Below are 1,067,232 nucleotides of genomic sequence, written 5' to 3'. Positions count from 1 at the left end.
TCCTTGATCCCAGGAACTAAACACGAGATGCCCACCCTGCCTACCTTCCTTCAAAGTTTCACCTTGTCACACTCTGCAGTGTTTAATCCCTGTTGATTTTTTTAATTGTCTGTCTTCTATGCCAGATGGTAATTCACTGGGGGGTGAATTCACTTGTCTATTGTTATACTCCTGACACCTACCAAAGTGTGTGACACATTCCAGGAATCCAGTAAAATATTCAGTGAATGGTAATCTTCCCAGAAACCTCGGCCATGTCATTTGTAGATGAGGAAACAGAGTCTCAGCCAAGTCAGGTCCCCTCAGCTAGTGCCACAGTGATGACCTGGTATGTAGGTCCAAGCCTGACCCGAATAGCATTCTTTCCACTCCACTCCCTTAGCCCTGCACCCTTCCATTTAAAATGAATACTTCTTGGCCCTGGCCGGTTGGCTCAGCGGTAGAGCGTCGGCCTGGCGTGCGGGGGACCCGGGTTCGATTCCCGGCCAGGACACATAGGAGAGGCGCCCATTTGCTTCTCCACCCCCCCTTCCTCTCTGTCTCTCTCTTCCCCTCCCACAGCCAAGGCTCCATTGGAGCAAGGATGGCCCGGGCGCTGGGGATGGCTCCTTGGCCTCTGCCCCAGGCGCTAGAGTGGCTCTGGTTGCGGCAGAGCGACGCCCCGGAGGGGCAGAGCGTCGCCCCCTGGTGGGCAGAGCATCGCCCCTGGTGGGCGTGCCGGGTGGATCCCGGTTGGGCGCAGGTGGGAGTCTGTCTGACTGTCTCTCCCCGTTTCCAGCTTCAGAAAAATAAAATGAATACTTCTTGCCTGACCAGGCGGTGGCGCAGTGGATAGAGTGTCGGACTGGGATGCAGAAGACCCAGGTTCGAGACCCCGAGGTCTCCAGCTTGAGCGAGGGCTCATCTGGTTTGAGCAGAAGCTCACCAGAGCCAACGTTGCTGGCTCAAGCAAGGGGTTCTTGGTCTGCTGAAGGCCCGTGGTAAAGGCACATAAAAATAAATAAATAAATAAATAAATAAAATGAATACTGCTGCCAGATCAATGCTTTGTTCAGCACTGTGTCTTGTCACTCCTTTGTTCAAAAGCCTTCTTCGATTCTCTAATGCTATCACGTTATAGTACGTCTAAACTCTTCTGCCTGCACAGTGCAGCCTCGCTGCTCCTGTGTGCAGTGTGATTCTTCCCTCTGACGTACCCTTCATTCTCCGCTTCTTCCAGACTCCTGTACACCTTCCCTCTCCCCTCTACCTGTCAATTCCAGCCTCATTAAGGGCTCAGCTGTCTGGAGTCCCATTTCTTGTTACTCAACTTCTCTAACTTCCAAGTAGCAATAAAGTGAGCTTTATTTAGCTAATTGTCTTTTCTCTTGTGTATTTCCTATGTTTCTAGCCTGATGTCACCAGCTTTGTAGGAAGGAGGTCACATACCCCTCCTAGGGCCTATCAGAATGGGAGGGGACATTTTCAAACTATCCAGCCTGACTCCCAACAGTTGCCCCTAAAGAACACATGCATTTTATTCCCCACACCTGTCCACTTCGAATGGGGGGGCATGTTGGAATAGGAGCAGGACAGAGAACCGCTGCACAGAGTGGTTGACCCAGGGAAGTGGAAACTGCTGCAAAGTAGCCTGGAGAAACACGTGCTGTTGCATCTCCATCCTTATTAACATTCCTTCCTTCACAAAGCTTGCTTTCTTCTGGTCTGAGCTCATTTCTTTTGAGCCCTGTGAAGAAAAAAGCATTTCTGTTTCGTACTTTATCTTTGGTCAGTTCTCCAAAGATGACTATATCTGTGAAATGTGATTTGATAGAATCAGATGGAACTCTTGTTTAACAAATGAAAGATGGCTGGTGTAAAATTAAAAAGAGGTAACTGGGTGAGGGTCCGGGGTAGATGTGTGGCCTGTGACCATCAGAGAGCTCCCTGGAGCCAGCATAGCCATGGCCACAGCCAGCAGGTGGACCGGCGAAGCCAGGGAGAAGCTGGTGTCCTCAGCGGCTATGGAGGAGCTCGGAGACAGCACCAGCCAGGAGGATTCACAGGATCTGAAAATGAGGTGGAAAACCTTAGTAATCGCTTAGTCAAGTAATAATTCTTTTATTTATTTATTTTTATTTTTATTTTTTACAGAGAGTGAGTCAGAGAGAGGGATAGACAGGGACGGACAGACAGACAGGAACGGAGAGAGATGAGAAGCATCAATCATCAGTTCTTCATTGCGCGTTGTGACACCTTAGTTGTTCATTGATTGCTTTCTCATATGTGCCTTGACCGCGGGCCTCCAGCAGACCGAGTAACCCCTGGAGCCAGCGACCTTGGGTTCAAGCTGGTGGGCTTTTGCTCAAACCAGATGAGCCCGTGCTCAAGCTGGCAACCTCGGGGTCTTGAACCTGGGTCCTCTGCATTCCAGTCCGATGCTCTATCCACTGCTCCACCGCCTAGTCAGGCGTCAAGTAATAATTCTGATAACATTTATGGAGAGTCTCTCTCAGCCCTGTGTCAACCTCTTTGCATGTTTAAACTTACTTAGATCTCACTATTCCTATCTGAGGTGGATACTATTACTACCTACATTTTACAAGCATTGGCTCAGGGAGGTAAAGCACCTAGTACAGCTAGCAAGTGGCAGAGTCAGGATGCAAATGCAAGCAACCTGGTTCCAGAGCCCACACCCTTAACCACTACTCTACCTCTCAGCAATCATCTACAGCAGTGGTCCCCAACACCCTGGGCCGTGGACCGGTACTGGTCCGTGGGCCATTTGGTACTGGTCCGCAGAGAAAGAATAAATAACTTACATTATTTTCGTTTTATTTATATTTATATTTAAGTCTGAACGATGTTTTATTTTTAAAAAAATGACCAGATTCCCTCTGTTACATCCGTCTAAGACTCACTCTTGACGCTTGTCTCGGTCACGTGATACATTTATCCGTCCCACCCTAAAGGCCGGTCCATGAAAATATTTTCTGACATTAAACCGGTCCGTGGCCCAAAAAAAAAGCTTGGAGACCACTGATCTATATTTCCACTGGAATAGAAAGTTGTCCTGAGCATCGAGTGACAACTACTTAAGTACCTCCCTTGTACTTAGTAATCTGCTAGGTGTAATTAAAATTAGGTATGCCAAAAAAACCTCAATAAAATAAAAATAAAATAAAATTGGGTATGCCAACAAGTATAGGCAGATCACTAATTTATGGTCATGGTGAAAATCAAGAAAAATGCACATAAAGCAATTATTTCAAGCTCTAACAAAACCTAGGAAACCTGGGTGGTAGGAGGTAGATAAGTAACGGTCTAGGCAAGATGTGCCCAGGTCTGGGTTTCTAGAGAGCTGCAGAGTCCGGGCTTTTCTCTGGCAAGGTCAGTGTTTTCGCACTGAGTTTCCTTTCCTGTGTGTCACCTTTTAACAGTCTTCTGCCAGGACTTCAGGGCTTTGCATGAAGCATAGCACCCCCTAGTTATTCCGAATTGGGAAAAAGATAATTTTTATTCATTTTGGTTTTGAATCCTAAAAAGCAGTTCATTGTGTATTCAGTGTGTGTGTGTGTGTGTGTGTGTGTGTGTGTGTGTGTGTAATCTTGTTAGACATAAAAATAAATGACTGATTCTCCCTTTAGGGGTTATTAGTAATTACTGAAGATCCAAAATCGAATCATTTTCACAACCACTATCTTTGTTATGTACTGTAGAAATGGCTTTATGGCCTTGTCCTGACAAGGAAAGCCTAAAATGCCCTCTATTGGCCAGACATGGAATGACTGTTGACTGTATGAAAAAGTTTCAAGTTGAAAGCAGTAAGGAAATACATCACGAATGTGTGCAAAGCTTTCTCTAGGAAGATGTCTGTGGTAGGGGAGGAGGTTGGAGGGGAAGGGTTTGGAGGGAGGGGAGGAAAGAGGGACAGATATACAGTGACGGGAAGTGATTTGACTTTGGATGATGGGCCCGCAACACAACAGTTTGAATGCTATAGAGATGTTTACCTAAACACCATGTACACTGTACTCTTATTGATCAATGTCACCCAATTAGATTTATTTTTCTAAATAAAATTAAAAAGCAAAAATGATGTCTACTGCAATGTAGTTTATAGAAACAAAAGATTAGGAACAACCTAGCCCCAGGGGGTGACTCAGTGGATAAAGCATCATTCCAGTGTGCCTAGGTCACAGGTTCAATCCCTGGTCAGGGCACATAGGGGAAGGAATCAATGAGTGCCCAACTAAATGGAAGAGTAAGTGGAATGGCGAGTTGATGCTTCTTCTCCTTCCCCTTTTTCTCTCTCTCAAATCAATGGGAAAAGAAAAAAACTAAGAAAAAGGGAGATAGGCTAAATGGATGTGGTGCATTCACATAATAGAATACTATTCAGCGAATAAATATGATACTGAAAAAATATTTAATATCAAAAGTATTTATGTTATACTAAATAAAAAATCTGAGCTCACAAAGCTGTTCATTATTATTCCATTTTTATTATTTAAAGCAGTGGTCCCCAACCCCCGGGCCGTGGGCTGATACTGGTCCGTGGGCCATTTGGTACTGGTCCGCAGAAAAAGAATAAATAACTTACTTTATTTCTGTTTTATTTATATTTAAGTCTGAACGATGTTTTATTTTTAAAAAATGACCAAATTCCCTCTGTTACATCCATCTAAGACTCACTCTTGACACTTGTCTCTTAAGTCCGACAATTATATTTAAAAATACCACAGTTTTACAAGATAACCTGGACATGTTTTCTTTGAATATATGTACCCTGATTTATTGATGTCGCCCCATTAAAATTAATAAAAATTTATTTATAAAAAAAAATTCCACAGTTTTTACACCGGTCGCATAATTTTATTTTGTGCATTTATCCGTCCCACCCTAAAGGCCGGTCTGTGAAAATATTTTCTGACATTAAACCGGTCCGTGGCCCAGAAAAGGTTGGGGACCACTGATTTAAAGGATAGAGAAAGAAGTAAATAGACTATCTAAATTGGTAGACAGCAGGAAGGACGTATGCCAAAATGTTAAGTGTCACCTCTTCACGGTGGTGTTGTGGGAATGCATGTTTTCTTCTTTCTGCTTATTTTCTAGACGTACTAAATCAACATGAATTAATTCTGTAAAAGAAATGCAGAAAACAATGGGAGGTTTTGTTCAAGAAAGAAACAGAGACAATCCCCTGATCTTACAGACTGAATACAAAGAACTAAACTGGAGGCTAGAGCAGAGCTGTGACTTCCCCATATCTTGTTAACACTGACCATTAGTTCATTCATTTTCTGATAAATCTCAGTATTTTAGCCAATCCATTTTATGAAAAATTAGTAATATTAATCATCTGAAGAGTTGGCTATTCATTGTTCTTCACAAATGAAGAACGGAGCCTGAATCAGAAATGAAGCCGGTTGTCAGTTATCATCAGAACACTGAAGGGAGTACAATAGAAGAGATCGCGATGAAGAGGGGATTGATTTACTTCTTACACCAGGGCTGGCAAAATGCTAGCGGTGAGCGAAATCTGACTCCCCCTATCGTTTCTGTCTCGCGGTGGCAGCTTTCCCTCAACAGCATAAAAATTGGACCGAGACAAAAGTGTGGCCCGCTACGCTGAAGATATTTGCTATCTAGCTCTTTGCAGAATAGTTTGCTCTTGCAGATTATTTTGATCTTCTATTGCCTTAGGATATTTAATGTTTCAGTACCCCTTAATGTTTCTAGCCAGCCGAACAGACTTTCGACGGGCAGTTCTAAACAAATGTCGGAGTTAGGAAGCCCCCAAAAGGCAAGTTGTTTTTCCCTGATACGTTTTACTGCCTCTGAGAAGGAGGCTCAAATCCAGGGCAGTCTCTAGGTGGTTGGGGATGCCTGTAGGGGGGAAGGCTGTGGAGGGGTGGAGAGGCCCCAGAGATGGGAGCGTTAAGAGACAGCGCGCCTCTCCTCTCTAAAATGAATTAAAAGATAAAAGTTAAAGAAAGAGACAGTGTGCAGGAGATTATATATAGTTTCTGCTTTTTCTCCCCATGTGTTGGAATCATGTTGAGGTTATAGATATTTAAATTGTGAACGGCTTAAACCCGAACTGATAGGTCAGTGGAAATGCCACACACACTGGGCCTGAAGTGGGAGGACTGGAGGTGTGGCTCCAAGATGCTCACCTGCCCACCAGGGGGATTTGACTGTCCTTCCAGAGGTGATGGAACAAGTCACCTGGAGACATAAGGAAGGAATCAATGAGAACGTAATATGCAATAGTAGGTAAGACAACCATAGACCTTAGAACTAAATTCATAAAACACTATTTTCATGAAATTCTAGATGTTATTTTTGCATCTATATTTTATTATTATTTTGTTTTATTATAATTAAGTAATAAATGAAAAATATAAAACAACATTCATCAAAAGCCTGTGATGACGCAGTGGATAAAGTGTCAACCTAGAACACTGAGATGGCCTGTTCAAACCCTGGGCTTGCCTGACCTATGGTGGCGCAGTGGGTAAAGCGTCGACCTGGAAATGCTGAGGTCTCCGGTTCAAAACCCTGGGATTACCTGGTCAAGGCACATAGGGGAGTTGATGCTTCCTGCTCCTCCCCTCTTCTCTCTCTCTCTCTCTCTCTCTCTCTCTCTCCTCTCTAAAATGAATAAATAAAGTCTTAAAAAAAAGAAAACAATAACAACAAAAAAGAAACCCTGGGCTTATGACTTGATTGGCTCAATTGAGTTAGCCCTGGGAGCTGAGGATGGCTCCATGGCCTCTGCCTCAGGCGCTAAAATATGGCTCCGGCTTCCCCAGATGGGCAGAGTATCGCCTTCTAGTGGCCTTGCCAAGTGGATCCTGGTCAGAGTGCATGCAGGAGTCTGTATCTGCCTCCCCTTCTCTCATTAAAAAATTAAAAACGAAAACAAAAAGAACCCTGGGCTTGCCCAGTCAAGGCACGTATGACAAACAACAAGCTGGCAATGAACAACTAAAGTGAAGCAGCTATGAGCTAATACTTCTCGCTTCACTCCCCTCTCTCACCTCGCTCTGTAAAATCAATAAATAAAATCTTAAAAAGATAAAAAAGAACTTGGGAAGAGAGCACTTCAAGGTCCATGTCTTTTTACAAAGAAATCCATAGCTACTAGCGTGCACCCCAAACCAACGAGCCCGCCTGCCGTGTTCTGCTCAAAACAAGACCCCTAGGGTCTCTTACAACTTGAGGGAAGCCTGTTCTCACAGCCCAAGCATGACGACATCCTGAAATTCCCTGCCTTCATGATATCTATGGCAGCAATTCATGCTCCTATATTCTATGACCAATAAAACACATGAGAAAAAAATCTATGGCGAGAGGTAATTACTTGAACATGATCATAATACAAATTTCTTTCGTGTATTCATTTGAGTTTCTATTATGTGCCAGGCATTTTACCCGACCTTGGAGATACCACAGAGATTAATAACCCAGTCAAATGGATGCCCCCACCCTGTTATTTTGACAATACTGGGACCTTTGGTACACTCACAGCAAAAGGAAAAGTTTTAACACTTGCACGTCCAAGCTTGTCCCCGAAAGAGAAGAAGCCTGGCCTCCAATTCGGCGTTCACTTCCCCGCCTTCAACGCTCAAGTGCACGATTCTGCTTGGTGAATGTTGGGTCACCTGTGGAACCCAGGATACAAAGTACTCTGGGAAAAGTAGCTCTAGATCAGTGGTTTTCAACCTTTTTATGCTTAGGGACCGACGGCCTAACTGGCGGGAAATGGAAACACTCAATCAAGTTTTATCTTACTGCTCATAACAGTGCAACTCAGACAAACTGATGCTTGATTTCCTAACTCCACATGTACACAATGTGTTGAACGCTACATAAGTTTGTCCGAATGCTTTTTGTCTGTTGCATATGATCTGTAAACGCTCTGCATGGTGCAAAAGATTGTTCCAATGAGCCTACAAGTTCCAGAGATCTCTACGACAACCTCAATAGTATTTTAACCAACAATACAGGCTGATAAGTGGCAATCACCCTGAGCATAAGCAAATTCAACTTAGATCATTGGGTGTCTAATCTTCATACAACATCAAGGTGGTTAACCATTCCACGGACTGGCACAAAACTTCTGGCAGACTGGCAGCAGTCTGCAGACTGAGGGTCGAAAAACACTGCTCTCGATGACAAGCTTCTAGTATTCAGTGAGGCACACATAACGTGGCAGGGAAGGGGTGAGAGACTAGGTGAGAGAGCCACTCTGAACATTAGCTACGTTTACGAAGCAGACAATGGGGAGAGAAGTCCAGGCTAAATAAAGAACAGCAGTGATTAATGAAAGTGGGTGCATCGGAGGCCGAAGAGAGATGAGCTGGGTTGAGAGCAAGTGGGCTGTTAGCCAGGCTTTTGTGCTGGGGAAGCTGCTGGCAAATGACCTCTCTCTCAAGGCTGGGAGAGCACGGGAAGGCCAACCCTCCAATCCTCCTTCTCAGTCGTGATATATCTTCCTTTGTGGCTTGTGGATGAGGAACAAGGAATTGAAGGAATTGGGTTGAATAAAGGAGAAGGTATGTACATTTGGTGGCAAGATGCTGAATTAGGTTTGGGGCATGTTATGTTTGGAGTGTCCTTGGGGACATTCAGTTAGGGATGTCAAGTAATCAGTTTTATGGAAGATAAGGATCTGAAGTTCAAGAAAACAGCTAGGTTGGAAATTTAAATCTGGGACTCCGTAATTTAGTGGTTGAAACCATGGGAGTAGAAGGGCTCATCTTGAGAGTATGTGTGAACAAGGCAGGAAGCAAGCCGAGGACTAATTCTGGGATCCAGCACCCCACTGAGAGATTGCAGGGTGAGGGGGGTCTGCGAAGGAGTTGGAAAAGAGATGGAGAGAAGAGGAGGGCGAGAAGAGGTGGTGGAATTCAAAGGAGGAAGGAGTTTTAAGACAGAGAAACTGGTCGACAAGGACATGCTTCAGAGAGCTCAAAAGGGACAAATCGTTTGGCTTGGTTATTGGGAGGCCACAGCGATCCTGGGGAGAGCCGTTTCAGAGACGGGATAGGTCAGAAATCTAACTTGCAATGAGGATAAGGAAGCAGGGAAAGCAAGTGTGGACTCTGCTTGTGAGGATTCTGGCTCCAAGGTGACAGGAAAGGTGTGTTACCTGGGGAAGGATGCAGTATTTAGGAAGAATTTCTGTCCTGATGGGAGAAACTGGCACATAAAATAAAATAGGCTGCAGCAACGAAAACAATATAGAGGGAGAGGCTGAAAATTCAGGAGAGAGAGGTGTTAACTGATGGAGCAAGTAAAAACTCGAGCATGCAAGAGCTGCACTGGGAGAATTAGACTCAAATCCAGGGAAGAGAAGCATCTTCCTGCAAAGCTGGATTGGAACGAGATTTTGCAGATAAACTCCTAGGTGAGCTGGTAGGAATTTGAAGGGGATCTTCATGCCTAAGAGCTGTTATTTTTCTATGCAATAATAAAGCCAAATCACTGTTTGCCTTGGAGGGGGGATTTCCTGGAGTGAGGAGGGGTCTTGAAAAGAATGGTAATATGGCCCTGGCCGGTTGGCTCAGCGGTGGAGCGTCGGCCTGGCGTGCGGGGGACCCGGGTTCGATTCCCGGCCAGGGCACATAGGAGAGGCGCCCATTTGCTTCTCTACGCCCCCCCTCCTTCCTCTGTCTCTCTCTTCCCCTCCCACAGCCGAGGCTCCGTTGGAGTGGGGATGGCCCGGGCGCTGGGGATGGCTCCTTGGCCTCTGCCCCGGGCGCTGGAGTGGCTCTGGTCACGGCAGAGCATTGCCCCCTGGTGGGCAGAGCGTCACCCCTGGTGGGTGTGCCGGGTGGATCCCGGTCTGGCGCATGCGGGAATCTGTCTGGCTGTCTCTCCCCATTTCCAGCTTCAGAAAAAAAATACAAAAAAAAAAAAAAAATCAATAAGAATGGTAATATTGGAAATAGAAAAGCAAGCTGCCTGACCAGGCGGTGGCACAGTGGATAGAGCATCAGACTGGGATGTGGAGGACCCAGGTTCAAGACCCCGAGGTCACCAGCTTGAGTGCGGGCTCATCTGGTTTGAGCAAAAGTTCACCAGGTCGCTGGCTCAAGCAAGGGGTTACTGGGTCTGCTGAAGGCTCATGGTCAAGGCACATATGAGAAAGCAATCAATGAACAACTAAGGTGTCGCAACAAAGAACTGATGATTGATGCTTCTCATCTCTATCCATTCCTGTCTATCTGTCCCTATCTGACTCTCTCTCTGTCTCTGTAAAAAAAAGAAAAAAAAAAAAAAAAAAAGCAAGCTGATTTGGGTGTTGACTAGATTTATTGTGGTAATCTTTTTTGGAATAGAGACATATCGAATCATTACGTTGTACACCTGAAACTAATATAATATTATATGTCAATTATATCTCATTATAGCCTTTGTTTTTTCTCTCTTTTATTATTTGATTTTTAGAGAGACAGAGAGAGGAACGGGAGGGGGAGAGAGAGAGAAGCTTTATTGTCCCGCTTAGTTGTGGATTCATTGGTCGTTTCCCATGTGTGCCCTGACCGGGATAAGAACCCACAACCTTGGTGTTTCGGGACAACACTCTAACCAACTGAGCTAACCAGCCAGGGCCTTTCTTTCTTTCTTTCTTTTTTCTTTTTTTAAAATATGGAGTTCACAAATTTGTGTGTCACCCTTGCGCAGTGGCCATGTTAATCTTTTCTGTGTCCACTGTTAGTATATGTGCTGCTAATGTGAGCAGCATAGCCTTTATTTTTAAGTCTATTTTGTCTCAGATAAATGTTGCTACCCCAGTTTTTTTTATTTCCATTTGCATGAAATATCTTTTTCCGTCCATTTATTTTCAGTCTGTGTGTGTCTTTGGATCTGAAATGGGACTCGTGTATGGGTTCTATTTTCTTATTCATTCAGCTACCTGTGTCTTTTTATTTTATTTTAATTTATTTTTCCAGAGTGAGAAGCCACGGGGATGGGGGTGGTGGGGAGGCAGGCAGACAGACTCCTGCATGTGCCCGACTGGGATCCATCTGTCATGCCCACCAGGGGACAATGCTCAGTCCCTCTGGGGCATTACTCCACTGCAGGGGTCCCCAAACTTTTTACACAGGGGGCCAGTTCACTGTCCCTCAGACCGTTGGAGGGCCGGACTAAATAAAAAATATGAACAAATCCCTATGCACACTGCACATATCTTATTTTAAAGTGGAAAACAAAACGGGAACAAATACAATATTTAAAATAAAGAACAAGTAAATTTAAATCAACAAACTGACCAGTATTTCAATGGGAACTATGGGCCTGCTTTTGGCTAATGAAATGGTCAATGTCCGGTTCCATATTTGTCACTGCTAGCTGTAACAAGTGATATGACGCACTTCCGGAGCCGTGGCGCTTGCGTCCTGCATCACCGGAAGTAGTACTGTACATTAGCGAAGCTGCGCTTTGCAGCGCCACCACATACAGTGCTCCAGGAGCACCAATGAAAGAGGTGTCCCTTCTGGAAGTGTGGCGGGGGCTGGATAAATGGCCTTAGGGGGCCGCATGCGGGCCATAGTTTGGGGACCCCTGCTCCACTGCAATTGGAGCCATTCTATTGCCTGAGGTGGAGGCCATGGAGCCATCCTCAGTGCCTGGGCCAACTTTGCTCCAATGGAGCCTTGGCTGTGAGAAGGGAAGAAAAAGATAGAGAGAAAGGAGAGGGGAAGGGGTGGAGAAACAGATGGGCCCTGGCCGGCAATTGAACCCAGGACTTCCACAAGCTGGGCCGATGCTCTACCACTGAGCCAACCGGCCAGTGCACCCTGTGTCTTTTGATTGGAGCATTTAACCCATTTATATTGAAAGTAACTATTGATAGGTATGTAATTATTGCCATTTTATTATTCACATATTTGATCTTTTCTATTCTTTTTTATTTTTTTATTTTTTTATTTTTCTGAAGTTGGAAACAGGGAGGCAGTCAGACAGACTCCCGCATACACCTGACCGGGATCCATCCAGCATGCCCACCAGGGGGCGATGCTCTGCCCATCTGGGGCGTTGCTCTGTTGCAACCAGAGCCATTCTAGTGCCTGAGACAGAGGCCACGGAGCCATCCTCAGCGCCCGGGCCAACTTTGCTCCAATGGAGCCTTGGCTGCAGGAGGGGAAGAGAGAGACAGAGAGGAAGTAGAGGGGGAGGGGTGGAGAAGCAGATGGGCGCTTCTCCTGTGTGCCCTAGCCGGGAATCGAACCCAGGACTCCTGCACGCCAGGCTGAGGCTCTACAACTAAGCCAACCGGCCAGGACCCTTTTCTATTCTTAAAGAAGTCCCTGTAACATTTCTTGTAATACGATTTGATAGTGATGAACGCTTTTAGTTTTGTTTTGTGGGTTTTTTTTTTCTGAAAAGTTATCTGTCTTTTAGTTCTAAATGATAAGCCTTTTTAGACTGGCATAAAATTTCTGGTGGACCAGCACTGGTCCATAGACCAGCAATTGAAAAACACTGCTCTAAGGTATTCTTCATTTCAGTCATTGTATTCTTCATTTCTGACTGGTTCGTTTTTTGTTTTCTATCTCCATCTTTATGTTTCCTTTCTCTTTGTTAAAGAATAGATGAAATCATCTGTTCTTCCCCTGTTCACTGAGCATACTTACAACCAGTGTTTTGAAATCTGCATATGGTAGATTGCTTGTCTCCATATTATTTGTTCATTTTCTGGAGTTTTGTTCTGTTTTTTTTCATTTGGGGTAAATTTCTTTATCTTTTCATTTTGCTTACTCCCTGTGTTTGTGTCTATGTATTAGGTATGACTGCTATGTCTCCTGCTCTTGGTAGAGTGGCCTTATATAGTAAATGTCCTGTGGGGCCCAGTGACAAATCTTCCTCATCACCTGAGCCAGCTGCTCCAGGTGTGTCCCTTATGTGTGCCTTCTTGTTGTGGTGGAGCTTTGATTGCTGTTGGAATGTCAATGGGGGGGACTGACTCTCAGGCTGATTGGCTGTGAGACTGGCCATGACTAGAGTGGAGAAGCTGTTGTGCAGGGGCTGGTCCCATGGAGCGGGATTCCATTTAGCAAGGCTCTGGTGCCTGCTGAGTCGATCCATTGGGTGTGTTGTTTGTGGAAGCGGTTGAGTGGTGTTCTGGTGTGGGGTGAAGCTGGCCACCAGGTATGTTGGTTCCGAGACTCTTGGAATGGGCTCTCGTGTAAGCCAAGGTCAGCTGCTGCCTGTGCCTGGCCCAGGACCACCTGGTATGAGCTACAGAGTTATATGCAGATGATTTCCACTTGTTCTAGGCTTGGAGGCACCTGGGAGAGGCTAAGATACAAACTATGCGAGCTGCCGCTAGTACAAGCTAATGTTGGGGCTGCTTAGCAAGAGGTACAGAGCACAATGAAGCCAGACACTGCTTGTTTGGGGTTTGTGAACCTTTGAGAGATTTTAGGAAAGTCCACAGCATGAACCAAGACAGGCCGCTAAAAGCAGCTTGGGTGGGTCTGCAGATTTGGTGGTGCAGGGACTTAGGAATCACCATGGTAGGGCAACCAGCATTAGCCAGGTTGATGGAGTCTCAGACTGGGCACCTACCTGCCTGCACATGCAGGCTGGGTGAGGGGAGGACTCAGCAAAGGAACAGTGGCAGCTGCCAGCATTCCTATCTGGGAGAATGCTCCCCTCCAGTCCTTAACCTTAAGCGAGACAATTTAGTTCCTCCCTGATGTACCTGCTGCTTTTCAGAGGGCTTCCCAAGTGCTGGGGCTCAGATCGAGTGAGTCTGTCAGTATGTTCAGTCTGTGCTTGGGCCCTTTAAGGGGAATGCCTAGGACTCTAGCAGCCTCTGTCTCGCTCAGCCATAATCCCTGCTGGTTTTCACTGCTAGAAGTTATGGAGATTTCTATTCCCAGCACTGGAACCCTGGGCTGGGGAGCCCAGTGTGGGGCCAGGACCCCTTGCTCCTCAGGAGGAGCCTCTGAGGCCGAGATATTCCTGCCGATTTTTAATCACCACACGTGGGTGCGGGACCAGTTCCTTCAGTATCTCCGCGCCCTCCTCGCAGTCTCCATGTGGCTTCTTCTGTATCTCCTTAGTTACAGGATTTCTGTTCAGCTGGTCTTCAGGTGATTCTTAGTGATGCTTATTCTGTAGTTTAGTTGTAATTTGATGTGGCCATCTTGGCTGGAAATCTCCCCAGTTTCTGAGTATGCAGTTTTTAATTTAGTATACCTTTAATTTTTATATGTCTAAAATACTTAAATAAAAAGTAAAACAAAAAGAAGATAATATGGAAATTGCATGCTTCTGTTTCTGCTTTCATTTCCTTTACTGTTGTTAAATTATTTATTCAATAAATTAGAATCAGGAGAGAAAATTCAGTAGCTGAATCATTTTGGAGATTTGTCAGAATTCAAAAGTTCTTTTCTGCCTGACCTGTGGTGGCGCAGTGGATAAAGTGTCGACCTGGAATGCTGAGGTCACCGGTTCAAAACCCTGGGCTTACCTGGTCAAGGCACATATGGGAGTTGATGCTTCCTGCTCCTCCCTTCTCTCTCTCTCTCTCTCTCTCTCTCTCTCTCTCTCTTGTCTAAAATGAATAAATAAAGTCTTTAAAAGAAAAAAAAAATTCAAAAGTTCTTTTCTTTGGGAAGGCATTGAAAATAGAATCCTGTTTACGAATCTCAGGGCTTGATGCTTGTAGAACTATTTGTTCGGTTGACTGTTGGAAATAAAATTTTAAGCAGCACCCCCCTCCGTGTGGGCACCCCTCCCAGGGCTCACTGACTGTTCCCTGCAGCCCTCATGTGAACTGGCCTGGAAGTCATTCCACTGTGGGGTGGCGACAGCAGCGGCCAGCAAACTGCCCTGCTTTCCCAGAAAGCCTGCTCCAGCCCCTTTCTACTCACTCAGCAAGTCCTCATTCCAGGCTGCTGACCTTGGATTTCTCCCCACTGTGTAAACACAACCAACTGGGAAACCACATTCCTGAAGGAAATTCTAAGCAGAAATGGAAGATGAAAACTCCAACACATTCAGCAACCTAAAACTAATTGTCCATGGATTTCCTTATCTCCTGAACCTTTGGGCTCCCTTCTCATTTTCTGTATACAGCCTTGCATTAAGGTGTTGGAATAAATGTCTCCCTGATCGCCCTTAGTTCTGTGGTTTTGTCATATGGGTGCCTAGGGGCCATCTGGCAGAGTGGATAAACGGAAGGAAGCTGGTGCAGGTAACTCCTTGTTAATTTACTTAATGAGCTGACCCAGGATCTACTCAGACTTTTTGTTATGTAAGAGAATAAAATTATTTTTATATAAAACCACTTTTGGTTGAGGTTTCTATTATAGCTGAAACATCCTAATTGTCATAGGATAAAAAGAAAATTTTATTGTAATTTTTCTTCTTGTTATAGATATTTTTGAGAAAGGCTGGAGTAGGTAGTGATAGATAGAAGGCCTCTGAGGGCCAGCGTGGTGCTACTAAGAGTGTGGTTCAGCATCAGAATGACCTAGGAGTTTGTTAGGAGTGCCAAATCAAGTGCTACCTCCCAGGCCTACCAAATCAGACTGTCTGGAAGTGGGGCTGGGAACCTGTATTTTAACAAGGTCCCCTTGCAGTGATTTCAATGCAACTAAAGTTGGAGAAAACACTAACCTAGGTAGGAGACACCCACAGCTGGGAGTGTGATTGGTCCAACAGAGGAAGTGCTGTGTCTCTAGCTCATTACTCACCTCCCAGATGCTGACCTAATCCTCTAGGCCAGTGGTCCTCAACCTTTTTTGGGCCACCGACCGGTTTAATGTCAGAAAATATTTTCATGGACCGGCCTTTAGGGTGGGACGGATAAATGTATCACGTGACCGAGACAAGCATCAAGAGTGAGTCTTAGACGTATGTAACAGAGGGAATCTGGTCATTTTTAAAAAATAAAACATCGTTCAAACTTAAATATAAATAAAACGGAAATAATGTAAGTTATTTATTCTTTCTCTGCGGACCGCTACCAAATGGCCCACAGACCAGTACCGGTCAGCGGCCCCGGGGTTGAGGACCACTGCTCTAGGCATCATTTTCCTTTTCTGTCGCAATAATGTGAGAATCAGACGAGGAACTGGGTGTAAACATGTTCTGAGAGAGTTAAGACCTTGATCCCTAGGAGACTCCATGCGCTGACCTAGCAGTACCAGCGGACACAGCGTTCAAGGCTGCAGACAGATGCATGGGGTCAGGCTGGACTCTGACTGGCCAGCCTGAGCTTCGTGCTGGACCTGTCTCCATCTGTCTCCAGGTGCCCAGTGACGGAACTGGCAAGGGGGAGGTGGATACTCATTGTCATTCTTAATTGAGCTCTATTGCCCCTATTTTGAGTTTTCTTTTTCAGATTCCTGCAATTGGGAAATAAAAGGAAACCCATGTTTTGCCATTGTAGTTTAAGGAGGGGCAATCCGTGGCCCAGTGCTGCCTTCCTTTCTTACAATCTCAGTGATTTCAGCTCCCAACCCCACACCTCTGTTGAAGTGACCCGCCCACCCTCACCCCAAATTTCCCTGGCCTTTCACACCTGAGGAGGCACCAGACCACTGCCCCAGAGACAAACAACTAGGTCAGGAGCTCTCACTACTCTCAAGTTATGAGGTGTTGCCCCCAGACTGAAGGGGTTCATTTGCCTGTGTGCATCTAAGCCCCGGAAGACACAAACAGTGTCTTCCAAGTTTACATCCAAGAAAGTGAAAATTTATTAAGAAAATGGCACCATGAGTCACAGATAGCTAATACTTAAAGACCTGGCTCCCTTATGGCTTCTGGGGGATGGGTTAAAAATGCTTTTGAAAATCGTTAATCATAGTGACTAAGGGAGTTAAGTTAGGGTCATGGTCAGTGTCTGGCCTCTACTGATTGGTCAGCGCTAGGGTCGGCAGGTGATCATTGCATCTCCTGATGTCAACCATGGAGTTTCTTCATCTACATAGTTTTGCAAGGATTCAGTCTGTACGGTGTTCTGGAGCTGAGGGCTAGACTGTTGGGAAACTGTCTCTGTGGTCAACAGATCTGCGGCTTTTGTTTCTAGACTACTGAATGCTGACCACAACCTCATTGTCCTGAGGGCTTAAGGATCGAACGAGGGAGAGGGAGGTGGGTGAGTCAGAGCACTTCTGAGGCCAGTGTGAGTCAAGGGGAAAAAATCAAAATAAAAAGGCAGATTAAAGATTATAAGGTTCCTATGTTGTTACAGCAGGAGCCACCCTCAAAGCCCACCAGGATGCCCCATTCAGAGGCGGAGATCCCTCTTTCCCGCATTGCTTGAGGGACCACCGTTAGGGGAACGTTAAGGGAGGAGAGGGCGTGCCCGCTGGTCATAGAGCCAATCAGAGCAGGGCAGGCAAGCCAGCCGGTTCTAGTAGCCACTCAAGCGCAAGCTGACCGCCCTACCTGCTCTAGGACTGGGCGAGCTTTCTGCCGATCAGGGCGGGGCAAGCGGGGGCTCTGCCAGTAGCCGGAGCCCGCGTCAGGCCGGTTCCCCGGCGGTCCGTGCGGTGGCCCGCTAAGCCCATCTGTCCGGTGAGGGAGCGGCGGCTCCGAGGCCTGCGCCGCGCTGCCCTCTCTACCTGGCCCCCGAACCTCGCCCGTTGGCTGCCCGCGTCATGCCAGGCGCTGCTCCCCGCTAGTGCCGCCCGGTCTGTTGCCCGCCTGCCCGAAGCCGCGCCCACTGCCCAGAGCCAGAGGGATGGTGGTAGTCACGGGGCGGGAGCCAGACAGCCGTCGCCCGGACGGTGCCATGTCCAGCTCCGACGCCGAAGACGACTTTCTGGAACCGGCCACCCCGACGGCCACGCAGGCGGGGCACGCGCTGCCCCTGCTGCCCCAAGAGGTACCAGGATGGAAGAGGGGCGTGGGAGGGGGCGCAGGGGCAGAGCAGGTGCAGGGCGGAGCTGACCTTGGGATGTGAGCACCGCTGGGTTTGGAGGTCAAGGGTCAGGCTGCGGGGTGCTCCAGAAGAGCCGTGCTCTCCTGCCCGCCCACCCCCCTCTCCCCCATAAAATGCACCAGCTGTGGCTTCCCTGCCCCAGAGGTCACCTGGCCCTGAACCCCATCCTTCCAGTCCTCACTGCCTGTAGGGTTGATTTATTCCGTGGAAGGGGGACCTTGGAGCTCCAAGAGATGATAGTGCCTTCCAGAAAATCCAAGAGACCTTGGTGGTTACCCAGACCCAATCCCCAGCTGCCCTGAGAGTGGAGTAAGGGACTGTGCACAGGTAAGAAGCAGGCCAGTTGGTAGATGTGTCCACACTCATCTGAAAATTCCTTGGCTTTACCCCACTAGCTGCTGCGTTGTGACTTCCACTGGCCTTAATGTGTATGACAGTATTGCATTAACACCTGAAATGACCGTTAAGAGAAGGGGTGGAGGGAAGGTGGGGCACTGGAGCACTGAAGACAGAGGCCAGGAAGGAGTAGCCAAGGTAGTGCCAGATCTGGGCGCATGTGATGTGTGGACACATGTGATGTGTGGACACAGAGAAGAATGGACAGAGTCCCAGAGGGGCGGAGCAGAGCTGCATGAGGCTTTGGGGAAGCAGATAGTGTTTTCTAGGGATTAGAAGTCCATACCTTTAACGACATGGGACATAGGAGAATGAACAAAACTCTAGAAGTACTCTTTGCATTGTGGGTGGGGGGAGACATTAGAGACATATTGGTACTGTTTTCTTGTTCATTGTCATTGGGGAAATAATGTGCTTTGAAGGAAAGAGTACAGGACCCAGAGACGGTAGGTCAGGACTCCAGTGCCAGTTTCCCCCACAGATTACATTGCTCCCTGTAGATCTAAAATTGTTTTTGAGTGCTTTTTCCTCTCTGCCTCAGTCTTTTCATGTCTAATATGGAACAAACTCTTGGATTGGTATGGGTATGAGAAGTCCTTGGGAAAGGTTTAAAGAGCTCCAGAAATGTAAAGTATTATTATCTCAAAATAATACTTGAATTCTTGGTATGCACCTAGACTAGTTTTAGAGGAGCTTATTGAAGAATACAACTAGCTTACTAGCTGTAGAATAAGCAGAAGGCATTGTCTGTCCTTTGAGTGCAGAAGGGTACATACATACGTGGTACTGTAAACACCTGTCTAATTCATTATCATTCAGTGCATATTTGGGTCTTCACTGCAAGTCAGGCACTGCACAAGGCCCTGGATTACTTTAATGTATACTTGCCCTACTTGACTCAAAGAATTTGAAAATGGGGAAAAAGGACTTACTAGATGAATATACATAGACGTTTACTGGAGCCAGAGAGATGTTGTAATATTGAAAAGTATGCACTAGGAGGAAATTTTCGTCTATTTGGGAGGAGAGTTGGAAAACTAGAGAGAACTAGCCTTCAGTCTTTCAAAATCACAATGAGTGAAAGATAACAGAAAAGGAAAAGAACAGACAAGGTTCCAAATATTTTAGGGAGACCCCTAGAGCTTCACAGGGGAAATCTATTCCATCATTCCTCGTTCTTCACCCTGCCCTTACCTCCAGAACCTTAGCTGAACTGGAGACTAATCTCACTGGACAGATTAAGAAGGAATTATTTAACAAACATCATGAGGCCTGCTGTGGATGCCTCATGATTGCTGAACAAGATGTCCCTGCCCTCGGGCAGTTTGGGATCTAGTAGGTCAGCTGACAGAAGAAAATAATTACCAATGTATTGTGTTAGGCACTACATTAGAGGAGAATGTGGCATATGGTGACAGCACAGTGGAGGGAGTGTTGAGTTAACTCTGTCTTGGGAGTTTGCAAGGGACAATAGAGCAGGAAAGCTCACAGAGTAGGGAAACTTGAATTGGAGCTCTTAGAATGAGTGGATGCCGCTAACCTATATGGCGCCTTGATGTGAATTGGAAAAAGGACACTGAGTGATCTGCATCTGGGCTAGCAGATCACTCTCACCCAGGCACCTGTGTGCAGTGGACAGTGTACACCACCCGATGGGGCACTTGCATCTGCTAGGAGGACAGAGAGAGTGCTAAGAGTCTTTTGGACAGAGAAGACAGCATGAGCAAGGGCACAAAATTGGTAAATTCAGAAAGTGAAAGGAAGACGATGAAGGCTTTGAACTCTAGAGCACAGAGAGTAGGATAGGAGTGAAGAGACCTGATTTAGGAACTATCGGGGGAAGATGGATAGGACTTGGCAACTGGTGAATGTGGGGAAGGGGGAGAGAGAAGAGTGTTTGGAAAGACTCCCGGGGCTTGGTTTTGGGTGACTGAGTGAATGGTGAGGCTTTAATCAGACCCAAGAAGACTGCCAACAGAGCAGACCGGCTTTCATTTTTCTTGCCTGGCTGAACATGCAGCTGTTTTTATTCCAGTTTCCTGAGGTTGTTCCCCTTAACATTGGAGGGGCTCACTTCACCACACGCCTGTCAACCCTGCGGCGCTACGAAGACACCATGCTGGCGGCCATGTTCAGCGGGCGTCATTACATCCCCACTGATGCTGAGGGCCGGTACTTCATTGATCGGGATGGCACGCACTTTGGGTATGTTTCTCCCTCTACGATCATCTTTGTAGTCCTAGCAAGTGAGTGGCCTGGGCTTGGGTATGGGGCTTCAGTATTATCCAAAGTACCTAGAAGAGGCGATAACCTACTGACAGACTTTAATAAATGTGTCTATTAAATGGATCAGAAGTTTCAGTTTCTTTTCCAGAAGAGACAAGGACAGCTGGAGAAATCCCAGGTAACACATACTGGCTGTATGTGAGGAAACTGCTTCTACTCTACGTAATTTGAGACTTTGCAGTCATCATTGGTGTGGAAAGGAATAGGTGTGCAGTGGGAGAGTTCTACAGCACCTTCTTGGAGAACACCCTCAGATCAGATCTGGGGCTCAGCATTGCTGTTAGGGAGGGACTATTGTGTGTGGCTGTGGTTCCCAGAATTCTTAAAATAGTTTAAAACAAATAGAAAAGGTGAGGGAAGGGCCAACATAGGGTTTCCATCCTTTAAGGTTGCCAAGGTAAGTCTTAAAAACAATGACTAAAACATGGAGAGACAGACTCACAAAAGATAGATAACCTTTCCTGAGAAAAGATCTCCTTACACATAAACAATTTAAAGACTCTTGACTTCGATTTCCTTGTTTGTGAAATGAGAAATAATTATAGGCCTTGCATGCCTGTTGCGTGGATCAAATAGAGCACCTTGGTGTGACCCTGGCCAGGTCCTTTCAGAATATATGGCTGAAGCTCTCTTTCCCTTCAGTGCAACTTTGGAGATGACTAAAGAATGCACATGGTCCTTGACCTTGAAATGACTAGGAGACAGAAACTCCAGTCACTACATCTCTGTGATGGGCTCCCAGTAGGAATTCCCACGTTGGGAAAATGGTCGTTTTTATCCCCAGAAAGGAGCCTCTGGTCAAATAATTTGCTTTGAAGCATCTGAGTTTCCCCGTTGGGTTGTCAGCTGCCTCCAGTGCTGAGAAAACAAAGTGTCACAACCACTGCAGAGCTATAAAAAGGTTTTTTGTTCTAGGCTGTGCGGGGGAGGAAAGTGCTGGCCCCAGCTGGCAGCTCCCACAACACTGGTGGCTGGGCCTTGCCCTGGGGGTGTGTTCTCCAGAGCTCACCAAGGTTTGCTTAAGGCCCTAGAGCACCAATTTTGGAAGGGGTTGTGGAAAGCGATAGGGTTTGGCTTTAAGCTGATGTACCCCTTGCCCAGGGGGCCACAGCTGGAGAGTGGCAGAGCCAGGCTAGGGTGTGGGGCAGAAAGCAGGATATTGGCATTTATCCTCAGACTGCTGGGCTCCAGGGCCCTATGATTCAGCATCAGAAGATGAAGTTGTTGGAAGATTCTCACAAAGTAAAGTAGGAAGTTAGGGCGTTTGGTGGGGTAAATTTCTCTGCTGGTGTTGCTAACGTACCCCCAGCACCCACCGTGCAGCTTTCCTATTGTGGTCAATGAAGAGCGCTTTGGACCACTGTCTGGACCACCGTGGGTATGGGCTTGGAGTCAGCCATGTCTGCACCTGAGCAAGGATGTCCCTTAACCTCTTTGAGCCCCACTTTCCTCATTTATAAAATGGACATAAGACAGCACTTATGCCCTGGCCGGTTGGCTCAGCGGTAGAGCGTTGGCCTAGCGTGCGGAGGACCCGGGTTCGATTCCCGGCCAGGGCACATAGGAGAAGCGCCCATTTGCTTCTCCACCCCTCCGCCGCGCTTTCCTCTCTGTCTCTCTCTTCCCCTCCCGCAGCCAAGGCTCCATTGGAGCAAAGATGGCCCGGGCGCTGGGCATGGCTCTGTGGCCTCTGCCTCAGGCGCTAGAGTGGCTCTGGTCGCAATATGGCGACGCCCAGGATGGGCAGAGCATCGCCCCCTGGGGGGCAGAGCGTCGCCCCTGGTGAGCGTGCCGGGTGGATCCCGGTCGGGCGCATGCGGGAGTCTGTCTGACTGTCTCTCCCTGTTTCCAGCTTCAGAAAAATGAAAAAAAAAAAAAAAAAAAGACAGCACTTATTCCATAATATTGAAAAGATTCAGTGGGATACCACACAAATAATAGCTGACAGAGATTAATACTGGGTGAGTGTTAGCTGGTGTTGCATTATGGTCATAGACTTAACTATAGAGCAGCAGTTTAATCTTGGAGTGTATTCACACATCCTTACAGAAAAGCCCTTCCCACCATGGCTGGATAGCTCCATTGGTTAGATCACTGTGTCAAAGTGTAGAGGTTGCCAGTTCGACCCTCACTCATGGCACATACAAGAACAGACGTTTCTGTCTCTCTCTCTCTCTCTCTCTCTCTTTCTCTCTCTCCTTCACTCTCTGAAATTAATTTAAAAAAAGAAAAAAAGAAAAGAAATGCCCTTCCCACCCCTTCCATTGATGGGTCTGATTATTCTTAGCACTATAAAATCTGAAAAGAATTAAAGGAACTGAATTTTTATTTTAAGGAAATGTAATACGTGATTTTATTCAATCCTGGACCCAGTTTGTTCAGATGTTAGGTTTAGACTTTTGATCTTCTCCTTATAGCTATAGAATAATACTAATGGCAAGGATATGTAGAAGATGTAGAACTCTACATTGCTAGTGGGAATATAAAATGCTACAGTCACTTTGTTAAACATGCACTGTGACTGAACATTTCTACTTCTAATATTTACCCAAGAGAAATTGATGCATGTATTCACAGCAAGTCTTAAATAGGAATGTTCACCACAGCTTTAATCCTAAGAGCCCCAAACTGGAAACTACTCAAATGTTCGTCAACAGGAGAATGAGGAAATAAATTATAGTAAATTTATCCAGTAGCATACAATGATATGCTACTTAGCTATAAAAAGCAACTAACTACTATTATACACAAGATAAATCTCAAAAATATCAGGTCAAGGGAAAGAAGCCAGGCACAAAAGAGAACGTACTGTATGATTCTACTTTTATGAATTTCAAGAGAGGCAAAACTAATCTTTGTTAGAAGTAGAAATAGAGTGGTTGCCTCTTTAGGACTGACTGGGACGAGGCACAAGGGAGCTTTAAGGAAACAGAAATGTACTGTATCTTGAGCTCAGTGGTGGTTGTATGGGTATATTCACACTTACAAATTAATTGAGGCCCTGGCCGTCTGACTCAGCAATAGAGCGTCGGCCCGGCATGTGAAAGTCCCAGGTTTGATTCCCTGTCAGGGCACACAGGAGAAGTAACCATCTGCTTCTCCACCCCCTTCTCTCTTTTTTTTTTTCTCTCCTCTCCCACAGCCATGGCTTGAATGGTTGGAACACTTTTGCCCCAGGCACTTAGGATAGTTCCATGGACTCACCTCAGGTGCTGAAATAGCTTGGTTGCCAAGCAATGGAGCAGCGGCCCCAGATGGACAGAGCATCACTCTGTAGGGGGCTTGCCAGGTGGATCCCAATCAGGGCACATGCAGGAGTCTGTCTCTGTCTCCCGCCTCTCACGCAATAAAAAAAAAATTTAGTACAGTTAATATTTGTACACTTACTGAATATTAATTTGCCTCAATTAAAATATATACAAGGGGGACAAAAGTAGGTTTACAGTTGTTCTTATGGAAAATAATACAATAATTAATAATACAAGAATAAACTGTGTTTCATGTACTCATAACTGAAAACTTAATTCTGCCCCATCCTGTGTGTTAAGGGGCTAGTAATATCTTTCCATTACCTATATATGCCTAATATCTAATATGTCTAATAATAATTGTAATTATAATAATGATACTGCTAATAAGAACTGTTAACAATTATTTTTTTATTTTTTATTTTATTTTATTTTTTTTTTACTTTTTTTTTTTTTTTTTTGCATTTTTTCTGAAGCTGGAAACAGGGAGAGATAGTCAGACAGACTCCCGCATGCGCCCGACCGGGATCCACCCGGCACGCCCACCATGGGGCGACGCTCTGCCCACCAGGGGGTGATGCTCTGCCCATCCTGGGCGTCGCCATGTTGCAACCAGAGCCACTCTAGCGCCTGGGGCGGAGGCCACAGAGCCATCCCCAGCGCCCGGGCCATCTTTGCTCCAATGGAGCCTTGGCTGCGGGAGGGGAAGAGAGAGACAGAGAGGAAGGCGCGGCGGAGGGGTGGAGAAGCAAATGGGCGCTTCTCCTGTGTGCCCTGGCCGGGAATCGAACCCGGGTCCTCCGCACGCTAGGCCGACGCTCTACCGCTGAGCCAACCAGCCAGGGCCTTGTTAACAATTATTGAGGGCTTACTTTGTGTCAGTTATTGTCAGCACTTTTTTTTTTAAGTGAGAAGAGGGGTGATAGACTCCCTCGTGCACCCTGACCAGGATCCACCTGGCAACCCCGTCTGGGTCCAGTGCTCGAATAAACCAAACTATCCTCAGTTCCTGAGGCCAACACCTGGACCAACCAAGCTATCCTCAGTACCCGGGGCCAGCACTTGAACCAATCAAGCCACTAGATGTGAGAGGGGAAGAAAGAGAGAAGGGAGAGAAAGGGGAAGAGAAGCAGATGGTCGCTTCTTATGTGTACCCTGACTGGGGATCAAACATGGGACTTCTGCACACCAGCGGATGCTCAGTCCATTGAGCCAACTGGCCAGGGCCTAAGCACTTTTTATATATTAACTCGTTTACATAATCTTCATAGTATTATGAAGTAGTTTTCTTATTTCCCTGTTTTACTGATGAGAAAATTGAGGCACAGAGAGCTTAAGTTCACGTACTCAAGGTTACACAGCTGGCAGTCTGGTTCCAGACTCTGTGCTCTAACCCATTAGCTCCCTCTCACCAGCCCTCCTTCCTTCCTGCTCAGAGACGTGCTGAACTTCCTGCGCTCAGGGGACCTGCCGCCCCGGGAACGTGTGCGGGCTGTGTACAAGGAGGCCCAGTACTACGCTATCGGGCCCCTCTTGGAGCAGCTGGAGAACATGCAGCCGCTGAAGGGGGAGAAAGTGCGCCAGGCGTTTCTGGGACTCATGCCCTATTACAAAGGTGAGGGCTGAACTGCCGGACGGGCAGGGTGTGGGGACGAGGGCTGCGAGGCATCTGTCGGCACCAAGCTCTCCGCCGGAGCAGGTGGGTCCGAGGTTCGTGTGTATTACTCAGGATGGGAGAGAATCCCACTCCCTTTCTGCTCGTCCCTCTTGGTCACACTGGGTAGATACAGGTTAAGGAAGGTCTTCCTTGCTTGTGATAGTTATCAAATCACATTTCAAAAGGACAGTCCTCATCCCATCCCTTTGGTTTCCTTTTGCAGTGAAGAACCACGATCCCTTTTAAGTTTGTATCCTGCATAGGCCCACAGAGTCCCTTCCCCCGGGAATCTGTCTCTTCCCTCTTGGGTCCTGCCATCCCTGGGACTCCCTCTGCCCTCCCACTGCCTCGCCCCACTCCCCACCTGCCAACCCCCATCACAGTGATAGCTGCTGTATTCACCCCATAGACCACTTGGAGCGGATTGTGGAGATTGCCCGGCTGCGTGCAGTCCAGCGGAAGGCCCGCTTTGCCAAGCTCAAGGTCTGTGTCTTCAAGGAAGAGATGCCCATCACCCCCTACGAGTGTCCACTTCTTAACTCTCTGCGCTTTGAGCGGAGTGAGAGTGATGGGCAGCTATTTGAGCACCACTGTGAAGTGGATGTGTCTTTTGGGCCCTGGGAGGCTGTGGCTGATGTTTATGACCTGTTGCACTGTCTGGTCACAGACCTCTCAGCCCAGGGCCTCGTCGTGGACCACCAGTGCATTGGGGTGTGTGACAAACACCTCATCAACCACTACTACTGCAAGCGCCCCATCTATGAGTTCAAGATCACATGGTGGTGAGTAGTCCTGGTAGGGAATAGAGTCCCTTCAGGGAGGATGTCCTTTCCCCTAGTGGCTCTGAGAGTCAGATCTCTGGAAAGGCTACTGACTGCCCCAGACCTGCTGAGGTGAGGACCGAGTCCGGAGGCACAGCTCCCAGTGGACAGAGGTGCAGCTGTAGTCTCTCCTGCTGTTCCCTAGGGTCAGGCTCAGGGCTTGTGGCCCACGGGACTTGGTACCTGCACTCACCTGGCCTTTCCTCCAGGCTCGGTAGTGTTTCCCTACGGCCAGTGAGGTCTGGCTAGCTAGGGCTTGGCCAGGAAGTCCAGAGAGGTTTTGTCACTTTCTTTACCTTGCTAAAGAGTTTCTGCCCTTTTTAGAGCCATGTTACCAAAATAACACATAGGCATAATCACTTCCTCCATCGTGTTCAGGTAGTCCCTCCTGTGTTTGTGTCCAAGTGAACATAGAACCCAGTGGGGGTTTATCCAGGTTGCCACTTCATAGTCCCTGGCTGAAGAAGGAGCATCCTTTCTCCTTCGTCCCCCAGGAATAGTCCATGCTTTGTTTTAGGTGTGTAAACTCTATATTCTTCCCAAAACCTATTCTTCACCGCTTTTTGGAGATGTAACCATACTTGCCGAAACCATGCACCAGGTTGGCCTTAGAAAAGCACAATGTTTACAGCCCTGCTTTGGGCCTTGGCTTCTCTTCTCCTCCACCGACCCTCCCTGCTTGAAGGACTGTCTCCTCACAGGGCCAGAGTGTAAGTTTCAGAGGCACCTTTTGAAGATTCCCTAAGTCAAGCAGGCAAGATGTCTCCATCTGTTATCTTTGAGATGTAACATCCTTTCTGGAGGCTCAGAACATCTCGTTGGCTGCCATTTCATCTGTCAGGATCCAGTTTGTTGTGAACCTCCTTAATAGGAACCCCCTCTTTTTTTCCACCCCACCCTCTCTTTTTAAAAAATAAAATAAAACACTTTCTTTTTATTTTCAATTTGAGTTGACATACAATATTATATTAGTTTCAGGTGTACAGCACAGTGGTTAAACAATTACCTACCTTACAAAGTACCCATCTGAAACCACACAGTTATCACAAATATTACTGACTTACGTGGCCTGTGCTGTACTTTCCATCCCCATGACTATTTTTTAAAAGTTTATTTTTTTAATAGTATTTTGTATTAGTTTCAGCAGTATAGTGGAACCCCCTCTCTTTTTTCAGATTTTATTTATTGATTTTAGACAGAGGAGAGAGAGAAAACTGGGGTAGTAGCGGGAAACATCAACTCCCAGTAGTTGCTTCTCGTATGCGCCTTGACCGGGCAAGCCCAGGGTTTCGAACCAGCGACCTCAGCGTTCCAGGTCAGTCCACTGTGCCACTACAGGTCAGGCAGAGCCTCTTCTTTTTAAAACCTTGCTTTATTCCGCTAACATTCTCCTTCTAGGAGAGCATCTGTTCTGGAAAAGTAAAGAAAGGGCTGGGTGAGAGGCACAACTATCCCAAAAGCTGTAGGAGGACATGTTCTATTCCCCAGTCTCAGAGAGAGAAAGAGATCCACAAGGTTCTGCTCCGACTTGTTTCCTTCTCGCGCTGTGTGCAGCCCCTAGGCAGGGATGGTCGTGCATCTCCTAAAGGAAGCCTGTGCAGCGGCAGCGATGTGGAATGTAACATCTGTGCTGCAATGAGGGCTTCTCTCCTGTACACACAATTGTACTAGCCTATATCCAGGTGTTCTTATAGGGAGATTTCTTTTTTTTTAATATGTGAAAAGCTGGTGTGCACAGCTTCACTGGTCTCAGTCTTACAAGACCGTATTGGTGAGGTAGAGCCAGAGAGCCGAGAATGTCCGCATCCTTCTGAGGAAGAGCAGGCCAAGCCCGGGGACCTTGGCTGAATTCCTTCTTGGGGCAGTGGCCTCCTGGGAACACAGATTCTTGTATTGTGTTCTTTTATGAGAGGAGCAGAGATTCAGATGGAGATCTAAGAGGAAAGTACAGTCAGTCATGCTGGTTCCGAGATATGTGTTCTCTCTACTGTTCTCACCCATAATGTATTGTCACTTTTCTGGAGCTGATGTCCCTGCTTGGAGCTTAGTCCAACCACATGGCTCTTGCCTTGTTCTAACAGTAAAGTCTTTCATGTAAGTTGTTCTGATCGGTGTTACTACCTAATACAAGTTCATTTCTTGACAGATTATGAGGCAAGGTATTTAGGAAGAAGTCAGTGCGAGTAGTGAGCAGATGATTAAGCCCACTGCTTTCAGCAGTCCGGCCTTGACCCCCTCTTTTCCACGCCCAGCACATCACATCACAGTGCTTGGTCATTTAGAGACTGTACATGTGAGACCGGGAGCGGCTGGTACACTCAAATGCAGGTTTGCTTAACAGGCCCTGGAAGACTTACTTGGGACTACAGGGACGCTGTGCCTGTGCCTCTTGCTAGAGACATTCGTTTCTCTGTCCCTCTGTGATGTCCTCAAGGTGGTGTGCTCTGTACCACGGTGGGGACACAAGGTTCCAGGCCAGTAGACCAGGAAGCGCAGGGACACTGGCGTCCAGCTTAGAGCTTTCTCAGTGGGTAAAGAACTCAGCGGCCCAGTTTGGCCATTCTCTGATAAGAAGCCAAGGCCAGTCTGAAAAGTGCTTTTGGATGTGATGGTCTGGGGTAAAGGCCTCCAAATAAAATTTGTCTGATAAAGTGACTTCTCCCAGTTGAATTCCTTTTTAACTCTAAATGGCCAGGCCCAGAGCATAAGGATTGGGTCAGGAAGGAAAGTTCCAAAGGAAGAATGCTTCTCCCCGATTGAAAGCAAGTATATTTTTATAGCATTCTTGTGCATAAGGTCAATAAATGCCTGTCATCCTGACAAGGGACTAGACTCATCCTGCCATGAGACAGGCCAGTGGTTATTGACGGGTCCAAGTGTCTGCCTTTGGGGCTTCCCTTTTGACTTTGGGCACCTTTCCTCCCAGGTGCTGTGCTCACTGGTTGGGAAGGTGGAACCTTTAGGAGACAGGACTGTATGGTGCATTGCTAACTATAACGAAGTTCAATGAAAATGAAACACTTAATGGCAACAAAAAGGACAAACAAAAGCACAATGAAACACACTACATCATCCCAGTGGAGGAATTCTTTGGGTAACACTCTAAATATGTAGAAACAATAGAGGAATCCACTCCATTCTTATTCTACCTCTGGTTAGTGCACCAGGCTGTCTAGAGCTTATAGTTCAGAAAGCAGGCAGGTGTGCTCTGACAGTGTCTACTGTATTTCTCACTGGAGTTTAGGATATTCTGGGACCTATCTGAGCCTTGTGCCTCAGTCTAAGCAGGTATTAGAATCTTCCTGGTCAGGGTTGCTCATTGGAGGACTACAAAATTGACATATGCAAACCACAAAGTGGGCGGAGCCTCAGTGTGTGATCTTGGTCTAAGCTGGCCCCTGAAGAGGTTCAGATTCACAACAACAGAACAAAAACTACTCACACTGGGCATTTTGATCCCAATTAGAATTTCAGATATCGCCCTTCTGCATACCTTCTGTCTGTATTTAATTCTGATACAAGTGATTAAGCTCTGTTGGATACCATTTTGCTGGGGCTCTTTTATGAAGTGGTGTGTGCCTCGTGATCCTTAAAAGAAGGAGGCTTTATTCACCAGAAGCCGGAGTATTGGGAACTGGGGTGGGAGAAGCACTTTTTGGAATTCTGGAAGAAACATATATGTGTACCTATGTTAATTGGAGGGAAAGTGGGTTGGCAGGGGGTTGGAGGAGGTGGGAACAATGACGGTGTAGTAGCAGGCAGTTGCCACAAGTGTGGGAGGTCACCTGGGTTCATTGTCTTCCTTCTGTATGGTGTTGGGTTTGTGTACACAGTAAAACTCTTCCTGTGTTCTTTTATGACTTGTCTGTGAGCACTTTGGTGCATGGAGCCTCAGTACCCTCACATGGCATTAAAGTCAACAATTAGAACCTGGGTGCTGTGCCTTTCTTTTTTAGAGACTTACTCTCATCCATCCTCGGCCTCCCACTTTGCCAGCAAATATGTCTTGATTTCTCCTTAAAGTGTGGTATGATTAGGGATGCCATACTTAATAAAATAGGCTCTTCCCTGAGATTAGCAGATGAACTTCTGCCCTGACTTGAAGTTAAAGAGGGATGGGCTCATGAAGGTCTTTCTGTAATTACTCTAGCCTTGCCTCTGTTCCAGGTGGCTGTGTGCCCACCTCACCTAGGCAAACAGCTCTGCCCTCTTCTGTTGAGAGGTCTCCAGGGGGAGAGGATAGCACCGTTGCAGAGTCACTTGTATGGCTCATAGCTGTGTCAGATCACCTTTTCCAAGGGGGAAATAAGTGACTCAGAGTATATGTGAGCCTCAGTGGTTAAGACCCTTCCTTGAGGGAAGTGGGTGTAAGTTGCCCTTCCTCTGAAAGCAGAGTTTTGAGACTTCCTATCTATTGAGTGTTCTCATCAACATGCACCTTGGAGTCACTTCATGGATTAACCCGGAAAGGTGAGTTCTGAAGTGCTGGGTAGCTATGCCACCTCCAACTGCTTAAACTAAAATCTCTGATTATTCTAACTTTTAAACAAAAATACTGCATCATCTGTGCCAAATGTATTCCCTGACCTAATTACTATGGAACACTCACAAAGTAATAATACACTAATAATATCTTATGGCCCTGACAGGTTGGCTCAGTGGATAGAGTATCACCTGGCATATAAACATCCTGGGTTTGATTCCCAGTCAGGCACACAGGAGAAATGACCATCTGCTTCTCTCCCCTGCCTACTCCCCCTTCTCTCTCTCTTTCCCTTCCTCAGTCAGTGGCTTGAATGGTTTGAGCTTCGGCACAGGCACTGAAGATAGCTTGGTTGATTCGGGGTCAGCCTTAGGCACTAAAAATAGCTCAGATTCAAGCATCATCCCCAGATGGGGGTTGCCAGATGAATCCCGGTTGGGGCGCATGTGGGAGTCTGTCTCATTATCTCCCCGCCTCTCAGTTAAAATATTATTAATAATAATATCTTACAACTTAGAAACTGAAGCTCATAGAAGTATAATTTCCCCAGGGGTGCATAGCTAGTAAGTGCCAGAGTCAGGATTCAAGCCCCGAGCCCTTTTCTGAAATCTTCATGGGTTTTAACAGCAGAGCTCTCCCTTCCTCTTGGCAGCTCAGGGTCCCACCTCTGAGGCTCAGGGCTTCACCCTGCCTAACCTGTAAAGATTTAATAGCTAGTTAATACTTTAGACCAGTGGTTTCAACCTTTTTACACTTGAGGACTGGTAAAAATAAAATTATTTCAGGGACTGCTAAGGCCGAAATCACCCTGAGTTGAGCATAAGCGAATTTGACAAGTCATTGGGTTTATAATCTTCATAAAATATCAGGGTAGTTAACTCTTTCATGGACAGGCAAAGTTCCTGGTGGACCAGCTCCGGTCTGTGGACTGGTGATTGAAAACCGCTGCTCTAGACCCAAAGATTATAGACTCCATAATCTTCATACAACATCAGGGTAGTTAACTCTTTCATGGACCAACACGAAATTTCTGGTGAAGCAGACTGGAGGTTGAAAAAGCATTGCTTTAGACAGAATATTAGAAAGACTGCCTTAGATGTGTGGGTCTTAAGTAGACCTGAACATTCAGGAGGTAGATGGGGTCCCTAATATCCACTAGATGGTAAAGGGCCCCACTCATGGGACAATGAGTGGAGGATGACTTAGCAAGTGATTAATGACTCCCTGGCTGGACACAGTGTGGTGGGATAATCCAGGACAGCCTGAATTAATCAGAGACTCGTGCAGCCTACAGGTCTAACCACACAGATGTGCTGTGCAGCTTGACTGTGTGGGGAGGTATACCCAGGGTCATGGCTCCTGGTGTCAAAAGAATAAATGACCATGAGACTAGCTCAGGAGACGTGTGCCTGGCTTGGGGTTCCTGGCCCTTGGACTCCAGGTTTCTGTTCTGCCTCTTTGTCCTTTGTCATCATTTTGAACATGATGACCTTTTAGCTGGCTTTACTTGCTTTTCATTTTGATTTGTATAACTTACAGCCTGTTTCTTTAGCTTTTATTTACTTACCTTTAACCTTCTGTCCTTTGACTCCTTACTGTTTTGATTCTCCTGTCAGGTACCTTAACTTTCTCTATTTTTTTTTTTACAGAGACAGAGAGAGAGTCAGAGAGAGGGATAGGGACAGACAGACAGGAACGGAGAAAGATAAGAAGCATCAATCATCAGTTTTTTGCCTAACCAGGCGCTGGCGCAGTAGATAGAGCGTCAGACTGGGATGCAGAGGACCCAGGTTCGATACCCCGAGGTCGCCAGCTTGAACGTGGGCTCATCTGGTTTGAGCAAAAGCTCACCAGCTTGGACCCAAGGTCGCTGGCTTGAGCAAGGGGTTACTCGGTCTGCTGAAGGCCCGCGGTCAAGGCACATATGAGAAAGCAATCAATGAACAACTAAGGTGTTGCAACGCACAACGAAAAACTAATGATTGATGCTTCTCATCTCTCTCCGTTCCTGTCTGTCTGTCCCTGTCTATCCCTCTCTCTGGCTCTCTGGCTCTGTAAAAAAAAAAAAAAATCATCAGTTTTTTGTTGCGACACCTTAGTTGTTCATTGATTGCTTTCTCATATATGCTTTGACTGCAGGCCTTCAGCAGACCGAGTAACCCCTTGCTCGAGCCAGCGACCTTGGGTCCAAGCTGGTGAGCTTTTTGCTCAAACCAAATGAGCCCATGCTCAAGCTGGTGACCTCGGGGTCTCGAACCTGGGTCCTAGGCATCACAGTCCAATGCTCTATCCACTGCGCCACCGCCTGGTCAGGCAACTTTCTCTATTTTTAAAATATGGTTTTAAACTTAATTTCTTTTTTTTAAGTCAGAGCTTCTACTTCTGCTTTATTTTTTTTAATTTTTCAATTACAGTTGCCATTCAGTATTGTATTAGTTTCAGATATACAACAGTAGCTAGACATTTATATAAGTTATAAAGTGATCCCCCAATAAGTCTCTTACCCACCTCACACCGTATATAGTTATTATATTATTGACTATATTTCCTAAGCTGTACTTTACATCCCTGTGACTGTTTGGTAACTACCAGTCTGTACTTCTTAATCCCTTCCGCTTTTTTACCCATCTCCCCAATGCCTCCCCCAGTCCCCTCCCATCTGGTTACCGCCAATTTGTTCTCTGTATCTATGAATTTGTTTCTGATTTGTTTGTTCATTTATTTTCTTTCTTTAAGTAAAGAACATGTATGAGTAGGATGCTAATGAAGGTAGTTCTTGTTCCGAGCAAGAGTAATTATGTGCTTTTCTCTGCCCCTAGTCATTTCTACAATGACCTTATTAGCTCTGAACATTAGGTACTTTATATTTTCCTTTAGAAAAAATCTTCTAAAACCTAAACACAAGGAAAAACTGATAGTGTTATTATCAAAGTTATAGATCTAGGTTATCTACTAAAGGTAGCCAAACTCTAACCTCTGCCTCCAACAGATCCCCTCACCCCCTACACAAAGTAACAGTAAATACAACCTTAGGAACAGGGCAGCTCCATTTTTGGACTGCTAAGGACTTCTTCCCTAACATACTTGGCATGATCAGAAATCCTGGGATTTCACCTCCTCCAACCACTAACACCAAGTGGGAAGAGGACTGTTGTGCACCAGGAAAAAAAGTCCAAAACAGCTGGGAGGAAGACATTGGATTGAAACATCTTGAACCTTCAGAAGCACTTCATAAAAGGGGTAATGAGATTGTGATGCACATTTTCCAGCCTACTGTCATCTCAGTAGCAACCTGATTCGTCCTTCTACAAACTCTTGACTTTTAAAAAATTTTTTACTTATTAATTTTTAGAGAGAGAGAAAGAGAAATATTTATTAGTTCTAACCATTCATGCCATCATTGGTTGATTCTTGTGCCGTAACCTAGGATCAAAGCCGCAACCTTGGCATGTTGTGACAGTGTTGTAACCAGCTGAGCTACCGTGCTAGGACCAACAAACCATAACTTTTGGAGGATTCTCCTAATGTATTACAGATCCTGATGTTTTCCTGTATCATGGGATCTCAAGAGATAGCCTGGCTCCAGTAGATTTTTGGAATAGATGTATCTATACTTCTCTCTGTCATTACTAAAATCAAGAAATAGAACCCCATGTACAACAAAAATTGGAGCTTGACCTCCATTAGAAGAAATGTATAAGTTTGGTTGAATCTTACACATTTGTTTGTGGGTTTTTTTGTTTTGTTTTTGACAGAGACAGAGAGGAATAGATAGGGACAGACAGACAGGAAGGGAAAGAGATGAGAAACATCAGTTCTCCGTTGTGGCACCTTAGCTGTTCATACCTTTGTTATTTTTATAAAGGAAATGGGATGGTGCCATGAGTTGGCTTAAGTGTGTATCAACCTCTATAGATGCCTTTATTAGTGTGTTTTTCAACGTTACAGCCTGACTACCAGCTATACTGTGGCTTAGTGTATCTGCCTAGGGGCCCACCTGTGTGTGCACATTCGGGCGCTTATTTCTCTCTTCTCGCCTTGTCAGTTCCACCTTTTCCCTCTGCTCCCGACTGTCCTGTCTTTGGCATTTTATTGCTGGTTGGCCACTTCTGGCCATGCCTCATTGGCATCTGGTAGCCAGCTGTGGCAATGACGCTGCCCAGGGCTACTCTCTTCTCAGGCAGATAAGTCCCTTTTGCACTGAGGCCCGGGACTTTCCAGTTCAGCTTTCCCACCTGGCCAGCTAGGATTTGGAGAGCATTTTTAGCCCCCTTTATAAGCTCTGTATCCATGTCCACAGCAGCAGCAGAAGATGCCCACAGGACCCCACTGAGCAGACAAGTTAGCTTCACCCTCCTCCACCCCAGAAGGGAAGAACCAAAATACTTTACCAAGAGTTCACCAAGAGCTGCCTAACAAAAATATGAAATTCCCTGATGAGCTGACCACACCACTGTTAGCTAAAATGAGGGTGACATTATTTACTTGGCATTCCCATAAATCAAGGCAGAATATATCTGCCTCCAGGCATATTCAGGGAATGTTCCACCCAATTGCTTAATATTATTCCTCAAAGTGCGCTCTGTTTGGAAGTTCTTTTTGGTCTGGAGAGTCAGAACTCAATCCCTCTGTAGTCACTTGTAGGACTATTCCCCCACTGCCATTAGCTGGGCCTTTAGCCCCGAGGATTCCACTGGGGTGGAATTTACAACCTGATTTTGAGCCTGTTAGTTCCCTTCGCTGATGGGATGTGAATCCTGATCCCTTTATGGCAGCAGCACCCACCGGATAACCTGAATTTGTGGATTAAGAGCAGAGGTAGAATTCTCAGATAAGTACAGCCAGGGTATCTGCATGAAACAAAAGTGTTTCTTAGGGGCAAGGCTTTCCAAGATAAGCAACTGTACCTCAGGATTCGGGGGCTTATAGGCAGGACTGGTCATTGACTCATGGCCCTCAGCTTCCTCACTTGACAATTCTATCTTGTTAGGAGGTGGGTTCCCCTGATCCTTGCTAAGGATCCAGCATTCCAATAGCCAAAAACCCTGTACATCTTTTCTCTGATCCTGGTCTTATACCACCAGGGCACCCTTCAACACCTTGGTGGAGGTCTGAATGAAGCAGAGCGTAGGCAGTGTCTGTCCCGTTCCTACATCTTCATGATCCTGGCATTGGCCAGGGTAAACAATTCTTGTAGGTGTAAGAGTTGCGTTATCAACAGACTGAAGGTCGGGAGGCCCCATTTGGAGGAACCCCTTCAGGGATATCTGTTTACACAGCTTGGAGCAGTTAGGGTGAACTGGGAGCTTGGTCCACATAGGACTGGCTATGTTTTTTAAACAGTTTGGCTTCAAAGGATGCTCCATACATATGGAAAACCCCAAGAAGCCAGCAAAGGAGTTTCAGCTCTGGTTGTAGCTGACTGAGAGAAGCCACTGCAAACCGTAGGTAGGTATCCATGTGCCACAGAGGTCAGCCAAAACTCAGAGCCTCCCAAAGTGGATACGAAAAGGAGTTGTATCCACTCATTATGTCTGATTGGTGTGTTGGGAGAGGAAACTGATCCCCCCTATTGCTATCCCACATGCCTCCTCATTCATTCCAAATGGAAAATGACATAGAGACTTCTTGAGACTTTACATCCAACATATTAATCTATACTGTCTCTTTTGGTGATTGTGCCTGAATTGCATTTGGAGTCATTTATATTAGGAGAAAATGACACATTAATTTTGAAAAATTTATATCTTTAATATAAGTAATTATAATAGCCTTGTCATAATGAGAAATTGGCTAATAAAAAGTAACAACTAAAAAGAATATAGGAGTAGTACATATAAGTGAAAGGCAGAAACTGTGGGCCAAGCTGAAAACACAAGGCTAGTGTGTTCCAAAAAGGAAAGTTTATTAAAAAATGCCTGGGTGCAAGTGGGATGAGACCAGCAAAGGGTGTCAGCCTGAGCATTAGATATAGGGGTTGCTGGAGGCATTTGCTGGCATGTGGTTGCCTGCACCTGGATGTGCTCAGATTACCATATCGGGGTTTGTGGGCTTGGTCACTGAGTTGATGATGAGTGTGTGTGTGTGGGAGTCAGCTGCAGAAATATCTCCTTTGTAAGTTTTTTTTTTTTTCTGATGTAGCACAGGCCTAATCGGCACAGTCCTATCTGATGCCCTTGGTAAAATTTGAAGACAGCTAAGAGGTCAGGAATCTCCCAGGAACAGCTGGGTCCTGGCATTCTGGGCCTATGGCTAGGCTTTTACAAACAACCATTGTGATTTAAACTCCTCTAATTGTCAGGTCCCTCCACAGTGTAAGCTTTTCCTGACATTTTTGCAAAGGTAAACTTTTTGCTACATTTCAACTTGGAGGCCAAGAAGCCATTAAGAAAGACAATAGCAAGCAAATTAACTACAACCTCCCAGTGGGGGATGAGAATGTTCTGTTTTTAGCACTAGTGGGAAGTTGGGTGAGCGGAATTTGAGTTTTAAAGGGGCTCTGGATTTAAAGGAGCCCTGAACCTAAACCTGACCATAAGAAGCAGCCACTACCCTGAGGGCTGAGATAGAGGATCCAAACAAGAACCCCCCAGGGCTGATACTCAGATTTTTTTGGAGAGGGTATGACCATGACTTCCTGAGTGGCAGAGAAGTCACTGGGGTGCTGTGTTGTTGGAACTTGCTAGAAGAAGTCTACCTTGTAGGGTGCTGGGAAAATCTGTTCATGGGAGATGTCTTGCCAGAGGCACTGTTCTACAAAACAACCCCAGGAGAGTGCTGGGGAAAGCTGTTGGCCTCTTTGTGCTGCTGACTAGCATGCACTGCAGGAGGTGGGTGCTGGAGCAGCTGTATGTGGTGTGAGCACACACACCAGAACCAAAAGGAAAGTTGTACATGGTGTGAGCACGCACCCCAGAACCAAAAGGAAAGTTGTATGTGGTGTGGGCACGCACACCAGAACCAAAAGGAAAATTGTACTTGGTGTGAGCACGCACCCCAGAACCAAAAGGGAAATTGCACATGGTGTGAGCACGCACCCCAGAACCAAAAGGGAAATTGTACGTGGTGTGAGCATGCACCCCAGAACCAAAAGGAAAGTTGTACTTGGTGTGAGCACGCACCCCAGAACCAAAAGGAAAGTTGTACGTGGTGTGAGCACGCACCCCAGAACCAAAAGGAAAGTTGTACTTGGTGTGAGCACGCACCCCAGAACCAAAAGGAAAGTTGTACGTGGTGTGAGCACGCACACCAGAACCAAAAGGAAAGTTGTACGTGGTGTGAGCACGCACACCAGAACCAAAAGGAAAATTGTACGTGGTGTGAGCACGCACACTAGAACCAAAAGGAAAGTTGTACATGGTGTGAGCACGCACCCCAGAACCAAAAGGAAAGTTGTATGTGGTGTGGGCACGCACACCAGAACCAAAAGGAAAATTGTACTTGGTGTGAGCATGCACCCCAGAACCAAAAGGGAAATTGTACATGGTGTGAGCACGCACCCCAGAACCAAAAGGGAAATTGTACGTGGTGTGAGCATGCACCCCAGAACCAAAAGGAAAGTTGTACTTGGTGTGAGCACGCACCCCAGAACCAAAAGGAAAGTTGTACGTGGTGTGAGCACGCACCCCAGAACCAAAAGGAAAGTTGTACTTGGTGTGAGCACGCACCCCAGAACCAAAAGGAAAGTTGTACGTGGTGTGAGCACGCACACCAGAACCAAAAGGAAAGTTGTACGTGGTGTGAGCACGCACACCAGAACCAAAAGGAAAGTTGTACGTGGTGTGAGCACGCACACTAGAACCAAAAGGAAAGTTGTACGTGGTGTGAGCACGCACACCAGAACCAAAAGGAAAGTTGTACGTGGTGTGAGCACGCACACCAGACCAAAAGGAAAATTGTACTTGGTGTGAGCACGCACACCAGAACCAAGAAGGGAAATTACACATGTTCTGAGCAAACACACTAGCCAAAAAGGAAAATATTATATATCTTCCCTCTTACAATGTTTCACCAATGTCCTTTACTAATAAAGCTTAATATTACACTAATTGGCAAAGGAAAAGTTTTCAAAGGGCCCAACCCAATTTTTGCGGAGCCAATGATGACTAGGGAGCAAAGAGGCAACCGACAACTAGCACAGCGTCTATCTGCTGATGACTCTCAAATACTCCTGCCCCGGCTTCTCTCCTCAGTCTGGAATCATACACCCATAACCTGCTCGTGCTGCTACTTAAATACCTGTTATCAGGTATGTATATCAACTTAATACTTCCAAGTGGAATTCCTTATTTCCCCTCCCCACCCCAAATATCTTCCTCATTTAATCTGCTCTGTCTCAGAAGATGACACGGAAAATCTGAGCATCATCTTGGACGCCCCTCCTTACCTCACCTTTTACTTGCCGTTCATCACCAAGTATTTGAGTTCATCTTCAAGATATATCTTGAAAACATTCACAAATTTACTTGTCCAAATCACCGTCTTCCTTCACCCTGCAGTGTTCAAAAACCTCTGGGCTTAATTTATTCTGATTAACCCCTCTAGCCTGTTCTCCAGAATAGTCTTTTGAAAGCTTGGATTGGTCCTGAAATATGCCTACTTAAAACTCTTTGCTTTTAGACTAAACTTGAAAAGACTTACCATGGCCTGGCCACGTAGCTCAGCTAGTTAAAGTGTCGTCCCAATATACCGAGGTTGTGGGTTTGATCCCCAGTCAGGGCACATACAGGAATCAACCAATGAATGCATAAATAAGTGGAACAACAAATCAGTGTTTGTTTTTTCTTTCTCTTTCTCTCCCTCTTTCCCTTCCTCTTTCTAAAATCAATTTTTATAAAATGCTAATTGTGAAAAGACCATGGTCGGTATGGTTCCTGTGTACCTCTTCACCTCAGCACACCACCCTACTCCTTGTTTTCCCATCCTCCACCCTGGCCTTCTTTCTGTTCCTGCCTCAGGTTTTTGTGATTGACATTCCCTCTGCCTGGAATGACTTTCCTCCAGCCCTTCTCATTCACGGCTAGCTCATTTTCTTATTTTTTGTTCCAACTTAAATGTCACACACTCAGTGGCACCTTCTCCATGTCATCTGAAGTACACTCCTATTACTGTCTAACATCACCCTATTTCCTTTGAGTTTTTTCTCCCAATAGTTTTGCTTATATCTGTTTCTTTTTAAATAAACTCCCAGAGGGCAGAGATTTTGTCTGTATTGTTTACAACTATATCTCTGGAAAAGAGGTGCTTATTCAAGGTCTGTTAAATGACCTGTCCAGTATATGGACAGGAGACCTCATAGGGCATCTTAGTATTACTATGCCTTGTGATTAAAGTCAGTGGAAAACTACAAGAACCCAATTCAGGCAGGATCACCCCCCACCAGGTAAAGAAATTAAATATGGAGACTTAGTATAATTTAAGGAGCTGCATATGGATATGAAATTGATAAAGAGTGTAATTGTGATGTTTAATTTTGTGCCAACTTGGTTGGGCCATAGTTCTTAGATACTTGGTCAAACACTATTCTGGATGTTTCTGTAACAGTGTTTTTAGATGAGATTTACATTCAAATCAGTGGCCTTTGAGTCAAGCCAGTTACCCTTTATATGGGTGGACCTTATTCAATCAGTTGAAGGCCTACATAGAACAAACTGCCGACTTCTCCGAAGCAGGAGGAATTCTGAAAGCAGACTGCCTCCGGACTTCATCTGTAACACAGGCTCTTCCTGGTTCACCAGCAGACTAGACTGCCTTTGAACTGCAACTCTTCTCTGAGCCTGCTGGCCTCCCTCATCAGACTTTGCACTTATCAGGCTTCCCAAATCACATAATCCAATTCTTTATTAAAAATTATCTTCCTATATATACTATTCCTACTTATCCTAGAATCTTTCTTTCTCTCTACATATATAATATAAATATATAATATATAGAGAGAGATTTATTTGCATCCTAGGAAAATATGTATCTATAATGAAGTCCAAAGGTAGCATACTACATATTTTGTCCCCTTAAAATTCTTATTTAACAGTATCTGTTGGAGATGTGTCCATTTTAGTACATATAGAGCTGCCCTTCCCCCCTTTTAAATTTGATACTATTCCATTAAAAGTATGTTCCATGAGCCTGACCAGGTGGTGGCGCAGTGGATAGAACGTCAGACTGGGATGCGGAGGACCCAGGTTCGAGACCCGGAGATCGCCAGCTTGAGCATGGGCTCATCTGGTTTGAGCAAAGCTCACCAGCTTGGACCTAAGGTCGCTGGCTCGAGCAAGGGGTTACTCAGTCTGCTGCAGCCCCATGGTCAGAGAAGGCACGCATGAGAAGGCAATCAGTGAATAATTAAGGTGTCGCAACGAAAAACTAATGATTGATGCTTCTCATCTCTCTCCGTTCCTGTCTATCTGTCCCTATCTCTCTCTATATATATAAAATAAAATAAAATAAAATAAAAGTATGTTCCATGAAAGAATGTTTAAAAAGAATTTCTGCTATTTTATGAGATACACTGTAAATGCCTCTATCAACAGATTAATAAGCCTTTCCCACATTTAGGTAAACACAGTTCTCAACTTTCTTGTTCTTGATAAAATAAAGACTACTTGGAAACTTAAAAAAAAAAAAAAAAGGTAAGAGGGAGACCTTGCGTTTACCTGATTAATTTTGTCAGTGTTTATAGATTTGGGTCATGGTTGCCCACAATATGGTTTCAGCAAGAGAGAATGTACTCCTTTGCTTATTTGAATAATCTGTTTTCCCTGTTTTTGATCCTTTGGAAAATGGCTTATATTATGTGGTTCCTAAACTGTTTCTTGGGAATTTTGTTACGTGATAAGCCCTTCTGCCATAACTTTTTTTTTTTTGTATTTTTCTGAAGCTGGAAACGGGGAGAGACAGTCAGACAGACTCCCGCATGCGCCCCACCGGGATCCACCCGGCACGCCCACCAGGGGCGATGCTCTGCCCCTCCGGGGCGTCGCTCTGCCGCGACCAGAGCCACTCTAGCGCCTGGGGCAGAGGCCAAGGAGCCATCCCCAGCGCCCGGGCCATCTTTGCTCCAATGGAGCCTTGGCTGCGGGAGGGGAAGAGAGAGACAGAGAGGAAGGAGAGGGGCGTGGAGAAGCAAATGGGCGCTTCTCCTATGTGCCCTGGCCGGGAATCGAACCCGGGTCCCCCGCACGCCAGGCCGACGCTCTACCGCTGAGCCGACCCGCCAGGGCTATAACCTTTTGATTATCTCCTTGAGGCTCTCCCCTGGGTTGCCTTTTTAATAGGCAACCTTGATCCATTGGGGCAGAGAGCTAGAGAGAATCACTTTCCTGAAAGCTAGAGAAGTCCTTGGAAGAACTTATGGGCATACCTGATGTGTTGTTGTGGTCAGGGGAATGGCAGAACTCACATGCCTACTCTTGGAGCCACAGGATAGGGTCATCAATGGTAAACTAACATGGACTAATGATGTAGAAAGGTGAAATTCTCCAAAGAGAAGCTAGGTAAGCAAAAAAACATACTCAACTAGTTTTACAAAACTGTATGCTCTTTCCCTGTTCCATAGGGACCTCTGTTTATGCTGGCAAACATTAGTCATAGCTACATTATATGAGTTCAGCATAGATCCCTAGCTGTTGATGGTTTCTCAAAGTCTTGCATAATGCAAAAATAAGAAAAAAACCAATTCCCTCTGAGGGATAAAGGAGCAAAAGGGGAGAGGATCAATTTTAATGGCTTTTCTTTTTAAAATATATATTAAATGATTTGGTGTACCTTTTTTAAGAATTAATTACTTTTTAGAGAGGAAGGGGGAGAGAGAAAGAGAAACATCAGTTTGTTGTTCCAGTTATTTATGCATTTATTGATTGATCCTTGTATGTTCCTTGAGCAGAAACTGAACCTGCAACCATAGTGTACTGGGACAGTGCTCTAACCAACTGAAATACCTGGCCACGGCTGGTGTAGTTTTTTTGTTTGTTTGTTTGTTTTAATTTTTTAATTCATTTTAGAGAGGAGAGGGAGAGAGAGAGAGAGAGAGAGAGAGAGAGAGAGAGGAGAGACAGAGAGAGAGAAGGGGGGGGAGGAGCTGGAAGCATCAACTCCCATATGTGCCTTGACCAGGCAAGCCCAGGGTTTCGAACCGGCGACCTCTGGTGTAGTTTTTGATGAATTGAAAACTATACATAGCAAGTAGAAAACTATATATAGCAAGTAGGACATATAGTGCCCTATCATATAGCAAGTAGAAAAGGTAATCCTCCTTTATAATAATAATATAAATTTACTATCACAAACCAGCTAAGTTTCATTAAGAAAGATTTGTTTCTTTTATATCATTGCTGCTAGAAATAATGGTTCAATAATATAGAGTTAAATTTCCTGTCTTAGATACATTATTACAATTTGAAACTATAGGAATGTGTTATAACCCTCTGAATAAAATGAGAATCCATGAATTCAATTTGACATAAATAATTACATGAACTGTAGAAAAAAATTTTTAATTACAGTAATATGTCAACTAATAAATATAGAAAAAATGATGGGGTTAGAAAATATCCATTGTCTAGCAACCATTATAACTAATTTAGGCAAAAATCATCAGTGGATTTTAAAACTAAGAGATGAAATTTTGAAGAAAAACAAGATATTTATATAGTCTCAAAGTATTCTTGTAAAAATTACTAAATTACAGAGGTAAAAATAGTAACTTTACAGTGGAGACACTTGAGACTCAAATTTAATCATGTAATCAAAGTCAGCATTAGCCACAATGGGAAAAACCATCATGTGCACCACCTATATTGCCCTGAGAGGGACACATTATTTATGTGATTTTTAGAGGTCAAAAATGGGTAAATGCCTGACCAGGCGGTGGCACAGTGGATGGAGCGTCAGACTGGGATGCGGAGGACCCAGGTTCGAGACCCTGAGGTGGCCAGCTTGAGCGCGGGCTCATCTGGTTTGAGCAAAAGCCCACCATCTTGGACCCAAGGTCACTGGCTCGAGCAAGGGGTTACTCGGTCTGCTGAAGGCCTGCAGTCAGGGCACATGTGAGAGAGCAATCAATGAACAACTAAGGTGTTGCAATGCGCAACAAAAAACTAATGATTGATGCTTCTCATCTCTCTGTTCCTGTCTGTCTGTCCCTGTCTGTCCCTCTCTCTGACTCTCTCTCTCTCTCTGTAAAAAAAAAAAAAAAAAAGGATAACCTGTATTAAATCATAAGAAAACATCAGACAAAACAAAAATGAAGGACATTTTTATGACTATCTTATACATTTCAAAAATGTCAAGATCAAGAAAGACAAATTAGTCCTGGCCAATTGATTCAGTGGATAGAGCATCAGCCCAGCATGTGGACTTCCCAGGTTCAATTTCCAGTCAGGGCACACAAAGAAGTGACCACCTGTCTCTCCCCTTCCCTCTCCATTTTCTCTCCCTCTTCCCCTCCTGCAGCCAGTAGCTCAGTTGGTTTAAGTGTTGGCCCAGGGTGCTGAAGCTAGCTTGGCTGGTACAAGTGCCAGCCTCAGGCACTAAAAATAGCTCGATTGATTTGAGCTTTGGCCTCAGACAGGGGCTGCTGGGTGGGAGCCGGTGGGGGCGCATGCAATAGTCTGCATCACTGTTTCCCCTTTTCTCACTTAAAAAAAGAAAACAAAGACAAATTACAATGGAAGAACTGCCTGACCTGTGGTGGTGCTTTATCCAGGTGTTGACCTGGAATACTGAGGTCGCCAGTTTGAAACCCTGGGCTTGCTTGACCAAGGCACATACAGGAAGCAACTACTATGAGTTGATGCTTCCCACTTCTCCCACCTCTTTCTCTCTCTTCCTCTTTCTCTCTCTCTCTCTCCTCTCTCTAAAAATCCATAAATAAAAAATAAAAACAAAATAAATGAAAGAACTATTCCAGATTAAAGAACATGAAAAAGCCCTGTCCAGATAGCTCATTTGGTTAGAGCAGGGGTTGGGAACCTTTTTGGCTGAGAGAGCCATGAACGCCACATATTTTAAAATGTAATTTCGTGAGAGCCATACAACAACCCATGTACATTACGCATTATCCAGTAAAAATTTGGTGTTGTCCCGGAGGACAGCTGTGATTGGCTCCAGCCACCTGCAACCATGAATGTGAACGGTAGGAAATGAATGGATTGTAATACATGAGAATGTTTTATATATTCAACGTTTTTTGGTTTTTTAATTAAAGATTTGTCTGTGAGTCAGATGCAGCCATCAAAAGAGCCACATCTGGCTTGCGAGCCATAGGTTCCCAACTCCTGGGTTAGAGCATCATCTCGAAGTGCTGAGGTTTCTGGTTTGATCCCTGGTCAGGGCATATACAGGAACATATGTTCCTTTCTCTCTCTCTCTTTTTCTCCCCCTTCCTCTCACTAAAATCAATAAAGGGAAAACAGAAGAAGACTAAAGAGACATTACAATTAAGTGATTCTGGCTTAGGTTTGGGGTCATGAAAAATAAGAGCTATGAAGGACATTCTTGAGACAATTGCTGAAAATTTAATAAGGACTATAGGTTAAATAATAGCATTTTATCAATGTTAAACTAATTTTGATCATTTTTGCTTTGGTTTTCTGAAAGAATATATATATTTTTTCTTTTAATTGAGGGCCAGGGAGGCAGAGACAGATTCCCCATGTGCCCTGACTGGGATCCACCGGGTAAGCCCTACCAGGCAATACTTTGCCCAGCTGGGCTGCAGCTTTGTTGCTCAGCAACTGAGCTATTTTAGTGCCTGAGGCCAAGGCCATGGAGCCATCCTCAGTGCCTGGAGCCAACTTTGCTTGAACCACTTAAGCCATGACTGTGGGAGGAGAAAAGAGAGAGAGAGAGAGAGAGAGAGAGAGAGAGAGAGGAGGTGGTGGAGAAGCAGATGATCACTTCTCCTATGTGCCCTGACCTGGAATTGAATCAGGACTTCCACACACTGAACTGACACTCTACCACTGAGCCAACTGGCCAGGGCCAGAGAATATTTTTAGTCTTAGAAAATACTAAAAAAAATACACACTAAATATGTAGGTATCAAGAAGCATAATGTCTGCAACAGTGTCAATTTTTTTCAGGAAAAAAGCACAAAAGCGTGTGTGAGAGAAAGACAGACTGAACAAATTGTAAAGAAAATGGGGAAAATTTACAAATTAAAGAAGCTTAAGAAACTCCAAGGAAGATAAACTCAAGAGACCTACACCATATCAAAATGTAGAAAGCCAAAGGGAAAAGAACCTTCAGAGCAGCATGAGGGAACCATCTCATCATATACAAAGGATACGTAATAGGATTATAAACTGATTTCTTATCAGAAACTATGGTGGTCAGAAGGCAGTGGGATGATATATTCAAAGTGTTAAAAGAAAACCTGTCAACCAAGAATTCTATATCTGGAAATATTATTCTTCAAGACTGAAGAAATCAAGACATCACCAGATAAACAAGAGTGTAGGAGTTCATTACTAATAGACCTGCTTCATGAGAAATGCTAAAAGTAATCCTTCAGGCCGAAAAACAAAGAAGGCTGAAACAATAAGTTGAAACTATATGAAGATATAAAGAACACTGGTAAAGGTAAATACCCAGGTAAATGTAAAAGTTAGTATTATTGTACTTTGGTTTGTAACTCCTGTTTTTTCTATATGATTTAAATGCATATGAGTAAAACATAAAATACAAACCTGTGTTAACAGGCACACAATTTATGAAGATGATGAGAGCAAGATAAAATGAGAGGAACAGATGTATAAGAGCAGAGTATATACTATTTTAAGTAAGTTGTTATTATTCAAACTAAGTTTTTATAAGTTTTAAGATGTTAATTATAATTTCAAGGTAACAACTAAGAAAATAAAAAATACACAGAAAATGAGAGAAGATAATCAAAATTGTAGGCTACAGAAACACAACTAAATGGCAAAAGATTCAATAATGGGCAAATTGAGGGACAAAATATAGAAGGCATATAGAAAACAAGTAGCAAAATGACAGAAATAAATCATTATCAGTAATTTTATTATAAATTACTTCCAGTTAAAAGTCAGATATTGGCAGAATGTATTTTGTAAAAAGTTCCATCTATATGCTGTCTATAAGACATTCACTTTAGAGACAAAGATACAAAAAGGTTGGAAGTAAAAGGATAAAAAATATAGTCCATGCCAGGGGTCCCCAAACTACAGCCCGCAGGCCACATGCGGCCCGCCACACTTCCAGAAGGGGCACCTCTTTCATTGGTGGTCAGTACTCAGCGGATGCATCCTGTGCTCCTGGAATACTGTATGTGGCGGCGGTGCTCAGGTACAGTACTACTGCCAGTAACACGGGATGCATGTGTCAGGGCTCTGGAAGCGCATCATATCACTTGTTATGGCTAGCAGTGACAAATATGGAACCAGACATTGACCATCTCATTAGCCAAAAGCAGGCCCATAGTTCCCATTGAAACACTGGTCAGTTTGTTGATTTAAATTTACTTGTTCTTTATTTTAAATATTGTATTTGTTCACGTTTTGTTTTTTTAATTTAAAATAAGATATATTCAGTGTGCATAGGGATTTGTTCATAGTTGTTTTTTTTATAGTCGGCCCTCCAACAGTCTGAGGGACAGTGAACTGGCCCCTGTGTAAAATGTTTGGGGACCCCTGGTCCATGCAAACAGTAATGAAAGCACAGCTGAGGTGGCTATATTATTATTAGACAGAATAAATTTTACATTAAAATGGTCATATGAGACAGGAAGGGCATTAAATACTGAAAAGGATTTATCCAATAGATGATACAATTATAAGCATATATACACATATAACAGAGCAATATATATATATATATATATGCAACAAAAAGGGACAGAATTAAGGGAGAAATTGATAGTTCTACATAATAATTGGAGACTTTAATATTCCATTTTCAATAATAAATAGAACAACCAGAGACAAAATCAATAAGGAAAGTGAGTACCTGAATGATACTATAATCCAATTAGACCTAATGAACATATATAGAACACATTACCTAACAGTAATGGAGTATGCATTCTCCTTGAGTGCACACAGAACGTGGTTCAGGGTACATCTGTTAGGTTTACAAAATAAGTCTTAAATTTTGAAAGACTGAAATCAGACAAAGTCTTTTCTAACACAATGGAACAAAACTATAAATCAGTAACAGAAGAAAAACTCAAAATGTGGAGATTAAAAAACATGCTTTTAAACAACCAGTGGTCAAAGAAGAAATCACAGGGATATTAGAAAATACTTTGAGATAAATGAAAATGAAAACACAATATACAAAACCTATATAATGCAGTGAAAGCAATTCTCAAAGGGAAATTTATAACTTTAAACATCTGCATTAAAAAAGATCTCAAATTGACCCTGGTCAGTTGGCTCAGCAGTAGAGCATCGACCTGGTGTGTGGAAGTCCCAGGTTCAATTCCCAGTCAGGGCATACTAGAGAGGTGACCATCTACTTCTCTCCCCCCCTCCACCCCTTTCTCTCTCTCTCTTCCCCTCCCACAGCCATGACTCGAATACATGTTGGTGTCTGGCACTGAGGATGGCTCCATTAAGCCTCTGCCTCAGGTGCTAAAACTAGCTCAGTTGCCAGCAGCCCCAGATGGGCAAAGCATCGGCTCCAGATGGGGATTGCTGGGTGGATCTTGGTCAGGGCACATGTGGGAGTCTGTCTCTGTATCTCCCCTACTGTCACTTAAAAAAAAATTAAAATAAAAAATAAAAGAGAATAAAAGATCTCAAATCAATAGCTAAACTATATATCTCTAAGGAACTAGAAAAAGGAGAGAAAACTGAACCAAAGCTAGCAGAAGGTAGGAAATAAAAGATTAGAGTGGAGATAAATGAGAATATAGAAAATCAGCAAAACCAAAACTTTGTTTGTTTTAGGTGAGGGAAGGGGAGATAGTGAGGCAGACTCCTGCATGTGCCTCTATCAGGATCCACCCGGCAACCCAGTCTTGGGCCAATACTCGAGTACAGAGCTATTTTTAGAGCCTGAGGCTGATGCTGGAACCAACCCAGCTATTCTCAGTGCCTGGAGCCAGGCTTGAACCAATTGAGCCACTGGCTGCAGGAAGGGAAAAGGAAGAGAAGGGGTAGAGGGCGGGGGAGAAGCAGATGGTCGCTTCTCCTGTGTGCCCTGACTGGTAATTGAACCTGAGACATCCATACACTGGGCCAATGCTCTATTCACTGAGCCACTGGCCAGGGCCCAAACCTTGTTTTTTTAAAAGAGCAGCAAAATTGACAAATCTTTAACTAGACTGACTGAAAGAAAGAGAAAATTCAAACTGGTAAAATCAGAAATGAAAAAGAGGGGACATTACTGCTAACTTTAATAGAAAGGGGTATAAGAGAATACTATAAACATATATGTATACCAACAAATTGAATAACCAAATTAAATTAACTAATTCCTAGAAACATATAACCTAGCAAGTTTAAATCACAAAGAAATAGAAAAATATGCCTGTGTCAGGCAGTAGCACAGTGGATCGAGTGTCAGCTTGGGACACTAAGGATCTATCAATAGGTTCAAAACCCAGATGTCGCTGGCTTGAGTGCAGGGTCGCTAGCTTTAGTGTGGGATCATAGACATGACCCCATGGTTGCTGGCTTGAGCCCAAAGATCGCTGGCTTGAGCCTAAGGTTGCAGGCTTGAGCAAGGGGTCACTGGCTCAGCTGGAGCCCCTGGTCAAGGCTAGAGCACCCAGTCAAGGCACGAATGAGAAAGCAATCAATGAACAACTAAAGTGCCACAACTAAGAGTTGATGCTTCTCATCTCACTCTCTTCCTGTCTGTCTGTCCCTCTCTTTCTCTGTGTGTCTGTCTCTTTCTGTTGATAATATATATACATATATATATATATTGAACTATGACTAATAAGGATATTGAATCAGTAATCAAAAACCTCCCAACAAAGGAAAGCCCTGCACTTGATGGCTTCCCTGGTGAATTGTACCAAACATTTAAAGAACTAATACTAATCCTTCTCAAACACTTCCAAAAAATTAAAAGTGGAGGGAATGCTTTCTAACTCATTCTTTGAGGCCAGCATTGCCCTGATACTGACACAAGCAAAGGCCTACAAGAAAACAAAACCACAGACCGATATCACACATGAACAATGACAAAAAAATCTCAGCAAAACACTATACTGAATTTAGCTGCAGCATGTTAAAAGAATTATATATTGTAACCATGTGGGATATATTCCTAGAATACAAGGATGGAACAACATATGAAAATTGATCAATGCTATAAACTATATTGGAAGAATAAATGGGGAAAAACTACCAGATCTCCTGAATTGATACAGTAAAATATTGTGACACAATTTAATGCCATTTCATGGTAAAAAGAAAGAAATAGGAACAGGGAAAAAAACCTCACTATAAGCCACATATGAAACCCCACAGGTAGCATTATACTCGTGGAGAAAGACTAAGCTTTTCTACTAAGATCAGGAACAAGACAAGGATGCCCATTTTCACCACTTCTATTCAACATAGTACTGGAAGTCCTACCCAGAGCAACTAGGCAAGAAAAAGAAATAAAAAGGCATCGAAAGGAGAAAGGAATAAAATTATCTCTGTTCAAAGATATATAATCTATGTAAAAAACCCTAAGGATTCAACACACACACAACAAAGGCAGCAAAATATCAAGATACAAAGCAACGCACAAAAATCAGTTGTATTTCTATACATTAACAATGAACAATCTGAAAAGAAAATTAAAAAAAATCCATTTGCAGTAATGTCAAAAAAGTAAAACAGGAATTAACTTCAGGGGAAAGTTTTGTACACTGAAAACTACCACACGTTTATTTATTTATGTTAGCAAGAGAGAGAGAGAGAGAGAGGAAAGGAGAGAAATGAGAAGCATCAACTCATAATTGCTTCTGTTTGGTAGTTCATTGATTGCTTCTCATAAGTGCCTTGACTGGAGTGGGGGTGGGGCGGCTCCAGCTGAGCCAGTGACCTTAGGCTTCAAGCCAGCAACCCTGTGCTCAAGCCAAATGAGTCTGTGATCAAGCCAGTGACCTCAGGGTTTCAAACTTGGGTCCTCTGACTACTGCTCCACCACCGGTCAGGTCTACCAAACATTTCTTAAAGAAATAAATAAATGGAAAGACATACCATGGAAATCGGGTTGTTTGTTGTTAAGTTTTAGGAGTTCTCTGTATATTCTGGATAACCATGCCTTATCAGACAGGTGATTTGAAAATACTTTCTTCTATTCTGTGAATTGCCTTATTACTGTGTTGTTTGTGGTCTTTGATGCACAAAGTTTTTAAATCAGTTTTTTTGGGGGGGAGACAAACATTGACTTGTTGTACTTATTTATGCATTCATTGGTTTATTGTATGTGCCCTGCCCAAAGATCAAACCCGCCACCCTGGAGTATCAGGACAAAGCTCTAACCCACTGATCTATCCAACCACGGCCACAAAGCCAGCCTTCTTGTTTGCCTAGCAGCAGTGGCTTTTTGGTAGTACAGAGGGGGAAAGGTGTACTCAATCTCCAGCTCCTTGCATGTCCTCTCAAAGGCTTTATAGTTGGTCTAAGCCAGTGGTCGGCAGATTCATTAGTTAACAGAGCCAAATATCAACAGTATGATTGAAATTTCTTTTGAGAGCCAAATTTTTTAAACTTAAGCTATATAGGTAGGTACGTTCTTTATCGAGGTAGCACCTGCACTTAGTATTTTGTGGAAGAGCCAAACTCAAGGGGCCAAAAAGCATAGTGCTTAGGAAGAACATATACAGAAACATCAAAAGGACAAAGTCCACAATGCTATCTGCCCTGTTTTTTGGGTTTTGTTTTTTTTTTAATTGTATTTTTCTGAAGTGAGAAGCAGGAGGGTAAGAGAGGCAGACTCCTGCATGCACCCAACTGGGATCCACCTGACATGCCCACCAGGGGGCGATGCTCTGCCCATCTGGGGCGTTGCTCTGTTGCAACTGGAGCCATTCTACTAGCACTTGAGGCAGAGGCCATGGAGCCTTCCTCAGCGCAGGGGCCAACTTTGCTCGGATGGAGCTTTGGCTGAGGGAGGGGGAGAGACAGACAGAAAGTAGAGGGGGAAGGGTGGAGAAGCAAATGGGCTCTTCTCCTGTGTGCCCTGGCTGGGAATCGAACCCAGGACTTCCACACACTGGGGCCATGCTTTACTGCTGAGCTAGCTGGTCTGGGCACTATTTGCCCTCTTTTATCATCACTTTGCTAAGAGTCTCTTGTGATTTAGAGTCATACCTCTCTTCTTACAGAGAGGGAGATTTCCTTTACAAAAGTATATTTCTCTTATAAAAGGGTAGCTTCTAGTTTTTTTTTTATTATTATTATTTATTCCTTTTAGAGAGAGAGAGAGAGAGGAGAGAGAGAGAGAGAGAGAGAAAGGGGGGAGGAACAGAAAGCATCAACTCCCATATGTGCCTTGACCAGACAAGTGCAGGGTTTCGAACTGGCGACCTCAGCATTCCAGGTCAATGCCCCATCCACTGCGCCATCACAGGTCAGGCCTCTAGTTTGTTTTTAAAGGATCTCTTGCTTCTACTTTCTCAAAATAATCCTTATCCCAAATAGGCATATTTTGGGGTGGAATAATGACAAAGAATGAGAAATTAGACTACCTGCTTAAGATCACAAAGGTAGCATTTAGCAAAGCTGGGATTCCAACCCAGGACTGTCTCCTAGAAACAGTCCTTTCTCCCTTCCTTTCATTCTCTCTTTCCTTCCTTTTCTTTCTGTCTCCTGTTGTGACTGCACTTTATGACATACATATATGGCATCCAAGTGAGAAGTAAAATGGAGTCACTATAGTTGAGATGCTAAATTACTAAAATCAAGTTGGTTGAGGCATGAGGAAATGATCTATTCTTGTTTTAGCCGAGCCAGGAAAGTTACAATAGGGAACAGGCCTCAAGCTGTTCCCCTCCTCTTCTCCATGTTGGCCGGAACACAAGATGCCACCTTCACTGACCACCTGTCCCCCCAGCCTCCCCGCCCCCCAGTTCGAGAGGACCAAAAAATAAAAAAATCGTTATCTGTCGAGGAGGCACCAGGATGAGCAGTGTAGGCAGTCACCCTGCCAGCTGCAGAAGCAGAGGACCACACCAGATCACCTAACTCACATTTAATAAAAAGCTTCCATTCAGATCCCATAGTCGTGTCTCATTCTCGGACGTTGCTTGCTTTCACTTCTTGAATGAGAATCATTTTAATTTATTGTGCTTTGCTAAATCTTAATGTCATGCTCTTGAATTGTTTGGTGACAAGGACCTGGATTGGTTGAGGGCTCCCTTGGCTTCCCTAGATTCCTCCCGGCATCATAACTAGCCTGGGAACTTAAACTCTTTAGCTTTCCATTCAATGCTTGGATATACGTTTAACCTATAGATAACCCTCTGATTAGAGGTTATCCAGCCCTGGACTAGAGGTATCCAAACTACCTGACATCCATAATCCAGACCACCAGTCATTGAGGATTACCATCTCAGACCAATCCAGAGGCTAAGAATGCAGAATCGATTCTTTTAAAGAGTGTACTTGTTGTAAGAACTCTTAGTTTTCTTTCTTCTGTAAAACACTGTGGGACTCCACGATACACAATGGCCCAGGGCCCGTCAGCACTTAAAGGGCAGTTGCCCTCGCTCTATTGAGAGATTCCAGAAGCAAGGACAGAGGAAAAGACTGAGAAAAGCCGGTTTTCCCGCCAGCTCCCGGACGCTCCTAGCCGCCGCCTCCTCCTTCCTGTTGTCCTCGGACCTCGTGCGTGCTGTCTGTCTGTCTGTCACTCACGCCTCGCCGGGCTTCGCCCCACCCAGCGCAGATTCCAGGGGAACTAGCACCGGCATCCTCCCGGAGAGTCCAGGGCCCCGGAAGTGACGCCTGTGCGTGCGTGACGTGCGCTCGCGGCGCCGGGGGCGGGGCGCGAGAGAGGGTGGGCCGGTGTGAGGGCGGTTAGTGCTGGTGGAGCCGGGACCTGCACGGGCGGCAGCGCGGCGGTCTCGACTCCGGTGGGTGCGCAGACGAGGTACGGAACTGACAGGAGCGGAGGACAGTGCTGCTCTCCGCTCCGGGCGGTGAGGCGGCGGCGCCGACCGGGCGGGGGCTGCTGGGTCATCTGTCCGAGCCGTCCACTCTGCCGGGGCCATCTCTCTTCCGAGCCTCCTGGCGTCCTCGGTCCCAGCCCGGGCGCCGGCAGCGCGGCCCTGGCAGGCCCCCTTAGTCCTTTAGCTCAGCCTGCCCGTGCCAGGCTCTCGTCGCCAACTTCCCCACGGCCCAGCCCAACTCCGACAGACGGACGCTTATCATTTCCTGGCCGCCTCCTGCCACCGGTCATCCCCTCGGGGGACGGCTTCCCGCCGCTGTCGGAAGGGACACCTGTAGTGGCCGCCGGTCGGGGCCCTCGGGCACTCGTTTGTATTGAAAGCTCGGACCCACCTCAGAGTCTGGCCTTGGCAGGGAGACGGGACTTGACGAACCCGCGTTTTTCCTGGGGAGGGAGACGTCCCAGAGCTGGGAGGGTGCTGACTTTTGTGGTGCGGAGACCTGAAGACTGGTGCAGCCTTTCTCCCTGTGGTTGGGCACCAGGGTTAAGAGCAGAAGCCCCAGCTTTCAAACCGCCCAGAAGTGATGCCCATCACGGAAGTTTGTAGAGAGGGAGGGAGGGACCCAGACGCTTTGGAGAGTGGGTCATAGACAGCTGGTGGTGTCTCAGCGCCGGTGACCAAGCCTGGTGGTTGGGAAATGTGTCAGTGAGCGCTTGTGGGCTCTTGTTCTTGAGAATAGACGTGAAAATTTGCCAGTACTAGTTTACATCACCTGGGGATTTTATCTTTTTTGGAGGTGAAGAGTTTTGTTTTTTTGAGATTAAAAAAAAGAAAGAAAGAAAAATAGCTGTGCTTTTTCCTCGGTAAACCTAAAACTGTTTAAAGTCTATTAATTGAAACAGTTGTATCAAGAAAGCTTGCCGGAGGCGCAAGAAGATTTGATTGTATTCCACTTAATAAATAACATTAACTTTTAAGAATTACTGGTTCTTAGGCGGAGTATTAAGTGTTCAGGATTTGAATTTTTACAAGAAGCAATCGTGTTTCTTCTCTCTAGAAATTAACCAGTTTAAGGAGGGATAGAGGAGGGTATAAAGAAAGAGGGGAAGAGAGGGAGAGAGAGCAGAGATACTTTGAATACATGGTGATAAGTAGTGTGAGCTAAGATAGAGCACCCTAAGTGGCCCCCCTCACCCCAAAGGACTGCAGAATATGGAGGGGTAAAGAAAGGTATCAGGGAATACCTTTCTGAAAGTATCATGAAAAAATGAGTAACATTCAGGCTTAGAAAGTGGGGTGGGAATTTTAGGGATAGGTGGGAATGTGGTGGTGGGGCAACTAATGGAGAAGAGGCCAATAACTACTTGGAGGTGGTTTTTTGAAAAGTGGAAAAGTGCAGGGCAGAGAGTGGTGGCAGAGATATTGGAGTTTGTCCTTTTATCTGATTATTACAGAACCAGGGAAAAGTTTTAGGAAGGGTTATTGTGTAGTTAAAAAGGAATTTTAACACACAGGCTGCTTATGTGGTTGATGAGGATTGTGCCCCATAGTATTTGATTAAGTGTGATCTTGTATTTTAATCTTTCCTGCTCACTAAATGTTTGAATTGAATTCTATATTCATTTACTGATTGTGTATGAGTGATTGACCCTGCTACTTTTTCAGTTTCTATAAACAAATTCTGCTTTTGCATTCTAAATCCAAATTGGGCATTCCACAAATGTTGCATGACTCCTGTTAGCTTGATGAGAATTCTTTGATTTTTGATGTTATTTTTTCGTGAAAAAAAAATTCAGTCAGTACTTAACTTACTTTAGTATCTACATACTGTAGGCCCAAGATTCTTTTTAATTTACTGTGTCAGTTTTTGGCTAGAGACATAGAATTTCAGTCTTGACTGTATGTTTAATTTTTGGCACATGTGTTTTTATTGGTTGCAAATTAAACATGTCCAGTAGAAATAATCCATCTCTAAAATGTAGACAATATCTGTGTATAATGAGGAAACTATTGAATTTAATCTATACCCACGAACAGAGCTAGCAGATTTAAGAAAAACATTAATTCAAGACAATAATACAGATGTAGACTGGATAATGAAAATTTATGAACAGGGAGGACATACAATATAATAGCCATCTATTCTGTGACTCCAAATAAAAATGCTATTAAGTGGCTTCTTAATCCATAAATAAAGTTATCATGCTATGAACAAGTATCACAATAGAGGCCAAACATTTTGAAAGTCTTATTAAATGCTCATTTCTTTCATAAAAGCATTGTAGAAACATTATGTTGTTTTATATGACTGGAATACCTTGATATAAGCTATACTATTATTGAATAAACACTTAGGAGAAATAACAATTGACTTATTTTTATCCCACTTACTGTTATGTAACTTATATTTTATGTATATGCTACTTGGTAAGGTTAAAATGCTTTCAGAACAGGTTGCATTTATGGTGCTGCTTTCAAATTACTCTAAAAAATTAGCCTGTTTTTTGATGAAGTTGCTGTCAGGCTAAAAGATGTAATTTTTATTGTATAGTAGAACATTTTTCATATTTCTAGCAGCTGAAGAACTGTGATTATAATCAATTAATTAGATACATATCTAGTTAAAGTCAGAAGTTATCAGAATGACAAGTACAAATTCATGAATGGGTAAACTTACACATAGGAGAGTCTTAAGCTTTTTTATTTTCCTTAAACAACAGCAAGGAGATTGCTGACATCTCTAAAGCAGGCATGTAGTAAGAGCCTTTAGGGAGCTAAATTCTGTGCTATCAACAGCAAGGAATGGATGGCAGCATCCAAATGGATGGTAGGCACAGGACACCTCAGAAGGAGTTTTACAAGTCTTATGAATCATTTTTAAAGCAAGTCTAGTCAGTTTCCATTCAAAATAAATACTCAATTGTAATTATACTTACGGTGATTTGGTCTGGCCGGTTGGCTCAGTAGTAGAGTATCAGCAAGGCATGTAGAAGTCCCAGGTTCGATTCCTGGTCAGGGCACACAGAAGAAGCAACCATCTGCTTCTCCACCCCTCCCCTTTCCCATTCCCTGGCCCCTCTCTCTCCTCCTGTAGCCATGGCTCTTGAGTCTATTGGTTCAAGCAAGTTAGCCCCAGGCGCTGAGGATGGCTCCATGGCCTCACCTCAGGGGCTAAAATAGCTTGGTTATGAAACAAAAGAGCAGTAGCCCCAGCTGGGCAAAGCTTGCCCAGCAGGGGGTTTGCCAGGTGAGTCCTGGTCCAGGTGCATAGGGAGTCTGTCTCTCTGCCTCCCTCCTCTCAATAAAAAATAAAAAAATTAAAAACTTTGGGGGATTTTTACATAGGGATATATTTATAATTTTCCGTGTGCCCCAAAGTTAAAAATAGGTAATGAAAGTGTTTTATTTTTATATTTCCTCTGTTGTTAGAATTTCCTAATTTTAGATATAATATTTGCTAATATGTTTTTTTTTCTTTTGGAGTACAAAAAAAATGTCTTTAGAAATTGAACTCATAAAATGTTTATTAATGAAAGAAAGTTGTTATATTGTGTTACAATGTTGTTTAAGTGGAGCATATCATTTACTTATATCACATAGTGTTCCAGAAAGGATTCATAGTAACTTACAAAGATACATACAACATGTTGTTGGTAACATATAGAAGTAAGGAGTGATGTATTCAGGTCTGAGGGAGAAAACTTAAGATGGAAAGAGGAATAAGATCTGTACACAAATTATGTGGACTAAAGTCGTATTTGTTAACAAAATCACAAATTTGACTGGTTTTTTTAGTAGCTAGTTCAGAGAGAAACACAGTTATGGTTCAGTGACCATAAGAGAAAAAAACAATTTCTTCCTTAGGAGTCCCAAAGACTCCTTGTATTGAAACTCATCTACATCCTTAAGTAAACACAGCATGCATTTCAAAGGACTGTGTTGTGTTTTACTTTGCTTTTTAGTAAAATTCCTCATTGTTTCCCTGTGTAGGTTGATGATATAACATCAAAACATAATTCAGTAAAAGCAGTCCTAGTGCTTACAAAATAATGTGACCTAAGTACTTGGCTCTCTCAATTGATTTAATTTAAGAATCTGTTTTAGATTTTCTACATATTAAGTAGATGGGGATTACGCATTCTTCAGGTTACCTTCCATAAATATCTGTTTCTCAGTGGAGCTTTTGTTAAGAATTTATGAGCAGTGGGGTTTGAGTTTGTGTTTCCTGATAAGTTGTTTGAATGCATCTACTTTTTATGCTGTTGGTTAATCACAGAGCCATATTTTTAGTAGGGATGCTTTATGGGGGTGGGGAGTGGTGTGAAGATGGAGGAGTGTGACAAGGACAGATATCAAAATGAAAGACACTTAACCTCCACACAGAGATGGGCTGAGGGGAATACCATACAGCAGACCCAAGATTCATTTCTGGAACTAGGTTTGGGGTGTTAGCTCTCATACAGACAGCATCGGCTTGAAAAGTCCAGGCATATAATTTATTTTTAAGATGGGAACAGATCCATTCACCTTAGATGGAATGTTCAGTAAATTAAATTCACATATTTGTATTTTGCGTAGGCTATAAAGTTGCCCTTGATAGTAATGATAGTTTAAATTTATCAAGTGCTAGCATGGGTCAGGCACTGTATTAATAACAAGTTCTTTACATGCGTTATCTTGCTGTCCTCTCCCCTGTCCCCATCTTAAAAGAAAATATAAACAAATGTGGCTCACAGCAGTAACTTGTTTGAGGTCATACAAGAGGTGATAGAGATTTGAACTCAGGTAGTCTTTACCTAACTATGACTTGATACTACCTGAGGTGAACTAGACTGGGCCTACAAGATGAGGCTGGACTCATACACTTAATAGAAGAAAACACATTAGCAAATATCAGCACCCACCATTACAAAGGGCCTTGAAAGATTCTGGATCTTCCCATCCAGAAAATGGTCTGGGAGCTACAAATTCAGGGCATTTGGCCATGGTTTATAAAGCTGGAGAAAAAAATACATCTTCTAGGCATCCATCAGGACTGGAGAAGTGTGAATATTATTTTATGTGTTTGTTTGTACCTAAAATGCATATTTTTTTTCTATTTGCTATAAATTTGTCTCTCGAGATTAGGAAAGCCACAATGATATAGCATGCCATTCTGGAAAAAGAGGTTTGTATGTACATATTACAATAAAATTTTAGCTGGTGATCTCCCTGCCATGATTTAAAATGAATTTAGGTTATACTTTTGTAGGAATATTGCTAGGTGTATGTCTTCTTAAATCTCATTTTGTATTTTATTAGGAATTCTCTTGAATTAGAGTTGTACAGATAAACTTTTATTTATTGTGAGTTTTCATATGAGACTATATTAGGTAATTCCAGATCATTTTATTTTAAAGTATTCCAGTTTATACAGAGTAGTGAACATCCTTATCTATCCTTAATCAGTAAACAATGGGTGGAACTGTCCTTGCCTAAATATAGTTATGTAACTTAGTGGTCCCTTAATTGCATTTCCATAGAGCTTTTTACATTGTTTTTTAAATGTGTTCCTGACTGAAAAAAGAATTGGGCTAGTGACCAAAGTTTTGAATTGGATAATATAAGAAGAAACAAATTAAAAAATATGAGAACAAAATAAAAACTGTTGGCTGATGAAAATAACATAGAATATGTAAAGTCCGTTGTAATTAGTGTCTTGGGGAGTAATATGCTTGGTTTTTAGTTAGCAGATTAGATTATATTTTTTATTTGAATTAACTTTTATTAGCCATTGCAATAGGGGTTGTAGTGTGATAAGTGTGTAGGGTTTCAAATGTTATATAATCATGAATAGACAGGTCTTAAATATCATATATGAGAAATAATCAGGTGGTAGTGTTTTCATACCTATATTCTGAGAATGCTCCTGCAGAACATCATTATAATATCACCTGGCCCAGGAAATAGAATGTATGATGACAGAGACAAAATTGAAATTTAGTATTTATGTTCTTTGAGTATCAGCTGTATTAAATAGACACCACTTTCTCCCAAGGGCCTACTTTTGTTCTTGGACATATATGCAGTCAGATGATTTTTTTTTTTTATTAAACATAAGAGGTTGTAGGCTGGCCCTGGCAGGGTATCTCAGTTGGTGGAGCATCATCCCTATGTGCCAAGGTTGTGGGTTCAATCCTTAGTCAGCCAGTGGATGTGAATAGGTAAGTGGAACAGTGAATCGTTGTTTCTTTCTCTCGCTTCCTCTTTCTTTCAAATAAATAAATAATTAAAATTATATCCTTTTTAAAAAGTTGTAGGCTTATTCCTTTAAGAAGAATTTTTGCCTTTTCAGTACTTTAGTCTATTAACTAAATAAGTGAATTATATATATGTATGTAAAGAATCTCAACTTTTGGTATTATTTATATGGAAAGAAAATAGTGCTTTAGAAATATATTGATTCTTTTAAAGTTTCAAGTTCTTAGATTCTGACAGAAAAACTCTCAGGAGGTTGGGTTTTCCACTGGTACCTTCACTGGGCCCTAAAGAGTGTGTGAGGGACAAAAGTGAGAGGAACTTGTGTATGCAGGTACTTTGTAGTCTTCTGAATAAATCATTTACTAACATGATTTACTAATCATTAGAAACAACCTATTGAGTACTCAGTCTGTTCCTGGCACGGTGCTGTGGGTCTGTGAACCATGGAGTAGACACGTAAGCAAGTATTTATGAGAAGTAATCAGATGGCAATGTTTTTATACCTATATGCTAATTGCTGTAAGTAGAATGTAAGTATTATAATAGCTGTGTTTATGAAATGCTATAGGAACCAGAGAGAGAATTATTCTGTCAGTGGTAAAAGAGGAATCAGATGTTATTTGAGCAAGGTGGGGTTTGAAGATGGACAAACAGAAAGCTATGCTAGTCTTGTTCATAAATTAGACAGCCATGTAATTTATTATCCAAAGCAGGTTGCTTTCGAGAATCAAAGGGGATCCATGACAATAGCCTTAAGCCAGTACTGTTCTCAGTATCTGGGATATGTGGTTACCCTATTGTAAAGAGCAGTGATGCTGTGAACCCACAGTTCTTCGTCAGGTTGTGGAAAACTCATTAATTTTAATTATTTATAGAGTTTGCAGCAATTTATAGTGAATGGTTTATTAGTTTCCCAGGGATGCTGTAACAAGTTACCACAAATTGGGTTGCTTAAAACAACAGAAATGCATTCTTTCACAATTCTGGAGGCTAGAAGTCTGAAATCAAGGTGTCAGCAGAGCCGTGCTTTCTGACATTCTCTCTGGGGATGATGATGGCTGGCAGCCCTTGGAGTTCTTGACTTGCAGCTGCATCACGTGGCCTCTGTGAGTCTTCTCTCAGGGCCTTGCCTCTGTCATTGGATTTAGCGCCCACCCTAGTCCAGTATCACCTCATTTTAACTAATCACATTTGCAAAGATTCTATTTCTAAAACAGGTCACCTTCATAGTATTGGGGTTCAGCTATCTTTTTGAGGAGATACAATTCAACCTATAACAAATGGAATGGTTTTAGGAGCTCTCGAAAATTTTAGTAGTTTAATTGGATTAAAGTTTCATTACATCACTTCTCGGCCTTTTGGCCAAGATCAAGTGAAGTTTCGTTACACACACGACACTTTTTAGAAGCATGTACAAATAATGCAAATATTTATTCGCGCTAACAAATCTGAATCAATATATTTTTCAATCCAAGCTATTGTTTTTTGTTTTTTTCTATCGCAGAGATATGTGTATCACTCTGCCGAGCCACAGCAATTGACTATGGGTGAAATGGCTGCAGCAAAGCTAAAACTAAGATGTAACTTTGAAGAAAAAACTCTGATTGTTGAAACCACATTACATATTGCAGTTTTTGTTACTGTAAATGGAGTTAAGAGATAGTTTTTGGTCAGTTACTTGTGGAATAAATTGACCAATATGGAATTGGCAATGCTTCTGTGGAAGAAGGGTAGAGCATAGTTGAAGTAGAGTAATGTAGCCGGGTTATTTTGCATGTAATTTTGAGTTATTTGCCTGGAGATTGTCATGCTCAGATTGGAGTTATAATTTCACTTAGCTTGAACAGGGTGCAATTTAGTACAATAGAAAATTGTTGTCTAGAACTCGTTCCTTAAGAATGTTGCTCTGCTGGCTCTGCTCCTTCTAGCAGCATAAACTCTGCATTCTGTTCCAGGGGTTTATTATAATTGGGAATTATTTGGGCAGGCTAGTGTTAGGATACTTTGTTTTGTTATAATTAATATCGGAACTCTGCCATGAATTCTCTATGTAACATTAACATTCATTTTGGAAGCAATGTATTAAATGATATGAAAATTGATAAAACTTGGGTACAGATTTGAAGCACTAAGTCTTTGATTCAAACTATGGTGTCTTTATAACATAAAGTGAAGGACTAAAAGATAATATAAACAGAGTACCCATAAAAGAAAAAAGGATGACACAGAAAAATGAACAAAGAACATAAACAGTTTAATACCTCAAGGAAAATATATAGTAGTAATGGCCAATAAGTATTGCTAAACATGGTTAAGCCTTCTTAAGAAAGTCCATATTGAAACAAGAATTTATTTTTTTTGCCTTTTAGATTGGCAAGTATAGAAGGTTAATAATGCAGTGTTTACAAGTTTGTGGGAAAGTAGATTGTGTCATACACTGTAGGTAGGAATGTAAATAGGTACAATCTTTTTGTGAGACCAGTTGGGTAATATAACCGGTATATCAAAATTTCAAGTGCACAAACCTTTTGATATTTCCATTTCTAGGAAGCTATTTCCATTTTGTGAATGGTCTGCTTATATCCTTATCCTGCATTCAGGGATTTATAAATCTTTCCACATATGATAAAGTACTTTATTGTCCTATTTACTTAAAATATGTTTCCTAGTCTCTTACTTGCCTTTCTATTTTGGTTTTAAGTGGGGCCTTTCAAAAACCAGGTAGAAGTTTCAGGTTGTTCAAATCTGTTAACTGTTTGATTTCACCTGCAGTTTGTAAGCTTAGATAGCTTTCTCCTCTTTAGAAGTTTCCTAAATATTTTATTTTAATTCTCTCTGTTTTTTCATTTGTCTTTAAAAACTTTTAACTCTTTAAGATATCTGTAATTTATTTTGGGTCTACTAGATTGCTGACTAATTATTCCAACACTATTTATTAAAAGATCTTCCCTTCCTCCCGTCTCTAATATTACGTGATTTTATATATTATATTAGCATTTATTTTGGGGTCAGTTCTGTAGTGATTTGCCAGTTTTGTTGCTAAGTTCATAGTATTTTAACTACGGTAGTAAATTAATTTAGAAAATTACAGTTTTTTACCTGTTTATTATTGCTGATGAAGTGTGGAATAATTTTGTAAGTTCAGAAAAGTCTTTCGGATTTTTGTTGTCATTTTCAGTAAACAAAGATTTTGAAATATTCTCCAATTTTATAATATTTAATTTTCTCATACAATGTCCTCGTGTATGCCTTACCAACTATTTAAACCTTTTTTACATCTCAATATTTTTGTGGAGCTCACATATTAAAATACTTTCTGGGGGGTTTTCAGTTTTGATACTGTTGTGAATGAGATCTCTCTTTATATTTCCTAACTTGTTAGGCTCTTATAAGAGTTCTGTAAATTTTACTTACACATGTTTAAATTATTTCACATAGACATAAATTCTTTTGTGAAACTTTAAAATGAATTCCTCAGTGTTCATAGTGTTTTAATTTCTTTGGTGAGGATATAGTTTTATATATTTCATACTAGATCGTAAACACCATGAGGAGTGAAACTCTTTATTTACATTTGTATCCTAAGTGCCTCTCATACAGTGTAAATCAGTATATAACTATTTGTTGAATAGATGAATGAGTAAGGAATGGGGAAAGCACTACAAGAATATGACTGGCCTGCTCAGGTGGTGGCGCAGTGGATAGAGCATCGGACTGGGACGTAGAGGACCCAGGTTTGAAACCCCGAGGTCGCTGGCTTGAGCGCATGCTTATCTGGTTTGGCAAGGCTCACCAGCTTGAGCCCAAGGTCGCTGGCTTGAGCAAGGGGTCACTCAGTCTGCTGTAGCCCCCCCCCCCCCCCCCCCCGCCCGTCAAGGCACATATGAGAAAGAAATCAATGAACAACTAAGGTGCCTCAACAAGGAATTGATGCTTCTCATCTCTCTCTCTTCCTGTCTGTCTATCTCTCTCTTTCTCTCTTTGTTTCTGTCACACACACAAAAAAGAATATGACTGTCTGAAGGTGATGTTTTTATTTTCTTTATACTTTATTGTCTACTTGTCTATATTGCTTAGGTTTTTTGTTACGAATATACTTATTTTACTTTTATAATTGGAGAAAAGCAAATTTAAGAAAGAAAGTTTTATTTCACAAAGAAGATAGTGGGAAGTTACTCAAATCCCCAAGATGGGTTTTTCTCCTTTTGTTTCTAAATAAGACAGATCTGGTTTTGCATGCAGAACCTTAAGAGAACACACATGACTTTAGGTTTTGTATTTCTCTGGCTTTTTTTTTTTTTTTTTTTTTTTTTCTGAAGCTGGAAACAGGGAGAGACAGTCAGACAGACTCCCGCATGCGCCCGACCGGGATCCACCCGGCACGCCCACCAGGGGCGACGCTCTGCCCACCAGGGGGCGATGCTCTGCCCATCCTGGGCGTCGCCATGTTGCGACCAGAGCCACTCTAGCGCCTGGGGCAGAGGCCACAGAGCCATCCCCAGCGCCCGGGCCATCTTTGCTCCAATGGAGCCTTGGCTGCGGGAGGGGAAGAGAGAGACAGAGAGGAAAGCGCGGCGGAGGGGTGGAGAAGCAAATGGGCGCTTCTCCTGTGTGCCCTGGCCGGGAATCGAACCCGGGTCCTCCGCACGCTAGGCCGACGCTCTACCGCTGAGCCAACCGGCCAGGGCTGGCTTTTTTTTAGTGTACCTCAGCCCAGATTAAATCCTAGCTCTGGCTCAGAATTCACAGGAATCTCAATTGTCTTATCAGTAGAGATCGTTTTTTGTTTTTTTTTTACTCAGCCCTTCCTAATGTGAGTGTGCCAGTTGAATTATGCATTCTTTATACCCAGGTTGCTCAATAAAAGCCTACTTCTTGGAGTTTAGTGCTCAAACAGGAACTGGGTGTGGTTCGTCTGACCTTTCTCCTGGCTGCAGTGATGATAGTATCTTGCCTTTGGATTGTGGCCCCACTGACTAAGGATAGGTCTTTTCTGCCTGGGAAAGACAGAAGTGAGTCTCAGCATTGATGTCGCGTGTTGCTCCCTAACTGAAAAGGGTATGCTGTCTATAGAGCTCTGATGCCTACTCTGGGTGTGCTCCTACCTGCTTTGTCCCACTGAGACTGAGTTGTCATCATCATGACATAGCCTTTCAAATCGTGACATGCTCTTCTGATGGTTCACTTGCTTTGTTTTCCATACTTAGAAACAGGAATGATCAAAGTGGTATGTTTAATTGTCTGATACACATTGGCTCAATTATAGGTGCTTTTATTTTTAAAATTTTAAGTGGAATTTAAAAAAACCTTTAATTTGAAATTACAGATTAACAGGAAGACACAAAGATAATACAGAGATGTACCGTGTGTTCTTCATACAGTTTTACTCAATGGTTACATCTTTACATAACTATAGTATAATAGCAAAACCAAGAAGTTGACATCTGTACAATGTGTGTGTATAGCTATGCCATTTTGTCACATATGTAGACTCTTGTAACCACCACCAGAGACAAGATGCAGAACTATTCTGTTACCAGTGAGTTTTCCCTCATGCCACTCCTTTATAATCACAACCCATGTCAGTAGTCCCCAATACTGCCCCAAGTGTGGTAATTCACTAGAGGTACTCCTGGCTATATTTTATTACAGTAAACTTATACAAATCAGGATCAATAAAGGAAAATGGTGCAATTAGCATAGTTTGGAAAATACCAGGTACGAACTTTAAGGAGTCTTCTCCCAGTAGATTTTTTTTTTTTTTTTTGTATTTTTCTGAGAGATAGACAGACTCCCGCATGCACCCGGCCGGGATCCACCCGGCACGCCCACCAGGGACGACGCTCTGCCCCTCCGGGGCGTCGCTCTGCCAAGACCAGAGCCACTCTAGCGCCTGGGGCAGAGGCCAAGGAGCCATCCCCAGCGCCCGGGCCATCTTTGCTCCAATGGAGCCTTGGCTGCGAGAGGGGAAGAGAGAGACAGAGAGGAAGGAGGGGGGGGGTGGAGAAGCAAATGGGTGCTTCTCCTATGTGCCCTGGCCGGGAATCGAACCTGGGTCCCCTGCACGCCAGGCCGACGCTGTACCGCTGAGCCCACTGGCCAAGGCCTCCCAGTAGATTTTCACAAGGTGCATTTAACTGTTAGGGAAGCTGACTTAAACCTCAGATTCCAGGGTTTTTATTGGAGGCTGGTCACTTAGGCACAAGTGCCTTCATGATTGACTATAGTTGCTATAACTTTAGGCCACAGAAGGAAAACAGGTGTTCTCCATGCATTACATTGTTTGCACAGACTATCTAGACAAGCTGGTACAGTGTGGTTCAGGGCTCCAAACATACAAAGTACCCTTATCAGTTAATACGTGAGGACACTTCAAGACCTCAGTTCCTGGAAGCTGTTCAAGAGCAGTCAAACAAGCACATTCTTCCGAGAATGTACATAATTTGAGCAACTCAGGCCTGCTTAGCTTTTTCATGCTCACTCTTCCTGACCCTCCCTTATTGGAAACAGATAAGATATGGGGGAACAGTGATGAGCCCAGGGGGTAAGGGTTGGGTAGGTTGGAGTAGGTACTACTTTATATAGAGTGGCCAAGGAAGACCTTTCTGAAAGTGTAACGTTAAAGCTGAGACCTAAGTGATAAGAGAGAAATCACCATACGAAACAGCTAAGAGCACAGCATTTTAACCGTCAAAACACCTGTGCAATGGTGAGAGCCATCTGATGAAAGCCTGTAACAGTTTTCTGTTGTACCACAAACTCAGCAGCTTAAAACAACACCCATTTATTATCTGTAAGAAAAAATTCCTGGCTTGCTCAGCTGGGTATTCTGTTAAAGATTTCAAGAGGTCAAAATTAAGGGGTCAAGTAGCCTGGGCTCTTATCTTGAGGCTGTGGGGAGAATCTGCTTCCAGACACACTCATGTTGGCAGAACTGAGTTCTAAGTGGTTACAGGACTGAATTCTTCATTTCTTTGCTGGCTGTCAGCTCCTAGAATCTACCCCCATTCCTTTGGCTCCACCTCCAAAGCAAATGTAAGTGCTCTGACTTCCTGTTATGCCCTCCTCTTCTGATTTTTATTTTAAAAACAACTTTAGTGAGGTATATACTGCATCCATTTAAAGCAGTGGCCGCCAACCCCCGGGCTGCGGACCGGTACCGGTCCATTTGGTACCGGTCCGTAGGGAAAGAATAAATAACTTACGTTATTTCCATTTTATTTATATTTAAGTCTGAACGATGTTTTATTTTTAAAAAAATGACCAGATTCCCTCTGATACATCTGTCTAAGACTCACTTTTTTTTTTTTTTTTTTGCATTTTTCTGAAGCTGGAAACGGGAGGCAGTCAGACAGACTCCCGCATGCGCCCAACCGGGATCCACCCGGCACGCCCACCAGGGGGTGATGCTCTGCCCATCCGGGGCGTCACTCTGTTGCCACCAGAGCCAGTCTAGCACGCCTGAGGCAGAGGCCACAGAGCCATCCCCAGCGCCCGGGCCATCTTTGCTCCAATGGAGCCTTGGCTGCGGGAGGGGAAGAGAGAGACAGAGAGGAAGGAGAGGGGGAGGGGTGGAGAAGCAGATGGGCGCTTCTCCTGTGTGCCCTGGCCGGGAATCGAACCCAGGACCTCCGCACGCCAGGCCGACACTCTACCACTGAGCCAACCGGCCAGGGCCTAAGACTCACTCTTGACGCTTGTCTTGGTCACGTGATACATTTATCCGTCCCACCCTAAAGGCCGATCCGTGAAAATATTTTCTGACATTAAACCGGTCAGTGGCCCAAAAAAGGTTGGGGACCACTGATTTAAAGGGTACTATTCAGTGGCAGCCATCACCATGGCCAACTTCAGAACATTTTCATCACCTCAAAAAGAAACCCCATACCCTTTAGCTGTCTCCTTTACTCCCATTCTCTCCCCTTCAATCCTGAGCAACCACTAATCTATATATGATATATACTTTCTTGTCTTTATAGGTTTCCCTATTCAGGATGTTCATATTAATGGAATCATACAATATGTTGCCGTATATAACTGGCTTCTTTCACATAGCATCATGTTTTCAAGGTTAATTGTGGCAGTATCAGTGCTTAATTCCTCTTTATGACTGAATAATTACTATATTGTGTGATATACTAGATTTTGTTTATTCTTCAGCTGATAAACATTTGGGTTGTTTCCACCTTTTGGCTATTGTGGATAGTGCTGCTTTAAACATTTATATACAAGTTACCGTGTGGACAAAAGTTTTCATTTCCCTTGGGCAAATACCTTGGAGGAGAATTGCTGGGTTATATTGTAAATCATATTGTAACTCTGTTTAATCATATGAGGAACTGTTGGATGGTTTCCAAAAGTGGCTGCCCCATTTTATATTCCCATCAGCAGTGTATGAGGGTTCTAATTTTTCTGTATCCTTGTTAACACTTGTTACTATCTGACTTTATTATCTTACTAGATGTGACGTAGTATCTCATTGAGGTTTTGATTTACATTCCCCTGATGACCAGTGAAGTCAAACATATTTTCCTGTGTGCTTATTGACCATATTATGTGTATGTCTTCCTTAGGGAAGTGTCTATTCAGATCTTTTACCCATTAAAAAATTAGGTTATTTTTTAAATATTGAGTCAAGATAGTTCTTAATACAGTGATTTGCAAAAGTAGGTTTACAATTGTTTGTATAGAAAACAGTGACAGTCATTAATAAATAATAATATAAAAAGTTTTTTTTCCAGACCCACAGCTATAAACCTACTTTTGCCCACCCCTGTATATTCTGGATACAAATTTTCTATCAGCTATATGATTTGTAAATATTTTTTCCCATTCTGTGGGTTATTTTTCACTTTCTTGATGAGTTCCTTGGAAGCACAAAAGTTTTAGTTCTAATGAAGTACAATTTATTTGTCTTTCGTTGCTCTTTTTTTGTGTGTGTGTTGTATCTAAGAATTTTTGTAGTTTTAGCTTTTGCGTTTAGGTGTTTGATCCATTTTGAGTTAGTTTTTGCATATAATGTGAGGTAAGGGTCTGAGTTCATTCTTCTTATTTTTTAAGTGAAAAGAGGGGAAATAGACAGATTCCTACATGCACCCTTACTGAGATCCACTCAACAACCCGTGTCTGAGGCCAATGCTTGGACCAGCCTAGCTATTCTCAGTGCCTGGGGCTGATGCTCGAAGCAGTCCAGCCACTGGCTGCAAGAGGGGAAGAGAGAGAGAAAGGGGAAGAAGGAGGGAAAGAGAAGCAGATGGCCATTTCTCATGTGTGCCCTGACTGAGGATCTAACCTGGGACATCCACATGTCAGGCCAGTGCTATATCCACTGAGCAAACCAGCCAGGGCCTCATTCGTATTTTTAAATTTTTATTTATTGATTGATTTGAGGCGGGGGAAGAGAGTATGGGAGAAATAGTGTGAAATAGAGAAACAGAAGCATTGATTTGTTGTTCTACTTATTCATACATTCATTGTTTGATTCTTGTACGTGCCCTGAATGGGGATTGAAACCACAACTTTGGCACACCAGGATGACGCTCCAACCGAGTGCTGGGCCAGGGCTGATTACATTCTTTTAGATATGGCTATCCAATTGTCCCAGTCCCACTTGTTGAAAAGACGATTTTTCTTTTTATTTTTCATTGGATAGTGTTGGCACTCTTTTTTTTTTTTTTTTTTTTTTTTTTTTACAGAGGCAGAGATAGACAGGGACAGACAGACAGGAACGGAGAGAGATGAGAAGCATCAATCATCAGTTTCTCATTGCGCGTTGCGACTTCTTAGTTGTTCATTGATTGCTTTCTCACATGTGCCTTGACCGCGGGCCTTCAGCAGACCAAGTAACCCCTTGCTGGAGCCAGCGACCTTGGGTCTAAGCTGGTGAGCTCTTTGCTCAAGCCAGATGAGCCCGCGCTCAAGCTGGCGACCTCGGGGTATCGAACCTGGGTCCTTCCGCATCCCAGACCAACGCTCTATCCACTGCGCCACCACCTGGTCAGGCAGTGTTGGCACTCTTGTGGTGACCATAATGTGTGGGTTTATTTCTCATCTCATAATTTTATTTCATTGATCCATATGTCTATCCTTGTACTAGTACTACACTGCTTTGATTATCATGGCTTTGTGGTAAGGTTTGAAATTGGGAAGTAGAAGTCCTCCTACATTTTTTTCAAGGTTGCATTATTCTTGGTTTCTCTCCTCTTTTGCATTTGGGGTTTATGTGCTTGTATTGTGCCTACCTGGATAATCCAGGATAATGTCCTGATGTTAAGGTCAGCTGATTAGTAACCATAATTATCTTCAAAGCCTTTTTTTTTTTTTTTTTTTTTTTGCCATGTAAGGTAACATAATCACAGGTGTGACATCAGAGGGTGAAGGTCATGGGGCACATGTGGGGCTTAGATTTGTGAAATGGTTGAGAGTGGTAGGAGCAGAAGTTGCACAGAGATCTGAATGGAAGTTTCACACTTCTAATAAGTGGCAGAGCTGGGATGTGAATGCAGATAGACTGATTGTTTTCATCTCATGTCCACACCAAATTGGTCTTCATAGACTCATAGCTACTATTACTGTTTTTATATTACTACCTATTGAGCTCTTAGTATGTGCTAAGTAGCTTTTATAGCAATCCTGTTATATTTTTCTAGCTCTAGACTATATGGACAAATCTTTGGGTGCAGCTTAAGTAGGCTCTATTGGAACAAGAATAAGAAGAAAAAAGAACGGTGGGGGATCAAGGAGGTGTCTCAATCTCAGGGCAGGCAGGCAGGTGGACCTTAGGAGTAGACTGAAACTGAGAAATGGAAACCTCTCAGGACTGAGAGAGTATTTTTCTTCTGCCACTTTTCTCTGCTTCTTGGTGTATATCTATTTCACTCTGCAGATTGGTTATCCTGTTACTCAGGTCACTTGATGGGAGATGGTCATGCCACACCTCTTCTATCTTTCAAGAAAACAGCCCAGATTAGTCTCTTTTACAAAACTTCAGTTGGGTCACATATCCATCTCTGGTTCAGTCATCTGTGGCCCTGCAGTGGCAGGTATACAAACATGGGTGCTGGCAGCCTACCTTTGTAGATTGGGATAGCAGTTCCCCAAGCAAAGGGAGTTTGCTGTCACGTGTGCTAGGCAGACTTCCTAAATGCATTCATTTTAGTAACACAGTTCTGTGCTATAGTATTTGTAGTACAAAAAATTTTAAATGAACTGAATTTATATAAGGAAAAATGGATATTACGTTTTGCACATTTCTCTTGGAGTTGAAGAAAGGATCCACAGGGTGATAATGGTGAAAGATTAGCTCTGACTCTCAAAATAGTTTGATGGAACTCGGGACTTATAGTATAGGCACTAGTGATGTCTCTGCTACTTACTAATAAACCTTTTGGATTGAACAAATTACAATTTCAGTCTAAACTGTCTTCATCTTGATTGTAATAGGAGGAAGTAGATGATCTTTCAAGTTTTCCTCAGTTTAACATTCTAGACTCTAGCTAGATTTAGTTATTCTTTCTTTTTACCTCAACTTCATGTACTAAATAAATAAGTATGTTAAATCTAAATACTGTCCTTGGAGGGCTTAATCCTGTAGAGGCAGTGAAGAACATTTGTAAGCTTGCTAGTCTCCCTGCCATGTGTCATTAATTAATTGTTACAGATCCCACCTACAAAGTGTGTTGCCATCACTCCCCTTTCTAGTTCCACTGCATTATCTCTATTCAAATTATAATTGTCTCTAGGTCACTATCCCTATCTCCTGTTCTGCACTTTTTCTCCAATCCAACCTAGAAATTGCCTCTCTAGTTTTTTGTTTGTTTTGTTTTGTTTTATTTATTTATTTTTTTTAGCGAGAGAGAGAGACAGACAGACAGACAAGAAGGGAGAGAAATGAGAAGCATCAACTTATAGTTGAGCCACTTTAGTTGTTCATTGATTAATTCTCATATGTGCCTTGACCGGGGCTCCAGCTAACCCAGTGACCCCTTGCTTAAGCGCACGACCTTGAGCTTCAAGCCAGTAACCATGGGGTCATTTCGATGATCCCACACTCAAGCCAGTGGCCCTGCACTCAAGCTGACGAGCCTGCGCTTAAGCCGGATGAGCCTGTGCTCAAACTGATGACCTCGGAGATTAGAACCTGGGACCTCTGTGTCCCAGGTTGATGCTCTGTCCGTCGTGCCACCACCAGTCAGGCTCAAGTTTTTTATATAATACAGTAAAATTGAATTTGAGGACGTGTATTGTTCTATGAATTTTAAAACATGTATAGATGTATGTATATACCTCCATAATCAGAATATAGATTAGTTTCATCACCTCTCTAAAACTTTTTGTGCAATTTTTTTATAGATACCCTCTACCAATCCTAATTCTTAACAGACACTGATCATACAATATGTAAACTTTTAAAAATGGTTTCATTCACTCAGTGTAAAGCTTTTGAGATTCATCCAAATTTTCGGTTATGTCAGTATTGCCCACATACACACCTTTTTTTTTCTTTCTGAGGAACCTCCATGCATGAATGTGTACCACACAGTTCGTTTATCCATTCAGTCATTGAAGGATATTTTGGTTGTTTCCTTTTTTCAATGGTCCTGAGTAATGCTACTAGAAATAATGTGTACATATTTTTGAGTGGACATCAGTTTTATTTCTCTGGAGGAAATAAACAGGAGTGGGATTGCTGAGTTGTATGGTAAGTGTATGTTTAACTTTTTTTTTTTTTAATTGAATTTTCTAGAGAGGATAGAGAGAGAAGGTGAGGGGAGGAACAGGAAGCATCAACTCAGTTGTTTCTCATATGTGCATTGACTGGGCAAGCCCAGGGTTTTGAACTGGTAACCTCAGTGTTCCAGGTCGATGCTTTATCCACTGCGCCACCGCAGGTCAGGTATGTTTCATTCTTTTTTTTTTTTTTTTTTTTTTTTTTTGAAGCTGGAAACCGGGAGAGACAGTCAGACAGACTCCCGCATGCACCCAACCGGGATCCACCCGGCACGCCCACCAGGGGGCAATGCTCTGCCCACCAGGGGGCGATGCTCTGCCCCTCCGGGGCGTTGCTCTGTTGCGACCAGAGCCACTTCAGCGCCTGGGGCAGAGGCCAAGGAGCCATCCCCAGCGCCCAGGCCATCTTTGCTCCAATGGAGCCTTGGCTGCGGGAGGGGAAGAGAGAGACAGAGAAGAAGGAGAGGGGGAGGGGTGGAGAAGCAGATGGGCGCTTCTCCTGTGTGCCCTGGCCGGGAATCAACCCGGGACTTCTGCACGCCAGGCCGACGCTCTACCACTGAGCCAACCGGCCAGGGCCTCTTTTTATTTTCTTAATGGTGCCATTGTAGAGCAAAATGTTTTAGTTTTGTTGTTCAGTTGGGGTGCACGTTCTAACCCACTCTCTGTGGGCTGTGATTCCAATGTCAGTTTATTTTTCAAAGCCTTTGCAGTACTGTTTTGATTTGTTTCATATGTCTGCCAGTCTGAAACTTGTGTGGTGGTCTCTGCTAGTTTGAATTTTTATTTTTTGTCCTGAATAGCATCAGGCCCATTATGCACAGCTATGGTGAGCCCAGGAATTGAAAGCATTTTCATGTTGTTTTCTTGAGTTCTTCTTGTCTTTGTTTCCTCTACTTTTTTTGTTCCCTTAATTCTCACCTTTACCCTGGCCAGAGAATGGTGGAGTTAGTTACTCCATTCTGTCATGTCCACTGTACTTCCACAACTGTCTGCACATTTGGGGCCAAGAAATGGGAGGATAGAGAGTGGAAAACATCGATAGTTCCCCTTTCTCAGGGGGGGTCATGCAGTGTCTTTCCAGCCACTGCAGCATGAGGTTGCTTGGGTGCTGTGGCTCAGAAGAAGGGGGAAACAATACAATGGAGGGATTTTCATGTTTTCTTTCAGTGTTAGGAATTCCCTTTTCCTTCTTTGAGCCCAAGTAGAGGCACTGTCTGTATTCCTTGGTGTGCATTTTGGGTTGGCTCTGTGATACCGGAGTGCAAAAATGGCAAGCTCACTGAGGGTTTGGTGACATACTGAATTCTGGTCTTCCTCAGTCCTCCTCCTCCCTTTTGCCTTGAGAATCCCCAAAAGAATTGCTCAGTGCAGACCATCCAAGTTTTATAGCTGGACTAAAACTTCATGTGGCTCCCTGATGTCTGTGGTCAGTTTTTTTTCTTGTTTTTTTTTTTTTTTTTTTTTTCTTTTTAATGCTTGACTTCCTTCTAAAGGTTACCCATGTGCTTGCATACCTTAATGCTCAGCCCAAGATTGTTTTTTGTTCAAACAAAGAGTTTGTGCACAAACACCGCTGGCCAGTAAGGCTTCCTCCCACTCTGGCCAACCATGCCTGTGCATACACAGAGGGAGCACAAGAGAGCCCAGCAGAAAGAGCTGGTGGCCTGAAGTTTACTTGCATTTTTTAGCTAGCGCATTGATTCATGTTGTTCATTCTTTCGGGCAGGAAGATTTATTGTCCACCTCACTTCATCATGCTGCTGGACAGAACTTCATCTCTCAAGTTTTTTTTTTTTTTTTTTTTTTAACTATTTATTTATTTATTTATTCATTTTAGAGAGGAGAGGGAGAGACAGAGGAGAGACAGAGAGAGTGAAGGGGGGAGGAGCTGGAAGCATCAACTCCCATATGTGCCTTGACCAGGCAAGCCCAGGGTTTCGAACCAGCGACCTCAGCATTTCCAGGTCGACGCTTTATCCACTGCGCCACCACAGGTCAGGCATCTCTCAAGTTTTAATGTCTTAAAATAGAGATCTTATCATGATTTCCCCTTTTCAGGAGATTTCAGTGATGCTTTAATCCAGGCTCTATAAAAAGTTTTTAGTCTTTTTTAAAAGCTGTCATATTTGACTTCATACCTAACTTCTTCAGTTAACTGCCTGTTTATACCACATCATTCATGCTCCTCTACCTTTGCTTTCTTGTTTCAAGCTTTTTGTAAAAGTTGTTTTTCCTATCTAGAATGTCCTTCCGCTTTGGTACCATTCCAAGACCCTCTAAGGTTCACCTGAAAGATTGAAAGATCTTTTTTTTTTTTTTTTTTTTTTTTTTTTTTTTTTCTAAAGCTGGAAACGGGGAGAGATAGTCAGACAGACTCCTGCATGCGCCCGACCGGGATCCACCCAGCACGCCCACCAGGGGCAATGCTCTGCCCACCAGGGGGCGATGCTCTGCCCCTCCGGGGCGTCGCTCTGCCGTGACCAGAGCCACTCCAGCGCCTGGGGCAGAGGCCAAGGAGCCATCCCCAGCGCCCGGGCCATCTTTGCTCCAATGGAGCCTTGGCTGCGGGAGGGGAAGAGAGAGACAGAGAGGAAGGAGGGGGAGTGGAAAAGCAAATGGGCGCTTCTCCTATGTGCCCTGGCCGGGAATCAACCCGGGTCCTCTGCACGCCAGGCCGACGCTCTACCTCTGAGCCAACCGGCCAGGGCCTGAAAGATCTTTAAGGTCTACCCTCCATCCCTGGCTCAAGTGATCTCTTCATACTCTGTAAGTTAGAATGACCTTGCCTTTTCCTCCCCAACAATTTTCTATCACTGTATCTTTCTGCACTGATGCCTGTTTTTTGGTTATGAACTTCCTGAAAGGAAGGACACGTTCTATTAATTGTATTAAAAAAGGGTATCTAGCTCAGTTATGTATGCACACTTGGCGCTTAGTAAATGTTTGTGTTAAATTATGGTAGGATCCCCAAGATATAGGACTTAATTTTTGTCTGAACATGTAAGTTTCTTGAATACGTGCTGTGGATTGTCACTTTGCTGTGGTTGATTAGCAGTTTGTTTTGTTTTGTTTTTTAATTTTTTAAATTTTAAAAATTTTTTTATTTTTACAGAGACAGAGAGAGTCAGAGAGAGGGATAGATAGGACAGACAGACAGGAACGGAGAGATGAGAAGCATCAATCATTAGTTTTTCGTTGCGTATTGCGACACCTTAGTTGTTCATTGATTGCTTTCTCATATGTGCCTTGACCGCAGGCCTTCAGCAGACCGAGTAACCCCTTGCTCGAGCCACCGACCTTGGGTCCAAGCTGGTGAGCTTTTGCTCAAACCAGATGAGCCCACGCTCAAGCTGGCGACCTCGGGGTCTCGAACCTGGGTCCTTGGCATCCCAGTCCGACAATCTATCCACTGTGCCACCGCCTGGTCAGGCAGCAGTTTGTTTATAGGAAGAAGAATAAGGACAATTTTATTCTATGAGTTTAAATAGAAATTGTTGGGTAGCAATTTATAGTACAACCCTGGTGCTATGAGCATATAAGACATAATATAGTAGAGAAGAAAACTGATTTAGGAACTTAAGGTATTATTTCAAATTTTAATTCTTAACATATATGTCCTTAGGTACCTTACCATTCAAGCTTTGTTTACTCAACTTCGAAATAGGATACTAATTCCTTGACTTTGATGAATAAATTATTTTATATTTTATAAGTACTTGCCACAAGTAGGTTTTATACATCTATTTATCCCACTCTCTCCAAACCAGTATTATTTGTTCCTGTATATAGGCAGAGGGAAAGAGCCTCTCCTCTTTCAGAGCTCTTGGTTCTTTCTCATTCCCTAAACAACCATAACATGGTAGCAGCAAGAAGAAAGTAGGGATTGGTAAAATGAGTCAACCTAACAAGATTGGTAAGATCCAGTCAATTGCCAGAGATGAAGACTAACTTAACACATTTAACTTGCCAGGTAAGGAATCTTGTGAGATAATAGCTTGCAGAAAATCCAAATTATTTAGCTGATAGTCTAAAAAGGAAAGTCATAGCTAAAAATTACTCTGATTTCATATCAACTTACAACACATTTTTAAATTGGTTTCTCCTTCTGACTTTATATCTTATGTAAGTCCTCAAATTTGTATTGCATCTTAAAGAAAAGCTTATTCACTGTTCAAATGAAGGCAGAGTAGAAAACAGCTCTTTCTCCATATGCAATTCAAAATACCTGTTGAACACCTTAGCACTATACTGTGTTTGTTGGGAATAGAAGCATTTCCTCAAGATGCTTCTAGTCTAGGTGGGAGGAAGTCAAACATAGAAATGATTCCTTATAATGAAGTAGGATGGATATATCTGGTTCTTAAATTAGCAGTGTTATGAGAATGGAGGCTCAAAGTTAATTCTGGTGGAAGGAAGCTCATGGGAAGCTTTGTTGAAGAGCTGGCCCTTAAAATGAGCTTTCAGTAGTGAATCATCTTTGAAAAAGCAGAAGAAAAGTATAAGAAAGAATTCTAGAATGAGACACAGACATACATGGTTTAAGAGATATCATAAGATTGAACATTATAGTGCTCAGGGATATGGGTTGAGTTTGTCAAGTAGATTGGGGACAATGTGGTACAAGCATTTTGGAAGGTCACCTCTTTTTTGATCCCTTCTCTTGTGCTTGTTTTCAGTAGAGTTTACATGCTTTTTTTTTTTTACAGAGACAGAGAGTGAGTCAGAGAGAGGGATAGACAGGGACAGACAGACAGGAACAGAGAGAGATGAGAAGCATCAATCATTAGTTTTTCATTGCACGTTGCAACACCTTAGTTGTTCATTGATTGCTTTCTCATATGTGCCTTGACCGCGGGCCTTCAGCAGACCGAGTAACCCGTTGCTGGAGCCAGCGACCTTGGGTTCAAGCTGGTGAGCTTTTGCTTAAACCAGAGGAGCCCGCGCTCAAGCTGGCGACCTCAGGGTCTCGAACTTGGGTCGTCTGCATCCCAGTCCGATGCTCTATCCACTGCGCCACTGCCTGGTCAGGCTAGTTTACATGCTTTTGAAAATTCCTCTGAACCTCAGATTTCACATCTAATAAAATGGAGATAATGTCCACCTTGTTGTTTTGTTTTGTTTTGCCATAAATAAGTATTTTAAATACCTGTCACAGTATTGTGTATGTAATGAGTGATGGCAAATAGTAGGCTCATGGTACTTTGTCCTATTGCTGAGGGCCTTGACTGCCCTCTCAGAGAGTTTAAAATCAGGGATCCCCAAACTTTTTATACAGGGGGCCAGTTCACTGTCCCTCAGACCGTTGGAGGGCTGCCACATACAGTGCTCCTCTCACTGACCACCAGTGAAAGAGGTGCTCATACAGGAAGTGCAGCGGGGAGCCAGATAAATGGCCTCATGGGGCCGCGTGCGGCCCGCGGGCAGTAGTTTGGGGACGCCTGGGATTGGCCTGATGCTTTAATTATACTTGTTTTCTTGGTAAATGTTGAATTATTTCATTTAAGACAAAATATTCACTTTTAGCCTGACTAGGCGGTGGCGCAGTGGATAGAGCATCGGACTGGGATGCAGAGGACCCAGGTTCAAGACCCCCGAGGTCACCAGCTTGAGCACAGGTTCATCTGGTTTGAGCAAAGCTCACCAGCTTGGACCCAAGGTTGCTGGCTTGAGCAAGGGGTTACTCGGTCTGCTGAAGGCCCACGGTCAAGGCATATGAGAAGGCAATCAATGATCAACTAAGGTGTCGCAACAAAGAACTGATGATTAATGCTTCTCATCTCTCTTCGTTCCTGTCTGTCTGTCCTATCTATCCCTCTCTCTGACTCTCTCTCTGTCTCTGTTAAAAAAAATATTCACTTTTATATAACTGTATTTTTTTTTCTTTTTTTTGTGACAGAGAGAGAGGGACAGACAGGGACAGACCGGAACAGGGAGAGATGAGAAGCATCAATTCTTTGTTCCGGCACCTTAGTTTCTCATTGATTGCTTTCTCATATATGCCTTAACTGGGGAGGGGGGGCTACAACAGACTGAATAACCTAGGGTTCCCCAAACTTTACACAGGGGGCCAGTTCACTGTCCCTCAGACCATTGGAGGGCTGGACTATAAAAAAAACTATGAACAAATCTCTATGCACACTGCACATATCTTATTTTAAAGTAAAAAAACAAAATGGGAACAAATACAATATTTAAAATAAAGAACAAGTAAATTTAAATCAACAAACTGACCAGTATTTCAATGGGAACTATGGGCCTGCTTTTGGCTAATGAGATGGTCAATGTGCTCCTCTCACTGACCACCACTGAAAGAGGTGCCCCTTCCAGAAGTGCGGCAGGGGCCCGATAAATGGCCTCGGGGCTGCATGCAGCCCGCAGGCTGTAGTTTGGGGACCCCTGGAGACCCCCTTGCTCAAGCCAGCGACCTTGGGCACAAGCTGCTGAGCTGTGCTCAAACCAGATGAGCCGCACTCAAGCCGTGACCTCGGGGTTTCAAACCTGGGTCCTCCACGTCCCAGTCTGACGCTCTATGCACTTCTCCATCGTCTGGTCAGGCTGTATAAATCTGTTGGTTGTTTTCTGTGCAGAATTAAATTTGCTATAGTCTCATTTGTCTATTTTTGCTTTTGTTACTTGTGCCATGAAGTTTTCCCCCTGTTTTCTTCTAGGAGTTTTATGTTTTACAGTTAGGTCTTTAATATAATATTAGACCTTTCTTAAAGTGTTCGTTATATTATTGGGCAGGGAATAAGTTGTCTTCTCTTTAGTATGATTATGTCAGGAATTTGCTGTATTTAAACTTTTCTTTTTCTCTCCTGTTTTTCTTCCCTCCCTCCACCTCCCTTTTCTTCCTTCTCTTCCCTCCCCTATTGCTTAAAGATATATAGACTAATTTTGGGGTCTTAATTGTTGTACTGATAGAATAATTAATTTTCAACAACACTTTCTTGTTTGTTTCTTGATTAACAGGAAGAAGATGAGCCTTAAGTCTGAACGCCGAGGAATTCATGTGGATCAATCAGAACTCCTGTGCAAGAAAGGATGTGGTTACTATGGCAACCCTGCTTGGCATGGTTTCTGTTCCAAATGCTGGAGGGAGGAGTACCAAAAAGCCAGGCAGAAGCAGATTCAGGAAGATTGGGAACTGGCAGAGCGGTAAAAGGACTTAACTAGGGGTAGTTTGATAGCAATATAACTCGATACATAGTACTGTCCTTGTCAGAATACATTTTTCCTCTTATCTTTTGAGCTGTCAGCAAGTTAGATTTTCCCCCTCTTTTTAGTCAACATTTAATGAATAGCTTTTACTGACTTCATTTTCTCTTTATCTTACCATTTAAGTATTTTGTGTTTGAGGTGTGTGTGTTAGTTCCTTAATACAGACAAGACACTTTCTGGAGTAGAAGAATGGAGATAAACATAGTTCATGTGGAGGTTGAATGAGGTAATATATACAATGTAGCTAGCACAGGGCTTGTCACAATGGCTCTCTTCAAGCATTGTCTTTCCCCATTTTTTGATGTGCCCAGCATGGCATCTGGCACAATCATAAACACATAGCAGTAGAAATCTGTTGATTTGTATACATAGTTCTTGAATTACGAAAATTTAACTTTTCTAAAATGAAGTTTATAGATCAGAAGTATTATTTGAGAAGTTTGTGTTATCCAGGAATATGATTATGATAACAATTAAAAGATGGCATACCTGGTGAGTACAGACACTAATAAAATGCCACAAATAATGTTGATCCTTTGCCAGAGCATCCAAAAAACTAAAGCTTCTTGGTGAAGGACAAACTGAACTCTGACAGCTTGTGCAAGTTTGATATCTAATGAGCCACATTGTGGAGTGACAGCTTTACCTGCCTCTGTAGTGAAGTCACAGAATTATAGAGTACAGTCACTGCTGTCGGTGACTCCGTGGGCAATCAGAGACAAAATCCATACATAGAACATGAACTGTTCCCTCAGGTTTCTCACTGCTCTCCTGTATTCTCAGTAGCTGCCCCTTGTTCATGAAGAAATTAGAGCCCACAAAACATGACTTCTCTTAGAGTTCTTCCCTCTTCACATCAAAATGTACTAATATTTGTGTTACCTTCTATTTTGTCTCAGAGAAAAATGTGTCTCTATTCCATTCTCAGACTAACTTCTGTTTGTGATTTTGTTGCCATTTTTTACTCCTTCCAATTTTAACCTTGCTTGAGCTTTTCTACAGCACAATTCTCAAATTTGAAAAGGCATGAGAATCACCTGGAAATGTTATAAAAACAATGATTGCTGGACCTCAGCCCCAGAGTCTCTGACTTTATTAGTTTGGCACTGTGGCCTGAAAATTTGCATTTCTTACAAGTTCCTAGGTGATGCTGATGTTTCTGTCTAGGGACTTACACTTTGAGAACCATTGTTCTATAGATAGTCTGAGATTAATTACAGATACCTCAAATTCAGAAGGTCCAAGGCCAAAGTTATTGCTATTGTTTCTCTAATCCTCACTTTCCATATTTCCTATTCCTCTTTCCCTGTCACTGTTTTTTCAGTTGGCTAAAATACACTGAGTCATTCTTAATTTCTCCTTTACCTCTCATACTACCTACAACTAATTGTGCAAGTTCTACTTTTTCAAATTTAGAAAAGTCTTGAATTTCACCCTCTCCTGTTTTCCAGGTCCTTATTTTCTCTCACTTAAATCTTTGTAATATATTCTTTTTTTTTTTTTTTTTACATAGAGACAGAGAGAGGGACAGATAGGGACAGACAGACAGACAGGAACGGAGAGAGATGAGAAGCATCAATCATTAGTTTCTCGTGACACCTTAGTTGTTCATTGATTGCTTTCTCATACGTGCCTTGACTGCGGGCCTTCAGCAGACCGAGTAACCCCTTGCTAGAGCCAGTGACCTTGGGTTCAAGCTGGTGAGCTTTTGCTCAAACCAGATGAGCCTGTGCTCAAGCTGGCGACCTCGGGGTCTCGAACCTGGGTCCTTTGCATCCCAGTCCGATGCTCTATCCACTGCGCCACCGCCTGGTCAGGCTATAATATATTCTTTTTTTTTTCTTTTAATTTTTGACCATTCTGTAATATATTCTTTTTTTTTTTTTTTTTTTTTTTTTTTTTTATTTTTCTGAAGCTGGAAACAGGGAGAGACAGTCAGACAGACTCCCGCATGCGCCCGACCGGGATCCACCCGGCACGCCCACCAGGGGCGGTGCTCTGCCCCCCAGGGGGCGATGCTCTGCCCATCCTGGGCGTCGCCATATTGCGACCAGAGCCACTCTAGCGCCTGAGGCAGAGGCCACAGAGCCATGCCCAGCGCCCGGGCCATCTTTGCTCCAATGGAGCCTTGGCTGCAGGAGGGGAAGAGAGAGACAGAGAGGAAAGCGCGGCGGAGGGGTGGAGAAGCAAATGGGCGCTTCTCCTATGTGCCCTGGCCGGGAATCGAACCCGGGTCCTCCGCACGCTAGGCCGACGCTCTGCCGCTGAGCCAACCGGCCAGGGCCCCTGTAATATATTCTTAATTACTGTCCCTGTCTCTAGTCTCTCTACTCCTCAAGTCGTCACTTACCTGTATTATCTTCCTAAAATACAGATCAGATAATGGTAAGTTACTGGATTTACAGTCCTTTTTGGTTTCCACCACATGATGAAATCCAGGATGATAGCGGGTTGGCAGTCAAGGTGTCTTATCACCTGGTGCCTACCTGTATGCACATCTAACATAATTCATTACATCACCAGTGCTCTGACTACGTTGAACTTGGTTTATAACAAGAACCACATGCCTTTACATTTGTAGTTTCTTTTTCCTAGAATGCCTTTTGACTTGTCAGAATCTTACTCATTGTTTAAAACAGACCTAAATGTCACCATTGTGAAACTATCTTGGACTCTTCTAGCAGGTTTAGTTCTTTCCTATGTTCTCATAGCACTGGTGGTTTACTGTCTACAGTAGGAATTATAATATACTGTCCCATTATATTATAATTACTTACTTATCTTTTTCTCTCTTCTGACCTTGAGCTTATTAGGGGAAAGAACTCAACTTTATTTCTTTTATGTAACCCTAGGACAGTTGCTGAATGAACATGATCTGTGGAGAAAGTTTCTTTTAAAGTCTGTAGTAGTGGCCTTGGCCAGCTGGCTCAGTGGTAGAGCGTCAACCCAGCATGTGGAAATCCCAGGTTCAATTCCCAATTAGTGCACACAGGAGAAGCGACCATCTGCTTCTCCCTCTTGTATTTCCCCCTTCTCTCTCTCACTTTCTCCTCCTCCTGCAACCATGGCTTGATTGATTACAGTGTGTTGGCCCAGGGCGCCAAGGATGGCTCCATGGAGCCTCCACCTTAGGTGCTAGAAATAGCTTGGTTGCCAGCACTAGCCACAGAGCCCCAGAAGGAGGGTGCCATGTGGATCCTAGTTGGGGTATATGTGGAAGTCTGTCTCTGTATCTCCCCTCCTCTCATTTATAAATAAACAAACAAGCAAACAAATAAGTCCTGTAGTAGCTATCATGTAAGATAGTTACATATCTAAGACCTCAGACCTATTTGGTATGTTTAGTCTTTATTTTTTAAAATTTAAGCTCCTCTTCAATATGTTGCGTAATCATCTTTAGCTACAAGGAGAACTTGGAGAATATCTGGGTTATTAATCCTCTCTTGAATTACAGACTACAGCGGGAAGAGGAAGAGGCCTTTGCTAGCAGTCAGAGCACCCAAGGGGCTCAGTCCCTCACATTTTCCAAGTTTGAAGAAAAGAAAACCAATGAGAAGACCCGCAAGGTTACCACAGTGAAGAAGTTCTTCAGTGCTTCTTCCAGGGTTGCATCAAAGAAGGGTAATTTTCTGATTCTCTTTTTTAATTCTGTGCCCCAGTGAAGTACAGAGCAAATCCACAATGCATGTGGGCTTAGCCTTTTAATGACTATAAGCTTTTAAAGCATGATTTGAGACTGAAATTGGGTTTGAGGGTTAGGCAATACAGGAAAACAAATAATTCTCTTTGGTCAGAGGACATTGTTTTTTAGTGAAGTTTATTTACTCTAGGAAAAATAAAGAGAATTGAAATGCATAGTTTTCTGTATAAAATTCATTCCCATCTAAATACCTTTTTGGATATTTTATTTTTTGTGCCTTTAATTTTTGGATTTTGGTTTATTCTTTTTTGCATATTATTGTCACTATCTATGCGTTATCAGAAATGACTGTCCTTAGGCTTGAAGTCATCTAAAAAGCAAGTTTTCTGAGAGCTTATCTGAGAGACAGTGTCTTGAGAAAATATACAGAGATCATATACAAAAGACTCACTTTGGGCTTTTGAAACAGTATGCATTTTCTAGTCTGTGGATTTATATGTACTTGATCTTATTCATCTTCTTAAAATGCTGTATAACCAGCAAAAGGTTTATCAAAGTCACACTTGTGCTACCAGTGAGTGGACAAGCTACTTGAAATGGCCTAGCAGGAAGCAAGAAAAAAAGCCTCTTAGGGCTGGCTCTGAACCTCCCATCCTGGGAACCCGTTGTGCAGTAAATTTGGAATGCTGAGTAAGATGGACCCAACTGATGGTATCGGAAGAGCTCTTTTCTGGGAGCTCCTGTCTCACTCCCAACCCTTAGCCTGGGGTAGTTGTGATGAGAATGTTTTTTAAAATCTTTGCTAATCTTTCAGATTTGATGACTGTGTTTTGTTTTATTAAAGGGAAAGTTTACTTATAACCAAAACACAGCATTTCTTTTACAAATGCAAAGCTTTAAATAATTATTTAGCAATTTTCTCTCCTGTAGGAAGAAGGAGAATAATCAGTACCTGCTAGAGATTAAATTAAGACTGTATTTGAAAAAAAAAAAAAAAAAAAAAGACTGTATTTGGCTCATGATTTAGTTATTAGGAGGTAGTTTGTAGGGTGGTTAAGAACGTGAGCTTTGAGTCACCCTGGTTTGAGTCTCAGCTTTGCAGTTTATTGGCTGTGTGACTGAGAGCAAGCTAATCTCTTCAAGCCTGTCTTCTCTGAGGGGTAGTAATATTCACCATAAGACAAGTCTTGAGAATTAAATGAGTTGATGTGGGTGAAGAGTTTAGCACAGTAACTGGCACACATTAAAAGTCTCCAGTAAGTGTTAATTATTTAAAAATACATTGTTTTTCTGAGAGAATAGTCTCTGCTAGTAAGGAGTTTAAGGACATTGATTAAAGCCATTCATTCCTATTTAGCTTAAATTCTCTTTCCTGCTTTGGGAGAGTCTCACTAATTTTTTGAATAGATGGATAGATGATAGTAAAGAAATTATAAAACTGTCAGTTCTAACTGCTTCATTTTACCAATGACATGAAAGCCCATAAAGGTTAACTAATTTATCCAAGATCATGATTTGATGTGTTAGAACCCAGGTCTCCTAACTCTGGTTTAGTTTTTTTTTTGAACTAGGGTGAGTATGTGTGTGTGTATATATCTGTATCTATAGCTATATATTATAGATTTTAGATTTCGGCCCTGGCCAGTTGGCCCAGTGTGCAGATGTCCTGGGTTCGATTCCCAGTCAGGGTACATCTGAGAAGCAACCATCTGCTTCTCTTCTTCTCCCTCTACCCCTTCTTTCTGTCTTCCTCTCTTGCAGCCAGAGGCTCGATTGGTTCTAGTGTCAGCCGCAGGCACTGAATATAGCTCAGTTTGTCTGAGCATCGGCCCAATATGAGATTACTGGGTAGATCCTGGTCGGCGCACATGCAGAAGTCTGTCTCACCATCTTCCCTCCTCTCACTTAAAAAAAGAAAAGAAAAGAAAAGAAAGAATTCTTTCCTTACCAGTACATAAAAGCATACGATCTTTGTTTCTAAATTATACAGTATTCCATTTTGTAGATTAAACCATAATTTATGTATTCTTTTAGTCACCATTTTGAACAGTTGCAGTATTGCTTAACATGAGTAGCTTTGTACATGTTTTATTTCATACATGTGCAGTTAAATCAGTAGAAATTTTCTGAGAAATAGAATTGTTTGGTCATAGAAGAAATGTATTTTTAATTTTGATGGTTACTGCCAAATTGCACTTCATTGCAATTATATCATTTTACATTCCCACGTCCATAGCATGAGTGCTTCCCCCCCCATATCCTCGTCAATATCAAACTTCAGGTTTTTGTCTAAATACTACTTTTTTAATAGTATTCATAGTAATATTAATATTTATATCTGGCCTGACCAAGCGGTGGCGCAGTGGATAAGAGTGTCGGACTGGGTTGTGGAGGACCCAGGTTTGAGACCCCGAGGTCACCAGCTTGAGCGCGGGCTCATCTGGTTTGAGCAAAGCTCACCAGCTTGAACCCAAGGTTGCTGGCTTGAGCAAGGGGTTACTCGGTCTGCTGAATGCCCGTTGTCAAGGCACATATGAGAAAGCAATCAATGAACAACTAAGGTGCCGTAATGAAAAACTGATAATTGATGCTTCTCATCTCTCTCCGTTCCTGTCTGTCTGTCCCTATCTATCCCTCTCTCTGACTCTCTCTCTGTCTCTGTAAAAAATAAATAAATTTATATCTGTAAACACAAGTGAGATTGGACATATTTCCTGTTTAGGATCCATTTGTTTCCTTTCTGTGAATTGTTATATTGAACTGTTTATATATTGAACTGTTAGGGTTTTTTCTTCTCTATTTGTAGGAATCATTTTACATTAGGGAGAGTAGCCCCTTTACGATGTAATGTACAAACATTTTTTCCAGTTTACAGTCTGACTTTTGACTGAATGTTTTAGCCATACATCCAGTGTTGTTTATGTGCTTCCCCCCCTTTCCTTTATTTTTCTTTTAATGTGGTTGAATTATTTAAGGGCTTCTACATTTTGAATCATAGTGAGGGAGCACCTGATAATGCCTTTATTATATTAAAACTTTATTTCAATTTATCATCAAAATGTATATCAGGTTCTAAAGTTAAAAATAGGATTATAGGAAATTATTCTGAGAAAACGAAATAAATTGATTTTAATACCTTCAAAAGGTACTCTTTCCTCTTAATTATCTTACTTTTTGTGTTCAAAGGAAATCATGGGTGTAGGAGGTACCTAATTCCTTACATGTATTGAATTAGAGAGCATAGTTCAAAATTAGTAGGCTTAGAATTTGATAAGAGAGCAAGTGAGTGATACTTTGTGCTTTCTGAGAGTACTTACTCTTACATCTCCCTTACCTCTGTTCTGTGAAGGTTCCAGTTTCCTTTTAGTGTATTTATTGAGGGGGGAGGAGTTGTGTGGCCAGCTGATTAAACAGTGTTTTATTTGCTTCCCTTGCCTCTTTGCTGTCTGCTCTGTCATGATCATTATATTACTTTGAATGCATTCTTTCACTTTGAGCAGTTTGACTTGAAAACTGAATGGTCGATAAATAATTGTTAATCTCCACATAAACAAATTGGCCTTTGCCTTTTTGGCAAGTAAAATCAATTTAGAAAGGTTTATAACGTTTTATTTTATCTGACATTTTTGTACCTCTACTGGTTATTTCACTTGATTAGTTTTATAAACTCATGCCATTTTTAGTATTAATGATTAAATATGTACATTAATCAAAGCATTATATATTTTGGCTAAGAAAATACAAACAGAGCAACATTTATTCAAATAGGGATATCTTTTAGATCAAGAATATAGTTTTACCTATTTGTATTCCTACTCATAAAATAGATTTAGCTTACTTTAAGGAAAGTTGTCCAAATATTTAAACATAAAATAATCTAAATTCAAGTTTGACTTTGATTAAGCATAATTTAAATAATCTTAAATTAAATACTTAAAGTAATTCCATGTATGGCTCTTCTATGTAATAAAACTTATTTTTAATTTTCCCAGCAGAAATTCAGGAAGCAAAAGCTCCCAGTCCTTCCATAAACCGGCAAACCAGCATTGAAACGGATAGAGTGTCTAAAGAGTTCATAGAATTTCTCAAGACCTTCCACAAGACAGGCCAAGAAATCTATAAGCAGACCAAGCTGTTTTTGGAAGCAATGCATTACAAAAGGGTAGGTTGAGAATAACCACTTAGAAATAGTTTTGATTTTAGGAAGGGTCTTAGAGATCATCTAAAGCAGCTTTGTCATTTTACCCCTGAGAAAATCAAGACCCAGAGATGTTAACTAAGAAATGCCACTGAACCAAGTGAAAACCTGACTCCCAGGCTAGTACTTTTCCACTGCAACATAATGGTGTTTGGATCTTCTTTGCGTGGAAAGTGTGACATACAAGCCACTTTTCTGGCATACTTTAGTACTAAGCCTTCCTAGCTTGTCTCCTTGTAAACAGTATAAACTACCCTAGTTAGTAGACCTTGAACTTTTAAGTAACAATTGTTAGACCAGTAGCAATCATTGTAGGGCATTTTTGTTTTTGTTTTGTTTCATACTCTGATTTTAAATTTCCTCTCCTTGCTGAGGTAGAGAAAAGGCAAAGCTAGAATTTAGATGTTGAAAGGGACCTTAGCGATTATCTGGTTTTAGTCCTTTTGTTTTATAGATGGGGAAGTTGAGAACCTGAGAGGGTGACTTATCCAAGGTTATACAGCTAGATTCTGCCAATGTCAGAAGTAGAACTTGTGCCTTTGACCTGTGTCTCTTTTTTTTTATTTTTTTTATTTTTTTTTTATTTTTTTTTATTTTTTTTCATTTTTCTGAAGCTGGAAACGGGGAGAGACAGTCAGACAGACTCCCGCATGCGCCCGACCGGGATCCACCCGGCACGCCCACCAGGGGCGACGCTCTGCCCACCAGGGGGCGATGCTCTGCCCATCCTGGGCGTCGCCATATTGCGACTAGAGCCACTCTAGCGCCTGGGGCAGAGGCCACAGAGCCATCCCCAGCGCCCGGGCCATCTTTGCTCCAATGGAGCCTTGGCTGCGGGAGGGGAAGAGAGAGACAGAGAGGAAAGTGCGGCGGAGGGGTGGAGAAGCAAATGGGCGCTTCTCCTGTGTGCCCTGGCCGGGAATCGAACTCGGGTCCTCCGCACGCTAGGCCGACGCTCTACCGCTGAGCCAACCGGCCAGGGCTCTTTTTTTTTTTTTTTAAAGATTTTATTTACTGATTTTATGGGGTGGAAGGAGTGAGAAGTATCAACTCATAGTTGCTTTGCTTTAGTTGTTTATTGATTGCTTGTCATATGTGCCTTGACTGGGCAAGCCCAGGGTTTTGAACCAGCAACCACTGTGCCACCGCAGGCCAGGCCACACAGGTGGCCTTTAATCTATAATTTCTAACCGATAATTTCAGTTACAATAATTCATAAGCCTTACCTGTAGAGGGACTCATTTTTTAAATAGTGATTAATTGGTTTGTAATATACCACACCTATTAAACTTAGAATTAGCTTTGTCAGAATATTTTTTTAATACTGAATTCACTTAGTAAAAGAGAAAATAAGCTTTCTTGTTTTTTGGTGTGCAATTACATTGAGAATAAATAAGCAGGCCTTTTTTTTTTCCCTTGAAAGTGTTAATGAGCAAATACTAACATTTAGAGTTAAGTAAAGCAAGCAAGATAATATTAATATTTTGACTTAGAAGCAATGATAGATTACTTTAATATGAAAAAATTCAGATTTTATGTAATATACAATTTTCATTTTTTTATCAGATATTAAAACTAAAGTTTTATAGTTATTAATGCTTCAGCCCATATGAAATGTTTATAGGATAGCCATACTATATTGGCACATACTTTATATATAGTACATATAACATATACACTATATAATATTGTATTTTAAAAAACTAGTCAGCTCAATTTATTCCTTTTTCTTTTGCTCAGAAGTGTAATGTTCCCTTGTTCTGTAATAACTTAGTTGAGTTTTGGGTTTTTTTTGTATTTTTCTGAAGTTGGAAACGGGGAGGCAGTCAGACAGACTCCCTCATGCGCCCGACCGGGATCCTCCCGGCATGCCCATCAGGGGGCAATGCTTTGCCCATCTGGGGCGTTGCTCTGTTGCAATCAGAGTCATTCTAGCGCCTGAGGCTGAGGCCATGGAGCCATCCTCAGCACCCAGGCCAACTTCGCTCCCATGGAGCCTTGGCTGCGGGAGGAGAAGAGAGAGACAGAGAGGAAGGAGAGGGGGAGGGGTGGAGAAGCAGATGGGCACTTCTCCTGTGTGCCCTGGCCGGGAATCGAACCCGGGACTCCTGCACACCAGGCCGACGCTCTACCACTGAGCCAACCGGCCAGGGCCCTTAGTTAAGATTTAAATCATTATAGTAAAGAGGTAATTAACTGGTGCAGCTACTGCTGTATTTAATTGTTTTCAAGGCATCACGTGGATATGACCTCAGAGTCCTTCTTGTTTAAGAACCACTGTGCAACCTATTTTCCATTTCTACCCTAACACCGTTTTATGGTTAAGTGGCCAAGTTCTATGCTTGTATGCTCGGCATCTAGCATGACACCTAGCACATACCTGATACCAAATAGACGTTTGTTTAAGTGAATGTCCTCGGAGAAGCCCTTCTTGTCTTTAACTGCAAGTTAATGGGTTTCAAATAAATAAAACAGATTTACACCTAAATGAAGCAACCTTACCTAACTAGCTTCAAATAATTTAATTACGTAGGTTTCTTGAGAGAATTTGGTGAAGTACAACTTGGGGTAGTTCCTGTGAGGTAATGAAATATGTCACAGTGCAAGGTGCCCTCTGTATTCATCCAAACGGCTTAAAAATCTGAAGTTAATATTCTCACTAAATAACTTTCTAGATACCTTATTCTTATGATCTACTAAGTATGAAATTTTTCATTCTTATCTATTTGCAACTGCCTTGTTGACACTGCCCTTAATTGATAATTCTTTCTACTGCATTCCTCAATTTTGTGAGTTTCAGAACACTGAACACTGGTCTGCATGTTTTTCTTTCTTCATTCCCGTTTTCTCCAGTCCTAGTGTACAGGTGTACAGTGGTGAGCAGCCTTTTCTGGAGATGGGCCAGGTCTAGAAATGAATACACTACATATTTTCATAATTGTGTTAAAATTTTTTTCAGTCATTTTATCTTTATCAGGAAGTACTTCATCTACACTCAGACTTTCTTTTTTACTTTGAGAGAGAGAAACATCAATTTGTTGTTCCACTTATTTATGTATTCACTGGTTGATTTTTGTATGTACCCTGACTGGGGATTGAACCCCAACCCTGGTGTAATAAGACAGAGCTCTAACCAACTGAGCTACCTGGCTAGGGTTTGCAATTAGACTTTTTTAGATAAATTTTCTCATCCTTAAAGAGAAACTATCAGTGTTAATAGTCAAAGGAATACACCCACTTGTCAACTTTTTAAACTATAAAAAAAAATTTTTTTTAGGAAAAAATGTGAAATGATTTTATATAGACTTTATAGAAAAGATGATCCCAAGCAATGGTTAGAGAGTATTTAAGAAAAAGGGTTGCTTTACTCTGTTAGACTGTGCTTTTTCTTAGAAAATGATGAAAAAACCTTTTGGGATTTTGTAGAACCTAAGAATTAACCAAAGCAAGTCTGCTGTATCATTTAGCCCTTTGGCAAGAACTGAAGGATCTAAGATTTACCCTTACTTATAAAGTAACAAATTAGACTGCCATAGTTTTATGGATGCTGGCAGAAGACACAAGTCTCTTGGGTCAGAAAAAAAGGCTAGTTTTTAAAACAGCAGTAAGAGAGCCAGAGCTTATCATTAGCATTTGCACCAATTCCCCGAATACCAGTTCTCACAGGGCAGTGCATGTGAATGCAGTGAGTTATTTTAGAGAAAAGGACCTTTTATAATGGGCATGAGCTTGCCCGACCTTTGCCCCAGAGGGAAACATACTGGACAGTAAACAATTGAGCCATTTTTTCACTTGAGGGAGGCTCTATCCTTGTGTCTCAAGGCTGTTGGTTATACAGCTGTCCTTGAAAAGAGCACAGAGCAAGGGCAGTCAGTGCCTCTCCTCACAAGATGTGGGGAAAAATAAGAGATCTATGTAGAATTGTCTCCCAACATCTTTCTAGTATGATAAACAGAATTCTGATAAATGGCTACATTCATTCCTTCTCTCATTCAGTTACGGTTGAGCACTAGCACTATGCCTGGCTCTGTTATAGGCGCTGAGGATATGAGGGTGAACAGTGCCCTTGTGAAGCTGACATGTTAGTGAAGGAAACACAATAAACTGATTTATAATATAATACAATGGTAAGTCCTACAAGGAATCTAAAGCAGAATAAAAGGATAGAGTGGCAGGAGAGTTATTTTACATTGTAAAATAAACACTGTAATGAAGTGGATCTGTACATAAAAATAGAAATATAAAAATGAATTTTCTGAATTATAGTAAAATGACAGTGATTATGTGGAGTCGCAAAATAGGTGATCCATTGGTACCACTGAAACGGACAAGTTAGGTCTTTAAGAGGAAGTCACAGTATTTCTACTTCCAAGTGAGTACTAGTGATAATCATAAGAATAAATGTAGTTTATTCTAAATTAAGTGTTAGGATTTGGTACAAATGAAGGGTAAGCACCTAAGTTGCAGAAAGTATATAAAGAGTAACAAGTAAATTATAACATCATAAAGGAAAATTAAAATATCAATTAAAATGTTAAGTAAGGGCCCCTTTATTAAAAATACCATTAAATTAATAGGTTTAATAGTCAAAAATTTTATCTCACAGACTCCATGATAGTAGTCCGTCTTTTGTTTATTTAAATTTAGTTTGCTTATTGGAAAAATTTGAGATTTATAAAATGACTTAAGAATAAGAGAACAAAGGAATCATTTACTATTTAGAATTTATAAACATGTTTTGACGGACATGTTCTTCCTGTAGCTGCTGCTATGACTATTCACATGGAAGTCCAGGCATAATAGTAAAACTAGTTCTCCGAAGAAATGTCTTTCAGTGGACCTAAAATTGTTTTTTTCGTGGATCTTTTTGTCTGGAGATTGAGTTTTGTACAAAAGTGAAGCTTAGAGAATTTGCATTGTAAATTTTTTTGATCAATTCATAGGTTAGGGCTAGATAGGAAACAAAGACTGAAGTCTCATTAGGAATTGGCTTTACCCAAGGAAAGCCATGTATGTGACGTACCAAGCATGCTCATGTAGAGACCCACCCTTCCTCCCCATCAAGGCAGGATCAGGACTTTTCCCATAGATTAGCTATGGATCTATTTGGGTTCACACAGCAGAGGTGAGGGAGACAACCTTTTTCGTGACCATCATGACCATCTCACATGGGTATTAGTATGAAACAGGAATAGTTACTGCTGCTACTACCATATCTATTTCTAGATGATTGTTGGAGATAGAAGGAATAAGAAAAAGAAATGAGAGATTTACTATATGCCCATGACACTGTATCCTTCTGGCTTATATGTATCATAGAAGAAGATAATTATTTATTTGCATTGTCTTTCCATTTAAACTGAATGCTAAGCATTTTATTGAACTTTTATATTATTGCTTGTACAGTGTCTGGCAATTCTAATCATATAATAACTTTTTAGAATAGATAGAAATGTAATTTTCTGGAAATTCAGGGAAAATCTTATCAGGCAAACAGAATACTAATAAAGGTATAAATCTAGCAACATGGCGAGATAAAGTCTATAAAATTCAGTTAGAGTACAACATGCTAGTGACAAGCCAAGCAGTCTTAAAAAAACAGCAATTTAAAAAACAATAGCAATAAATAAGATAAAATATTAATTACTTAATCTAATAGAGAGAGAAGTTTAGTCAATGAATTGAAAGACTAAGGATTATATCTAGAATCTAGCTGAGAAAAATAAATTTACAAATACTTTGCAGGTTAATGTGAACACTTAAAATATCATTTTAATTACAATATTGTTGTTTGTTGTAGAAAAACAAGGGAGCAAATATACCATATAATCTTTCGGGGGTAGAGAATGCCAAGATTTGGGAGAGAAAGTTTCTAAAGTTAACAAACTTTAAAATATATTCTAAAGTTAAAGTGATCACAACTTTATGTGATTTTTTTACAAGTTTTTTAAAAATAAAAAATGGGCAAACCCACTTTCTTACCGGAATCAAAATTCACAACAAATGGAAAAATTAATGTATTTAACCTTCACAAGTTTGAGCCCCCCACAACTATATGTGACTTTGATGTTAAAAGATTACTATATAGAGGAGTGAAATAAACCAGGATTCCAGAAATAGATTCACTTCCTCAGGAGCACATTATGTGACAATTGGAAACAAAGGAGAACAAGGTTGCTTTTTGCTAATTGCTGCTGAAAAAGACAGGAAGATTGTACACAGATTGTTTAAGGTCTTATGTTTCATACTGTACCTTACATTCTAGCCAAATAAAATAGCTGAACATGATTTAGGAAAAAAGTAGATTAGGATATTTATTTTACCTGTGGAGAGGAGCGAAAATTGAACCGTTGAAAAATTATTCTTAATAACCAGGTAAAATGTTGAATGTTTTAACTTTTAAGCATGTGTGCTGTGAAAAATAAAAGGCAGATAAAGTGGAAGGAAACAGCAGGAAATTGTGGTGAATATTAATAGAAGCTTAACGTTACAAAATGCATAAAATTTACTAAGGGCAGTACTTAGTCCTTACTAGATAAAGGATCAATTCTACAATAATTCAACCAAATGGCTCTTACATAGATAACTAAGACAGTAGCAAGAGCTGTCATCAAGGTGGTCACAGAGTCTGTACGTGCTGTGAAACCTACAAGATTTTTTTGACTAAGGGAATAAGAGACTTCTTAGAGGAGATAATGAATGAACTTAACCTTAAAGGCAATAACTATTGGGAACTTTCTTGGACAGCTTTTGAAGACAGCATTCATCTGATGGACAGCCATTGGAGGTTTGAGGCACAATGTGATCAGATCACAATCTAGCATGATCAGTTGGACTGTGGTGTGTGAAAGATGGATTGAAAAGTGAGAGGTTGTGTTGACTAGATAGCTCGGTTGCTTCGAGTATTATTCTGATATGCAAAGATTGGAGGTTTGGTCCCTGGTCAGTGTACGTGCAGAAACAGGTTGATGTTTTAGTCTCTATCCGTTGCTTTTTCTCTCTCTAAAATCAATCAATATAAATAAGTAAGTAAGTAAAACTGTTTAAAAGAAAAAAGATAAATGATAAGTGAGAGAGATCAAAGGTGGAGAGAGTAGCTGAATAGGTGAGGGATTACGAAGGCCCAAACCAGGAAAGAATGGAAGGCAGAGACATTGTAAAGGCAGATAAGGCAAGGTTTGGTCACTGCCCTTGATACCAGGGCATCCTTTCTGAAGTAAGCCAGAGCGCCAGAGTCTGCATGCTGTCCTGGGGGGTTTCAGTCCGTGGCTCATGCAGAGGCAGAGGCGTCGAGGAGACAGAGGTCAGTGGAATTTGCCTTTCTCCAGTGACATCTTAATGAGAATTCTTGGGAGAAGTTTCTGATGTTGGTGTCAGAATTTCACCTAAAGAATTAGTTTGCTTTTATATTTTGGACTCTTAGGTGACTATTTTCATCTTAGTGATGATTGGTAGAAAGTTTAGTTAGAGACAGATTTACAGGTTGTTGACTAAGTTTTGTATCTTCAAGGAATACATTTTTGTGTTCTCATTGCTGGCTCTGCTTTCTGTTTCTTTCCATGCTTTTTCTTCTTTTTTTTTTTTTTTATCACCTTCTAGTTTATTGTGCTGATCTGTGTTTATATTTTGTGTAGACTTCAAATATTCTTTGGAAGAAAGTAGAAAATAAGTATATATGTATTATATTTACATCGAAAATATCAGTAAAACCAAATATAAATTATAAAAGCCCAGTGTTGGGGAGGCCATGGAGAGATAAGCACATGTACGTGGTTTATGATGGTACAGTGCAGATTCTGAGGAGTATCTAGCACTTGTTCATACTCAGAAACTATTAATGCTACTTTTGTATCACATTAGTATCACAAAGGAATAACCAAAAACAACAGTTTCACATAATTATTAGCTATAATATATAATACTGAAAAAAGGGGAGGAACCCAGATGCACAGTGATAGATGATAGTTTTAAAAATTGGTTAATATAATGGAATATTATAGAAATTTGGACAAGAGTGTGGTGGTTACAGGAGTGGGGAGGAAGAAGGGGGGAGGGGAGGGGCATGAAGAAAACCAGATAAAAGGTGACAGAGGACAATTTGACTTTGGGTGATGGGTATGCAATATAATTGAATGACAAGATAACCTGGAGATGTTTTCTTTGAACATATGTATCCTGATTTATTAATGTCATCCCATTAAAATTAATAAAAATTTATTTTTAAAATTGGTTAATATAATGGAATATTATATAAATTTATATAAACATGTAAATTATCAAAATATGCATTATACCCATTGAATAAGACATGGGGTATTGTAATTAATATTTATGAAAAGGCTTTTCTTCCCTGCAGAGTTAATACAATTGGTAAATACTTGAGATTGGTACCAGTTTAAGGAGTGGAATTTGGAGACTTCATAAAATTGAAGGTTTTACTCCTGATTTTTCCTCACCTACCAAGCAGCCTTTTTATTCCTTTGTTTCAGGATTTAAGCATTGAGGAACAGTCAGAGTGTACTCAGGACTTTTACCAGAACGTGGCTGAAAGGATGCAGACTCGTGGAAAAGGTAATGCTTTGTTAGGCAGCCCAAACTGAGGAATTGCTGGTGGTTGCACAGGGCAAGTCAGCAGTTTTTCTCTTTCTCTGATGGTCCTGGCTGGTATGCCTACACCATCCTATAAACTCCAGCATTTTGGTAGTTGGTCTTATACTTAGCAGTACCTTTGAATACCACCATGTATAGCATTCCAAGATAATCACAGCAATTGGGTAATTTATTGAGCAATGTTTAATAACTTTATTAGGGGTTGGGGCAGTCAGTTAAAACTCTCTGGGAGGCTTCTAAATGAAACCCAAATTTTGGAATTACCAACTTGATGAGATATTTGTTCGTGATTATATATTCCTTATGGATTAAGGCAGGAAAAAAATTGAGAATACTGATTTAGTGCTTTAGGATTTTAGGGATTCTTCTTGAATTTGATTTCCGTTTTATGTTATTTTAGGATATACATAGCATATATGTATATCTGAGAACTCTGCTGCATATATGTACTTAGGAGAGATTGCTAAAGTTTTATAGTTAACCTCAGAAAAGTGAAAGTGTGAATCTTGCCAGCATTCATCAACCTTGGGAATTTCAAGTGCCTTTCTGATGGAGCAGTAGTCACCGACCCATGCTGAGGTCTTCCCACTTGGGTGTTGGGAAGATCTAACACCTGTTAGGTCCTGCCCAGACAGTGTAAGTTAGAAGTGGAGATTCTGTTTAAAAGGCAATCCCAAAGGTGAGTTAATTTTTTAAAAGGTATTTTTCAGTTTAACACCTTACACTTTTATTTTCGGGTGTGTTTAATGTACTTTAGCAAATTAGTTTTCTTTTATGTAGAAAATACCATGAAAGCATAGTCTTAATTTTAAATGTCCATCCTCATCTTGAGCTTTTATATCCATTTGGATATTTCAGTGCCTCCAGAAAGAGTTGAGAAGATAATGGATCAGATTGAAAAGTACATCATGACTCGTCTTTATAAATATGTGTTCTGTCCAGAAACTACTGATGATGAGAAGAAAGATCTCGCTATTCAAAGGAGGATCAGGTAGTTGTTTTTCTTTGTTTTGTTATATAGTAGTCTCCCCTTATCTGCAGGGGATTTGTTCCAAGACCCCAAGTGGATGTCTGAAACTGCAGATAGTACTGAACCCTATAGATACTTTTTTCTCCTATACACACAAACCTAGGATAAAGTTTAATTTATAAACTAGGCATAGTAAGAGATTAACAACAACTAGTAATAAAATAGAACAGTTATAACAATGTACTGAATAAAAGATACAGGAATGCATCCCCCGATATGTTTTATTAAGTTGAGAACTTCCACACTTTCACTTAAAGCAAGAACTTTACGATTTCTCTTCGGCATTTTCAAATTACCAGTATCACGTCTCTTGCACATTGGAGCCATTAGTAAGTAAAATAAGGGTGACTTGCACCCAAGCACTGCAATACCACGGCAGTTGATCTGATAACCAAGATGGCTACTAAATGGCTAATGGACAGGTAGAATGTACAGTGTAGATATGCTGGACAAAGAGACAATTCATGTCTTGGTTGAGACAGATGAGGTTTCATCACACAATTCAGAACAGCAATTTAAAACATGAATTGTTTATTTCTGAAATTTTCCTCTTAGTATTTTTGGACCATAGTTGACCGTGGGTAACTGAGACTGGAAAGTGAAACTGTGAATAAAGGGGGGACTTAATTTATTACACTATTTACTACTAACTATTGGAAGAATAAAGAATACATTGTGGGAAAATAGGGCACTTGAATTTTAGACCCTGAGAACAAGTAACAGCTAAGGTACCTGCCATCCTTAGCACATAAGCTGCTTTGTGGTGTCAGAAAGAGAAGGAATATGGTGCATTGATAGGAGGAAAGGTCACGTCACCGTCTTCCTTATCTGTCTGACTCCAAGCTACTTTTGGTAAGAACCATTTCTGATGTTTCAAATTGTTTAAAATCTCCATATTTTCTAAGGAGGAAATTTATTTATTTATTTATTTTTTTTTTTTCTTTTTTTTTTTTTTTTTTCTGAAGCTGGAAACAGGGAGAGACAGTCAGATAGACTCCCGCATGCGCCCGACCGGGATCCACCCAGCACGCCCACCAGGGGCGACGCTCTGCCCACCAGGAGGCAATGCTCTGCCCCTACTGGGCGTCACCATGTTGCGACCAGAGCCACTCCAGCGCCTGAGGCAGAGGCCACAGAGCCATCCCCAGCGCCCGGGCCATCTTTGCTCCAATGGAGCCTTGGCTGCGGGAGGGGAAGAGAGAGACAGAGAGGAAGGCGCGGCGGAGGGGTGGAGAAGCAAATGGGCGCTTCTCCTGTGTGCCCTGGCCGGGAATCGAACCCGGGTCCTCCGCACGCTAGGCCGACGCTCTACCGCTGAGCCAACCGGCCAGGGCCAAGAGGAAATTTATTACTTTCTCATTTCATTGTACTAACTAGCTTGTCAGGCAGAAAGCTCTAAATATCCATATCAAGGCAATGAGTGTCATTTTTTCTCATCTCTACCAGGGGGGTTCTCATTATTCATCCATTCCTCCAATCACATCTTTCCACTAGTACTGGGCTGATAACAGTTGGCAGAGCACCCAGTCTGTCACGGCCAGTGGAGTGAACCTCTGCTCTGCATTCCAGTGGCAGTGAAACATTTAGAAAATAGGCTGTCAAATTCGGGTACCACAGAAAGCCTGAGCGTGACAAGGTGTTTCTGAAGGAAGAGGACCAGACCAAGCAATATCAGATGGAGTTCCCAGACATTGGGACTTGTGATTGGTGGATCAGTACTTTCTGGTGTCATACCAGAAATGAGAAGCTGATCTTGGGAAGGTGGAAGATACACCTCAAGCAACTAGATGGACTTTGGACTGACATTGAGGGTGAGAACATTAATCAATCTAGTGGTAGCGTAGGCAGCAGAGTCTCTGGAATGAAGTTATGATGTGATCAGGGAACTCAGTGATTTAGGCTGGGGTGACACATGCTTGTTGACCTCTTACACAAGCTCTGGTATGCTTCAGAAGTTGAGGGCAGAGCCTAAAAGGGGCACCAGTGGTGGACAATGAAGGAAGGGAGCAGCAGGTTCTTTTCAAATCCTCATTCTCAAATACGTATCTAGTGCTTTACAGACTTAGTATAATCTCATTACAACCAGTAAAATTGTCTTAGGCTTTTCTTGTGATAGGTGCAGAAAAGAAGCCTCATTTTCAGATTCTAGTTACATGGGAACATCAGCTGAGCTCCTGATATCTGCTGGGTGATGTGCTTGGGCCTAGGATTGCCTGATTAGTCAGCGGTTCCCTTTTTTCCCTGTAACTGAAGGAAATGACAAGATAAATGACTACAGCCCATTCTTTGAACTCTTGTTTATTATCTTTCTCTCTTGTAGAGCCCTACACTGGGTTACACCTCAGATGCTTTGTGTCCCTGTTAATGAAGAAATTCCGGAAGTGTCTGATATGGTTGTGAAAGCAATTACAGGTCAGTGAAACAGAGCTTTTATATTTGGATGTTTTTCCCCTGAAGGTAACTTTACTATCTTTTCAGCCACTGAAATAGGTATGGATTTATAAAACATAAAGTATTTCTAAAAGACAGACTGCCAAAGATATATAAGAGTGTGATAATAGTGTTAGTTTTAAGAATATGAAGCATTCTCATTAGCAAGTAAACTACTTTTCCCTTCACTTTCCATAACCCAGTCTCTTATTTCTTGGGTATTGAACTAAGCTAAGGTCACATACAGCTAGGGTAAATTTATTAAAACTCAGTTGTGAGGAGGGCAGCAAGATGGCAATGGAGTAGGCAGACGTACCAACTTCCAACTCCCAGAACCAAAGTGGATTACAACTTAATTTTAAGAACCATCATCTGGGAAAACCAACTTTGAACTAAACTAAGAGGACTCTTCAACCAAGGAACACTGAAGAAGCCACACTGAGACTGGTAGAAAAAGCGGAAACGCAGAGAGGGCTGCCCAGCTCCCCAGAGCGAATGGCAGCCTGGAGAGACTCATGTGGCGGGAAAAGAGTTTAGCGGAGGGGGGGGGGGGTCCTGAGTCCCAGGAACAAAGTCCCAGCCTGCAGCCCCAGAGCTTAGAAGAGGCAAATGGATAGTATTTAGCTGCGAAACAAGTTAGGATACTGTTTGTGAGAAAGAGACAGTTTTCTCAGACCCAGGATTCTTCTTAAAGGGACTGTGCAGAAAACCTCTCACAACCACTCACCTGGGGCTCCAGGGGATGGGAGAGCTGAGAGGACCGGAGTAGTAGGAAGAGAGTGTAATCTAGGAGGCACAGGGAGAAACACTTTGAGGGACAGCCATCCTAACCCCTGGGCTAAGTCACTCCCCAAATTGGAAGTGAGTATATCCCCTGGAACCAGCAGTACCAGCAAAGGGAAGCAGGACATCAGCCAAACAAGCTCTCCCACAGCACTCAGAGCAGAGCAGCTTAGAAGGGGGAAGCTTTCAGGACTACAGTATGTAGTGTTAGGGTCTGGCCTGCAGCACCCCCACCTACACTGCTGAGGGCTTGCTGGAGGGCGGGAGCCGGTGGGGCAGAATTCGGGCCAGCCATGCCTGAGGCCCAGCGTGAGCTCAGTCTAGCCCAGTGGGGGTGGAGGGGACTCTGAAAGCGGTCCAACCCAGCTGTGGCTCGCCTGCAGGGGAAGGGCAGGAGCCCTGGAACAAGCGGAGATCCGCCACTGAGCAAGAGTGCGCAGCCTCGCCCCACCTGCAGAGCCGAGGTTTGCGGCCCTACACACAAGCCAGCTCCACTTGCAGGGGCGGGGCAAAAGCCAAGGAAAAGGCAGAGATCTGCAGCTGAGCTTGCACCTGTAGCCCCGCCCAACCCACAGAGCCAAGGCTTGCTGCTGGACGCACAAGCGGCCGCGGGGTTGGGGTGGAATCCCCAGAACAAGTGGAGAACCACAGAAGAGGAAAGGTTCTCATCCCTGCCCTTGATGCTGAGGCTTGTGGCCTGTGCGCATCATGCAACCCCACCAGCAGTGGCAAGGTGAAGGCCGAGACCAGCTGAGGCTTGTAGAGCTGGGCACATGAACACAGCTCCTCCCAGTGGAGGAGAGGCGGAAACCACAGTGACAGCGCAGCTGGCTGGCACCTGCAACGCCCATACCTAAATGCCCTAGGCAGCAGCAGAGGGAGTGGTGGGCCTGCAGACAGAGCACACCTAGGGAACACAGAGGCAACACCCATTGGACTCCACTGGCCAAACCCTTCTTATACACAGACAAAATGGGCAAGCAGAGAAATGCAACCCAAATGAATCAAGAGAAAGCCCCAGAGAAGGACTTGAATGAGTCAGAGATAACCAAATTACCGGATGCAGAGTTTAAAATAGTGATTATTACGATGTTCAAAGAACTTAGAACAACAATAGATGGTCATTACGAACACCTAAATAAAGAGATAGCAAATATAACAGAGGAAATTTAAATAATAAAAAGGTCAGTTAGAGCCCTGGCCAGTTGGCTCAGTGGTAGAGCGTCGGCCTGGCGTGCAGAAGTCCCAGGTTCGATTCCTGGCCAGGGCACACGGGAGAAGTGCCCATCTGCTTCTCCACCCCTCCCCCTCTCCTTCCTCTCTGTCTCTCTCTTTCCCTCCCGCAGCTTAGGCTCCATTGGAGCAAAGATGGCCCGGGCGCTGGGGATGGCTCCTTGGCCTCTGCCCCAGGCGCTAGAGTGGCTCTGGTCACGACAGAGTGACGCCCCGGAGAGGCAGAGCATCGCTCCCTGGTGGGCGTGCCGGGTGGATCCCGGTTGGGCGCATGCGGGAGTCTGTCTGTCTATCCCTGTTTCCAGCTTCAGGAAAAAAAAAAAAAAGTCAGTTAGAAATGACAAATACAATATCAGAAATGAAGACCACAATGGAAGGAATTAAAGCAGGATGGATGAAGCTGAGGATTGAATCAGCGAGTTAGAGGACAAGATAAACAAAGACACGGAAGCAAAGCAAAAAAAAAAAGACTCAAAAAGTCTGAGGAAACTCTAAGAGAGCTCTCTGACAACATGAAGAGAAATAACATCTGCATCATAGGGGTTCCTGAAGAAGAAGAGAAAGAACAAGGGATAGAGACTTTGTTCAATCACATCATAGCTGAAAACTTTCCTAAATTGAGGCAGGAAAAAGTCTCACATGTTCAAGAAGCACAGAGAACTCCATTAAAGAGAAACCCAAAGAAATCTATACTAAGACTCATCATAATTAAAATACCAAAGCTAAGTGATAAAGAGAAAATATTAAAAGCTACTAGAGAATTAAAGGGTATCACCTACAAAGGAGCCTCCATAAAGATGACATCCGACTTCTCAACAGAAACACTTGAGGCCAGAAGGGAATAGCAAGAAATATTCAAAGTAATGCAGAAGAAGATCCTACAACCAAGACTACTTTTTCTAGCAAGGCTATCGTTTAAAATTGAAGGAGAAATATAAAGCTTCCCAGACAAAAAAATATGCAAGGAATTCACTACAACAGGGGTCCCCAAACTTTTTACACAGGGGGCCAATTCACTGTCCCTCAGACTGTTGGAGGGCCGGACTATAAAAAAACTATGAACAAATCCCTATGCACACTGCACATATCTTATTTTAAAGTAAAAAAACAAAATGGGAACGAATACAATATTTAAAATAGAGAACAAGTAAACTTAAATCAACAAACTGACCAGTATTTCAATGGGAACTATGCTCCTCTCACTGACCACCAATGAAAGAGGTGCCCCTTCTGGGTGTGCAGTGGGGGCCGGATAAATGCCTCAGGGGGCCGCAGTTTGGGGACCCCTGCACTACAACTAAACCAATGCTGCAAGAAATGCTAAGGGGCCTGTTGTAAACTGATCAAAGAGGGAAAAGAATATAGCAAAAGAGGAATACAGCTTTAAAGAATAAAATGGCTCCCTGTGGAATTTGTACAAATGAAGTGAATGGTGATCAGGATGCCATCTTATGTGAAGCCTCTTGTCAAAAATGGTTTCTTCGGATCTGCACTGGAATGACTGAAACAGCTTATGGCCTGCTAACTGTGGAAGCATCAGCAGTATGGGCTGTGATACCTGTATCGCTGACAAAGATGTCCAGTTAATGCACAGTAGAGAAACTTTTGGACCACCTGCAGTGGGCAGTGATGCTTAATCACAGGCATTAACTAAAATAGGGTGTTTTTATTTTTCTAGGTATTACAGAGGTTCAGTGACACAGGGTTTTAATGTTTTACATTAAATGCACATGCAAAAACTTTAAAAATGGCACATGTTTTTTAATTTTTAATGTTTGCCATTTTATGACATATCAATAATATCCTTAAATGTAAATGGATTAAATGATACAATCAAAAGACATAGGGTAGCTGCGTGGATAAGAAAACAGGACCTTTACATATGCTGTCTACAAGAAACACACCTTAAAACAAAAGTTGCACATAGACTGAAGGTAAAAGGATGGAAAAACATATTTCATGCAAACAGAAATGAAAAAAAAGCTGAGGTAGCAATACTTATATCAGACAAAATGGACTTTAAAACAAAGGCTATAGTAAGACATAAAGAAGGACACTACATAATGATAAAGGGAGCAATCCAACAGGAAGGTATAACCATTATAAATATCTATGCACCTAATGTAGGAGCACATAAATATATAAAGCAGACTTTGATGGATATAAAGGGCGAGATCAACAGCAATACTATAATAGTAGGGGATTTTAATACCCCACTAACATCACTAGATAGATCCTCAAGAAAGAAAATTAACAAAGAAACAGCAGACTTAAAGGACACACTAGATCAACTCGATTTAATAGATATCTTCAGAACCTTTCACCCTAAGCAGCAGAATATACATTCTTTTCAAGTGCTCATGGTACATTCTCTAGGATAGACCACATGTTAGGGCACAAAAGTGGTCTCAACAGATTTAAGAAGATTGAAATCATATCAAGCATCTTCTCTGATCACAATGGCATGAAACTAGAAATCAACTACAACAGAAAAAAACTGAAAAATACTCAAACACTTGGGTACTAAATAGCATGTTATTAAATAACGAATGGGTTCACAATGAGATCAAAGAAGAAATAAACTCCTAGAAATGAATGATAATGAGCATACATCAACTCAAAATTTATGAAACACAGCAAAAGCAGTACTGAGAGTGAAGTTCATAGCATTACCGGCATACCTTAAGAAGCTAGAAAAAGCTCAAATAAACAACTTAATCCTGTATCTAAAAGAACTAGAAAAAGAACAGCAAGTAAAGCCCAGGGGTAATAGAAGGAAGGAAATAATAAAGATCAGAGCGGAAATAAATGACATAGAAGCTAAAGAAACAATATAGAGGATCAATGAAACCAGAAGCTGGTTCTTTGACAAGGTAAACTAGATCGATGAACCTTTAACTAGACTCACTGAGAAAACGAGAGAGGACTCAAATAAATAAAATTAGAAATGAGAGTGGAGAAATAACAACTGACACAACAGAAATACAAAATATTAGTGTAAGAAATTACCAATGACATATTACCCATAGCAATTTATAAATTCAATGCAATTCCTATTAAAATACCAATGACATACTTCAAAGATATAGAACACATATTCCAAAAATTTGTGGAACCAAGAAAGAACAAGAATAGCCTCAGCAATCTTGAAGAGGAAGAATAAAGCGAGAGGTATCACACTTCCTAATATCAAGTTATACTACAAGGCCATTGTACTCAAAACAGCCTGGTACTGGCATAAGAACAGGTATATAGATCAATGGAACAGAACAGAGAACCCAGAAATAAACCCACACCTTTATGGACAACTGATATTTGACAAAGGAGGTAAGAGCATACAATGGAGTAAAAACAGCCTCTTTAACAAATGGTGTTGGGAAAATTGGACATCTACCTGCAAAAAAATGACACTAGACCACCAACTTACACCATTCACAAAAATAAGCTCAAAATGGATAAAAAACTTAAATGTAAGCCGTGAAACCATAAGGATCTTAGAAGAAAACAGGCAGTAAGCTCTCCGACATCTCTCGTAGCAATATATTTGCCAACTTATCTCCATGGGCAAGTGAAATAAAAGACAGTATAAACAAATGGGACTAAAAGCTTTTGCACAGCTAAAGACAATAAGAACCAAATAAAAAGACAAACTACACAGTGGGAGAACGTATTCGACAATATGTCTGATAAGGGGTTAATAACCAAAATTTATAAAGAACTTGTAAAACTCAACACCAGGAAGACAAAAAATCCAATCCAAAAATGGGCAAAAGAAATGAATAGACATTTCTCCAAAGAGGACATACAGATGGCCAATAGGCATATGAAAAAATGCTCAACATCACTAATCATTAGAGAAATACAAATTAAAACCACAATGAGATATCACCTCACACCAGTCAGAATGGCGCTCATCAACGAAACAACACAGAATAAGTGCTGGCGAGGATGTGGAGAAAAGGGAACCCTCCTGCATAGCTGGTGGGAATGCAGACTGGTGCAGCCTCTGTGGCAAACAGTATAGAGATTCCTCAAAAAATTAAAAATCGAACTGCCTTTTGACCCAGCAATCCCACTTTTAGGAATATACCCCAAGAACACCATAGAACTGTTCCAAAAGGAGAAATGCACCCCTGTGTTTATGGCAGCATTGTTCACAATAGCGAAGATCTGGAAACAGCCCAAGTGTCCGTCAGTGGACGAGTGGATTAAAAATCTTTGGTACATATATACTATGGAATATTACTCAGCCATAAGAAATGATGACATCGGATCATTTACAACAACATGGATGGACCTTGATAACATTATATTGAGTGAAATAAGTAAATCAGAAAAAACTAAGAACTATATGATTCCATACATACATTGGACCTAAAAATGAGACTCAGAGACATGGACAAGAGTGTGGTGGTTATGGGGTGGTGGGGGCAGGGAGGAAGGAGAGGAAGGGAGTGGGGGAAGGGGCACAAAGAAAACCAGATCGAAGGTGGTAGAAGACAATCTGACTTTGGGTGAGGGGTATGCAACATAATCAAATCTCAAAATAACCTTGAGATGTTTTCTTTAAACATATGTACCCTGATTTATCAATGTCACCCCATTAAAATTAATTTAAAAAATTTTTTTTAAATAAAAAAAAAACCAAACAAACTTAGTTGCATATACCGTATTTCCCTATGTATAAGACACACCTTTCCCAAAAAACTTGGGGTCTAAAAACTTGGGTGCATCTTATACAGTGGTTGTAGATTTTTTTTACTTGTATTTCCCACTTTTTCGCACTTGTTTTTGCACTCGTTGAAGACAGGGCTTCGTCATCAGACAGATGAAGACAAGCTAATGGATGGGAGTTTTGACAGGGATGAGAAGCTGTATGAATGAAACTTGAGTTCAATAACTTTATGTAATACATTTCTTTTCAAATTTCCGGCCCCAAATTTAAGGTGCATCTTATACATGGGAGCATCTTATACATGGGAAAATATGGTATATATATTCAAAATAGGTTTGGAGAGAGCAAAGGAATTGGTGAGGCAAGGTAATCCTCAAGTTAGCATTACATATTAAAATGATACTTCTAATTGGTTGTTAATCAGAGAAGTGCTTTGAATTACTTCCCTGGTTTGTTCAGGAAGTACTTAACGTGCCCTAAATTGCTGTGTGGCTCTGCCAGTCTGGACAGGTCCAGGTACCAAATAAGGTTTCTGTTTCTTACTCATAGGAGTAACTCAGCAGAAGTGTAACACAAATATTTAAAAGACAGAAACTAAAAAGAAACAAAAACTAAAAACCTCCTAATGGAGGCCAGCTTCTCCTTAGCTAAGGAGAGGAGTTGGAAAGACTTGCTCATGCAGCAGTTGTTAATGAAATTCTGCTGGAAGGAAAGGGGCCAGCAGCGTTGGAGACAGGTGATTAAGTAGGGTCCTTTGGTTATAAGGTCCAGAGACTCACTCAGGTAACAGAAAAAATGGGGGTTTTCTTAAGATATACCAGGGTTAGGAGGGAGGCAGGACTCACAGCAACAGTTCCAGGGCCTCTCTAGAAACTGGGTTAACTGCTGTTAACCTGAATTTTCTCCACTTTCTCAAGTTCTGCTTCTCTGTGTATATCTTTGCATTTCAACTCCTGTTATTAAATGGATTATTATCTTTATTGGCATAGCTAAATACTGCCGTCTTTGTTGTTCAAAGCTTTTCTGCTAGGCTATGTCATAGGACCAGTGAATTTAGTTCTTTGGGTCAAGGCCCACCCCCAGCCCTACCTTTTGCTCAGAGAAGATTGTAAGAGCTTGAAGGTGAGAGCCTCTAAAAAGCCTGGACGTGGGCCTTTGAGACTTTTACCAAGTTCAAGAGCAACTGTTTATGTTTCAAGTACTCCATAGGAATTTATGTTGAGAACTCTTTTCTGAAAAGTCATAGGACAGACCTTGCACAACCAGAAACTACAAGTACCCAACTGTTCTTTATTAAAAATAGGAAGAGGATTTCAATACATCAGCAGTTTACTAATAGAATTTGAGGTAAAACTTTTTCTCAAGGCACCTGAGATGAGTTTCAAGAGATCTTTTTTTTCTTCTTGAGAGAGAGAGACAGAAAGGAGAGAGATGAGAAGCATCAACTCATAGTTGCATTACTTTAGTTGTTCATTGATTACTTCTCATATGTGCCTTGACCAGGGATCTCAGGCAGAGCCAGGGACCTCTTGCTCAACCCAGTGACCCTGCACTCAAGCTGATGAGCTCAGGCTCACACCAGATGTACTGCACTCAAACCTGAGTCCTTGGGGTTTTGAGCCCAGGACCTCAGAGCCCCAGATCAATGCTCCATCCACTGAGCCACCACCGGTCAGGCAAGAGATCTTTTGTTAGTAAAAGTTCAGCCACAGCCCTGCCCGGATGGCTCAGCAGTAGAGTGTCGGCCCAGCGTGGGCATGTGGATGTCCCGGGTTCAGTTTCTGGCCAGAGCATACAGGAGAAGCACCCATCTGCTTCTCCACCCTTTCCCCTCTCCTTTCTCTCTCTCTCTCTTCCCCTCCCACAGCCAAGTCTCCATTGGAGCAAAGTTGTCCCAGGCACTGAGGATGGCTCCATGGCCTCCACCTCAGGCACTAGAATGGCTCCAGTTGCAACGGAGCAACAGCCCAGATGGGCAGAGCATCGCCCCCTAGTGGGCATGCCAGGTGTATCCCACTTGGGCACATGTGGGAATCTGTCTCTCTGCTTCCTCGCTTCTCACTTTGGGGGGGAAATTTTTTTTTTTCAGCCACAAAATTGTAAAGCATTCTTAATCTTTCTCATTTTAGCCCTGACATCTTGTCAGTCCAAGTGCAAACATGTTCTGCCTCTATGCAGACCAAAGGTTATATGATTACTTTCTTCCTAATCTAAAAATGTCAGTCAGCTTATGTACTGGAGTATTTAGAGAGGATAGGCTATAATAATCATCTTTTATATGTAATAAATCCTAAATATGGAGATAGCAGTTAATTTTCTCCAAGTCATCCCATGTGCTACTAATCAGCACTATCAGTTTATAAATATACTGCGTGAGGCATTGTTTTGTTGTTGTTTTTTTAAGTGAGAGGAGGGGAGATAGACAGACTCCTGATGCTTGAATCACCCAAGCTATCCTCAGTGCCTGAGGCCGATGCTCATACCAACCATCCTCAGTGCCTGGGGCCAAAGCTCGAACCAATCGAGCTACTGGCTGTGAGAGGAGAAGAGAGAGAGAAGGTGGAGAGGGAGAAGAAGAGAAAGAGAAGGGGGAGAGGGAGGAGAAGAGAGAGAGAAGGGGGAGAGGGAGAAGAATAGAAAGAGAAGGGGGAGAGGGAGAAGGAGAGAGAGAGAAGTGGGAGAGGGAGGAGAAGAGAGAGAGAAGGGAGAGAGGGAAGAGAACAGAAGCAGATGGTTCCTTCCCATGTGTGCCCTGACCTGGGATCGAACTTGGAACGTCCACACACCAGGCCAACGCTCTATCCACTGAGCAAACCGGCCAGGATCAGCATTTTTCATCTTAAGTTGACATCTGTCATCTAGTGGATGGAGGCCAGGGATTCTAGTAAATATCTTGCATTGTACAGAACAGTCCCCACAAAGCAGAATTTTCCAGCCCCAAATGTCAATAGTGCCCAGGTTAAGATAGCATATCCTAGAAGTACAAACTGTTTCAAAACTCCTTAAAGTGAAGCCTAGACATCTGCTAAGATAGAGTAGCCACATTCAACCCTATTTTTTCCTACTGATTAGAAGTAAAAGCCATGGACAGAAGACACAAAGCAATTGTCTATGAAAAGTAAATAGCAGCTGGCAAATTGGGGAGGGGAATCGTTACTAGAAGAACAGTTAATACAATAGTGAGTTTCCTGTTTTATTTGTTTTTCTCTTGTATCTTCTAGTTTGGGGCAGTGGAGATCATGGAATTGTACTTTGGGGTGTGGGCTCCAAAAGCGTTCCAACAGAGAAACTTCCAGGCTGAAGGGTATTTAGAGAGTGGAGGGGTTGCTGCAGGATGAAGAGTGGGAGAAATTCCTTAGAGTTTGGATTGCCCCCTTTTATTCTCTTCCTTTTTATACTCCTGGCCCCGCCCTGTGGCAGTGGCAGCTACACGCGTGTCCAGATAAAAAATAATTTCTTTCTGGCCCTGGCTGGTTGGCTTAGCGGTAGAGCGTCGGCCTGGCGTGTGGGGGACCCGGGTTCGATTCCCGGCCAGGGCACATAGGAGAAGCGCCCATTTGCTTCTCCACCCCCCCCCCTCCTTCCTCTCTGTCTCTCTCTTCCCCTCCCGCAGCCAAGGCTCCATTGGAGCAAAGATGGCCTGGGCGCTGGGGATGGCTCCTTGGCCTCTGCCCCAGGCGCTAGAGTGGCTCTGGTCTCGGCAGAGCGACGCCCCGGAGGTGCAGAGCATCGCCCTCTGGTGGGCAGAGCGTCGCCCCTGGTGGGCGTGCTGGGTGGATCCCGGTCGGGTGCATGAGGGAGTCTGTCTGACTGTCTCTCCCCGTTTCCAGCTTCAGAAAAATACAAAAAAAATAAAATAAAATAAAAATAATTTCTTTCTTTTTCACTTTAAAACCAATAAAGATTGGCCCTGGCCGGTTGGCTCAGTGGTAGAGCGTCGGCCTGGTGTGCAGAAGTCCCAGGTTCGATTCCCGGCCAGGGCACACAGGAGAGGCGCCCATCTGCTTCTCCACCCCTCTCCCTCTCCTTCCTCTCTGTCTCTCTCTTCCCCTCCCGCAGCCGAAGCTCCATTGGAGCAAAGATGGCCTGGGTGCTGGGGATGGCTCCTTAGCCTCTGCCCCAGGCGCTAGAGTGGCTCTGGTTGCAAAAGAGTGATGCCCCTCCGGGGTGGCGTGCCGGGTGGATCCCGGTCGGGCGCATGCAGGAGTCTGTCTGACTGTCCCCGTTTCCAGCTTCAGAAAAATACAAAAAAATAAATAAATAAAACCAATAAAGATTAATGAGGAAATGGCTAAATGTTTAAAATAGAAAATAAAAACCAACAGTAAAAGGCTAAATAGGGTAAAAGCAAAGTAGAAAATAATGGTAAAAAAATTTTTCCTGAATATCTTTTTTATAATAAGTTCTATTTAACTAGCAAAAGAAAAATAGACTGAGACATATAGTAACAATAATTATAAGTTAGAAATAAAAAATTAAAGGAACTAATAATGAAATAAGTGATTATATAATTTATAAAAATCGGTATATAAGTAGAGAGAATAAAAGCATTGGAAAGTTAAAACAAGGCCTCTGCGCTGTCCAGTGTGTCTGTTCCCCACACATGGCTGGTGGCCCTGTGAGGGTCCCTCAAGGAACCTACCTCAGGGATAGGAACGGAGAGCAAAAAGAACCCTGACCTGTGCCATTCTGTCACCTAAATATGACACTTATTCCTACTTGTGACAAGAATTGCTGTCAAATTCTGCTGCCTCAGCTGTTTTTTCTTTGCCGGAATTCCAGACAGCAAGCATATATGCCCATCCAAAGCACACTCCATCCCCTTGCCTGCATTGCTCTGGGCCTCGGTTTGCACCTAACTTTTCTTCACCACCTCCAAGTCCTTGTGGTAAAGGGTATATATACATTTATAAGAACCCACCCATTGGACTTAGTGGTAGTAAGGGACAGTGAAATAATTTCTTTTCTGAGAAATAAAATGTTGTTTATGAGATTAATTGTATACCCTTGCTTTCTCCCTTCTGCTAACTGGCAGTCCATAAATGTCGTAAAGTTTCTATAGCTGTTCGTAGCTGGTGGAGTGACTGTGAGGTGTGGCCACTGTGGACCTCTGTGTGATTGGTTTCAGCAGCGGTATACCAAGATGCTTTGTGTAGTAGCCATATTGCTAACAAGCAGTATGCCAAATGAGGAATTCTAACCTGGGTTTTACAGTATACTAAGAAGCAGTAAAAAGACTCTTATTTCTCCATGGAATTCATAAGTACTTTGCCATCATGATTAAAAGAATGGACTTTAGAGTCAGATAGAGTTGGCTTCAAATCCCCCTCTGTTACTTGCCATCTCTGTGATCTTGGGCAAATTATTAAACTTCTCTGAACCTCAGTTCTCTTAATGATAATAGTATCCTTTGCCTTAGCTGAGGATAAAAAGAGACGTGCTTGTAGAGTATAGTGTATGGTGCCTGGCTCATGGTCACGTGTTCTATAAATATTAGCCGGTATTTACGTTTCTGCGATCTAAGTTTTTTATACCCTAAGTTAACTGGTAGAGAAGGGGTTAGCGAGGTTACTTTTATAACTTCATAGGAAAAAGTGATTACCCTAATGCTTCTTTTATGTAATTATGTTCTCATTGGAAGCAGTGTCTCTTCTGTCTCATAGATATTATTGAAATGGATTCAAAGCGTGTGCCTAGAGACAAGTTGGCCTGCATCACCAAGTGCAGCAAGCACATCTTCAATGCCATCAAGGTCACCAAGAACGAGCCAGCTTCCGCCGATGACTTCTTACCCACTCTCATCTACATTGTTTTGAAGGGTAACCCCCCGCGCCTCCAGTCTAATATTCAGTATATCACCCGCTTCTGCAACCCCAGCCGCTTGATGACTGGAGAGGATGGCTACTATTTCACCAATCTGGTAAGGATTTGAATTCTTGGTGTTAGGGAGAAGAACCATGAAGGTATTTATTTTCGGGATATGATGGGACACTCACAGGCCTGTGACAGGAATCAGCATAATTGCAGATGCTTGCTTGGTGTCACAGAGCCCGTGTGACCAGGCCATGCAAACAGCTCACCTCCAGTACTTGACCAGAGTCTGTGGTACTCTTGCTGGGAACCAGATAGCCCAGGAGGCTCTGCTGCTGTTGGCTGTCACTCCCCAGGGTCCTGGTTATGATAGCCACTTACTCAGGTGGGTTGTTTCAACCATGAATAAGTCAGACCTTAGCCTTCGATTTCTTCATTTTAAAACTTAGGATTTACTTTTTGTTTTATTTTTATAAATTAGTACTGAAATATTTTAATGAAAGGTCAGTTTAGAGGATGTAAAATGATTTTCAACTCTACAGTGCTAATTGATTCTAGGCAAGATGATATTAAAATATGTATATGTAAGTTATAAGGCCAAATACTTCCTTTTCCTGACTGCTGAACTTCTGCTTGTTTGCCTAGACTAGAGTTACTGTCAAGCCAATGAATTTGAGCCTCAGACCCTTTATATGCTTTGTATCCTGTGCTGGGGGTTGTACAGGGTCATAGGGAGTGCAAGCCGGGGTACGTGAGGAATTGTTTCTGGTAAATTGTCAAATAAGGCAAGTACTGCATTTGAATCTACAAGCATCCAGAAATTTGTTGTGATTTATTTATACATCCTAAATATGTATTCACTTTTATACCTAATTTTGTTTGACTCTTTTTTTGTTATCCTTTGAGTTCCCAAAAGCATATCAGCTTCAGGTCCCCCAGAACCTGGCCCTGCCTGTGTCAGTCGTCATCCTCAGCGATGGTGTTCCCCCACCTGTTACAGTCGTGCGGCCTCTGGGGGGTGGGGGTTGTAGTTCCAGGGACTTGGAAATGCTTTTTCAACATGATGCTCGCTCCAGTATTTGGAGCACTCATACTTCTTTAAGCTAAGTGAGACATGCACTTGACTACTAGAGAAGAGTCTTTTGGATTCAGTTGTTATCTAGAGAGGACTAGGCGATCTGGAAACCCTGAGTAGGATCGAGGTGGAAAGACATGGTAGTAGGAGAAATGAAGCGAGACCAGGAGGCGTTTGAGGGTGGCCCTCGGTGTTGAAATGGAGGCTGCTGGTTCACCTGCACTCTGCGGCTTCTGGCGCCTTGACTTCCAGCCTTCACTAGGTTTGCACCTTCTTTCTTCATCCTGTTTCCTGACCCAGAGCCTGCTTCTGGTCTCACTTCGCCAGTGAAACTGCTCTGGCAAAAATACAAATCTGCCAGCTGCAGATCCCACGGAGAACCTAGTCTTCGTTTTACGTGTGTAACACTCCTGAGGACGCCTGGCTTCTGGAACTTCTTCAGCCCACAGTTCCGCTCCTCGTCTCTCTGTAGGCTTTCTGGCCTCGGCTTCCTCTTGAGTGTCACCCCCGGGGTTCTGTCCTCTGTGCGTCCTTCTCCCTAGGCCGTCTTCTCTGGTCACAGCTCTGTTGGTTACCTGTACAGTGATGACCCACAGGTTTGTGTCACCTGTTTTGACCTCCCACTGAGCTTCACTTCCAGCTATTTGTGGTGTCTCACATTTAATTTGTTCAAAACTGAGACTGCATTTTTTTCTTTTCTATATACAGTTGGTCCTTGAACAACATGGATTTGAACTGCATGGGTCCACATATATATGCAGATTAAAAAAATAAATACTGTAACTGTGTTTTTTGTTCCTTACGATTTTCTTAATATTTTTTTCTCTAGCTTACTTTATTGTAAGAATACAGTGTATAATTCATATAATATACAAAATATGTGTTAATCGATTGTTTGTGTTATAGATAAGATGTCCAATCTTAGTAGTTAAGTTTTAGGGAATGTTAGTAAAATTTTAAGGGAATTAAAAGTTATATTTGGATTTTTGACTTTGTGGCTGTTGGCATTCCTAACCTCACATTGTTTGAAGGTCTATTGTACACCCTTTCGTTAGTGACAATATTATATGTTAATTCAGCTAAGCCAGAAATGTTAGGGTCATCTTAGATTCCTCCTCTGTCCAGGTAAAGGGCTTCAGCAGTTCCACACACACAGTTGTAACCCACGTGAAGGGTCAGATGCGCACATTCTCTCAATCAGGTGAACTGATTGTAATAGATTTGCTAAATATTTCTTAATGAGATGATTTGCTTTTTTATGGGGAATAATGTAGGATCCTGTGAATGAGTTTCTCAGAAGAAATTCTGAGAGTTGCCTATTTCCCTGTTTATATTGCACATTTTTCATGTGAAAATCACTTAAAAAAATTTTTTTTCCTTTGATTGAGAAAAGGGGGGAAGGGAGAGAGAAGCATTAGCTGGTTTTTCCACTTAGGTGTTCTGTTTAGTTGTGTACTCATTGATAGCTTCTTGTATGTGCCTGACTGGGGATCGAACCTTTGACCTAGGTGTGGCAGAACGATGCTTTATCCACTGAGCCACCCAGCCATGGCCAAAAATAGTTTTTTAAAAATGTGAAATAGTGTGTGCTCTTTGTAGAAAATTTTAATCAATATAAGAAAGTATAACTAATAGATAGCTGTTTTACTAGTTGTTTGTCCTAGCATTTAATAATAATTAAATAATTTATTAATTTCTTACTACAGACCTATGAGCTAAGCACATTACAGTGTTTAATTCCCATAATCTGGGTGAGATTTCCCCATTTTACACATGTGGAAACGTCACAGAGCTGAGGCAACTTTCCTAGGTTACACAACTCTTGGCTGTCAAGTGACAGAAGTGATGACTCAGGTTGTCTGGTTTCAAAACTTCTTTCTTTTCTTTTTTTCTTTATTGATTTTCAAGAGAGGGAGGGAAAAGAGAGAGAAACATTGATTTCTTGTTCCACATTTTATGCATTCATTGGTTGATTCTTATATATGTCCTGACCTGGGATTGAACCCCAAACCTTCATGTATCAGGACAACACTCTAACCAACAGAGCTACCTGGTTAGGGCAAAGCTTGTTCTTCTTCTTTTTTTTTTTTTTTAAGTGAGAGGAGGGGAGATAGACAGACTCTCACATGCTCCCTGACCGGGGTCCACCCTACAACCCCTGTCTGGGGCCGATGCTCAAATCAATCGAGCTATCCTTAGCACCTGGGGCCAACACTTGAACCATTAGAACCACTGGCTGTGAGAGGAGGAGCAGGGGAGAATTGGGGGAGGGGGGGAAGCTGATGGGCCGCCTCTCTTGTGCACCCTGACTGGAAATCAAACCCAGGACATCTGTATGCCCAGCCAGTGCTCTATCCACTGAGCCAGCCGGCCAGAGCCAAAACTTGTTCTTTTAACCATGTGATTTAAAATACCTCTTCAAGGACTGTGGTCTGTGTGCTATACAGGTCCCTGGAAGCACCCAATGTCTGGCCATGTCCATGTAGGCATTGTGGGCTGGCAAGACCTCGAAAGAGAATAGTTTTACGGGGCATGCTCCCCCACTACTTGGCCCTGGAGTTCCGGCCACAACAGGGATTCCTCTGCCCTGCGCCAGGGCAGGGGCACAGAGAGCCTCCGACTTCCAGGGTGGGGCAGACACTGAGAGGCCTCCTCAGGTGGCACTCTCTTCAGGACCTTAGCACCTTTTTTTTTTTTTTTTTCATTTTTCCGCAGCTAGAAACGGGGAGAGACAGTCAGACAGACTCCCGCATGCACCCGACCGGGATCCACCCGGCACGCCCACCAGGGGCGACGCTCTGCCCACCAGGGGGCGGTGCTCTGCCCCTCCGGGGGGTCGCTCTGCCTCGACCAGAGCCACTCTAGCGCCTGGGGCAGAGGCCAAGGAGCCATCCCCAGCGCCCAGGCCATCTTTGCTCCAATGGAGCCTTGGCTGCGGGAGGGGAAGAGAGAAACAGAGAGGAAGGAGGGGGGGGTGGAGAAGCAAATGGGCGCCTCTCCTATGTGCCCTGGCCGGGAATCGAACCCGGGTCCCCCGCATGCCAGGCCAACGCTCTACCGCTGAGCCAACCGGCCAGGGCCAACCTTAGCACCTTTGAACAACGTAAGAAGAGAACTGAATTTCTGACAGGCTCAATGGGAGGTAGCAATTAGATTTACCTCTTTTTTTTTTTTTTTTAAGGAAGGAATGCATTGTTTCAGATGAGAACATAAAGGAAAATGATTGGCAATTAGTTTTTCAAGCTGAAGTCCATGGAGATTCATCAGACTATTGTCTACTTTTGTTTTTAAAGTCTATTTGAATGTTTGTATCTTTCCTCATATTATAAAAATAACATTTTCTTTTTTTGTAGTGCTGTGCAGTGGCTTTCATTGAGAAATTAGACGCTCAGTCTTTGAATTTAAGTCAGGAAGATTTTGATCGCTACATGTCTGGCCAGACTTCTCCCAGAAAGCAAGAATCTGAGAATTGGTCTCCTGTTGCTTGTTTAGCTGTTAAGCAAATGTATAAGAACTTGGACCTCCTGTCTCAATTGAATGAACGACAGGAAAGGATTGTGAATGAAGCCAAGAAACTTGAAAAAGACCTAATAGATTGGACGGATGGAATTGCAAAAAAGGTTCAAGACATTGTTGAGAAATGTCCACTTGAAATTAAACCCCCAAATCAGTCTTTAGCAGCTATTGACTCTGAAAATGTTGAAAATGATAAACTTCCTCCACCATTGCAACCTCAAGTTTATGCAGGATGATAAAAATGTACATGAATAGTATTTATTTGAACCTAAGTTGTAGCTAGTTCTTACTACAGTCCATTGATTGAGATATAGACTATAACTTAATTGCTGATAAATGCCAGAGCATTCTTAAAGGTACAGTTTGTGGGGATTGTTTTTGTTTTGTTTTGTTTTCCTGGCAGGGGAAGCTTAGTAAATAATAAAGTACTATTTATTTGAGTTACTGAGATAGATTCAGTTAAGGCTTATTTGAAAATTTTGTCTGAATCTAATTTTTCTCCACAATTTTCCTATGTGCTTCCTTGTGGTATTAAATGTGGTTTAGATTTGGATAAATAATTACCTCTTAAAGGGTATAACAGATGAATACTTCAAAATGTATGTTTAAGGGAATTCAGTGGTACCACTATTATATAATTTGAAGTAATTTTATAATTGTAAAGATAGAAGATATATTGATAAGTAAGTGTATAAAATTGTAAATATGTAAAAAAAACTTGGTGTGTGCTGTGCATGGCATTTCATGTGTTTGTTTGTTTTTTAGTTTAAAGTGATCTGTTGAATGTTTGCCTTTAACATCATTTTACTTGGTTTGCCCCACTAGAAGTATTTAGACATACTCTCCTTAAAATGTTGGCTCCATCTTGAACAATATGGTAACCCTAAATTTGAGGTCCTGTATAGTCGGAGACTATGACACCATTGAGATTCAGGATAATTATTATAGTCAGTTGAAGACTTTCAACCATGCTTTTCAGACCTCTTTCCTCTGTCCATTCAGGAGAACTGGCTTTTGGTCAAAGGACAGAGGGATGAACGGGACTCTGGGTGAGAGCTGATAGGGAGCCCTCAGAGCTATAAAGTGCGAGTCTTACCTTTTGCCACTACAGTATACTTTTGACTTCATGGACAACCCAGACATGTCCTATAAACCTCTATTAGGGTTTTTCAAGCTCAGTACTATTGACATTTGGGGCGCTCAGGGGTTTGTTTTGGGGGCTGCCCTGTGCATTGTAGGATGTTTATTCTAGCAACATCCCTAGCCTCTATACCCACTAGATGCTAGTAGAACCCACCACGGTTGTGAAAAATCATCTTCAGACATTGCCGAATGTTACGGGAGCGTGTGGGGGGGATTGCCCCAGTTAAAAACCACTGATCTATTTTGTAAGCAGGGGAGTTCTCCTGGTGGTTATATGATGTAACCAAAGAATATTATACTGAATGCACAGAATAATGTTAACTGGTATCTCTTTCAGTGAGGCTTTACAGCCACCAGCAGTGTGGAACTTCTTCTAATTGTAATGGAACCTCCCATGATTTAAATATGCCATTGATGATACTCCTTCCCATCAGTGGTTTCTGTGTACCTGTGAAATTCTGAGTAACTCCCAGGGCATCGTTCTTGGACAAGGTCACATCACACAAGCAGTAAAGAAAGTTTCCTTTGCTTTCCCAGTATCTCGCTAATAGCGTACCACAAATTTGTAGTGCCGTAATTTTGGAATAAAACTAGGGTAAGTATAAAACTTTTTATTCATAAGTTTACATATAAAACCCATCAAGTTGATACATCTATTGTCAGAAAGCACTGAAGAAATGAAGCAGTTCACTGGGTCAGCTGATCACCAGGTTCATATGGAGCGGAACAGAATGAGTTGCTGTCAAATACCAGTGAGAATCTGCTCTTAGAAATGAGGACCCAAACGGTTTTCATAGAAAGCTACCCCCCCTTTTATTTTCTATGTACTTTCTAGGTGCTAATCCAGATCTGCACACTCTTAATTCTTCTGGGAATATATAGTTCTTTTACCATTGTACATTATGTTTGTTAAATAAAATGTGCATATCAGCCTCCCACTAACGCTGTCTTCTTTTGATTTCTTGCATATCATTAAAGCAATTTGTCAAATTGATTTTTTTGTATGAATCTCATATTGGTTGAATTCTTCAGATATGGGCTCTTGCCTTAGGCAGAGGCTTATACAGGGGTGAGCGAAAGTAGGCTTACAGTTATGAGTATGTGAAGCACAGAGTTTATTCTTGTATCATTATTTATTAATTATTGTATATTTTTCCATACAGACAACTGTAAACCTACTTTTGCACACCCCTGTATTTCTCTTACGTCAGCATCAATACTGTGGCCAGAGTTTCTGTTTTCTCAAGCAGGAAGTATTGGTATTTTATGTACTATAAATCTGATTAGAATAAACCTTTGGAACAGAAGTCCTTATCAATAAAGTTTCATGATCCATTCTTCTAAATTGATTTTTGGTTCTTCATCTTAAGAAAATACACATTATTAATGTCTTCATGTTTAAAAGGTTTTCCTTTTAAGCCATGACATCATTGTCATACTTTGAAAAGTTAGAGACATCCAGTTAAAAAAAAAAAAGCAAGAGAATGATGTTTGTTATCACTACAATTGGCACTGTTCTGAAAGTTTTCCCCAAAGGTACTGTCTTTAAGCAGAAATAAAGGTAGAGGCAAAAGGAATTAATCTAATACGAAGATGTTCTAGCCAGGTGGTTGAGGCAATGAACTTCAGCCGGAAAGCTTGAATTTGGTTTTGAATTTTGACTCTGTCACTTGCCTTATTAGCTCTTTGGCCTTGGGCAGGTCTCTCATGTGTCAATACCTCATCTGTGAAATGGGAATAATAATAAATAGTACAGTGATACCTCGGTTCTCGAACGCCTTGACTTTCGACCAAATCGGTATTCGACCAGGAAATTCGAGAAAATTTTGTCTTGGAATCCGAACAAATATTTGGAACTCGAACGTCCGAGATTAGCCGAGTTGAGCCGAATGGCGTTCATTCGGCCGAGCGCGCCTTGCCTGCGTCATCAGTGTGAGTCACGCTTTGTCACGCTTTGTGGAGAGAGAGAATCACGTTTTTGTGGAGAGAGTCACGCTTTGTGGTGAGAGTCACGCTTTGTGGTGAGACTCACGCTTTGTGGTGAGACTCACGCTTTGTGGAGAGACTCACGCTTTGTGCACGCTTTGTGCACGCTTTGTACACTGAATTTAACCCTTAGACATGGGTCCAAAGAAAGCCAGAAGTGGTAATGCAGACAAAGGTAAGCGGAAAGCTGTGAGAACAACGATTGAGCTGAAAAAAGAAATCATTGCCAAATATGAACAGGGCACACGTGTTTCAGATCTGTCTGCTGAGTATGGCATGCCAAGATCTACTATCTCAACTTTCCTTAAGAATAAAGCTGTTATAAAGGCTGCCAATGTTGCCAAAGGTGTTACATTGTTAACAAAGCAAAGGCCTCAGATAATGGAGGAAATGGAGAAGCTGCTTCTTATTTTCATTAAAGAAAAAGAGTTAGCAGGTGACAGCATCAATGAAGTCGTTATTTGTGAGAAAGCACCAGTAAATAGGCATATTTTTGGGGCTTGGAACAAATTAATCCAGTTTCCATTATTTCCTATGGGTTTCATTGTTTCGGTTCTCGAACAATTTGGTTCTCGACCGTTCTCCCGGAACGAATTATGTTCGAGAACCGAGGTATCACTGTATATGCTTGAAGGGGTGGTGAGGATTAAGTGACTTAGAACACTACCTAGCAATGCCAAATGCTCAAGTGATAGCTATTTTTGTAGGTGATTTTTCTATGTAGAAAATCTAAGAGAATAGATATTGAAACTATTATTTCAGTAAAGTAGTGAGATATGAAATGTTAAAATAACCATTAAAAGTAACTGTACATGACCCTGGCCAGGTAGCTTAGTTGGTTAGAGCAGTGTTTTTCAACCAGTGTGCCGTGAGAAATGGTCAGGTGTGCTGTGGGGAAATTAAACATGGGTCCCCAAACTACAGCCTGTGTGCTGGATACAGCCCGCAGAGGCTATTTATCCGGCCTGCCGCCAGCCGCCTTCATCCGAACATAAACATTCCCTGCACAATCCCTCCAGCTATCAGTGACAGGAAGAGTGGAGGCACAGGAAATGTTCACTGACCAATCACCTTCTAGGATTCATCCCGACCACTAGCGATGAACCAATAGTAGGCCGCCTCTCATCCATACCCAGGAAGGTCCCGCTAGGGCTGCCGTGTACTTGACATTGTGTGGCCGTGGCGAGTAATTGAAGCTGCTACTCCTCCCCATGGTCCCGATTTCTAATCCTGGTCAGGACTGGAGGTAAATGTTGCCACCACTAGATGAAGCCTCAGCCTCAGCTGGTTATGTCTATCCTGATGGTGTATATAGATATTTGACCTTTTTCTTTTTAAAAGAGGCCCCCGCAGAGGGTGATATACAATGCATCACAATGTTATCTAACTTTAAAGCTAAAGTTTGCTGATTTTCCTTTGGACAGTTTTTGGTTATCTGTTGCCAAGGAGTTCCCCATTCTGGCCAACAAAGCAGTTTTGACATTGCTCCCGTTTTCAACCACATATCTTTGTGAGCTGAGCTTCTCAAGCTTGACTCTGATAAAAACTAAAAGCAGAGAGAGACTGAGAACTGTTGAGGAAGAGCTTCGTGTGTGTCTTTCTACCATTCCTGCCGGGATATCCCTTTTGTGTTCATCGAAACAGGCCCAGGTTTCACACTAAGTGAGTATAAATACATTTAGAAACTATACTATTAACTACATGTATAATATGTACTATGTTAGAGTGTCATTTTGTGTCATTTTGGTAGGTGGTGTGCCCCAGGATTTTGTAAATGTAAAAAATGTGCCACGGCTCAAAAAAGGTTGAAAATCACTGGGTTAGAGCATCATCCCATTATGCCAAGGTTGTGTGTTTGATCCCCAGTCAGGACACATAGAAGAATCAATCAATGAATGCATAATAAGTGGAACAACGAATCATTGTTTATCTCACTCTCTTTCTCTCCCCTCTGTTTCTCTCCCTCTCTCTTAAAATCAATCAATAAGTAAAAAATTGTTTTTAATTGCTTTTCTAGAAAGTAACTATGAAATTACTTTTCTATATCATTACTAGCCAGTTAGCAAATAAAATGGGAAAAAATTATTCACAATAGAAACAATATATACTGCTCACAAAAGTTAGGGAATATTTTATAGCTTCACACTCACTTTGAAATATCCCCTGTTTTTTGTGAGCAGTATAAATCACCAAAAGTTTTGGGGATTTATATGAAAAGAAATTACAACATTGAAATACACAGGGCCTGTGTGGTTGTATAGGGTCTTATGCTCAGAAGGTCCCTGTGCTTGGGCTTTAATGTTTTGTCTTTGCCATCTTGAATTTCTTAATTTTAGCCCTGAATTTGTGTTTTTAAGTGAAGTCTGATGGGACAGGGGAGCATGCACTGAGGGGCTTGTAGCCTCAGCTCACACATAATCCTGCCCCTCCTATTATCCACCACCCACAGGATGGGTTCTTGGTCTCTCTGCTCCTACCCAGTGACCTTCCTAGCCAGGGCCTGGGCACCCATGTGGTTGGGGCTGGTTGTGCAATCCTGTGGAGTGGGTAGCTGTCTGGGAGCTCCATCTTGGTCTGCAGAGGGCAGGGGCACACCTCATGCTCACCCCTGATCCAGCATGTTAGTTGGAATAAGGCTGAATCCAGGGCTAAGAATAGAATAAAGCCAAGGAGTGCAAAATATTTTTTATGGTACAGAATTAAAGTATTTTAAAGGCCCTGGCCAGTTGGCTCAGCGGTAGAGCATCACCCGGCATGTGGAAGTCCCGGGTCCGATTCCCAACCAGGGCACACAGGAGATGCGCCCATCTGCTTCTCCACCCTTCCCCCTCTCCTGTCTTGTCTGTCTCTTCCTCTCCCGCAGCCAAGGCTCCATTGGAGCAAAAGTTGGCCCCGGGCACTGAGGATGGCTCCATGGCCTCCGCCTCAGGCGCTAGAATGGCTCCAGCCGCAATGGAGCAACGCCCCAGATGGGCAGAGCATCGCCCCCTGGTGGGCATGCCTGGTAGATCATGGTTGGGCACATGCGGGAGTCTGTCTGACTGCCTCCCCACTTCTAACTTTGGAAAAATACAAAGAAAAAAAAAGTACTTTAAGACTAATGGGAATATCTCAATTGGACACAGCAATCAGTTTGAAAGGGTTCCCACTGGCTGAATTTGGGACTACTTGAACAAAAACAACAGCATTTAATGGTAAAAAAACAACAAAATAAAACTGAATAAATACTGTTTGGGTTTTGTTAAATGGATTAAAAAACACCCTCACTATTGGAAGTTACCATTATACCAACCCATTTGGGAAGAACTATAGGTGACACCTAATTGATGGAGGGGAAGCATTCTTCACAGAAAAATGCTAGTAAATGTAAAAAATAATAATAATAGAATTTTTTTTAAAGATTTTATTTATTCATTATAGAGAGGGGAGAGAAAGAGAGAAGGGGGAGGAGCAAGAAGCATCAACTCTCATATGTGCCTTGACCAGGCAAGCCCAGGGTTTTGAACTGGCAACCTCAGCATTTCCAGGTTGACGCTTTATCCACTGTGCCACCACAGGTCAGGCAATAATAGAATTTTAAAAACTGCTTTGGCCCATGACCAGATGACTGACTTCATTGGGGAATTCTACCATTTAAAGAATTAATATTAGTCCTTCTCAAACTCTTCTAAAAAACAGAAGAGAAGAAAACACCGCCTACGTTATTCTTACAAGGCCAGCATTGCCCTGATGCCAAACTCAGATAAGGACACAACTAGAAAACTAGAGACCAATTTCCCTGATGAATTAGATGCAAAATTTTTCAACAAAATATTAGCAAAACTAACTCAGCAACACATTAAAAGCTTTATATTCCATGACCAGGTGGAATTTATTTCTGGAATGCAAGAATAATTCAACATTCCATAATCCATGCAATACATCAAATTAATAGAATGAAGGAAAAACACAGGATCATCTCAACTGATGCAGAAGATTTTGTTAAACAACAAATCTGAATGCTACTATAAAAATACTCAAACCACCAGCTTTGCGCGGTGGCAGTATAGTAGCCAATGAGGTTTATCCGAGGCGCGATTATTGCTAATTGAAAAATACTCAAACCAGGAATCCAAGGAAACTACCACAGCATAATAAATGGCACTGTATATAAAAACCCAAAGCTAACACTATACTCAGTGGTGAAAGACAAAGTTTTTCCTCTAAGACCAGAAAGAAGACAAAGATGCCTGCTTTCACCACTTCTATTCAAGATAACACATATATTGGGAATTATCTGACAAGAATTTTAAAGACACTATCATAAAATGCATCAATGACAGCTTGACCAGGCGGTGGCACAGTGGATAGAACGTCGGACTGGGATGTGAAAGACCCAGGTTCGAGAACCCAAGGTTGCCAGCTTGAGTGTGTGTGTGGGGGGGGTTATGGAGGGTCATCTGGTTTGAGCAAGGCTCACCAGCTTGAGCCCAAGGTCGCTGGCTCGAGCAAGGGGTTACTCGGTCTGCTGAAGGCCTGTGGTCAAGGCACATATGAGAAGGCAGTCAATGAACAATTAAGGTGTTGCAATGTGCAACGAGAAACTAATGATTGATACTTCTCATCTCTCCGTTCCTGTCTGTCTGTCCCTGTCTGTCCTTCTCTTTGACTCTGTAAAATAAATAAATAAATAAATAAATAAATAAATAAATAAATAAATGCATCAATGAGAAAGATGAACATGCTTGAAATAAATGAAAAAGTAAAAAGTCCCAGCAAAATCAAAGATATAAAAAAGCCAAATGGAAATGTTGGTACTGAAAATTACAGAAACTGAAAAACTTTTAAAGACCTCACTGTTGGGCTTTCATATCAGAATGGAGATGACAGGGAATGAATCTGTGAAGGGAAGATAGATCAACAGAAATTAGTCTGATCAACAGGGAGAAAATAACCTGACCTGTGGTGGCGCAGTGGATAAAGCGTCGACCTGGAAATGCTGAGGTCGCCGGTTCGAAACCCTGGGCTTGCCTGGTCAAGGCATATATGGGAGTTGATGCTTCCAGCTCCTCCCCCCTGTCTCTCTCTCCTCTCTCTCTGTCTCTCTCTCTCTCTCTCCTCTCTAAAATGAAAAAATAAAAATGAAAAAAAATGAAAATTAAAAAATAAAATAAAAATTAAAAAAAATTTTAAAAAAAGGGAGAAAATAGACTAAAATTAAAAATGAATGTAGCCTTAGGGATCTCTGAAATGATAATGAAAGGGTTAGCATTCTTGTCATTGGAGTCCTAGAAAGAGAAGAAAAAATTATGGCTAAAAAAACCCACATTAAATCTTGAGTGTAAGCTTACCAAATTGACCAACAGCATAAACCTATAGATTTAAGAAGCTGCATGAATTCCAAACAGAATGAACCCAGTGAAACTATTCAAAGACATGTCATAAACTTCTCAAAATAAATATAGACAAAAAAAAATTTTTTGAAAGCAGTCAGCAGGGACACATAGAGTGGAGCAATGATTTAAATGACATTCTATTTCTCATTAGAAATCATGGAGGCCAGAAGGAAATGCTGACAAAGATGTGGAGAAAGTGATCACTACCATCCTGATGGGAATTTAATACAGTACCTGCTCTGGAAAATAGTTCGGCTATTTATAAAACTAAACGTAATTATCATACAAACCCCACTAATTGCATTGTTGGTCATTTATCTCATTTATCACAGAGAAATGAAGACTTATGTTTAACACAAAAACAGGTATACAAATGTTCATACCATCTTTATTTATGATAGCTCCACTCTGGAAACAATCCAGATATCCTCAACAGATGAATGTTTAAACAAACTGGTGCATTTATAAACAGACTACTACTACCCAGTAATAAGAAGGAATAAGCTATTGATAAAATAGTTTGGGCCTGACCAGGCGGTGGCGCAGTGGATAGAGTATCGGACTGTGATGCAGAGGACTCAGGTTTGAGACCCCGAGGTCGCCAGCTTGAGCACGGGCTCATCTGGCTTGAGCAAAAAGCTCACCAGCTTGGACCCAAGGTCACTGGCTCGAGCAAGGGGTTACTCCGTCTGCTGAAGGCCCGCGGTCAAGGCACATATGAAAAAGTAATCAATGAACAACTAAGCTATCGCAATGAGAAACTTATGATTAATGCTTCTCATCTAAAAAAAAAAATAGGTTGGATGTATACTAGGGGATAAATACTGAATACAAAAATTCAATCCCCAAAGGCCACATACTATATGATTTCCTGTGTGTGTGTTGTATATATATAAAACAATGTATATATATAAAAACCACGTCGTGGTTTTTAGGGGTTCAGAAAGGGTTGAGGAAGGAGCTAAGTGTTCTAAAGGGGCAATACAGTGGATTCTTTTCATGTGAAATTGTTCTGTAGCTTGACTATCATGATGATTACACAAGTTTACTTGAGATAAAATTGCATTGAACTAAACCATAAATGTTATTATGTAAGCTGGGGAAATCTGTATAAAATCAGTGCATTGTTTCAGTGTAAATATCCTGGTTGCGATATTGTACCATGGTTATGTAAGATGTTACCATTGGGGAAAATGGGGGGGGGCAGGAGGGAAGGGAAGTACTAGGCTCTATTATTTCTTGCTCCTGCATGTGAATTTGCACTGATCTCAAATAAAAAGTTGGATTTTTAAAATCTATTAAATCATGGCAATAACTCAAAGCCCATCAAGTGATAAATGAATAAGCAAAACAAAGGAATGTTCATCAGCCATAAAAAGGCAATACTGAAATATTCTATAACAAGGAAAATGTTCTGCTAAGTGATAAAGAAGTCAGACACAAAATACCAAATACCACATAATATATTATTCCACTTATATAAAATGTACAGAATAGGCAAATCCATTGAGACAAAGCAGATTAGTGTGCCAGGGGCTGGAGGGAGGAGAGAAAGAGGAGTGACTGCTCATGAGTACAGGGTTTCTTTTTGGGTTGATGAAATGTTCTGGAATTAAATAGTGATAATGAGCCCTGGCTGGATAGAATGTTGTCCAGAAATGACAAGTTTGAGGGTTTGATCCCTGGTCAAGGCATATATAGAAAACAGCATATATAGGAATGCACAACTAAGTGGAACAATGAATGAATGCTCCTTCTCTCTCTCCCTCTCCCTCTCCCCTTCCTCTATCTCTCTGAAACCAATCAATAAATAATAAAAAGGAAAAAACAATAAATAGTAGTAATGGTTTTACAACTTTGTGAATATAATCAAAACACTAAATCTTCCCTGGCCGGTTGGCTCAGTGGTAGAGCGTCGGCCTGGCATGCAGAAGTCCCGGGTTCGATTCCCGGCCAGGGCACACAGGAGAAGCGCCCATCTGCTTCTCCACCCCTCCCCTCTCCTTCCTCTCTGTCTCTCTCTTCCTCTCCCGCAGCCAAGGCTCCATTGGAGCAAAGATGGCCCGGGTGCTGGGGATGGCTCCTTGGCCTCTGCCCCAGGCGCTAGAGTGGCTCTGGTTGCAACAGAGCGACTCCCCGGAGGGGCAGAGCATCGCCCCCTGGTGGGCAGAGCGTTGCCCCCTGGTGGGCGTGCTGGGTGGATCCCGGTTGGGCGCATGCGGGAGTCTGATGACTGTCTCTCCCCATTTCCAGCTTCGGAAAGATACAAAAGGAAAAAAATTTTTTTTAAAAACCAAAAAAAACACTAAATTGTCTACTTTAAAAGGATGAATTATATGATGAATTATATTTCAATAAAACATTAAAATATCAGAATAGCTCATTGTTAGCATGTAAAAGTTTTCAGACAAATTCTCCAGGCTGAACTGTGGCGTTGACTTTAAGGCCCGTCTGTACTTGAAACTATTACCATAGCAGGTAGTTGTGCTTTAACAGCAATGGACTGTACATGATTTTAGCAGCTTTTCTTTTGTTTTTTTAAAAGTTCCCCTGGTGATTTTGCTAAGGTGTTTATAGGAATAAACATTTGCACAAAAGAAATACACTATCAAAGAGTAGAAATATAAACGGAAAATAAATATGCACTTTGCAAGTGAAAGATGCTAAATGTTTGGTCCTCTTTGCTTAAATAAAAATAGTTATGTAGAACAGTATAGTGATTACCAGAAGGAAAAAGGGGTGGGGAAAGGTAGAAGAGGGTAATATAGATATAAATGGTGATATGTACAGAGACTTGACTTGGAGTGGTAAACACATAATACAATATATATAAGGTCTACCGGAAAGTTCTGTCTGTTTCTATCACAAGTTTCGACACATAAGCACGTTTATTTGGCGCATGCGTGCTTCTCTATTTTTATCACTTAATGTATACATACTGACGTAGCAAATTAACTAAAACAAAGTTGATTCATGTTAGTCTTATGTGTGAAGCGATAGTATACCCATGGCTACTGATACAGTTCATTTACGCCACTGTATTGTATACAAATTTCAACAAGGAAGAAATGCTACAGAAGCATGTAGAAATTTATTGAAAGTGTTTGGTGAAGGTACAGTCTCTGATAGGACATGCAGAAGATGGTTTGAAAAATTCAAAACAGGTGATTTCGACCTTTCTGATAAACCACGTTCTGGGCGACCATCTTTGATTGATGACAATGTTGTTAAGACCATGTTGGAGCAAGATCCTTTTCTGACAACATCGGAAATCGCAGAAAGGCTTAACTCAGCTCAGCAAACCATTTCGGATCATATTCGGAAGATAGAATTGGCGTGGAAATATATTATTTAATAAAGTTTATTGACAGTAAGAAAAATTTGTATTTTGTTTTATTCCAAAAACAGAAAGAACTTTCCAGTAGACCTTTAGATGATGTATTATAGAATTGTACACCTGAAACCTATGTAATTTTTTTTTCTTTTTTAGTGTTAGATTTTTTTAATTAATTTATTTTTTTGTATTTTTTTTTTCTGAAGTTGGAAAATGGGGAGGTAGTCAGACAGACTCCCGCATGCGCCCAACCAGGATCCACCCGGCACACCCACCAGGGGGCGATGCTCTGCCCATCTGGGGCATCGCTCTGTTGCAACCAGAGCCATTTTAGCACCTGAGGCAGAGGCCAGAGAGCCATCCTCAGCGCCCGGGCCAACTTTGCTCCAATGGAGCCTTGGCTGAGGGAGGGGAAGAGAGAGACAGAGAGGAAGGAGAGGGGGAGGGGTGGAGAAGCAGATGGGCGCTTCTCCTGTGTGCTCTGGCCAGGAATCAAACCCGGGACTCCTGCACGCCAGGCCGACACTCTACAACTGAGCCAACCAGCCAGGGTGAAACCTATGTAATTTAATTAACTAATGTCACTCCAATAAATTTGATAAAGCATAAAAATAGTTATGTAGATATACAAAAAATATAATGTGTATACACCATCAATGAATAAATAGGTGGAGATCAAATATAAAATACCATATTATTTACAAATGCTCAAGAATCAATATATTAAGGTATAAATATAAAAGGCATGATATACTTATGGTCAAGATGGTAGAGCAGGTAAATGCTGAGCTTGCCTCCTTTTAAAACTACATCAGGGCCTGACCAGGCAGTGGCGCAGGGGATACAGCACTGGACTGGGATGCGGATGCGGAGGACCCAGGTTCGAGGTCGCCAGCTTGAGTGCAGGTTCATCTGGTTTGAGCAAAGCTCACCAAGGTCACTGGCTTGAGCAAGGGGTTACTCAGCCTGCGGAAGGCCCACAGTCAAGGCACATATGAGAAAGCAATCAATGAGCAACTAAGGTGTCGCAACAAAAAACTGATGATTGATGCTTCTCACCTCTCTCCGTTCCTGACTGTCTGTCCCTATCTATCCCTCTCTCTTACTCTCTGTCTCTGTTAAACAAACAAACAAACAAAAAACCTACATCAGAATTACAATGAAATTATAAAACGATCATCATTGAGAACCACCTGAAGGCTAGCTGTATGGAAGTCCTATTACTAAGGATCTACAGAAGAAGCCACATCAAGAATGGTGGGAGGGTAGAGACCCAAAAACAATCAGGTCCCACACCCATGGTGTGGCAGTTAAGAGTCCAGAGGAAGCCTCACCAGTGGTGGTGCAGTGGATTAAGTATCACCCTAAGATGCTGAGGTCCCACGTTTGAAACCTCGAGGTTGCAGGCTTGAGCGAGGGTTCATCCAGCTTGAGTGTGGGATCATAGACATAATCCCATGGTCGCTGGCTAGAACCCAAAAGTCACTAGCTTAAAGCCCAAGGTCACTGACTTCAGCCCTAAGTCGCTGGCTCAAGCAAGGGGCCACTGGCTCAGTTTGAGCCCCCAGTCAAGGCACACATGAGAAGCAATCAATGAATAACTAAAGAGCCGCGTCTATGATTTGATGCTTTTCATCCCCCCCCCCCCCCGCCCACACTCACATGTGCACAAAAGAAAAAGGAAAGAGGAGGAATATATCTGCTGTGGATTTCCCACCTGAGGAGAAAGGAACCCCAGCCCCAGATCTACTTCCCTGCCTGGGACACCAGTGCTGGAAAGAAGAGGCCCTATAACGTCTGGCTGCAAAAACCAGCAGAAACTATGGCTGAGTGAAATGGAAGGCTGCTGAAGACTGAGGTGCTACAGGTCTTAAAAGGACTGTGCACAAACTCACTCGCTCTGAGCTCCAACAAATGGACAGCAGCTTGAAAAGCACCCGAGGCATATGGGGAAAGGATGAATTGACTAGCTTGAGAGTAAGGGCTGGTGGGGCAAGAGTCTGAGCAACACAACACTCAGGGACAGAAGGGCTGCAGGCACTATTGTTCCTTTGATGAGTGCCCCTCCCACCCAGCTAGTTAGGCACAGGCAGGCCCCAAATCTGAGTTGTCCATTAACACGGCCAACACGGTTTGTCCCAGCCTGCTGACTCCCTGAGACCCTGCACCACCCACTAGCTCACCCAGCCTGTGCCTCCAACCAGCAGCTCCTCCAAACAAGTAGCTGTCTAGGCTCATTCTGTAGACTTTATGAAAATCTTTCAAAGGTCCACAAACCGCCCAAAAGCAGCAGCTGGACTCAGCGTGCCCTGTGATCCTTGCCAAGTGGCCCCCAAGTCTGGCGTTAAGTGGCAGCCAGTCTTGACTTGGAACATAACTTCAACAAGCATCTTCAGGCCTGGCACAGATGGTGGCTGGCCTTATCTCCCTCTTTGGTGAGCTATACAATACATTTCAAGCTTGGCACTAGTGACAGCCAGCATGGGTTCACAGCAAAGCCTCTCCTGAGCACCTCCAAGCCCAGCACAAGTGGCAGCCAAGGCAGCCCCAAGTTGGGTACAAGTGGTAGCTGAACTTGGCTTGCGCTCGAGCCCCTCCAAAGGGGCTTCAGACACAACGCACCTGGTGGCCACTTACAGACCACACTAGAGCACCACCCAACTAGCTTCACAAATGACACACACCAAGGGAAAACGTGACTGTCACTAAAGTCTCACTGATGGGACTCCTTCTCTGTGGGGTCAACCACTAGACAACAGCTTGTTTTCTGTAGTCACAGCCAGTCCTAACAATCCATCAGCCTGAGGGTCAAACCCATCCACTGGTGTGCCAACATCCATCAGGGCTTAATAAGATGAAAACATATTACCACACAAGAGACACACCTGGAGCAACCAGTAAGAAGACGGACACCTCCTATATAAAGCTACTCTGCCAAGACTGGGAGATGTAGCAGATTGACCTAATACATAAAAATAAACACAGGAGACAGCGAAAAACAGGAGACAAAGAAAGGTGTCCCTAGTGAAAGAACAGGACTAAACTCCAGGAAATAACTTAACAAAATGGAGATAAGCAATTTACCAGATGCAGAGTTTAAAACAGGCTATAAGGATACTCAGTAAATGTGGAGAAAGAATAGATGAACTCAGTGAGAACTTCAACAAAGAAATAGAAAACATCAATGAAGATGGAAAATAAAAAAAGAACTAGTCAAAAATGAAGAATATAATCACTGAAATGAAGATTACATTAGTTAGAATAAACAGCAGATTAGATGAAGCACAAAAACAAATCAGTGAGGACAAGGTAGGGGATAATAGCCAATCAGCACAGCAAAAAGAAAAAGGAATTTTTAAAAAGGGGGATAGTTTAAGGGACCTTTGGGATAATACCAAGAATACCAACATTCACATCATGGGGTACCAGATGAAGAAAACAAAGAGAAAGAGATTGAGAACCATTATTTAATAAAAAAATAATGAAGGAAAAATTTTCTAATCTGGCAAAGAAAATAGACATATAAGTCCAGAAAGTGCAGAGAGTCTAACCAAGATGAACTCAAGAAGCCCAGACCAAGAAACTTCATAATTAAAATACCCAAAGTTAAAAACAAGAAGAAGCCTGACCTGTGATGGTGCAGTGGATAAAGCGTTGACCTGGAATGCTGAGGTCGCCAGTTCAAAACCCTGGGCTTGCCTGGTCAAGGCACATATGGCAGTTGATGCTTCCTGCTCCTCCCCCTGTTCTCTCTATCTCTTTCCTCTCTCTCTCCCCTCTCTCTCTAATAAAAATGAATAAATAAAATCTAAAAAAAAAAAAAAAATCAAGAAGAAAATGAAAAGAATTGAGACAAAACCAGTTAGTTATGGACAAGGGAGCTATTATAGGACTATCAGCTGATTTTTTTTTAATGTTTCTGTCTACTTTATTTATTTATTTTATTTTTTTACAGGGACAGAGAGAGAGTCATTGAGAGGGATAGATAGGGACAGACAGACAAGAACGGAGCGAGAAGCATCAATCATCGGTTTTTCATTGCGATATCTTAGTTGTTCATTGATTGCTTTCTCATATGTGCCCTGACCATGAGACTTCCGCAGACTGAGTAACCCCTTGCTCGAGTCAGCGACCTTGGGTCCATGCTGGTGAGCTTTTTGCTCAAGCCAGATGAGCCCTGCTCAAGCTGGCCACTTCGGGGTCTCGAACCTGGGTCCTCTGCATCCCAGTCCGACACTCTATCCACTGCGGCACTGCCTGGTCAGGCTATCAGCTGATTTCTTAACAAAAACTCTTCAGGACAGAAGGGATTGGCACAAGATATTCAATATGATGAAAAGCAAAGACCTACAATGAAGATTACCCAGCAAGCTAATATTTAGAATTGAAGGAGCGATAAAGAGTTATCCAGACTAGAAAAAGCTAAAGGAATTCATCACCACTAAACCAGTACTACAAGAAATGTTAAAGAGACTTCTTTAAAAAGAAAAGATAAAAAAATATAAGAAAATTTAGGAAAGAAGAAAATGCTCACAACAGTAAACACACAGTAGCCTGACCAGGCAGTGGCGCAGTGGATAGAGCGACAGACTGGGATGCCGAGGACCCAGGTTCGAGACCTTGAGGTTGCCAGCTTGAACGTGGGCTCATCTGGTTTGAGCAAAAGCTCACCAACTTGGAACCAAGGTCGCTGGCTCGAGCAAGGGGTTACTTGGTCTGCTGAAGGCCCACGGTCAAGGCACACATGAGAAAGCAATCAATGAACAACTAAGGTGTCGCAATGAACAACGAAAAACTAATGACTGATGCTTCTCATCTCTCCGTTCCTGTCTGTCTGTCCCTGTCTATCCCTCTCTCTGACTCTCTCTCTGTCTCTGTTAAAAAAAAAAAACTAAAAAAAAAAAGTAAACACATAGTAAAGGCAGTGAATCAACCAAGTATAAAGTTAGCAAAAAGGTTAAAAGGTGCCTGACCAGGCGGTGGCGCAGTGGATAAAGTGTCGGACTGGGATGCAGAGGACCCGGGTTCAGGACCCCGAGGTCGCCAGCTTGAGTGTGGGCTCATTTGGTTTGAGGAAAAGCCCACCAGCTTGAACTCAAGGTCGCTGGCTCCAGCAAGGGGTTACTTGGTCTGCTGAAGGCTTGAGTGTGGGCTCATTTGGTTTGAGGAAAAGCCCACCAGCTTGAACTCAAGGTCGCTGGCTCCAGCAAGGGGTTACTCGGTCTGCTGAAGGCCCACGGTCAAGGCACATATGAGAAAGCAATCAATGAACAACTAAGGTGTTGCAACGCACAATGAAAAACTAATGATTGATGCTTCTCATCTCTCTCCGTTCCTGTCTGTCTGTCCCTGTCTATCCCTCTTTCTGACTTACTCTCTGTCTCTGTAAAAAATAAATAAAAATTTTAAAAAAGGTTGAAAGGCAAATGTAGGAAGATTATGTGTATTTACAACAATAAATGAACATATACTCACAACTCATATACACAGGAAAAAAAAGGACAAAAACAAACGTGGAGGGGGGTGAGTAAATATTGTAGTGATTTTAGTATGTTAGAACTTAGCCAAACACCAACTTAAAAATAATATTACTATAAAAATAGCTTGGTATATATGTAGCATATGGTAACCACATGCCAAAAATCTGCAAGAGGTACACAAGGGGAAAAATAAATAAATCCAAACACAACACTATAAAAAGCCCTCAACATACAAGAGAGTAAGAGAAAAAGAAAAGAGCAGGGGAGAACAACATAAACAATCAGATAACAATAAAAACGACAATAACTACATACCCATCAGTAATTATTTCAATGTAAATGGACTAAACGCTTCAGTCAAATGACATAATGTGGTAGAATTGACAAAAACCAAGACTCATATATATGCTCCCTACAGGAAACCTACTTCAGATCAAGACATACACAGAGACTGAAAAGAAAGGGATGGAAAATGATATTTCATGCAAATGCTAATGAAAAAGAAAAACTGGGGTACCCATATTTATATCAGAAAAAATGAACTTTAAAACAAAGGTTGTAGCCTGACTAGGCGGTAGCACAGTGGATAGCGTCGGACTGGGATGCAGAGGACCCAGGTTCGAGACCCCAAGTTTGCCAGCTTGAGCGCGGGCTCATCTGATTTGAGCAAAAAGCCCACCAGCTTGAACCCAAGGTCACTGGTTCCAGCAAGGGGTTACTCAGTCTGCTGAAGGCCCGCGGTCAAGGCACATATGAGAAAGCAATCAATGAACAACTAAGGTGTTGCAACGCGCAACGAAAAACTAATGATTGATGCTTCTCATCTCTCTCTGTTCCTGTCTTTCTGTCCCTGTCTATCCCCCTCTCTGACTCACTGTCTCTGTAAAAAATAAATAAATAAATAAAATAAAAAAAAAACCCAAAGGTTGTATGCCTGACCTGTGGTGGCGCAGCGGATAAAGTGTCGACCTGGAAATGCTGAGGTCGCTGTTTTAAAACCCCAGGCTTGCCCGATCAAGGCACATATGAGAAGCAACTACTATGAGCTGATGCTTCCCACTTTCTCTCTCTCTCTCTCTCTCTCTCCCCTCTCTCTAAAAAAATAAATAAACAAATATAATATTTTTTAAAAATTAAAAATTAGAACTATCGGCCCTGGCCGGTTGGCTCAGCGTTAGAGCGTCGGCCTGGCGTGCGGGGGCCCCGGGTTCGATTACCGGCCAGGGCACATAGGAGAAGCGCTCATTTGCTTCTCCACACCCCCCCCCCTTCCTCTCTGTCTCTCTCTTCCCCTCCCGCAGCCAAGGCTCCATTGGAGCAAAGATGGCCCGGGCGCTGGGGATGGCTCCTTGGCCTCTGCCCCAGGTGCTAGAGTGGCTCTGGTCGCGGCAGAGCGACGCCCCGGAGGGGCAGAGCATCGCCCCCTGGTGGGCAGAGCGTTGCCCCTGGTGGGCGTGCCGGGTGGATCCCGGTAGGGCGCATGCGGCAGTCTGTCTGACTGTCTCTCCCCGTTTCCAGCTTCAGAAAAATACAAAAAAAAAAAAAAAAAAATTAGAACTATCATGATCCAGGAATCTCACTCCTGGATATTATCTGAAGGAAATGAAATAAGTATCTTTAAGAGATATCTGCAACCCCGTGTTCATTGAAGCATTATTCACAGTACCAAAACTTGAAGACAACCTACATGTCTATTGATGGATGATTGAATATGAAAAATGTTTTATATATTATACCAATGGTAGGATTCAGCAGTTTGCACAAGTTCAGCAGGACTGATATGTAATTTTTGTTGAGTTCAGTGAACCGGTTGTTAAAATGGCGTTTGTAATCAGGTTTCTCTCTATAGATAAGAAAAATTGCAAGTGAGAACTCCAATCAAAAAGCAATATAAAGCCTGACCAGGCAGTGGTGCAGTGGATAGAGCATCGGACTGGGACACAGAGGATCCAGGTTTGAATCCCCGAGGTCACTGGCTTGAGCACGGGGTCGCTGACTTGAGCAAGGGGTCACTCGCTCTGCTGTAGCCCCTCCCCCCATCAAGGCACAAACAAGAAAGCAATCAATAAACAACTAAGGTGCTGCAATGAAGATTTGATGCTTCTCATCTCTCTCCCTGTCTGTCCCTATCTGTCCCTCTCTCTGACTCTCTGTCTCTATCACAATAAATAAAAGCAATATAGAAATACCTTAAATAACAGTTTTATTGTTTTTTCAGATATTATTTAATATTTTTTCATTAATATTTAAAACTTTCTTATAACATAATCTAGTTTTGTGTATCTCTTATTTTTTTTACTTAAGTATTAAATGAATGAAATAATAAACTACTTTTCAGTATATAATTTTTTATACTTAAAACAGTCATTAAGGCAGAGAGCTGGTTGTTAAATTACATATTTGAATCCCATATTTGTATTGTATAATACAAATATAAAATATATAATATATGCAAAATATATTATATATGCAATATGTATAAAATGAAATATTATTTATCCATGAGAAGAAGAAAATCTTGTTATTTGCAACAAGACTGAATGGTGTTTAAAGGTATTATAGGCTGACCTATGGTGGCGTGGTGGCGTGGTGGATAAAGTGTCAATGTGGAACTCTGAGGTCGCTGGTTCGAAACCCTGCACTGTGTGGTCAAGGCACATACGCGAGTTGATGCTTCCTGCTCTTCCCCGTCTCTCTCTCTCTCTCTCTCTCTCCTATGTAAAATAAATAAATAAATAAATAAATATTTTTTAAAAGGTATTATAATAAGTGAAATAAGCAGAGAGAAAAACAAATACTGTATTTTTTCACTGATACATGCAATCTAAAAATGCTGAAGTCATAGAAGCAGAGAGAAGAATGGTAGTTGTCAGGGGCTGAGGGGTGAGAGAAATAGGGAGATGTTGGTCCAAAGGTACAAACTTCCAGTTATAAGATGAATAAATTCTGAGGATCTAATGTACAGTATGGTAACTATAGTTAATAATATAGTATTATATTCTCACCACAAAAAAGAAAAGTAAATAATTACAGGAGGTGATGAATGTGTTAACTAATCTTATTGTGGTAAATATTGCAAAGTATAAGTGTATCACATCATCATGTTGTACACCCTAAACTTACACAATGTTATATGTCAATTATATCATAATAAAGCTAGAAAGAAAGAAGACAAACTACTAATGAATTACAAAAAATTTGAAGTCCTTTTTCAAATAAAAAATAACATTTCAATCATTTATTTATTTTTATTTTTTATTTCTTTACAGGGACAGAGAGAGAGTCAGATAGAGGGATAGATAGGGACAGATAGACAGGAACGGAGAGAGATGAGAAGCATCAATCATCAGTTTTTCGTTGTGACACCTTAGTTATTCATTGATTGCTTTCTCATATGTGCCTTGACTGCCGGCCTTCAGCAGACTGAGTAACCCCTTGCTCAAGCCAGTGACCTTGGGTCCATGCTAGTGAGCTTTGCTCAAGCCAGATGAGCCCGCACTCAAGCTAGCAACCTTGGAGTCTCGAACCTGGTCCTTCCGCATCCCAGTCCAATGCTCTATCCACTGCACCACTGCCTGGTCAGGCCATTTCAATCATTTAAAAATGCATACAGGTCATAAACAAGTTACCATTTAACTTACAAATGGCAACAATGGGGAAAAATATTCAACTCCATTAGTAATCCAAAATATAAAATGATTCAATAACAAAGTATAATTTTTCCTTGTTAAATCAGCAAAGATGAAAATTTATGATAGCATTTTATGACTATGAGTGTACAGGGAAATGTACCTCGTTGATAGAAGCACAAATTATTTCCATTTCCAGGAACTAAATTAGTACTGTGGGTCAAGCCTTAAAAATCTTTTTTACATTTTGGCACAGTAATTCATTTCCAGAAAGTAATGCTAAGAAAATAATTATAAACACAATATAAATTTTATGTAAAAATACTGACTTCCAAAATTGAAAGTTTTCAGTGTAAATTGTTGTAAATAGGAATGTTTAAAACTAAAGGATGATTATGCGGCCCTGACCGGTTGGCTCGGTGGTAGAGCGTCAGCTTGGCGTGCGGAAGTACCCGGTTCGATTCCCGGCTAGGGCACACAGGAGAAGCGCCCATCTGCTTCTCCACCCCTCGCCCTCTCCTTCCTCTCTGTCTCTCTCTTCCCCTCCCACAGCCGAGGCTCCATTGGAGCAAAGATGGCCCGGGCACTGGGGACGGCTCCATGGCCTCTGCCTCAGGCGCTAGAATGGCTCTGGAAGTGCAACAGAGCGACGTCCCGGATGGGCAGAGCATCGCCCCCTGGTGGGCATGCCGGGTGGATCCCGGTCGGGCACATGCAGGAGTCTCTCTGACTGCCTCCCCTTTTCCAGCTTCAGAAAAATACAAAAAAAGAAAGAAAGAAAAAAAAAGGATGATTATGCAAAAAACTACCCGATAATAATGTTAAGCATAGTTCCAGATTTGTTTTAAAATCCCATGTAATGCTAGAAAAAATAGGAAAGAAATGCAGCAAATTCTTTTTTTTTTTTTTTTAAGTGAGAGGAAGAGAGATACAGAGACAGACTCCCACATGTGCTCTTACCAGGATCCACCTGGCAACCCCCATCTGGAGCTAGTGCTCTGCCCATCTGGGACCACTTGCAAACCAGCTATTTTTAGCACCTGAGGGGAGGCTCCTTAGAATCATCCTCAGCACCCACCTGGGGTCAGCGCACTTAAATCAATCGAGCCAGGCTGCAGGAGGGGAAGAGAGAGACAGAGAGGGAGAGAAGGAGGAGGTGGGGAATAAAACCCGGGACTTCCACAAACGGGGCCGACATTCTACTGCTAAGCCAACTGGCCAGGGTCTATGCAGCAAAATCTTATCAGTAGTTACTGATTGAGTTTGAAGATTGCAGGTGGTTTTAATTTTTTCTTTTTAATATTTTCTAAATGTTTAACTTTATATAATATTATGGTTGTTTTATAATTAGAAAATTGGACAAATTATTCTAAGAGTGTAAAAACAAAAGCTATCCAAACCACTATACAACACATAATTGTAATAAGATATCAGCTATCAAAGGGACTTGTTTTTAAAAGTGGTATTGTCTGACCTGTGGTGGCGCAGTGGATATTGCGTCGACCTAGAACGCTGAGGTTGCCGGTTCAAAACCCTGGGCTTGCCTGGTCAAGGCACATATGGGAGTTGATGCTTCCTGCTTCTCCCTCCCCCTTCTCTCTCTCACTCTCTCTCTCTCTCCTCTCTAAAAAAATTAATAAAAAATAAATAAATAAAAGTGGTATTATATAAAGTTAAAATGATTAATATTAATAAAGTAATATAATATAAATTATCAAACTATTATATATTATAAATATTAATAAGTTAAACATATTAATATTAAAGTGGTATATGGAATTTTTTTAAAAAGTGACCTCTAAACGGTATTTCCCAGGCAACCTCTCTCTGCTTGCCAATACAGAATGTCACCTCTAGGGATAGAATCACCTCTTGGAAGGTTCTGAGGCCTGCCCCTCTTTAAAAGAATAATGAGTTGTCTGCAGGGCTAGGTTCCTGGTTTATATTTCCTCTAGAGAAATACACACTTGCTGAATGCTTGCTCCCTTGATAAAAAGTCGATGAAGCAGAAAGATAGCTAGTTTTTTGGATCTGGAGTGGCAGCCGGAAGACTGGTAAGCATTCTTAAATATGGAGGAGTCTCACCCCTAAGAGAGTCTATTGTGAGAATTAACCTGAAATTCTGGTGGCATCTATTGTGAGGCGGTTAACAGGTGGGGGAGGGGGTCATCTGGTCATTTTCTCCTGATCTGAAAAGTCAATGGGGTGGATGGACATGATCACTATTGGAAATGAATCTTTCTCTTAGCACTTTGTCAGTAATAGGGTCTTTTTCTGAAAGCCCTGTCTTTGTGTGTCTGAATGAATGAATGAGGGGCTGGATTGAGTGGTCTGCTGAATGTTCATCCTTTAAAAGCATGTTAATTCTATACCAGAGCACCAACTACATATAAAGAAGTTGCTAGAGGGACTGTAAAAAGGCACAGGTCCTGGGCTTTGCCTTCAGTTTATTTATAATCCAGGAGAAATGAGAAGGTGTAAAAATGTGAGAAGTTAAGTAGCTTAAGACGTGGTTGAGTGTAGGATACAGTGAAAGTGACAAGGGACCAAATGCCTGTTTAACTGCCCTGTAGAATAATTACAGTAACTTACGCGTGTATTTAGCCTTTATGTATCGGGTACTGTGCTAAGCAAGCATATAAAATATATTACCTCTTTAATATGTCTAACAAACCCAGTCTAGCAAGAATAATGGTAAGTGGCATTATTAGTGTTTAATATATGCTAGGCGCTGTGCTAAGTACTGGAACAACACATTTGATCCTCTCAAGGTCCTTGCAGGTAAGTGTTAATATTATCCTCCAGCACAAAAAGAAAGTTGGTGCCGAGAGATGTGTGTCTCACCCCAGATCACAGAGGTGAAATGGGGAGCCAGGATTCACACCCAGGCAGTCTAGTTTCAGGATCCCTACTCTTTATTTATTTGTTTTTTCTTTACTTTTTATTGTGGTAAGAACACTTAATGTGAGATCTATCCTCCTAACAAAATTGTAAATCTACAAGACATACTGTTGACTGTAGGTTTAGTGTTATACAGAAGATCTCTAGAGCGTACGCATCTTGCTTAACTGAAATTTTGTGCCTGTTGATTAATAACTCCCCATTTCCCATTTCCCCCAACTCCTGGTAACCGCCATTCCAGTCCTTGATTTTATGAAATCAGTTCCATGTGAAGATAATATTAACACTTACCTGCAAGGACCCTGAGAGGATCAAATGTGTTGTTCCATGTGAAGTACTTAGCACAGTCCCTAGCATATATTAAGCACTAATAAATGCTACTTATCATTATTCTTGCTAGACTGGGTTTGTAAGTGGAACCAGTCCTTGATTTTATGTAAGTGGAACCACATAGTACTTGTCTTTCTGTGTCTGGTTTATTTCATTTAGCGTAATGTCCTTAAGGTTCATTCACATTGTCCCATGTTTCCTTATTTTTTAAGGCCAAGTAGCTTTCCATTGTGTGCTTACACATTTTCTGTATTCATTCATCTGTCAGTGGACATTCAGATTGTTTCTACATGTTAGCTATTATGAATAGTACTGCAGTGGACATGGGAGTGCAGATATCTCTTGAATGGCCCTGATTTCTATTATTTTGTGTATATACCCGAAAGTGGGGCTGCTGGATCATATGGTAGTTCTATTTTTAACTTTCTGAGGAGCTGCCATACTGTTTTCATAGTGGCTGTCCATTTTACATTCCCACAGAGTCCCCACTTCTAGGCTCCATTTTACAGTAATCCTTCCCAACATAGAGAGCTGAGAAAGGAGAGAATGAAGCTTTAGTCCTTGTGCTTCAGGAACATAATGAGATTTGAAAAGTTATTATTACAAAAACGATGAAAGAGGAGAGAGGATCTTTTAAGTGGGATGAGGCTGTTTAGATCCTCAGTTATCAGGTGACTAGAATTATAGTATAATTGTAGTATTAAACTACAATATTTGATTTACTTTTAAACAGAATTTGTCAATTCCTAAGCAGCCACAAATTTCCAGTTGGCCATGGGATGTAGCAGAATCACCCTGAGTTTCCCACAGATTAAAGCAGGGTCAGAAAATACAGCCTTCAGCCAAATCCATCCCACCACCTGCTTTTGTAAATAAAGTTTTATTAGAACACAGCCACTCCCATTTGTTTTTGTTGCTTTCATGGTACATGGCAGAGATAAATAGTTGCAACAGAGACCATATGGCCCATAAAGCATAAAATAGCTTTTACAAAAAACTTTGCTGATCTCTGGCTTAACATATTACAATGGTTGTTATTTTTTTCCTAACTTTTTATGAGTCAACACTTAGATTTTCCCATATGCTCTTTCTCTTCCTCTCTCTTTCTTCTTATTTCTTTCTCCCTCTTTCCCCTTACCTTCCTTCCACCCCACTCCCACCCCCGCCACATAATCACTTTCTGGTGACCCTATTTGAGAGTTAGGTGCAAGTATTGTAACTCAATATCCATAAATACATCAGTATATATCTCCTAGGAATAAGGGCAGTCTGCAATGTAACTTCAGGAATTTAATATTAATGCAATGGACAGATCATATCCAAATTTTCCAAATAATGTCTTTTATAAATTTTTAAAAATCCATGTTCCTGTGCAGGGTTAATCATTGCATTTAGTAGTCCTGTCTCTTTGATCTCCCTTAGTTTAGAACAATTACCCAGCCTTATTTGCTTCTTTCTCTTTTTTTTGCCCCCAACTTTATTGAGGTGTAATTGACAAAATTGTAAGACATTAAAATGTACATCATGATGATTTGATAAACCTGTACATTGTGAAAGGATTTTTTTTTCATAACATTGATATATTTTTAAGAATGTGGGCTAGATTTTTTTTTTTTTTTTAAGCACAGGAGAGAGAGACAGGGAGAGAGATAAGAAACTTCAACTTGTAATTGTGGCACTTTAGTGGTTAACTGACTGCTTCTCATATGTGCCTTTGATTGGGGGCTCAAGCTGAGCCAGTGACCCCTTGCTCAAGCCAACAACCTTGAGCTCAAGGTGACTATGCACTCAAGCCAGATGAGCCTAGGTGCTCAAGTTGGTGACCTCGTAGTTTCAAACCTGGGACTTCAGTGTCCCAGCTCAACGCTCTATCCACTGTGCCACCACCTGCCAGGCAAATGTGGGGTAGATGATTTACATCCCTTATTCTGGATTTGTTTGATCACTTCCTGATGGTTACATTCAGGTTTTAAGCACTTTTGGCAGGAATACCAAAGAGGTGATGTATCCTCCTCAGTGCACGCCATCAGGAGACTCAGTGAGTGTTAATGTATGAAACTGCATCAGTGATGATAGTTAAACAGGTTTGAATTGGGCCCTGGCCAGTTGGCTCAGTGGTAGAGTGTCGGCCTGGCGTGTAGGAGTCCCGGGTTTGATTCCCGGCCAGGGTACACAGGAGAAGCACCAATCTGCTTCTCTACCCCTCCCCCTCTCCTTCCTCTCTATCTCTCTCTTCCCTTCCTGCAGCCAAGGCTCCATTGGAGCAAAGTTGGCCCGGGCACTGAGGATGGCTCTGTGGCCTCTGCCTCAGGTGCTAGAATGGCTCTGGTTGCAACAGAGCAACACCCCAGATGGGCGGAGCATCGCCCTCTGGTGGGCATGCCGGGTGGATCCCGGTTGGGTGCATGGGAGTCTGTCTGACTGCCTCCCCGTTTCCAACTTCAGAAAAATACAAAAAACAAACAAACAAACAGGTTTGAATTGCTCAAGACCCAAAATGACGGGACTCAAAATGGCAGTGCTTCCAAACCTGTAGTTAATTTCAGGAAAAGGGTACAAGATAACAACAGCATTAAAGTAAGAAAATGTATCATAGCCAAAGTCTGTCTTACCACAACGGTCTGGAAATGAGAAGTGCACAGTCCTATTATCCTCCTTTCCTGGATCAGGAACCACTTAGATGTGCACAGAACACCCTGGAACAGAGACCGTGTTCATATAGACAATCCAAATGTGCACACAGATTTCAAATGTTTGCAGCCATTTGAAGGGTTGGTATTCATTTAAACTTACAGTTTGATCCAACCAATAATACCCGCACAGACTTTTTCACACTTTACAATACTTTTCCTCCCCGATCAATGGCTATCTGTACTTTTTCTCTCTTTTATTTGTTTTTTAAAATTTAAAAAATTTTTTTCAAATACAGTTAACATGCAATATGGAATTAGGTGCACAATAGTGATTAGACATTCATATAACTTACAAAGTGGTCACCCCGATAAGAATGACTATCTGCACTTTCTAGTTGGGTTTTTTTTTATTTTATTTATTCATTTTAGAGAGGAGAGAGAGACAGGGGGGAGGAGCTGGAAGGATCAACTTCCATATGTGCCTTGACCAGGCAAGCCCAGGGTTTCGAACTGGCGACCTCAGCATTTCCAGGTTGACACTTTATCCACTGCGCCACCACAGGTCAGGCTTATCTGCACTTTCTGGCATGCTTTTTTCAACTGATTAAACCATAACTTATCTATCATGATTACTTTGTCCCTCCCAACAAAATCTATCTTTCCTCATATACCACACATTATTTTTCATAGGAGTGTAGGGGAGAGGCCTTGTCTATTATCTCAGGTTCAATATGTATTGAGGACAGGGCCAAACCCCTTTATGCAGGTCAGGAGGTTTGACAGATACTGGTTCCCAGTGAGAAGGATCCCTCAGCCAGCCTGTGTGTCCCCCACAGGAAGCACTCTGCTTCTGTTTACAATCTTCCCTATATCTGCGAGTTGCATACGGTGGGGAAATGGCACCAAAATGCTAAAAGCACTTTTTTTTTTCTTTTTACAGAGACAGAGAAAGAGTCAGAGACAGATGGGAAGGGAGAAAGATGAGAAGCATCAATCAGTTTTTTTGTTGTGATACCTTAGTTGTTCAATGATTGATTTCTCATATGTGCCTTGACCGCGGGCCTTCAGCAGACTGAGCAAACCCTAGCGACCTTGGGTCTAAGCTGGTGAGCTTTGTTCAAACCAGATGAGCCTGTGCTCAAGCTGGCGACCTCAGGGTCTTGAACCTGGGTCTTCCGCATCCCAATCCGACGGTCTATCCACTGCGCCACCTCCTGGTCAGGCTAAAAGCACTTTGATACTTGTATTTTCCACTAAAAATCCAGTACACTAAGACATGTCTCCCATAAGTGCATAGGTCCTGGGCTTTTGCTATGAGAATTCCTGGCCATTGTGCCTGGAACACCAAGACACCTAACCAGCTGTGTTGACCTGCCAGCTGTTTCCATTGTAGGGGTGGCTGTGCTGTCTTAGTGCCTGCTCTCACAGTACCCTGCTACCATTCTAGGTGGCTTACATGTTCTGGTCTTTCCTCCTGGATCAGGATGACTTTGAGGGAAGCCTACGAGCATAGAAGGTCTTTTTCATGAACATGTCTTTCCTCATTAAAAGTGATTTCCTTCTGGCCAATTGCTCCTAGCCCAGCTCCTATTCTCCTAGTGCTTTTATGTTCCCAGTGGGTCCCTGCTATTTGATTCTGTAGACATGTTATTGCCATTGAGTTCTGAATGCTTTAATACATTTAGGACATAAATAGGGGACCCCAAAATGTTGCGACCTCCATCCCCCCAAGGTAATATCAATTGAGTAGTAGTCTCTCCTATACAGACTTTGGTTTGAGTACGCCATGGGGCATCTCATAACGATCCATGTGGAATTTCTGGCTTTTTATTCTCAGGAATACCGGCCTACCAAATTATACCTAATCCTTTTACTTTGTCAGTGACACAAGTATCCCAATTACACATCTACTTCTTTATGGCTTTCCACCCACAACAAGAGAAAAAGTAGCTATTTTTACTCATGATATTATGACAGACGGGACCTGCAGTGGATAACCTTCTACCTTTGAATTTTGGAAACTTTCTCAAACCATCATCATACAATTAATACCCACACAGTTTTTTTTTTGTTTTTTTTTTCTTTTTCATTTTTCTGAAGCTGGAAACAGGGAGAGACAGTCAGACAGACTCCCGCATGCGCCCGACCGGGATCCACCCGGCACACCCACCAGGGGCGGTGCTCTGCCCCCCAGGGGGCGATGCTCTGCCCATCCTGGGCGTCGCCATATTGCGACCAGAGCCACTCTAGCGCCTGAGGCAGAGGCCACAGAGCCATGCCCAGCGCCCGGGCCATCTTTGCTCCAATGGAGCCTTGGCTGCGGGAGGGGAAGAGAGAGACAGAGAGGAAAGCGCGGCGGAGGGGTGGAGAAGCAAATGGGCGCTTCTCCTATGTGCCCTGGCCGGGAATCGAACCCGGGTCCCACACAGTTTTTAAAATAAACTTTTTTGGGCTCACAGAGTGGCCACATATGTTTCTTTGGGTTGCTATTAATTGGTATACTCTGAATTTAACCAGGTAAACATTCCTGCAGGTTGCTTCCCAACACAGATCCTCTGTACTAGACATATTTTGTGAAATGCAAACCCAAAGCCATAGCCACTTAGTGTTGTTCCATGTGGTCACACAGACCTCCCCCTGTTCATCAGTTGTGAAGAGGTAGACCACTCCCGGAAGTTCATTAGATTGGATGTTGTCAGCTCATTTTTTAAAAAATTGTGGTATAAGCCCTGGCCAGATGGCTCAGTTGTAGAGCGTCAGCCTGGCATGCAGGAGAAGCGCCCATCTGCTTCTCCACCCCTCCCCCTCTCCTTCCTCTCTGTCTCTCTCTTCCCCTCCCACAGCCAAGGCTCCATTAGAGCAAAGTTGGCCCGGGTGCTGAGGATGGCTCTATGGCCTCTGCCTCAGGCGCTAGAGTGGCTCTGGTCGCAACAGAGCAACGTCCCAGATGGGCAGAGCATCGCCCCCTGGTGGGCATGCCGGGTGGATCCCGGTCAGGCGCATGCGGGAGTCTGTCTGACTGCCTCCCCGTTTCCACCTTCAAAAAAATACAAGCCCTGGCCGGTTGGCTCAGCGGTAGAGCGTCGGCCTGGCATGCGGGGGACCCGGGTTTGATTCCCGGCCAGGGCACATAGGAGAAGTGCCCATTTGCTTCTCCACCCCCCCTCCTTCCTCTCTGTCTCTCTCTTCCCCTCCCGCAGCCGGGGCTTCATTGGAGCGGGGATGGCCCCGGCGCTGGGGATGGCTCCTTGGCCTCTGCCCCAGGCACTAGAGTGGCTCTGGTCACGGCGGAGCGACACCCCGGAGGGGCAGAGCATCGCCCCCTGGTGGGCAGAGCTTCGCCCCTGGTGGGCGTGCCGGGTGGATCCCAGTTGGGCGCATGCGGGAGTCTGTCTGACTGTCTCTCCCCGTTTCCAGCTTCAGAAAAAAAAAAAAATTATGGTATAATATATATTGCTGATGAAAATTAGGGGATATTTCAAAATGAATATGAAGAGATAAAATATCCCCTAATTTTTGTGAGCTGTGTATATAACATAAAGCTGATCATTTTTTTTTTTTTTTTTTGTATTTTTCTAAAGCTGGAAACGGGGAGGCAGTCAGACTCCCGCATGTGCTCGACCGGGATCCACCTGGCACGCCCACCAGGGGGCGATGCTCTGCCCATGGGGCGTCGCTCTGTTGAGACCAGAACCAGTCTAGCACCTGAGGCAGAGGCCATGGAGCCATCCCCAGTGCCCGGGCCAACTTTGCTTCAATGGAGCCTTGGCTGCAGGAGGGGAAGAGAGAGACAGAGAGGAAGGAGAGGGGGAGGGGTGGAGAAGCAGATGGGCGCCTCTCCTGTGTGCCCTGGCCAGGAGTCGAACTCGGGACTCCTGCATGCCAGGCCGATACTCTACCACTGAGCCAACCAGCCAGGGCCGGGAGACTCTTATGTACCTAAGTTCCTGTATCATTGTTGCTCCTCTCTGCCCCAACTCCACCACAGAAACATAGCAATATATATATATATATACAATATATATATTTTAAATCACACAGTCCAACTTTTAACCAGACTTAAATTTTTATCTCTTCACTGTAGCATCCCCTATCCCCCTGAATTAGTTCTATTGTCCCTAAGGGGCTCATTAGTAGAGGTAGGCAGTGCTTTAACTGTGCTCCTGCATCCACCTGACCTAGAGGAGTTTCTTCTCCACTCCGGGCATTTTCACCCATACGTTGGTTAAAGGTCTTAAGAATCATCCTGGAAGATGGAGCAAGACTCCTAGCCTTCATGTCAATCTTTCTCCATTACCACCTTGTCTATCTATTATTTTAAATTTTGAAATCTCAATCTTAAAGAAAATTTGCAAATATGAGACAGAGAACTATTGCTTTAATATTAAAACTGGGGCCTGACCAGGTAGTGGCGCAGTGGATAGGGCATCGGACTGGGATGTGGAAGACCCAGGTTCGAAACCTCAAGGTCGCTGGCTTGAGCATAGACATGACCCCAGGGTCGCTGGCTTGAGCCCAAAGGTCACTGGCTTGAAGGTTAAGGTCATTGACTTGAGCAAGGAGTCACTTGCTCTGCTGTAGCCCCCCGCCCCCGGTCAAGGCACATATGAGAAAGCAGTCAATGAACAACTTAGGTGCTGCAACGAAGAATTGATGCTTCTCATCTCTCTCCTTTCTTATCTATCTGTCCCTATCTGTCCCTTTCTCCGACTCTCTTTCTGTCTCTGTCAAAAAAAAAAAGTGGGTGTTTTGGGGGCCCTGGCCAGTTGGCTCAGTGATAGAATATCGACCCAGCATGTGGAAGTCCTGGGTTCGATTCCCAGTCAGGGTGTACAGGAGAAGTGAACATCTGCTTCTCTTCCCTTCTCCCTACTCCCTACCTCCTCCTGCAGCCATGGCTGTATTGATTTGAGTGCATGGGCCCCAGGTGCTGAGGATGGCTAGGTGGAGCCTCTGCCTTAGGTGCTAAAAATAGCTCAGTGGCAAGCATAGGCCCAGATGAGCAGAGCATTGGCCCCAGGCAGGGGTTGCTTGGTGGATCCTGGTCAGGGCAGATGCAGGAGTCTGTCTCACTATATCTCCTCCTCTCACTTAAAAAAAAAAGTGAGTGTTTTGGATCTGATGCTGTAGGTGCATTAGAACCTTTTTCTTTCTGAACTTTCTGAGCCTTAAGCTTTTACATTCTAGGGATTTTGAGGCAACTTAGTAGTGGGACCCCCCAGATTCCCATAAAATTCTATCAAAGTTTTGGTGCTACCCAGTCAATTTCTTATTTTTTCATGATGTTGGAAAATTAACTGTCAAAAGATTTCCATATGATTAGAGACTAAATTGTGAGCCTTTTCTCATTTTGATTTTCTTTCATTTGTAAAATTTTAACCTTTTTAAAAACAGCTTTATTGAGATACAATTTACATATTATACAATTCACCCAATTAAAGCGTATAATTTAATGGTTTTTAGTCTATTCATAGAGTTGCACCATCATCACCATAACCAATTTTCTAACATTTTTATTTCTGCAAAAGAAATCCTGCTCCCCTTTCATTATCACCCCAAAGCCCCCCTCTTCCCAGTTTAGGCCACCACAAATCTACTTTCTGCCTCTAGGTTTGCCTATTCTGAATATTTCATTTCAGTGGAACCATAAAATATGTGGCCTTTGTGACTGGCTTCTTTCATTTAGCGTGTTTTCAGGTTCGTCCCTGTTACAGCATGTATCAGTATTAATTGAGGAACTGCCACCAGTCTACATTCCAAAGTGGCTGCATCACCTACCTATTTATTTTTAGTTTTTAAGTCTCACGTGTAGTAGTAGTTGGGATAAAAGATTCAAGGCTGCCTCTTTTACATTCTCTTGGGGTCTCAATAGCAAAGTCATATATGGTATCTATGCAGGTGGGATTCCTTTAATTACAGTATTGGTCATAGGCTGGGTGAGGGGCATCCCATTAGGGAGCTGGGTGTCATCATTATATAGATAGCCCAATACTACCTGCACATGCAATGTTTCTACAACTTCCGTTTGTATTGACAAGGGACAGGCAGTGAAATTGCCTTCTCTGGATATGCTTGATGGATCCTTCTCTTAATCCATTCTAATAATTTAAGGACTTTCCCATGAACCATCCCCTCAGATGTGGTGGGTCCCAACCTTATAGTCAGCAGTGTTCAAAGCAGAGACACTGCTCTTGCCTTAAAATTCTCAGGGGTTATTTATTTATTTAATATTCAGTGAAAGGAGGGGAGGCAGAGATACAGACCTCCGAAAATGCCGTGACCGAAATCCACCCGGGAAGCCCACTAGGGCTCTGGAGCATTGCTCGGTTGCTCAGACAACTGAGCTCTTCTTAGCGCCTGAGGCAGGGGCCATGGAACCATGCTCAGTGCCTGAGGCCAACTTTCTTCAAGACAGGACTGCAGGAGGGGAGAGGAGAAAGAGAGAGAGAGAGAAAAAGAGAGAGAGAGAGAGAGAGAGAGAGAGAGAGAAGCAAGAGGGGGAGGGGTGGAGAAGCAGATAGGTGCCTCTCCTTTGTGCCCTGATCAGGAATCCAACTTGGGACATCCACGCCAGGCTGACACTCCACCACTGATCCAACCAGCCAGAGCCTCAGGAGTTATTTTAACAAAGATTTATCAGGCTAGGGTCTGTAATGATCTACATACAGATGACTCAATCCTTCACTGAATAACCCCTTATATCTGTTTTTTCCCCCCCTCTATTGTCATTTTGTCCTATTTGAATTATCTTTTTAGTTGTCATGGTCTCACAACTTAAATGATAGAGTTATCAAAATTATAGTGCCCACCAGAGAGGTGACAGCTCAATGCAAGGAGATTCTGAACTTCCTTTAATTTTGCTAAAGCCCAAAGCAACAACCAAGGAACTGAGTTTTTAGCTGATCTGACATCAGTTTGCCTTTTCTTTCTTACCCACTTTTCTAACTCCTGAGGTTCAGATTGGTTCATTTCCAATTTCACTGGAAAGTTTTATTATCAATATCTAATTTCAAAGTCAATGCTACTTCAAACCAGCAGTACCTTGTTCATTTCTGTCCTATTTAGCATAATCATCTTTTAATTTATAAATAATGTCTTAACCATATTTTGAGTTAAGAATAAATCAGGGATCTTTCAGTAAATCCTACTTCTGACATCAGCTGCATGGATGGTAGCACTTAAGTAGGGTTTAACAGGGTTTGGTTGCTGAAGAAGACTCAGGACCCTAAATGACAATGCTAACAAATCTCCAGTTTGTAATAGGGCAAAATATCGATACAATAGCAACAATATTGAAGTAAGGGTGTGCATTACAGCCAAAGGCTGGCTGTCTCATAGCAAGAGGCCTGAAAAGGCCAGGAGCAAGGTCCTACTATCCTACTTTTTTTTTTTCCCTGAAGTTGGAAACAGGGAGGCAGTCAGACAGACTCCCACATACGCCCAACCGGGATCCACCCGGCATGCCCACTGGGGGCGATGTTCGCCCATCTGGGCTGTTGCTCTGTTGCAACCAGAGCCATTCTAGCGCCTGAGGCAGAGGCCATGGAGCTATCCTCAGTGCCCGGGCCAACCCTACTCCAATGGAGCCCTGGCTGCGGGAGGGGAAGAGAGAAACAGAGAGGAAGGAGAGGGGGAGGGGTGGAGAAGCAGATAGGTACTTCTCCTGTGTGCCCTGGTTGGGAATCGAACCCGGGACTCCTGCACACTAGGCCGAAGCTCTACCACTGAGCCAACCGGCCAGGGCTATCCTGGTTTTTAAGAGTCAATATAGAATCCAATTTCTTTCCTGGGTCAGGAAACATCAGCATGTACATGGAACAACACCTTGGAGCAGGGAACCCCAAATGGAATCTATGCTTTGTTTTTTTCCTGGTGACATAATTTACCTACTCTGCCATCTTGACTGGAAGTCCCAACAAGTATTTATTGATTCTAGTATTTTATTGAATGTAAGACATTCACTGATTTAATAACATATTTTCAAAAAAATAACATTGTGTACAAAAATACTGGAGTTAAAATATTTTTTTGTTTGGACTTTGAAGTGTAGAATTGACAAAATGTATTTCTAATTTATGACAGCATATATTTACCCTGACACAATGACCCACCACATTGCTCTTCATTGTCATGATCCAAGTTTCATTTACTTCATATATTGCCTGACCAGGCGGTGGCGCAGTGGATAGAATGTCAGACTGGGATGTGGAGGAACAAGGTTCGAGACCCTGATGTCACCAGCTTGAGCATTGGCTCATCTGGCTTGAGCAAAAAAAAAAAAAAAAAAAAGCTCACCAGCTTGTACCCAAGGTCGCTGGCTCAAACAAGGGTTTACTCGGTCTGCTGAAGGCCCGTGGTCAAGGCACATACGAGAAAGCAATCAATGAACAACTAAGATGTCGCAACGAAGAACTGTTGATTGATGCTTCTCATCTCTCTCTGTTCCTGTCTGTCTGTCCCTATCTATCCCCCCCCCCTCTGTCCCTGTAAAAAAAAAATTAATCCATATTCAGCAAACTGTAAATGTGCATTTAAATTACCCTTGGCTACTGGCAGCTGCTTACTACTGTACTTGCATTGGCACGCTTGTCAAAGCCTCCACCTATAATTTGAATTGTTTTAACAACTTTAAGATTTGAAGATATGATCTTAAGGATAGTTTTATTTTTAGTTTAATTACTTTCCACTAGAAGTTAAGCAGCTACTTTTGAAAGACAACGAAGTATTAATAACACTTGTCAAAAGATATATTTTGGAGGGTCTACCATCATTCTCCTTCATGACTCATGAATGATTCACCTCAACATCTCCTGGATTTAACCTATTTTAGATACTTAGCAATTTCTGCCTTTGTCACACAATAGGCTGTACACTCAACAACTTCCTAGTTCAATGGTGAACCACAGTGTATTTTTTATTAGCTATTTAGTAGATACAAAATATTTGTAAGTTACGCATGAAATATAAACAATAACAATTCCATAAGTGTGCCCATCATTCCTTTTAAGATGAGCATGTCCATGCCATTTGAAGTACCCTGTGCTCTTTCCTCATTCCATCCTCTTCACACTTGACATGAAGTTTGCGCTTCTTTTTCTCATGCTTTTTGTTTGAGTCCTACTAGTTTCCCACCCCTGAGATTATGATTAGATTAGTGCATTTTGGAATTTTATATAACGGAATTATGCTGCAATGTATCCTGTTTTGTGACTTGCTTCCCCAGCACATTATGTCCTGCCTCACTGTTGTGTCAGCTCTTTTCAATAATTTTCACTGCTCTTTGGCGTTAATTACATGTGAGTATACCAAAGTCTATTTTTACATTTTACTGTATGGGCACCTCCCCCCTTCCATCTTAGTGATTATTAGGTCTACTTGTGCAGATGTACAAGTATTTCTCCAGGGCAATGTATTCTTCAGGGAGGATGTATATCTTCAAGTTCACAGAATAATGCCAAATTATTTTATAAAGCGACAGTACCAAATTATAGTTTCATCAGCAGTGATTAATACACGAGCACAAAAACACACGCACACACGCATGCACACACCCCAGACTCCCAACCATCACACACAACATACTAAACACGTGCACAGATCCATAAAAAGATTCACGTCGTGCCCCACCCACGAATACTCGCCGAATACCCCAGACACACAAACGTACGTCACACACTCCACGCCGGTACGCGCAGAGCTCACGTACTCACACACAAGCCCCCACATGACCCAACCAGGGGGCGTGGTCTCCGCCGCCCGCAACCGAGGCATCTTGTCCCGGCCGCGCCGCCGTCGGACGCCAGGTGTCGGAGGTCGCGGCACCGTTGGCGGTGGCAGAATTTCTACCCGGAAACTACGGCTGAGGAGCCCCGACCAGCCCGTGTCGCGGCTGCGTGAGCCAGACTAGCCTCTGGTCCTCGCGTCGGCCCCGCGGAGCCGGAGACCGCTCCCGGAACGGCGGGGAGGATGGTGCCGAGCGGCCCCGGGCCCGCCGCTCGCCGCCGCGAGTGAGCTCGGAGCGGCCACGGGCGTCCGCGGAGCAGCTGGCCGGGCTGGGCCCGGGGCGCACCGCTGCCCGCCGGGGCGGGGTGAGCAGGGGTGCGCGGCCGGGGTCTGGGCCGGAGGGGGCTGCGCTGGTCGCGGGCGGCGCATCGGGTCGGGTTTCCTTATCGCCTGTGGGGGCTGCAGCCCCCACCCCAGCTGCGGGTGGGGGTCGCCCCGCATTAACGCCTCGGCCTGGCCACCGCCACCGGGGTTTGTCCACCCGCATCCCTGGAGCAAGGATTCCCTGCCTGCGCTCGAGATGGCTGGACTTCGCACGTAGGGAGCTGAGGCTTGGGCGATTTGGATTTGGCCTGCGGAGGAGCTTCTTGGTAGTTTGCCGTTTTTGATTTTGGGTAGTGTTTACGTTACTTCTACGTTTGCAAATTACATACGTTTCGGAAAGAAGGTGGGAGGTGGGGATCCACGTATACGCAGCAACTTAAAATGAAATAGTGGTATTTTATGTGTCAGGGTTAGTAACTATTCAGAGATGGCTGGATTATTAGCTTCATTTCTATTTTCATAAAGTAAATCAAGGAGCGGCTTCGAGGTAGTGGCATTTGGTTATAGTTCCTTGGATAGGCACCATCAGGAATAGAACTAGGCCTGTTGTGCTGTTTTAAATTGAGTGAACAACCATAACCGGTGGACAGCTGGTGAGGGGGCCTCTGCTGAAGAATCAGATGTCTGTAGTTTAGTTCTCAACTAGCAGATTACAGCCCTCCCCAAGTGATGAATGATGAGCTTCTTTTCCGCCTGCTTTGGCAGGCAAGATTGTGGCTCCTCCTGAACTGCTACTTTCTTGCCTCATAGGTGAACCGCTATGGGAGGTACTAGGAGGAAAAACTCCAAGGCTGGTTGGTGGTGAATATTTTACGTATCGGTTTGTCCTTGGAGCGATCTTCTTGGTCAGCTTGGTGTCTGAGCATTTGTATGCCATCTGTAGATGAATGTTCTGCCAGCGTTTGAAGGGTTAAGAGCACCTTCCTGATTCCTCATTTCATCTAAGGATTCTGAAAGGAAATAGACCTGTTGTGCAACTAAGATACATACTTCATGACAACAAGCGTATTGACTGTCTAGGAGTAAGGAGGCAGTGTGTTGTCTTCTTAGTAAAGGAATAGGAAGAATTTCCGTGACCTAATTGAGGTGAACTGGAATCGAAGCTGCCACCCACTTCTGGGTACTGAGATCACCAAATGCCCATTGTACGCATCTTCTGTGTTTGGGCTCTAGCTGCAGCTGCTGCATGGAGGAGAGACAGACTGAAGTATAAATACAGTTTCTGCTGGCAAAGAACTTACACAGAGAAAGTAGAATGTGGCGAGACTTAGTTACATATGGAGTTACCAACTATTAGGGATCTTGTTATAGTTAGGATTTAAAAAGGCCTTATAAAGGAAGTGACTTTTAAGGTGGGCCTTGAAGGATGAGGGGGATTTGGGTCTTTCAAAATTAACTGGAAAGTGAAAAGGCTAGGGCTAGTTGGTGGAACAGCATGCGGATTAGTGAGGTGGCAGTGGGTGTCTAGAAATATTGTCAGTGGCAGCCAGGTAAGGGTTAAAGGCTTTTGTAAGACAGACAAGCATAAGCTTACCCACCCTGGCTTTTGTTAGATTTCTGGGTTCTAAAGAATTGTTTTCATTTGATGAGTTTGTTCTGTTCCCTTTTGTCAGTCATTTACATAAATCAGTGCCTAACTTATTTTAAGGACAATGAAATAGATGTTGTAATTCCTGTTTGGTGTTAACAATCAGGAAATTAAATTTGCTGTCTGGGAGGAATTTCAGTGCCTGTGTTTAGTTTAAAAGAAAACAACTCTGCCACTCTGGCTACAACCAAGTGATAAATAGCAAGCTCGTTAGCCATTTTCTAAGTGTTTTTAATGACACCTACATCACTTCACTGAAATGTTGTTTGTTTCTCTTACCAACATTGTTGACAAAACCTCTGAAACTGTAAAAAAAGGATGTCTTATAATTGCCCTGGAATATCATGACTAGTCTCAGGACCTCACTGGCTTCAACCTTAACCTTTTTTTTCTTGAGATATAATTGACATACAACATTATGTTAGTTTCAGGTGTGCAATATAATGATTCGATATTTGTATGTATTGCACAGTGATCACCACAATAAGTCTAGTTAGCAAGTATACGTAGTTTTTTTTTCTTGTAAGACAAACTCTCTTAGCAGTTTTCAAGTATGCAGTACAGTAGTATTATTAACTAAAGTCACCATGCTACTCTACTATACATAACATCCCCATGAGTTATTTTGTTATTTTTTGTTGGTACCTTTTGATTCCCTTCACCCATTTCAGCACCCCTGCCCCCAGCTAACACCAATCTGTTCTCTGCATCTATGAACTTGTTTTGCTTTGGGGGAGGAGGATATATTGTTTTTTTTTTTTTTTTTTTTTTTTTGTTTAGATTCCACATGGTATTTGTCATTGACTTTTTTTCACTTAGCATAATCCCACCAAGGACCATTTTTTATGTTGCAAATGGCAAGATTTCATTCTTTATGGTTGAATTTTGTATATACACCACATCCTTAGCCTTTCTTTAAACATGCTCAGCACTGCACCATCCTAACTTTTTAATGCTTCTCTTTGACCCACTTCTTTATCTTCTTCTGACACAGCATGACAGCACAGGGAGTCAGATCTTTGGGATGTTTTTGTCAATATTAACATGCCACAGAATTCCATTGCCATGTAAGAGGGCTTTTAAATTTTTATTACTTTTTTACTATGACATTCCAATTAAAATGAAAAATAAAAAGAAAATGGAGGAAAGAGTTTTTAGCAAATTGAATTTCCATTTAGGATTTATTTTGATAAACAGAAATCCTTAAATGATCTTTCCCAGGTACAAACTGAATAAATTTGGCAAGAAGTCTGCAGCTCTCTTTCTGTGTATAATTACTTACCTAAGTGTAGTCCCAGGGACTAGATGACAACCTTTGGTTATGATTGTCTGCACAGTGCCCTCAGTTGGACTGCTGTGCTGTTTGATTAGAGGTCCTGTTTTTTAAAAATCTCCCAGTCTTTAAACTTAGTTTGGTTATTACAGTATGTGACTTCATAATGAACTTCTAGTGTTCAGTTAAGCTTGTTATTGCTCTTGATTTTTCTTTTTTCTTTTTTTTTATTTTTAGTGAGAGAAGGGGAGGCAGACTTCCACATGTGCCCCCACTGGGATCCACCTGGGGGCAATGCTTTACTCATCTGGCGGTGGGGGGGGGCTTGCTCAGTTGTTCAGCAATGAGCTCTCCTTAGCGTCTGAGGCGGAAGCTGTGCAGCCATCCTCAACGAGGGGGACAAGCTCGCTCCCATGGTGGGGGGGAGAGAGAGAGACGTGAGAGGGGAGAGGGGTTTAGAAGCAGATGGGCGCTTCTCCTTTGTGCCCTGATCGGTAATTGAACCCAAGACATCCAACACACCGGGCCAACGCTCTACCACTGAGCCAACCTGCCAGGGCCATTATTTGTTTAAATAGCGTTTGTTTAATTGAGCTATAATTAACATACACTGGTTCCAGTGTACAAATAATGATTTGATAGTTATATATTGCCAAGTGATCATCACAGTAAGTCTACTTAACATTCATCACCACATGTAATTACAGTTTTTTTAAATTGAATTTATTTGGGGGTATATTGGTTAATAACATTATGTACATTTCAAGTGTACAATTCTGTAATTGTCTGTATATTACATTGTGTGCTTACACTTCAAGCCTAGTCTCCCTGGCTTGATATAAATCACCATGTATTTAACCCCATTTATCCTCTTCAACCCCCCAACACTCCTCTCCTCTAGTAAGCACCATAATTTGTCTCTGTTTATGAATTTGTTTGTTGCTTTCTGTATTATATGCCACATATGAGTGAAATTGTATGGTTCTTGTCCTTTTTCATCTGACTTATTTCACTTAGGATAATACTCTCAAGATCCATCCATGTTGTCACAAATGGCAGTATTTCATCCTTTCTTATGACTGAGTAGTATTCCATGGTGTATATGTATCACATCTTCTTTATCTAATTATTTATCAAAAGAGGTTTAGGTTGTTTCATGCCTTAGCTACTGTGAATAATACTGCTGTGAGCATAGGGGCACCTATATCTTTTTTTTTTTTGGTGAGAGGATGGGAGATAGTGAGGCAGACTCCTGCATATGCCCCAACCAGGATCCACCTGCAAACCGGTCTGGGGTTGATGCTCCAGTCCTGAGCTATTTTTAGCACTTGAGGCTGAGTGCTCAGACCAACTGAGCTATCCTCAGTGCCTGGGGCCACACATGACCAATTGAGCCACTGGCTGTAGGAGGGAAAGAGGAAGAGAAGAGGGTGAGGGAGGGGGAGAGAAGTAGATGGTCACTTTTTTTTTTTTTCTTTTTTCCTGAAGCTAGAAACCGGGAGAGACAGTCAGACAGACTCCCGCATGCGCCTGACCGGGATCCACCCGGCACGCCCACCAGGGGGCGATGCTTTGCCCCTCCGGGGCATCGCTCTGCCGCAACCAGAGCCACTCTAGCGCCTGGGGCAGAGGCCAAGGAGCCATCCTCAGCGCCCAGGCCATCTGTGCTCCAATGGAGCCTCGGCTGCGGGAGGGGAAGAGAGAGACAGAGAGGAAGGGGAGGGGTGGAGAAGCAGATGGGCGCTTCTCCTGTGTGCCCTGACCAGGAATCGAACCCGGGACCCCTGCACGCCAGGCCGACGCTCTACCACTGAGCCAACCGGCCAGGGCGATGGTCACTTTTTTGTGTGCCTTGACTGGGAATTGAACCCAGGACATCTGTATTTGAGGCTGACATTCTGTGCACTGAGCCACTGGTCAGGGCCAGTCTTTATGAATAAATGTTTTCAAGTTTTTCAGGTAGATACCCAGAGGAGGGATTGTTGGGCCATATAGTAGCTCTGTTCTTAATTTTTTTGAGGAACCTTTGTACTGTTTTCCATAGTGGCCATACCAGTTACATTTGTATGAGGGTTTCTTTTACTCCACATTCTTTCCAGCACTTGTTATTTCTTGTTTTGTCATCTTCATACAACATTAGGGTGGTTAAATCCTTCATGGACTGACGATTGAAAAACACTTCTGCCCTTTTTTTTTTTAAGCAAACATATTTTCAAGATTTTATTGTCACATAATAAAACAAAATATGAAGCTTAGAACTAGATCACTTGGCCCTTTCTCTTCTTATCTTCTCCCAGTTCAAAATGTTTGCATCTCTTAATAGCCAGCATTCTCTTAGATCTGTAGTTGGGCTTAATGCATTCAAGCCTCAGTAGTTTTAGCTTTTTTGCAGAAAATTGGCTTAGTCTGCCCACCATAGCCCCTCTGCTTCCTGTCATAATCCCACTTTCCCTGAGTATACAGAAAATTCTTACTCTTCATTTACTGTGTTACTTTGTGTAGTGGGTGCTTGCCACACTTCTTACTGAAAGTTGGGTGGGTTTTAGGAACGTTCACCATGTTTGCAGGAGTACTATTATTGGCATGGAAAAGCCCTCTGCCTATTTTTAAACTGGAATGCTTGTTTTATTGTTGAGTTGTATGAGTTCTTATATATATTTTGGATATTAGTTGCTTATCAGAGGTGTTATTTGCAAATATCTTCTCCCATTCATTTAGTTGCCTTTTTGTTTTGTTGATTAGTTTTATGTAGCTCCTGTCAATTTTTTTTCCTTTTACTTCCTTTGCCTTTGGTGTCAAATTCATAAAATCCTTTGAGACAAAGGTTCATAAGTTTAGTACCTGTGATTTCTTCTACGAATTTTGTTTCAGGTCTTATATTTAAGTCTTTGATCTATTTTGAATTAATTTTTGTGTATCATGTCAAATAATCTAGTTTCATTCTTTTGCATGTGGCTTTGCAATTTCCCCAACACTATTTATTGAACTGGCTTTCTTCATTGTATGTTTTAGGCTTTTTGTCAAAAATTAGTTGTCCATATATATGTGGGTTTATTCTAGGGTCTCAATTCTGTGCCTTTGGTCTGTGTGTCAGTTTTTCTGCTAATACCATACTGTTTTTATCATTGTAGTTTTGTAGTATAATTTGAAGCCAGCGATTGTGATTCTTCTGGCTTTGTTCTTTTTTTTTTTTTACAGAGACAGAGAGAGGGATAGACAGGGACAGACAGACAGGAATGGAGAGATGAGAAGTATCAATCATTAGTTTTTCATTGCGCATTGCGACACCTTAGTTGTTCATTGATTGCTTTCTCATATGCGCCTTGACCGCGGGCCTTCAGCAGACCGAGTAACCCCTCGCTTGAGCCAGGGACCTTGGGTCCAAGCTGGTGAGCTTTTTGCTCAAACCAGGTGAGCCCGCGCTCAAGCTGGCGACCTCAGGGTCTCGAACCTGGGTCCTCTGCATCCTAGTCCGACGCTCTATCCACTGCGCCACCGCCTGGTCAGGCTGGCTTTGTTCTTTTTCTCTGGATTGCTTTGGCTATTTGGGGTCTTTTGTAGGTCCAGACAAATTTGATGTTTTGTTGTTATTTGTATTTTTGAAAAATGCCGTTGGGATTTTGATGGGTGTTGCATTAAATCTGTATATTGTTTTAGGTAATATGGTCATTTTGACTATGTAGATTCTTCCAATCAATGAACACAGTATCTTCTCACTTCTTTGTATCTTCTTCAGTCTTTTAACAATATCTTGTAGTTTTCAATGTGTAAGTTTTTCACATTTTTTCTTTATTCCTAGGTATTTTATTCTTTTTGTTGCAACTGCAAATGGAATTGTTTTTCCATTATTTTCTGAAATTTTATTCCTAGTCTATAGGAAAGCAATGGATTTTTGTACATTGATTTTCTGTCCTGCAATTTTACTGTATTTGTGTAAAGTTTCTAGTAGTGTTTTGGAGTTTTTGGAATTTTCTATATAAAGGTTCATGTCATCTGCAATAAGTGACAATTTTACTTCTTTATTCCCAATTTGGATGACTTATTTCTTTCTCTTGCTTGATTGCTCTGGCTAGAACTTTCAATACCATGTTGACTAACAGTGATGAGAGTGGAAGCCCTTGCCTTGTTCCTGAAAGGAAAAGCTTTCAGTTTTTTACTATTGCATCTGATATTAGCTGAGGGTTCGTCCTTTATGGCCTTTATTATGTTCTGGTACTTTCTTTTTATACTCAGTTTAGTGAGTGTTTTAATTATAAATGGATGTTGTATCTTGTCAAATGCTTTCTTGCATGTATTGATAGGATCATATGATTTGTATTCTTTGTTTTGTCAATGTGGTGTATCACATTGATCTGTGCATGTGTTGAACTACCCTTGTGTCCCAGGAGTAAACCCCACTTGATCATGATATATTATCTTTTTAAGGTATTGTTGTATTTGATTTGATAATATTTTGTTTAGGACTTTTGCATCTATATTCATTGGAAATATTAGTCTGGAATTTGTGTGTGTGTGTGTGTGTGTGTGTGTGTGTGTGTGTGTGTGTTGGCCTTGCCAGGTTTTGGTATCAGGGTGGGGTTGGCTTCATAAAATATGTTAGGAAGTATTGTCTTTTCTTCAGTTACTTGGAAGAGTTTGCGAAGGATAGGTATTAAATCTTCATTGAATGTCTGGTAGAATTCGCTAGTGAAGCCATATGGTCCTATACTGCTTTTTGGGAGGTTTTTGATGACTGGTTTATTTTCCTTACTGTTGATCAGATTCTTTAGATTTTTCAGTTCTTCATGGGTAACGCAACAGAGGTTATATATTTTTAAGAACTTGTCCATTTCTTCTAGGTTATTAAATTCGATGGTATATATAGCCTTCCATATTATCTTGTATAGTTCTTTGTATTTCTATGATGTCTGTTGTAACTTCTCTTCTTCACTTCTGATTTTCTGTCTTTTATCTTTTTTCCTTAGTAAGTCTAGCCAGAAGTTTGCCAATTTTATTAATCCTTTTAAAGAACTTGCTCTTTGTTACATTAATTTTTCTATTGTCTTGTTCTCTATTTTGTTTAATTCTACTGTAATTTTTATTTCTTTTTTTCTACTGACTTTAGTCTCCATTTCTTTTTTATTTGAAAATTTTCTTGTTTCTTGAGGTAGGCCTGTACTAGTATATATACCTCTTATTACTTTTGTTCTATCCTCAAAATTTTGATGTCATATTGTTCTTCTTGTCTTGACTCTAGATATCTTTTGATCTCTCCTTTTATTTCTTCTTTGACCTGGTCATTGTTTAATAGCATGTTGTTTAGTCTCCACATATTTGTGGTTTTTCCCACCTTCTTTTTAACAGTTGATTTCCAATTTCTAAGCATTGTGTTCATAGAAGATACTTAAACAATTTAATCTTCTTAAATTAGTTGAGGCTAGTTTTGTGTCCCAGCAAATGGTCTATTTTTTAGAATGTTCCATGTGCACTAGAGAAGATTGTATAATTTGGTGTTCTGGGATTAAAAGCTCTGTAAATATTCACTATCCTTTTGGTCTAATATGTCATTTAAAAGCGATATTTCCATACTGATTTTCTTTTTTTTTTTTTTTTCTGAAGCTGGAAACGGGGAGAGACAGTCAGACAGACTCCCGCATGTGCCCGACCGGGATCCACCCGGCTCGCCCACCAGGGGCCACACTCTGCCCCTCCGGGGCGTCGCTCTGCCGCGACCAGAGCCACTGGAGCGCCTGGGGCAGAGGCCAAGGAGCCATCCCCAGCGCCTGGGCCATAGGCCAAGGAGCCATCCCCAGCACCCGGGCCATCTTTGCTCCAATGGAGCCTTGCTGCGGGAGGGGAAGAGAGAGACAGAGAGGAAGGAGGGGGTTGGTAGAGAAGCAAATGGGCGCTTCTCCTATGTGCCCTGGCCGGGAAGGGAACCCGGGTCCCCCGCACGCCAGGCTGACGCTCTACCTCTGAGCCAACTGGCCAGGGCCCTGATTTTCTGTTTTAATGATCTATCTATTGCTGTCAATGGGGTATTTAGCTCATATAATGGTATTTTTTGTCTGTTTCTCCCTTTAGTTCTGTTAGTAGCTGTTTTATATACAGTATTTTGATGTTCCCAGGTTGGGTGCATATATCTTAATATGTGTTGTGCCTTTGATGTATTGACCTGTCATTATAAAATGTCCATCTTTGTCTCCTGTTACTTCTTTTTTTATCTTGAAATCTATTTTATCATATATAAGTCGGCAACACTTGCTTTTCTCTGAATGCCATTTGCTTGGACTATCATTTTCCTCCCATTCACTTTGAATCTCTTTGCCTTTTCAGTTGACATGTGTGTTCTGAAGGCAGCATATAGTTGGGTTTTGTTTCTTATTTTTACTTATAATATTTTTTATTGATTTTATTTTATTATTTTTATTTATTTATTTTTTTTAATGTGCCTTGACTGCGGTCCTTCAGCAGACCAAGTAACCCCTTGCTTGAGCCAGCGACGTTGGGCTCAAGCTGGTGAGCTTTTTGCTCAAACTAGATGAGCCCTCGCTCAAGCTGGCGACCTCAGGGTCTCGAACCTGGGTCTTCCACATCCCAACGCTCTTTCTACTGCGCCACCGCCTGGTCAGGCTTTTATTGATTTTAAAGAGAGAGAGAGAGGGGGGAAAGATTGTGTGTGGGGGGAGAGAAACATCAATTTGTTTTTCCACTTATTTATGCATTTATCGATTGATTCGTATGTGTGACCTGATTGGGGATTGAACCTGCGACCTTGGCTTATCAGGATGATGCTCTAACCCAGTGGTCCCCAACCCCTGGTCCGTGGGCCATTTGGTACCGTTCCGCAGAGAAAGAATAAATAACTTACATTATTTCCGTTTTATTTATATTTAAGTATGAACGATGTTTTATTTTTAAAAAATGACCAGATTCCCTCTGTTACATCCGTCTAAGATTCACTCTTGACGCTTGTCTCGGTCACGTGATACATTTATCCATCCCACCCTAAAGGCTGGTCCGTGAAAATATTTTCTGACGTTAAACTGGTCAGTGGCCCAAAAAAGGTTGGGGACCACTGCTCTAACCAACTAAGCTACCTGGCCAGGGCTGAGTTTTATATTTTAATTCATCCTGCTACTCTGTGCTTTTTAATTGGTGAGTTCAATTCATTTCCATTCAGGGCGATTATTAATATATGAAGATTTCCTATAGCCATTTTATTTTTTGTTTTTTAGTAGTTGTGTGTCTATATTGTTTATTTTCTTGTGTTTTTCTCTCTGTTATTTTAGTTTGGTGGTATTCTATTTTTTCTCCATTTCCTATCTTTTTAGGTTATGTGTCTCAGTTCTAGATTTCTTTTATGTGGGTACCATTAGGTTTATGCTGAAGAAAGTTTCATATATGCAGTAGTCCCTTTTCTCTTTTTCTTCTGATTGTAACTTACCTCCAATGTCCTGTGCAAGTTCAATCCTTTTTCTCATCCCTTTTTATGTTTTTTTTTTTTTTTTTTTTTTTTTTTTTTTTTTTTTCTGAAGCTGGAAATGGGGAGAGACAGTCAGACAGACTCCCGCATGTGCCCGACTGGGATCCACCTGGCATGCCCACCAGGGGGCAACGCTCTGCCCACCAGGGGGCGATGCTCTGCCCCTCCGGGGCGTTGCTCTGCCGCGACCAGAGCCACTCTAGCGCCTGGGGCAGAGGCCAAGGAGCCATCCCCAGTGCCCGGGCCATCTTTGCTCCAATGGAGCCTTGGCTGCGGGAGGGGAAGAGAGAGACAGAGAGGAAGGAGAGGGGGAGGGGTGGAGAAGCAGATGGGCGCTTCTCCTGTGTACCCTGGCCGGGAATCGAACCCGGGACTCCTGCACGCCAGGCCAACGCTCTACCACTGAGCCAACTGGCCAGGGCCCCTTTTTATGTTTTTGCTGTCACAAATTACTCTTTTATGTTGTGAGTTTGATTCTTTCTCTCTCTCTTTTTTTTTTTAATATTTCTTAAGTGAGAAGCGGGGAGGCAGAGAGACAAATTGCCACATGCACCCAGACCAAGATTCACTGGGCAAGCTCTTTATGGGATGATGCTCTGACCATGTGGGGTCATTGCTCCATTGCTCATCAATGGAGCCATTTTTTTAGTGCCTGAGGCAAAGACCACGGGGCCATCTTCAGTGACTGAGGCCAACTTGCTTGAACCACTCAGCCATGGCTGCGGGTGGGGAAGAGAGAGAGAGAGAGAGAGAGAGAGAGAGAGAGAAGGCGGAGAGGTCGAGAAGCAGACCTGTGTCTGCTGGCCTGTGTGCCCTGGCCGGGAATCGAACCCGGGACTCCCGCATGCCAGGCAGACGCTCTACTACTGAGCCAACTGGCCAGGGCCTAAACTGATTTCTTAACAAAAACTTTGCAGACCAGGAGGATTGTCACAAAATATTCAAAGTGATGAAAAGCAAGGGCCTACAACCAAAATTACTCTACCCAGCAGCAAGGCTATAATTTAGAATCAAGGGCAAGATAAAGAGTTTCCTGGACAAGAAAAAGCTAAAGGAGTTCATCACCACTAAACCAGTATTACAAGAATGGTGAAGAGACTTCTTTAAGAAAAGATCAAGCCTGACCAGGTGGTGGCGCAGTGGATGGAGCGTCGAACTGGGATGCGGAAGGACCCAGGTTCGAGACCCCGAGGTCGCCAGCTTGAGCGCGGGCTCATCTGGCTTGAGCAAAGAGCTCACCAGCTTGGACCCAAGGTCGCTGGCTCCAGCAGGGGGTTACTCGGTCTGCTGAAGGCCCACAGATAGTTACTTCTCCTGTGTGCCATGACCAGAACTTGAACCCAGGACATCCACACACTGGGCCAACATTCTACCACTGAGCCAACTGGCCAGAGCCTTGTTTTTGTTTTGTTTTTTAATCCTTTCTGCCACTGTATATTTTTTGATTGGAGCTTTTAGTCCATTTGCATTTAAAGTAATTATTGATAAGGATATAGTTATTGCCATTTTATTCATTGCTTTCTGATTTGTATTTGTAGTTTTTCTCTGTTCCTTCCTTATTATTTTATTCTTTTCTCTTGTATGTTGATGACTTTCTATAGTATTATGTTTAGATTCCAGTCTCTTAATTTCCTGTATATCTCTTGTAGATTTTTGGTTTGTGGTTACCATATTCTTCCTATGTACTAAACTGTGTGTATAGCAGTCATTTTACTTTAAGTTGATGTTCACTTAAGTTTGAACACATTCTGAAATCACTACAGTTTTTGCTCACCTTCTCCATATTTATGTTTTTGTCATTTTTTTACTTGTGTGTTTGTATGTATCCCTTAATTTATTGTTGTACTTACACGTGATCTTCCTAGTTTTACCCTTAAATCTTTGTAATAATTATATTGTTGGTTGATCCACAACTTTTATTATGTGTTTGCCTTTGCCAGTGATAATTTTTTTCTTTCCTATATTTGCTTATTCATGTTTTGACCTTTTCTTTTTTTTTACAGAGGCAGAAATAGACAGGGACAGACAGACAGGAACGGAGAGAGATGAGAAGCATCAATCATCAGTTTCTCGTTGCGTGTTGCGACTTCTTAGTTGTTCATTGATTGCTTTCTCACATGTGCCTTGACTGTGGGCCTTCAGCAGACCGAGTAACCCCCTGCTGGAGCCAGCGACCTTGGGTCCAAGCTGGTGAGCTCTTTGCTCAAGCCAGATGAGCCCGCGCTCAAGCTGGCGACCTCGGGGTCTCGAACCTGGGTCCTTCCGCATCCCAGTTCGACGCTCCATCCACTGCGCCACCACCTGGTCAGGCTTGATCTTTTCTTAAAGAAGTCTCTTCACCATTCTTGTAATACTGGTTTAGTGGTGATGAACTCCTTTAGCTTTTTCTTGTCCAGGAAACTCTTTATCTTGCCCTTGATTCTAAATTATAGCCTTGCTGCTGGGTAGAGTAATTTTGGTTGTAGGCCCTTGCTTTTCATCACTTTGAATATTTTGTGACAATCCTCCTGGTCTGCAAAGTTTTTGTTAAGAAATCAGTTTAGGCCCTGGCCAGTTGGCTCAGTGGTAGAGCGTCTGCCTGGCATGCGGGAGTCCCGGGTTCGATTCCCGGCCAGGGCACACAGGAGAAGCGCCCATCTGCTTCTCCTCCTCTCCCCCTCTCCTTCCTCTCTGTCTCTCTCTTCCCCTCCTGCAGCCAAGGCTCCAATGGAGCAGAGATTGCCCGGGGCGTTGAGGATGTCTCCATGACCTCTGCCTCAGGCGCTAGAATGGCTCTGATTGCGGCAGAGCGACACCCCAGATGGGCAGAGCATCGCCTCCTGGTGGGCATGCTGGGTGGATCCTGGTCAGGTGCATGCGGGAGTCTGACTGCCTCCCCATTTCCAACTTCAGAAAAGTACAAAAAAAGAAATCAGTTTATAGTCCTATAGAAATTCCCTTGTACGTAACTAACTGATTTTGTCTTGCTTAGTTTAATATTCTTTCTGTGTTTTTAACCTTTGCCATTTTAATTATGTGTCTAGGTGTGGGCCTCTTTTGGTTCATCTTGTTTTGGATGCAGAGCTTCCGGATTTATATGTCTGTGTCCTTCACCAGTTTAGGGAAGCTTTCCACCATTATTTCTTCAAGTATATTTTTCAATCTCTGCAGTCTCTCTTCTTCTGGTACCCATATGATGCAAATATTGGCACACTTGATGTCCTAGAAGTCCCTTAAACCTCGTTTTTTAAATCTTTTTTTTTCTTTTGCTGTTTTGATTGGGTGTTTTCCACTGCTTTGTCTTTCAGATCTCTGATTTAATATTCTGCTTCATCTGATCTGTTGTTGATTCCCTAATATGTTCTTCATTTCAGTTATTTTCTTATTCATATCTGACTTTTCAATGTTTTTATCTTTTTTATGTTTAATTTTTATCTTTGTTGAAGTTCTCACTGAGTTCAACTGTTCTTCCCTAAGTTCACTGAGCATCCTTATAACCAGTGTTTTGAACTCTGCATCTGGTAGATTGGGATATGTTTCTTTATCTCCTTATTTTGGCTGACTCCCTGTGTGTGTTTCAGTATTTTAGGTAGATCTGCTACATCTCCCCGTCTTGGCAGAGTGGCCTTATGTAGGTGTCCTTTGGGGCCCAGTGATACATTCTCCCTGGTCACCTGAGCTGTGTGCTCCAGGGGTGTCCTTTATGTGGGTTGTGTGTACTCTCCTTTTTTAGTGGAGCCTTAATTGTTGTTGGTACATCAGTGGGTGGGATTGATCCTCAAGTTGACTGGCTGGGGGAACTGGCCATCACTACACTGGGTGAGCTGTTGTGTGGGGTCTGACCCCACAAAGCAGGATTCACTCTAGCAGGGCTCTGGTGCCTACTGAGTTCACCCTTTAGGTGTGTCATCTGTGGAGGTAATTGGATGGTGCTCTTTTGTGCTCTGAAGCAGATCATTGGATGTGTTGGTTCTAGAGCCTCTTTGTAGGGGCTTTGCTGCAGGCCTAGGTTCATTGCTGTCTGTGCCTAATCTGGAGCCACCTGATAGGAGCTACAAAGTGATCTACGGTTGGTAGGTGCCTGTGCTGGGCTTGGAGGCACCTGGAGAGGCTGTGCTGCAAATCAAGCCTTGTTGCCTCAAGTGCTAGGCAGGGAGCTGCTTAGCAAGAGGTACAGAGCATGCTGAGGACAGCTGCTCATTGTTTGGGGTTTGTGGCCCTTCAGAAATTTTAGGGAAGTCTATAGTATAGGCTGAGGTCAGCTGCTTGTGAGTAATAGCCACTGAAAAAGGTTTCAGCCTCTATGCTGTTTTGGTACGGCAGGTTCTCAGGGAATCACAAGGATGGGATGAGTTTGATGGAGACTCAGATGCAGTGTCTGCTGGTGTCAGTAGGCTAGGTTGGGGGAGGGCTTAGTAAAAGATGAATGGCACTCCCCTGCTGGCTCTGTCAGGGAAGGGTGTGACAAAGGAACAAAATGACAACTGCCTCTCCACCCCCTGCCTTGAAGCCAGACAGTTCAGTTCCTCCCTGTATGTCCTTGATGCTTTTAGAACTGTTCCTAGCACTGGAGCTCAGAGTGAGAGTGTCATTAGCTGTAATTCTGTGTATGGGCCTTAAACTCTAAGAGGAGGCCTAGGTCTCCAGCAGTTCACCTTCACCCTGATGGAATCTTGGATTTTCACAGCCAGCTATTGTAAAAGAGCTGTTCTTCCCGGCACAGGTTGTTCAGTCTGGGAAACCTGGTGTGGGGCTGTGATCTCTCACCCCTCGGGAGACCTTGCAGCCAAGATATCCCTTCCAGTTCAGTTCTTAACCGCCGCATGTGGGTGTGGGGCCAGTCTGATTTGCATCTCTCACAGTCTTATCAGTCTCCATGTGACTGACTTCTTTATATCCTTAGTTTTAGAAGTTCTGTTCAGCTAGCTCTTTTTCAGGTGATTGTTAAGAGTGGCTGTTCTATAATTTAGATGTAATTTTGATGTGGTTGTGGGAGGTGGTAAGTACAGCATTTACCTATTCCACCAGTTTGAGTGGAAGTCTAGGATATTTTCTAATATATTCTGGGATTGCAAACAATTAGTCAAACTACTGAGAGTTAGACAAGAGCTAGCTCATGATGGACTATTTGAAGCAGCTTGGACTTTATCCCTTGATCATTTGGAGCTCTCAGAGATTCATTAGTCACATGATTAAATTTGCATTTGGAGAAGTCACTGTGACAGCACACGGAGGATGGATTATTTTAACTAGTAGCCGGTAGATTCAATTGACATTCTTAGTGATAATTACTATAAAAGTTGTTGATGTTCTGAAGTAAGAGGAGTAGCAGAGGAGTGTGGAAATGAAGAGGCAGAAGGAAGAGGTAAGAGATGTTAATGGAATAGAATCTTTAGCACTCGTGATTCCTTGGATATGGGGTCCGGGGTGAGGCAGGAGATTTCTAGGATGTTTTCTAAAATTCTAGATCGAAATGGGGAATACCAGGAGAAAGAGTCAAATTGAGTAGGGAAGCAGATGAGTGTTGGACATGTGGAACAGACAGGTATAGATATTCAGTGGGCACTTGGATTTAGAGGTTGTAGGGCTGTAGAGATATGTAGAGGGCTGGTACAATAATCAGTCTCTGTCATCCTAACAAAAAGATGAGGCAGAGTGGGTGGATCTGAAACACATTTTCAAGAGAAAACCAACAAAATTTGCTGATGGATTAGATTGGTGGTAGTGCTGAGATTAAGGAATGAAGGTAAAGGAAGAGTATGTTGAAGAAAATTTATATTCTGAAATGAATATATTAGAAAAGAAGAATAAAAATATGAGATAAGGTTCTGATTGAAAAAATTATAAAAACTGAAATGAATAAACCCAAAGAGAACAAATAGTAGAAAAATAATGAAAAATGTATAGAGGCCCTGGCCGGTTGGCTCAGTGGTAGAGCGTCGGCCTGGCGTGCATGAGTCCCGGGTTCGATTCCTGGCCAGGGCACATAGGAGAAGCGCCCATCTGCTTCTCCACCCCTCCCCCTCTCCTTCCTCTCTGTTTCTCTCTTCCCCTCCCACAGCCAAGGCTCCATTGGAACAAAGTTGGCCCGGGCGCTGGGGATGGCTCTATGGCCTCTGCCTCAGGCGCTAGACTGGCTCTGGTTGCAACACAGCAACGTCCCAGATGGGCAGAGCATCGCCCCCTGGTGGGCATGCTGGGTGGATCCCGGTCGGGTGCATGCGGGAGTCTGTCTGACTGCCTCCCTGTTTCTGGCTTCGGAAAAATACAAAAAAAAGAAAAGAAATGTATAGAAATTACTGAAATAGAAAACATTATCTAGCTATAATCTACACAACCAAATACTTGTTCTTTGAAAACGAATACAATAAAATTCTGGTAAGATTGACTAAAAAGAGAAGAGAAGGCAAAAATACAAAACTATTTGTAATGAAAAAGAACATAATTACAAATAAATTAAAAATTGGACAAATCACAAAATAATACTGTGCCTGAAATCTTAAAAACCAATATAAAATGGGCAATTTCCTAGGGCAATTTGGTGGATAAGAAAACCCACCAAATTATAAAACCAAACACAAACTTGATACATTCAGATGGTTTTTTGGTTAAGATGTATCAAGCTTCCAACAAATAAAGCATATATCTTATCCACATTGTTCTAGAAGATAGGTGAGTGAACAAATCTAATTAATTTTATGGTATTAGGATAATTTAGTGATACTAGTCAAAGAATATGTACAGTTAAGGAGAGTATGAGAATCGCTTGTAATTTTTTTTATCTCATCTATGAATAGATATGAAAATTTAGAATAAAATTTAGCAAACATAAATCAGCAGTGTAGTTTTTAAAAATCATGATCATGTCTGACCAGGCGGTGGCGCAGTGGATAGAGCGTCGGACTGGGATGCGGATGACCCAGGTTCGAGACCCCGAGGTCGCCAGCTTGAGCACGGGCTCATCTGGTTGGAGCAAAGCTCACCAGCTTGGACCCAAGGTCGCTGGCTCAAGCAAGGGGTCACTCGGTCTGCTGTAGCCCTCCGGTCAAGGTACATATGAGAAATCAATCAATGAACAACTAAGGTGTTGCAACGAAAAAGTGATGATTGATGCTTCTCATCTCTCTCCGTTCCTGTCTGTCTGTCCCTGTCTATCCCTCTCTCTGACTCTCTCTCTGTCTCTGAAAAAACAAAACAAAAAAACAAAACAAAAAAAAATCATGATCATGTTAAGTTTATCCAAGGGATGCAAATGTATCAATATGAAAAAAATTAACATTGTTGCTATTATCAGATTAAAGGGAAAAACATGGATTGTTCAAATGGCAGATAAAGCATTCATTAAAATGCAACACTTATTTATAATGAAAATCTCTTTGCAGAGTTGAAAAAGGGGATTTCCTTGATCTGGTGAGGGCTATCTATCGGAAACCTTTTACATATACCATGTTAAATAGTGAGGCATCCCATAAGGATAGTGAGTATTTCAGGATTTGTTAGACACATGGGTGTTTTTGTTTTTTCATTTTTCCCTTGATTTGAGTGAGAAAGATAGCAGAAGGGAGGGGGGGTAGGGGAGAGAGAAAGTGAGAGAGAAAAAGAGAAGCATCAACCTGTTTCACTCAGTTGTTCCATCCAGTTGTGTACTTACTTACTCATTGACTGCTTCTCCTATGTGCCCTGACTGGGGTCAAACCCAGAGGTGGATTAAGGTTGGTTGAGGCCCCAGGTGCAGAAGAAAATATTGGGCCCCTTAGAAAAAAGAGACAGGGAAAATAAAAATAAAAATACATGTTAACCATATATATATATATATATATATATATATAATTTTTTTTTTTTTTTTTTTTTACAGAGAGAGTCAGAGGGATAGATAGGGACAGACAGGAACGGAGAGAGATGAGAAGCATCAATCATCAGTTTTTCATTGTGACACCTTAGTTTATTGATTATTTGCTCATATGTGCCTTGACCGTGGGCCTTCAGCAGACCGAGTAACCCCTTGCTTGAGCCAGCGATCTTGGGTCCAAGCTGGTGAGCTTTGCTTAAACCAGATGAGCCCGCGCTCAAGCTGGCGACCTCGGGGTCTCGAACCTGGGTCCTCCAATCCCAGTCCGATGCTCTATCCACTGTGCTACCGCCTGGTCAGGCTTAACCATATTTTTAAGTAAATAAAAAATATTATTTACTATTAATGTTAAAATTGCACATATGGAACCAAACTTGGTGTCATTAGAAAAAGGTGTAAAGTTGGGGTTTTGTGAGGCCTTTCAGAAGTTGGGGCCCAGGGCGTGCGCCTGGTGCCCCTGCTGTTAAATCCGCCTCTGGGTGAACCTGCAACCTCTGGCGTACCAGATCAGTGCTTTACCCACTAAGCAACCTGGCCAGGGGCTTGTTAGACACGTTTCAGCCAAATACTATGAGAACATTTTAACTCTTTTCTCCTAGTTTTATAAAAAAGAAAGATACCATCAAATCCTCATTCTGTGAAGTTTTTGTTAAATAAAAGAAGTGTATATTTGTGTAAAAAAAATCTATATGCCACTTTTGCTTATACAGTCAATATTTTTATAAATATATAAATACATATCTCATACAAGGTGGAACAAAAGTAGGTTTACAGTTTATATGGAAAATTATACAATAATCAATAATGCTTACTTTGGCGCAGCACATATACTAAGATTAATAAGAATACAAGAGCCTGACCAGGCGGTGGTGCAGTGGATAGAGCATCAGACTGGGACGTGGAGGACCCAGGTTTGAGACTCCGAGGTCGCAAGCTTGAGTGCGGGCTCATCTGGTTTGAGTAAAAGCTCACCAGCTTGGACCCAAGGTCGATGGCTTGAGCAAGGGGTTACTTGGTCTGCTGAAGGCCCATGGTCAAGGCACATATGAGAAATCAATCAATGAACAACTAAGGTGTCGCAACAAAAAAATGATTGATGCTTCTCATCTCTCTCTGTTCCTGTCTGTCTGTCCCTATCTATCCCTCTCTTCTGACTCTCTCTCTGGCTCTGTAAAAAAAAAAAAAAAGATTACAAGAATAAACTCTATGTTTTGTGATCTCACAGCTATAAACAAACCTACTTTTGCTCCACACTCTATTTACTCATATATTTATTTCTTGTAGTGTCTTTAGTTCCCTCCTACGAATCTGGGCTTCCATCTGGGGTTGTATCTCTCCAGACCGAAGGACTTCTTTATTCTTTTAATATTTCTTGTAGTATCGATCTGGTGAAGATTAAGTTACCTGATATTTATCTGAAAATGTCTTTATTTTTGTTTATTTTGAAGACTATAGTACTAAGTGTGTAATTTTAAGTTGATAGGTTATTTTTTTTTAATTTTAGTATAAATTTTTTTTTTTTGTATTTTTCTAAAGTTGGAAACAGAGAGGCAGTCAGACTGACTCCCGCATGCGCCCTACCAGGATCCACCTGGCACGCCAGGGGGCGATGCTCTGCCCATCTGGGGCGTCGCTCTGTTGCATCCAGAGCCATTTTAGCGCCTGGGGCAGAGGCCACAGAGCTATGGCCAAAAGCGCCCGGGCCAACTTTGTTCCAGTGGAGCCTTGGCTGCGGGAGGGGAAGAGAGAGACAGAGAGGAAGGAGAGGGGGACGGGTGGAGAAGCAGATGGGTGCTTCTCCTGTGTGCCCTGGCCGGGAATCGAACCCGGGACTCCTACACGCCAGGCCGACACTCTACCACTGAGCCAACCAGCCAGGGCCAGTATAAATATTTTAAAGATGCCTTCTGTTCTTTCTTATGAGAAGTCAGCTATAATTACGGTAATTTTTTCAGCTATAATTATGGTATGTTTTTCAGTTATAATTATGGTATGTTTTTCAACTATACGGTATGTTTTTTACCCTGATTTTAGTATATCTTTTTTTCTTCAGTTGTTTATAAAATTTTTCTTTTAATTTTTGTTATCATGTACCAAAAATAGATTTTTTTTTTTTTGTATTTTTTTGAAGCTGGAAACGGGGAGAGACAGTCAGACAGACTCCCGCATGCGCCCGACCGGGATCCACCCGGCACGCCCACCAGGGGGCGATGCTCTGCCCCTCCGGGGCGTCGCTCTGCCACGACCAGAGCCATTCTAGAGCCTGGGGCAGAGGCTAAGGAGCCATCCCCAGCGCCCGGGCCATCTTTGCTCCAATGGAGCCTCGCTGCGGGAGGGGAAGAGAGAGACCGAGAGGAAGGAGAGGGGGAGGGGTGGAGAGGCAGATGAGCGCCTCTCCTGTGTGCCCTGGCTGGGAATCGAACCCGGGACCTCTGCACGCCAGGCCGACGCTCTACCACTGAGCCAACCGGCCAGGGCCCAAAAATAGATTTCTTAATTTTTCCTGCTTAGGGTTTGCTAGGCTTGAATGTGTGGTTAATATCTTTCATCCATTTTGGGGAAATACTCTATCATTGTTTCTTTAAATTTCCTTTGGATATAAGCATTGTAGGTCTACAAGGTCTTTCTCCATTTTCCATATAAGTCCCCACTATTTATTCAGCAAAACTCTTGTGGAAGCAAATTGGTGTATGGGAAACATTAGCTCCTGAATTTGGGATTCCTTCAGATTCTACTCCCTATATGCCAAATAGTATACAGTCATTAAGAGTTAAGTTGGTTTCTATTTGTCTTAGCAAGGGTCTGCTTCTGCCTATTGTAGGGTTACTCCTCCACTTGTTCATGCTACAAAGCCTGTTGCTTTTGTATGAACTGATAACAATAGAAAATGTAATTTTTAGAAGATAATACTATAAACAGTTGCTACATACATTAGTATGTCTTTGAATCAATACAATCAGATACATAAGAGAAGATTTTTAAAAAAATTCTTGTAAATAGCAAGATTTAAAATAGTGTGGAACTGAAGAAGGGTGAGACATATGTAGCACTAGAACACAAGAAAAGACCTAGAAACAAATCTACTTATATGTGGGAGCTTGGTATATATGAGAGATGGCACTACAAGTCCACAGAAATCCATGACCAATACAAAACAAGGTTTAATAAATGGCATTGGGCAATTGGCCACCTATATAAAAAAAGATTAAACTAGAACCTACCTGATTCTGGACTTAATCAATTCTAAGTAGATAAGAAACTAAAAGTAAAAAGTAAAAGTGTAAAATTTGGTAGAGGAAAACAATGAAAAAAACTTGATGACATACAAAGATGGGAAGAGATTTTAAAATAATATACATACATATATGTACAACCATAAAAGAAGCTGATGAATGCATTAAAATGAAGAACTTGTAACTGCCAAGGAAATGCAAATCAAATTCTCATGAAATACCACATCATGCCCTCTGGAATGGCTGTAATAAAAAAGATAATAAGTGTTGGTGAGGTTGTGGAGAAATCGGAATGCTCATTACACTGCTGGTGAGAATGCAAAATAGAACAGTTTCTTGGGAAAATAGTCTGGCAGGACCTAAAAACGTTAAACTTAGTTACCATTTGACCCAACAAAACCACTCCTAGTTATTATGACCAAGACAAATGAAAGCTTGCCTACAGTAGCTAAAATGTGGAAAACTAAATGTTTATCAACTGATGAATAAACAAATATTTCTGAATAAATAAAATACTTCATACAATGAATATTTTTGGCAATAAAAAGGAATGTAGTATTGATATGTGCTGCGTGGATGAATCTTGAAAACATGATGCTCATTGAGAGAAGTCCATCACAAAAGATCACATTATATGATTTCATTGTTTGGAATGTCCAGAATAGGCACATCTATAAAGACAGAAAGTACAGTAGTGGTTGCCAGACAGCTAGGGGGAAAAAAGGGCGACTTGCTACAAGAAATGGGGTTTCTTTATTAAATGAAGAAACTGTAAACATTTATTATAATGATGACTTGCCCAATTCTGTGAATTGGATTGTATGTTTTAAATGGGTGAATTATATGGTATGAATTAGATCTTGATAAAGCTGTTTAAAAATATCAGGACCCTTTCATATGGCAAAAGATGCCATAAACTGTATTAAAGAAAATCCACAGATGTGAAGTAGTTATATATAACATAAAATTAGTAAAGGCTCAGTATCCAGAATATAAAAGGGCCTGACCTGTGGTGGCGCAGTGGATAACGCGTCGACCTGGAAATGCTGAGGTCGCCGGTTTGAAACCCTGGGCTTGCCTGGTCAAGGCACATATGGGAGTTGATGCTTCCAGCTCCTCCCTCCTTCTCTCTCTCTCTGTCTCTCTCTCTCTCCCTCTCTCTCTCCTCTCTAAAAATGAATAAAGAAAAAAAGAAAAAAGAAAAAAAACCAAAACAATATAAAAGGAATTCCTAAGCATTAATAAGCAATTGACAGACATCTTACTAGCAAATGGCCAAGATTCAGGCAATTCACCTAGAAAAACATCGAAATGGCTGATAAAGAAGTTTGGTTTTAAGGAGATGCAATTTAAAATAATGGTGAAAAAATAATAATGGTGAGATACCATTTCACATCTGTCTTGGTCCAAATCCATATACTTTAGAATAGCAAGTGTTGCCTTGAATGTTGGGAAATAAAGTGAGCCCCTTCATTGCTTGGGAAGTGCCTCACTGTAGCTTCCTTGGAGAACAATCTGACAATTGTAGATGACACTGCCTGTGACCTAGGTGTGCTAGAGCCACTCTTGTGCCTGCTGTAGTACGCTTTGTGAATGACACAGTGGGAAGAACCTGGCTGGGCTCTCAGTCCCAGATCACAAAACTGGAATACAGTTGTGCAGTGACCAGCAGGCAGAATCAATGGGCTAAATCTACACAGATCAACAGATAAATCTCAGAAACAGAGTGTTGAGTGCTAATAGCACAATGATATATACTGCTCACAACAATTAGGGGATATTTCCAAATGAAGCTATAAAATATCCCCTAATTTAATTGTTGTGAGCAGTGAACATATCCACGCACATTTTAACAGTGAACAAGATGGCAAAATCTCTGCTGTGCTGGAGCTCACAAATGAGGGACGAGAGTCAGTAAACAAGTAGACGGTTAATTGTACTCTTGGCTGGCACTCACCCATACAAAGGAGCTAAAGCGGGTACTAAGAGACCAGTGGCTGAGGGAGGTCAGGGAAGGCCTGTCTGAGGAGTTCTGAGTAGAGACCTGCATTGTAAGAAGGAGCAAATTGTGGAAATTTTTAGTGGAAACATTCCAGGAAGAGGTAAAAGCCTTCAAATAGGACATGTTCTACAACTCCAAGAAAAACAAATTACATTTAGCAAAAAAAATGCAAACTAATGCTTTGATAACTACAAAACATTGTTGAAATCAATTAAAACCCAAATAAATGGAAAGATACCCTAAGTTTGTGGACTGGAAGACAATATTGTTAAGATGGCAGTACTGCTCAGGCTGTTCCACAGATTTAGTGCAATCTCTGTCAGGGTCCCAGCTGACCTCCTACTGGAGATGGAAAAGCTGATTCTGAAAACTAGCAAGGCCATTGTGGCCATGGCCTTGAGGGGAAGGGGAAGTTGGCAGAGGTACAGTCATTGTGGTTGGTGGGGCTTCTGGATTATGAAACCCTGAGGACCATGACAGGGAGCTGTCAGTGACCTCATTCGAGGTTCAGTGGGAACCCTGAGGAGGGCTGTAAGTAGGGAAGTGATAAAATTCCTTATTTATTGAGTGCCTCTCTATGCCTGGTGCTGGAATGAGCTCGAGTATGGCAGGGAACAGGACAGAATGCTGAGGAGATAGTCTTCAGCTCTCAGTGGGAGGAAATGAGAGTATCCTCAGTTTAGTTTTGTGTGTGTTGTCATGTATATATTTGTGTCATATTACTGACCTACTTAAACATTTTTTTAAGTAACATGGAACTAACATGTTCATTATAGAATAATTAGAAGATTAAACGGGAAGGAAATGCAAATCTTTCAAGATCTTGCCATTTGGAAATGATGACAGTTAACAGTTTGTGTTTTCGCTTGTCTTTTGACGATTTATGATGAACTATTTCTGAAGTTCAGTAATGAGTGACCACCTTACCCCAGGCACCATGAAAGGAAAAAGTAAGGACCGTAGGTTTTCTCCTGGCAAGTCAGTCCATGAGTCTTCTGCTTCCTTCCTTTCAGGTGGAGCTGATCAGAAGAATGTTCAGCATCAGCCCCCTGGAGAACCTGAAGCTGCACATCAGCAGTCGGCCTCCCCTGGTGGTCTTCATGATCAGTGTAAGCGCCATGGCAATAGCTTTCCTGACCTTGGGCTATTTCTTCAAAATCAAGGAGATTAAGTCACCGGAAATGGCAGAGGTATAGTCTATTCTGCGATCTCTCAGGGTGGCTGGACCTTACAGGGGGGAAAACACCTTTGGGACACACTTTTCTTTGGTTGTGAATTTTTTATCCAAGTAAGAAAGGTCAGCATTCGAATTTTTTTGTCTCTCTCCCTTTCTTAGAAAATATGTGGTTAGATGGTTATTGATTTAACTGAGGCTACCAGTTTCAGTTAGACTGTTTCAGCAGTGAATCAGGTCTTTTAGAAGGTATATTTCCAAAATCTTTGCATCAAGACGTTAGAGAACTGGCTTCTTTTATATCTGTATGAAATGAGCTCATTGCAGTTTTTAAAAACTGTAAACATTTGTGATTTTAAAGCCCTCATCATCATCATGGAGTTTTAATCAGCTATACGGACAGCTTCCTTGTTGAACGGACACAGACAGCAGTGCGGGGCGTGGGAGCTGTAGGAGGTGGGGGGGGGGTACAGAGGGAGAGCCGTGATGGGCAGAGACTTGACTTGGGGTGGTGAGCACACAACATGGTGTGCAGGGCTGTGTCGTATATTGTGTACCTGACATCTATATAATTTTGTTAACCAGTTTACCCCAGTAAATTCAATGAAGAGAAAAATGAAAACAAAAGGATGGATCCTAAAGGAATGAGACAGTAGGGTCTTATCTCCAAATAAATATAATTGTCTTTTATTAAGGAAAACTTCAGTTATCTACAAACTTGCCTTCTAGATTTTACATTTTGATCAATTTAAATAAATTATTAGGGCATTGCCCTTTAAATTTTTTTTTTCTTTTTCTTTTTTTCTTTTTTTTTTTTTTGTATTTTTCTGAAGCTGGAAACAGGGAGAGACAGTCAGACAGACTCCCGCATGCGCCCGACCGGAGTCCACCCGGAATGCCCACCAGGGGTGATGCTCTGCCCACCAGGGGGCGATGCTCTGCCCCTCCGGGGCGTCACTCTGTTGCGACCAGAGCCACTCTAGCGCCTGAGGCAGAGGCCAAGGAGCCATCCCCAGTGCCCGGGCCATCTTTGCTCCAGTGGAGCCCTGGCTGTGGGAGGGGAAGAGAGAGACGGAGAGGAAGGAGAGGGGGAGGGGTGGAGAAGCAGATGGGCGCTTCTCCTGTGTGCCCTGGCCGGGAATCGAACGCGGGACTTCTGCACGCCAGGCCGACGCTCTACCACTGAGCCAACCGGCCAGGGCCTAAATTTTTTTTTTTTTTTTAAGATTTATTGATTTTAGAGAAAAGAGAGAGAGAAAGGCAGGAGGGAGGGAGGGACAGGAAGCATCAACTTGCAGTTGCTTCTCATATGTGCCTTGACCCGGCAAGCCCCGTAGTCTCAAACTGGTGACCTCAGCATTCCTGGTGGACGCCCTATCCACTGTGCCACCACGGGTCAGGCCCTTTAATCTAGGCACGTGATTGTGTGAGCAAAGTTAATAATTCTTGTTTAATAGAAGTGAATTGACAGTATTATGTATTCATACATTTGTTTTACATATTGGAAATTATGCTGAATTAATGAAATGGTGAATTTATTGGTGGATAAGGTTTCTTTTTCTTTGCCGAGAAAGAGAAACAGGAAGTGAGAGAGATGAGAAGCATCAGCTTGTAACTGAGTCACTTTAGTTCTTTGATTGCTTCTCATACGTGCCTTGACTAGGGGTCTCCAGCCAAGCCACTGACCCCTTGCTCAAGCCAGTGACCTTGGGCTTCAAACCAGTGACCTTTGGGCTCAAGCCAGCAGTCATAGGATCATGTTGATGATCCCATGCTCAAGCTGGCAACCTCAGGGTTTGAACCTGATTTCTCAGTGTCCAGGTTGATGCTCTGTCCTGGCACTTAGTGGCATTGTGCCATCACTAGTCAGGCTGGATAAGGTTTCTTTTACGACAGATTTGTTTCTTTCTTAGTAGATTCCGTGAGTGCCTCCTCTTAGACTTTTCTCGTGTGTGTGAGTGTTGGGAGTGGGATGAGAGTAGAGGCTGGAAGTGTGTTGTTGCTGCAGTTTGTGTGCCTTGTGAAGGAGAGGAGAGCTGTGCTCAGTGTGAAGTGGGTCACGGTTTTGTCTTGTTCTCTGTGGCGTTCTAGGTCATAGTGGATCTTGGCAGGAGGGACTACCTTCATATGTGAACTCCCTAACACAGCTAAATTAACAAGTTTTAGCTACTTCTACCATGAAACCCTTTCAGAGTTTCTTACGAAGAGACATGCAGTCTGGCTTTGTCCTCTTCTCTGACCTTGCCTGAATCTTTCAAGGTTGTTGTGCAAATGGGATGTACCCATATTAGGTATGAAATGAACATTCTAGTCACAACCAAAGCTCTGCAGCACCCTGGAGTTGCTGTCCCTCAGAGCTTGAGTCCCTGGTGAACACTCGGCCAAGGCCAGTGGTTGAGCTGTAGCCTGGAAAATTAGCCCTTAAATCAAAATAGGCCTGATATTGGCTTTGGCAGACTGTTACAGTGCACTGGAGCTCTGCAGGAAAGTGTTGCCAGATGCCGCACAACTTTGGTTATGATTAATTTAGTGGCTTTATTTTCAGACAAGGACCCTAGGTATTTGGGGCTGTGAATCAGAAAATTTAATTCTGATCCTGCCTTCAACTGTGGAATTGGAGAATCTGTCATTTGCACTGGGCCTCAGTTTCCTCGTGTCTGGGGTATGAAGGGATGACACTAGAATGTTTATTTTCAGGATGACACTAGAATGTTCTTGAATGGTCTGCTAAGTGTGTAGGTGTTAGGGAAGATGTAACTTGATGCATCCAGTTAGTCTTACTAAATGCCATGAACTGATGCTTTAGAGGTAGACTTGCTTGACTACTTGAGGATTACTCTAACGGCATTTAATTAATGTTAGTGTAAGTGCAGTTGGAAGTGTGACTTGGTTTGTCTTCATATTTGGTAACTTTTGTAGACGAATGTTGCTTGGAAGAATGTCACAGCCTAGGTTAGGTTTGCTGTTGCTATTTCTGCTAAAATTAAAATAAACCCTGGTGGGTCTTTTCCTGTGTTGGTATGAGTTTAACTATGACATAATAAGCTGTTTGTGTTCTTAAAACTGCTTATGATTTAAACTGTTAATACAGGGTGTAGATATCAAGAGAAGCCTGAAAACATTTTTTTCCTCTCCCTTTGGAAATCATTCTAAAGTGGCATCTAACGTCCAGGAGAAGGGGTAAACAAGTCCCATGAGTATTGGTATTTATTGCACTTCACATTCTTGAGAGAGAAAGCAAGGTATATAGAATTGACCTTTTGAGGAATTATTTTGAAGTAGGCTTATTTTAAAGACATGACTAATCGCAGTGGTTAAATGAGTTTGTGTTAATGCTTTTCATGTTTACTACCAATTGTTCAATCTTTCTTTTCATGTTTGATTCTGAGGCTAAATCATTTTCTGTAAGTATAATTCACTGTTTTGTTTTCTAACATATTTTCTGGAATGAGTTGATTTAGTCCCACAGATTATCTACTATCCTATGCCAATGAAGAGTTCATATTTTAGGTTGTGAATATGAGAGTGGTTTGGAAAACCACAGTGCTATGCCAGTGCAAGAGGCTGATGGCTTGATTGTCGCTGCTATTGTTAAAGAAGTGTGGTGCTCCCACTGTGGCATGATGTCACCTTGAGCACCATGGCTAGTGACTGCAGTGGCAGCACATTCAGACTGCTCACACTTGTCTCTCTCTGTTTCATTTTACTGAAGGATTGGAATACTTTTCTGCTGCGGTTTAATGATTTGGACTTGTGTGTATCAGAGAATGAAACATTAAAGCATCTTACAAATGACACCACAACTCCGGAAAGCACAATGACCAGCGGGCAAGCCAGGGTGTCCACCCAGTCCCCACAAGCACTGGAGGATTCAGGCCCAGTGAACATCTCAGTTGCAATCACCCTCACCCTGGACCCACTCAAACCCTTTGGAGGATACTCTCGTAATGTCACGCATCTGTACTCAACCATTTTAGGACATCAGATTGGACTTTCAGGTATGTGAGTGTTAGCCAGTTGCCTTTCAGACTGTCTCAAGCAACACTGTTGCAAGGCAGAGTATTAGCAGTGTATGGTTTTACTCATCACACTTTCTGACATTTGCATGTGTCTCCCCTTTTGTTGAGTTCGAACTCAGTGAAGTCAAGAAGGAACCATTTCTACTACATTTTCATTTATAAAGTGCTTTATACACATTAGAGTCTCAAAAAAAGGCCTGTAAGAATGAGAAACTGGGAAGAAACTATACGGCCTATTTCTGGTCTTAGTATATACAAACACAAAATATTCAGGTTTGTCATGTTGGAGATCGCAGTACATACTGCAAATACTGCTCTTAGCCTACAGGCTTTTGAATGCCCACCATTAGCTCAACACTAGGAGAGCTGCTGCAACGAACTAGAATATGCCCAAGATCTGGTCTCTTCCCTTTGGCATTTTGGGATTATAGAAGAGACGAGAAAAACATGAGTTAGTATTTATCAAGCACTTACAGTAGTTTTTGGCAGGTTTAGGGTTAGGGTACAAAGCAAATGCTATATAAGTGCATAGTTATAAAAATAAACAACTATAAAACTCTGAGCAGGGCCGTTTGACCAGTACTAAAGCCAGGACAGACTAAGTGATTCAGGACAAGGTTGAGAGTGGTGGGAGCTGGACTAATCAGGAAAGGCTGCATGCTGGAGACCTGGGCCTTGGAAGAATAATCTTTGGTCACCAAGAGCCTTTTAAAGTCCCTAAAGAACTTGAGAGCGTCTGCCAGCCTCCTATTGGTTGTTACAGGTGAGCGCTGCTCCCATGGAAATAAGGGCGACTTCTGGGTTCTTTATGTGTGTTGCAAGTAGACTTTTCTCTTCTGCTGTGGTGTTTGAATACCATAGTTCTCATTTAAGCTTCATCACCTACTGGTCCCAGGGCCTTACTTAAGTCTGTTGGACCCTCTGGTGTCAGTCTGTTCATCTGTAAAAAGGGAGCTACTGCTTTGGCCATGTTCATGGGATAGTGCTACAGTGTAAGCGTTTTAAGGGAAGTAATGAAAAGCAGATTGAAATGGAAAGCTGGTGTACAAATGCTGAAGCGGTGGTGGTGATAACTCCCTCGGCCCGCAGCTCTCTAGCTGGGCACTGCCTGGCGCCTGCCCGCATGCCCGCTTGCCATTGAGGCGCTCTGCCAGGTGTGCAGGCCTGCATCCCGCTCGGACTGGTGGTCCTGAAACCCCACAGAGCGGGAGTCCGGCTTCTGTGGGCTGAGAGTTGATTCCTGGGTGGGTGTGATTTCAGGATTCATTCAAATCCCAGCGAATAATAAATATGGATTCTTGCCTTTCTTTACCAAAAAAACTGATTTCTCTTCCATAGGCAGGGAAGCCCATGAAGAGATAAACATTACCTTTACCCTGCCTGCAGCTTGGAGCTCGGATGACTGTGCCCTGCACGGTCACTGTGAGCAGGTGGTGTTCACAGCCTGCATGACCCTCACGGCCAACCCTGGCGTATTCCCTGTCACCGTGTAAGTGGTTTCCTGTGCCCACGGATGTGTGTGCAAAGCTCCATTTACCGTGACTGTGACTAGGATGCTTCAGCGGGGAGTTCTCAGGTGGCTCGCATTGCTTCTCTGTCTGTGGACCTAGGCATTTTGTCAGTTTAAGTGGAAATTCTTTTTTTTTTTTGTATTTTTCTGAAGCTGGAAACGGGGAAAGACAGTCAGACAGACTCCCGCATGCGCCTGACCGGGATCCACCCGGCACACCCACCAGGGGCGAGGCTCTGCCCACCAGGGGGTGATGCTCTGCCCCTCCAGGGGGGTCGCTCTGTTGCAACCAGAGCCACTCTAGCGCCTGGGGCAGAGGCCAAGAGCCATCCCCAGCGCCCGGGCCATCTTTGCTCCAATGGAGCCTCGGCTGCGGGAGGGGAAGAGAGAGACAGAGAGGAAGGAGAGAGGGAGGGGTGGAGAAGCAGATGGACGCTTCTCCTGTGTGCCCTGGCCGGGAATCGAACCCGGGACTTCTGCACGCCAGGCTGACGCTCTACCACTGAGCCAACCGGCCAGGGCATTAAGTGGGAATTCTAAAGTGGAACTTCTGTGTGTAAAAAGCAGAGAGTGAGTTCCTCAACTGGGTTAGTTGTCGCCCGTTCAACTTAGGCTGTCTCCTGTTGGTAGGAGCACATCACAGAACAGATAAGGCAGGATGGATCCCGTGACCAGAATGACCCACAGTTAAAGATCCCCAAAGATAAAGGTTTTGTACAACTTCATTATCCAGAAGCAGTTATTATTTTTTTTCTATAGTTTTTTAAATTTATTTATTCATTTTAGAGAGGAGAGGGAGAGACAGAGAGGAGAGACAGAGAGAGAGAAGGGGGGAGGAGCTGGAAGCATCAACTCCCATATGTGCCTTGACCAGGCAAGCCCAGGGTTTCGAACTGGCGACCTCAGCATTTCCAGGTTGATGCTTTATCCACTGCGCCACCACAGGTCAGGCCCAGAAGCAGTTATTTTTTAAATTGAGAGCATAAATCAAACCTTACTTGCCATGAAACAATTACTATTTCGGAAACTTTTGCCTCATAGTTTTTGAGCAGTGGTCAGCGTTACCACTTTGCCTTGAAGGTTTTTTGCCTCTCCTTTGGCTGTAAAGGAGTTAATGACCTATAACTACATGAAATACACAAGATATAGCTTATTTTAAAAGTCGTATAGTGAATCCTTTTTTTTTTTTCCTCTTTGGAATTTTTTCCAGTAAAAATTAGTGTGGTGGTTATCTATTTTAGACATTTAGAGGTTTGTAGGACAAGATCAAGTAAGTTAAACATTATTTACTATTGGTTATATCTGATAGAGAGGTTTGTAGGTCACACTTCCTGTTGTGACTAAGAATTTAGACAGTTTGAGAAAATGGACTTAAAGGAGCAGATTCTACTTTGGTCATATCATATGCAAGAGGACCGTGAGTTGAATTCTAAAGCAAAAATATAACACCTAGCCTTTTAAATGTCAAATGCCTATTTCTTAGTCTATTTTATGTTTATTACAAAAAAGAAAAAAAATCCCTGAACTAAAAATGAATGGTATTTATCTCAAAGAAACATGTATGTCTTTGCTTTCTTCTTTCCACCTGTTTGGCTGTGGTCACTGTTGGGCGGGGGGTGTGGGGGAGACAGTAAGTGTCTCAGGCCGCCAAGCATGTCTCTCCCTCTCTGCCCTGCAGACAGCCGCCACACTGTGTTCCGGACACATACAGCAACGCCACGCTCTGGTACAAGATCTTCACCACTGCCAGAGATGCCAACACGAAATATGCTCAAGATTACAATCCTTTCTGGTGTTATAAGGGGGCCATTGGAAAAGTCTATCATGCTTTAAATCCCAAGCTTACAGTTATTGTTCCAGATGTAAGTGAGAAATGTCCTGTGTATATGTGTGGGTCCCGGAACAGTTAGAGCAGGTTGTGTTTATTTATTATTATTATTATTATTTATTTATTTTTTTGTATTTTTCTGAAGTTGGAAACAGGGAGGCAGTCAGACAGACTCCCGCATGCGCCCGACTGGGATCCACCCGACATACCCACCGTGGGGCGATGCTCTGCCCATCTGGGGCGTCGCTCTGCTGCAACCAGAGCCATTCTAGCGCCTGAGGCAGAGGCCACAGAGCCATCCTCAGCACCCGGGCCATCTTTGCTCCAGTGGAGCCTTGGCTGCGGGAGGGGAAGAGAGAGACAGAGAGGAAGGAGAGGGGGAGGGGTGGAGAAGCAGATGGGTGCCTCTCCTGTGTGCCCTGGCTGGGAATTGAACCCGGGACTCTGGCACACCAGGCCGACGCTCTACTACTGAGCAAACCGGCCAGGGCCCAGGTTGTGTTTAAATACTTAGGTTAGCTTAGTCACTGCCATGTTAGAGTTCTAGCTGAGTTAAAAGACTAGGTGAAATAGTGGAGACTTGGAAAAACATGCTCCTCTTTTGGGTAAGAAAACTGCTTCTGTTCTTTGTTTTCTGCTTTGCTCAGCAGCAGTTATTTATTGAGCAGCTGTTATGTGCCTTACCCACAGCTGGTACAAGCGATGCTTGTTCAGTCTTCATGCACCCAGCCACTCACAGGAGAGGAGTTGGTTAGTGTCAGTCTGAGCAGGAAGTGGTTTGGCATTCAGAGAGGTAAAAGTAAATAGGAGACAAGTCTTTGGATAGATACTGAGGGCTGAATAGTGTTACTTATGGAGGAGGAAAGGGGAGAGTCAACTGTAATCTAGACTAGTGGGTAACACGCTGGTTTCACCTATGGCTTACATGGGAGCCTCCTTTTACAGACTGCACTGATTTTTTGATAAATGCCCTCTTCTTCTTGTCAGTATATGTTAGGTACATTTCTTTCTTTTTTGCCTGGCCCTTTTCTCTTTCCTGTATCTCATTTTATCACGTGTAGAAGTTGGTAGGCCAGACCCTGCAGGACTAAGCAGTGGAGATCAGGTTCAGCGTTGGGCAGAGGCCAGGTTCGAGAACACCCTTTGGGCCCCGCTTGAGGCATTTAGACTTTTTCCTCGGAGGAGGTGCCCCCCACTGTGCTGGGTGGTCAAGGGGAGGTAAAGCAGTGTGTTAGCAAGCCTGGTCTGCCCACTCGGTTTGTGTAATGGGAGGGAGGCTTCGGCTGATGCTGTGAGGCCTAGAGAGGTGGACGGGAAAAGGAATGGCAGCATTCTCAACAGCTGCAGGGCCTGGTTACTGATGGCCTGTGGGAGGGGAGGTCAGAGGCTGTTCTCAGGCAGGGACTTGTAAAGGGGGAAAAGGCAGAAGGAAGGAAGTTGCCCCTGGGGAGAAGTGACTCAGGGCCTTTCTGGTCAGGGAGTAGCAAGGGGTTAGGAACACAGGCGTGGGCTGTCAGCCATGCACCCCGAAGGCAGTCAGAGGAAGAGAACAGAAGAAAGAGTCTGTTTAAAGGCTCTGGGTCTCTGGGGCCTTCTCAGGGGAGGGGTGTGGGTGGGGCAGGGCAGTGGGGTGCAGAAGCCAGGGCTGAGGATGCTTTAGGAAGGGGGGCTGTGGTCTCAGGAACACTGCATCTCCACTTAATGAGATCCAGCTTTAATAGTTAGGGGACAAAAGAAGAAGCCTTCTGTTCCAGTTTAAGAATTATTAAGAATTAAAGTTGAGGCATCTCTGGAGGGAACCATGTTCCCGGAAATCCAGCATAAAAGTCCGTCAGTAATTCAGTGCAGATGTTTCTGGTTTGTTCTTTTTAGGATGACCGTTCATTAATAAATTTGCATCTAATGCACACCAGTTACTTCCTCTTCGTGATGGTGATAACAATGTTTTGCTATGCGGTTATCAAGGGCAGACCCAGCAAATTGCGTCAGAGCAGTCCTGAATTTTGTCCTGAGAAGGTGAGCACGGGATGGCGTCTGGCCCAGCGTTTGGCCAGAGGGCTCTGTGTACAGAATGTCTCAGTCCTTATTGCATTGATTGTGCATGGCAGCTTTTCTCCAGAGAATTTAGTTCCTGTCTTTTTATCAGAAGTAGTCTTCCCTTAGCCTAAATTGCGGCGTTGGGTTTTCAACCCGAGCCTTAGCTTTGAAAGGTACCGACTGCAAATCGCTCACAAATCCCCACTGGAGAGCAGCTGCCCCTGAAGGGCAGTGCCCCTCCACTCCGTCCGCCTGAGAAGTCATCTCACAGAGTGCTGGGCAGGGTTGGGGACGGTTAACTCTTGGTCTCAGCACAGTGGTTCCACTGATCAGCTGCTTCTGGCTGGAGACACTTTCTCCCCATTTCCTCCTGGTGAGACTTTTTCTTAGGGCTTTGATAACTCCCCTCCCAGACAGATGCATGCGGCGTGGCTCCCTGGTCTGGGGTGGGGACCGGAGCCCCGTTGGTGCCGGTGGGGCTGGCTCCCTGGGCTCCGTTGTGTGACTGGGTTACTTGTCTTGCTTCTCCTAGGTGGCCTTGGCTGATGCCTAATCCCACAACTGCCCGTTTTCTGAGAGAGACTGAGCAACTGTAATCATTGCCTGCTGATGCCAGCCTGGGCCTGGACATTCTGTGAATATATTATCTTGCAATGTTGGGTATTCCAGCCAAAGACATTTCAAGTGCCTGTAACTGATTTGTACATATTTATAAAAACCTATTCAGAAATTGGTCCAATGATGCACGTGCTTCACACTGGGTGCAGTCCGAACCCTGCAGCCTCCCCTGTGGACTTGGCGGGATGCTTCCGTGGCGAGGATGCCTGGTCGCCCCGCGTCAGAGCAGGCCCTGCTGTCTGCGCTGAGATCTCAGGGGCAGTTCAGTGCTGGTGGGGTTGAGGTTTGCTTTGGTTCGAAATAGTCTGCACCTCTGACATGATACTGCATTTCCCAAGCCACCAATCCATTCTGTGGATTTTCTGTGTCTGTGGCTTAATAATCATAGTACCAACAATAATACCTTCTTTTTTTCATTTTGCTTGCAAGGATACACACCTATCTTTCTAAGCTTTCTTTTCCTTTGGAAGAAAAATAGTCACGTTTTAGGACTACTCTAGTTAATACAGATTTGTGCTTTCATCTTGAGTAAAAAGTTTAATATTTAAAAGTCACCTATATGGTAAAGGTCTAAAGTTTCATTTTCCACATGGATGGTGAGGAAGCTGGTCTTGTGGAGTTGAGTTGGCACAGAAAGTTCCACTATCTTTTTCTCCTCTGTTGTCCCTTTCATTATAAAAGTTAAAGCAGCTTCTTCACTCAAAAGGGCTTAAAACTTGAGTAAATGTCTCTGGAACAGAGTAAAAATTAGCTGTTCTATTTTCTGGAATGCAGATGACGGTGTGGAAAGAGTGATAATTTGGTCTAATAGTTGTGAAAGGATTTCTTGTTTTCTTTGAAGCAGGAGTGGTTTTTCTTCCTCCTCCCCCTTTTTTTTACATTTATTTCTATGCAGTTAACATATCTTCAGAAGGAAAAAGGGAACGAGTAGATCAATAACATGAAAATGATGCCTGTGAAATTTGAATGAAAGCAGTTCTGATTTGCCATTTACACTGTACCAGGAAAACACAAAACATTTTTTCTCCTATAACATTTTGATGATGTAGTTCCTATACTCCTTTTTCCTTCCAGTCTGTCTTCATTTAAAAAACAAACAAACACTGAGTGCTATCTTTTCCAGTACTTTTTTGTTACGCATATTCTTCCAATTTTTCTTCATAACTCTTTTCTTCCTTTTCGTTGACATCTGTGTTCTTGCAAGCAGTGTTACAGCAGAAGGCCAAGTACAGCCTTGGACGTGACTGTCAGCACTTCTTCTTTCCCTCAACCTCAAGGCTGTATAGTCTCTTCTAAATCAGACTCAGTCCTGCAATCCGAAATACAGATTGGCCTAGAACATTCTATCCCAAGGCATCCTTGAATGGAAAACAATTGTGGGTTTTTACTAAAGATTGTTAAAATAATCACTGTAGTAACTTCATATGTTAATATGTATTTTTTCCTTTCAGTATATTTTAAGCACAATAATCAGACTTGCCTATCCAGTTATGTGTATGACATGAGTTGCGTACATGATGCATGACTAACCTGTTAGTTTAGTTTTCTGTTTAGAGACTTTGAGGCTCCTGTGGGATAAGACTGAGAGAGAGCCTTTTGGCTTGGCCTTTAGAAACATCAGTATCATTAAGATCAACAGATTTTAGGTTAAGCTGCTACTGAATTAATAAAATCCCAGTGAATGGAGTTCTAGGGATAGATTTATAACTGGCAGAGTAATATAAAAGGAGAAAGACAGGTGGAAAAAGTCAATTTCACTGGTTGTTTCAATCCAGCTTATTGCTAATATTAATTACCCTTATTTTAATTACAGGGAATGGCTGGAATCTAGCCAGGGAAGGAAGGACACTGTTAGGTGTGAGGAAAGGAAGTGCCAAATATGCCTGGACAGTATGACTTGTCATGAGGCCAGGACACACACTTTAAAATCCAGCATTTACCCTGGAAGGTAATTCTCAAAAGATTTTTTGGAAACCCAGAGTCGATCAGGTGTATGAAGGAAGACGGGGCGGAGGGGAGGCTGTGAACCTGGCTGGCTGAGGAGGTCTCGTAGCTGCAGAGACTTCCACTGGATCTCAGGAGTCCAGGGGCCTTGCTGTGGGGCGCGTACAGACAAGGCCTGGTCCTCCGCAGTGTCTGCTGGGGGCCCTCAGGATTAGAAGAGTGTCACAGGCAGGGCCTGTTTGCCATTCCGGGTGACCCACCCCGCACAGGAGCACTGGCTCGTCCTCAGGCATCTTGGACTGGAGGTCCAATAAAAGGTCAGCAACTTACTATTAAAGTGGTTGTTTCAGATCATATTGATCTCTTTCCTTTTTCCTTTTGTCCTTTCACTGTATGACTTGAATCAGTTTTGATTCTATTTGTAAGTTTTTCTCATTAGGAACCTGCCATTTCTGTTGCGTTTTCTTTGGCAGTCTGTCGGGATTCAGCATCCCGGTTTTCCACCCCTCCTGCGGGCACTGTGGGGTTACAAGGGCCAGCGGGTCCATTTCACTTATCTTGCTGCATGATGGTCAGTAGCTGATCTGTTATGGCATTCACTCCGAGATTAATTTTCCATGTTTGAAGTGTGTGCATATGTGCTTTACAGAATAAAACATCTGAATTTATTTGCTGTCTCCGTTTCCTCCTGTCTGGTGGGTGTTTTCTTAGGGAAGAACATAGCGATAAGTAATTGAGGGTTTTTTGCAAGTAGTACTTTAAAAGTGTCGCCTATCCTCAGAATGAGGAGTGGGCAGTGTTCATACTAAGCCGGCCTCAGCAAGCACACGGTCTTCTCCTGAGAGCATGAAACCTCTTTTTAGTGTGGGACCAACAAGTGCTTGCAGGCCTGACCCAGATCCGTCCCAGAAGCAGTAAGTGATACGGCCAGTAGGGGACATTTGAGTAGGAATGGGAGTGGAAAGACACCCTTCTCAGTTACACATGCCCTTCGTGTGTGCCTGGGCTGAGTTACCTGGAGCCGCCCGCCCCTAGCTCTGTCTCCTGTTACAGAGCTCCCGCACGCGCTAGACTTCCTTTGCCAGGACACCGCATCCTCCACACTTATTTGTCGAGTTATTTGTAAGGAGGGTCATGTTCACTAATGTGAATTCTTCCCTTTTCCAGTGGGCAGAGGCTCTGTGGACCTTCCCTCAACCCCCAGCAGGTGCCACAGTCGAAGAGGTCAGTCGCAGGGCACTCTGAGGGACCCGACAGTGTTGAGGAATGGGACACCTGCACGGACTCTGTTTATCTTCACTCCTTCCTGCCTTCTTGCTAATGGGTCCACTCTGCTCTCAGGACGCGGTGCCACTCTCCTCTCCCCTCAGATTCAGCTGTGTGTGCCGTTTCCCCATCACCGTGCGGAGCCTGGGCGAAGGAGTTCAACATCCTCCATCTGCTCATGCTGTGTGTGTCAGACCGGACACTGAGCAAGCGCTCAGTCAAATCAGCCAGTGCTGCAAGGTTTGCACTTCCCTGTTGAGCACGCTGTGTTGAAGTCCTTGGACACAGAGATGAGTACGGAGCACGGGCAGAGCAGGAGTGCACCAGAGGCGTGCCGTGGAGTCCTATTACACTCATTGGGAACTTAATTCTGTCTCAAAGAAACTTGTCTCTGCCCCTCTCTGAGAGCCGTTTTTTTCATCTCTGAAAACCCCAAACTCCGTTTACCCTGCTAGTGGTTGATTATGGGATTAACTAGAGTGGTTTGATCATTGCAAGAATGGATGGCAAGTCAGTTGTGTTATGTCCAAGGGGAGAAAAGGGATTGAGTTTTGCCTTTGATAATATTTGGCTCGTTACTTTACCTCTTGCTCACTTAGTATGTGATCTATTGGCAGATAGTGACAAGATAAGAGAGTTACCAGGATAGAGGATGATGACTGATGCCTCAGTTGGGGTGACTGCAGAAGGCATCACAGACGAGGTGTGACGTGAAGGCGGACACAACGGGGAATTCTGAACTGGCGTTCCATGCAGAGGGCATGGCTACGGTCTCCGTGCACGGAGGCCCAACTCCAGGGACCCTGGCTTGGTGCTGGGTGGAGAATGGGAGTTCTGTAAGGACTTGTCTCTCTACCTGAGGATAAGATTCCTTCAGACTGCTGCCAGAGTGGCCCCTTAGGGGTCGCCTACTAGGGTCTGTGCAGGGAGACGCTGTACCACCATCTGGTCCAGGAAGGGAGTTCTCTGAGCTGAAGCACAGCATGGCAGGTACGAGCCCCGCTCCAACTCCTACAGGCCGTGTAGCTGGCCAAGTGGCTTCACCTGTCTGTGCCCAAGTCTTTATCTGTAACAAGGATAATATGAATAGTACCCACTTGAATGTGGTAAGCACTCAGTAAATACAAAGTGCCTAGAACAGTGTCTGGCACTCCAGTGTTGACTATAAAGAAGTGGTGAGTGAGGGGAGGTGTCCAAGAATGAGGCTAGTGAGTCAGCTCTGGTTGCCTTTCGGTAGATGAGAACTCACAAAGCAAAGCGAATCTCCTCCAGCTTGAGTCTTCCATGAACGGTGGCGTTGCCTATGCTATAGATTCGTGTCATTTGTTAAGAGTATGAGAACTGATGCCTGAAAGGATGCTTATATAAATTCTAGGAAATGAGAGTTGCCTTGCATGTTACATACACTGATATTTTTAAAATTTAGTCTTTTCCATTTAATTAAAAAAATGGACCTCTAAACTGATTGCACATCCAACTAATGGCAGGCAGCCTGCAATTTCAAAAACAAATTATTTATGAGAGCCTTTACGACAGATTTCTGAGCCTAAGCTCCAAGGTTCTAGCTACCAAGAATTAGTTTGTCATTTTGAGCAAGTTACAATCTCTCCAGTGTCAGAAGTTTGGAGCCTACATCTTGAACTCACAGTGAGCAGACCATCTTAAAGACGAGGAAGCCATTAGTTGAAAACAAAAAAGATACTCTAGGTTAAAACCTTTTGTGTCTTTAAATGCTTTCTCCATCCAACTGTTCATCACTCCCCTGCCCCCTTCATCACCAGCCCGGCTCTTGGATCACATCTTGGATCTGGAAATCCCTCTCAAAGGTGTCTTGACTTTTTTTTTTTAATTGCTTTTAATTTATTGTGTTTACATAGATTCTAGTGTTGCTCCAAATGCATCCCTCCTCCCCCGTATTCCCCTCAACATCTCCCTTACCGTCCTCCCGATAGCGCCCTCCCCCCTTCCCTTCAGGTTTATCCCATCCTATCATCCCCTTTCCCTCTGTCCTTTTTTCCTCTGGTCCCTTTGATCTCTCCTCTGTCTCAATTCTGTTCCTCAGTTCTCATTGTTCATTGGATTCCTCAAATGAGTGAGGTCATATAATATTTTTCTTTCTCTGCCTGGCTTATTTCACTCAACATAATAGTTTCCAGGTCCCTCCATATTGTTGCAAAAGGTAATATTTCCTTCTTTTTCATAGCCCCATAGTATTCCATTATATATATGTACCAAAGCTTTTTAATCCACTCGTCCACTGACGAACACTTGGACTGTTTCCAGATCTTCACTATTGTGAACAATGCTGCCATAAACATGGGGGTGCATTTCTCCTTTTGAAACAGTGTGTTCTTGGGGTATATTTCTAAAAGTGGGATAATGGGATATTCGTTTATAATTTTTTGAGGAATCTCCATGTTTTCCACAGTGGTGTCTTGACTCTTTAAAAATTTAAATTGAATTCAGAGACGGAGAAAGAGACACATGAATTTGTTGTTCCACTTATTCATGTGTTCATTGGTTGATTTCTGTATGTGCCTTGACCAGGGATCCAACCCGCAACCTTGGCGTATCGGGAAGATGCTGCAACCAACTGAGCTACCTGGCCAGAGCCTCAAAGGTGCCAGATTCTTGATCCTTTTAAAAGTCCCGATTTTTCAACCAAATCTTGGTGTCCACTTTGTACCATGTCCGTGACCATGTGACTGGTTCACATTGCCACATCTATGGAAAAGCTGGGTAACTCACCATCTCCTTGGCCCAGAGGTTCCTACTTGGGCACATGTGGTTGGCATGCGGTGGTCTGCTATGTGAAATGGGATTCTTTCTGTCCTTCTGACTACTTTCCTCCTCCAGGGCTACCCAGGGGCCACTAGTGCTGGGCAGCTGCAGGCCACCAGTGAGCACACAGAAGAGCAGAATCCAAGTCACACTTAGAGCATCAGGGACCCTTTGGCCTTTTCTAGCTCCTTTAGCTCTACCTTACCAGTGTTCCCTCCTGGGGACTCGAAGAGAGAAAGTTTATTCTTTCAGATTGTTGGCAGAATTACATTCCTTTCAGGTCCCCATTTGCTGAGTGTCTTTTTCTAGCTTTTGGAAGATGCCTGTTTTCTTTGGCTCATGGTCCCCTTCCTCCATCTTCAGTGCCAGCAAGGACAGATTAAGTACCTCTCACACCTCAAGTCTCGTCTGTCCCTTCTTCCATTGTTTCATTTCTCTGAACCAGTCCATTCTGCTTTTCTCATTTGTTTTTAAGGGCTCATGTGACTATACTGGGACCACCTGCATAATCCAGGAGAACCTCTCTATTTTAAGGAAATATATTCACAGGTTCCAGAGATTAGGGCATGGACATCTTTTGGTTAGTTGGGTGAGTGGCTGGGCATATTATTCTCCCTACACTAATGGTATATTAGAGCATTTATTTTGGGGTTTGATCCACACATCTTTGGGCTCTGTTCTGTTATACTGATTGGCCTATCTGGTGCCGATTCTATATTGCCTTGACCATTGCAGCTTTATAGAAAGTTTTATTATTTGGTAAGACAATTTCCTTTTGATCTTTTTTTGAAATTGTCTGGGTGGTCGTTATCCAAGCTCTTTTATTTCTAATGCCTAATTTTTGTTCTGGTAGGTAAAACTCTTATAGATGGCATACATTATATTAGTTTCAGTTGTACAACATAATGAAACTTCACATTTATATATCTTACAAAAAATCCACTGACACCGTGCAAAGTTCTTGTGATATCACAGACTTCATTCCCTATGACTTACATCCCCGTGACTTATATTACAACTGTAAATTTGTATCTCTTAATCTTCACCTTTTTGCCCATACCCCAACAGCTCAACCCTCTAGAAACTATCAATTTTTTCTGTATCTAGGTGTTTGTTTCTTCATTTGTTTCATTTTTTTTTAGATTCTACACATAAGTGAAATGATACAGTGTTTGTCTTTCTCTGACTTATTTCACTTTGCACAGTACACTTAGGTCCATTCATATTGTCACAAATGCCAAGATTTAATTCTTTTCCATGGCTGAGTAATGTTCATGTGTGTCCAATCTCTTGGCCATTGTAAATAATGAGGCAGTGAATATAGGGGGTGAATATATCTTTTTTAACTAGTGTTTTGTTTTCTTTAGATAAATGCCCAGAAGTGGAATTGCTGAGTCCTCCTTTCTCTCTTGTTACAGTCTTTGTTATAAAGCCTATTTTGTCTGATAAAAGTATTGCTATCCCAGCTTCCTTTTTTTTTTTTTGGTTTCCATTTTCATGTCTTTCAATCTGTAGTCTCATGTAAGCAGTCTATATAAAGGTCTTGTTTTATTATCCATTCAGTCACCTTATTTTTTTTAGTGAAGCACTTAGTCAATTTACATTTAAGTAATTATTGATAGGTATGTACTTATTGCCATTTTAATATCCTCAGATCAGATTTTTAAGTGGTTGGTCTATCTTTATTATATGTTTACCTTTACTAGTGAAAAAGTTTTTTCCTTCATACATTCTTATTTGTAGTTTTGGCCTTTTCTTTTCCACGTAAAGAATTCACTTTAACGTTTCTTGTAATGCTGGTTTACTGGTGGTGAACTCCTTTAGCTTTTGTTGTCTGGGAAAGTATTCATCTCTTCTTCAATTCTGAATGATAATCTTGCTGGTTAAAATCCCTTTCATCATGTTTAATATATTGTGCCACTCCCTTCTAGCCTTACAAGGTTCTGTTGAAAAGTCAGCTGATAGTCTTATGGGCATTCCTCTTATTTGTAACTAGTTTTTCTCTTGCTGCTTGTAAGATTCTTTAACTTTTTTATTTATTTTCTGAAGTTGGAAACAGGAAGGCAGTCAGACAGACTCCCGCATGCGCCCGGCTGGGATCCACCCGGCATGCCCACCAGGGGGCGATGCTCTGCCCACTTTAAATAATTTAATTATTATGTGTTGTGGTGGGGTCTTTTGCATTCATCTGTTTTGGGGACTTTTTGTGCTTATTGGAGTTGGAATTTTGTTTACTTCAACAGGTTAGGGGGAAGTTCTCAGCCCTTATTTCTTCAAACAGGTTTTCTGTCCCTTTCTCTCTCCTTCTTCTGTGACCCTTATTATTTGGATGTTTGTATGCTTGATGTTGTCTCAAAGGCCCTTATGTTATTCTCATGCTTTTTAATTTTTTTTTTATCTTCCAATTTGGTATTTTCCACTATTCTGTCTTCCTGATTCATTCTGCATTATCTGATTTGCTGCTGATTTCCTCAAGTGTATTTTTCATTTCAGTTGTATTCTTCAGTTATGATAGATCTTTATCTTGTCCGTGGAGTTCAATGACCATTTAAAATATTTTTCAAAACTGTTTATAGATTTGAGAGAGAAAGCGGGGGAGGGGGGCAGAGAAAGACAGCAACATCAATCTGTTCCTGTAGATGCCCTGATCAGGGATCGAACTGGCAACCTCTGTGCTTTGGGATGAACAGAGTATAGCTTGCACTGAAAAAGTGAAAGAACCAGACCAATCCTTAAATGATCCATTATAGCCTGATCTGTTGTAATGCAGTGGATAAAGCAACCTAGAATGCTGAGGTCGCCAGTTTAAAACCCTCGGCTTGCCTGGCCAAGGCTCATGTGGGAATTGATGATCCCCCCCCTATTGGAAAGGTGATCGCCAACCAAAATTTTCAACTACTGTTGAGAATGACTATTATAAGGTAAACATTTTTTATAGGTCAGAAGCGTGACTCAGATGTGACCTACATCTGACATTTCTTGACATTCCAGCTTTTTAGAGATGAATAATGAGAATGAGAAAAACTTAAAGCAATCTTAAGGATTATATCAAAACAGTAGTTTAATTTCAATATTAACAGAAAGTATGTTCCTTTGTTATCAAACGAGTATTTTTTTGACACAAGAAAAAAATTTGACTTCATAATTTCAATTGAAGTTATTTTAAAATGGGACATATCTGGGAACTTGGATTAGCAGTGAATTCCATGTGCTTTCAGTACTTGTTAAGTCAAGAACTCTTTCAGTTAAAAATTATGTCCACAAAATAAATCAGTACGTTTATTTTGAGTGAAATATGAATTTATATTCTAGAATATCTCTTTTGAGGACAAGCAGATTTTAAAAAAACTGGCACATTGCCCATTTAAGTGTTAATACTAAAGTAAGTGTAGTTACATCTCAAACATCAACTAAGATATATCAGGTTTATCAGAATCGGTCCTGTTCTAAGCACTGCTCAGACTGACTTGTTTCATCCTGCTAACAACTCCCCAACCCTACTGGATAAGAGACAGAGGGGGGAAAAAGGAGAAAGGAAGCTGTCCAGAAACACAAGCCATAGTTTAATAAAAATAAAGAGTGGTTTTATTAATTTCATAATTTCAGATATATTAACAATATATTATAAACTTTAAGAATTAGAAATAAGTGACTATTTTCCCCCAAGAATAATCTAGGTTATGTCAACATGTTTAATGAAAATTAAGTCTTGCACAGTAATCATATCTATTTTTCAGATAATCAGGATGTCATCATCCAAGCTTTATTTTAGGCCACAATATAGTTACCCTATTCACACATTTCATTAAGTAGAAATTAGACCTTGTTTTCTTTTGCTGCAAATACTCCCTTTTTGTTATATAGACATATACTTCCAAAATTAATCTTATTATAATGCACAAACTTAACTTTTTATCCACAGGAGCTGCCTTAAATAACCTCAGATAGCAAACTGCTACTCTGGACTTTGTATCTTCAATTTTTCATTTTTACCTGAAACCCCAATTTATAAATAAAACTGAATTAATCCCACATTATAATACTTACTTAGCGAAGTCATTTTTGTTTAACACAAAGACGGAAAACATAAACTAGTTTGAGCAAGTATTTGGCAGACCACAGAAAGAAAACAGCATTGTGGGAAACGACAGTGTTTTAGTGTTTCAAAGCTGAAGAGACTGATGAATGTCATTCAAATTTCTCATCTCCTTCTTCCACATCTTTCAAATTGAGCACTTCCAAAGAACCCTTGCCTTTTGTCTCCTTTTTTATTAACTCATCGATTTCTCTGAAGCAGCCTGGGTCAATCAGACACACCTGAAACATTTAACACAGTGCTTTACCACATGAAAGGGAGCAATACAATAGAATACAAAGCTTCAACTTCCTCTAAGACAAGCACACAGTACTTTCCACGTACTCTACTCCTACAGTTCCAGTGCAGCACAGAAGACAATGAACTGTAGTCCAGCCCGTGCCCAGGTCTGCATGGAGGCCCCTGTGACAAGACAGCAACCTTCTTGTTTAAAGACTTATCCCTCCAGAGTTCTCAGCTGTGAGATGAAGGAGTTGGACTAGAAAACTGTTCAGTAAACTTACCTCTTTTTATTCAAGTATGCAGGAAAGAAGGTCTATGTAGAAACCATGAATGAACTTTTGAAAGGATTTTAGAAGTTCAAAGAGTGTCAGATGTGTTGCTCCACATCTAAAGGGAATGTTCAACATTCTTCTAGAGCCCATTTATCTCTAAAGCTGCCGCAAAGCCTAGGGACATAAGTTTTCAGAAAGCTATGTCTGAAGCTATGGGGCAAAGACTCAAAGACACGATGTTTTTGCTGCTGCTTTAAAATGTTCTGTGGTAAATTGGCTTTTAGTCTTTTACTTCTTCATAAGGTGAGACTCACTGTAAAATATATTCTCTCATCTAAAATCTGGGTAAGTCTTTAAACAAGGAGGTTAATGCCTTGTTACATAACCAGCATGATTTTATTATAAGTAACTAGAAAACCAACAAAAATCCTAAGTGTGCTTAACTACACAATTTGGATCTACTTAGACCTTAACATTTTTTTTACCTTATTCTAGGTAAGGTGGTTCTGAAAATGTTTTATTGTTCCCAGGGGTCCCCAAACTTTTTACACAGGGGGCCAGTTCACTGCCCCTCAGACTGTTGGAGGGCCGGACTATAAAAAAAAACTATGAACAAATCCCTATGCACACTGCATATATCTTATTTTAAAGTAAAAAAACAAAACGGGAACAAATACAATATTTAAAATAAAGAACAAGTACATTTAAATCAACAAACTGACCAGTATTTCAATAGGAACTATGGGCCTGCTTTGGCTAATGAGATGATGGTGTCCCTTTCGGAAGTGCGGTGGGGCCCGATAAATGGCCTTGGGGCCGCATGCGGCCCGCAGGCCGTAGTTTGGGGACCCCTGGTTCACACCTTCTAAATGCTTGTTACACATTTATGACAACAGGATAAACTACTTTGGTAACATGGAGGCAAAGAAATAAGAAAAATCTTACAATTTCTAATTGTTGACTGAAGTCCTCACTTTCTACAACCTTGATCAGTGGCTTGAGCTTTTCTTTTAGCTTTTTCCCTTCGTTCACTGGAAGAATGAACCGGAGTCTCATGTGAGCACGTTCTATCTTCATTTTCTCCTTTAACTGCTTTATCACTTCCAATGCCTGTCAAGATAGAATTGAAAATGTTTGCCATTTTGCTGCTTCTGCTGCCTTATTTTGTAAGATGTTCAAAACAAAGCTGTTTCTATCTAGCTGGACTAGGCAATGGTTCTTAACCATGACACAGGCCTAAGGAAATAGAAAAAAACGTAGATAAATCAGAACTTAAGACAAAAAACTTGAGTGCTTCAAAAAATAGTGAAGAAAGCAAAAAGACAACCCCCAGAATGGAAAAGATAGTAGCAAACCAGAATGTTAACCCCAAGATGGCCATAATCAAAAAGGCAGATTACAAGTATTGTTAAGGACATGGAGAAATCAGCCCCCTTGTGCACTGTGGGAATGCAAAATGGTACAGGTGTCTTGGAGTATGACTGGCAGTTTCTCAAAAGGTTACATAGTTACCATATGGCCTAGCCATTTCATTCCTAGGTATAGAGAAATGAGGATACCTGTCCACAGAAAACCTGTAATGAATTTCATTGCATTATCCACAATAGCTAAAAAGTGGAAACAACCCAAATGTCCATTAACTGATGAGTGAATAAATTTCCATACAATGGGATATTATTCAGTCATAAAAACAGTATGTCTGCAAGAAAAATATAAGTAGCAAGAACAAAGTACTGATAAATGTTACAATAAGGATGAACCCTGAAAAGGTCACATATTGTATGATTCCATTCATGTGAAATGTCCAGAATAGACAAATCCAGAGACGGAGGTTGCCAAGGGCTTGTGAGAGGGAGTACTGAGGAGTGACTACTAATCAGTACAGGGTTTCTTTCTGGGGTGATGCAAATGTTCTCAAATTAGGTAGTAGAAAAGGTTGTGAAACTTTCTAATTATACCAATGGTCGGCAAACTCATTAGTCAACAGAGCCAAATATCAACAGTACAACGATTGAAATTTCTTTTGAGAGCCAAATTTTTTAAACTTAAACTATATAGGTAGGTACATTCCTTATTGAGGTAGCACCCGCACGTGGTACTTTGTGGAAGAGCCACACTCAAGGGGCCAAAGAGCCACATGTGGTTCACGAGCTGTGGTCTGCCGACCAGGGGACTATACCAATGAGCTGTACACTTTAAAAGAGTGACTTTTATATGTGAATTGTATGTTTTTTTAAAAAGTGGAATTACAATGACTTTAAAATTCAAAGTTTTTTTTTCATACAGATAATTGACTTTTTTATTGATTTTAGAGAGGGAGGGAGAGAAAGAGAGAGAGGAACATCAAACTGTTCCTGTGTGTGCCCTCACTGTGGATTGAACTGGCAACCTCTGTACTTCCAGATGATGCTCTAACCAACTGACCTATCTGGCCAGGGCTAACAATTCAAGTTTTAGCTTTTAAAGTTTAATTTGGATAGGAAGATGTAAGTCCCATGTATATTTGTGTTTAGTTAAAAAAATTAAATTTTTTTTTGCCTGACCAGGCGGTGGTGCAGTGGATAGAGCGTCGTCGGACTGGGATGCCGAGGACCCAGGTTCACCCTGAGGTCGCCAGCTTGAATGCGGGCTCATCTGGTTTGAGCAAAAGCTCGCCAGCTTGGACCCAAGGTCGCTGGCTCGAGCAAGGGGTTACTCGGTCTGCTGAAGGCTCGAGGTCAAGGTACATATGAGAAAGCAATCAATGAACAACTAAGGTGTCACAACACGCTACGAAAAACTAATGATTGATGCTTCCCATCTCTTCATTTCTGTCTGTCCCTGTCTATCCCTCTCTCTGACTCTCTCTCTGTCTCTGTTAAAATAGAAATAAAAAAAGAAAAAAAATTAATTTTAAAGAAATTAGTTAAATTAGTTAAAGAAACTCCATTTCTCCTCTCTATAATACACATCCTCCCCCCATCCCCCACACCTACCCATTTGCTTTCAAGCAGCATCATTTTGTTAAGACCAACTAATGATTTCTTCAGAGAAAACGGGATTTCATGGATACTTTTTGACATCAAAAACCACTAACCTGCTGTTTCGTACTCTTGTTGGTTTTGACTGAATAGTGGATGTCCTTCATCGCTCTCTCGATAAGGATAACAGTGTACGGTCTCTTTGTTTCAGGGTTCACACATTTGTCAGCTACAATAGTGGCAATGTCCCTAAACATCTGCTCCAGCTGTGTGTGCCGTTCTTTATCTGATACTTGAACCTCCCCTTTAGTCAAAATCTAAAAAAAAGAAAAAAAATCACAACATATTTAAGAAAACAGTATCTTTGTTACATAGTATTTGTTGACTAACCTGTAAGGATAAATAAGGAGAAAATTAAATTTCATCCTCTCTAGCTACTGAAATGTAGGCAATAAGTTGAGCTTCGCGTAAAGAATGCACTGGATTATCTTGTGTTCCAAAATATCACCTATTTAGGATTTGATGGAGAAAAGCCAACCTTAGCAAAGGGTCTAAATGATGAATTACTTGAAAAGAAACTCTATTTTCTGGTATTATTACATTAAAAATATATAAATAAATGAGCAAAATAAAGCAATTTAGTAAAATAATTTATAAAAGTTTTGGCAGGCCCTGGCCGGTTGGCTCAGCGGTAGAGCGTCGGCCTAGCGTGCGGAGGACCCGGGTTCGATTTCCGGCCAGGGCACATAGGAGAAGCGCCCATTTGCTTCTCCACCCCTCCGCCGCGCCTCCCTCTCTGTCTCTCTCTTCCCCTCCCGCAGGCGAGGCTCCATTGGAGCAAAGATGGCCCGGGCGCTGGGGATGGCTCTGTGGCCTCTGCCTCAGGCGCTAGAGTGGCTCTGGTCACAATATGGCGACGCCCAGGATGGGCAGAGCATCGCCCCCTGGTGGGCAGAGCGTCGCCCCATGGTGGGCGTGCCGGGTGGATCCCGGTCGGGCGCATGCGGGAGTCTGTCTGACTGTCTCTCCCTGTTTCCAGCTTCAGAAAAAATGAAAAAAAAAAAAAAAAAAAAGTTTTGGCAAAAATTATCCATGTCTTAACTATGTACAGAGACAGATGGTTACTAGACTTATTGTAGTGATTACGTTATAAGATATATAAATGTTGGATCATTATGCTGTATACCTGAAGCTAATATATAAATAATATTGTATGTCAACTATACTTCAATTTTTAAAAAGTCCATATTATGAATTACTAAAAGTGGTATTGTGCAGGTCACATTTTTGTGTGGTAACTGTTCACTCCAAAAAAAAATAATACTTAAAAGTTTAACATAGCTCTAAGTACTTAATACTACAGATGGTTATTAGGGTCAGTTATGCTGCAGCTGTTAAAACCCACCTGCTTACAGATTTCAGTTTGATCATCTGTTCCAAATGCACTGATGAGATCTTCCTTCTTTGCAACCTGGCCTTTAGAAACATTGACAAACACTGAGTGGGTCTGTAGCACTTCGTCAAGGTCCTTTTCCCTTGTGAGGACAGGAGAGAAAGTTCTAGGTGAATACACTTGAAACTTGGATATTCATTTACATTTAAATACGAGATGGCAACAATATAAATAGTGAGGAACAACAAATAATCCTAAAAGACCCTCACTGTGGAGGGAAATATTTCCAAAATTCAGAACCGCATTTGTATCCGCACTTACTCAACGGAGGAAAACGTCGTGGGACACAAGAACGGGGGCGGGTGTGGGTGGGGCCACTGAATACCGGCCCCTAGATGGCAGCAGTGAAGACAAGACGCACTTCGGTGGCACTGGGCTAAGACCTCCGACTTCAGATGTACTAATATTTGTCATTTGTAAGACTACACTCTTTGCCTTTATCATTATTCTGGCAAAAGGACCATATAATTAAGGGTGTTTCTTGACTGTAGCCTTTGCGACAGCATCAAAGCAAAACCAAACTCCAAACTAACAACCCAAGCCCAACACCAAACAGAAAGGGAACGCTTGGTTTCGGCTCTACGCTCGGGAAGAGCTGAGACTTCTCACGCTCACGGCAGGGACGTTTTCCATTTCCTTCCGGGAGCAGACACCCGCTTGGCCCGTTCCTGCGATCGTGCGGCAGGCGGCCTCCGACGCTACCAGCTCCGCCCAGGGCCCCGAGGGAGAGGGTCACTCACACGCCGCTCCGCCAGCCGACGACTTTGTTTTTATAGCAGGCGATTTCGAAACGCTTCCCGGCGCGTTTCATGCGTACCACGGCCACATTTGTTAGGCGGATCTGGTTGGTGGGGGTGAAGATCGACATCGTGGCTGCTCACAGACCTTGGGTCGTAGGAACCGCCGCAGACTTAACTTACGCCACCAGCCTGAGAGCCCCCGACACCTCGCTGTAACGACCGGGCCGCGCGCGGCACCGTATCGCCGGTGCAGTGCGCAGCCTCGCCAGTAACCCGGCCGAGCCGGCCGCCACAACCCAGTCGGCTCACTTATTGCGCAGGCGTCAGGTTAGGTCGGGGTGGGGGGGGGGGGTACCTAACCAGGAAAAACTGAGCAATGACGCCTGCGCATTGTGGTTCTTACGACATCGTTCAGTACCGGAAAAGGACGCTCTTCCGGAAGTCATTTTATTTCGCCGATGAACTAGAGTTCTGATTGGTTGTTGAAGCTGACATTTGCAGACCGGGTGGGAACACAGCATCAGTGCCTCACAGTTCCGCAGAGGTCAGGGCCTTTTCATTTAGGAAAAATTTTAACATGTAAAACAGAGAAAAGTGTAATGAACGTCCATGTACCCATCGACCCGTTTCAATAATTATCAACACTTTGCCATTCTTGTTTTATTCTTTCTCCCTCAAACTTCTTTGGACTATTTTAAAGCAAATCATCCTAAGATTTAGCTTTAAATACGCCTATCCGAAAATACACCCAGGATGATTAACCATAATTCTTCGTATCACCTAATAGCCAATCCATAATCAAAGTTCCCCTACATAATGCTCTTTTATGATGGTGTGTTCCAACAGAGATCCAAACCGGTCTACAGATCGTCTTTGGTTGATGACTTCCTTAGTCTCTTTTAGCGTCCCCTCGCACCCCCCGCCCTTTTCCCACTCCCCCTCCTCCCGTGCCACTACTGTTAGGACCGTGTTTTGTCCGACAGATTTCTCCCTCCTCGGTTCTAATTCCGGAGGGAGCGAGACGGCACCCCCTGACCGCCCAGGGCTCTGGACTGGACTTCTCGTTGGGCCCGCCCTTTTCCCCTTCAGAGCCAATCCGAGCAGGACCAGCAAAGCTCCGGCTTCCTCGCCCGGAGCTCTAGTCGGTGCACCGCCTGGGCCCGCCCCTTCCCTCACTGAGCCAATCCCGACGAGGCTGCGAGTGGCATGGCTGCCTCCAGCTCGGCGATTTCAGGTTTTATGGCTAATGCTGGGAGGTAGTTCTGACAGCTTCCCGGCACCCAGACTAGCCGCAGGTTTACCAGGTCCGCACTCCCAGTCTCCTGTCCGGCCGCAGAGCCCGGGCTCTGAGGAGAATGGGTAAGGACCCCCTGGTGGATAGCAGTCGAGAAGCGGGAGGGGAGAAACCGTTTTTTTTTTTTTTTTTTCTGAGACCCTGTCCCGGCGGAGTTGTGTTCCCAGGAGCCATCAGAGATTATTTCACTTGTCAGCACGGGTACCGATGGGGCAAGGGGGTATTGATCCCTGCTTTTGACTTGGCTTCTGCCTTTTGCTTCTAACCTCAAGTAAAGGGCGGAGAAAACTGACAGCCCGCCCGTCCCCCCACGTGTATGGAGGACTTTTCCAGGGTGAAGCAGCACCTCTGACCCCCACATTTGAGAACTTGCCTTTTGAGATTGACCCCAGGTTTAACATTTGAGGCCAGGTCCATACATATCTACCTTTAAAAAATTGGGCGTGAGTTCAGTTATTTAAGAACCCTTTACAAGTAGCTATGGTCTTTAAAGAATAAAATCATAAAAAAAAGAATAGTTTTAGTATCAGGAAAAGCTTAAAGCTTTTCTTATGGAGCAAGCGTAAGGAAAAGAAATTAACTCATAATTGCACATAAAGTGTTCTGACTCTTCCAAATGCTATATATTTAAATAAAGGTCACATATGTAATATATGTACACATATATATGTTTGAGCTAGTATTCTTATAATTTTATCATGTTAAACCCACATCATGTATTATTATTATTATTATTATTATTATTATTTTTGTATTTTTCTGAAGTTGGAAACGGGGAGGCAGTCAGACAGACTTCCTCATGTGCCCGACCGGGATCCACCCGGCATTCCCACCAGGGGGCGATGCTCTGCCCATCTGGGGCGTTGCTCTGCTGCAGCCAGAGCCATTCTAGCACCTGAAGCAGACGCCACAGAGCCATCCTCAGCTCCGGGGCCAGCTTTGCTCCAATGGAGTCTTGGCTGCAGGAGGGGAAGAGAGAGACAGAGAGGAAGGAGAGGGGGAGGGTTGGAGAAGCAGATGGGCGCCTCTCCTGTGTGCCCTGGCTGGGAATCGAACCCGGGACTCCTGCACGCCAGGCCAATGCTCTACCACTGAGCAAACCGGCCAGGGCCTCGTATTATTTTTATTAGAGTGGATTTCCTATAGATTTCTTAGCCTTGTTGAATATGGAGGTTTTTTTTTTTTAGTCTTAAAATAAGGGTAGATACCTTTATATATGTAATTTTAACTAAAATTACACATATGTATCATTTTAAATTTAGATTCTTCTTTGGATACATGGGACTTCTCATCTTTAATATCATTATGGATAAACAGGTTTTACATATATTTGGGCTTTGCCTTTGGTATTAGCCTTTGGATTTGTTTCCAGATTGTCATCAGGAAGCAGGTAAGTGGAGTTAGTTTTTAAAGGAGGGTATTAAACCATCAGATTTTACAGAGAATTTAGAGGGCAGATCTAAGGCATTCAGAAAAATGCAGAAAACCTAGAAGGAACTTTAAGTCACATTTATGGTTAGTCTCTAGACATTTTTTTTTTTTTTTGTATTCTTCTAAAGTGAGAAGGAGGGAGGCAGAAAGACTCCCACATGTGCCCGACTGGGATCCACTTGGCAAGCCTACCAGGGGGTGATGCTCGACCCATCTGGGGTGTTGTTACGTTGCAACTGAAGCCATTCAAGCACCTGAGGCAGAGGCCATGGAGCCATCCTCAGCACCCGGGCCAACTTTTGTTCTAGTGGAGCCTTGGCTGCGGGAGGGGAAGAGAGAGACAGAGAGAAAGGAGAGGGGAAGGGTAGAGAAGCAGATGAGTGCTTCTCCTGTGTGCCCTGGCCAGATATCGAACCTGGGACTTACAAACACCAGGCCGATGCTGTACTGCTAAGCCAACTAGCCAAGGGCAGACACTTTTTTTTAATGCCTAAAAAAGTTTATTCTAAGTTTTTACAGGGTAAGGTGTTATGGACTAAGTTGTATAATTGTATTTATCTTTTCTTTGATGAGTTGTGGACGTCTCATTTGTAATATACAGGAAGATTTTGAAATGAAAAATTAAAACTTTTGTGAGTGATCAAATCTGTTTTGCAGCTTTAAGGGGTAGTATCTTTTCTTTCCACTAATAAAGGGTCAGAAAATAAATTTCTACTTTTATCCCACTAAAATGCATTATAAATGAAAGTATGTATAGTTTTATCTTTGAATAATACTTTCATCTATACAATACTATAATGGGAATCATTATGGTCTCGAGAAATGTCAGTCCTACCTTTTAACACCTAATATACCAAGGGGTTAGTATTAAGAAAGATTAAGAGAATAATAGAATAAGTCAGTATCTGTGCCAATTTTTATTCCCACCGAAGTTGGGAAAAGATCCAAACTTGATGATTTTGTGCAGTTGTTTATCTTTAAGGACAAGAACTCACAAGGGAAATCAGTTCCAAAAACAACTCGGGATTTGGTGACAAATGGTTATATCTCTCCTCAAAAGAAGGACATCTTTGTGTCTGGAGTGAAGATTTTCTATGGTTCCCAGACTGGTACAGCAAAGGTAAGAACTTTTTATTTTTTTGGTATTTTTCTGAAGTTGGAAATGGGGAGGCAGTCAGACAGACTCCTGCATGCGCCTGACCGGGATCCACCCGGCATGCCCACCAGGGGGCGATGCTCTGCCCATCTGAGGTGTTGCTCTGTTGCAACCAGGGCCATTCTAGTGCCTGAGGCTGATGCCACAGAGCCATCCTCAGTGCCCGGGCAAACTTTGCTCCAATGGAGCCTTGGCTGTGGGAGGGGAAGAGAGAGACAGAGAGGAAGGAGAGGGGGAGGGGTGGAGAAGCAGATGGGCGCTTCTCCTGTGTGCCCTGGCCGGGGAATCAAACCCGGAACTCTCACACGCCAGGCCAACGCTCTACTGCTGAGCCAACTGGCCAGGGCCGGTAAGAACTTTTTATGACAATTTTCCTTGGATTTCCTGATCTTTTAAGAAAGATCAGGAAATTCAGTTTTTAGCAGTGAACTGAATTGGTCTTCCAGTCTTCTTTCATCTTCCTTTCTCTCTTTTCCAGCATCCATTTTTCCTTTGTGGGATGGTAGGTGGGTTTGATCTCATGTGCCCAGTTCTATCTGATTGATGGTGTCTGGCAGTCACTGTCATGAGGTATTTTTGTTGTGAAACTTCTGTCTCAGAGTGGAGACAGTTGCAAGTTCATTATTGATGCTTGTTGATATAGAAGGAGGAGATAGTAAAAAGAAAATGGCGGCAATAGTGTCCAGTTTGGGCCCTGAATTTCACAACTTCACACATCTATTTAATGAGATGTTTTTTTTGTTTTTTTTACAGGGACACAGAGAGAGAGTCAGATAGATAGGGACAGAAAGACAGGATTGGAGAGAGATGAGAAGCATCAATCATCAATTTCTCATTGTGACACTTTAGTTGTTCATTGATTGCTTTCTCATATGTGCCTTGACTGCGGGACTTTAGCAGACTGAGTGACTCCTTGCTCGAGCCAGCGACCTTGGGTCCAAGCTGGTGAGCTTTGCTCAAACCAGATGAGCCCGCGCTCAAGCTGGCAACCTTGGAGTCTCGAACCTGGTTCCTCCGCATCCCAGTATGACGCTCTAGTCACTGCGCCACTGCCTGGTCAGGCTGATTTTTTTTTTCTTGTGGGAGATACAGAGAGTCAGAGAGAGGGACAGATAGGGACAGACAGACAAGAAGGGAGAGAGATGAGAAACATCAATTCTTCGTTGCGGTTCCTTAATTGTTCATTGATTGATTTCTCATATGTGCCTTGACCGGAGTTGGGGGTGGCTACAGCAGAGTGAGTGACCCCTTGCTCGAGCCAGCGACCTTGGGTTCAAGCTGGTGAACCTTGCTTAAATCAGATCAGCTCCTACTCAAGCTGGCGATCTCGGGGTCTTGAACCTGGGTCCTCCACATTCCAGTCTGATGCTCTATCCACTGCACCCCTGCCTGCTCAGGCTATTTTGATTTCTAATAGTGTCAAAAGTATATTAATGATAGATGTTGAATACTGTTTAAAGTGCATACGCTGCAGATATATAGCTGAAAGTTGTTTTCCATTTTTTAGTTGTATCTGCATGCTGCCTGCTTCATTGTTGTGAAAGTCACGGCTATTTTGTGCTTTCTAGGAAATGATTCTGACATGAAAATGAATTAAAAAAAATTCAGTGTCTATGTACTGTACAAAAGAGGGTTCTACTGCCCTCTTGTGGGTATTTTGTAAAATAATACTTTTAATTTTTTCAGTATTCCAGTGTGGGTACAAGACTTTGTTCCACATCAGAGTGAAAGGTCACTGATTATTAAGTTCAGCCTTAAACAACAGAGTTGGTAAACAGAGAAATGGAAAAAAGGCATCTGAGCAATCAAAACAAAATCCTTTTATGATACTCTAAAAAGATATTCATAGCCTCTTTTATGAGTGTTTAAAAATTTTTTAGTATCACATTAATCCTTGCAGATGGAGAACAAATCCAGGCATTTGGAGGGTTCATTATAAAAATTAGCCCTGGCCGGTTGGCTCAGCGGTAGAGCGTCGGCCTAGCGTGCGGAGGACCCGGGTTTGATTCCCGGCCAGGGCACACAGGAGAAGCGCCCATTTGCTTCTCCACCCCTCCGCTGCACTTTCCTCTCTGTCTCTCTCTTCCCCTCCCGCAGCCAGGGCTCCATTGGAGCAAAGATGGCCCGGGCGCTGGGGATGGCTCTGTGGCCTCTGCCCCAGGCGCTAGAGTGGCTCTGGTCGCAATATGGCGACGCCCAGGATGGGCAGAGCATCGCCCTCTGGTGGGCAGAGCGTCGCCCCATGGTGGGCGTGCCGGGTGGATCCCGGTCGGGCGCATGCGGGAGTCTGTCTGACTGTCTCTCCCCGTTTCCAGCTTCAGAAAAATGAAAAAAAAAAAAAAAAAAAAATTAAAAAAAAAATTTAAAAATTACTCTCCAGGGAATTTCTCTTAACTATTTCTATTTTAGTTCCTATGATGGTTATTTCTTTAACCTTCTTGTATTATGTTTCTAGATTTATTAATTTTTAGATAAAAGTTACTGATTTCTTTTATTAGTCAGTTAACACAAACATCCCTCAAATGTTAACACTGTTAACATTTCCCTCAGTTAACACTGTTGCCCACATCATAGTTGGTTTGGGTTGGGCGGTTCTCCTTAAAGCTATGCCACCTGAATTTTCTTCTGCTTTTACATTTGATTGGTTCATCTTTGGCTGCATATAGAAGACTAGGACAAAAAACTTGGTCTTACAACTTTGAAGACGTCATTTCATTGTATTCCAGCAGGCAGTACTGCGGATGAGAGGGCTAACTACCTTCATTCCTTTGTAGATGAATTCATTTTTTTTCTTTTTTTTTTATTCTGGAGGTGTTTGGAATAAAATCTTTGTTCTTGATGTTGGGGACTTTTATGAGATGATTGTCTAGGTTGGGTCCTTTTTCAGCCATTGTGCTGGACTCTTGGACTATTCTGTTTTTCAGATTTGTTTGCATTTCTCCTGCTAATATTTCTTGGATAAATTTATTTATTTATTTATTTTTATTTTTTATTCATTGAGAGGAGGGAGGGCAGACAGACTCCCACATGTTCCCCGATCGGGATCCACCAGGAAGCCAACTAGATGGTGATACTCTATCCATCTGGGGTGTTGCTCTGTCGCTCAGCAACCGGAGTCTTCTTTCTTTTTTCTTTTTTTTGTATTTTTCTGAAGTGAGAAGCAGGGAAGCAGAGAGACAGATTCCCGCATGCACCCGACCGGGATCCACCCGGCATGCTCACCAGGGGGCGATGCTCTGCCCATCTGGGGCGTTGCTCTGCTGCGACCAGAGCCATTCTGGTGCCTGAGGCAGAGGCTACAGAGCCATCCTCAGCACCCAGGCAAACTTTGCTCCAATGGAGCCTTGGCTGTAGGAGGGGAAGAGAGAGACAGAGAGGAAGGAGAGGGGGAAGAGTGGAGAAGCAGATGGGCGCTCCTCCTGTGTGCCCTGACCAGGAATCAAACCCAGGACTTCCATGTGCTGGGCCGACACTCTACCACTGAGCCAACCAGTGGAGCTCTTCTTAACGCCTGAGGGGGAGACCATGGAGCCATCCTCAGTGCCGGGGCCAACTCACTCCAATTGAGCCATGGCTGCCAGAGGGGAAGAAAGAAAGAGAGAGAAACAAGAGGGAGGGGTGGAGAAGCAGATGGGCCCTTCTTCTGTGTGCCCTGACCAGGAATTGAACTCAGAACATCCACATGCAGGGCCAACGCTCTACCACTGAGCCAACTGGCCAGGGCCATCTTGGGTAAATATTTTTTCTCTTCCATTTTTGTAGTTCTGACTGCTGTTAGTTGGATGTTGAGGTTTTTGGATGGTCTGATGGTCTCCTGGCTGAAACTTATTTTCTCATACTTTTTTGTAACTTTTCCTTTTCATTCTGGGTTCTTGGATTTTTTTTTTTTTTTTTTTGTTCTTGGATTTTAATTCCAATTTTTTTTTTTTTTAGTGAGAGAGAGAGAGAGAGACGGTGAGAGGAACAGATAGGGATGGACAGACAGTAAGGGAGAGAGATAAGAAGCATCAATTCTTTGTTGTGGCACCTTAGTTCATTGATTGCTTTCTCATATGTGCCTTGACCGGGAGGCTCCAACTGAGCCAGTGACCTTGCGCTTCAAGCCAGCAACCTTCGGACTCAAGCCAGCTACCATGGGGTCATGTCTATGATCCCATGCATAAGCCAGCCACCCTGTGCTCTGCTCAAACCAGATGAGCCTGTGCTTAAGCCAGTTACCTCAGGGTTTCAAACCTGGGTCCTCTGTGTCCCAGTCTGACGCTCTATCCACTGTGCCACTGTCTGGTCAGGTTTTAATTCCAATTTTTATTTTTAAAAATAATTTTAATGGGGTGACATTGATAAATCAGGGTAATTCCAATTTTTTTTTTGACTGCCAGAAAAAAGTTCTTTAATATCCTGTTGCCATAAGAACGATACAACTGAAAACATAACCTTATGTTTGATCCTGCAGGCTGCAGTTACACACACTCTCATAGAGAATTTAGGGTGTTGATTTGGAAGAAATGGGACCCTGAGAACAGTAGAGGGGACATGTGGGTAGACTTCAGCAAATCAGGTTCCTGAACTGAGAACGAGTGTATGGTTGGATGCTCCATCGATATTCCTGTGACAGCCCAGCTGTGCGCAAAGTCATCTTTTCGTTGCCGGCCAGGCTTCCCTAACTAGTCATGGACCTTCTAGCTCAAGATAGAACCCAGCTCAGCCTTCCAGACGATCAGGGAAATTGCAGGAACTCTTACCTGTTACCTAAGTGGACATAAGAGCTCATGACACAGAAGGGCACATCATTTCATGTAATCCCAATTTTTAAAAATGTTTTATGTCAGCTATTTAATTACAAAATTGTGCTCAACTTTTATAAAATTTTGTTCATAATTTAACAGTATATTTTAATGGATTCTGTTTTCTGTTTCCTTAGTTATCTGCAGTCTCAGCAGCTTTTCTGCCGCAGATATTTCTCTTTCCTGATGCTTGTTTTCATTATGTTCTTGGTGAGCCATGGTTTTCTGTCCGTATTTAGGACGGAATGATGGGGTAGCTAGCGTGGATTTTCTGTTACTTGTGTGAACGGGTTTGTTTTCTGTAATTGTAAATTCTCACTGGATGCTCTGAGCAGGATGGGTCAGAATATGCCATGTGACCTATTGATCCCCACATCTCCCTCTAACTACCACCTCCTTTTTTAAAAAAAATAAAACTCCTTGAAGTGTTGTTAGTGCTTACGATCTCCAATTTCTCTACTCCTGGTTTTTTGAACCACTTCAGTCAGGCTTGCATGCCCCGACATGCTCCCGGTGACTTCCATTTTGCTAATTCTCAGTCTTCATCTCATGTGACCTATCAGCTGTATGACCACTCCTTTTTTCTTGAAATACTTTATTCATTCACCTTTGAGGATATCATTCGCTGGGTTTTCTTCCTACTTTGTTGAGGCTAGTCTTCCTCATTATAATTTGCCGATTTCTCCCCATCTTCCTCTTTTTTTAAAATATATTTTTCTAAAGTGAGAAGCGATGGAAGGCAGGCAGACAGACTCCTGCATGTGCCCGACCGGGATCCACCCGGTATTTCCACCAGGGGGCGATGCTCTGCCCATCTGGGATGTTGCTCTGTTGCAACCCGAGGCATTCTAGCACCTGAGGTGGAGGCCATGGAGCCATCCTCAGCGCCCGGGCCTACTTTGCTCCAATGGAGCCTTGGCTGTGGGAGGGGAAGAGAGAGATACAGAGAGAGGATAGGAGGAGGGGTGGAGAAGCAGATGGACGCTTCTCCTGTGTGTCCTGGCTGGGAATTGAACCCGGGACTTACACACGCTGGCCGACACTCTACCGCTGAGCCAACTGGCCAGGGCTCTCCCCACCTTCTTGAGCTCTAAGGCTAGGCGTATCTCAGGTCACAGGCCTTGAGATTGTCTTTATCTGTTTGTACTCACTTTACTCTCTAAGGGTCTTGTTATCTAGAGCTTCAAAGTCTATTAGCTAGAACTTTGCAAAGTTTTACTGTAAAGGGCTAGATATTTTATTTTATGTATATTTTTCAGGTTTTGTGAGCCATATGGTCTTTGGCACAACTGCTCACCACTGCTGACACAGTGTGGAAGTGGCCATAGACAATAAGTAAATAAATGGGCATGACCATGTTCCAGTAACCTTTACTTATAAAAGCAAATAGAGGACCGGGTTTGGCCTGCAAGCCTTAGTTTGCCCACCCCTGTATTAGATGGTGGGCTCTAAATGTTTCTAATCTGAACCATTTCTCAGCTCCGGACTCTCACATTCAGTTGCCCGTCTTGGATCTTCATGTGGATGTCTAATAGATGTCTCAAAATTAATATGCTAAAACTGAACTCTGATTTTCTGCTCAAACCTGATCAACTTATAATCTTCATTTTAGAAAATGTGACTTCATTCTTCCAGTTGTCTAGTTTAGAAAAACCCTTTGACTTCTCCTTACTACCCATATCCAGTCTGTCAGCAAATACTGTTTGTTCTACTTTCAAGTAGACCCGGACTCCAGTTGCTTCTCGCCGCCCTCACTGCCGCTCCCTGGTCCACACCCAGTGGCTTCTCGCCGCCCTCACTGCCACTCCCTGGTCCACGCCCAGTGGCTTCTCGCAGCCCTCACTGCCGCTCCCTGGTCCACGCCCAGTCGCTTCTCGCTTCTCGCTGCCCTCACTGCCGCTCCCTGGTCCACGCCCGGTCGCTTCTCCCCGCCCTCACTGCCGCTCCCTGGTCCACGCCCAGTCGCTTCTCGCTGCCCTCACTGCCACTCCCTGGTCCACGCCCAGTCGCTTCTCGCTGCCCTCACTGCTACTCCCTGGTCCACGCCCGGTCGCTTCTCCCCGCCCTCACTGCCGCTCCCTGGTCCACACCCAGTGGCTTCTCGCCGCCCTCACTGCCACTCCCTGGTCCACGCCCAGTGGCTTCTCGCTGCCCTCACTGCCGCTCCCTGGTCCACGCCCGGTCGCTTCTCGCCGCCCTCACTGCCACTCCCTGGTCTACGCCCAGCCGCTTCTCGCCGGCCCTCACTGCCGCTCCCTGGTCCACGCCCAGTGGCTTCTCGCCACCCTCACTGCCGCTCCCTGGTCCACGCCCAGTCGCTTCTCCCGCCCTCACTGCCGCTCCCTGGTCCACGCCCTGTGTGTTGCCTGCATTACTGCCGTCATCTCCCCGTTGGTCTTCACTCAGCACTGCTCAGCCCTTCCCCTGACTTCAGTGCATTCTCTGCTCAGCAACCACAGGGACTCTGAAAACAGCGAAGTATTCTTCTCAGCCTAAGACCCAGCAGTGACTCCCTTGTTGACTTAGAGTAAATGCCAAGTCCTCGCAGTGGCCAGTCGGTCCTCACTCTGCTTCCTTATTCTCTCTCTCACCTCGTGTGCTTGGTCCCCACTTCTCTGATCTACTAACCTGCTTGCCAAGTTTGCTCCCTTCTTAGGCCTTTTCCCTCACACGTTCACTCTGGTGGGGATAGCCTTGTAGTCTGTGCTTTCCTTGCCTTCCAGGTTTGGCCAGATCTTGGTCTTTGAGGCCTGCTGCAGTGTTTTCTGACACCAAATATTTGTTGCTTCCCACCCCAGTTCACTGATTCTGACACTGACCACCCAGAGTTATCAGACTCCACAGGCTTAAGGGTTCAGTCCGCAAGACTGTTCCCACTTCAGATGCCAGTCCCAAGTCCCAGGGGCCACCTGCACTTCTGACGGATCAGTTGTAAATTTGAGGACTTCCCACAGTCTCCTTAGGTTTGATCATTCCCTAGGCCTAGAGTGACTCACAGAGCTCAGGAAATTGCTTTACTTTTATTTACTGGTTTATTATAAAGGCTACAACTCAGAAAACAGACAAATGGAAGACATATCTAGGGCACAGTATGGGGTGGGTATGAGTATCTGAGCACATAGGAATGTGTTCACCAACCCCTGTTAGGGTTTTTAGAGGTTTTGTTATGTAGGCATGATTGATTAAATCATTGGCCATTGATGATTGAACCCACAGGCAGAAAGGGTGCTGAACGTTCTAATCACCTGGTTGGTTTTCTGGCAACCACCCCAATCCAGAAGCTACTTAGGGCTCCTAATGAGTCATTCATTAGCATATCAAAGTCAGTAAGTTCCAGGGGTTTGAGGAGTCCAGGATCTGGAGACAGAGACCAAATGTTTATTCTTGATTATATACCCCCCTCCCCTGGTCCTGACCCTCTCTAGGAAAATAACAACTCTTCCCTGTGCCTTCAATACTGGATCCTTCCCCTATCCTGATTTAGTTTCCTGTACAGCACTACTCACCATCTGATAGACTGAATTTTCTAATTTCTAGGTGTATTTTCTCTTTGCTCATCACAATGTTACGCTCCTCGAGGGCAGGGACTAACTACATGTGCCTTATTCACTTTTGTGAATAGTGCCCAGAACTGATACTTTCATAGTGGATACCCAGTAGGTGAATACCTGCTTGGCAGGCTTAGTGGAGCAAAAAAGGGGGTGCCTTTTTCTGCAGTGCCAACATCTGGCTAGAAATTGTAGTTTTCCCCACACATTTGGTTCGTTTCCTATGAGATCTGGAGGTGCGTTGCCTGGGGATAAAGGGTAAATGTTGCTTGGGCTCTGGGCACACCTGCCCCTCCCGTACATTGATTATCTGCTGGTGGCCCTTCTCTGCTCCACAGTTCCCCATTTCTGCTGTGCTGGCTGACCCTGAGCCGAGAGCCTCTTTGGGGTTCTGTCAGGCACATGAACTGTCCCCTGGGACTTCCTCCTGTCTGTCAGCCTGCCCATTGGCTTTCTCTCTTCCAAATATATGTTAACATTTCTTATATTTTCTATTCTCTTCCCTCTTCGGTATGTTTTTGTATGTCTGTGTGTTTATTCTACTGGGTACAAGGAGCTGCTGGAATGTCAAAAAGCCAGTTTAGATTTAGTCCCATATATACTTAGAGAAAAATGTGATTGAATGATTGATCTCTATAAAGATGCTTGTGAAAATATTAAGAGTAAGAATAGTATATGTGTTTTTGATGACAAATATCAGTCAGTGGGAAAGTTTTTCATGAGAAATGCCTCATTCTCTTGCCGACAGGGGTAAATGAAGACAGTATTTGCTTATTCAGATTATTGAATACTGTAATTTTTTTTCCTAACAGGAATTTGCAACAATTCTTGCTGAAGCTGTTACCTCCCTAGGTCTGCCTGTGGCAATTATTAATTTGAAAGAATATGATCCAGATGATAATCTAGTAGAAGAGGTTGGTAATTGTATTATTTTTTCTTTAATCAAAACTCAAATGGAATTGACCTGTGTTCTGGGATAAACAGAATCTTCAGAATGCATTTAGTTTTTATGCTAAGAGATTCCAGTTCAGCCGGAGGTATTGAATGTGTGGTGTGGTACCCTGATTCTAAGTGGTGGGAGCCTGTCCTTCTGGTGTTAGACTCTCGTGGGGCGGGGGTCACGGTGGGAAAGCTGGGTGGTTTGAAGTTCCCAATGCCTCCTATTTTGGATATCATAAGTAAGGAAGATTGTTATTGATGGCAGCGTGCCGTGCATGTGAACCATGTGTATGCCTACAGAGAGGTCAGGAGCCACTGGGGTAGCAGGAGAAGTGTGGGTTTTAGAGTTAGAGAAATCTTCTAATAGTTGTGTGACCTTCCTACGTTACTAATGTCTATGAAACTTTAATTTCTTCATCTGAGAAATGTCCTCCCTCTCCTCTTATCCTACCCAGTTAGGAAAGTCTGTTTTATAGTGGTTGTTCTCAAAGGGTAGCCCTTGAACTAGCGGTATCAGCATCTCCTGGGGACTTGTTAGAAATGCAGATTCTGCCTGACCTGTGGTGGCGCAGTGGATAAAGCGTCAACCTGGAAATGCTGAGGTTGCCGGTTCGAAACCCTGGGCTTGCCTGGTCAAGGCACATATGGGAGTTGATGCTTCCAGCTCCTCCCCTCATCTCTCTCTGTCTCTCCTCTCTCTCCCTCTCTCTCTCTCTCTCTCTCCCTCTCCCTCCTTCTCCTCTCTAAAATGAATAAATAAATAAAAAAATTTAAAAAAAAAAAAGGAAAAAAAAAAAAAAGAAATGCAGATTCTGAGGTTCCTACCCCAGCCCCACTGACCCAAAGTCTGGATGTGGGGCTGTGTTTCCAGAAGTGCCCCAGGTGATTCTGAAGCAGCTGGAGTTGGATGGACACACTTTTTCTGTAAAGAGCCAGATAGTAAATATCTTCAACTTTATGGGCCATGCAGCTTGGTTCTGCCTTTGAGGTACAAAACAGACAATATGTAAACAAATAAGTGTGGCTGTGTTTCAATAAAACTTTATTGACAAAAACAGGTAGTAAGCTGGATTGAGCCTGTAGGCTATAGTTCGCCAGCTTTTTCTTAATGTATAAACTTCTAGCTGTAATTGTCCATTTCCCCCCCCCAGGAAAACACTGGAGTACAAATGAGTGAGCTTGAATCTGCTCTAAATTATTTGTGAAAAATTACTAGCAAATTTTGATACTTAGTAATTAGTAAGGGATTACTTAGAACTTACCTCAGTACTTGGCATTGTTAAAAGATACAGTAGAGCAGATGAAATATTGTGACTAGCAGACTGAAGATGTATTTTGTTTCCCTATGTAGATGAGGGTGCCAAGTTGTTACTTAGTGTTTAAAAAGTTTTATCGTTTTAATTTTTCAGCTAATTTTTTAGAGATCTTTCTGTACTGTTTCCTGACTAGCTTGCACTGTGTTTCCAGTGTGACACATTGGCAATGACAGGAAGTGGTAGGCTGAGAAATGGGATGGAGTGGATAGACGGTGAGGGCACCAGGAGGTATTTTGGCATGGAGTTGGGCTTTCCCCCCTGTGCAAGCTGTCCTTGCTGTGTTTCCTTTCGCCTTTGAAGAACATTAATGTTTACGAAAGCATCCTTTGTCCTTAGAAATTAGTATGATAGGAGCATCAGGATTTCAAAAAGGGTTTTCTTCTTGAATATGCTTCTGAAATAATTTCTGTCTTGGTTAGGTTACTAGTAAAAATATTTGTGCCTTCCTGGTTGCTACATATACTGATGGTCGACCAACTGAGAGTGCGGAGTGGTTCTGCAAATGGTTGGAGGAAGCATCCAATGATTTTCGATTTGGCAAAACTTACCTGAAGGGTATGAGATACGTGGTGTTTGGCCTGGGAAATTCTGCCTATGCGAGCCACTTCAACAAGGTAAGTACAAAGTAGATATATGTTGAATTATAGGGATAAATTCTCTTAATTAAAAAAAAAATTAGCACATACACATATATATGTATGTGAATAATCCCTAGACTTGGGTACTTAATAATAAACTTACTGTGGTATTCTTTATATCTGAGAATCGCTACACCTCTATACCCAATCTTGGTGTATAGTAGGCTCTCAGTAAATTTTTTTGGATAATATAAATGACTATGCCCCCTCTTCTCTAGTGTCCTGGAGGCCTGGATTTATAGGCTTTGAGTTTAGCCTTCTATCCCCAGGCAGAACCTTGTGGATGGAATATCACTGATTCTTTGATCTTTCTCAGCTGTTGTTGAATAACCTTTATCGCCCAAACTATTAATGCAGTTGAACTCATTGTCTTTTAATTATTAATTTTTAAAGGGCAATCGAGGAAAAACATTCACTGCCCTTTATGTAATAAAACATTAATTGTTTTGTTTTCCTGGATTTCTTTTTCTTTCTAAATGAAATGAACTTGGCTCCTTTTCTTTTACATTCTGTTCTCTCTACTTTAAAAAATAACAGTGTGGAGCCTGCTCAGTTCCTTAGTGGTTCTAAAACATCACTAGGACTTCTGTGTGTGTTCCTTTCCCAGACGGGGGCCCAGCCTGGCATCTGTCTGTGGTAGAACGTGAGTGAAGGTAAAATTGAAGATCTTTCTTTAAGCTTGTTCTCCTTCAGTGGGTACATCAAGATGAATATTTTCTCCCACATTTTCAATGGAATTAGACAAGAAATGGTACAATTCAGATATGTAAATATTTTGTTTAGTGCCTTGCCACTCGGGAAGTCTGTTAAGGTTTTTGACTCTAACTGCACTTATTGATAACCCGTCCCTCAGCTTCATTGCTTCATATGCAATACAGCTAGTGCTCGACTTATGACCACGATGGGTTCCGACAGACCGATTGTAACACGATTTGGTTGTAAGTTGAGTAGGCTATATGTACAGTACTGTGAAATGATGTTATAAAAATCTTTAAGTCATATTTTATCATAATTTTCTTTCATTATTGTTATATATCATATTTTTCTTTGTTCATTTTATGCCATTTTTATCATCTCTACACCATTTTGTTTCTTATTTTTACATTCGTCAGGTTTAAGTAAAACACTGCATTACCAGTACAACTGGTTTAATATTTGCAAAACATACAAAATTACAAAATACAGGTGCATACAAAAATATAAAATACAGGTGTAAAAAATACCATAGGAAACATTTTCCCAATTGCAAAACATATCAAAATATATAAACATGTACGAAACATTTTACTGGCCAGCACTATCGTACGCCCAGCTGGGCAACGCTGGCGCTGCCAGACGCAGAGCAGTCGTGGCTAGCGATTGTGGTCGTAAAGTCAAGTTGAATGGTCGTAAGTTGCATAGGTCGTAAGTCGATCAATACCTGTAAAGTAAATTTCTGAGTTTATGAATGGACTCCACATGCACTTTGTTATTAAATGGGCTTTGGCCCCATAGGCTTTGTTATGGTTTGGAACAAATTTGTTTTGCTAATGAGTTACTTTATTCTGAGATTATTTAGAATAGTGGTTTTCAAATTCTTTTTAAGGCTTTATTAACCCTTAGGTAAGAAAAAGGTTTGTCTTTCCCTTTGTTTAAAAAAAAAGAAAACAAACCTTTTGCAGAATCTAATCCTGGTATATCAACTGCAGCCCCGTGGGTTGCGCGGGGCCTGGAGGGCCACGAGCGCTTTGGGCTGAGGAAGCCGTTCCCTCCTCCCAGCAGCAGCGGGGTCACGGTTCGCCAGGGTTTGCGGAGCAGTCCGCCAACCTCGGATTTAGATTGTGTTTTTAGCTCATCTGTCCTTCTTGCAGGTTGGCAAGAATGTTGATAAGTGGCTCTGGATGCTGGGTGCTCACCGTGTGATGACTCGAGGGGAGGGCGACTGCAATGTGGTTAAAAGCAAACAGGGCAGCATTGAAGGCGACTTCCGCGCCTGGAAGACCAGGTTCCTTTCCCGGCTCCAGATGCTTCGGAAAGGACAGAAGAAATCCTGTGAGGGCAACTGCAAGAAAGGCAGATGTGACTCTAATCGACATGGCTCAGAAGACGTGGAGCCAGGGTCGCATACTCAGGACCGACTACATGAGAGAGACGCTGAGGTGTGTAGCCTGTGTGCCCATGTCCCTGCTTTCCTGCTGGGTTCGGAGACACTGAACCTTTCCTCTGCCTTGAGGAAAAACCTAGCTGGCTTCTGGTTAGATGGAAGACCTGAACCTTTCGCGGGGTCGTTTTAGAGTGTGGTCTTAGGAGGTAAGCCATGTGTGCGGGGCGCTTCTCTGTATCTCTTCTTGAATCGTTAATTGGCTAGAGTCTAATATATAGATTCTACCACAATTTGCAGGTTAGGAAGCAGGCCCAGGGAAGTTACCTTTGTCCCGGCCTGAGCTCTTTTATCACCAAACCACATAGTTCTCCTCCTTCCCTCTCTTGTTTAATGACTATTAGTCACTCTGACCTAAAGGCTGCCAGTCCTCCTGGATTCTTCTTTCATCCCTCATTCTAAACAGTTCTTTCTTCTTTCTTCAGATACCCCAGAGTTCCTCTGAAGCTCATGTCATCAGGCTGTAGCACAGCTGTTGTGCTTTGATCACCTGGTCACTTGTGTCATTCGGGAACAACTTTACATTCTGACTCACTGTCTTATTCTCCCCCCTTCCTCCTGTCATGTTCTTCGTGGCTGAGTCAGCCATGTTGACAGTTTATCTAACACCTTGGCCTGTCAGTTTCCTGGCCTTCAAACCTCCAGTAAGCATGTTCTTCACTGACTATGGCCTCTCACTTCTGTGGTCACTTCTGAAATTTCATGTTCCTGTTGCCCAAACTCTGACCTCTTTCTGGTGCTCTTACTTTAAAATTCTTTAGATCCCTTATCTTTGTTTTTCATTTTTATTTTTAAATTGATTTGACATGGTGGGGGCTGTCAAGAAATATCAATGCATAGTTGCTTCACTTTAGTTCATTGCTTTGCCTTGACCAGGCAAGTCCAGGGTTTTGAACCTGCGACCTCAGTGTTCCAGGTCGATGCTGTATCCACTGCGCTGCCACAGGCCAGGCCCATATCTTTTTATTGGATAGAGAAAACTGCTTATTCACTTCTGTTCCTACCCAGTTTAGATTTTATACTCATTCTTTTATAAACATCTTCAATTGCCTTGCCTTCCATTCCATCTCACAACACCATTGGCTGGACTCCAAGGCTGCTGGAAACCGGTACCTGCCTTCTCCATTGCCTGCTGCTTGCTGTTTGGCCACAGGTTCAAGTATGAATTCAGAACTTCCCCACAGTCTCTGACATTCTCTTACAAGTGTTCTTTCTCACTCTCTGAGATGACTGTTCAGCACTCTTTCTCCCTATGCCTCTCTCCAGCCCTCATACAAAGCCGTCAGAGAAGAATTCTCCTATGGCCTGTGCCCCACCTGCATATCTTCACCATCTTTTCTGTCCCAGAACACCAAGGACCTGGTTCTGTCAGAGGCCACTTTCTGTGCTTGCTCTGGAAACAAGATGCTTTGTTTATTGCATCTTTCTCCTGCATTGTTAATCTTTTCTGCTCTGCTAGCTACTTCCCATAAATATATAAACATGCTCTGGAATCAACTATGTTTAAACAAACACAAAAAGCAAGTAAAAAACAACTCTTTCCTGTGTTCTGCTTTTCAGCTGCTGTTTAATTTTTTGGTTCTTTTTTTTAGCCAGTCTTTTTGTTTATAGTTGCTGATTTTCTTTCCAATTCACTTTTATTACTTTAAAAATACCGAGGTAAAATTAACATAACGAAATGAACATTTTAAAGTATATAATCCAGTGGTATTTAGTACATTCACACCTTTGTGCAACCACTACCTGTATCAAGATGCAGGACCTTTTCATCATCTTAGAATAAAACCATCGAGCAGTCAGACTTCGCCCTTTTCCCCTAGCACTGACAACCTCCCATTTGCTTTCTGCTTCTATGGATTGACTTACTTACTCTGGATATTTCATGCAAACAGAATCACATAACATGTGGCCTTTCTTTGTCTGGCTTCTTTGACTTAGCATAATGTTTTGGAGATTCATCCATTTGTACATGTGTGGACCTTCATTCCTTTTTTATGGCCTAATAATATTCCATTGTCTGGATATATCACATTTTGTTGATACATTTATCTGTTGATGGACATTTGGGTTATTTCTGCCTTTTGGTTATAGGGAATAGTGCTGCTATGACATTCATGTACAAGTATTTGTTTGAGAACTTTTTAATTCTTTTGTGTATATGCCTAGGAGTGGAATTGCTGGGACATGTGGTAATTCTGTGTTTAACTTTTTTTTTTTGCATTTTTTTTTTTTTTGCATTTTTCTGAAGCTGGAAACGGGGAGAGACAGTCAGACAGACTCCCGCATGCGCCCTACTGGGATCCACCCGGCAAGCCCACCAGGGGCGATGCTCTGCCCACCAGGGGGAGATGCTCTGCCCCTCCGGGGCATCACTCTGTTGTGACCAGAGCCACTCTAGCGCCTGGGGCAGAGGCCAAGGAGCCATCCCCAGTGCCCGGGCCATCCTCGCTCCAATGGAGCCCTGGCTGCGGGAGGGGAAGAGAGAGACAGAGAGGAGGGGGGGGGTGGAGAAGCAAATGGGCGCCTCTCCTATGTGCCCCGGGCCGGGGATCGAACCCGGGTCCCCTGCACGCCAGGCTGACGCTCCACCGCTGAGCCAACCGGCCAGGGCCTGTGTTTAACTTTTTAAGGAACCAACAGTTTTCTGCAGTGGCTGCATTATTTTTACGTTTCCAGCAGTAATGCACAAGCCTTTAAATTTCTCAACTTATTTGTCAACACTTACTTTTGGTTTCTTGATTATAGCCATCCTAGTGAGTGTAAAGTAGTCTCTCCTTGTGGTTTTTATTTACAGTTACCTCCAATGATATTGAGCATCTTTTGGGGTGTTTATTGCTGGTTATATACCTTCTTTGGAGAAATGTCTATTCAGATTCTTTGCATTTTTATTTGGGTTGTTTGTCTTTTGGTTGTTGACTGGTAAGAGTTCTTTATTACATTTTAGACCTTTATCAGAGCTATAATTTGTGGATATTTTCTTCAATATAGGTCTTATTTTCATTTTCTTGATCATGTCCTTTGATGCACCAAAGTTTTTAATTTCTATAAAGTCCAGTTTATGTTTTCTTTTGTTGCTCATGTTGTTGGGGTAATGAAGGTAAATTCATTGCTAAATCCAAGGTAATGAAGATTTAATCCAAAGTTTTCCTCTTAAGTATTTTATAGTTTTAGGTCTTATATTTAGGTCTTTGATCTATTGTGAGTTAATTTTTGTGTGTGATGTGATGTAAAGGTTCGATTTCATTCTTTGGCATGTGTATATCCAGTTGTCCCAGCGTCGTTTGTTGAGGAGAGACTATTCTTTTCCCATTAAATGGACTTGGCACCATTATCAAAAGTTTATTGTCCATAGAAGTGTAGATTTTCTGGACTCTAACTTCTATTTCATTGATCTGTCAGTCTATCCTGTGCCAGTCCACACTGTAGATTTGTAGTTAAGTTTGGAAACCGAGAGTTCTCCAACTCTGTTCTTCTCTTGCAGTATTGTTTTGGCTATTTGGAGCCCCTTGCAATTCCATATGAATTTTAAGAGTGGGTTTTCCATTTTTGCAAAACACATTGTTGGGATTTTGATAGGGTTTGCATTTAGTCTGTTGATTGCTTTGGATAGTATAGTCATCTTAGCAATATAAAGTCATCCAATCCATGAACATAGGATGTCTTTCTATTTATTTGTGTGGTCTTTAATTTCTTTTATCAATATTTTGACTTTTCAGTGTCCAAGTATTTCACCTCTTTGGTTAAATTTTTCTTAGGTGTTTTATTTCTTTAGATGCTTTTGAATTCTAACATGGTCAGAGAATATACTTTGGATGATTTTAATTTTTTAAAATTAATTGAAATTTTCTTGGGGTCTAACATATAGCCTGTCCTGGAGAATATTCCATGTACACCTGAGAAGACTATAATCTGGTTTTGGGTAGAATGTTCTGAATAAGTCCATTAGGTCTAATTGGGTTATTATGTCCCAGTCCTCTATTTTTTCATTGATTTATACAGCTTTTTGTCCATTATTGAAAGTGGGGTATTGAAGTTTCCAACTATTCATGTCTTTTTCTTTCTTCAGTTATATCATTTTTGATTCATATGTTTTGGGCTTTTTTAGATGCATATATGTTTATAATTTTTAAATCTTCTTGATGTGTTAATGTCCTTTGTCTCTTGTAATAATTTTGACTTAAAGTCTAATTTGATACTAGTTGAGCTACCCTGCTCTCTTTTGGTTATGCTTTGCATGGAATAGCTTTTTCTGTTTTTCTCTTAGTCTCTTGAAGACAGCATAGAGTTGATTTGTGTTTTTTAAAATTCATTTTACTTGTTTATGCCTTTTAAAAAGATTTTTATTTATCAAGAAAGTAGCCATATATACTATGTCAATGATGGCCACCTTCAGATTTGACCTGAGGCTGGCTGGATTTGGCCTGTGGGCCAGTTTGCTGATCTATAGTGAAAAATATTTAATATCTATTCAGCGACCTCAGAATTTAGGAGGGGGAATTAGATGGTTTGCTACTTTGAACAATGTATTTCTAAAGCATTGATTTTCCAGGCTGAGGAGCCCTTTGAGAGTTCCAGTGGGGAAGAGTCTAGTACTGAGGACCACCAGACTTCTGTTGTTGATGTTGAAGACCTCGGCAACATAATGAATCATGTGAAGAAAGAGAAGGTACTGTAATTTGGGGACACAGTAAACTTGGACCCTGCAGTGGGTTAACATCTAGCATTCTGTTTTGGTGTGTAGTCCATCTGAGCTCATAATTACAGTTTTATTTATTTATCTCCTACCTTGAGAGTTTTATATGTTTTTGCATGAGTTTTGTGAAAGTCTTTCCTCCTGGCCCTGTGAAAGTGAGCTTGTAGTAGACTAGGCAGAAGATTTTAGGACAAGAACTGAGGAAAGGCTAGATGGTAGGAGGGACTCCATTCATCGTGTAGCTGAAGATGACAGGGTGACAGCATGATAAGATTGATTAGTGTTGAGATTTTTGTCTTTTTTAATTTTTTTCCTTTTTTAAAAAAATTGAATCTAGAGAGAGGAAGGTAGAGGGCGGGAGACAGAAACATCAATCTGTTCCTGTATGTGCCCCGGCCAAGGATTGAACCAGCAACCTGTGCATCTCAGGATGATGCTCCAGCCAACTGAGCCATCCAGCCAGGGCTAGTGTTGAGATTTCAAGTGTACTTTTGTGTCAAGTTGCTTCCCTGTCTTACGGAGTGAGTGGTGTTGGGCTCATGGATGATGGAGCTTGGTCTGTGGTCTTGAAATCAGCGTGGGTGGAAGCCCTCAGAATCTAGGACATGTTAGTCTGAGTTGTCATGGTCTCAGTGACCAAATGAATGTGAGACTGTACAGTGCAGTAGGATTCCAATGATCTAAAATGGAAAGAACATAATATACTGCTCACAAAAATTAGGGGATATTTTATCGCTTCATATAAATTATATAAACATAAAGTCTCAATTAAGTGTGAGTTGGGAAATGAGAATATTCCAAACTAAAAATATATCAAGTGCATAAGTCTTAGAAACAAAATAAGTAAAACTATGAACTGTGGAGAAATCCAAGAAAATCAATCATAAAATTAACACAAACTCAATGAAAGGATTTAGTAAAAGATTTACTTTAGAAAAGTAGCAGGATACAATAAGGTGAAAAGTCAAAAAACTTTTATATATCCAAACAGTAACCAGTTAAATGCTGTCATGGAAGCGAAGACCTCATTTCCACATAAAAATATCACATAATAAATAGCCACATAAAAAATCAATAACTACATAGAAATACATTTAAAAAGAAATTTCCTAAATCTATGTGAGGAAAACTTTAAATCATTTCTGAACAGTGTCTTGAACAATGAAAAGATAGCCTTGTTAGATATAATGAAGCAGTATTTCAAAGATGTCAGTTCTTTTAAGTTAATACAGAAATTTGGTGCAATTTATTAAGAATTCCCGTAAAGTTTTTTCTGGAGCTAGACTGGTGATTCATGTGGAAAAGTAAGCATGTAAGTATAGCTAGGAAAACCTTGTGGCAAAAGTAGTAATGAGAGGCCCTGGTTCGTTGGCTCAGCGGTTGAGCGTTGACCCGGCATGTGGAAGTCCCGGGCTCAATTCCGGCCAGGGCACACAGGAGAAGCGTCCATTTGCTTCTCCACCCTTCCCCCTCTCCTTCCTCTCTTCTTCCCCTTCCGCAGCCAAGGCTCCATTGGAGCAAAATTGCCTCAGGCACTGAGGATGGCTCCCTGGCCTCTGCCTCAGGCGCTAGAATGGCTTCTATTGCAGTGCAGAGCATCGCCCCCTGCTGGGCCTGCCGGTTGGATCCCAGTCAGGCCCATGCCGGAGTCTGTCTGTCTGCCTCCCCATGCTTCTCACTTTGGGGGGGGGGGAGTAGTAATGAGAGACTAGCTCTATCAGATATCGAATCTAACTACAAGGCACCTATAATTACAAGGCTCTTGATGAGACAGACCAGTGTAACAGAATCAAATTCTAAGACTAGAACCAGGTATATATGGGAATTTCATATACGATAAAGGTGGCATCTCTTTTCCCTAATGTGAAAATATACTTTTAAGATAAATGACACTAACAAATGGATAGCTAATTGTGAAAAGGCAAAATTGGTCCTGTACTTCATACATACATCAGAATAAACTAATTGTGTCAGAGATCTAAATGTAGAAAAATATATAAGTAACAGAATTAGATGCATTATTTTATAGCTTAGAGAAAGGTTTTCTATGTGATCCAAAAATCTAGAAACAATAAAAGATTGAATCTATCAATGATTTTTATAAAGATTTGCATGGCTGTAAGCAAAATCAGAAGACAGATGATAAAGTGAAGTGAGGGAAAATACTTGCCCCTTATAAAGAAGGCATTAAATTTTCTATTACACAAAGCACTCTTGAAAATTAAATTAAAACACAAACAAACCTAAAATCTAATAGAACTATGAGTCTCATCTTATTAGCATGACAAAAACACTTCTGTCACTTAGGAAATGCCAAGTTTTTTGAAACTCTGTGCCAAGAACTTGGGGCAAAGGCCAGATTATTCTTTATTATGCCATAGATCTAGAAACAAACATAATAAACACTCAGATGTTAGTGGAGCAAAGGGAATCAGACATTGAGCCTAATAAACTAGGGAGATGAATCCAATGTAAAGTTTAATAAACTAGGAAGCTGAATCAGATATTCCTGTTTCATTGGAAAGTTACAGCATTCCATTAAGCTTAATTTATTAGAAGCTATAGCATTCACATACTCATCCACACACTCCAGGGGACCACCGTATCCTCTGCTGAGGGGACTCTAAACTGGCAGGAGAGATCTCCCTGGGAGACTGCCAGCTGGTAGTCTGGGGATTATATAGTTCTGGGGAGCAGGGGGAAAAGTTCTCTGCTTGGCGTGCGCACAGTAGAAACCAGGTGATGTAGCAGAACTTTTGGACATGCAAGTAGAAGTCAAGATGGTGCAGGCGGAGGTGCTTCTTCTTTGAGGCATGTGCTATAGAAGTCAAAATGGCAACATGAAGGGGTGGAATGTAGCTTGGGAAAAGAATCAGATTGGATAGGTGGCACAGAACCCTGGTAGGTCCAGGAGAGGGATTTGTTAAGGGGAGGGCTCAGCTCAGGCCCAGGAAGAATCAGGAAATGGGTTGGATGGTTTGAATGACAGCTTGTTTATTACTGAGAATCCAGAACATATGTGGAGGATTATCAGGAATCTCAGGTCAGTGGCTGCTGGAGCCTGCTCACCCTCTACAGCCCTAAGGGTGTATTATTTTCTCTCACCCCAATAAAATCTTGCCACTACATTTAAACTTTTCCCATGAGTGTGCCCTTTGAAATTCTTTTCTCATCTGGCCTGTGGTGGCACAGCAGATAGAGCTTTGACCTGAAATACTGAGGTTGCTGGTTCAAAACCCTGGCTTTACGCCTCAGGGCACATACAACAAGCAAGCAATGAACAGCTAGAGCGAGGCAACTACTCATTCCCTGCCCCACCTCTCTCTGAAAAATTAATAAAAACATTAAAAAAATTTTCTTGGGATAATGCAAAAGAACCCACTTTCACCAGCAACAGATCTTGTTTTCTAAATATCATTCCCCACTGATAGGAAGCAGAGCTCCTTGGAGAAATGGCTGATTTCAGGATTGGGGAAGAGAGAATAACAGATAGACCTGGAGCATCTTGTTGAGCAAGGACCAGTAGGTCGTCCATGAGTGATGGAGATATGTCAGAGGGACATAGCATCAGCTCTGAAGAGTTCCCCACAGCGCAAATTTAGGACAATTTGAGCATTAAAAATGAGTAATGAGCCCTGGCCGGTTGGCTCAGCGGTAGAGCGTCGGCCTAGCGTGCGGAGGACCCGGGTTCGATTCCCGGCCAGGGCACACAGGAGAAGCGCCCATTTGCTTCTCCACCCCTCCGCCGCACTTTCCTCTCTGTCTCTCTCTTCCCCTCCCGCAGCCAAGGCTCCATTGGAGCAAAGATGGCCCGGGCGCTGGGGATGGCTCTGTGGCCTCTGCCCCAGGCGCTAGAGTGGCTCTGGTCGCAATATGGCGACGCCCAGGATGGGCAGAGCATCGCCCCCTGGTGGGCAGAGCATCGCCCCATGGTGGGCGTGCCGGGTGGATCCCGGTCGGGCGCATGCGGGAGTCTGTCTGACTGTTTCTCCCCGTTTCCAGCTTCAGAAAAAAAGAAAAAAAAAAAGAAAAAAAAAAATGAGTAATGAACATAATAGATTGTATTAAATCAAGTTTAAAAAAAAATCAATCCTTGTGTTATAGATAGAGGAAGCTTGGGAGAAAGTCTTTGCAAAAAGTTTCCAGATAATAAATATACAAAGCATGATAGAATTATAAATCACCTGTTTGCAATCCCCAGTGTAATAATTGATTTAAACAAGGATTGGATGAAATGTCTTTTGGGAGCAGATATTCATAGTCTCAATATATCATCCTAGAAACAAAACCACTGAGACTTGCTAAAAATGCATAAATTAGTTGAAGAAAATACCCCACCAATTATTTACTAAGTACAAAGGGGAAAATATACCTTTATAAGTGGCCTGATTAGGTGACTCTCACCTCTACCAAAGAATAAATTTAGCATCATTTGTGTAAAAACTTGCCCTAATGTTCCTCGGGATATGCTGTGTAGAAAGATGTATATAATATCATCTATGTAGTGTTATGTCAAAAATGTTTTAACCTGAGTCTAATTATGGGGGAACAATCAGGCAAATCCAGAATGTGGGACAGTCCGTGAGAAACTGGCCAGGCTCGTTAAAGAGTCAATACCATAGCCCAGGCTGGGTGGCTGGGTTGGTTGGAGCATCGTCCTGATGCGACCAGACTTGTGGGTTTGATTCCTGGTCGGGGCACATGCAGGAAGCAAACAATGAATGCACAGCTGTGGAACACAGGTTGATGTCTCTCTCTCTCTCTCTCTCTCTCTCTCTTCCCCCTCCCTCTCAAATCAATCAATCAAATCAATAAACTTTTGCTTGTAAAGAAAAAAAAAAGAGCCTGGAAGGCGGTGGCGCAGTGGATAGAGCGTCAGACTGGAACATGGTGGACCCGGGTTCGAAACCCTGAGGTCCCCAGCTTGAGCGAGGGGTCGCTGGCTTGAGCGAGGGGTCGCTGGCTTAAGTGTGGGATCATAGACATGACCCCATGGTCGCTGGCTTGAAGCCCAAGGTCTCTGGCTTGAGCAAGGGGTCACTCGCTCGCTCTGCTATAGTCCCCCCACTCCCCGTCAAGGCACATATAAGAAAGCAATCAATGAACAACTAAGGTGTCACAACAGAAAAACTGATGATTGATGCTTCTCATCTCTCTCCTTCCTGTCTGCCTGTCCCTATCTGTCTCTGTCTCTGTCTCTCTTTCTTTGTCTCTGTCACGAAAAAAAAGAACACAAAAATGTTTTAAAAGTACTGAATACTGATATAGTCTGTATTACAACAGGGATTACTTTTGCAAAGTTATAAAAGCTACCTTATTTGAGTTTTGCTGCCTCTTGCAATCAGGAAGGTTGCCTCTCCACAGGAAGGAGAGCACTTCCCTGTCTTGGGATGAAAACTCGGGCAGACTCCCTAACTTTCTGGTCGTTTTGCTAATAAAGCATTATAGGTACTTTAAAGCACAAAATCTCGATTTGGCAGTAGAATGTATGTCGTATGTAATACTAAGTAATAATAAACAAAATCAGAGTTTCCAGTTTAATTCAAAGCTGAAACTTCTCCCTGTGTGTTGTCTACATGATGACCTCTTTGCTAGCTTTTATTCTGGATCACCTTAGGATTTGGAGAGTGGATGGGGGTGGGCAGGAGAGAGAAATGGGAAAAAAAAATTTTTTTTAAACTTTTACTGTATTTAAATTTTTTTTTTTTTTTTTTTACAGAGACAGAGTCAGAGAGAGGGATAGACAGGGACAGACAGAAAGGGAGAGAGATGAGAAGCATCAATCATTAGTATTTCGTAGCGCATTGTGACACCTTAGTTGTTCATTGATTGCTTTCTCATATGTGCCTTGACCGCGGGCCTTCAGCAGACCGAGTAACCTCTTGCTTGAGCCAGTGACCTTGGGTCCAAGCTGGTGAGCTTTTGCTCAAACCAAAGCCCTCGCTCAAGCTGGCAACCTTGGAGTCTCGAACCTAGGTCTTCGGCATCCCAGTCTGACACTCTATCCATTGCACCACCGCCTGGTCAGGCAGAAATGGGAAAATTTTTTCTTGGCATTGTGACGAGATGACTTTGTGCTCTCTCTCCTCATTGGGTGTTTAAAATGGACTCAACCAGGCAGTCTTTCCATTGCTTCTTTGGAGACATTGTCCATGGCTGTCTCCCTGCCTGGTCCCTTGCACAGAGCAGGTGTACTCTGAGAAGTGTACTTTTGTGGTTGCTTACTCCTTCCTCTGAGCGCTGTATCTGGCTTCCTGCCTTTAAAGGTCTAGTACAGTGGTTCTCAACCTTTCTAATGCCGTGACCCCGCAATACAGTTCCTAATGTTGCGGTGACCCCAAACCAAAAAATAATTTTGGTGGCTACTTCATAACTGTAATTTTGCTACAGTTATGATTCGGAATGTAAATACCTGATATGCATTATGTATTTTCCGATGGCTCTAGGCGACCCTGCCGGGGTCGCGACCCACAGGTTGAGAACCACTGGTCTAGTATCTGATCTCTCTAGCTGCCCATTGGTCAGGATCTAAAATCTCCTTACCTGCACCCTGCTCCCAAAGGAACACTCCTGAGTTCTTTATTCTGGAAGGACAGGCTAGTTCCTGCCCAGCAGTAGTGCTTACCTGCTAAAGCAACTAGTCAGTCCTTTTGCTTTCTGGATTTCCTGGGCAGGAGTCAGTCACCAATCTGTGACACCCTCTGGGTGCCAGGGTGATGTAGCAGCTTCTTTGAGGGACTCCTTTGGAGACTCTCCCTTGGGGCTTGAGGTAAGGGGCACTTAGCTCCACAGCCTCCATCCATTTCAGGCAGAGAGGGCAACTTAAAATACCTTACTAACATTCTCCAAAGAAATCTTTCAAAATCCTCTCTCATTATCTCTATACTTGCTACCCTTTTATATCCTTGATGTGAATGAGGCATTTTTAAAGTTGTTAAATGGTTCTTATTTTCTTTGACAATTAATAACTTGGTCTTACCCTTTCTTTGGAATTTAATTTAATATCTTGTTTATATACATTTCAAAAATTCTCAGAATACAGTTTCCTGTCTTTATTCTTCCTTAATCTACTTTTCACAGGTAATCACAGTTTGCAGGTTGGCAGTATTCTTCCAGGTACTTTACTGCCTTAGCAACACACCTGTATTTTAGTATAACTTCCTTTTCTGACTACACAGATGGGATCATTTTGTATTTCAAGTCTACAGACTGCTTTTTAAACAGAAAGGCAGTATTCATTATAGAGAGGGGAGAGAGAGAGAGAGAGAGAGAGAGAGAGAGAGAGAGGGAGGGAGGGAGAGAGAAGGGGGAGGAGCAAGAAGCATCAACTCCCATATGTGCCTTGACCAGGCAAGCCCAGGGTTTTGAACTGGCAACCTCAGCGTTTCCAGGTTGACACTTTATCCACTGCGCCACCACAGGTCAGGCTTGCTTTTTAAAAACTGAGCGTGACAGTTCTGCCAGACAGACCTACCTAATTCATTTTAATGTTTATGTAGCAGTCCATAATTATGTCCCATAACTTATTTGATCCTTGTTAATTATCATTTATGTATTTTCTAATTTCTATAATGAACACACTTGGCTCTTATGTATTTAGTGGCTGGTATAGGTCTACAAGAATACATTTATAAAATTGAAATTTTGAGATCAAGGGGAATTTTAGAGTTTGATAGATATTTCAAAAAATCCCTGTAAAAAGTTAAAAATGCTTTTATTTCTAATTACAGTATAGGAGAGAGATGAGAATGCCTATTTCTCTGTATTCTTGCCAATCCCCGGGTGTTAGCAATCTTTTAAATCTTGCCAACCCAAAAAATAATAACTTTTTTTTGTCAACCACCTTTTTCTGTCTACCTGGAGGCTGACAAACTATAAGGTCTGAGCACAGTCCCCAGACTGCTTTCAGTCATGACACCATTTGTGAGATTTCTAAAAATTACCCTCAGGTTGATGATTTGCTAGATAAACTCATGGAACTTACTGAAAGCTGTTATTTTCATGGTTGCAGTTTGCTGCTGGGAAAGGGTACAGGGAATTAGGCAAAGGAAGACACATGTTTAGCAGAGTCTGGGAAGCATTTATTTGTTGTCCTCAGGATACACACGGAGTATTGCCAACCGGGAAGCTCACCTGAGCTTCAGCTTCCACAGTTTCTATTGGGGCTTCACTGGGTAGGATGCCTGACTGACTGATTGCCCACATGGTTGCCCTCAGTCTCCAGGCCTCCATTCTGACTTTGGCATGAGTCACCTTGTTAGCATGAACTGTCAAGTGCAGTCTGAGGGGCCCACCATGAATATGGGAATAGATACTTTTATCATTTGGAAGTTACAAGGTTTTAGAGGTTACTTGTTGGGAACTGGGGACAAAGGCAGAATTCTTTTTGAGCAAGACCAGATTCTTGACTACACACTGTCCTGTATTCACTTTTATATTGGTTTGGCTTCAGTTGTAAAGTTTATAAGCAAAGGTATTTTAACAAGTATAAAACTCTAAACTACAATATCCAGGCTCTGGCCAAGTGGCTTAGTGGCTAGAGATCTTCCCTGCACACTGAAGTTGTGGGTTCAATCCCTGATCAGGGCGCATATGAGTAGGAACCAATGAGTGCACAACTAAGTGAACAGTGAGTTGCTTCTCTCTTCTCCCTCCCCTTTCTCTCTCTTTCTCTCCCTTTCTCTCTCTTTCTTAAATCAATGGAAAATTTAAAAGAAATGTTTAAAGTATAATATCCAAAATTACCATCTATCTTTTTTCTTTTAGCATTTTTAGTAGCTTTTGTATTTTAGAAGCAATGGCAGAGGAGCTAATTGGAATGACAAGTGTCGCCTAACCAGGTGGTGGTATAGGATAGAGTGTCTGCCTGGGACACTGAGGACCCAGGTTTGAAACCCCAAGGTCACTGGCTTGACCGTGGGATCATAGACATGACCCCATGGTTCTGACTTGAATCCAAAGGTCACTGGTTTGAGCCCAAGGTTGCTGGCTTGAGCAAGGGTCACTGGCTTGGCTGGAGCCTCCTTGTCAAAGCACATATGAGAAAGCAATCAATGAACAACTAAGGTGCAGCAACTATAAGTTGATGCTTCTCATCTCTCTCTCTTCCTGTCTGTCTGTTCCTCTCTCTCTCACTAAAAAAATGAATGACAAGTGTATGGATGTAAGTTCTGGGCCTGACCTAGCTAGTTTGTTACTTGTTAATCTAAGCGCTCAGCTTAATTTCCCTAGCATTGATCCCCTTGTCTGAGAAACATGGGCTGCCATTTCCGCTTTCCTTACCGAGTTGACAGAGTTGTGTGAGTCAGATGAGAACATGTACGTGAAAATGCATCAAATCTCTAAAAGCCTGAAAGATGTTGAAATGAGAAGTTAGCTTAGACTTTTTAAATTTGCTTATATGTTTTTTTCTAGAGTTGATCATATAGCCTGTTTCAGGTTTTCAGCTGTTAGGTTATATTTTGCCCAAGTTGATATAAACAAATTATAATTTTATGTCCCTTAATTAAATATCTGAGTAATTTTGCATGGTTTGACTGTCTTAAACCAAGATAGATTTCAGTGCATGACAACTGATTTAAATAGATTTCTGCATTTTTCTACCAGATTAAGAAAAACTATTTAAAGCTTTATTTGTAGTGGGTGAAGAATTTGGAATAATTTTGTTCCCAACTCTATTGACTTATGGTTGATAAAAATTGTATATATTTAGATTATACATGGGATTTTTGATAAGGTTATAATGTGATGATTTGATACATGTATAAATCGTGAAATGATTACCACAATTAAGTTAACACATCCATTACCTGACATAGTTATGTAACTTTTTTTTTGTGTGTGTCTTGAGAACACTTAATATCTAATCTCAGCAAATTTCAAGTTTACATTGAGTATGGAATAATATGTGGGTTCATTTTTTTCTTTGCTTTTTTATCTTATGTCCATTAGAGGGCGCTGGAGAAAAGCACTAGTGAAAAATTTGGATATCCATGTAAAGTTGTTTGAAGTGAAATGATTTTGGACTTTATGAACTTAAAGAAATTGGTTTATGATATTTCAAGTTGCTAATAAAAAATCTCATAAAACCATTTTTTATCCCAGGATAAAAATTTTTTTTTCAACTTTAGTACAACATGAAAATAAGCTTATCAGTATTTGTTTTACATTATTGTTTGGTTATGGTGGAGTTTCCAAATGTCTCGTGTTTTCATTTTATATCTGATGTAGTATATAAACTTGAGTGATGATGTTCTTACTGTTTGGCTCTTCCTTTTCATAGTTTTTTGGCATTGCCTTTGGGGTTTGTCCACACATACTCCTGAGCTGCTTTCTGCCTGATCATCGTTATGCATCACACTAAATTGCTTGAGTTTTTACTGTAGAGGAAGCTCCAGTACTTAAGAGCATGGGCTCTAAAGTTGGGCCAGAGCACTCCTATTCTAAGACCTCTTTTGAATAATACTAACTTGAATGGAGTCACACTGTCTCAGCTTGTGTGTCTGTTGGCAAGTCATTTCATTTTCTCTGCTTCAGTTTTTGCATCTCTAAAGCGGGAGATGATAACAGCAACTGCCTCTTAAAGTTATTGTGAAGGTTGTTGAGCTATGGTCAGTGGTGGCAATTCAGTGCCAACAGGAATCCCCACTTTGGGGTGCGGTGAAGAAGGAAACTTTATTCAGAGCAAACAGCGCCACTGTGAGGCGGCCCTTAGGTGAGGCCTCTCTCCGCCCCACTCTGCCTGCTCTGCTCTGCTCCATGCCACTCTAGTCCGTTCTGCTCTGCCTTGGTCTGCCCCGCTCTGGCCCTGTAAGATGTCTTTGGATTGGTTTTTCAGCTCAGTGGGGAAAGACAGTCTTTAGTCTTGGATGAAAAGGGAAAGTACAGTTCCCTGAACCAGACGGGAGCTGTCCTATGTGTGACCTATGTAGAGGGTCAGTTCCAATTGGTCTTTGCTCTTGCAAATGAGGACTACAAATTCTTATAGTTTGATTGGTCCAAAAAGCACCTTCCTGATTGGTCAGTGAAGATGCTAATGAGGATATAGCTGCATGACTCTGATTGGATAGGGGAAGTCTAAGTCTTATTGGTTGAAATATGATTTTCTTTTTTCTTTTTTTTTTTTACAGAGTCAGAGAGAGGGATAGACAGGGACATACAGACAGGAATGGAGAGATGAGAAGCATCAATCATTAGTTTTTCGTTGTGCCTTGCGACACCTTAGCTGTTCATTGATTGCTTTCTCACATCTGCCTTGACCGCGGGCCTTCAACAGACCGAGTAACCCATTGCTTGAGCCAGTGACCTTGGGTCTAAGCTGGTGAGCTTTGCTCAAGCTGAGCCCGCGCTCAAGCTGGCGACCTCGGGGTCTTGAACCTGGGTCCTCCACATCCCAGTCCGACGCTCTATCCACTGCGCCACCGCCTGGTCAGGCTGATTTTTTTTTATATAACATTTGGCTCAGATTGCAGGAACACAGTGCAGGTAGGCAGTTTGGTGCAGAAGTCAGGCAGCTTAGTGCAGGCTTCTCCCCAAAGTGTGGCTTGCATGAGAGGCCCTTGTTTAGAAACTACTGCTAGGCTCTGCTTTTGAGCCCATTTAGCCACCAGGAGCCCTTCTTGTTACGTATCTTTTTTCTCTGTGTCCACAAAATTAAACAAGTTTATCTATCCAAAGCCTTTATTTTCTTGCCTGTCACATAGTATGTACTTGATAACTACTAACTATTATTTTATAAGATATCTTCAAATTGGCTAGGTTTGGTTCAACTAGTATACCACCATGATGTTCTACCCCCCTTCCTCAGTAACAAGGTCTATGACACAAATTCTAAGTCTGAACAGAATTTGAAGGTTAGGAGTGAAGTTCAGGAACAAGAGAGCTAGAGTTTGAAACATTGGAGAGTTAGGAAGATAGATGCAGAGGGAATGGTGTTTTGGGGAATTCCGAGCCGTTTGGTATGTGTCGAGTTGTGTAGGGGTGGGGATGTGTGGAGAGGTCGAACAGAGAAGGGAAGGGCAGGATTCTGGAGATCCTTTCATGCTCTTTTACAGGAGTGTGAGCTTTGTCCTAAAGGCAGTGGGGGCCCTGGCCAGTGGCTCAGTGAATAGACTGTCGGCCTGGTGTATGGATGGCCTGGGTTTGATTTTCAGGGCACATAGGAGAAGCAACCATCTACTAGTCTCCCCCATCCCTCTCCTTCTCTCCCTCTTCCCCTCCCATAGCTAGTGGCTCAGTTGGTTTGAGCATGGCCCTGAGCACTGAAGATAACTCCATTAGTCCAAGTGCATCAGCCTCAGGTGCCAAAAAAGCCCAGTATTGGAGCATTGGCCCCAGACGGTGTTGCTGGGTGGATCCTGGTCAGAGCTGGGGGGGGGGGGGGGGGGACTCTGCCTCACTGTCTCCCCTCCTCTCACCGAAAAGTAAGTAAGTAAATAAAGGCAATGGGAACAATACATTCATTTTATTGAATACATGAGTCATGAGTGGGTGGGTGTGTGGAGAGAGAGGGTGTTCCGGTGTGTACGTTCAGAGTATTAGGAGAAATTAGAGTGCACAGTAGGTTATTTTATTCAATCCTCATAATAACCCTGATATCCGTACTGTTATCATCTTCCCTTTACTGTTTCACAGGGTAAGAAACAGGCTTAGAGAAGTACAGCAATTTGTTCAAAGTCAGACAGCAGGCTGGTAGGTGGTGGGGATCAAGCCTAGACTCCATCTTTTTGTTTCTTGTCGCTTTGCTGCCTCCCAGGGGAGAAGTGGTTCCCAGAAGGGAAGTTAGAGAGTTTGGGTGGAGAACAGTGAGTCAGGAAGGCCTGAGGATTCTTAGGTTGTTTATTTTCTGTTTCCTCTCCTGTTATGATTTGTAAATGTAAAGGGATTGCTTTTTTCCCCCTGCAGTAAGTAAATATTGCTAAACACTCCCCACAGCATGTCTGCTTAAGCAAACAAACAGTGATATCAGTATCATTAGTATTGGCAATAAATGGTGAATGCTTGGTAATTACTCACCAGAGAAACATTTCCATTTACAAAAGGATTTCCGTGTGTCCAATTCCGGTTATAAAGTTGCAGAGTACTGCAGTGGAATTACATGGAGCTAGTTCTCCTTTCCTAATTATTTTTAAGGTTTCCAGTGTTTAAAAGGTGACATCCCTTCAACAACAAGACACTGCCTTTAGGTCAGCCTGTTTACCCATGGCCTGTGAAGGAACAGTGAATTCCTTCGCTCAGGTTCTCAAAACAGAACCACTGGGTCAGAGGAAAACCAGTTTAAAGCTCTTGACACACCTGCTTAGTTTGCTTTTCAAAATGTTCACAAAACTTCCTTAAAACTTAAGATACACAAAAAGCTTTGAGTCATGTTGAAAATTGGTTATTTAAAAACTGAGCTCTGGCCTGACCAGGCGGTGGCACAGTGGATAGAGCATCGGACTTGGATGCGGAGGACCCAAGTTCTAGACCCCGAGGTCTCCAGCTTGAGCGCAGGCTCATCCAGCTTGATTGTGGGTGGGGTCGCTGGCTTGAGCACAGGATCACAGACGTGACCCCATGGTCGCTGGCTCGAGCAAGGGGTCACTCGCTGTGCTGTGCCCCCCCCCCCCCAAGGCACATATGAGAAATCAATGAATGAGCAACTGAGGAGCCACAATGAAGAACTGATGCTTCTTATCTCCCTTCCTGTCTGTCTGTCCCTGTCTGTTCATCTTTCTATCTCTCTGTCTTTGTCACAAAAAACCAAAAAACAAACAAAAGCCCCAGCTCTGACAAGTGAGTGGTATGCAGGGGATTCCTTTACTAGAGAAATAGGAACCTGTATGTTGGGCAGATAAAATATATTATGCTCACTTTGTTAAACATGACGCTGCCCACGTGAGGCCGTTGCCCAGGTGATAATAATGTGTGTTGGGGGCAGGCAGGATCATTGTAGCCTGAGGCTTGGTTTTGGGATTAAGCCTTTCCCACCCTTTTTGATGTGGGGTAGTACAATCCAATCATGCCTCAGAGAAGTGACTTTGTATTAGACTTCCCTATTTTGTATATTGGATTAAGGGTTTGGATTTCTACACTATAAAATGGGGTCGGAGGGGGAGCTTGCGCTCTTGGTTCCTGAGATTATCATTAGAAGAGAGAGCAGAGGAGAGGAGAGAAAGGCCACGTGGAGGAGGCCAGGAGAAGCAGCCAAGATGGTGGAGTGCTGAGTGAGATGCCAGTTTGTGTAGAGTTTGTATCTGGGATAAGGAAGGAGATGGGGAACAGAGGTGAATAAGTCTGGTGAGCTAGAAACCTTTGATTCTAGGAAACTCGGATAAGTCAGTGGCTTTGTGAGCACTGAATGTGACTGGGTTTTGGAGCCCAGTGTGTATTTTTACTTGCCCGCCAGGTGCAAGCTAGAATTAAAGACTATGGCCCATCAGTTTTTGGCTCCGCTGTTTCTTTACCGACTGTCCGAATCCAATGCGAACCTGCATGAGCTGGGTGGCTGTGATGGTAGCCCTGGCCCTGGCTGCTGGCTTTACACTGTAGAAGTGGGTTAAATTGCAGCAGGTGGAGTTTTACTTACACCTGGAGAAGATTTTTTTGATATTGAAAGTTGCGAGATCTAGAGTGAGTAAGTAACTGAAAGAGGGAAATCTGTTTTTCTAGAGCTAGAAATAGCTCTCAGTGGTTTTGAGGCATTTAAGAATTTATTTGGCCAACCTCTACTGCATGCCCACCCTGTGCTGGCATGACTCCAGGCCTAGATAGGCTGACTATAGAAAAACGACCTAGACCAGTGGTTCTCAACCTTTCTAATGCCGTGACCCCGCAATACAGTTTCTCATGTTGTGGTGACCCCAAACCAAAAAATAATTTTGGTGGCTATGTTGGGCAGATAAAATATATTATGCTCACTTTGTTAAAGATGACGTTGCCCACGTGAGGCCATCGCCCAGGTGATATTAATGTGTGTTGAGAATCCTTGTAGCCTGGGGCTTGGTTTTGGGATTAAGCCTTTCCCACCCTTTTTGATGTAGGGCGGTACAATCCAATCATGCCTCAGAGAAGTGAGTTTGTATTAGAGACTTGCCTACTTTGTATATTGGATTAGAGGTTGTGAAGCTACAGTATAAAGTGGGGGCAAAACGGGAGTTTGGTCTCTCTTGGTTCCTGAGGTTAGCATGAGAGAGCAGAGAGAATAGAGCCAGCAGCGGGAGGAGGCCACGTGGAGAAGGCCAGGAAAAGCAGCCAAGATGGCGGAGTGCTGAGTGAGATGCCAGTTTGTACAGAGTTTGTATCTGGGATAAGGAAGGAGATGGGGAACTGAGGAGAATAAGGCTGGTGAGCTAGAAACCTTTGATTCTAGGAAACTCGGATAAGTCAGTGGCTTTGTGAGCACTGAATGTGACTGGGTTTTGGAGCCCAGTGTGTATTTTTACTTGCCCACCGGGTGCAAGCTAGAATTAAAGAAAATGGCCCACCAGTTTGTGGCTCCTTTGTTTCTTTACTGACTGTCCGAATCCAATGCGAACCTGCATGGGCCAGGCGGCTGCTTTGATAGTGGCCCAATCCGTGGCTCCTGGCTTTACAGGCTACTTCATAACTGTAATTTTGCTACAGTTATGATTCGGAATGTAATACCTGATATGCATTATGTATTCTCATTGCTACAAATCAAACATAATTTAAACATAGTGATTAATCACAAAAACAATATTTAATTATATATTGAGAAATATTTATTACTAATGGACCTCCTTACCTAGTGTATTGGGGCTACCATTCCATAAATAGCTGCTTAACTAATGGATCTGTTTTTTCCAGATTAGTGGCAAATTTTCTATATAGAACAGTGTGAACTACGTTATAGGATACACTACAGTTTCTGCACAGCATGGTATCTTTCAGGGCTCTTTCACACTATAAAGCAGCGGTTTCTGCGGTGGAATCCACATCTCATTTACTTCCATGGGAGACCCGTGGATTCCGCAGAAGAGAGATCCCCAGTATGGCAGAAATGCAGTTCCGACACATTTCTTCCTCTCCTATTCAAGTCAATGGGAGGCCGTAGCAGATTCGCTCAAATATAGAGCATGTTGCTTAATTTTTTCCACGCTAGAACTTTTCCTAGAGCAGAAAAATTACAAAGGTGGAATCCACCCCCCCCCCCCCCCCCAATAGACTGAAAGAGGCCTCACACTGAGGAATCTGCTGTGCGGATTCTGCAGTGTAAAAGATCTGCCTCCTATAGAAGTCTATTGGGGGTGGCGGATTCCACCTTTGTAATTTTTCTGCTCTAGGAAAAGTTCTAGCGTGGAAAAAATTAAGCAACATGCTCTATATTTGAGCAGAATCTGGTGCGGCCTCCCATTGACTTGAATAGGAGAGGAAGAAATGTGTCATTTCTCCGCCTCTTATTGAAATCAAAAGGAGGCTGCAGTGGATTGTGTGGTAACCCGATATTCTCGGGAGCTCTTCCACAAAATCCGCCGCACTCCCAATGAAATCAATAGGAGGCAGATTCAATGCTGGAAACCACTGATTTCAGCAGTTTCCTCATTCAGAGTATGGGAAAATAGTGGGAGATATGGGAGATAATTATACATTGGGGAACAGTGTGAACTACATCTTATAGTGGTCTCTTATAGTATAAGACCAATGTAGTTCACACTTTGTAAATGTATGGTGCTTTGTGTAAGTGTAAGCTGCTTTGTGTACTGTGTAATGATTACACACAAAGCACCTTACACTTACACAGTATTGTGTGTGTACTGTTTTTACATTAACCTTTTTTACACCAGCAGGCTCTCTTGGCTTTCTGCCTCTTGCCTCTCCGCCTCCTAGGCTTCTGTCCTCCAGCGCTTGCTGCGCCCGCCCACTGATAACGTCAGCAAGCCCCAGACACACGTAATGCACTGCTATGGACTGTGGAGCGTTCCCCCCCACTTCCCCCACCCCTTAGGCCCCGGATGGATGATGCAATCACGTCTGCGCATGACCACAGGCATTCAGTTTGGAATGCACGTCCATAATGGCGTGCATTCAAGCTGAATAGCGCTGCTGCAGACAGTAGTGCGGCTTCTCAGCGGCTAAAGCCATCGGAAATATGTATTTTCCGATGGCTTTAGGCAACCCCTGTGTTTTGGTTGTTTGACCCTCGCCGGGGTCGCGACCCACAGGTTGAGAACCGCTGACCTAGAGATTCTGTATGCATGTCTTCTGCCTGAACTGGTAAAGAAGGGAATCGCCTGACAGTAAACAAGGGTCAATACAGTACGTAAACAAACATTTAAACAAATGGAGACACTTTCTTTTCCCCCCAGAAGAAATGTATGCTTTGGTAATGAAAAGCCTGTTTGTTGCAAAATACCTATTTGTTCTTGTCCAGGGTAGGTGGCATTTTATCTTATGATTTTTAACAAAGCACTTTTTTGCCTTGTTTTCATCCTAGGCAATTTTGGGTAGTACTCTGGTTTCTGGGAACAGTGTGAAAATGCGCTAGGTAATACTGTATAATTTTTTTTTAAAAGAAAGTTAGTACCACTTTTTACTCCCATTATTACATAAGATTCATGTAGTCTATTCTGTTTATAAAGAACTTTTCATTTATAGACATTGCTCAGGAAGTTAGTTTATAATCGGGTTTTCTTTTGCATGTTGAGAAACAGCAGCTGGTTGGGAGGAGTGTTTTCTTTCAAGGCAAATGTGATGGATTCAGGAGGTGGGGAAGGGTTACAAGTAGAGGCTGGAGACAGGCAGACCATTTAGTTTGGCTGTTGCAGTTGTCCTTTAGAAGAAACCAAGGCTTTGGGCAAAAGCAGTGGCATTGCAGATGAGGAAAACCAATAGGCTGGGAATTAAAACCTTGTTAAATGTTGTGTATAGAAGAGAGAGGAGGAAAGGTTGACCAATTCTGGGATTTTCATTTATTTCTGCTTAGGCTACGTAAGAGCTATAAAAGATACATAGGTCCTATATAGTTGTTATATTGTTATATTCTAGGCAAACTGAACAATTTCTGTAGCCAGGAGATTAGAATTAGAATTTGAATGGTGCTTTGCATGTCCTTTGGAGTGTATGAAGCATTGTATTTCTTTTTAGAAATGAAGTTGCTGCTGCTTATGAAGATAGGACTGAACTGCCATAGAGGCAAAGAATGAAAAATAATGTTTGTCCTGAATGCTCAAGACTTTTATCATAACCTCTGATCTCTTTTCATATAAACTTTGTGTCTAAATTATTGAATCTGGAGTAGCTATACTCGTATTTTATAGTAGACACTTTCTGTAGTGATGGGACATGGACAATGTTCCATCACTGTTCTTTGGAGAGTATTTTCATTTCATAGTGGTCAAGAGTTTTTTATTTTCTTTTAACTAGAAGAGGTGTCTGTAGAATTCTGAGCACAGTGGTCAGAGGCCAGTGTCACGGGCTGGGTGCAATTCTGGGTTTATGTGGCCTTTGTGGTAAGGAAATAAGCGGATGAGGTTTTGTGGTGACAGTGGCTTTCACGAGTAAATACTGCCACCTCTCAATTCCTGCATCGTTAGTAGGGACTTACAGTAACTTGCTAAGGAATTACTTCAGAGACCTTTAAATGTGGTCAAGGTCAAGGTTGGTTCATTTTGCTCCACCACCAGACTTCCTTTTCAGCACATTTCTTTGGTTTTTAGGTCTGAAATGGACTTCTAAAAAAGCCAAAGGATTCTTTTAAAAAAAAATCTTCAAATAATAACTGGAGCCTTTTAATTTATTAAAAATGCCCAGCATCAAACTGATTTTATAATAGATAAGAACAAATGATTGATGTTTGTTTATAAGGTTTTTCTGTTCCATCTGAAAATGTGCAGTTGAAGATTCTACTAACAGAAGCCAAATTGTTCATTAATTTTGCATTTTGATTATATTTAGTACTTTGGAATGCTGACCTTTAGGACAGATAGAAATAACAGGGATTTTATTTCTCATTTGGTACATTTGACTCTCTGAAGAGCTTTTTTACTGACTTCCTATTTCAGAGCAGGTTGTTAAAGACAAAGAGATGCGAAAGAAGTTAACTCTGAGTTTCATGCTTTATCTTTTTCTATTTAAAAAAATATTTAGTCTGTTTTACATTTTATGTATAGAGAACACTGAATCTTCACACAAGTAGACAGAATGATATAGCGAATCCCAGTTACTTACAGCCCAGCGTCAAAGATAGACCGTCTTCCCTTCTGTGTTAGTTTGATGCAGATCTCAGACATCATGTCCTCTGTGAGGCATTTTCATTTTTAGGTAGAAAGGATGCTACTGTGAGTCTGCTCACTGATCCACTGGGGGCTGGACGTTGGAAATGGAGTCAGGCACTGAGGGCAGGCTAGGGCAGCGGTTTTCAACCTGTGGGTTGCGACCCCGGCGGGGGTCGAACAACCAAAACACAGGGGTTGCCTAAAGTCATCGGAAATACATATTTTATTTAAAAATGTATTGTATAATAAATATGTATTTTCCGATGGCTTTAGGCGACCCCTGTATTTTGGTCATTCGACCCCCGCCGGGGTCGCGACCCACAGGTTGAGAACCGCTGGTCTAGGGCTTGCTGGTAGGGCTGCTGCCAAGGTGAATTATTTTGAATTTCTGCAGCTCTTTGTCAGATCTGCTGAATGTTTCCTCTAAAGCAGGGGTCGGGAAACTTTTTGGCTGAGAGAGCCATGAACGCCACATATTTTAAAATATAATTCCATGAGAGTCATACAACGACCCGTGTACATTACGCATTATTCAATAAAAATTTGGTGTTGTCCCGGAGGACAGCTGTGATTGGCTCCAGCCACCCGCAACCATGAACATGAGCGGTAGGAAATGAATGGATTGTAATACATGAGAATGTTTTTTATATATATTTTTTTGACATTTGGCTAATATTTATTTTTGGGTATGTATAGAATGCTTTCATTTTTTTTTTTTATAAATAAATTTTTATTTTAATGGGGTGACATCAATAAATCAGGGTACATACATTCAAAGAAAACATTTTAGGTTATCTTGTCATTTAGTTCTGTTGCATACCCATCACCTGAAGAGAGATTGCCCTCCGCCACCCTCTATCCAGTTCTCTCTGTACTCCTCCCCCTCCCCCTCTCATTCCCTCCCCCCACCCCCCGTAACCACCACACTCCTGTCCATGCCTCTTAGTTTCGCTTTTATGTCTCACCAATGTATGGAATCCTGCAGTTCCTGTTTTTTTCTGATTCGCTTATTTCAGCCCCCACAATGCTACCAAGACTCCACCATTCCGCTGTAAGTGATCCCATGTCATCATTTCTCCTAGCTGAATAGTATACCATGGTGTATATGTGCCCCATCTTCTTCATCCAGTCCTCTATTTTTTTTTTTTACAGTGATTAAAAGCCTTTAAGCAAACTCTTGGCCAATACAGCAAGAATCCATAAAAGAGTAGTGTCCTTAACATGTTCACCAAGTCCAAGTTGGCCCCATCACCATGCCAAATCCTTGAAAAATGCAACCCAACCACAGTTCAGTCTGTTAGGAGCTGTCACAGGGAGCAGGAGTCCAGGAAAGTTGCCCACAGGAAAAGTCCGCATGGCACTGGAATTGTTGTCACCATTCTATACTTTGCAGCTCATGTCCAAGTCCCAATGACCGCTGCTTCTAGCTGGTAATGATTCAGGTAGACTGGAAAAAGCCATTTGCACCATGCGTGGATATGGAGCTTCTGTTCTCCTCTGCCTGGAGAGTTGAGACCAGGGTGCTTTTCCCTGGAGCTCTGTGACCGTGGCATGGTAAAGAGAACCTTGGGATACACTAAGCTGGGTGGCAAAGGTAAATTCATAATACAAGTTGGCAAAAGGAGGAAAGAGAGCTCTAAATTAGGAGTAGGTCCCAGCCTGAAATATGAGTGGGGCATTGAGGTAGGAGGGATAAAGGAAACACTATATATTAAGCAAAGCAGCAGAAAATAGGACTATCAACACCCACAACAGAGATCTTTGAGGGAAGAATAAAAAACCTGACTATTCAGGCAAAACATAGTTAAGTGGCCCTTGTGCAAATGAGATCAGTTTACCTGCTTCTTGGAAGAAATACCCTAGGCTTGTCCACAGTGTCGTAGATGGGGCCGACGGCCCTGGGCACCTTCAGCCTTCAGTGGCAAACCCCAGCTTTCTGGGCAAGGTTAGGTCATAGGTGGTTGGAGCCGGGCTGGAAGAGACTGAACCCTCCCTTAGAGGAGCGAGGGGGAAGCCCACCTTCCAGTGTCCCTGTTTCCTCACAGCAGAGGCGTGTAAGCCTGGCAGGCTTTAGCTCAATGACCTTCCTTTCCACTATTGAAACAGGACCCAGATGGCATCCTATGAGACCCCTTTGGGGCGTTGGAGCCTTTAAGGGTGTATCCTAAAAGCTGGTAGTTCCCCTGATCTCTATTGGGCTTTTTCTGCCTCTAGGTATCTTAAAAGCCATGCTCAGAAGATCTCGCTGAGGGGTTTGAGGATCCCCATCCGCCTATATAAATCTTTTCCATATATCTGGATGTTTTATATTTTTAACGTTATTATTTTTTTTTATTAAAGATTTGTCTGCGAGCCAGATGCAGCCATCAAAAGAGCCACATCTGGCTCGCGAGCCATAGGTTCCCGACCCCTGCTCTAAAGTGTAGCATAGACTTTGTGTGTTGTTTTGAAAATATTAATTAGCCCTCTACCATCTTCAAAAAGACATTGAGATAACTTAAATACATATTTATATTATATATATACACACATATAATAAGTTTAAAAATACAGGAAGAGCCTGACCAGGCGGTGGCGCAGTGGATAGAGCGTCGGACTGGGATGTGGAGGACCCAGGTTTGAGACCTCGAGGTCGCCAGCTTGAGTGCGGACTCATCTGGTTTGAGCAAAGCTCACCAGCTTGGACCCAAGGTCGTTGGCTTAAGCAAGAATTTACTTGGTCTGCTGAAGGCCCGCGGTCAAGGCACATATGAGAAAACAATCAATGAACAACTAAGGTGTCGCAATGCGCAATGAAAAACTAATGATTGATACTTCTCATCTCTCCATTCCTGTCTGTCTGTCCCTGTCTATCCCTCTCTCTGTCTCTGTAAAAACAAACAAACAAACAAAAAAAACTTAAAAAAAAGTCATAAAATATAAAAAAAAAATAGAGGAAGAGCCTGATCAGGCGGTGGTGCAGTGGTTAGAGCGTTGGAGTGGGACGCAGAGGACCGAGGTTCAAAACCCTGAGGTCACCAGCTTGAGCGTGGGCTCACCAGCTTGAGTGAGGGGTCGCTGGCTTGAGTATGGGATCATAGACATGATCCCATGATTGCTGGCTTGAGCCCAAAGATCACTGGCTTGAGCAAGGGGATACTGGCTTGGCTGGCAACCCGTGGTCAAGGCACATATGAGAAAGCTATCAATGGACAACTAAAGTGGTGCAGTGAAGAATTGATACTTCTCATATCTCTCCCTTCCTGTCTGTCTGTCCTTCTCTCTGACTCTCTCTGTCTCTGTTAAAACAAACAAACAAAAAAAGATAGAGGAAGAAATCAGTGCAAAAGGTGAATGAAGGTTATTTTGTAATATGAAGCCACTTACAGAAACTACAAGACAGGCATGATACAAGACCATATACCATGATCAGAGGTGTTCTGCGTGATATTCTAGTGGTCAAAGTCCAAAGGAAATACAATCAGTTCTATCCTTCAGATTTATTTCTATCACAGAAGACAAATTTTCCTCACAGGATCTTGTCAAGCTAGCCATTGAGGGCAGCAGGTAGAGGTGGTGGAGTAACTTGGTCTCTGAGCAGATTGTTGTCTGGGCAGCTGAGAGTACTTTTTAGACTTATATTTGGGTTTGCAGAAACAATACCTGTAGTAGCTATAATTTATTGAACTCTATTATGTATCAGGCATTGTGCCAGGTGATTTTATTTCATTTAATACATTCCTGCTCCATAGATACTGCTTTCCCCCTTTTTTGAGGTGAGCAAATTAAAATTCAGAGAAATAACTTGCTGAAGTTATGCAGCTGTTTGTAGTGTGCTAAATAAAATATTTGACATATAGATACATGATTATTTATGTTTTAGGGTTATGTTTGACTATACTTTTTTTTGGGGAAAAAAAAGATTGGCTTGTTTTTAGATCATTGTCTGACTGGAAATGTGATCACTTCAGAGAGAACAAGGTTGTGAGCCATGGTTCGTGATGAACCTTTTTATTTATGCTGCATGTGCCTGATTGTCGTGCTGTTGTTTTCATTGCACATTGCCATTTCTGGCTTTCATTCTTTTTTTTTCATACAGAGAGTAAAGGAGCAGCAGGCAGAGAAAACTGGTTTGTTCAGGAGCACACTGAAGAACGAAGCCAGCGAAAGAAGAGCTATGATAACTCCTGCTCTCCGAGAAGCCCTTACTAAACAAGGTGAAAACCCTTAGGACTTGTTATAATAATTACGCTCTTAAGCATTCTAATGTAATGCCTAAAAGTGGAAACATAAAGTAGGGATTGCCAAGGGGAAAGTAGGTAGTGAAGTCCTTTTCTAGCCCCCTCTCTGTTCAGTGTGCCAGTTGTAGCTGGCTAAGGAGATGCTGTCTCGGATCACTTGTGTGTTGGCCGCCTGGGCCAGCAAGTTCCTCTTTGCTTGATTTATTGGGACGTTAGTGTCTGTGTGGCTCAGATATGTAGATGAAAGATATCATCACTGACCCTTTACCAATCATGCTTATTAAGGGAAAATTATTTTTTATTTTTACCTTTAAAAAATTTTTTTATTAAGTGAGAGGTGGGGAGTCAGAGACAGATTCCCGCATGCGCCTCAACCGGGATCCACCTGGCAAGCCTCTACCAGGTGATGCTCTGCCAGTCTGGGCTGCTGCTCTGTTGCTTTGCCAACCGAACCAATTTAGTACCTGAGGTGAGACTGTGGAGCCATCCTCAGTGTCTGGGGCCAACTTTGTTAGAACCATTTGAGCATGGCTGTGGGAGAGGGAGAGAGAAAGAGAGAGCTAGATGGGCAGAGGGGTGGAGAAGCAGATGGTCACTTCTCCTGTGTGCCCTGACCTGGAATCAAACCTGAGACTTCCACACACCAGGCTGACACTTGACTGCTGAGCTAACTGGCCAGGGCCAAGGGGAAATTATTAAATTCATAAAAAAAACCCTTAAATTGATATTGCACTGGGTTAATTAGAAGTGTTTTAGCTAGAAGTATGTCTGGATTTTTATGGTTATACCTTTTTAAGGAGGCTGTAATTGAATGTATACATAATACTGATTTTCTATAGAAGAAAGAGGAAAATTGGGAGTCAGGCTGACTTCTTTCTTTCTTCCCTCCCTCCTTCTACATTTTTTTTTAAGCAAGAGAGAGAGAGAGACAGACAAGAAGAGAGATAATGAGAAACATCAGCTCGCAGTTACGGCACCATTATGTTCATTATTACTTCTCATACATGCCCTGACCTGGGGGCTCCAACCAAGCCAGTGACCCCTTGCTCAAACCAATGACCTTGGGTTTCAAACCAGCGACCACGGGCTCATGTCTATGATCTCATGCTCAACCCGGAGATCCTGTGCTCAAGCCGGTGACCTTAGGGTTTCAAACTTGGGACCTCAGTGTCCCAAGTCAGTTTTCTACCCACTGTGCCACAACCAGTGAGATCCTCTTTCTGTGTTTATTGAGAACCTTTTATGTGGCAGTTATGGCAATGCAGAGAAACATAATACAGTATTTCCTACAAGGAACTGTCAGCCTGTTAGAGGAGACAGATAAGACTATACAAACTTTACATACATTATAGAAAAGCCTATAAATACTACATATAAACATTATTATATATAAAGCATATTGTAAGTCTTTTAATTAGGGTATTTAGACTAAGTGATTTTATGGTAAGTATCATATCACTATTTTCTGTTTGTCTCATGTGTTCTTTGCTTTTCTTTTTCCTGTTTTTCTGCCTTTTAGTTAGTTAGTTTGTTTATTTATTTATTTATTTATTTTTAGTGAGAGGGTCATTTCTGGGTTAGTTTTTGTTGCTAGATTTTTTTCCTCATTATTGGTCATGTTTTGCTATCTGTTTACATGCTTGGTTTGGACACTAGATCTAATTTAACTTACTGGGGGCTAGATATTTTTGTATTTCTATAAACATTCCTGAGCTTTGTTCTGGGACTAAGATAAGTTACTTGGAAACAGTTTTGAGCCTTTTAATCTCTTATGATTTATTAGGTGAGACCAGGCCCAGCTCAGTATACAGCTAATTGTTTCCTGCTCTTGAGCCAAAATACATCTGTGTACTCTGCCCAATGCAGAATCTTGAGGTGTTCTGTCTGGCTGGCAGGAACAGGCACAGGTCTTAGCTGGCTGTGAGCACCAGGCGTACCTCTAATTCTGCCTGATGGTTCTTTCCACTCTGGAGTAGTTTTTCTTTCACATGAGCACTAAGCAGTACTCAGGCACATCCTTGTAGGAGTCCTCTGCAGACTCTTTTTTTAGTGAGAGAGAGGGATAGAGTGGGACAGACAGGGACAGACAGATAGGAAGGGAGAGAGATAAGCATCAGTTCTTTGTTGTGGCACCTTAGTTGTTCAGTTGCTTTCTCATTGTGCCTTGACTGGGGGACTCCAGCTGAGCCAGTGACCCCTTGCTCAAGCCAGTGACACCCTGGGCTTCAAGCCAGTCATCTTTGGGTTTAAGCCAGTGACCATGGGGTTATGTCTATGATCCCACTCTCAAGCTGATGAGCCAGTGCTCAAGTCGGATGAGTTTATGCTCAAGCTGGTGACCTTGGGGTTTTGAACCTGGGTCCTCTGCATCTCAGGCTAATGCTCTATCCTCTGTGCCACTTCCTGGTCAGGCTCTGCAGTGCCTTGAATTCAATCTCTGTGTAGCTTTTGTCTCTCAGGTACTTAGTCCTGCTAACTGTAGTCATGTGGGCTTCTCATACTCTCACTTCCATCGTCCTCAACGAAGGGAGAGCACTGAGCTTTATGTGGGTTGCCTCCCTGTTGCAGGGCCTGGAAACTTTTAAGGCGGTAGGCTTGAATAATGGTGGGGTTCACTTGTTGGGTTCCCATCTCTCTGGGATCACCATTCTTTGTTGCCTGATGTTTCTTATCTTGAAAACTGTTGTTTTATATATTTTATCCATGTTTTGGTATTTCAGATGGGAGAATATATCACCTGTTATTCCATCTGGTTTAGAAGCAGAATTCTGCGCTGGATTTTCAGCCACTGCATCCTGGTGGCTTATCTGGGCTCTGTGGCCAGCCCCAGGTTCTCCTTTCTGAGCTGGGCAGTTGTTTCCATGCCTACCTAAGTGCAAAATGGTGTAGAACCCCGTGTAGCTTGGGAAAGAACGATATAAAGAGCTAGTGATATGAACAACACATAACGTAAAAATCCAAATGAATAACTAGAATTTTCTCTGGGAATCTTTTAATGTTTATTCTCTGTCTGAGATTGGTTATCATTTGGGCTCAGTTTCATCTTCAGCTAGATAAGTGCTTTGTTTATTTATATTCAGGGTGTTTACATAAATGTGGGAGAAGATAAAAGACAAAGTTCTGTAATATTGCCACTAGAGACTTGTAATCCAAACTGACATTGCTTCATTAATCATCACACTGTGGACCAGCCACTGATCCACGGGCTGTCATTTAGACTGTAAGTTCTCCACTCGCCTTGTTTGTCTGCAAGTCAGAGCCTTTATGTGTAAGAGACTCATGATTATTTGAAGTCTCGTGAGAAGTTTTCTTAAATGTTTTCTGAAATCATAATGTTCTACTTGTTTGCTCTACTAGTTTGTTCAAAAAGGAAATATGATTATTTTGCCATGGCTTTTCCATGCTTTTCCATGTCTTATGTGGCTCAGGAATGTTAAATGATAGATTGTAGAGTGGTGCCGAGAATTCATGTTAGGTTATAGGTCCTAGAATTGGACTTTTCCACTTTTTTGGGGCAATATTTCTTTATTTTAATCTCATGTTGCCTCCCTGATTCTTCATTTGAAATATATTGCTATTTAATTTTACTTCATGGCCCAGCATATGGTTCATTTTTATAAATGTTTCTGGTTTCCTTGAAAAGCAAAATTTCTATAGTTGTTGAGTGCAGTGCTGTGCACTTAAGTTTACTGTGTTGCTCAGATCTTTGAACTCAACTGAGTTTGCTCAATAAGATTCATTAGATACAGAGAGATGTGAAAATCTCTATGATTTTGGATTATCCTATTGTTTCTTTTTGTATTTTGAGTGCATGTTATTAGCTGCATACACATTTTAAATTGTTTTATCCTGGTGAATTAACTTTAAATGTTGTCTACCATTATTGAGGCAAAGTAAAATGATTTTGCTTGTTTTATAATCATCTTTTGAAATGAGGCTTTGAATCAATTCAGTTTTGTGTTCTATGTTTTCCATTTAGGTTATCAGCTGATTGGGAGCCATTCTGGGGTAAAGCTGTGCAGGTGGACAAAGGTATTGTTTTTATGTACTTTTGTGTGGCTATTATATGCGTCTATGAATTTTACCATTTAAAGGTATTATTAACATCTAATAACATGTAATGATTTTGAATGAATTTGTTAAGTGAGTTCAGTAAATTTTCATGGATGTTGAAAACCCTAACCCACTACTCCAGTAGGATATAGACTATTTTTCTCACCTCATAAATTTACTTGTGCTTATTTCTAGTCAGTACCCCATCCCTTACAGCCAGGAAACTGTAATTTAATTTTGCCTCTTCTAGAATTTCATATGAATAGAATTATATAATGCGTAGTTTTTGCAAGTGGCTTTTAAAACTCAACATGTTTCTTAGGTTCCTTCATGTGGTGTGTATCAGTAGTTCATTCCTGTTTATTGATAAGTAGTATTCAGTAGTATACCACAGTGTTCATTGTGTTGATAGACATTTAGGTTGTTTTTTAGTTTTTGGCTATTAATGAATAAAACTGCTATAAGCATTCTTGTACAATGCTTTATTGTGAATGCATATTTTATTTCCTTGGGTACATACTTAGGAGTGGAATTACTAGATATATATTTAAGTTTATAAGAAACTCCCAGTCTGTTTCCAGTGTGGTTGTACTATTTTATACTTGTACCAACAATTTATGAAAGTTCCAGTCGTTATATATTCTCCTCATCATGTGGTATTGCAGGTCTTTTCCATTTGAGCCATTCTGGTGAATGTGAAGTGGTAGCATTGGAGTTTTAATTTGCACTTGCTGATGACTGCTGATGATGAGGAGCACTTTTTCATGTGCATATTGGTCATTCATATTTGTGAAGTGTCTATTTAGATCAGGGGTCCCCAAACTACGGACCCCCTGAGGCCATTTATCCAGCCCCCTCTGCACTTCCGGAAGGGGCACCTTTTTCATTGGTTGTCAATGAGAGGAGCATAGTTCCCATTGAAATACTGGTCAGTTTGTTGATTTAAATTTACTTGTTCTTTATTTTAAATATTGTATTTGTTCCCGTTTTGTTTTTTTTTACTTTAAAGTAAGATATGTGCGGTGTGCATAGGGATTTGTTCATAGGTTTTTTTATAGTCCAGCCCTCCAACGGTCTGAGGGACAGTGAACTTGGCCCCCAGTGTAAAAGGTTTGGGAACCCCTGATTTAGATCTTTTGCTCAAATTGGGTTCTTTGACTATATTATTGGTTTGTAGGAGTTCTTTATATATTGTGGATATGAATCTTTTACCTGATGTCGTTGTGAATATTTTCTCCTTGTCTGTGGCTTCTTTTTTTTTTTACTTTCCTAATGGTATCTTTTGATGTTTATAACCTGAATGAAGTCTAATTCATCATTTTTTCTTTTATGGTTAGTGCTTTTGTATATTGTTGATGTAAGAATATCTAAACTTTAGAGAATTTGTATAAAAACGTATTTGAGACATATAAGATATTCCTGGAATAGGAGACTCAAAAATGCTTCCCACAACGGCAGTTCTCAGCTTCTTTGATGCATTTGAAATTAAGGAGGGAATTTAAAGAAGATTACATGAAGGTCTGAGAAAACAAGGCAGGGAATTGGATTACAAGATAGTTAAGGAGATTATGTGCTCTCTTGAGGGTGGTTCTGAAAAGAGACATTTCAGCGGTGTGTTAACACAGGGGCACAGAAACAATGGGCAGGGCTTCCTAAGGCAAGGACAACCCTTTTACTAAAGAAGTCATACGCCTGCGGTGTGACTACCCACCATGTCCTGCCCATTTAGGAATTTATGATCAGTCAGCTCACCCTGTTAGGTTACTTTCTATAGAACTCCTTTTCTATCTATAATACTAAGAAATCCTTGCCAACTTCAGGGTATTCTGGAGGCTTCATGTGTTTAAGTCTTTGATTCATCTTGAATTAATTTTTGTTGAATGCTGTAAGGTAAAGGTCAAGATTCATTTCTTCCTGCTCCCCACCCCACGTATGTATATTCAGGTGTTTCAGCATCATTTGTTGTAAAAGACTTCCCTTTTACCATCTAATTTCAATCAGTCACTTGGATATTGGTAGACCTGTTTCTGGACTTCTCTGCTATTCTGTGCTGTTGAGGTTTTGTCTGTCCTTGTGACAATACCATGTTGATTTGATTACTGTAACTTTGTAGTAAGTCTGAAATCAGTATAAATTCTCTGTCTTGGTTTTTTTTTATTTCTGAGATGGTTTCCACTCTTTTAGGTCCTTTACATTTCCATTTAAATTTTAGAATCGGCCTGTGAATTTCTATTGTATATATTTTTTCTGTTTTCTTAGATTCTGTATTTGTCTATTTGGCATCCATTCTTCATAGGGCCAATTATATTAACTATATGTTTTTTATTTTACTTTTCCTGTATTCTTGATGCTCTGGCATTTGGGGGCCCTACAAACCCGGGGAAAACCTATCTCTTTCAAGGCTTGCTGATTCCTAAAGAATCTTGCCCTGAGCCTGCCTTTCCTGTGCAATCCAAACAATTCTGAATCTATAGCCAACAGCTAGCTACCTTCTCATCTAACTCTCACACACCCAGCCAGTATTTTCCTTGCCTACATCATCCTGGGCCAGGTACCTGAGAACTAGAAAGAGCCCTATAGCCCATACCCCCAGGATTTATATATACTAGCCAGTCCTACATTGTTCACCCTGCTCTGCTTTGTCTCTCTAGAGTAAGCCCCCAAAAGGCTCTGGCCTAGCTGTTCCCCTTGCTTCTCTTTCTTTGTTGTTGCTGCTCAGTCACCTCCATAAATGAGAATCCCATGGGTACAAATAAATGGCATTTTTAATAGCTTTATTGAGATATAATTGACATATACAATTCACCCATTTAAAGTATACAGTTCAGTGGTTTTTACACTGTTGGCAGGGCTATGCAACCATTATCACAATCTAATTTTTTTTTTTAAGTAAGAGGAGGGCAGATGGAGGGACAGACTCCCAGATGCACCCTGATCAGACTCACTTGGCAATCCCCATCAGGGGCCAATACTCAATCAACTGAGCTATCCTCTGTGCCTGAGGCCAGTGCTTGGACCAGCTGAGCTCTCCTCATTGCCTGGGGCCAATGCTTGAAACTCTTGAGCCACTGGCTTCGAGAGGGAAGGAGAGAGAGAAGGGGGAAAGAAAGGGGAAGAGAAGCAGATGATCGCTTCTCCTATGTTCCCTGACCAGGGATTGAACCCTGGCCACCTGCACCCCAGGCCAATGCTCTATCTGCTGAGCCAGCTGGTCAGAGCCCACAGTATAATTTCAGAACATTTTTGACCCCTCCTAAAAGAAGTTATGGACCCATCAGTAGTCAATTTCCATTCTCCATCATCCCTTCAACTCTAAGGAACCATTAATTATTGTCTAAATTTGCCCAATCTGTACATTTCATATAAATGGAACCGTACAATATGTGACCTTTTGTGTCTGGCTTCTCTCATTTAGCAGAATGTTTTTATGATATATTCATGAATATATCAGTCTTCCATTTTTTTATGGCTCGTAATGTTCCATGTATGAATTTATCACATTTTATTTATCCGTTCATCAGTTGATGACATTTGGTTTGCTTCTACTTTTGGACATTATATAATGCTTTCTCCTGGAATGCCCTGAGCGCAGTGCCTCCATAATCAGCTGCCCTTTGCTTAGTACTCCAGCTGCCTGGAAAGCCCTCTCCAACAGAGAACCCGCTTCCCCAGCGCCTGTTGTTTGCAGAATATCGTGTCTCAGCTTTCTCTGCGGTACCCTTCCAGTGCCTTCTCCTCCCTAGGCCCATTGCTATTATCTGTGAGTATTTTAGAAACTTTCCTTCCTTTTTTTCACCCCTATTCCTCTGCGTTCATCATTAGGGGTCTGAACATTCCAACTGATGACACTTCTGGCACCTTCTGGCATTTAACATACTTGTCATTTTTTTGTAACCCTGCTAACATCCCATATATTTTTTTCAATCCATTGATTTTCAGCCTCAGACTCAATGCCTTCTGTTTGTAACCAGTATTTTATTATATTCTTTTTACTATTGATTGCTAGATTAAGTTTACAGTTTTACAAATATAATCTCACCTACATAATTTTTAAAAAAATCAGTGTTCTACCCTAGCTATAACGTAAAAAGAGAAAAAAGAAAGTACTTTATGTTAAAACAGTTTGTTTTTCTATATGAAATGCTCAACATATACACTATGGAATACTACTCAGCCATAAGAAATGATAACATCGGATCATTTACAGCAAAATGGTGGGATCTTGATAACATTATACGAAGTGAAATAAGTAAATCAGAAAAAAACAGGAACTGCATTATTCCATACGTAGGTGGGTCATAAAAGTGAAACTAAGAGACATTGATAAGAGTGTGGTGGTTACGGGGGGAGGGGGGAAAGGGAGAGGGAAAGGGGGAGGGGGAGGGGCACAAAGAAAACTAGATAGAAGGTGACAGAGGACAATCTGATTTTGGGTGATGGGTATGCAACATAATTGAAAGACAAGATAACCTGGACTTGTTATCTTTGAATATATTTATCCTGATTTATTGATGTCGCCCCATTAAAAAAATAAAATTTAAAAAAAAAAGAAATGCTCAAACACTGCTACATTAGAAGGGATAATGAAACCATCAGCTATTATAATGGGTAAGTTTATATTTAAGAGAAGTTTATGAACCAATTAGAAGTTTTTCTGATAGTGATGGATGAAGACTTGACTTGAAGGGTGAACGCACAATATGGTGTACACAGATGTGTTGTTATGATTGGGCACCTGAAACCTGTATAAATATGTTAGAGTCACCCTAATAAATTTAAAAAATCTGTACAAGAATTAATAACAGGCCAGACATATATATAATAACAGGGAGAGCAGGAAATAACACTAATCGAAGTAGGGCTATCAACCAGTAAATTACAGGCCATCAGAATGGAAAAATGAGAAAGTCGGATGTACTTAGAAATGAGTGACGTCTCATTTATGTGTCAAATTGGAACAATTTCTATGTTGTGACTTGGGAGGAGTAGTGACATATTGTCACAGAAGATATATCTCCTGTCTTGGAATTCCACATCTTGTTGACATCTGCATTCTGTCTCTAATTTGTAACAATACTTTGGCAACTCTATCCTTTGTGACAATGGGAATAGAGGATGGATTGGAAATAGAAATGGTAGTAAGAGTGGCTGAGACAAGGGTGGTGGAGCACTGATGACAGTTGCAGAATAAGATTCTAAAATGACAGGCAACCCTAAAATAAACAAGTTCATTTTCAGATAATTTTTTTTTTTTGCATTTTTCTGAAGCTGGAAACAGGGAGAGACAGTCAGACAGACTCCCGCATGCGCTCGACCAGGATCCACCTGGCACGCCCACCATGGGGCGATGCTCTGCCCACCAGGGGGCGATGCTCTGCCCATCCTGGGCGTCGCCATGTTGCGACCAGAGCCACTCTAGCGCCTGAGGCAGAGGCCACAGAGCCATCCCCAGCGCCCGGGCCATCTTTGCTCCAATGGAGCCTTGGCTGCGGGAGGGGAAGAGAGAGACAGAGAGGAAGGCGCGGCGGAGGGGTGGAGAAGCAAATGGGCGCTTCTCCTGTGTGCCCTGGCCAGGAATCGAACCCGGGTCCTCCGCACGCTAGGCCGACGCTCTACCGCTGAGCCAACCGGCCAGGGCCAATTTTCAGATAATTTTTGCAAGATAGATTTTTATTACTGTGCTATAAAATTAACAAATATAGAATTTTTAAAGCACCTTTGATTAATGAGAAGTCTGCATTTCATATGTTTGTTTATTTAATATTTGGTTCCAAATCTACCAAGGTATCTCCAGTCTCTTCTGTAATATATTTGATAATTACAAATATTATGCAGGCACAGTTTTGTTACTGACTGAAACACTAGAAACAACGTTGTTTTCAGTGGCATAGTTTTTCAGAATGGGGAAATTTCTTGTAAATTTTTACATAAAAATGAATGTTCTCTTCATTCAGTTTGTGTAGTAGCTATATTTGTAGAAAATTTAGTATATGGTAAAATTGTGCGGAAAATATTTGTAAATGAAGTTAGTATCTAGGCTCAAATAATTATAGTCAGGTTTTCCAAAGTATGGAGGTCTGGTGAGTCATTTGAAAGGAAGTAGACTACAAGACACATTTTTTTTTTTTTTTTTGGCATGGGACTATCCTGGGCATTTTAAGACATGTGAGAACCTTGACCCCACCTGCTTATTGCCAGTGGTGCCTCCCACCCATTGTGATAACAAAAATATTTCCACGAATTTCCAAAATCCCCTTAGCGGGAGTGTTGCCCACTGAGAACCCTGCCCCATGGTTTTTGTTGCCACCCTTGGGTTGTCTTCACTGCAGGTAGCTTTTATTTCTTTTACTTCTGGCTGTCAGTGAACCTCTCCAACTCTGCCTCCCTGCCCAGTTTATCTGACATTAACCAGATTAATCTCTGAAGTGCAGTTCTCATCTAGCTACTCCCTTCTAGAGGGCCATAGTGGCTTTCTGTTACTTTCAACTCAACATAGCCATTTGATGTTCAGTAAACACCTGGAACTTAATGTGTTAAAAACTGGTTTCCCTATTTGCTCTATAAAATGTGTCCTCAGTCTTCATGCTATCAGTTAATGGCAACAGGCCAAAAACTTGGGAGTCCTTTTCACTCTTTTTTTCTTTCTTCCCCCCTCCCACATCTAATCCTTGAGCAAATCTTTAGAAAACATATCCAGAATGCAACTACTTTTCACCAATTATACTGCTGTACCTTGGTCCAAGTCACTGTAATATGTCCCTTTTATTATTTCAGTTATTGTCTCCTAACTGCTTTTCCGGGTCCAACTCTTGTCCCCATTCACTGTCTGTTTTCTACACAGCAGCCAGGTGGATCAGATAATGTCTTCCTCAGAACCTCCAGCGGCTCCCATCTCAGTCAGAATACAAGCCTGTGTCCTCCAAGGCCCTCTGCAAGCTGGTCTTCCTGCTTCAGTTCAACCGTACGAGCCTTCCTGCTGTTCCCTCAATCCCCCGGAGCCAGAGTCCTCCCTAGCTTCCTGGTTTCTGGTGACTGTCTTAGATCTCTGCTCAGAGAGCCTCTGTCAGAGAGGCTTTCCCTCGACCACCTTATATGAAATAACAACCTTCCCTCTTCCTCCCTTACGCTGCTTGGAATTTCTATATAACACTACTACTTAATAGATCATATTTCTGTGTATATTCTGTCTCTTCCAAGACCTTACGTAGGATAGTTACCCACTTGTTTAGCTTTATTTTCCATTTTAACCTTCATATATTGTGTGCTGCTTCTCTTCCCCACTCTGATCTCCACCTGACCAATCCTACCCATCCTGGGTGAGTCAGGAAAACAGAAACACTCTGAGTGTTTTAGCAAGAATGGATTTAATAAAGTAAATCAACTAAATGCTTACCAAGCCCTTGAAAGACCTGCGTTAGTGAAGGTCAGAGAGAACTTCTGACTTTGAGAAAATCAAAAAGTGCTAGACTCACAGGACACTGCTTCAAGTGCCCTGCACTGTTGGTGACATTAAAGTAGTGTTTCCCAGGAGTACCTTAGAAGCATCTGCAGATAGGTGTTTGCTGTATGCCCTTGTATCTGCCAGCTGCTGGCATAGACAAGGAATAGTTTCTCCTTTTGCCTTCTAAATCTTTTTTGCCTCTTATTGGTGAAGTCTAAATTAGAACCCTTCAGACAAGGGAATCTGAGAAATACGGTGTTAGGATTATTAGCCCCCGCGTGGAGGGGCGTGCAAGGCTCAGTACTAAGAGCACAGTCTACCTCTCTGCATACTCAGCATCTGCACACCCCCTTCTACCTGTGTATGCGTTTTCAAATGATACTTTAAACAAAACACTTGCTTCTGCCCAACCTGTTGCAACTATTACACATACAAGAGGAGGTATATTCACTCTCTTCCTTTAAAAGGGAGAATACTCTTTTGAGATCCTATACCTAAATGATGAAACTATATGGTTAACTACCATTGACCCATCTTATGTACAATAGTTGGAGAAGAGTACACCAGAAACTGTATCAAAGTGAGAAAGACATTGTATAAGATACAGCTCTCCTTGTCTTTGCACCTGGTCACCTGGTCATGGTTGCTATTTATAACTTTTTTCCCCACTAGCTAAGCCATATTTCCTTTGTGTTCCATCAAGACCTCACAGTGTGACGATTCCTTAACCAGGTGCGTGATCCAGTCTGCCAATGAAGAGTTTGAGTCCCTAGGGACCCCCCCCTGTAGTCTTCTGTTAACTTTTACTACTATACATGAGAGTACCAAGAGATGCCCCAGAGATCCCCCTGGTTCCTGAGCAGCTCCAAGGAGCCAGATGATATGGTTCACTATCGAACCGCAGAGAGCCTGCTGTTTTACCTACTCACTAGCGAACAAGTTAGCCTGGTACAGTTCCATCGATGCTGGCGGAGGGCACAGGATCCAGGGTCGCACAGCAGATAGCTGGAGCTTCATGTTCACGTTGATTCCTCTGCCCTCCAAATGCTAGGAGGGTGATGTGGAGGTGGGCCCAGGGGAATGCTGGTTGCATGGTGCATTTCTGTTACAGCTGAGAAACCGCGAGCTTAGGAAACCCCTAATCTTACAAGAGGATTGCTTGCAGACCAGCCCAACCTTTAACTGGGAGGGAGACAATAACTTTTTAAAAATATTTTTTTTCAATTATAGTTGACATTCAGTGTTATTTCATATTAGTTTCTGGTGTATAGCATAGTAGTCAGACCATTATGTAATTTATGAAGTGTTCCCCCCAATAATTCTAGTACCCGCCTGGCACCATTCTAATAACCATACATAGTTATTACAGTATTATTGACTGTAACCCTATGCCCGACTGCGGGCCTTCAGCAGACCGAGCAACCCCTTGCTGGAGCCAGCAACCTTGGGTTCAAGCTGGTGGGCTTCTGCTCAAACCAGATGAGCCCATGCTCAAGCTGGTGACCTCGGGGTCTCAAACCTGGGTCTTCTGCATCCCAGTCCGACGCCCTATCCACTGTGCTACCGCCTGGTCAGGCAGATTTCATTCATTTTTATGGTCAAGTGATATTCCCTTGTATGTGTCTTTTTTATCCAGTCATCTATTGATGGGTATTTGGTTGCTTCCATATCTTGGCTATTGTAAATATACTGCTGTGAATATAGGGGTGCGTATATCTTCTAGAATTAGGATTTTGGATTTCTTTGCATATATACCCCCAAAAGTGGAATTGCTGGGTTATAAGGTATTTCTATTTTTAATATTTTGAGGAACACCGTACTGTTTTTCATAGCGGCTGCAGCACTTTGCAATCCCACCAACTGTGCACGAAGGTTCTCTTTTCTCCACTTGCTCGCCAGTGCTTTTGTTGATTTATTGATGATAGCATTCTGACAGGTATAAAGTGGTATTTTATTGTGTTTAATTTACGTTTCTTTAAGGATTAATGATGTTGAGCATTTTTTTCATGTGGGCGATGTTATCTTTAGTATGCTGATCAGGAAAGAAACCTGCCCTCTTCACTAGAGGGTTACTCTCTCTCTGTCTTCCAAGACTCTTTGCTCTACGGACATCGGTGAAAAGATGGTGTGTAACTGAAGCTCACCTAAGAGATGCAGAACCACCATGGAGAATTGTCCATTAACACAGCTTCCCTTGTGTTAATGTGCAGGAAGCCTTCTTCCCTTGGGGGCCTGTAAATTGGAGTCAGTGTTCTCAGGATGGAAGGCGGCAGTGGAGAGCTTGGTGCACTGGCGGTAATAGTGTGAGGAGCCACATCTACATCCATCTCTAGAGTTCTGTCCAATAGGACTGTCTGCAGTGGTGGGAATGTTCTGTATCTGAATTATATAGTACAGTATACTAACCGTATACCTAACACCTAACCTAATACCTAATGCCTGATACCTAACCACAAACCTGCCTAGCCATGTAACTTAGATAGCTGTTAACCATGTGTGGCTATTTAATAATTGAGTGTGGCTAGTGTGACACGGAATTGAACTTTAAATTTTATTTAATTCATTTCAATTTCAATTTCAGTAGCCATACGTGGCTAGTGGCTGCTGTATTGGATAGCGCAGTTCTAGACCTTTTTACCACCCTTTGTAACTATGTAAAGCGGCTTTCCTTGTTTCTCATAACAGGAAGTAGCTTTTGACTATTTTTGCTCCAAAGCTCTGTTTCTGTAGCTCTTAGAAAGCAGTTATCAGTTTCTTTCTCATTATACAAATATTATACCTTATTGCCTCATTGGAATATACACGTATGTATATATGTGTGTGTGTGTGTGTGTGTATACATACATGTATATATGCTAGTGAAGCCTTCACCAAAATCAAGAGAATGAACATTCCCCCACCCCCAAAAATTTATTTGGTTTCTCTGCAATCCCTTTTTCTCTTTGCTCCTGTACCCAGGAAACTACTAACTTGCTCTGTCTCTGTGTAGATTTATATTTACTAGAATTTAATGTATTCATGCATTATAGTTTTATTTTTGATCTGGCTTCCTTCATTTGGCATAATTATTTTGAGATTCATACATGTTTTGTGTGTATGAATACTTCATTTCTTGCTAAATATATTCCATTGTATGGATATGACTACAGTTTGTTTATTGATCTGTTAATGGACATGTAGATTGTTTCCAGTTTTTTTGCTGTTTTATATAAAGCGAGTTCTGTAAACATTTATGTACACGTCTTTGGACATAACACTCATTTTTCTTGGGTATACACCTCAGAGTGGAATTGTTTAAGCATATGCCTGGGTTTAGTAGATATTAAATGAACAGTTTTCTAGAGTGGTTGAATTCATATTTCAATTTTAACATTAATATTCGATTAATTTCTTTCATTTTATAATTGTACCGCTTTTTTCCCCCTCAACAAAATTCTTAACTTCTAACATTGGCATAATTACTTATGGCTATTGACTTATAACAATGGTCCTTAAAGAGTGATCTGCATTCCCTTCGGGGTCCTGGAGGTCAAGACTGCAATACTATTGTAATGTTGTCTTTTTTTTGCTGTGTAGACATTTGAACTAGTACAAAAGCAATGGTGTGTGAATAGGCTGACCCTTTAGTATGAATTAATGCAATGTACCATCCTGTTCAAATAGTCAAGATACATGTGCTCCCTATTTTACTTTTTAAATGCCAGTTTCACTTCAGAATTAACCTTGATGAAATAGCAAAAATTATTAGTTAAAAAAGATTTCTACCTTTGACTCTATTTTAATGTTCGGTATGAAGAAATTGAAAGTATGCACAAGCACTTTTATTGCATACCAAAATTTAGTTGTTTTCAGGAAAAGCATTCGTGCACGTAAGTTGCTGTTTTCATGGAATGTCATTTTTACATCAAAGGACAACTACGGTTATTTAGGATTAGTTATTTGGCAAATGTTTCTTAAAAATAAAGTGAGTCTGCCACTTCAAGGAAACAGCTAAAAATATTTGTTGCCAGTAGTAAAATTTGAGCTTTAAAATGAAAATTAGAATTTTGGAGGGAAAAAAATTGGCTCGGTGGTAGAGCATCAGCCTGGCGTTCAGGAGTCCCGGGTTCGATTCCCGGCCAGGGCACACAGGAGAAGCGCCCATCTGCTTCTCCATCCCTCCCTCTCTCCTTCCTCTCTGTCTCTCTCTTCCCCTCCCGCAGCCAAGGCTCCATTGGAGCAAAGTTGGCCCGGGCGCTGAGGATGGCTCTGTGGCCTCTGCCTCAGGCGCTAGAATGGCCCTGGTTGCAACAGAGCAACGCCCCAGATAGGCAGAGCATCACCCCCTGGTGGGCATGCCGGGTGGATCCCGGTCGGGTGTATGCGGGAGTCTGTCTGACTGCCTCCCCGTTTCCAACTTCAGAAAAATACAAAAAAAAAATAAAAAGAATTTTGGAAAACTTGTATTAGCTGCTATAAGTTTGAAAACCTCCCAATAATGATCAGATCAATTATATTAAATAGGGTGATTTAAAAAAATATTATACAATGAAATGTATTACTATTTAGAAGATCTGCATAACTTAATGAAACAGTATTTTTCAAATGATCAATGCATGACAAACAAATTCAAAGCATAGGATAGGCAAATAGATTTTAATGTAGTAAATTATGAAAAGTTCATTAATATGGTTTCAGGATTCTACAGTACAGCTAATCTTTATGAAATTACCACTTGTCAAGTATTATTGTAGTATCGATGTAGAACATTCACAATTTTCTAACAAAGCTTTTAAAAATAATTCCTCCTTTTTCTTTCCTGCATATCTGTGTGAGGCCTGGTTTTGTTCAAATAGCTTAACCAAAACAACATATCACAATAGTTGGAATGCAGAAATTTAAGAATCCAGCTGGTTTATACTTTCTTTCCTTTTTTTTTTTTTTTTAACAGAGACAGAGAGAGAATCAGAGAGAAGGATAGATAAGGACAGACAGACAGGAATGGAGAGAGATGAGAAGCATCAATCATTAGTTTTTCGTTGCGACACCTTAGTTATTCATTGATTGCTTTCTCATATGTGCCTTGACCGTGGGCCTTCAGCAGACTAAGTAACCCCTTGCTTGAGCCAGCGACCTTGGGTCCAAGCTGGTGAGCTTTGCTCAAACCAGATGAGCCTGCTCTCAAGCTGGCGACCTCGGGGTCTTGAACCTGCGTCCTTGGCATCCCAGTTCGACTCTTTATCCACTGCACCACCGCCTGGTCAGGTTTCATTTTGTTTTTAAAAATATTTTTTATAGGTCCTGGCCAGTTGGCTCAGTGGTAGAGCGTCCTCCTGGTGTGTGGAAGTCCCGGATTCAATTCCCGGTCAGGGCACACAGGAGAAGCGCCCATCTGCTTCTCCACCCTTCCCCCTCTCCTTCCTCTCTGTCTCTCTCTTCCCCTCCCACAGCCAAGGCTCCATTGGAGCAAAGTTGGCCCAGGTGCTGAGGATGGCTCCATGGCCTCCAACTCAGGTACTAGAATGGCTGTGGCCACAATGGAGCAATGCCCCAGATAGGCAGAGCATCACCCCCTTGTGGGCATGCTGGGTGGATCCAGGCCCAGTGCATGTGGGAGTCTGTCTGCCTGTCTCCCGGCTTCTAACTTTGAAAAAATACAAAAAAAATAATTTTACGAAATCATGGTCTTGTGTTAATGTGTAACAGGCTTATAATTATCTTAAAGGAAATAGTGTAAAAGTATTTTAAATATTCTATGGTTCTAATACCTAATATGTACATATTAATTGATATAAACCACAAAAGTAAAAGTTCTTTTTGATCTTGATACTTTCAAGAGGGAAAGTGGTTCTTTGTAGCTCCTTTTGTTTGTAGAATGCATTTCATTAAGAGTATACATTTAAAATATGTTCTAAAGTTCTTTGGAATAAATTGAATATTACCTGTGTGATTATGGTACTAATTTGATATTTGGTTAATATAGTTAAGTTTGATTTCAGTTTAAAGAATTAAAAAATTTTATTTTGCTTTTTTGAATAGGTTAAAGCTTTTCTTTTTCCAAGTAACTATAGGTTTATATATAATAAAAGATGTATATAGTGAAGTCAGAATCATTTTTTCTCTGAATCACTTAACCCAGAATATGATAAACATATATTAAATATCTAAAATTAAGATATTTGTCTATCTAGAGAACTGCAATAATCACCAAATGTTAAAAGGATTTTGGTATAATAAGCCAAAAAATTCATCTAGAGCTGTTAGCTATTATATTGAATATAAAAGCTCTTTGTAAACTAATAAATTATCACTAATGTGAGGAATTTTTGCTTTAAGGCTTGGAGGTGAACATAATTAATATAAATGATGTAGGAGTTCCATTAACTGGGTATTCCTCCATGAACCATGACTTCTAATATTCACACACTTGTTTAATTCTCTTGGCTTGGCAATGTGACCTGCTTTGGTCAGTGGGATATTAGCAAGCATGATGCAAGCAGAAGCTTGATAAGTGCTTGCATATTGAGGCTTGTCATCTTGGAGTGTTTCCTCTGGGAATGCAGCTACTGTGCTGAAAAGAAACCAGGTTAGACTACTGGAGTGAAGGAGGAACAAGGTGCCCTAGCTAGCTAGCATTAGCTGTCAGAAATTTAAGTGAAGTCTTGGATGTGCAGCCCCAGCCAAACTCTCTCTAAATACAGCTACTTAAGTGGCTTCAACACATATACAGGGAGTGGAAAAACCACTGACCTGACCTACAGGACTAATAGAGAGAATAATACGTGTGTCATATTAAGCCACTGTGTTTTGTGTTATACAACAGTAGTTACCGGAACTGGATGATATTGGCTACTTAAGAAAGTAGTCATGGTTTGCTGCTGATTTGGTAGGTGTGGCAGGGAAAACAGTCATAGTGAAGAATGACAAAATTTGAACTGTTGAATGCCCTGAGCCAAACCGAAGCAAATTACATGGTATAGATAGGGATTTAGATGAGAATGCTGAGAGAAGCACAGAAAGTGTGATTTTGTTTTTCTTTTCTCAGTTCTATGTCAAGGAGCATTTGCTTGGAAAGATTAAGGGCCTGGCAAGCATTCTGGCTTTGTGGCTTTTCTATTTTCATTTTCTTTCTTTTCTTTCTTTCCTTTTCTTTTCTTTTCTTTTCTTTTCTTTTCTTTTCTTTTCTTTTCTTTTCTTTTCTTTCCTTTTCTTTTCTTTTCTTTTCTTTTCTCTTTCTTTCTTTTCTTTCTTTCTTTCTCCTTTTTTCTATTTTCCAAGTGAGAGGAGGAGAGTTAGTGAGACAGACTCCTGCATGAGCCCCGACTGGGATCCACCTGACAGCACCCTTCTGGGCCAATGTTAGAATCAACCGAGCTATTTTTAGCACCTAAGGCCTTTGCTTGGACCAACTGAGCTATCCACAGTGCCTGGGACCAACGTGGAACCAGTCAAGCCACTGGCTGCAGGAAGGAAAGAGGGAGAGAAGGGGGAGAAGTGGAGGGAGAGAAACAGATGGTCACTTCTCTTGCATGCCCTGGGATTGAACCGGGATGTCTATATGCTGGGCCAATGCTCTATCCATTGAGCCAGGTGGCCAGAGCCTATCTTCATTTTCTAAACCTGTATCATTTGAATGGAATTTTGGAGAGTGGAAGAGTCTTTCAGCCAGAAAAATACAACTTCAAGGTTACTGATGGAGGAGGACTTGCTTATTTGATTGTCATTTAATTTAATTGACTATCTATTTTCCTATCCTTACTATTTCAGTGTTCTAGTCTAGAAAATAAATATGACATATTTGTCATAAATAGTATGTATATATATATATATACACATACACATAGCTTATATATAGCATATACGGTATATACTAATGCACAGGTACAGCATATATATCACATATGATACAGCACTTTTCCTTTTCCTTGTGGAAGGTAACAGGGATATGAGGGAGGGTTGCCCCATTGACTTTATATTTCAGCTTAATGAAAAGGGTCCCTCTCCTGTCTTTACTATGTATATCTTTTTCTGTCTCCGTTTTCCCAACCCCAGATAAAACTCCAGTAAATCTAAAACCAGATCAGAAGTTAATTTGATAATAGTCATTTTATACCCTTACTTTTTCTGCATATTTGTTTTATCTAGTTCTTAGAAAGGAGTGTTGAAGACTTCAAATCTAATAGTGAATTTGCCCATTTCTCAGTTTAGTTCTATTAGTTTTTGCCTCATGTACTTTGAAGCTCTGATGTTAGGTACATACACAGTTAAGACTGTTATGTCTTCTTGGTGAATCTACCCCTTTTATCATTATGTAATGACCTTCTTTACCTATGGTAAGAGTCCTTGAAGTTTACATTATCTGATATTAATATAGCCATCCCAGCTTTCTGGTTTGTTTGTTTTTTTATGACAGAGAGAGAGAGAGAGAGAGACAGATAGGGACAGAGACAGACAGACAGGAAGGGGCAGAGACGAGAAGCATCAATTCTTCATTGCGGCACCTTAGTTGTTCATTGATTGATTTCTCGTACGTTCCTTGACTGGGGGTTACAGCAGAGTGAGTGATCTCTTGCTCTAGCCAGTGACCTTGGGCTCAAGCCAGCGACCTTGGGGACATATCTATGATCCTGCACTCACCAGCGACCCTGTGCTCAAGCTGGTGAGCCCACGCTCAAGCTGGATGAGCTTGTGCTCAAGCTGGTGAACCCACGCTCAAGCTGGATGAGCTTGTGCTCAAGCTGGTGAACCCACGCTCAAGCTGGATGAGCTTGTGCTCAAGCTGGCCACCTCAGGGTTTCGAACCTGGATCCTCTGCATCCTAGTCCAGTGCACTATCCACTGTGCCACTACCTGGTCAGACCCAGCTTTCTTTTGGTTAGTGTTTGTTTATGATACTTTTCCCCATCTGTTTGCCATAACATCCTTTAGCATTTCTCTTGGAGCAGGTCTGCTGGCACTGGATTCGCTTAGTTTTTCTTCACTTGAGAATGCTTATGTTTTGCTTTCATTCTGTGTTTTGTTGTATAAAGAATTGTGGACTGACAGCTTTTCTTTCAGCAGTTTAAAAATGTTGCACCATTGTCTTTTGGCCTTCATGGTTTCTGATGAAGAATTCTTAGTAATTCATATTATTGCTCCTTTAACAGTGAGTATTGCTAGAACATGACAGGTTAGGGGAGGGGAGTGTCTGTAAGTCTTATTGAAATGCCCAGGCACAAGTAAATGATGAAAACGCACATTGTCAGCACTTGGGAGTAGTATGGGGTAGAGTGCATGGTGACTTATGCAGGTAGCAGTTGGAAAAGCTGTTATTCTGGTAAAAAAATATCATAAGATAGTGCTTAAATTTGTGACTTTATATTTTGTGAAGAGATTCACAGACTTATAGATGATGCTATTTCAAGTTTATGATTCAGATCACTTGTCCTTAACAAAAATAGGTCATTATTAATACGACACGTTCTTTGTAAAAAATAAGAAAAAATATAAAATAAAATTAAATTATGTTCCAGCTTGCAGAAATTTTGATGTGCTTCCTTTCAGCCTTTTTTACTATTCATCTTGATGTATATATTTACATATTGGAAATCTTATTGTATGTGAAACTTTATTTTCACCTAACATTATAACTTAAACCTTTTCCTATTAAAAAAATTCTTTTGGTATAATTAATAACTATTAGTTATTGATGAATGTGTCATAATTTAATTTGCCATTCACTTTGTGATGATGTGGTTATTGTTTTCTCCCCTCTAATTAATTATTTGAAAATATATAAAAAGGAATATAATTTTACATGAAGCTTTATTGGCATTTAGATTATTCCCTTAGAGTCAAAAGTTACATTACAAATTGAAAAGGTTTGCATATGACCCAGCAGTCCCTCTACTGGGTAACTACCCAAAAAAACTAAAAAACACTTGTATACAAAGACACATGTATTCCTTTCTTCATTGCAGCATTATTCACAGAGGCCAAGACAATGAAACAACCAAAGTGCTCCTCAATAGAGGACTGGATAAAGAAGATGTACACATATACTATGGAATACTACTCAGCCATAAGGATGACAATATATTGCCATTTACTATTGATACAACAGGGAGGGACTTTGAGAACATTATACTAAGTGAAATAAGTAAATCAGAAAAAGCTAAGAACTATGTAGTTTCTTAACATGTCGCTGGGCTATAAAACTGAGACTCATGGATATAGATAAAAGTGAAGTGGTTACCAGGAGGAGGGAGCTGGGGGGAGGGAAGCAAAGAGAGACAAATATACAGTGAAGAAAAATGATTTGACTTTAGGTGATGGGCACACAACGCAATCAACAGTCCAAATGCTATAGAAATGTTTACCTGAAACATTTCTATATGTATTCTTATTGATCAATGTCACCCCATTAAATTTCTAAAAAAAAATTGAAAGGGTTTGCTAACCTTTTCTTATAATTTCTATGAAGTGCCTGACCGGGCGGTGGCACAGTGGATAGAGCGTCAGACTGGGATGTAGAGTACCCAGGTTCGAGACCCCAAGGTTGCCAGCTTGAGTGCGGGCTCATCTGGTTTGAGCAAGGCTCACCAGCTTGAGCCCAACATCGCTGTAGCCCCCCAGTCAAGGCACCTATGAGAAATCAATCAATGAACAACTAAGGAGCTGCAATGAAGAATTGATGTTTCTCATCTCTCTCCCTCTTTCTGTCTGTCTGTCCCTCTCTCTGACTCTCTCTGTCTCTGCTAAAAAAAAAGAAAATTTCTATGAAGTATTTGTAAAACTAACAAAGTTTGGATCTGTCATTTATTGAAAATATTTTTCTTAGATTATTTTTGCCCTTTGTTTTTGTTGTTGTTGTTATTGTACTTATATATTACAAACTTATCCATTAAGTGTTACCTTTGTGTGTTCTACCACTTTTTTAAACTTACAGAATTCTATATTACCCAGGAATTTGGAAAATAGTCACTTTTGTCTTTGTACCGTGTTTCCCCATGTATAAGACGCTCCCATGTATAAGGTGCACCTTACTTGTTGGGCCCGAAATTAAAAAAAAAATGTATTACATAAAATTATTGAACTCAAGTTTTATCCATCATAAAATTCATACAGCTCCTCATCACTGTCAAAACTCCCATCCATTAGCTTGTCTTCATCTATGTCTGATGACAAAGCATTGTCTTCATATATTGCCTCATCCTCAGTTCTCTCTATGGCATCTGAAATGCCACAACCACAATATAAGATGCACCCAGTTTTTAGACCCAAAAGTTTTTGGAAAAGGGTGCATCTTATACATGGGAAAGTATAGTACATTTTCTTGAAGACTAATTTTTGAAATCTGTTAAAATAAACATAATGTTTACCATAGTAACCATTTTTCAGTGAACAGTTCAGTAATACTAAATGCATTCATCTTATGCAGCCATCACTAATATCTGTCTTCATAACTTTTTCATGCATAACTGAAACTTTATACCTAGTAAACAATAACTCCTCATTTCTCCCATCCTCCAGCCCCTGGCAACCATCATGATACTATCTGTTCGTATGACTTTGACTACTCTATCTGTCTTCATAACTTTATCGTGCATAACTGAAACTTTATACCTAGTAAACAATAACTCCCCATTTCTCTCATTCTCCAGCCCCTGGCAACCATCATGATACTATCTGTCCGTATGACTTTGACTACTCTATCTGTCTTCATAACTTCATCATGCATAACTGAAACTTTATACCTAGTAAGCAATAACTCCCCATTTCTCTCATCCTCCAGCCCCTGGCGACCACCATGATACTATCTGTTCGTATGACTTTGACTACTCTGGGTATCTTATATAAATGGAATCATATAATATTGTTCTTTTTGTGACTGGCTTCTTTCACTTTGCACATTGTCTTCAAAGTTCCTCCATGTTGTAGAATATTGCTGAATCATATTCCATTGTATGTATTGTATCAATATATACCAAATTTTTGTTTATCCATTCATCCATGGATTTTGTTTATCCATGTTTTAGCTATTGTGATAATGCTTTTATGACCATGGGTATACAAATATCTCTTTGAGACTCTGCTTTCAATTCTTTTGGATATAAACTCAGAAGTAGAATTGCTGGATCATATGGTAATCTATTGTTAATTTGTTGAAGAATCACCATACTGTTCCACAGTGGCTATACCACTTTACATTCACACCAGGAGTGCACAAGGTTCAAATTTCTCCATTTTCTCACCAACACTTGTTATTTTCCTTCCTTCCTCCCTCCCCCCTCCCTCCCTTCTTCCCTTCTTCCCTTCCTCCCTTCTTCCCACCCTCCTTCCCTTTCTTCTATCTTGCCTTTTCTTTCTCTCTTTCTTTCTTGTTTGGATAGTAGCCATCATAATGGGTGGGTACTATGCCATTGTAGTTTTATTTTTCATTTCCCTAATAATTGGTCATGTTAGGTATCTTTTCATGTGTTTTTGAACATTTGTATATTTTCTTTGGAAAAATATTCGTGTAAGTTCTGTCAGCATTTGATTGGTATTAATTTTTCTTTAAATGTTTGGGAGAATTTATCAGTGAAGCCATCAGGTTTAGGGTTTGCTCTTGTTGGGAGATTTTTAATGATTGATTTTGTTTCTTTACTACTGATAGGTTTATTCAGTTTTTCTATTTCTTTGTAATTCAGTCTTTGTAGGTTTTGTGTTTCAAGAAATTTGTTGGCCCTGGCCCGTGTCTCAGTGGATAGAGTGTTGGCCCAGAGTATGGATGTCCCGGGTTCGATTCCTGGTCAGGGCACACAGAAATGACCATCTGCTTCTCCCCTCCCCGTCTCCCCCTTCTCTCCCTTTTCTCCTCCCATAGCCAGTGGATTGACTGGTTCAAGCATGGCCCCAGGCACTGAGGATAGCTCTACTGGAGTGTATCAGCCTCAGGCACTAAAAATAGCTTGGTATTGGAGCATTGGCCCCAGATAGGGTTGCTGTCTGGTTCCTGATTGCGGTGCATGCAGGAGTCTGCCTCACCATGTCTCCTCCTCTTACCTATAAAAAAATGAAATTTGTTCATTTCAACTAGTTCATTCAATTTTTTTGCATACCACTGTTCATAGTACTCTTATACTCTTTTTTATTTCTATAGAATGGTAGTAATGTTCCCACTTTCATTTCTGATGTTAGTAATTTGAATCTTCTCTCTTTTTTTCCTAGTCCATCTACCTAAAGGTTTGTTGATCCTTTCAAAGAACCAACTTTTTGTGACATTGGTTTTTCTCTTCTCTATTTCATTGATTCTGCCTTAATCTTTATTATTTCATTCCTTCCACTAGATTGGATTTTTTTTTTTTCTAACTTCTCATGTTATAAATTAGGTTGCTGATTTGCATTTTATTTTTTTATTTAGAAATTAAATTTAATGGGGTGACATTGATCAATAAGAGTGCATTGGTTTCAGATAAACATTTCTGTAGCATTTGGACTGTTGATTGCATTGTGTGCTCGTCACCCAAAGACAGATCATATTCTGTCACTGTATACTTGTCCCTCTTTTCTTCCCTTTCCCAGACTCCCTCCCCTGGTAAGCACTTCACTTTTATCTATGTCTCAGTTTTATAGCCCAGCTACATGTGAAATCATATAGTTCTTAGCCTTTTCTGATTTACTTATTTCACTTAGTATAATGTTCTCAAAGTCTCTCCATGTTGTAAGAAATGGCAATATATTGTCATTTCTAATGGCTGAGTAGTATTCCATTGTATATATGTACCACATCTTCTTTATCCAATCCTCTATCAAGGGGCACTTTGGTTATTTCCATGTCTTGACTTCCGTGAATAATGCTGCGATGAACATGGGGGTGCATGTGTCTTTGTGTACAAATATTTTTTAGTTACTTGGGTAGATTTTATTCTTAATTTTTTGAGGAATCACCATACTGTCTTCCATAATGGCTGCATCAGTCTACATTACCACCAGCAGTGAATGAGTGTTCGTTTTTCAACACTTGTTTTTACCTGTCTTTTTTTTTGTTTGTTTGTTTTTTTGTATTTTTCTGAGGCTGGAAATGGGGAGAGACAGTCAGACAGACTCTACGCCCACCAGGGGGCGACGCTCTGCCCACCAGGGGGCGATGCTCTGCCCCTCCGGGGCATCACTCTGTTAGAACCAGAGCCACTCTAGCGCCTGGGGCAGAGGCCAAGGAGCCATCCCCAGCGCCAGGGCCATCTTTGCTCCAATGGAACCTTGGCTGCGGGAGGGGAAGAGAGAGACAGAGAGGAAGGAGAGAGGGAAGGGTGGAGAAGCAGATGGGCGCTTCTCCTGTGTGCCTTGGCCGGGAATTGAACCCGGGACTTCTGCACGCCAGGCCGACACTCTACCACTGAGCCAACCGGCCAGGGCCACCTGTCTTTTTTGATAACAGCCAATCTAACAAGTGTGAGGTGGTAACTCATTGTAGTTTTGATTTGCATTTCTCAAATAACTAGCAAAGACGAGCATCTTTTCATATATCTGTTGTTTGTATGTCTTTATGGGAGAAGTATCTGTTCAGGTTTTCTCCCCATTTTTTAGTTGGATTGTTTGCTTGTTTGTTGCTGAGATTTGTGTGTTATTATTATTATTTTTAATCTTGGTGAGAGGAGGGGAGGCAGAGAGACTCCCACATGTGCCCTGACCAGGATCCACCCGGCAAGCCCACTATGGGATGATGCTCTGCCTATCTGGGGTTGCTCCATTGCAGCCGGAGCCATTTTTTAGCTCCTGAGGCAGAGGCCATGGAGCCATCCTCAGTGCCCGGGGCCAACTCGCTCTAATTGATCTTTGGCTTCAGGAGGGGAAGAGAGAGACAGAGAGAAAAAGGGAGAGAGAAAGAAGCGAGAGGTGGAGGGGTTGAGAAGCAGATGAGTGCTTCTCCTGTGTGCCCTGATTAGGAATCGAACCTGGGATGTCAACATGCTGGGCCAATGCTCTACCACTGAGCAAACCGGCCAGGGCCAAGGCTTTAAATATCTTTGTTGATATTTCTATTTTATTCACATATCGTTTTCTTGACTTTCTCCACATGTTCCTTTAGTTTTTTGGGCATCTTGAGGACAGTGTTTGTTAAGCCTGTCTAATGTATGTGCCATAAAGTATTTTTCAGGGATAGATTCTGTTGAATTATTTTTTTCCTTTGATGGACCATACTCTTCTGTGTCTTTGTATACCTTGTGATTTGTTGTTGTTGAACACTGGGCATTTGAATCTAGTAATGTGGTAACTCTTCCCCAGGGTTTTCTTTTTCTTTTTTTCTTTTTTTTCTGAAGCTGGAAACGGGGAGAGACAGTCAGACAGACTCCCGCATGCGCCCGACTGGGATCCACCCGGCACGCCCACCCAGGGCGATGCTCTGCTCACCAGGGGGCGATGCTCTGCCCCTCCGGGGCGTTGCTCTGCCGAGACCAGAGCCACTCTAGCACCTGGGGCAGAGGCCAAGGAGCCATCCCCAGCGCCCGGGCCATCTTTGCTCCAATGGAGCCTTGGCTGCGGGAAGGGAAGAGAGAGACAGAGAGGAAGGGGGGGGGTGGAGAAGCAAATGGGCGCTTTTCCTATGTGCCCTGGCCAGGAATCGAACCCGGGTCCCCCACACGCCAGGCCGACGCTCTACCGCTGAGCGAACCGGCCAGGGCTCCCAGAGTTTTTGTTTTTTGTTATTTTTGTTTATTTGTTTTAGTTTTGTAGGATGTTTCTGTACTAAGGATCAGGATGAGTTATAAACCTAATGTCCTTTTATGTTTTATTCTGAGCCTTTCCTTGGACATGTACAGTCACTTTTTATTTTTCCTCAAACATGCTGTAATTTTTCAATGTCCTAGTCTTTTATATGAGGCTTCTGAAAGGGGAAAAACAAAAAATAAAGGGCAATTAAAAAGGGGGAGTGACCCTTCAAATCTCCCTGAAATCACTTCAGCTGGAGGTGGTGGGGCTTGCAAAAATGGGAGGAGGTGCAACAACTTCTGCCCACCTCTCTTCCTGCACCTTTGTGATTGGGAGCAGCAATCCGGGATCAGCACAGATCCTTGATTTTTGGAGAACAGGCTTCTTTTTACCTATTCTAGCTCGCACAGGCGTGTGCATGCTGTTCAAGAAGAGGTGGACAGCTGCCTGCCCTGTGGCTTGTGCTGTGTGGGCAGCTCCTACTGTGCAAGAGCTATAATCGACAGAAATGAACCATCTAGGGCTTTCCCCTGGAAGTTGCAGGCCTTCAGCAGACCCCATAGTTTCAAAACAGTTAGACAGATTGTCCAGTGCATTTGTTTTCTATGTGGGGAAACGGATTGCGGGGGCTTCCCGCTCCTTCATCTTCCTCAAACCCTCCTTGTGTTTCTATGTTTTTAAAAAAATAGTTTGGAATTTATTTTGCTCTACAGTATAAACAAACTTTTGCTTAAAGGGCCAGGTAGTGACTCTTTTAGGTTTGTGGATCATAATATCTGTATTGCAACTTCTCAGCTCTGCCATTATAGCATGAAGCAGCCATAGACAATAAGTAAATAAATGTGGGTGACACCTCCCAATGAAGCTTTACTTACAGTATCAGACAGTAGACTAGATTTTTCAAAAATTGGATTTATTGGGAAGACATTGGTTAATAAAATTGTATAGGTTTCAGGTGTACAGTTCTGTAACACATCATCTGTACATTGATTGCATTGTGTATTCACCACCCCAAGTCTGGTCTCCTTCCATCACCATTTATTCGTCCTTAGACAATAGACTGGATTTGATGCATAGGCTGTATGTAGTTTATCAACCTCTGCACTGAGCTCTTCATTTTGTCAAAATTGAAGTAGCTTACTGTACTTGCAAGCTAACAAGTTAGCCTGCCACAGTTTCATGGATGGTTTCAGAGGATAAGGACAGTTTATTACTCATCATAATAGCAGCAGCCAGCATATCATTAGTTTCTCTGGTTCCTGAGCCCCCATTCTAATGAAGCAGTGCTATGGGGATCAGATAACATCTGTATATATGTTATAGGAGAGGACACATAGAGAATATGAATCTTTTATAATTGGGAATAATCCTGCTTGCCCTTTGCCTTTGAGTGACACATCTTTATTATACTAGACAGTAAGCATAGCTATAATGTTGCTGCAGCAGAAGATACTAACTTCCAAGGCTATTCACCATATAAACCTTTCTGGAAAGAGAGTCTAGAATAAAGGCTGTCAGTGCTTCTTCTTGCAAGACATTCAGTGAGACCCAATGAGAACTGTATGTCTCCATTCCTCTCCCCATGTCTCTGTTTCCAAATTGATTTGCACAGAGCTGCCTAGTGATGGTGTCTTGGCTTCATTCATTGTGGCTCTGCTGGGCTACAGTTGTATTTTCTCAGGCTCTCATTTACCTCCAGGACAAGAATTCATGGATTATTGAATCCGAAGCTGTCTATATTCTTCCCTCTAGATTCATAACATGAATTCTAGGCATCTGTTGCTTATTAGTCTTTTCCTTTTCCACCTTGATCATCCACCAGTTTTCAGATGTGGAAGTATTCAATACTTCCTTTGAAAATGTAATGTCTGAGTACTTCTGGTTTGGACAAAATGGCATGAACTCTTTTCTCCCTGTTCCTCCCTGTGACACCCAATTCTAAACTATGGAAAACATAAGAGACAACCAAATAAGAACTCTGGAAGACGACAAGAGGAAGTCTGGCTGGTTTGGGACCCAGGGTGGGAGCAACAACAGGGCAACATCACCCCACCTAAAGAGGAAGGCAGCTCTGACCCCATGTTTCCTGACCTTTAATCGTGCAACAAATGGCCACCCAAGGAGGCTTATTCTTCCCCAGTATATAATGGGAATCCCTTAGACAAGATCAGGCGAGCCCAGTACCACTGGCAAAGGGGATCGATTGGGAACCCCACTAATAATAAGCAGTTGGGCAAGTACTCTCCTCTCCTGCTAGACCTGAAATTCCCCTCTTCTGCCAAAAGACACCAGGGTGGCTAAGTACAAGTGAGATGAGAGAGATCCGTCCCCACTACCCTTTCCCTATAGCAAATGACCTGGCCTGTAAGATGCTCTTTCCTGCTGGGCCTGAGGCTTTCTTCCTCCACTGGGAGATACCATAGTGACTGGGTGGCACTGGCAAGAAGGACCTCACCACAAGAAGTGGCCCATCTAGGGAAGCCTTTTTGTCCTGGTGGCCTGAGACTCCCCTCTCCCATTCAGAGTTACTAGGGCTTCCAGGGGCCACTGGCTGGCTAGATTGACTCTGCCACACAAGTAGCCTGCTCTGGGAAGCCTCCTGGCCTGAGACTCTCCTTCTCTACTGACATACCGCCAACCCTCACTAGTAGGACATCCTGGAACCCACCCCCACCCCCTCAAATGGCACCAGTAGACACCAGTGGGAATCCAAGCAAAATGACACTGCAAACATTCTAAAAATGTAAACTGCCATTGAACCACAGAACTTAAAAGTACTCTAGGACCTGCATGCTCAACCTAAACAAAGTGACTGCCTGTTAAAATAAAAGAATTAAATAGAATCTAGAGTCTAATAACATAATAGAAAAATGTCTAGGATGCAATAAAAAATCACCTGTCATATCAAGAACCAAGAAAATCACAACTTGAACAGGAAAACATAATGAACTGACACCAACACTAGATGAATCAGATGGAATAATCTGACAAGGATTTTAAAGCAGCTGTCATAAAAATGCATCAGATATTCATTACCAATTCTCTTGAAATAAATGAAAGAATAAAACTCTGCAAACGAATGGAAGTTATAGAAAGAACCAAGAGGGAATTATAGAGTTGAAAAATATAATAACAAATAAAACACTCACTGAATGGGCTCCATAGTAGAGTGCAATGACAGAGGATAGAGTCAGTAACCTTACCAGGTCAGTAGGATGTTATGTAAACAGGATAGGTGAAAAGAATTTATCCAATCTAACAAAAGAGGAAACTCCAAATAAGATAAAACCAATGAAATTCACACCAGGACACCTTAAAATGAATTACCTAGAAACTGAAAAAAAAAAAATCTTGGAAGATGTTAGAGATAAACAATGTATATTGTCTGACCAGGCGGGGGCGCAGTGGATAGAGCATCGGACTGGGATGCAGAGGACCCAGGTTCGAGACCCTGAGGTCGCTATCTTGATCATGGACTCATCTGGTTTGAGCAAAGCTCACCAGCTTGGACTCAAGGTTGCTGGCTCTAGCAAGGGGTCACTTGGTCTGCTGTAGCCCCACAGTCAAGGCACATATGAGAAAGCAATCAATGAACAACTTAGGTGTCGCAACAAAAAACTGATGATTGATGCTTCTCATCTCTCTCCATTCCTGTCTGTCTGTCCCTATATATCCCTCTCTCTGACTTTGTAAAAAAACAAACAAACAGGCCCTGGCCGGTTGGCTCAGTGGTAGAGCGTCGGCCTGGCGTGCGGAAGTCCCGGGTTCTATTCCCGGCCAGGGCACACAGGAGAGGCGCCCATCTGCTTCTTCACCCCTCCCCCTCTCCTTCCTCTCTGTCTCTCTCTTCCCCTCCCGCAGCCGAAGCTCCATTGGAGCAAAAGATGGCCCGGGCGCTGGGGATGACTCCTTGGCCTCTGCCCCAGGTGCTAGAGTGGCTCTGGTCGAGACAGAGCAATGCCCCAGATGGGCAGAGCATCGCCCCCTGGTGGGTGTGCCGGGTGGATCCTGGTCGGGCGCATGCGGGAGTCTGACTGCCTCCCCGTTTCCAGCTTCAGAAAAGTACAAAAAAAACAAAAACAAAAAACAAAAACAAAACAATATATTAACATCAATTTGACATCAGATTTGTTATATGAAATCATGGAGGCCTGAGGGAAGTGGCATACATTTTTCAAGTGTTAAAAGAGCTGTCAACCATGAATTCTATGTCTGGCAAAACTATCCTTTAAGAATGAAAATAAAGACAATATCAAGTAAAAAAAAATCCAAAAGAATTTGTTGCTAGCAGATCTTCCTTTAAAAATTGGCTAAAGGAAATTCTTTAAACCTAACAAAATGATAAAAGAAAGATTCTTGGAGCACCAGGAAGGAAGACTGTTGGAAAGAATAGAAATACAGGTACATATAGTAGGTGATCATTTTCCTCATCAGTTTTATAAGTCATACTTGATGATTGAAACAATAGTAATAAGACCATATGATCAAGGCATCAATGTTTAATCTAAAAGAGTGAGAGTCAAAAGGATCCACATTTTACTTGAAGTAGTAGAATGTTGACATCAGTGACTGTGCTAAGTCATGTATATCTATTGTAGTACCCAGAGCAACCACTACAAATACTATACAAAGAGACTGAGTCAGTGACCTATCAAAAACACAATATGAATTAAAACAGAATCCCAAAAATGTGTAACCTGCAGGAAATCAAAAAAAGAATAACGATAATGAGAGCCAGAGGAAATGAGAGAGACATTTGATAATGATAAAAGGGTCTATTTATAGTGAATGAATATACACTAAACATCATAGGCTCAATATAAATCAAGCAAAAATAAACATAGCTGAGTGGAGAAATTTAAAAAGAAATCCATATTTGTTGTTGGGGACTTTGCAACCTATTGTTAGAAAACTGCTAGAACTACTAAAATCAATAAAATTCTAGAAAATCTGAACAACACAACTAATAGTATCTAATTAGCATATGTAGAACATGTCACTCAATAACAGCAGAATACGTTTTTTAAAGCAGGATGGAATACTCACCAAGATAGACTATAACATAAGCGGTAGAACAAACCTCAGCAGATTTACAAGAATTAAAAATCACAGTGTATTTTCTGATCATAATGAAATTAAACTTGAAATCAATAATGGAAACGAAAGAAAACTCTCTAAGTCTGTGAAAATTAAGCAACACATTCTTAAGTGCCCCTGGTCAAAGAGGAAGTCTCAAAGGAAATTAAAAATACCTAGAATTAAGTGATAATAAAAATAAAATAGCCTGACCTGTGGTGGCACAGTGGATAAAGCGTCGACCTGGAAATGCTGAGGTCGCCGGTTCGAAACCCTGAGCTTGCCTGGTCAAGGCACATATGGGAGTTGATGCTTCCAGCTCCTCCCCACCTTCTCTCTCTGTCTCTCTCTCTCCCTTTCTCTCTCCTCTCTAAAAAAATAAAATAACCCTGGCTGAATTGCTTGGCTGGTTAGAGCAGTGTTCTGATATGCAAAGGTTGTAGGTTTGAACCCCAGTCAGGGCACATGTAGGAACAGTTTGATGTTTCTGTCTGTCTCTAAAATCAATCAATAAAAAAAATATATCATGTAGGATGCAGCTCAAGCAGTGCTCAAAGGGGAATTTGCGGCAGTTAATGTACATTAGAAATGAGGAAAGATCTCAAATCAGAAATCAGTGAAAATCTAAAATGTTCATGGATTAGAAGAATCAATATAATAAAATGTCAGTTTTCCTCAGATTGATTGTAGGTTTAATGCAGATCCTATTAAAATCCCAGCAAAGTTTTTGTAGCAATAAACTTATGCCAAAAGTTGTAAGGAAAGGCACGGACCCTAAAATAGCTTAAATGGTGTTGACAGATAACAAAATAGAAAGAATCATACCTACTCACATTGTAGTTTATTGTCTTACTTCAGTAATCAAGACAGTATGGTTTTGGTGGAGGGATAGATATATAGATCAATAGAACAGAATAGAGATCCCAGAAATAAACCTAGAAATATGCTTACCTGATTTTTTATAAAGTTAAAAGCAATTTCTTAGAGGAAGGATACCTTTCCAACAAGTGGTGCTGTGGCATTTGGATATCCACAGGCCAAAGAAACAAACAACCCAACAACAATAAACTACACCCAAAGCACACACACACAAAAGAGTCAGCTTAAACTTCACCTGAACCTCTTGTAATAAATTAATTGAAAATGAATAATGAATCTAAAGTGTCTATGTATAATATTTTTAGGGAAAAAACCTGAGTTATTTAAAGAAAAACATGCATCCCTCTTCTTACATGACCATTATTTTATCCTTTTTAGCCCTTCATTATTTGGTTTGGATATTACTCCTGTGGGATATTCTCACTGGTCACTGGTTCAAACCCTGGGCATGCCTGGCTGGATTGGTCATCTGTCCCATGGGCTCCAGTAACATCATGATGGGTAGTTGTTTCCCCTCTGCTTGCTCAGCATCTGAGTCTTTCCTTGCATGGGAAATTCCCTGTTAAATGGGTTTTATTTGGAACTAGGGTCCACTGTCTGCCCCAGAAGCCAAGGAGAACACTTTGGCAATCTGGGTATCACCTAGGATAGTCATTCTCTTCAGCCTGAGACTTTGAGTTGGGAGTGAGCAATGGGAAGGGTGTGTGACATGGGGAACTCATTCTTGTGCCCTTGGTAGCAGCATCTGTGTTTTAGGTCCTGGTAATGGTATCCAGAGAGTGGGGGTGTCTGTAGCAGATGGATTCTGAAGATTGAGTGGTGGGGCTGTGGTCAGTCTTCCTTCATTCCTTTTTTTCTAGAGATATTATGAGCTGTGAGAGCCTTTCAACAAATTCCTTTTTCTGTTTAGCTAGAGTCAGTTTCTTTTGCTTGCAAAACAATCTTGATGGGTTCAATCATACTATCACAGTATTGCTATTCTTCCTGCTTACTTGCCATTTCCCTACACCAGATCATGAGTAGGGGCTTGGTCTTATTCCTCATGTACACAGCATGCTTGGGTTTATTACTTTAGAAAATAATGAAAATATGCACATCTTCAACTCTGTTTCTCCATTAGCATGATAGTGGAAATTACTCTGTGTTTGGCATTTGGTGGTCTTTTACTTTTTAATGCTATTTATAAGATCTGAATGTTCTCTTTGCCTTCTTTTTCTCTCTTTCTCTTTCTCTCTTTCTCCCTTTCTCCCTTCCTCCCTCCCTTCCTTCCTTCTTTTTTATTAAAGATTTTATTTATTGATTTTACACAGAGGGGAAAGAGGGATGGGGAGCGAGAGGTATCAACTCCTAGTTGCTTTACTTTAGTTGTTCATTACTTGATTGTTTATCGTATGTGTCTTGACCTGGCAAGCCCAGAGTTTTGAACCTGCGACCTCAGCATTCCAGATCAACGCTCTATCCACTGCACCACCAACAAGCAAGGCAATTTAGACTTCTTGAATATTTCATTGGACATTTTGAAGAATTTGTAAATACCACTGTCCGGAACAATATATTTCTGCCTTTACTCCTTTTTTCCCCCTTAATGCAAGTACATTAGACCCTTGAACAACAGGTGGCTAGGTGCCCTGACCCTGACAGTTGAAAACCTGTGTATAACTTTTGACTCTTCTAAAATTTAACAACTAATAGCCTACTACCTACTGTTGACCGAAAGTCTTACCAATAACACAAGTAGTCAGTTAACACATATTTTGTATGTTATATGTATTATATATTATACTCCTACAATAAAGTAAGCTAGAGAAAAGAAAATGTTATTAAGAAAGTCACAATGAGAAAATACATACACAGTGTTTATTTAAAAAATATCCTCATCTAAGTGGACCTGTGCATTTCAAGCCTCTTTGATCAAGGATCAGCTGTACCAAGTGAGATGGATAGGGAACTCCTTTTATCAGGACAAGAAAATAAAAGACTTCCTAAACAACTGACATAGTAATCAAGCCAATAGATTTTATGTATATTTTATTTCATTGTGGACAGTATTACCATATTAGTACACTGATATCTCTGTTGTTGCTGTTTTTAATTTCATTATATTTCAATTATTTAGGCTTAAAATCTCATTTATCTTGGATGACTTTCTCTGTTTTGCCCCTCTAAATGGGAATATCAGAGGCTGTACCACCTTCGTATCCTTCCCTTCTCCCGCTGATCTGTGAGCCAAGTCATTATGACTCCGCTTGCATAACCTTCTCACAGGTTTTTGAAACCTCACAGGTTTTATTGAAATCAAGCCAATCTTACACAAAGCTTTGGACAAATCTTATGATACCTTAAAAAGCTTGATATTATCTTGTGACTCCAACCCTAATTAATCTGCATTATTTCTTCAAATTTTTTATTCTTACTGTTGTGTTTTACTACTCATGTATTAAATAGTGTTTTTTGTTGTTGGTTTTTGTTTTTCAAATAATCTGCTGCTTATACAATATATATGAGGCATCTCCTCAACAATGTCAATATGTTTGAATTCTACTGCTCAGCTCCATGATGCACTTTCTTACCTACCTTCCCTTATTCTTAGCGGAGATACCCTTTCATACGATTAGCTACATGTGTTTTCTAGAGACTGTCTTATCTATCCCTTGGCATTATGTATTACTGAACTGATACTATTTGAGACAGTTGGATAGATTTGAAAATGAAAGTATCAGTGGTACTCCCTATAGAGCTTCAACATTATTGAATCTTAGGTTTATTTCATTGAGTTTTAGAAACTGCAAATCATTATCAAGATACTGTAATTCTATTGTGTTAATTTCCTGTATAGTGCAGATACCAGTAGGGGTATTTATGGTTTTACAACACATGATTACTTCTTAAAAATGATGCCTTGGTGTTTTGTTTCTTTGCTCTGAGGATTTTATTTAAATTACCTCTTTTTTTTTTTTTTTTTTTTACTTACAGTCAATGCTCCGAGGGAGAGGAGGTTGCTATAAACATACATTCTATGGCATCGAAAGCCACCGTTGCATGGAAACCACCCCAAGCTTAGCATGTGCAAATAAATGTGTCTTCTGTTGGCGGTAAGTAAAAATGAATGGCCACGGTGACCAAATATGTCATGATCTGTAATCAGTTTCTGCCCAACACTGTAGCCAAATGTACCTGAAGCTTTGATGTTTCTGTAATTAACCCCCTTTTCCATCCCTAATAGTGTGTGTGTGTGTGTGTGTGTGTGTGTGTGTGTGTGTGTGTGTGTGCACGCGCCCGCGCATTTGGTTGTTTTTCTTGACCAGTTTTATCAGGGGCTTGTCCAGTTTTAGTCTTTTCGAATAACTTGATTTTAGCTTTGTGAATCATCTTCATTATATTTTTATTTTCTTGTTCACTAATCTATTGTTTTTGTTTATCTGTTCTTTTTCTAACTTAAATTGGATTAACTCATTAATATTGAATATTCTATAAATCTTTCCTTGTAAATTTTTCTCTAAGTATTACTTTAGCTACCTTCCACAGATTTTGATTAGTTTATTATTCAATTGTAATTGACTTCTTGGTAACTAATGGGTCAAAGCAATATTTATTCGAAATAATTACACATAAGTTAGATTTTGGGGGTTATATATTTGTTATTAACTTTTACCCAAAATGTATTATTGTTATATGGTTTGTACATGATTTCTTTTTTTTTTTTTTTTTTTTTAAATGAATTTTTATTAATGGTAATGGGATGACATTAATAAATCAGGGTACATATATTCAAAGAAAACATGTCTAGGTTATTTTGTCATTAGATTATGTTGCATACCCCTCGCCCAAAGTCAGATTGTCCTTCGCCATCCTCTATCTAGTTCTCTGTGCCCCTCCCCCTCCCCCTAACTCTCCCCCTGTCCTCCCTCCCCCCACCCCTGGTAACCACCACATTCTTGTCCATGTCTCTTAGTCTCATTTTTATGTTCCACCAATGTATGGAATCATGTAGTTCTTGTTTTTTTCTGATTTACTTATTTCACTCCTTATAATGTTATCAAGATCCCACCATTTTGCTGTAAATGATCTGATGTCATCATTTCTTATGGCTGAGTAGTATTCCATAGTGTATATGTGCCACATCTTCTTTATCCAGTCTTCTATTGAAGGGCTTTTTGGTTGTTTCCATGTCTTGGCCACTGTGAACAGTGCTGCAATGAACATGGGGCTACATGTGTCTTCACGTATCAATGTTTCTGAGGTTTTGGGGTATATACCCAGTAGAGGGATTGCTGGGTCATAAGGTAGTTCTATTTGCAGTTTTTTGAGGAACCACCATACTTTCCTCCATAATGGTTTGTACATGATTTCTAATACAAATTATTTAACATTTATTGGCCCTGGCCGGTTGGCTCAGAGGTAGAGCGTCGGCCTGGAGTGCAGGAGTCCTGGGTTCGATTACCGGCCAGGGCATACAGGAGAAGCGCCCATCTGCTTCTTCACCTCTCCCTCTCTCCCCCTCTCCTTCCTCTCTGTCTCTGTCTTCCCCTCCCGCAGGCAAGGCTCCATTGGAGCAAAGTTGGCCTGGGCGCTGAGGATGGCTCTGTGGCCTCTGCCTCAGGTGCTGGAATGGCTCTGGTTGCAACAGAGCGACGCCCCCTGGTGGGCGTGCCGGGTGGATCCCGGTCTGGCGCATGCGGGAGTCTGTCTGACTGCCTCCCCGTTTCCAACATCAGAAAAATACAAAACAAACAAAACAAAACAAAAAAACCCCATTTATTGAAGAGTGCTATCTGCCTAGTATATGGTCAGGTTTCAAAAATCTATTATATATTCATGAAAAGAGTATATTTTTTAATTGTCACATACTAAAACAGCAATAAAATCTATTAGTAGTCCTTATTTAGTAGTCTTCTTTATCCATAGTAATGTTTGTTGCCTTCAAGTGTATGTTTTCTGATAGTAATATAACTATCTAGATTTCATTTTTGTTACTAACAATTGCTAGGTCTTTTTTTTTTTTTTTTCTTCCTTTAACCTCAACCTATATGTCTTGATATTTTAGGTGTTTCTTATATGCAAGTGTTTGGTTGGATCAATTTTTAAAAATCACTTTATTGAAATTTTATATACAGTGAAGCAAACCCGTTTAAAATACACATCTCGGCCCTGGCCGGTTGGCTCAGCGGTAGAGCGTCGGCCTGGCGTGCGGGGGACCCGGGTTCGATTCCCGGCCAGGGCACATAGGAGAAGCGCCCATTTGCTTCTCCACCCCCACCCCCTCCTTCCTCTCTGTCTCTCTCTTCCCCTCCCGCAGCCAAGGCTCCATTGGAGCAAGGATGGCCCAGGCGCTGGGGATGGCTCCTTGGCCTCTGCCCCAGGCGCTAGAGTGGCTCTGGTCGCGGCAGAGCGACGCCCCAGAGGGGCAGAGCATCGCCCCCTGGTGGGCAGAGCGTCGCCCCTGGTGGGCGTGCCAGGTGGATCCTGGTCGGGCGCATGTGGGAGTCTGTCTGACTGTCTCTCCCCGTTTCCAGCTTCAGAAAAATACAAAAAAAAAAAAAAAATACACATCTCAATAAGTTTTGGTAAATGTTATACCTGTGTGACCACAATCAAGATGTAGAACAATTTTATTACCCTTGAAGGTTCCCTTGTGCTCCACTCCCAATCATTTTCTGATTTGCTTTTTGATTATATATATATATATATATATATATATATAGTGCTTTTCTATAGACTTTATAAAAATGGATTATTCAATTTCTCAGTAAAATTTTTTAAATTGATTTTTAGAGAGAGGGACAGAAAGCGAGGGAGAGAGAGTGAGAAGCATCAATTCGTAGTTGCTTCACTTTAGTTGTTCATTTGATTACTTATATGTGCCTTGATGAATGGGGGGAGGCTTAAGCTGAGCCAGAGACCCCTTGCTCAAGCCTGTGACCTTGGGCTCAAGCCAGTGATCTAGGGCTTCAAGCCAATGATCTTGGGATCATGTTGATGATCCTGCTCTCACTTGGAACCCCACGCTCAAGCCAGTGACCTCAGGATCTTAAACTGGGGACCTCAGTGTCTCAGGTTGACACTCTATCCACTGCATCACTACCAGTCAGACTATCATTAAAATGTTTTTGAGATTCATCCATGTTGTTAGGTATATCAGTATTTTGTTCCTTTCGGTTGTATGGTTATTTATCCATGCACCTCTATTTGAATATTTCAGTTGCTTCAAGGTTTTGACTGGATTATGGATAAAGCTGCTGTGGACATTAGTGTATAAGTCTTTTGTAGACAAATGCTTTCATTTCTCTTGGATTGACACCTATGTATAGAATTGCTGAATTTTTAAAAATCCATTTGAACAATCTGTGTTTTAACTAGTATGTTTAGTTGGTCTTATAGTTATTGTTGAATATTAATAAATTATTGATAAACATTTATTTTTATTCTCTTATTTGTGCCGTCTGTTTATTTGGTTTTCTATTTTTTTTTTTTTTGTATTTTTCCGAAGCCAGAAACGGGGAGGCAGTCAGACAGACTCCCGCATGTGCCCGACTGGGATCCACCCGGCACGCTCACCAGGGGGCGATGCTCTGCCCATCTTGGGGCATTGCTCTGCCTCAGTCAGAGCCATTCTAGCGCCTGAGGTAGAGGCCACAGAGCCATCCTCATCAGTGCCTGGGCAAACTTTGCTCCAATGGAGCCTTGGCTGCAGGAGGGGAAGAGAGAGACAGAGAGAAAGGAGAGGGGGAGGGGTGGAGAAGCAGATGGGCACCTCTCCTGTGTGCCCTGGCGGGGAATCAAACCCGGGACTCCTGCACGCCAGGCCGACGCTCTACCACTGAGCCAACCAGCCAGGGCGGTTTTCTATATTTTTGTCTTTATCTTTTTTTTTTCTATCTAACACTACTACGGAATTATTCAAGGTTATCTATTAGTTTAGGTAAAAGTTTTGTTGTAGTAGGCTTTTCAGGTTATCTTACAGGAAATAGAAGCTGCCCTGAATATTGTCTTTAAGCTGGCTTTAGTCCAGCATATGTTGGGAATATTTTTCCTTCCCTTTAAAAAAAAATTTTTTTTATTTAGACAATTAAATTTAACAGGGTGACATTGGCCAACCAGAGCACATAGATTTAGAGAAAACATCTCCACATCATTTGGACAGTCAATTGTGCCGTATACCCATCACCCAAAGTCAAATCATCCTCTATCACCCTCTATTTTGTTTCTCTTTAAGCCCCCCCCACTCCCTTCCCTCTCTTCCTTTCCCCTCCTCCTGGTAACCACTGCACTTTTATCTATGTCCATGAGTCTCAATTTTGTGTCCCACCTATGTATGGAATCATATAGTTCTTAGTTTTTTCTGATTTACTTATTTCACTCAGTATAATGTTATCAAAGTCCATCCATGTTGTTGTAAATGATCCGATGTCATCATTTCTTACGGCTGAGCAGTATTCCATAATATGTGTGTGTGTGTGTGTGTGTGTGTGTGTGTGTGTGTGTGTGTGTGTGTGTGTATGTACTACATCTTCTTTATCCAATCCTCTATTGAAGGGCATTTTGCCTGTTTCTTTGTTTTGGCCACCGTGAACAATCCTGCAGTGAACATGGGGGTACATGTGTCTTTATGTACCCATGTTTTTGAGTTTGGGGGTAGATACCCAGTAGAGGGATTGCTGGGTCATGTGGTAGTTCTATTCTTAATTTTTTGAGGAACCACCATACTTTCTTTCATAATGGTTGTACTAATTTAAATTCAGTTGGGAATATTTAAGTGAAAGAAATTGCAGAACTCTTTTTTTGTATGTGCTTGATACTAATTCATTTTTCTTTTTACTGACTACTCAGTTTTCTACAGGCTAACTTGTCTTCATTACCATCTGTTTAGCTGTGATCAGTAATGACTCACTTACCACGAAATCTAACAGAAGTGACTTAATTCTCATCCTTATTGAACTCTAGCAAACATGGTAGAAAATAAAGATTTCTCCTATTAGCTTCAGATACACCAGTCTCTTTTAGTTTTTTCTCAAACCCTTTCAGTTTCTTTTTATTTTTTCCTGTTAGCTTTTCTTTGGCTCATTGTCTGATGAATTCTCTCTGATTCTGTCCTTGGCTTTCTTTTATTGCTCTACATTATGATGGCAGGAGTAGTAAACTATCTCCACGGCTTCATTGAATACTTGTAACTTGACACCTTTAGATTCTTTATCTCCATCTAGCCCAAGTCTCCCATCTGAGTTTTCATCCTTTTGTTTGCAGTAGCCCGTTGGCTATATTCTCTCAGATGATCCCCAGGTACTTCAAGCTCAGTTGTCCACAGTGGAGTTTATTACTCTCTCTTTTAACCTCTTCTGCCCATTTTGGTAATGGCACCATTAGCTATCCACTGGCTTAGGTTGAAAATCTCTTTTTCTCTAACTTACTATATTCCTCAGTATACCTATTCTATTGATTGTGTTTTAGATACGCATTATTTCATCCTTTAACAACTGGAATGACTTAGTACTTTCCAGTCTGTCATTCCTTAATTTATCTTTTGTATTGGTGCAAGGTTTATAATTCTTTTTAGAATTTAAAAAAATTTCATTGATTGTGAAAGTAATCCATGTTAATTGGAGAAAATATCAGAAAATACCAAAAAGTGTAAAGAAAAACATCCATATTTACGTAATTCTAGTTTCTAGATAATTCATTTTTAGTTCTTTGAAGTATTTGTTTTTTGAGGCCTTTGAGTATTTAATTTTTCTTTAACCTGGTTGAAATAATTCTCTACTTTGTTTTATATCCTATAAAAACAGTATATAAAGGTTCTTGCTCTATAATTAAAATCTTGCAGAGCCAATATTTTTATTTTGAAATAATTTTAGATTTACAGAAGAGTTACAAAAATAGCACAGTTTCTGCATATTCTTTACCCAGTTTTCCCTAGTGTTAAGACCTTATATAACCACGGGCCAATCATCAAGACCAAGAAATTAACACTGATTTAGTACTGTTAATTAGACTGGAAACTATTTGAATTTCCTTGATTTTCCTAGTAATGTCCTTCTCTTTCAAGGTCCAATTCAGAATCCACAGCACATTTAGTTGTCACGTCTCTGTAGTTTTCTCCAGCTTACTGCAGCTCTTCAGTCTTTCCTTATCTTTCATGACCTTGACACTTTTGATGAGCGCTAATCAGGTATTTTGTAGAATGTCCTTCAATTTGGTTTTGTCAATTGTTTTCTCATGGTTTGAGTAAAATTATGGATTTTGGAAAGAATACCCTAGAAGTAGGTGACCTTGTCAGCATGTTGTATTAGGGGGCATCAGTGTGTCTTATTACTGGTGACGTCAGTCTCCATCATTTGAGTAAGTTAGTGTGTGCCAAGTTTTCAAGTATAAAGTTACACCTTAAAATTTATCTTCCCTTTGGGGCCCTGGCTGATTAGCTCAGTTGGTTAAAGAGTCATCCCAAAACACCAAGGTTGTGGGTTTGTCCCTGGTCAGGGCACATATGGGAAGTGACCAATGAATGCACAATTAAGTGTAATTAAAAAATATTTTGAGGGAATGATAATTTCAATAGATGCAGAAAAAGCATTTGATAAAATCTAGCACCCATTCATGATCAAAAATCTCAGCAAAGTGGGAATACAGGGAACATACCTCAACATGATAAAAGCCATCTATGACAAACCCACAGCCAACATCATACTCAATGGGCAAAAACTAAAAGCAATCCCCTTAAGATCAGGAACAAGGCAGGGGTGCTCCCTTTTACCACTCTTATTCAACATAGTACTGGAAGTCCTAGCCACAGCAATCAGACAAGAAGTAGAAATAAAAGGCATCCAAATTGGAAAAGAAGAAGTAAAACTATCATTATTTGCAGATGATATGGTATTGTATATAGAAAACCCTAAAGTCTCAGTCAAAAAACTACTGGACTTGGTAAATGAATTCAGCAAGGTGACAGGATATAAAATTAATACTCAGATATCAGAGGCATTTTTATACACTAACAATGAACTGTCAGAAAGAGAAATTAAGGAAACAATCCCCTTCACTATTGCAACTAAAAAAATAAAGTACCTAGGGGTGAATTTAACCAAGGAGATTAAAGACTTGTACTCAGAAAATTATAAAACATTGATAAAAGAAATCAATGAAGATACAAACAAGTGGAAGCATATATCGTGCTCATGATTAGGAAGAATAAACATCATTAAAATGTCTATATTACCCAAAGCAATTTATAAATTCAATGCAATTCCTATTAAAATACTAATGACATACTTCAAAGATATAGAACACATATTCCAAAAATTTATATGGAACCAAAAAAGAACACGAATAGCCTCAACAATCTTGAAAAGGAAGAATAAAGCGGGAGGTATCACACTTTTTGATATCAAGTTATATTATAAGGCCATTGTACTCAAAACAGCCTGGTACTGGCATAAGAACAGGCATATAGATCAATGAAACAGGACAGAGAACCCAGAAATAAACCCACAGCTCTGTGGACAACTGGTATTTGACAAAGGAGGTAAGAGCATACAATGGAGTAAAGACAGCCTCTTTAATCAATGGTGTTGGGAAAATTGGACATCTACCTGCAAAAAAATGAAACTAGACCACCAACTTACACCATTCACAAAAATTAACTCAAAATGGATAAAAGACTTAAATGTAAGCCTTGAAACCATAAGCATCTTAGAAGAAAACATAGGCAGTAAGCCCTCAGACATCTCTTGCAGCAATAAATCTCCATGGGCAAGTGAAGTAAAAGACAGGATAAACAAATGGGACTATATCAAACTAGAAAGCTTTTGCGCAGCTAAAGACAGTAAGAACAGAATAAAAAGACAAACTACACAATAGGAGAACATACTTGACAATATGTCTTATAAGGGGTTAATAACCAAAATTTATAAAGAACTTGTAAAACTCAACATTAGGAAGACAAACAATCCAATCAAAAAATGGGCAAAAGAAATGAATAGACATTTCTCCAAAGAGGACATACAGATGGCCAATTGGCATTTGAAAAAATACTCAACATCATTAATTATTAGAGAAATGCAAATTAAAACCACAATGAGATAACACTTCACACCAGTCAGAATAGCGCTCATCAACTAAACAACACAGAATGAGTACTGGCGAGGATGTGGAGAAAAGGGAACCCTCCTGCACTGCTGGTGGGAATGCAGACTGGTACAGCCACTATGGAAAACAGTATGGAGATTCCTCAAAAAATTAAAAATTGAACTGCCTTTTAACCCAGCTATCCCACTTTTAGGAATATACCCCAAGAACACCATAGCACTGTTTCAAAAGGAGAAATGCACCCCCATGTTATGGCAATATTGTTCACAATAGCGAAGATCTGGAAACAGCCCAAGTGTCTGTCAGTGGACAAGTGGATTAAAAAGCTTTGGTACATATATACTATGGAATACTACTCAGCCATAAGAAATGATGACATCGGATCATTTACAACAACATGGATGGACCTTGATAACATTATACTGAGTGAAATAAGTAAATCAGAAAAAAACTTAAGAACTATATGATTCTATACATAGGTGGAACATAAAAATGAGTCTCAGAGACATGGACAGAGTATGGGGGTTATGGGGAGGGGGAAAGGAGAGGAAAGGGGTGGGGGAGGGGAGGGGCACAAAGAAAACCAATTAGAAGGTGACAGAAGACAATTTGACTTTGGGTGAAGGGTATGCAACATAATCAAATGTCAAAATAACCTTGAGATGTTTTCTCTGAACATATGTACCCTGATTTATCAATGTCACCTCATTAAAGTTAATTTAAAAAAATATTTTGGGGGAGGTACTTTGAGGCTATGCAAATGTGCTGTTTTACTTAAACTTTTACTCAGTAAGTTCTTTATTCATTGGCGCAGGATCGCAAGAACATACTTGACAATATGTTGCATCAGTTACAACTTGGGATTTTTTATCCCCCCCCCTTTTCTTACAATTAATAATTGAAATTCTTTTGTAAGTAAGAGAATTCCTTACAAAATCCCTTCTCCCTTATTTATTTATTTATAATTTGTTTAGATTAGTTTTGACTCAAGGATACTTATTTTTTGGGATATAATTAAATACTACTATTATTAATTTTATTTGTATTTTTCCAGCTTTGGCCATTGTGAGCTCTTTTGGATTGGCTTCTATATTTTTTTCTTTTTAAAAAATGTTACTAACCAAGACCAGGCTTTTTTTTTTTAATGTTTACTCTGTTGATTTTAGGGAGAGGAAGGGAGAGAGAGAGACAGGAACATCAATCTGTTCTTGTATGTGCCCTGGCTGGGGATTGAACCGGCAACCTCTGTGCTTCGGGAGGGTGCTCTAACCAACTGCACGTCCTCCTGGTGCCCAGTTGCCCTTGCCTTGCTGGCCAGGGCAAAATTTCTGTATATTCTGACTTGAGAAGAGACTCCAGGCTCATTCTGTGTTTCTTCTACCCAGCCCTGGAATCAACTATTTCTCTAAGGAACCACAGTTTCTTTTATTGAGGAATGGTATTTAGAGTTCAAAATTTGGATGCTTGCTGAGCTCATTTTTATTGGGTTGTTAGTGCTTCTAGGCCCTTTCAGCAGATAGAAGTAGGAAATAATATGTATATGCCTCTATCTATGTGTATTATAATACAAAACTCTAAAATCATGAGTTTTCACTGAACCTCCAACTCCAGTTAGCACTATAGAGCTCATTCTAACATTCTCTCTTTTTTATTTATTTGTAAATGTTTTTTCTAACAGTGAGAAACCTGTCCTGGCTCTTCTTACTATAACATACTAATTTCAACCCTAGTATATGCATATTAAGTATTTTTGGAATTGCCAACTGACATCTTTGGGAGAAACAGATTTGTCTTTTCTTTTTTTTATTTTTTTTATTTCTTTCTGAAGCTGGAAACGGGGAGAGACAGTCAGACAGACTCCCGCATGCGCCCGACCGGGATCCACCCGGCACGCCCACCAGGGGTGACGCTCTGCCCACCAGGGGGCGATGCTCTGCCCTCTCCGGGGCGTCGCTCTGCCGCGACCAGAGCCACTCTAGCGCCTGGGGCAGAGGCCAAGGAGCCATCCCCAGTGCCCGGGCCATCCTTGCTCCAGTGGAGCCTTGGCTGCAGGAGGGGAAGAGAGAGACAGAGAGGAAGGAGGGGGGCAGGGTGGAGAAGCAAACAGGCGCTTCTCCTATGTGCCCTGGCCGGGAATCGAACCCGGGTCCCCCGCACGCCAGGCCGACGCTCTACCGCTGAGCCAACCAGCCAGGGCCTTGTCTTTTCTTATGATATCTTTGTCTAGCTTAGGTTTAAGGGTAGTACTGATTTCACAGAGTAAGTTAGGAAGTGTTCCTTTCTTTATTTTTTAGAAGAATTTGAGCCTGACCTGTGGTGGCGCAATGGGATAAAGCATCGACCTGTAACACTGAGGTTGCCGGTTCGAAACCCTGGGCTTGCCTGGTCAAGGCACATATGGGAGTTGATGCTTCCTGCTCCTCCCCTTTCTCTCTCTCTCTCTCTCTCTCTTTCTCTCTCTCTCTAAAAATCAATAAATAAAAAATAAAAAAATAGAAAAATCCCCCCCCCCAAAAAAAAATTAAAAAAAAAAAAAAGAAATAGAAGGATTTGAAAAGGATTGGTGTTAAGTCTTTTGATGATTAGTGGATTTTACCAGTGAAGTCTGTTCCTGGGCTTTTCTTTTTTTCAGTTACTTTGTTAGAGGTTTGTTCAGATTTTCTGTTAGTATGTGAGTTACTTTTGGCAGTTTATATTTTTATTAATTCTAGTCCCCCTATCCCCCCCGCTGCTTAATCTAGGTAAAGATTATTTGTCTGTTGATTTTTGCAAGAACTATCTTTTGGTCCCATTGATTTTTCTCTAGTGTTTTTCTTTTTCAATTTCATTTATTTTTACCTTTTATTATAACCTTCCCTTTGCTTCCTTGAGCTTTTATTTTTCTAGTTTTTTTATGGTGCATAATTAAGTTATTGATTTGAGTTTTTGTTTTTAATGTAGGTGTTTGTAGCTGTAAATTTCTGAGAACTGCTTTAGCTACATTTGATAACTTTTGATAAGCTGTGCTTTTGTTTTCATTTATCTCTATGTACATATTTTAGTATTTTCCTTTGTGATTTCTTCTTTGATCCATTGATTGTTTAAAGGTATGCTATTTAATTTACACATATTTGCTAATTTTCCAGTTTTCTTTCTCATCTTCATTTCTACTTTTATTCCATTGTGGTTAAAGAAAATATATGATTTTTAAAAAATTTATTGAGACTTGTTTTATGACCTAACGTATGGTCTGTCCTGGGAAATAATCCATGTGCACTTGAAAAAAAAGTTTTCTGCTTTTTAAAAAATGTATTGTTCTGTATATTTTGTAGGTATTATTGGTTTAAATTAAAATTTTTTTTTTATTCAATGAGAGGATGGGAGGCAGAGAGACAGATTCCCGCATGTGCCCCGACTGGGAAAACTCAACAAGCCCCCTAGTGGGTGATGCTCTGTTGCTCAGCAACTGAGCTCTTCTTTAGTGCCTGAGGCAGAGGCCACGGAGCCATCTTCAGTGCCCAGGGCCAGCTTGTCCAATTGAGCCATGGCTGCAGGAGGGGGGGGGGGGAGAGAAAGAGAGAGAAGTGAAAGTGGGAGGGATGGAGAAGCAAATGGGCGCTTCTCCTGTGTGCCCTGACTGGGAATCAAACCCAGGACTTCCACACACCAGGCTGATGCTCTACTACTGAGCCAACCTGCCAGGGTCTCTTGTAACAATTTTTGACTTAAACTTTATTTTGTGTGATGCAGTGCAGCTATGTTGGCTTTCTTTTGGTTACTATATGTACCAAGGATTATTTTCTTCCTTTCTACCTTCAGTCTGTTTGTGTCTTTGGATCTAAAGTGAATCTCTTGTAGATGGAATACTGTTCGATCTTTTGTTTTTTAAATGTCAATCTGTGACTTTTCACTGGAGAATTTAATTCATTTAATTTTACCATTTACTTTTTATATGTTTTATATCTTTTTTGTTGCTCACTTTCTTTATTACTGCTCTCTTTTGTGTTTGATATTTTGTTGTATACCATTTACTCCATTCTGTTGCTTTTCTGTACAGTTTTTATTTTCTTGGTTATTACTTTGAGAATTACAGCTAACCTATTAAACTTACAACAATCTACAGTCAGTTCTCTTTATTTGTGGTAGTTAATGTTCTGTAAAAATATATGAATGCTATATTATGAAATAATGAACCTTTAAGGGAGATAAAGGATTAATTTCCTATAATTCTCTTGTCACAACATTTTCATCATCTTACCAATACATAATCTTGTTTCATGTGTGATTCTGTTTAGAGACAACATATTTAATGTGTTGTTGATTCATTAATATCAAACTTATGCCGGAATGAAGCTTATTTAATACGCATATTACCCCCATAAAGGCACATCACAACTTTCTTGCACTTAGGAACACTATATAGCACTTTGTCACTGTGCTTGGGAGCTACTTTAAACAACAAAAATACCAACAAAAGTACAGAAATGCAAAAACTGGAACATTATATTGACTGCCTAAAGAAAACTTGCTTATAGTATGAGAGTTTAAATAAGAAGGCAGAAAGAGCACTGCCTTTGACTTTATCTGGGTATATGTGTACCAGGTGACTCAAAAAGTTTGCTTCTCTCTGCATGGCCATGGATGATTGATCACAATATGCCTCAAATATTGATTTTGGTGTTAGAAATAAATTTTAGCATGTAGATAATTTAGCAAATACGGAATCAGAAGATAACGAGGATTGGCTCTATGTTGAACTAATAGCAACTTTGGTTCTGTTAAGCCTAATCCGGAGGGACTTGAAACATTGAAGACATGAACAAAATCCGTCGATTCCACACCAGAGCTTTATTTTTATTCCACACGCCGCTTGGCCAAGCGGCGGCAACTCCGACAGAAATCTGAGGGAGAGCGTGCCGGCCCTTTGTTCTACCTAGTTTTTATAGTTTTGCAAGTGGGAAGTACAGAAGCAAAAATTGCAATTAGGTGCCTTTTACCACTATTGGTTATAGTCGTATGTCCTTTAACATGATAGGACCATGTTCAATTTGTAAGCCATACATCATTTTCGAGAAAACAAATTTACAAGTCAACACAATGGTAGAAAGATGTCTCTTTACATATTAAAAGGCATTCCTATATTTTCTAGTGTTTATCCGCCATCTCTCTGTCCAGAGTCAGAGGTATTAACCACATGCATTTACATAGGACAGGTAGTTTCCGAGGGGAAAAATGCCCGCAAATGGCTCATTGCTATAAGAAAAGGTTTATTTTGGCTTTTCTCTTCCTGCACCTGGCTAGCCATTCACCCCTTTCCCCACAGGTGTGGTAGAATGTCTGGGAATCCATGTTTTCCTTCCCTTTGCATTTACAATAATACAATGCCAAGGGCCATCCTGGTTTTAGGCCAATCACACAGTACAGAGATTATTCACAAAATTTCTCTGCACACCTTAACCCAAATTAATAAAATGTTCTTCAAGCCTCTTAAAATATTAATATTAATTCTGCAGCTTTTGGTACTTTACAACACCTGTGGCTGAAGTGGCGCAGTGGCTCCTCAGGTTCAATAGAATTAAAACTCTTTGCTTATTCAAAACTCCATTTCCCTTTATGTTGTTGTTGTCACAAATTACAAGTTTATACATTGTGTGCCCACTAACATAGGTTTATGATTGCTGTTTTGTTCCTTTGAATTATATAGGAATAAAAAAGCGGAGTTAGAATTCAAAATGCAATACTACTGAATTTTATATATGACCTATATAGTTGTAGTTTTTTAACATTTTTGTATGGTTTGAGTCTGTCTAGTGTTATTTCATTTTTGCCTTTTGCATTTCCTATAGGCAGGTCTCTAGTGATGAACTCCGTCAGCTTCTGTTTATCTGGGATGTCTTAATATTGTCTTTAGTTTTGAAGAATAGTTTTTATGAGTATAAAATTCTTGGTGGACATATTTTTTCTTTTAGCATTTTGAGTATCTCATCAGGCTGACAGCTGTAGAGGGTGGATGGGTGGCTGAGGGAGGTGAAGGGATAGAGCAAAAAAAAAAAAAATGACAAGGCCCTGGCCGGTTGGCTCAGTGGTAGAGCATCGGCCTGGCGTGCGGGGGACCCGGGTTCGATTCCCGGCCAGGGCACATAGGAGAAGCGCCCATTTGTTTCTCCACCCCCCCCCTCCTTCCTCTCTGTCTCTCTCTTCCCCTCCCGCAGCCAAGGCTCCATTGGAGCAAAGTTGGCCCGGGCGCTGGGGATGGCTCCTTGGCCTCTGCCCCAGGTGCTAGAGTGGCTCTGGTCGCGGCAGAGCGACACCCCGGAGGGGCAGAGCATCGCCCCCTGGTGGGCAGAGTGTTGCCCCTGGTGGGCGTGCCAGGTGGATCCCGGTCGGGCGCATGTGGGAGTCTGTCTGACTGTCTCTCCCCGTTTCCAGCTTCAGAAAAATACAAAAAAAAAAAAAAGACAAAAAAACCTCATGGACATGGGCAATATTATGGTCACTGCTAGGGTGAGGGGAAGATGGAGGAAGAGTATAGGGGGGATAAATGGTGATGGACGAAGACTTGACTTGGGAGGGGTGAACACACAGTATTGTGTACAGAAACTTGTTGTAGAACTGGGCACCTGAGACCTGTATAATTATGTTAACCAGTGTCTCCACAATAAGAAATTGTTCATTTTATTGAGGATTACTTTGATGTGATGGGTGTCTTCTCTTGCTTCTTTCAATATTCTTTCTTTGTCTTTCAACAACAGTTTGATTATAATGTGTCTTGGTGTGGACATCTTTGAATTTATCCTACTTGCAGTTTATTGAGGTTTTTGGATATCTAAATTCATGTCTTTTATCAAATTTTAAAAGTTTTCATCATTGGCCCTAGCTGGTTGGCTCAGTGGTAGAGCATCGGCCTGGTGTGCAGAAGTCCAGGGTTCGATTCCCGGCCAGGGCACACAGGAGAAGCACCCATCTGCTTCTCCACCCCTCCCCCTCTCCTTCCTTTCTGTCTCTCTCTTCCCCTCCCGCAGCGAGGCTCCGTTGGAGTGGAGATGGCCCGGGTGCTGGGGATGGCTCCTTGGCCTCTGCCCCAGGCGCTAGAGTGGCTCTGGTTGCAACAGAGCGACTCCCCACCCCCACCTCCCCCTGCCCCCGGAGGGGCAGAACATCGCCCCCTGGTGGGCAGAGCATCGCTTCCTGGTGGGTGTGCCAGGTGGATCCCGGTTGGGCGCATGCAGGAGTCTGTCTGACTGTCTCTCCCTGTTTCCAGCTTCAGAAAAATACAAAGAAATTAAAAAAGTTTTCATCATTATTTCTTCAAATAATTTTTCTGTCCCTTTCTTTCCTTCTGGGACCTCCATTATACATACGTTGGTATTCTTAGGCCCCATATGTCTCTAAGGCTCTGTTCACTTTTCTGCACACTTTTCTACTCAGCCTGGATGATTAATGTATCTTCAGGTTTACTGAATCTTTTTTCTCAAAGTCTACTCAAATCTGATATTGAAGCCCTCTACTGAAATTTTTATTTGTTATTAATACTTTTTAATTCTAATGTTTTTTTTTCTGGTTCCTTTTATCATTTGTATCTCTTAATTGATATTCTGTGTTCAATGTGAGACATTGTTCTTCTGGTTTCCTTCAGCTTTTTAACCATGGTTTCCTTTATCTCTTTGAGCATATTTAGGGCAATTGATTTAAAGTCTTTTCCTAGTAAGTTTGAGTTTCCTCAGAGAGAGTTTTTGTTAATCTCTCCTGGAAGTGGGCCATACTTTGTCTTATTTCTTTGTATACTTTGTAATATTTTATTGAGAACTTCACATTTTGAATATTAGGTGTTACCTCTAGAAATAAGATTTTTCCCAGTTTTCAGGGTTTGTTTATGTTGATTGCTTTGGATTTTGGTTGTTTGCTTAGTGAGTTTTCCAAATGATTTTTGTACAGACTCTATTCTTTGTTGTGTATTATCTGTGAAATATGTTTCTTAGTAGTTAGCAAATGTGTTGATAGACATTTTCTTGAGCACATGAACTCAGAGAATAAAAGAGTCTTTATACTCTGTGTTGGGGGGATTCCTTCAGGCTGTTTACAACTCTGCCTTAGCTTTTGCTTCCTGCATGTGCTGAACCTAAAAATCAGTTGTAGGTAAAAGTTTAGGGTCTTCTCAGGTCTTTTTAAATTGTATCTTGTCCTGAGCATGTTTAAAGCTTTCTAAATTCCCTGGTAAGTGTGAGCAATTTTCAGTGCTCTGATTCACCAAATAATCTGTCTCCCAGCTTTTACTCCCAGGAATTTATTCAGAATGTTGTTTGCCTCAACTGTAATCTTGTGATCTTATGATACAGTCACCAGGTTGTTATTTTTCTATTGAGATCTAAGTTAGGTTCTTGTTTTAAACTTTATTAAGTTTTTTTTTAACACAACTAGGATGAATAGCATAATGAACTTCTGTGTACATTTAACATATGGCCAATCATGTTTCTTTCACCTACCCTACTGCTTACTATTTTGAGGCAAATCCCAGCCATCGTAGTGTTTTATCCTGTACGTACTTCAGTTGACAGATAAATATATTAAAAAAAACAAGATATTTAAAAAAAGAATATAGTTATAATACCATTATCCCATATTAAGTTCTTTGCATATATTCCCTTTTCTAGTTATCCAGGGATATAGTGAAAATGCTGAAAAATATTTCTTTGGACATTCTGCTAAATCAGCTAGGGCAAAATTGCTATTTTTCACCCCATGGGGAAATGGTACATTTTACAAAGTCTGGAGACATTTTTGATCCTTAAAACTGAAGGAGGTGCTACTGTCCTGTGGGTAGAGGTCAGGGATGCTCTCAAACATCTTATAATACACGGGACAACTTTCCATAATAACTAATTTTCCCATCCAAAGTGACAGTTGTGCTGTGTTTGAGAAATATGTATGGTAGTCCAAAGGTACTTTTTTAGTAAAGGAGATTGCTGGAACCTGGCACATTGAAATGAAATGATACATCAAGTCTTCTATTTAGTGATAGGGTCTGTGCTTAGAGACTTTTAAAAATATTTATATTATAAGGTGAGCACTTGCAAACAAAAGACATATGATTTTGTGGACTGAAATTTTTGAGTCACATAAAGCTTAGCTTTAGGAGAAATATCAAGTGCATTGTGTCCTAGTTCTCAGTATTTCACATTTTATGATCTTATAATTTCTTATAATTAAAAAAAAAATCAAATTTCAGGCTCTCTGTGGAGCATGCCCACACCTTTCTTCCCTCTTGGGTGTACATTTTTACTTTTCTCTTCTAAACTCTAAGAGTCCCCACAAGAGGGGGGACAGTAGGCGGCAGCAGCTCACCCCAGGCTCACCCCCTGAGCCTGTTTCCAGTGCCCCTTTTCCTCCGACTGTTTAGTGAGCTGACAGCAGCCTTGCCAGGACCACTTTTTTCCTATAACATTTCTAGAGAGCCACAGCAGCCCCGCCTGGGCTCTCTCCTCTTGCTATTTCAACTCTAACCCCTTTCTTTGTTTCACTGTCCCAGCTTTAATAAATGTATTCTCAAAACCACCTGGGCTTGTGTTGTGAAATCTTTTCTGCACAGAGTCAAGAAAGCACACACTACCGGCTGGCCCGAGGCAGACCTGCTCTAGCCTGATACCTTTCTTGTGATGACATGAAATCAGGAACTTCTGACTCCAAGTGTACAGTTTTTTTACCTACACCAACTGGAGGAACTAATACAAAGCTCAAGACTTAGATTGTGGTTCTTGAATGTCAAAATTTTAACTCTGTGATATATGTTGTTACATATTCCTCCACCCCTGTATGATCTTCCCTGGTTTCATACTAACAAGTTCTCCCCCTACTCTAAGATGATAAAGTATTCACCTATAAAAAATAACAAATTAAAAAAATCAATTTTTATATCTCTTTCTAAGATTGTGGACATAAGTAGTTATTTTACTGAAGGTCAAGATTCAAAGCAAATACCAGGAGTTAGTGGGAATTACCCCTTACCCATATTACCCGTGTAGAGCCAATAATGCAGTCCTTTAGTTTCTCAAGCAATAAATGTACCGTTTTTTTTTTAAAAAAAGCAAACAATATGCTTAACAGATTCATTAGTGAGATTTAGAAAGATATAAGTAAATGCAGATGTAATATTTTATTTACATGGCTTCTGGCAAAGAAATGCTAATATACTAACTTTTAAAATTAGAATTCATTCTCTGTTTCAATAATGAATAATATAATGTGGATATCAGAAAAGGCCAAGTAAAAATTATGTAGCCTGAGCCGTGGTGGCACAGTAGATAAAGCATCGACCTGGAAACGCTGTGGTTGCCAGTGTGAAACCCTGGGCTTGCCTAGTCAAAGCACATATGGGAGGTGATGCTTCCTGCTCCTCCCCCCTTCTCTCTCTTTCTTTCTCTCTCTCTCTCCCCCCTCTCTAAAATGAGTAAATAAAAAAATCTTATGTAAAAGTTCTTTTTTTTCCATTTTAGCAGGTTCTTAAAATATCCTCTGAGCCTCAGTTTCCTAACTATAAAATAAAACAATAATACCTTTTTTTTTTGTATTTTTCCAAAGTTAGAAGTGGGGAGGCAGTCAGACAGATTCCCGCATGCGCCCAACCGGGATCCACTTGGCTTGCCTACTAGGGGGCGATGCTCTGCCCATCTAGGGCGTTGCTCCACTACAACCGGAGCCATTCTAGAGCCTGAGGTGGAGGTCATGGAGCCATTCTCAGTGCCTGGGCCAGCTTTGCTCCAATGGAGGCTTGACTGCGGGAGGGGAGGAGAGAGACAGACAGAAAGGAGAGGGGGAAGGGTGGAGAAGCAAATGGGCGTTTCTCCTGTGTGCCTTGACTGGGAATTGAACCTGGGACATCCACACACTGGGCCAGTGCTCTACCACTGAGCCAACTGGCCAGGGCCAATAATACCTTTCTTGCAGGGTTATTGTGAGACTATTAATTACTTTATTGAATTTATACATATGAATGTGTTCTTAAACTATAATAGTATGTACAAATGTGAGTTTTCCAAAATGAAGTTCTTAGTTCATTTTGCTAATATGGGTAGTAGACTGTTACAGATATAAAAAATATTTCTTACTAATTCTTGGAAAAAGTTATTAAGTGTTATATTTATAGATATTCCAAATTTTACTATTGTATGTTTCTGGCTTTTTTTTTTTAAAGATTTTATTTGTTGATTTTTGAGAGAGGAGAGAGAAAGAGAGAGAGAGAGAGAGAGAGAGAGAGAGAGAGACAACGGGGAGTAGGGAGAGGGAAGCATCAAGCCATAGTAGTTGCTTCTCATATGTGCCTTGACCAGGCGAGTCCAGAGTTTCGAACCATCAACCTCAGCATTCCAGCCAGGTTGGTGCTTTATCCACGCACCACCACGGGTCAGGCTATATGTTTCCTATTTCTTTTTATTTAAGTGAAAATTTTGTACTTTGAAGTTTCACATTAAGAGTTTTGTCTTGAACAAATAACCTGATTACAAAAGTAGGTAAAGGGCCTTTGGCCGGTTGGCTCAGCGGTAGAGCATGGGCCAGCGTGTGGATGTCCTGGGTTTGATTCCTGATCAGGGCACACAGGAGGAGTGACCAGTGACCATCTGCTTCCCTACCCCCTTCTCTCTCTTTGGCTCTGTCTTCCCCTCCTACAATCATGGCTCAAATGGTTCCAGCAATTTGGCCTCAGGCGCTGAGGATGGCTCCATGGCCTTGCTTCAGGTGCTGAAATAGCTCTGTTCAGAGCAGCAGAGGAACAGCCTCAGGTGGGCAGAGCATCGCCCCCTGGTAGGTTTGCCAGGTGGATCCCAGTCCAGGTGCATGTGGGAGTCTGTCTCTGCCTTCCTGCCTCCTCTCCTCTCACTTAATTAAAAAAAAGAAGGTAGTGGCCCTGGCCGGTTGGCTCAGTGGTAGAGCGTCGGCTTGGCATGCAGGAGTCCCGGGTTCGATTCCCGGCCAGGGCACACAGGAGAAGCGCCCATCTGCTTCTCCACCCCTCCCCCTCTCCTCCTTCTCGGTCTCTCTCTTCCCCTCCCACAGCCAAGGCTCCATTGGAGCAAAGTTGGCCCGGGCGCTGAGGATGGCTCCATGGCCTCTAGCTCCGGGCGCTAGAATGGCTCTGGTCGCAACAGAGCAATGCCCCAGATGGGCAGAGCATTGCCCCCTGGTGGGCATGCTGGGTGGATCCCGGTCGGGCGCATGCGGGAGTCTGTCTGACTGCCTCCCCGTTTCCAACTTCAGAAAAATACAAAAAAAAAAAAAAAAAGAACGTCAAAAAAAAAAGAAGGTAAAGAATCTGACTAGACAGTTCTCCAAAGAAAGTATACAGATGCCCAATAAACACATGAAAAGATATTAGTAATATATGAAAACTGGAAATAAAACAAATGTTTATCAACTGATGAATGGATATACAGAATGTGTGTGTGTGTGTGTGTGTGTGTGTGTATATATATATATATATATGTATATTCAATGGCATATTATTTGGCAATAAAAAGGAATGAAGTACTGACATTTGCTACACATAGATGACCCTTGGAAACATGATGCTAAGTAAAAGAAGCCAGTCACAGAAGACTACACATTGTATGATTGTATTCTGTTAGAAACCGAGAATAGGCAAAACCTGTGGAGACAGAAAGCAGATCAGTGGTTCTCAGAGCTGGGGTGGACATGTGGATTGAAGGTGATAGCTAAGGGGAGAAGTGCTTCTTTGTGGGATGATAAAATGATCTAAAATTGGTAATGGTGATGGATGTACAACTTTATGAATATAGTGAAAGCCACAGAATTGTGCACTTTAAATGGAATTTTATAGTATGTGAATTATCTCAATAAAGCTCTTTTACTTGTCTTGAGTAGTAAGCACAAGTTTTTAAAGTATATTTTAATGTATTTTGAAAGATCACCCGTGAATATAGTGAAAAATTCAAAATACTGTATACAAACAGTTATACCATGAAAATTGGCTTCCTTACATTCTTGTCCGCTGTCCGTTAGGTTTTAAGCGATTTTCTACACATATGCAAACCAGTCTAGGTGTCTGTATACAAATATATGTGGAAGGTATATTTCTGTGCTTTGTATATACACACATGAATGGCAGGATACTTTACAATGTTGTGTGTCTTTCTTTTTTTGTCCCTACTCTATAGAGACCCTTTTATCGAAGTGCATAAAGATTTGGAACCAGATTTCTAATCTGCTAAATTAAATTATTGTTTGGAAAGCAGGAGAGAAATATGTTTAAAGGGTCTTTTGTTTTTAAAGTGGTTACTAAGATGCATATCTTCCACAAAAATTTTCTCAGTCACTATATTTAGGAGGGTCACAATATAATTTTGATCCAAAGGAATGTTTTATTATTGTTATTGTGGTAAGAACATTAACATCAGGCCTACCCTCTTAGCAAATTTTTTTAAGTGTACAATACAGTATTGTTCATTATGTGTTGTACAGTAGATCTCTAAAACTTGATAATCTTGCACAACTGAAACTTTATGTGCTCTTTGGCTCTGGTAGGAGGTAAATAGGAAACAAACTAAGTCTCCTGAGTTAAATAACTGATACTACATATATATGTGTGGAAATACAATCAATCAAATATAATTAAAATTGGTAGAGGTTTTATTTAAAATTATATTTGTCAGATCAAAGAGAGAGGGAAAAATAATGAAAGAGAATATATATAAATATATAACTACATTAAGGACAAAATAGAATATTAATGAATATTTAAAACTTTGGAAAAATAGTCAAATTCTTTGTGAATTTGTGGGGGGATGCAGAAGAGAGTAAAGGGGTGATAAATGGTGATGGAAGGGGACTTGACTTGGGGTGGTGAACACAATACCATCTATTATATAATTGTATACCTGACACCTGTATAATTTTATTAACCAATGTTGCCCCAATAAATTCAATAAAATGGAAAAAAATAAAATGACAAAAAAAATACAAGAAGATTGTCATCCCGAGTAGTCCTATAACCACTACAGTATTGAATTAGTAGTTACAAATCATATCAGAAAGAAATAGGCCTAGATGGTTCTATAAGTAAGTTCTAGTGAACATTCAAGGAAAAGGAATTCTCCAGATAGCAAAGGAGTAGAGAACACTTTACAACTCATTTAAAGACACGAGTATAACCTTCATACCAATCCAGAGAACAGCATGAGAAACAAAAGTTGTGGTGCACTTTCACTCCTGCACATGAATATAAAATCCTGAACAACATATTAAAATACTGAGTCCAGCATTGAAAAACAACAATGGTCTTGACCAAGATGGGCTTATTTTTTGCAAATATATTTTTAATTACTATTATAGCTGGCTGGGTAGTTAATGTTTTATATACAAAGTGTTGTTTGTATTATTATATATGTGAGATAAATTATATCAATTTATACTTCTGCATGTGAATACAAATTCTTATTTCCTGTGTTTCCATCAATGTTTAGTATTTTGAAGAAAGAAAAAGTTTTCTTATCTGACAAACGGCAGCCCTGGCTGTATAGCGTGGTTGGTTAGACTTAGAGCATTCATCATTCTGAAGTGCAGAGGTTGCCGGATGATTCCTGGAGGGGGCACATACAGGAACAGATCAACGTTCCTGTCTCCCTCTCTCTCCCTCCCTCTCTCACTAAAACCAGTAAATAAATAAAAACAACAACAACAATAAATTACAAAGGTGAATCCAATGTACTCTTCATTTATCTTCCCTTAATATTAACATCTTACATAAGGACTTCCAATGTACTCTTCATTTATCTTCCCTTAATATTAACATCTTATATTACCATAGAATAATTATCAAAACCAAAAATTAACATTGATGCAATACTGTTAATTAAACTGAAGACTATTTAGATTTTGCCAGTTTTTCATTACTGTCAGTTTTTGTTCTAGGACCCAGTCCAATATCCCAAATAGCATTTAATTTTTCTGTTCTTAGTCTGTTTATGACAGTGCCTTAGTTTTTCTTTTAAGTCCTTGATACTTTTAAAATACATTGGTCAAGTATTTTGTAGAAGGTTCCTCCATTTGGTTTGTATAAATTCCTTGTGTCCTGGCCAGATAGCTCAACTGGTGAGAGCATCGTCCTGAAGTATGGGGGGTATGGGTTCAATCCCCAGTCAGGGCGTGTACAGGAACAGATTGGTTTTGTATATTGATCATGTATCTTGTGTGCTTATTAGGCTCACTTACTAGTTCTAGTATATTTTTTGTAGATTCTTTTGAATTTTCTATGTAGATAATTATCTCATTTGTGAAGAGAGTTTTACTTTTTTCTTCCTTTTTCTAGCCTATTTCATTTGCTAGGACTTAAACATGCTATATAGACTAGGTGAGAAAGGATAGTTTTCTCATGTTTCTTTTTTTTTTTTTTTTGGTATTTTTCTGAAGCTGGAAACGGGGATAGACAGTCAGACAGACTCCCGCATGCGCCCGACCGGGATCCACCTGGCACGCCCACTAGGGGGGGATGCTCTGCTCACCAGGGGGCGATGCTCTGCCCCTCCGTCGCTCTGTTGCAACCAGAGCCACTCTAGCGCCTGGGGCAGAGGCCAAGGAGCCATCCCCAGTGCCCGGGCCATCTTTGCTCCAATGGAGCCTCGCTGCGGGAGGGGAAGAGAGAGACAGAGAGGAAGGAGAGGGGGAGGGGTGGAGAAGCAGATGGGCGCTTCTCCTGTGTTCCCTGGCCGGGAATCGAACCCGGGACTTCTGCACGCCAGGCCGACACCCTACCACTGAGCCAACCGGCCAGGGCCTCATGTTTCTGACAGTAAGAAGAAAGCATTCTTTTTTTTTCTTTTTACAGAGACAGAGAGAGAGTCAGATAGAGGGACAGCTAGGGACAGACAGACAGGAAGGGAGAGAGATGAGAAGCATCAGTTTTTCGTTGTGGCAACTTATTGTTCATTGATTGCTTTCTCATATGTGCCTTGACCCGGATGGGGGGTCTACAGCAGAGCAAGTGACCTCTTACTCAAGCCAGGAACCTTTGGGCTCAAACCACTGACCATGGGGTCAATGCTGAAGCTGGCGAGCCTGCGCTCAAGCCGGATGAGCCTGTGCTTAAGCTCGGGGTTTCAAACTGGGTCTTCCATGTCCCAGTTGGGTGCTCTATCCACTGCATTACTTACTGCCTGGTCAGGCAAAAGCATTCATTCTTAAATCATTAAGTTTGATGTTAGCTATAGGGTTTTCTTTTTATTTTTGACCTCCTTCGTGAGGTTAAGGAAATTTCCTTTTATTGCTAGGTTATTTGGAGTTTTTGTCCTGAGTAGATGTTAAGTTTTGTTAGATAATTTGGCGGCTATTTAGATATCATATGGGTTTTAAAAATTTATTCTGTTAATCGCTTCTCGGCCTTTTGGCTAAGATCAAGTGTAGTAAAAATTTATTCTGTTAATATGGTAAAATATAGTGATTGATTTTTAGATGTTGAGCCAATGTTGTATTTGTGGGATAAGCTACTTGGTTGTGATATCTTTTCATTTTATATGTTGTTGGATTCAATTTGCTAGTTTTTTTGTGTGTGTATTTTATTTTTTTTAAGGTTTCTGTGTCTATGTTCATGAGAGGACATTAGTTTTTATATTTAAGGATATCTTTGTTTTTTTTTGTATTAGAGTAATGCTAACCTTATATATGATACATGGGTCTTGTGTTTTGAACTCATCTGATAATCTCTATCCTTTAATTGGTGTGTTTAAATCATTTCTGTTGGAAGTGATTATTGCTGTGGTTTAATTAGAATCTTGTTTTCTATTTGTACTTTGTGTTCATTTAAAATTTTTTTCTGCCTTCTTTCATGTTAATTGAGCATTTTTAATGATTTCATTTTATGTTCATTCTTGACTATTTGTATATATTTAATTTTTTAAAGGTTCCCCTTGGTTTTATGATCTACACCTTTATTTAATCAGAGTTTACTTTCAAATATATGTCATTTTCATTTTATATATCGTATAAGGACTTTACAAAAGAATTTATATATTTCTTGTTCCTCTCTACCATCCTTTGACTATTGTTGGTATGTTTTACTTTTACATAAGTAGTAAACACAGTACATCAGTACTCTTTTAACTGTGTCAATTTGAGAGCAATGAAAAATAAATTTTATTTTCTTATATTTTCCTTTTCCAGCACTCACTATTTCTTTGTATAGAGTCAAGTTTTTACTTAGTATCACGTTTTTTTTTGTTTGTTTGTTCAGCAGTTCCCTTTAACGTATCTTCTAATGTAGGTTTGCTGATTTTCTGCAAAAGTCTTTATTTTTCCCTTTTTGAAAGATATTTTCACTGGGTATAGAATTTGGGCTTTACACAGTGTTTATTTCCTTTAAGCATTTTTCCAAGGTGTCATTATGGTCTTATCTGGCTTGTTTTCTGATGAGATGTCAGATGTAATTGTTATTTTTGTTCTTATATAATGTGTTTATTTTTTTTCTCTAACTTAAAGATTTTCTCATTTTCTTTTGTTTTCATCAAGTTAGATATGATATTTTTAGGCTTTTTAAAAAATATCTTGGTTGTTGTGAGCTTCTTGGATCTCTGGTTGTTTCTCATTAACTTTGGGAAATTGTTGACTATAATTATTCTATAGCTTCTGTTTTGTTTACTTTTTCTTTTGGAGTTCCACTTATGTGTATTTTGGCCTTTGATATTGTCCCTGAGCTTTTGGATGCTGTGTCCTTTATTTTACTTAAAACATTGTTTTTGGTCTTTGTCTGTGTGCTCCCTCCCCTCCCATTAATTTTTTGGGGGGAGGAGGAGGAGAGAGAGAGAGAGCAAGAGAGAGAGAGGGAGAGGGAGAGAAGCACCAACTTGCTGTTCCACTTAGTTGCACACTCATCTATTGCTTCTCAGATGTGTCCTGAGCAGGGATCGAATTCACGACCTGGCCAGAACTGGTCTTTCTGTTTTAGATGGCTTATTTCTATTGGTCTTTTCAAATTGTTTTATTCTTTCCTTAGCTGTTTTTTTTTGTATTTTTCTGAAGTGAGAAGCAGGGAGGCAGAGATAGACTCCTGCATTTGCCTGACCGGGATCCATTCGGCAAGCCCACTAGGGGGCGATGCTCTGCCCATCTGATGTTGCTCCGTTGCAACCGGAGCCATTCTAGTGCTTGAGGCAGAGGCTATGGAGCCGTCTTCAGCACCCGGGGCCAACTTTGCTCCAATGGAGCCTTGGCTGCAGGAGGGGAAGAGAGAGAGAGAGAGAGAGAGAGAGAGAGAGCAGAGAGGGGGAAGGGTGGAGAAGCAAGTGGGCGCTTCTCCTACTGTTGAACCTGCTGCAGGCTTGTTTTTTCCTAGTTAGCATTTCTATTTGATCATATGTTATAATTTCCATGTCTGCTGAATTGACTCATCTGTTCCTGCATGTTGCTCACCTTTTCTAATAGGGCTTTTAACTTATTAAGCATGGTTTTTAAAAATTTTCTGTTAGATAGCTCTAACACTTATGTTGAGAGAGTTTGGATTTGTTAATTGCTTTCTATTGGAAATTTATTGTTTTTCTTGCTTTTTTTGTATGCCTTATTTTTTGTTTAAAGTGGGACATTTTGTTTAGTACATTAGAAACTGAAGTAAATGTTTTCTTTTTTCTTTTTCTTTTTTTTTTTTTTTTTGTATTTTTCTGAAGCTGGAAATGGGGAGGCAGTCAAACAGACTCCCGCATGCACCTGACCGGGATCCACCCGGCACGCCCACCAGGGGGCGATGCTCTGCCCATCCGGGGCGTCCCTCTTTCGCGACCAGAGCCACTCTAGCGCCTGGGGCAGAGGCCAAGGAGCCATCCCCAGCGCCCGGGCCATCTTTTGCTCCAATGGAGCCTTGGCTGCGGGAGGGGAAGAGAGAGACAGAGAGGAAGGAGAGGGGGAGGGGTGGAGAAGCAGATGGGCGCCTCTCCTGTGTGCCCTGGCTGGGAATTGAACCCGGGACTTCCGTACGCCAGGCCGACGCTCTACTACTGAGCCAACCGGCCAGGGCCATTGTTTTCAAATTGACACATTTTATCTTTCTGCTAGGCCTTTCTTGTTGGAGTTTGAGTTCATATAGTTAAGAGCTGGGCTTCAATTAAGATTTGTTGTTTCTGTGCATATCCTTCCTGGCTTAAAATTCCTTTAGGGCTACCTTGTGTAGCATGGAGGCGGGTGTGCCAGAGGTTTCTTGCTCAGTATCTGAGCCATCCTAAGCGTTAGGTCTTCCCCTTGTGCTTTCTCTCAGCGAGGTCTGTCACTGTGATCTTGCAACTATTCTGGCAATATTCTACTCTTTGTTGTTATTAGATGCTTGTTAGCCTCGTAGCGGGTGGCTGGGAGAAAGGGGTGCATGTTTATTCATTATGAATAAACCTCAGTCTCAGCCAGACACTTCTTTTCTCTATCTACCCTCTCTCATGGGTGTCATGACTTAAATTCATTTTGAACACAGTAAGAAAATACAGCTATAAACAGCTAAGCATGTAGGGGGAAATCAACCCTAGTTTCATAGTAGATGATTAGCTGAGACCTTATTACAGGTAATATTTTAATAACTTTTGTCTTTTTTTTTCTAGGCATCACACCAATCCCGTGGGTACTGAGTGGCGGTGGAAGATGGACCAGCCTGAAATGATCTTAAAGGAAGCCACTGAAAACCATCAGAACATGATCAAGCAGTTTAAAGGTATTTAATTTTTTTTAATATAGAAAATGCTAATAGACTGAATTAAATTGGTAGAGAAATTGCTTCTTTGGCAGGATTTTGTCCCCTTTGGCAGATTTTCACATAGATAAGTGCAAACTTCGTAGAGATATATGCAATTGCTCTTTTTAGTTTTTACAGAAGAGTTTTATGTCACATATGATGGAAGAACTAAAAAACTTAATTTAAACTTAGCAATTTATAATACGGTCCCTCAGCCTGTTCCTTTTGCCTGGAGTGTATCATCATTGCTCTATTCTGGCTTTTTGAACACAAAGCATCCTATGAATGGGCTGAAAAGGTTAGTTAGGTCATGGGAACTTTTTTACATAATGTCAGATAGTATTGGGGAAGCATTTTTAAATAAATGACTTATAAAAAAGGAGGGCTAATGTTAATAAAAATTTCTTCTGCATGACCCATTGTGATGCAGTAAAACTCTGCCACTCAGTTTCTAGAATTTCCTGATTTAGTTATACCTCATTCTTAAAGGCATTTGACTTTATTGGAGATTACTGGTTCTCAAGCTTTAGTGTCCATCAGAATCATGTGGAGGTCTTGTTAAAGCACAGATTCCTGGTTTCCTTCCCCAGAGAATGATTCAGTAAGTCTGAGGTGGGGACCGAGAATGTGCATCTTTTTTTTTCCTTTACTTTTTTGTATTTTTCTGAAGTGAGAAGTGGGGTTTGGGGGGTGGCGGGATGTGGCAGACAGATTCCCACATGCACCTGATTGGGATCCACCCGGCACGCCCACCAGGGAGCGATGCTCTGCCCATCTGGGGCATTGCTCTGCTGCAACTGGAGCCATTCTAGCGCCTGAGGTGGAGGCCATGGAGCCATCCTCAGCACCCGGGCCATCTTTGCTCCAATGGAGCCTTGGCTGTGGGAGGGGAAGAGAGAGACAGAGAGGAAGGAGAGGGGGAAGGGTGGAGAAGCAGGTGGGCGCTTCTCCTGTGTGCCTTGGCCGGAATCGAACCTGGGACTTCCACATGCTGGGCTGACGCTCTACAGTTGAGCCAACCAGCCAGGGCCCAAGAATATGAATTTCTAACAGATTCCCAGGTATGGTGAACTGGGGGGCCACACTTTGAGACCCACTGCTTTACATAGACATAGAAAGTGATGGCTTTACCAAGACTGCTGTAGATGATGAACTATTTGTTAGGCTCTCTGTAAATATGTGTGTCTCTACCACACTTGTAAATCCTTGTCTCTTGTAGTCTCCTTTCCTTTCATAGGCAGCAATAAAAGTGAATTCTGGCCGTGGCTGGTTGGCTCAGTGGTAGAGCGTTGGCTGGCGTGTGGATGTCCTGAGTTGGATTCCTGGTCAGGGCACACAGGAGAAGTGCCCATCTGCTTCTCCACCCCTCCCCTTCTCGCTTCTCTCTCTTTCTTACTCTTCTCCTTCCCTCCTCCAGCCATGGCTTGATTAGAGTGAGTTAGCCCCGGGTATGGGGGTGGGGAGGGGTGGTGGCTCCATGACCTCTGCCTCAGGCACTAAAAAATATAATGGCTCCTGATGCAATGGAGCAAGAGCCCCAGATGGGCAGAGCATCGCCCCCTAGTGGGCTTGCTGTGTGGATCCCAGATGGGGCGCATGTGGGAGTCTGTCTCTGAATCCCTTCCTCTCACTAAATTAAAAAAAAAAAAAGAATTCCAACCAAGGTTGTTTTGATATAGGCACTCTTGTGCTGCTAACATCGTATTTATAAACTCCAGACATTAGTGTTTTGAAGATTAGGGGATTCTTTTATGTAAAAAAAAAATTTTGTCCTGTCAGGTTACTATTTCTTGAGATTATAGTGCTTTTGCTGTTTGTTTTTTCCAACACCCCCAAGCAGTTTCCCCGTTCTCAGCAGACACTGACTGGGTGGGTGTTCTACAAATTTGATTTAATTCTGACACTATCTGGAGATAGCATCATACCCCATAGGTTAAGGATTCTGTCCTAAAAATCTGCCCCCACTTCAGGTGCCATTTGCAAGTCCAGGTTGTCACTGTGCTTCTGACTGACCAGCTGTAAATGGGAGGTTTCCACAACCTCTCCCTCAGATTTGATTAATTCGTTAGAGAGGCTCACAGATGAACTCAGCAGAGCATTTACAGTAAGTCCTTATTTAACTTCGTTGACAGATTCTTGGAAACTGTGACTTTAAGTGATACAATGTGTAATGAAACCAATTTTACCATAGACTAATTGAAATAAGCAAGAATTAAGCTCCTATGGCATATTTCTGATCACAAAAACATCACCAAACTTCTAACTAAAAATGCAGAACACTTCTGTTATTAAACATTGAAATAAATGTGAGCTATGCATACATTTAGGAAAAATTAATAAAAACAAATAGATAATTGTTTCCCAACTTGCTTATTCAAGTTCAGGGTCACGAGTGGCTGGAGCCTCTCCCAGCAGCCCAGGGCACAAGGTGGGAGGGACTCAGCCTAAACAAGGTGCTGTTCCATCCCAGGGCCACTCACATGCCCTCACCCATTCAGATGGGGACAATTCAGACACGCCAGTTAACCTAACGTGCACATCTTTGGAATGGGGGAGGAAACAAACTAGAGTCCCCGGACAAACGTTTGCACCTGTGTGAGCTCGGCACGGACAGTGGCCCCAGCTGGGAATCAAGTTATTTTTTTCCTTCTCATCAACATTATAATGAAATGACATTGACTGAAACTCTGTTATCCAAGGACCTGCTGTACTCACGTTTATTATGAGGGTTATAGAGGATATGGATGAACAGCTAGCTGAAGAGGTTCAGGGAGTGAGGGATGAGAGGGCTCTTAGCCCAGGGACTTCTGTCCTCATTGAACTGGGTGGACCACACTCCTTGCTTGGGGATCTATTCACTAACCTGAGACTCATCAAATCTTGGTCAGGAGTTTTTATAGAGCTTACTCTGTAGCCCCCTCTTCCCCTTTCCACAAGGTCTGTGAGTATGGCTGAAAATTCCAATCCTATAAGCACTTAGTCTTTCTGGTGACCAGCCCCATCTTGAGACTATTTAGGAGTCCTTTCCTGAGTCACCTCATTAACATAAACTCAGACATTCTCAAAAGTGGCTCCTTATGAATGACAAAAGACATTCTTATCAACCAGAAAATCCTAAAGGTTTTAGGAGCTTTATGCCAGAAAGCCAGAACAAAGACCAAATACATATAAAAAAATTTTTTTTAAGTTTTGTTTATAGATTTTAGAAAAGAAGGGAGAGAGAAACATTAATTTGCTGTTCTACTTATTTATGCATTCATTGTTTGATTCTTGTATGTGACCTGACTGGGGATTGAACCACAGCCTTGGCCTATTGGGATGATGCTCCAACCAACTGAGCTACCTGGCTAGGGCCAAATATATCTTATTATGCCATATTACTTATTATTTATTGTTCTTATTTCTTATGAGAGGTTGAGAAAACTAATGCAATATGATTCAAGATCAGCAGTAATGTATAGTCAATAATTATACCTTTCTTTAATTCTTCATGAATTTTTTAGGCAAAGTTTACCTGTATCTATTTCTACTTGAGTGTGTCAGTGTGATGTAATTTTGTACATCTGCAAAGATGATAATAATTTTAATATTTCATCTTGACCTTTAGTCTCAAGCACTATTTTTTTTTAAACGAATTACTTTCTCTTCTTTGGATAAAGCAGAATCTCTCACCACTCTTCTCTTCTGGAAAGTTAAATGAAACTGTTTGGTGAGGAGCTAGTAAGTCTCTACATCTGGAATTTGATCAGCTTTTTTTAGACTATTGTTGACTTAGTTAATATTACTGATTGTTGATCTTCAAATAAACTGTATGACTTTTAAATAAATTTTAAGGCAAAGTTCTGTTTTCTGTTGTATAATGTATTGGTCAGAGTTCTCCAGAGAAACAAAGTCAACAAGATTTTGTGTTGATGGGTGTGTGTAGATAGAGATTACAGAGAAGTTGATTTAAGGAATTGGTTAATGTGATTGTGCAGGCTTGTTGAATCCAGGGAAAAAAATTATGTTGTGGGGTAGACCAGCAGGCTGGAGACCCAGGAAAGAGTTGCAGTTTGAGGCTAAAGGCTATCTGCTGGCAGTATTCCTTCTTGCTTAGGGGAGGTCAGCCTTTATTCTGTCAAGGTTTTCAACTGGTTGGATGAGGTTCATCCACATTCTGGATCTGCTTTACTCAGAATCCACTGATTTAAATGTTAATCTCATCCAAAAGACACCTTCACAGAAACATCCAGAATAAAGTTAACCCAATATCTGGGCACCGTGATCCAGCCAACTTGATACTTAAAACTAGCCATCACAGATAATAGTATCAGCTGCAGGTAAGTGCTAGTAATTTTAGCTTTATAGTTTATTAAGTTTGTTTTGGTTTAGTGCTTATGAGGCAGTATATTTATATGTTAGAAGAATTTTTGACAAGTGGGAAAAGGGAAACTGAGACAGATGATTAGACAAATAAGGCCAAACAGTTCAAGCAATTTATAGCCAGCTATTAAATCTCAAGATCTTATCTTCCCTACTCAAGGACACTTGAAAGTGCAACCAAACCAAACCAACCAAACCAAAACAAAACACACACACACACACACACACACACACACACACACACACACACACACACACAAATCAGTACCCAATTAGAACCAAACAAATTCAAGAGGGAGTCAAAGCTACCCAGAAAATGGTCCTGGTCTCTCCATGCACTCGTTTTGGTTCAGTATACTAAAAACCAAACTTGGGAAGCTGATTCTGATGAAATCCTCCTGAGACCTCCCTAGGATTCCCGCTACAGAAGAGACTACAGTTTCCCACTAGACCTGCAGTCAGGGGACATGGGCAGTGGCAACATACTCCTCTCACTGTGAGTTTTGCTTCTCAGTGAACTGACAACAGCCCCACCGTGGCTTACTGGTACCCCATAATTTCTAGAGAGCCAAAGCAGCCCTGGTTAGGCTCTCTCCTGTTTCTTTCCTTTTTTTTTAATTTTTCTCCTGTTTCTTTTTCTATCCTAAGTCTTTCCTTTATTTCACTGTCCCCAGCTTCAATAAATGTTCTCTCATAATCACCTGGACTCAGCCCTGGCCGGATAGCTTGGTTGGTTGGAGCATCGTCCCGAAGTGAAGTTGCTGATTCAGTCCCGGTCAGGGCACATACAGGAACAGATCCATGTTCCTGTCTCTTTCTCTCTTACTCTCCCTCTCTTGCTAAAATCAATTAAAAAAAAATTACCTGTACTTGTGTTGTGGAATCTTTCCTGCACGAAGTCAAGAACCCATACACTGCAGATCGGACCAAGGCAGACCTGCTCTGGGCCTCGTCCCTTTCTGGTGACTCTTAGAGAGACCAGCTGACCCTTAAATAATGGGATGATGACTAGGGATGTTTCCTGAACAGCTGAGAATCTTCCTAAATGAATTGTGCCCCAGGCAGTTTGTGTGGGGAGGAAGCAGCCCTGAGGTGTAGACATTCATTTTTCTATTCTGAGATGTCCTTGACACAGAATGATAATCTGAGGTTTTTGTTTTTTGTGTTTTTTTTTTTGTATTTTTCTGAAGCTGGAAACCAGGAGGCAGGCAGTCAGACAGACTCCCGCATGCGCCCGACCGGGATCCACCCGGCATGCCCACCAGGGGGTGATGCTCTGCCCCTCCGGGGGCATCGCTCTGTCGTGACCAGAGCCACTCTAGCGCCTGGGGCAGAGGCCAAGGAGCCATCCTCAGCGCCCGGGCCATCTTTTGCTCCAATGGAGCCTTGGCTGCGGGAGGGGAAGAGAGAGACAGAGAGGAAGGAGAGGGGGAGGGGTGGAGAAGCAGATGGGCGCTTCTCCTGTGTGCCCTGGCCGGGAATCGAACCCGGGACTCCTGCACACCAGGCTGATGCTCTACCACTGAGCCAACCGGCCAGGGCCAATAATCTGAGTTTTGATAGTAATTCTGACAGGAGCATTTCCACAAATGCACTTTAGATGGAAACAGGTATGAATAAATCACGAGGCAGATTTATTCACGTTAATAACATGTTAGGTGAGTTCACTATGCACCTGTTCTTTGTTATGTTGACCCTGAGAATGAATGTGCCTGATGTCTAATTGGGCTCAAATTTATAAACAGAGTAAACAGAGTGTAGTAATCATTGTGAAACAGACCTCTTATGCTCTCTGCATTTATGGGAAAAGCTACACTGCCTCCTGCACTGTGCTCCTGACCCTTTTAAATAAGCTTCTAGGCTCATAAATCAGCCAGTGGGCTGCAGACCCGCTCCAGCTAATTGGGGCTTTGCAACTAAATCTTCATTTACATTTTTACCAACTAATCAGAGTAGCTCCATTCCAACCAATCAAGACAGTGCTGTTTGGATCAATTAAACTGAGGGTTTGGAGTAATTTACACAGTGCAACATAAGAAACATTCAAACCTGTACAAATTTTTATGAGTTTATTTGAGCCAAACTTACCTCAATTGCCAATAAGCAAAATCTCAATGAATTGGGATTGGAAATGGCTGTTTCACCAATTATTTTATACATCAGAATCAAAAGGGAAGATGTAAGGGGTTCTATGAAATCCACTGCTGATAATTAGGGAAGTGGAAGAAAGAAAAGTGGGGAAATCTCTGGGATTGGATAAAAAGTAAAAGGTATAGACATATACTTTTTTACATAGGTGGGTATAGGTTAGTTAACAGTGAACATTTATAGCACATAGAGATAACAATGAGGGGGTCTTTGGTGTTATGTTCTGGTGGGAGGTTGTGCCCTTGAAGGGTCTTGAAAAGGGGATTACTCTGACATTCCAAAGCCATGTTGTCAGGTATGTTATCTTAGATACAAAAAGACAACAGTCTCAGTAAAGGTGAAGATTGACTTTAGTTAAGGAAAAACACCACCCTAGGACATGAACTGCTTTTAGTTAGGAAGTTTTCATTTCAGACCATCCTATGTGGATGCTTTCAGTCTGTGAGTATATAAGGCTGCCTTGTAGGCCTCCTCAGAACTTGTCAGGTTTAGTATGTGGTCCCTTTTTCTTCCATATTAGAAATGTCCGATCAGGGACTGGTGTGGGCAGCCTTCTAAGCTGGCTTCACCTCTGCCTCCATGGAGCACGCTTTGTTACCATTGAAGACTATATTTCACTAGCCAAAGCTATAACATGGGGGCTGGTGCTATAACACCAGCGCCACTTCCACTGCTGGTAAATGTCTGAGCTGTTCCACAATTGAGCTGTTTTCATTGAATAAAATCTTCCCCTTTATTCTAGGGGGGACCCCTCTAAGTTGGGGTCTCCTGTTAGCAATGAATTGGCAGTGATGACCTCCTGTTGTTGTCTAATTTGTTAAGAAGGGCTTGTCCTGTGAGGAAAGTTGTGTCTCAGTAACTTTGTACTTACTTTAATCAGTAGGCACTTCAATGGTTTGTCTTCAAGTTCCCATGGCATAGAAACAAGAGTTTTAAAAAATATATTGTCTTGTAGGGGGATGCTAGCTCTAGGATTGCAGGGAGAAAGAACAGAGAGCCTGTCTGTTGGTGGCGGTGAGAATTTAAACAGCACCAGGTGTTCAGCAACCTCAGTACCTGAGTTCTGTCTAGGAAAGAATTCAGAGTCAAGACTCCAACCGTAAGAGAAAGTTTATTTAGAAAGTCACAGACATAGAAGAAATGGGCTCAGGAAATAAGTTATAGATGCAAAAAAGGACCCTTGGAGTCTAGGGGAAAGAGAGAGGCAAAGAGAACACAGCTGGGGGCGAGCAGAGGTGGAGACAGGGAAAGGCACAGGTGTACTCCTGGGAGGAAGAGCAGGATGTGTCCTCTGACCTAAGGGCTCCTAAGGGTGAGGATTTTAGGGGAGGTCCAGGGTAGGATCCCAATATTCATCAGCTCTTGGTATAGTCTTTCAGGGTCTTAGTCTCCACTAATTGGTTGGCACTAGGTGGTCATTAGTCAGAGCAGCTGGTCCTAAGGTCAGCTGTGAGGTGGTTTTGCTGCTTTTCAGGGCCTGGAGCTAGGCTATCATCCTTGCTCTGGGGCCTTCTGTACCAGGCCCATCATCCTTGCTCTGTCCACGCCTATCTGCCTACCACACATCTATGGACCAGCAAATTCTGAATAGCAGTTAGAATGCCTAAGGGGAAAATTTTATAACTTCAATCTTTATCCATGGCTATAGTCTGAAGTTTTTTATGAACTCGATTTCCTCCTGCAGTCAGTGAAATCTCTTATGTTCTTTCATTCATACCTCAGGGATAAAGTATAAATAAAACAGGTCACCCTTGTTTCTGGATAGTCAGCCTCAGACTCCGGATGATGAGGCTAATGCAAGTCACGCTACTTCTTCTGAACCCAGACCTCTTTGAGTGCACGCACCCTGTGACATGGATCCTACTTTTGAACTCTAAAGTTGCAGAAATGTAACTCTAGATCTGGTTTCAGCCCCTGGTGGAGAGTGTTCTCTGTCTTCCCTAAATCAGAACTCCTCAGCAGAGATTGGCCTGGAGAAGTGGTTTATCTCACATGACACAGCGTTATTCACTTACAGATATCCTGCAGAAAACTAGTCCCCCTTTCTCTTTTCCACACCCATATTAGAGTTTTCTTATTGGAGCCCCAATACTACCCTTTAAGCCACAAAATTAAAAAAAAAAAAAAAAAAAAGAAGTGTTTCTGGTTTCCTTGGTTGAACCTTAGGATACATTTTCCTATAAGAAAAATGTACAAGGCCTGACCTGTGGTGGCGCAGTGGGATAAAGCGTCGACCTGGAACACTGAGGTCGCCGGTTCCAAACCTTGGGCTTGCCAGGTCAAGGCACATATGGGAGTTGATGCTTCCTGCTCCTCCCCCTTCTCTCTCTCTCTGTCTCTCTCTCTCTCACTCCTCTCTCTCTAAAAAAATCAATAAATAAAATATAAAAAAAAAAAAAAAGAAAAATGTACAAATTTTATTATGTGATATTGAAATAGGTTTATTAGTGCTATAGTTCAGGTGTATAACAAATTAATTTGATGTTTGGGTGTTTGCATGGTTAACTTAATCTCCATTTTAATAATAATGTAACTGTGGGAATATGAATTTCATGTTCAAACAGAAAGGCTTAGAACAGGATTTCTATAAATTGGAAATTACAAGTAAATTTCAGAGGCTGGAAGCCATTTCCTTCTTAGTTTGTTATATTCTGGGTTTCTCCACTTTAGCCTCTCTTTAGAGGTCCACTCTTAACACATTAATATACTAATTTTAGGGGATATCTTATCACTTCATATTCATTTTGCGATATCCCCTCATTTTTCTGAGCAGTACACTTTCCTTTACTGTGGCTCGGAGTCCTTTGCTTCACAGGGTGCTTCCCCACCCCCATGATGAATGCTTGCTCTCCGCTCACTCTCTCCCTGGGTCTACTCCAGTCATCTGACGATTTTATTTTTGTGTAGGATGATACTTGTTGTGGGTATTGTTACCTCTGCGTTTCCAGCTTTAGCTGACTGGCCAGCCTTGAACAGTCTTTGAAGATTTTTTGATATTTTAAATGCTTCTATTCTCATTTCCGAGAGCAATCAGTCTTTTCAGTTATTTCATTGGCTCATTAAACCATTTTTCTTCTCATGACCTTTATTAGCTTTCCCTTTATACTTATGCAAAATTAACATTATGTTGATTACAAGTGGGTCAGAATTTTACTAAGACTCAGCATCTTTTTATAATGCTTCCTGCTCCCCTCTAAATACCACTGTGGCAAGGAACAGTGGATCCCAGAGAGTGGGGCTGAGGTTTCTTGAGCTCAGCAGACATCAAATGAGAGAACCCTTATAGGAATGGCTTCGGTGCTGAAAAGACATTTGTTGCTAGATGTTTTTCTTTTACCTATAGTTGAAGCTAGAAGTGAAGTTAGGCAGGTAATAAAGGGTCTCCAACAGATGGTTTTCACAACCAGGTATGCTAAAGTACACATTGAAAAGAATGTGGAGGTAGGGAAGGGAGCACCACCTGCTGATGGTTTTCTGAAGCTTGTTTATGAAAACCCTCACAGTGGCAGCGACTGTATCAAGGATATACAGTATTATAGTATATGGTGTTCAGCTAGGAGGGGGATCTTAGAAATATCTCTGGTCAGGAACTGTATTGTTATAAGAAGAAAGGAGAGAATATTTTATTTCAAATTGGCTCAATCTTTAGAAGTAAGAATACTCGTATTTGTCAATTATACCTTAATAAAAAGGACATAAAGTATTCAGAATGTGGATACATTATTAACCATTTATTTATTTTTGCTTTTATTTTCTTGTTTTGGTGTCAAATTTATAGTCCTCTCTGAGACCAAGCTTTGTGAGTCTATTACCTGTTTCTTCTATGTATTTTATTGTGTCAGGGCTTATATTTAGTTCTTGGATCTGTTTTGAGTTAATTTTTGTGTATGATGTCAAATAGCAGTCTAATTTCATTCTTTTGAATGTGACTTTTCAGTTTTCCCAACACCATTTATTGAAGAAGCTTTCTTTTCTCTATGATATGTTTTTGGCTTCTTTGTCAAAAATTAGTTACCTATTTAGAGGTGGGTTTATTTCTGGGCTCTCAGTTTTGTTCAATTGGTCTGTGTGTCTGTTTTACTAGCAAAATGATACAGTTTTGATTATTGCAACTTTGTAGTATATATAATTTGAAGTCAGAGAGTCTGATGCCTTCACCTTTGTTGACTACCTGCCACCCTCACCGGGATTGCTTTGGCTACTCAGTGTCTTTTGTAGTTCTGTACAAATTTGAGGATTTTAGTTGTTGTTGTATATCTTTGAAGAGTACCATTTGGATTTTCATGTTGAATGCTTAAATCTGTAGACTGTTTTAGGTGTAATATGACCATTTAAACAATGTTGCCCTGGCCGGTTGGCTCAGTGGTAGAGCGTCAGCCTAGCGTGCGGAGGACCCGGGTTCGATTCCCGGCCAGGGCACACAGGAGAAGCGCCCATTTGCTTCTCCACCCCTCCGCCGCACTTTCCTCTCTGTCTCTCTCTTCCCCTCCCGCAGCCAAGGCTCCATTGGAGCAAAGATAGCCCGGGCGCTGGGCATGGCTCTGTGGCCTCTGCCTCAGGCGTTAGAGTGGCTCTGGTCGCAATATGACGACGCCCAGGATGGGCAGGGCATCGCCCCCTGGGGGGCAGAGCACCGCCCCTGGTGGGCGTGCCGGGTGGATCCCGGTCGGGCGCATGCGGGAGTCTGTCTGACTGTCTCTCCCTGTTTCCAGCTTCAGAAAAATGAAAAAACAAACAAACAAAAAAAAAACAATGTTAATTCTTCCAATTCATAAACATGGAATATCTTCCTATTTCTTTGTGTCTTCTTTGATTTTCTTTTTAGCAGTCTTGTAGTTTTTCAGTGTGCAGGTCCTTTGGTTTTATTGTTTAGGGTATTTTAATCATAAAAATCCTATGCATTTTATCCTTTATTGCTATAGTGTAAAGGGGATTGTTTCTTCATTTCCCTTTCTGATATTTATTGTTAGTATATAGAAACACAATGAATTTTGTACATTGATTTTGTATACTGACACTACTGTATTTGTTTATTGTTTCCAATAGTGTTTTGGGGAGTCCTTAGGATTTTCTATATGAATAATTATGTAATCCGCAAAAGATGACGGTTTTTACTTCTTCATTCCCAGTTTGAATTCTTTTTATTTCTTTCTCTTGTCTGATTGCTCTGGCTAGGACTTGTAGTATTATGTTGAATAACGGTGATGAGCGTGAACATCATAGTCTTTTTCCTTATCTTAGAGGAAGAGCTTTCAGTTTTTTGCCATTGAGTATAATATTAGGTAAAGGTTTGTTATATATGGCTTTTATTATGTTGAGGTTCTTTATATCCATTTATTGAGTGTTTTTTATTTTTGTTGGTTTACTTTAGTGAAAGGAGGAGGGGCAGAGAGACAAACTTCCGTATGTGCCCGAACCGGGATCCACCCAGCAAGCCCACTAGAGGGTGATGCTCTACCTCTCCATTGCTCAGCAACTGAGCCACTTTTTTTTTTTTTTTTTTTACAGAGACAGAGAGAGAGTCAGAGAGAGGGATAGATAGGGACAGACAGACAGGAACGGAGAGAGATGAGAAGCATCAATCAATCAATCATCAGTTTTTCGTTGCGACACTTTAGTTGTTCATTGATTGCTTTCTCATAGTTGCCTTGATTGTGGGCCTTCAGCAGACTGAGTAACCCCTTGCTGGAGCCAGCGACCTTGGGTCCAAGCTGGTGAGCTTTTGCTCAAACCAGATGAGTCCACACCCAAGCTGGTGACCTCGGGATCTCGAACCTGGGTCTTCTCCATCCCAGTCCGATGCTCTATCCACTGTGCCACTGCCTGGTCAGGCTGAGCCACTTTTTTAGTGCCAGCTCGCTTGAACCAATCGAGCTGTGGCTGCAGGAGGAGGGGGGGGAGAGTGAAGGGGGAAGAAGAGGGGTGGAGAAGTAGAAGGTCGTTTCTCCTGTGTGCCCTGACCAGGAATTGAACCCAGAACATCCACACGCTGGGCCAGTGCTCTACCACTGAGCCAGACGGCCAGGGCCTTATTGAGTGTTTTAATCATAAATGGATGTTATAACTTGTCAAATAATTTTTCTGCATTTTCTATATGGTCATATGATTTTTATATTTTATTTTGTTAATGTAATGTATCACATTGATCGATCTGCAACCATCCTTGTGACCCTGGATGAGCCACAATTGTGATGTTATCTTTTAAAACTTGATAGTGTTTGTTTAGAACATTGCATCTATATTCATCAGAGATATTGGTCTGTAATTTTTTTTTTTTGAGTTGTCCTTGCCAGGTTTTGGCATGAGGATAATGTTGGCCTCATAAAACAAGTTAGAAGTTGCCTCTCTTCAATTATTTGGAAGAGTTTGGGAAGGATAGTTATTAAACCTTTTTTGAATGTTTAATAGAATTCACTAGGGAAGCCATATGGTCCTGGACTTTTACTTTTTGGGATGCTTTGATGACAGGTTTTTCTTTACTGTTGATCAGTCTATTTAGATTTTCCAGTTCTTTATGATTTAGTATAGGAAGGTTATATATTTCTAAGACTTAGTTATTTCTTGAGTTACCAAATTTGGTGGCATATACTCTATAGGATAGTACATAGGATAGTTTTTGTATACTTCTTTTTATTTCTATGGTGTCTGTTGTAACTTCTCTTTCATTTCTGATTTTGTTTATTTAAGTCTTTTCTCTTTTTTTCCTTAATGAGACTAGCCAGAGGTTTTCAATTTTATTTTCAAAGAGACAGCTCTTTGTTGTGTTCATTTTTTCTATTGTCTTTTTGGTTTTTATTTTGTTTAATTCTGCTCTAATTTTTATTATTCCTTCCTTCTGACTTTTGGTTTTGTTTTTTTTGTTGGTTTTTTTTTTAGTTCTTTAAAGTGAAATGTTAGGTTCTTTATTTTAGACTTGTTTTTGAGGTAACCACTTAGTGCTATAAACTTTCCTCTTACTACTGCTTTAGCTGTATTCCCAAATTTTTGATGTCATATTGTTATTCTTTTGTCTCTGTATCTTTTGACCTCTGCTTTTATTTTTTTTATTCAGTCATTGTTTAGTAACGTGTTGTTTAATCTCCACATATTTGTGGTGTTTCCTGCCATTTTTTTTCTTTTACAGTTGATTTCCAGTTTAAAGGTAATGTGGTCAGATGATATGCTTGGTATGACTTAAATCTTATTTTCGCTGAGGCTAGTTTTGTGCCCGAACAAATGGTCTGTTGTTTAGGATGTCCTATGTGCACTAGCTAATAGTACATTCTGGTGTTATGGGATGAAAAGCTCTGAAATTTTAATTGTCTATTTAATCTCGTGTGTTGTTTAAGGCTGATATTTTCTTACTGTTTTTCTGTTTAGATAATCGATCCATTGCTGTCAGTGGGGTATTTAGGTTCCCTGTAATTGTGTTTCTGTCAGTTTCTTCCTTTAATTCTGTTTGTGGCTTTATATATTTTGGTGCTCCCTGATTTGGTGCATATATATTAAAGTGGTAGGCCTCTTTGATATATTGTCTCCTTTATCATTATAAAATGTCCATCTTTGTCTGTTAGCTTTTTATCTTGAAATCTATTTTGTCTGATATAAGTTGGCTACACTTGTTTTTCTCTGGATGCCATTTGCTTGCTGTATTACTATTTTCCACCCCTTTTCTTTGAGTCTTCATTGTCCTTGCAGCTGTTTCTGCTGAAGGCAGCATAGAGTTGGGTTTTGTTTTTTGATCCATCCCAGTACTTTATGTCTTTTTATTGATGAATTCAGTCCATTTACATTTAGTGTGGATTGGTATATGATGATTTCCTATAGCCATTTTATCTTTTGTTTCCTGGTAGCTCTGTGTTTCCATTGTTTCTTTTCTCTTGTGTTTCTGTCTATTATTTTAGTTTGGGGGTACCCTTTGTTCTTTCCCCTCCATTTTCTCTTTATAAAAAATATTGTGTATCTGAGTTCTAGATTTTTTTGTATGATTACCATTAAAATTATGCAAAAGAAAGTTGCCTATATATAGTAGTCCTTTTTATCCTGATTGCATCTTATCTCCATTCCCTTGTAGAAGTTCAATCCTTTTCCCCCACCTGTTTTACTTCTCGTATTTTTACAAGTTATTTCTTTATATACTGTGTCTGTGTTTCCAAATTGCAATAGCTGTTGTCTTTTATTTTTTTTTTTGGCATTTTTAAAATTAATTTTAATGGAGTGACATTGATAAATCAGGGTACATAGGTTCAGAGAAAACATCTCCAGGTTTGACATTTTATTATGTTGCATACCCATTGCCCAAAGTCATATAGTCTTCCGTCACCTTCTATCTAGTTTTCTTTGTGCCCCTCCTCTCCCCCTACCCCTCTCGTCCCCTCCCCACCCCTGGTAACCATCACACTCTTGTCCATGTACCTGAGTCTCATTTTTATGTCCCACCTATGTATGGAATCATATAGTTCTTAGTTTTTTCTGACTTACTTATTTCACTCCATATAGTTATCAAGATTCATCCATTTTGTTGTAAATGATCTGATGTCATCATTTCTTATGGCTGAGTAGTATTCCGTAGTATATACGTACCACATCTTCTTTATCCATTCATCTATTGAAGGGCTTTTGGGTGTTTCCATGTCTTGGCCACTGTGGACAATGCTGCATTGAACATGGGGCTGCATGTGTCTTTACGTACTAGTGTTTTTGAGTTATGGGAGTATATTCCCAGTAGAGGGATTGCTGGGTCATATGGTAGTTTATTTTAAAATTTTTGAGGAACCACCATACTTCCTTCCATAGTGGTTGTACTACTTTACGTTCCCACTAACAGTGTATGAGGGTTCCTTTTTCTCCACAGCCTCTCCAACACTTGTTATTACCTCTCTTGTTGATAATAGTTAATCTAACAGGTGTAAGGTGGTAACTCATTGTTGTGTTGATTTGCATTTCTCTAATAACTAATGATAATGAGCATCTTTTCATATATCTGTTGGCCATTTGTATTTCTTCCTGTGAGAAGTGTCTGTTCATGTCCTTTTCCCAGTTTTTTATTGGATTGTTTGCTTGTTTGTTGTTGAGTTTTATGAGTTCTTTGTATATTTTGGATATTAGGCCCTTATCTGTGCGTTGTTTGAAAATATCATCTCCCATTTAGTTGGCTGTTTGTTTTGTTGTCAGTTTCTCTTGCTGTGCAAAAGTTTCTTAGTCTGATGTAGTCCCATTCATTTATCTTTGCCTTCACTTCCCTTGCCTTTGGAGTCAAATTCATAAAGTGCTCTTTGTAACCAAGGTCCATGAGTTTAGTACCTCTGTTTTCTTCTATGTAATTTATTGTTTCAGGTCTTATATTTAGGTCTTTGATCCAATTTGAATTAATTTTAGTACAAGGGGACAAACGGTAGTCGGGTTTCATTCTTTTGCATGTGGCTGTCCAGTTTTCCCAGCACCATTTGTTGAAGAGGCTTTCCTTTCTCCATTGTGTGTTGTTGGCCCCTTATCAAAAATTATTTGACCATATACATGTGGTTTTATTTCGGGGCTTTCTATTCTGTTCCAGATCTGACTGTCTTTTTCTGCCAATACCATGCAGTTTTGATTATCGTGGCTGTATAATATAATTTGAAGTCAGGTATTGTAATGCCTCCAGCTTCGTTCTTTTTTCTTAGGATTGCTCTGGCTATTCAGGTTTTTTTATAGTTCTATATAAACCAGATGATTTTTTGTTCCATTTCTTTAAAAAATGACAATGGAATTTTGATGGGAATTGCATTAAATATGTATATTGCTTTGAGTAATATAGTCATTTTGACTATATTTATTCTTCCTATCCAAGAACAAGGAATATTTTTCCATTTCATTATATCTTTTTCGATTTCCCTTAACAATGCTTTGTAGTTTTCATTATAAGGGTCCTTTACATTCTTTGTTATGTTTATTCCTAGATATTTTAATTTTTTTGTTGCAACCATGAAGGGGATTTTTTTTTAGCTCGTTTTCTGATGTTTCATTTTGGCATATAAGAAGGCAATGGACTTTTGTATATTAATTTTGTATCCTGCGACCTTACTGTATTGTTTTATTGTTTCTAGTAGTCTTTTTGTGGAGTCTTTGGTGTTTTCGATGTACAGGATCATATTGTCTGCAAAAAAGTGAAACCTTTACTTCTTTTTTCCCAATATGAATGCCTTTTATTTCTTTCTCTTGTCTGATTGCTCTGGCTAGAACTTCCAGCACTATGTTGAATAAGAGTGGAGAGAGTGGACAACCTTGTCTTGTTTCTAATTTAGGGGTAAGTCCTCAGTTTTATGCCATTTAATATGATGTTAGCTGATGGTTTATCATAGATAGCCTTTATTATGTTGAGATATTTTCCTTCTATACCCATTTTGTTAAATGTTTTAAACATAAAATGATGTTGTATTTTATCGAAGCCTTTTCTGCATCTGTTGATAAGATCATATGGTTTTTGTTCTTTGTTTTGTTGATATGGTGTATTACATTATCTGTTTTACGTATGTTGAACCATCCTTTTGATTCTGGGATTAATCCTACTTGATCATGATGAATTATATTTTTAATGTGTTGTTGTATTCGATTTGCTAGTATTTTGTTTAGTATTTTAACATCTGTATTCATTAGAGATATTGGTATGTAGTTTTCTTTTTTTGTGTTGTCCTTGCCAGGTTTCCGTATGAGGGTTATGTTGGCCTCATAAATGTGTTTGGCAGTATTACTTCTTCTTCAAATTTTTGGAAGACTTTGAGTAGAATAGGAACCAAGTCTTCTTTGAATGTTTCATAGAATTCACTAGAATAGCCATCTGGCCCTGGACTTTTATTTTTGGGGAGGTTTTAATAGTTGTTTCTATTTCCTCCCTGCTTATGGGTCTGTTTAGGCTTTCTGCTTCTTCATGATTCAGTCTAGGAAGATTGTATTGTTCTAGGAATTTATCCATTTCTTCTAGATTGTTAAATTTGGTGGCATATAGTTTCTCATAGTATTCTACAATAATTTTTTGTATATCTGTGGTGATTTCTTCTCTTTAATTTTGGATTTTGTTTATATGAGTCTTTTCTCTTTTTTCCTTGGTGAGTCTTGCCAAGGGTTTGTCAATTTTTTTGATCTTTTCAAAGAACCAGCTCCTTGTTTTATTAATTTTTTTCTATAGTATTTCTGTTCTCTATTTCATTTATTTCTGCTCTGATTTTTATTATTTTCTTTCCTCTGCTGGTTTTGGGTTGTCTTTGCTCTTCTTTTTCTAGTTCCTTAGGATGTGAAGTTAAGCAGTTTACTTGGACTCTCTCTTGTTTGTTCATATAGGCCTGTAGTGATATGAACTTCCCTCTTATTACTGCTTTTGCTGCATCCCAGTGATTCTGATATGTTGTATTGTTATTTTTGTTTGCCTGTATGTATCTTTTGATCTCTGTGCTTATATCTTCTTTGACCCACTCATTTTTAAAAAATATGTTGTTTAGTTTCCATATTTTTGTGGGTTTGTTTACCTCTTTTTTGCAGTTGAATTCTAGTTTCAAGGCTTTATGATCAGAAAATATATTTGGTATAATTTCAATCTTTCTGAATTTGTTCATGTTATTTTTGTGGCCTAACATATGGTCAATTCTTGAGAATGTTCCATGTACACTAGAGAAAAATGTATACTCTGGCACTTTGGGATGAAATGTCCTGTAGATGGCTATCATATCCAATTGTTCTAGTGTTTCATTTAAGGCCAGTATTTCTTTATTGATTTTCTGTTTGGATTCACGATCTATAGCCATCAGCAGTTTATTGAGGTCTCCAAGTATGATTGTATTTTTGTCGGTCTTTGTTTTTAGGTCAGTTAGTAGTTGTCTTATATATTTTGGTGCTCCTTGGTTTGGTGCATATATATTAAGAGGTGTTATGTCTTCTTGATTCACTGTCCACTTTGTCATTATGAAATGACTGATTTTGTCTCTGATTACCTTTCCTGTCTTGTAATCTGCATTGTTAGATATGAGTATTGCCACACCTGCTTTTTATTGGGATGTTATTTGCTTGGAGTATTGTTTTTCAGCCTTTCACTTTGAATTTGTTTTTATCCTTGTAGCTTAGATGTGTTTCTTGTAGGCAGCATACAGATGGATTTTCTTTTTTAATCCATTCTGCTACTCTGTGTCTTTTTATTGGTGAGTTCAGTCCATTTACGTTTAGTGTAATTATTGACATTTGAGGGTTTCCTATTGCCATTTTATATATTGCTTTCTGATAGTTTTGTATCTTGTTTGATTTTTCTCTTTTATTTTTCTATCATTTGTTTTTGTTTGGTTGTAATCCATAGTTCTTTTCTCTGTTACTTCTTTTTTCAAGCCATGTACTTCTGTGTTGGTTTTTTCAGCATGGTTACCATTAAGTAATGGAAAGCATACATATCATATTCATTGTAGTACATTATCTAATGAGTGCTTCTTCACTCCATCCTCCTTTGCTACTGTTAATTTTTGTTCTTTCCCCTTTTTTGTGTTTTGTTGTCACCGATTATGTTTTTATTGCGATCTTGATGGAGCTTTTACTTGTAATTTTGTTTTGTTTTGTTCTTTGTATCTGGTTGGGAAACCCCCTTTAGTATTTCCTGAAGTGGGTGTTTTCTGGTGATAAATTCCCTCATCTTTTCTGTATCTGTGAATGTTTTTATTTCTCCTTTGTATCAATATTTGAAGGATAGCTTTGATGGGTATAGTATTCTAGTCTGGAAGTTCCTCTCTTTCAGAATTTTAAATATTGGGGTTCACTCTCTTCTAGCTTATAGAGTTTCTGCTGAGAAATCTGTTGATAATCTAATGGGCCTTCCTTTATATGTTGTATTCTTCTTTTCCCAGGCCGCCTTGAGAATTTTTTTTTTTGTCATTGGTTTGTGCCAAATTCATTATGATGTGACTTGTAGTAGGTTTGTTAGGGTTAAGATAACTCGGTGTTCTGTTTGCTTCTTGAATTCAAGCCTTTAGTTCTTTCCACAGGCTTGGGAAGTTCTGGTCTATTATTTGTTTGAATATGTTCTCCATTCCATTTTCTCTCTGTTCTCCTTCTGATAGACCCATTATTTTTATGTTGCTCTTTCTGATGGAGTCAGACAGTTCCTGTAGGGCTATCTCATTATTTTTTAATTCGTGAGTTTCTCTCCTCATCTCTTTGTAGTACCTCTAGTTGCCTGTCTTCTATGTCACTAATTCTCTTTTCTGTCTGGCCTGTTCTGTTGGCTAAGCTTGTTACCTCGTTTTTTAGTTCATGAATTGAGTTTTTCATCTCAGTTTGATTCGTTTTCATAGTTTCAATTTCCTTGGTGAAGTATTCTTTCTGTTCATTGAATTGTTTTCTGAGCTCCCTAAATTGCCTTTCTGTGCTTTCTTGTATATTCCTGAATATCTTTAGGACTTCAATTTTAAATTCTCTGTCATTTATCTCCAAGGTTTCTATGCTATTGATATTTTTTTCTATAAATTTTTCCTCATCTGAGCTACATCACTGTCTTTTGTATCCATGATATTCGATTTCTTTTTCCAAAATGGCATTTTAGAGTGGTATTGTTAACACTAATAAGAGTTGATAAAGAAAATTTATTTTGAGAAAATGCAGTGAAAAACTGAAAATTCTATTGTGCTAATTGGAACAAAAATTCGTAGAACAGAGGACCTGGGTTGTAGATGAGTGACAAAGAGGAAAATGCCACAAGGAAAAAATTTGGATCAAGAATATAATAATTTATTTGTAAATGATGGTTGAATGAAAGAAATAGTGTAAGAGAAAAGAAAAAAAAAGAAAAAGAGGAAAAAAGAAAAAACACAGTAAAAAACGAAAATTCTATTGTATTAAGTAGCACAAAAACTATAGAATGGAGAGCCGAAGTTGGGGGAAGTGTGGGAAATGTTAGAGATAAAAAGGGAAGTCAAAGGCACACTAAATGCCATAAAGAAAAAATTTGAATCCAGAATAAAATTGTTTGTGGGAGAGATTTGAATGAGAGAAAAAGTGAAAGAGAATAAAAGAAACAAAAAGAGAGAAAAAGAGTTGAGTTAAGTTTTTTGGAATGTAACACTCATAGAAAAAGAAAGAAAAAGAATGGCAAATGTAACAGCTATGGGTAATAATGTTCAAAATGAAAAGAAAAGAATAAAAAGGAAGCCTGACCTGTGGTGATGCAGTGGGTAAAAGTGACGACCTGGGACGCTGAGTTCGCCAGTTTGAAACCCCGGGCTTGCCTGGTCAAGGCACATATGGGAGTTGATGCTTCCTGTTCCTCCCTCTGTTCTTTCTATCTCTTTCCTCTCTCTATCTCTTTCTCTCTCTGTCTCCTCTCTCTAAAAAAATGAATAAATAAAATGTAAAAAATAAATAAATTGTAAAAAATAAAAGAATTATTATAAAAAAATTATGTAAAGAATAAAAAGGAAAGAGGATAAAATGACCAAGGTGGAAGGAAAAGAAAAAGATAAAAAATACAAGAAAAAAGTTGAAAAAATTATAGACTGTGGATTTTTCCTGGTTTTGAGAAGTTATCTTCTTCCTTTTTCTTTTTTCTCTCTTGTTTTGGCCGGTGGTGTTGTACCCCAGGTTCTGCCCCTGTGGCACTCTTAGGCAGAGATTTGCTGATGTGTAGCTATGGTGATGACATAAACTAGGCCTCAGTTTCATTGGTAGGCGGGGTTGGTTAACATTTGCAGGTTCCGACAGTAGGAGAGTTTGCTTTCCCAGAGCCTCTCCCCAAATCTCTCCTTCCTGAACCAGCAGCCTGAGACCCAGCTGTAATGTTGCCCCAGCCACTGCCTGGAGAGCAAGAGGCTCTAAGAGCTGCCAAATCCCCCCTCTATCCCTACTCAATGCAGGGTTCTGGGAAAGGCTTTGCCAGCCAGAGCCACCAGCATCATCAGGCAGGGCCTGGAGCCAATTGCTTTTCAAGTGTTTCCTATCAGCCTCTGGGCATGTCTAGTATGCCTCAGCACTCCGCAGTTCTGCTTTCCAGAGGCTGTCTGCAAGCTGCCTGTGCGCCCTTCCCCCCACCACTTCCGCAGTTCTCTTCCCCAGGACTGTGCTTTGTTAGCCTGTATGGTTGGTGGAGGTGCCATGCACAGACAGGTCCAGGTGTAGGGAAGCTGGCTTTGGTGCACTTCCTGTGCACCGTTGTTTGGGAAGCCAGGAGTGTTTGGAAACTCTGGTCACAGCCCACACAGAGGGTCACTATTGACAGTCTCAGAGCCAGCCCCTCTGTCCAGAAACATGGGCACCCACGCCCGAAGTGCCTGGTGGATCCACTCGCACACTGCCCTCACTTGCCCACCAGAACACCGGGAATAAACAAGGCAACTCCTCACCCACCTCTACCCGGGTCTGCCGCTGGCATTAGCTCCGCATGGGCTGAGCCGCGGGCACACTTCTCTCCTCGGCTTGAACGTCTCTGCCCCAGCCCAGCTTTTTCCCACCCTCAGCCTTCGCTTTCTCTCAGTTCCAAGTGAAAGCAGTCCTTGCTCAGGTCAGTGAGGAAAGTGGAATACTCCGTTCTCCATCTTATTTCCTTCAGAATGGGTTATATATTCAGCCACCTTTTCACCCAGTTGTACCTTTGTTTGATATATGTGTATTTCAGTTGCTCCTGAGATTGTTTTTCTGTCTCTAGTTGTTGAATTTGTTGAAGTTTCAGGGAGAGGTATTGGGAACACTCCTCACAGCGCCATTTCTCTGATGTCACTCCAGCTATTGTCTTTTTTAAAAATGTTTTTACCTCCTTTAAGCTTTATGTTCTATTAAGTGTTTAATATTTTCTAAACAAGGGTTGTCATTTCTTGCTTTTGTTTGCCTGTTAGTTATGTTCCTCATAGTTTGTATTCTTTTGTCTCTTTTTTTTTAAATCTGGAAGAACACCTTAAGCAGTTCTTGTAATGCAGGTCTTGAGATGTTAAGTACCCTCAGCTTCTGTAAAGGATAACTTTGTTGTGTATATTATTCTTCATTGATGATAATTTTTTTTCAATAATTTGAATATTTGATTTTTTTCTCTTCTAGCTAATAGTGTTTCTGTTGAAAACTCTATTGATAATTTAGTGGTGTTTCCTTTATAGGTTACCATCTTCTTTTCCATGACTGATTTAAGATATCTTTCTTTGTTGTTACTTTTTAAAAATTCTAATATAATTTAATGTGCCTTGGATGAGGCCTTTTTGGACTGAGATAACAGGTATTCTTTTAGCTTCTGAGATTTGAAGATCCAGTTCTTTCCATAGGTTTGGGAAGTTCTCATCAATTATTTTTTTGAATAGGCTCTCTGTTCCCATTTTCCTCTCTTCTCCTTGGGATATACCAATATTCTTATATTGCTCTTTCTAATGGAGTCGTATAGTTCTTGTAGAATTATTTAATTTTTTTACTCTTGATTCTCTCTCATCTTTCACCTGAGTCATTTCTAGATTTCTATTTTCTATGTCACTAATTCTTTCCTCCATCTGGTCTGCTTTATTTCTTAAGCTCACTAGTTTATTTTTCATCTCATTTCTTTGAGTTCTTCAGCTCCAGAATTTTTTGTTTGGTTCTTTTTTTATAGTTTTAATCTCATTAGTGAAGTACTCCTTTTGCTGACTGATTTTATTTTTGAGATTATTGAATTGTTTTTCTGAGATTTTTTTTATTGAGTTTTTGTTTTTCAGAACTGCAGTCTTGAATTCTCTGTCATTTAAATCACAGTCTTCGATGTTTTAAGTTTGTTTTCTGGAGATTTTTTATTTTATTTTTGAAGTTTCTTGTTACCTTAGTTATTAATTGTGCTTGGTGGATTCTTTTTTTAATTTTTTAAATTTTTTGTATTTTTCTGAAGTTGGAAACGGGGAGGCAGTCAGACAGACTCCCTCATGCGCCTGACCGGGATCCACCCGGCACGCTCACCAGGGGGTGATGCTCTGCCCATCTGGGGCATCGCTCTGTTGCAACCAGAGCTGTTCTAGCGCCTGAGGCAGAGGCCACAGAGCCATCCTCAGCGCCTGGGCCAACTTTGCTCCACTGGAGCCTTGGCTGCGGGAGGGGAAGAAAGAGACAAAGAAGATGGAGAGGAGGAGGGGTGGAGAAGCAGATGGGCACTTCTCCTGTGTGCCCTGGCCGGGAATCGAACCTGGGACTCCTGCATGCCAGGCCGACGCTCTACCACTGATTCAACCAGCCAGGGCTTGGTGGATTATTTTTCTGCCTGGACATTTTTGGAAATGAAAAAATTTTTAAATGTACTTGATACTTTAGTGTTTAGCAGGTTAATATATAGGAGACTTTCTTTTGCTTTTCAGTAGGCAATGGTAAAGCTCAAATTTTCATTTTATTTTACATGCACTATTGGGGCTTCTGGGATCTCAGTGGGGTGGTGTCACCTCAGTTGTGGACTATGTACCGTATTCCTCTAGTAGGTGGGTATCTCCTTATGACCTGGTCACCTTGGTACTCAGGCATAATTTATGTGGATTGGAAACGGTGGGCTATGGGTCTCCTGTGTATTTCTGGTGTTGCCTTCCTGTAGCCAGAGACCACCATGAGAGCTGCTGTGTCTGAGTTGACCATGCTGCCTCTACCAGGTTTTGCCATGATGTGTTGTGGAGGAGTTGGCAAGGGGTCTTGGATTCACACCTCTGAGCCCTGTTCTCTCCAGTGTGTTTAGCCTAAGTGAGTGGTAGAGTTGGAATTTGGACCTGGTGATTCTGACTGTCAGGTGTTAGAGCCTTGCCAGTTATTCTGCTTTCTGAGTTTTAGGTTAATTTTGCATTTCAGGTTAAATCTGCGCTTCTACTCATCTGCTCATGGGGGTTTAATGTTAATAATATATTTTTATAAAGAGGAAATTTTATGTTTAATTCTTAGTTGTCTTGGCAACAAGAGTGAGATAAGGATCAAGCTTAAAATTATTCATCCAAAAATACTGAGTTGAAATATATTTTCAGAATTGCAGTTTGATAGCCATAAAAGAAAACGTCAGCTGCTACTTTTAGATGGTTCTCATTTTAGCCCGTGTTGTGTTGGTCTGCTCTCTTAGGTGTTTACTTGCACCTGCTATTCCGACTTGATTGTGTGTTTGCGTGTGTGTAAAATAGTACCTGTATTACTTCTTGCAAACTAAGGCACGAGCGAGCAGTGATAGCTCAGTTTCTTTTCTCTAGGTTTGTTGTTGTTGTCAAGGTGATATTGGTGACTGGGATTTAACCATTTTTTTTTTTTTTTTTTTTTTTTCTGAAGCTGGAAACGGGGAGGCAGTCAGACAGACTCCCGCATGCGCCCGACCGGGATCCACCCGTCACGCCCACCAGGGGGCGATGCTCTGCCCATCTGGGGCGTCGCTCTGTTGTGACCAGAGCAACTCTAGCGCCTGGGACAGAGGCCATGGAGCCATCCCCAGCGCCTGGGCCATCTTTGCTCCAATGGAGCCTCAGCTGCAGGAGGGGAAGAGAGAGACAGAGAGGAAGGAGAGGGGGAGGGGTGGAGAAGCAGATGGGCGCCTCTCCTGTGTGCCCTGGCCGGGAATCGAACCCAGGACTTCTGCATGCCAGGCCGATGCTCTACCACTGAGCCAACCGGCCAGGGCCGATTTAACCATTTTTAAGAAGCTAGGATCAAGGTGATGATAACAAATCCTTAATAATTTTTTTCTGTGTGCTAGGCACTCTGCTAAAGCCCTAATGTGCATTATCTCTTTTAATTCTAACAAAAATTCTTTGAAGTAGGTACTGTTTACAGTTAAAAACAAAAAACAAAACAAAACAAAAAAACAAGCCTCTGGTTAGTAAGTGATTGAGAGGAAGTATAAACAATCCTGCCCACCCCCCTATGTCTGTGAGGAATCTGTATTCTTTAGAGAAGATAGTCTTCAGAAAGAACCTATAGATAATTGATAGATGTAGCTGAAATAAGGAGATACGTTTTTATTTGCCTTTTTACACTCTTTCCAAACCTTTCACATTCTGTTGGATTGAGGGACTTTCATGAATGCCTTCTGCATTAAGTCGAGAGCAGTGCTTTTCAGTCCACACTGTACACTGGGATCACTTGGAAAACGTGAAAAAATACTGGTGTCTGAATCTTATCCCCAGAGATTGTGATTTAATTGGCTTGGGATACTGTCTGAATAGTCGTATTTTTAAAAGTTCTTTGGTAGTTTCAGTGTCTAAGTAGAGTTGGAAACCAGTGGTGTGTGCCAGTGGTTCCAACCCTTTTTTTGCATGTTGGAATCACCTGGGAACTTCAAACACTCCCGATGTCCGTGCTCCTCCCCAGAAACTGTGATTTAACTGGTCTGCTTTGCGGCGTGGAATTTGGAAGGTTTAGGATTCCCAGGTGATTCCAGTGTGCGGACAAGTTTGTGGACCTCTAGCTTCTGCGATGGTTTCAACCCTGGCTGCACATTCGAATCACCAGAGGAACTTTTTTATTTGTTTTGTTTTTGTTGTTGTTGTTTTTTTTTTTTTTGTATTTTTCTGAAGCTGGAAAAGGGGAGAGACAGTCAGACAGACTCCCGCATGCACCCGACCGGGATCCACCCGGCACGCCCACCAGGGGCGATGCTCTGCCCACCAGGGGGCGATGCTCTGCCCCTCCGGGGCGTCGCTCTGCCGCGACCAGAGCCACTCTAGCGCCTGGGGCAGAGGCCAAGGAGCCATCCCCAGCGCCCGGGCCATCTTTGCTCCAATGGAGCCTTGCTGCGGGAGGGGAAGAGAGAGACAGAGAGGAAGGAGAGGGGGAGGGGTGGAGAAGCAGATGGGCACTTCTCCTGTGTGCCCTGGCCGGGAATCGAACTCGGGACTTCTGCAAGCCAGGCTGACGCTCTACCACTGAGCCAACCGGCCAGGGCCTAGAGGAACGTTTAAAGCTTCTGTTACCCAGCTTCCACCCACTCCAGTTAAACAGAAGCTTTGGCGGTGGGCCTTGGTGGCAGGAGTTTCTGATACTCTCAAAGTGATTCTGCTGTGAAGCTAAAGGCGAGAACTGCAGGTTTCTTCTTTTTCTCTCCTCTGTACTTTTGGATTAACTATGTTTAGTTTCTCAATTCAGAATACTGCTTGAAATGAACGGGCCAGTGAATAGTCTAGAAGAGGCTTTTCCTCATGTAGATATACTGAGGTCGTGTTAGACCAACAGGAAAGAAGGCAGAGCCGAGCAAACTAAGAATGCAGTATGTTCTGTGTTTCATATAGCTAGCTAATGGAGTTAGCTTTGCTTGCTTGTATTGATTAGGTTTAATCAGTCCTAAAACCAAGAATGAGATTGCCGACTGATTTTTCTTTTTCAGTAATTCTGGATTATCTTTTCCCTCTGGCTCTCATTTTTTAATTATCTGGCTGGTATCAAAAAATAAATTTGCTCTCTAAAAGCAAGGAACATTAAATTAAGAGAAATAAATTTAATTTATTTATTTTAAAACATTTAATTAAGAAAAATAAAAGTAGTTATTCTCTCTTTGTGCCTTCCTGAGCTTGATTGTTTTCATTGCGTTCTGCAGGAGTGCCAGGTGTCAAGGAAGAACGCTTCAAAGAAGGAATGACGGTAAAGCATTGTGCATTGTCCCTTGTGGGAGAACCCATCATGTACCCAGAAATCAACAGGTTCTTGAAGCTACTCCACGAGTCTAAAATCTCCAGTTTCCTGGTCACAAATGCACAGTTTCCTGTGGAAATCAGGTGAGTCGTACAGTTTAGTAAGATATGCTGCCCGAATCTGTAGACAGACACTTAGGTTGTTTTCATGTCTTGACTGTCATTCATTAATGTTGAGGAATTCTTGAAACTAATATAATGTATGCTTTCTGAGGCCCCACCCATCCCTGGAGGCTGGTTCAGTCTTGTGAGAGTCCCAATGATTTGCATTTCTATGTGTTCTGATGCAAATGGTTTGGACCACACTTAGAGAAATACTGCTGCAAGGCTTGAAACACTGTTCTTGGGTTTCTATGACAATAGGTTTAGGCTACACTGCCTATGAACTGGCCATTTTGATGGAGGCATGGTGGCACAGGCTCTGGAGTCACTTCTTGGCTTGAGTCTCATTGTTGAGATTATTAAATATAAGATTATCTACATTCTTTTTTTTGGATCCTTAAAAAAGTTTCTTAACCTCTTTGTCAGTTTTGTCATCTCTAAAATGGGCATATGGGCATAAGTACCATCTACCTTGTTTTATTATGAGGATTTAGTGAACTAAACAAGGAAGGTCAAACAATGCACTCAGTATATGATGAGTATTTAGTAAATGGTAAATAGTTTTCTCCTCCTCCTTCAGTCTTCTTCTCTTTTTCTCCTAAATTATTTGGCTGATGTGAGAGCCCCGGATTGTCCTAGAGATTCTGGCCTTAATAGTGTTGAAAGTTTGGGCCACTTCGGGTATTTTTTGTCCAATAGGATCATCAAACTTACTATTTAATCCACTTGATTTCTTACAAACATAAATCCCTCTCCCTTTTTTTCCTTCTGTAGAGATTTGTAGGCCTGTATTTCTATATAAGAGAAAAAAGGGAGAGGGATTTTTATGTTCAATTACAATGCATTTCCTTCCTTCCTTCCTTCCTTCCTTCCTTCCTTCCTTCCTTCCTTCCTTCCTTCCTTCCTTCCTTCCTTCCTTCCTTCCTTCCTTCCTTCCTTCCTTCCTTCCTTCGAGAAGCAGGGAGGCAGAGAGACAGACTGCCGCATGAGCCTGACTGGATCCACCTGGCAAGCCCACTAGGGGATGATACTCTGCCCATCTGGGACCCTTGCTCAGTTGAAACCTGAGCCATTTTTTAGCGCCTGAGGCAGAGGCCATGGAGCCATCCTCAGCACCTGGGCCATGGCTACAGGAGGGAAGGGGAACAGAGAGAAAGGGAAAGAAGTGAGAGGGGGAAGGGTGGAGAAGCTGATGGTCGCTTCTCCTATGTGCTCTGACTGGGAATCGAACCTGGGACATCCACATGCTGGGCTGATGCTCTACCACTGAGCCAAATGGCCAGGGCTACAATGCATTTCTTTTCTTTTTCTTTCTTTTTTTTTGACAGAGACAGAGAGTCAGAGAGAAGGAAAGAAAGGAAGGGAGAGAGATGAGAAGCATCAGTTCTTTGTTGTGGCTCCTTAGTTGTTCATTGATTGCTTTCTCATATGTGCCTTGATGGAGGGCGGGCTACAACAGCGTGAGTGACCCCTTGCTAACTCCAGCGACCTTGTGTTCAAGCCAGTGACCTTGAGCTTCAAGCCAATGATCTTTGGCTGATGAGCCTGTGCGCAAGCTGGATGAGCCCACACTCAAACTGGCAACTTTGAGGTTTTGAATCTGGGTCCTCCATGTCCCAGTCTGAAGCTCTATCCACTGTGCCACTGCCTGGTCAGACTACAATGCATTTCTATATATGATCATTCTCAACTCAAATTTAAAATTAACAGAATGTAAGGTCACAATAATTATATCACAATTCATTGGACATTTTTCCTGGGTATTGGGGCTTAGGATTATATATCCTGTTATGATACAGTTTTTTATTGGGATGATTTTAAGGATAGAATGTTCTCTTGCTTTGGGGGTGCTAAACTGATGCTCTCTCTGTATGGAATGGACAGGTGACCATGGTGGGAGCCTGATTGCCTGTCCTGGGGAATAGAGGCCTGTACCAGGCAGGCCTTAGACCCCTGAGCTTGGAAAATTTCTCCATGGTTCTTTTACTGCTTTTGAGTGAGCTTTCTAATTCCCAGAGACTTTTTCTCTATTCTTTCTCTGCTCCCTGGCAAGAGATCTACAGACTTCCTTAATTATAGCACTTAAGACATTTATTATTGACAAAAATTCCTTATTGGTACTGTCAGTGTCCAGGGCTTCCTTTTTTGCAAATGACAGAGGTTTGTAAAATAACCATGACCTTTGGAATTTACTGTTCATAATCTTAAGTTGTATGGAGGCATAGTGAAAAGGTCAGGCCAGTTCCCATTTTTCATTGGGCAACTTTATGACAAAGTCCCATAAGTATCAGACGATGATGGCTAGCAGTATTCATTAAGACAATCATTTTTGTTTTTATTTTTTGTCAAACATAAAGTCCTGTTGAGGTAGCATAGCTTATTTGTTGTTAAAGAGGCACCCTGCAAAATAGTGATGAGACAGCCTGCTGCCATTACAGTATGTTATTGGTGTGCGTTTTTAGTAAATGACGTCTTTTGCTCAGTAGTGACACATCACTGAACTTTTAAGGATTCCCCGTGTAGCTCAGTGTGGGAGAGGGTTTAAAGCAGTGAGAATCTGCCAATATTTTAATCACCTCTTTCTTAACTTTGGTCAGAACTTCTCCACTTTTAATAACTTTGGGTTTAGACTCTTCTGACTTTTCCATGTGTCACTAAGTCAGATCATCACAATCATCTGTTTGGCCTACTTGCCCTTAAAAGTTTTTTCAGCTGAAGTCAACATGAACTAAAAAGTAGCTTTCAGTGTCTGCCAATATGGATAGATAAGAACAAGGCCCTGGCAGGTTGGCTCAGCCGTAGAGCGTCGGCCTGGCGTGTGGGGGACCCGGGTTTGATTCCCGGCCAGGGCACATAGGAGAAGCGCCCATGTGCTTCTCCACACTCCTCCCTTTCTCTCTGTCTCTCTCTTCACCTCCTGCAGCCAAGGCTCCATTGGAGCAAAGATGGCCCGGGTGCTGGGGATGGCTCCTTGGCCTCTGCCCCAGGCGCTAGAGTGGCTCTGGTTGCGGCAGAGCGACGCCCCGGAGGGGCAGAGCATCGCCCCCTGGTGGGCAGAGCGTCACCCCTGGTGGGCGTGCCGGGTGGATCCCGGTCGGGAGCATGCGGGAGTCTGTCTGACTGTCTCTCCCCATTTCCAGCTTCAGAAAAATACAAAAAAAAAAAAAAAAAAAAAAGAACAAAAATATAGTTTCTGTCTTTCAAGGCCTGCCACTCCAATATTGATGAGGCTGATACTGATAGTTATAAAAAGCACATAAGCCATTTCAATGGTGAATTTTATGGTATGTGAATTATAGCTCTGTTTTTAAAGATGCATAGGCTTTGAAACAAAAAGTGCATAAATAACATTCTGGGGTAAATACACATTGTGGAATATAGAAAATTAATAGCGGGAGGATTTGGTCACAGGATTATTAAGGGGGAGTTTTCTTCTTTCTGGTCTAAATTATTGAAGAGAATGAACTATGAGACTCGTTTGAAGGGAGAACAGAGAGGCTTTGGAAAAAGTACAATCTGGGCATAAAACAAAACTGGCAAGAAATCTAGTAGATAAGAATGACATTATGAAATGAGTCAGTGAAGTTGAGAGAAGTGGACAGTGAGCAGTATTCATGGAAACTGATTAGAAGGCAAAGAAAAATAAGAACCTGAAACATTTATTTTTCTTCTGGGTTGTGGTCCTTTTTAAGTGTTTGATTGCAGTTGTTCTAGCTCTGCATTGCTGGAAGCTCACTGAATAGGTCATTGTTTGCCTATGCAGGCTCGGCTTTGAACCCACCCTGCTCTCAGTGGCATTGGTGTGGCTTTATGTCCTGCAAAGAAGGCTTGCACTTATGGGGTTGTTTCTTGTTCCTTAGAAATTGTACATCAGTGAATTGATGATGGGAGGTGGCCCATCAGCACAGAACCCCCCACTGCCATGACTGTGAGATTTCAGCTGTGTGAGTCTTTAGTGACAGCATTTATGGGGAAACTTAAATGAGAGCTCCCTCTAATAGTGCTGGGCTGATGGTGCCAGGCCTAAAGCTAGATCTTGTTTTGTTTATTTTCCACTAAAACCTACCGTTTGAGAGGGGTCGATGTTAAGTAATTGAATGTTTTCAGTTTATTAGGGATGGTGTTCAGTCATTTTAAAAAATAATCAACTGACATCCTATTCTGTCACCTTATTAAACTCGTTTCAGTTTTCTGGGAGAAGTAGAAGCCTTAGACCCAGTGAAGTGTTTAGTTACCACATATAGTACAGATTGTAAGTTTTACATCAGAAAAAGCCTGAAATAGGCGTTATATTATTTTTTTATTGATGTGGTTATTGTTTTCGATTTCCAACGACAAGGAATCTCAAACCAGTGACGCAGCTCTATGTCAGCGTGGATGCGAGCACCAAAGAGAGCCTGAGGAAAATCGACCGCCCGCTCTTCAAGGACTTCTGGCAGAGATTCCTCGACAGTCTAAACGCCTTGGCAGCAAAGGTAAGAACTATGACATCTTTAAAAGACAATAAAATGAAGTAGAGAGGTTTCCTTTTCCTTTTTTTTTTAAAGACTAAATAAATTTTCAACCTTTATTGTTTACTGAATCCTTGTTGAGGTCTTCTCAAGTTTGTAGCTCCCTGCCATATATCTGTCCTTCTTATGTTTGGGGAGAGAGTAGCAGTCATAGCAACCCTGGAAGAGGGGTCCACATACAGTGTATGTTTAAATGTGAAGTTAATATTCCTGAAGGTCTTGAATCAAATTTCTTACTTGACAAGGAACTCAACGTCAGAATGTCCAAATGTGGTGTGTTTTCCTGCAGACACTTGGCCCCTCTTAGGTGTTCTCTTGCTTCCTCTTCTTTCAGACCTGTAGTAGCCTCTGGTTCTTCTTTCCCATTAACCTCAAGTCCCAATCGGTGGCATTTCCTGTTAGTTCTCTCTCTCTTCCCTTTATCGTTCTCTTTGGTTCTGCCCTGTAGTTAGTTCTTCACGCTGTACCCAAATCTGACTGAAGATGAGAATCACTACAGGAGCTTAAAAAATTACAACTTCCTATTTCTACTAGGATTTGAGAATCTGTATTTTAAACAACCCAGGTGACTTGATATGCAGCCAGTTATGGGAGTCACTGACCCAGAAAACCTTCCTTCTCCTCCTTTGCCCAGTGATTAACTTCGGCATTTCTAACCTCTGGCCAGTGTACACTTCCGTAGTCATCGCTCCTGATGCTCCCCTGGAATGAGGTATTTCCCTGTTTATGCTGCCATTTCTGCCAGTGTGCCAGCACTTTTTCTGAGGCTCTCATTACCTTGTCAGAGCCTGAATGGTCCTTTCTCTCCATTTCTTCGACTTGTAGAAATTCCCTGCAACCTTCAAGGCCCAGCTTCCCACTGCCTCTGCCGTGCATTTGCTGCCCCTTCTCCCATCCGAAGTCCTGTATCTCAAACGCTTTGCTCCTTCTGTTTTCTCCTAGCTCTTTTCCCCCTGGGTTCCTCACTCATGTCTGATTCTACATGCTGTCTCGCACAGCACATTTCATGGTATTCGAGAAATGTTGTCTAAATGAAGGAATTTGTGGAGACTCGCCAGAGCTGGTTAGATTTTTTTCCTCTTTTATGCAGGAGAACTTAAATCGATGTCTGTTTTGGCAGTTAACACTGACATTATTTAAGAAATGCAAAGTAGGCCCTGGCTGGGTGGCTTACTGGATAAACTGTCACCTCATACACCAGGTTCATGGGTTCGACCCCCAGTCAGGGCACCTGTGAGAAGCAGTTAATTAATGAGTGCACAACTAAATGGACAACTAAGTGAACAACGAGTTGATGCTTCTCTCTCTCTTTCTGTCTCCTTCCCCCCTTCTCTTGTTCTCTCTGTCTCTTCCCCCCCCCCCAAAATCAATGGAAAAATTAAAAAATAAAAAAGAAAATATAAAATGGTCATTACTTTGGTTTCTGATCTGTCTTAGGTTATTTATAAGGCTATTGGTTTTGGCGCTTTTTCAGTTCCTAAAATCTTGTTGTCTCTGGACTTCGCCTTCAGCCGTATTTTCTTCCCTTGTTGCTGAGACAAAAAGTAGGAGATATATGGCCTAAAAATCAGAATGGATTTAGATGGGAGTAGACAGCAGGAGCTGGCAGTCTCAGACACATCAGAGACTGTTATCTGACTGTGTTCTGAGTCAGTGTGGAAAGTGAGAACTAGGCATTAGCAGAGTGGCTTAATAGCTTGCTTTTTCTCTTTTGGCCAAATTTTCCACAAAGTGAATTCTTATCTTGAAGATACAAGCCTTTGCATATTTAATTCATTTGTAAGTACTCTGGGTTGACTCACTGATAGTAATGCAGTAATGTGAAGTTCTGTAGTATTTTCTAACCTGTGAGCTTCTTATACATAATACCATTATTGTGTCCATGTAAGTCGGGCTGTTTAAACTACCTGCCTGCAGATTAGGGCAAGTGCTTTCTAAGCATTTTGTAGCAATTAGAGTTTATGTTTCTCATTCGTGTATTGTTTATGTTATCATTTAAGAAAGATTTGTGGTAGGAAGTTGCTCTTTATTTTTTTATTATTATTATTATTATTATTATTATTATTATTTTGTATTTTTCTGAAGCTGGAAATGAGGATAGACAGTCAGACAGACTCCCGCATGCGCCCGACTGGGATCCACCCGGCACGCCCACCAGGGGGCGACGCTCTGCCCATCAGGGGGCGATGCTCTACCCCTCCGGGGCGTCGCTCTGTCACGACCAGAGCCACTCTAGCGCCTGGGGCAGAGGCCAAGGAGCCATCCCCAGCGCCCGGGCCATCTTTGCTCCAATGGAGCCTCGCTGCAGGAGGGGAAGAGAGAGACAGAGAGGAAGGAGAGGGGTGGGGTGGAGAAGCAAATGGGCGCTTCTCCTGTGTGCCCTGGCCGGGAATCGAATCCAGGACTTCTGCACGCCAGGCCGACGCTCTACCACTGAGCCAACCGGCCAGGGCCGGAAGTTGCTCTTTAAATAAAAAATTTTCTTGAAATTAATTTAAGCTATGTTATTTCCTTTGAATATTTGGCATTATTGGTATTGTAGATAGTATCAAGAAAGGTCAGTTTTATTGTTTAATACTCAAAACTAAAACGTTGTATATACTGTAACTATATTAGCTGAGGTTAAACGTGTTACTTATATAATCTGATATCATTTAAGTTTTTAGATAAAAACTTTTAAATAAAAGTGCTATTTCAGATATTTTAATTAGAACACGTATACGGTTGTGTTACTTGTTTATTAGTCTTCTAGTATACCTGAACAAGGAAAGGCATTTGAAGAAGAGAGAATTTCTTGAACTTTACAATGAATTTTGATTTATCTCAAGAGTTTCAGCTTGTTTATGAACTAGTGCAACCCAAAGTAGAAGAAGATAACATTTTGTTTTTTACTCTGGGAAAATATGATGTTTATTTTTTCCAGATCTTTATCCTTTGTCAAAATGTTTCATTTCAAATATGAGGCGAGAGATATAGTGGTACTTGAGTATGTGGAGCTGAGAAGCAGTTCCTTCTGGATAACAGCAAAAATATGTGTTAGCTTCAATTTCTGTCATGACAGCTATTTGTCATGCAGTCCTATACAACAACGCTGCCTACCTTTGACAGTAGACTTTTCTCAGTAGTGTGACCAGATGTTTCTGCTGACACATTGTTAAACCAAATTGAAGATTTAGTAGGAAATTGAAGTAATTAATCCTTTTCCATGTTTAAACAATAACATTAATATTCTTGAAGCCTCATTTTTGAAATTAAAAATCACAGAAATAATTTCCTGCATCACACGTTCTTGGATATCAAAACTGAATATTATTCCTCTTTCTACAGATGTGAGCATGCTCTATCCTGACACTGGAGAAACGTGCCATTGTTAAGAAGGGTTTATTGTACATTCATGAAATAGCTCTGTAGCTAATATTTAAATAGACCAATGTATCCATGTGGCCACAATTTTCAGAATAAAAAACAAACATTTACTATTAGATCTTTTTATCTGTGATTATAAAAGTATTACACATTAATTTATGGAAACTTTGCAGAAGAGAAATACAAAGGAGCAAGGAAAGAAATTACCTATAATTTGAGGACTTTGATACAACCATTGTGAACATTTTGAAGTACTTCTATTTAATCATTTTTAGGGGGAGGATTGAAGGGGAAGGTTTTTTTTTTTTACATATGATTCAATTATGTTTATATGCTTTTTATTTTTGTTAATGTTGAATCATAAGCATTTTTCCATGTTATTAAAATTTCTCTGACCTTCACGTTAAAGACCACTTAGTCTTTCCTTTTGCTCAGTGTGAGATAATATTGTATATGTATATATGTCTCTGCCCCTAGTTTCTGACACAAAGCAGCTAAGACCCTTGGCTTTTTGTTTTGTTTTTTTAAAAAATATTTTATTTGTTGATTTTAGAGAGAGGAGAGAGAGAAGGGGTGGGGAGCAGGAAGCATCAACTCATAGTAGTTGCTTCCTGTATGTGCCTTAACCAGGCAAGCCCAGGGTTTCGAACCAGCAACCTCAGCATTCCAGGTCAATGCTTTATCCACTGCATCACCACAGGCCAGGTGCTAAGTTCCTTGTAAATTCTTAAGTGATAAGAGCACTAGGAGCATCTTCTGTTTCAGTGATATAGCTCTGGGTGGCTCTTGAATGGGGACTGGTCACCAGAAATACCAAACCATAATGAGGGGCTTGAAATTTTCAGTCCCCTCCTCCCTCCACCCACTTCTCTACATCACAGTCCGATGCTCTATCCACTGCGCCACCGCCTGGTCATCCACCCACTTCTCGAGAGGGGAGAGTGGCTGGAAATTAAGTTAATGAAGCCTCCATAAAAATCCCGAAGGTACGGGTTCAGGGAACTTCTGGGGTGCTGACCAGACAGACGGTGGTGCTGGGAGAGGGGCAGTGTGGAGGGGGTGTGGAAGCTCCTTAGTCCTTCCCAAGTACCCTGCCTTACACATCTCACCCATCTGAATGTTAATCTCTGCCCTTTTCATATCCTCTGTAATACACCGGTGGACAGTAAGTGAACTGTTTTCCTGTGTTCTGTGAGTCACTGTAGCAAATTAATTGAACCCAGGGTGGGGATTGTGGGAATCTTCAATTTATAGGTGATCCGCTTCTGCGCAGGTGACAACCTGGACTTCTGCTTGGCATCTACAGTGGGGTGTGGGCAGCCCTGTGGACTAAGCCCTTAACCTGTGGGATCTGATGCTGTCTCCGGTAGTTCAGAAGTGTTGTGAATATTCAGCAGTACAAAGTAAAGGAGAAACGCAGGAGAGAAAGTGGTTTTTCCTACTCATTGGCTTCACAGAGTCCTCAGAGACCTAGGTTTCTATCTTTCTCCTGACATTCAACATCCGACTTCCGTTCTGAAATTTACTTCCTGGTCCAAAATGTATGCTGGAGCCCCGGCCAGTAGGCTGGCATTCCTTCCGGCTTTCATTTTGAGCAGGCGGTACCAGGACGGGCAAAGGAAGGGCACTCTTCTTCCTTTCAGGATGATTTCCACTGCTCTTCTATTGTACTTAAGACTTATTTGAGAGGCAAAACTATTTCTCCTGGTGTGTATGGACTATAGATTTTCATCTGGTAGAGAGCCAGGGGAGGAAAACTCCAAGGTACCCAGGTAATTTGAACAGACATTTTAAAAAATGACCATTACTGGCCCTGGCCGGTTAGCTCAGTGGTAGAGCGTCGGCCTGGCGTGCAAGAGGTCCCGGGTTCGATTCCTGGCCAGGGCACACAGGAGAAGCGCCCATCTGCTTCTCCACCCCTCCCCCTCTCCTTCCTCTCTGTCTCTCTCTTCCCCTCCCGCAGCGAGGCTCCATTGGAGCAAAGATGGCCCGGGCGCTGGGGATGGCTCCTTGGCCACTGCCCCAGGCACTAGAGTGGCTCTGGTCGCAACAGAGCGACGCCCCGGAGGGGCAGAACATCGCCCCCTGGTGGGCAGAGCGTCACCCCCTGGTGGGCGTGCCGGGTGGATCCCGGTCGGCGCATGCGGGAGTCTGTCTGACTGTCTCTCCCTGTTTCCAGCTTCAGAAAAATACAAAAAAAATAATAATAAAAATAAAAAAAATAAAAATAAAAATGACCATTACTTTCAATTTGCTTTTAGTGTTGTTAACTTTGAAATTTCAAAGATTAATAAAGGAAAACTCTTATGTTGATTAGAAGAAGTGCTTTGGGATTAAAAATTAGTGGAACCTGCCTGACCAGGCGGTGGCGTGGTGGATAGAGCGTCGGACTGGGATGCCGAGGACCCAGGTTCGAGACCCCAAGGTCGCCAGCTTGAGCGCGGGCTCCTCTGGTTTGGGCAAAAGCTCACCAGCTTGGACCCAAGGTCGCTGGCTCGAGCAAGGAGTTACTCGGTCTGCTGAAAACCTGCGGTCAAGGCACATATGAGAAAGCAATCAATGAACAACTAAGGTGTCGCAATGCGCAATGAAAACTAATGATTGATGCTTCTCATCTCTCTGTTCCTGTCTGTCTGTCCCTGTCTATCCCTCTCTCTGACTCTCGCGCTCTCTCTGTAAAAAAAAAAATAAAAAAAAAAAAAAATGAGTGGAACCCACTGCAACAAATGGATAGCAAGGAAGTCTTCAGTCCTCCGTCACTAAGAGGCCAGGGGCCCTTTTTGCCTGCCACCTCATAGATTTCATCCTCTTTAATTTCCTTCAGATGGAATCATTCAAGGCTTATTTAAAATTTCTTAGCTTTAGGTATTGCCATTTTGGAGATTAAAATTGAACCGTTTTATGAGAATTGTGTTTGATTTATGAAGAGAATTGGGAAGAAAGGGAAATTAAAAAGAATGGTCAGAAGCTAATTTCTTTTGCTTATTGAAACCAGAAAGAAGGAAGCACTTCCTCAAATTGACATTTGAAGACCCTTTATTGGTGCATTAGGGAAATGAGATTGTGGAACGATGAGTTCTGTTTGATTTGTGTCAATGTGGAGATGACTTACTCTTCCAGCATGGCCCCTAAGACGCTAGTATGTGTGGCTAACAGTCATTTGCCGTCTTGATAGGCATAAAGAAATTATGTCAGTGGTTCGTTCATAGTCTGAAATATTGGATTGAAATATACCGCTCACAAAAATTAGGGGATATTTCAAAATGAATATGAAGCGATAAAAAAAAAAGAAAGCATTTGATTTTTTTTTTGTTTTTGTTTTGTTTTGTGTCAGAGACAGAGAGTCAGAGAGAGAGGGACAGATAGGGACAGACAGACAGGAAGGGAGAGAGATGAGAAACATCAATTCTTTGTTGTGGTTCCTTAGTTGTTCATTGATTAATTTCTCATATATGCCTTGACCCGGGGGCTACAGCAGACCGAGTGACCCCTTGCTTGAGCCAGCGACCTTGGGCTCAAGCTGGTGAGCTTTTGCTCAAACCTGATGAGCCCGCGCTCAAGCTGGTGACCTTGGGGTCTCGAAGCTGGGTCCTCCGCATCCCAGTCTGACGCTCTATTCACTGCGCCACCGCCTGGTCAGGTGATTTTTTTTATTAAACAAGAATGTCAGAAAAGCAAACAAGTCAGAGAAAGTTGTTTGATTATGCAAGTGAGATGCAAACTCAATGATCATGCTTGAGTAGCAAGTGACATATCAAATGCTCCTTTTTTTTAATCGCTTCATATTCATTTTGAAATATCCCCTAACTTTTGTGAGCAGTGTACGTAAATACTGTTAATATTCAGTCATTGGCACTTTCACTTCATCAGGTAGGAAAGTTGTTCTAACTCTGACGAGTTAGAAATGTTAAAAATCATGTGAATAGGATTTGAGTCACCCTTGGAGTTTATTAGCTTTATCTCCACCAGTTTTAGACGTTTTCTCTACATTTGGAGGTTGTTACAATACTCCCCAAGACACCTTTCTGTCTGTATTAAAAATCTGTATGTCAGTCCTCTTTCTCCTAACTCACAAAATGCATCTCACAATGTTGGGAAACCCTGAATTCGGTAAAGGAAGCCTTCATTTTTTATAACCAAAAAGAGCATTTTTTTTTAAATTTTTTTTTTAAAGACTTTATTTATTCAGTTTTCAAAGAGGAGAGAGAGAGAGAGAAGGAGGAGGAACAGGAAGCATCAACTTCCCATATATGCCTTGACCAGGCAAGTCCAGGGTTTTGAACTGGCGACCTCAGTGTTCCAGATTGATGCTTTATCCCACTGCGCCACCACAGGTCAGGCCAAAAAGAGCATTTTTATTTTCTCCTATTCCTGTCTCATGATGGAAAATTACTATATTCTGACTTTGTGTACTTTGAACATATTGGGTAGACACTGAAGACTCTGGAGAATCCAGTTGTAGGTCCATTTGTATATTTAGAAGCCAGTTCAAGTGCATCTTGCCCATTTTTCCCCGGGAGAAAGGCAGTGATGATGTTCAGGCTCCTGGTTGCCAGCGTCTAGGGGCGGGAGGTAGTAAGAACTGAGGGCGAGGATAGGAGAAGCCTGAAGACCATGTTATTACCTCCTTGTAATCTCTAAGAGGGAAGTAGAGAAGCACAGTCCACAAAACCACCTCCTGCTCATCTTTTTAGATGGTTCCATTTAGTGGAGTTGCATTTTGAATACAGTGATTCTTTTTTTTTTCTTTTTTTTTTAATCAAAAGTAAAGATTCTATTCTAAAACTCCATGTAGTAGGAAAAGTCAAGTTTGAAGAATTTAGCACTTAAAAAGGAAAATTTAGGTTGAAGTTGGGAATGATAGTGAACTAGTGAAAGGTCTTCCAAGTAGTATGTTCATTAAATAAAAGGACAAGGGAAATAATATTGAATACAGAGAATATTAATAACATCTTACAAATGTTTAATTAGTAATGGGTACTATTCAATTAATTTCTACTTTTCTGTTCCTTGTTTGCGGTAACATTTCAGACTCCCCTACAGTAATCACATGAGAATTAAAAAAATTTTCTTTGTTCAGTGTTTGTGCATAGTAAATAAAGCCTTTGCTCCCCCCCCCTTCATCTGACCCATGACTAAATTATCTCACTTTCAGGTTCCACTGTGGTTCAAGGAACCCAGTGAAATTGATACTTAAAATTAAAAGCCTGGGGATAAATTTTATTTAATCCCTTTAGTCTATCATATTTTATTTTTATTTATTATTCTTTTATTATTATTATTATTATTTTTTTATTTAGTGAGAGGAGGGGAGACAGAGACAGACTCCCGCATGCGCCCCCCACTGGGATCCACCCGGCAAGCCCACTAGGGGGCGATGCTCTGCCCATCTGGGGCTGTTGCTCTGTTGCAACCAGATCAATTTTTTAGTACCTGAGGCCGAAGCCATGGCGCCATCCTCAGCACCCAGGCCAACTCACTCCAGTCGAGCCATGGCTGCAAGAAGGGAGGGAGAAGGAGAGAGAGAGAGAGAGAGAGAGAGAGAGAGAGAAGCGAGAAGGGGAGGGGTGGAAAAACAGATGGTTGCTTCTCCTGTGTGCCCTGACCGGGAATCAAACCTGGGACATCCACAGGCTGGGCTCACTCTCTACCATGGAGCCAACTGGCCAGGGCCTAGTCTATCATATTTTAAAACGTGCTCCTACCTTCTCAGGAAGGTCTTCCTTTACCATCTAATGTGAGGTAGAAACCTTTGATTCTAGGAAACTCGGATAAGTCAGTGGCTTTAGGAGCCCTGAATGGAAAGGGAAATGTTTTCCTACTGTGCGTATTTTTGCCCGCCAGGTGCAAGCTAGTATTAAAGCAGTGGTCCAGAAAAAAAAAAAAAATGCTCCTTAATGCACAGAATCAACTACCCGTATTTCCCTCCATGGAAACCTAATACCAGATGTCACCAGAATTTAGAGAAATTAGTATTTCCTGTCTCCTAATGGGTTCTAAAGTACATTTTTTAAGGCCTCGGTTTCTTTTGTCCTTTTAATTTTTATTCATGACTATCATTTAAAAACCTCCACTACTCTACTCTTTATTTTCTTTTTTTTTTTTTTTTAACTCTTACTAATATCCAGGCCTCTCTCTTTTCTAACATTTCCATTGGTAATGATTCAAAATTCCTGTATGTTCACAGTTAGGGAAAATGTATACAGGATTAAATCGACGAGTGGTAGAATTTTACCAACAAGGGACTGGTGCTCGAGGAGAGATTACTGTGTCCAGTGCCAGAATCTGAGAGCAGTTCTTTCCCAGGAGGAATAGTAGAGGGTGCTGTGGTTTTGGAAAACTGCAGCCCTTGGTCCAAATCTGGCTGGCACCTGTTCCCATAAATAAAGTTTTATTGGAACACAGCCGTGCTTCACTTACATACTGTCTACGGCTGCTTTCCTGCTATTCTGGCAGAACAGAGTAGTTGCCACAGAGACCAATTAGCTCTGAAACCCTAAAACATTTACTATCTAGCTTTTTACAGAAAAATATCTGCAAACTGGATTAGACTCACCACTAGGATGTTTGGAAACTACTCTGCTGGGGCTTAGCTCGCTGCCTGACACCTCTGTAACTACTTCCCAGCTGGTCCTCCTGGACTCGTACTGCTTAACCTTACACCGCTGTCTTCTGGAAACTCCTCTGTGGTTTTTAGAACATTTCACTCTTCTCATTTTCTTTCTTGTTCTTTGCCGCCTTCTCCCCCTTTAAGCTGCTTCTTCCACCCTCTCAGTGGAGGTGCTTCCCAAGCCTTCGTCCTCAGGTTCGTTCCTGATCTTACAATCTTGCTTGGGCACATTCTTCTTTCCTCCCCGCTGCCCCCAGCCCTGCCCTGTTTCCCCTCCTGAAGTCTGTGTCCTATTTTCTTAACTGAATGTGCCTCCTAGACACACTCCCAGTTCTACTGGCACCTTGGTGTCAATGAGCACCACTTGTTACCGAGCATGAGCTTGCCGCTCAAAGTGCATGGAAGCTGAACCGTGGTCTCAGTTTTTGAGAAAAGAAAAGGCTTTTATTGTGAAGTCCACAGGCATGAAGACAGGAGGCGAGACTCATCTATCTGTCTGCCTCACCAAGGGAAGAAGTGGGGAACTTATGCATATTCTAGAATTATGTTATTTCAGCATAATGAGAGCTTAATGCACAGGTACTAGGGGATCATGGTGTTTCATACGTACCATGTTAGAATTGGGGGTGGGGAGGGAGGGTGTTTAGCATGCAGTCCAGGGTGAATTTCCACCCAGTGACATTGAAATGTTATTCTAGAATGAATTCTTTCTCTAGTGCACGTTTGATCGTCTGACTGCGTGATTTGCAGCCTTGTCCTGTCATCTCTGAAGAACGACTTGGTGTCTCCTTTGGAAGAGGACAAGGCCAGTTTAGACTGGTTGTGTGGTTATGCTGAACTGTCTTTTCGAGCTTGCTTTCCTCCTCTGCCTGTTCTTGTTAGCACTAATATTCTGCGGTCCACTTGGCAGCACGAAGAATTCATTGGCACCTTTTAAAAAATTATTTTACTTTTATTTTTATGTTTTGTATTTTTTTGAAGTGAGAAGTGGGGAGGCAGTCAGACAGACTCCTGCATGCGCCCGACCAGGATCCACCTGGCATACCCACCAGGGGGTGATGCTCTGCCCATCTCGGGCATTGCTTCGCTGTGACTGGAGCCATTCTAGCGCCTGAGGAGTAGACCATGGAGCCGTCCTCAGCACCTGGTCAACTTTGTTCCATTGGAGCCTTGGCTGCAGAAGGGGAAGAGAGAGATAGAAGAGAGATAGAGAGAAAGGAGAGGGGGAAGTGTGGACAAGCAGATGGGCACTTTTCCTGTGTGCCCTGACCGGAAATCGAACCTGGGACTTCCACATGCTAGGCTGACACTCTACTGCTGAGCCAACTGGCCAGGGCTCATTTGCACTTTATTTCATACTTTTCATAGTTGCTAGATGATGATTATCTTATGTTTCTTGGGTTCCCTTCTAACAAAACAATACATATGGAGTGTATGTTCTTATAACCTTATGTATGTATGTATGTATGCTTTTACAGGTATCATATTGTATATGTTGTTTTGTAATCTGTCATTTTAAGAAAGAATTACTTTGTCAAATTTCTATCAATATGAAGTACAGAACTTTAAAAATGGAAACTGCCCAGTGAATCCCCTACACTCTGCCCTTGAGTATCATTTCCCAAAGGGATCTCTGTTTACTTTGGGAATTTCTTCATTGACATGTTTAGTTAATGCAAACTATACTTCAGTATTTAAAAATACAAATTTTACGTACAGGGTAGACAAAAGTAGGTTTACTGTTGTTCATGTGGAAAAATAATACAATAATGAATAAATATTGATAATACAAGAATAAACTGTGTTTTGTGGACTCACAGCTGTCAACCTACTTTTGTTAAACCCCACACTATACAGGTTGCTATTTTTGATTATCTATCTATCTATCTATATATATATATAGTACCTCTTTCTGTTTGAATACAAATAATTTTACTTCATATTTTTTAAATAGCTGTACCTTATTTTATAGATATTTCATCACTTAATCAAATCCTGATTAATAGTTATTTTCATTTGTTTATTATAAACAGTTGAACATGTTTTTATTTTATTTATTTATTTTTATTAATTTTAATGGGGTGACATTGATCAATCAGGGTACATAGGTTCAGAGAAAACATCTCCTGGTTATTTTGACATTTGATTATGTTGCATACCCATCACCCAAAGTCATATAGTCTTCTGTCACCTTCTATCTGGTTTTCTTTGTGCCCCTCCTCTCCCCCACTCCATTCCTTCCCCTCCCCACCTCTGGTAACCATCACACTCTTGTCCATGTCCCTGAGTCTCATTTTTATGTCCCACCTATGTATGGAATTGTATAGTTCTTAGTTTTTTCTGATTTACTTATTTCACTCAGTATAATGTTATCAAGGTCCATCTATGTTGTTGTAAATGATCTGATGTCATCATTTCTTATGGCTGAGTAGTATTCCATAGTATATATAGTGTGTCCGTAAAGTCATGGTGCACTTTTGACCAGTCACAGGAAAGCAACAAAAGACGGTAGAAATGTGAAATCTGCACCAAATAAAAGGAAAACTCTCCTAGTTTCATACCTATTCAGTGCAGTTCGATGTGGGCTCACGCACAGATATTTTAGGGCTCCTTAGGTAGCTATCTCGTATAACCTCTACAGACTTGTCACTGACTGATGGCCTACCAGAACTGGGTTTCTCCACCAAACTGCCGATTTCCTTCAACTGCTTCTCCCACCGTGTAATGTTATTCCTATGTGGTGGCACTTCGTTATAAATGCGCCAATATTCACGTTCACTTTGGTCACGGATTCGAATTTAGGGAACCACAGAACACACTGAACTTTCCTCTGCATCGTCCACATCTTGACTGGCATGGCCGTGGGCTGCTCTGCTGTATACACGGTGTTACGTCATCATCTGTGCATGTGCACATGCTGCCACATCATCCTACAGAAACTGGGAGGGTTTTCCTTTGATTTGGTGCAGATTTCACATTTCTATTGTCTTTTGTTGCTTTCCTGTGATCGGTTAAAAGTGCACCATGACTTTACGGACACACTGTATGTACCACATCTTCTTTATCCAATCATCTATTGAAGGGCTTTTTGGTTGTTTTCATGTCTTGGCCACTGTGAACAATGCTGCATTATCTTTACATATCAGTGTTTTTGAGTTATGGGGGTATATTCCCAGTAGAGGGATTGCTGGGTCATATGGTAGTTCTATTTTTAAATTTTTGAGGAACCACCATACTTTCTTCCATAGTGGTTGTACTACTTTACATTCCCACCAACAGTGGATGAGGATTTCTTTTTCTCCACAGCCTCTCCAACACTTGTTATAATAGCTTGTTGATAATAACTAATCTAACAGGTGTGAGGTGGTATCTCATTGTAGTTTTGATTTGCATTTCTCTAATACCTAATGAAGATGAGCATTTTTTCATATATCTGTTGGCCATTTGTATTTCTTCCTGGGAGAAATGTTTGTTCATGTCCTCTTCCCAGTTTTTTATTGGATTGTTTGCTTGTTTGTTGTTGAGTTTTATGAATTCTTTGTATATTTCAGATATTAGGCCCTTATCTATGCTGTTGTTTGAAAATATCATCTCCCATTTAGTTGGCTGTCTGTTTGTTTTGTTGTCAGTTTCTCTTGCTGTGCAAAAACTTCTTAGTCTGATGTACTCCCATTCATTTATCTTTGCCTTCACTTGCCTTGCCTTTGAAGTCAAATTCATAAAGTGCTCTTTGTAACCAAGGTCCATGAGTTTAGTACCTATGTTTTCTTCTATGTAATTTATTGTTTCAGGTCTTATATTTAGGTCTTTGATCCATTTTGAATTAATTTTAGTACAGGGAGACAAACTGTAGTCGAGTTTCATTCTTTTGCATGTGGCTTTCCAGTTTTCCCAGCACCATTGTGTGTTGTTGGGCCCTTTATCAAAAATTATTTGACCATATATATGTGGTTTTATTTCTGGGCTTTCTATTCTGTTCTATTGGTCTGAGTGTCTATTTTTCTGCCAATACCATGCAGTTTTGATTATCGTGGCTCTATAATATAATTTGAAGTCTGGTATTGTAATGCCTCCAGCTTTGTTCTTTTTCCTTAGGATTGCTCTGGCTATTCAGGGTTTTTTATAGTTCCATATAAACCTGATGATTTTTTGTTCCATTTCTTTAAAAAATGACAATGGAATTTTGATGGGAATTCTATTAAATTTGTATATCGCTTTGGGTAATATAGTCATTTTGACTATATTTATTCTTCCTATCCAAGAACAAGGAATATTTTTCCATTTCATTATATCTTTTTCAATTTCCCTTAACAATGCTTTATAGTTTTCATTATATAGGTCCTTTACATTCTATTTTTTAATTTTATTTTATTAATTTTAATGGAGTGACATTGATAAATCAGGGTACACATGTTCGGCGAAAACATCTCCAGATTATTTTGACATTTGATTATGTTGCATACCCCTCACCCAAAGTCAGATTGTCTTCTGTCCACCTTCTATTTGGTTTTCTTTGTGCCCCTCCCGTTCCCCCTACCCCCTCCCTCTTGTTCCTTCCCTCCTCCCCCATTACTATCACATTCTTGTCCATGTCTCTGAGTCTCATTTTTATGTCCAATCTATGTATGGATTCATATAGTTCTTAGTTTTTTCTGATTTACTTATTTCACTCAGTATAATGTTATCAAGGTCCATCCATGTTACTGTAAATGATCCAATGTCATACATTCTTTGTTATATTTATTCCTAGGTATTTTATTTTTTTTTTGTTGCAACCATGAAGAGGATTGTTTTTTTGAGCTTGTTTTCTGATGTTTTATTGTTGGCATATAGGAAGGCAATGGGCTTTGTATATTAATTTTGTATCCTGTGACTTTACTGTATTGGTTTAATGTTTCTAGTAGGCTTTTTGTGGAGTCTTTGGGGTTTTCAATGTACAGGATCATATCGTCTGCAAAAAGTGAAACCTTTACTTCTTCTTTCCCAATATGAATGCCTTTTATTTCTTTCTCTTGTCTCATTGCTCTGGCTAGAACTTCCAGCACAACGCTGAATAAGAGTGGAGAGAGTGGACAACCTTGTCTTATTCCTGATTTTAGAGGAAGAGTCTTCAGTTTTATGCCATTTAATATGATGTTAGCTGATGGTTTATCATAGATGGTCTTTATTATGTTGAGATATTTTCCTTCTAAACCCATTTTGTTAAGTGTTTTAAACATAAAATGATGTTGTATTTTATCGAAGCCTTTTCTGCATCTAACTGTTGTTGTTGTTTTTTTTCTGAAGCTGGAAACAGGGAGGCAGTCAGACTCCTGCATGCGCCCGACCGGGATCCACCCGCATGCCCACCAGGTGGCGATGCTCTGCCCATCTGGGGCGTCGCTCTGTTGCAACCAGAGCCGTTCTAGCACCTGAGCCAGAGGCCATAGAGCCATCCTCAGCGCCCAGGCCAACTTTGCTCCAATGGAGCCTTGGCTGCGGGAGGGGAAGAGAGAGACAGAGAGGAAGGAGATGGGGAGGGGTAGAGAAGCAGATGGGCACTTCTCCTGTGTGCCCTGGCTGGGAATCGAACCTGGGACTTGTGCACGCCAGGCCGACGCTCTACCACTGAGCCAACTGACCAGGGCCTACATCAGGGGTCTCAAACTCACGGCCCGCCCACCAATTTTGTGCGGCCCGAAGACTGGCCTGTGCGGGCCGCACAAAATTGGTGGGCGGGCCGCGAGTTTGAGAACCCTGGCCTACGTTAACCATTTTATGTATGTTAAACCATCTTTGTAATTCTTGGATAAATCCTACTTGATCATGATGAATTGTTTTTTTAATGTGTTATTGTATTCAATTTGCTAGTATTTTGTTTAGTATTTTAGCATCTATATTCATTAGAGATATTGGTCTGTAGTTTTCTTTTTTTGTGTTGTCCTTGCCAGGTTTCCGTATGAGGGTTATGTTGGCCTCATAAAATGTGTTTGGCAGTATTGCTTCTTCAATTTTTGGAAGACTTTGAGTAGAATAGAAACCAAGTCTTCTTTGAATGTTTGATAGAATTCACTAGAATAGCCATCTGGCCCTGGACTTTTATTTTTGGGGAGGTTTTAATAGTTGTTTCTATTTCCTCCCTGCTTATGGGTCTGTTTAGGCTTTCTGCTTCTTCATGACTCAGTCTAGGAAGATTGTATTGTTCTAGGAATTTATCTATTTCTTCTAGATTGTTAAATTTGGTGGCATATAGTTTCTCATAGTATTCTACAATAATTTTTTGTATATCTGTGCTATCTGTGGTGATTTCTCCTCTTTAATTTTGGATTTTGTTTATATGAGTCCTTTCTCTTTTTTCCTTGGTGAGTCTTGCCAAGGGTTTGTCAACTTTGTTGATCTTTTCAAAGAACCAGCTCCTTGTTTTATTAATTTTTTCTATAGTATTTCTGTTCTCTATTTTATTTATTTCTGCTCTGATTTTTATTATTTCCTTTCCTCTGCTGGGTTTGGGTTGTCTTTGTTCTTCTTTTCTTAGTTCCTTAAGATGTGAAGTTAAGTGGTTTACTTGGGCTCTTTCTTGTTTTTTCATATAGGCCTGTAGTGATATGAACTTCCCTCTTATTACTGCTTTTGGTGCATCCCAGAGATTCTGATATGTTGTATTGTTATTTTCGTTTGCCTGTATGTATCTTTTGATCTCTGCGCTTATTTCTTCTTTGACCCACTTATTTTTTAAAAGTATGTTTTTAGTTTCCACATTTTTGTGGGTTTGTTTACCTCTTTTTTTGAAGTTGAATTCTAGTTTCAAGGCTTTAGGATCAGAAAATATGTTTGGTATAATTTTCATCTTTCTGATTTTGTTGATGTTATTTTTTGTGACCCAACATATGGTCAATTCTTGAGAATGTTTCATTTATACTAGAGAAAAATGTATACTCTGGCACTTTGGGATGAAATGTCCTGTAGATGTCTTATCATATCCAATTGCTCTAGTGTTTAATTTAAGGCCAATATTTCTTTATTGATTTTCTGTTTGGATGAACAATCTAGAGCTGTCAGTGGTGTATTGAGGTCTCTAGGTATGATTGTATTTTTGTCAGTTTTTGTTTTTAGGTCAGTTAGTAGGTGTCTTATATATTTTGGTGCTCCTTGGTTTGGTGCATATATATTAAGAAGTGTATGTCTTCTTGATTCACTGTCCCCTTTATCATTATGAAATGACCGATTTTGTCTCTGATTACCTTTCCTGTCTTGTAATCTGCATTGTTAGAAATAAGTATTGCTACACCTGCTTTTTATTTGGATGTTATTTGCTTGGAGTATTGTTTTTTAGCCTTTCACTTTGAATTTGTTTTTTTCCTTGTAACTTAGATGTGTTTCTTGTAGGCAGCACACAGGTGGATTTTCTTTTTTAATCCATTCTACTACTCTGTGTCTTTTTATTGGTGAGTTCAATCCATTTACGTTTAGTGTAATTATTGACATTTGAGGGTTTCCTATTGCCATTTTATATATTGCTTTCTGATAGTTTTGTATCTTGTTTGATTTTTCTCTTTTGTTTTTCTATCATTCTTTTTGTTTGGTTGTAACCCATACTTGTTTCCTCTGCTGCTTCTTTTATCAAGCCATATACTTCTGTGTTGGTTTTTTCAGGGGTGGTTACCATTAAATAATGGAAAGGGTACCTATTGTGTTCATTGTAGTTCATTATGTCCTGAGTGCTTCTGTACTCCATCCTCCTTTGCTACTGTTAATCTTTGTCCTCTCTCCGTTTTTGTTCCTTAGCCACAGATTAATTTTGTTTTTATTGTGTTCTTGATGGAGCTTTTACTTGTAGTTTTGTTTTGTTTTGTTCTTTGTGTCTGGCCTGAAAACCCCCTTTAGTATTTCCTGAAGTGGGTGTTTTCTGGTGATAAATTCCCTCATCTTTTCTGTATCTGTGAATGTTTTTATTTCTCCTTCATATTTGAAGGATAGCTTTGATGGGTATAGTATTCTTGGCTGCAAGTTCCTCTCTTTCAGAACTTTAAATATTGGAGTCCACTTTCTTCTAGTTTGTAAAGTTTCTGCTGAGAAATCTGTTGATAATCTAATGGGCCTTCCTTTATATGTTGTATTCTTCTTTTCCCTGGCTGCCTTGAGAATTTTTTCTTTGTTATTGGTTTGTGCCAATTTCATTATGATGTGCTGTGGAATAGGTTTGTTAGGGTTAAGATAACTCGGTGTTCTGTTTGCTTCTTGAATTCGAAGCTTTAGTTCTTTCCACAGGCTTAGGAAGTTCTCATCTATTATTTGTTTGAATATATTCTCCATTCCATTTTCTCTCTCTTCTCCTTCTGATATACTGATTATTCTTATGTTGCTCTTTCTTATGGAGTCAGGCAATTCCTGTAGGGCTATCTCATTTTCTTAAATTTGTGAGTCTCTCTCCTCGTCTCTCTGTAGTCCCTCTAGTTGCCTATCTTCTGTGTCACTAATTCTCTCCTCTATGTGGCCTGTTCTATTGGCTAAGCTTGTTACTTCATTTTTCAGTTCATGAATTGAGTTTTTCATCTCTGATTCATTTTCATAGTTTCAATTTCCTTGGTGAAGTATTCTTTCTGTTCATTGAGTTGTTCTCTGAGATCTCTAAATTGCCTGTCTGTGCTTTCTTGTATATCCCAGAGTTTTTTTTAAGACTTCAATTTTAAATTTTCTGTCATTTAACTCCAAGGTTTCCAAGCTATTGAAATTTTTTTCTATAGATTTTTCTTCATCTATATGGGCTACATCACTGTCTTTTGTATCCATGATATTTGATTTCTTTTTCTATAATGGCATTTTAGAGTGGTATTGTTAATAACACTAATAGGATTTGATTTAAAAAATTATTTTTGAGAAAATACAGTGAAAGACTGAAAATTCTATTGTGCTAAGTGGAACAGAAATATGTAAAATGGAATGCCTGGGTTGGAGGGAGTGACAAAGAGGCAAAAAACGAAGCAAGAACCCACAGAATGCCACAAGGAAAAAATTTGAATCAAGAATAAAATAATTTGTTTATAAATGATGGTCTAATGAGAGAAATAGTGTAAGAGAAAAGAAAAGAGAGAAAAATACAATGAAAAATGAAAATTTTATTAAGTGGCACAAAAACTATAGAATGGAGAGCCAGAGTTGGGGGAAATGCTAAAGAGATAAAAAGTGAAGTAAAAAGCACACAAAATGCCACAAAGAAAAAATTTGAATCTAGAATAAAATAATTGGTGGGTGAGATTGGAATGAGAGAAAATGTGAAAGAAAAAAGAAGAAACAAGAAGAGAGAGAGTAGAAAAATTGAGTTAAGTTTTTTGGAATGTAACACTTAGAGAAAAAAGAGAAAAAATGGAAAATGTAACACCTATGGGTAATAACATTCAAAATGAAAAGAAAAGAATAAAAAGAAAGAGGATAAAATGACCAAGGTGGGAGAAAAAAAATTAAAGTTAAAAAATACAATGGAAGAAGTTATAATGACTGTGGATTTTTCCTGGTTTTGAGAAGTTATCTTCTTCCTTTTTCTTTCTTCTCTCTCTTTCTGGCCGGTGGCACTGTACCCCAGGTTCTGCTCCTGTGGCACTCTTAGGCAGAGATTTGCTGTTGTGTCATTATGGTGATGACATAAACTAGGTCTCATTCCCATTGGTAGGCGGGGCACGTTAGCATTCGCAGGCTCTGACAATGGGAGAGTTCATTTTCCCGGAGCCTCTTCCCAAATCTCTCCTTTCTGAACCAGCAGCCTGGGACCCAGCTGTGAAGTTGCCGCAGCCACTGCTTGGAGAGCAAGAGGCTCTAAGAGCTGCCACATCCCCCTCTATCCCCACTCAACCCAAGGTTCTGGGTAAGACTTTGCCAGCCAGAGCTGCCATCGTAATCAGGCAGGGCTGGGAGCCGATTGCCTTTCAGGTGTCTTTCTATGAGCCTCTGGGCATGTCTAGTATGCCTCAGCACTCCACAGGTCTGCTCTCCAGAGGCCGTCTGCAAGCTGTCTGCGTGCCCTTCCCCCCACCACTTCCACAGTTCTCTTCCCTAGGAGTGTGCTTTGTTAGCGTGTATGGCTGGCGGAGGTGCCACGCCCAGACAGGTCCAGGTATAGGGAATCGGCTTTCGTGCACTTCCCGTGCGCTGTTGTTTGGGAAGCCAGGACTATTTAGAAACTCTGGTTACAGCCTACACAGAGGGCCACTACTGACAGTCTCTGACCCAGCCCCTTCATCCTGCAACGCTGGCCCCCACGCCCGAAGTGCCTGGTGGATCCACTCGCACACTGCCCTCACTCACCTACCGGGATACCGGGAGTAAACAAGGCAACTGCTCGCCCACCTCTACCCGGGTCTGCCGCTGGTGTTAACTCCATGTGGGCTGAGCCATGGGCACACTCTTCCTCAGCTTGAACGTCTCTGCTCTAGCCCAGCTTTGTCCGCGCCCCCAGCCCTCACTTTCTCTCAGTTCCAAGTGAAAGCAACCCTTGCTCAGGTCAGTGGTGAAAGCAGAATACTCCGTTCTCCGTCTTATTTCCTTCAGAGTGGATTATTTATTCTGCCACCTTTTCGCCCAGTCATACCTTTGTTTGATATATGTGTATTTCAGATGCTCCTGAGATTGTTTTTCCGTCTCTAGTTGTTGAAGTTTCAGAGAGAGGTATTGGGAACACTCCTCACGGTGTCATTTCTGTGACGTCATTCCCATGTTTTTATTTTTTTAATGAACTTGTATTTTAGAGCAGGTTTTATTTACAGAAAAATAAAATATGTCTTCTCTCTTCACCTTGGTTAGCCTCGGTAAGGGTTTATCAATTTGATTTCTGTTTTCTTAAAGAATAAGTTTTGTGTGTGTATTTTTGTGTGTGTGTGTGTGTGACAGAGACAGAGAGAGGGACAGATAGGACAGACAGGAAGGGAGAGAGATGAGAAGCATCAATTCTTCATTGCAGCACCTTCGTTTCCTTAGTTGTTCATTGATTGCTTTCTCATATGTGCCTTGACTAGGGGGCTATAGCTGAGTGAGTGACTCCTTGCTAAAGCCAGTGGCCTTTGGCTCAAACCAGCAATCTTGGGCTTCAAGCCAACAATCTTGGGCTAAAGCCAGCAACTTTGGGCTAAAGCCAGCGATGATAGGGTCATGTCTATGATCCCACTCTCATGCCAGTGACCCGGCGCTCAAGCTGTGAGTCCCTGCTCAACTGGATGAGCCCGTGCTCAAGCTGGCGACCTCAGGGTTTCGAAAAGGAGCTCATGGTTTTGAACCTAGGTCCTCACATTCCCAGGTTGACGCTTCATCCACTGGACCACCACCTGGTCAGGCCTATATTGCTTTAATAATAACACATGTTTAGCACAAAAGGCCCCTTTTTCTTCTTGAAAATTGTCTTGCTTATTCTTAGCCCCTTAATTAACATATTCATATTTATTCTAGAATCACACACACACAACTTAGGGTTGGAATTGCATTTAATTTGTAGTTTAATTTGGGAAACTTGCCATCTTTATGAAGTCATGTCTTTCATTTCTCTCTTATTTTAAAGTTGCCTGTCATATCACTTTAATTTTCTTTGACTGAAATTCATCTTCTAATCGTAGATGTTGGCTGTCTTTGTGAAATGTTAGATTTCCACACATCTTTTGGAATTATTGTTTGTAGACTCTTAGTAGGTGGTTGTATTTGCTCACAATTGTGCTCTAGCAGGCAGCTTTATTATTTTTTTAGCCTGATATATCTACTTAATTTTCATTTTTCATTTCATCTATGTTGCAATGGTGATGGCTCAAGCGATTAACTTAAAGTATCCTTTTGACTGCATATCCACTATATACATATTATTTGGTAAATAATACAAGTTAGTTTAAGTAGGCATTTTGGATGAAATCCTTAATTTTTGGTATTTTATTGTTTGTATAGCAAGTGTCACCTATCTTTCTTCCACCAGGCTCATTTTGCTGTTGTTTCTATTTTTTTATTTTTTTATTTGTTGGGTTGACATGGGTCACCAAACTATACAGGTTTCAAGTGTAAACTCAACATACCGCCATTCTGATTCCCATTCTTAGGAGTCAGACATAAGGTGGAGTTCTGTATGCACAGGCGTATCTTGTCGCTAATAAGCTTTTCAGGGAGGACACCTTAGAGGCTTATTGAGGACTGAGTCACCTTTTAATGAGTCTAGGTTTTGTTTTTGGTGTTTGTTTTCCAGTTAAATTTAGTCATGGGGCAGTTAATTGGTGAGTTAAAAACAGTCTGAAAGTTCCTTGACCACAGAGTGTTTGCATTTGGACAGTTAATTCCCAGGAAGGCCTGACCTGTGGTGGCGCAGTGGATAAAGCGTCGACCTGGAAATGCTGAGGTCGCTGGTTCGAAACCCTGGGCTTGCCTGGTCAAGGCACATATGGGAGTTGATATTTCCAGCTCCTCCCCCCTTCTCTCTCTCTGTCTCTCCTCTCTCTCTCTCTCTCTCTCTCTCTCTCTCTCCTCTCTAAAAATGAATTAAAAAAAATTCTCAGGAAGGCATCTCATGAATTATTACAAGTAATATTTCTGGAGAAAGAGATATATAGGATTTATTCATGTTGGGCTGTATATTTTTTTACTGCCCCATAATCTTTTCAAATTTACTTTGTGAGACATGTTTTGGCTACATTGAGATATCCTTCTCATTCCATCTTCTGCACACCTGGTGTCCAGGTGTTTATGTTTGTGTCTGCTACAGAGTGGATAGACTTTACCTGAGGGTACCTTGCCAGAGATTTTACTTTTTTGTCACTATCCTAGGACATCCAAGTAGATGGGTTATTATTGCTGGTGGGAGTCTGTCTCTTCACCCTGGTGTAAGCTGTAACATGATCTTCTGCTGACTGATGTTTATGACTGTGTTTCTCTGACTTGTATTTCTGTAGGTAGGCTTCTCTCTCATTCACGCTGTGGTGGTGGCCGTATACTCTCAGTGCAGACCTTCTCCCACGTGAAAAGCAGAGAGCAGCCCTATGATTTTGTAGTCAGATCATTTTTCCTCTAGAAACCTTACCATGTATTTATTCTCTTCCATTTGATTTTTTCTTTATCTCTATACATCCTGTCTCCCTTATTAATCATCTGTTATTATTATTCTCATTTCTTTTCCTTACATTCCCATGTTGTAAATTATTTCTGGAGGGTCTCAGGGCGCAGGTTGTTTTTACACTGAGACTGTCCTATCAGCATGCCGTTAGAGCCACCTCTTCCAACCTCCCAACCTCCAAAGGAGGAGAAACACTGCCTGTATTACTCATTACTCGTGCTTTTCTGAGGTGTAAATACTGCTGCTCTTTCATCCTCTAGTAGGAATGTTTTTTCCTGCTGCAGAGTGTGTACTTACAAGCTCTGCTCACCCTGCTAGCTGCCGGAGCTCCCAGCTTGTTTTGTCTATGCATTTTGCACTTCCCAGCTTTCTCTTCTGGTGCTTTCTCAAGAGAGGGACTTATAGTATCCCTTTGACCGTACATCCACTAGGCACATTATAACTACAATTGTGTACTTATTTATATATGTATTTATATTTATATAAAATATATGTGTGGTTTCATCCTCCTCCTGCTCCTCACACAAGCATCATCTTCCTGCAGTGCCTCAATGCCAGGAGGGTGTCAAGCCCGCGTTTTATTTTTGCTATTGGAAGTAACTTATGGAGGTATCTGAATCTTCAAACTCTGGCCACAGTCTTTCTCATAGTCTCGCTGATATGCATGGTCTTCTGAGGCTCTGCTGAACCTAAAGCAAATATTTTCCCACTTCCTTTACCAAATAGCTGGTCTTTGAGCAGGAGAATTTTGTTTAAGGCATCTGCTACAATGGATAGTTGAGATCAGACATGTTAAGTGGCTGTTAAACTGATCCAGTCTCATCTCAAGAGTCAGTACGATTAAAAAGTGTGTGTATGTGTATAAATGTTTTCTGATCCCACAGTTTTTGTTGTATTTCCTTAGAAGCCTTTTCCCCCTGTATATATATTTCTGTATATATATTTATGTCATTGATACTAGGGTACATGCACAATTTTTTTAGCTTTTAAAAAATTGAACGCTATAACATAAAAATTACTCCTCCTCCTCATTGAGTATTTTTCTAAAACAGTTATTCTTTATGGGGACAAGGAAACCAACAAAAGTCCACGTCCCGATTCCCCTGCCTCCCCTTTCTGAGACTCTCATCTGCATCGAGCTCTCCTTTTGTTAGGAGTGAGTTCCTCTGCTGTGTTGAGATACACAGCCCCTGCTCTGAAATATCATTTTCAGTGTTAGTTTCATTATAAATCTTATAACTGTTTCTTGGGATTGAACATCTTGAGAGCTTATAATATCTCATTATTATATATAAATAAAGCTGGAACAAAAATTCTTATTCATCAGTATTTGTTCACAATTTTAATAATTTCCAAAGGCTAAATTTTTAGAATTCCAACATATTTAAATATTTTTCAGATTCTTTAATCATGTTGTCATGTAACTTTCCAAATGCTGGTGTACTAAATCACACTTCATCAGTGAATTAGTATGTCTGCCTTGCTCAACTTTAGGCCACACTGAATATTAATTACTATTACAAAAACATCTCTGCCCATTTGGTAAGCCAGAGCGGTACCTCCTGACGGCTTCAATTTGCATTTCTTTGATTACTAGTAACTCGGTACCATATTTTAGGAGACCATTTTATCTTGTTTTGACATAGCCTCTGCTCAAGTTCATCTTCAACTGCAACTGTCAAAATAACTCATTGAAATGAAGAGCTATAGTCCTGGGTTATACTGATACTATTCAGAATATGTAGCACTGAAAACTCTCTAATTAGAAGCAACAGAATTCTAATTCATAACTGTATATTTTTAAACATGTTATTACGGATATTTAAAACACCCAAGAAAAATAATATCATAAATTCCTGTGTAACCATAACCTTAGCTTTGACAACTGTCAGCATTTTACATTTCTTCTTTCATCAGTCTTCCTACTTTTTTTTTTTTGGTGTGGGAGAAACATTGGAATATTTCAAATATTTATTATTTAAATAACAAATAGTATCTTTGATTTATGAATACTTGTGTAGATACTGTATAAGGATTTTTAAAAATTGAATGCCTCCTCCTAGCACTTTGCATATAGTTTTAAAATTTCTAATAGGATTTATTATTAGGCTATGTCATATATACAGAGAAGTATACAGAGCATAAGTGAATAGCTTGGTAAATTATATATTATTTAATGAACACACCTCTATTTTCAGCAACAGACTCAAGAAACAGAATATTAAGAGCACTCACAAAGTCCCTCTCCTGAACCACTTATGTCCCATCCTGGTCATTTCTTGTCTAAAAGTAATCACTGTTTTTAGTTCTAACACCATAAGATAGTTTTTCCTATTTTTGAACTTTATATAGACAGGAATTATACACTATACATTCTTTTGGAATATATATTGGTTTATATATTTTTTTCTTAAGTGAGAAGTGGGGAGGCAGAGAGATAGACTCCTGAACGCACCCTGCCTGGGATACACCTGGCAAACACCCTATGGGGCCATTGCTCCATTGCTGGGTAACTGAGCTATTTTAGCGCCTGAGGCAAGGCCATAGAGCCATCCTCAGTGCCCGGGGCCAACTCGTTCCAACTGGGCCATGGCTGTGGGAGGAGAAGAGAGAGATAGAGAGAAGGGAGAAAGGGAGGGGTGGAGAAGCAAGCAGATGGTTGCTTTTCCTGTGTGCCTGGGCCTGGAATCAAACTTGGGACATCCACACACCATGCCAATAGGCAAGGGCAAATTGATTTGTATTTCTTTTTAGATTTATCCATGTTATGAAGAACTATAGTCTATTTCCATTGCTGTATTTTGTTATATGAATATGCTATAATTTATTTTACTATTTAAGAATACTCATATTTTTCAAGTTTTTGGCAATTATGCATAATCCTACTAATAATATTCCTGTATATGTCTTTGGGTGTTGACTATATGGCTAGGAAATGAACAGCTGGATCATTTGGTATACATTTATTCACCATTAGTAGATAATCCCAAGCAATCTCTAAAGCAATGTATGAATTTACACTCCGTACAGCAATGTGTTCCAGTTGTTTCTCATTCTTTCCTCCAGCTGGTTTTGTCAGTCTCTGTGGTGGTTGTGAAGTAATATTTTCTTATGGATTTAATTTGTATTTCTGTTTATTGATCATTTGGATACCCTCTCATGAAAGGGCTAATTGCTTCAAAGTTAGTGTTCTCTATCATCAAATCATAAAAACCATTCCTACTCCAGGCCATACAAGAACATTCATAGTTTGTATTCTCTTTTTCTTACTGGCTTTTAGGAGTTCTGTATGTATTTTAGATGTGAATAAATGTCTTTTTTTTTACTCTGTGGCTTGTCTCTTTATTCTCAACATGTCTTTTGATAAAGACAAGTTGCTAATTTTAATGTAGTTCAGTTTGTTATTCTTCCTTTCATGCTGAGTGCAATTTAAACTGGTTAAGAAAGTCTTGAAAAGATTCTTACATTGTTTTGTAGATACTTTTTTATTTTCCTTTCACATTCAAGTCTGTAATACATTATAAAAATATTTTTAATTGTGGATGTTTTCCCCACGCATGAGAATCCATTTGATCTAGCACTGTTTATTTAAATAACATCTTTTTCTATTTTATTCTGCACTGCCAACTGTGTCATAAATCAAGTATCCATACATGTGTGGGTCTGTTTTTAGACTCTGTATTGTTCCACTGCTCTACTTACAATGCTGCCAATGACACTCTGCCTTAATTATTGTAGCTTTATTAAGTCTTGATATCTTGTAGTCCAAGTCCTTTAAATTTGTTCTTCCTTAGAAATGATTTGATTATTCTTAGACCTTAGCATTGCCACATAGATTTTAGCATTATTTTGTCAGTTGGAAAAAGCCCTCTACACTTTGGATTGATTGCTTTGAATCTATATTCAGTTTGGGGAGAGATTAAGTCTGTGTCAGAGGGTAACAAATATTTTAGGCTTTGTAAGCCAAGAGATGAAATAAAGGACATTATGTAGATATTGATATAATGAGAAAAAAACCAGAGTTTCACAAACTGGTATTTACAAATTATAAAATATAATAATGATATGTACACTTTTTAATATTTTTATTTATTTATTTATTTAAATTTATTTTCATGAGAGGAGGGGGAAGGCAGAGACAGACTCCTGCACGATGCTCTGCCCATCTGGGGCCCTTGCTCTGTTACAGCTGGAGTAATTTTTTTAGTGCCTGAGGTGGAGGCCATGGAGCCATCCTCAGTGCCTGGGGCCAACTCACTCCAATCGAGCCATGGCTGCAGGAGGGAAGGAGAAGACAGAGATAAAGATATATAGAGAGAAGTGAAAGGGGATAGGGTGGAGAAGCCGATAGGCACTTCTGCATGCCTGACTAAGAATTGAACGTGAGACATATACATGCTGGGCCAAACCGCCAGGGCCAAGACCATGCATATATTTTTTATGTTTTATTCCTGGAAGTATAATTATGTTGGATCAATTGGCAAGTGATATTTTTAAATCTTTATTTTCTTTCTTTCTTTTTTTTTTTTTTTCATTTTTCCGAAGCTGGAAATGGGGAGGCAGTCAGACAGACTCCCGCATGCACCCGACTGGGATCCACTCAGCATGCCCACCAGGGGGCGATGCTCTGCCCCTCTAGGGCGTCGCTCTGTTGCATCCAGAGCCATTCTAGCGCCTGAGGCAGAGGCCACAGAGCCATCCCTAGCGCCCGGGCCATCTTTGCTCCAGTGGAGCCTCGGCTGCGGGAGGGGAAGAGAGAGACAGAGAGGAAGGAGAGGGGGAGGGGTGGAGAAGCAGATGGGCACTTCTCCTGTGTGCCCTGGCTGGGAATCGAACCCGGGACTCCTGCACGCCAGGCCGATGCTCTACCGCTGAGCCAACCGGCCAGGGCCTAAATTTTTATTTTCTAATTATTGCAATTGTATAAAAATAAAATTGATTATTTGTATATTTACCTTCTATCTAGCAACATCCCTAAATGACAGTATTTATCTGTAGTTTTTTTTTTAATTCTATAATGTCCTTTTTTTTTATGTTAAAGCATTGGCTTTGACATCTGGGAAAGTTTTCATTATTTCATAAGTATGAATTTTGTTGTTTTTTCATAAATGTTCTTCATCACCCTGAGGTAGTATCCTTTTTTATTTTGAAAGGCTGTTGAGCTATCAAATTCTTTTTCTGTATCTATTGAGTTTATATTATTCTGCTAGTGTGATAATTGAAATACATTGATTTTGCAATACCAAATCACCTCTTTTCCTGAAATAAACCCAACTTGTTCATTATGTATTACCTATTTTTTATATTTTGGGATTCCTTTATATATTTTATTTTTAAAGCGGTTTCCATCTCTGTTTTTGAGAAATTCTGAACTGTAATTTTCTTTTAATGACCCTGTCAAGTTTTTGTATCAGCATTTTACAGGCCTTATAAAATAGTTTCTTTTTTTTATTCTTTGGGAGAACTTAATATTACAAATTGAGCTCAATTAATAATTATAGAACCATTCAGATATTCTATTTCTTTTACTAGTTTTATTAAGTTGTATTTTCCTAGAACTTTGTATATTTCATTTAAATTTTCAAAATGTTTTGTATAATTTCTCATGATATTCTTTTATCTTTGTTATACCTTCTTTATTCCTGACAATAGAATATATACATGTTTTTGGCGACGCCCAGGATGGGCAGAGCATCGCCCCCTGGTGGGCAGAGCGTCGCCCCATGGTGGGTGTGCCGGGTGGATCCCGGTCGGGCGCATGCGGGAGTCTGTCTGACTGTCTCTCCCTGTTTCCAGCTTCAGAAAAATGAAAAAAAAAAAAAAAAAAAAAAAAAAAGAATATATACATGTTTTTATTTTTAATTACTTTTTCTGTTAATTTATCTATTTCATTAATTTTATTCTACAAATAACTTCTGGCATTTTTGCTTCTCCCTGTTCCTACTTTTTATTGAGATATAATTGATAATGGACATGTAACATTGTATAAATGTAAATTGATTGATTGATTGATTGATTGGTTTTAGCTAGAGAAGAAGAGAGAGAAAGAGACTGGAACCTCTATTCGTTCCTGTATGTGCCCTGACTGGGGATTGAACTGGCAACCTCTGTGCTTTGGGCAAATACTCCAACCAATGGAGCTATGTAGCCAGGCACATTGTGTAAATTTAAGATGTCCAACATTTTGACCTGATACATTTATATATCGCAATATGATTACCACCATAGTATTAGCTGATGTTTCCATCATGTCAAATAATTATCATTTTGACCCTGGCTGGGTCGCTCAGTGGATAGACTGTTGGCCTCGCTTGCAGATGTTCCTGGTTTGATTTCCGGTCAGGGCACACATGAGAAGTGACCATCTGCTTCTGTACACTTCCCTCTCCCCCATTTCTCTTTCTTCCTCTCTCACAGCAAGTGGCTTGATTGGTTTGAGTGTCGGTCCCAGGTGCTGAGGAATTCCAGTTGGTCTGAGCATCGGCCCCAGACAGGGGTTACTGGGTAGATTGCAGTCAGGGCACACGAGGGAATCTCTCTATCTCCCCTACCCTCACCTAAAAAAATAATATAATTATCATTTCCTTTTTGTGGTGAGAACATTTAAGATCTAGTTTCTTAGCCACTTTGAAGTAGATAATACAGTATTGCTAACTACAATCACAGTGCTGTGTATTAGAGCTCCAACACTTATTTATCTGTAACTGCAAGTTTATATCCTTTGACCAACATTTCCCCAATCCTACCCCCACCCCACCACTAACACCTAGTAACCACTGTTATACTCTCTGTTTCTGTGAGTTTGGCTTTTGTAGATTCTACTCAAAAGTGATACCACACAATATTTGTCTTTGAATTACATCACTTATCATAATGCCCTCAATGTCCATGTCCATCTATGTTGTCATAAATGCCAGGACTTTCTTCTTTCTTGTGGCTGAATATTTTATTGTGTGTATATTAAATCTTTTTAAACTGTTCATCTGTTGATTTCAAAACTTACTCAAGGCTATAGTAATCGAATTTGTTCTTTTTCAAAATTATTTTGGCTTTTTGGGTTCATATTCATTTCTATGTTCGTCTTGAGAATCAGCTTGTTTTTCTCTGTAAAATGGGCAGCTTGAGTTTTGACAGTTATTTTTTAAAATTTTTTATTGAGGTGAAATTCAAGTAATGAAAGCTAGGCATTTTAAAGTAAACACTTTATTGACATATACATTCATAATGTTGTTCAGTCACCATGTTTACCTACTTTCTAAACATTTTCATCACCCAAAAATAAAATCCTGTATTCATTAAGTAGTTACCCCCCATCCTCCCTGCCCCCAGTGTCTGACAACTATTGATCTGCTCTGTTCTTATGGATATAACTATTTCAGATAGTTTATATGAATCGATTCATGCAATATGTGATTTTTTTTATTTCTGGGGTAATTCCCACTTATTTGTGATATGGAATATTTTAATTTGTTACTGGATTTAGTTTGATAGTATTTTGTTGAGGATATCTGCGTCTGTAAGGGGTAGTGGATATTTTCTTGTGATATCTTTGTGTGGTTTGGTTTGAAGATAATGCTAACCTCAGAGAAAGAGTTAAGAAGTGTTCCTTCTATTTTTAGTCTTTTGAGGAACCACCATACTTTCTTCCATAATGGTTGTATTACTTTACATTCCCACCAGCAGTGGATGAGGGTTCCTTTTTCTCCACAGCCTCTCCAACACTTGCTATTACCTGTCTTGTTGATAATAGCTAATCTAACCAGGTGTGAGGTGGTATCTCATTGTAGTTTTTTTTTTTTTTTTTTTTTCTATTTTTCTGAAGCTGGAAACGGGGAGAGACAGTCAGACAGACTCCCGCATGCGCCCGACCGGGATCCACCTGGCACGCCCACCAGGGGCGAAGCTCTGCCCACCAGGGGGTGATGCTCTGCCCCTCTGGGGCGTCGCTCTGCCGTGACCAGAGCCACTCTAGCGCCTGGGGCAGAGGCCAAGGAGCCATCCCCAGCGCCCGGGCCATCTTTGCTCCAATGGAGCCTTGGCTGCGGGAGGGGAAGAGAGAGACAGAGAGAAAGGAGGGGGGGGGGTGGAGAAGCAAATGGGCGCTTCTCCCATGTGCCCTGGCTGGGAATCGAACCCGGGTCCCCCGCACGCCAGGCCGATGCTCTACCGCTGAGCCAACCGGCCAGGGCCTCATTGTAGTTTTTTTTTTTTTTTTTTTTAAAGGTTTTTTTTTTTAATTTTATTTATTAATTTTTAGAGAGGAGAAAGAGAGGGAGAGAGAGAAAGGGGGAGGAGCTGGAAGCATCAACTCCCATATGTGCCTTGACCAGGCAAGCCCGGGGTTTCGAACCGGCGACCTCAGCATTTCCAGGTCGATGCTTTATCCACTGCGCCACCACAGGTCAGGCTCATTGTAGTTTTGATTTGCATTTCTCTAATAGCTAATGAAGATGATCATCTTTTCATATATCTGTTGGCCATTTGTATTTCTTCCTGGGAGAAGTGTCTGTTCATGTCCTCTTCCCAGTTTTTTATTGGATTGTTTGTTGTTGATTTTTATGAGTTCTTTGTATATTTTGGATATTAGGCCTTTATCTGAGCTGTTGTTTGAAAATATCATCTCCCATTTAGTTGACTGTATGTTTATTTTGTTGTCAGTTTCTCTTGCTGTGCAAAAACTTCTTAGTCTGATGTGGTCTCATTCATTTATCTTTGCCTTCACTTCCCTTGCCTTTGGAGTCAAATTCATAAAATGTTCATTAAAACCATATGACCCAGCAGTCCCTCTACTGGGTATGTACCCCCAAAACTCAAAAACATTGGTACGTAAAGACACATGCAGCCCCATGTTCATCACAGCATTGTTCACAGTGGCCAAGACATGGAAACAACCAAAAAAGCCTTATAATAGATGATTGGATAAAGAAGATGTGGTACATATATACTATGGAATACTACTCAGCCATAAGAAATGATGACATCGGATCATTTACAACAAAATGGATGGATCTTGATAACATTATATGGAATGAAATAAGTAAATCAGAAAAAACTAAGAACTGCATGGTTCCATACATAGGTGGGACATAAAAACAAGACTAAGAGACATGGACAAGAGTGTGGTGGTTACCGGGGTGGGGGAGGGAGGAGAGGGAAGGGGTGGAGGGAGGGGTGGGGCACAAAGAAAACCAGATAGAAGGTGACAGAGGACAATTTGACTTTGGGTGACGGGTATGCAACATAATTGAATGACAAGATAACTTGGAGATGTTTTCTTTGAACATATGTACCCTGATTTATTAATGTCACCCCATTAAAATTAATAAATTTTTTTAAAAATCAATTATATGTATTTCAAAAAAAAAGAAGTGTTCCTTCTATTTTTTGGAAGAGTTTGAGAATATTCTTCTTGGAATGTTTGGCATAATTCACATGTTAAGACATCCAGGATGGTCTGGAAACCAAAGTTTAGCCATGTAGGCAATATGTGATGAAGATCCATAAGAACTCTAGACACCAAAGGTTAATTTGGGATTTCCTGATTGGCAATAATCCTGATGAAAAATGGCTGTTAATGTTATTGCAGATCCCTTGTATGTGATGGTTGGTGCATATATGTTTATTATTGTTATATCTTGTTGACTTAATCATTTTTTCAATACATAAGGACTTTCCTTGTCTCGTAACAATTTTTTTATGTAAGTATGTTTTATTTGATATTAGTGTAGCCACCCCAGCTCTCTCTTAGTTACTATTTACATGGAATATAGTTTTTCCATTCTTTTACTTTCAACCTGTTTGTATCTTTGGATCTAAAGTGAGACTTATAGACAGCATAGAGTTGGTTAATTTTTTAAATCCATTCTACTTGTCTCTTTTAATTAGTGAGTTTAATCAATTTATATAAGGATGGGCGCAAAATTAGATTTACAGTTGTAAATACAAGTAAATAATACAGTAATAATAATACAAGAATAAACTCTGTGTTTCACATACTCAGCTGTAAACCTACTTTTGTAATCACCCTGTATTTAAAGTGATTATAGATAAGGAAAGGCTTCTACTATTTTTTTGTTTGTTTTCTATATATCATAGATCTTTTTTGTTTCTCATTTCTCCCAGGACTGCCTTTTTTTATGTTTGGTTGTTTTTTTGCAGTGTACCTTTTGATTACCTTTTCATTTTCTTTTTTGTCTAACTTTTAGTTATTAATGGTTATCATGGGGATCAGAACTAAGATTTTAAATATAACAGTCTAGTTTGAATTGCTAATAGGTTAATTTCAGTAACTTGCAAAAGACTGTTTCTATATAATCTCTCTTCTTTATGTTGTTAATTTCAAAGATTACATTTTATACAGTGCATGCCCATTAACATAGATTTACATATAGATATTCTTCTTTTTATATGTCTTCTTATTTTTTTTAAAGATTTTATTTCTTGATTTTACAGAGAGAGGAGAGGGAGGGGTGAGAATTGCTGTTGTATATGCTGTGACTAGTCAAGCCCAGAGCTTTGAACCAGTGACCTCAGCATTCCAGGTCAACATTTTATCCACTGTGCCACCACTGTACAGACTTTATATGTCTTTTAAATCACATAGAAAACAAAAAAAGGGAATTACCAACTGAAAATAGAATAATGCTGGCTTTTATATTTACCAATGTACTTACCTTCTCAGAGTTCTTTATTTCTTCACATGGTTTCAAGTTATTGACTGATTTCTTCCATGGCATCCTGAAGGACTCCCTTTGGCATTTCTTCTAGGGCAGCTCTGCTAACAGTGAACTCCCTCAGCTTTTGCTTTTCTGGGAATTATTTAGTTTCTCCTTTATTTTTGAAGTATAGTTTTGCCAGACATAGAATTCTTGTTTGGCAGGGTTTTTTTATTTTTATTTTTTTCAGCAGTATAAATATATCATTGCACTGCCTCCTGACTGCTATGGTTTGAATGTTATTGAGGATTCCTTGTACCTTGTACATGACTAATCACTTCTGGGTTTTTTTGCTATTCTCTTTGTCTTTTGATAGTTTGATTGTAAAGTTTCTCAGTCTGGCTCTTTTTGATTTTATCACTCCTGAAGTTCACTGAGCTTTATGGATGTGTAGAGTCATATTTTTCACCAAATTTTGGAATTTTTTAGCCATTCTTTTTTTAAACATTCTTTTTACCATTTTCTCCTCTCCATTTAAAACTTTCATAATGAATATGTTGGAACACTAATGGTGTTCTCTAGGTCTTTTAAAAAGAAATATAAGTTATAAACCAACAGCCCTTCTATTTCTCAGAAGTAAGAACTATTAATGGCTTGATGTGTTTTCTTCTATGATTTATTTTCCTGTTGGATTAGACATTCTTCACTGAGTCTTAAAACATTGTATTTCCCTTTTTTCCTTGATCTACATTTTTCAATTTTTTAAAGGTTTGAATGAGTTGGTTATTTAGTCAACTGATTGGGGGAGTAATTGTGTAACAGTGCTTGTGCTCATCTTCTTTGAACATTAAAAATGCTCATTTGGCTACATCATGTGTTATATCTTTGAATTTATTTTCTCATTATTTGCTTATTTGACCTATCATGTTGATCCATTTTGTTTTGTCTCCCATAAATAGTAATGAGTATTTAAAGCCATTTCAAGAATAGGCGTTTCCAAGGACTCTGATAGATTGACCAATTTCTAGTAGAAGCATTAGTGTTCCTTTACATTTAGAAACAATGTTCTTCTATGAGGGATTTTTAATTTTAAGTTGCTTTTTGTTTTAAGTTGTTTTGATTTACTTTTTTAACAAGCATAAGAGTTGATTGATAGCCTATTTGGTGTCTGTCGATTGAGATCACAGCACAAAAGGCAAGAGTGGTAGAGTCCTACCTCTGCTTGTTTCCTGGTTCCTCTCCTCTTTTGGTATTACTTTTATTGCTAATTTTGGAGTCTGGTTTTGTAGAATGTAAATTACACAACGGTCAGTACTTTCTTTGTTCATTGCTATAACTTCAGCATCTAGGGTTATGCCTGGCGTACAGATGGACCCAGTGACTACTGGTTGAATTGATGCCTCTGTGAAAGAATGAATCTGAGGAGCTGCTGATGGTCCTGATTGATGATGGTAGCTGGAATTTATACGTACTTTTCCAGGCGCCACTGGCTGTGTTCTAAGTCCTTTATTTCTTTTAACTTTATAACATTATTTGATATAGATACTATAACTCTTTCTACTTTAAAAAAGGCACAGAGATTATGTAAAACCCACATAGTAGATTTCAGAGCCTAGTAGCTTAATTGCTACTCTGTACTCTTTTCCCCATCTTATACTTTTTCTTCTTTTCTCCTGTCCTTTTTGACTACATCTCTGGCTACATAGCCTGGCTGCACATTTAATGTGTTACTTATAGACACCTCTCCCCTATTTTTTTGTATTGTGCTTACTACTGGGTGGAAATCCTAGATTCTCAAGCAGAAAATACATGAAATTATAATATGCCAACTTCTTGACATTTTTTATAAATCACATTGTGGCCTGAATAATGACTAGCTGAACTGTTATGTACCTTCATTCTCATTTTTATATTCTGTAGTATTGTACTGTCCCTGCCCCTGCTAGATAATATGCCACATTCAGAAAATCTTTTAGTAGTAAGCAATCTAGATCACAAGCAAATTGAAGAAATAGGTTTTATTACAAGTTAATTTGTACTATACCTTTTCTCTTCAACAAAAAGGATAAAATAACAGTGTTAAGTATTTATTTTTTCAAAAGAAATTCCAGCAGTCACCTTTTAAGCAATATTTGTACTCTGTTCTAGTTTTAATCTAATCTAATTGGATTCTAACACCCTTTACTTTTTCTATAGACTTCAACAATTGCTTTAACTAATTTTAAACATACTTAAAATAAAATCTCTGAAACTATTTCATTGAGCAAGCTCCCTATAGACACAGGGAAACCCATAAAGTGAAGTTGATAATTTGAAATAAAACCTAATCAAATCTAATAACATTCTTTTTTCTATAATCCCATAGTGCTTTTCTTTGTCTTTGGCAATTTGAACATGTATGCTATATATTAAGAGGTAAATGTATTAAAATTAGTTACTTCTGTAGATCAAAACATATGAAGAAAGTGAAAATGAAAACCATAGAGTAGATGAGAATATTCCTAATACATTTATAATAGAGCTCTTATATCCCAGAATATATAAAAATTTGGGGGGAAAAATCAGCAGGCCAAAGATACCACAATAGAGAAATACTCAAAAACACTTGAACAAGTACTCCACAAGAGGAGAGATCCAAATGGCCAGAAACATACTCAACTTCATTAGTAATCAGGTAAATACAGAATAAAATGATGCAGGAGAGGCTAAAGTTTAATTTTTAAAAATTCATTATAGAGAGAAGAGAGAGAGAGAGAGCGAGAGGGGGGAGGAGCAGGAAGCATCAACTCCCATATGTGCCTTGACCCGGCAAGCCCAGGGTTTCGAACCTGCGACATCAGCGTTCCAGGTTGATGTTTTATTCACTGCGTCACCACAGGTCATAGTGAGGGGCTAAGATTTAACACTCACAACCCCACATGTTGTCAAAGAAGAGAAACAGCTGTAACTCTGATACACCACAGGTGACAGTGCAGTGAAAGGACCCTGGAAACCAGTTTGGCAGCAGCTGCTAAAGTTAAATGTATAAACATCCTAAGTAGTGTACATCCAAGAAAAAAATGCATGCCCTTGTTCATCAGGAGTCTACAACATTGAATGACAGAAGCAAGACATAAAGGAATATACGGTTCCATTTATATAAATTTCAAACATAGGCTCAAATCTAAACTATAATGTTCAAGTCAAGAAGTTAAATCTAGGCCCTGGCCGGTTGGCTCAGCGGTAGAGCGTCGGCCTGGCATGTGGGGGACCCGGGTTCGATTCCCGGCCAGGGCACACAGGAGAAGCGCCCATTTGCTTCTCCATCTCCTCCCCCCCCCCACCTCCTTCCTCTCTGTCTCTCTCTTCCCCTCCCGCAGCCAAGGCTCCATTGCAGCAAAGATGGCCCGAGCGCTGGGGATGGCTCCTTGGCTGCTGCCCCAGGCGCTAGAGTGGCTCTGGTCTCGGCAGAGCTACGCCCCGCAGAGGCAGAGCGTCGCCCCTGGTGGGCGTGCCAGGCGCATGCGGGAGTCTGTCTGACTGTCTCTCCCCGTTTCCAGCTTCAGAAAAATACAAAAAAAAAAAAAGAAAAAAGAGGAAGTTAAATCTATTGGGGGTAAAGGGAGTAGATAAGTGACTAGGTGATGGGTGTTTTATTATGTTAATTTTTTGAGCTGTACATTCATGTTTTATGTACATTTCTCTTTGTATGTTTTATTTCACAATGTAAAGATGTTTATCAAGGTGGGAAGTCTGCCCTGGATTCATACCACTTGCTTTCCTATCCCAGCGCTGTTGCTTTTCAGCCGTGTCACTTTGGGAAATTTATTTAACAGCACTAGGCCTCAATTTCATATCTGAAATGTAAAGATAATAAACCTATTTTGTAAGAACTGTTGTGAGGATTAGATGAATATTGGAATTTTTGCCAAGATATGAAGCACTTCCAGTGACAGCTGGCGCATAGTAAATACTGACTCACTGCTAACTCCTGCTGCTGTTGTTGCTGTTGATACCATGGCCAGTGTATTCAATCAAAGGGGTTTTAAACTTCTCTTGGAATTACATTACATTTTAAAATTCATCATGGCTCTTTATGTAGATGAGTTTTTGTTATGGTCTCTCAGAAAAATTTATTCTATTCACTGTTCATGTTATTTCATAAATTAATTCTTTTATAGATGTATTTTACAATTGTAAGTAGAATTTTCTTTGCCTTGTGTTTTGTAACTGTACATGTAGTATATATGTAGTCTATAATGGCATATAGAAGCTAATCCTTGATCTGACTCACTGCTGCCAGGCTTAGTTCTCAGGGCTACATGAGTTAATATGCTTAATCCTGTGTAAAACCCTCATATTACACAGGTAGAAACTGAGAACAGGTATTAAAGAGACCTAGCACATGGTCTAGGATTCAATGGTCCCAGAGTCCATATTTATCTCACAACTCTGTGTCAGGAAAGCTGCTTATTTTTTTCTATTTATTTGGTAACTGGTTACTTTTTCTTAACTAATTTTAGTTAATGTTCTTAGATTTCTAAGAAGCCAGTTATGTCATTTGCAAGTGATTATTATTTTTTTTGTATACTATTCAATAATTCTCGTTCTTGTTTTGATTTTAATGTTCAGAGAAGGTATATAAAGATAATAGAGTGGAAATGCCTCTATTTTTTAAATCATTAAGAAACATTGACTATTGACTGGAGAATGTTTTCTTTACGTTATGGGTGTGTTTTTTTAATTATTGAGTTTACCAAATGGATTAAAAAACACATCCTTAACATAAATTAGGAATGGCTTTTAAACTATATCAAATGTCTTTGTGTATCTATGCAGGTAATGGTATGGCTTTTCTGTGTTGAGCTATTGATGTAATAAGTTGTATTAAGATGTAGCCTAATGTTGAATCATCTTTGCCTTCCTAGAATTTTTAACAGTTTGACTTTTATTTGCAAAAATTTCTTTAAGAGTTTTACGTTTTTAAGTTTATAAGTACAAGTGACATTGGTCTCTACCTTTTCTGTTAGGTTTTGGTATTGGGTGAATTCTAGCCATGTAAAGGGACTCTGGATGATTTCTGTCTTGTCATGCATTATATATACATTTAAAAAATATTTTGGTGGCCTGACCTGTGGTGGCGCAGTGGATAAAGTGTCGACCTGGGAACGCTGAGGTCGCCGGTTCAAAACCCTGGGCTTGCCTGGCCAAGGCACATAGGAGAGTTGATGCTTTCTGCTCCTCTCCCTTCTCTGTCTCTCTCTCTCTCTAAAAAAAAAAAAAAAAAAAATATTTTGGGGTTACATTTTTTCTGGAATGGCTGCTTAATACTATCTGTTGGGATTTTTTTTTAATTAAAGATTGTGTGTTTCTTCCTTTTTTGCTAATTATGGAAATCTTCAAACAGAAGTAAAGAGATTGACGTCACTTTATAACTCTCTTACCTCACTTTGTTTTTCTCTAGAGTATTTTGAGCCTTGCTACTTAAAACATGCTTGAGGTTTAACAGGATAGGCATTGCCTGGGACTTTGTATGGATGAATGAATGTGATCCTGTACTCATAACCACATGCATCACATCACCGTTGCCATATTCTTCTGTTGGATGTAGGCAGATCACAGGTTCTGGCCCCACCATCGCTTTAGCTTCTAAGTTCTCTTTAGTAATTTTGTTCTAAGACAGTTAGATGAGTCTTTGAATTTCTAATTTGTCTTGAGTCCTGGGAGGGAGCTACAAAGTCAAAGGGCATAATAAAAGGCTTTGATGACTACTATTCAGTTGCTTTTCAGAAAACCAGTATCTCTTTGGGTTATGTGGTAAGTAAATGGCAACACTGGCAGTTCATAAAGGTGCCTGTTCTGCCAATTAGAATTCATTAAATAATAAGAAAGTGGTAAAGAGGACAAGAATAATTAGAAATTTTTATCATAAACAACTTGAGTAGTTGGCACCTGAAAGGCTGAAGGTTAATTTTTTTTTTAAGACTTTTTTTTTCTTTTTTTCTTTTTTTTTTTTTTTTTGTATTTTTCTGAAGCTGGAAACGGGGAGAGACAGTCAAACAGACTCCCGCATGCGCCTGACCGGGATCCACCCGGCACGCCCACCAGGGGCCATGCTCTGCCCACCAGGGGGCGATGCTCTGCCCCTCCGGGGCGTTGCTCTGCCGCGACCAGAGCCACTCTAGCGCCTGGGGCAGAGGCCAAGGAGCCATCCCCAGCGCCCGGGCCATCTTTGCTCCAGTGGAGCCTTGGCTGCGGGAGGGGAAGAGAGAGACAGAGAGGAAGGAGGGGGAGGGGATGGAGAAGCAAATAGATGCTTCTCCTATGTGCCCTGGCCGGGAATTGAACCCGGGTCCCCCGCACGCCAGGCCGACGCTCTACCGCTGAGCCAACCGGCCAGGGCCTGAAGGTTAATTTTTGACAGTCCAAAACTATTTGATTAACTTATTGTTCTTTACTAAATCTAATTCAATGGGTTTTGTCAAGAAACTTTTGGGTGCCTAATAGTGTTAAATATTATTAGTGAAAGAAAAGAAATATGCCAGTATTCTGGCCTTTATAAGGCTAATGAGAATCTTATTACTTTGTTACATGTTTTTCATCTTTCTACCAAATATAACTTCAACTTATAGAAGTTCATACTGGATTTCACCTTACCTGGGTTCTCTATGGGTTGAAGAAATTGGAAAGTTTTCCTAGGTGTAACTACTACGAAGACATTAACAAAGTTGACTTTTCCTTTGTTTTAGCAACAGCGCACTGTGTACAGACTGACTCTAGTCAAAGCGTGGAACGTGGATGAGCTCCAGGCATATGCTGAGCTGGTGTCTCTGGGGTGTCCCGACTTCATCGAAGTGAAGGTAAGCCCCCGCTGGCCACTGCTCCACACCTTGCCTGGGATGCTTTGTTGACCATTCCAGAGTTAATCTTCAGAACTCTACAGGATGTCCCAGATATTTTATTCATTCATTCAGAAATACTAATCAAGAACTTGGCTCTAGGCCCTGGCCGGTTGGCTCAGTGGTAGAGCGTCAGCCTGGCCAGGGCACACAGGAGAGGCGCCCATCTGCTTCTCCACTCCTCCCCCCTCCTTCCTCTCTGTCTCTCTCTTCCCCTCCTACAGCCAAGGCTCCATTGGAGCAAAAGATGGCCCGGGCGCTGGGGATGGCTCCTTGGCCTCTGCCCCAGGCGCTAGAGTGGCTCTGGTCGCGGCAGAGCGACGCCCCAGATGGGCAGAGCATCTCCCCCTGGTGGGCGTGCTGGGTGGATCCTGGTTGGGTGCATGCAGGAGTCTGTCTGACTGCCTCCCCTTTTCCAGCTTCAGAAAAATACAAAAAAAAAAAAGAACAAAAAAAAACCTGGGTATGGTAGCATTAAAGAGTAAGCATTTGTTCCCGTAAAGCTAATATATTAGTGAGAGGTAGACAATCAGTACAAACTGAATAATTAAAAGCTACACACAGTTGACCCTTGAACAATGTGGTGTTAGGAGCACACTTGAAAATTCATGTACAAGTTTTGACTCTCCAAAAGCTTAATTGCTCATAGCCTACCAATACTAGAGCCTTCCCAATAATATTGTTGGTTAACATGTATTATGTATATGTATTATATACTGTAGTCTTACCATAAAGTCAGCTAAAGGAAAAAAATTTTATTAAGAAAATCATAAGGAAAAGAGAATACATTTATAGTCTTTAGTGAAAAAAATTCACCTATGTGTGGACCCATGCAGTTTAAACTTGTATTGTTCAAGGGTTAACTGTAGTACCATCAGTGTGCTGAGAAATAGAAGTATTATACTGAGTAATTGGTTGGCTTTAAAGTAAACTTTTATTATGGAAAACTTCAAACGTACAAGAAGTGAAGAGACTGGTCTGTGAACCCCATTATTTCATCACCCAGCTTCAAAACTTACCATCTCACGTTTCAGCTGTATCCCTACCTGTTTTCTTGCTTCCACCTTATTATTTTGAAGCGAACCCCCACACTATATCACTGATCCATAACTGTTTAAATATATAACTCTAAAAGATATCCACTCATTTTAAACACTGATCCAGAATACAGTTCTTATAAGTGAACTGTTTAAATATATAACTCTAAAAGATACTCATTTTAAACACTGATTTAGAATACAGTTCTCATAACTGAACAATTTTAACAATAATTTTAAGTTTTAGAACATACAAGCTTTCTTTTTTTTAATATAAAAATTTTTTTGAGAGAGGGCAGAGAGAGAGAGAGAGAGAGAAAGAGGGAGGAGCAGGAAGCATCAACTCCCATATGTGCCTTGACCAGGCAAGCCCAGGGTTTCAAACCGGTGACCTCAGTATTCCAGGTCAACACTTTATCCACTGCACCAGCACAGGTCAGGCCCATATTGAGGTTTCAAATTAGACCAGTTATTTAAACAATATTTTTGAATCTGGATCCAAGTAAGGGCCATTCATTGTAGTTGGATTATTTTTCTCTTAAATTTCTTTTAATCTAATTGCTCTTCCATATGTTTTTTTCCCCTTGTAATTTATTTTGTTGAAGAAAATGATTATCCTGGCTAGTTCCTCCTATTTATAATTTAGATTCTGATTGCATTTTTATGTTTCCTGTGGATTGGTAGTTAGATCAAGAGATGATTGATCAGATTTGTGTTTGTGTGTGTGTGTGTGTGTTTGCATTCCAAGATTATTTTATTAGTGGTATTGCATACTTCCAGCAGGAGGCATGTAATGTCTGGTTGTCAGTGTTGCATTTGCCAGAATTTCCTTGGGATGGATTCCTAAAAGTGGACTGATGTGTCAAAGCTAAATGTATATATTTTTTGCTAGATATTGTGGTTGTCTCTTCTAACTTTCATAAACTAGGAGGCTTTTCTGAGAGGATGACTTTTTTAAAACTGATACCTAAGTACTAAGAAGCAACACAATATGCAAAGACTTAGGGTCAGATCATTCTGGCAGATGGCACAGATAGTATACGGAGGTCCTGTGTCATCTCTGTGGGGCAGTTGGAGTGGGCAGTGACATAAGATGAGTCAGAGAGGTGGGGGGCTGGGGCCAAATTTTGTTAGGTCTTTCAACCAAGGATAAGAGAATTGGATTTTATACTGATTCATGGTAAGCCTTTCTCTACACTAGGTTCTAAGCTGGAGAGTGATGTGATCTGATTTATGATGATAAAGTATCACCTTGTTGTTGTCATGAGTAGGTTAGAGAGGGCAGTAGTAGAGGTAGGCAGAGCAGTTAAAAAGTTATTGCTTAACCCAAGCAAGAGATGTGGGGAAGGTCATTGGCGACATAGTTGGAGAAGAGTGGCTGCCTTTGGGATAAATTTTGGAAATAGAACCAACAGAACTTATTGGTAGGTAATAGGTAGGGAGTGAAAGAGCAAAAGGAGTCAAGAATAGCACTAGGTTTTTAACTGAAACAGTCGTGTGGGTGTGGAACAGCGCAGAGACGGAAAGACCAGCTCGGGAGGGAGGGAAGTCTGGGGAGTAATTTCATGCATTCTCTGTTGGCTTTATTAAATTTGAGGTATTTTAAAAAATATCCTGGTATAGGTTCAAATAGGCAGTAGGTTATTAAGTCTGGAGGTCAGTGATAAGACAGGGCTGGCATGAAGATTCGGAAGTCGTCAGCAGGAGGTGGTGGTTAAAGCTGTGGAGTGTTGAGAGGCAAATGGTTTCCTTGGACAACTAGGAATCCACAAAATGAGAGAAAATGACCGGAAAATTCACCCAATATCTGAGAGTTCCACTCTTCAGTGTATGTGTGTGAAGTTGAATGCACTCTATATATCAGAGGCTATTTCAGAGTTTTACAGCTGTCTTTTAGTAAGTTCAGCTTTCTGTGTCACTGTACTCTGAGGGTTGGGAGTGGGAACAGGTGAAAGAGACACTGCTGTCTGAGTGTGTGGCATTTATCTCTAGTCAGGTCAAACTTTTTTTCCTTAAATTGCTCTTAAACTCTAACGATGCAAAGATACAAACTATCCGAAAAATATGTTTCCTTAAGTAAACCTTGCCAACATTGGGAGTTAGTGGTATTTTAATTTATGATTTAGCTATTAAAGAATGCTGCCTCAAATTATGTTACACTAAAACCTCTGTTTTAAAGCAACTTGGCAGGGTCACATGGTCACCTATTTTCATTTTCTTTCTTTCATGTTTTCTATAATGAATGAGATATCTTAAAATCTGAAAAGAATCAACATATATATATGTATATATACATATACATATGTATATATTTATTTATTTAAAAAAAAATTTTTTCCCCCCTGAAGTTGGAAACAGGGAGGCAGTCAGACAGACTTCTGCATGCGCCCAACCGGGATCCACCCAGCATGCCCACCAGGGGGCGATGCTCTGCCCATCTGGGGTGTTGCTCTGTTGCGACCAGAGCCATTCTAGTGCCTGAGGCAGAAGCCATAGAGCCATCCTCAGCGCCCGGGCCAACTTTGCTCCAATGGAGCCTTGGCTGCAGGAGGGGAAGAGAGAGACAGAGAGGAAGGAGAGGGGGAGGGGTGGAGAAGTAGATGGACGCTTCTCCTGTGTACCCTGGTTGGGAATCAAACCCAGGACTCCTGCATGCCAGGCCGATGTTCTACCACTGAGCCATCCAGCCAGGGCCTATATATATATATATATATATATATATTTTTTTTTTTTTTTTTTTTTTAAACAGAGACAGAGAGAGAGTCAAAAAGAGGGACAGACAGGGACAGACAAGAATGGAGAGAGATGAGAAGCATCAATCATCAGCTTTTTGTTGCAACACCTTAGTTGTTCATTGATTGCTTTCTCATATGTGCCTTGACCAGGGGGCTACAGCAGACCTAGTAACCCCTTGCTCGAGCCAGCGACCTTGGGTCCAAGCTGGTGAGCTTTTGCTCAAACCAGATGAGCCTGCGCTCAAGGTGGCGACCTCGGGGTCTCGAACCTGTGTCCTCTGCATTCCAGTCCGACGCTCTTTCCACTGCGCCACCACCTGGTCAGGCACCAATATTATTTTTTAAATAAAGATGACTACTGTGTAAACAGTGTAATTCTTTGATGTTTTTTTTTTTTTACTTGGGCTAACTAGGAACATAACTAGGAAATAGAGAAAACCTGTCTGTACCTGAGATGTTATAATAACATAGTTTTTTCAAACAATGTTTCCTTTTTACTATTTTATCCCTGCATTCAACAGATATTTTTGAGTCCTCTCCATGTGCCAGGCCTCATCAAAGCAAGGAGATAACAAAATTTGACATGGATATGCCATTTGGCAAACGAATGTTTTATTGAACAAGGCAAAGTCTAGAGCTACATTAAAAGATTTTATTTAAAAATTCTTGGAGAAATATGTAATCTAATCATAATCTGAAATGTCTTACTTAAGTGATAAAATAGAATGTAATAGATGACAGTGTGTGCGGTGTCTGGGGAAAGCACGGGACGATCGCCTCTTATGAGGACCTGCATTGTGGCAGTGTGGGTGCTCGGGCCACTGGGGTTGAGCATGCTTGTAAAAAATCGGCCATCATTTGCCTAATGAGTTAATGAGGTATCTTCCTTTGAAACTAAAGTAGGAAAAGAGATGTTCACAGAATAAAGTATGCTATTAAGAAACAGATGGAGTTATAGAATAATATTTATTATTTGATTACATTTTAACTGTATATGTTTAGCTCTATTTACATAAGAAAAGTATGAAAGGCTATATATCAGATTGTTAACTGTTGTTTGGTAGAAGGGGAAGGAAACGTTTAATTTCAATATATCTGCGTTGTGTTAATTGTTTCAGTGAGCGTATATTGCTGTAATTCAGACGACTGAGATGAAATCAGTAAGTGGAGAAGGAATGCTTTCCTGTCAATAGGGTTAAACTGTTTCGTCTGAGAGGCAACTTTCTGTTGTTGTTTTAGTAATTAAAGTGAAAATTTTCTAAAATGGAGTTAAAAATAATAATAAACACACTACCAGGGGGAGGAAGATGTCAGGGAAGGGGTGGGGGTTTTGCGGGAAGGGTATAAAGAGGAACAAATATGAGGTGATGTAAAATGATTTGACTTTAGATGATGGATATATAACATAATTGACTTCAAGTGATGGACTGATGTTTGCCTGACATCAATGTACCCTTATTGATCAATGTCACCCTGTTAAAATTAATTTTCTAAATAAAAAAGAATCACTCTCAAAAACATTTATTGAGAGCTAGCAGTATGGTAGGCTACGATAACCTTAAATTCTTCCAAAATCAGAGACATAGAAGTGAATACGTTCTGGTAAACATACTTCTGGGAACATAGCTGATCTGTTGGGTCTGTAAGGGGATTCCTTGGGGGTTAGAAGAAGAGAGACCACCCTGGTGGAACTCCACAGCTCTGGCAGAGACAGGACTTGAGTTTCAAGGACAGAAGACTAGGCCCTTTTAATTTCAGTGAAAGGGTGAATTAGGACATAGTTTACCCACTGACACAGAATGGCACTTGGAGACTTATCCCTTCCCTATGCTGCTGGTAAAGAGAAAAAGTCTTCCAGAACTTATCCCTCAAAAGGGATTGGCATTAAAATGTAATAGTACCTCAGGGTCATATAAAGTCTCTGAAGATGTGAAAGTGACCCTAGGCTAGTGCTCTGCCCGGGGCTCTCTGCAGAAGCAGACACAATACTGTTCATATCCTCTGTCTGTACTTCCTGGACATGTGCATGTGGGGGTGGGGGGGGGCAGAGTCTCTCACTGTCCGCACAGGGGCATCTCGAGTGGGGAAGAGGGAGGAGCACAGCTTTAATACATTTCTGAAAGGTGCTGAAGAAGCCTAGACTCCCTTAAGTTTAAAATGAGAATAATTGTAGCAATTTAATAGCTTTGTTTTAAGAATACAGTGGGGTAATGGGTATGCCTAGATTCAGTAAATGCTTAACTCACTTTCCATTAAACACATTTATTTCAACTAAATCAATAGAAGCTATTTCTTTTTATATTGATATCCTCTTTTCTTTCATTGATAGTCTTGTAAAATACATTTTCTGTTATATTTCCTGCAAATTAAAATATTTTGGTTTCAGTGGGCTATTATTTGGCAACCTGAGAATCTTAACTGTCGTTATTGGCTTGCTTGTTTGTGAAAATGTGTTTCATGTTACAAACATCTGTCTCATTGAAAAACTTTCATAACAGTCTGTTTACAAATTAAATGCTGTCTTTGTATTCTCTGCTAGCATTGCACCTTGAGAATAAGTGCTCAGTAATTATTTGTTGTCAAATGATTTAAAACTCTCTTACCCTTAGCACTGTAACTGTCTACAGAGCTCAATCCTTGCAGAATGCATCTTGCAAAACAAATGTTTTAGCATAGTCTCATTCTTTCTGCACACCAAGATAAGGAATAGTACCAGTTGTTCATGTACAGAGCAGTAAATACCTAACTAGTGTTTATCAGTTGGTTCATGATCGTTAAAGAGTAGAAAAATTCTAAGTAATATGAAATTTTATATTAGGTCAGAAAAGAGTTCTGGAGTTTAGCATAGATTGGTTGGGCATACAGAGAAAATAGGCTCAGAATTTAGACATATTATTCTAGCTAGCTAGTAAAGGGTATGTACGAGACATGATGATAGTGACATCAGATGAGGTAGGGGCTCCTGACTAGAGATTACAGAGATGATGAGGAATTTAGCCAGGTAAAGACTAGATACTGGATGGGCAGTCCAATAAGAAGGCCTCAAAGCCATGCAGAGAAACTCGGGCTGTTCTTATGCGGGGGTCGGGGGGAGCTGTTGAAGCATTTTCAGGGAATAGGAGTGACATGTTTAAAGACATTTTTCATCAAACTGTAGGCAACAAAAATAGTATCAGGAGTCTTTAGTTGGTTTAAGTCAGCGGTTCTCAACCTGTGGGTCGCGACCCCGGTGGGGGTCGAACGACCATAACACAGGGGTCGCCTAAAGCCATCGGAAAATCGCGACCCACAGGTTGAGAACCGCTGGTTTAAGTAGAATAGCAAGTTGCCAAAATACTGCTTGCTCACGGGCCCTGAATCCCTAGGTAAACTTTCCAAGCAGCCTTATGGCTCCCATCTCCTAGAGCAGAGATTCCCATCTGGCAGGGACCAGTGAAATGGTGTGGGGTATGCTTTTCACTACAAAGCTGAAGGTGCATAACCGGTCCCGTTCTTTAGGGAGAACAGTCTGCTTGTTACTCCTCAACCTGTAGGTTGTGGGGTAGGTGCTTTCCAGTTGCCACATTGTAACCATTTGTTTTCTTAAGGTGTTGTTAATATTCAGGGTCTCATAAAAAGAAGGGTTGCAAAGGAATGAGGCAGCAACAGTACTGCAAGTGGAGGACCCCAGTCTCTCCCGGATTGAGGTGCCTTAGAGAGATCAGTTATCCAGTTTATTAAGCAGAAACATGACATCATGCATAAGAAACTAACAGAAGACAGTGTACAATTTTATTATTTAATTTTGCAAACCTAATTAGATTTCTCTTGCCCTTTCTGAGACATAACACTACACCATTTGCTGTCTGATTCCTGACCTGCAGAAAGCTCCAGCAGGGCCAAGCATCCATGTCCTTGGGTCTTCCCTGGATGTGACTGCTTTCAGTCATGTATGCTTGGCCTCGACCTTCCCTTCACTTCCTCAGGATGGGGACAGAAAGTCACTCGGTGCTTTGACTTTCCTCCAGCATTAAGGTTGTTCTTTTTTCACAGTTGTGAGCAATGGTGGGATTCAGCTGGTTCACACCAGTTTGGCAGAACTGATGCCTAACTTTTTGTTGAGTTCGGCTAACCAGTTGTTAAAATGGCACTTGTATTCAAGGTTCTGTCTAAGGTGGGTGCCTGGGCAGCTGCCCAATGTGGAAATCACAAATTTACATTCCTTACTCTTTCTTAATGTTCATCTGTGCAACAGCGTATTCTGAACACCTGTAGTGATGTTCATTCCGTCCGTAGGTGAAAAAAATTGCAAGTGAGGACGCCAATCAAGAAGTAATATGGAAATACCTTAAGTAACCGTTTTATTGGTTTTTGTCAGGTATTATTTAATATATGTTCATTAATATTTTAAAACTCTTATAATCTAGTTTTGTATTCCTCTTTTATTGTTCTTAAGTATTAAATGCATATATTTTTTATACTTCAAACAGTCATTAGGGCAGAGAACCAGTTGTTAAATCATTTGAATCCCACACTGGGTGTGAGGGCAGGACTTGATGCTGGTGGTACATGGGGAGGGTGTGGGCGTGGTGGGGGGAGGAGAAGCTGGCACACAGTCATGCTGTGAGGGCAGATGAAGTGTGTTTAGACAGTTCAGGGATACATGTGACCAGGAACAAAGTTGGGACAAGTCACTGGTAGGCTAGGACATGGGAAGAGGTGAAGTAGCTGAAGCAAAGAGAGAGAGCACCGCAGAGTAGGGCAGTAGGAGCCAAGCCGAGGGGGGTTCAGGGGTTCCCAAAAGTCACTCCACAGACTAGCCCTGCATCGGTTTCCATCGCATTCTGTCATGGTGAAGGCTCGGGCTCTGTGGATGGCCAGCAAGTTACTCATACTGCCTACTCAGAGGATGTTGTTTGGCTGAAATGAGAACTTTTATGTGAAAGGGCTTTGGAAAGTGCTATAAAGCATCATGTTAATATATAGAAAAGTTTTATGTAAAAGCATAATAATGAACTGTGGCATTCCAAGCCAAATTTTTCCTTAATGTGTCATGATTTATTATTGCTGAATAAGAAATATTAAAATATTTTCCAAGGCCATTGTCATGAAATACAAGATATTATCTAAAACTTCTGCTCAAATGAACTAATGTTTTAATTATTAAAAATAAATTTTTTTGAATTAACTACTCTATATGTGACTCATATAATTCATACATCATAAACAGTATTTAAATAGAATTAAAGTTTATTTTTATGACCAATTTTTGATCCATTAGTAAATCATTTTTATGCTTTTTATACATTTGGGTATGTTTAGTGCAATTTTTCAGCCATGCTTTCTTCTTCTTCTTCTTCTTCTTCTTCCTTCTTCCTTCTTCCTTCTTCCTTCTTCCTTCTTCCTTCTTCTTCCTCCTCCTCCTCCTTCTCCTCCTCCTCTTCCTTTTCTTCTTCTTCTTCTTCTTCTTCTTCTTCTTCCTCTTCCTCTTCCTCTTCTTCCTCCTCCCTCCTCCTCCTCCTCTTTCTCCTCCCCTTCCTCCTCCTCCTCCTCCTCTTTTTTCTTCTTCTTTTTTTTTTAGAAAATTAAATTTAACAGGATGACATTGATCAACAAGAGTACATAGATATCAGGTAACCTCTCCACATCATTTGAACAGTTGATTATGTTGTGTGCCCATCACCCAAAGTCAAATCATCCTCTGTCACCTTATATTTGTCCCTCTTTATACCTTCCCTCCAAACCCCTCCCCTCCTCCCCCACATTCTCCCCCGCCCCGGTAACCACTGCTCTCTTATCTATGTCCATGAGTCTCAGTTTTATATCCCACCTATGTGTGAAATCATACAGTTCTTAGCTTTTTAAAATTTACTTATTCAGTATAATGTTCTCAAGGTCCATCCATGTTGTTGTAAATGATATTAGGTCATCATTTCTAATGGTTAATATTCCATTGTATTATGTACTACATCTTCTTTATCCAGTCCTCTATCAAGGGGCACTTTGGTTGTTTCCATGTCTTGGCCACTGTGAACAATTCTGCGATGAACATGGGGCTGCATGTGTCTTTACGTATCAATGTTTTTGAGTTTTGGGGGTACTCAGTAGAGGGATTGCTTGGTCACATGGTAGTTCTAGTCTTAATTTTTTGAGGAACCACCGTATTTTCTTCCATAATGGTTGTGTTAATTTACACTCCCACCAGCAATTAATGAAGGTTCCTTTTCTCCACAGCCTCTCCAACACTTGTTATTACCTGTCTTGTGGATAATAGTCAATCTAACAGATGTGAGGTGATATCTCATTGTAGTTTTTTTATTTTTTCTGAAGCTGGAAATGGGGAGAGACAGTCAGACAGACTCCCGCATGCGCCCGACCGGGATCCACCCGGCACGCCCACCAGGGGCAACGCTCTGCCCACCAGGGGGCGATGCTCTGCCCCTCCGGGGCGTCACTCTGCCGTGACCAGAGCCACTCCAGCGCCTGGGGCAGAGGCCAAGGAGCCATCCCCAGCGCCCGGGCCATCTTTGCTCCAATGGAGCCTTGGCTGCGGGAGGGGAAGAGAGAGACAGAGAGGAAGGAGGGGGGGTGGAGAAGCAAATGGGTGCTTCTCCTATGTGCCCTGGCCGGGAATTGAACCTGGGTCCCCCACATGCCAGGCCGACGCTCTACCACTGAGCCAACCGGCCAGGGCCTCTCATTGTAGTTTTGATTTGCATTTCTGAAATAGCTAGTGAAGATAGCGTTTTTTCATATATCTGTATGCCATTTGTATTTCTTCCTGGGAGAAGTGTCTGTTCATGTCCTCTCCTCATTCTTTAATTTGGTTGTTTGCTTGTTTGTTGCTGAGTTTTGTCAGTTCTTTATATATTTGGAATATTAACCCCTTATCGGAGCTGTTGTTATATCATCTCCCATTTAGTTGGCTGTCTATTTGTTTTGTTGCCAGTTTCTTTTGCTGTGCAGAAGCTTCTTAGTTCGATATAGTCCCATTCATTTATTTTTGCCTTTGCTTCCCTTGCCTTTGGGATCAAATTTATAAATTGTTGTCTACCAGCCATGCTTCCTTAAAGATTTTTTAAAATTATTATTTGCTTTTTAAATTTATTAAAAACTCAGACTCAGTTTAATGAATTCAGTAAATTATTGGACTAATAGAGAAGATTCTTTTATTTATTATAAACTAAACTGGGTCACTTCCGGCATATGCTCAGCAGGGGTCATCTCAGTTTAGTGTGCCCATGATCTTTTGAGCAGCCACCTGGAAGAGAGTGTTTTGCAGAGCTTATCTGAGTCCTCGGCCAAGTCCCAGCTCTGCCATCTGTAGGGTCAGGTCACTCTGCAGTGTTCACTGACGGGTTTTTCATTTAGTGTCATTTTATCTCCGTTAGTATGTCCTGCGTCCTGTGTGTCTGTGTGTGAAAGAGAGTGAGTAAGAGGCAGAAAGAGAGTGTGTGAGAGGTGCACGTTTTACATTTCAGTGTTCCCTACTTAGTAGCAGCATGTCTAAGATATTCAAACCATTTGTCAAGAAGATTTGATTCTGGGGTATTTAAAGAGCCTACAGAGTTAAGATATTCATTATTATTAGACAATTAATTATTTATCATTATGGAATCCACCACATAGAGAACTTAGTTATGAAACTTTGGGGTTTTCTATGTCTGGGCTATGAGGTAGAGTTTGAAACAGAACCAAAGTTCTCTCACTGATGTACACATAACTGTGCTTAAGTGTATGTATGTATCCCCAGATGTATTCCCTGTTTGGCATGATTCTGTTTCTTTATATGTCCAGATACAGAATGCATTACAGAGTGATATCCTTAAAGAATAAAGAATAATAATGGAATCCCTATTCAATCTTTTACAGAAAGTTTACCAACCTCAAATCTAAATTATACTGGAAAATGGGTCTCACTTTATCTTTCCAGTGAATAAGTTGTTCAGTGAATTTTTATGGATGTCAGCTATGCCTGCATTATTATACTAGGGGACTATCATCCCTTGAGAATTAAATCTACTGTAGTGCCAGAATGAATCTGAATGGAAAGCTATGTTATTCGTCCAAATATATTATTGTAACTAGACAACGAAGATTGGGACATGACACAAAGGACAGGTCCCCAAGCACCAGCGTTGTCCTAGAGTGAAAGGACATTGGCCCGGAGCTCCAGGGCTGGCTTTGTCACTGGCTCCTTGTGTTAGCTCCCGAGCAAATTTTATCCTCGTATCACTTTCTTCATTTAAAATACAGATGGGATTAGATTGAATGACTTCTAGAAGCCTTTCTGGCTCTGCAACTTTCTCTATGTGCTTTAAGTAGGTCCGTAATTGTCTCCAACTCTTATAATGTTTCCACAGGGTGTTACCTACTGTGGAGAGAGTTCAGCAAGCAGTCTTACCATGGCCAACGTGCCCTGGCACGAGGAAGTGGTACGCTTCGTGCGGGAATTGGTGGACCTGATCCCCAACTATGAAATTGCTTGTGAGCACGAACATTCCAATTGCCTCCTGATTGCTCACAAAAAGGTAAGAGGAGTTCAGACGTGCGTGCTTCTCCCAGCCTTAGCCTTGTCTCCTCTTTCCTCTCTACTTCCCCCTCATGGTACAGTAATGAATATCTGCGTGTTTGCTACCTTTTCTAAAACAAATGTTAAAAAAATAACCTAGATTCTGTCTGTTAGGCTCATAATCTCTTTTTTTGTGTGAAATTACTTCATATTTAGTGCTCATGCAGGCATTTGAAGTGCTTTCTGGATTGTAATTGGTGCAGGCAAGGCCAACATACGGCCCATGGGCCAGATTCGGCCCTTATAATGAGTTTATGCAGCCCGCGATTAAATTTTTAATATTCTCTGCTACTTTAAAATCTCAGCTACTCAGAAGTGGAAGCGTCTTTGATTATTGGAAATCGAGATATTTAAGAATGTGGGGTGGTCAGCAATGGGGGACGGCCACGTGAGGAACCCAGACCTGAGAACTTTGGCTAGAACCGCCTGCCCACATCTAGGCGCGCCAAAAGAAACTTCCCAGGAGGCCTTTGGAAAAAGCGACTATCCGTCAGCCAGTGAGATTTCACCACGTCATATTAGCTCGACCACCCTAGAGACCCTTTAAATATCTCCCATGCGGGTCACCCTGTGCACACACTAAGGAAAGGCCTTGTGAAGCCATAGTGAGAAGACAGCTGTCAGCTGGGACCTTTGTCTTGGAATGCTAGCATCCAGAACTGTGAGAAGACGGATTTCTATTGTTTATGCCACCAGTCAGTGGTATTTTGTTATGGCAACCCTAGAAAACTAATAATATACCTACTCTTCTTGCATTTATTTGGTTTTCTAGTTTGTTTTCTTACACATTGGAAGAGTTGACAGTTTTCAGATATTAGCGTACAGTTGTATCTGTGCAATTAATTTCTTTCATTTTAAGCCAGGTTAGAATTTTATAGTCAGAATAGACCAGATGTTCTGCAGACTGCGTTAGAGTTAGGAAATCAATTTAGTGTATTGCAGCCAACATTTTTTTAAATGAACTAGATTGCCTGTAGTTTTGTGAAAGTTGTATTTCTAGAATATGTCTGTGTCAGTGCATGTGTATATTAGGTTAAGACATAAGATGTATTTTTTACTGAAGGTTGTGACAAAAAAAAATAGATTTAAATCTATTGCTATAGTTTAAGCTAATCTTTTAGTCTCTCTTAGGATTTTGTGGCAAGTGATTATTGTTAGAGTTTGAGGGGAAAGGAAGACCAAGGTTGTGGACCCTGAGAGGGGAGACACAGGGAAGAGGAGGATGCGGTTCTAGGCTTTACTTAATTGGACAGGCAGGGAGCCCCTGAGGGGACTTGAATTAGCAGGCCCAAGCTGGGGGTAGGGGTGTAATTTATCACATCTTGCTTTGCACTCCCAAAGTTCCTTGTCTATACCCTCACACACTGTTAAATGTCTGTGACTGGGCCAGGTTTATAGTTGGCACTCCATAAATGTTAATAGAAGGGAGGAATGAAAGGTAGGCATCATTATCAGCTTCATTCACTGTTATTCATGTTAATGGCATGTTTACTCCTGCACTAGCTGGGAAATCATCGTACCTCCAGTCATATGTGTCATGTCCTGTATCATGAATACACCATGAAAACAGTCCATACTATTCTATGGAGCCAACAGCAGCAAAATTTCTTCCTGTCTCTCAAGATGTCAGTAGAACAGGTGGAAATTTTTTCATCATGTGGACTTCTAGCTTTGTAAAGAGGTGAGGTAAAGAGCCTAGGCCCTGTATGTCCAAGTGATAACATAAATTATAAGTCATATATATTCACAAAACTAGCAGTCTTGGCAGGGTTGAGTGGGATAGGGGAGGTAACTACAGAAACAATTATGATATGCTCTTGTTGGGCAAGTATAGTGAAGTCCCGTGGCAGAGGAACTGTCATTTCTCAAGTGATTTGGAAAAACTTCCCAAACAAAGGACATTGATGAGGAGACCTGAGGCTTTAGTAGGTAGTAATGAGACAGAGGGAACAGCATGGAAGTCATATGATGGAGCTAGTTCACGAAGAGTTTCCAGATGGCGATTTGGTGGTTAGACTGTATGCCTATATAGTGGGGCTCTATTCTACTGTGAGTGTAGTGATCTCAGGCAGTCTGTGGAAGCTAGGAACAGCAAACACTGGAATCAGATCAGTCCGGCGGAAGACTGCTGCTGAGTCCCAGAAGTGAGGGCCCGTGTGAGCAGTGTCAGGGCGTGGTGATAGGAATGCTGCTAAGGAAGACTCCATGGGCCTGGCCGTTTGGGGGACGTGTGGGGCCAGGCACAGGAGGGGTACCTTTGACTCTAGTTTTGAGGTTCAGCACCTGGGGATGACAGTGATTGCTTTCACAGAACTAGGAAACATTCAAGAGCAGTCAGTCTTGGAAGGGAAAATGACAGAAGATACAGATTTTACATCTTGAATTGTAGAGTTCTGAGAGCCCTTGGGGCACCATTTCAAAAAAAAATGGTCTTATTAGAAGAAAAACTTCATGATTCATAGATAATCTTTTCCATTTATTTGGCATTTCCCCCCTAGAAAGGTCTTAGCTGTTGGGTTAAAAAAAAGTCACATTACAGCACAGGGAATATAGTTAATAATATTGTGATAATTTTGCACAGTGACAGACATCATTAGACTTAGCATAGTGATCACATCATAAGGTATATAGATGTTGCATTACTATGTTATATACCTAAAACTAATACAATATTGTGTGCCAACTATACTTTATAATTTTTTTAAAATATCAGCTGTCATTTAGATTAGCATACTTTAATATTCTAAATCCAGGAACCTATACATTTTTAATATTTTTCTCAGCTAGGACAGGAAATTGTCACTTAAATGGTTCATAATCAGTTTTTTTTTAAGTTAGTGCCATAACAGATTTGTCTTTATAAATCAAGTATCAATGTATTATCTGCTTACACAAATGAATGCCAAATAGATATTTTGAATTAAAAACTTTCACAGTTCAATTAGTAGTTCCTTCTGAGTCTCCATAACTTATGTTCTGTTTTCTTCATTTCTGGTCATTATTCTACAGTGACTTTTGAGAAGCAATTTTCTTAAGAGAGTACAAATTGGATTATTTCCCTTTATTGAATTGAGATTCTTAACAAAGCTTTCCACTAATGAGATATTGTATTCATGTTGGGCTAAAAAATTAGTGTGAGTCATTAAGTTAGCATTTCAGAATTGGAAGTCATTGATTAAAGCTTCATTAATAACGCAAGTAAACTTTTAGTAATAAAATGGATTCCACTTGGTGCTACTAACCCAACCATGAAAATTAATACCAGATAAAAAGTGGCAACAATATGTACCTCACATAGGTGGGATATAAAACTGAGACATAGGGTCACAGATAAAAGTGAAGTGGCTACCTGGGGGAGTGGGGTTTGGGGGAGGGGTGGGGAGAAGGAATAAAGAGGGACAAATATATGACAGAAAATGATTTGACTTTGGGTGATGGGCACACAATGCAATCAACAGTTTAAATGCTATAGAGATGTTCCCCTGAAACCTGTATACTCTTGTTGATGAATGTCACCACATTAAATTTAATTTCTAAAAAACAAAGTGACAAGAAGTAGGAATCCAAGATAGCAGAGTACATATAAGTTGCACCTCCTCCAGTAACCACATCAAAATTACTACTAAATTATAGAACAGTCAACCTAGATAACTATATGAAAACCAGCTAGACAGAAGTTTTATAACAGGATTTACAGAAGAAGCCATGTTGAGACTGGTAGTGGGGCAATGATGTGAAGAGAGGTGACCCCGCACTCACATGTAATGGTTGAGAATCCAGGGGAATATCTCAGTAGCAGAAGGTCTCAGCTAAGGAGCAAGGGATTTCAACCCATGCTGGGCTCTCCAGCCCAGAGCACCAGTGCTGGGAAGAAGAGCCCACATAACATCTGGCTGGAAAATCAGTGGGGATTATACCGGCCTGGGTGAGTTGGGAGACAGCTGGAAACCAAGGCACCTCTTAAAGGGGCAGCACGAAAAGTCTCGCTCTGGTGGAAGGACTACAGCTCAGAGGGTGCCGGAGTCATACAAGGAGAGACTGAATTGTGTGGCTTCAGAGAGAGGGCTGGTAGGATAGCTGCCAATGTCCCTAAGTTGAAGTCCTCTCCTACACTGCCTGTGGATGCCATTGTTCCTGAGTGGAGCAGTCCCTCATATGATATTAGCCTGGGGAGCTATACTAGCCCCCACCCTGATGACTCCCTGAGGCCCCACCTTGTCAAGCTCATACATGGCTGTGGGCTCTGCTGGAGGCAACCAGCCTGGGCCCACATCGAAGTCTTTCTTGGAAAACTTTTGGGGAGTTCCAGGAAGGCTCTGGAGGTGCTAGAGACACACAGGAAGAGGCTGAGTTGTGTGACTTTAAGGCGAGGGCTATCTTCCTGCACTCCCCCCAGGAGCCACCTTTGCTGTTGCAGAGCCTCCTTCACAGCCAAATCTTAATCAGCTTTAGCCTAATGGACCCTACTGGCTCCACCCCAAAGACTCCCTGAGATCCACACCACTGCCTAGGTCTACAGGCCCCAGGCGGGTGATGGCTGGCCTCGGGTTACCCTGAGACTTTTGCTGAGTGGTCTCAGGTCTAGCACTGGCAGCAGTTTGAATCTGTATTAACCTGGTGCACACCACACATCCCTATCTGGTAAGTCCATGAGAACCTGTCTCATGCATCTCATATACCACGTGAGGCACTTTCTGTGGTGAGTCTAATGTGCAGTCAGCAGGCAGCGGTGGATCTTGGGATGCCTTGGGTCCTTTGCTGACCTGCGCCAGGCCTGATACTGGTACATAGATTGAACCCTCCCATGTGTACCCAGGCTGAGAACAGGCAGCTACCCACCGTGGATAGATTTGTAGATCCTAACAGGTAGCCCAAGGCTGGTCAAAGGCAGTGTCTAACATTGACCTACACCAGAGTCACTCCTGAGACACCCCAGAATCAGCACACCAGGGAGCTGGCTTCAGATACAACAAGGCATGACCCACTTAGCTCCACAAGCAGCATACCCAAAGGGAGGTCTTGGCAGGCTCTAGTAGCTGCTAAGGCAAATCCCACTTTGTGGGGTCATCCCCCCCCCCCCATTCACAGCAGGTAGTACATTGTGTTTGAGGCCAGTTCTCATAGCCAGCCAGCCTGAAGGTCAGCCCCACCCTTGGACAGGCCGACAGCAATCAAGAATCAACTACTCTGCCTGACCTGTGGTGGCGCAGTGGATAAAGCTTCGACATGGAAATGCTGAGGTCGTCGGTTCGAAACCCTGGGCTTGCCTGGTCAAGGCACATATGGGAGTTGATGCTTCCAGCTCCTTCCCCCTTCTCTCTCTCTGTCTCTCTCCCTCTCTGTCTCTCTCTCTCCTCTCTAAAAATGAATAAATAAAATTAAAAAAATGTTTAAAAAAAAAAAAAAAAAAAGAATCAACTACTCAGTCAAGGCTCACATAACCCACACAATGGATACTCCTGGAGCACCTATCTCAGGTGATCAGTGATACTGAACCACTGAGCTCCACAGGACCCCTATTACATGAGGTCACTCTACCAAGACTGGGAGACATAGCATATCTACTTAATACATAGAAGCAAACACATAAAGGCTGCCAAAATAGGGAGACAAAGAAACATGCCTGAAATGAAACCATGGGAGAAATCTTCAGAAAAAGAATTAAATGAAATGGAAGCAGTCAATCTTCTAGATAGAGACATCAAAACAATAGTTATAGGATGTTCAAGGAACTTAGGGGAATGATATATGAACTTAATGAGAACTTCAACAAAGAGATAGTAAGTATAATAAAGAAACCATAAAAAGACCAATCAGAAATGAAAACCATGACTGAAATGAAGGATATACTAGAAGGAATCAATAGCACATTAGATGAAGCAGAAAATGAATCAGGGATTTGAAAGACAGGTAATGGAAAACAATCAGGTCAGCAAAAAGACAAGAATGTTTTAAAATGAGGATTGTTTAAGGAGTTTCTGGGACAACATCAAGTGCAACAACACCTGTATCATAGGGATACCAGGAGAGGAGAGAAAAGAAAAGTTTGAGAACCTATTTGAAGAAATAATGAACCAAAAACTTTCCTAACTCAATGAAGTCCAAAAAGTGGAGAGAGTTTTAAACAACACAAACCCAAAGAAATTCACACCAAGACCTACCATAATAAAATGGCAAAGGGTAAAGACAAAGAGAGAATCTTAAGAGCAGCAAAAGAAAGAGGGATACAGTACAAGATAGCTCCCATAAGGCACCTGATTTTTTAACAGAAACTTTTCATGCCAGAAGTAATTGGCAAGAAATATTCAAAGTGGTGAAGAGCAAGGACCTACAACCAAGACTGCTCAACCCAGCAAAGCTGTCATATAAAATTGAAGGAAAAATAGTTTCCCAGACAAGGAGAAGCTACAGGAGTTCATCCTCACTAAACCAGTATTACCAGAAATATTAAAGGGACTTTTAAAAGAAGAATAAAGAACATAAGTATGAATAATAAAATGGCAATAAATATGTACCTACCAATAATCACTTTAAATGTAAATGGAGTATATTTTCCAAACAGAACATAGCATAGCTGAATGGATAAGAAAAAATACCCATGTATATGTAGTCTGCAAGAAACCCACTTTATATGAAAAGAAGACTGAAAGTAAAGGAATGGAAAAAGGTCTTTTATGCAAAGGCAACAAACATAAAAAACCCTGGGATAGCAATACTTATATCAGGGAGAAAAAAAAACTTTAAGAAAAAGGCTATGATAAGAGACAAAGAAGGACATTACATAATGATTTAGAGATTAATCCAACAAGATGATATAACCCTTGTAAACATTTCTGCACCCACCGTAGGAGCACCCAAGTTTATAAAGCAAATCTTGATGAACATAAAGGAGAGAGCAGCAGTACTATAGTCCTACTAAGGAATTTAACAACCCATTGACATCAATGGAAAGATCTTCTAGAAAGAAAATTCACAAGGAAACAGCCTTAAATGACACACTAGATCAGAGGGATTTAATTGATATCTTTAGAGCATTTTACCCCAGAACAGCAGAATATACATTCTTTTCAAGTGCACATGGAACATCTTCTAGGATAGACCACATGTTAGGACACAAAACAAGTCTCAATAAATTTAAGAAGATTAAAATCATATCAAGCATCTTCTCTGACCAAATGGTATAAGACTAGAAATTAATCAGAAGAAAAAATGGAAAAATCAACAGAGGCATGGAAGCTAAATAACATGTTACTAAACAGTGAATGGATTAACAATGAGATCAAGTAAAAAATCAAACCAGGCCCTGGCCGGTTGGCTCAGTGGTAGAGCGTCGGCCTGGCGTGTGGAAGTCCTGGGTTCGATTCCCAGTCAGGGTACACAGGAGAAGCGCCCATCTGCTTCTCCACCCCTTCCCCTCTCCTTTTTCTCTGTCTCTCTCTTCCCCTCCTGCAGCCGAGGCTCCATTGGAGCAAAGATGGCCCGGGCGATGGGGATGGCTCCTTGGCCTCTGCCCCAGGCGCTAGAGTGGCTCTGGTTGCAACAGAGCGACGCCCTGGAGGGGCAGAGCATCGCCCCCTGGTGGGCAGAGCGTCGCCCCCTGGTGGGCGTGCTGGGTGGATCCCGGTCGGGCGCATGCGGGAGTCTGTCTGACTGTCTCTCCCCCCGTTTCCAGCTTCAGAAAAAAAAAAAAATCAAACCATATCTTGAGACAGTTAAAAATGAAAACACATCAACTCAAAATCTTTGGGACACAGCAAAAGCAGCCCTAAGAGGGAAATTCATAGCATTATAGGCCTACTTCAAAAAAAATAAGAAAAATCTCAAATTAATCTAACCTAACACCTATAAGAGCTAGAAAAAGAACAACAAACTAAGCCCAAAGCGAGTAGAAGAAAGGAAATAATATAGATTAGAGTAGAGATAAACAAAATAGAATCTAAAATATAATACAAAAGATCAGTGAAACCAAAAACTGGTTCTTCAAAAAGATAAACAAGATTGATGAACCTTTAATCAGACTCATCAAGAAAAAGAGAGGATCTAAATAAATAAAATCAGAAAGGAAAGAGGAGAAGTGACAGTTGACACCACAGAAATACAAAGGATTATAAGAAAATACTGTGAACAGTTATATGCCAACAAATTAAACAACCTGGTAGAAATTGATAAATTTCTAGAAACATACAATCTTCTTAGATTAAAACAAAAATAAACAAAATCTGAGCAGACTGGTTACAACCAACGAAATTAAAGCAGTAATCAAAACACTCCCAACAAACAAAAGTCCCGGACTGGACAACTTCACAGGTGAATTTCACCAAACATATAAAGATGAAAGAACACCTATCTTTCTCAGACTTCCCCAAATAAGTCAAGAGGAGAGATGACTCCCAAGCCCATTTCACAAAGCCATCATTATCCTGATTCCAAAACCAGAGAAAGGCATTACAAAGAAAGAAAATTATAGACCAATATTTTTGATGAACATAGATGCAGAAATCCTCAACCAAATATTAGCAAACCAAATTCATCAGTATATTAAAAAGATCATACACCATGATCAAGTAGGATTTATTTCTGGGATGCTGGGTTCAATTCACTATCTGCACCTCAATTAATGTGAGATACCAAATAAACAAAATGAAGAATAAAAATCATATGCGTATCAGTAAATGCACAAAAGCATTTGACAAAATCCAGTTTCCATTTATAATAAAAATGCTCAGCAAAGTTGGAATAGAGGGAACATACCTCAACTTAATAAAAGCCACATATGACAGACCCATAGCCAACATTATACTCAATAGGGGAAAACTAAAAGTGTTTTTCTTAAGCTCAGGAGCAAGACAGGGATGTTTGCTTTTAACACTCTTGTTCAATATAGTAGTGGAAGTTCTAGCCATAGCAATCAGACAAGGAAAAAATAAAAGGCATCCTGAGTGCAAAGGAAGAAGTAGAACTGTCATTTTTAGATGACAAGATAAGATAGAACCCTAAATATTCCATTAAAAAACTACTAGAACTGATCAATGAATTGACTAAAGTAGCAGGATACCAAAATAAATATTCAGAAATCAGTTGTATTTAAGACTTTCTAATTTTTATTTTTTAAAGATTTTATTTATTGATTTTAGAGAGACAGAGGAGGAAGAGCAGGAAGCATCAACTTATAGTAGTTGTTTCTTGTATGTGCCTTGACCAGGGAAACCCAGGGTTTTGAACTGGCCACCTTAGCACTACAGGTCGACACTGTATTCACTGGGCCACCACACACCAGGCTCGGTGGTATTTTTATAGACCAATAATGAACTATCAGAAAGAGAAAACTAAGAAAACAATTCATTTACAATTACATCACAAAACACCTATGCTCAACGTCACTAATCATCAGAAAAATTAAAATCACCATAAGGTATCACTTCACACCTGTCAGAATGGCTATCATCACTAAATCAACAAACAGTAAGTATTGGTAAGGTTGTGGAGAAAAAAGCACCCTTGTGCACTGCTGGTGGGAATGCAGATTGGTGTAGCCTCTGTGGAAAAACAGTATGGAGGTGCCTCAAAAAATTAAAAGTGGAACTGCCTCATGACTCAGCAATTCCCTTTCTGGATACTAATCCAAAGAAGCCCAAAACACTAATTCAAAAGCATATATGCACTGCTGTGTTTATTGTAGCATTATTTACAATAGCCAAGATATAGAAGCAACCTAAGTGTCCATCATTACAAGAGTGGATATAAATTTAATAGTACATGTATAGCCAATGGAACATTACTCAGCTATAAAAAAGAATGAAATTTTAGCATTTGCAGCATTATGGGTAGATCTAGAGGGTATTATGTTAAGTGAAATATGTCAGACAGAGAAAGACAAATACCATTTGATTTCACTTATGTGGAAATTAAAAAACGAAATGAACAAATATAACACTCATCTATACATAGAACAGACTGATGGTTGCCAGAAGTGAGAGGGGCTGAAAGTCTGGGTGAAAAAGGTAAAGAGAATAAGAAGTACAAATTGGTAGTCACAAAATAGTCACAGGCCTGACCTGTAGTGGTGCAGAGGATAAAGAGTTGACCTGGAGCGCTGAGGTTGCCAGTTCAAAACCCTCGGCTTGCCTGGTCAAGTCACATTTGGGAGTTGATGCTTCTTGCTCCTCCCCCTTTCTCTGTCTCTCTCTGTTTTTCTCTCTCTCTTTTCTCTAAAATGAATAAATAAAATCTTATAAAAATAAAATAAAGTTGAAACATCAAAACAAAACAGAACAATCACAGGAAGGTAAAGGTCAGTATAGGAAATATAGTCAATAATATTGTAATAACTATGTATGGTGCCCAGTGGGTACACCTGTACTGTCAGAGATCACTTGGTTAAAGTATATGCTTGTATGCCTGCAATTAATATAAAATAGTACTGAATGTAAATGAATAGGAAATGAAATTTTAATAAAGGAAAAAAGCGAGCCTGACTAGGCGGTAGCGCAGTGGATAGAGTGTCAGACTGGGACACGGAAGACCCAGGTTCAAAACCCCGAGGTCGCTGGCTTGAGCATGGGCTCACCAGCTTGAGCGCAGGGTCGCTGGCTTGAAGCCCAAGGACGCTTGCTAAAGCCCAGGGTCACTGGCTTGAGCAAGGGGTCACTTGCTCTGCTATAGCCCCCCAGTCAAGGCACATAGGAGAAAGCAATCAATGAACAACTAAGGTGCCACAACAAAGACTTGATGCTTCTTAGCTCTCTCCTATCCTGTCTGTCCCTATCTGTCCCTCTCTCTGAGACTCTCTGTCTCTCAAAAAAAGTGAAAAGAGAAATTAGAATTAGCTTAACCATTAACACGTGATTATGCCAAAAAACTTCATTAACCCTCCTTCATTGATGCTGCTCAGGATGTACCTGACTTTCATTCCAGGATGTATTCCTTCTTCAGCAGTCTGGTCTCCCAGGTTCAGTTTGGCTGGAGTCCTGAGGAAAAACAAACTCTCCTTTGACTATTTTTCTTTGCTATGGAACCATATCCGGAGTATGAAAAATTTTTCTGTACCTTGATAGGGACAGAAGATCAGGCTCATTTTTTATTTTTTGGTATTCATTTGATTTTTTTATGGATGTTTTTACTTCCGAACTGATTACTTTTTTCTTTCTAGTTTAAGATTGATAGAGAATGGTGGACATGGATTGATTATGACCGCTTCCAGGAGCTGATCCAAGAATATGAAGACAGCGGTGGATCAAAAACTTTCAGTGCAGAGGATTATATGGCCAAAACTCCTCACTGGGCACTATTTGGTGCCAATGAAAGAGGCTTTGATCCCAAGGACAGAAGATATCAGAGGAAGAACAAATCAAAGGATATTTCTGGATGTTGAGATTATCTGAATTTCGGATACTAAAGGACAAAAACGGATGGTCCCAGACTCCACTGTGACTTTCTCAAGGACAGATTACACAAATTACATCTCATGCACAGGAGACTGTAAGGCACGTGGAGATGCAAGTCACGTCCGGGGACTGAGGAGACAGAAGCCACACTTGGAGTTAGTTCCACAGCCTAACAATTTCTTCCCAGGACACAGTCCCTTTCCTGATTTTACTTCTAAGAAGAAAATCATTTGGGAGGAGGGGGAGTATATACAGTCGCTAGAATTTAGCTGACAGTTTTGAATCATTGGTAAGGTCCCTAGCCGGCTGTTCACGAGTGTGGTAGGGATGAGCATCTTCCTCCTCCCCTTGCGGGCCACGCGCCTTTGGGCTTTACTCTCCTGAGGTAAGTGTATCCGCTCCCTCTGAGACCTCCACCCCTTTCTTATATCTGAAAGTAATTTAAGTTGTCTTGACTCTCAATTATTTTTGAATACTGCATAGATTACTTCAAATTTTTGCTTAGTGCCAACCATTTGGAAATTGAATTGGTTTTAAAGCTGAACTAGATCTCATTCAGTTCCTATACAGATTACCATAAAATGGGACATAAGGGCTGGATTACAGTAAAAGGAGTTACCATGTAATATCACTGAATAATTAGTCTCACAAACAAACTGAAACAATGAACAAAGTTTGCTTTTTGTTGAAAGTCAGTGTTAAGCCCCTTGTGCGCATGCGCTTAGCAGGTCTGCCCCTCCTCCACTCCTGGAGCCCTCGGCTTTTATTCAATCTGTTCCATAAGATTCATGATTTTTCTACTTGTAAACATCATTAAATACACAATAGTTTTTAAAAGTGTCATAGTTATTTTTTAAATCCCTTTATCCTAAAAATGTAATTAATAAAAAATGTTTTGTAGACATTTAAGATACAAGTTTTCCTTTGAGTGTTTGTTTTAAAGATGCTTCTAGTCCTGTGGGTCTAAGCCCACTCAGACCTACGTCCTCCTTATATCATCTATTGTGTAACACCCTCTGTTCCCTGTGGTGGAAAATTCATGCATAATACAATCTACTGATTGAGTTGAAAATGGCACTGTCTTCTGAATGATAAAGTCAAAACACTTCTCTCTGTTGTGACATAGGATGGGGTAGTGACAGCATCGCAGAAATCATACGTTCTCTCTTGGACCCAACGCATCTTCAAGCTTGCATTGGGCTTGTTCTGTTGACTGATGGACGACGCTGGGGAGTGGGCGTGGTCCCGGTCAGTGAGGCAGGATCTCACGGAAGCTCAGATGTGTTTGCAGTCACTGAGTAGAGATGGAAAAACAACCTGAAGTAGAATGAAATGTTTAAAGGGGAGGTACACTGAGGAGAGCCCACAGATGAGCTCCTATTTGTGACAGGTAACTGGGGTCCAGTTGAAAAATCCCTCAGGGTCTGCTGGGGGGAGTATGGCCGCTGGCTGAGTCTGCGGGGCTTCCTCGGCCAGGCCACTGTGCTTGTATTTTTTATGTATGAGGTTCTGCTTAAGATTTAATTTGGACAAAGATACTCTCTTGCTTCAAAGAAAAAAAAGAACAAACCTCTCAGTTCTAGTATGCCCCCTCCTGACTACATTAACCTTAGGTAATAAATGAGTAGTTTTTATTCCCCTAGGAAATGTCTGCTTTATATTAAAAACAACAAAACATGACACATTCATCACAGGTCACACACACACACACACACACACACACACACACACACACACACCTACCTAAGAAAAATACAGTGGAATCCAGATGGAAAAATTCAGTACATTTGCTGAGCAGTATTAAAATAGAGGAGTATGGGGAGCTTGACTACTCCAAGAAGGTGAGCTATTTAAAAACAGCATTCTACATGACCAACGGGAGTTATCATTGGAGCTTGAGGAAATGATTCTAACATTCACCAAAAAATTAGCAAAACAGGTAAGAATAGTTTCAAAATTCTAGGAAAATAATTATTGAAGGAAAATTGCTTTACAAGATACTAAAACTTGTTATCTAAAATAATTAAAACTCTGAAATAAGAGATCAACTTCTACAATGACAGGACGTCAGTGAACTCGCTCTTTCTCTAAAACAATTAAACTATGAACAAAACAACTAAAATTACTGAATTTTTGAATGCTAACATTTAACCAAAGCTTCACAAGCTGAAAATCATCTTTTAAGAGAAACTTGTGAACTGCTATAAAATTCACTTGAATTCTCATCAGAAAATATGGAGGCCAGAAGACAGTGGGTTGATATCTTCCAAATGATGAAAGAAAAGACTCAACCAGAAATTCTGTAACCTAAATTCTCTTTCAGAAACAAAGGAGAAATTAAGACATTAAAAGATAAACAAAAATAGGAGAATTGAGCACATGCAAACCTGCCCTGCAGGAAATACTGAGGGGAGCCCTCAGGCTCTGATTGGAGGACATTGGAAACTAGCCCAGGGGTCAGGAACCTTTTTGGCTGAGAGAGCCATGAACACCACATATTTTAAAATGTAATTCCGTGAGAGCCATATAACGACCCGTGTATGTTACGCATTATCCAATAAAAATTTGGTGTTGTCCCGGAGGACAGCTGTGATTGGCTTCAGCCACCCGCAGCCATGACCATGAGCGGTAGGAAATGAATGGATTGTAATACATGAGAATGTTTTATATTTTTAACATTGTTTTAATTAAAAATTTGTCTGCAGCCTGACCAGGTGGTGGCGCAGTGGATAGAGCGTCAGACTGGGATGCGGAGGACCCAGGTTCGAGACCCTGAGGTTGCCAGCTTAAGCACGGCTTCATCTGGTCTGAGCAAAGCTCACCAGCTTGGACCCAAGGTCGCTGGCTCAAGCAAGGGGTTACTCGGTCTGCTGAAGGCCCACGGTCAAGGCACATATGAGAAAGCAATCAATGAACAACTAAGGTATAGCAACGAAAAACTGATGATTGATGCTTCTCATCTCTCTCCGTTTCTGTCTGTCTGTCCCTGTCTATCCCTCTCTCTGACTCTCTCTGTATCTCTGTAAAAAGAAAGAAAAAAAAAAATTTGTCTGCAAGCCAGATGCAGCCATCAAAAGAGCCACATCTGGCTCGGGAGCCATAGATTCCTCACCCCTTGAACTAGCTCAAAGCCACGTGAGGAATCAGAGCACTAGTAAAAGTAACCACATAGGTTTTATAAAAGACATTGCAAACTTACTTTTGTTTATAACTCTTTTAAAATACATCTGCTTAAAGCAATAATTATAAACTGTGTTAATGGACTTACAGTGTATAACGATGTAACCTGTATGACAATAATAGCTGAAAGGGTGTGGAGGGAACGTAATTATAATATTGGAGTAACTACCAACTACCCACTTCTGAAATTGTTATTATCAATCCAGGATAGATTTTAAGATGCTAATTGTAATCCCAAGAACAGCCAGTAGGAGAATAAATCAAAGAGTATAGTAAAAGAATGTCATTCTGCATTATACAGATGTAGTGATGTGTGCATTTTTTTCCTCACTGCAAACAAATTTCCAACTCTAGCTGGGTGTCCTACAATTCCATGAAATTCAGACACCGTATACCCAGGAATAGGGTGAGATACCACAGGGTAAGGGCTCAGTCCCAGAAGACTGCCCCCAACCGCTCCCCACTTACAGTCCAGGCTGTCACCTGTGCTTCTGACCAACTGGCTTAGATTGGAGGTTCCAATGACCTCCTCCTTGGGTTCAACTAATTTGCTAGAGTGGCTCTGAAAACTCAGAGAAACATCGTACTTATTAGATTACTGGTTTATTACAAAAGAACATAACGCAGGAACATCCAGATGGAAGAGATACATAGGTTAGGTCATGGGGAAAGAGCTCCAAGCTTCCATGCCCTCTCTAAGGGCTCCATTCTCCCAGCACCTCCACGTATTCAGCAACTCGGAAACTCTCCAATCTCCATCCTTTTGGGTTTTTATGGAGGCGTCATTATGTAGGCATGTTTGATTAAATAATTGCCCATTGATAATTTGGCTCAAATATCCAGCCCCTTTTCCTTTCCTCAGAGGTCCCACCCTCCAGTGACAGGGTTGGTTTCCCAGGGCAGCCACCCCCACCTTAGCTCACCTAGGGGCTGGCCAAAAATCAGCTCATCAACATAACAAGAGACACCTCTTTCTTTCTCATCTCTTAGGAAATTTTAAGGGTTTTAGGAGCTCTGTGCCAGGAATGGTAATGAAGACAAAATATATATTTCTCATCATTAATTGCAATATCACAAAAAAACAACAAGGAAGTTAAAAAGATACACTACAAAATATCTATTTAACACAAAATAAAGGCAGTAACAGGAATAGAACAACACAGACATAAGACATTCAAAAACAATAGCAAAAATGTCAGGCATAAATCCTACCTTATGGGTAAGTATGTTATATAAATAGATTAAATACCCCAATTAAAAGAGAGATGGCAGAATGGCCTTTTTAATGTATCTTTGTTTTATTTATTTTTATTTTATTTATTCATTTTAGAAAGGAGAGAGGGAGAGAGAAAAGACAGAGAAACAGAGAGAGAGAAGGGGGAGGAGCAGGAAGCATCAACTCCCATATGTGCCTTGACCAGGCAAGCCCAGGGTTTCGAACCGGTGACCTCAGCATTTCCAGGTCGACACTTTATCCACTGTGCCACCACAGGTCAGGCCAGAATGGCCTTTTTTAAACGTATAATTACATACTGTCTACAAGAGACTCATTTTGGATTTTAAGACTAAAAAGATGGGGAAAGGTGCACTATGGAGGCAGTAACCAAAAGGTAACTGGTGCCTGACCAGGCGATGGCGCAGTGGCTAGAGTGTCGGACTGGGATGCAGAGGACCCAGGTTCGAGATCCCGAGGTCACCAGCTTGAGCGTGGACTCATCTGGTTTGAGCAAAAGCCCACCAGCTTGAGCCCAAGGTCTCTGGCTCCAGCAAGGGGTTACTCGGTCTGCTGAAGGCCTGCGGTCAAGGCACATATGAGAGAGCAATCAATGAGCAACTAAGGTGTTGCAATGCGCAATGAAAAACTAATGATTGATGCTTCTCATCTCTCTCCCTTCCTGTCTGTGTGTCCCTGTCTATCCCTCTCTCTGATTCACTCTCTGTCTCTGTAAAAAATAAATAAATTAAAAAAAAAAAAGGTAACTGGTGTGGCTTTATTAATATTAAAAAAGTAGACTAAAATAGACAAAAATTTTTACCAGGGACAAAAGAGGACATTTTATAATGATAAATTATTATAATTATATTATTCTTTGTAGTTCTATCTTACTAGAAAGATGTAATGATTGTAAACATATATGCACCTAACAGCAGAGTCCCTAAATAAGTGATGCAACACCTGACATAAGGGAGAGGGGAAAGACAATTCAATCACAATTGGGGACATACATAACCCACTTTTAATAGTGGATGGAAGAGCCAACAAGGAGGTGAAAGATTTGAGCAGCACTATAAACCAGCTGCACCTGCCAGAGCTCTGAAGAACACTCCGCCCAACAACACATTGTTCTTAAGTGCACATGTATGTTCTCTAGTATAGATCATATGTTAGATCATAATAAAGTCAATAAATTTAAAAGGATTAAAAGTATACAAAGGGTATTCTGTGACCAGTTGAATGAACTTAGAAATCAGCAGAAATGTTGGGAAATTCACAAATACAGTCATGTGCAGTTTAACAACAGGTATATGTATATTCTGAGAAATGTGTCATTAGGCAGTTTCATCATAGCATGTACTTAACACAAATCTGGACTCTACTGCCTACTACACACCTAGGCTGTATGGCATAGCATACCCTTCCTCCGTTATAAACCTGTACAGCATGTTACTATATTGAATACTGTAAGCAATTGTAACACATTGTTAATTATTTACATATCTAGTCATATCTAAACATAGAAAAGGTATAGTTAAAATACAGTATATAAGAAAACAATGGTACATCTGTATTAGGGTACTTACCATGAATACAACTTGTAGGCAAAGAAGTGCTCTGGGTGAGTGGTGAGTGAATGTGAAGACCTAACGTATTATTTATTGTACACTATTACAGACTTTCTAAATGTACACTCAGGCTACACTAAACTTATAAAACAACACAATAAATCGTGCTTACAAGAGAAAATGATGCAATGAAGAGAGGCAGTAAAGATGAGACGTAAGAGGCTGCTGCCAGTGGAACAGGGCGTGCTGTTTTCCAGCAAATGTATTTTTTATAAGTAGCAAGATACACTCTAATGACAAAGAGTATAGTGTACTAAGTACATAAGTCATTAACATAGTTGATTATTATGAATGTACTGTACATAATTGTATAAGACTGGTAGCACAGAAGGTTTGTTCACATCAACATCACCACAAACACTTGAGTAATTTGTTGCACTATGGTGTCATGAGGCGATAGGAATTTTTCAGCTGCATCATAATAATCTTATGGGACCACCTTTGTGTGTGCATGTGGTTCATCATTGACCGAAATTTGTTATGCAGTGCATGACAGTATGTATTAATTAAGCAATGCCCTAAATATCCAATGGGTCAGAGAAGAAATCACAGGGAAATTAGAGAAGACTTTGAGGTCATTGAAAATGAGAACACAGCATACCCAAACTTATGAAATGTTGCTAGAGGAAAATTTATAGCTGTAAATGCCTACATTAAAAAAAAATCTATCTCAAATCAATATCCTAAACTTCCATCTTAAAAACTAGAACAAGAACTGAGGCAGGATAGAAAGAAATTAGGGAAAAATCCAGACAGGTGGAATGAGGAAGGAGCCAACATCCTCTCACCAGAGCTCCCCACTTCTGGGCATGATCAAAGAGAAAACAGTTTATGGCGGGAAAACCCTGCAGTGGTTGTAGAGGTCAACAACAAGGACTGCACTCCTAAGGATCACTCCAAGATGGAGGAAAATTGACTGAAGACCCACTCCAAGCTACTTATACCATCATTATAATGAAAACTTAACACCACAAGTAGAAAGGGGGCCAAAGGGGACAAATGCCATTGACACTTCCAGATGGACCATAATAGGAATGAGACCCCTTCCCAATCAGAAGGCAAAGTCAGACAAAGTTTGGGGACAAAACCCTCCCCACCCCCGTAAACACATAAAACCACGAGAAGTATCTGACCGCGTGTGCAGACTCCCTCTCAAGTTGGCTTGTGTCCACTCAGATGTGTACTTTTCAGTTCTTTCACTGCGGTGTCTGAGCCCTGGACACTTTCTTTTTCTCTACTTGAGCAAAACTCGCTTTATTCTCACTCCAGTATGTCCTTGAAATCTTTCCTGGATGAGTCAAGGACCTGGAGGTCTCCTGACACACAAAAGATCCTGGACAGTGGTGGGGCAGGACCAGCCCGTGGTACAGAGTGGTCCGGTCACAGAAGAACTGAACCAAACCAAATTAAGCAAAAGGAAGAAAATTATAAATGTTGGAGCAGAAATAATGAAGTAAAGGAAAGAAAACCAATAGAGGAAAAAAAAACCCCCGTGAAACCAGATGTTGGTTCTTTGTAAAAAATCAGATTGACGAATATTTAGCTAGTCTCACCAAGAAAAAGATGTAAATAACTGTGAGTGCACACCCTTGTGACTATACAGAAAACTACATCATACACTTTAAAAAGCTGTAAGAACAGAAAAAGCAGAGGCAAACCCTAATATTTATAAAAACAAATATAGGACAAACAAAACATCATATAGTTCTGTTTTTTATAGACCAAAACAAGTCAAATGAAACAAGAAAGAAAACACCTTAGGTGAGAAAGGTTTTTTAAAATTTACTTGTTTATCTATTTTGAGAAAGAGGAAGGGAGAGAGATGAGAAGCATAAACTCATAGTTGAGTTATTTTAGTTATTTATTGATTACTTCTCATGCATGCATTGAAGGGGAGAGAGGGGGACACTCCAGCCAAGCCAGTGATCCCGTGCTCAACCCTGTGACCTTGGGCTCAAGCCAATAACCTTGGTTTTCAAGCCAGCAACCTCTGGGCTCCAGCCATGGGATCATGTTAATGGTCCCACTTTCAAGCTGGTCAACCTGTGCTCAAGCCAGATGAGCCCATGCTCAAACCAGTGACCTTGGGGTTTCGAACTTGGGTCCTCCACATCTAAGGCTGCTGCTCTATCCAATATGACACCACCAGTCTTTCTTGACCAGAGGCTTCCAAACTTTCTCATGTCTCAGAATCATCTGGAGGGCTTGTTAAAACACATTTTTGGGCCCTGGCCGGTTGGCTCAGTGGTAGAGCGTCGGCCTGGCGTGCAGGGGACCCGGGTTCGATTCCTGGCCAGGGCACATAGGAGAAGCGCCCATCTGCTTCTCCACCCCCACCCCCTCCTTCCTCTCTGTCTCTCTCTTCCCCTCCCACAGCCAAGGCTCCATTGGAGCAAAGATGGCCCCGGGCGCTGGGATGGCTCCTTGGCCTCTGACCCAGGCGCTAGAGTGGCTCTGGTTGCAGCAGAGCGACGCCCCGGAGGGGCAGAGCGTCGCCCCTGGTGGGCGTGCCGGGTGGATCCCTGTCTGACTGTCTCTCCCCGTTTCCAGCTTCAAAAAAAACAAACAAACAAACAAACAAAAAAAAACCCACATTTTTGCACGCCCACCCCATTGTTTCTGATATTGGACGTGTGAATGGAGAACGTTTGGAATTTCTATCAGGCCTGGGATATGTAAATACTGCCAAGAGACCACATTTCAAAACTACTTGTAGATATAAAAACAAAAAACTCATTCAGGAAAGGTAAAAAACTCTTGGTGAGATATGGTTAGGTATCTAACATCACATAAACTAAAAAGGTAAAAATTGGGAGAAATAAGTTACATGAAATATAATTGACAAATCCTTACTCTAAAATCTGATACAATTTAATGAAAAAAAATTAAAGACTTGACTGGTTAAATAAACGAAAGACACAGGACATAAAGTTTTATCAAATGAGGAAATATAGATAGCTATAAAATATAAAGAACTATTCATTTACAGCAAAGAAATGTAATTTTTATTAAATTAGCACAATTTTGATATCATTATATTAATGTAGAATACAGCCATTTCAAAAGCAATTTGATAATGAATATCAGTAACTGTTATTTTTAACATATGACTGAATGGTTTAAAGAACAAAGTAGTGTAATATTTAAAGATATTTATTATAACACATAATAGCAAAACCCAGGAAACCTAAATGTAAAATGTAGTAGGCATTTAATATTTTTTGAAAGAATGTCAAAATTATATTATACCATATTTCTTAAGTAATTTATTACTTCAGATAATGTTTCTTTTTGTGACAGAGACAGAGAGAGAGAGACAGAGAGAGGGACAGATAGAGACAGACAGGAAGGGAGAGAGAGGAGAAGCATCAATTCTTTGTTGCGGCTCGTTAGTCTCCTTAGTTGTTCATTGCTTTCTCATATGTGCCTTGACCAGGGAGCTATATCAGAGCGAGTGACCCCTTACTCAAACCAGTGACCTGGGCTCAAGCCAGTGACTGTTGGGCTCAAGCCAGCAACCATGGAGTCATGTCTATGATCCCACACTCAAGCCAGTGACCTTGTGCTCAAGCCGGATGAGCCCACGCTCAAGCCAGATGAGCCTGCACTCAAGCCGGCCACTTCAGGGTTTTGAACTTGGGTCCTTTGCATCCCAGTTTGATGCTCTATCCACTGCACCACCACGTGACCAGGCCAGATAATGTTTCTTGAGCACCAATTGTGTTCTAGTTACTGAGTATTCATTGGTAAGAAGAAGAGGGGAACATAATTCTTACCATTATGATGCTGACCAACATTCACCAAAGACAAAGATTCACACAATGAAGTGTTAATCATCAAACACCCTGTGATCACAACTGTGTAAATAAAGAGAATTCCTAGTTCAGGGAGGTAGTATTGACTGTGCGGGGGCCTGGAAGAATCCTGATTCCAGAGGTGGGGAGGGAAGAAGAACGCTGGCTGTGTGGGGGAGGGTTACGGCCCATTTGAGTAGCTGTAGGAAGGCCGCAGTGGCTGGAGCATGCCGAAGAAGATGTTGGAAAGGGCGGGCCATTCAGAGAAACCAAGGGGGCATTTTGGATGATGACTCAGGGAGATGTAGGTCAAGCCAGGCCCTAAGAGCAATTATGCAAAGGAACAACATGATTAGATTTGTATTTTGTTTATTAATTTTCCCATTTTTAAATCATTTTTATTTTTCAATTACAGTTGCCATACATTATTATATTAGGTTCAGGCGTACACCCCAGTGATTATGCATTATATAACTTACTAGGTGATCAACCCAATAAATCTCGCACGCATCTGACACCATACTTAGTTATTAGAATGTTATTGACTGTGTTCTCTGCGCTGTACTTTACATCCCTGTGACTGTTCTGTAGCTACCAATTTGTACTTTTTAATCCTTTCACCTTTTCATCCAGTTCTTCACCACCAGCCCCTCCGATCTGGCAATCATCAAAATGTTCTCTGTATTGCCTGACCTGTGGTGGTGCAGTGGACAGAGCATTGACCCAGAATGCTGAGGTCACCAGTTCAAAACCCTGGGCTTACCCAGTCAAGGCACATATGACAAGCAATCATTCTTGAGCTCTCCTCCCCCATAAAATCAATAAAACAATCAAAACAGTGTTCCCTGTATCTGTGAGTCTGTTTATATTCTATTTGTTTGTTTATTTTGTTTTTTATATTCAATTATTGATAGATATATATTTATTGCTATTTTATTGTTCATATTTTTAATCATTTTTTTTTCTCCTTAAAGAAAACCTTTTAATATTTCACACAATACTGGAGTGGTGGTGATGAACTCCTTTAGCTTTTTCTTGTCTGGGAAGCTCTTTATTTGTCCTTTGATTCTTTAAAAAAAATTTTTTTTTATTATAGCGAGAGGAGGGGAGGCAGAGCCAGAATCCTGCATACACTCTGACCAGATCCACTGGGAAAACCCACTAGGGGGCGATGCTCTGCCCATCTGGGGCCCTTGCTCTGTTGCAACTGGAGCCATTTTTTTTTTTAGTGCCTGAGGCAGAGGCCATGGAGCCATCCTCAGCACCCGAGGCCAACTCACTCCAGTTGAGCCATGGCTGCAGGAAGGGAGGAGAAGAGAGAGAGAGAGAAAGAGGAAGAGAGAAAGAAGTGAGAGGGGGAAGGGATGGAGAAAAAGATGGGTGCTTCTCCTGTGTGCCCTGACTGGGAATCAAACGCAGGATATCTGCATGCTGGGCCTATGCTCTACCACTGAGCCAAAGAGCCCGGGCCTGTCCTTTGATTCTAAATGACAGCTTTGCTGGGTAAAGTAATCTTGCTTGTATGTCCTTGCTTTTTATTACTTCAATATTTCTTCCTAATCCATTTTGGATTGCAAAGTTTCTGTTAAGAAATCAATCACTTGACAGTCCTATGGAGCTTCCTTGTAGGTAACTAACTGCTTTCCTCCTGCTGCTTTTAAGAGTTTCTCTTTGTCTTTAACCTTTTGCATTTTAATTATGATGTGTCTTGGTGTGGGCCTCTTAGGGTTTATCTTGTTTGGGACTTTATGCTTTCTGGACTTGGGCCTCTTAGGGTTTATCTTGTTTGGGACTTTATGCTTTCTGGACTTGTATGTCTATTTCCTTCACCAGGTGAAGGAATTTTTCTGTCATTACTTTTCCAAGTAGGTTTTCAAGTCCTTGCCCTCTCTTGTCTCTTTCTGGCACCCCCATGACATGAATGTTGGAATGCTTGACATTGTCCCAGAGACTCCTTACACTGTCCTCATTTCTTTAAATTCTTTTTTCTTTTTTGCTGTTCTGATTGGGTGTTTTTGCTTCCTTACATTCCAAATCACTGATTTGATTCTCAGCTTCGTCTCTACTGTTGATTCCCTGTAAATCATTCTTAATTTTAGCGAGTGTATTCTTCATTTCTGACTATGCTTTTTTTTTATATATATAAATAAATTTTTATTTTAATGGGGTGACATCAATAAATCAGGGTACATATATTCAAAGAAAACATTTCCAGGTTATCTTGTCATTTAGTTCTGTTGCATACCCATCACCCAAAGAGAGATCGTCCTCCATCACCCTCTATCCAGTTTTTTTTGTACCCCACCCCCTCCCCCTCTCCCTCCTCCTTTCCCCCATCACCCATAACCAGCACACTCCTGTCCATGTCTCTTAGTCTCATTTTTATGTCCCACAAATATATGAAATCCTGCAGTTCTTGTTTTTTTCTGATTCACTTATTTCATTCTGCATAATGTTATCAAGATTCCACCATTTTGTTGTGATCCGATGTCATCATTTCTTCTAGCTGAATAGTATACCATGGTGTATATGTGCACCATCTTCTTTATCCAGTCTTCTATTTTTTTTACAGTGATTAAAAGCCTTTAAGCAAACTCTTGGCCAATACCGCAAGAATCCATAAAAGAGTAGTGTCCTTAACATGTTCACCAAGTCCAAGTTGGCCCCATCACCATGCCAAATCCCTGAAAAATGCAACCCAACCACAGTTCAGTCTGTTTTGTTTTTTTTTAATGCTGTTGAGGTCCTAAGTTCATTGAGCATCCTTATAACTAGTGTTTTGAACTCTGCATCTAGTACATTACTTGTCTCCATTTTAGTTCATTTTCTGGAGTCTGGTTCTGTTCTTTCATTTGGGACACGTTTTTTGTCTCCTCATTTTGGCAGTCTCCCTGTGTTTGTTTCTATATGTTAGGTAGACACGCTATGTCTCTCAGGCTTGGTAGGGTGGCCTAATGTAATTGGTGTTCTAGGGTTTAGTGGCACAACCTCCCCGATCACCTAAGCTGGGCACTCAGGGTGTGCCCCTCCCCTCCCTGGGTGGGCTGTGTACACCCTCCTGTGGTAGCTGAGCCTTGATTGTTGTTGGCATGTCAATGGGAGGCATTTACCCCCCAGGCCAGTCAGTTGCAAGGACTGGCTGCAGCCACTATGGAGCATCAGCTGTGCAGTGGCCCACCCCATACAGTAGGGCTTATTTCAGCAGGGCTCTGGGGTCTGCTGAGTTCACCCCTTCAGTGTGTCACTTGTGGCGGTGGTTGGGTGGTGATGCTTTGATGTGGTCTGAAGCTGTCCACTGGGTGTGCTGTCTCTGGGGCATCCAGGGTGGTGCAGGCCAAGACCAGCCACCACCTGTGTTCTGCCCAGGGTACCTGGTATGAGCTAAAAAGCAATCTGCAGATCAGTGTTACTTGTGCTTGTCTTGGAACTTCCCAGGTGAGACCAAGCTGTGAACCATGCTGGCTGCTGCTCATGCTGGGGCTGGGGTCACTTCATGAGAGGTACAGAGCATACTGAGGCCAGAGTTTAGGACAATCTGAAGCATGAGCCAAGATAGGCCATTCATGCAGAAAAGCCACTGGAAACCACCTGGGAGGGCCTGAGTATTGAGTGGGGCAGGGCTTCAGGGACTCACTAGGGCAGGGCCAACAGTGCAAACCAGGTTGATGGAGACTCAGATATGGTGCCCGCCTGCTGGTTCTGTAAGGGGAGGGCTCATCAAAGAAACAATGGTCTCTGCCAGCACTTCTGTTTGGGAGAAAGCTGCCCCCAGCTCTTCTGCTGATGCTGAACAATTCAGTTCATCCCTATATATCTCTGATGCCTTTCCAGCTGCTGTCTGAGTGTTGGAGCTTTGAGGAAGTGAAAATGAGTAAGTCTGTGTCCGGGCTTTTAAGAGGAACTTCCAGGACTTCAACAGCCCTCTTCTGTATCTCTCAACTTCAATTCCTGATGGTTTTTACAGCCAGTAGTTATGGGGACTTCTCTTCTGGGCTCTGGAACCTGGGCTAGGGGGCCTGATGTGGAGTTGGGACCTCTTGCTCCTCATTGGGGACCTCCACAGCTGAGACATCCCTCCAGATTTTTATCAGCCACACGTGGGCATGGGACCAGCCCATTCCATGTCTCCATCCCTCCCACCAGTTTCTGTGTGGCTTAATTCCCTAGTTGCAGGACTTCCATTCAGCTCAATTTCAGGAGGTTCTGAATGATGATTGTTCTGTAGTTTAGCTATAATTTTGATGTGGTTGTGGGAGGAGGTAATAAGTACTGTATTTACTTATGCTATTTGTTATCTTGACTGGAAGTCTGTAGATTTACATTTTAATAAGATCATTCTAGCTGCACATGGAAAAATGGCTTGGAGAGATCTAACAGGAAGATGAGTTGCTAAGTGTTCTTTTAGAACAGGCAGGAGTCCTGGGTGGCGGCATTTGTGCAGTGTACACCCTACATACTGACCCTGGGGGTTGGGGTGGAGACCAGTGCATGGATTTGAAAGAGACCTTAGAAGGGAACACTTAAGGATTTGGCCACAAATTGATTAGACTGGCAAGAAGGGATGAAATGTCCGGGGTGACTTCTGGCTTGAGAACAGGATGGAGACAGTGCCATTCTCCAGGCTGGCTGACCCTGGAAGAGGGCCAGGCGTGGGGGAGATCTTGATTTGATTTGTGCACACATAGGCCTTGACTTTGAAGGGGAAGGTCGAGACACTTCTCAGGCATACAGGTGTGGGGCGGAAGGTGACATGTGTGGATATCATTGTAAGTTATAATCAGAGTCACAAGGAGGCCTGAGGTCCCCTGAGGAGACGGAAAATGAGAGGAGGAGAGGTCAGGCCTCTAGGAGCTCTGGCAGGTAGTGACAAGGCAGAGGAAACAGGCGAGTAGACTGGGGAGACAGACAGAGGGAAACCAGCCCCTAAGTCACAGAAACCCGGCGAGGAGGGTGGCTCAGGAAGACTGGTCGGCAGTGCCTGCAGCCAGTGAGACGTGAACTAGGGAGGATGACAGAACAATGTCCTTTGAATGGGGACCATTGACAACCTAACCAACACTTTTAGTGGAGTGCTAGCACCAGTGGACATTTTTGAAGGATTTTTAGTAAAACAAGTTTATGCTATACAAGGCTAAGTTTAAATAGAGAATACAATTTATCTTCTCTTTGGGTTGGTGAACACACAATACAAGGTACAGATGATACATTATAGAATTGTATGCCTGAAACCTATATACTTTTATTAACCCATGTCACCCCAATAAATTCGATAAAAATTTTAAAAAGAAAAATGATATAGAATGAAGACAAAATTACAACATCACAGTTATCTTAATTATGTAAAAAGCATTTGTATGAGGAAACATAGGACTATGTATGTCACATATGATTATGTATTTATTTTAATGACAATAACACAGTAAAAGGTATAAGGAAATGCATTGTATGCTTTTCCTTTGTGGAGTAAGCCTCTAGCTAACCTTTTTCTTCTAAGATCCTGAAATTGGAATTCAGCTTACAGTTGGAGTTAAATATATTCAAAACAGCATACTTTGTCAGCTGGAAGATTATTTAATCTTTTTTGTTCTTTCAGTGTGCTGGGTTGTTTTTCTCACTTTTTATTTAAATTCAAATTGATGAACTCTTCCTGGGGCCCCACTGACTTAATATAAGTTGGCAGTGACTAATGCTGCTGGCTCTTAGCCAGTTTAGGGCTTTTGTCCTTTGCCGATTTCTTTTCATTTAATATAATAAATCATATTACTAGGTTTTGAGATTTTGGTACAGTGTTGTACATTCATTACATTTTCTAGAGAAAAAAGACTCATTTAGGAGGAACCCTGGTGCACTGAGATGGATACTTATCGATTTCCGGAATTCTGGCTTTGTTGTTAGAAAAACTGAGCATGACCACAGACCTCATCATAAGGCAACTATGTTTGCAGCTGACTTGAGGAAAACAACTCACTTCTGGGTGAGAAGAGACAGTGCGTGTTGTAGAAAATCTGAGCAGGCAAACATTCTGCAATTCCTTCTCTGGTTTTTGCAGATTCTTGTTACGAAACCGTGAAACCCCAGTAATACCTTCTCCTTCCCCCTTAGTGAGAAGATAATTGCGTGGCTAATTAACTGGCTCTTAGTGAGAAGTACTAAAAATTGATACTCTGATTATTGGCTAAGGAGAAGTTGGATAAAATAACTTGAGCTGTTGTAAAATCGAAATGTTCTTTCTGACAGGTGGTCCCTCCCCTCTCCTCTGCTACAAGGAGGAGTTCTTTGATCTGCCTGTCACTTGGGCAGTTAGAGGGCCTGGCTATCTCTCAACAAGGGATCCCTTGTCTTCCCCTTTGGAGAAGGGCTGAGTGAGGGCAGAGCGAGCATCTCCACTGTCCAATTCACTCTGGAGCAGCCCGGCATAAACAGCTTCATGATTACGTAACAACAGGATAAACTGGGACCATTAAAATAGCGGCCTGAGCACCGTGTTGAAGGTGTTCAGCACACATGGGTTTAGCAAGAGTGCTGTGGTCAGGTGGTGATGTCTGCAGTACAAAGGGCGGTCTTGAAACTCTTGTTCCTTATTTGCTGCATGCACATAGAACTCCTGGTGAAAGGCCGAGGCGCCTGGGACATTGGGACTTGGGCTCCTCTGACTTGTCTCTGACCTGGAGCCTTCCCAGGTAACCAGTAATCAGTGCTTTCTCTGAAAGAGTCAGCTTCCCCCAAGTCAGGGAATGGGAGCTGGAATTCAAGATGAAAAGCAAGGCCCACGTGAGTCTGGTAGAATGTGAAGGTGAGAGATGGGGAGGGCAGACCTGGGAGGGGCGGGTGCGGCGGAAAGGCTTGTGGTAGCTGGAATGGGCAGTGTCTGCTGAGCTTTTGGGGTGGGCTGCTGGGCATTGCTGATAGAAGCCTATCGCTTTGGTTAATGTTCCATCAGCCTGCAGATGGTACTGGTGGATTCAGAATCCTAGAAATATTAACAGTGGCCATTGACTGAGCCCTGCCTGTGTACCAGGCACAGCACATGGCCCACGCCCTCCAGACTCAGGGTTTTAAGGGCAGGCACTGGTCGGAACTGTAACCCTGTGCCTCACTCCAAAATCCATCTCCCCCCTTCCATCCAGCCACCAGACAGGCTGCCAGGGCGAGGGCTCTAGAATGTACATCTGACCATGTCCTGTCCGCCCAAACCCTCCCGTGTTCCCTTCAAGCCTGTAGGCAAGTGCAGAGCCCTCAACCTGCCACAGAGGCTGCCCACCCCCTGCCCTCTGCTGTTTGGTACACCTCCCTGCCCAGCCCTGCAGAACGGCAGGCTGGTCTGGGAACCAGTGGGCTGTTCCGTCTGTAATTCCCATCCTCGCCTCCATCCTGAACCAGCAACTCCTCAGTTTCTAAACTCAGACTTCTGAGTTTAATGTCATTCAAATTATTTCACTGGCTTGCTGGTTAAGGTACACATTTATTTGCTTCATTTTTTTTTTTTTTTTTTTACCCATGGCACCTTAGTACAGGGCCTTTCAACATATTTGCATAATTCATAGGAGTTGTGCGTATTGAGGGAGAGATTGCCCCAGGGACCGAGCACTTATTCCCGTTGTCCTGTCTTCAGGGCCGAGCCCTGGGGAGAGGAGTGGAGCAGGACTGCGCATGCTCAGCTGGCTGACCTTTGGTTTTATGCTCAAGTCACAGACCATTATTTTTTTTTGAGGTTAAACATCTCGATGACTTGTAATTCTTTTATTGGTTGATTGATTGATTGATTGATTGACTGCATTTACATAGATTCTAGTGTCTCCCCTGAATGCATCCCCCCTCCCCCATATCCCTCTTAACATCTCCCTTACCCTCCTCTCATCAGCTCCCTCCCCCTTCCCTTCAGGTTTAATTCCGTTCCTCAGTTCACTTTGTTCCTTGGATTCCTCAAATGAATGAGGTCATATGATAATTTTTTTTCTCTGCCTGGCTTATTTCACTTAACATAATAGATTCCAGGTCCATCCATGTTGTTGCAAAAGGTAATATTTCCTTCTTTTTCATGGCCCCATAATATTCCATTGTAGAATATATATGTACCACAGCTTTTTAATCCATTCGTCCATTGATGGACACTTGGGCTGTTTCCAGATCTTCGCTATTGTGAACAATGCTGCCGTAAACATGGGGGTGCATTTCTTTTTTTTTGAACAGACCATTATTATAAGATTATTAACATTATTGTAACATTATTATCACAAGACCTGGTCCTGGCCCTGTGCCGGAGAAAAGCAGTACCCGTGAGCCAGAGATTAAAATTCAGCAAGGCAAATGCAAAATACTCTTGGAACCTGGGAACACGACTCTGTGCTGAACTTGAAATAATTGATAGTTGGAAACAAAACAGGGGTGATATTTTAATAATTATCGATTTTGAGGTGTTTCTGTCTCCTCAGTTTTCTAAACTGGTGCTAGACGGGAAAAGATGTTGTTTATACTGTAGAATACAGTCATTGTGAGCACAAACACTACACAACATGCTGTCAGCTACCAGTAACAGAATTACCCACTAAAAGTGGTTTTAAATACGAGGTATTTTTACTGTCTCCTATGAACAATGTGCAAGTAGGTGGTTCACAGGTTGGATCTAAGGGTGAATGATCAAAGATCAGGCACATTCCAGTTTTCCACTGCATCATTTGAAACATGTTGGCTTTTCTCTTCAGTTGGTTGGACCCATGGTCTCAACATGGCTGCCACAGCTCCTGGAATCACGCGCTCACAGTTGTGTTCAAAGACGGGGAGGAAAGGACAAGGAAGAGAGCGCTTCTCTCTCAAGTTGTGCTATTTATTGAGAAGGGGGAAAGCCCCTTGGAGACGTCTCTTTTAGTTTTATTAATCATAATCATTTATATAATCATTGTAACCCCCCAGTTGCAAGGGAAGCTGAGAGTGTATCTTCAGCCTCTGTTGTGGGAAGTGGGTTCTATTAGGAGAGAAGAAGATAGATGACAACTTCATCTGCCACAGAAAGTATATTCTTGCCTGTGGAGTTCATCTACTCACCAAACAGATATGGAGCCCCTGTTGTGAACGTCCAGTTCTTGTTCTGGGTGTGGGAAGAGGAGTTTCACGCCGGTGAGACCCAATCCCGGCCCCACCCATGGAGAGAAGCAGTACTCGTGAGCCCGCGATGCACACTCCGTCAGGTAAGTGCACAATGCGCGAGGAGACAGGGAGCAGGCCTGAGAAACGACCTTGGTCTTGGAGAATTGAGAGCTTTACAGAGCAGGTGACATTTGAGCTGTGTCTTGAAGGATGAATAGGAGTTTGCCAGATGAAGAAAACAAGAAAAGTCAGTTTGGGCCATGGGACAGCCCTGGCGGATGGATCTAGGGCTCTGCGAAAGCCTGCTGTTGTTTTTATCGACAACACCCTCCACCCCACCCCTTGCCGCCAGCTCTGAAGGAATTCCCTTTTTCAGAGGGGAACTCCACAGCCGCATTGGCCGTTCCTGGAGCAGCCGCCATGTTTTGCTCATTTCTCAGCGGGTAGTCTTCGTTTGCAAGGCCGTCAAGTCCCTCAGAACCGCAGTGGGTGGTGTGAACTGCTGTGTGGGCTGTGAACTCTTTGTCAGACCACGATGACATCCTTGCTTTTGGGGGTTGCACTGGCTCTCACCCACTGCACAGAGCTTGGAGTGAACACTGCCTTCATCCTGACCGCGAGGTTGACCTATAACCAGGGGTCCATTGCTGTACCCACCCCCTGGCAATGGCGATGGGTCCAGCTGTGAGCAGGACTCGGCCGAGCCAGTTGAAGGCCTTCCCTGGATATACTCAAATCAAGCTGAAAGGCTTTCTGCCCCCTTTGGGTAGCACCGGCTGTGAGGATGGAAGGTCAGGGCTCGCCTCCTCGGCCCTGGCCGCATGCGGAGGCTGACCCGAGAGATGGGGCGCTCATCCTGTCGGGGCCGGGTCCCCTGTCGCGGGGTCCCTCGGCGCACCTCCCTGCACACCCCAGCCGTGGTACTTGGATCCGTTGCAGCTGGTTCTGTCACCTGCAATGAAGTCTTGGCTAATGTAATAGCACCTTGTCAGCAAAAGCCCACTGTCCGCTACCTGGCTGTCGCCGCTCCTGGAAGTGGCCCCGTCCCCATGCTGTCTTCTCTTTTGCTCTGCTGAGACTGCTGGGGAAGAAAAGCTCCCGTGAGGCCTGTCTCGGCCTCTCTGCTCCCATCCTTCCAGGACCTTCCTTCTCCAGCTCCTCTCCACTCCCGTCAAATGGCTCCTGTGGGCCCAGCAGGGGTGGCCTTGTTGCTGGCCAGTGTCCTACCCACAGCTGTGTGGGTGCCGTACCACCCACGACGTTTTTTCAGGAGCAGCTGGAGTCTGTTGCAGGTGATAAGACTCGCTCCACCTCTTCAGTCCCTTAGAGCAGTGGTCCCCAACCTCTTTTGGGCCACAGACTGGTTTAGTGTCAGAAAATATTTTCACGGACCGGCCTTTAGGGTGGGATGGATAAATGTATCACGTGACCGAGACAAGCGTCAAGAGTGAGTCTTAGACGGATGTAACAGGGAATGTGGTCATTTTTAAAAAATAAAACATCGTTCAGACTTAAATATAAATAAAACAGAAATAATGTAAGTTATTTATTCTTTCTCTGTGGACCGGTACCAAATGGCCCACGGACCTACCGGCTGTGGCCCGGGGGTTGGGGACCACCGCCTTAGGGGGAGTGTTCACAGCCCCACGCTTGGGGATCCGCCGGCTGGAGCCCGTGGACTTGCTGACATGCAGGCCAGAGCACGGAGGCACCGCACAACCACCAACGCTCTGCTGCCTCATGGATCTGAGAGTCGCCTTCTCTGGACAGCAGCCCCGCCTGGGCTTCCTCCACGCAGTCATCAACAAGGTCAGCTGGCTTTCTGGTGACATCTGTTCCACCCAAACCTCCCAGAGAAAGGAGCACTCACTGTGTGCTCGTGCGTGGGGACTTTGAGTTTACAGGGGGCAGAAAGGACACTGCTTAACACCAGAGAAATCGCTGTGAGCGCTGACACCTCAGACATCGGAGGGGACTTCTTAGGGAGGGGTGGGCTTCTGATCCCTTCTAATGACAGCGCATGTCAGCAGAGCTTCAGACACAGAGACTGACCCAGGCCAGCCGCCGGGCGCTCCTGCTCCTCCAGCGCTCCTTCTCCTGTCCCCAGCTCGGGGCTGCCTGTCCCCGGCTGGGGGCTGCCCGATGGGTACCCGGCTGGCTCCATAAACAAAGGCCCACATCTGCCCCCTTCCTGGGCCAGCTGTTGTTTCTGCCTTGCCGTGAGGGTTCAGGAAACTAACTGGGACCTTGGACCAGGATGTCTTTGAGACCACTCTGGCCACCTGCCACTAATTTTCCATTTGGAACATCAAGTGTCCAGCTGCTGCCATTGCCCACAGGCTCACCTGGCTTGGTTATGAGGCAGGGTCACCCCGGATTCCTTTCTGAGTCCTGCGGCCTGCCACCAACTGCTCTTCCGGCCGGCGGCCCTGGGAGGCACCAGGAGAACCATCAGGCTGGGTGCCCGGGAGCATCTGAACGGCAGGTGGGCAAGTTGATGGAGAGCCGTTGATGGAGGAGACCACAAGGCCTGTCAGTGTGCACTTGGTGTTGAGTGACAGCCCCATGTCGAGAGTGGCTTGAGCACAGAAGACGTTCAATCACGCATAGGGTGGGTATGCTGCATTTGCCTTGGTGGCTCAGCAATGGCGACAAGACCCAGACTCTCTCCTTCCATTTTACTGTCCTCACAGTATGGTCACCGTCGTTTCAGGCAGGACATTCACATTCGAAGGCAAGAAAGCCGGGGCAGCAGACGGACTTCATGCTTGCCCGGCCCTGCCCTTTTCAGGGAGTGAGGCCTTTACCAGAGACCTCCACGCTGACCTCTCCACACATCTCCCTGGCCAGAGCCACCTTGCACATGCCCACCGTTAGGCCGCGACCAAGACTGACTTCATGCCAAACAAGGGGACACTGCCTGGCACCTGAGCAAGAGCCCGGCTGTGTTAGCAGCGGACGGGGATGGCTCCTGGGAAAGGGGACCCGAGGGTTCCCTGCCAGGTCACAGCCTGCAGTAGGTACCCTGGAGGGGCAGGTGCACAGAGCAGGCTGGGGAGGGGGATGCAGCTCAGTGCCCTGGGGGGGGAGGAGGCTCACCTGGGGAGGGGTGGCTAAGAGCAGGGGGGTCTGGGGATCAGAAAGCTGGAAGGCCGGGATGGGACATTACCCTCAGGGCCTATAAAAAGCCTCCGGTTGTTGGGTGGTGCCTTGTACATAGGCTTAAAAGGAGGGAAGGTTTGCTCCTCTCCCTGCCGCCCAGCCCTCCCTTCCCCTTCTCAGGGTCTCCCTGTATGAAATGCTGACCTTGATGAGCCGGCCGGCCAGGCTCTGGCTGACGGGCATTGCTGATGCTGCTGACCTCTAAGTGTGTCACCAGGTCTTGTAGTTTGGCTTCTGGAGCAGTTTCCTCCCCCCACCCAGTGTCCCCTCTTCCCAGGCCTACCCCACCCCCAGAGAGAGACCTCTTCTCAGCAGGACCTCCTCTCACCAGAGGGTGGTCTCCTAGACCCGTGTTTGCCCTTGAGCGATTTTCTGGGTAATTGCACAATTATAGTTCCCCAGGAGGTCGTCTAGATTCCCTAACCTTTGCTGGAAGGGATCCTGGGACATCTTTTTTTCAGCCTGTCCCAAGGATTGTGCGGGCTCGTCTTCTTGAGTTCCTTCTGGCTCCTTTGTAAGGGGGGGGGGGGGGAGGAGAGGGGTGCTGCTGGAGGTAGTAGAGCTCTACCCAGCTTCTGTTTTAAAAGCCTATTATTTTAATTCCTAAAGCTTTTACAGGGAACAGGCAACAAACGCAGCAACAGTAACATACTCTGTCTGCCTTCTAATTATGACAACTCATGACTCAGAATCTCAAATTGGCCGTTTCTTTGGTCACTGCATCCTGCGCCACATTTCCCAGCATGCCCTCCAAAAGAGCCAGCCCATCTTTCCAGGAGGGGACGCTGATGTCATTCATCGCAGTACAGCGTGTCCTGCGGAGGCAGAATATCGATGCTGTTTGCACCAGGGCCGGGGGGTGACAGGAAGGACTAAAACTTTATTTCATTGCAAACCAAGGGAAATCACACCCGCCTCTCATCCCTGCACACTCATCTAACTGTGTTCTGTTTGCTAAAAACTAATGCATGTTTATTTAATTTCATTGGAAAATAAGAAAATACCAAACCTCCCCTAACAGGAAAAGGACGGATAGGTTTATAATGCCCGTAGACTTTATCTCATTGAGGCACGGCTTCCCGGGCCTGGCGTGATCCTGACCGGCACCCGCGGGGGAGGAGAGGCGGGCGTGGTGTCCTGGTGCAGAGAGCTTCCGGCGGGGGGACAGGTAGGTCCCCAACTCCTTGCGAGGTCAAGTTCCCCCCACCCTGCCACCCTCCCTCTGTTGTTAAAAAGCTTCAAACAAATTCTCCCTTTTATGAGCCCTGAACCTGTCCCTCATGATTTCCGGTTTCCTCCAAAGAACTGGAAATTTTTCTCTAAATTGCATCTTTGTTTTTCCCATTCTGATGAACCAACAATCAGGCAAGGTGAGAAAACCTCTTTTCTCATCTCCAGTTGGTCCCCTGTTGAGTCTGTTCCCACCTGGCTTTATTCCCAGTCCCACCACTGGCTCGGCCTTAGCCGGGTCTCCGGGGTCACCCCAGCCTCAAATGCAACAGACACCCTTCTCCATCACCCCGTCTGCTTCTGCAGCATCGGACACCAGTGTGGCTTCGCTCTTACCGCCCCCTTCCCGGCGGCCCTGAGCCCTCTGCCTGCTCCTCTGGCCACCGAGGCCTTTCCTCCCCCTCCCCCTTCACTCCTCCCTTTCTACCCCGACCCACAGGAGCTCATCCTCCTTCCCTGTGCCCTCTGGGGCTTGGCCACTCTCAAATGGATGGCCCCAAGCCTGAATTCTCTTCTGGACCATGAGCCTGTTTGCCCAACTGCTTTACGTGCCCAGCAGCTCCTCGCCCTCGGCGAACCTGCTCTCACAGCCCCTTCCTGAATGGCTCCCCAACCCGGACCACACGTCAGGGCCTAGCGACAGAGGATGACAGGCCTTTCCACTGAGCTCCACACTCACCTGTGCCCTGACAGCCGGCCGCCACTGCCTCCTCACCCCCCTGCTGGGCCTTCGCAAGTCTCCCCACAGCCCCCACCACCCGCCTCTCTGCCAGGGGCCTCCAGGCTTTTATTGATCATACACCTCAGAAACAGCCCTAGCACGCACTCCCAGGGCACACGTGGGAGCGTACGCACCGTATTCATAAGCCTTGCACTAGTGTAAACAGGAATACAGACGGGGCCCGAGCTGCTGGGCCCCAGGGGCTGCCCGTGTGCCTCTCAGGCCTGGAATCGTTGGAATGTTGAAACAGGGCAAAGTAAACTTTGGATCGGGCCTGGGCAGCATTGTTTCCCAAAGAACTGTTTGCAAAGATAACACGAAAGAAATTCCAGAATAAGCAGGGAGATTTGGAATTCGAAGATGGGCCTCAGCCAAGTTCATCCGGTGCAAAGCCTGGTGCTGAGGGGCCGGGACAGACCCCCGCTGGGATTGAGCATCGGTCGGCCAGCAGGGCAGTCCTGGGTGGTCTTCTGTGGAGTCCCTTTGTAGTCGCCACAAGAGAGCAGTTGTTGTGACTCCCGGACTGAAAATTAAAAGCATGGTTTAGCATTCACCTCACTACTTTATGCTCTCTGCACCGATAGAAGCGCCTTCCTTCTATTGATGTTTCCTTTCCCTTTCTCAGAAATCCCTCTGGTCTTTGTTTTCCAATTGACACAATTCAGGCTTCTGCCTGAATTAATGATTCCAGAATAGCTATTCTGATTGATCTCAAATAAATGCTCGTTTGCTTTTCACTTTGAAAGGCCTTTTTATTTTTAAGTTAACGCTAGTATACCATAAAACATTTACCAAAATAGACTTTCAGAAGGATGCAGTACAAAACAGATAAAAATACAAGTTCTAGGATTTTCTCTGGCAGCTCCAGGGTTCTCGTGCTACCTGGAATCCTCTGGTCCAGGCGCTGGCTGCTCCGAGACCTGCCCTCTGTGATCTGCCCTCTGTGATCTGCCCTCTGTGATCTGCCCTCTGTGACATGCTCTGTGATTGTGGCAAATAATTACCGCAGTCAGTGGCTTAAAACAACACAACCTTATTCTCCTACGGTTCTGAAGGTCAGAGTCCGACATGGGTCAGGGGGCCAAAGCCAAGGTGGCCACGAAGCCGTGCTCCGTCTGCCGACTCCCCGGGAGTCCGTCTCTGTGCCCTGCCTGGTTTCTAGAGCTGTGTCTTGGCCCACACCCCCTTCCTCCATCTTCAAACCCAGCAGCAAAGCCTCTTCAAACCTCTCTCTACTTCCCCTGTCAGGTCGCCTTCTTCCTCTTCCGTGGTCTGATTGCCCCCCGCCCTCTCTTCTAAGGACCCTGGTGACTACTTTGGGCCCACCCAGGTGACCCCGCTTCCCTCCCCACCTCGAGGTTCTTCATCACGCCTGCAAAGCCCCTTCTGCCACACAAGGTAACATTCACAGGTTCCAGGGAGTAGGACCTGGCTATTTTGGGGCCCATATTCAGCGTCTCATACCCTCCCCGCAGCCAGGGTGAGCTTCTAGACCTGCTGCGCGAACACTCCCTTTCCCGGGTCCTCTGTGGCCGGCTGTCAGCGGCCTTGCGAGACCCTTGGCAGTTTGGCTCTACCCACCTTTTATTTTTATTTTTTTTACAGAGACCGAGAGAGAGAGTCAGAGAGAGGGATAGACAGGCAGAAACAGAGAGATGAGAAGCATCAATCATTAGTTTTTGGTTGCTCATTGCGACACCTTAGTTGTTCATTGATTGCTTTCTCATATGTGCCTTGACCGCGGGCCTTCAGCAGATCGAGTAACCCCTTGCTCATGCCAGGGACCTTGAGTCCAAGCTGGTGAGCTTTTGCTTAAACCAGATGAGCTGCACTCAAGCTGACGACCTCGGGGTCTCGAACCTGGGTCCTTGGCATCCCAGTCTGACGCTCTATCCACTGCCCCACCGCCTGGTCAGGCTCTACCCACCTTTTAAAGCACATCTCCCCTTACTGTTTCCGCTTCCCTTCATCACCGCCCCCTAACACACAGGGCCCAACCACCCCCGCTTACACTTTACATTCTCGTGATACTAAATGCTCGTAATCCCGTCAGCAAGGCTGTGGTGGACAGGTGCCCAGGCTGCAAACTGAACGAGGAAGCGTAGGGAAGGAGGGTCTCATCACGGACACCCTACGAATCTATCCCAGAGCACAGAGGTCATCCCACAGAAACTCCCTCCCATGTAAACTTTTGCAGACACACACGGAGAAGAGCGCACAATAACATTCCTAACTGATATTTAAAGCTCTGTAGAGGTGGTGTCTTGTCTGATGCACACAGTGTGTGCTGTGCAGCTAGAGGCAGCCCCGTTCCACATGCACTGAGCCGTCTGACATCTTCTTGCCTCTGAGCTTGCTGGTCCCTTCACCGTGAGTGCCCTCCGGCTTTCCCCTTTCTTGCTGGCCTGTTTGCCTTTCAGACCCCAGCCCAGACACGACTGCCCCTCAGAGGCCCTCCAAGCCCCACGGAGGGGAACTGCCCCTTCCATCAGTACATACCCCTAGTATTGTCCCTTCACGGGGTTGCAGTTTATTGGTTTAAATATTTGCCTCCTCTTCCCACCCAGACCTGAGCCCCTGAGCTGCCAACTCTGCTGAAATCGCCTCCCTCTCAGCAGTGCCGAGTTCTGTGCAGGCCCCTCGCAAAACCCTTCTAACTCTCTGCCAAAGAATGAACGTAGGAATAATTTCCTTTGGCAAGCTCACAAAATAACAGATTTCTAACTGCCCTAATTATCTTCCCTTCCCTCCTATTCAACCAGTTCTCAGAGCCCTAATATATCATGACTACTTTCTAATGGACTCATTTATAAAATCATTCTCTTTTTTAATAAGTCGGGGGTAACTCGCCACGTATATTACTAATGGCCTCTTGCAAAATGCCTTGGCTCCTCTTTTGGGTCTGAAAGGTCCTAAATGTTTTTCTCAGTTTTAGCAGGACCAATTTATCCTTTTAAGGTATATCAATCTACCACAGGAACATTTCTGAATGAGTCATAAAATCTATATTGCAGCTTTCTTGCAGTGGATTAAATACTTTGGTCTTTTTGATGTTCCTGTACTGATATGCCTGGTCTGCAGGGCCCCCTTTCAGAAGGTGACCATGGCTCCCTGGGATCTTCAGTAGTTGATTTGTCCCACATGTTCACTGCCCTTTTCTGGGCCCATCACTTCTGCATCCTCCCTGGTACCTCTCCCGTGGGAGGGTAGACTTCCCTCCTGTCCCATGGGCTTTAAGCTTGGCTAAGTCAACTTACTTTGGTTAATGACATGTGAGTAGATATGATATAAGTCATATCCCAGCAGAAGTTTTAAGAATCAGTAAGTGCCAGGTAGCTCAGTTGGTTAGAGCATCATCCTGATACGCCAAGGTTGTGGGTTCAATCCCTGTTCAGGGCACATTCAAGAATTAACCAATGAAAATATGGATAAGTGGAACAACAAATCAATGTTTCTCTCTCCCTCTCTCTCTTTCTCCCTTCTTCTCTTCCTAAAATAAATAAATAAACATATTTTTAAATTAATAAGTGTTGTCAACACCTAGATCAATGGGACAGAGTAGAAATAAATCCATAGCTATATAGTCAATTAATCTATGATAAAGGAGGCAAAAATATACAGTGGGGTAAAGAGAATGTCTTCAATAAATGGTAATGGGAAAACTGGACAGACACATGCAAAAAGAAAAAGGAAAGAAACTAGACCACTTTCTTATACTGTATACAAGAATAAACTCAAAATGGATTAAAGACTTAAACATAAGACCCAAAATCATAAAACTCCTGGAAGAAAACACAGGCATCAAACTCTTTGACATAGCTCTTAGTCATATATATATATACGATATATTTCCTCAGGCAAGGAAACAAAAAAAAAAAAATCAACAAATGGATCTACATCAAACTGAAAAGATTTTGCACAGCAAAGGAAACCATCACCAAAATGAAAAGACAGCCACCTGACTGGGAGAGGATATTCTTCAGTGATACATCTGATAAGGGGGTTAATATCCAAAATGTACAAAGAATTCATAAAGCTTAATACCAAAACCAACCAACCAACCAACCAACCAATTAAACACTGGGCAGAGGACGTATATCAAGAAACAACAAATGTTGGTGAGGATGTGGAGAAGAGGCACCCTTGTGCACTGTTGGTGGGAATGCAGATTGGTGCAGCCACTGTGGAAAGCAGTGTGGCGTTTCCTCAAGGAATTAAAAACTACCTATGGCCCAGCAATTCCACTCTTGGGTATTTATCTCAAAACATCCAAAACAGTAATTCAAAAAGACATACGCACCCCTGTGTTCATTGCAGCATTATTTACAATAGCCAAGATATGGAAGCAGCCTGTGTCTGTTGATAGATAACTGGATAAAGAAGATGCGGTCCATACCAATGGAATACGACACAGCCACACAAAGAACGTAGTCTTACCATTTGTGACAACATGGATGGACCTAAAGGGTATTATGCTAAATGAAGTAAGTCAGAGAATGACAAATATTGTGTGATTTCATGTACATGTGGAATGTAAGAAAAACAAAATAAAAGAACTAACAAAATAGAAACAGATTCATTGATACAGAGAACAAACTGATGGTTGCCAGATGGGAGGGGGGTTGCGAGGCTGAGTAAAAAAGGTGAAGGGATTAAGAAATACAATTTGGCAATTAGGAGGTAGTCACGGGGATGTTAAGGACAGCGTAGGGAATATAGTCAATAATGTTGTAATAACTATATATGGTGCGTGATAGGTTATAGACTTATCAGGGGATCACTTTGTAAGTTACTTAAATGTCCAACCACTGTGCTGAAAGTATATACTATATAGAGCAATGGTCCCCAACCTTTATTGGGCCATGGACCGGTTTAATGTCAGAAAATATTTTCACGGACCGGCCTTTAGGGTGGGACAGATAAATGTATCACATGACCGAGACAAACGTCAAGAGTGAGTCTTAGACGGATGTAACAGAGGGAATCTGGTCATTTTTAAAAATAAAACATCGTTCGGACTTAAATATAAATAACACAGAAATAATGTAAGTTATTTATTCTTTTTCTGCAGACCAGTACCAAATGGCCCACAAACCGGTACCAGTCTGCGGCCCGGGGGTTGGGGACCACTGCTATAAATGTCAACTGCAATTGAAAAAAATTATATAAAATAAAAACAAAACAAAACGACTGAGTGTATCTACAGGCCGTCTTTCTTGCCCCTTTTGCCAAGCAAATGGCCTGTCCCAGGTTACAGCGGCTACTTCAGCTTGTCTCCCTAGAATGATGCAAATACTCAGACCAGAGCCACTGCCAGGTCAACTTGTAATATGAGCAAGAAACAAAAGTTTGTGGTTATAGGCTCCTGCGGTTTTAGGGTTGCTCGTTGCTGCAGCTCTCCATGGCAAAAGCTGACTGATGCAGAAGCTCAGGGTCACATAAAGAAGACAGAGATTTATGGTTTTGAAAACTCCAAGGTTTTCTTTCTTTTTATTTTATTATTTTTTGTATTTTTTCTGAAGCTGGAAACAGGGAGAGACAGTCAGACAGACTCCTGCATGCACCCGACCGGGATCCACCCGGCATGCCCACCAGGGGCGACGCTCTGCCCCTCCGGGGCGTCACTCTGCCGAGACCAGAGCCACTCTAGCGCCTGGGGCAGAGGCCAAGGAGCCATCCCCAGCGCCCGGGCCATCTTTGCTCCAATGGAGCCTTGGCTGCGGGAGGGGAAGAGAGAGACAGAGAGGAAGGAGAGGGGGAGGGGTGGAGAAGCAGATGGGCGCTTCTCCTATGTGCCCTGGCCGGGAATCGAACCCAGGTCCCCTGCACGCCAGGCCGATGCTCTACCGCTGAGCCAACCGGCCAGGGCCACTCCAAGGTTTTCTTATCAACCCATTGGAGCATAGGACACCTGCTAGCTTGCTAAAGGGGGTACATTTCAAAGAAGACTCATTAAACTTCCAAAACCCCCTTTCCCATCGCAACCTGTCTCCCAGTTTTAGCATCTTTTCCTTCCATCACCATAGCAACACATATTCTGAGGCAGGAATGGGAATACCCTTGAAAGGCGTGGGGAAAGCAATTTTCACTTCCTCCTCTGACCCCTAAAACCTCATCTTACCTTATAGCAGGGGTCCCCAAACTACAGCCCACAGGCCACATGCGGCCCCCTGAGGCCATTTTTCTGGCCCCTGCCACACTTCCTGAAGGGGCACCTCTTTCATTGGTGGTCAGTGAGAGGAGAACAGGAGTACCGTATGTGGCGGTGCCGCAAAGCATGGCATCACTCACGTACAGTACTACTTCCGGTGACGCAGGACGCATGCATCACGGCTCCGGAAGCGCGTCATATCACTTGTTACGGCTAGCAGTGACAAATATGGAACCGGACGTTGACCATCTCATTAGCCAAAAGCAGGCCCATAGTTCCCATTGAAATACTGGTCAGTTTGTTGATTTAAATTTACTTGTTATTTATTTTAAATATTGTATTTGTTCCCGTTTTGTTTCTTTACTTTAAAATAAGATATGTGCAGTGTGCATAGGGATTTGTTCATAGTTGTTTTTTTTGTAGTCCGGCCCTCCAACGGTCTGAGGGACAGTGAACTGGCCCCCTGTGTAAAAAGTTTGGGGACCCCTGTCCTATAGCTTTATCACCTACCTATGGTAAAGATGAAGGTGAAGTACTTTAAGTCAGAGCGAGTACAGACCAGGGATCTGCTTAGGTGTGAGGAAATGTCACCATTGTGCCGCTTGGAGGAGAAGGGGAGGAAAGATTCCTCAGAGCAGGTTGGACTGCAAGGGAACACATATATATGTGGGGTTGTAAAAGACATCCTCTAAATCAGGCGTCCCCAAACTACGGCCCGTGGGCTGCAATGCGGCCCCCTGAGGCCATTTATCCAGCCCCCACTGCACTTCTGGAAGGGGCACCTCTTTCATTGGTGGTCAGTGAGAGGACCACTGTATTTGGCAGCCCTCCAATGGTCTGAGGGACAGTGAACTGGCCCCCTGTGTAAAAAGTTTGGAGACCCCTGCTCCAACAGAACCACACTCCACAGTAGCAGCTCTCAGGTGGTACTTTGTTGGGCATGTGACTTGATAGGGGGTCCGCCCTGCAGGTCACTAGGATCACCCACATCTTGCAACCACCATCTCTAGATGTTCGGATGAATCTTGTGTACGTTGAATTTGTTGAATCTTGACCCATGCAAACAGCTGTATCTGTCAGGACCTGGCAGGTGTATCCATTCCCTCTTTCATGCCAAGTCTTGGTCTTGGTTTTGTTTTGTTTCACTAAAGAAATACACCCGATTTTTTTTAAAGGAGAACGGTCAACACTGGGCTTTGGAAGTAATTGTCCTGATTGATAACTTCCCATGCTCTCATCCGACTCAAAGCAAAACCAGGGCAGATGGGAGCTCATGTCAGTGCCGTGTGCCTGCTTCTGGTTCTGGAAAACTCAGCTTTGAGGCACGGCGGAGGGGCTAGGCAGCATGGGACTGCTGTACCAGTCAGGGGGTTCTCAAGAGTGAGAGAACCAAAAGGGGATTATATATGTCAATTAAGAGGAATTGGCTTGTGCAGTTATGGGGGCTGAGAAGTTTGATGATCCAGCATCTGCAAGCAGAGGCCCAGGAAAACCAGTGCTGTCATTCAGTCCAAAGGCCTAGGAACCAGGGGAGCCAATAATGTAAATTCCAGTCCTAGAGTAAGAGAACATGACATGAGCTGTCCCAGCACAAACAATGAGGCAGGTAAAAAAGAGGGTGAATTTTTCCTTCTTCCCACTTTTGTTCTATTCAATGAATTGCATGATGCCCACCCACATTGGGGAGGGTCAGCTACTGAGTCTGCCAATTGAAATGCTAATCTCATCTGGAAATGCCTTCAAGACACACCCAGAAATAATGTTTCATCCAGGCACTATGAGGCCAGTCCAGTCGGTAAAATGAACAATCACAAGAGTGAAGCCGGAAGTAGACCCAAGGCCGACCCAGAGGGGTGATGTCAGGAGTCGGGAAGAGCATGTGGAGGCTGGGCTCACGTCGGCGAGGCCTGAGGAGGCAGGGTGGACTCAGCCCAGGACGGGTTTGGAGGCCTCAACAGTGTGGTCTCAGGGTTATGCATTGTCAGCCAGACTCTCACCAGCAGCTGGAGCAGAAAGTGAGGGGGGGGGGTGGTGTTGGGAAAAGAACCCAGAGGAAGGTGGGTGGCAGGAGGTGTGCAGGAGGCAGAGCTGGACTTCCCATAGGACCTTCCTGGAGTGCTCTGAGAGAAACCAAGGCAAATCTCATGAGGCCAGATTTGCACTGGACGAATATTCTGAGGGGGCCTACCTAGGGCTGGAGGACCCTGCGACTTGTGAGCTTTGGGACCCCCAAGGTTGCTCCAAGAAAGTTGGGACACAGAGGCTTTGCTGGAACAATCCTTTCCAACCTTGCCCTTGGTGAGCCAGCTCACTGCCCTGGTGGTCACAAGGTCTTAGGGGACTGTGTGGGGGAGGAGCCCACATACCTGGACTCAGAGAGCCCACGTGTTTCGCTCTCTGATCCTGGCAACCATGCCTGACGCTTTCTCTCTCCTGGGCTGTTATGATGTTCGTTTTCTTTCAGGTACAGATGGAAATGAGATGGAATAAAGTGCCCTAGAATCATTGATGTTTTTCTAATCTGATTTTCAGCAGCTCTCTGAATCTGATCATCTCATCATTGCCACGGAACAAGATGAGACGTCTCAGAGCGAGACAGACAGAGCCTTTCCTACTTTGTCACAGATAGATTCTATAAATTAATTGAAAGGCATTGGGGTTTATTCTGAGGGAATATTAAGAACATTGTGTTCCTGCTTAGGATCAATTTCTATTAGTTTCCTCTTGCCTGTTTTCCTGAGGAGAGATGTCTGCAGGAAGGCATCATTCCGGAGTCACAGTAAAAAATTGTTGGACCTACAATAAATTGTACATATTTAAATTGTACAATTTGGTAAATATGGAATGTATACATCCATGAAACTAGCACCTCAATCAAGGTAGTGAGCACATCCATTTGCTCGCATCCTGCATATTTCTAGTCTCCCTTTATGAACTCGCCTCCTCCCTCCCAGGAAGCTACTGCTCTGCTTACTGTCACTGAAGATTAGTTTGCATTTTGTAGAGTTTTATATAAATAGAATCATATGGTACATACAATTTTGTCTGGCTTCTTTTACTCGGTGTATTTATTTTGAGATCCATCCATGTTGTATATATTAACACTTATTCCTTTTGATTGCTGAGTAGTGTTCCCTTGTGGGGATAGACCACAGTTTATTGTTCCTTTCACTTGTTAATGGATATTTGGGTTGTTTCCAGTTTGAGACTATTACAAACAAGGCCGTTATGAGCATTCACGTACAAATCTTTGTATGACACATTCTATCTTTTCTTGAGTAAATATCTAGAAATGAAATAGCTGGGTTGTAAGGAAGGCATGTACTAACTTCTAAGGAAAATGCCAAATTTATTTCAAAAGAGTTAGTCCCATTTTACATTGCTCATACTAGAATATGAGAGTTCCAGTTCTTCCACATCCGTACCAATAAGAGGTATGTCTTAGCCATTTTAATAGGTATGTGGCAGTATCTCACTGTAGTTCTAATCTGAATTTCCATAATGACTAATGATGTTAAGTATCTCTTTGTTTTCTTATTTGCCATTTACATATCTTCTTTAATGAAGTTCAAATCCTTCACCCATTTTTACAAATTGGGTATTTTGTGAGGTTGCTGGCTTGAGCGCAGGCTCCTAGACATGATGCCAAGGTCGCTGGCTTGAGCAAGGTGTCACTGGCTTGGCTGGAGCCCCCTGGTCAAGGCACATATGAGAAGCAATCAATGACCAACTAAAGTACCACAACTACTATTCTCATCTCTCTTCTGTCTGTCTCTGTCTCTCTGTCTCTCTCTCGGAAAAAAAAAGGGGTATTTTGTTTGCTTGCTAAATTTTGAGAGTTACTTATAAATTCTAGATAAAGTTTTTTTTATAAGATATATGCTCTATGATATTCTAGTCTGTGTAATATTTTTCCTTTTTATTCTCTTAATAGTGTTATTTATAGAGTAAAGATTTTTTAATTTTGATAGTGTAATTATGTTATTCTTTTATAGATCATACTTTTGGTGTTGTATTTAAGAAATGTTTACCTAATGCAAGGTAACAATATTTTTTATTGTTTTATCTTAGAAGTGTTATAGTTTTAAATTTTACAACTTGGTCTCTGGTCCATTTTGAATTAATTTTTTCATGTAGGGCAAGGTATATATCAAAGCTCACGCTCTCTCTCTCTCTCAACATAATAGCTATCCTCCTGTTCCAGGATCATTTGTTGAAAAGAGTATTTTTATTCTCTTTAACTACCTTTGCATCTTTATCAAAAATTAGTTATTCATACATAAATGGGTCTATTTCTGAATGTTTTCCAGTTTCATTGATTTATTTTTCTGTCTTTACTCTAATGTCACAATGTTTTGATTACTGTGTCTTTATAAGTTTTGAATTTGAGATGTGTTAGTCCTCCAACTTTGTTCTTCTTTTTAATTATTGTTTTGGTTAATTGTGGGCCCTTGGAATTCCATATAAATTTGAAAATTGGCTTTTCCATTTCTGCAAAATGGCTGTTGAAATTTTGATAAGAATGGCATCAAATTTGTGGAGAATTGACCTATTCACAGCATTGACTCCTTTGACTCATGAACAAGGTATTGAGCTTTCCATTTATTAGGTCTTTAATTTCTTCCAGCAATATTTTGTTGCTGTCAATAGACAGGTCAGACCTTTGGTCAGATTTTCCCCTTAGGTTCTATCTATCTATCTATCTATCTATCTATCTATCTATCTATCTATCTATCATCTATCTATCATCTATCCATCCATCCATCTACTTACTTGAGATATAATTGACATATAACATATTAGTTTCAGATGTGCAAAGAATGATTTGATATTTGTATATATTGTGAAATGATCACCACAATAAGTCTATGCAATATAAGTCACCATATATAGTTAGAAAAATATTTTTATTGTGATGAGAACTTTTCAGATCTCTCTTGACAACTTTTAAATATGCAATACAGTATTATTAACTACAGCCACCATGTTATACATTACATCCCCAAGACATTTCAATTATAATGGAAAATGTATGCCTTTGACACCCTTTACCAATGTTTTTGTCCCCCACACCCCTGCCTCTGGTAATCACCAGTCTTTTCTCTGTTTCTATTAGCTCAGCTTTTTCATTAATTTTTTTAAAAATTTTACATAAAAGTGATATGCAGTATTTTTTTTCTCTGTCTTATTTCACGTAATAAAGTACCCTTAGTGTCCATCCACGTTGTCGCAAATGACAAGATTTTCTTCTTTTTTTACGGTTGAGTAATATCCCATTGTATATACATAAATTTTCTTTATTCATTCATCTATTGATAGGCACAGGTTTTATCAATATCTTGGCTATTGTAAATAATGCTGCAGTATCTTTTCAAGGCAGTGTTTTTGTTTTCTTCAGATAACTACCCAGAAGTAGAATTGCTGGGTCATATAGTAGCTCTATTTTTTTTTTTAAGGTGAGAGGAGGGAAGATACTGAGACAGACTCCTGCATGTGCCCTGACCAGGATCTAACTGGCAACACTGGCTGGGGCCGATGGTCAAGTACTGGGTTATTTTTAGCACCTGAGGCTGACATGCCTGGACCAACCAAGCTATCTTCAGCACCTGGGGCTATGCTCAAACCAACTGAGCCACTGGCTGCAGGAGGGGAAGAGGGAGAAAATGGGGAGAGGGGGGGAAAAGCAGATGATCTCTTCTCCTGTGTGCCTTGACTGGGAATCGAACTCAGGATGTCCATATGCTGAACTGTCGCTCTATCCACTGAGCCATTGGCCAGGGCCTCAATATTTATTTATTTATTTATTTATTTATTTGGAACCCTCATGGTATTTTTCATAGTGGCTGCACCACTTTACAATCCCACAAACAGTGCACAGGGGTTTCCTTTTCTCCACATTCTTGCCAACACTTATCTCTTTCTGTTAATAACCATTCCAAAGGCTTTGAGGTGATATTTCATTGTGATTTTGATTTGCATTTTCCTTAGTGATGTTGAGACCATTTTAATGCACCTTTTGGCCCATCTGTATGTCTTTGGATAAATGCCTATTCAGATCTTGTGTTCATTTTTAATCAGATTGCTTGTTCCTTTAGTTTGTATTTTTTATGCCATATATATGTCATTGTAATTTATTTATTTCAGTTTTCAATTGTTCTTTGATAGTAAATGGAAACATTATTTTTTTGTATATTAATCTTGTATTCTGCAACTTTGTTTAACTCATTTATTACTTCTGGTAGCTCTTTCATAGATTTTACTAATCATGTCATCTGTAAATATAGTTTTACTTATTCCTTTCTAATATGGATGACTTTTATTTCTTTTTCTTGTTGTATTCCACTGTTAGAACCTCCAATACAATGTGATATAGCAGTGGTAAGAGCAGAAATGACTATCATCTTCTTGATTGTATGGGGAAACTATTCAGTCATAAGTATGATGTTAGCTATCAGTACTTTGTAGATGGCCTTTTTCAGGGTTGAGGAAGTTCCTTTCTATTCCTAGTTTAATGTGAGTTTTTATTAGGACGGATGTTGGATTTTGCCAAATGCTTTTCTGCATCTATTGAGAATGTGCATTTTTCCTTTTTTATTTAGTTTATTAATATGATGAATTACACTGATTTTTTTTTGAATATTAAACCAACCTTGCGTTCCCGGGTTAAACTTCACTTGGCTATGATGTATTCTTTTTTTTTTTTAATCATTGGATTCAATTTCCTAAAGTATTGTTAAAACTTTTGCCTCTATATTCATAAGAGATATTAGAATGTAGTTTTATTTTCTTGCATGTCCTTGTCTAGGTTTAAAAACAATGCTGTACTTGTAGAATGATATGAGAAATATTCCCTCTCATTCAACTTTCTGGTAGAGATCAAGTAGAATTAGTTTTATTTCTTTGTTAAGTGGTGGAATTCAACAATGAAGCTATTTGGATCTAGAAGTTTCTTTGTATGAAGTTTTAAAACAAGAAATTTAATTCCTTTGATATAAATTTTTTAGGTTATTTATTTATTCTTCAGTGAGCTTTGTGATTTTCAATGAATTTGTCCTTTTCATCTAAATGATTGACTTTATAAGTGTAAGGTTGTTAATCATATTTCCTTATAATACTTGTCACCCTGGCTGTATAGCTAGGTCAGTTAGAGCATTGTCCCAAAGTGCAGAGGTTTCCAGTGTGATCCTTGGCCAGGGAACATACAGGAACAGATAGATGTTTCTCTCTCTCTCTCTCTCTTGCTCACTAAAATCAATAAATATATTTTTTTTAAAAAGAAAAAAGAATCCTTATATTATCTATTGAATCTGTAGTAATATTATCTCTCTTATTCTAAATATCTGCTCTTTTTCATATCACTTGATTACTTATAAACTTATTGCAACGTGCTTTATGGTCTAGAACCGTGATGGCAAACCTTTTTATAAAACCCACCAACTTTTGCAGTGCTGGTCAACCTGGTCCCTCCCTCTCACTAGTGGGCATTCCAGCTTTCATGGTGGGCAGTAGTGGAGCAACCAAAGGCACTGCGATTGGCCCACCATGAAATTCCTCAAAAAATTAAAAATCAAACTGTCTTTTGACCCAGCTATCCCACTTTTAGAAATATACCCTAAGAACACCATAGAACTGTTCCAAAAGGAGAAATGCACCCCCATGTTTATGGCAGCATTGTTCACAATAGTGAAGATCTGGAAAAGTGGGTGGTTTTTATAAAAAGGTTCGCAATCATGGGTCTAGAATATGGTCTTTCTAAATGCAGGTTCTTTGTGCACCTGAAAATAATATGTAGTCTTTTGTTGTTGAAGGAAGTGCTTTACAAATGTCAATCAGATCAAGCTCATCTTGTTCAAATCTACTGTATCTTTGTTGATTCTGTCTACTTATTCTATCAGTTATTGAAAGAGGAGGTAATGAAATATCTGACTATAATTGTGGATTTTTATATTTCTCCTTGCAAACTCTCAGTTTTCTTTTTTTTTTTATTAAAGTTTTGTTGTTCCATTGATTTTGAGAGGGAGAGAGAAAGAAAGAGGGAGGGGGAAAGGAGAGAGAGAGAGAAAGAAAGAGAGAGAAATAGAGAGGGGAAAAGGAGAGAGAGAGAAGCATCAACTTGCTGTTTCATCTAGTTGTGCATCCATTGATTGCTTCTCCTCTGTGCCCTGGCTGGGGATTGAACCTGTGACCGTGGTGCCTGGGGTTAACACTCTTTTCACTGAGCCATCTGACCAGGGCCTCAGTTTTTGTTTTGTTTCATTTATTTTAAAGCACTGTTATTCACATCTAGAATTATGTCTTCTTGATTAATTGACCCCTTTACCATTATGAAATGATCTTCCGAGTAATATTCTTTACTCCTATATTAATATATTGACTCCAGATTTTGTTTTTTGTTTTGTTTTTTTTGTAATTTTCTGAAGCTGGAAATGGGAAGAGACAGTCAGACTCCCGCATGCGCCTGACCGGGTTCCACCCAGCACGCCCACCAGGGGGCGATGCTCTGCCCAGGGGGCAATGCTCTGCCCCTCTGGGGCGTCGCTCTGTCGCCTGGGGCAGAGGCCAAGGAGCCGTCCCCAGCGCCCAGGTCATCTTTGCTCCAATGGAGCCTTGGCTGCGGGAGGGGAAGATAGAGACAGAGAGGAAGGAGAGGGGGAGGGGTGGAGAAGCAGATGGGTGCCTCTCCTGTGTGCCCTGGCCGAGAATCGAACCCAGGACTCCTGCATGCCAGGCTGACGCTCTACCACTGAGCCAACCGGCCAGGACCTCCAGATTTTTTTTGACTATTGTTACATGGTGCAACTTTTTTTATTTTTTTATTTTTTTGTTAATTTGCATTTGTTTGTTTATATTTAAGTGCAATTTAAGGACATCATATAATTAGGTATTTTTTAATCCAATTTGACTATTTATGTAGGATGTTTAGAGCAATTTAAATTTAATGTGATTATTAATTTAATTAAGTTTAAATCTATTAACTTGCTATTTGTTATTTATTTGTCTCATCTGTTCTTGGTCCTTTTCTTTTTCTGCCTTCTTTTGGTTGAATGAGTATTTTTTATGATCACATTTTATCTCTTTTGTTGGCTCATAAATTTTTATACTTTTAAAATATTTTAGTGGTTGCTTCAAGGTTTATTGAGTACATTAAGTGATATAACTTCACATAGAAGGTAAAAACTTTTCAAGAGTATACTTCCATTTCTCCCCCATAACTTTTATGCTATTGCAGCTGTTTTACTTCTACATTTGTTATAAACTCCACAATACATTGTTTTATTTTTTGTATAGCTGATCAATGATCTTTTAAAGTAATATATACCACAACAAATTTATATTTACTATTTTTTTGGTGTTCTGTAATCCTTGGTGTGGATCCATACTTTCATTTGGTATCATCTTCCTTCTGCCTGAGGGAAATTCTTTAACATTTTTGTACTGGGATGCTGCTAATAATTAATCCTTTTAGCATTTCCATGTCTGAAGACTTCTTTCTTTCACCTTCATTTTTTGAAATATGTTTTCACCAGTCACAGAATTCTGTTTTCAGCCTTCCCCCTCCCCCAATTACTTTAAAGATGTTGCTCTTTTAGCCCTGGTCGGTTGGCTCAGTGGTAGAGCGTCAGCCTGGCGTGCAGGAGTCCTGGGTTCGATTCCCGACCAGGGCACACAGGAGAGGCGCCCATCTGCTTCTCCACCCCTCCCCCTCTCCTTCCTCTCTGTCTCTCTCTTCCCCTCCCGCAGCCGAGGCTCCATTGGAGCAAAGATGGCCCGAGCGATGAGGATGGCTCTGTGGCCCCTGCCTCAGGTGCTAGAAGCCATTCTGGATGCAACAGAGCGACGTCCCAGAGGGGCAAAGCATCGCTCCCTGGTGGGCGTGCCGGGTGGATCCCAGTCGGGCGCATGCAGGAGTCTGTCTTACTGCCTCCCCGTTTCCAGCTTCGGAAAAATGCAAAAAAAAAAAAAAAAAAAAAAAAAAGATGTTGCTCTTTTGTTTTTTACTTGTTTCTGACAAGAAATCTGCTATCATTTTTATCCTTGTTCCTGTGTGTGTGGTATATCTTTTTTTTCCTCTGGCTGCTACTTGTAGGGTTTTCTTTTCTTTCTTTTTTTATTTAGGTTTTTTTTTTTTTTTTTAATCCTGGTTTTGAGCAACCTGTTAATGATATAGTTGGGTGTGGTGTTCTTCATGTTTCTTGTTTATAGTTTTCATCGCAGTTGAAAACTTTTCATTTTGTCCCTTCCCCCATTTTGGGGGTCTAGAATTAAATGTATATTACAATAGTCACTTGAAGTTGCCACAGCTCACTGAAACTTTTTAGTTAAAAATCTTTTCTCTGTATGTTTTATTTTGGATAATTTTTCTTGCTAAATAGTTGAGTATTCTTTTCTCCTACTAGATCTTATCAGCTATTTATTCTATCTATCTTTGTCTTGTCATTGTAGTTTTCATCTTTAGAATCTTTTTCAAACACCTCTGGTGTCTCTACTTTTTGAATTTACAGAACACAATTATAATGACTATTAATGTTTCTGTCTAATAATTCTAATATATGTCAGTTCCAGATCATTTTTTATTTATTTATTCATTTTAGAGAGGAGAGAGAGAGACAGAGAGAGAGAAGGGGGGGAGGAGCTGGAAGCATCAACTCCCATATGTGCCTTGACCAGGCAAGCCCAGGGCTTCGAACCTGCGACCTCAGCATTTCCAGGTCGACGCTTTATCCACTGTGCCACCACAGGTCAGGCTCCAGGTCATTTTTAATGGATTGCCTTTCCTCCTTCTGATGGGTCCTCTTTCCAACTTTTTTTTTTTGCATGCTTTGTAATCTTTGCTTACATACAAGACATTGTAAATTTTACCTTACTGGGTGCTGGATATTTTTGTATTCTTATATTCTTTTTAAAATTTATTTTGGAGAGAGCGAGAAACATCAATTTGTTGTTCTACTTATTTATGCATTCAATGGTTAATTTTTTTATGTGCTCAGAATCGAACCCACAACTTTTGCCTATCAGGGCGATGCTCTAACCAACTGAGCTACCCAGCCAGGGCCATCCTATATACTTGACTTTTGTTCTGGAATGGAGTTAATTAACTTGGGAACAGTTTGGTATTTAGGGTTTGGTTTGTTTTAAGATTTGTCAGGTAGAACCAGAGCAGTATTTACTGTAGGGTAATGATTTTCCACTATTAAGAAAAGGCCTTCCTGAACACTCTCCACAATGGCCTATGAGTTATGTTTTTCCATTTGACTAGTGGAAGCGGGCATATTTCTGTGCCTGTGTGAACACTAGGCATTGCTCGCTCTGATCCTTCAGATGGTTCAATGGGATTGATTGCCTTTCACACTGGTAGTCTCTATGCAGCTTTGGCGGAGGGTAAGTCCTTTTCCAAAAGATATCATGCAGCGGATCATTCTGAAAATATTAAATTTAAAATTTAAATAAAAAACAAGACAACAAAATAAACTGAGCCTGTGCAAAATACCTGCCAGAGAGAAGTGGAGTAGAAGCAGCACATTTAAAAATAAAAATAAGAGTATTAGTTGACATCATTTGAATCAGAATTGATATGGCTGCCAAAAAACCAAACACCAAAACAAAACAAGTTCATGTGACCTCAGGTTGTGTTAAAAGAAATACTATGTCTAGGACACAGAAGGTGACATTTGCTCCACTTTGGAACCCTCCTGAGCAGCCAAGAGCCTCGATGATCCCGTGGACCTGTTCACCAAATACAGATATACTTCCCTCTATGCTTTTTGACTTAATAGATAATTAAAGATCTGTAATTTAAAGCTGCTTTTCGCTGGACATTTGATTACTTGTGGCTGAGTACATCTTTATTAGTGCAACCTTCCCAAGGAAAATTAATTGATTCCTGCTATGAATGAGTATGTGCTTCACTGCTAGACTATGATCTTAAGGCACTAGACCAGGGGTCCCCAAACTACGGCCCGTGGGCCGCATGCAGCCCCCTGAGGCCATTTATCCGGCCCCCGCCATACTTCCGAAAGGGGCACCTCTTTCATTGGTGGTCAGTGAGAGGAGCACAGGAGTACTGTATGTGGCGGCACTGCAAAGCGCGGTATCGCTCACGTACAGTACTAATTCCGGTGACACGGGATGCACGTGTCATGGCTCCAGAAGTGCGTCATATCACTTGTTACAGCTAGCAGTGACAAATATGGAACCGGACATTGACCATCTCATTAGCCAAAAGCAGGCCCATAGTTCCCATTGAAATACTGGTCAGTTTGTTGGTTTAAATTTACTTGTTCTTTATTTTAAATATTTCCCCCCCCCTTTTTTTTTTACTTTAAAATAAGATATGTGCAGTGTGCATAGGGATTTGTTCATAGTTTTTTTTATAGTCCGGCCCTCCAATGGTCTGAAGGACAGTGAACTGGCCCCCTGTGTAAAAAGTTTGGGGACCCCTGCACTAGACTCATTGACACAGAGTAGGAAATATAAATATGTATTGAATAGTGTATTAGAAAGGGGAATCCTCTACACAGTGGACAGTGTTGCCCACTTGCCCCCATTGATGATTAATGGCAGAAAATGGAGAAGTGGTTCTTAGAGTCCAATGTGTATGACTTACAGGTGTGTGTTAAACTCTAGATTTTAGGCTCCACTGCCCAGAGTTTTACCTTGGTATATCTGGGGTGGGGAACTCTAGAGTCCGCATCTTAAATCAGCACCCAAGAAGATTCTAATATGGAGGGTCCATGGGCTACTTTGACAAACACTGACATAGAGAACCAAGGATTGCTCAAGTATGTACGTGGAAATTTCCCCAAGTTTGGAGGGTAAATTTTGCAGTCACTGCCCAAATTATCTTTAAAGAGTCTTTCTGTGTCTGTAAGGCTTTTTTAAAAATGTGTTTTTAAGTGCTTTAGAGCAAAATCTCTTTTCCAGAATGTCATAAAGACCTGGTGCAGCCCAGCCGTGCCCATTCACAAGACAGGGGTTGTCTCGGGATGGCCCTCTGAAGTCTTGCTCGTGCCTAGGCTTCAGCATGGCTCAGTAACTTCTCCTTGCCATTCACAAGACAGGGGTTGTCTCGGGATGGCCCTCTGAAGTCTTGCTCGTGCCTAGGCTTCAGCATGGCTCAGCAACTTCTCCTTGCCATTTCCTAGAACTCCTTGACATCACGCATTCTGTTTCCTGCTGAGCAGGTTAGTCTCCTAAACTGGGACTGGATCCTTGTTTGAAGTCTAGAACACAGAAGAGAGGGAGAGAGGGAGAGAGGGAGAAAGAAAAACTGTCAAGCATAGGGGGTCCACTAAGTCTTTTTCTTTCCTTTAGAGAGTTAATTCAGCTCTTCTGGTTGATCTTTTAAGAACTTTTGAAAATATTTCCTTTTAATTCAAAAGAAAAATCTATGCACGTCAACGTTTGCATAGCAGGAAGGCCCCAACAGAAAAGGACATTGGGATAAAAAACATGGTGTTGGAATAAGAAAAGCATATTTGCAGTCCTATAGGCCACATACAAGTTATGCAGAAATTAAAACTTTTTGAAAGGAAATATTTAGTGTTATTTTTTATCATATTTACTGTAGAATATTTAGGTAATATATAAAAATACAAGCGAAATAAATATCATTAACAACCCAGATATAACCATGGTTAGAGTTCTATGCTTACATAAACATAGACATTTTAACTCTCAAAAAATTGGAATGATAATGTTTAACCTGTCTTCCACTTCAATTTTTTATGAACATTTTAATGCAAATATTTTCTAAAAACCTATTTTTAATGACTGCACAATATGCATACATCATGATAGATATACTACTAATGTCTGCCTATTGCTGAATCTAGATTATTTCTCTCTCTCTTTTTTTTTTATTAAAACTCTTCATTTCCCCATTCCTCTCTCCTTCTCATGTTGTCTTTCTTTCCCTTCTCCTTCATGTCCTGCTTTCTCTCTTGGTGTGAGGATGTCGCCCTGCAGCTCCCAGGGAAGCTGGCTGGCCAGGGAGGGGCCGGGCAGAGGCCCTGGTAGAGTGCCGCCAGGCACTGCTAAAGCAGGCAAAGGAACTGGCGTGTGACACGGTGGAGTTGGTGGCATTGTCCCCAGCAAGTTTTGCCCATATTGCTAATTAATCCCTAGATATAGACTTAATAGGTCTGAGGGGCTGCATTTTTGAGGATTTCCGGAATAGTTAGTGACTTCATACTCTTACTTTCAGTGTATGGTGACCTGTTTAATAACATCAGATTAGTATTATTCCATTAAATCATTGCCAGTGTGATACGTTTTACATATATAGACAGTCCCCGGTTTATGAACGAGATATGCAGGTTTGTTCTTAAGTTGAATTTGTATGTAAGTTGAAACAGGTACATTTACTTATTAAATGGAACTTAAACAGGTATTTGTCTTGATATAATATTTATTTTTACCTTTCTGTGCATATAAATACTTAAACATTTTCAAATACAACCTTGAACAATCTTGGATGATGCAGAAGATGGTGGGCTTGTTGGAGAGGGTGGGGCTGGCGTTAGGGAGTCGGGGGTGTGTGATTCTGCTGCTGGGGTCAGTTTCTTGAAGTAGTCCGCCAGGGAGGTTTGTACTCTAGAGCTTTTCCTTTTTCTCATCATAAATGGCCCTGTAGCATCTCAGGAACGTCTTTGGTAACTGCACAATAAACTTTGGTGATAAACTTTACAATAAACTTTGTATCAGGACCTTGCTCCTCTAACTTTGCCATTCCTATTTCAATGAGATAAAAAACTCTTCTATAGAAAATGTTTTTGTGTCTGGAGTTTCTAGGTCCCTGTTTTCTTCCCTAAATGCTGTCATCTGCTGCTTTAGTTCTATAAGGTCTTCACTGGTTAGTTCTTTGCCGTGGGAGTTGAGTAACCCTATGATATCATTTTCACTGATGTCCAACTGCAGTTGATTACCAATAGCCCTAATGGCATTCTGTTTGTAAGTATGCATGGTATGTAAGTTGGATATTTGTAATTTGGGGACTTATTGTATGTGTATATATATGTACATAGGTGTGTGTATATATGTATATATATCTTTGATTCCAATTAAGTTTCAAAGTTCTTTATCTTCATTAGCCAATAAATAGTATTTCTTTTTTTAAAAATTGTCTGTTCATGTTCTTTATCTATTTAAAAAAAAACTGATGGGTTAGTATTTAACACAGATTTTTAAAAAACTAATGGTTTTAAAGGCTATTACTCCTTTGTTTCCTTGGAAATATTTTTTGTCATATTGTAAGTTTCCTATTTTCTTTTGCATTTTTAAATATGTAACAATGATTTTTACATAGTCAAACTATAAATCTTCTAAAAGTAATGTATCTTGGAATTGAATACATTGGATCTGGAACAGAAAAAAGACATTAGTAGAAAACTTGGTGAACTTAGAGTAAATGTAGAGTTTAGTTAATAGAAATGTACCACCTGACTGGCGGTAGTGCAGTGGATAGAGCATTGACCTGGGACGCTGAGGTCCTGGGTTTGAAACCCTGAGGATGCAGGCTTGAGCACAGGCTCACCAGCTTGAGTGTGGGATCATGTCAGGTCTCTGGCTTGAAGCCCAAGGTCACTGGCTTGAGCAAGGGGTCACTGGCTTGGCTTGAGTACCCCCATTCAAGGCACATACAAGAAGTAATCAATGGACAACTAAAGTGACTCAATTACTAGTTGATGCTTCTCATTTCTCTCCCGTCCTGTCTCTCTCTCTCTAAAAAAAAGAAATGTACCAATGTCAGTTTCTTAGTTTTGATAAAAATACCATGATAATGTAGAATGATGACATTAGGGAAAATGGGTGGAGGGTATATGGCAGCCTTTCTGCAAATCTGAATTTGTTCCAAAATAAAACGTTTTTTAAAAACAAGCAGAAAAATCAATCTTTTGTTTTTTACTTTTACTTCCTTTCATTATTTTAGACTTGGACAATTTTTGCCCATATGGAGATCATGAATATATTCATCCATATTTTCCTCTAATATTTGCATGTTGTAAGGTTTTGCGTTTTACTCTTTTGTCTATCTGTAGCTTATTTTGGTGTATGGCATAAAATCGAGGTCTCATTTGTATGTGCCTGGCTTCCAGACTTTGCTATTGGTCAAGAGGGAGTAACAAAGATGGATTTACCCTCCGGCCTGAAATAAGCAAATACTGGGCAAAATATTAGACAGACTATATGAAATAATGACTCATGACAGTGGGTACCAGGCAATGAAGAATAGTGTGCCCTGAAAGACAGGAAATAATGAGATAATCCCTGTTTACCCCAGTTTATAGTCTAAGGAAAGTTTTCAGGCATAGCCATGAAAGGGGAAACCCAGACAAAGCCCAAGGTCTCCCTGCCCCGAGGATATAGAGCTAAGAGTCCACAAACACCAAGATGTGTAGAGTTTCCAGGAAAGTGTACTGGAGAGAAAAGAGGCTGGCTGCACAAAGAGAGAATGCCAGCGAGCGGCAGAGGGTACGCAGTCTTTAGCTGAGTTCTGAACAAGGTGTTCATGTGAAGAACTACTTGGCGTTGGGAAAGCACACTCTGAAAAGATTAGTAGGAACAATCCTCAGAGGTCAGACAGGACCAGGAATAGTTTCTGCTCCTACCAGCCACAATGCATTGGATAGAGTACTGAGAAGCGTTTTACCACAGTGGTAAGGAAAACAGAACAGAGTGTATGGGAGAAAGAGAAAACAAGTAGCAAATGGTAGAATTAAATTCTACCATGTCGTTAATCATATTTAATATAAGTAGTGTAAACACCTGTTTAATTTTTTTTAATTTTATTGATTTGAGAGAGAGAGAGAGAGAGAGAGAGAGAGAGAGAGAACATTTTGTTGTTCCACTTATTTATGCATTCATTGGTTGATTCTTGTATGTGCCCTGACCGGGGGTAGAGCCTGCAACCTCAGTGCACCGGATTGACACTTTACCCACTGAGCCACCCAGCCAGGGCAACCCCTGTTTAATTAACAGACATATATAGACACCTTTTTAGTTAGAAGACAGAGATGATCAGATCAGACAAAAAAAAAAAAAAAAAAAAAAAGACCTAACTGTACATTGTCTTTAAGGAACTCACTTAAATATTAATATATAAATAGCTTAAAATAAAAAAGAATAAAAGAATATGCCATGTCAACTCCAATTTTAATAACACTGGAGTAGCTTTATTGATATCAAAGCAGACTTCAGAACAAAGCATATTATCCGAGATAAAAAGGTCATTTCACAGTGATTAAGACCTCGATAAATTAGGACACAACAACCCTGAACACTTGTGCATCTAAAAGCAGAGCTTTGAAATGTCTGAAGCAAAAAGCAATGCAGGCAGAAATGGCTATAACCACAATTATAGTCGAATATTTCAACCATCCTCTAAATCAGCAATTTTCAACCGCAAGAGGCACTCTGGTGTGCCGCAAGAATTTTTAAAACATGCAATACCTGACTATTTAGTCAGGGGCACTGACCTTTTTCCCCTTAGATTGTCAAATAAAAGAAATGACAGCAACCAACATGACAATAGCTGTCCAATGTGAATGAAGCAAAATTATACTTTTTTAAATGTTGTATCAGCGGCAGAATTTTAGTAATTAGTTTATATGTGCCATGAGATAAAAAAAAAAAGTTTAACATTGCTGCTCTAAATAACTGATAAGACAAATAGACAGAAAATCAGTAAGGATGTAGAACTTACACAATACTATCAATCAACTTGATGTTTATATCAATCCAACAACAGTGTAGGGGAGGAAAAACTTCTACTCTCTTAGGTTCTGTGGCCAGCCTAAAAATTAAACTGACATACAAGAAAGATTAACAAGAGAAGGGCATATAGATTTATGTCATATTTTAACATGGAGGTAGGAGTTTCCTGAAGAAAAATCAAGACCTGAAGAAGTTGTTAGGCCCCAAAGCTTATATACTTTTCACACAAATAACGATAAAGTTTGGGAATGTGACAAGGGCTATGAGCAGTGAATTGTGGGACAGTGATCAGGAAATATATGGGAGAAACTAATAGAAGATAAGGGTTATTTTGTTAAGTTTGCTCGTTCAGATGAAGTTTTGTTATTGACTCCCAGTTTCTAGTAATAAGAATGTTCTTTTCCTGGTACAGAGAGATCACCTTCTTACAGGAAATTTTATGATCTGCTTTTAGGTAGAAAGGGGAAGGTCAGAGAGTCCTGGTCATCTGCTGCTCTTCAAGTTCCTTCAACTCAAAATAATTCATATACCAAATGGCATGTGGTTTTGTTTTTGTTTTTGTATTTTTCTGAAGCTGGAAACGGGGAGAGACAGTCAGACAGACTCCCGCATGCGCCCGACTGGGATCCACTCGGCATGCTCACCAGGGGGCGATGCTCCGCCCATCTGGGGCACCGCTCTGTTGCAACCAGAGCCATTCTAGCACCTGAGGCAGAGGCCATAGAGCCATCCTCAGTGCCCGGGCCAACTTTGCTCCAATGGATCCTTGGCTGCGGGAGGGGAAGAGAGAGACAGAGAGGAAGGAGAGGGGGAGGGGTGGAGAAGCAGATGGGCGCCTTTCCTGTGTGCCCTGGCCGGGAATCGAACCTGGGACTCCTGCACGCCAGGCCGATGCTCTACCACTGAGCCAACAAATGGCATGTTTTGTGATGATATGTTCAGAACCTCTGCAATAGCAAAAAATTTAGGAAGATGCTTATATAAAGAATAGTCTCGCCCTGGCCGGTTGGCTCAGCGGTAGAGCATCGGCCTAGCGTGCGGAGGACCCGGGTTCGATTCCCGGCCAGGGCACACAGGAGAAGCGCCCATTTGCTTCTCCACCCCTCCGCCGCGCCTTCCTCTCTGTCTCTCTCTTCCCCTCCCGCAGCCAAGGCTCCATTGGAGCAAAGATGGCCCGGGCGCTGGGGATGGCTCTGTGGCCTCTGCCTCAGGCGCTAGAGTGGCTCTGGTCGCAACATGGCGACGCCCAGGATGGGCAGAGCATCGCCCCCTGGTGGGCAGAGCGTCGCCCCATGGTGGGCATGCCGGGTGGATCCCGGTCGGGCGCATGCGGGAGTCTGTCTGACTGTCTCTCCCTGTTTCCAGCTTCAGAAAAAATGCAAAAAAAATAAAAAATAAAAAAAAAATAAAAAAAGAATAGTCTCTGATTACAATGGAATGAAATTAGAAACTAATTACAGAAAGATATCTGGAAAACTTCAAGCATTTGGAAACTAAGTAACACTTATTTTTTCAATTACAGTTGACATACATTAGTTTTAGATGTACAACATAGTGATTAGACATTTATATAACTTAAGTGATCATCCTGATAAGTCTAGTACTCATCTGACACCAGGCATATTTAATTAGAATATTATTGACTATATTTCCTATGCTGTACTTACATCCCTGTGACTGTTTTTATAACTGGCAATTTATGCATTTTAATTACTTTTCCTTCTCCCTAACTCCCCTCCCATCTGGTAACCATCAGAATGTTCTTTGTATCTCTGAGTTTGTTTCAGTTTTGTTTGTTTATTTATTTTGTTTCTTAGATTCCACATATAAGTGAAATATTGTATCTGTTGTTCTCTGACTGACTTATTTCACAAGCATAATACCCTCTAAGTCCATCCATGTTGTCCCAAATGGCAACATTTTATCCTTTTTGTATTGCTAAGTAATATTCTGTTGTATACACATAACACATCTTCTGTATCCATTTATTTATCAGTGGACACCTAAGTTCTTTCTGAATCTTGGCCATGGTAAGTAATACTGCAATAAACATAGGGGTGCATATGTCTTTTCAAATTAGTGTTTTTGTTTTCTTTGATGAATACCCAGAAGTAGAATTGCTGGATCATGTGGTAGTTTCAATTTTAGTTTTTGAGGAATCTCCATGCTGTTTTACACAGTGGCTGCACCAATTTACGATCTCATCAACAATGTATAAGAGTTCCCTTTTCTCCACATTCTCGTCAACACTTGTTGGTTGATTTATTGATATGGCAGCTATTCTGACAGGTGCGAGGTGATATCTCATTTCTCTGATGATTAGTAATGCTGAGCGTCTTTTCATATGTTTATTGCCCATTTGTATTTCTTTTTTGGAGAAGTGTCTATTCAAGCAATTTACCCATTTTTAAATTGAATTGTTCTCTTTTGGCTTTAAATAACACTCTGAAGAACTCATGGGTCAAAGAAGAGATCATAAGAGAAATTAGAAAGTATTTTTGAATTAAATTAAAACAAAAATAAAATATATCAACATTTGACATTCTAAACACAGCTTATCAGGATATTTATAGCAATAAATGCTTCTTTTTTTGTGACAGAGACAGAGAGAGTCAGAGAGAGGGACAGATAGGGACAGACAGACAGGAAGGGAGGGAGATGAGAAGCATTAATTCTTCATTGTGACACCTTAGTTGTTCATTGAATGCTTTCTCATATGTGCCTTGACCAAGGGGGCTACAGCAGACTGAGTGACCCCTTGCTTGAGCCAGCGATCTTGGGTCCAAGCTGGTGAGCTTTGCTCAAACCAGATGAGCCTGCGCTCAAGCTGGCGACCTCGGGGTCTCAAACCTGGGTCCTCCGCGTCCCAGTCTAATGCTCTATCCACTGCACTACCACCTGGTCAGGCAATAAATGCTTATATAAGAAAAAGAGATCTTAAACCAGTAATTGAAACTTTTATATCAAAATACTAGAAAAAAATATAAAAAACAAATCCAAACCAAACAGGAAGAAGAAAAATATGAGCATAAATTAATAAAATTATAAGAAAACAATAGAGAAAATCAATGAAACTAAAACTTGTTCACTGTAAAGATCATTAAAATCAATAAATTTCTAGCAAGATAGACCAAAAGAAAGAGAGAAGGCACAAATAACTAATATCAGGAATAGAATAGGGGATATCACTACATACTGCACACAAATTTAAAAAATAAAAAGGAAATACCTCAAATATCTTTATGCCCATATATTTGATAACCTAGATGAGGGACCAATTCCTTAAAAAGCTACAAACTACTAAAACTTATTCAAGGTCAAATATATACTCTTAATTGTCCAATAACTATTAAAGACACTAAATTTGTAGTTAAAAACCTTACAAAAAATAAACCTCTAGCTGAATTAATTAGCTAGTGCTGTCATAACAAAATACCATATAGTAGGTGGCTAAACGACAAAAATTTATTTTCTCGTAATTCTAGAAGCTAGAAGGCAAGATATCAGTAATGTTGGTTTTTTGAGGGTTGTCTCCTTGACTGGCAGATGACTGTCTCCTTCCTGTGTCTTTACATGGCCTTCCTTCTCTGTGTGTCTGTGTTCTATCTCTGTGGAAGGACACCAGTCATACTAGATTAACACCCATTCTAATGACCTCATTTTACCTTAACTAACTCTTCAAAGATCCTATTCTCAAATAAAGTTATATTATGAGGTGCTGGGAGGTAGGGCTTCAACATATGAATTTTGGGGGACACAATTAAGTCCATAACAACAGTCCAGACAATTTTAGTTGTAAATTTTACCAAACATTTAAAGAAGAAATAATAGCATTTCTATATAATCTCATTAAATAGAGAGGAAACACTTCCCAACTAATTTTATAAGGCCAACATTATTCTAAGATTGAAATCAGAGCAAGACAGTACAAAACACACACACACACAGACACACACACAGAGCAATATCCCTCAAAAGATTGGTATAAACATACTAAATAAAATACTAGTAAGTCAATTGCAACCATATATAAAAAGAATGGGCTTTATTCCAGAAATGCAAGGTTGATTTAGCATTCAAACACCAATCAAGGTGGTTTATCATTAACAGTCAATGGAAGAAAATCACCACATGGTTGTATTAATTGGTGTAGAAAAACATTAGACTAAATTTAAAGAAATTCATGTTTTGGGTGATGGACACACAACACAATCAACAGTTCAAATGCTATAGAAATGTTTACCTAAAGCCCATGTACTCTTATTGATCCAATGTCACCCTGTTAAATTTAATTTTCTAAATAAAATTTTAAAAAATCTTAGTAACTATAAATAGAAGAGAACCAATTTCCTCAACTGGATAAAGAGCATCTATCTACAAAATACCTATAGGTAATATTATAATTTATATTGAAAAATTAAATGACTTACTCTTAAAATTAAATACAAGGCAGCCTGACTAGGTAGTGGCGCAGTGGATAGAGTGTCAGACTGGGATACAGAAGACCCAGATTTGAAACCCTGGGGTTGCTGACTTGAGCGTGGGATCATAGACATGACCCCATGGTTGCTGGCTTGAGCCCAAAGGTTGCTGGCTTGAAGCCCAAAGTTGCTGGCTTGAGCTCAAGGTTGCTGGCTTGAGAAAGGGGTCAATTGCTCTGCTGTTGATCTGCCCTCCCATCAAGGCACATATGAGAAAGCAGTCAATGAACAACTAAGGTGCTGCAATGAAGAATTGATGCTTCTCATCTGTCTCCCTTCCTATCTGTCTGTCCCTCTCTCTGTCTCTCTCCCTGTCTCTGTCACAAAAAATAAAATAAAATAAAATACAAGGCAAAATATATGTTTTTACTACATATATTTTATATAGTACTAAAAATCTTAGCCACCTGACCTGTGGTGGCACAGTGCATCAAGTGACCTGGACCACTGAGGTTGCCAGTTTGAAACCCTGGGTTTGTCTTGTCAAGACACATATGGGAGTTGATGCTTCCTGTTTCTCCCTTCTTCTCTCTCTCTCTCTCTCTCTGTGTGTGTGTCTCTCTCTCCATCTCTAAAAATGAATAAAAATAAAATCTTAAAAAAAATTTTAGCCAGTGCAATAGGAAACAAAAAGAAGTAAAAGGCATACATATTTTAATGGAAGAAATAAAACTGTCTACATAATTATCTATGTAGAAATCTACAACAAAACTGCTAGAACTAATAAGTGAGTTTTTCAAGGTCACAGAATATAAGGTAAGCACAAAAATATAATTGAATAGCTATATATTAGCAAAGAGCAATTGAAAACAAAAATTAAACACATAATACTGTACAGAATAGCCCCCACCCATTAAATACTTTGATGTAAATCCAAGAAAGCATATACAGGATTTGTATGCTGAAAAGTGCAAAAAAGTGATGAAAGAAATCAAAGAAGCAGGGATTTCTGGACAGAATAGCAGAGTAGGTAAATGCTATGCTTGCCTCCTCCCATGGCCACATCAGAATTACAACTAAATTACAGAAAAAACACCCTTGAGATTCCACCTAGTTGAACAGAACTCCTATAACTAAAGATATAAAGAAGAAGCCAGTTAGAGACTGGAAGGAGGGGAGGAGACACAGAATAAGCAAGTCCTATACCCACTTCATGGAGGTTAAGAAATGAGAGGGATATCTTGGCTTCAGAGGTCCCCTGTGAGGAGTTAGAGGTCACAGCCCAACACTGAGCTTCCAGTCCAGGGCTCTAGTCCTGGGAAGAGGAGTCTTTGTAACTTCTGGCTATGAAAACCAGTGGGGATTGTGGCTGAGTGAGATTGCTGGAAACCAGGTGCTGCAGGTCTTAAAAAGCCTGGACTTGCTCACTGATGGACTCATTTGCTCTGAGATCCAGCACTGTGGCAGCAGCTTGAATAGCAACAGGACATTTGAGGAAGAGCTGAATTGACTAGCTTCAAGGCAAAGGCTAGAGGGGCCAGAGTTAGGGCAGCGCGTATCTGGGACAGAAGTGCTAGCAGACACCACTGCTCCTTTGTTGAGTGTTCCCCACCCCCTCTAAACCCTCACAGACAGCAGACACAAGAGGGACTGTATCCCAGTATCCAGTAACCTGGCTAACACTGTTTGCCCAGCCCTGGTGATTCCCAGAGACCCAATTCGACTTGAATGCCCAGCACAAACCTCTTCCAGTGGCTTTTCATAGAAATGGCTTGTCTTGGCTTATGCTGTGAAATTCCAAAAAATCTCTTCAGGGTCCACAAACTCCAAACTAGCAGCAAATGGCCTCTGTGTGCCTTGTACCTCTTGCTGAGTGGTCTCAAGCCCGGTCTTTGCAGCCCAGCCTCTGCCAGGTGCCTATAAGCCCAACACAGGTGGCAACCATTTGCAGATCAGTTTACACTTACTGCTACTTGGTAGCTCCAGGCCAGGCACAGTCAGTGGCTAAACTTAGCCTGTACCAGAACCCCTCCCAAGAGGTCTCATTACTCAGCCATACAAAGAATAAAATCTTGTCAAATGTGACAACATGGATGAACCTAGAGGATATTATGTTAAGTGAAATAAGTCAGACAGAGAAAGGTAAATACCATATGATTTTACTTATATGTGGAATAAAAAAATTAAAAGAGTAAACAAACAGAAATAATCTCATACATACAAAGAACATTTTGAAAATTGTTAGATGAGAGGCAGTTTGGGGGAGTAGGTGAAAAAGGGAAAGAGTTTAGATGTACAAATTGCCAGTTATAAAAAAACAGTGACAAGTATGTAAAGTACAACATAAGGAATATAGTAAATAATATTTTAATAACTATATATGTGTCAGATGAATACTTGACTTACCTGGGTGATCATTTTGTAAGTTTTATAACTGCCTAATCATTATGTTGTACACCTGAGACTAATAGAATATTGTATGTCATTGCAATTTAAAAATAAAAATAAAATTTAAAAAGCTATAAAAGTAGACGTAAATAAATGGAGTAAAATACTATGTTCATGGATTGGAAGAGTCAACAAATTGTCCCCAAATTGATCTATAGAATATGTAATAAACTTGGCCATTGTCCTTGACTCACTTATAAACTTTTGTCATTTCCCAAGTGTCTTTGTTATTCATGGTAAGCCCCTCAGGCCAAACAAAATAGTTTAAGGTAATGAGTTTCTTCATAATTGAATCCTTGGACCATGTAATATGAGCTTAATAGCCAGGGAATAGGGTTTGGGGGCTGGAGATTGAGTTCAACCATTAGGGCAATGAATCAATTAGACATGCCTATATAATGAAATCTCAATAAAATCCCTGGGCACAAAGCTTGAGTGGATTCTATGGTTGACTATTGTTTTTGTGTATTGTGAGACGTGATGGCTCAGAAGACGTAACACCATCTATGGCTTCATGGGGAGAGGATGACCCATCTCAGGCTCTGCCTTACTTGTTTCTTCCTTTGGCTGGTTCTAATTTGTATCCTTTGCTCATAATAAATTTGACCATAAATAGAATAGTTTTTAATGAGTGCTGGGAGTCTTTATAGCTGATTATTGAAACTGTGGGTGGTTTTGGGAACCCCCCAAACCTACAGTTGGTTTCAGAATTCTTGAGCTGACTTGGCAATCTGAAGGACTTTGCTCTCAAACTTTGTAGTCTGGCTAACTCCAGATAAATATTATTGCAGTTTCTATCAAAATTCCAGGAGGAATTCCTTGTGATAAGCAAGTTGATTCTAAAACTTACATGGAAAGCCTAAAGGAACTAGAATAGCTAAAACAATTTTGAGAAAAGAAAAATAAAATTTGAGAACTCACACTATTCATTTATAAGAATTACTAGAAAGCTACAATAATCAAGACCATATGGTATTGTCAGAAGGAGAGAAGCATATCAATAGAATAAACCCACACAAGTACAGCTGACTGAATTTTGAACAAGATGTAAAAGCCATTCAATGGGGAAAGAAACATCTTTTTACAAATGGTGTTGAAACAATTCAACATCCATTTGCAAAAAACCACACCTCAATCTCACTGTCACACCCTTACAAAATAACTTCTCAAAATTGATCATAGATCTAAATAGAAAAGTAAAACTTTTGAATGAAAATACAGGAGGAAGTCTTGGAAACCGGAGATTATTTGAATTTCTTAGCCATTACACAAAAAGCACAATTAGTAAAAGATAAACAATGATACATTGGACTTCATCAAAATTAAAACTTTTGCTCTGTGAAAATAATGTTAAAAGAATGGAAGAAGAGCTACAACTAGACAAAATATTTGCATATTGTATATTCAACTGATGTGTATCTTGAATATATAAAGAACTATTTAAATTCTAGAGTAAGAAAACAATGCAATTTAAAAATTAGCAAAAGACAGGAAGAGACACTTCACTAAAGACGGTATGAGGGTAAACAATAAGCACATGAAAAATGTTTTATATCATTAGCTCCCGGGAAAAGGCACATTAAAGCCTTGATGAGATACCACTATATATCTATTAGAAATAGATAAATTTAAAAATACTGACAAAGTGAAGTGATGGTGAGAATATGGAGAAACTGCAACTCGGATATATTGCTGATGGGAATGCAAAATGACATAGCCACTCAGGGAAGCGGTTTGTCTATTTTCTTATATGTTAAATATATACTTACCATATCAGTCAGAAATTTTATTCCCAAGAGAACTGAAACTTATGCTCACACAAAAACGGGTACACAAATATTTATAGAAGCTTTCTTTGTAATTGCACACACTTGTTTGCAACTCACATATCCCCCAATAGTTGATTGGTTAATCAGCAGTTCTCAACCTGTGGGTCACGACCCCGGCGGGGGTCGAACGACCAAAACACAGGGGTCGCCTAAAGCCATCGGAAAATACATATTGGAATATGTGTTCTATATCTTTGAAGTATGTCATTGGTATTTTAATTGGTATTGCATTGAATTTATAAATTGCTTTGGGTAAATAGACATTTTAATGATGTTTATTCTTCCTAACCATGAGTAGGTATATGCTTCCACTTATTTGTATCTTCCTTGATTTCTTTTATCAATGTTTTATAATTTTCTGAGTACAAGTCTTTAATCTCCTTGGTTAAATTTACCCCTCAGTACTTAATTTTTTTGGTTGCAATAGTGAAGGGGATTGTTTCCTTAATTTCTCTTTCTGACAGTTCATTGTTCGTGTATAAAAAGGCCTCTAATTTCTGAATATTAATTTTATATCCTGCCACCTTTGTGAATTCATTTATCAGGTCCAGTAGTTTTTTGACTGAGACTTTAGGGTTTTCTATATACAATACCATATCATCTGCAAATAATGATAGTTTTACTTCTTCTTTTCCAATTTGGATGCCTTTTATTTCTTCTTCTTGTCTGATTGCTGTGGCTAGGACTTCCAGAACTATGTTGAATAAGAGTGGTAAAAGGGGGCACTCCTGCCTTGTTCCTGATCTTAAGGGAATTGCTTTTAATTTTTGCCCATTGAGTATGATGTTGGCTGTGGGTTTGTCATAGATGATATTTATCATGTTAAGGTATATTCCCTGTATTCCCACTTTGCTGAGAGTTTTGATCATGAATGGGTACTGGATTTTATCAAATGCTTTTTCTGCATCTATTGAAATTATGTGTTTTTTCTCCTTCCTTTTGTTTATGTGATGAATCACATTGATTGATTTGCGAATATTGTACCAGCCTTGCCTCCCAAGAATAAATCCCACTTGATCATGATGTATGATTTTTTTCATATATTGCTGGATCCGGTTTGCTAATATTTTGTTGAGGATTTTAGTATCTAAATTCATCAGGGATATTGGCCTATAGTTTTCTTTCTTTGTGTTGTCTTTGCCTGGTTTTGGAATCAGAATTATGCTCGCCTCATAAAAGGAGCTTGGAAATCTTCTTTCCTCTTGAATTTTTTGAAATAGCTTGAGAAGGATAGGAGTTAGTTCTTCTTTGAATATTTGGTAGAATTCACTTGTGAAGCCATCAGGCCCAGGACTTTTCTTTGTCGGGAATTTTTTGATAACTGTTTCAATCTCATTTGTTGTAATCAGTCTGTTTAGGTTTTCTGATTCTTCCAGATTGATTTTTGGAAGATTATATGTTTCAAAGAATTTGTCCATTTCATCTAGGTTATCTAATTTTTTGGCATACAGTTCTTCATAGTATTTTCTTACAATCCTTTGTATTTCTGTGTGTCAGTTGTTATTTCTTCATTCTCATTTCTAATTTTATTTATTGAGTCCTCTCTTTTTCTTGGTGAGTCTGGTTAAAGGTTTATTGATCTTGTTTACCTTTTCAAAGAACCAGCTCCTGGTTTCATTGATCCTCTGTATTGTTTCTTTAGCCTCTATGTCATTTATTTCTGCTGATCTTTATTATTTCCTTCCTTCTACTAGCTCTGGGCTTTACTTGCTGTTCTTTTTCTAGTTCTTTTAGATGCAGGGATAAATGGTTTATTTGAGTTTTTTCTAGCTTCTTAAGGTATGCCTGTAATGCTATGAACTTCCCTCTCAGGACTGCTTTTGCAATGTCCCATAAATTTTGAGTTGTTGTATGCTCATTGTCATTCGTTTCTAGGAATTTTTAAGTTTCTTCTTTGATCTCATTGTTAACCCATTCATTATTTAATAACATGCTATTTAGTTTCCAAGTGTTTGAGTATTTTTCAGTTTTTCTGTTGTGGTTGATTTCTAGTTTTATGCCATTGTGATCAGAGAAAATGCTTGATATGATTTCAGTCTTCTTAAATTTGTTGAGACCGCTTTTGTGCCCTAACATGTGATGTATCCTGGAGAATGTACCATGAGCACTTGAAAAGAATGTATATTCTGCTGCTTTAGGGTGAAAGGTTCTGAAGATATCTATTAAATCGAGTTAATCTAGTATGTCCTTTAAGTCTGCTGTTTCTTTGTTAATTTTCTTTCTTGAGGACCTATCTAGTGATGTTAGTGGGGTATTGAAATCCCCTACTATTATAGTATTGCTGTTGATCTCACCTTTTATATCCATCAAAGTCTGTTTGATATATTTAGGTGCTCCTATGTTATGTGTGTAGATATTTAAAACAGTTATATCTTCCTGTTCAATTGCTCCCTTTATCATTACGTAGTAACCTTCTTTATCTCTTACTATAGCCTTTGTTTTAAAGTCCATTTTGTCTGATATAAGTATTGCTACCCTAGCTTTTTTTTCATTTCCATTTGCATGAAATAGTTTTTTTCATCCTTTTACCTTCAGTCTATGTGCATCTTTTGTTTTAAGGTGTGTCTCTTGTAGACAGCATATGTATGGGTCCTGTTTTCTTATTTATGCAGCTACCCTATGTCTTTTGATTGAATCATTTAATCTATTTACATTTAAGGTTATTATTGATATGTAGTTGTTTATTGCCATTTTATTCTTTAAAGCTATATTCCTTTTTTACTATATTCTTTTCCCTTTTGCTCTGTTTACAACAGGCCTCTTAACATTTCTTGCAGCATTGGTTTAGTTGTAATGAATTCCTTGAGTTTTTTTTTGTCTGGGAAGCTTTTTATTTCTCCTTCAATTTTAAACGATTGCCTTGCTGGATAAAGAAGTCTTGGTTGTAGATTCTTGTTCTGCATTACTTTGAATATTTTTTGCCATTCCCTTCTGGCCTCAAGTGTTTCTGTTGAGAAGTCGGATGTCATCCTTATGGGGGCTCCTTTGTAGGTGATAGCCTTTTTTTTCTCTAGCAGCTTTTAATATTTTCTCTTTATCTCTTAGTTTGGTATTTTAATTATGATGCGTCTTGGTGTAGATTGCTTTGAGTTTCTCTTTAATGGAGTTCTCTGTGCTTCTTGAACTTGTGTGACTTTTTCCTGCATCAATTTAGGGAAGTTTTCAGCTATGATTTCATTGAACAAGGTCTCTATCTCTTGTTCTTTTTCTTCTTCTTCAGGAACCCCTATGATGCGGATGTTGTTTCTCCTTAGGTTGTCTCAGAGCTCTCAGAGTTTCCTCAGATATTTTCAGCCTCGTTTCTCTTTGTTGCTTCGCTTCTATGTTTTTGTTTATCTTGTCTTCTAAATTGCTGATTCTATCCTCTGCTTCATCCAGCCTGCTTTTAATTGCTTCTAGTGTAGTTTTCATTTCCGATATTGTATTTGTCATTTCTGACTGGTTCTTCTTTATTTTTTCAATGTCTTTTTTTATACTTGCTATCTCTTTATCTAGTTATTCATTATGTTTATCTATTGTTGTTCTAAGATCTTTGAGCATCCTAACAATTATTATTTTAAACTCTGCATCTGGTAATTTGTTTATATCTGACTCGTTCAAGTCCTTTCGTGGGGATTTCTCTTGATTCATTTGGGTTGCATTTCTCTGCCTCGCCATTTTGTCTGTGTATAAGAAGGGTGTGGCCACTGGAATCCAATGAGTGTGGCCTCTGTGTTCCCTAGGTGTGGTCTGTCTGCAGGCCTGCCACCTTCTCTGCTGCTGTCTCGGGCATTCGAATATGGGTGTTGCCGGTGCCAGCTTGCTGCGGCTGTTGCTGTGGTTTTCGCCTCTCTTCACAGGAGGAGTTATATTCACGTGCCTGGGTCTATCTACAAGCCTCAGCTGGCCTCAGCCTTTGCCCCGACCCTGCGGGTGGGGCAGCGTGCTGAGCCCGGGGCTTCAAGCCTTGGCACTGTGGGCAGGGCTGCACACCTATGCTCAGCCATTGGTGTCCGCTTGTTCCCAGGTTTTCGCCTCGCCCTCGTGGGTGGAGCTCTGCTAGAGTGTCGGGCTGCCATGGGCGGGGCGGGGCTGTGTACCCACACTCAGCCATAGGTCTCTGCAGTTCCGAGGCTTTCGCCTTGCCCCTGCAGGCGGAATTGCAGGCAGGACCACTCTTGCTCTCCTGGCCCTGCAGCTGGGCCAGACCGCTTTTGTGCATCCCCTCCACCCCCGCCTGGCAAGACTGAGCTCACACCAGGCCTCAGTCATGGCTGGCCCCGCTTCTGCCCCCACCTACACGACTGCACTTCCATGGCCTGCCACTGTTCATCCTCTGGGAGCCCTCAGCAGTGTGGGTGGGGGCGCTGCAGCTCAGACCTAAGCACTCAATACTTTATTCCTGATAGCTCCCTCCTTCTAAGCGACTCTGCTCTGAGTGCTGCGGGGGAGCTTGTTTGGCTGGTGTCCTGCTCCCCTTTGCTGATATTGCTGGTTCCAGGGGAAATATTCACTTTAGATTTGGGGCGTGACTCAGCCCAGGGGTTAGGGTGGCTGTCCCTCAAAGTGTTTCTCCCTGTGCCTCCTAGATTACACTCTCTTCCTGCTATTCTGATCCTCTCATCTTTCCCCATCCCCCAAAACCCTGGGTGTGTGGTTGTGAAAGAGGTTTTTTGTACGGTCCTTTTAAGAAGAATCCTGGGTCTGAGAAATCTGTCTTTCTCACAAACAGTATCCTGTCTTGTTTCGCAGCTAAATACTATCCATATGCTTCTTCTATGCTCTGGGGCGGCAGGCTGGGGCTTTGTTCCTGAGGCCCAGGGCCCCCCTTTCTCCGCTAAACTCATTTCCCACCACATGAGTCTCTCTGGGCTGCTGCTCGCTCCTGGGAGCTTGGCAGCTTTCTCCACATTTCTGCTTTTCCTACCAGTCTCAGTGTGGCTTCTTAAGTGTTCCTTGGTTAAAGAGTCCTCTTAGTTTAGTCCAAAGTTGGTTTTTTGAGATGATGGTTCTTAAAATTAAGTTGTAATCCACTTTGGTTCTGGAAGGTGGAAGTTGGTACATCCGCCTACTCCAGCGCCATCTTGCTGCCCACCAGGAATTGAATATTATTCTCTTTCCCCGCTTTCTATTTTTTTCTAAAAGGAAAACATTAATTTTAAAAGTTCTTCCCTCTTTGTTGAATTTTCTTGTTAACTCAGAGTTTGATTTTGACACTTTTGGATTTTTAAAAAATATTTTATGTATTTATTTTTAGAAAGAGGAGAGAGAGAAAGTAGAGAGGAGCAGGAAGCATTAACTTGTAGTAGCTGCTTCTCAGATGTGCCTTGAGCAGGCAAACCCAGGGTTTTGAATTGGTGACCTCACCATTCCAGGTCAACACTTTATCCACTGCACCAGCACAGGTCAGGCCTTGACACCTTTGGATTTCTTAGGTATTTGATAATATGTGCTAATATTTATCCCTTGTGTCTGTTTCAAATCCTTTTACATTAGTCAGAACTTCTGCAACTCTGTAAGTCTCTAAGCATGCTGGCAGGCATCTTTGTATTACTCTTGATTTTATGGTCATACCCCAGTCAAAAGTGTTCTATACTGTAAATTACACTGCTGGCTGTTGAATTAAGATATAACATCTTTATCATGCTAAAGAAAAATTTTTTTAGTTTTAGTTATTGTGTTTCATCAAGAATAAATATTAAATAGCATAGGTCTTATGAGGCTTCTTTGAAATTATGATATGATTTTTTTAATTGGTTCTAGTTTTTGTGACATTTTTTATTAGACATCATTTTTATTTCAGATGAGAGGAGGGGAGATAGTGAGGCAGACTCCCCCATGTGCCCTGGCTGGGATCCACCTGGCAACACCATCTGGGGCTGATGCTCGAGTACTGAGCTATTTTTAACACTAGGGGGCAATGCTCTGCCCATCTGAGGCATTGCTCTGTTGCTCAGAAACCGAGCTCTTCTTAGCGCCTGAGGCAGAGGCCATGTAGTCATCCTCAGCACACGGGGCCAACTTGCTCCAATGGAGCCATGGTTATGGGAGGGGGGGAAAGGAAGAGAGAGAGAGAGAGAGAGAGAGAGAGAGAAGTGAGAGGGGGAGAGGTGGAGAATCAGACGGGTGCTTCTCCTGTGTGCCCTGACCAGAAATCGAACCAGGGACATTCACATACCAGGCTGACACTCTACCACTGAGCCAACTGGCCAGGGCCATCATATAAATTTTAAGACCAGCCTCCCCCCCACACACAAAAGCCAGCTGAGGCTTTTTATTTCAGCTTGGGAATGTTGTTAGATACCTCTGATTTGTTCCATCCATTCTCCTTGTTCCTTTGTTTTCTATGGCTTGTGTTGTCAGGTGGTTCATAAAAGCTGTTGTCACTGGAAGTTTTGATGAAGATACATTTAATATCTGAGTGTGTTCGGGGCAGGACAAGTAGGCCCTCTGTGTCACTGGACTAAAGTGATTGTGAATCTTCAACTGTTGACATACATTGATTTTAGAAAAGTTGAAGTATGAAAAGAATGTGTGTGTTAGAATTGACAAAATATGGTATCTGATTTCCTTTTTCCATTCTTGCCTCAAAGTATATTTTTGCACAGAGCAGTGAGTGAACTTTTAAAAAGTAAGTTGAACCATATAACTTATTGGTTTAAGACCTCCCTGATGACTTCCCATGTCAGTCATCATAAAATCCAAACTCTCTACCATCGTGTTCAAGACTTTATGGAATGTGATTTCCATGAAAAAAATCAGCCTCTGAGATGGCATTTCCTACAGCCCCCCCTCTGACGGTTCTGCTCTAGTCCCCCTGCTCTCCTGTCACTCCTCAAACATGCCAGGCACATTCCTATTTCAGGGCCTTGGCACTTGATGCTCCCTCTGCCTGGAGGGTTCTTCTCAAGATACCTACACAACTTACTTATTCGCTTCATTTAGTTCTCTGCTCAAATATCACCTCTCAGAAAGGCCTCTGCCCAACCAATCTAGAAGAGCCCCTCCTCCAAACACTGTCTCCTTCCTCTCTTATTTTCTCATTTCACCACCATCACCTTCTTCCCCACCTAGAGTGTGATCTCCATGAGAGCAGAGAATGTGTCTGGTTGTTACCTTGTGTTTAGAATGACCAGCGTGTATTAGGTGCTCAATCAGTATTTGATGCATCTATGAATAGATGTGCAGAGCACAGTGGTGTTTATCCCTTTGCTCGAACAGCTGAACCAAACTTTGGATCAGGAGCAGACAATTCAAACATGTGACTATGCCTAAGCCAGTAGAGAGCAGTCAGTGGGGACTGTGGAAAACTGGAAGGTGTGGGGCTTATGACAAGGGTTCCTGTTAATATTTTCCTAAAGCATGTTTGTGGCTGAATTTGGCTTAGTGTATGTGTGTGTTTGGGGAGGCCTGGAGGGAAATGAAGTAGATTCTGATCAAAGGTAAAATGAAATTGAATGACTCGCTTGGGAATGGTAGGGTTCCCCATGAGGGTGTTGGCATCTTAGAGCTATGGTCTCCATAGAACCATTCATCAGGTGAAGCTCAAAGCAATCCTCCAGCCTGTGAGAAGCAAATATTAGGGCTTTTATTTATATTTATTTTTATGAAGATAAAAAAATTAAACTCTAGTAATATTTACCATACGGATTGACCCTGGCCTCCTCACTTTCTGTTTGTGTCTGACCATCATGGGTCATGCGTGTCACACAAGAGCTCCTAAGGGGAGAATGAGAGTAAGAACTTCAAAGGTCCTAGTACCTTCCCTCAGTTAGTCATTTTCAGGACATTTTGGCGTATTGCAGTTTGCATGTTGGATGGCTGAGTAGATACATGGATCATGTCATCTAGTTTAATCTGACAAAGCCCTCACAAAATGGACAAGTAACTTCAAAATTTTCTGCAGAGAAACTGTAGATGAAAGATAATACTGTTCAAAAGAGGGAACGGCACCACAACAGAATAACAAAGCCAGACTTATCACCAAGTAAGAACAACAACAATCACTTCAGATTTATAGATTCGCTTCCCTTACTCGGATCATTTACTACAGGTAGGAAAGAAATATATTTTTACACTATTATATTTGATAACCTAAAAATAAGGCATCTTTCAAAGTGAGAGGCAACAAGCATTTATTTGAAATCAATACGAGTAGCTATTTGAGACACCCCTGATTCAGGCAGAGGTCCAGATAGTGTTCTGATTGGGAGGCAAAGTCAGTGGGGATTTATGAGAAAGGGAAGGGGATGATTACATCAATATAAGGAAGGCATTTCTATTGGTGCGGATAATATAACATAGAGATACTAATTCAAACAATATTCTTAAATTTCCAGTCTGGTAGTCATCAGTCCAGTGATCATAATAACTGCTTTCTTGTTATCTTTGCCACAGTTTCTTGGGGCACGATGTTGTGTTAAACCCAGTTCAAAGGTATTTTGCCCTGTTTTAACATTCCAAAGGTTTGGAACTTAAGATGTGCAGTGCAGTTCCTCTGGCATGGCGGCTCTGGCTCCACTTCAAAGTGCTTCCATTTATTATTATTTTCTTGACACATTAAAAATTTTTTTACTCATACTTACTGATTCTTTGGCAAATCCTTTTACAGTTTCTACTTGTGTAATTTTCATGTACATAATAAACTGGTACAGCTGTACATGAAATTTGTAGTTGATTATACATATATTGAGGTTGTGTGCAAATTTTAAAGTTTTTACTGATAAGGCTGTAATGTTGGCCCTTGGGGGCCCAGCAAGCCTGGCTGAGCCACACCCAAAAGCTTAAAGAGAAGGGTGCAGATTAGTCTGTTCACCTTTCCAGAGTCACAGGGGAAAGGCTAGCTAGAAATATATGCCAATCAATGTCAGAAGAAGTAGGATCAGCTTCCCTTACTAAGCAAACTACCTTTTTTTCATAAATATAAAGGATTACTAAAGGTCTTCACATATTTTTAAAAAGTCAACAGCATATAAGACAAGGATCAAGATGAATAAACAGACCAAGGAAACCCAGTGAAATTGGTAAAAAAAGAAATTAAAAAATTCTAATTAACATCATCAGAAAGACTAGAGGAGAACTTGTATAGAATAAGATTCTAAAATTGGGCCCTGGCTGGTTAGCTCAGTGGTAGAGTGTCGGCCTGGCGTGCGGGAGTCCCGGGTTTGATTCCTGGCCAGGGCACACAGGAGAGGTGCCCATCTGCTTCTCCACCCCTCCCTGCTTTCTTTCTCTCTCTCTCTTCCCCTCCTGCAGCCAAGGCTCCATTGGAGCAAGGTTGGCCCGGGCGCTGAGGATGGCTCTGTGGCCTCTGCCTCAGGCGCTAGAATGGCTCTGGTTGCAGCAGAGCAATGCCCCAGATAGGCAGAGCATCGCCCCCTGGTGGGCATGCCAGGTGGATCCCAGTTGGGCGCATGCGGGAGTCTGTCTGACTGCCTCCCCGTTTCCAACTTCAGAAAAATACAAAAAAAAAAAAGGTTCTAAAATTGGAACAGTATGCTAAGGAAAGGGAATAATGAGAGAATAAACAATGTAAGATACATTTCAGATACAAGGAGACAATCTAAGAAATTTGAATATGCCTCTATCAGGCATTCTAGAAAAAGCGAAATCTAGGAAGTTTATCTTTTTTCACTCTTTCTAATTATTTATACGAAGCAAATATAACATTGACACTAAAACTTGCTAAGGACAGTTCAAATAAGAAAATTATTGACCTAAATCACTAATGAATGCTCTCTATGAAAGAATCCAACACCCCATTAGTAAAATGATACATCATGACCAAGTGGGATTTGTTTTAGGAATTCAAGGTTGGGTCAATATTTGAAAAGCCAAACTATAATATACTATATTAAGAAATGTAAGTAAAATATTATATGAGCATCTTCATATGTTCTGAAAAAACTTTCCACAACATTCAACAACCTTTCCTGATAAAAACACTCAAGAAAATAGAAATGGATAACTATATATATTTTATAAAACTATATTTATAATTAAACTTAAATATAATTATAATTAAAATATATAATTTATATATTTATACATTTATATATAAATTCATGTACACATTTATCAATATATTTATATAATATATAAGTATATGTAAATATATACATTTATATATCTCTAAATATGTTATATTTAAATTACATAATTATATAATATATATTATATGTATTCTTAAATTAATTTATAAATCCAATGCAATCTCACTAAAAATACTAACAAGCTTTTATATGAAACTAGACAGGTTAAAACTAAATTCCCAATTCATTTGGAATTTTTTCTTATATATGGTGTGAAATATGGATTTAATTTTATCTTTTTCTAAGTGGCTAACCAGTTTTCCTACCACAATTTATTTAAAAAGTCCAACTGATTTGAGATGTCACCTTTTTTATTCACTAAAATTCTGCATATGCTTGCATCCATTTCTGGATATTCTCTCTCTTTTTTTTTTTTCTTAAGTGAAAAGTGGGGAGGCAGAGAGACAGATGCCTATGTGCTTCCTGACCAACCGGGATCCACCCCACAAGTCCTCTATGGGATGCTGCTCTGCCCATATGGGGCTGTGGCTCTGTTGCCTAGCAACCGAGCTATTTTAGTGCCTGAGGTGAGGCCATGGAGCCATCCTCAGTGCCTGGGGCCAATTTGCTCTAACCAAGCCATGGCTGCAGGAGGGGAAGAGAGAGAGAAGGGAGGTGGCGAAGGGTGCAGAAGCAGATGGACGCTTCTCCTGTGTGCCCTGACTGGGAGTCAAACCCAGGACATCCCCACTCTGGGCCAACCAGCCAGGGCCCATTTCTGGCTATTCTATTCTTGTCCACTAGCTGGTTTTCTGTTCAGGTACCAACACTACACTATTTTAATTATCAAAGCTTTGTAGTGTATTTTAATATCTGAGAGGGCTAGTTACCTCTTATAGTTTCTATTTTGTAGTGGTTTCCTGGCTATTATTGAATGTTTATTTTTCATATGAAGTGTTTGTGTGTTTTTTTTAAAGATTTTAGGGAGACAGAAACAGGAAGGGAGAAAAAAGGAGGAGAGAGATGAGAAGCATCAACTTGTAGTTGCTTCACTTTTGTTGTTTATTGATTGCTTCTTATACGTGGCTTGGCCATGGGGCTCTAACTGAGCCAGTGGCCTCTTGCTCAAGCCAGTGACCTTTCGGTTTAAGCTAGCAGCCTTGGGATTGTGTTGATGAGCCTGCACTCAAGCTGGTGACTCCATGCTCAAGCCAACAAGCCCACACTCAAGCTGGTGATCTCAGGATTTCAAATCAGGGATCTCAGTGTTCTGGGTCAACACTCTTTCCACTGCACCACTGTGAGCCAGGTGATATGAAATTTATTATTATTCACTGATAATTTCCTTGTTACCTAATATATGATCAGCTCTTGTGAATATTCCATGTATGCCTGACAAGACAGATTTTCTATTATTGGGGTGAATTTTAATACATATCCACAGGTCTATGTTTTTTTATTATGCTGTTAATTTATTTTATAGTCTTAATTATTTTTGTCTGCTTATTTAATATCATTGAACAAGTGAAACTTATCCAAAGGATAATTTAATGCTGATGACCTTGGGGTTTAGCCTTTTTTCCACCAGTGAGAGATTCTCATTGGTCCATGTTGTGCTTTGTAGAACTTCACCTGGACACACTGTTTGTACAGCACCTGCTCTCCTTATAGTTTTCCTTAAATGAACAGTATGATGCTTGGCTTCTCTTTCCTCTCACACTCCCATCAATCAGTTGTAAAGTTATGTTTCTGGCAAAAATAATTATGATGATCCTGAATAATAGTTTAATACCATTTATATCATTTCCTGATGTGTACATAAATCTGGGAAAGAGAGAGTATTTTGGGATATGGTACTGAGGCACAATCTGGGGCAGAGATGAGCTAAGGTTTCCAGATATGGTCATAGGAAGAGAGTTGGGGAGTTTCTAGAGGCTTTGGGTACTTGGTACCCTGGAAATGTTGGACAAATTCTGGAGGCACCTGACAGAAGTGAAATGAACTTCACGCCAACCTCTTTTTGTTTCTCTGGGTTTGCCTTCTGCATATTTGACTCCCAGCGAGACCTAGAACCATGCTTGGAAGGGAGTGAGGTCCAGCATAGCAATTTGAGTGGACTTTCACCAGCCCTAGGATGTCTCCATTCAAGAGTTAGGGGAGAGTGGCAACTAGTGATAAAGAAACTGACTTTTTTAATGTCACAGAAGACCAAGGATCTGGGGCACTGGCTCTCCTCTTTATTCTGCTACCCCTGTATAAATCCCATTCTCTTCTCCAGGGTGTGTTTTATAAACTTTTAACCTGAATTTCCATATTGGGGTGGCCTGGGGTGACTGGCTTCAGCCTCCCTTTCTTCCTCTGGGCTCAGAGCCATGGGGCCAGCTCTGGCCCACGGGGTGAGTGTGCGTGGGCTGGACAGGTGGAGGGGGAAGAGGGGTGCAGAGAGCTGTTCTGGAAGGAGGCAGGGCATTCATTTTCAGGCAGTGGCAAAGTCATCTGAATCACCAAGTGAAAACATATATTATGAAAGAAAATTATACTGCCAACCTTGAAGTGGGGAATTCAGATGACATCCATTTTTACAAAGCCTGTGCTTTGATTCATTTCAAGTACTCACTGGAGTTAATCTTTTAAGTTTCATAATTTGTCAGCCAACTGGCCTTGTAGAATGATATTTCATCATGAAAATAGACATCAGAGAGGGGTAAGATGAATAAAAAAACACATGAGATTTATGACACACCAGTCAGACCGAGGCATCAGTTACCGTCATAATCCTAGCCTTTATGTTTTAGGGGTCTAAGTCTGAGCCTCTACTGTGGCCACCCATGGAGTTCACCAAGGTGTGAGGTCTACCCACTCGGGAAGTGGACACCCTAACGGAGAGTCAGAACATAGCAGGACAGCTGGCCATTTGTTTTTCTCTCTTTCTTTCTCCCTCTTTATGCCCTCTATGGGTGAATGGATTTGTTTCTAGACTCTTTGAAATAAGAGCAGTTATAAAAAGATATTATTTTATGACATTCTCTGTGAGCCATTAATAAACAGGCACTTCCCCCATGACTGACAGCCCAGGGGGGAGCATTAGCATTTCTAGCGCATCCTCAGCTCTCAAGAGATCTTCACAGCAAACGGGGGATAGAGATGACGTGTGGGACCAAGGCTGCCGTGGGATTCGTGTCCAGGTGCTGCTGAGGAAAGCATGACTGTTAAGTTTAATAGATTGGGAAACAGACTCAGAAGGTTGCTGGTACTGGATTCATCGATTTTTCAAGCAAAGTCTTAATACAAATAAAATTAGGGAAGCTGGAAATAAGAAGAATGGATGGAAAGGAAGTTAGCGGATTGGAGAAAACAGAAACTCAAGATTACACTGAGTCGCATGTCTGAACTCCAGAAGGTCACAGGTAACTCTGAAAGTGGGGATATGGATTGGGTTCAAATACAAGGATTGCTGAAAAGTCTATAAGAAGAAATTGGATCTCCATACTGCCTTCCTCCCCATCCCCCACCAAATCCTATAACTTTGGTGACTCTGTCCCCTTAACAAACATTGCAGCGTTCCTCTTAGGAGAGATTGACCTAAATGGAATCTGGACTCAGGGACACTGGGCCAAGTACTGCAGTGACAGCATGGGGATTAATTACGAATGAACACTAAACAGTCCTTGACCCTCATTTACTACCTAGAATAACTAACAGCCAGGATTGTACAATTACACGCAATTACTGATAGGGGTAGCAAGCAAGCAAATGAAAACATTGAATAATCATTATTAACTCTAAGGTAAAGAAAATGTTCATAAGAGAGAAATTGTTTCCATAGTATAACCCTCGGCCATGAATAATATTTATGTAAGCGCTGAATATTGATTCAACAAAAAATCATACTGGAACAACATTGTGAGAATGCGGGAAGATTTATAAAAAATTTAAATCTTCATTTCCATATTAGGAAGTGAGTAGCTAGTGCTTAAAACTCAGAAATTAAGAAATAGTAGGCTAAATATGCAATTCTATAATGTAAACATTGTAGACATACAGCTACAACATGGTGAGAGTATTCACCCTGTGCAGCAGGATTGGGGAATGGTGGAATTTATTTTCAAGTCTGAATATGTATAATAGTAGTTAAGAGACAAGATAAGATATTTGAGTTATAATTATATATAATATATTATATACACCATATGTGCATACACACGTAATATGTAGTAGTAGATCAAAAAGATGCCGCAGTTTATGTATGTATGTATGTATGTATGTATTTATTTATTTATTTACAGAGACAGAGAGAGAGTCAGAGAGAGGGATAGATAGGGACAGACAGATAGGAATGGAGAGAGATGAGAAGCATCAATCATCAGTTTTTTGTTGTGGCACTTTAGTTGTTCATTGATTGCTTTCTCATATGTGCCTTGACCGTGGGGCTACAGCACACCGAGTAACCCCTTGCTCAAGCCAGTGACCTTGGGTCCAAGCTGGTGAGCTTTGCTCAAACCAGATGAGCCCGCACTCAAGCTGGTGACCTCGGGGTCTCGAACCTGTGTCCTCCGCATCCCAGTCTGATGCTCTATCCACTGCGCCACCACCTGGTCAGGCAAAGATGCCACAGTTTAAAAGATATGTCAAAGTGCTCCAAAGTTTAAAAAATTATACCTCATAATTTTAGACTTCAACCATAAAATGTTCTGAAGATTCTAAAGTCAAATATCTACCATCACTGTATTTTTTTTTCTTGTATTTTTCTGAAGCTAGAAACGGGGAGAGACAGTCAGACAGACTCCCGCATGCGCCCGACCGGGATCCACCCGGCACGCCCACCAGGGGGCGACGCTCTGCCCACCAGGGGGCGATGCTCTGCCCCTCCGGGGCGTCGCTCTGTTGCGACCAGAGCCACTCTAGCGCCTGGGGCAGAGGCCAAGGAGCCATCCCCAGCGCCTGGGCCATCTTTGCTCCAGTGGATCCTTGGCTGCGGGAGGGGAAGAGAGAGACAGAGAGGAAGGAGAAGGGGAGGGGTGGAGAAGCAGATGGGCGCTTCTCCTGTGTGCCCTGGCCGGGAATCGAACCCGGGACTTCTGCACACCAGGCCGACGCTCTACCACTGAGCCAACCGGCCAGGGCCCATCACTGTATTTATTGAATAAGTGAAATAATTCCCCCTAAGCAACTAAGCAATGAAAACATCATATTCAGATCTCCCACCTCCCAAAGTTATAAGGTTTCTTCCAATAATAAAGACAGCAGGAAAATACATTTCAGTAATTTATGAATGTGTAATTCAAAAAAAATTGAAACCCTAAGTACTGGCAACCCCCCCAAAACAACAACAACAACAGTTGTCAGCAATTAAAAAGTAACTCTAGTGTTTACTTCCATCATTTAAAAGACATTATAATGAATCCATTCATAGCCCACAGCTACAGTTCTAGCTACTCCAAAGTCACCTGATCTTTTTTTTAAGCGAGAGGACAGGAAAGAGACACACCCAACCTGGATCCACCTGGCAACACCCCTCCCTCTGGGGGAAGTGCTCGAACCAGTGGAGCCACTAGCTGCAAGAATGGAAGAGAGAAAGGGAAGAGGGAGAGGGAGAGGAAGAGAAGCAGATGGTGATTTCTCATGTGTGCCCTGACTGGGAATTGAACCCAGGACATCTGCATACCGGGCCAACAGTCTATCCACTGAGCCAATGGGCTGATGGGCTGATACTCTATCTGCTGAGCCAACTAGCCAGGACCCAAAGTCACTCAGTCTTGAAGACTTTGATTTTTCACTCTATCTTATTTCTAAGCCTTTTACCTCTCCACTTCCGGTGTCTTTCTACCCATTGTCCCGATTTGGTGACACCAAAACTCTTCTTGAAAGTTGTGGGCAGAGACAAAAGACAAAACTGTCTTCAGATTAAAAAAAAGAGAAAGAGGTCATAGCAATATTTATTAATTAATGACTTTTGTTTTCATCACAAATGCAAAAATTTATTTTTAACCAATTCCTCATTATGATAGAGTGATAATATAGGTATAGTTTCTTTGAATGTTTTCAATAAACATCCTTATAAATTATTCATAAAAATTATTATTGTTTTGGAAAAATGGTTTAAGGCTAATTGACTAATACACAGTGACTCTGAAATGAAAATATCTGGAAATTCTTAACAAAAGGTTTTAAAATATAAAAATTCGCAAAGAATAAATAATAACAGTGCCTCACCACTCAGAACTAATATAGGCTAACAGGTTTTCATGTTTGATTTAAACATTTTTTTTTAATTTTAAGAAATAAGATTAAATTAAATAAGTTACATGTTAAATTATTTTAAAATATTTTACTATTACTATTTTCTTTTTTATTGGATTTATTGGGGTAACATGGTTTATAAGATTATATAAGTTTCAGGTGTGCAGTTTTATAACACTTCACCTGTATATTGTATTGTGTTCACCACCCCAAGTCAAGTCTCCTTTCACCACTATTTATTACCTCTTTACTCTCTTTTACCTCCTCCCATCCCCTTTTCCCTTTGGTAATCACCCCACTGTTGTTTGTGTCTATGAGGGTTTTTTATTTCTATTTTTTTTTAATTTTTAAATTTTTATTTATTTATTTTTTGTATTTTTCTGAAGCTGGAAACGGGGAGAGACAGTCAGACAGACTCCCGCATGCGCCCGACCGGGATCCACCTGGCACGCCTACCAGGGGCGACGCTCTGCCCACCAAGGGGCGATGCTCTGCCCCTCCGGGCGTCACTCTGTTGCGACCAGAGCCACTCTAGCGCCTGGGGCAGAGCCCAAGGAGCCATCCCCAGCGCCCGGGCCATCCTTGCTCCAATGGAGCCTCGGCTGTGGTAGGGGAAGAGAGAGAAACAGAGGAAGGAGAGGGGGAAGGGTGGAGAAGCAAATGGGCGCTTCTCCTGTGTGCCCTGGCCAGGAATCGAACCCGGGACTTCTGCACGCCAGGCCAACACTCTACCACTGAGCCAACCAGCCAGGGCCTGGTTTTTTATTTCTAAATCCCTGCACCATTTTCACCCATCCCCAAGCTCCACTCCACTCTGACAGCTGTCAGTCTGTTCTCTAAGAATCTGTTTCTGTTTTGTTAGTTACTTTTTTTCATTAGATTCCACATATGCATGAAATCATTTGGTACTTGTCTTTCTCTGACTGGCTTATTTCACTTAGCATAATGCTGTTGCAAAGGGTAAGGTTTCCTTCTTTTTTATGGCTGAGCAGTATTCCATTGTATAAATGTACCACAGCTTTTTATCCACTCATCTACTGATGGACACTTGGGCTGCTTCCAAATCTTGGCTATTGTAAATAATGCTGCAATGAACATAAGGGTGCATATATTATTTTGAATTAGTGTTTTGTATTTCTTCAGATATACACTGTGTCTGTGAAGTCATGGTGTACTTTTGACCGGTCACAGGAAAGCAACAAAAGATGATAGAAATGTGAAATCTGCACCAAATAAAAGGAAAACCCTCCCAGTTTCTGTAGGATGATGTGGCAGCATGTGCGCATGCACAGATGATGACGTAACACCATGTATACAGCGGAGCAGCCCACGGTCATGCCATTCGAGATGTGGATGGTACAGAGGAAAGTTCAGTGTGTTCTGTGGCTCGCTAAATTCGAATCCGTGACCAAAGTGCAATGTGAATATTGGCGCATTTATAATGAAGCGCCACCACATAGGAATAACAGTACTCGGTGGGATAAGCAGTTGAAGGAAACCGGCAGTTTGGTGGAGAAACCCCATTCTGGGAGGCCATCAGTCAGTGACGAGTCTGTAGAGGCTATACGGGATAGCTACCTAAGGAGCCATAAAAAATCTGTGCGTGAGCCCACATGGAACTGCACTGAATAGGTATGAAACTGGGAGAGTTTTCCTTTTATTTGGTGCAGATTTCACATTTCTATCGTTTTTTGTTGCTTTCCTGTGACCAGTCAAAAGTGCACCATGACTTTAGGGACACACTGTATTTCCAGAAGTGGAATCACTGGGTCATGAGGGAGTTCCATTAAGAAAATTTTGAGGTAACTCCGTACTGCTTTCCACAGTGGCTGCACCAGTCTGCATTCCCACCAACAGTGCAGGGGGGTTCCCTTTTCTCCACATCCTCACCAACACTTGTTTTTTGATTTATTGATAATGGCCATTCTAACAGTCGTGGAGTGATAACTCATTGTGATTTTAGTTTTCATTTCACTGATGATTAGTGACGTTGAGCATCTTTTCATATATTCATTGGCCGTCTGTATGTCCTCTTTGGAGAAGTGTTTATTCAGGTTCTTTGCCCATTTTTAAATTGAATTGGGCTTGTTTGTTTGTTTTTCTGGTGTTGAGTTTTATAAATTCTTTATAAATTTTGGATATTAACTCATCAGATATGTTGGTGAATACATTCTTTAATTCAGTGGTGTGCTTTTTCATTTTGTTGACAGTTTCCTTTGCAAAACCTTTTTAGTTTGATGTAGTCCTATTTGTTCATTTTTTCTTTTAGTTCCCTCACATCAGGCAATATATCAGAAAAAAAACATTACTACGAGAAGTGTCCATGATTTAATTGCTATGTTTTCTTCTAGGATTTTGTATGGTTTTGAATCTAACATTTAAGTCTTTAATCCATTTTCAGTTTATTCTTGTGTATGGTGTAAGAAGGCGGTCTAATTTCATTTTTTGTACAAATCTGTCCAATTTTTCCAACACCATTTATTGAATAGACTCTCTTTACCCCATTCTATGTTTTTGCTTCTTTGTCAAATATTAATTGACCATAAGGTTTATTTCTGGGCTCTCTGTTCTATTCCATTGATCTAGATGTCTGTTTTTATGCCAGTTTTGTGCTGTTTTGGTTACTATGCCCTTAGTCTTGTGCTGCCTAATCCTAAGGCATGAACCTTTTAGAGTTTTGTTGAAAAGCCTGAAGTGTTACCCAAACTCCTCTAATTTGGGGAGACTTGAATTCTAAAGTCCGTCTTTCCACTGAAATTTCTGTTCTACATTTTCTACCTTCCAGCTGTTCTTTTCCTCTGGGCTTATTGGAGGCTTCCCTGTGCATATGCATTTTCAAAGTCAGAAAGTACTTGAGGGGTGTTTATATATAGACATGGTGAGCCCTGCCCATTATTTTTTGTATTTCCCCAACCTCTCAATTGCAAACTTCTCTGGTAGCTCCAAACTCTCATCTCTGACCCCTCAGGTAAATAAGACTGCTGCCTTTTGCTTGAACTTCAGTCCCAATTCTCTAGACCAGGGGTCCCCAAACTTTTTACATGGGGGGCCAGTTCACTGTCCCTCAGACCGTTGGAGGGCCGGACTATAAAAAAAAAACAACTATGAACAAATCCCTATGCACACTGCACATATCTTATTTTAAAGTAAAAAAACAAAACAGGAACAAATATCTACAATATTTAAAATAAAGAACAAGTAAATTTAAATCAACAAACTGACCAGTATTTCAATGGGAACTATGGGCCTGCTTTTGGCTAATGAGATGGTCAATGTCCACCAATGAAAGAGGTGCCCCTTCCTGAAGTGTGGCAGGGGCCGGATAAATGGCCTCAGGGGCCGCATGCGGCCTGCAGGCCGTAGTTTGGGGACCCCTGCTCTAGACAAACTGGGAAATACCTTTAGGAGAAAAGCTGGTTAAACGTGAATCTCACAGAGTTTACTTCTGCTCTTCCAAGGCTTGTATACCCCTAATTTCTTACTGCTTTTGGTTACCTCCTAAGGACATTATACAGTTATTTTAACATATTTTCTATGATCTATAATTGTCATCAGCAGGTAGGCTTTGTTTGATACAAGCTACCCTGCCATTATTAAAGATCAAAGAAAAAATAATTGAGAAAAAGAATTAAGAAATAAAGTAGTCTATTATCATTACTTCTACAGTATTCTATTATACTGGAGGTCTAAACAAGTGCAATAAAATAAGAAAAAAGAAAAAGTATATAAATTGGAAAGGAAGAGAGAGAACTTGAATTGTTTGTAGATGATATGTAAATTCAAAATAATCCATAAGGAATCTTTAATTATAATAAAAGGTAATAAAGATGCTAGATATTAGAGAAATATTTTTAAATCTCTTCTTTTGGGTCTCTTAAATTTTATTTTACATACAATATAATTTGTCTCAGACTCAGGGCAACCTTACCATCCCAATTTTCATTCACGTTTATCTGGTTTCATGAAGCAAGCTGAGTTTTGCCCTCTGTCATTTGCTACCAGAACAGCTTTGGCTAAAAGAGAAGGAATTTTTCTGCAGTCAGGTAGGGAGGAGATGGATAAGGGTTCCCTGGCTCTCGTGGTGTGGCATGGGCCTGCTGGGATAGAGTGAGGAAGCGAAACCGAAATGAGTTTTTGGAGGCAGAGACTGTATCTTGTTTACCACGGTATCCCCACCACTGGGTCTGGTGCAGAGTATGTCTCAATTACTGTTTATTGGAGAAATATGGTTGTTATTTTCAAGTATTTGAAGGTCTCATAAGGAGGAGGAACTGACTCAACCTACAAAGGACCTCTAAAAGGGTCAGTGCTATCTGAGGACTGAGGTCAGAGTTGAAGGACCTTGAACTCCTACCCACAAGGACTCAAGCAGAGGTTGGATGATTACCTGGCAGAGGTGTAAAGAGGGGGATTCAAACAGCAGCTAGACAGCTAGGAGTTTGGACTTAGATCTTCAGGGTAGTAAATGGGGGGGGGGGGGCAGAATAGTAGTATGGTAGCCAGCCTCCAAGATGGCCTTCAGTGATTTTTGCCTTCTAGTTTTCATGTCTTTGTGTGGGCTCCTTCCACATTGGATAGGGGCTGGCTGTGTGACCAATAGAATATAGCAGATGTCTCGGTAGGGGACTGCTAAGACCAAGTCATAGAAGGCACTGCAACTTACAGCTGGGTCTCTTGCATTATTTATTCTGGGAGAATGGGGAAAGGGCAGTCCAACAGTCCTGTGGAAGGCCTACGTGGAGAGGGGCAATTTTGCCAGCATCAACTTACTATGTAAGTGGGCCATGTTGGAAGTACGTTATCCAGCCCCAGTCAAGCTTTCAGATGATTCCAGCCCCAACTGACATCTGACTACAACTTGAAAGAGACCCTTAGGCAGAACCACTTAACCAAGCCACTCCTGAATTCCTGACCCATGGAAGAAACTATGAGAGATGATAAATTATAATTATTGCTTTATGAGACTTGGCTTTAGGGTGATTTGTTACCCATAACTTTGAGGTTTGGGACTGTGGAATCTCACCCCAATTCTCTTCAGCTCTGCTCTAACCATCTGTGCTGCTTTTACATTTTATCACCTTCCTTTGGGGTGCCTTTGACATGGCACTAGTGCCAAATGTTCTGGGCAGTGTCCAGTTTCAGCAGATTACTGAAGTTGGGGAGGCTGTGTTGAGCAGGAGTTCCAGCATGTGACTGAGAGAACTTCTCCACTATCAAGGAGTTCCTAGCAGACAAGAAACACATCACATGTTTATATTACTACTAGTACAGTGCTTGACACAGTGTAGATGCCCATTAAATATTCTTTGATCATTTTTTCATTTTGAAATTAAATTTAATGGGGTGACATTGATCAATAAGAGTACATAGGTTTCCTGTGAACATCTCTAGCATTTGAACTGTTGATTGCTTTGTGTGCCCATCACCCAAAGTCAAATCTTTTTCCACTGCCATATATTTGTCCCTCTTTACTACCCCCTGCCCCCCCTCTGGTAACCATTTAACTTTTATCTATGTCCACGAGTCTCAGTTTGATATCCCACCTGTGTATAAAATCATATAGTTCTTAGCTTTTTCTGATTGACTTATTTCACTTAGTATAATGTTCTCAAGGTCCATCCATGTTGTCATAAATGGCAATATGTCAACATATCTTACGGCTGAGTAGTCCATTGTATATATGCACCATATCTTCTTTATCCAATCCTCTATCGAGGGACACTTTGGTTGTTTCCATGTCTTGGCCACTGTGAACAATGCTGCGATGAACATGGGAGTGCTTGTGTCATTGTGTACCAGTGTTTTCGAGTTTTTTTTTTTTTGGTAGATAGCCAGTAAAGGGATTTCTGGGTCCTATGGTAATTCTATTCTTAATTTTTTGAGGTACCCTTATACTGTCTTCCGTAATCTCTGTACCAGTTTATATTCCCACCAGCAGTGAATGAGGGTTCCTTTTTCTCCACAGCCTCTCTAACATGTCATTAGCTGTCTTGTTGATAATAGTCAATCTAACAGGTGTGAGGTAGTATCTCATTGTAGTTTTGATTTGTATTTCTCTAATAGCTAGTGAAGATAAGCATCTTTTCATATATCCGTTGGCCATTTGTATGTCTTCTTGGAAGAGCAGTTCAGGACCTCTCTACATTTTTTAATTGGATTATTTGCTTGCTTGTTGCTATGCTTTGTGAGTTCTTTATATATTTTAGATATTAACCCCTTATTGGAGTTGTTTGTGAATATCAACTCCCATTTGGTTGGCTGACATTTTATTTATTTATTTATTTTTAATAAATTTTTATTAATGATAATGGGATGACATTAATAAATCAGGGTACATATATTCAAGAAAACATGTCTAGGTTATTTTGTCATTAAATTATGTTGCATACCCCTCGCCCAAAGTCAGATTGTCCTCCGCCTCCCTCTATCTAGTTCTCTGTGCCCCTCCCCCTCCCCCTAACTCTCTCCCTCCCTCCCTCCCATGTCCTCCCTCCCCCCACCCCTGGTAACCACCACACTCTTGTCCATGTCTCTTAGTCTCGTTTTTATGTTCCACCAATGTATGGAATCATGTAGTTCTTGGTTTTTTCTGATTTACTTATTTCACTCCATATAATGTTATCAAGATCCCACCATTTTGCTGTAAATGATCTGATGTCATCATTTCTTATGGCTGAGTAGTATTCCATAGTGTATATGTGCCACATCTTCTTTATCCAGTCTTCTATTGAAGGGCTTTTTGGTTGTTTCCATGTCTTGGCCACTGTGAACAGTGCTGCAATGAACATGGGGCTACATGTGTCTTTACGTATCAATGTTTCTGAGGTTTTGGGGTATATACCCAGTAGAGGGATTGCTGGGTCATAAGGTAGTTCTATTTGCAGTTTTTTGAGGAACCACCATACTTTCCTCCATAATGGTTGTACTACTTTACAGTCCCACCAACAGTGGATGAGAGTTCCCTTTTCTCCGCAGCCTCTCCAACATTTGCTATTACCCGTCTTGTTGATAATAGCTAATCTAACAGGGGTGAGGTGGTATCTCATTGTAGTTTTGATTTGCATTTCTCTAATAACTAATGAAGCTGAGCATCTTTTCATATATCTGTTGGCCATTTGTATTTCTTCCTGGGAGAAGTGTCTGTTCATGTCCTCTTCCCATTTTTTTATTGGATTGTTTGTTTGTTTGTTGTTGAGTTTTATGAGTTCTTTGTAAATTTTGGATATTAGGCCCTTATCTGAGCAGCTGTTTGAAAATATCATTTCCCATTTAGTTGGCTGTCTGTTTATTTTGATATCAGTTTCTCTTGCTGAGCAAAAACTTTTTATTCTGATGTAGTCCCATTCATTTATCTTTGCCTTCACTTCTCTTGCCATTGGAGTCAAGTTCATAAAATGTTCTTTAAAACCCAGGTCCATGATTTTAGTACCTATGTCTTCTTCTATGTACTTTATTGTTTCAGGTCTTATATTTAGATCTTTGATCCATTTTGAATTAATTTTAGTACACAGGGACAGGCTGTAGTCGAGTTTCATTCTTTTGCATGTGGCTTTCCAGTTTTCCCAACACCATTTGTTGAAGAGGCTTTCTTTTCTCCATTGTGTGTTGTTGGCCCCTTTATCAAAGATTATTTGACCATATATATGTGGTTTTATTTCTGGGCTTTCTATTCTGTTCCACTGGTCTGAGTGTCTATTTTTCTGCCAATACCATGCTGTTTTGATTATCGTGGCCCTATAATATAGTTTAAAGTCAGGTATTGTAATGCCCCCAGCTTCATTCTTTTTCCTTAGGATTGTTTTGGCTATTCGGGGTTTTTTTATAGTTCCATATAAATCTGATGATTTTTTGTTCCATTTCTTTAAAAAATGTCATAGGAATTTTGATGGGAATTGCATTAAATTTATATATTGCTTTGGGTAATATGGCCATTTTAATTATATTTATTCTTCCTATCCAAGAACAAGGAATATTTTTCCATCTCATTGTGTCTTTTTCTATTTCTCTTAATAATGCCTTGTAGTTTTCATTATATAGGTCCTTTACATTCTTTGTTATGTTTATTCCTAGGTATTTTATTTTTTTTTGTTGCAATCGTGAAGGGGATTATTTTTTTGAGTTCGTTTTCTAATATTTCATTGTTGGCATATAGAAAGGCTATGGACTTTTGTATGTTAATTTTGTATCCTGCGACCTTACTGTATTGGTTTATTGTTTCTAATAATCTTTTTGTGGAGTCTGTCGGGTTTTCGATGTATAGGATCATATCATCAGCAAAAAGTGATACCTTTACTTCTTCTTTTCCGATATGGATGCCTTTTATTTCTTTGTCTTGTCTGATTGCTCTGGCCAGAACTTCTAGCACCACGTTAAATAAGAATGGAGAGAGTGGACAACCCTGTCTTGTTCCTGATTTAAGGTAGAAAGTCCTCAGTTTTATGCCGTTTAATATGATGTTAGCTGATGGTTTATCATATATGGCCTTTATCATGTTGAGATATTTTCCTTCTATACCCATTTTGTTGAGAGTCTTAAACATAAAATTGTGTTGTATTTTATCAAAAGCCTTTTCTGCATTTATTGATAAGATCATGTGGTTTTTGTTCTTTGTTTTGTTGATATGGTGTATTACGTTAACCGTTTTGCGTATGTTGAACCATCCTTGAGATTCTGGGATGAATCCCACTTGATCATGATGTATTATTTTTTTAATATGTTGTTGTATTCGGTTTGCCAGTATTTTGTTTAGAATTTTAGCATCTGTATTCATTAGAGATATTGGTCTGTAGTTTTCTTTCTTTGTGCCATCCTTGCCAGGTTTTGGTATAAGGGTTATGTTGGCCTCATAAAATGTGTTTGGAAGTATTGCTTCTTCTTCAATTTTTGGAAGACTTTGAGTAGAATAGGAACCAAGTCTTCTTTGAATGTTTGATAGAATTCACTAGTATAACCGTCTGGGCCTGGACTTTTATTTTTGGGGAGGTTTTTAATAGTTTTTTCTATTTCCTCCCTGCTGATTGGTCTGTTTAGGCTTTCCGCTTCTTCATGACTCAGTCTAGGAAAGTTGTATTGTTCTAGGAATTTATCCATTTCTTCTAGATTGTTGTATTTGGTGGCATATAATTTTTCATAGTATTCTACAATAATTCTTTGTATATCTATGATGTCTGTGGTGATCTCTCCTCTTTCATTTTGGATTTTATTTATTTGAGTCCTGTGCCTTTTTTCCTTGGTGAGTCTTGCCAAGGGTTTGTCAATTTTGTTGATCTTTTCAAAGAACCAGTTCCTTGTTTTATTGATTTTTTCTATAGTTTTTCTGTTCTCTATTTCATTTATTTCTGCTCTGATTTTTATTATCTCCTTTCTTTGGCTGGTTTTGGGTTGTCTTTGTTCTTCTTTTTCTAGTTCCTTAAGGTGTGAAGTTAAGTGGTTTACTTCGGCTCTCTCTTGTTTGTTCATATAGGCCTGAAGTGATATGAACTTTCCTCTTATTACTGCTTTTGCTGCATCCCAGAGATTCTGATATGTCGTATTTTCATTTTCATTTGTCTGTATATATTTTTGATCTCTGCGCTTATTTCTTCTTTGACCCATTCATTTTTTAGAAGTATGTTGTTTAGTTTCCACATTTTTGTGGGTTTTTCCCTCTCTTTTTTGCAGTTGAATTCTAGTTTCAAGGCTTTATGATCAGAAAATATGCTTGGTACAATTTCAATTTTTCTAAATTTGCTGATATTGTCTTTGTGGCCCAACATATGGTCAATTCTTGAGAATGTTCCATGTACACTAGAGAAAAATGTATACTCTGTCGCTTTGGGATGAAGTGTCCTGTAGATGTCTATCATATCCAGGTGTTCTAGAATTTCGTTTAAGGCCACTATATCTTTATGGATTCTCTGTTTGGATGACCGATCTAGAGCCGTCAGTGGTGTATTGAGGTCTCCAAGTATGATTGTATTTTTGTTAGTTTTTGTTTTAAGGTCAATAAGTAGCTGTCTTATATATTTTGGTGCTCCTTGGTTTGGTGCATATATATTAAGGATTGTTATGTCTTCTTGATTCAACTTCCCCTTAATCATTATGAAATGACCATTTTTGTCTCTGAGTACTTTTTCTGTCTTGTAGTCAGCATTATTAGATATGAGTATTGCTACACCTGCTTTTTTTTGGGTGTTGTTTGCTTGGAGTATTGTTTTCCAGCCTTTCACTTTGAATTTGTTTTTATCCTTGTTGCTTAGATGTGTTTCTTGTAGGCAGCATATAGTTGGATTTTCTTTTTTAATCCATTCTGCTACTCTGTGTCTTTTTATTGGTAAGTTTAATCCATTTACATTTAGTGTAATTATTGACACTTGTGGGTTTCCTACTGCCATTTTATAAATTGCTTTCTGTTAGTTTTGTATCTTGTTTGATTCTTCTCTTTTGTTTTTCTATCATTTGTTTTTGTTTGTTTTTGTTCCATACTTCTTTCCTCTGTTGCTACCTTTTTTAAGTCAAGTGTTTTTGTGGTGGTTTTTTCAAGGGTGGTTACCATTAAGTAATGAAAAGGGTACCTACCATATTCATTGTAGTACCCTATCTTATGAGTATTTCTGCACTTCATCGTCCTTTGCTACTGTTAATCTCCATCCTCTCCCCCCTTTTTTTCCTTTGTTGTCACAGTTTAAGTTTGGTTTTATTGTGTTCTTGGTGGAGCTGTTACTTGTGGTGTTGTTTTCTTTTGTTCTTTGAATCTGGTTGGAAAACCCCCTTTAGTATTTCCTGGAGTGGGGGCTTTCTGCTGATAAATTCTCTCATCTTTTCTGTATTTGTGAATGTTTTTATATCTCCTTCGTACTTGAAGGATAGCTTTGATGGGTATAGTATTCTTGGCTGAAAGTTCCTCTCTTTCAGGGCTTTAAATATTGGGGTCCACTCTCTTCTAGCTTGTAGAGTTTCTGCTGAGAAATCTGATGATAATCTAATAGGCCTTCCTTTATATGTTGTACACTTCTTTTCCCTGGCTTCCTTGAGAATTTTTTCGTTGTCATTGGTTTGTGTCATCTTTATTATGATGTGCCTTGGAGTGGGTTTGTTGGGGTTAAGAAAACTCGGTGTTCTGTTTGCTTCTTGAATTTGAGGCTTTAGTTCTTTCCACAGGCTTGGGAAGTTCTCATCTATTATTTGTTTGAGTATATTCTTCATTCCATTTTCTTTCTCTTCTCCCTCTGATATACCTATTATTCTTATGTTATTCTTTCTGATGGAGTCAGACAATTCCTGTATGGCTTTCTCGTTTTTTATTATTTTTGAGTCTCTTTCTTCTTCTCTCTGTTGTGCCTCAAGTTGCTTGTCTTCTATTTCACTAATCCTATCTTCTATCTGGGCTGTTCTGTTAGCTAAGCTTGTTACCTCATTTTTCAGCTCTTGAATTGAGTTTTTCATTTCTGTTTGATTTGTTTTTATAGTTTCAATTTCCTTGGTAATATATTCTTTGTGTTCGTTGAGTTGTTTTCTGATCTCTCTAAATTGCCTTTCTGTGTTTTCTTGTATATCTCTGAGTATTTTTAAGATTTCTATTTTAAATTCTCTGTCATTTAGCTCCAAGGCTTCCAATATGTTAAGTCTTTTCTCCATAGATTTTTCCACATCTATTTGTGTTACCTCTCTTTCTTTTGTATCCATAATATTCGATTTCCTCTTTCTTATTGGCATCTGAGGGTGGTCTTGTTGATAGCACTAATTAGAATTAATAAAGAGTAAAAAGAAAAAAAAAAAAGGTAAAACACCCCACAAAAAAAAAAAACAGTAATAATTTATTATTTCCCCCTTTTTTCTTTCTTCTCTTTCCCTCCTCTCCCCTCCTCAGGGAAATATCGTGATGACCTGTGAATTATATTATGCTAAATGGAACAAAAACTACCTATAATGGAGGGCCTGATTTGGGGTGAAGAGTTCAAGGGGCAAAAAAAGGGAGTAGGGTCCTACTAAATGCAAAAAAAAAAAAAAAAAGGAAGAAAATCTTAGACAAGCATAAGATAATTTGCTTGTAAGTGATGGTCGACTAAGAGATATAATGAGAGGGATAAGAGGGAACCAGAAAAAAGGAGAAAAAAAAAGAATAATAAAGAAAAAAATAAAAATAATAAGTAAAAATCTGTTGTATTAAGTGGAGCGAAGACTAAATACAATGGAGACCTTGGGTTGGGAGGAATGCTAGTGAGTTAAAAAACAATGTAAAAAGTACCCAAAATGCCACAAAAATAAACAAACAAACACAAAAAAAACAAAAACAAAAGCGAAAAAGAAAAATAAAACCAAAAAAAACCCTTGAGTCCCAAATTAACTAATTTGTTCGTGATTGAGGATTAAATGGGAGGAAAAGTAAAACGAGAAAAGAAAAAACGAATAGAAAGGAAAAAATAAGAAAAAGAGAAAAACGAAGGAAGAAAAAAAAAAGGAAGAGAAAAAAACAAAATAAAGCAAAACAAAACAAAAAAAAACAAAAGAGGAGAGAGTGAGAGTTAAGTGTTTTGGAGTATAACCTTAAAGGAGGGTGAGGATGAAGATAAGAAATAAAATGTAACACTTATGGGTAGTGTAGTTCAAGAAAAGGGAAGCATAAGATGGGCAAGAATAGAAGGACCGAGGTGGAGGAAATAGAAATAATAATAATAAAGGCAATAAGATAGAAGAAACAAACAACAGCAAAAAAAAAAATTAGTGGAACAAGTTGTAAAGTCTGTGGATTTTTCTTGATTTTGAGAGGTTAACTTCTTCCTTTTTCTTTTCTCTCCCTCTTCCTGGTCAGTGACTCTGTACCCCAGGCTCTGCCCCTGTGTCACACTTAGGTAGGGATTTGCAGTTGATGGGATTCTATGGCAATGTCATATAATTGGCTTTAGTCTTGCTGGTAGTCAAGGCTTGTTGGCGTTTGCAGGGTCCAACGATGAGAGAGTTTGCTTTCCTGGAGTCTCTCTCCTAGTCCCCCCTTCCTGAATTAGCAGCCTGGTGATCCAGCTATAAGGCTGCTACTGCTTCTGCCTGGGGAGTAAGAGGCTCAAAGAGCTAGGAAATCCCCACTCTATCCGCACTCAGCGCAAGGCTTTGGGAAAGGCTCTGGCAGTCAGAGCCTCCAGTGTAATCAGGCGGGGGTGGGAGTCAATTGTTGTCAAGGTGACTGTTCAGCGCCTAGCATTCAGTTGGACCACTCAACCCAGGCTTTCCACACTTTGTAGCCTGTTTTGGCTGGGAAGAAGAGGCACTAGTCTCTGCTTGCGACTAGTGTAGTAAAAATCTTATTATTTGCCAAGTCCCTCTTGTTAGTGTTTATCCCTGAATATGGAGGCTCTATCAATCAGAAGTTGCCCCCGCCCCTTTAGTGAGAGGTACTAAGAAATATCACGCCTCTTGTCTTGGATCGCTGAACTGAGAGAGATCTTATCAATTAGAGTCCGTGGGTGCGCAGATTTCATGGGTTAAGCTAATTTCAGTGATTGGGTCCGCAGCTGTGCTCCCGAAGGTATTTCAGGATGCCTGCGTGCCTCTCCCCCAACGCTTGATTGTTAGCTTGAATGGCTGGGTGAGGTGCCCCGCCCGCAGAGAGAATCTCCCAAGTAGGGAAGACCGCCCTGGCACCTCTCCCGCTCAGCCCGCCGCTGGCGGCTGGGGCGCACCGTGCGCAGGATAATGGGGCACCCTGGGTGTGCGGGCCAGTAGGGCACGCCCGTGAATGGGGTGCTCCAGGCACCAGTGGCTGGGGACTCTCACTCGCAGTGTGCGGGCCGCTGGGAACGTTAGCGGTGCTCGCTCTGCAACCGGACCGGGCACGCGCCGGCGGCTGCTCGCCGCTCCCGAGTGTGGGCCGACTCACCACAGGCGCACTCCCTCTGTGGCTTGAATGAACGTCCCTGCGGTAGTTAGCTTCCTCCACACCCTCTTCTCTCAGATTCAAGTGATAACAGTCCTTTCGCTTTCAGTTTGTGTGGAACTCCGGAATGCTCCGAGGATAAATTTTTCTGTTTCTAGTTGATAAATTTGTTGTGATTTTGGGGAGATCTGTCGGACGCGCTGCTCACGGCGCCATTTCCGTGACGTCACTCCCGGCTGACATTTTATTTTGTTGATGGTTTCTTTTGCTGTGCAGAAGCTTTTTAGTTTGATATAATCCCATTAATTTATTTTTGCCTTTACTTCTCTTGCCTTTGGGATTAAATTCATAAATTGTTCTCTATGGCCCAGGTCTATAAATTTAGTACTTATGTTTTCTTGTATGTAATTTATTGTTTTTTTTGGTTGTTGTTTGTTTTTAAGGCAGAGGAGGAGAAATAGACACACTCCTGTATGCTCACTGACTGAGATCCCCCCCTGCAACCCCTGTCTGGGGCTGATGCGCGAATCAACCGAGCTATTCTCAGTGCCCAGTGATGATTCTAGAACCAATTGAGCCAGTGGCTCTGAGAGGAGAAAAGAGAGAAGGGGGAGAGGGAAGGGAAGAGAAGCAGATAGTCACTTCTCATGTGTGCCCTGACTGGGGACTGAACTCAGGATGTCTGCATGCCGGGTCAATGCTCTATCCACTGAGCCAACTGACCAGGGCCATAATTTATTGTTTCAGATCTTATATATAGGTCTTTGATTCATTTTGAATTAATTTTGTGCAGGGGGACAAACTGTAGTCATGTTTCATTCTTTTGCATGTGGCTTTCCAATTTTCCCAGTACCATGTATTGAAGAGGCTTTCTTTTCTCCATTATGTGTTTTTGACTCTTTTGCCAAAGATTATTTGTCCATATGTATGTGGTTTTATTTCTGGGTTATCAATTCTGTTCTATTGGTCTGTATGTCTCTTTTTCTGCTAATACTATACCGTTTTGATTATTATGGCTCTATAGTATAATTAGAAGCCATGTAGTGTCATACCTCAGGCTCTATTCTTTTTTTTTCCCTCAGATTGCTTTGGTTATTTGGGGTCTTTCATAGTTCCATACAAACCTGGGATTTTTTTTGTTCTATTTCTTTTAAAAACTGACATTGGGATTGCATTAAATTGTATATTGCTTTGGGTAATATGGCCATTTTAACTATTTATGATTTTTCCAGTGTATAAACATGAAATATTTTTTCATTTCATTGTGTCTTTTCGATTTCTTTTAATAATGCTTTGTAGTTTTTAGTATATAGGTCCTTCACATTCTTTGTTAAGTTTATTTCTAGGTATTTCATTTTTGGAAGTTTCATTGTTAGTGTATAGGAAAGCAGTAGACTTATATGTTATTTTGTATCCTGCAACTTTACTGTATTTGTTTGTTATTTCTAATAGTTTTCAGTGGACTCTTTGAGGTTTTCTATATACATAATCATGTCATCTGCAAAAGTGATACCTTTACTTCTTATTTCCCAATATGGATGCCTTTTATTTTTTCCTTTTGCCTGATTGCTCTGGCTAAAACTTCCAATACTATGTTGAATAAGAGTGGAGTGAGTGGATATTCTTGTCTTGTTCTTAATTTTAGAGGAAAAGCTTTCAGTTTTTACCATTTAGTATGATATTGGCTGGTGGTTTGTCATATATGGCCTTTATTATATTGGGGTACTTTCCTTCTATACCCATTTTATTGAATGTTTTAAACATATATGAGTGTTGTATCTTATTGAACACCTTTTTTTTGCATCTATTGATAGGATCATATGATTTTTGTCCTTTGTTTTGATGTGATCTATTACACTGATCAATTTGCATATATTTAACCATCTTTGTGTTCCTGGAATGAATTCCACTTGATCATGATGTGTTATTTTTTTAGTGTATTGTTGTATTAGATTTGCCAGTATTTTGATTAGGATTTTTGCATCTATTATTAGAGATATTGGTCTATAGTTTTCTTTTTGTGTGTTGTCCTTGCCAGGTTTTGGTATCAGGTTTATGAGGCCAGGTTTTTGCCTCATAAAATGTGTTAGGGAGTATTGCTTCTTCTTCTGTTTTTTGGAAGACTTTGAGAAGGATGGGTACCAAATCTTCTTTGAATGTTTGATAAAATTCACTAGTGTAGCCATCTGGTCCTGGACTTTTATTTTGGGAAAGATTTTTATAGTTGTTTCTATTTCCTCCCTGCTTATAAATCTATTTAGGTTTTTCACTACTTTGTAATTCAGGCTAGGAAGATTATATAGTTCTAGGGACTTATCCATTTCTTCTAGATTGTTGAATTTGGTGGCATATAATCTTTCATAGTATTCTAGTGTGATCCTTTGTATATCAATGATGTGTGTGGTAATTTCTCATCTTTTATTTAGGTTTTTTAAAAATTTTATTTATTCATTTTAGAGAGAGGAGACAGAGAGAGAGAGACAGACAGAGAGAGAATGGAAGGAAGAGCAGAAAGCATCAACTCCCATATGTGCCTTGACTAAGGAAGCCCGGGGTTTTGAACCGGCGACCTCAGTGTTCCAGGTCGATGCTTTTACCTACTGCGCAACCGCAGGTCAGGCTAGGATTTTGTTTATATGAATTTTTTCTCTTTTTTCCTTATTGAGTCTAGCCAGGGGTTTGTCAATTTTATTGCTCTTTTCAAAGAACCAGTTCTTTGTTTTATTAATTTTTTTCTATAGTTTTTTTTTTGTTCTCTATTTCATTTAGTTCTGCTATAATTTTTACTATTTCCTTTCTTCTGCTGACTTTGGGTTGCCTTTGTTCTTCTTTTCCTAGTTCTTTCAGATGTGATGTTAAGTTGTTTACTTGAGATCTCTCTTATTTCTCAATATAAGCCTGTAACGATATAAATTTCCCTCATTACTGTTTTTGCTGCATCCCAGAAGTTTTGATATGTTGTATTATAATTCTTGTTTGTCTGTATATATCTGTTGATCTCTGCTTTTATTTCTTCTTTCACTCAGTCATTTTTTTAGAGTATGTTATCTAATTTCCACATTTTATGGGTTTCTTGACTTTCTTTTTGCAGTTGAATTCTAATGTCAAAGCCTTGTGGTCAGAGAATATGCTTGGTATAATTTCAGTCTTCTTAAATTTGTTGGGTTAGTTTTGTGGCCCAAAATATGGTCTGTTCTTGAGAATGTTACATGCACACTGGAAAAGAATGTATGATCTGTTGTTCTGGGATGAAATGTTCTGTAAATGTCTATTATGTCCATTTGGTCTAATGTGTCATTTAAGGCCAATATTTCTTTATTGATTTTCTGTTTGGATGATCTATCTAAAGCCATCAATGGTGTATTGAAATCTCTAAGTATGATTGTGTTTCTGTCTGTTTCTATTTATAGATCTGTTAGTAGATGCCATATATATTATATTTTGGTGCTCCCTGATTTAGTGCCTATATATTAAGAAGTATTATGTCTTCTTGATATAGTGTCCCCTTTATTATTATAAAATGCCCATCTTTGTTTTTTGTTACCTTTGTTGTCTTGAATTCAGTATTGTCAGATATAAAGTATGGCTACAGTTGCTTTTCTTTGAGTATTATTTTCTTGGAGAATCATTTTTCAACCTTTCACATTGGGTCTACTTTTGTCCCTGCAGCTTAGATGTGTGTCTAAGAAGGCAACATATTGGATTTTGCTTTTTGATTCAATATGCTACTCTGTGCCTGTTTATTGGTGAGTCCAGTCCATTTACACTTAGGGTAATTATTGAAATATGAGGATTTCCTATAGCCATTTTATGTTTTGTGTTCTGGTAGCTCTGTGTTTCTTTTGGTTCTTTTCTTTTGTATTTATGTCAGTTGTTTTTGTTTGGTGGTATTCCATGCTTCTTTCTTCTATTTCCTCTTTTTTTAAGCTATGTATTTCCTGTTTTTATTTTTCATGGATGGTTACCATTAAGTTGTTGAACAAAAAGTTTTATACATACAAGAGTCTTTGTCTTGTGAGTGCTTCTGCACTCCACCCTCTTTTGCAACTTCAGACCTTTATCCTCTCCTTTTTATGTTTTTGTCATAGATTATCCTTGTTTATTTGTAACCTTGTTGAAGTTTTTACTTGTAGTTTTGTGTTGTTTTTTCTTTGTATTTAGTAGAAGAACCCTCTTGAATATAACCTGAAGTGGAATTTTCCTGGGATAAATTCCTTCAGCTTCTGTATGTCTGGAAAAGTTTTTATTTCTCCTTCATATTTGAAGGACAACTTTGATGGATATAGTATTCTTGGCTGGTAATTCCTCTCTTTTAGTACTTTGAATGTTTGAGTTCACTTTGGCTAGTATAGTTTCTGCTGAGAAGTCTAATGATAACACGAGGGGCCTTCCTTTAAATGTCATGTTCTTCTTTTTCCTAGCTGTCTTAAGGATTCTTTCTTTGTGACTGATTTTTGACATTTTTATTACAATGTGCTTTGGAGAGGCCTATTTGGATTGAGGTAACTAGGCATTCTGTTTGCTTCTTGAATTCAAGGATCTCTTTTCATAGGCTTGGGAAATTCTCATCAATTATTTGTTTGAAAAGGCCTTCCCTTCCCTTCTTCCTCTCTTCTTCTGAAATACCCATTATTCTTTTTTTTGGGGGGGTGGGTAACAGAGACAAAGAGAGACAGAGAGAAGGACAGATAAGGACAGATTAGCAGCATCTAATGTTGAGAGGGAGGGAGAGAGATGAGAAGCATCAACTGTTGCAGCTCCTTAGACTCCTTAGTAGTTCACTGATTGCTTTCTCATATGTGCCTTGACCAGGGGGCTACAGCAGAGCAAGTGATCCCTTGCTCAAGCAAGTGACCTTGGGCTCAAGCCAGTGACCTTGGGCTCAAGCCAGCGACCATGGGGTCATGTCTATGATCCCATGCTCAAGCTAGTAATCCCACGTTCAAGCTGGTGAGCCCCTGATCAAGCTGGATGAGCCTGTGCTCAAGCCAGCAACCTTGGGGTTTCGAACCTGGGTCCTCTGCATCCCAGTTCAATGCTCTAACCACTGCACAACCACCTGGTCAGGCGAAATACCCATTATTCTTATATTGCTTTTTCTGATAGAGTCAAATAATTCTCATAGAGCTCTCTCATTTTTAAAAATTATTCAGTCTCTCTCTTCTTCTCTCTATAGCATCTCTAGTTGCCCGTCTTTGATGTCATTGATTCTCTTCTCTATCTGGCTTGTTCTATTAGTTAAATTTGCTAGCTCATTTTCCAATTCACGTATTGAGTTCTTTATCTCTGTAAAGTTTCAGTCTCCTTGGTGAGATATTCATTTTGTTTTCTGATCTCATTAGGTTGTCTATCAGTGTTTTCTTGCATCTCGTTGAGTATTTTTAGAATTTCAATTTTGAATTTTTTTTTCTCCAAGGTTTCCATGTGATTAAGATTGCTTTCTGGAAATTTTTTATTTTCTTTCTGAACTACTCCTTTTTCTTGGGTAGTCATAGTATTTTTTTTCTGCCTTGAGGGCATTTGAAAGTGGTATTGTTAAGAAATCAAGCAAAAAAAAAAAACAATAAAAAGAATTAATTTAACAATAAAATAAAAAATCAGAGAGAAAAATTACAAAAACAAAGACCAAAGAAGTAATCAAAAACAAACAGAACAACAACAAAAAGAACTAAAGGAAAACAAAAAATTAGAAGAAAAATTTCTGAGAGGGTTTTCTATCTTTTTCCAGTAGGTGTCACTGTATTACAAGTTTTAGCACTGTAAAATCCCAGGCTGAACTCTGCTGAGAAGCTGCTGTTGCAAAGGTGGAGGTGGGGCTGCAGTTGCACTGATGGGTGGGACTTGTTGTAAAAGCTTTGTGGCTTTCACAATGGCAATCTCAGGCCTTGAGGTGCTCTTCCCTGTATCTGAACAGAGCAGGGGACCAGACACAGAACATCTCTGTTCTTTAGCATTGGGATATGTCTCTGCCACTATCCATACCTGGGAGGGGAGGGAGGTGGTGGGTTGCACTTTGTATTTTTGTGTCTCTGTCCCAGTGCCGGCTGCCAGCAGACCATGGGAACACTAGCAGGGACCCCATGCTTTGCCACTTTGGTTCAGTATCACACCAAATTCCTGCAATCTCTCTGGTCCTCCAGGGACAGGAAGACCTAGTCACTCAGGGTTTCTCCCCTCTCTGGATTCCTGGCTGATGAAAGCCCAGAAGTCTGGGCCTCATTCTGTCTCTGGAGCCCAACTTCCAGTGCTTCTTCTCTTCTGCCCCCCATTCTTGACCCTTCCCACTTTTAGTCGATTGGGAGCACAGATCTTTCAGACAAGTCTGTGAGCCCAGCTGGGGTTCCTTCACTGAATTAGAGCGGTTCAATTTGTTGAAATTTCAAGGGGAGAGATCATAGGTATCTCTCACACTGCCATTACTCTGACATCCTAAGTGTTTTTTGAATAATGAACAAATAATGGTTAGTTTGTCAGAAATAGGTCTGCTGGTATCTCTTCATATTCTTCTGATGTTTAGTCTTCCTGGCATACTACTCAGCAGAGAGCAGTGTAATGCATCCTGAGATGTATGAAAATTCATCTGTTGAAATAGGTTTTCCCGTTTCATGGCTATGTTATTTTGGATATATATATTTGCAATTAGCCCTATATTTATATATGACTAGAAAGCTGTACCCATAGAAAATAGCTAAACATTCCTAAAGTAAAGGTATTTAGTGGCTGTCAATGTAGATGTATACAAATTAACTTAACCCATCTTGTTAAAAATATGATGCCACCTATATTAGCTCACTAAAAGCTTGGATAAATAGACTTTATTTTTATTCTGATGTATAAGAGCAACAAAAATGTTTGAGGATGGCCCAGAAGGCACTATAAGATCAAGAAAAGATGCTGTAAGAACTATGAAAAGGAGAATTAATCTTTAGCAGCGATTTTCAGCGGGTGTGTGTGGCACACTGGTGTGCTGCAAGAATTTTTAAAACATGCAATAATACTTGACTGGTTAGTCAAGGGCACGGACCTCTTTTCCCTTAGATTGTCAGGTAAAAAAATGACAACAGCCAACACAACAATAGCTGTTCACTGTGAATGAATCAAAATTAGACCTAATTTTCTTTTTGTCAGATCAGCAAAAAATATAATACTTTTTGGTGTGCTGCAGAAGTTTAATGATTAGTTTATGTGTGTCATGAAATTAAAAAGGTTGAAAACCATTGATCCACAGGATGGATGAACCTTGAAAATTTTGCTAAATAAAAGAGATCAATCTCAAAGGACCACATATGATATGATTCTGTTTCTATGAAATGTCCAAAATAGGCAAATCCATAGAGACAGAAGGTAAATTAGTGTCCTGGGGCTGGAGGAATGGGGCATGGCAGCTAAAGGATGTGAAGTTTCTTTTGGGGGCAGATTAAAAATGCTCTAAAATTAGGTTGAGGTGATCATTATAAAATTTTGAGAATATACTAAAAATTATTGAATTGTATATTGTAAATGGGTGAATTGTATGGTGTGTGAATTATCTCTCAGAGCCGTAAGAAAGAATTTCTAATGTTTAGCTAAATGTTTACACTTATCTTGTTATTTCCCTGGTTTAGTCTCTGAAAATGCGTTAGTCATCTGTGATGGAGATGATGACTTTCTAAGGGCCAAACATATCACTGTCCATCCATCCTGGATAGCACATGTCAGCAAGGATCCATGTTTAAACATTACTCTTCTGGCGCTGGGCAGCCAGTCTCCATTCTGGTCATTGGTGCTATGAGAGGCACATCTGCTATCTCCATTCACAGATAAGGACCAGGCTAGGACGAGAGTCAAGGTTCTCATTCCAATCACTGGTCCCATTACTGGAATCATGGGGGCAAACCTGGAGGTTGGCATGGTGCCCTCCAGCCCTGCTGTCATTACCTAGGGCCCTGAAAGAGCCTGTGGCCCTGAGCAATAGCAATCCCAGGGTACACACAGGCAGCAAGACTTTGCTTCCAATTCTCACTCAGCTTGCACCCAAGATCTGCCTTCTTCCAATTTACACGACTCCTGTAGTAAGTACTTTCAAGAAGACGGTACTCTCTGGACCGATAATCTCAGCAATTTTGATCAAAGCATAAATCCATCTATAGAGAAAGCATCCCTGGCTGGGAATTAGGAGGCTTGGCTTCTAGTCCTGGCTCTGACAGTCGAATTGAACAAGATCATTCCTTCAGTTCTCTCTGACCTTGAGCATGTTAGTAAATCAAACTTCCTATGGGGAATCAAGGCTTAGAACTGTAAGGTCGTTCTCAGTTCTAAATTTCATGAGCTGTTGGTTCACACTCTGGGGGACATTTTCTGTTCAGGTGTTGAAGGCCAGCAGAAAAGGTGGCAAAACTCTAAACTTCTCTTTCTTGTTTGCTCTCTCTGCTGCTTGCAGTAGTCATCATTTGAGAAGCTGTGGCTACTTTGTCGACTTCCCGGGTTAGATGACTGACCCTTTGTGCCTTGCAGGGGGGCTGAGGCTGGGAGACTGACGGGGCACTGGAGCAGCTGCCTCTGACAGCTTGAGCCTCTTGTGTGGCCTCCCTGGTTGGACCCCTATCTGATTAAGGGGAAATCCTCCCCATTATGCAGCCTTTGCAGGAAGGGAATGTGACCACTAGCACCTTCACTATTGCACAGCCGGAAAGGGTGTCTCAGCACTTTCTACTTGCACAAAAATATGACCCTTGATGTTCTTTGGGTCCTTGGTCACATAGCAAGCGGAAAACAATGCAGATGTGTGCACTGGCCTTCCTCGCTCCTCCCGTGGTTACCACTGCCCCGCCCCCTCCCCACTACAGCCGAAGCAAGCACTGTGTGCACGCAGCAGTCCTGAAGTCCCTTGTGAGGAACTTCGTTGAATGAGCTTAGGTGGAAAGAACGCTTGCCAGGCTGCTGAGCCTGATGCAGAGTAGACAATATATGCTCCTTGTACAAAAATGTGAACAACAGAAAAAAAAAATAGAAGGAAAAAGTCGCCCCTAGTCTCACCACTCATAAACCACAGTAGTGGATAGTTTCTAATTTTTTGTGCATTATTGTGAGTACTAGGCACTCTGCTGTGTAATGGCATACATAATATAATTTTCACAACTCTCTGAGGTATTATTTACATGCTCTTATTTCCTTCGGTAGAGGGAAACTGAGGTTCAGAGAAGTTAGACAACATGCTCGAGGCGACATAGCCGCTGAACGCCAGAGCTGAGGTGACAATCCAAATGCAACTGACTCCAAGGGCGTGATAGTAACCAACCTTCCCTCCTAACATTCTATAGTCTTTCCTGCCAGTCTTTTTGTCTGCACAGGTTTTCTTTTGTTTTATTGTTGCATAATTGTGGTCACATTGTGTTTTCTAGAGGTCTTCGACCTGCCAGCCTCCCAGGTTTCTTATGGGCTCCTGGGAATTAGGTCTATGCAGAAATTCCCACTGTAGATGAAACCATTTCTGGAGGATTCGAGTGCACTCTGTTTGGCAGGGAGAAGCCATGGTCTCTTTTTCAATCTGTCTTCAGTCCCTAATCTCCTAAAGCTTCACTTGCAATTCCTTTGCCTGAAAAAGCAAAGACTGAAAAGAGAGCTGCCTGTGTCTGGGGTGATCTATGCTTGGCTGTCCAGGGGACCCTGGCTGGGAGCACCCAGACACGTGTGAGCAACTTGATACCTGAGATGCACAACAAACACATTGGAATACAGTCCCACCAGCCCTGGGGTGGGGGGAGCTGAGAAAAGTTCTGTGTGGGGCCCCTGCTGGGAATGCAGCCATATGGCCACGAGGGAGCCAGCACCTATGCCCCGCCAGGGGTGCTCCAAGGTGGGGCTGTGTCGTGGGCCTGGCCCTGGATGGGGCATCTCCACGTTGACCTGAGCTGGTCCCACCCATCCTCACACAAACACTGGACTCCTGCAGCACGCTCGACCGCCCCACGCCCTCCTTCCCTTTTCTTGTCGTTCCTTCCACTTTTCAGGAATAGCAAATAAAGACTCTTTCAAGGGCCTCGCATGAGGCAAACATCCAAGAAGCAGCAGTTAGTTCTGCATTTCCTGCAGGTGAGCCAGCTCGATGGGCTTCAGCCATTTTAACAGAGAGGCTCTCCACGGAGTTCGACTGTGCTGGGCCTGGCCCGCCACTTAGCAGGACATCAGGATTCAGCTCGAGATCAGACTCTGTGCTGGGCCTGGCCCGCCACTTCACAGGACATCAGGATTCAGCCTGAGATCAGACTCTGCTGGGCCCGGCCCGCCACTTCGCAGGACATCAGGATTTAGCTGTGAGAAACAGCTTAGGAGGAAAATGTGAGTAAAACAGAAAAGCTCCTGTTAAGAATATTTACAGGCCCTGGCCGGTTGGCTCAGCGGTAGAGCGTTGGCCTGGCGTGCGGGGGTCCCGGGTTCGATTCCTGGCCAGGGCACACAGGAGAGGCGCCCATCTGCTTCTCCACCCCCCCCCTTCCTCTCTGTCTCTCTCTTCCCCTCCCGCAGCCAAGGCTCCATTGGAGCAAAGATGGCCCGGGCGCTGGGGATGGCTTCTTGGCCTCTGCCCCAGGCGCTAGAGTGGCTCTGGTCGCAACAGAGCAACGCCCGGAGGGGCAGAGCATCACCCCCTGGTGGGCAGAGCGTTGCCCCTGGTGGGCGTGCCGGGTGGATCCCGGTCGGGCGCATGCGAGAGTCTGTCTGACTGTCTCTCCTCGTTTCCGGCTTCAGAAAAATACAGAAAAAAAAAAAGAAGAAGAATATTTACAGATAAAATTGTGTCAGCTCTCGAAGCCCCGTGAGGGCCAGAGCCCCGGGTTCTCAGCAAGTACGCCTTGAATTGAAGTTAGAGAAGCTACGATGATCTTTTCGGTAAAGAGGGGTGATTGTTCCTTCCTTCTATGTTTCCAGGGAGGAGGCACCCTCTGGTCTGCACCCTGGAGGAGGAGTATTGGAGTGAAAGCCTCCACCCTGATTCCTGCCACATACTGGGGAGTGGCTGATGTCCTCAAAGACCCCAACAGTCATTGATCCTTGTCACCAGAGGTTGACTCACTGTGCTTCTGAAGCAAAGAATCTTTCCCCACCACATCTACCTAGACTACCTGCCCCATGGGAGGGGAAGAGAGTCCATGGGTTCCCCTCAGCTCAGGCTCCTGGGAGTCAGCACACCTGGGTCAAGACAGGGTCCAGTTTCGAGAAGTAACTGGCTCTGTGAGGCAGGCCTGTGGTCCTCCATGAAGCAGGTGGGCTAAGAGGAGACCCACCAGGAATCTGGTCCATGGCGAAGCTCTACCAGTTCAGCAGACAGGCCTGTTCTTTGGGGTCACTGGGGCTCTGTGGCCCACTGATGAGGATGATTCCCTGGTATCCATTTGTCTACTCCTTGAGTGTGTTCTCTTATTAAGCTGTAGTCCCGGAGAAAAAGGGGAGTGAGGTTTTTATATGTGTTAAACCTTATAACTTATTTTGGTCCTCCTCCGGTGCCTACCCATCTTTTCTTTTTTCATACTATTCTCCCCAATTGTCTACCCCTGTAGACTTTTGTCCATCAGTGGCCCACATCAAAGAACAAATAGAGACACATGACATCTGTGATAATTATACTTATCACGCTTAAGCGTGATACACGCATGATGCATACTGTGCACCATACTCCCTTGAATATTGCTGGACTTGACACCTTTAACATTTATTAGTTTTTATTTTTATTTTTTAATTGTATTTATTAGAGTGACACTGGTTAACAAAATTATGCAGGTTTCAAGTGCACTATTCTACAGCACATCTTCTGTACATTGTACAGTGTGCTCCCCCCTCAATCAAGTCTCGGTCCATCACCATTTATCTTCTCTATACCCTCCTTCACCTCCCACTCACCCCCCAACAGCTGTCAGCCTGCTCTCTAGCTGTGAGTCTGTCTCTATTTTGCTTGTTAGTTCATTTAGTTCATTAGATTCCACATATGAATGAAACCATATGGTACTTGTCTTTCTCTGACTGGCTTACTTCACTTAGCATAGTGCTTTCCAGGTCCGTCCATGCTGTCAGAAAAGGTAAGATTTTCTTTTTTTTTTTTTTTTTGGCAGAGACAGAGTCAGAGAGAGGGACAGACAGACAGCAAGGGAGAGAGATGTGAAACATCAATTCTTCATTGTAGTTCCTTAGCTGTTCATTGATTGCTTTCTCATATGTGCCTTGACTGGGGGGCTACAGCAGACTGAGTGACCCCTTGCTTGAGCCAGCAACCTTGGGCTCAAGATGGTGAGCATTGCTCAAATCAGATGAGCCCGCGCTTAACCTGGTGACCTCGGGGTCTCAAACCTGGGTCCTCCACATCCCAGTCCGATGCTCTATCCACTGCGCCACCGCCTGGTCAGGCAAGATTTTCTTTTTTTATATATATGGCTGAGTAGTATTCCATTGTGTAAACGTTCCACAGCTTTTTTATCCACTTATCTACAGATGGACACTTGGGCTGCTTCTAAATCTTGGCTATTGTGAACAATGCTGCAATGAACATAGAGGTGCATATATTTTTTCAAATTAGTGTTTTGGGCTACTTTGGATACATTCCCAGAAGTAGAATTGCTGGGTCATAAGTCAGTTCCATTTAAAAGTTTTGAGGTAACCCCATAGTGCTTTCCACAGTGATTACAACAATATGCATTCCCACCAACAGTGCAGAAGGGTTCTCTTTTTTTACACACTGTTGTCAACACTTGTTGTTTGTTGATTTACTGATGATAGCCATTCTGACAGTCATGAGGTGATATCTCATTGTGGTTTTAATTTGCATTTCTCTCATGATTAGTGATGTTGAGCATTTTTTCTTATATCTGTTGGCCATTGTATGTCCTCTTTGGAGAAGTGTCTATTCAGGGCCTTTGCCCATATTTTAATTGGATTGTTTGTTCTTTTTTGGTGTTGAGTTTTATAAATTCTATATAAATTTTGAATATTAACTCCTCATCAGGGATATTGATGAATATGTTCTCCCAATCAGTAGGTTGTCTTTTCATTTTGTTGATGGATTCCTTTGCTGTACAAAACCTTTTTAGTTTGATGTAGTTCTATTTTGTTTATTTTTTTTGTTTTTCTTGCCTGAGGAAATATGTCTGAAAAAATATTGCTAAGAGAAATGCCTGAGATTTTACTACCTATGTTCTTCTAGAATTTTTTATGGTTTCAAGTCTAATATTTATGTTTTTAATCCATTTTGAGTTTATTCTTGTATATGGTGAAAGAAGGTGGTCTAAGTGCCATTTTTTTGTACATATCTGTCCAATTTTCCCAACTCCATTTATTAGATAGACTATCTTTACCCTATTGTATGTTTTTGCATTCTTTATCAAATATTAATTGAATAGCATGGGTTTATTTCCAAGCTCTATATTATGTTCCATTCTATATGTTTCTTTTTATGCCAGTATCATGCTGTTTTGATTACTATCATCTTGTAGGGTAGTTTGATATCAGGTCACATGATTCCTTTAATTTTGTTTTTCTTTCTGAAGATTTCTGTTGCTATTTGGGGTCCTTTGTGATTTTATATAAATTTTTTGAATATTTGTTCTAGGTCTGTGAAATAACAGCATTGGTATCTTGATAGGAATATCATTGAATCTATAGATTGCTTTGGGTTGTATGGACATTTTAATGATGCTGATTCTTCCTATCTGTAAACATGGTATATACTTCTACTTACTTGTATCTTATTCAGTTTCCTTCTTCAGTATATCTTATTTCCCAAGTACAGGTCTTTTACATCCTTGGGTAAGTTTATTTTGCTACAGTTGTAAATGGGATTGTTTTCTCCATTTTCCTTTCTGATAGTTCATTATTGGTATATAAAAATGCAACTGATTTCTGGGTATTAATTTTTTACCCTGCTATGTTACTGAATTCATTTATCAGTTCTAGTAGTTATTTATTTTTTTTTTTGGTGAAATATTTAGGATTCTCTATGTACAGTATTAAGTCATCTGCAAATAATGACAGTTTTACATTTTTCTTTTTAATTTGGATGCATTTTATTTCTTCTTTTTCCCTTTAACTTTCTTTTATAGAAGCAAAGTAAATGGTTCCCCAGATGCATGTTATAACTTTGTAATTAAAGGAGCCATTAAAATAATGAAATTTGGTGTTTTATAAGTAAATCTACTAGCATAATACATTGTAGGCTGTGTGGTCCTTATGTGGGACATGAGATAAAATTATCTTTGTTCAACATTTTTTTGAAAAGTTTAAATGAGATAAGATCAATAAGTGAATTAAGACAAAGACCGGCATATGTCAAGAACTGATAGTTGGTAGTGTTGCCAGGGTGACCACTACTTATACTGAATTGGGTGGGTTTAATTCCCCAGGCTTGGGAAAGTCAAAGAAGGATTTCTGGAGTAATTACCCCTTTAGGCATATTATGAAGTTAGCACAGGAGTAATTCAGATGAACAAGTGGGGGAAGAATGCTTCAGATTCAGGGAATGATGAGGCTTAGGCAAAGTCAAGGATGGAAGAGACCAATATGCTCAGGGGTCCTCATGGGCCCTCATGGGCCAGGGTTCCTAGAAGAGGGCTGTTGAAGGGCTCGGAGCCCGCAGGCTGTGTGTTTCCTGCCCAAGAGTTGGCAACAACTAGGTGCCTCTGTCAGATTTTAAACACTGCAGATCCATGTTTGCAGCCATTGTTCTAAAAGTCTAGCTTTCCCAGGTCTTAGAGAGACCTTCACAACCCATCCACAGAGTTAAGAAAAATATCTTGCAAATAAGGCAAAGAAAGAAAAATATCTTCTTTCAATGTTACACAGAGGCACCGTTTAACGAGCCCTCCGAGCAATAGTTAATTATGGAGGAACATACCGTTGTCGGGCTCATTATTCATCATTGATTAAAAGCCCAGACACTGTGGAGTTACATGTTAACTTGATTTTTTTTTCCTGGTGGAGATGCAATTGATTTCTGTCTGGTAGAAAAGATAAGTCCAAAGGTAATGGTTTTATGGTACTATTAGGACATTAACCAGTTTTGTATCTAAACTAATGACTTTATCCTAACATCTTTCATAAACCTGTAAATACCCAGTTCCTCAAATGCTTTGTGAATCAGCTTTACCCAGCCCTCTGATTCTCTCATCAGTAAGGTGAATAAATCTTTCCTGTGCATTCTTTTTATATTTTCATAGGACCATATTATTAACTTTTTGAAAGTCATACTCTGATGCTTGTATTTCAGCCAAAAATTCCTGTGAAAAAGTAAGTGATAGAACTGAAAAACCTGGGAGCACTTTTTTTTTTCAGTGTGAGACTTAAGATGCCCAGCTGAGAAGTCACCAGGGAGCTCCTGCAATAGTTGGAAAGGTTACTTTGAGGATTAGGAGGGGGTGTCTTGACTCACGTGGGCATTCTGGGACCTCAGCAGCTTTGATTGATGGACAGGTGAGCTGATTCAGGTAAGTGTGAGTGCATGGGGTTTGGTTGGGGTCAGCAGATGGGGCAGGCAGGATTTTCTGCAGCAGGTAGTATCAAAGTCGGACCAGTAGTAGCACCCTTCCCTGTGTGTTGCTGTATGTACCTCTATTGAAGGCAGGACTTGAGCCAACAGCTGGCCAACATTCAGGAATACAGGCAGCAGATTCAGCCCCTGTGGGAAGGGTAGCAAAGGTGTTTAAATCCCAGCAACTCACATTTCAATGGGGAACTGAAAAGAAGGCAAAAGCTCCATCTTTCTGATCTGGCCAGTGGGTTTGGGGCAGTTGAAAGTACGAAAACTACAGCTTAGGAATATGTGGGGTCCTGAGGCTCAATCTGAAATAAGCCAGATGTTGTGCCTTAGGTGAATAAAATCTGCCTACATCGTCTCGTTCGTTCGTTCGTTCGTTCATTCATTCATTCATTCATTCAACCAAGATAAATTGCCTAACAAATGCCAAGCTTAGCTGGCAGGTGGGAGGGTTTCTGTGGCTATAATTGATTGGGCTAGGGAAGGTAACACTGTCATAGTCTGTGTTTATTTTGGTCTATTTCCTTTGCCTATACGTGAAGAGATTGGGAGAAGAGCAGTATTTTGTTTACCAAGACTAAATAGGACCTCATCATGACACCTCGCTGGTGGGCAACTGTCAGTCTTTTTAGCACTTAGCTCCTTTGACCACCCAACCTGTGTTGGGAGAATTCTCCCCAACATAAAGCTCAGGAATAAGCTTCTCTAGCCCCCCTGCACCTGAAGGCAGGCATGTGACCGAGGCTGTGCTGGTCATATGCTCCCTGGACAAACTTCAGTGTGAAGTATAGACCCACAGAGGCAGGGGCCACGTGGGCTCCACTCCAGCAAAGGTGTAGTACAGAGACATGCAGCCTCCAGAAGCAGAGCAGGTCCAGCTGTGCCCAGCGATGGTGTGGGCGTGTGTCCTTAGGTAGTATATGGGATAGGCACCTGCTGGTTGTTGGCAGTCCCTCTGCAGGACTTGGCTCAAGCCAGTTGCCCTGCAGCCCTGGTTTCTAGGCCCTGAAATTGGGTACTTCTCCTAGGAGATCCAATTCATCTGTCTCCATTTAAGGATTTACCTAAACGTCTAGAGATGTTTCACACAAAAGACATTCTGGAAAGCAGTTGGAAAACCTCATAAGCTCTGTCTTGCCTATTTCTTTAGTAGAAGTGTGGGATGACGAGTGACATTGCATCCCTTCCATCAGGGAGGGGACAGTGATTGGTTATAACTAAAATAGACTCTCATTATGGATATGAGTTGGCCTTCCTTAATCACCAAGCTTCTGACAACAACAGTTTGTATGGACTTTCAGAAAGTCTTACTCACTGTTATGGTATTCTGTGTAACATAAAAAGTTAATTAATTAATTAGCCAAGGAGCTCATTTATAGCAAAGGAGGTAAGGCCATATAAAAGACTAATGCTGTTTCTTCTGGCTCAACTCAGGGTATGCCTGAGTCAAAAGATCTACCCTCGGTGCACACCTTTCTAGAACAGTTATATCAGATCTTGTAGTAGTCAGCATATGCCAAGTTTCCATGGTCATTTCCCAGTTCCATTTGGTACTGTTTACTAAGAAGAAACTCTGGGCTGGGTGCTTTATGTCCATTGTCGTACACGTGCAGTTCTTACATCAGCCCATCTTCCATATGACAAAACTGAGGGCCAGAGAAGTAAGTTGTCCGAGACTACAGAGCTGGTAGGCTTCGTAGCTGGGCTTAAAACCCACCTGCGCCCATTTTCCTTTCACTGCATTGTGCCCCTCCTGTTCATGGAGAATTGAAGAAGGCAGCTCTCTCATGGCTCTTTCCCTTCCCCCTCCCTCTTCTTACCCTGACTTCAGATTACAGCCATAATCCACAGTTTCAAAGGACATTTGAGGATAGGGATACTTATGAGGTATTTCATTTAGGAAGAGGAACACTGATTCAGGTCACCTCCCCTTGACTGGGTTTAGATAAGATTAGGGAAGAGATTTTACAACTTATTAGAAATCTATAGTAATCAAAAACAGTGTGGTACTGGCACAAGATAGACAGCTATATCAACAGAATAGAATTGAAGATCCAGAAATCAGCTTATACATCTACAGCCAGTGACTTTTGACAAGGGTATCAAAACAAATCAATGGGAAAACAATAGTCCCTTCAACAAATGGTGCTGGGACAAGTGAAACTTTGCATGAAAAAGAATGAAGTTGGACCCCTGCCTCACACCATACGTAAAAGTATAAGCTCAAAATGGATCAAAGATCTAAGTACTGTATAAGAATGAAAACCTTAAGACCTCTGGAAGAAAACATAGGGGTGTGTTTTCATGACCTTGGACTTGGTCATGGATTCTTAGATATGATACAAAAAGTATAAGCAACAAAAGAAAAACATGGATAAATTGGACTTGATCAAAATTTAAAACTGCATCAGAGAACATTATTGAGTAAATGAAAAGACAACCTAGAGAACATGAGAAAATATTTGCAAATTATATGTCTATAAGCATCTAGTCTTGAGAATATAAAAAGAAATCTTACAACTCAACAACAAGAAGACAATCCAATTTAAAAATGGGCAAAAGACGTTAATAGACATTTATCCAAAGAAGATATACAAATAGCCAACAAGCATTTGAAAGGATCCTAAACATCATTAGTCATTAAAGAAATGCAAATCAAAACCCCAGTGAGACAGCACTTCGCAGTTACAATGATGGCTATTAAGAAAAAATGTTGGTGAGAATGTGGAGAAATTGAACTCTTATACATTGCTGGTGGAAAGATACAATGGTTCAGCTACTGTGGGAAACACTTTGATGATTCCTCAAAAAATTAAACATAGAACTACCATATGATCTTGTAATTATACTCTTAGACTCATATCCCAAAAACCTAAAAAAAAAAATACTCAAGTAAATTGTTGTACCTAAATGTTTATAGTAACACTATTTACAATAGCCAAAAGGTAGAAGAAATCCAAATGTCCAACAGTGGATGAATGGATAAACAAATTGTGGTGTATATATACAATGGAGTACTATTTGACCATAAAGAAGAAAGAAATACTGATACACTCAACAATGTGGGTGAACCTTGAAAACATTATGCTAAGTGAAAGAGACACAAAAGTCACACTTTGTATGATTTCATTTAAATGAAATGTCTAGAACAGGCAAATCCACAGAGACAGAACACTAATTGTGGTGCCAGGGGAAAGGGCACTAGCTACATACTTAATAGCAGGGTCCCCAAACTTTTTACACAGGGGGCCAGTTCACTGTCCCTCAGACCGTTGGAGGGCCGGACTATAAAAAAACTATGAACAAATCCCTATGCACACTACACATATCTTATTTTAAAGTAAAAAAACAAAATGGGAACGAATACAATATTTAAAATAGAGAACAAGTAAATTTAAATCAACAAACTGACCAGTATTTCAATGGGAACTATGCTCCTCTCACTGACCACCAATGAAAGAGGTGCCCCTTCCGGGTGTGCGGCGGGGGGGCCAGATAAATGGCCTCAGGGGGCCGCATGCGGCCCGTGGGCCGTAGTTTGGGGACGCCTGCTTAATAAGTATAGGGTTTCCTTTTGTGATGATGAAAATATTTTGCATCTAGATAGAGGTGGTGGCTGCCCAACATTGTGGATGTATTAAATGCCACTGCATTGTTCATTTTATGTCATGTGCATTTTACCTCAATAAAAATTATATTTAAAAGAAGAGTAAAGTGAAACAACAGCCAGCCTTGTAGCAAGGGACTCTCCCCAGAGTGTGCTGGTGGGGGTCCTGCTCAGGTTCAAGCATAGCTGGAGGCATGGGGTGAGAGAGACGCCCCCACCCCAGCCTGCGCTGGCGGCCCTCTGGTTCCACAGCTTCTCGGGGGTTAATCTGATCCTCCAGAGGTTTTAAGAGGCTCTCTGTCCAGCTCCTCCTCCACCTGCCCTCTGGCCAGAGAGGCCTGGCTGGGCTCCAGGGTGCTCACAGCTCACTTCTCCCGCTTGCCGTTGAGCAGGCAGCTTAGCCAGGGTCTCGCACCGCTTCAGTGGGCTCCAGGGAGCCGGACTGGGGGCAGCTCTGGAGCGGGGCTCCCTGGTGCGTGGACATCGCACTTCCATTTTCTCAGCCCAGCGAGCAGGACTGGGACCATAGAAAGGTTTGGTACCCCCTCCACAATCACAGGTAAGTGAAAAGGGCCTCATCAGGGGAATGAATAGGCTGTACGACATCTGAGTGTGTGTGACCCTCACACTGGCTTCCTCATCTTAGACCTGCAGGAGGGCTGTAGCTGTTCTCCAGGGGTGGGGGATATTTCAGGGACATGCTTCTGGTTAGTTTCTACTTGATCTTCAGAGCTCAACACAGACATCACATTCTCTAGGAAGCCTTCCTGAGCCCTAAAGTGCTCTTTCTCTGTGACCTCAAAGCTTCTTGTACTTCTGTGCAGCATTTTCTACACTATATTTTAAAAGCCTAATGACCCCTTGGTTCCCCAGATGTACCGGACTGTGAACGCCCTTGCAGCTGGTGCCCACACCAGCTACAGGTTGATACACTCCTTCACATCAATGACCCTATCGGCGTCTTGGCTCCTGCTATTGACTTGGGGAAGGAGAGCTGGTTTCTTTTCTTACTTTGCCAGACAAGTGCCTGTTCATACATATGTGCATACATACACACAGACACACATATGGCCTCAAGGAAAGTTCAGTCGGTGCTTCAATCCACGTCCCTTGGATAGAATTTAAACTATACAGAACTGGAGTGGTAAAGGACCAAGGTGTGGGTATTGTGGCCTCAAACTAATTAGCTCAAACCCTTGCATAATACCAAGCATAGTATTTAGGGTATTGACCCCATGTGGATGTCCTTTTGGTTGACCAGATCTCCCACTTCTATCTGTCTTTCATCCTCATTCTGCTCTATTTTGCTTTGCTCCTTTCCCAGGCTGGGGTCATTCATTCCCTTGGTTGGGATGTCAGTCCCAGCCCCTTATCAGTATAAGAATCCTCAGGCATTTGACTGCTGCTCAGAGTGAGGGGAAGGCTTGGAACCTAGAGTCAGATTAGACCTTGTTCTCCGGATGGAAGTTTGCTTTTTCTTCTGTTCCTTTATGTTCATCCCAAATTACTTTACACAACAAATCACATACACTGAAAGTGTTAATCTCATGCCCACAGACTTCAGAGACCTACAGACAAGATTCATGTCTTCCTGCTAGCATAATTTTGGGGCGTTATGATAAAAAAGTATCTGCCTCTTTCCCAACCTTGACTGTGGCATTACAAAAACCTCTTCTGTTGGTTTAGCCTTGGAGAGCTCTGTTTTCAACCCCCTCTTCTCAATTTCCCTGGCTGCAGCAATTAGAGGTGGGGGTAAGTGGAAAGATGTTAATCTTGGCACAAATAGACATAGGCCATATTTTAAAACTCAAATTGGGACTGGGGGCACCCAGCCTATGGCAGATGTAGGAGGTCACTGCTATAACCTCTCATAACAGCCAGTAAGGCCAAGCCTCTGGGGCTCAAAGTGCACAGTCTAGCATGTGTTTGGAAGCAGAGAAGTGGCCAGGAATTCACAATACAATGTGGTAAGTCTAGATAAGGAGTACATGATGCTTTGAGAGTGCAGAGAACAGGAGGCTAACCTTGGGCATGACGGAAGACTTCCTGAATGAGGTGATGTCTGAGTTGAGCCAGGAAGAACAAATAAAAGTTACGCAGGAGCATGTTTGTCTGCACCCTGATTTCCGAATTCTTGCTCTCTCTCAAACGATGGAGAGACCAGGGAGAGGCCCTTGAGATAACCAGCTGTGCCTCATCCAGGATTTTTGGATTTGATAGCCTGGACTCTGAAGCATTAGCTGAACCGAGAGGGCCTGTGGATATTCCTCTGGGACCAGGGCCAGATGTGGAGACATCAAGAGGGACTGGGCATTCTCAAAAAGCCTTGGGGGGCTGACTATGTGGTACCACTCCTGATTTCCGTCTAGGAGATTCTCAGATATGGGTTGAGTCCCAGATTGGGTAGAGGGTCTTGGTGGTTTCTGCCTTCAGTATCTTTGCTAAGTGATGGTGTCTATCCCAAGGACTAGAACTGAGGAATCTAAGTGGGAGCCATAAGCCATCCCAATAGCACCTCTTCCTCCTGTGGCCGAGGGAGGGAGCTGGGGATATTGCTCTAACTTTATTTGGGTAGTGGAGTTGTTCAGGACACAGTATTACCCCGGGCAGTTGTAATCGGAGAGTCTAGAGTGAGCCTTGCTCCTCTAGGTTTGATGAGCCATCTTAGATGGGCTTAGGATTGCCAAGCTGCAGGCTTTGGTGAAACCTTGGCCACAAGAAGCAGAGAGCAAGAGGGAAAAGCCAGGAATATGGGGGATTAGCAAGAAGAGATGGCCCAGTAGTGGGGTGCCCAGGGGTTGGATATGCCTAACGTTGCTATTCGGACGCACTAATATGAATTCAAGGAAAAGATCTCCTGCTCCTCTCCCTTCCCCTTTCTTCTCTTCCTTCTCCTCCTCCTCTAGCTCCTCCTTCTTCGTCTTCTTCATCTTCTTCCTGCTCCTCCTCCTTCTCTTATTATTACTACTGTTGAGGGGGCTGAGGTGGGCTGGGAAATTATAATATACAAAACAGGAATGGTGCTTTTTTATTTTGGAAGTATTGACCCTACTTGCCTGGCTTTTTGCCATGTCCCTGAGTCGAACTGCATACAAGACTCCATAGAGATACCTATCTATTCATATCTACACAAGGACCCAGCAGAGCCTTATGTTACTTACTGGTTTTCTGTGCTTTGGGTCATATCACATTTCTAGTTTCTCTCTCTCTCTCTCTCTCTCTCTCTCTCTTTCTCTCTCAAAGGAGACCGTATAAGCCTCTGCACAAACTACACTGGGGCGGTGGGGGCTGGGAGCAGTTTGCTTTAACATCCGGCTAAGTTGTGACACAGTAATAGATGAGATCTGTCCTGTTCCCAACCAGTTCAGATCTGTCTCAAATGCTTCCATGTTTTCCCCTTTGGGCTTATAGTAATCTTCCTCTCTAATCTTAAAGTGATTTTCCTCCATCCCCTCTGAGCTGTCCTTTAATTCTTGGAGTTATCTAAGTCCCGGGTAGAAATGGTAGTTGGCTCCAGGATGGTCTTTATCTCTTAAAATGTGCTAGTTCTAGAACCTGAGAAGGCAGATAAGTCTGGTCTTGGCCTCCAAGGTCAGCCTGCCCAAGCAGGTGTTGGGCCCTGTGCAGGCGGGGCACAGACAGGCTGGGTCCTCCATGAGAGGCTCAGAGCCCAGCCACCTCAGGGCTGGTGCTGGTTGCAGTTGTATGAAGATGCATGGTGGGGGGCCCTGGCCGGTTTGCTCAGCCGTAGAGCGTCGGCCTGGTGTGCAGGAGTCCCGCGTTCGATTCCTGGCCAGGGCACACAGGAGAAGCTCCCATCTGCTTCTCCACCCCTTCCTCTCTGTCTCTCTCTTTTCCTCCCGCAGCCAAGGCTCCATTGGAGCAAAGTTGGCCGGGAGCTGAGGATGGCTCTGTGGCCTCTGCCCCAGGCGCTAGAATGGCTCTAGTCGCAAACAGAGCGACGCCCCAGATGGGCAGAGCATCGCCCCCTGGTGGGCGTGCCGGGTGGATCCCGGTCGGGTGCATGCAGGAGTCTGTCTGACTGCCTCCCTGATTCCAACTTCAGAAAAATACAAAAAAAAAAAAAAAAAAAAAAAAAAAAAAAGAAGAGATGCATAGTGGGGAGGGGAGCTTTGGCCAGGCTCTCACCGGCAATGAATGAAAACAATGGCAGTGATCTGGTATTTGGAGACTACTGCTCTGTGCTTTCTGACTTTCAACAATGAACACGTATTAGTTGTGTAGCAGTTGTGTGCAATTAATAAGGACTCTGACCAGGGAAAACAAATGCAGTCTGAACCTCAGGATGGACCATGACAAGTAGCTGGGCTACTTGTCTTTTGATTTGGGGAGGAGAGAGGGTGCTTTGAGCATCCGGCAGCTCCTATTCCTTTCCCCATTCAAGCCTCCCTGCATGGCTCCCATCTCTTGACCAGAAAGGACCTTGGTTATAGGGCTGGCTTGTGGTTGTTCACAACCCTGACAGGGCTGCCTTTTGCCCAGAACCCCATAGCTTGACTGCAGCTCTCTCCACACTGGGTTTTCTGTGTTTGGACCCAGGATACTGAGGCTATGGACATGCTTCTCCTTCGCTCCTTCTGGTCTCAGCTTGTGTCTGTAACACAGGCTTGTTTGACTGATTTGTTTTCTTACAAGCCAATGGTTTTATTGTTGAGTTTGGCATCTCTTCTGGCTATGAGATAACGAGAGGAAGGTGGGCCTTTGAGTTCTGGTAGCTGGCCTTGCCAAGTGACAGCAGCATGATTTAGGGAAATAACACTGCCACTCACAATGTACATTATCCAGAGTGCCCTGCTGGGGCTGCTCTACTCCGAGAGACCTGGATTGCATAGCCGGCTGTGCTGGTGGCCATGGTCAGGTGGGTGGAGCAAGGCTATTTGTCAAGCAGTTTGTAAGCTGCTCATCACCTCCAGGAAGTTCACCTGCGTATGCCTCCCCGTCTCCCTCCCTCTGGGGGCTACAGCATAAACCAGCAAGCAGCTTGGAAACCCAATGTCTGCTCAGGCTGAACCACTGTGTCTAGACTTAGAGGGGGTTCCTGAGGCACAGAGGTCCCCCCACACTCTGGGGGCAGATTTCACTACTGACACTTTAATTCTTTACCTGTGCAGTTCAAGCTTTGAATTTGTCAAGCCCTCTCATAAGGTATTCTGTGACACAGGAGCGCCACTCTCTCAGCTTGGGGAGTGGGGTAGAGAGAAGGAAGGAGGAGGGAGAGGGGAACAAGCGAGAGAGGAATCTGGGATGGTTGAGGAGAACAAAACAGGGTGCTGTTTCCTCTGGTCCCTTGATCTTCAAAGCCATAGGGCAGAGACCAGATTCATGGGTGATTCAAGAAGGCAGATCTCTGTGCCCTGCTGTGGGGGTTGCAGGTGGTGGGGGGGAAAACATGTGTATCAAATCCATGTCCACCGGGTAAAGGTGGCCATGGAGCCTGACCCATGATATGTCAGAGAACAGGGCCTAAGGGCTCATTATGAAGTCAGATCTGGGACTCAAGGTGAGACTTTGATCAAGACCTTACATTTATACAATTAATCCCAAGTGGTCCCAAAGATCTCATGGGGTGGGACGTGTGGGGATTTTCATATTCACTTTCTCATTCACAGAATGAGGTGAACGTCTTTCTGCCTTCACAGGAGGAGGCTGTAAGTTGGCACTTTGGCGCTTTTGTAGGCTGGTCACTCCGTGTCTCCTATACCTATATTTCATGTGCATGGAAGCCTTGCTATGTTAGACTGCGCATTTTTAAAATTGGAATCTTAGACCCTGGCCAGTTGGCTCAGTGGTAGAGTATTGGCCAGGCATGTGGATGTCCCAGGTTTAATTCCTGGTCGGGGCACAGAGGAGAAGCAACCATCTGCTTCTCTACCCCTACTCCTTCCCCCTCTCTTTCTTTCTCTATCTCCTGCCTTCCACAGTCATGGTTTGATTGGCTTGAGCAAGTTGGCCCTGGGTACTGAGGATGGCTCCATGGCCTCCACTGCAGGCGCTAAAAATAGCTCAGTTGCTGAGCAATGGAGCAATGGCTCAGATGGGCAGAGCAGCACCCCATAAGGTGCTTGCCAGGTGGATCCCCATCAGGGCACATGCTGAGTCTATCTCTCTGCCTCCCCTGCTCTCAATTAAAAAAACAAATTGGAAACCTATACATTTCTTTTGATTTAGCAACTCATGGGCAAGACTAGAGTAGCAGTTCCCTCCAGGAGGCCTTTTGTTCTTCATTTGGGTCGGTCCACTTCTGCAGATAGGGACACAGTGAAACAACTCTAGAAAATTTGACTAATGTGAAGAAAATGAGAAAATTAAAGAATCATGACTTGTGTTTTATTCTGACAAATCAGACAACTATTTACTTACTGAACAGACTTTCCCTTGATTACAGATCATTAGTGGTTACAGATTGTTGACATTTTATTAGAACTTCACAAGTGTGAGTTTTACAAATTTTTAATTTTATGCCAGGGGGCTAAACTCACTTAGCTTATTAATGTGGAAATATATGCTTCAGTTCATTTTAACTAAACTTGTTGTGAGTTCACCCTATACCAGGCACTGAGAATAGGAAGGTAAAGGACACCTGTTGCTACCCGTATAGAGTGGGAGACAGTCGTATGTCATGTAAGAGAAAAAAATGGATGCATAGTATGCTGATTGCTGTAAGAGAGGTAGGTACCCCTTTCTGCCTGGGAGATGAGGGTGGTAGGGGGAAAGTTGGTCCTTGGTAGAAGGTTTGCTAGAGAATGTGGAATCTGCCGTCTGAGTAGGGCATTGATGGATAAGTAGGAGTTCACTAGGGTAGGAAAGAAGGGCATTACAGGCTGGAGGAACAGCATGTGCTAAGGCCCAGAAATGTGTAAGACTGGCCTGTTATGGGAGTTACCAGTAGTTTCGTGTGGCTGTGGCTGTTGTGGATTAGGGGACCTGGAAAGAGAGAAGAGGTAACAAAAGACAGACCAGGGCCAGCAGCTTATAGAAGGGCCTTTTCGGTAGATTAAGGAGTTTGATTGTATCCCAGACAGCTTGGGTAGCAAATGTTTTGTATATTAGGAAGATTGACCCACTTGGAAACCCTTGTTTAAATTTCCTGCATCGTTTACCTGGATGGTGCAAAGATACTTCAGAACTCCCATCTAGATGGAGAATCTTTTGTAAAGGCGCCTCTCTCATTGTGGCACGATCCAGCTTAGCCCCATCGCAGCTGTCTTTCTCCCTCACCATGAAGTCTGCAAGCCTCCCGAGGGCTCCCTGCCTGCCTCTTCATCGACCAGGAACCAGCTCCTCCTTGATCGGTGTCGGCTTTCCTCCATTCTGCACCTGTGTGGTACCCGCTTTGTCTGCTGGGAGCCATCCCTTCTCCCCCACAACGTCAACACCGACTTATCCTCCAGGTTCCTGCGTTCTCACCACACTCAGAAGCCTTTCCTGCTTCCCTCCGAGTCAGTCAGTCCTGTGATGAGAATCGGTTGCGGCAGTCTTCATTTCCTGTTCTTTGTCCTTGTCTCCTTTGCAGTTGCTGGAGATCTGTCTTTCTGCAAGCTCCTCAGCGCTCCCCCCCCCCCCCCCCGGGCTGAGCTTCCTCTCCCCTGAGTGCCACCGTATCTCTGATACCTAGCAAGACACCAGGCACTGTCTGCGAATGGGCGGGGGTGGGGGATGCCTGTAGAAATTTCTTGGAGGAGACCAGACGAGAGATAAAAAGGCTCGAGTGAGAGATAAAAAGGCTCTAGTGAAGCCAGCGGCCATGGGCATGGAGCGGAGGGCCTTGTGAAGGCCAGGCCTCTAGGGCAGCATGCGCTGGGTCCTACTGGACCTGGCATCCTGGAAGAATGGGAGGAGGGACAGGGGATGATGTGAAGGACTAAAGAAACGTTTTGCCCTCTCTCCCTCATTCTTACCGCTGCCTGTAGAAGAGGGAACAATTTTTTTTTCATTTTTCCAAAGCTGGAAACGGGGAGGCAGTCAGACAGACTCCCGCATGCGCCCGACCAGGATCCACCCGGCATGCCCACCAGGGGAGGATGCTTTGCCCATCTGGGGCGTCGCTCTGTTGCGTCCAGAGCCATTCTAGCGCCTGAAGCAGAGGCCACAGAGCCATTCCCAGCGCCCGGGCCATCTTTGCTCCAATGGAGCCTTGGCTGAGGGAGGGGAAGAGAGAGACAGAGAGGAAGGAGAGGGGGAGGGATGGAAAAGCAAATGGGCGCCTCTCCTGTGTGCCCTGGCCGGGAATCGAACCTGGGACTTCTGCACGCCAGACCGACGCTCTACTGCTGAGCCAACTGGCCAGGGCCGGAACGATCTTGCTCTCTGTGTTTTTTTTTGCCTTTTTGCAGCCCTTCTCTACAACAGCCTCCCCAGAGGAGGAGGCCCTGCTGATCCCCAGGCAGAGGCAGGGTCCGGCTCCTGTGCTCGGAAAGTTCATCGCCGTGCCGGGTCACTGTGTCGCTCTCCCTGTCTTTCTGCAGACAGCCCAGCTAGACGGGGCGCCACTCAGAGCAGGCCTTGTTCCCCCTCTATCTGCATCTGCGTGGATGTCGGTCCAAGGCTTGCTCTCGGGTCTAATCAGCAGGTGTTCAGTGTGGAGAAGACACCGGGGTGCTCCCTCGAAACCCCCAGCCTTGCACACCTTGTCCAGCCTCTGCCCAGGGGTCCTTTATTCTCACTGGGCTGTTCTCAGAGCACAGACCCCCAAGGGGATGAAATTAGAGATGAATTAAGGCTTTTCAGTTGCCCAATATCCTACACTGTCCAAGTTCCAAAAGCTTAGTGAAATGTACTAGCATTACCTAATGCATCTAACGTAGCTATATGATAGGCAGAATGAGAATGTATATATATTACCCAGAGCCCTCCCCTGCTGGGCTGGCGTGCAGTTTAGTTCTCTCGAGGTTGACTTCCTAAATTGCACCGTAAAGATTTTTTTTTGTTTTGAATTCGGTTGATCTAAAATTAGTCTGGGAATATTTTTTTCTTTTTAATATGTACAAATGTGGTATACTAAATAACAAATATGTAATGTAAGGCTGTGCCAATGGGCTCCAACCGGCAGAATGATCTTAAAACTTGACCCTCTCTTATAATTTCCTTTAATCTGTTAACATTTATACTAAAAAATATCTAATATGTGCCAAAATGTTCAGATTATCACTTGATCATGATTATCAATACACTCCAATTTGAGATCTCCAGGGAAAATTCTTGTCCAGTCAGGAAAACAAAACCACGCTACATATTTCAAACAGATGGTGTTAAATACAGAGAATTAGTTACACCGGACTTGCAAAGCTGAAATAACCAGGAATTAATCATTGCAAGAACAGCTACTATCCACAGGGCTGGGGAAACAAAAGGGGAGAAGTGGTCTCACCTGGCCTAGGAGGGCTCCTAGGGGGCCGGTGCTCAGACCCCTGAGGGAGGCATCAACCCAGCAGGACTGCCACACAGAGGGGACAAGGGGGTGGGGGGTGGGCTGTGGCATGGCTGGTGGTCTGACCACTGAGAGTCATGGCCCAGCTTCTCCCGGCACCTCTACAAGGTGGGCGGGGCTGGTGCTGGACTTTGAAGGAAGTGCAGTGAGGCTGGTCATAGCAGTCACGAGGCTTTCGCCCTCTGGGCCAGCCCTCCTCCCTCTTGAGTCCTCGTTTGGCTGAGCCAACAGGAAGCCAGTGGGCAGGGGTGCCTGGGAGAGGGGTCTGCAGGGCCCGGCGCAGCACTGCAGCGGGTCTGTGGGTGGCCCGAGCTGAGGGGCTACAGAGAATAACCAGTCACAAAAGCAGATTTGTGGACAGGCTGATCTTCAAGCTCACGAAATCACTCCCACCATGTACGGAGATTAGGCCTTCTGTTTGCATTCTGATAAGCTTATCTAGTACAAGTCCAATAAGTTAAGCTTCTACAGATAGAGACAAAATGGTAGACATCCCCATTTGTCAATCACTGGAGAAGAGGCAGGTCATTATTTGAGTCAAAAGGGTGCAAATGGTGGATCTCAAGCTGGCAGTGGGGTTGGGGGTGGTGGTGGTGGGGGGGTAGGGAACGCCTTTTGTTCGAACTTTGAGAGGTCAGGGGCTTCTCAAGGGCACTCCTGGTGGTCGGTGGACGTGGCAGACAATCTCCCTCTCCCGTGCTCAGCTGGGGGCTGAGGCAGAGCTGAGTAAGCCATTGCCTCTGCTGAGGAGGCCTAGCTTTCCCCTCTTCTCTGGTATGTGGCCCTAGCTCTGAGGAACCATGAGAGAGATGAAGAAAGACTTATGGGGCACAGAGGCCCCGGGAGGGACCTAGGACGAGCTCACTAGGGCCTCTAGAGGCCATCAGGGTGTTAGCTAGAGAAACATGGGAAGAGCACTCCAAGTGTACCCCTAATCAGAGGGGTGACATGGCCATGCATGGTTCTTGCCCACGTGAGCATTCTCTTCGTTGTTAGTCTCAGAATTGTGGGACTTAATCTTTATTAATGAATGTGAGAAAGAAACGCCAAGGATTTGAGGAGGGCAGGTGGTAGGAATAGAGCTTGGAATGCCCCTCAGATGTTTCCTTGTCAAGTGGTTCTTCTTGGGCATCTCTCTGCCATGCCAGCCTGTACTGACTCGAGTCTGCTTTCCTCGGAGATGCCCGTCAGCTGCCACAGAACTCTGGGATTGTAAGTCTGGGGACACTCTGCCAGGCACACATCTCTCACCTCCACCCCCTGCTCCGATGCCACTGTTTTCCTGGTTCACTTTCTTTACAGGTGAGGGAGGGGCCATATGCAGGTCTCTCTGGAAGGAGACAGGAAGTTACACTGAATGGATGTCTGAATGGGTGATAACCGATTCTTTGCTGACAAGGTTTTTATTGCCCATGGGCGTGAGGGCTCTGGCGTCTGAGGACAGGAGGAGAATGCCAGGCAGAGCAAAAGTGGGCACAAGGAGAGTTCTGCTGGAAAGCTGGGGAGAGACAGTCTCACTCAGTAATTTTGCCTAAGGTCAGCTGGAAGGTGCTGTCTCTTTCTGACCTTGGGCTGTCCGAGGAGCTGGTTGTGTGCAGACCCCGTTTCTCAGAGCAGAGGCTGCGGCCAGGAATCAGGGCGAGTGTGTCTATCCTGCTCCATCGCTCACTGACTCCGAGGCCCTGGGAGATGATTTCGCACAGTGTTTCTCAAGATTTTTTAGCGCACGCCTTCTGCTGTATCTGTCCCCACAGCCAAGATTCAGTTAAGCTTAGAACATGCTTTCTAAAGTCCCTGTGCTTCGACTTTTGCGTCCTCTTTCTGTTAAGAGCACTGCGGTTTAGTTTAAAGCTGCCATTTTATAAATGAGAAAATCCAGGCTCGGGAGGGGAAGGATCACACACGTGGGCTCCCTCCTGGACATGCTCTGCGTCACTGTTTCTCTTGGTGATCGACCTGTAAAATACAGGTGTACGGAGAGGTCCTCTGGCTGGCTGCAGGCCAGGTGCCTTCGCATCTGGGTGTTTGGAAGGTGGGCATGTGTGTGTACATGGAAGGCATGTGTGGACACGAGCAGGCATGTATATACATGGACTTGCATGTGTGTGCATGGGCAGACATGTGTGTGTACATAAGCAACTATGTGGATAAGCATGTGTATACCGGGGCATGTGGGCAGGGGCATATAAGCATGTGGACAGGCATGTGTACACCAGGGCAGACATGCATGTGCATGGGCAGACATGTTTATACATGGGCAGACATGTGTGTACATGGGCAGGCATGTGTATACCTGGGCAGATGTGCCTGTGCATGGCAGACATGTTTGTACATGGGCAGGCATGTGTGTGCAGCTTACTTACGTAGTGGCTTCACCCCGCACTGTTCTTAGAAGAGGAACACACACTTTCCTGGGGCACTGTTTGTCCAGTGGAGAGAGTGGCCCTTGCACCCACGAGCCCAGCCTTTCTCCCTGGTCTGAGGGACAGCCTGTGGACCCGTGGTTCTGATTCAAGCCCTGCAGCTCGCGACCTTCCTGGCTGCACTTTCCCACCTTCACAGCTCCGTCTCCTCGCTGAAGCGAGAGGTCTGCAGGACGCTGTTCCAGCAGCAGCCACGGCAGCAGCAGGAGCAGCACCGGCACCCTCCAAATTGGGACTCTAGCCCTTTAAATCTGCTCAGTTACCAAAAAAGAAGAGGCATCAGACCCTGTTAATTAAAGCTCGCCCTGGTCCATCATTCTGAGGAGCTGCAGTGCACTGCTCCTTCCTGATGGCTTAGAGATTCTCCTGAACTCCCAGCCATGGATCTTGGAGAATTTCCCCCGAGATCAGCAGGAGGTATGATCCTTATCGATGGCACTCTGGGGCTTCTGTGGCTCTAAATCAATATACAACTGACTGCATGGGTGCTGTCTGGCCCCCCTTCCTTCCCCTCTTCCCCTCTGCCTCCTCTCCAATTCCCCAGCTTGTGTATAGTTGAGACAAATCAAGTTTTCATGGGTTGCAGAGGAAGGGGAGGGGTCGGGGTCTGGAGGTAGCTCCCAATGTGTTCGCTTTGGTCCTGGCTTCACCCAGCTGCCAAAGGGGTTTGGAGGAGCCAGGAAACAATGTTTCTCAAGCTGGGGATCATGCAAAACCATTTCCTCCTGGCTGGGTTCCTTCCCTCAGGGTAGAATTAAAAGGGCAAAACCCTGACTTGACTTGCTCCTTAAATCGGTGAGCTGCTACTTGGTCAGTCGGAAGATGGCTGGGCGGCCGTTTCGGTTATTGGAAAACTCATTGCATACAACTTTCTCTCCGTCCATCGTCCGTCGTCCCGGTGGGAGCACCTGTCCTCCAACCTCCCCTCCCCTTTCCTTTCCTGTCCTCTGATTGCTGCTCGGTGACAATGTTTGCTGTAGGATTTCAGGAATTCATAACCCTTTCCCTGTGCCTTTTGAGGAAACTCACTTCCAGACGAGTTGAAGGTTCTGTTGCAAAGAGTTGTTTTTTGTTCAGGAATCTGTTCTAGCCTGGCAGGGAGAGGGAGATTTATCTCCTTTTACATTGCCTTTTCTAAATTGTACTTGAGCCCAGAGAACATCTATCTGCAAATTCTTCATTGATTTGTTCTTGCCCCTACAGCTTCCTTCCTTCTGGGTGAGATGCTCTCTCGAGGCAGACCCGAAGGAAAGGTTTCCTTTCAATCAGCTGGACATGACTTCACAGATGTCCCCGAAAGCCAGGCCCTGGCAGAGGGAGCCATTTTCGTTGTCCTGAGTAGCAGTCCTCAGAAGCCCAGAGCAAGCCCCTTGGGAGGGGGCTTCCCAGCTACCCTTCTGAGCCCAGGAGAGTAGCTTAGGAGGGCAAGCACTTTCACTGATTTTTTCCAGGGGCTTAAAAACACTGTGGACGATTAAAATTGCTTCCCAAGTCTCGAGAGGGATCTGAGCCAGAACCCAGCTCATAGGAGCGGGGATTTCCCCCCAAAGTTATGGCCTGCCGCCTCCTAAACTGTTGACACAAACGGCAGTTATGGTGTGTGTGCAGCAAAATCCTCTCCAATCCCCCAGCAAAGGATGGGAACTTTCTCTGGCGAATGTCACGGAAGTCAGCAGCATATCTGCCTCCCGGACACTGTGGGTTCAATGTGATTCGTATTCTCAGAATAATAAAACTCCCAGCCTCCCGGACAATGTGGGTTCAATGTGATTTGTATTCTCAGAATAATAAAACTCCAGCCGTGGCAGAGGCAGTTCGGTTAGGAGAGACTATCCAAAGCCTACAAATGAGGCACTGGATGGAATTTCTAATCACGGCGCCCATCGGTGGTGGATTCGTGTGATAAGTGGAGGTGCAGAGGGAGGCAGCCAGGAAGGGATATTTCCTGCGGACACCAGGGAGGCCAGCCGAGGGGAGCCTCGAGCAGAATGAGGGGAGGAGGCCTGTGAGAGGCGGCCTTCGGGTCTGGAGGAGCTCTCTTCCGGGGCTATGAAAGGCTTCGCTGGGGGTCGGCTCGCACCTGGAGTTGGGGATGTAAGGAGGACCGTGGCCATGGAAGCGGGGTGACGTCCTGAGCTCATACACAGAGGGTCCAACCAGGGAGCTCTTCTCATGGCTCTTCTCCCCCGACCCCCTGGGAGACTAAACTTCCTGGGTCCTCTGCCTCTCCAGGTAGTATTGCTCAAGAGTCAACACGGAAAAGAACCTGGGCTTCACAAAAGCCCCCTCCTAGGGCAGGGAGAGGCCTGGGCTAGATGCTGCTATTGTGCAATGGCGTCCTTGGACTGGCGGGACCTGTGAACAATAAGGAAATGAGTAGATTGTTCCTTTCTGTCAATTTTCCTTTTCAACTTAATGACGTGTGTATGTGTTTTGTTTTCTAATTTACTGCATGGCTGCTGGCTTTCAAGGAGCTGTAAATAGCTCCCAGTGGGGTTTGTTTAGACCTGGCAACTTGGTAGTTTTGTGGTCCGTGGGCATTCTTGTCCTGGCCTCAGTGGGTGTTCCCATTACCTGGGTGTTGGGGTGGAAAGGGCGTGGCCTCTGGGAAATGACAGATCTTCGTTGGCATCTCAGCTCCACTTACTGCGTGTGGCTTAGGCCGCTTAGTTATCTAATCTCTCGAGCCTCAGTTTCTTCGTCTGTGATATGGTAACCTTATAAGGATTAGATGGAATAATTTAGCTAAAGTCTGTGCACACAGCAGGTGCAAAATAAATTTTCTTCTTTCCTTCCAATGAAGGCAGCTGCCTTCTGTTAAGTTCACCTTAACCCGAAGAATGAAGCCACAAATAGGTCCAGTGGCTCCTTCACTGACCAGTGGACCTGCGTTCTCTAGGGGAGGGGCAGCCTCTTCATGTCATTGCTCCCCTCCCAGTAGCTAACACAGGCTCAAGGAGGGGCTGCAACTACAGAAAAATTTATGCAAGAAGGTCTTTGGACATTTAACCTTCAACATAGGTGATTTTTAATGACTAAGCGAAACTACTTCTCACTCAGTCACTTAAGAAATACAGCTGAGCCACGCAGATCAAAGCATCCCGTGACTATAATAAATTTCCACGAAAACAGATATCCTTTTGAGAATGTGGTAAAAAACATCTCGTGCAGCAGGACCTGCACCAGATGCCTGTGGATTCCCGGAGGGTCCCTAGAGCCAGTCTGGTTGCTGGGGAGGGTCCAGGTGACTCCGCCTTCCCTCATCATTGCTACTTTCTCTTTTTCATGCTTTAAAGAAGAAGGGAGGCCCAGAAAAAAAAAAGGAAAAACAGCTCTAGTTGGAGAGGGGCACTTACCTTGTCACTCCGGTGTGTAGAATAAGTCAATCAGTTAATCATAAGTTGGTCTGTATGTTGCCACTACCTATTGGAGAGCGTCATTGATTAAATAAATATATAAAAAAATAATGATATAATAATAGCAACGAATACCACCACTACCACCTAATATTCACCGGGTGTCTCGTAGGCACAAGTTGGGGGTTCCTACCCAAGAGTGACAGCTCCTCTGCTCTGAAGCAGGGGACAGGGGAGTAAACAGTGTTCCCTGGCAGATTGGTACAGGCTATGACAAGGAAGAGTTGAGTCCTCTGTGGGGACACAGGAGAGGCACTTTAAAATGGTTCTTCTAGTAAGTGTGTTGAGAAAAGATTGTCGGTGGCCAGGGTGGAAGCAGGCAGATGGACTTGAAGGTGAAGAGAACTATCCCAGTGAGAGGGACAGCAGGGGAGCGAATGCTGGGAATCTTCCTTCCTTCCTTCCTTCCTTCCTTCCTTCCTTCCTTCCTTCCTTCCTTCCTTCCTTCCTTCCTTCCCTCCCCTCCCCTCCCCTCCCCTCCCCTCCCCCCTCCCCTCCCCCCCCTCCCCTCCCCTCCCCTCCCCTCCCCTTCCTTCCTTCCTTCCTTCCTTCCATTTGCTGATGGATTGGGTAGTAGTGTAAGAGAAAGAGATGAGCCGAGGGTGACTCAAGCTCCCTTGGCATCCCATGGGGATGCCGAGGCTGGAGCAGAAGATCAGGAGCTCCGTCCGTGTCCCCCCCCCCCCCCTCGTTAACTTCAAGATGCCTGCTGAGCGTCCTGGCAGAGATGTTGAGCAGGCAGTCCTGAGTTCACAGCAGAGACCTGGGCTGGCTTCAGGGACTTAGGAGCTGACAGGGTACAGGTGGCATTTACAACCGTATCAGGTCATCAGGAGATGGACTGTGGATGGAGAGGACTGAGGACTGAATTCCTGAGGCATTGCAACTATACGGCTCACAAAAATCAGGGGCTGTTTTATCACTTCATATTCATTTTGAAATATCCCCTAATTTTTGTGAGCCGTATATTTACAGGTTAAAGAGAGGAGGTGAAGTCAATTGAGGTGACGGAAGAAGAGAGTCTCTTCTGTTGAAGACAATTTTCCCCTTCCTGTATCCTATTTCCTCCTCTCTCCTGAGAGCAAGATTCATAAATTGCTCTCCCTATTTTCAACTTAATCCCTTTCTCCTGGTTTTTCCCTACAGCCTTAGAGATGGCTCAGGTGGCTCTCATCTTAAAAATAACCCTTCCTTCACTCCTCAGTGCTCCATTAGCTTTTACCCTATTTTTTCTTCCCTTTATAGATAAACTTGTCTTTCTTTCAACATTAATTAAGTAACTACTGTATGCTAGGCATGAAGGAAGTAGAAACAGAAAATAGACTTTATCCTACTTGAAAGGATATATATTTATTTTTACCTTTTCTGCTGCCATAAACTATTTTAGATAGCATTTTGGATGTGTCTATATAATGGAATAGAAAACACATAATCATAAACTAAGCATAACAATTTTGTACTAAGAAAAATACACTTTAGACTAGAAGAGCAAGGTCAGAAAAAAATATAATGTGCAAATAAAGGTCAAAAGATTGGACAAGAATATAACTGAGCCATCAATCCAATCTGAACTTCCTGGTCAGAAAAAGGAAAATGGAAATTTCTTCTAAAAATTTACCGATATATAAAACACATAAAAAAAAAAGTCCTCCCATCATCATTTCATGGATCTATACCTTTTTATATACAAGCTGAACACCCAATTTGACCAGCACCCAGATCAAGAAATAGGACATTATTCACACCCCAGGCCCTTCCTTTGTAGTTATTTCTAGTCAGTACCTTCCCCCGGGGGACTGACACTATCAATTTTCCTGTTTCAAGCTTTCTGGGAATTACTTTTTGAGTTCCATTGTTCATGAGATGATAGGCTAGTTCCTCAAGGAAAACAACTTTTCTGGGATTTAATTCTAAAAATATTCCCCCCCCCCGGGCTTTCTTTCATTTAAGAAACGCAAAGAATTAGATAGACTATACCTTGTCTGTTTCCATAATATATTTTAGATGACATACACATATATGCGTTTATGTAACGAAACATAAAATATAAAATTAGACACAAACAATACAAAAGGGGGGAAGAGTGGCTGTTATTTAGCGTCATTTGAAGCCCAAGAAGGGACAGTCAGAAGGCAGGACCCCGAGAGGGCGGTGTGTCCGTGCCAGGGAGCTGGGGCGAGACTGGGCCGGGGAGTGCCCCGTGGATTTGGAAAGTGGGAGGCAGCTGGCCCAGTTTCCTGGAGTGAGGGAGGCAGGAGCCACATTGAGGGAGGACAAGAATAGAATTGGAGGTTTGCAGTGATGGCTCTGAGTGGAGACCTCTATTTCTAGAAGGTCCATTTTCATGGAAAGAAGAGAGAGGGTGGTAGGCAGAGAAAGTTGCAAAACTGAAGGAAGGGTTTTGTTTATTTCTCAACAAAATGGGAGGGAATCATGTTCTTGGAGAAATAGGTAGTCAGGAGAGAGGAGAGAGAAAGAGGGGAGAAAAAAGGGAAAGGCAGCAAGGACCTAGGTGAGTTCTCATCCTACACACGCATGCACACATGCACACACATGCAGACACTGCACACACACGCACACACACGTACACACACGTACACACAGACACATGCACACACACGCACAGACACATGCACGCAGACACATGCACACACACGCACAGACACATGCACGCACACGCACAGACACATGCACGCAGACACATGCACGCACACGCACAGACACATGCACGCAGACACATGCACACACACGCACACGCACAGACACATGCACACACACTCATGCACACTCACACACATAGACATGCACTCAACCACTGACTTGGTTTCTCCCTCTCTAACCTTTTTTGGTCATGGACCCCTCTCCTTGCCATCGACTTCCTTTGCTTTGAAGCCAAGGTGGCCCTTAGCAAGTGCATATACCCTTTGGGGGCTGTAGGATGTGGTCCAATTGGGCCTGTCCCTAAAGGGAGGAGCACTGTGGGGTATACGCTGGACTTCATTTCAGCCATCTGGGCCAGAATGTCAGGGCTGCAGGGCACCTTAGCGAGTGTACAGTCTGTGTCCTTATTTCCAAATGAGGACACTGGGGCCCCGCTTTCCTGTCGAGGCAGAGCCAGCAAGGCCAGAGCTAAGCTCTGGGCCTCTGGACCGCTCCATCCCAGCTTCAGTGGGCATTTCCAGAACCCCACAGCCACCGATGATCTCTCCAATTTGGGTGCTTCTCAGATTTCAGCATGCTTTCCAACCACCTGGAGGGTTGACTAAACCCCAGATTCCCTGGGCCCCACTCCAGAATTTCAGATTCAGTAGGACTGAGGTGGGGTCAAGAATTTGCATCTCTAACAGCTTCCCAGCTAATACAGAGGCTGCTGCTCTGGGGGCCACACTCTGAGGACACTGCTGGGCAGAGGGGACAGGGAGGAAGGCAGGAGGCAAGAGGCAGCAAAGCTGAACGTGGCTCCTAGGAGCTTGTCCTCTGGGCTGCTCTCGTTGCCCTTAGTGAGGCCCGAAAGAGGTGGACGTGGCCAGCTGCCACCGTGAGAAGATGAACCACCAAAGATCCGAGGAATGCGGTGGGGCAGGCTGCACTCTGAGACTAATCCTGGCAGCGCGGGCTGTTGGTAAACACAGCACAGTCTGGGCTATTGCATCTCTCTGCCAGCCCTGGGAAGAGTCACAGGGAAACCCGCTGGCTGGACCCTGGCTGGGGTTCAGAGATCGCACTCCACTTCCCGCAACTCTGAGAGCTGCTCCCCGTCCCGGTCCCCAAGGGAAGGGGAGCGCCATGCTGGGTGCGACCCAAGGTTTTTCTTCCATGTATTCCATTATCTTGGCACTCAGAGCGTATGTCAAGTGAATTCTGTGTCTCTGGCAGGTTATTACACACTGAATTAGTGTGGTGAAATAAAAACTATAATAAAGCTGTACCAGACTCTTAAATTGTTAAAATTTATTGTAAAATGTGCATAGTTATTAACTGATTTTTGCCTATGTGCGTCTGCCTGCGCCCGAAGGCAGAGAAGATGAAAAGTGATTCTGTCAAAAGGCAGGCCGGGTGTTAGCTTCTGGAATTCTCCAGAGAGTCCCAATGGGGCAGCAAACTCATCAATTCACGGAGAGCACGGCCGGCCTCTTCCTGACGCCGGTGCCCACGCTCTCCGGGGCTGCGAGTCACCGTCCCAGGGGAGGGAAGCCCATCTGTCCACTTCAAGGAGATCCCGGCGGGCTAGCCGAGGGAGGCGTGCATTAATAGGGCCTCCAGTTTCTCTGGAGTGTTTACACTCGGAGGCCCATTACTCACCCTCTGTAATCCTGGGACCGAATGTTCGAGCTCTGGAAAGTCACTGCAGATGGGCTTCCCCCGCGTTCTCGTCTGCTGTATCCTCAGGCCCGTTTCCTACTCTGCCTTTTGAGAACCACTGGAAGGTGCCAAATTGTCCTCGGCTCAGCTAAGGCTGTTTCCTGACTGGCCCGTCACCGAGGAGCTGGTCACTGGGCTGTCCAGGCCTCCCGAGTCTCCTCCAGAAATGAGGTTAGTGTTTTCCCTGAAGCTGGAGGATGTCGTTTTGTTTCCCTTGTTGCGGAGAGAGATGCTCTGTAGTGACCTCGGGGTGGAGGGGGCTTCCAATGCGCGTTTAGAATCGGGTCCCAGGTTGCTATATTGACCTTGGTTCTAACCCCCTAACAGGTGTTTTTGCACTTTTGAGTGACATCCTCGTTGGATTTTTTTTTTTTTTTTTTTTTTTAGCCCTGGGTCCTTATTGCCACCTGGGGCCCAGCTAGGCTGTAAATTCACTTGACTCTGGAGACACCTCTACCTAAGAAAGAGTGGGGAAGCTAATGTTTCCCCAATGCCAGGGCTGAAAGTGTCCTTGTGTCTCTGCCACTGTGCCCTGGCGTTGCCTTCGTGCTGCGTTGTGGATTTCCACCCAGGGCATCCAGGAATCACAGGCACTGCCCTAAAGCACTGGGGGCTTTGGGCCCTGAGTGTGGGGGGCTCTCAGCCACGCTGTGATCTGTGTGATCCTCGGGCCGGCGTGGGAGAGCCCTTTGGTCTACAGTCCTTCTGGGAGACGATCTCCCCCGGGCTGTGTCCAGGGTCCTGCTGACGCCTGAGCCCGGGTTCACCATCACACTGGGAGCTGGGGAGGCCGCCAGCATCTGAGGTCCTGCCTTCCTGGGCATGTACTGCTTTCGTCGGGAGACTAGTCAGTCCGTTTTTCTGACCTTAGGACACTAAGACTACCACTTGGGTGGGAAGTTGCTTTTAAAGATTGTTGGATGGTGCAGAATGCTTTCTCCTTGGTGGTCACTGATGCAGAGAAAATGAAATACCCACTGAAATGTAAGATACCTAAGTCCAGTGACTGTCCGGCACCCCAGTTCTCCCTCTCCTTCCCTGTGCCCCACCAAAGCCTATAAAGACGGTCCGCGGGCAGTGCAGGGAGAGCAACAGACGTTTGGATTCAAGCAGTCACAGGCTTCTTCCTTCCCCACCTCCCCTTGGCATGGCTGTGTGGTGCTCACAGAATAGAACAAGACTGCATCAATATGTAACACTGTGAAGTCTACCTAGTTCATCAGCATCGTCTCGTTGGCCTGGCAAAGTGATTTCCTAGTTTTAAAAGACAGGAAAATTACCAATGTGAGAGCTGGGTCTGCTGAATTCTACCACAAAGTGGCCAGCTTCAGAGAGCCGTGGTGCACTGCAGAAATCCCACGGTCCGGGTCCGTTTACCTGTTCTCCACATTGTCCCCCAAAGAGGCGAGGTGGTTCGCACAGATGCACATCCCGCTGTGAGACATAATTAAATAAAAATTAAAGGGAGAGAGTAAAGAAGACAAAGGGAAAAGCAGGACAGGGAAAGTAAGAATGGGTCCGGGAATGAGGTTAGGACGCAACATTCAAGATATCAGACCCTGGACTTTTGCTGAAGGTGAAACTCTGGGGAGGTCCTGAGCTTCCTCTCGGCCGAACAGAGAGAGAAAAACAGTCCCTTACTGCAGACCCAGCATCCATGCAGTAAAAGCAAAGCGACTGCTCGGGAAAGGCACAGCTACCCCTGTCACTGGAGGCAGGGCAGAGCACTCCCTTCACAGAGAGTATGTACACGGCAACCAGCAGTGTCCCCAACAGCCTTGCTGGCCACATGGCCAGGAGTGTCATAGGGCTACCGCTTGGAACATTCTCCAAGGTGGCGAGGGCTGTTAGGGGAGAGAGCTGCCCCAAAATCCTCTCCGAAGGTCTGACTGGATCAGAGATTAGATTATCTATGACAGGCTGCCTTTCTTTAAAGCTAATTTCATGATGAGTGACTCCAGGGGGTGGTGTCAGAGGCTGCTGTCCAGTTTAAGGGGTGTATGTGTGTGTGTGTGTGTGTGTGTGTGTGTATGTGTGTATGTGTGTGTGTGCATTGAGGCAATGGTAAAGAATAGGGGTGCACTGAGTGTTTATGTGACCCAAACTCTCAACTTTGTTCCTATAATTTTTTTACATTGGGGTTCCTCGCAAGATTTACTCGAAGAAAGGGGTCCCCACTACTAACAGTAGCTTAAAAATCTATAGGGTTTAGAAAAAACTGGATCGACGTAATTCGATGGGTGGTTGTTTTCCAAACAGTGTGAGCGTTGGGCAACGGATTTTGAGCTAATTCTCCTTGACAAGTAGTTGGAGGGCAGCATCCCCGGGCTGCTGGTTGGGAACAGCCCCATATGCTTTAACAGTTGGTGGAGCTGGAGGTGGCCCTGAAATCCTCTCCTTAAAACTGAGGAGGTAACCAGGACACCTTCCGGAACAGAACCCTCTCCAGGACATAGCTACTGCCAGACCGGGTCCTGAGGGCGGGCCTCTGTTCTGATTGGTTGGTGTGCCACGAGCACCCGTTTTGACTGGTCAGTGCCTGCCCCCTGAGGGTCGTGACACATTTTGAGTGTTGGCCTGCCTGGAAGCAGGCCTGCGAAACTCCTTAAGGAGAAGTAGGGATCCCTCGTGGAGTCCAGACCGAGGGTCTTAGAATCCCCCAAACTCTGGCCATGGCATAAAAACCTTTTTTTCTTTCTTTTTAGAGAGAGGCAGGGAGAGAGAGAGACAGTAACATTGAGCTGTTCCAGTATGTGTTCTGACCAGGGATCGAACCAGCAACCTCTGTGCTTTGGGACAATAATCCAACCAACTGAACTATCCAGCCAGGGCTTAAGTTTTTATTTATTGCTTGATTTTTAGAGAGACAGCAAGAGGAGGGGAGAGAGAGGGGAAAGGAAGCATTCATTTGTTGTTTCACTCAGTCGTGCATTCATTGGTTGCTTCCCATGTGTGCGCTGAGGATTGAACCCGCAACCTTGTTGTTTCGGGACGATGCTCTAACCCAGGGGTCCCCAAACCCCCTGGGCCGCAGACCAGTACCAGTCCGTGGCCCATTTGGTACTGATCCGCAGAGAAAGAATAAATTACTTACATTATTTCCGTTTTATTTATATTTAAGTCTGAACGATGTTTTATTTTTAAAAAGTGACCAGATTCCCTCTGTTACATCCGTCTAAGACTCACTCTTGACGCTTGTCTCGGTTACATGATACATTTATCCGTCCCACCCTAAAGACTGGTCCATGAAAATATTTTCTGACATTAAACTGGTCCATGGCCCAAAAAAGGTTGGGGACCACTGCTCTAACCAACTGAGCTAACTGGTCAGGATTGAAAAACTTTTAATCTAAAAAAAGTTTAAATAACTACCTCAGTTGTTAACCTCTCTATAAAAATCCATTATGTTTCCCTTTAAACATCGTAATTTCCTCTCATATAAACTGGCCACCACTTAAACATTGAGGTCCTGAAATGAGCTAACTTTATACACATTTTTCTTCTTCTTCTTTTTTTTTTTTTTACTCTAAGGCAGTTCGGTGATGAAGAGTGTTTTTTGAGAAAGGGTGACATTGGGTTTCAAAATAGCTGATCTCCATGCTTTCTTTTTGGCAATAGAGATCAAAACCACTTGTCTGTAACAGCCACTACTAATTCACGAGCATACAACCATGCCCTGCGTTTAGAGGGAAATAATGATTATTCTGTTCTCTGTCAGTGTTCAGCTCCTCTGGGAGGGGCTTGAAATGATGAGATAGAAGATAAGGAGGAAAGACTACAATTCTACTTTGCCCCACAGGCATATTTTTGGGTGCTTTCTGTGCACCATTTCCTGTCCCAGGTGCTGGGCAGAGAGCAAGGCACAGAAGCGATAAGGTTCCTGCTCTTACAGAGCTCACACTCTCATGGTGAAAAGACAGGCAATCAACATTTAGCAAATACATCTTTTATGATATGAGCTAATTCCAAAATCTGAATCAACTGGAGGTTAGTGTCGATCAGTTTCCCTTTCTCTTGAGTATGGATCACATTCTCCTGTTTGTTCCTCCAAAGATTCCGGATTGTGTCCTGGGCTTTGTGAGTGAGGTGCTGCAGAGACGTGGGTTCTGCTCATGTTCATCTGCAGAGTATTGATGTGTTGGTCAGTTTGTTTGTTTCACAGGAAGTTAATTTGTCTGGACAGCAGCTGAAGTGTCTGTCTGTCTTCTGAGGTTTAGCTGAGCTACTTGAGTCTTGCCCTGGGAGTTGACCAGGAGTTTGGCAGAATTATGATTTTGGGGTCTTCCCCTCTATGATTCTTTCTGTTGCAAATACATCCCTCTTTATCTGCTGGGGAAGTTCTGAATTCTGTCTTCTGACTCCTCAGTTTTTTGCCTCTCAGGTCACTGATGGGGGCGGAGAGGGGGGCTGCCTTCAGGTGAAAATCATAAAAATGGGAAATTACGTGGTGGCTTTCTAATTTTCAACTATCAACTCCCCTTCAGTTTCTTCCTGGTTTTGGTCACTCTCCAGGGCCTTTGGGGCATTGTCTTTTACATTATTTCCCAGAATTTACGATTGCTACTGAATGCTACTTGCAGGAGAGTTGGTCTAATACAGGGGTCCCCAAACTATGGCCCATGGGCCGCATGCGGCCCCCTGAGGCCATTTATCTGCCCCCCCCCCCACCGCACTTCCTCTTTCACTGGTGGTCAGTGAGAGGAGCACTGTATGTGGCGGCCCTCCAACAGTCTGAGGGACAGTGAACTGGCCCCCTGTGTAAAAAGTTTGGGGACCCCTGGACCAGCTACTCTGTGATTATTAGAAGTAGAACTCCCAAACTTAGAAATAACTAAATAGATCAGATCATCGCAGATAGTGATAAACGCTATGATGGAAAAAAAAAATAGGACAGAAGAGCAGGGTGTGTATGTTGAAGGGGGTACTTTACCTGAGTAACTGGGGAGCGTCTCTCTTAGGAGGTGACACTGAGCTGAGACCTGAGTGATAAGGAGAAGCCAGATGTCAATGGATTTGGGCACGAGTGCTCCAGAGGGAGCGTCAGGTATCCACATGCCCAGGCAGCAAGGGGCTCGGTGTGCTGCAGAGACAGGCAGTGGGGACAAGACAGCAGGTGGGTGACAACGCGATCACACAGGACCCCACAGACCATGGAGCAGCACTGAGGTTTTATTCCACATATGCTGGGAAAGCACAGGAGGATTGTAAGCAAGGCATCATGGGGGATCTATTTTATGCTTTCAAAAGATGGCTCTGGCTCTGCAAGGGAACAGGCAAGAGTAGGAGCAGCTGCGGATGTCATCCAGGTGGGGGAAGACAGAGGCTTGGGCAGCGGCGACACCCACAACAGGCCTCACCCACTGTGGGTGATGGGTCCCAGCAGTGTAGAGTCTGGGCACGCAGCAAACACCAGGGGTCAGTGCTGACCGTCGCTGGTCGCTGTCCCCAGAACCAAGACCTAGATGAGGCTGACAGAGAGATTCCTCACAGACCACTCACAGCAGAACAGCCCTGCCCGGCCCTGCCTGTCTCTCTGCGGAGTCTGGCCTGGAGTTCAGGCTCACGGTTTTTCAAGCAGGGACCTAGCAGGCCTCAGTTGGGCCTAGAGCCTGTTCAGGCCAGGCTGGGCCAGGCCCACACCTGCTTCTGGTCCCTCAGCCTGGTGGGGCTCTTCCAGTCAATCCTGGGGGAGCTGGACTCGACTCTGGACCTCGTGTCCTGCCACATTTCTTTCAGTTTCTGGAACACAGGGCAAACCCCTCCTGGCTTCCCTGTCTGAGCGGAGGTCCCGGCGCAGCCCAGCGGGGAAGCCCCAGCAGGGGCCACAGCTCCCCTTTGGGCTGAGCTGCTCCTTCTCAGCTGGGGTTCTTGACAGGTGTGGCTCCTTCGGAGGATACCATGGCGAGAGGATGACCATTACAATTATTGGAACCTCCTTCCCAATGCCAACGGGAGGCGCCCCCTGGGCTGAGAGGGGCAGTGGGCAGCTCGTGCTGGGGACTCTGTGTACAGACAGGCCTGGATTCACCTCCGGCTCCACCACTTCCCGGGTGTTCACCATCAGCCTCATTCTGCAATCCCTCTCCAATCCCTGTTTCCTCATCTGTCAGTGGGAGAGGAACACCCCCTGCTTCATGGGGTGGCTATGAGGCTCCGAGGAGACACTGATAGCTGTCCGCTAAGTGCTCGACAGGACCGGGCAACAAGAGGAACTTAATCAAGTTAGCGGCAATAATAATAACAATACATACCACTTTTCCTAATTAAGGCTGGCCAATCCGCCAGAATGAGAACGTATTCACAGTGTCCTGCAGACCGGAGGTGCCTGGAGAGATGCTAGAACTGATGCGGTGTGCCACCTGGGGAATCCCTGGTAGATCTGAACAGGAGGAGGCCTCAGAGACCCGGTACAGGCGGATAGACACCGTGGCAGGATGGCAGCAAGCGTTCTCTCTCGAGGTCCCGCAGCCACGTAGATGCCGGGGGCGGGGGTGGGGGTGTCCTGCCAGTGAGGCTCGGAGCCTGAGAGTTGATTACATCACCGCACAGCAGCCTCATCCCCAGGAAAGAGCCCTCAGAGATGGGCCCAGCCTGAGCCCCACCTGACGCCCTAGAATTACACGGTTCATATGGCGTGGGCCTCAGTGATAAAGGTGGAAAATATGCACGATAGACACAACCGTCCTGCTTTCTGCCGCAGTTGTGTTTTTGCGGGGCCTGTGGTTTGGAGGTCAGAGGGCTCTGAAATGCTGGGTAGGGTCAACTTGTCTAAAATTCATCCCCCTGATTTACAATTGCCACCAGGTCAGGGCGCTAAAGAGTTTTAGTTCCCCAATTCTAGGAATTTTAAACTTTAAAACCAGTGAAATACGGGAAAGCCCCAGGTGTTAGCACTGCACTGAGGCTGAGCTGCCTGCTGGAGCCGGTGGGTCAGCGTCTCACACACCTGAGTGCGGAGGCCAGAGGCATCATCTGTCTATTATTTGTTTCAATTACAGTTGACAGACAATATTATATTAATTTCAGGTGCACAACATAGCGATTAGACAGTCCAATCCCCTATGAAGTGATGTCCCGATGAGTCTAGTACCCGTCGGACAGCACACAGAGTTACTAGGATATTACTGACGACATTCCCTGTGCTGTACAATAACATCCTGTGACGTCTGGATCATTGGAAGTGTGGACTCCAGAAGCGTCTTCTTAAAATCCCTCACCACAAGGGGTCTCAATCTGGAACTCGTCCCACCAGGGAGGCCGGTGCTGGCGTCTCTCTCTGCCGCCTCTCCTGGGACTCGGCCGGTCTCAGAGGCTCCCGCTCGGTCAGGCGCAGGGAGCCGGGCTCCTCCCGCCCCTGGCAGGAGGGCACAACTTGGGATGCCTGTATTTTCCAGAGCGGCTGGATTATAAGCTGTGTGGCCTCCTTCTCGAATGCCTGAGCGGCGTGGGGCAGGGGATGCGGGAGCCTGTGGCAGAGTGGCTGTGTCTCCTGTGGGAGGTCCCAGTGCCACCCTGTCTCAGGTTCACTGTACCCCGAGTCTCTCGAGGTCAGGCTCTCTGGAAGGACCGGGCAGAAGGAGGAACGTCTCCCACCTCCACGCTGTGAGGCCCGGCCCTCCCTGCCTTGGGGTTCGGCTTTCCGCTGGCTCCCCCTGATAATAAGAAAGGAAAGAGCAGACGGAAGCAAACAAGGGGAGCCCGTGGGTCCAGTGAGGTAGGACTGGTGGAAAGTAGGAAAACTGGGATTTGGGATTGAAGGAAGAATAGAAGGAGTGAAGAGAAAAGGGAATAAAACAGAAATGCAAATTCTGAATAACTAAACAGGTGAAAATAAAGATCAGGTGATAGAAATAAGATGAAGCCAATGAGATGGGTGTCAATGATAAAGCCAGCAGGACAACAGAAAGGTTAAAAAGGAAGAAACAGGATGGAAAAGTAAAAACTTACACAAGGGATTAAGAATAAGAAGGAAGAGCAGTCCTGTTTTCTCTGGGGTCTGGGTTGTGTCAGCTCCCGAACTCATGTCCCTGTGCCGAGGTGCCAGGCAGAGAGGAGAGCGCAGTGAGGACCTGCCCAGGCTGCTCTGCCCAGGGCTCCCCCAGAGAGCAGCTCCCGCAGGCCTCAGCTCTAAGCACCAGGCCTCAGCTCTAAGCACGGTTGTCCTTGCCGGGGGACCTTAAGGGGGAAGTCCCTTCCCTCAGGGAGCAGGTGCTCGGTGAGTGCGGGTTCTCTCCTCTGCACCCCAGGTCCCCTGCCCCTGGGCATCTGAGGGTAAAGGAGCCCTGAAATTCAGGTCTCCATCTGCAGTGAGCGAGGCCTTTCAGGCAGCATCTACCCAGCCAGAGCGAAACTGGCCTGTTTGAGGGCGCAGCAGGTGTTGCTGCTTGTGGGGTGCGGGGTGAGCTCAGGTCACTATTTCATCCTGGGCTGGAGCAAAGCCAGGGTGAGCGCTGGTTGTGTCTGAAACTTCTACACCTGGCCACACCTTGTCTTCTTTTTCCAAGCTGCTTTCTGGTTATGTCTTTATACAACCCTAGGCTCCGGATGATGGTTAGGGTCACAGTGAGCTCCTAATCTCCGTACCCACTCTGGGAATGCGGGAAAATAGGCAGGTCCCTAGGATGACTCCAAGCTGGGGAAAGCATGGGCTTTCTGAGACACCAGTTTTCTGCAGTCAGTTCAAAGAGAGGAAACCAGCTCCCCAAACCCAAACCTGAGAAGATCCAGACAAAAGCCCTGAGTTAAAGGTGACCGGCAAATGCCCTGTCCCGATGCACCATGGGACACCAGTGGAGGGTGACTGATGTTATTGGGGATCTTTTTTCTTTCTGGCTCTTCAATAGGTTGGGCTCTGCCAAACCACCAACCAAAGTTATCATTAAGGGGTGTAAAGACTTTAAACCACTGGAAGCTCGTCCAGATTTGGTCGGCCAAAAGAATTGCAATCCCTGTAGAAAGCTTTCTCTAAGCTGGAGGAGCCCTAGGTGCATTAGGAGGAAGGCTGAGAAGGATGAACCTTTTACAAAGATGAGGAGCGGGCAGGAACAGCCAGGCAGAGCAGGGAGCTCCAGGTGGAACTTGGACACCCCAGGATCCCTTAGAGGGGCTCAGGGCACAAGGTTGCTGTGCTGAAGTCTAAGGCCCATGCGTCTCAGGGCGGCCAGGGTCATCTCAGACCCATTCATGTGGCCCCACAACCATGACCAAGGAATACAGAGAATGAATGGACTTCTCTGCGTTCTCAGAGCTTCTGCCAACACTGCTATCAAGAGTAATAAGCATGTAAAAACTAATTATACATCTGAAAAAATCTGTTTCAGTCTACTGGACTGAACATAATCATATTACAGTATAATGAATACATTCCAACACACAATGCATGATGGAATAACCACTTAGGAACCAGCACTGGCGGAGGACGCCGGCGGCTAACAGAGTGGGGCGACGAGAGCCCGGGTCTGCGGCGCCGTGGGAGCAGAGGCCCTGCAGGCCTGTAATTGGTGTCTCTGTCAGTTTGGCTTAGGTCCTAATCTTCTGCATTCCACTCTGACACAAATTAGTGATGGTTCTGCACCCTGATTTTGTTGTCTGGTGTTTTTTTTTTTTAAGCGAGACAGACAGACAGGAAGGGAGACAGATGAGAAGCATCAACGCAGCACCTTAGTTGTCCATTGATTACCTTCTCATATGTGCCTTCACTGGAGGGCTCCAGTCAAGCCAGGGACCCCTTGCTCAAGCCAGCGACCTTGGGCCTCAAGCCAGCAACCATGGGGTCATGTCTGTGATCCCACACTCAAGCCGGATGAGCTCATGCTCAAGCTGGCAGCCTTGGGGTTTTGAACCTGGGTCCTTAGTATTCCAGGCCGATGCTCTATCCACTGCACCACCGCCTGGGCAGGCTGTTGTCTGCTGTTTAATCTTTTTCTCATTTGGGGTGCAGAGGTGGAGAAAGGGTTGTAGGGTGTTTCTGGGATGCTGGTGCCCACATCCCTTCACCCTCTGGGCAGCCAAAGTCCACTGAAGAGGTGGCCTTGCCAATCCCATTGCCTGGGCGTCCTCACCCATACTCTCCCTAGGAAGGGACCAAATAGCACTGGGCCTTCCCAGACCCTCAGCCTCCGGACGCCAGCCTGGACCTTCCTCCTCTGCTGTGCTCGCTGAGCATGTGCCCTGGTCTCCATCCTGGATTAGACTTAGGCCTCTACTGGGAAGCCCCGAGAAGCCGAGCCTCCTCCGACTGCTGACCTGGACCTGGAGCAGGTCTGGGCTAAGCACGTGCTAGATCGAGGCCTCGGATGCAGCTCCCCATGGCTTCTTCCTGCTGCCCTGCACTTCTCTGCCTCCTGTCCCAGCCCAGCCCAGCCCAGTCCTCAGCTGAGTGTGATGTCACAGGAGCAACTGGAAAGTGCCAAGGGTGGAGCGAAGGGGCCCACGCAGGCACGAGTGGTTGGCTTTGGGAAGAGCAGCACCACAACGTGAAGACAAACTGAGTCTGGCCAACACTGTTCCTGTGCTGCCCCTACATTGGGGGTGGGGTCCTGGGCCACTGGACATGCATCAGAGACACGGTGACTGCCGGGGGTGGGGTCCTGGACCACTGGACATGCATCAGAGACACGGTGACTGCTGGGGGTGGGGTCCTGGACCACCGGACACGCATCAGAGACATGGTGACTGCTGGGGAGGGGGTCCTGGACCACTGGACATGCATCAGAGACACGGTGACTGCTGGGGGTGGGGTCCTGGACAGCTGGACATGCATCAGAGACACGGGGACTGCTGGGGGTGGGGTCCTGGACAGCTGGACATGCATCAGAGACACGGGGACTGCTGGGGGTGGGGTCCTGGACCGCTGGACATGCATCAGAGACACGGGGACTGCTGGGGGTGGGGTCCTGGACCGCTGGACATGCATCAGAGACACAGTGACTGCTGGGGGTGGGGTCCTGGACCGCTGGACATGCATCAGAGACACGGGGACTGCTGGGGGTGGGGTCCTGGACCACTGGACATGCATCAGAGACACGGGGACTGCTGGGGGTGGGGTACTGGACCGCTGGACATGCATCAGAGACACGGGGACTGCTGGGGGTGGGGTCCTGGACCACCGGACATGCATCAGAGACACGGGGACTGCTGGGGGTGGGGTCCTGGACCGCTGGACACGCATCAGAGACACAGTGACTGCTGGGGGTGGGGTCCTGGACCACTGGACATGCATCAGAGACACAGGGACTGCTGGGGGTGGGGTCCTGGACCACTGGACATGCATCAGAGACACGGTGACTGCCGGGGGTGGGGTCCTGGACCGCTGGACATGCATCAGAGACACGGGGACTGTGGGGTCCTGGGCCACTGGACATGCATCAGAGACACGGGGACTGTGGGGTCCTGGGCCACTGGACATGCATCAGAGACACGGTGACTGCCGGGGGTGGGGTCCTGGACCGCTGGACATGCATCAGAGACACGGGGACTGCTGGGGAGGGGTCCTGGACCACTGGACATGCATCAGAGACACGGTGACTGCTGGGGAGGGAAGCCACAGGTGAGAGGGCCTGACAGTAGTTCCCGACCGGGTCCCCGCGTCAGACCTGTTCGTGCCCTACGGACATCCACACTCTCACAGGCCTCTTCCCTCGGCCCAGGTCCCACCACGTTAGTCACTGCTCTGGCTTCTGGTGGCTCCCAGCCAGAGCCAGACCCCCAAAGGCTTGCTGCTGCTGCTGCTGTTTGGTCCTGTAGTGTTGTGTTTTAAAGTAGTGTTCGCAAAGTGTTTTAAAACTTTGAAGCTGTTGCCAACATTTAAAAATCAGCTGGCATACTATTTTACCAGTCTGGGTTTCCAGCTTCTCTTTAAACATTACATCTGGCCCTGCTGGACCGCACCCCCTCACAGCAGCAGTCCGTTGGTGACAAGCTGTGTGGCTACCCCTGGGGACAAGGTGCATCATTCCACCATGGCCTCCTGCCGCCTCCAGGATTGACATCTGGCTGCTTTGCCTCATTTTATTACAGCCCAGTCCTGCAGGCGTTGGAGTCACTGTGTCACCACACCCTGCTGTGTACTGAGAAGGGGACAGTGGGTCACACGCAGTGTATGTAGCTCAGCCTCTGGTGCCCCAGCTGAGAGAAGTGTGTTAACCTTGTGTTAGTCACGGGGGTAGGGGCTGCATAACAACATTCCATTTGCTGGAGGAGGGGGGCTTACACAGCAAACACTCATCTTCTCACCGTTCTGGTGGTGGGCCTCTGAGAGCAGGTGCCGGCATGGTCAGGGGCTGCTGAGGCCTCTCTTCCCGGTTTGCGGATTGCTGATGACTTCTCCCTGTGTCCTCATATGGCAAGCAGAGGGGGGTGGGGGTGGAGGGATGGATGGATGGAAGGAAGGAAGGAAGGAAGGAAGGAAGGAAGGAAGGAAGGAAGGAAGGAAGGAGGGAAAGGGTGGGGAGGGGAGCGGAGAAGGGAGAGATATCACTTCCTTTTCTTATTAGGCCACACAAAATTCCAGGAGATGAAGACCCTACACTTATGATGTCATTTAAACTCACTTCTTTAAAGGCCTTTTCCCCAAATACAGTCACATTGGAGGTTAGTGCTACAATTTATGAATTTGGGGCAGCATAATTCAGTCCAGAGCATACCTGGAATTCAGGATGTATGTTTGGAGGTGAGAGGACAGCTGTGGGGAAGACACTGGGAGTCACAGGCCATCCAGGCAGGCCGTGAAAATGGAAACGAACAGCAAACAAACAAACGCATGGCATGAGAGGGATGGACACAGCAGCTGGAAGGCTGGGGGTGCAGAGCTCGGCTTCCCTGGTTGACAGCTTGGGTCTCTCAGCGGTTCCAGGAGAGGCAAAATTTATGGAAAATCTTGAATACACTCCAAACGTTTGCTTGGACCATCCTTATGGCAGTTTATATTGGACATTTCCAAACTCTGCTACTCTGTCACATCTCTGGAAAGTTCTGTGCTTCCATGCTGGGGTGAGGGTAAGGGCAGTGGTGGCACCAAGGAGAGTGGCATGAGGACCTTCCCACCGCCCATCACAAGAGCCCCTGGCATCTCACCCAGGCAAGGACTCTGGCCTGTGAGAGGAGCTGTGTGACCTTAGAAATTTCTCAGCCTCTCTGAGTCTCAGTCTTCCAGCTGTGAGTTGGGAAGTGACTGGGTTGGTCTCCTTCACAGGTTGCCTTTTTGATTTTAGCATATAATTTTAATCCTTGGTTAAGGACCCAGCCCCGCTGTGGGCACACAGGATGAGTGGTGGGTCTCTGTCCCACTGTGGACTGACCAGCCCTCCTGTTAAACTCCCTGAGTCTGGGTCCTTCCGTAGTCTGGTTCCAGGATGTGAACCAGCCTCCACACCGCTGCTCCCACCAGGTGAGGGCGGTGGGAAGATACGGTATTAGCTGATAATTAAGTTATTAGCTGTCAAAACTTCATTGCTCTTGGGAGTATTTTAATTTTTAATAGGGGACTCTTTTTTTTTTTTTTTTTTTTTAATTTTTCTGAAGCTGGAAACAGGGAGAGACAGTCAGACAGACTCCCGCATGCGCCCGACCGGGATCCACCCGGCACGCCCACCAGGGGCGGTGCTCTGCCCCCCCAGGGGGCGATGCTCTGCCCATCCTGGGCGTCGCCATATTGCGACCAGAGCCACTCTAGCGCCTGAGGCAGAGGCCACAGAGCCATGCCCAGCGCCCGGGCCATCTTTGCTCCAATGGAGCCTTGGCTGCGGGAGGGGAAGAGAGAGACAGAGAGGAAAGCGCGGCGGAGGGGTGGAGAAGCAAATGGGCGCTTCTCCTATGTGCCCTGGCCGGGAATCGAACCCGGGTCCTCCGCACGCTAGGCCGACGCTCTAATAGGGGACTCTTAAAAACAGAAAGCCCCGGAGAGCGCAGCAGGCAGGGCACCTGTGTGATTGTGTGTGTGTGTGTGTGTGTGTGTATGTGTATGTGTAGCAGAACCTGCTTCCGCCACTCTGCCCGGACACCCAGCTGTGAAAATGCAGGTACTCACGTGCACCTGTGCAGGAGGCAGCCCCCAGCTCTGAAGAGTTCCGTGTGCCAGCCTGAATGGCCTTCAGGGAATGTGCTCAGGAAGTTGGCAGGAATAGGACCAGCTGCCGGCAGGATGCAGACAGATGAGTAGTGTTCTATCTGGAGAGCATAGGCCTGGGGCTATGGCCTCCATGATCGGAGAGCTTCTGTTGGGGGTGGGAGAGGGATCTTCCAGAGGCTGCTGGGGGCACTGGGGAGTTCTCTGTCTTATGATTGACTGGTGTTTTGGAACTTTTACTGAGGCTGGGGACAAAGGGCTTTGACTAACACTTGTGGCCTTATTTGGAATGCAGGTTCAGGTGGGGCAAGGTGGGGGAGAGAGGGGCTGGGGGGTCAATTCATCTAGTGCAGTGGTTCTCAACCTTTCTAATGCTGTGACCCCGCAATACAGTTCCTCATGTGGCGGTGACCCCAAACCAAAAAATAACTTTGGTGGCTACTTCATAACTGTAATTTTGCTACAGTTATGATTCGGAATGTAAATACCTGATACGCATTATGTATTTTCCGATGGCTTTAGGCGACCCCGCCGGGGTCGCGACCCACAGGTTGAGAACCGCTGACCTAGTGGCTGGCCCTGGATGGCACAGAAACCAAAGGGCATGAAGGCACATCTCTGTGTTACAGATGATAACTGGGACCTGGCTGGGCCAGGGTGGGATTCAGGGGACAGTCAGCACTCTGAGTCCATAGTTGAGAGCCATCTTTGGTTGTCTGGGAAAGAGCTCTAACGCGGCCTGATTCTAGCCGGGGAGCCTGGTGCCCAGGGGGCAGTTCCCTAGTGAGGGGAACATGGTGGAGGAGGCAAGGACCCAGAGTCCACACAGGATCATTGACAGAATACTGGGCACCCAGAAACAAAGATGGTGCTCCTGGTGCCCAGACATCCTGGTATGCTGAGAGCCAGTAGACTGCTGTGTTTGCCAACCACGAACATGCCATGGCACACACAGCAAGTGAAAGTTTTTTGGGTTTTTTTTGCAAGTGACATTTGTACAACATGCGAGGTAAAAAGAGAGGCTGCTGGTGGCCAGAGGGACTGTGTCAGGATACTCTGGTGATCCCCAAAGGACGGAAGGCAGGGACACTAGCCTGGCATACCTGAAGCCTATTTGCAGAAACTTCACGGCAGATCAGGTGAGGATCCACATTTGGGAGCATGGCTTGCAAGTTCCTAGTTCCGCCACTCACCAGATCTGGGCCTGGTGCCTCGGTTTCCTCATCTCTAAAATACTAATCTCAGTCTCTGCCTCCTAGGGTTATGATCAGGATTAAGTGAGGGAATTCATGTCAAGTACCTAGAGTGTGCCTGGCATGAAGTACTGAATTGGTGTTGGCCATTCCTAGATATTTCACCCAACTCAGGCATCAGTGATTGTAAAAGGCGCCCTGATTTCAGAGATGTTAAAACATGAAAATAACTAGTCTTGGAGCTATTTAAATTTGGTATTATTCTGTGTTCATTATGAGGGAATCAGATCCAAGGGGCTTTGCATAAAGGGGAGCCAGAACCTATGACCTGTGTCAACACAGCAAATAGGACACAACGTGACTTCCAGTCCCCTGACCTCAGGTCAGAGGATGGATTTGGGACCAAGATGGCAGGGACTGGGTGAGATTAAGTTGGGAGGGGCAGCATGGGGTCCCAGCAGAGCTATCTGGGGCCTGGAGGCCAGGCCGGGTAGAAATACTGAGCACCAAGTCCTGCTGGGTCCCCCAGCCACACTAGAATCTTAAGCAGGGCCCAACCTACTGGGCGAGGCCTTTGAAGACCAGGACAAGGCAACAGTGTCTACTCCTTTCTCACTATTCCATGCAGGATTCTCTGATTATGCTACTATCCTTGTACTATGAAGCAAGACTAATGATGCATTACTCTTTCTTTTTTCAATTGAATTTATTAGGGTGACGTTGGTTAACAAAATTGTTTCAGGTGTACAATTCTATAACACATCATCTGTATATTGTATTGTGTTCGCCACCCTAAGTCAAGTCCTCTTCTGCCACTGTTTATCCCTGCTTTGCCCCCTCATCCTCCCCCACCCCCTTTTCCTCTGGCAACCACCATACTGTTGTCTGTTTATTTTGCTTAATCTTGTTTTTTTTTTTTTTTTTTGTATTTTTCTGAAGCTGGAAACGGGGAGAGACAGTCAGACAGACTCCCGTATGCGCCCGACCAGGATCCACCCGGCACGCCCACCAGGGGGCGACACTCTGCCCACCAGGGGGAGATGCTCTACCTTTCCGGGGTGTCGCTCTGCCGCGACCAGAGCCACTCTAGAGCGCCTGGGGCAGAGGCCAAGGAGCCATTCCCAGTGCCCAGGCCATCTTTGCTCCAATGGAGCCTCAGCTGCGGGAGGGGAAGAGAGAGACAGAGAGGAAGGAGAGGGGGAGGGGTGGAGAAGCAAATGGGCGCTTCTCCTGTGTGCCCTGGCCGGGAATCGAACCCGGGACTTCTACACGCCAGGCCGACGCTCTACCACTGAGCCAACCGGCCAGGGCCTATTTTTCTTAATCTTATCACCTTTTTCACCCAGCCCCCAAGCCCCTTTTTCTCTGACAGTGTCAGTCTGTTCTCTGTATCTATGAGTCTCTTTTGTTTGTTAGTGTATTTTGTCATTGGATTCCACATATGAGTGAAATCATATGGTATTTGTCTTTCTCTGACTGGCTTATTTCACTTAGTATAATACTCTCTGGGTTCATCCATACTGTTGCAAAGGGTAAGGTTTTCTTTTTTGTGTGTGGGCTAGTAGTATTCCATCGTGTACAGCAGGGGGAGTCAACCTTTTCATACCTACCGCCCACTTTTGTATCTCTGTTAGTAGTAAAATTTTCTAACCACCCGCCATTTCCACAGTAATGATGATTTATAAAGTAGGGAAGTAACCTTACTTTATAAAATTTATAAAGCAGAGTTACAGCAAGTTAAAGCATATAATAATAAATACTTACCAAGTACTTTATGTCAGATTTTTTGCTAAGTTTGGCAGAATAAATCTTTATAAAACAACTTACTATAGTTAAATCTATCTTTTTGTTTATACTTTGGTTGCTCTGCTACTGCCCACCATGAAAGCTGGAACGCCCACTAGTGGGCGGTAGGGACCAGGTTGACGACCACTGGTGTAAATGTACCACAGCTCTTTTATCACTTATCTACTGATGGGCACTTGAACTGCTTCCAAAACTTGGCTATTGTAAATAATGCTGCAATGAACATAGGAGTGCATAGATTCCTTCGAATTAGTGTTTTGGGTTTCTTTGGATGTATTCCCAGAGGTGAAATTTCAGGGTTGTATAGTGTTCTATTTTTAATTTTTTGACAAAGCTCCCTATTGTTTTCCACAGTACCTGCACCAATTTACAATCTCACCAGCAATACACAAGGCTTCCCCTTTCTCCACATCCTTGCCAACACTTGTTTGTTGACTTATTGATGATGGCCATTCTGACAGGTGTGACATGATATCTCATTGTGGTTTTAATTTATGTTTCTCTAACGATTAGTGACATTAAGCATCTTTGCATATGTCTACTGGCCATCTGTATGTCTTCTTTGGAGAAGTGCCTATTCAGGTCCTTTGCCCATTTTTTAATTGGATTTTTTTTCTTCGTATTGAGTTTTATAAGTTCTTTATAAACTTGGAAATAAATCACTTATTAGATGTATCATTGGCAAATATTTTCTCCCATGCAGTGGGTTGTCTTTTCATTTTGTTGCTGGTTTCTTTTGCTATGCAGAAACTTTTTAGTTTGATATAGTCTCAATTATTTATTTTTTCTTTTTTCCCCCTTGTCCAAAGTGATATATCAGAAAAAATACTGCTATAAGAATTGTCTGAGATTTTACTACTTATGTTTCCTTCTAGGATTTTTATGGTTTTGTAACTTACATTTAAGTGCTTAATAAATTATAAGTTTATTCTTGTGTATGGTGTAAGGAGGTGGTCTAGTTTCATTTTTTTTTTTCATGTACTTGTCCAATTTTCCCAACACTATTTATTGAATGGACTGTCTTTACCCCACTTTATGTTCTTGCCTTCTTTGTCAAATATGAATTGACCATAAAGTCATGGGTTTATTTCTGGGTTCTCTATTCTGTTCCATTGATCTGTATGCCTGTTTTCATGCCAGTCCAATACCGTTTTGATTACTATGGTAATATAGTTTTGATTACCGTTTTGATTACTATGGTAGTATAGTTTGATATCATGTAGTAGGATACCTCTAAATTTGTTCTTCTTTCTCAAGATTACTGAGACTACTTGGGTTTTCTTTGGTTCCATATAAATTGTGGGTATATTTGTTCTAGTCCTGTGAGATATACCATTGGTATTTTAATAGGAATTGCCTTGAATCTATAGATTGGTTTGGATGGTATGGACATTTTAATGATGTTAATTCTTCCTATCCATGAACACAGTACATGCTTCCACTTACTTGCATCTTCTTCAGTTTCTTTCTTTAGTATCCTAATTTTCTGAGTACAGGTCTTTTATTTCTTTGGTTAAATTTATTCCTACATGCTTTTTTAAAAAAATTATAGTAGGATTATTTTTTTTTTAGTTTTCTTTCTGGTAGTTCATGATTGATGTATAAAAATGTCACTGATTTCTGACTATTAATTTTGTATTCTGCTATTTTATTGAAATTGTTTATCAGTTCTAGTAGTTTTCTTGATAGAGCTTTCAGGGTATTCTATATACTATAATGATACACTTCTTTTAAATTGCTTTACTATTATTAGGAACAACCTACTTGTCACTTACCTTATAACCAATTGTGTATGACACACCATTGCACAGAGACACCATGTTTAAGAACAATTGCTATAACAATGCCATGGGCCAAAGGAGTGTCTATCACTGGAAATTTTAGCCATTGTGATAGGCTTGTGTAAAAGGGATAATTTTGAGTGGGGAAAGATTGTTTGGAATGCACCACAGCACTTCCTGTATATGGTTGACTTAACAACATCTGACATTCATTCAACAAACATTTGCTAGGTGTCTACTAATGCCAAGCCCTGAGCATATTTGTAGGGACAGGCCTAGTAGCTACCATGTCAATGATCATAGCAAGGTGGGAGAGAGAAACCCTCTTAGGCCATCTTACTTAGCCCAGGAAAGCTAAGAGCCCTGTCCTGTGCACAGGTTTCTAACCTGGCTTCCGCATTTCCAAAGCAAACACTATTGAATGTCAATCCCACTTGAATGCAGAACTGACTATATGTATCTAAACCATATTTCTTTTCCTTTAATTTACAGAAAAGATACCTTGCCAAGATCCTGCACACCAAGTCCTGTTTCTTACCACTTTAAAAAAATTTCATACTGTGGAGATTTCCAAATATACACAAAAGTAGAGAGACTACTATAATGAAGCTACATGTATCCAAACACAAACTCCAATAATGATATTCTCCCAATCTTGTTTTATATTTCTTATACAACATACAGTTTCACATGTGAATACTTCATTATGTATCTCTAAATTATAAGAATGTTTTAATTTGACATAACTAACATACCATTATCCCTCACAACAGAATTAACAGCAATCCCTCAATATCAGATTTATCTTTTATTTTCTCCGTTGCCTCAATTATGTAGTTTATTCAAATCAGGATTCAAATAAGGTCCACAGCTCACAACTGATGGTTCCTTTAAGTACGTTTTTGTCTGTAACAGTGCCCTCGTTTTCTTTCCCTGCCATTTGTCTGTTACAGAAATAGTGTAATTAGTCCTGTAGGACTTCCCACGTTCTGGTTTGGGCTCGCTCTATTCTTGTGGGTTGTTTAACATATTTCTCCGTGCTCTCATGACTCTATATTTAAATATAGCTTCATATTCTGTTATTTATATAAAGTATACTTATAGGTTGTGCTGTGTGCTTCCTGTTATCTCACATCAGAAGGCACTTAATATCTGGTTGTCCCACGTCATTTATTTTTCAATATTATTTAAAAAATATATTATATTAACATGATTCATCAAACCATACAGGTTTCAAATATAGAACTCAATATAACACCATCCACACACATCATGTACACTCTGCCCCAAGCAGTCTCTTTCATTCCCCTTCCCCCCACCACTTTGCCCTCCTCTCCTTACCTCCACCCTTTCCCCTATGGCTATTGCTACTTCATTCATTTTACAGTTAAGGTTCTGTCATCCTGATTCATACATGCTCAAATCCTCTATTGACCTTACTACACCTAATGATTTTAGTCGCCATTGATGATCATTACTTAGATCTCTTATTTCTTTAGAGGTAGCAAAATGGTGATGTTCTAATTCTATCATTTTTCTTAATTTATTAGGTATGAGTCCTCTCTAAAGGAGAACTTTGTCTCATCAACTATTTGATTACCTTATAATATAGTCTGCATAGAAAATTAGTAGTTACAAAGTAGTCATGAGGATGTAAAGTGCAGCGTAAGGAATATAGTCGATAGTATTGTAATAACTATGTATAGAGCCAGGTGGGTACTAGACACAATGGGAGATCACTTCGTAAACTATATAAATCAGTGGTCCCCAACCTTTTTTGGGCCACGGACTGGTTTAATGTCAGAAAATATTTTCACGGGCCGGCCTTTAGGGTGGGACGGATAAATGCACAAAATAAAATTATGCGACTGGCGTAAAAACTGTGGCATTTTTAAATATAATTGTTGAACTTACGATATTTATTGGGCTAAGTTAAAGGAGGAACGAGCATGTCCTCATTATTCAGGCTGTATTTAAATTTGTTATTCTGACAACATTTCATGTTATTTATTCTTTCTCTGTGGACCGGTACCAAATGGCCCACGGACCAGTACCAGTCCGCAGCCCGGGGGGGTTGGGGACCACTGAATATTATAAATGTCTAGCCACTATGCTGTACACCTGAAACTAATGTAATAATGAATGTTGTCTGTAATTAAAAAATAAAAATTTAGAAAAGAATAACAGGGTAATTGCTGGATACTTTCTTTCATTTAACATTTAAAAAGAATAATTAGTTGGTGCCTTAAAAGTTACATTGATATCAATTTTCAGAATAATGAATTGTCCCATATCTGGCCATTAGATGTCTTCAAGTTGTTTCCTCTGTCACCTGACATCACTGGAAGCTTACCTGTGTTTGGGCCTGACAAGAATTCCCAGCCTAATTTTCACATTGCCTCCTCAGAGCTGATTATTTACACCTGGAAATGATATTTAGAGACCACAGATTGAGTGCTGGTGGTGTTCATTGTAACTGAGTTACATTACTTTGAAGCCTTTTCAGTGTCAGACCTGGTATATGGTCAGAATGCATATTCTTGAAAGAAAAAAAACAAATTCTGAGTTCATACTAGTATTCTTATTCAAATTAGATTTCAGGGTTTTTAATTCACTTTAAAAATGTATATTTATATCTCTTTTCTCTAATACAGAACATCTTGGTTCCTAATGATATTAATTTATTCATGATTTTTCTGTAGTTCTCTTTGTTCTTAGGATCTGTCTCACTTGGAAAGTACAGTCAAAATGTTATGTTTTAACATAATTAAAAAATTCTTCTCTCCTTAGGTAAGCCTAAATACAATTAAATTTTCCTGTTTTCATTTATTTTCTATTTTTAGGAATTGCTTTGCCTTTTCTCTTTGATATGCTTTTTAAATATGTAAAAGTTCTAACTTATTTAATTATTTTTTGCCATAATGAATAGGTTCTGCTCATATATTATTTCTTCTCAGTATTGTTTCTGTATATGAAGTCTAATAGGTTCTATATATTATTCTGAAATCCTGCAAACTTACTAAATTCTCTTATTTGCAATAGGTTTTTCAAGGATTCTTTGATTCCCAGACACATAATCATACTATCTTCAAGGAGAGATACTTTTATTTTGTTTCTTCTTTTCCAATCTTGTGCCTCTAATTACTTATTTAATCATGTTGATTAATGCCTACGGTACAGTGTTAATTGTAGTGGAGACAGTAAGCAATACAGTGAATAGTACTGGTGACAGTTACTTTTTCCTGGTTTTAGCAATTAAGACTCTGGTGTTTCCTTGAAAGTAAGAGGCTAGATGCTGGCTTTTGGATTAATGTGGGTTTATGTGTTTATGTTAAGAAAATATCCATTATTTTTTTATTTTATTGTAATTTTCAACTTTAATTGCTTTGAGCCATTTATAGTTCTTGGTTTTCATTTTGAGGAACCAGGCAGGATTCAGGACATTTACTTCCATGGGTCTGAGCCAGGACATGTCGGGGACATTAGGCTACTGAGAAGTAGTCCTTGCTGAGTTGTATGCAGGTGCTTCTAAGGAGTCAGTTCTAGGCTTCACACTTGGCCTTAGAGATTTGGCTTTACCTGGGCACACATTTTATCTTCATGGGATCAAATTGATTTGGGATGGAAACAGGGAGAAAGTGAACTTAAAAAAACAAATTTTTCCCCATTGATTTGAGAGAGAGAGAGAAAGAGAGAGAGAGAGAGAGAGGAAAGGAGAAGGGGAAAGGGAGAGAGAGAGAGAAGCATCAACTCGTCATTTCACTTAGTTGTTCCATTTAGTTGTATACTCACTGATTACTTCTTGTATGTGCCCTGACCAGGGGTCAAGCCCGTGACCTCTGGCATGCTGGGTCAACAAGTCATCCACTGAGCCACCCGGCCAGGATTGAAAATAAACCTTTTTAAAAGTTAAATTTATTGGGGTGACACTGGTTAATAACATTATGTAAGTTTCAAGCGTACAATTCTATAACACACTTCTGTATATTGCACTGTACTCACTACCTAAAGTCTAGTCTCCTTCTGTCACCATATATTTGAGCCTCTTTTCTCTCTTCATCCTCCCCTCTGGTAACCACTCTTCTGTTGTCTGTGTCTGTTGAGTGTGTTTGTTTTGTTTATTCGTTTGTTGCTTTCGTATATAACCCACATATGAATGAAATCATATAGTTCTTGTCTTTTTTCCATTTGATTTGTTTTGTTTAGCATGATACTCTCAGATCCATTTGTTTTTACATGACATTTAAGGTAGCATTTAGCACATGCTTTTGCATTTTCACAGGAGTTGAGTTAATATTTTCTACATGCTAGACTAGCAGTTAATTTTTATCTTTCATATGTGCTTTGACTACGCCTTAGTATTAAACTATTTTAAGGCTGAGAACAATCACTTCTACAAGATGACAGGGTCTCAGGCTCAGCATAGGGCAGTGGTTAGACTTTGTTGCTCATCAGCACTTTGAATGGAGTGTTTACTTCTTTAACAACCTCTCTATGTAGAAGGGGCATCAGTGCTCGTATGCTCTAGTAAATGCAGGACTTGGCTTTGGGGCTAGTTAAACCTTACACTATGCCTCTGACTTCTTGTTCTTAGCAAACTGTACTCCACTAAACATCATGTGGCATGACTCATTTCACTCAACATTTTGTCCAAAAGGTACCAAAACAGAATTATATTAAAGGGAACACTGTGCACTGTTGGTGAGAGTATAATACCACAACCACTGTGGAAAATAGTTCAGAGGTTCCTCCAAAAATTAAAAATAGAATTAACATAAGATCCAGCAGTCCCACTTCTGCGTAGATATACAAAGGAAATAAAATCACTATCTCGAAGAGATATCTAGACCTTCATACTCTTTGCAGTGACCAAGATATGAAAACAACCTATGTGTCCACCAATAGGCTAATGGATAAATAAAGTGTAACACATACATACAGTGACATATTAACTCCACAAAAAGAAGAAAATCCTGCCATTTTCTACAACATGAATTAACCTGGAGGGCAGTATGCTAATTAAAATAAGCCAGACACAGAATGACAAATACTGCATGATCTCACTTATCTGTGAATCTAAAAAAAAAAAGTCAAAATCATAGTAACAGAGAATACAGTGGTGGTTACCATAGGCTGAAGGGTTGTGGGGGGGAGAAAGGGAGGTGTTGGTCAGAGGGTACAAACTTTCAGTTATAAGGTGAAGTTCTGGAGACCTAATGTATAGCATGATGACTAGTTAATAATAATACATTATATACTTGAAATATGCTAAAAATAAGTTTAAAAATAATAAATAAAAAATAAGAATTATTATATTCAATTGTAGCAAAAATAAATTTTTCTTGTGGATCAAATTTGATGCCATGTATGGAGGGTTTTGAGAGAAAAGGCCCACATACAAAACCCTTGTCAAGCAAGGATACAGTTGTCACAGAGGATACAGTTATGATATAACATAGCCATCAACAACTGTAAAATGTAGCAGAAGCCACAGACACGAAAGACTCTAACCTGATGATACCCAATGTGGTCAGAATGAGGGAGTGTTTCTTGGTGAACATTTGAACTGAACCTCAGAATATCAGTCTGGGAATCCTTGTTCTGGGGTTCCCAGAAACTAAGTAGAACCGTCTACCCCATATTTATGAATTATTCATGCCAATAAAAATTCATGTTCATACACTTTGTTCATAAACATTTGATTTTCAGCCATCCCTTGCTCCCATGGTGATTGTAATTTTAGACACTCCAAAAAGGACCAAAATCTATGAAGGACTATGTTTTCCTGTGACCTATGTGCATCCAACTAAATGCTTGCAGTCACATGTGCTGAGTGATGAGGTTGACCAGTTCACCCAGACTGTATACCTCTGTCTCCCTTCCTTAAAGGCAGTAACAAGGATCCATTGAAGAACAAACTTTGTGGCATTGAAGAGGAGAATCTAAACCTCTTCTCCCAGATACCTTCGGGGGCAAACTATCTCTTTGAACTGAACGAATAGGAGCAGCCTCCTTCTCTGGGCTGTGTGTTTGTGTTCATGTCCCCAGCTTGATTCTGAGCTCCACAAGGCCATATCCGTGGTGGAGTCACTCTATACATCTGAGAAGAGTGGGTACTCAGCCACTTCCTGTTAGGTACAAAAGGAAGGAATGAATAATGATAGCTAGCACATGTAGTACAATACTTACTCTGTGCCAAACACTAGACAATAATCGTAAAAAGTAGGTGCTGTTATTATCAATCCCATTTTGCAGATGAGGAAACTGAGGCACAGAGAGGTTGAGTAACTTATCCAAGATAGCACAGCTCATAAGTGGCAGAGCCAGGATTTGAACTGCATGATTTGATCAAATTAGCTATGTTCTTAACCACATCACTACCCCAATCTCTGCATAATGTGGGTTGGTGAAAGTAATGGAGCCAATGGAACACCTTGTGGATGGAACCAAGGTATTGTCATATTTTGGGGGTGGCCCAGAGTGCCTCACACTGCGTGTCCAATTTTTAGGGAACATTTCAGGCACTAAAGGAAGTTGGCGGGTCATTTTCTGAAAACAAAAGCCGAAGAGGACACCAATGTGGGTCCAGGAATCAGCACAAAGCTCTAACTTCAGGACCTGGGCTCATAAACCAGCTGCTGGCCGACCTTTTAGGTGATGACAATAAAGACAAATGGACTTGGAGAGGGAAATTCTGGGAATTAATTGCCCTTAGAAATCTCATTAGGAAATGAGGCAACCAGTGAATCTGGAGACCAAGTCATTTTTTTAGTAGGTATTTACTGTGGGTCCCAAGGTGCCTAAGGCCACTGGGGACTTGGGAGGTGCGTACATTATGGCGTCTGTCTTTGAGGAGCTCCTAGTGCGATGGGGAGATGCAGGTTCATCTTATATGCGACTGTCACCTTAGGCTGCTTCATCAGCTGCCTGTAGTTGGTCAGTCCTGACCAGTGGAGGGCAGCTTGGCTTCCCTTGCTGTGTGTCAGGCCAGCCACGGCCTGCAGAGGAGCATTCTGGTGAGATGGCTTCTGGCTGGAGGAGCCAACTCCCTTTTTGGCTGAGGGTCAGCCCCCTGGCTTTGTGACTTTCTGGCACAAAGTCAGTGCTGCAGCAAAGGGCACCAGAGGCCAGCCAAGCAGCAGGAGCAATTGTCCCTTATGGAGAACTGCCACCTCCAGGGCCACGCTCCTGTTGAGCTCTGAGCAAGTTCCAAGTAGTTAAGTGGATTGGGTTCTCAAACCATTGTGACTATCAGCTTGAACATCGTTGCTGAGAGCCCCTGGCAGGTCCCATCGCTGGCGTGGCAGCCAGAGTAGCATTGTAGGGTGGCCCGGCCCTGGTGCCCACTCTGCCTGGAGGGGACTGATGAGGGAGAACACTCAATGTGTTTGGAAGGTCTTACATATTGGGAGCTAATTACTCTCTTTTAAAATCTGCATTTGCCACCAATCACAGCTTTCCTGGTGTGGGGACTGTCATGGCAACTAAAAGCATATCTGAAAATAAAATGTCACTCCCCCCCCCCCATTTCTACTGTAATGACATGGGAAAATTGCTTTCCTTTTTAACTTAACATGATAACTAAAGATGAGTAAAAAATATAGGTGTGTGCAGCTTGTGTGGATAAGCAGGTGCCACTGTGCGTGAACACGTGAGCTGTGAGTGTGTGTGTGTGTGTGTGTGTGAGGGTATATATTGGTGCTCTCACTGATGGGGATAGTGTGTGTGGCTGTGTGAAGCTGAGTGTCTGTGAAGTGAGTCCTTGTTTGTATGTCTGAGGATGGGCTGAATCTAGGACTGAGACCACACATAGGCTATGAGTGTTTGAAGACTGGTCTGTGAACATGAGTGTGTGTGTGTGTGTGTGTGTGTGTAACTGAAGACAAGTGGTATTGATTGGGGTGTGTGTCTGAAGACACGTGCTATTGCATGGATGTGTTGTACCTATATTGTTGGGTAAGAAAAGGTTTTTGCCTTTCTTTTCATATGGTGTCCCTGTGGGAGGTTCCAGCCCAGTCATAAGAGATAGAGCCCCTCTTTTGGGGAGGGCCCAACTCCCTGCCACAACCCTAAGAAAAGCAGAAATCTTACAGATCATGAGCCCCCAGGCACCATCTGGCACTTGTTACAGCATAGAGCTGATCTTATCTCATTGGACCGGAATGGGACTGACAGATTTACAATCATAATTTACAACAAAAATGACATTTGCACACACCTCTTTAAGGCTCCGTGCTTCCAAAAGTCATCTTCTGAGTCCCATCTCCTGTGGGCTGACTTCTACAAAAGAACACTTCCTGGGCGTGGAAATGTATCACTGATCAGAATCAAGAGGCTGGAAGCAGAGCAGGGGGCTTCCTCCCAGGATGTGATGTGCAGGGCTGCGCAGGGCGGGTGGGGCCTGCTTGTTGCTGGGAGAGGCCGCTGCCCGCTGCAATGTGCAGCCACCCCCTGGGGCCAGTGTTCTCAGGCAAGGGCTCCGTCCATGATGAGCAAGGCTCATTCTATTCATCACCACAGCTCGCCCAGTTAAATCCTGTACTTCACATCTCCTGAGAGTCTTTGTTTTATTATTAAATTTTAAACTTCAGTAAAGAGAACCAATATTGATTAAATGTGAGTTTAATAAGTGTTTATTGAGCACCAATTATTTTAAGGTTGTCTCTGCCTGGGCCCAGATGACCCAGCATGCATCTGAATTACTCTCTGCCTGGAGCTTTTCTCAGCGCAGTGTTGGGGGAAGAGAGGGACAGAGGTCACGTTCAACCACAGAAGTAGGTGGAGATGAGGGGTGCCATGACCTGACCACTCGGAAAGGACCAGTAGGGGTTGACACCAGATGTCAGGGAGACATGGTGACATTCCAGGCACCCAGAGGCTCTCTATATGGGGGAAGCAAGTCTGGACATCTGGACTGGTGAAGGGACTCTAGTCTTGAATGCTCTTTGCTTTGTCTAAGGAAGTTAGGATTGCCTGGGGATTGTGAGTAGCATCGCAAGCTTCGGAGGTTTGGCGAGAATCCTCTCTGTAAGACGGCTATTTCTAACTCTGCCTCCCCCCCCCTCCACTTTGCTTCTGTGGCTCTGTTGATGTCAATGGCAGGAAACAAATTATGCTGGCAAGGAGCTGGGCTTTCTTGCAAGTTGCAATCACATCGGCGGCTGTACTCTCCGCATCGCTTATACCATGCAATTCCCGCGGGAGTGTGAATGGAAAAGTACCTGTAAGCATGGAGGTTGGTTCCAAAGGCACAGTATTGGTTTATTGTGTAATACCCTCTGGTGACATTGAGGCCTTATTAATAACTAAACATCTGTCACAACTGTAATTATATTTCTTGTGCCAGGATTGTGTTTCTAGCATTGTCCTGTTTAAACACGGAAGGGAGGGTGTTGAATTATTTAGACAACTGACTGTGAGTAAATAATCAACCAGCATTGTGCAGGCAGTAAGTTTCTGTCAACTCCTTGCAGAGCCTCAGTGTCACGGCTGACGTTCCCTTGATGTGCTCACAAATCTCCCTGAGAACATCGCCCTGGACCCCTGATGCGGCTGCCCGAGCAACCTGGAGAGGGGAAGCCTGAGAATGAGGAAAAAGGGGGCAGAGGAGCCCCTGGAGGGGGAGAGGCGACGCCGAGGAGCCGGGCCCCCGACTTCCCCACTTGGCAAGTCTTCTCCCCCCAAACCCCCTGGACAAACGAGCTTTCTCAAGTGTTTGCTCGGGACTTGATTGTTTTCTGCCCTCAGGTAGGGGGGCGGTGGCAGGGGCCGGGAGCCTTTGCTGCTGAGTGTCGGGGGGAAAGAGGAGACCTGTGGGCGGGGACATCTGGGAGGGGTCCTGAGAGGACACACGTCTGAACTGGGGACAGAGTTTATATCTTGAGCCTGACCGTTTCGAGATGCATGGATGGGAAAGGTAGGGTTTGAAAGATGACTATCAGGTACTGATTGGGTCGGGGGTGATACTCATTGTTAGAAAAGCAGCAACAAATATCCTTGATAGAGTGGGACCATGTGTCAACATGGAAATGGGCGTGTTGCATCGATAATTTCAACTGATGCTCATAATAAACCTGTAAGGGTGTTATTAATGCCATTTTTACAGGAGAAAAGTAAGACAGATTGTTAATCAACTTGCTGCAGATCACACAGGCAGTGGTAAACCCATGGTTCCTACCATGGGTCTCTGAGTCCCAAAACTAATACTTGTTACCACTGGGCAACCCTGCCCCTCCTCACTTACAGGTGAGAAGGTCAGTTCAGGGGAAAGGGTTTCATATGTTACCAAGCCACAGGCTTCCCTGGCTTTGACCCTGCTATCATTCTTCTCCTTGGAGACTTTCCTTGCTGTATGAACTCAAGAGGAATTTCAACTCCTGGTGGTTTCGTACAGAAGGGAATTTTGATCTGTGTGATGCTGGCATTGAGGAGTTGGTCTGCGGCGAGGCCCATAAACGTGCATGTTCTGAAATGGTCTTCTTAAGGCTGTTGGAATGGGATTGCCAGCCCTCTCTGCCACCAACTCCTAATGGTGACAGAATATGTTTATGATGGGGACCATGAGTTTAAGTTTAGGCTTACAGGGGAAAAAAGGAAATCGAGATATTTCTGACTATACCTCCTGATTTTTAGCAATTTCTCTCAGGAGCTGGGGGCTGGGCCCAGCACAGGATGCTATAAGAGTCTATTCAGAACCTTCTCCAATACAACCCATTGGGAACTCCAAAGTGGGAGCTGATGGGACCCCTGGGCCAGGGCACGCTGACCTGCAGGGGGAGCCCTTCTACTCTGAGGAAAGGTCTGGAAGAGGACAGCATGATGCTGGGAATGGCGTAGGCTACAGGGAAGCTCAGCAAGAGTTCTGCTCAAGAAGGTTGGACAGAAACCAGTACAACCCGGGCTGGGCCTCCTTATCTCAGCTCACCCCTGCCAAGAGAGGAGCCCTGGTGGGAGGAATGATCTAGTTCAAAGGTAAAATTCCTGGTTGACTTTTCCTCAGGCTGGGATAAGTGATAGAGTCCTGGGCACTTGTCCTGGGGAAGGGGAGCGTGTTGAGGGAAAGAGGTAAGGATGGGGGATGCCAACCATTTCTGCATGTCTTACTGGTGCTGTAACAAATGACAGGCGTGGGGGATGCTACAGAGGAAAAGGACAGCTTTCTACCGCAGCGGATCTGAAGGTGTCCTATAGCAAACAGACAAAGAAGTCTGATGGAATCAGAAAGACCATTTTTGCTCAATATACTCTCAAATTAAAACAAAAATGTCCCCCATTTATTCCTGTAACTTTGGGATTTAGAATTTTGGGGCCAAAACTGTGATGGGTATGAATTAGTCCATTTACTTTCGCCCATCTCTGGGAGTAGCAATAGCCCAGGTGAAATGAACCGGCTTTTTCAAAATCATCAGCTTCTCCTTGGGGCATGAACTCTTTCTGGACCCAAGACCGAGGGTCTGTAAGGCTCCTGGCTTGTTCCCATTACTCAGTCCACTCATGCCCACACACATAACACGTTTGCTTACCCCTTCCTTGGGAGCATACCCACACAGTTCTCACAGATTTCTTGGTGCAGTGAGCAGGGAGATACAGCTAAACAGGAGAGGGATGAGATGGGGAGGGAGTCCCACTGTTGTGGTCTCGGCAGCAGTGATTGGATAAGAGGGGAAGGCCCCACAGCTTGTTTGGAAGATGCTCCCGCCTCTGTTTCCAGCAGTGAGGTCTCTCAGAGCACTGCCTTCCTGTCCTTCTGTCCCTCAGCTGGGGATAAAGGACAGGCTGGGTATGGGGACTAGCCCACAGAACATCAGGGGTCTCCTTAGATCTCAAGCCCTCTGGGCAGTTGACTAGGCCGTTTTGCCTGATGTGAAAAGTATCAAGTAGAGAGGAGTCTCTTTGATGAATCCCATCTTCCCAGCCCAGGTCATTTTCACACTTCCTGATGTCATTTTGGTTAAAAGTAACAGAAGCCCAGAAGTGCTCTCCTAAGTGAAAAGAGAAACATGTTAGAAAGACTTCAGGCAGGGGTTGGGGGAGATGTCTCATGGAATACAAGGCCTCAGGGATGGCTAAGCTGAGGGCCCAGAGGGATTTAAAAACCAAATAAAGCCGCTTCTCTCTGCCTGTCCCCACCACTCTGGTTTCCCTGACCTTGTGACCTGTCCACACCATTCTCATTTTCCTGACCTTGTGACCTGTCCACACCACTCTGGTTTCCCTGACCTTGTGACCTGTCCATACCATTCTCATTTTCCTGACCTTGTGACCTGTCCACACCATTCTGGTTTCCCTTTCCTTGTGGCCTGTCCCCACCACTCTGGTTTCCCTGACCTTGTGACCTGTCCATACCACTCTGGTTTCCCTGACCTTATGACCTGTCCACACTATTCTCATTTCCCTGGTCTTGTGACCTGTCCATACCACTCTGGTTTCCCTGACCTTGTGACCTGTCCACACCACTCTGGTTTCCCTGGCCTTGTGACCTGTCCACACCACTCTGGTTTCTCTGTGAAAATTACTCTGGTTAAAAGCTTCCAATTTGGCATCCAACCTCAATTGAGAATCAGTATTGTCTCAATTCCAAATTCCCCGTGAACGGACTCATTGTTGTCCACTCCTGATCAAATAAATAGTGTCCAGGGGAGGAAGGCCAGAGGTTACAAAAATGGCTGCTTCCACTATAAATATGTGAATGGAAAAAGGGGGGAGGCAATGACCAGAGTGGTGGGGCACTTCTTCACCCCAGTTCTTACGATATTGATTTTGTATTCCATTCTTGAAATTGGTTAGCTTTCCATTAGGTGCTGTTAAGGTGTTTACTATCAATGCTTTAAGCTGAAGTCTTTAAATGACAGTGGTCCTCATGAGACCCAGAGGAGCTATCGCTGGCAGTCGAGCACGGTAGGGTAGATAAAGCTGGCTGGAGGCACTGAAGTGGAGTGTGGAGAAAGACCTTATGCAGAGGGCAGGGACTGGGGAAGTAAGATCTACTCCCAGTGTGTTCTCCTTCTGTTAGCAGAGCACTGGAGAATTCCCTAGCCTGTCTATTCCTATGTCTTTGCCAGGCTTTGGCCAAGCTTTCTTTTGACATGTCTGGAGGAGATGACCTGTAGACGGGAACCTCTTTCTCTTCTTGCAAAGGCACACAGCAATGACACCCTGACTTGTCTTGGGTCTGCCAAGGTGCTGACTCCTCAATCTAATGGCCTGCAAAGATGGTCTCCACCTTTTGTCCAGACTTTGAGATCTGGGGTTCTTTGGGGCAAGTATGGAGCTAACTTATGGATGGCCAGTAGCTAGAAGAGCATCCCTAGGGAATAGCTGCCCAGGTGGCTTCAACAAACTATAGCTAAGTAATTAACCCTACTACTATGGTGCTGCTCCAACCCAATGTGAAGGAAACTTTTCTAATATGGGGAGAAATGGATGTGCGCTATTGATATATGAGCTAAGAATAGCCCATGTTCCAAACAAAGTGTTTTTTAGTATTTTGAAATAAAAATGTGTAGACAAAGCAAGGAATTAGGATGCATGACTCATTAAATTGCTGGCTCTGAAAGCAATGGAAATTCAAAGGGAATTTTTCTCTCCCTAGTTCTCCCTCCCACCCCTGTTCTGAATTGCTTATAAAATGAGTCTCTACATAAACAGGACCCATAAATGCTTTTATGATTTGAGGTCCAGCACAGTGAGAGGCAGGAAGAACTGAACCTTTATTGCCTGGTTACTAAGCTGGCCTCCCCTGCTAGACTGGAATCACTGACCAGAGCCACCAGGGCCTGCCCACTTTCCTTTCTCCTCCTCCTGTCTCTTTGTCCTGTCCCTGCAGGTATCTAGATAATTCTATGGACCCATGTAGCCACTGCTCCTCACTCCCCCAGTGTCTGGCTCTGCTGGACCTCAGCAGACTCAACTCATCAACCTTCAGAAAGACATTTCATCAACAAGCATTATCTGTAGGGGCTACGTCTTAGGGGAGAGTACACACTGTACCGTATTGTAGCAGGGTGCAGCAGTGGGCATGTCTATCGACTCATTGGGTAGAATGGAAGGATTGGGCCTCATCAGTGGTATTCAAATTTTTTGCTCACAAAAATCTTTCTAAAGTAAATCTTATGTGAAATCCAGTACTTAAAACATAAAAGAGAGTTGTGTGTGTGTGTGTGTGTGTGTGTGTGTGTGTGAGTATGTGTGAAAGAGATAGGATGGGGAGGTCTTCCAAGACCCCTGAGAAGAACAGCAAGATGTTTCACTTGAAGGAACTATTGTTCAACCTTCATAGAATGATTACTTAAGAATTGTGTAAAGACTCTGGCCAGTTGGCTCAGTGATAGAGTGTCAGCCTGGTGTGTGGATATCCCGAGTTTGATTCCTAGTCAGGGCACACAAAAGAAGCACCCATCTGCTTCTCCACCCCTCCCCCTATCTCTTCTCTCTCTCTCTCTCTCTCTCTCTCTCTCTCTCTCTTTCTCTCTTCCTCTCCTGCAGCAATGGCTTGATTGGAGCAAGTTGGCCCCTAGTGCTGAAGATGGTTCCATGGCCTCCGCCTCAGGTGGTAGGAAGAGCTTGGTTGCTGAGCAACAGAGCAATGCCCCAGATGGGAAGAGCATCACCCCTTAGTGGGCTTGCTGGGTGGATCCCAGTCGGGGCACATGCAGGAATCTGTCGTTCTGCCTCCCCTCTTCTCACTGAATGATTAAAAAATAAATAAAAAGAATGGTGTAAAATTCTCACCTCTGACCTCTCCTTGCTGCACCTGCTTTCCTTCTGATCAATCCCATGCTCCTTAAATACTTTATCAGCTTGCTCAGTCTTTCTCTGCCTCAAGCCTTGATGTCATATGGGAAAACTGAGATGACCAGGTGGATGACTAGGCAACATTTTCATCTCACGTTGCCTCAACTTCAACTCTGTGTCTTTCTTTCCTCTTCGCTTTCACTCCCACAGCCTCCACCTTACTCTTGTCACCCTCTAGAGTACCTCACCTCTGAAAGCGCACTCCGCAATACTCCTCCTCTCTTTGACAACCTCCTCCACAGCGGTTTGCCATCGCTAGTCCTATTTTGGATTGAGTAGCATACTGAGAGAAAATCCTACGCACATATAGGACATGGAAAGCTGACCCAAAATACTCATAGCCTTCAACTCCAATAAATCTCTGGTGTGGCTCAGCAGTTCTTCTAGTGGTCAGGTGACCTCCCCGTTCTCCACCATGACTATTTCACCCGCCCACCCCCACCCATTTTTCTAAAAACAATGTCACTTCCTCATTCACATAAAACACAAGTGTCCCAGAAGGAAAATTCTTTAACTTCCTGCTCACTGTCTCTGTCACCTTTTCTTTAGTCATGTCCTTCTTCAACTCTCTGCCCATCAGTGTGGAAGAGTGGACTCTGTACCAGTCTAAAGACCATCTACCAAAAATGTTTGGACATCTGTTTCCTGTCACCTCTCTTAAGGGACCTTATTCTATCAAATGTACTTCCTCTGTTATTCTTCAACTTGTTGGTTCTTCCCGTAAGCACAAATATTTGTTCTAATGTCACCCATCGTTTTCTTTTTTTTAAGCAGATATGAAAATCTCCTCAAACCTTTTGGAAGAATTGCTTGTATATGTTTGATTTCTTCCCCTTTCATTTACATATCACCCCTCACTCCCTGTGATCCGGCTGCTGCTGCCGTCAGACCACCGCTCACCTGGCTGGGACAAGGGATAGTGAGAGAGCAGAAGGAACAATGCCGAGAAATGTGCCCGCTCAAGTGAGCTCATCACCAGCCTGTACCTACTGTCTATAAAATCTGTATGTGCTCGTAGACTCTGCCTGCTAGGTCAGAAGCTTTTTCAAGCAGGACCCAGAAGTCTGCTCCCACCAGTTCCCTTCTCCCTGCTACCTTCCCTGACAGCCATGCCAAGTCCCCAAGTGCCCCAGTCAGGAGGGTCCCTGCTGCCATGATGCCACACTACCAGATTTGCTTTGCCCGCTCTTGTCACATTGGCCGAATCCTTTTCCTTTCCCCTTCCTTATCAGTTCTGGTCATCCAATTGGAATTTCAAGTAATCTTAGCTAAAGAAACTTTTAATCACCCTTCTGGAGATTTTCTGATGCTCATCTCTTAGAAATCTTCCTTTCGCCTAGGACCTGCTCTCTTCCTTTGTGATTCTTCTAAAGCAGCATGTAACAGATGGATGATCCCCAGAAGATCAATGTAAACAAATATCCTCTAAAAGTGCTTCATGGTCAGTAAGATTCTGATGATGCTCTATACTAGATCTACATCTTGGAGAATGGCCCTACGGTAAAGAAAATGGCTTCTCTTTGTCTAACTCAGCTTTTCCAAACACAGTTTGAGCCAAGAACACTGGGTGAGAGTGAGTGTGTGTATATGAAAGCCTAGAAACCACATGCTAAGTGCTTATTTCATCTTCCTCGGGCATTTCTAGTTCTCAGATCAACACAAATGATAAGTAACTAACTTCTTCTGGGCCCAATAAATGGTTATACTGGTATTCATGCAAATACCATTAATTGATGTGCCAGGCTCTGTGCTGGGTGCGTGGGGGGGTGGTGGTAAAGAGATGAATAATCCCTTTCCTTTGGCAGTTTATAGGCTCGTAGAAAAGACAGATTAGTACTCACCATAGATTTTATGTGTTGGGATAAATTCATGCACAGGGTGTGCTTAGGAGCTTGGCAAGGGACACACACACACAAAGTCAGTTGTAGAGCTACAGGGTATATCATTCATTTATAAAACAAGAATATGATGTGACTTATATTCCATAAAGTGATGCAATATAATGGAATGGACATAGGGCCATCCAAATATGCATAGTTTGTTGTTTTTAATGTGATCATTGCTATGCAAGGTTTTTTAACTCAAAAGTTTATTACCAACATCCCTTTCCATTGGACAGTGATTTATTTAGCCAGTCCCTTGGTGGTGGTGGTTTTGGTGGCTCTGTTAGCCTTCCCAAGCAGGGCTGTGATGAGCTTCCTCGTATATTTATCCCTATGAACTTGTACAACTGTATCTAAATATAAATTTTCTAGAAGTAAAATTTCTGGGTCATAAAGTATACACATTTTTTTTCCTTCTGCTAGACTTGCCAAATTGCTCCAGTATTATTATCTAAGGTAGGTCTTCTGAGGACAGGGGACACTGGCATGGAGGGGAAGGAGGCGGGCGAGGAGAAGGGCTTAAAGGTGATCATTCATGGAGTCGTGTCCCTCAGGAAAGTGAGAGGGCGTAGGATCAAGACCACACTCTTCATGAAGAAAGACATTTTATATGCCAAGCCAGAGTGTGACGAATGCACTCTGCAGACAACAGTACCGATGGTCTTAGTGAGGCATTTGCAGCACACTTTGATCCTCCTGGAGATTCTCGGGCCCAGTCTCTTAGAAATCCTTGTCCTGCAGAACCCACTGACTTTCTGCATGATGCTTTTTTTTTTTTGTATTTTTTTTTTTTCTGAAGCTGGAAACGGGGAGAGACAGTCAGACAGACTCCCGCATGTGCCCAACCGGGATCCACCCGGCACGCCCACCAGGGGCAAAGCTCTGCCCACCAGAGGGCGATGCTCTGCCCCTCTGGGGCGTCGCTCTGCCGTGACCAGAGTCACTCTAGCGCCTGGGGCAGAGGCCAAGGAGCCATCCCCAGCGCCCGGGCCATCTTTGCTCCAATGGAGCCTTGGCTGCGGGAGGGGAAGAGAGAGACAGAGAGGAAGGAGGGGGGGGGGGTGGAGAAGCAAATGGGCGCTTCTCCTTTGTGCCCTGGCCGGGAATTGAACCTGGGTCCCCCGCACACCAGGCCGACGCTCTACCGCTGAGCCAACCGGCCAGGGCCTCTGCATGATGCTTTTAATAAAATACACTATAGACCGAAGATTCACATCAATATGAATAAATATTTCTCTAAAAGTGCTTCCTGATCAGTAACCCTATTGGCCCCTAGGCACCTGATACCTCTGGAAGAGCTTTGGGCATCAGGATTCCACATGCCTGTCCTGACCTTTGCACGGGGGCAGCAGAGCGTATCTGTCCAGTATCATAGGGTAAATAAGACACGTGTTCATGTGATGTACATTTCAGCTCATGGCAGCTAATCTGAGACAGTTTAATACTGAAACAAGACTTGGTATGTTATGGGGCAGAATGCTAGTTTTTTTTTTTAAGACAAAATGCTGGACTTCAAAGGTAGTGTTTTGCTTGCAGGGGACTGTTTTGGGCTATGACCGCATAATGGTCTATCATCAGAAGCCCTTTAATAGAAAAATTTAGAATCACTGGGGCCAGTCATATTTATCTAATACATTCCTGGTGATTGTATCAAATTACAACCGGGGCATTTTACTTCTATTGAGGAACTGAGGCAGGGGGAGGAGACAGTGGAGATCATGCCCTAATAGACCTGCTATTCACAAAAGGCAGCACTTGACCTTAAGTTCAAGGCAGTCTCGCCCATTGCCGAGTCCAAAGGGAACCGGAGAGACACAGAGGGCCCTCAGGCCTGTCCCACCAGGGGTTCCTCCCCCAGTCTTCCCCCTTGACACAAGTCCAACTCTCTGGCCATGGTCCACCCATGTGGCCATTGTAAGAGCCTCTTCCTCTCGAACCTCTCATCTCTCAGTCCAACTACTATTGCTTTGTAATAAACCACCCCAAACTCAATGGCATAAACCAACAAACGGCTTATGCTCATGGAGTCTCCGGGTCAGGAATTCAGTGCAAATGGCTTATTTGCCCCATGATGTCTAGTGCCTCTGTCGGAAAGGCCCAGACAGCTGGGGGCTGGGATCATTTGGTCACTCCTCTGTCTGGTACCTGAGCCGGGAATGCTGAAGGGTCAACTTAGCTGGGAGCATCTACCGATGACTTCTCCATGTGGCTCATGCTTTTCACAGCGTGGCATTTGGCTTGTAAGGTGAGCGTCTAGTAATAAACCTCACAAGAGGATCAGCTGGGACCTGGTTGGCCTTTTATGACTTCACCTCATAAGCGGCACTTCTGGTGTGTTTTAGTGGTTAAAACCATCAAATCCTCCCAGGTTCAGGGTCTGGAAGCATAGACAGCACCTGTCTGTGGGAGAAGGTTGAACATATTTAAGGACCATAAAGTACAACTACGCTCTTCCTTCATGGATCCCGGATCCTCCGCCACCTGTTCTAGGTGAGGCACCTCTCTCAGCGCCTTCTGGTTTCCCGCTGGGCGGCGTGGGCAGATAGCATGCTGGGGGAGTCAAGATACGGGGCCTTTCCAGGGATCTGCAAATCCTGTGGATAGCTGGGAACATAATTATGTTAGAAAAGTATTAGTCTCCTTAGGTTGTCCTAACCTGATGTGTGCCAGACTCCAGGAAGAGGAAGGACAAGGGGGAAAAACACATGCTGACCCATCTAGGAACTTTAACCATACGGGCTAAGACAAGAACCAGGAAGGGCTTTCAGGAAAAGTGATGAAAAAGCGCATTTCAGGAGGGAGAGTGGCCAGGTCACGGCATAGCCTTATGCACGCGTTACTCTCCACAGCTCTAGGGGGCTCTTAGAGAATAGGCTTATTGGACCCTGGTCACGCAGACCTTTGATGGGACTTATTTAAAGGAAAGCGGTCATTGGTTCCACTGGGCTGTTGTTACTCAAATGTCGGCCACAAGTTCATCTTCTCATACCGTATTTGGGGAAACAGCTGGGCTTCAGACCTGTCCGCGAGTCAGTCCACTCTGCAGCTCATTCTGGTGACCTGTTCCCCTCCACGAGCTTCACACATCTCAGCCCGGGCAGCTTTGCCTGGCCCCGGACTCTGGGACCCCCATCCTCTGAATATGCAGCAGCCACCGAGTCCCGAGTCTCCAGGGGTGAGGGGCTGGGAGAAAGCTCAATTTCCTTTCCTGTACCCTCTCCCCATTCCCCACGACGCCACTAACGCACAGCAGATGTATATAAATCACAGATTTTTACCGAAGGCTTGGGAATAACCGGGGAATTTCAATGCAGGGAAAGAAATTACAATATACAAAAAAAAAAAAAAAAAAAAAAAATCTTTTTCGAGTCAAAAAAAATAAAAATATCCTTAAGGGGTCTTTTTATGCAGAGAACCCTTTGCCAGTCTGACGAAGCCTGTGAATTATGTTTTAAACTGCCTGAAATAGAGTAATTAAGGTAACCGCAAAGGAAATCAATTTAAGTACAGTATCGAAATATTAAACAAAACACACGTGGGATCTAATAAATAATGCATGTGCCTCTTTGTTGATGCGTTAAATAATGAGATCTGGCGGTGGGTGTAATAACCGTCATAATTTTGCAGTCCTGTAGCGGTGAGCGTAAACAACAGTGTGAAATAATGTGCAGCGACAGTAACCCGATCGAGATAGATGGGAGGCCACATCACAGAGCCGCCTGCTCCCCCGGGCCTGTGGCTTGCACTCACGATTGGGAAAAAAAAAAATTTAAAAAGCTAGATTCCATCTAGAAGTTTATGAAAATAAAGGTATTTCTTTTTCCATCCAAATTCATGGGGCCCTTGAATCCTACCCACAAGCACCCAGGCCCCTCAGCCCCCCCCCCCCCTTGCTGGTGTGTTTCCGGCATAAGTGGCAGCCCTGCCCTCTCAGTTCTCAAGCTAGTGCTCCTTCCTTCGGTCTTTCTAGGGCGTTCTCCCTCCTTTTTTTAGGAAATTGGATCCCCCAGACGGAATCACTGCCTCTGACCTCCTCTCCCTCAGGGACAATCCGTAGCCCTGAATCCCCCTTGTCATAGGTACCAGGAATGATCCGGCAAAGTATCACACTAGCGCATGTTAATATTCAGTCTGAGCCCAAGTCAATGACTTCTTACCTCAGGTCAGAACAGCAGGTGCTTGACTTCTTAGGGAGACAGGAGGCTTTTCTTAGGGAGACAGGAGGCTTTAGGCCAACCCTCCTGGGCAGAGAAAACTTGGAAAATTAAAGGTTTAGACCTCCGAATTCTTTTCTTGGTGTAAAGAAGATCCCTTTGACTGCCTTTCAGGTTTATTTTTTTTATTCAGTGAGAGGAGGAGAGGGAGAGACAGACTCTCGCATGTGCCCTGACTGGGATTTATCTGGTAAGCCCACTAGGGGGCGATGCTCTGCTCATCTGGGGGTTGCTCCATTGCTCAGCAACTAAGCTCTTCCTAGTGCCAGAGACAGAGGCCATGGAGCCATCCTCAGCGCCTGAGGCCAACTCACTTCAATCGAGCCGTGGCTGCAGGAGGGGAAGAGGGATAGAAGCAAGAAGGGGAGGGGTGGAGAAGCAGATAGTTGCTTCTCCTGTGTGCTCTGACCAGGAATCGAACCCAGGACATTCACATACTAATCAGCGCTCTACTACTGAGCCACTGGCTAGGGCTGACTGCCTTTCAGGTTTAATGGTGAGGCTGGAGCCAGGAAGGAGGAGTGTATACCACAGGAGAAATAAAGGAAAACTCTCTCCATTTTCTGGTGAGGGGTTAGAGGGAGAAGGACAATTGATGAGGAAGGTATTCTGCTTCTACCTCTTTCTCAGCATTCAGGCACAAGGGCTTCTGCCTCACCCATTCATGGGGACTTTGGGAGCCCACCAAACAGGGCATCTGTCCCAGGATGCTGTCTCTAGTCTAACTAAATGTGCGGAGAGTGGAAAAAGGTGACTCCCCCACGTCTCTCAGTGGGCAAACACTGAATGAAGAGTTTGCTAATCTGCTGAGTGGGCACACAAAGGTATGCCTAGAACAGAGGATGGATGCTCTCTTCCCTCCAGACCTGGATGGAGGGCAAAGCAGAGACCCAAGGATGTGCAGCCTAATAGAGTGGAGAGGAGCCAAATAGCAAGGGCAGGGACCAGGACTCCTGAAAGCATTGTACACACTAGAAGAAGGAGCCTGAGTCGCCAGTTCTACACTTGATCTTAGCCAAAAGGCCGAGAAGCGATCTGAGTCGCCAGTTCTAAACTTCAGGTTTGAAGGCCAGCAGGTGTCTGTGACCCTGTGACAAGACACATCGCCCTGGGAGACAGTATGAGAGACTAAACATTCTTTAAAGTAAACTTTATTTTGGAGGGAAACATCTTTAGGTTTACAGAAAGTTTGAGAAGGTGGTAGTATAGAATTTCCCTATAACTAACACTCATTTTTCTGTTAGCATTGCACATGAATAGGATGCACGAGTTACAATTAAGAAACCAATGTTGATACGCTATTATTAACTAAGGCCCATACTTTATTCCCATTTCCTTAGGTTTTATCTTATATTCTTTTTCTCTTCTAGGATCTCATCCAGAATATGAGGTTACATTTAGTTATCACATCTTTTTTTTTTTTTTTTTTTTTTTTTATTTTTCTGAAGCTGGAAACAAGGAGAGACAGACTCTCACATGCGCCCGACTGGGATCCAACCGGCACGCCCACCAGGGGGCGATGCTCTGCCCCTCCGGGGCGTCGCTCTGCCGCGACCAGAGCTACTCTAGCGCCTGGGGCAGAGGCCAAGGAGCCATCCCCAGTGCCCAGGCCATCTTTGCTCCAATGGAGCCTCGGCTGCGGGAGGGGAAGAGAGAGACAGGGAGGAAGGAGAGGGGGAGGGGTGGAGAAGCAGATGGGCGCTTCTCCTGTGTGCCCTGGCCGGGAATCGAACCTGGGACTTCTGCACGCCAGGCCGACGCTCTACCACTGAGCCAACCAGCCAGGGCTAGTTATCACATCTTTTTAGGCTTCTCTTAGCTGTGAGAGTTTCTCAGACTTTCCTTGTTTTTGATGACCTTGAAGTTTTGAGGAGTCTTGTAGGTCAGGTATTTTGCAGAATCTTTAAAGTGCCATTTTCATTACGTCATATCATTACGTACTATACATGTGACGTCACTGTTGATGTTGATCAACCTCTCCCGAGGTAATGTGTGTCAGCATTCTCCACTGTAAAAGTTACTCATTGCCCCCTTTCCATATGGTCTTCTTTTGAAGAAAGTCCCTATGGACGGACTACACTTAAAGTGAGGAGTTATGCTCCACCTCCATGAGGACCGAGTATCTACATAAACTATTTAGAATTCTTCTGTTCAGGAGATTTTGTCTCTTCTTCCCTATTTATTCATCTAATCATGTATTTACAGACATATGACTCATGGGTATTATTTTATATTTTGGGTAATAATCCAATACAACTTGATTTGTTTTGTTGCTCTAATGGCCGTAGCCTTGGCCGTCGGGAGCTCTTGGTTCCTGTTCTGAACACTTACTTTCTGGCGCTAGAATATGCTCATCTTGTGTATTTACTGTCTCAGCTCCCTGGCCTGGTTCCCTTTATTAGAGAATGGTATTAGAAACCAAGATCTGAGCACTAGGTGTGTTTGTTGCTGCGCAGTATTATTGCTTCTAGGTTCTCTCAGCTGACAGAATAGGGAACTATAGATGTGTGCATTAACTTTTGTGTACGCACACATTTATACGTATTTCTAAATGAAATCATCTGTATCCAGATAAAGGTAAACATGAGCTTAAACTGATGTCTCCCACTCTAATCCTGTGTCTCATGGATCATTCCAGCATCCCCCCCCCTTACCTATTTGTAAAATCCCAGTCTAACAGTGAGAAATCTGGCTCCCCCTATCCACCATCCATTTATAGTTGGCCCTTGAACATTGCAGGGGTTAGGGGCACTGACCCCCACGCAGTTGAAAATCCATGTATAACTTTAGATTTTCCCGAAACTTAACTACTAATAGCCAACCGTTGACTGGAAGCCTTAGTGATAATGTGAACAGCCGAATAACACACATTTTGTATGTTAGCTATAATATATACTGTATTTTCATAATGCTAAACTAGAGAAAAGAAACTGTTATTAAGAAAATCATAAGAAAGAAAATTACATTTAGAGTGTTTACTGAAGAAAATTCATGTATAAGTGGACTCATGCTGTCCAGACTGTGTTGTTCAAGGGTCAACTGTACTTAATTGTTTAATTGCAATACAGATGTATAGTAGTAGTACATGATCATTAACACATGCACTGGTGGAAAACAACTTGATCAACTAAAAGGCTTATGTATAGTTCCTTTGCCTGTAGTGTTACAGACTCCACTCATTTCCACAGTAACTTATGTCAGCACTCCCCCACACTGCTCCCTTTGGGGAGATTGTTTCATACATTGTAACACAGATTAATTTGTCCATTCTGTGTTTCACCCTGGGATTCTATGGGCCTGCTCAATGATTCTGAAAATTTGCACACATTAAGGTTCACTCGGTGCTGCAGTTCAATGGGTTTTTTGCCAAATGCATATTGTCATGTATCCACAATTACAGTAGCATGGGGAATAGTTTCTCTGCCCTAAAATAACCCTGTGCTTCCCCTATTTAACCTAACCCCTGAACTCCAGAAACTACTGATCTTTTTATGCCTCTGTAATTTTGTCTTTTCCAGGACGTCATATAATTGAAACCACCCAGTATGTAGTCTTTTCAGACTGTCTTCTCTCACTTACACATATTCGTTTAGATTCACCCATGTCTTTTTGTGGCTTGATACCTCATTTTTATCACTGAATAATATTCCATGTTATAGATGCACCACAGTTTGTTTACTCACCTACTGAAGGACATCTTGGTTCCATCCAGTGTTTGGTGATTATAAATAAAGCTGCCAAATATGTATAAATCTTGATAGATTTATAAATAAATGCTATAAGCCTGATTGCATATTTTTGTGTGGATGTAACTTTTGAAATTAGTTGGGTAAAAAATGAGGAGTGTGATTGCTGGATAGAATGATAAGACTATGTTTAGCTTTGTAAGAAACTTTCAAATTATTTTCCAATGTGGCTGTACCATTTTTTTTTTTTTTTTATAATTTTATTTTTTTAATGGGGTGACATCAATAAATCAGGATACATATATTCAAAGATAACAAGTCCAGGTTATCTTGTCGTTCAATTATGTTGCATACCCGCCACCCAAAGTCAGATTGTCTTCTGTCACCTTCTATCTTGTTTTCCTTGTGCCCCTCCCCACCCCCTATCCCTCTCCCATTCCCCCCTCCCCCCCGTAACCACCACACTCTTATCAATGTCTCTTAGTTTCACTATTATGTCCCATCTACGTATGGAATAATACAGTTCCTGTTTTTTTCTGATTTACTTATTTCGCTTCGTATCATGTTATCAAGATCCCACCATTTTGCTGTAAATGTTCCGATGTCATCATTTCTTATGGCTGAGTAGTATTCCATAGTGTATATGTGCCACATCTTCTTTATCCAGTCATCTATTGATGGGCTTTTTGGTTGTTTCCATGTCCTGGCCACTGTGAACAATGCTGCAATAAACATGGGGCTGCATGTGTCTTTACGTATCAATGTTTCTGAGTTTTTGGGATATATACCCAGTAGAGGGATTGCTGGGTCATAAGGTAGTTCTATTTTCAGTTTTTTGAGGAACCACCATACTTTCTTCCATAATGGTTGTACTACTTTACATTCCCACCAACAGTGTATGAGGGTTCCTTTTTCTCCACAGCCTCTCCAACATTTGCTGTTACCTGACTTGCTAATAACAGCTAATCGAACAGGTGTGAGGTGGTATCTCATTGCCGTTTTGATTTGCATTTCTCTAATAGCTAAAGAAGATGAGCATCTTTTCATATATCTGTTGGCCATTTGTATTTCTTCCTGGGAGAAGTGTCTATTCATATCCTCTTCCCATTTTTTTATTGGATTGTTTGTTTGTTTGTTGTTGAGTTTTATGAGTTCTTTGTATATTTTGGATATTAGGCCCTTATCTGAGCTGTCGTTTGAAAAAATCATTTCCCATTTAGTTGGCTTTCTGTTTATTTTGTTATCAGTTTCTCTTGCTGAGCAAAAACCTCTTAGTCTGATGTAGTCCCATTCATTAATTTTTGCCTTCACTTCTCTTGCCATTGGAGTCAAATTCATAAAATGCTCTTTAATACCCAGGTCCCTGAGTTGAGTACCTATGTCTTCTTCTATGTACTTAATTGTTTCAGGTCTTATGTTTAGATCTTTGATCCATTTTGATTTAATTTTTGTACAGGGGGAGAGACTGTAGTCCAGTTTCATTCTTTTGCATGTGGCTTTCCAGTTTTCCCAGCACCATTTATTGAAGAGGCTTTCTTTTCTCCATTGTGTGTTGTTGGCCCCTTTATCAAAAATTATTTGACTATATATATGTGGTTTTATTTCTGGACTTTCTATTCTGTTCCATTGGTCTGAGTGTCTATTTTTCTGCCAATACCATGCTGTTTTGATTGTCGTGGCCCTATAATAGAGTTTGAAGTCCGGTATTGAAATGCCCCCAGCTTCATTCTTTTTCTTTAGGATTGCTTTGGCTATTCGGGGCTTTTTATAGTTCCATATAAATCTGATGATTTTTTGCTCTATTTCTTTAAAAAATGTCATTGGAAGTTTGATGGGAATTGCATTAAATTTGTATATTGCTTTGGGTAATATAGCCATCTTGATTATATTTATTCTTCCTAGCCAAGAACAAGGTATATTCTTCCATCTAATTATATCTTTTTCGAATTCCCTTAACAATGGTTTATAGTTTTCATTATATAAGTCCTTTACATTCTTTGTTATGTTTATTCCTAAGTATTTTATTTTTTTTGTTGCAATCGTGAAGGGGATTATTCTTTTGAGTTCCTTCTCAGTTGTTTCATTGTTGGCATATAGAAAGGCTATTGACTTCTGTATGTTAATTTTCTATCCTGCGACCTTACTGTATTGGCTTATTGTTTCTAGTAGTCTTTTTGTGGATTCTTTGGGGTTTTCGATGTATAGTATCATATCATCTGCAAAAAGTGATACCTTTACTTCTTCTTTTCCGATATGGATGCCTTTTATTTCTTTGTCTTGTCTGATTGCTCTGGCTAGAACCTCTAGTACCACATTAAATAAGAGTGGAGAGAGTGGACAACCCTGTCTTGTTCCTGATTTAAGGGGGAAAGCCTTCAGTTTAGTGCCATTTAATATGATGTTAGCTGATGGTTTATGATATATGGCCTTTATCATGTTGAGATATTTTCCTTCTATACCCATTTTGTTGAGAGTCTTAAACATAAAATTGTGTTGTATTTTATCGAAAGCCTTTTCTGCGTCTATTGATAAGATCATGTGGTTTTTGTTCTTTGTTTTGTTGATATGGTGTATTACATTAACCGTTTTACGTATGTTGAACCATCCTTGAGATTCTGGGATGAATCCCACTTGATCATGATGTATTATTTTTTTAATATGTTGTTGTATTCGATTTGCTAGTATTTTGTTTAGTATTTTAGCATCTGTATTCATTAGAGATATTGGTCTGTAGTTTTCTTTTTTTGTGCCATCCTTGCCTGGTTTTGGTATGAGAGTTATGTTGGCCTCATAAAATGTGTTTGGAAGTATTGCTTCTTCTTCAATTTTTTGGAAGACTTTGAGTAGAATAGGAACCAAGTCTTCTTTGAATGTTTGATAAAATTCGCTGGTATAGCCGTCAGGGCCTGGACTTTTATTTTTGGGGAGGTTTTTAATGGTTTTTTCTATTTCTTCTCTACTGATAGGTCTGTTTAGGCTTTCTGCTTCTTCTTGACTCAGTCTAGGAAGGTTGTATTTTTCTAGGAATTTATCCATTTCTTCTAGGTTGTTGAATTTAGTGGCATAAAGTTTTTCATAGTATTCTACAATAATTCTTTGTATATCTACGGTGTCCGTGGTGATTTCTCCTCTTTCATTTTGGATTTTGTTTATATGAGTTCTTTCTCTTTTTTCCTTGGTAAGTCTTGCCAAGGGTTTGTCAATTTTGTTGATCTTTTCAAAGAACCAGCTCCTTGTTCTATTAATTTTTTCTATAGTTTTTCTGTTCTCTAATTCATTTATTTCTGCTCTGATTTTTATTATCTCCTTTCTTCGGCTGGTTTTGGGTTGTCTTTGTTCTTCTTTTTCTAGTTCCTTAAGGTGGGAAGTTAAGTGGTTCACTTGGGCTCTCTCTTGTTTGTTCATATATGCCTGAAGTGATATGAACTTCCCTCTTATCACTGCTTTTGCTGCATCCCATAGATTCTGATACGTCGTATTGTCATTTTCATTAGTCTGTATATATCTTTTGATCTCTGCACTTATTTCTTCTTTGACCCATTCATTTTTTAGAAGTATGTTGTTTAGTTTCCACATTTTTGTGGGATTTTTTTCCTCTTTTTTGCAGTTGAATTCTAGTTTCAAGGCTTTATGATCAGAAAATATGCTTGGTACAACTTCAATTTTTCTGAATTTGCTGATGTTGTTTTTGTGGCCCAACATATGGTCAATTCTTGAGAATGATCCATGTACACTGGAGAAAAATGTATACTCAGTCACTTTGGGATGAAATGTCCTGTAGATGTCTATCATATCCAGGTGCTCTAGTGTTTTGTTTAAGGCCACTATGTCTTTGTTGATTCTCTGTTTGGATGACCGATCTAGAGCCGTCATCGGTGTATTGAGGTCTCCAAGTATGATTGTGTTTTTGTCAGTTTTTGTTTTAAGATCAATAAGTAGCTGTCTTATATATTTTGGTGCTCCTTGGTTTGGTGCATATATATTAAGAATTGTTATGTCTTCTTGATTCAGTGTCCCCTTAGCCATTATGAAATGGCCATTTTTGTCTCTGAGTACTTTTCCTGTCTTGTAGTCAGCATTATCCGATATGAGTATTGCTACACCTGCTTTTTTTTGGATGTTATTTGCTTGGAGTATTGTTTTCCAGCCTTTCACTTTGAATTTGTTTTTATCCTTGTTACTTAGATGAGTTTCCTGTAGGCAGCATACAGTTGGATTTTCTTTTTTAATCCATTCTGCTACTCTGTGCCTTTTTATTGGTGAGTTTAATCCGTTTACATTTAGTGTAATTATTGATACTTGTGAGTTCCCTATTGCCATTTTATATCTTGCTTTCTGTTAGTTTTGTGTCTTGTTTGATCCTTCTCTTTTGTTTTTCTATCTTTTGTTTTTATTTGGTTGTATTCTATACATCTTTCCTCTGTTGCTATCTTTTTTATCTCATGTGCTTCTGTGGTGGTTTTTTCAATGGTGGTTACCTTTGAATAATGAAAAGGGTCCCTACCCTGTTCATTGTAGCGAACTATTTTGTGAGTACTTTTGCACTCCATCGTCCTTTGCTACTGTTAATCTCCATCTTCTCCCCCTCTTTCTTTTTGTTGTTGTCACAGTTTAAATTTGGTTTTATTGTGTTCTTCTTGGCGCTTTTACTTGTGGCTCTGTTTTTTTTTGTTCTTTGTATCTGATTGGAGAACCCCCTTTAGTAATTCCTGGAGTGGGGGTTTTCTGATGATAAATTCCCTCATCTTTTCTGTATCTGTGAATGTTTTTATTTCTCCTTCATATTTGAAGGATAGCTTTGATGGGTATAGTATTCGTGGCTGAAAGTTCCTCTCTTTCAGGACTTTAAATATTGGGGTCCACTCTCTTCTAGCTTGTAGAGTTTCTGCTGAGAAATCTGATGATAATCTAATGGGCCTTCCTTTATATGTTGTATTCTTCTTTTCCCTGGCTGCCTTGAGAATTTTTTCTTTGCTGTTGGTTTGTGTCAATTTCATTATGATATGCCTTGGAGTAGGTTTGTTGGGGTTAAGAAAACTTGGAGTTCTGTTTGCTTCTTGAACTTGAGGCTTTAGTTCTTTCCACAGGCTTGGGAAGTTCTCATCTATTATTTGTTTGAGTATGTTCTCCATTCCATTTTCTCTCTCTTCTCCCTCTGATATACCTATTATTCTTATGTTATTCTTTTTGATGGAGTCAGATAATTCTTGTAGGGCTATCTCATTTTTTTAAATTTTTGAGTCTCTTTCTTCTTCTCTCTGTTGTGCCTCAAGTTGCTTGTCTTCTATTTCACTAATCCTCTCTTCTCTCTGACCTGTTCTATTAGCTAAGCTTGTTACTTCGTTTTTCAGCTCGTGAATTGAGTTTTTCATCTCTGTTTGATTTGTTTTTATAGTTTCAATTTCCTTGGACATATATTCTTTGTGTTCATTGAGTTGTTTTCTGAGCTCCCTAAATTGCCTTTCTGTGTTTTCTTGTATATCTCGGAGGATTTTTAGGGTTTCTATCTTGAATTCTCTGTCATTTAGCTCCAAGGTTTCCAATATATTAAATTTTTTCTCCATAGATTTTTCCTCATCTAGCTGTGTTACCTCTCTTTCTTTTGTATCCATGATATTCAATTTTCTCTTCCTTAATGGCATCTGAGGGTGGTTTTGTTGATAGTATTAATGAGATTTAATAAAGAATAAAAAGTTTAAAAAAATAATAAAAAAATAAAAAATCGAAGAGTTGTTTTTTTAAAAAAAAATTAATGAAATAAAGAAAAATAAAATAAAATTAAAATTAAAAAAAAAAAGGAAATTATTCCCCCCCTCCTATTTTCCTCTCCTCTCCTCTCCCCTCTTTCTTGATAAAATCTTGTGGTGGACTGTGAATTATAACAAACAATGCCTGTGATGGAGGGCCTGAATTGGGGAAAAGTAATAAAGGGGCAAAAAAAAAAAAAAAGAAAAAAGAAAAAAAAAAAGAGCGTATGGACCCACAAAAAGCAAATAAGGAAAAAATTTGGGTCAAGAATAAAATGATTTGCTTTTAGGTGTTGGTTGTCTAAGAGTTATGATGAGAGGATTAAGAGGAAAACGGAAAAATGGGGGGACAAATTAAAAAATTACTATTGTATTTAGTGGAACAAGAACTAGATAATATGGAGAGCCAGGGATGGGAGCACTGCTAGTGAGTTAAAAAGGTGAAGTAAAAACCCCCCAAAATGCCACAAGCATAAGTTTGAGTCCCAGATAAGATAATTTGTTTGTTATTGAGGTTTGAATGAGAGGAGATGTAAAGGAGAAAGGAAGAAACTAATATAGAGGGAGAAAAGAAAGAGAGAGAGAGAAAAAAAGAGGGAACCACTAAAAGAAGAAAAAAGAAAGGAGAGAGAGAGAGAGAGAGTTAAGGGTTTTGGAGTGCAACCCTCATAGAGAGAAAGGAAGAGAAGAGAAAAGATAATGGGAGATGTAACACTTATGGGTAGTGTAGTTCAAGGAGAGGAGAGAGTAAGACCGGTAGAGAGTTAATCGGCCAAATTGGAGGAGGAAAAAAAAAGTATCAAGAATGAAGATAAGAGAAACAAACGAACAAATATAATAAAATGGGATAGGTTATAAAGTCTGCAGATTATTCTTGATTTTGAGAGGTTATCTTCTTGCTTTTTCTTTTCTCTCCCTCTTCCTGGTCGGTGACTCTGTACCCCGGGTTTTGCCCCTTTGGCACGCTCAGGTGGAGGTTTGCAGTTGATAAGTCTCTATGGCAATGTCATGTATTGTGCTTTAGTCTCGTTGGCAGTCGAAGCTCATTAGCATTTATAGGCTCCGACAGTGAGAGAGTCCGTGTTCCTGGAGCCTTTCTCCTAGTCTTTCCTTCCTCAATTAGTAGCCTGATAATCCAGCTATGGGGTTGCTGCTGCCTCTGCCTGGATAGTAAGAGGCTCAAAGAGCTGGCAACTCCCCACTCTATTTCCACTCAGCACAGGGCTCTGGGTAAGGCTCAGTCAGTCAGAGCTGCTAGCATAATCAGGAGGGCTTTCCGCCCACTCAAAGACCTCTGGCTCTGCCACTCTGTCCGGTAACACAAGCAGGCACCCACTTCCGGGGCGCTTGGAGGAAACTCTCACTCACTGGCTGCGCACACAGACCAGGATATCTGGCCAGCAGTCTCACGCTCTGAGTGAAACCCCCAACCGCAGGGAAAAGTTGCAGCGTTGGAATTGAGTCTCGCTCCGTCCCCGTGCGCAGCTTTTGCAAGGCGCTGGGGCGGCCCAAGATTCCGCTTTGGCCCACACAAAGGCCCCTGACTCTGCCCCTCTGTGCGATAACATGGGCGCGCACTGCCGAGGCACTCGGAGGAATCGCTCACTCCTTATCTGCGCGCAAACCAGGATATGAGGCCGGCCGCGTTTCCCTCTGAGTGAAACACCCTCCTGCACGGAAAATCTCCACCATTGGAATTAGTTCTCACTCCCTCCCGTGCGTGGCTTTCCCAGGGCGCTGGGGCTGCCCAGAGACTCTGCCCTCGGCCCACAGAAAGGCCTCTGACCCTGCCTCTCCGTGGTGCAACACGGGCACCCACTTCCGGGGCTTAGGAAGAAATCTCTCGCCCACTAACTGCGCACCAACCAGGAGACCAGGTAAAATGGCCGCGCCGCTTGTCTTTCTTTGTTTGGGTTTGGCGCGAGTGTTAGCTTGTATTGCCCGGGTTGCCACAGGATCAGATTTTCCTCGGCTTGGATCTCCGTGCCACAGCCTGGTTCGGCCGTTTGTGTCGCGGCCTGGATGTATTCACCCCCTTTGCCCGCCTCAGTTTCTATATTCACAGTTACCAGAGAAAGCCGCCCTGTTTAGGTTAGTGAGGAAGGCGGAGCATTTCTTACTCCCTATTTCCTTCGGGGTTTGGTTATATATTTAGCCAATTTTTCACTCAATCATACCTTTGGGTGTATTGCGAAGCATCTGGAAGCTCCAAGTATAGGTTTTTCTGTTTCTGGTTGAAGATCTTGTTGAGTTTTGGGGGAGATTTATCGGTATCGCTTCCTACCCCGCCATTACTCTGATGTCATCCTCCGGCTGTACCATTTTTGCATTCTCACCAGCAAGGAAGAAGTTCTCTTGCTTCATATTTTCACTAGCAACTTGTACTGTCTTTTCATTTTTAGATGTTAGCCACACTAATATGTATGTAGTAGTGTCTCATTGTTTTAAATTTGCATTTCCTAGTGACATATGATGTGGAGCATCTTTTCATATGCTGTTACCATCTGTATGTTTTCTTTGGTGAAATGTCTGTTAAAATATTGTCCCCACTTTTTTTTTCCATTAAGTTATTTGTTTTCTTATTATTGAGTTTAATGATTTCTTTGTATAATTTGGTTATAAGTACTCTATTAGATACATGTTTTTCAAATATTTTCTCCTAGTTTGTGGTTTGTCTTTTCACACTCTTAGCAGTGTCTTTTGCAAGCAGATTTTAATCTTAATAAAGTCCAACTTATCAATTTCTTTCATAGATCATGCTTTTGGTGTTTTATCTAAAAGCTAATTACCAAACACAAGATCATTTCTTTCTTTCTTTCTTTTTTGTGTTGTTTTGAAGTGAGAAGCAGGGAGGCAGAGACAGTCTCCTGCATGCGCCCAACCAGGATCCACCTGGCAAGCCCATTATGGGGCAATGCTCTGCCCATCTGGGGCACTGCTCCATTGCAATCAGAGCCATTCTAGCACCTGAAGTAGAGGCCATGGAGCCATCCTCAGCACCTAGGATACCCTTGCTCCAATGGAGCCTTGGCTGCAGGAGGGAAAGAGAGAGTTAGAGAGAAAGGAGAGGGAAGGGTGGAGAAGCAGATGGACGCTTCTCCTGTGTGCCCTGGTCGATAATCAAACTCAGAACTTCCACATGCCGGGCTGACACTCTACCATTGAGCCAATCAACCAGGGCCCACAAGATCATCTTGATGGTCTCCTATATTTTCTTCTATAAACTTAATGGTTTTGCATTTTACATTTAGATCTATAATTCATTTTGAATTACTTTTTATGAAAGGTATAAGTTCTATGTCTAGGTTAATTGTTTTGCATATGGATGTTTAATTGTTCCAGCACCATTTCTTGAAATCAATGTTTGCTTTTCACTTCCCCTGTGGTCTTCTGGTCTCCCAGGACTGGCCCTTGTAGAAAATATGTATACATGTGCACATTTGCAGACACTCACCTCCCAAGGACAAACAGTATCCCCAAAGATAGCTCTGTATGAGTCCACATAAAAGGAGAGAATTATTTTATTAAAGTCAACATAATCTGCAAAATGTTCCTAGAGAAAGGAGCATTTTGCCTCCTTTCTCTAGGTCATACTTAGAGATGCAATTTTGCACCTGAAGTGAGGATTGTTGTGTCAATAATGCAACAACAGAGCGAACTGTTCTACATCCTTATTTCACTGTGGATTGGCTATTTGCTGTGAAGTCACTGGCTTTTCTATTGACTGGGCAGGAACCAATTTTTAGATAAGGCTTTTATCCTCTTGAGTATAAAGACACACTCCCATTTCCTTCCAGAAAGACCTCTGGGAGGCGTAAATGAAATATGTACTTGTAGTTATACAAGGACCCTCTGTGCCAGCGGCTAGGGGCTAAAGTGAAGACAGCATCACATAAGTCCTACTCTTCAAGCTCACGTTCTAACTAAAAAGTAGACTTGAGTTAAAAATGCAGTGATAAGAACAGTCACCACGCAGCATTTTTCTGCCTGCCTGGCACTCTGGAACTCAAGCTTCCCAATGTCTCCAGCACACTGTTTCTCACGCATCTGTGTACCTGGGTTTAAGACACTCTTACCCAGTGGTCACCATTTTTCTCTTGTCATCATCAAGGTGATGCTTCCTCTTCTGTGGATGTCTGCTCTCTTTCTTGACAGTCAAGTTTCCATGGCTGTCCCTCATGGATGTGACCACTGTTGGGACACAGCGGGACAATGCCCAGGGACTGAGTCAGCTGAAGGGCTTACCACCAGCATTTACTGTTTCGATTCACCTGAGAGTCCCTCTAAGAGACTTGGTTTTTCTTTTTTTGTTTTAGATTATTTCCCCCTATACACTCCAGTGATTCCCCACCTCCATCCTTGCATTGTAAAAGTTTTACCAGTGTGTTTCTCCATGTGAATCTCTCCTTATTAATTTTGCCAGGAAGGGGTGATCCACTGTGATCTTCATACGTACTCTTGATCAATTCAGAAAAAAATTTCTATGATTGTATTTTATTATTATTATTCCTTTTCTATAGCTTGGGTTTATTTCTTGAGAACACCTATCATTTTTAGGTTGCATTTCCACTTCTTTGCCCTACACACCTAACACATTTTTTTTTAACATGTTTATATCTTTGTCTTTTCTTTCTTTCTTCTGGGAGAGCTCTTCCAATTGTTCATAACAACCCTTTGGTTTCTTTTCAATGAAATGTCGACCCTTTGTTGCTTCTGATATGCCTTTTAAATCTGCTGCCAGATGTTTCTTTGCTTCCTTCTCATTTTTCTATCTGTATTTCTGCCTTCACCTTAGTCTGTTCTCTCCCTGCCTCAGTATCCCAAAGTCTGTGTCTTCCTGTATCTTTTTTTTTTTTATTCTTTTTTTTTTATTTTTATTTTTTATAATACTTTTATTTTTTTAATGGGGTGACATCAATAAATCAGGATACATATATTCAAAGATAACAAGTCCAGGTTATCTTGTCGTTCAATTATGTTGCATACCCACCACCCAAAGTCAGATTGTCCTCTGTCACCTTCTATCTTGTTTTCTTTGTGCCCCTCCCCACCCCCTTTCCCTCTCCCATTCCCCCCTTCCCCCCGTAACCACCACACTCTTATCAATGTCTCTTAGTTTCACTATTATGTCCCACCTACGTATGGAATAATACAGTTCCTGGTTTTTTCTGATTTACTTATTTCGCTTCGTATCATGTTATCAAGATCCCACCATTTTGCTGTAAATGTTCCGATGTCATCATTTCTTATGGCTGAGTAGTATTCCATAGTGTATATGTGCCACATCTTCTTTATCCAGTCATCTATTGATGGGCTTTTTGGTTGTTTCCATGTCCTAGCCACTGTGAACAATGCTGCAATAAACATGGGGCTGCATGTGTCTTTACGTATCAATGTTTCTGAGTTTTTGGGATATATACCCAGTAGAGGGATTGCTGGGTCATAAGGTAGTTCTATTTTCAGTTTTTTGAGGAACCACCATACTTTTTTCCATAATGGTTGTACTACTTTACATTCCCACCAACAGTGTATGAGGGTTCCTTTTTCTCCACAGCCTCTCCAACATTTGCTATTACCTGTCTTGCTAATAACAGCTAATCGAACAGGTGTGAGGTGGTATCTCATTGCCGTTTTGATTTGCATTTCTCTAATAGCTAAAGAAGATGAGCATCTTTTCATATATCTGTTGGCCATTTGTATTTCTTCCTGGGAGAAGTGTCTATTCATATCCTCTTCCCATTTTTTTATTGGATTGTTTGTTTGTTTGTTGTTGAGTTTTATGAGTTCTTTGTATATTTTGGATATTAGGCCCTTATCTGAGCTGTTGTTTGAAAATATCATTTCCCATTTAGTTGGCTTTCTGTTTATTTTGTTATCAGTTTCTCTTGCTGAGCAAAAACTTCTTAGTCTGATGTAGTCCCATTCATTAATTTTTGCCTTCACTTCTCTTGCCATTGGAGTCAAATTCATAAAATGCTCTTTAAAACCCAGGTCCATGAGTTGAGTACCTATGTCTTCTTCTATGTACTTAATTGTTTCAGGTCTTTTGTTTAGATCTTTGATCCATTTTGAGTTAATTTTTGTACAGGGGGAGAGACTGTAGTCCAGTTTCATTCTTTTGCATGTGGCTTTCCAGTTTTCCCAGCACCATTTATTGAAGAGGCTTTCTTTTCTCCATTGTGTGTTGTTGGCCCCTTTATCAAAAATTATTTGACTATATATATGTGGTTTTATTTCTGGACTTTCTATTCTGTTCCATTGGTCTGATTGTCTATTTTTCTGCCAATACCATGCTGTTTTGATTGTTGTGGCCCTATAATATAGTTTGAAGTCAGGTATTGTAATGCCCCCAGCTTCATTCCTGTATCTTTTATAGTGACCCAAGGACAGTTTCTAAAATTTATTTTTGTTTTTTTGAGACGTCATCATCAAGAATAGCTTTCCTTGAGCCTTTGAGACAATATTTTCCTCTCTACATGTTGCAGTGTCATCTGATAGGCTGTACATTTGACTTTTTCATTCTTACTGAAGCTTGGCATTTGCCTATTTGTGGAGTTTGATACCCATTTGGCCGGGGGCTGTGTGACTGGGGAGGGATCTTCTCTCCTGACTGTGGGATTTCCTGACTCAGTTGAGAATTCCTAAAATTAATAAACAAAATATGTACTGCTTCCAACTCTCTATTTATAATGATTTTCATATATATATATTATATTTTAATAATAAATATGCTATTTATAATAATTTTTCTTCTATTGCATATGCCAGGAGGTATACTTGGTTTCTTGCACAATAAGTCGTGTAGTGAATTAAAGCAGAAAGAAGAGCTGGATTATAGGGAAAAAGAGTTGCAAATGATGTTAACAGGTTCAGAAAATATTCTTATGCACCTGAGTGGTGTGGCGGACACCTCGTTTTCAGGTTCCTGTAGCCTCCATGTCCTAGAATCAGAGTCAGACTAAGGAACACACCATCTGGACTGTTGCTCAGGGTTTAGATCAGGGGTAGTCAACCTTTTTATACCTACCGCCCGCCTTTGTATCTCTGTTAGTAGTAAAATTTTCTAACTGCTCACCGGTTCCACAGTAATGGTGATTTATAAAGTAGGGAAGTCACTTGACTTTATAAAATTTATAAAGCAGAGTTACAGCAAGTTAAAGCATATAATAATTACTTACCAAGTACTTTATGACTGATTTTCGCAAAGTTTGGCAGAATAAATCTTTATAAAACAACTTACTCTAAATCTATCTTTTTATTTATACTTTGGTTGCTCCGCTACCGCCCACCATGAAAGCTGGAACGCCCCCTAGTGGGCGGTAGGGACCAGGTTGACTAGCACTGGTTTAGATAGGTAGATAGAATTACAATTCTCTACTACATGTGTATAACTTTATCTGTCACTTTCTATGCAACAAAGCAAGTGTGCCTCCTGGTATATGCTATTCCAGGAAAAGTGTTGTAAATGGGTTATTTTTTATTGAAAAATATTGTATGTTTTTCAATATTTGGAATTCAAATATCAAAAGCATTGTAATAGAGAGATAGATATAGTTATGGATATAGAACTATAATTACAATTTATCTATCTTTCTATTGAGGGCTAAAATTACTGAAACAAATAAGAAGTTTGGTGGCTATTAACTGATTTTCACACACACTTAAGTAACTAGTAAAATATTGGTTCTACTATTACTAAAATGAGAGTTTCTTCAAGTTGTGTAAAGTCAAGTCCTCCTTGGTAGTGTCCTATTTCTGTTGGATACTTCTGTGAATGTGTTTACGCAAGGTGAAACTAGGTCTATGTCACCAACATTGTGACTAGAGAAAAACTGGTATTACCTAGAGTTGACAGTCTTAGTTAGAATTCTGAAACAATATAAGAAATGGTGGAGCGTTATTTACAGAGGTTGAGCAATTTCCTAAGTATAACTCTTGTATTAAGCAAGATAATTCAGATAGAACACATAGCCCAGTGTCTGGTACATGGTAGACATCCTGTAACTTGTTAGCTAGCACCACTGTCATTAATTGAATATACTTTCTCTAAGCTTAAACCATTTAATAAGCCTTCTAAAAACTGTCTTATTATTAGAGAAAATAAGAATGAACTATGTCGTTAAGATAGACTTTGTCATACTAACCTAAAATCTTATTGGCTTAATAAAGTATAGATATATGTGTCACTCCCATGAAGTCTAACACAGATGGAGACATTCTTTCCTATCTTGTAACTCTTCCGTGGAGATCACAGGGTCTTCAAGGGTCATCTTGCAGAAGAAGAAGGGGAGGATCACACCAGGTTTTAATTGCTCTGAAGGAAGTGGTTTAGGTCATTTCAGAATGCATCTTGCAACCCAGAACTAGTCACCTGGCACCAATCCAACTGCAAGAAAGGATGGGAAAGACAGAGGAGCTCATAGAGAGATCATGAGTCCTCACTGATTCCACCACAGGCTAAAAAGGAGGGAATCTGAACTTTGGACAAGAATTCAAAATCAATTTTACATAAATTATTTTTATATTATTCAGACAAGTATTAAATTTTAGCCAATTCTGTGGAACAGGGAAACACACAAATTAATAATAGCTCAAAAGGAAAAGGTTATATGTTTAAAACCCATTAAGTACCTGTAAAAAACACCTTAGTTTGAAAATACAAAGGTGATTCTACAACAAAAGTTTAAGTTTCCAAATCCCCACTAACCATTGACCAATCTTGGGAAAAAAATCATTTTGAAGAAGGTTCAAATGACTAGCTTTCCAAGATACTCTGGAGTCTAGAACCGGCTTTCCTGGGAGTCAGAAATAGATAGTAGGTTTGAATCAAACCCTATTCAATGTATTCTGGAATTACTTGTCCTGTTCAAATAAAGAAGTGAATGTATTTAATTTAAAAATGATATTGCCTTTTTAAAAAATTTTATTTAGAAAAATAAATTTAACAGCATGATATTGATCAGTAAGAGTACATAGTTTTCAGGTAAACATTTATATAGCATTTGAACTATTGATAATGTTGTATATTCATCACCTAAAGTCAAATCATTTTCCATCATCTTATATTTGCTCTTCTTTATACCCTTCCCCCACCCCTCCCCCACATCCCACTTCTCCTGGTAACCACTTTACTTTTATCTATGTCCATGAGTCTCAGTTTTATATCCCACCTATGTGTGGAATCATACAGTTCTTAGTTTTTTCTAATTTACTATTTCACTCAGTATATTCTATTTCACTCAGTTTAATATTCTCAAGGTCCATCCATGTTGTAAATGACAATATGTCATCAGTTCTTATGGCTGATTAGTATATATGCATCATATTTTCTTTATCCAATCCTCTATGTAGGGACACTTTGGTTGTTTCCATATCTTGGCCACTGTGAATAATGCTGCAATGAACAGGGGGGTGCATGTGTCTTTACGTACCAATGTTTTTGAGTTTTGGGGGTGGATACCCAGTAGAGGGATTGCTGGGTCATATGGTACTTATAGTCTTAATTTTTTGAGGAACCATCATACTTTCTTCCATAATGGTTGTACTAATTTGCATTCCCACCAGCAGTGAATGAGGGTTCCTTTTTCTCCATAGCCTTTCCAACACTTATTATTACCTGTCTTGTTGATGATAGCCAATCTAACAGGTGTGAGGTGGTATCTCATTGTAGTTTTGATTTGCATTTCTCGAATAGCTAGTGAAGGTAAACATCTTTTCATATATCTGCTGGCCATTTGTATGTCCTCTTGGGAGAAGTGTGTGTTCAGGTTCCTATTTTTTAATCGGATTGTTTGCTTGTTTGTTGCTGAGTTTTGTGAGTTCTTTATATATTTTGGATATTAACCCCTTATTGGAGCTGTTGTTTGCAAATATCTCCCATTTCGTTGTCTGCCTATTTGTTTTCTTGTCAGTTTCTTTTGCTGTGCAGAAGCTTTTTACTTTGATATAGTTCCATTCATTTATCTTTGCCTTTACTTTCCTTGCCCTTGGCATCAAATTCATAAATTGTTCTTTATGGCCAAGTTTAGTACCTATGTTTCCGTCTATGTAATTTATTGTTTCAGATCTTATACTTAGGCTTTTGATCCATTTTGAATTAATTTTTGTGTAGGGTATATACAATCTTTCATTTCTGATGCAAGTAATTAAAAAAATTATACAAGTAGTTAACAATTATATCTTCAAACAACCCATTTTGGGTTTCATTGATTTCTGTTTTCAATTTTATTGATTTCTGCTCTTTATTTTTCCCCTTTATTCTGCTTGTTTTGTATTTATTTTACTTTTCTTTTTCCAAGTGTCTTAAGGTGAAGCTTAGATGACTAGTTTGCGACTGTTCCATTCTCATGTAAGCATTTAATGCTATGTCTGTAAACAGATCAATTCCACAAGTGTATTTTGAATTTTGTTTAGCTCAAACTATTTCCTAATTTTCCTTGAGACTTTCTCTTTGTCTCATGGATTATTTGTAAATGTGGTATATAATTTATTTGTAAATGTGGTATATAATCTATTTAGACATTTCCCACAATCTTTTGGTATTGATTTTTAGTCTAATTCCATTTTCTGCATGATTTAAATTACATTAACTTTATTAAGGCTTTTTTCTTTTCTTTTAATCACCCAGAATATAATATAACTTGGCAACTGTTCCATTTGGACTTGAAAAGAATATATATTTGTTCTTGGGTTTAGAGCTCTATAAACATAAGTTAGACCAGTTGATTGATGATATTATTCAGTTCTACATTTTTGCTGATTTTCTGCTTATTCATCCTATCAATTACTGAGAGAGGAGTGTTAAAGTCTATATTGGAGATTTGTCTACCTCTCTTTTTCAGTCTGCCAGGTTTTGCTTTGTGTATTTTGAAGCTCTATTGTTATGTGCACACACATTTAAGATAATTATATGTCTTGGTGAATTCATTCATCATATAATATGCCTCTTTCGCCTTGTAATTCTTTTACTTGGAAGTCTACTTTATCTAATATTAGCATAGCAACTCTAGCTTCTTCTTAATTAATATTTACATTGTATATCTCTTTTTTATCCCTTTACTTTTAGCCTACCTATATTATTTATTTGGAGCGAGTTTCTTGTATACAGCATATAGTTGGGTCATCATCATTATCTATTCTGGCAATCTCTGTTTTTTAATTGTGTTTAAACTATTGACCTTTAATATAGTTATTAACATATTTGGATTTCTACCTATAATTTTATTGTTACTTATCTATATATATCCTCTGTTTTTCATTCTCTTCCCTTTTTTATCCCTTTGGGTTAAACATCTTTTTAGTATTCCATTTTAGTTTGTTATTATTATTGACTATGTCTCTTTGTATAATATTTTTACCTTTGCTGTAGGAATTACAATATACATATTTTCACAATCTAATTAGAATCCATATTTTAAAATTATTTATTGAAATATGTTTTATTGACATAAAAGATACATAGCATGAAATAAAATCCATACATTTAAAAATCTATAACTGAGGCCTGACCTGTGGTGGCACAGTGGATAAAGTGTCGACCTGGAAATGCTGAGGTCACCGGTTCAAAACCCTGGGCTTGCCTGGTCAAGGCACATATGAGAGGTGATGCTTCCAGCTCCTCCCTCCTTCTCTCTCTCTGTCTCTCTCTCCTCTCTTTCTCTGTCTCTCTCTCCCTCTCTCTCTCCTCTCTAAAAATGAATAAATAAATAACAAATTTAAAAAAATAAAATAAAATAAAAATCTATAACTGAGGGCCTGAGCTGGTTGGTTCGGTGGATATAGTGTCAGCCCGGCATGCAGATGTCCTGGGTTCAATCCCCAGTCATGCACACATGAGAAGCAACCATCTGCTTCTCCTCCTCTCCCTCTACTCCTTCTCTCTCTCTTCCCCTCTTGCAGCCAGTGGCTTGATTGGTTTGAGCGTAGACCCTGGGGGCTGAGGATAGCTCAGTTGGTTTCAGCATTGGCCCCAGATGGGAGTTGCTGGTGGGATTCCAGTCAGGGTACATGTGGGAGTCTGTCTTCCTAGCTCCCCTCCTCTCACTTAAAAATATATATATATATATTTGAGTAGTTGATAGTATATTTACAATATTGTGCAACTATCACAGCTATCTAATTTCAGAACATTTCTGTGGCCTCAAACAGAGATCCCATACCTCCCATTTTTCTCTTCTCTTCTTTCAGCACAACCATTAATCTACATTTTGTGTCTACAGATTTGCCTATTCTGGACATTTTTAATAAATGGAATCATATGGTATGTGGCCATTGTGTCAGATTTATTTCACTTAACATAATGTTTTCGGGTTCAACCATGTTGTAGTTTGTATCAGTACTGCATTCCTTTATTTGGCAGAATAATATTTCATTGTGTGAATATACTGTGTTTTGTTTATTTAGTCATCATTTGATAGACCTTTTGGACTGCTTTCAATATTTAGCTATTATGAATAATAGTGCTATGAACATTCATGTACTCAATTTTTGTGGAAACATATGTTTTCAATTATTTTTTTGTATATCCTAGAAGTTGAATTGCTAGGTACAATAGTAATGGTATGTTTAATTTTTGGAGGAACTGCCAAGCTATTTTCCAAAGTAACTACATCATTTTACATTCCCACTAGTAATGCACAAGAGTTGTAATGTCTCCATATCCTTGCTAACACTTGTTAATTTTGTTATTATTATTATTATTATTATTATAGTCATCCTAGTGGATTCTGTTCTCATTGCAGTTTTGATTTGTATTTCTCTAATGACTAACTATATTTTCATATGATTATTGATCACTTATATATCTTATTTGGAGAATAAATCTTTTGCTCATTTTAAATAAATTAATTTTTGTTATTGAGTTGGAAGAATTACTTATATTCTAGATATTAACCCATTATCAAATATATAATTTGAAAATATTTTATCTCAATCTATAGGTTGTTTTTTTCACTTTCTTGATAGGGTTCTTTGATTCACAAAAGTTTCTAATTTTGATGAAGTGCAATTTACCTATTTATTTTTCAATTGCTTGTATTTTTTGTCATATTTAAAAGGCTGTTGCCTAATCAAAGATCATGTAGATTTACAACTGTTTCCTTCTAAGAGTTTTAATTCTTACATTTAGATTTTTGATAAATTTTTAGTTCACCTTTGTATGTGGGGTGAGGTAAGGGGTCCAAATTTTTCCTTTGGAATTATGGATAGTCACTTGTTCCAGCATCATTTATTGAAAAGACTGTTATTTCCATAATGAATGTCTTGGTACTCTGGTCAAAAATAAATTAATCATAAATATATAGTTTTTATTCTAGAATTCTCAGTTCTATTCCTGTTTATTCTTATGCCAGTACCAAACTGTTTTGATAACTGTAGGTTTGTAGTAAACTTTGAAATCAGAGTCAGTACACCAACTCTCCAACTTTGTTCTCTTTTCTAAGACTGGCTACTCAAGATCCCTTGAAATTTATGTGAATTTTAGGATAAGTCTGTATATTTTTGCAAAAGACAATGGAATTTTGATAGATTTCAAATTTAGAGAGTATTGTCCTTTAGTTATAATTTAGATATAATTTCGGTTGGCTTTTTGAACATTTTCAAAATAGTATTTTTTTTTTTTTTTCATTTTTCTGAAGCTGGAAACAGGGAGAGACAGTCAGACAGACTCCCGCATGCGCCCGCATGCAATGCTCTGCCCACCAGGGGGCGATGCTCTGCCCATCCTGGGTGTCGCCATGTTGCGACCAGAGCCACTCTAGCGCCTGAGGCAGAGGCCACAGAGCCATCCCCAGCGCCCGGGCCATCTTAGCTCCAATGGAGCCTTGGCTGCGGGAGGGGAAGAGAGAGACAGAGAGGAAAGCGCGGCGGAGGGGTGGAGAAGCAAATGGGCGCTTCTCCTGTGTGCCCTGGCCGGGAATCGAACCCGGGTCCTCCGCACGCTAGGCCGATGCTCTACCGCTGAGCCAACCGGCCAGGGCTCAAAATAGTATTTTTGAAGTCTGTGTCTAGTAAGTCCAACATCTGGGTTTCCTCAAGTATAATTTCTGTTGATTGTCTTTTTTCTTTATGGACCATATGGATCATATGTTTCTTTGCACGTCTTGTAATTACAACGGAATAATTTTGGAAATTAGATCTTTTCCCTCTCCTCAGGATTTGTTGTTGCTGTTTGTTTTAGACTTTGTTGTTTGTTTAGTGACTTCTCTAACTCAGCATTATAAAGTCTGTATTTTTTTGTCATGTGTTGCTTCTAAAGTCTCTGTTCTGTTAACTTAGTAGTCAACTACTGAACAGAGATTTCCTTAAGCTCTTGAAACCAAACTATCTCCTGGTCTTCGCAGAGGGACTCTTTGAGGAGGCATGCCATCAACACTAAGTCAGGCAGTTGATGACTCTCCCATAGTCTTCACTTTCCACTTGCATAGAACCTGAAGATTGGCCAGAGATGTGTACTTTGGGCCTTCTTAGGTCTTTCCTGAGCATGCTTACAGTCCTGGGAATGTATGTTACCTCCTAAAGCCCTGGGAATATGTTGGAGCTTTTCAAAATATTTCCCCCTAAAAATGTTTTATTTCCAAGGATTTCCATTTAAACGTTCAGGTTAGTCTTACTGTTTACCCTAATTGTTATTCATTTGCTCAGGCAGTAGTGACTGAAACATTTGTCTGTAAATGTTTTCAACTAATGACACCTGGGTAGTGGCTTTCACACTGATGCATTTTAAGTTAGGTGAGATAAAGTCAAGACTTTTGAGCCACCAGACAAATAAAAACAAAATAATTATAATTCTTTGTGAAAAGTTTTATTTTTCTATCTCTGGTACCAATATTGAGGTGAGCTATTATTTTTTTTTCCTTTTTGTATTTTTCTGAAGCTGGAAATGGGAAGGCAGTCAGACAGACTCCCGCATTCGCTCGACCAAGATCCACCTGGCATGCCCACCAGGGGCGATGCTCTGCCCATCTGGGGCGTTGCTCTGCTGCAACCAGAGCCATTCTAGCGCCTGAGGCAGAGGCCACAGAGCCATCCTCAGCCCCCGGGCCAACTTTGCTCCAGTGGAGCCTTGGCTGCGGGAGGAGAAGAGAGAGACAGAGAGGAAGGAGAGGGGGAGGGGTGGAGAAGCAGATGGGCGCCTCTCCTGTGTGCCCTGGCCGGGAATTGAACCCGGGACTCCCGCACGCCAGGCCGACGCTCTACCACTGAGCCAACCAGCCAGGGTGAGCTATTATTTTTAAGGCTACTAGGTGATCTGGGGATCAGAAAGTAGGAGTTAACATGCCACAAAATTTTGTTCTTACCAATATTCAGCTCTTTATCTTGAATAAGTGGTTCCTGGATTTCTGCAAATTTAGCTACTTTGCAGACTTCCAAAAGAGATTAATTCCAACTTTTAAAAATTCTGCCTTTTTTGTATTAATTTATGGGAGGCAGAATTTTAGAGTTCCTTACTCTGCCATTTTACTGATGTCATCCATATCTTACCACTTCAAGTGGAATGTAGATATTTCATTACTTTATAGGACCCTTTATTCTCTCTTATTATGTTGTAGTTGTTTTATATCTTACTTTTACCTGCATTGGAAATCTCATCAGATAATGTTATGATTTTTACTTTCACCCACAAAGCATATTTCAATAGGAGAAGAATAGTCAGTCTATTATATTAACCCAAATACTTACCTTAATATTATTTTCCTTTATTCCCAATGTTACCAGTTTCCTTTTTGTATCATTTACTTTTTGTCTAAAGAACTCCTTTTAACAATTCTTTTAGAGCAGGTCTGCTAGCAAGAAATTATCTTTGTTTTCCTGTATCTGAGAATGTCTTCATTTCCTGGAAGATATTTTCGTTGTCTATAGAATTCTTAGTTAACAGTTCTTTTCTTTCGGCACTGTAAAAGTGTTGTTACACTTCCTTCTGGCTTTCCTGATTTTTCATGAGAAATCCAAAGTTATGTGAATCACCATTCTCCTATAAGCAATTTTTTGTTTGCATTGCATGATTTTTATGGATCTATCTTCAAGTTCTCTGGCTCTTTCCTTATTATCTTATGTGGAGCTTATCAAATGTGTTTTCATTTTGGTCACTGTATTTTGAAGTTCTGGAATTTCCATGTGGTTATTCTTTCTATCTTCTATTTCTTAGCTGAGAATTTGTATCTTTTCATGTTTTAAAAAGTATTCACCTTTACTCCTTGGAGCATTTTTTGATTTTTTGATAACTGTTTTAAAGAATTTGTTAGATAATTTTAATGTTTATTCCTCTTGGCATTAACATATGTTGGTTATCTTTTTCCAGACAAGTTTAGATTTTTCTGGTTCTTTGTATTTTGAGATTTTGGGACTGTTTCCTGGCCATTTAGAATATTACTTACATGACTCAGGGTTTTATTTACACACTTTGGACAATGTTGATTTTTTTTTTTTTTTTTGAGCTAGGCAGTCAGACTGGTTGGTTTCAGGCCTCATGTTACACCCAGTTTTATATTGGTTGTGATTCCAATTTCAGTTAAGTTTTCAAAGGCTTTGTATTGCTGTTCAGATCTGTTCTGTGTATGACACTGGCTAGTTTGCCAACTGGGCTATTGTCTAATATATTGTTCAGTTCTCTAAGTCTCTATGTGCTCATGATCAGTCTGCTCATGTGGGGTTAAGCTCAGAAGTTTAAAAACAACTCAAAGTAGTCTTTTAACGAACTTTTCCTTATCCATGGATTTGTTAGCACTTTTCATTTCCCTGGAACTCCACTGTGGTCTTCCAACTAGAAAGCTACACCTTAAGTTATCCCACAGTCTACTGTCCCCTTATTTTTTATTTATTGGTTGTCAGAGAGAGAGAGGAAGTAAGACAGAAAAAGAGAGAGAGACAGCAATTTGTTGTTTTTCTTACTTACATTCATTGATTGATTATTATGTATGCTCTGACTGGGAATCAAACTCACAAACTTGGTATGTTGGGATGACTCTAACCAACTGAGCTACCTGGCCAGGGCCTACTGTACCCATCATGCAACTGCATGTTCTCATTCATCAAGTCAGAATTTGAGGCATCTCCTGGAGCTTTCTTTGCTGTACTAATACTTACTTTCAAATTTCATGTTGCACTGCATTCAGGCATGGAAGTACCAGAAGAAAGAAATGGTAAACTCATCACTAGTTGGTAGTCCTTTGAATTCTGATGTTCTTCATTATCTACCTGTTGGTATTTATTTTCAGAATCCTCAAATAGCCACTTCATGCACTCTTTCATAATTTTGGGCTGCATGCAGTGGGAGATATAGGGTTATATTCGTTTCATCTTATACAGAAGAGAAAGCCTAATCAATTGATTATTTTAAAACAAAAGTGTTTTAAAGACATATCAATGGAGAAAGGATAATTGTGTCAACAAAACTTCCAGGTAGCTATATGTAACATGCATACATGTATACATATGTACATACATACTTCAATTCAACATCTTACCATAAATATAATACTTAACTCATAATGAATCATAGGCTTAAATGTAAAGCATAAAATCATAAACTTCTAGAAGAAAATACAAGAGAAAACTTTGTGACCTTGGGTTAGCAAATATTTGAAAATATATGATTCCCCCAAGTATTTCCATAAAATTTATTAATTTAATATACTAGACTTATTTAAATTAAAAACTTTCACTTTGAAATACACTGTTAAGAGAATGAAAAGACAACCCACAAAGTGAAAATATTTGCAGATCTCATTTTATAAGCGATTTGTATCCAAAACATATAAAGAGCTCTTCAAATTCAATAAGAAAAGAATCTAATATAAAAGAGGGTGAAAGATATAACCAGATAATTAATCAAAGAAAGTATACATGTGGCAAATAAGCACCTGATAAGATATTCAACATTATCAACATTAGGAATATGCAAATCAAAAATACAATGAGATGGAATTACACACCTATTAAAATGTCCAAAATTAAAATGGCTAACTATATTAAATGATGGTGAGAAAGTATAGCCACTGAAATGCTCATACACTGCTGTGGACATATAAAATGGTACAATCACTTTGCATAAAAATTCAACAGTTTCTCAAACTGTTAAACACATATCTTAATACATTAATTAATACATTCTTAATACATCTGTCATATAACTTGCCATTCAACCTCTAGATATTTAACCAGTATAAATAAAAGATTTGTTCATACAAAGATTCAAACATGATTGCTTATTGCAACTTTATTTGTAATAGTCAAAAACTGGAAGCAACCTAGATGTCCACCAAGAGATCAGTAGATTAACAAATTATGGTATATTCATACAATAAAACACTACTCATCAAACTATTTTTACATACACAATTATGGATGAATTTCAAAATAATTATGCTGAAATAAAGAAGCCAGATAGGAAGAATGCATACAGCACATTCTGTTTCTGTAAAGTTCTAGAAAATGGAAACTATAATGATCCTTATGGGTGGAGAGAGAAGATGAAAGAAGTGGGCAAAAAGGGGCCCTGGCCACTTGGCTCAGTGGTAGAGTGTTGGCTCATCATGTGGATGTCCTGGGTTCAATTCCTGGCCAGGGCACATGGGAGAAGCATGATCTGCTTCTCCACCCATCCCCCTCTCGCTCCTCTCTCTCTCTCTCTCTCTCTCTCTTCCCCTCCCGGAGCCGTGGCTAAATTGGAGTGAGCTGGCCCCAGGTGCTGAGGATGGCTCCATGGCCTCTGCCTCAGGCACTAAAAATGGCTGCTGTTGCAACGGAGAAAGGACCCCAAATGGGCAGAGTATCACCCCCTAGTTGGCTTGCCCGGTTGATCTTGGTTTGGGCGCATGCAAGAATCTGTCTCTGCCTCCCCTCCTTTTGCTAAATAAATAAATAAATAAAATAATTAAAAAAAGAAGTGGGTAGAAGGGGTTAAAAGGAAACAAAAGACTTTTGGGGGCAATAGATATATTTATTATTTATTACCTTGATTTTGGTGGTGCTTTCATGGGTATAGCATGTATTAAAAACTTATCAAACTGTACTTTATATGCAGTTTATTACATGTCAATTATACCTCAATAAGTCTGTTTTACAAATGGGTTTTCAAATCATTCTCTGTGTTGGTTAAGTCAGCATAAATTCCTTTAGTTTTTTGGCTTATGATTAAATCGCTATATTCTCTGTGTGTGTGTGTGTGTGTGTGTGTGTGTGTGTGTGTGTGTAAATTCACAATTTCATTAGTGGTCATTTGGTAGGAAGTATATCAACCACTTTTGGTCTCCCTCCATATTATCTTCTAGTTCTTACTTTTATTGCTTCATTCATCTTATGCTCCCATTTATAACTGTTTTAGTTTTTGAATTAAATGGTTGGTTAATTTATTTTCATCCCTTCTGTTAAATTGTGTTTTTATGTATGTATACCTGTTGGAGTGGCCAAGTGCACAGAAGGAAGTCAAAGTCATGTTGGAGCCCTCTCCAGGTAAGGGCACTATGAACTATTCTGCTAACATGCTTCCTGTCATCTCTGTGCATGCATATGCTTTGCGTGTATGGATGTGTCTCTGTGTTTGTGTATGCAGAAAAGTACCAAATCATAAATGTACAGATTACCACAAACTGAACATACCCATCTAACCAGCACTCAATCAGTTAAAAGAATATTGCCGACATCAACATCCCAGAAGCCATCTTTGCATACACTTCCAGTCACAACCTACTCCCCACAAACCCAAAGATAACTATTGTTTTAACTTCTAATGACATAGATTACTTTTGCCAAATTTTAAATTTTATTGAAATATAATCATGAAACATGTATCTTACTTTATCTGTCTTATTTCTCTCAATATTATATTTGTGAGTTTCACACATATAGTTTTAGAGGGTTGTAATTCACTCACTATCATTGAAACATATTCTTTCTCTATTGTGTGAATATATCATAATTTACTTGTCCATTTTCTTGTTAATGGGCACTTGGGTGGTTTCCAGTTTGGGCCTATTATAAATACTGCTGCAATAAATATTCTAGTGCAACTTTTATGAGCATATAAATGCTTTTGTTATTGGTTATATGCATAAAAGATATTGTTGGGTCATATTCATGCAATTTAGATGTATATAACTTTGAATTAATGGCATCATATTAGACAAAATATTTTTTAGCTTACTTTAATCACTGAAAAATAAGTTATAGACATCTTTCCAAGCCAATTTATAGTATTTATTCTATGAATGTACCATACTTTAATCACTCATTTACTTTGCTTATGATTTTGCACAAATATAAATGGTGCTATATTCCATATCTTTATTTAATTAACTGAAAATCATTTTAGAGTAAGTACTTTGAACTGCATCCAAGGGTATATCCATGTACATTTAATATCTGATACATATTACTGAGCTTACTTTTTGAAATGAGGCACAATTTACAATTTCACCGATATTGATGAAGAGGAAACATTTTCTTATACTCTCATTCACACTGGATTTTCACAGTTTTGAGTCTTGTCAATCTGATAGAAAAAGAATAACCTCATATTTTTGCTTTCAGTTATATTTCTTATAAATATATTTCTCATTTTATGTACCTTACTAATTATTTTATTATCTTTTTCTCATTGATTTATAGTTCTTTAACCCCCCCCCCTTATTGATTTGTGTGTGTGTTTGTGTGTGGGAGTGAGGGAGAGGGAAAGAGGAAGGGAGACAGAGAGAGTGAAGCATCAACTTGTTATTCTACTTAAGTTGTTCCATTTAGTTGAGCACTCATTGATTGCCTCTTGTATGTTCCCTGACTGGAGATAGATTCTATGACCTCGGTGGACCAGGACAACACTTTATCCATTGAGCCACCTGGCCAGGGCCTGACTTTTAGTTCTTTATGTGCTCAGAAAAATAATCATTTGACTAATATTTATATTGTGAATAATTAGGTCAGGCTTATGTTTACCTATTACCTTGGTTATATATGTTGTGTTTGCTGTCATTTTGGCATACATTTAGATTGTTGTCGTTGTTACTAATATTATTTTCTTTTTTCAGTAATAGAGTCAACTTTATAAATCTTTGCCTTGGTGTCAGGCTTTTGTTTTATACTTATTTGAAAAGACAACTATGTATTTAGGCATCTTCTACAATAATTCCAAATAATTTCAAAATTTTCAATAATAAAATACATTTTATACTAGCAAGGTATAATGTTTTTTGGGAAAGGGAAAATACATATTTTTAAATATTTCTTTATTTTTAAATTATTAGTTGATATTAAGTATTATATTAGTTTCAGGAGTATAACATAGTGCTTAGACAATTATATAACTTACAAAATGTTCCCCTAATAAGTTTAGTATCTACCTGGCCATCATAGTTATTATAATTTTATTGACTATATTACCTGTACTATATATCCCTGTGACTATTTGTCTTTTTTTTTTTTTTTTTAAGTGAGAGGAAGGGAGATAGTGAGACAGACTGCTACATACTGTCTGACCAGGATCCACCCAGTGATCCCAGTCTGGGGCCAATGCTCAAATCAGTTGAGCTATCCTCAGCACCTGAGGCCAATGCTCAGACCAACTGAGCTATCTTCAGCTCGCAGGGCCAATGCTTGAGCCAATCGAGCCACTGGCTGTGGGAGAGGAAAAGAGAGGGGAGGGGGAGATGGAGGGGAAGAGAGATGGTTACTTCTTATGTGTACCCTGACCAGAGATTGAACCCAGGATGTCCACGCACTGGGCCCATGCTCTATCCACTGAGTTGACTGGTCATGGCCATTCCTGTGACTATTTGTTACTATCAATTTGTATTTTTCTTTATTGATTTTAATTTATTGTGTTTACATAGATTCTAGTGTCACCCCGAATGCATCCCCCTTCCTCGTATTCCCCTCAACATCTCTCTTGCCCTCCTCCCCATAGTGCCCTCCCCCCTTCCCTTCAGGTTTATCCCATCCTATCATTCCCTTTCCCTCTGTCCTCTTTTCCTCTGGTCCCTTTGATGTCTTCTCTGTCTCAATTTCATTTCTCAGTTCACATTGTTCATTGGATTCCTCAAATGAGTAAGGTCATATGATATTTTTCTTTCTCTGCCTGGCTTATTTCACTTAACATAATAATTTCCAGGTTCATCCATGTTGTCGCAAAAGGTAAGATTTCCTTCTTTTTCATGGCCCCATAGGATTCCATTGTATATATGTACCACTGTTTTTTAATCCACTTGTCCACTGACAGACACTAGGGCTGTTTCCAGATCTTTGCTATTTTGAACAATGCTGCCATAAACATGGGGGTGCATTTCTCCTTTTGAATCAGTGACATGATGTTCTTGGGATATATTCCTAAAAGTGGGATGGCTGGGGCAAAAGGTAGTTCCATTTTTAATTTTTTGAAGAATCTCTATACTATTTTCCACAGTGGCTGCACCAGTCTGCATTCCCACCAGCAGTGCAGGAGGGTTCCCTTTTCTCCACATCCTCGCCAGCACTTATTCTGTGTTGTTTTGTTGATGAGCATCATTCTGACTGGTGTGAGGTGATATCTCATTGTGGTTTTAATTTGCATTTCTCTAAATGATTAGTGATGTTGAGCATTTTTTCATATGCCTATTGGCCATCTGTATGTCCTTTTTGGAGAAGTGTCTATTCATTTCTTTTGCCCATTTTTTGATTGAATTGTTTATCTTCCTGGTGTTGAGTTTTACAAGTTCTTTATAAATTTTGGTTATTAACCCCTTATCAGACATATTGTCAAATATGTTCTTCCATTGTGTAGCCTGTATTTTTATAAACTGGACAGCTACCTGCAAAAAAATGAAACTAGACCACCAACTTACACCATTCACAAAAATAAACTCAAAATGGATATCAGATTTAAATGTAAGCCGTGAAACCATAAACATCTTAGAAGAAAACATAGGCAGTAAGCTCTCTGACATCTCTCACAGCAATATATTTGCTGATTTATCTCCACGGGCAAGTGAAATAAAAGGATAAACAAATGGGACTATATCAAACTAAAAAGCTTTTGCACAGCTAAAGACAATATGAACAGAATAAAAAGACAAGCCACACAATGTATTCAATTTTTTTTTTTTTTTTTTTGTCGTAGAGACAGAGAGAGGGACAGACAGACCAGAAGGGAGAGAGATGAGAAGCATCAATTCTTCGTTGAGGCACCTTAGTTTCTCATTGATTGCTTTCTCATATGTTCCTTGACTGTGGGGCTACAGTAGACTGAGTGACCCCTTGCTCAAGCCTATGACCTTGGGCTCAAGCTGGTAAGCCTTGCTCAAACCAGATGAGCCCGTGTTCTGGCAACCTCGGGGTTTTGACCCTGGGTCCTCCGCAACCCAGTCCGACACCCATCCACCGTGCCACCGCCTGGTCAGGCTCAATTTGTATTCTTAATCCTTAATCCTTTTGCTTTTTTCACCAAACTCTCCAAAACCCCTCCTATCTGACAACCATCAGTTTATTTTCTGTATCCGTTAATTTGTTTCTGTTTTGCTGTTGATTTGTATTTTAGATTCCACATTTAATTGAAATCACGTGGCTCTTGTTCTCTTTCAACTTATTTTCACTTAGCATTATACCCACTAGGGCCATATACATTGTCACAATGGTAAGATTTTATTCTTTTTATGGCCTCATAATGTTCCATTGTATATATGTACCACAGCTTTATTCAATCATCTATCAATAGATACAGGCTGCTTCCACATCTTGGCTGTTGTAAGTAATGCTGCAATGAACATAGGGATACATATATCTTTTTGAATTAGTATTTTGGATTTTTTTCAGATAAATACTCAGAAGTGGGATAGTCAAGTCATGTGGTAGTTCTGTTTTTAAGTTTTGAGGAAACTCCATACTGTTTTCCACAGTGGGTGCACCAACTTGTCATCCCACCAATAGTACAGGAAGGTTCCCCTTTCTCCACATCCTTGCCAACACTTGTTTGTTGATTTATTGATGATAGCCATTCTGACAGAAGTGAAATTATATCTCATTGTAGTTTTTTTTGTTTGTTTGTTTGTTTGTTTTTGTTTTTTTTACCGAGACAGAGAGAGAGAGTCAGAGAGGGATAGATAGGGACAGACAGACGGGAACGAAGAGAGAAGAGAAGTATCAATCATCAGTTTTTTGTTGTGACACCTTAGTTGTTCATTGATTGCTTTTTTATATGTGCCTTGACCATGGGCCTTCAGCAGACCAAGTAACCCCTTGCTCAAGCCAGCAACCTTGGGTCCAAGCTAGTGAGCTTTGCTCAAACCAGATGAGCCCGTACTCAAGCTGGCGACCTCGGGATCTTGAACCTGGGTCCTCTGCATCCCAGTCCGATGCTCTATCCACTGTGCCACCACCTGGTCAGGCTCATTGTAGTTTTAATTTGCGTTTCTCTGATGGTTAGTAACATTGAGCATCTTTTCATATGTCTATTGGTCATCTGTATATTTTCTTTGGGAAAATGTCTATTCAGGTCCTCTACTTATTTTTTAATTGGATTGTTTTTTTGTTGTTAAATTGTATGAGTTCCTTATATATTTTGTATATAAACCTGGTAATTGATGTATCACTGACAAATACAGTCTTCATTCAGCAGGTTGTCCTTTCATCTTATTGATGATTTCCTTTGCTGTGCAAACGATTTTTAGTTTGAAGTAGTCCTCTTTGTTTTCTGTGCCTAAGGAGACCTATCCAAAAAATATTACTAAGAGTAATGTTGGAAACTTTCCTACCCATGTTTACTTCAAGGGCATTTATGGTTTCAGCTCTTTCACTTTAATCCAATTTTAGTTTCTTCTTGTATATGGTGTAAGAAAGTGGTCCAGTTTTATTTTTTGCATGTATCTGTCTAGTTTCCCAACATCATTTATTGAAGAGAATGTCTTTAGCCTGTTGTATATTCTTGCCTCTTCTGTCGTGTATTAATTAACCATATAAGAGTGGGTATATTTTTTGGTTCTCTATTCTGTTCCATTGATCTATGAGTCCATTTTTATTGTAGTATCATGCTATTTTAATTACTGTAACCTTGATATCAGGTAGTGTGATATCTCCAGTTTTGTTCCTTTTTCTCAAGATTGCTGTGTTTATTTGGGGTCTTTTAGAATTATTTTTTCTAGTTCTGTGAAAAATACCACTGGAATTTTGATGGGATTACATTGAATCTATAGATTGCATTAGGTAGTATGGAAATTTTTTTTTTTTTTTTTTTCATTTTTCTGAAGCTGGAAACAGGGAGAGACAGTCAGACAGACTCCCGCACGCGCCCAACCGGGATCCACCCGGCACGCCCACCAGGGGCGGCGCTCTGCCCCCCAGGGGGCGATGCTCTGCCCATCCTGGGCGTCGCCATATTGCGACCAGAGCCACTCTAGCGCCTGAGGCAGAGGCCACAGAGCCATCCCCAGCGCCTGGGCCATCTTTGCTCCAGTGGAGCCTTGGCTGCGGGAGGGGAAGAGAGAGACAGAGAGGAAAGCGCAGCGGAGGGGTGGAGAAGCAAATGGGCGCTTCTCCTGTGTGCCCTGGCTGGGAATCGAACCCGGGTCCTCCGCACGCTAGGCCGACGCTCTACCGCTGAGCCAACCGGCCAGGGCAGGTAGTATGGAAATTTTAATTATTTTAATTTTTCCTCTCTATGAGCAGGGTGTATGCTTCCATTTATTTGTATCTTCTTCAGTTTCTTTTTTTAATGTCTTCTAATTTTTTCAATATTTTTTTTTACCTCCTTGGTTAAATTTCTTCCTTGAAATTTTATTCTTTTTGATACAATTGCAAATGAGATTATTTTCTTATTTTCTCTTTCTGATAGCTTGTTATTGGTGTATAAAAATGCAATTGATTTATGAATATTAATTTTGAATCCTGCTATTTACTGAATTTATTTATTAGTTCTAACAGTTTTTGGGTGAAGTCTTAAAGGTTCGCTCGATATAGAATTATGTCATCTGTAAATAATGACAATTTTACTTCTCTCTTTTTAACTTGTATGCCTTTTATTTTATTTTCTTGTCTGATTACTGTGGCTAGAATTTCTAATAATATGCTAAATAAAAGTAGTAAAAGTGGACATCCTTGTTTGTTCTTGATTTAAAAAATGCCTTTACCTTTTGCTTGTTGAGTATAATGTTTGCTTGTTGAGTATAATGCTTATTGAGTATATAGCCATTACTATGTTGAGGTATGTTTCCTATATTTCCACTTTGCTGAGAGTTTTTATCGTAAATGGATACTAGATCTTGTCAAATGCTTTTTCTGCCTCTATTAATATAATCGTATGATTTTATTTCTTTATTTTGTTTATGTGGTATATCCTGTTAATTAATTTGTAGATGTTGAACCAAACTTGCCTCCTGGGAATAAATTCTATTTGATTATGGTGTATGATTTTTATAAGGTATTGCTGAATTCTGTTTGTTAATATTTTGTTGAGGATTTTTGCATCTATGTTTATCTGGCATGTTGTCCTATAATTTTTTTTTTTTGTGAAGTCTTTTTCTGGTTTTGGAATCAAGATAATGCTGGCTTAGTAAAATGAGTGTGAGAGCCTTCCATCTTTTTGTATTTTTTGGAGAAATTTGAGAAGGATAGGTTTTAGTTCTTTTCTGAATTTTTGGTAAAATTCACCTGTGAAGTCAGCTGGTCCAGCACTTTTGTTTGTTGGGAGTTTTTGATAACTTACTAAGTTTTGTTGGTAGTAATCAGTTCAGATTTTCAGTTTCTTCTCAATTCAGTCTTGAAGGATTATATCATTCTAAAAATTTATCCATCTCTTTCTGATTGCCTAATTCATTGGTATATAATTCTTTGCAGTATTTTTTTATAATCCTTTGTATTTCTGTGGTGTCAGTTGTCACTCATCTTTAATTTTTTATTTTATTTATTTGGGTTTTCTCTCTCTTTTTCTTGATGACTTTGGTTAAATGTTTATCAATTTTGTTTATATTTTTCAAAGAACCAGCTCTTGGTTTCATTTATCTTTTGTATTTTTTTAAGATTCAGTTTTGTTTATTTCTGCTCTGAGCTTTATTATTTCTTTTCTTTTACTTTCTTTGGGCTCTATTGTTCTTTTTCTAGTTCCTTTAGCTATAGGGCTAAAGTGTTTATTTGAGATTTTTATTGCTTCTTGAGGTAGCTTGTAATGCTGTGAATTTCCCTGTTAGGACTGCTTTCACTGTGTCCCCTAGATTTTGGGGTGTTGTGTTTTCATTTTTAGTTGTCTCAAGAAATTTTTAATTTTTTCCTTGGTCTCATTGTTTATCTATTTACTGTTTGTGAATATATTACTTAGTCTCCATGTGTTTGGCTGTTTTATTTTTAAGTTTTTTTTTTTCTTATAATTGATTTCTAGTTTCATACCATTGGGTCAGAGAAAATACGTGATAAAATTTCAATCTTCTTAAATTAATTAAGATGTGTAATGTCCTAACATGTAGTTTATTCTAGAAAATGTTCCATGTGCACTTGAAAAATATGTATATCTTGTTGCTTTGTGGTAAAGTGCTCTGAAAATATTAATTTAATCTACATGGGCCAATGTGTCATTTAAGGCAGTGGTCTCCAACCCCCGGGCCACGGACCAGTACCAGTCTGTGGGCCATTTGGTACTGGTCCGCAGAGAAAAAATAAATAACATATTATTTCCGTTTTATTTATATTTAAGTCTGAATGATGTTTTATTTTTTAAAAAATAACCAGATTCCCTCTGTTAGATCCGTCTAAGACTCACTCTTGACGCTTGTCTCGGTCACATGATGCATTTATTCATCCCATCCTAAAAGCCAGTCTGTGAAAATATTTTCTGACATTAAACCAGTCCATGGCCCAAAAAAGGTTGGGGACCACTGATTTAAGGCCACTGTTTCCTTGCTGATTTTCTTTCTGAAAGATCTGTCTATTGATGTCAATGGTGTGTTAAAGTCACCTATAAGACTAGTCAATCGAGTATTACTGTCAATCTCTCCCTTTATGTCCATCAAGATTTGCTTTACATATTTAGATGCTCTTATGTTTGGTGCATAAATGTTTACAAGGATTATCTCTTCTTGTTGGATTTACCTCTTTATCACCATGAAATGTTCTTTTTGTATCTTATTATATAGTCTTTTAAAGTCATTTTTTTCTGATATAAGTATTGCTACCCCAGCTTTTTTACATTTTTGTTTGTATGAAATTTTTTTTTTCCTGTCAGTCTGTGTGTGTCTTTCAATCTGTCATTTATAAACAGCATATGTATGGGTTTTGTTTTCTTATCCATTCAGCTACCCTAAGCCTTTGAATTGGAGCATTTAATTCATTTACATTTACAGTGATTATGGATAGGTACATAATTATTACCATTCTTTTATTTATATTTATGTTCTCGTCCCTGCCTTTCTTCTTAAAGAAGTTCCTTTACCATTTCTTATAATACTGACTTGGTGGAGATGAACTTCTTTAGCTTTTTCTTGTCTGGGGAACGTTTTATCTGTCTTTTGATTCAAAACGATAGTTTTTCTGGGTAGAGTAGGTCCTTGTTTTTCATCACTTTGAATATTTCATACCAATCCATTCTGGTCTGCAAAGTTTCTATTAAGATTTCAGCTGACAGCCTTATGGAAGCTCCCTTATGGGTGACTAACTGCTTTTCTCTTGCTGACATTAGATTCTTTTTGTTTTTAATCTTTGGCATTTTAATTGTATTTGCTAGTGTGGGCTTATTTGGGTTCATCTTGCTTGGGACTTTCTGACCTTCCTGGACTTGTATTTCTATTTTGTTTCCCTGGATAGGGAAGTTTTCCATCATTATTTTTTCAGATAGGTTTTTAAACCCTTGATCTATCACTTTTCCTCTGGTACCCCTATAATATGAATGTTTTTATGCATGGTATTGTCCCAGAGGTCCCTTTAATTATCCTCATTAATTTTTTTTCTTTTTTTCTTTTCTGTTAGGGTGATTTTTACTACCTTGTCTTCCAAATTACTGATTTGATCCTCTATTATATCTAACCTGCTATTGATTCCATCTACTATATTCTTCCTTTTAGTAATTGTACTTTTTTCTGACTGTTTCATTTTACGGTCCTACATCTTTAGGCAAGTTCTTACTGAGTTCATCTGTTCTTTCCTTAAGTTCACGAGCAGCTTTATATCCTGTGTTTTGAACTCTATATCTGGTACATTGCTTCGCTCCATTTTGTTTAGTTCTTTTTCTGGAGCTTTGTACTGCTCTTTCATTTGGGATATACTTCTTTGTTTCCTTATTTTGGTTGACTCTCTCTTTCCTTCTTCCTTTTTTTCTTCCTATGTGTTAGGTAGATCTGCTCTGTCTCCTACTCTTGGTAGGGTGGCTTCATGTAATCAGTGTCTTATGAAACCCAATGGCACAGTCTTCCTGTTCACCTGAGCCAGGTTTTTTATTGGGTCCCTTGTGTGGGTTGTGTGTGCCTTCCTATTGTAGTTGAGCTTTGAGTGCTGTTGGCATGTCAATGGGTGAGATTAACTCTCAGGCTGACTTACTGTGAGAAATGGCTGTGACTTCAGTGGATGAGCTATTGTTTAGGGGCTGACCTCACAGAGTGGGATTTACTTTAGCAGGGCTCTGATGCCTGCTGAATCTACCATTTGGTGTGTCATTTGTGGAGCTAATTGGGTGGTGCTCTGATGTGGTCTGAAGCTAGCCACTGATGTGTTGATCCTGGGGCCTCTTGGGAGTGACCCTGGTGCAGACAAAGTTTAACCACTGCACTTTGCCTGGCCAAGAGCCACCTGGTAGGAGCTAGAAATTGATCTGCAGTTGGTAGCTGGCTATGTTGGTTTTAAAGGTGTCTAGGAAAGGCTATGATGCAAACTGAGGCTGGCTGCCATTAGTGTCAGGCTTTGGGCTGCTTAGCAAGAGGTTCAGGGTGTACTGAGACCAGCTGCTGCTTATATGGGCTTTGTGGATTTTTGAGAGAGTTCTTTGAAATTCTGCTGCATTGGCCCAGGCTGGCCAGTTGTGTGGAACCTTTTCAGGAAGAGGTTAGGGATGATGCACAAGTTGGATGTGGTGGGGTCTCAGAGAATCACAAGGGTAGGGTGATTGGTGTTAACCAAGTTAATGGAGACTCAGATTTGACACCCATCTTCTTTTGCAGACTGGGTAGGGGAGGGCTCAAGAAAGGAACAAATGTGCCTGCCAGCCATTCTGTACAGAGAGAGCTGCCCCTCCAGCACTCACAATGAAGCCAGGCAATTCAGTTCCTTCCCATATCTCCCTGGTGTTATTTGAGATGGTGTTCATTTGCTAGAACTTTTGGTGTTTGTGTGGAAGTAAGTCTGTGCTTGGGCTTTTTAAGAGGATGCTTGGGTATACCACTGCTCTTTGTTCCACCTGGATAGAATCCTTCCTGATTTTCACAGCCAGATGTTGGAGAAATTCCTCCTGCCATTGGTTCTCCGGCTTGAGGAGCTACTGTGCGGCTGGGACCTCTCCTCCACAGCTGAGATATCCCTCCTGAATTATACCTTACCTCCCACACATGGGTATGGGCCCAACCCATTCCAATTCTTTGCCCCTCCTACCAGTTTTAACATTGCTTCTTTTTTTTTTTTTTTTTTTTGTATTTTTCTGAAGCTGGAAACGGGGATAGACAGACAGACTCCCACATGCGCCCGACCGGGATCCACCCAGCACGCCCACCAGGGGGCGATGCTCTGCCCACCAGGGGCGTCGCTCTGTCGCGACCAGAGCCACTCTAGCGCCTGGGTCAGAGGCCAAGGAGCCATCCCCAGCACCCGGGGCCATCTTTGCTCCAATGGAGCCTCACTGCGGGAGGGGAAGAGAGAGACAGAGAGGAAGGAGAGGGGGAGGGGTGGAGAAGCAGATGGGCGCTTCTCCTGTGTGCCCTGGCCGGGAATCGAACCCTGGACTTCTGCACGCCAGGCCGACGCTCTACCACTGAGCCAACCGGCCAGGGCTAACATTGCTTCTTAATTTCCTAAGTTATAGGAGTTCTGTTCAGCTAGTCTTCAGGTGGTTCTCAATAATAGTTGTTCTACAATTTAGTTGTAATTTGGATGTGGTCATGAGAGGAGTCTAGCACAGCATTTGTCTACTCTGCCATCTTGACCAGAAGTCCCAATTTTATACTTTAAAAAGCATCTTGCATTTTAAGATTATCATAGAAATCTCTCTTTTTCTTATAGTATTATTATAATCTTATGTTTTACTTTACATTTTGATCCACCTGGAATCTGTTTAACTATATTGAGTAAAGAGTTTAGTTTAATTTCTTTCCAAACAACTAGTCAGCTGGTCTAATATGTTAATCAATTGTTTCTACTTTAATTTGAAATATCACTTGATCATTGTCTGAAATCACTGAGTATTTGTGTGTGTCTATTTCTGTACTGAGAATTCATTTCCATTGCTTTGTTCATCCATTCATACAACAAATATTTATGTGCCAGGACTTTTCTGAGCACGCAAGCTACCTGAGTAAAAAAAAAGAGACTGAACTCTCCTCACAGAGGGAGATATAAAGACAGATAATAAACCATAAACATTATTTTTATTTTATCTCCTGACTTACTACAATGAGGTGTTAATCATTATAGATTTATAGTTTATTTTACTATCAGGACGAGCTAGCTCTTTCAGATTAATTATTTTGCCTTTGTAAATATTAAGTCTTACAGATGTACTTTAGAATTATTTGACAGATTCCAATATTAATCCCACTGGGGTTTCAATTGTGATTGCCTGGAATTTTGGAATTAATTTAGGGAGATTTGACATCTTTACAATAGTTGTTTCTTATCAAATAATAAGGTATGCTTCTCTATTCAAGTTTTCTTTTACTCAAGTGTTCTTCTATGACCCTTAGTAAGATTTGAAATTTTTCTCCATATAAGTTGAATACATTCTTGTTTGCTATTGTGAATTAAATTTTATTTTTTACATGTTATACCTTGTTATTGTTGTATATGAGTGCTATTGATTTTGGAAAAGATATATATAACCTCCCACATAGGTGATTTCCTATATTGTTCCTAATAATTTTGCACTTGATTTGTTCTTAGGTTATTTGTTGTATAATGGCACCTTACAAATATCTTAACTGTGGGATATAATCATCATTACTAAAATATTCTCTTTGTTCCATTAACCATTTTAATTTAAATTTAATTATGTTTGATATTTAAATTGGGGCTTTATTTTCTTGTTTGAATTAGCCTATATTACCTACACTTTCACTTAAAAAACTTTTTTCTATTACAAATATATATATATACACTTGTTATTCAGACATCAAAAATTCTGTTCTAACCCCAAATGACTACTGTACTTCAATTCTAACACTAACCACCTGGAGAGAGCACAGTCCCTGCAAGTTAAGGGCTCAGTCCTCTGTAAGACTGCCCTACTTCAGATGCCAGCCTACAGTTCATGTGGCTCCCCAGTCCTCACCCACTTCTGACTAACCAACTGCAAATTTGGGGGGCCCCAGAATCCCATCAGTTTCAATAATTTGCTAGAATAACCCAAAGAATTCAAGAAAGTGCTATACCTATGATTTCAAAGGATTCAACTCAAGAATAGCCAAATGAGGAGACATATAGGGTGAGACCTGGAAGGGTTACAAATGCAGACCTTTTATAGCGTCTTCCCGTGGCATCAGGGAACATCACTGTTTTGCCACCCTGGTGCTCCACCAAGTCTCAGTTTTCAGAGTTTTTACTGGGCTCTCTTTCCGTAGGCAGGTTTGATTAAATCACTGGACCCATGACTGAACTCAATCTCCAGCTTCCTCCCCACCCTGGAGGTTAGTCTGGTTTAAGGTCTCAATCTCTCTAATTACATGGTTGGTTTTTCTGGTGACCTCGTCCGCATTCTGAAGCTACCTTGGGTCATACCATGAGTTATCTCATTAGTGTGAACTAGGGTATGATGGAGGGGAGCTTATGAATAAAGACACTCCTATCACTTGGAAAACGTGAGAAGTTTCAGAAGCTCTGTGCCAGGAATTGGGGACAGAGACCAGAAAAATTCCTTACTACACAACACTCATGTAAAAGTTTAACAACATAGAAAATGTTTATATAGAAAATAAGAGTTACTCATAATCCACAACCCAGAGAACCAATGCTAAAGTTGAAAAGTTGAATGAATGTTCTTCTAGAGTTTTTCTCTGTGCACGTCACTATGTGAGTTAAACTGCTTTTTTGCAACTGTCACTATTTAATGTACTATTTTGAAATTTAGCTTTTTTCAGTTAATAATTTATTTTAGATCTCTCTCTATATCACTAAATATAAACCAACCTTGATCTCATTATTTTAAACTGTTTTATTAAGTGCACTACTGATTGTTTTCTAAAACAAAAACAAAACCACAAACACAAACACACTTTAGTGGGAATTAGGGTAATTTCTAGGTTTTTACCTTCTTTTGGAAATTACAATTTTCCTATCAATACCTTTGTGTATTTGTTCAAATATAAATGTAAGATAAATGCTTATAAAAGAACTAGATGAATAAAACTATACATGCATTTTAAATTTTACCATATATTGCAAGTAGCCCTTTAAAAACATATAATTAATGTATATTCTCACCAATGAATGGCTGCTATCAATTCTTTTACTTTTAACTTCTTGTGTCTATTAATTATGAAACCCAGCCTGACCCTTTTTTCTTATAAAAGGTGAATTTTATGTATATTTTAAAAAATATATCAAAAAATCTTTTTTTCTTTGGTGATTTGGAATGTATATTATATGGATATTTAGTTCCAATAATTTATTACTTTACGTGCTTAAACTTATATTTTTAATTAACTCATTTAATTGAAAGTGTTTCTCTGGAAGATAAGAAAACAGTATTTTTTCCCAACTCTAACACTTTCTCCTCTGTTTCCCCCCTCAGTTGGCTCATCCTAAATTCAGCATATTATTCAGTAAACATTTGGTAAACTCTGCTAGCACATAAACACAATATCATTTGGTTCAGTGTATAAAATCATGTTAAACTTTTAAAAAATATATACATGTGCAAATACATATCTGAATTTATAGGTGAAATAATTTTTATTTAACATCCTTTCTATATATTAATAGACCCTATGGGAAATAGTATTCAAAGTAGTTAGCATCCAGCCTTTGGGACCAGTGTTCTGGACACTTCTTACTGAGCCCTGGTTGTTGGATCTGAGAAGCCCCAGGGGTGGGGTGAGGAGAATTGGAGGTTGCTTGGAAAGACTTGATATTTAATCCTGATTTGCACATAACTAATCTATGAAATTGGTGTTGTTGTTGTTTTTTTTAGTGAAGAGTTAGCTTTTGTGGATTCAAATAATAAAAAACAATACATTCTCATTGTAACAAATGCCAAAAGCAGGACTAAATAAAGGTAGTAATGTTCCAGTATTTACTCCTCTACCCAGTCCTACCCCAGCCCACCCCTGAAAGGGGACTGACAACCAATCTTACCAGTTGGTTTTTATTAAGCCCATTTTTTTCTATGCCTATATAACAAGAACGATTTCTTCATTCTTTCTTCAATTTTTTTATTAAAAAAAAATGTCAAACCTAGAAAAAAAAATTGCAAAACTTATACAAAAACACCTAGATACCTTTCACATTTTCTTTCTTTCTCTTTCTATCTCTTTGGAACCATTGGAAAATTAGAGGAGGATACATTGAAGACATCATAACAGACTTCACCACTAAGTATTTAACACATATTTCCTAAGACTCATTAGAGTTGACCTTTGAACAACACGGATTTGAACCATGCGGATATACTTATCTGAAGTTTTTCAGTAAATATCCGTACTGTTTTGGATCCATGATTGAGAGTCTGCAGATGCAGACGGCTGATGGTAGGCGCTGTTCTACACCATTTTATATAGGGGACTGGAGGATTTGCAGATTTTGTTTTCCTGGCTGGGGTGGAGGAGGGTCTTAGCACCAATCCCCTGTGGATACTGAGGGGCAACTAAGTTTTGGGGGCATTATATGGAATACGGACTATGTGGGGGTTGGCACCTCTAACTCTCATTTTGTTTAAAGGTCGACTGTACATTCTTCTACTTGACCATTGTACTGCACCTGGAATTAGGTAGTTTACCACCTGGCCAGTCACTAGAGGTGTGGGACCACATGCAAGCTCAAAGCCAAACTATTCTTTGCAGACAGGAATAGTCCACGAGAAAGCACGTCCCTTTCCTTCTTCCAAACTCACCAATTAGAGGAGTGAGGAAGCAGTGTTACACTAATTGATACGGCTCCACGTGGAAACATGAAATCCAAGTAAGAAGCGTTATCTCATTATGGAGATGTTTCTCAACTACAGTTGCCCTGGACTCGTTTTTGTAGATTCTGATTCAGTTGGTTTGGCATGACTCCCATTTGTGCATTTAAAAACATTCAAAAATCTCATTCCTGGTGATCGTGTTCTATAGTTAACATTGTAAAAGAAGCTCTAACATGTTACCGGGGGTGGGTGGGCTGCCGTCAGCAAACGCTTCCCTCTGCCTTTGATTTCATGCTTTGATTAGAAAGTTGCTTTATTTCTAATCTAATCCCTTCCTTTTCTAATCAGAAAGCTGGGGTACATTCAAATGGGTGGTGGTGGGTCCCATGAGGTCCCCCTCCCCAGCCTGTGATCTGTCGCTGCTCTGAGGTTAAGGAGACACGTTGCCCTTTCTGAGGCCCAGCCTCACCTGCAGATCTCTGATCTAGCTTGGAGAGGGGGGCACTGTCCTGGAGGCCGCTTGGCCTGCAGCGCTGTGCTGGCTCTCCAACCCAGGAAACGTGGTCAGCCCCCAGCATCTTATTTCATTTTGGTTCAAGTTGTTGCTGTATCTGGCAACTGTTCTTCAACATTTGTAGGAAAAGGTTAAGGTTATCCGAAGTTTCAGTTTAGTTTTCATTTTAATTGTTAGTGCCTTTGTTGATTTTTGTAGGTTTCCTGGAGGAGGCTTTAAAAATGTCTGCTTACTCTGCCATATTTCCTGGAACTCCCTCCTTCCTTCCCTGAATTAAAAAAGAAAAAGAAAAAGACAAAAAAGCTCAGAAGTGTTTTTGTTGAAAAGCAGTAATTCCTAGCTCCAGGCTTTCTCAACCGCCCTGAAGCAGCTATGTTTAAACAGATGTTTCAATATGCACAGATTAAATTATATGCTCAGATATTTTTCTTAACTTATAGATTTTAGATAAATATTTTGATTCTCATATTTTTATTTCTATTCTATATTTAGATCTTTGATTAGTTATTGGATCAGTCAGATTGGGCTAGGCTATGTTTCTAGTTCTATTTATTTTGCTTTATATATTTTGAGCATATGTTATAAGATATATCTAATTTTAGAAAATACTATATCTTCCTGGGAGATTGACACTTTTATCATTATAAAGTGACATTCCTTAGCTTTAGTAAAACCTGTTTACCTTAAAATTCACTTTGTTAGCCCTGGCCGGTTGGCTCAGTGGTAGAGCATCGGCCTGGTGTGCAGGAGTCCCAGGTTCGATTCCTGGCCAGGGCACATAGGAGAAGCGCCCATCTGCTTCTCCACCCCTCCCCCTCTCCTTCCTCTCTGCCTCTCTCTTCCCCTCCCGCAGCCAAGGCTCCATCGGAGCAAAGTTGGCCCCGGGCGCTGAGGATGGCTCCATGGCCTCTGCCTCAGGCGCTAGAATGGCTCTGGTTGCAACAGAGCAATGCCCCAGATGGGCAGAGCATTGCCCCCTGGTGGGCGTGCCGGGTGGATCCCAGTCGGGCGCATGTGGGAGTCTGTCTGACTGCCTCCCCGTTTCCAACTTCAGAAAAATACAAAAAAAAAATTCACTTTGTTTTTCTGGCAGGTAACTCCACTGATTAGAGCACCTTCTTGATATGCTAAAGTTTTGGGTTTGATACCTGATCAGAGAGCACTTACAAGAATCAACCAATGAATGCAGAGATGGGTGGAACAACAAATCAATATTTCTCTTCCTCTTTCTCTGTCTCCCTTCCTCTCTCTCTCAAATCAATTTTAAAAATTCACTTTGTTCAAAGGAAACTAGACTTTCGGTGATGAGCATGCAATAGAGTATACAGATTTTGAACTAAAATGTTGCACACCTGAAATTTATGTTATTTAATTTTAAAAATGAGAATTTCATAAACCAAAGATTATCATTAATTCAATCCTGTGCCCCTGCAGTCTATAAACAAACAAACAAACAAACAAACAAATAGTAAATAATAAGAATGGAGACTTAGAGGTCCAAGCTTTCACATTTCTTCCCTGATCATCCCCATCAAGCTCCTTAAATGTCTGTATTATTTAAAGGTGTAAATAAAGTTCACTGCTGAGAGAGCTTGGAAAAAGATTCCTGTGTTTGACATTAATATACCTGTGTCAGCTTTCTTTCAGTCAGTGTTTGCATACAGCATCCTTTCATGCTTGAAAATCCTCATATTTAACATGTATTTTTTATAAGCAAAATCTAGTCGTACATTTGTATATTCAGATCTAATCTAACAGTCTTTGTCTTGAAATCAGAACATATTGAGTCCAATAATGATGAATACAGTTAGTTAATGATTCATTTGGATTTCAACTTACAATCTTACTATTTACCTTCCCTTTATCTGTTTTATGTTCCCCTTAAATCCTTTCTTCTTTTTTGTGGAATTAACCGAATATTTTTGGTATGACATTTCCTTCTTATTAGTTATACAGTCTTTTATTCTTTTACTGATTACCCCAGAGGTTGCCACATGTATCCTTGACCCACTGGCATATACTCTAAATTAGTACAGTTGTTGCTTTGATAAGATGCACAGACCTGAGAGAACTTTAACCCCATTTACGTACCTCACTTTCACCTTTTGTGTGATTGTTGTGCTTTATTTTTTCATGTATTTAAAAACCTACCAAATGTTTAGATGTATTATTATAATTATTATTATTATTATTTTTTCATTTTTCCAAAGCTGGAAACGGGGAGGCAGTCAGACAGCCTCCCGCATGTGCCTGACCGGGATCCACCCGGCATGCCCACCAGGGGGTGATGTTCTGCCCCTCTGGGGCGTCGCTCTATTGCATCCAGAGCCATTCTAGCGCCTGAGGCAGAGGCCACAGAGCCATCCCCAGCGCCCGGGCCATCTTTGCTCCAATGGAGCCTTGGCTGCGGGAGGGGAAGAGAGAGACGGAGAGGAAGGAGAGGGGGAGGGGTGGAGAAGCAGATGGGTGCTTCTCCAGTGTGCCCTGGCCGGGAATCGAACCTGGGACTCCTGCACACCAGGCCGACACTCTACCGCTGAGCCAACTGGCCAGGGCGTATTATTATAATTAGATTAAAATGTAATTATTATTATTTGGATCTACTACATATTGACCATTTCCTGAGCTTTGTTTTCTTTGTCTCCATTCCTTCCTGTGGACTTATATTTCATCTACCTGAATAACTCACTATAGCATAGAATGGTTTGTGACAAATTCTCTATCTGTATATCTTAAAATGTATTTGCTTCACCTCATAGTTTTTTTTCCAGTCATCGTTTTTTTTAAGGTTTCGCTTTTCTCTTTATTTTAAGAAAATCAACTTTAGTCAGGATAATTTTCATACAATAAAATGCACTCATTTTAAGGGTGCTGTTTGATGAGTTTTGACAAATGTATAAAACTCTGTAACCATTACCATAATCAGGACATAAGCATTTCCGTCAGTCCAAAAGTTTCTTTGTTCCCTTTTGCAGTCAACCCCTCTCCTAGTCATCCATTGATTTACTTTCTGTCACTATAGATCAGTTTTACCTGTTCTAGAGTGTTGTAAGAATGAAATAACGGAATATATGTTATTTGTGTATAATCTATCTCTATCTATCTATCTATCTATCTATCTATCTATCATCTATCATCTATCTATCTCTATACTTTGTCTGGCTTCTTTCACCCAGGATATTGCTTCTGAGATTCAACCATGTTGTTGTGTGTAACTAGTTTGTTCCTTTTAGTTGCTGAGTAGTATCTCATTGTATGGAAATTTTATAATTTGTTTATCCATTCACCTGTGCATGAACATTTGGATTGTTTTTAGCTTTTGGCTTTTGTGAGTAAAGCTACTATGAACATTCATGTAAAAGTCATGTTGTGAACTTTATTTCTCTAAGAAAAATAACCTAAGAGTGAAATTACTGGATCCTAGGTAGTTATGTGTTTAACTTTATGGGAAACTGCCATACAGTTTTTAAAAATTATCGAACTCTTTACGTTCCCAGCATTATTGTATGGCAGGAGCTAGTTGCTCCACATTTATGCCAAGACTTGGTAATGTCCAAGTCTTTTAATTTTATCCATTCTACTGGTTGTGCGGTGTATTCTGTTGTGGTTTTCATTTACATTCCCTTATAACTAAAACTGTTGAGCATTTTAAATGTGCTATTGGCCTTTCATATATCTTGTGAGGTGTTATTCTAAACACTTGACTATTTAAAAAAGAGTTGTTTATTTTTATATTATGAGTTGCAAAACTATATATATATATATATATATAAACTATATATGTGTATATATATATATATATATATATATATATATATATATCCCCCCCCCCTGTCTGTGGCTTGTCTTTTCATTTTTTCAAAGGTGTCTTCTGAAGAGCAGTTTCAATTTTGATGAAGAAAATTATCATTTTCTTTTATTATGTGTGTTTTCTTGTATCCTATGTAAAAAATTTCTGATTACTCAAGGTTGCAAAGTGTTTCTCTATTTTTTTTTCTCAAAAGTTCTGTGGCTTTTGCTTTTACATTTAGGTCTATGATCTACTTTGAGTTAATTTTTTGTGTATGGGAAAAGGTAAATAGCAGAGTTAAATTTCTACATAGTATATCAAGTTGGCCAGTACAATTTGATGAAAAAACTATTCTTTCCTGCCATTGAATTAACTTGGCACTTTTGTCAAAAGTCAATTGATCACGAATGTGTAGATCTGCTCTTTATCTATTATGTGCTTGGGTCTTTTTGTCTATTCTTTTGCTAAAACCACTCTCTCGACTAGCTTTATACTAAAGGTTGAAATCAGGAAGTCTTTTCCAAATTTCTTGCTTTTGAAAATTATTTTGGCTATTATATATGTCCTTTGAATTTATATATAAATTTTTGAACCAGTTTTCAAATTTTGCAGGAAAAGCTTTCTGGCATTTTGATTTGAACATGTTACATCTTTCCATTTATTTTTGATCTTTAATTTCTCTCAACAGTATTTTGTAGTTTTTAATATACAAATCTTACATTTATTTTGTTAAACTCATTCCTAATATTTTACATTTTTTTTCAGATTTTATTTATTCATTTTTTTAATAGAAAGAGAGAGAGAAGGGGGGAGGAGCAGGAAGCATCAATTCCCGTATGTTCTTTGACCAGCCAAGACCATGGTTTTGAACTGTTGACCTCAGTGTTCCAGGTTGACACTTTATTCCTTGTGCCACCACAGGTCAGGCTAATATTTTGTGTTTTTGATACTATAATAGTTTGAATGGTGCTATTTTTCAAATTTCTTTTTTTTTTTTTTTTGTATTTTTCTGAAGCTGGAAAAGGGGAGAGACAGTCAGACAGACTCCCGCATGCACCCGACCGGGATCCACCCGGCACGCCTACCAGGGGCGACGCTCTGCCCACCAGGGGGTGATGCTCTGCCCCTCCGGGGCGTCGCTCTGCCTCAACCAGAGCCACTCTAGCGCCTGGGGCAGAGGCCAAGGAGCCATCCCCAGCGCCCAGGCCATCTTTGCTCCAATGGAGCCTTTGCTGCAGGAGGGGAAGAGAGAGGAAGGAGGGGGGTGGGGGTGAAGAAGCAAATGGGCGCTTCTCCTATGTGCCCTGGCCGGGAATCGAACCCGGGTCCCCCGCACGCCAGGCCGATGCTCTACCGCTGAGCCAACCGGCCAGGGCCCAAATTTCATTTTCTAAATGCTTATTTTTGGTATTGATCTTTTATTCTATGACCCTGCTAAAGTCACTTATTCATCTTAACAGCTTTCCTTTGTATATTCTATGTACATACTTATGTTGACCTTGAATGGAAACAGTTTTATTATTTTTTTTACCAATATATTTGCACTTTTTTTTTAATTGCCTTATTTCATTGTTGGGTCTTCCAAGAAATGTTTAGTTGAAGCCTTGTTGCTGATCTGACAGGGATAGCATTCAATCTTTGATCATTCAGTGTGATGGTAGCTGTGTCTTTTGTAGATGTTCTTTATCAAATTCCCTTCTATTCTGAGTTTTAAAGCTACCATCTTGCTTTTCTCTTCTATTGGTCTCATCTATTCTTTGTTCACTCTTTCTTCTTTCCATGCATTCTTTGGTATTAATTATTTTCAACTATTCCGTTTTATTTCTGATATTGGAGATTATTTGCTATATTTCTTTATGCTCTAGGAGTTACAATATGTATCTTCAATATATAGCAGTCTAATTTCAACTATTATACCACTCATAGATAATGTAAAACTTTATGGTATAACAGTATACTTCAATTTTCTCCTTCCCATTCTTTGTGGTGGTGTTGTTGTGTATATTTTACTTATAAAAATATTATGAAATATAAATTTCATAATAGATGGGTATTATTTTGCTTTAAAGAGTCAACTATATTTTAAAGCAACTTACAGGTGAGAAAAGTTGTTCATATTTACTCACCAATTCCAGCCCTCTTCAATTCTGAGTTTCTAACTGTTGTCATTTTACTTCAGCTTCATAGCCGTAAATTCTTTTTCTTGTTTATCTGAAAAAATCCTTATTTCACCCACATTTGGGGAATATTTTTGCAGGGTAGAGAATTTTAGGGATTTTTGTCTTTGTTTTCTTTTTAAGCCCATTCACGAGGCTGTTTGATTATATTCTAGCTTGCATTATTTCTGAAAAGAGGTGGATGATTTCTTATTTTTGTTCTCATGAGATATATACTATGCCCTTTGTCTCTGGTTACTTTAAAATTTTACTCTTTGTCACTTTTTTTTTTTTTTAGTAATTTGGTTACAGTGTACCATGGTGGTATGGTTTTACTTGTTTTCTCCTGCTTGGGGTATATTGAGCTACTTGGGTCTGTGCATTTATAGCTTTTATCAAATTAAAAAAAATTTAGCCATTACTTGTTCAAAAATTTTTTTTGCCTAACTTTCTTACCCCCCCCCCCCCCACACACACACACATGCACACCCTCTTTGGGTATTAAAATCAAAGATGTTCGGTCGCTTGATAGTGTCTCACAGGTCACTATTATTTTCATCCATCTTTCTCTCTGTGCTTCAGTTTCTATTACTGTGCTTTGAAGTTCACATTTCTTTTTTCTACAGCATTGAATCTTATGTCATGCCCATCAAGCGATTTTTAGATATTAAATTTTCAGCTGGAGAATTTCATTTGCTCTTTGAATAGTTTTCATTCCTTCGTTTATTGCATTCATGTTTTCCTATAATTCCTTGAGCATAGTTATAATAGTAATATGAAAGCACCTGCCTGTTAATGTCTGCTTCTGTTTCTATGGACACTGTGAATATTACAGAATATAGTTTTTGAATTTTGTTTTTGTCTTTTAAGAGTTTGGAAGTTTGTTTGTTAGGTAGACAAGTTATTGAGAATTAGCTTTATCCATTTGATGATGTTTTAAGCTTTTTTAGGGTAGTAGAAAAGCCTCTATTCTAACACAAGTTCAGCCTATTACTCAGGTGCATTCTACCTGGGTCTCGACTGTAACCTCAGATGTTTTCTTCACTTATCCTCACCATTATCTTGCAGCTTTTGGTAAGTGTCTTTTTACTTTTTTCCTTTACAGTTGTCCCTCACCATATTGCGGTTCACTTTTCACGGTCTCACTGTATCACGGATTTTAAAATTGTATATAACTAATTTTGTATTGTAGATTTTTTGCTATATCATGGGATTTTGCAGTATATAGGTATTTTTATATATTTATTATTTTAATTATTTTTTCAGTAAAATAAGCACTTTCTAGAGTATAGAAAGTGTTTAAGAGCATAGGAAGTGTTTATAAGAGTGTGGGAAAGGTTAATAACAGTGTCAGAAAGGTTTATAAGAGTTTGGGGAGGGTTTACAAAGCCTTAAAGTATATATAAACAATAAAATAAATATTAGGTTGCTACTTTGCAGATTTTCGCCTATCGCAGGGGAGTTCTGGAACCGAACCCCCATGATAGATGATGGACCACTGTATTTATTTTTTAGGTGAGAGGAGGAGAGATAGTGAGGCAGACTCCCACATGCACCCCAACCAGGATCCACCTGGCAACCTCCTGTAGGGCTGATGCTCCAGCACCAAGCTATTTTTAGTGCCTGAGACTGATGCACTCCAACAGAGCTATCCTCAGCACCAGGGGCCATGCTCGAACCAATCTAGCCACTGGCTGTGGGAGAGAAAGAGGGAGAGAAGGGGGAGAGGGAAGGAGGGAGGAGCAAATGGTTGCTTCTCCTATGTGTCCTGATCCGGAATTGAACTTGGGACATCCACACACTGGGCCGACACTCTATCCACTGAGCCACTTGCTAAAGCCTGAGACGTGTCTTTCAAGGTACTTCTAACTTCTGCTCATTGTCCAATTCCAAAGTTAGCGTTTTAAGTTTTTGTTACAGCAGCACTCTACTTCCAGATATCAAATTGTATTCTGCTATTTGTTGCTGCCTAACAACCCACTCTAAAGCCTCTTTTCTCAATGTAGAGAATAGGTGTTGGAAAGAATCCAAAGCATTCTATACTCTGTATTTAATGGAATACATGAAAAACTTTACCCTCCAACATATGTTTGCCCAAATGATTTTTCTTTTTCTGCCTATTTCTATTCAGAATATAACACACCACTTCAACACTCTCTACCCCAGGCTGTCTTGGGCACTGGAAGTAGATTTACTTACTGAAAGTAAAACAAGAGAAGAAATGCTAGGGGAAGGAAAGAGATAGAGGCAGGAATGACTTTGGCCATGCCAGGAAGTTATTTCCATGTGGTAAGGTAGCAATTGTCCAGGAGTCTGATTTGTGTACCTCTGAGTTCCAAAGCTAGAGACAGGTGGTTGAACAAAGTTAATGTTTATTCCCACCTGTTTCCTGAAGGGCTGAATTATTCTAGGTTGGAGAGAGTACTTATGCTAGATCCAGCTGCAAGTATATGAGAAAGGAAAGCCCTTCCCGCCCATTCTATTAATTAATTAATTAATCATATTTTTTATTTAGAAAATTAAATTTAATGGGCTGATATTGATCAATAAGAGTACATAGGTTTCCAGTAAACATCTCTATAGCATTTGAACTGTTGATTGTGTTGTGTGGCCATCAGCCAAAGTCAAATCACTCTACAGGTCACCACATCCTTGTCCCTCTTTATTCCCCTCCCCCACACCCCTCCCCTACAACCCCTTTCCTGTGGTAACCACTTCACTTTTCTATGTCCATGCGTATCAGTTTTACCCATTTTGTTCTACTTTGATTTGAGCTTCCATTCTTACACTAGGTACAAGGTTTTCCTTGGCATTTTAACAAGAAGGAGCTGACACATGTAGACCCTTAATAAATATATATTGAACAAAAGAGTAAAAGTTGGAGCAAGGGTGTCAAGACCTGTGAACCAGCACCTCCTGGAAGTCTCAAAAGATGACTTTGAGATGGAAGTCTCAAAGTCATCATAGTTGGTGAGGGACACAACACTGCATTTGGCAGCTCACTGAAGTTTGCAACCTGGCTTCTCTAGATCTTGATGTTCCTTGATTCCCCCCCCCCCCCACACACACAAAAGGTAATGTCTTTGATATGTGTCCATTACTCACTCATAATGCCAACATTTTTTAAAGCTTATGTTATGCCTGGCACTGAGTTAGCTGAAGGAACTGCAATTCATGTTATCACTGAATCTTCACAACAACCTTATGGGGTGTAAAATACTATAATTGTTTCCATTTTACAGATGAGGACAGTTGAGATTTAGAGAGAACAAACAACTTGCCCAACTTCACACAGCCAGTGAAAGCAGAGAACTTCTGCCAGATATGTTCCACCCTGGTTAAATGGTGACCCTACATTCTCCCATGTATGTATATAGACTTGCCAAGGAGCTTTGGTAACACAGTTGCCATCTGGAAAGTGACAATTACGCGCATAAGCAACACATTGTTAGAAGATGCAGCCTTCATCCAAACTAAGAGATCAGAGGGAAGAAGCATACTGAGACCCCACCAATTCTATCAGTTTATCTGCCCATGACCCTTATTAGAAACCTCTGGAAATGTCTTCTGTGCACATCTCTGAACTATGTACATGAGACAGCCTGTGGCTGAAAAGGTTATTATAATAGTAGATAAGTTGGGAAGTAGAGCTGGTACAAGAAAAGAGGAATAATTCAGGGCAGCAAATGCTAAACGACAAAAGTTTGATCCACAATAAGTGCTATGAGGACTCAGGAACCAGGTCAGGAGGTGCAGCTAAGGAGGGGACCCTGATTAACCTGTGCCGCTGGCTGGCAGCGCCAATGTCCATACTTCCTTGGCAGCTGTTACCAGCCAGCAGAGAGGTGAGAGCTGAGCTGTTTGGATGAGATGCTTGTGGCAGTATTTATTGTCTACTTCATTTCTGATTGGTGTAAGAATTTTTATGCTGTATCTTTTCTTTGATTCTGGGAATTGGAGTTATCTGAGATGGTGAGCAGTCTTAGAACAGGCAAGAAACGGGAAAGGAGAGTGCTGCAAGCAAAGACTAGCCTGCTCTAGCCAGGTGGGTTGCTTCTTCTCCCTTAGCACACTCAGGGAGGATTAGAAAGGAACTGACAGGCTTCTGACTTTGTCTATGGGACAGTCTGAGATCCAATTTGCTATTTTGGTTTTGATTTTTAGTTACAGCACAAACCTTTCTCTCACTGTATATTCTGTCAACTCTGGGCACATGAGACAGGTGAGACTAGGAAAGGTGACTGGAGACTCAAAGCTGATACGCTGTCCTTGAGTCATGGGGCGGAAAAGAAAAAAGGGGTCTGTCTGCGAATGGTCTTGACAGAGGTCAGGGCTGGGCGGCTTGTAGATAGTCTTCAAGATTTCTAGCTCACACCTGTGTCTAAGCACCCTCGTCTCGTCATCAAACCTATTATTTGACCTTAATGGTTAGCGGGCAGTGGCCAAAGACGTGCCTCCCTAGAAAGTGGTAGGGGTGGGCACGACGATCCTCCACCTCCTCCACCCATTTCGGCCGCCCCAGCGCGGATGCAGGTGTGATTGTGGCCCAGGGGTGTAGGCTCCGGGGATGAAGTAGTTAAGGTGGGGGGCGCTTGGGAGAGTTGTCTAATACCGAGGAACAGCAGTTTGCCAGAGTTAACGTGGGCAGCTTCTTTGGGTAGGAAAGGAAGGAGGACCGTCTGCCAAGCTCCAGCTCGCACCCCGCGTGTGCCTGTGTGTGCGCGCACGAGTGTGAGTGCGCGCGCGCCGAGGCGTTCCTCAGGTTGCGCTGCCTGGAAACCAAGGGAGCTATTGGCAGGGCGACCGAGTGGGGGTGGGGGCTCCCCGACCCTCGGAGGAGCGCGGCGCGGGCTGCCGAGGCGAGCCCTGTCAACCTCGGCTCTAGCTCCCGCGCGCTCAGGCAGAGCGGGGCGGGCGTTGCAGGCGGCCTCCAGGCCCCCGAGGGGCCCGCTGGGGAGGAGGCCGTAGCTGCATGGAGTTTCTAGGGCGCGCAACTCCAGCGGGGCCTCGGCCACTGGGCTCAGGGGCGCAGCGAGGCAGCAGCGCACATGGGCTGAGCCCGCGCGCCAGGGCTCTGCACGGCCAGCGGGAGCGGGAGGGGTAGAGGAGCGCGCCGTGCCGGGGTGCGGGGCACACGTCCCCAGACGGGAGCGGAGGACAAGGACAGGGAGGCACGCGCCCAGAGAGCGCTCCGAGCCGACGAGGGGCTCGCGCCGGCTGGGCACGCGCTAGGAGAGCGGCCCGGGGCGCCGTGGGAGCCGGCGGCAGCGAGGATGCCGGCGCAGCGACGCGGCTGCCGGCTGGGGGTGTGAGCGCGCGGCGGAGAGCTGCCCGCCGGCGCCCGCATCCGCGCCGCCCCCTCCCTGCGGGCCTCGGAGGGAGCCCCCTGCGCCGCGCCGAGGCACCTTGGAAACCGGGCTTCGGGGCTGCGGGCCCGCGCGGCCAGCCCCGGCCCTGCGAGAGGTGAGTGCCGCCGCCCGCTGGCTCCCTGCCCTCGCCTTACCCTGACGTTCTCGCCCCTCTCCACGGTGCCCGAAGCCCGCAGCTGTCACTGGCCCCAGTCCCCGGAGTGGGTGGGCGGGAGGGCAGCGGACAATACCTCTCATACCTGTTGGCCCAGGCAGAGGGCATCTCAGCTCGTCTGAGCCACCTTGCTCTCCCTTGGGGTGGCTCCTGGACGCCCGCCCGGGGGCGTGGGGCTGGGAAAGGGTCGTGGGTGTCCCATTCGGGTGTTCAGGAGCTTTGCGGGCTGTAGGCTGGGAGCCGGGCGCCTGGGCGGTGGGAAAGGAAAGGAAAGGAGGGCAGGGAAACCGCACCACAGCCCAGGTGGGAGAGCAGCGCGGCTCCCAGGTCTTCGGGAAGCCGGGAGTCATGGCGATCAGGGGAGGTGGGAGGCAGGAGGCAGGATTCCCTCCATCTCCAGCCCCAGCGCGGGCTGCTAGCTTTCCTGGGCGCACGCTCCTCGCCACTACGGATCGGATCGGGGTCCGGGGTCCTGCAGAGTGCGGGATAACCCGGGAGGCCTCTGGCAGCCCAGACTGGGACCTGGATGCTGCCCAGCTGGCCCCTCGGCCCCTCGGCCCCGAGCAGCTCCAGGAGTCCGGTGCCTGGGTAGCGGCGGGCTCCGGCTCTCAGGGTGGTTTGGGTTGAACGCGCGTTCCAGCCTCCCTGGACTGGCGCCACGGGGAGTGAACTTCCTCAGACTTGGCCTGAGGACGTCTAGGCAGCAGCAGGTAGCTCTGGGTCCCGGGCCGGGGGCTGGGGCGAACGGGGAACATCTTACACCGCGTCACACCGACGGGATGATAGCGCGGCAGGTGGACCAAGGGGCTGGCTTTGCCTCCCAGGTGCCAGCCACGTGCGTCCTCTGCCCCTACCCGCAGCGGCGTTTCCCACTGCTCTTTTTGCTTTGGGGAGGAGTGTGTCAGGAAGGCGCCTTCCCTTGCCATTGGTTTGAAGCCCTCAGCCCAGGTGAAACGGTGACTGCAGTTCCTTAGGTGCCAAGACTGGGGCGCCATCCCCAGTCCCTGAGCCCGTTTTTCCGCAGGAAAAGGACACTTTCCTGAGCTCAGAGAAGAGCGGCTCCGTACTGACTGCGAGGCTGTGTTGGGTCGTGAAGTCTGGTTAGTATTTATAATAACGATTCTAGAAGAGCAGCCTCGGGGTAGAGGTGAGGTGACCTTCTCCAGAAGAATGGTTAGATTCCCACCCTCTGTATGTCCAGACACACCCAGCATTTGTGCAACTGTGAACACTCATAACGCAGGACTTCCATGTTCTGCTTGTTTAACTGCTGACTTTTATTCAAAAAGATAAACTCTTTTTTGTCAATTCAGGCATCAGATCTTTGGAAAGGGTTTTAAAGCCATTTGGTGTGAAATTGTCTTGAGGCTAGAGGCTAGAGCGGGACAGTTTGTGTGTGTGTGTGTGTGTGTGTGTGTGTGTGTGTGTGTGTGTGTGTGTGTGTGTTTTAAACCAAAGCCGGACTCTAGCCCTCCTCCTTGGCTTGTTGGTTTTTATTTCATCTTTGTGGGTTGGATGTAAGTGTTGGTGGAGTCTCAATTTTATTTGCCACTTATTTATCTGAGGCTTTTACTGAAGCCTAGATGGCAACTGAGACCCGCCCTGTGCTCGCAGCTCAGCTGTGACACCCAGTCGAGGGTTCGTTCCTGGGCTCCAGCAGCCGCACAGCTGTGCCAGTCCCTTAGGCCGTCGGTGGTGGCCCCCCTCAGTGCCCCGTGGATGCCCCTGGGCTGCGCTCCTCCAACGGCCCCTTCTGCTGGACACCCAACAGCGTGGCCCTCGCTCTGTGTTCTCTGCGGACGGGGTGGGTTTTTCGTGGCACTAGCTGTCTGAGGAACAGCTCTGTTTACTGAGGAGCTGGTCTCTGACCCTGAAGTTGGTTACTGGATATATCCAAGTGGAGTAATGAAAACAAAACTCTCAGGAAACCCAATCCCGAGGCTATTTTATTGGAAGAGCACTAAATCCTCTTAGAATTGTTCATCAAGATCACCTTTCTCTGAACTCGGAACGAAACTATTGCCAGTAATCAGGCCTTCAGTGCGGGTGGAGAATGAGGGCTTTTTAGAAAGAAAACAATTTAAATCAGCTGGTTCTGTGGAGACAATGATGGGCAAGAAGACTTGATGAAGATGCACCACTTCCTTTCCTCTCGAAGGAGTGGTGGGAGTTGGGATGGAATAAGGGCGTGTGTATGTGTGTGTGTGTGCGTGTGTTTGTGTGTGTGTGTGTGTGTGTGTGTGTGAGACAGCTGCGTGGTTGACTTTAATATTTATCTCCATGGTGGAAGGCCTCTGATCAGTGCTTAATATTGGGGGAGGTTGGGCTCCAATCTAGAAATCTCTGTTCCATACCAAGAGGACAGTGGGTCAGCAGCCGGCGAGAGAGGTGTCTGTGCACTGGTACTTACTTGAGCCTGCAGGCCACGCCTTCCAGCTCAGTCCTCTACTGACAGCCCAGGCAGTGCTCTTGGGTAGCAGAAGGGGGCGCTAGTTCTTATACTGAGAGAAGTTCTTGTGGTTCTGATAGAACTTGGGATATTTAAGGTCTTCCAAGACCCTCTCTTTTTTAAAATTTAATTTTTATTGATTTTAGAGAGACAGAGAAAGGAAGGGAGAGAGAGAAATATCATTCATTTGTTATTCTACTTAGTTGTAAATTCCTTGGTCGCTTCCAGTATGTGCCCAGACCAGGAATGGAACCCACAACCTTGATGTTTCGTGAGGACTCTCTAACCCATTGACCTAACCAGCCAGGGCCCAAAGACCCTCTTAACTCAGATTTCTGAGCCTCTACTTGGTACAAGCCACTTGCACACATTTGAGCTCACATAATACTCATTTTTCATATTTGGAAACTGATGCTAAGGGAAGTTAAATGACTCTCCTCGGTAAATAACTTGACTTAGCTTGTGAGTAAGGGGCAGGGCTATAGTTTGATTCTAAGAGGCTGGGCTTTCTCAGTCTGCGGCTCTTTCCACACTGCTGCTTATTATCTGAAGAGTATTTTAGTAACCTCTGACCTTTGGTGCCTCTTTTAGAGTCAGAACCGTAGTTGGTGTCCTGTCTGTGTTTGCCGAACCAATCTAGGTCAGCATCTTATTCCTCATCCCTGATGAGGAAGCTCAGGCATCGGGGGCGGGAGGGGGGAGCGGACTGTGTACAGTGGGGCAGAGGAGGGGCCCTGCCCTCCAGCGGTGCCCATTCTCCAGCCATGTGAGGTTCAGTTCAGATTTGGTTTGATTACAGGCTACTGCTTCTTTGTTTGTTTTCATGTTTCCAATCTGTGCTCACATTAGTATGGGGTGGATGGCGTCTTTAACTTTCACTCGAGGCTTATGCTAATGTAGTCAGAGTGTCTGAAATGTGCTTTCATGGGTGGAGAACCATTAGGCAGTGCAATAAGCAATAGCCTCCAATGCTTGTTAAAACTGTATGAGTCCTGGCTATCAAGCAATGAAACCATCTTCAAGATGGGCGGAACCTAGACTGATCCTTTAGTTGCTCATTTTGAGAGTAATTCTGAATTGTGGTTAGAAAGGAGGAAATTGAAAACGCAATTGTTGCTTCCAACCTGCAGTTTTTAAAGTGAATTATGTTTTTAATCATTTTAAGAAAATCATCTAACAAGTGGTAAGTTAACACATCATCTGACAAAAGTGTATTCAGTGCCTATTATGTGGTATGGATATTGAGATAAATATGACACAGTGCCTGTCATCAAAATATGCACAGACCACGTATTGGGGCACAGGCCTGTGAGCAGCGACCCAGGCAGCTCTCCTAGGTGGGAAGTGATGTCCGAGCTGAGCTTAGAGGGCGAGGATGAAGTCGTCAGCCTTAAGTGGGTATCCCAGTGCAGAGGAAAGAGGGTGGGCACAGGGCGAGAGGCAAGAAAACAGAAAATATGAGGAAGCAGCTGCTCGTTTGGAGTTCCTGGAGCTTAAAGGTTGAGGCAGGGAGTGGCGAGAGAAGAGGCTGGAATGACGATGGAGGCTTTTGGTCAGGACATGGGGCTCTTCAGCACGGTCAGATTTGAGTTTTAGGTCAGACTGGTTGGGGACCTTGTGGAGAGTGGATGTGGCAGGAGGAAGACCAGAGGTGTGGCTTCCAGTGAGGCGGCTTGTGCTGAGGCCATGTGGGGGGATGGAGTAGAAGAGATTCTCAGGGTTCCTGGGTTTCATGCAGCAGAAACCAACTCTGTCCAATGACTAGAGCACAGAGAATGTATCAGTAGTATTGATGGGAACCCACAGGACTGAGGACTGAAGAAGCCAGGCTTGGAGCAGACAGGAATTAGGCAGTTGAGGGGATCTTGGTGGCAGGAATTACCTATGGTTTCCTTTAGGTGACACTATGGGAGCAAATGGTCTCCTTTTCCTCCTCCATCACCATCATCACCAACACCAACACCATCACTGTCACCATCGCCATCACCATCATCATTGTCATTATTATTGTCATCATTATGGTATTATTCTGCTGCATTCAAAATGCTCAGATAAATGTCCACTTGGCATAGCTTTGGGTCTTCATATCTAGTAGCAGTTTTCTGAATGGTCATTGAAGTGGGGAGGGGTAGTTTTCTGAAAGGATCTGCAATGATCCTGTGAAAACCCAGTGACTTAGATGTTGGGCTTGTCTTCCACAGGAGGGGAAGTTGGTGAGACTTACTGATGAGTTGGTCACACTGGGTTTCTGATTTAGGTAATGGGGTGGATTGAAAAAAATGAAACTGTGACCAAGAGTAAACTCACTTTTTTTCCCGCCTGTAGGACAGTGGGCAGCTCTGAGTGACCAGGATGCTTGAGAAGGTGACGACCTATTTTTAAAAGTCTCATTAAGGGGCTGTGCTGCTGTCAATAAGACCATTTAAGTAGTTACTTTATCTCATGCCCCACAAAGCTGAGATACTTTGAATACATTTTCATTCATTCAGCCACTAGTTATTATGCATCTCTGGCTTAGGTACTGGGGAAAATGGTGAATTAGACAGAGGTCGTATACTCCTATTCTAGTGGTATAAAACAATAAAAAAATAAAGATAGAAAATAAAACTAGATGATAAAACAGAGACAGGTGCAGTGGTTCCTTCAGATTAGGCAGTCTAGAAAGTTCTCACTGAGGAGCCACGTTTCATCAGGGTACGCTGAGGGAAAGGTCTAGAGAAGAACGTCCAGGCAGTGGGAGCATCCAGTGCAAAGGTCCTGAAGTATGAGCAAGCTGAATGCATTAGAGGAACAGGAAAGAGGCTTATATGGCAGGAGATGAGTTCAGAGAAGCAGGGACTAGTTCATGGAGGGCCTCAGAGGTCACCTTGTTTGAGTTTGATACTGAGTTTTATGGGAGCCAGTGGAGGCTTTTAAATGGGGGAGTGTAGTGACAAATTGTTTTCAAAAGATCCCACTGGCACCTGAGCATTCTGTATGCATTGTCTTGCTACAATAGAGTCTTTGTTAGAGTATAAAATGAAATATGTAATATTTAAGAGTAACAGATGGAGAGAAAATGCTTCGGTGACCTTAATTTAGTGGTTTCTAATGTACCAATTAAATATAGGTACAGACAACCACATTTTAGAAGAATAATGAAAATAAGTGAGCTAAAAATGTTTGCACTGTCCAAAGATGTTGGAATTTGAATGATTTTTATTTTTTTTGAAAATGAGCACCCGACCTGTGGTGGCGCAGTGGATAAAACGTTGACCTGGAATGCTGAGGTTGCCGGTTCAAAACCCTGGGCTTGCCTGGTCAAGGCACATATGGGGAGTTCATGCTTCCTGCTTCTCCCCCTTTTTCTCTCTCTCCTCTCTACAATGAATAAAGAAAATCTAAAAAAAAGAAAGAGAGAAAATGAGCACATACTTATTTTGTAATCAGAAAAAAAATTGATTGAAAATATAGATACTGATGACCACAAATGTCTTGAATGGGGTGTTGTGACAAGTGTACTAATTTTTCCTACCATTTCATTTCTAGAAATATTTTGCACCAGCTGCCCCAATGGGCGGCTCTTTGTTTTTTTATTTTATTTTATTTTATTTTATTTTTTTTTACAGAGAGAGAGAATCAGAGAGAGGGATTGATAGGGACAGACAGACAGGAACAAAGAAAGATGAGAAGAATCAATTATCAGTTTTTCGTTGCGACACCTTAGTTGTTCATTGATTGCTTTCTCATATGTGCCTTGACTGTGGGGCTACTTACAGCAGACCGAGTAACCCCTTGCTCGAGCCAGTGACCTTGGGTCCAAGCTGGTGAGCTTTGCTCAAACCAGATGAGCCCATGCTCAAGCTGGTGACCTCGGGGTCTCGAACCTGGATCCTCTGCATCCCAGTCCGATGCTCTATCCACTGTGCCACTGCCTGGTCAGGCTGTTTTATTCTTAAAACATATTTTTAGTTATGAAAGTAGAAGTCTTTTTTAAAAAATTAAAGCAATACATAAAGCTTACATTAAAAAACGATTGCACTTTTCTGCACCCTCATTCCCAGACCATTTCTATACATCTATTGTTAGAACTTTTTTCTATGCATTTGAAATATAGTTCTATATTTTGTTGAAGGATTTTGGAATATTGCTGTAACAAGTTACCCTAGAGCCAAATTACTCCCCCAAATTCCTTCCTCTATAGCTTGAAACCTTGATGACCCCCCTCCCCCTTCCACTCGAAACAAAGCCATTAGGAAACTTGAATATATAGCTTAGCTAGGAGCAACTGTCTTTTCTTTTTAGTAGTCAGAGTGTTCACCAAAAGTATGCTTTATACTTATAAAGAATAGAGCAATTAAATATTCATTAAAAGTTTATTTCTGAGCATTTAAACATATTGCTCTAATGTTTGTGTCTAAAGTTGGTGGTGTCATGATTACAAATCACTTGCAGTTTTTCATTAACAAAGGTTAGCCAATATGAAAACTTAGAAGTGCAAAGCAGGGAGCTTCGCTAATTGTTTTGGTGACATGTTTATTACTGTGGAATACTATCCTTTGAAAACAAGAAAAGGAAACCATTCAATGAAGTGTGACTTAGAGCCATGGACATGTTTGGGAAGAGCTAGCTGTGTGGTCTCACCATGCAGACAGGGCGTGGGGTGAAGTGTTGGGAATGAAACTCAGTGTTCGTGTAATTGAACAGTGTCAGATTGGTCTCATTATGCGACTCAGCAGAATTACTACTTTCTCATCATTATTTTAATTACACACTTCCTGTCTTGGTGAAGAGAAGAGCAAATATGTGCTTAGAAGGGAACGATTGTAAAGTAGAAGAACCATGGAGTTTAAGGGGGAGCAGGGACCTGGTTATCTCATTTTACAGATGGGAAAAATGAAGACCAGAGGGAGTCAACGACATGCACCTGTCAAACATGGGTTCGCTTACTCTTTGTACCCCTTCCCTACACTCCGCAGTAGCTCTCCGTTGTTAGAAAATGTGTTTATTTTGGTAAACCCAAGAATTAGGAAAGCTCTCTGAACCTGATGAAAGATGGGAGGGTGTTTGAGCTGTTCATTCGTTCTGTAAAGTGTAATCTGTTTGTGTACTGATACCAGGCCCGACTGCTGTGTAAACATTTTTACAGCCTGGTAAAACCTCAAACATCTGTACTGCACATTGGTGTAGCATTGCAGCCTCCAGCATTCCTACTGCTTGTTCTTACGACCAGTTGTTCTGTTGTTTAATCTGCTTTATAGTTGACAATTCATTTTATACATAGACTCACAGACACACATTCCGTATCCAGCAGGAAGTGACAAGTACTGCTCTACCTTCGATCGTTAGTATCTCCCCGTTTTACATATGAAGAAATGAAGATGCACTGAGGTCGGATAACTTGCCCAGGGTCCCAGGTTAGCCTGCGGTGGGTGGGAACCACCACCACCACCACCACTGCCTCGCTCCAGAGGCTGGTGACACGATGCTCACATCTCTACCTTCTCTTGCCTTTCGAAGACAAGCAAACATTCTGTAAGAAAGAGCAGAATCTGACTCTGTGAAATCATTTTAATAAGTTAAATCACTTTTTGTCTGGATAGACTGACTCATGGATGTGTAACTTGAAATATCTCTTCGCAGGGATTGTGTTTTCAAGTCTCTTTTGTGAGTTCTTTCCAATCCTGCCCTTCGTAAGTCACTTGCTGGTCGCAGGTCAAGGCCGGATCATCTTCCTTCCGCTGAGGCTGGTGGTTCTCTTTTTGACCCAATCCTCAAGTTAGTTGCACAGACGCTAACCTGCTTTGAGCTCTGTTAGGTCCAAGTACAGCTGGTTTCCAGCTGGGCCCTGTGTTATCTTTTAACAAACACAGAAGTTCTCTACTCACACACAAGATAAATGCTTCTTTCAAAAACCTAGAGGCACAGAATCCATGCGGCCCTCAAAGGGCAGGAATCACAGGGGAGGAATCACAAAATTAAAAAGGAGGGAAATATAAATGCTGGCAGACACTATGGTTCTCCACTCAGAGATCTCAGCCTTAAATGATTAGTTACAGGACAGGCTGACTCAGTATCTTGCACACCAGAAGGGACGGGACCAAGGTGCACTTGCCACAGACTCTTCTCCTCCTTCCATTTTAGCCTCTGGCCTTGGAGTCCATGTGCTGGGAGATCCCTACATGAGAAGTGTTCTGTCCTCTGACTTGGAAGAGTGCAGTTGCCGTGAGAATCAGGGAGAGAGAGAGAGAGAGCTAAAAACTAAAAGGTGGTTTTCTCTGGGAATGGCTACATCCTACGGGAGCTGTGAGGTCCGGGGAGTAACCTTAGACATGAAGGGAAATGCAAGAGGCAGGTCCTGACTTAGGATGGTGACCCGTCATCAATTAGAACTGCAGCGAGTGGAGTGGATGACCCTGCTGTGTTCTTGGGAAAGGTGATACAGACCTTTCCAGAGGAAAGTCGGCTGGCCCTGGATTTCAATTGTAGAACCTGAAGTGGAGAATTTAGTTCAGTGTTTCTCAAGTTTTGCTGCATGTGAGAATCTTCTGGGGAGCCTTAAAAATGTCCCAGTGCCCCATTGCATGCCAGACAAGTGACGTCAGATTCTTGGGAGGGATGGGACCCAGCCCCTCTGACTCTCCATAGAGTTATCTTTGGGAACCAATGAACCAGACAGCTTTTCTCAAAATGAGGTACCCTGAAGATCCCCTAGGGAGGTTGCTTAAACGCAAATTCTGATGCCCAGGTCTGGAGCAGGCCTGGAGCCTGCATTCCATCAAGCTCCAAGTGCCGCACTGGGAGGGCCAGGCCACGTAAGGAAATGAGCTTCCTGACTTGTTCCGCTTCAGACAGAGGGCTTCTGGAACCATTGTCTTTTCATGGGATTACAGCATCTTTGCTTCATTCTACATAGAGTTGGGGAACAAGGACCCTAGACCCTGGCTCTCCCCTTTATATATGCTACTCATAAAAATTAGGGGATCAGGCCCTGGCCGGTTGGCTCAGTGGTAGAGCGTCGGCCTGGCGTGCAGGAGTCCCAGATTCGATTCCTGGCCAGGGCACAAAGGAGAAGCGCCCATCTGCTTCTCCACCCCTCCCCCTCTCCTTCCTCTCTGTCTCTCTCTTCCCCTACTGCAGCTAGGGCTCCATTGGAGCAAAGTTGGCCCGGGCGCTGAGGATGGCTCTGTGGCCTCTGCCTCAGGTGCTAGAATGGCTCTGATTGTGGCAGAGCGATGCCCCAAGATGGGCAGAGCATCGCCCCCTGGTGGGCATGCCAGGTGGATCCCGGTCGGGCACATGCAGGAGTCTGTCTGACTGCCTCCCTGTTTCCAACTTCGGAAAAATACAAAAAAAAAAAATAGGGGATCAGAAACCATGCAGATACTCCAGTACTTTCAGCCTTTTATATACTGCATTTTCACCAATGAAATAAAAGTTGGTTTTGCATCTCATTTGCATAATCAAAAACTTTTTTTGACTTGTCGTTTGCTTTTCTGATGTTCTTGTTTCATGAAAAAAATAAAAAATGCTTCTTTTTTTAATTGCTTCATATTCATTTTGAAATACCTCCTAATTTTTGTGAGCGGTATATTATAAAGACTAGAGCCATTAACTATTCATTAAAAGTTCATCTCTGAACATTTAAACATATACTGGCTCTAGTATGGAGCCCAAAGTTGGTATCATAATTACAAATCCCTTGCACTTACTTATCCTTGAGAATTTAGTGTCTTCTCCTGCCCCTGGAGAGCTGCAAGGGACCCTAGCAATTATCTAGTCTAAACCACGCAGCTTTGAAAAGGAGGAAACAGATTTGTTCAGAATGGACAGATCATCAGGTGAGGGCTGCTGGGGACTTAAGACCAGGAGGAGGGACGTGGCAGGATGTGCTGCTCCCCATGCCGGGCAATCATGAGACAGAGGCACCCAGAAGGATTGAGGATGTAGTCACATTAAAAGCGCCTGTGCGTTGAGAGACGTTGCTGTTAATCATACCTGTGATTTTCCATCCCCTTCCTCCAGCCGACTTTAGTTAGCTACAGAGAAGCTTGACGAAGTTCTTTGCTTCCGTGGTTGGAGTTGACACCTTGACAGATGTGTGGCAGCTTGTCCCCAGGTGGGGAGCTGATGCAGGCTGCCCTACTTGATGCAAAATAATTACATTTACTGTTTTCACCCCAAATATTTTCCTCCTGTCATCGAAACAAATAGAGAACATTCTCGACATACAGGTTTCTTGAAGTCGTGGGGAATATGTTAAACTTGCTGTAAGAATAGTTCATAATTGATGTTCTTGGCATTTATCACCTAGCCGTGACGTGTTCAGCATATGATGACTAATAGATTATATTTTGCTGGATCCTTTTTGTCTGCCTTTTTTTTTTTTTCAACTATAGGCACCTGTTTCAGCATGTCAGTGTTCAAGGCACCTGTTTCAGCATTTCACTGTTGACAGGGACAATTTCCTGCCGCTCTCTTTAGGCTTTGGAAACTGACTTGACATGAAGGCTCAGGGACTGGAAGGGACATTGCTTTCTCAGGTGGTGTGTCGTGCCCTAGAAGATCAAGTCTTTAAATAGAGTCAGAAAAGACTTAGGGGCACATGAAAGTTAGCATAAAGATTCAGTATAATTATAGCTAATGGTTATGTAAGTGCTCCTCTCTAAGTGCTTCACATATGTTAACTCTCTGAATTCTCTCAACAACCCCGTGACATGAGGTAGATACCAGGACTGTCTCCATTTGTATAAATGAGGATACCTAAACAAAGAGAAGGATCCTGCTGAAAGTCATACAGCTAATGAGTAGTGAAACTTGCTTCATGCCTCTAAGACACCATGCTCTTAATGCCACTAGGCTACACTGCCTCTGTCACGCTGATTGTCCCGGATGCTTATTCCCTCACACCATTGGAGTGGGTCCTGCTGGTGTTGGCCCTGTCCCATTTCCCCAGCCTTTTCATTTCTAGCTCTCTGTAGATGTGTCCATTGATGGGCCCACATGGGGGCAAACCTTAGTTCATAAAGAAGAGAGTCACAGCAGTTGATAAGGTTGGAATGTCAGTTGGGGCAACCATGTATATGGTAAATCCCAGATACCTATTTTTGCATTTGACTTACTTCAGTGCTGGAGTCAATTTTGGCTTTCATTGTTTTCTGTTGGCCACCATTTGCTCATGTTGTCCTCCCAGGACTGGGGCTCTGCTGTGTACTGAGCATGGCAGTCTCTGCCTCGTTCCTGCTGGATCGTTCAGATGATTGGTTACGTTCCCCCAATATGAATTTCTAGTGAGGGTTCTGCCCCTGGGGGACTGATGGAACCCCATGAGTTCTCCCTCATTTCAGGTCTGGTCTCTGGACTGGATTTTCGGAGTCCATTCCTTGATTTGATTGCTCTGCCCTTAATCATGGGCCACCTGATGGCTCATTGTCTCCAGCTCATGCCCACTGTCTTGGTCATCAGCTTGCCTGGTCTTGGTGCTCCCATTCTTCTTGCTTGCCTGATGTTGCTGCCTAATTTTCACACTACAGCCTGTCCTTTAGTGGTTGGCATATTTTTTCTTTACAGGGGCAGATAGTAAGTATTTTAGGCTTTGTGAGTCATTACAGTCCTTGTTGTAATTACTCAGTTCTGTGGTTATAGCTGGAAAGCAACCATGGACAAAATGTAAATGAATGATTGGGGCTGTGTTGTAATAAAACTTTATTTACAAAGACAGAGGTGGACTTGATCTTGGCTATAGTTTGCTGATTCTGCTTCTGGATTACTGTTCACTCCCTCTTTCAGACTTCTAACCTGCAATGACCTGTGTCTTTAGAGGTCATTCGCAAGGCTAGTCTAGAACCCTCAATCACATTCTGAATTCTCTAGAACCCTGTACTTGTTGGCCTTTCCGGCCTATTGCTATATTCACTTTGTAATCCTTGACCTAGAATGATATTAACCATTCATTTTTTTTTTTTGAATGCCTGTGCCCTGTCCTTGGGCTGAAATGGGAGCAAAAATAGCATTTTTTAAATTTAGAAATTAAATTTAATGGGGTAACATTGATCAGTAAGAGTACATAGGTTTTAGCTGAACATCTCTATAACATTTGAACTGTTGATTGCATTGTGTGTCCATCAGCCAAAGTCAAATCTTTTTCTATCACTGTATATTTGTCCCTCATTATTCCCTTCCTCCCCACCCCCTCCCCAGGTTACCACTTAACTTTTTTTTTTTTGTATTTTTCTGAAGTTGGAAACGGGGAGGCAGTCAGACAGACTCCTGCATGTGCCTGACCGGGATCCACCCGGCACACCCACCAGGGGGCGATGCTCTGCCCATCTGGGGTGTCGCTCTGTTGTAACCAGAGCCATTCTAGCACCTGAGGCAGAGGCCACAGAGCCATCCTCAGCGCCTGGGCCAACTTTGCTCCAATGGAGCCTTGGCTGCGGGAGGGGAAGAGAGAGACAGAGAGGAAGGAGAGGGGGAGGGGTGGAGAAGCAGATGGGTGCTTCTCCTGTGTGCCCTGGCTGGGAATCGAACCCGGGACTCCTGCATGCCAGGCTGACACTCTACCACTGAGCCAACCGGCCAGGGTTACCACTTAACTTTTATTTATGTCCATGAGTCTCAGTTTTTTATGTCTCACCTATGTGTGAAATCATATAGTTCTTAGCTTTTTCTGATTTACTTATTTCACTTAGTGTAATGTTCTTAAAGTCCCTCCATGATGTTGTAAATTCAACCATTCACTTATTCAAGTTCTCAGTCAGCTAACTTGATTCCATGAAAATTATATGTTTGTTCAACTACAGGGAGGTCCTAAATTATTTTTATTAATCCTCCTATTGAAGTCTTGGATGATTTCTCATCCTGTTGCCTGTGGCTGTATACCTGAATCTTCTTCTCTTTGGAATTTTATACTCCCCTCCCCGACAATTGTTCTTTGCAGATGACCTTGGCTCCGACTGTGATAGATTGAGGGTATGGATTCCATCACCTCTTCCCTTGACTCCAAGATTCTCCATCCTTTCTACTTCAGAATTTCTCCATTCTTCCTGTTTCAAAAGCAGCACCCTTACTCATTTATAAGGAAAGCGTGGCTGTGTGATCAATCTAGTAAGTTTTCATTTCTCCTCAGCTCAAATCCAAAATTTTCCTTTCTTTAGCTCATAAACATACCTCTCCCCACACTTTGCTTGACCTCACTGCCTCCCAAGCTGCCATCTCATTTCACTCCCCTATTTACTGCAAAGCTTCTGAAAAGGGGGGGATTGTCTGCCTCTGTCGCTCTCCTTTGTGTACTTTATTTCAGTCTTGTCCCTTACCTCTTTGTGGGTGGCCAATCCTACGATTGGCCCCGTACTGTGTTAAGTCTCAGATACTTAACGTATAATATGCTTGCTTTGCAAAGGTCACCGACACCCTCACTTTAACGGGGTGGACTGATTCTCACAATGGGTAATAATTGACATCACCCAGCAACCTTTCCCTTATAGAACTGCCCTGAATGAACTTGCTGGGCTTATTCTCACCCCTTGGATTTTGATACTAGTTTTCTAGGGCTGCCATAACAAAGCACCACAGGCTGGGTGGCTCAAACGACAGAAATTTATCTCCTCCTAGTTCTGGAGGCTGGAAGTTCAAGGTCCAGGTGTCAGCAGGGTGGTTCCTTTTGAGGGCCCCGAGGGTTCCTTCTGCCAGGCCTCTCCCCTTGGCTTGTAGGTAGATGGTTGTCTCCTCTGTGTCTTCATATGGTTTCTTTTGTATGTGTCTGTGTTCAAATTTCCTCTGATAAGGACACCAGGTATATTGAACCAGGGCCCACTCAACCTCATTTTAACTTAATTACCTCTGTAAAGCCTGTCTCCAAATACAGTCACATTCTGAGGTTATGAATTCACCATATAGTTTGTTGGGAGACACAGTTCAGCCCGTAACACTGGGTTATCTCATGTTTCCCTTTTCAACCCTCAAACGTAGGTGTTCCCACAGTTCATGCATTTGCCTCTTTCTTTTCGTGCTGTGTCTGGTTTTTCTCTTTGAACGATCTTTGTTCTCCTTTATGTTTTAACTATCACTTGCACATCACATCTTGTCAGACTTTAGATGTCCAGTCCCATGGGCACTCCAAACACAACAGGTCCAAAGAGAATGGACCATTTCCTTCCCAGTCGGCAGTGTGTTCTCCTGCCTGGCCTGAAACCTCCGGCCCCACAGACACTCAGAATCAGAAACTCGTCATCTCTGGCCCCCCCTCTCCCCGGCCACATGTGCTTGATCAGTGTGTCAGTTCTATTGTTTGGCTCCAGTGTTTTGACCCCACTGCCATTGCTGTTGTTCCCAGCTCCGATCGCTCCATCCACTGAAAAGACAAGGCGAGTCATGCCATTCTGGTCTTTCAGAAACTTCCAGTTATAATATAAATTCTTAGTGATTTCATCTGGACTTCTTGGGCATTGAATGCTGCCACCGCTGTGTCTTCAAGTTCCACTGATGAGCGACATTTGTGTCCTTGTTGGTGCTGTTTCTGCTCCTTTTCATGCGGAGGCCAGATTACATCTGACCTTCCCTGTGAAGCTGAATTTAACTTCTCTCTCCTCTGAGTTTATATAAATATTTACCTAGACATTTACCCCAATGCTTATTGGCTTGTGCCAAGTATCGTGTTTAGAGTGACAGAGTCCTGGCAAAGCAAAATTATAGGGATTTTAGAAGACGTATTTTTGAATGAGGGAATAATAGATCCGCCATGAGCTAACTTGTAGTTACATCTCTTTTCCTCTTCTTTACTGTGAACTTTTAATTAAAATTTTTTAAAAAAAATTTTTATTGATTGAGTTTAGAGAGAGAAGTGGGGAAGGGAGAGAGAACATTTTGTTGTTCCACTTATTTATGCATTCATTGGTTAATTATTTTATGTGCCCTGACCAGGGGTCGAACCTGCAATTTTGGCATATCAGATGATGCTCTAGCCAACTGGACTACCTAGCTGGGGCTAAATTGTGAGCTTCTTAAAGGAACTTGATGTGTGTGAGCTTTATGTGTGTGTGTTTTCTCCACGGCCGTTGGCACAGAGCTTTGCCTGTAAGACATGTTTAGAGATGTTTCTTTAGTTGGAGGGCAGTATTGTGGGGACCTAGCTGTGGTCTTAAGAATCAGGCATCAGTGTGGGAAGAGCAAGCCTGTGTGGGTTTGCACGATGGTCTCACTGCAGTAATCTTTGTCTCCATCATTTGCTCTGTGCTTATTTATTCAGTGTAAAATGGAGATACTACTTTGGACACTTCTCCTAGTGGGGAGCTGACTGGTAGGGGAGGAGTGGATGTGAGTTAAATGAACTACCTCTTTTAGTACTTTGAATTCTTTGGAGAAGAAGCAGGAAAGAAAACAATGTAAAATCAAAGTATTTCTTAGAGCAGGGGTCCCCAAACTTTTTACACAGGGGGCCAGTTCACTGTCCCTCAGACCGTTGGAGGGCGGACTATAAAAAAACTATGAACAAATAAATCCCTATGCACACTGCACATATCTTATTTTAAAGTAAAAAAACAAAACAGGAACAAATATCTACAATATTTAAAATAAAGAACAAGTAAATTTAAATCAACAAACTGACCAGTATTTCAATGGGAACTATGGGCCTGCTTTTGGCTAATGAGATGGTCAATGTGCTCCTCTCACTGACCACCAATGAAAGAGGTGCCCCTTCTGGAAGTGCGGCGGGGGGCCGGATAAATGGCCTCAGGGGGCCATATGCGCCCCGCGGGCTGTAGTTTGGGGACCCCTGTCTTAGAGGAACCCTTTAGGTAGATCTGAACAGAGGAATAAGGGAGTAATTATTTACATTGAAATTGAGTAATTCACGGTAGGGGCCTCTTAAACAGGAACTCCCCTCATAAATTTGAATGGAGTTTCCAGATCATTAGGTAATTGGCAGAAGGATGGGAAGGCAGTGAAAATCATCTGTGTGAACAGCAACAGAAAGCACAATCAGAAATAGCAGCAAGCAGGTCAGATATTATAATGCAAATCACCGGGAAATAGAGATTGGATTTATTGCACAGAGTAAAATGTTCTTTGGAAAGGGTGTGGTGGTTTAACCTTTTTTTTCCCCTGCCTTTCCAATGCACGAAATCTTCAGGTTTTACTCTTCTCCAGGGAGCTCTTAGGATTCCTGTCTTTATTGGGACTGGTGATCGGGGCCTCTTGGAGAGGACGTTGAGCCCTTCACCCTGGACAGTCAGGAAGTAACAGCTCGCTGGTCACACAGCCCTCAGCCTTTGCGTCCCTCTGGCTCAGTGCTTCCCTCTGGCTCTTGCATTGTCTGAGGGCGAGGGGACCCGGCTGTCTGGGTGCCACAGGCCCACCCCCTTCCCCATTGTGGTCACAGCTCGGTAGATCCTGGCTGTCATCAGTCTCCTGGTGGAGCCAGCCTGGCAAAGCAGGCCGTTTTGGGAATAGTTGTATCACCAGATTGCCCAGCTCAGACCCATTCAGCCTTCTCTTAGAAAGGCCCTGCGGGGCGATGGGCCCTCAGACTTAACCCGCGACAGGGCTTTCCGAAGGAGAAGGCTGCTGCCATCGGCTCGGATCATGGCTGTCCTGTATGTAAATGTTAATTAAGTACAGAAGTAAACCATTTGTGGACAAAGCTCAGAAAGTAAGCAAACAGAAGAAAATAAAATGCACTTTTAATCCCATGATCCCAGAGATAACCAGGGACCACAGTTTGGGGATAAAAATCTCCTCGAGTTTATGTGTGTGTGTGTATGGACGTGTGGGTGTTGTGTGCATTTAGGAGGCATTCCTCTCTTTACTAGAAGGGGTTTGAGGCAAATACTCTTGTCTAAGCCGCTTTTTTTAACTTAATATTTTGCATATATCTTTCCAGGTTGTTACATATGCTCCTGCCTCATCCTGTTTAATGAATGCTTTCTATTGCTCAGATAGAGGTGTGTTATTTTTGAGCTTGACTTGACTGTTGAAAAGGGGAATGATCAGGTCAAGAATTTGGATTTGGATCCTTTTCCTCAAGATTCTTCCCATTCCACTTCCAGCCGCAATATGAGAGGGCTCATTTTCATGAATCCTCACCAACATCTGATATTGACGTGGTGAACTGTGTTTGAAATTTGATAGTCTAAAATGGTTCCGAATTGTTGTTTTATCCTGGATTTCTGGGGTCAGAACGTACATTTTTAAAACGTACTTATTGGCCATTTGATTTTTTGGGAGGAGGGAGTGGTATATTGAGGTTTTATATCTATTTTTCTATTGAGGTATTGTTTTCTAAAAAAAATAAATGACTTGTAAGAACTCTAGTAGAAAGAACAGTACCCTTTATTTATTACTTATTTTTTTTTTAAATGAGAGGAGGGGAGATAGAGAGACAGACTCCTGCATGGGTCCCAACTGGGATCCACCTGGCAACCACTGTCTGGGGCCGATGCTCAAATCAACAGAGCTATTCTCAGCACCTGAGCTGATACTGAGACCTTTGTTTATGACTGTTGCAAATTTTTCCAAATTTGCTGTTAGTTATTTGTTTTATATTATTTTTAACTTTTAGAAAAATACTTAATGAAATATTCTATCCTTTCCTGTTAAATATTTAAGTTTTGGAGTAATGCTTAGAAAATTCTTCCTCATCCTGAAGATTACATAAATATTTACTCCTAAATTAGAATTTTTTCTTCCAAGTAAAAAATTTTTTTTATTAATATAGTGTATTTCAGATAGCTTAAAAGTTGAATAAACAATTTCTAATACCAAGTGGCAGTCCCTTGCTATCCTGGGAAGCCATCCTGTGGGGCAGAGTTCCCAGGAGCTTGGTTGCAGGACATCTGCCATCAGACTGGGGGATGAGGGTGGAGGGCCTCTAGGTTCTGTGCACAAACTGGACCCTGTGTTCTTCTTGTTCACAGAAGGCACCTCACCCCAGCTCTGCACGTGGCCTGGTGTGCATTCTTTTCCATTTCAGCTGAAGCTGGCCCCTCTGGCTCCCGGGACACAGGGCGCAGGAGCAGTGAGCTAGCTCTGGGCTAGGGACACGGCTCTGTGTGTCTGCCTCTGAGCAGGGCCTCCCACAGCATGGGCACAGCCCCTGCGTGCTTCTCCCAGTACAGACCAGGACAGACACAGAGTCTGGCCTGTCCTCCCTCCGCTAAGGCGCTACCCTCCCTTGTGCTGTCTTCCTTCCCGGACTCCTCGAGACTTCTCCTTGCCCTCCTCTCTGTCCTTGTGTCTTGGAGAGGAACGTCTCCCTGCCTCCGGTCCTTCGCCCTTCCTTCCTATTTCAGCAGTGTTTTGGAAAGAGAAAAGCAACGAATGTGTGACACTGATTTGCCAGTTTTTCCCAGAAGTCTAATATATATTTTTATCATTACATTTAAAGAATCCACCTACTCTTAATTTTGGCTATGGCATGATATAGGGAATCTAACTTGATTATTTTTTAGAATGATCTTCAGTTTTTCCAATACTGACTAGTCCACCTGCTGATTTAGACATGTCAGTTTTGTATTATACTGAATTGCCACACTCATTTGGGCAGAACTTGTGATCTGTAGGTTCTGTTGGACTATTCTTCCACTTGTTCTTTTCTTGATGCTATTCTGGTTTAATTATAGTAACTTCAAAAGTCTGTGATAGGGCAGATTTCCCCCTTATCCTTTCTTATATTTTTAAATTACAAATTTTTTTTTCCAGTGGAAAAACAATGACGATATTTTTGGTTACTATTGATCCAGATTTTCCAGGGCCAACTTGCCAAAACCATTTTTAAAAAATGATGCCTTTGTCATTTTTTTTTCTTTGACTCATCTTTCCTAAATTTTCTCAACCTAAGGTGCCATTTCCAAAATTATATTTTAAAAAAGTTATATTTCAGAAAAAAAAATCCACTGGTATGAGAATTTCTTGATGTTATGTGGTTCAGCTGTGACCCAATTTTCTGTCCCCTCTACTTTAAAGTGACACAGTACTGTATATTATGGGGAACACAGCTTGTGGGGATACCCCCAAGCCAAAAAACAAAAACATCATAATATAAGGGAGCGACTCATTGAGACCAGAATTCTCCTTGCAGTCTAGGGCAGATGGCCCTCAAGAACGCTGAGAGAAGTCAACTGTTATGTTCCAGGTGTCACTGGATCTCACCTGCTCAGAAATGGCTCCCTGTGGCAGTTTGCCTGTGTCATCATTGGTTTGTCCCTTCCCTCGTTTTCTCACCACTCGACTGTGCACGTTTCTTGAGTCTTTTCTATTTCCTTGAATCGTTCCTATTTTTCTTTGAAGTCTGGATGCTGCGTTGGCATCCACACCTTTACAGATCACCTTCCTCCTCTAAAATAGACATAGTCCGCATTTTTTACTCCTTTCCTAGGCCAGCTTCATTTTCTTGTTGGCCACTTCTAAAACTCCTTGCTCTGGCTGTTGTCTTTTGATACTGATGTCATCAGGTGCATCAAAGTGCCTCACTGCCATCCCAGTTCATGACTGAAGCATGCACCTACCCAAGGTGTTGTCTAAAGTGGTGCCAGGGTGATACCAACATTACAGCCACCAAGGTCATACATTTTTGTGACCTCCCTGCTCAGGCCTTCCTTATCTGATGATGTCCCTGAGTGTTGCTGTGCTGAGGCCGTGGTTGTGGGTGTTTGGCAGGATCTGAAGTGCCAGGGCTGGGTGCATCTTACCACGTGCCACTCTCTATGCTGAGTATTCTCTGGATAATTCCAGTTAATGCTCATGCTCACTCAGTGAGGTCGATGCATTACAACTCGAATCCTATTGACGAGAAAACGAAGACGTAGAAGGGTTGCATCATCTAGGGTTTCACAGCAGTAATGTGGCAGAGCCAGGACTGGGCCATGGGTCTTTAGCCTGAATACTCATCTCTGTATGGTTAGAGACCTAATGGTTGAGAAGGGCCTCCCCCCACCCTCACCCCAAGTGCATCTGTGAGCTGGACGCAAAGAAGGGCCCCCGTTAGCAGTCAGAGAATGAAGGGATGGTGAGTGGGCATGGCTGGGAGGGAGCTGGAGGCGTCAGCACCTTGAGCGGAGTCTGTGTTGCTCTTCGCAGTCTGGCGTGAAGCCCCCCACGCTCCGACAGTCTGAGCAGAAGTACAGGTGCGGTACAGGTGCGGCGCCTTCTTCAGACTTGGAACCTTTCCCTGGACCCGGTGAGGGAGGTCATTTCAGGAGAGCGTGAAGAGGAGATGACTAAATTAGATTGGCTTTTGTACCTCTTTGGCATGGAGAGGAGTGTGGGAAGCCATCCAGGGTGGCTTTTCCTCGCTGGCTGGGGGCAGGAGAAGACAGCACACAGTGGGAGACATTGCATTCCTGTTTGTCTTGCCTCTTGGTGACCTTCCCTGCCTGCTGCTCTGATCTGTCATCTTCCTTCTGCTGCCCTCAGCCAAGGGCTTGTGAAGGTGGCTTTCTCTCATCAGTCATGGCACCCCCTTGTGTCCCTTGAGCCCCTGTTTGTGTAACCACGTGACTGCTCCCTCCCCTTCTTTTCTGTAGTGCCTTTTATACGCCACCTGACCTTGTCTCAGACCTCTTGCTTTGCCAGAGGAGAGGGTCCCATTTCTGAATTCCTTGAGCCCTTTTGAGCCTCCTGCTAGCCCTCACTGTCTTTATTTGCAGACAGACTAGTGTGTGTGTTTCCAATGACAAACACTCCACCTCACATTATGGCTTCAGAAAGATGATCGGGCCAGCAGTCAGCACAGATTTCTAGGATGAGCAAATAAATGCCTTTAGCAACGGCTCTCTGTCCTTCTCAGGGTCAGCCTCTGTAGTTGTCGTCTTAGGCATCGCCTCTGGAGCCAAGCCACGTGGGTTTCACCTCCCACTCCCCCACTGCTAACCCTGCAGTTTGGGACCAGTTATTCAATTTGTCCAGTCTTCACTTTTCTCATCTGTAAAGTGGGAATGGTATGAATCCTGCCCCACCAGGTATAACAGAGATGTTACTTAACATCGCTTAGAATCGCTTGTCACATCAAAATGTTCACTGGTTTCCCTCTAAAAATGTTCACTGTCTTCATGCCTGACCTATTGTTAGCAATGTTCCTTTGGTATATCATGCCAGATGGTCATGATCCCCAGAGAAACTTCTGGCATCATTATGACTTCATGAGAGTTTCTGCTCTGAAGTTTTACTTTTCTGCCGCCTCTGGCCCTCGGGATGAGTTTTGCTGCAGGTTTATGGTGGAGGGGAGAGTTGCTTCAGGGGAGGGATCGTCTTAGTTCCTCTGCGATGGTGATTCTCAGAAGGACAAGCTCCTTCACACCATTCGTTCATGTATGCACGCATGTATGCATGCCACAGACGTTTGTGAGTACACCTCACGTGCCTGACTCTGGGCTCCATGCTGGGAGAGCATTGTGTCCAAGGAGCCCATAGTCTGGTTGCATTTTGTGGACCCTTTTTTGTGTTGATCATGTTTTGTTTTTTATGTCTCTTGAGTATAGAAAGGCTTCTTATTTCTTTTAGCACATTCCTCTCCATCACACGTCTATGAGAGGCCGCATGAGGTGTCCTCCTGGTGAACTCACCATCTTAGCTTGTGCTTATTTTTGGCTTCTGCCTTTTTGCTTCTCCCATCAGCTGGGACCTTCCTCTTGCCAGGTTTCTGCAAGGTGACTTTCATCCTGCATTCACTGTCCTCTGCCTGGCTGTTGGGATGACCTTGTGTCCTATTTGTGATATTCCTGATGCTGCCCCCTGTGGGGCATGGCTGTCGCAGGCACCAGTGTCTAGCCTGCAGGTTCTGTGCCCAGACTCAGCCTCCCCATACCACCTGGACTGGAGGCTCAACCAGGCTGCTTGCTTCTGGGTGCCAGTCTTCTCTGCCTGAGTATGCATCCTTCTCACAGTTGCCTGGCCCAGATATTACTTAGTCTCTGGGACTCATATCTCAGTAGTTTGTAACTTTTTGAGGACATGGGCTGTGATTTCTGCTGTAATACCAGCCTGGATTATAGCATATGCTTTAAGTTCCTACCACACAAAAAACTGAATGTGTGAATTGACCATTCTTGTGGCTAGATCTATTTCAGCCTTCTCTGGGCACACTCTCAGAATGAGGAAAAACCTCAAAGAGGATGAAGACCTTGCCCTCAGCACTATAGACTTATTTCTAAATATTTATGTTGTCAAGTGCAAAATAGTGGGTGAATTCTCAATCACTTTTTACCTGAATGATGGATTGAATTAATCTACTTTACATGCTTTTCATTTAATTTTAGATTGGTCAAAATGAGGGTTTATCTCCAGGGGTCTCATACTTTCTATATGAATCTCTTATAGCCTCTTTCTGATAAGATAGGGCTAATTCAAGTTTAAAAGCCCCCCAAAACAACAGGCTTTTAGATGCCTGTTTGAGGTTGTCCCTCTTCAACCATATTTACTTTCAACTTGGTTACTGTTATAGACCAAATTCTGTCTCTTCCAAATTGCATATGTTGAAGCCCTAAACCACAAAGTAATGGTTTTTGGAGGTGGGGCCTTTGGGAGATGATTAGGCTTGGAAGAAATCCACAAAGGTGGGGTCTTCATGATGGGGTTGGTGCCCTCGTAAGAAGAGATGCTAGAGAACTAGCAGCTAGCTTACACTCTCTCTTCCTGCCACATGAGAGCACAGCCATCTACCAACCAGAAAGAGAGCTCTTGAGATAATCTGACCATGCTGACACCTGTTACCTTAGACTTCTTACTTCTATAACTGTGAGAAAATAACTTCCTGTTGTGTGAACTTCCTAGTCTCTATATTTGTTGTGGCAGTCTGAGCAGACTAAGAGAGCCAGTAAAGAATTGGAAGAGCACCTTGGCCGGCAGGCTCAGTGGTAGAGCATTGGCCCAGTGTGTGGAAGTCCCAGGTTTTATTTCCGGCCAGGGCACATAGGAAAGGCACCCATCTGCTTCTTCACCCCTCCCCCCTTTCTCTCTATCTCTCTCTTCCTCTCCTGCAGCTAAGGCTCCATTGGAGCAATGTTGGCTTGGGCACTGAGGATGGCTCCATGGCCTCCGCCTCAGCGCTAGAATGCCTCCGTTGCAACGGAGCAATGCCCCAGATGGGCAGAGCATCAATCCCGGTGGGCGTGCCGGATGGATCCTGATTGGGCACATGCGGAAGTCTGTCTCTGCCTTCCTGCTTCTCACTTAAGAAAAATACAAAAAAAAAAAAAAGAGAAAGAATTGGAAGAACCATTCTGGAGAAGTTTCCACAGTCAATGTTGGATACCGTGTGCAGGCATTTCCCATAGACCCAACAACCTCTTGCCGCACACTGTCTTTGGGAAAGGGCCCCCAATTCAGCCAACAGGATCACTCACCTTTGCAGAAAGGTATCGTAGGGCTTTTAGTTTGATACATAGGCCTGAGCAGCCAGAAATGTCTGGAAGAGTTAGCAGGACAGCCTTATATGAGGATCTCAAAGGAAGATACATAACATTTTATTAAAGTTAAATCCTTTAATATTCAAGTTCTTAATTAAAAATGATTAAAATAGCCTTAAGGGGAAGTCTTAAAAAGCAGCTGAACTTTTGTCTAATTATTTCAGAACTACTCAAATGATCTGCCAAGAAACATCTCTATTGGCAGGTACGCTTCAGCTTACCCTATGACACTGGAGTAGAACTCCTTCCAGCAGGTGCATCCACCTAATTAACTGCAGGCCTTTGATCCTGGGACATTTTGGGGGAGACGGAGCCACTCAAAATCAAAATTGATATGGGAGATGCACATCTGTTCCAGTCGACACACCAGTTGTTAACACTAGCCCTTAACATTCTCTGGCCAAGGCTCTGTCTCCCGAGGCGTGTGCTGCAGACACAATGTGTGCTGGCACGTGATGGCTGCGGGTCTCTTGAGCCCTGGACTTGAAACAAACTTGGTGCTGTCTTCAGGCTCCCTGGAACATGTGGAGGAAATCACAGGCAGGCTCTTTAGTTTGTAAAAGCACATTAGTTGTTTTTAATAGCTGTAAAAAGGAATTAGACCCATGGTACTATGAGTGGAAAGTTCAAACAAATGAGGATTCAATGACAGTAAATCCATCACTCAGCAATAACTAGCATGTACATTTTGGTTTATTTCTTTCCAATCATTTTTCCCGTGAACATACATATAGGTACACATATACATACACATTAATATGCATGTGGATATATATGACTAGACGATTACATTTATGTAGTTGTGATAGGCTCTCCATATAACTTTATGACTTGACCTTATGAATATAATACAGGAATAGGATAATAAAAAACAATATAAGTAGGTACAAATAAAAAGTAAGAGTTCCCACCGGGCACACCCACATGTCAGAGGCGAGTACTTTATTGTTAGTGCCTTAGGTGGAGGAAATCCCTCCAGAGGAAGCGCCTCGCAGTGGGATCCACTTCCACTGGCATGCCTCCGTCCTCTCCTGGGAAAGACAAGGAGCACCCAGTGGCCCTGTAGCAGTCTCCCCCCTCCCCCGCCCCCTCCAACCTCTTCCAGTCACAGTTTTATCTCCAAATCTTTGACTTAAGCTTTATCGCTATAGCTCCCATACTTAAATCTTTATCGCTTAACTTCAAACAGTGCCTTTTGACATCCCACTGTGAGAGCTAGCACCTCACATTCCTTCACACCCTCTTCTCAACCAGCTTTATCCCAAGGCTCTTAGGGTGCGAAGCACAAACCCTGCTCCAGGGCTGCAACTGAAACGTCTATGGTGCGTCCATCAAGTTCAGATTCGAAAACAAAACGGTTAGTGTCTGTAATACTATGATTGTATAAATATTGTTCACTGCAGAAACACATATTGTCTCGTTAATCCTGTGCCATGGGTCTGTAGGAGAAATATGAAAAGGCATCTCACAAATGAGAAGGGAGATTGAAGGAGGGGGCGGAGCCCACTCTCTTGTATTTGACATTTGATTCCTGCATTTGGCGTCTCCTCTCTTCTTGCTATGAGACCCAGCTTCAGCGTGCTGTTGGTGGCCCCAAGTCCCCCTTCTCCCTACCCCTCAGCACTTGGCACTTTGGGTCAGACATACTCCCGCAGTGGTCCTCTGCAGCACGCTGCATTGTTAGATTTTAAAAACCCACGGGTTGGAATCCAAGTTCTCTCAGTTCTTGGATTCCTTGTGTGTTTGGCTAACATAATGCATGAAGTGATTCTGTTAAGAAATGTCTGTGACATAGAAACTTGCTAGGCCCCTCTCTTGATTGGATGTCGATGGGGTATAAGTTAATTTTTTCTGTGAGGTTTCAATGGCTTGCTCCCCTGTCACCCAGTATTGGATGGCGCTGAAGGGCGTCTAAGGAGAGCATGATCATCTTTCATTAGAAAATTGTCTATTCTTCCTTCTAGAAGCTTTAAAGTGCTTTTTTTAAAAAAATTTTAATCCTTGTGTTCTGAAACTGTATGAAGTTTTGGACTATTTGAAAAGCCTTTTTAGTCTGAAGGTTTATGTCATCAGCTCTGGAAATTTTTCTTCTTATTTCCTCTCCTCTATGTTTTTTTCTCTTGTGAAATGTTTATTAAGTGGATGTAGCTCTTCTGCATTAATCCCTAGTATTTATTAATTAAATTTTCCCTCACATTTTCTATTTCTACTTTTTTATATTATTCTGCATGATTTCTGTGAGTTTTTCCTCTAGTCCTTCTTTAGATTTTTTTTTTTCAATAAAAATTTTAACTTCCCCTGAATTTATTATCTCAAGACTACTCATTTTTCATAGCCTCTCAGATCTCCCCGAAGTGTTACATTAAAATTCTTCCAAGGTGTCTTTTCTTTCCAGAATCCTCATTGTTGTTGCTGGTGTCACCTTTTCTGTTCTGCAGTTGGTGATGCTGATTTTTCTGACAGTGCTCATTTGGCCATTATCATTCTGACAGTTCTAAATGGAATGTGCCCATAAGAGTCAGAGTGATGGTTGCGCACCTTTAGATGGGTGGGGCATGTTGAGGAGTAGGATGCATTTTAGGCTGTGAGATGGGGAAGGGTTGAATAGGTTGCCCACAAGCCAATGCCAGAGGAGGAGGCCCTTACCCTGGAGCATCCAACCCACCCTCAGGCAGATCACTCCTTTAATAGGACCATTTCCTTGGGGTGGGAGACTCACCCAGCTGTTCCAAGTATAGCTATATGTACATAACACACATATTCAGAGGTATATGGTCTCAGAGGGACAAGAGGAGTGGAGGTAGGAGAGAGGAGCAAAGGGGGAGAAGTGGAGGTAGAAAGAGGCTTTGCATGGGGCAGGTGGGCATGATGAGGGGGTGTATACATTGTTATATTGAGTGGGACACTTGAAACCATGTCAACATAATAAATTAAAAATAGAGAAAGCTCTGGCCAGTTGGCTTCATGGTAGAGCGTCAGCCTGGTGTGTCGATGTCCCTGGTTTGGTACCCTGTCGGGGCGCACAGGAGAAGCACCCATCTGCTTCTCCATTCCGACCCTCTCTCACTTCTCTCTCTCACTCTCTCCCATAGCCATGGCTCAATTGGAGTGAGTTGGCCCCAGGCTCTGAGGATGGCTCTGTGCCTCTGCCTCAGGCACTAAGAAAAAGCTTGGGTGCTGAGTAATGCCCCAGATGGGCAGAGAATTGCCCCACAGGGGGCTGGCTGGGTGGATTCCAGTACAGACCCTAGCCTGGAGTCTGTCTCGGCCTCCCCTCCTCTCACTGAATTAAAAAAGGAAAGAAACAACAAAAAAAGGGGGCTTAATCGTCACCCTCAGCCCCTCTCCATCTTCATTCCAGTTCTTAGTACCTGCCAGTGTGGCTGTTCTGTGGGTCCCATGGCTTTCCCCCTGACATGCTTACAGCCCTGCCTTGCTCTGCTCAAGCTTGTCTATCAAGATGAGCAAAATAATTCTGCCTTCTGGATATTTTCCTGTTGTTTCTTTTGACTGATGGACCCCCCTTTTCTATATTCGACACTTTTATAAACTTATTCTATTTTCTTTCTCTGTCCCTTGAGTTTCATAGGATTTTAGGAGAGAGAAGTTTTAGGAAGTTTTGAGTTTTGCTGTAAAGATTTCTGACATCATTCAAATTTCAGTAAACATCATTGATATACAACATACTCTGATATAAGTGTACTTTGCTTATAATTTCTATATATTTTCTTGTCTTTCTTCCTTTTTTTAATCTCTGTTTTTCCATTTAAAATATAACACAATGCAATATTTTGGTGCACAAACCTTTGACAGTATCTCAGGATAGATTTGAAATGATAGAATTATTGTGTCCAAGGATGAAAACCATTTCTTAGACTCCATACATAATTATTTTATTGTTTTCTCTAACCTTTTGCTTCAACTGCTGTAGAGTACCAGTGCCATTACATTCTTACCAGCGGATTAAAAACAGAAAACAAACAACACCTTCCCATATTGAAAAAGCAGATAATACCACAATTATATTTCTTTGGTTACTTGTGAGATCAAGCATTGTTTTCAAATATTTTTAATTTTGTTTTTCCTGTTTCATGAATTGTCTGCTTCTTATGTCTTTTTTTGTACTCCCTCTTTGCCTGTGACTTTTATTTATGCTGTTTATAACATTCAACGGTTTATATGTTTAACTGGTGAAGCTCTCAATCTTTTCTTTGGTAATTCTTTAAGTTACATTTTGACTGTATCCTTTTACTATGAAAAATGAGTTAAATATTTACATCTCTTTCACTCTAGGTTTTTGATTATTGGATGTTTTTCTTGGTTAATTTCTTTTAAATAGTCTCTTAGCTTTGATCATGTTTCACTACATTAAGTAGAATTTCTAGGAAGGGATTAGTTAATTACAGAGGTAACCGTATCTTGTCTTCCCCCTGATCTTAATGGCAGTATCTTTGCAGGGATTTTCAGAGTGAGATGTGTTAGGTGTTCCTTGAGGGTGTAGGAAGAAAAGAGAAGAGGAAGCACTCGCTCTTGACTAATCATCTCCTGTATAGAGAACACTAACACCTCCGTTGTCCATATGCATGCTGGTCCAGTGTGTGGGAATGACGTGTTCAGGGAACGAAGGCCTTCCATATGAGGGGTCATTGGCAGTAGGACCTTCCTCGTGTACTTTGTTTTAAAGTGATTTGTGACATAAGTGCCCAGTCAGGGAGCTTTACAGATTGTATTAATTAGTTTTAAGTAGATTAACACTCAGAGAATAGGCAAGATGTGTGCCGGGAAGCCCCTACTTTGGGTTGTGGGATCATGCAGACCCAAGTGGACCTCAAGAGGATGACCAAGTTGGCATTTCCTGTGGTCCCCAAAGGAGACTTTCATCAGACCCTTTCTGAGTTAAAACACTGACAGGCTCATCGGATTGGACAAAAGTTAGCCAAAATGATTTTAAAACTTCAAAAAGACTTTACAATGTTGATCTATATTTATACTCATGAATAACGAAGCCTGGTTTAAGTCTTTGAAATGGGATGGAAAATGACTGCAGATGGCTCTTATACCACATGCAATGTGTGGCTTCTTTCAGGGCAAAGTGCTTGGGAGAGTTGTCAAACACAAAGAGGAGCCGCCCACTTCTTGTAAGCAGGCGAACGATCCTCATTGGCTGGTCTTTTCCGAGAAGGCAAGATGTCTGCCCTCTGAACAAAGACTGAGGAAAAATAACTGCTCATTGAAGGAAACTCGTGCTATAGGAGCATTTTTGAAACTGGATGTCTTTTTGAGATGTTTCAACCATTTTATGATTTTATTGCTTAAAAAAATAAAGAGCTGAGTATGTGCTATCTACAAACCCAAATCTGTGAAGTTAAAAAAAAAACAAAACTAGAAACTGATTTTTTTCAACTGTTTAAGAATCTTTCAAATGAATTAATCAAGTATTTTTTAGAACCATTTGTTAAAAATTTGAAAATGAACCTGTGTCCATCAGTTTATAAGATCATCCACTGATATTAGGGAAGATGAAACTTCACCAGCCAAATAGCAGCAAAAAAATGTTGACACACATGTGGGATGAAATTGAAAAATGAATATTGTGATTCAGTAACCACTACCAATGATGTTTTTCTTCTGTTTGGATCTGCGTCATTTTCTGAGGCGTAGTTTTGGTTTGGCAGATGTTAAAATCAAGTCTGGAAATACACCCAACATAAAATCAGATATTCAGATCACTGTATAACAAAGTATTATTTCGAGATTTTTAATAAGCATGAATAAATATATTGTTTTACATTTATTTTCTATGCATTATATATTAATTATACATATAAATATATTGTTTTAATAAGCATGAATTAAATTTTATTATTTCTAATAAGAAAATCCAATTTTCATATTTTGAGAGAAAAAACATTCATTTAAGCAGTTTTAAACTTATTGGTCTAGATTACCCATAGAGTTTTCATATTTCAGAGTGTTGTTATCTGTGCTTTGTCTATTTGTTTTAATAAACTTGTCAGAAATTTGTCTAGTTTATTGCTTTTGTTTCAGAGAACAAGCTGCTTTAATTTATTTGTTTTCTAATATGTCTCTTTCATTATTTCCTTTTTTTTCTTGTCTCTATTTTGTTGTTATTTTTCTAAGAAGTTAACACTGAACATTTATTTAGTATTTATTTTTCTCTTTAAAATAATGGGACCATTTAATACCTCACATTTTATCTGAATACTGCTTTGCTGTACCTCATATGCTTTTTAAATAAAAATTATTTTTATTTTTTTGTTCATTTTAAGATAACCTTTATTTTTAATTCAAATTTTAATTAAAACTTTGATCTAGGAAGTGTTTAAGACAGTGTATTAAAAAGTTCAATTTCAATGAATACGTTCTGGGGATCTAATATACTGTGTGATTATAGTGAATAACATTATATCATCTGCTTGAAAGTTGCTGAGAGCGTAGATATTAAATGTTCTCATCATAAAAATAAATATGGTATGATGAGTTAGTTAAAGCTAAGGTGGTAATCATTTTGCAGTTATTAACCATATCAAATCAACATGTTCTGCACTTTAAATTTACACAGTGTTGTATGTCAAAAATATTTCAATAAAGCTGGAAAAAATTTTGATTTTAGTTTTTAAAATAATTTGAGTTTTTAAATTGTTTTCACTTACTTTCAGCTGTGTTAGATCTGCTTTTGAATACCTTTACCAAAGTTTGCTTTATGATCTTACATTTGATAAGTTTTTTGCATGTTCTACAGACATCTAAAAAATGAACTCTTGGGGAATTACACACACACACACACACACACACACAAACACACACACGCAAACACACAATTAGCCTTCGTAGAAAATGTGTACATTATTCATATCCTCTTTGTTTTTATTTTCTTCTCTTAAAGTCTTCCTTAATTTTTTATCACCACTTTTTAAAATCAGTTTTTCTTTATGCTTAAATTATTTTTACTTTATAACAATATGATATATAATTCATAGGGGTTTGTGACTAATGTGTTATCATTTTGGATTTTACCCTTTTAAAACATAAACTGACTTTCATTGTAGTTCAGTGCTTTTTATTTTGAACTGTTTTGAAGTTGAACTTTTTTTTCTTTTGCCTTAAAGTCTTTCCCCATAATTTAATTTTAAACTTCTTTTCTCATTTGACTTTAAGGGACCCTTTAAAGGCAGTGGCGGGGGCTGCATGACGTTCTGAACCCCATTTCATTTGCCCTTTGTGGGTAGTCTGTATTTTCTATATGGATGCTCAGAGGACTTTTCCTCACCTTTGAAATTAAAAAATGTCATAAAGATAACCTAGTTCTGTCAGTGTGGTCACCAAGCTAGCATGAATTCTTTTCCTTTTATCAACACAGGAATGCTAGATAAAACATAACGAAACTTACATGTGTCACTCTGCCGGTAGTTTGCCTGCTTGCTAACATATTATCCTCCTTCCTCCTGCTCCATTCGGTTCTGTAGGGGCCACGCTGCATGTCCAGATTCCCTGGGCAAAGGGAGGCAAGCAGCCAGAGAGGAGAAGGCGGGGATAGAGATCGAGGCTCCCTGCCTCTATGTGCCTTAGACCAGGGGTCCCCAAACTACGGCCCGTGGGCTGCATGCGGCCGGCCCCCTGAGGCCATTTATCTGGCCCCCGCCGCACTTCTGGAAGGGGCACCTCTTTCATTGGTGGTCAGTGAGAGGCCCATAGTTCCCACTGAAATACTGGTCAGTTTTGTTGATTTAAATTTACTTGTTCTTTATTTTAAATATTGTATTTGTTCCTGTTTTATTTTTTTACTTTAAAATAAGATATGTGCAGTGTGCATAGGGATTTGTTCATAGTTTTTTTTATAGTCCGGCCCTCCAACGGTCTGAGGGACAGTGAACTGGCCCCCTGTGTAAAAAGTTTGGGGACCCCTACCTTAGACAAACATCTCCAGGAATGCCTCTCAGGTTCCTGCTGGATCTTGGCAGAGCCGAGGTCCTCCTCCCAGCGTTCCAGCTCCTGTTGGGCAGCCCCTACCATGGTTCTGGCTCCTTCTGGGCACCCCAGCATTGAGGTTCTGGTAATGCCACCCACCTTCTCTGTATGTCCCTCCAGACCGGGGATGGGAACCACTTGCTGCTATTGCTCGTTCTGCTAACCATTCTCTGTTGGGCTTTTCAGCCCTTCTCACCACTCAGAAGATAGCTCACTCTTTTACATCTTTTTATTGAACTACCTGACATGGGCTCTGTTTTCCCGACTGTGCTCTGACTGGTAAAAACAACTGAATGTGGGAGGAGACTGTCCCTGAAGTGTGCTTGCACCCCCGCACCTTTCTCTTAACCTCCTGAAGGAGTGAGCTCTTGAAGCTGTGATCTAAAGAAGCTGGTGCTGTTCTGCTGCCATTACGACTGCTGCTTCTCAGCCAGGAAGCCGAGCGTGGACAATGCAACGTGGCTGCAGGAGAAGACTGTTTCCATGACCTTTGCCCTTGTAGTAAAAGCCAGAAGTGGGCAGGAAAAAGGCCCTCATCTAGTGGCATGCTAGAGTCAGCTCATACCAGCTTATAAAAGCCAGTAAAGTTTTAGCAATTTTATGAACATAGCCATCTTAAATCAAGGATAAATGAAATGTAAACCTACTTTTTTTTTTTAAGCAAAGGAGAGAGCGAGAGAGAGACAGGAAGAGAGAGAGAGGAGAAGCATCAACTTATAATTGTGGCACCTTAGTTGTTCATTGATTGCCTCTAATATATACCTTGACTGGGGGGCTCCAGCTGAGCCAGTGACCCCTTGTTCAAGCCAGTGACTTTTGGGCCCCAGCCAGCGACCATGGGGTCATGTCTATGATCCCACACTCAAGCTGGTGACCCTGCGCTCAAGCGGTTGAGCCCACGCTCAAGCCGGATGAGCCTGTGCTTAAGCCAGCAACCTTGAGGTTTTGAACCTGGGTGCTCAGTATCCCAGGCCGATGCTCTATCCACTGCACCACCGCCTGGTTAGGCTAGATGGACATTCTTAAATAAAGCATAAACATAATTAAATTATATTAAAAACAAAGGTAATAAAATAGCAAGACCCTACCTCTTCCTCATTATGTGACTGCATTTTATGACCTATGATTTTGTGGCTAACTTAGTCTATAGCAGTATATGGTGGAAACACTGTACAGTGAGCGGTGTGCTGGTACACTACTGCACAGCTCTCCTCAAGTTTGTATTCAATGACACCGTGTTGGTAGCTTGGAACTGGCCTTTTAGAAGTATTTTTTTTTTTCTTTGTATTTTTCTGAAGCTGGAAATGGGGAGAGACAGTCAGACAGACTCCCGCATGCGCCCGACCGGGATCCACCCGGCACGCCCACCAGGGGCGACGTTCTGCCCACCAGGGGGCGATGCTCTGCCCCTCCGGGGCATCGCTCTGCTGCGACCAGAGCCACTCTAGTGCCTGGGGCAGAGGCCAAGGAGCCATCCCCAGCGCCCGGGCCATCTTTGCTCCAATGGAGCCTTGGCTGCGGGAGGGGAAGAGAGAGACAGAGAGGGGGAGGGGTGGAGAAGCAGATGGGCGCTTCTCCTGTGTGCCCTGGCCGGGAATCGAACCCGGGTCCCCCGCACTCCAGGCCGACGCTCTACCGCTGAGCCAACCGGCCAGGGCCTTGGAAGTATTTATACCATGGAAGTAGGCAAATGCTGCAAATCAAGACTTTTTTGAGACCCAGTTAGTAAACATTTACCAGTACACTGCTTTCATTTTATGTCTGCTTTCAAAACTGTGCAAATGCTTTTGAATATGGGAACTATAGCTCATCTAGAACTTTTGTAGCAAGAGAGCCTAAAAAAAATGCAGTTATTACCTTTTCAGCTTCTTCAATCGATGGAAGAGGAATGAGTATTGCATGAACCATTCAAGAGTATCAAGCTTGAATGAAGAGATCCAACATACATCCAGAAGAGTTGACAAAAGAGAGATTATAAAGATTAGGGGAGAGTGCCATCTGAAAATGGCGACTTAGAATTGTCCAGGATGAATCTTAATAGGTGAACAACAACTCAGCTTCTCCATAGAGGGCTCCACAGGATTTGAGAATATTTGTGGACAGTCAAGTGAGTGAACCGCCTTGGAAGTGGGTCCCCCAACCCCAATCATGCCTTCTGATGCAACCTCAGGAACAAAATATCTTCAGAGTTCTAAAACAATAATACATTTATAATTTTCTGCAAACTAGAACTATAATCCAAAAGAAATTGAAATAAAGACTTTTTAAAAAACACTTAAGAAGATTTCTACTAACAGTCCTTCAATGAAAGAATTGCTAAATTCCCCTCATTAAGGAGAGATTTGAACCCAGAAGGAGAGAGTGCCCTGCAAGAAGCAACAATGAGCAGAGAAATAGGTAAACTTGTGGAAAAGTCTCGGTAAGCATTGGTTGTAAGATGTAACAATAACAACAACAATGACTAATGTGGGGGGTTTAAAAGTAAGGTTGAACTGAAATATTAGACAACAATAACATGGAAGAGCAAAGCAATCCAAAGGCAACAAACAACCCAATAGATAAAGATGAAAAGCAAGTCTGTAGAAGAGGAAATCAGAATGGCGCCAAACTTTACAATGAGATGCCCGAACCAGCTATCCAGGGAATCTGATTAAGAAAAATGGAACTGTCTGATAATACCAAGTGTTGACAAGGCGATGGGGAAATAGACATGCTGTTAGAATTATGGTGGGTCTGCACATTGCCACAACCGCTAGGATGGTTTCAAAATATATTCACAAATTCTTTGATACTCCATCTTTCAATAGGTGGAGCCTAATTTCGTAAGTGTGGCTACACTTGGTGACTTGCTTCTCATAAATAGAATGTGTTTTGAAAGTGATGGTGTATGATTTCTAAGACCAAATCATAAAATTTTCCTCCTGTCTCTTGAGTCACTTGCCTGGGAAAAGCCAGCTGCCATTTAGTAAGAACACTTGAGCAGACCTATGGAGGGATCCACAGTAAGTGAGACTTTTTATGAACGGTCAAGTGAGTGAACCATCTTGGAAATGTAACCCCAGCCCCAATCGTTTGATGGTCAATGTCTTCTACAACCTCCTGAGCCTGAACCACTTAGCTAAGCAACTCCCAATTCCTGACTCAGTGAGATAATAAATATCTGCTGTTTTAAGTCACTAAGTTCAGAGGTAATTTCTTAATGTATCAATAGATAACTAATCCAACCACTTTGGAGCAATTTGGCAAAATTCTGTAATATTTCATCTAGGTATATAGGCTAGAGGAGTTTCTGCAAATGTATACAAGGAGACACACAGAAGTTATTCATTGCAGAATGCTTTTTCTTTCAATTGGATAATTGATAAGTAAGTTGCAATATATTTATACAATGGAAAACTATGGCGCAATTAAAAATAAATTAACTAAGTTACAGTGTTGTTCCAATACACAAAGGTTGCAGATTCAATTCCCAGTCAAGGCACATACAGGAATTAACCAATGAATGCATAATAACTGAAACAACAAATAGATGTGTTTCTCTTCTCTCTCTTTTCCTTCTTCTCTCTCTAAAATCAATAAAAAATTAAAAAATTAATACCAAAAATAAATTAACTAGGTATATAGGTATGCATTTGGATAGAGTGCAGTATTGCAAGTTGCAAAAGCATTATGTGGTATGATAGCACCGAAATAAATTTAAAGATATATACATATATAGCAATACTATAATATAATATATTCTATATAGTTACACCCAATGTAGGAAAATTTAAAAATGTGGATGGGAAGGATACATTCTTTTCCAGTTATCATAGTGGAGGGAGGGAAGTGGAGGAATAGAGTAGGTGGGCAGGGCTTCAATGTGTAATATATTATTAAAAAAATAAAACTAAAGTAAGTAATGCAAAATATTAGCCTGTGTTTAATCTGGTGGATGGGTCTGTGGATGCATTATATTATTTACTAAAATTTCCATTGGCTTGAAATATTCTTTATTGCCATTAATGTATGTAGATTTCCATTCTGTTCCTATTTTTGGATTTGTTGTTTGCTTTGCAAAGACCTGCACCTTTCCCAAATTAGCTTGCCTCTCAGCAGGCTCTCTTTTCTTCTTGACTTGATGTCTCCTCACCTTACTCTGATATTTCCTTAGGCGTTGGCATTCTTATTTCATAGACACTCCACTTTCTCAATTGTTGTTAAGGACATAACCAGAAACTTTGTAAAATTGTCTTTTTTCTCATATTATTGTTGACGATATGCTTTTTGGTTTTACATCTTCTTGAAAGTACTTACTCTTCTAATGATGCAGAACTTTTGTACAGATCCCTACGTTGGTGTTTTCTGCTTACTCATTCCTGTCTGATTTGAGCTCTAGCCAAATCCTGTTTGCCAACTGGCATGCCCCTGCAGGATCTTAACAAGGGAACACAATTGTTTTATAAGTGCTTAGCCAAGTGCTCAGTGTCTAGTGCATCTTTGCTGGTTCTTCTTGTCCCCATGATTTAACTCTTGGACTCTGAAGAGGAGATGTCCATTTCTGGGGGATTCTAAGGTCTACTGAAATACTTTTTTAATCAAAAGCAATATGTGGCCTTGGCTGGTTGGCTCAGCATTAGAGCATCAGCCCGGCATGTGGAAGTCCTGGGTTCGATTCCTGGCCAGGGCACACGGGAGAAGCACCATCTGCTTCTCCACCCCTCCCCCTCTCCTTCCTCTCTATTTCTCGCTTCTCTTCCTGCAGCCAAAGCTCCATGGGAGCAAAGTAGGCCTGGGCACTGAGGATGGCTCCATGGCCTCTGCCTCAGGCGTTAGAATGGCTCCAGTTGCAGGGGAGCAGCGCCCCAGACGGGCCGAGCATCGCCCCCTGGTGGTCATGCCAGTGGATCCTGGTTGGGCACATGCGGGAGTCTGTTTGCTGCCCTCCACTTCTCACTTTGGAAAAAATAAAATAAAGCAATATGTGAAAAACCATAATATTCCCATTGGCCATTGTTCCTAGGGCTCTTGTCATTGACACTTTTGCCTGTAGTAAATTTCACATCTTCCTGTGCCTCCGACCCTTCCATTCCTAGCCATGTTGCATATTGGTAGGTATGATCCCCGAGTAGCCAGAAGAAGGGGTTTGCTGCTTCACAGTGGTGCTAAGGGTATTTGACCTTGGCTACTTTTCAAAAGAAGTTCCAATATAGTCTGAAGGATAATTGGCTGCTGTCATAGTTGGCCATCCCTGCCATAAAATGGAAGGGAATTGGGGTAGATAAATCTCTTCTTATCCCTTTACTATCTGGCTGTATTTAGTTTCTGAATTCTGATTCTTATTCTAATCCTAACTGTGCTGACTTAATGGAAGCTGCTTCTACACCTGTCAGGGATAGCATCGATTTTGTGTGCCTTCGTGAGTATATTTAGGGGAATTTGACAAAGGCCCTATCGGGATTGGTTAGGCTCTTTACCCTTTAGAATGGCAGATGAGTGTCACCCCTTGTATTAGAGGACAGGAACTCCTGTGAAGTATGTAGCAGATTGCATGCATACTCCAGGTACTCTACAGAAAGCCTATTCTTCCATTGAGGGCTTGCACCTCCTTTCTTAAGTCTTATTTCTCTGTGTGTGGTCCAGTACCAGACTCCTATGCAACTAAAACAGTAGTTCAGAGCAGTGCCGCTCACACTCATTTGTGGGGAAGGACTAGCTCTTTTTATTTTCAACTTCAGTCCTTGGAAGACTGATACTTTTGTAAAATACAGTTAGAATGAATTACTAGAAAAATAAAATTAAAAAAGCAAGGATATAAAAATCATATCAACTGGTCACATGCCTAGTTGTTGGGACAATGCTATAGATTGCTCTAAAAATTTCAGTGCTGTCTTCTCAGTTTCTGTCCTTAGCTCATTGCAGACCAGCAACAAACAGTGTCCCACTGGGAGTGTCCACAAGGCACACTTGGAGTGGCACTGCTGTAGAGGCCCTGCAGAATTCTGCTTTGGTACCCTCTCTGTCTGTAGTAATAGTATCAGCCTACAGCAATATGCCTGGGTCTTTGGTACTGTAGAGAAAGAAAAGGGAGGTGTATTGGTCTGGGTTCTCCAGAAAAACATAACCAATAGGACATGTATAAATAGAGAAAGATTTATTATAAGGAATTGTCTCATGTGGTATGGAGGCTGAGAAGTCCCACAGTCTGCAGCTTGCAACCTGGAGACCCAGGAGAATTGATGGTGTAAGCTCCAGTCTGAGACTCAGTTCAAGTCCCAAGGCAGAAGACCAGTGTTTCAGCTTCGCAGTAAGGCAGAGAGAATGAATTCTCCCTTTAACACAGTGGTTGGCAAACTCATTAGTCAACAGAGCCAAATATCAACAGTACAACGATTGAAATTTCTTTTGAGAGCCAAGATTTTAAAACTTAAACTATATAGGTAGGTACATTCCTTATTGAGGTAGTGCCGGCGCATGGTATTTGGTGGAAGAGCCACACTCAAGGGGCCAAAGAGCCGAATGTGGCTCGCGAGCCACAGTTTGCCGACCACTGCTCAACAGATTGGCTGAGGCCCACCCACATTAGGAAGGGCAGTCTGCTTTGCTTAGTCTATGGATTCAAATGTTAATCTCACCCAGAAACACCCTCACAGACAGAGGCTTGAGGCCCCGGGTTCAAAAGAAAATATTGGGCCCCTTAAAAAAGAGAGAGAGATAGGGAAAATAAAAATACATGTTAACCATATTTTCAGATAAATAAAAAATATTCTATACTATTAATGTTAAAATTGCACATATGAAACTAAACTTGGTGTCATTAGAAAAAAGTGTAAAGTTGAAGTTTTGCAGGGCCCTTCAGAAGTCAGGGCCCAGGGTGCGTGCCCAGTACGCCCGCTTCTGCTCACAGACACACTCAGAGTAATGTTTGACCAAATACCTGGGCACTTCTTGACCCTCTGGCCTAGTCAAGTTGGTCCATAAAATTACCATTGCAGAAGGGCAGCATCTTGTGTCAATGTGAGTGGGGCTCTTTGGTTTATTGCTCTGCCAAGAGCAATGGCCCTGAAAGCAGGAACCGCCCCTTTTATTTTTAACATCCTGACACCTTGTCCATTATGTGACCATAGAATCAGGCTGCCTGGTGCCCAGGAAATAGGCTGCTTCAGCTCCTGTGCTTCCCACTCAGAGCCCCCCTCCTCCCGGTGCAGCCAGATGCTTGCTGACACCACTCACACGCACCAGTGGTACTGGTACTACTAAGCCGATAACACACGTGCTCCCTCAGAACCGTGGTGCAAAGTGCCAGCCAGCTTCTCTCTGAGGCTCCCCTCTGCCGTGTCCTCACTGACCCTCCTGCAGAACCCAGAATACTTCAGCTTCAGTCTAATATATTTGTGACCTCTTTTCCCTGTATCTTGCTTCATATAAACCTTAGCAAACAATTACTGATATTTATTGAGAATGTGCCTGGTGTTAAAATCTATACATTATTTTATATTTATAAGCATACTAGTCAGTACGTATCAAAACCCCTTTTACGAAGGAGTAAACTGAGTCATATGGAAGATAAGAAACTTACATGGCTATCAGGGGCAGAGCTAGGATTGAAATCTAATGCTGTTTTTGTCCTCAAAAGCCCTAATTCTTAACCATGAAATCCTTTTGCCTTACAGAAGATACAGAAAAATTATTCACATGATAAACAATCTCAATGAGTAAAGTTGCTGTTGAAAATATATACATGCATGTGCATATATCTATATTTTGTTCATTGCCCTCCATATAAGGATCCATCTTTAAGTGTTAGTTCAGGACCACACTTGTCTTTGCCGATGAACTTACGTGTTTTCCTTCCTTCGCCAAAGAGAAAATCTTGCTTGGGTTTCCCCAGGTGGCTTGGAGTGAAATTTAGTCCTTAATTGCAGCAGCTGTTTTTAGCTTAGTTGAGATAATGTTCTTCCCTTTTTTTGAACATGACTTGATTTATCCGTATGGATGGTTCAATTGCACATGTTTTCTTTCCTAGACGTTGAATATTTTGGGTGCAGAGACTGCAGGAACTGAATATGTATCTAATTTTGTCAGCTGCTTTTCCCAGAAGCAAATGATGTTGATATATCAAATGGGATTCAGTTATGATCCATTTATTTATTTATTTTTCTGCAAAGGACTCAGTGTTTATTCTGTGGCTGTACACTGGGTGGGGTGTGGCTGGGAGTTGTTCGTTGGAGTATAATTTCGTTACTAAGCAGTGAACATTGGTGTGGCGGTCCAAAGCTTCCGCCAGCCAGGTAAAAGGTGATAACGGAAAGATATTTACAAACCGCTTAGGAACTAGAGTGATGAGTGGTGAGATGTGAAGGCACGTTTTCAGTGTTTATGTGACTCCACCAGGTAGGGAAATTAGATAAGATCAGTGCAGGTGTTTTTCTATGTTTAGGAAGAACTTAAATGATTGTTATTGAGGCAGCCCGGGTCCTGGGGCCAGTGCTGAGAGAGAGTTGAAAATACTCAGGCAGCGTTAGCCAGCGTTGACTTCCCATTCCCTCAATCAGAGAAATCTCCTTGCTCCAATGGTCACGGCACCTGGTCCCCCAAAGCAGGGTGGGTGTTAGGAAAAGGGAGAGTGAATCTAACTCATACATCTGATACCCACCTGTAAACCTGTTTGGTCTGAAATTAATCTGGAGAAAAAGAGGAGATGGTAATCTAAATGTTCTTTCAAAAAAAATTTTTTTTCTTGTTTTCTATTTATGTGTATGAGTAGATTTGGCTTGGGAGGAGGAAGCCTGACTTAGAATCAGCTGAAAATGTACGTCTTATAATTGGGAAGTGTGTGTGCTCTGTGTGACTAGCCTCCTGCCATTTATGACCGGCCTGGGGACAGATGTTCTGTGAGCTGCACAGAGGGAGGGTGGTTGGGAGGCTGATGCCTGGCTCTGGCCTCCGCTGTGTGTCTGCTTAACTTTTGAGGGACCAGAACTTTTGTGAGAGCTGTCCCAGTTGTTAGGATGAATGAAAACTACCTTTGATAGAAATAGAGAAATCAGGAAGTGTGGCCTATTTTTGAGGAAGATAATTGATTCGTTTTTAGACATCTTGAGTTTAAAATGAGAGTTTGACATCCGGATGGAAATATCTTGGCTCAGCTGTGGCTGCTTAATGGAAACAGCACTTGGGAGGCTGGTGTTCTAGAAAGGGTTCTCACACTAACCGGTTTTGTGCTCTTTCTTGGTCAAGTTCTATACTTTTTGGGAGTCTCATTGGTCGCTGTCAGCCCCAGTAAGGACATGCAATGTGCGCTCTAGACTGGGGAGAGGGGGGATGTGCAGCCGTGCCTGTCCCTTTGTGGTGTCCCAGGGAAAAGCAGACAGGGGCCCCCACCCCTTGGTGGGGTGCATGCTTGCTCCAGCCTCACATGAGCAGGGTTGGTTGCCACCATGTGGATTTTTTGGAGTGTGGTTTGACGGTCAGCAAGGTTTGGGTGTCTTTAACAGTCATTCTCAGAGGCTGGCTCTCTGTTGGCATCTTCCTGTAATTAACACCCCATTACTTAGCAGTGCCCAGAGGGGCTGCTCGGGCCACCCCAGCTTATCCTACAGACACACACTTTAGTGCTGGAAGGCCCTCTTTAAGTGACTTCCATGAAGAAGGGTAGCTGTGTGGGGAGAGAATACAGGGGCCATTTCTCTTTCACAGAGCTGCTGGCAGGGAGGCGCTCATTCTCTGCTTGTATGCCCCAAGTGGTGGGGAGATTACTCCTTCCTGTGCTGCCTGGTTCACCTTCTGAGAGCTCTGTAGAGAAGTTCGTTACCCACACCCTGTGATTGACTCCTGTACTTCCTACCTGTTTCCTCATTCTGTTCAGTGGTTTACTAGTCCTCTTAGCTCCCTTTCCAGATGGGGAAACAAGCAGACCCTGTCATACTCGGTGGCTCGCTCATTGAAACCAGGGGTGTTCTTTCTGCTGTGGAGGCTCCATCTTTCTTACTGTCTTTCCTCTTCCTTTTCTGTACCTGCCCTTTCATTCTCCTCTCCACGTCTCCTTCCTTTAGCCTGAAGCCTCGGGCCAGCCATGCACTCCTGGGAACTTCAGAAGCCCAGCGGTGGCAGAGGAGCTTTGCCTAGAGGGTTTGCTAGTCTGGTGTACAGGGATGCTTTCATTTCCTGGGGAAGTGCTGGAAGCTGCTTAGTTCTGAAACACCATGAGGCATTACTCACCTTTATAGTAGAGCAGGTGTATGCGGCGTCTCAGGGATGTCCCCATAAGCCAGTGGTGCAACCCAGACAGGTGTGGGGTTGCTTCTCAGAGGTGTAGATTATTGTGCATTTTTCCTTTAGAGCCTGGCGTTCCCTACCTTCTGGGAGGGCTGCTTGAGCGGAACACCTGCTTTACCAGGGAAAAGTAAAACACTTGGGTCTTTTCAGGGTCACGGCCAAGACGTCCAGTCCCTGGGCAGCCCGGCATTTTGGGGGGTACACAGTCCTTTCTTATGAGAACTGAGAGAGTTTATCAGGATAGGAGAGGAGCAGAGAGAGTTCCTGTCTGCACGGAGAGACAGCTTGATGACGACACGATGTCCCACAGTCTGCAAGGACAACATGGTTCCCATTCATAATTCAATGGGAAGAATGAAGTAAGACAAAATGTGAAGGGAGGGCTGGAACCTGAGGTCAGTTGGGAACTGTTCAGGCCACGGGTACCCTGGAGTTTTCCCGCCTTGCCCTCTAGAAATGTTTTTATTTCAAAGCTAACACTGGCCATCTGAAAAGCGGGGTGGTCCTTTAAGGAAGGAAAGGAGGAATGAATGCCAATGTTTTTCCCCCTTCTCTTGTGGACAGGGAGAAGATGCCTTTCCACCACGTGACCGCTGGCCTGTTGTACAAGGGGAATTACCTCAACCGGTCTCTGTCTGCCGGCAGCGACAGTGAGCAGCTTGCTAACATCTCCGTGGAGGAGCTTGATGGTAAGGAGCCCGCCCTGTCTGGGAGCTGAGCCGCCCAAGAGAGGCATTTAGGGCCATTGTGCATCTCAGGTGAAAGGGCCAGGCTCGGGCCACCCGTAGTGGCCAAGGCTAACTGTGGTGTGACAGGAAAGAGTTCAGAGGTAAATTCACCCTAGATGACCCCTTTGTGTGGGATAGACCTGGTAGCCTGAAAAAGCTATGGTGGATATTTCCGTTTCCTTGGATACCGACTGGGAGGACAGCCTCGAACTTCCTAAGTGTATTTTCCAGTTTATGGAATCTTTATCACCAGTGGTGTTGCCATGTTTCCATATTGTCATTTACGATGGGGCTCAGCTGGAGGGGAGGGTTAAGCCCTGCTAACGGCTGTCTCTTGACTTGTGGCCATGGTGCTTTGAATCCTGCCCAGATCAGAATCATCTGGAAGCTGTGTGGAGGCAGGAATGGACAGCCATTATTTTTATTGCCTCTGTTCCTTCATAACACAATATAGCCCTGTGTGTTCATGGCAGGGCGAGGGGTGGGACAAAAACCTGAGAACACAGTGACTACATTTGCCCTGTGCCTGTGCCCCATTGCATCCTTATTGGTAAGCTAACCCTTGACTTAAAAAAATTAAAATGAGGAAGAAGTCATATTTTTCTAGAATAGAGGATTAGATTGATTTAGCCAGATGTTCGCCTCGGTGCCACATCTGCTGAGGCCAAAGCAGAACTGGATTTTCCCTAGTGTTTCGGAGGGCTGTGTTCCTTGTGACACATTCTAAAACATGAAGTCTAAATTTACTGTCTAAAGGAGAGAAGTCAAAATTGCCCCAGATGGCTCACATCTTTGCTTGCTAAGTATCACGGTCCGACCAGCGAGCTTTCTCCGTGTGCACTTCTCCCAAGGCGCAGGTGGGAAGTTCAGCGCTGGGCCCGGGAAGGCAAATTGCATCATGATCGGCAGGAGATGAGGGACAGGAAGGATAGGGCTGTCTGATAGCGTTTCCTGTCCGTGTTGATTTCATGGGCATGCTTGCTTACCTAAAAGGCTTCTTATTTACATGTGCCAGCCGGGAAGTAGCAGAGGCCGGTGGGCGGGGCCCAAGGAGAGGCTGGGAGGTCAGGGGGAGGGGAAATGATGTGGGCAAGGCCAGGCTCCTGAAGGCCAGCACCTGTTTGTTCACTGTGGTCTGGACAGACTGGTGGCCAATGAGGACAGCAGGATCCTCAGGTCTACTGGCCTTTAGCTGACCAGAGAACAGTCAGCGGGAGGACACGGATGCAGCACGAGAGCCCTAACGGCTCCGGAGTGACCCCCTCCTGTCCTTGTGACTACAGAGAGGGCTGAGGTTGGGCCGGAGCTGTTGGGCAGGTGAGGCGAGCCTCAGGCTTTCTCACGCCCCGAGGAGTCCACTCCCGGTGGAGATTAGGGCAGGTGGTGCATTGACGTGGTGGGGCTTGTGCTTGTGTGTGCTTAGGTCCCCTGGGTTTATCAGTTAGCAGGAGCCCCAGAGACTGGCAGCTCTTGAAGAGGCTGAGATTCCTAACCAAGTGGAAAAGTTTGAAAATCTTCTGTGGCATCCCCTATCTTGCTTTCCGTTTCCCTCGCTCCTTCCTCCCCCCTCCCAGCTTTGCCATGAATAATCAAGAATGATTTCTCCAAGACGTCTCAGAGCAACAGTGTTTTCTCCATTAAATCTGGGCCACATCTGGGTCGTGTGGCTTTTGGAGAGGATGGCTGGCTAGATCTCGGCCCTTCTCTCCACTTCGGGCACCTGACTGAAACACCCTCTCTGTTCAAGCACCAGAGCCCAGCAGCTAGTTCACTGGGGTCCAGGAAGGTGAGCAGGACTGAAAGGGGCCTTCTTAGCAGGTGAGATGAGCAGGGAGTGACTCAGCAGCCCTCATGCCCAGGTGGGCAGGCTCAGCAGCGAAGCCTTGGGGAAGGGGCCCTGGTGGAGTGAAGTGGGACTTTGTGACCTCCGGCCAGCTGGTGAAGATGCTGTGTTTGTCCTTCAGGAAGGTGATCTGGGCTCTTGGCCTGGAGAAGGAGCTGTTTCTTTTCTGATGGAAGATTTCTTCTACTTCTTCATTTTTTTGCCAAGGTGACCCCTGAGTTATGACTGCGCCTGCTTTCTTACAAGCAGCACCGCGAGGCTCGGGCCGGGCTGTGCGGATGTGCTCTGAGTTTAGAGCAGGCGGGCAGGGGTCTGAAAGCCTCCTGGTGTGAAGCAGTTCGGATGACTGCACGTCGGTGCTCTGGGGAGCCAAGGTTTGCGAGGTTCTGCCCGTTTGCTGTTCTCGTGGGGCTGCCTCCTGTCAAGCTGGGTCCTGAAGTCCTGCTGTTCGAGGCCACTCATTTACCCTCAGAGGTCTCGTGGTGTGGCAAAGGGAGTTGATGTGTCGGACACTGGTGGACACTGAAGCGTCCTTTGTGGTCCGGCTCCCTCCGGTGCAGACAGTCGCCGGGCACCGTCCTCATCTCTGCTCCCCTCTCTTCTCCCCGCAGCGCTGCGGCCTCCTGCTTACGGATCACCACGGGACAGGCTGCTTGCTGTCTGTCATCAGGGACAGAAGGCCCGTTTCCATCAGTGTCAGGGTCAAAGCGCCCAGTCCATGGGTGGGTCCCCTCTGAGAACAGGTGTGACAAGAGCCTCTCTCCACGACCAGGCCATCTCCAGCTGCCATGCTCTCTGGGAAGTTTCTAATTCTTCTCTTTACACAAAGCTCAGGAGGAAATCATGCAAAGCTGCCTCAGGTTGGCCAGCTTAGAGTTGGAAAGCACCCAACAAACAGCCACAATGAATCGGTTGAGATGATCATTCATTTGTTCATTCCTGTTCATTCATTCGGTGACAGCAGTGTGTACCCGAATGCTTTCTGGGTGGAAGAGGAAATCTACTAAGTATATTATTGATTGCCTGACTCCAAAGCGTTTGCAGTCTACCCAGGGAGCTCATGTATGTACACAGTTAACCAGCAGTACCTTGCACTCTTACAGGGTGTCATGTGAAATTTTATGAGACATATAAATTATAATTTAAAAAAAAACCCAGTTTTTGAAATGCTATTTATTGAATAATCTTGTGATGACATCTTAATCTTAAACTAAATTCGCCTCTCTCTGAAATTTATTCATTTTCATGAATAGGTGGTATTCCATTTAATATAACTCAATTTCTATAACCATTCCATTCAGGACGGACATTTGGGTTTCCAGTTTGGGGCCATTAAGATCGAATCCAGCCGTCGCCCTTCTGCTGTGGCTGTGATGGCAGGGTGTGCCCTCCCCACGGCTTCCTCGTAGCAGTTGTGACACAGCTGCGTGTCGGTATTTCCCATTATTCTTGCCAGTAACAGCGTCAGCTCCCTGGATTGCTGTTTGGGTCTTTCTTTGAGCCTAGGTCCGTTTGCTCTCACATCCATAATGGTTATTATTTCTGTGTCTTCTTCAGGAATACTTCTCATTTTCATTCGTTTTTCATGAGTGTCTCTTCTCACGTCATTTTTCTCTTTTTGCACGAGTGCATCCTGCCTTCCTTCTTGAGTGTGTCTCCCACATTATGGATTTAGCTGTCTGCTATCCTTTAACAATTTTAAATTCTTTATTATAAATTTTAAAATAATTTGTAGATATAAAACCTTTTTATCTGCGTTTCCCAGCTGATGCTACCTTTATTCAGCATTAGAAGATGTTTTATATATTTATTTTTTTATTTTTCTGAAGTTGGAAATGGGGAGGCAGTCAGACAGACTCCCGCATGCGCCCGACCGGAATCCACCCGGCATGCCCACCAGGGGGCGATGCTCTGCCCATCTGGGGCATTGCTCTGTTGCAACCAGAGCCATTCTAACGCCTGAGGCAGAGGCCAAGGAGCCATCCTCAGCGCCCGGGCCACCTTTGCTCCAATGGAGCCTTGGCTGCAGGAGAGGAAGAGAGAGACAGAGAGGAAGGAGAGGGGGAAGGGTGGAGAAGCAGATGGGCGCCTCTCCTGTGTGCCCCGGATGGGAATCGAACCCGGGACTCCTGCATACCAGGCCGACGCTCTAGAAGATGTTTTTTATATGATTCCTTTTGCTTTTTCTATTTTCTGCTATGTGACACAACCATTATAGTTCTTTGAAGCCCAGTATGCGTGAGCAAACAAGGTTTGTGAAGAGTCTTTAGCCTTCTTTGTTCTATCTTTACCCTATCCCAGATCTGGGATAATTTCCTCCCTTTTCAGCTCCAGACTGGAGAATCCAGTTTCTAGAAAGAGTTTATCTATCTTGTTCACGGCTGCTGGGCAGAAGTGGGATCTTGATGAACCGTGCTGTTGGGTGGCCACAGAATTATAGAACTCCTTTGCTCTTCCCCTCTTCTGCTCTCTTCCTGTTTCCAAACTGGTATCCAGTATTCAGTGATTCTAGGTGCATTCTGGTTCTCCTCTCTCCTGCAAAGAATCCAGGATGGCCACCCCCCACCCAGGGCTCTGGTTGCTCTCAGAGGTGTGTTCCCTAAAGGAGCTTAGAAAACGGGTGCTGCCCAGGTGGGTTTGGGTTGGGGACTAGATCACTGTGGAGAGTGGTTGCTGTGAAATAGGGAGTGACTGCTCACTTTGCCGTCAGTGTCCCTGCGGGTCCCTGGCAAGGGCAGCAGCCGTGTTAAGTCAAACTGTTTCTTCCCAGTGTGCTACTTGTCATTCTTGGGGTGGATGGAAGTTGTGTTTCTCCAGTTCCATTAGCGTTGCAATTAGTAAAACTTCTCCTCGGGCTCTGACACATGTACATATCTCAAAATTATATAGTATTGCTGGTAATGTGCTCATACCTATATTTTGGGGGGTGTTTTCATTTCAGTTTGGGGGTGCATGTATCAGTCCGCCACCTTTCCCTCCTGAGGCCCATTTGGTCATTGGCTAACTGCGTTTGGACTGTTCCAGAGTCTCCGCTCCTCGCTGCCCAGTTTCCTGAGTGACCCCTGGTTGCCTAGCCCAGTGGACGCTCAGTATTTATTCTGGGCTTCCTGCAGCCCCTGCCAGCGTTTGTCACGGTTTTGGTTTTAAAGTTTGTCACTGCCTTGGCATCATGTCATCGCTCTCCTCCCACCTCTTTTCGACCTCTGTCATTTTCACCGTTCCTCGTGTGCCCCTTACCTCCTGCCCGCTTCTTCCGCTCCGCTGTCTCCTGGGGCTGGTTTCTCTTGTCCTCTCTGTGGGCATCTTCGAGCGGATGGCCGGAAGGCCTATACCTTCAATGCCTGCCTCTCTCCTGAATTTTAAACTTGTTACCTATAGTCCTGTGTGGATGTCACACAAGTTTCTTAAACTCCAAAGACCCAACACCCCACGGATTTCATTTGAACTGCCCTTCATGTAACTTTTCCCCGGAAATTATATCACTTTCTACCCAGTCAGCCACGGTGGTAATTTGGAAATCATCCTCGATTCCTCTTTTTGTCTTACTTTCCACATATAACTCGCCAAGTCCTGCAGATCAACTTATTTCATAAGTATTCCTTCCTCTCTGACCACATTGCTGTTGTGTCTGGCTGGGTCCCCACTTCCGGGACACCTGCAGCCACCAGGAGCGGCTTTCCCTGTACCTCCTCCATGATGTCAGCTGTGTCAGCTCAGCTCCATTTCATTGGAGGGATGCTCCAATTACCGTACACAGTGGGTTAGGCTTCCCTCTGCTTCTCACGTTTTTCTTCTTGTCCAACAAATATATAAACAGAAACGTATTTAATATTTCTTTAACTTTTAAAAACATTTTCAGATCCACAGAGGGTTTGGAAAGTATAGTCAATAGCTGTATACCCTTCACTTACTGTTAATATTGCAGCATTTGCTTTTTAGATGTTGTTACCCGTTACTAATTTGCTTTATACAAAACATGAGTTTCACTGTCCTATTTGTTTTTCTGAATAGAAGCCCCTTGGCCAAGACAGACCTGGATGTCAATTTTATTGTGGGGCGGGAGGAAGAAGAGGTATGGGGAAACATTTGCTTTCTTTCTTTCTTTCTCCCTTTTTTTTTTTTTAATTTTTTATATTCAATTAGCAATAATCGCGCCTTGGGTAAAACTCATTGGCTACGATACTGCCACTGTGCAAAGCTCTCTCTCTCCCTTTCAAAACACACCCACCCACCCACACACACAACACACACATATTCACAATTTTTTTTTAGTTTCAGAATTTCTTAAGTTCCAGAATTTTTAAATTTGGTTCTTTCTTATAGTTCTCATTTCTGTAATAAAATACTCTGTTTACTCATTAAAACATTTAAACAATGACTATTTAAAAAATTCTGTGGACATATTTTCCTGTTTATAATAGCTCTTAAAAGTCTTAATGCGGCCCTGGCCGGTTGGCTCAGCGGTAGAGCGTCGGCCTAGAGTGCGGAGGACCCGGGTTCGATTCCCGGCCAGGGCACACAGGAGAAGCGCCCATTTGCTTCTCCACCCCTCTGCCGCGCTTTCCTCTCTGTCTCTCTCTTCCCCTCCCGCAGCCAAGGCTCCATTGGAGCAAAGATGGCCCGGGCGCTGGGGATGGCTCTGTGGCCTCTGCCTCAGGCGCTAGAGTGGCTCTGGTCGCAACATGGCGACGCCCAGGATGGGCAGAGCATCGCCCCCTGGTGGGCAGAGCGTCGCCCCATGGTGGGCGTGCCGGGTGGATCCCGGTCGGGCACATGCAGGAGTCTGTCTGACTGTCTCTCCCTGTTTCCAGCTTCAGAAAAATGAAAAAAAAAAAAAAAAAAAAAAGTCTTAATGCACTAAATCCAGCATCTAGGCTCCAGGCCATTGTGGGGTTGATTTCTATTGACTTTTTAAAAAAGATTATGATCAAAATTTTTTTTTTGTCTCTTTGCAGGCCTACGACCATTTGACTGTACACCAAACATGTGAATTCTGTGTTATAGAGACTCTGTGTTCTGTTGTCTTTCTCTGAAGAGGGCTGATTTTTGTTCTAATAGTTCAATTACTAGCTGACCGCCTTAATGTGTATGGGTTTGGTTTTCTGCTTGGTGAGGGTAGATCTGTGGAAATCCCAAGGTGGTTCCCTGGCTCCTCTAACTTGGTAGGGACTGAGCCCCCAAACTCTAGAAGCCTTCTCTTCTAGATCTGGTAGGAGCTTGGTGTTCATTTAGTTCCGATGGGTGTAAGGTAGGGCTTTACAGTGCACTTCTTCCTCTTACAATGTGATCTGTCTCGTGTTTCAGCTGGATGCCTGGGGGCATTAATGAGGTTTCTCAGACATCTCCTGGGGCTGCTTAAATTCTAGTATCCAATTACTCTTCTCAAACTCACAGCAGCTGCTTCCTGCTTGCACACGTGAAGCCCAGCTGTCAGCCGAGTCTTCATAGGGAACCCGCACACAGGTTCCTGGGCCTCTCGGCACCGTTCTCATCTCTCTGCTGCCTGCCTTACCCCACAGGGTCTAGCCCCTTCAGCTATCCCAAGGAGTGAACTGTCATTGGAAATCCCGGGCAGAGAGCCAGGTGAGCACGGGGGCTCGCCATGTGCATTTCTCTTCTCCCCGCAGTTACAGCCATGTCCTGCCTGTGCTGTAGGGCCTGAAAATGGACGCTGATGTATTCTATGCATTTCTTTGGTTGTCTAGCTTCTGTTGAGAATAATATGTCTGCCTGGGTAACACATGTTCATCTTTTAAGTTTCAACATTGTCATTGTTGTCGTCATCTTCACTATCATTATCATCATCATCAACATCATCACAGCTGAGTGCTCACTGTGTACTAAGAACCGTTCAGGGTGCATTATATGAATTAACTCATTTACTCCTTTAAAGAATCTTATGCTGCAGGCACTATTATTAGCCTTATTTTTTGGCCAGTGTGGAAAAATGGAGACATTAAATCACCTAGTAGCGTCGCTAGCATGCGTTGGAACTGGAATGCAAACTGCCACCTGTCGTCAGAGCTCATACCTTTTAACCTTTATGCTGCTATCCCTCCTCCTTGCTAGATAAGACCCTTCATGCCTTCCCTGCACCCTCATGTCACCACCATACATATCACTGCCACCACTGTGACACATGGGTAGGAACTGGGCTGATTAAGCAAACTTTCAGTGGGTGGAGAGATATTTTTAAAGCTCTGTGTGAGCCCAGCATGCTCCTCTCCGAGAGCAGAGGTGCCCTGCAGCCGGGGAGGGGCTGGTGACGGACAGGAGTTCACGCTAGAAAGGGGCTGGCATCTGAGCCATGCATCCTGAACTGTTTCTGCCCATGCCCACCCATCGAGTCCATCATTTATTTTCTTGTCAAGAAAACTCTCCCCCACTTCCTTCTGCCCTCATCTACTTTTGCTGGTTGCTTTAAAAACCCCAGAGGCATACCCTACTTGCCTTTTGAGACACTTCCATTGACAGCCGTTTCAGGAGGGGTGTTAGGGAGGCAGAAACATTGCTGTCACGAGAAGAGAAGCTCACAACTCTCATCTGAGAAGGCCGATGGCTCCAAGGCCACTCCTCCTCCTCCGGAGGAAACCTACACAACGAACCACATTATCAGACAAGGGCAGGATGTCAGATCTCCAGCTCCGCTCCCAAGCTGGGAACCAGCCTTACCACGGGGTCTCTTACCTAGGTGGGTACTTTCCCCCTTGGAGGCTTGATGTGCCTTTGAGCCGCAAGACAGAAGTGTTTTGTGGAGGCTTGTGAAGCTTTGTTAGCAGAGCACAGAAGGATTTCTCTGATGGGAGCTGCTTCCCAGGGCCCCCTCCTTAAAGGGGCATTGATCTAAGTCTTTTTTTAGTCATTTTCTACATCTCGTTCTGAAAATGTATTTTGATAGCGGTGGCCGAGAAGGAAACCCGAGGACCGCCCCTGCCACTTTCATTTTATACATCCGTAATCGATGTGCTACCTGTTTCCAAAAGTCATGGAGGCACCACGTGATAAAGGAATCCTGAAACATGAACTGCAAAGGCTGTCAGCATAGAAAGAGAAAATAAAAACCCACATATAAAGAGGAAGAAGAAAATGACAGCCCCTCAAACTAATACATATGGATAAGCATTAAAATTAGCTCCAAGCTTTCAATTGGTTGGGGCAAGATGGTACCACGAGTTTCATTATTCCAAGGATAGCCTTAATATGTCCCATTAGAAGGATAGTCTTCTCATCTGTGTTTTAAATAGGTGCCCTTGGCCCAAAAGAAAAATACCCAGTATAAGAGCTTTTCACATTGTTTTTTCAGAGATGTTGGAGGCTTTCCATTTTTTTCTCACCCTTAAATTTCTGGAAATTTTTTTAAAAACTTATTTCTACTCGTCGTAGTGGCTTATGATAGTGGTGATTGTCAACGAAGGACAAGGTGCTGATCTTAGACTATCCAGATGCAGAGAGATGAGGGCAGATTGTAGTCTAAAAAGCTTTTCCATCACAGGGTTCTGAGTATACTGTACATGTGTCTCTGGTTCCTACCCCTAAGAGCCCTGCTTGAGACAGTAGGGAAGAGGTGATGTCTTCTGTGAAAGTTTAAGAACCTGCACCCTAAAGCATGACCTTGAGTTGGAATATTGGAGGCAGAGGAGTTCCCAACCATTTGTTTCTATCGTAAAATAACTCTGAAATTGTTCCTCTGGAAACTTCCACCTTTGGCAGAAGTTCATCCTAATAGATCTAAGGTAATTAAGCCCCACAGTGCTTTGCCAGATAATTAAATAAGTTAACCTGTTGAGTAGAATTCTTCCGCATTATCCATCTGGTTGCTGAAGAGAGTTTGCCAGAACTCATTATTTTGATGTTGGCTTTGTTGATACTGGGCTGTTTCTCCAGGTGGTTATTGGCCAACAGCAGGTTCCACTGTTTCCTTGGACTTCTCAGGGGATGTGGTGGTAGCAATATGCTCCAGTAGGATTGTTTTCTTGCCTTTCTTCTTCACAGCGACATCCAGGGCACCTCATCTAATCACTGCTCTAAATATATAATTCAAGGACAGGTGAGGAGCTAGGACACAGCCATTTAAAATACAAATTTTCTCTATCAAGCTGTTCATTTCTACTTTCTGTAATTCTCAAGCTGGAAGATTACTGAATTTACTTTGAGACATGTATTGCTGTGTAACAAATTACTCCAAAACTTCCCGGTTTAAAATAAAACAAAATTATCTCACAATTTGTATAAGAACTTGGGCTGGTCTGGACCAAATTCTTTTTAAAGTTTGCAGTTAAGACATTTGTGAGATTGCAGTCATCTGAAGGTTTGACTGGGGCTGGGAAATTCAATTTCAAGTTCACTCATATGGCTGTTGGTGGGAGGAGTGAGTTCCTCCCATGAGGGCCTCTCCGTAGGACTGCTTGAGTGACTTTGTGACTTGGGATTTGGCTTTTCCCAGAATGAATGATCATTTAATGATCTTGTCTGAGATATCACAGATCGTCACTTCTGCCACATGTATTTGTTAAAAGTGAGTCACTGAACACAGCCCACACTAAAGGTAAGTGGAATTAGATTCCATCTTTTGAAGGGAGGAGAATCAAAGATTAGAAGGTATATTTTAAAAGCACCAGAGAGCCCTGGCCAGTTGGCTCAGTGTGCGGACATCCCAGGATTGATCCCCAGTCAGAGCACACATGAAAAGTGACCATCTGCTTCTCCTCCCATCCCCTCCCCCTTTCTCTCTCTTCTGCTCTAGCAGCCAATGGCTTGATTAGTTTGAGTGTCAGCTGCAGGCACTGAGGATAGCTTGGTTGGTCCAAGCATCAACCCTAAATGGGGGCTTCCGGGTGGATCCCAGTCAGAGCGCATGTAAAGAGTCTGTCTCACTCTCTCCTCTCCTCTCACTTAAAAAAAAAATCACCAAAGAACATACAAATTAGCTTACAGATGGTTCCTAGCTATTGAATTTAAAGCTAATTAAAGTTATGGAAAGTTATAATTCATATTTATAAGTTTCTTTATTCAGTGGAAAAGATAAGACCTGATCTTTGGTATAAAAATAGGAATTAAAGCCTAGCTGATCTTTTTATTTCTATTTACTCATTTTTTAAAATTAAATTTATTGGAGTAACACTGGTTAATAACATTATATAAATTTCAGATATACAACCTTATGACATCTATGTATCTATTGTGTGCTCACCACCCAAAGCCTACTCTCCTTTCATCACCAAATACTTGATCTCCTTTACCCTCTTCGTCCTCTCCCCAAGCCTACCTGATCTCGATGGAGTAGGGTCTCTGGAGTCCTTCAGATGAGGTTCCCATCTCAGTTGAACTATTTAGCAGCTGCAACAGACATGGTTAGCTCTTCCCCAATATAATTGTTATCTTAGTAGCAGAAATTTTAGCTGGACAAGTAGATGCTAGAATAAAGACTATATTTCCCCATCTCCTTAAGAGCTAGGTATAGCCATATTAGTAAATTATGGCCAATGAGATGTAAGCAGAAGTGACACTGGGTAACTCTGGTGCACTTTACTGCTTCTTTTTCGAATCCTTTTTCTTATTGCTAGATGGGAAGGTCATCATCTGACACCGTGGCAACAAAGCGTGTCACCTTTGGATAACAGAGTGGTGAGTTGGGAGGAGCCCATTGAAATAGAGTAAAACTAACATTAATTGATTAATTTATTGTCATTGGACTTAAACCCATTGAATAAGCAGCTATGTGTCCAGACAAGAAATACAATCTCTAAACCTGTTTTACAATTTTTAAATTAATGTTTTACATATAATGCTACTTTTAAGAATCTCCTGCTTACTATTTTTGATGGAAAAGTATTGCAGAAGATTAAGAATGATGCACCTGTAATTTCAAAGCATTGGAGAATTGTCATTATTCTAATCTGTACAGATGGCAGAGACTCTAGAGACCTCTAGGGGGACATTGACTTTTGGTGAGTTTGGCCCATTCTTGAGGGCAGGGTCCATATATATCATGTTCATCCCAGTAGGCAAGCATAGTGAAGTCACAGGCACATAGTGAAGACTTATTAAATAAATGAACGTCCTCTCATGAGAGACATTTGTCCCAACATGAGCTAATTATTCCTGATTATTCATTGTAAACCAGAGTGAAATTGGGATGATATATGTGACGATGAAGCATTGTTGTTGATACACGGCACTTAGAGCCAGATTGCCTACATCAGTGCTCCATGAGAGTTGGTTTTCTCACCTGTACAATGTGGGTAATAGTGTATTTTTACAGAGGTAATGAGGGAATATATGCAGGGTGAGTTACTATTGTGTATGTGGTATATAGTATGTACCAAGTGCATAATTAACAGTATGAGTAATAGTAATTGTTGCTATTGTTGTTATGATGGTGATGATGACAATGACTATCATGACAAGACACACCCAGACAAAAGATTATTATTCCCATCTTGGGGCAAGTTGACTCTTTAGAGGAAAAAGCAGAACACTAGTCAGTGTTAAGCAATTATCCTGTCAGGAGAGGCACACGTCAGAATGTAAGTGCCCCTGGTAGGGAAGTCCTGTCAAAGCGGGAGTATCTGGACACCCTGTAGCAATTCTCTGTCTGAGCTCTAAGCTCATAAGGACACCTGCCTCATCAAAACTCCTGTCCTCATCGGTAGGGAGTCAGAGTCAAAACTGTCAAAGAAAGCAGAGGAAAAGGGACCCAATGACACTGGCTTCTAAACCTTGGGTTGTCCTGAGAAAGCAAACAAGGATCTAAGACCTGGGCTTGCATGGGAAACACTTGTGGATGGCTGGAAATTCAGACCTTCCAGGTCCTCACTGTGATGCTCCCAAGGATCAGGAGTGAGCCTGGCTTACACAAATGTCCTTTAAAAATATCGAGCTGTCCTGCAGTACTTACTCTATGGGCTGGAGGAAAGATTGTGGGAAATGGGGCTGGGAGGCTGAAATCACAGCTGGATGTGCAGAACTCACTCCCCTTCAGGAGACATGGCCAGCTCTTTCAGTTCAACCCATTGGAAGGCCGCTTTCTATTCCTTCCTCTCTGAAGTGGGAGCTTGTGTTGGAATCAAGACGATTCCTGGAAATGGAAGAGCTTAGCCATCCTTTTGTCCGCGTGTAGCTTTCTGTGAACAGAGCACCCCCATTTCCTGCTGTTCCCTTTCCTAGCTTCCCACGCCCTTGGGGTTCCCCTGACATTGTTTGGTTAGAATTCAAGGTCATTTTTGTTTTAGTGTTTCTTCTAAACTCTACATATGAACTTCAGTGTTAATGGTTACACTAAGGTTTTATGGTGATTTGAGAAAAATCGTTTTCCCCCTAAAGCTGCTATAATAAATGGCTGCAGGACCTAAAGTAATGCCAACATAAAGAGTGTGCCACCATTTGCACACTCAGGTGTAGGAATAGTTGCTAGGCTGGTGCCAGTTGTCTGTACTGTGCCGATTATTACTCTGCTGATATCCAGTGACATGAGCCTCAGGATGTGTAGCTCACCTCAGTGATTGGGGTTGCCAATCTAGCGCTCTGCCTGGAAGCCCTGTAGGGAGAACGAGTCCTACAATTTTTGGTCTGGTGCCCCCAAGCCATTTGTAGGAGACTTTAGAGGCTTAGTCTCTCCGCCATCCAGTGCCCAGGTAAGGGAGGTGGGGAAGGAGTGTTGTGGGGACAAACCTGAGGACTGTGTTTCCTATAGACTGGTGGTCCCCAACCCCCGGGCCGCGGACTGGTACCATTCCGTGGGCCATTTGGTACCGGTCCGCAGAGAAAGAATAAATAACTTACATTATTTCCGTTTTATTTCTATTTAAGTCTGAACGATGTTTTATTTTTAAAAAACGACCAAATTCCCTCTGTTCCATCCATCTAAGACTCACAATTGGCGTTTGTCTAGGTCACGTGATACATTTAGCCGTCCCACCCTAAAGGCCGGTCTGTGAAAATATTTTCTGACATTAAACCAGTCCGGGGCCCAAAAAAGGTTGGGGACCGCTGCTGTATACCTCCATGGAGCCTCTCCTCAGCCGGCCTTGTGCAGTTTCTCAGCCAGCACCTATTGGGGACAAAACAACTCCTGAGAATCCAGGTGAATGACTGATCATCATTTTATGCTAATTTCTTTAAGAACCCCTCAGAGATGTCATCAATTTCTGGGGAAAATGCCTTGAGCTTCCTGCTGAATTCTCTTGCCAGATTTTGAGGACCCTGAATATGCAAATTGAGAAATGTGTTTTTTTTCCGAATTTTGAATCCCCAGAGACTGAGGTTAGTCAGCCTAGAGGACAGGCTTCTGAAGAGCTATGTTGCTAAAGGCTATGCCAAAGGCTGTGCCAAGTCAGGGGCTTGGAGCCTGAGGTCTGTGTTTCTCCTAGGATTTCTGAATATTTCGTGTGTCTGTGAGTAGTGCTCTTGTCATAGTCACAAAGGGATTCAACTAAAGGGTACTACCAATGGCTAACCTACACTTTGTGAACAGGGTGTCTCCTACTCATCACAGCATGAAGGCTTTGCTTTGTTTTGGTTTCTCTGGGAAGACTGAACAAGGTGTACTGTTGCATAATAGTGAGGTCCCACTTGTCTTGACAAAGATTGCATTGATTTGGGGGGAGTGACTCCGGAGGCTGGGGCACCATCAGGAGCCCGTTCTCATAGTCAGGGGAGAAATGCTGAGAAGTGGGCTTGGGAAGTTAAAAAAATGCAGACACTTGACCGTGTTTACATTATCCAATTTAATGCTCACTTTAACTTTGGGAGGCATTGTTGTCCTCATTACACAGATGAGGGAAATTAGTGTGAAAGCGATGATGTTACTTGCCCAAGGTACACAAGTAATAATTGATAGGGGAGATTCATGGTTGGCTTTCTCTGACACCAAAGTTCATGTCCTTTACTAAATGCCATGGTATACTGCCTGGCAATAGCAGGTCGTGATGTATGGATGTGGGGTGGGCGAGGAGGAAGACGACTCAGGTTCACGGCTACCTAATTAGGTAACTAGTTAGGTGCAGGTGGTACCAGTCACTGAGACCAGGGACACAGGGGTTGGAACAGGAGAAGAAGAGGTGATGATAGCCAAGGTCATTTCCTCTAGAGATGGCCAGTGGGCCCTTGGACATTGAATTCTAGGGCTCAGAGTATTCAACCAGAAGATAAGGATTTAGGAATCTTCATTATATCGCAGTGATGGATAAAAGAAAGAGGACCAAAGACTGAACCCCGAGGCCCAGCAGGCATTCGTTCCTTTGATCTCAGATGGTCGCTGGTGACGGGGTTGGTGAGGCACCACTTCTCCAGCTAAGCTTCTTCGTAGCCTTTAAATTTGCTCTATATGTCACATGTAGTCCCTTAGTTATATTCTCAAAAGCCGAAATCTACTTTCAGAAGGCAGAACTCTGCATTAAAAAAATAGGTCACCGTTTTGTGCTCAATTAATTTGTTGATTGACAGGGCCCTTCTCTTTCAAACTTAGTTTGAGTCAGAAACTTGCTTAAACTCATTGGCTATGTTAAATTTTCAAAGTTCACTCTAGCTCTTGGCTGCATATCTCTTTTAAAGGATAACATAGGAATACACCGTAGTTTTCTCCACTAAATAGACCTGCAAAGAGGCTGTGTGACTTCAGAGGTTGCCTGCCTGTATCAGGACTGCTCCAGACAACCACAGGCCAGGGGCGAAGAGCTGGACCTCTTGCCTTGCAGTGGTGAATTCCAGGGATTCTGGAGTTAGGCTGGATGTGATTCAAGACCCCGATCTGTCGTTTATCACCTCTGTGCCTTTGGGCACGTTTTAAACACAGGTATCTGAGTGGCTTCATCCACACAGTGGGGTGTGTAGTACCCACCTTGCGAGGGAAGCACGTAGCACAGTGCCTTGCACCTGACGGGGTGCTCTGTAGGGGCGAGGTGTTAGGGTTGCTGCTTGGCAGACCAGGGGGGAGGAGTAAGCGTAGAGGGAAATACTGAATTTCTTTTCTCTTTCTCCTGCCTGGCCAATTAGAAAGGAGTTGATTGAACCAAACTGGAAAGTGTGCAACATCCACTTCATTTGAAAGTGAAAGAACATAACTAAGTCTTACTTGTGAATCTGGGAATTTGGTCATTTTTTCATCTTTTTCAGGTGTGTGTGTGTGTGTGTGTGTGTGTGTGTGTGTGTGTGTGTGTGTAGGGGGCAGAGGTGCTGACAGCTCTGATTCAGGCCTCGTCCATGAACCTTCTCCATAGGACCCCTGGAGGTCCTCAGACCACAGGGTCCGTCCACCCCTCACATGCCACCATGGTTGTATGAACGTAGAATCCAACAGCATTTTGCTGATGCTATTGCGCCAGGCAGGCAGGGATATCAGGGATCCACATTTAGTGAGTATTTATTTTATGCCAAGTACATATACTGAGCTATTTCATTCTTCTCTTCCTTCTGCCTCGTCCTATGACCCCACAGAGTCACTCTGCTCCCTTACCTCGCTCTCATTTTCACATTTCCTTTTTCTGAACTTCAGAAAGATGCCCGTTCTGCTGCAGAAGAGAAGTCAAATGGGTAGGAGCGCCTGTGGGGAGGAGGGTGATAACCAGGTTTGAAGGGCCCGGGGCGTATTTCCTCATCTTCTAGAAGTGACCAGGGCCAGGTTTGCCAATAACTAAGGAAGAATCATTCAGGATGGAATGTCTTTCTTGAAGCACAGAGGCAATAAAGCCTGCCATCTAATCCGACACTAATGGTGTCCTCACAAGTGGTTAAATCTTGAAATTTACCCATCTGTTTAGTTTATCTCTCCTTGAAGGATATTTATTTAACTGAGATAAGATGTCCAGGTGGAAGCTCATGGCTTCAGGTAGACTCATAGCACATAATCACGCTGCGAGCTCAGAACAGATGCTATACCTCCCCCCTCAAATAAACAAACAAATAAACCTATAGAAGAGAAGTGTTTTCCTCTGAGCCTTTGATGATAGAATTTGATTATAATGTTTTTTGGGGTTTTTTTTTGTTGTTGTTGTTCTAAAGCATTGCTCACTCATGGCAAAACCTGTTTTTCTTCATAGAAAAAGTGACTCAGAGTTTGTGTGCTTGAGATGACTACAGTTCACTCGGGAGGCCTGTGAGTAGGGATGGCAGACGACAGACCCAGGACAGGGGACTCATGCATCATGTACCTTCATGTCCTGAACAAATGACCAAGCAGGGGCAAAAGAAGTACACGGTCACCATCATGCTCTTTGTATTCTCCCCAGATTTGATTCAGTCCTGAGAAAGTTCTAAGGAAAAAATTAAAGACATGAAAGAAGGGTATTTGTTGAGTAGACAGCTATAAAATTGTCCTTGGCCAGGCTAAGGAAATGCAATAAAAAAACACCTCACAACGAGAGTCTGCAGGGCACTGGGGAAGAAAGACGGCACAACCGTGAGAAGGCCGAGAAGCTTCCTGCCTACTCTGGGCATTGGACACTCTTGTTTGCGGTCAAGCAGTGAGGCACAGTGGTGGAGCCTCGGACGGGAGCAGAAACCAAGCCTCAGTTTGTCTCCGAGTAAAATGGGGGTCTTTCTCTCTGCTTCCGTCCTCACATCATTTACCAACTCTAATCCCCAGGCCTCCCTCATAAAGATCCTTAGGATGACATTGTTCCCACCGAGATAATCCAGGATCATCTCTTCATCTCAAGATCCCTAATGTATTCACATCTGCAATGCACCTTTTGGCACATGAGGCGATCTATTCACAGATGCCAAGAATTAGGACATAGACATCTCTGGGGGACTTCCTTGTGGGGACATTTTTCAGCCTACCACCACATCCATTAAGTTTCAATCTGATTTTTTTTTTTTTTTTCAAAAATATAATCACAATCGTATTTTGAGAATCAGGACAGACAGTCAGTCTCTCGTGGAGTACTTTTTGTTGCTGAGAGAAACATTTTCAAAAGGAAGTTTTAAGGTGTTCCAAGATATAATAGATCACCATCACCACAATCAATCCACATGAATTTAACCTATTAAATGCCAAAAACACAGCATACGATAAACTATAGGAGTTCAGGGGAAGGAGCGATCAAGTCCTGGCGTGGGATGATGTGACTGGTCAGAGATGACTTCTAGCAGAGGGAGGAGCTTGAGTTGGGCCTTGAAGGATGAAAAAGATGGCAATCTAGGACCGAAAGTTTGGTTAGGTGCTGGGGGTGGGGGCAGGCCGACAGGCAGGTGGGGCTTTAGTGGGCAGGCCCTCAGAGGAGCTGAGCTTGGATGTGATGTAAGCCAAGCTCCAGGAAGGTTGATCTGGTCCCACTGTCTGAGTGTGCCGGAGCAGAGAGGGCTGAAGGAGGACGAAGCCCTTGTCCTCAGGAAGGAAGGCACGGACCCCCCGGGGGTGACTCTATTCAATGTGTGAGCGGTTTAGAGTGCAGGTTCGGGAGCCCCCCTTCATGCTTTGTAGGCCTGTCGTTCAGTTCTCGTGGCTGCTCTGCCAGGTCCTTGCTGTAATGATTCTCATTTCTAGATGAGGACACAGAGGCACCAAGAGGTTACGTGACTGTCTCAAGGTCACTCAGCAATTGAGATAAAACCAGGTCACAGACACAGGCTGTCTGACTCCTAAGCCCCTAGTTTTTTTTTGTTTTGTTTTGTTTTTTTTCTTTCTTTTTTTTTCTTTCTTTTTTTTTTTTTTTCATTTTTTTTTTTTTTTCTGAAGCTGGAAACAGGGAGAGACAGTCAGACAGACTCCCGCATGCGCCCAACCGGGATCCACCCGGCATGCCCACCATGGGGCGACGCTCTGCCCACCAGGGGGCGATGCTCTGCCCATCCTGGGCGTCACCATGTTGTGACCAGAGCCACTCTAGCGCCTGAGGCAGAGGCCACAGAGCCATCCCCAGCGCCCGGGGCCATCTTTGCTCCAATGGAGCCTTGGCTGCGAGAGGGGAAGAGAGAGACAGAGAGGAAAGCGCAGCGGAGGGGTGGAGAAGCAAATGGGCGCTTCTCCTGTGTGCCCTGTCCGGGAATCGAACCCGGGTCCTCCGCACGCTAGGCTGACGCTCTACCGCTGAGCCAACTGGCCAGGGCTGAGCCCCTAGTTTTAACCTCTAATGGTTCATCCTCTCATACACATCTTAGTTAGATGATAGGATCATTTTAAAGAGAGGAGTCAGTGGATAGAAACAAAACAAAACTGAATGCATCCAGATAGAATTTTATAGTTTAGTTAAGTTTAGGGAATGTCTGAGAGAGAACAGAAGGGAGCTGGAGGGGGATAAGAAGGATTCAGAATGAGGACTGTAGGGAATTGTGGAGAAGAGTCTATTTAAGTTAAAGGAAAGATCGTAGCAGGGTCAATCCAGGTTCACTGAAGGTTTATTTTATTGTTGAAGATTCTGTGGATGGATTTGATGGCTACCAAAGGGTAAAGTGTACCTTCTGGGCTAGTTCTGCTTCTGCCTCTAATTAAGCATGTGACTTTGAGCAAGGTTCTTGACTTCCTTGAACTCTGATTTCTTGATATGACAAAGGAGGTGGATTGCCTCTGCAGTGTTGGGATGGTGGTTTTGTGGGGTGTGCATGGGCAGGGATCTGGTGCTTTGCACAGGAAGATGGTGCCTCTATGGCTTGTAGCAAGTTTATTGGATTTACAGCCGCAGGGACACTGAGCCAGGCAGTGGTGGCCTTAGCCCATCCCCACTCAGAAGAAGACACTTGGCAGAGTGATGAATTTGCATGTCCCTATCTAATCAAGTCAGCTGAAACTATAGGATTTCTAGGTGCTTTTGAGCACAAGCTGTGTGGTTCTTCAGTATTTATTTATTTTTTAATTTTATTTATTCATTTTTAGAGAGGAGAGAGACAGAGAGGCAGAGAGAGGAGAGAGAGACAGAGAGAGAGAAGGGGGGAGGAGCTGGAAGCATCAACTCCCATATATGCCCTGACCAGGCAAGCCCAGGGTTTCGAACCAGTGACCTCAGCATTTCTAGGTCAATGCTTTATCCATTGCTCCACCACAGGTCAGGCCTCTTCAGTATTTCTTAATGAAGGAATCTGTGATTGGCCACTGCATGTGTGACTTCTCCTTGTTCTGTCTAGCTTTCCTTTTATCCTTTTGCTTTTCCTTGATTAAAATATTTAATTTTTGCCTTTCTATTATATCTTGGAACACCTTAAAACTTAAAACATTCTTTTGAAAATGTTTCCCTCAGCAACAAAAATTACTCTATTAGAGATTGTCCTGATTCCCAAAATGTGATTGTGGTTATATTTTTGAAAAAAAAGTTCAAATCAAAGTTTAATGGATGTTGTGGTCGGCTGAATAATGTCCTCACAAGGAAGCCCCCAGAGATGTCTATGTCCTAATTCTTGGTACTTGTGAATAGATCACCTTATGTACCAAAAGGTGCATTGCAGATGTGAGTACATCAGGAATCTTGAGATGAGGAGATTATCTTGGATTATCTGTGTGGAAACAATGTCATCCTAAGGATACTTATAAGAGGGAAGCCCGGGGGTCAGAGTTGGTAAGTGATGTGAGGATAGAAGCAGAGAATGAGAAAGATTGGAAGATGCTTTATTGCTTGCTTTGAAAATAGAGGAAGGGGCCACAAGCCAAGGAATGTGAGTGGCCTCCAGTTGCTAGAAAAGGTGAAGGAATAGAGTCTCCCCTAGAGGCTCCAGAAGGAATGCAGCCCTCCTCTCACCTTGACTTTAGGTTTTCTGACCTCCAGAACTATAAGAGAATATACTAAGTTTGTGGTCATTTGTTCCAGCAGCCATAAGAAACTAATACAGATATCTACTGGGGTGCTACATTCCCACATCTGTATAGGGGTATGGTAATTATAACTTATATTTCATGAGGAAATGGTCTGTTGAAACTCCTGCCAGAACTCATGGTTCTCGCTCATGTGTTTGTAAAACACTACGTGGTCTCAATGCTGACTGTCTGCATTGGTGCAGGGAGGCGGAGGAAGATGGCCACTGGCCATGCACTGGGCTAGTGACTGCATAGAATTTAATTTGGTAGCAGTGAGCACAGTTGGCCTGACAGTGGATAGTGGAAATCAGATAGTCCTGTATAGAACAATAGGGTGGCTGAAGGGCCACATCCCTATTCTGTGTCTTTTCTCTTCTCGTCACTTTCAAGCATTTCATATATATTTTTTGTATTTTTCTGAAATGAGAAATGGAGAGACAGAGAGACAGACTCTTGCATGTGCCCAACTAGGATCTACCCGGCATGCCCACTAGGGGGCAATGCTCTGCCTATCTGGGATGTTGCTCCATTGCAACTGGAGCCATTCTAGCACTTGAGGTGGAGGCCATGGAGCCATCCTCAGTGCCCAGACCAACTTTGCTCCAGTGGAGCCTTGGCTGCTGGAGGGGAAGAGATATAGAGAAAGGAGAGGGAAAAGGGTAGAGAAGCAGATGGGCACTTCTCCTGTGTTGTGCCCTGGCCGGAAATTGAACCCGGGACTTCCACAAACTGGGCTGACGCTCTACTGCTGAGCCAACAGGCCAGGGCTCATTTCATATCTTTTTTAAAAAATTACTCTCATATCAAAATAAGCTCTCAGAAGAGAAGCTGATAATTGTAATGTGCACCTTGTATGAATGCCATGCCCCTGGAACTGTGGCTTCACCAAGTGTTGGCCTTGGAAGTGACATGGAGAACACAGGCTGACACCTCTGGGTTCAGTGGGTGCCACACTCGCTAAGGGACATGACTCGACCAAACCACATAATTCATTTGCTACATCAGGGCCCAAGGCTTCACACTTGGAGTCAGTCCAGAGCCGTTTCCAGGAAACCTCACCAATGGTGTTGGCACTTAAAGGCCAGTTCCTAAGTTTGAAATGAGAGCTTATGTCTTCTGCCAAAGAAAGGGACTTCAGTATATCTGAGAGAGGGCAGTTTCTATGGCCCAGGGGTCATATAGGGAGTTGCTTACTTCATCCCAAACCCAACCAGAGTGGACCTAGGAAGACCTCACCTAGGTCTAAAGATATCTGGAATTACTTTTGTCAGATAACAGGAAACTGTGGGATTGGGGATGCGAGAGGGACCTGTGGGCAGGAAAGACATGAGGCTCAGAGTCTAGGTACATCTGATGTCTGAGTGACATTTTATAGTGACATTTTTTTTCAATTAAAAAATGTGGAGGAGGCATAATGATGTGAACATTGCTACAAGGATGGGGAAACTGTGGGCAGCCGCATGTCTTTGCTGTTTGTTGCTGATGGAACAGGAAAAAAAAATGTAGAGCTGGTTACTTGCAGAATGCTTGTGCATGCTTCCTTTGGAGGGAAGAGTTGAGCTTCTGAGTTTGGTGAGGTGTCGGCATAGCAGAGACCTGGGCTGTGGATTCCCGTGGGCCTGGGTGAAAATCCCTGCTTTGTCTCTGGCTTACTGTGTCACATCCAGCAAGTCACTTCAGCTCTCTGATCTTGGTTTACTCAGCTTCAGAATGCATCAATCATGTCACTGTGCACCATGTGGATGTGGGGGTGAAGCCTGGGACATAGCCTACGCCTGGTAACTGGTGGCCAGGATGAAGACTGTCCTTTTCCTGACCAGGCTGCTGGGCACAAGGATTGCAGGTGACTGAGACAGTCGGGAGGAGTGAGTAGAACAGCCCATGGCTGCTCTGGAGGGGATTGGCTTGTCTGCCTCACCTGGCTTGAGCACTTTCCTCCAAGAGAACTTGTCGCAGATCTTGTTTTGGGGATGGGGGAAGGTGATGAAGAGGCAGAATCACATCACCTATTATTTCCCTTGCGTGAGGAGCAGGAGGCTGGTGAAGTGTCATTTCCATTGTTGTAGCCCATGACAAGGACAAAGCCCCGAGGAGTTGGAGTTGGAGTGAAAGGCAGAGTCAGCTAGTTTGGGATAATTTAATTAATTGGAATTTGGGTTTTCTCTTTCTTCAGAGTAAGTGCTAGGTTCCACAATTATTGCTAGCTATGGAGTTGAGAAAGGCAATGATGGTTCTCTGTCAAGAGATGTATATTTTTCTATATCCAAGCTGCTTATAAATATGTTTTCTCTAGCTGGACAGCCCTTCCTGCCTATTTTTATTTTTCTAGCTGCTGGGATCCTACCCCACCTCTGTCTCTTCCATTCACCACCTCTTCTATGAAGCCTCTAAAACCCACCCCCAGCCACACCGAATTCATTCTCTGGGCTCTGGCTTGGCTTATTCCTCACTTGTATCACAATAACAGATATAACAGATGCAGAGCTTTTTTTTTTTCCTTTTGTATGTCTTAGTTTCTCTGCTAGACTATCTCTTGAAGGGCGGGATCACGTTTATTTTTGCATTCCTTGTAGAGCTTACAACAGAGCCTCACACGTTGTGGGGACCTGTTGAATTGTTTTGTATTGAACCATTTGAAATCAACTCTCAGAATTCTGAAATAATCACATTTTGAGAGATCTTGACCCTATCCTTTTATTAGCATCTGGCATAGATTTATCGAGTGTCTAGCACATGCTAGGCCCTGGAAATGCAGTGATGACAAACTCAAGGTCATCATGACCAAGACCGGAAATTTAACTTAGGGTTCTCTTCTGGAGTTTCATAAAGGTTCAGACCATCTCTTGCACCTGGTATGTCTCTAGCCCTAAGCAAGGAGATTTAATTTCCCAAATGGCCTGGGTCACTTCAAGAATACAGGGAATTCAAGATAGACTCTTCAGTAGTTCCTGAGAAGATCACTGTATAGGATGTGGAGAGGAAACAACAGGCATGGTGACCTTGGGCCAGCAGATAAAGGTTAAAGAGAAAGGATAGAAGAATGTAGTATCTTCCAGAAATATTTCCATTCTCATTTATTAAATAGACACTGTCTCTGGACCTTGGCTAGGTAGAAAAGCCACTCATGTGGGAAGAGCACTTTCTTATGTATCAGTCAGGACCCACAGCTCCATGGCGCCTGTGCTGTCCACCTACAGGTTCTGGTACTTGTTTGGGCTCAGAGGGATCAGGGCCCTTGCCCAAGGTCATCCACCCGGCCAGGAGAACCACACAGTCTTATGGGTTGGGGGGGGGGTGTAATGTGCTCCTTCTCCCTTCCTGTGATAGAGGCTGCTCCTCTGAGTCTCCACACTACATCTTTCCTGCCTGGCTCTCCGGGTGTAGCCGAGGTTTAGAAAAACAAATAGATTGGCTATGTCCCCCAGTAATGGTAGGGTGGCCTTCTGGAGTAGGTGTCCTGTGAGACCCAGTGATGTAGTCTCCTTGATGACCTGAGCTGGGTGCTCCAGAAGTGTCTCGTGTGTGGATAATGCGGTCCCTCCTGTTATAATGGAATCTTGATTGCTATTGGCTTATCTGTGTGTGGGGTTGACCCCCAGACTGGCTGACTGTGAGGATGGACCCTAACCACAGTGTATAAATCAGGTGGGTACTGGAAATCAGGTGGGTACTGGAAATCAGGGGGAACACTTTGTAAAGTGTATGATTATCTACACTCTGCTGTGTACCTGATGTTAATACAAAATAATATTGAATGTGTACTGTCATTGAAAACATAAAATCAGACAAAAAACAATATGCATCAGTTGGAGTAGAAAAAAAAACCCCAAGTTTTCTTCTATCTGGATTATTAGTTAGGCTCAGACAGTCCAATAAAACTGGGTTTTGAGAATATTTATAAATTTCAAACGTCCTTGCTAACCTTGATATTATTTTTCTGGCAATAATGGAGGGCCAGTTTGTTTTTAAATTTTGAATGTATTTGTCCAATACTTCTAGAAGTCTCTGACTGTGTAATTATTTCATTTATTTGACTTGTTTATGAATAAGTGAAACCTGACATTTCCAAAATCACCACTGGAGTGGATTTCATTTTCTCAGCAGTGTATAAAATTTATGAATTTGTTCCTCTTACTCCCAAAGGTTAAAAATACATTTAAGATTTTAAACCCAGACATAGAATTACCATATGACCCAGCATTCGACTTCTGGGTATAAACCCAAAATAACTGAAAGCACAGACTCAAACAGATATCCACACACCCATGTTCACGGCAGCACTATTCACAATAGCCACGAGGCAGAAATAACCCAGAGGTCCATCAATAAATGGATGGATAAACAAAATAGGGTATAGGCGTGCAGTGTGGAGTGTTATTCAGCCTTAAAAAGGAAGGGAATTATGCCACATGCCACAACATGGATAGATCTTAAAGACACTATGCTGAATAAAATAATCCAGTCACAGAGCACAACTGCTGCGTGATTCCACCTATACGAGGTACCTAGAGTCATCAGAGTCGTAGAGACAGGAGGTAGAATGGTCATTGTCAGGGGCGGAGAGGAGGGATGTCACTGTTTAATGGGTACAAGGTTGCAGTTTGGGATGAAAGCCCTGGAGATGGATGGTGGTAATTAATGGCGGCGCAGCAAGGTTTAATGAACTATATACTGAAAAATGGTTAGAGTGGTAAAAAAAAAAAAAAAAGAAAAGGTTTCAACTCATAACCTTCCATCACGCTGGCCTGTGCTTTGCAGATCGCACATGCTGCCTTTGTAGAGAGAGCACATCTGAGTCATGGTCTCTGTCGGTTTAGACATGACAGTGTGTCATGTTGGACGTTTTGAAACCTCCCTTGGTTATGTATGCAAGGGAGGAAGAGAATGGTGCTCTTGCCTGTCTTGACTTTTAAAATTATTTAAAAAAAGAACAAAAGGAAAACACCCGAAGCCAGCAATGGGCAAGCCGGAAAGATGTTGCTGCCATTTCGCTTAGGCTCATGCCTGGCACACATCTGGTGCCCAGCACCTGCCTGTCGAATGGGTGGGTGCTATACATTATGAAGGCTGAGTATTAACCAATGGAACTCCCAAACAAACCTACTTGAACTAAACTATTCGAATCAGCAAATATTAACTGAGAATCTACTATGTGCCAGAAAGTGCAGTTATGCTAGATAGGGGTTAATGAAAGGGTTAATGCTAAAAAAGGGATTAAGAAATAGTTTAAGTCTATTTTAGTCCATTGAGAGAGGCAACTGTGGACACTGAGACGACACATGGTAACAGATGGTAGTGTGTGGTTAGCGCAGCAGAAGTATGTGTGTACAAGGCCGGAAGAAGGAGACTCATTCTTTCATAGGAGGCGGGTGGGAGCAATCAGGAATGTTTTCTGGAGGGTTGGAGGGTCTGGTGACTGCGCTGGGCTTTAAAGGATCAGCTGTTAGTGAGGATTCAGTGTAAAGGGGCCGAGGGAATGGGCATCCCGGGCAGAGGGAACGGCAGGGGCAAAGGCCGGGAGGCAGGGTGCACTTGATGGGCACAGCTCACACCCAAACGGTTCATTCAGTCCAGTGGGCGTGAAGGGCCCCCTCAATTTTCTCAGCAGTGTATAAAAAGCTGTCCTTGCTCCATGAATGACTAGATTCTTTTTTGGGGAGCTGACTACACGCCCTTGAGACATCCTTGGGAATATAGATGCACTCTCTGTGGAGAGTGAGCATCGTTTTAGCACCAGCTGTTTAGAGGCCAATTGTGTGGACCGGTTGACTAACCAAGCTGGCACTACTGCCCATGGGATTACACAGTCACCAGGTAGATTTGTGTCCCTTGGACAGTGGCTTTCAAGGACATTCTGAAGTAGGCTCCCCTGAGTGTGTTGAGCAACAAATAGGCTAGTAGATCCTGTGCGACTTCCCTCAGCGACCCTCCTGCTCACTGGGGAGTCTGTTAAGGACCTCAGCCTCTTGTTGTCATTACAGTGAGAACTTTAGGGGCAGGCCCTCTCCAAGATTGTTTAGTCACGTGTGCAACACAATGAGCTGGCTGTGAGAGTGTCACTCGATTTTGAACTTGAGGTTTGATTTCGGTGCTATAGTGTGACTCAGGCAGAGCCTAGACTTGGAATAGAAACCACTGAGTCCTGTCACCCTTGGCTTGAATTTGCACTTCCTTATGTCTCCTGGTCTACAGTTTCCAAGGCTGGCCTACGACATTTGGTAACAGGGGCGCTTTGAGGAGATGGTGGCCTTCTAAGCTTACATGCAGGCTGCCCCTGCCCCCGCAAGTGTAGAGGACACATTTCTCAGTGAGCTGGCAGGGGCTGGCCGTGCCGAATCAGCAGACAAATCATGGTTTTGGTTTTTCAGTAGAACTGTGTTAACCCACTGAGCCAACTGGCCTACAAGCTCATTTATGTTGGGGATTAGAAAACTATCACCATAGAAAAGGGAGACTTGGAGATGTCAAATTTTGCTGTTTTTATATAAAATATAGTAGTGCATTAAATTTTTCTTGTGTGTTGACATTACTGCTACTAAGTTGTGCAGAACCCCGAGTACTGTGAGGTGTCATAGGATGTAAATCCGCCCCTTTGATATAAACCGTGAACTTCACATGTGAAATACATGCGGGATCCAACAGTGTAAAAGAACGTTATCCCTGCACAGGCACTGAGAGAGCAAAGCACCGTAGAATATGCTAACGGGGAGCACCAGGGGGCACGTTAGAAATCATGGCATTATGTTACAGACGAGGAAGTGAAGACACAGACTGGTGTAGACCCACACATGACTGCTGACTGTCAGTGTGGGCCAGGCGTCTGAGGTCCATCACTCTTGCTGCAGAACCTGGACCAGTTTTGTGGGGGATGTCCGACGACGGCAGGTTGCTGTCCTGTTACACTCTGTTTCTCTGTTACAGCCCTTCTCCGTGAATCCCTATGGAACAGGTGCCCGCAGCTCAGGTCCTGTTTCTCATTGTAGCAATCTGTTTCTCTGAGTGGAGCAGGCTCTAGTTAAAATGAAAAAGGCAAAGGAAAAAAGCTGTCTTATTGAAACACAGTTGCACTGGGCTCTCATATCCAACAGAAATTCTTCCTGAGCAACAATTTTAACATTTTCCTAGGCCAGCAGAAGCCCACCCACCCCCCCCCCCCCGAGCAACCAGCCCTTACCTGGAGCTTTGGTGAGCCCGCCTGTCTTACATGGCGCTTCCTTCCTTTGTGGGTCATTTTCTGCACAAGCTTCTGGAAGCTACCTCTGGTCTCAGGGTGCTTCCAGGTGCTAGATACGCACATTCATCATCCTGGCGAAAGTATTTTTCTTGACGCATCTGTTGCCCAGAATTCCCGGCAGGGAGGGCCATGGCGGTGCAGGCCCTTCGTGTTTTGCAGCAGCATTGCTCCCGCACTTCTTGTTGAGTGGTCGCCGCTCCCCTGGCGTCTGCAATCACACCTTTCTTTCAGATTCCCGCACAAGTGGCCAAAGGAACTCCGATGTGCGGAGGTCCAGAGAAGGGTCCCTGTCCTTTTGCCTTGGAGTGAGGCATTTTGTGGGCTCCTAGGGAAGGAGATTCCAGCTGAGAGCCTGATGGCTCATGAATGAAGCAAGCCACCCACGAATCAACCCAAGCACCCACCTCACATGCCCGGCCACTCACAGGTGGCTCCTTAGACCTGCTCTGATGCTCTCGGCCTGTCCTGACATCTCATCCCCCTGCCCTGTGTGCGGGTCCCTGTATCTCAGCTCCGCCCCTGCCCCTCCCCCTCTGCTGCTCTCTCTAGTCCTCTCTTCAGCTGCCTCCCGGGCCATGCGTTCCCCCCATCATCTCCCTTGCCCAGAGTGAGGAGCCTCAACTCCAGCTCCTGGACAGTGCAGCGGAATTCAGACCAGCAGCCATTTGCAGGATGTTCGTAAGACTGCACTTTATGACACCTCAGATCCACTAATGTCCCCACATCAGCATGGTAAGAGTTCCCCAGCTGGCTGACCTGCATCTCCTCTGGAAATCAACCGAGTTGTGCAGAACCCTGAGTACTGTGAGGTGTCATAGGATGTAAACCGGCCCTTTGATATAAACCATGAACATTGCATGTGAAATAGTAATAACTTACTTTTGTTATGTCTTTTCCATGGGCCAGATCCTCACAAGTACCTGCATTATATCACTTAAGTTGAAAAGCAGTCACACCGTTTCCCTCTCCCCTGCTCCCTCTCCTCCCCCCACCTGACCATAGCACAGTTAGCTCTGAGACAGATGGTTCGGATAATCTGCTTGTAGGGATAATAGGATTTTTAGGGAGAGTCTGGTATTATCCACCATTATGCCAAAAAAAAAAAAAAAGAAAAAAAAGAAAAAGAAAAAGAAAAAATCTGCAACTCCACACTTCTGTTGCACACAGGTCAGAATAGGACTTGGGTTCTCACTGTGTCTTTGCTACTGTCTTTATGGGCAGGCTTTTCTGACTGCTTCCCTGGTTTATTCAGAACGTGTGAACCTCTGTACTGAGTGTCAGTCAGTAGAGCTTCCTTAGGGAGAGACCACCGCCTTTGCTGGCTTCTTCTCTAATTGATGTGGATGGTGGACAAGCTAGATGAATAAATCTAAACGCTACTTGAGTATTTTGACTGTGGGCATTTTGCATGTTCTTATTTGGCCCTACAAATGAATCAATTATTCATTAAGCACCTAATAGAAATACCAAATCTGAACGAGCCCTTATTAAAATGTGATAGGCACCGTGTGCATAGCAACCCTTCAAAGTTGGTACAACCGCTAACCATTGTTTAAAGATCAGGTGTTTTTTCCTGAGATTTAGCTACTAGTAAGGAAGGGGTGGGGTCACAGCGTACTCTCAGGCCTTTTGGACCCCAGGGCTTGGTCTAAATCAGGACAGTATCGCAGCTTCATGCTTGTTCTTTGCCGTGCAGGCCGTGTGAGTACAGTGGTGTGAGAAAGGGGCATGGGGCAGGCATGGCTCAAAGGGAGAGGTGATCATAACTTGACCTTCCAAGATCGTATGGTCAGGTTGGGGAAACAAGGCAGAGGTTTGATTGACATTTAATAATAACACGAGACAATGGGATGAGAGATGTTCTGGCGGAGTTCAGGGTTAGGGGGAACTGAACAGCTTCCCCCTGTATAGAAATGTGCCAGGTTCTCCAAGAGGTGTCTGAGCGCTCCTGTCATCTGTCTAATGAGGGCTGCCTAGCCTTCTTCTGCACGGTGGGGCTGGGGGCTTTTTCTGCTGGGCCTGGGGAAGGTTTCACTTGCAAACCTATCTGTACTGCTGTTAAATAATTTTTACATCATGGATATTTCTTTAGGGGTTTCCTCAAAAATGGATTTCTGCAAAGCAGACTCCTTTAAAAATGCAGTAAGGGAGCTCAGTATTTAAATAAATTCTATAAGGCACGGCTGCACTCTAATTTGTGTGATTTATAAGTATTTATCTAGTGTGTTTCTTTAAAGCGCATCTGAGCCACTATGTTGGGAAACTCTGAAGTATTGCTTCTCCTTCATTCCTCTCTCCACCCCTTGCTGCACTCTCGGTGATGTCTGCTGAGACCCAGGGTCTGGGGTGCCCGTCAGCTTGAATCAGAGGCGGTCTCTGTTCTGAAGAAGTTTGGAAAATGAGACAGTCTTTAAGTAACAATGGCAGCAACAGTTCAGGATTTATGGCTAGGTCGCCCTGACAGATTGGCCTCCGGTACGTTAGACCTTCGGAGGGACACGTGGCTGGGTGGAGGCTCCTAGGTAGGGTCTCATCAGGGCTGGGCTCTCGGGACGTTTCTTCCCTCCTGCTGTGGCCATCTGAAGCCGAGCTCTGTTTCCCGTTCTGTAAGGCTTAGCAGCCTCTCTATTTTCAGTAAAAGACAGGCCGTCTAAGCTAAACTCTTCTCAGTTACTGTGGCCCTGCAGTATCGCTGTCTCCCTTTTTGGTCACATCCCCTGTCTTTGCCTCTGTCACTGGAAAGGAAATGTCTCTTCCCTTTGTTAATACTCCGTCTTTCTCTCTCTCCTCAAATCCTTCACTTTCTGTTCCCCCAGTCCTAACCTGTCATTCACCCCCCTGTGTCTAGGAGCCCTTGACTCTGAGAAATGCTTGTCTTTAACTCTGTTTTCCGACCACGCCACCATCGAATCTCTCCCCTTCCCCTCTGCCCTCTCCCCTCTTCCTGTCACTTCTTAAGAATGTGTCTCTTCTTTCTGCACGCTCCAACTGCAGCCCTCCCTTTGCGTCTGACTCATGCAATGACTACTTAAATTAGCCGTTGGAGGGTCACAGGGGACCTCCTTGAAACCATCTTCTCCTTTGGCTTGGACTCCGCCTTCTAGCTGGCTTCTTCTTCTTCTTCCTCCAACACTTACATGTGTCCATCACTCAAAACACCTTCTCCACACTCTTTGCTACTGTGCCGGTGTTTTCTCCCAGGACCTCGGTCACTTGTGGCTTTCACCTCTGCACTCAGGTGTCCCGAAGCAGTACCCTCAGTGCCGACTGCACTGCTGGGCTTTTGACCCAAGTGTGAACTCCCTGACTCCTCCCCCGAGCTTACCCATGCCCCGCCTCCTCTCGGTCGCCTCAGCACCCTGCCTTTCTGCTGCTGCCGGGCCTCCCAGCCCCCGTGGACTGCATCCCTGCTCCCATGAGCCAGCCGCATCGTCCTCTTAGACTCTTCTCCTTTGGCCCTAACCTTCAGGAGATGGTCAAGTCACACGTGATTCATTCACTTACTGTCCCAGCACACACCAGCTCTTCCATGCGCCCTTCCCTACTGGTCCAGCTCCTCACCAGTTCACCAGAACTGGTCCACAGGAATGGCATCCGCCTGGCCTCCTTGTTCCCTCGCTCCTGCTGCTCTGGTGCATTTTACACACTGACAAAAACTTAATCTCACAGAAATGCAGCTCCAGTTTATCACTACTTTTATTTTTTTATTTTAAATTTTTTTTTAAGTGAGAGGATGGGAGATAAAGAGACAGAGTCCCGCATGTGCCCCAGCCGGGATTCACCTGGCTACCCCCATCTGAGGCCGATACTCAAATCAACCAAACTATCCTCAGCACCTGAGGCTGATGCTCAGACCAACTGAGCTATCTTCAGAGCCTGGGGCTGACACTGGAACCAATCGAGTCACTATCTGCAAGAGGGGAAGGAGAGAAGGGGAAGAGGGACAGAAAGAGAAACACATGGTTGCTTCTCCTGTGTGCCCTGACCAGCGATTGAACCCCGGACATCTGCATGCTGGGCTGACACTCTCTCCATTGAGCCAACTGACCAGAGTCATCATTCCTTAAATCAATTCATACCCTGGCAGTCAAAATATCTCCAACATGATACCTGTATTAGTTTCTCATTGCTGCTGTAGCCTAATACCACAAACTTAGCAGCTTAAACGATACAAAGTTATTGTCTTACAGTTCTTGAGGTCAAAAGTTAGAAATGAGTTTTACTGGGCTAAATTCAAGGTCTGTCTTCCTTCGGGAGATGCTGGGAGGGAATCTGTTTTCTGGCCTTCTCTAGCTTCTAGAGGCTGCCAGCATGCTGTGGCTCATGGCCCCTTCCTCCATCTTCAAATCCATCAGGATAACAGCCTCACCTTTCAGTCTTCTATCTCTCTGACTCTCCTACCTCCTTTTCCCATTTTTTAGGAACCCTTGTGATTATATTGGGCCCAATAAGATAATTCAGGATCATACTCCCCTCTCCTGATCCCTAACTTAATCACATCTGCAAAGTTGTGTGAGATAACATATTCACAAGTTCAGGGATTAGGATGTGAACATCTTCGGGGAGCCATTTTTCTCCCTACAATGGCACCCACACTTTCCTCCACATTAATTTTTTTTCTTTCCCTAGTTCTATCTTTTGTGTTGGAAAAATAACAGCAACCACCACCATGACAATAATAAAACAATAAAAGAAGCAACCAGCACCCATGGAGTGCTTGCACTGTGTCAAGCACCTTCCACCGTAACCCCGTTTAAACATCACAGGTGTTGGATAACATCAGTACTGTTGCCTTAAGTTACAGATGAGGAAACTGAGGCCCGGAGCAATAATTTATTCAAGGCCATGCACTATAAAGCGAGGTGGAGTTTTTTTTTTTTTTTTTTTTATAAAATAGCTTGATTGTACACCTGTTTTAAGTGTACAATTCAATGATTTGTCATATATTAAATTTACAGATTTGTGTATGGGTCACCACTATCCAGCTTTAGAGCATATCTGTCACCCCACAATGATCCCTAGAGGAGCTCTCAGTCCAGTGGGGAAGCCAGACATTTCAGCTGGTGATGATATAATGTGCTAAGCTCAGGAATAGTTACCTAGGTGTATTATAGAGCACAGAGGGCAGGAACATCGGTAGGGAGGGAAAGTCTTCTAGTTCTAAGACACACTGCTTTGTCTCTTTGGCTCACCTGCCATGGACCATGAACATCTCATTGACATGTGCCTAACCCCAGATAGGCTGCCATCTTGACACAAAGTTTCCACAACAAGGGAAGGCAGAGTTGATAGCACTCACTGCTGGGGTTCAGTGTTTCAAAGCCTGTTCTGAACTGAACCTGAAATATAAAACTGAGGAAGGGGTGCTCAGCAGAAACGGGACCAGGAGTCATGAAACACAAAGCCCCTCAGGAGCGGGCATGTATAGGTCCTGGGACCAAAGACCTTCAGCCTGGGGCCCATGGTATACCCTAGGGGAAGCTGCCCAGTGTCTCCGTGCCCCCAAGTCTCATCTTTATAATGTTTCTATGGACGATGTGGTGGGTAGTGGTAACTTTCACTCGGTCCATGTGAGCCTTGAAAACACTCACAGGTGGAGTTTGACCTTGGATGACATGTCTGAGCAGGAATTGTAATAATGTCCAGGGTTGAAGCTGGATCACCTAGGACAGCTGTCTCCCTCCTTGACCCTTCCTTGCAGTTTTATAGGTGAGGAAACAGGCACCCAACGGGCAGTGAAAGGATCTACAGATGTTCTAGACTCTGATCCAGATGCTTCTGTGCATTATGTCGTGATGTCACCCCTGAGAGGTAGGTGGTGACGTGCTCATTTTGCAGATGAGAAACTGTGGCTCAGAGAAGAAGGCCTGGTTTACAAACAGTTTCCACTGCTATTTCTCTCCCTCTACCCTTTCGCCCAGCAGAAAATGTGCACAGTTTAAATTGCATGCCGTAGACACTGCGGGTGCTTGCTAAGAAGAGTTCAGAAGCAGCTGAGTTGGATTTTCTAGGAAAGAGCACATGGAAGTGGGGAACACACAAGATGGTGCGACATTTTATGCCCTTTCAGTGCAACTTCTACAAAATCATCCAGGCAGCCCAGAAGGCTTGGCTTTAAAATAGAATAGACGCTAACTTATCTGCCTTCTGAGACTGAGCGGTATATGGTCTTCCTGTCCAGCCCCAGAAAACTGAGAATGACCCCTTACACGGTCTGTTCCTTGTGAAGATTGATGAATAAGACTAAAGTCCGCTGCTCATTTCTTTGAAAATGGCCCTTTTGGGTTGTCATTTCCCACTGCCGTCCTGGAGAACTGGAAATGGACTCTCACTCTCAGGATAAAGTCAGTTGAAAGGAGCAGGGACGTGCCGGAGGAGGTCTCTGCCCGAGGTTTAGCTTGGCCCAGAGCAGGAAACTTCTTGAGATCAGAAACAGACATCAGAGTCTGAGCTCATTGAGTGGGGGCCTGCGTGACACCACAGAAAGTCTGTGAAAGGCCAAGTTGAAGGAAAGCGCTGGGAATATCCTGCTGTTTTGAAGCAGCAGACCTTAGTCTGCCTGGAGTGCACTCGGTTTTATTGCTATTCGTGTGCAGCAGCAGTGGGAGAAATCAGCTGTCCCCTTTTCCCCTCCCGTAATGTCTATCAAACAGCCCATCACCTTCCACACCACTTCTAAGCCGAAGGAGAGGTTTTCTTGTGTGCGATCATGTCTTAGACAGTGTCTTCTTTGCATGTCCCTCCTCTGGGGCTTTGGAAGCCATCTGCTGTGTTTAGTTTTCCCGGTGGTTTAATGGTGCCCAGTTCCAGCGTCAAATTCAGATCAAGTTCAGCTCTGCTGTTTCCGGAGAATGGGGTCGTCTCTGTCCCCTCTGCCCGATGGCTGCCCACCCTTCTGCTGCTTTGCTGCCTCTGTCCCAGTGCTGACTGCATTCCTGGGAGCCCATCGCTCACCCCGGGCAGCAGGCCGCCTGTGCCCTCTGCACAAGCTGGTATAAAGAAAGGTCCTAGGAAGTGGGTGAGAACTCAGCACTGGCTCCCTCAAACCAGGCACCCCTGTGGTAGAGATTAGGGTGGGCACCCCAGGATTATTAGGAAGGGGGGGGCAGTTCCTAATTCACGGGCCTGGCCACGTGCCCCGGATTCCGCAGCGGTCTCTAAAGAAGCGCCAGTGTGGGAACTGGCGTAGAGCCCATGCACAGACAAATACCAACCAAACAAAAACCCTTCCTTTTTTATTTTGTTTTTGCACCTTGGCAGCGAAGCACTGTTTTTCAGAGAAGCATGCAGCATTTCGGTGGTCAGCGCCAAGGTTTCTGTCTTCCGGCAGAGTGGGCAGGGCTGGGCTGGAGCGGGGCTTTAGGGAGGGTTGGGGGGGGGTGTCGACCTGACTGGGGCTCTATTCCTCTTGGCCAGCCTGGGTGTGCATGTCACCTGCTCTGCTTGCCAGTCTGTGTCCGTCTGACTTGCAGGTCGTAGAAATGTCTGTGTTAGAACTTTGGTCTTTGTTCCTCCATTGGCATCTAGTGGGAAGTCTAGACACTCCATCTTAGAGGCAGCAGCCGGATCTCACTTTAACCTGGAACCAACATTCACTGATGGCGTGCCTAGCACATGCCTGGCATCCCCGTCTCAGCCAAGCTTCCAGGAAGGAGGCAGAGGTCCCTGGGAAGGCACAGGGATGGGACCGAACGCATGCGCTTTCTGCCCTCTGAGGCCTTCCGGTCTGGTCAGGGAGACTCAGGACAACCAGACACCCGGGGAGGTGGAGAGTGGGGCTGCTCCTGTTAGACGAGGCAGGAGGGAGCTTTGCCCACGGCAGTTCTTGGCCCGCTTATATAAAGCCACATACAAAGGAAGCATGAAATTGCTCTTTTATTTCAGTACTTGATAATAATGAATCTCTTCAACGAAATCACTGTATCTTCTTTTTTTTTTTTTTTTTTTTTTTTTTTTTTTAGCCAGACAGTAATAACTCTATTACCCAAAGCATTTCCCGTTTTGCTGAAGCTGTCAGGAATCACAGTGCTAAATGCAGAACCCGATTGTAATAATTAATCACTCCCTGGTGTCTGGTGGCAACTATTTCTCAGCCCTTATTATCCCTCCTCCTTCCATTCTTATTTTTAATTGTTCTATTTCTTTTCTGGTGGGTTTTTAATCTTACAGGGAAATCAAGTCTTTTTTCGCCTTCGGGAAGAACGTAAGGGTCAAACAGAAATCCTAAATAACTGCGATTTATTGGCTAGTTCCATATCCTCCATCTTCATATTTCTTCCTCTGTTCATTTCCTCCTTGAATATTCTGCTCCACGTTACATAATTCATCTCACATTCAGAAAATAAACTCCCCGTCTTGGTTAGCCGGACGGACTGCAGCCCTGAGCAGGAGGCGCGATGCTGATTGGGGCCAGCGTCTGCCCGGTGGGCCAGGCGTGGGTTACTGATGGGTCTGCACGGGGAGCGCTTGCCCGGGAGACTCCAGCGGGTGGAGCCGTGCCTTTACCCTCATTTACTTGGTCCTCTCCTGTGTCAGCCACTCACCTGTATGTCCACTTTTCCGTGATCATAAGTAATGCTGTGATAAGCTGCTGGAGGAGACATTTTTGCCTGTAACTTGTGATTTATTTTTTCTTTTAAATCCAGACTTCTATATGTGAAAACACTGGGTTAATGTGTACAAACGATTAGGGCTCTTAAGATGTATTGCCAAACTGCTTCCCTGAAAGAACGTCTCAATTTTCACTCCCACCAAGCACGTAGGAAAATTCCCTTTTCGGCACATGCCCAAAATTGCATTTGTAGTTTTAAAAGTTTTTGCAAAAATTTGATAGTTTTAAATAATATTGTATTTTTGTTTGGATTACTAGTAAGGTCAGATTTTTTTTTTTCCCCTATGTGTTGTTAGTCAAACTGTTTTTCCTGCATTCTTTGATATCTTTGCTTTGATAAACTGTTCTGGTTTAGCCGGTAGCTCTTGCCTGTTCCAGGATTTTGTTTCTTGATCTGACCCTGTTGACGATTGAGTCGTGGAAAATTTTTCCTTCACATAGGACATTTCTTATTATGTTGTCTCTGTGTGTGCATATATGTGTGTATTTGTGTGCATGTGGCGTGTGTGCATATATGTGTATATTGTGGGTATGTGTGTGCATGTGGTGTGTGTAAGTCTCTTTATGGAATTTACTGGATAGTTGGGTCAGGAGGGGTACATGTCACACTTCTGCTCTCCATGTTGACTCAGAAGTTCATCTGACTCTTTAAGTGAAGGGCATTTGACTCAATTACAAAGAGCTGCACAACTGTCCCTAGAGAGGAATTTTTCATGTTCTGTGCTCATGGTCAGATCTTAGAGTGACTAAAGGTAATTAGGAAATTCAACAGCTGAGAGCTTATTTAATGAGTGCATATTTGTTTAAGTGCGTGTCCTTAGACTTCGAGTCGGAATGGGGAAATACAGGTGGGCACCCTTTCCTATTTCAGTGGGTCTGCCTTTGGCATCTGCAATTATCTGCATCTTGTTGCTTTTAGAACAAAATCTGCATCTTCCTCCCCCGTGACTTCCTACCTTCAGACTAGAGCAGATTCGGTGGATTTAGTCCAAGTGACACTGAGTGGATCACGAGGCACACTCCCTCTTCGGAGGAAAATCAGCTGGTGGACAAAGTGCCTATTACAGAGTGAACGCTTGTGCCCCTCCCTCACCCCAGTTCATATGTTGAAGCCCTAATCCCCAAGTATGATGGCATTAGACCTTTGGGAGACAATCAGATTTAGATGAGGTCATGAGGGTGGGGTCCTCATGATGGGATTAGCGCCCTTTGAAGAGGAAGATACACCAGGGTTTCTTCTTTCCACTACGTGAGGACATAGCAGAAAGGCAGCCGGCTGCAAGCCAGCAGGAGAGCACTCACAGAGACCCGAATCTGTTGGCACCTTGACCTTGGACTTCCAGCTGCCGGATCTACAGGAAATAAATGTCTGCTGTTTAAGCCGCCCAGGCTGTGGTATTCTGTTACAGCAGCCCAAGCAGACTCAGACAGGGCCTTCCAGTTACTGTTTTGTAGGACCACATCCACTACGGTCTCTAAGAGGAACTTAACGGGAACATTGCACCTGCTCTTCCCAGGGTTTCCTTTCACTTCTTTAAAGAATAGCTATGTTTATTTAGACCTGTGGACCAGAGAAAAATGATGTTTAATTTTTGGAAATGTTTTCACTGAACATGCTGTTCTCTACATGGCCAGGGTAGGGATTCCCACCAATTCCCACAACAGAATAGAAAACCAACAGATCACAACAGCGACAGACTGCAGCGCTGGATGCTTCACTGTTGCTCACGACACTCTGGTCTGGACCTCGGGATGCCTCTTACATCTCTTTCTTTGCCCAGACCTTCCCTGATGCTGACTTCTGAACTTTTCTGTGACTTTCTGGCCGGTGCGCCCCTTTGACATGACTTGGTGCCTGCAGTTTTTATTCTGTTTTCCAATCTCCCACATTTTGCTCTTTGAAGTGTGCTGGTTGCCATAGAAGTGGTGATGTCAGGGCCAGGGAGAGAGCTTTATTGGCAAGTCCTTTATAGAATTGTTTTCTGTACTGATGGTTGGGGCTGGAGTCAGTCAAGGGCTCCTAAGGTCTGCTGCTCCCTGGGGTGCTTTGCGCTCCCACCTTGGGAAGCTGACCGTGTACCACTTGCTCTCCTGGAACTTTTTTTTTTCCATTTAGCCTCATCCGACAGCGGAGTGGACACAGCCTTAGGGGAGCCTGGAGGTGGGACAGGCCTGCATCTTCGTCAGTGGGGAAGCAAACACCCCCCAAAGACATTTATTGCCACCTTTCTGAGTCCTTTCTGGCATTCTCACTATTTCCTTTAACATCTTGTCACATTCACACATTACTTTAAAAATGCTAAAATTGTGCCTCTTTTGGAGAAAGAGCTGAAGGGGCAGGAACCACTTAGCAACACTGTCTCCTGCTTTATTCTGGGATCAGAGGAGCACCTGGCTCGACTTTTGTGCTCAGTGCCTACCAGAAGGAGGATATCTCCAGCCCTAGGCTACTTCAAACCTCAGGAGCAAGGAGACAGGCGAGGCTGAGAGTGACAGGAAGGTTAGAGCCAGTCACCCCAGCCTTTCTTTCTCTCTCGGGAGATCCATGCTGATCTTCTCCACCTCCCCAGGGTCCAGGCACTGCCCACTTAGAATGTGCTCTGTCGGAGGCAGAATAATAATGGCTCCTCCAAACATGCCCACATCCCAGAACCTGTGAACATGTTATACAGGGCAGGGGGGGGAGGGGAGTTAAGATTACAGCTACAATTGACGTTGCTAGGCAGCTGATCTCAAGATAAAGAGATGGCCTGACCTGTGGTGGCTCAGTGGATAAAGCATTGACCTGGAAATGCTGAGGTTGCCGGTTCGAAACCCTGGGCTTGCCTGGTCAAGGCACATATGGGAGTTGATGCTTCCAGCTCCTCTCCCCTTCTCTCTTTCTCTGTCTCTCCTCTCTCTCTGTCTCTCTCTCTCTGTCTCTCCCTCTCCTCTCAAAAAATGAATTAAGGCCCTGGCCGGTTGGCTCAGCGGTAGAGCGTCGGGCTGGCATGCGGGGGACCCGGGTTCGATTCCTGGCCAGGGCACATAGGAGAAGCGCCCATTTGCTTCTCCACCCCGCCCCCCCTCCTTCCTCTCTGTCTCTCTCTTCCCCTCCCGCAGCCAAGGCTCCATTGGAGCAAAGATGGCCCGGGCGCTGGGGATGGCTCCTTGGACTCTGCCCCAGGCGCTAGAGTGGCTCTGGTCGCTTGCGGCAGAGCAACGCCCTGGAGGGGCAGAGCATCGCCCCCTGGTGGGCAGAGCGTCACCCCTGGTGGGCGTGCCGGGTGGATCCCGGTCGGGCGCATGCGGGAGTCTGTCTGACTGTCTCTCCCCGTTTCCAGCTTCAGAAAAATACAAAAAAACAACAACAACAACAAAAAAAAAACCTCACAAAAAAATGAATTAAAAACAAACAAACAAACAAAAAAACCCTTGCAGCATAAAAAAAGAGAGATGAACTGAATGGGCCCAACAGAATCAAAGGGTTAGAAGTCAAAGAAGGAGGCAGGCGAGTCAGGACCAGTGTGGTGCAGGAGAAAGACTCAGCCAACTGTTGCTGGCTTTGTAGCGGGGGGCCTAGAGCCAAGGGCTGCAGGCAGCTGCCAGCGGCTGGGAAAGTCCCAGGAACAGACTCTCCCCTGGAGTCTCCAGGAGGAACACAGCCCTGCCAGCATCTTGAGTTTGGCTCAGCGAGACCCATTTCAGACCTCTGACCTTCAGAACTCTAAGATCGTTGTTTTAAGTCACCAAGTTTGTAGCCATTGTTACATAGCCACAGGAAACTGCTATATACCTCTAGGCCCATTCAAAACATCTGGCCTTCCACGGAAGGACTTTGGCCCCTTACACATCGTCCCATGAACTCTGTCTCCTTGGCGTTCATGAACATCAGGACAGTAACTCTTGTTTCCAGAGTGAGAGGAAGACCAATGGCAAGTTTGGGTTTGGGTATGAGTTGAGCATAGAATGGGGACATCACAATGACTTTGAAGGTCACCAGGTGTGTCAGTTGGGTCCTCCTGGAAGCAGATGCTGAGATGGAGTGCAGGGATGTAGGGAGGGAGGTAACAGTGGCTGTGAAACATGAGAGGCCGGCGGGTCCGCCGGAGGACTGGCCAGGGGGGGCCTCAGAAGGTGATGACGATCTGACAAAGCTGTGGCCAGACCTGTGGGAATTCTGCAGCAAAGGTCACCCATTCAGGAGTCCCTGATTGGGTAGGTCTGACCAGGACCAAGTCCTACTGGTTGGGGCTTCCCAGGGGGAGGGTGGCCATAGCATTGCAATGGCAGGTTCCTTCTTTTTTTTTGTATTTTTCTGAAGCTGGAAATGGGGAGAGACAGTCAGACAGACTCCCGCATGCGCCCAACTGGGATCCACCCGGCACACCCACCAGGGGCGACGCTCTGCCCACCAGGGGGCAATGCTCTGCCCCTCCGGGGCATCGCTCTGCCCGTGACCAGAGCCACTCTAGTGCCTGGGGCAAGAGGCCAAGGAGCCATCCCCAGCACCCGGGCCAACTTTGCTCCAATGGAGCCTTGGCTGCGGGAGGGGAAGAGAGAGACAGAGAGGAAGGAGGGGGGGGGGTGGAGAAGCAAATGGGCGCTTCTCCTGTGTGCCCTGGCTGGGAATCGAACCCGGGTCCCCCGCATGCCAGGCCGACGCTCTACCACTGAGCCAACCAGCGAGGGTGGCAGGTTCCTTCTTGAAGGGAGATCCTGGTGGTGCAACCACGGCTGCCACACAAAGGTAACACCTATTTTTGGAGTTATCTCTTGGTTTTAGGTCGTTTAGGTATTATGGGAAACCAGTGGTTGATGTTGAGGATTGACTGCCTTTGGTCTCCCCGACTTGAATGTTGGAGAGAGCTGCTGAGCGGAGTTTGCCATTTCCGTCTGGGCCAGGCTTCTGTGTGACATCGTCTGTGTGTCGGCATTGCACAGTGTGTGCGACTCAGTTTACGCACCACGCAGATCCGTGCCCTCGACCTCAGTCTCTGTCACCCCCGAGGTGCAAGAGACTGCTGGACCCTCTCTGGCCACATGTGCAACCCAGTAGTGAGGGCCCGGGGAGCTGGGGCTGCGTTCTTCCCCCTCCCTGTCTGAGACACACGGGTTTGGGAAGGGGCCGGGTGCGGGGATGTGGCCACACAGTCTGTCTAGGTTGGGGCGCCCCCTTCCTTGCCGCCTTCCCCTTTCCCTTCACTCTTGCTTCCCTGGGGATTCTGTCTTCCCATAAAGTGTTAGCCCTTAAGGTTATTTTTTAAAAACAGCTTTACGGAAGTATAATTTGTATGTCATAAAATTTACAGCACTGCGTAACTCTCACCAAAATCCAATCTTAGAGCATTTCCATCACCCCCAGAGCAGCCCTAGAGACCTTACAGGCCTCCCTGTTACCCTCCCCCAGGCCTGGACAATCACTAGTCTGCTTTCTGCTTCTCTAGATTGGCCTTCTGTGGCCCATAAAGTTTTTCTTAATTTTTAAAATCTTTATTTATTGATTTTTAGTGAGAGAGAGGAGGGAGGGAGGAGAGGGTGAAACATCAAAACATCGCTTTGTTGCTCCACTTATTTATGCATTCATTGGTTGATTCTTGCCTGTGGCCTGACCAGGGTTTGAACCCACAGCCTTGGCCTGCCAGGATAACATTCTAACCAGTTAAGCTACCTGGTCCGGCCGGGGCTGGCCAGTAAACTTTTGCCTTAGGCTTTCTTGTTTAGGGACCCCAGTTAAGACACAAAGCAAATGATTCCGAAAATTCCTTCATCTCAAAGGATGGCCTCTTGGCCTCTTCTGACTCTGAGGCAAGAGTGATCATTCCGGACAACTTGCCAGGAGTGGAGACCGAGGAGGTGTTAACAGGTTTTGGCTATTTTTAATTGGGACACGAGGTACATGAGCGAGGATCGTAACAAGGCATGCTGGAACGAGTCTCAGTACTGGAAAGGTTTCTGCTGCAAGGGCTCATTTCCTGGGAGTGATTTTCACCCTGCACAGAAATTCACCATCTGATCTTACGGTCTGTGAAATGGGGGCCGGCGGCACGGACAGCCCTGCGTGCCGGTGCGGCTCTCCCGGGCGGTCCTGCCAGGTCTTTGGAAATGTTCTGGCTCCCCAATCAAATGTTAACCTCAAAGAATGTTTCCACACTCAGGGTGGAAACCAACAGTTTTGTGGCAAGGTGTTCTGCACCGTAACGCTGTCCAGGTCAATGTGCTACCCGTCTTAGAAATACATTCACATTAAGTTAGGGCCTGAATGTTGAACCCTAGCACGTGACAGGAGATGAGGCGGATATTAAGGACTAGCTGTGGTGGGGGACCAGGTGCTCCTCAGTCAAACCCCTTCTGTCACTTTTGTATCGGGCGCGTTTAGCCCCTCTCTGGTAATTAGGAAAAAAACAAGTGGTTCTGAAGGATAAAACAACCCAGATGTCTGAGAACCATTAAAAAAAGGTCTTTTGTCAAGCATCTATTATGAGTCAGTCTGGAATGGTCTTATAAAGCTATTTATTGTGCCTTTAATGGAGGCCAGACCATGGGCCAGGTGTTTGCTATCACGGGTCTTCTTCAGTCTTTTTCACAACACGATCGTATTCGCATTGCGGAGAGGTGGGAACTGGCCCAGCTTGGGTGGCAGAGTATTAACTCAGACCCAGGCCTGAACCCATTGCAGCCATCGCATCATCAGCCGGCAACTCAGAAGAACGAGACCGAGCTCGGGGCTCACATTTTATAAGCAGGGAGCAGAAATATGAACAGGTACAGCCAATGAAGTTTGACGATAATGTCTAGTATTCATCGAGCATTTATGATGTGTTTTGCAGGCGCTGTTTCTCATGCTTTAGGCAAACAGGGAAGGGAACTTAAGGGAAGGGCACTTTCAGCAGAAGGCGGAGCTTTTGTGAAAGCAAGGGAATGAAGTGTACAAGACGCCCCCCTGCTGGGCATGGGCCGGGCAGGAAGAGAGACTCGGACACTGTGGTGTGGAGATGGGGGAGAGGTGAAGGTCAGGGACAGCCTGGAGGCTTGGACTCCAGGAACCTCAGTTAATTTTATTGGCCGTGGAGAGCCTTTGGGAAGATTTAATTAGAGATGTAACAATCACATTTTTATTTTAGAATGATAACCCCTTCAGTACAAAGTATCTTTACACAAAATAACTCATTCTTCACATTCAGCAGTAAGACAAGAGAAGTTTTCTTGGGGTGCAGGTAGGGGAGGCCAGAAAACTGGAACTGCTTGCCTGCCTGGAGGCTTCTCAGAGAACCCCTGTCCACACACAGGGGCCAGGGGATGGTAGGACCAAAAGGGGAAGAGGGACGAGAGTCTGAGCGAACCTCTTGTCCCTGTAATTGTCCTTCTCGGTAGGACAAGGGGAAATAGCGTGCTGAGTGGGCTAGGAAGGGGTCCCCCTGCCAGGTAGCTGGAAGGGAGGGTGAGCGTTCTTCAGAAATGAGAGCCTCAGGTGGACACTCCTGGGACACTTTCCTTGGACTTTGCTTTAAATTTCCATTGTTTGGAATTTTATATTGAAGTATCCCATATGCACAGAAAAGTACATAAGTGTAATGTACAAGAGAATTTTCACAAAGTGGGGAGATTAGCACCTAGCTCAAGAAACGGAACAGGAGTCTTGGAAACATGATGCTCAGTGAGAGAACCCAGACCCAGAAGGCCACGTATTGTGTGACCCTATTTACATGAACTGTCCAGACAGACAGAAGGCAGATTAGTGGTTGCTAAGGGTTTGGGGCTCGACAACCAAAGGGGGTGGGTTTTCTTTTAGAAGTGAAGGAAATGTTCTCAAGTTGACTACGATGACGATGGGATGTGCACATATCTGTGAGCATACTAAAAACCATTGATGTGTAGAAAGAAGGGAGGAAGAAAGGAAGACAGGGAGGAAGAGAACATGACCAGAATTCAGAAACCCCGGTGCGGAGGCCGCGAAGCCCCTCCACCTTCCCCAGAATCCACCCTCTTCACCTTCCAACACCGTGTACTTGCTGCTTCTACTTGGCTATTTTACGTAAAGGAACCAAATGGTCTATTTCATTGTGTCTGGCTTCTTTAGATGAGCTGTATGTTTGTGAGATTCTTCCACATTGTACATGCCCTTTGGCTTTTTAAAGAATAGTTTTTTCTTCCCCATTACAGATGAACAGACATCCATAAAAAAAAGAATCTCAGGAAAATAGAGACAAGCAAAAAAAAAAAAAGGAATAAAGATCTTCAAGCATTCCACCCCCCAGATACAACCACTGTTAACATATTGGTGTATTTTTTCAATCTTTTTACTTGGCACATTTACTGTCACACAATTGCCAGTAGGAGGTATATTCCTGTGGTTTATAAAACACCTTCATGAGACTGCAGTCTGCTGTGGACATGCTTCAGTGGTTGTGGGTTTTATTCCTATTTAGTGTTTTAAATATATTCCAATATGTTTAGAGCTATAAAAAAACACATAGTCAAATGCATTATAAACCAAATTTATTAGAAACTACCTGTGTGAAAATTTGTGTAGCTTGATTAATATCTAATTCTATAATATAAGCTTAAGAATATCTTTCTTCCAAATACCCTATTCAACTTAAGAATATCATAAGAACAGGTGATAATAAAAACTGGTACCATTTGAAACTACCCATCCCTGTGAATCAGGATTTTTCTAGCTACAGAAAAACTAAATTAAAATAAGTGAATGTGGTCTGAGGCTATCATTAAAAAGAAACTTTCATTCATACATCTCAATTTAAAATTTGTTCTCATTAAAACAGCCTCAGTATTTTATAGGTTGATTTTATAAGAAGCAAGTGTTATCATCTGAACTTTAAAATACATTGATAATTATAAAATACAGCTTTTATATGCTGGAAAAATACACAGATTTTATTTAAAAGTTATGCTGCTAAAACCTTTGAAACCCAATGAGGACATATAAAATTGCATAGAGTTTTGTTTTAAAGTCTACTTTTTAAAACTATAAAAGTAATATGTATTCATTATAAAATATGAAAAAATGAAGAAAAATTAGAAGAGAAAAAAATAAGAATCACCTGGAGTCCTGTCTACCTTACATAGCCATTATTTACTCAAGACATTTATTGTTTGTCTCGCACAAAACTCTTCTAGATCCTGGAGGCTACAGTGTTAAAGATAGGAGAAAGTTCTTGCTCTTACAGCCTATACTTTTGACAGGGGAGATATACATATAAGATAACAAATAAACAAGATGATTTTAGTTACTGTCAAATGCTATCAAGAAAATAAAACAGGCCAGTGAGATAGAAATGACATAGGAGAAGGGCATGAACAATGGTCAAGGGAGGGACAGTGGAAGGGAAACCTGAAAAACAGGAAGTTGTCTACTGTGGGACTATCCCAGGTGGGAATCAGTTTGTGCTCAGCGAAGAGACAGAAGGCCAGGTGGCCAGAGCACAGTGGGTGAGTGTGTGTGTGTGTGTGTGTGTGTGTGTGTGTGAGTGAGAGAGAGAGAGAGAGAGAGAGAGAGAGAGAGAGAGAGGGAGAGAGAGAGAGAGAGAGAAACAAGAGAAAAACTGGAGAGGGGCCAGGCACACAGATCGATCTTATCAACAATTTGAGTGGTTCTTGAAAGTCTTTTAATTTTGGGCATATTTTAGCATTGGATATTTTATCATTTACATTGATATTGGGTAGAGATGATATAGAAACTGTTTCAACAGACAATGATATAAAGAGGGGCTTCAGACAGATAAAGTCTGCATTTAGATGGATAATTAGTCGTTAGTTCTTGTCAAAGTATAGGGGCCTTGGTCATGCCATGTGATTCCAATGATGCAGACTTCCTAGCTTCCAGGTGGCCAGGCAAGAAAAATATCATCAAAGGATACATCTATTTTCATTAAAGGCTGAACAGGCCAGACTAACAAAACCCTCCATATGGGACATTTAAACAGATCTACAACATGGATGGAGATCAACATATCCTCTAAGAAGTAAAGTAAAGGACATAGTTAAAAATTTTTTTTTTCTTCAAAAACAAACTTGATTCAACATCTGTTTTGGTTGTAGGGAAACTTAAGGAGCTATAGACTCTAAAGCAAGAGTCAAAATATAAGAAAGATAAGTTTATATGATAAGGCAACAGATTACGATGGAAATAAACTTGGTAAATTTTACCATTTAGAAGTAAGGAAGCATCATTCAGAGGCAAAGCTGTATGTAGTGTTAGAAGCAGTAAGAAGCAGAATTAATATTGGAGTGAATCTGTTTAGTGATAAGAAGGATGGGTTTGAGAAAAACCCTAGAAGGTAGAAGACAAGGACGAAAATTAAATGTTGTTTATGAGGTTATGAATCAGTGGGCAGACAGTGACAATCCAACATATGAATAATTTATATTTTGGAAGAACAGTCCAAAAATCAAGTATAATAGCAGCTGCTGTGCTTCAAATATAACAACAAAATTCCAACTGGGCTTTTTTTGGGAATGTGACAGAATTATTCTAAAGTTCATCTGAAGAATATTGCTGAAAAGAGCCAATTAAGTCATTAAAAAAAAGAAAACAAAACAAAAACAAAATGGTGAGTGGGGACTTGCTGTTCCAGATATTAGAATTCACTTTAAACGATAATAATGAAAAGTGGTACTGGTGTCAGAATAGGGGGAGCCATAAAACAGAATAGAGAAGTTGGTGGTCTGTTTGAGTTTACATGGTTAGTAGACGGCAAAGATCTGAAATCAGTGAGATAGGATTCAGGAAACATGGTTGGGAAAATTGGTTAATATTTGATAAGAAAATGTTAGTTCTTTCCTTATGCTAATAAATAAAATAAATTGGATTTGGATTAAAGGGTTAAATATGAAATATCAAATCATAGACAACTGTCAAGGATAACAATGTAGGTGAAATATGTCTCAACTTGGGTTTGGGAATGCCTTTCCAACTATAACCCCAAAGTTATACATTCTAGAGAAAAAATTTATTAGGTTTGATGTTACAAAATTTAAATTGTTAAAAAACAAACAAACAAACAAACAAAGAAAAAACAGCCCTGGCTGGACAGCTCGGTGGGTTAGCACATCATCCTGAATCATAAGTGTTACTGGTTAGATCCCTGATCAGGGCACATACAGGAACAGGTCAGTGTTCCTGTCTCTCTCTCTTTCCCCCTTCCTCTCTCACTGAAAACAATAAAAATAAAAATTAAAACAAAACATTATAAACAAATACTTATAATAATGCTAATGACAAACTTAGGGAAAATATTTTTGGTATATAGTATGTTTATCCCCAATACTTACTTTTATTTATTTTTAACAAGTAGAACAATACTTCTAACAAAAACTGGGAAGAGAACATGAATAGGTTTTACATAAAGGAAAAAAATAAAAATGATGATCAATAAATAGGTCTTCAGAAAATATGGTCAGCTTTATGATAATAGGAATGTAAAATAAGGTGACAAGATGTCAGGTTCACCTACTGTCTTAGCAGAGTTGTCAGAGAAAAAGTAGATTTACAGTGTTGGCAAGGCTGTGTGAAAATAGTCCCTTTCTCTCTTGGTCATGGTATTATACAACTGCACAACTTTTAGACGTCAAATTAGACAATCTGTACACAAGTGTAAAAATGTGTATTGCCTCTGGAACGAGCAATTTCATTTCTAAGAATTTCATCTTAAAAATAACTGTGTAAGGCAAGAAAGCGGTATGTATAGATGGATGCTCATTCCACACCATAGCAAAGAACTGGACAAAGATCAACCTAAATGTTTACTTTTGATCATGTTGCAGGCAGTGTTCTAAAGTCTTTACATGTATTAATTTAATTCACACTCTCTGAATTAAGTACTGTTATAATCTCTGTTATGCTCATGAGGAAACAGGCACAGATTGTTGAATTTGTTTGCCCAACAGTGCATGGCTAATAAGTGGTGGAACAGCAATTCAATCCCAGGAAATTTTGCTTACAAACCTAAATTTTGGTTACCACATTGCATAGTACGATATATAACGTATAATATACTTCCTGTAATGTCCAAAATAAATGTTCAGTAATCAGGGATGGATAGAGTCAACTGTGAGTCAATTATTCATGGAATAGTATTCTACTGCCATCTAAAATTACTTTTTCATGTGGGAATTTTAAAAACCGTGTGATACTATGTAAACAAAGAAAACTACAAAGTATGTATAATTTAAATACATTCAAATGGAAAGTGGTACTCTTATAAGAGGATATGTATGGGAAATGTTGCATAAACAATGTGAAATTTAGTGACATTTCTGTTTGGGCATTGGGATTACGGGTACTTTCCCCCCATGGTATTTTTTCTGTATTTTTGGCATTGCACATGTATTGCTTCTACATTTAGAAATGTGATTAAGTAATTAAGAAACAGAAAATAAGATCTCAAGTTTCTTGGAGATAAAAAATACTCTTTAAATTGTTTATGTTGCCCTGTTTTAGGGAAGAAGAAATAAAGCTCTTTGTATTAATTGCTTAAAAAAATTTTAAAAATATTCAGGTTTTTTTTTAATTTTATTTATTTATTTTTATTTTTTTACAGAGACAGAGAGTGAGTCAGAGAGAGGGATAGACAGGGACAGACAGACAGGAATGGAGAGAGATGAGAAGCATCAATCATTAGTTTTTCATTGCACGTTGCAACACCTTAGTTGTTCATTGATTGCTTTCTCATACGTGCTTTGACCATGGGCCTTCAGCAGACCGAGTAACCCCTTGCTGGAGCCAGTGACCTTGAGTTCAAGCTGGTGGGCTTTTGCTCAAACCAGATGAGCCCGCGCTCAAGCTGGCGACCTTGGGGTCTCGAACCTGGGTCCTCTGCATCCCAGTCCGACGCTCTATTAACTGCGCCACCGCCTGGTCAGGCTAAAAAAATATTCAGTTCTAACGTGGTATGCAGCAGGGTAAATAACTCAGTGTTTGGTAATTAGAATGGCACAGAGAAGCACCTACTATTGTTTGAACGGTCTTTAAACTTAGTGGGCACTGTAGGGTGCAGGATATACTGTAAAGGCAGGCTGTGATCCTGGTGTCAGGAATTAATAAAGAAACCCCGAGGGAGAGGGAAGCAGCTCCTGAAAGTATCACAGGCTGCTTGGTCCAGGGCACCCAGAAATATCCCAACAATTTTTAACCCCCCCTGGATGGTGGAATTTGAGAACACCCACAGTTCTATTTATAACATGGCCTCCTCATTTTCTCGCATACACTTTAAGTGATTTTTTTTAAAGAGTTGCTCATCGGTGGTGTATATTCTGAAAGCAGGAATAGTTAAGGCTATTGCCTTCATAAGCTATGCAAGTATGTTTCCAAAATCCTGGGTTACTCCTTGGGCTTGTAATCCTTCCCCTCAATTGTTAGATGATGTTCCATTGTTTTCTAGAACTTTTTATTGCAGAGAAACTAGAGGGTCTGTATAGTTTTTAGTCCTTTCTAAGTATTTTTTTCAGATCTTTGAAGGGCTTTAACTTTTCTGATATACTGCTCACAAAAATTAGGGGATGAGGGAACGTGCAGATTCTCCAGTACTTTCAGCCTTTTGTATAGTGATTTTCACCAATGAAATAAAAGATGGTTTTGCATCTCTTTTGCATAATAGAACAACTTTCTTTGACTTGTCATTTGCTTTTCTTTCTTTCTTTCTTTTTTTTTTTTTCCTGAAGCTGGAAATGGGGAGGCAATCAGACAGACTCCCGCATGCGCCCGACCGGGATCCACCCGGCATGCCCACCAGGGGGCGATGCTCTGCCCATCCGGGGCGTCGCTCTGTCGCGACCAGAGCCACTCTAGTGCCTGGGGCAGAGGCCAAGGAGCCATCCCCAGCACCCGGGCCATCTTTTGCTCCAATGGAGCCTCGGCTGCAGGAGGGGAAGAGAGAGACAGAGAGGAAGGAGAGGGGGAGGGGTGGAGAAGCAGTTGCGCGTCTCTCCTGTGTGCCCTGGCAGGGAATCGAACCAGGGACTTCTGCACACCAGGCCGACACTCTACCGCTGAGCCAACCGGCCAGGGCCTCATTTGCTTTTCTGATGTTCTTGTTTAAGAAAAAACCCTAAATGCTTCTTTTTTTTATTGCTTCATCTTCATTTTGAAATGTCCCCTAATTTTTATGAGCAGTATATTTTAATAAATATTTTGCCAAGATATGTTCATGCGAGGCTCTTTTTTTTCATGGAATATAATTTTTCCAAAGGTCAAGAAAAAAATGTTTCTTATTTCTTTTTTTATTCATTTGTTGTTTTGTTCTGTTCTATTCTTCTGAAAAAAAATCAATTATCTTTATATTGGAGTTTTGAAATTGATTTTAACATGGCTATCATTCTTATCACTTTAATTTTGTTATTCTTTTCCTCTACATTCTTGGAGAACTTCTCAAGTGTATTCTTTAACATCACTGATTTGATTTTCTGTGATATCCATCTTGCTTTACCTCCTGTGGATATTCTAATGCATTTTGATTCCTTACAATTCTTGTGTTACTCATATTCCTTTTCATCTCCTTTTCTTTTCTTTTTGCTCAAGCTTTCCTCTCTCTATAGATTTTTGCTCCTGCTTTGTGAAGATCACGTGCCCTTGAATTCTTTGGAGGTACGCTCTTCCCTGGGGACTCGAGGGTATGGTTCTGAAATGGTTTGACATACCTCCCTGTCAGTTTTTACTCTACTTCAAAGCAAAGTCTATCCAGATACAGTCCTTGACAACAGACAAGGTATGTGGACTGTTTTGGGGCTGCACTTTCTGTTTACTTGTGTGACAAGTGGTCAGCTCTCCTTTGAAAGCTACAGTTAGGTCTGATGTATGTGCCCGAAATTTCGGTCTCAGGTGCTAGCCAGCTTTCGCCTAATACAACTACTGTTTGGACATAGTGACATCTTGTCATTTCCCCACTGTCTGGTTCTCTCCTATTTTAAACTGACAGAGCACTTGAAAAACAACCCTCATCACCATATCCTGCTACCCAGGTTGGTGTTTGCTGTGTCCCTGTGAGCTGTCCTTTCCCCATGGTGACTGCACCTTCAGGCAGGTAGCATGGTGTGTTGATAGAAAGCCCCTCTCTTTGATGTCAGGTCTCAGTAGAAGTCCCAGCTCTCTGAGCCTCAGTTTGGTCATTCATGCAATGAGATTCAAAGCATTTTTGTGATTATTCAGTGAGACAGTATGAGATACTCTTTGTAAAGTGCTTGAAACCTGAGTGCTTATTATGGCCACCCACTATTCTGAGTACTTCATATATTTTAAAATATGAGATAGGCCTTTTTTTTTTGTATTTTTCTGAAGCTGGAAACGGGGAGAGACAGTCAGACAGACTCCCGCATGCGCCCGACCGGGATCCACCCGGCACGCCCACCAGGGGGCGATGCTCTGCCCCTCCGGGCCGAGGATCCCTCACCACCAGAGCCACTCTAGTGCCCGGGGCAGAGGCCAAGGAGCCATCCCCAGCGCCCGGGCCATCTTTGCTCCAATGGAGCCTCGGCTGCGGGAGGGGAAGAGAGAGACAGAGAGGAAGGAGAGGGGGAGGGGTGGAGAAGCAGATGGGTGCCTCTCCTGTGTGCCCTGGCCAGGAATCGAACCCGGGACTTCTGCACACCAGGCCGACGCTCTACCACTGAGCCAACCGGCCAGGGCCGAGATAGGCATTTTTAATATTTCCAGTTCACAGGTAGGAAGGAGGCCCTGAGAGGTGAAGATACTTGCCCGTGGTTGCACAGCTCGTAGGTGCTGCTGCTGGGATTTACCCCAGGCAGTCTGGCTCCAGAGCCTGGGCCTCTTCACATGATGTCCCTAAAACTGCTGCCTCAGAAATGTGTCACTGCCTCTCCTTCCCACTCTCCACATTTCTTATTCGTTTGGCTCTTTTTGAGTTAATTTATCTGAACATTAGAATGCACGGAGAAAGACAATGGGATAAAGAGGAGATAGGTGCTTTGACCTTAATTTCTTGGCAGCCCAGTTTTTCTCGTGTGAAGACTGAGGGAGGGAGTGAGTAGAGATTCACGGAAGCGTCCTGCTGGCTGTCCAGCTGACAAACCAGCCTTGGAGCCGGGTGTGGGTCGGGCAGGCAGATTGCATCTACACTTGGGCTGTAGTTGGACCATTGGCTTAGTTTTTGAGGGTTAGTTGAACTCCTGTTTTGGGGGGTTTTAGCCTTTCATGGAAAGCTGGGAGAATGGGCCTCAGCTCTTATCATTTAAGCCTCTACTCCTTATTCTTCAGGTGTTTCTGAAAAGATTCTTCCATGGGATACCTTTGAGAGTATAGGGGTCATCGTGGGTATTGGCACGGGCTTGATGACCTGGACGCCCTTCTCTGGTCACAGCACCTCTCAGACTGTCCCTGGCATTAACATCAGCCCAGCTTTAAAAAAAGCAAGCGTGAGGTCATCGGATACCTGCCTTTCACTCCTGACTGTACAGTGTGGGGAATGATAAATTTGGTGCCTAAGGACCCTTCTGCTTTTTTCTCTGGCACAATTTTGATGATGAAGTGTTTTTGTGCTTCCTTGTTCTTTTTTAGGTTGGTGCCATGCTATAAATGTCGCAGTTGGTGGAAGGCAGAATTGGTGGGAGTGGGTTATTTTAAGGGGATGGGTGTGTAACAGGCAAGGAAGAATGAGGAAGAAGGTAGGAGGGGTGGGAGGAGAATGGTTTCTATCTATAATATACTCGGAAATCCTGTTCTGTAGACTTTGATGTCAAGGCAAAGTGATCCTTGCTTGAAAAATTGCACATTATTTTAGGGAAAAGCTGGGTTTGGTTTGATAACAGTAATGTTTTTATCTAATCTCAGGTAATAAATAAAGCAAGGTACCTGCAATCCTTTGCCAAAAGTTAAACGTCAAATTGATTATGTAAGAAGCAGTGGAAAGCCAAGTCTTCTACAAGAAGGTTCATTTATATCTTTTTATGGCCATTCATTGTGCTGAGGTAAAAAGCCTTCCAAGTACTGAAGGATCTGATTACAAATGGCTGGGTTCTTCCCAGCCTTTTGAATTACAGAGACAGATTCCTCTTTTAACTTCTCAGTACATTGCTTGCATTTAAGAATGCATTATTGAGAAGGCCGTTGCTATTTTAAAAATAATTTAAGAAGAAATTGGAACTTTCTTTTTTTTTGAAAGTCATTAAACAGTGAAATATATTTACTATATCAGAGGAGCATTAAGCACCTCCTCTGTAAGGTGGGGAATGAACCTTCTTTTTTAGAGTCTCTGGGTTTTTGTACTTTAAAAAAAATTATTGGTTGACTTTTTGAGGGAGGGGGAGGGAGAGAGAAAGATAGGAATATCCATCTGTTCCTGTATGTTCCCTGATTGGTGGTTGAAGCTGCAACCTTGGCCCTTTGGGACGATGCTTCAACCAACCGAGCTGTTCGGCCAGGGCTCTAGAGTCCTTGGGGTCTTGACAAAATTTGATAATATAGTAGATCACAGAGAAAATGGATTAAACCCCTCAGTGCAAGTACTGCAGGCCACACTGTCTGGCCATAATGTAGTGCTAAAGAAACAATACTACCATTTGAGAATGAAAAAACTAACAGAAGGCAATCAAATAGAGCAATTATTTAGAAAAGAAATGTCAGTCTGAATGACTTATGGCTGAAGTTAACTCAAAAATTACACAGAAGTAATTTCATAGATTTAAGTCCTTTTATTGTTAAAGGACATAATTTATTCAACTGAAGAATTTGAAAAGATGATCTTTTCTTGTCGAAAACAAAAAAGAAAAACTCCAATGTATCCACCAAGTCTGTAAACAAAGCAAAGTGGTCAACAGTGTGGATTCTGGCACTATTCTGCTTGGGTTCCCCTGGCTTTGACCTCCTGCTGACTGTGTGCCATTGACACACAGCGAATGACTGAAACTATCTGAACCCTAGTTTCTCATCTCCAAATAGAAATAAAAGCGTCTAACTCGTGGAAACTAAAGGAGACCATGCAGGCAGTGTGCCTGGCATAGTGAATACCACGTGGGAAGAGTTTAATATGTGTTGAATCTTACTCACTTCCCTACTCCTCACTTCTTGCCTGGATGGAAACCCACCATTAGTTGGGTCTATCTCCCAGTGTCTCTCTGATCCTTCCCTTTATATCATTAGCGAATCATAGTTGGTTCTAAATAGGACATATTTTTGGTGACAGATTTATTGAGAGATAATTCACATACCATACAACTCACCCAGTTAAAGTGTTCAGTTCAGTGACTTTTAGTATCAATATATTCACGTAGTTGCACGTTCATCAGCATGATGGCTTTTAGAACATTTATATTAACCCATAAAGAAACCCTGTACCCCTGAGCCTTTACCCCTGCTTCTCCCTCCTCATGGGCACTGACCTCAGTCCTAAGCAACTCACCTACTTTCTGTCTCTGTAGATTTGCCTGTTATAGGCATTTCATAGGGATGGAATTATACTATATGTGGTCCTTTGTGACTAGCACCTTTCACTTAGCCTAATGTCTTTGAGATTCATCCATGGTGTAGCATGTATTGATACTTCATTCATATTTATAGTCAAATAATACTCCATTGCATGAATATACCATATGATAGACTAAATATGATATATTATAATATATAATGACCTTAGTTTATTATTCATATTTCTGCACACTGATGGATATTTTCATTCACCAAACATTTATTTAGAGGCTATAAAATATTAGGTGCTATGTTAGCTACCAGGAATGGGGTGATGAAAAAGATTCTTGATTTCAGACTATTATTTTTCTAGCAGCAGGAGAATTCTGGATCTAAGCATGTGCCTTGTTTAAGTAATGGAAGCCCATACTTAGGTCACTGATAGGGAGAGGGCAGTGGCCATTCTATCTGGGAGGGCCATGGAGGATGGCACAGAGGAACAAAGGCTCAAAAGATGAGAATGTGTATGCAGTCACAATTGGGACAGATGGTCCAGGCAGAGGTGGCAGTTTGAGCTGATGCATTGAAGGTACCTAACAATGTGCCACATTGAATAATAGGAACTATGAAGTGATGAGACATGGTTAAAGTTGTGGGTGGGAATGGGCTGAGTGGCAAAAAATATAGCTGGAGACATGGATTGGGGCCAGACCATGAAGTGCCTTGTATGTTAGACTGAGGAGCTGGCTTTAACCTAAACCGTGTGGGACCACAGAAGAGTGAGGGAGAATAGTGGAGGAAGGAATAGGGAGTAGGAACAGAAGGTACAAGACCAGTTAGGAGCACCCCTTTTTTCCCAGACCTGCTCCACTGGGGAGGGTTTTGATTTTGGTTAATGCCTTGCCTTCTTCATCCAATCAGTCATTGAGTCCTGTCGAGTTCTACTTTTTTTAGTAATTAGACCAAACTACGGCCCTCTGAGGCCATTTATCCGGTGCCCGCTGCACTTCCAGAAGGGGCAACACTTTCATTGGTGGTCAGTGAGAGGAGCACTGTATGTGGTGGCGCCGCAAAGTGTGCGGAACGCACGTGTCACGGCTCCTGAAGCGCGTCATATCACTTGTTACGGCTAGCAGTGACAAATATGGAACCGGACATTGACCATCTCATTAGCCAAAAGCAGGCCCATAGTTCCCATTGAAATACTGATCACTTTGTTGATTTAAATTTACTTGTTCTTTATTTTAAATATTGTATTTGTTTCCGTTTTTTTTTTTGTTTGTTTGTTTTTTTTTTTTTTTTTTTACTTTAAAATAAGATATGTGCAGTGTGCATAGGGATTTGTTCATAGTTTTTTTTTTTACAGTCTGGCCCTCCAACAGTCTGAGGGACAGTGAACTGGCTTCCTGTGTAAAAAGTTTGGGGACCCCTGAATTAGACGCTGCCTACTATCCCCACTGTTACTGCTTTGCCTTTAGTATATTATGTCTTAACAGGTCTTGATACCTCCAGTCTGCCCCCGCTCCAGACTGTCTTCCATATTGCTGACAAAGTTCTTTATCATGATCTGATCATACCACTTTCCTACTTAAAAATCTCTGCCATAAGAAATGATGATATATTGCCATTTATAACAAGGATGGACCTTGAGAATATTATGCTAAGTGAAATAAATAAATCAGAAAAAGCTAAGAACTGTATGACTTCACACATAGGTGAAATATAAAACTGAAACTCATAAACATAGACAAAAGTGAAGGAGTTGTGGGGAGGGGAGTAAAGAGGGACAAATATACAGTGACAGAGAAGGATTTGAGTTTGAGTTATGAGCACACAATGCAACTGACAGTTCAAATTCTATAGAGATGTTTACCTGAAACCTATGTGTTCTTGTGGACCAGTGTTATCCCATTAAATTTAATTTCTAAATTAAAAAAAAAATCTGCCATGGTCCCTGACTGTCTACAGTATGAAACCCAGACTCTAGGCAGGGCATACAAGGGCCTTGTGGTAGACAGAATAATGCCCTCATCCCCCACAGATTTTCACAACCTAATCCCCAGGAGCTGTGAATATGTTACCTTACATGCAATCACAAGGCTCCTTATAAGAGGGAGGTGGGAGGGTTAGAGTGAGAGAAGATGTGATGACTGAAGCAGTGGGTCAGAGGTCAGACAGGAAAGATGATGCTACACTCCTGGCGTTAAAGGTGGAGGAAGAGGCCACAAGCCAAGGAATGCAGGTGGCCTCTAAGCTAGGAAAGGCAGTGAAGCATTCTTCCCTAGAACCTCTGGAGAGCATACAGCCCTGTTGACACCTTGATTTCAACCCAGTGAAACCCATTTCAGACTTCTGACTGTCAGAAGTGTACAGACAATAAATTTGTGTTGTTGTAAGCCACTGAGTTTGTGGTAATTTGTTGTTACAGCAGCAACAGGAAATGAACATAGGCTGAAACATGCTTACCAGCCTCACCTACCAACCTCTGCCTCTGTTCTCTACACTCCACCTTTTCTTTATTGCTACACCATTCTTGTCTTCTTTGGCTGATCTGTAACTTCCTCCTAAATTGCTGTGTGGTTCTCTATTGAATTTTTAGGACCCAGAGTCTTAGAAGACAGCACCAGTTTCTCCAGGCTCTGTTATTGTTGTCTTCACAGTCTGTTTGCATGCCTTTATTATATCCCTTATAATATAATGAGGAATTATAATTATTTGTTTATGTATCTGTCTCTCAATCTAAACCATGAATTTCCCAAAAGCAATAACTTAATCATTTTTCATGCCTGCCTTCTGCTCTACAATAGTCACTTCAAATTCTTTTTTCAATGAATGAATGCAAAAGATAAAACAAAATTAGAAGGGAGAATGTGAAAATGACAATGGCTGTGAAGCATATTTAAACATGAGAACATACAATTGAATGTGAATCAGATTTTAATCTTTAAATAAAGGGACACATTATTTATAAGATTTTATTTATTGATTTTTATTTTAGAGAGAGAGAAAGGAAGGGTGGGGAGGAGCAGGAAGCATCAACTCAGGTTAGTTGCTTCTCAAATTTGGCCTGACCCGGCAAGTGTGGAGTTTTGAACTGGTGACCTCAGCGTTCCAGGTTGACACTTTATCCACTGTGCCACCACAGGTTAGGCAGGAATACATTATTTTTTAACTGAAAATAAAAATTACCATACATTTATGAAAGTAGGATACGTGACAAGGACAGGGTAAGTAAGGGCTGATTAAGAGTTTGTAATATTTATCAAAATTCTTCCCTGTCCCATGAGACATCTGATAGAATCACAGTGAATTCTTTCAAGTTTTCAAGGTATAGATGGCTTCTGTATTTTAAAAAGCCCATTGGAAACATGGACAAATTTACTGAATCTACTCTGTTAGGAAAACATGATCCTGAATCCAACCCCAATAAAAGTATCTCAGAAACGAACTAACTAACTAACTAACTAATCAAGTCTGACTCTTTAATTAACCAGCATTTTGAAACTGGTGTTCTGCAGAGCACTGTTCTGGGAAATGTAAATAGACGTGCTGGAAAAATGTTCCATAGTCAAATAAGTCTGGGAAATGCCTCTCACTCTCTCTCTCTCTTTGAGATTCTCAGTGCGTGCTAGCCTGTTAAAGCCCCTGCGTGCTCATGCAGTGGAGACCTGCTAACGTTGTTTTAGACCTCCATTTCTCAAGTTGGAGAATAAGCCCTTTTTAAAAATAAGTGCCCATTTAATCACATCTTGCTGAACGGCTTAGAAAATGTTGATATAAGCACAGAAGTGCAAAAGAATTTACTAATGGACACAATCTGACTTTATGCATTCAGAGTATCACACCCCAAGATGGGGAAGTTTGTTGTGGGAATGCAGGAATAATGCAGTATGAAGTAATTAATTAACATAGTACATCTTATTATGAGGTTAAGAAAGAAAAGAAAAATAATCTCAATATGTATTGAAATGATTTAATAAAGTCCAATAGTTATGCCCAAATAAAGCTTTGTAAGTCTAATATAATAAAATCCTATTTGAAACCAGGGACCAAATGTTTAGCTGATAGAGAAACAAAATCATTTTCCATAAAGCTAGGAGTAAAGCAAAAATGCCTGTGATCCTCATAATGTGAAGATTATTATGTGGAATTGGACCAGCATAGAAATAGCATACTCCTTGGCTCCTTGACATCAACTCTGAGGAGGGGACACTAACATGTTAATTTCCTGTAATGATAATCCATGATGATTCTCACCCATCTCTATGGTCGTATCATTTCTGAAGCTAATTTATGCTTTTAACCTGAACATTTTTAGAGGTTAAAACTTGCTTACTTTTAGCAGTGATCATATATCACAGCATCTAAGGACCACTTATTTCTTCACTCTAATTTCTTTCTTCTTCTATTTTTTTCTCACAGCAGGACCCCCAGTCCTGAAGGCAGGGAGAGTCTTGGTGGGAAGAATACTTAGTTGCTCTTTCAGAACCAGGATGGGGGAACATCGTGTGTGTTGGGAGGTGAAGATGAAGGAACTTGCAGAATGATGCTTCCAACTGCGGGCCCTCACTGCTTACCCACCCAGCTCCCATGTCAAGCCTTTGGTCAGTTAGAGTTTAGAAAGCAGAGTTATCTTGCTGTACACAGTCCCCCTGCCTGGGCTGCAGCTGTGTAGCTCAGTTGGTTAGAGCACTGGCCCAGTAAGCCAAGGTTGCAGGTTCAATCCCCAGTCAGGGCACATAGAAGAATAAACCAATTAATGCATAAATAAGTGGAACAACAAGTCAGTCTCTCTCTCTCTCTCTCTCTCTCTCTCTCTCTCTCTTTCTCTCAAATCAATAGTAAAAATTTTAAAAGAAAAATCCCCTGCTTGGAGAGAGTATCAACCTCATCCTTTGGCAAGTACCATGGTTTAGGCCCTTGCGGTACCTGGTCCAGAGACACCACTGTTTGGTGTCACTTACAAAGGCAGCTCCTGGGGAGGTGGAACAGGGACAGACACACCAGCCTTTGGGCTTTATTGGCCATGGTATGGTTCTATGAAAATGTGAAATCATTGCTCTTGTACAGAGACAAAATGAACATGCGACAAAGATTTTGTCATCAACTGAGGAAGCCAGTAAGATGATACAACTTGTTCCAAAGGAAAAGTCCTAGAACCACACCTATATAGGCAGATAAGGACTGCTGAAGTGAACCTGCAAACAGATGTAAACTGGATGCGTCCACTAGGCCATGACCGCGTTCTTCTGGACACTATGAGTCTGCTTGTCTATGGATGAGAATCACATGCATTATTATTAGTTTTCTGTAGCTTACAGATTGTATAACAGCTCAGAGTTGATGATGAAAGGCTGAGAGAACCTGCAAAAGCATGTTAGACAAGATACCCAGGAATCCCTTTCATCCATTTCTAATTTACCCCTCAGAACACGATCATCATCATCATCATCATCATTGTCGTCGCCGTCATTGTCATCATCATCATCATTGTCACCATCATCATCATTGTTCCTTCTCTGCTATTCATAATTGGCTAGAGTATGCATATTCTTTTGCCAAATTCCATCAGGCTCAAATTGCTTCCACTTTCATCTTCTGAACACCCCCCCCCCCATATACCCTGCATCACTTTCAGCCTCTGCTTTGTTCATTTGTGTGCTTAAACCTTCCACTCGTGCTGTTTTCTTGCAAATTCAGGGACTGTGTGTGACTTTGCTCTTAGTCCCTCCTGTTTTTCACTTGTGTCTTTGTTTCCTATTGTTGCTGTAACAATGATCACAATTTGGTGGTTTAAAACAACACCAATTTATCTTCTAGTTCTGAAAGCCAGAAGTCTGCAATGGGCCAGCAGACTGTGTTCCTTCTGCAGGCTCTACTGGGGCATCTGTTCCTTGTCTTGTTCAGCGTCTAGAGGAGCCTGTGTCCTCTGTTCATGGCCCTGCATCTCTGCTTCCCGTCGTCACATCTCTGCCTCTGAGCCTCCTGCCTTCCTCTTAGTAAGGACTCTTGTGAGTACATTAGACCTTCCCAGATAAGGACGATCCGCCATCTCAGAATCCTCTGTTACACCTACAGAGTTCCTTTTGCCACACAAGGTGCATAGTCATAGGATGTGGACATCTTTGGAGGGTCACTTTTCTGCCTAACGCAATCTGATTGCTGACCTTGAAGGGATAGATTCTGGGCTTTTCTCTGCTCACCGTGGGGCCTTTCCTGGAAAGGTTTCTGAACAATCGGAAAAGTCTCTGACTTTCCTCCACTGACCCCTTTGTCTTAGGCTCATCCTTCTTCTTTCAGTTCCTTTTTCTTAAGGCAGTCTTTAGCATTTCCAGCAAAAATGTTCTTTCTTGTTTGAGTTGATGTACATTTTACCAAAGAGGGAACTCTCTATGCTGGGACTCTGGCAGAGCTGGCAGACCGAAAGAAAGGGTTATTGTCCATAGGCTACACATTCTTTTCACTCTTTAAGAGATGCTTTGCCCTGGCCAGCTAGCTCGATTGGTTACAGTATCATCCTGATAAGCCAAGGTTGCAGGTTCAGTCCCTGGTCAGAAAACATTCAAGAACCAACCAATGAATGTGTAAATAAGTAAAACAACATATCTGTGTTTTTCTCTCTCCTATTCTTTCTCTAAATAAATAAATAAATAAAAGATGCCTTGGATAGGGATAGCTCCTCCTGACTACTCTATCCTGCTGCAGAAATCTCAGACAATTCCAGAGGTTCCTTGGGGAGCTCTGACGCGCACTGGAATATTTTACTACAAAATGAAACGGAAGGGTAGGAAGCAACAGGGAAAGAACCAGAAAATCTCCCATTATTTGTGTAACAAATGCCATGTGTTTTTCTCTCCAGAATTGTCGGAGGTCACATGGAATAAGGAATACTAATCATAGCCAAGGGTTATTGAGTACATACTATGGCCCAGCACTGTGACAGGCACTTTAGATATATTAATATTTAATTGTCACAACACTATGAGGGAGGGTACTGTCACTCTCCATTTTACAGATGAGGAAGCTGCAGCACAGAGCCACTAACAAATTGCTCAAGGCCATATAGATAGTAAAGGTCCGCGCCAGCATTCAAGGCCCGAGTCCAGGGCCTGGGTCTTTAGCGAGTACAAGGCATGTAAGAATACAGCCCCAGATATGTCTGTCTGGGGATGATGCCTGGAAAGGTAACTGCTATGGAAGGCTGTGCTTCAGGTGTTAAACCAGTGAGGAAGGACGATCATGTGCTGGAATACATCTATTAGTGTTTTAGAAAGATTCTTGGAGAGCGTGGGGTGCCTCCTGCTGGTTGAGCAAATTCAGTTTTCTTTAAGTGAACCCAAATAATAAGATACCATAAGATCAGTTTTTTTTTGTTTTGTTGTTGTTGTTTTTAAATAAGGTCAGCTCGTAATGATCATTTCCCCTCCTCCAGTTGTAGATTTGTGAAAGATGGCACTGAGGGAAAAAAAATGTCAGTTTTTCTCTGCTCTAGGGGACTGGTTGCTAGGCAACCTCTACCTCAAATTTGAGAATCTTCCTTAACTCTAAGAATGGAATCCTGGCATACTGGGCATTCATAATTTACTATGAATGGAACATTAAAATTTAAAAATGGAGCAACTGTATCTGTTAGTTGCCATGCATGTATTTTCAAATGGTAATCTTGATGAGTTTATTTCCCTGAGGTGTTTTTTGTGACTTGCCTATTTGCAAATGTACTCAATATTATTTCTTAACCAATTTTCAGTCTGAGTTGACTGGTTAGCAGACAGAATCACACATCAACTGCTTCCTGTTTACATTCTGTGGCCTCGGAGTCATCCTATCCTCACCTTCTCTACAACTTCTCAAATTTTCCTCCGTCACCAATCCTGGAAGTTTCACCTTTGAAAAGCTTCTTGATTCAATTTCTCCTTCCTTTTTCCTATCTGCAAATTTGGAGATACTTCTAGGCCTCAAAATTTTTTTATCTGGACCATAGTAGACTTCTTACATATTTTTTCTTTACTTTCTGTTCATTTTTTAAAAGAAATTTTTCATTGATTTGAGAGAGTGAGGAGGGGAGGGGTGAGCATGAGACACACACAGAAAAAAGCATTAACTTGTTCTTCCACTTAGTTGTTCCATTTAGTTGTGCACCCATTGATTGCTTCTCTTATGTGCTCTGATGGAGGATCGAACCCATGACCTCGGTGTGCCAGGATGACACTTTATCTACTTAGCCACCTGGCCCGGGCTGCTTTCTGTCTTTTTATTCATCCTCCTTCCTCCTCTTCCTGCCTCTCTTGAGCTGTCCCTTTAAAACATAGATCTTGCTTTAATGAACGACCTTGATGGTTCCCACAGGGCTGACCCAGCCTTTCCCTGTTACTTTGCAAACACATGCTATCTCCTGGCCACACAAAACCTAGAGCTGTTGTCCATACAATGGTCACATCTCTGTGCCTTTGCAGAAGTGGATCTCCCTGCCTTGAATGCCTTTTCTTTCTTTTCATCAGCACTGGCTTTCAGGTGTTCTTCAAAAGCCCAACTTGTATTTACCTTCTCACAGAGATTTTTAAATCAGGTGCTCATTGATATTTTTATAGCATTGTGAGAACATATCACATTGTATTAGATTTATCTGATGACACATTTCTATCTACACCGGTGCCTTTTTAGACCATGACACAGTTCATCAGTGATGTATATGTATGGGACGCACTGCCATCTACTCCCTGGTCCTCTGCATGGTGGGATGCATGGAGACGGGCAGCACTGTAGAGAGAATATTGAACCTGTTCTCATCTATTGTTTTAAACGCAAATCATTTGCAGACATTTCTGCGTTATCTATGGCATGGAGTGACTGGTTTACGACAAATTTCCCACTTGATCCTGAAGTGTGAATTGCTGTGTTCACAGACAGCAGCTCCAACCCACGAGGCTCTTAGGAACAGGGAGTGTGCTGTGCCTTATCCATCTCAGCAATCCAGCCACCTTACACGGTGCCTGGCACAGGGTGGGGGTCTAATAAATTCTCATGATATTGCTATATTGGATAAGCTGAATACATGTGTTCTCACTGATCATTTTAATGTGGGAATAAGTTTAGCTTTCATATAATCATAGGTAGAAGTCATAGAACTCCTTACTATGAGCTAGGCAGCGTGCTAAGTCCAAAGACTGATGGGTCATTCTAATGACTAGGAGTCACAAAAAGGGGCTCTGCTCCCCAAAATGGGGTAATTTAAGTATTAAAAAGAATAAGTGCAATTGGTAGAAACACATTGGAAAAAATATATAAATACTGATATTTATGTATATATATTTTTTCATTTGTTTCTACTTATATATGTAAATATATACATATGTATATGTATATATTTTTACATTTATACATTTATACACACACGCATGCACGTGCACACACACACACACATCAAGCAAACATTATCCATGGAAGAAACCATTAAACTGGTAATGGGAAATTTTACAATGAAAATTTCTGGCCTTCACCACCTGACCCTGTTGATTATCTCTATAATTAGGAAATCCAGATATTGTGGGGTCCTGATATGAAGCAATACAAAGCTCATAGCACCAAATACCAAGTTACAGTCCCTAAAAAATACAATATGCAATCAATCAAGCCTCTAGAGCCAACTTCCATTTGCAGGAAGTCTGAAGGACAGAGGAAAAAGCTAACCGAGATCGCAAGGGCTTCCAGAATGTGGGTGTCTAGGAAAAACTGTTTCCTCCACTCTCACACTACTACCACACTGACAACGCTTTGACACCAGGTGTGTGGGTTTATTCCCACATCAACCAGTTTTCTGACACCACCTGGGAGTCCTACATTTCAGTTAATTTCTGACGCTAACTACCTTCACATAGCATTACATTGCCACAAGCTAAGGGCTCAGGCCCACAAGACTGCCCCCAGTTCAGATGCCAGTAGCAAGTCCCAGGTTGCCCCCAGTACTGCTGACTAACTGGCTTTCAATTAGGGTTCCCATGACTCTCTCCTTGGGTTCAGTAATTTTCTAGAATAGTTTGCAAAACTCAGGGCAATACTTTATGTGCATATGCAACTGTACATATGTATGCACACACATATATAAATATATTTCTTTTCTACTTCAGTTTTAATTTTCCTAGTGTTAAGTTAAATATCCACAAATATATAAAGAGACAAGACTTTCTGTTTTGGCTGATGGAGACCAGGGTCTGATTAGAGTATTAATAGTTCTTTCTTTAAGCTGCTTGTTTTTTGGGTCAGCAGGGCCAGTCATTACTCTGAGTCAGAGTAGGGATATTAAGGAAAATTGTATGTACTTTAAAAAAAGAACTTTTAATCTTAGGCATATTAGTCTTCATACAAATGATATTAATTACTCATGAAATTTATTTAGTCTTCAGAGCTGTCCTGATTAGACATATAAGTAGAATGGTTTTCTATTACTTTCTTTTTTTTATTGAATGCCCTTGAAAGTCATGAGGAGTTTATTTTAAAGAGTCTCTAATTAAGATCAGCATTTCACCTTAATAGTCCAATTAAAGTCTGAGTTTGACTAAGAACTTACTTGCATTTGAGAAAATATGTAAATTTTACTCTGTTAATTTTAGTGTAAAAAATCACCAGTTTTCACTTAGCATCTTGTTTGTTGCAAAGGAATATATTGTTTTGGAGTTGTTCGTGATGCCTAAAGATTAAAAAAAATTAAAGCATGGACTTCAGATTTTATCAAACAAATATAAAAATTTTTAAATGTTTTTTGACTTTAGAAAAAAACAGTGAAAGAGGAATGAGAGAGAGAGAGAAACTGGTTTGTTGTTCCACTTATTGATGTATTCATGGTTGATGCTTGTATGTGCCCTGACCGAGCATCGAACCTGCAACATTGGTATATCGGGATGACACACTAACCAACTGAGCTATCCAGGATAGGGCTAAAAATATAAACATTTTAATGTAAAACACAAGAGGAAAGCATTTCAGACTTTACTGTTTATTTTTCGATGCACTCTAAATTTGACAAAATGAGCTCTGCATTCCCTAATTGACATAGACATGTATAATATGCTTCAAAAACATGAACCATGGGAAAAGCAAAATGGGAATATGTCAAAGAATCCATTTTCAAATTACTAATCACAGTGATTATGTGTTGGGCATTAATTAACCTGATTTCTTGCACAAAAATTAAGCGCAGCCCTTTACAGTGGTTATATTCCCATTGCCTTTTCTTTATCAGTTTCTCTTTAGTATAGAGCTGAACTAGTTCTTATTGCTGACGTCCCTGATGTGATTTTGCTGGGAGGGGGTCTTTCCTCCAGAGCCTGACCCTAACTTTGTTTCTTTAAGGGTTCACATTTTTTTTTTTTTTTTACCCCATACGTGTTGGACATCATTCTCCCTCAGAATAGCTTATGGAATTTTCCATTGCACTTTCCGGATGTTATTTGGAAGAGCTAAATGCAAACACTCTTCCCTATTCTCCTTTCAAATTAGGGCCAGGCCCATGAGATCAATGAAATTAAAAAGCCTCAGATCAAGCTATTGACCAAATGAGTTGCTGTCTTCCTTCTTCTCAGTAAGAGCAGTTGGCTGGAAAACAAATGGTTGGATTGGAGTGAATTCATTTTTTTTGTCCTTGCTCAGCACCTGGTGAAGGTGCTAGTGACCACACCTGTCCACAAAGGAGAAAGCTAGAGCAGGACAAGAAAGAGCCACCTTGGTGGCTGGAGTACTGGGGAATTTCCAAAAAATGACCCATTTTAATTTGGAGTTTGATTTAGAGGATATAAACCTCAAAGCTCTCAGGCAAGATCAGAAATTGACAACAGAAACCCTGAGCTATTTATTTATCAGTCTAACATGGAGCCCCTTTTCAGGCCTGTGTGAAAGTTTCAGGTGGCTGCCTGGGAATTCATATTTTTAATAGGTCTCCTCCTATGTGTATCCTCCCTCCTAAGTCAGGTGACTCACTGGAAATATCGAGAAGAACCCACACAGCTACAGCAAGGAGAGTATCCTGGCACATCAGAGTTCTCACATGTGCGTGCATGAATGAATGAAGGAATGAATGAATGAACAAATGAATGAATGAATAGAGTTCTTTTAGTTTCATCATAATGCTTAATTTTATACCCACACATGTCTCCAACACACTGTTTCAGCAGGAGGTGAAGGTGTGAGCTAGACATCACATGACAATGATTTTTGAGAGTCAGCCACCGCTAGTTATAATAGGTGTCTCCACTTAGCCACCACTTTTTGTGTTAATGTCAGACAAATTATTCATGACAATATGAGCTTTTGGGAAGAAGCAAAAACAAAAATCATCTATCTTCAGTGAAAGTGTTCCTGGGCCAAAAGAAAGAAAAGGATTAGGTGCCAAGTAGAGAGGGCAGAAAATTCTTCCTGAATGCCACCCTGACATTTTAATTCTCTTTGGGTAAATCATCTGGTAATGCAAGGTGACATAACTGTGGGCCCTTCTTTGCCAACAACAAACAACAAGGAAATTCAGGTCTTGTAGAATTCTAAGCTTGTAGAATTGTTGGAAGAGGCGTTCAGGGTCATCTCTACTTTTCTTTACATTTTCTTATTTATTGATTTGAGAGAGAGAAGAAGTTGAGGAGAGGTGAGAGAGAGAGAGAGGAAGAGAGAAAGAGAGGTCAATTTGTTGTTTCACTTATTTATTCATTCATTGGCTGATTTCTTGTATGTGCCCTGACTGGGGATTGAACCTGCAGCCTTGGTGTGTCGGAATGATGCTATAACTAACTGACCTACCCAGCCAGGGCTCATCTCTACTTTTCAAAAAATGTTTCTACAAAGTCCTGGTCTTTCCTGCTGCTCCAAAAATACCTCCAGTACCCCAAACTCCTTCTTCAGCATGGTGGCCAACTTTATCTTTGAATTATTTTTTTCAGTTAGAAAGTTATTCTTTTTTTTTTTTTAATCTTTTTTTTTATTAATTTTTAATTTATTGTGTTTACATGGATTCAAGTGTCCCACTGAATATAATTTCCTCACCCCCCCACCCCTGTGTCCCTTTTTATACCCCCTTTGCCCCTCTCTCTCTAACTCCCTCACCCCTTTCCTCTAGGATTTGCTGTCCTGTTATCTATATCTCTGTGTTATATATACATATATATAGTTTCACTAATCCCTTTACCTCCTCTGATCCCATCCCCTCATCCCCCTTCCCTCTGACTGCTGTCCCTCCGGTTTCTGTGACCCTACCTCTGCCTCTATTTTATTCCTCAGTTCACTTTGTTCATTAGATTCCACATATATGTGAGATCATAAGATATTTTTCTTTCTCTGCCTGGCTTATTTCACTTAGCATAATCATCTCTAGGTGCATCCATGCTGTCATTAAAAGTAAGATTTCCTTCTTTTTTACAGCCGTGTCGTATTCCATAGTATATATGTACCACAGCTTTCTAATCCACTTGTCCACTGACGGACACCTGGGCTGTTTCCAGATCTTGGTTATTGTAAACAATGCTGCAGTAAACATGGGGGTGCATATCTTCTTCTGAATAAGTGATTTGGTATTCCTAGGAAATATTCTTAAAAGTGAGATAGCTGGGTCAAAAAGCAGCTCCATTTTTAATTTTTTGAGGAAACCCTATAGTTTTCCACAGTGGCTGCACCAGTCGGCATTCCCACCAGCAGTACAGGAGGGTTCCCTTTTCTTCCCACCCTCACCAGTACTTATTGTGTGTTGTTTTGTTAATTTTAATGAACTCCATTTTGACAGGTGTGAGGTGGTATCTCATTGTGGTTTTAATTTGCTTTTCTCTGATGATTAGTGATGTTGAACATTTTTTCATATGCCTATTGGCCATTTGTATGTCCTCTTTAGAGAAGTGTCTATTCATTTCTTTTGCCCATTTTTTAATTGGATTGTTTACCTTCCTGGTGTTGAGTTTTAGAAGTTCTTTATAAATTTTGGTTATTAATCCCTTTTCAGATGTATTGGCGAGTATGTTCTCCCATTGTGTGGTTTGTCTTTTTATCTTGTTCATGGTGTCTTTTGCTGTGCAAAAGCTTTTAGTTTGATATAGTCCCGTTTGTTCATCCTGTCCTTTATTTCACTTGCCCGAGGAGATAAATCAGTTAAAATATTGCTCCAAGAGATATCGGAGAGTTTACTGCCTGTTTTCTTCCAAGATATTTATGGTTTCAAGACTTACATTTAAGTCTTTTATTCATTTTGAGTTTATTTTTGTGAATGGTGTAAGGTGGTGGTCTAGTTTCATTTTTTTGCATGTACCTGTTCAATTTTCCCAACACCATTTGTTGTAGAGGCTGTCTTTACTCCATTGTATGCTCTCACCTCCATTGTCAAATATCAGTTGTCCATAGAACTGTGGGTTTATTTCTGGGTTTTCTGTTCTGTTCCATTGATCTATATGCCTGTTCTTATGCCAGTACGAAGCTGTTTTGAGTACAATGGACTTGTAGTATAACTTGATATCAGGAAGTGTGATACCTCCCACTTTATTCTTCATTTTCAAGATTGCTGGGGCTATTTGTGTTCTTTTTTGGTTCCATATAAATTTTTGGAATATGTGTTCTATATCTTTGAAGTATGCCATTGGTATTTTAATAGGAATTGCACTGAATTTATAGATTGCTTTGGGTAATATAGAAATTTAATTATGTTTATTCTTCCTATCAATGAACATGGTATATGTTTCCACTTGTTTGTATCTTCCTTGATTTCTTTTATCAATGTTTTATAATTTTCCAAGTACAAGTCCTTTATCTCTTTCATTAAATTTACTCCTTGATACTTTATTTTTTTGTGTTGCAATAGTGAAGGGAATTGTTTCCTTAATTTCTCTTTCAAACAGTTTATTGTTGGTGTATAAAAATGCCACTGATTTCTGAATATTAATTGTATATCCTGCCACCTTGCTGAATTCATTTATCAGGTCCAGTAGTTTTTTGACTGAGACTTTAGGGTTTTCTATGTACAGTATCATGTCATCAGCAAATAATGATAGTTTTACTTCTTTTCCAATTTGAATGCCTTTTATTTCTTCTTCTTGTCTGATTGCTGTAGTAGGACTTTCAGAACTATGTTGAATAAGAGGCATGAAAGGGGGCACTCCTGCCTTGTTCCTGATCTTAAGGGGATTGCTTTTAATTTTTGCCCATTGAGTATGATGTTGGCTGTGGGTTTGTCATAGATGACCTTTATCATGTTGAGGTATGTTTCCTGTATTCCCGCTTTACTGAGAGTTTTGATCATAAATAGGTGCTGGATTTTATCAAATGCTTTTTTTGCACCTATTGATATTATCATGTGATTTTTATCTTTAGGAAGTTATTCTTTATTTGTGAATGAAATTTTCTATCTTCAGGTTCCACCAATGTATCCTGGTTCTTGCAATGAGACTGTGCAGAACCAGACTCCTGCATTTGAAGGGCTCGTTAGACATCTATTTTGTGGCAGTGATTATGCTGCCCAAGAATTTTCAGTTATTTTTCAGATGAAATGCTCTTTGCTCTCTCATTATTATTATCTCTTACTAAAAAAAAACTCTACTGAGATATAATTTACATAGAACAAACTGCACATATTTAAATTGTGCAATTTGATGAGTTTTGACAATGTATATACCTATGAAACTACAGCCATGATCAAGGCATCAAATATTTTCATCTCCCCCTAAAACTTCTATCACTTTCTCTATGTTCTCTCTTCCCTGTCCCCCCACCCTCCAGGCTAATCTGCATTCTCTATAGACTGGTTTTCATTTTCTAGAATTTTATCTAAATGGAATCATATAGTATATACTCTTGTGTCAGGCTTCTTTCTCTTAGCATAATTATTTTGAGGTTCATCTGTTATGTATCAGCACTTTATTGCTTTTTATTGTTGAGAGGAACTCTACTGTATGAATATTCCACAATTTCTTTATTCACCTGTTGATGGACTTCTTTTGTTATTTTTTGGACAGGTTTTGACTTCTATAAGTAACTTATTCTTTGCAAGTCTTTCTGTAGACATGTTTCCAGTTTTCTAGGGTAAACACCTAAAAGTGGAATAGTTGGTGACACAGACAATGTTTGCATTTCCTCAAAATTCCTGTGTTGAAACTTAATTTCCAATGTAGTATTATGATGACATGAGGACTTTGAGAGGTAGATGCTTAGGTCATGAGGCTGGAGCCTTCACGAAAGGAATTAGTGCTCTTACAAATGAGGTTGGAGCAGTCTCTTGATCCTTCTGCTATGTGAGGACATAGCTAGAAGATGACTATCTATGAACCAGGAATACGAACCCTGACCAGCCACCACATCTGCTTGTGCCTTGATCTGGAACTTTCGGAACTGTGAGAAATAATTTTCTATTGTTTATAAGCTTCCCAGTCTATTGTATTTTATTATAACAGCCCAAATGGACTAAGACATTTGGTGGTTGTATGGTAGATGGATATTTAATGTTGTAAAGAATTGCCAAACTTTTTTCTAAGTGTTTGTACCATTTTACATTTCACCATTGGATTATGAGATCCCATTGCTCCACATTTGTACCAACAGTGGTATTGGTAATCTTTAATTTTAGCCATTTCATTGGGGCTGTAGTGGTATATAATTGTTGTTTTCTATTTCCATTTTTCTAATGACTACTGATATGACTCTTTTCATGTGTTTATTGGCTATTTGTATTCCTAGTCAAATTTTTTTACTAGGTTTGTTTTTTTCTTATTTAGGTATAAGTTCTTTATATATTCTAGATATAGGTTCTTTGTTATACGTGTTGCAAATATTTTCCTCCAGTTTTTAGCTTACCTTTTCACTTTCTCAACAATAGCCTTTCAAAAACAAATGTTTTTAGATTCTACTTATAAAGTCAAATGAATCATTTTCTTATATGGTTCACACATTTTTGTGTTCTATCTAGTGAATCTTTGTATATCTTGAGGTCATAAATATTTCTCCTTTTTATTCCTTCTTTATTTTATATATACATAAACGGTCATATTGTCTATAAAAAGGGACAGTTTTACTTTTTTTTGAATCTTTATTTTATTTTTTGTTTACTTTATTGAAGTGACTAAGACCTATCATCCAAACGTGAATAGAAGTGATAAGAATGGGCATCTTTGCTTTGTTCTTTATTTTAGGGAGGAAGCCTTAAGTCTTCTACTATCACCTATAATATTAGTTATAGGTTTTATTCTTTTGAGAAATCACCCACTATTCCTAGTTTGCTGTAAGGTTTCACCATGAATGGTTTATTCATCCAGCCATTTATTACAAATCATCTCTAGATCACTCACCATACATTTTAGGAATGTATTTTAGGAACTATTCAATTGTTTAGAGGTTTATAGCTCTAGTTAATGACTTTGAAATTAGATTTTTTCAGAAGTGAGCTTGTCTTTTGGGGTTTGGGGTGACAAGTTTAAACCTGCTGAAATCTAAACTTGACCACATGGGGCCCTGCTCTGTGTGCATCATTCTATCTACAAGTTCCTATAAGTTATATATTTATTCTTAACTCAATTATTCAGTTCACCAAAATCTATGATAAAATATATATAATAAACAGCTCTTCTCTTTCCCTGAATAGATCAAAGAAGCTGGGTATATATAGATTTAATAGTTGTCCTAAGTGCTTGGTAAAGACATAACAGCTGAGAATTACTCACGGACCCCATCTTGGAGCTTGGACTCTGGACTCTTCCTTGTGCCTGATGTTTTCTGTTCCCTGGGGATATGATGGGGACAATGCCACTGGATATAACAGCCAGCCCAACATTCCTGAGACTTCAACTGAGTTGCTGAAAAATGGTCATGAACTTTTAAAAATCCTTTTAAAATTGTTTTGCAAGTGGTTGCTGCTGCTGCTCATCTAGTTGGCTTAGAGTGGACCTCTTTGTGAAGGAACACTGAACGATGATTGCTGAAAGAATATGGGATGCTTTTTTTACTCCCTTCAGAGGCATTAAAGCTGTAAATATACAAGGGAGCAGAACTGAAGGGCAGCAAAAGAATAAGTTAGAAGGAGGGGGTTTAAACAAGGGGCAAGTTGGAACTGCTATAGAGAGTGAATGAGAAATTTTGTTTTGGAGCATTTTTCTCCTTCAAGTCCTTTTCATAAGAAGGAAATGCAATGTAATGAGAGTTCTGGTTCTTCACGTGATAATTATTTATTTCTCTCCCACCACATCAAGGATGTGGAAATGTAGAGGAGAGGGTGACAAAGAAGGCATAGATATCACTGTCTGCATCCCTGAGGAATTTATCAACTAAACATACCCCTGTGAAACTGGCAAGTGAAGGGTACTATAGTAAATTGAATTGGCGAGTTTAAAACAAAGGAAAATATAATAGACTGAACTAGCCTGGGAAGTAGCCAGAACACTGTCCCTTTTACTCTACTAGTTATTATCCAGAATCTGATTTTGAAACTATATGAGAAGAGACAGATGGGCACAATGTCTAGATTCATGCAAACATTATAAATAAAACATTCATTGTAACCCTTGGAATTGTGTTGGTGCATTTTAAAAAGATCTATATTTTAAAGCCCTGAGCTGTAGATTCACTCGAAAATGTAATTTCACTGCTGATGCTAAACATAAATACATATCCATGTAATTTTCTACAACTTGAATAACTTTTTTTCTTCAATTTATTCACAGTCTACTTCACCAATAATAACTTTTGCATTTTCACTCTGAAGATTATCGACTTTGTGGATTGTCGAGGTGAATATATCATCTCAGGCCCTCTTCCGAATTCATGACTCAAGTCACTCTTTGTTTCCTGTCTTTTTGTGTGTGTGTGCAGAAGACAAGTGTGCATTGAGAAAATATCAACTGATGTTAGTGACTTTAAGGGAGAAATAATTCTGCTGTTCAAACAAAACAAAACAATAACAACTGCTACTGTATCACCACTTCAAATTAAAATGGTTTCTTACCACGAACATAGATTGTCTAGAGATGACAACAAACCCACATCTTACCTGGACAATAATTCATTTCTGAAGTTTATGGCTGCTGTATTGGCATATTTAGAGTGTCTAGGAATTTATCTTTATTGACAGGATCCTGTCTTCTATCTACTGCACTGGTCATTTGTGCCAAGAATTTGGAGCTTATGATAATTGGTTACTGCAGCTCCTTTGACATGACCATAATGGTTCATAAATAGTTCATGAATTTTTACAAATCTAGCCAAATTACTTGAGTTAGACTAAATAGACTGGAAATTAGAATGTTAGATCTCAAGTGAACCCTTTGTATAATTTTCTTCAACATTTGGCTTTGAAGGAAGAAAAACCATCTCAGAGATAATACGTGATTTCCTGAATTCACTGAGCACATGCATAGTATTGTCAAAACGAGAATGCTCATCTACTGATTCTCAGTCTGGCACTCTTTTCTCTATTACACAAATTTGGTAGCATCCCCAGACACTTGGTTGGCTCTAACATGCTTACTGGCACTGTTTCTTGACATCATCATGGTACACGAGTTCTCATCTGAATCGATAACGCAATGCATATAAATTGCTTAGAATTTAGTAAGCCACCAGTAAATGTTAACAATTCCTATTTTCTTCTCTTCCTTCTTCTTTTTTATTAACTGCTATACTTTTCCTTTAATATTTTTATGCTAGAAGTTGCCAACAAGTAGACTTAGATCTATTCATAGCCCTTGAAGAACACTTGTTATATTTACAATTCATTTGCCACCCCCTCTAATTCTCCTTTCTCTCTCCTGCTTGCTAGAACTCCTAGGTAGGATGGATAAAGCTATTATTGTTAACAGTTAGGAATGCATTTGACCGCAAGTAGCAGAAATGTTGATGACCATGGTTTAAATCACAAAGATAACTATTGTTTACTTAATAAGAAAGTGGAGGTTATAGCAGATGCAGCCATACAGTGATGTCCTGAAGTTATCAGGCTTTCCCCAGCTTTCTGCCCTGTCACAAGTAGCTGTTGGCTTTTTGTCTTCATGTTTGGTGCTTCATGTTCTCAAGGTGACTGTCGAGGTCCATGCACCACACAAGCATCTGAAACCTCAAGCAAAAGACAAGGGCAAAACAGCTTTACCTCCTGAGTCTCTCTTTGAGAATAGAAGCTTTCTCCTAGTGCATTTACTGGTCAGAACTGGAAGACATGGCCAGCTCTAACTGCAAGTGAGGCAAGAAGAGTGACTATTTAGCTTTTTAGCCTCTGAAGTATGGGATGGTAAAGGAGAAGGAGGTTAGAAATGGTGGCTAGGTCAGCCAGTTTAAAAGTTTATCATTGACCATGATGGTGGCTACTTGGTATGATACATGCTCTTCCTTCTTACCTGCATTTAATCTAATGCACTCAACCTTCTATGATGAGACAGTCTTCATTGCTGGAATTCTATTTATTTCTGGGCAATTTTAAAGTGAGTACTACAGCTAAAGATTTTACTTAGCTGTCATTGAAAAAATCTGATGATGCTTATCCATTTCTATAACCTTTTGGTTTCTGCCATCCTTTTAATTTATTTTTAAAATTTTTTATTAATTGATTGATTTGAGAGAGAGAGAGAGCGAAATATTGATTTACTGTTCCACTTATTTATGCATTCATTGGTTGATTTCTGTATGTGCCCTAATTGGAAATAGATCCTGCAAGCTTGGTGTATCAGGACGACCCTTGAACTAACTAAACTACCTGGCCAGGGCTCTGCTGTCCCTTTTAGATCAAACTGTATGGGCAGTTGCCTTGAAGAAGTTTGACATATTAGGTTTTGGTGGGTTGATACCATGTTTAATCTGTTTGGTTTTTTTTGCTACAGGGTCTCCATCTCACATCTTGGAGACCTCCTTCCTTGCTTGTACTTTTTTTTTAAACTACTAATTTAGAAACAATGAAATGCATACATCTTCAGCGCCCAGTTTGATGAGTTTTGGGAAATATGTATGCCCAGGTAACCTTGTAAATATATGTACCCATGTCATCAGGAGTACTCGTCTCCTAAGGCTGCTTGCTGTACCCAGGTACCACAAGCGGGGTGGCTTATACAACAGAAATTTATTATCTCAGTTCAGAGGCTGGAAGTCTGAAATCAAGGTGTCAGCCAGCCACGCCCTCTCTGAACCCTGTAAGGGCAAATCTTTTCTTGCCTTTTTCTATCTTCTAGTGATTTCCAGCAATCTTTAGAATTTTTTGCAGTTGCATAATTCTCTCTCTACCCCCATCATTATATGGCCCTCTTCCTGTGGGTCTTCATCTTCTTATGACATCAGGAATTTTAAGGGTGCATGCTACTCTAGTATGACCTCACCTTCACTAATTACATCTGAAATGACCCTATTTCTAAATAAGGTCACATTCTGAGGTACTGAGAGTTAAGACTTCAGTATATCTTTTGGGGAGCACACAAGTCAACCCTTAATTCCATGTAGATATACTCACCGGTGTGTAACTGTGTGACACCATGTAATATGTTACATATTGGAACACAGATCAACAAACTTTTATTCTGTAAAAGACCAGATAGTAAATATTTTAGGGTTTGTGGGCCATGCTCTGAATCGCACCTGCTAAGCTTTGCCTTTGTGGTGCAAAAGCAGTTATGATCAATATGTAAACAAGTGAGCATGGTTGTGTTGCAATAAAATTTTATTTCCAAAAATAGGAGGGAGGCTGGATTTGGCTGATGGTCATAGTTTGCTATCTCTTATGTTAAAATATTTCCCTCACTCCAGAAAGCTCCATCGGTCCTCCCTCCTGTTCAGTCCTTACATCCCATAGGCAAACACTGTGTAGCTTTCCTTAACTGTCGATTGCTTGCTAGGTGCAGGTACACAGACAATGTTATAGGCAACTGTCCAACACTTCTGCAAGGTTGTGCTATTGTGTATCCTCACCCACTAGTATGAGAGAGCCAGCTGTTCCACATCTTCATTAGCATTTGGACATTGTCTTTTTAATTTTAGTCAATCTAATGGGTGTTGACTGATACTCCATTGTGAGCTTAATTTGTATTACCCTGATGGCAAATGATGTTGAGGTGATTTTCTTTCGTGTGCCATTGTGTGTACTCTTTCTTTGTTTTTACTCTCTCTCTTTTTCCCTCCCTCCTTTCCTTCTTCCTTTTCTATCAGTTCCTGAAAGAGGGATGTTAAAATCTCCAACAGTGATTGTGGATTTTTTCTATTTCTTCCTTTAATTCTGTTTATTCTTGCTTCATGCATTTTGAAACTGTTATTAGGTACCTAGGTATTTATATTAGGATTGTTGTGACTTCTTGATGCATTGATTCTTTTTAGCATTATGAAATGTCCCTTCCATCTTTATTAATACTCCTTGCCTTAAAATCATGTCTTTCTGATATTAATTTAGCCACATCGGCTTTCTTCTTTCTTTTACTCTGCCCCATTTGTATTTTTTATTTAAAGTACATATCTCATAGACGCCATTTCAGTGAGTCTTGGCATTTTATCTTGTCAGAAAATCTCTACCTTTTTAATTGGAATGTATAGTTCACATACATAAATGTAATTATTGTATAATTGGTTTTATTTCTACCTTTTTGTTACGTGCTTCCTACTATTTGATTCGTATGTACTCTCTTTTCCCTCTGTTTCTCCTTTCTGGCGTGTGTGTGTGTGTGTGTGTGTGTGTGTGTGTGTTGTTAATTGTTTTTTTTCTGGTATTTAATTTTAATTACTTCACTATGTATTTAGATTTACTGCTTTGGTTTGTGTGGTTTCTCTACAGATTATACATCCTTTATCACAGTTTACTTAGATTTAATATGATTCTATTTCATGTAATATGTTAGAAATTTGCAACACTATATATATTACAGTATATTACTTATACAGTAAACCCTCACTTAATGTTGTTGATAGGGGCCCTGGCCGGTTGGCTCAGTGGTAGAGCATTGGCCAGGCTTGTGGAAGTGCTGAGTTTGATTCCTGGTCAGGGCACACAGGAGAAGCGCCCAGATGCTTCTCCACCCCTCCCCCTCTCCTTCCTCTCTGTCTCTCTCTTCCCCTCCCACAGCCAAGGCTCCATTGGAGCAAAGTTGGCCCGGGCACTGAGGACGGCTCCATGGCCTCCGCCTCAGGTGCTAGAATGGCTCTGGCCACAATGGGGCAATGCCCCAGATGGGCAGAACATCGCCCCTGGTGGGCATACCAGGTAGATCCTGGTCGGGCACGTGCAGGAGTCTGTCTGCCTTCCCACTTCTAACTTCGGGGGAAAAAAATTGCTTTAATGTTGTTGATAGGCTCTTGGAAACTGTGGCATTAAGTGAAATGACATATAAACAAACCCATTTTATCATAGGCTAATTGGTATTAAAAGAGTTAAGTTCCAACAGCATCACCAAACTTCTAAATTAAGATCCCAAACACTTGTAATATAAATACGAGCTGCACATACATTTAAGAAAGAGTAATAAACACAAGTAAGATAATTACTTTCCAATTTTTCATTTCGGTACAGGGTCGTGGGTGTCCTGAGCTCAGGGTACCAGATGGAAACCAACCCTTGACAGGATGCCCTTCTACGGCGTGCACACACGCATACACTCTCCCTCATACTGGGACAATGTAGACACTCCAGGTAACCTCACGCGCACATCTTTGGGATGTGGGAGGAAGCCTGAGCACCCTGAGAAAATGAACACAGACCTGGTGGGAGATCATGCAAACTCCACACAGATCCACCCAGTATGCCCACCAGGGGGCGATGTTCTGTCCATCTAGGGCATTGCCCCATTGTGGCCAGAGCCATTCTAGCACCTGAGGCGGAGGCCATGGAGCCATCCTCAGTGCCTGGGCCAACTTTGCTCCAATGGAGCCTTGGCTGTGGGAGGGGAAGAGAGAGACAGAGAGGAAGGAGAGGGGGAGGGGTGGAGAAGCATCTGAGAACTGGCCCTGCTGAGAACCGCTTTTCCTCTCATCAACATTATAATGAAATAACATTAAATGAAATGGCATTATTTGAAGACCTCTGTAGATATGTGTGTGTGTGTGTGTGTGTGGATGGGTTGGTGTTTCTCCCTGTTCTGCTTGCTTATGTTATAGTATACTTTGCTGCTACTTGTGTAAAAAATTCCTTAATATTCAAATTTATAATTTTTTTGTCAGCAGGTTTTTTTTAATTGAGAGAAAGAAAAGGTAGTCTTTTTTATTTGCCCAAATATTTACTATTTCCAGTATTCTTTCTTCTCTCCGGTAGATTGGGTTTTCATCTGGTGTTGTAGTGCTTCCGGGCTTTAGGAAACAAGTTCTTCTAGCTTTATTTTGCCTTAATTTTTGAAGATGGTTTCACAGGATATAGCATTCTGGGTTGAAAAATATTTTTTCTTTCTCTTGTAACTTCAATGATGTTTTTTCTTTTCCTTATGGCCTCTATTTTTTTTTAAGTGTCAATGGTGGTTTTTATCTTTGTTCCTTTACACATAATAATGTGTCCTTTTCTCTGGCTTTGATGTGTCTAGATTTTCTTCCTTTAGTTTTTTTTTCTTTTTCTTTTCTATTCTCTTTCCTCCCTTCCTATTTTTCTCCCTCCTTCTCTCCCTTCCCTCCATCTATCCATCCATCCATCCATCCATTCTTCCCTTCATTCTCTCTTTTGTTTTTCTTTTGCATTAATCCTGCTTGGGATATTCTGCTCTTGGATCTGGAGGTTGATTTTTTAAAAAGAAATTTGGGAAATTTTTATTCATTATACATTCAAATAGTTATTCTTTGTTCTCGCTCTTGTTTTCTCTTTTGGGTTTTGATTACATGCATGTTAAATATGTTCATATCTCATAGGTCATTGATTCTCTGTCAATATGGTTCTATATCTTCTTATTTTTGTTCTTCAAAATTGGATTTTTTATGCTTATAGATGATTTCTGTTTATCTCTCTTTAGTTCAGTAATTTTTTGCCATATCCAATCTTCTGTTAAGCCTATGCAGTGAATTATTTTTATTGCTGATATTGTACTGGTCAGATCTAGAATTCTTATGTTGTTCATTTAAATAGTTTTTGTTTCTCTGCTGAGGTTTCTCATCTGTTCATTCATTAGGATATATTTTCCTTTGAGTCTATGAACTTATTTATAATTGCTGTTTTAAAGTGCTTGCTTACCTGCCTGTTCCAATATCTCAGTCATCTTAGGGTTTTTTCTATTGACTACATTTTCTTTTGATAGTGGCACATCATTTTTTTTTCTTTGCTATCTTTAATACAATTTTTTTGGTATATTGTACATTGTGGATAATACCTTATAGTAGCCTAATTTTCTTTTCCTTGAATAATGTTTTTATTTTAGCAGGCAATTATAAATTATTGCTCAATCACTTTAAACTTATAGAGATTTGCTTTTAGTTCTTTTATGGCATTTCTATTACAGTTTTGTACTTTGTCTAAAGTTGAATCCCTTAATACTAGGATTTAGTCTTTATTTCAACAGAATAGCCATTGTCCAGTTTCAGAGAAAATGCCAAGATTTTTACCAATATCTTCTATTAGACAGTACTTGAATTCCAAAATGTCTCCCCCCACTAAAACTGTATATTATGCATTATATATAACATATATATACACATAAATACATATATATATACACATAAATACATATGTATGTATACACAGACAGACACAGACACACAGACACAGATATACACACACACACCCCTTCCTGGCAGGATGCAGCTAAAATGTCTGCTCAGCTCTCTCAGCCTTTTAGCAATTTTGTTCTTTTGGGCTTCTTAGAGTCTTCAGTAGTTCAGAGGTAAGCCTCTGAGAGGTAAGCCATGGATTTGAGGGGCTTTACTCTCTGGAGCCCCCTTCTGTTTTTGAGACATTCTCCTTTTATTTTCGACTCTTCTGACGGCTTCCAACTTAGTATCTGACACCCGAAGCCCTTTAGACTTTGGGTTATCCTTCAGTTATAGCTGCCTTGTGACTCATACAGACTCAGCATCACCTCAGAAGAGAAGTTATATAAACATGGATATTTTCTTATGATTTTTTTTCCCTGTGTCTAATCTCTTAGTTTCTGTCCACTTTGGCCACTACCCTGTGCCTTCAAATATTTCTTTTCTATTTTTTGGAACTTATTATTGTTATCTGTTGGAGAGTTAGTTTGATAAAAGATACTTTGTCATTATTGGAACCAGTACTCCTTGTCACTATTTTTCTACATTTAGTTTCAGTCACAGAAGTAAGTTTGTAAGATTCAAGGCAATAAATTATGTGACTTTCAGTTAACTATGATTCCAAGATGAAGGCAGAAAACTTTAAGAAGGAACTAATACATACTAATAATCAGAATTTTCCTACCATTTCCCCTAACATACACAACTATATGTATATACACACTATACAATCTTTGTAATTTGGTAGGTACAAATCTAGGAGCTGAATCTGTATTGACTATATTGACTGATATATATGTCACTATAATATCATAGTTTAATACTATATATAGTGTTATAGTATATTATATATTATATTATATTATATTATATATTAATTCCACCATATATTATACTGTATATATGACACTGTAATGTTAAATATAAGCTATATATTATTCTATATATAATATACTATCAATACCTTATAATGTTATACTATCTATACTATATATATTTAATATAATATGCTATAATACTATCTTATGTAATACTATATAAATATATTTTATATAATATAGTGTATTATATATAATAATACAATATACATAATTATATGTAATATGCTATATATTATATATTATATATAACATTTACACACATAAACACATATATATACACACATAAATACATATATACATATACACACATGCATGCGCACACACTCACTCACCTAGGAGCTGAATGTTTTGACTGATATATCAACACAGTTTCAACTCCTAGATTTACGTTCACCACATTACAAGGATCAGGAATGTTTTAGCCCAGAATAGTTAAATGTTCTCCACCTAGCAGTGTACTTTTCATTTCGACAATTCCACATTTTAGGATATTACCAGCAGCTAGCCTTTCAAGTACCAAGTTCTAGATAATTTAAGATACATTTAGCTATAAGTAACCAAAGCCAGTGTCTTAAGCAAATAGGATGACTTTGACTGATGCCCCCTCTTCCTGTGTCTAGCATGAGAACTCGGGGGGAGCTGATGGTGGCCTCGTTTCTTGCTCAATAGAAGAGCCATGTTCTTGTGTTCTGTTGTCATTGTGTGATTGATGAGATGGGGAAATGTCCAGTGGATTTGTTTGGGTTGGTTTCCCAGACTGTTCCATGCTTTTCTGTCAATTATCTTCCGAGGCTCCTCTTGGACATCTCAAAGGAGCCTCCACATTGTCCACATCTGTTCTTCCGGTGCTCCCTAACACAAAGAATGACAGTTCACCGGTCAAACTACTGAAGTCACAAACTTCAGAGACATTGTTTCTCTGCTGACACTTAATCACCAAACCCTGTCATGTCTTCCTTTTAAATATATTTTGCACCTACCTATTTCTTTAAACTTCCACTGACAGCATGCTCGCCTTGCGCATCAACTCCGTGTAGCTGGTTTTGGTTGGAATAAATAAAATACCCCCAAAGCAGCTGAATCTATAAGAAGCCTTTATTTTTTTTTAAATCTCAAATAGTAAGAAGAAAGAGTGAGGACACTTCCAAGGCTAATTTGGTGAGTTGTAAATGTCATGAAGACTCAGGTGCTTTTAAACCTTCCATTCCACTACCCTTAATGTGTCAGTGATGTAACCTGCTTCGGGTCTCCAAAGGACTGTGACAGTTCTTGGCATCACTTGCAGGCACAGCTACATCAAGCAAAGAAGAGGGACATGTCCTGCTGTGTGTCACATTTTTTTTTATGAACAAAGAAAACCTTCCAAAGACATCTCTCTGTAGCTTTATTCTCAGGTCATGACTAAGTCGCCTGTTCGTACTCTAGCTAGAGAAGGCTGAGAAGTGAGTTCCTGGCATGTTCAGGTGGAATAGTGGAAAGCAGACTCTATTAAATCAGGAGGATGGTTGGGATGGGGTGTGTAGAGGGAAGGGCTGTTATTTTGTGGAGACTTTCAGTAGAATCTGTAGCACGCACGTTCATCTCACCTGAGCCGTGGCTAGAGCCTCCTACTTTCTTCCTGGTTCTAGTCTCACTCGCCTTTAATCCATTCTTCCCGCACTCAGGCTGCCAGAGGAGTCTTTCCAATGGTAGTGTTGTTCGGTTAGTTTATGTGCTTGCTTGTTTATGGTCACTGTCTTTCATAGTTATGTAAACTGCCTGAGGGAAGAGACCTTGTTTGTTCTGTTTATAACTCCGTACCTTAGAACAGGGCCCAACACAACAAAGGTACTCAATAAATGTGTGTTGCTTGTCTGAATGAATGCAGTGTAAACTGATTGTGTTCGTCTCCTCTTAAAACCAGCAAATGGTTTCCCTTTCTCTCTGAGAGGAAGCAGCAGCATCTTCTGGGAGTTGTTTGTAAATCCTTTTGTGAAGTGATCTGTGCCTACATTTTCGCCTCTCCCCACCCCTCCCCATCCTTTCCCTCCTCCCCTCCTCTTCCCCCTCCATCCCACCCCTTCCCACCCCTCCCCAGTCCTCCCCACTCCTCCACTCTTCTCCAGCTTTCCGGAACTTTCTACAGGTTTTCAAATATATCATGTGTTTTCTCCCCTCTGTCTGCCTAGAGCTGTTTTAGCTTCTCACTTTGCCTGACTAAGTCCTTTTCTAGAAGTAAATTTCAGTTTAAATGTCACCTCTTCTGGGAAATCTTCCAGACCTTTTTCTCTCACTGGGTGTTGTTGGAGCCCCTAAGTAGCACCCATAGCACCCTGGACTTCTCCATCTTAGAAGTTATCACATGCTTTTGTAACTTGTTTAGTAATTGTGTCTCTTTATCATCATGATGTTGTTTTTTAAATTCAGCTTTATTGAGAAATAATTCACATTCTATACATTTGCCTATCTAAAGTGTACAATTTACTTGTTTTTAATATAATATGTCACAAAGTTGTACAATCACCATCACAATCAATTTTAGAGCACTTTACTCACTCCCTTCCCCCAGACCTGGACCCATTAGCTACTCCTCATCTCCTCCCAGTTCCCTCAAACCCAGGCCACTGCCAATCGATAGGCCTCTAGGAATGTGCCGCTTCTGGGTACTTCGTAGACTGGAACTCAGCCTCCGTGCGGTCAGGAATTGTGTCCGTCCTGTTTCTCCTGTGCCCATCAGAAAGCTGGTGCGTGGTTACTGCTTCAGATATATTTGTTGATTGACTGGTCAATTGAATAATTGAAAATTAAGACACCCCCAAAGCCAATTACTTTCTTTTTTATGTAATGTATCTACTGCATTTTTATTCTTACTGCTGCTTTTATTACCCAGCATCGATATTTGTTTACTTGTTTGTCTTCTTAGATCAGGAGTTTCTTAAGGACGAGAGCCATGCCTGATCCATCTTTGCCGATCGTTGTTAAGTGCATTGCTTGGCATGTGATGCATTTGACCAGTATTTGCCCAATGGGTAAATAAAAGAATTAATTAGCTATGACCACTGTTTCCTATATCATCAGTCAAGGTCTCCCACTGGTTTGGCAGGCTCCATTCGGTTGTTAATTCCGCCATGTTTGTTAACGAGTTAGGACATTATTTTATGCTTCCGCTCAGCATACTATGGCTATCCAGCTCATCCATGCTAATCACCCCTCTCTGTAGGCAGAGGCCCTGTCTCCGTAATTCTGGTGTCCTCTCAAGGCCTGCACAGACTGAGGGGCTCATCAAATGCTTTGTATTTCAAGTCCATGCCTTGGAGGCTCTGAGGCACTATGGGCATCAGGGACAAGGCCAGTATGGCAATGGTGTTATGATGTTTAGCCTTGTTATTCTCAGGTGCCTTGGTAGGAATTGGTGGCTTCTGAGCCTCTGCCACCCAGAGGGCTCGCAGCAGGGGAGGTCAGTCCCTCAAGGGGAAGCAGGTGTGACACAGAGAGAACACTGCCCAGGTAGTGTCTGTCTGAGGATAGACATGTCCTGATGTGTGGGGCTGTGCCAAGCCCTGGTTCCGAAGGTCACCACTAGGGTGAAAAGGAACCAGGGGGCCTGATCTTACCGCTGGCTTACAGAGCTGGTGCCTGCAGGCCTGCAGGTGTGGGGCATGAGCCAAGCTTTGTGGCCTAGGTCCTGCTGCCATGCACCCAACTGCCCATGATGCTGCTGAAGGGGGCCTCATGCAGCCTGGTCTGGGGGGGGGGGAAGGGCTTCTCCCAGCATCCTGTGCACAGGGTCCCTCTGAGCAGCCGGTCCTGTCCTATCCACGCTCTTGTGCATACAGCCCAGCTGCTCATGGTTTTCCTGGGAAATGATTTCCTGTTGCCAGGTAAACCCATGCCCTGCCCTACACGTGGCCACAGGGGCCCACTGCTGAGCCTGGACGGCCTCGCAGGCGCCTTCCTCCCTGGGCTTTGGCCTCTGGGACAGTCGTAGAACATATTTATAGATCAGACATGGCCTACGGTAGGGTGCACAATGGCTCCTGAGATAGTCATGTCCGAACCCTGGAACTGAATCCGTCACCTTATATAGCGAAAAGGACCTTGCAGACTGAGTAGGAGTTTCTCCTGGATTATCTGGGTGGGCCCAAGGTGCCCTCAAGCCGACACCCAGGGAAGCCTGCCTCTTGCTTCTGTCCTCCAGGGCTTCACAGACCAATTTGAGGTATTTAAGGGTTTTCCCCGCTGGGCTGGTTTGATAGTCCTCCCTGATGGCAACTGTCACCCTCTGGGGCAATCATTCGCGTGTGTGCTGAGAGCCCTGGGAGTTAGGATCTGGAGTTCCTGGGTTGAGTTCTTGTTGCCTGAGGCATCTCTCATGATAATGGACAGGTGACGGCATTCTGGTCGTATGCCTCTCAGGTTTGTTTTCTTTATTCCCTGCCACCTTCCTTAGTAAAGGAAGCAGTTTGCTTCATTCTTAGCAGGAATGCCATCTTTCTAGGAGTTAAAACTATTTTATATCTTCATGCCCCAGCCTTCTCTGAAGTAGCCCAGTGCTGGACTGGTCAAAGGATGCCTCTCACACCATTCCAGGGGCAGCGCATCATGCGACCCAGTCCTAGGGACTGCCATCCTGTGTTTAATTCATCAAAAAGTTGCTTCTGGTCAAGTCCACACCACTGTGCTGTGAACTGATGTTCAGGTGTGTCCTGGGAACCGTAAAAGCCTCATCTCAGGAGCTGAGCACTGTGACAGTGGATTCTCGATGCCAAAGCCTGGTTATCCAGGATTGGCCCCCAGACCGACCCTGGGCGGAATGCTCTAATGCAGTAATAACTGCTGAGTCAACAGGAGCCCGGGAGACTGCAGAGACTTCCTTACTCTGAGAGCCTCTTACCCGATAACTTCCTGGAAACCCCACACTGACTGCCAGCAGACGAGTCCTGACCAAGACCCAGCCACCACAGAGTGCGGAGTGCGTACAGGGCCCAGCCTGTTGGGACAGTGGGTGTATTGCCTGGTAGAGAAACCCACTTAGGTGTGGTGGCCTTGCAGTCATGTCACACTGACAGGCGAGACCTCTGCAGCTCAGAGGTCCTACAGGCAGATTCTTAAATATACTTCTTGGGATAGAATTTGGATCTGCAAACATTAAGTGGCAGTCTTAATAGTCACCATTGAGGCTGATTCATAAGGAAAGCTTGGGGGGCCCGCTGTGAGCACTGAGTTTTTACCCTGCTCTGGTGAGTGTCCTGACTTATACTCAGCTACGAAGGGACATAGCTTCAGGCACAAGGAACAGAGCTGTGCATTTGGGTTTATTTGTCCAAGTGGCCATGGACAGTTTGGGGACACTCCTAATTTGGAGTTGTTTATTTTTTTCTGCATCTCCCCTGGATGGGGTGAACTCAGATAACCTTCCCCAGCTTGGAAAGACTAGAATCAGCTTATGCACAGCCTAGGGGAATTTGTCCATAGCTTGGCAAAAGTTTCCATCACCTTCAGAACCCTAAGAAAAACTAGCAAAGACTCCAGTCCTGTCTCGGTCCCTGTCCCTTGGCTGGTGGCAGGCAGGTGAGTCCGGAGGACCAGGGTTTTCCTGGGGACCCCTGCTCTCTTCAGGGCATCCTGTGCTTGCCTCCACGGCACCTTCAGTTTCCACTTCCGAGGACACAGCCATGGATTTCTCAAGGTTGTTCCTGTGGCTAGGCCGCTGGGTGGCTGCCAGCTGTCATTCCTGAGAGTTTCCTGTCAGGGAGACAGGTGGTATCAACCCCTGTCGTTAGCCACTGGACATTGTAGGGGGTGTTGGCTGGCTGGCAGTGGCTCTGGGAGGTTGTCTCCCACTTGTTGCTCTCTGGGACCATGCAAGATCCAGCTTCCTGAAGACTGTGCTCGGTGGGGTTCCCTTAGGAAACCCGACATCTACAGAAACAGGCGGCAAAGGCATGCGACCACGACTGTCTTGAAGCCACAGTCGTCTGGCATAGAAGAACGCCCTGGTGTTGTTTTTTTCACAAGGAAACTGGGCTCCCCCTGGGGGAGGCAGAGAGACTGATGAGTTCCCATCACAGCGTTGGGTTTGGAAAGACCGTGGATCTGCTGGGCGGGAGCATGGGTCTGGGAACCGGGGTGGTCTTTCAGTTGCACTGGTAATGTTCTCTGGATGGCCTGAGAGCAGGAAGGAGAGCGGGGACCTGCCTGTGGGAGATAGTGCTGATGCTGGACTCCCAGCGCGAGGTGTGGGTTTGTTATGGATTGAATTGTGACACCCCCTCCCCCCGTTAAGGCTTGTTGGTTTCCAGACTCCCCAATGCCTCTGGTACCTCAGAATATGACCTTATTTGGAATTAAGGTTTTAGAGAGGTAATCAAGCTGGAATGAGTTTATTCAGGTGGGCCTTACGCCAATATGACTGGTGTCCTTATAAAAACAGGGAATTTGGACGAAGGCACGCACCAAGTGGAGACGGAAGCAGAGCCCGAGCCGCCCAGCAGCACCCAGGCGGCCAGCACGCCACCAGACTAGGGGGCTGGCGGGGACAGGTTCTCCCTCACAGGCTGCAGGAGGAGCCTGCCCTGCCGGCCCCTTGCTTACAGACGTCTAGCCTCCCGAGCTCTGAGACAATACTTACGCTGTCTGTGCCACCCAGTCTGTGATGTCCCAGCGGACCCAGCAAACGCATACCGGGTCTTCCGGTCTTCCAGGCAGCGAGGGCTTTGTGAGAATCCAAGCAGCTGGATGCCCAGGACCAGAAGGCAGTGTGGGCCAAGGGTCACAGTGGGGTCTGTTGACTAGGTAGTGTCAGTTCTGTCCTTGGAAGTGCCAGCCTCCCAGTGCAGGCCCATGACAACATCCTCATGGTCGTCATCATCAATGTCATTGTCATAGCTGACGTTTACTGAGTGTCTATGTTCTTGACTCCAAGACTTTACATGTCCTATATCCCTGAGTCCTTACAACCTACAAGGTCCGTGTTGGTGTTATTCTCCTTTTACAAATGCGGAGATGGTAGCACAGAGAAGGAGGTAGCTTGCCCAAGAACTGACAGGCGGAGAGGCCTGGGTGCAGCCACTCTGGCCCCCGCCCCGTGCTCAGTCCAGCTCTGTTCTCGCCGTTCCTTCGGTGTCAACGCCCTCAGGATCTTGGCGTTGGCTGCTCCCCTGCCTCGGTGGCTGTCCCCTTAGATTTCCACATGTCCGGCTCCTTTTTCTGGTCTGGTCTCAGCCCTCACGCTTTGTTGGCAGCAAGAGCCTCTCGCTCTCCTAGTGATCTCGGCACAATGTGCTTTATTTATGTATTTACTTTGACTATCCAAATCGTCCTTCTCTCTTACTTGTGAGTCATCTGTCTTGACCCCATAGAACATAAGTTTTATGAGAACCAGGACCTAGTCTGTCTTCTTTAATCCTCTATCCTAGAAACTGCATCCGTTCCTAAAAGCAGCAAAAGTGTTCAATACCTCAGTTCTTTTTACTTACTGATTCAAATCATTTGCCACCCACCTCAACCTAATTGCATCTCGGGCTCCCTCTTGCATTTATAATAGACTCATGAAGATCTCTCAGCAAAGGCAGCCACTGTCTGTCCTAATGCTTTTGCAGTGCCAAGAAACGGGAGGAAGCTTTAACACTGGATCCCCACTCTCCCCGCCCCTCTCATTGGTCTGTAGGTGGAAAAGACAGGCAGGAAAATTGACTTCAGCAATGGACAATCACTGCCACCCTGCCCAGAGGTGGAGAAGCTGGGGCCAGTGACTGTAGCCTTGGGTCAGTCAAGGTCAGGCTCCGTCCCCGGGGACTGAGTCTGCCATGGACCACACTGGTTGGAAGGGGTCCTCTATCCTCCCTTGCGGGGAGGTTCAGAATAGTATTACTTGCCTCCTCCTCATTGGAGACCAGCTGCCAGAGGGCTGCAGGCCATGGCCTCGGTGCCCTGGGATGGGCAACCATGCTCAGCCCTGGCACACTCTCCCCTCCCTTCAGTTGTTGGGGTGGCCAGGGCTGTGTGGAGAGAGGCAGAGCCACATTCTAGTCTGTCCAGTAAGTCGATGAGCTCCAACAGGTTGCTAGCTGGGACATTCAGTGTAGATTCTGAGGTGCTGCCGAGGATACCTCACTGTCAGTGTGCAGCGCCTGCTCAGACCATTCAAGATCTACTCAGCATTGCCTTGACTCACTCACTTATCCTGTCATTCAGCAGTCATTGACTGAACACCACTGAGTGGGGGAGACAGATGGTGGGCCAGTAGCTACAGGAACAGTTATTAGAGACATTATTTCACTGGGACTTCTGTCATGGTCTGAAGTTCTGTTTGGAAGGCGCATGGGATTTAGTGCCCTCAGATCCAGGCTGACCACATCCTATCCGCAGGGCTGGGGTGCAGTCTCCAAAGGGGCTTCTTCCATTGTCCACTGTCCTTTGACAAGGGAGAGGGGAAAATGCCCTTACCAAGATTTCCTCTGAGAGGAGTTGTCAGTATTACTGCATGTGCCAAAGCATTTGGGCAGTTCCCACAGAAGGCGCAGAGGTGAGACGGGCCTGGGGGCCAGGGTACCTCTGAGCACCCTTTCCGGCTGTTCCTCTCACCTGGTGGGGTGCCCCACAGGATTCCAGGGCAGAGAGTGAGCTCTTCTCTCTCTTCCCAAGGAGAGCTTAGTAGGAAACCTGACTTTGGTTATAAATCTTAATAAATAGAAAAATATCATTTGCAGAAGCCAAAGGGAAGAGGTTATTCTGAGTAGCAGAAGAATCCATAGCGTTGAAAGAGAAGGTCTGCTCTTCATATAGCAACAAGCTGGTGTCTGATGTGTGGCCTGGGGTGGGTTTGGGGGTTTGAGGGTGCTGAGATGTGGGAAGAAGGTAGGCATGACTGAGTTTGAGAAGAGCCCGGCACACCGAGGAAGGGTTCTGACCTTGCCCTGCCCCAGAGCTGTGGGTTCTCATTTGGTTCTGAACAGCGGAACCGGCAGTGCTTGCTGGGCCAAGGAGTGAGCGGCATCCAGGGAAGGATTCGAACCCGCAGCGAACCATGGTTAGAGATGCTGTGTTAGGCCCACAGTTCTGGATGATGGAAGCGCAGTCATCAGGACTGGGAGGGGCCAAGGGCGAGGTTTTGAGAGGTTGAACTATATATATGATGTCATGAAACCTATGGAATGTGTTCAGGTAGAAAGAGCAGAATGACTGTTTTGTGGAGTATATTTTCTTCCATATATAGAATCTGTAAATAGTCTTGATCGAATACTCCAAAGTTAAAACAAATGTCCCAACTTGTTTTTCCATCGAGAGAACTCATTTTTCATCGAGTGACACACGGAGGGAAAGGTTAATGAGTGAGAGGGAGGACCAGGCGGGAGACGACCCGCCCGCAGTTTATTGACGAGCCGTTTTTATTTAGGCGTGTTGTCGTGAACCAATTTTCATGTTGAAATGGCTTTTCTCCCCTCCCAAACAAATTGCTTTTTATGTTGTTGAATGGGATGGCAGGCGTCCTCTGAAGATTAGCTAACTCAGTTCTCAGCCTGTGCTAAAATAAGCACCTTGTCAACCCATCTAGCGGCAGAGTCTGGGACTGGTTTGCTCCTCACGGTGGAATTGATTAACATGAGTGGGGAAATAAAGAGTTTCCAGAGGAATGGGGAATGAGAACAGATGCCTCAAGTTTTGTGAAAGATTTCCATTTGAGACTTCAGATGATCTCAGGAAACTGCTCCTCAGAATGGGGGGTGTGGCCGTAGCTAAGCCTGCGGTTCATTCATTGCTTTGGTTTCATTTTTAAAAATAACATTTGGTTCTTATAAAAAGTTAGACACACGGAGACATTTGTAAATAAAGGAAAGTATACAGACCACCACCAACTGCCTGCAGTTGCCTGGAATGTCACCATTGTATGTTAATTAACCTCTAGGTTTTGCTGTATTTTTTCTCTGTCTCTCTTTCCCCCCTAGGCACATGGTTGTGCAGTCAGAATCAAATTGATTATATAATTTTTATCCTGCTTTGTAAGGAAAATACAGTTTTTCATGTCATTTAGTAAATTTGATTTTTGATGGTACATAATACTCTACCATATGGATGTAATTAAATTGACATTCCATAGTCTTTTTTGTTTTTGCTATTTTATTTTAATTAGTTGCAAATATAGAGGAAATTTTCAAGAGTAGTACAAGAACCCCTTTATATCCTTTACCCAGTTCTCTGATTGCTGACATTGTCCCTGTTTGCTTTATCGTTTTCTCTCCTTCCTAAATCTCTACTATATTTTTCCTTAAACCTTCGTGGAGTAAGCAGCAGACATGATGTTCCCCCCTTCCCTTGAATACTCAGTGTATATTTTCCATACTCTCCTGCAGAACCATGACATAATCATCAGAACCAGGAAACAGCATGCAATACCACCATTTAACCCAGGGGTCTCCAAACTTTTTACACAGGGGGCCAGTTCACTGTCCCTCAGACTGTTGGAGGGCCGGACTATAAAAAAAACTGTGAACAAATCCCTATGCACACTACACATATCTTATTTTAAAGTAAAAAAACAAAATGGGAACAAACACAATATTTAAAATAAAGAACAAGTAAATTTAAATCATCAAACTGACCAGTATTTCAATGAGAACTATGGGCCTGCTTTTGGCTAATGAGATGGTCAATGTGCTCCTCTCACTGACCACCAATGAAAGAGGTGCCCCTTCCGGAAGTGCAGCGGGGGCCGGATAATGGCCTCAGGGGGCCGCATGTGGCCTGCGGGCCGTAGTTTGGGGACCCCTGATCTAACGCACAGTCTCCATTCAGATTCCCCGTTACTCCAGTATTGCTCTTTACAGCTAAATCGTCCAGTCCAGAATCCTATGTAGCATCTGTCTGTGATTTCTTTTCAGTATTCTCCAATGTCAAAAGATTCCTTAGTTTTTTGTTTAACTTTCACCACCTGGACATTTTTGAAGGCGATGGGCCAGTTATTTTGTAACATGCCCCTTATATTGGATGTTGGGTCTGTCTGCTGTTTATATTTAGATTTCAGTTATGCAGTGAGGCAAAAACGGCACAGAAGTGATGACGATGTGTCCTTCTCCTGGCATCCAGTTGGGTCACATAATGATAATTTGTCCCATTATCAGTGATAGTAACTTTGATCACTAATTAAAATGAAGGCTTCTTGCTGTGTAGTGACTCTTTCCCCTTCATAATTAATAAGTATTTTGTGGGAAAATACTTAAAAATTTTTTTATTTATTTAGTGAGAGGAAGGGAGGCAGAGACTGACTCCCGCATATATCTCAACCAGGATCCACCTGGCAAACCCACTTGGGGGCAATGCTCTGCCCATCTGGGGCCCTTGCTTTGTTGCAACTTTTTTAGCACCTGAGGTGGAGGCCGTGGAGCCATCCTTAGCATGGGGGGGGGGCAACTCACTCTAATCGAACCATGGCTGCTGGAGGGGAGGAGGAGAGAGAGACAGAGAGAGAGAGAAAGAGAGAGAAGTGATAGACGGAGGGGTGGAGAAGCAGATGGGCGCTTCTCCTGTGTCCTGACCAGGAATCAAACCTGGGACATCCACATGCCAGGCCAATGCTCTACCACTGAGCCAACCAGCCAGAGCTCAGGAAATACTTTGGAATTATATAAAGATTATATCTTCATCAATCTTTCACCCACTAGTTTTTTTTTTATCAACTTGTAATTCCTTCCTGAATCAGTTCTTTTTCTGAATCAATTATTATTATGCTGATTATCAAATGATGGTTTTTCTAAATTCATGATTCCTTCTACATTTATTGGCATTATTCTTTAAGCACGAGCCTTTTCTTCATTCATTCATTCATTCATTCATTTGTTCAATCAATATTAACACATCTGTTCCCATTTTAGTCAATAGATCATACCTTTTTATTGTCATTATTTATTTTGATCTTAGAATAGCTCCATTGGCTGTTTCCTGGGTTGTTTTGGTATAATCTCTTCACTAAAAATTATGGTCATACAATACAGGCTATATAGAAATTTATTTTATCACTTGACAATAAATGGCGAACATTTTGCATGTTGTTAGAAGTCTGCAGCATTATTTTTAGTAATTGTATTATGTCTATCATATATAATTAATGCTTCAACTTTCATAGTGGCCGAGATGGTCTGGGAGAGACCCCTCTCATGTGTGAAGACCCTCCTTTCATTAGCCAGGGGCACAGTAAGTTATCAGAACTAGAGGTGCACAGCAAGAAGGAGCCGGTTCCTCTCCCTCAACTTGTAACTGTTTGTTGTAAGTTGTATGCAGCTGTTAGAGAAAGGTCCTGTCTACATGGGATGCAAGAATACTTTTTATGGGGATTCCTTTCATATAAAAATTATCAGCAAACTACATACCAGTCAAATGGAGATAGAATGTTATATAGTATTTAAAACAAACTAGTTATATGGATCAATGTGTGTGTATCCATTATATTATATACAAAAGCACACACACACATACATAAATGCATATGTATTCAGAATAAAGGTAAAAATGTCCAAGGCAACAATATATACTGAACTCATGATTATGGGTACTACTGAGATGGAAGGAGGGGAATAAAATAAAAAAGTGATCTATAAGGAAATTCAAACTATTTTTTGTTTTTGTTTTAAGTTATACTTTCATAAAGTCGTTTTAAAAGAAGCCCTAAATATGGTATAATATATAGACTTGATAAGCCTGGATTAGGTAAACATATGTTTATTATATTATTCTCTTATTATATTTGCTAGACTCTTATGTTTGAGATATTACTTGATAAGAAATGAAGACTTTTAAAACTGTGAATGGGAATGATAAATACCAAATTAAAGAGAGTGATTATATCAGGGGAGTGAGAGAAATGAGATGAGAGGGATGGACAAGGAGCTTCATTTTGTGTGTGTGTGTGTGTGTGTGTGTGTGTGTGTGATATCTAATTTTTTTTATTTTTCTAAAAATATTAAATGGCAAAATGTTAAGGTTTGATACAGGTTGGTTGTAGATTTATAGAGGTTTGCTTATATCATTCTTAGGTTTTTCTGCACTTACTAAAAAGGTATGCTATAGAAGTGAGAGAATAACTGAGATTGAAAGCCTCTGGACAGAAAGGAAGTAATGGCATTCATAGCATGCCTGGCACATTAGCTCTAGAAAGCAGAGCCTGGGGCAAGGCTTAAATACTGATGTCTTTGGGGAAGTGCAAACCTAGGGCAGAAGAATGAGAGAAAAAAGAAGCGAGAGAGGGAGGTTGGAGGGCCACACCAACTGATGCCTTGCTCGGTTGTCCACTGTTTCATGAGGTCTCAGCTATGCAGGATGTCTCCGGATAGGCTGGAGAGAAATGCTTTTAGGGGACAGTCTGTGGGTGAGAAGAACAGAGTGGGAATTTATTTCCTAACTCTCCTTTATCCTCTTTCTGATTGGTCAAAATTGAATTTTCAGAATGTTAATACCCTTGGACTTCTGGAGTGTGTGTGTCATCTGGCCCATTTGGCTGCCACTGAGGAGGCCAGATTGCACAAAACAGCGTGGTCTTCATCCAAGTTTAGAGACTATGGGGGAGTGAGACACGCTAGTAATGGCCTCAGGCCTTGGGGCTGAATGGTTCTAAAGGAGTCTGATTTTGGATATTAGGACCTTATCTGAGCTTTTGTTTGAAAATATCATCTCCCATTTAGTTGGCTGTTTATTTTGTTGTCAGTTTCTCTTGCTGTGCAAAAACTTCTTAGTCTGATGTAGTCCCATTCATTTATCTTTGCCTTCACTTCCCTTGCCTTTGGAGTCAAATTCATAAAATGCTCTTTAAAACCAAGGTCCATGAGTTTAGTACCTATGTTTTCTTCTATGTATTTTATTGTTTCAGGTCTTATATTTAGGTCTTTGATCCATTTTGCATTAATTTTAGTACAAGGGGACAAACTGTAGTCGAATTTCATTCTTTTACATGTGGCTTTCCAGTTTTCCCAGCACCATTACAAAGCACTCATAACTTAACAAACAAACAAACAATCCAATAAAAAAATGGGGAGAGGACACGAGCAGACACTTCTACCAGGAAGAAATACAAATGGCCAACAGATATATGAAAAGATGCTCATCTCTATTAGTTATTAGAGAAATGCAAATCAAAACTACAATGAGATACCACCTCACACCTGTTAGATTAGCTATTATCAACAAAGCAGGTAATAGCAAGTGTTGGAGAGGCTCTGGAGAAAAAGGAACCCTCATCTACTGTTGGTGGGAATGTAAAGTAATACAACCATTATGGAAGAAACTATGGTGGTTCCTCAAAAAACTAAAAATAGAACTACCATATGACCCAGCAATCTCTCTACTGGGTGTATACCCCCCAAAACTCAAAAACATTGGTACGTAAAGACACATGCAGCCCCATGTTCATTGCAGCATTGTTCACAGTGGACAAGACATGGAAACAACCAAAAAGCCCTTTATTAGATGACTGGATAAAGAAGATGTGGTACATATATACTATGGAATACTACTCAGCCACAAGAAATGATGATTTCGATCATTTACAACAACATGGATGGATCTTGATAACATTATACAGAATGAAATAAGTAAATCAGAAAAAACTAAGAACTGCATGATTTCATACATAGGTGGGACATAAAAACGAGACTAAGAGACATGGACAAGAGTGTGGTGGTTACAGGGAGGGGGGAGGGAGGAGAAGGAGGGAGGGGGGAGGGGAGGGGCACAAAGAAAACCAGATAGAAGGTGACGAAAGACAATTTGACTTTGGGTGATGGGTATGCAACATAATTAAATGTCAAAATAACCTGGAGATGTTTTCTCTGAACATATGTACCCTGATTTATGGATGTCACCCCATTAAAATTAATAAAAATAAATAAATAAAGGAGTCTGATTGAAGTCCCCATAGTAGCAACAGCTACAGTAAAGCAAGTGGCCAAGCCTATGGGAGACTGACGAAGTTGAGCGGATCCAGATTCCCATGCAGTGAGTCCAATACAAATGGAATGGGATAGCTCTTTTGTCTAAAACAAGAGAGGAAATGAGAATGAACTTTGCAGTACCTAAGTTTACGGGGGAGAAAGGGTGAAAAATTAAAACCATTCTAGACGAATAACCTCTTTTTTTTTTCTGAAGAGCAATGGGAGGCATTATTCACTGAGAGTATGGATGGATTTGGGAAGTAGGATTGGGAGTTTTCAGAGAATCCGGAAGATCTTGAATAACAACCTTGGGGTAGGGATTGTGTGTGGCTACAGAAGTGGAGAGGCTGCTTGGGAGGCAGAGGACAGGCCTTGCTGGATGCTTGTTGGGGAATTGGAAAGAGAGCAGTTGAACTGACTTGGGCTCCAGGTAACTTGTTTATTTGGGTTGAATAGGAAAGGAGGGCCAATAACAAGGAGACTTGCTGAGGAACGAAGGTCTCAGCGGGTTGAAGAGCGGCCCAGTGGGAGGGACAGCTGGAAATGGATGAGGTCAGGTTATGAGAGTAAAATTTTAGACCATAAGATTTCAGAGCTACGTTGAGTGAGAACAAGAACCAGCCTCTGGCCACGTGGGGGTTTCTTGAATGGAATGGAGGTAGTAGCGACAAGAGAAATAGTGGTTAAGGATGTGGAAGTCACTTAGGACAGTAGCAAGACTGTTGTAATATATGGTCAAAATTCAAAGGCATGAAGTGGAGGGGTAAGTAAATTTAGCTCAGCTCATCATGGAGGCCCAATGCAGACGAGATCTGGCGCGTTCAGGGTGGTATGGCCGTAGACCATGAAGGCCCACCATGAAGGCCCAATGCAAATGACCAGGAGCTGTTTGCCTGCTGAGTTACCAGGGGAGGCCAATTAACAAGTGAGGTCAACCATTTTATTCATGACACTAACCTGAATCATCACCATATAATCTTGAATCCGATTACCATCCATCTTTGAGGAGTTATACATTTTCCTACTGAAAAGTTAGTTTCCTCCTATGACCTTTACCCCCCCCCCCCCCCACACACACACAGTTTTCTGAAGCTGTGGGTATCACAGTGCTTTTCACATACTGCTGTAGTTGCCTGTTTGCGTTTCTGTCACTCCCCGCCTGCCCCATGTGAGTGCTTTCAGGGCAGGGCCAGCTCTTGGCTAGCATCATGCCCTTGCCCTAGCATGGTCCCTGACGATTCATAGGTGCTCAGTGTGCTGGAAAGAAGAGGGCTGTGGCCATGTCAGACAACGAAGTGTCCATGGGTCACCTTCAGTTTGATGGTTAAAACAAGCTCTTTTATTTAAGTGATTTCCTACTATTTTGTTCTTTGAAACATAACCTTCTCTCTGCTCCCCAAATTACATGAAATCTATGTTCCTTGTAGAATATTTGGAAAGTAATAATAACTACCCATAACCCTACCCTCTAGCAATAACTATTCTTAATGATTTGCTGTATATTTTTACAATCAGACATTTTATGTGTTTAATGGATAGTACATTAATGGTGCAAACTTTAAAAGGTAGAAAAGTGTATACAGTAGTTCCCTCTTATCAGTGGCTTTGTTTTCCATGGTTTCACTTACTTCTGTTCAACTGTAGTCTAAAAATGTAAATAGAAAATTCTAGGAAAAAATTCAAAATATTAAACTGTGCTCTTTCTGTGTAGTGTGATAAAATGTCACTCCATCCTGCTCCATCCCACCCAGGACGTGAATCATCCCTGAGTTCAGGGTCTCCACACTGTATATGCTACTCCTCTCCCTCCCCCACCCCCATTAATCGCTTAATAACTGTCTTGGTTATCAGATCAACTGTCTCAGTATCTCAGCGCTTGTGTTCAAGTCACCCTTAGAGTAGCCTAATGCTCCGTTGCGGCGCATAGGTTATTCACTTCATCTCATCACGCGGACTCTGTGTCATCTCACATCTTCTCAGGAAGGGTGGTGAGTACAGAACAATAAAATATTTTGAGAAAGGGACCACAGTCACATAGCTTTTATTTACAGTTGATTGTTATAATTGTTCTATTTTACTATTTGTTACAGTTATTAATTTCTTACTGTGTCGACTTTATAAATTAAGCTTATCCTAGGAATGGTATGTATGGGGATAAAGCCTAGCATATATAGGGTTCGGTGCTATCCGTGGATACAGGCATTCACTGGGGGTCTCGGAAGGATCCCCCGTCAGATAGGGAGGACAGCTGTAGAGTAAAAGTGGTCCTCTAGCCTTTCCCTCCTCTCCCTTCTTAGTTCCCTTCCCCAGGAGAATCATGGCTGTTTCTTGATTATTCATCTATCTACAAGCATGTTTTTATAGTCTTTTTTTTTCTTTTTCTTTTACTCACATGGTAGCATTTGATGCACACTTTTATGCATCTTGCTTTTTTCATTTAATAGTACGTCTTCCAGGTTATTCCACATCAGGATATAAAGGACAGTCTTATTCCTTTTCTAGCTGCATTCTCTTCCATTGTTTGGGTATGCTGTATTTAACCAGTTTTCTGTTAATGGGTATTTGAGTTGATGCTGATCTTTTTAATGTTTTATTACAGAAAATTCAAGTGTAATGAATACCCATTATGTAGCTTTAACTTGTGTCTAAGCTTGTTGTATCTATGCTCCACTTACAAGCCCTCCTCCTCCCTTGATTATTTTAAAGCAAATCTCAGACATTGTATTATTTCACCTTTAATTGTTTTAGTATAGATCCAAAAAAGACTTAAAAAAAAAAACATGACCAATATCACCCCTAACATAATTTACAATAGTTCCTCAATATTATGAAATCTGATCTTTTAAAAATTACATAAACAATGCTGTAACCAAGAGCCTGGTTCATACTTCATCACACGTGTGTGAGTATACCAGTAGCACCCATTTCTAGAGGCGGAATTGTTGGGTTCAAGTGTACATTTGTAATAGGAAAGAGATTGCCAAATGACACTTCAAAGAAATTATGCTAATTTATACTTCTTCCACCGGAGTTTGAGAGGACTGCTTCCTCACAGCTTTATCCAGTGTGATTTCAAACTTCTTGATCTTTACCTGCCTCACAGGTGAAATATATTATACAAATGTCATTTTAATTTGTCTTACTGTGAGTTGGTTTGAAGATTGTTTTTACATGTTTAGTAATTTACAATTTGTGTCCTGGAAACTGTCTGCTTATATTCCTTGAACATTTTTCTTCTGGTTTGTTGGCCTTTTTCTTATTGCTATGTAAGAACATTTTAAATATGATGGAAGGCCCTGGTTGGTTGGCTCAGTGGTAGAGTGTCAGCTGGCATATGGAAGTCCCAGTTTCAATTCCTGATCAGGGCACACAGGAGAAGTGACCATCTGCTTCTCCACTCCTCCCCCTCTTCTTTCTCTCTCTCTCTCTCTCTCTCTCTCTTTCTCTCTCTCTCCCCATCCTCCTCCCACAGCCATGGCTCGAGGTTTGAGCACATTAGCCCTGGGCACTGAGGATGGCTCTGTGGAGCCTCTGCCTCAGGTACTAAAAATAGCTTGGTTGCGAGCATGGCCCCAGGTGGGGATTGCCAGGTGGATCCCAGTCGGGATGCATGTGGGGTTCTGTCTCTTTATCTCCCCTACTCTTAAGAAAAAAAAAAAAAGAAAGAAAGAAAGAAAATTTAGCTCCTCATTTGTAATATAAGTTAAAAATATTTTTACTTTGTTTCCAATTTTTGACTTAGCTTACAATGATTTTTGCCATGAGGAAATTTAAAAATTTTACTTAGAATTAGTCAGTCTTTCATTTTATGACTTTTTAAAAAAAAAAAGAATTTATTGGGGTGCCATTGGTGCCCAATTCTACAATACATCTCTGTATACAGTATTGGGTTTTCACCTCCCCCTGCAAAGTCAAGGCTTCGTCCATCACCATTTATTCCTCCTATACCCCCCTCACTCCAGCCCCCTTAATCACCACACAGGTGTTTGTGTCCACGAATTCTTTCTTTTTCTTTATTGCTCTATCCCTCCAGCTCCCTCACCTGGCCGCACCCCCCACAGCTGTCAGCCTATTCTCTATGTATGAGTCCATCTCTGTGTTGCTTGTTAGTTTATTTTGTTCATTAGATTCCACATACAAGTGAAAGCATATGGTACTTGTCTTTCTCTGACTGGCTTATTTCAACTTAACAAAAAGCTCTCCTGGTCCATTCATATTTTATGACTTGGTGGTTATTCCCTACTAAGCACAACCTTATCTACTCTCATATTCCAAAAAAAAAAATTGCTCATAGTTTTTCCTTTTACAATTATGACTTTTTAAATATATTTAATCTTTGATTCTTATGGAGTTTATTTTGGGATAAAGTACGGTGTGTACAGTAGATTTATTCTTGACATTTTCCAGATATCTACTTAGCAATGAACCCATCTTTCCCCATTATTTGTAATGTCACTCTTACTGTACACTAAATGTCTTATCTATTCAGACCAATTTCTGATCTTTCTACTGTTTTCATCCAAATGACTTATTATTTATTTAGCTAATAACCATTGTTTGTGGTTTTCCATTTTTATTATTAAAAATCAGGCCAGGGTAGGTATCTTTGTAAACGAATCTTTGTATGTACCTCTTATGTTTTTAGGATAAATTCTTACAAATAGAATTGCTGGGTCTATGGATATACAAACATTAAAATATTTTATTATGGCAGTTGTCAAACACAAGGCAGAAAGGATAGTATAAACCCTTGAGTAGCCACCACTGGGCTTCAATGATCTTCCACATTTTATCGATCATATGCCTTCTATCACCCCTGACACGGGCATCTTTTCCTGTAAAATTTTAACACAAAGCCCAGACATAATATCACTTCATCCATAATCTCGTCAGTATGGCTCTATAACTTAAATAGGCCTATTTTTCTCTTATGACTATATCAGAAATGTTCATTTCCGATTTGCTCTCATCAGGATCTAAACAAAGCTCTCTGTTTTTAAGGGTTTTGATGCTTGCAGCTCTGCGGCCCTATAGGCAGAGGACGCCTGTTTACATGCTCATCACATATGCAGAGATGATTTTACCCTGTATCCTTGATAGTTCCGAGCACTTCATCGAACAGGCCTTGCCGATCTTCCAGTTGTTGCAGCTGCCAGTCTTGGAGCCTCCCTGACCCCCTCCTTCTCTCACATCCTACATGCCATCTTTCAGGACATCCTGCTGGCTCTGCCTCCAACTCCATCCAGAACCAGATCACTTCTCCCTCCTCTGTTGCTGTCACCTGCTCCCACCTGACCCCTGCAGCACTGGCTCTCTGCTCCCATGTCATCCCTACAGTCTGTTATCAACATGCCAGACAGAGGGATTGTTTTTTCAAGGTATCATTGACTTATTATATTAGTTTCCATCATACAACATATGTATATATGTATACATATATTTGTATATATGTATATTGTGAAATGGTCACCACAATAAATCTAGATAGCATCTGTCACCATACTTAGTTATGCATATATGTTTTTCTTTTGATGAGCACATTTATGATCTACTGTTAGAAGCTTTCTTTTTTAAAGTGAGAGGAGGGGAGATAGATTTCCACATATGCCCCAACCAGGATCCACCTGCAACCCTGTTTGGGCCTATTCTCTGCTCATCTGGGGCCATGCTTGCGAACTGAGCTATTTTTAGCATCTGAGGCAGTAGCTCCATGGAGCCATTCTCAGTGCCCGGAGCCCATGAGCTCAAACCAATAAAGCCACTGGCTGCGGGAGGGGAGAAAGGAGAGGGGAATGAAGATGGTGGCGAAGCAGATGGTTGTCTCTCCTGTGTGCCCTGACTGGGAATTGAACCCGGACTTCCACATGCCAGGGCGATGCTCCACCACTGAGCAAACCTGCCAGGGCCCTTAGAAACTTTAAAATACACAATACAATGTTATTAACTATAGTCACTATGCAGTTCATTACATCCCTATGACTTATTATTTTATAACTGGAAGTTTGTACCTTTTGATCCTTTTCCCCTATTTTATAATACACATGTCCCTAATTGCCGCTGACAATCACCAGCCTGTTCTCTGAGTTTGGGTGGGTGTTTTTTGTTTTTGTTTGTTTGTTTTTTAGATTCCACATAAAAGTGGGATCATATGGTATTTGTCTTTCTCCTTCTCACTTATTTCTCTTAGCATAATGCCTAGAAGGTCCATCTGTGTTGTCACAAATGGTACAATTTCATTCTTTTTTATGGCTGAGTAATATGCCATTGTGTTTATATACCACATTTCTTTTTGTGATGGACACAACATCACATAGGTTGATTTTGTACCTTCGCTATTGTAAATAGTGCTGCAGGTGAACACGGGGGTGCAGCTATCTTTTCTAGTTACTGGTGTTTTTTTTCCCTCTGGATAAATACCCAGCAGTGAAATTGCTGGGTCATATGCTCGTACTGTTTTTAATTTTTTGAGGCATCTTCATACTGTTTTCATAGTGGCTGCACCAATTTACATTCCTACCAACAGTGTACAAGGGTTTCTTTTTTTCCATGTCCTCATCGACACATTGTTTATCTTTTTTATTGTAGTCATTCTAACAGGTGTGAGGTGGTGCCCTACTATACTTTTGATCTGCACTTCTGTGATCATTAGTGATATTGAGCACGTTTTTAGGTACATGTCTTCTTTAGAGAGAGGCATCCTTTTCACACACAGTGAGATCACATCATTCCTCTGCTCAGCAACCTGCCACGGCTCCCATCTCACTCAAAGTAAAATCAAGAGATAGCAATGGGCTACAGGCCCCTCATGACCGGCCTTCCCACCCTTACTGTCTAATATTCCCACCTGTTTCCCCTCTCACTCACTTCCCTTCACCCAGGTACTCGCCATTCTCAGGCAGATCCGGCACCTGCCCACGCTGGGGTTTAGCACCTGTTTCCTCTTAACTGGAACTCACTTCCCCAGACAGCCCATGTCTATCACACTTACCTCCAAATGGCTTCTCACTGCCCTGCAGTCGCCTTAATCTCTGTACTTACACTGTAACCTGCTCCCCCCTCCCCACAATTCTGCGATTCTGTCTACTCTCCTCTATTTTCTTTTCCTTAGCAGCTACCGCTTTCCTACACACCATGTTATTTACTTTACAAAGTGACTATTGTTTATTGTCTTCCCTGCATGGAGTGCAAGCCGGTGGGTCAGAGATCTTTGTCATGCTGTCAATCCTCTCTCCTAAAACAGAACCCGGCACATAGTGGACCCCAACCAATGTTTATTGACTGAGTATGAATCTGATAGACAAAACATGGGCTATTATGCTTCTATTCATTTGCACTAATAAAAACCATCGTGAATGAAAAGATTAATAATGAAATAGAATTCTATTTTATATGATTTTTGGCTATTTGTATATTTCCTTTGGGGAAAGTCTATTTGTATCTTTCCACTGTTTTGATGAGGCATTCAGTAAACCTTGCACAATCAAAGATTGTCCCTTTGTCTGCCATATGTCAGTTTGTCTTCATCTTGCTTTTTATCTTCCCAGGTTTGTTCATTCCCCTCCCCTCCCCTCCCCTCCCCTTCCCTCCCCTCCCCTCCCCTCCCCTCTCCTCCCCTCCCCTCCCCTCCCTTCCTTCCCCTCCCCTTCCCCCTCCCTCCTTTCCTTCCCCTCCCCTTCCCCCTCCCCTCCCCTCCTTCCCCTCCCCTCCCCTCCCCTCCCCTCTCCTCCCCTCCCCTCCCCTCCCCTCCCCTCCCCTCCCCTCCCCTCCCCTCCCCTCCCCTCCTCTCCCCTCCCTCCCTCCCTCCCTCCCTCCCTCCCTCCCTTCCTTCCTTCCTTCCTTCCTTCCTTCCTTCCTTCCTTCCTTCCTTCCTTCCTTCCTTCCAATGTGTCCATCTGTCTTCAATTCCTTAGAAAGAACTTCTTCTGTTGTCTAAGCATTATTGTTTTAATTCCTTACACTTGTTAATTTCTCAAAAGTAGCTTTGGGGATATATTGTAATGTACAGTTGTAAGTTAATATTTCCCAAGTTCTCAACTGATTATTTTTACCTCATTATTTAGTAATCCTTCTTTTATCCAAGGATTGAAATGTGGCCTTTATCAGTGTGCCCGTCCCTGATCTGAAAATACACATGAACATCCGTCTCCCCCCCCCCCCCCCGTTCCTCCCTCCCCACCCCCAGGTTTCCCTCTCTTTAGTGGAAAGCTGGAATGGTTTGTGCAGGTGTGTGGGCGCATGTGCATGTGACTCACTTAGGGTTAAGTTTCTGGGTAGAAGTCCTAAAGCAGTCCCCCCCTCTTTTTCCTAGTTGCCCTTTTAATATTGCAGGGCTGGAACGGCCTCAGTCTGCCTCAGCCGGTTTTATTGTTATTTCTCAAGCTGGGGAGTGTGCGAGGCTTTGAAATGGTCCTTTCAAAGGTGCAGGCGCAGTTTGATGGAAAACCAGCATGTTAAAACAAAACGAGAGTGCTGGCAATTTTAAGCAAATAAATTGCTTCCTATTGATAATGGGATATTTATGCAACCTGCAGTGGAGAACAATTTCTTTCATATCCAGGTCCCTTTATCAGTTATCAGGAAACCAAAATGGAGTTAGGAAGTAGTGTGGCAAGGAGCAGATGGGAGGGCTATGCAGGAATTTGGTGCGCTAAGGGAGGGAGTCTCTTTGTGGGCTTTCCTTTCTGTGAGAGGCTGTGAATTAGCCCACACCTGTGCCTTTTCCTCTGCACGCTGTAGGGGGGCGGGGCTGGGGCTGGGGCTCACATTGTCATCTCAGATTTCATCTGGCTTCCTTTCTATACGCAGTAACTCCAGGGTCAATTCTATTTGCAAGGCCATTAGAAACAAGACTGAGGCCATGTTTATGTGCGCCCTTACATACAAGAAAAAGAAAGACAGGTTTAATAAGAGTTACAATGGAGGGGAAAAAATCACACACCAGAAGGGGAGTTCTTTTCTGGATTGGAGCCAGTTCCTCCAACTCCCACCATTTGTCATTTTGCCCTGAGTCTCAGTGCCATGAAATATTTGGAAGATGACTTTATGAGAATTCTTTTCTCACAGGCTGAATTGCCCAAGCAAAATTTTCTGCTCAGCGTGGGCAGCTAGGAGTCTTTTGGGTCCTGTTCTAAGGACCAGAGTGGCGCGTCTAAGACATTGCACAATGGGTGAATTAGGAGTGGAGAGGTCAAGCTAAGCATGTGTGACCATCACTGTCTTCTTGTTCCTTCGGGGCCAGTCTGCACAGCGGGTAAATACCTGTGGCGGGCAGAATCGGCCTGCTTCCACCCTGTCCCTGACCCAGAGCTGAGGCTGATACATGGACGGGACAGAGGGCAGGTACAGGCAGCGGCTTTGGGCTGGAGGTGCAGTGGGGAGGTTTTAGACCTTCAAGAATTAAATCTATCACTCAGCAGCCACTCTTTCTTAGAGTAGGTAGGCCTGTGGGGTTTACAAAAACAAAGACCTTTCTGTATCCTTCTAGAATGTAACATCCCTCTGGGACTCAAGGAAGATGTTAAGTAGATAGCGGTAAGGAGGTAGGTGCTGTTTTGATGGTAGCGACTAGGAGCTGATCGCTCGGTGCAGAGGTAGGAAACAAGATGGTCCCATTAGAGAAGGAGTGAGGCAGGAGAACATTGACTCACAGGAGTCAGAGAGATGCCTGGGATGGCCTCAGACAAGCTCCGGAGGCTGCTGGGTCGAGTGGGAAATGGTCATCTGAAGGGGAGAAGGGTGTGTGCCAGGAAATAACAGTGCACTAGGGGGCGCTCTGTGGAAGCCAAGATGTGGGCGTGGTGGGGCTTCTCAGAGTGTGGATCCTGAACCTTGGTTTGTAGTGAGATCACTTTAGTGGAGCAGGTGTGCATTAAAAAAAATCAGAAGAAGAAAAGAAAGGAACAGACTAGGAAATACCAGCTTGTACACATATGGAAAAGGTGTGTACTGTTACAGGAGATGTGTGTTTTTAAGAGGTCGAGTAGGAAGTTTAGGAGTGCAGACTCTGAGGCCAGAGGACCTGGGTTCAGGTCACTGTGTGGTCTGGGCTGAAGGGTAATGTCAGACCCTCCCTCGTGGGTTGTTGTGAGGAGCAGATGAACTAACACATGCAGTGCGTAGAGCAGTGCCTGGTACTCAGTAAGCACACGATAGACGTTAGGTATTACATAGTAGTTGGAACCAGAAGAAATATACTGATACGGGCAATTTTTAAACCTACACAAATGGACTTTTTTTTTTTTTTGTATTTTTCCAAAGCTGGAAATGGGGAGGCAGTCAGACAGACTCCCACATGCACCCGACCGGGATCCACCTGGCATGCCCACCAGGAGGCGATGCTCTGCCCATCTTGGGGCGTCACTCTGCCACAATCAGAGCCATTCTAGCACCTGAGGCAGAGGCCACAGAGCCATCCTCAGCGCCCAGGCAAACTTTGCTCCAGTGGAGCCTTGGCTGCGGGAGGGGAAGAGAGAGACAGAGAGGAAGGAGAGGGGGAGGGGTGGAGAAGCAGATGGGCGCTTCTCCTGTGTGCCCTGGCGGGGAATCGAACCCGGGACTCCTGCACGCCAGGCCGACACTCTACCACTGAGCCAACCGGCCAGGGCCACAAATAGACTTTTATATAGTTCAACCTAATACCCCCCTCCATGTGTATTATAACTACATTATGCATCTCTCATGGTGTTCGCGGCATTTCTGACTGTGGGTTGGAATATGAAGACTGCGTGCTATCCCGGCTTTCCCCAGTGAGACAGTGGAGATGAGGCATCAGTTTTAATGACCAAGTTTAACATTTCCGCAGGGCTTTTGCTCTGTGGGAGTCCATGGCTAGCTCTCTGCTGTCTCCATCATTTAAGGCTGGGCTGGGTGCTGGGACCTCCCGCAGTCCACCTTACGGAGCAGCGGGTCACACAGGAGGGCCTCCCTCCTGGCTCTCCTTGATCCCTGTGTGCTGGGCTGCACCGCGTCTTCTCTCCTAGTGTGGACTGACAGAATCAAAATAAAGCTGTATTGTATTTGAAAATAATATTTTCTTCATTAAAAAACAAAACCAAGGCCCTGGCCGGTTGGCTCAGTGGTAGAATGTCGGCCTGGCGTGCAGAAGTCCCAGGTTCGATTCCCGGCCAGGGCACACAGGAGAAGTGCCCATCTGCTTCTCCACCCCTCCCCCTCTCCTTCCTCTCTGTCTCTCTCTTCCCCTCCCGCAGCCAAGGCTCCATTGGAGCAAAGATGGCCCGGGCGCTGGGGATGGCTCCTTGTCCTCTGCCCCAGGCGCTAAAGTGGCTCTGGTCGTGGCAGAGCGACGCCCCGGAGGGGCAGAGCATCGCCCCCTGGTGGGCGTGCTGGGTGGATCCCGGTCGGGCGCATGCGGGAGTCTGTCTGACTGTCTCTCCCCATTTCTAGCTTCAGAAAAATACAAAACAAACAAACAAACAAACAAAAAAACCAAACAGAGCCATCAGGTTTTCTTAAATTTAGTTCTTGGTCATCTGTTACCAAGTTTTTTTTTCGTTTCTAGCCTAGAAGAGATTCCAGAGGTCGGGGAAAGAGCTGATTTTTAGAAGACAAATACTCTTAAAGGGCCAGAGAAAGAATCTGAGTTCCAGCCACCAAGCAGTCACCTATAGACCCTCCCCCTGTGGGGTCAATGTGGCCCCACCTCCTCCCTCTCAATATCCTGGTTGCTATTATATCTTGATCTCTCAGAACCTGGCTCCACCACTTAGAATGGTGCCTGACACATAGTAGGTGCCCAAGAAGTATTTGTTGGATTGAGTTGAATTGAATAATCCAAAGAAGAATTTAGGTTCATGAAAGGATTCCCAAGACCCCAGGAAGGGGATGGGATGTGAGCCAGGCCTGAGAGACCCCCACCTCCCCTCCATTCAGTTTGCCTCTGGTTTATTTCTGGAACTTGGATCTTGTTGTTTTGGCCTCCATATTGGTGTTAAGTCCACAAAATGATTTTTTTTTCTCAGATGTTGATTATTCTCTGATCTCAGTATATTAACATTTACTTAGGAACAGTGTGACTTAATGAAAAATTAATTGTATTGGTTATTACCATGTTGTTCACAGATAAATTTCACTCAATTTGCTGCTTGCAAATGGATCCAATACTGCCTTATGGCCTTATGTGCCACATGATATGATGCCTCTCTTCTGCCTAGGGCTATGTACCTTGTTTTCCCTGAGATGGTGCTATTGCCATTCGAGAAATGGCTCCCTTTGCCTGACCTGTGGTCGCTCAGTGGATACAGTGTTGACCTGGAGCACTGAGGTTGCAGGTTCAAAACCCTACATGGCCTGGTCAAGGCACATACAGGAAGCAACCATGAGTTGATACTCCTGTTCTTCCCCTACTCCTTTTGTTTCCTCTCTCTTTCTCTCTCCCCCCTCTTTCTAAAATGAATAAATGTTAAAAATAATGAAGAAATGGCTCCTTTTGTGGAGAAATAGGACAAACTACCTAGTGTCCTGCCTTAGAATGGGGCCCCATTAGCCTCTCTGAGCATCAGCTTCGTGTCAGCCATGCATGGGCATTTCCTGGGTCCCGCCTTTGGGCCAGGCCTTGTGCTGAATGGGGGTCCGCTCCTGGTCCTGGGATTACCCTGCAGGTCTTTTTCAGACAACATCTGAATTGTCTCCCTTTCCTCGAAGCCTCCCTTTGTAAGTAAGCATTTGGGCCTCGGACTTCCAAGAACTAAAGCCTAAGTGATAACTGGGTGAAAGACATATCTCGTGGGGACTGGATTTTTGTGCATAGAGATGATATGAAATGGAGGGTGGTGATCATTGATACTGCCATTGTGGAGGGTATGATATTGTGGTGTAATAGGAAATACATGTTGATCTTCTTCCCTGGTTCTCGGTACAGAGCTCCTAAAACCCCTGGAACCTCTAGAGCTAGCTGTCTTGTATGCTAATGAGATGACTGGCCACTGGGGTCCCTGTATAAATTCAGCATGGGGGCTGGTGGCCAGGAAGATCAAGCCATGGTTAGAAGGTTGGAACTTTTAGCCCCATCTTCTTCCCTCTAGGGGGCTGGAGGTTGAGTTTAATTACAAATGGCCAACCTTGAATCAGTTATGTTGAAGTAATGGAGCCTGCATAAGAACCCTAAATGATGGGGTTTGGAGAGCTTCCTGGCTGGTGAAGACACTGACGTGCTGGGAGGCTGGTGTGCCCAGAATGGGTATGGAAGCTCTGTGCACCCCCTACCCCAACCCCCAGACCCAGCCCTGTGTGTTTCCTTTGTTTGGCTGTTCCTGAGTTGTAGCCTTTATAATAAACTGGTAAGTGTAAGTAAAGAGCTTTCCTGAGCTCTGTAAGCTGTTCTAGCAAATTATTAAATCTGAGCAGGGGTTTATGGGAACCCCTGATTTTATATCTGGTCCATCAAATGTACAGGTGGCTGAGAGGGTCTACACCCTAGAGAGCCTGTAGGGTCTACACGAACTCTGAATAGTAGCCTCAGAACTGGATTAAATTATGGAACACTCAACTGGTATCCACAGAGTTGGAGAATTAGTTGGTGTGGGAAAAAACTCACACATTTGGTATCAGAGGTATTTGCAGTAGAAACAGATCTTAGAGAACAACTTGGCAATATGTATTAAGTGTTTTAAAAACGTTCCTGACCCAGTAGTTCATTTCTGGGTTATCTTTAGGAAATGATCATGAAAATGCTTGGAAACTTTGTGTAATGGTTTCCACTGCAGCACTATTTAAAATGGGAAATGATCTAAATGTCCCTCACTCTCACCTGATTTGTTGAAATCAGTTTGGACTACATAGTGTTCCATAATATATTGTGAAACACTATGTAGTCCTCAAAAGTGACAGATTAAGGTCTAGTAAACAATATGAAAGATTGGAACTGATAGTGTGTTAAGTAAAAAAAAAAAAAGATGTAAAGCTATATAAGAAAGTGCATGACCACAACTTAAGAATATTTATATGTAAAAAAATTTAGAATAAAATGCCTTAGTATTTTTACTATGGTTATTGCTGATCTGTGAAGTACAGATTTTTTAAAATAGATTCTGGGGACATTTTCTAGAAGAAGCATAAATTAATATGTACCTTAAAAAAAAAGTAGTGTTCCTGTGCAGGTAGGTCTAGCTCTAGTTTTCTGAGGGGACTGTCCCAACCCAGAGGTCAGGTCCAGAACCCCTCAAGACAAAAAGAACTTCCCCCTTTCTGGATGTCCTCCTTCTCTTTCTCCACTCATCACCATGACATTTTGTGTAGGGACTCTCCAGTCATTCTCACTTTCATACATATTCCAACTTAATTAGTGGTTTTCTTTCCAGTCCTGCCAGGAGCATGCAGTCCATCACAGGGTGCCCCTGACCTGTTCTTTGACTGTTGGGAATTTTTTCCATTAGCTCTAACTGACCTGGCATGCTATAATCAATTCAGTTTCATCTGTTGAGATATAATATTTGGAAAAATATCCTTAGCTTTCAGAATGCCTTGTGCCACCCACTTTTAGGGAAGAAATGATTATTTTTCATGAGTTGGGATACTTAGTCTTTATCTTTATAATATCACCACCTAGTAAGTTATTGAAATTATTTCTTTCTGAATGCTACCTAGGGAAATAAATGGCTTTATTTTTGAATTCAAATTGTCATTCGGGCCATGAAGTATTGAAAAGAGTCAGGAGCATGGGGACACCTACAATATCCAGTATGAGCATTGCATCAGTGACCCTCCAACTTTGATCACTAGGTCTTTTTTTTCTTTTTCTTTTTTCTTTCTTGTATTTCTCTGAAGTTGGAAACAGGGAGGCAGTCAGACAGACTCCCGCATGCGCCTGACCGGGATCCACTCGGCACGCCCACCAGGGGGCGATGCTCCGCCCATCTTGGGGCGTCACTCTGCGCAATCAGAGCCACTCTAGCGCCTGAGGCAGAGGCCACAGAGCCATCCTCAGCGCCCGGGCCAACTTTGCTCCAATGGAGCCTTGGCTGCGGGAGGGGAAGAGAGAGACAGAGAGGAAGGAGAGGGGGAGGGGTGGAGAAGCAGATGGGCGCTTCTCCTGTGTGCCCTGGCCGGGAATCGATCCTGGGACTCCCGCACGCCAGGCCAATGCTCTACCACTGAGCCAACCAGCCAGGGCTGATCACTAGGTCTTTGAGCCATTTCCAACACTGCCTCTTGCCTGCTCCCAGGTGGACAGTGGCTCCTGGTGAGTCTGGGGCTGAGAGATTACAGGAGTCCTGCTTATGCTGGATTCGAACCTTACTCACAGGTGCAGTTATGCTCTCAGGGAGGGATGGTCACTACTGCCAGCCTTGTCCTTCTGTAGGCACTTCCCAGCTGGGCTCTCACTTCCAACCAAGGGCCCAGAGCCCATGAACACAGCCCCTCCCTCCCCTCGCCCATGGATGCACCTGCTGGAAGCTTTCTCTGTGGCATTGATTCCAGTTCTCAGCCTCCCTTCCAGGCTCTTACGTCTCACCTCCTCCCTGTATATTTTCCCAGTGTTTCCTATTTCACGTTCTCTCGTCTCACTCTAGTTCACTTGTCTTCTTTTCTCAGGTAGATTTTAATTTTTTAAATCTTCTAAAATTCTTTGTGAAACAGAGTCAATTTAAAAAACAAATTTATACAGGAAGTGCTACCCACCCGGGGATAAGATGCCCTCTGACTTGGCTTTTTGGTATCCTGCTGTAGCATTCATCAAATTTGAGCCTGGAAGAAACTCAATAAATTGGTTAAAATGGGTGAAGTCACAACTTAAACAGCAAATACTCTAGGAATGCGAATTCTTTAACCCTTTCAAACTGTACTGAGAGCTGCCAGATCTCCTTTGGCGAGTCGTTCTCCTTGCTCCACAGACACAGACACTGTCTTTCTTGGGCTGAGTACTCCCTTCCAGATAGCATCAGCCTGGAGGAATGCAGTAGCCCCACTTGCTGGACCTCCTGTCATCCCACCCTACAGAGCTCACGTCCTGCTAAGGAGTCAGCTGCCTGGGCTGGGGTATAGAGGTCTGGGCAGACTCGGGTATCAGTGACTAAATGGTGGGGCTTTGGAGTGGAAACCATTCCCCCCACTTTCCTGTGAACCTGACTAGCACCTTCCCCTTATGGGGGGATTGATAGAACCACCCTCTGGGCTCCAGGTGGCCACATCCTCTCAACTCCCAGTGGTTCCTCCCTTCCTGGGTCTGGCAGAGTCCAGGACAGACTGAATTGTATGGCTATGGGACAGGGGCCATTCATCCCATCTTCCACCAACCCTGACCAGCACCTCCCCCTCACAGCAGAGACACTAGACCCATCCTCCAGACTTCTGGAAGCCATGCCCTGTTCAGTTTGTGCTTCTAGGAGAATCTTGGACAGACTGAGTGGTGTGGTTTTAGGACAGGGACCATTTTTCATTCGCACACCCAAATGTTGCAGAGCCATCCCTTCATGCGGCTGAATCTTGGTCTATGTGGGCCTGATTAACTCTGCTGGCCTTACCTTGATGACTTCTTGAGACACTGCCCTACCACAAAGGTCTGTGGGTACCGGTCAGGTGGCAACTAGACTTTGTATACTCTAGGATATTTGCTGAGTGGTCTCAGACCCAGTACTGGCACAGAGTTTGAGCCGGTATCGTCTAGTGAACACTACTCATCCCTACCTGGTGACTCACTGAGAACCACCTCTTGCAATTTGAGTCCCACTAGAGACTCTTTCACTGACTGAGCCTATCAGGCAGACGGCCGGTGAAGGCAGGTAGAAGCAGATGGAGATAGAATCCAGGAAGCCTTGGGACTTTTGCTGGTATGTCCCTGGGTCTGGTGCTGGTAAAAGCCAGCCTTGGTGATTGCTTGTAGCTCTAAACAGGTTGCCCAAGGCCAGTCACAGACAAAGTCTGATTTTTCCCTGCACCAGAGTCCCTCCCATGAAGCCCTAGAAGCAACAGGTTCAGTGGCCAGCTTCAAACAATATCAGAGCAGGATCCAATTAGCTTCATAAGTGGCATATACAAAGGGAGCTTTGGCAGGCACCAGACCCTGCTGAGGTGAATTCCATTTTCTGTGGTTTGTACCTGCACAGCAGCTCATACACTGTGGTGGGGGTTGATCCTCACAGTCAGCCAGCCTGAGATTGACCACACAACAAATGAGCCAAGAGCAATCAAGACTCAATTACAAGGCCCTGGCCCGTTGGCTCAGTGGTAGAGCATCAGCCTGGCGTGCAGAAGTCCCGGGTTCGATTCCCAGCCAGGGCACACAGGAGAAGCTCCCATCTGCTTCTCCACCCCTCCCCCTCTCCTTCCTCTCTGTCTCTCTCCTCCCCTCCCACAGCCAAGGCTCCATTGGAGCAAAAGATGGCCCGGGCGCTGAGGATGGCTCCTTGGCCTCTGCCCCAGGCGCTAGAGTGGCTCTGGTCGCGACAGAGCGACGCCCCAGAGGGGCAAAGCATCGCCCCCTGGTGGGCAGAACGTCACCCCTGGTGGGCGTGCCGGGTGGATCCCGGTTGGGAGCATGCAGGAGTCTGTCTGACTGCCTCCCCATTTCCAGCTTCAGAAAAATACAAAAAAAAAAAAAAAATACAAAAAAAAAAAAAAGACTCAATTACAACAGGAAGGCCCATATAGCCCACACAAGGGACACTCTGGAAGCAGCCAGATCATATGATCAAGGAATCTGTATCATTAGGTACTACAGGATACCTACTATGTAATGCCACCCTAGCAAGAAGACTAGGAGTCATAGTAGATCTACCTAATACATACAAACACAAAGAGACAGCTAAAATGAGGAAACAAGGAAACATGCCCCAAGTGAAAGAATAGGAGAAATCTCTAGAAAAAGAGCTAAATGAAATGGAAGCAATAATTTACAAGATAAAGAGTTCCCAAAAGTGGTTATGTGGATGATCAAAGAACTTAGTAAGAACTTCAACAAAGAGATAGCAAGCATAAAAAAGGACATTGAAACCACAAAAAAGAACCAGTAAGAAATGAAGAATGCAGTATCTGAAATGAAGACTACACTAGAAGGAATAAACATTAGGTTGTATAAAGCAGAGGATCAAATCAGCAATTTGGAAGACAAGGTATAAAAACAATCAGAACAGTAAAACAAAAAAAGAATCTTAAAAAATAAGGATAGTTTAAAGGACCTTTAGGACAATAGGAGGAGTAACAACATCTGCATCACAAGATGGAGAAGAGCAAGGTATCAAAAACCATTTGAAGAAATAATGACTGAAAACTTTCCTTAACCTGGTGAAGTAAAAAGACTCAGAAGTCCAGGAAGTGCAGAGAGTCCCAAACAGGATGAACTGAAATAGACCTACACCAAGAGACAGCATAATTAAAATAAAAAATGTTAGCCTGACCAGGCGGTGGCGCAGTGGATAGAGCATCAGACTGGGATGTGGAGGACCCAGATCTGAAACTCAGAGGTCTCCAGCTTGAGTGCAGGCTCATCTGGTTTGAGCAAGGCTCACTAGCTTGAGCCCAAGGTTGCTGGCTTGAGCAAGGGGTCACTTGGTCTGCTGTAGCCCCCTGGGCAAGGCACATATGAGAAAGCAATCAATGAAAAACTAAGGTGCTGCAGTGAAGAATTGATGCTTCTCATCTCTCTTCCTTCCTGTCTGTCTGTCTTTATCTGTCCTTGACTCTCTCTCTGTCACAAAAAAAAAGAAAGAAAAAGATTAAAGACAGAGAGAATCTTAAAAGCAGCAAGAGAAAAGCAATTAGTTACCTACAAGAGAGCTCCAATAAGACTGTCAGGTGATTTCTCATCAGAAACTTTGCAGCCCAGAAGGGATTGGCATGAAATATTCAAAGTGGTGAAAGGCAAAGACTTACAACCAAGATTACTCTACCCAGAAAAGCTGTTGTTTAGAACCAAAGTGAAGATGAAGAGCTTCCGAAACAGGAAAAATCTAAAAGAGTTTGTTTCCACCAAAGTAATGTTAAAGGGTCTTCTAGAAGAAGAAGGAAGGAGAAGGAAGAAGGGGAATGGGAAAGGGAGGGGTAAGTGCATGGGGAAGAGAGGGAGGAGGAGAGAAGAAGAAGAGAAGGAGAAGGAGGATGATGAAGAAGAAGAAGGGAAGGAAGAAGAAGAGGAAGAAGAAGAGAAGGAAGGAGGAGGAGAAGGAGGAGAAGAAGAAGAGGAAGAAGAAGAGAAGGAAGGAAGGAGGAGGAGGAGGAGGAGAAGAAGAAGAAGAAGAAGAAGAAGAAGAAGAAGAAGAAGAAGAAGAAGAAAGGAACATAGTTAAAAGAATAAAATGGCAGTGAATATACTTATCAACAATCATTTTGAATGTAAATGGCTTAAATGCTTCAATCAAAAAAAAAAAAAAAGATAGCTGAATGGATAAGAAAATAAGACCCATACATATGCTGTCTATAAGAGCTCCATCTCAGAATCTAGAAACAGACAATCTGGTCAAAATAAATGAACTCCTAGAAACATACAGTCATCCAAAACTGAATCAGCAAGAATCAGGAAATCTGAATAGACCAATTACAACTAATGAAATTGAAGCAGTAATAAAAATAACTCTCAACAAACAAAAGTCCTGGACTGGAGGGCTTCACAAGTAGATTTTACCAAACATTCAAAGAAGTAACACTTATTCCTATCAAACTTTTCCAAAAATATTCAAGAGGAGGGAAGACTCTGAAGCTCATTTTATGAAGCTGGCGTTACCCTAATTCCAAAACCAGATAAGGACAAAGAAAATTATAGGTTAATATTTCTGATGAATGTAGGTACTAAAATACTCATCAAAAAAATTGCAAACCAGATCCAGCAATACATTAAAAAGATAATACACCATGATCAAGTGGCCTTTTCTTCTAGGGATGCAAGGTTGTTACAATATCCACAAATCAGTAAATGTGATACACCACATAAACAAAATGAATGATAAAATATAGCTGATCATATCAATGGGTACAGATAAAACATTTGTTAAAATTCAGCACCCATTTATGATAAAAACTCTCAGCAAAGGGGGAATAGAGGGAACATACCTCAACATAGTAAAGGCTATATACCACAAACCCACAGCCAACACCATATTTAATGGCAAAAACTAAAAGCATTTCTCTTAAGATAAGGAAGAAGACAGTCATGTTCGCTATCACCACTCTTATTCAATATGTACTAGAAGTCCTAGCACAGAAATCAGACTAGAAGAAATAATAGGCATCCAAGCTAGAAAGGAAGAAGTAAAACTGTCATTATTTACAGATAACATGATATTGTATATAGAAAATCCTAAAGGTTTTACCCCAAAACTATTATAAACTGAAAAACGAATTTAGTAAAGTAGCAGGATATAAAATAGATATCCAGAAACAAGTTGCATTTTTATACATCAGTAAGGAACTATCAGCAAGGGAAATTAAGAAAACAATCTCATGTACAATTGCAGCAAAAAATAAAATAAAATATCTAGGAACAAATTTAACCAAAAATGTAAAAGACCTGTACTTGGGATATTTCCAGGCACTGAAGAAAGAAATTGAAGAAGCTACAAATAAGTGGGAGTATGTACCATGTTCATGGATAGGAAGAAGTAACATCATTAAAATGTCCAAAGCAGTCTATAGATTCTGTGCAATTCCTATCAAGATACCAATGGTGTATTTTACAGAACTAGAATGAATATTGCAAAAATTTCTATGGAACCACAAAGACCTCAAATAGCCACAGCAATCTTGAGGAAGAAGAACAAGGTTGGAGGAATCATGCTACCTAATATCAAACTATATACTACATGGCCTTAGTAATCAAAACAGCATATGACACATCTGATAAGGGGTTGATATTTAAAATTTATAAAGAATTTGTACAATTTGACTCCAAAGAAATCCAATCAAAAATTGTGCAAAGGACCTGAATAGATACTTCTCCAAAGAGGACAGACATATAGATAGCCAATAAACATATGAAAAGTTGTTCAATGTCACTAATCATTAGAGAAATGCAAATTAAAACCACAGTGAGCTATCACCTCACACCTATCAGAATGGCTATCATCAATAACTTAACAAACAAGTGTTGGTGAGGATGTGGAGGAAAGGGAACCCTCATGCACTGTTGGTGGGGATGCAGATTGGAACAGCCATTCTGAAAAACAGTATGGAGTTTCCTCAAAAAGTTAAAAGTGGAGCTGCCTTATGACCCAGTGATTTTACTTCAGGAATCTATTTGAAGAAACCTGAAACACTGACTCAAAAATATATATGTACCCTTATGTCCATTGCAGCATTATTTATAATAACCAAGTTTTGGAAGTAGCCCAAGTGCCCATCATTAGATGAATGGATAAAAAAGCTGTAGTACATTTGCACAATGGAATACTACTCAGCCATAAAAAAGAAGGAAAACTTAACTTTTGCAACAGCATAGATAACCCTGGAGAGCATTATGCTAAGTGAGATAAGCCAGTCAGAGAAAGACAAATACCATATGATTTTACTTATATGTAGAATCTAATGAACAAAATAAACCAACAAAATAGAAAAAGACTCATCGATACAGAAAACATACTGACAGCTATTAGAGGGTAGGGCATTGTGGGATTGGGTGAAAAAGTTGAAGGGATTAGGCCAAAATAAAATGAATAAAATATATTCCCAGCATATTATCCTGGAATGAAGGTACCGTGATACTGTGGCATGAAGAAGCCAGGGTAAAAATGTGACGTGTATGCTGCCGCCCCTTCCCTGCCCTCATCCCTGTGGCCTGTCCTCAGTCGTCGTTATTAAATGCTGGGACACTCTGAGTTTCTGCTGTGTCCTGCCTCCTCTCTGCACACCCCACCTCCTGAGGGCCCTGCCCTCTTTGTTATCTGAGCCTTCACCTCTGTGTTCCATAATTAGTGGAACCAATTAGTTGTTTTTGTAGACTGATTCATGATAATTAAATTGGAGCTCATCCACACTAAAACTTGCACTGGGACTGAACCACTGTTTTATGTGCAATTATGGTCATCCTATTACCATTTTCCTCAAATGCTAGCTGCAGGCTTCCACAAGCTCACCAGGCTGAAGCCTGGGTATCTCTCAGGGCCCTTCCTGTACTCCATGTGGTGAAAAGGCCACTTCCCTTCTCTCCCTGAAAACCTGTGCTTCTTCCTGAATTCTCTCTCAGTTAATGTCTTCACTATTCACCCCATGAGGCAAACTAGGAACCCCTGCATCTCCTCAGATCCTTCCTCTCCCAGACCCTGCACACCTGCCCCCTTCCTGGGCACTGACCACTCTATCAGAAAAGTCTCTTGGACCTTCCCACCAACTTCGTGTTGCTTAGCTCCAGTGTCCTCATTTCTCCATTGACTCTATGACAGCCTCCAGCTGAGGGCCCCACTTCTTATCTCTGGTCATTCTAGTCTTAGCCATCCTGATGCCAGAGCCCTCAGTTTAAAAATCTGTCTTATCAAAAAAAAAAAAAAAATCTGTCTTATCCTTTTTCTTTTTTAAAAATTTAAAGCCAAGTGAGGGCTCCCTGTGGCCTACAATGGGGTTCACACTTAACTATTGAATATAAAGGCTAGAGTAGAAATATTTCAAGCTTTGAGGACCAAACCATCTCTGCTATAATTTCTCAATTTTGTCTGTATAGGAAAAAAGCAGTAGACAATGGGCAACAGACAGACAAACTGTATGTAAATGGGGTTGTGTTCCAATAAAACTTTATTTACCAATTGCCAACCCCCAGCCCTCAGGGTAAAGCTCAAAGGGCTCTGAAGGCCCTTTGAATCTTGCCCTAGTGTACTTCTCCACCCTCGTCTCTCAGTGTTTCTACACCCATCGTGCAGCAGGTGTGTTCCGCATGCCCATCTTGGCACATCCCTTCCACTCTTCCTCCTTTCCCTGTCTCCATGGCCTTAAGATTCAAAACATTCACGGGTGACCCTTTCACTGAGTTGTCCCCCTGTCATGTCTTTCATCCCCTGGAGGGGACTTCCATGAGATTTTGCACAGACTGTATTACTGAGCTTGTCATTCTGTGTTATCAGTATCTGGTCACCTCTCTGTCTTTCCAACTAGAATATAAGCTTCTTAAAGCCTGGAATGTTTCTTTTGCTGCCTATCTATTCTGGCATAGCACTGGCATATAATAAGTAAAGAGCAGCATATCACTGGTTAATCATCTCTAAATATTCATTTCTTGTCTTTCCTAGAAAAAGTGGAAACCCTTCTAAATCTCCTTGGTCATTGACTCAGGCCCTGTCTTATTTCTTCTGAAAAACTACCTCTAAGTTTGTATCTTATATTTTCTGGTACATTTGTGTTGTCATTTAATAATTGCTTTGCATAGCCTCACTGAACTGCATCTGTCTCTAGTTTTTCAATTTCTCAATGATGTGTATTATGGAATTCATCTTGTTCATTTTTGAAACTTTATCATTTTTTATTTTTTCAATTATAGGTGACATACAAGATTATATTTTTAGATGTACACCCCAGTGATTAGACATTATATAACTTACTAAGTGATCATCCTGATATATCTTGTACTCATTTGACACCACAGACAGCTACAAGAACATCATCAACTACCTTCCCTGTGTTGTACTTTACATCCCCATGACTATTTTGTAACAACCAAGTTGTACTTCTTAGTCCCTTCACTTTTTTGCATCCCCTGAACCCTCTTCCATCTGAGAACCTAGGAATTTTCTCTATATCTGAGTCTGTTTCTGTTCTGCTTGTTTGTTTATTTTGTTTTTTAGATTCAATTGTTGATAAATATGTATTGCCATTTTATTGTTTATATTTTTATCTTTTTTTTTTTTCTTTTTCTTCTTAAAGATGACCCTTTAACATGTCATATGATACTGGTTTGGTGGTGATGAACTCCTTTAGCTTTTCCTTGTCTGGGAAGCTCTTTATATGTCCTTCAATTTTAAGTGACAGCTGTGCTGGGTAGAGTAATAATGGTTGTAGGTCCTTGTTTTTTTTTTTTTTTATCACTGTGAATATTTCTTGCCATTCCCTTCTGACCTACAAAATTCCTGTTGAGAAATCAGCTGACAGTCTTATGGGAGTTCCCTTATAGGTAACAAACTGCTTTTCTCTTACTGCTTTTAAGATTCTCTCTTTGTCTTTAACCTTGGACATTTTAATTATGATGTGTCTTGGTGTGGACCTCTTTGGGTTCATCTTTTTTAGGAATCTCTGTGCTTCTTGGATTTGTATGACTGTTCCTTTCACCAGGTTAAGAAAATGTTCAGTCATTATTTATTGAAATAGGTTTTTGATACCTTGTTCTCTGTCTTCTCTTTCTGGCACTGCCATGATACGAATGTTGGAATGCTTGAAGTCTGAGAGGCTTCAGTTTTTTGGATTCTTTTCTCTTGTTCCTATTCTGATTGGGTGCTTTTTGCTTCCTTATATTTTAAATGAATGATTTGATTCCTGGCTTAATCTACTTTGCTGTTGATTCCCTGTCCGTTTTTCCTTTCAGATACTGTATTCTTCAGTTCTGACTGGTTTGTTTTTATGGTTTCTTTGTTCTTTTTCATGCTGTTGAAGTTCTTACTAAGTTTCTTGAAGTTCTCACTAGTTCCTTGAGAATCCTTAAAACCATTGTTTTGAACTCTGTGTCTGGTAGTTTACTTGCCTCTATTTTATTAAGTTCTATTTCTGGAGATTTCTCCTGTTCTCTCCTTTGGGACCTGTTTTTTTTTGTCTCCACATTTTGACTTTCTATGTATTAGGTAGAGCTGCTACATCTCCTGGGCTTAGTAGAGTGGCCTTGTATAGTAGGTGTCCCGTAGGGCCAGTGGCACAGCCTCTCCAATCACCTGAGCTGGGCACTCCAGGTACACTCCTGTGTGCACTGTCCTGTTGTAGTTGAGCCTTGATTGCTGTTGGTGTCACCACAAGGGCCCAGCAGAGGAGCTGCTATGCAGGAGCTAACCCTACAGAGTGGGACTTGCTTCAGTGGAGCTTTGGTACCTATCGATTCCTCCACTTGAACATCATTCATGGAGGTGTTTAGGTTTACAATCTGATGTGGTCTGAAGCTGTCCACTGGGTGCACTGACCCTGGGGACTCTCAGGAGGTACAAGGTCAGCCACTACCTGTGCTCTGCCTGTGGCTGCCTGGCATGAGCTATAGAGCTATCTGCAGATGGCAGCTACTTGTACTGGGCTTGCAGGTGCCCAGGAGAGGCCAATCTATGAACCAAGGCTGGTTACCACTAGTGCTAGGCCTGGAGCCATTTAGCAAGATGTACAGGGTACACAGAAGTCAGATGCTGCTTGTTTGAGGGATTTTAGAGAAGTTTAATGTGAGAGGAAAGCAAAGCCATTTGTATGGAAAAGCCACTGAAAATGGCTTGGGTAGGTCTGCAAGTTGCGTTGGTTGGGGTTTCAGGGACTCACCAGGTCAGGGGAAATAGTGTGAGCCAGGCTGATGGAGACTCAGATATGGTCCCTGCCTGCTGGCTCAGGGTGGGTGGTGTATGTCTCAGAAAAGGAACAATGGCCTCTGCTACCACTTTTGTCTGGCAAAAAGCTGGGGCTTCCAGATCTTGTCTTGATGCCAGACAATTCAGTTCATCTTCATGTGTCCTTGGTTCCTTTCAAGCTGCTGTACCAGTATTGGAGCTCAAAGGGAGTGAGTCTGAGTAAGTCCCCTGCATGTGCCCTTTAAGAGGAGCTGCCTGTGACTCCTGCAGCTGTCATGAAGACTTCTTCTAGCACTGGGACCCTGAGCTGGGGGTGACTGGTGTGGGGCTGGGACCCCTCAACCCTCAAGGAAAGATGAGATATCCTTCCTGATTTTTATCCACTATCCGTGGGTGTGGGACCAGCTCATTCCACATCTCTGCCTCTCCTATAAGTCTTGATGTGGCTTCTTTAATTTCCTACTTGTAGGGCTTCCATTCAGCTAGATTTCAGGCAGCTGTGAATGATGGTTGTTCTTTAGTTTGGTTGTAATTTTGATGTGGTTGTGGGAGGATTTGAGTACCGCCTTTACCTATGCTGACATCTTGACCGGAAGTTGATCTTGTTCATTAATAGAGTCATCTTTTTTTGTGGTTAAAGCCCACAGTCTTCCTAAAGATACATTTCTGTGCAGGATAAACAGAATTTGCATGCAATAGGGGATTGAGTGAGAAAAACTGTTGTTCTTTATTACTAATCTTAGTTTGCCCATTAGCACTATGAGTTTCAGCTGAGTCTTCAAAGCCAGTGAATATTGGCTCTGGCTGGGGTCTGGATTTCATCTGATGCGCACTCTGTTAGATGGCCTGATTGATGAGTTTGTTTCAAATAAGAGATGTGCCCTTGCTGTTGTTATTGCTCAAATTGGCTACATTCGTAGGTGGCATTACAGAACTGAGACCTGGTTCTTAGAGGGTGCTCAGTCAGGATGTAGGTGATGCCAGTGGTGGTTGTGGATATATTTAAGAAACTAGTCATGCTGGCTTAATGAGATGTCAATCTCTTGGGCTCTAGAGCAGGAGCATGTCTAGCACAGGCCTTGCTGTGCTCCAACTTCAGCATCACTCTGGGGAAGAGAAGCACAGATCATGGCGGCAATGCAGACTTTGGTTCTGAGGGATCCCAAATGCAGAGAATGGATTTCTTTTTTCAGAAGATGTGTCTTACCATGTTTCTTTGCACACAACGGCTGTTAGACGGGCTCTGATCCCCATTACAGATGCCCCTTTGGGGGCCTGCTAGGGCATCTAGGGGGTGATAGAATTGCCATGCTGAGGGCTGCTGTGCATGTGTTATGTGAGACAAATTGAATTAAAAACCAAAATCACAGCACACTTTTGTAACTTTGAAGCACAAGGGACATTAGCCCAAAGAGGGGGTCTGTTCCAGTGAAAAGCACACCACATCACTGGGCTGTTCCTGGAAACCTGATCCGTGGTTCCCACTTCCCAAGGCTGTGGCCAGTGGCCAGGGTCCCTTCGTGCTGTGAGCAGGCCGTCTGTAGCCAGAGGCACTGGGCCCTGGCCTGCTTTCGTGTCTCCGCTGGTTTTATGGGCATATTTCTCACACCCTGTTCACTGTTAAAAGTAAAATGAGGCGCACATCATATGTCTCGAACTGCAAGACCCATTTCCTTCGAATAAGCTCTTCGTTGGCCTGGGCTCTCCCTGCTCTAACACCCCAGAGGCTCTCATTAGAAATGTCTAGTTTTGTACTTTTTTTTTTGGTACTCTCATATTTTGGAAGAAATGAAGTTAGTGAGCTTTATCCTGGGTGCCAGGGACAGATAGTGTATGCAAGAAGAGAAGGGCAATTTTGTCCCACTGACCTGGGGGCAACAGAAAACAAAACGCTGAGCTGATATGTGCCTGCCTGGCCTGTCTTGGGCTAGAGCAGGGCCTGCCTGGTTACATACTGCAGATGGGACAAACCAGGGGGATTTGAGGCCTCAAATGAGCATGTTCCTTCACAGCAGGGCAATGCCGGGTTGACCCCATCTTAGGTCAGTTTTACCAAATCCAGTAGCCCCAGGCTGAGGCAGTTCTGGAAGTAGCCCAGGCTGCTGGGTGAGGACCAGCAGGCGCACACACCAGCGCTCTGATTTCCAGACCAGGTTCTCCCACACCCCTAGCCAGGCCCCTCCGGGAGGTCCAGGACAGGGATACAGGCTCATTTGTTGGTAAGATCTAGGGCGTGCAGGGGGAACACAGGAACAAGGCTGGGTTCCATCAGCAAAAGGGGTCACCCTTTCAGAGTGATAGCAACAGCCCAGGGAGTGCAGGCTGGACCCAGAGGGATGGGTGGGGAGCCGGTGCCTTGGAAAGGCGTGGTCCAGAGAATGCGAGTCAGGGCTCTGCCTGCAGCTGACCCTCCTGCTAGTCCACCTGGGATCCTGGCCTCTTCTGTGGCCCCAGGTGAGCCACTGCCATCTCATATGACATTTTCTACTGTTGCTGAGTATGTGCCAGCCCCATGTAGAACTATAAGGCTGGAAGGAGAGAGACCCAACCAAACCTATTGTTCAGATGGAGAAATTGAACCCGGAGGAGAAGACTGTCCCGGTTTGCAGGGCAGAGCTGGCTGGTTCCCGCCTCAGGAGACCTCGTCTCTGCATGCTCCTGCTCTTGTGTCTGAGGATCTGGGCTCAGCTGAGCCTATGGTCTCTACCCCAGTGTCCTTGAGCGCTGTGTGCCATGAGCTCACATCAAGCAGCAGCTCTGAGCTCTTCGCAGGCCGTCAGGGGCTTGATAGGAAAACATATGGCTGCTTTAGGCAATCTTGGGCATGTTTTGTTGACAACAAAACCTAAAAGTGCAGACAAATCTCTTGATTCAGAATTTGAACTGGACTAAAAAATTTTTTCTATATTGTTGATGGAAAAAAGAGGGGTGTTTGAACAGCAGATTAATTGGGTATGAAAGAGAACACAGGCTTCCTGTTCCTCTCTTAAACACTTTAATGATGTCCATGGATCTACAGAAAGGAGGGCTGGAAGGACCTTAGGGATCCTCCCGGCTAATCAGCTCATTTTACACATGAACAAACTGAGGCCTCGGGGTTTGGGTGCGGACTTAATTAGCTAATACGCCTGGCCAGTTGCCGAGGGGACTGGCTCCCTGGCTGGTCCTCTCTTTGCTGGAGCTCACATTTGTTCACAGAATGCATTCAGCCTGCTGAATTAGTATCAATAATGAAATTGCTACCAATGTACGATTCTTATTTATTCAGACCCATTATCCATGGAACAGCTGCCTGTCTAGCGCCTCCTTCTGAGTGTGGGTGGGAATGTACAGAGATGAATGAAGTGTATGAGGAACTTATAGCTCAGAGGGAAAGCCCTTTTCTACGCCAGTCATCTTATTTCTAGATGGTTTGTGCTAGATGTCATGTGAAAGGCATAAGTGACCTGCTGAGTTGGTCGGTGGAAAGGGAGGTGACTTTAGCTATGATAAGCAAAGACATTTTTGTGGGTTCCACGGCCCCTGACTTGGCCTGGAGGGGCAGGTAAAGAGGAAGGCAGGGTGTGTCAGGTGAAAGAACTGGATGAGATAGTGCAGTCGTCTGACAAACAATCCCCCAAAGTATCAGGTGCACATCTCTGGAAGCTGTCCACGTGACCCTGATAAAAGGGTCTTTGCAGATGTAACTAAGTTAAGGGTCTTGAGATAGGGAGATTATCCTGGGTTGTCTGGATGGTCCCTAAGTGCAAACACAAGGGGCCTTATAAGTGGAAGGTTGAGGGAGATCACCGACAGTGAGGAGAAGGCAGTGTAACCACAGTGACCACAGAGGCAGAGAATGTAATGATGAGGCCACAAGGCAAGGAATGTCAGCAGCCACTGGACGCTGGAATTCCAGAGGCAAGAACAAATCTCCCCCCACAGCCCCCAAGCCTCCAGTGTCCTTGTCCACACCTAGAGTTTGGTCCAACGAGACTGATTTCAGACTTCTGGCCTCCAGACTGTGAGAGAATGAATTTCTGTTGTTTTAAGCCACCACATTTGTGGTGTGTTACAGCAGTCACAGGAGGTTAATATAAATAGGAAAGGGCAAAACCCGTTTGGGAAAGGATTTTGTTCAAGGTATTTGCTGGGAGCAACTCAGATATTTAGAAAAGTAGTAACTAAATGGATTGGGGCCAAGCGTCTTGTATTGGTTTTAATAGTTCCTTCCAGCTCCTGTGTGGCTCTTACCTTCCTGCCTGGAGTGCAGGGCTCTGGAGGGGAACCGCGATGCCCAGCTGGCGGTGGCTGTTTCTCTGCAGTACTAATACTGGTGCTCCTCAGGTACAGACAGCCAGTACTTGCTCAATGGCGTGATGAACATTGTCAGCTGCCATGCCTGCGCTTGCACTGGTTTTATTTATTTATTTTTTTGTATTTTTCTGAAGCTGGAAACGGGGAGAGACAGTCAGACAGACTCCCGCATGCGTCCGACCGGGATCCACCCGGCACGCCCACCAGGGGGCGACGCTCTGCCCACCAGGGGGCGATGCTCTGCCCCTCCGGGGCGTCGCTCTGCTGCGACCAGAGCCACTCTAGCGCCTGGGGCAGAGGCCAAGGAGCCATCCCCAGCGCCTAGGCCATCTTTGCTCTAATGAAGCCTCGCTGTGGGAGGGGAAGAGAGGGACAGAGAGGAAGGAGAAGGGGAGGGGTGGAGAAGCAAATGGGCACTTCTCCTGTGTGCCCTGGCCGGGAATCGAACCCGGGACTTCTGCACTCCAGGCCGACGCTCTACCACTGAGCCAACCGGCCAGGGCCTGCACTGGTTTTATTGATGATAAATTAAAGCTAGCCAAGTCTGGTGCTTAGATACAATGGGTGAACCTCTTCTCTTCAGATTGTGATCTCGAATTCACTATGTCATGCCTCGCAGTGGTGTTCTGTATTAGGAAATGCTCAGCCAACCCAGAACTCACATCACAGGGACTTCGGCGGGAGGGACTCTGGGTAGGTAGCAGAGCAAGTCTGTCTGGGGCAAGAAGACGGAGCCCGCCTGCCGAGTGGGATGGCTTCATTGATAGCAGAGTCAAATTCCCTGCCAGCCCCAGAGAAGGTGATTATAGGTGTCTTTTCTCTTTCTTTCCTTTTTTTCCCCCTTTCTTCCTGTTGTTGTTCCTCTTTTGGCCACTCTTTCATTGAGTTAAAGGGTTTTGACGTATCACTATTGGTAAAGCAGTTAGGAGTGTTCGGTAGACGATCACCACTAATTTCAACGCGCTAAACCCAGCCATGTGACCATTGGACTTTCCTTTGCTTTCTCCTCGCAGAAATCCGAGAGGCCTTTCGGGTTCTGGACCGAGACGGGAATGGCTTCATCTCCAAGCAGGAGCTGGGAATGGCCATGCGCTCTCTGGGGTACATGCCGAGTGAGGTGGAGCTGGCCATCATCATGCAGCGCCTGGACATGGACGGTGAGACCCGAGCCAGCAGCCTGGCCCTGAGATGAGCCTCGACTCATCAGGGAGACTTTTGGTTTAAAGGGCCCTGTAGCCGGAGTCAAAAGACTTGGGTTCATGTCTTGGTTACCATCGAGGAGAAGAAACCTGGACTAGGCCATTCCATCTAGCCCGAGGGGTCTGCAGAGGTGGTTCTGGGGCTACTAGAGGGACTAGGGTCAGGGAGGCCAGGGTGGCAGAGCAGACAGAACAGGGTTTTTGTTTGTTTGTAACAGCTTTATTGCGATAACATTTTCGCATCATAAAATTCACCCATTTAAACTGTACAATTCACAGGTTTGTGCAACCAGTGCCGTAATCAATATTCTAACATTTCACCCTTCAAAATGAAGCCCTGGACCTCTTAGGCATCACCTCCCAACCCCTCCCAACCCCTCCCCCGCACCTCAGCCTTAGGCAACCAACCGCTGACGGGCTCTCTATCTTTATGGCTTTTCCCCGTCTGGACATCTGAACGGTTCATACAAATGGAATTATGTAACATGTGGTCCTTTGTGACTGACTTCTTTCACTTCAGATCGTGTTTGCAAAGTTTATCCATAGTGTAGCACGTGTCAGGATTTTATCTTTTTATGACCAAATCATATTTCATTATATGGATATAATAGCTTCTTTTCTCTCGGTTTTATATGCTGGGTTTCTACATACGATCTCATGGGGAATAGAGTTTCACTGTATTTTGAAAATTCTGAGAAAACGACTGCATTAGAGAACCTTTAAGGTTTTTGGGTTTTTTTCCCCCACTCTAAAACCTAAGAGTCTATCTCAAACTGGCTGTGACTCTCCTGACATTTTTATCCCACCTTGGCTGAAGGTCCAGGAAGGAGCATTCTTCTTCTTCTTACTTTAACATACACACACCCTTTGAAATACAGCTTGATTCCAGGTATAAGAGTTCCTGGAGAGGCAGACTGTTGGGACTCTTAGTAAAAAATGAAGTCTAGACTAAGTGAAAAAAAGCAGAGGAGGGGGCCAGGAAGTCTTTTTGAGCCAAGGCCATTGTAGGAAGGTGTTTGCTGGGCCTGCAGCCTAATTGGAAGAATGGGGTTCTATTTTGTTATCTTATGGCACTTGTTGGGAGATTGACAATAAGAGGTGACCGTATGGTGAGTGAACCATAGCACCAACCTCCAAGTGCAGCTGTGGACATTTCTTTTCTGGTCAGGACAGATATGTTGTATCAGGGATACTCAGCAGTATCCCTGGGTTTCTACATACGATAGAAACAGACACAGCCTTGTCCTAAAGCTATGATGAATTGTGAATCATCTTGTCTTTGAAGGCTTGATTTGACCTTTCTTTGAATTTCGGAAATCTTTCTGAAAAGCTGGAGCAAAGCACACATTGTACAGCAAAATCTCTTTTCCATTGACTCCCATCATTATTTTAGAGATATATTTCCAGAGAAGTGTTTCCCCTTTAAAATAATAACAATATATCTACCTCTGTCTATGAAACTACGGAGGTTTTGCGCTTTGATTCTTTCCACAACTACTAGTCAAATTGACCAAAAGCAAATGAAATTAGCACTATTTAATAAAAATCAAGTTGTGGCTATTGTCAGAGAGAAACTCCTAGGAGACTGAAGGCTCTTCATCAAAGTCAGTCCTTGTTCTTTCTACTCAGTGTCCCTCAGCTCATGGGGAATTTTTATGTTATTGCAAATCCTCCTGGATTCCACGAGGCCTAGGAGTCCCCAGGGATCTTGTATGATGGATATTCAAGGGGCTCATCAGGACTCAGGCCAATGCTCCATATGGGATGCAATTAAGAGACTTCAAATTTCACCTTTTTTTTTTTTTTTTTTTTGCAACCTTTCGTACTCAGCTATCAATGCCTAAAGGCAGAACTTACAAGCAAATCTTGCAGAGAATTTCTATTCCTTCCTTTAACGAAAGCCCAAGTCATTAGCTATTTCACCGTGACCACATCAGGTATAAACACATTTATTTATTTCTGAAGTGCAGCTCTTTTGAAGTCTTGTTGCCTAAAAATGACTTACTACAGAACATTTGAAAACAGTGCAAGCCCTGGCTGGTTGGCTCAGTGGTAGAGCGTCGGCCTAGCGTGCGGAGGACCCGGGTTCGATTCCCGGCCAGGGCACACAGGAGAAGCGCCCATTTGCTTCTCCACCCCTCCGCCGCGCTTTCCTCTCTGTCCCTCTCTTCCCCTCCCGCAGCCAAGGCTCCATTGGAGCAAAGATGGCCCGGGCGCTGGGGATGGCTCTGTGGCCTCTGCCTCAGGCGCTGGAGTGGCTCTGGTCGCAACATGGCGACGCCCAGGATGGGCAGAGCATCGCCCCCTGGTGGGCAGAGCATCGCCCCTGGTGGGCGTGCCGGGTGGATCCCGGTCGGGTGCATGCGGGAGTCTGTCTGACTGTCTCTCCCTGTTTCCAGCTTCAGAAAAATGAAAAAATAAATAAATAAATAATAAAAAAAAAAGAAAACAGTGCAGCTGTGTAGGCAAAAGGAATTGCCTACACAATTTATTAAATGCCTAAGTGTGTGAAAAATGCCCAGTCTGAGGCTGAAATGTGGGTCTTGAAGTGTTTTGTAAATGATGCTGATAAGTGAAATTTCTGGGGTATGAAGTTCTGGATATGGATGGATAGACTGTTATTCAGTGTCTTTCTTTTAATGGGCTCTTTTGAGCTGTTCTATTAAAAAAATAATCTAAGTTCTACTTATATCTTTCCTTCCTAGCTTCTGTAGCTGGGAATTCTCCACAGAGGTTTGGCTCTGCCCAATTAAGCTTCTCTTTGGTGTGAAACTTGTGGAAAGGCAGAGATTTTTATGGGGCTAATGCCCTCCAAAAAGGAGTGTTTGGGCCAGACTGAGGATTCTTAGCTGTCAGATGACTGTGCCTCCTGGCCCACGGGCCCTGACCCCTGGTCCTCAGGGGCTTCAGAAGAGAGGCACTGTCTCCATCTATCCTGGCCGGCCATGATTAGGAGCAGGTCTGGCCCACACACCAGTCTTCTCTTTCTGGGGTCCCCGGTTTGCCAGACGATGAGGTCATACCTTTGGCTGAGACCCAGCTAGAATTGGCCTGAGAGTGTCTATGCAGCCTAAGTCAACACATGAGGCTTTCATTAGGTGGTTCGTTGGGATAGGGTGCCTGGCTGGCTGCGCGTGTAACAGGAACCTCCCTGGGTTAGGGAGCTCTGGGAGGGGGGGTTCCTGGACACAGAGCTTGCAGGAGCCAGACAGTTCCAGTCTTGTGTGGAGCTGGTTTTCTACAGAGCAGAATGGAAGACAAGCAATAGGGTCTGGGATTGCTCTCTTGGCCCATGTCCAATTTGCCTTTAGTGCTGGGACTGACTCTGTGTGTGCGTGCGCGGGTGTGTGTATTGCATGGGCTAAACTACTCAGTAAAATACTAAAGAGAAAACCAAATCTTTTGCCCAACGCCCAGGGCTTCCTCTTTGGCTCATTATTGCAAAGGTTCTTTCTTGGAACTTGAACTCAATTCTGCACTCCCTGTTGATCACACCTTCCCGGTCCTCTTCCATCAGCCTCTGCAGCTAGGTGCCTTTTGTCCTAAAGCCAGTCAGGGACCAGGACTCATTCTTCCTGCATGCTTTGGGCCAGCATCTCTCCGTCCCAGGTTCTGGAGACCTGTGACCCTCTATTGAGGCTCCTGGAGGCATTTAAGCTCGGTGCCCCCTCCCCCCCCCCCCCCCCCCCCCCCGGCTCTCCTTACCTGTCAGGCATCAACTTCCCTACAAGGCATCACGGTAGAAGTTACAGATACCATCCTTGGAAAGATTGCTAAAATAGTCACCCAAAAAGCATCTCCAAAGCATCAATCTTTTATAGTGGTGGGCTGAGAAAGGCTGCTTGAAAGTGACTGTGGCTCGACCACGTGCCAGCTGCTCCCACTGCTCTGTGGTCCCACAGCGGCTCCCAGGGGCTCATCCGGGCCTCCTGTGTCATCCTCTGGGGAATACAGACTTGGGATCTTCAAAACCCAAGGGATGCATTTGACTGCTTTCTATAACCACACCACTGCGGCCATCTGGAGCGAATCCAGCTAGCTTTGCCAATAGTGTCCTGAGACACTCAAACCAGGAGACGTTCATGCCCTTCATCACCCTGTCCGCATTGCCTCCTCTTCATAAAGAACGGAAGTCCCTCCCTCTTCGAAACAAAGTCAGACCTTGCCCTCTTCCTCCTTAATTGTTTTTTTTTTTGTTGTTGTTGTTGTTGTTGTTCCTCCAAGATGCAGAATCTCATGAAATTCCAACAAATTTGGGGTTGGGAAATGAATAACCTCTCACCAGGTTTGTAGTTTTGTTTTGTTAGTTTGTTTTGTAGGTTCACTGCTGCCTGGATAGTGGATTTGATTCATGTTAGTTCAGTTTTAAAAGGATTTATCTGGTGTCCATTATGTGTGAACTGGCTTATTTTTATGGTTGACAGGATTCACTTTTTAGTTCACTTTGAGGCATATACCACTGACTGCAAAGAACAAAATGATGGCCAGAGTCCCATGGGAAAGTAAGCCGTGTCTCCCTTGTTGGCCTGTGTGTCCACATCTTTCCTCGCTCGCTACCCATTCACTGCAAGTTTTAGTCCTCGGCTGAGTGGTCATGTGATTATGACCTTTCTATTTACATTGTGATCTCCTAGATAACACAGAAAGTATATGCTTACTTCTGAGTAGCACTCACTTCCACTTTCGGTTCAGATACGTCAGTGTACCTGTTGGGATGCTCCGGAGTTAGTGTGAGTCTTGTCTGAGAGCTTAGAACGCCCACTTCTTTATGCCTAGTGTGGGAAGACACTCGTATACAGATTGCACACTGTGTGGCCATGGGGTGTGAGGTGGAACTAGCTGGGACTTTTTAGCCTAAAGGAGAGGCATCCAATCCTGAGGGCACATCAGAAAACACCCAAAGAGTGTGTTCAAATGAAACAAAACAAAATAAAACGGACAAATAGATTGAGAAGCCCCAGGATGGGGACCAGGAGCCTGCTTCCTTTAACAAACCTGTCGGATTATGGACAGCAATGTGTGTGCATCGGCACAACTGGGGCCCCTTTGGTCAAAACATGAAATCTAACGCTAAAGAGGAATCTTCAAGCCTGTGAACATTTGTGTGAGCAAAGGTCTGAATAGGAAGTTAATGCCTGCAAGGCAGATAAGGAGTTTTCCTCTGGGGATTGGATGAAGGAAGCGGACAGTCGGTGGGCGGCCAGCCCTGCCTGAAAGTCAGCAGCCCCGCTTCCCCCCACGCAGAGGCCTCAGCTTCCTTGCTCCTCCAGCCGTGGTCCAGGGACCTGCGGGATCCACACCACCTGGGAGCTTGCTTAAAATGCCGAAATCTCAGACCCACCCTACCTGCTGCTCATCCAGAGTCTGCAGTTTAACAAGAGTCCAGGTGATTTGCATACACATTAATATTGGAGAGGTGCTAGTCTGGGGCTTGCTTTGAGAAACTGGAAGCAAACCTAACTGTATCTCCTTGTTTGGGGACCCCTCCCCCTCCACGGTCTCCTGCCGTTAACTCAATGCACAAGATTTGTAGCTCTAAAAACTGGAAGTAATTCACAGAGCCCAATTTCTGACAAAGGTCAATTATAGGAAAATAACTCTCCAAATGTTTGCATTTGTGAATAAGCATGATTGGCATTAAATCATGATGATTAAAACCATCAGTCCGTGTTAGTGAATTATTGCTGAATGTACTTTGATCTAAATGTGGTAAGTCTTAACTGGGTAATGATGATAACTAACACTTACGTAATAGTCTCCATGCCCCACAGTAACATTGGGTAACAATGATACCAGCCAGTACATTACAGAATCTTCACCATGGGCCAAGCATGGTTCTAAGCACTTAGCGTATTACCTTATTTAGTCCTCATAACAGCTATAGGTACTATTATAATAGTCATTTTAGAGATGAGAAAAATGAAGGACAGAGGTTTCAAGCAACTTGTCCAGGTCATGCTACTAGTAAGAGCCATATGAATGTAAGATCTTAACCACGTATCTTATATATATTGGTGATTTTAGTGGCTATAGGTCACTTAGAGTGACAATAGAATATTGAAACATTGACTACATGGAACACACACACAAACACACAGACACACACACACACACAGACATCTAACAAACATACATGCCAGAGGCACGATATATAGATAGTTCAAACGTATATGTAACTGTTTTGGTCACCAATTCCTGTTCCAGATAGCCTCCTATCACCTCTGGCTGGGTGAAGAACCCCAGCCACTCCCCATGTTATCCTTATGTGAGTCAAGCCTGACCCTAGAGCAGAGTTTGTGACTTGAAGGTGGTGTCTTTGGGTTTCTTGTTGCTTTAGCGAGGGGAGAGTCCTTTAGCCTTTTGGGATATGTAGTGGTGGTGGGTGCTTCTGACAAATCCGCTCCAGCACTTCTGTCTCACTAAGCAGTTCCTTCCTCTGCATTATGGTGGCAAAGGTCTGTTGTCTTCGTCTTGTTGACAGTGGGCCACACTGAATCCAAATTTCAGCTAAAGACCAAACTTCTAGCTACTCAAGCCAACATAATAAAAACAGAGTTTCTGGTATGTGCACCCAGTTCAATAAGACCAGTCTTCAATAAGACTCCTCTAATATTGTATTCTGTCTCCCTTGTTTTAACTTCCTAGCATCCATTGCTAAACCTATCCCCCAGGTTTACACTAATAAAAATTAGCTACATCTTGCAACTCCGTGTTCTCCTATATCAGACTTGTCACTTCTCCCACAATGTGCTAGTCTGATCCTAGTGACGCATTTAGAGGCAGTGAAACATGGTGGGAGTGGATTTTGAAAATAGGCATTCAAGGCAGCTATCGCAGATGTGTTTATTATGGGTATTCAGGGTCTCTAAGTTCTTCAATTTGGCCTTGTCAGACCTCGGGAGGACATCAGAGAGGACATTGGGCAGATTTGGGCATTCAGTTTTCTAAATCCACCCAGAGGTCCCTACCCTAAGTCTCAGGTCCCATGCCTTTCCAATCAGTGCCCTAAATTTCATGAGACTTAATGAGGCTGTGATTTCAACTTAGAATTCTGCAGGCCAAACACTTAAATTTGGGGTCTTCCCTAATGTCGGAAGGAATAAGTGATTATTTTTGGGCCACCCTAGAAGCACTCTAGTTCTCTGTGACCTGAGTGGAGAGAAGTTTGAATGCCCGAGCTTCTTTTTTCTTTCAAGGGCATGTGAAAGCAGCCATCCCACCCCCACCCAGCCCTGGTAGTCACCATTGCTACCATAAAGGTCAAACATAGACACTACATCAGGGGTCCCCAAACTACGGCCCGGCCGCATGCGGCCCCCTGAGGCCATTTATCCGGCCCCCGCCGCACTTCTGGAAGGGGCACCTCTTTCATTGGTGGTCAGTGAGAGGAGCATTGTTCCCATTGAAATACTGGTCAGTTTGTTGATTTAAATTTACTTGTTCTTTATTTTAAATATTGTATTTGTTCCCATTTTGTTTTTTTACTTTAAAATAAGATATGTGCAGTGTGCATAGGGATTTGTTCATAGGTTTTTTTATAGTCCGGCCCTCCAACGGTCTGAGGGACAGTGAACTGGCCCCCTGTGTAAAAAGTTTGGGGACCCCTGTGCTACATGGCTCTTCCAAAGCCTTGCCTTCAATAGTTAATTTAGCCCAAGAAACCACAGATAACATTTAATTAATTACGATGCCTGTGCATAACATAGATACCATCTTTCTATTTTTTATTAGCAAGAATGTTAGCACTTCATTTCCCCCCCTCATTCTTTGTTCTCAGCTCTTGTTCATTTAGATAGCAAGAGGAACCAAGTTTTGTTTTGTTTTGTGTGGGAATGGTTACCCCTACCCATGAAGACATTGAGCTGCTTACCATGGAGTTGTTATTTATAGAGGTTTTGTAATCCTCAGTGCAGGGGTAAGATTTTAAGACACTGCTGCAGTTGTTTTGGATTTTCCTATATCTAAATGGTGGTTGGTCTGATTGAGATAACTACTTTCAAAGTGATTTTATACTAATGATTTTCTAACCTATCATAGTTCTTTAAAAATTAGCAGTTATATATATATATATACTGATTTCTATGATATATTCATTTTCCTAATCATAAAATAATTTAATTAGCAAACTAAAAAATCAAGGTGATTTAATTAACATTTTATTGCTTCCTATCACAAGGGTAATCTTAAAAAAATGGAGGTGCTGGCTGGTGGCTCAGTGGATAGAGCATCAGCTGGCGTATGGATATCCTGGGTTTGATTCATGGACAGGGCACACAGGAGAAGTGACCTTCTGTTTCTCTCCCCATCTCTCTCCCCCTCTATCCCTCTTTCCTTCCCACAGCCAGTGGCTTGATTGGTTCGAGCATGGCCCTGAGTGCTGAGGATGGCTCGGTTGGTTTGAGCTCATCAGCCTCAGGTGGTAAAAATAGCTTGGTACTCGAGCATCAGCCCAAGATGGGGATTGCTGGGTGCATCTTGGTCAGGAAGCATGTGGGAATCTGCCTCACTATCTCTCCTCCTTTTACCTAAAAAAAGAGGAAAGAAAGAAAGAAAGAAAAAAAAGGAAGTGAAAGCCATCCTAGAAGTATTTGTGAGTCTGCTATGTCACTGTTTACCCCTGTCTACATCACTATATTAGCTTTGCCCTTCAAAATGTGAAAAAGCGCCCCCAGTCACTGGATTTCATTTAAAGCAGGTGTTCTTAGTTAGGAAGTGCGTGGTTAGCAGTGTCTTCTGTCAGTAGGAATGGCATTTTGGTAAGATTGCTCACCTCTCTGCCGGTCAGGCAGAAAGTACAAGTGGAATGTTAAGACCTGAATTGGTACCTTGTGTATAGATGGTCTGGTCTGTACACCTGCCCAGCTGGTTTCCTTGGCGCCACATGATACCAGTAGTGCTGTTCACAGAGAAGACGTGACAGCAGCCTGTGGCCTACAGAGGCTGATATGCATTGTAAAATGTAAGGAGTCAACAGAGATGAAGACCTATTGTGTAAGACCTATTGTGGTCTTACAGATAGTTTCTAAAAACAAACACTCTCAGAATCCCACTTAGGAAGTTGGTTTCCTCCTGGTACTGCACACGGCATCATCGTGGAAGCAGAGACTGCACTGGGTTCCTATAGGTAAGAGTATTACATGAACAGTGATAAGAATGATAAAACCTCTTGTATATAGATGACATTTCTCTCAGGCAAGGTTTGCTAAAAGCAATAGATGAGAATGCCCATCTTAGAACACCCCGTCCAGTATTATTTAGCAAATCATTATTAATATGATTGGTGAAAAGGAAAAACTTATTTTAACTTATAACTGAGATTATTTATTTTTCATATGTTGATTTGGTCATCCATTTTTTTTTCCTTTTGCAGATTGCCTTATTTTTTTGGATTCTTTTCAGTAAGAATAGGCTAAGTTATGCTGCAGTAAGAAATAATCCCCCCCCCAATATCAGCAGCCGGATGCCACGAAATACAAGTTCTGAGTCACCATGCTGTATATCCATTGTAGGTTCCCTTTGTCATCCTCATTCAGGGGTCCTGCAGAGGGAGGCATCTGTGCCTGCGTTTTCATGATAGCTACGGCAAGGGAAAGAGACCCAGTGAATCAATCATACAGTGATTCTTGAAGTTTTTGTCATTCTTGTTCACATCTCATTGGCCAAAGCAAGTCACATGGCTGTGCCTAATACCAAGGGGCATTAGGAAGTAGAAACTGACTCCATGCCCAGAAGGGAGGGAACTGGAAATAATTAGTTAACAACACTAATGATGACTTAAGGATTTTAGGCTTTAAAAAACAATGTCACATTCATTCATTGCAAAATTTTACCTCAGGAAAAACCTTTGGAAATACTGTGAATAGGGGCAAAAACAGTTGTTTTGGAGATTTTAAACATTTCTTTTGGATTGATCAAGTAGATAAAATGAAGTAAAATAATTTGATCACGTTGAATGTGTGTGTATATGTATAGACATGCGTGTCTGTGTAGTATAACTTTTGTACCCTTAAAAAGAGAACACCCTTCTTTTTTAAGTGATTCTGAAACATTAAAAATACATGGCTATTTATTAGGCCACAAAGAAAGCTTAATTAAATTCCAAAGAACAAATATTAGAGGCACATTTTTTATTACATGCAACACACTAGAAATAAAAATTTGAATAAGAATCTCACCCATTTAGAAACTTAAAAATTAAAAACCCCAAACCATTCAATTTAGTGAATAGATCCAAAAGCTGATCTTTTAAGGGGGGGGGGGGGAGGGATACATTGACAAATATAGCATATTTAAAAGTAAAGAGAGTTATTACTAAACTAACTAGAAATGAAAAGATGTGGGAGATTTTACAAAAGAATACTTTATACAGTTTTGTGTGAATACATTTGAACATCTACATGAAATGGAGTTTTTCTGGAAAAGTATGTTATTGAAATTGATCCAAGCTGAAGTAAGTAGTCTAAATTGGAAGCTGTATATTTGCATCCTCCCAGCCAAATACAGCTCATAGCCATGTTTTATTTGGCTTACACATCATTTTATATAGCAGAGAATCTCATATTAAAAATCTTCATTTCTCTCTCCTCTTAAAATTGGAGAATTTGGCAAAACTAGATCTGCATTTCTTCACAGCAGTAATTTGGTGGAGTTGAGCAGCTGTCCTTTATAGGCAAGGCAATTGCCCCAGTCTCTACCATTCCTTATTGTCCTATACCTACCTGCTCCTCTTTAATGGACTATATTGGCCCCATGGACTTTGGAGTTTATGACTCTGCATAAATGGACCAGTGAGTGATAAGGGCCTCTTCTATCCTTGAGGCAATTTATTTTCACTTTCCTTAGTTTCAATTGCAGGATGTTTCTTTGTTTTATTTTTTTTTTCTTTTCTGCTTTGCTTATTTGATGTAATTTCTAACAACTTCAGTAGATTACTTATTTTAATTCCTCATTATTTAGTAATTAAGGCCTGTCCATGAACACAGAATATGCTTCCACTTATTTGTATATTCTTCAGTTTTTTTCTTCAGTGTCTTATAATTTTCTGAGCACAGGCCTTTTACATCCTTGGTTAAATTTATTTCAAGGTATTTCATATTTTTTGAAGCAATTATGAGTAGAATTGTTTTCTTTGTTTCCCTTTCTGATAGTTTATAATTGGTGTATAAAAATGCAACTGATTGCTGGGTATTTATTTTGTATCTTGCTACTTTACCGAATTCATTTATCACCATAATAAATTTCATATAATAATAATAATAATTAAGGCAACTAGGATGAGAAATTTGCTACTGTAAAGAGCTTAATGATATCTCCCAAACTGTGATAGTTTTATTTCATTGTTTCCTTTATAACATTTTATTGTATTTTTAAATTCCTTCTGCTACTCTACAGTTTTTCTTTTCTTTCTTTTTTTTTATTTAGGAAATTATTTTATGATCTCTAACGCTGGAATTTTAACTTTCTAGGTTACATTTAAATTTTTTATTTTCATTTCATATTGGCAAATACATAGGACCTGCTATTTGCTAGGATTTTCTTTGTAAGCAGTAATATGATGAATTTTAATGAAGGTTTTGTCTCTATGGTATACGGCTTTTGGACTTGCTTAGAAATTATCTTCACATCACCCATATCCCATCCACCTGCATTTTCGGTTATTTTATTCCGGATTACTGGGAGAGATTGAAGTCTCCCCCTGCTATGTTGCTTCTTCAGTTTACTTCCAACAGTTTTTATTTTATTTTCCAAAGCTCTATTTGCCCTTATAGTGCAGTGGTTCTCAACCTTTCTAATGCCATGACCCCGCAATACAGTTCCTCATGTTGCGGTGACCCCAAACCAAAAAATAATTTTGGTGGCTACTTCATAACTGTAATTTTGCTACAGTTATGATTCGGAATGTAAATACCTGATATGCATTATGTATTTTCCAATGGCTTTAGGCGACCCCGCCGGGCGGGTGACGCACAGGTTGAGAACCGCTGTTATAGTAGATTGTATTCTTTATCAGTGTAAATGTCCTTTAAATGCCTTTGGGTAATGCTTTCGCTTTCTGTTGGTTTTTGACACATAACCTTTTTGCCTGTGTTTGCCTAACTTCTGTTTTTCAGTGTGGTCCTTGGGAAACATTTGCAATTATTTAGCGTCTCCCAGGAACATGGTACATTGCACTCCTGACCTCTCCGTGTGGTTTTGTTAGCAGTGAAATTTTACACAATACAGGCCATTATATTTTAATTTTTAATTCCTCTGAGCACCATTTTATTGGCATGTTTAACCTATCATTTATTTAAGAGCTTTCTTTTAGGTCTTAATGCTGTCATTTTGTTTTATGCTGGTTTTGAAATTCACACTATGAACCTCTCTCTTTCTCTTTATGAATGTAGTGAGTTTTTAAAATAATATATCATCCTCTCAGTTGTTTGGAAGTTATATATTTTACTATCACTTTTTCTAATAATGGCCATAAAGGTTTTGAACTTATCCCTAACTCCTAACATCAGTTACAAATGAATAAAACTCTATTTTATAAGAGAAATTAAATGCTTCTCCCTTTCTCTTTTCTATTCTCTGTTAATTTGCATAGATGGCTGTTATAAACATATCAACTGCCCTTCCCCCCCCTTTATACAATTTTTATGTTCAATTTTAAAGAATATTGTCAGTTTTAGAACCATGTTTTGAAACACTTACTTTGCCTGTACCTTTTGCTGGATTCCGCGCCTACAACCTGCCAATACTTAACTCATTTTCTGCTTCTTGTTTTAATTAATACACATTTGTTACAGCATAAACTTACCAAAATTTTCTTTTTTTTTTTTTCCAGAAAGTTTACTTCAATCCTAAATCTTCTTAGTATTATAAATCTTGACACACATAAAAACAACAACTTGATTTAGATATGGAATTTGGGGGTTATAGCCTTTTGCTTTTAAAGTTCTGATTGCCACTCCATTATTTTTGGTTTTTGAGATTGTGAAGAAGCTCAGAACCAAGCTACTCTGTGTGCCCTGTGCACAACTAATATTTAAAAGTGCTAACCCTTATCTGTGGAGTGTGGCCCTCGCAGCAGTCTGTTTTCTTCTCCATGTTGTCATTACCAATGGCGGGTTTGGTTCTACGGGCTGTCCCTGTTAGTAGTTCCTTGTAAAATGGTTCACACTCTCTATTTTTAGACTGAGTTTCTTTCCTAGGAATCATTTCTTCGACCCTTTTTGTTTTCCACTTTTGCTCCATATTATCTTAGTCCCTCTTTCTAGCCTTAGATGCAGGTTAGAGCTGGGCTGAGATCGCCACATTTTTTCCTTCATACCTGTCTTTTCTCCATCTTATTCCTCAGTCTTCTGTGTTTCATGTGTATGTGTGTACACACACGTATTTCTTCACTACTTTGATGTTTTCCAGTGAACGGTCTACTGATCATAGGATTTTATTTCTGTACCAATACTTTCTCGTCTCTGTGTAATTTCTTCTTGTCATTTTTCTAACTTGGTTTATATGACATCTTCTCAGTGTGGCAGAAGGTGTAAAGTAGAAACTTCTCAAACATTCTTTGGTAAACCTGTTTAAGATCCAAACAGTTGCTGAGGTCTGAGACTGGTGGTGACTTTTTCCCCCTTCTTTTCCAAGTGAGAGGAGAGGAGATAGACAGACTCCCGCATGTGCCCTGACTGGGATCCACCGTGCAACCCGCTGTTTGGGGCTGATGCTCTGCCCATGTGAAGCCATGCTCACAACCAAACTATTTTTAGTGTCTTGAGGTAGAGGCTCCACGGAGCCATCCTCAGTGCCCAGGGCCAATGTGCTGAACCAATTGAGCCATGGGCTGCGGAAGGAGAAGAAAGAGTGAGAGAGAGAAGAGGTAGGGGTAAGGATGGAGAAGCAAATGGTCATTTCTCCTGTGTGCTCTGACCAGGAATCAAACCTGGGACATCCGCATATTGGGCTGAAGCTATCCCACTCAGCCAACTGGCTGGGGCCAGTTGGTGGTGACTTTTGAACAGCAGCATTTGTCCACAGGTCTCTGATTTTCTGAGTGGAGGCAGACCCAGCTTGCCTAATGCAGGCAACAGGCTCCACAGAGATGGATGCAGACAGTAGCCAGACCCCCTTCCTGTGCCAAGAAAAGAATGGGAAGATATAGGGGAATTATAGTCTGCAACCTCGGAAAATTGAAGAAGCCGAGTAGTGTCTCTTAGAGTCCCAGTATGCGTGGAATCCCTGTAAAAAAGAAAAAAAGACTCCCTGGGGTTTCTGAGTCTGTGTTATGTGAGGTTCCTCTTGTTTTCCACTTCTGTTTTATTTCAGTAGGTAGATTTTTTAGATCAAACAATAATAATTTCAGGCATTTTTTCTTTCTTCTGATTTTAATAGAAATGTACTCAGTTTGAGTTTACAGTTGTAAATGACATTAATCGCTATATGAGATGGATATCAGTTGTGGTAAGGTAATATGTTATTTGTGGTTTATCTTTCTTTTAAATCAATTTTGTTGTTGAGTAACTTTTTGTCACATATTGATACAATCCTATAGTTTTTATTATTTTACATGTTGATGATATATATTAAATTGGACTTTCTAAGATTAAAATAAAAAACAAACTCCTACAGTTAAGGAATCATTCCTTCTTAGGATGAATTATTCTCACAAATACCCTTTTGTGTCTGACATACTGTTTGTTTAAGTTTTTTATTTAGGTTTTTGAATATATAATAAAAAATGTTTGATTCATTGGTCTTTCTTTCCATTTGGCAGATTTTTATATCATTTAAAATGATTATATTTTTAATAACTCAATACTTTTATTATTATGAAATGCCTGATAATAATCTTCATCTTAACATCTAATTGTATAGTTTAAATATACCCACACTAGCTATATTGCTTAGCATGTGTATGGCTTACATTTTCACCTATTTTAATTTCAACTCGTTACTGTCTTTATATTTAAAATTTATTTATTATCAAGTACAAATAATTGATACTCCTCTCTATCCAGTCAGCCAATCTTTTTTAAAAACTTAGTGTTTAGCCTGACCAGGCAGTGGCACAGTGGATAGAGCATCAGCCTGGGACACAGAGGACCCAGGTTCAAAACTTTGAGGTTGCCAGCTTGAGCATGGGCTCATCCAGCTTGAGTGTGGGGTCACTAGCTTGAGCATGGGATTATAAATATGACCCATTGTTGCTGGCTTGAGCTCAAAGGTCGCTCGCTGGCTTAAAGCTCAAGGTCACTGGCTTGAAGCCCAAGGTCACTGCTTTGAATCCAAAGTTGCTGGCTTGAGCAAGGGGTCACTGGCTCAGCTGGAGCCCCCCGGTCAAGGCACATATGAGAAAGCAATCAGTGAACAACTAAGGAGACGCAACGAAGAACTGATGCTTCTATTCTCCCTCTCTTCCTGTGTGTCTGTCCCTATCTATCTGTCTGTCTCTCTCTCTCTCTAGCTTTAAAAAAAATTAGTGTTCATTTACAATTGATGTAATATTTATAAAATTGAATTTGATTTCACCATGGTACATGCTTTTTTTTAGAACCATCTAGTCTGTGTTCTTCACTTCCTCCTTTTCTGCCATCTTTTGGGTGAAATGAGAGTTTTTGAGAATTGTAGTTTGTCCTGCTTACTACTTTACTAGCTATATTGTTTGTATATGTGTATTTGGTGATTATTATAGAGATTATTATAGAGATCTTAAACTTACATTTTTCTTTAATCTTTTTCTACTTCATGAACAGTCTAATAATCTTACAATGTATAGCTGTATTGCCATTTACTTCTCCACATACGATATTGTATATGTCACTTTTTTACTTTTTTCTGGTATTCTTTATTTCTTTTTTGCATATCTGAACTTTCATCTAATTTCATTTTCTTTCAACCTAAAGGTCTTCTTTTAGCATTTCTTTTCCTGCACTTCTACTGAACAAGAATAATCTCAGTTTCTGATTGATAGAAAATATCTTTAAACCTTTTTTTGCATTATTTTATTGTGATGAAATATATAACAAATGTTGCCATTTTGAGCATGTTTAAGTGTACAGTTCAATGGCATTAAGTATGTTCACAATGTTGTGCATCCATCACCACTATCTATTTCTAAAACCTGTCCATCATCCCAAGCAAAACTATATAACCATTAAGCAATACTTACTCTAACCCCTGGTACCCTCAAAGGTACAGTCTCGGCCCTGGCCAGTTGGCTCAGCGGTAGAGCGTCGGCCTGGCGTGCGGGGGACCCAGGTTCGATTCCCGGCCAGGGCACATAGGAGAAGCGTCTATTTGCTTCTCACCCCCCCCCCTTCCTCTCTGTCTCTCTCTTCCCCTCCCGCAGCCAAGGCTCCATTGGAGCAAAGATGGCCCCGGGCGCTGGGGATGGCTCCTTGGCCTCTGCCCCAGGCGCTAGAGTGGCTCTGGTCGCGGCAGAGCGACGCCCCAGAGGGGCAGAGCGTTGCCCCCTGGTGGGAAGAGGGTAGCCCCTGGTGGGCGTGCCGGGTGGATCCCGGTCGGGCGCATGCGGGAGTCTGTCTGACTGTCTCTCCCCGTTTCCAGCTTCAGAAAAAAAAAAAAAGGTACAGTCTCTATGAATTTGTGTATCTGAGATATTTCATTTATGTGGAACTATACAACAGGTTTCCTTTTGTGGCTAGCTTATCTGGTTTAGCATAACAATTTCAAGGTTTATCCATGTTGTCGCATGTATCAGAACTTTATTCCTTTAAATGGCTGAATAATGTTCCATTGTAAGGATGTATCACATTTTATTCATTCATCTGTTGTTGGACACTGGGGTTGTTTCTACCATTTGGCTGCTGTGAAAAATGCTGCAATTAGCATTGGCATACAGGTTATCTGTTTGGAGAAAATGTATTTTGTTTTCGTTTCTAAAGGACATGTAAAAAAAAGGAGAGATTTTAGGTTAACAGTTTTTTCTTTTGGTACTTAGAAGAGACGTACCCAAAGAAACATCAGATGTTTCTGATGAGACGTCCACAATTATTTACTGTATAATGTTGCTACCTTTTGTTATCAAGTCTGTCTTCTCCATTGTCTGTTTTTAAGATATGTTACATGTTTTTGGCAGTTTGTGTTATGCTTAGCCATTTTTTTTTTGTTTTTTTTTAGCATTTATTATGACTGGTATGTGTCATTCTTTTTGGATCAATGGACTGATTTCTTTCATTAATTTTGGTAAATCCACAGCCAGCATATGTCTTGGGGTATTTCTTTTTTCCTGTTCCCTCTCTTTTCGTCTTTGGGCTCTCCAGCTGCAGACTTGTTAGGCTGTTTGAAATTGTTCCTCGGATCTTCCATGCTCCGTTCTTTCCCCACTGCCCTTTTTTATGTGTGTCTGTCAACGGACACTTTTTATTGACCACTCTTTTTATTTGCTGTGTCCAGTCTGCTGTTAAGTCTATGTAATGAGTTTTTCATTTCTGTTATATATTTTTTTTATTTATAGCATTTTAGTTGTTCCCTTTGTATGATTCCCTGGTCTCTGCTGAAATTCTCCATCTGTTCACATGCTTTCTCTCTTTCCCACTAGATCCTTCAACATATTTATTGTAGTTATTTTAAAGTCTGATCATTAAAACACCTGGGCCATCTCATAGGTCTGCTTCTGTTGAATTTTCCTCTCTGGACTGTGTCACACTTTCTTGCTCTTTCTCATAATTTTTATTGAATGCCAGATACCAAGTGTAAAAAAAGAAAAAACTGTCAGATAGATATGAACACAATCTATCCCCTGGAGACTGGCAGGACCTCCTTCTGCCAGGCACCAGTGTTGGGGTCTTGGCCGTTCTAACCTGTGGTTGAGCTGGATGGGGGCTTTGTTACAGCTTCAGTTGGATTTGATCACAGTGACCTCAAAGGTTTGGAAGAAGGAGTCAGGACTACAGAGCCTGTGACCTGAGCTCTGACGAGACCCTGCAGATCTCCTCCTGCCTCGTGGCCGAGCTGCCCAGCGGTCTGAGGCGTGCCAGCTTTTTCCTGCCACCTATCTGTTCCTGATCCATGGAGAGTAGGTGCGGACCCTCCAGGAAGCCTGGGGTCCTCAAAGGGATTTCTCTCCGATCTTCTGACCTACTCCCCGCCTTCACCCTACTTACTGTGGTCACTTAGTTAAGTGGGTGGGGGTAGAGTCCTCCACCACCAGGCTCCTTGTGATTCAAATCTGTCACAGTAGCCCATATACAGTGGTTATATATTTGTTAAAAGGCTGATTCCACATTCACTCCATATTGACCATAAACAAAAGCAGCTATCATTCTCTTCTCTCCTAAGGAGGTCTCATCACTCTCTGGAATTTAGGTCATTTAGATTTTTTTGAATCTTCAGCTCTTTCATGGATCATGAAAGAAAGAAGGAAAGAAGGAAGGAAGGAAGGAAGGAAGGAAGGAAAGGAAGGAAGGAAGGAAGGAAGGAAGGAAGGAAGGAAGGAAGGAAGGAAGGAAGGAGAGAGGGAGAGAGGGAGGGAGGGAGGGAGGGAGGAAGGAAGGAAGGAAGGAAGGAAGGAAGGAAGGAAGGAAGGAAGGAAGGAAGGAAGGGAGGAAGAGGGAGGGAGGGAATAGGGAGGGAGGGAGGGAGGAAGAAAGGAAGGAAGGAAGGAAGGAAGGAAGGAAGGAAGGAAGGAAGGAAGGAAGGAAGGAAGGAAGGAAGGAAGAAAGGAAGGAAGACTTGGGACTTGTCGCACTGTTCTCACTAGGTGAGGAGGACCGTCTCTGTGACCGTCTGCAGTCCACCGTAGTACAGACCCCCTGTTTCTTTTTGTGTGTCTTTCACAGCCCACGTTTTCTAGGAGATTCTGAAGAACATGAATTAGATTCTTCCTAAACATTTCTTGTGCTTTCTGCAGTAGAATTTGTTTCTGGGGCATGCTGCTCCTGAAGACTGTTTCTCTGTAGCACAACCTTCTCACCTGCCCTTCAGTTAGGGCACTGCCACTGCCATATGCAGGTGCTTGAATGAGAAACTGGTGACTGGGCCTGACCTGACCTGTCGCCAGCGGAGAGGGTGTGCGGATTGCTCTCAGCCCACACCGAAGTACCCGAGGCCTACTGAACGTGGCCCTGACCTGTCGCCAGCGGAGAGGGTGTGCGGATTGCTCTCAGCCCACACCGAAGTACCCGAGGCCTACTGAACGTGGCCCTGACCTGTCGCCAGCAGAGAGGGTGTGTGGATTGCTCTCAGCCCACACCGAAGTACCCGAGGCCTACTGAACGTGGCCCTCTCTCATCCCCGGACTAGACAGAACTCATCCAGATGCCCTGCTGCTTTGAGTGTGCATCTTCCCTCTCTGTCTGAATCAGAGCAAACAGAGTGCGACCCCGGCCTGCCCCGCGCCTCTCCAGCTGGCCCGTTCTGCATTCACTTCTCCACCCCTCTGCTCACGTCTCCCTTCCTGAGCCAAGTGCCTTGGGACACAGAGCACCAGTGATGCTTCTGGGGACCCTCCTCACACCCTCTGCACCCGCCACTCAGAGTTAAGAGCCAATTCATCAGTTCCACAAACATTTACGGAGCACCCTCCATGTGCCCCTTACTGTTCTTGGCACTTGGCACAGATCTGTGAGCGACACAAATTAACCAAATCCCCGCCTGTGTGGAGCGTCCATCCTAGCAGGAAAATACTCGTTTTCTCTATTGTAACTCATTTAATTCTCACAACAACTTTTGAGCTAGGTTCTTTTATTGTTCTCATATTCTATACGAGGCAGGGGAAGCATAGAGAAATCAAGTAAGTTGTCAAAATGATATGGCCGGGGATTTCTGTGGGGACGGAATTTATTTGCAGGGCAGGAGGGGTGGTTTCCTTCCCAGTCATGGCGGCCACTAACATTTTCTTACCCAGAGGATCCTCTTCCGGGCAGCACGCCGGCTTTCTCCTTGTCCTCAGTATTTGTCACAGTTCCCAGTTATTGTCCCTGTATGGATTTGCAGGGTGTTTTAATTAGCCATTGGGGGAGGGTAAGTCAGATGCTGTTAGTCTGCCGCCGGGACAGCTTGGAAGTTTCTTAGGCCTTCCTTAGGACACAAGACACCCACGTGGACCAAAATTTGGGCTTGCTGCTTGTGATACAGATGTTTGCTGCAGTTTTCTCAGAGGGACATAGTTCACATAGCCTGTCCCACGTGACTTTGTTTAATCCCGGCTCCCTTATCAGGGTAGCTGCAGTTAAAATCACTTCATGAGGCTACCAACAAAAATAATCACTTCTAAGGGTGACCTCTGAAAAAATAAAACGTTTAACCAAAATTTTCCTGAACATGTGCTTTTCTAATACCCCATCCGTCACTCCTGAAGCCTCAGAAAGGGCAAGCACTTAGCACAACTGACAAATGATGAATAGATTCTTCTTTCATTTACATACCTATTCATTAACTAAGATTGCCATGGCAACCATGCCTTCCAGACACAGACCTGTGGGCCAGGCATAACTTCATTTTGGAAATTGTCTGGGAGCTTCACACTACTGTCCCAATCCTTGATGGGTAAGGAGGCTTTGAGAGGTCAGGAGGCCCAGGGTTCCCAGGGGCAACACCAGTAGTCTGTGCATGGCTATTAGGAAGGACAGCATTTTGTTGCAGAACAGACTGTGAAACTCTGGCTTTGATTTTCTGCCTCTCTGTTCCTGGGTGCGAGCCAGGCAGGTTCAAGCACTGTGAGTGCACTCGCATTCCACCAGGGTCATTCTCCCCGGGACACGCACCTGTGTTTCACACTCGTGTGAGATCTGGTACACACACACTCACACACACACACATACCCATCCCTATAGAATTTTTCCAGGGAAGTCGAGACTCCTTTTGGAGAAAGGAGGGTTAGATTGGGAGAAAGTGGACAAGAGAGAGAGAGGGCTGGAGGCTGTTGAGGTGTGTTCCAAATGTTTCCCTGTCTCCAGCTGGTCCAGGATCCTGGCCCAGTTTAGTAGCCTGGGAGCCAGTTCTCCTAAAGGGTTCCAGCTCTGCAAATGAGAACTTTTGGAGGGACAGCAAACAACCTTTCAAGAACAGCTGCCCGATGCTGTCTTCTTGGTAACCCTGGGGACATGGGTGGCCGCTGGACAGATGGCTCAGAAGCCTCTTTGTTGCTGCAGTTTTGCAGTTTGGAGTGAGGTTCTCAGCCACCGAAAGCTTTCCATCTCTGAAGCTTTTCACTGAGCTTGATGATCTCTTGGCCTAGAGCAGAGCCTGGCATTTTGTAGGGGCTCCCAAAGCATTTATGGAATGAATAAGTGAATAGGCTTTATCCACCCTGGGCTTGTTTTCCCTCCCCTCCTGGCACCCCCACCCCAGCATGCTAGCTTCTTTAGGCCTAAGTCCTTCTGCCCGGTGCTCCCCACGCACTTCCGCCTTCCACCTCCTCCCATTGGCTCTCTCCGCTGAGCTTAGCCTCCTCCCCCACCCAGGTGGTTCTGCCGTTGAAATTTCACCTCTGATAGCATGAGGCATCTATGTTGGCTCAGGGACCTTCGGTGACATGGCAGGGGAGCCCAGAATGTAAAGCTGAATGGAACCATCTGATGGAGGAGTGTATTTGACAGTGAGACTCTTTCAAGTGTCCCGGAGAGTCTGAGTGGATAGGAGCAGAGGCAGAGCTGATCAGGGGCTGGGCCTGGGCCTGGGCAGGGTCACTCAGGAAACTCAGGGATGGTGCTGTCAAGCCAGCTCAGTGCTGGGCTGGTGGGGCACTAATTTCCCACCCAATGTTTACTAAGATCTTTCTCTATAGCGGGGATCGGGAAACTTTTTGGCTGAGAGAGCCATAAACACCACATATTTTAAAATGTAATTCCGTGAGAGCCATACAACGACCCGTGTACGTTAGGCATTATCCAATAAAAATTTGGTGTTGTCCCGGAGGACAGCTGTGATTGGCTCCAGCCACCCGCAAATGTGAACATGAGCGGTAGGAAATGAATGTATTGTAATACATGAGAATGTTTTATATTTTTAACGTTATTATTATTTTTTCTTAAAGATTTGTCTGCGAGCCAGATGCAGCCATCAAAAGAGCCATATCTGGCTCGTGAGCCATAGGTTCCTGACCCCTGCTCTATAGTCATTGCCCTTTAGAGAGGGCTCTATATTGATAAGGCATAGGCTCAAACTGGTACACAGAAAATTATGATTAAATAGTAAAGCTCTAAATTCTATAAAGGTTAGGAAACTTTGCTTCAGCTGGACTGAAGTGTGGAATCTTTCCAGTGTGTGTTTTTACCTTCTACACTGCTTGCCTTTATTTCCATTTATGATGGTTAATTTTACATCAATGTGACTGGGCCACAGGGTACCCAGATATTTGGTCAAACCTTATTTCAGGTGTGTATTCGAAGATATTTTTGGATGAGATGAACCTTTGATTTAGTAAACTAAGTAAAGCAAATTGCCTTCCGCATTGTAGGTGGGCCTCATTCAATCTCTTGAAGGCCTGAATAGAACACAAAAGTTTATTCTTCCACCAGTACAGGGGAACCCCTGCAGCCTGCCTGCTGAACTGGAACATTGGTCTTTTTCTGTTTTCACAGTTGAACTAAAACGTCCACTTTTCTTGAATCTTAAGCCTCCTGGCTTTTGGTTAGGAGCTCCACCACTGGTTCTTCTGGTTCTCAGACCTTGGGATGTGGACTGGAATTATACCATCAATTTTCTTGGGTCTCCGGTTAGTTGATTACAGATCTTGGGATTTCTCACCTCTATAACCTCATGAGCCAATTCTTTTTTTTTTTTTTTTTCTTCCAGTAAGAGAAAAACAAAGACAGAGACAGGAAAGAAGAGAGATGAGAAGCATCAATTTGTAGTTGTGGCATTTTAGTTGTTCACTGATTGCTTCTCATATGTGCCTTGATGGGGGAGAGGGGGGTGCTAAGACTGAGCTAGTGACCGTTTGCTCAAGCCAGTGACCTTGGGCTCCAGCCAGTGTCCATGGGATAATGTTGATGATCCCACGCTCAAGCCAGTGACCCCACGCTCAAGCTGGTGAGCCTGTGCTCAAGCCAGATGAGCCCATGCTTAAGGCAGCGATCTCGGGGTTTTAAACCTGGGTCCTCAGCATCCCTGGTTGACTACCCACTGCGCCACCACCAGTCAGGTGAGCCAGTTCTTTGTAGTAAACCTCTTTCTTTCTTTCTTTCTTTCTTTCTTTCTTTCTTTCTTTCTTTCTTTCTTTCTTTCTTTCTTTCTTTCTTTCTTTCTTAATATAGTGACCATTTTATTGCATCCATTTCTCTGGAGATCCCTGACTATACAGATATTGAGCTTTGTTCTAGAGGAACAAAATTTTAAGGATGATTTCTTTTTTAAATTGTTTCTGGGGCTTCTGGAATTGGCTCTCTAATCTTGATTAGATATAAAAACACTAATGATTGTTTCCAGCAGTGAAGAGGGCACTGTCGGTCCTTGGTGTGTTCTGACAATAGAGATGTGTGAGATACTGGCTCTTCCTAACCAACCACTTATAAGAAGCAAGGGTCTGGATGACTGTGTATCGAAAACATTCAAACATTCTTGGCAAACTAATGAATATAATGAGATTGTCTTTTTCCTCCTGATGTTGTTGGACAAAGTAGGGAAAGGAAAGGATGAGCTCAGGGATTCGAATTCCCAGCTTACGTGCCACAGACATGATCCAAAAGCTTCTGTGTGTGCCCTGAAAAAACGCTTATCTCTGGTAGCTACGGGATTGAGATCGCTGAAAAATCAAGACAGAATCTCACCCTGTAAATGGCTGAATTACAGTGCAAGGTGAACTTCCAGCCCCATCTGTCTACTGTTCATGTGAGGACATTGACTGGGAAGGAATGGGATGTTGAAAGTTGGAACAGGGGTGTGTGGAAAGACCTTGATGAAGGTGGGGACATATACATAGTATATATACATAATGTGTATACTGTACGTGTGTGTGTTTGTGTATTTGTGCATGCACATACACACACACACCCTGTTGGTTCTGTTTCTTGGGACAACCAGGTCTAATACATCACTGCTACCTCTACCTGCAGCACCTCTCTTCCCCATCCTTGTGAGTCCACATCTTTAGACACTCTCTCCTCTACAAAGCCTTTTCTAATATACACTTTCTAGTCTGGCTGGAAGTAATGTCTCCTTCTTTCAGTTTTTATAGCATCGAAGTGATAAGTATTTTATATCTGTTTATAGATCTTATCTCATGAGACTGTAACCTTCTTCAGGTATGATCTGCTCCAGTTTACATTGGCTCCCCTGGCTCCCAGCACAGTGCCCTACAGCATTCTTATAAAAATATTTGCTGATCAATGGAATAAATGAATGTCTGTGGCCTTGGCAAGCAGGCTGTCAGGGAAGCAGACACGCTGCCAGGTTTCCCATTAAATCTGCATTGGGGTGGAGAACTGGCCACACAGGGTCACTGAGGTGGGCGCTGCAGGGTCCTGCCCTTATGACCAGGGCACTCAATGCCCTGCCTCTGAGATCTAGCTTGAACTGCATCTTCTCTCTAGAAATGGTTTTGGTCATGAGCCCTCATGTAATAGTTTCTTTCTCTGAACCCATAGCATGATTCTCAATAGGACCTCTCTGGTTCACTTTCTTAATTAACCCACTTAAAGACTGGTCTTGAGTACCTCCTCCAGAAAGACTGATGTGGTACTTATACTCGGGTTTTCTGACCCTTTGGGTTAGTCTAATTCTTTTTTCTTAGATTAATTTTTATATTGAGATGTAATTGACATGTAAATTGTGTTAGTTTTAGGTGTGCAGCATAATGATTTGATATATGTACATATTGCAAAATGATCAACACAATAAGTTTATTTAATATCTGTCACCATATATAGTTACAGATTTTTTTTTTCTGGTGATGAGAACTTTCAAGATTTACTCCCTTAACAAAGTTCAAATATATGTATAATATAGAATTGTTAACCATAGTTACCATTGCTATACATTACACCCTCGGGACGTATAACTGGAATTTTTTACTTCATGACCACTGTCACTCACTCCACCTATCCCCTGCCTCAGGAAGCCAGCAATCTGCTCTCAGTATCCATCATTTCAGGGTTTTGTTTGTGTTTTTTTTGTTTGTTTTAGATTAGACATATAAGTGATATAACACAGTCTTTACACTGACTTATTTCACTTAACAAATGCTCTCCGTTTTATTACAATGACATAATTTCCTTTTTTTTTTTTTTACAAATATATAATATTCTACCATATATAGAGAGAATAACATACAGGGGTGGGCAAAAGTAGGTTTATTGATGACAGTAAAGAACTCTGTGCCAAACTAAGTGTGCTTGTGCGGTGATTTTCAACCGGGATGCCACAAGCATTTTTAAAACATGCGCTACCTGACTATTCAGTCAGAGGCACTGGCCTTTTTTCTCTTAGATTGTCAAATAAAAAAAAAGAACAATAGCCAGCACAACTATCGCTGTCCAATATGAGTGAATCGGAATTATACCTATTTTTTTTTGTCAGATCAGCAAAAAATATATTTCTTAGTGTGCCGCGGTATTTTAGTAATTAGTTTATGTGCACTGTGAGGTGGAAAAGGTTGAAAATCACTGTTCCTGAGTATAGCAAGTAGACAACAAGACTGTATAAATAATGAAGGCCGGCAATTTGAGCACTTATGAGATTGGTCTTAAGTGCTCTGTGCCATTGCGACATTCTTTTGAGTTAATAAAGCTGTCATAATAATCATAATCATAACCTGCATGTCCTTTTCTATACGAAAAACTGTAAATCTACTTTTACCCACCGCTGTGTGTGTGTGATGTGTATGTGTAATATATATAATTTATCACACTTTCTTTATTCATTTGGGATCATCAGCATCTTAAGGGCAAGGGACCAGGCATATACATATTTGTTTCCCTCAGTGCATAACTGACCCCTTGTACATAGTAGGTGCTCAACAAATATTTGTTGAAAAAGGGACTAAATGTGATTCTAATCTCACATCTTATTCCAAGGAAACACTGTTATGATACCCGTTTCCCCAGGCTAATGTTTAACACCTACGCTTGTAGTATGAAATCGTAGGTCCTTGAAGCCCGGTGAACTAGAAGAAAGCAGAACTGTGGAAGCCCTCCTGTCTAGATCAGTTTTGATCTTCCAGCTGAGCTCAGCCAGGCCTGGAAATGGAGTGTGCCTCTGTTTTATTTTACAGAAGGGCTTTATGAACCGAACTCCCATTGGGCTTAAGACACTGAGTCACGGATGGGGGAGAAGCTGTACTACAACATATGACAAAGTTTAGTTGTCTCAGAATGAAGATGTGTAGGCCAAGAGGAGACAAGATTAAAATCTACACTATTGTAGTTTGTAGACTGTTAGCCCGAGATTATATGTCAGACTTTGAAATTGATGCTTTGGGGTCCCTTTGATCTTGAATGAGAGGTTTTAGGTACAAAAATGATTCACAGGCACATAATAAACCCAGGGGGCTCTTACCCCTTGAAGAGGATAGAAGTGGGGGATATAAACGGATTCTAAAGGGGTTCAAGCAGATTCATGAAGAGCAAACCACTATGCAGAGCAGGTGGGAGATGGTGAGAGTCTGAAGTTGCCCTCAGGGAGGGTTATGGCTGAGTCCCAGGGGCCTCCGTGAAGAGCAGAGTGCCTGGCCAGGTAGAGCCTCCTGGGCCTGAGGCAGTCAGACAAATTCTCTGTCCCAGAACATCCTTCCCATGTTCTGACCCGGCATCCTGAGGACGCAATATGAAAATGATGGCCCAGTGCATGTTTTTCCTGATGTTTTGGAAAGGATGAGACTAGGATAACTGCTCTGCATTCCTGCCAGCGTTCCGTCCTCCTCTGCCCTCTGCCTTCATCTGGGTTGTGGCTGACTGGCCAAACTGGTCTTGACACAGAGGCTGTTTGCTTTGTAGTGACAAGAGTTTTTTTCCTAAAGCAATTAGGAAAAATTAGGTGGGAGGGAGAGGAGAATGAGATGGACCGGGCTGAAGCACAGGGTTGCCAGGAGACTGTGGAGCTCTGGGACTCTCCTCTGTGCCCCTCGGGTCTTGGGGGCAGATGCTCTATTCCTGGGAAGGGCTGCTCATTATGGAGGTCTCTGCACATCCCCAGGAGGCCATGGCTGGGCTCTCCCTCCTTCCCCGACTGCTTTTGCACTCATATGTCACTTACATAATTCCTCGCTTTATTGGAACTGAATGCTATCGCGCATGCGTAATCTGCAGGATCCCAGGATCTCAGGGTATAAGGAAACTGGGGAGAAGTGTGGGAGATGGAAAAGCAGCCCCTCAATACCATCAGGTTCTAACCTTTGGAATTTATAAATATGACCTTATTCGGGAGAAGGATCTTTGCAGATGTGATTCAGTTAAGGGTCTTGAGCTGCAGAGATGATCCTCTGTGCTCAGGGTGGGCCCTAAATGCAATCGTGTGCATTCTTGTAAGAGGGAAGCAGAGGGAGATCTGACACACAGAGAAGAGGCCACATGAAGACGAAGGTGGAGAGCGGGGTGATGTGGCCAAAAACAAAAGCGATGCAGGCAGACCCCAGCTGCTGAAGAGGCCAGGAGTGAAGTCTTCTGCTCTTGTTTATGGTCTAGTGACAACAGACTTCAGACTTATGGCCTCCAGAGCTGTGAGAGAATAGTATTATTGTTCTAAGCCAGTGGTTTTCAACCTTTTTATACTTGGGGATCAGTAAAATTAGAAGAAGTATTTTAGGAACTTGCTAAGGTAGAAATCACCCTCAGCATAGGTGAATTCAACTAAGATCATTGGGTCTAAGATCTTCATATCACAACAGGGTGCTTAGCTCTTTTGCAGAGCAGCACAAACTTTCTTTCAGACTAGTGGTTGGAAAACACTAAGCTACCACGTGTGTGATAATTTGTTACAACAGCCACAGGAAGCTAATACAGGGTGTCACTAATTGCAGCCACTCACCCAGGCCGATGTCCCGCTAGAAGGGTCTTTGATGGATGTGTGCACGAGCAGCCCCTGTTTGCACCTGGCACTTTCTGTGCTGCCCTCTCCTCTGTCACAATCTCATCAACGAGTCAAGGTGGTTCTGATGAAGTCTGTAATTCAACACATGTGTTCTTAGCCACTCCTCCATGTCACCTTACCTCCCAATGTACTTTGACATCTGCTGCTCTGGTTGACTGCTTAGCTTGTCCTTAATCAGGGAGTGATTTTCACTGAACTGCACAGTCACAGGTCACTCGGCGATGGGGATTTGTTCTGAGAAATGTGTTGTGTGAACATCACAAAGTGCATTTGCACAAACTAGAGGGTACAGCCTACTACACACCTAGGCTGTGCAGGATAGCCTGTTGCTCCCGGGCTACAAGCCTGTATGGCATGTTACTGTAGGCAATTGTAGTGCAATGGTATTTGTGTATTTAAACATGCCATACCTAGAAAAGATACAGTACAAATCTGTATAAAAGATCAAGTGCGTGTCTGTGCTAGTGTAAGCACCAGCATCTTGGAGGGCAGGGGAAGGGCTATGGAGGGAGGCGCCTTTGCAGGGAAGGTAAGTATCAGTAAGAGGGAGGGAGAGAGGGAAGGAAGAGAAGGGGAGAGAAAAGGAGAGCAGAGATTAAAAAAGACCCAAAGCTCGAGACGAAGGCGGGCTCCCAGGCTCCCGAGCGCCCCTCCTCCCCAGCCTGCTCCTCTGACCTCTCCAACTCCAGGCTCCAGCCCTGGTCAGGCACAGGGCTGGCAGGTGGACAGCATGCTGAGCCATCCTTGTCCATTTAAATAACCCCAAACTAGCAGTAAATTCAACGTTGTAATTGAGTTATGCCTTTTCTTTCAACATCGCAAACTTTTTGCTTATAACCCATTATAACCTATGGGACCAACTAGCATGGTATATGCAGCCTGTCTTGATGGCACGTGACTGTACTTGAAATAGTTCTGAACTCTACCGCCACTTAGGGTCTGCTGTGAGTGCTTATTATGGCTTCCCCCCCAGCTTTTCCACAGTTACCAATACAACAACCATGATAATGAGGGTAGCATGGTTTGGCATTGACATTATGGTTTAGGGGTCCCCAAACTTTTTACACAGGGGGCCAGTTCACTGTCCCTCAGACCATTGGAGGGCCACCACATACAGTGCTCCTCTCACTGACCACCAATGAAAGAGGTGCCCCTTCCAGAAGTGTGGCAGGGGGCCAGATAAATGGCCTCAGGGGGCCGCATGTGGCCCGCGGGCCGTAGTTTGGGGATGCCTGGTTTAAACCTTTTTTTGGAGATTTTTATACCATCTCGTGTGATGTAGCTAAGTGAATATTATTAGTTCAGTGGAAACATGTGGGAAATGAGGGGCAAACAAAGAGGAACGACTGGGCCCAGGTCTATAAGTACTTGATATGAAAGCCATGATTATCACCTGGGATCCCGTCAACTTCATCATGGTTCATACCAGTGGGGTCAAAAGTATGGAAAATATCTACTAAAGGGTGAAAAGAGAATACTAAAACTTCGCCATATCGACTTTTAATCTAAAAGTAAGGAAAAACTAAACTTAGCTAATATTTGGCAAATAAGTAATGTATGCATGGAATTTGTGAATAAATGAATGCCATGTATGTTTTAAAATCTTTACTGATGGAAATGTATGCTTTTTAAAAAGTAGAGAGCTAAAAAAAAAAAAAGTAGAGAGCAAAAAAAAAAAAAAGTAGAGAGCTTTCTGTTCTCCTTGAGAATTGTCCTCTTTTAGCCAAAACTGATGTAGACACACATTGATTGGCGATAATGAGAAGACCGCATTTGACGAGGTTAAGTCATTGTCAAGCAGGGAGGCAACCCATAAACAATGACTAACTATATATAGTACATATAAATGCAGAGGACAGAGGGGTTGGCTTTTGAAAAATTAAGATACACCACAAAGTACATGAGGTGGGGTAGATTTGGCTGACTTCCTTTGCCCTTGACCCCTGGTTTGTACCTGCCACTTTATGCAGATGAGGGAGGCAGCAGAAGGTGGCCTGAGGTCAGCCTCTGCTGGGCCACAGCCCACACAGTGTGCCACCATGGACATGTCAGAGGCAGGCCACTGAGTCATCAATCACCAGGCAGCCATGCCGGTTCCTCCTTAGCAAAGTGAGTCATTGACCGATTCCCCTAGACTTTTGTGGTTGTTTTTTCTTTTCTTTCTTTCTTTCTTTCTTTCTTTCTTTCTTTCTTTCTTTCTTTCTTTCTTTCTTTCTTTCTTTCTTTCTTTCTTTCTTTCTTTCTTTCTTTCTTTCTTTCTTTCTTTCTTTCTTGAGAGATTTATGATACAGTTCTTCTTTTTTTAAAAAAAATTTTTCTCTAAAAAATATTGCTCTCCACTTTGGAGAGCCATGGGAGAGGGGTAAGGGGTCCATTCTGGCCCTGTAGATTTCAGGCCATGGGAGAGGGGTAAGGGGTCCATTCTGGCCCTGTAGATTTCAGGCTCACCTTGAGTTTCTGCTTATATGTCCCTGTCTCCCCGTTGCTGTGCCGAAACATAGATGTAGCCTCTTCTTCCATTTCAGACCTGTCTTAGTTGGGGGAGTAAGTACTTAAGCAATTACTTCTTCAGGGGCTCTTAACTGCTCTGGGCCTCATTTTCTCATAAGTTAAATGGGGGTTTAAAATAGTACCTCAAAGGGTTGTTGTGGAAGATTTAGTGAATCGGATATTTAAGTTACTTAGAATAGTGCCGGCCACATAAGAAGTGGTCGAAGGTATAAACTAAGAGTGTCACTGCTGTAGTCAAACTGACTGATGAAGGTGTAGATTGAACGCTGCCATGCTTTCTCAGTCTTCCATAAGAAGGGAATCCTCTTCCAGAGCCGGTGCCTGGAGGTCCCTGACCCTGAACTCCTCAGATACTGAGACTTTCCGACCCTTTCCATGCTGATGTGCAATGATGAGCCTCAATATTCCTTTAAAACTTTCTACGTGTTGTCAGGCCACTAGGACAAACCTATGTCCTTAGAGCTGGGCGTTTCAAAGATTGATCCCTATTGATTTCTGGCACTTCCACTGGTTTTTGCCGAGGACAAGTCACCTAAATTCCATTGTAATTTTAGTATTGTCTCTGTATTTGAATCCTTCTTAAAATAGATGGTTGGCCCTGGCAGGCTGGCTCAGAGCATCAGACTGGTGTGCAGATGTCCCAAGTTTGATCCCCAGTCAGGACACACATGAGAAGTGACCATCTTCTTCTCTTCCCCTTCTTCTCCCCCTTTTCTCTCACATCCCCTCTCACAGCCAATGGCTCTATTGGTTCAAGCATCAGCCTTGGGCACTGAGGATGGCTTGGTTGATTTGAGCATCGGCCCCAGACAAATTGCCAGGTAGATCCCAATCAAGGTACATGTAGGAATCTGTCTCTCTATATATCCCCTCCTCTCACTTAAAAAATAATAATAAAATAAAATACATAGAGTGATTGTGACCAAAGGCAGATCAAGTCATGAATGGTTATATTTGGTCATACAGCAGGAAGCAGAGAAGGATACTTGGCCCCTGGAAACGTTTGCTTTTATTGAATACATACGTATACATCTACTGAGAAGTAGTGAAAATGGCTGCCCTAGACGGAGTATATCTGGGCTTTCATCAAGGCATCTGGCCAGTTTACTTTCTGTATGAAAAAGTAAAGGACTTGCTATGACAATCAGGTAGATTTATAACCAGATGAATAATTAGACTCTAGGGAAGGCTCTCAGGAACTTGCCATAGGATTTTGTCCCCAACTGTATTTTGTTCAAAAATTCTAGCTGTGATTTGCTGAAGCCAGTGCATGGTGTAATTAGGATCCAAAAAGGTCTTGACAGGCTAGAACAATTAGGCTGAACCCAACAAGCTGATATTTAACAGAAACAACTGTGAGGTCATGTACTTGCACCCAAACAAGCAACTACACCAGAATAGGAGGCGAAAAGCATGACAAGACAGGGACAGCTTTCAGGACAGGTGCGGATGCTTGGCACTGGGTGTGCGTGGATCCAGAGGATGATGGAATTGTGCTGCGAGGCTGTGCTGCGAGGCTGTGTGTATCACAATGGGAAAAGTAATGATGTCCCTCTGTCCTTGCAGTTTAGATCACAGAGGCCATGTGGGGTTCAGTTCCAGTCTCCTGACTTTAACATCCTGTAACAGAGGAAGGAGAGGACCAGGATCCCTGTGGACTCCAGAGCGTGTTCTCTAATGAATCATAGACAGGATTGATAATGCTGCTGTAGTGAGAAGAAGATTCCGTGAAGGCATGATTCTTGTCTTCAAATATTTTAGGTTTCCACTTGATATTTGAAGGCTGTCACGCTACACAAGGATTCAGCGGTTTCTGGGGCCCTCAGGACTAGAACAAGGGGCAGTGGGCGGAGGCCAGCACTGTGAAGGCAGAGTCTGATGTAAAGGAAGGAGAGAACCATTACCACTAACACCTCCAGCAGTCCACAGAAGATTGGAATGGAGTGGGAGGGCGCCTCAGAAGCAGTAGCCAAGAGTTGAGATTGGTGGCCAGGATTGAAGATATATTGTTGTTGATTTAAAGGAGGCTCATGTTTTTTAGATTCCAAAAGTAGAAATGACAAAAGTCATTAAAAAGTAATAACCTGATGTGTGTCCACACCCACATTGTAGTGGTCCCAGAAGCACGTAAAAGCAAGGCCGGGATTTCTTTTTTCCAGTTCACGAGTCTGGGATTAGCTAAACGCCTGAGCTACTACGCACTTGACAGTGAGGAGTTCTGCATCCCGGAGTGTGAAGGAGATGACCGGAGTTAAAAGATCGGATGCCAGGATTTATAAACACCACTTTCTACGTTAAAATAGTAAATTCATTGCAAAATATACAATTTTCAGTGGGATTACATCATCGTAGTTTATCAGAATGCGCTGACTACAAAACGCTCCCCCCAACTAACTGGACAGGTTACCCTGTCTAACAGAGTTGTTTAGAATTGTCCATCTGGAGAATGAAAGTACCTGCTGAACGGGATTAATTTCATCTTCTGTTAATTGGCTTTGAGTAGCTTTCCCAGTAAAAGGTTAAGCTATGCCTTGACAGTTCATAGAATCTTCATAGAGAATTTATTTTTCTTATTCGCTATTAACAAGGAGGCATGTGTCCAGTTCATCTAGAAAAGCTATGCAGGGTAGTTCTGGTTGTAGCCTCCAACTCAGACTTTTCTGGCTGCCAGTATATGAAGTGAAATGGCTTTATTACCTCTCATGACAAGCCTGGAGGTAGGATGAGTTCCTGGCTGGTTAATTCAGCAACTCAAGATGTCAGAATTTTAAGTCAGCAACTCTGCAGTTTTCTTGGCTCCATCTCATGGAGACAAGACGGTTGTCAAATTTGTTATTTTTATATCACACATCTCCACAGGACAACGTCCAAAGCAAGGTGTGTCCCCTTTTTAGAGAAAGGAAAACTTTTCTCAAGAGACCCCCAACTCCCTTGCCTTACATTGCCTCACGTGTCATACCATTTTGAAAAATTATGTCGTTTTGCAGATGTTGAAGCCGGCCAATTCGGGAAGACTGAGAGCTGGGGCCCTAGAAAATCTCATTTCTTTTTAATTTTGATTTTTTAATTAACATATGGCACAATTGACTTTTGGGGTTGTATGGTTCTATGAATTTTAACATGTGTAGATTTGTGTAATCACTAACATGTTTGACATATAGGTTGGCTTAATCATGCTGTATACCCTCTCCTGCTTGCCCTTTGAGTCTATGCGTCTGAGAGTTATTGGGCTGTAGATTTCTGTTTTGTTTTGTTTTTTACTTTGCATGTCTTTGATGCTTTTGGTAGCAGGGTAATGTTAGCCTTATAAAATAAGCTGGGAAATGTTCCTTCCTCTTTTATTTTATGGAAGAGATTGTGTAGAACTGGTATTATTTCTTCTTAAAATGTTTGGCAGAATAGGCCAATAAAGCCATTTGGGCCTCCAGATTTCTTTTTTGGAAAGTTTTTAATTAAGAATGCAATTTCTTCAGTAGGATTATTCAGGTTCTGTCATTCTGTCTTTATTTTTATTTTATTTTTTTTGTATTTTTCCAAAGTTAGAAGCAAAGAGGCAATCAGACAGACTCCCGCATGTGCCTGACCAGGATCCACCCGGCACGCCCACCAGGGGGCGATGCTCTGCCCATCTGGGGCATTGCTCTGTTGCCATCAGAGCCATTCTAGTGCCTGAGGCAGAGGCCACAGAGCCATCCTCAGTGCCTGGGCCAACTTTGCTCCAATGGAGCCTTGGCTGTGGGAGGGAAAGAGAGAGATAGAGAGGAAGGAGAGGGGAAAAGGTGGAGAAGCAGATGGGCACTTCTCCTGTGTGTCCTGACAGGGAATTGAACCCAGGACTTCCACACACCGGACCAACGCTCTACCACTGAGCCAACTGGCCAGGGCTGTCATTCTGTCTTTTATCTGGGGTGTTTTCTTGAGGAATCAGTTCATTTTGTCATTCTTGCTCAGAGTTTATATATCAAGCTACACTGAAAACTTCATCACACATGTTAGAACCTTTGTTTTCAACCATCAAACACTTTTTCAAGAATAAAATGAGATAAAAATCATGTATATATTTACCCAGATATTTATTATTACTTTATCTCTGATGTTCTAAGTTTTTTTCTGATATCATTTTCCTTTTCCCTGAGGAACTTTCTTTAAAAATTATTTTAGTGCATCTAAATAATATAAAATTTACTCAGGAATTCTTTTTTTTTTTTTAATAATTTTATTTTTTTAATGGGGTGACATCAATAAATCAGGATACATATATTCAAAGATAACAAGTCCAGGTTATCTTGTCGTTCAATTATGTTGCATACCCATCACCCAAAGTCATATCCTCTGTCACCTTCTATCTTGTTTTCTTTGTGCCCCTCCCCCTCCCCCTTTCCCTCTCCCATTCCCCCCTCCCCCCCCCCCCCCCCCCCGTAACCACCACACTCTTATCAATGTCTCTTAGTTTCACTTTTATGTCCCAACTACGTATGGAATAATGCAGTTCCTGGTTTTTTCTGATTTACTTATTTCGCTTCGTATCATGTTATCAAGATCCCACCATTTTGCTGTAAATGTTCCGATGTCATCATTTCTTATGGCTGAGTAGTATTCCATAGTGTATATGTGCCACATCTTCTTTATCCAATCATCTATTGACGGGCTTTTTGGTTGTTTCCATGTCCTGGCCACTGTGAACAATGCTGCAATAAACATGGGGCTGCATGTGTCTTTACGTATCAATGTTTCTGAGTTTTTGGGATATATACCCAGTAGAGGGATTGCTGGGTCATAAGGTAGTTCTATTTTCAGTTTTTTGAGGAACCACCATACTTTCTTCCATAATGGTTGTACTACTTTACATTCCCACCAACAGTGTATGAGGGTTCCTTTTTCTCCACAGCCTCTCCAACATTTGCTATTACCTGTCTTGCTAATAATAGCTAATCGAACAGGTGTGAGGTGGTATCTCATTGCCATTTTGATTTGCATTTCTCTAATAGCTAAAGAAGATGAGCATCTTTTCATATATCTGTTGGCCATTTGTATTTCTTCCTGGAAGAAGTGTCTGTTCATATCCTCTTCCCATTTTTTTATTGGATTGGTTGTTTGTTTGTTGTTGAGTTTTATGAGTTCTTTGTATATTTTGGATATTAGGCTACTCAGGAATTCTGACAATGAATTTCTATGCTCTTGTTCATCTGAACATTTCTTTATTTTACCTACATTCCTGAAGGATATTTTCACTGAATATAGAATTCTGGGTTAAGAGTTCTTTTCTCTTAGCACTTTAAATATGTTGTTCCACTACCACCTGGTCTCCATGTTTTATGATGAGAGAGCATAGTCATTTGAGTCATTGGTTTCCTACTGGTGATGCATCCTTTTCTGGTTGCCTTTGAGGTTTTTTGTTTGTTTGTTTTTACTCATCAGCAATTTGATAATGATACGTACGTGGCATGTTTTGCCTTAGGTTTCTCATGTTTGGGGTTCACTGAGTTTCTTGAATCTGTGGATGTATTTCTACTAACAAATTTAGAAAGTTTTCAGTCATTTCTTCTTTAAATATTTTTTTCTTTGTAGCCTTTCTGATCTCCTTTTGTGACTCTGATAAAATGGACATTAATCACCAAAGGAGAAGAGAAAGACCTCTAATTTATATTGATCTATCTTCAAGTTTATTTACTCTTTCTTCTGTCATTTCCATTTTGTAATCGAGCTCATCTGTAGAGGTATTTTGTTATTGTTATTGGTGGTAGGTATTTTCTGTTCTAAAATATGCATTAGTTTCGGCCCTGGCCGGTTGGCTCAGCAGTAGAGCGTTGGCCTGGCGTGCGGGGGACCCAGGTTCGATTCCCGGCCGGGGCACACAGGGGAGGCGCCCATTTGCTTCTCCACCCCCCCTCCTTCCTCTCTGTCTCTCTCTTCCCCTCCCGCAGCCGGGGTTCCATTGGAGCGGAGATGGCCCGGGCGCTGGGGATGGCTCCTTGGCCTCTGCCCCAGGCGCTGGAGTGGCTCTGGTTGTGGCGGAGCGACGCCCCAGAGGGGCAGAGCATCGCCCCCTGGTGGGCAGAGCGTCGCCCCTGGTGGGCGTGCCGGGTGGATCCTGGTAGGGCGCATGCGGGAGTCTGTCTGTCTGACTGTCTCTCCCCGTTTCCAGCTTCAGAGAGATACAAAAAATAAAAAATAAAAAATAAAATATGGATTAGGTTCTTATTTATATCACCTATTTCTTTGTTGAAATTTTCTATCATTTTAGTCCTTTCAAGAGCATTTGCCCTCACTTGTTGCAGTATTTCTATATAGTTTTATTAAAGCCTTTTTTCAGAAAATTCCAACACATGTCATCTATTGATTGTGTTTTCTTAATCAGGTTGAAACTTTTCTGTTTCTGCTGATGCTGAATAATTTTATCCTCTACTCTGGACATTTTAAATATCATAAGACTCTGGGCCTTCTTTAAGTTCTATGAAGAATGTTGATATTTTTGTTTAAGCAGGCACTGGATTTGGTTGGGTTTAAGGCATACATTGTGACTGGCTTTCTCTGGTTCGGATCCCTATTCCATTTTCAGAGCCTTTGCTGTGCTATTCAGATTGCTCAGCTTGTGTTCTCTCCACTGGTCATGCTGGGACCTGAGTCCAGGTCAAAGTCTGTGCTATGCTGTTTAGGGTCAGCCTCATGCATGAGCAGCTTGTGGGTGAGGCCAGGATTCTGTAAACAATATTATGCAGCAGCTTTGCCTAGCTCTTCCCTCTCCTGAATCTCTCTGGCACTTTCCAGTTCTTTCCTTTTTCATTCCTACAGTTATAAGCCTAGGGTTTTATTTGTTCCATTCTGTTGCACACTTTCTGTGGTTATGCCAGCTTCTTGGTCCAAACAAGAGAACAGAAAGAGAAAAAAGTATCAGGGGTTTTGCTCTCTTTGAGATAATGGCTTCTTTGATTAGAGGGGAAGGTCCTCTTACCTCAGAGCTTTTAGGTTCCTCTAGGTTACTGTGGTTGGGACTTGAGGGAACAGAGAAGTGAAAAAATATTGAGTATGTTCCCTACTCATCGTTCTGAGCATCAGTAGACCCTATTTCAACCCTTGAAGCCTTCAACCCTCTAGGGTATTCCTAGAGCTCTCACTGACCATAGCAGTGCCCACCCCAGGCTTCACACTGCATCGCATCGAGCCTGGGAATACCAAAGGAGAAAATATACTAAACTCTTTGCTGGTTTGGGGGTACTTCAAATTCAGGTCTTCTTCCCAATCCTCCTGCTCCTATTTATTTCTCAGAATCTTCAAATAGCTGCTCCGTGCATTTGGTCCAAGTTTCATAGCTGCCTTCCACACAAGAGACAGAATGGAATGTTGTTCCATCTACCCCTAATCAGAAACCCTTGGAAAATGTTTACAAAAGTTTTCTTCAGCTCAAGTGATTAATTGAATGTTCTGTCATAAAACAGGTCACGATATTGGAGCTTTGGAGAATCAGGGGTCTGGAAAATACTGATAAATGCCACAGGACTCAGCAGATACAGGGATAGGAGCTGTCATGAATCTTTCACTGTTGGTAAACTGAGAACATCTGGGTCTGTGATCGAAAACCATTCTCAATCTTGATAGCTAAACTCTGAAAAGTATTATAATTCAAATTATTTTTTGAAATATTGTGCTTATAATAAGATTTGAAAGCAAAGTAAATTCCAAATAACTTCCTTTAAATTTAAAGTTACTGATTTACTGGATTTTCCTTTCAGAGGAAGCTCTTGTCAATGCAAGAATTCTTCGAGAGCTCCCTAAGTATGAGAAATGTCAGGATGTGGGGGTCAGTTTGTTCATACTTTCTTGGCATGTTTTATTATAGAAACCTTCATCACTAATATTCTCATTTGAGTGTTTCTCTCATACATTATCCTTGCAGTTGCATTGCCAAGGAAGAGATAGGGCTAGTTTTGGGAGGAAGTAATTCCCTCCTTGACCTAAGTTAGAAGGTCTAGATCTTAGAAAGAGATCAATGGAGAAAGCCTCTGAAGACCATATATGGGATGACACTCATAAGAGTGGTTTGTTCCTTTTCTTCAATAAGGATTTTTTAAGCAACCATTTAAAAGAAATACATTCTGCATGTTTTTGTAAATACTAGGGTTTTTTGGAACTATTTTGTATACTTATAGAGTTTCAGCTTAAAAATATAAATAAATATAAATAAATTGGATAGTCACAATCCAGAAAGCATAACATTTAAGTCCAAATCTAAAACCTTGATTCGTCAACAAAATAGAAACATGTCAAAATGATTAGCCTTCCCCCGGGGTGACAGCCAGGTTTTAAAGCCAGACAGTTCCAGGGGTTCTTTATTTCTAACCTGTGTGTGTTTAATGCAGAATGTCATGGCTTCTTTTGCACATCACCGTCCCTTTGTATTGCATTGTGTCTCAGTGTGTCTGATGCCTGTGATCTGCATGGGCAAAGGCATATTTTTCATAGGGAATTTGGTGAAATTATTTTTCTCCATTATTTCATCTTCCAAAGTTCCAGACCCTTGTTCTTCTGCCCAGTGTGTGGACACAGCTTTATGGAGACAACCATGGGTGTGCTGTAAAGCTTCCATGTGGGCTCAGTCCTCATCTTCCCCAGCAGTCACCACACAACATTTACTCCTACCTTGTACTCAAGCAAGCTAGTAATACAGGAGGCAGAAAAATGGAACTAATTACCATCCAGGGACTTACTGGGGTGAGATATGTAGCAGATACAGATATTTAATGTGCTGTGATTTTTTTTTTTTTAAATATATGTGGTGTAGCAATTAGAGCCCAGAATAGCAATTTCCTATAAGATTCTAAGTTTAGTGAAATGATCAAGGTGGTGGTTCTGTGACATTCTATGTAAGATGAGTTGGTGCCAAGGGACATCTTATTTCTGTACAACATGGAAAGCTCTGGTCCATGTTCCATGGAGGAAGTCCTCAGCTTCAGCTGTGCTCCTGGTCCTTCAGAACTCTCTTAGAACTATTTCATATGGACACTTACACACATTAAAAAAAAATAGAGATAATTTACATTTATTACAACCTTATTGCATACTATTATAGAAACAATAAGACATTCCAAAAATGGGAGATGGATGGAGAAAACTATAGGTCTCCATAAGGTGTTATATGACCAAGTATGTTTTTATTTGTTTGTTTGTTTTGTTTTTTGTATTTTTCTGAAGCTCGAAACAGGGAGAGACAGTCAGACAGACTCCCGCATGCGCCCGACCGGGATCCACCCGGCACGCCCACCAGGGGCGATGCTCTGCCCACCAGGGGGCGATGCTCTGCCCACCAGGGGGCGATGCTCTGCCCCTCTGGGGCGTCGCTCTGCCGTGACCAGAGCCACTCTAGCGCCTGGGGCAGAGGCCAAGGAGCCATCCCCAGCGCCCGGGCCATCTTTGGTCCAATGGAGCCTTGGCTGCGGGAGGGGAAGAGAGAGACAGAGAGGAAGGAGGGGGGAAGGTGGGGAAGCAAATGGGCACTTCTCCTATGTGCCCTGGCCGGGAATTGAACCCGGGTCCCCTGCACGCCAGGCCGATGCTCTACCGCTGAGCCAACCGGCCGGGCCATGACCAAGTATGTTTTAAAGATTTTTAATAACATGAGAAATGTTCACAATAGATAGTCGAGTAAAAAGGATGAGGAGATATGATTTCTTTTTTTTTTTTTTTTTTTTTTTTTTTTCTGAAGCTGGAAACGGGGAGAGACAGACAGACTCCCGCATGCACCTGACCGGGATCCACCCGGCATGCCCACCAGGGGGCGACGCTCTGCCCACCAGGGGGCGATGCTCTGCCCCTCCCGGGCGTCGCTCTGTTGCGAACAGAGCCACTCTAGCGCCTGGGGCAGAGACCAAGGAGCCATCCCCAGAGCCCGGGCCATCTTTGCTCCAATGGAGCCTCGGTTGCGGGAGGGGAAGAGAGAGACAGAGAGGAAGGAGAGGGGGAGGGGTGGAGAAGCAGATGGGCGCTTCTCCTGTGTGCCCTGGCCGGGAATCGAACCCAGGACTTCCGCACGCCAGGCCAACGCTCTACCACTGAGCCAACCGGCCAGGGCCTGAGATATGATTTCAATTGCTTTATTTATTTGCTTGAAAAAAATACTCCAATGTTATCTCTGCGTGGTGGGTTGATTGATAATTTCGTATTTATTTTCTTCATGCCTTTTCATTTTTCACTATTATCAGTAATGCTACAATGAACAACATGGTACAGAGACTATTTGTCCAAATTTCTGATTAATTTCTTAGGACAGATTCCAGATGAAGAGTTATTGAATCAAAGGAAAGAACATTTTCAAAACAAAAAAGAAAATTTTAATCTAAATGGCATTTCCAAATTAATATCCAGAAAGGTTGTGCCAAGTCCTGTTCTCATCAGTGTGAACGAGAAGCCTCAGCAGGCTGTATACACAGTCCATCTTCTCACTTAGAAATCAAAGCTTCGCATACTTGGGATGTGGAAAATGCTCTCTCATTGTGGTTTTCATTTGCACTGTTTTTCATACTATCAAAATTGGACATTTTCCACGTTTAACAATCATAGTTTTCCTTTGTGAATTATCTGATTGCATGCTTTAGCATTTATGTCTTTTAATGAATTCCTTTGTACTTGAAGAATATTATCCCTTAGCCCTACTCATTGCCTAGTGTTCCTGGTTTTTGCTATTTAGTTTCTGGTGTTTTTAAAATGCAGAGTATGTCATTAAGTCTTACGAATCTTTACTTTTCTGCTTTCATTTTATTGACTTAAAGCTTAAAAGTTTTTCCTTAGTTTACCTAGAGATCCCTCTAATTTATATCTTTCATGCTTTAGAATAACATATGAAATGAGGAGCAAAACTGATTTTTCTTTCCAAATTCTTAACCTATCTTCCCAGCATCAAATAAACCTATTTTCTATTCAATTATTTCTACTTATTATCTGTTTACTGTAGCTTATTTGTGAAGAGTCCTGTTTTATTTATCGCCTATTCATTCTTACATCAGTCCTTTTGTTCATTGTTGTAATTTTGTAATACATTTTATTGTTAGCTATAGCATTGCTGGTCTTAATTATTTTTAAAGCTTTTCTTGTCTGCTCCTTCTTCCAAATGACCTTAAGAGTCATTGGGAAAGCTTCAAAAAATTCCATAGCGATTTTTTTTTTTTTGGAATTGCATTAAACATGAGTTAATCTGGGAAAAATTAACATCTTTACAAAAATCTTTTCATCAAGAACCATGGTATTATTTGCCATTTTCTTTAATGGTGTTTTAAGTATCTCACTGAAGTTCTACAGATTTCTTCATACGAGTCCTAACTATTTTCAAGTTTACCCCTGGTTATCCTGTCTCTTCTTTGTGCTGTAAACTAGAGACTTTCCTCTTTAAATGGGACTCATTTTCTCTACTCTTTGTTTAATTATTAATTTGGCTTTGTGCCTAAAGCCCTGGGCTCTGGAGTCAGACTGCCTGCATTCAGACACGACCCTGCCCCAGGCCTGGCCAGGGCCAATCAGGCACAACAGGCCCTGGTTTCTGCTTGCTGATACAGGACATGCAATAATAACAATGAGACCTGCCTCATCAGCGTGCTGTGCGAGTTAAGCGAGTTAATTCACGTAATTCTGAGCGCAATAAATGCATGGCAGGTGAAAATGCTCAATGCATGTTAGCTGGTGTCCTGAATGGCATTCCTCCCCCACCTGTTCCTTTGCTCTTTCTTCAGAATTCCCACTCTCCTCGGTCAGCCCCAGGGACCCAGGCTCCCGGTGGTCCCTCAGCTCTCCGCAAGGACCACCTTCTTTCAGTGTGTCTGCCTACAGTGTGTCTCTTAGGTTGTGTCTTTGGAAATCAAGCTTTTTAGTTCCTGAGAATCCTTGGTAGATTCTAATTCTACTCTGAGAGCTCGTATTTCTTTCCTGTTTTCCTTTTGCTCTAAGTTCTGGTCAGGCTCTGAGTTCAGGTCCCCCAGTGGCAGTTCTGTGGGAGCCAAGTAGTCGTAAGTCTCAGTGTGGTCCCCCCTCTCGTCCCCCACTGCACCTGGAAGTGAGCTGCTTTTTCTCCACCCGCCTGCACTGTTCTGTCCCACTCCACCCCCAGGTCGGGCCTCTCAGGCCAGGCAAAGGTGCACCCTTTCTTTCTTAGTATTTTTTTTTCAGTTACAGTTTACCTTCAACATTATTTTGCGTTTTTTCAGGTGTACGGCACAGTGGCCAAACCATCACAGACCTCACAAAGTGCCCGCACCCAGCCCCCCCCCCCCCCCCCCAGCACCATGCATAGCTAGTACCACAGGATTGACTCTACTCCCATGCTGTACCCTACATCCCCGGGACTGTTTTGTAACTACCAATGTTTACTTCTTAATCCCTTCACCTCTTTCACCCAGTCTTTCAATGCCCCTCCTCTGGCATCCTGTGGCCCCTCAGGGAACAGGGCTTGACCTCCCTGAGGATGGGGATGGGGATGGGGATGGGAATGGGATGGGGATGGGGATGGGGATGGGGGTGGGAATGGGATGGGGATGGGGATGGGGATGGGGATGGGGATGGGGATGGGGATGGGGATGGAGATGGGGATGGAGAAGGGGAAGGGGATGGGGATGGGGATGGGGATGGGGATAGGGATGGAGATGGGGATGGGGATGGGGATGGGGATGGGATGGGATGGGATGGGGATGGGGATGGGGATGGGGATGGGGATGGGGATGGGGATGGGGATGGAGATGGGGATGGAGAAGGGGAAGGGGATGGGGATGGGGATGGGGATAGGGATGGAGATGGGGATGGGGATGGGGATGGGGATGGGGATGGGATGGGATGGGATGGGGATGGGGATGGGGATGGGGATGGGGATGGGGATGGGGATGGGGATAGGGATGGGGATGGGGATGGGGATGGGGATGAGGATAGGGATGGGGATGGGGATGGGGATGGGGATGGGGATGGGGATGAGGATGGGGATGGGGATGAGGATAGGGATGGGGATGGGGATGGGGATAGGGATGGGGATGGGGATGGGGATGGGGATGGGATGGGATGGGATGGGGATGGGGATGGGGATGGGGATGGGGATGGGGATGGGGATGGGGATGGGGATGGGGATGGGGATGGGATGGGGATGGGGATGGGATGGGGATGGGGATGGGGATGGGGATGGGGATGGGATGGGATGGGGATGGGGATGGGGATGGGGACCGGGTCTTGGGACAGGGACAGGGACAGGGACAGGGAGGGGGACAGGATGGGGATGGGATGGGGATGGGATGCAGATGGGGATGGAGAAGGGGAAGGGGAAGGGGTTGGGGATGGGGATGGGGATGGGGATGGGGATGAAGACCAGGTTGTAGACCTGGACAGGGACATGGTTGAGGACAGGTATGGGGATGGGGATAGGTAGGGAGTGACCACTCAGGAGCAGGGAGAGCCCAGCCCACAGATCAGATTTTCTGCAGGTGCTGGGGAGTCAGTGAGGTCAGGAACTGCCACCCCCACCTGCTCCTGTGAACAGGTGCGACCCTTTCCCCAGGTAAGGCCAGCTTGGTTTCTGCTGACCACAGGTGCAGGTCCTCTCCACTCCCCCCTTCCTCTGGGAGCCGGCCTGCAGGGCCTGTGCCCATTGCCCAGCAACGTGACAGGAGATTGGGAAGGAGGGAGAGTTAGGAAGGCCTCCTGCTACCTGCTCAGAAGTCCCTTGGCTCTTCTGTTAAATGTTCTGAATGTTGATCGCTGCCACACAAGAACACTATTGATTTTCTAAATGTTTGCCTGGACATAGCTTCTGTTACTAACTTGCCAGAATTACAGTTGTGCCCCTCGTGTCACCGGACACTCAGTAACACTGCTTCAGGAGCAGCGAGCACCTCTCTTCTCCATTCCTGCGGGCTTATTTCTCATTCCTGTTTCTCATCCTGCTGTTGGCCAGCACATTGAGAACAACTGGAATAGTCCTGGGGTCTTGCTTCTCTGAATGCGGGTTCCTTCTTGCAAGATGACGAGGTCTGCTGTTGTCTTGCCCTAGAGCACTCTTCCTATCTTAAGGAAATGTTATTCTTTACCCAGTTTGAAAAAGTCCCGAAGGAACACTGTGTTTTACTCAGCTCCTTGGCAATATTCACAGACATCACCACTTTTGAAATTGTATCTATTGATTTGATTTGTCCTACTAATTGATTTTCCTAATATTAGATTGTGCACAAGTCCTGGAATAATCGGAACTTGGCTGTGATAGACTATGCTTTTACTGTATTTTAATAGAGACTTCCAGTTTAGGTTTTCGTAAGGAAGGTCCTACAATGGTTTTCCTTTTGTGTATTTTGATATCAGGCTTATATTGACTCCTCTCCTTTTACATCATCCTGAAATAGTTTATATAACGTGAGACGTATCTACTCAGAAATATGAAAAAACTCACGTTATGACTTTTCTGATTCGAGAAACTTTTTGGCTATTTTTTTCTCAATTTAAATCTTACTCTATTACTTCTCTATCTTTTCTTCAGTAGTAAATTGCTCTTTTATAAAAACACTTAGTTTTACCACAGTTTAAAAAAAATATTAGCTTTCAGTTATACAGAGTATTTCATAATTTTTATTTCTTTTATATTTGTTGCTACGTAATTTCTCAGCTGCAATTTTGAGTCTTTCTGGAGTTGGTATGCCAATATATAGTTTTTTTCCCCCAAGAATTTTATTCTTTTCTTTTTAATACAGTGGTTACCATACTGTTTATGTTTGTCCCAATTAATTAATTCTGCTCTTACTCCAATTTTATTATATCATTGCCTCTATATCTTTGTCTATGTTCTTTTCTAAGTCTTCCTTTGAATATTTTCTTTTCTCTTTCCCCCCCAATTTTTTAAAAATAATAAAATTATTTTTAATGCTCTGAATTTACCTCTGGGAATGGCTTTGATTAATACCTACCTATTTGAGATATGTGCTGTTCTTATTGTCATTTTCTTTAAAATTCATCTCAAGTTTATACTCCTCATTGATCAATAGAGTGTTTTGCAATTACAGAGAGGTTTAGGGAGTTTTGCTTATGTGTTTACTATTAAGTCCTAGTTTCTTTGAGCATGAGTAGGAGAATGTAGCCTGCTAAATAATTTCAGCTCTGGAGAATTAGTTGATGTTTTCTCTGTAACCTTGCATATAATCCTATATTAACAAATGCTGCTTGAATATTTTCAGGGGTGTAGTCTTTGTACAGTATTCGGCCAATAATTTAGTCATTGCAATTATATTGTTTAAATTATCCTCTTGGGTTATGACATGACTCCAGTTCTAGTACCAATTAGTGTATATACAGTGTGTCCGTAAAGTCATGGTGCACTTTTGACCGGTCACAGGCAAGCAACAAAAGATGATAGAAATGTGAAATCTGTACCAAATAAAAGGAAAACTCTCCCAGTTTCATACCTATTCAGTGCAGTTCAATGTGGGCTCACGCACAGATTTTTTAGGGTTCCTTAGGTAGCTGTCCCATATAGCCTCTACAGATTCATTACTGACTGATGGCCTACCAGAACGGGGTTTCTCCACCAAACTGCCGGTTTCCTTCAACTGCTTATCCCACTGAGTAATGTTATTCCTATGTGGTGGCGCTTCATTATAAATGTGCCAATATTCATGTATGCTTTGGTCACGGATTCGAATTTAGCAAGCCACAGAACACACTGAACTTTCCTCTGTACCATCCACATCTCGACTGGCATGACCGTGGGCTGTTCCGCTGTATACACGGTGTTACGTCATCATCTGCACATGCTCACATGCTGCCACATCAGAAACTGGGAGGGTTTTCCTTTTATTTGGTGCAGATTTCACATTCCTATAGTCTTTTGTTGCTTTCCTGTGACCAGTCAAAAGTGCACCATGACTTTACGGACATACTGTATATTTTCTCCCATACCAAATAATTCTCCAACACCAGCTGGTGGTCTACAGTTCCCCTCAGATCCCACAGGTTAAGGGTTCAGTCCCACAAAGCCTGCCCCCACTTTAGATGCCACTTGCAAGTCTAGGTTGTCTGTCACCTGGACTTCTGACTGGCCAGCTATAGACGGGAGGGTCTCTCAACCCTCTCCTCTGGTTTGATTAACTTGCTAGAGCAGCTCACAGAACTCAGAGGACCATTTTCTTTACTAGAACACCCATTGATTATAAAAGGATATAACTCAGGAGCAGCCAGATGGAAGAGAGGCACAGGGCAAGGGATGGGGAGGGTCTCTCAACCCTCTCCTCTGGTTTGATTAACTTGCTAGAGCAGCTCACAGAACTCAGAGGACCATTTTCTTTACTAGAACACCCATTGATTATAAAACAATATAACACAGGAGCAGCCAGATGGAAGAGAGGCACAGGGCAAGGGGTGGGGAGGGTCTCTCAACCCTCTCCTCTGGTTTGATTAACTTGCTAGAGCAGCTCACATAACTCAGAGGACCATTTTCTTTACTAGAACACCCATTGATTATAAAACGATATAACTCAGGAGCAGCCAGATGGAAGAGAGGCACAGGGCGAGGGGTGGGCAGAGGGCATGGAGCTTCCATTTTCTCTGCACATGCCACTCCCCCCAAATCTCCAGGAGCGCTCTGCATCCCGTCCTTTGGGGATTTTGTGGAGGCTTCATTACATTGGCGTGATGGAGTAAGTCACTGGCCACTGGTGACTGGTTCCACCGCCAGCCCCTCTCCCCTTCCTGGAGGTAAGGGGGTAAGATGGAATGTTCTGACCTGCTGATCACATGGTTGGTTCCTGTGGCAACCAGAGGAATCTTTAGGTGTATTCCGAAACTTGCCTCATTAACATAACGAAAGACACTTTTTATTGCTTTTGTCACTTAGGAAATTCCAAAGGTTTTAGGATCTCTGTGCCAGGAACTGGATGAAGACCAAATACATACCTTTTATTATAAATCGCAATTATCACAGTGGTCTAATGGAAAGAGCAAATGTCATGAAATCAAGGTCAACCAAGGCTCACATCTGGGTTTACAATTAGTGGCGTAATCTCATACAGGTGACCTAATATCTGAGTCTCCTCTGTGCTTTACTAAAATGGGGCCATCAGTCGCTACCTTGCAGTGATGTGGTGAGAAGTAAATGAGGCCCCTGAAATAAGATACCTTAGCAGTGTGCCTGGCCCCCAGTCCATCACAATCAGGGGCAACTAGGATTTATTATTGCCTGCCTGATCGGCTGTTGACTGAGAGATAATACATCAAAGTCATATCTCTCAGCTCAGGAAAATATCTTGTGATTGTGCTTTGATTAGTTTTGGAATCTTGCATTTTCCTTTCAGTTTCTATCTTTCATTCTGTTATCTCCTCTCTCACCATTTTATTTCTCTCTTCTTTTCCTCTCTGGTTATTTAGAGTAAGTCAGGGTTGTAGGTCATTCATACGATTGTTTCTGCTTCTACTGCTACTTATTTTTGCAACTGTATTGCCTTCCCCTCACATAATATATTTCCCAAATGGCACTTTTTCTTTGCCTATATAAAATGAATATACTAATTCACCTTTTTTAAGTTATGTAAGAATAGTATACTAAGTAGTATACAAGTAAAAAGTTCATAACATGCAGATTTCAGCTTCTTGAATACATAGTGACCTCTCTTTTCTACACCCTGCCCTTCCCTGATTTCTTTATCATATTAAATGCAGGCACTGCTCTACTAATACTTTTTGGATCTTATGACACATCCCAAAAAATGGAAATGAAAAGAATAAATACAAATAGATCTGATGGAGCTTGTAATTTTTTTTCCTGGCTCTGCAGTGAATGTTCTCCAGCATTCTTGACTTGCTTCGAACCTAAAGACCACTGTCATAGACAATACCAACTTTTGCTTCTGCAGCACCTCCTCAGTCCTGTTTTATTGTGTAGTGGTTAACTGATTCTTTCCATTCTAATGGAAAGTGTAAATAAAAAGTACCTATTCTTTTTCTATTGTTCTCTATAACATATGTAAAACTATGTGCTTGGTGTTTAGCTCTTGCCAGCTGGCTCCCCTCAATGCTGGAATTCTAGAGGTAGGCACACTGCTCTGGGTTGTCTGAGACTTGGTTCTGCTTTCACCAGTGGGGTGAGGATGGGGCAGATCAGGAAGTAGGAGAGCTTGATGGACATAAAAGGCCTTGGACAGAAGTAGATGAGGAAGAAACTGTGCTAGTTCTTTTGGAACAATGGCCAAGCCATGGTGCTGCACAGAGTTAAACATCTCAGATCTAGGAAGACCCTATCTGTGTCTAGCTGCAAAACTGATATTAGGGACTCCAAATTATAAAAAAAAAAAGTGTGCATCCGTTCCTGTTGTAGGTCAAAATGTTGATTTCAATAAATTTCTGTGCCCTTGGTTTAATGGCTCAGGAACTTGCAATGAGGGTGGAGATGTGTGTGGGAAAGAGTTAGCACAGCGGGCTATCCCTACAAAGGCCCGCTTGCGAGGTTAGACGTTGGCTGGCATCTGGGAACCTGGATTTGGGCAGGTTTTTCATCATTCCCAGAACTGTCAAGGTGAAGTGTGCTCACCACACCTAAACTGCTTGGGCACAGCATGGTTTACACTAAGCACCTGCTTTCCTGCTGGAAGTCTTTAAGTTTAGGACATGCCAGGCACAGAGTGACCATGACCAGCCCCTACTGAATACCATGGACACTGGGACTCTCAGGAGTTTTCCTGGTAGACAGGATTTCACATATGTTGCCACTACTCGTTACTGGGGGAATTAAGCATGATGTCCTGTTGACTCTGCTGGGAGAGGATTCTGGAAGCTTGTGATTGGTTTCGCCCTGTGTGTCATTCCCTTCGGTGATTGTGTTCTATGCTTTTCCATAGCCATAAATCGTACCCATGGGTAGCAAGTCCTGTTAGCAAAACATTGAACTTGAGGATGGGTCTTGAGATTTCTCCAATACACATCCCTCCTGAAGAGCTACAGTCCCCTTCTAACCATGTTGCTGCTCCTGAACTCCTTCTATGGAAAACTTCAGGTGCTGTTGTCAGGACAGGGACATGGGTTTTGGCCACTACCGTCCCCAAGTCCAGTGGTCAATCATACAATGTCTCTCAGCCATTACCCTCCTTGGCTTTTTGTAGCACTTGACATTTCTAGAGACTAGCTACCTGCCCCTTATGGAAGGTCTTTCTTGAGGTTTAGGGGTGCCCTACATCTCAAAACAGACCTGTCACACTCGATCAAGGCACAATGTAACAGTGTATCAAAACAGCACTCTTATGTGTCAATTTTAGGTCCTAAAGCATAGGAACAATGCCATATAATAAGTGCTGAATTATTGAAGGGCCTCTTGTTCTTTTCTCCTTTATGTATTAGTCAACTTCAGTTGCTATAACAAAATACCACGGACTGGGTGGCCTAAACAACAGAATTCTATTTCTCTCAGTTCTAGGAGCTGGAAGTCTAAGATCAAAGCCCAAGCAGGGCTGGTTTCTGGTGGGAGCCCTCTGCCTGGCCCACAGCACTGCCTTCACTGTGTCCTCATATGGTTTTCTCCATGCACAACCCTGGTGTCTCTTCCTCTCCTTTTAAGAACAACAGTCCCATCAGATTAAGGCCCTATCTTTTTTTTTATATAAATAAATTTTTATTTTAATAGGGTGACATCAATAAATCAGGGTACATATATTCAAAGAAAACATGTCCAGGTTATCTTGTCATTCAATTCTGTTGCATACCCATCACCCAAAGAGAGATTGTCCTCCATCACCTTCTATCTAGTTTTCTTTGTACCCCTCCCCCTCCCCCCTCCCTCCTTCCCTCCCCCCACCCCCGTAACCACCACACTCTTGTCCATGTCTCTTAGTCTCGTTTTTATGTCCCACCAATGTATGGAATCCTATAGTTCTTGTTTTTTTTCTGACTTACTTATTTTACTCCGTATAATGTTATCAAGATCCCACCATTTTGTTGTAAGTGATCCGATGTCATCATTTCTTATGGCTGAATAGTATACCATGGTGTATATGTGCCACATCTTATTTATCTAGTCTATTTTTTTTACAGTGATTAAAGCCTTTAAGCAAACTCTTGGCCAATACAGCAAGAATCCATAAAAGAGTAGTGTCCTTAACATGTTCACCAAGTCCAAGTTGGCCCCATCACCATGCCAAATCCCTGAAAAATGCAACCCAACCCCAGTACAGTCTGTTAGGAGCTGTCACAAGGAGCAGGAGTCCAGGAAAAGTCCACATCCAGGAAAAGTCCACATGGCACTGGAGTTGTCACAATTCTATACTTTGCAGCTCACATCCAAGTCCCAATAACCGCTGCTTCTAGCTGGTAATGATTCAGGTAGACTGGAAAAGCCATCTGCAGCATGTGTGGATATGGAGCTTCTGTTCTCCTCTGCCTGGAGAGATGAGACCAGGTTGCTTTTCCCTGGAGCTCTGCGACTGTGGCTTGGTAAAGAGAACCTTGGGATACACTAAGCTGGGTGGCAAAGGTAGATTCATAATAGAAGTTGGCAAAAGGGGGAAAGAGAGCTCTAAATTAGGAGTAGGTCCCAGCCTGAAATATGAGTGGGGCATTGAGGTAGGAGGAATAAAGGAAACACTATATATTAAACAAAGCAGCAGAAAATAGGACTATCAACACCCACAACAGAGATCTTCGAGGGAAGAATAAAAAACCTGACTATTCAGGCAAGACATAGTTAAGTGGCCCTTGTGCAAATGAGATCAGTTTACCTGCTTCTTGGAAGAAATACCCTAGGCTTGTCCACAGTGTCGTAGGTGGGGCTGATGGCCCTGGGCACCTTCAGCCTTCAGTGGCAAACCCCAGCATTCTGGGCAAGGTTAGGTCATAGGTGGCTTGAGCAGGGCTGGAAGAGACTGAACCTTCCCTTAGAGGAGCAAGGGGGAAGCCTACCTTCCAGTGTCCCTGTTTCCTCACAGCAGAGGCATGTAAGCCTGGCAGGCTTTAGCTCAATGACCTTCCTTTCCACTATTGAAGCAGGACCCAGATGGCATCCTATGAGACCCCTTTGGGGCGTTGGATCCTTTAAGGGCATATCCTAAAAGCTGGTAGTTCCCCTGATCTCTATTGGGTTTTTTCTGCCTCTAGGTATCTTAAAAGCCATGCTCAGAAGATCTCACTGAGGGGTTTGAGGATCCCCATCCGCCTATATAAATCTTTTCCATATATCTGGAGCTATTTGGAAAAAGACAAAACAGTGTTATTAGCTGGATCAAATAAAGAAGATAGTAATTTGCAGGCGAAAAAGATTTGGCGTCTCCTGTTCATCAGCATTCAAAAGAAATTTAATTTTTTTTAAGTAAAAAGCATGATATGGTAGACTCGTAGGAGTTCCAGGATATGACTACCCCCTTTTAAAATTTTTTAAATTGACCTTAAAATATTTGCTGGGTACACTTTAATAATATCTTAACTTTAAAGATTGTAAGAATGACAAAATACAGTAAATGCTTTTGCTCCATATGCAGGAGCATTTTCAGTTTAACCAGTTTAGGAAATCCAATAATAGAACAATGCATACAGACAATGAGCTATAACATGCTTAGCAGCCTTTCCTGTTCTGACAGAGGTTACTATAAATCCAGAATATGTATCCACTGTAACGTGGACATAGGACTGTTTGCCAAATGAAGGTATATGAATAACATCCATTTGCCAAAGTTGTCCTGGTAGGGGTCCTTGAGGGTTAACTCCAAATGAAGGGGCAGATTGTAGTATAGGACCCCTTGGACAGGATTTCCCAATCTGCCATGCTGCTTCCCGAGAAAGTTGAAACTGTGTTTACACAGGGCTGCAGCGTTCTGGTGATGAATAGTATGAGACTGAATTGCTCGATCTGTCATGGTTGCTCCAAATAATTTTCTTTTGGGTAGCTTGATCAACAAGGGCATTCCTGGGCCCTGGCCAGTTGGCTCAGTGGTAGAGCATCGGCCTGGTGTGCAGGATTCCCCGGTTCGATTCCCGGCCAGAGCACACAGAAGAAGTGCCCATCCCCCTCCCCCTCTCCTTCCTCTCTGTCTCTCTCTTCCCCTCCTGCAGCCAAGGCTCCACCGAAGCAAAGCCACCCCAGGTGCTCAGGATGGCACCGTGGCCTCTAAGGCCCTATCTTTATCACCTCATTTAACCTAATTACCTCCTTAAAGTTCCCATCTCCTAATTCAGTCACATTGGGTGTTGGGGCTTCAACCTATGAATTGAGAAGAGGGAGGTGGAGACATGGTTCAGTCCCTAACGCTTTATGAGGGGTTGAAGTTGAAGCATTAGGCAACATAATTTCATTGGAGGGAGCTGGTGGTGGGTTTTGGGTTTTCCCTAAATGCCTTGTGGTGGGGAGGGAGTGTTTCTTATTCAGTTGGAGCTAAAGGTATTTCCAAAGAGCCATTTGTAGAGACTGACTTGTGTCTGCTGGAGTTTAAAGTATTTAAGGGCTGGTGTTCATGCCACATGTGAATGGTCCAAAGGCCTGTGCTGGAGCTGGAGCTGCTGCCTGCTTTGGGTAGAGAGGACCAGGGCTGCCTTGGGAAGAGCTACCTTTCAGTGACACACGGAGCAAAGGAGGAGTCAGCCCGGAATGCAGGATCACCTAGAGGGTTGATGAGACCCCAGTAGAGGGTGATATAACCAGAAGCCAGGGGTCCAGGGAAGGTTAATAAGCTGCTAACATGATGGAGGCATGGCCAACTTGGAGAAACTGTAGCCTCCTCCCGAGCCTGTGCCATCCCAGGTGTGGCCAGAAACCACAGCTGGAGGAAAGGGAAGGAAGTGGGGCCTACGACAGGATGAGGATACTAAAATCCTCTTCCCCATTCCACGGCACTAGCCTGGGTCAGGTCCAAGTCGAAGGAAGGAAGGCATTGCCAACTAAAGGAGGTCTGGAGTTATGTTCAGCAGCCTGGACTGGATGTTTTATTTCTGAAGAGTCAATAACAAAGCTACAGGACCAGCCCAGTGCTTCACCCAGAGCCGGGAGAGAGCAGGCTACAGGTGGCTTGAGCAGGGAGTGGTGAGAAAGCAGTTTCTGCTTGACCCTGTGTCACCCAGGGCACCCAAGACAACACTGTGTGGGGGCTCCCAGGGCCCACCTTGGTCTTTGCTTTCCTCTTTCCCTCTGCTCTTGATGAGAATATATATAGTCTCCTTGACCTTTTTAAACCAAATTTTAGCACACTATAATACAGTTACGTACCTTGCTTTTGTTTACCTGAGACTCTATCTTGAAGGTCTTCGAGATCTTTCCATAAACTCAAAAGACTTTTCCATCCACATTTTTAGCTTAGTCACTCTCTGCATCCTCTCATCTGCCAGCACCTTAAAGCCATTGTTTCCCAAATACCTGCTCCTCCTGACTCCTCCTTTGTTCCTAATTCGTTCCATGGTCCATCCAGTATCCCCGACTCAACCTCAGAGTCACCATTGCTTCTTCCCCCTTCCTGTTCTTCCAGTCGGTTGCCAAGTGTTGTCAGTTCCCTGGATCCAGTCTTCTCCATTCCGCCTCCTCCACCCTGGCCTCCCTCTCCCGTTGTCCCCAACCCCACTTCCTGGGCTGGCTCTGCCCCTCCCACCAAGCCTGGGCACTGTGACCCGGCTGATTTTTGGTAGGCAAGGTGGATGCTTTCATTCCCAGGTGTGGACACTTTCCACTGATTCTAGATCAAGGCCAAGCAGAGGATTATCTGACCCGCCTCTCTTCCCACGGGAATGCTCAATCAAGCATAAAGGGAGGGTGGTCGCTGCTCCCAGGCACCGTCCATTCTTCCTGGTGTCGCCTGTGCTGCTCACCTGATCTCCCCTTTCAGCTTGTTGGAAACCCTTTTCCCCCTTACAGGCTCGCTGCCAAACCATTGAGAACCTCCTAACTGGAGCTTTTGCTTCCAGCCTCGTCCTTCCTTAGCACAGTATTTTTAGGCCAATGATAGCACCCCCTGACTCCGTTCTGGGTAACAGATTGCAAGCGCCTGGAGGGTAAGCCAGTGCCGTTAGTTGTTGCCCTGTTGCCCCACAGTGCACGGCCCACAGACGTCCTTTGCAGGTGTGCATTTGGAACGTGGTTTACTGATTTGAATGGAGTCTCCGCCAGTTTTTTCTCCCTCCTATCCTGTGTCCCTGTTACCCTTCAGAGCTCATCCATCTTTCTTTTCCCTTTATATTCTTTACCGTTCTTTTTATTTTGCAGTGATTTTTGTTATTATTTTACCTCTTTGTGAAAGTTTCCGCTGGCCGGTTTTAATGAAGGTTGTATAGTCCCGGCCCTCCTGCCGTTTCCTGCCCCAGTTCAAGTTCATTATTTCAACTTGCTTATCAGTGGGAAGCAATAAGATATTAGCAGGTTCGCTTCCTGCACTCCTTGCTAAGTGGATCATGATATTGGAAGGTCTGAGGAGGGAGAATGAAGCCTGGTAGGGGTGAATTCCATTCTTTAATTCTGCAGTTGCTTGCATATTCAAGATTGATTAAAAAAAAGAATTTAACCCAAAGAAATTTTTACAGTCACATTCTGTGGAAGGTGGCGGATGCCCACTCTTTCTTTGGGGGCATGTGACTCCAGATGCCCCCCCCCCCCATCAGGCCAATTCTTTTAGGTGGAAGGGGTTTCAGATGTCTGGAGGGTTGTATGTGAGAGACCTGCGTCCACGGAGAATTGACCATAAGGAGAATGACTGAGACCCAGACCATAGGCAAATGAAAACGTGGGGAACAAATAAATGAATTTCAGGCGATTGTCTTTTGCATTAGAGCCCTTGAAGGCCATCTCTCCCAACCTCTCACTAAATTCCTTCCTAAATGCCCAGGTAGGAAAACATATTCTCCTCTCACACTTTGAAAAGATATATCAGGGGTCCCCAAACTACAGCCTGCGGGCCGCATGCGGCCCCCTGAGGCCATTTATCCGGCCCCCGCTGCACTTCTGGAAGGGGCACCTCTTTCATTGGTGGTCAGTGAGAGGAGCATAGTTCCCATTGAAATACTGGTCAGTTTGTTGATTTAAATTTACTTGTTCTTTATTTTAAATATTGTATTTGTTCCCGTTTTTTTTTTTTACTTTAAAATAAGATATGTGCAGTGTGCATAGGGATTTGTTCATAGTTTTTTTTATAGTACGGCCCTCCAACAGTCTGAGGGACAGTGAACTGGCCCCCTATGTAAAAAGTTTGGGGACCCCTGAGATATATGAACCTATGCTCGTTCCTATGCTGGAGTCTCTGATGCAGAAGGGAGAGGGGAGACCAGGGGGAGGTTAATGTCAGGGTTCCAAGTCGAGTTTCCGTGCTGTCCTGTTTTAGCTCTGTAGCCTTGACCTATTTGCTTTTAACCTCTTTTTTTTTTTTTATAATAATTTTATTTTTTTAATGGGGTGACATCAATAAATCAGGATACATATATTCAAAGATAACAAGTCCAGGTTATCTTGTCGTTCAATTATGTTGCATACCCATCACCCAAAGTCAGATTGTCCTCTGTCACCTTCTATCTTGTTTTCTTTGTGCCCCTCCCCCTCCCCCTTTCCCTCTTCCATTCCCCCCTCCCCCCCGTAACCACCACACTCTTATCAATGTCTCTTAGTTTCACTTTTATGTCCCACCTACGTATGGAATAATGCAGTTCCTGGTTTTTTCTGATTTACTTATTTCACTTCGTATCATGTTATCAAGATCCCACCATTTTGCTGTAAATGTTCCGATGTCATCATTTCTTATGGCTGAGTAGTATTCCATAGTGTATATGTGCCACATCTTTTTGCCTAAGTTTTCTCATGGGTAAATGTGGAAGGGAAGAACCTGTTCATAGTGGGGTAAAATCAAACAAGATAATAAAACTTAATGCCCTGAGCTCAGTGTCTGGCATTAAGCAAGTGTTAAATAAATATTTCCTATTACTTACATTTCTCAATCTTTTAAATGATTGAGAAAGACCTCCAGACGTTGACCTGAAATGCAACAACTAGACCAGAAAGAGAAACGTAGATTTCATTTCACCTTTAGGTACCCTCTGCCAGGGAACACTGTGATCAGGGGAAAGAGGGATCAGGGTTCCAGGCAGGCCCATCCTTGACCCGGCCTCCTGAGACGCAGCACAAGCACAGGCAGACTGCTGGGTGAGGAATCCCAGCTCTGCTCGCTGCATGAGCTTCTGCAAGCTACTGATCCTCTACAGAGAGGTGCCTCATTCTTCTTCTCTGTAAAATGGGCTGCAGGAAGACTTATATGAACAAGTATATGGAAATTTCTTTAAACCATGCACAGCACATTGGCAGTGCTCAGTACATGTTAGATATTTTGATTACCATCGGGCTTCCCGGACCTTGCCTTGGCCTGGGAATGGTTTTCCTATAAGGGACCTGGTGGAAAACCTCTCTCTGAGATTCTACATATTTATCTCAGTTCTCCGGAGAGGGGTGGAGTGAGGAGGTAGGAATGTGGGGGCTGGTGTTCTGAAACCCAGGTGGATAGCTTGTGGAGTGTTTCCAGCTCTGTTTGTTCGTTAAACTACAAACTACTGAGGAGAGCTTTTCCTCACATTAATCTGAACAGAACGTTGTACTGTTGGTAGGACTGGTGTCACGCTGTGTATTAGCAGGGGGGACCTTCATTTACGGAAGGTCTGCAGAAACTGCTGTGTACACGCATGCTCAGGAGTCAGAACTGAGCAAGTCCTGAGAGACACGGAGAGATGAGCGGCCCCACCGGATTATTTCCCCAACTGTGGGCCTGCACGAGTCTCCCTTTGCTCAGTGATAGTTCAGAAGTGGGGAGAGCCCTGTGCTGACCAATAAAAAAAACCCCATTGTTCCAAATGTCCTCTGCTAAATAGCTACAAGCAAATCCTCCCCTGAACTAGACCTCTCCCCAGCAGTAGGAAGTCTCTGCCAAGCCACCTGCGCCCCTGCGCCGCCCTCGGCACTGGCCACAGGACGCTGAGCACCCCTCCCCAGCGCTTCCCCTCTGGCCAAGCGTCTGAGTCATGAGTGAGCCGCCCCGTTAGCCAGCGCCGGGGCAGAGTTCTGAAGCATTGTTTCTGCTTGTCAGCTTTGGGTGTGCTGTTCTCAGCCGAGGGCACCATCTGTGAGCGTTCCTCGCTGACTTTCACCAGAGTTCCGTGTGGACCCTTCAAGTGCACTGAGTCCGTGCCGCTTCACTCCCATCACCCAGGGGGAGGTTTTGTAGAGGTGGGTGGTCTCTCCTCCCACCTGGAAGGTGGGCTGTTCAGAGGCTTGTTTTCCTGGCACGGGGAAGCAGGTATTTTGTCGTGTCCTATCACTCCCCTATTAGGCTCCTAACTGGGAGACAGCAGTGCCCATAACACCATGGTCAGGAGCTTGCATGACCCAGCTTGGCAGACATATTTTACTTAAGGTCTCATAAGGTTTTCATGAAAAAACGAGAATGCCCTTGAGCTGCTAAGCCTTTATGAACTATTAGGCCTCGTCATGGGTGACAGTGAGTCGGGACAATGCTCACCGCTAACGGCCCAGCATTCCAGAAGCAGGGTCTGGGGAAGGGAATAGGACTAGGGACAATTTCTAGTCCAGTGTTTCTCAACCTTCTTTTCGGATAGCCACTCCAGCCTCGGGAGCCTTTTAAGGCATTTGTTTCCCTAGCTGCCCCACCCCCATGACATTGTAATAGCAAAGATATACAGCATATCTGTTTATGGACTGTGGCCCCAAGAGGACCACAGACACTTGTAATATCTGAGGTTATTTTTTTGTCCCCTAAGAATCACTTTCACTCATTGAGGGTGGTACTGTTTCTATCGAGAGTGCATATTTCAGTCTGAGACTCTTTGGCCCTCCAGCCCCAGCTATAAGAACGGATGAGTAGAAGAAGACCAAATATGAGATGGATTGACTCTATAAAAGAAGCCCATGGGCGTGAGTCTACAGGAGCTGAGCTGGGCTGTTGAAGACAGGGCACTGTAGACATCACTCATTCATCAGGTTGCCAGGAGTCGGAGCCAACTCAGTGGCATGTAACACAACACAGAAGGCCAGTGCATGTGTATAACAAGTGTGCCTGTCTGAGACTGGGAGCCACAAAGAGCCAGCTCAGTGTGAATTCTAGGACAACTGGGCCATTCTCTTTCTCCTGCTTCCAATTTTCCATTTTCACAAATACTAGATGACTATTTTTAGGCAAACATCTTGCTCTGCATTTATGATAATTTCCTTGCTTTATTTTTTTTTTTTATTAAAAAGTAGAGTTATCATGCCGAAAAGAACCAGCATGTTGCAGCATCTTAAATAATGCCAGTCTATATCCAGATGTATATACCAGGAATACAGAAGAGAGCCTATCTCCTCTTTGGACCTCTGCCAGGATTGAGCAGTATTTTTATTTTTTACAAATCTTCCCTAATTTGAAAGGCAAGATGGTAACTCATTGTTGCTTAAATTAGCTTTCTGATGGTGATCAGTGAGAGTGAAATCCATCTGCTTGGATTTTTGAAAGAGGTTTTGAATGAGGGCTCTTTAAAGGCGATTGCCCTCTGGGGAGGTGGACCAATACGTCTGCATTGTGGTGAACTTGTGTGCAGATATTGGTTGGGGGCCAAGATGTGACGAGCTCTTGGTGAAAGCTCGCTCTTGAGCAGACCTGAGGTTCAGAAGGCCACACTGAGGAGCTCTTGAGAGTTGGGCAGTCCCTCGAAGGTCTGCTTTTACCTCAGTTCTCTCAAGTTCACCTTTTGGTCAGTGTCAGCTCTGACCCGAAAGATCCAATGGATGTTGAGTTGAACAAAGGAAAAACAAGCAAGAGACAGCACCCATTCATTTCATAAGAACATACTGAGGGCCCACCATGGTGGCAAATATACAAAGATGTTTCAGACTAGGCACCTGACCTTGCAGGGCTCACTGTCCAGCTTGGAGAAAGCATGCAAAACAGTGGCTGAGGTGTAGGGTGAGGAGTTCTATGATGGGTGCACATTAAGTTAGTAGTAGAGATAGAAGAAGGTTTGGCCAGCCCTGTCTATTGAGATGAGAAAGGGTCAGGAAGAAAAGGAAAAGAGAATATGATGTTTAAGTTCCATCGTAGAGAACTTGATGGTGTTTCTCAGGTAGAAAGTGGGCGAAGGCCTCCCGGACATACAGAGTCATGGAGCTTTGAAAGACATAACATTTTGTGCAGAGGTGGGCAGGAAAATGGCGGCAGAAGGTTAGTGCAACTTGCCTGCTTTCCTGAGGTGGTTTCCTTATTTTCAAAGATGCCACTGACTTGAAAAGCACAATCAGATATGTTTTGGGGAAGCGAGCTCAGAATGGTCGGGAGGATAGGGTGAAGATGAGAGAGTGAGGGCAGAAAGCAATTTCTACTATCAACATTATAAATTATAACTAGGAAAGTGAATTCTTGGAGTCATTTTCCCACTGTAGTCTTTGGAAAGGGGTCCGCAATTAGATTCACGAGGAAACTAGACCAGCCACAGGTATCTAAGAGGTGAATTCAATAAAACATGATAACTCAATGTGTGTGTGAGTGACAAAGATGAAGGAAGAAATAGGAATGAAGCCACGTTGTCTATCACGTACCCCTGGGCAATTAGAGGTGCAGGAGGTCCCGCAGGTGTGAGGTGTGGCCATCTAAGTAGTACGTACCGGCTGAGCATTTAGATAGAAATACTGACAAAAAACTAGGAATATGTGCTATTGGATGTACTAATAATTGCCAGTAATTTCTTGTGTTTCTCTTGGTATTTTAAGAATGTTGCCTAATTTTCAGTAATACTACTACCTATTTATTGAGGTCATGCCAAGGAGAAAACGTGGAGATGTTTATTTCCTGGGGTACAGCAGGGTCAGTTTCAACTGCTTTTCTATTTATATTTGTATCTTCTCCTTCCAGGGGATGGCCAGGTGGATTTTGATGAATTCATGACAATCCTTGGCCCCAAACTGGTGTCTTCAGAAGGCCGAGATGGTTTTCTTGGAAACACAATAGATAGCATATTCTGGCAGGTGAGTAAGAATTTTTTTTAAAGATGAAATTTGACAGTAAAACATGTGTCTGGGTAAGATTTTTGACTTGGAGTTCTTGAGCTTCTGTTCCGCACATGAAGATCTCTTCTGGATTGGAGCGACATACATTCCTTGTCTAAACTGAGGTCCATACCAGATCCTCCTGACAAAGAATCAAAACTATACTCAGTAAAGACTTGGAGGACTGAAATATTTCCTGATTTATTTATTTTTTTATTTCAGAAGAGAGTTTTACATTTTGGAGAAATGAGATTTCTCCGCTTCTGATTCACAAAAGTCTTTTTACTTGAGACACTTAAAAAGGACATATGAGAACTATCTGAGCCCAGTTCTGTCCCTGGTTCCTCATCCTTGGTTGAGAGGATGTCATGGTTATCTTGTGTGCTGGGATCCTATCAATACTCTTGTCCTTAATAAGACTAAATGGTTTTACCTAAGAATTTGTGTTCAGTGGTTCTCAATTTGCTTCTATTTCTGTCTTGTAAAATCTCTTAGGAAATGCCAAATATCTACCTTTGAATTATTAATGTACCATGAATCTTTAATCTTATAATGTGACTGTTATTTCATGATTATGGAATATGGGAAATGGATTATCAATGATTATACTATAAATTGGAGTCAAATAATTTGACAAGTTAGATTTACTTATTGATTAGACATGTGAAGGAAGCACCATTCAAACACAGCGTGGTTTCTTTAATTTCTTAATGTGTTTTTTTTTCTTAACAAAAGGCATTTCTCTAACCTAGATAAGGATCGCAGGAGATGCATGCCTTTCGTCTGATTCTGTTACCCATTTTGCATATAACCAACAAGTACTTAGTAAGAATGTGTTATGTGCCCTGTAGTCTAACAGTCACTGTGGATTTTACAGAAGATCTTTAACCCACACTCCTGGCTATGTAAGAATTTGGTTGGGGAAGCACAATTAAGAAAGAGAAAATAAAGAAGTGACTAACTGGTGTTATGGTTACTAGACTGTAGTCGTTGTAGCACTCTTAGCACCCGGCACGTGGCACACAGCAAGCCTTCAATAACATTTTTTTTTCATAGAAGGAATAAAAGTTCAAGAAAGGAGACAAATGTGGTCTTGAGAGGTCAGATAAGGCTTCAGGAAATGGAGCCACTTGTTTCAAACCTTGAAATAAGAAGAGGATGAAGTGAGGAAAGAAAGAAAGGGAGCATTCCAGGCCTGTCACGAGGAGAGTTTGAAAGGGTGGGGGCTGGGAGCATAGGAGAGTCCTTGACCACAACCGAGGTGCGGTGGAAAGGGCATGGCCTCAGGACCATGGCAGAACGGATTGAGGTCCTGAGGAAAGAAGAGTTGAGGTGATTCCAAGGTTCCCGTCTGGCTTTCACTGACAGGAATAAGATCGTGGAGAAAAGACATCCTGGTGGAATTCTAAAGTGAGCATGTTGAGTGTAAGGTGAGGCCCAGACAACTGAAAGGAGGAAGAAAGCCTATGCACAGTGAAATCAGGGTGGATCCCAGGCAAGAGGCCAGGGCTGCAAACCGTGGGATCCAGCAGAGCTGGTGGGTGAGATCATAGGCCAGTATGGGCTCCCCGGGAGAAGCTGCATCGATGAAGGTGAACAGAGAGAACTTAGGTGCTGGGGACAGTGAGATGGGGCCTCCGATCTCCATATTGCTCACACACATTGGGAGAACTCCATCTCCTTGGACTGTGGTCATGATCGGCCCTGACTCTTCCTGGAGAAGGACCTCCATGACCCTATTCGCCACGTGATGAGAATATGCCCCATGTAACACTTTAGGTATGACTCCATTCTTGGAGGGACAGGCAGGTAGAATGCCCAGGCAGAAACACTCTCCCACCTGGCCATCTTCTCATCTAGACAGATCCACTCCGGGTGAGCACTGAGAATTCTCTCCCTGGTTTCTCTTCTTCTCTACTTTCCTCTACTCCCCACTCTGGGTGCTTTCTATCTGTTGCCTCTGCCTTCAGGGCCCTCTCTAGCCGAGGAGAGTGCTGCAAGGTCTTCCAGGCTCTAAGCATTCTTTTTGGCTCCTCATCCTGGAGACGAGAGAGCTGTGGGTACTCAGAGCCTCACATCTTCAAGGTTCTTCATAGTAGAACATCTGCCCAGAGAAGAGGTGTTTCTCTTCTAATAGACTGACTACCTCTACCATAATTTGGATAGCCTACAATGCTTACAAAGCCTCTGTGTTTTTGTTTTATCAAAGACCCTCCCCCTTCCCCAGAGTGATAAACGGGATAGGGAAAATGGGAATAAAGTGGGGAAATTTCATTCTGAAATATTTTTTAAAGATTTTTATGTTGATTTTTAGAGAGAATGAGAGAGGAAGAGAGAGAGACAGAGAGAAAGAGAGAGAAACATCGATCTGTTGTTCTACCTATCTATGCAACTGTTGGTTATCGGTTGCTTCTTATATGTGCCCTGACTGGATATTGAACCTACAGCCTTGGTGTATTGGGACCACGCTCTAATGAAATATACTGCTCAAAAAAATTAGGGGATATTTCAAAGTGACTATGAAGCGATAAAATACCCCTAATATTTGTGAGCAGTATATTTAAAAGAATATGGGAACACATTGATTTGTGGCTGTGGCTTTCCTCTCCTGCTCTTGCTCACTCGGCTCAGAATTATATGACTAGCAAAGAACAGCACATCAATCAATTCTCAGCAGTCAGCTGTCCCCACCCCCACCATCTGTCCATTCAGAGAGAAAGCAAAAAATGGTGCTCAAAACAGTCAGATCATCTGGTTCTTCCTGGAAAAGAGTTCGTATTTGCAGCACTTGGGTGATGTAGTGATTTTTTTTCAGGTTTAAAAGAAAGTTGTGAGTGTACAGGTTTGTATGTCCACATGCACGTGTGTCTGTTTCCTTCGCCACTGTGGTCGAAGGTGGTACAGAAGGGGAGCAGCAGAAAGGCAGCTGACTGTGCCGCGTATCCGGGCCGGAGATCCAGGATACCAAGATCTAGAAAGGAAAGGACCATCCATTGAAGGCACTCTGACAAGGCTTCCCACCAGGGACAAAGTCAGCTTCCTGTGGAAATAGACTTAATGGTCCATCTGGCAGGGTGCATTAATGATCTGTTTGCTGCATAATGCATTACACCAAAAGCTAGTGGCTTAAAACAACACTAAATATTTGCTATCTCACAGTTTCTGTGGGTTAAAATTGAAAGCAGCTCAGCTGGGTGGTTCTGGCTCAAGGTCTGTCATGAGGTTGCAGTCAAGATGCTGGCTGGGGAGTGATCATCTGAAGGTTTGACTGGGGCTGGAGAACATGCTACAACACATGTTGCTGCCTGGTGATGCTAGCTATTGGCAGGAGACCTCAGGTCTTTGCCACATGGTCATGCCATAGTGATGCTTGAGTATCCTCATGACATGGCAGCAGCTTCCCTCAAAACAACTGATTCAAGAGAGGACGTGGCAGAAGCTACAATGTTTTTTTTATGAACTAGCCTTGAGTCAAACTCTGTTATTTCTGCACTATCCTCTTGATTACACAGGTCATTCCTATTCAGGGTGAGCGAAGACAAATTCTGGAGGAAAGAGTCATTGGGGGCTCTGCTGGAGACTGGCTCCCATAAAGGGTAAAGACTATAACTGGGCATCAGCTTCTGACCCAACCTTGCTGCCACAGGCTTTCATTTCTTCCAGACTTTTGTCCCTTCCTACCTTAAAAGAGACCTCTGACCAGGGCTGTTCTCTGTGCTCTGAGAAGTGCTTCCGCCAGGCACTCGGCTCGTCTTGCTAATCAAATCTGTTTCCTGTGCTCCCTCCTTGCTGGCTTCCTAGCCAGCTTCCTAGCCTCCAGTGCCAAGATCAGAGTAAAATCAAATGGGACTCTCTAAAAACAGTTACCTGTCAGTTGGTGCTGGTCCCAAAAGTTATGAGCACTTGGCTCTTTGCAGGAAATTGGTATCGAAGAAAGCAAAATGCAGTTGGCTAAGGCAGCCTCCCTCTCAAGGAGGGTAGTCTGAAGGCCCTGCCCTGGTCTCCGCCCTCCCAGGGTGGTCAGCCCTCGGTGTGTGAGGCTCACAGATTTCTTGGCAGCCAGTTTGAAACCTAAATGCCCTGGGCCTCTGCTGGCCTGTGTGCAAGCTGGCTGTTATCATAACTAGTTTATCCCACAGCTGTGTGCAATGTCCAAGACACTGTATGTTACCCTAATGTAAAAGTGAGTGGGACACGCTTCCCCAGATTTGGTCCAGATCAGGGACTGTTTGTCACACTGACTTCTCCAACAACAGATCTGCTCAGCATCCTTTCTGGCTATCCCCTCCTCCCCATCTGGTGGCATAATACATAGCACGGGTCGTAAAATACCTAGAGCTATTCCTCAGACCTTGCTCCAGGCGAGCCTTTTGTCCCTCTACCCAAAATCCGTGCTTGGGTCTCATGTCTTCCCTGGCTTTCCATTTCTGCTGTGATGCTCAACTCTTGATTTCTGGGCCATGGCAGCAATGGGTGAGGAGTTGGACTTAAAATTCTTGACTCGTGAGCAGTTGAGGGCACTTGATGCTCCATGTTCATGATATATGAAAGAAATACTGCATGAAGCTTCAGGGACAATGTAATCCGTATCTGTTTTGTATAAAAGAACCAGAAAGATTTGTATCAGAACATCGACAGTGATTTTTCATGTGTGGTAGGATAATAAGTGATCTCCGTATTGTCCAGAATCTTGACAGTGGGCATGCGTTACTTCTATAAGCAGAAAAAGAAACGTAAAAGAAAATGCAGTCCCAGCTTGCCACGTATCTATTACATTTTTATAATTTTTTTCATCTATGAAACTGGAGATTACCTGTCCCGTGAGGTTGACTCTTGATAAAACTTGTAGGAAAGCAAATGAAAACAAACAGTAGAAATGCTGTTCATTTCCCAGGGGCATCTGTTACATGGGCCAGGACATAGAAAACACCAGGACCTTTAAGGATAACATACATTCCAGTATGCCGAGTCTCTCCACGCATCAGCTCTGTCACCAACAGGATGGTTCTCCCCTCAATATCTTGTCAACGTGCCACTCTCTCCGGGTGTTGGATCCGAAGCTGCTGCTCCTCCATTCTTAATCATCTAGTGGAACCTAAATAGCTTTTAGCAGCAATGCCCATCGGGAGGCCTGTTAGATTGACAGCAAGTGCTCAAATTCCCAAAGCAGCTTTACTGCATTGGAGGACAGAGATGGGAAAACGTAGCGTCAGCAATGGGCGTCAGGTGCGGTCCCTGAACCAGGAGCAGCAGCAGAACCTGGACGTGTTAGAACTACAGGTGCCTGGGCCCCACCCAGGAACACTGGACAGAGACTCCAGGGCTGGGCCCAGCAGTCTGGGTTTCCAATAGCCAGCCCTTCAGGTGACTGATTTTTGCCCAAATGTGGGGGCCATTGAGCCAAGGACATTTCAGTGACCTGTCCTATGAGGCAGGCATCCAGTCAGGCTTATTGGTCTGACTCAGATCTCAGTAATTTTTTTTTATAGATTTATCTGTATTTATGAGTGCGCTGGTCTTTAGTCTCTCTAACATTATAGGCATACCTCAGGGATACTGCGTGTTTGCTTCCAAGCCACTGTAATAAAGCGAGTATTACAGTAAAGCCAGTCTTAACCTTTTTGCCAGTGGACTTGAGTTCAGTTTGTAAAAAACACAGCATCTGTGATGCTCAATAAAGCAAAGCACAATATAACGAGGTCTGACTGCATACAAAAGTTTTCACTGTTTCTAAAGGGAGAAAACTGCATGTCAACAAGTAACTAATTTCTAACTTAGAAATGCTTTTCCAAGCATTAAAGCAATAGAAGAACTCATAAATTAAAAAAAACTATTAAACAATTAAAAATATTTCAAAAACTAACAGGAAAAAAACATGAATTGGTAGACTAAAACATATGTAAAGAGCATTTCTGAAGCAACATGACTCAACATGAGAATAGAGAAATGGGATAAGAAACAACAGGTAATTGATTCAGGCTTTCAGTAAACACATTAAAACAGTTGAACCTCACTAGGAATCTAAGAAATGTCAATTAAAATAGTAAATTGTATGGCATTTTTCTCCTGTGAGATTTAAAAGAATAAAACCTCCAATAATAGTGCGGTCAAGAGTGAGATAAAATGTGCAAACCGTAGAAATGTAAATTGTAAAACTTCTGAAAGCTAGCTGGAGATACTTTTCAAATGTTTTTAACCTTATAATTAATTCTACGTTCAGGACATGATCAGTTGAAATTAGAGTTGTAGAAAATACAGTTATAAAGATGAAATATTATACAATGAATAAAAATAGGATTTTTCACTGTACAGTCCGTAGAGATTGACTGTAGAGTATAATTACATTGCTGTTCTACATCCGTTACATATCCATTTATATTCACAGGGAGACAAAAACTGGAGAAAATGTAATAATTTTGACAATACTAATTATGGGTTGGAATAAAGGTAAATGTAAGTTTTCCCTTATCCTTATTTTTATTTTCTGCAATTTCTACAATGGGGCCATATGATTTATTCTGTTATTATTCATTGAGGTTAACAAAATCTCCAATTAACAAAATTGCATTCTAAGACAGCTGCTTTCAGTAGTGAAAAAAGCGATTAGAGTTTCTCCTACATATGCTCATTGTTATGGTAAACAAAACACAAAGTTGATATGAGAATGTAAAAGCGTATAATCAAAATTGCAGCCCCCCCCCCCCCCCCAGCCACCAGAAGGGAAGAAATTATTTCAAGGCTTCAGAGTGACAGCTGTCCATTGCAACCTGCTGTGTGGCCCTCTGTTGTGGAAGCCACAAGGGACCCAGGGCCGGCTGCAGCCCCCCCAACATATCAGTCACCTGATATCCAATTACTATGCTGAAAACTCACGTTTTCAGAAAACATCTGAATTGGTTTTATAATCAAAACTAAATAAGTTTTAAAGTAATTTTTTTAAAATAAATTCATGACCACTTCCTGTGTCTGTGGCTAGGATGGACTGACAAGTGACCTCAACCAAGAAGAGAAATAAGCCACTGGTGACATTATCAGGAAAGTCCCAGCACCAGTCACTTAATTTGTATTCAATAGACTCTTCCTGTGTATCACATAAAGTTAGTTTCTTTCATTCACCCTGCTTACCCACAAGGGTCTAACCGGAGTCTACATATAAGATGTATACCGTAGACTCAGGAAGATGTAGCGTTTTTAGCCAAAGTTACTTAAATGAAGAGGACAGGAAGAAAAGGAAAGGTAGTTGAATTAATTCTATCCAGGGTAGAATCTTGGATTACAGTTCAGGGAAGCAGAGAAAGGAGCAAGGGAGACAAGAAAGCTCTAGGGACGTCCTGGGGTCAGAAAGACAAATCCTCTAAAACCTGCTGCAAGCGGCTCCCAAAGGCAGACTTCTGAACAGGACAAGGGTGTCCTGTGCTTCAGGGACTGTGTCTTGGAGACACTTAAGAAAAAAAAAACAACACACCTTTTATTGAGTTATGATTAACATGTAAAAAGTTGTACATATTTAATGTATACAGCTCAGTGAGTGGGGATATGGATACACCCCTGAAACTGTAACCACCAGTCAAGTTCATACACATATATGTCTCCTGCCAAAGTGTCCTCCCCCTCTGTGTTATCATTACTACTACTGTGGTTATTACTTTGTGTGCGAGATAAGAACACTTAACATAAGACCTACCTTCTCAGCAAATTTAAAGCATGCCATATTGTTAGCTGTAGGCACTAACTATGCTGAATAGCACAGTAGATCTCCAGATCTGGCATAACTGGCGGTCCGCAAGAAAAGACCAACAATGAACAGCCGTGTTCCCAGATTTGAAAACTGAGAAGTTTGTGGCGGTCAAGAAAGGGAATTGACGCCTAGGGATGCGTTTTCTTTTTCAGGGCTCATCGAGACGAGGAGTTTGGGTGTGATTTTTGTAGTACAATACTCACCAGCGTGTTTTAGTGCCGGAGTGGCACGTGGTTTGCATGCAAACAGCATCGCTGCTGCTGTGTGGAAGGGGCGTAGGGAGCAAGAGTGAAAATGGGGCCTCAGGGAGCTGTTTCTGGAGTTAAGGAGACGTGATGATGGCTTTACTAGGGGGAAGGGGCAGCCCGAGGCAATGAGAAGGGACAGATATGGGCTTCATTTTGGAGGCAGAGATATCCACTACATCAAATGGTGGTATTTTTCTTATGTAGCTATCATTACCACTTACACCTTATTGGCCCATTCACTACATTTTCCTTGAATGTTCCTTTTTAGATATTAATACTAACCATGTCTAGTCTTTTTATTGTCTTTTCTGGATATAGTCTTACCCATCCTTTGCCTTTAAAAATGTCGTACTTTGTTAAGTGTCCCTCTCTTTATAAAATCATAGTGTCAGGTTTGTTTCTATAAGCTAGTCTGACAGAATTGGTCTTTTTCATAGTGCGGTTTAATCCATTGGCAATCCTTTTATAACTGGTGTTTGTTCACAGTTCAGTAGTCCTATGTTTTTCTTTCTGGTTTTAAGCTTTGTCCTTTGTTTTATATCTCTTACTATACTGATGGTTTTTCTTGCTTTATCTTCTAAATTAAATACAAAGATAGCTCTTCTTGCTATAATCCATTTGCTTATCCTTTTACCTTTATGAAATATGTGTTTAAAATGATATTTGCATGAATATTCAAGTCAAAAGAATGAATAACTTCTGACTTTTCCTAAAAGAAAATTTGGCTTCCATTTATACTCTCCTTTCCCTCCCCATTTTTTTTTTTTTTTTTGTATTTTTGTATTTTTCTTAAGCTGGAAACAGGGAGGCAGTCAGACAGACTCCGCATGCGCCCACCAGGGGCGATGCTCTGCCCATCTGGGGCGTTGCTCTGCTGCAACCAGAGTCATTCTAGCGCCTGAGGCAGAGGCCACAGAGCCATCCTCAGTGCCTGGGTAAACTTTTGCTCCAATGGAGCCTTGGCTGTGGGAAGGGAAGAGAGAGACAGAGAGGAAGGAGAGGGGGAGGGGTGGAGAAGCAGATGGGCGCCTCTCCTGTGTGCCCTGGCCAGGATTCGAACCCGGGGCTCCTGCACACCAGGCTGACGCTCTACCACTGAGCCAACTGGCCAGGGCCTCCCTCCCCAATTTTGGTAAATGTAATCTGGCTTTATATATTTGGGTTTTTAAACAATTTTATCAAGGTAATTGTAAGAGTCATGTGCAGTTTTAAGAAATAATTCAGAAAGAGCCCATGTATGCCCCACCCAATCTCCTCCAATGGTAACATTTTGCAAAAGTCATAATACAATATATAAACGAGATTTTGATGTTGCTATATGCACTAATATTCTCCAGACTTCCCCAGTTTTGCTGGTACTTGCATCTGTGTGTGTGCGTGTTTCCTGTAATTCAGTTTTACTCTCTGTGTAGGTTTGCTTCTCCATCACCCCAGTCAAGGTAGTGGACACTTCCATCACACCTTGTACCTTCAGCCCTGCCCCTAACTGCTGCCATCCATTCATCTGTTTTTCATTTCTAAAATTTTATATAAATGAAATCATACTGTGTGTAACCTTTTGGGATTGACTTTTGTTCCCCATTCAGCACAATATCCCTGAGATTCAATCATTCAAGATGTTTTGTATCAGTAGTTTACTCCATTTAAGTGGTGTATCAATGATAATACGTATATTATGGTAGGGGTATGTCACAGTTTATTTAACCATTCACCTGTGAATGTACATCTGGGTCATTTCAAGAGTTTGGCTCTAATGAATAAAGTTGCTATTTAACATTTGTGTGCAAGTTTTCTTTTTATAAGAAACTGCCCCACTGTTTTCCAGGGTGGCAGTAATAGTTCACATTTTTGCCAGCAATGTGTCAGTTGGTATTGTCGTTCTTTTTATTTTAGGCATCCTGATAGGTGTACAGTGGTGTCTCATGTTTAATTTGCATTTCCCTGATGGTTGATCTCTTCCAGCACTTATTTACCATTTATATATCTTCTGCTGTCCGTGTCTGCTCATGTCTTTTGCTCATATTCTCATTGGATAGTTGGTTTTGTTTGACTGCTGAGATTTGTTCATTCTTTATGCAGTTTAGGTACTACTCCTTTGTTGGATATGTTGTTTGCAAATACCTTCTCTTAGTATGTAGTTTATCTTTTCATCCTCTTTACATAGGCTTTGGCAGAGCAAAAGTTTTTAATTTTGATGCAGTCCACCTTATCAATTTTTTGTATTGCCAATCATGCTTTTGGTGTCAAGTCTAAGAACTATTTGACTAGCACTAAATCATAAAGTTTTTCTTCTGTTTTTAAAAACAGTTTTACACTTTTGCATTTAAGTATATGTCTCAATTGAGTAAACTTTTATAAAAGGTGTGTGGTTTTAGTTGTGGTTTATTCTTTGCCTATGAATGTTTACCTGCTTCAGCACTATTTGTTGAAAAAGCTGTCCTTTGTCCATTAAATTACTTCAAGAACTTTGTCAAGTCAGTTGAGCATATTTGTATAGGTTGAATTTTGGGCCTCTATTTGATCTATGTATCTATCCCTCAGTGTGCTGAAAGCACACTGTTTTAATTACTGTAACTATATAGTACAGTAATTAAACTATATAGTAAGCCCTCATATCAAGTAAATGATTCCTCCAGCTTTATTCTTTTATATCAAGATTGTTTTAGCTATTATAGGATCTGTGTTTTTCCATATAAATTCTATAGTAACCTTGTCTGTGACTACTAAGACTTTGCTAGAATTTTGGTAAGAATTATACTAAACCCCTATAGATGAATTTGAATTTGAGGAGAATTGACAACTTCATTATGTTGAGCCTTCCATTCCATGAACATGGTATACCTCTTCATTTATTTCAGTTTATTTGATTTCTTTCATTTACATTTTATAATTTTCAACATAAAGATTTTACACTCATCCTAACAAGTGTATACCTAGGAATTTCATCTTCTTTGGAACAAAGGTAGCGTTCATGGTTAGTAAACAGAATTGTGATCTTGTTTTTTGAGATTATGATGTGATCTGCAAGTAGAGACTGTTTTATTTCTTCTTTTCCAAACTGTATGCCTTTTATTTTCCTTTCTTATTAAGCTGGCTATAATCTCTATAACCTCCAGAATTATGTTGAATAGCTGTGATAAGAGTAAATGTTCTTGGCTTATTCCCAGTCTTTTGGGAAAAGTATTCAGTCTTTCTGTCTTTCACATTAAGTGTGCTGGCTGCTGTCACATTTTTTTTTGTAGTTGATCTTTACCATGTTCAGTTAATGCTCCCTTTATTCTTGCTGAAAGTTTTTACCAAAAATGATCTGTGTCAACTTATATGATTAAATACTTTTATTCTTTAATGCTTTGTTTTGGTCTCAACAAAAGTCACATTGTTTTATTATGAAAGATTATAGACAGTGTTCACTTATGAATTTGAACATAATTAAGGTTTCTTAGCCCAGAGGTTCTCAAACTTTTTTAATGTATTGATCATTTAGTTTAATTTTAATTATAATTGACACACAATATTGTATTAGTTTCAGGTGTGTAATATAGTGATTCAACACTTATTACCTTACAAAGAAATCACCACAAGAAATCTAGTAACAGTTTGTCACCATGCATAGTTATTAAAATATTAACTTTATTTTCTATGCTGTACTTTATATCCCTATGAGTTATTATATAACTTGATGTTATATAACTGGATGATTTGGTGACTTTTATTGTTGAAGTTGCCTTGCATACCTAAACTGAATCTGACTTGGTGTATAATTTTTTAATACATTATTGGATTCAGGTTGCTAGTACTTAGAATTTTTACATCTAAGTTCATCAGAGATATAGATCTGAAGTTTACTCTTTTTTGGTATCATCAGTCTAATTTTGATATCAGGCCTCGTAAAATGACTTGGGAAGTATCTTCCATTTTATGCAAGGGATTGTGTAAAATTGGTGTTAATTATTATATAAATGTTTGATAGAATTCTCCACTGAAACTGTTTGGGCCTGGAAAGTTCTTTGTTCAGGAGCTTTTAAATTATTAATTTAATTTCCCTAATGCTTCTAGCACAGTTCAGGTACCTATTTCATTTGTCTGAGCTTTTGACAGTTTGTAGTTTTTAAGGAATTGGTCCAATTCTTGTAAGTTGTTGCATTTATGAATATAAAGTTTTTTACAGTATTCTCTTACCTTTTTAATGGTTGCAGGATTTATAGTGAAATATCTATTTCATTTCTGATATTTGTGATATATCTTTTTTTAATTTTTTGTAACTCTTGATAGAAGCTTGCAAATTTTATTCATTTTGTTCAAAGTATCTGCTTTTTTGTTTCATTGATTTTTTTCTCTACCATTTTCCTGTTTCAATTTCATTAACTTCTAATATCTATTATTTTCTTTAAGTCTGCTTTGAAGTTTTTGTTTTTGTTTTTCTCTTTTATAGTTTTCTATAAACTTATATTATTGATTGATGTTATATTTTCACTTTATTCAGTTCTCCATATTTTTATTAACTTTGAGGGTCCTCTTTTGAATCATTTTACCTCTCTAAGTGGAGTGTGAAAACCACTTCCATTTGGGTCCTTTTACCTTCCTACTTGTAAGTACCATTGCCTTGAGTACCACATGGAATTATTATTTTTTTGTCTCAATCATTTTATGATTGTTGAATTATGTTGTTGAATTTTCACATATATAGAGACATTAGTAGCGTCTTTCTATTACTGGTTTCCTAGTTTGTTTCCATTGTGTGTCAAAGAACACACTCTGTGGGATTTTGATTATTTAATTGTTTTATAGTCTTGGATATGTTCTATCTTGGTGAATGTTCATGAGCAGTTTTAAACATGTGCTTTTCTTCCGTTGTTGGGTAGAGGTTTCTGTTTATGGCAATTGGATTTTACTGGTTGATTGTGCTGTTTAGACCCTCTAGGTACTTGCTAATTTCTCTCTAGAGAAAATTATCATTTTCTGGCAAGTGTGTAGGAACACTGAAGTCCCCAAATATAATTGTGAATTTGTTTATTTCTCCTTTAGGTTCTATTCATTTTTGCCTCATGTATTTTGAGGCTCTTTGTTTTTTGATGTGTTTGTATTTAAGATCCTATATCCTCTTATTGATCTGTATGGTAGATTGATTCTTTTACTGTTATGTAATGTCCTCCTTTGCCTCTAGTAATTTTCTCACTCTTGAATCTACTGCATTGGCTATTAATATAGCCACTTCTGCTTCTTAATATTAGTATTTGCATGGTATACCTTTTCCCATCCTACCTATTTTGTTGAATTTGAAGTGAGTTTCTTGTAAACAGCAGATAACTGTGTAGGGTTTCTAACCCACTCTATTGATCTGTTTTTTGATTCACATATTTAGGCCATGTGCATTTAAGTTAATTATTGAAGTGCATAAGGCTGCCATTTTATTTGTTTTCTGTTTCCTCTGGTTCTTGTTCCTCTTTTATTCTTGTCTTGTCTTCTGGATTATTCGACATTTTTAAGAATCCCATCTTGATTTATTTACAGTATTTTTGAATGTATGTTTTTGTATAGTTCTCATGTGATTGCACTGGGTATTATGATGTCCATATGTGACATCATAATCTACAGGTATCAACATTTTACCTCTCTGAGTGGAGTGTGAAAACCACTTCCATTTGGGTCCTTTTACCTTCCTACTTGTAAGTACCATTGCCTTGAGTATGACATGGAATTATTATTTTTTTGTCTCAATCATTTTATATATGATTGTTAGAACTCATGAGGAAAGGGATAGTCTATTGTATATACCCATATTTCTACTCTGTTATTCCCTCTGCCTGCTCTAAGATTCTTTTATCATATTCTTTTTGTTTTAAGAACGTTCTTTAAGGATAAGTCTGATAGTGATAAATTTGTTTTTACTTCACTTGAGAATGTCTTGCTTTCCCCTCATTCCTCAAGAATAATTTTGCCAGTTATACGCCACAGATAATAATTCTTTTTTTTTTTTTTTCTTCTTGAAACTTAAAAAATGTGCCAATTCCTTCTGGCCTCCATGATTCCAGATGAGCAATCTGTTGTCATTTGCATTGTGTTTCCACTGTAGAAATGCACCGTTTCTCTCTGGCTGCTATCCAGAGCTTTCCTGAGTTTTTAGTTACTTAAAGTTTAATTTTGATTTGTCTTGAAATGGATTTATTTGGGTGTATACAGTTTGAAGTATGATTAATTTTTTGAATTATAGGTTTTTGGAAACGTAGAGATTTTTGGCCATTACTTGTTCGGAGACTCTTTCCCTACCACGTTATGTCTCCTCTCCTGGGACTCTTGTGAGGGCTGGATCTTTTTAGCTCTTCCCAGGTCTCCGAGGTTCTGTTGTATTTTAAAGTCAATTTTCTTTCCGTTGTTCATATTGAGTGAACTCTATTAATCTATCCTCAAGTTCACTGATTCTGACCTCTGTCATCTTTACTTTACTAGCCCATCCAGCAACTTTTTTTTCTTATTTTAGCAATTTTATTTTTCAGTTCTACTATTTTCATGTGGTTCTTTTTCTGTAACTTACATTTTCTTGTTGAGATTTTTCTCATTTTGTATTTGTTGCAAGAGAAATTATGACTGATTTTTGAAGGGTTTTTTTTTTTTATGATGCCTTCTTTTAAATCCTTGTCAGATCATTCCAACATCTGATTCATCTCTGTGTTGGTATCTCTTAAGTTTCTTTTCTCATCCACGTTGTGATTTTCTTGGTTCTTGATGTAATGGGTGATTTTTTATTTTATCCTGGTCATTTTACCTAATATATTAACAGGCTCTGGGTTCTCCTTAAATCTATTATTTAAACAGGAACTCATCCTGCTTAAGATTAGCATGCACGTCCTTGCTTTTGTGGGCCATGGTTCCAATGACAGCTTCATTTCAGAGCCGTTTTGGTGATATTTTGCTTGGTGTAGTGCTGTGGGGGTGTAGTGCTGTGGCAACCCCCACTGCTCCCTCCTTGTGCTGCTGAAGGGCTGGGAAAGGATTTTTTTAGACCAGGATGACAGATGTCACTCCTTGGGCGAGAAGACCATCAGACAAGAATGGAGGAACTTCATGAGCCAGGTCCTTCTGGTAGTGGGATTTTCCCCTCTGGTAGGTTCACCTGGTATAGTCTGAGGGACTCCCATTCAGTCTGGGTGAGGAATGGGCCTACCTAGGTTGCCTTCTGGTATTGGGGTTGAGGGACAGGAAATGTCCGGTCTGGGTTGCCTCCTACTGTTGAGTGGGGAGATGTCAGATGTCTTGCTACTGTGTTGTTCTTTCAGTGCCAGGTCCTGAACTGGTTCTTAGCACCTTTGAGGCTTCTCCTTTGGTTATCTCTTACATTATCATCATGGGTTATAGTACTTGGCACAGAAGTAGGGAGAAATAGGTTTACACCATGTTGTCTGGGTTAGAAGTCCCATTATTATTAAATAGCTCTTTTTAATCATGAACTATTCATTTTCCAGAATACTTTTAGTCTTTGTATTTACGTTTATATCCACATTTACAACAATTAATTTTATTTATCTCTAAACAATTTTTATTTACATTGTCATCCATTATGCTCTAAATTTCTTATATTTCAATTATTAATCACAATTCGTCTTTTGGTTGGCTGGAGAAATTATCTTGTAATTCTTCATAATGGGGGCTGGGGGGTTACTCAAGCTATGTTTTTCAAGTCCTTCACAGATTTGAAAATATCTTTCTGTTAATTTTGCTCATAAAATAAAAATATGGCTGAAGATGGAGTTCTTGGGTGACAAAATGTTAACCTCAGTTTCCTATAATCATTTTCATAGTATTTTACATAGAACCCTACTTTTCCAGATGCCTTCTCAAGGAACAACTAAAGTTCCTTGAACAGAAAAATGGTAGAAATGCTTAGTATTTCTTGGAGATTCAGAATGCACATTAGTTTTGTGAAAACTCTGATATAGCCTTCTTTTAAGAAACTTGTTTAATTTTGTGTAGCTTATTGTTTCTCAGATAATGCAGTGCTGATGATGGAATCCCTTTTAGTCCTTTTTCTACTATTATTTATAAACTTAATGCTTTCATTTATTTATTTTTTAAAAGATTTTTAAAATTGTTTTTAGAGAGAGAGGGAAGGAGAAACACTGATTTGCTGTTCTACTTATTTATCCATTCATTGGTTGATGGTTGTATGTGCCCTGACTGGGGACTGACTATGCAATCTTGGCATATTGGAACAACGCTCAGCCAACTGAGCTACCCAGTCAGGGTTTACTGTTGTCTTTTCTATTATTGCTTCTGCTCTTATTGTTTTGTCCTTTTCCTGTGCAATAGCGAAAATTCCTAACTTACATTTTTGTTCTCTTCCTTGTTATTTGTCAACTTTTCTCTTTCTGTGTTTCATACTTTTCCATCCTAATTCTGAGAAACTCTAACTGGTTCTCTGCATATTAATTCTGATTTCTGGAATGTATGGTCTGTTATGTATGACCTTCAAGGTAATTTTAATTTTGCTCTTGGCTTTCCAGTTTCATATTCTCTTTTTTCATATTTAAATCCTTTTTTGTTTCTTTATTTCAACGGTTTTCTCCTCCTATGGCTTCCTATTTCTGTCCTATAGTGACCAAATCCTCTTAGGTGTTTTGAAGACTCTAAGATATTTAGACTATCATCATTTTCTGTGAACAGTGGTTTATTCTTTTCAGGGTTACTTTTATTTCCTCTAATCAGGGTAATGTTTATATTCCCCTGCTCTTTATGATCTTTTCAAAAGTATGATGTTAACTTTTTTTTTTTCCTAATCCACTTTGCTGAGTGTCCTGGGACTTGACACAGAGCACAGAGGTTATTCAGCATGGTTTCCTAGCCTCTTTGAGCCTGTGTTTTTCCTCCCGTGGCTCAGGGGGGTTAGTTGGTGTTTACTTTCTACATTCATCCCCATGGCCATTGCAGAAATTCCTCCCAGATTTTGGCCTGTTGTTTCTTATCTTCAGTCCACAGTTGGTACTGACATCTTTCCTTTGTATTTATTTCCTTGTGTACTCTTTGGGGAAATTAGCCAGGAGGTCTAGTTTGACTCTAAGCCAACACTCATCCACTTGGTGGACACTTGGGAAATTCCAGTGAGGCAGTGCGCAGTCGTAGGAAACATCACAGGGCTTTCAAGGCAAATGGTCTTCCTCCAGCTCTGCCTCTTGCTTGCCTGTGTGATGGTGATGGTAAGCCTGGTACTGGACCCCTCGGGGCCTCTGCTTCTTCAGCTTCCTCGGCTGTGATAGGCATATCCACGTGAGGAGGTTGCTGTGAGGAGGAAAGGGGCACCACATCTGAGGGGCTTGTGTATTCAACCCGCTCCTCCTAGTCCCAGCGCTCTACATATGAATGGCAAGCGTCAAGTTGAACTTCCTGTCATCCAGCCCTGTTCTCATGGCCCAGATCCCATTCTTATAGCCAAGGCCTGCTTCATGTTTAGAGACATGTTCTGCAGGGACTGTGGGCTTGGGATGCGGAATGTCCTTTCCGAGAGACCCCTCTGCCTCTTTTGCTCTGTCTGTTAGGATACTCCCAACGTCCCTTTTTGACAGGCAACATAGTGTAACGGTTAGGCTCCCAGATCTGCCTCTCAGGAGCTGTGGGACCGCAGTCAGACTCCTTTTTTTCTCTCTGCATCACTTTCCTCATCTTAAAATGGAGCTGTTGATCTACCTGACACCTAGGGCTAGGTGCGCTGAGGAAAGCCCTTGGAACCCCTGCAGACACATGGTAAGCACAGTCAGCATTTGCTGTGGTAACGACGATGATGGTGAGGCCAGTCATCACCATCATTGTCATTTAGACCCTCCTGCTGCCGATCACCACCCCTGGGCACACTGTGCTTGGCTGACCCAATGCCGTCTTCCACGGTTGCAGCTGAGCCTGCCACCTCTCCCCCTCCCACGCCTCCCACATCCCTGTGCCTGTTAGACCCCAGGAGTGGGGTCTGCCTCCCTGCCCCGTCTGTCTTACCCTATGACAGTCCCCTTGCCCATGCCCAGCGGCATTCGTTCCACATATGAGGAATGAAGGACAGAGGATGGAGGCTGCAGAGACTTGTCCTCAGAGACACAGAGAAAGAGACAAGCCCACCATCTGGACAGATTTAGACGTTTTTCCGCCTGAAGGCCAGAAACGGAACTGGATAAGTCTTCAAGGTCATGCTTTTGCTTAAAACCTTTCAGAGGTTCCTCTTCCTCCTCAGAATACAGGCCAAATCCCCAAGTCCTTTAGAATTCCCTGCTTCCCCCTTCAGCCCAGCCCCTGCAGCCCCCTCCCAGGCCTCCCCAGGCCACCCCCACAGTTACCCACTGCCCCTCCACACCTCGCTTCCCTAAGTGGCTTGGCCTGCGGGTCGCTCTGCCCTCACGGAGGAAGCAGACACCCTGTGCTGCCCCTGGGGCCCTGTTCCCTGTGTCCTCAGGGCTCCTGGCTTTGCTTATGTAACAGCACTTAGGCCTCCGACTGGTGGTTTCTTGCGGTAACAGGATGCTGAACAAGCACCACTCGTCACATCATCAAAGCACTTAATTTTCGTCCTTTGTTGCCCCTTTCAAAACATATCCAGTCACAGTCATGTCACTCTGCCCCCAGATGAAAACTCTGGCAGGCCTGCGACATTCTGGTTCACAAGACTTTTAAGAATTAAGTTTGTTACTCATACAGGAAGGTCCAGAGCAAATGTAAGAAGCACAGTGTTATATAACTCATCACCCGTATTGAATAAATGAATGGTATTGTGGTACAGGATTGGCTCCAGAATTTCTTAAGAAGTTGAATATACATATTATTCCTCATCTCATGTTCCTTCCTTCCTCACATTATGCCATGATGCAAAAGTTGTTTTTTTTAATCTATTCCATCCACATTTTTATACTCTTACTGTGTATGCACATTCTGTAAACAATAATTTGCTTTACAGATTTATAGAAAAGGTATCCCCTGGAGGGAGTGCCTGCAAAGTCCCATGATGCATTTTAAGATCAAGACTTTGATCTCCACTCAGATTCCTACACACTCTGTGTGTCTAGAACAAGATCTTGTCTTAATCGTCTTAAAGTTTTATCCACATGGGGTGATACTGCAGCTGGCTGGGTTTTTATTTTTACTCAGGGTGCTTTCTAAGATCTATCCTTGCTGTTGTGTGTAGATCTCGACCATTTTAAAGGCTGCAGAGCATCCCACTGTACTGTCATTGATATATTCTATCTCATACCATTGGTCATGCACATCATTGCCAGGATTTAGTTTTATTATAAGTAGTGCTGCTATTAAACTCTTCCTGAGTACCTATCATGAGTTCCCGTAGGGGACATGTCTCAGAATGATTGTGTGTTATGGGATGCACATCTTCAGCTCCATTAAGAATTGCCAAATTGTTTTTTTTGTGTTTTTTTTTTAAAGAACTCATTTCAATTTACAATCTTCCCAATGTTTTATGTGAGTTCCTGCTTACCCACATCCTTGGCAACTTAATCTTTGCTAAAATGCAGCATGTGAACTGGTATTTCATAGTTGTTTCCATTTATTCCGCCTTGAACACCGGAGAGGGTGACCATTTCCCCTGTGAACGGGCCATTTGGGGTTCCTCTTTTGTGATCTGTCTGTTCATATTCTTTGCCAACTTTTCGATTCGGTGGTGTGTCTTTTTCTTATTGATTTGTTTGGCTCATTTTCTGCTCCTTCCTCTGGGTGACTCAGTGCTCCTGGGTAATAGCAAAGGTAGAGAGAATAATTTAAGTCCAGGCTGCTACAAACTCAAGCTAAATCACTACAGTTCTGGGAGAGAGAACTTCCAGCTCTCCCCAGTAGAAGAATCTAGAAGAAATGAACAAGATCCTCAAGATAGTGTGGCTGTGTAACTGCAGGCTTTGCGCTCTGTGGTTTATTTCTTACACTGGCCTAGGCAGCATCACTGGGTGCTGGAACTGGTCGGCAGCACCTGGATGCCTCTCTGAGTTCCTGGGGGCAGTTGTTCCCTTTCATAACATCATTCTCGCTATTTTTGCTATTGTGGTTCTTAAGGGCCACTCACTAAATCTCTCTTCAAATTACTGTTTATTCCATGGGATGAGTGGGTTTTGGAGCCAGCATAACCCAGAATGGATCACACCTTGCAGCCTTGATCAAGCATTTAACTACTTGTCTGGATTCCTACTATTTTCTGGGCCTCCTTATTGATGACTAAAGAATCCAAACCATTTCTTACTTCTGCCTGTTCCCTCTTCTTTCTCTCTCCCGAACTTTCCAATAGGATCTGACTTCCCACAAGGCCTCAACAACCTGTCTTACCTGAATCTAGTGACTTCATTGGCAGGTATCCCTGTTGTTTTTCTTGATCCCTTTGTAAGAGATTGTCCCTTGTATTAACTGTTTATACTTATTAATTTATAGAAAAAAATTGAGAATATTGGCTAGAGGGCCATCCATTTTATTAATCTATTCAAATTGTCATCTTTCGGGTTGGTTTATTACCTCCTACTTTTTAGATTCTACTTTCTTAATGTCTGCTCTTTAACAAAGTTCTATTTATTTTCAACATTTCCATGTACTATTTTAAGGTCTGTCTTTGTAAGTAGCTTGTAACTGGATTTTGAAAGTTCAATCAGATAGTCTTTGTTTTTAAATAGATACATTTAATCCACTGCCTGAGTATGTGTGATTCTATGTGAGATTATAGACACTTTGGACTCATCTATATTAGCCTTATTTTCTGTTTTTTGGTTTATCATCGGAGAGCTGCATTGTTACCTATAAAATAGTTTAACCACCTCCTTTTTTTCTCTTCTGATTTGGAAGCCATATATTGTATAAGTGTAGAAATTATATTTCTATTATTTTACTAAGAAAATATATGCTTTTGTATTATTTTTACAAAATTAAGGTTTATTTAGCATTTCTGTAATCCTCAAAAGTAAGAGGCGTGACCACCATCTTCATGTCCTTGGCGATTATTGTCCAGAATTTAGGTGACTGATGAGATGATAGATTTAGTGTGACTGCCAGGGCAGCGTGGACATGTCCCAGTGGGAAGTTTGTCTGCTTCCTCTGCCTCAGCCCCATGGGGTGGTTGTAACTTTGTGGCCTCCTTTCCCAAGTAGGAGAGCCGTGTCTAGTGCCTGGGCTCAGTGGAGAGAGAGCTCAGGTTCCTCATTTCATGGGGGGTAGATTTACCTCTCTTACCACCAGGAGAGGAGCTCTGTACTACCTCTGAAGCCAGCAGGCTCTCAGGCCACCATTTTTCTGCATCCCATTTGGGTTTATTCTGAGAGGTAGGCTCAGATTCTCATCAAGAGGCTTATGGTAAGGAAGTTCCCAGACCTAAGAAGGGACTTCCCGATCCTGAGCCTGTTCTTCGCTTTTATCGTACATGCTCGTGCCCGCAGATCCTGGGGAAAACTTAAGACCGAAAGTCCATTTCGGTAAGGAGGGGGCAGGGACAGACTGAAGAAAGAGGCTGGCAATTAACAGGGTTTATTAAGGGAAACTTACATAAGAGGCATGTCCTGGGTGACTGCAAGACAAAATGGATCCCCGCACCACTTGGTAGTTGCCAAAGAATTACATAAGGTAGAGAGAGGGGGATAGTAAGGGATGTGAGTCCGTGAATGCTGCCGGTACGGGAAGTGACTTTCCAAGCTTAACCAGGTCAGGATCACACACATTCCAGGAGCCAGCACATAGCAAGAGGGGAGGGAGGGGTGCTGGTGTATGTCAGAGTGAACACCAGTTACGATCAGATAGTCGGTGAAGGGGGGTTACAGAGAGCAACCTCCCTCCTGGCCTGGATCCAGCAGTGAGACCAACGGCAGTCACGCCATAGAGCAGTCTCTTCTGCAGACTCCACCCCTGGCGTCTGGCTCTTACAGCCTCACACGCCCCCTCTTCTGCCAGGTGCTCTGAGTGGTCCATGAGGGGTTTTCATAGCAGGGAGGTAGCTCGCTTAGTCGCCAGTTGGCCACTTTGGAGACATGGTTCACAACAACAGTACAAACATAAAAGAAAAGAGACAAATTAAAAGAAACAGTCCAAGCATTCATAACAATTTTTTTCATCCTGCTTTCCCCCAGGACCCATACTGGTGGGTCACTCGGTCCCCTAGGCTTGGGGCCGAAGTATTTATGGCATTTACTCGAGTTTTCATACGTGCTAACAAAGAAGAAATATTAGCAGATTTATCTGGTATAAAGACACAGCATTTAGTTTGGATAATGGCACAAGGGTCTCCCAGCCTCCACCCATAACTGGATGTCACCAGAACCGCAGCAGTCTAAGGTCAGAAGGACTTCAATTGGGGGATCTTCCCCATCTCTGAGAATTACACTTGTAACCTAACCTTTGGATGGTAAAGTGGCTGCAGTCTCTGGAACCAGGCTAGACTGTGTAGACCAGGCATGTTGGCCGAGGGAAGCAGAGAGGTGGTGCTCTCTAGTGTGAGGAGGAGAATGGGATGGGCCAGTATGTCAGATTAGGAGCCCTGCCTTCTCGTCTCTTTCTTGGTGCATATACAGGTCCTCACATAGCATGTCTTCATGGGTCCTGACTGCAGTAGAATGACAGGGTCCTGCTGGAGACTGAGAGTTCCTCCCCACCCAAAGGCATGAAGTCACTGACTCATCCCTGTGGAACAGCCCATTGTTGATTCTAGTAAGTGGTCCCATCCAGGGACAATAGGGCTTGATGCCCTCGTTATCATAACTGGTTGGTCCATGGCAATTGTCACGTCTGTTTCTGTGTCCTTTGTTTTCCACACTTTTACCGTACCAGGTGCCCCAGCCTGAGTTCCCAGCCTGCATATGGAGCAATAGGTCCCATGGGTCGGTCATTGAAATGTATTAATGCTTGGAAATCACTTTCATCCACCAGCCAAAGTAGGTTTTTAGTCAGTAACTAATCTATTGTTTAAGGATACCATTTTTCCATTCCACCAACCCTGGGAGTTCTATGAGAGAGGGGGACCTGCATTTGATAACTACACTGACCAGGTCACTATATTTCACAGGCAGCCCTTCCTTCCTCCTTACCTGTGCCCCGTCCTGCTTGGGCACGCCCACACTCACTCCTCCAGAATTCCCAGTCTGCAGTGGCAACTGACGGCTCAGCTGCTAAAGCAACTATTTCTGCCTAGACATTTGCTTCCAGGTGGCCTGGAGGTGTAGCTGCCTTATAGACAGAAACACAGAAGACAACAAGATCTGTCCCGGGCTCCTGTAGATCATCAGCCCAAATATCTTTCCACATCTCTGTCTCCATAAAGGTTTGTTCATGCTCATCCACCCCTCCGTTCCCATCATCCAAACCATAAAGTCAATCCCTTTAGAACTGTCAGTAGACAGGATCTGTGGCCAAGGTTCCTATGCGAATGCCAACCAGGCAGCTGTTAATTCAGCCCACTGCCTACTGTGTTGTGTTTCTGTTTCCATCCAGATAGTGTCAGTGGATGATTGGATGGCAACTGCTATTCAGGTAGATTGATTGCTTTGGCTAGAGCTGTCAGTATGTTCCACCCTTGCCAGAATTTCTCCTATTCCTTCTTTGCAGGTTGCAGGGGCCGACACAGGGATGGGGGGCAGGAACATTTCGAGGATCTATATATTCAGCAGGGCCTAGGAGCTATGCCTTTCCGGAGACAGAGGCCTATTTGACAGAGCACTCCCCTGCTGTAGGAGGACATGCTGTTTACTCCGTGGAGGAGTCTGAGCCGTGGCAGAGGCAGGGTGGTGCGACATGCTCTCCATCACTTCTTGATGGAAGGGAACTTCTTACTGTAACGGGCTGCTCTGTGGTAAGAGGCCCCACCGACAGTGGTGCTGTATACACTGCCAATCATTGCTGGTCTGTCCAGGTGTAACTGATTTCTGTCCCCTTTCGCAACTGGGACCAAAATCCAAGGGGAACAGTCTCCTTTGGTTGGGCCTTGTCACAATGCCTAGTCCATGATTTCTGGCATTACTGAAACATCTAATTCAGATGTCAACCCCACCTGGGAGAGTCCAAGGGCTTCCATCTGTTTGACCAGTGCTCTCGCTTTATTAAAGGTAGTCCATTGTTCAGCTCTCCAGGCTCATCTATGTCCCTTTAAACTTGGTAGTGTAATGAGCAAAGGCATCGATTGCATTAAACAGGGAATATATGTTCACCAGTACCCCCAAATTCCCACAGAAGCCTGTGCCTTTTCCACATTTTTTAGAATGGGGTAGGCTTGAACTTTTTCTATGGCAGCTTCAGGGACAGCATGGGTCTTAGCCATAGAACTCCCAAGAACTTTAGTGCAGTGCCTTGACCTTGAATTTCCTGAAAGTTTATTGTCCACCTTCAATGTTATTGGACCTAGGTGATCCAGCAAAGCCTGCAAGGTTTTCTGCACAGAGGCAGATCTTCACAGGTTAACGTTCTGTCCTCCACAGAATAAATTCCTTTCACAGAGGTCAGGAAGGCAAACAGTGACAGGTCTTGAACCACCTTCGGCATGTGGTGGGGCTATGTAAACAGCCCCGAGGAAGCACTTGGAAGGCCTTCCCGAAGTAGGAAATACATTTTATAACAGTTTCTTTGTTACTGCAAGGGTATCAGCCTTGTGGCAGGGAAAAGCTTCAACCCATCCAGAAGATATACACACAAGAACATATTGATAACCCTTACTAAGTGGCAGTTGAATGAAGGCCAGCTTAAATGCACTATGATGTATAAAGGCATGCAAAAAACTAGAAAATGGGGTTTGCCAGGGAGCTTGAAAGAAGCAAGCAGCCATGGTGGGATTCTTGTGACCTCGCCTATTTATTTAATTTACAATCATTGTCTACTCATCGTAGTTTCCCTGACTCAGGAGCAGACTGTGCCACTTGCAAGGACATCAGATGGCAAAAGTCTGGCCACAAAGGGTTACTTTTGCAGAAGCACAATGGATGTTATCCATATGTGCCACGATCTTTATAGATTTTGTTACTGTTGCCTATTCATGAAGGTCAGCAGTAGGTTAGCTTTTACTACGGAGAACTTTCAGTTTTTTTAAGTAATCAAACACTTGATTAAAATAACAGAAAACATTTTTGATAAAACATTTGAATCTTTGCTTTCAGGCAGAAAGCCTGTTATTATATCTTATTAGAAGCAGACCCATAGTCCAAGAATAATTTGTTCTTTCAACAGAAAGAGAACCAACTCTTATTTTGCAACTGCTTACTTTTTGATACTTAAATCCATGTCCTTAATTAAATCCATTCTAATATAAGCCAGCTTGACCATACATTAAAATCTTTCTCCAAATATTTTTTTTTTTACAAACTTTCCACTGCTAAAGTTTTCACCTAAAAATCCTTTTACTCTTCTTAAATGTATTTAATTTATTAGGTCCTCACAATTATGTTGAGGTTAGCCACAAAATCTTCATGAGGCTTTAGACAAAATTAGCCCTCATTCCGAGTTATTATTTTTGCTGACAAATTTATAACACTAGGCAAAATCAAAGTATAGTTAATGTTGATAACTCTAAAGACATTCCTTTTTAAAAAAATTGAATTTCTTGCAATGACATTGGTTAGTAAAACCTACAGATTTCAAGTTGACAACTCAACAAACCACCATCTTCCCACTGTACCTGGAGCCCTCTGCTGCGAGCAGCGTCCCTTTCTGTCCCTATTCCCCTCCCCCTTTGCCCACCTCCATGTAGCCCCTCCCCCTTTGCCCACCTCCATGTAGCCCCTCCCCCTTTGCCCACCTCCATGTAGCCCCTCCCCCTTTGCCCACCTCCATGTAGCCCCTCCCCCTTTCCCTCTGGCTGTCGCACACTGTTAACTGTGTCTGTGTGGTGTACATATATGTTTTTTTTAGCTAATCCCTTCTCCTTCTTTCATCCAGTCCCCCACACCCCTCCCCTCTGACGGCTGTCCATCTGTTCCATATGGCCATGCCTGTTACTATTTTGCCCATCAATATTTTTTGTTCATTAGATTCCACATATAGGTGAGATCATGTGGTATTTGTCTTTCTCTGACTTGCTTATTTCGCTTAGCATAATAATCTCCAAGTCCATCCATGCTGTCACAGAAGGGAAGGTTTCCTCCTTTTTATGTCTGCATAGTATTCCACTGGGTAAGATACCACTGTTTTTTTTGTCCACTCATCTACTGATGGACACTTGGGTTGTTTCCAGGTCATGGCTATTGTATATAACACTGCAATGAACATAGGTGTGTATAGATGCTGTTTTAATTAAACCAAAAAACTTCAGTCAGCTTTAATATCAAATATTTTCTCAAATCATATGATCCAGATAAGCACTTGAATTAGTTCCTATATTTATGAAAATTTTAGACTACCCAATTCTTCATTTATATGTATAAGCACTTCATTTCTTTAAGCCAATTAAATCCAGCTCTTTTACAAGTGAGCAATATCATCTGGAGGTCGAAAATACCACACAAATACAGCACACATCCAGACACACATGAACATACAAGCAGATGCGTGCAGAGACCTCATGACGACCGTAAAAGAAGCAGAAACTGTTCACAGGACTGTTCCTCCTTTGCCCCCTTTATCAACCAGTCCTGGTGCTGACAGAGTTGTAGACATTCTAATGTCTGTTTCTAGTTTCAGTTCTTTCTTTAATTTTCCAAACCTAGCTTCTGGCTCTAGCTGTGCATTGACGGCCAACCAAACCGCCCTTAGATGGGCCAGCCCACAGCTGTGACCGTAAGTTTTTCTTCCTTGCGTCTGTGTTTAACGTGCAGTTCCTCAAACAAATGCATGAGACCAGTGGCAATTGGAGGCATCCCTGAACTCGCACAGTGGTCCACATGCATCTGGTGTAGGGGCCACCCCTCCCCAAGTGGAATTGATGACCAGTTTGGGATTTCCCCAGTGGATGCCTCTTTCCTGAGGCCCATTTCTTCAATCTCCCGGCTCACAGTTGTTCATGCACGCAGACTCGGAGAAAAGCCCCGTGACGGAAAATCTATTTCCATAAGCCAAGGGCAAGGGAAGACGGAAGAAAGAGGCTGGCCGGTCCAGTCTGGCAATTAGTAGAGTTTATAAAGGGAAATGTACGTACAGGGCATGTCTTGGGTGGTTGCAAGACAACCTGGAATCCTGTGCTCATCGGCAGTTGTCAATGAATTATACAGGGTAAAGGGGGGATAGTCACAGGTAATACGTACAGCAAATGACTTTATGTGCTTGACCAGGTCAGGACATCAGCTGGTTCCGGAAAGCAGCACACAGCAGGAGGCAAGAGAGAGGTGCTTGTTTATGTCAGAATGAGCATCAGTTATGATCAGACAGTCTCTAAGGGGGCGTGGCAGGAAGCAGCCTCCCTTCTGGCCTGGGCCCAGCTTCTGGGACAGATAGCAGCCACGTCATGGGACAGCCTCTTCTCCGGAAAACATCTTCGGGAGCAGCTAATATATGGCTCAGGCTGCTTTGCTCTGATTCAGGAGCTGATGACTCAGGAAGACAGATGAGTTGGTTTTTATTTGCATTGCTTTTGTAAGCACCGCAGCACAGCTATGTCAGGTGAGCCTCTGCAGGTATCCATCACTGTGGACAGACCTGTCCGGTTGAGGCCATCTATCAACCCCTCTGACTATAAAACCTTCTGGGAGGAAGCAGGTAACCTCTACCTGCTTGTTAGTCCTCACCAAGCACACATTTTCAAATAGGGTAAGTGTCAAAGACAGGACCTTGGTTGCCTCCCGTCTCTGGGAATACCTCAGCCCTCCGCCTACCTGGTCATCTTTTCCCAGCTGATTTGGACTTGGGGCATCTTCTGCATAGGAATCTGTAGAGGCAACTATTGCTTAAGGACAGAGTCCTCTGGTATTTCTGCATTTGGGGAGGGGAAGCTCTGGACAGAGAGCGGAGTTCAGCACTGGAGCCTGGGGCCCCATACCAACCCCCTCAGTGAACTCTCTGGAGGAAGGACTGCCCAGATGTCTGTCCGGTTGCCAAATTTGCCTCTTTCTCTCATTTCTCAGGCAACTATGGCGTCCATGACCAGATTCTAGTCATTACCGTGACCAGGTGGGCAATCTTGTTCTTTGCCCTCATCTGCTTCACTCCACTTTATCCTGACACTCTTTTGTTCTTGACTGAAATCTTTATCTAAACAAAGTCAGGGGTTGACCCAGGCCCAAATAACCCCCTCTTCCAAAAAAAGAATGTTTATTTTGAGAATCCTGTAAATCAGCTGAGCATAGTTGGACATTGTCTCTTATGGAGCCCCAAGTCTGGCGTAATTAGCACGTACTGGAGATCTCTACTAGAAGCACCTCCCGGCAGGGGTCGTCAAACTTTTTATAAAAACCGCCCACTTTTGCAGTGCTGGTAGACCTGGTCCCTACCGCCCACTAGTGGGCGTTCCAGCTTTCATGAAGGGCCAATCACGGCGCTGTTTGGTTGCACGGTAGGGACCAGGTTGACCAGCACTGCAAAGTGGGCGGTTTTTATAAAAAGTTTGACGACTCCTGGAAGGAGCAAGAGGCTGTGAACGTCAGTGCGCAGAAGAGGGACCAAGGGGCACAGAGCCTTCCAGAGCCCAGCTTTTCCTGTGAAGCACGTGCTAGATGATGTGCATGAATCATGTCAAGAAAATTAACAAAGGATGATGAATGGGAGAGGAAATACAAATACTGATTTTGACATTATATTTGCACTTCATTCTTGTCTTTAGTATTTTTATTGAGATATAACGTATCTATAACATATTCTGTAGTTTCAGGTGTCCAATGTAAACCAGCACACAGCAGGAGGCGAGGGAAGGGTGCATAATTGCAGAACGATCACCGCAGTAAGCCCAGTTAACATCCTCCACCACACATTCATAATTTTTGTTCTCGTGATCAAAACTTTTAAGATCTATTCTCTTAGCAACTTTCAGTTATACAACAGAGTATTATCACCTGCAGTCATCATCTGCACATTACATCCCCGTGACATAGCTGTCAGTTTGTACCTTTCGACCACCTTGGTGCATTTGGCCCGCTCCCCGCCTCCTGCCCCTGGCAACCACCAGTCTGTTCTCTGTACCTATGAGTTCTACTTTTTTGTTTGTTTGTTTTTAGGTTCCACATATAAGTGCAATCATATGGTATTGTCTTTCTCTGTCTGGATTGTTTTGCTTAGAATAATGTCTTCAAGGTCCATCCATGTTGTTGCAAATAAAAAGACTTTCTTCTTTATTATGGCTCAATAATACCCCATTTTATATATATACGTATACCACATTTTCTTTAGCCATGCATGCACTGTTGGCTACTGTGAATAATGCTGCAGTGAACAAGGGGGTGCAGATGTCTTTTTGAGTGGGTGCTTAAACTTGATTCTTTTAAATGACTGAGAACACAGATGCCACCCACCACAGGAGCCAATGTCAGACAGGTGGCACAAGAGGGAAAGAGGCTAGAACGTGGCTATAATTCATAGGCTAATGTGTGCCTGTACTGTAGCACCTCTCTCTGGGCCTGCCTGTTTGAGTGGATCTGCCCACAGACACCCATCTGTGAATGCACACACCCTTCTTTCCAGTGAGAGGATATTGAACCAGTGATTAATTAGAGTCGCTGGAAGGCCCAGCTTAGGCAGCCCCGCTGTGGGTGCTTGGCTGGAGGACAGAACCTTCTTCCCCCCAGACAGAAGGTTAATGAGTACAAAGAGCAAAATATCTCAGGAGCCTTGGTCCCAGCTCCCGGAACTTCTGCCCAAATGGAGCCTGTGCTGCCTTCCAGCCTCCTGGTCGGTCTGAGCAGAACAGCAGTCCGGGCAGGGGCTACAGAGCCGGAGCAGAGCCAGGGCCAGGTTGTAACCGGCTCCTTCCAGCCTCCTGGTCGGTCTGAGCAGAACAGCAGTCCAGGCAGGGGCTACAGAGCCGGAGCAGAGCCAGGACCGGGTTGTAACCGGCTCCTTCCAGCCTCATGGTCGGTCTGAGCAGAACAGCAGTCCAGGCAGGGGCTACAGAGCCGGAGCAGAGCCAGGGCCAGGTTGTAACCGGCTCCTTCCAGCCTCCTGGTCGGTCTGAGCAGAACAGCAGTCCAGGCAGGGGCTACAGAGCCGGAGCAGAGCCAGGGCCAGGTTGTAACCGGCTCCTTCCAGCCTCCTGGTCGGTCTGAGCAGAACAGCAGTCCAGGCAGGGGCTACAGAGCCGGAGCAGAGCCAGGGCCAGGTTATAACAGGCTCCTTCCAGCTGACAGCGGGGCTGGGAGAGAACACCTGCTCATACATTTTCTGACTCACAGCTGTCTCTGCTGCTGCCTTGTTCCTTAGAACTGGCCAGTATGTGCCCACTTGTCCTTGGCAGCTCATCCAGGACACAGAGTATCACAGTTGCCACCGCTGTCCACCACATTGTGCCCTAGAGACTTCGGACACAGAATGAATGATCAATTAGTAATAGTAGCAGAAGAAAACACCCTGAGAGATGTGCCCAAACACCTTGAGGACCTAGCCACTAGTCCAGCCAGGCGAATAGCAGTGGTACCTCTGCCTTCCGTGCAAGGGTGACCCAAATAAATAAAGGTGACCATGTTGCTTACTGCCTGTTTGGTAGAACCGCAGCAGTTCCGACTACGTAGGGAAGTCAGCTTATGTTACACACCCCATTCCTTAGGCAATTTTAAGAAACGGGATGTTATCACCATATTTCCCCACAGTTTTGTATATCTGAGGTAATTGGAATTAACTGCTACTTTTTAAAAAAGTGTTTCTAAGAGGGAGCTCTGAGACACATTGATAATTAACATCCTTTTACACCCTCAATTAAACTGGCAAAGTCCCCGGCAGTTTTCTCTTCTCTCGCATTACTTAAAGAGAGCTCTGTAATTTTGTTTACTTAATTTATTTGCCCAGGAAGCTCTTTCTCAATGATAGTGGAGAGGAAGACCTAGGCCCTACTCACATCAAATTATCATAAATTCTAAATTTGCCAAGTCCAAAATTCTTAATTTGGGCTTACAGTTGATAAATGCCTCCTTGGTTTGAAAAGCTTACATCATGAGCAAGGAGAAGGCGTATTTCTGCTCTACCCACACAGCGAGTCTCTGTATATTGGCTCACAGACCCATATCGACTAGATCATCCTTTTTTTTTTTTTCTTTCTGTAGTGCAAACATTAGAAATAGGGACCATTTGTCGCAGGATTCAATGATCAGGAAATGCACCTGTTAAGTAGTGCAGGATTATTTTTTTAAAAATCTATTCAGCATTTTTCTGTGCTGGGTGCTATGAGACCACTGACCAGAATATATCAGTGTCTGCCCTCAAAGACCCCCACCACCTATTTGGGGTTAATGTGAGGGGCTCAAAGGACAAGCATGGCTGTGACCTGCTGGGTGCCTCCTGGGGTTCAGTGCCGCAGCGTCACGTGATGGTTCTGAGCCGCACAATCTGGGGAACCAGTGAGACTCACGGGAGATCGCAAGGTGGCCATGTGCTTCTCAGGTCTCCAAACCAGCTTCTCCCAACTGCAGCTGAGACAGCCGGTGCTTGATTCCTTAACCGGACTCAAATCAGGGGGGGGTTAAAATGCCTATCAATCACTGCCAAGCGCGTGAGCAAATGAAGCTCAAAATTAAAGTCTGCATGGTAATCAGCGGAGATTAGCTTATTAAAATACATTAAATTCCCTAATTTGAAAATTGATTGCTGCTGCCCCACACACCTACTAAATCTCCTGACAGCTTCGTCTGACATCATTTATCACTTGTGACAAAATACTAACAGAGAGGACACACCGTTGGCCAAATTATCACCTTTTAGCTTTATTTTTACTGCATGTATGGGGTTGACTGAACTCTCTCTCAGCAGACAAAAATAGGAGAAAAGGTAAAAAATGTTTCTCTTTCAGATATAAACTAAAACAATAGCCAAGAATGGCTCAGACTTCCATATAATGATTCCCCACAAAGGCCACATAACTTGGACTCTTTTGGGTAAAACAGCCTTGAAGTCACATACGCACTAAGTTGCTTTTCCTTGAAGTCACATACGCACTAAGTTGCTTTTCCCCAGCCATGCAACAGCACGCACCCACCCGCTGTTGAAACATCCTATGGGACGTTCCGAACCAGCTGAATGTCATCATTAAGCTCAGGCCCATATACCGATGGAAGGCTGAAGGTTTCAGAGACAGATGAAAATTACAATCTTTCAGGATCCAGATGTCTGGAAGCCATCGTGTGCCCATTTGTTGGATTGTTTGTGGATATTAAACTGTATTCACCCATCTTTAGTTGGCTTGAACTTGGACAGATACTTAAACACTCAGAATCTCTGCATCTGCACCTGTCCAGTGGATAATAGCATGGCACTGCTTCCTGCAGTCATGAGGATCAGATGAATAATGTAGCTAGTAAACAACAAGGTCATCTTTCTTAATTTGGGTCAAGTAAATAAAATACCTAGTTTGGTGCTTAACACATAGTAAGTGTTTGATAAATATTTATTGTTCTGAGTTCTTTGTACTTCCCCTCTAAAATACTAATAATGTGGTGAAACTTTCAGATCTATGAAATTCCTGACATAAAATGCATTTGCTCTGGAGAATTTTCTTTTGGCTTTGAAGAGGTTGTTAATACCTGGTGAGGTGGCTAGATGCATTTTGACATTATACTGAGATATAATTCACATATAACATTGTGTAAGCTGTACAAAATGATTATTTGATACACGTATATATTGCAAAATGGTCACCACATTAAACTTAGGTAACAGCACCATCACCTCACATACTTACTTTTTTGTTGATGTCTTTTGTGATAACATTTAAGATTTACTCTCTTAGCAGCTTCCAAGTATTGTTAACTTTAGTCACCAGGATGTGCATTAGATCCCCAGAACTTGTTCATGTTATATCTGGAAATTTGTACCCTTAGACCACCATCACCCTTTGCCCTGCCCCAGCCCCTGGTAACTCTCCATTTCAATGAGTTCAGCTTTGTTAGATTTCACATATAAATGAGATCATACTGTGTTTATCTTTCTCTGAACTATTACATTTAACATAATGCCCTTAAGGTTTGTCCAATGGCAAAATTCCCTTTCCCTCATTTTATATATATTATATAAACACATAAAAACAATGGACTATTATGTATTATATAATTATATATAATTATAGTCCATATAATATATAAGTATATATTATAGAACTATATATTATATAAATATATATTAAATGATTATACATAAAACAATGGACTATAATATATAATAGTCCATTGTGTTTGTGTGTCTATATAATTATTATTCAGCCATATTAATATCATTCCGCCATTAAAATGTTTTTTTATGTAAAAAGAAGCTTGTATTTTCTTTATCCATTCATCTGTTGCTATACACTTAGATTGTTTCCATGTCTTGGTTATTGTGAATAATGCTCCATTGACCATGGGGATGCAGTTATTATTTCAAGATAGTGCTTTCATTTCTTTCAGATATATACTCAGAAATGGGATTGCTGATTCTAATGGTATCTCAATTTTTAATATTTTGAGGCACTTCCAAACTGGTTTTCATAGTGATTGAACCAATTTCTATTTCTACCAGCAGTGCCCAAGGAAGTTCCCTTGTCTCCACATCTTGGCCAACATTTATCTCTTGTCTTGCTTTTTTCCCCTCTATTAAAAAAATATTTAGCAAATATAGCAGAAGGAGAAGAAAGTCAGTAGATAATACAAGATAAAATGAATCTTCCATTTCTTAACAAGGAAGAAGGGAATATGTACAAAACATCAACATCAAGCCTAAGGCCAGTGATGTGGGCTGCCCCTCTGGTCTCATCAATCCTACATAACAAGACAGAGATTACCAGCCATAAAACATCTCATTCTCACATGGTGTCATTTCCATAAAGATGATATATAGAGAACACAATGATGAGTGCTAACTCAGGTCACTGGGGAAAAGACAAATACTCATAAAGGAGCTTTTGTTGTCAAAGTGAGGTTTTATTTTTCATATTTTAATTTTCTTTTTCTTTTTTTTTTTTTAAGTAAGAGAAGGGGAGATAGTGGACAGACTCCAGCACATGCCCCTTACTGGTATCCACTCAGCAACCCCCATCTGGGGCCAATACTCAAATCAACCTAGCTATTCTCAGTGCCTGAGGCTGACACTCAGACCAACCTAGCTATTGTCAGCAACTGAGGCTGATGCTAAAACCAATCGAGCCACTGGCTATGGGAGCAGAAGAGGAAGAGAAGGGGGAGGGGAAGGGGAAGAGAAGCAGGAGGTTGCTTCTCTTTGTGCCCTGACCGAGAATTGAACCTGAGACATCCACACACCAGGCCAACACTCTATCCACTGAGCCAACTATCCAGGACCAATTTTATTTTTCAATTACAGTTTATGTTCAATATTATTTGTATTGATTTCAAGTGTACAGCATAGTGCTTACTTGCATACTTTTACAAAGTATTTCCCTGATATTTCCAGTACCCACCTGGTACCACACATAGTTATTACAATATTATTGACTATATTCCCTATGCTGTCCTTTATATCCCATGACTATTTTGTAACTCCCAATTGGTACTTCATTCTTTCACTGTTTTCACCCAGCCCCCCAACGTCCTCCCCTCTGGCAACCATCAGTCTGTTCTCTCTGTCTCTAAGTCTATTTCCATTTTTTTATTTGTTTATTTCATTCTTTTGATGCCACATATAAGTGACATCATATGCTATTTATATTTATCTGACTTATTTCTCTTAGCATAACTCCTTCTAGGTCCATTCATGCTATTGCAAATGTTACAATTTCATTCTTTTTTATGTCTGAGTAATATTCTTTTGAATACATGTACCACAACCTTTTTATCTACTCATCTATTGATGGTCACTTGATTTGCTTCCATATCTTGGCTACTGTAAATAATACTGCAGTGAACATAGGGGTGCGTATATTCTTTTGAATTAGTGTTTCTGGTGTCTTCGGATATATACCCAGAAGTGGAATCGCTGGGTCATAAAGCAGTTCGATTTTTAATTTTTGTATCTCTTGTCTGATTTCCATTTCCCAGATGATTAGAGATGTTGAATACCTTTTCAGGTACCCCTTGGCCATTTATAAGTGCTTTTGGGAAAATGTCTCTTCAGGTCCTTTGTTTTGGGTCTTTTACTGCCGTTCCTTCCAGTAAATACACTCATTATCTGCCCCCCCAGCCCCTTACCAGTCTTCTTTTATAGCTATGTGCTTGCAATTCTAGTAATAATACAGTTTTGCTTTTACTCTTTCCTTTGCTTGGTTCCTAGTTTGGATAGCAGACCTAAAATGCCTTCAAGTTGTTTCTCACTGGCTCCTCAGATCTGTTGGGAATGCTGGGTGAACTCACACAGCCTTGGAATCAGACACTCAAGCCAGCCAGAAATTGTTCTCAATTTTGCAGAACCGGTCACCCTCAGGTCCCTCATGCTGATGGAAGTGAGTTATAAATGGTAGGTCTGGCTGTTTGGCAAAGACTGGGCTTTGTCAAATGGGAAAGTGTGGGGATGGGCTGGTGTGAGCTCTCCCATGAATAAAGAACACTTCTCCTTCTCTGCTGTTTATTGATAATGTCAGGAGCTTTATTACCTAAGTGTTAAACCACAAGGACAAAGTGGGAAATCACTTAAACCTCTATTCAGAGTGCTGTATTGCCGGTCTGTTTCCAGAGGGCGAAAAAGGACAGCTGGCTGTGCAGGAAAAGGGTGTAGTTTGCAAATGCCATTTGTAAAACCCTGGCTGCAATTTTAGGGTTTCATTTATTAAGGTCTTGATCCTAGAATAGATGTAAGAATGTCTGCTTGCTAGAAACTTTTAACCTATTCTAACATATTGAGATTATGATACAACCTAATATAAAAAAAAAAAGTTGACAAGTAAGAAAATGATATTTACTTAGTCAAAAAAGGTTTGTTTCCTATTGGAAGGGCACCGTTTTCTCATAGGATTAAGTAACTACTGAATCTTGGTATTAGAAGGAAGAGACCATTTATTTAAATGAATCTTTGTATGAGATCTCAGCCAAGTGATTATCCAATGTATGGTTATATCCAGTACAGAAACTCTCTTTCCTCGGACAGTGCATTTCGTCTGTGCTGTGCTACATTGAAAATATGTTTTCTATTCACCCTCTATTGTTCCTGTTTCCTAAATACCCTTCAGTTTGTCTTTTCCTGAAAATGCTGTGTTTGATCCTCATTACTCCTAAAGCGAGGCATCCAGAAGTGAATAAAACAAGTTTGATACTGCATGATTTGTATGCTTTGATGAATTAGGACTTTATGGCATGCCCCTTTATTAATGTGTGTCAGGAGGAGACACTTCTATGATTTATTTTCTATTCCATGATCTATTTATTCAGTTATGTATACTGTACCTTACGGAAACTATTTAGTCTCTGAAGAATGCATAGATCACATTAAGGTAAAACAATTTGCTAGGAAGAAATCAAGTCAAAAGACAAATAAAAATAGGAGAAATAAGATGACGTCAAGGGTAAGATTAATACCCAAAATACTCGTCGGACACCCAGCTTCCGGCTTTCACAACCCAAGAAAAGAGATAACACTGGGCAGTTATATGAGTCCCAGTCTCCAAAAAGATAAAAAACAATGCAGTACTCAAGAATAGTGTAACCATTTCTGGTACTGAGACATTTCTTCTGTAGGTCCATGGGGAAAAGGAGACTGGATAGGGTATTTTGACATAAAATTTTCCAAACTGTCTTTTTGGACACCTCTTTGAATTTTGAAAAACTTAACACACTCAAGTAACCTCTGCCACAATAAAGATATAAAATACTCTCACCCCCCAAAGTAGCTCATGCCACCCTGGAGTCAGTCCCCCCCAGCCCTAGCTCCTGGCGACTACTATTCTCTCGCTTCCTATACTTTCGCCTTTTCCATCACGTCATATAAATGGAGCCATACAGTACGGAACCTCCTCCTCTGGCTCTTTTTCATCCAGCACAATGCCACTGAGAGTCATCCATATTGTTGTTTATCATTGGTTCGTTCCTTTTCATTTTACAGCAGTGGCTTGCTAAAGTCCGCACCCAGTTCATTTATCCCTTCAACAGTGAGTGGACTGTTGAGTTGTTTCCAACTGGAGTGTGTCTTAGTTCATTTGGACTGCTATAATAAAGTGTCATTGGCCAGGTAGCTTGTAAACAACAGGAATTTATCGCACGGAGTTCTGGAGGCGGGGGATTTAAGATCAAGGCACCAGCAGATCTGGTGTCCGGTGAGAGCCTGATTCCTGGTTCATAGAGTGCTGTCTTTTCAATGTGAACTCTCACGGTGGAAGCAACGAGGGAGCTCTCTGGGGTCTCTTTTGAAAGGGTACTAATTCCATTCACAAAGTCTCGTAATCACCTCCCAAAAGTCCTACCTCCAAATACCATCACCTTGAGGATTGGCTTTCAATATAGGGATTTGAGGGGACACGAATATTCATTCATTCATTGCAAAGTGATTATACATAAGGTTGCTGTAAGCACTCACATACCAGTCTTTATGTGGGTATATTATTTTATTTCTTTTGAGTAAATACCTAGGTGTTGGAATGTTGGACCATATATATAGTAAGGGTTTGTTTAACGCTATTAAAAAGTTATCAGAATGTTTTCTAAAGTGGCTATACCACTTTTCATTCCCACCAGCCATGTGTGAGAGTCCTATTTGCTTCACATCCATGTCAAGAACTTGATATTCTCAACTTTTTCTCTCTTTTAAAATCAAGACACTCGAATAGGCAGGTAGTGAGATGTTATTGTGACCTTTATTTGCTTATCTTCTTAGGTGATATATATGTTCATGTCTTTTTTTCCCATTTTTTACTATATTGTCTGTTTTATTATTATTTAGTTTGGGAACTCTTCATATACTGACACATGTTTTTTTTTGTTGTTTGTTTTTTAACAGTCCCCCCCCCCAATATTTTATGCCAAATTATGGCTTGTGTTTTCATTATCTTAACAATGTCTTTTTTGGGGGGGAAAAAAGTATTTGATTTTTGTGATGTCCAATTTGCCATATTTTCTTTTATGATTTTTGTTCTATGTGTCCCGTTTAAGAAACCTTTGCCTAACTCAGGGCCTTCTTGTTTTCTTCTATTTATTGTTTTAGGTTTAATATTTGGGTTGTGTCAATTTTGAACACTTTGTTACATTATTGGAATAAACATATAAATGAGCTTCAAAGATAGCTTTCCTAAACAGTTTTTAAAGAAAGTCAGTGACATTGTGTCAATGAATGTTCCAGAAACAGCTTCTCCTGGGGAAGCTGAACAAGGGCGTAATCTCTCTGTTGTTCTGACATAATCCAGTGATCAGTTAGAGAACATTGAGAGAATCTTGCCGTAGGGGTTTTAAATTGATAAAGTGTCACACAAAATAAATCTAGTTGAATTGTTCTGATGTAAGGAACTATAATTTTCATCAGACTTCCAAGGGACAGAGTGACCACCACTTGCCCCTCAAATGTTTTGAACCATTGACCAAAAGCAGGTGTCCATGACTCTCGGCCCAAGGGCCAAGCCTAGCCTGCCATCTGTTTTGTAAATAAATTCAATTGCAAATCGCCATACTAGTTTGTATTGTCTATTACAGCTTTCCTACTACAACAATGAAGTTGAGTCGCTGAGACAGACACTATAGGGCCTATAAAGCCTAAAATATTTGGTATCTGGTCTTTTATAAGGACATTGATATGAGCTGCATATTCTTCAGGTTAACAACAACAAAAAATAGAAATTTTCTCAACTAGGTTATTATTAAGTTTTATGAATGTTGAATTCAAGGTTATACTCTCAGATGGTACCTGGAGAATAGATGTGTGTTGTTGACGGTTATGTGCAAAACTCCATATTTTAACAGTTGAAAGCCGCCAGAGGCACACAGTCTTGACTGGAATGCTACCCTCCTTCTGAGGAGAGAAAGAAGAAGATTACAGGGAAGCTTTAAGTACCAAGTTATCTTTGCAAAGTTATTTAGAGGTCACTCAAAAGAGTGACCCTGGTGCTCCATTTTCTGTCACAGAGCGTGGCTGTGATAATTTTAAATTGGGAAATATATTTTTTTAATAAATAAATTTTTATTAATTTTAATGGGGTGACATCAATAAATCAGGGTACATATATTCAAAGAAAACATGTCCAGGTTATCTTGTCATTCAATTCTGTTGCATACCCATCACCCAAAGTCAGATTGTCCTCTGTCACCTTCTATCTAGTTTTATTTGTGCCCCTCCCCCTCCCCCTCCCCCTCTCCCTCCTTCCCTCCCCCTGCCCCCCATAACCACCACACTCTTGTCCATGTCTCTTAGTCTCGTTTTTATGTCCTAACAATGTATGGATTCCTGCAGTTCTTGGTTTTTTTTTATTTACTTATTTCACTCCGTATAATGTTATCAAGATCCCACCATTTTGTTGTAAGTGATCCAATGTCATCATTTCTTATGGCTGAATAGTATACCATAGTGTATATGTGCCACATCTTCTTTACCCATCTTCTATTTTTTTTTTTTACAGTGATTAAAGCCTTTAAGCAAACTCTTGGCCAATACAGCAAGAATCCATAAAAGAGTAGTGTCCTTAACATGTTTACCAAGTCCAAGTTGGCCCCAACACCATGCCAAACCCCTGAAAAATGCAACCCAATCCCAGTTCAATCTGTTAGGAGCTGTCACAAGGAGCAGGAGTCCAGGAAAAGTCCGCATGGCACTGGAATTGTTGTCACAATTCTATACTTTGCAGCTCATGTCCAAGTCCCAATGACCGCTGCTTCTAGCTGGTCAATGATTCAAGTATTCTGGAAAAGCCATCTGCAGCATGTGTGGAGATGGAGCTTCTGTTCTCCTCTGCCTGGAGAGATGAGACCAGGTTGCTTTTCCCTGGAGCTCTGTGACTGTGGCATGGTAAAGAGAACCTTGGGATACACTAAGTTCCCACCACGCGAGTCTCTCCCAGCTGCCGTTCGCTCCGGGGAGCTGGGCAGCCCTCTCCACGTTTCTGCTTTTCCTACCAGTCTCGGTGTGGCTTCTTCAGTGTTCCTTGGTTGAAGAGTCCTCTTAATTTAATCCAAAGTTGGTTTTTTAGATGATAGTTTTAAAAATTATTTTGTAATCCACTTTGGTTCTGGGAGGTGGATGTTGGTACATCCTCCTACTCCAGCGCCATCTTGTTTTTCAGGAAATATTTTAAGTGGTCATTACCATATACCCAGCATTGAACTTTGAGCAGTGTGGCTTTTGGTTGTAGATTTAATGGTTAAGAAATGGACCTCTAGGAAATAAATGTGGTGACTTGCTACATAGGAAGTGAACTTTAAGCCACTTAAACACATTTAATGTTTGTTGTTATTATTTTTTTTACTAGTATGTCTGAAGCCCTTGCTTCTAGAATGAATCTGATGTTTGTTAAAGCTACTTCTGACTCATGGCAGTAAAATTGTGTCGTCTGCAACTAGGAGTTTTTGGTTTTCCTTTACAGAAGAAGGTTGGAGGAAAGGGCACACGCAAAGGATTGTATTTTGCCCAAAGTAGCATCTAAGCAATTAAAGGCACACTTTAAAGATTAATGTGAGCCTGACCTGTGGTGGCGCAGTGGATTAAGCATCAACCTGGAACGCTGAGGTCGCTGGTTGTAACCCAGAGCTTGCCAGGTCAAAGCACATGGGAGTTGATGCTTCCTGCTCCTTTCTCTTTCTCTCTCTCTCTTCTCTCTAAAATGAATAAAGTCTTAAAATAATAAATAAAATAATGTGAGCCCGAGACACTTCTGTTTTTCTCTGAATCCTCAAATACTGTTTCTAACAACTCAGACCTTAGCATTGTTTTTAGGCGTTGATTCCGAGTTCAACCCAATCTTTAAAACCATCTTCTTCCTTACTGATTTTTCTGTGGGGTAATAATAGCATACTGCATTGTTAATATTGAAAGAGCCGTATCTAAAGACCACCTCATTCAGAATATTGTTTGAGAAGCCCAGTCTTTGAATAGAGGAAAACAGGCATTCACTTTTAATGAAATGTTTAATAAGTTAAATATATTTATAATTTGGAAGGGAATAAAGAGTTGCCCTTTCAAAAATCATATTAGTGGTCACAGGGTAAAACTGGATAGGGCCATACCCATAGCCATGGAGATGATGGAAACACTTTTTTTTTTCTTTCCTTTTTGACTGCCTTCACCCATTTTTCCCATCCACACCCCTGCCTTTGGCAACCACCAATTTGTTCCCTTTCTGTATGAGTTTGGGTTTTTTTTAGATTCCACATATAAGTAAAATTATACAGTATTTGTCATTTTCTGTCTAATGGAAACACTTTTGAGTTGTCAAGGACTTAATCCTAAATTCAGTGTGTTTAGTCTCCACATCTTTCTTGTCCTTGCTTTGTAGCTCAGTGCCTATCACACGGTAGGAAAAAAGGAAGGAAGGAAGGAAGGAAGGAAGGAAGGAAGGAAGGAAGGAAGGAAGGAAGGAAGGAAGGAAGGAAGGAAAGGAGGGAGGGAGGGAGGGAGGGAGGGAGGGAGGGAGGGAGGGAGGGAGGAAGGAAGGAAGGAAGGAAGGAAGGGGGGAGGAAGGAAGGGGGAAGGAAGGAAGGAAGGAAGGAAGGAAGGAAGGAAGGAAGGAAGGAAGGAAGGAAGGAAAGAGGGAGGGAGGGAGGAGAGAGGGAGGGAGGGAGGGAGGGAGGGAGGGAGGGAGGGAGGAAAGGAAGGAGCAAGTTTTCTTATTTCCAAAATGTTGATTCCTTATGGTGTTGTTATCCAGATTGGATGAGTTAATGTAGGCAAAGCACTTAAAACATATAGAAGTGCTCCATAGTGTTATTTATTTATAACTGTTGTTACAAAGGACTATATATAAAGACAGATCTCAAATACTTTAGCATGTGTGCAGAGGGTAAGGGAAAGGGAATGGTATTTGCAGATAAAGAGAGGAGGGGGGAAAAGTGATTTAGAACTTACTGTTTGGGACAGGTGACCTTCATTTGTGACACTGGGAAGAATAAACTTTCTAGGTTTCCCAGTATATGAGATTTCAAAACTTTAATACCACTTTCAGACATTGGATACCTGTGTCTAGACCTGTCCTCGTTATAGTATTTGAAAGCCAAACGTCGATCCTCATATAAGAATTTATGGTACCTGAATCTTTCAAGGTTACTAGAAATTTGATTAAGTGTAGAGTTATGTGATCTCTACTGATCTCTTCTGAATTCACTTTTCCTTGTCACTCTGTTCACCTCATCAGGGTTTGTCTTTTTATGTTCTTGCCTGGTGATCCCTGACAGATAAGGCACTCGAAGGGGGAGACCCACATTTGTCACGACACACTGAAGATAAAACTGATTTTAAACTTTCAGCAATTTGTAGATAAGATGGAGAAGAGAAATCTTTTCTTCAAAGCACTCAAGCCAGGCCCTGGCCGGTTGGCTCAGTGGTAGAGTGTCGGCCTGGTGTGCAGAAATCCCGGGTTCGATTCCCGGCCAGGGCACACAGGAGAAGCGCCCATCTGCTTCTCCACCCCTCCCCCTCTCCTTCCTCTCTGTCGCTCTCTTCCCCTCCCACAGCCGAGGCTCCATTGGAGCAGAGATGGCCCTGGCGCTGGGGATGGCTCCTTGGCCTTTGCCCCAGGCGCTAGAGTGGCTCTGGTCACCACAGAGCGACGCCCCGGAGGGGCAGAGCATCACCCCCTGGTGGGCAGAGCATCGCCCCTGGTGGGCGTGCCGGGTGGATCCCGGTCGGGCGCATGCGGGAGTCTGTCTGACTGTCTCTCCCCGTTTCCAGCTTCAGAAAAATACAAAAAAAAGGCACTCAAGCTGGAATTTTGAAAAGCTGTTAAATAAGGAAAGTTTTCTAGTGGCATTTGAAATCTTCCTAGCCCATCTCATTCTTCTGAGTCCCTAATCTCACCAATGTAAAGGGTTAAGTGAGGGGACATATCCAGTCTTTCTATCTTCCAGAATATCCATCCAGACATAGGTAGCAAGCACAGACTGGTCTTGGCTGGAAGTTCCCCAGTATGGAGGCAGTGTTGGTCATGAGGTTTGTTCTAGGTAATTTGCTTCTACTAGCATTAATATTTTGTGCATGTTATGAGTTGCTAAAGGTTATTGCTATAATATAAATAATTTCCCTCTCCGTCACTTGCATTTTGTATCAGAATTTTATAAGGAAATAGAGTGCGCCCAGATACAGATCAAGAGGCATTAATGAAGAGACTGTTTGCATGGTGTAGGCAGGTTAAAGGAACAAATAAGAGATTATGAGGTTCCCACGACTAACATAGCTGGAAGATGTTCCCACCAACCTCCACCAGGGGCTGAAGGGAAAGGGTTACTGGAACTCCTCAGAGCTATAAGAGGTGCCACCTGGGTTAGACTGCCCTGCCAGAGTAGCACAGCCCTATCAGGAAGTGAGCAGGAGGGAAATACTCCAGCCTCTCTCGCTACTGCCCTCAGCTTTCCTGCCTCTGTCTCCCGTTGGCCTAACCCAGCCAGAAGCCAGTAGCAAGGTTGTCTAGGATTTGTAACCCTCAGAAATTAGCATCTCAGGGCCCAGGGAGGAGAGAGGCAAAGATGGGTTAGGGGATGGCAAATGGGGCACTGTCAGCATATATATTCCTTCCTTCCTTCCTTCCTTCCTTCCTTCCTTCCTTCCTTCCTTCCTTCCTTCCTTCTTACTTCCTTCTTTCCTCCCTTCCTTCCTCCCTCCCTCCCTCCCTCCCTCCATTCCTCCCTCCCTCCTCCCTCCTCTCTCCCTCCTTTCCTTCCTTCCTTCCTTCCTTCCTTCCTTCCTTCCTTCCTTCCTTCCTTCCTTCCTTCCTTCCTTCCTTCCTTCTTCTTTTTTCATCTAACAAAGAAAAAGATAAGTTTGAGAATTTTATTTAAACAGTTAAATAAAAGTGTTGATGAATCAAAGAAATCCTAATGAAATACCACTATACACTTATTTGCATGGTTAAAATGAAAAAAGGGTGGCAATATTATATGTTGGCAAGGACACGGAGCAGCCAGATCTCTCATATTCTGCAAGTGCGGGAATATATGTTTTGGAAAATTCTTTGGTACTGTCTCCTAATGCTGTGCTTACCCATCCTCACGATCAGCTCTCGTGGTGTACACAGAGATCACAAAGAGCCCCAGGACCCATGAGTGCTAGTATTAAGAGCAGCTCTGTCTGAGCTCCGAACTAGAGACAGCCCTGATATCCATCCAAAGGAGCAAGGAAAGAAATTTGGGCGTGCTCAGTCCTTGGGATATTACACAGCGCTGAGAAAGACGAGCTACTGCAGGAGGTACAGGGTACAGTGGTACAAACCTCAGTCAGTGCAATCTCAAACTTCCCAGGCAGACACCAAAGGTACCATAGTAGATGGAAAGAAAAACTTTCCAGTCTTAAATTGAGAACTGCCATTTTTTTCCCCCTCGTTCAAAAAATAAAAATGAACAACAACAAAAATTCAGAGTATCGACCGGCTCATTTCTATCTAACTTACCTCCTGGAAATTGTGTTCACATGCTCAAGAACTGAAGTTACATCATCAGAGGCCTGAGATTTGTAAGCTGAGGGAGGCATCTCAGGTGGGCTGTAATCAGTACAGGGGACAGCAGGCTGAGGGCCTGGTGGTGGCACTGAGGATGAAGGTCAGGGTTTGGGAGCGGTATCATGTTGGGGTTTGAGTTTTTGTAGGGTGAAATATTTATTCCCGAGTTTCCTACTGCAAAAGGCTGTTCATGTTTCAAAACTTTTGTTTTACTTTCTATGCTTTTAGACCAGATTTCTTCATGTTTTCACCTACTCAGAATCAATAATGGTGAATGTTTTTGTATTTAAGAAAAACAGGACGTTTAATCATAAATCAAAGAGCCCAGTCCCACCCTCCTCCTCCTATTAACCTTACCAAAATGAGCAAGTCAGAATCTTTCACGGCAATGGAAAAGGACTGTCACTCAAAGCCCAGTGGCTGCTAGATTACTCCAGTGTCCAGACCTCAACCTTCACCGAGATAAAAAGATGATTAATTTCAGTGTCTCTCTCGGTCTCTCATTTAGCTTTCCCCACTCTCCACCAATTCCTAACGCTCCCACAAAGGGAGATGAAGGGACTGACTATCAAAAAATAAAATGTAGATGTTCTTGGCTCGCCGTGTCTGCGTTGCTAAGTTCAATCAAGACTTTGAATGAGAATAACGCAGAATCATAAAATTTTCAGACACTGACTCTGCAGTCTGGGCCGTGGTGGCAGCTCCGCCCCCACAGCAGGCACAGTGCTTTAGTCACCCCATCTATCCCAAGAGGGGTTCTGTTTTGCTCTGGACATTTCAGAAGAAGTACGTAGAAGGCTCGAACTGTGCTTTCTAGGTTGGGGACTTTCACCAAAGCTGCCTGCTCTGGGATCAGCTGGGACCACCGGTGCCTTTCCATCCTGAGCCCCTAGGCCCTCCTGAAATATGTCATATTTCTGACTCTCTCCCTGGGGGGAGGGGCGATTATCTCCACACTTGGCCTTAAGTGCATCATATTCAGGTTCGTACTAGAATCTGTCTCCCAGCCCAGGTGGCCCTCCTGAGTTCCGGAGCATCATGGCCTGTTGAGCCTGGGTACCCTCAGCCCTTTCAGTCCACCCCATAGCCTGGTCCAACACTGATTTGGGAATCGAAGGAACCCAAGTGCATGTCCCATTTCCCATGCAGAACAGTAAGGAAAGAGCTGCTGTTGGGGTCCAACAGACCTGGGTTCGAACCTCAGCCACACCATTTACTATGTGGTCTCTAAGTTCACTCACATACAATCGTCACTCATAAAAAGGAACTGTGCCTGCTCTGGCCAGGTAGCTCAGTGGTTAGAGCGTCGGCCTGAGCACAGGGGCTGCCGGTTCGATCCCCACTCGGCACATATAGGGACAGATCAGTGTTCCTGTCTTTCTCTCTCTCTCCCTTTCTCTTTCTCCCTTTCTCTCTCTCTCCCTTTCTCTTTCTCCCTTTCTCTCTCTCTAAAATTAAACAATAAAAAAACAAACAATGAAAAAGGAACTGCAGCTATCTCATTGAGCATTTTGAGGCTTAAAGAAAAGAACACGTGAGATGTTCTTCAGCCTCTCCCTCTCCATTCCCATCAGGATAGAGATGCACAAAGACAGCTCTCATTCTAGCAAGCAGGAAACAAAACTCTGATCCCTCCTCAGCCCCCTCCAGCTTATAACGCATTTCCCTTCTCTTCTCGAACTTTCCAAAGAGTAGTCTGTGCTCACTCACTGCCACTGATTCTCTCTTTGCCCGTTGACTCCTGAAGTCACTCTGATTGGCTAGACTTCCATTCCTGCAGCTTCGCAAGCAGCCCTAGTCAAGGTCACTGGTGACGTCGATGTTGCTAAACGCAGCAGTCAATTCTTGGCCTCTCGGCAGCCGTGGCACAGTCGGCCATGCTGCCCTCCTGGAGCCACTCCCCTTACGTGGCTTCCAGGACTTGTCTTCTGTTCCGTCACATTCTTCTCCATCTCCTTTGCTGAGTCCTCCTCATCCCGCATTGCTGAACCCCAGAAGGCCCTGACTCTTCTTGCTCTTGGGTTCATTTCATTGTGGACCTCACCCATGACCGCCGATTTAGATTCCTCAGTATGCTGAAGGCTCCCAAATTTATACATCTAGACGTTTCCCCTGGACTCCTCCTCCAGACTCCAGTAACATCCTCACTGATGCTTTTGTCTCAACACACCACATCCAGCCCATCAGCAGGTTCTATCAAACAAATTCAGTCTCTGGGCACTTCTCCTATCTCCTCCCGGTCCAAACCACCATGGTCTCTTGCCTGGTCTATTGAAATAGCCTCCTCACTGGTCTTCCTGCTTCTGCCCTTCATGGCCTCCCCTTCACCAACACAACTGGAGTCATCATGTTATATTGTGAGACAGATCATGTCACTGTTTTGCTCCCCCTTTCAGTCTGTTTAAAAGCCAAAACCCTTTGCTGCCTTTCCTTCTACTCTCACAGTCACTCTGCTGCAGCCACAGTGGCTTTCTTGCTGCTTCTCAAACACACCAAGAGGATACCTGCCTCAGGGCCTTTGCACTTGCATTTCCTCTAGTTGAAAAATCCTTCCCTCAAACACCTAAGGGCTTATTCTCTTGTTCTCTTCAGATCTGGCCACATAGTAGAGAGAGTTTTGCTGACTGCTATGTATGAAGTAGCATCTCCTTTTCCTCCCCTGGCATTCTTATCCTCCCCTTATCCTGCCTTAAAAATTAAAAAAAAAAAGAAGATTTTTATTAATTCATTACCTGCCTCCCTCACTGAAAGATAAACTCATTCAGCAAGTTATGAAACCTACATCTCAGTTTCCTGTCTAACCAAATATGTTTTAAAATCCACTTTCCATAGCTACTACCTAAAGACATTGTAAAGAGTAGACATAATTCTAGCTATAGAAGTGTACTGAAAATAATTAAAATTGTTAGCATGTAAGGCATTAATTTCCACCACCATCATCATCATCATCATCTATAGAGAAGATTCTAGGGTGTTCCTGCTTCTACTCTCTGGGTGTCTGCTTTATAGGAAGGCTTCTCTTCTCACAGCTGGAGAGGAAGCCTAGACTTCTCCTCACAGACAACAGGCAGGGTTTCCGAGGCTGCTGAGGCACTGTGCTGGCCAGCAAATGGGGTGTGTGGCCATGAACAAGCCACGGTGGATTTCAGAACCTTAATTTCCAAATATGTTCCTCTGTCCTGGCTCTCAGAGTTGTTAAGATAAAAGAAATGCAGGTGCTTGGTCCCATAAAAGTTCTAACAAAGGGACTAGATGCAGAATGCTAATGCCAACATCTTCTAGTTGTCTACTCTAACCCATAACCTTGTGCAAGTTATTTTGCTTCTCTGAGCCTCTGTGTCCTCAAGTGTGAAAGCAAGGTGCTAATACAGCCCGTCTCTGCAGGTTGTAGTGCGGTTAACTACAAAATACCTAGAATATTAGCTGGCTATCCTATTAAATGTTGCTTATCTTCATTGTTCAGATTTATATGTTCTCATTGAAGCAAGAGAAAAATGATAGAAAATACAGAAGACATAATTTAAGAGTTTGTAACATGTAGGTAATTGGAATATCCAAAGGAGACTTGAGAATGAATTGGACAGAAGCAATATCTGAAGAGCCACTCACTGAAAAATTCACAAAATTAATGAAAAATACCAAGTCACTTTCATAAGTCACCTCCTTTCTTTGAGTCTCAGTTTCCACATTGTAAATTTGAGACTAATAATAACTTTCCTCACAGTTATTATAAAACAATAAAATAGACTGTCTGAGACTGGAAGACACTAGGCAGAGTAGAGGGTGGGAATACTCTATTGAAAAGAGATATTTTAAATTTATTAAGTACATATTGATTGGATGCTGAGATCCTAGGAAGAGATTGTAAGGTTCTCTGGAGAATATGTCCAGTGCAAGAAGAAAAATCTATGGATACATCAAATATTCCACAAACAAATGTCCCAGCCAGATCACCATCTGTAAACAGCAGTTGACATATGCCACTGAAGGGCTTGAAGTTTACCATCACTGTTAGCTTTTCACTCTTCAGTATGGGTAGACAACCAAGGATTGCCATTCCTCTGTGAATATCTTCAAACCTGAAAAAGAAGGAAAATTTAACCTGGAGAAAATAGTTTGTGCAAGGAGAGGAAAAGTTAAAAAATCACCCTGACTGGGTGGCTTAGTGTGTAGGGTGTTGAACCCACCAGAAATGATGGGTTCAAACCCCCCCCCCCCAGTTGGGGCAGGAAGTCAGTGAGTGCACTGATAATAACTAAGTAAAACAATGAGTTGGTGCTTCTCTCTCTACCCCCCCCCTTCCTCCCTCTCTCTCAAAAAAATCAATGGAAAAAACTTTTTAATGATCATCAATATCCTTAGAGAGACAAGAAAAGATATTGTAACCATGAAACAAGAACATGATGCTATTTCTAAAGGAAAATTCAGAGAACAGTAAGAACTATTAAAGCCTTTGAAATACGACTGCAAAAATAAAGAAGTAGAAGAAACAGAAATAAAATTGGGGAACTCTTCCCCAAAAATAGACCAAAAATCAAAGATGTAGAAAAAAAGGCAAAAAAAAAAATATTTTTTTAAATTAGAGAACCAGTCTAGGAGGTTCTCTAGTTGACTTTTTATTTTTTTAGAGCAAGAAACACTAGTTTGTTGTTCCACTTATTTATGCATTCATTGGTTGATTCTTGTATGTGTCCTGACTGGGGGTTGAACCTGCAACCTTCGTATGTCAGGGCAATGCTTTAATCAGTTCATCTATACAGTCAGGGCAGTACCACATCTTAATAATGGATTTTTTAGGGAGAAACAAAACCAGAAGGGAAATACTCACCAGTGAAATAATCCAAGAAAATTTCCCAGAACTAAAGGATATGAGTTTCCTGATTAAAAACAGTCACTTAATGCCTGGCACAATAGATGAAAATAAATCAATGCAAAGTCACATAATTGTAAAATTTTAGAAGAGTGGAAGCAAAATAAAGATCTTACCAAAAAAAAATTAAACATAAAAGATCAGAAATCAGAATCATTTTGGATTTCTCAAATATTGACAGAAGGCAATGAAGTAATGCATTTAAATTCTGAAATTTATTTCCAACTGAGCCTACTATACCCAGTCAAATGATCAAAAAGGCATGGGGATAAAATAAAGTCATTTTAGACATGTTGTCTCAGCCAGTTTTTGCTGCATAATGAACAACCACAAGCTCGCAAAGGCATGTACAATATGTATAGTTATTCCTTCACATGTTTATGGATTAGCCGTGATAATCTCTTTCAGGCTCTCAGTCTGTAGGTCAGCTGGTGAGGCTCTGATTAGAGTGTAAATATTGAATATAGATCTAAGCAAGATCACAGTATAACTATATTTGGAGAATGGAAATGGAGAATATGTGTGGTGGGGCAGGAGAAGAAAGCTAAATCCTTCCTCTGAAGACAGAGTAACATAGTAGAAAAAATTTTTTTTTAATGATAATAACTGCCCTAAATATAATAGTAATCACTCTCCATTCCCATTCTACCCTTGATTCTCTAGTGATAATGAACTAAGTGCAGTTATTCCAATAAGCCAGGTTCTTTTACCTCTGTGCCTGAGTTGGGTTCTCTTCTGCACTGCCAACTCCCACCTGTCTGGCTAGCTCCCCCTTCTCTTTTAAGACTGTCCCAAACTTTCATTTCCTCTAAGAGAAGTGTCCCCTCTATGTACCCCAATAGAAATACATGTCCACCCCCGTCAGAACATTTCCTACATGGTATGAAAATTGTTCCTATACTTGTCAGTCTCAGTATTAAGCCTGCAAGGCAAAGTAATCATTGGACACTTGGTACCCAGCAAAATGCCTCGCACTTAAACACTCACTATATAATTATTTCTTTGTAAATTTTATTTATAATTATTTAAAACACTTTTGTACATATTGTAGAATTATTATGTGGATAAAATGCCATAACAGATGTGAAAACACTTTAGAAAGCTAAAAGTACTACAAAAAGAATAATATATAGTAAAAATAAAATAGACATTTCAGAAAATCCTTGACAATGTATAAAGGAGAAAAAAGAGACAATCATATCTTTCCTCTGCCAATGATACAGTAATTTTATTGGCCTAGAGCAGTGGTCAGCAAACTCATTAGTCAACAGAGCCAAATATCAACAGTACAACAATTGAAATTTCTTTTGAGAGCCAAGGGGTTTTTTTTTGTTTTTGTTTTGTATTTTTCTGAAGTTGGAAATGGGGAGGTAGACAGACTCCTGCATGCGCCCAACCGGGATCCACCCAGCATGCCCACCAGGGAGTGATGCTCTGCCCATCTGGGGCGTTGCTCTGTTGCAACCAGAGCCATTCTAGTGCCTGAGGCAGAGGCCATAGAGCCATCCTCAGTGCCCGGGCCAACTTTGCTCCAATGGAGCCTTGGCTGTGGGAGGGGAAGAGAGAGACAGAGAGGAAGTAGAGGGGGAGGGGTGGAGAAGCAGATGGGCGCTTCTCCTGTGTGCCCTGGCTGGGAATCGAACCCCGGGACTCCTGCATGCCAGGCCGACGCTCTACCACTGAGCCAACCGGCCAGGGTGAGAGCCAAGTTTTTTAAACTTAAACTATATAGGTAGGTACATTCCTTATCGAGGTAGCGCCCGCACATGGTATTTTGTGGAAGAGCCACACTCAAGGGGCCAAAGAGCTGCAGGTGGCTCGTGAGCCAAAGTTTGCCGACCAGGGGCCTAGAGTGATATTTAACCCTTTTGAAATAATCCACTTTCCTAACACAAGTGTGTGTTGATGGCATTTACTTAAACAAGGCAGGGAACAGGCTGTGTGGAGGATACATTGGTGAGCAGCAAAGTAGAGGGGATAAGCCAATGGCACCAGTAACTCAGAGTAGAAAATATGGAGGACTGAGACTCAAAAGAAGCATGGAGTGGGAAGCGCTTCCTGCCACTAGAGGTATCCAAGGAGACTATTAGAGTTGACTGGAAGGATGAGTAGTGACTGCAGAGGTTCTGGTGGACTTTAAATGTGAAGGTGAAAAGGATGCTGGGAACCCACAGTGCTGAGCTGACAAGCGCATGATGGAGACTTGGTTTTAGAAAGACTAATCTGGCAGGTTGTGTAAGGTGGACGGTACGGAGCCTGGAGCTCCACTAAGGACGATCCTGTAATAGTGCAGGTGAGGGCTGATAGGGTCTCGTGCAGATGGAGGCAGGGGGTGAAAGGCAGAGACGTCTAGGTGACGAAATGATTGTGGTTACATGTGGGAGGCCACTGGGAGAATGCTGAGGCCTTAGGGGTGCAGCCAAGAGTGTGGAGACCCCGAGCAGGAAGATTTCATGGCGCAAGGGGGTGCTGCCAAGTAACTTCTGACTTCTTCAATTTAGCAGTTGCAGTCAGCGTGTCCAATTCAGCAGACCCGCGACTTGATTGAGGCACGAGGAGGAAGCTGTTGGAAAGGCTAGGCTGTTCATTTTCCATGCTTCAGCAAGCAATCATTTCCTTTCGAAATGCCCCAGAAAGCTGACTCCGTTCTGGGGTGGTCCTGCTCTGGTTCTCCCTCTGCAGCCGGCAGCTGCGTCTGTGAGTTTAGGCAAGAGATTGACGGGTTGAGTCTTCCCCTCCGGGGGTGGAAGGAGAAGGCTGCAAAGGTTTGACAATCTAGAGCACAGAGAAAAAAAAAAAAAAAAACAGAGAAGGAAGAAGATCCACAATTGTTCAGGTCACTTGACTGCGTTTCAAAGTCAAGTGCTTTGATTACAAACGCTGGCTCAGGGTGAAGCAGTGAGAGCAAGTCAGTGAGCCAAAGCTGCTGGCTTCTCAGCTTATTGTACAGGCCTTAGTAATGGCATGAGACACCTCCAAGTCCAAAGTCCATCTCTATTTTGAGATGCTATAACAAACCAAACTGCTCACTGAGTTTTCTAGGAAGCCGAAAAGCCTTCTTTCTGCTGTTCTTCACTGGAAGTGAAGTGTTTTCCTGAAATGGCCTGGCGGAGAGACCTTTGATCAAACCCAGAGTGCCATCCAGGAAAGGTGTGCTGTGCCCCAGGGACAGCCACACTTGTCACCTCTCACAGAGCGAGTAAACCCATAGTTAGTAAGAGCCCGCTGTGTGCCAGGTGGTTGTCGGGCATGGGCAGTGAATGAGACAGAGAGAGAGAGACAAATGATAAACAAGGAAATGCCCTTTACTGATGAGTGCCATGGTGGAAAGAAAACAGGGTGACAGGGCAGAGACTGGGGGCACGTTGGGGATGGCTGGTGAGGGTGGGCTTCCTGGAGGAAGAGAATGGCTGAGAGAGGAATGAGAGGGTGGAGCCAGCTTGATGGAAGGAATAGCATTTTGTGCAGCAGGAACAGCAAATGTGAAGTCCTAAGGCAGATACAACTTGATGTGTTCCCGGAACAGCCACAAAGCCAGAGAGGCTGGCACGAAATGAGGTGGGCAGGTGAGCTGGGCAGATGGGTGGGTGTGTCCAGGCCACCACACGGAGCTTAGATGCCATTCTTGGGGTGGGAAGCCGCTGTGAGTTTAAACAGAAGTGTGTCCTCATTGGAGTCAGAAACCTGGGTCCTATTCTCAACCCTTCTACCTGTTCCATGTGTGCCCTTGGACTCGCCCTCTGCCTCAGTTTCCTCATCTGTGAAGATGGAGTTGATGCAGGTCACATCCAGGATCCCTATGCGCCTAGGCCTGGGTTGCACGGTAACACCAGTGGGCCCTTTATTGATACAGCGCTTCCTCTCCAGACAGTCAGGGAACGGCTTCCTGTCTCTGAATGTGGGTCATATTCACGTCCTTCAGTCCAGGCCACAGTCATAATGGCAGACGATACATAGGAAACCAACTCTAACAGAGTCCAGAAGAGCGTCGGCAATGACTCCCTCCAGAGAGCCATCAGTTCCCCGACCTCACAGGAGGGACATCGACGTTGAACATTTGGAAGACCCCTCAAGTCAGCTTTCATTTGCCATGTGCCCCACAGAGGAACCTTTGCTGCCTGGCCCTCTTCCCCCCACTCGGAGCAGAGTCCATGCAAGAGAACAGCCCCTTCCCTGCAGGTGTTCACACCTTCCCTGGACCCCTTGCCAAGTCACCACCGTGAGGCCTGCCACCTCCCTCAGGGCTGACTCTGCATGCCCCTTCCTGCCGTGCCCCACTACCACGTCACTCGTGAGTGTGGCAGACTTCTCACCCGGGCAGACCTTGGAGCCAGTCAGCCAGTGAAGGTGCCAGCGCTCCCTGGACCTGCTCTCAGTCCCACCTGCCTGGAAAGGAGAACAGGAAGGCACGGGCACCTCGCTAAGCCTCTCTCTCTGTTGCTCAGGACTCCTTTGGCCTTCCTCTCATAAATCCAGGAGGCTTGCTTTGAGACTAGCTATCTTAAACTCATCCACACATCTATTCCTTCCTGTCTTCCTTCTAAATCAGTCTTAAATAGAGAGGAAAGCAAGAATACTATGGGTGAGCTGCAATTTTCCTTGGAAGAGGGGATACTTTTACCCAAACCTAAGGACGGGCAGATTCAGAGGTAAGGAGGAAAGAGAGAGGGCACAGATCCATAAGGCTACAGCAGTGGGGCCTAGAAACTGCCAAGAATCATTGGCAAAAGCTAGCCGAGTCTGTCTAAATAGTGGTCCTTAGAACAAGTAACATGTTAACAGCAAGAGGTTGGTAATCCCAACAGTCACCGAAAGGGGTGAATGTGAATTAGGTATGAGGCGTTCCTACCTGGCAGTTTTTCTGAATATAACTGCGTCACGGGAATAGCATTGAAAGACAGCCCAATTTTGGTTGAAATTTTTAGGGGAAAAAATAGCTACAGTATTATTTTTTTTTACTTTTAACTTTAATGACATTTTTAGGAATTCCAAAGACTATGGCACAGGAAAATTGGTGAGAGTCTCAAGCTTTAGTTCCTGGTCTAATTCTTTTTTTTTTTGTATTTTTTTCTGAAGTTGGAAACGGGGAGACAGACTCTTGCATGCGCCCGACCGGGATCCACTCAGCATGCCCACCAGGGGGCGATGCTCTGCCCATCTGGGGTGTTGCTCCGTTGCAACCAGGGCCATTCTAGCACCTGAGGCAGAGGCCATGGAGCCATCCTCAGTGCCCAGGCCAACCCTGCTCCAGTGGAGCCCTGGCTGCGGGAGGGGAAGAGAGAGAGAGAGAGAGAGAGGAAGGAGAGGGGGAGGGGTGGAGAAGCAGATGGGCGCTTCTCCTGTGTGCCCTGGCCGGGAATTGAACCCAGGACCCCCACATGCCAGGCCGACTCTCTACCACTGAGCCAACCGGCCAGGGCCCTGATCTAATTCTTATCGTATGTATTGTAACTTCAATAAGGTGCTTAATCTTCATGATCCTCAATCCCCATCCATAAACCTGACTGGTTTCATGGGGTAGTCGCATTAACTGAGATACAGTCGTCCTCCCTCATCCACAGTTTTGTTTTCCACAGTTTTAGTTACCTGCGGTCAACTGCAAAACAAAAAATATTAAATGGAAAATTCCAGAAATAAACAATCCATAAATTTTAAATCGCACACTGTTCTGTTCTGAGTAGTGTGATGAAATCCCTTGCCGTCCCGCTCTGTTCTGCCTGGGACGTGAATCATCCCTTGTTCCATGAATCCACGCTGTAGACACCCCCCACCCATGAGTCACTCAGTAGCCACCTTGGTTATCAGATTGACTGTCATGAAATCACAGTGCTTGTGTTCAACTAATCCTTATGTTACTTAATCAAGTCTTATTCACGTAACATTTAATACAATATATTGTTACAATCGTCCTATGTTGTGATTAGTTGCTGTTATTCATCTCTTCCTGTGCCTAATTTATAAATTAAACTTTATCATAGGAATGCATGGATGGGAAAAAACAGTATACAGAGGGTTGGGCACTATCTGCAGTTTCAGACATCCACTGGGGGTCTTGGGACATATTTCCTGTGGAAAAGGGGGGATGACTCTAATGAACATAAAACTCCTAGCAAAGGGATAACGAGTAATAGATACCAGTGGGGGGCAGTTATCGTTTTAGCTGCAGTTGCTGCGCTCAGTTTTCAGATTACTGCAGACTAGAAGTTTCCTCGCCATCACACAATACTCTAGTCTGCACCAGGAACAGCCCCTCTGCTTTAAAGCCTATTTTCCATCTCAGGGGAAAAAAAAAATAGTTCTTTCAGTGCTTGCCTCATTAAGACCAGTAGAGAAAAATTTGTACTTGTATCAAAGGTTCTTGGGGCCCTCTGGATGTAAGATACATATAAATTCAGGCTACCTTTACCGGCGTCACTATTTTTATATGAATTGGATTTTGTTACTCAAGTTCTTTGGAAACAGACAAAAATAGAAATGTCTGAAGACGCCCTGATTTCCCTGCTTGAGAGGGACTTTTTTCTTTGTTGTGTTATCCAGCTAATTAAAAAGAAAATGAACACGGCGTCTATCATTTTCGTAGAGTCTGCTAATTTCAAAATTGCTTTTGGAACCTGAACTACCTAACTGATCTACAAAGTTAACACCCTGTCTTCCACCAGTGTCCTTTCCCAAGGGGCCTTGACCCTGTGCCTCCCCTCGGCAGAAGTCCTCTTAGTGGATGCATCATTTAAGCAGCCCAGGGCTTCACCTGAACTCCGGGAGCACTTCTGTTCCGTACTACTTGTTTTTATACTCATTGTGTTCTGCCTTGTCACAGTACTTCACTGTGTCATTTGCGTGTCTTGTTTATTTCTTTTTAAAATTGATTTTGAGAAAGGGCGGGGGGAGAAAGAGAGAAAGAGAGAAGACATCAATTTGTTGTTCCACTTATCTATGCAGTCATTAGTTGATTCTTGTATGTGCCCTGGCCAGGGATAGAACCCTCAATCTTGGCATATGGGGATGACGTTCTAATCAACTGATCTACCCAGCCAGGGCCTGTATCTTGTTTATTTCACTATTTCAGTGTGATCACCTCCAAGGGAAGCCATTAATGTGCGTTCTCTTCCTCTATTTCAAGGATGCTGGGAGGCAGGTACCAAATTGTTATATAATTTCTTCATGAACACAGTTCAAAGATCAGAAAGAGGGTGGCAAGTGTTTACAAACATAACAGATTCTCCACTGGGACTTATTAAGTAATTGACTAATTTATAATTATTAATTAACTGATAAACAGAAGTTAGTTTTTAAAGAATGACAATCAGACACAGCAGGCAAATTATTACATGAATCTACTCAGCAGGCTGTTCAACACCACAGACATGTTACATCAGTGAGGTTTTCGTTTAGAATCTGAGCTCCTCTCAGAAGGTGGTGACAGTTACTACTCAGGCATGGCTAGTCCATGCCCCAGAGCCTTCCTCTGTTTTCAGTTCAACTTTTTCATGTTTAGCGGGGGGTTTAGGCTCAGAAAGCTGACTTTATTTATTCTTATCACTTCAAAGCCTACCATTGCTATCAGCCCACAAACGGTCCGTCTCCACTGATTGATTTCATTATTTTTCATCTCCATCCTCACTTCCCCATTTTCATCCTAACTATATATACCCACTCCAAAAGTGTGTATTAAGTCTTTAAAAATAATACAGGTAGTCCCCAACTTAACAGTGGTTTGAATTAAGGTGTTTGTTTTGTTTTGTTACTTTATGGTGGTATGAAAGCAATGCACAGTCATTCAGTTGGAACTGTACTTTGAAGGTTTATCTTTCCTGGGGCCAGTGATACGCGGTACACTGCTCTCTCCTGATGCTGAGCAGAGGCAGCGAGCCTCAGCTCCTTCTCAGCCACGCAATCAGGAGGATAAGCATCCAATACTACAGTGTACTGTGCTGCCGGAGTGTTGGGGTATTGCGTTTTGTGTTTTCACATTCCATCATGTGTACAAAACACCCGTGTGCATCTTCTGCTTCTGGTGGAAGTGGAAGGCAGTTACTCTTGAGATGAAACTTAGCAAATTGCCCAGCTGGGTAGTTCATTGGATAAAGCACCCTCCCAGAGTGCCCAGGCCATGGGTTCAGTCCTCAGTCAGGGCATGTACAAGAAGCAATCAATGAGCACACAACTAACTGGAACAACTAAGTGGAATGAGTTGATGCTCTCCTCTCTCTCTCTCCCTCTTTCTACCCCCTCAAATCAATGAAAAAAATAAAATAAAAGATATTGCCCAAACATAAGCTAATGTAAATGTTCTAAGCACATTTAAGGTAGGCAAGGCTAAGCTATAATGTTTGGTAGGTGAGGTGTATTAAAGGCATATTTGACGTATGGGATTTTCAACTTACAATGGGTTTATAGGGATGTAACTTATAAACTATATAGGTCAAGGAGTACCTGTAATTCTTGCTAACTAACTGAATTGACCAGGGCCTTGTTCTAAGCACTTTATACTTTTACGTACATTATTTTTTTATATAATGACTTATTAGAGAGAGAGAGAGAGAGAGAGAGAGAGAGAGAAACATTCATTTGTTGTTCCACTTAGTTGTGCATTCACTGGTTTCTTCTTGTATGTGCCCTGACCAAAGATTGAACTCGCAACCTTGGTGTTTCAGATCAGCACTCTAACCAACTGAACTGCCCGGCCAGGGCCTCCATTATCTTTTTTAATCCTCCCAACCAAGCTATAAGTCCTTGTTTTTATTTAAGAGAAGCAGCAGCTGAGGCACAGATATGTTGTCACTTCCCTAAGATCACACACTTAGTACATGGCAGAGTGAGGGCTCAACCCAGGCAACCTGTATGCAGAGTCTGAGCTTAAGCACGCTGCAGAACTGTATTGATTATGTATCTATGTTTTTAAAACGTCCTTGAATATTAACGTGCTGCTATAGCTATTTTTATACATCTTACTTTTTTCGCCCTGCGTTATGTTTTTAAGGTTCTGAACAATTGCTAAAGGTACCTCTCCTCCGTAGGTTGCCACGTAGCGTTCCGTCATATACATCCACCTAAGTTTACTCTTATTTCCTTAGTGGTGGACACGGACAACGTCTCCCCACCCCTAATCCTCAAACATTGCTGACATAAACACCCTCGTACATGTCTCCTTATAGACCTGTGTGAATTTCCCTAGAATGTATTTTTTGAAACAAGATTGCTTGGTTATTTCTAAATGCTTATTCCAACCCTCCCACCAGCAGTGTCAAAGTTTCTTTCTTCCCCAAATTTTCATCATTATCTACCTGATTTTTCTAATTTTAACCATTTTGATGATTATAAAGTGGTAAAACATTTATCATTTTTATTTACATTTCTCAAATCACTCATTGAATTGAATACCTCTTCATAAACTTGTGATTTCGTTGACCTTTCTATGCATTGTTTATTCAGCATTTTGCTCATTTATTTATACTGGGTCTCCTACCGTGTTGTGTCCTAGGTCTTAGCTGTTTGTTAGTTTTAGAGGTTGGACATATGGCCTCTCATTCTTCCACCTATCGGTTAACTTTATCTGTGGTGTCCTTTGTTGAAGAAATTCTTAATATTGATATGATTATATCCACTGATTGTTCTTTTTGTTTTACATTTTAACTTTGGGTTCTTGTTTTAAAAATAACTCCTTTAGACATCTACTTCTGGATAAATGGAGCAATTTTGTATGATTAAACTTCCATCACAAAGAACTATAAAATCTGGTTGAAAAGTAGAAAATTCAGTTGTTTGAAGGCATTGGAGAGTAGCTGTGATAACTAAGACTTGAGGGTCCAAAAACACAGATAGAAGGATTAGTGCATTGAAGTAAGCCTGATACTTGCCACCACATTTTATATCTAGAGAATTTACCGTAACAAGTATAGAGGTTAAACAGCAAGCAATGGCTTTGAACTTGTGGTATTCGTACTGGGATGAATGTACAAAATTAAAGTTAAAAGCTTTCAAGTAAACCTGAACTTGAAGGGTGACTATCTCAAGAAAAAAGATTGCATGAAAAAAAAAGATTGCATGAAATTTTACCCCAAGGCATTCACCAACTCCTAAGTTATAAATATGTAAGTTTAAGATATCTTTGTTTCTAAGTGGTAAGAGGATAAAAATTTAATCGGAGATTAAAATCAGAGACTGTCAGACTCACAATGCCTCAGCAACAAAGATAGGAAGGAGCTCAGGGCCTGTGGAGGAAGAGGAGTCCAGGTGAGAATGTGTGGCTTCCAATGAGACTCTTAAAGAAACATGCCCTAAAAAAAAAAAAAAGAAAGAAAAAAGAAACATGCCCTAGAAGTAAGGAGATATGCATGAAACATCTCTGACTGAATTAAGATGTTGATCCGTATGGTACCTAACTGACAAAATATAAGTAAGGCCTCTGTGAATCAAAAATAACTAAACTACAGGAAATGGGGTCAAATGACCAAAATTGATAGAAAATGTAGACAATGGAAATAGACCCCAAAGCTAACTATAAGTTACAAGAAATGACTTCAAACGAACATGATTAAAGATGTTCAGGGAAGCCTGACCAAGCGGTAGCATAGTGGATAGAGCATTGGACTGGGATGTAGAGGACCCAGGTTCGAAACCCAGAGGTCACCGGCTTGAGAGCAGGCTCACCAGCTTGAGCGAGGGGTCACTGGCTTGAAGCCCAAGGTCATTGGCTTGAGCAAGGGGTCAGTCGCTCTGCTGTAGCCCCCTGGTCAAGGCACATATGAGAAAGCTATCAATGAACAAGCAATCAATGAACAATTAAAATGCCGCAATGAAGAATTGATGCTTCTCATCTTTCTCCCTTGCTGTCTGTCTGTCTCTGACTCTCTATGTCTCTGTCCAAAAAAAAAAGATGATGTTCATGGAAATAGAGGAAAAGATAGAAAAACTTACCAGAGGTCTGGAATCCTTTTTTTTTTTTTTAACAAAGATGCAAATTAAAATTCTGGAAATGAAAAGCAATTACTGAAATTGATAAATAGGAATAGGTTTAACAGCAAATCAGACAAAATGGGATAAAGGAACTGGAAGACAAATGAGAGAAAAACCTGAGATTGAAACAAGAGAAAATGATAGAAAATACAGAAAGATGTAATTTAAAAGTCTGTAACTTATTATATAAAAAGTATAAATAATTGAAGTATCTAAAGAATAGCTGAAAGAGAATTGGGCAGAAGGAATATCTGAAGAGTTAGTAACTAAAAAATTTCCAACATCAATGAAAATACCAAACCATTTGTGAATTTCTATCTTAGGAGTTGGCTAATATGCTTTGAGGCAAAATGTCAGGTAGTTCTTTCTTTGGGAAACCCTATGAACCTTAACCAGGAGAAATCCAAAAACTATTGTACCCGAAGTACATAATAGGAAAACTGAGGAAAACTAAAGACAAAGAAAAAAAAATCTTAAAAGTAGAGAAGGAAACCACATTATCTTCAGAGGAGTAACAAGGACTTATAGTTGACATTTTAATAGATAGGATAAAAGTCAGAAGATAATAAATGGAATCTTTAAAGTGCTGAAAGAGAAAAACATATTGTAAAAATGTATAACCATAAAAATAACCTTCAGAAGCGAAAGTGAAATGAAGACATTTTCAGATGCACAAAAAGAGATTGTGTTGCTCGCAGACCTGAACTTAAAGGAAACATTGAAGGAGAGTTCTTCAGTCAGGAAAAAAAAAAAAAAAAATATATATATATATATATATATATATATATATATATATATATATATGATCATTCAGAAAGGAATGAAGAGAACTAGAAAGGATAAAAATGGGGTTGATATGTGGGTAAAACTAATACCTGTTAAATTTTGTTAAACAATTGATAAAATAATGGTTTTAAATATGCATAATTAAAAGCATGGCAACAATAGTACAGAAAGGAGAAGAAGTAGGTCGGTGTCAAGTGTTGCATTTTCTCAGAAGGGCTGAGCATACTAATTCAGGATCATCTTCTATAACTCCAGCCTGCAATTAACAAAATATATTTTGTTAGGCTCAAATATATCCCTAATTATATTAGCTTTACATGGAACGCTATTCTAATAAAAGATAAAGGTTTTCAGAGTCAAAAACAGTCAAAATCTAACAGTATGCATCTTACAAGAAACATAAGTTAAATATAAAGATGCGGAAACATTGTACAGGCAAGGGTGAAAAAGTATGTACCCAAGAGACATGAGCCAAAAGGAAAATGGTGTGGCTGTGTCAATATCAAAGTGAATTTTTTTTTTTTTTTTTTGTATTTTTCTGAAGCTGGAAACGGGGAGAGACAGTCAGACAGACTCCCGCATGCACCCGACCGGGATCTACCCGGAACGCCCACCAGGGGCGACGCTCTGTCCACCAGGGGGCGATGCTCTGCCCCTCCGGGGCGTCGCTCTGCCGCAACCAGAGCCACTCTAGCGCCTGGGGCAGAGGCCAAGGAGCCATCCCCAGCGCCCAGGCCATCTTTGCTCCAATGGAGCCTTGGCTGCGGGAGGGGAAGAGAGAGACAGAGAGGAAGGGGGGGGGTGGAGAAGCAAATGGGCGCTTCTCCCATGTGCCCTGGCCGGGAATCGAACCCGGGTCCCCCGTATGCCAGGCCGACACTCTACCGCTGAGCCAACCGGCCAGGGCCCAAAGTGAATTTTAAGGCAAAAGCCCTGCTAGAGATAAAAGGGTCAATCCAACAAGAAGGTGGCTGTTGCAAAATTCTAAATGTATGTGCACCTAAGAACGTGGTTTCAAAATTCATAAGGTTAAAAGTAGCTCAAATAAAAAGAGAAATTAAACAAACCCACAGTTATGTTTCTACACATTTTCAGTACCTGGTAGAACAAGCAGGCAATTAATCAATGAGGAGATGGGTGCTTTGAGCATCATGAATACCAAATATGATTTAACTAAGATAGAAATATTCACTAACTACAGCTTGTACATTGTTTTCAAGTGCATATGGAACATTTACCAATACTGTGTAGACCATATGGTGGAATTTAAAACAAGTCTCAGCAAATTTCAAAAGTGAAATAGTAATGGATGTTCTATGATCACAGTGGAATTAATCTAAGAACAAAAACTAAAAGAGAAATTACCCCCCCCACACACACACACTGCTAAACAAGCAATGGGTCAAAAAGAAACCATAATAGAATTTAAAATATTTGGAACCGAATGAAAATTAAAATATGGCATATCAAAATATGTGGACTACATATATATTTTAAAACATTTATATATTTTTTTCTATAAACTATTGAGTTTATACCTTTTGATTGGTTGTTGGTTTTATAACTATGTAGGAGCTCTCACTATAATATGTAAGTTAGTGCTTTTTTGTATAATTTAAGTTGCCAAATTTTTCCTGGTATGTCAGTTGGCTTTTGATTTTTTTAAACACATAGCAAAAGTTTTTATTAAAGATGTTTCCGTCATGGAATTCGTAAGTCTTTCACAGCTTCTGGAGTTAGTGTCATAGTTAGAAAATCCACCCCCACTCCATGTTTTTCTAGCACTTTGTATTTTTTTACATTTAAATGTGCATTCATTTGGAATTTAGGCTAGTATGGGGTATGCGATGGGAATTCAATAGTTTTCTTTTATCCCATTACCGTTCTTCTATTGAGGGACATTAAAGTGGTTTCCAGGACTTGACTTTTACAAGCTCTTTGAAGTAATTAAATTTTGTCCTTGTACTTGGTAGATTTTTCAATTGTATATGTACAAGCGTAAATGAGAAGTGCATTTTTGGAGGTAGATTTGCTCAGTCCAAGGATGTGTACATTTGTAATTTAAATCCAGTGTTGTGCCCTGGCCGGTTGGCTCAGCGGTAGAGCGTCGGCCTAGCGTGCGGAGGACCCGGGTTCGATTCCCAGCCAGGGCACACAGGAGAAGCGCCCATTTGCTTCTCCACCCCTCCGCCGCGCTTTCCTCTCTGTCTCTCTCTTCCCCTCCCGCAGCCAAGGCTCCATTGGAGCAAAGATGGCCCGGGCGCTGGGGATGGCTCTGTGGCCTCTGCCTCAGGCGCTAGAGTGGCTCTGGTCGCAATATGGCGACGCCCAGGATGGGCAGAGCATCGCCCCCCTGGTGGGCAGAGCATCGCCCCTGGTGGGCATGCCGGGTGGATCCCGGTCGGGCGCATGCGGGAGTCTGTCTGACTGTCTCTCCCTGTTTCCAACTTCAGAAAAATGAAAAAAAATAAATAAAAATAAATAAATAAATAAATAAATAAATCCAGTGTTGTGCTTCAGAAGTGTGATGCCAGCAGAGTCCTTGCTCCTGGGACATCTCCAGGAGGGATGCAGGAAGGAAGCCAGCAGCCCATTGGGGATTTTCACCTTATCAGCAACCAGAACCCTACCTGTGGCCCTCAGTCTGTTCTATCCTAGAGGTGAGATCATAACTGTGGAGCCAGAAGACGGGGTGTGAACCCCAAGCCCCATTCCACCGCTCCCAAGCGGTGGGACATGGGCAGGTTACCTTTCTCCTCTCTCCGTGTCCTTATCCATAAAATAATGGGAATTTCCCTAACGGTTGTCACTGCCATCTATAAACCCTAAGTGTATTAACACTGAGGCTACTTCTGTCCCCTTAGCACTTAGCAAGCCATTTGGAAGATGGTAAGCACAGAATAAATAGTACCTATTACCTAACAGTATTGATTCCTGAGTGACTTGCCCTTGTCTAGCATTTGTGTGATAAGAAGCTTAGCATTTATACCTGCCTTCATTCTGTCCTCTTATTCTCTTACTGGAACTTTGATGAAAATCTTTGTTCTTCTTCTTTTGTATCATTTTGTTTCCTTTCACCATTCCATTTTAGAATCAGTTATTCATTTGTTCATTCATTCTGAAAGCATTAATTAAGTGCAAATATCTGGCTCTCTCTCGTTCCGGAAAGCCTGTGCCGCCCCGCTGCAAACCCACCTCGTCTCTCCCAGTTCTCCGTGGATGCGTGTGCTGATTTCATCCCTGCAGGGCTCCTCTCACATGCCTCCCGTTCTCATCCATGTGCGCCTCTGCCTCGGATGCACACATTTTGCCCTTGAAAACCCTTATAAATGACTGCCCTGATTCCCGTGCTTCCTATCACTGACCTCACTTCATTCATTTGTTGGTTCCTTCACCAAATGTTTAAGGAGGATGTTCTGTGTTCCAGGCGCTGTTCCAGGCACTGAGGATGTTGCACCGAACAAGCAACAGATATCCTAGTCCTCATTGTGCCACTCTCATTCTGGGCAGGGCAGGGACAACTACTTATCTCTGTGTGGAAATCACTGATACAGAATGAAGGGCCAGCCTTCCACTGGAGGGTAACGCAGAAGCCCATTTGCCCCGGTGGCACCAGGAAAGAATGAAGGCAACCCTCACACCTAGGATTCTCCCCGATTTGATCTCTTGGGGACATCACCAGGTTCTTTATGTGCTGAACTCTTTCTCATTCCACAAGTCCCGACTCAGATGCTGCTTAAAATGTGACACCTTCCCTGACTCCCCCAGGGCACCTTTCTGAGTGCTACAAAGATCTGTGTCGAATACAGACATGGATAAAATGAGCGTAACTCTGGAAAAGGGCCACCAGCTTGGTGGCAGGACAGGAGCTATTTCCCTTGAGCAGTGATGGATGGCACCTGGATTTTTTTTTGTTGTTGTTCTTGAAGAAGAGCAGGTCAGGAAGAAGACATGAATACAGCCTTCAAATACTTACAGAGCTTCCTAGTGGAGTGTGGGGTGGGGGGGCGAACTGGGCGATGCTTCCAGGAAGGGGGATGGTGGGCAGGATGGGAACAGCGCAGCCCAGTGGACAAAACCCAGATACCACTTTGAGCTTTTGTCCCAGCCCCACATCCAGTGTGGAGAGTCCCCGTGTTGTGGAGCCCAGCGTCCATGCTGACCTCCCACCAGAACTTCCTGAAGACCCAGGAGGACGGCTCAGGCGGCATCCGTGGTCCTTCTGGCTCGGTGTTCAGCAAAGTGGAGCAGAGCCCTGCACACATTTCTTTTTAAGCAGGCAGATTTATGCAGCCATGGCTAAGAGGCCCTGGGAAACCATTTCTTGTTAGATTAAACCCATGGTTTTTGGAAGCCTTTTTCTAACTCAGCATGCTATGCTGTTAGAGGCCCGACACGCTTTCTAATCATGCAGAGAAGAACTTGCAGGGCTTTTTTTTTTTTTTTTTTTTAAACATCTCAATCCTTTACACAACCTCACCCAGCACACCTGGGAGTCTCTGCTACCCTGACCAGTCAGCAGTCCCCACTGTCCTGCATTCCCAAACGAGGGTATGGGAGCAGGATCGGTGAGGAGCGAACACTGCCGAGTGCACGTTTCACCCGCAGGTTGCACTCTGTGGCTCAGTGTCCCCAAGCCTCCAGTACCACTGGGCGGACGAGCATCTTCACTTCACTCACAGCTAAAGAGGAGCCAGTAGGGGGGATCCGTGCCTTGTGCTGTAGCCTGAGGGGTGTCTTCATTCGCTCCTCACAGCGGCTGATCCATTCTTCAGCCATCCTTGCTCCTGGCATAGGGCCCTCTCTACTCCTCCCTCGGCCTGACTGCCTTGTCTTTCTCTCACGCATGTAAACCATTTCTACCCTGCCTCCTGCTCACTGTGCTGCTTCCCAGCCCTCTCTGGTTTAGGGAGTGCTGAAACAACTCCTTTTCCAGATGGACACAAGTGCTAGCAGCCCTGTCCAGTCGTTCTCGGGCAAAGCCCTCTCACTATTACCTTGTCTTGGACCTCACAAGCCTTTGCATCTAGCCCAGACCTAGAGGCAACAACATCTACGCTAGTGGCTTTGGCTTCACTCAGCTCGTGAGTGCTAGCGGCCTTCCCCCAGGGTGTCCATCTATCCCAGCCCATAGAACGTGTTCAGATGTTAGATATAAAAAAAGAACAATTCTCATTCAATATGATTTCATTGATAATTCAATTTCTTTCGGGGTGTCTTGAGAAGTATTTAAGACAGAAGTTGCAAACTACTGGCTCATGAGCCTAATCTAGCCCGCAGACTTTGTCTGACAAATACAAGTTAAATTTTTTTTGAATTGGTTGACATGCTAAAACAGGGAGATCCCATCTAAAACCTCAGATGAGCTGTTCTGAGAAGAGCAGGCCTGTGTGCCCACATCGCAGCCCTCATGAAGCTGAGCATAGCGGCTTCCCTCAGATGGGCATGAGGTTCCGGAGTCCTCCAACCCTCCCTCCTGTACTGCTCTGCACCCACCCCATCTTCCCCGCCTATGACACCTGCTTGGCCTTGGAGGGAACATCCCTTGACTCCTCCTAGGCCAATAATTCCAATACTGCCGCGAGCCTCACACTGTGACTTAGAATATTTTACTTTAAAAACGTCTCTCAGGAGAAAGCAGCTAACATTCTAACTTGGAAATAGGCTAATATTTATCGGTATGAATTAATTCTAGAACATGAAAACTTAGAAGTGCCTAGACAGCCAACCTGGGCATTCAATGAACACATTTCATTGACATCTTATTGACGGTCAGGCACCAGGATTCAGAGTTGAGCAAGGTAAAGTGCCTGCCCGCAAAGAGCTGGCAATCTGATGGGGAAAAGACGTAAGAAACGTAACCATTTCTTTAGAACATGATATGTGCACTATCTGGAATTAAGAGAAGTAGAGATCATAAGTGGAAAGAAGCTTATAAGAATTGTCAGTGCTTCCCTAGATTCTAATACTTATACCCAGAAGTGGGATTGATAGATCATGTGGTAGTTCAATTTTTAAGTTTCTGAGGAACTGTCATACTGTTATCCATAGTAGTTGTACCAATTTACGTGGCTGCCAACAGTGTATAAGGGTTCCATTTTCTCCACATCCTCACCGACTTCTGTTCTCTTCTCTTTTTGGTAAAAATTTCCTAATGGGTGAGAGGTGGTATCTTAATTGTGGTTTTGATTTGCATTTCCCTGATGATTAGTGACGATGAGCATCTTTTCATGTACCTCTTGGCCATTGGATGTCTTCTTTGGAAAAATGTCTTTTCAGGTCCTTTGTTCATTTTAAATTAGATTATTTGCTTTTTTGCTTTTGAGTTATATGAGTTCTTTGTCTTTTTTGGATATTAACCCCTTATTGGATACATAGTTGTGAATATTCCCTCCCATTCTATAAGTTGCCTTTTCAGTTTATTAATTCTTTCTTTTGCTGTGTGGAAGATTTTTAGTTTAATGTAGTCCTGCTTGTTTATTTTTATTTTTGTTTCCCGTACTTTTGGTGACTTGTTCAAGAAATCATTCCCTAAACCAATGTCAAGGATATTTTCCCTATGTTGTCTTTTAAGGGTTACAATTTCAGGTCTTGTATTTAAATCTTTGCTTCATTTCAAGTTAATCATTGTGAGTAAAGTAAGGTATGGCTTCAGTTTCATTCTTTTGCTTGTGAATATACAGCTTTTCTAACTATGTTTATTGAAAGATTGTCCTTTCTTCGTTGTGTATTCTTGACACCCTTGGAAAAAATATTTTGACCAGTTATGTGGGGGTTATGTCTGGGCTCTTTATTCTGTTCTATTAATCTTGCTTTTTTACACCAGGACCATACTGTTTTAATTACCATAGCTTTGTAATATAGCTTAAAATCAGGAAGCATGATGCCTCAAGCTTTGTTTTACTTTCTTAGGGTTGCTTTGACTAAGGTCTTTTACCTTAGTCATAGCTTGAATAAGGTCTTTTATTATTCCAAACAAATTTTAGGATAGTTTCTTTTTTTTTCTGTGAAGAATGCCATTGGGACTTTGATCAGGGTTGCGTTGAATCTGTAGATAGCTTTGAATAATGTGGACATTTTCACAATGTTATATAGAAAAACAAAATAAGCAAGGATTTAAAAACAAACTTAAAATATTGTTTTATCTTAGATAGTTGCAAAAAGATGGGGGAGGGAAGATCCCCATGGGTGAATTCAGGAGTGTTAGTTGTATTGTGGTTCATAAAATGGATAATGGGTTCATAGGTATTTGTTTTATAGTTTTGTAAGAGATATACATTATTTTGTATATATTAAATATTGTATTAAAATTTTTTAGATTTAATTTTTTATCTCCTACCAAGAAATATATTCTGTATCTGGAAAAACAGGTTTCGAATTGGGGGGGGGGGATGAGTTTTTCCACCTGCTACAAAAATACCTGGAATCCAGTCTTAGATAGAGTGCTTCTGGTGACTGACTCATCAAAGACAGTGCCGACATTGGTGACTTTTAAAAATCAGGTGGCGCCCTGGCCGGTTGGCTCAGCGGTAGAGCGTCGGCCTAGCGTGCGGAGGACCCGGGTTCGATTCCCGGCCAGGGCACACAGGAGAAGCGCCCATTTGCTTCTCCACCCCTCCGCCGCGCCTTCCTCTCTGTCTCTCTCTTCCCCTCCCGCAGCCAAGGCTCCATTGGAGCAAAGATGGCCCGGGCGCTGGGGATGGCTCCTTGGCCTCTGCCCCAGGCGCTAGAGTGGCTCTGGTCGCGGCAGAGCGACGCCCCGGAGGGGCAGAGCATCGCCCCCTGGTGGGCAGAGCGTCGCCCCTGGTGGGCGTGCCGGGTGGATCCCGGTCGGGCGCATGCGGGAGTCTGTCTGACTGTCTCTCCCTGTTTCCAGCTTCAGAAAAATGAAAAAAAAAAAAAAAAAAAAAAAAAAAAAAAAAAAAAATCAGGTGGCTATTGGGGGGACAAGTGGTATTTATTGTCTTTTGTGACACTCTAAAAAATATGGGCATCTCTGTTTAGCTCTCTCCAGGAGAGAATGTGACGTTCTTATTTGCACTTTCTAATTTTTCAAAGAATCTGGTAATTGTATGAGAATATTATCCCTGAACCAGGTCATTGCTCTGAATCATCTTGGCACCCAGAATAAGCAATGAGCAAGCTCCTGATTTAACTTAGATAATCATTACTGTCTGCCCTAAGAATCACAAGGAAGTTAGGGAAGTGTGGGCTGCAGATGGAACTGGTTTAATGAAGGCTTTGGAATAATAGAGTGAGTCTTCTGTACGGACCTTGCTTGAATGACACACTGTGGAGGTTAATTGCATCGATGAATCGCACACATTTGCTTCCTCCTTCAATCACGAGTGCCCAGGGGAGCCACTATTTCCCAAATAAAATGTGTCGTTCCTTTGAGCTTGCTCTAGTTTGAAGCCATGATTAGGTTTGTGTTTTCACAGGGCCTGAGAGAACAAAATGGTCATATAAAATTAAGTATCAACATAACACAGAAGTAATTGTTCAGAGGTTCGCTGTGGGCTCCTTCTGTCAGAGAGAACAGACGCACGCACGTAGGGAGCATCCTCTCTGTGTCATATGGTGTGATGTCCCCAGCAAGGGGACTCACTCCTTTACCTGCAGACAACAGCAGGCAGGGCGGGGTGGGGTCGAAAGTCAACACAGGCCTCCCAACAGTTACCCGCTGCTTAGGCCTGGAAGTCAAGTGGCAAAAGCTGTTTGTGCTGGCAAAAAATAAATAAATAAATTGTGTGTGTGTGTGTGTGTGTGTGTGTGTGTGTGTGTGTGTGTGTGTGTACAGGGTGGGGCAAAAGTAGGTTTACAGTTATCCATATGGTAAATACAGTAATTAATTAATAATACAAGAATAAGCTCTGTGTTACATGTTTACAACTGTAAACCTAATTTTACCCCACCCTATGTATATATATGAAATATATGAAATACATATAACATATATTATATATATATAAAATATATATAATATATGTTTGTTTACACATATTCTCCCACTTTTAAAGAAGGTAATACCCCAAATTGTCATTAACTACTTGTCACCTTAGGCAAGCCCTGCGTCCCTCAGTTTTAACTCATGGAATTAATTCAGTCATGTAACTCATTCAGGCGGGAGTGCATGCTCAGTACATACAGGCACAGTACTCTGCTGAGTTATACAGATGTGAACCAGATGTTATACTTAAATACTTGTCAGCAGCAGACGAGACAGCAAGGTAAATAATGAAAGCACAGCACCTTTGACTTTCTGTTATGACATCTCTTTTATTTCTGTATAGCACTTTCTCAATCTGTAACACTTGACCTTCCTGGTGTCTGCTGTCCCATCAGACTCTAAACTCTGGGAGGGCAGGACCACCTCTGTTTGGCTGACAGTTGTGTCTCCAGTTCCCTGGCTACAGCAGTGACTCAGTAAGAATTCATTAAATATCGCCTAATGGAAGTGTGCATGGGATGCTAGAGGAGCCAAGAGGGTATTATCTAACTCAGCCGGGGGGCGGGGGTCAAGGAGAACTTTACAAAGGAAGGGTGCTTGGGCTGATGTGTGGGAGTTTTCTAGGGGGGAGAAGTGAAGAAATTTTCCAGGTCACATACGGAAAAGAGCAGCTTTCTCACCTGCTTTTAAAAACTCAAAGATTAAGATTCCTTCCAACTCTAACATGTCATAATATTAATACTGACATGGTAGATACTTCTGTTTTCAAGACCACACTTTAAATGGCTTATCTTTGAATCATTACAGGGTATTGAGTTATTCTGAGCACTACAATACCTCACTTAAGAAAATCAGTTTGACCCTGGCAATGTGTGTATTAAAGTTGTTTTTTCTTCTTTCTAGTCCCATTTTTATAATTGCTGTATTTCAGAGAATCCTTTTCTGCTGAGGTTTGGTTATCAGTACACAAGAATCTTTTGAGAGCCGTTGTAAAGAAACTGTTAGAATGCTGAGAAAAGAACAGGGCTATATAACTCATAAGGTTCTTACAACTAGTTCAGCTGAAATACTAACTAGATTCATAACTGTTAGCCAGTGATAATGAGAGGAAATTCTTTAAGCCCATACCATGTGTCAGGCAGACACATGCAATCAAACCACCCTATGGAGAAAGTATATTCTATACCTATACAATATACATATGAGGATATTTTATAGGCATATATATGATATGTACTTATGAGGAAAGTGTCCATCAAAGATGCTGAGTAACTTGTCCAAAGTCAAACAGTAAGTGATGGAGACAAGATTCAACACCAACTCTGTTTGTCTCTGAAGCCCTGCCTTTATTACAGGCCAGTATAGGTGTGCATAAGAAGGAGAGAACTCGAGATCAGTGTTTGCAAAACTGTTGTTTGTCATCCAGGAAGTACATGGTGATCTCATTTTCTTTGGATAAATACACTTGAGACACTTTCAACCGCTAGTTTGATCGCAAGACTTAGCAGAACCTTTGATATGCTTATGAACACTGTAGCTTTCCAAGGTGGAGAAGAGCATGTATTTACTTTGCAGACTTTTTGAGCACTTTTTAAAGGGTTTTGGTCCTCCCAGTGATCAGCTTGATGCCTCTCAGAACCGGGCTCAGGAATACAAGTTGAAAAATATTGACATAGATAATAAATGCCACTTCACACAGCTCAGGGGCCCCTTTTAGTTTGAGATCAGCTTCAACTCTGTTTTCCTGAACCACTGGTAAGTTTTTACCATGTTCTCATAACGTCTTTGTTTTTTCTACATATTTTTTTTTCTCTGTCTCAAATGTCCTCTCCTTACTCCGCCATGCTGGGACTTCTTGGAAAACCATCTGCTTCTGTCCCTTTCCTGCCAAACTTCCCCTGATTTTCCCAGGCCAACTTGCTTACTGGCTCTTCTGCACTCCTGTTATCTCTTGTCACTCAGAGCTGGAATAGGTCCTCTATGTCTGCCAACCCACTGGATAATAACTGCATTGAGATTAAGGAGTTTATTTATATAGAGACCCCTACCGCCTAACACAATGATTGGCACATAGGAGGCAGTCAACCCATGCTTGGTGAATGAATGACTGAATGAATGAATGAATCAACGAGCCTCACTGGTTTGGGAATGGGTGGATTAAATGAGTTTAAATTGCTGATGGGAGTCAGCTGATGGAGAGCTTTACCTTCAAGGCTTTGAGGTTTTTGCCTTATCAGGTAGACAGGGAAGCCTTTCAAAAATCTTTGAGGGGGAAACTTAAATAATTTACTTTAGAATGGCATTTAAAGAAGATGAATCAGGGAGGCCAATCTGAAGACAAGAGGTCTGTTAAGAAGCATTGCAGCATCCAGGCATTAGGTGGGGATGGTGAAGATCATTGCTTATTTATAGGATTGGCTTTAGATGGATGATGAAGTGAGATATTTCATTCGAAAAGCAGACACCATTATAGAGCAGGGTAAGGGACACAAAGATGAAAAATATATACTCCTTGCTCTCCAAAGTCTCATAAGAAAGATGGATTCAAGATGTACAGAATTAATACACTATAAAAAACTGTCAGTGTGCTATGTAGTGGGACAGGAAAAGAAAGGAGGGAGAACTAAAGACACCAAGGAAATTCCAAATGAAGAGGTCTGGGAATATCTCAGAAAGAAGGGAGGACTTGAGCATGACCTTAGGAGGGAGAAGGAATTCTGTGGGGCCCAGGCTGGGATTGAGCATTTTGTCGACACCAAGAAGGGCCCCGCCCTGATGAATCTCAGCCAGTGTCCTTGGTCTAGGCTGGTTCAGGTTGGCCCTCCCCCTTCCAGGGACATGCATTTTCTGCCTGGGCAGCTAAGTGGGGGGCTGTGTTCCCCCACACATTCTTCAAGAATTTCAGGCCTATGATCAATGATCTCCCCAAGTTTTTTCATTCTGGCATTTGTATAAAAGAAAAAAAGAGCAAAACCCTTGACATGCCTAGGTGCTCTTGGTGAGAAAGTGATCTACACATGCACCTCCTTTAATGGTCAGAAACCAGTGAGGGCCGAGTTATCGTTCCAATTTTACAGATGAAGGAACTTGAGGCTCCAAGATGTTAACGTATGTGCTCAATTCAGCCTCACGTCAGCCTAATATTGAGGAGGCCCGATTCACACAGATACATCTTTTCCAAGGGAACAGTTTCATCAGAAACCTGCCCAACAGCCCTTTGAGAGTCTTCAGCTAGAGAAAGATGGTGAGAGATGCTATTTGCCCAGGTCACCATGAAAACGGTTCACCCAGGCAGCACTCATGGGCATGTCCGGTGTTTTAATATTGGTGAGGATGGTGGTCAGAGCATGCATTTATATACTTTACAAAGCATTCGTCTATGCATTATTTAACTTGATCCTTACGCTAGCCCTATCTTCTAGGTCAGTGGTTCTCAACCTTTCTAATGCCGTGACCCTGCAATACAATTCCTCATGTTGCGGTGACCCCAAACCAAAAAATAATTTTGGTGGCTACTTCTATGATTCGGAATGTAAATACCTGATATGCATTATGTATTCTCATTGCTTTAAGCGGCCCCTGTGTTTTGGTCGTTCCACCCCTGCTGGGGTCGCGACCCCTAGGTTGAGAACTGCTGTTCTAGGTAATTATCCACACTTTATAGGTGAGGGATCTGGAGCAAAATGTGGAATCAAAGAGAAACATTTTGCAACATATGCCATCAAATGCACTTGCTCCCAAGCCTGAATTCTCAGATCCTGGGCTTTCTTAAAGTGCCCTAGCTCTCTACCCAAGCCCCAGCTGTCCTGTGGATCATGAAACAAGGCAGTGCTTCTGCTGCTCTGGGCGCACTGTTTCCAAAGCTCAGGGAAGCACCTTTTGAGCAAGCTCACTTCTTCTTTCTTGGGCTATTTTCATTATCTTTAGAGTGAAATGTGTTGGTGTTTGACTTCCCTGCCAGGTACAAAGTGGGAAATGGGGTTCTTTTGTCCCCGACTCCCTGGATGAGGCCCTCACAGTCTGATTAGGACCCCAGCTGTGCCCAGACAACAAGTGGTACCATTAAAGGAGGCTGCTCACGGCCCAAGGAAAGAAACTCAATGGTTGTTCAGCGCCTGCACTGCTAGCCCCAAGCCTTCCTTCCCTCCCCTGTCTTCTCTGTGTCTGGCCTCTCCCTTGATGCTTAAAAAAATTCCCATTTGCTTCAGCCCTGTCCTGTGCAGGTGCCTCCTGTCTCCTCTGATAAGGAACCTACACCCCCACCCCAACCCACCCCCTAGGCCATCTCTCCTTTCCTGGACTGAAGTTGCTTGACTGACTACCAGAAACTTTTGTACCTCTAAGTATAGACTCAAGATGCCCTTTTTTATGCTGCTGTCTTAGGCGACCTTAACAAGCACAAGGCTTTGGGCTCCTGAAACCGACCTCCTACCTTGGCTCCTATCTTAACGTCCCCTGTTAACCCACTTAATGCCAGAGGTTGAAATTTTTTAAATCAGTTCTTCAAAGATTTTCCAAAAATTCACATCACTTTTTGACCAGCTCCCAGCACGCCAGTATCTGCGGCAGTGACTAACTGTGTGCACCATGTGATAACATGTACCCTCAGGAGGCAGACGTGTGTGAAAAACCAGACCTCGGCGATGACCTTGAGCAGTGGGCTAGAAGTCATGTCCAAGTCACAATTGTTCCACTAACGGAACATGAGGTATAAATGGGTTAAAAGAATAACCGTTCCTTGACACTGAGTTCCACAGAAATTCTCTGCGGACACGATGGAGGTCTGCCTGCCTGGAGGTGGGTTAGAGGGACACAGTGAGGAGGAAAAAATGCTACTGCATTGTTGCTTTAATTCATGCTCGGAATTACTGGGACTTGGGTTGTCTCTGTAGCTTCTATCTATGTGTCGCTAAAGATGTGCAGTAACAATGGTGCCCTTGATCCGGGAGATTGGGAGGATGGGTCTGGGAAGAGCCATGTCCCTGGGAATCCCGTGTACATTCTCCTAAAGGTAGTATTTTGGCCTCAGGGCCCTGCTCCATGCCTTGGTCAGATTGATATTTCTGATTTGTACTTACATTTATTTATTTATTTATTTATTTATTTATTTATTTATTTAGTAGCTGCTAGACTTTTTCCAGGTTGTGTCCCTTCTCCTAGACGTATGGTTTCGGAGCCTTATGTGATTATTTTGAGAGGAGGAAGTGAAATGGGAAATCAACTGTCAATAACCCAGTTGGTCCACCTCTCCCAGAAGAATGCGCCACTGAGATGGCTTCGTTTATTTTCTCATGTCTAAGGAGGGAAGGGCCAGTGTTGCTCAGAGTTCATTCTTGCTTGGTCCCTTGTGCTGAGCAGCTTGAACCTGTCAGGAGGTGACGTTTGGGCCTAAAAGAGGGAATTAAGGTTATGAAGAGGAGATAACCTAGGCCTTCTTGAAAGTTGCCCATGGGAGACCCTGATCCCTTTATGATTATTGCCTTCAACAACCACAGAGACTGGCTAATTCCACATAGCATAATGCTCTCCAGGTCCATCCATGCTGTCACAGAAGGGAAGGGTTCCTTCGTTTTTTATGGCCGAGCAGTATTCCATGGTAGACATGTACCACAGCTTTTTAAAACTTATCTACCTATGAGCACTTGGCCCGCTTCCAAATCTTGGTTATTTTAAATAATGCTGCAATGAACATAGGGGTGCATATAATCTTTCACATAAGTATTTTGGGGTTCTTCAGATCAATTCCCAGAAGTAGGGATAAAAAGGCAGTTCCATTTTTAATTTGTTGAGGTAACTAACTCTCATAGCCAGAGAAAGACAAGTACCGTATGATTTGACTTATATATGGACTCTAATGAACTAACAAGAAAAATAGGAACGGACTCATAGATAGAGCTGACTGACAGCTATCCAGGCAGGGGGAGCTGGGCCAGGGGGTGGAGGGATTGAGCAACAAAGAAAAAACAGAGAGGAAAAACTCATGGATACGGACAATAGTGGGGCAATTGCTGGGGAAAGGTGGGGTGGAGGCAGGTGGAGGCAGGTTAGGGGGATAAATGTTGATGGATGTAGACTTGACTTGGGGGAGGTGTACACACAATACAGTGTACAGATGATGTGTTATAGAATTGTGCAACTGAAACCTGTATAATTTTATTAACCAGAGTCACCCCAATAAATTCAATAATATGGGAAAGAAAGCCATGATGGGAGATGGCATCATGTCATGATGTCCTATTGCCACTGCACTCTATCCATAGAGTATATATAATATATCATTCGGTAAGCGGAGACATTTTATGAACTTGAGTTTTGGAATAAGCAGTGTGGCAAATGAAAGAATTCCAGCTCTGCCCTTCACAAGCTTGTTATCCTAAGCCAAACACACTTCCGTTCTATCATCTGCAAACCAGGGACAGATGGTGGCTGACTCGCACCTTCACGGGCCTGCGATAAGGAACTGATGGACAGTGTGCGTTAAAACCTTTTGCAACGAGGAGAGTACCGTGGGCTGGGAGCAGGTCTGCCGCCTCCTCTCTCTCCCGTAGAAAAGAGAAGCCAGACCCGAATTCTGTAATTGGTACCTGTGCCATAGGCACTGTCTAACTCCTCAGCAGAAACATAGTCCGCGGGGGTTATATTGACCCTTGGTGTTTTCAACAGTTCCCCACTAGAGGAGCTTCCGGAATCCTGATCTCAGAATCCTGAGTCGCTGCAGGGCTTAGCCTATCGAGGCACAGAGAGCTGCCCGAGGATTATGCCCTCAAATTGCCAAGCACTTTTGCCAGGGCACCATGTCTGCTATCCTCAACTGAGGCCAAGTGACCTGCTGCCGGAAGCCACCCGGCAGGCCCTCCTTTGCTCCCCTCCTCTCACTCTCCCCCTTGTCCTTCTCCCCTGGGGGGAAGCTGTCAGCAGCAGCCACGCCGCTGAGATGGCCCTGAGGGACTGTGCACAGCTGGCCTCGCCTCAGCCAGTAATGGGCGTGAGCCTGTGATGGGAAATGCTCTTCAGCTCATCATCTGGAAATGTCTGTGCTGGATGCTGCTCCCACCTCCGCTTTCGAGATGCTGGTTTGCCACCAGCTCAGCACCCCAGTCCTTTGTGTGAGGACTTCTGGTTCACTTTCAGCGCGGGCTCAGCTGCGAGCCTGTCTGAGCTGACTGCTGGGTCTGTGAGCATCTCATGTGCGCATTGTTTTTACAAGGTGATGTCCTGGCACCGACCCCTGGAAAACACAGCCCCAAGCTGCCAGATCCAGAGTTAGGGCCATAACCAGGGGTCCCCAAAATTTTTACACAGGGGGCCAGTTCACTGTCCCTCAGACCGTTGGAGGGCCGGACTATAAAAAAAAACTATGAACAAATGCCTATGCACACTGCACAAATCTTATTTTAAAGTAAAAAAAACAAAATGGGAGCAAATACAATATTTAAAATAAAGAACAAGTAAATTTAAATCAACAAACTGACCAGTATTTCAATGGGAACTATGCTCCTCTCACTGACCACCAATGAAAGAGGTGCCCCTTCCGGAAGTGCGGAGGGGGCCGGATAAATGGCCTCAGGGGGCCGCATGTGGCCCGAGGGCCGTAGTTTGGGGACCCCTGGCCATAACGAATGGTTGGACGCCGGATTCCTGGTTCCACAGGATCATCCCCGCCCCCCAACCCACAATGACCTGAGTCGGACATGTTGCTTCCTGGGTTGCACGGACATAGCTTCTATCCTGCCAAATTCCCGGCTCCGTTCTCTCCTGCCAAGTTCAGTAGGAACTCAGTAAATCTGCTGGGTGAGTCTAGCTGAGAACCAGAACTGGGGAGAATTCCCCAGTCATGTAAAGAATCTTGTAAAGAATTCCCCACCTCCCATTAAAGGTAGACACGGGCCAAGCCACATTTCAGACATCAAACATGAACATGCACCTATTCTGCCGGGGTGATTCCTCTGCTTTTAAGTTGCTGCCAGAAGAACTACTGCAACTGCATTTGAAGGCAGCTGCATTTGAAACACCGGAGAACCCGTAGTCCTAAAGCAAGCATGCCCTCAGATGGCTAAGCACTTTGTTTCAACAGGGCACAGTGTCCCCTATCCTCTACAGAGGCCAGCAGTTAGGCGGGTCATTTACTGGGCGCATCCCATCCGGACTGTGTGCCTGGTAGAAAGCCTGCGATTTCACGCAAGGGGCCTTGGCTTGTCAGTGCCTTCTGGCATCTCTGAGCAACCAGATTTCTCTTCTGCTCAACCACTTAAGCCTTTTTTCACTCCCCTCACCCAGAAGAGTAACGTGCACCAAGATCCACTTTAAAATGCTGGCCTGCTTGTTCAGTCCTGGGGTGTAGAGGCTAAGAGCCCAGATACTGAGCCCTGTCTATTAGGTAGCTTTGCTGAGAAGAGAAACAATCCGCCACCAGATGTTGTCCTCTGACCACAGCCTGTGGAACCAACAGCCCCCAGGTTCCTCTGGCAACCTTGGTCTCCATGGTTTGGTGAAGCCCCTTCATGAGTGTGAAAGACAAAACGTCACCATCGCCCCAGGCAGAGACTGGTCTCCATCCTTACTTGTCCGGGGCAGGATATTCTAAAAAATCTCTTTTATAAATAAGTAAATAAGTAAGTAAGTAAATAAATAAACGAGCCATAGAGAATCTACTTTGGCTGAACGCAGGAAGAATGATGTGTACACAGAGGCAGCCCTTCTGGTTTGGTGAGTCATCCATATCTCGGTGTATCACCCTTTTATTCTGCACAGGATCTTAATCAGAGCTGAAACTTGTTCACGGCGAGTCATCTAATTTTTCATCTGTGCACCCCCCGCTGCTGAGAAAGACTTTGGAGTTTTTCTCTGCCCAGCTCCTGGGGTTCTTCTAATCAGTGGCAGAGGGCTGAGGGTTCTGTAATCATGACTTATATTGATATTACTATATCACAATGTTCTGGAAATGTCAGGCTCTTCTGCCTCTTGGGTACTAAGCTGACATGGAAACGAAGGGCCCCGCATCACGCTGGGAAAGTAAAGGACAGAGGGCAGATAGACAGGAAGCAGGTGAGTAATGAGCCCGATCACTTACACTGAGTGCCACTCCCGTTGCTGAGGCGAGGTCCCACCCGGGATGGAGAGCATACCTCCCGATAGATGCCAGGATTTGTGTATTTGCAATGTAAAATATAAGCAATTCTGTGATGTCCCTAAGCTAATGTAATTCCAAGCAAATCTGTAGAGTTGACAGGTTATTTATCAAAGTGTGGGGCTTGGGTTTGGTTTCAGTCAGAGGCTGAAATACAGGGGTTTGTGCTCCTTTCGGCCGTCCCCAAATGACGCAGTTACGGTCCACTGGAGCCAAAAAGGACTTTGAAGATCAGCTTGTCCCAGACTCGCACTTTACAAATAAGTTTTGGGGTTTGTTCAAGTTCACACAGCGAGACAAGTGACAGAGCTGACACTGGAATCCGGTTTTCTCGGCTTCAAGCCTGGTGCCCTTCCCCGTCTCCCCCTGCAAGTCCAGACCCTTCAGCCTGTCTCATAGCACCTGGCAGATCACATCAGCTGGGCATTTTGTCCCCAGAAAATTGTGGGTGCTAGTAACAGAAACCAACTCACTCAATGGAAAAGAAATATATTGGGAGAGTATTGGTCACCCTCAAAATTCATAGGAAAGCTACAGAAACAGGCTGAGCAAACGGGCAAAAACCCAGGGTAGATTTAGGAGGACTGGGTTTTAGAAAATAATTGATGGTACTAGCAGAGGGAGGCCTTTGAATGAGCCGCTTTTTCTCTTCCTTCATAACTCCACTAAAGAGCGGAGGTCCCTGGAGACCTTGATCCCCAGGCCTCGCTAATGCATTGGTATTACAAGCTAAATAAAGGTTGGTTAGGATTTGGGGCTGTAAAACTTAAGCATTCAGTGGACTGGATTGCCAGGAGAGAGTGTCCAATTGGCCCAGCTTGGATGACCTGCCCGTTAGGTGTGGGTGCTGAACAGCCAACACCAACATCTGTCCTGCATGTAGACATTGCCGGTGTTCACCAATATTTTCTTACCTCCTCCAACTCTAGCACACAGGAGGAATGTCTTCTCCATCCCCTGGAAGTTAGACAGAGCCATGGGGCTTAGTTTAGCTAATGAAACTTGAGCAGAAGGGATGTGGGTCACTTCTGGGATGGAGGCATTTAAGAACTAGTATGTGACTCTGTGTAGTCCCTGCCTCCCCCACACCATGCCACTCCCTCAGGCCTTGAGTTAACACAATAGCATCATAAGCTAATGGAAGCTCTGTCACCTGGGGCTCTGAGGGTAATCAGGTCATGAACAGAGTTCCGTGGTAGTTGCAACAGCGTCACCTAGTCAACCAGTGCACCCATTTGACACAGTGCCCTTCAGAGTGTTTTTATTAAGGGAACCCAGCAAAGGCCAATGTCCCACCAAAAAAAAAATGTGGGGAGGAATCTGGCTTGCAACTTGGAGCCTCAGCAGTATGATGACAAGATGGGTAGTCTGTCATTTTATCCCAATCCTGCTCAGAAGAGTGACTGCTGAATTTCATCCTGTTCATCTGCGATGGCCAGATTTCTGGGAGCAGGATTGAATAGGAAGCTAATGTGCCCAGGATGTCAAGCACGAAATGCCTCCATGAACAGCCAGCTTGTTCTTGTCACCAGTGAGTGTTTGTGGAAAGGAGGAACCAAGGGTGGGTTTGTATAAAGAATATATGCCTCTCCCTACATACATGATTTTATCTCAAGGCAGTTATGTCTGAGAAATAAATCATGTTTGGAAGTGCTGGATCTCCTAAAGGAGAAAAACACAGTGTGTGTGTGTGTGTGTGTGTGTGTGTGTGTGTGTGTGTACCCTTGATTCACCCCTGAATCAGAAAGAAGACCCAGTTAATTCATTGGTGCAGAGCAGACACCCTTGATTTGGTGTCATCCAGCTCAGGCACCTGGGTTTGGGTCGACCCCTGCAGGAGCCCCGGCTCAGTTTCCTTGCAGAATGCTAATGAGCAGGACATTTCTGAGCATGCCTTCCCCTCCTCCTTGAGAATGCGGCAGAGGTACCGAGTCAGACACAGGAGGGAAGGTGTTTTTTTTTTTTTTAAAAAAGCAGCCATTTCCTGTTGTCATATTTATTTTTTCAGCACATTTCACGGTGTCCTTTTAACATATCTGCTTCTCTCCTGAATCGGAGAACTTTGAAAATCAAACAAAGTAATTTTCAGTTTCCAATCCTGGCCAGACTTTCCCAGGTCACCTCTAGGTTTGGTCTTTCTCCAAAATCCTCAGAAACCTTTCGATGTTAACTTTCTGATTTATGTTCTGTCTCCATTTGGCATTGCGAGTAGTTATTCTCAACTAAACTCTCTGCTCTGTGATTGGACCTCAACTGGAAGAAAGATAATTCCAAAATAAAACAAAGGGCTTTAAAATATATAATTACATAAAAGCGAGACTAAGAGGCATGGACAGGAGTGTGGTGGTTACAGGGGGTGGGGGGAGGGAAGGAGGGGGAGGGGGACGGGGAGGGGGAGGGGTACAGAGAGAACTGGATGGAGGGTGGCGGAGGACGATCTCTCTTCGGGTGATGGGTATGCAACAGAACTAAATGACAAGATAACCTGGAAATGTTTTCTTTGAATGTATATATCCTGATTTATTGATGTCACCCCATTAAAATAAAATTTTATTTATAAAAAAAAAAAAGATGAATCTCTGATGAATTTTTATAACTCTTTCAAACTTGCTTTTCTCCCAAACTTTGTATTATAAAAATTTTCAAATATATAGAAAATTTGAAAAATAATATGCTCTCTACCTAAATTGAATAAACATCAATGTGTTGCCATAAAAAAAAAAAAATATATATATATATATATATATATATATATATATATATATATATATATATAATTACATGGTGTGTGTGTGAGAAAAGGTTTGCAATACCTGAAGCTCAGATTTGTTGGAGACTAGGGCCCATAATAAGAACAAGGACGGGGGCAGCAGGTCAATAAGGGAGTATGAGAAACCAGGATTCAGTCTGAATTACCTGCAGGTGTGAAGTGAGAAGCCAAGAAAACTCATGAGTATGCAGTGTACCAGAAGCCCGTAAAAGTGACTAGGACAATGACTGGGAGCCTAAAACGCACGATAATCTGGCATAGGAAAGATTTTTTCATTTTGTATTGGCATCAGGTGCACAGGTAGTGATTAGACCATCATATACTTTACAGCAGTGGTCCCCAACCTTTTTTGGGCCACGGACCAGTTTAATGTCAGAAAATATTTTCACAAACCGGCCTTTAGGGTGGGACGGATAAATGTATCACATGACTGAGACAAGCATCAAGAGTGAGTCTGAGATGGATGTAACAGAAGGAATCTGGTCATTTTTAAAAAATAAAACATCATTCAGACTTAAATATAAATACAATGGAAATAATGTAAGTTATTTATTCTTTCTCTGCGGACTGGTACCGGTCCGTGGCCCCGGGGTTGGGGACCACTGCTTTACAGTGTTCCCTCTCAATATTTCCGGTACCCACCTGGCTTCATACACAGTTATTACAATATTACTGATCATATTCATAGATACAGAGAACACACTGATGGTTGTCAGAGGGGTGGCGGTTGGCGGACTGGGTGAAAAAGATAAAGGGATTAAGAAATACAAGTCGGCAGTTATAAAATAGTCACAGGGATGTCAAGTGCAGCCGAGGGAATTCAGTCGGACCAGGTTCTTCCCGACCGCATTGCTGTGCTGCTGTTGAAGGCCTGCGCGGCGGTCATAGTCCGGCCTGGAGAATCGCTGGCCGTGGCGAGCGAGGAAGACAGCCCTGCTGTTCACGCGCCCTCCCCATTCGTCCTTTGGTTTGCGTCATGAGTACCTGTAGCGAGGGCTTCCCGGGGAATGGAGGGCCACGTTCTGAAAGACGCTTGCGATGAAGCACAGCAGGCCTTTGTGAAGTTTCTTTTTTTCTTTTACTTCATGTCTGTTTACATTACTTGAGCAATTTCTATTGTGCCTCCCTGGACCATACTTTGTGTAGTGGAACGGTCATGTATTTTTTTTTTTTTTCTTCATTTTTCTGAAGCTGGAAACGGGGAGAGACAGTCAGACAGACTCCCGCATGCGCCCGACCAGGATCCACCCGGCACGCCCACCAGGGGCGACGCTCTGCCCACCAGGGGGCGATGCTCTGCCCATCCTGGGCGTCGCCATGTTGCGACCAGAGCCACTCTAGCGCCTGAGGCAGAGGCCACAGAGCCATGCCCAGCGCCCGGGCCATCTTTGCTCCAATGGAGCCCTGGCTGCGGGAGGGGAAGAGAGAGACAGAGAGGAAAGCGCGACGGAGGGGTGGAGAAGCAAATGGGCGCTTCTCCTGTGTGCCCTGGCCGGGAATCGAACCCGAGTCCTCCGCACGCTAGGCCGACGCTCTACCGCTGAGCCAACCGGCCAGGGCGGAACGGTCATGTAGATGTACAATTATGCTCAGCAGAAAAGGCCCTGCGAAACCCGCACACAGCCAGGGCCACGGCCCTGTCCCCCTCCATCAGCAGGGCCTGGTCCAGTGTGGGGGGCGGGGGGACAGCGCAGGGCAGCACAAGCTGGCCCTCACCTTTGTCACCTGAACCAGGCCTGGACCCTTTCCCATCCAGACAGCCCCAAGGCAGGAAGTGGGGCAGAGCTTCCGGCCTCGAAAGCAGCCATTTCTTTCTGCAGAAAAAGATGCTGTGCTCCTGCTGGCCACCTGGGCAAGTTCATGGTCACCTGCCTCACCTCCTTGCTCTGTTTTCCTCTGAGTTAGGGCCCGCCTCCTAACTCTCTCTCTCTCTTTGCCAGACTTATTTCCTTCGTCAGGCTCATGAAAACTTGCACTATTTTGTCTGTTTGCCTGTTTTATGTGGGTTTTTTTTTTAAATCTTGTTTTCCAGCCCCCACTACACTGTCCACTCCTTGATGCTAGATGGTAACATCTTGTCCCCGTCGTATTCCCAGCACCTCCCAGGTGCCTGGTCTGCAGTTCCCGCTTGGTATCACTTGCCAAGTCAATGAGTGGGCTCTCCAGTCTGGCTCTAACATGCCATCATGGTACATTGTCCTCCTGGCTCCTGACTGAAGTTTTGTTTGTTTGCTTTTACATTGTATTTTATTGTTGTAAGAACACATCACAGATGATCGGCACTCTTAAGATATTTGAAATGTACATTATAATAATTATACCGGGTTGTACAGCAGCTCTCTAGAACTTACGCACTTGCGTAACTGGAACTTGTGTCCATTGGGCTTATACTGACTGACCTGTGCCTGCTGTCCTGGGCTGTGGCACCCAGTGACCTCTGGTGTTCCTCCCTGAATTCTGAATCCCAGTCCACATACATTCCAAGTCTGGTTCAGGAACTGAGCTCCCCGTCACGGCCTGGGGCTCCTGGCCCCGGAACTACATCGTCTACATCTGAACTGCACTTCCGGAGCCTGGCAGGAGGACGGTTGTGCTTGACTGCAGCCAGACTGCACAGCACAAAGTATCATATGTATGTGATGGGTGACGGCATGCCGGACGGGCCGCACCACAAACACTGCCCCCAGCAGCTGTTGAGAAGGCTCGTTTCACAGCATTAGACACTAGATTGGTTTTTTTTTTTAAGTTTTGACAACTTCATACTTTTTTTTAAACTTTCTTATTTGAAGATACCAGTTTTTAAGATAACTATAGCTATTTGTATTTTATTTCTGGGACTGTAATGCTTTTACTTATGGATCTATATATAGAACTCCAGTACTCAGGATGAGAAATGTGTTCGTCTGTCATAATCATGGAACACATTAGACAGGTGTCCCTTTGTGTTTTAGTTTTGTTTCTCATGTTTTTGAGGGGGTTTTAAAATTTTAAAACTGACAAGTCTAGAGTTTTTAAAATTTTGTTATTTACTCCATCAGTTTTATGACTGAAAAGTCATTTGCCATCTAGTGATGAGTTTAAAAGTTACCTATCCTCCTAATTTTTCTGGTCTATAGTTGGATTTAGTAACATATGATTCTTTATTCCTTCTAGAACTTACCTTTATTTTATATGATGAGAATTTCACTGAGTCCCTCTATCCAAGTATCCTAATGCGCCTTCTATCTATCCGGATATACTGCATGCCAGGGGTACACATGTTACTTATTTTGCCATTACCACGTCATGTCAATTATTCTGAACTATACTCCATGCTTTACTAGCCAGAGAGCCGTTCCTCCCACATTATTCTTCCTTGTTTATTTTTTATATGAACTTTAGAATGTTTCTTTCTAATTCCAAATTAAATATCATTGCGGTGTTTATTAAATTACTTTAAGGACTGACACCTTTAAGATATAAGCTCTTGCCATTTAGGAGCATTGAATGGCTCTCTAAATATGTATTTTCCTTTATAAATACCAGCAGAGATTTTTCAACATTTTCCATAAAAGTCTCATGGATTTCTTGTTAGCATTATTTCTTAACGTTTTATAAAAGGTGTGTGGGAGGGGATCTCAAAGGAAGAGTGAGAGAGGAACCTTGGGGGAGGGGAGATGTTGTGAGTGCGATTTTTTTCCTGATATTTTGCTGTTGGCTGTAGAGAAGCCGCTGCATTTTGCTGAGTTGTATTAATCCGATTGCATCGGAGTCTCTCGGGTTTTATAGATATATGATTATATAGAGTTCAATAACTACAAGTTGGTCTTCTAACTTCAGATAGTTACACCCTTATGTCTGGGGAAAAATGTTTCTAGGCAAGCAGTCCCTTTCCCATTTTCGGTGTGACAGTATCAGTTTGTCATCTTGCTTCTGTCGTCTGTCATCTACTGTCTAAATATAATTTCACCAAGGGTAATATGTCCTCTGTCAGTCTATCTGTTACTTCTTTGAGGATAGTTTCATTTTTTTCCCTCCAGTTGCTTTTAGGGGGTTTTCCTTTATCTTTGATTTTTGCAGTTTTACTACAACATGTCTAGCTGTGGATTTCTTTTTCTGTGTCTTCCTTGGGCTTTGCTGGGCTTCCTCAAATCCTGGATTCCATATCTCAGCCTTAAATCTTCATGCATCGCCCCTGCCCCATCACTCCTCTCCTTCTGGAACTCTGAAATTTATTTCGCTCAGATCTTCTCGCTGTGTCCTTTACCTCTCCTGTACTCTCCTACCATTAACTGTTTTATTCATTCATTTCTCCTGGCGTGCACTTCAGTTTCTAAAGCCTTTCATCAGCGGTGTGGAATCTGCTGTTAAAGCCATCCACTGGGTTTTTGTTTGTTTGTTTGTTTGTTTGTTTTGTGGGAGAGACAGAGAGCGTCAGAGAGAGGGACATTGTTTGTTTGTTTGTTTTGTGGGAGAGAGAGAGAGTCAGAGAGAGGAACAGAGATAGGGACAGATAGACAGGAAGGGAGAGAGATGAGAAACATCAATTCTTTGTTGCAGTTCCTTAGTTGTTCATTGATTGATTTCTCATATGTGCCTTGACCCAGGGGCTACAACAGACAGAGTGACCCCTTGCTCAAGCCAGCGACTTTGGGCTCAAGCTGGTGAACCTTGCTCAAACCAGATGAGCTCGCGCTCAAGCTGCCGACCTCGGGGTCGAACCTGGGTCCTCTGCATCCCAGTCTGACGCTCTATCCACTGCGCCACCGCCTGGTCAGGCCCATCCACTGAGTTTTTAATTTCTGGTTATACTTTTTGATTTTTGTTCTTTTTTTTTATTTGCAATGTCTGTTACTTTAGATGATTTCTAATTTGTTGCCAAAATTGTCAAGCTTGGTTGATTTCACCCTGAACCATTTGTTTTATAGACTGTATCCTCAGTACTGGAGCCCCTGCACATCTACTCTGTTCTCTGTTGTTTCTATTGGCTCTGGCTCGTGGAGTGCTGGCTCTTCCTGTGCTACACTGTTTGTGACTGTGCTGGACATTGGGTTTGAACAGAATGTTGTATAGAAATATTTCAAGGCCTGGAATGCTATTATCTGCCTCAGCCCTTCCCCTTATTTCCCTGAGCAGGGTCTTCTTGCATCCTGTTGATATTGAGCAAATGCTCAAGTTCCTTCCTTCTGTTTCCTTAGGAACCCCATTGCAGAGATGCATGCTCACTCTGAGCACTCACAGTCATGTTCCCTTTACCTTGGGCTAGAGCATGTCCCATACATTCAATATAGGATTTTTGTTTCCTACTCTTCTTTGTCCTTGAACCAGGGAGAAAGGTACACAGAACTAGCATTTACCAACACAGAGCCAGTGTGGCAAATCCTTGGCTCTGCTTATTGGCCCTTTGGATGCTGGGTAGAATCACCCTGGTAGAGCCTTGTCTGGAGACCTCATCTAATTCCAGAGCTGCTTACACATTTCCAAGGGTTTTTGTTTTTAACAAATGTTTATCAACTAAGGTTCTGCCGGACTGAGATGGGGTCTTCTCATGGACCCTGAAAAGATAAAACAAGGTAGGGGACAGAAAAGAAACCTCTGCCCCAGCACATTTCATTCTCCTGTCCGGCTCACACGCTGTGCCCACAGGGGAAGCCCCTCCTCCCAGGAAGCAGAATGTTACCTGGGAGTTGCAGACTCTGTATGGACAGAGAAGGGAAAGAGGTTAAGATGGAAGGGAAGATGGGAAGGAGGTAGCAGACCTCCTCCTCCCTCCCCATCCCATACACACATAAAGAAACCCAAGGCGTTAGGCGAGCTTTGCTGTTGGTTCCTTCTGTAGCTCTCCTGGCCTGAGGGAGATGCTGATTTTTTCCTCCTTCCTTTCATCCTCTACAGGAGGAAGCCACACAAAGCCCCCTTTTCTGTTTGTTAACCCAGCAGCGCAGTCTTCCTGTTGTGAATTCCTTCAAGATTCTGATCTAATTTCAGTGTATATTGTTTTTTGTTCTTTCACAAAAAAAGTATTTCAGTAAGACTTTCGGAACTGTTATATTAGAACTTGTAAAGCTGATTCCATTTTAACCAGCTCAGCTATTTTTTGGAAACCTACTCTTTTATTAAACATGGAAAAGTGCTGAGCTTGCAGGACAGAAACTACTTCTCAAGGGACCTGCGGAGTTAATAAAGAGAGCTGATGGTTCGTGACAAGTCAGCCTTCAGTTATCCAGTGTATAGGCACAGATTTCTAAGTATTCATATTGTCTAGGAGGTTCAGTGTCCTGCAAAGAAATGTGACATTGTCTATCAAGTGACATCCTTTCCCACATCTGGGTGATGACTCCAAATGAATGTAGTGTTCAAAAAAAATTTAATTGAAACTCATTATATGTATCATTTTCATAATAATTAGTATCCTTTATAAAATTCAGTTGACTTGTGAGATGCAGCAAGCATTATATAGGCATCCTACTCCTATTTTAAAGATCTTACTGAGATCATTATTTTCAGGAAGTAAGCATAATGAGATAATTTTATGGCCAGTGTGGTTCCAAGCTTATTAACCACTTAAATTTGTAACATCTCTCCAACTATTTTAGAATCTTAAGTTTATGATGTTGTAAAATTACTTCTTACTCGACTAAAATGGTTGTCTCCCAGTTTTTTGACTGGACCGAGTTCTGGACTCAGTGGGCATGTTTGTGTCAGGCCTAATTCTTCTCAGGTCTCCTCTTTTAAAGGTGATTTTGTTCCCTGCATGTTATTCTGTTATTCTGCCACAGCTCTTAGTGACAATTACGGTGGCTGTGTAGGATGAGAGGATGAGTATAGTATTTATATCAGAATTCAGTCCTCATGAGAAGAAATCAGATTTTCACCAGGGAGTGGGAAAAAAAATCAACCCAGCCAAAGATGATATACAGGATGTATTCCCAGCAAAGCCAAAAACAAAACAAATCATTAGTCACATGAATTAAAAAGCAGAATCATCATAATTACTTGACACTCTTCTCAAAGTTCTAGGCAATTCAATGAAATAAAAACAAGAGGAACAATTACAATTAGATAAAATTGTCAAGAGAACCATTAGAAATAACCCTAGAATTAAAAATAGAACTCAGCGAGGTAGCTGAATGCGGCATAAATATCACAGTCAGTTTTTCTTCTGTAGCAAAAAAGCAAAGTGAAAAAATAAGAAGATGGAAAAGATTTCATTCTTAATAACAACAAAAATAGGAAGCACTCAGAATACCCTGAATAATAAATATACAGAATGGATGTAAATTAAACCAAACTACTGAGAACTAAAATAAACATTGATTAAACGAAGAAGCATATGATGCCCTCAGAAAGCAAAATAAACATAGTGAAGATACAGATTTTTTGTTCAAGTCATGCATAGTTTAATGCAGTTTGACTCAAAATTTCAATGGAATTGTTAACGAAATAACAGATGTGCTCTAATTTCATCTGGAAAAGTAAAAACTTGAGAATATGAAGAAGAGAAAAATATTGGTTGAGTGATGCTCAAAAGAATCATAAAGCCCTGGCTGGTTGGCTCAGCAGTAGAGCGTCAGCCTGGCATGCGGGGGATCTGGGTTCGATTCCCGGCCAGGGCACATAGGAGAAGCGCCCATTTGCTTCTCCACCCCCCCCCCTTCCTCTCTGTCTCTCTCTTCCCCTCCCGCAGCCAAGGCTCCATTGGAGCAAAGATGACCCGGGCACTGGGGATGGCTCCTTGGCCTCTGCCCCAGGCGATAGAGTGGCTCTGGTCACGGCAGGGCGACACCCCAGAGGGGCAGAGCATCGCCCCCTGGTGGGCAGAGCTTTGCCCCTGGTGGGCGTGCCGGGTGGATTCCGGTCGGGCGCATGCGGGAGTCTGTCTGACTGTCTCTCCCCGTTTCCAGCTTCAGAAAAATACAAAAAAAAAAAAAAGAATTATAAAGACTTTGTTAACAGGATACTAAAACATATTTTGAAACTATAGTATTTAAATCAGTGAAATCAGCAGAACAACAGATTAGTCTTGAAATAAACCCTTAAGTAAATAGTAACATAGAATATGACTGAGGAGACACTTTGTCAGCGAGGGGAACCCCACAGGTATGACTTGGGGATTTAGTTCAGATATCAGGTACCAGGACCCAGTTTCAGTTGCTATGGGATTCTGAATCCTGGAGAACTTGACAGAGTGTAAGACCACTGATAAATCTTGGGAGATCTTATCAACTTAATTTCTATCCGGCAACATCGTGGGAGACAGCCCACACCTGATCCCCAGAGGAAACCTTCACAAGTCCCCAAAGATGACCTTGGATCCCGTATTATTTCTGAGTCTTTCCTCAAGTCTGCTCTTCCAGCTGAGATATTTTTATGGCCAGTGTGGTTCCAAGCTTATTAGCCACTTCCATTTTGTAGCATCTCTCCAACTTGTTTAGATTCTAAGTAAATGATATTGTTAACTATTTATATAGTGCCAAAAAAAAAATCAGAAGATAGAAAAATACTTCATTTCTAATAACAACAAAACTATGAAGCACCCAGGAGTAACCTGAATAAGCATTACACGGAATTGATCCAAATTAAACTAAGCTACTGAGAACTAAAGTAAACATTGACTAAATGGAGACGTGTAGCATGCGCTGAGAAAGCAAAAGAACCATAGGAAAGCTATGGGTTTTGTTCAAATTAATGCACAGTTTAATGCAGTTTGACTAAAAAATTCAAGTCTTCCCACAACGCCTGGAATGTTGAAATGAGAAGAATGAAAGAGGCTCAGAGGGGACCGTGAGACTTTAGCACACAGAATTTTTCTATTGGTATTTCAAGCATAGCCTCAGACTTCCCAGAAACATCTTATTTCACCAAGCGTGAACTCTCTGAGTTAAAACAGGGGTTTTCAACCTCAACGTCATTGACACTTGGGGCCAGATAGTTCTCTGCAGGTGGGGGCCTGGCCTGTGTGTGGTAGACCATCTAGCAGCATTGCTGGCCTCTACTCACTAGATGCGAGGGGCATGTCCCCCGCTCCTCCTCACTTGCGACCATCAAAACGATTCTCCAGATATTGCCAGATGTCCTACGGGGGCTGCAAAACCTCCCCAGTTGAAAACCACTGGGTTAAAATCAATTATGGGAAAAATGTGGGTTTTGACAGTGATATCCCAAAGTAATTAAACAGGACAAAAAAATGGGGAGAGTTATTAAGCAGTTTATTGGCTTTTGGGACAATGTCTGAGTCCTTCCGGTTGAGATTCACCTCAGCCTATTGCATCCCAGTTGTCATTTTTTTCTGTATTTTTCTGAAGCTGGAAACAGGGAGAGACAGTCAGACAGACTCCCGCATGCGCCCGACCAGGATCCACCCGGCACGCCCACCAGGGGCAAAGCTCTGCCCACCAGGGGGCGATGCTCTGCCCCTCCGGGGCGTCGCTCTGCGGCGACCAGAGCAACTCCAGCGCCTGGGGCAGAGGCCAAGGAGCCATCCCCAGCGCCCGGGCCATCTTTGCTCCAATGGAGCCTTGGCTGCGGGAGGGGAAGAGAGAGACAGAGAGGAAGGAGGGGGGGGGTGGAGAAGCAAATGGGCGCTTCTCCTATGTGCCCTGGCCAGGAATCGAACCCGGGTCCCCCGCACGCCAGGCCGACGCTCTACCGCTGAGCCAACCGGCCAGGGCCCCAGTTGTCATTTTAATGACTTCCTAAATGTTAGGTATTGGGGAAAATAATAGAATGTGATCCTCATTTCCTACCATACACCAAAAGAAGTTCTACATGGATTAGAGAATTGACTATTTTTAAAAAACTCAGGCCATACAAAAAGTTGAAAATAAAAGTGAATGTCTTTCACCTGACCAGGCGGTGGTGCAGTGGATAGAGAGTAGACCTGGAACACTGAGGACCCAAATTCGAAGCAGGCTTGAGCGTGCATGGGCTCACCAGCTTGAGTGCAGTGTCACTGGCTTGAGCGTGGGATCATAGACATGACCCCATGGTCCCTGGTTTGAAGCTCAAAATTGCTGGCTTGAACCCAAGGTCACTGGCTTGAGCAAGGGATCACTAGCTTGGCTGGAGCCCCACAGTCAAGGCACACATGAGAAGCAATCAGTGAACAACTAAAGTGGCACAACTATGAGTTGATGCTTCTCATCTCTCTCCCTTCCCCTACCTCACAAAAAAGTAGTAAACACCCTTCAAAACTGAACATGAGAAGGACTTCCTAAACTTCTGTCATTAAAGACCAGCATGAATGAAATTAAAAGTCTAACAACAAACCAGGAAAAATATCTGCAACAAATATGACAGAATTTTTGGATCTTTATTTTATGGGGGGGAAAAATGCTGGGATCTCAATAGTTAAGTAGGAAAAAGCAGGGATGGAAATGAGTGAACAGAAGCAGGCAGAATAAGTGCCTAATAATTATTTGAAAAAAAAAAAAAATCTGTCAACTCCACTAGTAATCAAAGGTATATACATCAAAATAAGATACAGTGTTTGACTATGAAATCAGAAAAGATTAAATAGCAATGGGAGTGCCCAATATGGCCAAGTTACTTTGCATTTCAGTGAACATTTATTTATTGAGCATCTGTATATCAGGCACCGAGCTGGGAGCTCTGGATACCAAGATGAGCAATGTATAATCTCTGCTTGCAAGCTCCTAGTCTGGTTAGTCAATTTAAGTTAACAAACACATATTACATGATAGGAAGGCACTTTGCAAATACAGACTCTTGTAGTTATCCTAAAAACCCTATGCAATATTTTCTCCTATTTGTTATCCTCCTATTTTACTGATGGGAAAATTGAGGCATAAAGAAGCTAAGTAGCTTGCAAGGTCACACAACTGCCAAGGCTAGGCTGCCTCCAGAGAAAGCGTGATAGAACAGGTCAGGGCTCTCTCAGGCACTGCTGCTGGGAGGATGAGTTGGATGAGCAGTTGGTGATCTGAAAAGCAATTGGGCAGCATGCAGTAAGAGTCTTTAAAACAGTCATCGTGCCTTGAACCAGTAATTCCACTTTTGAGAAGATAGAGCTGCAGACAAAAATTACAGTCATTTGCTTTAATCCCATTTTTAATAAACTAAAAATGAAAACAACCTAAAAATGGAAGAATGCTCCTAGATTGTGGTATGTCCACACGGGAAAATATTACACAGCTGTTAAAATTAGGTGTGCAGATAGATTTTTTTTTTTCATTCTTCCAAAGCTGGAAACAGGGAGGAAGTCAGACAGACTCCCGCATGCGCCCGACCGGGATCCACCTGGCATGCCCACCAGGGGGCGATGCTTTGCCCCTCTGGGGCGTCACTCTGTTGCATCCAGAGCCATTCTAGCTCCTGAAGCAGAGGCCACAGAGCCATCCCCAGAGCCCAGGCCATTTTTGCTCCAATGGAGCCTCGCTGCGGGAGGGGAAGAGAGAGACAGAGAGGAAGGAGAGGGGTAGGAGTGGAGAAGCAAATGGTCGCCTCTCCTGTGTGCCCTGGCCGGGAATCAAACCCGGGACTCCTGCACGCCAGGCCGACGCTCTACCACTGAGCCAACCGGCCAGGGCCGCAGTTAGATTTTTAATAACAGAAGGAGGTGTTTAGCAGGGAAATTTAGGTTAAAAGCCATGAAGCAAGATTGCACACTGCTCTTAACAATATGAAACCATGCTGGGACATAGAGAGATCAGAAGGCTATCTGCTGAGTGAGATTAGTAATTATGTCTGGATAAAATAGTATGGATGGTTATTTTTCTTCTTAACAATTTTCTCTATTTTATATAATAAATAAATGTTGCTCTCATAAAAAGGTCTTTAAAGACTTTAACAAAGTATCTATAGAGAAAGAAGAAACATCGTAGAGACAGACAGAGGCGTCAGCAGCCAGGACCTCAGGGAAAGAGGAGAAGGAAGATAGCTTCAGCTCACAGCCTGGCTGGGGACCCAGACATGCATGGGCCCAGGGCTCTTCAACAGGACCGGCCCCAGCGCACAGTGACCGCCCAGGCACCTTCTGTCTCAGTGGATGTGCCCATGTTGGAGTCTGTCACTAAAAGTTCGGTTCTCAGTCTCACTCCCTTCGTTTAGGGAGAGGAGACAAGGACTCAACTCAGATACCCTCTAAGCTGAGTATTGTTGTTAACTTTTCCAGAGTGTAGACCCCGAAGTGATTCTGTTCTTTCCAACACAGTCAGGTCCCCCCATTCTCGATCTTCCCCGAGTCGCGGGCTTAGTGGTGCGATCCTGGTGGGGACCTTTCCTGCCCTGGCCATTGTAACTGCTACTCCTGGCTTTCACCGCTGCCTCCCTCCTTCTCCCCAGAGGCCTTCCTACTCTGAGAACAAAAGGGAGACCTCGCAGGAGTTCCAGACCCTGGATCCCACCAGCTGTCCTTTCTCCTCTGGGGCTGTGTCCAATGGTTCATCCTCATCCCTGACATTTCTCTTCAACCTCTTACCTACAGTCTCCCGACTCCTGACCTATAAACTCTCTCATGATCGACTGACCCAAAGAACATTCACTCCCTTCTCTCCCCGCCCACTGCCCTGTAACTTCCGTCCCTCCGCTTTGCTGGCATCTCCTTCCCAGGCCTCCTGATTGGCAAACCCAGACTCTCTTTCAAAAGAAGGACTTTGGCTCTAGGTGACACACTCACGTGCCTTCTTTTGAAACTCTTCCCTCCTGTTCTAAAAATAACAGTTTGTTTGGGGTATAATTCACATTTCACCCATTGAAATGTGCAATGTGTTGGTTTTCAGGACATTCACACAGTTGTACAATCATCACCCCAGTCAGCTTTAGAATATTTTCATCACCCCCAAAATGAACCTGTAACTGTTAGCAGTCAGTCGTCTTTTGGTTTTTATCGTGCCTTTCTCCGCCTCATTATCCTAACTTGTTCCTTCTCAGTCTTCTCTTCTTCTTCCAGGGTCTTAAATATTTCTATTCCCCAGACCCCACTCCTCAGTCCTCTTCTCATATGGCTTCCAAACTCAGGGAGGTCTCACTCATGCTCATGATTTCAACCTAGCACCTCTATGACCCTCACGGCCGCACCTCAACCCCAGACCTCAGTCCTAGGCTTCAGTCTTCTGGTTGCGCCTTCCAAATGTGCATACCTGCCGTGCAGTCCTGCAGACAACTTCAGATTCTATAGGTCCAGACTGAACCTATCTGGCCCTTCCATTCCGCTCACCGATTCTTCCATCAGGTGTGCCCTTCCTCCAACGCAATGCATTCCGTACACATAACATCAGCATTGTCCACTCTGTCCCTCGAGGTCAGCTTCATCATCCGGGGCCCCTCCTCTCCCTCACTCTCCATCTGCAGCCTGTCACCAGGCCTTGATGATCCTGAATTCCTCTGCCCGTCTCCCCTGCCTCCCTCCGCCCTACCGCCCTGCTGCTGTCTTGGTTCACAGGTGTTTTCATCTGCTTTGACTCGTGCAGAGTCCAGTCTCCCCACCTCCCGACTTGCTGCCAGGGCTCTCTTCCCAAACTGCAGGCGTAACCATGGCCTTGCTGGCCAGACAGCCGTCAGTGATGTGTGGCCAGTGATTGTCACCTAACGGAACAAGCCCAAACCCTTGCATAGAGTTTCGAGGTCCTGCCTGAGCAGCACGTTATCTGCCTTGCCGGCCTCACACAACTGTCCCCCTGCGCACCTACCCAACTGCAAGACCCCAATTCTTCAGGCATCAGGCATGCCATCCTTTCTACACATTCACATATTTGACACTGTTTGGAATTCCCTCTGTTAAGAACTTCCTCTTAGCAGAACCTCTGTCTTCCTCTAAGTTGCAGAGGGAGGTAGACGCTCTCTCCTCAGTCCCCACAGCATCTTGCACCTCATCGTATCTTGGCATATCCACATTTTTGTGGCTTTGTTCCATGTCCTTGTGCCCCGGTAGAATATGAATTCTTTAGGGACATGTGGCCTTCTCAGGCCTCTCGGATCCACAGTGCCTATTTCCACACCCACGACCTAGAAGACACGCAGTCTCTCTGTTGGTTCCGTGCACGAATGGGTGAATAAATGAGCGAGCGCACGAACTTTCCCTGGATTCCTTCCAACATGGAACACGACTGGCTAAGGGGGAGCAGGAGCGGCCGACAGGTCGGACGTTGAAAGGAAAAGCTGGCTCTGTCAATGCCTTCACGGGCGCTTTGGGCCAGGATTCTCCACGTTGGTGGCCATGACTTTGAGTTGTCATGTGGACCTAGCTGGATTTAATAATGAAGCTTTCCAAGGGGGACATGCGCCTGAGGGGGTGAAGGCTTTGTAGGTCACCTGAGATGATGAATCACTCCCTTCAAAGCAGAGAGCACTTGCTCCTCTCTTAGATCTCTGTGAAAATCGGGTTGGGTTGTTTGTTAGCACTTGGAACCCACCCTGGATTTCTGAGCTAGCTGTTTCTCTGGACCCTCAGACTGACTTCACATTTTGAAATTGTGGATGAGATGTGTTTGCTGGAACGGATCAAATCGACTCATTCTCCTGGCAGCCCTGATGGTTCTGAGCCTGTTACTATGGAAATGAATTTGTTACTTCTGTGGTTCCTTCCTGATTTTCAGGCCGCACAGCGACATTTGCAATGCTCCTGTGACTCTCTCCCCGAAGAGGGGAGAGGATGAAAATAGAATCACAGGGACAGAGAGCCAGGGGTTTGTAATAGTCAGAAACATTTGGCAAATGTCTTTGCTCCAGGTCAGTGCATCTCGCTCTTGTTTGTTTTGTTTACAGTTTATGTGCTAAGCTCAGCACTTCCTGAGCTCGCTCAATCTGCCCCAACAAAGCTCACTTTATAAGAGAAAGGCAATATTATTTTTTAAAAAGCGACTGTCTCCAACATTCACTACCACCATCAGGAAACTGACCTGGCCCAAGGTGGGACTATGATGACCTCATGGCCCCAGTATCCACCTCCCCCAACTCTGCGGTCTGCGGCCTTTGTCTGGTTTTCATTCCATTGGTTCCCGTGGCATTCCGTGGCCTTCCGTGGCACGGCAGGGGAATGCCTCAGCCCTGTCCAGGGCGTTGGCAAAGGGAAGGACGAAGGTGCTCGCACCTCCTGAGATTCGGGGACATCTCCAGCACTGCATGTGGAAGTTGCTTCAGATACCTTACCTCTTGCTCATTGTACTGCTAAGAATAAGTAGGAGGAAGGGAAACAGAGAGATTTACTGTTTCAGGACCTAAAATGCTCCCGCTACTGGGGAAATGACATTAAACTAACAAACTGTGTGTGTGCACATGTGTCTCAATAACCACTCTTCTCATAGACCTCGGTGGAGAAAAAAAGGAAATGATTAAATAAATATATGATATAATAGGTCAATGCCAAGTACTAGACAAAATAGAGTAGGATGAGGAAGTCAAGTGTGGAAGGAATAACACAAGATTGGCAAAATGGCCAAAGTGACCAAAGCCCAAGTGTTAAGATAGGAATTAGGAGACACAGTTGGGGTTAACCAGGTATAGTAGGCTGAATAATGGCTTCTCAAAGACATCCATGTCTTACTCCCTGGAACCTGTGACTATGTTACTACAATTAAGTAAAAGGGACTTTGCAGATCTTAGTAAAACCTTGAAATTCGGGAGATTATCCTGGATTATTCAGGTGGGTCGAGTGTAATCATAGGGTCTTCTTAAGGGAAGGAAGGAGGGTCGGATAAAGAGAAGCTATGAGGAAGCAGAGGTCAGAGAGGAGAGAGATGCTATGCTCCTGGCTTTGAAGATGGAGGGAGAGGGAGGAAGAAGAAGAGGGAGGATGCGGGCAGCCTGGAGAAGCTGGAAAAATTTAAGACAACAGATCCTGCCCTAGAGCCTGTGAGCGCAACTCTACCAACACCTTGATTTTAGACTTCTAACCGCCAAATTAATAGGAGAATAAACGTGTGTTGTTTAAGCCACTGACTTTGTGGGTAGTTGGCTACAACAGTAGGACACAAATACAGAGGTGAAATTAGGTAGTGCCTGGAAGAGGCTTGTACCCTTTTAGATAAGGCTATTGAACTTCAATGAGTGTGAAGCAAAACCACGAAATATTCAAAGCAAAGGAGAGCCATGACCTAGTTTGTGTCATATCTTCATAGTTGTTTTGGCCCTTGGGTGGGAGACAGGCTGAGAGAAGAAGAAGTTTTTAAGTATGGAGACCAGTTAGAAAGAAAAGTGATGAGGGAGGCAGCGAGGAGTCAGATCTGGGATTTTTTATTTATTTGTTTGTTTATTTATTTATTTATTTATTTTGCAGCAGAGAGAGAGAGGAACAGACAAGGACAAACAGACATGAAGGGAGAGAGATGAGAAGCATCAATTCTTTGTTGTGGCACCTTAGTTGTTCATTGATTGCTTTCTCACACATACCTTGACCAGGGGTCTCCAGCCAAGCCAGTGACCCCTTGTTCAAACTAGCAACTTTGGGCTCAAGCCAACAATCTTGGACTTCAAGCTAGAGACCTTTGGCTCAAACCAGTGACCATGGGGTCATGTCTATGATCCCATGCTCAAGCAGTGACTCTGTGCTCAAGCTGGTGAGCCCACGCTCAAACCAGCAACCTCGCGCCCTTGAACCTGGTTCCTCAGTATCCAAGGCTGATATTCTATCCACTGTGCCACCACCTGGTCAGGCAGATTTGGGATGTTTTAAAGATAGAGACAGCAGGACTTGCTAATAAACAGGACTGAAGGAATGCAAGGAAAAGAAGTAGTGAGTATAATTCCTCACAAACAGCCTGAGCAACCAACTGGTGGACTGCAGTTGCCAATACTGAAAGGCAAAAAAGCCCGGGAGGAAGGAGTGGGGGGAGGAGTGTTAATGGTTAACTTTTGGTTATTTAAGAAATATAATTTTATTTGCTATTTCTAGAGGATGGAAATGTTTAAAATTTTGTTTTGAATGCAAATTTGAGATAGTCATTAGATGCCCAAGTGAGAAGTTTAGTAATGAATTTTATATACAAATCTAGAACTGAGGTGTGAAATAATAGAAAATACATATTCTTGGTCTCTGCCTCTGGTTCCTGGCATAGAGCTCCTATAGCCCTGGCAATTTCCTAGGTGACAAGAGTATCTTTTGTTCTAATCAGGTAACTCCCGGGTGGGCTCCTGGGTGGGCTCCTGGGTGGGGGCTGGTCACCAGAAAAGCTAGGCCATAATTACAAGCTTGGAACGTTCAACCCCACCACTACCTCTGAGAAGGAGCTAGGGTCTGGAAATTGAGTTCATGATCATCAATTAATTAATGATCAATGAAGCCTCCATAAAAATCTCAGAAGTACAGGGTTTGGAGGGCTTCTGGGTTGGTGAACACACCTGGCATACCCTAACTCCATGGGGACAGGGCACTTACTTGCACTCAGGGCTCTTCCAGACCTCACCTTGTGTGTCTCTTCATCTAGCTGTTCACCTGTGTTCTTACCACATCCTTTATCATATAATAAAATTGTAAACGCCCGTGTTTCCTTGAGTCCTGTGAGCCGTTCTGGCAAATAATTGAATCCAAGTCGTGCGAACCTCCAATTTGTAGCCAATTCAGACAGAAGTGTTGGGTACCCTGGGGACCTACTACATGGCATCTGAAGTGAGGGGGCAGTCTCATGGGACTGAGCCCTGATACTGTGGGGTCTGCACTAACTACGGTTAGTGTCAGAATTGAATTGAATTATAGGACAGCCAGCTGATGTTAAAGACGATTGCTTAGCGTGGGGACAAACACTTCTGACATCCGGTGCCAGAAGTGTTGTGAATGTGGCAGTTGTGTGAGACCAAAAGAAACACAGGAGTGTGTGTCTCCCACTCATCAGGGGAGAGGCTGAACCAGAGAAACGAATTCAAGAGTCATCCACAGAGAGCAGGAGAGGGTGAGGGAAGGGAAGGAGGTGTGACAGGACGAATAAGCCTTGGGCTCTTCCTGAATGGAGGGCCACCTGGGCCCTGCAGCCACGGGAGGGCACAGCCAAGTGCGCTCAACAGTCACGACGAGGTAATTACATTCCTCCTGAGCCGGAACCCGCGCTGGAAGAGGAAATAGAATCAACTCTAGGAGATTGCGATAGACTGTAGAATTAGCAGGTTCGTTTCTCTCCCAGCCTCACCTGAAGTTGATGAGCTCAATTTAAGGATCAAACTAATCAACCTTGAGCAATTGTGTAAATCTCTCCACCCTGCTTTTCATGGCTTTTCACTAACATGCTCAGAGCGTCGGCGGTTAGGGCCAGACTGTGTTGTGTTCCTGAGTGGCCGTTAACTCACTTCCCAATGAAATGGAACCTGGTCCGAAGCCTCCCTAGCCGGAGATATTGGAGCCCCCTCCTCATCCCTAGAGGTATGTGAGAATCCGATAGCACCTGGGGGCTCTGGGAGGTTCCTCCTGGCCCTGCTGTGAGGTGACACTTAGAAGCTTGCTTCTCTGCCATGGCTTCAGCTTGGATGCTTCTCAGAGTATCGCCTCCATTCAGCCCTCACTCCCTAAGCCTGAGAGAAGACCAGCCAGCCCACCAGCCTTCCTGCACGCACTGCATCTGGGGAGGAAGCTACAAGGGGCGCCAGGTCTCCACCACTTCCAGAAACCCCAGATGCCCGGCCCTTCCTCGATCTCTGAGAGGAAAGCCTCTGTCTACAGCAGGGGTCCCCAAACTTTTTACACAGGGGGCCAGTTCACTGTCCCTCAGACTGTTGGAGGGCCGGACTATAAAAAAACTATGAACAAATCCCTATGCACACTACACATATCTTATTTTAAAGTAAAAAAACAAAATGGGAACGAATACAATATTTAAAATAGAGAACAAGTAAACTTAAATCAACAAACTGACCAGTATTTCAATGAGAACTCACTGACCACCAATGAAAGAGGTGCCCCTTCCGGGTGTGCGGCGGGGGCCGGATAAATGGCCTCAGGGGGCCACATGCGGCCTGTGGGCCGTAGTTTGGGGACCCCTGGTCTACAGGATACCATTTCTGCCTTCCCACCGCTAACAAGAGTTTCTCTGCCTTACCCCTCAACAGGCCTGGATTTTCCCACAAAATATTCAGAGAGGAGGGAGGTCGGGTTACTTTCTGGAGGCCAAGCTGTCCCATTTTTGGTGCTAAACCTCTACAGCTGTTAATGGCCCCCAAGATAATGGTGCCCCTGCTCAGAGCTCAGAGATGGTGTTGTTCTAATGGGAAGAGGAAAGTACATCTCGATTTGTTTTATTATAATTCATTTAAATATTTTCTAACATTTTTGTAACTCTGAAGTGGAACAAAAACATTCTGGAAAAAAAGCAACTGTTGCTGTCTCCCAGCGTCCCTTAACATGGCTCTCCCTCTGCCATCAACGGAAAATGGGCAGGTGTTTCTGGCCACTCTTAGACACTGAATCGTTCTGAGCTATGGCCACTATAAGTCCCACACATAACATTTCAATTCAGTTGTTAAAATGTCTGTCCAAAACTGCAAATTTGATTTAATATTGCCGTGTGTCCTGAACGCCTGGCCCTGCCCCGGGTTGTGGGGGCAGATGGGCAGTTAGGGAGGGGCTGGCATGTCTCTCTCCTTCCCTCCTGGTTCTCCTGCGCTTCCTCCCGCTCTGCTCCGTAGCTGTGGATTCTGAGCCACCAGGGACTGGGCTGGGGCTGGGGCTGGGGTGCAGGGAAGGGGCGCGGGGTGTTCCTAACGACTGGCACAGCTGCCTGTTGCATCTCAGCTCTCCAGGCTTGGCGGCCGGTTAAAGCCTCCTGTGTCTCACGTGGGCGTTTCCATGGTTTTCAGACACCCCGCCCTCCTTCCTCAGGACCACTCCCCTGCAGTTCCCACGTCAAGTCAAATCCACCTCTCTGCCTGCGCCTGCGATCACCTCCCTCTCCTTCAGCCCCAGGCGTTCAGTGGGGCTTCTGGCTTGTCTGCTCAGACGCTGCTCCTTGTTTCCTCTGGGCAACTGTCTGAGAAAAACTCCCAGTTTCTCCTAGGCTCACACACTCACACTTCTGACGCCAGCTGTGTGGGTGTTGGAGCCACGCAATTCTGACACGGACTGCCTGGGGGCAGCCTCAGGTCCCACGGACTCAGGACTCAGTCCCACATGACTGCCACACCCCACTACTTCTGATGCCAATCGCAAGTCTCAGGTCGTCTGTCACCTGCACCTCTGAGCAGCTTTAAATTGGGGTTCCCCCAACCCCTTCCTCGGGTTCAATAATTTGCTACAGTGGCTCATAGAACTCAGGAAAAGTTTACTTACTCTTGCCAATTTGTTACAAAAGGTATTAAAGCATACAGATGAAGTGCCCTGGCTGGCTAGCTCTGTATTTTAGAGCATCAGCCCAAAGCACAGAGTTGCTGGTTCGATCCCCAGTCAGGGCACATACAGGAATGGATTGATGTTCCTGTTTCTCTCTCTCCTCCCCTCTTTGGCTAAAGTCAATTTTTAAAAATTTACTTAAAAAAAAAGGAAAGAGCCTGATGAAGTGATACATTCGGTGAGGTCCAGAAGGGTCCCGAGTGCAGGGACTTCTGTCCCCATGAGTGGGGGTTGTTACCTTCCTGGCAAGTAGAGATGTTCACCAACCTGGAACTCTCTGAACTGTGTACTTATGGGGTTTTGTGGGGAATTCATTATGGAGACACAATCAATCCTTAACTCAATTTCCAACCCTTTCCCCTTCCCTGGAGTGTGGAGTTTAAGGCTAAAAGTTCCAAGCTTGCAAGCGTGGCTTAGTCTTTTTTTTTTTTTAATTGTATTATTAGCATTTTCTCCATCACTGTTTTTTACAGCTTTATTGAGGTATATTTGACAGATAAATTGTATTTAAAGTGTACAACGTGTGATTTGAGATACATAATCATTGTGAAAGGATTCCCACGTGTGTTAACTAGCAGATCCCTCTCCTCACTTGTATTTACTTGTGTGTTTGTGTGTGAACACTTTGAACTCTACTCTCTCGGCACACGCCCAATATTCAATACAGTGTTATCAACTGTAATACCACGTTATACCTTAGGTCATCCGACCTCATACCTAATTCATCTTATAACTAAAGGTTTGTAGCCCTTCACCAAACTAGCTCTATTCCCCACCACCACCAACCCCTTGGCCATTCTAGTCATTTTCTATGAGTTCAACTTTGTTTTTTTAGATTTCACATGTAAGTAATACAGTGCAATACTTCTTTTTCTCTGTCCAACTCATTTACTTAGCATAATGCCCTCCAGGTTAATCTATGTTGTTGCAAATGATAGGGTTTTCTTCTTTTTTAAGGTTCAGTAATGTTCTATTTTGCATATATATCACAATTTCTTTATATATTCATCTGTCAGCAGACACTTAGATTGTTTCCATATCTTGGTTATCGTGAATAATACTGCCAAGTTACATGAGAATACAGATATCTCTCTGAGATAGTAACTTTGTTTCCTCTGAGTATATACTCAGACACAGGATTGCAAGATATGGTAATTCTATTTTTAACATTCTGAGGCACCACCATACTCTGTTCCATACTGGCTACACCAGTTATATTCCCACCAAGAGTGTTCCCTTTTCTTCACATCCTAACTAACACTTACTATCTCCTGTCTTTGATAAATAGACAGGTGTGAGGTGATAGTTCATTGTGCTATTGATCTCTCTGGTCACCAGCCCCCATTCTTAAGCTATGCAGGAGCCCACCAAGAGTCATTTCATAAAAGCAATTGTGCTCCTATCACCAGTAACTTCCAAGGGATTTAGGAGCTGTGTGTCAGGAACCGGAACCGGGGTCAAAGACCAAGCATTAGAACAATAGACTTTGTTCTATTGGTCTAATCACTTAGGAAATTACAAGGGTTTTAAGGGTTCAGTGCCAGGAATGGGAGACAGAGACCAATATAAATATTTTCTATGATTTTTACAGTGGCCCTCCAGCCAACCCCATACCAGCTCTGTCTCCTCTGGTCATCTGGACCATGAGAAACTTATCCTGTGCTTACAGAAAGCACACATCCACTTTCCCCAGAACCATCCTGTTTAGGCCCGTTTTTCCCATTTTGAATGAAAAATTCTTTGGTCATTCTACCTATTTTCTACAACTTCTGGAATGGAGAATACCTAACACAGCCACCATTTCCTCCCTTTTCCATCCTCTACCACTTAGCAAGCCCAGGTAGAAGTCAGACCACAGTCCCATCTGCCTGAGCTGTGGAAACCTCGCTGGAGACTTCTCAAGGGGTGAGAGGAAGGGCAGGTGTTCCCTACTACCCCCCTTTCAGTGGGAAAACTCACAGCCTGCTGGTGGTGCTCTTTGACCATCCTCTTACCAATGGTGCCAACCCCTGTCATGTGGGTGAACCTTAAGGGTCCAGTGCCAAGTTTCCCCACCTTCTTTTTGATCAATTCTTCACAGCTCAAATCCATTAGAATGTGAACTACCTGTGGGAGAGGCTTTCTTTGCTGTCTAAGTCAGAGCCTCATATACACAGTAGCTGTTTCATGTGTATTTGTAGAGTGAATGTGAACTGGAGTGGCTGGCATCTCACTTTGAAAAGTGGTTTCTGTTGTCTTTGGATTTCGCTCAAACTCCCCTTTAACACATCATTAATTACGGCCATGTGTGTAGTTTTACACGAATGTGGTATCATACATAGTGTTAACTTTTCAGTGCTGCTTTTCTCCTTGCCATTTGGCTGAACTCCCCTCCTCCTACTCTCCTCTCCCATCTTCATTTCCCTCAACCCATATTAACCACGCATATACAAAATATAGATATTTACACACACGCACACACAGTATTGTATTTTCTTCAAGACCGTTTGTGCACCATACTTTTCTTACTCAGTCCCGCCTCATAGATATTCTCCTTTATTAAATATTCACCTACGCCAGGCTTATTTCTAGCTTCTCTAGTCTATCTCACTGGTTTATTTGTTGTCTTTTTGTTTCCTGCCAATATTATGCTGACTTGTTACAGTAATGATTCTCAAAGCACATGCCCAAGACCAGCAGCATCTGAGAACTTGCTACAAAGGTGGATCTCTGGGCTCCACCCCAGACAATCTGAATGGGAGACTCTGAATGGTCCAGCAGCCTGTGTAACAAGCCTCCAATAGCTGGTACAGGCTAACGATTGAGGGCGCCTCTCAATGGCTTTCTCAGGTGCCCTTACATGCTGCACTCTGTCATACAGAGAATTAGCCTTGTATTTCAGACCTTCTTGGCTCTTCTTGAGCATTTGTTCTTTCGTGTGAACATTACAATAATTTTATTCAATTAAAAAACATAAGCCTGTGCTCCAATGAGGAATTGCAGTAAGTGATATAGAAATACTGAGCTAAGCGGTGTTCTTGTGCATTAAGTATTTATATTTGAGGACAGAAAATGTCCCTCTCCATTTCTCATAAATTCATTTTTATTGTTTTATTTTCCTAAAGATCTCATGACTTTCTTGCCAAATTTATTCATAAGTAATTATAGTTTGAGATCACAATATTGAGTTAAATACTTTCCCCATTTCCATTTCTGGATTCTCATTAGTAGAAGAGAGAGAAAACTATACAATAAATAAACATTTATCTTCTATGTAGTCACATTATTAAATTATCTTGTTAAGTCTGGTAGTTTTTAATTTTCAACAGTAATGTTTTCAACAAAAATAATAATTGCATTTTGTCCCTGCCTGTGTCCTCTTCTTGATTTATGTTGTATTCACTAACCCACAACACAGTGCTAAAAAAAAAAAATAATATCAAAGCAAACAAAACTGTCTAGTTCCTGATTTAATTTGAAATGGCTTTATTGTTTCAACATTTAGAATAATATTTACAATTGGGCTTTGGAAGCCTTTAACACATTTGAGGGAGTTTCCTTCTAGTCCTATTTTAATTAGAATATTTATTAGGATTGGCTGTGGGTTTTTATCAAATGTTTTTTAAAGCATCTATTGATATTGATAAGTTTCTATGTTTTTCTTCCCTTTAATATGTTATTCTCATTTTTTTGAGTGCCCTTTTGTAGCAAGAATGAAACAAATTTCTGTTGCAATTTTTTTGTCTCATTAGTTTTACATCTTTACTTTAATTTTTATTTCTTTTATTATTTTGTTTTGTTTTGTTTTTGTTTTTCTATTTTTCTGAAGTTGGAAACGGGAAGGCAGTCAGACAGACTCCCGCATGCGCCCGACTGGGATCCACCCAGCATGCCCACCAGGGGGCGATGCTCTGCCCATCTGGGGCATTGCTCTGTTGCGTCTAGAGCCATTCTAGCTCCTGAGGCAGAGGCCATAGAGCCATCCTCAGCACCCGGGGCCAACTTTTCTCCAATGGAGCCTTGACTGCAGGAGGGGAAGAGAGAGACAGAGAGGAAGGAGAGGGGGAGGGGTGGAGAAGCAGATGGGCGCTTCTCCTATGTGCCCTGGCTGGGAATTGAACCCAAGACTCCCGCATACCTGGCCAACGCTCTACCACTGAACCAACCAGCCAGAACACTTTCATTTTTATATAAATATTTTTTCCAGCAAGCGAGAGAGAGAGAGAGACAGACAGACAGACAGACAGGGACTGACAGGAAGGGAGAGAGATGAGAAGCATCAATTCTTTGTTGCGGCACCTTAGTTGTTCATTGATTGCTTTCTCATATGTGCCTTGACCAGGGGCCTGCAACAGACCAAGTGACCCCTTGCTCAAGCCAGTGAGTGACCTTGGACTCAAGCTAGCGACCTTGGGCTTTAAGCCAGTGACCTTTGGGTTCAAACCAGTGCCCATGGGGTCATGTCTCTGATCCCACGCTCAAGCTAGCAACCCCGCACTCAGGTTGGTGAGCCTGTGCTCAAACTGGCAACCTCGGAGTTTTGAACCTGAGTCCTCAGTGTCCCAGGCTGACACTCTATCCACTGTACCACTGCCTGGTTAGGCTATATTTTTAAAATTTTTAAATTGAGTTGATTGGGGTGAAATGGGTTAATAAAATTATACAGGTTTAGGTGTACATTTCTATAATACATCATCTGTATATTGCATTGTGTGTTCACCACCCCAAGTCAAGTCTCCTTCCATCACCATCTATCCCCTCCTCTACGCTCCTCCACCTTCCCCCACCCCGCTTTCCCTCCTGCAATACCCACACTGTAATCTCTGTCTATAAGTGTTTTTCTTTGCACCTTTTTCACCCAACCCCCCAAGCCCCTACCCCCTTGGATAACTATCAGTCTGTTCTCTGTATCTATGACTGTTTCTATATTTTGTTTGTTAGTTTATTTTGTTCATTAGATTACACATGTAGGGAAATCATATAGTGCATGTCTTTCTCTGATTAGCTTATTTCACTTAGTATAATGCTCTCCAATTCTATCCATGCCTTTGCAAAAGGTAAAATGGCCTTCTTTTTGTATGACTGAATAGTATTCCATTGCGTAAATATACAACTTTTTTATCCATTCATCTACTGATGGGCACTTGGGCTGCTTCCAAATCTTGGCTATTGTAAATAATGCTGCAAAGAACATAAAGGTGCATATATTCTTTTGAATTAATGTTTCAGGTTTCTCTGAATATATTCCCAGAAGTGGAATTGCTGAGTTATAAGACAGTTCCATTTTTAATTGGGGAGGGGGTAACTCCATACTGTTTTCCACAGTGGCTGCACCAATCTACATCCCCACAGGGGTTTCTACAAGGGTTCCCTTTTTCTTTTTTTAAATTTTAAACCAACTAATTTAATTGCTTACTTGAATAAGTTATTTGAAGCTGGGAGGAATCCAATGAGTCAGATAAACTTAACACACAAATGCAGACCACCTAACTCTTGGAGCTGTTTCCTCTTTGATCAGCTCAACTAAGCAAAACTGCAGATAAGAAAATAATCACTTGGGACAGCAGCCATGTGGTGCATCAGAGTGCAGGTGTCCATGTCAGACAGGTCTGGGTCCGGATTCCGGTTCTGCCACTTGTAAACCCTGCAACTTTGGGTCCTGAAGCTGGCCAGCATGTGTTCCATTTTGACTGTGTCCGTCTAACATTTTATATGGATTCATTGTGGTTACTTGCTTCCCTTTCTAAATCCCATTCTTCTCTTTTATTAAACAGAGAATGTCGTGTCTTCTTCGCGGGGTTGTTGGTATATGAATTGCAAGGAATTCTAAAAAGTTAGCTCTATACTCTCAGGGATATTTCTTTTTCATGAAAAGACTTTGCTTTTCCTTTTTTAACTGCCAAAATTATCCTACCATGAAGCAGAGGGAATCACTTGTGTGGATTCTTGGTCAAACACCTAAAACCTCTTATTTGAGAAATAGTTTCCCGTGCGGGTCGGGTACAGGCTTCTTTTGTCTGCTGGCCTTCAGCCTGTGCTCATGGTCAGGCGCATCTCCCCCGTGGATGGTGGTCCGTGGGCACTACCTTTTTTCTTCAGCACAGTGCGCTGAGCAGGAATGACAAAAGTGCCAACAGACTGCCTTCTCCCCATGGATTCTCCTGGGGACAGAGACTCATGAGGCACCTGGAATTGGAGCCTGCCCAGTGAGAACCTTCCCTGGGCTTCTTGAGCTCCCCCCCCCCCCCTGTACCCACCTCACTTTCTCCCCTTTGAAGGTGAGACAGGCAGCTCCTTGGTAACCATTCCCCAGGTTCATTCTCTATTTGGGTCCCAGTAACTGTCGTGACCTCCAGCCCTGGGCTCATAATTGAAGACTGTGCTTTTGAGCCAGACCCTCGTACTTGGCTCCATCAGGCCGCAGTCCAACTCTCCCTCGGTGGCTTCCACCGCGTTCCCCTAGGCAGCCATCTGACGGACTGCTGACTTCAGTGCCTGCCTGGGAACCCAGGCTTCCCTGTGAACTAATCTGAACCCGGTGGCGGACTTCAGCGTGGCCCCACCCTGGGGATGTTCTGTCCCAGTCCTGGTAGAACCCAGACTCCTGCAATTGCTCCTTGCATTTGCACATTTGCTAACACACTGGTGTTGCCAATCCTTGCAGACCCTGTATAACCAACCCCCTCTCACCCCAAGACACACGCAGCCCTCCTGACTGTGCATTCCGCCGTGCTTGATGTGGCTCCTGTAACCCACACACACTTGGCCCTCCCATTAAACCCTGGTCTCCTCTAGGCCTTGTCCTCACCACTCGAAATCTCAGAAGTCACAGTAAAAACCAAGAGCTTTTCCAGAACCTCTTCCTGGTAGGAATGTCCCAGGAGAATCACAGAAGAAGCGAATTGTTCTCCTGTGACTATACAAGCCGCCAACGCTCAAGGCAGTCCCTGTCCACACACCCGCTGAAGCTCGATCACAGAGCTGTCACTTGCTCAGGGACCGAGGCTGGAGGGTGTGGAAGTACCTGCTGTACACATGTCCCTGCCTCTCTAGTACGGTCAGACGACCTTGCTTAGCTCAAGGAACAGCCACCTTTCAGATTCCTGTTATTAGTCTCAGTGGCAAGGAGATCCTTAGGTCTTCGTACTTGACAAATGGCTCTTTCTCTTCCCCAGGAGGCACTGAGAGAATCTACAGACATTTTTTGACCTATAATCTGTCATTGAAACACATTTTTTATTGATTACATCTCTACTTACAGTACAGCACAGTCAGATTAGTTGAACATATTCATATATCAGCACTTAAAATCCTCCCTTGTTTTACAACAGAGCAATTGTTACAAGTTTATAAGTAGGAGCTGATAAAACATAGTGTCATTCTTTCCCCTACACAACAAGGTAGCTTGCACTTCTATTCAGAAAGTAAACTTAGCACAGTGGGTCTCAAACTCTACAAAACTACAGGTCTCCGGGCCCTTCTGATCCAGTACATTCAGTGAGGAGCCAACACAGGTGATTTCTGGTAGATGGTTTTGAGCCACAGTTTTGAGAACTAATTATATTATATTATATTATATTAATTATATTGATTATATTATTTATTTCGAGAGAGAGACAGGAAAGGAGAGAGGGAGGAGAGTGAGAAGCATCAACTTGTAGTTTCTTCACTTTAGTTGTTCACTGATTATTTCTCATATGTGCCTTGATCAAGGGGCTCCAGCTGAGCCAGTGACCCCTTGCTCAAGCCAATGACCTTGGGGCTCAAGGCAGTGATCTTGGGCTTCAAGCCAGTGACTATTGGGCTCACACCAGCAACTTTGGGATCATGTCAATGATCCTGTTCTCAAGCTGGCGACCTCGGGGTTTCAAACCACGGACCTCAGCGTCCAGGGTCGATGCTGTATCTGCTGCTCCACCACCGGTCAGGCTTGAGGACTATTTTAGATGAGAGAACTTTGGACTCAGAGGAAAACACTTGTGTTTTAATTCTAGCTCAGTGGCCTTATGTTTCAATTGTTTGATTTTCATTTTCCAGTTTCTGAAAGGAAAATAGTAAAACCTGCCCTTTCTATTATTATGGACATTATTTTCATGAAGGTGTATAGGCAACCAACAACCTCTTTGAACAGACACAAGTATACATGTATAAATGTGTCCACAGCAAAATTCTTCACAAATCTTACACATTTAACCTTGTGGAAAAATAAAAGTATCCTTGAGTCTTTTCAGTTTTTTCTTTGAGAAATAAATAAGGCACATCCTGGAGACATCAAGAAAAACTTAATGATAAACAGTGAGTTAGTAGACAGACTATAAAAACCCAGCAATCTGGTGCAGTTAAAGAAAGGGTGACTTGAACGGTCTTTGAGAAAACGATTTACTGCAGCAGAGCAATTTATGTCTAGAAAAGTGACATTGAAGTTGCAAAGGAACAACAAATTCTGGTAATAAATTGAGGAAAGGATACATATAGAGCTTAGAACAATTTCTAAAAGTGTTTGAAATAAACACTCTGGCACTTAAAAAATGATACACTTGAGACAGAGGTTGTTTGTTGCGCAGATATTTAGGGCATGCTGATTATGTATTCGGCGCGGAAGAAACCACCTTCATGGAGCTCACTTTGTAGTGAAGAGGGTGAGACATTACGGATATTATGTCATCAGATCATATTTACAGGCAACCAACTTTTGAACCAACTTGTGGAAAGTTAAATAAATTACAATCAAGTCTAAGCACATTGTAGACTTACTCTATCCAGTACTGTTGTCACAAGCCACATGCAGCTATCTAAACTTAAACTTATATTACTTGGGACTAAACACCATCCAAAGTTTGGCTCTTCAGTTGCACTCGCCACCGTCAAGTGCTCGATAACCACATGCAGCCAGTGGCTGCCCCACTGGGACAGTGTAGAATTGGCATTTCCACCATCACAGAGAAGTTCTAATGGCCAGTGCTGACCTAGACTAGGGTAGAAGACGAAATACACTGTGGTGGGAAGTAGAGCAGGGCACGATGACAGGCCATGCGGGGGACAGGGGAGCCATCATTTGAACAGAGCTGAGAATATCTCTAAAAAGGTGACATTCTGGAAAGACTTGGAGGAGAATAAAGCATAGGAAATCAGAGGGAAGAGCTTTTCAGGAAAGGGAAAAGAAAGTGCAAATCCCCTGAGGGAGAAATGAGTGTGGGGTGGTCCAGGAGCAGCGGGGAGACCCTGTGTGGCAGGGGAGGTGGAGAGCAGGGGGAGGGGATGATGTCAGAGACGTAGAGAGGGAGGACCACCTTACCTGCGTGGTGAGGATGTCCCTTCTTGTCCGAAGAGGGGTGGACAGCCATCCCGCTGTTGTATGGCTCATAGACTGAAAGAGAGCTGCAGCAGGCAGGGACCAGTTAGGAGATGGTAACACCAGTCCAAATGAGAGACGATGGGGACTTGGACAGGCATGGTAGCACTGAGGTGGGGAGACATGGCCAGGTTCTGGATGTACTTGAAAGTGGAGACAAGAGGATTTTCTGGCTAGAAGGGGCAAGAGAGGAGAGTCAGGGCTGAGCCAGCAGGAGCTAAGGATTTGGGCCTGAGCGGCTGGCAGCAGAGGCTTGCCGTTGACTGAGGTGTGCAAGACTACGCAAGAAGCAGGCATGGTGAGCACAAGCAGGAGGCCAGTGCGGGGCGTGTTAAGATCGGGATGCCCAGTAGACTTCAAAGTGGAGAAATGGGTAAGAGTGATGGGTCTGGAGTTTAGAGGAAAGGATCCGGCCAGAGGTGAATCTCTGATAACCACCTGTATTGGGCCTGAGATGGGATGAGATCACTTAGCAGGTAAGGGTAGACAGAGAAGAGTTCCGAGCACCCACCGGGCATTTGAACATGATGAGGTCCAACAGGTAAGGAGGAACCAGCAAAGGAGGCAAATGGGAGGGGACTCGGGAGAGGGGTGTTCTGGAAGGTGAAGGAAGAAAGGAGTTCAAGGTGTCAAAAACCTTGACAGCTCAGATAACCACATCTCCTTCCTAATTTGCTGGACACAGTCTGGAGTCCACCTGTTATCCTGTCATAATTATTAATAGCATCCCTTCTCGTTCTCAACATTCACAGAACAGTAAATTATAACATATTATCACCCTACTGATAGGTCAAGGGAGAAACGAACTATTGGACTTAGCAACAGGGAGCTCACTGTGACCTTGACCAGGTATTGGAGTGCCGTGGCGGAAGGCGTGGGGTCGGGGAAGAGGCTTTGCAGACAGCGGTGTTGCTGAGACAAGGAACCAGGGTGGGAGCTGGAAGGGAAATGGGGTCAAGACAGGTTTCAGATTTAGTTTTTGTTCTTGTACTGTAAGGAAAATAACAGCTCATTTGTATGCTGATGGGAAGGAGCCAGTAGAGAGGAAAATTAATGATGCCGGACAGAGAGGACTCCTGGAGAAATGAGCAGGGCCGGGCTGCGGTGGATAACCAAGGGCGGGGCCCTGTCAGGGCCACAGAAGGGTGGCCAGGTGCACTGGCTCCGGCGCACTGGCTGGGGGCAGGGCAGTGGGAGGGCATGGTGGGATCGTGTGGAAGTTCTCTTCTGTCTGCTTTAATGCTTTCAGTAAAGGAGAAAGCTCAGGTGGTCAGCTGAGAGGAAGGAAGGAGGAGTGGGGGAGGGAGAGAGGAAGGTGTGGGTCAGTTGCCTAGGGCAGCGGTTTTCAACCTTTTTTGTCTCATGGCACACATAAATTACTAAAATTCTGCAGCCCACCAAAAATGTATATTTTTTGCTGATCTGACCAAAAAAAAATAGGTATCATTTCGATTCCGTCACATCTGGCAGGTTTTGTTGTGTTGGCCGACATCATTTTTTTTCTTATTTGACGATCTAAGGGAGAAGAGGTTGGTGCCCCTGACTAAATAGGCAGGTATTGCACGTTTTAAAAATTCTTGCAGCACACCGGTTGAAAGTCAGTGATCTAGGCGGGTAGGAGAGCGTGGACAGGGCTGGACTGCAGCATGGGCGCCCCTGAGGACAGGGCTGGTGAATTCCAAGGAGACCAGCCACTTTCAGCTGTGCAGGTGCAGGGCGGGGTAGGTGGGGAGCTGGATGTGCCCAGGTTCTTTTGAGAAAGTTCTACAGGCTACAGATACCGGAAAAATGAGGCTTCATAATTTACACTAGTTGAAAAAAGAGGTCAGTCAGTGTTAGCAAATACACAGTATTTTTTAAAGAGCTTTGATTCATTAAAAATTTATCCTGTAATTGATGTTCAGCTGGGTCTTGCTACAATGAATAAATAAAGCTGTATTTAATTAGCTGCAATATTTACATTTCAACACTTAATGAGCTAACAGCTATTAAAAACAGTTTGTTCTCTTAAGTAGATGGAGAATTTCCCTGTGATTTTGTTGAGTCACTCCTTCAGCAGATGTGGGTTTTGCTGAGTCACTCCTTCAGCAGGTGTGGGTTTTCAGCCATTCAAGGACCCAGAAATTCCTGGAGTGGAGACTTTCTGCCAGGAGAAACCAAACATATAGGAAACATATTCCCTGCCTGGAAGAAACATGTGGTTGGGCCACAGGATATAATAAGAATTAAGAATAGAATGCCACCTGGTACTAATAAGCAATTCTTTCTTCACCAATTGTGTTGTCCACTAATCCATTACAATAAGCAAAGTACAAACTAATGAGATGTAACCACATTTTATGCTTGGTCATTGCCTTTTCATTTGCTGTTTTATCAGCATCACCCTGATCCATTTTTCTTCTCGGAATGCCTATTTATCTCAGTTGATTAGTTTTATGACTTTAAAATGGAATTTCCTGATTATAATTGCAACAAAGACTTAATATACATATTTTGGAAAATAAAGAAAGGAAGGAGGGAAAAACCACATTCTACTATTTAAAGAGAGCCACTAATAATATTTTTTTCTTTCTTGTAGCCTTTTTTCTTAAAAATTAAGCTTTAATTATTAATCATTTCAAACCTACAGACAAGTATAACAAATAATTAACAAGCAATGCAGATTAGCAGATGTTAATATTTTGTTATATTTGCTGTAGAGCACTCTTGTTTTTATTTTTAAGAAAGAAAATATTATCCTTTCAAGTAAAACCCACGCCCTGGCCGGTTGACTCAGTGGTAGAGCGTCGCCCTGGCATGCAGAAGTTCTGGGTTTGATTCCCGGCCAGGGCACACAGGAGAAGCACCCATATGCTTCTCCACCCCTCCCACTCTCCTTCCTCTCTGTCTCTCTCTTCCCCTCCAGCAGCCAAGGCTCCATTGGAGCAAAGATGTCCTGGGCACTGGGGATAGCTCCATGGCCTCTGCCTCAGGCACTAGAGTGGCTCTGGTCGCAACAGAGCAATGCCCCGGATGGGCAGAGCATCGCCCCCTGGTGGGCATGCCAGGTGGATCCCAGTCGGGCGCATGCGGGAGTCTGTCTGACTGCCTCCCCGTTTCCAGCTTCAGAAAAATACAAAAAAAACCCAACAAAAAACCTACGCCCTTTGGTCAGTCACCCCTCCTTCCTTCTCCAGAGGTAGCTGCTGCCTTTGGCTATGGCCTGTGGTGTGCTAATCAGTGGCCATCTGGGTTTGGTGTCCTGCTTCTGGCAATGTGAAGAAACCTCAGGCGTGTGGTCAGCAAAGCTGAGGCCTGGCCCATGGAGCCGGTCATCCTTCCCCCCACCCCCCAGACTATCAGAGCAGTCATCAGTCTCACTCGCCTTTTATGGCATGTTCCAATTGTACTACAGGGTTCCATTTTCTCCTTCAAGTAAGTTATAATAACCTGAAGTGCCGGGTGCAAAATATACTACCTCAAACGAATTTTCAATATATGGAGTACGTTACGAGAAGAAAGATATCCCCAGGTTAGAATGGTAGTAGAGTGGCCAATTTGCTCTACTTCAGATTCACATTCAGATACTGAGTGCCTGTTTTGTTTGCTCTGAAAAATACCAAAGGACACATATAGAAGTATAGAACCCAAGACCCGAGGCTGACTATATACCACTATTTTAGGAGTATTCGCCCCAGGTCTCAAGAAGGTCTGGAACTCTGATGTACAGCTCTCGGGAATGGTAATGCTTAGGTTCCAGAATTTGTTTCTCCCACAGCAGGAAAGAAAGGTGCTGGGCCCTTCCCCCCTTCCCTGTGTGGCTGCCTGACTACCACTGAGGTTGCTAAAGGTGGAAATAGGTACCTCACCCATTTGTATTTGAAAAGGAGATTGTGGACTCTAAGAGGAAAGGATTCAGAATGCCAGTTTGGTCAGCTGAGCTGGCCTGTCCTTGTCTCCTATCCTGCAGATGCTGCATGTCCCCCCAGGATCAGAGTAGGGGCGAATGCTGGTTCTTCCCATCATGTAGTTTAGTGATCTCAGCAACCCAACCTAATAGTGCCCAGGGAGTTTTTCATGGGGCCTAAGAAAGCAGTTTCTGCCTAATGGCAATCGCCCTTTGTGTGCAGTGGGCCCTCTGCCTGTGCCACGGTCATTACCAGCATGAAGGGAGGAGGTGGTGACATTGTGCCTACCTGGGCTATAGCAGCGTCAGATAGGTGATTTTTAACAAAGGTGCAAAGGTGATTCTGTGGGAAAAGTTTAGTCTTTTCAACCATATAAAAAAATAAATCAACTTTTTGGGAGGGAGTGAGGGAGGGAGGGAGGAGGAGGGGGAGAGGGAAGGGGAGAGGGAGGGAGGGAAGGAAGGAGGGGGAGAGGGAAGGAGGTCTAATTTTAGTGGTCATAAAGTGCCTTCTACGCTTCATAATATATTTAGATGTATTTTGTAGTTTTTGTCATTGTAAATGGGATCTTTTTCCTTCATATTTTCTGATAGACTCGTTCTGATGTGCAAGAAAGCTATTGATTTGGTATGTTTATTTTAGATCATACTCTATTAGTTCAAGTAGTGTCATGGTAAGTGCTCTTAGATTATCTAGTAGACAAATTATCTGCAAATAGTGTATTTTTTCTTCCTTCAAATAGCACCTCTTATTTCTCCTATTTGTATACCTACACTATACTGGTTTTCAAAATTCCAGAGAAATGTTAAATTACTTTGCAGTCAAAAGGCAACCTGTATTATCCTTGATTTAACTGGATCTTCTCTAGGCTTCATCACGCAGTAGAATGTTGCCTAGTAGTTTCAGTTAAATATTCTCATTCACGTTAAGGATTCTATTCTTTCTATTATTCGCTTGCTTAAAAGTTTAAAAATCAAACTAAATATTGTATTTTATTAAATCTCTTCCCAGCATTGCTCAGTTATCCATATTTTTTAACCGAAAGCATATTTATGTTAATATACATAAAATAAATAGCAAAAAGGGAAAAATGTCTGTAATATGTGTATTGCACAATAAATATATAATTATATTATATATAATTTAATTTGTCTAATATTAAATGACTGTTTTATTCTTCAGAAAACTTCTATTAACATACTTTTAAGTTTTATTTGCTATTTTTTTTAAATTGGTAATTTTGTTTTGGACTTTTTTCCATTTAAATATTAAAAATGAACACATTATCGTGCCATTAAATATTATTTCACAAAAGTTCATTTAAGTAAACTTTATATTGTATCTATTGATGAATTTTTATAAGTTAACACAACTGACCAAATAGCACCCAGATCTAGAAACGAAATATTACCAACACTCCAGAAGCCCCCTAAAAGCTCCACCCAGTCACTCATCTCTGAGATTAATCATGTGACAAAATTATGGTTTTTTTTTTAATGACTGTGTGGTTGAGTTAGGGGGAAGAATAATAGCAGATAAAGCCAGAGAGCAGGGAAGAGCCAGATAAGGCACATGTTTGGGAACCATAGTGTATTTATCTTCTTTTGCTGCGTAACAGATTGCCGTAAACTAAGTGGTTCAAAACCAGGCAAACTTACTATCTCCAAGTTCTCACTGCTCAGAAGTCTAGACACTCTGAGCAGCTGGACCCTCTGTTCATGGATTCTCAAGGTGTCCGCTGCACTGTGGTGTGCATTTGGCACCCAGGCTCTTTCCACTTGGTTGTCAGAATTCAGTTCCTTGTGGCTCCAGGACTGATGTCCTTGTTTCTTTACTAGCGGTGGGCCAAGGATTGCTCTCAGCTGCTAGAGGCTGCCCAGTTCCTTGCTGTCTGGACGATAGAGTCATTTCACAGCACGGACATTTGCTCTCTCGCGGGCCAGCAGGAATATGTTTGGTTGGCTTCACCTTCTTTTAAAAGATCCTCTGTTTGGATCAGGTTCTCCTTGTATAATTTCCATTTTGATTAACTCAAAGTCAACTGATTAGTAAGCTAATCATGGGAATGATATCCCACACTAAAGGAGAAGGAATTACAGAAAGGTGAGGGTCATTGTGGGTTATCCTAGACTTCTACCTACTGCATATGGGAAGAGATTTTTTTTTTCTGTTTGCAATGAGAAACTATTTAAAGTATTATAACTATGGGGTGGGAGATCTGATTTAAATATTAAATAAAACTAACATCAGTAGAAGATCTATAAAAAAACAAAACTAGGCCCTGGCTGGTTGGCTCAGTGGTAGAGCGTCGGCCTGGCATGCAGAAGTAAGTCCCGGGTTCGATTCCTAGCCAGGGCACACAGGAGAAGCTCCCATCTGTTTCTCTACCCCCCCCCTTCCTCTCTGTCTCTCTCTTCCCCTCCTGCAGCCAAGGCTCCATTGGAGCAAAGATGGCCCGGGCGCTGGGGATGGCTCCTCAGCCTCTGCCCCAGGCGCTAGAGTGGTTCTGGTCGCAACAGAGTGACGCCCCGGAGGGGCAGAGCATCGCCCCCTGGTGGGCAGAGCATCGCCCCCTGGTGGGCGTGCCGGGTGGACCCCAGTCAGGCGCCTGCGGAAGTCTGTCTGATTGTCTCTCCCTGTTTCCGGCTTCAGAAAAATACAGGGAAAAAAAACCCAACCAACCAAACAAACAAACAAACACAAAAAAACAAAACTAACTGGGTGGTATATATAGAATGGAATAGGATTTTGGCTTCAGTAATTAGGAGGAGGATGGTATCGTTTTCCAAGGTCAAGAAGAGCATGGAGGTGGAAATGAAGAGTTCAACTTGGGACATGCTAAACTTTAAATTCCTGCACTGGCCAGTTTGCTCAGAAGATAGAGCACTGGCCTGGCGTGTGGACATCCCGGGTTTGATCCCTGGTCAGGGCACACATAAGAAACGATCATCTGCTTTTCTTCCCCTCCCTCTCCTCCTTCTCTCCCTCTTCCCCTCTTGTAGACAGTGGCTTGATTAGTTTAAGCATCAGCCCCAGATGCTGAGGATAGCTCAGTAGGTCTAAGCATCGGCCTTAGGTGCTGAAGATAGCTCCATTGATTTGAGCATCAGCCCCAGATAAGGATAGCCAGGTGGATCCAGTCAGAATGCATGTAGTAGTCTGTCTCTCAATCGCCCCTCCTCTCACTTAAAAAAAAAATCCTGTTCTGTTTCGACATTCAACAGAGTTCACAGTTAGATATACATACACGGAGCTCAAAGGAGAGATCCAAGCTGGAAATGTAGATTGGGAAATGGTCAGCTGGTATAGAATGCCAAGTCCAGAGATCATATACAAATGGTAAGGGGGAAATATAGAAGGCCAATGGATTGCTGCAGATGGCAAGATTTCTTAAGTTATGATTCTTAGTCATATAATCAGCCACACACACACACACACACACACACACACACACACACACACAACCAGACTCCTGACTAGAATCTCCCCAGAAGTGACCCCATTGCTTTGCAGCCAATTTTCTATGGCATCAAAGTAGATTTTATTTTCTTATTGGATCCTCTCTTAAGGCAAGTTCTATCCATATGGAGTTCTTGCCATTGAATAAGGATTGTTCTTCTCTGTCTATTTCATCACCCTGCCTCCTACCTGATTTTCTGCTCTTTAGTAGGTTCTCATCTTGGGCAGCTCTGATGTGTGCACTGTGGCCAGGTTCTTGAATAAGCTGAACCAGTTGAAACCATAAGTAACTATAGTGCCTTACTTAGAAGAAACACAGAGTAAAATTCAAGAATTTGGATCCTGGCCAAGATGATATATCTAAAGATATGAGCATGTCAAGATTGCTTGAGTCTTCCTGGCAAATACAGATACAGAATCTGGAATAAATTTGTCTGCCTATTCTAGCTCAAGATGCATAGGCCTTAGTAGTATATAATAAAGCCTCCAGCATGTGCTAATCTGATAGCCCCATACTTGATTGTTTAAGGGGGAGGGTGAACCAGTGGTGGGATTCAGCTGAGTCACACCGACTCAGCAGAACCAATACCTAAGTTTCTGTTGAGTTCAGAGATCTGGTTGTTAAAATGGCACTTGTAATCAGGGTTCTCTCCAAGGTGGACACCTGGGCAGCCGCCCAATGTAGAAATCATAAATTTACATTCCTTACTCTTTTTTAATGTTCTTCTGTGCAATAGTGTATTCTAAGCACCCATAGTAATGTTCATTACATCCACAGGTGAAAAAAATTGCAAGTGAGGATGCCAATCAAGAAGCAACATAGGCCCTGGCTAGTTGGCTCAGTGGTAGAGCACCAGCCCAGTGTGTGGAAGTCCTGGGTTCGATTCCTGATCAGGGCACACAGGATAAGTGACTACCTGCTTCTCCCCCCCACTTCCTCTCCCACAGCCATGGCTCAGATTGAGCAAGTTGGCTCTGGGTGATGAGGATGGCTCTATGGCCTCAACTCAGGTGCTAAAATAGCTCAGTTGCTGAGCCATGGAACAATGACCTCAGATGGAGAGAACATCAGTCCCAGACTGGGGGTCACTGGATGGATCCCATTCGGGGTGCATATGGGAGTCTGTCTCTCTGCCTCCCTGCCTCTCACTTGATTTAAAAAAAAAAGAAGCAGCAATATGGAAATATCTTAAATGACAGTTTTATTGTTTTCTGTCAGGTATTATTTAATATTTTTTTCATTAATATTTTAAAACTCCTTCTTATAACATAATTTAGTTTTGTGTACCTCTTTTATTATTATTATTTAAGTATTAAATGCATGAAATAATAAACTACTTTTCGGTATATATATATATATATATATATTTTTTTTTTATACTTAAAACAGTCATTAGGGCAGAGAATCAGTTTTTAAATTATTTGAATCCCACCATTGGGATAAGCCTTGATTCTGGAGTTGCTCAAAGTAAATCAGGCAGTTTTGCTGGTTAAGAGAAGCTAGTTCTTCCTGATAATTAGGCTCAGGATCTCTGTCCAGTCCAAAAAGGTCAGGGCAAGATCAGGTGACCACATCTTAGAGAAAGTTAACGTTATGTTTTGAGGAACCAGGCACATCTGACATGCCAGCAGCCTTAAAACAAAGCTCCCCCATTTCCTGCTTCTGCCTGTCATATTTTTTGGATGGCCAAGGATTTCCACCTAATAGACCACCAGCTCTGGAATCCTCTAAGGAAACTTCCCTCAGTGTCATCAGGGCCCTAAAAAGGCCCATTATCAGGTTAAAGTGAAATCCCCAAGGCATTAAATCAAATGAACATTTTTGGACATTCCTTTGAACACATATTTGATAGCCTACAGAATCCTTCTGAGAGTGGGGCCCAAATCTTTCATCTGACACTCTTAATTAATAGCTGAAGGGATTAAAAAAGAGATTCCATAAGGACAAGAAAATTAAGTGAAGAGAGCTGATTCCAAATCATGGGCAGAGCACTCATGGGCACCTTGAAGTCAAGGAGGGTATCCTTTGCATACTCATTTGGTGCCTGCCACAGGTAGAAATGAAGGTGTTTATTGACTGATTTGTACTCACATAAGCATCACATATACACACCATGTAACACACACACACACACACACACACACACACACACACACTCACACACACACTGGCTTCATATATGCAAAGTAGCATTCCGGGTCTGGTTTAACCACGAGCCTCCACAGACTAGAATTAGAAAAGCCCTTTTGGAGATGTGGGTAGGAAGGGTCCATTCTGTCTGACTGCTCTTCTTTCCTGGTTTTGTCCTGTGTGCCTGATCTAAATGAGCATCTTTGAAGATCCGTACAGGACCATGTGTTAATCTAATAATGCACTAGATGTCTTCCTTTATCACTGTTGGTAATCACGCTCAGGCATTAAGCAGCCTTGATGGAGGACTCCTTGGAATCATCCTTTTGTGCACACCCATTGCTCTGCAGACTTCCTCACTGCCTGTTCCTGTCTTTCACTTGCACCTGTCTCTCCTGGCAGTGTAGGTAGCCTTAAAAGTTTGAAGCACATTGACTTGGTGGTCAATGTCATGCCATTTTTTGTGGGTTATGTCTAACTGTGGGTTTGTGTCAATGTGGGCTCAATTAGGGTGAACTACCAATGATGATTTTCCATCCAATGGTCATCTAAATACATTAGTGGGCAGTACCAGATGGCCAGAAAGGGTGATATATTTTTAAATTTTAGTTATTGTTTTAAGAGAGAAAGAGAAACATCAATTTGTTGTTCTACTCATTTATGCATGTTTTCCTTTTTTCTGGATTTATTTTTACTTTTTCATTTTAGAGAGGAGAGAGAGCAGAGAGAGAGAAAGGGGAGGAACAGGAAACCTCAACTCCCATATGGGCCTTGTGACCAGGCAATCCCAGGGTTTTGAACCAGTGACTTCAGCATTCTAGGTTGATGATTTATCCACTGCACCACCACAGTTCAGGCTCATTGCTTGATTCTTGTAATGTGCCCTGGCCAGGGATCAAACAGGCAGCCTTGGCTCAACAGACAATGCTCTTACTAACTGAGCTGCCTGGCCAAGGCCTAGGAAGGCAATATTTGATTTGGTTTCTGGTTTGATATCCTGCACTGAGGTGGAATCTTTCAAGTTTGAAATGGGAAAAAGAATAAATGAGATGAATTTGGAACATGCCCACATGTAGGAGTCAATGCTTAAAGTCATTCAGCCAAGGTCATGATGTAATTTGGGAGTCAGAGGTTAAAGCTGAAATCAAAGTTCACAGGAGCCTCTGTCTGGAACAATCCATAATCTTCCTCTCAAAGACAGCAGTGAGTCTCAGAGACACAGCCACATAGATACAGGCTCAGGCTGACTGGGTGTTAAGAGGTAAATAGACAAAGGAAAGAATGTCCCTGCCACTCTGAGTTAAGGGAAGCTGGTTTAGTTTAAACATTCTGTAACACCCTTATCATTGCCCGGTTTCTTATGTCCCAGGATCCTGCACTATCGCTGGCCCACTTCCTAGAGAGCGGAAACACAGAATGAGCAATGTTCCCACACATGCAGTGTGCTCTTGGGAACCTATGAGCCATGAGGAACTCAGCTATTGCTTACTCTGCCCTTGCCTTTTCTAATTATGGTTGTATATTTTCATCAAACATCTTGGTTAAATATATCTTGGTCCTTGGGCCCTTCTCCAGTGGGAGGAATAAATCAAACAATTTACTTTTTATTAGAATGAATAAGAGAGCACAGAACCCAACCCTGGGGCCATCTGCCTTGGCCACTAGCCTGATGAAGAGTGGGCAACACAGCAGCTGAGAGAGAGGGACAGGAGAGGGAAAGGAGTTGGTGAGACGGCCAGCTCCTGGAGACAAGAATGAAGGAATGTTCCTTCTCTCCTGCTGCCTGGAACGTTATTGTGATGGCTGGAGCTTCTTGGTCACTGTTTTAGAAGATGAGGATAAGGCCCATTTTCAAGGGAAGGAGCAGTGAATATAGAAGATGCTTATTCTTAACAACTCTGTTGATCTACCATTCTATCCCTGAATGCTGTTTTCATAACTATTTTATGTGATATGAAAATGAAATTCTATCATGTATAAAAGTAAAAAAAAAAAAAAAAGAATGAAGGAGTGGATGGGCGCCCGCCACCCCTGGTGATTTTCAAGAGGATCAACCCTTTGAAACGCCCCGGACAGCAGCTCTGAGCCAGCATTTCCAGCCCCTCCATTTAGCTTTCTTTGAACACAGGCTGAATTCCTCTTTCTCAAATTTCTTATGGGTTCTTAATATCGAATTCCTAACTCTGAGCAATATAGCATGAAGACACATAATGAACATTTCTTCAAATTCTAATTATCTATCTCATAGCCATATCAGATTCCAGATTATGGATACACCAAAACTTACTCAGCTATTGCTCATTTGTGAAATTATTTAACTCATTTCCTTTGTGATCATTACAAATGGCTATAATAGACATCTTTAACATAAATTTTTGTGTTAATTTATGATTTTTTTATGATCTCGTAATATAATGTAACTAACATAACAAGGTAATATAAGTACACAGTTAACTGTAATATAATGTAACTATAATATAATGTAACAACATAATGTCACATAATATATTAAAAGTACACAACTACAGAGTCATACAACATTTAGCATAATATAATGTTAGCACATAGCTATTAATTTATGATTTTTTTAAAAAAAGAATCCTGTTCCATTTGAATAACATGATTTCTATTCAAAGATTGCTATCCAATGATTACTTAAGCCCGGATAAATGTATAGTTTAAATCAGACACACACACACACACACACACACACACACACACTATTATCCTGTCCAAAAGTAAGAATATTTTTATTTTTTGTAATTTTTTTACTTAGACATTCATGTATATTTTGGGGAAGACAAATATTAAAATACAAAAAAAGTGAAAACTAAAACAGAATAAATAGCCTGGTCCATTTTGTCCAGATATTTTCTTCCACATATAGATGTGTATGTGCATGTTCATATATATGACTATTTCTTTCTAATTCTATACTCTTTGACCTCAAAAATACCATCAATGTGAGAAAAGCTTTCAGAGAAAAAAAATAAAACAATAATCAACAAGCACTGCCTTCAAAGCTTATGTAATTGGGATGCTGACTGCCAACCACAGAAATCGACTCTGGCTAAATTAATCTATTTATCATAATAAAATTAATTTATTATTGATATTCTGGGTAGCTCATAGACTTGATAGGAAGGTTGGTGGGCCAGGCCTGAGGGGGGTATAGGAAATAAGTGAGACTATGCAACTAACACCACAGTCCAGATCCCACCACAGGACTTCCCTGGGGGGGGCTTCTGCCAGAGTCCCTGGACTCAAAGTGTCACTAGGTACCACGACATTACCCTCCAGTGTCAGACCGAACCTCCGGGGCGACTCTTCTGCAGTCACATCTCTATATTAAAAGTCTGGGGTGATACATCTGATAGTCCAAACCTGAGTCACATGCCCTAATCCCAGTTGCACGGGAGGCTGGCAGTGTTCATGGTATTGGAGGATTTTCAAGAGAAGTAGGCGATACTTCCCACGGCTCATAGGACGGAGGATTCTCCAAAGGCAGGCAGGAAGTTTAGGAGTTGTAATGGTCAGGATTCTCCAGAGAACAAGAACCAGTGGGAGGCATATATCTTATGGTATAAAAGATCTCTTCATATATGAGCGCTCCAATAAACACATTGGAGCATGTGTTTATTTCTAACTGGCCATGACATGCATTGATGCATGCAGTCTTAGATCACTTTCTTCTTTACTAGCACACAGTTTGAGTTTAAACTGTACCCACATGTGACAGGAGGAATGCTTTGAATCACTTTTGGCCATCAGCTGTTCATCACGTGGGACCTCAGAACAAAACCCAGCCTTTTGCCTGACCAGGCGGTGGTGCAGCAGATAGAGCATCGGACTGGGATGTGGAGGACCCAGGTTCGAGACCTCGAGGTCGCCAGCTTGAGTGCGGGCTCATCTGATTTGAGAAAGGTTCACCAGCTTGAGCCCAAGGTCGCTGACTCGAGCAAGGGGTCACTCAGTCCACTGTAGCCCCCCGGTCAAGGCATATATGAGAAATCAATCAATGAACAACTAAGGAACCGCAATGAAGAATTGATGTTTCTCATCTCTCTCCCTTCCTGTCTGTCTGTCCCTATCTGTCCCTCTTTCTGTCTCTGCCACAAAAAAACAAACAAACAAAAAACCCAGCCTTTCACAGTACATAACTTTTGTCGTAACAGCTTTAGCATTGTTTTGAATCAGAGTATAATGTTGAGATGTATGAAAGAATTCTGGGGTTTTGTGCTATTCATCTTTAAGAGAAGCCATAGTTTTTTTTTTAATTTTTTTCTTTGCTTAATTGAATTATGTTTAGCTTCACATTAGTTTCTCTTGAAAAATAAGCCTGAAGCTTATGACAGATATTACTCTCTGAGTGATAGACATTTGCAATGAGTAAATCAGCCATGGAGCTTCTCCAAGTTTGAAATTTTCTGTGATGTTTTGAAAGAGACTTGGCAATTTCTACTGCATTTAATTGCATTGTCTAGCATGGATCTGCCAACCTGCACTGTTTAAAGTAACTATTTTTATTGCTCTGTCATAGTATATTCCTTTACTTTTTAATTGTGAAAATATTTTAGATAGGAAAAAAGAATAGGGATTTTGCAACAAACACCAAAGTAGCCACTATGCAAAAATAACAAACATCACCCACTTTCTATAATTACTGCTTCTGACTTTTTCTTTCTTCTTAAAATAAATAACATTATTGATCTAGTTGATATTCCTTTCCCATGGTTTATCAGTCCCTCTCCCCTCCATGTCTCTGCAGAAAAAAAACCACTGTCATGAGTTTGGGGTGTTATCTTTCAGCCCAGGTTTCATGGAAATCTTTTTTAAGCAAAAATCAAGAATCCAATTTAGCTTAAAATTCTACCATCTGCCTGGCCCCTACCTCGTACTCTATACACATGAGCAAATCAATTTAGGGGTGATTCATGCACCCAAAAGGCCAGAACTATAAAGAGTCTGAAAGAAAATAGGAAAATATATTTACAACCTGGAGACAGGCAAAGGTTTTCTCAACAGAACACAAAAAAATCACTAACCATGAAAAAAATTGATACATTGAATTTCATCAAAATTTAAAATTTTGCTCTTTAACAAGAACCACTAAGGATATAAAAAGCCGAGTCACGGATTAGGAAAAAATATTTTCAATACATATATCTGAGAAAAGTCTAGTCTCTTTCTCTCTTTCTCTCTCTCTCTCTCTCTTTCTCTCTCTCTATATATACACACACACATACACACACACATATATATGTATATGTATGTATATTTCCTATAACTCAAAAAATAAAAAGACAAGCAACCTAATGAAGAATATACACAGTATTTGGCTGCTTCACAAAAGAAAATATACAAGTGGCCAATAAGCACAATAAATGTAAAGATTCACAACATAGTTTGTCTCAGAGAAAACAGCCACAAGTTAATCACTTCTTGCCCACAAAGAAGACTAAACGACATTACCGAATGATGGCAAGGATGTGAAGAAAACAAGGTTCTCATACCACTAGTAGCAATGTAGAGTGGTACAACCACTTTGGAAAACTGGCCATTTCTTATCAAGTTAAATGTACACTTCCTCTCAAACCCAAGCATTCCTCTCCCAGGTATTTTCCCAAGAGAAGTGAAAACATAAGACAGATGAAATGACGTGTACAAGATTGCTCATAACACCCTTAACCATCATCGCCACAAACTAGAAGCAACCACGCGATGTTCATTAACAATAGAATGGATAAATAAGCTTGTTGCAAATGCATACAATTAAACACTGTTCAACCATAAAATGAAATGAACCAGTCAAGCACTATCCACATTAGTGACTGTCACAACCACTGTGCCTGCCCCTTAGGATTCCACATGTATGAAGAACCTTGTATACACCCTCGTCTTCTATGCCTACAATTTCTGCCCTCTGTCCCTGGCGTTCTGCAAAGTCATCGCAGCCATGGCTTACAGTCATGAGGCTTGCGCAGGACCACTCAGGAAGAAAGCCATCTCCACATCCTCCTTAATCTCTGGGTTCCCGCTGGTACTTAAGACTCAACCCTAAAGCACCCTTACTCTTTTGCCAGTTCAGAGACACTTCTGTGTTCATTTGTTCACTTCTGTGCATCAGGTACAGAGTTGATGTCATTATATTCCTCAGTGTATGACACGCACCATTTAGATTCACACTAAGGCCTCTTATTCATTTATTCCCTATTCTCCTTACTCCCCACCTTCTCTACCACCTCCATACCGTTTTATTGTGCATCTGTTGGGGAAAAGATGGTACTCTTGTGTTAAGTGTATGTGCTTTTAATGAACATAATGGAATCGTGGGGATTTTTTTCATTCATTTATTGAACCCTCACTATATATGCCAGGCACTACTCTAAGCTCAGAATACTGCAGTTGACAAAATTGACAAAATATATTTTATTCTGTGCCTTCAATCCATGCTTTTAAGAACCAGTCCTGCTGTTGTGTGTGCGTCTCCCTCACCACCACTACCTGCCCACCAACACTGGGACTCTCTGGGCCTAGCCGCTCACTACCGTCACTGTGGTATGGAAGCTTCCAGAAACTTTTCTACGCACAATCCCAGAAAGGACTATTTGATGAGCATTTTCCCCCATAAATTTCATTGTATTTACGTAGCATTCTTGATTTTTACTTTACTTTATAATTGGTCAGTATATTGAAAAATCATATCTTTCAAATTATGGCATGGATTCCATGTTAAGGATGTATTTTATTTAGTCAATTTGCTGTTGGTGGGCACTTGGTTGCCATGCTTTCTCCTTGTACACAAATTCTGCAGGGAGCATGCCCATTCTTGCCTCCAGGTGCACACACACAAGGGTTTCTGGAGGGGAGACACAGGGAAGTGAAACTGCTACGTTGTAGGACAGGCACATGTACATGTTCAGCTTTAATGGAGATTGTCAAATCGCCTTTCAAAGTTGCTCTACCAAAGCAGAAGAACTTTTCTCACCATATTCTCTCCTACTCTTATTGTCACACTTGAAACTAACCTCACTTCTGGGATGCTTAAGTTTATGGGTCAACTTGACTGAGCCATCAGGTATCCAGATATTCAGTCTAACATTATTCTGTGTGTCTACAAATGTGCTTTGGATGAGATTCACATTTGAATCAAGAGACTGAGTAAAGCAGATTGCTCTCTCTAACATGGTGGGCTTTGTTCAATCAGTGGAAGGCCTGTAGAGAACAAAATGGCTAAGTAAGAGTGAATTCCTCCTGCCTGACTGTCTTCTAAGTGGGGCATTGGTTTTATTTTTTCTTCCTTTGGACATGAACTGAGCATTGGCTCTTCCTGGGTTTTGAACCTGTGTATCTTTGGACTGGAGCTACCCCATCAGTTCTCCTGGTTCTCGGGCTTTTAGACTTAGACTGGCATCCTTGCCTCCCCTGGATCACCAGTTTGCCCACTCACCCTGCAGGTCTCAGGTCTTCTTAGCCTCCGTGATGTCCTATTGGTTTAGGTTCTCTGGAGAACCCTCACTAATGCAACTTGCCAAGGAGCAGTGGTTGGTGGCTGTCCTGCTCAGGAGACCATTGGAAGTCCTTTTGTCTTCCTAAGGGTTAGTGTTGTTACTTTGATATCCATGGACAGAGCCTTGTTCTGATCATAACCTCAGCCTGGCATCTCCCAAGGGTCATCTAATCTTTGTAAAATAAGATGATCAGAATCACAAAAAATTATACCATTTTAGGGGGTTTCAGTTTCTCTACCTTTGACATAAATATATGCCAAATTAGAAGTGTATCTTACCTTACAGACAATTCTTTGTGAGTGTATCCTGAATACATCAGTCAGTGCTGGAGAGCCAGCCCTCCTCATGTGTGGTGTTTGTCAAAGTGGTCAGAAGCAGACGGCATGCAGGAAGAGACAGGAGGAGAATGCCAATCTTAACCCAGAAGGAAATCCCAGGGCAGCACCAGAAGTAATGTGTCACCCAGGTCCTGGGTGCTGGGTCCCACCTCCAGAGTCCCTGGGCAGAGCCAAGAATATCCCTCTCTAATAAGTTCTTCAGTGATGCTGATAAACCTTTTCATTAGCTATCAGGATTGGAGGGAAAGTGCTAGAATCAGAAGATCATAAAGCAGCAAGTCAGGAGCCTTGTAAGAAGATCAGTCAGCAGAGGGTAAGGTCAAGGAAGGACCAGGATTTGGGCATGGACAATTCCATGATATCAAGAGCTTGTTTACATTGGACACCAGCCTCTAAAAGTGGAGATGGGGTGGGTTATTTACACACATGGGTCCCAACCACACTTAAAGAAAAACATAAGTGTGAGGCCTCTTCCTTAGCCCCTTCCTTCTGGTAAGTTGAGTGCATGCCAGATTGGAAAGAACAAGATATTGTGTCAATATAGATGTCCAGTATAAAATGCTGAATTGACACTGTTTTTTGGACTTAGCTTGTCTTATCAGGAGGCAGAAGTTATGGGAAGCTGAATTAATAAGACACATTACAGAGCTCAGATAGGGGAGGATGTTGTCTCCTGTTAATGATGTGTGGTTAAGGCAGAATTTTCTGTAGGATGCTATTTCTTCTTTGCTTCAGACATAATTTAGGGGCAATGAGTGCATGTCACAGGCACATCTTATTTCACCCAGGTTTCCTTCTTCTTCTCTCCTCCTGCCCTCCGGTCAAGCGTTGTCATTCCCTCTGTCACTCCAGTCCACTTAATACTCATCTCTTTCCATCATCTTAAAAAAAACTTGCATTAGCATTTTTGATATATTGCCTACAAATTCTGGAGTCTGATTCATCAAAGTGATGGAAAAAAAAAGATATTTAGGGAATGTGTCCCAATTTCAATGACTAAATTATTTTCCCGTTTGTTATTTAGCTGCTTATGGCTGGCTATTCTAATGCTTGATGTCAGATTTATACTCGAGAAGCTGGCTAGCCATAAGCCAGCTTTTCCCAGGGTGAGTGGGGCCCAAACTGGGAACCTTAGCTATGTCTCACAGTCACACATGTCTGAGTCATCAGGTAAAACCGAATCTGAAGAAATTGGGCCTCGCTTGAAGCTACTTCCATGGGAAGGGCACATTTCAGCTACCGTGACGACAGTGGCACGTGACAGGAAAGGAAGTAAATCCCCTCATAAAAGGACTCCATCCCTATCCTGTTCAGATAGCTCAGTTGGTTAAAGCATCAACCAAAAGCTCAGTTGCCAGTTCAATCCCCGGTCAGAGCACATACAGGAACATGCCAGTGTTTCTGTCTGTTGGTCTTTCTCTCTCTCTCCCCCTTCCTCTCTTTCTAAAATCAACACAATAAACATTAAAAAAGAAAAAGACTCCATCCCAGGTATGAGGCCTAAAAACTTCCCCAGGAAAATCAGCCCTCTTTGTTCATAGAAAGAAAAGACATCACAATGTGCTCCTTGTGCAGATGTGGCGTAACCACCCCCTCCCTTCAGGGCCCATATCTACAAATGCCAGGATGCCCAGTGCAGCCGTCGAACACAAAGCTGCTGAGATCAGTCCTGAGGAGCCTGCATTGTAGCGTCTTGTCTGCTACCCTGACCCTCCTTCCCTTCCCTGAAATGCCAGTCCAGTCAGGTGCACCCTACCGGACCACTCAGGCTATCGGGGGTTCAGCCCTCAGTCAGTGCACGAGAAGAAGGGGAGGCTGGGGACGGAAATGAACATCGATCAAGGCCTGCTGGTGGAAGGCACTAAGCCAGGCATTTAACAACCTCACGTCACAGAGTTATTAGTTAGCTGCCTCTTAGCCCCACTTTACAAATGAGAGACCCAGAGCTTAGCTTCACCATAAGGAGCTTAGCTCTCTTTTATAAATATAAATAATGTAGTACTTTATACAGCTGGTCCTCAAATAACATTGTTTTGTTATAACATTGAGATGCTGTAGGAACTTCACCCTTACTTATGTCCATTAACCTCTGGTAAAATGGGTTTGGTTATACATCATTTTGCATAAAGTCCCAGACGCTATCCACAATGTGAAGTGAGGGCTAACTATATCAGTTATTGCGTATTAGTGCCAGGCAGTGTCTACTTAATTCTCATAACAATCTGACAGCACTGTTGTTGTTATCTCCGTTTTACAGCTGGGAACACTGAGGAACAGGGAGCTTAAGTAACTTGCCCTAAGTCACAGGGTGAGTCAAAGGAGTGCTAAGATTTGAATCCAGGAATTCTGGCTCAAGAGTCAGCACTCTCAACCACTTTATAATACCAGAGTGTTTCTAGTTGCAAAACTGTACTGATAATTGGAATGAATGTTCACTAAATAGTAAGTGATGGAGATGAAGTTTGTCTCATTTATGTCTTAACTACTCCATCAAATAAGAGCCAGAGAAAGTGTGCAGGAAGTGGTCTCCTGAGAAGTGGGCTTTATACAGATGGATAACACAGTTTAGGTCTCCTCATTGGGCAGACCTGTCATCAGGTTATAGTTAACATTGATTATCAGTCTCCTCAATTCTCTCGGAATCTTTTTTTTTTTTTTTTGTATTTTTCTGAAGCTGGAAACGGGGAGAGACAGTCAGACAGACTCCCACATGCGCCCGACCGGGACCCACCCAGCATGCCCACCAGGGGTGAAGCTCTGCCCACCAGGGGGCGATGCTCTGCCCCTCCGGGGCGTCGCTCTGCCACGACCAGAGCCACTCTAGCGCCTGGGGCAGAGGCCAAGGAGCCATCCCCAGCTCCTGGGCCATCTTTGCTCCAATGGAGCCTTTGCTGCGGGAGGGGAAGAGAAAGAGAGGAAGGAGGGGGTTGGGGGTGGAGAAGCAAATGGGCGCTTCTCCTGTGTGCCCTGGCCAGGAATCGAACCCGGGTCCCCCGCACGCCAGGCCGACGCTCTACCGCTGAGCCAACCGGCCAGGGCCTCTCTCGGAATCTTTATAGGAATCAGTTAACAAGGACTCTTTGGATTTAGAGATGCCAGATTCCCTAGTGACCTTCAACAGTAAGATAGTTCTTGGCCTACCCAGAAGAACCTTATCCCACAATCAGCTTGAGATTTTCCTTCTTGTTTCCCCACGTTTTTCTGGAACTAGACCTGTTATCACCACTCATTGACAAAAACAGAAGAAAGCAAAAAGTCCCAGGGATAGGGATTGAGAGGTTTATGTTTTACACCCCGATCATGGCTGGGACACCAGAAAGCCCACCTGATCCTGCTCAAGTATAGTAAATAGCAACCGGGGAGGGACTCATCCCACTCTATTTTTTGTCCTCTTATGGAAGGATGACAGATTGTGTACTTGATGGAAATCGCATTTGATTGCCAGTAAAGAAGACTAACTACAATGACATAAACACAAAGGGAGATTTTTCTCACCTAAGGGCCAGTTTTTGCTGTTGGCTCAATAGTTCAAGATTGTCAGGGCTGAGGTCTCAGAAATGTGATTGCTCTTTCCTTTGTTGTCTCAGGATGGCTGCTGCGGTGCCAGCCATCAGGGCTCAGCAGAAAGAGGAAGGAGGGAAGAAAAAGGATGCCAGATAACTGAGTAATCTCCTGTTCAGGAGCTTCCCCCAAACTCTGCCCACCCCTTTTTTTTTTTTTTTTTTCTGAAGCTGGAAACGGGGAGAGACAGTCAGACAGACTCCCGCATGCGCCCGACTGGGATCCACCCGGCACACCCACCAGGGGCGACGCTCTGCCCACCAGGGGGCTATGCTCTGCCCCTCTGGGGCGTCGCTCTGCCGCGACCAGAGCCACTCTAGCGCCTGGGGCAGAGGCCAAGGAGCCATCCCCAGCACCCAGGCCATCTTTGCTCCAATGGAGCCTTGGCTGTGGGAGGGGAAGAGAGAGACAGAGAGGAAGGAGGGGGGGGGGTGGAGAAGCAAATGGGTGCTTCTCCTATGTGCCCTGGCCGGGAATCGAACCTGGGTCCCCCGCACAACAGGCCAACGCTCTACCGCTGAGCCAACCGGCCAGGGCCTGCCCACCACTTTTGCATGTATCTAAAGGGAGCCTGGGAACCTAGCCCCCCCAATGAGGTAGGACAAAGGGAAAGACAAATATTGGTTAGGCAACAAGTAATTCCTGCTGCAAATTCCTGTTGGCCCAGGGCTAGGGGGTCATCACCTCCAGCATCTTAGTACTCTAGGCCTCTGCTGCCCACTAGAAAAGCTCTGGGAACGATGGGCTACTTTAGCATCCGCACTGGTTTGGACCAACATTCTAGGACTTGGAGAGCCCTGTACAGTTCAAACTGTGAAAGGCTAAGATGAAGCAATCTGTTTTTCTAAAACTCATTTTTAAATGCAGAAAGGACCCAATTTATTTACTCTTACTCGTGATTGGCGCATTGTGTGACTAGTTGCCACTTTCTGTATGTGTTAAGGATGGTGGTCCAGTGTATCTATGAGCTGTCCCAATTTTTAAGAGATCTCTAGGAATCATAGAAAAGCAATATTTAAAGAGGGGAAGGTGACTGTCTCCTTGTTAATCAAGGGTAAGGGAAAATAAGAATAATATGTAGAAATCATGGTGGATCTGATTACTATAAAATATGTTTTTTACCCACATTTCTTACTTTGAGGATGTCCAGTACCTATACCCACATCTCTATCTTTACTAGTCAAATCTTAGCAAAAAACAAACAAACAAACAACAAATTTAAAAATAACCTCTTAACACCCTATAATTCTACGTAGTCAGGATTATCCTTTGTTGATTTTCTAAGAAACATTGCAAAGCAGATAAAATCTAAATATGCTATTATTAGGATAAAGTACAGTACTATATTACATTCTGATGCGGTCATGTTACAATGGAAATGCAGTTCCAAGGAGGCATAACATCAAAGTTGGCAGTGCCCGGGGAGCAGGGAAGGTCCTGTAGGCTTTGGGGGGTAATTACTTACAGAAGTACTCATAGTTATAGGGTTCAAAGCCCGGAAAGCTCCAAGAGGCCTATTATCTACTTTTCCCTGATACTTTTAAGTGTATCAGGGTGATATGAAAGCCCTCCACAACAAGCACAGCTTGCAGGCATCGTCCAGGCTGCAAATGGAAGCAGAGAAGCTAATGTACCGGTGCATTTCTCTGGCTGGCTTCCAGGCTGCACTGAGGTTTACTTAATTTAGAATTGACTGTAAACTTGGGTCACCAACCATGCTGCCAGCAGCCCGGGAAGAAATCAGCGGAGCCGCAGGGGCAAAATACCAAGCGCTGTGACTCATCCCTGGATTTTCTGAAACAAGTGTGGAGTCCCTTGAGGATGGATTCTGAGTCTCTGAGAACCCACACAAAATGGCAGCTGTCAACATCAGAGCAGAAACTTGGAAGGGACACCCTGCAAATCAGAGTGGGCTCATAGGACAGCGCAAGGCCCCCACTTGTGTACTCCTTGGGAGGCGGGGGTGGAAGGGGGGCACAAGCAGCCCCAGTGAGGCAGCCTGGCATTTCTTTCTTGACTCATCCAAGTTCCCGTGCTCAAGCTGTGAGTCTGCAAATGTCACAGTCGATGAATCCTGCCCTTCTGAACAGACACGTGACTTGATACACCCAACCTACACCCAGTCTCTCTATGTAAGGGACGAGCCATGCCTCTTTCCCACCGGCCACAGCCAGAGCCTGGAACCTTGGACCAGAGCGTGTTCATCTCATTGGAACTGGCCCTCGGCTGGCCCATTCAGTCTCTGTTGGCATGAACTGAACGGCCATGGAGGGTCCCTTCCTGCCATGGGCATGGAGAAGGAGAAAAGGCTGAGGGTCTTGGAGTCCCAAGGGTGGGGCTTAGAGAGGAGCCACCTTCCCCATTGTCTTATCCTTCACTTCTTCTCTAGGATTCCATACAACCCCCCACCCTACCCCAGTCTTTCCAGAATAGCCCTGTTTCTTGTAACTCAGTTTGGATGGATTTCAGGTTTTGCAAATTTCTATATTAAAATATTGAAGAATCCTTAGATTATTATTTTGTGACAGATGCCTCCCTGATTTTTTATTTTAATAAGAGCATTCTTTCAGAGGGGGAGGAACGATTACTATAATAAATACCTAAAATACATACACATGCACAAAGGCTCACCCTCAGAAAATATAGAAAGGAAATAAATATCCTAAATGTGATTTCTCCCCAAAATGCTGCCATATAATTTAATGGTTAAACTATGCCGGTCAAAGCTATCACTTAGTGTTTTCTCTGTCTCCGGCACAATAATAAACATTTTACAAATGCTGGCTTATTTCATCCTCAACCATCCTATTAGTAGTAGTATCCCCATTTTGCAGATGAAGACACTGAGGCTCAGTCCTGAAAGGTTTAATAAATGCCGCCAGAAGACCCAAGGATCAAATCACAGATTTCTCTTACTTGAATGTCTCCATTCTTCACCAGTATACAAGCACAGTCTGGACAATTTTCTCTACACACGTGGCTCTGCAGGATACTAATAGCTATTAGTTCTATTAGATTGCTGTTGCTGCAAGTAGCAAAAACACCAACTCAAACTGGCTTAAAGGGTAAGGAAATCTCTCAGAAAACAGAGGGGCAGAATTGGACAAGCGTCAGGGTTAGTTGAGTCAGGGGCTTTTCCCCTCTTCCTCCTTATTAGTGTTCACGTCTGTGCCAATTATATTCTCCATATCATTGGCATTATGGCCGTAGCACTATAAGTTCTTCTGTGGTATGACCTTGCCAATCCTCCTGTAGACAGGTGGGTCTACCTTCCCACCCCTTGAATCTGGATGGGCGTGTGATTTGTTTTCATCAATAGAAGGCAGCAGAAGTGGTGCTGCGTGGGTCTGGGGCTGGGTCAGGAAGAGCCCTGCAGCATCTGCCTTATACACTGGAACACTCAGACTTGGAGTTTCCATATAAGAGATCCCACCCCCCTGAGGCCACCATCCCATAGGGAGGCAGCCGCAGGAAGAGGCCACGAGGGGCTCTATCATTGGCAATTCCAGTGTCAATCTTCCTAGCCCTGGAGCCCGACGTGTGAGTGAACGAGTCTTCAGATACTCAACCACAGTTGTCAAGTCACACCCAGCTTTTGAGGTTTTCCAAATGAGGCCTCAGACATTATGAAGCATAGACAGACTGTGATAACCAGAACAATGTCATTTTCCTGCTGGTAAGAAGGTGACTGTAGCTGTTTCAGACATCACATCTCTAGACATGACAATACCCAGAGCTTAAAGAGGGGCCATCTCTTTCTGTGGCTCTCTCCCTCTCTCTCAAAAAAGACAGAATGCTTTGCAAGAACCCTCAGCAGGCATCATAACATGTCTCTGGTCATAAATGGGTCACATGCCCACCTGGCACATTAGAAGACAACCTCAATGTTTGCTACAATATGACCCAAGAAAAGGTTTCCCTGCTTAATTATTAGCAAAACTTGCCTAAAACTGTTAAACTAATCTCTTTGACTATAAGACTGCTCAGTAACATTTTTACTAATTATAATTTTCATCTTCTGTGGGGAAGTCATAAGCCATATTTTTCATTCATATTTACCGTAATATTTTTTTTATTTGCTTTTATTTTATGGTTTTCTTGAAGAGCACTTCGCTCCCTGAAACTACTAGGTTGGGGCAAAAACAGGTTTACAGTTGTGAGTATGTGTATTGTTATTTATTAATTATTGTCCGTACAAACACCTGTAAACCTGCTTTTTGCCCCACCCTGTTTATTTCCTAGAGAACAAAATTTGGAAGAGACAATACAGTCTCTAAAGGCATTTCCATTAAAATCAGAAATACATTAACTATGTCTGTTACCACAACTGTCATTTAACATTCATCTAGCAACCAGTGCGATTAAATAAGAACTTTGCCACCGTTTAAATAATTAGTACTTTTTCCTCCCTCCTTCTTATTCCCCCAGCTCCTACTCTTTGATCTTTGTTTTCGCAGTATGGGATGTAGATTCGACTTATTATGGTGGTTTTTCATCTTATGTCTTCCATTTGAAGAAGGAGCCACCCGAGTTGCATTTTGTTCTGTAGTCATGTTTACAACAATTATCTTAAATTCTAGACTGGTGTGGTTTCAGTTCTCAGCAACAGTTCTTCTATGCCATGTGTTCTCCATTCTTGAACTCTTTATTTTGACTCATCCCTCAGTGGGCTGGTGTGCATTTTAAATAACACACTTGGGAAAGCTGGAGGATTTTATGCTTTCTGAGCTCTTGCAGAGCTGGTTTATGTTCTGCTGCCTTTGTAAATGAATCATACCCCCGCCAGGTGTCAAAGTCTTGAGTAAAAAGCCCTTTCCCCTAAACACTCAGTGATGTCTCTCCATTGGAGTTTGACGTTGTGCAGGTCATGTCCGAGAATAACTGGTTTTCTTACCGTGCAGTTAACCTACTCTTTCTACCAAGGAGTTTGAAGAAGTATTTCTTTATTTTTGCATTTCAAACACATCATCACGATATGTCCAATTGTTGACATCTTTCAAATGATGTTGACAATAAGCCCTAAAAATCTAGACAAATAAATTTTCAGAAAGTTTTTTAAAAATGTATTTTGTTATTATTGCTTCTGTCCTACTGCTTCTTGGCTCTTCAGAAATAGTGATTTTGCATATATCTCTGTTCTGTGCTCTTCATTTTATCATCTCTTATATGTTTTTCATCCCAGAATCCTCCCTTCTGCATGGCAGAGCTAATAATATTTATTTTATTTATTTTGCTATCTGAATCACTCAGTCCCTTCTCTACTATAAATTTTGTTCTTTATGACTTCTTTGTCACTTACACTGTGGCATGATTAGATTTTTAAAACATTACTTCTTATATATGAGCTAGTTTTCTTCTAATCAACAGATATGTGTGTATATGAAAAGATAGGGAACAGAAAGCAATTGCTGTGTTAAGTTCACTTTTATTTGTTATAAATATTTTTCAGAATGATATTTTCTTCAGCCTCCAAAGTGCATGCATGGTTCTCCTGCAGTTTTTATGCCTTGAATCCTTTCCACATGTTGCAAACTCTTTTTGATGTTCATTTCCTCCAGCACACCCATCTTTCTCATAAAGAAAGATAAATAATGGAATAGAATTTGCCATAAACGAGAAGAAGTGTCAGTGAGCTGGCAACATTCCTGGAGTGTGGAGAGAGCCAGGCACATGGGCAAGTCTGTTAAGGGAAGTTTATCTCTGCGGGGGTTGCATCTCTGTGAAGGTAAGGCCAGTGAGCCTGGGGTCAGCTTCACTTCCCTTGTTTTCTGTTTATCCTGACCTCCACTGCAGGGCTATGTCCAGCTGTGTGGCTGCCTTTTTCTTCATGTGCTGCTTTCTGCATCCATCATGTGGTTATTCTTACCCTTGGAAACTCCAAGCCTACCAATCAATCAATGTTGCGCCGCAATGCTGCACAGCAGATCACGTCAAAGCTCAGCGACCTATAACAAGAAGCACTTATACTGATGTTCATGGATCTGGGAGCCTGCTGAGTGAGGCTCCACTGTTCTATCCTGAGGCTCAGCTGGGGAGCTCTGCTTCTAGAGCAGGCTGGGTTTGGGTTGGCCCTACATGTGTTCATTCAGAGCCAAGCAACAGAAACTTGGGGAAAGTTTTTCTCATTGAGACATCTTTGGTATAAGGAGGCATGCCCAACTACCTCTGCTCAAGCCACACCCATGTATATTTTATTGCCCCAAAGCAAGTCATATGGCCAAGTCCAACACCAATGGGACAGGCCCATATTCCAGTCACAGTAGAAGTTAGGGGAGTAAAGATTTGCTTTGCAATAATTCAAATTGTAACACCCAGTTCTTATCCGATGTGATGATCCACAGTGACAAAAGAACTCCAAACGGAATGTCCTGGGTCGATCCCATTGCTGCTCTGACGCCTTCACATCGCCACATTGGCACTTTTCTCCCAGAATCCTTCACCTTAACTCCCTAACTTCCTCAACTTGATAGCAGCCTGCCTTTTTTTTTTTTTTTTTTAACTGATAGCCATAGGCTACACAGTCTTTTTCTTAATATAATTTTTATTTTTAGAGAGAGGGGAAGGGAGAAAGAATATAGAGAGAAAAACACCAATTTGTTGTTTCACTTATTCATGTCATCGTTGGTTGATCTCCCATGTGCCCTGACTGGGGATTGAACCCACAACCTCCGCATGTCAGGACGACGCTCTAATCAACTGAGACAATTGGCCAGGGCCCAGTCTGCCTTTTTAAGTGCTTATATGGAGCTGGTGATTTTATGGCCTCACTTATCTTGTTTTTATAAAATGTTTGTTTTTCTTTAGCTAATGAAATTTCACAGGCAACAAATAAAAAGATGAGGCTAGGATATATAATTGAAATTTAAAAAATTTATCATTACACTGTTTGGCTCTGTGCTCAATTTGTGATCTGAGAGGCAATGCCTCCTGCCATGCATATGATCTGTTTATTCAGAGGGAGAGGCTATGGCTTAACCACAGCCTGAGTTTCTTTCTGGTTGCTAAATGGGAAATTTCTACTACTTACTCATGTGCCATGTTTGCGATCTGGTTACTAATGCAGAGAATTGTGATTCCTGGCCACATGCCTTCTTGGTGATTTGGTGAGGCAACAGAAGCACGTGTGACTTACCCATGTGCCATATTGGTGAGCCGGTTACTAAACAGAGGACCATACAGCACAACCACATGTTGTATTTGTGACCTGTTACTGAAACAGAAGGCCAGGGGCTTCACCGAGTGCCATGTTTGTGATCTAGTTACTAAAACAAAGTGCTGTATATCCCCACACACCCTATCTGGGTTGCAATTACTAAAACAAAGGGCATATGGCTTAACACAGTCTACATCTGTGATCTGGTTCATGAACAGAAGGCCATGGCCTAGCCTTGGACTCCTGTCTGGTTTCCTGGAGAAAGAAGGCGATCTCTGAACGGTGTGGGGTTTGCTCTGGGAACCAAAACTGGGCCAAGGGCATTCCAACTAATTTGGGGCTTTAAAAGATAACCACCTTAATTTCACTTCTCATAAGAAAGTATCTTAGTTTTCTTAATTTTTAACTTCAATGGTAATATTCCTATAGCATGGAGGGACACACTGCCCTAAGTTACCTTTCTTTTCCGTCACTTCCGTGTACTCATTTCTTTTTCATTCTCCATTCCACTGACCCATTTGATTTAGGTCTTCTTCTTTTTTTTTTTTCATTTTTCCGAAGCTAGAAACGGGGAGGCAGTCAGACAGACTCCCGCATGCGCCCGACTGGGATCCACCCGGCATGCCCACCAGGGGGCGATGTTCTGCCCCTCTGGGGCATCACTCTGTTGCATCCAGAGCCATTCTAGCGCCTGAGGCAGAGGCCACAGAGCCATCCCCAGTGCCCGGGCCATCTTTGCTCCAATGGAGCCTTGGCTGCGGGAGGGGAAGATAGAGACAGAGAGGAAGGAGAGGGGGAGGGGTGGAGAAGCAGATGGGCGCCTCTCCTGTGTGCCCTGACCGGGAATCGAACCCAGGACTCCTGCACGCCAGGCCAACGCTCAACTGCTGAGCCAACCGGCCAGGGCCTTTTTTTTTTTATTACTATTAAGTGAGAGTAAGGTAGATACAGAGACAGACTCCGCATGTGCCTTGACTGTGATCCACCCCGGCAACCCCCCGTCTGGTGTTGATGCTCTGCCCATCTGGGGCCACTGCTCCATTGCTCGGCAATGAGCTTTTTTAGCACCTGAGTCAAAGCCATGGAGCCATCCTCAGTGCTCAGGGCCAACTTGCTCAAACTGAGTCATGGCTGCAGGAGAAGAGAGAGAGAAGGGGGGGGGGTGAAGAAGCAGATAGTAGCTTCTCCTGTGTGTCCTGGACCAGGAATCGAACCCAAGACCAGGCCAATGCTCTATCGCTGAGCCAGCTGGCCAGGGCCTGATTTTGATCTTCTGATTCTTTATTTTCTATTGGGTCACTTTTTCTTTTCTTTTCTTTTTTTAGCCAGTTTAGAGCCAATATTTTCCATTCTGTAAGTCTCATCATTGAGGCTAGATTGTATTCATTTTCTCTTCTTTCATTCACATTTATATGTGACTATGGCCCATTTCATTGAATATTTCCATTTGCCATATGTTTCTCTTTGTGAATTTCATGGTGATTTTCCTCAATGCATTTGCTATTTTGCTCACTTCTCGAGACAATTATGCACTCATTCTTTATTGAATAAACATTGATCTAGGGCTAACTTTTTCTGGGTATGGTGGAGTTAAAACTGCCAACAGGACAAATTTCTATCCTCAAGGATCTTATGGTCTAATGCAGTGTTTTTTAGCCGCAGATTCTGTGGACTGGTACTGGTCCACCAGAAATTTCGTTCCAGTCTGAGAACGAGTTAACCACTCCGATGTTTGTTGTATGAAGATTATAGACCTTAGTCGAATATAGATCTTAGTTGAAGTCACTTATGCTCAGGATGCTTTCTGATTTAGTGGTCCCCAAAATAATTATCCTATTTTCACTGGTCCCCACATGTAACAAGTTTGGAAACCACTGGGTCAGAGAATGGTAGACACACGGAGGGAATCAGCAAAAGCCCAGAGACGGAAGAAAACCCGACACATACAGCAGCCTCTCACGAGGTCAGGAGGGTCGGTGCCGGGAAGAGGCAGGTGTAGGGGTGAGTGAGGCTGGACAGGTGGCAAGGCCAGAGGATGAAAACACTAGGGAGGCTGTGTTGGAGAACTTGGACTCTGTGATGAAAACACTACTGTCCTTGAGGGGGGGTTTCCAGCAGGTCACCTTGGCTTCTTGGGATCATTGAAGAGCAAGTACCCATATCTAGAAAGGTCACAGTCTTCAAAGGCAGAATCAAGGTCAACCCACACTTCCTTTGTTTAGCCCAAGCAGATCTCCATTTTCTTTTTTTTTCTTTTTTTTCTTTGTTTTTTTTTGTATTTTTCTGAAGCTGGAAACGGGGAGAGACAGTCAGACAGACTCCCGCATGCGCCCGACCGGGATCCACCCGGCACGCCCACCAGGGGGCGACGCTCTGCCCACCAGGGGGCGATGTTCTGCCCCTCCTGGACGTCGCTCTGTTGCAACCAGAGCCACTCTAGCGCCTGGGGCAGAGGCCAAGGAGCCATCCCCAGCGCCCGGGCCATCTTTGCTCCAATGGAACCTCCGCTGCGGGAGGGGAAGAGAGAGACAGAGAGGAAGGGGGAGGGGTGGAGAAGCAGATGGACGCTTCTCCTGTGTGCCCTGGCCGGGAATCGAACCCGGGACTTCTGCACACCAGGCCGACACTCTACCACTGAGCCAACCAGCCAGGGCCGATCTCCATTTTCTTGCACACAGTTTCAATTTGTTGCTGTTTCACTCCTTTCCCTCCTCTCCCTCCCCTTCAGAAGTGGCTTTCTCTCTGTCTGAAGAGAGCCACGAAACTTACTCGTCTAAGGTCATGGTAGAAGGAACACTTCAGATGGAGACAAGTAATGCAATGACATCTCCTCCTCTTGCTTTGTTGGGTGCCAGATGGATGCTGTCAAGAGAATGCTGAAAGCCTAAATGACATTCTTTAAATGAGGAAAGAGCAGGTGTGTGGTAGCCATAAGGACCCTAAATCTCACTGTTCTCAGACAGAATTATACGCCGGCCAACTTCAGTCTCCAGCCTACAGCAGGGATGAGTACTATGAGCCGAAAAGCAGGGACAAAATTAGACATCACATCACTAATAAGCCCATCAAAATTGTCTTTCAATGGTATTACTTTGCATTTTTATAAAAAGACTTAACAGTTATTTTATTTGATACAAAATCTCTATGAGCTCAATGAGGCAAGTATTCTTTCTATTACTATTATCTCATTATTACTATTCTTATTGTTTTTATTATTACCTGTATCTATTAAGCAGATGAGGAAACAGATGATGAGCGATTAAGTGACCTGCCTAAGGACACTCAGCCAGTTCATGGCAGAACCTGTCCGAGCTGATAAGCCCCTTAGTCCCTGCACGCAGGACATTTCCACCAACCACCTGCGCAAAGACTCTGAGCCCTTTCCGCATTGCATGAGGATGCAGAGAACTCAGCTGATGCATCTCATTTTCAGGGACTGCTGCAGTTGCCAACTAAGGTGTGGAGAGAGAACTCTGGACTTGGAAGTTCAAGGCGTCTGTTACTTAACTCTGATACGTAACTGAATGCGTTGTGTTCTGCTTGTCATGTGTGGGCCAGGACAAAAGAAAGAGTCTGGGATGCAAAATGTATGAAGTCCAAAGAACTGTGCCTTTTTGAATTAAAAAAAAGCACTTTATCCACAGAACAACCCGATGATATAAATAACGTCATCTCAGTTTTTCACAGGGGAACATTGAGGAACAGAAGTTTAGTAACTTTCAGTGCATCACACAGCAACTATGTGGCAGTGTCTCAACAAGGTCATGGGCCCTTTCTCAATGTATTCTTCCTAATAACTTTGACACACACCACACACGCACACACACAAGCACACACACCCTAGCTCCCTTCTTTGTTATGCTTTCACCATCATTCAGATCTGTCACATGTGCTATCCTTAACACGCTGTTTCACATTATTAGCGTGAGCCGCTTGGGGCCATCACCACATTTTTTTAGATGTGCAAAGGGGACTTTTATACACTTTTTTATTCACAATAGTTGCTGTGAGAGCATGAATATTTTTCCTGTGCCTTCTTGCTTGTTTCCCATTTTCCCATTTCCAAATCCTCAGACACGTCAGACTCTGCACACATCTCCGAGGGACCCATTTGGGACCCTCTACCTGTGTCTCATGGCAACTAGCCCTTTAGGATAATAGTCACGATTTACCCTCTGCCCCAAAACGATGCAGTCCAGCGACTGTGCCCCCCTCACCCAACAAACCAGTGTGCCCTGCGCCCAAACTCTCAAAGATGAGATTAGTTCTTCCCAGACCTCATTGAGCTCCTGGCAATAATGCCTTTATTCTATAAACAAAAGCCAACCATAAACCTGTGTTAGATTGTTATTGCTGCCATAGAAAATCACCACAAACTTTGTGTTTGAAACAGTTGTATTCTCCTAGAGTTCTGAAGATCGAGCATCTGAAACTAGCTCCAGTGGCTGAGATCAGGCATCGGCAGGGCTGTCTTCTTTCTGGAGGCTCTGAGGGGAAACTGTCTCTTCGTCTTTTCCGTGTCTGAAAACCACCTATACTCCGTGGCTGTGGCCCCTTCCCTCACCTGCAGGTGTACCACTCATCACTTTGCCTCTTCTTTTTAGTCAGCCCTCCCTCTGGCCCCCTCTTGTAAGGACCTGTGCTTACATTTAGGGTCCACTGAGATAATCGAAGATAATAATCTCCCCCCATCTCAAGGTCCTGGATTTAGTCACACCTGCAAAGTCCATTGACTCTAGAAGGGAACAGATTTACAAGTTTCCAGGATGAGAACATGGACGTCTTGGGGGCTATTGTTCAGCCCATCACACCACCCGCTTCCAGGAGGGCAGAAATTACTGTTCTCTGCAGTTCTCACGGGTCTGCATGCCTGTGGGACAGAGCGAGCTGGTGGAAGGCTGAGCACGAGTGGATTCTTATTTCAGTGGTGGCTCCGACCTCGATGGCACTTTGAAATCAGGATCAGAGAACCGCTAATGGGCCTGTCCTTTGACCTGTACTCAGAAACCTTCAATTTACCCTAGACAGTGAACTCAGGCATGGTGATCATCTCCGTTTTAAAAGGAGAAACACTGTCCTGTTTCTTAGGGAGACATAGTCCTTGTAGAACCATGTGCCCTCTGCTCCTGCCTAGCTGAGCCTTCCTTCAATGTCACAGCAAGTAGGTGCCCGCCTCGTGACCTTGGCACTCACCATTCCCTGTGCGTGGAATGCCCTCTGCCTGAATAGCCAAATCGTCCACCCTCACCTCCTTTCTATCTCTGCCCAAAGGGCACCTTCTCAGGGAGACCTTCCCTGACGTGCTCCGTTACCACTGCAACACCTCCCCAGGAACGCCCCGGCCTCCGGGGCTTCATTGGCTCCCCACGCGGCTCCTCACCGGAGGCTCCCTTTCATTTGCTTCTTTGTGGACTTTATCTCCCACACTATCCTGTCAGCCCACGAGGACAGAGAATTTTCTGTCTCATTCTTTGATATATTCCCAGGCCCCAGAACAGCTCCTAGTATTTAGTAGGTTCTCAAATGTAGTTGTTGAATAAGTACAAGAAAAACAGAGAAAGAAACAGTCCAGCCACAAAGTCTGGAGTTGGCTAGCGGCTCTCTGCCTGTCCCAGGGCAGTGTGTACGGCACGTTGCAACAGCAGCATCGGGGAGAGTCAGGCACACACCTCGAATCCAAGATCAGATTAAAGCAGCAGAGCGCGTGATCCCTGCAGAGACGGAACAGAACACACGCGCAGGGACGATTCGTGCTAAAATCATGCGTCTCGCTCCCTTGCTCCTGCCTTTAGCTGCATCATTCAACCTCTGAGCTCCAACATCTTCTTCTGTAAAATGGGAATCATGTGGACTTCACCTCCTCATGACAGTCACCCCTGTGAGGCTTAAATGAGGCCACACCTGGCACAGAGGAAGCTCTCCCTACACCCCCATCCCCTCTCATCTACCAGGCAGTCTAGCTGAAAACTAGGCATTTGGTGCCCAAACAGTCCAGTCCTGGTGGACAGCCCTTCTCAGGTCTGTAGTCAGAGGACCCCTCGTGGGCACAGCCCCTAGGCAAGCTCTCTGTGTTTACAGGTCTTCATCTAGAAAGGCACTGTCAGATAGAAAGGACCCCTCCTTCCCACACTGCAGTGAAACATGGCTTCTGTGGAGCCTGGGCTTTGTGACCAGGCAGAAGCCACTTAGAGTCAAAGTGAGCTTGGACTGTGGCCACACAGTTTCAGCTTGTGTGTCAGGACCCGTGTGGAGGCCACACACTAGGAGACGCGTGGAGTGGGCAGTGGGAAGAGGGGGGCCGTGTCTGCATCCCTTCCAACCTTCCCTGTGGTCAGTAGCCTTAGAGGAGTTGTAGAAGGAACAGCTGGCCAGGAGGTCTGAGCTGCTTCAGTAGCAGAGAGTGGGGACAGACACCCATCTGTCTGATGGTGTCTGATGGAGCTGTCTGCTCCATCACATGTCTGCTGTCTGTACATCTTGCAGTTGGTGGAAATTTTCTTCCAGATGGTGGCAGTAAATAGGTGCTCAATCTTAATTTGGGTGTGATTATGAGTTTCCAAGTTTTTCTGCATCACTGCATTCTAGGGGGAGTCTGCAGAGGCTGAGCCATGTTTGAGACCCAATCCCGTGCTAACTTGAACTAACCCCTCGCAGGGCTGAAGAACACGGTACGCTCGTTCTCCCTGGGTCCTCGTGTCTGCATACCAAGGAGGGGACACATACAGGAGTGCCACTGGAGTCATCGCAGCTGGCACTCACTGTTGTTTTCAGTACTGTTACCAACTCACATTCCTTTCCCTTTCCTGCTCATCGTGCCCAAGGCTGCCCTGTGTCGGCCTCTTCACTCACTGCGGGGAGGGCCTCGCTGTGTAAGTCCTCCCGTGGGGAAAGTCTTAGAGCCAGGGAGGGCTCCAGAAGTCTCTCTGGTTACACGAGCGTTGCCCACACTTCACAGCTAGATACCACTGGCAAGCTGGTGGCAAGACACACCCTTTGGGGGAGGGCTGCTTATTAGAGAGAGGAGGCTGTGTGGCCCGTGGTGTGGGGAAGGCACCGGCAAGGGATTCTGCAGACCCAATGCCCTGTGTGACCTTGCCACATTGGTGCTTGGGGCACACTTAGAAAATGTGGTTGTATGCTGCACCGAGATAAATGGAGGAGAGCACCCAGCCACGGGGATGGGACTCTGGCTGCCCCAGAGCCTGCCCTGACACGCCAGACGACAGGGGTTCCTACCATGGGGAACTGGAACCCAGTCCACCCCTGGCTCAGGAGCCCCGACCCACTGATCCTGGGACAGCGCTCTCTCGGGAGGATGATGCCTTGGGATGGACAGAGAAAAGAATTGAGGTAGGCAGCATTCCAAGGCTTAGTCAGCCCGTCCTTCTCTCCAGAGAAGGAACTGTGCCATCAAATTAACTCCACACTTTCTGAGAAAGTTGAATTGAATTTGGATTCACCTAAAATTGGTCATGGAAGATGCAGCCCCCAGCCGTGCGGGCTCTGCATGAGGCCGCCTGAGCCTGGAGGCAAAGGCGTCAGCGTGCAGTGCCTGCAGAGCCTGCGGAGAGCTCCGCCTTCCAGCGGAGAGCTCCTCCTTCCAGCCGAGAGCTCCTCCTTCCAGCGGGGAGCTCCTCCTTCCAGCGGAGAGCTCCTCCTTCCAGCCGAGAGCTCCTCCTTCCAGCGGGGAGCTCCTCCTTCCAGCGGAGAGCTCCTCCTTCCAGCGGGGAGCTCCTCCTTCCAGCGGAGAGCTCCTCCTTCCAGCCGAGAGCTCCTCCTTCCAGCCGAGAGCTCCTGCTTCGAGCCGAGAGCTCCTTCCAGCGGCCGCATTGCACCTTATCAAAAATTCCGGTCTGGACCTGAGGCTCAGGCACCCTGAGGTTCGTCTCGCGGTGGGAAAACACACTCAATTACTCTGCTCTTCTACCTTGAAATGGTAGAGAATTGAGCCCGGCAAGTCCCCTTGTGCAGTGCCTCTTCCTGGCCTTTTTGGGGACTTGGGGAGGGGGCATCTCTGAGGTGGGCACTGTCAGATGCCCTGCATGCCCACAAAGGGCTCGTCATCTACTGGCGGAGGCCGATACCGACGAAAATAACTCCCAGTAGGAAGCGTGGTTAGAGTTCTGGGCCAGCGGAGGCACCAGTGCTGCCCCAGGGAGGCCCCTGGACTGGAGGCGGGAGGTGGCCTGAGAGGGTCCAGCTTGCAGTCAGTGTGACGCGCTCTTGCCCGGGAGTCAGACCCCACAAAGGCAGGGAAATTCTCTGGCTCACCTCCCCTGTTTGCACCTCACTCCTGGATGCAGTGGCTGCCCAGAAGGAAAAAACAGGGGATCCTGGCGCTGGCTGGTTAGCTCAGTCGGTTACAGCATTGTCCCGAATTGCCAAGGTTGTGGGTTCGATCCTTGGTCAGGGCACATACAGGAAGCAGCTGGTGAGGGTACAACTAAGTGGAACAACAAATGAATTCTTCCCTCTTCCTCACTGTCTCTCTAAAATCAACCAATAAAATAAAATAAAATAATTAAGTAAAACCGAAGGGACCCTGAAAGAGAGTTCTTTGCCTGTCACAGCCACAGTGCCGCCTGTCCTCCATGGCCATCACCTCCTCTGTCTAGGCACCTCTTTGGAGTCTGTGATCACTGGTGTACAATGAGGACTGAGCCAAGCAGGAAGGCCTGGGATGTTTTGTCACTGAGAGGGACAGCCACGTGAGGGCAGCATGCCTCCTGGGCAAAGGGTCTCCTTTCTGGACTGGAACTTCCTGTGCTTTTGCAAAACTGAGTGGACAGAGGAGGCTGCTAGGGAGCTAGTTTCACACAGGTGGCCAGGACTCACCCCTGGAGTCTCTGACTCAGGACGTCTGCAGTGGGGTTGGAGAAATTGCAGTTCAGACCGGTTTCCAGGGAGCACACTTCAGAACCAGTATGCTAGAGTAAGAGGATAAAAAGCAACCTTCCCACCTGCTGAGAACCGTGCTTCCTGAGCAAGAGATCATCTGTCTCCACAAGGCAGCCGCTGAGGGACTGCAAACTGGGCTCACCGGTGTGCACAGCTCCCAATGAGCCACCAAACTCCCACCGGCTGTGCAAGGAGGGGCCAAGAATGCCCCGCCCACTTTCTCCCTTGCAAACCCTGCATCTGGGATGCCCACTGCTTCTTTCTCATTCACATGTACAGAAACAGAAGCAGCAGCTCTGCTTTAAGCAACTCTTAAGGGCTGCTTTAATTAATTATACCTAGCCAGCCCAAGGAAGAGGAACACAGGGAGGAGCACAGCTCTGGAGAGGGAATCGGGGGGAGAAACTGCAGAAGATGCCTGTTTGATGTACAAAGGGAATGGGCTGAAATAACAGGTGTATGGAAAGAATCAACATGAAACTACTATAGAATTAATACCTTTACTAGAGATAGCAGGAATAGAACAACCAGTACAAGAAAATTGGGGATATGAAACACAAGACAAAGAGATGAAAACTATTACAGTTGAAAAGTATGGATACCAGGAATAGAAATTAATCAAGACTGGTTTGTGTTTCAGGGATAGGAGCTTATTGGCTAGAACAGGAGAAAGACAATAATGAAAGTGGTTTCCAGGAAATAGCCGTGAGACAGAAAATGCTATGGATGTAAATATTAAAAGACCCCTCACAAAAAGCTCCTGCTAAGATAAATGAAAAACCATATAGCTTAACATAGCATGGGAACCATTTTTATTTTAATTCCATGGAAAAAGAAATATTCTTGCAAGGGTCCAAGAAGGAAAAAGCAGTAATCTTCAAAGTAAAAACCTAGGCCACCATCCAACCCCTTTGCTCCTTCCCACGTTAAGCAACGGGAGGAAGAGGGGGCGTTTCCACAGAGCTTTGAGAGGAAATTGCGCGCTATTCTAGAATTGTATACCAAACACAGCGTCAGTCCTAGGAGAAGGGGTAAAGTATTATCAAATTATAAGAACTCAGACAATGTAATATTCATGAGTGCTTCATTCTCAAACTATTTTTAAAAGGTGTTTTTTTTAGCAGATACTTGGATGAAATTCAGGTACTCAGGGTTGGAATGGTCATAGAAAAATGGAAGTGAGCATTCAAATCAATTAAATATAATGAAGCAGTAGCCCGTTATAAATTCTGTTACAAAATTAAATGCAGTTTGACCCGGCAATTCCACTCCTGGGAATATATCCTAAGAAACCTGAAACATTAAATTAAAAGCATATATGGACACCTATGTTCATTTGCACCATTATCTATAATAGCCAAGATCTGGAAACAGCCCAAGTGTCTATCAATAGATGAAGGGATAAAAATGCTATGGTACATTTTTAAACAATGGAATACTACACAACGGTAAAAAAGAGAAGGAAATCTTACCTTTGTGACAGCATAGATGAACCTAGAGGATAGTATGCTAAGTGAAATAAGTCGGACAGAGAAAGACAAGTACCATATGACCTCACTCGTATGTGGAATCTAATGAACACAATGAACTGATGAACAAAATAGAAACAGAGACATGGGCTCATGGAACAGATTGACAGCTGCCAGAGGGGAGGGCGGAGGGAGGACTGCTTGAAAGAAAGTGAAGGGATCAGCCTAGAAGCCTATATACATTACACACAGACACGGTCAACCATGTGGTGAGAGCCAGAGGGAAAGGGGGTCGGGCTAGGAGGCGGTGGGCAGAGGGAAAGAAAAACAGGGACAGCAAGAGACATTGCCGGAGGCTGCGGGCGCCCGACGCAGTGGGCACATGACGGTGTGCGGAGTTGTGCACTTGCAACCCGTATAGTTTTGCAAACCAATGTCATCCCAATAAATTCAATAATAATAATAAAAAATTAAATGTGGAAGCCAATTACCATTCCAAAAAACGTGCAAATAGTAGAAAATGTGTCATCATAAATCTCAAATTCAACTTACAAAGACTGTCACATGTCAGGTAAGAAGCAGGAAAGTAAGGTGTATACATTTTCTTGTCACACACAAGAAAAGGTGAGAAAATGCAATTTTGTTTCTTGAATTTGATCATGTAAGAAAATATGGCTTAAGTAATGCATTTCATAAATGGGAAGATATTCTCCAGTATAATCAAAACTAGGACAACTGTAGGCTTTGTTTTGTTCTGTTTCCTAAATAAGGAAGGCTGAAGACTGGAAAGCAGGGAATGAAATCACCGTGTTTATAACAATATATGAAAATGTAATTAGACTCCGCCACTGGAAGGCAAAGCCCCAATTAGATTTTTTAAGAACCCAACTTCATTCTCTTTATCAGAGACGTACCTTTTTTTTAAAGAGATGTGTTTAATGTAACACAGAGAGTTTACAAAGCAAAGGGGAGGCAAACGCTTAGTAGAAATTCCACACAAGAAGAAAATAAGCCATACTGATATCAAAAATAGATTGTTTTTCAACAGAAGGCCTTTACATTGTTTTTATGTCTGATTTTATATACTGATAAAGGCACACTAGGGTTCTGCACCCAATTCCAACCTGTGAGTTTGTGCCCAACACCACAAAACAGTTCTCTTAACACCAGCTGGTTGCCCTGCTTACAATTCAACTCAATCCTTTTTTTTTAATTTAATTTTTTATTGTCCTAAAATGCACAACACATAACATTGATCATTGTAACCATTTCTAAGTGTACAGTCAGTGGGGTTAAGCATATTAACATTGTTGTGAATCCATCACTACCAGAGTCTTTTCACTTCTCAAACAGAAACTCTTTACCCTTTAAACGTTCACTTGCCATTCCCCCCCACCCCCACCCCCACCCCACAGCCCAGCAGCTCCCATTTTCCTCTCTCTCTGTGGACTGGACCACTCTGAGTGCCCCACAGACGCAGCATCATTCAGCATCGCGGCCAGGATGGGACTGGCTTATTAGCTAGCACAAGGTCTTCAACTGCCGTCCATGTTATAGCGTAGCGTGTGCCAGAGCTTAATTCCTATTTATTTATTTATCTACTTATTGTGACTGGATTATTTTATTTCCTAATGATTGAATTTAACTCAGTTCTGATACTATCCACCCTTGAGACAGCATCAGATTCCCGAAGCACACGGTCCCACGAGGCTGCCCTTCTCGTCAGTGGCCAACGGCAGGTGCAGGTTGTTACCTGTGCTTCTGAATGCGGGGCCATCCTTGTTGTGTTGTGCTTTGTTTATTGTGCTTCGCAGAATTTGTGTTTTTTTTTACAAATTGATGGTTTGTGGCTTCCCTGCGTTGAGCAAGTCTGTCGGCACCATCTTTCCAACAGCATTTGCTCACTTTGTGTCTCTGTGTCACGTGCCGGTGATTCTTACACTGTTTCAAACTTTTGTTCATTATTATTATTATATTTACTTGGGCACCATGAACTGCGCCCATATGACGGCGAACATGATTGATAAGTATTGTGTGTTCTCTCTCACTGCTGCACCGACCGGCCCTCCCCCCCCACTCTCCTGGGGCCTCTCCGTTCCCTGAGAGAGACACAACACTATCTAAATTAAGCTCATTAATAACCCTGCAAGGGCCTCTGAGTGTTCCAGGGCAAGGAAGAATTGCGAGTCTCTCACTGTAAAGCAAAAGCTAGGAGTGATTAAGCCCCAGTGAGGAAGGCGTGTGAACGCAGAGACGGCCGACAGCGAGGCCGCCTGTGGCCAACGGCCAGGAGGTGAAGGCAGGGGAAACAGCCCTGACGGAAATGAAAAGCGACACCCTAGTTAACACACAAATGATAGGAAAGTGAAACAGGCTTATCGCTGGTATGAGTTTGAGTGGCCTGGAAAGAAAATCAAACCAGCCGCAACATTCCCTTGAGCCAAAGCCTAACTAGAGCGAGGCCCTCCCTACTCTCTTCAGTTCTGTGACGGCTGAGAGAGGTGAGGAAGCTGCAGAAGGGACGGCCTCAAGCAGAGGAGAAACAGCTCATAGACACGGGCCACGGTGTGGGGATTGCGGGAGGGCAAGGGGTCGGGGGGGGGCAGAGGAGGGTAACGGGGACGAATGGTGATGGAGGGAGACTTGACTTGGGGGGGTGAACGCACAGTGCCGTGCACAGATGGAGTACTACGGAATGGGACAGCTGAAACCTAAGTGATTTTATTAACCTATATCACCTATATCATTAAATTCAATTGGACGTGAAAAAAAAATCTGATGCTAGCAGAGGTTGGTTCATGAGATTTAAAGGCTCAGATGATGACTAGCATTTTTTAGCAATAGTTTTAATTAAGGTAAGTACATGCTTTTTGTAGATATAATGTTATTGCATACGTAATACACAGTGTCAGCATAACTTTTGTATGCAGTGAGAAACAAACCCAAAAAATCGTGAGACTTGCTTTCCGGTGATATTTGCTTTATTGTGGTGGTCTGGGGCCGAACCTGCAATATTTCTGAGGTGTGCCTGGGAGTCAGAAGTTCCTTCTACCCTCTCTTCTGCTCCGATTATTTGCTAGAGCAGCTCACAGACCTCAGGAAACCAGTTTACTCATTGGTTTTATTACAAAGGATAAGAAAGGATACAAAACGACACATCTAGATGAAGAGATACATGGGGGAGAGCCCAGTGTGTCAAAGGAGCGTGTGTCCTTGTGGAGTAGGGGGCCTGGTGCACGTGGGAATGTTCTGGTTCACTCACCCAGAAGCTCTCTGAACTCCTTCAGTTTAGGTTTTTATGGGGACTTCATGACATAGGCAGAATTGATGAAATCATTGGCCCCTGGGGACTGAACTCCATTGCCAGTCCCTATCCTCTCCCAGGAAGTCAGGATGAGACCGGAAGTTTCAGCCCTCTGTTCATTCTTGGTTTCCCTGGCAACAAGCATCCCCACCTTTTAGGGGCTTTCCAACCGAGGACAAATATTATAACAAAAGATGTTCCCATTACACTTATCACTTAGGAAATTCCAAAGGTTTTGGGGTCTGTGAGCCAGGAACCATGGACAGAAAGCCAAAGCATATGTTGATTATAAATCACAGTACCACCTGCACCTTGCCTGTTCTGTAATGGAGCCAGCCCACCTGTTAATCTCGATGTCCTCACAGTGCCTTCCATGGGCTTTTTCTCACTCCCTGGATCTTGCCATCTTTTCTGATGACTTGTATCAGCATCTGTTTACAAACAACTTCCAAATCTGTATTACTAGCCCAGAGCTGTACGTCCAACTGCCTCCTAGGCTGTTCTATCGGGGTGTCCCTCTGGAACCTCCAGTGCATACATCCAAAATTTAACTTGTCACCTTACTCTCTAAGCCTGTTTTCCTGTGGTTACCATTCAGCTAACTTAAAACCCAGGCGTCTTTCTAATCGGCTCATTCTCCTCCAGATTCCACACACAGTGGTTCATCGTCTTATCCACCTCTCTCCTACATGCTCTTGAATTCTCTCTGCCCCCCCCCCTAGCCCTCCGTAGTCTCTAAACCTGTTATTGCTTTAGTCTATCTGGTTGTTCTGCCCTTTGTACCAGCAAAGAGCATCTTTTCTCAAGCTCAGAATTGATGGAGTGATTTCTCTGATGGAAATTCATTGGCGGTATCTCATTTTACCCAAAAGATAAAACCAAGCTTTACTTCTCAAAAATTAAACATAGAATTACCATATGATTCAGCAGTTCCACTTCTGAGTATATACCAAAAAAAAATTTTAAAAAATAAAAACTGAAAACAGGGATATGAGCAGGTATTTTCTACCTGTATTCATAGCAGTATTAGTCATGATAGCCACAAGGTAGAAGCAAGCCAAGTGAGCATGGATGGATGACTAGATTAATCATGTAGCACAGACATACGAATTAGTGTTCAGCCTTAAAAGGGAATAAAACTCTGTAGCATGTTACATGTGCTACACCAGGGATGAACCTTGAAGATAATGCTGAGTGAATTAGCCAGTCACAAAAGGACAAAAACCGGATGATTCTACTTGCACAAGCCGCCTAGAGCAGTCAAATTCCTGCTTGACTTTCTATACAAAATAGAATACTGGTTGCCTGGGTTTGGGGGAGGGAGGAATGCGGAAGTAGTATGTAAAGGGTGGGGAAAATGCAAAGAGTTCTGGGGAGGATGGTGGTGATGGTTGCACAACACTGTGAATGTACTTCATACCACTGAACTGTACACTAAAAGATGGATAAATGGTCAACTTTATGGTATGTATATCTCCCACAGGAAAAACATAAAAACAAAAAACAACTAAGTTTCGACCATGGCTTACAGGTCAAAATGGAGACAATGGAGACCTCTCCATTGATTAGCATCCTACCACAGCTCTCATCACACCCCCCCAATACCTTCTCCTACTGCTCTGTCCTCAGAGGAGCTTAGCACATGGCCAGTGAACACGTGGAGTTTTCCCACCCTAGGTCTTGGTGTTGTGTCCTTTTAGCTGACATACCCTTCTCCCCACCCCCCTCCTCCCACTCTCCTCTGTCCCCACCCCACCCAACCTGGCAAATTCTTATTCCTTATAATCTTTTTTTTTTTTTTTGTATTTTTCTGAAGTTGGAAACGGGGAGGCAGTCAGACAGACTCCCGCATGCGCCCGACCGGGATCCACCCAGCATGCCCACCAGGGGGCAATGCTCTGCCCATCTGGGGCGTTGCTCTGCCGCAACCAGAGCCATTCTAGTGCCTGAGGAAGAGACCATGGAATCATCCTCAGCGCCCGGGCCAACTTTGCTCCAATGGCTGCAGGAGGGGAAGAGAGAGACAGAGAGGAAGGAGAGGGGGAGAGGTGGAGAAGCAGATGGGTGCTTCTCCTGTGTGCCCTGGCTGGGAATTGAACCTGGGACTCCCGCACTCCAAGCCAACACTCTACCACTGAGCCAAGTGGCCAGGGCCTTTTCCAGCATGACTTCTGGGACCCAATCCCCCTTCCCCAGGGGTTTTCAAGCCATCCTGTGGCTCACTTGTTTCCGTGTGTTTCACGCTGAATTAAAATTGTTCATGTGCTAGTGTTTTGAGAGCAAGATCTCTGTCTCTATCTTGCTTACCTCTGTACCCATGTCTCACTATCTGGCATGGAGTGATTGGAAACTATTTGTTAAGTTAGGAAATCAATCTTTTGGCACTAAAGAATAGCCACTTAAATTTATTTTTAAAATTATTAAAACAATTTAAAACTATTTCTTTAAATATCAGGCCCATAATCCTTAACATATATTTTTTTAAATATCAGGACTCATTTGAAATATTAGAACTATGAGAACAATTTATGGAGATACAATTCTCTTCACTGACTTCAGTATTTTACTCGTGGTCTTTGACAAATGAAGTCATCCTTTAAAAGTAAGGTTATAACCTGATCAGGTAGTGGCACAGTGAATAGACCATCAAACTGGGATGCATTGGACCCAGGTTCAAAACCCCAAGGTTGCCAGCTTGAGTATGGGCTCACCCAGCTTGAGTGCGGGGTCGCTGGCTTGAGTGTGGGATCATAGACATGACCCCATGGTCACTGTCGTGAGCCTAAGGTCACTGGCTTGAAGCCCAAGGTCACTGGCTTGAGCCCAAGGTCACTAGCTTGAGCAAGGGGTCCCTTGCTCTGCTGTAGGCCCCCAGTCAAGGCACATATGAGAACAACTAAGGAGACTAAGAAGCCACAATGAAGAATTGATGCTTCTCATCTCTCTCCCTTCCTGCCTGCCGGTCCCTATCTGTCCCTCTCTCTGTCTCTCTCTCTCTCTCTCTCTCTCTGTCTCTGTCATACACACACACAAAAAGCAAGGTTACAGAAGATACAGACTATAACTATAAGTCTACATAATATGATTAATAAAGATAAATATATTTGTGTAATTAACTTTACAGAAATTCCACCATAATGGAAAACTCCTTATGTTCCTAAAAATAAGAGATGTGTGGGTCACATCCTCTAAACAGGATTCACTAAAAACAGAATAAAATAATAAAAATAAAACCTAGGGGAAATAAAACCATGTAAGATGATAAATACAAAATGGGATATAAGATGTATTGGGAGAAATTTAAAATTATGATACTACTGTGTGTAGTTCCATGCTAATAATAATTAAAATCTTTTCACTAGTTTCCTGGAAAAAAAATACAAAATTCTAGAAAAACTAAATGGACTGATAAGTATGAAAGAAATGCTTATTGGCATTATATTCATATAGTTTCATAGTAATTTCCTTTAAATTTGTAAAAGACAAATCTGTGTTGACATGGAATTCTACTCAACTAATTTTGTTTAAATATCCTAAAGTATGACCCAGATAGCCAAATAAAAGGAGAGCTGTAGATTTCTGGAATCTGCATTTGTCCTGCCCTTCCCATAGCCCCTGGCCAATTCTGTTCACCTACTGTCTGAATTTCAGCCAGCTCTCAGCTGCTTAGGGATTTTTCATGAACTCTAGTCCTTTGATTGGTCTTCCAAGAAGTGGCTACTCATATTTTGAGTCTCTTTGATTTTGTTACTCTTCATACCTGACCGTGGCAGGAAGGTACCAATTTGCTCATCTATGAGGTCCGTCACCCTCACCACACACTTAGCCAGCCCCCTCCCCACACCCAGGCTAGTGTCCCCTTGGTCCCCTGTCAAATCCAAGGCTCAATCCCGAGTGCATCTCAAGGTTTACAGTTATAGTCAATAAACTGGGATGCAGGAAGCACAACCGCTTTACAGACTCCTCTTCGGTTGCTCTTAGTCATAGAAGTAGCTTTGAACTTGAGTCATTTAGATGCCCGGCAAGTTTCAATCACCCGGTTTAATTTGTTAGAACTACTTTACAAAGAAAGCATGAAAAGAAAAGTGTCTAAAACATTCTTTTATCATAATCTGGACTAACTTAAAACATTGATTTCTGTATTCATTCTAAATTAAGTTATATTGCAGAAATCCCGAAGTCTTTGTGGCTAAAAACAAGGGTTTATTTCTCACTCAAATTCATGCCCTTCATGGGTTAGCTCTATGTTGTATTCAGTCTAGGTCCCCAGAGGAATGACCCCTATTGGGTGTACATGTTTTTGTGGCAGAAAAAATATAAAGAGGAATAGCAGAATATTCAATGTGTTTTGCGACTTTTGTCACATTGATACACCACCTTCACTCTCTTTTAATTGGCCAAAGCCTGATGTTAATGGGCAGGGAGATATAATTTTCTCACAGGGAGAGGAAACAAAATAATATAACCTTTCACAGACCACCCTCTTGCTCATAAGTATTTATTCCCTCCTTTTCACCCATAAAATATATTCAACTCCTCCCCAAGCCACACCCTAAAAGTTCATCTAATAACGCTAGACTCGATATCTAGAATCTCATAAGATACAGCAAATATGGGTGTGGCTTCCCTAGTAGACATATGAACTGAAAAAATTTTAAAAATGGAAGGTGCATAGCAGTCTGAATACTCAGAGTAATTCTGAAATCCTGTTGGGCAGACCTTGGAGCGAGGAATATTCTTTAATTAAGTCCTAGTTCTGCATTCTGGAAATTACTCTAGATTTTATTGCATATTTCCAAGCATAATTCCCAGCTTCACCATTTGGGCGATCCAGCCCTTTTCACTCCTTTGTACTCATCTAATGAGGGCATTGGAAAATAGGTCCTTCTCGGATCTGTGTGGCTTCTACTCATAATGGCGTATGCCCCTAGAAGGTTGGGAGCCCAAAGATCATAGAGTCTTAAGAGTCTTTTAATCCCAGGCTGTTGGCTCTTGACCAGTACAGCTCTCTCAACAACTTAGTCGACTGAATTTTTATCTATTTGATTCCAGTTGGTTTCTGCAAATAGCCACATCCACTATTATTTTTGAGACACACTTCTCTCTAAACTTAATAGCCAGCTTCCTGGGAGAATAGCCTAACCCCGTCAGAGGCTTTAACAAGGGACACTTCCATTTGTTTTAATAGACCTGTATTGTTATTTAAAGCAATTCTCAATTTTATCTCTTCCTAGTTGGAGGTGAGAAATAACTACTTCCTTTCCTGCAAGTCCAGGAATTTTTGAGTTGTCTATTCCTGGCTTGCAAACTGATCAATTCTTTTCTGAGCTCAGCTCTTTCTTGTAACACCCTGTCAGACACAACCATGTGCAACCAGAGCTGCTATTTCCTCAACTTTTTCCTCCAAAACCCACATTCAGTACATGCCTGTCTTAGAGGTTATCACAGGCAACGATTTTACCAAATGTATTGCTACTATATGAGAAGAATTATCTTTCTAACCTCCAATAAGTTTTCTTATTTCCCACTGCCTGACCTCAGAAGCCACATTCTAGAATTTTTATAATGGTAGCCTGTCTTCTGTGTGTATCGTTGACTTAAAGCACCTTACGCTCTGGTAGCAAAGAAGCCCAGAGACTCTCTGGCCAATAACAAAAAGGCCATTTCTTACTCACATTATTTTTCTTTTATGGGACATCTGCAGAAATTTTCTACTTTATCCTCATTCTGGGACTCAGATAGAAGAACAGCTCCTCTCTAGGACATGCTGTTCTCATGACATAGGGAAAAGAATGAATGATAGACCCACACACACTGGCTCTTAAAGCTTTCTACTGGAGGAGGCGTGTGTGGCTTCTGTTCGCATTTCATTGGCTAAGAAAGTGCCACAACTGAGCCCGAGAGCAATGCGGTGGGAAAGCATAATGCTGTGATCGGGAGAGGAAGAACATAACGGGGATGCTACACCTCCCCTTCGGCTGCTCTTGCTTATAAACATGGCTTTAAGCTTGTACTTTGTCTTGTTAGAACGAGATACATACTTAAATCAAGATGGGAATCGCTGGCTTCTTGGGAGACCATAAAAGTTTTCGAGGCGTATGCATTGTCTGAAGTATGACACAACTCCCAAGTATACAGGAGGTGACAGCAGATGGCTGGATGAGTAGGAAACCAAACTAGCAGGTGGCTTTTTTTCTTTCTCCAAGAATCTCAGTGGAAGAGGATACATTGTACTCACTGTATTCCCAATAAGTTACTGCACATTCACAAGAATGCTTGGAGCTGAACAAGATGGAAAACTGCTCATCTGATGTCCTGAAAAGCTGGCACAGGTTTCCCTAAAGGAGCCTCAGAAAGTTAGGGCTTTAGGGCTTACGGGTAGTGCCCCGAGCAGAATCCTCACCCCCATGTGCCCAGGTCCCTCTCACTGCTCTTTATCTCACTCCACAGTTCGACATGCAGAGGATAACTCTGGAGGAGCTGAAGCACATCCTCTATCACGCCTTCCGGGACCACTTAACAATGAAGGACATCGAGAACATCATCATCAACGAGGAGGAGAGCCTGAACGATACCTCGGGGAACTGCCAGACCGAGTTCGAAGGCGGTAGGTACCCCTGCTTCTGCTCCCTTCACGGTCAGTCGGCCCCAGGCCGGCGCCACTACCAACTCGGTATGCAGAGTGAGCTCGCAGTCTCCTGGCAGGCCAGGGCCTTGTACTGGAGCCAAGAATCCTGGACTGAGGTTCAAAGATCCTTTTTGCAAGTTGTTTTCTTTCCTTTTTTCCCTGTATTTCCCCCAAACTCTGCAGTTTTGCAAAACCGTCCCCTCCTCCAGGGACGCTGAGGTCCGTGACTAGATGTGTGACTCAGTGGCGTTTGCCTGGGGCTGCACCAGGTGGAAGAAAGAGCCTGTTTCGACTGTCAGTGACCCTGAACCAAGTCCAGTGGCTGGTTGCGTGACTGGGGCAAGGGGTGTCCCTCCCCTGAGCGTGTGTCCTCCTCTGTGAACATTGAGAAGATTATACCTATCTCTAGGATCTTTGGGAATGGATGACCTCCGTGCTGTGCCCCTGGACACACTGGCTAAAAAGATCCTTATTCAGGAAAGGACTCTCATGAACCTAACGAAGTAGTTACAAGAGAAATCGGGTTCTCCTAGGTCCAGAAGGAGACCTCTGAGAGGCTGTTTTTCTTGAGCTCATAAAACAAAACAAAGAAAGAACAAACAGAAAAGCCTACCTTATCCCCTAATCAATAGAGTTCCAGGGAAGCTACATGATCTAATCTCTCTTCCCAACATTAAAAATCAGAGCTGCTTCAACAACTCTGATGTATAGAATTTTAAAATTACATTAATGCAGCATAGCAGACGACTAAGCAATTTTTAACTTAATTCAATGCTGAGGTTTCTTAAAGAGGTCAAACTATTATTTTTCCTATTCTTTTCTTCCTGAACATAGTCAGAAGTTAATATATACAGATGATAAGCTATATATATTGTCCACATATACAAGTCAATATATACAGCTGTCACATCGACACCAGAATGGCATTTGGTTCCCTTGTCTTAGCACTGCCACATTAGAGCTAGCTGGGCCACGGCAGGGAGGTGTCTCAGAGCCGAGCTGGTCCAGGTGGCCACGGTAATATATGTAGACCCAGGCTCCCCTCCATGGGCAGGACTAAAGGCCATGACAGGAGGAAACAGGAGATGGCTTAGACTCCAAGGTAACAGACTTGATTAACTCAAACCAGGAAATAGGGAGTGGTGGGGACTGGGGTAAACTTGAGAGCAATGTCCCCTGGTAAAGGCATTCAAATTAAAAATTTCCAACATGCTGTGTACGGCAGACGGAACGCAGCTGGGGTCCAGAAGCTATCTCGGTCTCCTTTCTTGTGACCTGGGCCATAGCATCTGTAATTGTTTCTCGAGTTGGAACCACACCGACCACACAGGACAGCAAGGTCACAACCAGTGAATGTCATTTCCAGCCAGACAGGGAAAGGGGTTGGGAAGGCGACTAGAGGTGCAGGGTGGCACTGAAATTTGGGAAGACACAGGTTGGCTCCCATTCCATCTTCTTCCTAGCGGACAGACCATGTGCTCAAAGTGGAAGCGTTTGCGGCTCCAGCCTCCCCGCTGTCAGCAAGCGCTTCCCGAGATGAGAGGAAGGATGTTTCTGGGCATCTCATTCCCACAGGAGCCTTTGTTTGTGCATCACTGTTTTGTTCAGAGAAATGTCACAAGTCTTAGTAATTTGAGAAAGGTCAGGCTGCGCTGGGAAGTAATCTGAACTTTAAGCCATGTCTTTTTATTACTCAAAAGCTCATATCTTAATGAAATAAATGACTGACAAAAAGGTTCTCAAATAGAAGTCTTAACCGGGTCTGCTGCAGTGATTCATACATTGGCAACAGCTACCCTTTGGGCTTGGTGGACGATGAGAGCCAGGCACTGTACTAAATGCTTTAAAAGTCATGATCTTATTTAATAAAAGAAACATTACTTTGTAATTAGCACATTGCTTTTGGGATGACCTCTGCTACCCTGATTACATAATCCCTTCTGATATTTTCATGTCAGAGTATTGGGTTTGGGGAGGGGGGTTTACTGTTGCTGTTTTCTACCGTATCGTCAGCACTACTTGGCCCCAAAAGCAAGCTCCTTGGTTTGTGTTTAAGATTTTTCTAGTCTCCAATATGATCGAAGTCACAGGCGCATATATTTCACGCCCATCTCTCCATGTTCAGGAAGGGGGCCCCCTGATTGTATTTTGCGTGAGGGCATCTAGAAAGAGATGATACATAGGGACCGAGTTCACCCCTGGTGCCCTAGGACTGAATGTGTCTGTTTAAGACCCTGTGGCTGACCCTGACCTCCTCCTTTCCATCTTTCTTGCATGCCTGGTGCCCATAAACAGAGACCTGTTGGCAGCACCTCTCCCCGCTGCTTACCACGATCTGATGGCACAGTTGCATGGGTCATGCCTCCTAAATCTCTTCCCCCTCCCCCTAGTCCTTTGGGCACTCCCTGCCCCAAGCTGTCAACTCCTTGCTGTCCTTTCTTGCCCTAGCCCAGGCAGCCTGCCCTGTCCACCCGCTTCAGTCATACCCTTGCCAACGTCTCACCTACCCATCAGCCTCCACCATGCCAAGTCTTGGTCAAGTCAATCCAGCATCTAAATCTGAAGACCCAGATGGTTTCTTCTGTCAAGTGATGGCATGCTTTCCTCTGCAAATCTAGTCTCCTTCCTAACCACTGACCAATGGGAGGAAGGGAAGCGGCAGGACGTCTCCCCCAGACTCGGTCAGGGCCCTCTGCTCCTGCCGTTCCCCACCAGGAAGCCCTTTCCTCCGGCTCCTGGGCGGCTTTGCTGCAGCAAGTACCTGCGTGCTGATCAGCTCCCTGCAGAGCCAGTCAGTGATCCACGGGCATTGGAAATCCTGCCCTTTGCTGTCAGGGGAGGGAATCAATGACGAACAGAAAGCTAAAGGTATAGGAGGTCTTCGTGTTAAACAGGTGAAAGGTCATATTTGTGAGCAAGGAAGGAGGAGGTGGTCCATGAAACAGACGTTTTGTGGCAGCGTTGTAATTTACATAAATTCATGTCAGATGGCGTTGAGGTCAGCAAAGCTGGAGTCACACTTGCGTTGCTGGAGTATGGAAAAGGTTGGAAAATGCCTCTGTGGGCAACCTGTGTGCCACGTGACAGAAAATCGTAGCGGGATTCCGAATGCCACCAACATCATTTTCTGACAGTGATTACCCTTGACTTTTACAGATCTCGTGTCTGATGCTTTTACAGAAGTATTCAGATTATGTCCATTAAGTCAGGAAATGTCGATTGTTCCTTGCACATGAATGGAAGACTACAGAACAGAGGACTAGTCCAGGAGCCCATGGGGTGTGGAACCCTCGATGGGAGAGGTCTGGGAGTTTTTTTGTCCTCCTTTTAGTTTTCATTTTGTTTTATTTATTTATTTGACTTTTATGTCAACACAAACAACAAATGCACACAGACAGCCCCTCACACATCCCACTCTGCCTTATCTTTCTAATCAGGAGGGCTCTGTCATCATAAGGAAGCAGCAATTTTTCCATCTTCTCCTGTGGAGTGGGGTGAAATTCTAAGCTACACCTAAGGAGACCTTTCCTGGCTTCTTCAGGACATCCTGATCTGGGGACTCACTTCATGCACAGGACCTGTTTTCCTGGAGCCCCGAAGGAAGTCATCTGTAGAAACCCTTACGAGGGCAGGGAAGAGACTAGAAGAATCTAACCCCGAGATTCTGAAGCAGACCTCCCCTGCATTCACATCTGCCTTCCAGAAGGGAGGTCATTCACACTAAGTCAGGCACATGAACAGGTGCCATCTGCTGTGCTGGGGGCTTTGGGCATGAGGTCATTTAACCCCACTGAATTCAGGGCTCTGCCATCCATAGTTAGTAGTCTATATTAGAATACAGTCCAATGAGAATATTTGGCTAAAAGTAGAGCCTTCAGACAATCCCAAACCCTCAGATCTTTTTTGAATTCCTTTATTAAGATAACTTTCTCTTGATGTATTTAGGTATTAGTTGGAAACATTTGCGTTAGAATTATTTGGAAAAATAAATAGGACCATACCTATCAAAATGGGTCCGATACAAGATGATGTGACTGCCCACATTGCCTGTTCATCATCCATGCTACCTGAGAGAGTTTTGAGAAGTTTTGCTTCAGTTTAACCACTTGCAATCATCATGCATTTTGTTTCTGGGGAACAGAAGCTCAGTGACACTGAGAGACAACTTCGTATTTTATTATTTGGTTCAGGTCACTGACAATATGTGGAATTGAGTGGTCTTGTGGTTGATTCATCTATTGGCCTGTCACTGATTCCTTATTAAAGGTTCTTATGACAAATTAAACTATATATCAAGTTTAGTAGTAGTGCTTACGTCCAATATTTACTGCTTAATCCCTATTGATACAGTTCAGGAGGAAAGTGATGGAAGAAAACTGTTCAGCGTATCAGCCAGGGGCTGCTCATTTGTCGACACATCCCATTGACCTATCAGCACAGTTGAAGGGACAAGCTCTGGCCCCGGTAGTACAGAGGAGAAAACTGAGGCTCAGCAAAGTGGAGTCATTTGTCCAAAGTCAAATAACGAGTCAGGATTTAAATCCAAGTCTAGCTGACAAATCCCTGGCCTGGCCTGTTCATTTGCCAGGGCCGTTTCCTGGGGCATAGGCCGTACAGAGGCTCCGTACAGAACGGAGCTTTATCGTCCTTTCTCAGTTTCCATTCTGTCGCCAATGAAGTCATTACATTTGGAAGTTGAGTAGAAACGCAACAAACAAGATCTGTGTGTACGCCCTTTCAAGATGCATGCCCCAAGTGTTGTCCCTAAGTGGGATACCAGCTGTCAGCTTTTTCTAGACATTCTGACAACAGGCAGAAGAGAAGGAGGTAAAGCTTATCAAATGGGGAGTAAGTAGTTTCTGGGCATGACATAGCAGAGCTGGGCTGTACCATTCAGTGCCTCTGTCTGAGGGACAAGAGGAACAATGGTAAGGGAGGGGACACAGGCCAGGTGGCCCCAGAGGACCCTTATGTAGACATGTGGGTTCTGTTCCCTGCCCTGTGTAGACTAGCTGTGTGACAGTGGATAACTCATTTTAAAACTCTTTGAGCCTTATTTTCCTCATCTGTCTAATGCAAAGATTGGGCAACAGCAGTCATATCTATATTCAAAAGTTTCTAGGCTCAGCAGAAAGTCGGGAAGAATTTGTGGCCAAATCTAAAGTCTCCAGCTCAGCCATTCTGCTGAAGTCACAATGTCCCTGTCTGGATGTCACACACACAGCTGGATGGGGAGCCCTGGCTCATCACCTGGTCATGCTCGTTGGGCATTTCATGCTCATCCAAGTGAAAAGGTCATGATAGGTCATCCCCACCACCTGCTGGTCATCCCCACCACAGCTCTCCCGACGCTGTGACTTTCCTGAAATAAAACCGGTCCCCCTTGGGTAGACGAAGGAGGTTAAGGTATGGCAGAGGTCCGAGGCAGGCGGTGAGACAGGAGACAGTTTTCAAAGATATTTGGGGCTTCAGACCAAAAAGGATTTTTCTTCTACTTGAGGACCCTTCGCGGCAAACTGTAGGAACGTTTACGGAGCCATGAGTGAGCAACGGTGAGATTCTGAGACACGAGACGGAAACCCAGAGGGGTGTTTTTAATGAATCTTCATGATGGTTGAGAATTCCAGCTCTGCACTCTGGGCAACTTGGCTTAAAACCTTGCCTCACCACACGTCAGGTCACTTGAATTAAGGTGATAAACATGAAAAGCCTAATTTTCTTCCTCTGCAAAATGGGAATCTTATAATGACTTGTGGTTGCTATGAGAATTAAATGAGGCAACACGTGAAAATAAAATATTTAGCACAAAGCTTAACACATTAGTAAACACTCAAAACAAATAAATAAACAAACAACAACAAAACAAACTAGCCAGTCCCTAGCCCTAGTTTTCTTCTGATTATTATTTTTTCTCCTGGAGACATCATGGAGTACATACTACTGCAACATCATATCTTTGAAAGATGGGGCAGGGAACAAACTTACAGAGTTTGAACCATCTTGACACATTCATTCCTAAAATCAAGTCCTGGCCAACACTGGGGTTACCAAGAGTATTGGTCAACACTCTTTGGGTTTCAAGTTACTGAAACTCAACCCAGACCCCCTTAAGCTAAAGAGCACTGGCTCAAATAATAGAAATCAAAAGGATAAACTTTGGCTGACCTGGACCCAAAATACTGAAGCAACATTCTCTCCCAAGTCCCACCTTGCATGCTCTCTCTCTCTCTCTCTCTCTCTCTCTCTCTCTCTCTCTCTCTCTCTCTCTGTCTCTCCTCTCTGTGGTCTTCATTCTTGGGAAGACTCTCTCTTCCTGGCATAAGATTCTCTCTCTCTCAAGGTTCATTTCTCTTCCAAGAAGGAGCTCCAATAAAACCTGCTTGGCCCATGGGCCTACTGCTGGACCAGGCCAAAGCTAGGGGGCCTCTACCTGGCCAGTGTGGTCTGTTACACCGGGAAAGGTGAAGCCCTAGATTGAGAGGTTCACTAGGGAGAGAGGTACAGATCCCAAAGAAAAAGATAAATTTTGTTACAAGAAGGGGAGGACTCCAGGAAAGGTCACAACAATGCCTGGGTCCATAGTGGGACTTCAGGAAAGGTCACAACAAAACCAAGGGTCCATAGTGGGACCCTCCTAGGCAGACCCTAGAAACACAATATGATTCTGTAGTGCAGAAGGGGACAGCTCCCAGCCCAGCACAGCTGGCCCTCTCTAGCTCTGCCTCTCAAAAGCATCATAAAACACACCTTCCGGTCTTACTTGGGTGTCTGGGCATTTCTGATATCACTGATAGCTAGAAAAATCTCCTTCAAAAGCTTTTAATTAGTTCCACTTTAGGCCACGGAAATATCCAGTTTCACCAGAAAGTGTTAGATCTGGAAAGATCACAGAGCAATAACAGCTCCCAGACCTAGTCGGTCTGGCTTATTGTGAGAATCACCTGAGCTGGGTTTTATATTGTTTTAACCTTCTTGAGCCCCCAGTTCCCTGCCAGAACTATCACTTACATGGGTCTATGTTGGGCAGTTAACCAAAGGTATATTGATTCTGATTTGCTTCATTTGAGAGCCTATTTATCTGAAGACTTGCAGCCCTGTTTCCAAACATCCATATTAAAGCCAGAGGGATTAAGAACCTGTAATATCCAGGGTCACCCAGCTGGTCAGTGGCAAAATCTGTGTCAACGCCTGTCTCCAGGAGAAAATCCAAGAGCCCTCAGACAAGGGGAAGGAGCGGTCTGTCCCGGAGCTCAGACACTCAGACCTGCCGCAGCAGCCAGGGGTCTGTCAGTGCTCCCAGCTGGCTGACAAGCTTTCAAGAAAACCGTGGCTCACAATCATCTCCATGTGCTTTCTGGGCTCCTTCTGTGTCAAGGACTACATCAGAGAGAGCTCAGGCCCTTCTAGAAAGGTCGACAGAAAAGACCGCCAGCAGTATTGCCATTTTCAGGGTTCCTAAGGTTTAGAAGGGAACGGTTTCCTTAAAAAGTTAAACAGAGAGTTGTCATATGACCCAGCAATTTTTTTTCTGTGACAGAAACAGAGAGAGACAGAAAGAGGGACCGATAGGGACAGAGAGGAAGGGAGAGAGATGAGAAACATCAATTCTTCATTGTGGCACCTTAGTTGTTCATTTAGTTGTTCATTGATTGCTTTCTCATATGTGCCTTGACCAGGGAGACTACAGCAGAGTGAGTGACCCCTTGCTTGAACCAGCAACCTTGTGCTCAAGCTGGTGAGCCTTGCTCAAACCAGATGAGCCTGCACTCAAGCCGACGACCTCAGGGGTTTGAACCTGGGTCCTCTGCATCCCAGTCCAATGCTCTACCCACTGCGCCACTACCTGGTCAGGCTGACCCAGCAATTTGACAGCCAGATTAGTACCTAAGAAAAAACATGTCCACACAAAACCTTGTATATGAATGTTCATAGTAGCTTTATTTATAACAGGAAAAAAAAAATAGAAACAACCCAAATGTCCATCGAGTGGTGAATGGATAAACAATTGTGGTATATCCATTCAGTGGGATATCATTCAGCCCTAAAAAGGAATGAAATACTGATCCGTGCTACAACGTGATGAACCTGGAAAAGATTATGCTGAGTGAAAGAAGCCAGACACAAAAGGCTACATATTGTATGGTTTCATTTTCTTGCAATGTCAAGAGTAAGCCAATCCGTTGAGGCAGACATTAGATTGCTGCTGGCCAGAGAGGAGGGGGAATCAGGGGTGCCTTCTAATGTGTATGGGGTTTCTTTGTAGGCTGATGAAAATGTTCTGGAAGTAGGCAGTGGTGATGGTCTCACAGCCTTGTGAAGGTACTAAGTGCCATTGAGTGGCACACTCTAAGAAGGCGAGTTTGATGGTATGCAGATTCTATCTCAATTCAAGATAAATAAATATCAACAGCTAGACCATTTTAAAAATGAACAGATCAGGCCCTTTGGGAGCAGGATGTTGAGGAGACGCCTCCTGGGGAAGGTAAAGTTTGGGTTAGGCCCAGAAGCAATGAGAGGGGAGGTCAGGGACACCCCTCAGCAGAGGGAACGGTGTGGACAGTGCCGCGGAGTCTCGTGTGAAGAGCAGCCGGAAAACCTGCTTGGCTGAGACAGGCTGCTGTGGGGTGGGGGAGGGGCAGTGATCTAGGGGCAGAGGTGGGAAAGGGAAAGAGGTGACCTGTGGTCCTGCCCACTGAGCTTAGGAGCTGGATGGAACGGAACATGCTTCCCCAGCAAAGGGGAGGGAGGGTTGGAGGAAGGTTGCAGGGAGTGCTGGTGCGTGCTGAGCACTGCTTTAGGAAGGTGGATCGAGCTGGGGTTCAGGATGAATTAAGGAGGAAAGAGACCAAAACAAAGGTTTGGGGTCATCTGCTCTATCCTCAGCACTGAGCTGGAGGCTGCAGGGAACAGGATAAAAACACGCAGGCCTTTCCTCCCGCCCTCCGGGGATACAGAAAGGAAACCTTGCATTTCTCTAGCAGTTCTGGGCTGGACACAGCTTTCGCTCTTGTTATTAGCTCATTGATCTTTAAAAGAATTCTTGAGATGAGAACAGTTATCATTAGCTTCCTCACAGGGAGAGAAGCTGGGGCTCAGGGAAGTTGTCACTTGCCCAGGGCTGCCCCTACGTGGCAGTGAGGAGCAGAAACCGGAGCTGAACTCACAGTTCATCCTAGGCCGACCTGTAGTCTTGTCAGAGAAATAAAATGTAGACACCAAGAATAAATAAATATACAATATAGTGCAATGCAAATATGTGACAGCCAAAGATAGGCCTAGAAGTATTATCAATAAACACATGAATTAGTGCGGGATTATACTCTGCCAATCATACCAAGTGCTCAAATTGTATTTTCTTTGGATCTTTCTATTACTGAACTTTGTCCTGCCAAGCAAAAGATTCAGAAGAGATTGTGCAGAGATTTTGAACCTGGATATTAAATTAGATGTGGGCTCAAATTCCACCTCCACCATTTGCCAAATGACCTTGGGCTCCACATCTTACAGCTTCAGGTCCCTTACCTATCTAACGAGGATGCCACACCCAGCTCACGAAGGACTGCCACGCTGCTATTCTGCAATGGCATATATAAAGCACATAATGCATACCTAGCTTATAGACAGGGTTGCTCAATATGTAAAGGGGAGTTTTTAAAAGGTTTACAGAAGGGAATTCACATTCATTGGGCATGAACAATATTGCAGTACCTTCGTATACCCTTAATCTTCACAAGAAGGTAGGTCTCATTATCCCACTGGATGAGGAAATTGAGGCTCGGGGACATTAGCTTGCCCAAAGTCACACAGCTAGGATGTGGGATAACCATGGCTCACATCTGGGGCTGGCTCTCAAGTCCTTACTTTTTTACAAAACCTATAGTGATGGCAGAACTGGACATAAAAGGCTTCACATCAAGTACAGCTGGGGTCGGTAACATGGCTTGTGAGCCAGACGTGGCTCTTTTGATGGCTGCATCTGGCTCGCAGACAAATCTTTAAGAAAAAATAATAATAATGTTAAAAATATAAAACATTCTCATGTATTACAATCCATTCATTTCCTACTGCTCATGTTCATGGTTGCGGGTGGCTGGAGCCAATCACAGCTGTCCTCTGGGACAACATCAAATTTTTATTGGATAATGCACAATGTACATGGGTCTTTGTGAGGTCAGGAAGTAAACTTCCTTCCTTTCAATCAAGTAGTTAGCCAGCTAATTGCAGAAACCCTTTTGACGAAGAAGATGGCTAAAAGAAAAAAAGATGAGAAGTACCGTACTTTTCAGCAGGAATGGACAGAGGAATTTGCCTTTGTGGAGAGAGCAGGTTCTGCAGTGTGTCTAATATGCAATGATAAAATTGCATCGATGAAACGGTCAAATATAAAGCAGCACTTCAAAACACGCCATACTACATTTGCATCGAAATATCCAGCGGGGGACAGCAGGAAGAAAGCATGTCAAGAGCTACTGTGCAGAGTGAAAGCTAGTCAGCAGCAACTCTGTGTTTGGACCCACCAAGGTGACTGGAATTCAGCTAGCTTTGCTGGTGCTTTAGCAATTGTGAGAAACGAAAAGCCATTCACAGATGGGGAGTATGCCAAAACATTCATGCTTGATGTTGCCAATGAACTTTTTGACGACTTTTCGGATAAAGACAAGATAATTAAACAAATAAAAGACATGCCTCTGTCGGCAAGAACTGTTCACGATCGTACCATCACGATGGCAAATCAAATTGAGGCAACATAAGTGAAGGACATAAATGCAGCACCATTCTTTTCTCTTGCTTTGGATGAGTCAACAGATGTAAGCCATTTATCCCAGTTCAGCGTGATTGCAAGGTATGCTGTCAGTGACACACTATGTGAGGAAAGTCTTGCTGTTTTGCCTATGAAAGAGACAACAAGAGGGGAGGATTTATTCAAGTCTTTCACTGATTTCGCTAAAGAAAAAAATCTACCAATGGATAAACTTATTTCGGTGTGTACTGATGGTGCTCCGTGCATGGTGGGGAAAAACAGAGGATTCATAGCGCTTCTTCGTGAACATGAAAAGAGACCCATCCTAAGTTTTCACTGCATCCTACATCAGGAGGCGCTTTGTGCTCAGATGTGTGGCGAGCAGCTTGGTGAGGTGATGTCACTGGTCATTCAGGTGGTCAACTTTATTGTTGCCCGAGCTTTAAATGATCGCCAGTTTAAAACACTGCTGGATCAAGTTGGGAATAATTATCCTGGTGTGCTTCTGCACAGCAATGGGCGTTGGTTGTCAAGAGGGAAGGTGCTCAGCCGTTTCTTGGCTTGTCTGAGCGAAATCCCGACTTTTCTTGAAATGAAAAACATCGAGCATCCTGAGTTAGCTAACACTGAGTGGCTCCTGAAGTTCTACTATCTCGTGGACATGACTGAACATCTGAACCAGCTCAATGTGAAAATGCAAGGCATTGGAAATATAGTCTTATCCCTTCAACAAGCAGTGTTTGCATTTGAAAACAAGCTGGAACTCTTCATCGCGGACATTGAAACAGGTCGTTCTCTACACTTGGAAAAACTGAGAAAGTTTAAAGATGCATGCACAGCAAGTGACCCTGCTCAACGTCTTGATCTCCAGCAGCTAGCGGGCTTCACATCTAATCTCCTGCAGTCAGTCATTCAAAGCGTGCTTTGGAGAATTTCGTGAGCACACTCGTCTTTTGAAGTTCATCACCCATGCACACGAGTGCCGACCTGAGTTACATCCCCAGTGTCCTGTCAGAGGTTTTTGAGCTACAAGCTGCTGATCTGAAGGCCTCAGACATGTGGGTGAATAAGTTCAAGTCACTGAATGAAGATTTGGAAATACTTGCATGACAGCAAGCAGAGTTGGCGAGCAAACATAAGTGGGGAGAAATGAAAAAACTTCAACCTGCGGACCAGCTGATTGTCAAAACTTGGAACATGCTTCCCGTCACATACCACACACTGCAGCATGTGAGTATTGCTGTACTGGCAATGTTTGGCTCTATGTATGCATGTGAGCAGTCTTTCTCACATCTAAAGAACATTAAGACCAACCTACAATCACATTTAACGATGGAAGTCTCAACGCCTGCATGAAACTTAACCTCACCACGTATCAACCAGACTACAAAGCCATCAGCAAAACCATGCAGCACCAGAGGTTGCATTAATGGTAAGAAGTACTTTATTCATCATTGGCTAGCAACAGCATAACAATGTTATTAAAAAGAATTCAGAGACTTATTGTACTTTAAAAGTGTTGGTCTTACATAAATTGCACACATTTACTTGTATTTAGTGTTAAACATATTGTATGGCTCTCAACAGAATTACATTTTAAAATATGTGACGTTCATGGCTCTCTCAGCCAAAACGGTTCCCGACCCATGAAGTACAGGGTCTGAATTATGGACAAATGATGAACTGTTTCAGAGCTCCCTAGGAATGAGCTGGAAGCTCCACTCTGCCTACAGGACTGTGGTCTGGGCCCAGATTTGCATGGCCACAGGCCCTTCCTCATCTCTTCCTTCCTCCTACTTATGGATTTTGAGATCAAAGGTGCAGCCTCTGTTCTGGGGAATAATCCTATTGCCTGGAACCTTGTTCTCTGAGTGACCTTCACAAAGAAGGGCTTGAGCAAAAACTTTCTCAGCCCAATCACACAACCGTTCTATTCCTTAAGCCCTCAGGATGGAAGGGTAGCATTTTTATGCTGCAGAGCTGCTCAGAATAAATTAACCAGTCCTCAGAAAGTGTTAGATACGCTGCTGCTACATCCGCATTCCATTTCTGCTCCAGTCCTTCCCTTCTCAAACACCTCTTGTTCTCTTCCTGAGGGCTGGTGTCTTTTGCCATTTGCCAATCCTGGGGGTGGGGTGGGGGCACATCTCTGCACAAGAGAATTTTCTTCCTCCTGCTAAGAACCTATAAGATTCTAAAACGCAGACATGATCAGCAAATAAAGAATTGAACCTAAAATACTTTTAATTACCCAAGGGAAGCAGAAGCCCAGTGGATCCAGAAGAATTAAAGATAACACGACAAGGCTTAGGAGATGATGGCAGATATACCCAACACGCGTCAGTGAGGGAGCCGAGATCTGCGCCCGGGCATGGGTCTCTGGGGGGCGTGGCTGCTGGTGATACTCCCTGCTGGATGTAATTTTTAGAGGCCCCTTGACAAGCCCCTGAGACCCCTTCTCTTAGGCAAAGCTCTGTCTGCCTTTGAACACATCGCCAGACTTCTACTGCTTCTCTGGTATTCCAGGGATCTGGAGGAGGGTGAAAGGTACTTGAAATTGAACATTTTTTAAGGCTCTTTTAAGGTGTATCTAACAGAAGTGTCTCTCTTTAAAACAGAAGGTAAGCTGAAAGTGTTCTATGCTGGCATTGGGTTCTTTAACATCTGAATGTAAAGAACCATCTTTCCCAATACCCCCACCCCTCTCTCTCTCTCTCTCTCTCTCTCTCTCTCTCTCTCTCTCTCTCACACACACACACACACACACACACACACACACACTTCTTGTCCCCAGCAATTCAAACTCAGATTCTTTGGCTTGTACCCAGACATAGCAAATCAAAAACTCTGGCGGTGGGACCCAGGGATCCCCTAATCACCAGGAGAGCTTATTAAAACACACATTTCCTGGCCTCCACCCCCAGAGATTTTGATTCAGTAATTCTACAGTGGGGCCTGAGAATCCGCCTTTCTATTAAACTCCCGGATAGCGCTGCTGCCGCTGGCCCAGCGAGAAGCAGCTCTGGTGTAGAGGGCCTCCCAGCAGCCTCCAGGGCACAGATTTTCCCTGTAAACTGTTGGAATCCATGGGTGTCCAAAAGACCAGAGTAACAGGCTTTATTGAAAGGAAGAAAGGAACCCTACCGGGCACTTCTCCTGGGGGAGAAGAGCACCAGTTACAGACTAGGGGCGAGTTATATAGTGTTTGGGAGAGCCTGAGGGGATACGGAGGCAAAAGTCCTGGTATGTCTGGAATGCTCCTCCTTGGGGGGCTTCGAGCATGTGGGTGTTGAATCAAAAGTCCTGGTGTGTCCGGAGCCCCTCCTTGGGGCGGCTTCTTAGCTTTTTGGAATTCCTCTGTCTCAGGGTCAACAGTCCAGTAAGGGTGAGGTCTGACAGATAAGCGGAACATCAAGAGGGCAGTTTGGAATTCACGTATCTATCATTTCTCAACTGTGTGGTTACATATAAAAGAAAGGCAGTTATTAATTTTATAATATATGGTGAGGGGTGATGAGGAGAAAGAGGAGAAAAAATTGGAAAATTATTGCTTCTTCTGGAGAGAACTCGAGAAGGGAACCTTGCCAAGCCAAGTCCCTCATCCAGTTAAGGAGGTCATCAATTTCCATGCTGTGAGGTCTGAACCAGGTGATGTCTCTGAAAACCTGAGTGAGGAAGTAAAAATATTTTGCGGGGTAAAAATTGTCAGTTGCTTGCTGCGAGTGCCGAGTGGACAGAGTGACATGGTGATGCATGGTCTCCTGGATGAGCCTCATGAGACGTGCTGGTCTGGTTCCTCTCAAATGGGAGGACATGTGGAGATTTTAAGAGACAGGGAACCTGTTGGTGTAAATTTTTAGAAGAACTGAATATGTGTGGTTAAAAAGGAAGAGGGTTTGGAGAACATTCAGGAGGGAACTTCTTGGGCTGAGGGGCGGCTTCTTCCTGCTGTCATCCCTACCTATTTGATATTTCCCTCGTGAAGTTCTCCTTGGGGTACTGGGGAATAGGAGTGTAGGAGCATTTGATTGTAGGTAATCCTAGACATTTCTCTCATCCCGGTGCCTAGCCAAACCTCTCCACTCTCTCGGACTTCTCGTCCTCAGAGCTCCCTGACAGGTGGTGATGACCTCTATCAGGGACGACTCCCCCACACGGAGATTCTCTCCTCTTGGGACAGTGACAAAAGGCAGGGACGCCCCCTCTTGCTCACCTGTCTCCACTATGGGCTCTTCAGAGTCTAAGCCTTCCGACCAGACCCCTTTAGGATGTCTCATAAAAATCCTCGCCAAATTTGGTCTCTCAGACCTCAAACCAAAGAAATTAATCTTCTTCTGTAACACAGCATGGCCTCAGTACAGACTAAACAATGACTCCCATAGATTCCAACATAAACTAAGTGGTAAACTGTGTGCAAAGATCACTGCAGGGCAGGAGATGTAAACAAAAACAAATAAAGGAGAGAGGGGCAGGAATCTGGCCTGGGAAGCAGTGCCTGAAAAGGAGACTCGCTCTTCCTCAGCACACGTGATCACAACTTCTCTCTCATCTCTATTTCCCTCTTTCTGGTCCCGATCAGTAACCCACTAGCTAATGCCTCATGATGAGACCCACAAATGGTATCTCATGAACCCTAGAAAAACGGTGATACAAGACCTGGCCCAACAAAAGGATGAAGAGTGTGCAACCCCATGACCCAGGGTCAGACACCTGAGGCCGAGGGATCTGGGGACAGCCTGTATCTGGAAAGGCTGAGAGGGTTTTGCGCCTCTCTGAATCACACCGGTCTTGTCCACGGCGTATGTGGTTCCCATTTCTCAGATAAGAGCACGCATCAGGATCACCTAGTTAAACCTCAGCCACTACCCCCTCTCCCAGTCTCTGATGCGGTAGATCTGGGTGAGGCCCCACCCCAAATCTGTATTTTTAATCAGCTCCCTGTGATGCAGATGCTGCCTGCTCAGGGACCTTTCTGTAGAATCACTGGTAGGCACATCTGAAATAATGCTGGAAGTCACTTAGAGTCATTTGGACCAGGAGCCACCCAAGTACAATTCTGGGAAAGGTAAGCTGCTTCCAGCCCAGCACGAATATGTAGAGACCTCCTCAGCTCGTTCTGTGGTCAGCCGCCTGGGACCTGGCAGCCCGGCATTCCGCAGAAACGGACACTGCTGTGCCTGGGCCATGCCCTTTGGGCAACTCGCTCTGAAATGTTGCGTGTTTCCTTGCCCAGAAAGTCACTGTAACTCTATGGTATCTGGAAGGTTATACTTACTCTGAGCATCATATTTGTCATGGTCTTTGTTATAGAAGTTCCACCATTCCGCACAGTTTTCCAGCAGAGGTGATGTTCAGTCTCCTTGGAGAGCGGTCCCAGAGATGCCTGTCGACTTGCTCTGCCAGGCGGCACCCCGGGGACTGCGCTCTGGGCTGGTTGAGGAGGAGGTGCACCTGTCTCACAGTGTCTTTCTCTCTTCTCTCCCCCGCCCCTCCCTCCGCTCCTCCTTGCCCTCTACTCTCCCACCCCAGTGCATTCCCAGAAACAGAACAGACAGACCTGCGTCCGGAAGAGCCTCATCTGCGCCTTCGCCATGGCCTTCATCATAAGCGTCATGCTGATTGCGGCTAACCAGATCCTGCGGAGCGGCATGGAGTAGCAGCCGCCCGCCGCCACGCTGCCCTGCCGCGGTCCCAGCTCGCTGCGCATGCGCCTGCCCTGCGGGCAGACTGTTCCTCCTCAGAAACAGGTTTGAACGGTGCAGACGTGGCAGTTTAGTGAAGAACCCACGGTTGCAGTGTAACCGGTGTTGCAAGTCCACTTCCAGGGACACAAAAGGGCTGTCTTAAATGCTTTAATGGTTTTGTTTCCTAATGCAATAAATAGCCAGGAGTTCCCAATGACTGCTTCAACCATCTGCAGGAACTCCGAAGAGAAACTTCATTTTCATTTCGGAATTCCAGTGGCCATCATGGTGTAACAGAGCAAGAGAGAGGCGTGAACACGCAGTCACCACGCCTATTCTTTCAACCCAGTCGGCAACTGGAGACACCCCCCCCCCCAGGGCAACCCAAGGGGCTGATGTGGGTGTTGCTGCGGAAGAGGGGGCTCGCCATCTGGCCCTGGCTTCATCCCTCCGCCTAGTGGCGCCCCCAAGGCATGAGGGGAAAGCCGTCGGATGGGGTGCAGGACCTGGCAGTCTGCAGCTGCTCCCATGCTTCCGTTCTTACTGCCTTTTCTACAGGACTCTTGTTGGCAGAGTTGGGGAGTTCTCGGTTTCCATCTGCACTTGGCTTTCTGTTCCTAGAGCCCATCACGCACCAGCATTTTGGAATCTGCAGAGAGCCTTCCTCCCAGCTTTGCTGCCTGTGCTGCCATTAAAGAAAAAAGAAGCATAATCGTGGGCATCTCTATAATCGCATAGACACGTAGACAGACGTATATATTTGGCTTCTTCATGTTTGACATCATTCTTGCCTAATCGCTTACTCCTGATATAAGCTGGTCCTCCGACTCGCGTCCCTCCCTCTTTTGGGTGGGAGAGGTAGTTCAGGGGCTGGGGGCCTGAGGCTGGAGGTGAGGAGGCGCTGCAGCCCACACCCCAGTCGTCCGCAGTAACGGAGCACCCGCACACCTCCATGCCAGACGACCTCTGTAAGTTAGGGTCCTCGTGCATCTCACCTTGTTCTCACCTTACAGTTTGCTTTATAAGTTAGTCTTCCCCAGATATAAAGAGAAATACAATCTAGAGTGGAAAAATGGAAAGTTCAAACTACATAACATCTTCAGGCCTTCAGATCCTGCAAATGACTCATTTCCATGAGAAAAAACAAAGAAACAAAAAAGATGTTAGTAAGTTTAGCGGACAGGGACAGGTAATTTACTCCTGCCTGCAGAATACTTCTGTTGGGGAAGGAAACTGAGCCCAGTAGTCTGTTTTCAACACCATTTCAAGTCTGCAATTTCCTGACTTTTCCTAGATACCATATCAGCTACCACTGTTAACTCAAGCTTGCATAGTCTGACTAGCCAGTAATCTTTCAATGGAATATTTCCCTTTGTACTTTTCCAAGCTCAGGTCTTTGTTTCTATAATGGAATCGTCTTGCTCCTCTTTTCCCTGTTGCATTCAAAAGCTCCACGCTTTTCCCTTCTCCCTTTCCCCCGTTCCCCCAGTATTGAGGCGCCATAGTCTTTCCTCTGTCGCTGCAGCCGGGTAGGCTTCTCGGTGTGGTGTGTGTTCCCGACCCTGTCTTCAAGCCTCCCCGTCCTCTCCGCTTTGTCCCGACTGCCTTCTCAGACTTGGAGCATCCAAGGTCTCCGTTTAGGGTCTTCTTCCAAATCGCCTCTGCATGCACTCCAGGCAACAGCCTGGGGGCAGCTGTAGGAACTTCCCCACCATGGGAGACGGAGAATTTTCATGATGAGCACAAGAAAAACTAGGGTTTGAGCCATAGTATAGAGGAGGGAGCAGGTGTAAGCTTTCGAGAGCCCAGGGGTTTGAGAGTCTCTGAAAACGCCTGGGGTCCCGCACATCCAGGCCAAGAAAGCACCAGCCTGCCTGTTCCTCTTGCCCACCCTGTCCTGCCACAGTACACCCTGCCCATCTGCCTCTCCTTACCTGACTCACTATACACCCTCCCCCCTTAAGAATCCTGAACAAGAACGGGTCCAAACACAGCATACTAATAGGACAGCTTCATCGTTAGCTCCTGCCCAAAGCATTCAACCTTCTCTCTCTCTCAATTGAACTTGGGTGGGAAGGGCCCCTTGAACCACTGGACCACATCGTACTTAGGAGGGGGGATGCAGGATCCTAAGTAGATTGGATAGAGACCCCAAGGGTGTTTCTTAAAAGGGCCATGCCCCCCGAGAGGGGATTGCAATGCTGTAAGTGAGGCTGGACTTGAGGGCTACAAATGAAGACTTCTTCTTCAAAGGCTGATTTTCTTTAAGTTCTTCTGCTTCTCACTGGAGAATGGAGACCTTGAAGATGTGAGAGTTAACCTTTATTGGAAGACAGATCAGCCACCGTGAAGTAAGATTAAAAGGAGTTCTGGAGAGGCACCAACAGCCTGTTCCCTACAAAGTTCTCTTCATCCTGTCCCCAAAGAAGACTTACTTCCTTTCCCAGTGCCCCAGTGCCCGCCCGGGAAGGGGAAGCCAGCCACCCTACCCAGGAGAAAGTCTAGGAGATTGCATCCCTTGTTGGGGTTGCTAGGGAGACAGGAACGAAGGAAGCCAAAGAACTCTCTTTGATGGGCTCGAAGTTAACCTCCTCTGCGGTAGCCTCATACATGCTGCCCACAGCCTGCAGGTGAGGAGCCCACAGCCTGCAGGTGAGGAGCCCACAGCCTGCAGGTGAGGAGCCCACAGCCTGCAGGTGAGGAGCCCACAGCCTGCAGGTGAGGGGACAAGCCAGAACAGTGGTACTCCTGAGACTTCAGGAGCTAAGAGCTTGTCCTGGTGATTTGCGCCCTGGCTGCTTTGTCTGGACGGTCCGTCAAAGGAGCTGGGCTTCTTTGTCAGGCAGCGCACAATGCTGACTTCCCACATCCCGCCCCAGTCCTGCCCACACCAGGGCTACCCCAGGGCCTCCTGCCTTGTCAGCATCCTCACCACGGGGGTTGTGATACCCGTGGATGAATGCTCTAGAGGGTTCTGTCCCGTGCCCAAGGTGTGCTGTGTGGTCCCTGTGGGAAGTGACCTTTGTAGGAAAGGAGAGGAAGGACCCCAACTCTCCTTCTGGGCCCCCAGCTAATAGACATAGAGGTATATTATGGGGCGGCGGGGTGACTGGCGAACTCAGTGTGGCTCATTCTTGTGGCAAGACTGGGTGCCCCCCAGGCCACACAATGATGATCAAGTCGGCATTTGCTTGTGAGACAAAGGATACAGGCCCTGATGCCCTTGGCTCCCAAAGAAGCGGTTACCCATCACTCCAGAAGCAGACAGAACCCCAAACAGGACACAGCACAGGAACTATTAGCAGTGGCTTCCAGAATGTGTGTGGGTCCCATGTGACCAATCTGTTAAAAAAAAAAAAAAGGATGCTGCCATGGCAACCCTTGCATTCCACCCTGAGTTTGCCAAGGCACACAGAAATAGGGAACATTTTCTTAAAGAACATTTGGGTTGTGCCTGATTGCAACCTGACTCCCTGCATCCCTATCCTGCTGGTGGGGGAAATTACCCTAAAAAGTTCTCATGGTTTCTCTGCCTTTTTCTTTTGTGTTTGAACCTGCCCTCCCATTGGCTCAGGAGAACAGGAGCTACCTGTGAGCCAGGTGGTATCCTCCCCACTCTCCCCCTCCCCCACCTCTCAGGGCCCGGGGCAAGGACCTCTTCATCTGGGTGAAAAGTCAGAAATGTCATCTGGAAGGCAGACAACATTGTAAACCTCTATGTTCAGAAGCATCTGTTTGCCGGTGAAGTGGCTCTCCCACGAGCCAGAAAGGTGAACTAAGGTGAGCCAAGGTGGACGTGTGGACTTAGGCAAATCCAGAGGTTTCAGAAGATTCTAGGTGTTTTACTGGCAGAGGAGAAGATGTGTCCCGTGAGTCTTCTTTCTTGACGCCTGCTCCTGTCTCAGATTCCACATGACAAATGGTCTGCCCTTTTGAAGATAGCCAGAAGAACCCAATGGAAGACGGCTGGTTCATCTGGACAATAATGCCGTTCCCAACCTCCCATCCACGGACTCATCAAGTCGTATAGCTAAGAACTGGGAGAAAGAAATTTCTTTTATTCCAAATGCCTTCTCTAGGCTTAAGTCCAGATTCAGATCATAAATCAGAGACTTTCGCTCTTCACCAGTAGCTAGAGCCTCCCTGGGACCCCACGAAGGCGTGACCGGAAGGGTGTGACCGCCCAGCACAGCCCCTCGGGTGGGCTGGCCTAGCGTGGTGGCTGCCGGTTGTGAAGCCCTGTCCTGCTGAGCCCTTGTTCTTTACCCCCCTGGCAGCAGCTGAGCTCTGCTCCTCCCCGCTGGTGATCCCAAACCACACCGGGTCCTTTCACTGCACTATTCCTCCAAAGGCCCACAGTGATCACGTCACTCACCCCGTTCCGCTGAGATCCAGAGAAGGCCTCGAACCCCGCTGTTAAAAGGAGGTGTCCCTTTTTCTATAATGCCATGGCGATGCAGATGAACTGAGCTTCAGCTTCCGGACTCGGGCACAGAGTGGCTATATTACCAGGAGGACTGCAGAGCTGCCCGGAGAACGTCCGTCTGAAATGACCGTAGATCAGAGCTTTCACGTGGCCACTTCAGTGACCTCTCAGGGCTAAAAGTCTGTAACTTAAAGGCCTTGCCATAGCCACCCTTCCTCACCACCTCACAACTCCCCCAGAATGGGGGAGGGGGAAATCCATCAGAAATAGAAAAGAAACATTATTCAGCAACTAGGGTTTTCAGTTTGAATTCTTTAGAGCGATGGCAAAATAAAGGAGGATTTGGGCTGCCTCTTACGGACCCTGTCTCCACGATAATTCAAATGTCAGAACTGTTCAGCTTCGCTTCATCCTTCCTTTGACTAAGTCACTCAGGGGACTGTCAGTTATGTGGCCTTGCCAGAGACACTTGATTTGGAGGAATAAGGTCAAGTACACAAACCAGCCAAGCATTTCTCTTAGCGGCCTCTGCTCATTGCTAATGCATGCGGTCATATTTACAGCTATGGTTTCTACTTAATATTGGTCCGGGGCCCTTTTTATATGGTCTCAAGGGACATTATAACAATGCTCAAAAACGTCTTCAAGGTGACATTAGATTCAGTTGGCTTGAAAATGGAGTCACAAGGAATCAGTCTGCCAGGCCCACAAAGACAGTCCTCTAAAACTGGAAAAGACTCGCCCAGCCGCCTGCCCCCTGCGCGTTGGGTAGCTTGCTGAGCGCCACCCCCGCCCCCTGCTGGTGTGGCCCTCATCCACCTCTTTTCCTTGAGCATGATGAGCTGGCTTTCAAACGGACGCTTCTGACATCGTTAGAAGTTATTGTCCAAGCGCAAGGAAGCAGAGGCTGGAATTTTCCAGTGGAGTAGAAGAGCAGGAAAATTAGGAAGGAATATTCCAGGGAATGTAAAATTCAAGTGTGATGTTGCTCCGTCCCTGGACCTGAGAGAGAAAAAGCAAATCTCTGAAGGGCTGCAGAGGCTGGTCTTGGAGCGTGTTGCCTGGACAGTCGGTCTACTTTGGGGCCATACAGGGCATAGAGAGCCATGGGGCTGCTTGCCCATCAAACTGATCCCAATGACATGCGCTGAGAACTCACAGAGGAGGCTGGTAGCTCACCTCTCCTTGGGGGATGCTGACATATACCAAGCCCAAAATACCTCTTCCAGGGCTCTCGGTCTGAGCTCAGACCTGTTGAACTGATGGCAGGAGAGCAGAGCGTAGAGCCAGAAATGTGGGCAGGGCTATCAGCTGGGAAGGGCACAGGAGGCAGGACCCCAGGTGCCCCTGCCACCCACCAGCCAGATGATTTTTAAGTGACTTCCCTTCTTGGCCTCAGGTTTCTCATTTTTAAAGCAAGAGGAAAGGTAAACCAGATGACCCAGAAGAGCCTTCCCCTTGTGATTGTGTTCCTCTGAAACAAGTCAAAATGAATGCCCGCACTTGAGAGGACCCTTACATCCCCTATGAATTACATTAGGGACTAGTGGTTTCTTTTTGTTTTTTTTTTAACACAGTGCCAAGAGGCAGTTGTAATAAAGTTTCTCTTATAGTGTCCATTGTCTACAGACAAAACAATGCAAATTGGCTTGTATTGAATATGTTGTATCTTGCAGGCAAGAGGTTTTTATTTACTTTCTAAGGTCTTGCTGATTCTAGGGAACCTTGAGGGTGTGTCCTGGCTTAGTTTGCGTGAAAGTTAAAGGAATTTGATCACCTTATCACAGGTCACATGAATCACAATACGTGCAGAAGTAGGGCAAAACAAAGCCAGATTCCAGGAAACAATGCTGCTTTTTCCCCTCGGAGAAAAGCCCATAAAAAGCTTCTGAATAAAGAGCACAACTTCCAGTCATTTTTTTTTTTCTTTCCTTTTTTTCTGGCCCCTGGAACAGCAGTTCCAGTATATGTATGTGGTGATGGTTTGCAATTATTTGTAACACTTCAGAAGGCGGAGAGCCGTGACCTCTGGTGGCTGTCGGGAGCTAGATGAACAGTGTGGGAGACCAGCTGCCCGCGACGGCCCTTTCGCCGGCTGATGAGTGTGGCCATGCGCAGGTGGCTGAAGGGAGACGTGGTCCAACCGTGACGAGGGGCAGCAGGCAGAGAGAGCGCGGCCGCAGGAGCCCCAAGGGTCTCCAGCCCTTCTGCCCGTGAGAACATGAACTCCTAGGTTCCCGTCCTTTTCCTCTTTGTTTTCATTGCCGTCCCTCCCTGGAAAGACCTAGATGGGCCAGGAAAGGGCCCCTTCAGCTCCTGGTGGAAATTCACATGAGTCCATGTCCCTCAGCACTTTCCAAAAATAAAAATCAAAGAATATTCTTTCTTTCTGGCCTGGGGATCAGGTTCAGAGGTCCCTGAATGGCTTCTTAGTGAGGTTTGACCGTCTTCCCCAACTCTGAGTCCAGGAAGAAGCTATTTCTCCAAGGAATAACCAAAGACAATGCCCTCAGATGGGAATCAGACCCGAAAGTCTGGTCAGGGGGTGAGGTTGGCAAACAGTCATCTGTTGGGGGCGGGGGCAGCTCAGAGTGACCCTAGGGGTCATTAGATTTGAGATGTGAATTTTTTTTTCTCAAAGCACAGTAGTAAATGGCCGGGTGCCACCCAGAGTGCAGCTGAGGACTATTACAACCAGGACAACCGGAGCTTGGCAGCCTCTCCAGAATGGGCCACAGAGACTGAAATCCTGGGTCACAACCCTCCCATTTACCTCATTCTCGCTCTAGTTTTCTTTTTTGTTTTTCATTCAGCATTGGTTGATGATTTCTGCTATTAAGTGATAAGAGAGTCAGCAGGCTAGTCAAAAGAAAATCTTTATATAAAATGTAAATATTAATATAAATTAACTTGGCATGCAACTTCCTGATCCAATGAAGCATATATGATGAATTATGTTATCTCAGCGTATAAAGGAAAACTGACTGCCATATTTACCAGATGTTTTCTCTAACCAAACCTGTCTGTAAATATATAATCTGTATAAAAAAAAAAAGAGTCTAATTTACCATTATTTATGCAATAGAAAAAAATAAAAGTTTTTTTTTTCCTTTTGATGAATTTCATTCCTGTGACCCTCGAGGAGAAGCAGATCCATTGTGGTGGCAGGCAGTTCAGCATGACACCCCCTCCCCCCTCCCTTCCCAGGAGCCCGTGAGAAAGCAGTCAGGACTCTGGTCCTGCAGTGGGGCTTTGGAGGGGGGTGATTGACACACGGGGAAATAGCTGACTGCGGAGCACATGGTGAGAAACATGAAACACCTTCTGGCCAGCGAGCCGACGTAACTGAGAAAACTTGGCGGACGCCAAGCTAACGTTGTCCTCCTTTTGGGATTCCATTTGCCGAATTCTTCCCAACATTTAGTGTTCGGACATTGCATAGCGTTCGCTTAAGCTTTTGGAATTTGTCATGTTATTTGAGCTTCTTGGGCAGAGAAAAAAAGACACTCATTCCTTTATATCAAGAAAGAAACAAGGGAGACTGAAAAGTTCAGTGATTTGATTAAGCGCGCAAGCTGAGACCCTGCCCAAATTTGGACCGGAAATCTCCAAGCGCCATGAGGGCATCTCGTATTTAATGTACTTTTCATTCGTGATATCACACATTTTTCTAAATGTCTTGTACTTAAGCCAAAAACTTCTGAGTTTTCACGGGAGTAGGATCTCCCAGGTTCTCCCCGGGCCCCCAATTTTAAGTGTTACAATTTATACACCTTCTTACAGAACTTGATGAAGTAAAAATCACTAAGCATTTGTTATTGCTTAAAAATTCTACAAATAGAATTCCAAATTCTAGGCATAACGCACATGTTTTTCTCTCTGTTAAAGGGGGACTCCGGCAAATTCCAGGGAGATAATACCTTGGATTTTATTCTCTCTGATCTGGGTTTTAAGATTTTTTTTTTTAATTATGAGGAAACATTTGGGTATGAATATTCATTCTCTTGGGATATCTACCAGAGCAGGGCCTGTCTTGCAGGACAAAGAGCCCCCAGGGGATTGACCTCTGAACTTGAGTCTCTCTGAACCCTAACCACAGCAACAGCAACCTAAAAAAGCCTGAGGACTCATTGCCTACCCCTGGCCCAGACGAAGTGACAGCCGAGGTAAAACAAAGCTTGCCCTCACCATGTGAATGTATCTTTGAATCCTGGTGAGATGTTTCCATAATTTGGCGGATAAGTGAATTTCAAAGGCTTTTCTTTCAGAAAATGTTCGCCTGTGGTCCAGCCATGTGCACAATTAGAAAGCTGTGCCTGTCGCTTCTGCCAGTTCTGGGTCGTAGCGCGTCACTTGGCCTTGAGTGGCAAAGGTGTGATGCCTCAGCTGACATGAGCACCCGAGGCCATGTTTTCAGGCCTCTCCGACACTCCCTGGTGTTAGTTCACCCCTGCACACCTGGCTGCCCTCACTGGGTGATGGGCCGAGAGAAAGCAGCTGTCCTCCAGCCTAACCCAGACAGGGCCCCCACGTCCTTCCGCATTGCACTGGGGGCCATGCTCTAGCCCCCGAGTGCAGCCAGTGTGTGTGTGATCAGAAGCCTTTCTGGCTTGGGAGGCCTTCAGCAATCAGTCCTGCAGCTGTGCTTGGGGCTGGTGAGGACGCTGCTGTCACTCGGAATTTCCTAGGATGAGGAAGGAGGAGGATGCCGGTGCCCAGCCTCAGGGCTGCGATAGGAGGACACGCTGGTCCCGACTCTCCGGGGCTCGTCACCCCACTCTGGCTCTTATACCCGTCATCTCCCGCGCTCTGCCTGTCTTTTCTGTCTGCTGTCAGGATAGCTGAAGCGAGCGGACCTTCAGGACCTCCAGGGTCATGTTCTCAGCCCCGGCTGCCCCTGGCAATGGCCTGGGGCACTTTAGGAAACCGCTGTGTCCTGGCCCTGCCCCAGATGCCCTGATTCCATTGCTCGGTGACACGGCCTGGGCCACACAGCTCGCTCCCCCGCTCAGCTCATTCCAGTCAGGGCTAAGGATGCAGGCAGTGAACTCCCAGTCTCTCAGGCTTGGGTGATTTCCAGAGAAACAGTCCTTTTAGCAAGTGGTTCTCCGAGTGTGGTCCCTCAAATAGAACCTGAGAACTTACTAGGAAGGCCAGTTCTCAGGCCACCCCCCAGAAGTCAGAGGTTCAGCCTAACGCCAGTAGCCACGGCCACCATCACAGCCGCCTGGCCCGTGCAGGTTTGCATTAGATTCAGACAGACGGCAATGAAACAACGGAGCCAAGAACTGGTGGGCCATTAGCTCTAATCCTAGTTTGCACCTGGCGGGCAAGTAAAAACACACACTGGGCTCCAAAACCCACTCATTCAGTGCTCACAAAGCTACTGACTTATCCGAGTTTCCTAGAATCAAAGGTTTCTACCTCACTAGCCCTATTCACCTCTGTTTCCCATCTCCTTCTCTCTGCACAAACTGCACTAACTGGCTTCTCCTTCAGCACTCCACCTTCTTGGCTGCTTCTCCTCTCCTCCATGTGGCCTTTCTCTGCTCTCCTCCTAGAATGTAATCCCTCTTCCCCTGGAACAACAGTGATCTCTCTTCTTTTTAAAAACCTTCTGGTGCGAAAGCCCTCCCCCAACATATATTAACATAATCACGCCCATCCCAAGCAAGAAGGGCAACTAATATTATCACCTAGGTGACAGGCTTCCACGTGGCCAGCGCCATCTTTAACAAAGTGAGCATAACATATTTTAACTGCCCAACATTCAGCAACAAGCCCACAAGAATAAAAACTCTTAGTGACATACATACATAAAAATCAATACATAATTATGATTATTATCAGAATACATAATTATGATTATTATCAGAATCATCAGTCGCTTTAAACGTGGAAAGATGCCTGGGTCTCCCCTCTGACCTCTGGAACCAAAACCCCAGGGGAAAGGGTTGGGGGTGGGGGCATTGGAGGGAGTCTGGGGGGTACTCAGAAGGGAGGTCTGAACTTGAGCCAGCTCCGCAGCCTGACGTAGCAGGGCTGGGACCAGGAGCCACTGTCTTGCGTGACCCCTCCAGCAATTCTCCTCACTCCTGGGTCTTAGGAGGTGTTTCCTGGGGCTGGTCTCCAGGTTGTCACCTGCAGCTGTCACTCACCTCCCCGAAGCATGGCAGCGGAGACCTGAGTAGGGTTGCAGAAACCTCAGCTCTCCCTCCAAAGGAGGAGCTATTGGCGTATAAACGGGAGGGTCTTCATGGCTATTGGCTTATAAACGGGAGGGTCTTCATGGCTATTGGCTTATAAACGGGAGTGTCTTCATGGCTATTGGCGTATAAACGGGAGGGTCTTCATGGCTTTCCTGCCTTTCAATGTCCAAGCCAGGGAGGCCTGACTGTCCGTGGGAAGCCAGGGAGCGGGAGTAAAGAATGCCAAAATTCATGACACTCCCCCACTTTTCCCTGAGATTAATCCGGATGAGAACAGAGTAAAACTGAGCACAAAGGAGTGGATGGCATGGTGTGTGAATTACAACTCAATAAAGCTATCATAGAAGATAAGCACAAAACTAGCATCAAAAGAGAAAAGGAAGCAAGAGTTGCTGGCTTAGGGGCGTCTCTGTGCCTCCTGTGTATAAGTGGGCCTCGGGTCAGGTCGTGAGCGGGACAGCCGGCAGAGTCCTGGCTTCTCCCAGTCCCCCAGGCAGAAGTCCTGCATCTCAAAAGCAAGGCTGCCTAGGCAAGGGCACCCTCCCGGGGCCTCTCTGCTAGGGGCCCCCTCCAGCCTCAGCTGTTCCCAGCCGTTTGGAATGAGGAGAACCCAGCCTGACCCTGTGCTTTGAGCCTCTGTGGTCCAGAAACCACACGGACTGGTTTCTTCTGGGGCAGTGTCTCTTCAGTGCCAGCCCCCAGCCCTCCACCAGCCCTCTCTCCTAAGGGTGGCATGTCCATCTAGAAAAGAGACTTTGGGAGCGGGGCCAGCGGTGTCTGCAGTGCCCTCGCGGAAGGGAGGAAATGGGTTGAGCTGTGCGGCCCAGGGGTGGGCTCTGCGTGGACTCCAGCCTATCTGTGACCCTGGATGGACAAAGGGCCTCAGCCCTGAGGCAAAAACAAGCTTGTTAGCCAGAGGACAGCTTCTGTTGCCATCATTTGTATTCCTAGCACCTAGCATTGTGCCAAGCACATAGCAGGTGCTCAAGAAAATATTTGCTAAACAAACAAACCAGAGGCCCTGGCTGGTTGGCTCAGTGGTAGAGCCAACTCCTGGCATGCAGGAGTCCCAGGTTCGATTCCCAGCCAGGACACACAGGAGAAGCGCCCATCTGCTTCTTTCTCTACCCCACCCCTTCTCCTTCCTCTCTGTCTCTCCCCCTCCCGCAGCCGAGGTTCCATTGGAGCAAAGTTGGCCCGGGCGCTGGGGATGGCTCTGTGGCCTCTGCCTCAGGCGCTAGAATGGCTCTGGTCGCAGCAGAGCAACACCCCAGATGGGCAGAGCATCGCCCCCTGGTGGGCATGCCGGGTGGATCCTGGTCGGCGCATGCGGGAGTCTGACTGCCTCCTCATTTCCAGATTCGGAAAAATACAAAAAAAAAAATAAAAAAATAAAGAAAAATAAACAAACCAGATTACCTCGCATTGCTCAGCTATCTAAACTCTCCAGTGGCACAGGCAGGGAGGGTTCCTGTGTCCTCCCTTCTTTCTGTCGCATTCCTCCACCTGCATGCCCCGCTCCCAGTTCCCAAGTTTGTCAAAATCAGGTGTACCCATATCTACCCAGTTGTTTTATGTCAGTTCCTCCAGCCTGCCCAGGAATCCTTTGTCCTCTTTGAGGAGCCAGGTTCGGCCCCTTCAGCTTCTCCTGAGGTTGCTCTCGGCTGGCAACTGGCCTCCTCTGGCTAAAAGACAAGCTCATCACCCTCCCCGAAAGCCACTGCATTGGTCCCCTTGGCTTGTTCCCGAGCTGAGATCTCAAGGGCTTCCCAGCTGTGACACATCCCCCCCCCCCCCCCCCCTGCGAGGCCGGGTTGGATGCGGGTCTGCCAACTGCTTTATACATCTCTGTGCTTTTATCTCTGCAGGTCACTGCCAACACCTGCTGACTGCCAGTCCCACCAGGTAGCTGCAGCCTTCCCTCGATGGCTGCTGCTTAGAAACTCGTTCCAATATAGTTATTGGAATCCAGGCACCTGCCGGATTCAGATAGACACACAAACAAGACACCAGGCTTTCAGTCTCATAGAAAGGACAGACAAGTAAGTAAGCCTGCAATTGGAGCCCAGGGTCAGAAGCCCTAGGGAAGGAGGGAGCAAGGCTCATTTAAAAATATTTTGTATTTATAATGATGAAATATTTCAAACACATGAAAAATAGTATAACAGACACAGTATAGCTATAATCCACATGTAGCAGATGTTAATATTGTGAGTCGGATCTCTCTACCTTTCCTCCCCTCCCTCCCCAAAAAAACCTTAGGGATGCAGCTAATGCTTCATCCCAAGTCTACCATTCTCCCTTCCCTCCTTCTTCTGTGGTGACCACCTTCCTGAAATTGATAATTTTCCTTCAAAGCTTTTGTAGGTGGATTCTTCGAAGGGAAGAACAAAGAAGTGAGTCAGCCAGAGGGGGGCAGTGCATTCCAGGCAGATGAATCAGCGTCTGCAAAGACCCATGGGCACGACACACTCACCTGAGAGATTGGTTATGAAGACTGTGTATTAATCCAGGGGAGACATGGTATTGGCCTACACTCAGAAAATTGAGGGGTGGGTCAAGAAAAGAGGGCAGGACCTAAAGAGATTGAGGAAGGGGAGCCTGATGATTGATTTTGTATGTAGCTTGATGGGGAGGGATGAGGAAAAAAAGAAATCTAAGTCTTTGATTTGAGAAAGGGTGAGGAAGACATTGGATTTAATTTAAGTCATGAATAATTTGAGATACCCTTAGGGAATCCAAATAATGTCAGACAGCAAAAAGATCTGGGCTATAGCTTTTGATAAAAAAAAAAACAAAAAAACAACAACACAGAAACAAGTGCATGTCGGTCTGTTTGCGTCTCTAAAAACTAGAGGTAAAGTCACCAACTAGAGAAAGTCTGATTTCAAACCTTCCCATCCATTTGTTTCTTCCTCCTCCCCCTTGTGGCCAAAGAGGGAACTTCAGCCTTCTTGGACGGTTAACCGCGGTTCAGATGTTGGGCATGTTTGTACTTAGTGTTCAAGTTGCTCACTTTTCTTCCAGTCCTTTGGAATCATGTAGACCCAGCATCAGCCTGGCTCCTGAGGACTGGGAAAAATGATGGAGTTTCATGCCAGTGACAGGCTGGAAGGTGGGAATGAAATCAAAGCCATCTTGGAGAGGGTAAACAGGTTGGTTTCATGGAGACGGAACATGGCCCGCACTGCAGGAAATCCTGCTCCAGGTTTGCCATTGTTTCCTCTGTGGCCACTGACTTCCCAGGAAATTCAGGGAGAGACTCTGTAAGGCTTTCCTGGGGCCTGGATAGGCAGAGATGGCAACTAAGGGATTAGAACACCATCCTAAGAGCCTTTCTCTGCTCAACTCAAGTGAACGATCAGCATGGACTTGCTTAAGCTCTTTTACAATGTTTACACCTAAGTCATTCGTCAATCACATTCTCAGCCATGATTGCCACCGCCCCTCCCCACACATTGCTAATCTTGCCCTTAGCTCAATTATTTAATAGATCCTTTGCCAAACCTGGGTTTTTATAAATGATTTCCAGGAAATGAGAGGGTTGAAATCAAGTTGAACTCATGTGGTGTGGTTTTTCTCTGTGATTTCTGGAACATCTTGCCGCTTAGGACTTCAGCAACCTCTGCTGGTTCGTTGTTTTGACTCTAGGAAGCTCCAAGGTAATCTATCCTATTAAACCCAAAGAGAATGTTGGCAAGGAAGGATCTCAATCTCAGCCCACACAAAAGAGTAGTTTATCTTGCCTGAGAAGTATAAAATCAAGTATCCACATCATGGGAGCTGATTTTCTTTGTTTGGCTTTTAAAATAAAATATGCTTTAAACTCCTTTCCCAGAGGTTAAAAAAAAAAAAGTTACATTTCTTTGGTTGAGTCATTTTGGCAAGACCACTGCCCCTGCCTACTATCTGCAAGTTTGGAAACTTCAGAACTTTTATGAGAGTGTCTGAGTGCTGAGCCATTTCCCAAGTGTCCTCGCTGCAACTCCATAGAACCACATGTCACCATAGTGAAGGGCCTGAGAATCAGTTTACACCCATGTGTCAGGAGAAAAACCTTTAGTGTCAGAACTGATGTGAAAAATGAGACCTTCACAATGCAACTTGATTATTGATATGACTTCTGGCTTTATATGGCTGTTTCCTAGTTCCCAAATTGTATTTTAGCTCAACTGTAGTAGAATCATACACCCATAGAGATTAGTGTGAGCCCTTCCTGACAAGCATCCTCTCCGCCATTCCACAAAAGAGAGACAGCTATTCATGGGGAACCATCTTCTGTTTTCTTATCATGGTAACTCCTCCCTGCTTTTCCTTACTTCATTGCTTATCTGCAGGGTAAATGCCACTCAAGAATTTATAAGCATTGTTAAAAGATAAGGCTTTCTATTCTCTCTTCTAAGTTTCCATTAAAATAATTATGAAGATGTAAAAGTAGAGGGAAAAAAAAATACAACACTGGAAACCAAAGATAAGAGTTTAGAGGGAAGTTTCTAAGAACCTCAGAACCAACGAGACTAAATGAAGAACTGGATGGTCAATTCACATTCAACTTTTGGAGCCATAATAATGCTGCCACACCACAGGTGATAAGGAGTCTCTAACCAGCTTAAACTAGAATAGGCTATGACTCATCCCTCTGACATAATAAGGGTCCTCTTCTCTCCAACTCCTCCCGCCAACTGTGGCTTCAGGGACCCAGAAACTATTCATCCTAGGCACAGACACTATTTTTCTCCTTAAAATCATCTGGGGAAGACAAACTAGGGCATAACAGCTGATTTATTATCAGAGACCAGAAGGGTCAAAACTAGTAGAATTATGTATTTAAAGTGTTGAAAGAAAAAGAAACTACCAATCAAGAAAAATTTTATATCTAGAAAAGCTAAAGACAGCATAAATGTATTTTTTTTCTGTAACTCCTATTTTATATCTAATTTAAAACACTGTACAAAGCAATATTTCTCATAATTGTAACAATAAGCATACAATAGTAAAAGGTATAATTTGTAAAAATTAACAGCATGGGGAGATAAAAATATATAGGGGCAAAGTTACTGTATATTATTTAAAAAGTAGTTTGAAGCCCTGGCTGGTTGGCTCAGAGTGTCGGACTGGCGTATAGGAGTCCCGGGTTCGATTCCTGGCCAGGACACACAGGAGAAGCGCCCATCTGCTTCTCCATGCCTCCCCCCTCTCCTTCCTCTCTGTCTCTCTCTTCCCCTCCCACAGCCAAGGCTCCATTGGAGCAAAGTTGGCCCGAGTGCTGAGGATGGCTCTGTGGCCTCTGCCTCAGGTGCTAGAATGGCTCTGGTTGCAACAGAGCGACGCCCCAGATGGGCAGAGCATCACCCCCTGGTGGGCATGCCAGGTGGATCCCGGTCGGGCGCATGCAGGAGTCTGACTGCCTCCCCATTTCCAACTTCAGAAAAATACAAAAACAAAACAAAACAAAACAAAAAAATGTAGTTTGATATTAATCTGAACTAGTTTATTATATATTAAGATGTTATTTCAATTACCAGGGAAGCCATTAAGATAATAACTCAAAAATATAGTAAAACAAGGGAATTAAAATGGTACACTGAAAAAAATCACTAATGCAAATGAAGGCAGGAAGTAATGAATACTGAGGAACAACAAAAGACACATAAGAAACAAGTAGTAAAATGGCATAAGTTTTTCCTATTGGCAATTGCATTAAATGTAAATGGATTAAACTCTTCAATTAAAATGTAGGGATTGGCATAATAGATTTAAAAAAACAAACTACAATCCAAATATGTGGAATCTACAAGAGACTTCTACTTATATCAAGCATGCCCAAAGATATATACCAAAATGGTAACAGAAATTCCCCCTAGCACAAAAGGTTGGGATGATGAAGGATTTAAACTTTTAATAATATACATTCCTGGTCCTGGCTGGTTTGCTCAGTGGCAGAGCATCAGCCCAATGTATGGAAGTCCTGGGTTTGATTCCCAGTCAGGGCACACAGGAGAAGTGACCATCTGCTTCTCCTCTCCCCTTTCTCTCTCACCCTCTCTCTTCCCCTCCCATAGCCATGATTTGATTGGTTTGAGCATATCAGCCCCAGGCACTGAGGATGGCTCTGTGAAGCCTCTGCTTCAGGCACTAAAAATAGCTCGGTTATGAGCATGGCCCAAGGTGGGCAGAGCGTCAGCCTCAGAAGGAGGTTACTGGGTGGAACCTGGTCAGGGTGCATGCAGGAGTCTGTCTCTTTATCTTCCCTCTTCTCACTTAAAATAATAGTAGTAGTAATAATAATAATAATAATATACATTCCTGTATTTCATTTTTTAAATTAAAAAATATTAACTAGTTTAAAATTTTATAAAAATACACCATGATTACATTCATATGTCACTGGTGTACTTTTATTTTTTATTGGTTTTAATTTACTGTGTTTACATAGATTCTAGTGCTTCCCCGAATGCATCCCCCCTCCCACTGATGTACTTTTATTAAATTAATCATTGGGATTAATTTAATAATTTAAATTAATTAAATAAAAAATTAATTTAAAACTTGGCTGTGCTCAAGAGTCTAATCAGCTAAGAACTTACCTTTTTTGAATTTCAAGGATAAAGTAAAAGGTCTTATATGTCTTCAAACAAAAAAGAGGTGACTTACCACCAAAGGAAAAAAATTGGACTGTTCTAAGAACCTCTAATATCAGAAAACAATATATTATTGTCTCTATCAGCACTCTCCGATAGAACCTTCTATAATGATGGCTCTGGTCTGTATCTGTGCTGTCCGATACAGAAGCCCATGTAGGGGTCAAGTCCTTGAAACAGGGCTAGTATGACCAAAGAATTGTATGTTTTAGTTTACTTAATTTTAATTATTCTTAATTGATATTTATTCTTAATTGATATTTAAACAGTTCATTGTGGCTGGTGGCTACTGTATTTGGACAGTGCAGGTCTAGCGTTTAAAGGGAAAACGAATAAAAATACACTCTACCAGAAATAACATACACACACAAACATATACATTATTCAAGATGTATACAGCAACCTGAGCTATCAACTCAAACCCAGCAGCTCAAAAATGGAGAAATTGTGGCATAAAAGGACCAGGAGGTGAAGTCTAGAAGAGTTAAATAGAGTGTTAAATAATTGTGGCAAATATTATAGAAAGTGTTAGTCTCAACCCCCCAAATTGAGAGAGATGTAGCTAGAAAAACTGGGAGCAGTAGAATACAATAACAGTAATGATGAGTACTGTGAGCACTTTGCTAAGTATTTTTTATCACCTTGTTCAGTTCTAAGAATAACCAGATGAAACAGGTTTTTTAAAAGGGCATGCCGGTTTATTTCTTTTGACATTTTATAACTTAGTCTAGTGATTTGTGAAACTGTAACCCATTAAGCTGGCCTTTAGTATGGCTTGTGAAAAATAATGACATTTTAGTCAAAGAAGCACTTCCTTTCAGTTTCTGTTTTCCTCTTTAAAATAACTGATTGGGTAGCATTGGTTAATAAAATTACATAGGTTTCAGGCGTACAGTTCTAGAACACAACATCTGTCTATTGTTTTGTGTGTTTGTCACCCCAAGTCATCTCCTCCCATCACCATTTATGCCCCTTTATCCTCCTCTACCTCCCCACCCTGTTTTTCCTCTGGTGATCACCATACTGCTGTCTGCACCTATGAGTTTTTTGTTTAATTTGCTTATTCTTAATCCTCATCTGTCAGTAAAACAATGGGGCTTAGAGAGTTTAACTGCCTTTTCCAAGGTCAGAGTTCATGAAAGTAGAAGGCCCTGGCCAGGTGGCTCAGTCAATAAAAGCATCATCCCGGCATGTGTTCAGGGGTTTGACCCCAGTCCAGGCACATACAAGAAGCGATCAGTGAGCACACAAGTAAATGGTACAAAAGCATGGAATGGCAAGTTAATGCCTCTCTCTCTCTCTCCCCCCCCCCCCATCCCTCTCAAATCAATAAAAAAAAGTTTTTTAAAAAGAAAGTAGGAGTCCTGACCAGATAGTTTGGTTTGTTACAGCATTGCCCTGAAGCACAGAGGTTGCTGGTTCAATCCCCAGTCAGGGCACATACAGGAATGGATCAATGTTCCTGTCTCTCTCTAAAACCAATAAATAAAATTTAAGAAACAAAAGAAAGTAGAAGACTTTTTATTTAAATCTAACTTTATCTGACTCCCAGATTAATTAATGAAAACCAAGAAAAAGAATGAAAAGGGGGAATGTTAGGAAGAGACACTTAAGCTCCTTGTCTTACGTGAAAAGAGAAAAAGTCTACAGATTTTTCCTAAGCTGGAATTGTAGAGATGTTTTTAAAAGTATTTTTTAAATGTAATATTTGTTTCAAAAAAAACCCATATACATCTAAGAATACTATAAATATAATAGTGACCAAAACTCTAATGATTATTTTGAAATAAACGTGTCAGTATGAAACTCATGATTTTTTCATTTTAATGTATTCGCTGGCTTTTTCCACAGATAGGGCATAGAAGCAAAGATACTCTTAGAGCAATGAGGACATCTGGTGACCAGAGCCTGCTTTCTAAATGCTACCGAAAGGAACCCGACAGATGCGAGAGCTGGGGCTTTAAGTGTAGGAAGTGGGTCTGGGACGTGGTGTTGCACCAGTAATTAAGCGAGATTCAGGGAACAGTGGTGACATACCAGAGTCAGCATGGGGAATGGCACTGGCCAATCTGGACAACTGAAAATCAAGAAGAGAAGAATGACTGTAATTTAACACAATGAATAAAATATGATGAGTTAGCAGTCAAAGAAAGCAAGCGTGGGACAGTGTTAATAATTGTTGAATTGCCCTGGTTGGTTGGCTCAGTGGTAGAGAGTCAACCTGGCGTGTGGATGTCCCGGGTTCGATCACTGGTCAGGGTACACAGGAGAAGCAACTATCTGCTTCTCCACCCCTCCCCCCTTTCCCTCCTCTAGCCATGGCTTGATTGATTCAAGCACCTCGGCCCTGGGTGCTGAGGAGGGCTCCATGGAGCTTTTGCCTCAGGTGCTAAAAATAGCTCAGTTGTGAGCATGGCCCCAGATGGGCAAAGCATTGGCCCCAGATGGGGGTTGCCGGGTGGATCTTAATCAGGATGCATGTGGGAGTCTGTCTCTGTATCTCCCCTATTCTCATTGAAAAAATATTATTATTATTATTGAACTTAGATCAAGGCTGTAGGTGTATTTGCTTGACTATTTCCTTAAAAGTTTTTTATATGTCTAAAAACTTTAAAGATATGGGAAAAAAAAGAAAACCATAAATATATTTATTTCACAGAAAGCAGGTAACAAAAGGTCCATGAAAAATCTCAAAGCTGAATGATAAGCTTTGAGAGCTACCCACTAAAGAGAGAAAAACATCTCTGTTAAGATCAACAACAAAAATAAATGAGACTTCATTCTTAGCCAAAATAAATAGGACTAATCATTCCACATGAAATAACAACAAAATCAAAGGGAAACACAAGTTATATGAAACACTGGCTCCAAGACACGGGGCACAGTGAGCTTCCTGATTTGGAGAAACGGAGCTGGGCACTGGGAGGGGCCCGGCTGGCTGGGTTCACCGGGCAGAGGACCAAGGGAGAGCGCGGCACAGAGCCCTGTGAGGACCTGCAGGCGCTCCCGTACAGTGTGCAGTGCAGCTCTGATCGTCACATGTGTCAGGACACTTCCAAAGGCTGGGAGAGAACATTTCTCAAATAACACCTGTTCCCAACATCCAGAGTAGGAGTTCCGTACTTCAAGTATGAGCAGCAATTAGAGTTCAGTGTTTATTTCCCAGGGCGGCTGTAGCACATGATTACAAACTGGGTGGCTTAAAACCAGAGAAATGCATTCTCTCCCAGCCCTGAAAGCTAAGAGTTTTCAATGAAGCGTTGGCAGGGCGCCCTCTGAAGGCTGTCGGGAATAACCCTTCCCGGCCTTGATCTCGTTGCTGCTGCTACTGCGGCTGCGCACCTTGACATTCCGTGGCTCCTGGCTGCGCACCAGTTCTCCCTCTGTTTTCACCGGCATCGTTCCTGCGTCTGTCTCTGTTTTCTCTTCTTCTTAGGACACCAACCATTGGATTACACGCTAATTCAGTCTGACGTCATTTTAACTGATGACACCGGCAAAGATCCTATTTCCGAACGGGGTTGCATTCTGAAGTTCTGGGTTGACATGAATTTGGTGGGGGGTAAGATTCAACCCAATTAAAGTACTAAAAAGGGTCTTGTAGTGGAAAAAAGATCCCCCTGGACTGAAATGATGACTTGTTCCTACCTGACACAGCTTAAAAGCAAGACCAGAAGTTTCAAACTACTTCTAGGTAACTGAAGATCATCCCAGTACAAAGTTCAAAAATTTTGTTAGTAGTACAAAAATATCCAACTAACAAAGGACAATTCACAGTATCTTGGCATCCAATATAAAATTATATTTGAGGAAATAATGTCTAAAACTTTCCCAAATTTGATGAAAACTACAAACCATAGATCCCAGAATCTCAATGAACCCCCAAACACAAGAAACACTGAATAATATTACACTAAGGTGCTTAAACCTGGTGATAAAGAGAACATTTTTTCAACATCCGGGGGCAAAACACATTATATATAAAGAATCAGACTAAGAATAATGCAGGTATTAAGAAACAGTCTAGAAGAGCTTCGAGAAATACCTTTAAAATACTGAAAGATCTGTTCCCCTGGGCTTCTTTACCCACTGAAAGTACCGCTCAAAGAGAAAGACAAAAGAAAGAGTTATCAGACATACAGAATCGGGAAGAATTTTCAGCAGGTTTTCACTGCAAGAAATGGTAAAGTAGTCCTCACAGCAGTGGAAATAATTAGGATCAGAAAGGAAAACGAATAAAAAGGAAACTGAAAAACATTAGAGAAAAATCCATGAAACCCAAAGCTGGTTCCTGGAGAAGATTAATAAAATTGACAAATCTCTAGTCAGACTTAAAAAGAAAAAAAATGAGAAGGCACAAATTACCAATGCTAAAAGTGAGTTAGGCGAGAGCCCTGGCCAGTTAGTTCTGTTGAGTGGAGCATTGTCCTGACACACCAACATTGTGGGTTTGACCCCCAGTCAGGGCACAAACGAGAATCAACCAATGAATATATAAATAAGTGGAACAAGAAGTCAATCTCTCAATCAATAATAATAAAAAAGCGAGTTAGGTGATACTATAGATTTTGAAAGTATTAAAAAGATGAACTTATAGTTAAAAAATTTCCCACAATGAATATTCCAGCCTCAAAAGCTTTAGTGGTAAATGTTATGAAACATTCAAAGAAGCATGAATACCAAATTTACACACTCTTCCAGAAAATGTAAAAGAATAGAATAAATCCCAACTTTTTCTCTGGGGCCAGAATTACCCCAATACCAAAGCCAGAAAAGGATATTACAATAAAAAAAACAAAAAAACAAACAAACTATAGACCAATCTCCCTTGTTAACTTATATGCAAAACATTGAAATCAAGACTTAAGGGAATCAAATCTAACAACATAAAAACAACAAAACGTCATAATGAACAGGAGTTTATCCCAGAAATGCAAGTTTGGTTTATCATTTGAAAATCAGTCCATGTAATTCACCTTAATAACACACTAGAAAAGAAAAGCATATCATAATTTCAATAGATACAGAAAAATCATGTGACCAAAGCCAACATCCATTCCTGACAAAGACTTTTAGCAAAGCAGAAATAGAAGGGAACTTTGCCAACCTGATAAAGGGTAGCTACAAAAAGTCTACAGTGAACATCAGACTTAATGGTGACAGTATGTTCTGTGCCAAGGCCAGGAACAAGACAAAGATGTTCATTCTCACCCCTTCTGTTTAGTTTTGTACTGAAGGCTTTAGCCAGTGCAATATGTCAAGACAAGGAAATGAAACACATCCAGATTAGAGAGGAAAAGGAAACTCGCCTTTATTTGCAGATGACATGATGATATATATGGAACAGCTGATAAAATTTTCAGGCAAGCAACCCACTTTGGGAGGCAGTTTTCGGGGTTCTGTGCGGGCTTCTGTGCCCAGAGCACCTTCACAGCTCAGAGCGCCTGCTCACCACAGCTCCCTCAACCTCAGCGCATGACTAGGCGCCTCCCCTGCGTCTTCTGCGGGCTCCACAGAGCTCTGCTGCTGGGGCTGCCATAGTGCTTCCCCCCACCAGGACTTAAACATGGGACTGGAGGCCCCCCAAACCTAATGCCAACCTTTCCTCTACACTGTCCGCTCCTCGAGGGAAGGGGATTTATTGAAGCTACTGCTATATTCCCAGAACCTAAAACAGTGTTCTGAGAATGAATACATGGTGGTCAAGTAACCATGGAATAGAAGTCAACCATTTCAGCTCCTGTGGTTGGAGTCATACGGCCATTTTGTCCTCTCTGACCCAGGATGGGCCACAGAAGTCATAGAACTTCAACATTGAAAGGAATGCTTGACAGCCCCTCATTTTACAAGTAAAAAACAAACAAACAAACAAACAAACAAAAATCCCTGAGGCCCAGAGAGAAGGCTAGGTAATGTACCAAATAGAGCATGGCAGAGCTGGGGCAAGAACCATGTCCCCCCAAGTCCTGGCCCTGCCTCGTCCCTGACAGCTTTCCCTCTCAGCACTTTAACGGCCGCAGAATCTCAGCTCCCATTATGGGTCGGAGCCCAGCAATGAAGATGGATGCTGATGAGGATGCTGGGAAAGCTGCCCCTGGCACGTCACTGTTAGGGACCACCCCCTCCGTCAGACTCCCCACTTAGAGCATGGGCCTCAGCAGCAAGACTCTGGTTGCCAGCTCAGGCTGTGGACCCAAAGAGGAAGAGGGACATCGTCCTGGGGAAGGAAGGTTCTCGAGAAAACATGGACGCTGGGGAGAAAGGCTGGGCAGATGGGGGAAGCTGCAACAACAACGACGCAGTCAACATAGCTGCCATCAGCCCGGGGCTGGGCGAAGAGGGGAGGCGGGACCAAGCAGGAAGCAGCGGGGGACAGGGGCATGGAGGCAGGGGAGAGAAAGGAGCCCCTCTGCTTACTATGCCCATTATCCGCCCAGAGCCAGCAGAGGGACTTAATGGGCTCAAAGCCTTCAAGGGGGACTGCTCCTAAACACCACTCCCTGCCCACCACCGGTCCTGTTATTCCAGCATTAGAGATAAGTTCAGTGCTGACTTTTCAGTTTCCAGGAGAAAGCAAATACTTCTTAGCAGGTATCAGATGCCAGAGGTTCTCAGCCCTGGCTGCACATTCAAATCATCTGGGGAACTTTGTGAAAAATACGGATGCAGAGCTCTACTGCAGATCAATTACACCGGGCGGGGTGTGTGGAGCGGGGACCAGTGCCCAGACCAGAATATTTTAAAGCTCCCCGAGCAGCTGTAATCTGAACCAGGAACTGCTGAGAACCTGGACCACTTGTCTACTCTGAATGCCAGCGGAGAGGAACTCTAGAAACCATCAAATCCCATTTCTGCAGCTGGAGAAACTGAGGCCCAGAGAGTGGTGGGTTCAGGGACTCTATGGTAGAGACCAGGCTGGAAAGATGCCTGGGTCCCTCTGTGCCCTCCTGCATAGTTGCAGCTCTAAGAACACACTGCGGAGGAACGGTGGGGAGAAGAAAGGACAAGAGGTCCAGATCGGGGCTCCTGGGCTGGAGCAGGGCATCAAATGCCAGCGGTTGGCACCAGAGAGAGCTGGGAGATTCACCATTTAGCAGAAGTCTTCCTCCTTCTCTCCCTGCTTCCTTTTTTCTTCCTCCCCCTTTCTCCTTAGGTGGCCTTTATTCAAAGCTCGCCCTCCTGGATGTCCCTGGGGACCTAGGAAATTATATCCTGAAATTACGACTTTACAGAGGGGTCGGGAGGGCAGGAAGGCGAGTGACCTGCATGTGCTTTCACAGCAGGCACTTTTCAGGCTGGTAGGGCTGCGGTTCTTCACCAGAGTCCTCTCTTAGCACCACCGCCATCCCGCTAGGAGTTAAGGAGGACGCTGGTGACACTTGCTCTCCCTGTCAGCTGGAGGGTGGGGGGCAGGCACGGGCTGGCAGTGGTCCTCTGTGTCCATTGGCACAGACCACTGCCCACACCACAGCCTGGGCGCATCAGGACCCAAGGGGAACGCACTTCTTTGAGCCACCCGCCCGTTGCAGGTCTCCCAGATGTCATCTGTAAAGGTGCAACCCCACGTGCGGGTAGAGAATGAGGCAGATGGCTGGACTGCCCCAGGATGGAGCCCCTGGGACCGACCAGAGTCCCTAATGTGGCACGGCGGGCAGCACGTGCCGGGGACTACAGCCCCGCGTGTTGTGGCCACAGAAGGGGCTGAGTCGAGTTGGTCAGAATGGCCCCGAGCTCAAGAAAGAGCTGACGGGAGGCCCGAGCAGGGTGATGCGGGCGTACCTGCCCGGGGCGCCGCGCTCTCAGCTGCCTGCGGGGTTGGCTGCGCCCGCTCTCCGGCTCCCAGCTGCCTCCCGCGGCGGCCCCCGAGCGCCCTCTGGCGGCTCGCAGCGCTCCCTGCCGTCGCAGGGCCCCAGCCCACGCCAGACTCCCCAGCACTCGCGGCCCGGAGAGAACCTCGCTCCCCCCGCAGGTCCGGCCAGGGCTGGCTTCCAGGTTCAGCGTGTTCACCCCCGACCCCAGTTTAGCCCATCTTTGTGCTGCTGCTGTCATTGCTCCTGTAGGTGTTGTGTTGCACTCCTTTGGGACCCTGCGCTCTGAAATATTTGTGTCTATATTACTTTTCCTTAAAAAAATTGGAATTCCAAGTAGAGTGAGATCGGCTGAGGCAGCAGGTATGATAACAGGAAACTGCTCTAACACTTCTGCAGCCAAAAGCAAAGAAAGAAGAGCTTTGGCTAGCCTGTGCTGCCGCCAGCATAGCAGAGCGTGGCCCTGGGCCCGCACACCTGTGTGTGTCGAGGCTGGGGCACGTCCTCTGTCAGCCCACACAGGGCCTGCCACCAGGCTGGGTTCCTGCGTGAGTCCCGGGACTGCCGCGGGGCCGCCTATTTCTGCTTCAAGCCAGCCACCTGGCTAGCCTGAACCGGGATCGGCCTGGCCTCAGACCCCACCCCGACCTTTCCCTTTCTCTGGTCTTAGTTTCCTTACCTGCCACATGGCGCTCATAGCTCCTGCCCAGCTTCCATTACTGAAGTGCCACGTGATGAAGAATCAGTGAAACCATTCAGTGATTGGGCTTAAATCTCTGTAAGCGGCCAGCATGTGTAAGGGATTGGTTATTGCCTGCTCCTGGGCTGCCCGGGTCGGTCTCCCTGATGAACAAACACTCACCACCTGGATCCCCACTGAATATTACCACTCACCAACCGGACCAGATGAAGGGAGATTTGCATATGCAAAGAAGACTCGGGTTTCTGTCCGATCTAGAAGGCTACTGTCTGACTCAGCGGTTCTCACACTGGCGTGCACGTACATTGGAATCACTTGGAGGGCTCGTTGGAGCCCAGAGCTCTGGGACCACGGCAGAGTCTCTGATTCAGTGGGTGTGGGAGGGAGCCCAAGAATTCGCATTTCTAACAAGTTACCAGCAGATGCAGATTCTGTGCTCCTGGAACCGCACTTGGAGAACCACTGAGTTAGCTGGAGGATTTTGAGCACCAGTAGCACTACCTAAAGGCCGAGAAAAATTAGTATAGCTTCCTTAAACCTTAACACCAACCGCCAGCCACACAGACAACCAAATCAGAGCAATGTGAAGCACCCCACCCCCCGACTGTGGAGGACCTTGGGAGGCTGGGCTCCCTCCAGCCCTGTCCATGCAATCCTCCCTTAACTTCCACCAAAGCACTATTGAAGCCCTCTCTAGAACCCCACAGACAGGAGCACATGGCGGAAGCAGGTAAAGGAGTGAGCACACAAGTTGTGTGATGCCAGGTGCCATCCTCAGGAGGCTGGTTGTCAGGGACAGAAGCTCCGTTGGCATCTCTGGGTCTTAGTGCCCAAGGCGAGATGTGGCTCTGGCTGCAGGACAGCATCACCACGAAGACACAGCCCCAGAGGCCAGAGCAAGGCTGAGGGACAGGGACGGAACATGATGGGAGAAGGTGGCAGGGGTGGGTGCCTTCAGGTAAGGGATGTCCCCGTCCATCGCGAGGCTGCCTGCTTTTATTTGCTCCATTAGAACATCATTTCCCTTCAGTGCCGGAACCACGCCCTTCTTCGCAGAACTACAAGGGCGTCTCAGCCAGCAGTGCCGGGGACTCTATGATATTTGCCAGCCTCTGGGTCTGACAGTCCCACTGCCAGACCACTCTAGTGAATACATATTTTACCCTCCCATCCAGCCTGACTCAGCAGCTGCCGTGGTTAGGCCCCCCACATGCAGGATTTTTCTGAGTTTAGAATGTAGAACCTTACGTTCTCCCTATTTTTACTTAAATGTGGAAGCTGTTAATACTGTGAGCTTCCTTAGCTTGCAGGTCAAGATCTCATCAACCACATAAACAGCCTTTTTTCCCCTGGTTGTATGTAGGCTGGGGCTCCCAGCACCCTGACCTGCTAACCACCCAGGGGCATCTTTGACAGCCAGGCCACTGCTCATTGCTGGATTCTTCCACCAGCAAGACCCCCAGGGCACCCCTGCCTCCGGGCCTTTAACACTGCTCATCACACTCAGTCCCTTCTTGAACCTCGAATTGAACCCTTCTGGGATAGATACAAGAGCACCCATCTGGCAGAAGGAAACCCTACTCCTTGTCTTATCCTTTGTACATCGTCACATTTCAGTCTCAGTGTTTCTGTGTGTTGGATGCTGACAGTTATTCCTGCTTGGCCTTCCTATCCATAAAGGTGAACTCAGCAGGCCTAGGGGGCCCCAGACCCTGCATACTCCAGAGGTCTTCATGCCCTGAACCAGTCCCCGGGAGATAACCTCTGAGCCATCGGAATATCGTGCTCGGTGGGAGTGCCATTGCGTGTCTGGGGCCTGGGGCCGTATGGGGTAGTTTAAGCTAGCAATATGATTTATGGTGAGTGCTTTTTTTTGTTTTTTTTTTTGGTCTGGCTTTATAATTTTGATCTCCGGGGTGTGGTGGGAGGCTGGACACTGAGTGTCTAAGTTCAGTTAGGAGCTTTATGACTACATGATGCCTGACAAAAACCCTGGACAGCAAGGTTCAAGTGAGCTTGCCTGGTTGGCGACACTATACACGCTGTCACCAGTCATTGCTGGGAGGGTTGCATGCTGTCCACATGACTCCCCGGAGAGCACAACCGGACTCCGTGCCCATCCTCTCCGGACTCTGCCTTGTGAGCCGTTTCTGCTGCTGATTTTCACTGGCATCTTTTCCATTGAAATAAAACACACTTTTGAGTATCTTGAATTCTCTGGATGCCAAGAGTCCATCTTGTGCATCACTGAGCCCAAGGGTGACCTGGGGGGCCCCTGACGCCCTGCCTTGCAGGGATAATGATGTTAATGATCAATCTTACTCTGTACTGTGCTCGATCATTTTACAAAGCCCCTGAAGAGAGAAGAGCCATCTCTTGGTCACGCGGTAAGCGTGGAGCACATTGTGAGGAGAGCACGGGAGGCAGCTGGCCTCCAGTGAGCCCTAAGCAGAGGGATCCACACTGGCCGTCAGGACCCCGTTCTTCACATAGATCAGAGATGAAGGCCCGGAGTGCCCAGGACACGCCCTCGTATGTCACCCAAGTGGTCAGACCAAGTTTGGAGAACTCTGCTCAAGTCATTGTATTGAGGCCAGGTGCTAGAGGGCTGAGCTGGACCCTGGAGGAGAACACCTGCCCCTGTCCCACCCCTCTCTCTCTCACTGTCTTCTCACCCCTCACACTCATGCACACACGTTGTACCAGAACCACGACAACCAAAACACTATTGTCTATCACTGGCTCTCAGCAGCGAGTGCCGGATTCATAGAATGGAAGAGACACTGGAGGACCTGACTGCAGCAGGGCTCCGCAGGCCTCTGTCCAGGGGCTTCCGACCAGGACGGCTGGGGTGGGGCCATCATTCCTCAGGTGCAGCAGTGGGCACTGCCGGTGACCCTGTCACGCCAAGCCAGAGGCACAACCCTTCCCCAACTGAAGATTTGAAAGGACTCAGTTTTATGCCTAAACCAAATACTTGAAATCTTTGTTTTTAAAAAACCTATGGATAATTTAGTTCAGTCCCTGTAAGGAGAAGCATTCAAGAGCAGGTCCACTTGCCACCCCGTGGAGTTTATTGGAAGGAAGGCTTGAGTGTCAGCACCAAGGGTGTTGTGATGCTGCAGGCTGTCCCTCTGTGGTGACCAGGCCCAGCTCAGGGACATGAGCTTGCACAACTGTGTCATATGTGGCAAGGTCACATAGGTTCCACAACTGAGCACAGGCCCTTGGGGGAAGAGAAAAAGAAAAAAGAAATAGAGAAGAAAGGGAATAATGAAGGGAAGGAGAGGGGAAGGAAAGGGAAGCGATGGAGAAGAGAGGAAGGAAGGAAGGAAGGAAGGAAGGAAGGAAGGAAGGAAGGAAGGAAGGAAGGAAGAGGGAGGGAGGGAGGGGGGAGGGAGGGAGGGAGGGAGGGAGGAAAGAAGGAAGGAAGGAAGAAAGGAACGAAAGAAGGAAGGAAGGAAAGAAGGAAGGGTAGGAGGGAGGGAGGGAGAGAGGGAGGGAGGGAGGGAGGGAAGAAGGAAGGAAAGAAGGAAGGAAGGAAGGAAGGAAGGAAGGAAGGAAGGAAGGATAGGAGGGAGGGAGGGGGGAGGGAGGGAGGGAGGAAAG

At 42.8% G+C, this 1,067,232-nt stretch overlaps 5 protein-coding genes, 5 non-coding genes and 5 pseudogenes across 25 annotated transcripts; 8 read left to right on the top strand and 7 right to left on the bottom strand.

The window, feature by feature from the left end:
• Positions 1-10,635: 10,635 nt before the first annotated feature.
• On the bottom strand, positions 10,636-10,735 carry LOC136404658 (U6 spliceosomal RNA; annotated as a pseudogene).
• Positions 10,736-13,098: 2,363 nt separating this feature from the next.
• LOC136403583 (BTB/POZ domain-containing protein KCTD7) lies at positions 13,099-119,549 on the top strand. Of its 9 annotated transcripts, none has more exons than XM_066382474.1 (12): positions 13,099-13,146; positions 20,331-20,500; positions 25,266-25,444; positions 25,896-26,268; positions 79,812-79,997; positions 83,515-83,681; positions 87,693-87,862; positions 96,388-96,469; positions 97,367-97,499; positions 99,859-99,950; positions 112,323-112,579; positions 116,899-119,549. In XM_066382474.1, the coding sequence occupies exons 2-12, from the start codon at positions 20,412-20,414 to the stop codon at positions 117,295-117,297; spliced, it is 2,127 nt and encodes a 708-aa protein (XP_066238571.1). In that variant the 5' UTR covers positions 13,099-13,146; positions 20,331-20,411; the 3' UTR covers positions 117,298-119,549. The 9 variants fall into 9 exon arrangements, with proteins under 9 accessions (XP_066238571.1, XP_066238568.1, XP_066238567.1 ...); XM_066382471.1 differs by lacking the exon at positions 13,099-13,146 and adding an exon at positions 17,499-17,842 and having other exon boundaries at positions 87,696-87,862; XM_066382470.1 differs by lacking the exon at positions 13,099-13,146 and adding an exon at positions 17,499-17,842.
• A 4,667-nt stretch (positions 119,550-124,216) lies between these two features.
• On the top strand, positions 124,217-124,346 carry LOC136404581 (U4 spliceosomal RNA; annotated as a pseudogene).
• Positions 124,347-153,651: 29,305 nt separating this feature from the next.
• Positions 153,652-191,166, top strand: TMEM248 (transmembrane protein 248). The gene is made up of 7 exons (XM_066382469.1): positions 153,652-153,960; positions 178,382-178,558; positions 182,255-182,540; positions 183,900-184,050; positions 185,750-185,933; positions 187,772-187,915; positions 188,469-191,166. The coding sequence occupies exons 2-7, from the start codon at positions 178,400-178,402 to the stop codon at positions 188,487-188,489; spliced, it is 945 nt and encodes a 314-aa protein (XP_066238566.1). The 5' UTR covers positions 153,652-153,960; positions 178,382-178,399; the 3' UTR covers positions 188,490-191,166.
• On the bottom strand, positions 159,099-159,399 carry LOC136402491 (large ribosomal subunit protein eL42-like; annotated as a pseudogene).
• A 6,938-nt stretch (positions 191,167-198,104) lies between the features above and the next one.
• Positions 198,105-204,631, bottom strand: SBDS (SBDS ribosome maturation factor). Its single transcript, XM_066382468.1, has 5 exons — positions 204,289-204,631; positions 203,501-203,630; positions 202,212-202,412; positions 200,081-200,245; positions 198,105-198,862 (listed from the first exon to the last, which is right to left on the bottom strand). Exons 1-5 carry the CDS (start codon positions 204,414-204,416, stop codon positions 198,734-198,736), a joined length of 753 nt encoding a protein of 250 aa, XP_066238565.1. The 5' UTR covers positions 204,417-204,631; the 3' UTR covers positions 198,105-198,733.
• Positions 204,632-205,479: 848 nt separating this feature from the next.
• Positions 205,480-410,379, top strand: LOC136403579 (S-adenosyl-L-methionine-dependent tRNA 4-demethylwyosine synthase TYW1). Of its 3 annotated transcripts, none has more exons than XM_066382466.1 (16): positions 205,480-205,647; positions 206,845-206,972; positions 207,996-208,133; positions 217,314-217,415; positions 219,176-219,370; positions 221,245-221,532; positions 226,084-226,200; positions 249,520-249,637; positions 253,641-253,693; positions 285,738-285,856; positions 313,394-313,503; positions 340,505-340,682; positions 345,040-345,175; positions 385,619-385,729; positions 397,883-398,050; positions 409,241-410,379. In XM_066382466.1, the coding sequence occupies exons 1-16, from the start codon at positions 205,644-205,646 to the stop codon at positions 409,460-409,462; spliced, it is 2,187 nt and encodes a 728-aa protein (XP_066238563.1). In that variant the 5' UTR covers positions 205,480-205,643; the 3' UTR covers positions 409,463-410,379. The 3 variants fall into 3 exon arrangements, with proteins under 3 accessions (XP_066238563.1, XP_066238562.1, XP_066238564.1); XM_066382465.1 differs by having other exon boundaries at positions 207,981-208,133; XM_066382467.1 differs by lacking the exons at positions 385,619-385,729; positions 397,883-398,050; positions 409,241-410,379 and adding an exon at positions 348,539-348,669 and having other exon boundaries at positions 207,981-208,133.
• On the top strand, positions 310,191-310,287 carry LOC136404547 (U2 spliceosomal RNA; annotated as a pseudogene).
• Positions 410,380-515,642: 105,263 nt separating the features above from the next.
• Positions 515,643-1,044,639, top strand: CALN1 (calneuron 1). 6 transcript variants are annotated; one of them, XR_010751157.1, is made up of 8 exons: positions 515,643-515,809; positions 563,218-563,413; positions 673,885-674,005; positions 800,907-801,050; positions 861,401-861,513; positions 1,021,237-1,021,393; positions 1,037,685-1,040,469; positions 1,040,558-1,044,639. XR_010751157.1 is itself a non-coding variant. In XM_066382461.1 (7 exons), the coding sequence occupies exons 2-7, from the start codon at positions 563,291-563,293 to the stop codon at positions 1,037,810-1,037,812; spliced, it is 786 nt and encodes a 261-aa protein (XP_066238558.1). In that variant the 5' UTR covers positions 515,643-515,809; positions 563,218-563,290; the 3' UTR covers positions 1,037,813-1,044,639. The 6 variants fall into 6 exon arrangements, 5 of the variants coding, with proteins under 5 accessions (XP_066238558.1, XP_066238557.1, XP_066238559.1 ...); XM_066382461.1 differs by having other exon boundaries at positions 563,218-563,409; positions 673,881-674,005; positions 1,037,685-1,044,639; XM_066382460.1 differs by having other exon boundaries at positions 1,037,685-1,044,639.
• LOC136404546 (U2 spliceosomal RNA) lies at positions 575,476-575,669 on the bottom strand. The gene has a single exon (XR_010751295.1). It is a non-coding gene; the product is annotated as a U2 spliceosomal RNA (small nuclear RNA).
• LOC136404587 (U4 spliceosomal RNA) lies at positions 680,005-680,087 on the bottom strand (annotated as a pseudogene).
• On the top strand, positions 680,329-680,404 carry TRNAS-AGA (transfer RNA serine (anticodon AGA)). Its single transcript has one exon. It is a non-coding gene; the product is annotated as a tRNA-Ser (tRNA).
• On the bottom strand, positions 800,321-800,396 carry TRNAS-GGA (transfer RNA serine (anticodon GGA)). Its single transcript has one exon. It is a non-coding gene; the product is annotated as a tRNA-Ser (tRNA).
• TRNAA-AGC (transfer RNA alanine (anticodon AGC)) lies at positions 803,123-803,198 on the top strand. The gene has a single exon. It is a non-coding gene; the product is annotated as a tRNA-Ala (tRNA).
• On the bottom strand, positions 994,424-994,499 carry TRNAN-GUU (transfer RNA asparagine (anticodon GUU)). Its single transcript has one exon. It is a non-coding gene; the product is annotated as a tRNA-Asn (tRNA).
• Positions 1,044,640-1,067,232: the final 22,593 nt, after the last annotated feature.

Source organism: Saccopteryx leptura, chromosome 4, assembly GCF_036850995.1.
Source record: "Saccopteryx leptura isolate mSacLep1 chromosome 4, mSacLep1_pri_phased_curated, whole genome shotgun sequence".
Lineage (NCBI taxonomy): Eukaryota > Metazoa > Chordata > Mammalia > Chiroptera > Emballonuridae > Saccopteryx > Saccopteryx leptura.
The sequence above is the reverse complement of the archived record's forward strand: the minus strand, read 5'-3'. Positions and strand labels throughout refer to the sequence as shown.

Coding starts and splice junctions, on each gene's coding strand:
- LOC136403583 (XM_066382470.1), top strand. CDS start 17,699: ATGGTGGTAGTCACGGGGCGGGAGCCAGACAGCCGTCGCCCGGACGGT. Junction 97,500..99,858: donor GCTATTCAAAGGAGGATCAG/GTAGTTGTTTTT, acceptor TCTCTCTTGTAG/AGCCCTACACTGGGTTACAC. Junction 99,951..112,322: donor GGTTGTGAAAGCAATTACAG/GTCAGTGAAACA, acceptor TCTGTCTCATAG/ATATTATTGAAATGGATTCA.
- TMEM248 (XM_066382469.1), top strand. CDS start 178,400: ATGTTCAGCATCAGCCCCCTGGAGAACCTGAAGCTGCACATCAGCAGT. Junction 182,541..183,899: donor ACATCAGATTGGACTTTCAG/GTATGTGAGTGT, acceptor TCTCTTCCATAG/GCAGGGAAGCCCATGAAGAG. Junction 187,916..188,468: donor CTGAATTTTGTCCTGAGAAG/GTGAGCACGGGA, acceptor TGCTTCTCCTAG/GTGGCCTTGGCTGATGCCTA.
- SBDS (XM_066382468.1), bottom strand. CDS start 204,416: ATGTCGATCTTCACCCCCACCAACCAGATCCGCCTAACAAATGTGGCC. Junction 203,631..204,288: donor GTCGGCTGGCGGAGCGGCGT/GTGAGTGACCCT, acceptor TGTCCTCACAAG/GGAAAAGGACCTTGACGAAG. Junction 200,246..202,211: donor ACAAGAGTACGAAACAGCAG/GTTAGTGGTTTT, acceptor CTATCTTGACAG/GCATTGGAAGTGATAAAGCA.
- LOC136403579 (XM_066382465.1), top strand. Junction 249,638..253,640: donor AGAAGCCCTTACTAAACAAG/GTGAAAACCCTT, acceptor TTTTCCATTTAG/GTTATCAGCTGATTGGGAGC. Junction 345,176..385,618: donor TAAACGCCTTGGCAGCAAAG/GTAAGAACTATG, acceptor CCTTTGTTTTAG/CAACAGCGCACTGTGTACAG.
- CALN1 (XM_066382461.1), top strand. CDS start 563,291: ATGCGGCTGCCCGAGCAACCTGGAGAGGGGAAGCCTGAGAATGAGGAA. Junction 801,051..861,400: donor GCAGCGCCTGGACATGGACG/GTGAGACCCGAG, acceptor TTCTCCTTCCAG/GGGATGGCCAGGTGGATTTT. Junction 1,021,394..1,037,684: donor CCAGACCGAGTTCGAAGGCG/GTAGGTACCCCT, acceptor CTCCCACCCCAG/TGCATTCCCAGAAACAGAAC.